This window comes from Homo sapiens, chromosome 14, assembly GCF_000001405.40.
Source record: "Homo sapiens chromosome 14, GRCh38.p14 Primary Assembly".
Taxonomy (NCBI): Eukaryota; Metazoa; Chordata; class Mammalia; order Primates; family Hominidae; genus Homo; species Homo sapiens.
The window spans coordinates 101,734,851-102,585,124 of record NC_000014.9 but is presented as its reverse complement, the minus strand read 5'-3'; the positions used below and the strand labels follow the sequence as shown (position 1 = coordinate 102,585,124).

At 47.4% G+C, this 850,274-nt stretch overlaps 9 protein-coding genes, 8 long non-coding RNA genes, 3 other non-coding genes and 6 pseudogenes across 183 annotated transcripts, besides 107 other annotated features; 13 read left to right on the top strand and 13 right to left on the bottom strand.

Annotated features, from left to right (window-relative positions):
• Positions 390–918: an enhancer, noted in NCBI's record as "H3K27ac-H3K4me1 hESC enhancer chr14:103050544-103051072 (GRCh37/hg19 assembly coordinates)". NCBI's record gives its function as "activates a minimal SCP1, AML or CMV promoter by ChIP-STARR-seq in primed H9 embryonic stem cells {active_cell/tissue: H9 hESC(primed)}" and the evidence as "EXISTENCE:reporter gene assay evidence [ECO:0000049][PMID:30033119]".
• Positions 1,948–2,237, top strand: RN7SL546P (RNA, 7SL, cytoplasmic 546, pseudogene; annotated as a pseudogene).
• Positions 4,193–4,877: an enhancer, noted in NCBI's record as "H3K27ac-H3K4me1 hESC enhancer chr14:103046585-103047269 (GRCh37/hg19 assembly coordinates)". NCBI's record gives its function as "activates a minimal SCP1, AML or CMV promoter by ChIP-STARR-seq in primed H9 embryonic stem cells {active_cell/tissue: H9 hESC(primed)}" and the evidence as "EXISTENCE:reporter gene assay evidence [ECO:0000049][PMID:30033119]".
• Positions 4,878–5,564: an enhancer, noted in NCBI's record as "H3K27ac-H3K4me1 hESC enhancer chr14:103045898-103046584 (GRCh37/hg19 assembly coordinates)". NCBI's record gives its function as "activates a minimal SCP1, AML or CMV promoter by ChIP-STARR-seq in primed H9 embryonic stem cells {active_cell/tissue: H9 hESC(primed)}" and the evidence as "EXISTENCE:reporter gene assay evidence [ECO:0000049][PMID:30033119]".
• Positions 10,299–11,186: an enhancer, noted in NCBI's record as "H3K27ac-H3K4me1 hESC enhancer chr14:103040276-103041163 (GRCh37/hg19 assembly coordinates)". NCBI's record gives its function as "activates a minimal SCP1, AML or CMV promoter by ChIP-STARR-seq in primed H9 embryonic stem cells {active_cell/tissue: H9 hESC(primed)}" and the evidence as "EXISTENCE:reporter gene assay evidence [ECO:0000049][PMID:30033119]".
• Positions 11,187–12,073: an enhancer, noted in NCBI's record as "H3K27ac-H3K4me1 hESC enhancer chr14:103039389-103040275 (GRCh37/hg19 assembly coordinates)". NCBI's record gives its function as "activates a minimal SCP1, AML or CMV promoter by ChIP-STARR-seq in primed H9 embryonic stem cells {active_cell/tissue: H9 hESC(primed)}" and the evidence as "EXISTENCE:reporter gene assay evidence [ECO:0000049][PMID:30033119]".
• Positions 14,570–15,139: an enhancer, noted in NCBI's record as "NANOG-H3K27ac-H3K4me1 hESC enhancer chr14:103036323-103036892 (GRCh37/hg19 assembly coordinates)". NCBI's record gives its function as "activates a minimal SCP1, AML or CMV promoter by ChIP-STARR-seq in naive H9 embryonic stem cells {active_cell/tissue: H9 hESC(naive)}" and the evidence as "EXISTENCE:reporter gene assay evidence [ECO:0000049][PMID:30033119]".
• Positions 24,288–24,557: an enhancer, noted in NCBI's record as "active region_9074". NCBI's record gives its function as "activates an Ori minimal core promoter by ATAC-STARR-seq in GM12878 lymphoblastoid cells {active_cell/tissue: GM12878}" and the evidence as "EXISTENCE:reporter gene assay evidence [ECO:0000049][PMID:35858748]".
• Positions 27,026–27,226: a silencer, noted in NCBI's record as "peak2254 fragment used in MPRA reporter construct". NCBI's record gives its function as "represses an SCP1 promoter by STARR-seq MPRAs in K562 erythroleukemia cells {active_cell/tissue: K562}" and the evidence as "EXISTENCE:reporter gene assay evidence [ECO:0000049][PMID:32103011]".
• Positions 28,279–28,779: an enhancer, noted in NCBI's record as "H3K4me1 hESC enhancer chr14:103022683-103023183 (GRCh37/hg19 assembly coordinates)". NCBI's record gives its function as "activates a minimal SCP1, AML or CMV promoter by ChIP-STARR-seq in naive H9 embryonic stem cells {active_cell/tissue: H9 hESC(naive)}" and the evidence as "EXISTENCE:reporter gene assay evidence [ECO:0000049][PMID:30033119]".
• LINC02323 (long intergenic non-protein coding RNA 2323) lies at positions 29,299–39,871 on the bottom strand. The gene is made up of 3 exons (NR_146561.1): positions 39,549–39,871; positions 34,617–34,779; positions 29,299–30,415 (listed from the first exon to the last, which is right to left on the bottom strand). It is a non-coding gene; the product is annotated as a long intergenic non-protein coding RNA 2323 (long non-coding RNA).
• Positions 29,461–29,880: a silencer, noted in NCBI's record as "silent region_6125". NCBI's record gives its function as "represses an Ori minimal core promoter by ATAC-STARR-seq in GM12878 lymphoblastoid cells {active_cell/tissue: GM12878}" and the evidence as "EXISTENCE:reporter gene assay evidence [ECO:0000049][PMID:35858748]".
• Positions 29,921–29,990: a silencer, noted in NCBI's record as "silent region_6124". NCBI's record gives its function as "represses an Ori minimal core promoter by ATAC-STARR-seq in GM12878 lymphoblastoid cells {active_cell/tissue: GM12878}" and the evidence as "EXISTENCE:reporter gene assay evidence [ECO:0000049][PMID:35858748]".
• Positions 40,125–40,174: a silencer, noted in NCBI's record as "silent region_6123". NCBI's record gives its function as "represses an Ori minimal core promoter by ATAC-STARR-seq in GM12878 lymphoblastoid cells {active_cell/tissue: GM12878}" and the evidence as "EXISTENCE:reporter gene assay evidence [ECO:0000049][PMID:35858748]".
• Positions 40,385–40,444: a silencer, noted in NCBI's record as "silent region_6122". NCBI's record gives its function as "represses an Ori minimal core promoter by ATAC-STARR-seq in GM12878 lymphoblastoid cells {active_cell/tissue: GM12878}" and the evidence as "EXISTENCE:reporter gene assay evidence [ECO:0000049][PMID:35858748]".
• On the bottom strand, positions 45,399–45,481 carry MIR4309 (microRNA 4309). Its single transcript, NR_036192.1, has one exon. It is a non-coding gene; the product is annotated as a microRNA 4309 (primary transcript).
• An 8,352-nt stretch (positions 45,482–53,833) lies between these two features.
• Positions 53,834–67,658, bottom strand: LOC105370680 (uncharacterized). 2 transcript variants are annotated; one of them, XR_944239.2, is made up of 4 exons: positions 67,415–67,658; positions 59,717–59,864; positions 54,097–54,269; positions 53,834–53,987 (listed from the first exon to the last, which is right to left on the bottom strand). It is a non-coding gene; the product is annotated as an uncharacterized LOC105370680 (long non-coding RNA). The 2 variants fall into 2 exon arrangements; XR_944238.3 differs by lacking the exon at positions 67,415–67,658 and having other exon boundaries at positions 59,717–60,305.
• Positions 55,886–56,387: an enhancer, noted in NCBI's record as "H3K27ac hESC enhancer chr14:102995075-102995576 (GRCh37/hg19 assembly coordinates)". NCBI's record gives its function as "activates a minimal SCP1, AML or CMV promoter by ChIP-STARR-seq in naive H9 embryonic stem cells {active_cell/tissue: H9 hESC(naive)}" and the evidence as "EXISTENCE:reporter gene assay evidence [ECO:0000049][PMID:30033119]".
• Positions 60,283–60,582: a silencer, noted in NCBI's record as "silent region_6121". NCBI's record gives its function as "represses an Ori minimal core promoter by ATAC-STARR-seq in GM12878 lymphoblastoid cells {active_cell/tissue: GM12878}" and the evidence as "EXISTENCE:reporter gene assay evidence [ECO:0000049][PMID:35858748]".
• Positions 67,430–67,549: an enhancer, noted in NCBI's record as "active region_9073". NCBI's record gives its function as "activates an Ori minimal core promoter by ATAC-STARR-seq in GM12878 lymphoblastoid cells {active_cell/tissue: GM12878}" and the evidence as "EXISTENCE:reporter gene assay evidence [ECO:0000049][PMID:35858748]".
• Positions 68,040–68,249: a silencer, noted in NCBI's record as "silent region_6120". NCBI's record gives its function as "represses an Ori minimal core promoter by ATAC-STARR-seq in GM12878 lymphoblastoid cells {active_cell/tissue: GM12878}" and the evidence as "EXISTENCE:reporter gene assay evidence [ECO:0000049][PMID:35858748]".
• Positions 68,270–68,319: a silencer, noted in NCBI's record as "silent region_6119". NCBI's record gives its function as "represses an Ori minimal core promoter by ATAC-STARR-seq in GM12878 lymphoblastoid cells {active_cell/tissue: GM12878}" and the evidence as "EXISTENCE:reporter gene assay evidence [ECO:0000049][PMID:35858748]".
• Positions 70,771–75,082, bottom strand: LOC105370679 (uncharacterized). 6 transcript variants are annotated; one of them, XR_007064352.1, is made up of 4 exons: positions 73,574–75,082; positions 72,311–72,747; positions 71,791–71,894; positions 70,771–70,923 (listed from the first exon to the last, which is right to left on the bottom strand). It is a non-coding gene; the product is annotated as an uncharacterized LOC105370679 (long non-coding RNA). The 6 variants fall into 6 exon arrangements; XR_007064354.1 differs by lacking the exon at positions 70,771–70,923 and having other exon boundaries at positions 71,484–71,894; positions 72,311–72,513; positions 72,606–72,747; XR_007064355.1 differs by lacking the exon at positions 70,771–70,923 and having other exon boundaries at positions 71,484–71,894; positions 72,311–72,502; positions 72,606–72,747.
• Positions 73,342–73,985: an enhancer, noted in NCBI's record as "H3K4me1 hESC enhancer chr14:102977477-102978120 (GRCh37/hg19 assembly coordinates)". NCBI's record gives its function as "activates a minimal SCP1, AML or CMV promoter by ChIP-STARR-seq in naive and primed H9 embryonic stem cells {active_cell/tissue: H9 hESC(naive and primed)}" and the evidence as "EXISTENCE:reporter gene assay evidence [ECO:0000049][PMID:30033119]".
• Positions 73,986–74,631: an enhancer, noted in NCBI's record as "H3K27ac-H3K4me1 hESC enhancer chr14:102976831-102977476 (GRCh37/hg19 assembly coordinates)". NCBI's record gives its function as "activates a minimal SCP1, AML or CMV promoter by ChIP-STARR-seq in primed H9 embryonic stem cells {active_cell/tissue: H9 hESC(primed)}" and the evidence as "EXISTENCE:reporter gene assay evidence [ECO:0000049][PMID:30033119]".
• Positions 74,632–75,275: an enhancer, noted in NCBI's record as "H3K27ac-H3K4me1 hESC enhancer chr14:102976187-102976830 (GRCh37/hg19 assembly coordinates)". NCBI's record gives its function as "activates a minimal SCP1, AML or CMV promoter by ChIP-STARR-seq in naive H9 embryonic stem cells {active_cell/tissue: H9 hESC(naive)}" and the evidence as "EXISTENCE:reporter gene assay evidence [ECO:0000049][PMID:30033119]".
• Positions 74,632–75,405: a biological region, named in NCBI's record as "H3K27ac-H3K4me1 hESC enhancer GRCh37_chr14:102976187-102976830".
• Positions 74,756–74,805: a silencer, noted in NCBI's record as "silent region_6118". NCBI's record gives its function as "represses an Ori minimal core promoter by ATAC-STARR-seq in GM12878 lymphoblastoid cells {active_cell/tissue: GM12878}" and the evidence as "EXISTENCE:reporter gene assay evidence [ECO:0000049][PMID:35858748]".
• Positions 74,966–75,405: a silencer, noted in NCBI's record as "silent region_6117". NCBI's record gives its function as "represses an Ori minimal core promoter by ATAC-STARR-seq in GM12878 lymphoblastoid cells {active_cell/tissue: GM12878}" and the evidence as "EXISTENCE:reporter gene assay evidence [ECO:0000049][PMID:35858748]".
• Positions 75,349–83,358, top strand: ANKRD9 (ankyrin repeat domain 9). 3 transcript variants are annotated; one of them, NM_152326.4, is made up of 4 exons: positions 75,349–75,596; positions 76,279–76,484; positions 76,576–76,650; positions 77,183–83,358. In NM_152326.4, the coding sequence occupies exon 4, from the start codon at positions 77,236–77,238 to the stop codon at positions 78,187–78,189; it is 954 nt and encodes a 317-aa protein (NP_689539.1). In that variant the 5' UTR covers positions 75,349–75,596; positions 76,279–76,484; positions 76,576–76,650; positions 77,183–77,235; the 3' UTR covers positions 78,190–83,358. The 3 variants fall into 3 exon arrangements, with proteins under 3 accessions (NP_689539.1, NP_001335580.1, NP_001335581.1); NM_001348651.2 differs by having other exon boundaries at positions 76,273–76,484; NM_001348652.2 differs by lacking the exon at positions 76,279–76,484.
• Positions 76,400–76,561: a silencer, noted in NCBI's record as "fragment chr14:102974901-102975062 (GRCh37/hg19 assembly coordinates)". NCBI's record gives its function as "represses an EF-1alpha promoter that drives an FKBP-Casp9 reporter gene in an ReSE screen in HepG2 liver carcinoma cells {active_cell/tissue: HepG2}" and the evidence as "EXISTENCE:reporter gene assay evidence [ECO:0000049][PMID:32094911]".
• TECPR2 (tectonin beta-propeller repeat containing 2) lies at positions 82,648–222,184 on the bottom strand. Of its 2 annotated transcripts, NM_014844.5 has the most exons (20): positions 222,009–222,184; positions 208,185–208,475; positions 177,659–177,787; positions 176,506–176,637; positions 170,332–170,489; positions 159,834–160,146; positions 156,743–156,875; positions 152,997–153,329; positions 149,914–150,890; positions 146,920–147,103; positions 144,516–144,689; positions 141,298–141,478; positions 139,178–139,319; positions 135,256–135,496; positions 134,476–134,565; positions 132,498–132,731; positions 119,836–119,984; positions 88,005–88,146; positions 87,406–87,555; positions 82,648–87,022 (listed from the first exon to the last, which is right to left on the bottom strand). In NM_014844.5, the coding sequence occupies exons 2-20, from the start codon at positions 208,401–208,403 to the stop codon at positions 86,868–86,870; spliced, it is 4,236 nt and encodes a 1,411-aa protein (NP_055659.2). In that variant the 5' UTR covers positions 208,404–208,475; positions 222,009–222,184; the 3' UTR covers positions 82,648–86,867. The 2 variants fall into 2 exon arrangements, with proteins under 2 accessions (NP_055659.2, NP_001166102.1); NM_001172631.3 differs by lacking the exons at positions 82,648–87,022; positions 87,406–87,555; positions 88,005–88,146 and having other exon boundaries at positions 119,475–119,984.
• On the bottom strand, positions 83,351–83,449 carry RNU6-244P (RNA, U6 small nuclear 244, pseudogene; annotated as a pseudogene).
• Positions 144,790–145,297: an enhancer, noted in NCBI's record as "H3K27ac-H3K4me1 hESC enhancer chr14:102906165-102906672 (GRCh37/hg19 assembly coordinates)". NCBI's record gives its function as "activates a minimal SCP1, AML or CMV promoter by ChIP-STARR-seq in naive H9 embryonic stem cells {active_cell/tissue: H9 hESC(naive)}" and the evidence as "EXISTENCE:reporter gene assay evidence [ECO:0000049][PMID:30033119]".
• Positions 146,967–147,016: a silencer, noted in NCBI's record as "silent region_6116". NCBI's record gives its function as "represses an Ori minimal core promoter by ATAC-STARR-seq in GM12878 lymphoblastoid cells {active_cell/tissue: GM12878}" and the evidence as "EXISTENCE:reporter gene assay evidence [ECO:0000049][PMID:35858748]".
• Positions 173,326–174,315: an enhancer, noted in NCBI's record as "OCT4-NANOG-H3K27ac hESC enhancer chr14:102877147-102878136 (GRCh37/hg19 assembly coordinates)". NCBI's record gives its function as "activates a minimal SCP1, AML or CMV promoter by ChIP-STARR-seq in naive and primed H9 embryonic stem cells {active_cell/tissue: H9 hESC(naive and primed)}" and the evidence as "EXISTENCE:reporter gene assay evidence [ECO:0000049][PMID:30033119]".
• LOC124903389 (uncharacterized) lies at positions 190,313–215,381 on the top strand. Its single transcript, XR_007064350.1, has 3 exons — positions 190,313–190,384; positions 214,640–214,708; positions 215,350–215,381. It is a non-coding gene; the product is annotated as an uncharacterized LOC124903389 (long non-coding RNA).
• Positions 209,627–209,696: an enhancer, noted in NCBI's record as "active region_9072". NCBI's record gives its function as "activates an Ori minimal core promoter by ATAC-STARR-seq in GM12878 lymphoblastoid cells {active_cell/tissue: GM12878}" and the evidence as "EXISTENCE:reporter gene assay evidence [ECO:0000049][PMID:35858748]".
• Positions 209,727–209,786: an enhancer, noted in NCBI's record as "active region_9071". NCBI's record gives its function as "activates an Ori minimal core promoter by ATAC-STARR-seq in GM12878 lymphoblastoid cells {active_cell/tissue: GM12878}" and the evidence as "EXISTENCE:reporter gene assay evidence [ECO:0000049][PMID:35858748]".
• LOC124903440 (uncharacterized) lies at positions 210,806–210,887 on the top strand (annotated as a pseudogene).
• Positions 221,651–221,740: a silencer, noted in NCBI's record as "silent region_6115". NCBI's record gives its function as "represses an Ori minimal core promoter by ATAC-STARR-seq in GM12878 lymphoblastoid cells {active_cell/tissue: GM12878}" and the evidence as "EXISTENCE:reporter gene assay evidence [ECO:0000049][PMID:35858748]".
• Positions 221,781–222,190: a silencer, noted in NCBI's record as "silent region_6114". NCBI's record gives its function as "represses an Ori minimal core promoter by ATAC-STARR-seq in GM12878 lymphoblastoid cells {active_cell/tissue: GM12878}" and the evidence as "EXISTENCE:reporter gene assay evidence [ECO:0000049][PMID:35858748]".
• CINP (cyclin dependent kinase 2 interacting protein) lies at positions 222,235–236,843 on the top strand. 2 transcript variants are annotated; one of them, NM_032630.3, is made up of 5 exons: positions 222,235–222,280; positions 225,538–225,706; positions 229,228–229,357; positions 235,077–235,206; positions 236,366–236,843. In NM_032630.3, the coding sequence occupies exons 1-5, from the start codon at positions 222,274–222,276 to the stop codon at positions 236,566–236,568; spliced, it is 639 nt and encodes a 212-aa protein (NP_116019.1). In that variant the 5' UTR covers positions 222,235–222,273; the 3' UTR covers positions 236,569–236,843. The 2 variants fall into 2 exon arrangements, with proteins under 2 accessions (NP_116019.1, NP_001306975.1); NM_001320046.2 differs by lacking the exon at positions 235,077–235,206.
• Positions 226,223–226,326, top strand: LOC124903427 (small nucleolar RNA U13). The gene has a single exon (XR_007064410.1). It is a non-coding gene; the product is annotated as a small nucleolar RNA U13 (small nucleolar RNA).
• Positions 236,844–242,757: 5,914 nt separating the features above from the next.
• Positions 242,758–267,619, bottom strand: ZNF839 (zinc finger protein 839). 24 transcript variants are annotated; one of them, NR_169567.1, is made up of 10 exons: positions 265,072–265,379; positions 264,655–264,780; positions 262,791–262,892; positions 258,238–259,140; positions 253,279–253,503; positions 250,479–250,571; positions 249,287–249,436; positions 246,172–246,309; positions 245,902–246,031; positions 242,758–243,802 (listed from the first exon to the last, which is right to left on the bottom strand). NR_169567.1 is itself a non-coding variant. In NM_001267828.2 (9 exons), exons 3-9 carry the CDS (start codon positions 259,078–259,080, stop codon positions 242,946–242,948), a joined length of 2,436 nt encoding a protein of 811 aa, NP_001254757.1. In that variant the 5' UTR covers positions 259,081–259,140; positions 265,607–265,785; positions 267,459–267,619; the 3' UTR covers positions 242,758–242,945. The 24 variants fall into 24 exon arrangements, 19 of the variants coding, with proteins under 19 accessions (NP_001254757.1, NP_001372004.1, NP_001371998.1 ...); NR_169568.1 differs by lacking the exon at positions 262,791–262,892 and having other exon boundaries at positions 264,655–264,768; NR_169569.1 differs by lacking the exons at positions 262,791–262,892; positions 264,655–264,780 and adding an exon at positions 248,406–248,490.
• Positions 264,760–264,869: an enhancer, noted in NCBI's record as "active region_9070". NCBI's record gives its function as "activates an Ori minimal core promoter by ATAC-STARR-seq in GM12878 lymphoblastoid cells {active_cell/tissue: GM12878}" and the evidence as "EXISTENCE:reporter gene assay evidence [ECO:0000049][PMID:35858748]".
• Positions 264,970–265,159: a silencer, noted in NCBI's record as "silent region_6113". NCBI's record gives its function as "represses an Ori minimal core promoter by ATAC-STARR-seq in GM12878 lymphoblastoid cells {active_cell/tissue: GM12878}" and the evidence as "EXISTENCE:reporter gene assay evidence [ECO:0000049][PMID:35858748]".
• Positions 265,220–265,319: a silencer, noted in NCBI's record as "silent region_6112". NCBI's record gives its function as "represses an Ori minimal core promoter by ATAC-STARR-seq in GM12878 lymphoblastoid cells {active_cell/tissue: GM12878}" and the evidence as "EXISTENCE:reporter gene assay evidence [ECO:0000049][PMID:35858748]".
• A 340-nt stretch (positions 267,620–267,959) lies between the features above and the next one.
• TRI-AAT5-4 (tRNA-Ile (anticodon AAT) 5-4) lies at positions 267,960–268,033 on the bottom strand. The gene has a single exon. It is a non-coding gene; the product is annotated as a tRNA-Ile (tRNA).
• Positions 268,244–268,343: an enhancer, noted in NCBI's record as "active region_9069". NCBI's record gives its function as "activates an Ori minimal core promoter by ATAC-STARR-seq in GM12878 lymphoblastoid cells {active_cell/tissue: GM12878}" and the evidence as "EXISTENCE:reporter gene assay evidence [ECO:0000049][PMID:35858748]".
• Positions 270,442–270,942: an enhancer, noted in NCBI's record as "H3K4me1 hESC enhancer chr14:102780520-102781020 (GRCh37/hg19 assembly coordinates)". NCBI's record gives its function as "activates a minimal SCP1, AML or CMV promoter by ChIP-STARR-seq in naive H9 embryonic stem cells {active_cell/tissue: H9 hESC(naive)}" and the evidence as "EXISTENCE:reporter gene assay evidence [ECO:0000049][PMID:30033119]".
• Positions 270,469–270,548: an enhancer, noted in NCBI's record as "active region_9068". NCBI's record gives its function as "activates an Ori minimal core promoter by ATAC-STARR-seq in GM12878 lymphoblastoid cells {active_cell/tissue: GM12878}" and the evidence as "EXISTENCE:reporter gene assay evidence [ECO:0000049][PMID:35858748]".
• Positions 279,558–280,080: an enhancer, noted in NCBI's record as "H3K27ac-H3K4me1 hESC enhancer chr14:102771382-102771904 (GRCh37/hg19 assembly coordinates)". NCBI's record gives its function as "activates a minimal SCP1, AML or CMV promoter by ChIP-STARR-seq in naive and primed H9 embryonic stem cells {active_cell/tissue: H9 hESC(naive and primed)}" and the evidence as "EXISTENCE:reporter gene assay evidence [ECO:0000049][PMID:30033119]".
• Positions 279,742–279,791: an enhancer, noted in NCBI's record as "active region_9067". NCBI's record gives its function as "activates an Ori minimal core promoter by ATAC-STARR-seq in GM12878 lymphoblastoid cells {active_cell/tissue: GM12878}" and the evidence as "EXISTENCE:reporter gene assay evidence [ECO:0000049][PMID:35858748]".
• Positions 279,961–370,529, top strand: MOK (MOK protein kinase). 33 transcript variants are annotated; one of them, XR_007064039.1, is made up of 13 exons: positions 279,961–280,163; positions 301,533–301,647; positions 319,213–319,302; positions 321,509–321,579; positions 333,130–333,208; positions 333,321–333,369; positions 334,135–334,313; positions 351,336–351,437; positions 352,417–352,590; positions 353,304–353,418; positions 360,331–360,493; positions 361,168–361,337; positions 362,028–370,529. XR_007064039.1 is itself a non-coding variant. In NM_001353828.2 (13 exons), exons 4-13 carry the CDS (start codon positions 319,283–319,285, stop codon positions 355,834–355,836), a joined length of 1,068 nt encoding a protein of 355 aa, NP_001340757.1. In that variant the 5' UTR covers positions 279,961–280,163; positions 301,533–301,647; positions 308,512–308,546; positions 319,213–319,282; the 3' UTR covers positions 355,837–356,289. The 33 variants fall into 33 exon arrangements, 21 of the variants coding, with proteins under 21 accessions (NP_001340757.1, NP_001317163.1, NP_055041.1 ...); NM_001353828.2 differs by lacking the exons at positions 360,331–360,493; positions 361,168–361,337; positions 362,028–370,529 and adding exons at positions 308,512–308,546; positions 355,468–355,668; positions 355,759–356,289; XR_007064041.1 differs by lacking the exon at positions 353,304–353,418 and having other exon boundaries at positions 334,138–334,313.
• Positions 304,602–305,801: an enhancer, noted in NCBI's record as "MED14-independent group 3 enhancer chr14:102745661-102746860 (GRCh37/hg19 assembly coordinates)". NCBI's record gives its function as "activates an origin of replication core promoter dependent on BRD2, BRD4, P300/CBP and CDK7 cofactors, and independent of MED14, by STARR-seq in HCT116 cells {active_cell/tissue: HCT116}" and the evidence as "EXISTENCE:reporter gene assay evidence [ECO:0000049][PMID:35650434]".
• Positions 353,510–354,010: an enhancer, noted in NCBI's record as "H3K4me1 hESC enhancer chr14:102697452-102697952 (GRCh37/hg19 assembly coordinates)". NCBI's record gives its function as "activates a minimal SCP1, AML or CMV promoter by ChIP-STARR-seq in primed H9 embryonic stem cells {active_cell/tissue: H9 hESC(primed)}" and the evidence as "EXISTENCE:reporter gene assay evidence [ECO:0000049][PMID:30033119]".
• WDR20 (WD repeat domain 20) lies at positions 360,286–445,702 on the bottom strand. Of its 69 annotated transcripts, NM_001353667.2 has the most exons (7): positions 445,138–445,228; positions 391,611–391,662; positions 390,005–390,187; positions 387,278–387,370; positions 375,263–376,522; positions 363,467–363,568; positions 361,452–362,295 (listed from the first exon to the last, which is right to left on the bottom strand). In NM_001353667.2, exons 5-6 carry the CDS (start codon positions 376,433–376,435, stop codon positions 363,485–363,487), a joined length of 1,257 nt encoding a protein of 418 aa, NP_001340596.1. In that variant the 5' UTR covers positions 376,436–376,522; positions 387,278–387,370; positions 390,005–390,187; positions 391,611–391,662; positions 445,138–445,228; the 3' UTR covers positions 361,452–362,295; positions 363,467–363,484. The 69 variants fall into 67 exon arrangements, 66 of the variants coding, with proteins under 66 accessions (XP_011535641.1, NP_001340596.1, XP_011535637.1 ...); XM_011537335.3 differs by lacking the exon at positions 391,611–391,662 and having other exon boundaries at positions 444,917–445,228; XM_011537343.2 differs by lacking the exon at positions 361,452–362,295 and having other exon boundaries at positions 363,485–363,568; positions 444,953–445,228.
• LOC105370677 (uncharacterized) lies at positions 376,519–381,247 on the top strand. Its single transcript, XR_944228.2, has 2 exons — positions 376,519–379,991; positions 380,635–381,247. It is a non-coding gene; the product is annotated as an uncharacterized LOC105370677 (long non-coding RNA).
• Positions 381,913–381,992: a silencer, noted in NCBI's record as "silent region_6111". NCBI's record gives its function as "represses an Ori minimal core promoter by ATAC-STARR-seq in GM12878 lymphoblastoid cells {active_cell/tissue: GM12878}" and the evidence as "EXISTENCE:reporter gene assay evidence [ECO:0000049][PMID:35858748]".
• Positions 399,782–400,281: an enhancer, noted in NCBI's record as "H3K4me1 hESC enhancer chr14:102651181-102651680 (GRCh37/hg19 assembly coordinates)". NCBI's record gives its function as "activates a minimal SCP1, AML or CMV promoter by ChIP-STARR-seq in naive and primed H9 embryonic stem cells {active_cell/tissue: H9 hESC(naive and primed)}" and the evidence as "EXISTENCE:reporter gene assay evidence [ECO:0000049][PMID:30033119]".
• Positions 400,282–400,783: an enhancer, noted in NCBI's record as "H3K4me1 hESC enhancer chr14:102650679-102651180 (GRCh37/hg19 assembly coordinates)". NCBI's record gives its function as "activates a minimal SCP1, AML or CMV promoter by ChIP-STARR-seq in naive H9 embryonic stem cells {active_cell/tissue: H9 hESC(naive)}" and the evidence as "EXISTENCE:reporter gene assay evidence [ECO:0000049][PMID:30033119]".
• Positions 412,312–413,297: an enhancer, noted in NCBI's record as "NANOG-H3K27ac hESC enhancer chr14:102638165-102639150 (GRCh37/hg19 assembly coordinates)". NCBI's record gives its function as "activates a minimal SCP1, AML or CMV promoter by ChIP-STARR-seq in naive H9 embryonic stem cells {active_cell/tissue: H9 hESC(naive)}" and the evidence as "EXISTENCE:reporter gene assay evidence [ECO:0000049][PMID:30033119]".
• Positions 425,778–426,278: an enhancer, noted in NCBI's record as "H3K4me1 hESC enhancer chr14:102625184-102625684 (GRCh37/hg19 assembly coordinates)". NCBI's record gives its function as "activates a minimal SCP1, AML or CMV promoter by ChIP-STARR-seq in primed H9 embryonic stem cells {active_cell/tissue: H9 hESC(primed)}" and the evidence as "EXISTENCE:reporter gene assay evidence [ECO:0000049][PMID:30033119]".
• Positions 427,461–428,377: an enhancer, noted in NCBI's record as "H3K4me1 hESC enhancer chr14:102623085-102624001 (GRCh37/hg19 assembly coordinates)". NCBI's record gives its function as "activates a minimal SCP1, AML or CMV promoter by ChIP-STARR-seq in primed H9 embryonic stem cells {active_cell/tissue: H9 hESC(primed)}" and the evidence as "EXISTENCE:reporter gene assay evidence [ECO:0000049][PMID:30033119]".
• Positions 428,378–429,294: an enhancer, noted in NCBI's record as "H3K4me1 hESC enhancer chr14:102622168-102623084 (GRCh37/hg19 assembly coordinates)". NCBI's record gives its function as "activates a minimal SCP1, AML or CMV promoter by ChIP-STARR-seq in primed H9 embryonic stem cells {active_cell/tissue: H9 hESC(primed)}" and the evidence as "EXISTENCE:reporter gene assay evidence [ECO:0000049][PMID:30033119]".
• Positions 444,973–445,132: an enhancer, noted in NCBI's record as "active region_9066". NCBI's record gives its function as "activates an Ori minimal core promoter by ATAC-STARR-seq in GM12878 lymphoblastoid cells {active_cell/tissue: GM12878}" and the evidence as "EXISTENCE:reporter gene assay evidence [ECO:0000049][PMID:35858748]".
• Positions 445,143–445,192: an enhancer, noted in NCBI's record as "active region_9065". NCBI's record gives its function as "activates an Ori minimal core promoter by ATAC-STARR-seq in GM12878 lymphoblastoid cells {active_cell/tissue: GM12878}" and the evidence as "EXISTENCE:reporter gene assay evidence [ECO:0000049][PMID:35858748]".
• HSP90AA1 (heat shock protein 90 alpha family class A member 1) lies at positions 445,376–504,383 on the top strand. Of its 3 annotated transcripts, none has more exons than XM_011536718.3 (12): positions 445,376–445,875; positions 483,043–483,250; positions 498,747–498,908; positions 499,001–499,367; positions 499,694–499,827; positions 500,127–500,444; positions 500,561–500,726; positions 501,142–501,332; positions 501,432–501,579; positions 501,823–502,091; positions 502,681–503,014; positions 503,304–504,383. In XM_011536718.3, exons 1-12 carry the CDS (start codon positions 445,721–445,723, stop codon positions 503,411–503,413), a joined length of 2,562 nt encoding a protein of 853 aa, XP_011535020.1. In that variant the 5' UTR covers positions 445,376–445,720; the 3' UTR covers positions 503,414–504,383. The 3 variants fall into 3 exon arrangements, with proteins under 3 accessions (XP_011535020.1, NP_001017963.2, NP_005339.3); NM_001017963.3 differs by having other exon boundaries at positions 483,040–483,250; NM_005348.4 differs by lacking the exons at positions 445,376–445,875; positions 483,043–483,250 and adding an exon at positions 498,081–498,139.
• Positions 445,793–445,988: a silencer, noted in NCBI's record as "fragment chr14:102605474-102605669 (GRCh37/hg19 assembly coordinates)". NCBI's record gives its function as "represses an EF-1alpha promoter that drives an FKBP-Casp9 reporter gene in an ReSE screen in HepG2 liver carcinoma cells {active_cell/tissue: HepG2}" and the evidence as "EXISTENCE:reporter gene assay evidence [ECO:0000049][PMID:32094911]".
• Positions 488,342–488,441: a silencer, noted in NCBI's record as "silent region_6110". NCBI's record gives its function as "represses an Ori minimal core promoter by ATAC-STARR-seq in GM12878 lymphoblastoid cells {active_cell/tissue: GM12878}" and the evidence as "EXISTENCE:reporter gene assay evidence [ECO:0000049][PMID:35858748]".
• Positions 497,524–497,573: a silencer, noted in NCBI's record as "silent region_6109". NCBI's record gives its function as "represses an Ori minimal core promoter by ATAC-STARR-seq in GM12878 lymphoblastoid cells {active_cell/tissue: GM12878}" and the evidence as "EXISTENCE:reporter gene assay evidence [ECO:0000049][PMID:35858748]".
• Positions 497,634–498,163: a silencer, noted in NCBI's record as "silent region_6108". NCBI's record gives its function as "represses an Ori minimal core promoter by ATAC-STARR-seq in GM12878 lymphoblastoid cells {active_cell/tissue: GM12878}" and the evidence as "EXISTENCE:reporter gene assay evidence [ECO:0000049][PMID:35858748]".
• Positions 498,204–498,493: a silencer, noted in NCBI's record as "silent region_6107". NCBI's record gives its function as "represses an Ori minimal core promoter by ATAC-STARR-seq in GM12878 lymphoblastoid cells {active_cell/tissue: GM12878}" and the evidence as "EXISTENCE:reporter gene assay evidence [ECO:0000049][PMID:35858748]".
• Positions 500,206–501,405: an enhancer, noted in NCBI's record as "BRD4-independent group 4 enhancer chr14:102550057-102551256 (GRCh37/hg19 assembly coordinates)". NCBI's record gives its function as "activates an origin of replication core promoter dependent on BRD2, P300/CBP, MED14 and CDK7 cofactors, and independent of BRD4, by STARR-seq in HCT116 cells {active_cell/tissue: HCT116}" and the evidence as "EXISTENCE:reporter gene assay evidence [ECO:0000049][PMID:35650434]".
• On the top strand, positions 507,656–507,945 carry RN7SL472P (RNA, 7SL, cytoplasmic 472, pseudogene; annotated as a pseudogene).
• Positions 520,157–521,044: an enhancer, noted in NCBI's record as "H3K4me1 hESC enhancer chr14:102530418-102531305 (GRCh37/hg19 assembly coordinates)". NCBI's record gives its function as "activates a minimal SCP1, AML or CMV promoter by ChIP-STARR-seq in primed H9 embryonic stem cells {active_cell/tissue: H9 hESC(primed)}" and the evidence as "EXISTENCE:reporter gene assay evidence [ECO:0000049][PMID:30033119]".
• Positions 527,380–528,083: an enhancer, noted in NCBI's record as "H3K27ac-H3K4me1 hESC enhancer chr14:102523379-102524082 (GRCh37/hg19 assembly coordinates)". NCBI's record gives its function as "activates a minimal SCP1, AML or CMV promoter by ChIP-STARR-seq in naive and primed H9 embryonic stem cells {active_cell/tissue: H9 hESC(naive and primed)}" and the evidence as "EXISTENCE:reporter gene assay evidence [ECO:0000049][PMID:30033119]".
• Positions 528,084–528,789: an enhancer, noted in NCBI's record as "H3K27ac-H3K4me1 hESC enhancer chr14:102522673-102523378 (GRCh37/hg19 assembly coordinates)". NCBI's record gives its function as "activates a minimal SCP1, AML or CMV promoter by ChIP-STARR-seq in primed H9 embryonic stem cells {active_cell/tissue: H9 hESC(primed)}" and the evidence as "EXISTENCE:reporter gene assay evidence [ECO:0000049][PMID:30033119]".
• DYNC1H1 (dynein cytoplasmic 1 heavy chain 1) lies at positions 528,682–620,552 on the bottom strand. Its single transcript, NM_001376.5, has 78 exons — positions 620,178–620,552; positions 609,326–609,413; positions 605,633–605,806; positions 605,151–605,406; positions 604,575–604,761; positions 601,835–602,106; positions 601,516–601,743; positions 598,362–599,438; positions 597,493–597,672; positions 596,273–596,422; positions 593,452–593,598; positions 590,801–590,941; positions 590,276–590,452; positions 590,029–590,139; positions 589,825–589,944; positions 587,851–588,090; positions 584,981–585,136; positions 584,726–584,839; positions 584,061–584,171; positions 583,771–583,980; positions 583,444–583,590; positions 582,422–582,588; positions 582,160–582,333; positions 580,442–580,607; positions 580,175–580,363; positions 579,889–580,083; positions 578,955–579,237; positions 578,017–578,117; positions 576,788–576,947; positions 575,039–575,282; positions 574,666–574,849; positions 574,173–574,385; positions 573,012–573,250; positions 572,655–572,811; positions 569,793–570,020; positions 569,039–569,269; positions 568,636–568,776; positions 568,126–568,359; positions 567,831–568,037; positions 567,621–567,742; positions 566,509–566,674; positions 565,069–565,232; positions 562,245–562,374; positions 558,418–558,551; positions 557,837–557,951; positions 557,581–557,742; positions 557,292–557,506; positions 556,984–557,188; positions 555,413–555,586; positions 555,187–555,306; positions 554,843–554,963; positions 552,658–552,853; positions 551,943–552,060; positions 551,641–551,856; positions 550,937–551,149; positions 550,673–550,800; positions 548,483–548,636; positions 546,519–546,665; positions 546,277–546,427; positions 545,871–546,124; positions 545,579–545,713; positions 545,393–545,487; positions 544,715–544,889; positions 544,452–544,527; positions 543,391–543,551; positions 543,001–543,112; positions 542,837–542,897; positions 542,618–542,741; positions 542,377–542,490; positions 541,080–541,250; positions 540,634–540,851; positions 540,427–540,530; positions 537,097–537,308; positions 536,456–536,609; positions 535,543–535,685; positions 535,243–535,411; positions 534,927–535,054; positions 528,682–534,690 (listed from the first exon to the last, which is right to left on the bottom strand). The coding sequence occupies exons 1-78, from the start codon at positions 620,431–620,433 to the stop codon at positions 534,562–534,564; spliced, it is 13,941 nt and encodes a 4,646-aa protein (NP_001367.2). The 5' UTR covers positions 620,434–620,552; the 3' UTR covers positions 528,682–534,561.
• Positions 534,199–534,493: a silencer, noted in NCBI's record as "tiled region #9666; K562 Repressive non-DNase unmatched - State 15:Elon". NCBI's record gives its function as "represses a minimal TATA promoter and a strong SV40 promoter by Sharpr-MPRA in K562 cells {active_cell/tissue: K562}" and the evidence as "EXISTENCE:reporter gene assay evidence [ECO:0000049][PMID:27701403]".
• Positions 534,681–535,665: an enhancer, noted in NCBI's record as "H3K4me1 hESC enhancer chr14:102515797-102516781 (GRCh37/hg19 assembly coordinates)". NCBI's record gives its function as "activates a minimal SCP1, AML or CMV promoter by ChIP-STARR-seq in naive H9 embryonic stem cells {active_cell/tissue: H9 hESC(naive)}" and the evidence as "EXISTENCE:reporter gene assay evidence [ECO:0000049][PMID:30033119]".
• Positions 546,088–548,810, top strand: LOC107984661 (uncharacterized). Its single transcript, XR_001750903.2, has 2 exons — positions 546,088–546,169; positions 548,356–548,810. It is a non-coding gene; the product is annotated as an uncharacterized LOC107984661 (long non-coding RNA).
• Positions 556,604–557,803: an enhancer, noted in NCBI's record as "BRD4-independent group 4 enhancer chr14:102493659-102494858 (GRCh37/hg19 assembly coordinates)". NCBI's record gives its function as "activates an origin of replication core promoter dependent on BRD2, P300/CBP, MED14 and CDK7 cofactors, and independent of BRD4, by STARR-seq in HCT116 cells {active_cell/tissue: HCT116}" and the evidence as "EXISTENCE:reporter gene assay evidence [ECO:0000049][PMID:35650434]".
• Positions 576,685–577,232: an enhancer, noted in NCBI's record as "NANOG hESC enhancer chr14:102474230-102474777 (GRCh37/hg19 assembly coordinates)". NCBI's record gives its function as "activates a minimal SCP1, AML or CMV promoter by ChIP-STARR-seq in naive H9 embryonic stem cells {active_cell/tissue: H9 hESC(naive)}" and the evidence as "EXISTENCE:reporter gene assay evidence [ECO:0000049][PMID:30033119]".
• Positions 592,002–592,141: an enhancer, noted in NCBI's record as "active region_9064". NCBI's record gives its function as "activates an Ori minimal core promoter by ATAC-STARR-seq in GM12878 lymphoblastoid cells {active_cell/tissue: GM12878}" and the evidence as "EXISTENCE:reporter gene assay evidence [ECO:0000049][PMID:35858748]".
• Positions 593,510–593,579: an enhancer, noted in NCBI's record as "active region_9063". NCBI's record gives its function as "activates an Ori minimal core promoter by ATAC-STARR-seq in GM12878 lymphoblastoid cells {active_cell/tissue: GM12878}" and the evidence as "EXISTENCE:reporter gene assay evidence [ECO:0000049][PMID:35858748]".
• Positions 604,016–604,065: an enhancer, noted in NCBI's record as "active region_9062". NCBI's record gives its function as "activates an Ori minimal core promoter by ATAC-STARR-seq in GM12878 lymphoblastoid cells {active_cell/tissue: GM12878}" and the evidence as "EXISTENCE:reporter gene assay evidence [ECO:0000049][PMID:35858748]".
• Positions 614,010–614,510: an enhancer, noted in NCBI's record as "H3K4me1 hESC enhancer chr14:102436952-102437452 (GRCh37/hg19 assembly coordinates)". NCBI's record gives its function as "activates a minimal SCP1, AML or CMV promoter by ChIP-STARR-seq in naive H9 embryonic stem cells {active_cell/tissue: H9 hESC(naive)}" and the evidence as "EXISTENCE:reporter gene assay evidence [ECO:0000049][PMID:30033119]".
• Positions 619,595–620,204: an enhancer, noted in NCBI's record as "NANOG-H3K27ac-H3K4me1 hESC enhancer chr14:102431258-102431867 (GRCh37/hg19 assembly coordinates)". NCBI's record gives its function as "activates a minimal SCP1, AML or CMV promoter by ChIP-STARR-seq in naive H9 embryonic stem cells {active_cell/tissue: H9 hESC(naive)}" and the evidence as "EXISTENCE:reporter gene assay evidence [ECO:0000049][PMID:30033119]".
• Positions 619,860–620,069: a silencer, noted in NCBI's record as "silent region_6106". NCBI's record gives its function as "represses an Ori minimal core promoter by ATAC-STARR-seq in GM12878 lymphoblastoid cells {active_cell/tissue: GM12878}" and the evidence as "EXISTENCE:reporter gene assay evidence [ECO:0000049][PMID:35858748]".
• Positions 620,205–620,815: an enhancer, noted in NCBI's record as "NANOG-H3K27ac-H3K4me1 hESC enhancer chr14:102430647-102431257 (GRCh37/hg19 assembly coordinates)". NCBI's record gives its function as "activates a minimal SCP1, AML or CMV promoter by ChIP-STARR-seq in naive H9 embryonic stem cells {active_cell/tissue: H9 hESC(naive)}" and the evidence as "EXISTENCE:reporter gene assay evidence [ECO:0000049][PMID:30033119]".
• Positions 620,560–620,719: a silencer, noted in NCBI's record as "silent region_6105". NCBI's record gives its function as "represses an Ori minimal core promoter by ATAC-STARR-seq in GM12878 lymphoblastoid cells {active_cell/tissue: GM12878}" and the evidence as "EXISTENCE:reporter gene assay evidence [ECO:0000049][PMID:35858748]".
• Positions 620,860–620,999: an enhancer, noted in NCBI's record as "active region_9061". NCBI's record gives its function as "activates an Ori minimal core promoter by ATAC-STARR-seq in GM12878 lymphoblastoid cells {active_cell/tissue: GM12878}" and the evidence as "EXISTENCE:reporter gene assay evidence [ECO:0000049][PMID:35858748]".
• Positions 623,664–623,840: a silencer, noted in NCBI's record as "fragment chr14:102427622-102427798 (GRCh37/hg19 assembly coordinates)". NCBI's record gives its function as "represses an EF-1alpha promoter that drives an FKBP-Casp9 reporter gene in an ReSE screen in HepG2 liver carcinoma cells {active_cell/tissue: HepG2}" and the evidence as "EXISTENCE:reporter gene assay evidence [ECO:0000049][PMID:32094911]".
• Positions 623,682–623,741: an enhancer, noted in NCBI's record as "active region_9060". NCBI's record gives its function as "activates an Ori minimal core promoter by ATAC-STARR-seq in GM12878 lymphoblastoid cells {active_cell/tissue: GM12878}" and the evidence as "EXISTENCE:reporter gene assay evidence [ECO:0000049][PMID:35858748]".
• Positions 636,550–636,739: an enhancer, noted in NCBI's record as "active region_9059". NCBI's record gives its function as "activates an Ori minimal core promoter by ATAC-STARR-seq in GM12878 lymphoblastoid cells {active_cell/tissue: GM12878}" and the evidence as "EXISTENCE:reporter gene assay evidence [ECO:0000049][PMID:35858748]".
• Positions 636,864–637,525: an enhancer, noted in NCBI's record as "H3K27ac-H3K4me1 hESC enhancer chr14:102413937-102414598 (GRCh37/hg19 assembly coordinates)". NCBI's record gives its function as "activates a minimal SCP1, AML or CMV promoter by ChIP-STARR-seq in primed H9 embryonic stem cells {active_cell/tissue: H9 hESC(primed)}" and the evidence as "EXISTENCE:reporter gene assay evidence [ECO:0000049][PMID:30033119]".
• Positions 637,040–637,159: an enhancer, noted in NCBI's record as "active region_9058". NCBI's record gives its function as "activates an Ori minimal core promoter by ATAC-STARR-seq in GM12878 lymphoblastoid cells {active_cell/tissue: GM12878}" and the evidence as "EXISTENCE:reporter gene assay evidence [ECO:0000049][PMID:35858748]".
• Positions 638,848–639,507: an enhancer, noted in NCBI's record as "OCT4-NANOG-H3K4me1 hESC enhancer chr14:102411955-102412614 (GRCh37/hg19 assembly coordinates)". NCBI's record gives its function as "activates a minimal SCP1, AML or CMV promoter by ChIP-STARR-seq in naive H9 embryonic stem cells {active_cell/tissue: H9 hESC(naive)}" and the evidence as "EXISTENCE:reporter gene assay evidence [ECO:0000049][PMID:30033119]".
• Positions 639,508–640,169: an enhancer, noted in NCBI's record as "OCT4-NANOG-H3K4me1 hESC enhancer chr14:102411293-102411954 (GRCh37/hg19 assembly coordinates)". NCBI's record gives its function as "activates a minimal SCP1, AML or CMV promoter by ChIP-STARR-seq in naive and primed H9 embryonic stem cells {active_cell/tissue: H9 hESC(naive and primed)}" and the evidence as "EXISTENCE:reporter gene assay evidence [ECO:0000049][PMID:30033119]".
• Positions 656,035–656,535: an enhancer, noted in NCBI's record as "H3K4me1 hESC enhancer chr14:102394927-102395427 (GRCh37/hg19 assembly coordinates)". NCBI's record gives its function as "activates a minimal SCP1, AML or CMV promoter by ChIP-STARR-seq in naive H9 embryonic stem cells {active_cell/tissue: H9 hESC(naive)}" and the evidence as "EXISTENCE:reporter gene assay evidence [ECO:0000049][PMID:30033119]".
• Positions 656,536–657,036: an enhancer, noted in NCBI's record as "H3K4me1 hESC enhancer chr14:102394426-102394926 (GRCh37/hg19 assembly coordinates)". NCBI's record gives its function as "activates a minimal SCP1, AML or CMV promoter by ChIP-STARR-seq in naive H9 embryonic stem cells {active_cell/tissue: H9 hESC(naive)}" and the evidence as "EXISTENCE:reporter gene assay evidence [ECO:0000049][PMID:30033119]".
• Positions 657,133–824,552, bottom strand: PPP2R5C (protein phosphatase 2 regulatory subunit B'gamma). 29 transcript variants are annotated; one of them, XM_047431536.1, is made up of 17 exons: positions 761,184–761,503; positions 760,956–761,111; positions 755,295–757,651; positions 753,321–753,424; positions 728,240–728,439; positions 702,854–702,964; positions 701,776–701,868; positions 701,563–701,693; positions 694,829–694,888; positions 692,017–692,125; positions 690,565–690,618; positions 683,236–683,406; positions 678,596–678,723; positions 675,435–675,536; positions 672,652–672,724; positions 667,178–667,294; positions 657,133–659,984 (listed from the first exon to the last, which is right to left on the bottom strand). In XM_047431536.1, the coding sequence occupies exons 5-17, from the start codon at positions 728,306–728,308 to the stop codon at positions 659,853–659,855; spliced, it is 1,350 nt and encodes a 449-aa protein (XP_047287492.1). In that variant the 5' UTR covers positions 728,309–728,439; positions 753,321–753,424; positions 755,295–757,651; positions 760,956–761,111; positions 761,184–761,503; the 3' UTR covers positions 657,133–659,852. The 29 variants fall into 29 exon arrangements, with proteins under 29 accessions (XP_047287492.1, XP_005267876.1, XP_005267884.1 ...); XM_005267819.2 differs by lacking the exons at positions 753,321–753,424; positions 755,295–757,651; positions 760,956–761,111; positions 761,184–761,503 and adding exons at positions 798,942–799,107; positions 822,155–822,220; positions 824,399–824,552; XM_005267827.2 differs by lacking the exons at positions 753,321–753,424; positions 755,295–757,651; positions 760,956–761,111; positions 761,184–761,503 and adding exons at positions 798,942–799,107; positions 822,155–822,220; positions 824,506–824,552.
• Positions 667,300–667,955: an enhancer, noted in NCBI's record as "NANOG-H3K4me1 hESC enhancer chr14:102383507-102384162 (GRCh37/hg19 assembly coordinates)". NCBI's record gives its function as "activates a minimal SCP1, AML or CMV promoter by ChIP-STARR-seq in naive H9 embryonic stem cells {active_cell/tissue: H9 hESC(naive)}" and the evidence as "EXISTENCE:reporter gene assay evidence [ECO:0000049][PMID:30033119]".
• Positions 706,267–706,416: an enhancer, noted in NCBI's record as "active region_9057". NCBI's record gives its function as "activates an Ori minimal core promoter by ATAC-STARR-seq in GM12878 lymphoblastoid cells {active_cell/tissue: GM12878}" and the evidence as "EXISTENCE:reporter gene assay evidence [ECO:0000049][PMID:35858748]".
• Positions 708,635–708,704: an enhancer, noted in NCBI's record as "active region_9056". NCBI's record gives its function as "activates an Ori minimal core promoter by ATAC-STARR-seq in GM12878 lymphoblastoid cells {active_cell/tissue: GM12878}" and the evidence as "EXISTENCE:reporter gene assay evidence [ECO:0000049][PMID:35858748]".
• Positions 709,025–709,094: a silencer, noted in NCBI's record as "silent region_6104". NCBI's record gives its function as "represses an Ori minimal core promoter by ATAC-STARR-seq in GM12878 lymphoblastoid cells {active_cell/tissue: GM12878}" and the evidence as "EXISTENCE:reporter gene assay evidence [ECO:0000049][PMID:35858748]".
• Positions 732,966–733,075: an enhancer, noted in NCBI's record as "active region_9055". NCBI's record gives its function as "activates an Ori minimal core promoter by ATAC-STARR-seq in GM12878 lymphoblastoid cells {active_cell/tissue: GM12878}" and the evidence as "EXISTENCE:reporter gene assay evidence [ECO:0000049][PMID:35858748]".
• Positions 740,548–740,647: an enhancer, noted in NCBI's record as "active region_9054". NCBI's record gives its function as "activates an Ori minimal core promoter by ATAC-STARR-seq in GM12878 lymphoblastoid cells {active_cell/tissue: GM12878}" and the evidence as "EXISTENCE:reporter gene assay evidence [ECO:0000049][PMID:35858748]".
• NPM1P20 (nucleophosmin 1 pseudogene 20) lies at positions 740,989–742,352 on the top strand (annotated as a pseudogene).
• Positions 741,288–741,437: an enhancer, noted in NCBI's record as "active region_9053". NCBI's record gives its function as "activates an Ori minimal core promoter by ATAC-STARR-seq in GM12878 lymphoblastoid cells {active_cell/tissue: GM12878}" and the evidence as "EXISTENCE:reporter gene assay evidence [ECO:0000049][PMID:35858748]".
• Positions 745,573–745,772: an enhancer, noted in NCBI's record as "active region_9052". NCBI's record gives its function as "activates an Ori minimal core promoter by ATAC-STARR-seq in GM12878 lymphoblastoid cells {active_cell/tissue: GM12878}" and the evidence as "EXISTENCE:reporter gene assay evidence [ECO:0000049][PMID:35858748]".
• Positions 746,023–746,072: an enhancer, noted in NCBI's record as "active region_9051". NCBI's record gives its function as "activates an Ori minimal core promoter by ATAC-STARR-seq in GM12878 lymphoblastoid cells {active_cell/tissue: GM12878}" and the evidence as "EXISTENCE:reporter gene assay evidence [ECO:0000049][PMID:35858748]".
• Positions 751,910–752,410: an enhancer, noted in NCBI's record as "H3K4me1 hESC enhancer chr14:102299052-102299552 (GRCh37/hg19 assembly coordinates)". NCBI's record gives its function as "activates a minimal SCP1, AML or CMV promoter by ChIP-STARR-seq in naive H9 embryonic stem cells {active_cell/tissue: H9 hESC(naive)}" and the evidence as "EXISTENCE:reporter gene assay evidence [ECO:0000049][PMID:30033119]".
• Positions 759,879–759,928: an enhancer, noted in NCBI's record as "active region_9050". NCBI's record gives its function as "activates an Ori minimal core promoter by ATAC-STARR-seq in GM12878 lymphoblastoid cells {active_cell/tissue: GM12878}" and the evidence as "EXISTENCE:reporter gene assay evidence [ECO:0000049][PMID:35858748]".
• Positions 759,989–760,138: an enhancer, noted in NCBI's record as "active region_9049". NCBI's record gives its function as "activates an Ori minimal core promoter by ATAC-STARR-seq in GM12878 lymphoblastoid cells {active_cell/tissue: GM12878}" and the evidence as "EXISTENCE:reporter gene assay evidence [ECO:0000049][PMID:35858748]".
• Positions 764,342–764,601: an enhancer, noted in NCBI's record as "active region_9048". NCBI's record gives its function as "activates an Ori minimal core promoter by ATAC-STARR-seq in GM12878 lymphoblastoid cells {active_cell/tissue: GM12878}" and the evidence as "EXISTENCE:reporter gene assay evidence [ECO:0000049][PMID:35858748]".
• LOC124903388 (uncharacterized) lies at positions 774,135–790,049 on the top strand. Its single transcript, XR_007064349.1, has 2 exons — positions 774,135–774,908; positions 788,228–790,049. It is a non-coding gene; the product is annotated as an uncharacterized LOC124903388 (long non-coding RNA).
• Positions 774,507–775,089: an enhancer, noted in NCBI's record as "H3K27ac hESC enhancer chr14:102276373-102276955 (GRCh37/hg19 assembly coordinates)". NCBI's record gives its function as "activates a minimal SCP1, AML or CMV promoter by ChIP-STARR-seq in primed H9 embryonic stem cells {active_cell/tissue: H9 hESC(primed)}" and the evidence as "EXISTENCE:reporter gene assay evidence [ECO:0000049][PMID:30033119]".
• Positions 774,836–774,915: an enhancer, noted in NCBI's record as "active region_9047". NCBI's record gives its function as "activates an Ori minimal core promoter by ATAC-STARR-seq in GM12878 lymphoblastoid cells {active_cell/tissue: GM12878}" and the evidence as "EXISTENCE:reporter gene assay evidence [ECO:0000049][PMID:35858748]".
• Positions 776,839–777,133: an enhancer, noted in NCBI's record as "tiled region #9024; K562 Activating DNase unmatched - State 5:Enh". NCBI's record gives its function as "activates a minimal TATA promoter and a strong SV40 promoter by Sharpr-MPRA in K562 cells {active_cell/tissue: K562}" and the evidence as "EXISTENCE:reporter gene assay evidence [ECO:0000049][PMID:27701403]".
• On the bottom strand, positions 781,794–781,898 carry RNU6-790P (RNA, U6 small nuclear 790, pseudogene; annotated as a pseudogene).
• Positions 794,527–794,596: an enhancer, noted in NCBI's record as "active region_9045". NCBI's record gives its function as "activates an Ori minimal core promoter by ATAC-STARR-seq in GM12878 lymphoblastoid cells {active_cell/tissue: GM12878}" and the evidence as "EXISTENCE:reporter gene assay evidence [ECO:0000049][PMID:35858748]".
• Positions 803,220–803,489: a silencer, noted in NCBI's record as "silent region_6103". NCBI's record gives its function as "represses an Ori minimal core promoter by ATAC-STARR-seq in GM12878 lymphoblastoid cells {active_cell/tissue: GM12878}" and the evidence as "EXISTENCE:reporter gene assay evidence [ECO:0000049][PMID:35858748]".
• On the bottom strand, positions 818,076–821,046 carry LOC107984658 (uncharacterized). Its single transcript, XR_001750901.1, has 2 exons — positions 820,839–821,046; positions 818,076–819,971 (listed from the first exon to the last, which is right to left on the bottom strand). It is a non-coding gene; the product is annotated as an uncharacterized LOC107984658 (long non-coding RNA).
• Positions 822,781–822,850: a silencer, noted in NCBI's record as "silent region_6102". NCBI's record gives its function as "represses an Ori minimal core promoter by ATAC-STARR-seq in GM12878 lymphoblastoid cells {active_cell/tissue: GM12878}" and the evidence as "EXISTENCE:reporter gene assay evidence [ECO:0000049][PMID:35858748]".
• Positions 822,901–823,120: a silencer, noted in NCBI's record as "silent region_6101". NCBI's record gives its function as "represses an Ori minimal core promoter by ATAC-STARR-seq in GM12878 lymphoblastoid cells {active_cell/tissue: GM12878}" and the evidence as "EXISTENCE:reporter gene assay evidence [ECO:0000049][PMID:35858748]".
• Positions 823,261–823,500: a silencer, noted in NCBI's record as "silent region_6100". NCBI's record gives its function as "represses an Ori minimal core promoter by ATAC-STARR-seq in GM12878 lymphoblastoid cells {active_cell/tissue: GM12878}" and the evidence as "EXISTENCE:reporter gene assay evidence [ECO:0000049][PMID:35858748]".
• Positions 823,511–823,670: a silencer, noted in NCBI's record as "silent region_6099". NCBI's record gives its function as "represses an Ori minimal core promoter by ATAC-STARR-seq in GM12878 lymphoblastoid cells {active_cell/tissue: GM12878}" and the evidence as "EXISTENCE:reporter gene assay evidence [ECO:0000049][PMID:35858748]".
• Positions 824,131–824,180: a silencer, noted in NCBI's record as "silent region_6098". NCBI's record gives its function as "represses an Ori minimal core promoter by ATAC-STARR-seq in GM12878 lymphoblastoid cells {active_cell/tissue: GM12878}" and the evidence as "EXISTENCE:reporter gene assay evidence [ECO:0000049][PMID:35858748]".
• Positions 824,241–824,390: a silencer, noted in NCBI's record as "silent region_6097". NCBI's record gives its function as "represses an Ori minimal core promoter by ATAC-STARR-seq in GM12878 lymphoblastoid cells {active_cell/tissue: GM12878}" and the evidence as "EXISTENCE:reporter gene assay evidence [ECO:0000049][PMID:35858748]".
• Positions 824,461–824,570: a silencer, noted in NCBI's record as "silent region_6096". NCBI's record gives its function as "represses an Ori minimal core promoter by ATAC-STARR-seq in GM12878 lymphoblastoid cells {active_cell/tissue: GM12878}" and the evidence as "EXISTENCE:reporter gene assay evidence [ECO:0000049][PMID:35858748]".

The following is an 850,274-nucleotide window of genomic DNA, read 5'->3' as shown; positions in this document are numbered from 1 at the left end:
CTCTTGTGTGTCTGGAATCCCGTGCCCAGCACAGAGCCTGCCACGCAGCAAGGGCTGCTTCAGTCACCACTGCTGACTTTGTCTTGGGGTCAGGCTGGGACATTTAAACCAGACCCCAGTAAGAGTGTAGATATATTGGCAGGGATATAGATAATGAGCAGAGCACTGGCTTCCCAGCAGCCTCGCAGCAGACAGATACCGGCTACACCAACATTTAGACCCTCAGAGAAAAGGGTGTTCTTTTCTCTGTCTAGAAACTGCCTTCCAAGAGTGGTTTCCTGGGCTGGGCACAGTGGCTTACACCTGTAATCCTAGCATTTTGGGAGGCCGAGTCGGGCGGATCAGTTGAGGTCAGGAGTTCGGGGTCAGCCTGGCCAACATGGTAAAGCCCCGTCTCTACTAAAAATACAAAAATTAGCCAGGCGTGATGGTGGGCGCCTGTCTTCCCAGCTACTCAGGAGGCTGAGGCAGGAGAATCGCTTGAACCCGAGAGGGGGAGGTTGCAATGAGCCTAGATCGTGCCACTGTACTCCAGCCTGGCGGACAGAGCAAGACTCCATCTCAAAAAAAAAAAAAGAAAGGTTTCCTGGCTGAGGACCTACCCCTTGTCCACAAGAGTGACAACTAGCCCTCCCGTCCCCCAGGATCTTTCAGTAAAAGACAAACCAGGGAACTCTCCCTGGGACAGACAGACAGATACGGATGGCCCTAGTGGGCAGGGGTGGGACGTGGAAAGGCTTGCTGGCATTCAGTCCTGCGGATGGTCAGGCCTGGCCCAGCTAGATGGGCCTCCATTCACCTCTCGTTCACAGATGAGAGACACATGGGGCTTTTCCCCAGGACACTGCAAGTACTGGGCCTGTCAAGAGTGACACGAGGGTGCCCTGGGAGGTGGGATACCTGGGCCGTACTCTTTCCTCTACCAGCTTAGATACCACGACACCCTTCCAACTGCCATCCCCTAATGACATGACAGCCAGAGATCATCTTTGAAACAAGGGCTGGATCACTTCCTTCCTGGCTTACAACCCCCACCACCCCCCACCCCCACCCCCGGTCCCTACGGGGATTTCCTGTGGGCCAAGGATGAAATTCCAAACACTCCACAGCTGGCCCCAGGCACATGAGGCATGGCCCTGCCTCCAGCTCCACTTCGACTCCTGGCCTCATGTCTCCCCTCCCCTTCACACCCTGCACCTGCCTCAGGGCCTTTGCATAAGAGCAACAACTAGCCCTCCCCTCCTCCAGGATCTTTCAGTAAAAGACAAACCGGGGAACCCTCCCTGGAACAGACAGACAGAGAGATGGATGGCCCTAGGAGGCAGGGGTGTGACACGGAGAGGCCTGCTGGCATTCGGCTGTTTCTAGGCCGGGAACACCTTTCCCCCAATCTTCCCAGGCTTCCTCTGCCTTACCCCACCTACATGTCACCTCCTCCAGGAGCCTTCTGACCATCCCATCCATGGGAGGTCCCCACCCCTGCCCACTCCGGGGCTGTGCCTCATTACCAGCCCTGTCTCAGCTGCAGCCCTGGGACTCTTGGTTCTTGTATCTCTCTCCCTCCCCAGACCCCACCCCGCCCAGGACCTCTTGGTGTTGCCGTCCTGCTTGCACTGCTCCAGTGTTCAGCAGTGCCTGGTCTAGAGGAGAATGTGTCTCAGAGTCTCCTCTGCTGCGCACACATCTTGGGGCTCCTGGGAGTGACGCAGGGGATAGCCGAAGACCCTCTTCTCCTCCAGCCATCTCCCTCAATTTCCCCTAGCATCTGCCTTGCTGGCAGCCCCATATCATGTCTCTCCCTGCACTGGCCTAGCACACGGAGGGGAGAAGGGAGTGCCTGCTTCATGGACATGGGTTTCCTGCTGGAACTTCACTGTGGAGATGGTTGTGCAACATCGTGAATGTACTGTATGTCCCTGAATTGTACATTTGAAAATGATTTAAATGGCCAGGCGTGGTGGCTCACACAGCTTTGGGAGGCTGAGGCAAGAGGATCGCTTGAGCCCAGGAGTTCTGGGCTGTAGTGCGCTATGCCGAGAGGGTGTCCGCACTAACTTTGGCATTAATATGGTGACTTCCGAGGAGCAGGGGACCACCATGTTGCTTAAGGAGGGGTGAACCACCACCCCAGGTCGGAAATGGAGCAGGTCAAAACTCCCAGGCTGATCAGTAGCGGAATTGTGCCTGTGAATAGCCACTGCACTCCAGCCTGGGCAATACAGCAAGACCCTGTCTCTCTTTTTTCTTTTCTTTTTTTTTTTTTTTGAGACGGAGTCTCACTGTCACCCAGGCTGGAATGCAGTGGTGCAATCTCGGCTCACTGCAACCTCCGCCCCCTGGGTTCAAGCAATTCTCCTGCCTCAGCCTCCCGAGTAGTTGGGATTACAGGGGTCTGCCACCTCACCCCTAAAATGTATGTAAAAATACAATACTAATTATTGTATTTTTAGTAGAGTTGGGGTTTCACCATCTTGACCAGGCTGGTCTTGAACTCCTGACCTTGTGATCCACCTGCCTCGGCCTCCCAAAGTGCTGGGATTACAGGCGTGAGCCACCGTGCCTGACAACCCTGTCTCTTAAAAAAAAAAAAAAAAAAAAAATTATAGGCCGGGCGCAGTGGCTCAAGCCCGTAATCCCAGCACTTTGGGAGGCCGAGGCGGGCGGATCACCTGAGGTCAGGAGTTCGAGACCAGCCTCAACATGGAGAAACCCTGTCTCTACTAAAAATACAAAATTAGCCGGGCGTGGTGGCGCATGCCTGTAATCCCAGCTACTCAGGAGGCTGAGGCAGGAGAATTGCTAGAACCCGGGAGGCAGAGGTTGCAGTGAGCCGAGATCACGCCATTGCACTCCAGCCTGGGCAACAAGAGTGAAACTCTGTCTCAAAAAAAATAATAAAGTAAAATAAAATAAATTACAGGGATGAGGCAGGGAGGACAAAAAAAAAGAAAAATTTATTATTATTATTATTTTTGTTGTTGTTGTTGAGATGAAGTCTCGCTCTGTCGCCCAGGCTGGAGTGCAGTGGTGCAATCTCGGCTCACTGCAAGTTCTGCCTCCCAGGTTCACGCATTTCTCCTGCCTCAGCCTCCCTAGTAGCTGGGACTACAGGCGCCTGCCACCACACCCGGCTAATCTTGTTTTTTGTATTTTTAGTAGAGACAGGGTTTCACCATGTTAGCCAGGATGGTCTCGATCTCCTGACCCCATGATCCATCCGCCTCAGCCTCCCAAAGTGGTGGGATTACAGGCGTGAGCCACCACACCCGGCCAACAAATTATTTTTTACAATTCCACACCCAATGTCAACTCTGCCTCCAGACACATCTGGAGTCCAGTCCTCTCTCGTTCCCCCACTGTCCCCACCATGGGGCAGGCCTCCTCACATCTCACCTGGCCTCCTTGCTTCTATCTTTGAAGCATGGGGCACAGAAGAATACGGCTAATACAGAAACCATATCACGTCTGGTCCTGCTCTAGACCGTCACCCAGAACAAAAACATAGGCTTGGTCGGGCACAGTGGCTCACTTTGGGAGGCTGAGGCGGGTGGATTGCCTGAGCTCAGGAGTTGAAGACCAGCCTGGGCAACAACGGTAAAACCCCGTCTCTACTAAGATACAAAAAATTAGCCAGGCATGGCAGCATGCACCTGTAATCCCAGCTACTCGGGAGGCAGAGACAGGAGAATCGCTTGATCCTGAAAGGCGGAGGTTGCAGTGAGCCGAGATATTGCGCCACTGAATTCCAGTCCAGGCGACAGAGCAAGACTCCATCTCAAAAAAAAAAAAAACAAAACAACAACACCAAAAAAAAAAACCATAGGTTTGGCTGGGTGTCATGGCTCACACCTGTAAGTCCAGTACTTTGGGAGGCTGAGGCGGACAAATCACTTGAGGCTATGAGTTCAAGACCTGTCTGCACAACATAGGGAGACTCCATTTCTGCAACAACAACAAAAACAAAAATTTTAAATTAAATTTAAAAATTAAGGCCAGGTGCAGCTCACGCCTGTAATCTCAGCACTTTGGGAGGCGGGCAGATCACCTGAGGTCAGGGGCTCAAGACGAGCCTGGCCAACATAGCGCAATCCTGTCTTTACTAAAAATACAAAAAAAATTACCTGTGCAGGTGGCAGGCAGCTTTAATCCCAGCTACTCAGGAGGCTGAGGCAGGAGAATCGCTTGAACCCAGGAGGCGGAGGTTGCAGTGAGCAGAGATGGCGCCATTGCACTCCAGCCTGGGTGCAGAGCATGGTGGCACACACTTGAGCCCAGGAGTTTGAAGTAACAGCGAGCTCTAGCCACTGCACTCCAGCCTGGGAGACAGAGGGAGACCCTGTCAACAACAACAACAACAAAAATAGAAAGAAAAGAAAGGCTTTCCAGCAGTTTACAAGGCCCTCCACAAGCAGCAAGCAGGCCTCCAGTGGCCTTTTGTGACCCAGTCTTGTCATGTTGCCTCCCTGAGTCACCACCTGCTCTAGCCCGCCTGGCCTCCCTGATGCTCCTGGAACAACCCAGTCCTGCCCGAGTGCAGGGCCTTTGTGCCTGCCGCTCCCTGTGCTGGAGGGCTCTTCCCCTGACACCCCTTGGGCTCCCTCCTGCCCCCTTCAAATTCTCACTCGCATGTCACCTTCTCAGCAAGGCCATCCCTGACAGCCCCACCCCTGGGCTCTCCCTTCTATGTGTCACCCCTGGTGTATCTGATTTGATTTCTATGGTATGGCCCCCCTGGGGATGGCAGCCTGTGAGAGCAGAGATTTTTGCCTGTTTTGCTCCCCAGAGCCTACAGCAGTGCGTGGCACATAGCAACTTCATGCCCACCTGAGAAATGAATGAGCCATTTTCCAGGGGAGGACACTGAGGCCCAGGGGGCCAGAGCCCTGTCTCGAAGTCACACAGCTGTGACAGGCAGCGCGCGGGACTCCTCCGGCATCTCTCCCGGCTCCCAGGTCCTTCCAGCTCAAGCTGCTTGTGATTTTGGTTAGTATCCACCCCGTGGAAGACTGAGTGTCCTCACAGCTTTCTCATCTTCTTGCTGAGAAGGCAAATATTCAAAAATACTTTGACAATGACATTCTCCAGTTCCCGAGGCTGTGTGCGATGCCAAAAATGATGTGACTAATTAGCAGACCACGGGGCCCAGCAGCCCAAGAAGGGCGCCAATCCACACATCCTGGCATCTGTGCTCCCGGGGAAGGGGGCCTGGGCCAGGTCAGGTGCTGCCTCTGGCTGCCTGAGAGCCCCTGGACCTCTCAGGGCCTCAGTTTCCTTTTTTTTTTTTTTTTTTTTTGGAGACAAGAGTTTCACTCTTGTTGCCCAGGCTGGAGTGCAATGACGCAATCCCGGCTCACCACAACCTCCGCCTCCCAGGTTCAAGCGATTTTCCTGCCTCAGCCTCTGAGTAGCTGGGATTACAGGCATGCGCCACCATGCCTGGCTGATTTTGTATTTTTAGTAGAGACAGGGTTTCTCCGTGTTGGTTAGGCTGGTCTCAAACTCCCAACCTCAGGTGATCCACCCGCCTCAGCCTCCCAAAGTGCTGGGATTACAGGCACGAGCCACTGCGCCCGGCCTGTTTTTATTTTTTATTTTTATTTTTTATTTTTGGATCAATGTGAAGTCATGTTTCCCCATTTATAAATGAGGGGGCTTTTGGCTCAGATCCAGACCCAAATTTTGTCTGCTGCAGGAAGCTTCAGTGCCCAGTCCCTAGAGGACAATGCGGTAACTCAGGGCAGGGTTTGGTGTTGATGTCATTCTTCCTGACAGTCTGGGAGCTCCCAGACACCTGAGGTTCATCTAGGTTCCTCGAGTCATCTCCAATACCCCCAAGTCTCATTTTGTCCCAGGTGCTGGGGACACAGCAACAGGATTTTATGTCACCACGCTGCATCCCCCTCTCAGCAGGGCCTGGGCTTTCTGCTCTTGGTCACTTCTGAAGGTGCCTAGCACAGGATCAGTGCCCCAAAACGAAATTCCAGTGGTGTCAGCCATTATCCTCCAAGGTCAGCTCTCTGCTGGTCATGGTTCCTTTGGGGCCAGCCTTATTCGACCCTCAGAACAACCTCAGGAGGCATCCAGGGCAGGAGACATTGCTCCCATCTGACAGACGTGGAGACTGAGGTCCCGAGAGAGGAAGTAACTTTTTCATTTTATTTTTTATTTTTATTTTTGAGAAGGGGTCTCATTTTGTCATCCAGGCTGGAGTGCAGTGGCGTGATCATGGCTCCTGGCAACCTCGACCTCCCAGGCTCAAGCAATCCTCCCTCCTCAGCTTCCCGAGTAGCTGAGACTACAGGTGCACATCATCACTCCCAGCTAATTTTTTGATTTTTAGTAAAGATCTTGTCTCACTATGTTACCCAGGATGGTCTCAAACTCTTGGACTCAAGTGATCCTCCCAGCCTTGGCCTCCCAAAATGCTATCACAGGCACGAGCCACCACACCCAGCCAGAAGTGACTTTTGCAACACCCCACGGGAACTAGTGTGTTATATGCTGATGTAACTGAATACCTGATATGGGTAACTTACAAAGAACAGAAATTTATTTCTCACTGCTCTGGAGGCTGAAAGTCCAAAATAGAGGGGCCTGCATCTGGTAAGACTTTGCACTTCATGAAAGGTACAAAGAAGAGAAAAAGAGAGAGAAAGAAGGGGACTGAATGCGCCCTTATATCATGAACCCTCTCCCACAATAAAAAACCCACTCACTCAAAAATGGCATTAAACTATTCCCAAGAGCAATGCCTGTTGATCTGAACGCTTCCCATTAGGCCCCATGTCCTAACACTGCTGCACTGGGGATCAAGTTTCTACACATGTGTTTTGGGGAATGTATTCAAACCCTAGCATTTCATCCCTGGAATTCATGCTCCAAATTCATGTCTTTCTCACATTCAAAATACATTCCATCCCAATAGCCCCAAAGTCATAGCTTGGTCCAGCACCAATTCAAAAGTTGAGACTTCAGAGTCTCACCTAAATCAGAGATGGGTGAGACGCAGGCACCGTTCATCCTGAGGTCAATTCTCTCCAGCCACAAGCATGTGAAATCAAAGAAGTTATCTACTTTCAAAATACAGGCATAGGCTAAACATTCCCATTCCAAAAGGGAGAAACAGGAAAGAAAGAAGAAGTAACTGGTCCTAAGTAAATCCAAAGCCGAGTAGGCAGACAGCATTAAATCTTTTTTTTTTTTTTTTTTTTTTAGGCAGGGTTTCACTCCTGTTGCCTAGGCTAGAGTGCAATGGCATGATCACGGCTCACTGCAGCCTCTGCCTCCCAGGCTCAAGGAATCCTCTCCCACCTCAGCCTCCTCAGTAGTTGGGATTACAGGTGCCTGCCACCATGCCCAGCTAATTTTTTGTATTTTTTTTGTAGAGACTAGCTTTTGCCATGCTGCCCAGGCTGGTCTCAAACTCGTGAGCTCACACCATCGGCCCGCCTCTTCTGCCCAAAGTGTTGGGATTACAGGCATGAGCCACCGGGCCCAGCCTACAGTTCTTGTCTTGGGGACAGCCTCACTGTCCTCCATCTCCACAAGGCACTGCCCTGGTAGGGGTTCTCTGCAGTGGCTCCACCTCAACAAAAAGTCTCTGCCTGGGCCCCCAGGCTGTAGGTAACATCCTTTGAAATCTCGGTGGAGGAGACCATGGCCCCGCAGCTCTTGCAATCTGCACCTGCAGAATTAGCAGCACATGGTTGCCACTAAGGTTTACAGGTTGTACTTTCCAGAGCAGTGAGTCGAGCGGCACCCGGGCCAGCCTGGGAGGCCGAGACAACCAGATCACGAGGTCAAGAGATGGAGACCATCCTGGCTAACATAGTGAAACCCCATCTCTACTAAAAATACAAAAAGTTAGCCAGGCATGGTGGCATGGTCCTATAGTCCCAGCTACTCGGGAGGCTGAGGCAGGAGAATTGCTTGAACCCAAGAGGTGGAGGTTGCAGGGCCCGAGAATATGCCACTGTACTCCAGCCTGGGCGACAGAGTGAGACTCCATCTCAAAAAAAAAACCCGAAAGTGGCGGCTTGGCCACAGCCTTGATTTGCTCTCCTAAACATGCCTTTCATGCTTTATATGGCCAGGCTGCAAATTTTCCAAATCTCCCCATTTGGCTTCCCTGTTCATTATAATTTCATCTTTAAATCATTTTTCAGCTGGGCAGGGTGGCTCACGCCTGTAATCCCAACACTTTGGGAGGCCGATGCAGGTGGATCACCTGAGGTCGGGAGTTCGAGACCAGCCTGACCAACATGGAGAAACACCATCTATACTAAAAATACAAAAAATTAGCCTGACGTGGTGGCACATGCCTGTAATCCCAGCTACTCAGGAGGCTGAGGCAGGAGAATCGCTTGAACCCAAGAGGCAGATGTTGCAGTGTGCCAAGATCATGCCACTGCACTCCAATGTGGGCGACAAGAACAAAACCCTGTCAAAAAAAAAAAAAATCGGGCTGGGCGCAGTGGCTCACGCCTGTAATCCCAGCACTTTGGGAGGCCGAGGCAGGTGGATCACCTGAGGTCGGGAGTTCAAGACCAGCCTGACCAACGTGGAGAAACCCCATCTCTACTAAAAATACAAAATTAGCCGGGCGTGGTGGCACGCGCCTGTAATCCCAGCTACTCGGGAGGCTGAGGCTGGGAATTGCTTGAACCCGGGAGGCAGAGGTTGCCGTGAGCTGAGATCTCGCCATCGCACTCCAGCCTGGGCAACAAAAGCGAAACTCTGTCTCAAAAAAAAAAAAAAAAAAAAATCCTTTCTCTTTTCTCTAATTTTGCTGTCCACAGTTAAAAGAAGCCAAGTGTCTCTTTCAGTGCTTTGCTGCTTAGAGATTTCAGTTCAAGGCTCTTCAATTCTGCCTTCTGGGTGGGCCTGGTGACTCATGCTTATAATCCCAGCACTTTGGGAGGCTTAGGTGGGAGGATTGTTTGAGCCCAGGCGTTTGAGACCAGCCTGGGCAACATAGGGAGAACCCAGTCTCTAAAGCGATACAAAAATTAGCTGGGCATGGTGGTGTGTACCTGTAGTCCCAGCTACTCGGGAGGCTGAGGTGGGAGGATCACCTGAACCAGGGAGGTCAAGAATGCAGTGAGCCATGATCGCACCACTGCACTCCAGCCTGGGCAATGGAGCGAGACCCTATCTCAAAAAAAAAAAAAAAAAGGAAAAATAATTCTGCCTTTCATAAAATCATCAGGCATAGACAAAATATGGCCAAGTTTGTTGCCACTTTATGTAATAACAAGGATGACCCCTCCTCTAATATCTAATACCTTGTTTCTCATTTTCATCTGAGACCTGTCAGAAGACTCCACTGTCCACATTCCCGCCAGCATTCTGGTCATTATCACTTAAGCAATCTCTAAGAAGTTTTCCACTCTCCCTGTAGCTGTTCTCTTCTGAGCCCTCACCAGAATCCTCCGAATGCTCCCTTTATGGCAATGTCGGCGGTTTCTAGCCTGCTCCTCCGAATTCTTCCAGGCTTAACCCATCACCCAGTTCCAAAGCCTTTCCACATATTCAGGTGTTTGTGACAGCAGCAGCCCCAGTTCTCCATACCAATTTTCTGTCTGAGTCAATGGTGTGTTGCTGTAACAGAATACCTGAGATGGGCAATTAATAAAGAACAGAAATAAATTTATTTTATTTAATTTTTTCATTTTTTTCGAGATGGAGTTTCGCTCTTGTTACCCAGGTTGGAGTGCAGTGGCGCGATCTTGGCTCACTGCAACCTCCGCCTCCCGGTTTCAAGCCATTCTCCTGCCTCAGCCTCCAGAGTAACTGGGATTACAGGCACCCGCCACCAGGCCCAGCTAATTTTTTTTCATGAGGGCAGAGCCCTCACGGCCTAACCACCTCTCATCAGGCCCCACGACCCAACACTGTTCCACTGGAAATTCAGTTTCCAACTTGTGCTTTTTTGGGGAAACATTCCAACGATAGCAGGCCTGGGGGATCAGAACTCAGGAGGCCAAAGTCCCCACCCTCCAGAAGCTCATGGTGTGGCTGGGGAAGCAAACACACCTACAGAGCTCCAGAACACAGCACGGGGGCGGGGCGGGGGGCGGCTGACTCTGCAGCGCCAGGAAGTGAGGGAGCCACCAGCGTCAGAAGCTCCAGATTCCTCCCAGATCAAGGGAGGCCCCACTGTTCCCAAGCAAAGCTGGGGACAGAAGAGCTGGAAGGACATTCCAGAAGGGAGAACAGACTGGGAAAAGGCCCCGAGAGTGAAAGAGTGTGATTTGATCCTAGAAAAACATCTGCCATGGCCATGCTTGAGCTCTGTGCGGAGACGTGGTAGATGATGGAACTGGGGAAGGTGACGGGGCTTGAATGCCAGGCAAAGGTGCTGGGACTCTGTCCTCTAGGACAAGGTGAGCAACCCACAGCTTGTGGGTCAAATCTCGCCCACCACTTGTTTCTGTACAGTCCATGAGCTAAGAATGGTTTTTCACATTTATAAATGGTTGGAAAAAAATCAAAAGAAAAATAATATTTTGTGACACAGAAAAATTGTATGAAATTCACATTTTAGTGTCTATAAATAAAACGTTATTGGAACACAGGCACACCCATTCATTTACATATTACATACGGCGGCTCTTGCACTACAACAGCAGAATCGAGTAATTGGTCCATATGGTCTGAAAAACCTAGAATATTTACTTACTGGGCCGTTCCAGAAAGTTTGTCAACCCCTCCTTTAGGAAGTAGCCACCAGCCAAGACAGTGGTTCCCAAATGGGATTCCAGAGAACACATGTCCCATGAGATGCTCTAGGAGAAAAGGGTCCCCCAGGCTGGGCGCGGTGGCTCACGCCGGTAATCCCAGCACTTTGGGAAACCGAGGCAAGCGGATCATGAGGTCAGGCAATGAAGACCATCTGGGCTAACACGGTGAAACCCCATCTCTACTAAAAATACAAAAAATTAGCCGGGCATGGTGGCGCGCGCCTGTAATCCCAGCTACTCAGGAGGCCGAGGCAGGAGAATCGCTTGAACCCAGAAGGCAGAGGTGCAGTGAGCCGAGATCGCGCCACTGCACTCCAGCCTAGGTGACAGAGCGATACTCCATCTCAAAAAAAAAAAGAAAGAAAAAAAAGAGAAGGGTTCCCCAGTCAAGTATGTCGGCGCTACTCCACCTGCCACCTGCCAGGTGGCCCAGGAAATGCAGTGACAAGTCCTGCACAAAAGAACCTTATTTAACTCCCGTGAGTCTTTAGGGGTGGCCACATATATTCAGACCCTCTCCTCCAGGATCACGGGAGAATTTCACACCCCCTTAAAGTTAGGAATTGCTGAATGACTTGCTTTGCGACTAAAATGTGAGTAGAGGTGACCTGTTATCTCTGGCTGAAGGCTTAAATAGTCAGTGGGGAACCTGCCACTTCCTCTTTCTCTTCCCCATGCCATAGAAGAGAAACTTCATCAGCGTGTGTCCCGGAGTGAGGACGTTTGGAGCAGGAGCACTCACTGCCACCTGTGATGGGCATGAAGCTAGCATCCATGACCAGACTTTTGTGCTGTTGCACCATTACAAAATGAGCACAGGAGGGTGGACGGGAGCTCTCTGTACCCTCCACTTAATTTTGCTGTGAACCTAAAACTGCTCTAAAAATAAAGTCAATTGAAAAAAAAAAAAGAGCAGAGGATCCAAATTGACATTCTCCAAAGAAGATATACAAATGGCTAATAAACACATCAAAAGATATTCACCATTATTAGTCATCACAGAAATGCAAATAAAACCACAATGAGATACCACTTCACACCCACTAGGATGGCTATTAGCAAAAAGACAGACGATAAGAAATATTGGGTCAGCCGGGCGCAGTGGCTCATGCCTGTAATCCCAGCACTTTGGGAGTCCGAGGCAGGCGGATCATGAGGTCAGGAGATCGAAACCATCCTGGCTAACACGGTGAAACCCTGTCTCTACTAAAAATACAAAAAAATTAGCCGGACGTGATGGCGGGCGCCTGTAGTCCCAGCTACTGGGGAGGCTGAGGCAGGAGAATGGCGTGAACCCGGGAGGCGGAGCTTGCAGTGAGCCAAGATCGGGCCACTGCACTCCAGCCTGGGCTAACAGAGCGAGACTCCGTCTCATAAATAAATAAATAAATAAATAAATAATAAAACATATGCCCAGCCAGCTGTGGTGGCTGACACCTGTAATCCTAGCACTTTGGGAGGCCAAGATGGGAGGTTATCTTGAGCTCAGGAGTTCAAGACCAGCCTGGGTGACATGGCAAGACCCCCATCTCTACAAAAAACACAAAAATTCCCTGGGCATGGTTGCTGTGCCTGTAGTCCAGCTACTCAGATGGCTGAGGTGGGAGGAATGCTTGAGCCTGGGAGGCAGGGCTGCAGTGAGCTGTGACCGTGTCCCCGCACTACAGCCTGGGTGACAGAGTGAGACTGTGTCTCAAAAAAAAAAAAAAAAAAAAAGTCTGGGCACAGTGGTTCACTCCTCTCCTGTAATCCTAGCACTTTGGGAGGTTGAGGTGAGATCACTTGAGCCCAGGAGTTCCAGACCAGCAGGAGGCTGAGGTGGGAGGATTGTCTGAATCAAGGAAGCTGAGGCTGTAGCTTGCCATGATCACACCACTGCACTCCAGCCTCGGTAACAGTGAGACCTTGTCTCAAAACAAACAGACAAAAACAAACTGGCCAGGCACAGTGGCTCACGCCTGTAATCCCAGCACTTTGGGAGACCGAGGGGTGGATCACAAGGTCAGGAGATCGAGACCATCCTGGCTAACATGGTGAAGCCCCGTCTCTACTAAAAATACAAAAAACAAGGCCGAGCACAGTGGCTCACGCCTGTAATCCCAGCACTTTGGGAGGCTGAGGCGGGCAGATCACGAGGTCAGGAGTTCGAGACCAGCCTGGCCAATGCGGTGAAACCCCGTCTCTACTAAAAAATACAAAAATTATCTGGGCATGGTGGTGGGTGCCTATAATCCCAGCTACTCAGGAGGCTGAGGCAGGAGAATCACTTGAAACCAGAAGGTAGAGGTTGCAGCGAGCTGAGATCACGCCACTGCACTGTAACCTAGGAGCAAAAGCGAAACTCTCTCAAAAAAAAAAATACAAAAAACATTAGCCGGGCATGGTGGCACGCGCCCGCCCAGCTACTCGGGAGGCTGAGGAGGGGGAATCACTTGAACCCGGGAGGTGGAGGTTGCAGTGAGCTGAGATGACGCCACTGTACTCCAGCCTGGGCGGCAGAGTGAGACCCCGTCTCAAAAATAAATAAATAAATAAATAAATAAATAAATAAATAAAACAAGAAAACACATGCCCACAATTCACACAAAAATATATACACAAATGTTCATAGCTGCATTCATAACAGCCAAAAAGTAGAAACAACTTATGATCCATCAGCTGATGAATGATTAAACAAAATGTGGTATATGGATACAATTGGAACACTATTCAGCTATGAAAAGTAATGAAGGGCAATATGGATAAATCTTGAAAACATTATGCTAAAAAATATAATTGCTAAGCTGGCCTCCATTAAAAATAACCCCCGCAAATCAATCAATCAATCAATAAAAACTGCTCTGCAAAAGATAATATCAAGATGGCAGAGAAGGAAACATCAGGAAATGGTCTTCCTGCCTAAACAATTACACTGGCAGAATCTGCCTGATGTGACTATTTTGAAACTCTGGAGTCTACTGAAGGCTTGTAACTTCCAGGGGAAGGCTTGGATGGTAAAGTGCAGTTAATTTTGCTCAATTTCAGCTCTTAGCAGTTTGGCAGCTACCCATTTCCCAGCCCAGCCTGCAAAGCAGGCAGTAGATGCAGGTGGTCCTGGACCGGCTTGCACACAGCTTGCAGGAGCCAGAGTGGGCAAATGCAGCCTGTCCTCCAGATAACAGGCATCTGTGCTGTGATAACTGACTGCTGCCTGTGGGGTTAGGATATATATTTGTGCACAGATCCTGGTTGATAACTCCTAAAGACCTTGTTATAGTCTCTTTTCAAATTTTTTTGAGACAGAGTCTGGCTCTGTCCAACAGGCTGGAGTGCAGTCGCAGAATGGGTCACTGCAATCTCTGCCTCCCAGGCTCAAGCGATTGATCCTCCCACCTCAGCCTCCTGAGTAGCTGAAACTACAGGTACATGCCACCACACCTGGCTACTGTTTGTATTTTTTGTAGCTACAGGGTCTCACTTTATTGCCCAGGCTGGTCTTGAATTCCGGGATTCCGGGATTCAAGTGATCCACCTGACTCGTTGTCTCAAAGCGTTGGGATTACAGGCCGTGAGCTACTGAGACTGGCCTTTTATTTATTTATTTATTTATTTATTTATTTATTTATTTATTTTAAATTTGAGATGAGATCTCCCTATCTTGCCTAGGCTGGTCTCGAACTGCTGGGCTGAGGGATTCTCCCTCAGTGCTAGGGTTACAAGCATGAGACACTGCAAAGTCCAGTCTTTTCATACAACGCTGGGAGTGTTCAGCCTCAAGGACAGACCTCTGACCTTCTCCTTCCCTCCTTTCATCTGCCCCAAGGCAGGACTTTAATCCTCCCCACCTTTCTCATTGTGAGGCTTTGGACCCTCCCCAGAGAGGCCCTATACCCTGGGGGAAGGAATGCTGAACTCTGAAGCTTCCATATGCTAACACTTTGGGAGGCCAGGTGGGGCAGATCACTTGAGGCCAGGAGCCTGGCTAACATACCAAAACCTTGTCTCTACTAAAAATACAAAAATAAGGCGGGGCATGATGGCTCACGCTTGTAATCCCAGCACTTTGGGAGGCCAAGGTGGGCACGTCACGAGGTCAAGAGATCGAAACCATCCTGGCCAAAATGGTGAAACCCCGTCTCTACTAAAAATACAAAAATTAGCTGGGCATGGTGGTGCACACCTGTAGTCCCAGCTACTCGGGAGGCTGAGGCCGGAGAATCTCTTGAACCCAGGAGGTGGAGGTTGCAGTGAGCCGAGATCGCGCCATTGCGCTCCAGCCTGGGTGACAGAGCGAGACTCCGTCTCAAAAAAAAAAAAAAAAATAAGAGGGGCGTGGTGGTGTGCACCTATAATCCCAGCTACTCAGGTGGCTGAGGCAGGAGAATCGCTTGAGCCTGGGAGGCTGAGGTTGCAGTAAGCCGAGATCGGGCCACTGTTATCCACTATGGGTGACAGAGCCAGACCGTGTCTCAAAAACAAACGGCCAGGCGCGGTGGCTCATGCCTGTAATCCCAGCACTTTGGGAGGCAGAGGTGGGCGGATCACCAGGTCAGGAGTTCGAGACCAGCCTGGCCAACATGGTGAAACCCCGTCTCTACTAAAAATACAAAAAAAATTAGCTGGGCATAGTGGTGTGCGCCTATAGTGCCAGCTACTCAGGAGGCTGAGGCAGGAGAATCGCTTGAAACAGGGAGGCAGAGGTTGCAGTGAGCCAAGATCGCACCATTGCACTCCAGCCTGGGCGACAGAGTGAGACTCCGTCTCAAAAAAAAATAAAAATTAAAATTAAAAAAACCCTAAGGACAAGATTCACAGAACTTCAACCCCTGGGGTAGGGCATGGAAGTGCCATACGTGTTCCCTATAGCTGTATTTATAGTTCTATAGCTATAGCTCTCTTTATCTGTATCCTCCTTTGTAATATGTATGAGGCTTGACTCTGAGACCTAACACACTCAACAGTCTTTTTTTTTTTTTTTTGAGACAGAGTCTCACTCTGCTGCCCAGGCTGGAGTCCAATGGCATGGCCCGATCTCGGCTCACTGCAACCTCTGCCTCCTGGGTTCAAGTGATTCTTCTGCCTCAGCCTCCCCAGTAGCTGGGAGTACAGGCACACGCCACCATGCCTGACTAATTTTGTGTTTTTAGTAGAGATGGGGTTTCACCGTGTTGGCCAGGCTGCTCTTGAACTCCTGACCTTAGATAATGATCCGCCTGCCTCGGCCTCCCAAAGTGCTGGGATTACAGGCATGAGCCACCACGCCTGGCCCATTCTTTTATTTTTGAGACAGGGTCTGGCTGTATCGCCCGGGCTGGAGTGTAGTGGCTCGATCTCAGCTCACTGAAGCCTCCACCTCCCAGACTCAAGTGATCCTCCAGCCTCGGCCTCCCGAGTAGCTGGGATTAGAGGAGTGCACCACCACGCCGTGCCAGTTTTTGTATTTTTTGTAGAGACCGTGTTTTTCCAAGTTGCCCAGGCTGTCTCGAACTCCTGAGGTCAAGCAATCCACCAGCCTAGGCTTCCCAAAGTGCTGGAATTACAGGCATGAGCCACTGCGCCTGGCCACACCCAACATTCTATCCAAAGACTGTAACAAGGGCTATGGGAACTAAGAGCCAGGAACCAAGGATGAAACCCAAAATATATATATAACACCACAGATGTCTCCATCTGTATCCATTACAATGAACCAGTAAATGTAAGGAAGTGTGTCTTCGTGTTCTGTGAGCTGCCCCAGTAAATTAACAGAACCCAAAGAGGGGGATGTGGGAACCCCAACTTGAAGCTTGTAGGTCACAAGTTCCAGGGGCCCCAACGTGGGACTGGTGTGTGGGGCTGTGACGGGGGAGGCTTGGGGAGTGCGCCCTCACTCCATGGGATCTGATGCTATCTCCAGTTAGCCTCAGAACTGGACTAGGGGACGCTCAACTGGCTCTTCTGCTTGGTGTATGGGGAAAACTCCACAAATTTGGCCACAGAAGCTTTCTTCTGTGTTGATGATTGTGGTGGTGGTATGAGAGGAGAGGACAAACAGGGTTTGAGAGACTTTCCGGAAACACTGCTTCAGATCCTGGAGGTGCAGAGGAAGAGGCAAGAAGCCACGGAGGTTGTGCTCCTCCCCAACTGGGGTAGGCTCCTCCCCTTCCAACTCAAGCCACCACCAGGTGATTTAAAGGGCCAGTGCCCTGCCCCCACTACTTTTTTTTCCTTTTTGGGAGCCAGACATTAAAGATCAGAACATTCGGCCAGGCACTATGACTCACACCTATAATACCAGCACTTTGGGAGGCCAAGGGAGATGGATCACCTGAGACCAGGAGTTCAACAGCCTCCTGGCTAACATGGTGAAACCCCCGTCTCTACTAAAAATACAAAAATTAGCCAGGAGTGGTGGTAGGCGCCTGTAATCCCAGTTACTAGAGAGGGTGAGGCAGGAGAATTGCTGCAACCTGGGAGGTGGAGGTTGCAGTGAACCGAGATTGCGCCACTGCACTCCAGCCTGGGACACAAAGCGAGACCTTGTCTCCAAAACAACAAAAAAAAAAGATTAGAAACTCAAAAAAAAACTGCACATACAAGGAAAATTAGAAAGTGACTGCGCAGTGCATGGCCAGAGAAAGGCACAGACTCAGAAAAGCTAGAGGGTTCATTAAGATGGTATTTCAGGCTGATCTTTGGCACAGAGACAGCTTACAAAAACAATAAACACAAATGCAAACAAACAAAAACAATAACAAAAAACTCCATGGAGCCCGTCGGGTGGCTCACGCCTGTAATCTCAGCACTGTGGGAGGCTGAGGTGGGCGGATCTGCAGGATCACCTGAGGTCGGGAGTTTGAGACCAGCCTGGCCAACGTGGAGAAACCCCATCTCTACTAAAAATACAAAATTAGCCAGATGTGGTGGCGCATGCCTGTAATCCCAGCTACTTGGGAGGCTGAGGCAGGAGAATGGCTTGAACCCGGGAGGCGGAGGCTGTGGTGAGCTGAGATCATGCCACTGCACTCCAGCCTGGGCAACAAGAGTGAAACTCCATCTCAAAAAAACAAAAAACAAAAAAACAAAAACAAAAACAAAAAACCATGGAGAAAGACAAGAATCGGCCGGGCGAAGTGGCTCATGCCTGTAATCCCAGCACTTTGGGAGGCCGAGGCAGGCAGATCACGAGGTCAGGAGTTCGAGCTACTTGAGAGACTGAGGTGAGATGGTGGCTTGAGCCCAGAAAACAGGGGTTGCAGTGAGCTGAGATTGCGCCACTGCACTCCAGCCTGGGCAATAGAGCCAAACCCACCAAACCCTGTCCCAAAAAAGAAAAAAATAAATAAATTTACAAATTAGCTGTACATGGTGGTACACAGCTGTAATCCCAGCTTCTCAGAAGGCTGAGGTAGGAAAATCACTGGAGTCCAGGAATTTGAGGCAGCAGTGAGCTATGATCACGTCACTGCACCCTAGCCTGGGTGACAGAGGGAACCCTGTCTCATAAGAAAAAAAAAAAACAAACAGGCTGGGCACAGTGGCTCACGCCTGTAATCCCAGCACTTTGGGAGGCCGAGGCAGGCGGATCACGAGGTCAGGAAATTGAGACCATCTTGGCTAACACAGTGAAACCCTGTCTCTATTAAAAATACAAAAAAAAAGAAAATTAGCCTGGCGTGGTGGCAGGCGCCTGTAGTCCCAGCTACTTGGGAGGCTGAGACAGGAGAATGGCATGAACCCTGGAGGTGGAGCTTGCAGTGAGCCGAGATCACCCACTGCACTCCAGCCTGGGCAACAGAGCGAGACTCTGTCTCAAAAAAGAAAAGAAAAAAAACAACAAAAAAAGAAAATTTCGCTAAAAGGATTCGAAGGTAGATTCGAGGAGGCAGAAGAATCAGTGAACTTGAAGAAAGGACAGTGGGGCTGGGCATAGTGGCTCATGCCTGTAATCCCAGAACTTTGGGAGGCCAAGGCGGGTGGATCACTTGAGGCCAGGAATTTGAGACCAGCCTGGTTAACATGGTGAAACCCCGTCTCTATTACAAATATAAAAATTAGCTGGGCGTGGTGATGGGCGCCTATAATCCCAGCTACTCAAGAGGCTGCGGCAGGAGAATCGCTTGAACCTGGGAGGCGGAGTTTGCAGTGAGCTGAGATCTCAACACTGCACTCCAGCCTGGGCAACAGGGTGAGACTCCATCTCAAAAAAAAAATTAGCCAGGCTTGGTGGCACAGGCCCCACCTACTTGAGGGGCCTAGGTGGATGATCATTTGAGCCTGGGAGGTCAAGGCTACAGTGAGCTGTGGTCACACCTCTGCACTCCAGCGTAGGCAACAGAGCGGGAAACTGTATCTCAAAAACAAAACAAAACAAAAAATTTTTAAAAAGTCACAAGAGACATAGGACATTATATAGTAACAAAAGGTTTAACACCGCAAGAAAATATAACAATTCTATACATTTATGGACTGTGATGACTATTTTTAGGTGTCAATTTGACTGGATTAAGGGATTTCTAAATAGCTGATAAAGTATCATTTCTGGGTCTGTCTGTGATAGTATTTCCCCAGAAACTAGAGGAGGTTGGTAGTGAGTCAGTGGACTGAGTGGGGAAGATCTATCTACCTTCGATACAGGGTCGGGAGAGGGCACCATCCAATTGTCTGAAGGCCAGATGGGACCAGAGATGGATGACGGGTGTATTAGTCCATTCTCACTGCTATAAAGAAATACCTGAGACTGGGTAATTTATAAAGGAAAGAAGTGTAATTGATTCACAGTTCCGCCTGGCTGGGAAGCCACAGGAAACTTACAGTCATAGTGGAAGGCAAAGGGGAAGGAAGCTTGGACCTTCTCACATGGCGGCAAGAGAGAGAGGAGTGAGGAGCAAAGGGGGAAGAGCCCCTTGTGAAACCGTCACCTCTCATTAGAACTCACTCACTATCTTTTTTTTTTTTTTTGAGACGGAGGCTTGCTCTTTTGCCCAGGCTGGAGTGAAGTGGTGCAATCTCGGCTCACTGCAACCTCCGCCCTCCCCCGTGTTCAAGCTATTCTCCTGCCTCAGCCTACCAAGTAGCTGGGATTACAGGCACCCACCACCAAGCTTGGCTAACTTTCCTATTTTTAGTAGAGATGGGGTTTTGCCATGTTGGCTAGACTGATCTCAAACTCCTGACCTCAGGAGATCCACCCACCTCGGCCTCCCAAAGTGCTGGGATTACAGGTGTGAGCCACTGTGCCCAATCATCTGGGGCTAGGAGTTTGAGCCCGGCCAACATGGCAAACCCCATCTCTAATAAAAATACAAAAATTAGGCTCACGCCTGTAATCCCAGCCCTTTGGGAGGCCGAGGTGGGCAGATCACGAGGTCAGGAGTTGGAGACGAGCCTGGCCAACATGGTAAAACCCCATCTCTACTAAAAGCACAAAACATTAGCTGGGTGTGGTGGTGGGCACCTGTAATCCCAGCTACTTGGGAGTCTGAGGCAGGAGAATCACTTGAACCCGGGAGGCAGAAGTTGCAGTGAGCTGAGATTGTGCCACTCCACTCCAGCCTGGGCAACAGAGCGAGACTCCATCTCAAAAAAAAAAAAAAAAATTAGCCAGGCATGGTGGCACGCACCTGTGGTCCCAGCTACTTGGGAGGCTGAAGCAGGAGAATTGCTTGAGCCTGGGAGGCAGAAGTTGCAGTGAGCTGAGATCACACCACTGCATTCCAGCCTGGGCGAAAGAGCAAGACTGTTAAAAAAAGGATGGAAGGAAGGAAGGAAGGAAGGAAATCATTATCAGAAGGAAAACTGGAAAACTTACAAAACTCTGGAAATTAAACAACATACATCAAAGAAGAAATAACAAGGGACATTAGAAAATGTTTAGAGACAAATGAAAATAAAAACACACCCAGACATGGTGGCTCATGCCTGTAATCTCAACACTTTGGGAGGCTGAGAGGGGAGGATCACTTGAGGCCAGGAGTTTGAGACTGGCCTGGGCAATGAGGCAAGACCCTATCTCTATAAGAAATAAAGTAAAATAATAAACAACAACATAGGCGGGGTGCGGTGGCTCATGTGTGTAATCCCAGCACTTTGGGAGGCCAAGGCAAGCGGATTACAAGGTCAGGAGATCCAGACCATCCTGGTCAACATGGTGAAACTCTCTCTACTAAAAATACAAAATTAGCTGTGCGTGGTAGCACATGCCTGTAGTCTCAGCTATTTGGGAGGCTGAGAGGAAAATCGCTTGAACCTGGGAGGCAGAGGCTGCAGTGAGCCAAGATGATACCAGTGCACTCCAGCCTGGGTGAGATAAAGTGAGACTCCATCTTGAAAAAAGAAAAAAAGAAAACAAATAACTTGATTGAGAAATGGACCAAAAACCTTAACAGATTTCTCAAGAAAAGATACACAGGTGGGCATACAAGCAAACAAAAAGACGTTCCACATTATATGTCATCAGGGAAATGCAAATTAAAACAACTGTAACACCACACACCTATTAGAGTGGCCAAAATTCAGAACATTGACAACACCAAATGCTGACAAGGAAGTGGAGCAACAGGAACTCTCATTCCCTGCTGGTGGGAATGCAAAATGGTCCAGCCACTCTTGAAGACAGTTTGGCAGTTTCTTACAGAACTAAACATACTCTCACTGGGCACGGTGGCTCACGCCTGTAATCCCAGCACTTTGGGAGGCCAAGGCAGGCAGATCACGAGCTCAGGAGTTTGAGACCAGCCTGACCAACATGGTGAAACCGTGTCTCTACTAAAAATACAAAAATTAGCCAGGTCTAGTGGCCGGCACCTGTAATCCCAGCTACTCATGAGGCTGAGGCAGGAGAATTGCTTGAACCTGGGAGGCGGAGGTTGCAGGGAGCCAAGATCACACCACCGCCCTCCAGCCAGGGTGACAGAGCAAGACTCCGTCTCAAAATAAACAAACAAACAAACAAACAAAAAACTAAACATACTCTTACCATGTAGTCTAGCAACGGTGCTCCTTGGTATTCACCCAAAGGAGTGAAATATTTATGTTCACACAACCAAAGCACGTCTATTCATAACTGCCAAAACCTGGAAGCAACCAAGATGTCCTTTAGTAGTCAAATAGAGAAATAACTCTAGGCCAGGTGCGGTGGCTTATGCCTGTAATCCCAGCACTTTGGGAGGCCGAGGCGGGTGGATCACTTGAGCTCAGGAGTTTGAGACCAGCCTGGCCAACATGGCGAAACCCCATCTCTGCTAAAAATACAAAAATTAGCCAGATGTGGGGGCGCACCCCTGTAGTCCCAGCTACTCAGGAGGCTGAGGCAGGAGGATCGCTTGAACCCAGGAGGCGGAGGTTGCAGTGAGCCATGATTGTGCCACTGCACTCCAGCCTGGGCGACAGAGCGAGACTCCGTCTCAAAAACAAAACAAAACAAAACAAAAACTATTCTGCATAAAACCCTAATGGTGGAGACAAGTCATTATACATTCGCCCGAACGCGTGAAGCATCCGGCAGGAAGAGGGAACCCTCATGGAAACCCTGGACTTCCGGTGATGATGTGGCCCTGTAGGTTCCTCAGTTGTAACAAATGTGCGGCTCCAGCGGGGGATGTTGATTGTGAGGGAGGCTGTGCATGTGTGGGGGCAGAGGTACATGGGAACTCTCTGTACCTTCTGCTTAATTTGGCCGTGAACCTCAGGCAGCTCTGAAAAAAAAAGCTTTCTTTTTTTTTTGAGACGGAGTCTCACTCTGTCCCCAGGCTGGTGCAATCTGGGCTCACTACAAACTCCGCCTCCCGGGTTCACACTATTCTCCCGCCTCAGCCTCCCAAATAGCTGGGACTACAGGCACCCGCCACCACGCCTGGATAATTTTTTGTATTTTGGTAGAGACGGGGTTTCACCATGTTAGCCAGGATGGTCTTGATCTCCTGACCTTGTGATCCACCCGCCTCGGCCTACCAAAGTGCTGGGATTACAGGCGTGAACCACCGCGCCCAGCCAGCTTTCTTTTTCTTTGAGACGGAGTCTCGCTCTGTCTCTAGGCTGGAGTGCAGTGGTGGGCTCTTGGCTCACTGCAACCTCCAACTCCCTGGTTCAAGCAATTCTCCTTCCTCAGCCTCCTGAGTAGCTGGGATTACAGGCATGCACCACCACGCCCGGATAATTTTTGTACTTTTAGTAGAGACGGGGTTTCATCATGTTGGCCAGGATGTTCTGGATCTCCTGACCTCGTGATCGGCCCGCCTCGGCCTCCCAAAGTGCTGGGATTACAGGCACAAACAACTGCACCCAGCCAATAAAAGCTATTTTTAAAAAGTTTTGCTAAGTGAAAGAAGTCAGTCACAAAAGGCGACGTCATATGGTTTCATTTATATGAAATGTCCAGAACACGCAAACCCATAGAGATGGAAAGTGTGTGAGTGGTTGCCAGGGGCTGGGCAGAGCAGGTAAATGGAGAGTGGTTACTAATGGGTACATGGTGTGTTTGGAGGGTGATTAAAATGTTCTTTTTTTTTTTTTTTTTTTTCTGAGACAGAGTCTCACTCTGTCGCCCAGGCTGGAGTGCCGTGGTGCAATCTCGGCTCACTGCAACCTCTGCCTCCTGGGTTCAAGCGATTCTCCTGCCTCAGCCTCCAGAGTAGCTGGGATTACAGGCGCCCTCCACCATGCCCAGCTAATTTTTGTATTTTTAGTAGAGGGGGGTTTCACCATGTTGCCCAGGCTGGTCTCAAACTCCTGACTTCAGGTGATCTGCCCGCCTTGGCCTCCCAAAGTGCTAGGATTACAGGCGTGAGCCACCGCGCCCGGCCTCGAAAATGTTCTAAAATTGATTGTGGTGATGGTTGCACAACTCTGCGAATATACCATCCACCACAGAGAGCTGCACGCTTTAAAATGAATTGTGTGATATGTGAATTAGATCTCAATAAAGCTGTTTTATCTCAAAAAATCTACAGGTTGGCCGGGTGCGGTGGCTCATGCCTGTAATCCCAACACTTTGGGAGGCCGAGGCGGGTGGATCACTTGAGGTCAGGAGTTCGAGACCAGCCTGGCCAATATGATGAAACCCCATCTCTACTAAAAGTACAAAAATTAGCCAGGTTTGGTGGTGCACGCCTGTAATCCCAGCTACTTGGGAGGCTGAGGCAAGAGAATAACTTGAACCTGGGGAGTGGGGGTTGCAGTGAGCTGAGATAGCACCACTGTGCTCCAGCCTTAGCAATTGAGCGATACTCTGCCTCAACAAGAACAAAAAAAAGTCTGTAGGAAATTATAAAAAAAGAGACTGGAGTTGTTTGTTACCACCACATATCCTAGCCCATCCTGCCTCACCTCACTCAGGGAAGAGGAAGAGACTTGCCCAGACCACGTGACTAGTGAGCAGCAAGGCTGGGTGTCCACCCCGGCTGCAGTGCCCCTGTCGTGGAGTGGGGACACTGGCCCTGGTGGGCCTGGGTCTGGGGTGCCTCCTTGGCTGGGGTTCTGGCGTCTGAGTGAGCTCCTGCATGAGCCGCTGGGGCATCTCCTCTACTGCACCTGGCCCCCTGCCTCCCAGAGGGCAGCTGTGGCTTCCTGGAGACATTGCTCAGCAGCTGGTGTGCAGGGCACAGCTGAATCCCCAAATAAAACCGCAGCCACCCCCAATGAGTTCCTAACTCGTCCAAAGACATAGAGCCAGCTTCCCCTTGGGGTCCGGCCTGGGGCAAGGCCCTTCTGGAGGTCATCTCAGCCAATCTCCTAGGTGACTCCAGTCGGAGTACAGGCCTCAGTCAGCCACGCATCCTGTGCCTGCTTGCTGCAGTCCTGGGCTGGGTGCAGTCCTGGGTGCTGGGACCCACAGCGAGGGCTGCAGCTCACACCGGTGTCTCACTCTCCACCAGATGCTCCGGCCCAGCCCCCAAGCTATCTGACTGCACCCAACCTAGCTCCAAAACTTCAGTGAAAGACTGAAGCTTCTTAGTCAGGCATTTAGGGCCTTGCGGGCTGGTTTTCGCCAGCCTCTCCTATCTCTTCTCCCACCACCCATGTGCCTTGGACTCTGGAGAAGGGAGAGTGACCCCAGCCTGTTCCTGGAACAGGCCCTGCCCCATCCCATCCTCTTGTTGGCTCACTGTGTTCCCTCCTCTGGAACACCTTTCCCCCGCATGGCTAGTTTGTCCCAGTCTCCAAATCCCTGAGGCTGGACAATGGGGAGCCAGGGTTGGGGAAGCTGAGAGACCCCTGGCTCTGTCTCCACTGGGGGAGGGTGTGTGGCAGTCGAGGTGGTGACCAAGGTGCAGTGCTAGTCAGAGCGAACCCAGCTGAGCACCAGCCGCGAGCCAGGGGATTGCCAAGGACTTCCCACGGCTGAAGCTATCCACTGCCACGGAGCCGACATCTCGTGGCAAGCAGCTTGCTCAGGGTCACTGAGTGAGAAGGCGGCACGGCAGGGACTGCGACCAGGACCCCAGAGCTGTCCTGTGAATCTTGGTGCCGCTTTCCCTCCAACTGAGGCAGCCACCCTGGCTTCTGCCCCATTACTTACCAGCACAGGGCCTCTGTTTCCCCATGCACAATGGGACTGAAGAACCTAAAGTTTTTTCCTACTTAGACACTCCCAAGTTACATTATCCCACAAATACCCCAGGCCCGCTCACTCGGAGCCAGCCCCAGCCTTCGTGTAGGAATTTATTTTATTTTATTTTTGAGACGGAGTCTCACTCTGTCTCTCAGGCTGAAGTGCAGTGGCTCAATCTTGGCTCACTGCAACCTCCACCTCCCGGGTTCAAGCGATTCTCCTGCCTCAGCCTCCTGAGTAGCTGGATTACAGGCACATGACACCATGCTCAGCTAACTTTTTGTGTTTTTAGTAGAGAGGGGGTTTCACCATGTTGGCCAGGATGGTCTCGATCTCTTGACCTCGTGATCTGCTCGTCTCAGCCTCCCAAAGTGCTGGGATTACAGGCGTGAGCCACTGCGCCTGGCCTCGTGTAGGAATTTAAAGCTGAAGGAGGCGACATGTGAACCTAGAGGTGAAGAACAATTTGCCAGGCATGTGAGGGTGGGAAGGGTGTTCCAAGCACTAGGAACAGGATATGCCTAGGCAGGGGAGAGACCAGTGTCAGCACAGTCCCCAGCCCTCAGGACCCTGCAGTGGGGAGAGACAAGCTCACTCCCTGTCCTCCTGGGCCACTTAAGAAGCAGGCAGGGCTGGGTACGGTGGCTCACGCCTGTAATCCCAGCACTTTGGGAGGCCGAGGCGGGCGGATCACGAGGTCAGGAGATCGAGACTATCCTGGCTAACATGCTGAAACCCCGTCTCTACTAAAAATACAAAAAAAAAAAAACTAGCCCAGCGTGGTGGCGGGCGCCTGTAGTCCCAGCTACTCAGGAGGCTGAGGCAGGAGAATGGCGTGAACCCAGGAGGCGGAGCTTGCAGTGAGCCGAGATCGCGCCACTGCACTCCAGACTGGGTGACAGAGCGAGACTCCATCTCAAAAAAAAAAAAAAAAAAAAAGAAGCAGGCAGTGGGTGGGGAGCCAGGGTGAGGCTGGCAGGGCAGCCTTCCTCATGACCTGCCACTGAGGTCTTGAGCCCCTGTGACCCAGAGAGTTGGGTTAGCCTTGGCCCAGAGGCCCAGAGAGGGCAAGACACCCTGGAGCCACTCAACAGGCAGGGCCCTGAGGGTGCAGGCCCAGCTCACAGCCATCTCTGTCCTCCCGGCCCTGATGGCCTGTTTCCAGAGGCCGCCACAGAACATGCCTGCTGCCTGAGGCTTGGGTATATAAGTGAGGGCCTCCTGGCTGCCTGATATACTCCGCTGTGATCACACAGTGAAGTTCCATAGTCCATTCTCATTCCCTTCATGCCTCGACTGCCAGGAAACTCATAGCTAAGTTTTTGGGGTTTTTTTTTAATACGGGGCCTCACTCTGTCACTCAGGCTGGAGTGCAGTGGTGCAATCACTGCTCACTGCAGCCTCGACCTCGGGCGTAAGCGATCCTTCCACCTCAGGCTCCCTGGTAGGTAGCTGGGACCACAGGCTAATTTGTTTATTTTATTTTATTTTTATTTTTTGTAGACACAGGGTTTCACTCTGTTGCCCAGGCTGGTCTAGAACTCCTGAACTCAAGGGAGCCTTCTGTCTTGGCCTCCCAAAGTGCTGGTATTTCAGGTGTGAGCCACCATGGCTGACCACAGCTATGTCTGATGCCTGATTACTAATCATTAATGTCCTAGAATTGGGTAAATGCCTATCTCCCACTAATCTTGGTTGTTCAAAATTATCTATGTCTATTCTTACAAATTGATTGTTTCTGAATTTCTGTAGACTGCATCTTTCTGGAAGACTGAGAGGTATGAATCACAAATTATACGTAAGGCAAACCCAGCATATTCCTGGGACCTGTGTGAACAAGTCTTGGGCCTGTTTATTATGGCCGGGCAGGAGACCCCGCCACGCCCTTCTGTGCTCCTGCTGTCTAGAGGCTGAGCCCTACAGCCCAGGTCCTGACTGCACTCAATGCAGCCTCCCTTTCAGGTGGGCTCATCTTCCCGCAGCTGCCAAAGGTCAGGGCCCCTTTGCCCAGGCTGTGTCCCTACCTGAATGCCCTTCTACCCCTTCCAGTCTAGCTCGGTCTGGGCTGCAGGCTCGGCTGGAGGGCACTCTAACCACAACCCCCAGGTGACCAGGGTGCTCCCTCCATCCTCGTGTGAATGGGGTGGTCAGGCCATATCGTGGGCATTTCCTGAGCTTCCACAGAAGCAATGCCAAGGTTTGGTCTTCCACCTCAAAGCTGGGCCCCGCACACGTGATGTGAGTCCAGGGGTTCACAGAGAGGCTGGCCCTAGTGAGAGTGGGGCTGGGGGCCCTAGGGCTACCCCTGATGGGGAGGGGAACTCCCATCCCTGGGAGAGGGGCATGAGGATCTCTGAGCATGGAGGACCACACACATCTCTTCATTGTGTGGCCCTCCCTGCCTCCCGGCACCCACATCCATGAGCTGGGTGATCCCTGCGGTTTGTTGATTGGCTGACTGATCCTTGGCAGGGCTGACACCGATGCCCCCCACGGCTGGGCAGGGGATGCTGGGACCAATAGAGGTCCCCATGGTGTCACAGGCAGCTCCTTAGACACTCCAAGCGAGTTCAGGTGCCAAGGTACCAAGGAAAAAGGAGACAGCAGGCCGAGAGACCAGAATCTGGGGGGCCTGAAGGCTACCAGGGAGAGGGGAGGCTTCAGGGCAGGAGGACGCCCACTGTCTGACAGGTTTTATCCACACCATGTCCCAGCTGCAGCGGACAAGGTCCTGTCTCCTGGCAAGAGAAAGCAGGCTCAGAGTGGCAGGCTTTACCTCAGGACACCGCAGGGAGGGCACTACACCTGGGGCCGGTCCTAGCACTCTCAGTGAACCCGTCAAGTCAACCAGTCTGTCCCCTGAGGGGTGGGCTGGACCAGCGGAGCCATCCAGACTCCCCACTCCTCTGCCTTTTTTGTTGTTGTTTTGGAGACAGTCTCGCTCTGTCACCCAGGCTAGAGTGCAATGGCATAATCTTGGCTCATTGCAACCTCCGCCTCCTGGGTTTGAGCAATTCTCCTGCCTCAGCCTCCCGAGTAGCTGGGATTACAGGTGCAAACCACCATGCCTGGCTAATTTTTGCATTTTTAGTAGAGATGGGGTTTTACCATGTTGGCCAGGCTGATCTTGAGCCCCTGACCTCAAGTGATCCACCTGCCTTGGCCTCCCAAAGTGCTGGGATTACAGGTGTGAGCCACCGTGCCCGGCCAAGCAATGTCCCTTCCACCTCACCCCATCCCCACTGGTCAGAACTGCAGGGAAACCCAGTCTCTGGCAGTGTGGTGGTTCTGACCAGTGGAGGTGGGGTGGTGAGGGGCGCCGGGGCCAGCAGCTGTTGAGAAGCCACTGACCCTATGCCTGCGACACGCCTGGTGGGCCCAGTCCTGGGTCCATGGGCTCTGGGGGGCAGAGATCAGGCCCAATCCTCCTTGGGCCCCACTGCACCCTAGAGCAGCTGATGGTGACTGAGACGAGGCCTTGGAGATCCTAGGCTGGGAGGGCCCAGGTTGGACCTGCCAGGTTCGCTGTCCTCAGCCAGGCCAGGTGTAGGGCTAACCACAGCACTGGCGGGATCATGGCCCTGCCCCACTGCCCAGCCCAAGCTGGGAGCAGGCAACCTGGGCCTGGACAGGTGCGGGTCACCCACCCTCACCCTCACCTCAGCCTCAGCCTCCTCCTCCAGATGCCAGATGCTGGAGGCGGAGGCGGCCCCTCACAACTCCTCAGGCCCCTCCGGGACGCTGTGGGTTTTTTTTTTTTTTTCTTTTTTTTGAGACGGAGTCTCCCTCTGTCGCCCAGGCTGGAGTGCAGTGGCACGATCTCGGCTCACTGACCTTAGCCTCCCGGGTCCAAGCAATTCTCCTATCTCAGCCTACCGAGTAGCTGGGATTACAGGCGCCGGCCACCACGTCCAGCTAATTTTTGTATTTTTAGTAGAGACGGGGTTTCACCAAATTGGTAAGGCTGGTCTCGAACTCCTGACCTCAGGTGATCCACCTGCCTCGGCCTCCCAAAGTGCTGGGATTACAGGCGTGAGCCACCGCGCCTTGCCCTGTGGGGTTTTTTATTTTGGCAGAGGGAGGAGATTTAAGGAAAGAACAACCCGGCTATAAGCCCGAGGGGCTGCTGTGACCCCGCCCCCGTTGTCCACATAAGGAAAATGAGGTCCCGGGAGAGCGGACCAGCACCAGGTCTTCCAGAGAAGCTTCCCTGGGGTCTCCGCGCTGGCGGGGTCTCTCCGCCGCCTCCCCCGCCGCCGGGTCTTTGTCTCGCGGTCACTACGGCTGCGCTTCCGCGCTCTCGCGGCCGCCGGCGGGGCTTTTCCCGGGGGAGCGAGGGCCAGGCCCGGCGTGGGTGGGCGCGGAGGCAGGGGCCGCGGCCTGGACGCCAATGTCAGCGCGAGGGTCGCCCCCGGGACCCGTAGGGCGGGACCGGCCTAGGCCTCCCGCAGGCTCTGCCGTCACCTTCAGGTCGGAGCACGGGGTCCCCTCCCGGCAAATGGGCGCGGAGGAAAGCGAAACGGCCTCGGCGCCGTCCTGCTGTTCCCCACGGGGCGGGGGCAGGACCCGGAAGCCTGGCGCCCCCCGCCCCCCGAGTCTGCGGCCCCACCGGCCCCCACCGGCCGATCGTCCTGGGGGGTCCGAGCCTTTCTGCTGCGGCCCCGCCGGGCACGTGGATGCGAGTCCACGCGGTTGGGGAGGTCGCTGGAAACGGGGCGCAGCAGGTGCTGGTTGCCTGGGAGCGACTGTCGGTGTTCTGAACACAACGTGGCGGCCCGGGTTGAGTCGATTCATTCATCTAACGCCCAGGAGCCAGTCCATGGCAAGCCTGGGCTGGCGCTGGCCTGGGCGCGACAAGACCCAAAGCGAGGTGGCCTCGCCCCAGCCAAGTGGCTGCCCCAGTGACTACCCGGTCCCGGATTTAAGCAGAGCTCAGCCGGGATCTGAAGATGTAGGAGGCCACCAGGAAGGGCACTGAGCGCTGAGGGAACGTCCTGGACAAAGGCCCAGAGGTTCGAAGTCTGCGGCCTTTCACCAGCTGAAAGAAAAGCTCATCGCAGGAGTGAGGGGCCAGAAGACAAGTCCCAGAGAGGGAAGGGGCTGGGACCTGTGCGCAAGTACTGCGCTTGGGCTGCGACCTGTGCAATCCCATAGGGTCCTGAGCCTAGAAGAGACCACACTTGGTTTTAATATGCTGCTGTTGCCATCTTGAAATTCTTAATAATTTTTTAACAAGAGTCCCTGTAGTTTCTTTCTCTCTCTTTCCTTCCTTCCTTTCTTCCTTTTTTTTTTTTTTTTTTTTTTTTTGTGAGACAGAGTTTCGCTCTTGTCCCCCAGGCTGGAGTGCAATGGCATGCTATGATCTCGGCTCAACTGCAACCTCCGACTCCTGGGTTCAAGTGATTCTCCTGCCTCAGCCTCCCAAGTAGCTGGGATTACAGGCATGTGCCACCACACCCGACTAAATTTGTATTTTTAGTAGAGACGGGGGTTTCTCCATATTGGTCAGGCTGGTCTCGAACTCCCGACCTCAGGTGATCCACCCATCTTGGCCTCCCAAAGTGCTGGGATTACAGGCATGAGCCACCGTGCCTGGCCCGTAGTTTCATTTTACAGTAGCCTGCCCTATAAGGAGCATGGCAGAGCCAAGGGAGAGTTTGTTATGTTTTTTTTTAAACACTGATAAAAATATACATAGCAAAATTTACCATTATAGTTTTTTTTTTCTTTTTTTTTTTGAGACAGTCTCGCTCTGTCGCCCAGGCTGGAACACAGTGGCATAAACTTGGTTTACTTTGCAACCTCTGCCTCCCAGTTTCAAGCAATTCTCGTGTTTCAGCCTCCCAAGTAGCTGAGATTACAGGCGTGCGCCACCACGCATGGCTAACTTTTGTATTTTTAGTAGAGACAGGGTTTCACCATGTTGGCCAGGCTGATATTGAACTCCTGACCTCAGGTGATCCACCCACCTTGGCCTCCCAAAGTGTTGGGATTACAGACAGGCATGAGCCACCACACCTGGCCAGCATTCCTTTTAAATAATATACCACATTCAATTAAAAAAAAAAATTAGCCAGGTGTGCCCGAGGTGGGAAGATCACTTGAGCCCAAGAGGTTTAGGCTGTAGTTACCTGTGATCTCTCCACTGTACTCCAGCCTGGGCGACAGAGTGGGACCCTGTATCAAAATTAAATAAACAAACAAAGATAACACATTAGTTTATTCCTTTACCAGTTGATGGATAATTGGGTTGTTTCTAGTTTGGGACAATTGTGCATAAAACAGCTGGCATTTAAAAAAATAAGGAAGACAGCCGGGTGTGGTGGCTCATGCCTGTAATCCCAACACTTTGGGAGGCCGAAGCGGGCAGATCACGAGGTCAGGAGTTCGAGACTAGCCTGACCAACATGGTGAAACCCTTTCTCTACTAAAAATAGAAAAACTAGCCGGGCATGGTGCTGTGTGCCTGTAATCCCAGCTACTCAGGAGGCTGAGGCAGGAGAATCGCTTGAACCTGGAAGGCAGAGGTTGCAGTGAGCCAAGATTGCACCACTGCACTCCAGCCTGGGCAATAGGGCAAGACTCCGTCTCAAAACGAAAACAAAAAACATAAGGAAGACTAAACAAGAGCATGGTGTGCTGTAAGGGCAGGCCTGTTCGTGGAGCCTTTGTTTCAGGTGTGTGTGTTTGAGCGTACAGTGCTGGATGAAGCACAGTCTGTCCTGTGGCCACGTGGAGAAGCCCTCTCAAGAGTGCTTGCTCCGGGAGGCCTGCAGGACCCTGTGTCCCTGGTCTGGAACAAGTGGGAGTTCACCTTAGAACTCAGCAAGACTTGCTCTGGGCAAGGCTGGGAGTGGGGAGGTCACTCTGGGCTTGGAGAGAAAACCCCACCTGGCCCCAGACACCTGGAACCCGGTGGCTGGGACAACCAAGTGGTCTCAGAGTGGGTGTCTGTGCTGCCCCTGCTCTCAGGCCTCCACACTCTCAGACCCCACCCTTCCTTTAGGGCCAGGGAAAGCCAGAGTGGGGCCCCAGCCTCTGCTCCAGAGTCCTCAGCTGCCCTCCCCACCCCTGCCATCCATGTCAGAACTTCCTCCCATAGGCCGGGCGCGGTGGCTCATGCCGGTAATCCCAGCACTTTGGGAGGCCGAGGCGGGCGGATCATGAGGTCAGGAGTTCAGCCTGGCTAACACAGTGAAACCTCATCTCTACTAAAAAATACAAAAATTAGCCTGTGTAGTGACACGTACCTGTAGTCCCAGCAACTCGCAACGCTGAGGCGGGAGAATCGCTTGAACCCAGGAGAGGGAGGTTGCAGTGAGCCGAGATTGTGCCACTGCACTCCAGCCTTGGTGACAGTGAGACTTCGTCTCAAAACAAAACAAAACAAAAAACTTCCTCCCCTGCTAAGTCCCAAAAGCCAGGGCTGAGGGAGGCAAGGGGCCTCCAGGAAGGGACCCAGACACCCGCTAGGGCCTCAGACCGGGCACCCACCTTGGTTCTGGAAATACACCAGTGCCAAAATCAGGCTCCCTGGCAGAACAGCAAGTGGGACTTGGTCAGGCTGCTCCAGCCGGAAGAGAGGTGTGGCTTGACTTGGCCCATCTCAGGACTGCAGGGGCCCCTGGGCGTGGGAGGTGGGGAGTGAGTCAGGGTTATTAGACAATATGTCACTCCAAGGTTGGGGCTGCCATGCCCATTGCTGAGTCGAGGAAACTGAGGCTTGGAGGCCAGGTGCCTGGGCCCTGCCACGGGAGGGCCTGGAGTCATGGGGCAGGCAGCTCAGACCAGAATTCTGACCCATACCCTGTCCCACTCAATTCCTGAAGCCTTTCCTTCATAGCCCCTCCCCGGGATCCCAAGATAGGCTCTCTGCCCTGTCCAGCTGTTCCCTGCCTCTTCTCCTAGGAGAGGGGCTTTTGTTATCCCCATTTTTTAGAGGAGGAAACTGAGGCCCAGAGATGTAATGTAAGTTGCCCAAGGCCACCTTAAGGTATACCAAGGGGGTAAGAGGCCATATTACCAGAAAGGGGTCCTCATCCAGACCCCAAGAGAGGGAGGATTCTTGGATCTCACACAAGAAAGAATTCCAGGCGAGTCCATAGAGTAAACTGAAAGCAAGTTGATTAGGAAAAAAGAATTGCTAGTTCACATACAGAGCAGCCCTGAGGGCTGCTGGTTGCCCTTTTTTTTTTTCTTTGAGACAGAGTTTCACTCTTGTTGCCCAGGCTGGAGTGCAATGGCACGGTCTCGGCTCACCACAACCTCCACCTCCTGGGTTCAAGCGATTCTCCTGACTCAGCCTCCCAAGTAGCTGGGATCAAACCCGGCTAATTTTTATATTTTTAGTAGAGACGGGGTTTCACCATGTTGGCCAGGCTGGTCTCTAACTCCTGGCCTCAAGTGATCCACCCACCTCAGCCTCCCAAAATGCTGGGATTATAGGCATGAGCCACCACACCCAAAGGTTATTTCTTGATTATATGCAAAACAAGGGGTGGATTATTCATGCCTCCCCTTTTCAGACCATATAGGGTAACTTCCTAACGTTGCCATGGCATTTGTAAATTGTTATGGTGCTGGTGGGAGTGTAGCAGTGAGGATGACCAGAGGTCACTCTTGTCACCATCTTGGTTTTGGTGGGTGTTGGCCGGCTTGTTTACTCCAAGTTGTTTTATCAGCAAGGTCTTTATGACCTGTATCTTGTGCCGACCTCCTATCTCATCCTGTCTTAGAATGCCTTAACCCTCTGGGAGTGCAGCCCATCTAGGTCTCAGCCTCACTTTACACAGCCCCTATTCAAAATGGAGTTGCTCTGGTTCAAATGCCTCTGACAGCCAGAATCACCTTCCAGCCAGGGACTGTGCTCCAGACAGGGACTCTCAGCCATCTCCCCACCCCCCATCACCAGTGCCCAGGCCCACAGTGGCAGCCCCAGAGATAGCCCTGTGCCCTTGGGGAGTGCCAGCAACCAAGGAACCCCCAGAAGTCCCTTTCTTCTTCTTCTTTTTTTGAGACAGGGTCTCGCTATGTTCCCCAGGCTGGTCTTGAACTCCTAGGCTCAAGTGATTCCCCGCCTCAGCCTTCCAAAGTGCTGGGATTACAGGTGTGGGTCACTGCACCCAGCCCAGAAATCCCTTCCTGACCCAAAGTCACCAGCATTCTTCCTCCTTACTCTCCTTTCCTCACAGCTGTCCACACAGCTGCTGGGGCCTGGGACACCTGGCCTATGACGAGTGTACCTAGATGGACCTGGCATCCCAGGGCAGGTTCGTAGGGCATCCCAGGGCAAAAGAAAGCCTCGTAGGATGTGCTGAGGGGTTCCATCTGTCGCATAATTAATAAAAGCAAAGTTCTGCACCAACCTGAGCACCCATCACGGGGGACCAGGTGCAGGGGGTTCCTGCACAGGGGCCTGGAAAAGGAGGAAGACAGATCTTTCTGGATGTCTTGACATTGAAGGAGCTCCTGGACAGATTGCTGAGTGAGTGAAGCAGGGTGCAGACTTGGGTGCTGCGAGAGATCATTCTGTGGAGGAGAGAGGAAGGCAGGGAGAAAGTGACAGAGATAGGCTGGGGCGCAGTGGCTGATGCCTGTAATACCAGCCCTTTGGGAAGCCAAAGAGGGTGGATTGTCTGAGCTCAAGAGTTTGAAACCAGCCTGGCCAACAGGGCAAAACGCCATCTCTGCTAAGAATACAAAAAGTTAGCCAGGCATGGTGGTGCATGCCTGTGGTCCCAGCTACTTGGGAGGCTGAGGCGGGAGAATCACCTGAGCCTGGGAGGCAGAGGTTGCAGTGAGCTGAGATCACACCACTGCACTCCAATCTGAGTGAACGAGTGAGATCCTGTCTCAAAAAAAAAAAAAAAAAAAGGCCAGGCACGGTGGCTCACACCTGTAATCCCAGCACTCTGGGAGGCTGAGGCGGGTGGATCACCTGAGGTCAGGAGTTTGAGACCAGCCTGGCCAACATGGTGAAACCCCGCTTCTACTAAAAATACAAAAAAAATTAGCTGGGCATGGTGGCAGGCACCTGTAATCCCAGCTACTCAGGAGGCTGAGGCAGGAGAATCACTTGAACCCAGGAGGTGGAGGTTGCAGTGAGCCGAGATCCTGCCACTGCACTCCAGCCTGGGTGACAGAGTGAGACTGTTAAAAAAAATAAATAAAACAAAATAGCCGGGCATGGTGGCGGGCACCTACAGTCCCAGCTACTCGGGAGGTTGAGGCAGAAGAATCGCTTGAACCCGGGAGGTGGAGGTTGCAGTGAGCTGAGATCGTGCCATTGCACTCCAGCCTGGGCGACAGAGTGAGACTCCGTCTGCCAAAAAAAAAAAAAAAAAAAAAAAAGCCAGGTGCTGCAGTGGTGCATGCCTGTAGTTCCAGCTACTTGAGAGACTGAAGTGGGAGGATCATGAGCCCAGGATTTCGTGGCTGCAGTGAGCTATGATCATGCCTGTGAATAGCCATTGTACTCCAGCCTGGGCAACATAGCGAGACCCCCTTTCTAACAACAAAAGAAAACCTGGTCAGAGCCTTCAGAGTCTCCCCAAGAAATGTCTATGGAGATGGGAGACTCCTAGGGTGGGGGAAACCCACTCGGGGCCCGAGGCTCCTTCTCCACCCCAAGGAGGATCCAAGCTCACCCCCACCACTATCCTCTCAAATCCCCCCAGCCCCAGGAACGCCCACCTCCCCCAGGCCCCAGGCAGTTACTATATTCTCCTGGTGCAAGCTCTGGTTACTGTAATTTCTGGTGTATGAGCCCCTGAGGGTTCCCAGGGGATATTGTTCCTCCCCCATCTCTGCCTCTAAATGGGAGCCTGTCCCCCAGGGAACTTCACTGTTCACTCTTCAAGGATGCTTCTCCTCCCCTACCCCTTTCTCTATTAATTACTGTATATTTTTATCCAAGTAATGCAATAAAGTATAGGCACATGATATGCATAGAATTTTAAAAGGCAAATAGACATAGTGAAAAGCAGCAGCCCCTCCCCACCTATCCCACTCTTAATCCTCCCCAGAGACAGCCACATTCAACTTTTTTGGCTTCTTTTTCTGGATTTTATCTCCATGTTTATAAATAACATTCTTGTGCTGTTGTTACTTGATTTAACAACCCAGCCATTATCTACTGGCTTTCCCTTACAGAAGATGAGTTTCACATTTTTTACACTCTTCCGTGCAACACCCCCCTCCCCATACTCTCCCTGTGTCACCTCTCATTATCAATATAGAGCAATTTCGGATCAAATCAATATTCAGTTTCATTATAATGATTATATAAACATTGTTTGCTACTGAGCCAACTAATGCACTGTGGTTAAGTTTCCTTTCTGGTTTAACTTTCAGTTTTTCATGAAGTTAATAATTGCCTTTCTTTTTAGTTGCTTAGTGTAGTTAGGGTCCTTCCAAAATAACTCCCAGGCTGGAGGCAGTGGCTTACGCCTATCATCTTAGCACTTTCGGAGGCTGAGAAGGGTGGATTGCCTGAGCTCAGGAGTTCGAGGTCAGCCTGGGCAACACGGTGAAATCTGTCTCTATTAAAATACAAAAAAAATTTAGCTGGGCGTGGTGGCATGTGCCTGTAGTCTCAGCTATGCGAGAGACTGAGGCAGGAGAATCGCTTGAACCCGGGAGGCAGAGGTTGCAGTGAGCCAAGATCACACCACTGCACTCCAGCCTGGGCGACAGAGCGAGACTCTGTCTCAAAAAAAAAAAAAAAAAAAAAAGTAGCTCCCAAAGATCCCTGCCCTCGGTGTTTGCACCGTTTTGTAGTCCCTCCTGTTGAGTGTGGGAATGACCTGTGACTCGCTGGAACCAACAGGACAAAGGTGATGGAATATATGGGATTACATCACATAAGACTGTTGTGCCTATCTCGCTTGAGTCTCTTCCCCTCTCACTGGCTTAGAAGAAGGAAGCTGCTGCTGGGCATGGTGGCTCACACCTGTAATCCCAGCACTTTGGGAGGCCAAGGTGGGTGGGTCGCCGGAGGTCGGGAGTTCGAGACCAGCCTGACCATCATGGAGAAACCCCGTCTCTACTAAAGATACAAAACTAGCCAGGCATGGTGGCACATGCCTGTAATCCCAGCTACTTGGGAGGCTGAGGCAGGAGAATCACTTGAACCCAGAAGGCAGAGGTTTCGGTGAGCCGAGATCTCTCCACTGCACTCCAGCCTGGGTGACAGAGTGAGACTCTGTCTCAAAAAAAGAAAAAGAAGGAAGCTGCCATGCTGTTACACTGAAAGGCCCCCATGGCAAGGAACTGCCATGTGGAGATAACAGCTTGCCTCTAGGATCTAAGGACAGCCTCTAAATCCAATAGTTGGCAAAAAACAAACAAACAAAACAAAACTGAAGCCCTCAGTCCTACAGCAGCAAATAACTGAACTCCACCAGCAACTTCGGTGGCTCAGAAGCGTATCCTTCCCCAGCCAAATTCAACTGAAATCCCAGTGGGACCCTTGATTGCAGCTTTGTGAGACCCTAAGCAAATGACCAGCTTAATCATGCACAGACTCCTGATGTGGAGAAACTGTAAGATAAATATGTGTTCAGTTATTTATTTTTCTCCTTCCTTCCTCCCTCCCTTCCTTCCTCTTTCTTTCCTTCCTTTTTCCTTCCTTCCTTCCTTCATTCTCTCCCTCCCTCCCTCCGTCCCTCCGTCCCTCCCTTTCTTCCTTCCTTTCTCTCTCTCTCTGTCTCTCTCTTTCTTTCTTTCTCTCTTTTTTTCTTTCCAGTCTTGCTCTCTTGCCCAGGCTGGAGTGCAGTGGTGTGATCTCGGCTCACTGGCACCTCCGCCTCCCAGGCTCAAGCAATCCTCCCACCTCAACCTCCCGAGCCAGCTGGGACTACAGGTGCACACCACCATGCCCGGCTAGTTTTTGTATTTTTTTGTAGAGATTTTTTTTTTCAAGATGGAGTCCTGCTCTGTCGCCCAGGCTGGAGTGCAGTAGTGGAATTTCAGCTCACTGCAAACCTCCGCACCCCAGGTTCCAGCGATTCTCCTGCCTCAGCCTCCCAAGTACCTGGGATTACAGGCGCCCACCACCACACCTGGCTAATTTTTGTATTTTTAATAAAGATGAGGTTTCACCACATTGCCCAGGCTGCTCTTGAACTCCTGGACTCAAGCGATCCACCTGCCTCCGTCTCCCAAAGTGCTGGGATTACAGGCGTGAGCCACCATGCCCTACCCTGGTAATTTCTTTCTTTTTTTTTTTTTTTTTGAGACAGAGTCTCACTCTGTCACCCAGGCTGGAGTGCACGATCTCAGCTCACTGCAACCTCTGCCTCTCAGGTTCAAGCAATTCTGCTGCCTCAGCCTCCCAAGTAGCTGGGACTACAGGCGCCTGCCACCACGCCCGGCTAATTTTTGTGTTTTTAGTAGAGACGGGGTTTCACCATATTGGCCAGGCTGGTCTCAAACTCCTGACCTTGTGATCTGCCTGCCTCGGCCTCCCAAAGTGCTGGGATTTACAGGCATGAGCCACCGTGCCCGGCCAGCGTGAGGTTTAGACTCAGAGTTTAACCAGATTCCCCCACTGTCCGCCGGTGAAGCCTGTCCATAGGACAGGTCCTAGTTTTCATAGGGTCTTCCCTGCCCCGTCGCCTGCCTGCCCCCCACCATCCGCCTCCTCCACCCATACACAGAGGCCCCCGACCGCTTCCTATCTGCACCTTAGCAGCCCCCAGCAGAGAGAGACGCTGGCAGACAGGTCGGGATGCCTTACACTCAGACTCCCATGGAGAGGGTGCTGGGCTCACTGCTGTCCCCTCTCTCGAGACTTCCTCCTCCACTGGCTCATCCCCAGCCTGGGCCACCTCGCCTAGGCAGTCTTCCTTAAGCGGCCCCGGCAGAATTCGGTTCTTCGTCCTGTTCGGCTCATCCCAGCCAAGAATCTTACTGTATTCCACAAACAACTGCAAAGCAGGCCTCACAACCACCTCCCTCCCCCTCCTCACCACCCGCACCAGGGTCGGGAAGCACCGTCTGGGAGTTGCAGGATGAAGCAACGATTCTTTTCTTCCCCGGCTTGCAGAGCCCTGGGAAGGCACAGAGGCCCGAGGGATCTAGTAAAATACGAATGAGCCACTCTGCACCCAGCTGTGGCTCCTCGGGCTGCTGGGCTGAGATCCAGAGGCTGCATGTGGCCCGCAGGCCTCCTTTCTGCTCCCCACCCCCACCCCGCTGTTCTTTCAAGGGAGCCCTGGAATCCTCTCTCAGGGCCAACCGCTGGGGGCACTTTCTTCCCCCAGCCCTGCCCCCTCTCTAGTCCCGTCCAAACTCACCCTGCAGGTCTCCCCGTGTCTCCTACTGGGAATCTCTGGATAGCCCCTTCCCCACAGTTCTGTGACACATGTCACCCTTGGAAATGGCTCAGGTGTGGTTCCTGGCTGTAAACGCGGGGCAGACAGTGGGGCTGTGTCACCCCCGCCAGGCACCAGGCTGTCTCACAGAGCCCTGGAAGAGTCAGGCTCCTGGTCTCCGGTTAAAGCACTGCCCCGACCCTATGTGCCGTCTGTAAAATGCGTCAAGGATTCCCCCTTCCCCACAAGGCCGGGGGCTTGAAGGGGAGACGAGGCCCAGAGGAGGCGGCGGCCCGGCCGTCCGGGTGGGTTGGGGGTGGACAAGTTTGCAAGGCGAGGCCGGGTTTGGAAAGCAATCGGATTACTCCTCCCCATCAGGGCTGGAGACAGGGTTCAGAGTCCCCACTTAATCTCCTGGGGGAGGAGAGGTGCGCACGCGCGGGGTGGGGAACCGTCCGCACGCGACCCCCCCCACCCCCCGCCCGGGGAGCCGGGACGCGGTGGGGAGGGGCGGGGAAGCCACTGAGGCCCGTCCGGGAGCCTTGAAGGGGCGCAGGCGGAACGGAGGCCGTCGGGTTCGGGTTCCCGTCTCGGGGACACCCCGCCCCGGAGGCCTCGGGCCGCGCCTTCCTCCTGAACCTGCGGGGTGTGGGATCCCGGGGAGGAGACGGCGGTGCCGCCTCCGGGTGTTTCTGCGCCTCCCCTAGCTGTGTCCTCGACGACCGCGCCCGCCGGCAGCGGACAAGAACTCGCCGCCACGCCCAGGCCGTCGCCCCATTTCACAGACTGGAAGGCGAGGCGGGGCCTCCCGGGGCCGCGCGCAGGTCCTCCAGCCCCGACCCGGCAGGCGCCCCCCTCCCCGGCCGCGCAGCAGGAGGAGCCCGGGCCTCTCGGATTTCGCCCGCCGCGGCCCCCGGCCCCCGGCCCCTGGCGCAGATGTTCTCCCGCGGGGCGTTCCGGGCAGCGTTTCAGGGGCCCTTAGCTGGTTTTGCGGGGCGGGAATGGGCCGCCCAAGGAGCCGTCACCACCTGGCAAGGCTTAGGGAGCCACTGGCCGGGATGGGGAGCCCCGCGGGCTGGGCGGATGCGGGGAGCCAGGCTCCCCACGGCCGCACCCTCTTCCCTCCTCCCAGTTCCCTGGCAAGGGAGGGGGGAAACTAAGGCTCAAAGAGGTTGGGTCACTTTCTCAGACTCAGCTATCCGGCTTTGAGCAGAGCCCTAAAGGATGGGAAAGATCTGGACGTTTGGAGAAGGGAGAGGGACAGGTTAGGCAGGAGAATGACTCGGACAAAGGCTGGAAATGCGGGTGGAGGCCTGTGGCCAGCTAGGCTGGACTAGGTGGTGGGGACGGCACACCCGCCCCTCTGGGGGGTGGTCAGTGGAGCCTTTGCTGGCATCTGGGGGCTGGGTGGATACATGCAGCTGGGAGGAGCCGGGCAGAGTGGTCCAGTGTTTGCTGGAGAGATTCCGAGGCTGGTCGGGAGGGACAGAGACAGACACTGGGACAGGCAGACAGGCCTTGGCCAGGGCTTGTGGCCCCTGGTGAGTGCTGGACATTGATTCTGGGGAGACACCAAATATCTGCATTTGTTGGGTGGTGGTGGGGGCGGGGGAGGGCGGAGTAGGCAGGATTCTTGTGGCCCTCTGCAAAAATTCCTCATCTGCACTCTCAAAGGTATGAGAGGCCAAATGCCGTGGCTCATGCCTGTAATCCCAGCACTTTGGGAGGCCGATGTGAGAGGACAGGAGTTCAAGACCAACCTGGCCAACATAGCAAGACCCCATCTCTAATACGTGCATATATATATTTAAAAAAATAAAATAAAAAGGTCTGGGAAAGGTTAGGACGTCTGTTGGGCTCCCTGGAGAGGGAGGTGCCCAGCAGTGTGACAGCCTGGCCTAAGGGTCAGGTTGCTTCATGAAGAGTGATGGCTCCCAGGGGCTGAGGGCAGAGGCTAGAGGGCAGGGTGCTGGGCACATAGGCTGGACTAGCTGGGGCAATGGATGGGGGGGCACCGCCCCGGGTGGGGCACCTGGGACACGTGGCCTCAGGGCTGGTGAGCTGGCAGGCCACATCTGGGGCATCAGCCCAGACAGGGTCTGGGGCAGCACTGGCCCAATGAGAGGGTAAAGAATGTGGCCATGCTCCCACCCAGCCACCGGAACGGAAAGCTTGCCCCCTGTGGGCCTTGACCCCACGCTGCCCTGCTCCTGTGCCATCACATGGCCAGGCTGCTCCTGCAGAGGAGTCCACACCACTGCAGCCTCCCTTCCTGGCCTCCCCCACATTCTAGCTGACTCCCTCTTCCCTGGGCCATCTTTAGACACAGAGCCCTTGGTCCCTGACCTTAGCCCTCTTCTGTCTAACCTCCAAACCCTCTCCTGGGGGTGAGCTCCTCTCCCCAACCCTCTGCCCTCCACCCCTGGCTTAGGGCACCCACAGAGCCTCTTCTGATGTCACCTTTTCCTGAACTGATCCAATATCAGCTCCCATGGGGGACATAGTGCCATATCTTGCAGGCTCTGAGGCACAGCCTGCCCAGCCCAGCTTCCTCCTTGGGTACAAACCCATGTAGACTGGAATCCCAGCCAGCTCCAGAGCTCTTATGGGCTGAGGGATTTGAGAACAAGACACTTTTCCTCTCTCTCTCTTTTTTTTATTTTATTTATTTATTTATTTTTGAGATAGAGTCTCGCTCTGTCACCCAGGCTGGAGTGCAGTGGCACGATCTTGGCTCACTGCACCCTCCATCTCTTGGATTCAGGCAGTTTTCTGCCTCTGCCTCCTGAGTAGCTGGGATTATAGGCGCCCGCCACCACGCCCCACTAATTTTTGCATTTTTAGTAGAGACGGGGATTCACCTTGTTGGCCAGGCTAGTCTCGAACTCCGACCTCACGATCCACCCACCTCGGCCTCCCAAAGTGCTGGGATTACAGGCGTGAACCACTGTGCCTGGCCACTTCTCTTCTCTTTATTATTCCGTAAAGTGAGGCTCACATGCCGAGCCCAAGGTGGTAGTGAGGGCTCAACATAAAGTTCTTGGAGCAGTGCCTGGACAGAGTAAGTGTTCGAGTATGACTACGATCCATTCCAAGAGCGGACCCCTTACCAACTTTGTAGGACTCCTCACCGGGCGCTCATCATACTCAGCCTCCAGGAAGGCCCCCAGCAATCCCTGCCTCCTGCTGTCTGTTCCCTTGTGTACTCCCTGAGTGTGGGTAGGACTGGGTGACTTAGGAATAGAATACGACCCACATGGCCCAGCACAGTGGCTCACGCCTGTAATCCCAGAACTTTGGGAGGCTCAGATGGGCAGATCACAAGGTCAGGAGATTGAGACCAGCCTGGCCAACATGGTGAAACCATGTCTCTACTAAAAATACAAAAATCAGCCTGGGCGTGGTGGCAGGCGCCTGGACTCCCAGCTACTCGGGGGGCTGAGGCAGGAGAATCGCTGGGATTATAGGCGTGAGTCACCGCACCTGGCCAAAAAAAGACCAACTTTTGTTTTGGGTAGTGGTGGCCCCCCCTTCTTGCTCTCTTGCCCTGGGGAGAGTCAGCTGTCCCAGGCCGGAGAGGCGAAGGTGGCCAGGAGCTGAAGGCTTCCCCCTGTGGGTGAGCTTGGAAGAAATCCCTCCAAGTCACTGCTGTCCCCTCTGCAGCCTGCTGGAGACCCTGGGCCAGAGCCATGGGCTGGGCCACTTCTGAATTTCTAACCCACCTATGCTGCGAGATGGCGTTTGGTTTTCAGTTGCTAAGCTTTGAGGTAATTGACTATGCAGTAGTAAATAGACACCTAATACCAAAGTTGATTGAAAAAGCCTTTTACAGTAGAAAACAGTCTACTGTAAATGGGAGGCCGAGGTGGGCGGATCACAAGGTCAGGAGTTCGAGACCATCCTGGCTAACACAGTGAAACCCCGTCTCTACTAAAAATAAAAAAATTAGCTGGTCGTGGTGGCAGGTGCCTGGACTCCCAGCTACTCGGGAGGCTGAGGCAGGAGAATCGCTGGAACCCAGGAGGTGGAGGTTGCAGCAACTTGAGATCACGCCACTGCACTCCAGCCTGGGTGACAGTGCTAGACTCCGTCTCAAAACAAAACAAAAAAAAAAAGACCAGCCTGGATAACATGGCGAAACCCCATCTCTACAAAAACTTAAAAAATTAGCCGGGTGTGGTGGTGCACACCTGTAGTAGTCTCAGCTACTTGGGAGGCTGAGGTGGGAGGATCGCTTGAGCTGAGGAGGTCGAGGCTACAGTGAGCTGTGATTGTGCCACTACACTCCAGCCTGGGTGACAGAGCGAGACTGTGGCTCATGCGTATAATCCCAGCACCTTGGGAGGCCGAGGCAGGCAGACCACCTGAGGTCAGGAGTTCAAGACCAGCCTGGCCAACGTGGTGAAACCCCGACGGAGGCTCTGTCCACAGAGCTGTCTGGCAGGTCCTTGCAACTGTACAGCGCAGCCAGCCCAGCCTCCAGGCCTAGTGCCTGGGTTAGTCATGGCCCCTCCATCACAGGCAACGCGTGGCTCTACCGGGAAGGTGCTCAGGTGGAGGAATTTCACACAAGGTGACGGGGGCCAGGGCATGCTTCCGGCAGGAAGTCAGCCCTGGAGATCTCAATACTCACATGTGTGTCTCAGTCACACTGTGTGTTTGTGTGTGCGGAACGTAGAGAGCTGATCACCTCAAGGGACATCCCAGCCCATAGCCCCCCACCGCACACACACCCCCAACGCACACACACAAACATGTTCCCAATGCAAAGCATGCAGTGTTGCCCAATGCGCTCATCCCGGAGGCAGGTGTCCGCTTCGACACCGTGTGGTGACACATGCACGACGGGGGCAGATCCCCAGCACCCGCCTTCTCATTGTGAGCCGCCTTTGTTTTGCATTCAGACACGTGGAGCCCCGGGAACCAAGCTGCAGGGCCAGTGCCTTCCAGCCTTCCAGGCCCGAAGCCTCCAGTCCCTCAGGAGCTCCTCAGGCCTTCAGGAGCCCCGGCAAGCACCCTCCGGCTCCCAAGCCCTTCCGGGCCTGCCAGCGGCCTGCTGTAGAGTGGGGTGGGAAGCCGTTGGGAGGGAGGAGCAGAGGAGTTCTGGTCTCCCCTAGCCGGGCCTCCTGCCGGGACACCTGCCAGCTGCTCCCCACCCCCGGCCTTGGCTCCTGGCCTGGCAGCCCCCGATTCCTCCCCTTCACACACTCAGGACTGCAAAGAAGGCCGGGGGAGGCCCCACTAAAGCACAGCCTCCAAGGTACACCTGGAGACTCGGGGACCTTGGGGGCCCTCAATCCCTCTGGGCCTCAGTTTCCCCCAGAAAGACAGGCCCAGAATCAAGAGGGATCTATGACAATGGGGGTGGGATTAGGCGTGTGTGTGCTTCCTGCGCATCCTGGCAGGCTGTGGGCGTTCTTGGCAGGCATCCACCAGTCCCCAGGCTCTGGAGGAGGAGGCCGGATGGGGGTGGGAGGCTGGGAGCCCCGGGGGAATGAGCTGCACCGCCCACACCGCCATAGGAGCGGCCTCCACACACCCAGCCCAGAGAGGCTGGACCCACAGGGCAGTGGCCTCAGAGGAGATGCTGGGCTCCCTTGCTGGTGTTGGGGAGGGTCGTCTTGGGTGGTCTTCCCCCTACCTTTCGCCCAAAGGTGCTCTGGGACAGACCCCTGACCACCTCCAAAGACTTGGGCCTCAGTCTCCATAGAACGAGGGGTTTCTGGACCACCTGCCAGCTGCCTGGGCAGGGCTGAGCACCAGCACTTTAGGTCCATTGAACTTTGGGGGCTGCCCAGTCCACCCCACTGCTTTCACCTCTGTCCTGGGTTACAAGAGGGGCTTCAAACCGCAGACCCTACAACCCAAGACCTCAAAACCCAGATCCTGGAATCCTAGACTCCAGAACCCCCAGACAGGAACCCGGACCAAGAATGTTCCCCAGAGCTGCTCAGGGGCCACGTAGGGCCTTTCTGTCCTTCTGTGACAAAGACACTTGTCACTCGCGCTCCAGGGATGGGGCATGGAGTGCCTGCCTTCAGAATCTGAAAGGCCTTCTCCAGAAACTCCCGGTCTCCACCCCCGGCCCGCCAAGGGGCGGGTGCATCCCACCTGCTGTGGGCTGAACCTAGTCCTGGTGGCTCTTATCAGTGCCCTGAGAGGTCCCCGGGAGGGAGCCGCATCCCACCAATGGATGAGGACACAGGAGCCCCATGGAGCTCACCCCCAGCCTGGCCTTCCCAGAACAGAAAGATGGCGGCCCCCAGGAGGCCCTCCTGGCCCTGGCCCGGGTCGGCTGAGGGCAGGGCCTGGTGACAGTTTCCGGTGTGTCCTCCGCAACAGCCTTCTCAGGCTCTCACCCTCACCCCACCCCAGAGTCTCTGTACACCCCTGCTTGGACAGCTGGGGGGCACATAGAGCATGACTCCGGCCCACCAGGGCCAGGGTGGGGGCTGCACCCCAAATGCCTTTGGCCTGAGTCCTCTAGCGGTTGGGAGGAGCCACCCTGACAGGGGCATCAGGTGATGTCCTAATTGCATCCAGTTAGGATCCAGTAGGCCTCAGTGGGCCCCAATAGCAGCTGGGGCCAGGCCTGGAGGAGGGGATCTGAGCCCTGGGCCGGCCGGGCAGCTACGCAGGACTCTGCGGGGCCGGGCATGGCCTGGCGTTTCACACGACCCAGTCCCATCCCTGGGCCTCAGTCTTCTGTGTGTGGAACAGGAACACCCCCTTGAGGGCTGTGGTGAGGACCCGATGATACTGGCGAAGTGCCCTGGGCCCAGCTGGCCCTCCTGTCTTGGTCCCGGGGCATGGTGGGAAGGGAGCTGGGGGGCAGAGTGTGGCAGGGTCATCCCCCTCCTGACTTCCTGGCGTGGCATTGAGTTGGGAAAGGTTGCAAAGGGGTGAGCTCTCCTGAACTGGTGGCCCAGGCAGCTGGGGAGGGGCAGCACAGCGCAGAGTGCCCCTGCTGGGTGCTGGGTGGGGCACCAGTGTCCAGAACGCTCAACACAGCCCTCCCCTTGGGGCTGCAAGGCCCCCACCCCATATTAGCCTGGCAGCACTGGGGATGTGGCACCAACACCTTCCAGTGGAAGTGTCTGTGACGGGAGGTGAAGGCTGGGTATTTAAACATCTGGAACCAGCTCTGAAGGCCAGGCCCGCTGTGGGGGGTTTGGGTTCCAGCCAGCCGCGCAGCGTGGGAAGGATCACAGCAGTGTGGGCCAGTGGAGAGCGGTGGCTGGCTCCAAGTACAGATTCTGCCTCAGTTTCTCCATGGGTGTCTTGGGGGCTGGTCTTCCTCAGCCCCAGCTGCCTGCCCTTCTCGCCCCCCCACAGCTCATTTCTGCAGGTGGCCCTCCCTCCAGCCCCGGCTGGGCCCCTTCCCTGTGGCTGAGTTACCCCCGGCCTGCCCCTGCCAGTGGGGCTCCTGCTCCCACGGGGGCATCCTTCACACATTTTTTCCCAAACCGCCCCTCTCCCGCGTCATCACAGCTCCTTGGATTTACATCGGCCAGAGCAGCAGGCCTGGGCCTCCTGTTCACCAGCCATCCCTGTCACTGAAGCTGGTGTGCCCTGGGGCAGGGTCAGGGATGTGGCACAGAAGGCTGCCCGGCAAGTGCCTGAGGAAAGAGGGAAAGTCTGAATGCACAGAAACAAACACATCAACAGATGCTATTCACAGCTCACGAGAATCCCATGATATCCCCATTTACAGAAGTAGTGGGCACAGAGAGGTTAAGCAACTTGCCTGGAGTCACACAGCCTGGAAGTGGCAGAGCTGGGATTTGAAGTCAGATGAGTGACAGCCTTCAGCAGCAGGCCCTTTCCCTGAAAAATGGGACCTCCTGGAGGCTGGATAAGGCCTCAGTGGAGACACTGTGGCCCTCACAGCAAGTCTGACAGACACACAAACAGAGACTTCAGGTCTTGCCCTGGGAGGAGAAGGAGCTGGCCCTGCTTCCTCTCCTGCCTGGGGAAGGATGTGCACACACCAGGAAGCCACCAAGAGGGGCTCAGATCCCAGCAGGTTTGCCCTTGGCCTGGGCCCCAGACCCCCCTGTGGTCCTAGGTCTGAGGACCTGCCTGGGGACAGGGCTGGGCCGCTGGTCCCAGGGCCTTGCAGCCCCAAGGGGAGGGCTGTGTTGGGCATCCTTGAAACTGGTGCCCCACCCAGCACCCTGACGTACTCCCCTGGGGGTCAGCTCTCCACAGCAGCTGAGGTTGGAGGGCTTAGGGGCCCCAGAAGTGCCTTGCCGGTCAGTCACCCTCAGAGCACCAGGGAGGACTCTCCCAGGAGCTTATTAGAAATGGAGGGTCCAGCCGGGCGCAGTGGCTCACACCTGTAATCCCAGCACTTTGGGAGGCCGAGGCGGGAGGATCACGCGATCAGGAAATCAAGAACATCCTGGCTAATACGGTGAAACCCAGTCTCTACTAAAAATACAGAAAATTAGCCAGGTGTGGTGGCAGGCGACTGTAGTCCTAGCTACTCGAGAGGCTGAGGCAGGAGAATGGCATGAACCCGGGAGGCGGAGCTTGCAGTGAGCTGAGATCGCACCACTGCACTCCAGCCTGGGTGACAGAGCGAGACTCCATCTCAAAAAAAAAAAAAAAAAAAAAAAAAAGAAATGGAGGGTCCTGGCCAGGCACCGTGGCTCACGCCTGTAATCCCAGCACTTTGGGAGGCCAAGGCGGGCAGATCACAAGGTCAGGAGTTCGAGACCAGCCTGGGCGACATGGTGAAACCCCTGTCTCTACTAAAAATACAAAAATTAGCCAGGCATGGTGGCGCAGGCCTGTAATCCCAGCTACTCAGGAGGCTGAGGCAGGAGAATCACTTGAACCTGGGAGGCAGAGGTTGCAGTGAGCCGAGATTGCGCCACTGCACTCCAGCCTGGGCAACAGAATCGAAACTCCATCTCAAAAAAAAAAGAAAGAAAGAAACAAGCCCCTGAACTCTGCTCCCTCTCCTGTCTCCAACTCACGAGGAGGAGCAGGCAGGCTCGTGGCTTATCTGCAAGGCTGTTGTAGTCGGGCGGGTCGGGGGACATAGGGTAATCCCTCCAGCGTCCTATCGATGTCCCTGGTCACCCTCCGCAGTGATTGCACGAAGAGCTTTCACTGAGCACTCCAGCTGTCCCGAGAGCTGTCAGGGGATCTCACCTGCTCAGGACTCCTCGTTTTGCAGTGGAGGAAAGTGAGGCACAGAGAAGTTATGTAATTTGTCTAGAAGTATGTAACACAGCTGGCATGCATAGGAGCCGGGATTCGAACCCAAGCCATCAGGCCCAGAACCCCTGCTCTTAACCATGAAAGTTATATGTCTTCTTGTGTAAAACAGCTGGAGCCCCCATCACGCGACAGGGAGAATGGCCATCTTTCTTCCCTGGGTCCTACAGGAAGTCCAGGCACCCCAGGGGCTTCCTCCATTCTGAAGAAAGACTAGGAAAACCTCTGTCCCAGGACACCCTTCTCTGCCGCCCACTGCCCGGCTGCTGGGGCTGCCTCACTGAGGTAGGTGTCAAGGGCACAGGAGGGGAGGGGTGCTCCCAGGGCCTGGCTGCCAGGGAATTTACATGCCCTAGAGTCACAATGCTTCATCTGGCTGGGAGCAGTGGCTCACGCCTGTAATCCCAGCACTTTGGGAGGCCGAGGCAGGTGGATCACGAGGTCAGGAGATCGAGACCATCCTGGCTAACAGGGTGAAACCCCGTCTCTACTAAAAATACAAAAAATTAGCCGGGCGTGATGGTGGGCGCCTGTAGTCCCAGCTACTTGGGAAGCTGAGGCAGGAGAAGGGCATGAACCCGGGAGGCAGAGCTTGCAGTGAACTGAGATCACGCCACTGCACTCCAGCCTGGGCAACAGGGCGAGACTCCATCGCAAAAAAAAAAAAAAAAAAAAAGAAAGAAAGAAAAAAGGAAAAAACAAGGCTTCATCTGCCCTTGCTGAAGTCTCCCCTTCCCCAGCACTCCCTCCACAGGCCTGGATCACAACCACATCCCCCTGCAGTTTCCCCAGTGCCTCTCCCCTCCCTGCCTGCCCCTCAGAGGGGTCAGGGCAGCAAGTAGCCTTGCAGGAAGGAACAGGGTGGCCTGGGGGCTCCTAGAGAGTCTCCCCCGAGCCACAGACTATCCACTCCAGCAAGGCATCCAGGCTCCCGTGTCACCAGAGGACAGATCGTTTTTTGTTTGTTTGTTTGAGACAGAGTCTTGTTCTGTCACCCAGGCTGGAGTGCAGTGGCGCAATCTCAGCTCACCGCAACCTCTGCCTCCTGGGTTCAAATGATTCTCCTGCCTCAGCCTCCCGAGTAGCTGGGATTACAGGCATGCGCCACCACGCCTGGCTAATTTTTGTATTTTTAGTAGACACGGGGGTTTCACCATGTCGCCCAGGCTGGTCTCGAACTCCTGACCTTGTGATCTGCCCGCCTCGGCTTCCCGAAGTGCTGGGATTACAGGCGTGAGACAAAACACCTGCCCCCCCCCTTTTTTTTTTCTCTGAGATACAGTCTCTGTTGCCCAGGATGGAGTGCAGTGGTGCCATCTCGGCTCACTGCAACCTCCACCTCCCGGTTCAAGTGATTCTCCTGCCTCAGCCTCAATAATAGCTGGGATTACAGGCACCTGCCACCATGCCCAGCTAATTTTTGTATTTTTAGTAGATATGGGGTTTCACCATGTTGGGCAGGCTGGTCTCGAACTCCCGACCTCAGGTGGGCCCACCTCAGCCTCACAAAGTGCTGGGATTACAGGCTAAGCCACCGCGTCTGGCCCAGTTTTTTTGTTTGTTTGCTTTTGTTTTTGAGACTGAGTCTCACTCTGTCGCCCAGGCTGGAGCGCAGTGGCGCGATCTTGGCTCACTGCGAGATCTGCCTCCTGGGTTCATGCCATTCTCTTGCCTCAGTCTCCCGAGTAGCTGGGACTACAGGTGTCCGCCACCACATCTGGCGAATTTTTTTTTTGTATTATTAGTAGAGACGGGGTTTCACTGTGTTAGCCAGGATGGTCTCGATCTGCTGACCTTGTGATCTACCCGTCTTGGCCTCCCAAAGTGCTGGGATTACAGGTGTGAGCCACCGCGCCCAGCCTGGCCCGGTTTTTGTAAATAAGTAAATATACATCTTTTTTTTTTTTTTTTTTGAGACAGAGTCTCGCTCTGTCACCCAGGCTGGAGTGCAGTGGCGCGATCTCAGCTCACCACAAGCTCTGCCTCCTGGGTTCACGCTATTCTCCTGCCTCAGCCTCCCGAGTAGCTGGGACTACAGGTGCCCGCCACCACGCCGGGCTGAGTTTTTGTATTTTTAGTAGAGACGGGGTTTCACCGTGTTAGCCAAGGTGGTCTCGATCTCCTGACCTCGTGATCCTCCCGCCGTGGCCTCCCAAAGTGCTGGGATTACAGGCCACCGTGCCCGGCAATTTACATATATTTTTTGCAGAGAGGGAGTATCGCCATGTTGCCCAGGCTGGTCTTGAACTCCTGTGCTGAAGGGATCCTCCCATCTCAGTCTCCCAAAGTGTTGAGTTGTGTGAACCAGAGCAACTCCATCTTGAGCAGGGGCTGAGTAAAATGAAGCTGAGACCTACTGGGCTGCAATCCCAGGAGGTTAAGACATTCTAAGTCACAGGATGAGATAGGAGGTCGGCACAAGATACAGGTCACAAAGACTTTGCTGATGAAACAGGCTGCAGTAAAGAAGCTGGCCAACACCCACCAAAACCAAGATGGCGATTAAGAGTGACCTCAGGGCGTCCTCACTGCTACACTCCCACCAGCACCATGAAAGTTTACAAATGCCATGGCAACGTCAGGAAGTTACCCTATATGGTCTAAAATGGGGAGGCATGAATAATACACCCTCTATTTAGCATGTAATCAAGAAATAACCATAAAAATGGGCAAGCTTGGCCAGGCATGGTGGCTTAGGCCTGTAATCCCAGCACTTTGGGAGGCCAAGGCAGGGAGATCATCTGAGGTCAGGAGTTCTAGACCAGACAGGCCAACATGGGGAAACCCCGTCTCTACTAAAAATACAAAAAGTTAGCCAGGCGTGGTGGCTCATGCCTGTAATCCCAACTGCTCTGGAGGCTGAGGCAGGAGAATCGCTTGAATACAGCAGGCAGAGGTTGCAGGGAGCCAAGATCATGCCACTGCACTCCAGCCTGGGAAACAGAGGGAGACTCCATCTTAGAAACAAACAAACAAAAGGGCAACTAGCTGCCTTCGGACCTGCTCTGCCTTAGCCATTCTTTTTTTTTTTGAGATGGAGTCTTGCTCTGTTGCCCAGTCTGGAGTGCAGTGGCACAGTCTGGGCTCACTGCAACCTCTGTCTCTTGGGTTCAAGAGATTCTCCTGCCTCAGCCTCCCGAGTAGCTGGGATTACAGGTGCCTGCCACCATGCCCGGCTAATTTTTTGTATTTTTAGCAGAGGCATGATTTCTCCATGTTGGCCAGGCTCGTCTTGAACTCCTGACCTTGTGATCTGCCTGCCTCAGCCTCCCAAATTGTTGGGATTATAGGCATGAGCCACCGCGCCCAGCCCAGAACAGGCAACATTTTTTTTTTTTTTTTTTTGAGACGGAGTCTCACTCTGTCGCCAGGGCTGGAGTGCAGTGGCGCGATCTTGGCTCACTGCAACCTCCGCCTCCTGGGTTCAAGCGATTCTCCTGCCTCAGCCTCCCAAGTTGCTGGGATTACATGTGCCTGTCATTATGCCCAGGTAATTTTTTTGTATTTTTAGTAGAGACGGGGTTTCACCGTGTTGGCCAGGCTGCTCTCGAACTCCTGACCTGGAGATTCACTCGCCTCGGCCTCCTAAAGTGCTGGGATTACAGGCGTTAGCCACCGTGCCTGGCCAGGCAACTTTTAAACCCAAGCAGCTTCTGTTCTTGTCTTTGACCACCCTGGGCTCCCTGCGCCAGAGTCTCAAAATGTCAAGGCAGGGAGTGTCCTTGGAGATGATCTTTCTACATCCTCATTTCAAAGACAGGCAGGAGCTCAGAGAGGTGAAGGGATTTGCCCAAGGACACACAGCTTCTCAGTGATTACATCAGCTATTGCTCACGGTCCTCCACTTCCACTCCCCACCTCCACCTCCCACAGAGATCCAAGGGATTAGAAGCTGATATTTTATCAGGGCATTTGCTGCCTGGAATTAAGACATTTCCCAGCCTCCCTTACACATAGGTGTGGCCATGTGACTAATTTTTGGCCTCAATGTAAGGAGTGTGTTTGACTTCATAAAGAGTTCTTAAAGGGAAAGGCACACTCTACTCCCTTCTCACTTCTGGGAATGCAGATAAAATGGCAGGAGTTTCAGCAACCATTTTGAACACGAAGTGATCTCAGAAATGAAAACTATTCATGTGGCCCAGTGCAGTGGCTCATGCCTGTAATCCCAGCACTTTGGGAGGCTGAGGCGGGTGGATCACCTGAGGTCAGGAGTTCAAGACCAGCCTGGCCAACATGGCAAAACCCCGTCTCTACTAAAAATACAAAAATTAGCCAGGCATGGTGGTGGGCGCCTATAATCCCAGCTACTTGGGAGGCTGAGGCAGGAGAAACCTTTGAACCTGGGAGACGGAGGTTGCAGTGAAGCCTCGGCGACAGAGTGAGACTCCGTCTTAAAAAAGAAAACTAGGCCGGGCGCGGTGGCTCACGCCTGTAATCCCAGCACTTTGGGAGGCCGAGGCGGGTGGATCATGAGGTCAGGAGATGGAGACCATCCTGGCTAACATGGTGAAATCCAGTCTCTACTAAAAATACAAAAAAATTAGCCAGGCGTAGTGGCAGGCGCCTGTAGTCCCAGCTACTCGGGAGGCTGAGGCAGGACAATGGCGTGAACCGGGGAGGCGGAGCTTGCAGTGGGCCAACATAGAGCCACTGCCCTCCAGCCTTGGCAACAGAGCGAGACTCTGTCTCAAAAAAAAAAAAGAAATGGAGGGTCCAGGCCGGGCGCGGTGGTTCACACCTGTAATCCCAACACTTTGGGAGGCTGAGGCGGGCGGATCACAAGGTCAGGCGTTCGAGACCAGCCTGGGAAACCGAGGGAGACCTCCATCTCTACAAAAAGCACGAAAATTAGCCGGGCATGGCGGTGTGGGCCTGTAGTCCCAGCTACTTGAGAGGCTGAGGTGGGAGGATCACCTGAGCCCAGGAGAGGCTGCAGTGAGTTGTGATCGTGCCACTGTTAGCGTTGGAGGGTTTCCAGGATCTTGGTGTCTTGAACAAAGAATTGGACAAAACGTATAAACAAATCAAGGAAAGAATGAAGAAACAAAAGCAGAGTTTTATTGAAAACAAAAGTACAGTCGACTGCACAGAGTGGGAGCGGCCGGAGCACGTTGGCTCAAGAGCCCGTCACAGAATTTTCTGGAGTTTAAATACTCTCTAGAGGTTTCCATTGGTTATTTGGTGTGCACCCTATGTAAATGAAGAGGCTTAAAGTGAGTTACTGAAGTGAAGTTACAAAGCTATTTACTGGGTGTACACCCTATGTAAATGAAGAGGATGAAGTTACAAAGTCACTTACTTGGTGAACGCCCTATGCAAATGAAGAGGATATTTCCTGTCGTAGCTGAAATGCCTCCTCTCTCCTCTCCATCTGATTTAGTTCTGGGAAGTCCTCAGGTTCCCTTCCTCTAGGACTTATTCTCCCGTCTCACCACTGCACTCAAGCCTGGGCCCCAGAGCCAGACTCTGTGTCTAAAAAAAAGAAAAAAAGAGGCCAGGCACAGTGGCTCACACCTGTAATCCCAGTACTTTGGGAGGCTGAGGCAGGTGGATCACCTGAGGTCAGGAGTTGGAGACCAGCCTGGCCAACATGGTGAAACCCCGTCTCTACTAAAAGTACAAAAAATCAGCCAGGCGTGGTGGCGTGAGCCTATAGTCCCAGCTACTCTGGAGGCTGAGGCAGGAAAATCACTTGAACCCAGGAGGCGGAGGTTGCAGTGAGCCAAGATTGCGCCATTGCACTCCAGCCTGGGCTACAGGGCAAAACTCCATCTCAAAAAACAACAGCAAACAAAAAGAAAAAAAATAAAACCAGGTACGGCAGAGCCACAGGATGAAAGGAATAAAGGCAGCCCAGGTTCCTGACACTGTGACACTCCTTGCCATATAAGCCCTGGGCCCCTCTAAACAGATTTTGTTTTTGTTTTTGTTTTTGAGACAGCATTTTGCTCTGTTGCCCAGGCTGGAGTGCAGTGGCACAATTCAGCTCACTGCAACCTCCACCTCCCGGGTTCAAGTGATTCTCCTGCCTCAGCCTCCCAAGTAGCTGGGATTACAGGCGCCTGCCACCACGCCCAGCTAATTTTTTTGTATTTTTAGTAGAGACGGGGTTTCACCATGTTGGCCAGGCTGGTCTCGAACTCCTGACCTCAAGCGATTCACTCCCCTTGGCCTCCCAAAGTACTGAGATTACAGGTGTGAGCCACCGCGCCCGGCCGACATCTTCACAATGAGAGAAAAATAAGCTTCCATTGAGTCTGAGCTGTCCTTTTCTGGGGTTTTCTACTGGGTCCGCTTGACTCTGAGTCTAACACTTTTCTTGCTCTTCCAGAGTTTCTTCTCTGAGGAGGTACAGTGAGGAACAGAGAGGTCTTGGTTCAGAGTAGGCCCTGGGGTTTATGATTTGACATTTTATGTAGGGTGCAGGGACCCCAAATGATTTCTATCTTCATTATTCTATTTATTTATTTTTTGGGATCAGTTTCGCTCTGTCACCCAGACTGGAGTGTAGTGGCGCCATCTTGACTCACTGCAATCTCCGCCTCCCGGGTTCAAGCGATTCTCCTGCCTCAGCCTCCTGAGTAGCTGGGACTATAGGGGCGTGCAATCACGCCCGACTAATTTTCGTATTTTTAGTAGAGATGAGGTTTCACCATGTTGGTCAGGCTGGTCTCGAACTCTTGACCTTGTGATCTGCCTGCCTTGGCCTCCCAAGGTGCTGGGATTACAGGTGTGAGCCACAGCGCCCGGCTATTTTTTAATTTTATTTTATTTTTGAGATGGAGTTTCGCTTTTCTTGCCCAGGCTAGAGTGCAGTGGCACGATCTTGGCTCACCACAGCCTCTGCCTCCCAGCTTCAAGTGATTCTCCTGCTTCAGCTTCCTGAGTAGCTGGAATTACAGGCATATGCCACCACGCCTGGCTAATTTTGTATTTTTAGTAGAGACCGGGTTTCTCCATGTTGGTCAGGCTGGTCTCGAACTCCTGACTTCAGGTGATCCGACCACCTAGGCCTCCCAAAGTGCTGGGATTACAGGCATGATCCACTGCACCCAGGCTTTATTTTTAATTTATTATATTTTTTTCAGACAGGGTGTTGCTCCGTTGTCCAGGCTGGAGTGCAGTGGCGTGCTCACAGCTCACTGCAGACTTCACCTACAGAACTCAAATGATCCTCCCACCTCAGCCTCCAGAGTAGCTGGGACTCTGCCATTGCACCTGGCCCAGAAATGATTTTTAGTAGTTAACTCCTTTTTCTTTCTTTTTTTAATTTTTGTTTTTTTGAGACAGTGTCTCACTCTCTCACCCAGGTTGTAGTCCAATGGTGTGATTGCCATTCACTGCAGCCTCAACCTCGTGGGCTCAAGTGATCCTCCCACCTCAGCCTCCCGAGTAGCTGAGACTACAGGTGCACGCCACAACCCCCAGCTAATTTTTTTTTTTTTTTTTTTTTTTTTTTTTTTTTTGTAGAGAAGGTTTCACCATGCTGCCCTGACTGGTCTTGAACTCCTGGGTTCAAGCGATCCTCCTGCCTTGACCTCTCAAAGTGGTAGGATTACAGGCTTGAGCCACTGCGCCCGCCTGCTAAACCCCTTTTCACAGGAAATTTTACTCAGAAGCTCAACAACAACAATAACAAAATCACTTCCTGAACTGAGAATGTCCAGTTGAAGTGAGTGGGGTGGGAGCCCTACCCACGTGGCCTCCCCTCCTAGGTCCCCAGTTCCCTAAGACACTCCCAGTTCCCTAAGCCTCTGGCACAGCTACGTATTTATTTATTTATTTATTATTTATTTATTTATGAGACAGAGTCTCGCTCTGTCTCCCAGACTGGAGTACAGTGGCACGATTTCAGCTCACTGCATCCTCTACCTCCCAGGTTCAAGCGATTCTCCTGCCTGAGCCTCTGAAGCAGCTGGGATTACAGGTGTGCACCACCACGCTCAGCTACTTTTTTGTATTTTTAGTACTTTTTGTATTTAGTATTTTTTTTATTTAGTAATTTAGTATATGTTGTATTTTTAGTGGTTTCACCATGTTGGCCAGGTTGGTCTCAAACTCCTGACCTCAGGTGATCTGCCCACCTCTGCCTCCCAAAGTGCTGGGATTACAGGCGTGAGCCACTGTGCCCGGCCAGGGCTACATTCTCGAAAGCACCTTCCTGCCCCCTGCCTTACCCCAGGATGGCAGGACCCAGTCTCTGGGTGTCAGAGAGAGTGACGGGAAGGCTACAGTGACTCAGCCTGGGAGCCACCAACAGCCATCACCCCTGGGCCTGAGGTCGGGCAGGGCTGCTTGTCACCCTCGGGAGTCTTTGGCTCCGGGGACTCAGGGCATAGCAGCACCTTCCCCAAGCCCTCCCCATCCCACAGGGCAGGCGTGGGAAGCAGCAGGTCCCACCTTTCCCCAGGATACTGCCTGGCAATGCCTGGGTAGCTGGAGTCTGGGTCAAACCCAGGGGAGCAGGAAGGCCCAGAGCCTCAGTCCCACTGCCAGGCCCCTCAGGCTCCTCCTTCATCAACAAAGCAAATGAAGGCAACAAACTCAGAGTGCACCTCTCCACCCTTCCCTCTGCTCCATGAGTGGCCACGCCACGCCCAGCCCTGCCCTGCCCTGCCCTGCCCCATGTCTTCCTCCCCACCGCTCTGTGACTCAGAGTTAAGAGATGAGACACTCTGAAATCACTCTAGGGTGAGGGGCTGGCATTTGTGTTGCCAACCTGATGTTCCCAGGAGGCACCCACAAACTACACCCTTGGTGGCTGAGGGTGCATCCTTCTGTTCAGCGAGTCATCAGGAAGCATGTCACAGTGGAGTGGTGCTTTCTCCATTGGTGGCAGGTGGAACACAAGCTTCTCGAAGTTTTCCACCATTGTTTCCCTAGTTGTGCAGGCCAATTGACCAGGATAATGGAGGCCTGCTGCTATCACAGAAGAACCTTGCTTTATCAAAAATCCACGTGAGGCTGGGTGTGGTGGCTCACGCCTGTAATCCTAGCACTTTGGGAGGCCAAAACAGGGAGATCACTTGAGGTCGGGAGTTCAAGACAAGCCTGGCCAACATGGTGAAACCCCGTCTCTACTAAAAATACAAAATTAGCTGGGTCTGGTGGTGCAGGCCTGTAATCCCAGCTACTTGGGAGGCTGAGGCAGGAGAATCGCTTGAACTCGGGAGGCAGAGGTTGTAGTGAGCTGAGATCACGCCACTGCACTCCAGCCTGAGCAACAAGAGCGAAACTCCGTCTCAAAAAAAAAAAAAAGAAAAAAAAAAGAGCAAAACTCTGTCTCAACAAAACAAAACAAAACAAAAAAACAAAACAAAACAAAAAACCCAAACCAAAAAACTCCATGCGAGTGTTACGCGGTACCCCTGCAACATGGGAATCCTTGTGTGATGCAAAAGTTAGGTTTTATGCATTTGCTCAATTTTGCACCTCCCACTCCAAATGGCCACGGAAGGCTGGTGCGCCGGAAGGTGTTCTGTGTCTGTCCGGTGGCTTCTCCTCAACCTAGCCTGCACTCGCCAGGCTCTCATTCTTGTAGTTCAGAAGCAAAGTTTTAGAGAGAGTATGGATTTTGCCATTGGAATTGCTGGCTTCCGGTTGTGGCTGTGTGACCTTGGGCATGTCACTCGACCTCTCTAAGCCTCCATTTCCTCTCTGCTTTTAGTCCCCACTAAGGCCAACGTGTGTATGGAAGTGGGGGTGGGGCTGGGGGTTGGGATGGCATTTTCTTCCTTGGCAGACAGGGCCCTTGAGAGCCTTAAAGAGGGGCCGGGCGCGTTGGCTCATGCCTGTAATCCCAGCACTTTGGGAAGCCAAGGCGGGCAGATCACCTGAGGTCAGGAGTTCAAGACCAGCCTGACCAACATGGTGAATCCCAGTATCTACCAAAAATACTAAAATTAGCTGGGCATGGTGGTGCATGCCTATAGTCCCAGCTACTCAAGAGGCTGAGGCAGAGGCAGGAGAATCGCTTGAACCCGGGAGGCAGAGGTTGCAGTGAGCTGAGATGGCGCTACTACACTCCAGGCTGGGTGACAGAGTGAGTCATGGTCTCAAAAAAAAAAAAAAAAAGAACCTTAAAGAGGACTGCTATGAGTTCTCCTTGCAGACGAGGAAAGTACCCCAGTTTGACCCCTCAGTCTCCGGCTCTGGCTGGGTAGGGCCATCCTGGCTTGGTACTTTTGCCCTAGCTCAGGCCACGGTGAGCCCCCCGGTGAGCAAATGCTCTTGGTCATGCCATGCAGAGGCTGGGCTGGGCGCTCTGTGGATCCCCACGCAGGATGGGTTCTGGGGTGCACAGAAGAACCTTTTTCAAACATGGTGGTAAAACGCACATCACATAACACTTACCGTTTAAACCATGCTTAAGTGTACAGTTCACGTCTTTGCCATGGTCAGGGGAAAGAAGGAGGAAGGGAGGAATGGAAAGAAAGAAAAGAAAAATAAAGAAAGAGAAAGAAAGGAAGGAAGGAAAGGGAGGGAACAAACGAATGAAAGAGAAAGAAAAAGAAAGAGAAAGAAAGGAAGAAAGAAAGAAAAAGAAAGAAAGGAAGGAAAGAGAAAGAGAAAAAGGAGGGAAAGAGGGAAAGAGAAAAAGAGGAAGGAAGGAAGGAAAAGAAAGAAGGAAGGAAAGAAGAAAGGAGGCAGGGAGGGAGGAAGGAAGGAAGGAAGGAAGGAAGGAAGGAAGGAAGGAAGGAAGGAAGGAAAAAAAAAGCGTACAGTTCAATCTAAGCCGAAACTCCATACCCATTAAACAATACCTCCCCATTCACGGCTCCTCCCAGCCCCTGGCAACCACTATTCTACTTCCTGTCTCTCTGAATTTGACTACTCTGGACACAGAATGTAAGTGGAATCCTACAGTATTTGTCTTTTTGTGACTAGCTTATTGCACTCCGCATAATGTCAGGGTTCACCTTTCATCCATGTTGCAGCATATGCAGAATTTCCTTCTTTCTGCGGTTAAAGAGCTCTCCACTGTCCGTATAGACTGTTTGCTCACCCCTTCACCCGTCCGTGGACCCGTGGGCTGCTCCCACCTTTTGGCTGTTGGGAACGCTGCTACTGTGAAAGTGGGTGTGCAAATGGAAGAACATTATTTTGATGGTGTTGAATTTGGTTTAACCCATATTAGAGCAAACATAAGGAGCACAGCAAACATCACAGATATGAGATGAATGCTTAGGGTGCGGCTGCAGTGACGAAGTGATTTCAGGTCAATCACGAAAGGGTGACAGCGGACAGGATGAGAGTCGCCAGGAGCCAGCGAGAATGACTTCGGTTTGAGAAAGTCTAAGCTGGGTCAAGCCAAGGAGGAGCCCAGGCCACTCGCCCCGCGTCTCCCTCGCCGGGATCCCCTCCTCGGACCTCCCCCTCCTGTCTCCGGGCTAGCCCTTCTGCCTGCGGCTACCACACTCCCCTGGGGCAGCTTTGGCCCCGGGTTCCAGGAAAGCATCTGATTGGCCGTGTTCTCACTAGGCCAGCCCTGATAGATCACTGGCCAGCCTATGGATAGGCTCCCCTCAGTCAGATGCCCATGCCTGGTCCAATCAGCGGTGGGAAGCCGGGAGGGTCGGGGAAGTAGCTGTGGCTGGCGGGGCTCCCAACTCCTGCAGGGACTCCTGGCGGGTCCAAGGTGAAGCCCGGCCAGTCTCAGGCTTCACAGCGCCCCCTGGTGGTCCGGGGCGGAGGCGGGGAGGAGCCCAGGCAGCCGCAGGGCGAGGCTCAGGGCAGGCGTGGAGGCTCAGATCCGTAATCTCAGCACTTTGGAAGCCAAGGGGGGAGGATCGCTTGAGATTGGGAGTTTGAGGCTAGCCTGGGCAACATAGTGAGACCCCCTATCTCTACTAAAAATTAAATTTAAAAAAAGGGGGTCAAGGTCTGAGCATGGCTGACTCCACTCTGGACTCCATACCTGAGGGTAACCAAGGGAAGGGTGTTGGGGAGCGGTCCTGCCTGGGGCTGACCCCCCAGAACCTGCCCAGCTCCCCTTCTATCTGGGGCTGGGGGAGTTGGTTAGTGCGGGGTGGGGTGCGGGGACCCAGAACCCCCCAAAGCTGCTCTTCTCTCCCGGGCAGCCTCTGCCTTCTCCCAGCCCCCCTTTCATCACTCAGGGAGCCCTGAAAGTGAGGACCTCAGGTACTGTGCGTTTCCTAACCTCGCCTCAATCCTGGGTGTCCTGTTTGGACTCTGGGGCCCTCTGCGCGGCTCTCAGCGAATCTCTCAGCACAGGGGTGCATGGGTACCCCGCCCTTTGGTTCCAGGCTCAAGTCAGTGGCACCGTGTCCCCTCCAGGCCAGAGAGAGGGGTCTGCTCCCAGCGGTTCGTGGGCGGCTGGGGCTGGCGCACACCCTCTCTGCCTTTCCCTCCCGAAGCGCCGCCGTGGGCCAGGCCCCACCCGAACGGGGAGCGTCCCTAATTGCCCTGCACTAATTGCAGCTTCACCTGCGCGGCTGGGCTGGCCTCCCCTGAGCCTGGAGCTTGTTATTGGAAATAAGCCGATTTCTCCAGTTTGGGAGAATTCAGACTTGGGGGTTGAACTACTTGTGATTTGGGGCATTTATCATTGAAAATAGGCCTCGTTCCCTCACGGAGAGTTTTCTGTAAACAACTCGGCGCCACACATCCAGGCTCGCGTATCCGGGGCCCTGGGACCACACACAGGCCCCAAGGGTTTGGGGGCTGAAACCGGGAAGGTTCAGGGCTGCCTCCAGCATTGACCGGGTCTCAGCTGAGCCACAGCCCATCTGAAGGCTTAACGCAAGCTCTGGCTCTTTTTTTCTCTTTCTTTCTTCCTTCCTTCCTTCCTTCCTTCCTTCCTTCCTTCCTTCCTCCCTCCCTCCCTCCCGTCTCTTTTTTTCTTTCTCCTTTCCTTCCTTCCTTCCTTCCAGCCACAGCCCATCTGAAGGCTTAGCCCAAGCTCTGGCTCTTTTTTTCTTTCTCCCTCCTTCCTTCCTTCCTGCCACAGCCCATCTGAAGGCTTAGCTCAAGCTCTGGCTCTTTTTTTCTTTCTCTCTTCCTTCCTCCTTCTCCCTTCCCCTCCTCTTTCCTTTCTTTTTGACAGAGTTTCACTCTTTCACCCAGGCTGGAGTGAAGTGGCTCACTGCAACCTCTGCGAACCCTTCCTTCCTTTCTTTTCTTTTCTTTTTCTTTTTTTTTGACAGAGTTTCACTCTTTCACCTATGCTGGAGGGAAGTGGCTCACTGCCTCCTGGGCTCAGGCAATTCTGCCTCAGCCTCTCGAGTAGTTGGGATTACAGGCACCCACCACCACACCCAGCTAATTTTTTGGTACTTTTTAGTAGAGACGGGGTTTCACCATGTTGTCCAGGCTGGTCTCAAACTCCTGACCTCACGTGATCCACCAGCTTCAGCCTCCCAAAGTGCTAGGATTACAGGCGTGAATCACAACGCCTGGCCCTTTTTTTCTGTTTTTGAGATAGAGTCTCCCTCTGTCACCCAGGCTGGAGTGCAGTGGTGTGATCACAGCTCACTGAAGCCTCAAACTCCTGGGCTCAAGCGGTCCTCCCACCTCAGCCTTCCGAGTAGCTGGGACCACAGGCACGTGCCACTATGCCTGGCTAATTTTTAAAATTTTTGTAGAGAAGAGGTTTTGCCATGTTTCTCAGGCTGGCCTGGAACTCTTGGGCTCAAGTGATCCTCCTGTCTTAACCTCCCAAAGTGCTGGGATTCCAGGTGTGAGCCACCCACACCTGGCCTTCTCTAAGAGTTTTATTGATGTAGGCCATGAGTGGTGGCTCACACCTGTAATCCCAGCACTTTGGGAGGCTGAGGCAGGTGGGTCACTTGAGACAAGCCTGGGCAGATGGCGAGAATAATTATTGCTGAATAATTTCCATTGTATGGAAATCCCACACTTTATACATCTATTCACCAGTTAATGGATATGCCTTTCCATTTTGAGGGTATTATGAATAATGCTGCTATGGATGTTGACTAAAGAAATAAAATGCAGCTGGGCATGGTGGCTCACACCTGTAATCCCAGAACGTTGGGAGGCCGAGGTGGGCGAATCACGAGGTCAGGAGTTTGAGTCCAGCCTGGCCAATATGGTGAAACCCCGTCTCCACTTAAAAAAAAAAAAAAGGGCTGGGCGCAGTGGCTCACGCCTGTAATCCCAGCACTTTGGGAGGCCAAGATGGGCAGATCATGAGGTCAGGAGATCAAGACCATCCTGGCTAACACGGTGAAACCCTGTCTCTACTAAAAATACAAAAAATTACCCGGGCATGGTGGTGGACACCTGAGGCTGAGGCAGGAGAATGGCGTGAACCTGGGAGGTGGAGCTTGCAGTGAACCGAGATCACGCCACTGCACTCCAACCTGGGTGACAGAGGGAGACTCCATCTCAAAAAATAAAAACAAAAATAAACAAAAAAGCCAGGCGTGGTGGCGCACACCTGTAGTACCAGCTACTTGGGAGGCTGAGGCAGAAGAATGGCTTGAACCTGGGAGGTGGAGGTTGCGGTGAGCCAAGATCACACCACTGCACTCCAGCCTGGGTGACAGAGCGAGACTCCGTCTCAAAAAAAAAAAAAGAAAAAAAAAAAAAAGGCTGAGTGCAGTGGCTCATGCCTGTAATCCATCCCAGCACTTTGGGAGGCTGAGGCAGGTGGATCACCTGAGGTCAGGGGTTCGAGATCAGCCTGGCCAACATGGTGAAATCCCGTCTTTACTAAAAATAGAAAAATTAGCTGGATGCAGTGGTGAACGCCTGTAATCCCAGCTACTCAGGAGGCTGAGGCTGGAGAATAGCTTAAACCTGGCAGGCAGAGGTTGCAGTGAGCCGAGATCGCACCACTGCACTCCAGACCAGGCAACAGAGTGAGACTCCATCTCAAAAAAAAAAAAAAAAAAAAGAAAGAAAGAAAGAAAGAAAGCTTTTAAAGATATGAGTTTGGGCCGGGCGTGGTGGCTCACGCCTGTAATCCCAGCACTTTGGGAGGCCGAGGCAGGCGGATCACGAAGTCAGGAGATCGAGACCATCCTGGCTAACATGGTGAAACCCCGTCTCTACTAAAAATACAAAAATTAGCCGGGTGTGGTGGCAGGTACCTGTAGTCCCAGCTACTCAGGAGGCTGAGGCAGGAGAATGGCATGAACCCGGGAGGTGGAGATTGCAGTGAGCCAAGATAGCGCCACTGCACTCCAGCCTGGGCAACAGAGCAAGATTCCGTCTCAAAAAAAAAAAAAAAAAAAAGATATGAGTTTGATGGCTGGGCACCTTGGCTCACGCCTGTAATCCCAGCACTTTGGAAGGCCGAGGTGGGCGGATCACCTGAGGTCGGGAGTTCAAGACCAGCCTGACCAACATGGAGAAACCCCATCTCTACTAAAAATACAAAAATCAGCCGGGTGTGGTTTCGCATGCCTGTAATCACAACTACTCAAGAGGCTGAGGCGGGAGAATCGCTTGAACCCAGGAGGCAGAGGTTGTGGTGAGTCGAGATTGTGCCATTGTACTCCAGCCTGGGCAACAAGAGTGAAACTCCGTCTCAAAAAACAAAAAAGAGTGAGTTTGATTCAGAAGCCTCCTGAGGACATTACCCAGAGGCTGATAGCCCAGAACATTTCCTTGGTGAGGTTTTCTTAGATTGCTCCAAAATAGTTTCAGCTCACAGTTATACATGAATTGTGGGAGTTCAATACGTGCAAAATCACATCAGACTTGCTCAGAAGTTACACTGAGGCAGAGTTACATCAAGGTTTGGGTAAGAATACATCTGGTTATAGATCACAGAAGCATCATCACTAACCAGATGTTTTTTTGTTTTTTTTTTTGAGACAGAGTCTCGCTCTGTCGCCCAGGCTGGAGTGCAGTGGCGCGATCTCGGCTCACTGCAAGCTCCGCCTCCCAGGTTCACGCCATTCTCCTGCCTCAGCCTCTCGAGTAGCTGGGACTACAGGCGCCCGCCACCACGCCCGGCTACTTTTTTTGTATTTTTAGTAGAGACGGGGTTTCACCATGTTAGCCAGGATGGTCTGGATCTCCTGGCCTCGTGATCCGCCTGCCTCGGCCTCCCAAAGTGCTGGGATTACAGGCGTGAGCCACCACGCCCGGCCCTAACCAGATGTAATGAGGAGGGAAAGGCAAGGCTAGGGTCATGGATCTTTTAGAGAATGTAGCAACTCAAGCCAGAGGCGTGGGGAGGGGGACTGTGTGCTCTGTCGCGTTTTGTCTTCAAAGCAACTTTCTGGAGAGCTGCAGGTGGTCACAGAGGTAGGGCTTTGTGAAACTGTGCTGCAAACAGAAAGGAGCATGCTTGGCTTCCTAGGTGTGCTACTTTATCTCACAGAACGTTCACATACAGATCTTTGTGTTAGAGATGTTTTCAGGCCAGGCATGGTGGCTCACGCTTGTAATCCCAGCATTTTGGGAGGCTGAGGCGGGAGGATTGCTTGAACCCAGTTCGACTCAGCCTGGGCAACATAGTGAGACCCTGTTTCCACAAAAATAAAAATAAAAAAATCAGCCAGGTGTTGTGTCGCTCCCTGTAGTCCCAGCTACTTGAGAGGCTGAGGTGGAAGGATCACTTGAGCCTGGGAGGTTGAGGCTGCAGTGAGCTGTGATCATGCCACTGCACTCTAGCCTGGGTGACAGAGTGAGATCCTATCTCTAAGAAAATAAAAGAAAAAAAAAGAATATTGTTTTCATTTCTTGGGCAGGTACCTAGGAGTGGAACTGCTGGTTCCTATGATGAGTTTAGGAAATGGCCAAGCTTTTCCAAGTTGTTGCATCATTTTGCATTCCCACTGGGGGATTGTATGAGAGTTCCAGTTGCTCCATGTTCTTGTCAACAGTCGGTATGTTGGGATTTTTTTCTTTTCTTTTTTTTGTGAGACAGGGTCTTGCTCTGTCACCCAGGCTGGAGTGCAGTGGCATGATCACGGCTCACTGCAACCTTGACCTCCCAGGCTCAGGTGATCCATCCACCTCAGCCTTCTGAGTATCTGGGACCACAGGCAGGCACCATCATGCCCGGCTAATTTATTTTATTTTATTTTATTTTTGAGATGGAGTTTCACTCTGTCACTCAGGCTGGAGTGCAATGGCACCATCTCGGCTCACTGCAACCTCTGCCTCCCGGGTTCAAGCAATTCTCCTGCCCCAGCCTCCCGAGTAGCTGGGATTACAGGCACCTGCTATCAAGCCCAGCTAATTTTTTTTTTTTGTATTTTTTGCAGAGATGGGGTTTCACCACGTTGGCCAGGCTGGTCTCAAACTCCTAACCTCAGGCAATCTGCCTGTCTTGGGCTTCCAAGGTGCTGGGATTACAGGCATGAGCCACCGCGCCTGGCCACGCCCGGCTAACTTTTTTATTTTTATTTTTTGTAGAGATGAGGTCTCACTATATTTCCCAGGCTGGTCTCAAACTCCTGAACTCAGGTGATCCGCCTTGAGTTCAGGAGTTTGAGCCTTGAGCGTTTGTATCTTGATTTAGTGGTTGGTGCTCCTCCAACCTCCCCAGGCCCTGAGGATTTGGAGCTTCAGGGAGAAGGAAGAGAGTTCCCAGCCCCTCCTTAGCCAGTCCCATCCTCCTCCAGGAGCCTTCCCTGCTTGTTCTGGCCCTGGAAGGTCTGCTGTCTACGATCTGTCCCCACTGCTTCCCCATCATTGTGCTAAGCTGTGATGCCCATAATAATAAACCAGGCTTCCTGAGATTCATGCCTTTGTGAGTCTCATTCCACGTGAACTCTGGGCTTGTCTTGGAGAATGAGGTATTAGAAAGCATGATGGAAGCAGAGGTTTAATGAGCTCTTGCACACTGGGGCTTGTCCTGCCATGCTGTGAGGAAGACCAAGTTAGCCACGTGGAGAAGCCAAGCAAAGGAGCACCGAAGCAGGGTGGCAGCCCATGCTGGAGGCAGCCGAGCTCCCACTGGCAACCAGCACCAACTGTAGCCATGTGGATGAACCACTTGGACATTTCACTCCAGTTGGGCCTCCAGATCCCTACAGCTGTAGAGTGATCCCAGCGGGCGCCACAGGAAGCAAAAGAGCCATCCAGTCAATCCAGAGAACCGCAAACAATCCTACATCATTGCTGTTTAAAGCCACCCTGGCAGGGTTGTTTGTTGCACAGCAGAAGAGAACTGATACACTGTGGAGATCTCCTTGTCTCTCAGGGGTCACCGGCATAACCTGCAGCTCCTCCACCCTCCACCTTTCCCCTTCCTGTCCATCACTTTTGAAGGGTGGGCAGTTTACCTAATCACTGCCCTCCTGGGGCCAGGAAGCCCCTTCCAGTTCAGCCCTCTGCTCCCTTCACAATGGGCACTGAGGAAAGCATCTCCTGGCAGGGCCTCCGCACCCCTCCAGGCCCTCAGATCCCTGCTGGACATACGGACATAGGGTGGCATAGTGAGGGCTGGCTCCTGGGAATCCTGATGCCGCCACCTGGACAGCACTGGACCCTCAGTGGGCTCTGCTGACAGTGTCCTGGGGGTTCCTGGATGGGGACAGATGACAGGCCGAGGGGGTGGCGCAGCAGGGATAGGAGCTGCAATGGAAGGCTAGGCCGAGTCTCTCCCCACACTGCCCGCACGCTCTCCCCTGCATCCAGCTCCTGAGGCGCTCTGGCCTCAGCATCTGCACCTGTAAAGTGGGCCTGGAGTATGCGGAAGTCCCAGCCAGGCAGACACACAGGAGCCTGGTAGACGTGCGGCTGGGGAAGGCAAGGGAAGTGGCAGTTGGGACGCGCGAGCAGGCCGGGCTGCGTGGACGGCCACCAGGTGGAGGGTACAGGAGCGCTGGGGTCCGCTCTCCTAGGGAGATGGGGCTCGGACCGGGGACCCTGTCACCCGCAGTCCGCGGGCCGCGGGCGGGCAGAAGCAGAGCCTGGGACCTTGAGGGCGTCTCCCGACTGGGCGGGGGTCGGCGCTCGTCCCCGCTGGGAAGGCCGGGAAGCGGAGGCGCGCACAGCCCCCTCCCTGCGCCCAGCGCGGTCCGCGGACTCCGGCTGGGGGAGGGGAACCCGGAAGGGGCCCGCCGGACCACCTGCCTCGCCCGCCCCGCCGGGACCTCCGATCGGCCCAGCCGGGGGCAGGCGCAGTGGCGGCGGCGCGGATGGCGGGACTGTGGCCATTTCACCCGGGGGGAGGTGGAGACCCTGGTGGGCGGGGGGCCCGCCGAGGCCGCGGGGCGAGGGGAGAGCGGAGTGGGCACTCAGCCCGCGAACCCCGCCCCCGGGGCCAGGGCGCTGGGCGTCCCCGCCCCCGCACCCGCAGCCTGGTGCGCCCGGGTCGGGGGTCCCTCGCCCGGCTTCGGCGGAGGCTGCGGGTCGCAGTGACGTCCGCGGCCGCCAGGGGGCGGTGTCGGGCCGCGCTGGGCGCTGGGGTCGGGCTCCGGGCTGCCGCCCGCTTTCCCCTGAGCGGATGGGGATACTGAGGCCCGGACCCAGCCGTCACGGGCCAGGGCCTCGCCTCTCCCCGAGGGCGGTCGGCAGGGTCCGACCAGGGAACACCTCCGCCCCTGCAAACTCTCTCCGACCATGGCGCAGTTCAGCGGCGCTCAGTCCCCAACCCATGTCCCGGCCCCTTCCCCGCCTCGGGCCCGGAAAGTGATCTTGCGGACGCAGGGACCCGGCGGGTCGGGGCATGTGGGTAGAGGGCGCGCCCGCGCACTGGCCGCTGTCACCCTTGGGACTGCCCTGCACTGTGCGACCTGGGCCGGGCCAGGCCCTCCGGTCTCCGTTGCCCCTTCTGACTCACTGCTCTTCAAGCTGCAGCAAAGTCACAGCAGGCTTCGCCATGACCATGTCAGCCATACCCCTTCTGATGGTCACCTAGGTAGTTTCCAGGTTTTCCTTATTAAAGATGCAGCAGTGACTCTATCTCCCTAGTACTTGGTATGCACTTGTATTCTCTTCAAAGCTTTAATAATGAAATAGACATGAAATATAAGGCTGGGCGCGGTGGCTCACGCCTGTAATCCCAGCACTTTGGGAGGCCTAGGCGGGCGGATCACGAGGTCAGGAGATCGAGACCATCCTGGTTAACATGGTGAAACCCCGTCTCTACTAAAAATACAAAAAAAATTAGCCGGGCGTGGTGGCGGGCGCCTGTAGTCCCAGCTACTCGGGAGGCTGAGGCAGGAGAATGGCGTGACCCGGGGAGGCAGAGCTTCCAGCCTGGGCGACTCCGTCTCAAAAAAAAAAAAAGAAAGAAAGAAAATACAAAATTCAGCTAAATTCTTTTTTTTTTTTTTTTTTTTTTTGAGATGGAGTCTCGTTCTGTCACCCAGGCTGGAGTGCAGTGGCGCCATCTCGGCTCACTGCAACCTCTGCCTCCCGGGTGCAGGTGATTCTCCTGCTTCAGCCTCCCGAGTAGCTGGGATTACAGGTGCCCACCACCATGCCTGGCTAATTTTTTTTTGTATTTTTAGTAAAGACGGGGTTTCACCATGTTGGCCAGGCTGGTCTCAAACTCCTGACCTCAGGTGACCTGCCTGTCTCAGCCTACCGAAGTGCTGGGATTCCAGGTGTGAGCCACTGCCCCCGGCTGCTAAATTATTTTATGAAACATTAAATAATTAAGTCAGTTGAGGTGGCTCACACCTGTAATTCCAGCACTTTGGGAGGTTGAGGCAGGAGGATCGCTTAAGCTCAGGAGTTCAAGACCAGCCTGAGCAACATAGCAAGACCTGGTGTCATGTCTACAAAAATAAAAATTAAAAAATTTATTTTTTGTGTGTGGTGGCCATGTGCCTATAGTCCCAGCTACCTGGGAGGCTGAGGTGAGAGGATCACTTGAGCCCAGGAGAGTGAGGCTGCAGTGAGCTATGATTGCACCACTGCACTCCAGCCTGGGCAACAGAGCAAGACCCTGTCTCAAAAAAAAAAAAAAAAAAAAAAGCAAGAGAACAAAATCCACAGCAGTGAGCATTGTATTGTATATGTAACTTAGTACACAGGCAGGTATTCACCTGTGATAAGATGCCTACAGAAGGATCTGCCGGGCCCCCAAGCATGTGAGTTTTCCCTGCTGGTGGGGCAAGTGCCTGAGTCCTAACCCGGCCAGCACGGGCTTTCCCAGTCTACTCAGTTTTCGCCAGGAGCCTGTACACGTGCTGATTCCTGGCAAAGCTGAATGTCTATCTCCACGTGTCTGTTGGCCAGCATGTGGATAACCTATGGTGCCCTCGCCCATCTTCCCCCGGGCCGATCTTCCAGCTATGTTGGGGGCTCCCTGCACACTTGAGACGCCACTCCTTGGCTATACATGCTGGACCCTTCGGCTCCCAGGATGTCCCTTGTCTCCACTGGTTTTGTCCTGTCTTTGGTCTGTACTGGCATCCCAAAGCTGAGCCTTGAGAGACCAGCTGATGGGGCTGCAGACGCGGTGGGGCAGAGCCCAGCCTGCCACCGTAGGAGGGAGTAGTAGTGGCTCCTGGTGCAGGTGCCAGTCTTAAAGGCCAGGTGAGCTTTGGTCTGGTCTGGCCAGGCAGTGGAAGGACAGAACCTGCATGAGGTGGGGCAAGTGTTGGGACACCCCCAGGCTCTCACCCGGTCCTAGCCACTCCGCATGCTGGCCTTGCCAGTCTTGCCACATGAAACACCTTCCCTCTGACACCCAAAATCCACCTGACCCATGTCACAGATAAGTGACTGGTGCTCAGCCCAGTCCCACCACTGGTGGGTGGCTGATTAGGCGGGATCCAGCATGTCTGGTGCCAGCCCCTCCCTGAGGAAGCTGCCTGCCCTCCTGCCTGCACCTGTGGTGCCTTCCTGGCCGCGGCCACCTGTCCCATCCCAGTTGCGCAGATGGCAGGCTCCGCAGGCCTGGCTGGGTGGCAGGGGCTCAGGTCAGAGAGGATCTCAGTGTAGTCAGCAAATGAAGCCCTCTCCTCCAGCCCCCTCCCCACCATCCACCCCTTCCTATTCTCAGCAGATGGCCTTGAAAATAGAAGCCACCAGAGCAGATGTCTCCGAGCACCTTTACCTGTGCCCTCCTCTGTGTCTGTGCCCAACATGCTGCCCCCCCCCAAGAAGAACTGCCCATGTCGCCAGCCCAGGGTACCCCTCACGTGTGGCAGGCCCCACTCCAGCCGGCCTCCTCCAGGTTATCAGCTGGCCTGCATCGTCAGCGTTTTTGCCCATCAGCGCACTGCACACATAATGGACACACAGGACACACAAATGCAGGCTGCAGCATGCTGCCCACGCACACGCATGCACACACAGCGTGCCGCCCATGATGCACAGATGCATGTGTGGGCCTACCCACGTGTCTGAGTGCACATACATGCATGTGCACGTGTGTTATCTCCACCGTTTCATTCTTTAAGCCTGCCCCTTCCTCTCCTGTCCTCACAGCTCTATCCCGCTCCCCGCTTGCTCCTGAACTCTCTCCAAACAGGTTTCTCCCCTAACCCCATGACATTCTGTAAAGGGCACTGTGACCTATGGACCGAGTTTTGCTCTTGTTGCCCGGGCTGGAATGCAATGGCGCGATCTCAGTTTACCGCAACCTCCCGCCTCCTGGGTTCAAGCGATTCTCCTGCCTCAGCCTACCGAGTAGCTGGGATTACAGGCATGCACCACCAGGCCTAATTTTGTGTTTTTAGTAGCGACAGGGTTTCACCATGTTGGTCAGGCTGGTCTTGAACTCCTGACCTCAGGTGATCTGTCCGCCTCGGACTCCCAAAGTTCTGGGATTACAGGTGTGAGCCACCACATCTGAATCTGTCCCAGCCGACCGCTCCCTTATTTTTGGGACACCTTGGCTTCGGGAAGCCCTGTGCCTTCTTGGCCCCAAGACCCTCTCCCACCTCCTTTCCTGGAAGCCCCGGCTGGGGCCTCGGGCCTCTCACCTCCCATCCCTGGTGCCTCACACTCCAAGCGCCCTCTTTATACTCATGACCCCATCTCCAGGGCCATGGACACCTCTTGGCTCTGCCATCTTCCAGGTGCTCAGCTTTCCCCTAATACCCGGGAGGCCTCCTAGATTCTCCTCTTCTGCTCACACCCTCACCTATAGGTCAGGGGCCTGGCAGGAGGCGGCACTTCTCTCCAGGGACCCCTGGTGCCCTCCGCCTGCTCCAGCACAGTTGGCTTCAGTGGCTGCGGCCTCTCCGTCTCCCTGCAGTGCATACTCAACTAGAGTTGTCGAGAAAACCTAAGCCGGCCATACCACCCCTCCGAGGGCCCTTCCCACTCCCCAGCGTCCTCACACACTTTCCGGGGCCTCTGTGCTTGCAGCCCCAGCCTCCCCCTACTGCCTGTGGCTCCCTGCCTGGGCACACACAGACCCCTGCCCTGGTGGGACAAGCCCTCCCAGAGGAAGAGGAGTGTGCCTGGGTCAGGTCCCAGCAGGAGCATGATGGGGTCAAAGGTCAACTCCTATCCCAAGATGGCAAGACCCCCCTCCGCCCTCCACCTGGGGCTTCCTAGGTGTTTGGAAGTCATGCTCTGCCCATTCCCCTGCCCCAGCCACCCTCCCCGCAGCCCATCCTCCCTCCCTGAGGAACCTGCCCCTTCACAGCTGTTCACACGTCCCTGGGCAGCCTCTAGTGCAGCAGCGATGCCATGAAACCACCGTGGAGGGCACCATCAGCCTTGGCACTGCTGCCTTAGGAGGTGCAGCATGTCCACACTCATGCCCACAGGGGACAGCTTTCATCAGAAGACACTGCAGCAGAGATGGCGGCTGCAACCCAAAGCAGGGGGTTCCCCTGGGGCTGGATCTAAAAGTGACCTCAGGAGAAAAAGGCAAGAGGCTGAGGTGAGGCAGTGCTGTGGAGCCCCATGGCAGGGAGTGTTACTATGTCTGCTGCCACTTGCACTTACAGTGGGAAAGACGCACGCGGACTCACACTGAGGCTGGCTGGGGAGGGAGGGGACAGGCACGCAGGGCTTCCGATCTGCCGTGTGTTGCTCCTTCAACTGGGTCCCGGGCTCCCAGGCATCATGATGCTCTTTGTATGTGTGTCTAAAATAATTCACTAGTGAAACCACTTCCCAACCCCTCCACTTGGGCCTCAGGGGAAAATCCAGGATCCTTGCCGGGCATTCCAGGCCCCATGGGACCTGGCCAGTCAGGTGGCCTCTGCAGCCTTTGTGTCACACTCCAGACCTTGGCCCCTGCTTTGCCCTCTGCCAGAAATGCCTCTTTCTGCCCATCTGGACTTTGTGGCTATGTCCATGTCCACAGGAAGCTTCTAGGCAGCAGAGAAACAGGGTCAGACTTGGCTTTTAGAAAAAGGTCTCTGGGGCAGGCAGATCACTTGAGGCCAAGAGTTCGAGACCAGCCTGGCCAACATGGCAAAACCCCGTCTCTACTAAAAATACAAAAACTAGCTGTGAGTGCTGGTGCATGCCTGTAATTGCAGCTACTTGGGAGGCTGCAGCATGACAATTGCTTGAACCTGGGAAGTGGAGGTTGCAGGGAGCTGAGATTGCACCACTGCACTCCAGTCTGGGTGACAGAATGAGACTTTGTCTTGGGAAAAAAAAAAACCCTCTGGGATCCCCAGTGAGGAGGGCAGGTCAGGGCACGGGGGCAGGGAAGACATCAAGGGGTGGAGAGAGACCCGCCCTGAGGCCCAGTGCACAGCCTGGCATCCACTGGTGCCCTTTCACCCTCATTCCACCAGTAGCCATGGAGACGGCTGTATCTCAACTCCAGCCTTCGAAGAGGGCAAGAGAGCAGGGGAGCCTTGAGCCACAGACAGCCCACATGGGCACCATCTCCCCAAGATGTCCCCCAGGGTTTGGGCTCCCAAAGGCCGATTGTTGACTCCAGGACCTTCACTCACTTTGCTCTCCCCACCATCGTACTCAGAGGCATCCAGAACCGGCAGATGGGAGAAGCCCTAGGGAGATAGGCCTAGATACAGGAGGAGACATGTGGAGCTGAGGCAAAGGCGGGTGCGGATGCCAGGCCCAGTGCCCTCTATACCCCTACTCCTGCTGACAACCTGGCTGCTGTAAGCTTGGCAGTTGCCATGGACTCCCTGGGAGAGATGGCGTGGCCTGGAACGTCCCCCGCCCTGAGGTGGGGCAGGGCTGGTGGGGTCTGGTCATCCCCCTGGTGGGTCCATGCATGGCAGCCTGGGCAGGATACATGTGAGTGCCTACCTGGGCTGGGGTGGCCTGACCCTCTCTGGGCCTCACAGCTTTGTCTGCCTCATGGTACTGTCCACCTGGCCTCTCAGGACTGCTCTGTGGCGTGTGTGCTTAAGGGATTGAGCTCGTTGGGCTGGGGACAGAGGCCTGCCTAGGTCTGTTGAGAGGGCCCAGGTAAGACTTCCACCCAGACTGACTGGCTGGGGCACACAGAGAAGCCAGGACAGGGCTGATTGTGTGTGCAGGGGCGTGCCCTCTGGACGAGGCCCCTCCCACCGGGGCGAGGCAGAGGCCTTGCTTGGTTGGAGCGGAGTGGGGGAGTGGGAGGGTCTCCCTGGTGAGATAGTACTGGAAGGGCAGGGACAGCATTCTAGGGAAGGAACCAGAAAGAGCCCCTGCATGGAATGTGGGGATTTCACCATGAGACCCCGGCTGCCTGGCCTCTGAGAACGTGTGTGGGGGGATTCCAGGTGGAAGGTCGTGTCTGGGAGGATGGGTGGGGGGTTGAGCAGTCATTGCCCCTCTCCAGATCTGCGTCCACATCTGTAAAATGGGCCTAGAATTCCCAGCCGCTGGGGGCGAGTGAGGCCATAAATTAGTTGAGATGGACCCAGGCTCCTAAGCCCCCTAGGTCATGACCCCAAACCTTGGAACCCCCGACGGAGACGGTGGGGGTGGCCGAGGCCCAATCGAATCTATCCCGCCCAGATGTGGGAAGAACCGCAGGGCAAACCCCCGGCTTCCCTCCTGGCCGCTCCTCTCTTTGAGGCCACCTCTCTGAGCCCTGATTTGCTGGCGGGTGAACTGGGGATCATCGTGTCCACTGTGGCTGGTGGTCGTGAAACGAAGTGGAAACATGAGTGTTGAGGCCGAGATGGGCGCAGTGCGCGCTCCTAAACAGCTGTCCCCATCCGTCCGCCCCTCCCTCCCTTGCGCGGGTCAGCTGGAGCGGGGGCGCGCCAGGCACGACCCTGGCCGGGCAGAAGGCGGTGGAGCCCTTAGGGGTCGCGGCTCCTACCCCCGGCCCTCCCATGTGCAGATGGGGTAGCAGCCTGGAGGTTTTTCCCAAGGTCACGTAAGGTCAAAGAAAAGGGGAGCTGGACGCGACGAGGAAAGTCACGCACGGCGGAGGGCGGGCCACCTACGCGCGCGCCCGAGTTCGCAGAGCAGCGGCGCCCTCCCGGGCTAGGGCAGCTCGGAGCTCGGAGCCTTTCTTCGCCCGCAGCTCGGGTTCCGGGAGCCCCGCCCCCGCCCATCAACGCCCCGCCCCTTTCGCCACGGCCCCGCCCCTCCTCTCCGTTCTCCCCGCCGGCGCTCCCTCAAGTTTCTCCGAAGTTTTCCGCGGGTCCAGCGGTGCGCCCCGCCCGCCGGCCAGTGACGTAACAATGGTGCAGCGCGGCGGCCAATGGGTGGTGGCGGGGGCCGGCGGCGCGGGCCAATGGCGGCGGCGGACGGTCCCGCTGTCCTGCCTGGCCGGGGCCGCACTGCGCCGCCCGCCGCCCGCCGCCCGCCGCCCGCCGCCGGCGACGGCACCGCCGCCCTGCGATCCGGCCGCGGCGGCTCAGAGCGCGGCTGCGGCGGGCGCGGGCGGCGGTGGCTCCCTCCCGTGCGTCCGTCGTGGGACCTTTGCCCGCTCGCCCGCGGGGGACAGCGCGCGCTCCGGTCCGCGGCAGGGGCGGGGACGCCCGGCCTGTGGCCCCCGCGCCCCCCATGGTGAGTCCCCGTCCCCCGCGCCGCGCCCGCGGCCGCCGCCCCCTCCTCCTCCGGCACACGCGCACGCAGGTGCAGCCCTCGCTGCGCCGGCCACCTGCGCGCGGACGCCCCGCTCGGCCCCGCGACCCTCCGCCGCCCGACGTCTGGCCGTGCAGGCCGGGAGGGGACGGGTAGGAGGTGGCGGGTGGCCCCGGGCGCGGCGCTGCCTTCGATGGCCCAACCCCCTTATTCACGAGCCGCGGCCGTGACTCTGCCCGGTGACGTGGGGAGGCCGAACTTTACGTAACCCGCCCGGCGCCCCACGCGTGCCGGCACAGGGCATATCTGGGGCCCGGAGGCCCAGGCTTGGGGAAGGGGCTCCAGTCACGGTGTTGCCCACGGGCCACAGCCTACCCGCACCGCGCCGCTCTCTTTAACTCAGTTACTGCCAGTGATAGTGACCCAGTCAGTGTGTGTGGACGCGGCCTGCCTTCTGTCCCAGGCCCCTTGTGACCAAGGGCTTACCCTTGAAAGAAGGCAGTAGGGAGGTTGGGACGGAGCCAGAGGTCAGACGCCTAGGCTCAGGTCGGGGCTGGGGACTCAGAGGGCAGGGTCAGGGCCTAAGCTCGATTGCCTGTGGGTTGGGGGTCCCCACCAATTCTGGAATGAGCCCAAACTGAGACGCAGGGGACCTGAGTTCTAGGCCTGGCTCTGCCGTGGCTTGCTGACCTTGGAGAATTGGAGAAGCTTGTGCCCTGCTGGAAAGTGGGATGGCAGTACCCGCTTCATCTAGTAGTCGGGGAGATCAAGAGAGGTATGGGACCTGAAGAGGATGGCAGACTGTGCAGTGCGGTGCACACCGGTCTCCAGGTTGTTTTCACCCTCCTATCTCCTCCCAGGAGCTAACGTGTAAGCAAACATGTTTGGATAGAGGGCTGGTGCCACGCCCCAGGCTCACCCCGCCCGCACAGCCGTCGTCCACCCCTCCCCTTTCTTACAGATAAAGCTGAGGCTCGGCCAGGGACTGTGATATACCCACATCCCCGGAACTAGGTGATCGCGGTGCAGGAACCAGGTAGGTCTGAGTCTGGATCATGCCTCTGAACAGCCCAGGAAGAGGCTCCAGGGGCCTCCAAGTGGTCTGGGGTCGGAGATCAGGGTCAGGGTTGCGCTTGGGCTGGAGAGTGGATTTGCCTCAGCTTGAGATGTGGGCCCAAGCTTTCTCATCCCCTCCCTGGCCTTTTCTTTATTTGGGGTCGTATGAACCTGGCTTAGGTGGGAACAGAAGCTCTTCCAGTGGGTCCCTGGGTTGGAGAGGGGAGGGGAGATTTGAGGGCATGGGCAGCAAGGGCATTTCCAGCAGAGGTGCCAGAGAGCAAGTCAGTTTCAAGGAGGGAGAACAGGTACAGCTAGATCAAGGATGGAGGCGGTGGTTCTGGGCGTCGGAGAGATGGAGCTGTAGGGTGACTGGAAGGGCCTGGCCGAGGCTGGAGGTAGGTACAGGCCTGGTGGGCCAGGACCGGAGGGGCTGTGTGAGGGGCAGAGGGGAGTCCCCGGGCCTCCCCAGTTTCCCCGCGCCTCACCGTGGCCTCTTCCTTTCCCCGCAGGTGTGCCTTCGCGGGATCCATGCCTTGAGGCCCAGGAACGCCCCGCCGCCAGCATGCCGTGGGACGCGCGGCGGCCTGGGGGTGGCGCGGACGGCGGGCCCGAGGCCTCGGGCGCGGCGCGCTCGCGAGCGCAGAAGCAGTGCCGCAAGTCGTCGTTCGCCTTCTACCAGGCGGTGCGCGACCTGCTACCCGTGTGGCTGCTGGAGGATATGCGCGCCAGCGAGGCCTTCCACTGGGACGAGCGCGGGCGCGCCGCCGCCTACTCGCCCTCTGAGGCGCTGCTCTACGCGCTCGTGCACGACCACCAAGCGTACGCGCATTACCTGCTGGCCACGTTCCCGCGGCGCGCGCTCGCACCGCCCAGTGCCGGCTTCCGCTGCTGCGCGGCTCCCGGGCCGCACGTGGCGCTGGCAGTGCGCTACAACCGCGTGGGCATTCTGCGCCGCATCCTGCGCACCTTGCGCGACTTCCCGGCCGAGGAGCGGGCGCGCGTGCTGGACCGGCGTGGCTGCAGCCGCGTGGAGGGCGGTGGCACGTCGCTGCACGTGGCCTGTGAGCTGGCGCGCCCCGAGTGCCTCTTCCTGCTGCTGGGCCACGGCGCCTCGCCCGGTCTGCGGGACGGCGGCGGCCTCACGCCTCTCGAGCTGCTGCTGCGCCAGCTGGGCCGCGACGCCGGGGCCACTCCCTCCGCCGCCGGAGCCCCCGCCTCAGCTCCCGGGGAGCCGCGCCAGCGCCGCCTGCTGCTGCTGGACCTCCTGGCGCTGTACACCCCCGTGGGTGCCGCCGGCTCGGCCCGCCAGGAGCTGCTGGGCGACCGGCCGCGCTGGCAGCGGCTGCTGGGTGAGGACAAGTTCCAGTGGCTGGCGGGCCTGGCGCCGCCCTCGCTCTTCGCGCGCGCCATGCAGGTGCTGGTCACCGCCATCTCTCCAGGCCGCTTCCCCGAGGCCCTGGACGAGCTGCCGCTGCCCCCATTCCTGCAGCCGTTGGACCTCACTGGCAAAGGCTAGGCCCGGAGCACCCTAGGCGCTGGATTTTGGGACAAAACTATTTTTCAGAGCGTTGTACCGGCACTTTATATATATTGATCTCTGTACGGCACAATCTCTGCCTCATCTGTCGCATGCACTGGGGGCTGGGCTTGGATGGTCAGGTGAGTTCCAAGTGGCAGGTTTTCTGGGTGCAGCTGGGCTCGGGCCTTCAGCTCGCTGTCCAGCCCCTGAAGGGAGTGAGGACTAACCTCCCACCTTGATCTAGAGCCTCGGACAGGTGTGCGTCCCAGATGGGTGACAGCTGAGTGCCGCAGGAGCTCGGTAGGTGCAGGGGTGGGGACTGGCATGTCCAAGCAGCAGGACAGCGTATAAAAAGGCCTGGAAGCCAAGAGAACGAGCTCTGCAGCGTAGGGTTCTCACGGGAGGTCCTGTGCGGTCAGCCTTTTGCACCCTGTGGACTCCGGGCCAGGGAGGGCACACAGGGCTGGCAGGCCCGCGGTGGCTGGTGTTGAGGCATGAACAAATTGTACCGGGTATCCCCCACCCCACTCTGACCACCAGTTCCTCCTTGGATATCACTCCCCCTGACAGGCAGCCCACCCAGGCCTGGATTTGTCCCTGTCTCCCCCTTTTGCTTTTCCCCCATGACTAATGGGCACCAGGTCTTGCTGCTCCTGCTTCTCACCTCTGCAGTGGCAGCAGGCCCCTGGCCCCAGGTGCATGCCGGTCAGTGGGGTTGGATGTGCCTTCCTCCAGGCCTGCCCTCTGTCCAAGCCCGGAGTGGGCTTGGTGGGCTCCCTGGTGGCCCCCAGTGGGTGCCAGGTGGTGCCCGGGGTTATTGAGGGGTGGTTGTATCACTGTAGGGACAGGCTTCTTGCCCCAGCCTGGAGAGCTGTTTTCTTCAGGAAGGTTCTGGAGATGGAGACTTGTTTGCGAATTCACCACAACTCCAGGCTGGGAGGCTGGGTCTCCGCTCTCAGAGCCGAGACACCAGGGAGGATAGCCAGGCTGCCCTGCCTGGGAATTCTGCTGGGCCGTCAAATTCAACCCGCACCAACGTGGGCAGGAGGGCCACAGTGTCCTGCCAGGAGCAGAGGGCTGAAGGTCTGCAGGAGGAAGAACCACTATCCTGGTGGGGGGCACCTGCTGCCCACCCTGCCCCCAGCGTGCCTGGGGGGAGCACACCTGGGCATGGAGGAGTCCAGGGTGCTGGGCCACACAAGAGAGGTGGGGGAGAGGCCTGGACAGTAGGAAGATCTTGCCCAGGGTCCTGGATCCGCCACTCTGGGGGTGACCTTGGACAAACCTCTGCCTTGGCCCTCAGTCTCCCCATCAAGGTTTTTCCATTCAGGAGGTTTTGGGCCATCTTCAGCCACCCTACCAGCCCTGAAAAGGATGTGACTCCTGTTTCTGGGAAGTGTGTGGTGTGTTAGGTGGGCCTACAGCCCTGGTTGTGGGGAGGGAAGGATGGAGAGACAGCACAGTGACAGAGCCCAGACTGCAGGCTGGAGTGAGGGTTCCACTTCCCCGCTGCTGTGTGTCCTGGACCAGTGCCTCTGAACCTTGGCACTTGGGGCAGTGGATATTAACATCTTTCCAAGCCCAATTCTTGGGGCATCAGGGCCTCCGGTCCTCTGGGAGGTGGCAGGTCCTCAGATTGGAGATGCCATGGGGGGGGGAGGTGCCTCTCCTTTGGAGGGTATGGAAGTGGAGACAGGAGTGGCCTGGCGCAGCTGCCGTGGTTCTTAGGGGCTGGGCCCGGGGAGCCCATGGGGCTTGTGCCTAGAAAGCCTGGGCTCCTCACTGGGGTCTAGATGTGCAGACTTCATGTCTCCCCAGCTCCAGCTCTGTTCTCTATAGGTCAGCCTCCACAATGCCAGAGGCCCAGGGCTAGCCCCCTCCACGTCCCTCCTAGATCTACAGCTGCCCCTTTGATGACAGCGCCATTGAGTCCCCTGGGCTGGGGGGGTCATGCAGGGGTGAGGCAGCTGCCTGCCGCCGGTACTCATTGCCTGGCCAGGCAGGACACAGGCTGGCGGGCACTGAGAGTGGGCCCCACGAAATCCATTGTCAGGTTACCAGGATGAAGAACCCAGGCTGGTCGTGGAGTGCAGGGCGGGGCCTGCCGGAAGAATTATGGGCACTGCAGCAGGAGGGCAGCCTGGGCCATTAGCTCCTGATGTCATCGATTTGGGTGAGGGGACAGGGAAGTCAGAGGAAGCTGGCCAGTGGCTCTCACGAAGACTTACAGCAGCGGAGTGGTGCCTGATTCCTAGTACAGCTGCTCCCACTGAGTCTCCAGGGATCTGTGGTTCAGGACCCCCTGCAACCCCCTCCCAGACCCCTGTACTGGTGGGAGGAGAGGACCTAGAGGAAAGGTGCTGGGCAGATAAGCAGCCGAGGGAGGCCCTGGGTTTAGCTTATCAGTCTTCTGGGCCCTCCTGCCCCAGGAAGGGCAGCGAGGACCATGGTGTTGCCCCTGTCATCGTTATCGTCCTGGCCATGAGCTTGCAGGACTGGGAGGGCCGGAGTCAGCCAGGCAGACGGCAGCACAGCATTTGCCTGTTGGCAGGTGGCCTTGGTGGCTTCCCAAAGGCAATCGCTCCACGCAGAACAAAACTCACTTTTTTGGGGGGTGAAGCACCTTGGTTCATTTGTTTAGTTCGTTAATTCCAGCAGTCTGTTTCTAAGGGAAACATGGCTGCAGCCGGTCCTGCCCCTCCACCCACCCACCAGGTGCCCAGTGTTCCCAAGGGCCCCGAATCCCAACCTTATTCAGGCGTCAGCATCTCTGCACCCCAAATGCCTGTTAGGGAGGATAGTGAAGGCTGAGCCCTCCTGGGCTCATCAAAAGCCAGCAGTGAGAGAACACCCCCATCTCTCTGAGGTGACCTTGTAGGGCAGTCCGTGCTGTCTGGCTGGCCTGGGTGAGGTGGGCAGGGACCAAGGCCTGGCGCCTGGGCCTCGCTGGCCTTGCTCTGCGTGCTGACTTCATCCTGATAGTACCTTGATTTTCCTACTGTGACTTCCCCTTCTGTCGACTTCCTCACCAACTTTAAAATTCCGTATTGAGAGCAGTTTCCTAAGTTACCTCAAATCCTATTCAGAAGAAGGTTCTTCCTGGAAGTTGGGAGGGCGGAAAACAAGTTTAGTCACAGAAGACTACTCCATGTTTGAGCTTCTGTTTCAAGGGAAGTGAGTAACTGCCGGAGGAGCCCTGCCCCTCTGCAGTGTGTGGTGTTGCCCTGATACTTTTCAGATTGAGGTGTTACTTACATGTAATAAAATGCACAGACTTAAGTGTATACTTTGATGAGTTCTGATGAATGTCTACATGTGTGTAATCACCACTGCAATCAAGATGGAAGGAAAGGCTGGGCGCGGTGGCTCACACCTGTAATCCCAGCACTTTGGGAGGCCAAGGTGGGTGGATCATGAGGTCAGGAGTTCGAGACCAGCCTGACCAACATGATGAAACCCCGTCTCTACTAAAAATAAAAAAATTAGCCAGGCGTGGTGGCAGGCACCTGTACTCCCAGCTACTCAGGAGGCTGAGGCAGGAGAATTGCTTGAACCCAGGAGGCGGAGGTTGCAGTGAGCCAAGATTGCGCCATTGCACTCCAGCCTGGGCGACAGAGCAAGACTCCATCTCAAAAAAAAAAAAAAAAAAGATGGAAAGACAGATTTCTATTGGTGATTCTTAAAAGTAATTTATTTATTTATGTATTTATTTATTTATTTGAGATGTAGTCTTGCTCTGTCATCCAGACTGGAGTGCAATGGTGTGGTCTCAGCTCACTGTAACTTCCGCCTCCTGGGTTCAAGCGATTCTCCTGCCTCAGCCTCTGGAGTAGCTGGGATTACAGGCGCTGGCCACCACGCCCGGCTAATTTTTGTATTTGTAGTAGAGACTGGGTTTCAGCATGTTGGCCAGGCAGGTCTCGAACTCCTGACCTTGTGATCCGCCCGCCTCAGCCTCCCAAAGTGCTGGGGTTACAAGTGTGAGCCACTGCGCCTGGCTCTTAAAAGTAATTTCTTTCTGCTTATAAAATTCATGTTCACTGTAGAACACTGGGGATTGAGTAGAGAGGTCCGGCCACGATGCAGGGAAACACTGTCTCAAGCGCCCCACCGCCCCACATGGTCCCCAGAGACAGGGCCCCTAAGCGCTCACGTACAAGTAAAGGCGCTGACTGAGTGCGTCATCTGCACGCATACAAGCACTGCTAGCATTCTGGCATATGTTTCTTTCAGCTTTTTTCTGTGCAGATATATATTACATTTTTTTCTGTGTATATTTATATATATATGAAACCAGATCAGTTACACAATTTAGTATTTTTTTAACCTTAATGTAGTATAAGCATTTCCCCCATTGTACTTTGTAAATATGATTTTTAAGAAGTCATTGGTGTCTACTTTGTGATATTTGACTCAACCAGCCTTGATAACAAAGAGTAGTTAGAGACAACTGAATTTTTAAAATGTAAATCTGCTTTATTTTTGGAATAAATAATACATTTACATGGCTGGAAATTCAAAGGATACAAAAAGGCATATACTCCAGGCAACCACTATGACCAGCTGCTGATCACAAGTAGAGAACTTGTTTCTTTTCACCCCTCTTGCTCCTCCCCGGAGTTATGAAAAATTTCAAACCTGCCAAAAGTTTGAAGTTTACAACAAATACCCTCCAACGTTTGGGTTGTCTCCCTCCCCCTTCTCTCCCTTTCTCCCTCTGATTTCTTACAGAACCACGCTTTCATGACCATGCCCGGGAACTTCACGCTGGCGCGGTGAGGTCCTGCGCCTCCGCTTCCTGCACACACGTGCTTCTTAATAGCTGCAGGCTATTTCATGAGAGGAATTTGCTCACGTTAACATGGCTGTTCCCAAATGCCAGGCTGTTTTAAGTGTTTCCTAATTATAAACAGGCTGTGCTGTTTCCCTTGACCTAGGACTTGTTCTTGAGGACAGAAGTGGAGGTGGCGAGATGCAAGGCCTACGTACGGACCGGCTTCCCCAGTAGGGCGGCGCCAATGGGGGGCTCCCAAGCTGCTCCCATCTCACCTCTGCTTCCGGGGTGCTGGGGGTTTGGGCCAGTGTTCCTTCTGCTTTTGTGAAGGGCCCTTACACTCGACTCGAAGTGCTCCTCCTATTGGTTTTTAATAAATATATTTATGGAAAGCTTTATGAATTTGCGAGTCATCCTTGTGCAGGGGCCATGCTAATCTCTGTATCGTTGCAATTTTTGTATACATGCTGCTGAAGGGCGCACTCCTCTTATTGTTGTATAGGTTTTTAAGGTAAATATTCAACATCAATTCCCATTTGTTGCAATTATTTCCCTTCTTTGAGGTTTTTAATTTGCAGCATTTTTACATTTATTTCCTTCTATTTATTTATTTTTGAGAAACAAGGTCTTGCTCTGTCGCCGAGGCTGGAGTGCAGTGGTGTGATCATAGTTCATTGCAGCCTCAAACTCCTGGGCTCAAGTAATCCTCCTGCCTTGGCCTCCCAAGTAGCTGGGACTATAACTGCACATCACTGTGCCCAGCAGCATTTCTGTATTTTGGAGAAATCAAATCTATGTACTTATTTTCCTCTGTAGCTTGTCCTATCACTTTTGAGTTTAGAAAGCCTTTGCCATCCAGAAATCAGACAGTTTTCCCACTGGTTTTAGATTCTTTAATCCATTTAATATTATTTTGCCCAGAGAATGAAGCAGTGGCCACATTAGTTGTGACACCCCCCATGCCCCGCCCCCGCCGCTCCTTAAGCGCATCTGAGATGCCCTCTCCATTCTGCTCCCTCCCTGTGGGCCTTGCTAGCCTGTTGCCTGGCCCTCCGAGGGTCTGGGCCATGCCATTCAATAGAGTGGCCCCTGCTGGGGCTCCACCTGTCATCACTTAGCAGTTCTCACCCGTTTCTTCTTCCCAGGAGTGACGGGACAGTGAGGAGGCATCAAACAGCACAGGTCTGCAGTTCTACAGAGCTGGCTTCCAGTCCCAGTGCTGTGTGACCTTGAGCAAGTTACCTAACCTCTCTGAGTCTCAAGGGGCTAATGAGACTTCCCCTTGCAGGGCTCTGGTGAGAAGCACATTGGGCACAGTCATGGGCATTTGTGGGTACTAACATTATTCCTCCCTGCCTGCCCCAACAAAACAATCCCAGTGGGGATTTGAACTGAAATCAAGCTACACCTATAAATTCCTTTGGAAAGAATGAGGTCTTTCCATAATGTGTGTAGTCCTCCATCCAGGAATGTGGAACATATCTTCCTTTATTCAAGTTTCCTTTTATGCCTTCTGGAAAGCTTTGCTGCTCTTCACACGGCCTGAGGTTTCTTGCTGAGGTCATTTCCTGGCACATGGTGTGTCCTGCTGCTGTGCTGGGCGTCATCTTTTGCGTGTGCTGGTTTCCAGCAGCTCTGGTTTGCGATATGGTTTCGTTTGCTGGCTGAAGATACAGAACCAGGGGCTCGAACCCCTCCAACGCCTGCTCACACACAGCTCCATGAGGAGGCAGCCCTGGACCTCACCCCACAGCGTCCTCCTCAGAGGCTACCATGGGGTACAGCCAGCTCTGGAGCGGCCATTCCCCCATAACAGCCACTTGGGCAAACCGGTGTGTATTTCAACACCAGCCAGGCCAGGACAGGTCTGCTGACGCACTCTCCCTGTGGTGGGGCTGGGCTGGCAGGTTCTCCCTTGCACTGCCCTCGTGAGTGTCGGCTGAGGACACTTCTCACAGCTCAGGCACCACACTCGGCCAGGTTTGGAAAAAGTCTAGTTTATTGCACTGACTCAAAGCACAACTAAAAATTAAAACCAGAAAGAAAACTGTACAAAGCACGAAGCTACAACTTTAAAAGCATCACCTAGACGCGGGTTTAATTGCACTACAGTCCCATGGGTGAGGAGAGCTTTGCCATCCGTGAGGCGCCGGGCAAGGCACAACAGACACAGAGAGATGCAGCCCGGCCTGGGGCTGCCTCTGCTGCCACCAACTTTTACAAAAGGTTCTAGAAAAGGGAAGTGTGAAGTCAGATCTGGGATTTCGGCATCTTGACCTCATTTGGACATGGAAAACCTCCACCTATGTGGCTGGCTGGGTCCTGTCAGAGAACATATTTTATCACCCTCCACCTGCGGCCTGGGGGCTCCCTGACACCAAGGACTGGGCCTGGGCCAGGGGCAGGCTAAAAAAAGCAGCCAGCCTGGTGTCCTGTCCTGAAGCTGCCTCCGGGAGGGGGCGGGATGTGTGGCAGGGCGGCCTAGCCCTCACACGCAGATGCCAGTGGGCGGGGTGGGCACTGCCCATTGTCTGAAGGGGCCACAGCAGCCGTCCATAGAGGCACTGGTTTCAACCTGTCAAGTGTCAACCCATACCCCGCAGAAGGCATGGGCTGCCACTCGGAGCCAGCCCGCAGGTCCCGTGACCGCCCTGCCAGTCAAGTCTGTGCGGGGATGCCTGCCCCTCTGAGGCTGCAGGCGAGGACAGTGCAGGCTCAGGACAAACCCGGGAAGGAACAAAGGGCTTCCACTGTTTTCGGAAAACATATCTCTCTTCTAAATTTGTAAGATTTGATTTGAAATGAGGTATTTTATGCAGATTTGTAATACAACAACAAAGGCAATAATTAGTAGACTCGTCCTCTGAGGATGCATCTGGTTTTAGGATGTCCGCCAGCAGCATTAGTTAAACACCATTCCAAAGACATTTCTAAGTGAGCGACCCTTGCTCAGCTCCCCCACGCCCCATGCACCCTCCTGTGCCGTCCCTACCTGGGACACACGTGCACACATCCAGGTTCCATTTGCACCCATCAGGCTTTACTGTTTCAGCTGAAGTGTGCTCTCCAGGAGGCGGGCAGCCTGCGCCGTGTGTGGGCAGTGAGGTGTGGTGTGGTGTGGTGTGGTGAGATGTGGCGAGGTACGGTGCGGTGCGGTGCGGTGCAGTGCGGTGTGGGGTGTGGTGTGTTGTGTGGTGAGGTGTGCTGTGGTGTGGTGAGATGTGGTGAGGTATGGTGCAGTGCGGTGTGGTGTGGTGAGGTGTGCTGTGGTGTGAGGTGAGGTGTGTTGTGTGTTGTGGTGTGCATGTGCGTGGGTTCTCTCCTGGCATGGCCAGCGCTCTCCTCTCAAGCCCGGCCTCAGCTTCCTGGCCAGAGCGTCTGGCATGGAATGTGCTCTGCAGCTTTGTCTCTGGGGGGACACCCCCCTATGATGGGACAAAGCCATCACCGAGCACATCCCGCGCTGCAGAGAGCTGACCTTTGGCTCCATCTGGCCCTGGGGCTACTAATGTGGAAGGAGGCCCTGGGCCAAACCAGCTGCCCGGCTACCCTTGGTTCTGGGAGGCCTCCGGAGACCACTCCCACCAACAAAAGCTGGAGCTATCTGTGGATGAGACCAGGACGGCAGCACGTGGGTAATCGGAGTGCATGCAGCCGGGCAGTCGCCACTGTCCTGAGCTAGGAGGCGCCACTGCTGCAGCAATCACGCCAGCCACGGGTGGAGGCTGTGGGTTCTGGAACGAGACAGAAACCAACATAGATGAAAGTAAGTGTGCGGGTCCAACCTGGCCAGAGGTGTCTGGACAAGTGTTGAGGCAGCGCGTCCACCAGGGAGTCACTCTGAAGCCCCTGTGCCCGCCACAGACGCCGGGCCCCTCCGCGTGACTCGGCCAGGGCTCCTTCAGATGACCTCCCACTCGTCCTCCAGGTCCTCAGGGTGGGGCATGGCGGCCTGGCTGCTCTTCTGGGTGCCGTGCGAGTGGCTGAACGTCTTTGTCAGCCGTTGGAGGAGGTAGCCGGGCGGGCCCACAGCCCACAGCTCATCTGACGCAGTCACTGCAGGGACAAGAGCCAATCACATACTTGTCAATCACACAGCCTGTGGGGTGGGCACAGATGGAGCTGGGAGCTTGGGCGCAGGTCTGGGCTTGCCACATTCTAGGTGGGGGACACTGGACAAGCCACCATCTCCATGTGAACTTCGTACCCTCAGCTGTAAGTGGATGTCAACAGCACCTTGTCCTTGCCCAGGAGACTCTGGCAGAGCCCAGGTGTCCAGCCCCTTCCCTCCCTGGGACACACTCCTGGCTTTGCCCTCAGTTCTTGCTTTGAGAGATTGGAGCCCAGTGGGGTCGGCTTCTTTGAGAGCCCCCCGACATCGTCCACAGGAGCCCTGGGAACCCCAAGGGGCCTTAAGCCCACTGGCCCCGGGCACCTGCCTGTGAAACACGACACGCTGCCGGGAATTTTCTTCCAGTAGTCCCCGGCGGGGTTCTTGTCTGTGACGCCGTACCGCCGGGCGAGGTCTCCGTTTGGACAGCGGGCCCACACGGTCCTGGTGCTCAGCGCCAGCTGGCAGGCCTGCAACCCTGTGGGCAGACAGGGTCCCTCCTGAGCCCCTGCCATGGACGGGATGGGCCGCTGCTTCCCAAGCCGACTCTTGTGACGCTGCACACCTCCACCAGGGTCCCTGCGGGGACGGAGTGCCCATGATGGGCTGGGCTTGGGGCAGGAGCCGAGGGAAAGGACGACCAGTTGGCAGGGCCAGCAAAGCCACCGAAAGCCAGAAGTCAAAGGACAGAAGGGCCTGGGCAGTGTGCAAACTGCCCTCCCACAAAAGCACCAGCAGGACGGCCTGGGTTCCCCTGATAAGGAACATGATGGGAGGCTTGTCCCCTGGCCCAGGAAGCAGCGGCGACAGCACAGCCCCAGCACAAAGGCTGCCTCACAGACAGCGGCCTGGAGGGAGCGCCCAGCAGCCCCCAGTGATGGTAGCCCCGGCTGGCCGGCACCACAGGCCCTGTCTGCAGGCTCCTACCTGGCACATGCTCCCAGGCGGTCCCCACAGGCATCTCCTCGGTGATCCCGGTCCGCACGTGCACGTTCCACCTGCTGTCAAGCACCCACAGCATCTGGTCGTTGGGGCTGGAATGGACGCTGACCAAGCTGACCCCGGCGGGCTGGAAGCGGGAAGGGACTTTCAGGGAAGGCAGGAGTTGGGTGACAAGAGAAAGGACAGGAGACTTCCGGAACTGGGGACATGTTAGTGGCAGCATGCAGCAGCCAGTGTGGGCCCCGCAGGAGGCAGAGAGGCCACGTCCTGCCCCTAGTGCCAGTCTCACGGGGGAGATGGTCACTTGTCTCCAGAATGTCAGGTGGGCCAGACTGAGGGACAGCCCAGCAGATACCAGCATGGACTCCAGCAGGAGGCCAAGAAGGGCAGGGATGGCCCAGGTGAACAGAGAGTGGAGGAATGAGAGGAGAGATGCGGCGGACCTGGCTGTGAAGGACCATGGTGGGCACTGTGAGAAACAAAAACGCCAGCCCAGGAGCCCCTGCCACCTGCCTGTGCTGCCCTCACCATCCTGGCTCAGCTGAGGCCCCTCTCCTCTAGGCACAGCTGTCCTCCCGAATGTGCTGCCGGGCAGGCAACATCTGCGTTGACCAGGCCGCGGCACAAGACTGCCGCCCTGCCCTGGTCCTTGGGCAGCCTCTGTCCATGCTCAGCATCTCCGGTCCTTTGTCTGCTCTTCACAGGACAGGAGGAAGTCCCTCCAGTGTCCTGTTTGCTGTCCACCGGCAACTCCAGTTTGCCCCAGGGCTTCCCACCCCTCAGTTGGACCAGGCCTCCATGCCCGCGAGCACAGCACTGTCTGGAGGATCTGGGCCTCTGGTCACCAGCAGTGCTGGTGGGTGACCCGAGCCCCGAGGGGCTGGCTGTCCCCCACTGCCTGGCACTGCCTGCTTTTCTGGAACCCACAGTCTTCCCTGCTACATCTGTGGTCTTGGGTCCCTGCCCTCCTGGTCGGCCTCCATGGGACCGAGTGGGCCACCCAGTGGAAACTGGCAGATCCCTCGCTGCCGCCACACATCTCCTGCTCCTTGCTTTGTGCTCAGGGCTGCCGTGAATACAATCACACTGGATGCCCTGTGCCACACTCTGGCCGCACAGTGCTCCTGTCATAGTGCCCGTGTCACACACTTGCCGGGGCCAGACACTCTCAGGGCCCTCAGGCAGTGGGACCTCCCTCCACCTGCACCTCCCGGATCGAGGTGCCCTCTCCAGGCTGCCCGCATCCTCACCCGCCGGCTGCTCTGGGCAGGGGCCCCTAACTGTGGGCTGATGAACGCATGTATGAAATGCCTCCCGTGGGCACCAAGTCTCACACCTCAGCCCCAGGGCCAGTCCCAGTGGATCAGGACATGGAGGATGGAGAGACAGAGCAGCAAGGAGGACGGGGCGGTGGCCGCTCTTGTCGGCACATCACCACCAGTCACCACTGCCTGAGCCAGTGTTTGCCTTTGCTGCTGCTAGGTCCTCTAAGGACCAACCGGTCTTCCCAGACATGGCAGGTTTCTTCCCCAGCCGCCCGGCCTCCCCACCCAGCCCTGCTTTGCAGAGTGATCACAGGCCTCTCCCCTCCCTTCCCTGGAGTCCCTGCATCCCCCTGGAATGGGGGCTTAGCCTAGAACAGCGCTTCCCCAAATCTGCGCCTCTGAATCCCAGGTCCATGGAATAGAAATAGGTGTGATGTATAGAAAGGGGGTTCCATAGCCAAACAAGTTAAGCTAAGCTCAGAGGGAAGGTGGTGAATAGAAATCCCAAACACATCCAGACTTGGTCGCAGCTCCGCAGCCAAAACACTGACAGGCACAGGGCCACCCCCTCCCTCCTGCCCCCACCTGATTCTGGCTGTCAGAAAGTTCTCTTTAAAAAAATTTTTTTTAAGACAGGGTCTCGCTGTCACCCAGGCTGGAGTGCCCTGGCGCAATCCCGGCTCACTGCAACCTCCATCTCCCTGGCTCAAGTGATCCTCCCACCTCAGCTTCCCAAGAATCTGGGACTACAGGTGCACACCACCACACCAGGCTAATTTTTGTATTTTGTTGTAGACACTGGGTTTCACCATGTTGCCCAGGCTGGTCTTGAACTCGTGGGTTCAAGTGAGCCATTCCCCTTGGCCTCCCAAAGTGCTGAGATTACAGGCGTGAGCCACCGTGCCTGGCCAAAGTTCTCTCTTGTGTGAGCTCACTCAGGGTGCCGCTGGAGTGACTGCAGGTCTCAGCCTGCCAGTGAGGTGAATGAGCTAGTTTAGTTTTTTTTTTTTTTTTTTGAGACGGAGTTTCGCTCTTGTTACCCAGGCTGGAGTGCAATGGTGTGATCTTGGCTCACCGCAACCTCCGCCTCCCAGGTTCAAGCAATTCTCCTGCCTCAGCCTCCCGAGTAGCTGAGATTACAGGCATGCACCACCATGCCAGGCTAATTTTGTATTTTTAGTAGAGACGGGGTTTCTCCATGTTGAGGCTGCTCTCGAACTCCTGACCTCAGGTGATCCGCCCACCTCGGCCTCCCAAAAGTGCTGGGATTACAGGCGTGAGCCACCGCACCCGTCCGAGCTAGTTTTTTTTTGAGTCTCACTGTGTCTGGAGTGCAGTGGCGTGATCTTGGCTCACTGCAACCTCTGCCTTCCGGTTTCAAGGGATTCTCCTGCCTCAGCCTCCCAAGTAGCTGGGATTATGGGTGCCCACCTCCAAGCCCAGCTAATTTTTGTATTTTTAGTAGAGACGGGGTTTCACCATGTTGGCCAGGCTGATCTAGAACTCCTGACCTCCAGCGATCTGCCTGCCTCGGCTTCCCAAGGTGCTGGGATTACAGGTGTGAGCCACTGCGCCCAGCCACGAGTGAGCTATTTTAAGAGACACAGAGAGAACAGAGTCCTAGAGTCCTAGCGAGGGGCTCCCTTCGCTGCTCCCTCAGCCCTTTGGTCGCTCACTCCACACATTTGCCCAAGTTACAGGCACAGGCTCTGGAAGCCTTCGTGAGTGGGCTGGATGGGGCTCTCAGGTAGCACCAGAGCAGGCAATTGGACGTAAGCACCAGGCTAGGTTCAGATATGGGAGGCACCACCAGGAAATAAAATGAGCAACTGGCAGTGGGTGGTCAGGTGAGGAGGTGGCATTAGGGTTGATGCCCGGAGGACACAGGGCCACTGAGGGGAGAGAGGGAAGGGTTGGATGGCAGATGCCAGAAGGCTGGGCACCACCCTGGACAGCGGTCCCAGCTTAAAGCAGAGCGGCATTGGAAGCCCGAGCCACTTTCCACGCAGAACCTCAGATGCACCGGTGAGATCCAAGGGATCCGAGGGAGCCGCGCCTGTGCTGCAGGGTCACCGCAGCCCCTGCCCCTGTCACAGCAGGGAGGCTGGGGCGGGGCGGCCAGCAGGGCTGTGGGATGCAATCCAGGAGGGCAGGGGTGCCAGGACCGAGTCCCCAGGGACCACCTGGAGCGCACTCAAGGCAAGTCCCCACCGCTAGCTGTGCTGGGATCAGATGTTTGGGATTTCTATTCACCACCTTCCCTCTGAACTTAGCTTAACTTGTTTGGCTATGGAACCCCCTTTCCATACATCACATCCATTTCCATTCCATGGACCTGGGGTTCAGAGGTGCAGATTTGGGGAAGCGCTGTTCTAGGCTAAGCCCCCATTCCAGGGGATGCAGGGGCTCCAGGGAAGGGAGGGGAGAGGCCTGCCAGCTGAGGCCGAGGCTGAGGCCACCAGGCTATGTGGAGGAGAGGCTCCCGCCAGGCTCCCGCCTTCCCCACTCGGAAGGCCGCGTGGAGAAGACAGAAAAGCGGCCCAGGCCTCGCCATTCAGCCCACTGGCCAGGGCCCCGACGTGGTGGAGCAGAGCCAGGACTCCCCCACACACTGCCCGTAGTCCTGGCCCAGAGCTGAGACGCGCTGTGGTTTGAAGCAGCTAGCTTTTGAATAGTAAGTCAAGGACAACGGGAATGATGGAGAGAGGAGGAGATGACTGTGCTTCAGCAGAAGGGCAAGAACAGCAAGGACCAAAGTGGAGTCTCTGAGGGGTCTCCAGATAGAGAAAGATGGGCGCTGGAAGCAGCACGGTGGCAGGCGGAGAAGTGCTCGTGAGCGGGCAGAGGATGGCTACCCCGCATCCCTTTCCTCTTCTCTCCATCACCTCGCAACGTCTCTGGAACATAAAACTTCCCTGTCTCCCTTGGCTCTCTCGCTTCCGGGCTCTGCCTCCTAATGTGAGCCTCCGCCCATTAACAGCCTTTACTAGAAGCCGCTAGAACAGAACATGGTGGGAAGAGCAAGCGGGGCCCAGCCTCACCCTGGCCTTGCCAGTCGTCCCTTCCGGACACACACGCCCCCTCACGCGTTGCTCACCTGGCACGCTGCTGCCCACCCTTCACAACCCCACTCACGCTGCCTGCCAGGCCTCTGGGAAGGGCCCCTGTGCTGCCTGGGAGCTCCCTGCAGGAGGAGGCCACGTCTGCCCAGCTCCAGCCCAGCCCGATGCTGAGGAGGTGCGTGGAGGATGGACCCTGACCACCTGCTTCCCTCAGAAACATTCTGCGTCCCCAGCCCCTCACCCGCTTTTATCCAATAAAAAGAAACTCTATTTTGTATTACTGGAGGAAAATATACATTTGAAAACTACACAAATCCTAAGTGCACAGCATGACAGAGCTTCCCAATTTGAGTGCACCTGTGTGACCAGTGGCTGGCCCAAGAAGGAGAAGGAGAGCCCCGGCCCTGGCTGCTGCCACACTCCTGACACCAGGGCCTGGGCTGTCTGGGTCTGACTTTACACGACGGAAGCTCATGGCATAGTGGCTTCTCTCCGAAAGGAGGACTGGCACTCCCTGGCAGGGCCCTCACTCTAGGTGAGAGGCCAGCCTGCAGACAGCCCAGGAGGGCTTCAGGAAGGGGTAGGGATGGAGGCCAGGTCTCAGAGGGTGGGAGAGCACAGTCTGACGAAAAGCACATGGGGACACCAGTAAATGCTCTTTAAAAGAGGAAGAGCAAGTCATTCTGGACACATCTTTCCAGGTTTATCATCTTGCCTCATGCCTTTACCCAGTATTTCCCAGACTGGGTTCCATGGTACACCATACCACCCCTACCACTGGCAGGGCTCATGTGGCCCAAGGCCTCACACCAGCTGTCTCCTGGACACCTCTAATTGGAGGCATGTGATCATTTGTTCGACAAATGAGCACCCACACATGCTGGGTTTTGGGGAAACCTCAACTGCAAACAAAACACTTGTTTCTGCCCACCCAGAACTGCCATCCTACTGGGGAGGGTGGGGCACAACCCGGACAAACCAATGCCATACTGCGTAACAGAGAGAAGGGCCAGAGGGACACCCTGACTCTGCCTGGAGTGGAGGGGCAGTGATCCTGCCAACACCTAGGGAAGGTACCCAGCAGCCCCAGCAAGTGTAGAACTGAGGGTAGCTCAGGGTTGCAGCAAGGAGGCTGGGAGGCTGCAGCCCAGTGGTGAGGCCAGAGTGGCTGCTAGGGCTGATGGCAGGCTTCAGGCTGAGGGAAGAAGTATGATTTCATTCTGAGTGACGTGGGAAGCTGCCAGAAGGGTGTGAAAAGAGGAAAGGGCTGGGCACGGTGTCTCATACCTGTAATGCCAGCACTTTGGAAGACTAAGGAGGGAGGACTGCTTGAGCCAAGGAGTTTGAGACGAGCCTGGGCAACAGCAAGACCTTGTCTCTACCAAAATTTAAAAAATTATCTGGGCATGGTGGCATGTGCCTATAGTCCCAGCTACTTAGGAATCTCAGGCAGGAGGATAACTTGAGCCCAGGAGTTTGAGGCTGCAGTAAGCCATATTCGTGCCATTGCACTCTAGCTTGGGCAACAGAGCAAGACCCTCTGTAATAATAAACAAAATAAAAGTAAAAAAAGAGGAGAGATGTGGGCTGAGCGCGGTGGCTCACACCTGTAATCCCAGCACTTTGGGAGGCCCAGGCGGGTGGATCATCTGAGGTCAGGAGTTTGAGACCAGCCTGACCAATATGATGAAACCCCATCTCTACTAGAAGTACAAAATTAATCGGGCATGGTGGCATGCGCCTGTAATTCCACCAACTTGGGAGGCTGAGACAGGAGAATCACTTGAACCCGGGAGGCAGAGGTTGCAGAGAGCTGAGATCGTGACATTGCACTCCAGCCTGGGCAATAAGAGTGAGACTCTGTCTCAAAAAAAACCCAAAAAAACAAAAAAAGAGGAGAGATATGAACTAGCACATGTCGTCTGAGGACCCTTCTGGCTGCAGTGAGGACAAGCTGCAGGGAAGGGCAGGTAGAACAAGAACCCCGTTCCGGACGCTGGTGCAATAAGCCAGGGGCTGGTGGTACAGGCAGGCCCTAAGAGGCCGATGGAACAGGTTTGGAGGAGGAGCCCATGGCGCCTGCTGAAGGACTGGCAAAGTGGCCCTGGGGTGTCTGCTCTGCCTGAGTCTGGACCTTTTCAGAGCAGACGCCAGGCCGGGGCGGAGCTCAGCACCCCGGGTGGTCGCGGCAATCATGACCCCGAGCCACAGATGTCGGGTGACTCGGGAAGGCGCCTCTGCTAAAATACACCGAGGTTTCAACAGACAAAAAACCAACGCTTGAAAAGTTGGCAAACTCGGGGGTTGCTTTGCTGACTGCTCTCTAGGTTAGTAACAGAGAGGCCTGGTCCTAGCCCTGCCTGGCAGTCCTGCCTGCTGGGGCTCTGGGCACACCCTGGGTGTCATGACATGATGCCTGTGAGGGGCTTCGAGACCAGCAGGGCTGGGCATCAGTGAGGGATGATTTTCTATTAGGTCAGAAACAATGATAATCACTGGACCTCAAAGCAAATGACTTCATCATCTTCCTCTGGAGCAAACCGATTTCTTACGGTCTGAGAGTGGTGCCAGTGGGAAGCAGCACAGGATCTTGGGAGCAGGGAATTCCACTGTTTGCTCACAGTGACCAAGGAAGGTGCCGCGTGGGGTTAACACACAGACCTGCTGTGCGGCTTTCATCACAGTGACCTGATTCACTGGCGGTCTCAACACACCTTTGCTGTATTTATTTTATAAACTCACTGTATTTTTTTTTTGTAACTGTCACCTGGATTTGCTTGTTTTTGCTTTATTTTTAGTGGAGGCACTGATGTAAGTGCCTCCACTAAAGTTAGTGTAGATTCTTCTCAAGCCTTTCTTTGGAGGCAAAAGAACTCCCGGCTGAGCCTGGCACTGCTGGTTTGTTAGCTGTGCTGAGTGCAAGAGCGGCTAGCTGTCCCCTGGTTTGTACCAGAAGTCTGGGGCTGAATAAACCCTCATTTAAACAGACAAAACCCAGACACACTCAGGGGCTGTCAGAGAGAGCACGTATCACTCAGGGCCACACACTGTAGGATTCCTTTTTTTTTTTTTTTTGACACAGTTTTGCTCTTGTCGCCCGGGCTGGAGTGCAATGGTGTGATGTTGGCTCACTGCAACCTCTGCCTCTCATGTTCAAGTGATTCTCCTGCCTCAGCCTCCCGAGTAGCTGGGACTACAGGGGCCTGCCACCATGCCCAGCTAATTTTTGTATTTTTAGTAGAGACAAGGTTTCACCATCTTGGCCAGGCTGGTCTTGAACTCCTGACCTTGTGATCCACCCACCTTAGCCTCCCAAAGTACTGGGATAGAGACAGGGTTTCACCATTTTGGCCAGGCTGGTTTTGAACTCCTGACCTTGTGACCCACCCACCTCAGCCTCCCAAAGTACTGGGATTACAGGTGTGAGCCACCGCGCCCAGCCAGGATTCCATTTCTATGAAACATCCAGAAGAGGAAAATCCCAGGTAGAAATCAGGTGAGCAGCTGCTACAGGCTGGGAGAGAGGAGGGAGGAGGAATGGGGAGTGGCTTCACATTGCTAGGGGCTTTCTTGAGGGATAAGAATGTTCTGGAACTAGGTTGGGCACAGTGGCTCATGCCTGTAATCCCAGCACTTTGGGAGGCCGAGGTGGGCAGATCACTTGAGGTTAGGAGTTTGAGACCAGCCTGGCCAACATGGTGAAACTCCATCTGTACTAAAAATACAAAATTAGCCAGGCATGGTGGCGCATGCCTGTAGTCCTAGTGTCTCGGGAGGCTGAGGCAGGAGAATCACTTGAACCTGGGGAGGCAGAGGTTGCAGTGAGCCCAGATTGTGCCACTGCATTCCAGCCTGGACAACAAGAGCAAAACTCCATCTCAAAAAAGAAAAAAAAAAGAATGTTCTGGAACTATATAGTGACAATGGTTGCACAACATTGCAAATGTACTGTCACTAACGGTAAATCTCATGTGTATTTTATCACAATTTAGAAAAAAAAAAAAGTAGACAAGCCTTGGTTGTGACAGTGTACTATAGTTTTGCAGTTACCATTGCTGTGAACTGGGTAAAGGGTACTCAGGATTTCTTATAAATACAAGTGCAGTGACCATTATCTCAATAAAAATTTCAATTAGGCCGGGTGCAGTGGCTCATGCCTGTAATCCCAGCACTTCGGGAGGCTGAGGCAGGCGGACCACCTGAGGTCGGGAGTTTGAGACCAGCCTGACCAATATGGAGAGACCTCGTCTCTACTAAAAAAAAAGTACAAAATTAGCCGGACGTGGTGGGGGGCGCCTGTAATCCCACCTACTCAGGAGGCTGAGGCAGAAGAATTGCTTGAACCCAGGAGGCAGAGGTTGCGGTGAGTCAAGATTGCGCCATTGCACTCCAGCCTGGGCAAAAAGAGTGAAACTACGTATCAAAAAAATAAAAAAAAATTCAATTAAAAAAAAAAAAAAGGCCGAGCACAGTGGCTTACACCTATAATCCCAGCTCTATGAGACACTGAGGCAGGAGAATTGCCTGAGCCCAGTAGCTCGAGACCTAATCTCTACTAAAAAAACAAAAAAAAAGTAGTAGGTGATCTAAAATTTTGGCTTATTCATATTAAAAACTTCATAAAAATGCAAAAGAGGCTGGGCGTGGTGGCTCACGCCTGTAATCCCAGCCCTTTGGGAGGCTGAGGCAGGCGTATCACCTGAGGTCCGGAGTTCAAGACAAGCCTGACCAATATGGAGAAACCCCATCTCTACTAAAAAATATACAAAATTAGCCAGGTGTGGTGGCTCATGCCTGTAATCCCAGCTACTCAGGAGGCTGAGGCAGGAGAATCGCTTGAACCCGGGAGGCAGAGGTTGTGGTGAGCCGAGATCGCGCCATTGCACTCCAGCCTCGGCAACAAGAGTGAAACTCCGTATCAAAAAAAAAAAACAAACAGGCCGGGCGTGGTGGCTCACGCCTGTAATCCCAGCAGTTTGGGAGGCCGAGGTGGGCGGATCACGAGGTCAGGAGATTGAGACCATCCTGGCTAACACAGTGAAACCCCGTCTCTACTAAAAATACAAAAAATTAGCCAGGCGTGGTGGCGGGCGCCTGTAGTCCCAGCTACTCGGGAGTCTGAGGCAGGAGAATGGTGTGAACCTGGGAGGCGGAGCTTGCAGTGAGCCCAGATTGCGCCACTGCACTCCAGCTTGGGGGAGAGAGCGAGACTCCATCTCAAAAAAAAAGAAAAGAAAAGAAAAAGAAAACACAAGTGTCTGGGGCTCAGACCACAGTTCTTCAAACTTCTTGTAGCTGAGCTTTTATCATAGCTTTTATCAACACACGTGTGCGCACGCACACACACACTCACACATGTTCCTCAGTCAGAATGTGGTAAACCCAGGCTGAAAAACAAAAACATGCTGAAGATTTCACAGCCAAAGGAAACATGTATCTAGACAGACCATTTTGGCATGGACTTATCAGAACTTGGAAGAAATTCAGCAGGAATGTTTCAGGAATACCAGGGTGGACCGAGGGTTTTTGAAGCGGCAGCACAAATGCCCCAGGAAAGACGCCTCTGGAAATAATCCTAACCCAAACAAACCACGGTTATCCAGGCGGCCATTTGTGCTTTCCACACTGCCTTTTCTTTTCCCTCCAAGTCTCTCTCCCTCCCTGTTTTAACCTTGAATCCCCGTAAAGACTGACACATGCTGAGCTTTACTTTCCCTCAAGGATTCATGGTGCTGCTGTGTGTCTGTCCGTCTATCCGTGCAGCCTCAGGGGGCGCTGAGGCGTGTGGGTTGGTTGGGCCATTTGTCACATGGCCCCGTGGTAGCTGTACTTTCTGACTTCTGTTTGGTCTTTCTAGTTCTTTTTTCCCTGTAGCAGACCCTCTTCCTGCTTCTGGTCTATTCTTCCCAATTTCAGATGGGCTTAAAAACCCGATACCCATGTTAATAGGTCTAGAATTAAATTAAAGGTAAATTCTCAGAGCCAGGGCTGACACACTAGGAGGACCTCCTCTTCGTGGTCTGTGTCCTTAGCTGGAGGAGCCGGGGACCATGATCTCTGAGGCTCCTCGAGACTCTGACCGTGGTACGAGGTGGGTATGGCTGCCCGGGGCCTGCTGTGCTGAGCTCTCTCTCTGTCCTCACTGGCCCGAAGACCAGCAGTTTTCCAGCAGCGCCTGTGGGGCCCTGGCCTTGCAGAGGTGCCTCAGGGCCCCTGTGGAAGGGGCAGTTTCATGGGACCAGTTTTGCTGTTACTTGTTGAACACATCTGGCTTATGTACAAGATTTTATTTAAGGCTGGACAGCTGGGAGTGTTTTTTGTATTTTGTACACACACCTGTAGTCCCAGGTACTCAGGAGGATGAGGTAAGAGGATCACTTGAGCCCAGGAGGTTGAGGTTACAGTGAACTGAGATTGTGTCACTGCACTCCAGCGTGGGTGACGGAACAAGAGCCTAACTCAAAAAAATTTTTTTTTAATTTGAAGAATGGGTCCCACTGCTAAAAAACATTTGGAAACTTCTGGCCCAGCAGAGCAGGGCTCCAGACAGAAACAGGCTCCACTGCTGCTCTCTTCTGGCCTGTCAGAGGCCTCTCCCTCTCCGTGGTGGGTCCTTCTGCACTGACTCCAGTTACTGCTGGGCCTCTACATCTGGTCTGAGGTGTGACCTCAGAATCCAGCAAGAAGCTGCATCTGCTAATTGTAGGGGGTGCGCTAAAGAAAACGCTCAGAAGCAGGTTTCCTGGGTGCCTGTCACATTCTGTCCTTCCTGAGCAGGGGCTGGTGGAGCCAACTGGCCACTCTTCCTGTCTACCCTCCAGACCTTGTCACTGATACCAGCCCAACGACTGCGCCATGGCTAGCACCAGGACTCAAATATTGCTGTGAGACAAGAAGAGCAGAAGCTGGACCCAGTGGCACACACCCTGGTCTCTGATAGCTCATCGCCCTGCTCTGTGGCTGACTCTACAGACAGGCTCGGGGAAGCACCTTCTGGATGAGTGCAGCCCAGAGGGAGAGGTCCCTAAAGATGATCTCTGGGCTCTGCTCCTCTAGGGTCATGGCAAGCATCGCGAGGGGCTCCCCTTCCTGCCGCTCATGGTTTTACTGGGGGCACACGCAGGGCAGGCTGGGACAAGCTTCCCTAGGTCGTTGTTTAAACTACTGGGTCATAAGTTGTTAAAGCACGATGAGGGGACTGCTGCAGGACCCAGGGCACCCCGTTAGAACCCTGTGGTCTACTTCTAGGTATCATGGCCTTCCAGAATGAGAGAAAAGACTTAGAGTTCAATATGGTGAAGAGGGGTAATAGTTCCTAGAAGCAAGTTTTGAAGAAGAGAGCTCAAAAACAATAGATGTTTAAATGGAGGTATAGGAAAAAAAGGCAACATGGAAAAAATTAAAGGAAGTGGCAAAAAACAATTTAGTTTCTCTCAAAGGGAGCTGGTTCCATCCCACACCATTAGACAGCAGTTTGGGGAGGTTTCATACCTTCATTTGCAGGCAGCATAGTTGTGCTGACGGAACAACTTACAGTGTAACAGGCAGCCCCACCAGCACCTAAATACCACTCAAAGATGTTCAGAGGCTTAGAGGAAAATAGTGGCTATACTCTGAAGACTGTGATACCAGAACCGTGGAGGTGAAGGGGATGAGCTGCACCATGGTGCTCAGCGCTGGGTATGTGCAAGAGTCACCTGCAGGGCGCTGAAGAAGCCAGAAGCTTCTGGGCAGTGATGATAATGAGCACACAATTACTCTTTCACTCCCTTCTCAAGCACCACTACCATGAGAGGGAATGGGTTAAACAAAGAAAAACGGGGCGGGCGCAGTGGCTCGCGCCTGTAATCCCAGCACTTTGGGAAGCCGAGGCAGACCGGATCACCTGAGGCCAGGAGTTCGAGACCAGCCTGACTAACATGGCGAAACCCTGTCTCTACCAAAAATACAAAAATTAGCCAGGCATGGTGGCATGCGCCTGTAATCCCAGCTACTCGGGAGGCTGAGGCAGAGAATTGCTTGAACACAGGAGGGGGAGGCTGCAGTGAGCTGAGATCGGGCCACTGCACTCCAGCCTGGGTGACAAAGCAAGACTCCATCTCAAAGAAAAAAGGTTCAAATCTCCTAAGGACAGAGAGAATGAGGGGAGGAAGCAGCCATACAATTCTGGAAGCTGGAAAGTGGGGGATGCATGGCAAGGACTCAGCGGGCCCTGGAAGGCTAAAAGCAACGACTCCCCACCCAGCAGCCCAGCCAGATTGCTGTCAGAGACCCGCGGGGCCCACAGGCTCCATGCATGTGCTCAGGGCTTCCAGTCAGCCTTGCTGGGCCTCACTCTTCCAACCAGGGGACTGCCAACATCTGAAGAAAGCCTCTGCCATGTAAAAGGCGAACTAGACAGAAAACACACAACTTGGGACATACAAAGACCAGGCAGGGAGAAGAAACTTCCAAAACATCCTTAGGGAGATGAGAGAAGACTGACTCTACAGCCATCAAACAACAACAGGAACTTTCAGAAATTAAACATGTGATCATGGAAATAATCTGACAGAGGGTTGGAGAAATAAGGTTGAGAATGTCTTCTAGAAAGCAGGATAAAAGCATAAAAAGACAGAAACAGGAGAGAAAGGAAAAGTGGAGGCCAGCTTAGAAAGTCCACAATACAAAAGGAAGCCTCCAGGCTGGGCACAGTAGCTAATGCCTGTAATCCCAGCACTTTGGGAGGCCAAGGCAGGTGGATCACCTGAGGTCAGGAGTTCGAAACCAGCCTGGCAAACATGGTGAAACCTTGTCTCTACTGAAAATATAAGAATCAGCCAGGCATGGTGGCAGGTGCCTATAATCCCAGCTACGTGGGAGGCTGAGGCAGGAGAATCGCTTGAACCCGGGGGGCAGAGGCTGTAGTGAGCCCAGATTGCGCCACTGCACTCCAGCCTGGGCAACAAGGGCAAAAACACCAACTCAAAAAAAAAAAAAAAAAAAAAGAAAAGGAAAAGGAGGCCTTCAGCCAGAGCAGACAGAAAACAGGAGGGGTGCCAGGTGCAGTTGCTCATGCCTGGAATCCAGCACTTTGGGAGGCCAAGGTGGCAGGATTGCTGGAGCCCAGGAGTTCAAAAGCAGCCTGGGCAATATAGTGAGACTCCATCTCTACAAAAAATAATAAAAAAATTAGCTGAACATGGTGCATATGCCTGTGGTCCCAGCTACTTGGGAGGCTGTGGTGGGAGGATTGCTTGAGCCCAGAAGTTTAAAGCTACAATGAGCTGTGATTGCGCCATTGTGCTCCAGCCTGGGTGACAGAGTGAGAGACCGTCTCAAAAACAAAACAAAACAAAACAAAACCCCACAACAACAAAAAACCCTACAACAACAACAACAACACACAAAAACATAACAACAAAAAAAGGAAAACAAGAGAGGCGGGGCAGAAGAGGACCCCAGCAGAGGACCCAGACACCCACCAGCACATAGGCTGCAACCACCTGGCTGCAAGGATGAACACAGCCCTCACCAAGGCATACCACTATGTATCTGTTCTTATAACACTAGGAACAAAGAGACCTTACAAACTTTCAGAAAGAAAAACAGGTCAAGTATCAAGGATCAGGTGTTAGAACGGCTTCTGGGCCGGGCGAGGTGGCTCACGCCTGTAATTCCAGCACTTTGAGAGGCCGAGACGGGCAGATCATAAGGTCAGGAGATCGAGACCATCCTGGCTAACACGGTGAAACCCCATCTCTACTAAAAATACAAAAAAAAAAAAAATTAGCCAGGCGTGGTAGCGGGCGCCTGTAGTCCCAGCTACTCGGGAGGCTGAGGCAGGAGAATGGCGTGAACCTGGGAGGCAGAGCTTGCAGTGAGCCGAGATCATGCCACTGCACTCCAGCCTGGGCGACAGAGCGAGACTCCGTCTCAAAAAAAAAAAAAAAAAAAAAAAGAAAGGCTTCTGGCTTCTCAGTAGCAATCCTGGAAGCCGAGAGACAATGGAGAAAGACCCTCAAAATCCTAAAGGAAAATGGTTTCCAACCTAGACTGCTATATCCAGCAAGGTCAAGGGTGAACACAGATGAAAGACTTTTCAGACATGCAATACCTCCAAAAAGTCACCAACCATGAACCCTTCCTTGGGAACCGACTGGAAGATAAACTCCACCCAAACAAACACAGACACAGAGAGAGGAAGACCCGGGATCCGGGAGAAAGGGGCTCTAACATGAGGGGAGGTCAAAGGTGACGCTAGGACAACAGCTGGGTCCCGGGTAGAGAGAGGAACGAGGCCAGACTGGAGCTGGCCAAGAGGGTGCAGGAGAGATCTCTGCAGGGGGAAGAAATGGAGAGGACACATTCCTAATGTGTGAGACAACTGGCAGAGAGTTTGGGATTGAATGTGTGGAACTGCACTTAGAAAACTAGATGAGCAGGCTGGGTGTAGTGGCTCATGCCTGTAATCCCAGCACTTTGGGAGGCCAAGGCAGGTGGCTCACCTGAGGTCAGGAGTTTGAGACCAGGCTGGCCAATGTGGTGAAACCCTGTCTCTATTAAAAATACAAAAAATTAGCTGGGTGTGGTGGCACACGCCTGTTAAGCCCAGCTACTCGGGAGGCTGAGGCAGAAGAATCACTTGGACCCAGGAGTTGGAGGTTGCAGTGAGCAGAGATTGATCGCACCATTGCACGCCAGCCTGGGCAACAGAGCAAGGCTCTGTCTCAAAAAAAAAAAGAAAAAAAACTAGATGAGCAAACAAGATGATTATCAAGTCCAGGGAAAACAAAGAGTCACACAGACAAGGAACTGCAGGTGTGATTCATCCCCTGCCTCCGCTGTGAAGAGCTCCTCTGTCCTCACAGCAAGGCCCGTGCCCAGGAAGCACTGCAGCTCTGGCAGGGTGGAAGTAGGAAGGGAGGTGGGTGGCTGGGGGAATGGGGGACGGGGGATGCAAGAGCTCTGCATGCTTCTCTTCCCGCAGAGAGTCAACCAGAAACACCTGAAGTCAGGGGACCAAACACAGCTCCCGAAGCAGCATTCAGAGACAGGCAGCGAAAAGAACTGAAAGGAACTCTCCAGAGAGGGCAAAATTGGCAGGAGAGACATGTTTCTTATAGCACATCTTATAGAACCCACTGACATGTCAACCTACTGATTTTCACATGTGACTCTGTTTTCTTTCTTTTACAGATGGAGGCTCACTCTGTTGCCCAGGCTGGAGTGCGGTGGATGATCCTGGTCTCCAGTGATCCTCCCACCCAGCCTCCTGAGTAGGTGGGACTAGAGGCACATACCACCACACTTGGCATTTCATGTATGACTTTCATGAAAAATAAAAACCAGGCTCGGTGTGGTGGCTCCTATCTGTAATCCCAACACTTTGGGAGGCCAAGACAGGTGGATCACTTGAGGTCAGGAGTTCCAGACCAGCCTGGCCAACACAGTGAAACCCCATCTCTACTAAAAATACAAAAATTAGCTGGGTGTGGCTGGGCACAGTGGCTCACGCATGCAATCCCAGCACTTTGGGAGGCCGAGGCGGGCAGATCACCTGAGATCAGGAGTTTGAGACCAGCCTGGCCAACATGGAGAAACCCCGTCTCTACTAAAAATACAAATACATAGTGGCACTCACCTGTAGCCCCAGCTACTCAAGAGGCTGAGGTGGGAGGACCACTTGAACCCAGGAGGCAGAGGTTGTAGTGAGCTGAGATTGTGCCACTGCACTACGCGCCTGGGTGACAGAGTGAGACCCTGTCTCAAAAAAAAAAAAAAAAAATTAGCCAGGCGTGGTGGCGGGTGCCTGTACTCCCAGCTACTCAGGAGGCTGAGGCAGGAGAATCACTTGAACCCAAGAGGCGGAGGTTGCAGTGAGCCAAGATCACCCCACTGAACTCCAGTGGGCGACAGAGCAAGACTCCATCTCAAAAAAAAAAAAAAAAAAAAAAACCCAAAACCAAAAAACAAAACTGGCCAGGCACAGTGGCACACGCCCGCAATCCCAGCACTTTGGGAGGCTGAGGGGTGGGAGGATCACTTGAGACCAGTAGTTTGACACCAGCCTGGACAACACAGCAAGACCTCATCTCTACAAAATAAAAATTAAAAAATGAGCCAGGTGTGATGGTGCATACCCCTAGCCATTTTGGAGGCTGAGGCAGGAGTATTGTTTGAGCCCAGGGGTTTGTGGTTATAGTGAGCTATGATCGCACCACTGCACTTCAGCTTGAATGACAGACTGAGACTCTGTCTCAAAAATAAAAAATAGGCCGGGCATGGTGGCTCACGCCTGTAATCCCAGCACTTTGGGAGGCCAAGGCAGGCGGATCACAAGGTCAGGAGATCGAGACCATCCTGGCTAACACAGTGAAAACCCATCTCTACTAAAAACACAAAACATTAGCCAGGTGTGGTGGTGGGCGCCTGTAGTCCCAGCTACTCGGGAGGCTGAGGCAGGAGAATGGCGTGAACCCGGGAGGTGGAGCTTGCAGTGAGCCGAGATCATGCCACTGCACTCCAGCCTGGGCGACAGAGCAAGACTCCGTCTCAAATAAATCAATAAAAAAAAAAAAAAAAAAACCAACCAAGATGCCTGGGCCTCACCCCAGACCTGCTGAATTCATATCTCCAGGGAGGGCCGAGGCCTGGACATTTTTAATAAGCTCCTCTGATGGCTCTAATGTGGATATGACCCTTCACTTTACTGATAGGAAAATGAAAGTGAAAGGCGAGTTTAAGCAACATTCCCAAGGTCAATTGAATCTACAGGCAAAAAACAAGTATTAGTTGAAGTTCTTCTGATTGCAAGTAACAGATTCTGCCCGCAATGGGAACAGTCCCTCCTGGCTGGCAGGGCTCCAGGATGCTGCAGTCTCCCTGAGCACTGCGCCCCACTGCTGGAAATGGCCACATGCCATCTGCCCAATGCCTCTCCAAGGCACCTGCGTGCAGGCCAGCTGGGAAGGAAGTCTTGCAGTATCATGCATACAAGCGACGCTGGCTCAGTGAGGTTGGATCAAGGAGACCAAGAGGCACTTGTACAGGCAACTGGTCCAGTCACCAAAAGGAGATTAATGAGATTACAGACCCAGGCTGGGACGCCAGCATGGATTGGCTTCTTCTGCCCCAAAACAATCCATGTCAGAGTCCCCATGTCCACTCCATCCCAATCTCACATCTCACAGATGTGCACCACAAATCCAGCGAATCAGGCCAAAGAATTTCCACAGCTCACTGCAGACCTTCTCCATTTGGGTCCTGTCCGGCCCTGCTCAAGAGCCTCCAACAGCCCCCACTGCCCATGGAATTAGCCACAAACCCTCCAGCCTCAGAGTCAAGATCCTCCAAAGATGACCCAAAGGACATCTCAGATCTTCTCTTTCCCACAACATCCTTTGTGCATCCTTCACTCCCAGAGGTTCACTGCCAGGAGCCTAGAAGCCCACAGAGCTAATGTCTCACAGTCCTCAGGGTGGTCCAGCAGCAGACAGTCCTCCCAAGGCAGCAGGGAGGAGCACTCTTCCCTACTCAGAAACACTAGGCCAAGCCTCTTTACCTGCTGGTCACTGAAAATGCCCATTGAGTCTCAAGTCCAAGTTCAAACACTACCCATCCTCGGAAACCAGGTTTGGGACCCTGGGGATCTGTATTTTTTTCATGATTGCTTCTATAACCTCCTGCCTCGCTCTTCTTTTAGTCATTTAACTTTTGGTCAGTTAACTCCAAAAACAGCTTCAATCATTTCCTTTTTTTTTTCCTTTTTTTTTTTTTTTTTGAGACAGGGCCTTACTCTTTCGCCCAGGCTGGAGTGCAGTGGCATGATCTCAGCCCACTGCAACCTCCGCCTCCTGGGCTCAAGCAATCCTCCCATCTCAGCCTCCCGAGTAGCTGAAATTACAGGCATGTGCCACCATGCCCAGCTAATTTTTTGTATTTTTGGTAGAGATGGGGTTTTACCATGTTTCTCAGGCTGGTCCTGAACTCCTGAGCTCAGGTGATCCACCTGCCTCGGCCTCCCATAGTGCTGGGATTACAGGTGTGAGCCACCATGCTTAGGCAGCTTCACTCATTTCTGTTCCCTCTGCAAACCAAACACAATGTAGGGTACCCTATAATCTTCATTTAAAACTTTTTTTTTTTTTTGAGACAGGGTCTCATTCTGTCACCCAGGCTGGAGCGCACTGACATGATCACAGCTCACTGCAGCCTCAACCTCCCCAGTAGCTGGAACTACAGGCACATGCCACCACACCTGGCTAACTTTTGTATTTTTCATAGAGATGGGATTTCACAATAATACCCAGGCTGGTCTTGAACTCCTGAGCTCAAGCAATCTACCCGCCTCGACCTCCCAAAGTGCTGGGATTATAGGCATGAGCCACCACACCCGGCCCATTTAAATTTTTTTTTTGTACACTTTAATATTTAAAACAACTCTACAGAGGCCAGACATGGTGGCTCACATCTGTAATCCCAGTACTTTGGGAGGCTAAGGTGGGAGGCTTGCTTGAGGCCAGGAGTCCAAGACCAGCCTGGGCAACATAGCAAGACTATGCCTCTACAAATTTTTTTAAAAATTAGCTAGGTGCGGTGGTGCATGCCTGTAGTGTCCTAGCTAGTTGGGAGGCTGAGGTGGGAGGATGGCTTGACCCAGGAGTTTGAGGTTACAGTGAGCCACAATCACTCCACTGCACTCCAGCATGGGCAATGGAGTGAGACTCTGTCTCTAAAAAACAAAAACAGGCCGGGTGCGGTGGCTCACGCCTGTAATCCCAGCACTTTGGGAGGTGGGCAGATCACGAGGCCAGGAGATCTAGACCGTCCTGGCTAACTCTTTTTTTTTTTTTTTTTTTTTTTGAGACGGAGTCTCGCTCTGTCACCCAGGCTGGAGTGCAGTGGTGCGATCTCGGCTCACTGCAAGTTCCGCCTCCTGGGTTCACACCATTCTCCTGCCTCGGCCTCCTGAGTAGCTGGGACTACAGGCGCCCGCCACCACGCCTGGCTAATTTTTTGTATGTCCTGGCTAACGTGGTAAAACCCTGTATCAACATAAAATACAAAAAAAAAAAAAAAATTTGCCGGGCATGGTGGCGGGCGCCTGTAGTCCCAGCTACTTGGGAGGCTGAGGCAGGAGAATGGTATGAACCCAGGAGGCGGAGCTTGCAGTGAGCCGAGATCGCACCACTGTACCCCAGTCTGGGCTACAGAGCAAGATTCTGTCTCAAAAAAAAAAAAAAAAACCAGCTCTACAGGGGTATGCTGACATACAATGAAATGCACACATTTAAAGTACATAATTGGGTAAGCTTTGACATATGCATACACTCTTGAAGCCACTGCCACACCTCCCCTTTGAAATTTCTGCCAGGCCTTGAGTAAGCACTGATCTGTGTTAGCATTTTCTTTCCTTTTTTTTTTTTTTGAGACGGAGTCTCGCTCTGTTGCCCAGGCTGGAGTGCAATGGCGTCATCACGGTTCACCACAACCTCTGCCTCTCAGGTTCAAGCAATTCTCCTGCTTCAGCTTCCCAAGTAGCTGGGATTACAGGTGTGCACCACCACACTCAGCTGACTTTTGTAGTTTTAATAGAGACGGGGTTTCACCACGTTGGCCAGGCTGGTCTTGAACTACTGACCTCAGGTCATCCACCCGCCCTGGCCTCCCAAAGTGCTGGGATTACAGGCATGAGCCACAGCACCTGGCCTGTGTTAGCATTTTCTAGTATTTTATATAAATAAGTTTGTTTTTGAGACAGGGTCATGCTCTATCACCCAGGCTGGAGTGAGGTGGCAGCCATCATGGCTCACTGCAGCCTCTGCCTCCTGGGCTCAAGGGATCCTCCCACCTCAGCTTCTTGAGCAGCTGGGACTACAGGCACCCAGCTAATTTTTGTATTTTTTGTACAGACGGGGTTTTGCCATGTTGCTTAGGCTGGTCTTGAACTCCTGGGCTCAGGCAATCTGCTCGCCTCAGCCTCCCAAAGTGTTGGGATTACAGGCATGAGCCACTGTACCTGGCCAAATTTTATATAAATGAAATGATAACAGTATGTATTCTTTGGCTTCTTGACTCAGCATAATTATTTCATCAAATTTGGACAACTTTCAGTTGTATTTCTTCTTCACATCTTTTTTTCCTGTCACCCTTCTTCCCTCTTAAGACTTGGATTTCATTTACGTGAGGCCACTTGAAGGGGTCTGTGCTCACTGATTCTCTGAACATTTTCCAGCCTGTTTTCCCTCTGGGCTTCAGTGTGGATGGTTTTTCACTGCTGTGTCTTCAAGCTCACTAGTCTTTTCTTCTGCAATTTCTATGCTGCCATTAATCTCATCCAGTGATATTTTTCAGCTCAGACATTGCAATTTTAATCCCTACAAATTTGATTTGAGTTGTTGTTTTTTGTTTTGTTGTTTTTTTTTTTTTTTAGAGGCAGGGTCTTGCCATCTTGCCCAGGCTCATCTTGAACTCCCGAGCTTAAGCAATTCTCCCAGCTCAGCGTCCCAAAGTTCTGGGATTGCAGGCACGAGCCACCACACCCAGCCTGGAGTTTTTTGATATTGTTTTTTTTTTTTTTTTTTTTTTTTTGAGACAGAGTCTCGCTCTGTTGCCCAGGCTGGAGTGCAGTGGTGCAATCTTTGCTCACTGCAACCTCCACCTCCCAGGTTCAAGTGATTCTCCTGCCTCAGCCTCCTGAGTAGCTACGATTACAGGTGTGTGCCACCACGCTTGGCTAATTTTTGTATTTTTAGTAGAGATGAGGTTTTGCCATGTTGGCCAGGCAACTCCTGACCTCAGGTGGTCTGCCCACCTCAGCCTCCCAATGTGCTGGGATTACAGGTGTGAGCCGTTGCATGCCTGGCCTAGCCTGGAGTTTTTCTATCTCTCATTTTCTACTTAACAGGCTGAATCTCTCTACTAGCTTCTTGAACACATAAAGGTGTAACAACTGTTTTAATGTCCTGTCTATGAATTTTACCATCTGTATCATTTCTGGGTCAGCTCCTATTGACGGATTTCTTCCCCTTTCATTGCAGGTCGTATTTTCCTGCTTCTCTGCTTGTTGGGTAAATGTTAATTGGTTGCCCATGTGAATTTTATCTTGCTGATGTTGGATATTTTTGCAATCTGTAAATATTCTTGAGCTTTGTTCTAAGATGCTGGTAAGTTACTCTGAAACAGTTTGATTCTTCGGAGTCTTGCTTTAAGCTCCAGTAGGTAGGACCAGAGCTGCATTTACTGTCAGGCTAATTTTGCTCCATATCTGAGGCAAAACACTCCTGGGCATCTGACCTACTTATGGGTGCATGTGATCTGTCCAGCAGAAGACCCTCTGACTGGTCACAGGGAATTGTGACACAGGCTCCTTCCTCAAACATGGTCTGACCAGGCCACCTGCCTGGCTTCAAACTCTTCAAGAATGATGCCAATGCCTTAGCCCAGCCCTCCCTGCCCCGGCCTGTGCCAGTCTCCCAATACAGCCCCTTTCTGCACCCTGGGCAAGGGTGCCTTCTGCTCAGTGCCTATACTTCATGTCCCCTCTGCTTAGAACACCCTCTGTCCTGCCTGCCTGCTACACTCCTACTTGCCTTTCTTGTACCAGTGCCACCTCTTGTGAGATCCTCTGACCACTCCAAGGCCCTGACAGCACTTCCCTCTCCAGCTGGCTCCATGGCACTCTGCCCACAGCTCTGGAAGCACAGGCGCCAGTGGTTTGCGTGTGTCTCTACGGTAGCCTGTGAGTGTCCCTGGATGGGACTGTTCTTGCCGCTGCTCTGTTGTGGGCCTTGAGGATGAGGGGCTGAGGAGGCCCGGCACAACCACTGACTACCCTGAGACCAGGAACCTTGCTTTTGCCAGGCCTTGCTTTCCTCATCTGCAGAAGGAAGTGGCAAGGTTATGTGTTTTCCAGTCTCCTTCTAGCTCTAAAATCTTTGTGTGGGGCAGGGGGAAGGGGGGACAACCTACTGGGGTTCAGATTTATATGGGCTGGGTAGGTCAGAGACGTGCCTCGGAGAAGAAAGGTTGCTCACTGACCCACAAAAGATGGGTCCCTTGTAAAATATACCTATTTTTCTCCCTGATCATGAAAAAGTTTTCCTACCCATTATGGGAAAACATGGTAAATTTTAATCACTTATAATCCCTGGATCAAAATAGTCTTTTTTTTGAGATGGAGTTTCGCTCTTGTTGTCCAGGCTAGAGTGCAATGGCGCGATCTCGGCTCATCACAACCTCCGCCTCCCGGGTTTAAGCAATTCTCCTGCCTCAGCCTCCTGAGTAGCTGGGATTACAGGCATGCACCACCACACCCAGCTAATTTTGTATTTTTAGTAGAGACGGGGTTTCTCCATATTGGTCAGGCTGGTCTTGAACTCCCGACCTCAGGTGATCTGCCCACATGGGCCTCCCAAAGTGCTGGCATTACAGGCATGAGCCACCGTGCCCGGCCCCATAACAGTCACCTTTGTTGTAGTTTCTTCTAGGTTTTCAGTGAGAAATTATTTTTTATTTTTATTAATTGATTAAGACAGGGTCTTGCTCTGTTGCCCAGTCTGGAGTGCAGTGGTACAAACATGGCTCACTGCAGCCTTGACCTCCTGGGCTCAAGTGATCCTCCCACCTCAGCCTCCTGAGTAGCTGGAGTAGCTGGGACCACAGGTGCACGCCAACACACCTGGCTAATTTAAAAAATTACCTGTAGAGACGGGGTCTCACTACGCTGCCTAGGCTGATTTTGAACTCCTGGGTTCAAGTGATCCTCCCACTTTGGCCTCCCAAAGTGCTGGGATTATAGGCATGAGCCACTGCACCCAGCCTAGTGGGATTTTATAGTTTTGTTTTACAAAACTGGAACCACACCATAGACACCATTTCAGAGTCCACTGTAAGCACAGTAAGAACAGACACCTCTTCTACTCAAGCACATGGGGCACACAGAATGTGAAACTTCACACCAACTATGCTTGCGTTAGAGGTACCTCTAACACAGACAGAAAATTCTCTAACTCAAACAGCAAACTCCAGACTATGAAGATGCTAAACACAACTATAAATATTTTCTCCAAACCCTTGCAAGTGTTAGCAAATCTGAAAACTGAGTCATTTGTTTTGAGTACTTTGTTAAAACTTTACCGCAAAACTACTACAGGAGGGGTATCTTCCCAGAGAAGAGAATAGGACAACAGAACTAAATAGAGAAGCTGATGCTAATTTTAAAAGATTTCTGTGGCTTCACTTCATGTGCCCTTGAGCATCTATCCCCTGCCTCCATTTCCTTTTCCACTGCAAATACATCCTCTACGCAGATGAAGAAGCTCAAGTCGAAGAACAAATAAAACAAAGTGGAAAGATGTAGAACATAATCAAAATACATAAACCCCGCTTGTTCTCCAATCCTCAGATTCAACCAACTCTTCTGACGTTCCAGTCCTCAGAGTGAACCCCCATCTCCCCTCACTCCTGGGCTCATTTGCAGGACCCTCTGCGATTTAAAGATTCGCATGTGTAGGCTTTGTCCTAAAATACGACGTGTGAGGCCACTAAGCCTATGACATGTCGCCACAACCTGGTGCTTGCTGCCATCCTGCAGTTGGTCCTGGCCCAGGCCTTGGACCTCAGAGCCACAGGAGAGGCAGAGGCGGGTGTCACACACCTGGGTCTATGTCCCACCCCTGCCGCCTGCCCGCTATGAGGCCTCAGGCAACTTTCTGAACCTCTGAGCTAGGGTTTTCTCCTCTGTCAAATGGGGAAAGACGCAGTCACTTCCCAGGTTGTTGTGAGGACTGAGGGAAAGATGTGCTTCAGGCATTAGCCTGGCACAAGGCGAGCGCCTGGCAGCAGAGCTTGTCTTCACTTCTGATCTCAGCAAACAATCGTCAGTGCCAGCAGCCCGGGAGAAGCGCCTTCCTCAGCCCAGGGGAGCCTCGGCAGGGGCAGCACCTGGGAGCTGGGGGCCTGGGTCCCTGCCTGGGCTTGGCACACACCAGAGTTGGGATCCTGGGCAAATTGCTCAACTGTTCTGGGTAACAGATTTCCTCGTAAAGTAGGGGGAACTACGGACTTTTCTATTTCCTGGGGCAATAAAAGGGTTAAGGATAAGGCAGTGCTTGGCAAAGTGCAGTAGAAAGGCCTGTGTACATGTGAAGCCTGATTTCTTTCCCACAGAAACCAACTTGAAAAGCATTTTGTATCTACAGAATCCATGGCAAACTGAATGTCTTCCATAGCATGCTAAAAGCTAACTCAATGAGAAAATGTGGCTCTATTCAGCAGAACTACTTGAAATAGTTCATGCTTAACATCCCATTTAGCAATCACTACTTTATTCAGAGCAGAGCTTTGAGGTCCTTTCATGTGAATTTGTTCTATTTTGGCCATTTTCCTGGCAAAGCTGTTGATCACCACAGTCAATAGAGCACTTTAAGCAAAGCTCTCTTCCCCATTTTAGCTTTGCTTCCTAGAGGTTATTCTAGAGTCTACATGGAGACAGGAACAGGAAATTGTGGTTGCACACCGTTCTCCATGTAACCCTTTTGCCAGGTACCTGTGTGGCCCCATGGCTGCAGAGAGGTGCACACAGCAGAGGCAAGGGTGGCTCCAGCCCCACTGAGGACTGAGATCGGCAGCTTCCTGCTTGCCCTACTCTCCAGCATCCTGGCCTCTGGCTTGCTGGGAAAAGGAGGAGGCAAGGCACATGGGCGCTCAACCCACTCAAGGACGTTCTTTCTACAACACATCCTGCAAATCTCGCTCTTGCACTCAGCAGCCTGCCTCTGCACTGGGATCCTACAAACTTTACAGTCCAATGTTACCACAGGTCTTCCACATGTACGTGATAATTGTGACAAATATTCCTTGGAGCTACCAGAGGAATATCACTATCAAGCAAAGCACTGTGCACAAGAATGTGTGGAGGAAGTAACAGAGTGGAAATAGAAGAAATAGAGGATAGAAAAACAACACAGAAAAAGCAAGAAAACCAAAAGGAGGTGTTTTGAAAAGAGCAACAAAATTGACAAACCTTTAGCTAGACTAAGAAAAAATGAGAGAAGATTCAAATTATTATTATTATTATTATTAGCGTTGTGCTCTGTTGCCCAGGCTGGAGTATAGTGGCAATTGGCAATAAAACTGGCAATCATAGCTCACTACAGCCTTGAACTCCTGGGCTCAAGCAATTCTCCTACCTGAGTCTTCTGAGTAGCTGGGACTACAGGTGCACTATCAGGTCCAGGTAATTTTTTTTTTTTTGGTAGAGATGATGTCTTGCTATGTTGCCCAGGCTGGTCTTGAACTCCTAGGCTCAAGTGGTCTTCCTGCCTCAACCTTCCAAAGTGGGATTACAGACATGAGCCACTGTGCCCAGCCAATTCAAATTATAAAATCAGAAAGAGGAGACATTACTACCAATTTCACAGAAATAAAAAGTATTACAGAAGAATACTGTGAACAATTGGATGCCAACAAATTAGATAAAATAGATGAAATGAACAAATTCCTAGAAAGAATAAACTACTTAGATTGACTCAAGAAGAAAGAGAGGCAGGGTGCAGTGGCTCACACCTGTAATCCCAGCACTTTGGGAGGCCGAGGTGGGAAGATCACTTGAGGTCAGGAGTTCGAGACCAGCCTGGCCAACATAGTGAAACCCTATCTCTACTAAAAATATAAAATTAGGCTGGGCACAGTGACTCACGTCTGTAATCCCAGCACTTTGGGAGGCCGAGGCAGGTGGATCATGAGGTCAGGAGATCAAAACCATCCTATTCAACATAGTGAAACCCCATCTCTACTAAAAATACAAAAATTAGCTGGGTGTGGCGGTGCATGCCTGTAATCCCAGCTACTCGTGAGGCTGAGGCAGGAGAACTGCTTGAACCCAGGAGGCGGAGGCTGCAGTGAGCTGAGATCGTGCCACTGCACTCCAGCCTGGGCGACAGAGCGAGACTCCGTCTCAAAAAAAAAAAAAAAACACAAGAAACAAAATTAGCCGGGCATGGTGGTGCACGCCTGTAACCCCAGTTACTTGGGAGGCTGAGGCAGGAGAATTGCTTGAACCTGGGAGGTGGAGGTTTCAGTGAGCTGAGATTGTGCCATTGCCCTCCAGTCTGGGCAACAAGAGCAAAACTCCATCTCAAAAAAAAAAAAAAAAAGAAGAAGAAGAAGAAATAGAAAATTCTGAATAGGCTGGGTGCAGTGGCTCATGCCTGTAATCCTAGCACTTTGGGAGGCTGTGGAGGGTGGATCATTTGAGGTCAGGAGTTCAAGACAAGCCTGGCCAACATGGTGAAACCTCGTCTCTACTAAAAATAGAAAAATTAGCTGCGTGTGGTGGTACATGCCTGTAGTCCCAGCTACTAGGGAGGCCAAGGCAGGAGAATTGCAAGAACCCAGGAGACGGAGGTTGCAGTGGGCCGAGATCGCGCCAACATCCTCTAGCCTGGGTGACAGAGCGAGACTCCATGTCAGAAAAAAAAAAAAAAAATTCTGAATAGACCTATAATGAATAAAGAGATTGAACCAGTAGTCAAAAAAACTTCCCACAAAAAAAGTTCAGGCCTACATGGCTACATGAATTCATGGATGGGATGACGAATTCTAACAAATGGGGTGTAAAAAATAAAACCAATCTTTCAAAAACTCTTCCAAAAAGTAGAAAAGAAGAAAACACTTCCCAGTGCATTCTATGAGGCCAGCAGCATTACCTTGATACCAAATCCAGACAAACACATGGCAAGAAAACCAAAGACCAATATCTCTCATGAATATAGACACAAAAATCCTCAACAAAACTTTAGCAAACCAAATCCAGCAACATATACATACAAAGGATTTCACATCATGACCAACTGGGATTTAACCCAGGAATGAAACTGTGTTTCAACATATAAAACTCCATCAGTATAATATATCATATTAATAAAGGAAAAAAACCAGATGACCATCTCAATAGGCATAGAAAAAGCATTTGACAAAACCCAACACCCTTTCATCATAACAAACACTGAACAAACTAGGAACAGAAAGAACTCCTAGAATTCCTTCTAGGAGTAGAAGGGAAGTTCAACCTAATAAAGGGAGCCTAAGAAAACACAAAGCTCACATCATATTTAATGGTAAAAGACTGAATGCCTTCCCCTTAAGATCAGAAACAAGACTAGGAGGCCCATTCTCGCCACTTCTACTCAACATTTTACTAGAAGTTCCAGCCAGGGCAATCAGGCAAGACAGTAAAATAAAAGACATACAGATAGAAAGGAAGAAGTAAAATTATCTCTATTGGCAGACCATGTCAGAAGCCATGATCTCATCTATAGAAAATGCAAAAGAATCTACAAAAACCTGTTAGACCCAATAAACAAGTTTAGCAAGGTTGCCAGACACAAGATCAATATACAAAAATCTATACTAGCAATGGGCAATCTGAAAATGAAGAAAACAGCTCCATTTACAATAGTATCAAAGGGAATACAGAACTTAGAAATAAACCTAACAAAAGCAGTATAAAACATATACTCTGAAAACTACAAAACATTGGTGAAGGAAAGTAAAGAAGATCTAAATAAATGGGAAGACATCCCATGTTCACAGACTGGAAGATTTTCCAAATTTATCTACTGATTCGACACAATTCCTTTCAAAATTCCAGTTAGTATTTTTTTTTGCAGAAATTGACATACTTATCCCAAAATTCACATGGATGTAGGAGGGGCTCCATGTAGCTGAAAAAATCTTGAAAAAGAAAAAGTTAGAGGATTCATACTTCCTGATTTCAAAATTTACGACAAAGCTAAGTAATCAGGACAGTGTAGTTTAAGGATAGATACACAGATCACTGGGATATAACTAAGAGTCCAGTAGCAAACCTTTATATTTACAATCAATTGATTTTGACAAGGGTGTTGAAATAATTTAATGTGGACAGAATAGTCTTTTCAATAAATGGTGCTGGTACAATTCGATACCCACATGTAAAAGAATGCATTTGGACACCTATCTCATACCATATTCAAAAATCAACTCAAAATGGATGAAGCACTTAATGTAAGAGCTAAAACTACAAAACTGCTAGAAGAAAACATAGAGGTAAATCTTTGTGACCTTGGATTAGGCAACTAAAAGCAGAAGCAAATGAAGAAAAAATTAATAAACTGGACTTCATCAAAATAAAAATATTTGTGCATCAAAGAACATCATAAAAAAGTAAAAGACAATGCACAGAATGGAAGAAAATACTTGTAAATCATGTGTCTGATAAAGGTCTAGTACCCAGAATACATAAAGAACTCATATATAAAACTCAACAGGCTGGGCACGGTGGCTCACACCTGTAATCTCAGCACTTTGGGAGACCCAGGTAGGCGGATCACAAGGTCAGGAGTTCAAGACCAGCCTGGCCAACATGGTGAAACCCCCATCTCTACTAAAAATACAAAAATTAGCCAGGCATGGCGGTGCATGCCTGTAATCCTAGCTACTCAGGAGACTGAGGCAGTAGAATCACTTGAATCCAGGAGGCAGAAGTTGCAGTGAGCTGAGATCATGCCACTGCACTCCAGCCTGGGCGACAGAGCAAGACTCCATCTCAAAACAAACAAACAAACTCAGTAAAAGATAACACAATTTAAAAATGAGCAAAAGATTTGAGGCTGGGCGTGGTGGCACACGCCTGTAATCCAAGCACTTTGGGAGGCCGAGGTGGGCGGATCACCTGAGGCCAGGAGTTTGAGACCAGCCTGGCCAACATGGTGAAACCCTGCCTCTACTAAAAAAATATGGAAAAAAAAAAATAGCCAGGCGTGGAGGCACATGTCTGTAATCCCAGCTACTCAGCAGGCTGAGGCAAGAGAATCGCTTGAACCCAGGAGGCAGAGATTGCAGTGAGCAGAGATTGCGCCACTGCACTCCAGCCTGGGCAACAGAGTGAGACTCCATCATAAAAAAAAAAAAGAAAAAAGGAACACACAGTTCTTGAAAGAAGATACACAAATAACCAATAAACACATGAAAAGAGGGATGTTCAATATCATTAGTTGTTAGGTCAATGCAAATCAAACCCACAATGAGATACCACTTTCCAACTACTATGATGACTAGTATTAAAAAATTAGACATATGAGGCAGTTTCTGAGACCAGAAAAATAAAATAACAACAAAAAATTGGAAAGGCCAGGCGCAGTGGCTCATGCCTGTAATCCCAGCACTTTGGGAGGCCGGGGGAGGGTGGATTACCTGAGGTCAGGAGTTCGAGACCAGCCTGACCAATATGGTGAAACCCCGTCTCTCCTAAAAATACAAAAATCACCTGGGCATGGTGGTGCATGCCTGTAATCTCAGCTACTCAGGAGGCTGAGGCAGGATAATTGCTTGAACCCGGTAGGCGGAGGTTGTAGTGAGCCAAGATGGCGCCATTGCACTCCAGACTAGGCAATAAGAGCGAAACTCTGGCTCAAAAAAAAAAAAAAAAAAAAAATTGGTGAGGATGGGAAAAACTAGAACTCTCATATCTTGCTGGTGGAACACAAATGGTGCAGCCACTGTGAAAAACACTTTGACATCCTTAAAAAGTTCAACACAGAATCGCCACATGACCTGCAATTCCACTTACAGACAGATACCCAATAGAACTGGGAACATACATCCTCCCTAAAGACTTGCACACATATGTTGACAGCAGCATTATTCACAGTAGCCAATAAGCAGAAACAATCCAAATGTCCATCCACTGGTGAAATGATAAACCAATGTGGCCTATCCATACAACAGAGCTGTGATGTAGTCATAAAAAGGAATTAAGAACTGATACACCTACAACGTGGATGAACTCCGAAACATGATACAAAGTGAAAGATGTCAGATAAAAAAGGCCACATATTATATGATCCAATTTATATAAAATGTCCAGAATAGGCAAAGCCATAGAAACAGAAAGCAGATGAGTGGCTGCCATGGGCGGAGGGGCTGGTTCTGTGAGAACAGGAAGTGACTGCTAATGGGTAAGGGTGTTCTCTCTGTTTTGGAGTGATGGGAACCCTCTGGAATTGGATGGTGCTAACTGCTGCTAACTGATGCTAAAGCCACTGAGCTGCACACTGTAGAAGGCTGAAATTTTATGTTATGCGGGTTGTAACTTAAAAGGAAAAATATAAAGTTGTTAGAAGGAAAAAAAGGAACGTATTGACAGTGGTGTGTCAAAGGAGTCCACCTGGGTGCGGGCAACCAGAGAATTTAAGGACAATAATGAAACTAACGACAGGCGGCTTGCTTTTCATAATCACTGTGCCCCAGCAGTGCTAAACATGGCAGTGAGGAAGGCTCCTCTCTGCAGGGTGGACTCTCCCTCTGTGCCACTATGAGTACGTCACCGTGTGCAGAGGGAAAACAGAGCATGTGTTATAATTCATTATGTACAACCTCATGTTTGACAGTGCCGTATCATTCACAAAGTGTTGTCATAGACAATATCATCCCCATCACCCTCTGGAGGAGGAAGACCCACCAAGGAGGACGAGAAGCCTCCCTGTGGCCATGACCGCTAGTGGTGGCCTCCACAGAGCTCTGGAGCCGAATGCTGATTTCAGTAAAGGTTCTCCCACCACCACACTCCCCAGGGCTGGTGGACACCACTGGTGTCCTCATCCCTGAGGCCTCACCATGACCAAAATGTAGACAGTTATGCACAAAGGCATTTACCCTACTCTTTACCTCTTTCCTGACTCCACTGAAGGTTTCTCTGCCCAACAACGAACCATCCCCCCTGCCCCACTGCTGCCTCCACAATTGGCAACTTCACCTGTTTCCCAACAGAGTCACCAAATGGGGGCTGGCAGGAGTCTGGGCAAATAAGTCTCAAAAAACCACAGCCCCCAGTTATAAACTTCAACAGAAATCTATTCAGCACAGGAACCAAGCCTGTGGGATCTTTAAGGGTAACTAGATAGTACATTCAAATCAGACTTCTCCTTGTGAGCTGAGTGCTGGAGGTCAGGAGAACACAGACTCTGTGTTGGGATGCACGGTCAGCTGAAACATGGCAGGAGCTGGCCAGCAGTGGGCTGGACAGGAAACGGAATTTCTTCAACAAACCAGGAGAGGCACTCAGCATTTTCTCCATGACAAGATTCAAAGTAACTTTTACCTTCTTTATACTTCTGGGTACTGATTTATTATCATTATTATTATAAAATAGAGGTTCCAATATATAGGCAGATTTAAAAAATAATATTCACTTAGTAAAAAGTCAAAAACGAAATATTATTATTTTGAAAGAGAAAATATACGTGTTGACTCATAATCTGTAACAGTCTGTTCAGCTCTAAACTTCACAAATCCCGAATTCCAGTTGTGATGTTGATGAACGAGAGTGTGTAGACCCTGGGGGCATGGCTCCCCGCATTTGCTGGGAGGCCTCTAGAGGCTGTGCAGATCCTTTTTCCCAGTACCAGCATCCTCACAGTTTCTGTCTTACTGAAGAGTGAGTTCCACCAGCTAACTTCTGCTTACCTGGACAGGTGGCTCAATCATTATCCAGGCTGGAAGCATGAGACTGGGATTGAGAGGCTGAGTCCCTACACGGAAGTAAACTCCACCCCTGGAATCACAGGCCCAGATGTGCTGATTTCCACATGCCAAGCTTGTCAATTTTACAGCTCCTGTAGATAAAGAAAAGTACACACACTATAATTACTTTTGTACAATGACTATTCTTTCATCTAATCTATGAACTTTGATTTTCTACTTCAAAGAAAGAAATGAGGCTGCATTTGCAATTGAACTTGGACACTAAGTCATCGGATCTGTCCTAGTCCATCCACATCGGCTGTGTGGACTCAGCTGGGCTTGAGAACACCGTAACTCAAGAGAGTAATAATGGCCTCTGGCCACTCTGCCACCTGCCAGGCGCCACACGGCACCCCTTCCAGGCAACAGGCAAAGCAGTCAAGATGCTGTCAGTACAGTGCCCTGAACCACCGAGCCCTGGGATTAGTATCTCAATGTGGGTCCCATCGTCAGCTTCCTCAGACATGTGACTAATGCCAGCAAATTCTAGATTTGGAGAGAGGGAACTCGTATTTACAGATAATCTTGATCTTAATTAGAATTAAACTGACTGGGCACAGTGGCACACACCTGTAATCTTAGCACTTTCAGAGGCCATGGCGGGTGGATCGGTTGAGCCCAGAAGTTCAAGACCAGTTTGGGCAGCATAGTGAGATCCTGTCTCTACAAAATACACAGAAATTAGTTGGGTGTGGTGGCACACACCTGTAGTCCCAGCTACTCGGGAGGCTGAGATCGGTTGGGCCCAGGAAGTCGAGGTTGCAGTGACCTGTGATGGTGCCACTGCACTCCAGCCTGGGCAACAGAGCGAGGCCCCATCTCAAAAAAACAAAAAAAAACAAAACTAAGTCTCCCAAAGAATCTTCATTTTTATTTATTTCTTACTGCTATTGAGACTGATTGCAAGAGGAAAGGAAATGGGAAGAGTTTTTTAAAAATAGAAATTACATTTGATAATAGTCTGGCTAAAAGAACAGCAGTCAACAGTTCCTGAGCAGCTGCTGTGGACAGGCTGTCAGCCAGGTCTTCATATACTCATCTCAAACCCACAACAATGATACACGATTAGTATCATCCCACTTCACCCATGAGACCGTCGGGACTCAGCCAGAAAGAGATCTGCTGAGGGCCACACGGCAGGAGGTGGCCAGGCCAGGAGGCAAAGGAGGATCTAAGGTTTGGACCTGGGTCAGCCTGGGTCCTCTGCATCAGCAACCTCTGACCTCTGAGACTTTACCTACAGCACAATGCACAGATCTTCAGGGCTAAGTTGAATTGTTTGTTTTTGTTTTTTGTTCTGTTTGTTTTTGAGATGGAGTCTTGCTCTGTCATCCAGGCTGGTGTACAGGGGTGCAATCTTGGCTCACTGCAACCTCTGCCTCCTGGGTTCAAGTGATTCTCGTGCCTCAGCCTCCTGAGTAGCTGGGATTACAGGCGCGTGCCACCACGCCCAGCTAATTTTTGTATTTTTAGTAGAGATGGAGTTTAATCATGTCGGCCAGGCTGGTCTCGAACTCCTGACCTCAAGTGATCCACCCACCTCAGCCTCCCGAAGTGCTGGGATTACAGGTGTGAGCCACTACGCCTGTCCCAATTGGTTTTAAACAACTTAGTCACCCCAAAAAGTTCCCTCAACTCCCTTCTGGCCAATGCCCTCTACCCTGAGGTAACTGCTGAACTGACTGCTTTTTTATTTTTTTTGAGACAGAATCTCGTTCTGTTGCCCAGGCTGGAGTGCAGTGGCGTGATCTTGGCTCACTGCAACCTCTGCCTCCTGTTTTTTTGTTTTTTTCTTTTTTTTTTTTTTTTTTTTTTTGAGACGGAGTCTCGCTCTGTCGCCCAGGCTGGAGTGCAGTGGCGGGATCTCGGCTCACTGCAAGCTCCGCCTCCCGGGTTCACGCCATTCTCCTGCCTCAGCCTCCCAAGTAGCTGGGATTACAGGCACCTGCCACCACGTCCAGCTAATTTTTGTATTTTTAGTAGAGACAGGGTTTTGCCATGTTGGCCAAGCTGGTCTTGAACTCCTGACCTCAGGTGATCCGTCTCGGCCTCCCAAAGTGCTGGGATTACAGGTGTGAGCCACTGCGCCCGGCCTGTTTCATTTTTAAAGAAACCGCCAGTTTCCCCAATGGAGATCCTGTGCTCCACACCCACAGCCGTGTCTGCGGGTTCTGGCTGCCCGCACCCCTGAACCTTTTCCACGGCAGCCATTCTAGGAGAGGTGAAGTTGTATCATGTCGTGGCTTTAATTTGTATTTCCTGCTAAGGAATGATGCTGGGAATCTTTTAATATGCTTATGGACATCTGTATATCTTCTTTTGTGAAGTGCCTGTTCAAGTCTTGCTCATTTTAAAATGAACTTTCTCCTGACTGCTGAGTTAGAGGAGTTCTCTGCACATTGTAGGTACTAGTCTTTTGTCAGATACGTGCATTGTAAATCTAGTCTGTGGTTTGCTTTTTCATTTTCTTAATAGTGTTTTTGGATGAGAAGTTTTTAATTTTGATGGGTTATTTTGACTTTCAACCGGGGAATAAAAGGTGTGCAGCTCCATTAGCTGGTGGTGCTGCTGGAGAGGGGCAGGTGGAGGACGCCCCACACTGGGTGCAGAATCGGGAGGTACCACCCTTGCACAGTTGTCACTGGTATCAGATGACAGCCCACGGAGTGTAGCAAAACACAGAGGCATGACTCTGCCATGTGAAAATCTCATGTGTCTTCAGTTATGACATCAACTTAAAGCTATTCATTCACTGCTACACAAAAAATTATCATTATTCCTCTTTGCATTTTCTAAAGATGACAATTTCTCTATTCCAAAAATTAACTGTATTTTCTCCTTCCTTGATCTTGTACAGAATGTTTTACCGGGGAGTTTAAACAGAATTCCCTGGAACTCTAACATTACATATGCAAAGATCTGTACCAGTCAAAATAAAGTACCTTCAACAGTAACTCTAGAAATAGCTGAGAAACAAATGCTAATTAAAAGACAATTTTACATTAGAGTCTTCAACCTGCCTCTAAGAGAAACTACAGGCAGCAGTGATCATGCTAACAGAGTCACATGGTGACAAAAACACACCAGGCCAGCATCTCAGAGTTGGCAGCAACAACACTGCTCACAGAACACGGAGTTCACATTACACAGTGAACAACCTTTCAGAACACATATAAAAGACTACTAGATGATGTACTTCCAGTGCATAAACCAGCTTATTCCGAATTGAAGAGACAGGTGAAAGATGACAAAGTTGAACTGAGGGCTTTCCTGCAGACTTTTACCCCAGAGTGTCACCCAGGCCGCCTGGATGAATGAGGTTTGTGAACCTGTTCCATGGAAGAAGTGGTCAGGATGTGGTGAACGCGGTGGCAGAGACCACAGCCCTCCCCAAGCACTCCATGGCTCCCTCACATTCCCTTAGAGTTAGGCAGGACCCACGACCAGTACTGGCAACAGGCTCTGAGCAGAAGGAACCGAGATGGTGGAGCCGCAGAGCAAAGCAGGCAGGATCAGGAAGCCACCACCTGGAGGACCACTGCCCTAGAAGAGGACAGATGCAGGGCCAGCTTCGTGGAGCGGGGGCCACGGTTCACTGTGTGAAGTCGCTGATATCTGGGGCTTGCTACCGAAGCACAGCCCAGCCTGGCTGATGCAAACACACTGACATTTTCCTGTCTGTCCCTGCTTTGTCCTTATTTTTTTCTCTTGTTTTAAAAAAATGCTTTAATTACTTTATTCGACAAAGCAGACATTTTCCCTTTAGGATTATTTCTTAAACATATCATTTTAAAACAAAAAGTGGCATTTATTTGACATTTTATTTATAAAATACTTTTCTGTATAAATTACTGCGTAACACAATCCTGTTTGTTACCTAACGGCATAAACTGACACTGAATAGTTCTTCATTAAATGCTGTGACCTGATAAATTAAATTACAAATTTCATTAGTTTGCTAAACATTCCAATGCCTGACATAATGCATATTTATGTGTACTGGGAAATGAAATGTTACAAGCATCTTAAATATCTGCTAAGTGATGCAAATTTTCTTCCAAAAACTAGGATTATAATAAATCACTACAAAATTCCATATTCAACTGCTACAACTTGGTTCAGCAGCCAACCATTTAATTTAAGAATTCCTTTAATTTAATCCTATAGCAGTAATTGCTCTGGTAATTTGTATAGGGGTAGAAAGAAGAGGGAAGCTGTATTTAAAAAAAAAAAATTGAGGCTGGGCGCAGTGGCTCACACCTGTAATCCCAGCACTTTGGGAGGCTGAGGCGGGTGGATCACAAGATCAGGAGATCGAGACCATCCTGGCTAACACGGTGAAGCCCCATCTCTACTAAAAATACAAAAAAATTAGCTGGGCATGGCAGTGGGTGCCTGTAGTCCCAGCTACTCAGGAGGCTGAGGCAGGAGGATGGCGTGAAGCTGGGAGGTGGAGCTTGCAGTGAGCGGAGATCGTGCCACTGCACTCCAGCCTGGGCGACAGAGCGAGACTCCGTCTCAAAAAAAAAAAAAAATTAAAGGTAGAAATCATGTTCATTATTTGATACTTCGCTAAAGTCATCCTCATCCTTGAAATTAAAATTTAATTTTTTTTTTTTGAGACAGAGTCTTGCTCTGTCACCCAGGCTGGAGTGTAGTGGCGTGATCTCGGCTCACTACAACCTCTGCCTCCCAGGTTCAAGGGATTCTTGTGCCTCAGGCTCCCAAGTAGCTGGGATTACAGACATGTGCCACCACACCTGGCTAATTTTTGTATTGTTAGTAGAGACGGGGCTTCACCATGTTGGCCAGGCTAGTCTCAAACTCCCGACCTTAGGTGATCTGCCTGCCTTGGCCTCCCAACGTGCTGAGATTACAGGCATGAGCCACTGTACCTGGCCTTGTTTTTTAATTAATTGATTATTATTAGTAGTATTTTTTGAGACAGAGTCTCATTCTGTCGCCCAGGCTGGAGTGCAGTGGCACCATCTTGGCTCAGCAGTGGCATAATCTTGGCTCACTGGAGCCTCTGCCTCTCGGGTTCAAGCGATTCTTGTGCCTCAGCCTCCTGAGTAGCTGAGACTACAGCGCCCACCACCACACCCAGCTAATTTTTGTATTTTAAGTAGAGACAGGGTTTTGCTATGTTGGTCAGGCTGGTCTCAAACTCCTGGCCTTAAGTGATCCTCCTGCCTCAACCTCCCAAAGTGCTAGGATTACAAGCGTGAGCCACCACACCCAGTCTGAAATTAAAATTTCTGCTTGCCTTTTAGAGAAGACTGATGATGGTCCTGACCTAACAATGAGTTAGTGCTGCCCAAGGTCAACACTGTCCCCGAGGGAGCAGAGGTCATGCTGTCCAAGGCTGCTTGCTACTCATACAACCAGGAAGACACTTGTAAAGAAAACACCAGGGCTGAAGGGAGAACACATGTAAATGTATCTCTAACAAGATTTTTTGGTTTGCTTTTTTGAGACGGAGTCTCGCTCTGTTCCCAGGCTGGAGTACAATGGCATGATCTTTGTAACCTCCACCTCCCGGGTTCAAGCGATTCCCTTGCCTCAGCCTCCAGAGTAACTGGGACTACAGGCAAGCCACCATGCCCAGCTAATTTTTGTATTTTTAGTAGAGACGGGGTTTCACCATGTTGGCCAGGATAGTCTTGATCTCGTGATCTACGCACCTTGGCCTCTCAAAGTGCTGGGATTACAGGTGTGAGCCACCATGCCTGGCCGACAAGTTTTTATAACCTAACATCTTCTGCCTCATGCCCTGGGAAGGCTGATGGCAACTTAGAGCAAGAGATGAGAATTTTCCTGGGAGGGTGGGAGTCACATCATCCACCAGGCTACTGTGTGTGATGACATCCTGTACTTGCATGGAAGGCAGTTTTATCTTTGACTACCAGTAACATGGCCAAATATAGGATCAAAACTCACATCCCAGAGTTACTCAGAAATGGAGCTGCAAACAGTACTGACTTTCCCTGACATTTTAAATCCTGCTGGTGCAGCTGCATGCAGTTGTAATCCCCGCACTTTGGGAGGCTGATGTGGGAGCATCACTGGAGCCCAGGAGTTTGAGACCAGCCTAGGCAACATAGTGAGACCCCATCCCAAATTAAAACAAAAATCCTGTTGGGTACGTACTGTCACCAAGCAATTGGTCTCTGCCTGTAAAGTCCCTACACACTCCGTGTGTAAACTTTCAACAAAAATAATGTGAGTCAAACTAAAATTACATATATATATATATATATATATATGTGTGTATTTTTTTTTTTTTTAAGAAACAGGAGCTTGCTCTGTTGCCTAGATTAGGCTCAGCTTCCCAGGCTCAAGCAATCCTCCTGCCTCAGCCTCCCAAGTAGCTAGGACAACAGGTGTGCGCCACCGTGCTTGGCTCTGAAATGACAGGTAGAAGCACAGTGCTATGATGGGGACAGTCAATGAAGAATGTCTGGTGGGGAGGTGCGATCTCAACTGAGTCCTGAAGGAAGAAGAGTTGAAGGAAAGCAGCCCACGGAAGGAATGCTAGGCCCCAGGAAGAGAAGCAAATGGGTGGCATGAACATGCACCACACATTAGGGAAGGGCAGGAGTTCAAGACCAGCCTGGCCAACATGGTGAAACCCCATCTCTACCCAAAATATGAAAGTTAGCCAGGGCCCCAACACAAAGGCCAGGAGTGGCTGGAGTCCCCAACGCACGAGGCCTCGGAACAGCAGGCCGGGTCTGGCTGCGAGACCCTGGGTGCCACACCAAAGACTGGAGCTGTATTCTAGTGGCAGCGTGGAGCCATGTAACGTGGAGGGCAACACCATCTGAGCTGGGTTTGAGGAAGACAGCTCTGGTAGCCGTGGTGGGAGGTGGGCACACCTGGTGCCAGGAGGCAGCTACTGCAGTACAGCAACTTGGTGACGAGGGGGCTCCACCCTGACAGTGGTGGGAGGGAAGCAGAGGTCCAGAAGCAGGGAGATCCTCGGGTAGATGGCCAGGACACTGCTGAGCGACTGGCCAAAAGAGCACTCTGGTCTTTCCAGCAGAATTTACTGGGAGCAGCAGGGCTCAGTGGCTCACACCTATAATCCCAGCACTTTGGGAGGCTGAGGCGGGTGGATCACCTGAGGTCAGGAGTTAGAGACCAGCCTGGCCAACACAGTGAAACACCGTCTCTACTAAACATACAAAAATTAGCTGGGCGGGGTGGCACAGGCCTGTAATCCCAGCTACTTGGGAGACTGAGGCAGGAGAATCGCTTGAACCTAGGAGACGGAGGTTGCAGTGAGTCAAAAATCAGACCATTGCACTCCAGCCTGGGCAACATGGTGAGACACTATCTCAAAAAAAAAAAAAAAAAAAAAGGGAATTTAGTGGGAGCAGAGGAGCGAAGTTAGGAAGAAGAGCACAATTGGGGGAGGCTAAATTTGATATTGAACAACATCCTCAAATGCAGTCACTGTGTTTCCATTCATTGCTGTGTGCACCCCCTACTGTTGACTTTAACAAATATTTTTAGAGATGGGGTCTTGCTATGTTGGCCAGGTTGGTTTTAAATTCCTGGCCTCAAGCAGTCCTCCCAAAGTGCTAGGATTACAGGTGTAAGCCACTGCACCCGGCCCACTGCTGACTTGTAAAAAATAAATGAAGCACCCCAATTAATTCCAGATAAGTAACACAGGCAGCAGCCATGTCAGCTTGATGACTCTCCTTTACAGTCAATAATCCCCATTCAATGCATGCCACCTGATGACAGCCGCCATGCACAGTCATACACGGGCTCCTGGGCAGACAGCACACCTGCATTCAAAATTTTCACTTAAATAAGTAATTATTAAAAGGTCTCTTGGGTCAGGCGCAGTGGCTCACACCTGTAATCCCAGCACTTTGGGAGGCCAAGACGGGTGCATCAGTTGAGGTCAGGAGCTCGAGACCAGCTTGGCCAACATGGTGAAACCCCGTCTCTACTAAAAACACAAACATTAGCCGGGCATGGCTGTGGATGCCTGTCATCCCAGCTACTCGGGAGGCTGAGGCAGGAGAATCACTTGAACCCAGGAGGCGGAGGTCGCAGTCAGCCAAGATTGTGTCACTGCACTCCAGCCTAGGCAACAGAGTAAGACTCTGTCTCAAACAAACAAAAAGAGAAGTCTCTTGACCTACCTGCTTTTCCTGCAGGACACAGACCATACCTGGAGAGAGCCTAATAACTGAACACCTGGTGCCCCTGGCCTGATGCTCACTGCCCCTACCCTGGCATAGTGAAGGCTGGGGAGGTGGCTGTTCTTTCTAGGGGAGAAACTCAGCTTCAGTGAGATTGAGTCTCAACTTAAGAGTGACAGGGAGGCTGGGTGCGGTAGCTCACACCTGTAATCCCAGCACTTTGGGAGGCTGAGGCGAGCAGATCACGAGGTCAGGAGATCAAGACCATCCTGGCTAACACGGTGAAACCCCATCTCTACTAAAAATACAAAAAATTAGCCAGGCGTGGTGTTGGGAGCCTGTAGTCCCAGCTACTCGGGAGGCTGAGGCAGGAGAATGACGTGAACCCAGGAGGCAGAGCTTGCAGGGAGCCGAGATTGCGCCACTGCACTCCAGCCTGGGCAACAGAGCGAGACTCTGTCTCAAAAAAAAAAAAAAAAAGAGCGAGAGGGAAACAGGAACAAGTCCACCCTGAGTCCAAGATGGCCTCGAGCCCTCCAGTGTTCAGCAGATACTCGTTGAGGGGATAGGTGCGTGTGCAGAGGAACAGCCTGGGAGTCCCGGTTGCCTGTTCACCTCCCTTGCCCCAACACAAAGCTGCCAACCCTGGACTTGCTGCATTCTCTCAGGATGTGTAGGAAACAGGAAAGGAGTCTTAATCTGACATTTCAAGATCAACCAGATAACTCAAATAAACAAAATCTAAAGTTCAGGGCAGGATAAGGACTAAGCGAGGTGGTGCTTTAACAAGAGATGCTGGATTTGTCCTCCCTGTGGCACAAACTGGGGCAACACAAGCAAAAGCCCCACCACCAGCAGCTAACAAAGACTAGAGAGCACCCCCAAGCAAGACGTGTCACAGCCTTAGGATGACCACACCGCCCGGAGATGGCCAACATTTAGACGGGATGCCCCGTGCATCCTCCAGGGGGTTGGGCTTGGGGGTTGCTGCTCCCATTAGAAAGGAGAGGAAACCAAGGCCGGGCATGGTGGCTCACACTTGTAATCCCAGCACGTTGGGAGGACAAGGCAGGTGGATCATTTGAGGTCAGGAGTTCAAGACTAGCCTGGCCAACATGATAAAACCCCATCTCTACCCAAAATACAAAAGTTAGCAGGGACTGTACGTGGTGGCTCACGCCTGTAATCCCAGCACTTTGGGAGGCGGAGGCAGGCGGACCACCTGAGGTCAGGAGTTCAGGACCAGACTGGCCAACATGGTGAAACCCTGTCTCTACTAAAAATACAAAAAATTAGCCAGGTGTGGTGGTGGGTGCCTGTAATCTCAGCTACTCGGGAGGTTGAGACAGGGAGAATTGCTTGAACCTGGGAGGCAGAGGCTGCAGTGAGCCGAGATCGTGCCACTGCACTCCAGCCTGGGCGACAGAGCGAAACTCCGTCTCAAAAAACAAAAAAATTAGGTGGGCATGGTGGCACATGTCTGTGGTCCCAGCTACTTGGGAGGCTGAGGTGCGAGGATTGCTTAAGCCTGGGAAGGCAGAGGTTGCAGTGAGCCAAGATCGTGCCACTGCACTCTAGCCTGGATGACAGAGTGAGACCCCACCTGGAAAAAAAAGAAAGGAGAGGAAATTGCGGTTCAAGGTGACAGCAGCTTGCCCAGAGTCCAGAGCCCGCCTGGGGCCCAGCTCTGTCCTGCCTCTGCCATGAGTCCCCACACCTCTGCCTGTGACCTCCTTGCACCCACTGCTGTCTGATTCATTTCGGGGTCAGCCGGATACTGACATTGATTTGCTAATGATTTTGCAGGCGGAACACAGGAGGTCAGTGAAAACCTGCCCATCCACAGCGACCAGGATCCCCAGGCCATCCCTCTGTTCACACACCCAACCCCTCAATGAGTATCTGCTGAACACCAGATGGCCCAAGGCCATCTTGGACTCAGGATGGACTTGTTCCTGTTTCCCTCACACTCTTGAGACTCAATCCCACTCAAGCCAGGTTTCTCCCCGAGAGAAACCTCCCAGTGAAGCCCAAATACACACCTTAGAGACCTGCACCACTTTGGCCAGCTAGCCGGTGCTGGGAGGACTGGATCGAGCCAGGAGGGAGGCATGAGCTGTGCTGGAGGCAGGAGGCCCAGGCAGGGCTGGCTCCAGCAGTGCAGAACCTGGCATGATGCCCATTCACTCTGAATCCCACCACGGTGCAGCAGCCTTCCTGGAGGGGCTGGGAAGGGGACGTGCAAGGGAAGCAGTTCTGCTTCTCACCCAAATGGTGCAGGTGAACACAGCCTCCCACAGTGCTCAAGATTCAGGAGCAGGGAGAATACACACCAAGCCCTGGACTTTTTACCCTCAGAGGGAACTAGCGGCATTTTCCAGTTAGTCTGGGTAGGAGCTGCTGGAGAATGGCTCAGGACCAGTAGGGTCTCTGAACAAATGAAAGGCTTTCCAGGGCAGGCGGCAGGTCAGTCAGCACCAATGTTCAGGCCACTCTCAGCCTCAGCCTTGTCTATCAGTCACTGTCAGTGATGTGGAGAGGCGGGTGTTCTCAAAAAGCTAGATGGTGACTGGTGGGTCCAAAAGGCAGGTGGGGAGGCCCAAAGCATAAAGAACAAAAGTTGCCCTGGACAAACCTTCAGTCCCCAAGCCTTGGAACAGAACTTGCTTCTTCAGCTGAGTTAGTGTTCAGGGGCCTTTTCAGGCAAAAGAATGGGTGATGTCTACTCAGCACCCTGTAGGAGCCCCCGGGGCTGAGCACACCAACCACTGCCAGGCAGCCTAGGACGATGCTTGCTTTACGGAATGGCAAGAGGCTCTCATCAGCTGGTAGCATACAGACTGCAATGCAGCCAGGGGCTTGGGGAGAAGGGGAACAAGCCCTTCTCTTCCTGCTTTCTTTTTTTTTTTTTTCTTTTGAGACAGAGTCTTGCTCTGTCACCCAGGCTGGAGTGCAATGGCATGGATCTCAGCTCACTGCAACCTCTGCCTACCAAGTTCAAGTGATTCTCGTGCCTCAGCCTCCCAACCAAGTAGCTGGGATTACAGGCATGTGCCACCACACCCAGGTAATTTTTGTATTTTTAGTAAAGACGGGGTTTCACCATGTTGGCCAGGTTGGTCTTGAACTCCTGACCTCAGGTGATCCGCCCTCCTTGGCCTCCCAAAGTGCTGGGATTATAGGCATTAGCCACTGTGCCCAGCCCTCTTCTTGCTTTCTTTCTCCCCATCCTTTTTTTTTTTTTTTTTTTGGTGAGTACATGTGATTGAGTTTTCAAACATTAAATGCTTATACAATTCAAGTCTACCACATAACCAAATGCTGGTTCTAAGTTAAAAAAACTGGGAAGCCTTGCAGCCAGGAAGTTCCTAAGTCAGTCCTGCTGCAAGTGCAGGGCTCATCCGGGCCCTGGGGGCCATCTGCACAACTCCACCTTCAGGCAAACCACACCTATGCTGCCTGATCCACCAAGAATCTACTCAGAGAGAAATCTAATGTTGTGGGCTTATGTTATTATTTCTTGGAACATGAATGAATTATTTACAAATAGCAGCACTACATTTCTTTCTTTCTTCTTCTTTTTTTTTTTTTGAAACAGAATCTCGCTCTGTTGCCTGGGCTGGAGTGCAATGGCATGATCTCGGCTCACTGCAACCCCCGCCTCCCGGGTTCAAGCAATTCTCCTGCCTCAGCCTCCTGAGTAGCTGAGACTACAGGCGTGCACTGCCACGCCCACCTAATTTTTTTTTGTATTTTTAGTAGAGACAGGGTGTCACCATGTTGGCCAGGCTGGTCTCGAACTCTTGATCTCAGGTGATCCACCCACCTCAGCCTCCTAAAGTGCTGGGATGACAAGTGTGAGCCACTGCGCCCGGCCTACAAATAGCACTACATTTCTTAGCCTACTCCACGGCTTTTGATAGAAGATTCAGAGAAAAGCAGGAGCTAGTGGATGCAGGTCCTCCTATATCTGGCTGAGCTGAAGGAGAGCTAGCACCTGTGTGCTGAGCCACTCTCCTCCGCCAGGTACTGTCCTGAGGAGATAGACAAACGTGGCACTGATCCTGTCATAGGGAACACCCATCTTTTCAGCTTTTCAGGTCATAAAGCTATGTTCCATATTCAGAAAGACTGACGGGGCAGCTGCATCACCAGTATCCTTCAAGCCGCTCGCAGCGAGTGGCCCCTTGACCTGAGGACGCACACCCTCCTCGGGTTCTGACAGCCCTGCAAACTCTAAGGGGCAGGGGAAGGGACAAAACCCAGAGCCTGTCTAGTCTGAAAGAGTGGCCAACTGAGCTCCTGAAATTCAGCAGCTTATAAACACCCCCTCAGAACTCTCACAGGTTGGACACAGGCCGGGCAGTTTTGTCCGACATCACGTTGTGATGCCGGTTTAGGGCAGTCAGGGCACCGGCAGGTGTACTCACGAGGTGGCCGTACCTAGCTGGGAGAGGTCCAGCCTGGTCCAGTGCATGCCCGTGGGGCAGCTCTTGGAGAGCGTCCTGATGAACACCTGGCCGAGGCTGTCCAGCGCCCACAGCGCATCCTGGCAGGCGGCATAGGCGCGCATCTCGGCTTCGGGAGGCAGCTGCACCGTGGAGGGCCGCGACTGTGCGCTCTGGGCGCTGACGCTGCACAGGTCCTTGCTGCTCTGGCACAGCCACAGGAAGCTTCCTGCAGAAAGGGGTCATGTTTGTCATCGAGGTGTTGTCTGCACCAAGCCGCCTGCCCTAAATGCACAAGGCAGCCTTTGCCTTTCAGCAGACGCTAGCCACCTGGCCACAGATGCCAGCTCACTCACCTGCCCATTCCCACACGGGCAGGAGCGGTGTAGCACTTTAAGGTAGAAGGCAGAGGGAAACACCGTGACTAACAAGAAACACGCCTGAGATGTTGGAAAGAAATGGAAAGAAGGCAAGGCTTAGGAGATTTTATGAAGGCCATAATGTTGGCTTAGTGGCTTTGACCTCCCATTTTTCATGGGCTGAGAAGTTTTTCACTTGAACAAAGGCACCAAAGCATTTTTAATGTAGAAAGTTAATTTTACCAAGAGGAGAAGACTATCAACTCGGTGCCCTGGAGGGAGGGAGGGTTGGCAGTTCCTAGGAAGGATGGCGCCATGGTGCTCTCCCGGACCTTCTGGGGATGGGGCCGGGGGGTGGGGCAGCTGCTGGAGAAGGCTTAGGAAGCTGGAAGTGCTTCTCTTCCCACCCTTGCCTCAAAATCATGTCCTTTCATTCCCTACAGCATTTTAAAAAAGTCCTTTAGGTTTAACAGATTCTGTTTAAAATGCAAATAATCCTTAGGGCAGTTAAAATCTTGGTCACAGTACGTTATATGAAGTATTATCTACAACTTGTGGCCACGTTTTGGAATTCAAACTTTTTCTGGATTTTTGAAAACCTAAGCTAATGGGTATGCCAGAGGTTTACAAAACAACCACGGAGGGGCCAGGCGCTCCCCGGTGAAGTGCGGTAACATCCCTGCAACATGGATGCGGTCACAGCCAACAGATCAACCAAGGCTGGAGGCAGCTATGTGAGATCCGGTCAGGTTTTGCTGCCAAATTAATTTATGCCAGACTCAAGAAATAACATTGTTTTCAGAGATTTCTGGGTTCCAGAACTGTGGTCCGAACAATCTGGTGAGTAAGAAGTTATTGTACTGACCCAGTCACCTGCATCCTAGTGGGACTAATGGTTTGAACTAAGCAAACGATTCCCTCTTCACCACAGATTTCACAGCATCTTTGCATTTCATCCTCAGGCAATCCTGGGAGGAGGTACAGCTACTTCCCAGAGAGGTCGCCTGACTGCCGGGGCTCCCAGCTAAGCGGGTGGGGGAAGTGCCCCTCCCGGCCGCAGATGCCAGCTCCCTCACCCTCTGGTGCCCTGGCTCCCTCACAAACCCTGTACTCCGCAGGGACACTGAGTTCTGCCCAGAATGTGGTTGGCAGGAGCACCCCGCTGCAGGGCAGGTCTGCCTAATGCGGTGCAAATGTCGGACTTAGGTTATCCGGAGGCTGTGAACAAGACGGAAGGAAGTTGCTGGGAGGTGACAGAAGGATTCTCGAGGGGAGATGGGAAGGTGCCCAAAGAAGCTGTGGCCCCTGCCATGTGCCACTGGAAGTCACCAGCTGCCAGCCCCGGTGGCTGCACTGTGTGAGCCCCTCCTTCAGAAGGACACTTTCCCTCATCTTCACCACGCTCGGTCCCTCTCAGAGGCTCTCCTGGTCAGGCCTATCCCGATTCAGGGCCCTCGGCTCAGCTAACAAGGGCTACTGGCCTCTGACACCCTCACGTGGTCAGTCTCCGAGGCATGCCCCATAACCAACAAGGCCACAGTCCGACTGTGGTTTGAACCTTTCCAATGGCCAAGCTGTGCTCTAGATTCTTCAGTGAGGCTAAGACTGACCCACCTTCCTTCGTGGGAGCTGCAGAAGCCAACACAAAGGCCCATTTTGTAGCAGAAGCTGTCCCACGGGGAACCACATGATTCCAGTAGGTGCCTGGAAAGAGTAAATAGGAAGAATGTGTTAAAGAAAGAAAGCATAGACAAAACCACTTCAGATCTTAGTTCTGGACGACAGCTGGCCTTCAAACCCTTTCTCCAGATAATTCTAGAGTGTCCCTAAATAAAGCGACATGAGCAATCACAGCCTAACATTCATCTCCCTCTGAATACTGCCAGGCAGAGCCACACCCAGTCCAGGGTCGTGGAGGCCATGCAGCAGGGAGAGGGCTGGAGAAAAGCAAGGGGTTCACTCACAGAAACAAACCCCAGGATGTGTAGACTGGCATCTACATTCACAGACCTGGCCAGAGCCTTGCATTTCCAACAGTGGCGATCACCTTCCCTCCAGGAAGTGGACCATTCTCTCTCACTAGGTTTGGGTGGATTTTTTCATTTAAAATGTGAAATTGTTAACATAAAAATGACCTCCATTTGCTTTTCTTATGTCATAAAAGGTTTCCAGGGGAAACACTATCCAGACACAGGGATACGAGTTTTAGGAATGACAGATTTTTTAAAAAGGAGAGAAACTGATCACAAAGCATAGAGTGCCTCCACTAGACACTTCATACCACTGGCACTAAATTATCTTTTCAAGTTGAGATCTTAAAGCTTTTCTTTAAATGTTGGCTTTAAAGTGAGGCTGCCTATAAAGCCAGTGTGAAAATTACAGCAATTCACCCACCTATGAGACTTCCCTTAGCGACGTGGAATTCATTCTTGCCCGAGGAGATCCAGACACCGCTGTTATTGACCCCGAGAAGGCTTGGCTGGCACTGAAGCTGCTGGGACCAAAACGCCATGCGCAGCTTATCTGCCACCTTTTCTACGGGGGCTTGGGCTGCTGTGGCCACCGAGTGAGTGGCATGGATTATCGTCTGAAATAAGCTGCACTGGTCAAACACCACATAGTCCGTGATGCTCACCTGGAAGGAGGAGACAAGCAAAAGCCCTGCTGTCAGAGCAGTTACAAGTGTAGACTCTCTGCCTTGAGGGAAGGTTCTAGCTCAGGTCCACACCTCTGCATTTCTAGTAACAAGATGACCATCCAAACACAAATGTGCACGTGTGCGCTTGTGAAAGGACCAAAAAAATGTGGCAGGATGCCATCAAACTGCTAATGCTAACTCCAGCTCCTTCGTAGGGTTGGATTTAAAGGTATGGAAGAATATATTCACATTTTATATACTTTTATACAACATGGATCTGTTACAAGCATGTATTACTTTTGTGATTATCACCCCCTCACACCCCTTCTAAGAAGACTTTCATTCTAATCAGAGTGAGAAAGAATAATTTTGCCATCTTTTCTGAGACAGTCTTGCTCTGGCATCCAGGCTGGAATGCAGTGGCACAATCATACTCAGCCTTGACTTCCAGGATCAAGCAATCCTCCCACCTCAGCCTCCCAAATACAGGCGAATGCTACTACATGTAGCCAATTTTTAAATTTTTTGTAGAGACAGGTCTCCCTGTGTTGCCCAGGGCTGGTCTTGAACTTCTGGGCTCAAGTGATCTCCCTGCCTTGGCCTCCCAAAGTGTTGGGATTACTGGCATGAACCACTATGCCCAGCTTTAATTTTGCTTTTAAATCAGGTATTTCCAATGGACAACAGTATACGGTACTTAGAAACATAATATGCATCTAAAAAGGTATCACAAGTAGAGTGATGAACTTTTTTTTTTTTGAGACATAGTCTTGCCCTGCCACCCAGGCTGGAGTGCAGTGGTGCAATTTTGGCTCACCGCAACCTCTGCCTCCTGGGTTCAAGAGATTCTCGTGCCTCAGCCTCCCGAGTAGCTGGGACTACAGGCGCACGCCACAACAGCCGGCTAATTTTTTATATTTTTAGTAAAGATGGGGTTTCACCATGTTGGCCAGGCTGGTCTTGAACTCCTGACCTCAGGTGATCCGCCCGCCCAGGCCTCCCAAAGTGCTGGGATTACAGGTGTGAGCCACCATGCAAGGCTGTGATGAACTAATTTATGATCTGAATTGGGACTACTAATAATTACTCCAGGGCAAGAGCATCAACTAGGACCATCCTGGGTATCTAGACTCTAACCCTAGCTCAGAAGGGTAGCTTGCTTCTATAACATTCCTGAAAAGCATTCATATACCTCAGACATTTCTCCAACCACCCCTCCCTGCAGGAAGCTCTTCTCTTCTTGGGCAGCTTGATATAAGGCAAATTCTTTATGAGTGAAAATCTGATTCTCCATGATGTTCACTCACATTTCTGCCCTGCTGGGTTTGATTACATAAAACATCACTGGCATAAATGCCCTACTCCTGGTCGGGCACAGTGGCTCACGCCTGTAATCCCAGCACTTTGGGAGGCCAAGGCAGGTGGATTACTTGAGGTCAGGAGTTCCAGACCAGCCTGCCAACATGGTGAAACCCTGTCTCTACAAAAATACATATATGTATATTTTTACATGTATATGTATATATATGGTTACAAGTACACAAAAGGTATTTTAAAATCATTTGCATGACTATCAAATATTACCTAGTATATAAATTAGATACATCTGTATATAATGTACATATTATATAGAATACATATTTTATCAAAGAGTAAACACAACTCATTTTTCTACATTCTCATCTGAAAGACCTCAGAGCAGTCAATGCAAGACAAGCCTTCAACAAAGCAAGTCTGAGGTGACAATAAAACATAAACCAATGGGGCAAGATACTTCAGAAACATCAAATACTGGCCGGGCGCGGTGGTTCACGCCTATAATCCCAGCACTTTGGGAGGCTGAGGCAGGCAGATCACAAGGTCAAGACATTGAGACCAACCTGGCCAACATGGTGAAACCCTGTCTCTACCAAAAATACACAAATTAGCTGGGCCTGGTGGTGCGTGCCTGTAGTCCCAGCTACCCAGGAGGCTGAGGCAGGAGAATCGCTTGAACCCAGGAGGCGGAGGTTGCAGTGAGCCGAGATTGCGCCATTGTACTCCAGACTGGGTGACAGAGCAAGACTCCGTCTCAAAAAAAAGAAACATCAAATATTTCACGACCATCGACTATCAGTGAAATCTTACCTACCACAGTGGGAGACTGTGGGAGCAACACTAACACTAAACTATACCAAAGAAGGGGAAAGTAGACACTCCTTTGAAAATCCATTCTAGGGCCGAGGGTGGTGGTTCACACCTGTAATCCCAGCGCTTTGGGAGGTCAAGGTGGGAGGATTGCTTGAGCCAAGGAGTTCGAGACCAGCCTGGGTAACAGCAAGACCTTGTCTCTACCAAAATAATTAGCCAGGCATGGTGGCATGTGCCTGTGGTCCCAGCTACTTGGGAGGCTGAGGTGGGTCGTGATCCTGCCACCACACTCCAGTGTGGGCAAAAGAGTGAGACTCTGCCCCAGAAAAAAAGAAAAGAAAAAGAAAAGAGAAATTCATTCTAGGCGCTCTTGCTGGGACCAAATCACACACAGTGAGCTTGATTATACCCTCATCCTGTTTCTTATAGTGTTTCCTTTTCTGGAAGCACGTGGGAAAATTCTCCTGTCTTTGCTGAAATACCATCTACTTAGAGGCCTTCTGAATAAGCAGAGACAGCTCAATTTTAATTCTGGGTTGGGCTTTCAAACCTATTATCTGGGCTCTTTTCTCAGCACATTTGTTCATAATTAAACATCATTATTACCTAGGTCTTCAAATGGATGTCACTGGGTTTATTTAGCCTATAATAATAAATATATAAACAATATCAAAATAAATAAATTAAGTGCATTATTTACACAAAGAGTTTGCAAATTATTTCCTATGATGAAAAGTCCTTTATGTTTCTAATGCACTCAAACACAGCAAAGTCTAATCCATCAAATAGAAAAAAGGAATACTATTGGCTGGGAGTGGTGGCTCCACTTGTAATCCCAGCACTTTGGGAGGCGGAGAGGGTGGATTTCTCTCTCTCTCTCTTTTTTATTTTTATTTATTTTGAGACAGGGTCTAGCTCTGTTGCCCAGGTTGGAGTGTGGTGGTGTGATCTTGGCTGAAACCTTTGTCTCCTGGGCTCAAACTATTCTCCCACCTCAGCCTTCCGAGTAGTTGGGACCAACGGCGTGTGCCACCATGTCCAACTAATTTTTGTATTTTTGGTAGAGACAGGGTTTCACCATGTTGCCCAGGCTGGCTTTGAACTCCTGGACTCGAGTGATCTGCCTGCCTTGGCCTCTCAAATTGCTGGGATTACAGGTGTGAGCCACTCTGCCCAGTCTGGGTGGATCTCTTGAGCTCAGGAGTTTGAGACCAGCCTGCACAACATGCCAAAACCCTGTCTCTACAAACAAATACAAAAAACTAGCCAGGCATGGTGGCACACGCCTGTAGTCCCAGCTACCTGGGAGGCTGAGGTGGGAGAATCACCTGAGCCCAGGAAGTCAAGACTGCAGTGAGCCGTGACTGCACCACTGCCCTTCCGCCTGGATGACGGAAGGAGATCTTGTTTCAAAACAAACAAACAAATAATAAAAAAGTGAGTATTTTAAATTTAATCTAGTATCGTTAAGGAAAAGAGAGAAGTAAGAAAAGGGGAAGCAGAAAAGGTCGGGAGACCTCGGCACGTGGCGCAGAGCTGAACACCTACTTGCCACCAATGGTCGTCATCTCCTTGGGGCTTCTTGGAAATAATGCCAGTTCTGAACCACAGGTTCCCATGGATGTCCAGGGCCCAGAGAGTCTGCTGATCCCCGAGCGTTATGCAGACGGGTTCTAAAGCTTGCCTTTCGCTGAAAATAAGGAGGAGAACAGGGGGGTCAGCACCCATAGGCAGAGTGCCCAGTGTGTCTGGACTGCGGACATCCAGGGTCTCCCGGCAGGCGTGGCTGGGAGAAGAGACGTGGCCCTGGAGCGGATCAGCAGGTGCCAGGGAAGGAAGTTTGGGTCTGAGTTAAATTACTGTGCAAGAGATATGGTTCAAGTGGGTGGCAGCTTTTGAAAGACACACTGATGACCCAGAATGGCTGGGAACACTCTTAAGAGAGAAAATAACCTAAGAAAAAAGCGAGTAGGCACAAAAGGAATCCAAGGCCCCTGAGCGCCTCCATCTCTCTACTCCTTCCCCTACCAATCCAAGGCCCCTGAGTGCCTCCATCTCTCTACTCCTTCCCCCGCCAATCCAAGGCCCCTGAGTGCCTCCATCTCTCTACTCCTTCCCCCGCCAATCCAAGGCCCCTGAGCGCCTCCATCTCTCTACTCCCTCCCTCACCAAGGGAATGACTGTAAACTCCCCCGATGTGCCAGGCTATTCTGTGCAGCTGGACCTAGGCAGACACTGCCCTCTTTGCTGGAGACGCCCTCCCCCTCCTTCCATATGGGGAAGTCCTCGTCAGCTTCAAGGCTTAGCTGTTGGTCCACTCTGCATGCTGCCTTCCTGATCTCTGCATGGAGTCCATGGTTCCCTCAGTGCTGCATGCTCCACACTCCTGTTTAGGGCCATCTGTGCTAATGGGTGTCCATCCATGCACGGGGCCCCCATGAGACTTGGAACTGATGAGAGCAGGGCCAGTCTCAGCCCTCTTGGCGCACCCAGCCCCTAGCACCATTCTGGCTTTTTGTTGTTGTTGCTTTTTTTTGTCTGTCTGTTTTTTGAGATGGAGTCTTGCTCTGTCACCCAGGCTGGAGTGCAATGGTGCGATCTCAGCTCTCTGCAACTTCCGCCTCCCAGGTTCAAGTGATTCTCCTGCCTCAGCCTCCTGAGATGCCCGGTTAATTTTTGTATTTTTAATAGAGACGGGATTTCACTATGTTGGTCAGTCTGGTCTCGAACTCTTGACCTCGTGATCCGCCTGCCTTGGCCTTCCAAAGTGTTGGGATTACAGGCGTGAGCCACCACACCTGGACCATTCTGGCTCTTAATAGGTATTCACTGAAAGTTTATTGGCTTGCTAAATTCAAACCAAGAATATCCTAATCTAGTTTTTCAAAGGACTATTAATACTTCCATACTAGTAAAATGATCTGATGGCAATTCTATAACTAACATCTTGAATGGTAAAAAAAAAAATAGCTTAATAAATTACAGTTCAGAGATCGGGCCAGGCATAGTGGCTCATGTCTGTAATCCCAGCACTTTGGGAGGCCAAGGCAGGAGAATTGCTTGAGCCCAAGAGTTCGAGATGAGTCTGGGCAACATGATGAAAACCCAAAACTCATCTCTACAAAAAATACAAAAATTAGCTGGGCATGGTGGCATGCATCTGTAGTCCCAGCTACTCAGGAGGCTGAGGCAGGAGGATCACCTGAGCCCGGAGGTCAAGGCTGCAGTGAGCCGTGATCGTGGCACTGCACCCCAGCCTGGGTGACAGAGTGAGAACCTGTATCAAAAAAAAAAAAAAAAGCTACAGTTCAGAGATCAACTTCGATTAGCATGAAAATAAAGAAAAATATTTGGACCTAAGCCGTCACAGACACTAAACCAGAACTACCTGACGGTGGGCAATTCTGAATAGAGACCGTCATGACAGACTCATGACGCTGTGATGCTCAGGGCTGCGCAGAGGGCGGCAGCATTTTTAAAAAGCGAGCTCTGACTCAACGTCCAGTTTGCCGGTCAGAATTAGGCAGAGATTCAAGCTTAGCCTATAGCCATGGAGGCTGCAGGTGCTGCCTCCCAGGAACGGCCTCATGGTGCCTTGTGGTGTCAAGTGGACAAGAACGAAGGGTAGGACAAGCACGATGTGAAAGGAGTCTCTGGCCCGCCAGTACCTGACAATGTCACACTTCCACTGCTCGCCTTCCGGACAGAAGCTGCTCACGCCCTCCCGGTACAGGAGGGCCCTCTGCTCTGTCAGCGCCCACACCACATTGTTCCGGGCTGTGATCTGGGACAGCGGGTAGGGACAGTCCACCTTTACGGCTCTGGCACAAGGGCGATCCACGCTCAGACCTGCCAGGAAGATGGGAAGAAGCCCCAAAGACACACAGTCAGAACTCCACACCTCATTTTGACTTGGTTATTGGCTTATTTTTCCTTTTTTGGTATTTTGCTATATTCTTTTATGATGAGTGCTTTAAAAAAAAACTTTAATTAATTAATTAATTAAAAATATAGACGGGGCCTTTCTACGTTGCCCAGGCTGATCTCAAACTCCTGGGCTCAAGAGATCCTCCCACCTCAGCCTCCCAAAGTGCTGGGATTACAGGCAGGAGCTGCCCTGTCCGGCCGCTTTTTTGTTGTCAAGTTTAATCAACATAAAGTGGTTAAATTCTGCCTAAATGTAACATCTATCTGAAAACAGTTTTAGACACTCTTTGAAAACTGAACAATTCAGAATTATCTGGTGTCCCAATGTAGCTTAAGAAGTTCTAAGAGAAGAACACAAAAGCCAAGAGCAGGAGAGTGGCCAGATGGAGGCCCAAAGGCTGCAGGGCAGAGCAGCTCTTCCAGGCAGAGGGCTGCAGCGCTGCTGGAGTTGGCAGGGACCTGAGGCCTGCAGTCGTTCCTGCAGAGAGCTCCAGCACGGCGGCTCCTCTCTGCTCTGACTGGGTGCGAGGTTCCACTAATAAAATGAAACCCCGAATTTCCCAGATGAAATCTGAGGTCTGTCAAACTGCAAGGCAGTGGCAGGCCAAAGCTCAGGGTCCCTGGCTCCCTGTCCAGGGCTCTCCCCTTGCCTCCTTGTGTTCTGTCAATAAAGTATGTCTAAATGAGCTCAAAGGCTATTCCCAGGGGAGCAGACAGACCAACTGTCGCCTACAACCCTGTATTCCTTGACCTTAGGCCTGCAATTAGGTCTCAGTACTCAAATATGCTCCGTGACTAATCACAGACGCACCTATAGTATTGCAGTCCTTGGGTGATATTTCCTTCCACTAAACTAGGTGGGAATCACCGGCAGGACTTCTTACACGACACACTCCTGAGCAGTCTCCAGAGGGATTGGACCTAATCCAACAGGTCTGGGTGGGGCCACCTCATGTGAAATCACTGTCCTGGTGATTCCTCTGGCACTACTGGTTTAGAGGTCACTCGCTCCTCACCCCCAGGCCAGAAGCACCTCCTGTCTTCCCCATGACCAAAGCTCAAATGTCCTGGCAGCTTAGATGTGCATGTGCCTTGACAGAGCTACTTTCATTTAAAGAAAGACACAGGAACTAGGCTGGAGAGACCTGGGCCAGCATATGGCCTATGAAGCCAGCATGGCTGTGCACCCAGGCCAGAGGTTCTTACACAGCTAGGAGAGAGCCAGCTGTGCAAGAGCTTCAACCTGAAGACTCATCCCCAGCTGACGACTCACAGCAGTGATTAAAACATGCTCCTGAGGCCGGTGGCTCACGCCTATAATGCCAGCATTTTGGGAGGCTGAGGCGGGCGGATCACAAGGTCAGGAGTTCAAGACCAGACTGGCCAACATAGTGAAACCCTGCCTCTACTAAAAATACAAAAGTGAGCTGGACATGGTGGCATGTGCCTGTAGTCCCAGCTACTCGGGAGGCTGAGGTAGGAGAATCGCTTGAACCCAGGAAGTGGAGGTTGCAGTGAGCCGAGATTGTGCCACTACACTCCAGCCTGGGCAACAGAGCGAGATTCCGTCTCAAAACAACAACAACAACATTCTCCTGGAATCAACAACATTAAACGCCTGGAAGACTGATCTTTACATAAATCCAACGTGGCCTCTGGACAACTGACGATAACTCCTGCCCCACAGTCCTTCCAGATACTGATAAATCACATTGCTGGTGGAAGATCCTTCCCCATTCTGCTGACAGTAAACACTGACTGTCATTACAGCTTATTTTTAATAAGCAAGTCCCACTGTGCCCTTCCATCAGCTAAAAACTTCCCTGAGGGCAGCTTCCTGTGACTTGCTGAACTGCTATTTTTGTTTTGTTTTGTTTTGAGACGGAGTCTCGCCCTGTCACCAGGCTGGAGAGTGCAGTGGCGCGATCTCAGCTCACTGCAAGCTCTGCCTCCCAGGTTCAAGTGATTCTTGTGCCTCAGGCTCCCAAGTAGCTGGGATTACAGGCAAGCGCCACCACGCCCAGCTAATTTTTTGTATTTTTTTTTTTTTTTTTAGTAGAGACAGAGTTTCACCATGTTGGCCAGGTTGGTCTTGAACTCCTGACCTCAGGTGATCTGCTCGTCTAGGCCTCCCAAAGTGTTGGGATTACAGGCATGAGCCACCACACCTGGCCTGAACTGCTATTTAGAGCAAATTATGGCCTGGTGTGGTGGCTCACACCTGTAATCCCAGCACTTTGGGAGGCTGAGGCGGGCAGATCACTTGAGGTCAGAAGTTCAAGACCAGCCTGGCCGACATAGTGAAACTCCATCTCTACTAAAAATACAAAAAAATTGGCTGGGCGTGGTGATGGGCACCTGTAATCCCAGCCTGTGATCAGGAAGCTGAGGCAGGAGGATCACTTGAACCCAGGAGGCAGAGGTTGCAGTGAGTCAAGATGGCACCACTGCATGCCAGCCTGGGCAAGAGAGCGAGACTCCGTCTCAAAATAAAAAAGAGCAAATTATTTCTTTTTTTTTCCTGGCCCACGGGTAAGTAAGTATATAGGAGCCGGGCTTTGATATGGCTGAAAAAAAAAATGCAGCCACTTAAACTTTAGCTTAAAGGGGGAAATGAATTTTATGTCCTTCCTCTGTATTCTTACCTCTTAAGATCTAACATTGTAGGATACGTGATATGCGGTGGTTGGCCATAGGAGAATAAGATTCTGTTTCTGTATCTCACCAAATAATCCTATTCATTTTTGCCCTAAATTTGTCCTGGGTTGAGTTTGTGTCAATGCAGGAAACTGCTAATACATGCCAAATGGCAAATACTCTCTTCCCAGAAGTGTCTTAATTCGAATGGATTTAGCCTCTTAATCATAGCGATTGTGGTAAGCATGTTACTAGCAAAGCAGGGTGCAGCAGAGGCAGTGACGGCAGAGCTGGCAGGCCTCTAAGCGTGGCCCGCGGTTACCTGTCTGCAAGTATAGGTCCCCACTGGTCCTGATGATCCAGGCCGTGTCATCGCTCAGGGCCACAAACACTGCCTGGGGCAGGGCTTCGTACCAGTGCCGCTTCCCCTTGATGGTGACTTTCCCACAAGCAAAAGCCCGGTTAGATTTCTGTTCAATCTTCCAGAGAAGGGCTCCTATGGAAATAAAAATTCTATTCACTGTCCAATAAATACTAGAATATATTTCTATACAAAAGTCTTCATGCTGGGCATTGAGGGGAGAAAGATTTCTAAAACACATCCTGTTCTGTCCCCCCAAGTGGGGAAAGAGGCCACCAGACCCAGGTTTGGGCCCTTGGCCACCACCCAGTGGCTATGCAGCTTCAGGCTCCATGTCACCGCCCGTCTCCAAGCTTCACTTTCCTCCTGGGCCGTGGGGATCATCTCCACCTTACAGGGCTGCTCTAAAGACTGCAGACGGAAGCAGATCAACCACATGGCCACAGAGCTGGGCACATGACAGGCGCTCCTCACACGGGAGGAGAAACACTGATGACATTATTAGGTTTGATAAGTCTCCAAATAAACATCCTAAGCACAACTAGTGCCCTAGGAGAGGCTGAAAAAGTCCTTTAGGGATTCAAAGAGAAGGATCAGTTCTGGATGAGCTGAATGGAAAAGGTGCACAGAAGGAACACACTTGCACTGAGTTGGCCTGTTTTCACTGTGAAGAGGACTTTGATGAAGAGATGGAGGAGGAGAGAGGAAAGGGAAGGCAGGATAGCGCTGCAGCTGGAGGCCTGGAGCAGGCCGACGCAGGCAAGGCAAGGGGCCACCAGTGATCACCGAGTGTCAGCTGGGCTGGACTAGAGGGCCTGTCGAGCATCTCTGCCTGTGGTGCCCCCGGCACAAGGGCTCTGCTGCCCACCAAGGACATGGGACTGGGCCCTGAAGGACGCCTCAACTGAGCAGGTGAATCTCATGGAGATACAGAGTTCCCGCTAGCACAGTGAGGGACCAAGGGGCCTGGGAATACAAGTAACTAATATAGTCAGGAATAGAACCAAAGTTCTAAAAGGCTAAGGAGACAAACCTGAAGGTAAATGATACCAACGAGAAATGAATTAAAACACACAACTGTGTAATGACAGCTTGTGGAGTGGGTTGTTAGCCAGTCTCTAAAGAAAAATATTTTTCAAACAAACAGTGAAAGCAAGCAAGAAAAACAACGCTGAACAAACTAATATTTTAAACAGTGACAGAGACCAGGGAGAATTAAGGGAAATTCATCCCGAAACACAGTGAAGTTACAGAGAACAGACAGGTCCCAAGCCACAGACTCAGCTTCGGCTTCGTCTGACTTCTATTCCAATGTCCTGACAGTAAACCAGGCTGCTTCAAGGCAAAAGTGTCCCCACTGGCGTAGGTGCCGACGTGGCCAACACAACCTTAAGAAAAAACAAGCAAAGCCGGGCGTAGTGGCTCTCACCTGTAATCCCAGCATTTTGGGAGGCTGAGGCGGGCGGATCATGAGGTCAGGAGATCAAGACCATCCTGGCTACCACAGTGAAACCCCGTGTCCACTAAAAAAATACAAAAAAATTAGCTGGGCGTGGTGGCGGGTGCCTGTAGTCCCAGCTACTGGGGAGGCTGAGGCAGGAGAATAGTGCGAACCTGGGAGGTGGAGCTCGCAGTGAGCTGAGATTGTACCACTGCACTCCAGCCTGGGCAACACAGCAAGACTCTGTCTCAAAAAAAAAAAAAAAAGAAAGAAAGAAAGAAAAAGCAAGCAAATGATTCCATGCAGATATGGGAGGTCTTCCAGCTCAGGAGAACATCGTTCAGGAAACACCAGCTCCAGTTCACTAACAATGGCCTAACAGCAGCATGAAAGAATGAATGGACTTTCCTTTTAGAGTCAGGGAGTAGACTGTTCACCCACAGCAGAGAGCTCATTAAAACAGAATTCCTAAAGAGGAAGCCAAATAATTGGAATATATCTAACATATCCATAGGCCCGTCTTCGTTAGTTCGGTTGCTTTAAAGCAACAATGAGAAAGAGAAACACGTATTATTTTTATGAAGAGTTAGTATATTAATATCCCTAAAAAAGTCCCTCAATTTTCAAACTTTTTGTCTAGCTTACAAAAATACGATCAGAGCTTACCATTGCAATTAATAAAGAAAACAAAAACTCAAACTGAACACCCATTTACACTACGAATTGACATCCAATGAAGCAATTCACGTTCTTTGGAGACAACCCCTCAAACGTTCCTGAAGAGGCAAACCTGGTGAACGCACGGCAGCGTGAGCCCAGAGCTGCTGCAGGGGAGCCCTGTACTAAGATGTCTGCACCCCGGGGGCGGGGAGCAGGAGCGGCGAGCGGGAGCAGGGAGCGGGAGCAGGGAGCGGGGAGGCGAACCTGAGGGCGAGACTGCCACCTGCTGGACAGCATCTTCAAACTTCTGCCAGCGCAGCCCGGCGCCCGGCAACGCGCTGCAGAACAGGCCGCCTTTGTAGTCCAGGCACCAGATATACTTCTCGGAGACCACCAAGCTGAGGATGCCATAGCCGGGACCCGAGTAGCCCATCCAGCTTTCTGCAAACTAACAAGGGAAGAGCCAGTGAGTTCTGTGGCAGAGGACACAGCCACATTTGGCTTACTGTTCTCAGTAAGAAAGGTGAGAGGATATCATTAACACGAGACGGTAAAACGGGTCAGCAAGACGCCAAGTCAACCCTTCTCCCAACCCCTGCTATCTGTGGACACCCCTCTACTACAAACCTTCTGAGACGCGTGCTGCTGTCTCCCTACAAAGACTCCCTGGAGTCCCTGGATGACATTTTCTCCTGTTCTAACACCTTTGCAAATGTAACGCTTAGAGCATCACATCACGTTACGAAGGAGCTGCTATTATTCTGCAGGCATACCTCACCTTACACAAAGAGCCAGGTTCTTCAACATTTGGATGCAAGTCAATTTTTTGTAGTCTAATCATTACAGAGGCACTGGATATATGGCACTACCACTGTCTTTCTTTTTTCCACCATATTTTCTTTTTTTTTTCCTTTTTGAGACAGAGACTCGCTCTGTCGCCCAGGCTGGAGTACAGGGGCACAATCTCGGCTCACTGCAACCTCCGCCTCCTGGGTTCAAGCAAGTCGCAATTCTCCTGCCTCAGGCTCCTGAGTACTTGGGATTACAGGCATCTGCCACCACACCCGGCTATTTTTTGTATTTTTAGTAGAGACGGGGTTTCGCCATGTTGGCCAGGCTGGTCTCGAACTCCTGACCTCAGGTGATTCGCCCACCTTGGCCTCCCAAAGTGCTGGGATTACAGGCGTGAGCCACTGTGCCCGACCTTGCTAGAATTCTTTTAAAAATCAAAGCTAAATAAAGTCTTTGTACTTTAATACTTTTCAATAAATGCAAAGAAGATAAATGTATTTGTACAGATACCCACATAGAAGTTAACTACTTCAAAGAAAATGGTGCCCAACTCTTCTCAATCCAGCCCTGCTCACCATGGCAAGTCTTACTTCCACACCGAACCTCCAAATAAAAACACACCATAAAATTTCTTGGCTTCCCAGCTACCTGGAGTGGGATGAGGAAGGGAGGAAGTTAGAGAGTCAGGGGCTCAAAGGGCCAGGATCCCTGTCACCTAAGTGAGGGCTTTCCTAAATTTCTGGCCTAGAATTCCAATACCCCACCCCACCGACAGTCTGCCTGGCTAACGCCCAGACATTAGGGGGCCATGCTGCTTGCGCTTCCTGCAGCCCTGTACTTTGCTCAGTACCCTCACCTGAGTCCCACTCAACTGCGAGGATGTGAACATGTACCTGGCTCCCCCTCAAGACTCTGAGGCTCAGGAAGATGGAATCCACAACTAGCTGCCATCTGCACTGTGGTCCCCAGCATAATCACAGAGGCTGACAGTCAAGGCCACTCAAGAACCACTGGGTTGAAAAGATAAATGCCGGATGACTGAATAAAAGGCCACCCTTGGCCAGGCACAGCAGCTCACACCTGTAATCCCAGCACTTTGGGAAGCCGAGGCAGGCAGATTGCTTGAGCTCAGGAGTTCGAGACCAGCTTGGGCAATATGGCAAAACCCCTTCTCTACAAAAAATACAAAAATTAGCTGGGCATGGTGGCACATGCCTGTAGTCCCAGTGACTCAGGAAGCTGAGGCAGGTGGATCACTTGAGCTTGGGGAGGTCGAGGCAGCAATGAGCCATGATTGCGCCACTGCGCTCCATCCTGGGTGACAGAGTGAGACCCTGTCTCAGAAAAAAAAAAAAAAAAGAAAGAAAGAAGAAAAAAAAGCCAGACTTATGGCGTTTTGTCTCAAAACAAGTAAGCAGCATGTTTCACTTCTGAGGCATGACAGCACAGAGGGTGAGTGAGGGGGTCCTGGGGCCCGCCCTTCATTTGCTATGTGACCTTGTGCAAGCTGTCTAGCTGTTCTGTGCTTCCATTTTCTCCTCTGTAAAATGGGGACAAGAAGAGTGCCTATTTTATAGTTCGTGTTTAGAGAAGTAAAAGAGTTAAACCTCTAAAGTGCTTTGTGGGATACCTGCACATGGTGAGCACTGACAAAGCGTCACACTGCTAGCACTGACAGAAGCCAGCGTAGACTGTGGAAAGCACACGTGGCTGTAAGTGCGCAGCCATAATTCATACCTCACATCGACAGTTAGTAGGAGACAGGGCAAGACACAGTTTTGAAACAAATATATCTAGTAATAATTACTTGCTAAGGGAAGTAGGCACTTTTAAAAAAATCACTTTTAATATAAAATGCTCAAGGACAGTTAAAAGTCATCTCCTAGTTACATGTGCTGGGTGGACCTACAAAGACTGGTTACTCCAAACTGGTTCCTGTACAGCTCGCAGGGGAGCCTTGGAGCCACTGTTCGGAGGTTGAGGAGACAGCAGTTCTGGAAATGGCCTCGTGCTCTTGCAGATGGTTCCTTGGAGGGGTGTGAGGAGAAGGACAGGAGACTCCCTGCCTCCAAACTGCTCAGAGCTTTCTCTACTCCACAGGTGGACAGTCCTCTGCCCACTGGTTTTCTGAGATGGCCCCAGGCCAATTCAGCCCTGCCCTACGATGGCTAACAGTAAGTGCCTACACCAGCCTGCACTTGTGGGGTCAGAGGAAACAGCAAGACGCTACCTTGGTTGGGGAGGCAGGTTACTGAGCAGGGTAGAACAGGTCAGAAGTAGTTCAAGCCATTCATAGTCCCTGTGCTGGAAATCCCCTGAAACCCAGACTTGAAAACAGAGTTGGCCTACGGATTTTGCAGTAGGAATAGAATTTCTTTCCATGAGAAGGAAAATAATCAGTCTTGACAATTATTACCCTTAAGAAAGAAGCCTCAGCTACTTTTCCCACCACCCGAACCCACATACCTGATCTGGCTTGAGCAGCCCGGCGTCCTCTGCACCCAGCCGGCTCAGGTCCTGCTGGGAGCAACTAGGTCCGAGCTCTGTCACACTCGTCTCTGAGGATGAAGAAGGAAGCCCGTGGGCATAGATGTCCTCCTCATCGCTGGACGTCAATGTCTGATCCCGTGGAGGCTGCTCAAGCCAGGGCTTGTGAGTGCTGGCTGCCAAGGCAGAGACCGGAGTCAGCTGTCCTCCCACACTCCCCAAGACACGTTCAGAAATGGGTATTTCTTTCTGACCTGTGTCATCATCAGTGACAGCATGCCAGAGATTTGTGCTGAGGTGGCCAGAGGCCTCCATGCTGGTTAGGATGTCCTGCTCTTGGCTGGGCTCCACGGGGCTGCCTTCATCAGCTCTGGTCCCAGGCAGCCACTGTTCAGCACTTGGGGCCCAGCTGAGGCTGGAAGGCACAGTGAGTGAGTTCAGGAGGGGGACTTCACAAAAAGTGCTTTGGGGGCCAATGGGTTGGATGTCTTCCCCATCATGCGCCCCAGGAGAGCTGTCCTGTTCTTGGAAGGGTAACTGTGTGCTATTTGGTCCATCATCTGCAGGACACGGCTCATCTCCGAGTCCCGTGACATCACTGCCTCCCACATCTTCCCTCGCTCCATTGAGCAGCTCCCGCCCATGTGCATGGTGACAGTGTGGCATTTCAGTTCTAATGTCATCTTCCTCAGCCAGAGAATCAGGCATTGATCCTGACACCTCCAGGACATTAAACGTTTCGGGGTCAGTATTTTCCTGTGGGACACCGTTCACTTCACCATTGAAGCTGCTTTCCTGGTCTGGAGACTCTGCACTTAACTGATCCACGCTACTGCCCAGGACACTTGAGGTCATCGACAGCAAGTCTGTGTTCAAGGACTGGGGACTGTCCCCAGGAAATTCGGAGCAGGGTGTCGATTCCAGGGAGCTGTGACAGGTGCTCCTGCTTCCACCTTCTAATTCAGAATAAGAACATTCAAAATAAGGCACGGTTCTATATGATTAGTAAGAGACTAACTTGCACACATATTTTTGGCTCAAGAAAAAAAATTTTAAATAAAGGATATTTGGTGAATGAAGAATAAACCTCTTAAGTACAAATAATCCCAACAAAGAGATGCTTTCTATGCATGCAAGTACTGAACAAATCCATGGGTTTGAGGGCAGCTAAGAAAAACCAGGGGACAAACTGAGATGTTCACCTGGGTCACAAACCAATTCCTTATAATTATTAAAATGCTTAGAAATCTAATAACATTTCCTTCAGTGTTGCAGTCATCTTAGCTAGAGAGGATTAACAGGAACCAAGGAGTAAAAGGTTTGAAAAATTCAGTGTTACACAGCCATAACAAAGAATGAAATCTGGGCTGTGCACGGTGGTTCACGCTCATAAGCCATCCTAGCACTTTGGGAGGCCGAGGCGGGTGGGCCACCTTAGGTCAGGAGTTCAAGACCAGCCTGTCCAACATGGTAAACCCCTGCCTCTACTAAAAATACAAAAACTTAGCTGGGCGTGGTAGTGGGCACCTGTAATCCCAGCTACTCGGGAGGCTGAGGCAGGAGAATTGCTTGAACTTGGGAGGCGGAAGTTGCAGTGAGCCGAGATCGCACCATTGCACTCTAGCCTGGGTGACAACAGTGAAACTCTGTCTCCAATAAATTAAAAAATAAATAAATAAATAAATAAATAAATAAAAATAAAGAATGAAATCTTGTCCTTTACAGCAACATGGATGGAACCGCTGGCCGTAATCCTAAGCAAATTAATGCAACAGGAACAGAAAACCAACAGCATGTTCTGACTTGTAAGTGGGAGCCAAACACTGAGCACGCATGGACATAAACATGGGAAGGACAGACACTGTGGACCTCCAGAGCGGGAGAGGAGGCGGCATGGGTCAAAAGCCACCTACTGCATACTGTGCTCACTACCTGGGTGCTGTATACCCATGTAACAAACCTGCGCATGGACCCCCTGTATTTAAAATAAAAGTTGAAAAAAAAAAAGAAAAAAATTCAATGTTAAATCCCATATTTGGTAGCATATTCAACACTAAACATAAAATGTCCCAAGTATTTACCAGCATAGATCTTCTGGTTTCCACAACTTTCCACCCAGGCTCACAGAATCTCTGATTTAATCAATGGTATACATGGATAAACCAACACTTTTTTTTTTTTTTTTTTTGAGACGGAGTCTTGCTCTGTTGCGAGGCTGGAGTGCAGTGGCGTGACCTCGGCTCACTGCATCCTCTGCCTCCCAGGTTCAAGTGATTCTCCTGCCTCAGCCTCCCGAGTGACTGAGATTACAGGCACATGCCACCAAGCCCAGCTAATTTATGTGTTTTTAGTAGAGACGGGGTTTCACCATGTTGGCCAGGATGGTCTCAATCTCTTGACCTCGTGATCCGCCTGCCTCGGCCTCCCAAAGTGTTGGGATTACAGGCATGAGCCACTGCGCCCGGCCCCGACATTTTAATTTAAATACTAAAAACTATGCCAGGCGCGGTGGCTCACGCTGTAATCCCAGCACTTTGGGAGGCCGAGGCGGGCAGATCACCTGAGTTTGGGAGTTCAAGACCAGCCTGACCAACATGGAGAAACCCTGTATCTACTAAAAATACAAAATTCGCTGGGCATGCATACTCGGGAGGCTGAGGCAGGAGAATTGCTTGAACTCAGGAGGTGAGGTTGCAGTGAGCCGAGATCGTGCCATTGCACTCCAGCCTGGGCGACGAGCGAAACTCTGTCGCAAAAAATAAATAAATAATATAAATACATAAATAAATATTGAAAAGTACAAAACTGAGACCCTTTAAGCAGGGTGGTGAGTACACACAGGTGTTCTGTCATCATTTAGACCTTACAGTGTGTGTGTGTGTGTGTGTGTGTATTTTCCGTTAATGTGAAGTATTTTGCAGTAAAACTCCTTTGGGGAAGAAATGTATGTGTTCTCTGCTTTTGGATGTATGGAGCATTGCTCACTCAGTGAGCAGCAGCACTCCCAGAGAATCTGGAAAGACTGTAACCCCAGATGGGTGTGTGCCAGCTACAGAGGGTACCTGTCTTCTTCTTCTTCTTCTTCCTTTTCACTTTGATAGGCTTCACGACAAGCTCCTGGTCAAAGTCCTCTGAGCTGATGGCGTTGAATCTCTGTGACAGGGGCTGGCTGCCCTTGCCCAGCTCAGGGGTGGCCTGGAGCCCAGGGGGCAGGAGCCCGGAGCCGCTGTCGGTGGAGTTGAGCGAGCTGCTCCTGCTCCTTGGCTCGCTGGCCACGGAGCTGGCCATGGAAGAGCCTCTGAGCCTCGTCTCAGAAACTGTGGCCCCTGGCAGCTTCTCCGCTTGCTGCACGTGGACACGCTCTGAGCATCCAGACATCTCCAGACCATCTCTCACTAAGAAAGAAGAGTCTGGTTTTACCACTGGTGATCCAAGAGAGAGCTGATGTGCACTTATCCACGTTTGCTAGCCCTAAATACCAGTTGTCACAGAGGCACCAGCCAGCTAAAGAACTGAATGATTCTAAATTCATAGAAACCAGCAAAACTAGGATGGGCACGGTGACTCACGCCTGTAATCCCAGCACTTTGGGAGGCCAAGGCGGGCGGATCACAAGGTCAGGAGATCAAGACCATCCTGGCTAACACAGTGAAACCCCGTCTCTACTAAAAATACAAAAAATTAGCCGGGCATGGTGGCGGGCGCCGGGGGTCCCAGCTACTTGGGAGGCTGAGGCAGGAGAATGGTGTGAACCTGGGAGGCAAAGCTTGCAGTGAGCCGAGATTGCGCCACTGCACTCCAGCCTGGGCAACACAGTGAGACTCCGTCTCAAAAAAAAAAAAAAAAAAAATCCACCAAAACTAAAAGAATCATACAAAAGACTCTAAGAAACAGTTTTTGTTCTTCAAGAAGCTCATATATTAAAATCAGTAAAATAATTTGCCATAGCTTTCTTTTTATATTTATTTATTTATTTATTTTTGAGACGGAGTCTCAAAATTTAGCAGGGTGTGGTGGTGCACGCCCATAGTCCCAGCTACTTGGGAGGCTGAGGTGGGAGAATCATTTGAGCCTGGGAGGTGGAGGTTGCAGTGAGCTGAGATCATGCCACTGCACTCCAGCCTGCACGACAGAGTGAAACCTGTCTCAAAAAAAAAAAAAAAAAAGTAAAAAAATACTAAGAATACAGCATTTCTCGCTTCAATTTACAAATTATTTACAAATGAGAGATGCCTGTGTATAACAAAACAGCTTAGTTATACTTCATACTAAGACTCTGCCTTGAATATACTTTAAGATTACTCAAAGGGCATTTGAAAAATACATGTGTACCTGTAATTAAGTTTCCTGGAAGAGGGAAAGGTAATTTTCCATTAGAACAAACTCAAGACAGAGAAGTCCATTACCACACAGCATCAAGGCCAGTAGACCGCAGAGTGAGAACAGGCATGTGAGTACCTGTCTCCTGTCCCCAAGCCCAAGGGCCAGTGAGCTTCCCACTGCAGTGGACTCATCTTTTCTGCAACACGACACCACAGGGCACAAGGCCAGAGCAGTTCCAGCTACAGTACCCTCAACACAAGACCACAGCCCACTTTGATCCATTCGCCATCCTCTCTTTATCGGGGATCCTCCGTGTGCCAGACACAGGGCTAGCTGCTGGGACATGGCAGTCCATAAGACACAGGAATTCCTGCCCTTGAAGCACCCACATTCTATTGAGGGCATGTGTTAGGGGCAGACTGCAGGCAATGAAGTGTACACTGGAGACTGGAGGGGAGGACTCTGCTGTGAAGCGACTTGCTGAAGATTACATAACTTAATGGCAGATCTTGCCTAGAGCTCCCTGTCCAATAGGCAGCCACCAGCTACTTGTAAGTATTGAAATTCAAATTGATCAAAATTGAACAAAATTTAGGCTGGGCGCGGTGGCTCATGCCTGTAATCCCATCACTTTGGGAGGCTAAGGTGGGAGGACTGCCTGAGCTCAGGAGTTCGAGACCAGCCTGGGTAACATGGTGCATGGTGAAACCCCCTTTCTACTAAAATACAAAATATTAGCCTGGTGTGGTGGTGCACACCTGTAATCCCAGCTATTCGGGAGGCTAAGGCAGGAGAATCGTTTGAACCCAGGAGGTGGAGGTTGCAGTGACCAGAGACTGCACCACTGCACTCTAGCCTGGGATACAGAGCAAGACTCTGTCTCAAAAAATAAAATAAAATAAAATAAAAATTAAACAAAATGTAAAATTCATCTCTCAGCTGCACTTGCTATATTGCAAGTACTCAGCAGCCACACATGGACAGGGACTGCCTACCAGACAGGGCAGATGGGAGCATCTTCATCACTGCAGAAAGCTCTATGGGCAGCAGAGGTCCAGAGCTTAGCCTGGTGGCTCCAAGTCACCACCCTTCCTGAAAGCCATTCTAACCCTTTGATGACACTGTCTGAGGGGCCCCCAGCTCATAAACTCAAGAGTCAGAGCTTATTCACTTCTTATACAAATTATGTTTTGGAATATTCACCCCAATTTGCCCTCTCTGACATCAGAGGTAATGGTAGTGAGGAGGAGGGTGATGGGGTCCACATGGCTGTTGTTGCCACCATGAGGAACAAGTTCCCCGAGGAACCCAAATATATAAAGCATGTGGATGTCCGCAAGAGGACACATATTAGGATTCTTTGCTCATTAAAATTTGGGCTTGTATGAATTACCAAAAAATGTCAAAAGCACAGAGAAAAATAAATCCTACAAGGAAGAACTGAGTTAAGGGTAAACGGTATGTCCCAGATGACAGATTTAAATATTCTAAAACTCTATGCAAATCTATGTCTTTTGGAGCATTAATCCCACATACTGTCTCAGACGGAGAGCAGGGATCAGTAAAGTGGTTTCTGATTTTTCCTTCCTCCTTTCTCAATCTCCCCATCTTCCACAACCATGAAAGCAACTCCACTAAATGTGAGACTATCTGATGTAAGCCTTAAAGTAGGTGACTTTCAAGAAATGTACTGTAAATGCTATTTTAACAATCAGAGGAGCGGCCGGGCACAGTGGCTCACGCCTTTAATCCCAGCACTTTGGGAGGCGGAGGCAGGCGGATCGCCTGAGGTCGGGAGTTTGAGACCTGCCTGACCAACATGGAGAAACCCTGTCTCTACTAAAAATACAAAATTAGCCTGGCATAATGGCGCATGCCTGTAATCCCAGCTACTCAGGAGGCTGAGGCAGGAGAATAGCTTGAACCTGGGAGGCAGAGGTTGCGGTGAGCTGAGATCGCCTCATTGCACTCTAGCCTGGGCAACAAGAGCGAAACTCCATCTCAAAAAAAAAAAAAAAGAATCAGAGGAAACCCTCCAAATCCTCCAAGTTCAAATAAAGTTGCAATAGTTTAGCAAAATAATGGTAAGTTTTTGGTTTTGTTTTTGAGATGAGGTCTCACTCTGTCATCCAGGCTGGAGTGCAGTGGTGCAATCTTAGCTTACAGCAACCTCTGCCTCCCAGGCTCAAGCGATCCTCCCACCTCAGCCTCCCGAGTACTTGAGACCACAGGCGCATGCCACCACGCCTGGCTAGTTTTTTGTATTTTTGGTAGAGACAGGGTTTTACCATGTTGCCCAGGCTGGTCTTAAAGTCCTGAGCTTAAGCGATCCACCCACCTCAGCCTCCCAAAGTGCTGGGATTACAGGCGTGAGCCACCATGCCTGGCCCAATGGTAAGTTTGATCAATTATTAACTGCAATTACAAACAACAGAGTATAGTACTTCCCATCATATACATGGTACATTTTATAATAAATACAAACCTGTTGATGTTAATCCTTCAGGCCTGCTTGAAATTCTTATAATGTTCCTATCTCCTTTCAAGAAAAATATTTCATTTTCTGTGCACGAAACAGACACAATATCACCGGATCCTTCCAAACCAGCAACTGTGGCCTGTCAAAAAAAAAAAAAAAAAAAAAACAAAAAACACAAAACTAAACAACGGTAACAGCTCAAAGCATAAAAATGCATGTGTGAGAGTCCAAATCAGTCAAATGATAACTGCACTTTACTATGGTAACTTTCTGAAAATTCCAATTCAATCCAAAGTTAGGTAACATCTCACAGATTGGTAAGCAGGATCTGAGGGGTCCCCTGGCATGGTGGGGCCTCGGTCATCTCCGACCCACGTACCACCCTGCCCTCGTCCCTGCTGCAGGTGCACCGGCCCTGCCAGCCCAGTCCCAGCCCTGTTCCTCCATGGTGAATGCACGTGCTTCTCTTTCTGCTCAAATTCCTTTCCTATCCATGTTTGCTGGGGAAGTTCCAGTTCTCTCCAGACGCCACCTCTGTGAGAAGCAGCCTCTGACAAGCTTGCCCTCTGCTGCAACACCCAGGGCTCTCAGGGCTTGCAGCACCTCATCCAAACTTCCGCTTGACGCCCCACTCCTGGGCTGAAATAACGTGCAGACACGTCTAGTCCCCCTACTGTGTGCATTCCTGCAGGAGAGGCCAGTGCGCACTGCAACTCATGGGTTTTGAATGAATACATGAAGGGAGGGGAGGTTCCTCCAGCATTATCTGAAAGTGGGTGGCAACAAAACACAGGACATCCTGAGCCCACACTGACTTAAAGCAAGTCCTTGCTTTGCTGTAGACAGTGCAAATAAAGAGACTAGTCTGTTGTAGAAGGAGAGTCTATGTTTTTGGCTAATTTTAAATAACTGATGGACTGCTGCAAACATAACATTTGTTTCCGAAAGCTGCCAGTCATGCTGCCACTGGGTGGTCCAGTCTCTGAGGGTGACTGTGACATCTGTCCCAGACGGTCCCCTGTCTCCATTTCTCTACCTATAAAATGAAGTTAATTATACCTACTGGGTAAAGCATCGGGTAAATGCTCAGATGAAAGAACCAATGCACAGTTACAAAGCATCTTGATGCTACTAATTAATAAGTGCACATAAGTTCAAAAGGTATCCAGGGAAAGAAGTTCTCTGTAACTGAGGAAAGGGTGCAAAAATACCTTTCAGAATATCCCTTATAAAATGAACAAACTCAAGGCACCTTGGTGATTCCCCTAAGTCGATGCTTCTTCCACCCCCACCCCATTTTACAGGAAAACAAACCAGGCTCCGGCCGATAAGAGACTCTTGGTTAAAGGCAGAACCAGGCTAGAAGAGTCGAGTCTAGTTCTGCCCCCCACCCCGGGCCAGTTTTCTTTCTGCCAAACCAGTGTTACCAGGTACGGCTGATAATAATTCATAAAACTTCAATGAGGAGAAGATGAACTTCATGTTCTGCTGACACACACCAAAGAAGAAAACCCTTTCTTTTCTTTTTTTCAAATGAAGTCTTGCTCTGTCACCCAGGCTGGAGTGCAGTGGTGTGATCTTGGCTCATTGCAACCTCCGCCTCCCAGGTTCAAGCAATTCTCCTGCCTCAGCCTCCCGAGTAGCCAGGACTACAGGCGCCCACCACCATGCCTGGCTAATTTTTGTATTTTTAGTAGAGACGGAGTTTCACCATGTTGGCCAGGCTGGCCTTGAACTCCTGACCTCAGGTTATCCACCTACCTCGGCCTTCCAAAGTGCCCAAAGTGCTGGGATTACAGGCGTAAGCCACTGCGCCTGGCTGAAAACTGTTTATTTTCTACAGTGAGGCTCTGCTTATAAAAGAAAGGGGTGCCTGTCAGAGGCCCGCTGAGCTCAGAATGGAAGAACGTGAACAGGACAGGGCCTGGTCTAGAGTCTGGGGGTGAGGAGTCGGGAGGGTAAGGCAGGGAGTTTATTTTAAAAAGAGCAAAAGCTCTGCTCTTAAGACAAGGAGAAACTGAAACTAAACAGCTTTGTTTAAAGTTTCTAAATCTGTCTCTGATGATAATCTGTTATCATCTTGGTTTAAGCAGAAATTATTTCCTACCATGATTTTAATGATGTTGGAAATTTGCCCAAGATATATTGCTAAGTAAAGAAAACTGAAAATAAAAAACAAAAAACAAAAAAAAAACCAAGTGGCGGCCGGGCGCGGCGGTTCACGCCTGTAACCCCAGCACTTTGGGAGGCCGAGGCTGGCGGATCACCTGAGTCAGGAGTTCGAGACCAGCCTGGCCAACATGGTGAAACCCTGTCTCTACTAAAAATACAAAAAAATTAGCCAGGCGTGGTGGTGCGCACCTGTAATCCCAGCTACTTGGGAGGCTGAGGCAGGAGAATCGCTTGAACTCGGGAGGTGGAGGTTGCAGTGAGCCCAGATTGCACCACTGCACACTGCACTCCAGCCTGGGTGACATACTAGGACTCCATCTCAAAAAAAAAAAACAAAAAAAAAAACCAGGCATGGTGGCTCACGCCTGTAATCCCAGCAATTTGGGAGGCCAAGGCGGGCAGATCACGAGGTCAGGAGTTCAAGACCAGCCTGACCAACATTGTGAAACCCTGTCTCTACTAAAAATACAAAAATTAGCCAGGCGTGGTGGCATGCGTCTGTAATCCCAGCTACTCAGGAGGCTGAGGCAGGAGAATCGCTTGAACCTGGGAGGTGGAGGTTGCAGTAAGCCGAGATCATGCCACTGCACTCCAGCCTGGGTGACAGAGCGAGACTCTTTCTCAACAACAACAACAACAACAACAACAACAAAAAGAACAAGTTTAATTTTGTGTTTACATACAAAAAACATACATCATTTCTCGGCAGAAAATTGGACCTAAATGTCAAAACCAAATTTTTTTTTTCAAATCTATAAAAATTACCAAACCTTCATTTGATTTCCTTGACTGGCCCAAAGGAAAAAGTAAAGTGTAAGTCAATACTGCTCCTGGTAGCATTCTGAGGTCCCTGAGTAGAACAGTTTATAGAGATACATTCTCTTGCCTATAGACACAGAAGATATGGTGGCGTCCCTTCACTTACCTGGTTGACTGTGTCTAGGAGATAGATACTATATTCATTCCAACTCAGCACCCAGCCTTCTTGAAAGAAACATGAAACAAGCCCCAGGTGCCTCTCAGGTAAGCTGCAACTTCCACTGTTGGGGGATTCCAGACGCGGGTGCAGTTCAAAAGGCTTGACTCCCCCGGCAAAAGCATCTTTTAAGATAAACGTGGCTTGAACAGTCCCGTGGACATCAGCCTTCCATAGCCGGAGCCCGGGCCGTGACGCATACAAGGTTAGATCACTTTGCTTACAGAGTCCTGGTATAAAACAAGCACCAAATTTCCCAGTACTAAAATTAGAAGAAAGAAAGAAAGAACAAAAAACAGACATGGACTGATTTAAAGTAATGCAGTTGTCAACCCTTAATATTAAGTACAACAAGAATTTTTTGGCTAAGACAATAATTGATTTTTCACCCTTTCTACTGTTTGTTTTTTGTCAAACCACACTGTCATCCCTGTACCAACAGAGGCCCGACCACACCCTCACAGGTGTGTGCCCCATTAGCACACAGGGAACCATTCACTGAGTACTCACACAGCCTGCACTGTGCCTGGCACTTGATCCCACTCTCGTGTCTAATCCTTACAACAACCATGAGTGGCAGATACAGTCACGCATCACATAACATTGTATTCAGGCTGGATGCATCATGCCTGCAATCTCAGCACTTTGGGAGGCCAAGACGGCAGATCATCTGAGGTCAAGAGTTTGAGACTAGCCTGGCCAACATGGTGAAACCATGCCTCTACTAAAAATACAAAAATTAGCCAGGCATGGTGGCGCATGCCTGTAGTCCCAGCTACTCGGGAGGCTGAGGCAGGAGAATCGCTTGAACCTGGGAGGCAGAGTTTGCAGTGAGCTGAGATAGTGCCACTACTGTACTCCAACCTGGGTGACAGAGCAAGACTCTGCTTCAAAAACAACAACAACAAACCATTTTAGTCAATGATGGACCGCAAATACAACAGTGGTCCCATAAGATTATAATACCATATTTTTATGGTACCTTTTCTATGTTTAGACATACAATTACTTACCGTTGTGCTACAGCTGCCTAAAGTATTCAGTACAGTCACATGTGGTGCAAGTCTGTAGCCCAGGAGCAATATGCTGTACCATTTAGCCCAGGTGGAAGTAGGCTGTACCTACCACCTACGCTTGTCAGTACACTCAATGCTGTTCATACAACAAAGATGTCACCTAACAATGCATTTCTCAGAATATATTCCAGTTGTTAGGTGACACATGACTGTATTACAACTCCCGTTTTGGAGGAGAGGAAACTGAGGCAGAAGGTGAAGAATCCAGGTCTGCTCATCCTTTCCCTGCTCTGATTCTGTTGCTTCTGACGTCTGATTGCTGTGCTCAGTCCACATCCTGAATGAATGAGCTTCACAGCAACCCATCTATATTGTTGCCTTTTCAGAATTTCTCTAAACCCATCAGAGGCACCAATGTCCCTTCCTGCCCCCAAGCTTGATATTTTTTCTTTCTGAAATTATGAAATATCTGACACAAACAAAAGAATATGCTATATATAGAGTCACAGGTCACTTAGTGACAGGGATGTTTGAGAAATATGTCATTAGGCGATGTCTTCGTTGTGTGAACATCATAGAGCGTACTTACACAAACCTAGATGGCACAGCCTATGACACACCCACATAGTCTAGCCCAGGGCTGTCCAATCTTTTGGCTTCCCTGGGCCACATTGGAAGAAGAAGAATTGTCTTGGGCCACACATAAAATACACTAACAATAGCTGATGAGCTAAAAATAATAATAATAATAATAATAGTCACAAAAAAAACCTCTTTTTTTTTTTTTGAGACAGAGTTTTGCTCTTGTTGTCCAGGATGCAGTGCAATGGCGCAATCTGGGCTCAATGCAATGGAACCTCTCCCTCTTGGGTTCAAGTGATTCTCCTGCCTCAGCCTCCCATGTAGCTGGGATTATAGGTGTGCACCGCCATGCCCAGCTAACTGTGTATTTTTAGTAGAGATGGGGTTTTACCATGTTGGCCAGGCTGGTCTCGAACTCCTGACCTCAAGTGATCCACCTGCCTTGGCTTCCCAAAGTGCTGGGATTACAGGCATGAGCCACTGCGCCTGGCCAAAAAATCTCATTTTAAGAAAGTTTACAAATTTGTGTTGGGCCGTGGGTTGGACAAGCTTAGTCTAGCCTATTGCCCCTGGACTGCAAACCTGTACTCCATATGACTGTACTTAACACTGTAGGCACCTGTAACATAATGATGACTGTTTGTCTATCTAAAAACAGAACACGTAATGTGTGGCGCTAAGACACCAGCTGATAGGAATTTTTTCAGCTCCATTATAATCTTCTGCGACCACTGTCATACATGCAGTCCGTCAATGACTGAAATGTTGTTATGCAGTGCACCACTGTGTATATGTACATATATCCATGCAGTTATGAAGCCTAGCAAGGAAAGGTACACCTGGGAACCCATCCCCAAACTTAGGAAAGAAATCATCAGTCACCCAACCAATGTTCTCCTGTGCTCCTAACACTTCCTGCCCCCTTGTGCCCCAGATGGAACCACTGGACTGCATTTTGCCTTTATCATTTCCTCACTTTTTTGTTGGTTTAATCACATATCTATGTATCTCTAAAGACAATATAATTTAGTATTGTTTATCTTTCATTTTTATTAAAATGTATGATGCTAATTGTACTCTTTTGCTTTTTCTCACTTAACACTATGTTTCTCAGATTTATCCTTCTTGATAAAAAGAAGCTGTCGCACTAATTCATTTCTACTGCTGAATGGTACAGTACGTCCTACTCAGCGTCCACAGGTTCTTAGAAACTACAACTGTAAGCGAAATGACATAGAGCAGGTCCTCAGATAACACCATCTCCTTCAACAACATTGGTGAGGGAAAAACACTGGTTTTGTTATACGTTGTTTTGCTAATGTCGCAGTTTCCAAGAACCTATCAATGACATTAAACGAGGACTTAATGTATTCCACAATTCATTTATTCATTTTCTTGTTGATGGATATTTCAATTATTATTTTTTAAAGCTATTTTGAGCAATTGTGCTATGAGCATTTCTGTGCATACCCCTTAGCCCACAGGTGTCAGAGTCTGTCACGGACACTCAGGATGCAGTTGGTGGGCTGTGGGGTAATCGCTGGGTTGCTGAGAGCATATTCAAGTTTAGAAGACAACTTCAAGCTTTTTAAACGTGATTATACAATCTACACTCCCACTGGCAATCTGAGTTCTCGTTATTTCTCAGGATGCTAACAGAGTTCACATGTAAGCATTTCAGTTCAGCCCTATGCCTGGCTGATTCCTTCTCCCAAATACTTCTCAGATTGTGAAAAGCAGAAACAGCACTGGTTTTAGAGCTAGCCCTGGGCTCGATGTCCAGCCCTGACACCTAGTGGGTATGTGGTACGTGCAATTATTGAACTTTTCTGGACCCGTTTCCCATTCTGTAAACCAGGCAGAGTAACTCCCATCTCAAAGGCTGAAGTGAGGAATTAATGAGATTACTTACATGCAGCACAAAAGCAATGCTTGTGACACTAAGTCCCCATAAGTGCTCAATTGTCCTGAACGAGGCTACAGGCAGGTCACAGTTGAGAGCTGCCTCCGTGCCACTGCTTCCCCACCAGACCTCGGCCAACTTGTGCTGTGCCTGTTCCCACACTCCCTGCACACAGCAGCACACCCAACCCTAGAGGCCACCCCCAGGGCCCACCCACATAGGCAAACAGATAGTTATTTGCGGGGTTTCTTCGCACACCAGAATCTCACTAGGTCCCTCTGGCACCTCAGTAACTAAATCCCTTTGGATAGGGTCCAAGGAGGATATTATATATCAAATTCAGCTTTGAAACAATGATCGTTAGGACGAACCAAGGGTGTTTTGACATCGTGGATCTTTTATGGACAACTCTATCAACAGCATCGTATCTGATTACTGCCTTTGGTGGGTTTGTTCTGGAGATGTCCTCTAAATAGAGCGAACCAGAGGAATTCCAGCAAGGGAGCCCATAATCTCTTCCTCTGCCTTTCCTGTCAATCAATTTCTCTTGGCGATCCAATTTTTAAATGTTTTCCTTCTATTTGTAGGACCTCTGAAAAATCTCTTGTCATTTCCATTTTGACTGGTTCATCTTATGTAACTAAAGCACTCATGTTAACAAACATTTAGTGATTCCTACATTCTGTAAGACATCGTGTTTGATGCTCTGGGTAAAATAAAAAATAAATAAGATGAGGTCCTCAGCCTGTCTCATAACACTGTGCTGACCTGTGTGAACAATCACATCAGCATCTGGAAGCGCCATCTGAGGCTCAAAGAGCTGCTCAAAGAGCTCAGATCAAGGTGGTGCATCTGAGTGGGCATGAGAAGGCGAGGTCCTGAACACCAGGTGGACTCTTACCCTGGAGGAAGGGAAAGGAGCCCTGCTGAGCAAGGTCCTGGGAGTGGCTGCCTCTAAAACTGCTGAATAGCTGGGCATGGTGGCTCACACCTGTAATCCCAGCACTTTTGGAGGCCAAGGAGGGAGGACTGCTTGAGCCCAGGAGTTTGACAACAGCCTGGGTGACCTAGAGAGACACCATCTCTACAAATTAAAAAATTTAGCCAGGCATGGTGGTGCGTGCCTGTAGTCCTAGTTACTCGGGAGGCTGAGGGAGGAGGATCGCCTGAACCCAGCTGTTCAAGGCTGCAGTGAGCTGTGATCACACCACTGCACCCCAGCCTTGGTGACACAGCAAGACCCTGTCTCTAAAAAATAAAAAGAACGGAAATGTCTGATGAGTGGGTTGGTCAAAGGCAGTGAAGTTGTGAAGAACCAGCTAGAGCCAGGTACAAATTGTCCTAAGCCCCCGACTCAGCCACCATCCACTTGCAGTGCGATTCTGCAGTACTTGCTGGTGCTTTCTGAATTTGACACTGAAGCTCCAACTTTTAAGGTCTAAGTATTGCAGGATTCTAAAATCATAAACAAATTAATATAATTTCTTAATTTCGGTAGAGATGATTTCCAAAAACCTCATTGATTACCTAAAAAAATTTTAATTCCCTTTATAGACCACGTTGATATGTAAGGAGTGTGTTCTGGCTAACAAATTCTAGCTATAAAATGGTGTTTTATGATTTTGTGCATAATGTATGGTGCCACAGAGCTGATACGCTGAAAGCTGACAGCACCCAAAATGGGAGCCTGAAAGTCTAAGCTGAGTGAGAAGAAGGATCCACAGAAGCCCTGCCAGAGATCTCAACAGCTAACACCCACTGGCCATCCAAACAGATGTGCTAGTCGCGGGGTTCCAGAACCGGCTGCTGGCTCTTACCCACATGCGGGCGCCACACCTACAGATTGCTGCGTCTCCTTCTCCTTCCCCAGGGCAAAGTGCTACTGCCAGGGAGGGCTTCCCTGAGTACTAGACTCACAGGGGACACAGTAACAGGTCTGCAGAGGGCTCTGACACATGAAACAATGCAACATAAATACACAGGACAGCAAACCCACGGTTGCAGATGGCTAGGGCCTCTGAGGTTTTCTGGATGTAACACACATCATCCGGTCTGAAGAGGTTCACGGACTCGACGGGAAGAGGACCCCTCGTCTTCTACCTCTGGGCCTCCTGACCTGCCTGCACCTGCCCTGTGCTCAGTGCCCTGCCCTTTCTCTGGAAGAGAGTCTCTGTCCCGGTTTCTGGTCAACCCTACACTGCTGCCCATGAGAGGGCCCAACTGAGGCCACCGCCTGCACTCTGTCCCCACCAGCACTGTGTTCCCTCCACAGGCACCCGCGTCACACACCAATGTGCTGCCACACGGCCCCTCTCCCAAAACTCCCACCAGGCCACATGGTTCCCCCCTGGGCACCACCTATTTGTCTTTCTTTGTTCTCTTCTACAAAAACACTCCTCCTAAAAGCTCTCCATACTCGCCGTCAACTCCTCTTTCAGCCCTTCCAATCCCTTGGCCCTGCTGATGAGGAGGGCTGTGCACAGCCTCCATGCTACAGACTCAGGCCCGTCGAAGCTGCCTCAGCCCCCGGTCTCGCAGCAGCTGCTATGTCCCTCCATATGGCCTCCGACTCCTCTGACCCCCCAACTCCTGTTCTCTCCTGATGCCCTTTCCTCTTCAGAACACAAGCCTGCCCAAATCTCCCTAGGCGAGCTCCTGTCTGCATGCCAGTGGCTGCCAGCGCACAGCTCCCCGAGAGGTACACCCGCCACCCGCCTCCCACGCCAGCTCTCCACTGCAGGGAGAGGACATGGCGGGGCCACAGCAGGCTGTTCCATCTCCTCCTTCTCCCCGTGCCTCCAGGATTCTCTGCGTCAATCCACAGCATGTCCACTCACCCAGCTGCATAGACCACAGACCTAGGAATCATCTCCAACTCATCCCTCTCACACCTCAGAACCAACGTGGCAGCAAATCTGCCAGCTCTGCCTTGGAAGCAGTCCGACCACCAACCCCGCCCCATCCTGTCTTCTCCTACCCGGATCACCCAGAATCCTTGCTGGCCCTGCTGAGCTGCCACACCTGCCCCCTCCAGCATATTCCAAGCAGCAGCCAGAGTGACCTCCCTGGCTTGGCCACAGCCCTCTGTGACTGACCACAGCACTGGACTGAAAGAGCCCCATGGGCAGGGCCCACAAAGCCGACGGGAGGGGGCTCCCCACACCGTGCTCCACACAGCCAGCCTGGCTGCTCAGATCCTCGGTGCGCAGGGCCCTCTGCCTCCAGAGCCTCTCTCTAAGGTCTTCTCGCACTAGTTGCCTCTTTGTTTCAGGAATCAGCCCATGCTACCTCCTCAGAGGAGCCTTCCCTGTCATCCTATTAAAGAGACACCTGTGTCTCCTGCTCCTCCCTCTCTGGCTCTGCACCCTCTGACATGTTTATCTGTTCACTACTCTGCACACAGCTCCCTGAGATTAGAGATCTGTTCTGCCTTGTTCACAGATATCCCCCGATGAGGAGTACTGGAGCAGGGCAGAGGCTTGGCGCAAAGCTCCAGCGCTGAATGAACAGACATTCCCTGCGTGGATTCATCCAATGTCAGGGTGTCAGTGTCACCTGTATCTGGTGACCTCATTTTCCCCTCTGGTCAAGACTTCTTCCCTGGGCTCCAGACCGGTCCACAGAACTCTCTTCTGCGACTCCCACGCAGCCACCTGACAGGCCCGTCAAACCCCTTATGTCCACAGCAGAGGTCCTGATGTCCTGACCTCTGGCCCAGCCTTCCCCAGTCTCCAGTCTCCATCTCAGTCAATGGTTTCCCTGGACTCCCAAGGCAGCCTCCCTGCGGCTCCCCTGCCTCCCTGCGGCTCCCCTGGACTCCTGCAGCAGCCTCCCCGTGGCTCCCCTGGACTCCCGTGCCAGCCTCCCCACGGCTCCCCTGGACTCCCGTGGCAGCCTCCCCACGGCTCCCCTGGACTCCCATGCCAGGCTCCCCTGGACTCCCGTGCCAGCCTCCTCGCAGCTCCCCTGGACTCCCATGGCAGCCTCCCCACGGCTCCCCTGGACTCCCGTGTCAGCCTCCCCACGGCTCCCCTGGACTCCAGCCATAGCCAGTGCCCTAGTCACTTCTGGCTTCTTGAACATCTAAGCTCTTGCCCAATTGAGGTCTTGGCATATGCTGTTCCCTGAGCCTGGAATGCTCTTCCAGCAGCTCTTCCCAGGCTTCAGCTCAAAGATCACTGCCCTTGTAGAGGCCTTTCCTGACCATCCTATCCAAATGCAACTTCCTGCCCCATGCCTAGCACTCCCTAATGCTTCACCTAGCCCGCTCCTTTACAGCACTGACAGCCTCTACTCTCCTCCTGCTGACCGACAGTCTCTCTCATTGTGTTTGAGGGCAGAGGCCTTGTCTCCTTGGATGCCTCCGTACTTGCTGTCACGCCTCCACGTGTACATGCCTAGCTCCGCTCACTAAACAGTTGTGAGGGAAGCACTGCTTCCAGGGATAGACGCACACAATAGTCTACAGCAGAAAGCAAGTCTTTAAGACACAGATGTTAAAAACATTTCCTCTTATTCTGTTAGCCCTCATTTCCCCAAGGCTCAGTAAAATCTCTCTCCTTCTGAGAAGGGGACACATTTATTTGTTTCTGCATCCTAAAACGTTCCTGGGGAGCAGAGCACGCTTTCAATCAATGTTCCCTAAAGACTTGACTGCACAGACGCACTAGGAGAGGTTTACAGAAACTGCCTGGGTCTCCACACAAGAGGTTAAAGGGCCAGGTTTGTTTTTTGTTTTTTTGTTTTCGATTTTTTTGAGATGAAGTCTCGCTCTGTCACCCAGGCTGGAGTGCGGTGGTGCAGTCTCAGCTCACTGCAACCTTTGTCTCCCCGGTTCAAGCGATTCTCCTGCCTCAGCCTCCTGAGTAGCTGGGATTACAGGCGCCTGCTACCCTGCCTGGCAAACTTTTGTGTTTTTAGTAGAGAGGAGGTTTCACCATGTTGGCCAGGCTGTTCTTGAACTCCTGACCTCAAGTGACCCGCCCACCTTGGCCTCCCAAAGTGTTGGGATTACAGGCGTGAGCCACTGTGTCCGGCCAAGGGCCAGGTTTTAAGAGAGATTGTTGGGAATAGGACCCACATGTAAAGTAATTGGTTTTCAATGCCTCTCTTTACACTCTGCCTTCCTTCCAAGACAGTGCAGTAAAACATTGACAGACGAACCAGGATAAAATGCCAGAGGAGTAGGATACTGGCAGAGAGAGCAGCAGAACTAAGATCTGCAGGGCCATAAATTCCACTGAGTTCTCCAGGGACCGAAAGGGAGACTGCAGATATAAAAAGGCCAGATTGTTGATGGGATTAAGAAGGTGTTCAGCAGGCCGCATGTGGTGGCTCACACCTGTAATCCCAGCACTTTGGGAGGCCAAGGCAGGCGGATCACCTGAGGTCGGGAGTTTGAGACCAGCCTGACCAACATGGTGAAACCCTGTCTCTACTAAAAATACAAAATTAGCCGGGTGTGGTGGCACATGCCTGTAATCTCAGCTACTCAGGAGGCTGAGGCAGGAGAATCGCTTGAACCCAGGAGGCAGATGTTGCAGTGAGCCAAGATCGCACCACTGCACTCCAGCCTGGGCAAGAAGAGCAAAACTCTGTCTCAAACAAAAAAGAAAAAGAAAAAGAAAAAAGAAGGTGTTCAGCATCGAAAATAGAAGAAAGGGGAGGTTTGAGAGCGTCTTTTAACAGCCGGAGGGCTGCCATGCAGAAAAGAGAATAAACTTGTGTGTTGCCGCAAAGCCCAGAACACAGAATAACGGGCAGTGACTACGACCACAGGGGCTGGCTCCGCCTCACCCGACTCTCCAGGACGGCCTGTCCCCAACGGCACCACCAGCCGCAGGGCCTCATCAACGCCTGCCAATCTCACCATGTTTCCCAGTCCCTGCTGTCACTCTCCACAGGGCCAGCCTCAAGCCCTCCCCACATGCCGTGACCATCAGCTGCCCTGCCCCTGATTCTATGCAGGCAAACAGTGCCCTTTCCTGGGAGACACAAGACGGGAACTCTTCCAGCTCCCATCGGCCAATCGACAATCCATGACTGTAGACTCATCAACGCATGATCTGTACTAATGCCGCCCTCTGCTTCCCACCCCCACGTTGGCCCCAGTCTACCTCCTCCTTGGCATAGGAGGGGTCAGCTCCACTGCTCTACCTACCCCTCCTCACCCCATCCCCACGCAAACTCGCTGCAGAGTCCTACAAGAGTGCTTTACAGGCTAGGGTGGGATGATGAATTACAGGTTCCCCAGGTGTTCCAGTTGTCTTTTCCCACACGGCTGGTATGGCTGGTGGACTTCTCGATGCCCTTCCTCCACATCACTGGTCAAAGGAGGAATGATCTCTCAACCTGGAACCCATGCCTTCAGGATGTCTTCCCTGACCCTTCACCTGGACAAAAGTGTGTCTAAACTCACACAGCATCCTGTGTATTTTGGTCCACAGCAGCTGACACAGTGGTCAACAAGTGTTCTATCTGTGTTTCCATTTCCACAACGGAGGGCTCAGATCTGCCGTGTTTACCATGTCACTGCTGAGCCTGCCACAGTGCACAGGGGTGCATGGTAAACACGTGCTGAATAACGAGTGAGCCCCACAACCCTGACCCCTCACCAGGGCTGTGTGGAGGAGGTGGCTCCACAAGGAACAGATAGACCAGGCCACCCCTGAGGCTTCTCTGCGCTGACTGTGGCACCCTGAGAGGCAGAGTGGCTGTGTGTGCAGGCTCCTACAGCTCTGCGACAAGAAGAACACACTCTTCTTGTCTGCCTCTGGGAGGAGAAATCCTAAGCAGGCACAGGGCCCCACCAGGAACCCCAGGCTTAGAGGCGCTGTGGGTTTGCAAACAGGAGGTCTCCGGCAAACAGGAGACCTAAGAAACCCTAAAGCACCTTCTACAACAAGGCCCAGCATTTAGGCCAAACTGGCAAACTTGTGAAACTTACCTTTTCCTTGGTTGTGTTCCAATTTGCCTTACAGACTTTTCTTCAGTGTAAAAGAGCAGACTTCTTTGCAGAGTAGAGACCAGCAGCACTTTCTGGCTATAATCCAGCTGCACAATGGAAGATGGCTCCTCCAACACCAGCTGGGAGTTACAGAGCCCCTGGCAGAGAAAGTCTGGTTACACCTCACATCAGCGCCAGGCTAAAGAATGGACCTCCCTTAGGACAAGTCAGTGTCCTTCCCGCTAGCTGTGCTTAGGTCAGCTTGCACCTTACTTAACGCATGCTTTCACTCTCTGCAGATTCACTCTCAACCCACCATAGCGAGATTATTTGACGGATGGGAAAAGAGTCCATACTAACATCTCCCTCATGCTGCATCCAGTTTGACAGGAAACATTTTAAAATCTGCATAATTTTTAAAAACATGTCCTCAGTAGATACATTCTTTACTGTGCACCATAGCAGGCTCAGGGATGATGCAGTAAACATGCAGAGAGTTCAAAGAAGAATCCATAAAGATCTAAACAGAAATCTGTTGCACTGTGTGTATTGCTTATTCTATTATAAAACAATGGAATGGAACATTCTATAAAATTATTGCGACAATAATCAGCTCTGTAAGTTCATATTATAGTCTCCCCTCACAAAGGGTTCAAAGCAGCTTTGAGGACATTATATCCTTGCCAACTGAAAGGGTAATAGAAAACAGAAGGTTAGAAGAAATTAAATGATATTAAATATATAAAATGCTATTAACATAAAATGATACTTTACAAGACCAGCCTGGGCAACATTGTGAGATCATGTCTCTACAAAAAAATTTTTTTTATTAGCCAGGCATGTTGGCACGTGCCTATGGTCCCCGCTACTTGGGAGGCTGAGACAGAAGGATCATTTGAGCCCAGGAGTTCAGGTTACAGTGAGTTGTGATCACACCACTGCACTCTAGCCCAGGTAGCAGAGTGAGACTCTGTCTTTAAAAAAGAAAAAAAAACCATATTTTATATATAAACACAAAATAAAATTCTAGAAGGCATACGACTGCTAACACAAAGCATATTTCATTGTATAAAAAATCTGATTCTGTAAGTTACTTTTACAGAAAAGTGTCATCAGGCCGGGTGCAGTGGCTCACACTTGTAATCCCTATATTTTGGTAGGCCGAGGTGGGTGGATCGTTTGAGGTCAGGAGATCGAGACCAGCCTGGCCAACATGGTGAAACCTCGTCTCTACTAAAAATACAAAATTTAGCTGGGCGAGGTGGCACATGCCTGTAATCCCAGCTACTTGGGAGGCTGCGGCAGGAGAATCACTTGAACCCAGAGGCAAGGGTTGCAGTGAGCCAAGATCGCACCACTGCACTCCAGCCTGGGCAACACAGTGAGACTCTGTCTCAAAAAATATATATATATATACATTATATATATATGAAATATATGTATATTTCATATATATGAAATCCAATATATATATGAAAAGTTTCATCAATTATTTCAGAAATACTGCTGTAACATCACTGACATTTTGTGAGGGAAGTAGGGGGCAGTGATCAGATTTGTTGGTAAAACTTACAGTAAATTTCGTCCCTTTTTGGGTATACAATTCTATGAATTTTGACAAATTTATAGTCATGTAACCAACACCAAAATCAAGATAAAGAAATTTCCATTACATGAAAATGTTGCAAACCTTTTTTTTGAGACAGGTTCTGGCTCTTGGCCTAGGCTGGAGTGTAGTGGTGCAATCTCAGCTCACTGCAATCTCCACCTCCAAGGCTCAACTGATCCTCCAACCTCAGCCTCCAGAGTAGCTGGGATTACAGGTGTGCATCACCATACCTGGCTAATTTTTATGTTTTTTGGTAGAAATGGGGTTTTGCCATGTTGCCCAGACTGGTCTCAAATTCCTGGGCTCAAGTGATCATCCTGCCTTGGCCTCCCAAAGTGCTGGGATTACGGGTGTGAGCCACCACACCTGGCCAGAGGATAGGTACTTTTGTATTCTCCCTTCTGCTGCACACTGAAATACACTCAGTGGTTCTCTCAAGGAAACCACTTGTGCAACTGTTGCAGCTATGAGCTGAGCCAGCTGCTTTTTTCACAAAACACCATTTTTATTTGAAATGCTGTAATTATTCAAATTTGGGTATTTAGCAGACATTTTCTCAAAAAAAAAAAAAAGCCTGTCACTTCAAGGAAAACAAGTAATGGTATTTGTTGCTCTCACACAAAGATTAGCAATCTGAAAACTTGTATCTGTCCCTGTGAACTTGACATGATTCCTTATAGCTAGACTTTCCCGATTACAATGATGTTGATGTTAATGAAGGTATTTTTTTGATATTGTATTAGAAAATTTATCAGCTGGCACGGTGGCTCAAACCTGTAATCCAAGAACTTTGGAAGACTGTGGTGAGCAGATTGCTTGAGCCCAGATGTTCAAGACCAGCCTGTGCAACATGGCGAAGCCCTGTCTCTATAAAAATACAAAAAAATCAGCTGGGCATGGTGGTGTGCACCCATAGTCCCAGCTACTCGGGAGGCCAAGGTGGGGGAATCACCTGAACCTGGGAAGTCAAAGCTGCAGTGAGCCGTGATTGCACCACTGTGCACCAGCCTGGGTGAGAGGAGTAAGACCATGTCTCAAAAAAAAAAAAAAAAAAAAAAAAAGTGTCAACATTTGGAAGATCTGCATCACTCTGTGAATAGTATTTTCTAAGTGACCAATACATAATGTTACAAAATCCAACATGGGTAAAGTAGATTTTAATGTAACAGAGTAGGAAAAATTCATCCATGTGGTTTCAGATTCCACATTTTTACTAACCTTTAAAGAAACTACCATTTGTCATTTGTCACCGTAACCTTTAAAGCAACTACCATTTGCTTTATGAGGTAGTCATATGAGGATATTATTAAAGAATGTCCACAACTATCTGAAAAGGCTATCAAAATACTCCTCCCATTTCCAACTACATGTCTGTGTAAAGCCAGTTTTTCTTTATACACTTCAATCAAAACAATGTATGGCAACAGATTGAATGCAGAATCCAGCCATCTTCTTTTTTTTTTTTTTTTTTTTTTTTTTTTTTTTGAGCAACATGGCTGTTTATTTCACCTGGGTGCAGGCAGGCTGAGTCCGAAAAGAGAGTCAGCAGAGGGAGATAGGGGTGGGGCCGTTTTATAGGATTTGGGAAGGTAATGGAAAATTACAGTCAAAGGGGGTTGTTCTCTGGTGGACAGGGGCAGGGGTCGCAAGGTGCTCAGTGGGGGTGCTTTTTGAGCCAGGATGAGCCAGGAAAAGGACTTTCACAAGGTAATGTCATCACTTAAAGCAAGGACAGGCCATTTACACTTCTTTTGTGGTGGAATGTCATCAGTTAAGGCGGGGCAGGGCATATTCACTTCTTTTGTGATTCTTCAGTTACTTCAGGCCATCTGGGCGTATACGTACGTGGAAGTCACAGGGGATGTGATGGCTTGGCTTGGGCTCAGAGGCCTGACATTCCTGCCTTCTTATATTAATAAGAAAAATAAAACAAAATGGTGTTGAAATGTTGGGGCGGCAAAAATTTTTGGGGGGTGGTATGGAGAGAGAATGGGCGATGTTTCTCAGGGCTGCTTCAAGCAGGATTAGGGGCGGCGTGGGAACATAGAGTGGGAGAGATTAAGCTGAAGGGAGGTCTTGTGGTAAGGGGTGATATCGTGGGGATGTTAGAAGAAACATTTGTCATATAGAATGATTGATGATGGCCTGGATATGGTTTTGGATGAATTGAGAAACTAAATGGAATAACAGAAGGAGAAAAACAGGTATAAAAGGTCTAAGAATTGGGACGACTCAGGATATCTGATTAGAGAGTGCCTAAGGAGATTCAGCACAGTCCTGCCAGCAAAGATTATTTATTTACTTCAAGAGTTAAGAGTGGCAGTTTGGGGATAGCACCAGGAGATATCAGCTGCGATGGCTTGGAAAAACAGTGTAAACCGGCAGTGTAAACCAGAGCAGGGCATGTATGAGTTAGTTGAGAATGGTGAATAGGAATATGACTAGACAGAAGATAGTAGGGATGACAAGTTTTTTTTTTTTGAGGGGGGGCACAGTCTAAGTTGGTCTAGTGTCCGGAATGAGACTGGGGCCTAACAAAAAGGAGTATCCATACAGGAGCTCAAATGGGCTGTACCCTGTAGCATTCCGAGGACAGGCCTGAATTCTGAGAAGGGAAAGTGGTAAAAGTATTGTCCAGTCCTTTTTAAGTTGGTGGCTGAGCTTGGTGAGGTGTGTTTTTATTTTTTTATTTTTTATTTTTTATTTTTTTTTTTAATTTATTTTTTTATTGATAATTCTTGGGTGTTTCTCACAGAGGGGGATTTGGCAGGGTCATGGGACAATAGTGGAGGGAAGGTCAGCAGATAAACAAGTGAACAAAGGTCTCTGGTTTTCCTAGGCAGAGGACCCTGCGGCCTTCCGCAGTGTTTGTGTCCCTGATTACTTGAGATTAGGGAGAATCCAGCCATCTTCTATTAAGCCAGATAATAAAGAAATTTGTAAAAATATAAATCAATGCCACTCACTCTTCTCACCTGTTTTGAAAATAGAGCTATAGAGATATTTTCACAAAATATGTCACTTATGTGCAGATGTTATGGATTTATTATTTCAAAGTAAAATATTTTTAAATTTCAGCCAGGCGCAGTGGCTCACGCCTGTAATCCCAGCACTTTGGGAGGCTGAGGTGGGAGATTTCAATCACAGGGTCAGGAGATTGAAACCATCCTGGCTAAAACGGTGAAACACTATCTCTACAAAAAATACAAAAAAGTAGTCAGACGTGGTGGCAGGTGCCTGTAGTCCCAGCTACTCGGGAGGCTGAGGCATGAGAATCCCTTGAACCCGGGAGGCGGAGGTTGCAGTGAGCCGAGATCGCGCCACTGCACTCCAGCCTGGGCAACAGAGCGAGACTCCATCTCAAAAAAATATGTATATTTTTAAATTTCTCAGTTGTAACTTCTAACATGGTGTACTTGGTAGAGATAACCCATATGAACAAAAATGCTTTGGGGTCCTCTTTCTAAGAGTGTAAAGGGATCCTGTGACTACAAAGCTTGAGAACTACTACTAGAGAATATTTGTACTAGGTCAGTCTTGGATCAGAGGGACTGAAAGTCATGCAGCTAATAATTGCTGAATTCTTGGCTGGGCGTGGTGGCTCACGCCTGTAATCCCAGCACTTTGGAAGGCCGAGGCAGGCAGATCATCTAAGGTCAGGAGTTCAAGACCAGCCTGACCAACATGGTAAAACTCCGTCTCTACAAAAATACAAAAATTAGTCGGGCATGATGGCAGGTCCCTGTAATCCCAGCTACTTGCGAGGCTGAGGTGGCAGAATCGCTTGAACCCGGGATATGGAGGTTGTCACAAGCCGAGATTGGGCCACTGCACTCCAGCCTGGGCGACAAGAGCGAGACTGTCTCAAAAAAAAAAAAAATTGCTGAATTCCTATAGTGCTCTAGGAATGAAGGCTACAAATAAGAAAAAGAAAGGACTGTGCCACCAAGGAGTTCAGTTTGGTTGCAGACACATGACAAAACAAATAAAACCCAGCAGATCATCAAGCCATACGTGCAGTGGAAAAGGCACGGGCGTCGAAGCAGAAGCACAGTTTGAAAGCAAGCTCTGTGAGGTGCAAGCCTGCACCCCTGGACTAGTTCCTGGATCTCTTGGCACTCCAGTTTCTTCATCTTCACCATACTGCCACCTAACCTCCTCTGCCACTTCCTGTCACATGAGGTCATCTCACACAGGCCAGGTGGCTGGCAGAGTCCTCCATCCATTGAAATCACTGACTTGTCCACAGTTAGGATTCAGAAGTGCTTGGCATCACTCCTACTAACCTTTCAAGGAAGTAGGAATGATAATAGCTTCTTTTTCAAGTAAAAGTAATACACAACAGTGGAATGAAAAAAGTGAATGTTCCAGTAGGCCAACTCCTTAGTCATAGAAGTGGAAGCTTATAAAACATAAGTCTATAAAAGTAAATGTTACAAATAACAATTGAGATTATAAAGGGATGATGATCAAGAATACAAGTTGACTAAAAATACAAGTTATAAATATAGTTTTTCCAAATGTAAGAAGGTAAGAGCCAACAGTATTTCTGAAAATAATTTTACCTGGTCTAGATCCAGAGAAGAATAAACAATTTTGCCTTTGTCATCTCCAGAGAACAATTTCATTCCATTGGGGCTCCAAGCCAGAGCTGTAATGCTATTTTTGTGAATACCAGTGACATCAAATCTCCGAAGCTATGAACAAGGGATAAAAATATACACAAGAAAAAAAAAGGATAAATGCTGTGAGCTGGGGCTACATGGAAAAGGTATACAATCACTCCTAGTTAGGGAAGAGCTGGTTTTCCCAATCTCGTTTTCCAAGCAGAACCCTGCACAAAGTTCCATCTGTCTAGTCACCTTCAAAACCCACAGAGAGCATACCTTGAGAATATTAAGCAAAAATGAAATGACCCACATGTACTTTATGCCAAGTGTCCAACCCAGCACAAAAATGTTCTCCAATTATAAACAGCACAGTGTTAAGCTTCTCTGAGCATTTTTTTTTTTTTTGAGACAGAGTCTCGCTCCGTCAGGCTGGAGTGCAGTAGCGTGGTACAATCTCAGCTCACTGTGACCTCTGCCTCCCGGGTTCAAGTGATTCTCCTGCCTCAGCCTCCCGAGTAGCTGGGACTACAGGCACGCACCACCACGCCCAGCTAATTTTTGTATTTTTTTTCTTTTTTTAGATGGAGTCTCCCTCTGTCGCCCAGGCTGGAGTGCAGTGGCGTGATCTCCGCTCACTGCAAGCTCCGTCTTCCGGGTTCACGCCATTCTCCTGCCTCAGCCTCCCTAGTAGCTGGGACTACAGGCACCCGCCACCACACCCGGCTAATTTTTTGTATTTTTTAGTAGAGATGGAGTTTCACTGTGTTAGTCAGGATGGTCTTGATCTCCTGACCTCGTGATCTGCCTGCCTCGGCCTCCCAAAGTGCTGGGATTACAGGCATGAGCCACTGCACCCGGCCAAATTTTGTATTTTTAGTAGAGATGGGGTTTCACCATGTTGGCCAGGATGGTCTTGATCTCTTGACCTCGTGATCAGCCCGCCTTGGCCTTCCAAAGTACTGGGATTACAGGCATGAGCCTGGGCAGAGAAAGTCGTGCCCGGCTTTCTCTGAGCATAAACTTTCTAAGCAGATGAGGATTTCTAATTTTAAAAATCCATGAGGAATGTGCCAAGAAGTTAACACGTGTTAAGATCATGAGTACTCACCTGTTTATTTCTCCCTGGCAATGAAGATACAAGTTGAAAAACTGCAACCCTGCCAGAGGCTGTGCCTGCTGCCACCAGGTCATCAAAGCAGCTCAGCAGCTTCACCACAGTGATAGATTCCGTCTTCCCCTGGGGAAACGTTGAAAACAAATGAATCTGTAACTATGCAGGCTTTGAAAATGTAAAACAAGGAGGACATTACTAAAGGAGTGAAAAACTTCATCAGGCTGCAGTCCATACATATTCTTGATTGAAAAGGTATACAAGTCAGAAATTACATCTGTTGAAAAAACAAAAACAAAAACAGGGCTGGGCGTGGTGGATCACGCCTGTAATCCCAGCACTTTGGGAGGCCAAGGCAAGCAGATCACCTGAGGTCAGGAGTTCGAGACCAGCCTGGCCAACATGGCGAAACCCCGTCTCTACTAAAAACACAAAAATTAGCTGGGCGTGGTGGCAGATGCCTGTAATCCCAGCTATTTGGGAGGCTGAGGCAGGAAGAATCACTTGAACCCAGGAGGCGGAGGTTGCAGTGAGCCGAGATCGTGCCATTGCATCCAGCCTGGGCGACAGAGCAAGACTCTGTCTCAAAAAACAAGAAACAACAACAACAAAAAAACCAAAAAACAAATATACCTAGGTAGGAGGGCAGTGGTGCAATCACAGTTCACTGCAGCCTCAACCTCCCAGGCTCAAGCGATCCTCGCACCTCAGCCTCCCAAGTAGCTGGGACTACAGACGTGTGCCCCACACCCAGGTAATTTTAATTTTTTTTTGTAGAGACAAGGTCTCACTATATTGCCCAGGCTGGTCTCAATCTCCTGGGCACAAGGGATCTTCCTGCCTGGGCCTCTCAAAGTGCTGGGATTACAGATGTGAGCCACTGCACCCTGCCCTCATGCCCCAATTTTAATTTTTTTTTGAGATGGAATCTCACTCTATCACCAGGCTGGAGTGCAGTGGCGCCACCTTGGCTCACTGCAACCTCCACCTCCTGGGTTCAAGCGATTCTCCTGCCTCAGCCTACTGAGTAGCTGGGACCACAGGCGCCCGCCACCACGCCCCGCTTTTTTTGTATTTTTAGTAGAGACGGGGTTTCACCGTGTTAGGCAGGATGGTCTCGATCTCCTGACCTCGTGATCTGCCCGCCTTGGCCTCCCAAAGTGCTGGGATTACAGGTGTGGGCCACCATGCCCAGCCCTCATCCCCCAATTTTTTAATGTTAAAATACACATAACGTAAAATTACCAGTATCCCTTTTTAAAGTATACATTTCAGTGGTATTCAATACATTCATAATGCTCTTCAATCATCACCATTATCCATCTCCACGAATATTTAATCTTGTAAAACTGAAACTCTATTAAACAATAATTCCCCATTCATCCCTCCCCCCAGCCCCTGGCAACTACCATTCTACTTTCCGTCTTTATGATTTTGACTACTCTTTTTTTTTTAATCTCCTCAGATTCCTTTTACCGTGATTTTGAATACTCTAAATACCTCATACAAATGGAACCATACAGTATTTGCCTTTTTTCTGACTGGCTTATCTCCTTAACACAGTATCTTCAAGGTTCATCCGTGTTATAGCACATATCAGAACTCCTTCCTTTTTAAGGCTTACTCATATTCTCTTGTATGTACATACTACATTTTGTTTATCCATTCATCCGTTGATAGACGCACATGGATTGCTTCCCCATTTTAACTACTGTGAATAAGGCTCCTATGAATATGAGTGTACAAACATCTCTTTGAGATACTGCTTTCAATTATCTTGGGTACATACTGTACTCAGGACTGAATTTTGGTATCATATGGTAATTCTATTTTTAATTTTTTTGAGCAACCACCATACTGTTTTCTAGTATTGGCTGCATCATCTCATTCCTGTGAACAATGCACCAGGGTTCCCATTTCTCACATCCTTACCAACCCTTGTTATTTCCTTTTTTTCTTTTTTTTGACAGTAGCCATCCTAATGGGTGTGGGGTATAGTTTTGACATGCATGCCCTAATAATTAGTGATGGTCATTTTTCATATGCTTATTGGTCATTTGTTTACCTTCTCTGGGGAAACATCTATTCAAGTCCTTTGCCCATTTTTGAATTGGGTTTTTTCATTGTTGAGTTTTTTGTCTGTTTGTTTCTTTTTGAGATGGAGCCTCGCTCTGTTGCCCAGGCTGGAGTGCAATGGTGCAACCTTGGCTCACTGCAACCTCCACCTCCCGGGTTCAAGTGATTCTCATGCCTCAGCCTCCAGAGTAGCTGGGACTACAGGCATGCATCACCACACCTGGCTAATTTTTTATATTTTTAGTAGAGACAGAGTTTCCCCATGTTGGCCCCGCTAGTCTCAAACTCCTGGCCTCAAGTGATCCGCCTGCCTGGGCCTCCCAAGTGCTGGGATTACAGGTGTGAGCCACCAGGCCCCGGCCATTTTGAGTTAATTTTTGAATGTAGTATTAGGTAAGGGTCCAACTTCATTCTTTTGCATGTGAATATCCAGTTTCCCCTATACCATTTGTTGAAAAGACTGTCCTTTCCCTGTGGAACAATCTTCACGTCCTTATCAAAAATCACTTGACTGGGCCAGGTACGGTGGCTCACACCTGTAATCCCAGCACTTTGGGAGGCTGATGCAGGCGAATCACTTGAGGTCAAGAGTTCCAGACCAGCCTGGCTAACACGAAATCCTGTCTCTACTAAAAATACACAAATTAGCCAGGTGTGGTGCCACACGCCTGTAGTCCCAGCTACTCGGGAGGCTGAGGCAGGAGCATCATTTGAACCTAGGAGGTGGAGGTTGCAGTGAGCCGAGATCACGCCATTGCACTGCAGCCTGGGCAACAGAGTGACAGTCTGTCTCAAAAAAAAAAAAAAATTTCACTTGACTATATAAGAGGGTTTATTTCTGGGCTATTGATTTCATCGGTCTCTATGTCTATTTTTATGTATCATGCTGTTCTCTTCTTTTTCTTATTTCTTCATACCACAGCCAAGTCCAATACACTGTTTCAATGACTGCATTTTTGCAGTTAAGTTTTAAGTTCAGGAAGTTTGAGATCTCCAGCTTTGTTCTTTTTCAGGTTTGTTGGGGCTTTTCAGGTTCTCCTGAGATCCCATATGAATTTTAGAATAAATTTTTATATTCTAAAACTCCCAAGCCAAAAAATGGCCTTGGGAGTTTGATAGAAATTGTATTGAATTAACTTATAAATTACTTTGGGTGGTATGGACAGCTTAACAATATTAAGTCAGGCTAGTCGGGGTGATTCATGCCTGTAATCCCACAATTTTGGGAGGCCAAGGCAGGAGGATCACTTGAGCCCAGGAGTTCAAGACCAGCCTGAGCAACATAGTGAGACCCCATCTCTACAAAAAATTAAAAAAAAAAAAAAAGCCGGGCATAGTTGTGCATGCCTGTAGTCCTAGCTACTTGGGAGTCTGAGGTGGGAGGATCACTTGAGCCTAGGAGATTGAGGCTGCAGTGAGCTGTGATTGTGCCACTGCACTCCAGCCTAGGTGACAGAGCAAGACCCTGTCTCCAAAAACCAAACACACAATGTTAAGTCTTCCAATTTCTCAACATACAATGTGTTTCTATTTACCTATGTCTTTAATTTCTTTCAGCAATGTTTCATGTTTCATTGTATGAGTCTTTCACCTCCTTATTCTTTTTAATGCCATTTTAAGTGGAATTTTCCTCTTAATTTCTTTTTCATATTATTCATTGTTGGTGTTTAGAAATGCAACTGATTTTTGTGCATTGACTTTGTATGCTGCTACTATGTCAGTTTCATGTATTAGTTCAAACAATTTTTTGTGGAATCTTTAGGGTTTCTACATACAAGATCATGTCATCTGCAAACAGAGATACTTTTACTTCTTCCTTCCCAATTTTGATGCCTCTTAATTTCTTTTTCTTGGCTAATGACTCTGGCTAAAATTTCCAGCACTGTGTTGAACTGAAGTGACAAAAGCAGGCATTTTGCCTTGTTTCTGATCTTAGAGGAAAAGCTTTCCGTTTTTTACCATTAAGTATAATTGTTCACTGTTTTTCATATATGGCTTTTATTATGTTGGGGTAGTTTCTATTCCCAGTTTGTTGAGTGTTTTTACCATAAAAGGGTGTTGAATTTTGTCAAGTGCTTTTTATGGACCAGTGGAGTGACCATGTGATTTTGTCCCTCATTTTGTTAAAACAGCATATTAGGTAACTGACTTTCATATGTTGAACCATCCTTGCATTCCAGAAATATATCCCACTTTGGTCATGGTGTATAATCCTTTTAATATGCTGCTGAATTTACTTGCTAGTATTTTCTTGAAGATTTTTGCATCAATGTTCATGAGGGATACTGATGTGTATTTTTCTTGTGGTTATCTTTTCTAGTTTTGATATCAGCATAATTCTGGCCTCATAGAGTGAATTCAGAAGTATTCCCTCCTCTTCAACTGTTTGGAAAAATTTGAGAAGAAATAGTGTTAGTTCTTCTTTAAATGCTTGGTTAAATTCACTGGTGAAGGCTTCGTGTCTAGGGCTTTTCTTTACAAGGAGATATTTGATTATTGATTCTATCCTCTTACTAATTATAGATCTACTCAGGTATTCTATTTTTTCACGGTTTAGTCTCAGTAGGTTTTGTGTTTCTAGGGGTTTGTCCATTTCATCTAGGTTATCCAATCTGTTGGTATTCAACAGATCACCATCCTGTCATAATCCTTTTTGTTTCTGTTGAATCAATAGTAAGGGTCTACTTTGTTTCTGGTTTTAATCATTTGTGTCTTCTCTCATTTCTTCTTGATCCATCTGGCTAAAGGTTTGTCAATTCTGTTTACCTTTACAAAAATTCAACTTTTGGTTTCACTGATTTTCTCTATTGTTTTCTAGTCTCTATTTCCTTTACCTCTGTTCTAATCTTATTATTTCCTTCCTTCTGCTAGTTTTGAGTTTAGTTTTTCTTCCTTTTCTAGTTCCTTAAATGGTAAAGTTTAGGTTGTTGATTTGAGATTTTTCTTATTTTTTAATGTATATATTTAAAGCTATAAATTTCTCCTTTAGCACTGTTTTCACTGTCCCATAAATTTTGGTATGTGTGTTTTCATTGTCAATCATCTTTAAGTATTTTTAAATTTCTCTTGTAATTTCTTTATTTACCCTTTGGTTGACTAAGAGTATATGGTTAATTGCACAAATTTGTGGATTCTCCAATTTTCCTTCTGTTACTGATTTCTAACTTTATCCTGTTGTGGTTGCAATAAGAACATACTTTGTATATCTTTTAAAATCTATTGACACTAATTTGTGGCTTAACATATAGTCTATCCTGGAAAACATCCCATCTACATTTGAGAAAATGTATGCTATTGTTATTGGGTAGAGTGTTCTATAAATGTCTGTTAAATCTAGTTGGTTTATCATGTAAAGTTTCTTTATTTTTCTATCCATTATTGATAGTGGGATATTAAAGCTTCCAACTTTTATTGTAGAACTGTCTATTTCTTCCTGCAATTCTGTAACTCTTTTTGTCTGATAGTAGAATAGCCACCCCGATCCCTTTTCATTACTATTTGCATGGAATATCTTTTTCTATCCTTTCACCAGCAACATTTGGATTTAAAGTGAGTCTCTCTTTTTTTTTTTTTTTTTTTTTTTGAGACGGAGTCTCGCTCTTTTGCACAGGCTGGAGTACAGTGGTGCGATCTCGGCTCACTGCAAGCTCTGCCTCCCGGGTTCACGCCATTCTCCTGCCTCAGCCTCCTGAGTAGCTGGGACTACAGGCACCCACCACCAAGCATGGCTAATTTTTTTGTATTTTTTAATAGAGACAGGGTTCCACTTTTCAGTAGAGACAGGGTTCCATCATATTAACCAGGATGGTCTCGATCTCCTGACCTTGTCATCTGCTGGCCTCGGCCTCCCAAACTGCTGGGATTACAGGCTTGAGCCACTGCACCTGGCCGTGAGTCTCTTATATATAGCATATAGTAGGATTGTTTTTTGTTTTTTTTTTTTTTTTTGAGATGGAGTTTTGCTCTTGTTGCCCAGGCTGGAGTGCAATGGTGCAATCTCAGCTCACTACAACCTCTGTCACCCAGGTTCAAGCATTTCTCCTGCCTCAGCCTCCTGGGTAGCTGGGATTACAGGCATGCACCACTACACCCAGCTAATGTTTGTATTTTTAGTAGAGTTTGGGTTTCACCATGTTACCCAGGCTGGTCTCGAACTCCTGACCTCAGGTGATCCACCCACCTTGGCCTCCCAAAGTGCTGGGATTACAGGTGTGAGCCACTGCGTCCAGCCCAGATTGGTTTTAAAAACCATTTTGACAATCTTTGTCTTTTGATTGGAGAGTTTAATCCATTTACATTTAAGGTAATTAACCAATAAACAGGGACTTATTTCTATCATTTTGTTCCTTTTTTTTTGCGACGAGTCTCACTCTGTTGCCCAGGCTGGAGTGCAATGGTGTGACCTTGGCTCACTGCAACCTCTGTCTCCTGGGTTCAACCAATTCTCTGCTTCAGCCTCCCGGGTGGCTGGGATTACAGGTCCCCGCCACCATGCCTGGCTAATTTTTCTGTTTTTTTAGTAGAGACGGGGTTACACCATCTTGGCCAGGCTAGTCTTGAACTCCTGACCTCGTGATCCACCCGCCTCGGCCTCCCAAAGTGCTGGGGTTATAGGCGTGAGCCACCGCGCCTGGCTTGTCATTTTGTTTTGTATATGCCTTAAGGTTTTTGTCCCTAGTTTCCTGCATTACTGTCTACTCCTGTGTTTAGTTGATTTTTGGGGGTACATTAAAATATTTAAATTCCTTTCTCATGTCCTTTTGTGTATATTCTACAGTGATTTTCTCTGTCATTACCATGAGGATTACATTTAACATCCTAAAGTTATAACACTAATTTAAATTTCTATCAGCTTAATTTCAGTAACACAGAAAAGCTCCACTCCATTACAGCTGGGTCCTCAACCTTTTTGCTTACTGATATCACAAAATTATACCTTTATAAACTGTGTGCCCCAAACCATAAAGTAAATAATTATTTTAAATGCTTTAGAAATTATTTTACCAAAAAAATTATTTTAAATTATGTAGAAAACAAAATGTGGGCTGGGCACGGTGGCTCACGCCTATAATCCCAGCACTTTGGGAGGCCAAGGCGGGCAGATCAACTGAGGTCGGAGTTTAACACCAGCCCGGCCAACATGGAGAAACCCCGTCTCTACTAAAAATACAAAAATTAGCTGGGTGTGGTGGCACACACCTGTAATCCCAGCTACTTGGGAGGCTGAGGCACAAGAATCACTTGAACCCGGGAGGCAGATGTTGCAGTGAGCCCATATCACACCACTGTACTCCAGCCTGGGTGACAGAGCAAGACACCATCTAAAAAAAAAAAAAAAAGAAAAGAAAAGAAAATGTGGATTCACAAACCAACATTACAATACTACTAGCTTTTAGACTAATTTTAAAAAAGCATTTTAGTCTCTTAAATCATGTAGAACACAAAAATGCAATTATAAACCATTGTTACAGTAATATTAGCTTTTAAAATTGCACATATCCTTCACTTTTGAGATCTTCATTTCTTTTTCTTTTTTTTTTTTCTTCATTTCTTTTTTTGAGACGGAGTCTTGCTCTGTCACCAGGCTGGAGCGCAGTGGCCAGATCTCAGTTCGCTACAACCTCCACCTCCTGGGTTCAAGCGATTCTCCTGCCTCAGCCTCCTTGAGTAGCTGGGGACTACAGGCACAAGCCACCACACTTAGGTAATTCTTGTATTTTTAGTAGAGATGGGGTTTCACCATGTTGGCCAAGATGGTCTCCATCTCTTGACCTCATGATCCACCCACCTCGGCCTCCCAAAGTGATGGGATTACAGGCATGAGCCACCGTGCCCGGCCAAGATCTTCATTTCTTTATATGGCTTTGAGTAACTGTTTAATATCCTTTAATTTCCCTCTGCAGGACTCACTTGAGTATTTCTTGCGGGGCAGGTCTTGTGGCTAATGAACTCCCTCCATTTTTGTTCACCTGGGAATATCTTAATTTCTTTTTCATTTCTGAAGGACAGTTTTGCTGGGTATTAGATGGTTAGTTGACAGGTCTTCTTTCTTTTTAACACTCTGAATATATCAGCCCACTGTATTCTTGCCTCCAAACTTTGTTTTTTTGTTTTGTTTTGTTTTTTGAGACAGATTCTCACTCTGTCATCCAGGCTGGAGTGCAGTGTCCTGATCTCAGCTCACTGCAACCTCTGCCTCCCAGATTCAAGCGATTCTTGTGCCTCAGGCACCCAGATGGCTGGGATTACAGGCACATACGCCACCATCCCTGGCTAATTTTTGTATTTTTAGAGACAGAGTTTCGCCATGTTGGCCAGGCTGGTCTCAAACTCCTGGCCTCAAGAGATCCACCTGCCTCAGCCTCCCAAAGTGCTGGGATTATGGATGTGAGCCACTGCACCTGACCCCTCCAAAGTTTTTGATGAGAAATCTGCTTATAATCTTATTGGGGGTCCCTTGTATATGAGGAGGCATTTCTCTCCTCTCTGAAGTTTGTTTTTTTAGTCAGCTTCCTCAGGTTGAATCCTTTTTTGAGACAGGGTCTCATTCGGTAGGCCAGGCTGGAGTGCAGTGCCTCAATCATAGCTCACTGCAGCCTCGACCTTCCAGGCTCAAGCAATTTTCCCACCTTAGCCTCCCGAGGACCTGAGACTACAGGCAAATGCCACCTCGCCCGGCTAATTTTTTTGATTTTTAGTAGAGATGAGGTCTTACTATATTGCCCAGGCTGAGCTTGAACTCAAGTGATCCTCCTGCCTTGTCCTCCCAAAGTGCTGGGATTACAGGTGTGAGCCACTGAATCCAGCCCAAAGGTTCTTTGGTTTTCGCTTTTGGGAGTTTGATTGTAATGTGTCTTGGTGTGGGTGTCCTTGAGTTCATCTTACTTGGAGGTCGTTTAACTTCCTAGATGTTTATATCCATGTCTCTCGTCAAATCTGGGAAGCTTCCAGATACTATTTCTTCAAATAATCTCTCTCCCCCTTTCATTTCTTTCTATAACTCCCAGAAAACATGTTAGTCTCTTTGATGATGACCCTTAGGCTCTGCTCATGTTTCTTCAAACATTTTTCTGTTTGTCAGACTTGATAATTTTAATATCTTATCTTCAAATTCACTGATTCTTTCATCTGCCTACTCAAATCTGCCTTTGAATCCCTCCAGTGAATTTCTCATTTCAGTTATTGTATTTTTCAGTTCCAGAATTATTTTCAGTTTCTTTTTAGGGTTTCTATCTCTTTATTTATATTTACATTTTATTTGTACACTGTTTTCCTTTTTCTTTTCTTTCTTTTTTCTTTTTTTTTTTTTTTTTTTGAGACAGAATCTGTCTCTGTTGCCCAGGCTGGAGTGCAGTGGCACGATCTTGGCTCAGTGCAACCTCCATCTCCCGGGTACAAGTGATTCTCCTGCCTCAGCCTCCTGAGTAGCTGAGACTACATGCTTGTGCCACCACGCCCAGCTAATTTTTGTCTTATTTACTAGCGATGACCCGGGTTTCAACATGTTGGCCAGGCTGGTCTTGAACTCCTGGACTCAACTGATCTGCCTCTCAAAATGCTGGGATTACAGGCGTAAGCCACCACACCCAGCCTTCATACGCTGTTTTACCTTTTTCCACATCTTATTTATTTATTTATTTAGAGAAGGAGTCTCACTCTGTTACCCAGGCTGGAGTGCAATGGCACAATCTCGGCTCACTGCAACCTCTGCCTCCCAGGTTCAAGCGATTCTCTTGCCTCAGCCTCCCAAGTAGCTGAGATTACCAGTGCACACCACCACACCCAGCTAGTTTTTGTATTTTTAGTAGAGACAGGGTATCCCCATGTTGGCCAGGCTGGTCTCAAACTCCTGACCTCAAGTGATCCACCTGCCTTGGCCTCCCCAAGTGCTGGGTTTACAGGCATGAGCTACCGCCCCCAGCGCCACATCTTCTTTAGTTGTTTGCATATCTTTAAGACAGTTGTTTTAAAATCTTTTTCTAGTAGGTCTACTATGTGGTCTCACAGTTTCAGTTGTTTTTTTTTTCCTTGGAAGAGCATACTTTCCTGTTTCTTTGTGTGCCTCGTGATTTGTTTTGTTGAAAACTGAACATTTGAATCTAATACTGTGGTAATTCAGAAAATCAGATCCTCCCCTTTTCAAGTTTACTGGGTTTTGTTATTCTGTGTGTGGATGTGTGTGTGATTCTTTTTGTTTACTGTAGGCCGTCTGTGCCAAAGATCAGTCTTGGGTATAAACTCAGGGTCTTCTCAGGTCTTTACTGTGCCTATACCTTTTCCTAGGCATGCACAGTCACTTCTTAATTCTCCCCCTTATATGCAGTTGCTTTTCAATGTCATATTCTCTAACATCTGGCTCCCAAATGGGAAAAAATAAAAGTGAAGCAAGGGAGCAGGACCATTAGCTCTTTAAATCCCCTGGAAGTCTTGTTAATTGGAGGGGGAAGAACTTGCAATAATGAGGAGGTGTAACGACAATGGCCACCCATCTCTTTGTCTGCACCTCTACGATCAGAAGCAGCAATCAGCAGTCAGAGCACAGACCCCAAATATTTAGAGGACAAGATGCTTTTTGCCTATTCTGGCTCCCACGCTGTGTGCAAGCTCTAGGAACACCCGCGTAGCCGCCTTCCACAGAACTGGGGTTGGGGAGTGCATAGCTGCTACTGTGCTAAGAGTTGAAACTGACCAAAATTAACCACAGTTTGCCATCCCAGCAAGAATGTGTAAACCTCAGTAGACTTCCGAGTTCCAAAATAGTTAGATCAGACAGATCCTGCCAGTACAATTGATGTCTAGGTGTGGAGACAGATGACTGGTGCTCCCTCTTCCACCATTTTCCCCAAATACTCTCCTTCCTCTCTAGGTTTTTAATCTTTGAAATGAAAACACAAAAAAACAAAAACAAAAAAACCCCACCTCATTTCTAATGACGAAAATGCTGATCAATCAAGTATGAATATGCTGAGCTCTTATTAAAAGATGGGCCGGGTGCAGTGGCTTATGCCTGTAATCCCAGCATTTTGGGAGGCCAAGGTGGGCAGATCACCTGAGGTCAGGAGTTCAAGACCAGCCTGGCCAACACGGCGAAACTCCGTCTCTACTAAAAATACAAAAACTAGCCTGGCGTGGTGGTGTGTGCCTGTAATCCCAGCTGTTCGGGAGGCTGAGGCAGGAGAGCAGCTTGAACCCATGAGGCAGAGGTTGCAATGAGCTGAGATCGCGCCACTGCACTCCAGCCTGGGCAACAGAGCAAGACTCCATCTCAAAAAAAAAAAAAAAAGAGTACTAAAGAACTTCAACAAGAAAGGTATTTCCCCCAACACCTGCTCAAAAACCAAGAATCTGGAGTCACAAGAGCTGCCCCAGATCCAAGTTCTACTTCACCTGATCAACAGGGACAATTCATGAAGTGAACACTTGTTATCCATAATCTACCTGCCCCACAGGTTTTGCTGAGAGGGTTATAAGATGATGCGTCTAAATATGACTTATAAACTAATTCCTACCATGTTTTGGTTTTCAGATCAATAATCCTATTAAAGTTTAATATGTTGGTTTATTTTAGTTTAGTTTAGTTTAGTTTTTTGGAGACAGAGTCTCGCTCTGTCGCCCAGGCCGGAGTGCCACGGTGTGATCTCGGCTCACTGCAACCTCTGCCTCCCGGGTTCAAGCAATTCTCCTGCCTCAGCCTCCTGAGTCGATGGGATTACAGGCAGACGCCACCATGCCCAGCTAATTTTTGTATTTTTAGTAGAGACGGGGTTTCACCATGTTGGTCAGGCTGGTCTCAAACTCCTGACCTTGTGATCCACCTGCCTCAACCTTCCAAAGTGTTGGGATTACAGGCGTGAGCCACCGTGCCCGGCCCAACATGTTGGTTTATTAAAAAGCACATGTATAAGCATTGCTCACAGATGTTCAGGCTTCTGGTCTGAGTGGTCTTTTTTATTTTGAAAGTATTCATTCAGAAAAATTACACAACTGTTTTGACCTTGCTAAGATATATGGCGACATCTTCAGTAAACCATTTTAATCTTCAATAGAGTAATTTATATAGTAATCAACCTGCCAAATATGCAAGAAACAAATATACCTCCTTGCTCTGGGTACCAAGTGAGCTGCTATAACAATACAAAATAAAGTAGGTCACAGTCCCAGCCCTCTTAAAGCTTAGCTGTTGCACATGAAAAGCCGCCTACAGTGAGTTGAGGTGGTAATGAAGGAGCTCACTTTCATCTGGTACTTGAAAGCTTTCAGGGTATTTTCATGGACTATAAATATATCTAGTGTCAGATCGTGATCTAGGTTAAGAGATTTAGATCTTAAGCTACAGCAAGAAAAAGGGGGATCCCTTGAAGATTTCTGATTTTGCCAGTGTATCAGTCAGAGGCATTTCTGACAAACACGATTAGGAGCAGGACAGGACGGCGGAAGGAGGGAGTGGGGCAAGTCAGGAAGCCGCTGGGAGTGTTTCACAATAGCTCAGGCTAAGGTAAGTAAGGGCCCAGTCTAGAAAAGGGGTAAACAGAACAGGCATGAGGGCAGTGAAATCGTGATGAAGACAGACTCCGTCGAGACCTTGTGAGAAGGATGGCAGCAACAAAGAAAACAGGACAGCAGCTTGTCTTTGTTTTCCTGTGCCAGGTAATGTGTTAAGCCCTTTAAATGCATAACTGGATCCTCAAACAGCTTTCTATAAGGGAAGGTGCTGTAGTTAGCCACATTTTACAAATATGGGACTGAGCTCCAGACAGGTTAACTAATTTGTTTTTTGGTTTGTTTTGAGACAGGGTCTCGCTCTGTCACCCAGGCTGAGTGCAGTGGCCCGATCATGGCTCACTGCAGCCTTGACCTCTCAGGCTCAAGTGATCCTCCCACCTCAGCCCCTACAAGTAGCTGGGAATACAAGTGTGTGCCACCACACCCAGCTAATTTTTTATTTTTTGTAGAGACAGGATCTTGCTATGTTGCCTAGGCTGGTCTCAAACTCCTGGACTCCAGTGATCCTGCCTCAGCCTCCCAAAGTGCTGGGATTACAGGTGTGAGCCACCGTGCCTGGTAGTAATTTGTCTAAGGTTACAAAGCTAGTGAAAATCAAGAGTCAGGATTCACACACAAATGTGACACTCTCCAGAGGCCCTGTTCTGCCTCTGTGCTCGATACTTTCTCCGTGAATTAACCCAAAGGACTTGGCGATAGAGGATTTGGTAGGTTTGTGGAAAGGAAGGAGAATGAGGGAAACTTTATGATCTGGAGTTGGGTAACATGAGATGAATGATACCATTAACAGAATTCACTGGCATTGCTTTGAAGGGAAAATGTGATGTAATATGTTTTAAAATGTACAGTCTTGACATGGTGGCAAGAAGTTGAAAACAAAATATTTTCCTTAGAAATTTATCATTATAAAAATGAACTCATCAGGAATTAAAATGATTTACTAGAGATTTTGCCATGTCATAGCACAAGTTCAAAATGGCTGTGAAATTTTTCTGAATGAATGGTTCCAAAATAAAAATGATCATGACCAGGCGCGGTGGCTCATGCCTATAATCCCAGCACTTTGGGAGGCCGAGGCGGGTGGATCATTTGAAGTCAGGAGTTCGATACCAGCCTGGCCCACATGGAGAAACCCCATCTCTACTAAAAGTACAAAAATTAGCCAGGTGGTAGTGGTGCGCACCTGTAATCTCAGCTACTTGGGAGGCTGAGGCAGGAGAATCGCTTGAGCCTGGGAGGCGGAGGTTGCAGTGAGCCAAGATCATGCCACTGCACTCCAGTCTGGGCAACAGAGTGAGACTCCGTCTCAAAAATAAATAAATAAATAAATGATCATGTAGAGGGGGCTGGAAGCCTCAATACTGGTGTGCAGTGCTTGTATGTGTGCTTTGTAATGTATCAGTGTCCTTTGTAATGTAACCAATGAGCTTGAGTTAATGTTATTTAATATGATTATTAATAAATGTCATAGTTATTGATGTAAGAATCAAAACATCCCAGACATCAGATTATTAACACTTAACTACAGTTCATATAGAAATAGAATATGAGGCTTTAATTTTGCACAATACAATAGCCTAGCTATCCCAAAACACCCCTCTCCAAACACCTGGCAATGCTGAGTGCAATATATAACAAAGCCTTTCAAATGCACAGCTGAATTTTCAAGAAAGTATGGAAAATCCACAGGACCCCAAAACCAAGAAGAATGCCCCCAAACTAAAACAGAAGCTAGCCCTGAAGCTACAGGCTACCCTGTAACTATCTGGCACACCTCTGGAGCCTTGGTTTTCAGAGCGGAGTAGATGATGGGGAGCTGGAGCTGATATTCTCTGCCAAGCCAGAATCCCAAGGACCTAACCCTAAGTGAAGGAGTAAGCTAGGGAAAAATTGATTTGCTGGCAAATGGAGCTGGCAAGGAAATCTGTCTTATCTCAAGCATTGATTGGAACGAATAAAAAAGAATCTTTCCGAAGAATGTGTCATCATAAGCCTGCCCCATTCAGCATCAGAGTTTGAATTTATTCTCTTTCCAAGCAAAGCTCTATGCAGACGGTTAATCTGAAGTGCTTCTATGTTGGTAGCACTCCAAGGTGCCTGGCATTGGTAAACATAAACCCCATCTGTGGAGCAGTCCCGATCCAGGTCCCCCAGGGTTCTCATACATTAGGATCAGCCACATTGCTCGTAATTAGAAATTACGATAGGGAAGCAGGCCCATGAATGAGTCAAGTAAAACAAGCCATAACAGCACTGAACAACCCCAAGTATTTCACTTAGATTGAAGAACACAGAACATAAAAGAAAAATGATTAAAATGTTTTAAAAATAAAACAGGAAACTGAAATGTAAGCAAAGAACAACTACTATTGGAAATAGAAATGAAAAAATCCAAGAGAATTTAAAATGTCACTGGGTGGAATGAACAGCAAATTAGTCACAGCTGGAAAAAAAAGTATTGAACTAGATGACAGATCTGAGGAAATTACCTACCATGCAACAAAGAGATGAAAAGATTCAAAACATGAAAGAGAAGTTTAGAGACATAGAAGAGAGAACATAAAGGTCCAAGCTACACATAAGTGGGTTCTCAGCCAGGCGCAGTGGCTCACGCCTGTAATCCCAGCACTTTGGGAGGCTGAGGCAGGTGAATCACCTGAGGTCCAGGAGTTCATGACCAGCCTGGCCAACACAGTGAAACCCCGTCTCTACTAAAAATACAAAAAAAATCAGCTGGGTGTGGTGGCGAGCACCTGTAATCCCTGCTACTTGGGAGGCTGAGGCAGGAGAATCACTTGAATGTGGGAGGCAGAGGTTGCGGTGAGCCAAGATCACACCATTGCACTCCAGCCTGGGCAACAAGAGTGAAACTCTGTCTAAAACAAAACAAAACAAAACAAAAAACAAACAAAAAAAGGGGTTTCAGCAGGAAATGAAAAGAGAGGGTAATGAAAAGTGGTATCTTCAGAGATAAAGGCTAAACGTTTTCCAAAATTCACCAAAGACATATCCTCAGAAGCTCAACTTTTTCATAAGACAAGGGTGCTGCCTTCAGGAGGCCTCACAATTTAGGAAAAGGAGCAAGACTCATCAATAATACAAGAGCAAAGCACTATTGGCACTGACACCCATGTATAGTGGGTAATGGGGAGGATGTGATCAACTCTGCCAGGTGCAGAGAGGGGAGGGCAGGAAAGGTGCTTAGGATGCCAGCTGGTTAAATATGAAGTACCTCATTTTATGGTATCCTCCTTGCCTTCATTTTTAAAATAATGATTATATATCCATGACTATATATAACATGTACAGCTTAAATTAGAGTTACTAAAAAATGAGCACCCATGGAATCCCCATCTAGCTTGGGAAAGGGACCATTAACAGCACCTTTGAAGCTCTTGTGTGCCTCTGCCTGACTACATACCCCACCCCACCAAAACCACTCTCCTAACATTGAGATGAAATATTCTCTTGCTTTGATTCATAGCTTTACCACATGCGTGTATATCTTTAAAAACCATAGTTTTAGGCCTGGCACAGTGGCTCATGCCTGTAATCCCAGCACTTTGGGAGGCCGAGGTGGGCGGATCACTTGAGGTCAGGAGTTCGAGACCAGCCTCGCCAACATGGTGAAACTCCCGTCTCTATTAAAAATACAAAAAATTGGTTGGGCGTGGTGGTGCACACCTGTAATCCCAGCTATTTGGGAGGCTGAGGCAAGAGAATCTCTTGAACCCAGAGGCAAAGGTTGCAGTGAGCTGAGATCATGCCACTGCACTCCAGCCTGGGCAACAGGGTGAGAATCTGTCTCAAAAGACAAAAAACAAATCCATAGTTTTACCTAACATGCAGATTCACAATGGTGAATTAGCTACATGTAGGGTCTGGCCCTCTACCTTCCTGACTCAGATACTCAATCTTTTTAGCGTCCTGCTGTTGATCAGCCCAGGGAGGTTGTCTCATGATCATATAATATACAAGAAATTGAAGTTTAAGCTGGAAAGCCAATTTATTATTTTACATTGAAGTAATGGTCATACAAATCAGATGCTAAGATAGGTACTATATATATATATATATATATTCTTCCCCTGATATACGTGGGCAGCAACTTTTAGTCCAAAAGTTGCTTGGCAAGCATGGTGCAATTTCTGATCAAACCACTGTAAGTGTTAGATCTCAGGAAGGGTCCCACAGCATGAGTCATTTCAGATACAAATATCTGCCCAGAGCCAGCCACACCAGCGGGATCACAGCTCTCAAAAGCTATCTCTCCCACTAAACAGGCAATTTGGCCCAATTTCTGGTTTTCCTAACTAACACAGTGTAGAGTCCACTTTCTTCCTTCTGCCACACACATTCTCTTCTTTTTTTGATCTAGGGACAATTCAGTCTTATTCTAGCCAGGGAGCCATTCTGTCTCTTTAAGATAACTTTGCCCATTTCTGATCTCATCTATTGTGTTTAACTCTCCTTTGCCTTTATTTCCAACTTCCCAGGAGGCATTTATTGCTACCCTCATTGTAGCAACATAACTTCCTCAAACAGAAATCCAGCAATCAAAAAGTTTAAGGAAAAAAAAAAGGCTTTTGATTTGAAAGGTGTCAGGAATGGTTTTCTGGACAAACATCTCACCATTACAATAGCATTCAGCTAACCTTCTTAGCCTCCTTGGCAGGCAGTTTTCCTTTCATACACAAGACAAAACTACATTGGGAAAAAGTGTTCTTTGTGAGCAGGTTCATGGGAACTGAAGTCTGACAAAGCTTTCTTTATGAGCTGCTTTTAGTAGGTCAAAGCTTAACCTTCAGTAGAAACCACTAGCATACCAAAGAATTGATCTGAAATATTTTGAAATATTTAAGACCAAATATGAATTCATTCAATTATTAAGAATGGTTACACTATTTTCCTCCTTTTACTAACAAAGAACATCTGTTTAATGTTTGAATACTAACACAACTTTTTAATGATCTGGAAGTTAAACAAAGATATCTGCTTTTCTGGAATAATTTTCTTAACTCCATAGGACAAAACAAAGTAGGGAATATCCACTGGAGTTGAAGGAAGAAGCCTAAAGCCAGGGACTCTATCATTAGAGAAGATCTAAAGCAGAAACAGACAAGGCAAATTCCCGGTAAAGGAAATAATTACACTGCCAGCAGAATCTCAGCAGTCAAGAGACAGTGGCATTAATACTTTAAAGTGCTCAAAATAACCACCATATGAAGTGAGGTAGGGATCCAGTTTCATTTTTCTTCCCATTCATATCCAGCTGTCCCACATCATTTACTGAAAAAGACTTTGTCGTATCACCTTTGCAATTACTCAAGTATCCATATACATGTTGGTCTTCTGACTTCTCTAATCTGTTCCAGTGATCTATGTATCTTTTCTTGTGCTAATACCACACTCCCTTAATTACTAAAGCTCTATAAGTTTTGTTACCTAATAGCAACTTCTCCCATTTGCTTCCTCTTTTCCACTAGTATGACTATTCCACCCACTACAATTTCATATGCATTTTTAAATCAGCTTATCATTTTTATTTATGTATTTATTAAGACAGAGACTTGCTCTGTCACCCAGGCTGGAGTGTAGTGCCATAATCTCGGCTCACTGCAACCTCTGCCTCCCAGGTTCAAATGATTCTCCTGCCTCAGCCTCCCAAGTAGCTGGGATTACAGGTGTGTGCCACCACACCTGGCTAATTTTTGTATTTTTATTATTTATTTATTTATTTATTTTTATTTTTTTGAGATGGAGTTTCACTCTTGTTGCCCAGGCTGGAGTGCAGTGGCACAATCTCGGCTCACTGCAACCTCCACCTCCCAGGTTCAAGCAATTCTCCTGCCTCAGCCTCCTGAGTAGCTGGGACTACAGGCACGTGCCACCACATCCAGCTAATTTTTTTTTTTTTTTTTTTTGAGACGGAGTCTTGCTCTGTCGCCCAGGCTGGAGTGCAGTGGCGCAATCTCGGCTCACTGCAAGCTCCGCCTCCTGGATTCACGCCATTCTCCTGCCTCAGCCTCCCGAGTAGCTGGGACTACAGGTGCCTGCCATCTCACCCGGCTAATTTTTTATATTTTTAGTAGAGACAGCATTTCACCATGTTAGCCCAATGGCCTCCATCTCCTGATCTCGTGATCCGCCCGCCTCAGCCTCCCAAAGTGCTGGGATTACAGGTGTGAGGCACCGCACCCGGCCTTTTTTTTGTATTTTTAGTAGAGACAGGGTTTCACCATGTTAGCCAGGATGGTCTCGATCTCCTGACCTCGTGATCCTCCTGCCTCGGCCTCCCAAAGTGTTGGGTTAACAGGCGTGAGCCACTGCGCCCAGCCAATTTTTGTATTTTTAGTAGAGATGGGGTTTCACCATACTGGCCAGGCTGGTCTCAAACTCCTGACCTTAAGTGATCCGCCCACCTTGGCCTCCCAAAGTGCTGGGATTACAGGCATGAGCCATCACACCTGGCCAGCTTGTTTTTTTAAATTAACACTAAAAAAAAACCTATTGGAATTCAGTTGAACTCAGGTAAATTTAGGGAGAATGGACATCTAATAAAATGTATTTTTTTTCCCTAAGAGTCACTGTTAAAAACATTTGAAAGCAAATTTTCCAGCAACCAATGAATGGAAGCAATCCATGCTAAGAAGGACACCCGTGAAGCCCTGTATGGTAATGTTATCAACAAACCAGAACACAGACATCACAGGCTCCTCATCACTGGACCTAAAAGTTACTCCCACAGGGAAAGACAATGGAAGGCACTGGGCAAATGCACCTTGGCTGCTATGGTGAGACAAAAACTGTCCTTTCTGCACCTCTTTAAAATATGTCTATAAAGTATAAGCCAATGAAATACTTGTAACATTCTGAAGCATGACTTTTCTCAATGCGAAATATCCAAGACATGTTTCAGGCTCAGTGCCTTTCCCTTCCGTTTTCTTGGAATACAGACATGTCAGTATGGTGTGTTGGTCATGCTCTTTACGTCTTTGTTCAACTGTCACCTTCTCAGTCAGACCTTCCCTGGAATGCTATTTAAAACTGCAACCACCCAGCCAGGTGTGGTGGCTCACGCCTGTAATCCCAGCACTTTGGGAGGCTGAGGCGAGTGGATCACGAGGTCAGGAGATCAAGACCATCCTGGCTAACACAGTGAAACCCTGTCTCTATTAAAAATACAAAAAATTAGCCAGGCGTGGTGGCAGGCACCTGTGGTCCCAGCTACTCGGGAGTCTGAGGCAGGAGAATGATGTGAAACCGGGAGGCAGAGCTTGCAGTGAGCCGAGATGGCGCCGCTGCACTCCAGCCTGGGGGACAGAGCAAGACTCCGTCTCAAAAAAAAAAAAAAAGACAGCTCTGAAGGCAAATCCATGAAATCTCATTGGCTTGTTGAATGCTAAGGAAAAGGGATCATATGTTTAACTTCAAAACAGAACATTAGAAACTCAGGTCAGGTAGTCTTTTTGGTCTATGCTTACACATATCAGACCTATATATTTAACACATTTCTAACATTTTTGTACTTGTTATTAGCTCCTTGCAACATTTTCTCAGTGCTTTTGGCACTAGGTAGGAAGAATCTGTGTTTCCATCTGCCCTCTCCCACTAACTTCTGTAGAAAAAAATGGTTTCCAAAGCACCATTCTTGAAAACACATGCAAGGCTATATTTACCACAGAAAAGGTCTGCTTTCCTCTTTAGGAAACATAACTTCATTTAAAAACATAATCTTTCAATCATGCCATACATGGATTTATTTGAGCATAAACTTTTTTATTTATCTTCCCATAAAATCTTAGATTTTCCCTAAACTAGTTAATGCATCTTTAACTTTCGACTTGGACATTCCAAAGAGACCACGCATCTGTATTCCATATCCTTGAAATCCACAGACTGCACAGAGGGCCTACCTCCTCTCACAAGAAGTAAGCACAATGGTTAGGCAATCAGAGATACGTGCCTTGAAGCAGGAATCTTAGAATTTCTTTATCTATAAAAAGTGGGGATTGTACCAAATGATTCTAAGACCCAGCCAGCTCTCATGATGAAAATGACAACAACAACAACATAAATATTTAATTCATCTCTGGGGTTAAACCACTAATAACTGGCAGCCAAAGCTCAAAACAAATCTTTGTGTTGCTGTGTTTATGCGTGTAATATGTACCAAAAATTTCTAGTAATTCCTCAGTAAAGTTAAAAAAATACGTAATTCCCTTTCACTCTTCCTCCCTCAGCCCATCCCAATCTTAATCCCTACCTAGAGTTAAGTAATCATGTGAAAATTCCTTCAGACCTTTTCCTATGTGTTTACATATAGGTATACAGCTTTGTTTCCAAGCTCTAAATCTTCTACCTCTAAATTCTACATTCTTGCCAAAAAAAAAATTTTCACTTTATTTTATTTTTGAGACAGAGTCTTGCTCTGTCGCCCAGGCTGTAGTGCAGTGGCGCAATCTCTACTCACTGCAACCTCCACCTCCTGGGTTCAAGCAATTCTCCAGCCTCAGTCTCCTGAGTAGCTGGGATTACAGGTGCCCGCCACCACACCCGGGTAATTTTTATATTTTTAGTAGAGATGGGGTTTTGCCATGTTGCTCAGGCTGCTCTCAAACTCCTGAGCTCAAAATGATCTGCCTGCCTCGGCCTACCAAAGTGCTGGGATTATAGGCGTGAGCCACCGTGCCTGGACAAGAAATTTATTTTATACCTCCCTTGTGATTCTCCACAATTATAAGTTTGATATCCTATATATAATGGGCGCTCAAAAAATGCTGTTGATACTCAGGGCTACCAAGTATGGATTTTGGCCCCAGCAAAATACATTTTTTTTCCAAATGTTAATATTTTAGATTTAAAAAGTTTTTGTAGGTACACAGCAGGCATATGCATGTATGGGTGAAATACATTTAAAGGATAACTAGCTAAATTTTTTTTTTTTTTGAGGCAGGGTCTCACTTTGATGCCCAGGTTAGGGTGCAGTGGCTCGATCTCGGCTCACTACGACCTCGACCTCCTGGGCTCAAATGATCCTCCCACCTGAGCCTCCTGAGTAGCTGGGACTACAGGTACACGCCATCACGCCTGAATAATTTTTGTATTCTTTCGTAGAGATGGGGGTCTTGCTGTATTGCCAAGGCTAGTCTCGAACTCCTGAGCTCAAGCTATCTGTCCGCCTCGGCCTCCCAAAGTGCTGGGATTACAGGTGTGTGCCACTATGCCTGGACTAGCTAAAATCTTTACATGGGATTCTCCCAGAGTCCCCTTCTATGGTGCTGGATCCAGTAATTTGTACCAGCTTCCCTCAATCTCTGGTACAGCCTGTGGATGCTGCTCCCTCAAACTCTGGTAGAGCCTGTGGATGCTGTTCCACCAAACTCTGGTAGAGCCTGTGGATGCTGTTCTACCATGTCACAGTCCTTCAAAGCTCACGTGACTTATCATATCTGCTATGGTTTAGATGTGGTTTGTCTTTGCCAAAATTTATGTTGAAGTCTGATCCCCAAAGTGGCAGTGCTGGGAGGTGGGGCCTAGTAGGAGGTGTTTGGGCCATGGGGGTAGATCCCTCATGAATAGATTAATGCCCTCCTCATGGGTGAATGAGTGCTCACTCTCCAAGGACTGGATTAGTTTCCAAGACAGCAGGTTGTTAAAAAGAGTCTGGCTTCCTTGCACGAGGATGGCACACAAATTTGTGAAGCACTCCATACTAAAAGAAAAAGAGCCGGGTGCCGTGGCTCATGCCTGTAATTCCAGCACTTTGGGAGGGTGAGGCATGTGGATCACCTGAGGTCAGGAGTTTGAGACCAGCCTGGCCAACATGGTGAAACCCTGTCTCTACTAAACATACAAAAATTAGCCAGATGTGGTGGCGCACACCTGTAGTCCTGGCCACTCGGAAGGCTGAGGCAGGAGAATTGCTGGAACCTAGGAGGCAGAGGTCGCAGTGAGCCGAGATTGCACCACTGCACTCCAGCCAGGGCAACAAGAGTGAAACTCTGTCTCAAAAAAAAAAAAAAAAAAAAAAAAAAAGGAAAGGAAAAGAAAATGAGTCTGGCATCCTTGGTTCCTGTCTTGCTTCCTCTCTTGCCATGTGACCATGTGAGATATAGATATATATATATACACACACATACATATACATATATATGTGTATATATATATACACACACACACACATATATATATATATATTTTTTTTTGAGGTGGTGTCTTGCTCCATCACCCAGGCTGGAGTGCAGTGGTGCAGTCTTGGCTCACTGCAATCTCCGCCTCCCGGGTTCAAGTGATTCTCCTGCCTTAGCCTCCTGAGTAGCTGGGATTACAGGCATGGGCCACCATGCCTGGCTAATTTTTCTATTTTTAGTAGAGATGGGGTTTCACCATGTTGTCCAGGCTGATCTCAAACTCCTGACCTCGTGATCCGCCTGTCTTGGCCTCCTGAAGTGCTGGGATTACAGGCCTGAGCCACCATGCCCGGCCTACCATGTGATCTCTTGATACACACCTGGTCCCCTTCCAATTCCCACCATGAGTGGAAGCAGCATGAGGTCCCCACCAGATGCAGCTGCCCAATCTTGGACTTTCCAGCTACAGAATTGTGGGCCAAATAAACCTCTTTAAAAAAATTAAAAATAGTAAAAAAATAAAAACAACTTCCGGCCGGATGCAGTGGCTCACACCCGTAATCCCAGCACTTTGGGAGGCCGAGGCAGGTGGATCACCTGGGGTCGGGAGTTCGAGACCAGCCTGGCCAACACGGAGAAACCCTGTCTCTACTAAAAATACAAAATTAGCCAGATGGGGTGGCACATGCCTGTAATCCCAGCTACTCAGGAGATTGAGGCAGAAGAATCGCTTGAATCGGGAGGCAGAGTTTGCAGTGAGCCGAGGTTGCGCCACTGCACTCCAGGCTAGGCAACAAGAGCGAAACTCCATCTCAAAAAAAAAAAAAAAGAACAACTACTAGTCTTAGGTATTCTGTTAAAGGAAAACGAAACAAAGATAATATGATAGAGAACTAATTATTGGTTAAACTGTAAAAATGGCCATCAGATGTAATTTGTAGTTTCATTCTGGGGAGCAATAAACTTCAACTTTAGTATTTGTTTTTTAGTTTGGTGACTGAAAATATTTAAATAGTTATACAGTTTTTCTAAAAGACAATACGGGACCGGGCGCAGTGGCTCATGCTTGTAATCCCAGCACTTTAGGAGGCCGAGGCAAGTGGATCACTTGCGATCAGGAGTTTGAATCCAGCCTGGCCAACATGGTAAAACCCTGTCTCTACTAAAAATACAAAAAGTAGCCAGGCATGGTGGCGGGCACCTGTAATTCCAGCTACTCAGGAGGCTGAAGCAGGAGAATCACTTGAACCCAGGAGGCGGAGATTGCAGTGGGCTGAGATCGCTCCACTGCACTCCAGCCTGGGAGACAGAGTGAGACTCTGCCTCAAAAAAAAAAACAAAAAAAACAAAAAAGACAATACAATGGTGATCAATGAGACACATGTGCTTTATAAAAGAAAACTGGGTTGTAACTGCAACCTGAGTAAGGAGTCCAAATTCCGCTAACGCATATAAACCTTACTGCCAGAGGTTACTTAATAGTGAATTAAAACCCAAGGAGCTAGCAAAACTACTCTGTAGAAGTCAAAACTACTCTGTGTTAGAAGTCAGAATAGTTACCTTGGGGAGGGGTAATGATTAGGAGGTAGCACAAGAGAATCTTCTGGGGTGCTGGAAATGTTCTGTATCTTGAACTGGGTGATTAAACAGGCATACACATATAAATTCATCACATGGTACTATTAAGATTTGCAGGCTGGGCACAGTGGCTCACGCCTGTCATCCCAGCACTTTGGGAGGCCGAGGTGGATGGATCACCTGAAGTCTGGCGTTCGAGACCAGCCTGGCCAACGTGGTGAAACCCCATCTCTACTAAAAATACAAAAAATTAGCTGGGCGTGGTGGCAGGCGCCTGTAATCCCAGCTACTTGGGAGGCTGAGGCAAGAATCACTTGAACCCGGGGGACGGAGGTTGCAGTGAGCCGAGATCGCACCATTGCACTCCAGCCTGGGCAACAAGAGCAAAACTCCGTCTCGAAAAAAAAAAAGATTTGCAAACTTTGTGTAAATTATATTTTAAAGAAAAGTGAAAAAACAAAGTAAAACACAAGGGCCTGGAAAGCTTAGTCTACTCTAAATGTGTTGAGGTATGTTTTCTAACTCAGGACATGGTCTATATTGATGAATGTTCCATGTGCACTTGCAAAGAATGTATATTCAGCTGAGTGTTCTATAAATGTGAATTAGACCAAGTTGGCTGATGGTGTTGTTCAGTTCTTCTACATCCTGTTGGTTTTCTGTCTACTACTTCTATTATTGAGAGAGGAATACTGAAGTCTCCACATGTAATTGCAGATTTGTCCATTTCTGCTTCGTGTATTGTGTGAAGCTATGTTGTTAAGGGACATATACGAATCTGTTATTATGTAATGTCTTTTTTACCCCTGGTTATTTCTTTGCACAGAAGAAAACCTTGATATTAATACAGCCACTCCAACTTTCTTTCTTTTTTTTTTTTGGGACGGAGTTTCACTCTCATTGCCCAGGCTGGAGTGCAATGGCGCGATCTTGGCTCACTGCAACCTCTGCCTCCTGGGTTCAAGCAATTCTCCTGCTTCAGTCTCCTGAGTAGCTGGGATTACAGGAGCCCGCCACCACACCTGGCTCATTTTTTGTATTTTTAGTAGAGACAGGGTTTCACCATGTTAGCCTGGATGGTCTCGATCTCCTGACCTCGTGATCCACCCGCCTCGGCCTCCCAAAGTGCTGGGATTACAGGCGTGAGCCACCGTGCCCGGCCTATACGTAATTTTTCAAAATCTACTTAGAATCAATATTGTACCTCTTCAAGAAGAATGTACAAATGTATAGGATACCTTACTCTCCCTTACTTATGTTGTACTCGTCTTAGATATTACTACATCTACATCTGTTAAAACTTGATCAGTTATAATTTTTGTTTTCAACTGTCAAATATATTTTAAAGAACTCAATAGGGGAAAAATCATCTATTGTATTTATTACCCAGGTATTTACCATTCTTCATTCTTGATGTACAAAGTTCCCTTCTGTCTAAAGAACTTCATTTAGCAATGACTTTAGAGCAGGTCGGTTGGCAACGAACCCTCTTAAGTTTTCCTTCATCTGGTAATACTTTCATTTCACCTTTCTTGATAGGTATTTTCACTGAGTAAAGAATTTCGGGTTGACAATTCTCTCAGAACTTCATTTTATTTTTCAGATGGAGTCTCACTCTGTCGCCTAGGCTGGAGTGCACTGGCACGATCTTAGCTTACTGCAGCCTCTGCCTCCCAGATTCAAGCGATTCTCATGCCTCAGCTTTCTCAGTAGCTGGGATTACAGGCATGAGCCACTATTCCCGGCTAATTTTTGTATTTTTAGTAGAGATGGGGCTCTCGCCATGTTGGCCAGATTGGTCTCGAATTCCCGACCTCAAGTGATCCACCTGCCTCAGCCTCCCAAAGTTCTGGAATTACAGGTGTGAGCCACCATGCCCGGCCTCTCAGCCACTTTAAAAATGTGCTACTATCGGCCAGGCGCAGTGGCTCACAGCTGTAATCCCAGCATTTTGGGAGGCCGAAGCGAGTGGATCACCTGACATCAGGAGTTTGACACCAGCCTGGACAACATGGTGAAACCCCGTCTCTACTAAAAATAGAAAAATTAGCTGAGCTTGGTGGCGTGTGCCTGTAATCCTAGCTACAAGGGAGGCTGAGGCAGGAGAATCGTTTGAACCCAGGAGGTGGAGGTTGCAGTCACTACGCTCCAGCCTGGGCAACAAGAGCGAAACTCTGCCAAAAAAAAAAAAAAACAAGCTTGGTGCAGTGGTTCACGCCTGTAATCCCAGCACTTTGGGAGGCCGAGGCGGGCAGATCACGAGGTCAGGAGATCGAGACCATCCTGGTGAACATGGTGAAACCCCGTCTCTACTAAAAATACAAAAAAATTAGCCGGTGTGGTGGCGGGCACCTGTAGTCCCAGCTACTTGGGAGGCTGAGGCATGAGAATCGCTTGAACCCGGGAGGCGGAGGTTGCAGTGAGCCGAGATCGCGCCACTGCACTCTAGCCTGGGCGACAGAGCGAGACTCCGTCTCAAAACAAAACAAAAACAAAAAACCAAAAAAATGCTACTGTCTTCCAGCTTCCATTGTTTCTGATATGGTTTGGCTGTGTCCTCACCCAAATTTCATCTTGAATTGTAGTTCCCATAATCCCCACATGTCGTAGGAGGGACCAGGTAGAGATAACTGAATCATGGGCATGGTTTCCCCCCTCCTGTTCTTGTGACAGTGAGCCCTGTGAAGAGGTGCCTTCCACCATGACTGTAAGTTTCCTGAGGCCTCCGCAGCCATGCGTAACTGTGAGTCAATAAAACCTCTTTCCTTTATAAATTATACAGGCTTGGGTATTTCTTCATAGCAGCATGAGAACGGGCTAATACAGTTTCTGATGAGAAATCCACAGTCATTTAAATCATTGTTCCTCTACAGGTAATACGTCATTGTTCTCTGGCTATTTTTAAGATTGTGATCTTTAGCAGTGTGACTAGGACGCCTCTGTGCATGGATTTTAAGATGGTGATCTTCAGCAGTGTGACTAGGGTGCCTCTGTGCATGGATTTTAAGACTGTGATCTTCAGCAGTGTGACCAGGACGCCTCTGTGCATGGATTTTAAGATGGTGATCTTCAGCAGTGTGACTAGGGTGCCTCTGTGCATGGATTTTAAGACTGTGATCTTCAGCAGTGTGACTAGGACGCCTCTGTGCACGGATTTTAAGATGGTGATCTTCAGCAGTGTGACTAGGACGCCTCTGTGCATGGATTTTAAGATGGTGATCTTCAGCAGTGTGACTAGGGTGCCTCTGTGCATGGATTTTAAGATGGTGATCTTCAGCAGTGTGACTAGGACGCCTCTGTGCATGGATTTTAAGACTGTGATCTTCAGCAGTGTGACTAGGACGCCTCTGTGCATGGATTTTAAGATGGTGATCTTTAGCAGTGTGACTAGGACGCCTCTGTGCATGGATTTTAAGATGGTGATCTTCAGCAGTGTGACTAAGATGCCTCTGTGCATGGATTTTAAGATGGTGATCTTCAGCAGTGTGACTAAGATGCCTCTGTGCATGGATTTTAAGATGGTGATCTTCAGCAGTGTGACTAGGGTGCCTCTGTGCATGGATTTTAAGACTGTGATCTTCAGCAGTGTGACTAGGGTGCCTCTGTGCATGGATTTTAAGATTGTGATCTTCAGCAGTGTGACCAGGACGCCTCTGTGCATGGATTTTAAGATGGTGATCTTTAGCAGTGTGACCAGGACGCCTCTGTGCATGGATTTTAAGATGGTGATCTTCAGCAGTGTGACTAGGATGCCTCTGTGCATGGATTTTAAGACTGTGATCTTTAGCAGTGTGACTAGGACGCCTCTGTGCATGGATTTTAAGACAGCGATCTTTAGCAGTGTGACTAGGACGCCTCTGTGCATGGATTTTAAGATTGTGATGTTCAGCAGTGTGACTAGGACGCCTCTGTGCATGGATTTTAAGATTGTGATGTTTAGCAGTGTGACTAGGACGCCTCTGTGCACGGATTTTAAGATTGTGATCTTTAGCAGTGTGACTAGGGTGCCTCTGTGCATGGATTTCTTTGATAGATCTTGTTGGGGTTCATCGTTGGATTCACGAGTCTTCCTTATAAAGTGTCTGAAGCATTTGAGAGATTTCAGACTATTAAACTCCTAACTACAGTTTGAAAGATTACGTAATGGTTTTAAATGTTTGGGGAATTTGATCAGTCGAATCCATGAGCTATTACTCAAAGAGAAGAAATAGCAGTAGTTCTAATTTTTATACAAAAAATATTAATACACGGGCAGGTGTGGTGGCTCACGCCTGTAATCACAGTACTTTGGGAGGCTGAGGCAGATGGATCACCTGACGTCAGGAGTTCAAGACCAGCCTGGCCAACATGGTGAAATACCGTCTCTACTAAAAATACAAAAATTAGCTGGGTGTGATAGCGGGTGCCTGTAATCCTAGCTGCTCTGGAGGCTGAGGCAGGAAAATTGCTTGAACCTGGGAGGTGGAGGTTGCAGTGAGCCGAGATCATGTCATTGCACTCCAGCCTGGGCGACAAGAGTGAAACTCCGTCTCAAAAATATATATATATATTAATACAGACCCTAGAGACAGTCTGCCCAAGTTCACATGATGGTGCTGCCATTTACTACCAGCCAACCTCAGGCAAGTCACCTACCCTCTCTTCACCAGCTGTCTCCTTAGTAAATGAGGAAGATCATAATAACATCTGCCTCAGAGAGTTTTTGTGAGGATAAAATGAGTTAATATATGTCTGTCCAAGAAGCATAGTGAGAAGGAAAAAATAATGTTTTAAAAAATTTAAAAAATATATTTTTAAAGAATAATGTCTGACACATAGAAAGGGCTGTATGTGTATGAACCATTTTGATTATTTTAAAATGAGCACAGAGGCTTAAATTAGTTACGTTTTAAATGAAAACTTTAATATATTGAATACTGATTAAAACACAAGTATTTGTAAACATTTCTCTTAGATACAAAAGCTGTATCTTGGTCCATAAAAGCCCCCTAACCACAGACAGAATAGAGTCCCATGTGGTGGAAGCCACAACTCAGTCAACTTTGAGTCTCTCACAAAAGTGACGTACTCAATAAACTACAGATATTGACTAAGTGGGTGAATTACATTACAGTTCACCAATAGTTGGTGCCAGCCACAACACAGTCAAATAACATCTCCACCAATATCTACAATACACAGAAATGCCTGAGTCCACAGCACTGCAGAAACAGATTGGTCAGGATCCCAATGCTATAGAAGAGACCTCAGCTCAGCTAAGAGGTGCATATTCTGGCAATGAGCCAATATTCATATACATCCTTTTTTCATCATAATTTCAAGAGAAGAACTAGAGATTATTCAAAACTTTGAAAAACAGGCATGTGCCTGCTCCTGTAAACACTTAGGAAAAAAATATCTGCTTTCAAAGTGTTGTAGTAAGTTTTAAATACTAAAATGTTCTCTTTTTTTCTTTCTTTCTTTTTTTTAAGATGGAGTCTCACTCTGTCACCCAGGCTGGAGTGCAGTGGTGTGATCTTGGCTCACTGCAACCTCCATCTCCCAGGTTCAAGCAATTCTCCTGTCTCAGCCTCCTGAGTAGCTGGGAGTACAGGTGCATGCCACCACGCCCAGCTAATTTTTGTATTTTTAGTAGAGACAGGGTTTCACCATATTGGTCAAGGCTGGTCTCGAACTCCTGACCTCAGGTGATATTCTCTTTTAAAGTGATGTTAGGCCAGGTGTGGTGGCTCATGCCTGTAATCCGAGTACTTTAGGAGGCCAAGGCAGGAGGACTGCTTGAGCCGAGGAGTTCAAGACCAGCCTGGGCAACATAGTGAAACCATGTCTCTACAGACAAAACAAAACAAAAACTAGCTGGGTGTGGCAGTCATCCCTGTGGTCCTAGCTACTCAGGAAGTTGAAGCAAAAGGATCACTTGACCCCAGGAGTTTGAGGCTACAATGAGCTATGATTGTCCCACTGCACTCTAGGCTGGACAACAGAGCGAGACGCTGTCTCAAATAAATAAATAAAGTGATGTTAGATTTTTGGAGGCAGGAAAAAGTTAAAAACACCAATGTTTTTAGTTATATTCCACTTCAGCTAAAGATGGTTTTAAAGTATTGTTTGGGTGAGGTATTAAGGCCATATTCTGGCAAATCAGAAGTAAATTATCTCATCCTAGAACACAAGCATGTTAAGCGTCAGCTATGGCTCGTGCCCCCTCAGGTGAAAAGCAAAGCAAGGCTCACCTCAAAGTTGTACTTCCTCATCTGGTTGAGGTGCCGGCAGTACAGATAGAGCATGCCGATGCTGCTGCCCACCGCGATGTAGTCCCCGTTGGTGTCGAGGGCCGTGAGATAGACCACGATAGAGCGGAAACCCTTCTGGATCTTTGTCGGAATGGCATTGAGGAGATAGTACAACGGGCAGAACTCTCTGAATGTAACAGGCTCTGATATCGATGCCATGGCCAAGGTTTCCACAGACTATCTTCACGCAGGAAAAGGAATGTTTATTTGTCATCTAGGGAAACCTGGGGGCTACAGAACAAAGCATTACAATCCTTTCAATGCCTAGTCATGGCAAAAAGAAGTATGTTTAATACTGGCAACATGGAACTTTTAGGCAGGTAAACATTATAGCTGGAGCTTAAATAAACAGGGAAAGTAAACACGTGTCACTAAGATCACTTTTGAGCATTTTAACTCAAAATGCACTTCAGTATGTTCTGACCTCTATGATTTATGTTGTAGTGAATGCCATGGAGGAGTGGAAAGAATACAAAAAACAAAACAGTTCTTACTCCCAAGTAGCTTATGATCTAGACAGGGAGGCAGATGAAATAGTGAAAAGACACAAATCCACAAGTAATGAGGTGATAATTTGTGGGTTTTCATGAGGAGAGAGAGATCAGTGGGGATTAGAGTGAGTGTAGACATGGCTTCACTGAACACATCCTGAACTATGAAGCCCACCAGGTTGGACAGGATATGGAAAAGAGAAACAGGAAAGACACTCTATTAGGAGAATAGTGGGCCAATCTCAGATGCAGATATGCTGGCTGTGTTAATGAGATGGTGAAGAACAGGTGCCCTGGCCTGGTTGGATGCCCACAGCCTCCTCAGCGCTCAAGAGTCCAGCCACACAGCACCTTACTCTGTTCCACATGGAGACCCACCCACTTGCACTTTGGCTTCAAAGCTTCCCTTACTAAAGATATGCAACCCTTCCATGCACGCCATCTTTCACAAAGTGCTCACTCACTGATTTAATCCTGACCCTACCTTATAAGGCAGGTAGCATCATCCCTAACTTTTAGAAGGGACTGGGGGCCAGAGGGTCATGAGACTCACTCAAGATCAAACAGCCGAGACTTGACTCTAGGTCTTTTCCCTCCAAGTCCTAGGCTCTTGACAACAGCACAGTCACAGCTCTGACAGGCAGGCTGTAACAGTCCAGGTAGATGCTCTGTACCTGATTACACCTGGAGGGATATTTTAGCTCTACAGGTTCTATGGAGACTTCCAAGCTCCTCTCACAGAAACTTCTTGCATCATGGATTTATGGTCTCTTTGAACTGTAGGTTTTCTATTTCTACATAGTGGACTGACCAACTTCCAGTCCCTCTTCTGATCAAATTAATCCAGCTCGTTCTCACCCCAGGGCCCTTGCATTGGCTGTTCCGTCCACTTGGAATGTTCTTTCTCTACTGAGCTCTTCCTCCTTCTCAATTGTGCCCTCTTTCATGAGGCCGTACTTGATTTCTCCTCCCCCTACTGAGTTCTCTCTCTGTCACCTCTCCCAGTTTTACTTTCTCTACACAGCCCCTTTCTTCTTTTTTTTTGAGACACAGTCTCACTCTGTGACCCAGGCTGGAAAGCAGTAGCAAGATCATGACTCACTGACGCCTCAAACTCCTGGGCTCAAGTGAACCTCCTGCCTCCACCTCCCACGTAGCTGGGACTACAGGAATATGCCACCATGCCTGGCTAATTTTTAAATTATTTTGTAGAGATGAGGTCTCGCTGTGTTGCCCAGGCTGGTCTCAATCATGGCTTACTACAGCCTCAAGCTCCTGGGCTCAAGAGATCCTCCCATCTCAGCCTCCCAAAGTGCTTGGATTACAGGTGTGAGCCACCGTGTCCGGCCTATCCACACATCTCCTTTCTTTTCTCTGACTGGTTATCTGCCTGCCTGCCACTCTGACACACACACTAGTCTGTAAGGCCCATAACAGCAGAGCCCATATCTGCCTCACTCACCCCTCTTCCCCCCGCAGGGAGAAAAGGGCTAGGCACATCAGAGGCATTCAGCAAGTATTTGTTGCATAAATGAATGAATGATGAAACAGAAAATTTGGCCCAGGAACAGTGGCTTATGCCTGTAATCCTAGTGCTTTGGGAGGCCAAGGTGGGAGAACTGCTTGAGACCAGGAGTTCACAACCAGCCTGGGCAACATAGCAAGACTCCCGCCTCAACAAAAAATATTTTTAAAAATTAGTCAGGCATGGTGCTACATGCCTGTAGTCCTAGCTACTCATGAGGCTGAGGTGGGAAGATCACGCTTTTAAAACAAATATTTCATTTTAAAAAATAGAGAGGGTTTCACTATGTTGCCTAGGCTGGTCTCCAACTCCTGGGCTCAAGTGATCCTTCCTCCTCAGCTTCCCCAAGTGCTGGGATTACAGGTATGAGCCACTGCACTCAGCCAGGAAGATCACTTGAGCCTAGGAATTTGAGGCTGCAGTGAGCTATGACTGTGTCACTGCACTCTAGCCCGAGTGACAGAGTGAGACACTGTCTCTTAAATGAATAAATAAATAAAAGGAAAATATGCAAGGAAGGAATGAGTGACAAGAACAGAAGAACAAAGGCTGTGCTTTCTGGGATCATTTCTATAGTTCATTACTAGAGAAGTTTCTCTGAATGTGTAGAGCAAAAGAAAAAATATTAAATATAAAATTCTAAAAAATGGAATGGAAGAGCAGCAAAGTATCATTTTTTCTTCAATATGACCCCAATTCAATGCTGGAATAATAATTCCCTAAATCTGTATAGCATATCCAGTTTTCCAAGCATTTTTAGATTCTATTTCTTTTCTTTTTTTTTTTTTTTTTTGAGACAGAATCTCGCTCTGTCCCCCAAGCTGGAGTGCGGTGGTGCGATCTCGGCTCACTGCAACACTCGCCTCCTGGGTTCTTCTGCCTCAGCCTCCCGAGTAGGTGGGACTACAGGCGTGTGCCACCAAGCCCGGATAATTTTTATATTTTTTAGTAGAGATGGGGGTTTCCCCATATTGGCCAGGCTGGTCTCGAACTCCTGACCTCATGATCTGCCCATCTGAGTCTCCCAAAGTGCTGGGATTACAGGTGTGAGCCATCGCGCCCAGCCTTAGATTCCCATTTCATCTGACAGTCACAATAGCCAATACAGGCAGAACATATCCACGTATGAGAACTTTCTTAAAGGTAAGTAAATAACAATAATAATAATAATTGCATTCCTCTGTGATACTTAAGAACCCAATCCACCCTCTTTTGCAGTAATAATAATGGGAATAGCTAATGTTTTTACAGATGCTCCTCAACTTACAATGGGGTTATGTCCCAATAAAACCGTCATAAGCTGAAAAGATAAGTCACAATACATTTAATACACCTAACCTGCCGAACATCTTAGCTTAGCCTAGCCTAACTTAAATGTGCTTAGAATACTTATGTTAGCCTACAGCTGGGCAAAATCATCTAATCAAAGCCTATTTTATCACAAAGTGTTGCATATCTCATGTAATTTATTTAATACCATATTGAAAGTGAAAAACAGAATGGTTGTATGGTTACTGGAAATACAGTTTCTACTGAATGGTATCGTTTTCGCTCAATCTTAAAGTCAAAAAATAGTAAGTTGAAACTCTGTAAGTTGAAAACCGTCTGTACTTAATACAAACTGTTCTTAGCACACAAACCCATTAAATCCTCACCAAAAAGAAAGAAAAAAAAAACAAACATGAAGTAGGCATCATAGTTACTTCCATTTTTTTTTCCTGCAATCCCCAAACATTAGACATGAATGTTACCTCCACTTCATGGATGCAGAAACTTCTTATTCTTCTTTCCAAGGCACAGAAATAGTAAAAGGCTTTGTTTCCTTAAAGAGTGCATACATACATACTCATACACACATTGATGTGCCATAATTTATTTAACTTTTTAAAAATAAAGGTTTCTTTTTATAACAGTTATAAATGCTCACTATCAAAAAGTTGCTTTTTTTTTTGAGACTTGCTCCGTCGCCCATGCTGGAGTGCAGTGGCATGATCTTGGCTCACTGCAACCTCCGCCTCCTGGGTTCAAGTGATTCTTGTGCCTCAGCCTCCCGAGTAGCTGGGATTACAGGTGCCTGCCACCAGGCCTGGCTAATTTTTGTATTTTTAATAGAGATGGGGTTTCACCATGTTGATCATGCTGGTCTTGAACTCCTGATCTCAGGTGATCCACCCACCTTGGCCTCCCAAAGTGCTAGGATTACAGGCTTGAGCTACCACGCCCAGACTTGCTGGGATTACAGGTATGAACCACCATGCCCGGCCTCAAAAATTTGTTAATATAGAAAAGCACAAAGAAGGCTGGGCGCGGTGTCTCACACCTGTAAACCCCAGCACTTCAGGAGACTGAGTCAGGGCGGATCACCTGAGGTTGGGAGTTCAAAACCAGCCTGACCAACATGGAAAAACCCCATCTCTACTAAAAATACAAAATTACCTGGGCGTGGTGGCGCATGCCTGTAATCCCAGCCACTTGGGAGGCTGAGGCAGGAGAATCGCTTGAACCCAGAAGGCAGAGGTTGTGGTGAGCCAAGATTGTGCCATTGCACTCCAGCCTGGGCAACAAGAGTGAAACTCAATCTCAAAAAAAAAAAAGAAAAGAAAAGTACAAAGGCAGCTGGGTGCAGTAGGTCACACCTGTAATCCTAGCACTTTGGGAGGCCAAGGTGGGTAGATCACTTGAGGCCAGAAATTTGAGACCAGCCTGGGAAACATGGCAAGATCCTGACTCTGCAAAAAATACAAAAATTAGCCAGGTGTGGTGGTACACAGAGAATCGCTTGAGCCCAGGAGATCAAGGCTGCAGTGAGCTGATTATACCACTGTACTCCAGCCTGGGTGACAGAGTGAGACCCTATCTCAAAATAAAAGGACAAAGAAGTAAAGAAAAGTCACAATCTCATCATACTGAGATATGCCATGTACACAGATAGCTACAGATATATGTATATAAACATATATGCACACACACAGACTTTTTCACTTAATAAATCATGAGTATTTTCCATGTCATTAAATATTCCCCTAGAATGTGATTTTTAGTGACTATACAGAAAAACTGCAGAGAACACACTGTATGGATAAACCAAAATTTTCTCAACCAAAAGATTTTAATTTTGCCATCAAAAACAACAGAAATATATCCAAGTATATTCTTGGAGTACACTGCAAGAGGTGGAAATGTTGAATTAAAAAAAAATGTATTGCCAAACTGCCTTGAAGAATGTTCATATCAATTTATGCCTCACACGTTTTTCCAAAGGATATCTAGAGGCCCGTAAGCCATAGCACCCAGATGAGTCAGGACAGCCATGCCTGGGGGCCAGGTGCCCAAGAAGTCCCCAGCGGGCAGAAGAGAATCCATGCTATTTCCCTATCTGGGGGCCTCTGGATGAGCTTAGCACCAGGCTTGTCTGTCCTTCACCCACCATTCAGATAGGAGGAGCAGGTTGAGGCCAACTCCCAGCAAAACTGTCCTCCTGGCAGAAACAGTGTCTAGGACGGGCTGAGGAAAAGGCATAGAGCCGCTGTCTCACTGTCCTGCGCTAGGTTTGGGAAAAACAATGCAGACACAGCAAACATTTCTGCTAAGACTTTCTGCTCCTCCTCCTTACCCAATGTTCACCCAACTCCATGTTCCACCTCACCCAACCCCCAGGTCTCAGACCCACAGCCACAGAACTGACCCTCTTTCCACCGAGGAAGAACTGCACAATGAGTGGCTAATGATACTGAAGTGAAAAAGACCCAAGTTCAAATCCCAATGCTCCTAAAACTACCTGAGGCACCCTGGAATAACTGCTCAACCTCTCTAGATCTCCAATTACCATCTGAAATGGGATTAGTAAAACTTACATCCTAGCTATAAACACAGAGTAAATGAACAATGTCAAAGACACTTACCTATCTTGTATCTTCTACCAGTTGCCTGGGCCATGCTGACCAAGCCAGAAAAGGAGCATCATCCCTGATCCCTCCTCCTCTCCTCTCCATGTCCCCGATTCTCCATTCAGTACATCTCCCACACACCTCAGTGTGTCACCCCTAGCTCGGGCCACCATTACCTCTCACCTGCAGCTCTCTCTGGTGCCCAGCTCATCTGCCCGCCTCTCCCTCCCCGTCATCCACGTGGCAAACAGAGGGATTTTCCTGATGTGCAAAGCTGATGTCATCACTCCCTTGCTTAACACTCTGCAGTGGTCCCCATCTTCCTCCTGCTAAAGCCCAAGTGTTGCTGGCTTACAAGAACCTTGGTGATCTGGCCTCTGCCACCCGAGGATCTCTCACTTGTCCTCCAGCCACACTGAATTGCTTCTAATTACAACAGGCCTGGCCTCTCACGTCCTGGCCTTCACACCTTCTACTCCCTATCTCTGGCAGGCACTTTCGTATCTGCTTTAGCTCATGAGATCTCCTAGCAAGCAAGCGGAAGTACTGAGCTCTTCACCAGTAAGTATTGCCTAATGTTATTTCCTCCTTTAAAAATCTTATTACCGGCCGGGTGTGGTGGTTCACGCGTGTAATCCCAGCACTTTGGGAGCCTGAGGTGGGTGGATCACCTGAGGTCAGGAGTTTGAGACCAGCATGACCAACTTGGTGAAACCTCATCTCTATTAAAACACAAAAATTAGCTGGGCATGGTGGGAGGTGCCCGTAATCTCAGCTACTCAGGAGGCTGAGGCAGGAGAATCGCTTGAACCCAGGAGGCAGAGGTTCCAGTGAACCAAGATTGTGCCATTGCACTCCAGCCTGGGCAACAAGAGCGAAACTCTGTCTCAAAAAAAAAAAAGTTATTCCTCAGCCAGGCACAGTGGCTCACATCTGTAATCCCAGTACTTTGGGAGGTTGAGGTGGGCAGATCACTTGAGCCCAAGGGTTTGTTTGTTTGCTTGTTTGTTTATTTATTTTTTTGAGACAGAGTCTCACTCTGTCGCCCAGGCTGGAGTACAGTGATGCGATCTCGGCTCACTGCAAGCTCCGCCTCCCGGGTTCATGCCATTCTGCCTCAGCCTCCTGAGTAGCTGGGACTACAGGCACCTGCCACCACGCCTGGCTAATTTTTTGTTTTTTTGTTTTTTTGTTTTTTTTAGTAGAGACGGGGTTTCACCGTGTTAGCCAGGATGGTCTCAATCTCCTGATCTTGTGATCCACCCGCCTCGGCCTCCCAAAGTGCTGGGATTACAGGCGTGAGCCACTGCACTTGGCCGAGCCCAGGGGTTTGACATCAGCCTGGGCAACATGACAAAACTCTGTCTCTACAAAAAATACAAAAAAGTAGCCAGGTGTGGTGGTGCGTGCCTGTAGTACCATCTACTCAGGAGGCTGAGGCACAAGAATCAATTGAGCCCGGAGGATCGACTGAACCTGGAGGATCCATTGAGCCCGGGAGTTCGAGGCTGCAGTGAGCCATGATCAAGCCACTGCACTCCAGCCTAGGTGACAGAGCAAGACCCCATCTCAAATCAATCGATCAATAAAACTTTTTTAAAAATAAAAATATTTTTCCTCATAGTAGCTCTGTCAAATGATGACATTTAGCTTTCAAGAATCCATCCGCTTGATTTGATGCTATCCACTGACAGCTCGCAGGCTCTACACAAGAAGGGCTTTGAGACTGCAGTCTAGCTAGAAGGGAGTCAAGAGATTTGCCTCAAAAGTGCATTTGCAGAGCAAGTGCACTATTCTACTCAGATAATATGTTTATTTGTGGTGGCTTAGGAGGTCTTAGTGGGTATTACAAAAGGTCAGAATCCCTGACCATCTCCTTGGCACACTCAGTGATAATCCTACCAAAAGCAACTTCAGAACCCAGGGAGGGAGCGCAGGGCTGCCCTTGCTAGGCTCCAGCAGGTATTAGAAACTGTCACAATTGTCCGGCAGGTAACAGCATAATCACATTTTGAATCAAAAGTGTTGTTCAAGCTGAAATCCTAGTATTCACCCTCAATTCCTCTGTTTCCCTCACCCGTACAACAATCTCTCAACTCAGTCCATCAGCCCTATCTCCAAGCCTCCCTCAAGCCTGGCGCCTCCTCACCAACTCTGTGGCCATGCCACAGTACAAGCTATCATATCCCTCGCCTACACTGCTGCCATGGTCTTCCACACCTGCCCCCAGAAGCCAGGCTCATTCAGCCATCAAAATTAGCTCTTTGACTTCACTGAAATGAAAAACGCTTGTGCTCCAAAGGGCACCATCAAGAAAGTAAAAATACATCTAATCCACACCACCGACAAAAATAAAAAAAAAAAACCCACAAAATGGAAGAAAATATCTCCTGGTTATATATCTGATAAAGAGATTTTACCCAGAATATATAAAGAGCTCTTATAACTCAATAATAAAAAGACAATTTTAAAAGCTGGGTGCAGTGGCACGTGGCTATAGTCTCAGCTACTTGGGAGGCTGGGGTGGGAAGATCGATTGAACCCAGGAATTTGAGACCAGCCTGATCAACACAGCAAGACTTCATCTCAAAACAACAACAAAAGACAATTTTACAATGGGCAAAGTCTAAGAAACATTTCTCCAAAGAAGACACACAAATGCCCAGTAAGGCCAGGCACGGTGGCTCACATCTGTAATCCCAGCACTTTGGGAGGCCAACGCAGGTGGATCACCTGAGGTTGGGAGTTCAAGACCAGCCTGGCCAACATGGTGAAACCCTGTCTCTACCAAAAACACAAAAATTAGGTGGGCATAGTGGCGCACATCTGTAATCCCAGCTACTCAGGAGGCCGAAGGAACAAGAATCACCTGAACCCGAGAGGTGGAGGTTGTAGTGAGCCAAGATCGCACCACTGCACTCCAGCCTGGGCAACAGAGCGAGACTTTATTTCCAAAAAAAAAAAAAAAAAAAAAAAAAAAAAAGGCCAATAAGCACATAAAAAGATGTTCAGCACCATTACTCATCAGGGAAATGCAAATCGAAACCACAAGGAGATACCACTTCATACCCACTAGGGTATGAACAAGTGTTAGCAAGGATGTGGAAAAAACTGTATACATTGCTGGTGAAAAATAAAATGGTGCAGCCACCAGTGGGCAGTTCTTCAAAAGGTTACAGAGTTACCATGTGACCCAGAAGTTCTATTCCTAGGTTTATGCCCAATAGAAATGATAACATATCTACAAAGAATTTGTAGATAAATGTTCATAATATCACCACTCATAATAGCCAAAATGTCAAAACAACCTAACTGTCCATCAACTGATGAATGGACAAACAAAATGTGATCTATCCACACAATGGAAGCCTGTTCAGCAATAAAAAGGAATGAAGTACTGATTCATGCTACAACACGGAGGAATCCTGAGAATATTATGCTAAGTGAAAGCAACCAGGCACAAAACACCATATATTATATGATTCCATGTATACAAAATGTCTAGAATAGGCAAGCTGTAGGCAGAGTAGGTCAGTGGTTGCCCAGGGCTGGGAGAAGAAGGGGTTAGGGTGTATTGCTGAAGGGTACGGAGTTTCCTTTTAGGGTGATGAGAAAGTTCTAAAATTGACGTAGTGACGGTTGCATAGCTGTGAATACAGTAAAAACCATTGAATTGTATATAAATGGGTGAACTGTGTGGCATGTAAATTATATCTCAATAAAGCTGTTACCCCCCAAAAAACAAAGGAAAATATCAGCTCCTTCAAAGAGAAATCAGACCATACTACCCATTCTACTCAAAACTCCTCACTGGTTGCCCAGTGCTCTAAGAATAAAAACCAAATGCCCCGTGTGGTCTAAGCCCTTTGCAGCTCCCCTGTCACCTCTCTACCCGTCTCCACTTGTCCTCCAAGTTCTAGCTCCACTGACCCACTCTGTCCCACTCAGGTGTCATAATTATTTCCTCTATGCAGAATAAATGATCTCACTCCATTTATCTGGCTTCTTCTCAACTGTGGGGTCTCAGCTTAAATATCACCACCACAGAAAGGCCTTCTCTGACCAGATCACTCAAGAGTACCCAACTGTCCCTTCTTTCCTCTATCATATGTGCTTCATAATCCTCATTACAACCTCTAATTGCTTTATTTGCTAAACCATTTAAAAATCATCTCTCCTACAAGAATGTAAGCAACATGAATTCTCTCTTGCTTACCAAGGTAAATCCTAGTATCTAATAATAGCTTTGGCACAGAGTAGATGCTCAGTAAAGATTTGTTAACTTCAGGTCTTACTGCAAAACAATAGTCTCAATCCAATTTTTAAAATTGGGCTGGGCATGATGGCTCACGCCTGTAATCCCAGCACTTTGGGAGGCCGAGGTGGGAGGATTGCTTGAGGCCAGGAGTTCGAGACCAGTCTGGCCAACATGGCGAAACCCATCTCTACTAAAAAATACAAAAATTAGCCAGGTGTGGTGGCGCACACCTGTAATCCCAGCTACTTGGGAGGCTGAGGCAGGAGAATCACTTGAACCTGGGAGGTGGAGGCTGCAGTGAACCAAGATCGTGCCACTGCACTCCAGCCTGGGTGACAGAGTGATATTTCATCTCAAAAATAAATAAATAAATAAAAATATAATGAATAATGCTTCCTTAGTCATGACTATTTCAGTTAAAAAAATACAAAACACCACCCTATGGCATCCTTCAAGTTACGATGCTTCCTTTCCCCACTAGCCCTGTCAATCTCATAACCCTGGAAGGTGGCAGCTAGCCTTCACTGCTGACTACTAACACCCAACTGCCACCCAGATGGATGATTTCTCAAACTGGAGCTAGGACTAATATAGAGTCTAAGTCATCCACTTCGCTGTACAATAACCATGTTATCAGAGTGCTCTGGGTACACTAATGGTTTCAGGATTCTCTCCAAAATCCCTAGGAAGCAACAATTTGTATCCCTATTGTAGAATCTATGTTTGAAATCTGGCTACGACATCTATTAATTATTTGAGTATTAAATTATTAAGGAGGAACGTAATGAGACTGAGGCAGTCATTTATCTTCCAGACAAAATTTTGTCACTTCCTTGCTCCCATCCCCATTGGCTACCCAATGGTCACAAGCTAAAGCCTAACACAAGCATGGAAATTAGACACTATGACAAAACAGTCTATATCTAACTTCATCTCAGGCCACTCTTCCATCCACACACTGTGCACTCCCTACCCTTTAGCAATCACCCCTCTACACGCTTCTTCTCTCAGCCCTGGGCAACCACTGATCTCCTCTCTGTCTACAGTTCGCCTATTCTGGAGATTTCATCAAAATTGAATCATATAATATGTGGTATTTTGTGTCTGGTTGCTTTCACTTAGCCTAATGTTCTCAAGGTTCCTCCATGTTGTAGCACAAATCAGTACTTCGTTCCTTTTTATTGCTGAACAGCCTTCCATTGTGTAGACAGGCCACGTTTTGTTTGTGCATCCATCAGCTTTCCATCACAGTCCCTGCACACACCATAACCTGTATGTCTCTGCAGAACAAAGTCCCTTTCCACTCTTCCCTATTCCCCCACATGTGCCCTGTAAGAACTAGTCCTCCGCCACCAGGAAGCCTTCATAAATTCCCTCAGATACTTGGTTGGTCTTTCTCTGCTTTCACAGAACTCCATGATGGCAGTTATCGCACAGCACCATCATTATCTGTTTTCTCTCCCCTTCAATGGACTCTTTCTCATCTTCACCTATGTTCTTCTAGTCTGTATACTTTGTGGTGCTTTAAAAGACCAATAAAGAGTATGGTACAATCAATGCTCAATACACGTTTGTTGAATGAATCTCTCTCTCAAAGCACTGTGCTAGATTCACCCAAGTATGACAGCCCTAAATATAAAATAGTGGCAAAAAGTCAATAGAACTCTTATGTCCAGGTCCAAAGAATACATTCATTTTAAATTGAACATGCATCTTGAGTAACAGCTCCCTTCTACCTTAGCAATTCGCAAAGCCATCAACTACTCCCTTCTAATTTTACTGATCTCTCTGTGCATTACTGAATCTAGAAATCTCTTCGTGCTTGACACCAAAGCTTTTCATTATAACCCTTTCCTGATCTATTCCTCATCTTCCCAAGTTCAATCAACTGCCTCTGCCTGATGCCTGTTTCCTTCCTTTTCTTCCCACTAAGTTCCAGTAGCCATTTTTTTCAACTCCTACAGCGGCTAATATGAAATGAAATTCTCCCCAAACTTAAGTGTAACTTCTTTAAGAAAAAATTGGAAAAAAAAATCCAGTAGATGCCAGTCTTCTATTGAAAAAGACACGTGGGTATAATATAGCTGATGCCTAACAAAAGCTACTTCCTAGTCACTCCTTCAGAAGAGGGTTATCCTCATTCCATCTTCCCCACCACTGGTTTTCCAAGGCAGTCCTGAAAATTCAATTTGTGTGTCCCCTACACCTGCACTTAGTTCTCCCTTTTAAAGTTCATGGGCCAGACCATGATCTTTCTGAGGCAGTGACCTCAGGAAGGGTCTGTCTGGTTCACCACAGCATCCCTAGAGCCAGCCTGGCACAGTGCTGGCACACGATGGCCAAATAACCACCAATATGGGACGTAAGTCAGGTTAACAACAACAACAACAAAAATAAGGTCAGAGGTTTATCAAGGTACATTATAGCTGGGTGTGAGAAAACACAAAGTCCTGCAGCCTAAAAGACCAGGAATCGCTGGTGATCACAAGGAGCTACAGTGGCTTCATTCCCAGATTCTACCTATGCCTGGGATTTGCGTTTTGAGATTTCCCAGAACTCTGTCTACAAGACCTTGGCTGCAAGGAGGCAGTCCACAAGTGCAACTGGTCACTCCAATAGATGAGAAAAGGATGCACCCAGGCTGGTATCCCACATTCTGCCAACACATGGAACATAAGTCACAGAACAGAATAAAATTCCTGAATCCCAATAAGAGAGGAAGAAAAAAGTGCAGGGAAGAGAAATGGAGGTAGAGAAGGAGAAACTAAAGTCATGAGAAGTCAGAGACATATCAGAAGGGACTAGAGGGCGAGAACGCAGGCTAGCACAGATGACAGCAGGGGCTCCCCTTTACTGAAATGTACAGCGGCAGGCACCGTGCTTAACTTTACATGCACTGACCCATTTAATCCTCTTACCAAGCCAGAGGTAGAAACTATTCTCATCTCCATTCCACTGGTGATGAAACTGGAGCGGAGTGAGGTAGGGCACTTGCCCCAGCACAGAGCTAGGAAGGGGCCGCTGGGACCTGCCCGGCTCTGACTCCAGGACACCCCATCCTTTAACACTTACTACCTATTCTGCCTCCCATGCCTTCAAATAGGATTGGGAAAGGAGTCATTCACTTATCCACTCATCGAACACTGAACACCAACTGGATGAGTGTCAAGGCCTGGGGCCAGGCGCCGGTGGGCGGATGTAAGGGACGCGGGCTGCGAGTGGGGGACAGAACACGACGTCAATCTTAAGGCGAAGGAGCAGAGCCCGCGGCCAGACCGGCAGCCGGGATGCAGGGTGGGGCCGGGGGCCGAGGGCGCGGGACGCGCAGCGGAGGCCTGAGGAGGGGCGGGCGGCCCCTGTTCCCCGCTGCGGACCGCCGGATTCTGCGGGCGGCGAGCCAGGCGCTCCGTGTGTTGTGGCATTTAGTGTCCGCCACTCCGCGCGGGCGAGACCGCGGGCGAGGGAGACGGGGCGGACGGGCATGGAGACCCTGCGGGGCTGAGGCAAGGGAAGAGTGGCCCGGGGGAGGCCGAGGAGGGGCTCGGGGCCAGGCGTCGGGGGCGTCGGGGGCGTCGGGGCCGCTTGCGGCGTCGCCGGACTCACCTCCCGCGGCAGCCCCTCCGGACTCGTCGGCCCCGCCGGGCCGGAGGAGGCGGGATGGACTCCGGGCCGCGGGGGCTGCCGGGAGCCTGTTCCCTGGGCAACGGGGCCGGCACCGGGGCCAGCACCGAAGAGCAGCAGCTGGCTCCGCCGGGGGCTAGAGCGGCAGAGCCACAAGTGGCAGCGGGCGGGGCGGACGTGACGCAAATGCGTTTCCGGTGGGGTGGGCGGGGCTTCGCGTCTCCTTCTACGGATATCTGTGGACCTTATGGAAGGTGCGTGAGATCGGTTCCTTTCCCGGGGTGGGGTGGCTGTGAATGTTACTGCTTAGGCCGCAGGTTGGACCAGAAGCTCAGGAGCTCCCCGGATTACATGAGGTTAAATGGAGGTCCTCTGTCTTACCCCAGCCTAGCCCGCAGGCCCCTCGCAGCCTCTGCGAGCTGCTCGGGAGACAGTTTTGCCGAGCCTCCGTTTTTTCACATGTGCAGTGACAGATGAACGGGACGATATACGCAAATGAGTGTCAGCAGATCCGACATCCAAATTGTAATTATTGTCACTATAAATTAGTACTAACAGAGTTCACTGGGTACCAAGCCTTGCATGCTCATCTCGTCCAGAAACTCCTCTCTGAACTGCCCTCAGTCAGAACATTCTGCTTGTAATGAAAGCTGGCTTTCGCCTAGTGCTCAGTTTGCTGAGTACTGCTCCAAGCACTTTAAGTGGATCATCTCATTTGAACCTCACAGTGGTCCCATGAAGTAATGTCAACCCCATTTTGCAGATGGGGAATCGAGGCTCAGAGGGGATAAGTAACTTAGCCACTGTGCCCTCACCCTACCCTGTCCTGTGACGCTGATGACTGGTCTGTCTTTACCAGCCCTTGAGTTTCTTGAAGTCAGTTATGTTTTTGGTTCCTAAATATGTGCCCCGTATGAGTCAGGCTGACCATGAATCAGATGTGATCCTGCCCTCAGAATCTCCTGTTGGGGGGAAAACCCTTAGACAATTATAGAACAGGTGGTAAGAGCTATTCCTCCATTTACCTCATTTTATGCAAAGCCTCCTATGTGTGGAAGGTTTGAAAGAGAACGAGACATAGTTCCTACCCTAGTCGAATTTCCAGTTTAGCAGGGAATATAGACATTAAACAAGCAAATACACTCCACTGGTGAATATCATGATAGCAGAATTATAGGGTGTACCACATATCTAGTGGTGAGTCGTAACCCAACCTGGGGGATCCAGGAATACTTCTCTGTGGAAATGACTTTCTAAAAACCTAAATCAGATAATTTCACTGCCCTATCCAGAGCTCATTGCTCACTCCCCATTGTATTAGGTTGGTGCAAAAGTAATGGCAATTTTGGCTGTTAAAAGTAATGGCAAAATCTGTTACTTTTGCACCAAGCTAATACTTAGAAGTCCAAACTTCATTTTTTTATTTTGTTTTGTTTTGTTTTGTTTTGTTTTGTTTTTGAGACGGAGTCTCGCTCTGTCACCCAGGCTGGAGTGCAGTGGCGCGATCTGGGCTCACTGCAAGTTCCGCCTCCCGGGTTCACGCCATTCTCCTGCCTCAGCCTCCTGAGTAGCTGGGACTACAGGCGCCCGCCACCACGCCCGGCTGATTTTTTGTATTTTTTTAGTAGAGATGAGGTTTCACTGTGTTAGCCAGGATGGTCTCGATCTCCTGACCTCGTGATCCGCCCGCCTTGGCCTCCTGAAGTGCTGGGATTACAGGCGTGAGCCACTGCCCTCGGTCCAACTTCTTATCTTGGCCTATTAGGTTCTAGTTGTCTGATCACCTACTCACGCACTAGTCCTTTTCTGTCTATTTCATTCCAGCACACTGGTTTTTTTGTTTGCTTGTTTGTTTTGTTTTGTTTTCTGTTTTTTGAACTCACCAACCTCATTATCATAATTAGGGCACATACTACTGACCTACCCTATTTCTGGCTTTTCATCATTCAAATCTCAGCCTAAACGACACCTTCTCAGGGGATCACACTAACACAAGACCCTGTTTTATTTTCCACACACACTTAATCATGATCTGAACTGATCGTGGTCATTTGTTTATTATCTGCCTCCCCTTTGGAAAGTAAGTTCCATGAAAACGGTCCTGGTCCGTCTCATTCAATCACTTCATTCCCCCATGCCTGGCGTATTGTAGGCAGTAAGCAAATATTTGTTGTTTAAGTAAAGAATGAATGATAAATCAAGATGATATTTTAAAGTGAGGATACTAAGTATGAGGCAGGGGAGTGGGGACACACACAGATAGGAAAAATATTCCAGGTCAAAGTCAGAACTTGTACAGAGCCAGCTCTGATGCACAGAGGGCAAGTGGGAAAGGGTAGAAGCTGAAGTGGTGGGCAGAGCTTGGATAGTAGAGGCCCTTGAGCTAACAGGTGAGATACTGGGTTTTTGCCTTGTGCGAGGCCTCACAGCTTCACATATATTATCTAATCTCAGCAATCCTATGAAATAGATACTATTTTTATTCCCATTTTACAGATGAAAATGTTGAGGCTCTGAAAGGTACATTAAGTTGCCCAAGATCTCACAGCTGGCGAGCTGGGGTTCAGACGCAGGCAGTGTGGTCTTCTGACTTGAGGCATCAAACCATCCAGCTGTTGTGTGTCCTGGATTCCTCAAGAGGACTTTATCCTGTGGGCAGTGAGAAGCCTTTGTGGGGTTCAAAGTAGAGAAGGCAAGAGGGCACAGGAGGGTTCGGGGAGAACAAACAACCTGAGTTGGCTCTTGGTGGTCTGGGGGTTGCTTCCTACAGGCAGTGGGATCCGGGTGCATCTTGGAGGATGGGCATCGTGAGCCTGAGGAAGGAAGGAGCTTTCCTGCAGAGAGAACACGTGTAAAGGCCTGCAGGCACCTCAGCTTTTCAAGAGCTGCCAGTAGTTCATTTTCGCTGGATATTGACGGGGGGCCAAGGTGTGGGTTGATGTACGTGATGATGTGGAGGGGTAGCTAGGTCTGGAAGGATTTTGGACTTCCTCCTGATTACCAAGAAGGGCAGTGGCAGCATCGTGATCAACTCTGCATCTCTGTTGTCTCAGTGTCTTGAAATGATTAGCACTCATGGGCCACGCTACTCTGAGCAAATTTAAAGTATCAGAGTGCCTGAGACTAGATAGTGGAAGTACTCGGGAGTCAGGGCTAGATTATCCTGTAGGGAAGGGAACGTGAGCCATTGAAGAGTTTTAGCAGACAGTCACAACTTTACCTTATTTCCAATCTTTGGAAAACAAAGGGCTTAAGGTAAAAACTTTGTGGAGCCATTAAGCTGGAAGAGGATTCAGCTCTATCTGGTGAATTTTAAAATGTTAAAAATATTCTATATTGTCTTCTTCCAGGAACTTTCACATTCATTCAGACTTTGTAGTTTCCACATTTATTTGTCCAGTTGATACAGCATTTCAGATAGTTTTACTGTTGAAAATTATAAGGACATTTGCCCTCCAACTATGATTGTATATTCCATGATAATAATTTTGTTTCTTTTATACCCTATCAGCAAAGACTCTTGGAACTGTAACGCCCAGAAAACCTGTCTTATCTGTCAGTGCAAGAAAAATTAAGGACAATGCGGCTGATTGGCACAATTTAATCCTGAAGTGGGAAACCCTCAATGATGCAGGTTTTACCACTGCAAATAATATTGCCAACTTGAAAATCAGTTTATTGTAAGTACATATTGGTTTTTCATGCTCTAAGTTTTTCACCCTTAATAACTGGGGAAATAATGTGAATAAATTTTAAAATAAAATATTAAGCAAAAAAAGCAAGTGGTAAGATGATACGTGTAAGTATAAATTGTATTGTACATTTTAAATACAAAATTATATTCCATATATATATATATATATATATATATTTAGTTATTTATTTATTTATTTTTTTGGAGATGAAGTCTCACTCTGTTGCCTAGGCTGGAGTGTGATGGCGCGATCTCAGCTCACTGCAACCTCTACCGCCTGGGTTCAAGCAATTCTCCTACCTCAGCCTCCGGAGTAGCTGGGATTACAGGCGCCCGTCACCACACCCAGATAATTTTTGTATTTTTAGTAGAGACGGGCTTTCACCATGTTAGGCTGGTCTCGAACTCCTGACCTTACGTGATCCACCTGCCTCAGCCTCCCAAAGTGCTGTGTGAGCCACCGTGCCTGGCTATTCTGATTTTTAAAACCACAGATTCTTTGATTCTTTTGTAGTTCATAGGCATAATGATTGGGTTTTCATGCTCATGTATGACCTGTGCCTTCCTCAAACTTTGCTATGATGTTGGCACATTACCTAGCTGATATGGAAAAAACTACCATGAATTCTTTTCATCCATTTTTGGATTTTACGTAAACAAAAAACATATGTTATTGTTTCCTTTATATCTCACTTTCTTTTTCTATTTTTTATTTTTTATTTTTGGAGACGAGTCTCACTCTATCCCCCAGGCTGGAGTGCAATGGCGTGATCTTGGCTCACTCTAACTTCTGCCTGTCAGGTTCAAGTGGTTCTCCTGTCTCAGCCTCCTGAGTAGCTAGAATTACAGATACCTGCCACCATGCCCGGCTAATTTTTGTATGTTTAGTAGAGACAGAGTTTCACCATGTTGGCCAGGCTAGTCTCAAACTCCTGACCTCAAGTGATCTGCCCACCTTGGCCTCCCTAAATGCCGGTATTACAGGCATGAGCCACTGCGCCCAGCCATGTCTCACTGTCTTTCAACATGGAAGCCATGCGTGTAATGTAGAGCCACTATTCTGGTTCTGTTCTTTCTCATTGCTGTTTAATAGTGTTTACCCACATTAGACCTCTCACACTGGTTTATCAACTAAGTTATATAATATTCTCAATCTTTTGTTGTCATTTCAACAGTGTGCACAGTGTCTTTCCCAGGAATAGATTCCATCTCAAGAAACCACCTTCTTTGCTCATCCATAAGAAACAATTCCTTATCTGTTCAAGTTTTCTCATGAGATTGCAGCAATTCAGTTCCATCTTCAGACCCCACTTCCAGTTCTGGTTCTCTTGCTTTTTCCACTGGCAGAGTAGATTTAACATCATTCTTAAGGGCCCTAGGAATTTGAGAATGGTAAATGAGCATTGGATTCAACTTAAAGTCACTAACTGCAATATCCCCTAATAAGAGGGTGAGCCTGTCTCTTGAAGCTTTGAAGCCTGTCATTGACTTCTCTGTAGTTGTGAATGTCTTGGATGGCATGTTCTTCTAATAGAAGGCTGTTTCATCTACACTGAAAATCTGTTGTATCATGTAGCCACCTTCATCACTGATCTTAAGTAGATCTTCTGGATAACTTGCTCCAGCTTCTACATTAGCGCTTGCAGCTTCACCTTGCACTTTTATGTTATGGAGATGGCTTTTGTCCTTAAACCTCATGAACCAAATCCTGCTATCTCAAACTTTTCTTCTGTAACTTCCTCATATCTCTCAGCCTTCACAGAATTGAAGAGAGTTAGGGTCCTGCTGTGGATTAGGCTTTGACTTAAGGGAATGCTGTGTCTGGTTTGATCTTCTATCCAGACCACTCAAACTTTCTCCATATCCACACTAAGGCTGTTTCACTCATCATTCACATGTTCACTGGAGTAGCACCTTTAATTTTCTTCAGTAACTTTTCCTTTGCCTTCACAACTTGGCCAACTGTTTGGCACAAGAGGCCTGGTTTTCAGCTTATCTTAGCTTTTTTTTTTTTTTTTTTGTAGAGATGGAGTCTCGCTCTGTCGCTCAGGCTGGAGTGCAATGGTGCAATCTTGGCTCACTGCAACCTCTGCCTCCCGGGTTCAAGCAATTCTCCTGCCTTTGCCTCCCAAGTAGCTGGGACTACAGGTGCACACCGCCACGCCCAGCTAATTTCTTTTGTATTTTAGTAGAGACGGAGTTTCACATGTTGCCCAGGCTGGTCTTGAATTCCTGAGCTCAGGCAATCTGCCCGCCTTGGCCTCCCAAAGTGCTAGGATTACAGGCGTGAGCCACCGCACCTGGCCCCTTATCTGAGCTTTTGACATGCCTTCCTCACTAAGCTTAATCATTTCTAGCTTTTAATTTTTTTGTTTCTTAAATTGGCCAAAGTATAGCTTTTGATTTAAAATGAGAGATATGCAACTCTTCCTTTCACTTGTACACTTAGAGGCCAATGTAGGGCTATTAATTGGGTTGATTTCAGTATCCTCCTATTTCAGGGAACAGGGAGGCCCAAGGAGATGGGGAGAAAGGGGAGCAGCCGGTCAGTGGAGCAGTCAGAACACACAACATCCATTCATTAAGCTTGCCGTTATATATGCACATGGTTCATGGCACCTCAAAACAATTAAACTAGCAATATCAAAGATTACCAATCACAGATCATAGACATAATAATGAAAAAGTTTGAAATATTGTAAGAATTACCAAAATATGATAGAGAGACATGAAGTAAGCACATGCTGTTGGCAAAATGGTGCTGATTGACTTGCTCTACATACAGAGGGTTGCCACAAACCTTCAATTTGTAAAAAATGCATTATCTATGAAACTGAATAAGGTGAAGCACAATAAAATGAGGCGTGCCTATATTCCTGGATTGTGAACTCTTTGAGGAAATGATCCATGTCTTATTCATCTTTGTACATCCAGCACCATGCCCTATGCCAAGGATGCCACACCGCTGAATGGTGTTTTTTTTTTTTTTGAGACAGTCTTGCTCTTTTGTGCAGGCTGAGTGCAGTGGTGCTATAATGGCTCACTGCAGCCTTGACTTCCTGGGCTTAAGTGATCCTCCCACCTGAGCCTCCTAAGTAGCTGGGACCACATACGTGTCCCACCATGCCCAGCTAATTTTTACTTTTAATTTTTGTGGAGATGAGGTCTCACTGTGTTGCCCAGGCTGGACTCAGACTCCTGGACTCAAGCAGTCCTCCCGCGTCCATCCCTCAAAGTGTTGGGATTACAGGCATGAGCCACCAAAACCGGCTGTCACATGGCTGAATTTAACTGACTTATTTTGGTGCAAAATTGAGTGACCAATGGACATATTCATTGCACATATAAATAATAACTGCATTTGTATCATAATGATATGAAAGAACAATGCTTATGCAAAATGTCCCACGTAACTATGTGGATATAGAGGTTTGTAGAATTTATTATAAGGAAATAAGGCAAGCTTAAAGAGTATATTTTGTACACATTATTTTCTATTTTGTTTAGGAATAAAGACAAGATAGAACTAGACAGCAGCAGCCCAGCCTCGAAGGAAAATGAAGAAAAGGTGTGTCTGGAATATAACGAGGAACTGGAGAAGCTGTGTGAGGAACTGCAGGCCACCTTGGATGGGTTGGTAAGACATAAAGACGCAGGCCACTTGTGGTCACTGTCACTGAATCCGATGGACGTATTTGGGGTTTGCTTGACCATTGGCCATCACTTACTCCTTCTCAGTCTCCTCTGATGTTCTCTTCCTCTGCCTGCTGCGTAAACCTTAATGTTCCCCAAGATGCTGTCTTAGACACTCACTCCTCCTGTGCGTCATCCGGGGAAATGTCACCCACTTTCAGGGCTCATCACATAGTAAATTTTTTTTTTTTTTCCATGATATGGAGTCTTGCTTTGTCGCCCAGGCTGGAGTGCAATGGCGTGATCTTGGCTCACCGCAAACTCCGCCTCCTGGGCTCAAGCGATTCTCCTGTCTCAGCCTCCAGAGTAGCTGGGACTACAGGCGTCCGCCACCATGCCTGGCTAATTTTTGCATTTTTAGTTGAGACAGGGTTTCACCATATTGGTCAGGCTGATCTCAAACTCCTGACCTCAGGTGATCCACCTGCTGGCCTCCCAAAGGGCTGGGATTACAGGCATGAGCTACCACGCCCAGCCACAGAGTAAATATTTTAGGCTTCCAGGGCCAGCCAGTCTCTATCTCAGCTACTCATCTCTGCCACATAGGACTAAACAGCCATAGATAATATATGCGTAAATGGATGTGGCTGCATTCCATGAAAACTTTATCTTTGTTTTTTGGATTTTCTTTTTTTTTTTTTTTGAGATGGAGTCTCATTCTGATACCCAGGGTGGAGTACAGTAGCATGATCTTGGCTCACTGCAAACTCCGCCTCCCAGGTACAAGTGATTCTGCTGCCTTAGCCTCCCAGGTAGCTGGGATTACAGGCTCGTGCCACCACATGAGCTAATTTTTGTATTTTTAGTAGAGACAGCATTTCACCATGTTGACCAGGCTGGTCTCGAACTCCTGACCTCAAGTGATCAGCCTGCCTTGGCCTCCCAAACTGCTGGGATTACAGGCGTGAGTCACCGCACCTGGCCTTTTTTGTTTTTGTTTTTGTTTTTTTTGAGACAGGGCCTCACTCTGCCACTGAGGCTGGATGGAGTGCAGTGGCGAGATCTTGGCTCACTGCAACCTCCGCCTCCTGGGTTCAAGCAATTCTTGTGCCTCAACCTTCCACATAGCTGGGATCGCAGGTGTGCGCCACCATGCCCAGCTAATTGTTGTATTTTTAGTAGAGATGGGGTTTCACCATGTTGGCCAGGCTGGTCTCGAAGTCCTGGCCTCAAGTGATCCACCCACCTCAGCCTCCCAAAGTGTTGGGATTACAGGCGTGAGCCACCATGTTCGTCCAGGAAATCTTTATCTTTGGACACCGAAATTAGAATTTTGTATAATTTTTATGAGTCACAATCACTATTGTCCTTTTGGTTATTTTCAACCATTTAAAAATGTAAAAACCATCTTAGCTTATGGGCCATACAGAAATAGGCTATGGGCCAGAATTGACCTGTGTTCCAGGGATAGTTTGCCCATCCCTGATACAGCACGTAAGAGACTAAAGTGTTTGTTTAATGAACTAATAACTAAATTTCAATACCTACCATACTGGCCACCAGATGTGAAGATAACACCACCTTATTTCTTTGCTAGGCACAGGAAATCAGGTTTTACACATATTTGAACTTGGATAACTGAAGCTTACCCATAAACATTTAAGATCTTTATATTTTCACCTTTTTGTTTGTTTGGAGACAAGGTCTCGCTGTGGAATGCAGTAGTATGATCACAGCTCACTGCAGCCTTTACTTCCTGGGCTTAAGTGATCTTCTTGCCTCAGCCTCCCGAGTAGCTGGGACTACAAGCATGAACCATCATGCCCGGCTAATTTTTAAAATTCGTTTGTACAGACGGGGTTCTCATGTTGGCCAGGCTGGTCTCGAACTCCTGACATGAAGTGATCTTCCCACCTTGGCCTCCCAAAGTGCTGGGATCACAGGTGTGAGCCCTGGCGCCCTGCCTTAGCTTTTCCGTCATGTCTTGTTTTGGCTTCAGGATCCTGTATGACATCGAGTCCCCTTGTTTCCTCAGGCTCCTTTTGGCCGTGACAGTTTCTCAGACTTCCCTGTTTTTGATGACTTTGACAATGTTGAGGGATACTGGTCAGGTATTTTGTAGAACATCATGAGATTTATCTGATGTTTTTCTCCTAATTAGACTGAGGTTACGGGTTTTGTTCAGAGGAGGACCACAGAAGTAAAGTGCCATTTCTATCATGTCATATCAAGGGCACGTACTGGATATACTGTCATCAGGACTTTTCTTTGGGTCCCACCTATTGCCCGGGCTGGTCTCAAACTCCTGGGCTCAAGCAGTGCTCCCACCTCAGCCTCCCAAAGTGCTGGGATTCCAGGCGTGAGCCACTGTGCACAGCCAGGACTTTCCACTGCTGAAGTTGACCTTGATCACCTGGCTGGGCAGTGTTTCCAGGTTCCTCTGCTGTGACGTTGCTCTTTCTCCTCCTCCCACGCTGTGCTCTTTGGCAGGAAGTCACTATGCATAGCCCACACCTGGGGGTAGGGACGTATTCACCACCTGCTTGAGGGTGCAGTATCTACATAAATTATTTGGAATTATTCTGCGTGGGAGATTTGTTCCCTCCCTCCCATTTGTTAATTTTTTTTTTTTTTGAGATGGAGTTTCACTCTTGTTGCCCAGGCTGGAGTGCAGTGGGGTGATCTCTGCCCACTGCAACCTCTGCCTCCTGGGTTCAAGTGATTCTCCTGTCTCAGCTTCCCAAGTAGCTGGGATTACAGGTGCCTGCCACCACACCCAGCTAATTGTTGTATTTTTATTTGTTTTTTTTTAATTTTTGTTTTGGCCAGGCGCAGTGGCTCATGCCTGTAATCCCAGCACTCTAGGAGGCCGAGGCAGGTGGATCACCTGAGGTCAAGAGTTTGAGACCAGCATGGCCAACATAGTGAAACCCCATCTCTACTAAAAATACAAAAAATTAGCTGGGGGTGGTGGCAGGTGCCTGCAATCCCAGCTACTTGGGAGGCTGAGGCGGGAGAATCACTTTCGGAGGTTGCAGTTAGCCGAGATCAAGCCACTGCACTCCAGTCTGGGCCACAGAGTGAGACTCCGTGTCAAAAAAAAGAAAAAAAGAAAAAGAAAAGTGGTTTGGGAATAAGTTCTCATTCTATGTTCAAAACCAAAAGTTGATTTTATAGGGTATTATTATTTTTCCTATTTTCCTCTATCCGTTATAGAGAATGGTTTCCAGACCTGGTCTGTGTCTTTCATAACTTTGACCTTCTGGGGGTTTCATGCACCGTTCTTCCTAAGCTGGGCTAACATTTCACTGTGGTCTGTGTTTGCTGTGGGAAGAAGCCACCGATGTTGAAATGTAAGGGCCTGCTGTTTATGCACTGTTCATTCAGGGCTGCACGTGCCTATGTGACTTGAATTCTTTATTGATGGCTGAGCTGCAGGATTGAGCATGACTTCTTGCCTGGGGTCAAGGCTCCAGAATTTTCCTTAGTCTCCTGTTATCAGCTTTTCTTAGAATCAGGTGGCACCAGGGAGCTGCTGCAGGACTCACAGGAAAGAGCAGAGGATTGGGTGTTAAAACTTGGTGTCGGCTGGGCGCGGTGGCTCACGCCTGGAATCCCAACACTTTGGGAGGCTGAGGTGGGCGGATCACAAGGTCAGGAGATCGAGACCATCCTGGCTAACACAGTGAAACCCCAGCTCTGCTAAAAGTACCAAAAAAATTAGCCAGGCACAGTGGCGGGCGCCTGTAGTCCCAGCTACTTGGGAGGCTGAGGCAGGAGAATGGCATGAACCCGGGAGGCGGAGGTTGCAGTGAGCGGAGATCGCGCCACTGCACTCCAGCCTGGGTGACAAAGCGAGACTCTGTCTCAAAAAAAACAAAAACAAAAACAAAAACAAAAAAACTTGGTGTCAGAAGGCATGGTATCGAGTTCTGGCCTCATCCTTCCTCAGCTCAACCTTAAGCAATTTCCCAGCTGTGAAACGGAAATGACAAGTCCTGCCTCTTGGGGTTGGGCCAAATAAAATATCAAACCTTAAAAGATTTGGGAAACTACTTAAGTAAAGTCCTTTAAAAATTAACGTTAGCTGAATTTAGTGCTTGCCACTTCCAATGTAATTGGAGGGTGGTTGGAAGGACCAAGTAAAGGAATTAAGATATTTGACAATTTATATATCTTTTCTTATTTCCCCTTTTTCATATTTATGTATGTAAAGTCAACTATACTTAGGAGTTCAAAATTTGGTCTTTATAGACCTATGCTACTTAAATCTGAAATCCTAGTTACTTCACCCATTAATTTTCTTTATCCAACCCTTATATATCTCCAAGTAGGTGCTTCACAAATACTAACTCACTTAATCCTCTTCACCAAGCTGTGAAAGTAAGCCCGCCATTGCCCCTATTCTGTGCTGCCTGGTGTGTGCAGTGGGGTTGGTTTAGTGTCTCCCACAAGTAGCCATACACATCATGCAGTTACAGGGCTTAGGACAGAGCCTGGTCCACACTGAGGGACCGTCAATGGCAGCTTGCCACGTTTCCTTCCTTTCTGCGTGAAGTGTGTAGGGCTCCCTTTCTGTGTTGCCATTTTATAAACAAGGAAGTCAAGGAGGTTTCCGTAAATAAAGGCAGTTAATAAGAGAGAGTCAGGCCTGGTGCGGTGTCTCATGCCTAGAATCCCAGCACTTTGGGCGGCCGAGGTGGGCGGATCACGAGTTCAGGAGATCAAGACCAGCCTGGCCAACATGGTGAAACCCCGTCTCTACTAAAAATACACAAATTAGCTGGGCGTGGTGGCACATGCCTGCAATCCCAGCTACTTGGGAGGCTGAGGCAGGAGAATCGCTTGAACCAGGGAATCAGAGGTTGTAGTGAACCGAGATCTCGCCACTGCACTCCAGCCTGGCACTGCACTCCAGCTTGGCAACAGAGCAAGACTCCGTCTCAAAAAAAAAAAAAAAAAAGAGAGAGAGAGAGAACATCAGAAACGAGCTCATTTGATAGAGAGACAGAGAGCCTCAGAAACGAGCTCATTTGATAAAAGAGAGAGAGAGAGAGCATCAGAAACGAGCTCATTTGATGCCTTTCTCTCTCACTTCTTAAAAGCAGCAAGAGCCAGCCAGGCGCGGTGGCGCATGCCTGTATAATCCCAGCACTTTGGGAGGCTGAGGCGGGAGGATTGCTGGAGCCCAGGAGTTAGAGACCAGCCTGGGCAACATAACGAGACCCTGTCTCCACAAATTAAAAAAAATTAGCTGGGTGTGGTGGTGCACACCTGTGATCCCAGCTACTTGGGAGGCTGAGGTGCCAGCGGTTGAGGCTGCATAAGGCATGATCATGCCACACAGAATGAGACCCTGTCGCAAAAAAAAAAAGAAAAAAAAAAAAAGGCAGCAAGAGCCTGCCTTGGGATTCCTCCAGGTCTTTGGGTCTAAGACATTAATGCTGTTTGGAAATCCTAGTGAAATGGCACTCGGAAACCTTTCTTGCTCTAGGACTGGAAATCTGGGGTTTATTACCAAAGTCATTCAAATTAATGAAATCATAGCAACTGTCCACCTTCATCTCCCTGGGAATTTGCTGTACGTAGAGTTAACAGTGTTTAGTTATTGGAATTTTTATCATAATAGACTTACACTTCTTAGCTTTGAAATCTTAGAGTTATTAAATCTGAGACTGGAGATTTCAAATAATATTATCATATTCCAAATGGATATCTTTCAGACCAAAATACAGGTGAAAATGGAAAAGCTGTCTTCAACTACCAAGGGAATTTGTGAACTAGAAAACTACCATTATGGGGAGGAGAGTAAACGACCCCCTCTGTTCCACACGTGGCCTACAACCCATTTCTGTAAGTAGTTCCTTCTCAGTTGATTTTCAGGAGGGTAAAGGTTATTAAGGGCATTTAGTATCGTTTACATCTGGTACTTTAAGAAGCTGACAAGGCTTTCAAATTCAATGCAAAAGTATCGGGAGGAAAGGAGACAGAGGCATCTTAAACATTTCTTCTTGGCTTTAATTACCTGGTTATCAGCAGAGTATATGAAACATAGAGACCCGTGAAGCAAGCTGCTGTTATTAGGCCTCTAAAACCAATGGGCAGAGTGAATTCCACCTCCTCTGTGGAAGCAGATATCTCTCATTTTGAGGGGGGGAAAGGAAGAAAGGAGTTTTTTTGGTTTGTTGAGGTTTTTCTTTTGTTTTTTGTTTTAATTAAAAAACAAATTGAGGGTCACTGCAGCCAACCTCATGGAAGATGACTGGGAAAAATGAAACCCATGGCTTCAGTAAACTCTATGAGGCGCTTCTTAAAGGGTTACTTTTAGCTTTTATTAGTTCAAGACAAGGGTAAGCTATTTGATGTTGACCTGAGACTTTTTAAATAAGGCAGGAAAGGGTAAAATCACCTAGTGGAATGTGTTTAGTGAAATATTGTCAGTTTGAGGGGAATCTCCTACTGATAATCACTGTAGGTCACCTAAGAGTCAAGTAGAAAAGGTTATATATACTTTTTTTGAGACAGAGTCTCGCTCTGTCACGCCTGCTGGAGTGTAGTGGTGCAATCTTGGCTCACTACAGCCTCCGCCTCCCAGGCACAAGCGATTCTCGTGCCTCAGCCTCCCAAGTAGCTGAGATTACAGGTGCGTGCCACCACACCTGGCTAGTTTTTGTATTTTTTAGTAGAGACAGGTTTTCGCCACGATGGCTAGGCTGTTCTCAAACTCCTGAACTCAGGTGATCCACCCACTTGGGCCTCCCAAAGTGCTGGGATTACAGGTGTGGGCCACCACGCCCGGCTTGTATACACTTTTTATTTCACTCTGCTGACCATGTTATCAAATTGTACTAATCTGCACCAGCTAGAGTAGTAAACTCCATCGGGCCCTTCTTCCCCTCAGTGCTGTTGCTGATTCTGGTTTTTAATCAAGAGCTGTTAAAATGTAGTTCTTCCCAAGTCGACACTATGTTCTTGAATCACTGCCATTAAGGGAGATTCACGTTTCTTTCAGATGAGGTTTCGCATAAGCTCTTGGAGATGTACAGGAAGGAGCTGCTCCTGAAGCGCACGGTGGCCAAGGAGCTTGCCCACACCGGGGATCCCGACCTCACCCTGAGCTACCTGTCCATGTGGCTGCACCAGCCCTATGTGGAGAGCGACAGCAGGCTGCATCTGGAGAGCATGCTGCTGGAGACAGGCCACCGAGCTCTCTGACGTCCTGAGACGGCTGCGGACACTGGCTCCTTCCACGTCTCACCAGGCAGACAGTCTGCCTAGGACCCAGTGCCGCAGGCCTGGATCAGACCCCAGGATCAGACCTTGGGGTCTTCTGGCCAGAGCTTGTCACCAGCCCCATGGCCTCTCCAGGCGTGCTCATGCCCACAACCCGCGGCCAGCCCCACGTGGTGCTGCTCAGCCTTCTCTGCCCCTCCTGGGAATCTGTCATTCGTGGGTGCTTCAGAGTAAAATCAATGAGTTTCTGAGCAGAATGAGTGAGTGATCTAGTTTCTATAAATTAGGCATGCTTTATACATTATGTTTGTGTAGAAAATCCCTGGTTTAATATTTTTACTTTATGCCTATCTGATTGTTGAAGTTTTTATGAGACTATATTAGTTTTTGGGCCAGGTGCGGTGGCTCATGCCTGTAATCCCAGCACTTTGGGAGGCCGAGGTGGGCGGATCACTTTAGGTTCGGAATTCAAGTCCAGCCTGACCAACATGATGAAACCCTGTCTCTACTAAAAATACAAAAATCAGCTGGCGTGGTGGCGCGTGCCTGCAATCTCAGCTACTTGAGAGGCTGAGGCAGGAGAATGGCTTGAACCGGGAGGCAGAGGCTGCTGTGAGCCATTGCACTCCAGCCTGGGCGACAGAGTGAGACTTCGTCTTAAATAATAAGATCCCATGGAGTTAAAATGAAGTTTGACATCATGAAAATGAAAATAACCTACAAAAAAATTGCCGCTGTTTGCATACTGGGGACATGGCAAGCGATGTAAACTGCCTTCCCTGGCATTCTTCTGACACAAATCCTCGAGTTTCACAATGTTTGCAGCCATTTCCAGAGTTAACATACTAGGTTAGAATGAGGGAAAGGTGACAGTTTTGAAACAGACCGAAGAGACTGGCCAAAAGCTAGGGCATGGGGAGAATGTGAAGGTATGCAAAAGCCTACTTTTTTTTTTTTTTTTAATGGAGTCTCGCTCTGTCACCAGGCTGGTGTGCAGTGGCACGATGTAAGCTCACTGCAACCTCCGCCTCCTGGGTTCAGGCGATTCTCATGCCTCAGCCTCCAGAGTAGTTGGGACTACAGGCACGCGCCGCCACACCCAGCTAATGTTTGTATTTTTAGTAGAGACGGGGTTTCACCACATTGGCCAAGATGGTCTCCATCTCCTGACCTCGTGATCCACCCACCGCGCCCTCCCAAAATGCTAGGATTACAGGCGTGAGCCACCGCGCCGAGCCTGCAAAAGCCTAAACTCTTTTTTGTGGCATTACTTGTTACATGGTTTCTACATCTGCGTTTGCCTTTTTGTAAGTTCTCTGATCCCAAACTGTTTATATTCTGTGGGACTGTGTATAGAGTGATACTTAATAAACAGCAGTTTTAGTTTTTTGGTTTTTATGAGATAGGCTCTTACCATGTGGCCCAAGTAGTGTCAAACTCCTGAGGTCAAGTGATCCTCCCTACTTAGTCTCCTCAGAGACTACAGTCATGCACTGCCCAGCCCAGCAATAATGTTGTTGGTGTTTTTAGATACAGGGTCTTGCTCTGTTGTCCAGGCTAGAATGCAGTGGCATGATTGTAGCTCACTGTAATCTCAACCTCAAACTCCTGTGCTCAGGTGATCCTCCTGCCTCAGCCTCCAGAGTAGCTGGGACTGTAGGTGTGCATAACCACGTCCGGCTAATTTTTTTATTTTTACTTTTTAGAGATGGGGGTCTTACTATGTTGCCCTGGCTTGCCTTGAACTCCTGGCCTCAAGTGATCCTCCTGCCTCGGCTTCCCAAAGTGCTGGGATTATAGGTGCGAGCCACTGCACCTGGCCAAGTATAGTTTTTAATTGTGTCATTTTAGTATTTAACTATAAATACTATTTATCTAAGTTTATTAAGACTATTGTAACTTTATTTATTTTTTGAGACAGAGTCTCGCTCTTGTTGCCCAGGCTGGAGTGCAGTGGTGCAATCTCGGCTCATCACAACCTCCGCCTCCCGGGTTCAAGCGATTCTCCCCGCTCAGCCTCCCAAGTAGCTGGGATTACAGGCACCTGCCACCATGCCTGGCTGATTTTTACAGGCATGCGCCACCACACTCAGCTAATACCGTATTTTCAGTGAGATGGGGTTTCACCATGTTGGTCAGGCTGGTCTTGAACTACTGACCTCAGGTGACCCACCCGCCTTGGCCTCCCCAAGTGCTGGGATTACAGGTGTGAGCCACCGTGCCTGGCCAAAAGCATTTAAAGGCAACATTTCTTAGGATTTCTCTTTCCTCTGCCTTTGCTATATTTATTAAGATCTGACTATCGGCTGGATGCAGTGGCTCATGCCTGTAATCCCAGCACTTTGGGAGGCTGAGGTGGGTGGATCACCTGAGGTCAGGAGTTTGAGACCAGCCTGGCCAACATGGTGAAATCTCATCTCTACTAAAAATACAAAAATTAGGCTGGGCGCACTAGCTCAATGCCTGTAATCCCAGCACTTTGGGAAGCCAAGGTGGGTGGATGACCTGAGGTCAGGAGTTCAAGACCATCCTGGCCAACATGGTGAAACTCCATCTCTACTAAAAATACAAAAATTAGCCGGGCATGGTGCTGCATGCCTGTAATCCTAACTACTCAGGAGCCTGAGGCAGGAGAATCCCTTGAACCCGGAAGGCAGAGGCTGCAGTGAGCCGGGATCGTGCCACTGCACTTCAGCCTGGTGACAGCGAGACTCTACCTCAAAAAATAATAATAATGATAATAATATGACCTGGCTAGGCATGAGTCATTACGGGCTCACACCTGTAATTCCAGCACTTTGGTGGCTGAGGCAAGCAGATTGCTTGAGCCTACCAGGAGGTTGAGACCAGCCTGGGCAACATCTACAAAAAATACAAAAAACTAACCAGGTGTCATGGTGCATGCCTGTGGTCCCAACTACTCAGGAGGCTGAGGTAGGATCACCTGAGCCTGGGACATTGAGGCTGCAGTGAGCCACGACTGCACCACTGCACTGCAGCCTGGGTGACAGAGCAAAGCCCTGTGGAAAAAAAAAAAAAGTGCCTCAGAGGGCATTAAAGATCCACTCTGCCCTGGCTCCTTTCTTTCCTGCTGGTTCAGCTCTCCCCACTCCTGTGACCATTTGGGAGGTGCCAGGGCTGCAGTGCCGTGGGTGCCTGACCAGGGGTACCCAACCAGGGTTGCAGCCACAGGAATCCTCATGGTTTCCAGGGAACACAAGGGAATTTTCTTTCTTTGCCTTTAGTAATAATAACTGAACATGGACCAGGTGCCAGGGATCATGACAAATGCTGAAACCACGTGTCCTCATTGAAGCCCCAGCCAGCCACCCCTGGGAGTCATTTGGGTGTCCTTGTCCCCCGGTCTGTACTCTAATGTCTCTTCACACTTGCTCTTAATCTGAGTATTTGAAATTAAAAGTACTATGTATACAAAACAAAGTTCTTCATGAGAAAAGGAAATTTCCATTTATCATTCTTTCATAAATAAGGTTATGTCTGTCTTTTTTTCTTTCTTTTTCTCTACAGGTGTGCACTACCATGCTGGGCTAATTTTTTTTTTTTAATTTTTAGTAGAGATGGGGTCTCACGGAGTTGTCCAGGCTGGTCTTGAACACCTGGGCTCAAGCGATCCTCCCGCCTCAGCCTCCTAGGTTACGTCTATTAGAAGGGGGTTGTAATGTGGAAGCTGTGCATACATCTGTCTCTATGCTGTATTGGGGAACTCTGCAAAGGCCAAGCTGGAAGAGAGGATAAGGCACAGGGCTCCCAAAGAGTAGGGCCCATGAGTCCCCCTCACTGCCGTCAGTCCTGTGCCTGGCACACAGCAGCACTCGACAGGCACGTGGCCGATTCATGAGGACACTGCTCTCAGAGCCTCCTGTGTCTTCAATTCTGTCTGGTGGAACAAAGGTTTATTTGTTGTAGGTTTTTTTTACATCAGTTACATTGACCATCCATTCATAGTAGCACATACACAGTGGTGAAACTAAGATGTGTTGGGATATTCACTAGTGTCCTATAGATAGAAAATAAATGTATATTTACCAGGGCCTCATCCAGACCATGGTCATACTCGAGTCAGCATGTTGTGTCAGTTACCTGACAGTGGTTATGAATGATCCTCAGGGCTCTTGTCTCCATCTCCAGGATCCCAGGAGGGCACTCATGGTGGTTTATGGGACTCTGGACTCCTGAGAAGCGGCCTTGAGTCTACAGGATACATCTACAGCCTGACCTGACCACCCAACACTCCCAGGCAGCCGCGGCTTGCTCCCCTGCTGGCCATTTCCAGCCTGCTAGAAAACCCACCTTTTTGTTCCTACCGACCGTGGCTTTGAGATCAAGTGAGGGTAGGAAATGCCCCTGGTCACTAAAAGGGCTGTAGGAAAGGCTGGCTCTCTGAGAATACAGCTGCCCTCCAGGGCAGGACCTGGAAGGAGCACAGCGCCAGGGCGACACATGGTCACAAGCCCAGCTCTGTCCCTGAGCAGCGTGCTCTCTGCTTGGGGTCTCTCCTGACCGTCTCTGCAAGGCGTGGGGAGAGACCTGCTGCTCCCTTTGAATGCTTTCTTCCACATGTGGACAAATGGCCCTTCCCTTCCTTCCCCGTAACACAGCCCACGGAAATATTGAAGACATGCCACTAAGTGACTTTCCAAGTGGGACATCAAAGAACTGGGCTTCTACCCTGAGCAGCATCTTGCTGTGGACCTCAAGTAAGTCACCCCATCATTTATGCCTCACCTTCCTCATCTGTAAAATGTGAGGAGAGCCAGGCACCGTGGCGCACGCCTGTAGTCCCAGCTACTCAGGAGGCCGAGGCAGGAGGATCGCTTAAGCCTGGGAGTTAAAGGCTGCAATGAGCTATGATTGCACCACTGCACTCCAGCCTGGGCAACAGAGTGAAAACTCATCTCTAAAAAAAAAAATCAGGCCGGGGCCGGGCACAGTGGCTCACGCCTGTAATCCCAGCACTTTGGGAGGCCGAGGCAGGCAGATCACGAGGTCAAGAGATCGAGACCATCCTGGCCAACATGGTGAAACCTCATCTCTACTAAAAATACAAAAATTAGCCGGGTGTGGTGGCGGACACCTGTAGTCCCAGCTACTCGGCAGGCTGAGGCAGGAGAATCACTTGAACCCAGGAAGCGGAGGGTGCAGTGAGCCGAGATTGCACCATTGCACTTCAGCCTGGCGACAGCAAGACTCCATCTCAAAAAAAAACAATCAGGCCCAGTGCAGTGGCTCACACCTATAATCCCAGCACTTTGGGATGCTGAGGCGCGTAGATCACCTGAGGTCAGGAGTTCAAGATCAGCCTGACCACCATGGAGATACCCCGTCTCTACTAAAAATACAAAATGATCCAGGTGTGATGGCACATGCCTGTAATCCCAGCTACTTGGGAGGCTGAGGCAGGAGAATTGCTTGAACCCTGTGGTGGAGGTTGCGGTGAGCCAAGATCGAGCCATTGCACTCCAGCTTGGGCAACAAGACCAAAACTCCATCTCAAAAAAAAAAAAAAAAATCATTGGCCAGGTGCAGTGGCTCATGCCTGTACTGTAATCCCAGCACTTTGGGAAGCTGAGGTGGGCGGATTGCCTGAGCTCAAGAGTTTGAGACCACCCTGGGCAACATGGTGAAACCCCGTATCTACTAAAATACAAAAAAAAAAAATTAGCTGGGCATGGTGGCATGCTCCTGTAGTCACAGCTACTCAGGAGGCTGAGGCACGAGAATCGCTTGAGCCCAGGCGGCAGAGGTTGCAGTGAGCCAAGATCGCGCCACTGCACTCCAGCTTGGGCTACAGAGTAAGACTTGGTCTCAAAAATAATTAAATTAATTTAATTTAATTTAATTTAAAAAATCATGCAAGTAGAAATGACTTTTTCCCCCTTCTATCAATAAAATGCTGCCCAGAATGACTAGCTTATTTTCTTTTTAATTGAACCCAAAAGAAGCTTCTAGTATGGAGCAAGTCTGGTGGAAAAGCAGCATATCTCCCAGGAGAGAAGGGAAACGGAGCAGGGCCAATCATCAGGTGACAGTGCAGTGCTACTCATCACCATCATGAAAAACTCATGAGCGTCAGACGCGCCACAGGGATTCCTGATCAGGTAATATCTGCTATTATTATGACAAGCTCCATAGAAAAATGTAGACAGCAGGGCAGAAAGACATTATTCTTTATAAATAAAAGGTTCATCTGTGCAATATTCACATTAGAAAAATATACATTGCTTGCCATAGACCTTCTCTGGATAAAATCAGACGAATCTAGGATCTGACTCCACTTCACTGTGAGGGCTCTGGCTCCACGGTGACGACCGACTCCACAGCTTCTAGAGGAACTCCTTCTAGCGGGCCCATCCGCAGGCACGCCCCTCTGCATCAGTCACTGTGACAATGTCCTCCTCCTGAGACACTATTGTACCTGGAGGGGACAAGATAAGCCCATCGGAAGTCTGAATAAAAATCTGCTTCTGTCCCTGAGACAGTAACTCATGGCTCCCATTGGAAATTTCAAAAGCCATGGCTTCGCCGACAGCAACCACGCTCTCCAGTTCTCTCTGGCCAGAGTGCACCTCCATCCCACAGGGGAACCGGTTCAAGTCCCCCGAAAGGCTTCTGAGACACCCTTCAGTCAATAGTGATCCATGTGGGCCAGGCTGAGGCCCTGGCTTGGGCACAGTCCTGTAGGCACAGTCCACTGCCACGCTATCCACAGACAAAATTTTCTCAAGCGGAGGGGCTGCCACCTCTGTAGGCAGGACGCTGGTGGGGCTGGGCTGCTGGTGGTTCAGGTGGAAGTCACAAACCTTGCCGAGGTGTCCTGCCTCTGCATGTCCAGGCCCCCCAGGCGGCAGGGACTCTGCTCCACCACCAGATGACAAAGGGCTGCAGAAACCCGGGCTCCTCAGGCTGTCCCAGGTGTCCTGGTCTGAAGAGTGTTCCAAAGCATTCTCTCCAGGAAACGCTGCCACCTGTGCCTGGGTCAGCCTCCTAGGCTCTCCTGACTGAGCATAAACAGGCAGCCCACTGACATCCCGGGATGAGAGAGCAGCACCTATAGACCCCCTCCTGGCTTCTAAGTTAGCCAGTGCCTGAAGCTGCGGGCCCGCCTGGAACACGCTCCCATTGCCACCAGAAACCGTCGTTGTATGGCTTTCTTCAGAACGGGGAGAGACAGTCACATTTACTGGAGGGGAAAAACCTAAACATTTTGGGAAACAGGTGAACATGGCGTGTACTGTGTCATGGCCCACTCACTGCACTCACCACCCAAAACCAGCTAGGCCAAGTCACCTGCCCTGCAGAAAAGTCAAAGCATCGATGCTCCTTGCTCCTTGGGATTGGTAGCAATTTTAAAAAATACGTCCCTATTCTCTATTCACAAAGACAGATTTTGTATTAAAAATATGCTCTAAGAGCCAATCGACAGTGTGCTTTTTTTTTTTTTTTTTTTTTGAGATGGAGTCTCGCTCTGTCACCCAGGCTGGAGTGCAGTGGCACGATTTCAGCTCACTGCAGCCTCCACCTCCTGGGTTCAAGCAATTCTCCTGCCTTAGCCTCCTGATAGCTGGGATTACAGGCATGCGCCACCATGCCCAGCTAATTTTTGTATTTTTAGTAGAGACAAGGTTTCACCATGTAGGTCAGGCTGGTCTCAAACTCCTCACCTTGTGAGCCACCCGACTCAGCCTCCCAAAGTGCTGGGATTACAGGCATGAGCCACCACACCCAGCAACAGTGATTTTATGCCAATACTGAATGAATGATTGGTGATTCTTCATCAGAGTGAGCTGGAGAATCACCCAAAGAGGCCTTTCCAAATACTCACATCCACACCCTCCCAACAACCCTACCTGCAGACCTGGAATTCCCAGAGGTCCAGGCCCCTGTATTTCACAATAACCTCCCCAGGTGGTTCCAACACATGCCCCAATTAAGAATCACCATCAGGCTGGGCACGGTGGCTGCTCACGCCTGTAATCCTAGCACTATGGGAGGCTGAGGCGGGCAGATCATTTGAGGTCAGGAGTTCAAGACCAGCCTGGCCAACATGGGGAAACCCTATCTCTACTAAAAATACAAAAATTAGCCAGATGTGGTGGTGGGCGCCTGTAATCCCAGCTACTCAGGAGGCTGAGGCAGGAGAATTGCTTGAGCCTGGGAGGCAGAGGTTGCAGTGAGCAGAGATCATGCCATTGCACTCCAGCCTGGGTGACAGAGCAAGACTCCATCTCAAAAAAAAAAAAAAAGGCTGGCGTAGTGGCTCATGCCTGTAATCCCAGCACTTTGGGAGGCCGAGGTGGGCAGATCACCTGCAGTCAGGAGTTTCAGACCAGCCTGACCAAAATGGTAAAACCCCATCTCTACAAAAATACAAAAAAAAATTAGCCGGGCATGATGGCGGGTGCCTGTAATCCCAGCTACTGGGGAGGCTGAGTCAGTAGAATTGCTTGAACCCAGGAGGCAGAGGTTGCAGTGAGCCGAGATTGTGCCACTGCACTCCAGCCTGGGTGACAAAGTGCGACTCCCGTCTCAAAAAAAAAATTTATATATATAATTTTTTAAGTGCCTAGTTGATAGGTTCTGGCTAGAGCCAGAATAAAAGCCAGGACCTGTCTTGTTTTCAAATGTTAAATCTCAGCTGGCATGTACAGCGAAGTCTCATGAAAGCCAAGCCATAGATGGATGTGTCCTGGGACCCGTCTCAGCCTAACCTCTTGGGACCCTCCTGGTATAGCCTGTTTACTACCATTTGGTGGCTCTCCTTTTTTTTTTGAGATGGAGTCTCACTCTGTTACCCAGGCTGGAGTGCAGTGGTGCAATCTCGGCTCACTGCAACCTCCTGCCTCCCAGGTTCAAGCAATTCTCCTGCCTCAGCCTCCGAAGTAGCTGGGATTACAGGCACACGCCACCACACCCAGCTAGTTTTTTTTGTATTTTTAGTAGAGACGGGGTTTTGCCATGTTGGCCAGGCTGGTCTCGAATTCCCGACGTCAGGTGATCCGCCCACCTCGGCCTCCCAAAGTGCTGGGATTATAGGCGTGAGCCACTGCACCTGGCCTGTGGCTCTCCATTTTAACAAGGCACTCTAGAAAACCCTGAAGACCTCAAGACTCGCAGGGAATGAATCTGGAATGACAGAACACTGGGAGGCTGGAATGAAACTTGAGAAACCAGAGGGTCCCCTTAAATCCAGCACAGGTCACCCAACCTGAAAAATGGCAATCCTGGGTACATCTGTGCATGTCAGCAGGGCTGCCAGGCCATGGATACACCCCACAAACAGCATTTTACCCTCACCAGCGGCCAAAGCATGCAAGGGCCTGGGCTTCTCCCGGCCTCTGCTGTTGGCAGCAAGAGATTCAGTGGTATCGTTGGACAGGGCTTCTCTTCTGGGCCTTTTCACTGAGGCCAGTCCCTCCTCCGCAGCCTGTGAAGAGAAGACCCAATCAGCTAGAATAGGAAGGAATAGGCAAACCGCTACCTCCTCTTCCTGGTGTGAACAGAAGAAGCCAAACCACGCTAATTCACCGTGCACAGTCACCTGGCACCCACTTCAGCCATGCCCACCTCACGTTCCCTCTTCTCGCTGCTAGCTCCCTCTAGCTGCTCCCCATCCATGTCTCGGCTGAGGTGCTTGGGTCCAAGGTTGTCTGGGTGTATTTCTTTCTTCCGTAGGAATTCTGTGATTCCTAATGACTCAGCAACCTGAAAAGAAATGGGCCAAGAGAATAAACTTCACCCAAACAGCACACACCCCCAGAAGCACATTCACATGCAAGAATTAAACGACTTCATAGAATTAAATCTACAAAGTTCCTCACCTACTGTGAGATGCCATCTCAACAATGAGAAAGATGAAGATCAATATAATGTTAGATGGACTAGCTGATGATAAAAATGGATTATAAAAACTAGAAGGTTCTATGTGAGCACAATTTAGAGGAGGAGACCAATCTTTTTTTTTTTTTTTTTTTTTTTTTTCTGAGACAGAGTCTGGCTCTGTCGCTCAGGCTGGAGTGCAGTGGCATGATCTTGGCTTACCACAACCTCCGCTTCCCAGATTCAAGTGATTCTCCTGCTTCAGCCTCCTGAGTAGCTGGGATTACAGGCATGCACCACCATGCCTGGCTAATTTTTGTATTTTTAGTAAAGATGGAGTTTCACCATGTTTGCCAGGCTGGTCTTGAACTTCTGGCCTCAAGTGATCCACCCGCCTCAGCCTCCCAAAGTGTTGGGATTACAGGCGTGAGCCACTGTGCTCAGCCCAGAACAGTCTTTACAAAACATTTAAAACACTCTCTTTAATGCTATCACGAGCTTAATAATGTTAGCTGATACCATAGTAACTTTCTTTCCCACTATCCCTCCTTTACTGACTTCTCACTGGTCTCTTGAGAAAAACGATCCTGCCTATCCCACACCCAGATCTCCCTTCCCAGCTGGTAAAAAGGCATGGGCTTGGGGGCCTGAGCTGGATCCCAGCTTCTCTGCCCATGGCCTGGGTGATCTTGGTGAGCCACCATCTCCTGAGTCTCCCTTGTCCATCTCCCTGACTTATCCAGACAAGAGGTTACAGCTACCTGGAAAGGCTTTTGTGAAGATGAGATTTGACTCCATATGCAATGCCTACGTAAACACCAGATGTGAAAGTGCTAAGAGACAGCTGGTATCATTTATACATGGATGTTATAAAGAGAACCCCACAGAGCATGAGATGGGGGTGGGCACGGCAGGAAGGGCGGCAGAACAAGGTTAAAGGAGAAAACGGGCCATGTGGGTTCTGCGCGGACCAACCTGGATGGTGTCCCCTCACAAACGGAGCCACTGTCATGCTCCCAAGAGGCGATGGCACAGTCTGAGCTGCTGAAAAAGCCGGATTCTGTAGGGCAGGCACAGTGTGTGTGTGCCGAGTTCCGCCTCAAAGCAGGATGATACCCACACTTGCTAAACTCAAGAGTTTAAAAAACACACAGGTGACTGCTGTGGAGGGCATCTACATGAGGCTTAGCAAAAACCTTTTACATTTTCATCATATGTAATTTAAGAAAATAAGGCAGGGCATGGTGGCTTATGCCTGTAATCCCAGCACTTCGGAAGGCTGAGGCGGGCGGATCACTTGAGGTCAGGAGTTCAAGACCAGCCTGGCCAATACGGTGAAACCCTGTCTCTACTAAAAATACAAAAATTAGCTGGGCATGGTGGTGCACACCTGTAGTCCCAGCTACTCAGGAGGCTGAGGTGGGAGAATCGCTTGAACCCAGGAGGGGAGGTTGCAGTGAGCCAAGATGGCACCATTGCACTCAAGCCTGGCTGACAGCGAGACTCTGTCTCAAAAAAACAAAAACACCCCAAAAAATCCAATGTAGCTAAAGGCAATTTGATAATAACAATGACACTGAAATGAGAATTGTGTCGGAACCACCACAAACAAAAATGAATGGCCCCTATATAATCCATCCCCAAAAACCCACATAAGGAAGAAAACAGGGCTAGGCATGGTGGTTCATGCCTGTAATCCCAGCACTTTGGGAGGCCTATAAGGGAGGATCAGTTGAGCCCTGGAGTTCAAGACCAGAGTGGACAACACAGCGAGACCCCTTCTCTACGAAAAATTTAAAAATTAGCTGGGCATGGTGACACACGGCGGTAGTCCCAGCTACTCAGGAGGCTTATGTGGGAGGATTGTTTGGGACCAGAAGGTTGAGGCTGCGGTGAGCTGTGATTGTGCCACTGCACTCCAGTCTGGGAGACAGAGGGAAACCCTGTTTCAAAACAAAAAAAAAAAAAGAAGAAAATGATACCTGAGGTTTTAACTCTGATCATCAGTGAGTGGGAAGATTATGGTGTTTTCCATTTTCTTCTAGCTTATCTTCATTTTTGAGTTTTCTGGAAGAGCATTTATTGCTTTAAGAAAAAAAAAACTGGGGACCGGATGTGGTGGCTCACACCTGTAATCCTAGCACTTTGGGAGGCTGAGGCAGGCAGACTGCCTGAGCTCAGGAGTTCGAGACCAGCCTGGGCAACACGGTGAAACCCTGTCTCTACTAAAATACAAAAAATCAGCTGGGCATGGTGGTGTGCGCCTCTAATCCCAGCTACTTGGGAGGCAGAGGCAGGAGAATTGCTTGAACCTGGGAGGCGGCAGTTACAGTGAGCTGAGATCACACCACTGCACTCTAGCCTGGGTGACAGAGCAAGACTCCATCTCCCAAAAAAACAAAAAGAAAAAAAAATTTTCACTTGATGGGAAAAAGCTAAAATGAGGTCGAACAGGAAAATGTCATTACTAAAAACATTCTCCTTCATACATGGAGTTTTTTTTTTTTTTGGTTTTGTTTTGTTTTTTGAGACAGAGTCTCTGTCACCCAGGCTGGAGTGCAATGGTGCAATCTCAGCTTACTGCAACCTCTGCCTCCTAGGTTCAAATGATTCTTGTGCCTCAGCTTCCTGAATAACTGGAATTAGAGGCATGTGCCACCACGCCCAGCTAATTTTTGTATTTTTAGTAGAGACTGAGTTTTGTCATGTTGGCCAGGCTGGTCTCAAACTCCTGACCTCAAGTGATCCACCTGCCTCAGTCTCCCAAAGCACTGGGACTACAAGCATAAGCCACTGCACGTGGCCCTTCTTTCTTCTGGCTAACTCTATGAGCAAAACTCTTTCTGCCATGGGAGATTGTTACCTTATCATTGTTTATTTCCAGGGTCTCCTGGGAACACAGACCAGAACTACTGAGGTAATCTTGGCACATTTTCTTAACCATTTTATGCAACTCTTCAAATTCCTTATATATAGCTGGGAAAAAAGGCTTTGCTAGATGATCTTTTTCAACCTTCGTGAAGATAAAGACCAAAAAAAAAGTTTAAACTCAAGGCACTGATATGGAAAATACAGAAGAAAATCTAAACAAAGTTTCGGTTCCTTAACCCCTCAGCAGCCCTCAGTGGTGTGCGTTTCCTTCAGTCCCCAGTGAGCACCTACTGTGTGCCCCGCATGGTGCAGAGAAGCCAGGATGGGCATGGGAGGAGCAGGCCAAGAAACAAACAAGCCCTGGGTGGGGGCCATGTAGGGCATGGGTGAGCTCCTGGACAGGGTGGGAAGGGAAGGCAGAAAGGCCCTGAGCCCCGGCTGGACTGTCAGCTCCAGAGGGAGTGTGGGGCACAGGCAGCCTGGGCTGCAGCCTCAGAGTGGGCTCAGAAGGAGCAGAGCCGCGGGCAGAAGAGGCCAGCTGGGGCGAGTGGGTTCTAGGAGAGCCCAGGATAGCCATTATTTGTGGCTGCCACTTCCATTCCTCCTGTACCAAGTTAAAAGTCAAGGGAGTAAACGGGCACCTGCCCGAGACACCCAGCTACCCAGGCAGCGGCCCCCACACCAGGCACGGTGTGTGACCAGCAGGCTCACTTCAGCTGTCCTGCAAAAGGAAAACGATTCCAAATGGCCTGGCTCTTTCCAAAACAACTATGAGCTGGGCACGGTAGCTCACACCTATAATCCCATCACTTTGGGAGGCCGAGGCAGGAGGATTACTTGAGGCCAGGAGTTTGAGACCAGCCTGGGCAACAAAGCTAGATCCCATCTCTACAAAAAAAATTTTTTTAAATAAATTAAAAATTAGCCGGGTATGATGGTGCATGCCTGTAGTCCCAGCTACTTGGAAGGCTGAGGTGGAAGGATTGCTAGAGACCAGCAGTTTGAGGCTGCAGTGAGCTACGATGGTGCCACTGCACTCTAGCTGGGCGACAGAGCAAGACCCTGTCTCAAAAATAAAATTAACAACTATGCAGGCTATTGAAAAATAATTAATAAATAATAATATTATTTCTAAATAACTTCTAATCATCCCGCTATCATTTAGAAACACTAAGAGTACTCACCTTCATCAGAAGAAACTCATACACGGTCACAACCTGAGCCAGCTGAGGCAGAGCCAATTCCACCAGATCCTCCCGGTCACACTGCTGGAGGAACTACCAAGGGAAAGCATTTCATGCCTTTGAATGTCCCGTAAGAATTTCCCAATAGCCAACAAGTTGGTGCAATATACAACATAAAAAACAGAAAGTTCTCCAAAAATTTCAGTGACCAAGTAACTCTAAACATTCTGCTTTATTAACTATTTCACCTGTTTGCTCCTTAATGAAGTACTATGATCCATTCTGGGTCCCCCATGACAAGCTCTGGGCACTGTCCTGGGCAAGGCCCTGGAATAAGGACACGGTGATAAGGAGATGTGTGTCCTGCCCTCCAGGACTCACCCAGGCTGCGCCGCATACTCAGGTGAGGGGGTGGCACAGCTGGAGGCGGCGCCTGGAGACGGGCAGGCCAGAAGGGCTGAAAGGCAACCCAGGCCCAGGCTGAGAGGGGCCAAGGTTTGGATTTCCTTCTCCAGGCAGCTGTGGAGGGAGGTTTTAGGAAGGTGCCTTGGGTGGTGGTGCAGAGGATGGGGCAGGGCTGGAAGCCTGGCAGGCAGTCAAGACTACCCCCACAGTACAGTCAGGAAAAGATGAGGACTCAGGTAAGGAGAGGGATGTGGGTGGCAGGGGAGGGAGATGAGGGGAGAGCATAGCCCTCCAGGCTTAGCGACCACAGGACATGGGGAGGAGTGAGTGAAGGAGAAAGTCAAGAATGGCTCTGGGTTCCCAGCTTGAGCCTGGGGTAGGCGAAACGGCCCCTGACAATGCAGGGGTGGACAGAAAGCCAGCTTGTGGGCTCTGCTCAGACATGAAAGGCAGAGGGGTTCACAGGACAGCCAGGTGGAGATGTTTCAATGAAGAGATCTGAGGCACCAGAGAGAGGTCTGAACGGGAAGCGTGGGAGTCTGTAGAGGGAAGAAGGCCTGGGAAACCAGGAGGACGGTGAGATCCCCAGGGAAGCAATAAAGTGAGAGGGAAGCTGAGGAAGTCCTAGAAACAGGAAGTCTTCTGAGGTCCAGGGAGATCACAAGATCAGTGCTTAGAAGGCCAGACGCAGTGGCTCACGCCTGTAATCCCTGCAATTTGGGAGGCCAAGCCAGGAGGATTACTTCAGGGTAGGAGTTCGAGACCAGCTTGGACAACATAATGAGACCCTGTCTCTAAAAAAAATTAAAAATCAGCTGGGTGTGGGGGTGTGCGCCTGTGCTGTGGGTCCAGCTACTCGGGAGGCTGATGCAGGAAGATCAATTGAGCCTGGGAGGTGGAGGCTGCAGTGAGCCATGATTGAGCCACTACGCTCCTGGGTGACAGAATGAGACCCTCTCTCAAAAAAAAAAAAAAAAAAAGATTGGCATTTAGAGAGAGAGCAAGAGATTGAGTAGGAGCTGCAAAGGGCTGGAAGGGCTTCAGAGGAGGGCCACAGATGCTCGCAAAACAAGCAGAAAAGCTACAGAAAAATCTTTTCATTATAAGACAAAAATGTTTAATTAAGACTTTCAAAAATCTTTTGAAAGAAGTGGCCAGCTGACTTTCAACTCCACAGGAAGTGGGAGAAGGTGGGAATATGGGATATTACCTTGCCATGGCCTGACCTAAATTCTGTATGAGCTTAATAACAGCAGACAGGGAAACTCCACAATTTTCTGCTTAACACTTAGGTTCAACTGACAGTTTTTTTTGTTTTTGTTTTTGTTTTTGAGACGAAGTCTCGTTCTTGTCCCCCAGGCTGGAGTGCAATGGCACGATCTTGGCTCACTGCAACCTCCGCCTCCTGGGTTCAAGCGATTCTCCTCCCTCAGTCTCCCAAGTGGCTGGGATTACAGGCGCCTGCCACCATGCCCAGCTAATTTTTGTATTTTTAGTAGAGACAGGGTTTCACTATGTTGGTCAGGCTGGTCTCGAACTCCTGACTTCAGGTGATCCGCCCACCTCGGCCTCCCAAAGTGCTGGGATTACAGGTGTGAGCCACCGTGCCCGGCCTCAACTGACAGTTTTGTCAGATGACTGGTTTGACTGTCCTGTTTCTCCCCTAAGAGCCGAGCCCTGTCTATCTTGTGCACACTGTCCCCTCCATCCCTAGAACAGGGACTGATACTTGATGGACACCCAGTAAATGTATAAATTAATATCCATTTCTGGAGAAATTATCATCTGTAAGTCAAGAATGGTTCTGAAGGCCGGGCATGGTGGCTCATGCCTGTAATCCCAACACTTTGGGAAGCCAAGGCGGGTGGATCACGAGGTCGGGAGTTTGAGACCAGCCTGACCAACAAGGTGAGACCCTATTTCTACTAAAAATACAAAAATTAGCTGGGTGTGGTTGGCAGGCGCTTGTAATCCAAGCTACCCAGGAGGCTAAGGAAGGAGAATCGCTTGAACCTGGGAGGTGGAGAAGCACAGTGAGCCGGGATGGCACCACTGCACTCCAGCCTGGATGACAGTGTGAGACTCCGTCTAAAAAAAAAGAATGGTTTTGAAAACCACTTCCGTTGTTTTCTAAACTGCTTCCATATAAACACAGGTTATAATTATTCCAAAACTTATCAAGTCAAGCAGCTTTTGGAGCTGCACCAAAGGCTGTACAGTCACTTTAAACAGGTAAGAGTACGAATTAGTTCAGATATTACTGTCCTTGGCATCATCACACACTTAATGCAATGACATTTCAGGTGAACTGCTTAGGTGATTCAGAAACTGATAGTGATTGCCACATCCATGCTAAAGACACGGGTTTCAAGCACAGGGTTTAAGAGTGAGGTACCTCCTTGAGCCTGGCTTTGCTTGGCGACGCCCTCTGCTCCCCTGCCGCAGCAGGGCCACCAGGTAGCTGAGCAGCTCTTCTCTGCTGGAGGACAGCTGTGCGGGACTCTGCAAGGGTCTCTGAGCATGCGCGTCTTCTAGGTCCTTGGTATCTCTCTGATCGCAAAAGAGCTCCATTTTCTGGTTCAGATGGCAATGTCTCTTCAACGTCTACAGACTGACCATTCTAGACAGTGTTGCACACCCAAAAGTAAAATAAAACAATCATGCTTTATATACCCCATAAAAACCTTTTAGTGGCCGGGCGCCGTGGCTCACACCTGAAATCCCAGCACTTTGGGAGCCCAAGGCGGGTGGATCATTTGAGGTTAGGAGTTTGAGACCGACCTGGCCAGCATGGTGAAACCCCATCTCTACTAAGAATACAAAAAATTAGCCAGGCGCGGTGGCGCGCGCCTGTAGTCCTGGCTACTCGGGAGGTTGAAGCAGGAGAATCACCTGAACCTGGGAGGCAGAGGTTGCAGTGAGCCAAGATGGTGCCACTGCACTCCAGCCTGGGTGACAAGAGGGAAACTCTGTCTCAAAAAAAAGAAAAAAAAAGATTTCTCTGATGTGACTGTCATTTTAAAACCTGACCTGAATTTTGTTCCTAATTCATTACGTATCCATGACTTTTTAAACTTTTAAATTATTTTACTGGATAGATTTAAAATACCATAAAATTCATCCTTTGAAAGTACATAATTCAGTGGATACAAAATATTCGCGAAATTGTGTAACCATAACCACTATCTAATTCCAACACAGTTTCATCAGCTCAGAAAGAAACTGTACCCATTAGCAGTCACTCCTCCTCCTCCCTCCCGACAGGTCCTGGTAACCACCGGTCTACTTTCTGTCTCCATGCATCTGCATGGCTTTTGAAGAGAACCCTAGATCTGGCCTTGTCCTCATGTCCTGTTTCCTCATTCCCTGACAATTCCCTCCTCTGAAAACAGGAATAATAACGTAGAAAAATAAAATAAAGGCCAGGCGTGCCCGGTGGCTCATGCCTGTAATCCCAGCACTTTGGGAGGCCGAGGCGGGTGGATCACCTGAGGTCAGGAGTTTGAGACCAGCCTAGACAACACGGTGAAACCCTGTCTCTACTAAAATTACAAAAATTGGCCAGGTGTGATGGTGCACACCTGAAGGCTGAGGCAGAAGAATCACTGGAACCCAGGAGGTGGAGGTTGCAGTGAGCTGAAATCGCACCACTGCACTCCAGCCAGGGCAACACAGTGAGACTCTATCGCCAAAAAAAAAAAAAAAAAGAGCGGGGAGCAGTGGCTCATGCCTGTAATGCCAGCACTTTCGGGGACTGAGGCAGGTGGATTGCCTGAGGTCAGGAGTTTGAGACTAGCCTGGCCAACATAGTAAAACCCCGTCTCTACTAAAAATACAAAAAATTAGCTGGGCATAGTGGCAGATGCCTGTAATCTCAGCTACTAGAGAGGCTGAGGCAGGAGAATCCCTTGAACCCAGGAGGCAGAAGTTGCAGTGAGCTGAGATCATGCCATTGCACTCCAGACTGGGCAACAAGAGCAAACCTCCGTCTCAAAAAATAATAATAAAAATTAAAAAAAGAGAGAGAATTATAATAGAATACTAAATACTACAACACTGAACAACATGAATAACCTAAATGAAATGGACAAATTCCTACATACACAAAACCTGCCAAAACTAAATCACAAAGAAGTAGAAAATCTGAGGCCGGGCGCAATGGCTCACGCCTGTAATCCTAGCACTTTGGGAGGCCAAGGCGGGCAGATCACCTGAGGTCAGGAGTTCAAGACCAGCCTGGCCAACATGGTAAAACCCTGTCTCTACTAAAAATACAAAAAATTAGCTGGGCATGATGGTGGGCACCTGTAATCCCACCTACTCGGGAGGCTGAGGCAGGAGAATCGCCTGAACCCAGGAGATGGAGGTTGCAGTGAGCTGATATTACGCCATTACACTCCAGCCTGGGTGACAGAGCAAAACTTCGTCTCAAAAAAAAAAAAAAAAAAAAAAGGTTATCTCTATTTGCAGATATGATCTTATATGTAGAAATGCCTAAAGATTACACACACACATACACACACACACACACACACAAATATTAGAATTAATAAATGAGGCAAGGTGCAGTGGCTCATGCCTATAATCCCAGCATTTTGGGAGGCTGAGGTGGGCAGATCACTTGAGGCCAGAAATTGGACACCAGCCTGGCGAATATGGCGAAACCCCGTCTCTACTAAAAGTACAAAAATTAGCCAGGCATGGTAGCACACGCCTGTAATTCCAGCGACTAAAAAGGCTGAGGCAGGAGAATTGCTTGAAACGAGGGGGCAGAGGTTGCAGTGAGCTGAGATCACACCACTGCACTCCAGCCTGGGCAACAGAGTCAGACTGAAAAAATAAATAAATAAATAAATACACAAAATCAGCTGCATTTCTAAACACTAGCAATGAACAATTTGAAAAGAAAATAAAGAAAATAATTCCACTTAAAATCTAGCAATTCCACTTCTGGATATATACCCAAAGAAATTGGGCCGGGCGTGGTGGCTCACGCCTGTAATCCCAGCACTTTGGGTGGCCAAGGCGGTGGATCACAAGGTCAAGCGATCGAGACCATCTTGGCTAACATGGTGAAACCCCATCTCTACTAAAAATACAAAAACTTAGCTGGGCGTGGTGGCTCGTGCCTGTAGTCCCAGCTACTCGGGAGGCTGAGGCAGGAGAACGACTTGAACCCGGGAGGTAGAGGTTGCAGTGAACTGAGATCGCGCCACTGCACTCCAGCCTGGCGACAGAGCAAGACTCCATCTCAAAAAAAAAAAAAAAGAAGAAAGCAGGGTCTCAAAGATGTAATTGAACATCTGTGTTCATAGCAGCATCGTTCACAATAGCCAGAAGGTGAAAGCAACCCAAGTGTCCACTGACAGATGAACAAGCAACGTGTGATATGTACACACAGTGAGATATTACTCAGTCTTACAGAGGGAGGACATTCTGACACTTACTACAACATAAACCTTGGATATCGTGCAAAGTGAAATAAGCCAGCCACAGAAAGACAAATACCCTGTGACTCCACTTCTATACGGAAATTAGAGTAGTCAAGATCATAGAAGACAGAAAGTCGAAGGTTGGGGGAAAAGGGAATGGAGAGTTGGTGTTTACAGGGACAGAGTTTTAGTTTTTTTGTTTCTTTTTCACTTAGCCCAACGTGAAGCTCGGAGTTTTAGTTTTAGAAGATGAAAAGAGTTCTGGAGATGTGTGGGGGTGATGGCTGCACAACACTGTGAATGTGTTTAATACCCCTGAACCACACACTTAAATATGGTTAAGATGGTACATGTCATGCTATGTGTTTTTTTACTACTATATGTGTGTGTGTGTATACATATATATATATATATATATATATATATATATATATTTTTTTTTTTTTTTTTTTTTTGAGATGGAGTTTCACTCTTGTTGCCCAGGCTGGAGTGCAATGGCATGATCTCGGCTCACTGCAACCTCCACCTCACAAGTTCAAGCAAATCTCCTGCCTCAGCCTCTCAAGTAGTTGGGATTACAGGCATGTGCTACCATACCCAGCTTATTTTGTATTTTTAATAGAGATGGGGTTTCACCATGTTGGCCAGGCTGGTCTCGAACTCGTCACCTGAGGTGATCCGCCCACCTCGGCCTCCCAAAGTGCTGGGATTACAGGTGTGAGCCACTGCACCCGGCTCAATAAAATATTTTAGAAAAAAATTTTTTGATGTGATAATGCAAATTCATAGCGACTCACACCTACTTTATCAGGAGTTGCAGAAGCAGCAGAAGGGGGAGAGGACACGCTAAGCAGCCAGGAGCTGTTGACACTCCAGAAGCACCCCCAGGGACTCCTTTTCTCAACACCCTCTGTAATGGCAACATCAGCCAAGAGCGCACTGCCATTGGTTTTACTGACCAAACCTAGAGCTGACGGATGCATTCCCATGAGATGTGCTCACTAAATCATCCTAGCACACAGAAGACACACATTTCCTGGCCTGTTTGGCAGCAGTGCAGACAACGTGGGGGTCTCAGATCCTCCACTAGAGTGATTCTGGTCCCGCTACAGCCTTCGCCTGAATCCCCATCAGATCAGACACCATAAGGGTCAATGTAAGGATGATGAGCAGGCAGGGGCAGGAACTGGGACTGATTTGGTTTGAATCTGTGTCCCCACCAAATCTCATGTTGAAGTGCAATCTCCAAAGTTAGAGGTGGGACCTGGTGGGAGGTGACTGCTGGATCATGGGGGCAGAACCCTCATGGCTGGTTTAGCATGACAGTGAGTGAGTTCTCATGATATCTGGTTGTTTAAAAGTGTGTGGTGGCCAGGCGTGGTGGCTCACACCTGTACTCTCAGCATTTTGGGAGGCTGAGGCAGGCAGATCACCTGAGGTCAGGAGTTCAAGACCAGCCTGGCCAACATGGTGAAACCCTGTCTCTACCAAAAATACAAAAATTAGCCAGGCGTGGTGGTGGGCGCCTGTAATCCCAGCTACTTGCGAGGCTGAGGCAGGAGAATCACTTGAACTGGGGAGGCGGAGGTTGCAGTGAGCCAAGATCAGGCCACTGTGCTCCAGCCTGGATGACAGAGCGAGGATCCATCTCAAAAAAAATAAATGAGTGTGTGGTACCTCCCCCTGCCCCTTGTTCCTGCTGTGGCCATATGAGGCGCCTGCTCCCACTCTGCCTTCACCGTGACTCTGTTTCCCGAGGCCTCCCCAGAAGCTAAACAGATGCCAGCACCATGCTTCCTGTACAGTCTATGGAACCGTGAGCCAACCCTCTTTTCTTTATAAAATACCTGGTCTCAGGTATTTCTTTATAGCAATCCGAGAACGGCCAAATAAAAAGACACATACCCAGACAGAAACATTACCTGCAGGCCACCGCGTGCTGACTCTGTCACCAAGCAGGAGCGGGCCCCTCCCTCACATGGATCCGCTGGCATGGACAGCCCCAGGGAGGTCAGGCTGAGCGTCCTTTCCTCCGTGCACCCCCGGAGGGTGCTTCCACTGGCTTTCTCAGACAGCACCATCTCGGGGTCCAACTGGCCGTGGCCTGGGTTAAGTTTAAAATGTCGGGCCAGTCCCCCCTTCCCTATATATGACTTTTCACAAGTCTGACACTTAAAGCTTTTGGGCCTCAGGGAGCAGCTCGATAAGTCAAAGAGTGCGTGCCTCTCCCTCTGATCTTCATCTTCTTCCACACAGAGTTCTGAGTAATCATCAGAATCTGACAGATGACCATCCGCCAGATCCTCTGTTTTTATGAACTTATAATCTTTAGCTTTATATTTGGGAGGTCGAGATACCCGTCCAGAACGTGTCTTTACTTTTAACGATTTTTTTAGTTTCTCAGTATGTCTTGTATGCAAGTTGGAAATAAATGGATGTGCTGAACTGGATGAAAGAGATGTTACTGCCAGCGGGTCAGAGGCAGACAAAGGGGTCAACATGGAGCCCTGTTCATCTGGAGCCTTGGGGGCTGGGACTCTCTTTGCAGGGACCACCTGGAGGGCTGGCAGTGGTCTCTGTACAAACCCCTGAGCAGGAGGTTGGCATAAGTCACTTAGGAAGCAGGACTGTGGCTCGGTTCTCACAAGCGGCTGTACCCTGAGCAGCTGAGGGCTGGCGATATGGAGCCCCACCAGGCAGGAATTCCCCCGGGGCAGCTGGCTCTTTCTTGCAGTTTGGGGCTGGATTGTGGTCGGTAGGAGCATTGGCCTTTCCTGACCTTTTGTTTCTCCAGACGTTACCTTGACACAAATGGCTTCTAGTTGCTTACGTACAGAAAGACAAGAAAGAGAAAAGAAGCATTGTGCTTATGAACATGTCTGCAATTTCAGTCTCGTCATAAAACCATTATTGACATTTTTTCTAAATTACATCTTACATATAAAAGTTGATGTAATGTGTTTGTACTAAGGTGGTATTTTCCAGACCTTTCTGACCAGAGACCACAGTGATATAAGCTGGGCTTGGTGGCTCACACTTGTAATCCCAGCACTTTGGGAGGCCAAGGCAGGCCGATTACTTGAGGTCAGGAGTTCGAGACCAACCTGGCCAACATGGTGAAACCCCATCTCTACTAAAAATACAAAAATGAGCTGGGCGTGGTGATGCACTCCTGTAGTCCCAGCTACTCAGGAGGCTGAGGCATGAGAATCGCTTGAACCCGGGAGGAGGTTGCAGTAAGCTGAGATCGCACCACTGCACTCCAGCCTGGGCAACAGAGTGAGACTCCATCTGAAAAAAACAAAAACAAAAACAGAGACCACAATGATACATTTTACATTATGACCTAGTACACGTGTATATAAATATCTGCATACATAAATAAAATAAAGTTGATGGAACTACTTACCATCCCTATATAAATGCCCGCTGATTGTATCTATTCTACATCATTTTTTTTTTTTTTTTCTGAGATTAGGGTCTCACTCTGTCACCCAGGCTAGAGTGCAGTGGTGCGATCTCAGTTCACTGTAACCTCTGCCTCCCAGTTTCAGCGATTCTCTCATCTCAGCCTCCGGAGTAGCTGCCACCACACCCAGCTAATTTTTGTATTTTTTGGTAGAGACGGGTTTCACCATGTTGGCCAGGCTGGTCTCAAATTCCTGACGTCAAGTGATTGATCCACCTGCCTTGGCCTCCCGAAGTGCTGGGATTTCCAGCGTGAGACACCACGCCCAGCCCTATTCTACATCACTTTTTAAAAAATACTAGTCATAATCCACTAAGTTGATTTCATGACCAGTGAAGAGATAAGAGCCTTCCTAACAGTTTTACCCATGTGAGGTTTTTCTTTTTCTTTTGAGACGGACCCTTGCTCTGTCGCCCAGGCTGGAGTGGAGCGACACTATCTTGGCTCACTGCGACCTCCGCCTCCCGAGTTCAAGCAATTTTCCTGCCTCAGTCTCCCAAGTATCTGGGATTACAGGCACGTACCACCACGCCCCGGCTAATTTTTGTATTTTTAGTAGAGACAGGGTTTCACCATTCAGGCTGGTCTCGAAATCCTGACCTCTGGCGATCCACCTGCCTCACCACACCCGGCTGGCTTTTTGTTTGTTTGTTTTTTTGAGATGGAGTCTCGTTCTGTCGCCCAGGCTGGAGTGCCACCACAACCTCCACTTCCCAGGTTCAAATGATTCTCCTGCCTCAGCCTACTGAATAGCTGGGATCACAGGTGTGTGCCACCATGACCAGCTAATTTTTTTTTAAGATGAAGTCTCGCTCTGTGGTCCAGGCTGGAATGCAGTGGCGCTATCTCAGCTCAGTGCAACCTCTGCCTCTCAGGTTCAAGCAATTCTCCTGCCTCAGCCTCCTGAGTAGCCCTGATTACAGGCGCTTGCCACCACACCTGGCTAATTTTTGTATTTTTAGTAGAGACGGGGTTTCACCATGTTGGTCAGGGTGGTCTCAAACTCCTGACCTCATGATCTGTCCGCCTCAGCCTCCCAAAGTGCTGAGATTACAGGCATGAACCACCGTGCCCGGCGTTACCCATGTGTTTTTGCTTGGAGTTTTTAGTACTCTAAAAGCAGACGTAATTCATAATGTGGGCCCATGTTTTTTAAAAAGTTTTTAATGAAATTCTGGAAGCGACAACAAAGCCATAAGGAACAATGTTACCCAGCTTCCTACTGCACAACCTGCATGCCTGTTTCTTCACCCTGTCCTGAATGTGCTGTTTAGCATTCTTATGATTTTAAAAATTTATGTGGCATATGCAGATATTTCTAAAAATATATAGTTCAGTTCTGAAATGTTTTTAAACTTTATATAAATGATATCATCTCCTGCAACTTGAAAGGGCTTTTCTGGGTTTCTTTACTTCATTTTGCTTCGTGAATTTTATCCACATTAACATGGGTAGGTGTCACGGGTTCATTTTCTCTGCAGTATGAGTACACCAGTCTCCTATTGATGGACAGGTGGTTTCCAACCTTCTGTTCCTAAGTTCTGCTCTGAATCTTCACGATGTATGTGTATACATGTGTGACTTTCTCCAGGGGCATGTACCTAGGCGTAGGGCTGAGTATCTTCAATAACTTTTTACAAATATATCTAACAAAATTTCAAATACATGTGCTTTTTGACCCAGTAATTCCATTTCCTGGATTCTATAAAAAAAACACGCAGGTGGCCACAAAGATGTTCTGTTCTACGAAGTTCAGGGCAGCACTGTCTATAATAGCAAAACACCTACCAAAGGGGAGAACTACCTTCAATAACACCCCACAAATATTTATTGAGCACTGACCGCGTGCCAGAAACACTGTTACAGGTGTCAGGGAAACAGCTGTCTTACAGCTTAGGGGAGAAGGACGGGGAAGCAAAAGAAACAAGGCTCCCGCCCTCACAGAGCAGAAATAATGAGCACTTTCCTCCAGGGAGAAAAAGAGGCAAACCTCATCATCCAGAGCACGATTTCCCAACCAACATTTCAGAACATAATCCTTTGACATGGGTGGCTGGAGGATGGCCAGCAGCATCTCTGCCTCTACCCACTAGATGCCAGTAGTGATCCCGAGTCCTGACAATGAAGACATTGCCAAGTGCCCCCTGTGGGGCAAAACTGCCCTCGGTTGAGAATCACTTATTTGGGACGACCAACTGGCCCTCTTTGGACTCAACCTTCTGGTGTGACCCTCAAACAGTGGAGCATCAACAAAAATGTCACACAGGACAGAATAAAGATCCTCACTGAGATCAAGCTGGAGTGTGTCTCTCGTCTGTCTGTTATACTAGTACAAATAGCAGAGGTCAGCCAACACTTTGTATGAAGAATTGTAGAGAGGTGGCACCATAGCCCTGGGAGTCCCCGACTCCTGGGCTACTTGTGAAACAAATGACAACGAGATTGACTGCGCATATCCTTCAAGAACCCCATCTCTTTCATTTTACTGCCAGTCACACCTGTAATCGCAGTGCTTTGGGATGCTGAGGCGGGAGGACTGCTTGAGGCCAGGAGTTCAGGGCCAGCCTGGGTAACATAGCGGGACCCTGTCTCTACAAAACATTTTTAAATTAGCCAGGCATGATGGTGCATACATGTAGCCCCAGCTACTCGGGAGGCTGAGGTGTGAGGATCATTTGAGCCTGGGAGTTCGAGGCTGTAGTGAGCCGAGATCAGTCCAGCCTGGGTGAGAAAGAAAGACCCTGTCTCAACAAAACCCCAAAACAAAAACATAATACATATACATACATACACTAAACCCTACTGTTTGAGGATAACCACAGCGGCAAAGCCAGACTAATAATGTATTTATCCTCTATCCTCACTGGCTTACCCTGTGGGTATTATGCTTGATACTTTGTTTAGTTAATTCAGCTAATGTTAACTCAGTATTTCTGGGTGGAATACATACACAGGAGCCAAGTCCTAACCTCACCCTTGAGATGGGGGCGGTTTCCCCTGCCATACCTCAGTCCCCGCAGACCTGCTGAATCGGATCTCCTGGGGTGAGGCCCCAAGATCTGCCCTTTCAAAAGCTCCACTGATGATTCTGAAGGCAGACAAGCTTCCCTAAGGAATGCAGACAGGTGAGGCAGACAGGAAAAATGTCATCATGGTACAACAGGTGCAATCAAGAGGCAGGAACAGCCCAGAGGTGGTGGGCTGCCCAGAAGCTGTGATCTCTGAGGGGCATTTTGAAGGCTGGGAATTTTTGCCAGGTGAAAAAGGGCACACATCCATGTGTAAATGCACGGATGCATGAAAAGGGGCACAGCATGTTGGATGGAACTGGAAATTTCTGTGGGGTGGGGAAGAGGGAGGATGGGGAGAGACAGGGGCCTCGATCTGACCCAAGTGTGTCCATTGGTCTGTGCTGCTGATCCACACCACCCCCACAGCGAACACTGGGCCTTCTGCTGTGGTTGTTGAAATGCACCCCCAACCGCCCCAGAACCTGCCTCTCCCCTTCTGCATTTTCAACTCAGACGCACCCTTTCAAATCTAGTTCAGATACCACTTCTTCAACAAAGCTGCTTCTGATGTCCTCAGCCAGGAACAATCTCCCTTTCTCTAAATACATTCAGTTCTTTTTCACTATCTTTAGCTTTCTGGCCTTGACTAGAAGTTATCTGGGTCTTGTTTCATCTCCTGTTAGTTCATAAACTACTGAGGGGCAAAGTACGCATCCGGTTTGCCTTTGTGGCCTCCATGACACAGCTGGGGCTGAAAGAGTATTAAAAGAATGTGCTGCAAAGGTATATTATTGCAGGTAGAATTTATATCGTCTCCATTAGATTAGCTACAAAATACAATCCCATCATGCTGCCTAAGCTCGAATAAGTTTGCTTTTGCTTTACGAAAAATATGTCATTTTTGGATTCCAAACCCAAAAAGCTGTGGCCATATTCAGCAGGGTATGGTGAGGAGTACAGGGGCTAGGGAGAGCAGCCACACCTGAGGGACCTTGGGCAAAGCCACGCAACCTCCCTGAGCTTGTTTCCCACCTGCAAAATGCCGGTACAAAAACACTGCTGAAAACTGAGCGGCCCCGCACAGCGCCGGGCGCAGAGCAGAGGCTTTGCAGATAGCTGCCCCCAGATGGCACCTTGCAGCCTTCTGACCCAGACCAAAGTCCAAAAAGGTTGACTTACCCAAGGTCACACCTCTAGATAGTGATAGTGTGGCATCTGGACAGAATCACACTGGTCTTCCTAAACCTTAGCAAGACAACTCTCCAGTCTTGATGATTAACTGGATACAACCCTAAGCAGCTAACATCAGTCAAAAAAACTCAACGAGTGAAGGTTCCTGATTCTATTCCCTAACCCGTTTCTTCTAGTGGAAAAAGCTGTCTTCTTTTGGCAATTTTGGGGTGAGACTAATTTTGTTTACAACCCCAGCGCTGAAATGGGGTGGAATTTTACAGATGCCGTGTAGGCCCTCTGGCTTCAGGCGCTATGCTTCACCCTCCGGAGTTGGGCGACCGTCTTCTAGTTATCACCCCCCTAGCAACCAAAAGGTGTGTGGCCCAGGAAATAAACCCACTGGGAAAGGATGTTTTGTAGTATACAGAGTGCTTTCACATATTCCAAACATTGTGTATCAGGCACTGTGCTGGGTACTGCGGTTACAAATCAGTCACTATCACCCAGGATGTTAAGTCCTGCAGCGAACTAGTGTATTGTGCTTGACTTTGTTCCAAGCCTGGGCCTTGGCACCTTACAACTGAAAAGCTAAGTTGGTTCCTTTTAATTCATTTATGTTTCAGCTCCAGTGTCTGGCCTACGGGACCACCCACTCTAAAGCAGCCCCCGTCAATCCCAGAACCTGCCTTATGTTCGTTCTTCAGCAAGTGTGTTCAAGGCTTCACCTCCTGCACATAGTGGGGAGTGCTGGGAACACGGTCTCTAAGTGCTCCACAAAGGCTGAACCAGCGGTGAAAGGCCTGTAAGAAGAGCTAGGGAGCACGCAAAAGCCCCCAGCAGGGCTGTGAAGGCAGAGAAGGCACGAGGGCGTTCCAGGCACAGGGCCCAGCGTGAGCAACCGCTCCTAGAGTGAGGCTCCTGGGGTGAAAATGCCAGGGTGGTGACAGGTGGGGGCCGAACGCCGTCCCTAAGAAGCTCAGCCTGGGGACGCCCTGAGTCTTAACCCGGGCGGATACTGGCCTCCCCGGACAAGCAGCTACCCCGCCGCGGGGCGTCGGCCCCCTTCGGGCCTCAGTTTCCCCACGTCCCTCCCGACGCCTCACCTGGGGCGGGAGCAGGCGCGGCAGGCGCGGGGGCTCGGTGCCCCGGCCCCGCTGCAGGGCGGCCTGTTGGGCCGCGTCCCGCAGCCGCCGCGCCGCGTCCCGCAGCACGAAGGGGGGCGGCGGCGGCGGCGGCTGCGCCTTCGTCACCTGCTCCAGGACCTGCCGCAGCTGCTCGGGGCCCAGCGGGGCCACACGTGCGACGCTGCCGCTCTGGCCCGGAGGAGCCGGGCCGCCGCCGCCGCCGCCATCCTCGCTGCCGCCCCCAGCCTCCGGCTCCGCATCCGCCATGGCGGCCGAGGCGGGGACTCGAACCCGGGTCGCTGAGCGACGGCGTCTCCAATGTACGTCACCTAGGAGAGGGGCGGGCTACGAGTGCCTCGCAGGCCAAGACACCTAGGAAGGCGACCGTGTCTGGCCGGGAAAGTCGTGGAGTGCCCCGCCCCAGCCGACAACCGCCGCGGCTCTTAGGGCTGATCAGCAGAGCGGACCCCCCTTATTTTCCTTATTGCCTGTCACGGATGTGTTTAAGACTCACCTTCTCTGGGAGCTGTCCCGGATCTCCCAGGGGGAGGTCTTCGGGGTTTCAGAGCCCCTGGCCCAAAAGTTACCACAATATCCAAGTGTTCTGACGTCATCATGCATCCGAATCAGCGGAGGATGCTGTCTGGAGATGCAGAGTACTGTGCCCACCCCTAAACATTTGGATTTATACATCTGGGAGGGGACCACAGTTTGAATTGTTAACGAGAGTGTTTCCCAAATTTTTGCCTTGTCACCGTAGCTTCTCTCTACCCACCCACCCAGATTGGGTGCACCTTGAAGGGAGAGATGATATATTACACAATCGGTGCCCAGCACAGGCCCTGCCCAGAACACAACGCACGCTCAGGGCATGAATGATGGATGGATGAATATGAATAAACGAATGAGTGAACGAATGAATGAACCCACCCTCTCTCTATCCATCCAGCTCCACTGCCCCATCTTCCTCAGCCTGATCGCCTCTCCTTCTTACGGTTGAGGCTCTGTGCGCCCTCCGAATCTTGTAGCTGCAGGTGTGTACACATGTCCCAGCTCCTTTCCCCAGGGAGAGCAGGAGGTCCACTGGTCCACAAACCCTTCTTAAGCACCTGGTGGGTGAACCGCTGTTTCCGCCCTGGGGGGTATACAGTCTAGGTGCCGACCCCCAAGGAGGAAACTTCCCAAGGGGGAAGGAGGAAACTGGCATTTGCAGCACAGTATGATGAGCGCCGAAGCCGGTAAAGTAAGGCTGGCGGCCTGGGTGGCGTCAGAGAAGGTTCTGGAAGATCACCACCATCCTCATCAATACTCACATTGCATTCACGATGATCCCTTCCGTGTTATTTTTTAATGGTGAATTTTATATTATGGGTATCTTACCACAATTTTTTTTTTTTTTTGAGACAAGATCTCACTCTGTCACCCAGGCTGGAGTGCAGTGGCACAATCTCAGCTCACCGCAACCTCCATCGCCTGGGTTCATGCGGTTCTCCTGCCTCAGCCTCTTGAGTAGCTGGGATTACAGGCGTCCGCCACCATGCCTGGCTAATTTTTGTATTTTTAGTAGAGACGGGGTTTCATCATGTTGGTAAGGCTGGTCTTGAAACCCTGACCTTAGGTGATCCGCCCGCCTCGGCCTTCCCAAGTGCTGAGATTACAGGTGTGAGCCACCACACCCGACCAGATTTCAGGAATTCACATGCCTTCTGCTCAAAATAATTTTCATGCCACCGTGGCATATTCTAAACCCCTTCAAGCTCAGGAAACTTGAGGGCAGCAACCTCCACCGATTCCTCCATGCTGTGTCCCTGCATCTAACAACGTGCCTGGCACGACTATTAAAAGATGTGACATCCATCCTGTGTACAGATGTCTATTTTAAGTGTCAGCTGCCCCAGGCTCTCCTAACTTTGCTTATAATAGCAGCAGCGCCATCGGCTGGCATTTATTGAGAACTTTTACTACACCCTGGGCACATACCAAGGTCTGTAGATGTTGAGCTGCTTCTTATTTAGGTCAGAACTAGTAGCTGTTTCCACTGTAGAATTTTCAAAAACAGGTGGAGCCCTTGCCGGATCCTGACATAAAATGGCATCAACCTTATACAACCGGCTTTTGTTCAGCTGAGCACACCTGACCACCCTAGAAACGAACCGAGTGAGAAATTCATCCACTTGCTCTGGCTTCAAAATGTAGAACCAAGAGGAAGAAATGTGAAGCCTAAGATGTCTCCGAAAAGAAAAGAGGGGGGACAAAAAGCAAGAGAAGGTTTCCAGAGGCTTCCACAACCTGAATGCCTCACTAAAAACATGGCAGTCATCTAGTGGCTGGTCACTGTCTCCAGCGGGTTGGGGTTTGTGTCTCACCGTTTTGCTCCCAGCCTAGGAATGGTGCTGGGCATGCAGTAGCTCTCCATATGCATCTGTGGAATGCATTCATTCCAGACCTGGATTTTCACCTCCAAGACTTCCCCGCAAGTGGGCCCAGGGAACACTAGGCGGTGATATCTGCGAGCACCTGTCTTCACTGGGCGGTTCCTCCAGGCCAGACGCAGCCTCAGGAAACGTGGGGGGTGGGGGCGTGGGATGTGCATCGGTTGGATGTCCAGAGTGTCCTTTAAAACGACAAAAGTAAAAGGCCTAACCAATGGCATTCTAAAACAGACCCTTCAGGTGGCGGCGCGGGGACTCGGGGTGAGGAGCCACCGCCCCAGCGCGCTCTGAGTTCCTCCCGCTCTCCCCAGCAGGTAGCCTTGGATAACCTCTGGGCCAGTCCAAAAGATTCCGCAGTTCTCTCCTGCCTGCACGCCGGTTACAGTATCAGAAAGGAACATTGCGGGGACCAAAAAAAAAAAAAAAAAGTTAGCCTGGCCCGTACGGGGATCGAACCCGCGACCTTGGCGTTATTAGCACCACGCTCTAACCAACTGAGCTAACCGGCCGCCTGACGTTGGGCCCCCACGGGAGCGCCTAAGAGGGCTCCAAGCCCGCGCCCGCCCCCTAGCGACTCCCTGCCGGGCCGGCGCCGCTGGCTGCATTCCGCTTCGCCACAGCCGCGACTTCCGACCTCTTCACAGTCATCCCCATTGGCCCGATGCAGAAACTAAGACTTAGGGGACTTCAAGGAGAAGGGAGGCGACTCCCTACAGCGAAGGCGGCTTTTTTTCACAGGAAAAATGCAAATTGCACATGGGAGGCTTAGCTCCGCAGTGAGAAGGTTTTCAAACATGCCAACTCAGTGTTGTTTTTATCTCCGAGAATCCTGCAGCGTGGAAACTTCGTGTAACAGAGGCCTTTAGCATGGTTAAATCAAGCTTGGAAAATACAGAAAACCGGACAAAAGAACCACCGAATTCCCTATCGCCCAATAAACAAGGGCCGCTGGGGTCTTGGCTTCCTTCCTGCTGGTTTTTTTTCCTACAGTACACGTGTATTTATACACACACACACACACACACACACACACGGAATCCAAAGCCTTGTATGAAGCAGTCTTTTTTTTGAGACGGAATCTCCCTCTGTCGCCCAGGCTGGAGTGCAGTGGCGAGATTTCGGCTCAATGAAGCAGTCTATTTTTTATCTTTCTTTTTGCATTTAATATTCTAGAATAAGCATATCCCTAAACAATTGCAAATGTCACTTTAAATGATTTCTCAGTGTTTCATTGAGTGGACAAACCACCATGGCTTTCTCCTTTTTTTTTTTTTTTTTTTTTTAGTGTCTGTAAAAATGTTTTCATTTTGCTCTCTCTCTTGTTAACTGAGCACATAAATAAATCACATGGTACAGGCAGAAGGGTTGAAACAGCCACTGAGTAGGCAACGATGGTACCCACCCCTAAAAGCGTAGGATCTGTATGCAAAAAAAGAGAGAGAGAAAGAAAAGGCTGGGAAGACAAACCACCACCGTGTCCACCACCCAGCCTGCATGTCCCAGAGGCCTACTGTTCTCCTACAGGGCCTGACTATGGTGTGCTGCGTGGCCCTCCCACTCCAGGAGCACCAGCTTTTTTTTTTTTGAGACAGAGTCTCGCTCTGTCACCCAGGCTGGAGTCCAGTGGTGCAATCTCAGCTCACTGCAACCTCTGCTTCCTGGGTTCAAGCGATTCTCCTGCCTCAGCCTCCCAAGTAGCTGGGACTACAGGCACGCGCCTTGTCCGGTTACTTTGTGTGTGTGTGTGTGTGTGTGTGTGTGTGTGTGTGTGTGTGTGTGTATTTTTAGTAGAGATGGGGTTTCACCATGTTGGCCAGGCTGGTCTCGAGCTCCTGACCTCAAGTGATCCGCCTGCCTCGGCCTCCCAGAGTGCTAGGATTACAGGCGTGAGCCACCGCATCGGGCCAGCTTTTTAACATTATACATTCTGCTCTGATTACTCCACTAAACTGCTTGGACTGAGGTATCGTCAGGGTTCTATGTCACAAGCAGCAGAAACCGAGTCTAGCTGATTCGAAAAGATTTTATGTAAAGGATGTTAGGTAGGTCACCCTCCACGAGTAAGGCTAGAGGACCAGGTTTAGAAAAACGGACACTCAGTGAAGACATACTCATTCAGCCCGGCAGTGCCCTGGCCCCCAATCAGCTGTGAGTCAAAGAAACCTAATCCCCATCCTGATGGAGCTCTCCGCATAACAAGGAAGGCGGATATTATAGGGAACGGAGAAGATTAGGTGGTGTGCTGGGAGGCTGGGCAAGCGTCCTGAAGTCTGGAGCACTTTACTGTGTCCAAAGGACAAGGATAGATGAGCAGGCCAAAGGGGTAAAGCCCTCTCACAGAGCACTGGTGGGGGTGCAGGCATCCTGTCCATTTTGCTTACAGCTGAATGAATGCCCAGAACCTAGCACACTCTCTGGCATAGCAATAGGTAAGAGTCACATGGGTTTAAAACAGTCAGATCAAGTCATTTCTCTGCTCACACTCTCTCCTTTTGTTGCAGCCCTAACAGGCCTGCCAAATTTAGCAAATATAGATCAAGATGCCGGGTTAAAATTGAATTGCAAAAGGACAATGAAACTTTTTTTAGTGTAAGTATGTCCCACGCCATATTTGGGACATACTTATACTAAAAGAATACATGTGCTGTATCTGACAACCCTACGCCCAGGGTAACATCCCGTTGAAAGACACCACCGGACCTGCGCCTTTCCCCTCTGCCCTCCTGCACCCCTGCCCGGCTCCCTCCGCGGCAGCCCCTCCGCCTCCTCCCTGGCCCTTGCTCCTGTGCTGGGGCTTTTGCGCTTCTGTTCCTCTTCCTGGACCACTTTTCCTGCAGACAATGTCAAAGCTCCTCCTCCTCGTCGTGGTCGCTGCTTAAATGTCACTTACTCAGCGAGGTTTACCCGATGCCCCCATTTGCAATCGCAACCCGCACCCAGGATCCCTGCGGTTCCCGGCCCGACCCCCCTCCATCGCTTATTCCCGCTGCTAATCGTCGGCCTCCCACCGCTAGAGCGAACTCCAGGAGCAGTGGGCTCTATTTTACCAGCACCTAAACAGTGCTTGGCACACAGCGGGTGGTCAGTCCAGGTCTCCTGAAGGAAGCCGAGTTGATCGACCCTTGTGGGTGCAACCGTGGCATTCCCGGGACTTCAAGCCACGCGTCCCGAGTGGGCAGAGTGGACGGGGCGCGCCGGGGCCGGGGCGCCGTGACTGACGTCAGCCGCTAGAGGGCACCTGGGACCTGCGCCATCAGCTCCGAACCCAGGCTTAGGGCGACCCACGTGCAGCTGCAGGGCGGGCGCGGGCGAGCAGTTTTCTTTCCTCCTCTGGACCTCTTCCTCCACTTCTCACCCCGTCTTAGAGCTCTTAGACAAACAAACGCTAATTTTCATTCTCTGAGTGACGAAAACACGAATCTACATACTTTCAGAATTAAGTGGTAGAGAATACCATTCGGGCTTGTTTTCTTGCTTTTGTTTTTGTTTTTGAGACGGAGTCTCGCTCTTGTCGCCCAGACTGGAGCGCAGTGGCGCGATTTCGGCTCACTGCAACCTCCGCCTTGTATTTGTTTTTTGTTTTTTTAATGTGGGGCGGGGGGCCCATGTGCATTTTAAATAATCCATTTTCTTTAAACTCAACTTACGAAATGTTTCATTCTGTTTATAAGTTGGAACCTTTGGTCTGACAGTAACGACCCGCTGTGTTAGTTTCCCAGGTCGGCCACAGCAGAGTATTATAAGGTAGGTGGCCACACAACAGAATATATGGCCTCACAGTTCTAGTAGGCAGACGTCCAAAGTCAGGGTGTCGGGAAGGTCGCTTCCTTCGGAGGCTCCCACGGAGACCGCCCCAGGCTGTCTCCTGGCTTCTGGTGGATTTCGGGCCAACTTTGGCCTTCCTTCGCTTGTAGAAGCTTCACTCTGATCTCTGCCTGCATCTTCACATACTGTTCTCCCTGTGTGTCCCTATGTCCAAATCGCCCCTTTTGTGTAGACGCCAGTCATAATGGACTAAAGTCACTCTGAAGACCTTTTTTTTTTTTTTTTTTTTTTTTTTTAAGACGGAGTTTCCCTCTTGTTGCCCAGGCTGGAGCGCAATGGCGCGATCTTGGCTCGGCTCACTGCAACCTCCGCCTCCCGGGTTCAAGTGATTCTCCTGCCTCAGCCTCCTGAGTAGCTGGGATTACAGGCATTCACCACCACGCCCGGCTAATTTTGTCTTTTTAGTAGAGATGGGGTTTCACCATGTTGGCCAGCCTGGTCTTGAAGTCGTGACCTCAAGTGATCCACCTGCCTTGGCCTGGAAGCACGTACATTATTGCGAAGTTTTGACAAAGTCTCAAAAGTCTTTTTTATTTTGTTTTTGAGATGGAGTTTCGCTCTTGCCACCCAGGCAGGAGTGCAATGGCGTGATCTTGGCTCACTGCAACCTCTGCCTCCTAGGTTCAAGCAATTCTCCTGCCTCAGCCTCCCAAGTAACTGGGATTACAAGCGCCCACCACCAAGCCCAGCTAATTTTTGTATTTTTAGTAGAGACGGGGTTTCACCACGTTGGCAAGACTGATCTTGAACTCCTGACCTCAGGTGATTTGCTCGCCTCAGCCTCCCAAAGTGCCGGGATTTTGGGCGGAGCCACCGCGCCAGGCCCAAAGTCTTTGTTAGATGTAGGAAAGAGCAGTAGAAGGCCAGGCGCAGTGGCTTACACCTATCATCTCAGCACGTTGAGAGGCCTTGGCGAGCAGATCGCTTTAACCTAGGAGTTTGAGACCAGCCTGGACAACTTGGAGAAACTCCATCTCTCCCAAAAATAAATAAACTAATAATAATAATAATAGGCTGGGCGTGGTGACTCACGCCTGTAATCTCAGCACTTTAGGAGGCAGAGGCGGGCAGATCACCTTTGGTCAGGAGTTCAAGACCAGCCTGGCCAATGTGGTGAAACCCTGTCTCTACAAAAATACAAAAATTAGCTGGGCGTGATGGCGGGTGCCTGTAATCCCAGCTACTTGGGAGGCTGAGGCGGGAGAATCGCTTGAACCCGGGAGGTGGAGGTTGTAGTGAGCCGAGATGGGACCACTACACTCCATCCTGGGCAACAGAGCAAGACTCCATCTCAAAAAAAAAATAGCAATAATAATAATAAGCAGTAGAAGACAGGGAACTGGAAGCCACGAACTAGGATCCAAGCCCAGGGGAGCCACCAGCAAGTGAGGAACCTTGGCAAACAAAGCCCTTTTCCTCTCTGGGTCTCCAAGAACAGGCCACATGGCTTCTATAAACTCAAGTAAGCAAGGATTCTCTCTCACCAGCCCGTTTAATTTTATCAAGAGTTAAAGGTTGTCCTGGATCCTCAATAGTCATTTAAAATTGGGCTTGCCCCTGCCAGAAAGGAATGACAGAGCAGGTGACAAGTGGCAGGTGGCATTGCTTCTTGATTATCCAACAAGTATGTATGTATGTATGTATGTATGTATGTATGTATGTATGTATGTATTGAGACAGAGTTTCCCTCCTGTTGCCCGGGCTGGAGTGCAATGGCACAATCTCAGTTCACTGCAACCTCCACCTCCCGGGTTCAAGAGATTCTCCTGCCTCAGCCTCCCGAATAGCTGGAATTACAGGCATGTGCCACCACGCCCGGCTAATTTTGTATTTTTAGTAGAAATGGGGTTTCTCCGTGTTGGTCAGGCTGGTGTCAAACTCCCGACCTCAGGTGATCCTCCAGCCTTGGCCTCCCAAAGTGCTGGGTTTGCAGGCGTGAGCCCCTGTACCTGGCCCCAACAAGTATTTATTGAGCACCTGCTCTGCCAGGCCCTGTGTTAGACTTTGAGTAAAAATCAATGAGCATTTGTAGAGTATTCATCATGGACACGTGGACATCTCATTTAATCTTCTACTACCTTTTACCTTTTTTTTTTTTTTTAGTGACCAAGTTTCACTCTTGTTGCCCAGGCTCGAATGCCATAGCACGATCTTGGCTCACTGCAATCTCTGCCTCCGGGATTCAAGCGATTCACTTGCCTCAGCCTCTCAAGTAGCTGGGAATACAAATGTGTGCCACCATGCCCAGCTAGTTTTTTTGTGTATTTTTAGTGGAGATGGGGTTTCACCTTGTTGGCCAGGCTGGTCTCGAACTCCTGACCTCAGGTGATCCACCAGCCTCGGTCTCCAAAAGTGCTGGGATTACAGGCTTGAGCCACCATGCCCGGCCTTCTACTACCTTTTGTAGTGGGTATTTTTTTTTTTTTTTTTGAGACAAAGTCTTGCTCTGTTGCCCAGGCTGGAGTGCAGTGGTGTGATCTCGGCTCACTGCAACCTCCGCCTCCTGGGTTTGAATGATTCTCCTGCCTCAGCCTCCCAAGTAGCTAGGATTACAGGCGCCCACCACCATGCATGCCCGGCTGATTTTTATATTTTTAGTAGAGACAGTGTTTCACCATGTTGGCCAGGCTGGTCTTGAACTTCGTCTGAAAAAACTCCGTCTCAAAAAAAAAAAAAAAAAGAAAGAAAAAGGCTCACCGGAACCTCCACCTCCCAGGTTCAAGCCATTCTTGAACCTCAGGCAATCCACCCACCTCAGCCTCCCAGAGTGCTGGGATTACAGACGTGAGCCACTGCACCCAGTCTGCAGTGGATATTTTTATCCCTGCTTTACAAAAACAAGAAAACAGCAGTACTACAACTTGGCAGGAGTTACATAGTATGAGTCTCTCTCCTACCACTTTAAGAGCTGAATTTTAAGGCCAGGTGCTGTGGCTCATGCCTGTAATCCCAGCACTTTGGGAGGCAGAGGCGGGCAGATCACAAGGTCAGGAGTTCAAGACTCCACCTGACCAACACAGTGAAACCCCTGTCTCTACTAAAAATACAAAAATTAGCTGGGTGTGGTGGTGGGCGCCTGTAATCCCAGCTACTCCGGAGGCTGAGGCAAAGAATGGCTTGAACCCGGGAGGTGAACGATCCAGTGAGCCTTTTTCTTTTTCTTCTTTTTTTTTTTTTTGAGACGGAGTGTCGCTTTTGTTGCCTAGGCTGGAGTGCAATGGCGTAATCTCGGCTCACTGCAACTTCCACCTCCTGGGTTCAAGCCATTCTCCTGCCTCAGCCTCCTGAGTAGCTGGGATTACACGCATGTGCCGCCATGCCCGGTTAAGTTTGTATTTTTAGTAGAGACGAGGTTTTTCCATGTTGGTCAGGCTGGTGTTGCATTCCCGACCTCGGGTGATCCGCCCTCCTTGGCCTCCCAAAGTGCTGGGATTACAGGTGTGACCCACCGCGCCCAGCCTTCTTTTGTTTTCTTTCCTTTTTTTTCTTCTTTTCTTTTCTTTTTTTTTTTTAAGGAAGGGTCTGGCTCTGTCGCCCAGGCTGAAGTGCAGTGTCACCATCTCGGTTTCCTGCAGCCTCTGCCTCCCAGGCTTAAATGGTCCTCCCACCTCAGCCTCCTGAGCAGCTGGGACTACAGGCATGCACCACCATGCCCAGTTAAGTTTTGCATTTTTTTTTTTTTTTTTGAGACGGTGTCTCCCTCTGTTGCCCAGGCTGGAGTGCAGTGGTGCCATCTTGGCTCACTGCAACCTCCGCCTCCCGGGTTCAAGCAATTCTCTGCCTCAGAGTAGCCAGGATTACAGGTGCCCACCACCACGCCTGGCTAATTTTTTTATAGTTTTAGTAGAGACAGGGTTTCACCATCTTGGCCAGGCTGGTCTTGAACTCCTGACCTTGTGATCTGCCGGCCTCAGCCTCCCAAAGTGCTGGGATTACAGGCATGAGCCACCGCGCCTGGCCAATTTTTGTATTTTTTGTATTATTATTGTTATTTTTTGAGACAACGGCTCTCTCCTGTTGCCCAGGCTGGAGGTCAGTGGTGCAAACATGGCTTATTGCAGCCTCGATTTCCCAGGCTCAGGTGATTCTCCCACTTTAGGCTTCTGAGTAGCTGGGACTGCAGGCACCTGCCACCAAGCCCAGCTAATTTTTTGTATTTTTAGTAGATAAGGGGTTTCACCATGTTGCCTCGGCTGGTCTCGAACCCCTGAGCTCAAGCCATCCGCTTGCCTCGGCCTCCTAAAGTGCTGGGATTACAGGTGTGAGCCACTATTCCTGGCCAGGAAACCTTTTCTTACACTTAAAAAATTCTAAATGTATTTCTTTGAGTTCCTTTTTCTCAGAAACCTACACAGACTTCTTCGTAGACAGAATTTTACCTATTTTTGCATCCACACTAGACCAGGATCTAATTTCTAGAGTGCTTGGTTAACTACCATCCTTCATGTTAATTTCAGTGGCTAATGTTTTTGCTCCTCCTTATTTAATATCCTTGTTCAAGCTTAGTTTTCCCTGAGATGTGTTTATTATTTTACAAAATCAATCTAATTTCTAATATCTTTAGGTAGATTTGCGTTTTACCCACTTTAACAGTGTTAACACGTTTGAAATGTCTGTCATCCCTAGCTTTTCTGACTTGTTTCCTGGTTTGAACCTTAATTCAGATGCTCAGCAGAAGGAAATAGGTTGTCTGCTAAACATAGCCACATGGCTGAATCCCTTGACATTGGCAAATAGGGAAAAACTAATGCTAGAATATGGGATGAACAGTCTGAGGGAGTTTTAGAACGATTCAAAAAGCTCAAGTGGTTATAATTAGGTAGTGTTCATACAGTTTTAAAAGCGGAGCTCTGGAACTGGGCGCGGTGGCTAACGCCTGTAATCCCAGCACTTTGGGAGGCTGAGGCAGGTGAATCACCTGAGGTCAGGAGTTCGAGACCAGCCTGACCAATATGGTGAAACCCCATCTCTACTAAAAATACAAAAATTAGCCAGGTGTGGTGGCACGTGCCTGTAGTCCCAGCTACTTGGGAGGCTGAGACAGGAGAATTGCTTGAACCTGGGAGGCAGAGGTTGTAGTGAGCCGAGATCAAGCCACAGTACTCCAGCCTGCGTGACAGAGCAAGACTCTGTCTCAAAAAAAAAAATTTAAAAATAATAACTTAATAAAAAAAAAAAGCAGAGCTCTGAGATGCGTGGTGGTTCCATTTCACAAGCGTTTCCTGAGCATGTAATATGTGCTGAGCAGGCTCCTGGCTCTGGGTGAGCTGGGCAGGTGAGAGGCTTGGGGTGAAGACCCTCTCTGGAGGAGTTCACAGCCTGGTACTTCTTACTTATCTGTCCATTCAGGGCTGGAGTGGCCCAGCTAGGCAGGTGCTGAGGCCACCCAGCTGAAGCCTGAACAGGTTGACCCCTCCGCTGATGTTTGAGCGTGTTTACCACAGGAAGAGAAGCTCCTCAGCAATTGTTCCTTCTTTTCAAAGCAGCATTTCCTATTTCATTTAGAATTAAAGAAAGAATAAGGAATTCTCTAGGCCAGTGGTTTTCAAAATATGGCCACTGGTGCAGCATCACCTGGAATTTTGTGAGAGCTGCAAACTATCCCCCACTCCAGACTTACAGATTTAGAAATAATGGGGCGGAAATCCCTGATCGAATGGAACATTCTGGAGTTCGTCCCCTCACCCAACCTTAAGATGAACTTGGAACAAGGGTGCTCAGCCAGAGGGGCAGGTGAGGCCGCAAGTCCAGCTGCCCCTGTTCACCTAGGTAAGCACATAGACTGTGTCTACCCCCTGGGGGCACCTTGCTCTAAATCATCTGCCCAATCAGGACCAACATGGTCTCTACAACGTCACTTCTGAGAACCACTTGTCCACAATGAAGGGAAGAAGAAAATCCATCAGCACCTGGTGAATTGGGAAACAATGGGGCTCTCACTTGCTAAATGCATTCACCTGTTCACTTATTTAATACACTCTGCCCTGCAGGGTAGAGAAAAGACACATGAGGGGCCCAAGGAACTTAGAACCCACCTGGTTAGAAGAAACTAACAAGCAAGAGACAGGGTTAGAAATATAAATGTGACATAAGGGCAAGCCCCCAAATAAGAAAGAACACAAGAAGAGAAGAAGGGATAGATCAAATCCTAGTGGTCTGGAGAGATTAGATGTGGCTTCTCAAAGCCAACAAAGATAGCACCACCAACAATAATACACCAGCAATAATCGCTATTTATTTTTTCAACTTTTTTATTGAGAGAAAATTTACATAAAATTCACCATTGTAACCATTTATTTATTTATTATTTTTTGAGATGGAGTCTTGCTCTGTCGCCCAGACTGGAGTGTAGTGGCAGGATCTCGACTCACTGTAGCCTCCACCTCCTGGGTTCAAGTGATTCTCCCGCCTCAGCCTCCTGAGTAGCTGGGATTACAGGAGCGCATCACCACACCTGGCTAATTTTTGTATTTTTAGTAGTGACAGGGTTTCACCATGTTGGTTGGCCAGCTGGTCTCGAATTCCTGACCTCAGTTGGTCCATCCTCCTCGGCCTCCCAAAGTGCTGGGATTATAGGTGTGAGCCACCACGCCTGGCTTGTTTTGTATTTTATTTATGTATTTGCTTTTTTAGACGGAGTCTCACTCTGTCGCCCAGGCTGGAGTGCAGTGGCGCAATCTCGGCTCACTGCAACCTCCGCCTCCCGGGTTCAAGCAATTCTCTGCCTCAGCCTCCCGAGTAGCTGGGATTACAGGTGCCTGCCACCACACCCGGCTCATTTTTCTATTTTCAGTAGAGATGGGGTTTCACCATCTTGGCCAGGCTAGTCTTGAACTCCTGACCTGGGGATCCACCCGCCTTGGCCTCCCAAAGTGCTGGGATTACAGGCATCAGCCACTGTGCCCAGCCGTTTTGTATTTTTTTAGTAGAGACGGGGTTTCCCCCATGTTGGCCAGGCTGGTCTCGAACTCCTGGACTCAAGTGATCTGCCTGCCTCGGCCGCCCAACGTGCTGGGATTGCAGGTGTGAGCCACCGCGACCGGCCGCTTTCTCTTTCTTTCGAGACAAGGTCTTGCTTTGTCACCCAGGCTAGAGTGCAGTGGTGCTATCATAGCTCACTGAGCCTAGAACTCCTGGTCTCAAGATACCTCCGCCTTATTCTCCTGAATAGCTGGGTTTACAGGCATGTGCCACCGTGCCCGGCTTTTTTTTTTTTTTTTTTTTTTTTTTGAGTCTCTTGCTCTGTCGCCCAGGCTGCAGTGCAGGTGGTGCAATCTCGGCTCACTGCAAGCTCCGCCTCCAGGGTTCACGCCATTCTCCTGCCTCAGCCCCCGGAGTAGCTGGAACTATAGCGCCCGCCACTACGCCCGGCTAATTTTTTTTGTATTTTTAGTAGAGATGGGGTTTCACCGTGTTAGCCAGGATGGTCTCGATTTCCTGACCTCGTGATCTGCCCGCCTTGGCCTCCCAAAGTGCTGGGATTACAGGCGTGAGCCACCACGCCCGGAGTTTTTTTTTTTTTTTTTTTAAGAGGGAAGTGGGGTTTCTCTATGTTGCCCAGGCTGGTCTTGAATTTCTGGCCTCAAGCGATCCTCTTGCCTCGGCCTTCCAAAGTGCTGGGATTACAGGTGTGAGCCACCACACCTGGCCAATTCAGTCTTAAACCAATTTTCTGAGGCTTCGTTTTGGCAAGGCTACTTATCTGTTTTAAAAATAAACGATGTATTTTAGTAAAAGAAAAAAAATGGAGGAAAAAACAGGGTTTTGATCTCATGGAATAATTATGAGGCTAATCTAATGAGCTTCATAAAATACTATACCCATACATAGTATGCTTGTTATTTTATTGTTTTGTCAGGGTCCAGAGAACTAGGCCACTGTGTTGCTTAGGCACCGTGTCTGCACATAGTTCATTCCGGTGTACATTCATTCATCTTTACACTAGAATGTTAGTTTCAAGAACTCAGTCACCTCGTCTACACTGTCCTTTAATCCCCAATACCTGCGACAGTTCCTGGGGCAAAAACAAATGCTTGTTGAATTAAAAAGAAAAACTGGGCCGGGCGTGGTGGCTCACGCCTGTAATCCCAGCACTTCGGGAGGCCGAGGCAGGCGGATCACCTGAGGTCAGGAGTTCGAGACCAGCCTAACATGGTGAAACCCCGTCTCTACTAAAAATACAAAAACATTAGCCGGGTGTAGTGGTGGGTGCCTGTAATCCCAGCTACTTGGGAGGCTGAGGCAGGAGAATCGCTTGAAGCCGGGAGGCGGAGGTTGCAGTGAGCCGAGATCACGCCATTGCACCCCAACCTGGGTAACAGAGCGACACTCTGTCTCAAAAAAAAAAAAAAATTCCTGTAGAAGCTCCCAAGCCCAATTAAAGCTCAAGGCTATCGTCCACGTAGTGGGTTCCAAATCGCTAAGTTCCCAGGCCAGCAGGGAGAGCGAGCCGAGCGAAGGTCGCCTGTGTCAAAGGCGGGGATTTGCACAGTATTTACATGGAAGCGGAGGAAAGGCTGCTTAGCAACCGGGCTGAGGGGACGGGCTGCACTGCGCACGCGTACATGGGCGGGGCATCTTGCGCATGCGCAGGCGACAGCTCATGGCGTTCAGGGCCTGACGGTTGCTAGGGTGACAGGGACACAACATGGCGGCGGGATCTCTAACGCTCTCCTTCGAGGGACCACCACGGAGATCCTAGTGCGGGACCCCGCCTCAGGGAAGTGGAAAGCAGGGGGACAACCTTCCTGCTTCTTTCTTTTCCGTCCAGTGTCGGCAAGGGGTTGTCACCGGCTTCCGCATCCAAGATGAAGAGTGAGTGGGGCCGGGGAAAGGGGCAGGGACTGGAGAGCGAGTGGCGGGGGAGGGAGGGACTGGGGGAGCTTGAGGAGCTTGAGGGGCCTGTGGGGCCGGGCGTCGTCGCCTTCTGCCGTGGCTCGACAGGCCCGGGAGGCTCCGCATGTGGGCCCCGAATCCCCCTCGGCTGTGAGAAGCCGGTGCCCCTGGGGGAAGCTTGAGGGGTTGGGGCTAGGTTGGGAACTTTGGGGTCTCGGAGAGCCGACTCGAGTTCCCGCTCAGGCATATTTTGGTGCAGGTGCGTGGTTCTTACATTGGAGTTTAGGGAGTTGACTGTGATTCATTTTATTTTATTTTAAATGCTGGCTTGAACCTGACACTCTTTTCCTGAACATTCGGCAGAAAACGGGGGAGCGCTTACAGCGTGGCTCCCTGCCTTTTCATGATACTGGTTTAGTGACCAATTGAGAGGAAAGCTGGGCTGTGTGCTTTATTTTATTTTTTGGGTCAAGCAGTAGTGTTTTATAGGAACCACTTTTTAATAGTAGTTTTGAAGCAACCTTTTAGTTAAAAGCTGTTACTTCAAAGTTGGGAAATGAGGTAGTCATTCTAGAAAATGTAACGGGTAAAAAATTTTCTTTAGTGGGATTTGTGGATTATTGACAATCCAAGTGCAACCAGCTAGAATGATGTTTTTAAAATTATTATTACTGTACAGATATAATTGTTTATGGTTGTGAACCAGAGGTGCAGTAAAAATTCAGACCTTTGCTGTGAAAATATTATGTTAGGAGTAGTTATAATGTTAAATTTGCATTGTATCCTAATTGTCAATGGTGTACATTGCATAACATTTAAAATAATTAATCTCATTCACCCTTTACAAGGCATTTTTATTTTTATTTTATTTTGTTGGATATTGTTTAATGTTTACCTTTTTCATTAATGCACTACAAAGCTGTAGTTAGAATCCAAGGTCTACAAAAGACTTTACACTTTTACTTACAGTGCAGACTATGATACTGCACATATTTTGTACTATATTCATTTTTTTCTTCCCATCTGTTTGTTTTGAAAATTTTCAGATGTACAGGAAAGTTGCAAGAGCAGTACATTGAATATTTATAAACCCGTCCTTCACTTAGCTGCACCATTTTGCCTTATTTTTGTGTGCTCGCTTTCGCTCTGGTGTTTTCTCTCTCCCATTTATGTATTTATTTTCACTGGACCTTTCAAGAGTTAGTTGTAGACTACTAATAATTCACCACTTCTTTCAGCAGTTATCTGCCAAGAACAAGGACATTCTCCTACATCATCACAGTACAAATAACACATTTAGAAAATTTAACAATGATACAATACTCTGATACACAGTCCATATTTCAGTTTTTCCATTTATCCCAATAACATGTGTTATAGTTGTTTATATTTTTTCTATCCAATCAAGAATCACCAATTGTATTCTGTTGTCATATCTCTTTGGTCTCTTTTAATATGGTGTCCCTGCCTTTTGTGTCTTTCATGACAATGATATTTTCATTTTTATTTGGCTGTCCTCTGTAGGCCAAATGACATTTTTAAAGAATCCAGCCCAGTGTTTTGCAGAATATCGCTCAATTTGGATTTGTCTGATTTTCGCCTCATGATTAGCTTCAGCTTAAATGTTTTTACCAGGAATATGTGAGAGGCAACGTTGTGTCTCTGTCAGTGTGGCCCTTCCAGAGTGCCTGATGTCAGTTCGTTGCAGTTTTGCTGAAGTTAGATTTGATCATTTGGTTTATTTATCTACCTTCTTTTTCTCTTAGACTCTTTTTTTTTTTGGACAGGGTCTCTCTGTGTCACCCTGGCTGGAGTGCAGTGGTGCAATCTTGGCTCACTGCAACCTCTGCCTCCCGGGTTCAAGTGATTCTCCTACCTCAGCCTCCCAAGTAGCTGAGATTACAGGTGTGCACCACCACGCCCAGCTAACTTGTATTTTTTGGTAGAGACGGGGTTTCAACATGTTGGCCAGGCTGGTCTCAAACTCCTGACGTCAAGCGATCCACCCGCCTCAGCCTCCCAAAGTGTTGGAATTACAGACGCGAGCCACTGTGCCTGGCCTTCCTCTTAGACTCTTCATACCCCACTACCTAGAGGCATCACTTTCAGTAATTTACTCTCTCTATATATATTATATATAAATATATAAATGTGTATTTCTCCCTTTTTAAAAGACTAATGTTAGCACTGCATGTGTATACCTATATAGAAATATGTACATATGCTGCCTGGGCGCAGTGGCTCACACCTGTAATGCCAACACTTTGGGAGGCCGAGGCGGGCAGATCACGAGTTCAGGAGATCAATACCATCCCAGCTAACACGGTGAAACCCCGGCTCTACTAAAAATACAAAAAATTAGCCAGGCGTGGTGGTGGGCACCTGTAGTCCCAGCTACTCGGGAGGCTGAGGCAGGAGAATGGCGTGGACCTGGGAGGCAGAGCTTGCAGTGAGCTGAGATCGGGCCACTGTACTGCAGCCTGGGCAACAAAGCAAGAGACTCCGTCTCAAAAAAAAAGAAAATAAATATGTATATATGCGTATATATATATAAAATTTACATTTGTGGGCCGGGTGCAGTGGCTCACGCCTGTAATCCCAGCACTTTGAGAGGCTGAGGTGGGTGGATCACTTGAGGTCAGGAGTTCGAGACCAGCCTGGTCAACATGGTGAAACCCCGTCTCTACTAAAAATACAAAAATTAGTCAGGCGTGGTGGCAGGTGCCTGTAATCCCAGCTACTTGGGAGGCTGAGGCAGGGGAATCGCTTGAACCTGGGAGGGGGGCGTTGCAGTGAGCTGAGATCGCACTACTGCACTCCAGCCTGGGCAACAGAGCAAAAAAAAAAAAAAAAGTATATGTGTGTATACATATAAAATTTACATTTATGGGGCGGGTGCAGTGGCTCACGCCTGTAATCCCAGCACTTCGGGACGCCGAGGTTGGCTGATCACTTGAGGTCAGGAGTTCGAGACCAGCCTGGCCAATGTGGTGAAACCCCATCTCAACCAAAAAATACAAGAAAAAAAAAATCAAAACAAAACAAAATACACAAAAAATGTACATTTATGATTTACTTCTTGTAAACTTTTGTTTTTAAAGTATATTTAGTATTGTTTGGTATGTTCTTTTAGATGGTCATTTTGGTAGTTTTCGGTTACTTGGTTTAGTGGTGACATCTTTATTCTCCCTTTCTTCCTTCTACCTTAAAATGTACTCTAAGAATTATTGTAACCTTTTATCCCCCTGGTTTACATCCTGATCATTAAATAAATGATTTAAAAATAGTTAACAATGGAGAGAATATTCCAGAACTGGAAATCACAGAGACAGAGTTATAGAAGTAGAATGATCAGGAAAAGTGAGTAATGGTGAAATTGGATCCATAGCTTGGGGTCAGAGTGGGGCTGGGAATGCTAGATTATTACAGGGGTCTGTCAGGATTTTCTAGGTATATTTTTGTACTTGTTTTCTAGGTGATGCCCTGTGTTTAGGGGTGTGTTATTCTGTGGAGTATTCCTGTCCTTCTTTTTATTTGGCATCGTTTGCAACAGTAGAGAGCAAAGAGTGACACAGTGCAGTTGATAAGAGCGTGGGCTTTGGAACCGGGTGGGCATGGCAGCTTCAGGCATGTTACTTTTTCTTATACTGCTTTTCTTCATTGTTCCGGTTATCTATTGCTGCGTAACAGATCACTTCAATTTTGTGGCTTAAAGGAACAACAGTCCTTCTTGTGGTTCTTCAGGTTGCCTGGATTCAACTAGGCAGGTCTTACTGGAAGTCTCTCATGCACTCAGATGGTGGCTGGAGCTGAAGTCATCTTAAAAGTTTGTTTTTTATTTTGAGATGGAGTCTCACTCTGTTGGCCAGGCTGGAATGAGTACAGTGGCACAATCTTGGCTCACTGCAACCTCTGCCTCCTGGGTTCAAGCGATTCTCCTGTCTCAGCCTCCTGAGTAGCTGGGATTTTAGGCGCACCACCACACCTGGCTAATTTTTATATTTTGAGTAGAGACGGGGTTTCACCATGTTGTTCAGGCTGGTCAAGAACTCCTGACCTCAGGTGATCCACCTGCCTTGGCCTTCCAAAATGCTGAGATTACAGGTGTGAGCCAGTGTGCCCAGCCCACATTCATCTTTAAACAGGGATGATAATACCAATCACATAGCATTGTTTCAAAGATTAAGTGAAATCATCTATATAAAGCTCATAGCACAGTGTCTGATACATGATAAATTGTGAATGAATTATTATTTGCTATTTCAGCAGATGGAAGGCAGGGATATAAAAAGGGAAAGAATGAAAACATCAGTCAGATCCTGACTTGGAAAAGTTTCCCCTTATCTAGTCTAGTTAAAGTACCACTCTTTTTTCCTGTCTGAACTTTCTTTTTTGTTTGAGATAGAGTCTGTTGCCCAGGCTGGAGTGCTGTGGTGTAGCCACAGCTCACGACAGCCTCCATCTCCTGGGCTCAGGCAATCCTCCCACCTCAGCCTCCTGAGTAGTTAGGACCACAGGCATGTGCCTCCTCGCCCAGCTAATTTTTTTTTTTTTTTGGTGGAGATGGGGTTTTGCTGTGTTGCCCAGCCCAGGCTTTTTTTTTTTTTTTTTTTTTTTGAGATAGAGTTTTGCCCTGTTGCCTAGGCTGGAGTCCAATGGCGCGATCTCGGCTCACTGCAACCTCCACCTCCCGGGTTCAAGTGATTCTTCTGCCTCAGCTTCCCAAATAGCTGGGATTACAGGTGCCTGCCAACATACCTGGCTAAGTTTTGTATTTTTAGTAGAGATCGGGTTTCACCATGCTGGCCAGGCTGGTCTCGAACTCCTGACCTCAGGCAATCTGCCCGCCTTGGCCTCCCAAAGTGCTGGGATTATATGCATGAGCCACTGTGCCCGGCTCCCCGGCTTAAGTTTTTAATTGTTTACTAGAGATGGGGGTCTCCCTATATTGCCCAGGCCGGTCTTGAACTCCTGGATTATAGGCATGAGCCACTGTGCCTGGTCCTGTCTCAACTTTTTAATGAATTATTCAAAACATACCTATAAAAAGAGAAAAGTGGCCAGGCATGGTGGCTCATGTCTGTAAACCCAGCACTTCGAGAGGCTGAGGCAAGAGATTGCTTAAATCCAGGAGTCTGAGACCAGCCTGGGCAACATGACGAGACTCTGTCTCTACTAAATTTAAAAATTGGCCAAGCATGGCAGTGCATGCCTGTGGTCTCAGGTACTCGGGAGGCTGAGGGAGGAGCATTGCTTGAACCCAGGAGTTTGAGGCTGTAGTGAGCTGGGATCACACCACTGCTCTCCAGCCTGGATGTCAAAGGAAGACCCTGTTTCAAAAAAATAAAACAAAAACCCAGAGAAGTTACACTCTGAAGACGGTAACAGTTTGCTATTGTATCAGAGAGAATTTTTCTTTTTTTTTTTGTAGGTAGTCTCACTCTGTTGCCCAGGCTGGAGTGCAGTGGTATGATCTTGGCTCGCTGCAACCTCTGCCTCCAGGGTTCAAGCAATTCTCATGCATCAGCCTCCCGAGTAGCTGGGATTTATAGGTGCAAACCACCACACCTGGTTAATTTTTGTAGTTTTAGTAAAGATGGGGTTTCACCATGTTGGCCAGGTTGGTCTCGAACTCCTGACCTCAGGTGATCTGCCCGCCTCGGCCTCCCAAAGTGCTGGGATTACAGGCGTGAGCCACTGCGTCCGGCCCAGAGAGAATTTTTAAAAGTATCTGTTGTAATTACAATGAGGTTTAAACTGTCTTTTTTTTTTTCCGCCATGGAAAGAGTCAAGTAATTTGTCTTTCTTAAATGCTGGTGTGTCCGCAGTTGGTGGGTTCTTGGTCTCACTGACTTCAAGAACTAAACCTCAGACCCTCACGGTGAGTGTTACAGTTCTTAAAAGCAGTGTGTCTGGAGTTTGTTCCTTCTGAAGTTCAGATGTGTTGAGAGTTTCTTCCTTCTGGTGGGTTCGTGGTCTCACTGGCTTCAGGAGTGAAGCTGCAGACCTTCGCGGTGAGTGTTATCGCTCTGAAGGCGGCGCATCTGGACTTGTTCATTCCTCCTGGTGGGTTCGTGGTCTTGCTGGCCTCAGGAGAGAAGCTACAGACCTTTGCAGTGAGTGTTGCAGCTCATAAAAGCAGCCTGGACCCAAAGAGTGAGTAGCAGCAAGATTTATTTTAAAGGGTGAAAGAACAAAGCTTCCACATTGTGGAAGGGGACTGGAGCATGTTGCCACTGCTGGCTTGGGCAGCCTGCTTTTATTCTCTTATCTGGCACCACCCACATCCTGCTGATTGGTCCATTTTACAGAGAGCCAATTGGTCTGTTTTACAGAGAGCTGATTGGTCCGTTTTGACAGGGTGCTGATTGGTGCGTTTACAATCCCTGAGCTAGACACAAAAGTTCTCCAAGTCCCCGTGAGATCAGCTAGACACAGAGCACTGATTGGTGCATTTGCAAACCTTGAGCTAGATACAGGGTGCTGATTGGTGTGTTTACAAACTTTGAGCTAGATACAGAGTGCTGATTGGTGTATTTACAAACCGTGAGCTAGATACAGGGTGCTGATTGGTGTGTTTACAAACTTTGAGCTAGACACAGAGTACTGATTGGTGTATTTACAATCCCTTAGCTAGACATAAAGGTTCTGCAAGTCCCCACCAGATTAGCTAGATACAGAGTGCTGATTGGTGCATTTACAAACCTTGAGCTAGACACAGAGTGCTGATTGGTGTATTTACAATCCCTTAGTTAGACATAAAGGTTCTCTAAGTCCCCACTAGACTCAGGAGCCCAGCTGGCTTCACCTAGTGGATCCCACACCAGGGCTGCAGGTGGAGCTGCCCGCCAGTCCCACACCATGTGCCTGCACCCCTCAGCCCTTGGGCAGTTGATGGGACTGGGCACCCTGGAGCAGGGGGCGGTGCTCCTCGGGGAGGCTTGGGCTGCGCAGGAGCCCACAGCGGGGGTTGGGAGGCTCAGGCATGGCGGGATGCAGGTCTGAAGCCCTGCCTCGTGGGTAGCAGCTGAGGCCCAGAAAGAATTTGAGCACAGGCAGGGCCGGTGGGCCGGCACTGCAGGGTATCCGGTGCACCCTCAGCAGCTGCTGGCCCGGGTGCTAAACCCGTCACTGCCCGGGGCCAGCAGCACCAGCTGGCCGCACCTAGTGCGGGGCCCGCTGAGCCCACACCCACCCAGAACTCATGCTGGCCCGCAAGCACCACGTGCAGCCCCGGTTCCCGCCTGCACCTCTCCCTCCACACCTCGCGGTGCCTCTTCCTCCACACCTCCCCGCAAGCTGAGGGAGCCGGCTCTGGCCCCGGCCAGCCCAGGGAGGGGCTCCCACAGTGCAGCGGCGAGCTGAAGGGCTCCTCAAGCGTGGCCAGAGTGGGCACCGAGGCCGAGGAGGTGCCGAGAGCCAGCGAGGGCTTCAAGGGCTGCCAGCACGCTATCACCTCTCACTAGTATTTTCATGGAATCAAAAAAGGTACCTCAAATAATCCTTTTCATCTCCTTCTGTGAGCATCAATTTTTGTTTTTATTTTATTTGTTTATTTATTTGTTATTGTTATTATTATTTTTGAGACGGAGTCTTGCAGTGTGGACCAGGCTGGAGTGCAGTGACGTAATCTTGGCTCACTGTGAGCTCCGCCTCCTGGGTTCATGCCATTCTCCTGCCTCAGCCTCCAGAGTAGCTGGGACTACAGGCGCCCGCCACCACACCCTGCTAATTTTTTTATACTTTTAGTAGAGATGGGGTTTCACCGTGTTAGCCAGGATGGTCTTGATCTCCTGACCTCGTGATCTGCCCACCTTGGCCTCCCAAAGTGCTGGTATTACAGGCGTGAGTCACCGTGCCCAGCCTATTTATTATTATTTTTTGAGACAGAGTCTCGCTGTGTTGCCCAGGCTGGAGTGCAGTGGTGTGATTTCAGCTCACTGCAACCTCTGCCTCCTGGGTTCAAGGTATTCTCCCACCTCAGCCTCCCAAGTAGATGGGACTACAAGTGTCTGCCACCACGCCTGGGTAATTTTTGTATTTTTAGTAGAGACAGGGTTTCACCATATTGGCCAGGCTTGTCTCGATCTCCTGACCTTGTGATCCACCTGCCTCAGCCTCCCAAAGTGCTGGGATTACAGGTGTGAGCCATTTTATTTTACTTATTTATTATTATTATTTTTTTAGAGATGAGGGTCTCACCATGTTGCCTAGACTGGTCTCAAAATCCTGGGATCTGGTGGTCCTCCTGTCTCGGCCTCCCAATATGTTGGAATTACAGCTGTGCCTGGCCACTTTCTGTTTTTATAAGTAGATGCATTATCTAGCAACTGTTTCTCTTGAAATAAAAACAAAATGAGGTAAACTTAATACTGGCTTTGTGATAAATCCAAACCATAGAAGGTTTTGAGTTAGCCTCAGGACCTTCCCCTATTTGCCACAGTAAATCCTGGTTAACATTGTCTTAGATGGACATTCATACATTTTCTATGCATATTTTTGTGTATATACACACAAGTTTTATATATTGGTGTGTGTGTATATACATATAAATATATGGTTGTTCCTTACCCAAAATCAAATGGGATTACATTAAATATGTTGTATTGTAGCTTGTAGGATGATGCATCTATGAAGATGCTTGAACATAGTTTTTTTTTTGTAATAGATCTTGCTATTTTTTTTTTTTTTTTTTGAGACGTACTCTCAGTCTGTTGCCCAGGCTGGAGTGCAGTGGCGTGATTTTGGCTCACTGTACTCTCCACCTTCTGGGTTCAAGCGATTCTCCTGCCTCAGCCTTCCAGGTAGCTGAGATTACAGGCAGGCACCACCACGCCTGGCTAATTTTTGTATTTTTAGTAGAGACTCGGTTTCACCATATTGGCCAGGCTGGTCTTGAACTCCTGACCTCAGGTGATCGACCCGTCTTGGTCTCCCAAAGTGCTGGGATTACAGGCATGAGCCACTATGCCTAGCCAGGTGTTGCTATGTTGACCAGGCTGGTCATGAACTCCTGATCTGAAGTGATCCTCCCATCTTGCACTCCCAAAGTGTTAGGATTACAGATGTGAGCCATCACGCCCAGTCCAGAACATAGATCTTTGAATAATTCTTCAAGTTTATTAACAGTGGACTTACTGGGTTAATAGGTGTAATTTCAATTTTAAAATTTTAAGAATTTTTGAATAGTTTTGTGTTCTTTTCTGTTTTCACAATGTTTAGTAATTCAGGTCATAATTTTCCTCACTATATCAAATAATTAATTGTGTACAGCTCCTCTTCACTGAAGCTTCCTGACCTTGTTTTAGTAATTTGGTTTGAACTGTTTAATCTCTCGAAGAGAATGGAAATTAGTAAGAAGCTGAAATCTTCTTCCTCGCATACTCTAGTTGTAGTCAGCAATTAACCTCCCCCAATTCTTTTCCTCCCTCTACTGGTGAAGCCCCATAGCTCTGATGCCTGTCACCCACCCTGATTAAGAACTTTATAAACAGCACATGAATAAAAATGTTTGGACTTGAACGTGACAAGTTTTGCATTTCACAAAAAGTGAATTTGACCTTCATTTTCACTTGTTAAATAAGGCTTAAATTCCACTTCAACAAACAAGCCTTGGTTTAATAAATGTGCATAGAATCTTAATACAGAGGTATTCATTTATCTCCCTTGTTCTCCCTTTTTCATCCAGCTCTGTTATTTTAACCCCTTTGTCCTTGAGTCTGTTTTTCTTTTTGTTTTGGTGCTTGTTTACTCTATTCCCAATAATGTGGGGCATGACGTTCATTTACAGTATCATAGCTCTGTTCCCTTCAGAGCTTTGTATCATGCTTTGTCTGCATTTCAGTGTTTCTTGTTTAATTTTGAAGGCCTATGAAAATACGCCAGATCTTGTTGGAGAGAACAGGAACTTTTCCCAGGAATTTTTTCATAGAGGTGGTTTCTTTTTTAATCCCTGCCTCTTATCCTTGTTTTATACCCCATACTTTCTGCCTACTAGAAGAGCCATGAGGGAAACAAGTGACCCCTTTATCTACCAACAGACACCTCCAGTGCGGCAAGTTCCATTTATTGCTGGTTGTGATGGTTTCGAGCCAGCCTGGGACATTGGCACACACTGAATTTGTGTGCTGAAACCACTTTACAGTTCACAGTTGACCTATTTTTTTTAAAGCAAGTCTGCTTAATTTATCTGTGATGAAACACAAATTGGAATTGATTGTGTAAATTCCCTCTTCTCTTAAATCTGAATTCCTTAGTCCACAGCTTGACTTTGAGTGATTGACCTCCAATCCCTCCTTTGATTTTCTTTTTTTTTTCTTTTTGAGACAAGGTCTCTCGCTGTCTGTCACTCAGGCTGGAGTACAGTGGCACCATCATGGCTCACTGCAGCCTTGACTTCCCGGGCTCAGAGGATTCTCCTATCTCAGCCTCCCAAGTGGCCGGGGCTACAGGCACGCATCACGATGCCTGGCTAATTTTTTTTTTTTTTTTTTTTGAGACGGAGTCTCGCTCTATCACCCTGGCTGGAGTGCAGTGGCGCTATCTCGGCTCACTGCCAGCTCCGCCTCCCGGGTTCATGCCATTTTCCTGCCTCAGCCTCCCGAGTAGCTGGGACTACACGTGCCCACCACCACGCCTGGCTAATTTTTTGTATTTTTAGTAGAGACGGGGTTTCACCATGTTAGCCAGGATGGTGTTGATCTCCTGACCTCGTGATCCGCCCGCCTTGGCCTCCCAAAGTGCTGGGATTACAGGCATGAGCCACCGCACCCGGCCTCACCTGGCTAATTTTTTTGTATTTTTGGTAGAGACAAGATTTCACCATGTTACCCAGGCTGGTCTCAAACTCCTGGGATCAGGTGATCCGCCTGCCTAAGCCTCCCAGAGTGCTGGGATTACAGGCATGAGCCACCACACCTGGCCCCTTCCCGTGATCTTTATGACTGTCTTCCTTTAAAAGGATATTGTAGTTTTAAGACAGTTCATTTTAAGTTCATGTTTTTCGTGGCACTTAGCCAACACTTTCACTGATTTCTTAAAATTCTTGAAATGTTCACCTTTACACACATTTAAAGTAATGTGTATTCATTGCGAACATTGAGTAATGTAGATAATTATAATGAAGAAAATTTAAATCACCTTCAGTCCCACTCAGATACATTAAAAAAATTACATATTTATATTCAGTCTTTTTCTTTTTTTTCTTTTCTTTTCTTTTTTTTTTTTTTTTTTTTTTTTTGTGATGGAGTTTCGCTCTTGTTGCCCAGGCTGGAGTGCAATGGTGCTATGATCTTGGCTCACCGCAACCTCCGCCTCCTGGGTTCAAGTGATTCTCCTGCCTCAGCCTCCCGAGTAGCTGGGATTACAGGCATGCACCACCACACCTGGCTAATTTTGTATTTTTAGTAGAGACAGGGTTTCTCCATGTTGGTCATGCTGGTCTCGAACTCCTGACCTCAGGTGATCCGCCTGCCTCAGCCTCCCAAAGTGCTGGGATTACAGGCGTGAGCCACCGCACCCAGCTGTATTCAGTCTTTCTCTGTGCATGTGTTGTGTGTATGATCATTATCATCCTTTTTTTCACTTAACATGAAATTATGGCTGAACATTTTCCCATGTCATGAAATATTATTTGAAAGCATCGTTATCAATGGTTACATAATATTTCAGTCTGTGGCTATTTCATAGTTTGTTAGAACATTTCCTTGATACTGGATATTTAAGTTTCTGGCATTCTTACTTTTGTGACACTGTGAATACCATCTTTGTTTATGAAGTTTTTTGTTTGTTCATTTGTTTTTTGTTTTTGAGATGGAATCTAGCTCTGTCACCCAGGCTGGAGTGCAGTGGCACAATCTCCGCTCACTGCAACCTCCGCCTCCCAGGTTCAAGCGATTCTTATGCCTCAGCCTTGCTAGCAGCTGGGATTGCAGGTGTGCGCCACCCTCCTGGCGAATTTTTGTATTTTTAGTAGAGATGGGGTTTCATTATGTTGGCCAGGCTGGTTTGGAACCCTTGACCTCAGGTGATCTGCCCACCTCAGCCTCACAAAGTGCTGGGATTACAGGCATGAGCTACCACACCCAGCCTCAATGTGGCTGTTAATGTACAGATTCACTCATATACAAATTGAATGGTTTTAATACTAAAATAATATTTAATTCCCCAAGCTTTTTTTTTTTCCTGTTGGTTTTTGTTTCTCTAAGTGTAATGGCACAAGAGAGAACAGATTGTGGACTTTCTATTTAAGAGGTTTATGGCTTTATGAGGAGAAGGTGCATAGTGGAGCATGAGCAGTTCTGTAACAGGAGGACAAGGTGCACACAGAAGGAAGAAAGACATCTGCTTGAAAGCTTCCCAGGCCGGTCCTGGAAGATTGGAATCCAGAGCACCATGTATTTGGTATTACACACTATGTACTCCATAATTAGTTGTTTTTTTGTTTTGTTTTGTTTTGTTTTGTTTTTTGAGATGGAGTCTTGCTCTGTTGCCCAGGCTAGAGTGCAGTGGTGCTATCTCGGCTCACTGCAAGCTCCACCTCCTGGGTTCACGCCATTCTCCTGCCTCAGCCTCCTGAGTAGCTGGGACTACAGCTGTCTGCCACCATGCCCGGCTAATTTTTCACATTTTTAGTAGAGATGGGGTTTCACCGTGTTAGCCAGGATGGTCTCGATCTCCTGACCTTGTGATCCACCCGCCTCAGCCTCCCAAAGTGCTAGGATTACAGGCATGAGCCACCGCACCCGGCCTATGTACTCCATAATTTGACCATTGATATTTTCTAAACAAAAATGTTCCATTTCCTCCCTCCCTCTTTTATAAGGAAAGGACCTAAAATTAGGGGTATAGGGACATACTGTAAATTCTCAAGACTAGGGATTACGTCTTAATGATATTTGTGTCTACAGTGCATGGCACAGTGTGTGGTATATAGCTGGTGCTAAGAAGTCTTTATTATTATTATTGTTAGTTTTTTTTTTTTTGAGACAGAGTTTTGCTCTGTTGCCCAGGCTTCAGTACAGTGGCGTGATCTCGGCTCACTGCAACCTCCGCCTCCCAGGTTCAGACAGTTCTTCTGTCTCAGCCTCCCAAGTAGCTGGGATTACAGGCACAGGCCACCATGCCTGGAAAATTTTTTGTATTTTTAGTAGAGATGGGGTTTCACCATGTTGGCCAGGCTGGTCTCAAACTCCCGATCTGAGGTGATCTGCCCACCTTGGCCTCCCAAAGTGCTGGGATTACAGGTGTGAGCCACCGCACTTGGCTGCAAGCAGACCTTTCTAAGGAGAGAAGTCCCAGGCCTGCTGTGTGAGCTCTTCTGCACAATGAAGACACTGATCTTCTTGTAGAGAAATTTCTGGGCTTTCCAGTTTAATTCATTTAAGAGAAGGGGTAAATTTTGGTGGTGTTTTAGCAAGCAACAGCTATCCCTTGACTAGTATGAACAGGGCCTGGTAGGTCAGTATGAGGGTCTGCTTGAGGGCAGAAGATGTTTAGGCTGTTGAATTTTCCCACAAAGTTTCAAGTTTGGAGGCTCCTCAAGAAACTTGTCAAAATTACTTAATGAGGTTTTAAACTGTACAAATTAGTGGTCAGGGCCAGGGCCTGTATTTTGGTCCATTTCTTTTGCAGAAGCTTCTTGGAGATGCACCAAAGAATCTTTATTGCCTGGTTTTAGGATTTAATGGAATTTAATTAGGTTTCCAGTTGTAGAGAGGCTCTGGGACTTAGTTAAGCTATAGTTGTCAAGCAAGTTATGGCTTCCGGTTTTTTGTCAGAAGGGATATGGTACCGTGCTCTGTCCTGAAGCCTCAGCGGGGCTCACTCCTGCCTTACATTAGCCAGTTTCTCCCAGAAGGCAAGTGAGAACAATAAAGCTAGCAGAATAGTTCTGAAACCCTGCCTTGCTGGGAGCTAGATTAGTTCCTCTTTTATTCAGGGAAAACTTGGATAAAAGGGATTCTAATAGCATAGTTTGAAGATCTTCGGTTTGGGGATCTAGAGCGGTGCTGGGGGATGTTAACTGGTGTTCTCTGGTTGTATCTCACACCCCTCTCATATACCCCACCTCCATTTGGAGACTCATCTCATATGCAGGGAAAGGCATTGAGGAATTCTGCAAACACATTTTGCCGTATTTAACTCTGTATTTCCTAAATTTATTTGCTTATGGAACCCTCTTTTGTGGAATACCCATTAGGGTTCAGGGATCCTCGTGTTTTGTAGTACTCAGTTTGGAAAATGCTAGTCTGGAGATTCAGCATCCTCAGGTTGTTTTTCCTGGAAGTGGTAATGGAGAGCAGCCCTTCCTGGTGCAGTAGGCCACCTTTCTTTTGCTCATAACACAGACCAGTTGTGACACTTGGCTCTGTCTCAGGCTGTGACTTTTAATATACCGATTTACTTATACACAAATTGAATGGTTAATGTTCCATTCCCCAAGCCTTTTTTGTTCATTTTTACTATTTTTTTTGTTTGTTTGTTTCTCTCTTTTTTTTTTGAGACTGAGTTTTGCTCTTGTTGCCCAGGCTGGAGTGCAGTGGCGTGATCTCGGCTCACCGCAACCTCCTCCTCTTGGGTTCAAGCGATTCGCCTGCCTCAGCCTTCCTGAGTAGCTGGGATTAGAGGCATGCACCACCACACCCGGCTAATTTTGTATTTTTAGTAGAGATGGGGTTTTTCCATGTTGGTCAGGCTGGTCTTGAACTCCCGACCTCAGATGATCTGCCCACCTCGGCCTTCCAAAGTGCTGGGATTATAGGCGTGAGCCACCATACCTAGTCTTTTTTTTTTTTTTCTCTAAGTGTAATGCATTTTATCTCCTGCTTCTTGTAAGTTTCCAGGACCAAGTAATACTCAAACCCTTCCCAGAGGGTTTTCATTTCGAACAAGGAAGCCACCTGGGAAATAGGGTGGAGACCTGTTTTGAGAAACCAGAAGAGGATGTCTCGTTCTAACCATGGAGAAAAAGAATCTAGTCTCCTTGTTAGGAAGACTGTTGAAGAAGTGTTCTTTATCCTTTAGTTCTTATTAAGAGAATTGTTTTAGTTTCAATTGTAAGGACCAGTAAATCTCCTTACACCTCACAGTATGGAGACATATTATTATAACTGTTGACAAAGAAGGAGCTTGAGGGCTGGGTGCAGTGGCTCACGCCTATAATCCCAGCACTTTGGGAGGGTGAGGCGGGTGGGAAGCTGAGGCGGGTGGATTACCTGAGGTTAGGAGTTCGAGACCAGCCTGGCCAACATGGTGAAACCCCATCTCTACTAAAAATACAAAAATTAGCTTGGTATGGTGGCACACACCTGTAATCCCAGCTACTTGGGAGGCTGAGGCACGAGAATCTCTTGAACTTGGAAGATGGAGGTTGTAGTGAGCCGAGATCACTTGGGCAACACAGTGAGACTCTGTCTCAAAATAAAATAAAATAAAATAAAAATAAAAAACAGGAGCTTAAAAATAGGAAAACCCGAGAGCAGGAGGGAATTGGCCCTCTTAGGAACTAGAATAGTATTGAAAGCAGATTGTTTTGCACCTTAGCAGTAGGGATTTGTAGACGTGCATATTCTGCCATTAATGAGATTTCTCAGTCTGTGTTTCTTTGTGATTTTCCCTGTATATACTTTTACTGTGTATCATTTCTGTTCCTTATACTCTCTGCTTATTCCTAACTCTGTTTTTTTTTTCTGATTTTATTTTGGAGTATAACATAATACAGAAAACTGCACAAATTGGCCAAGCGCAGTGGCTCGTGCCTGTAATCCCAGCACTTTGGGAGGCCAAGACGGGCGGATCACTTGTGCTGAGGAGTTTGAGACCAGCCTGGGCAACATGGTGAAATCCTGTCTCTACAAAAAATACAAAACAATTAGCTGGGCATGGTGGCGGGTGCCTGTAGTCCCAGCTACTCAGAAGGCTGAGGTGGGATGATCGCTTGAGCCTAGGAGGTGGAGGTTGCAGTGAGCCGAGGTTGCACCACTGCTCTCCAGCCTGGGCAACGGAGTGAGACCCTGTCTCAAAACAAAACAAAACAAAACAAAGCTGCACTTACATTTAAGTATACAAGTTGGTGAAGTGAACATGCCAATGAAACCTGCTTCCAGATCAAGAAGCAGAGTGTTACTGGTATCATGGGTGTCCCCTTCAGCCCATTCTGGTCACTTCACCCCACAAGGGTAACCACTTTCTGATTTCCAACACCACAGAGTTGTCTGTTTTAATGGAGTTATTGAAATATACATACTATAACGTTCACTCATTTAAAGTATACTGCTCAGTGATTTTAAGTATATTTTCTGAGTTGTGTAACTATAACTATAATCTAATGTTAAAATATTTTCATCATCCCCAAAAGAAACCTGTACCCCAAAAGAAATAAGGAGTGGTTACTCCTTTATCCCACATTCCACCAGCCCTAGGCAATTACAAATCTATTTCCTGCCTCTATAGATTTGCTTATTCTGGACATTTCATATAAGTGGGATCACATAATATGTGGCATTTTGTGCCTGATTTCTTTCACTTAGCATAATGTCCTCAAGGCTCATCCATGCTGTAGCATGTATCAGTACTTCATTCCTTTTCATGGCTGAGTAATATTCCATTGTATGGATAGACCACATTTTGTTTATCCGTTCATCTCCTGATGGACATTTGGATGCTTTCCACCTTTCAGATATTATGAATAATGCTACTGTGAACATTCACTTACAGGTTTTTGTTTGGACATACGTTTTTGTTTCTCTTAGGCATATATGTAGGAGTGGAATTGCTGGGTCATATGGTAACTCTGTTTAACATCTCAGGCCGGGTGCGGTGGCTCACGCCTGTAATCCCAGCACTTTGGGAGGCCGAGGCGGGTGGATCATGAGGTCAGGAGATCGAGACCATCCTGGCTAACAAGGTGAAACCCCGTCTCTACTAAAAATACAAAAAATTAGCCGGGCGCGGTGGCGGGCGCCTGTAATCCCAGCTACTCGGGAGGCTGAGGCAGGAGAATGGCGTGAACCCGGGAAGCGGAGAGCTTGCAGTGAGCCGAGATTGCGCCACTGCAGTCCGCAGTCCGGCCTGGGCGACAGAGCAAGACTCCGTCTCAAAAAAAAAAAAAAAAAAAAAAATCTCAAAGAACTGGCTAAACTGTTTTTCATAGTGTCTGCACCATTTTCCATTCCTGCCAGCAATGTATGAGGGTCCCAATTTCTCCACATCCTCACCAACACTTGTTATTATCTATGTTTTTGATTCTAGTGAGTGTGAAGTGGTATCTCATCATAGTTTTAACTTGCTTTTCCCTAATGACTGATGATGTTGAGCATCATTTCATAGCTTATTGGTCATTTTTATGTCTTCTTTGGAGAAATATCTGTCAAATCTTTTGATCACCTTTTAGTTGGATTGTCTTTGTATTGAGTTATAAGACTTATTTATATATTCTAGATATAAGTTTCTTATCAGATATATAGCGCTGCCATGCTCAGCTAATTTTTATATTTTTAGTACGATGGGGTTTCATCATCTTGGTCAGGCTGGCCTGGTCTTGAACTCCTGACCTCGTGATCTGCCCGTCTCGGCCTCCCAAAGTGCTGGGATTACAGGCATGTGCCACTGTGCCTGGCCAAGTTTTGTATTTGTAGTAGAGATGGAGTTTCGCCATGTTGGCCAGGCTGGTCTCGAACTCCTGACCTCAGGTAATCTGCCTGCTTCGGCTTCCCAAAGTGCTGGGATGACAGGCGTGAGCCACCACGCCCACTGAACCCTCATAAATCCATCACCGAATTTCAGCAGTGATCAGCATTTTACCATTTTCCCCACCACCATCTTTTCTGGGGGAGGAGTATTTAGTTTTTGTTATTTTGAAATAAAACAGTGAAAATCATGCTCTTATTTCAAAAAACAACATTGTGGAAAATATCTAACTTAGAAAATGAGACACCTGTAACCTCAGACAGAGCCAGTATTAATTCTGTGTGTGTGTATAGTTTTTAAGGACATTATTATTATTATTATTATTATTATTATTATTATTTTTGAGACGGAGTCTCACTTTGTTGCCCAGGCTGGAGTGGAGTGGCGCAATCTCAGCTTACTGCAACCTCCACTTCCCTGGTTGAAGTGATTCTCCTGCGTCAGCCTCTCAAATAGTTGGGACTACAGGCACCTGCCACCCATTATTTTAAATATTTACAGTATATTCCGTTATACAGGTAAACCATATTAATCCAGTTTCCTATGGGGGCCATTTGGGTTATCAGCTTTACTGTATTGATTAATGGTGCAATCATTAATCTTCCTGTCATATGTACTTGAGCAAGTTATTTTTTTTTCTTTTAGACAGGGTCTCCCTCTGTCGCCCAGGCTAGCGTATAGTAGTGCGATCCCTACTCACTGCAGCCTCAAACTCCTGGGCTCAAGTGGTTCTCCCACTTCAGCCTCCTGAGTAGCTGGGATGACAGGCGTGTGCCATTGAGTCTGGCTAATTATTTTTTGTAGAGACGGGGTCTATGTTGCCCAACTTGGCCTTGAACTCCTGGGCTCAAGTGATCCTCACCTTGGCCTCCCAAAGTGCTGGGATTACAGGCGTGAGCCACTGCGCCCGGCCGGAGGATGCACATCTTTTTTTTTTTTTTTTTTTTTTTTTTTGAGACGGAGTCTCGCTCTGTCGCCCAGGCTGGAGTGCAGTGGCGCGATCTCGGCTCACTGCAGGCTCCGCCTCCTGGGTTCACGCCATTCTCCTGCCTCAGCCTCCCGAGTAGCTGGGACTACAGGCACCCGCCACCACGCCCGGCTAATTTTTTGTATTTTTAGTAGAGACGGGGTTTCACCGTGTTAGCCAGGATGGTCTCGATCTTCTGACCTCGTGATCCGCCCGCCTCGGCCTCCCAAAGTGCTGGGATTACAGGCGTGAGCCACCGCGCCCGGCCCGGATGCACATCTTAAAGATTTAATAGCTGCTGCCAAATTGCCCTCCAAAGAGACTATGCCAGTTTATAATTTCAGCAGTAGTGAATGGGAATGTACAGGGGTATTGTATTTTATTTTATTTTTTGAGACAGAGTTTTGCTCTTGTCCCCCAAGCTGGAGTGCAGTGGTGCGATCTTGGCTCACTGCAACCTCTGCCTTCCGGGTTTGAGCAATTCTTCTACCTCAGCCTCCCAAGTAGCTGGGATTACAGGTGCGCACCATCACATCCAGCTAATTTTTGTATTTTTAGTAGAGACGTGGTTTCACCATGTTGTCCAGACTGGTCTCGAACTCCTGGCCTCAAGTGATCCACCGACCTGGGTCTCCCAAAGTGCTGGGATTACAGGTGTGAGCCGGCCAGGGATATTTTAAAGTAAATTCCAATTATTGTATCATTTTCACCTGGAAATACTTCTGTATTTCTTGCTAACAGATAAGGACATTTTTTGTGTTTTGACATAACCGTTATCACTTCTGAAAAATGAGTACCTTTTTACCGATGGTTTGTTCAAATCAGAATTCAGACAAGGCATTTGAAATGTGCATGTGGAAAGGAATACTGAAGAGGATGCCCACCTTCAGCGCTGCAGTTTTGAAAACCTGTGAATTGGGTGCAGTGGCTCATGCTAGCCACTTGGGAGGCTGAGGTAGAAGTTTAGGCTTGAGCCCAGGAGTTTGAGGCCAGCCTGGGCAACATAGCAAGACCCCATCTGCTTTGTGCAGGTGCAGGTTTGGGGCCTGAAGTGAAGGCCTCTTTTACTCTAGGCTTGTTTCTGCCACAATCTAAGTGATGTTTAAAGATTTCTGGTCTGTTTGCTTCTGGTCAGTTCCACACCCAAGGTTCTCTTCTAGATCTAGTTCTCAAGCCTGCATTTTCTTTTTTTTTTTTTTTTTTGAGATGACATCTCACTCTGTAGCCCAGGCTGGAGTGCAGTAGTGTGATCTTGGCTCACTGCAACTTCCACCTCCTGGGTTCGAGGGATTCTCCTGCCCCACCCTCCCAAGTGGCCGGGACTACAGGTGCATGCCACCACGCCTGGCTAATTTTTTGTATTTTTAGTAGAGACAGGGTTTTGGCATGTTGGCCAGGCTGGTCTGGAACTCCTGACCTCAGGTGGGTGATCTGCCTGCCTCGGCCTCCTAAAGTGCAGGGATTACAGGCGTGAGCCACCGCGCCTGGCCCCAAGCCTGCCTTATTTCTTTGTGGCCTCGCTCATATGCCTCTGGGTCTCAATTTGTAGGAGCTTCCTTGAAGCTTTCTGAAACAAATGCCCAGAGATTGTAACAGCCTTCCTGTGATCTCTGCCGCAAAGATGAGCCATTTGTTCAATGGAGAAGGCTCACAGACCGTTCTCTGCCAATGTTGTTGCAGTCTTACTCTCCTATTATTTGGGCTGTAGAAACTTTTACAACTGGTGAGACTTTTGCTCTCTAGATTTTACTTATTCCTTCCATTTCTGCTTGAAAAGTGGTATAGCCATTCTTGCCTGTACTTATCTTTGTCTTGAAATAGCTTGTTAAGGCAGTCAGTAGTAATTAGCGTACTCCATCATTCTGACTCTTCCCACCACTTTCCTTAGGCCAGCAGGCTCAGCGGACACTGGGTCCATGAAAGGCAGCAGTGAGTGCAGGCATTCCTTTAAGTGGGCGATATTTCATCATGATATGCCAGGCTCTCTAGCATTTTGCCACCTGACCAATAAGCCAAACTAACATATTTTAGACTTTTGTTCACAGCAGCACCCCACATCAAGGTGCTCATTTGTTGTCAGTCAGGGTTTGGTCAGGAAAATGGAAACTACCCTAGGTATCAAGCAGGAAGGCATTTAACATAGTGATCTAGAGGCTTCCAAAACCATTATCAGGGCTGGGGTGATGTGGTGGCAGCACACCCAGGGAAAGTTGCTGTTAGCTTTCAGAAAATTAGGAAGTGCAAGAATTGTAGGAAACTGTTGCGGATCAGCTGGGCCCTCTATAGGACCAGGGAAGGTCAATTTCAGGAGGGTCCTTAGAGGCTGCTGCTGCAATATGACATCAGCCCAGAGCCTAAGCTCATGCCCATGCCCACCCCTGCTGGAAGAATCCCACGTCTGCTGCTCCTCTATCTTCTGAATCTTGTAGGGTAGCTGAGCCTCTCCTCACTGGCCAGGATCCAGGTAAGGTGGTTCCTGCTATACAAGGGAGGGCACAGACTGGAAGGAAATGATGCTTTGTTCCAGCTTCCCCTAAAGTTGAGGGGACCACTAAATCTTACAAAGATAGGAGAAACAATTCTCAGTATATTGCTGTTTAAATTATCTTATAGATTAAAAGTTTGCTGTCTGGAAGTGAATACAAGTGTATGCATAAATAACATTTTATTTTTGTAATCATTTTTATTTATAGACTATAAAGCAATTGGCAAAATAGGAGAGGGAACGTTTTCTGAAGTTATGAAGATGCAAAGCCTGAGAGATGGAAACTACTATGCATGTAAACAAATGAAGCAGCGCTTTGAAAGGTAGGCTACAGAGATGCACTTGGGACCAAACACAGATCCAAGTTTCAGTCAATAACGGCAACTTAATATTAGGGGGGAGCTTTATTAATTTAATAATATGTAAGATACAATCAGATTTCTTTGGGCAGTGAGGGTTATATGCTAATGTTATGTTTATCATACTGGAGTTTACTCATATCCAGGCTTACTGTAATATCAGTGATGAATGACCACAAAAAAGTTTAAGTTTCAAAAGTGTGTCTCACCTTAAACAGTCTGTATGTTCCTAAAAGTTATAAATGTGTTGGATTTCTTTTTTTTTTAATTAAAAAAAACAGCAAAAAAATGATATATCAACCAATGGAACAGGATAGAGAGCTCGGAAGTGAACCCTTTATGATCCATTTGATTTTATGATCCATTGATTTTTTTTTTTTTTTTTTTGGAGACAGAGTCTCACTCTGTCTCCCAGGCTGGAGTGCAGTGGCACAATCTTGACTCATTGCAACCTCCGCCACCCCAGTTCAAGCGATTCTCGTGACTTAGCCTCCTAGTAGCTGCAACTGCAGGCATGTGCCACCAAGCCCGGCTAATTATTATTTTTTTTAAGTATAGATCAGGTTTCACCACGTTGGCCAGGCTGGTCTTGAACTCCTTGGCCTCAAGTGATCCGCCCGCCTTGGCCTTCCAAAGTGCTGGGATTACAGGTGTGAGCCACTGTGCCTAGCCCATTGATTTTGTTTGTTTTTGTGTTTTGTTTTGTTTGAGACAGGGTCTCACTCTGTCATCCAGGCTGGAGTGCAATGGCTCGATCTTGGCTCACTGCAGCCTCCACCTCCCAGGCTTAAGTGATCTTCCCACCTCAGTCTCCTGAGTAGCTGGGACCACAGGAGCACACCACACGCCTGGCTAATTTTTGTATTTTTTATAGAGACGGGGCTTCACCACGTTGCCCGTGCTGGTCTTGAACTCCTGACCTCAAGGTATCTGCCTGCCTTAGCCTCACAAAGGGCTGGGATTACAGGCATGAGCCACTGTGCCTGGCTGTGTGTTGGACTTCTATAAATGCAACCTTAGTCTAAATGTATTAGAGGTCCTTGCAATTTAACTAACTGTGAATAAATTAATATATTAATATTATATTAATATAACATAAGTGACAGGCATGAGCCACCATGCCCAACCTGAGCCATCACGCTCAGCCTGAGCCACTACACCCAGCCTTCATTTTTTAATTAATTAGTTAACTTTTAAAATGGAGATGGGATTTCACTGTGTTGCCCAAGCTGACCATGAACTCCCGGGCTCAAGTGATCCTTCTGCCTCAGCCTCCCAAAGTGCTGGAATTATAGGTGTGAGCCACCACACCTGGCCAAGAACAGTAATTTCATCCTCATGACATCTGGATAGGGTAGTTATCCTTGTTTCATATATGAGGATAGGTGCTTAGAGATGTGAGGTAATTTGACATTTTTTCTAGATTACTGGGTGGGCAGAGCCAGATGTGAACCCAGATTCTGCTAAGGCAAATCCTTGTTCTTCACTGCCCAATGCATACGGTAGTTTACCTACCACTAGGAAGACTGAAGCCACCAGGTGTTCTGCTCCTTCTCTTCTAGCACTTCTTCCTCTCTATGCATTCTGCATTCTCTGTGTTTCTTTATCTTTCCCCGACTCCATCTTTACTTGTAAACCACTGATGAGAGAGGATTTGATGCACAGTATACTGATTATCCCGTATCTAAAGAGCAGACAGCTGGGTGCTGTGGCTCACACCTGAAATTCCAGCTACTTGGGAGGCTGAGGCAGGAGGATTGCTAGAGCACAGGAGTTCAAGATCAGCCTGGGCAACATAGCAAGACCCCATCTCTACAAAAATTAAAAAAAAAACACAAAAAAACAGACTTCCTTAAACAGCCACCTTTGACCCAAAGTTGCCAGTACAGGATTTTGAACAGTAGGGTGTGATGCTTTTTTTTTTCTTTTTTTTTTTTTTTTTTGAGTCAGGGTCTCATTCTGTTGCCCAGGCTAGAGTGCAGTGGTGTGATCTCAGCTCACTACAACCTCTGCTTCCAGGGCTCAAGCGATTATCCAGCCTCAGCCTCATGAGTAACAGGGACTACAGGTGCAAGCCACCAAATGCCTAGATAATTTTTGTAATTTTTTTTTTTTTTTGAGACAGAGTCTCGCATTGTCACCTAGGCTGGAGAGCAGTGGCGTGATCTTGGCTCACTGCAACCTCTGCCTCCCAGGTTCAAGCAATTCTCCTGCCTCAGCCTCCCGAGTATCTGGGACTACAGGCGTGCGTCACAGCACTCGGCTAATTTTTGTATTTTTAGTAGAGATGGGGTTTCACCATGTTGGCCAGGCTGGTCTCAGACTCCTGACCTCAAGTGATCTGCCCACCTTGGCCTCCCAAAGTGCAGGGATTACAGGTGTGAGCCACCATGCCCAGCCTAATTTTTGTATTTTTGTAGAGACAGGGTCTCGCCATATTGCGGCTGGTCTCGAACTCCTGAGCTCAAAGCGATCCACTTGCCTTGGCCTCCCAAAGTGCTAGGATTACAGTCCTGGGTCCAGCCTCTATCAGATAAGTTTAGAATGTTCTAAGGAGCAGTTCTCTAGCGGGTGAAGAACGCTCAGTTTATTGAAGTTCTTTCTCATGCCTCCTCAGCCCCTGGGAAGATTGTGTGGTTACGTAACGGACATGGTTTCCCGGTGATGAAGCACATCCTGGGTCTGCCATCTGCCAGATTCCTCACACACCAAAAGTGCCTGGTCCACCAGAATCTTGGCTTCCTTGTCATAGTGCTTGACGACTAAGCAAAGGAATGAACAGAAAGCTAACAAGGTGGGACACATGGCAAATGTGCAGTGGATGCTGGCCTTCCTTACTGTATGCAGAATCATTCGTTGTATTTCAGAAACAATTTATGTTCTTTGCCTTTAACTTCAAAAGCAGTTGATTAGAACACATCCCACAGGTTGGCCCAGCATGGTGGCTCATGCCTTGTAATCCCAGCACGTTGGAAGGCCTAGGTGGGAGAATTGCTTGAGCCCAGGAGTTTGAGACCAGCCCAGGCAACAAAGAGAAACTCTGCCTCCATGAAAAAATTTTAAAAATCAGCCGGGCGCGGTAGTGTGTGCCTGTGGTCCCATCTACTTGGGAGGCTGAAGTGGGAGGATCTCTTGAATCCAGGAAGGTGATGCTGCAATGAGTTGTGCTTGTGCCACTGAACTCCAGCCTGGGTGACAGAGTGAGACCCTGTCTCACTCTGCCTTCTTTGACAAGGAAGCCGAAATTCCGCTGGACCAGGCACTTTTGGTATGCGAGGGATTTGGCAGAAAGCAGATCCAGGATGTACCTCACCACCAGGAAACCATGTCCGTTAGGTAACCGCACACACGCAAAAATCCGTTTCTGCTTGCTTATCATTGTGTAAGTGAATCCCCAGAGTCACCTTGCACAGTTGTGTGGGTGGTGTGAGGAATGTGAAGCATTAGTAGCAGAAAGTCATACTGAGTCACTTGGGCAGCATGAGGTTGGTATTTGGAGCCTCTGACCCCTACCCCCTCCAGTATTACTTCTGCTCCTTTCCTATGCTTTAATTCAAATAGAAACGGATGGCTTTTGCAGTAATCTTAGTTAATATGAAGTTAAAGAAAGGTAAAAAAATACACATAATGGATTAGTACTGTGGCAGGGAGGGCACTTTCACTCCTGAGCATTGTTTGCCTTTTGAGTCACTCAAGGACTTAGTTAGGGATAAGGAAGTTAGTTACTTGCCTGAGGCCTCAACAGAACTGAGTCGTTTTGTATCTTTTCTGGTATATCCTCAGAATTTTCCTCCACCAATACTTGCCAAAAGTACACAATTAAGAATAGGCTCTCTTTGGGCACAGTGGGTCTCACACCTATAATCCCAGCACTTTGGGAGGCCAAGGTGGGCAGATCAGTTGAGCCTGGAAGTTAAAGACCAGCCTGGGCAACATGGCAAAACCCCCGCTCTACCAAAAAAAGAAATAAAAAAGTTAGCTGGGCATAGTGGTGGTGCCTGTAGTCCTAGCTACTCAGGAGGGTGAAGTGGGGGGATTGCTTGAGTCCTGGAGGTTGCGGTTGAGGTTGCAGTGAGCCATGATTGTGCCACTGCACTCCAGCCTGGGTGACAGAGCAAGACCCTGTCTCAAACAACAACAACAACAACAACAACAACGGTTCTCTTGCTATGCTTTTAGTCTATATTTTTCCTATAGAAATAGAAGAAATGGAGTGAGTCTCTTAAAAAAAATCCCTAGTCTTGGTATTTGTAGGATCTCCCTTTGTGCCCCGAGGCAGTGACATTGGCACAAGTCTGCTAAACCCGGGGTTCAGTGTAGGGTTACCAGCTCTGACTCTAAAGGTCGGAACCAGCAGCTCCTCCATTTTAGTTCATGCAATCTTGGACAATTCCCTAATTTCTCCGTGCCTCTGTTTCTTTCTTTATACAATGGGGATAACCACAGTATCTACCCCATAAGATTGTTGTGAGGGTCAAATTAAATAATGCAGATGAAGCACTTAGTGCAGTGCTGGCACACCGTAATAAAGCAACTTGCTATGTAAATCAGTTTTTCCATAACAGATAATACAAGTTAGCAGAGCTTGAAGACTATTTTGGAGATGGACGTGAGATAATAATAGTAAGATTACCGCAGTTGTTCACTACATATCTGGTGTCATGAACAGTACTAGGTGAATTATATGCATGTGTCATTGAATCCTCACTGCGGCCCTGGGAGGAAGATCCATTGTTACATCTTTCAGACTAGGGAATTGAAATTCGGAGAGATCAAGTTCCCCACCTGGCCCGTTGCTACCCAACCTACACGTCGTGGAGCTGACTCTGAGCCCAGGTCTGTATAGGTCCTGAGCTGGTGATCTTCCCACCGTTCTTCCCAGCTGCAGATGCTGATGCCAACGTCAGGTCTACATGTGGTACATGGTTTTTCTCAAGTCACACCTCTAAGCAGTCCTCAAATTACTTTTACAAAAACAAAAAGTCTGCTGTGTAAGGTTATAAATAGAAACAAAGGCAAGGAATTTATTAGTCTCTCTAAAAGCCTTTTTTTTTTTTTTTACTTAAAAGTATAATATGAAAAACCTCAAGCATATACAAAATGAACAGCAGCCCTAGGTATCCAGCAGCCAGAATCAACATCCCTGCTATTTTTATTTAATCTATACCTCCACCCAGTGTCCTTCCTCTACTTGGGCTGCTATAACAAATTATACTGTATTCTGTCTGGCTTAAACAGCAGACATTTATTTCTTACAGTTCTGGAGGGTGATAAGTACAAGATTAAGATGCTGGCAGACAGGTCTGGTATCTGGCGAGGGCTTGCTTTAGGATTTGCAGGTGGCCCTCTTCTTGCTTTGTCCTCAAATGACAGATAGCAGAGAGAGAGAGAGAGGTCGCATGTTCTCTAGAGTCTTTCTGGCATTTCTTCTTAGAGCCACTAATGCCATGTGCTCTAATTACCTCTCAAAAGCCCCACCTCCTCATATCATCCCATTGGGGGTTTAGGGTTTCAACGTATGAATTTTAGAGGACACAAACATGCAATCTATAACGTTATACAGTTTTTTAAAGTCAAAATTTGTATATCTTGAAGTGCACATTGTTTATCTGTACAATTTTGGCAAATGGATATTCTCGTGTAATCAAGATGTAGAACATTACTATAACCCTAGAAAGTTCTTCTTGTTCCTTTTCAGTTTCCCACTGCCATCCCAGGCAATCACTAGTATGTGCTCTTGTGTCCACCTCCTTTAACTCAGCATCATGTCTTTGAGATTCATCATTACTGTTGTTCAGTAGTTTATCTCTTTTTTTTTTTTTTTGAGACGGAGTCTTGCTCTGTTGCCCAGCCTGGAGTGCAGTGGCACAATCTCAGCTCACTGCAACCTCTGCCTCCCAGGTTCAAGCAGTTCTCCTGCCTCAGCCTCCCAAGTAGCTGGGACTACAGGCCTGTGCCACCACACCCAGCTAATTGTTATATTTTTAGTAGTGACGGGGTTTCACTGGACAGGCTCGTCTTGAACTCCTGACCTCAGGTGATCCACCCGCTTCAGCCTCCCAAAGTGCTGGGATTATAGGTGTGAGCAACTGCACCTGGCCAGTTTATGCCTCTTTAATGCTGAGCAACATTCATTACAATCTGTGAGTACAACACAATTTCTTTATCCATTTTCCTGTTAATGGACTTTTTGATAGTTTCCAGTTTTGGGCTACCATGAATAAAGCTGCTTATGAAATTCGACTTCTTAGGCTGGGTGTGGTGGCTTGCTTCTGTAATCCCAGCACTTTGGGAGGCTGAGGCGTGAGGATTGCTTGAGCCCAGGAATTTGAGACCAGGCTGGATGACATATAGCCTGGTCTGTATGTCGTATGAAGAAAGACTTTTAGTATCTTTTTTTTTCCTCTACAAAAAAAAAAAAAAAAAAAGACCAGGGCATAGTGGCTCACTCCTGTAGTCCTAGCTACTTGAGAGGCTGTGATGGGAGCGTTGCTGAGCCTAGGAAGTTGAGGCTGCAATGAGCCATGATCACACCACTGCACTCCAGCCTAGGTGACAGAGCAAGACCCTGTCTCAGAAAAACAACAAAAGAAATACAGAAATTCTACTGGTGCATATTTCATTTTTTCTTTTTCTTTTTTTTTTTTTTTGAGACGGAGTTTCGCTCTTGTTGCCCAGGCTGGAGGGCACTGGCATGATCTCAGCTCACCACAACCTCCGCCTCCTGGGTTCAAGTGATTCTCCTGCCTCAGCCTCCAGAGTAGCTGGGATTACAGGCATGCACCATCACACCCGGCTAATTTTTTGTATGTTTTCATTTTTTCTTAGGCAGTTACCTAGAAACAGAATCACTGGGTCAAAGGGTAGGTATATGTTTAACTTTATAAGAAACTGACAAGCCTTTTCTCAAAGTGATTGTAACTTTTTATTTTTTTATTTAATTTAATTAATTAATTTATTTATTTGAGACAGAGTGTCGCTCTATCACCCAGGCTGGCTATCTCGGCTCAATGCAAGCTCTGACTCCTGGGTTCACGCCATTCTCTTGCCTCAGCCTCTTGAGTAGCTGGGACTACAGGCGCCCGCCACCACGCCCGGCTAATTTTTTTTTTGTATTTTTTAGTAGAGATGGGGTTTCACCATGTTAGCCAGGATGGTCTCCATCTCCTGACCTTGTGATCCGCCCACTTCAGCCTCCCAAAGTGTTGGGATTACAGGCGTGAGCCACCACGCCCGGCCTGTAGCTTTTTATATTACCACCGGCAAAGAATGAAAGTTCCAGTTGCTCCATATTCCCACCGGCATTTGATGTTGTTATTCTTTTAAGTTTAAGCCATTCTGATGATTGTGTGGAATTATCTCATGGTAGTTTTAGTTTCTACTTCCCCGATGACTAATGATAAACACTTGATCATGTACTTATTGGCCATTCATGTATCTTCATTTATGAATTGCCTGTCCAAGTTTTTGTCCCTTTAAAAATTTAGACCTTAAGAAACAAGCCATCCTAAGGGAGAAAAAAAGAAAAAATAATTTTAAAAATTAGGCTGTTTGCCTTTTTATTGAATTTAGGAGTTCTTTATATATTCTGTATAGAAGTCTTTTATTAAATGTGTTTTGCAGGTAGTTTCTCCAAGTCTGTGGTTTGCCTATCCATTTTCTTTATGGCATCTTTCCATGTGCTGAAGTTTTTTAATGTCAGTGAAGTCCAATTTATGGAGTTCTTTTGTGGTTATTGTTTTTTGTTTTCTGTCTTAGAAGAAATTTTTGTCTACTTCTAGGTTGTGAATGTATTCTCCTGTATTTTCTCCTAAAAACCTTATCATTTTAACTTTTTACATTTAGGTCTGTGATCCATCTTTTTTTTTTTTTTTTTTTGAGATGGAGTCTCGCTCTGTCACCCAGGCTGGACTGCAGTGGCGCTATCTCTGCTCACTGCAAGCTCCGCCTCCCAGGTTCACTCCATTCTCCTGCCTCAGCCTCCCGAGTAGCTGGGACCGCAGGCGCCCACCACCACGCCCGGCTAATTTTTTGTATTTTTAATAGAGACGGGGTTTCACCGTGTTAGCCAGGATGGTCTCGATCTCCTGACCTCACAGTCCACCCACCTCGGCCTCCCAAAGTGCTGGGATTACAGGCGTGAGCCGCCGTGCCCGGCCAATCCATCTTAAATTAATTTTTGTGAATGGTGAGCGGTAGGGATCAAGCATCAGTTTTTTCCCCCAAATGAATATCCAGTTGTTCCAGCATCATTTGTTAAAAAAAGACTTTCCTTGCCTTCAGTGGATTATTTTGTCAAAAGCTAATTGACTGTAAAAGTATAGGTCTGTTTTGGACTCTCTATTCTGTTTCATTGCTCTCTTTGACTGTCATTATGCCAATACCATACTGTTTTGATTAATGTAGCTCAACAGTAAGTTTTGAAGTCAGATACTAAAAGTCTTTCTTCTTCTTTTTTTTTTTTTTTGAGACAGAGTCTCTTTCTGTCATGCAGGCTGGAGTGCAGTGGTGTCATCTCGGCTCACTGCAACCTCTGCCTCCTGGTTTCAAGCAATTCTCCTGCCTCAGCCTCCTGAGTAGCTGGGATTACAGGCACCCACCACCATGCCTGGCTAATTTTTGTATCTTTAGTTGAGACAGGGTTTCACCATGTTGGCCAGGCTGGTTTCAAACTCTTGACCTCAGGTGATCCGCCTGCCTCGTCCTCCCAAAGTGCTGGGATTACAGGCGTGAGTTACCGTGCCCGGCCTCTTCATCTTTTTAAAGACAGTTTTGCCTACTGTAGGTCCTCTGTACATCCACATACATTTTAGAATCAGCTCAATTTTTTTTTTCTGTGAGGATTCTAGGAATATAGCTCATCAATTCTATTAAAAAATAAAACCAGCCGGGCACAGTTTCTCACGCCTGTAATCCCAGCACTTTAGGAGGCTGAAAGTGGGCTGATCACTTGAGCCCAGGAGTTCAAGACCAGCCTGAACAACATGGTGAAACCCCATCTCGATTGAAAATAACAAAAATTAGCCAAGTGTAGTGTCACACACCTGTAGTCGCAGCTGCTTGGGAGGCTGAGGTGGGAGGATTGCTTGAGCCTGGGAGGTGGAGGCTTCAGTGAGCCAAGATCATGCAGCTGCACTCCAACCTGGGTGACAGAGTGAGAACCTGTCTCAAAAAAAAAAAAAAAAATGCAGGTACGGTGGCTCACACCTGTAATCCCAGCACTTTGGGAGGCCGAGGCGGGCAGATCATGAGGTCAGGAGGTCAAGACCATCCTGGCTAAAACCGTGAAACCCCATCTCTACTAAAAATACAGAAAATTAGCCGGGTGTGGTGGCAGGCGCCTATAGTCCCAGCTACTCAGGAGGCTGAGGCAGGAGAATGGAGTGAACCCAGGAGGTGGAGCTTGCAGTGAGTGGAGATTGGGCCACTGCACTCCAGCCTGGGCGACAGAGTGAGACTCTGTCTCAAAAAAGAAAAACAAAACAAAAAAAAACTATTGAGATTATGAATAGGATTGTATTGAGTCTATCGTTCAATTTGGGAGAGAATGCATATCTTAGCAATATTGAACTTTGCAATTCATAAACATGGTATAACCGTCTCTCCATTTATTTCAGTTTGCTTTAGTTTCAGCTATGTTTTGTTTTTGTTTTTGAGACGGAGTTTTGCTCTTGTTGCCCAGGCTGGAGTGCAATGGCATGATCTCAGCTCACTGCAACCTCTGCCTTCCGGGTTCACAGGTTCTAGAGATTCTCCTGCCTCAGCCTGCCAAGTAGCTGGGATTACAGGCACGTGTCACCATGCCCAGCTAATTTTTGTATGTTTAGTAGAAGACAGGGTTTTGTCATGTTGGCCAGGCTGGTCTCGAACTCCTGACTTCAGGTGATCCGCCCACCTTGGCCTCGCAAAGTGCTCAGATTACAGGTGTGAGCCACCTTGCCTGGACGGTTTCAGCTGTTTTGTAGTTTCACTGAAAAGGTCTTACGTGTCTTTTGTTAAATTTATATCTAAGTGTTTTATGTTTTATAACATTATTATAAAAGGATATTTTAAACATTTATTTCCCATTGTTAGCCATAAGTATGTAGAAATGCAATTAATTTTTGTTTACTTTGTATTTTGAGAAATTTCTCAGGATTCACTTATTTTTTTTTTTTTTTTGTTCTAGTATGTTTTGGTTGCTTTCTTAGGATTTTTTACTTAAAGAAATATGTCACCTGCAAATAGAGACAGTTTTACTCTTCTTTCCCAATGTTGATGACTTTTTTTTTTGAGACGGAGTTTTGCTCTGTTGCCCATGCTGGAGTGCAGTGGCGCGATCTCAGCTCACTGCAACCTCCACCTCCCGGGTTCAAGTGATTCTCCTGCCTCAGCCTCCCAAGTAGCTGGGACTACAGGCACCCGCCACCACGCCTGGCGAATTTTTGTATTTTAAGTAGAGACAGGGTTTAACCGTATTGGCCAGGCTGGTCTCGAACTCCTGACTTTGTGATCTGCCCACCTTGGCCTCCCAGAGTGCTGGGATTACAGGCGTGAGCCACTGTGCCCGGCCCATGACTTTTTTTCTAGCCTTTCCCATTAGTTCAGATTTCCAGTACAATATTGAATGCAAGTAGCGGGGAAGTGTTCAGCATTTCAACATTAGAAGCATGATGTTTGCTGTATATGTCTTTTATCAAATTGACAGAGTTCCCTTTCATGAATAGCTTGCTGAGAATTTTTGTCCTGAATTGGTATCGAATTCTGTCAAATGACTTTTTGGTATTATTATTTTTTCCTTTTTCTTGTATTGTGGTGGATAACATTCATTCATTTTTGAATAATAACTCAACCTTGCATTCCCAGTATAGCTGGGATTCCCCACTTAGTCATAACATATGATCAGTTTTACATGTTCCTGGATTTGATAGTATTTTGTCAAGTATTTTTGTATTTGTACTCATAAGGGATACTTTTTTTTTTTTCGTGATGGAGTCTTGCTGTGTTGCACAGGCTGGAGTGTGGTGGCGTGATCTCGGCTCACTGCAACCTCCGCCTCAAGCAATTCTGCTTCAGGCTCCCAAGTAGCTGGGATTACAGGCGCGTGCCACCATGCCTGGCTAATTTTTGTATTTTTAGTAGAGATGGGGTTTTGCCATGTTGGCCAGGCTGTCTTGAACTCCTGACCTCAGGCAATTCGCCAGACTTGGCCTCCCAAAGCACTAGGATTACAGGCGTGAGCTACCATGCTTGGCCTATACTTTTCTTATTATATAAAAGTCTTTGTTAGGGAGTTAGGCGTGGCGTCTCATACCTTTAATCCCAGCACATTGGGAGGCTGAGGTGGGAGGATGGCTTAAGCCCAGGAGTTTGAGGCCAGCCTGGACAAGATGAGACCTTGTTTCTACAAATAAAAAACAGCTGGGCATGGTGGCAGGCACCTGTGGTCCCAGCCACTTGGGAGGCTGAGGTAGGAGGATGGCTTAAGATCAGGAGGTCAAGGCTGCAGTAAGCAGTGATTACACTACTGCACTCCAGCCTGGGCCACAGAGTGAGACCCTGTCTCAAAAAAAGAAAAAGAAAAAAGTCTTTATTAGGTTTTGCGGCTGGGTGCAGTGGCTCACACCTGTATTCCCAGCACTTTGAGAGGCTGAGGTGGGTGGATCACTTGAGGCCAGGAGTTTGAGATTAGCCTGGCCAACATGGCAAAACTCTGTTTCTACCAAAACTACAAAAATTAGGTGGGCGTGGTAGTGCATGCCTGTAATCCCAGTTACTCAGGAGGCTGAGGCACAAGTATGGCTTGAACCCTGGAGGCAGAGTTTGCAGTGAGCCGAGGTTGCGCTCGTGCACTCCAGCCTGGGCAACAGAGCGAGAATCTGTCTTAAAAAAAAAAGTTTTTGTTAGGTTTTGGTATAAAGGTTTTCAGGTCTAACAGAACAAGTTGGGAAGTGTTCATTCCTCCATTTTTTGCTGAAAAAGTTTGTGTAAGAGTATTTCTTTTTTAAATGTTTGAAATAATTCACCAGTGAAATTGTCTGGTCTAGGAGTTTTCCTTGTGGGGAAGGTCCCTCCCACAATGATGTTTATTATAACATCATTCGTAGTGATAAAAAGATGGGATCACGACGAAGTGGTGGAACAAGGAATGACCTCAAGGCACATCTGTATCAAGGAATATTAAAGAAAAAAACCAGAACTATGCCAAATAATTTGGAAGGATTTCCATATGATTTTTTAAAAGCTTTATTGAAGGATGATTTCCTTTTGTTTCTTTTGAGATGGAGTCTCGCTCTGTCATCCAGGCTGGAATGCAGTGGTGCAGTCTTGGCTAGCTGCAACCTCTGCCTCCTGAGTTCAAGCAATTCTCCTGCCTCAGCCTCCTGAGTAGTGGGGATTGCAGGCACCTGCCACCATTAATTTTTGTATTTTTAGTAGAGATGGGGTTTCATCATGTTGGCCAGGCTGGTCTCAAACTCCTGACCTCAGGTTATCCACCCGTCTCGGCCTCCCAAAGTGTTGGGATTATAGGCGTGAGCCACTGTGCCCAGCCTGAAGTATAATTTTCCTTTCATAAAATTCAGCTATTGTAAGTGAGTTTCAGGACATTTATACGGCTGTGCAACTGTCACCACAATTCCGTTTTAGAACACTTTCATCATCTGTTGGGAGGTTTTTGATAACAACTAATAAGAATAAAATAGGGCTATTTTATTAAATAGGGCTGTTTCAATTTCCAGTTTTATTTTGTGTCAGATTTGGTAACTGTGTTTTTTGAGGAATTTGTTTACCCTAAATTGTCATATTTATTGGCATACAGTTATTTGTAATACTCTCATTATTATTATTTAATTTTTTTTTTTTGAGATGGAGTCTTGCTCTTGCCCAGGCTGGAGTGCAATGGCACAATCTCGCCTCACTGCAACCTCTGCCTCCCAGGTCCAACTGATTCTCCTGCCTTAGCCTCCTGAGGAGCTGGAATTACAGGCACCCTGCCACCACGCTTGGCTAATTTTTGTATTTTTAGTGGAGACAGAGTTTCACTGTGTTGGCCAGGCTGGTCTCGAACTCCTGACCTCGTGATCCACCCACCTTGGCCTCCCAAAGTGCTGGGATTACAGGCGTGAGCCCCTGTACCCGGCCAAGGGGGACATTTAGATAATTGATTTTAACCCTTTCTTCCTTTAGTATTTACACATAAGTATCTTTCTAAATCCTGTTTTAGCTGCATCTCATAAATTTCTATATGTTGTGCTTTATTTGGTTTGAAATGTTTTCTAATTTCCCTTGTGATTTCTTCTTTACTGTTTAATTTCCAAATATTTGAGACTTTTCTAGATAACTTACTGTACTGATTTCTAATTTAATCCATTGTGGTCTGAGAACATGTTGTGTAAAGTTTTCAGTCTTGAAATGTATTGAGACTTACCTTATGGTCCAGCACATTATCTATATGGATGAATGTTTCATATATACTTGAAAAGAATATTTTATATACAGTTGTTGAATATACTGTTCTGTAAATGTCAATTAGGACAGGTAGTTAATAATGCTGTTAAGATCTTCTGTATCTTTACTGATTTTTTTGAAAGATTGTTCAATCAATTATGGGAGTAAGGTGTTAAAATCTTCATCTCTTTCTTTAGTATTGTCAACTTTTCCTTTATGTATATTAAAATTTTCTCATTTAGGCCAGGCACAGTGGCTCACGCCTGTAATCCCAGTACTTTGGGAGGCTGAGGCAGGTGGATCACTTGAGATCAGGAGTTTGAAACCAGCCTGGCCAACATGGTGAAACCTTGTCTCTACTGAAAATATAAGAATCAGCCAGGCATGGTGGCAGGTGCCTATAATCCCAGCTACTTGGGAGGCTGAGGCAGGAGAATCACTTGAACCCAGGAGATGGAGATTGCAGTGAGCCAAGATCACTCCACTGCACTCTAGCCTGGTCAACAGAGCAAGACTCCGTCTCACAAAAAAAAAAAAAAAAAAAGCTGGTTGTGGTGGCTCATCACTTTGGGAGGCCAAGGCGGGTGGATCACCTCAGGTTGGGGGTCGAGACCAGCCTGGCCACTGTGATGAAACCTCATCTCTACTAAAAATACAAAAATAGCCTGGGATAGTGGTGGGCACCTGTAATCCCAGCTACTCAGGAGGCTGAGGCAGGACAATAGCTTGCACCTGGGAGGTGGAGGTTGCAGTGAGCCTAGATCGTGCCACTGCACTCCAGCCTGAATGACAGAGCAAGATTTTGTCTCAAAAAAAAAAAAAAATTCTCTTATTTGACACATACACATTTACAATTGTCATTGCTTCCTAATGTATTGACTCTTTTTTTATCATCATGAAATCATAAGTAGTAGTAATCCTTATTTTGCAGTCTATTTTGTCTAATATTAATATAACCATTTCTTCCTCCCCTTTACTTTGAGGACTTTCTTCATATAGATTGTATTGGTTAGATAAACTTATTTTCCATAAAATTCATCCAATAAAATGAAATGTTGAAATTTCATAGTTGATCTTTAAATAATTTTTTTTTTTTTTTGAGACGGAGTCTCACACTGTCGCCCAGGCTGGAGTGCAGTGGCGTGATTTCGGCTTACTGCAAGCTCCACCTCCCAGGTTTACGCCATTCTCCTGCCTCAGCCTCCAGAGTAGCTGGGACTACAGGCACCCGCCACCATCCCGGCTAATTTTTTGTATTTTTTAGTAGAGACGGGGTTTCACTGTGTTAGCCAGGATGGTCTCGATCTCCTGACCTCATGATCCACCCGCCTCGGCCTCCCAAAGTGCTGGGATTACAGGCATGAGCCACCGTGCCCAGCCGATCTTTACATTTTTTTTAAAAGTCTGAGTCCTGGTGATCATAATTTGTTCCATTTGTAGATTCCACTTATGGTAAATGTCATCTGGTTCTTTTCGGAGCAAAGGCTGCCTACATTCCTCTTACATTCAGTTCTGTGGTATTTTGTTTCCAACAGAACAATAAACAAAAACAAACTGAATGTCACCTGACAACAAAATTCAACGCAACTCCAAGGCAAAGAAAAGTAGTTTACTTCCAGGTTTTTTTAGATTTTTTTTTTTTCATGATTTTAAAAGAGGGGACAGAGTTGATTTGAATTTTATTAAGCACTGTTATTTGAACAGTTGCTAGATCCTGATATCTAGCAATATCCAGGAAAATGTGCCTTTCTAAATATTTGTCTTAGCTCATTATTTCTCAGTGAATGCCTGTGGAGACATGAAAGAATCCTATCTACAATAAGCAAAATATGTTTTGGGGTGTGATAACTGGTTTTCCTATTACAGAGGAGAAGAATGGATATTTGTGTAAATAGCATAGCTGTTTGGCTGCCCGGTTCTAAAAACTAAGTTTTTCAGATCGGGTGTTCAAAAATTGGAACTACTGCTAGCTTGTTAGCTTCTTGCTCTTTCCACCTGAAGCAGGATTTCTCTATCTCAACACTGTTGGCATTTTGGCCTGGAATTTTTTTTTTTTTTCTGTTCTGTGCATTGTAGAATATTGAATGATTTGTATTCATTGGTAAATAGCTGCTGTCCTGACCCTTCTGAGTCTCGCCTAGCCCCCTTGTTCAGCACTCCCTAGTTCTGGCCACTTTGAGGACCCAGCTCCAGCATGGTGGGCTGTGTCTTTTCTGATTGGTTGTGGACCTGGGGTGCGAGTTGCTAACACTTTCAATACCAACTTGGATGTGAGGGAGGAAATACAGGATACAAATGAAAATGGGGGCTAGAACTTTTAGTCCAAAAATATTCTTAGGCTCTTCAGGCTATTCTGTTTTCAGGCTCTTCTTAAATATCAGGCTTCTATTTGTTGGCTAACATGAGAGTGACTTAAAATATTCAGACATATTTATTTATTTATTTTTTGAGATGGAGTCTCACTCTGTTGCCCAGGCTGGAGTGCAATGGCACAATCTTGGCTTACTGCAGCCTCCACCTCCTGGGTTCAAGCGATTCTCCTGCCTCTGCCTCCCAAGTGGCTGGGATTACAGGCACGTGCCACTGCGCCCGGCTGATTTTTGTATTTTTAGTAGAGACGGGGTTTCACCATGTTGGCCAGGCTGGTCTGGAACTCCTGACCTCAGGTGATCCACCTGCCTTGGCCTCCCAAAGTGCTGGGATTACAGGCATGAGCGACCACGCCTGGCCTCAGCCATATTGATTTTAAACTATACCTATACTACTACTGGGTACTCTTCAAATAACCAAACAAATGTTGAACTTTCCAATATATGTTAAAAGTTTATAGAACAGAATTTGCCAGTTGAAAAAATAGTCCCACAATTAGTTCCTTTTGGAGCCCCTGAGATGAAAATTTCTGGTGAATTGAATTATTCAATTAGGTGTGACCCCATGGGCCTACCGTGGTGAAGTGGCATTCTCAAAAGAGGTCTGTCTAGAGGGCAGTGATAGCTAGCCTCAGGCCTTGGGCCTGATTGCACTGTTTTGGCATGATTTGTATTGGCAGAGCAGTCTTCATAAAGAAGAGCCTGCAATAAGGCACACCTGCCAAGAGAATGCTTGTCACCAAGTGAATGAAATGGAAAAGAGGGCCGGGCGTGGTAGCTCACACCTGTAATGCCCGCACTTTGGGAGGCCAAGGTGGGTGGATCACCTGAGGTCAGGAGTTTGAGACCAGCCTGGCCAACATGGTGAACTCCATCTCTACTAAAAATAAAAAAATTAGCCAGGCATGGTGGCGGGTGCCTATAATCCCACCTACTTGGGAGGCTGAGGCAGGAGAATCGCTTGAACCCGGGAGGCAGAGGTTGCAGTGAGCCAAGATCACACCATTGCACTCCAGCCTGGGCAACAAGAGAGAAACTCCGTTTCAAAAAAACAAAAAATCAAAAAGAGTATAGCATCATTAAAGATAAGAAAGAGGCCGGGCACAGTGGCTCACGCTTGTAATCACAGTACTTTGGGTGGCTGAGGCGGGCCGATCATTTGAGCCTGGGAGTTTGAGAGGGCATAGTGGGATGCACCTGTGGTCCCAGCTACTCAGGAGGCTAAGGTGGGAGGATCACCTGAGCCTGGAAGGTTGAGGCTTCAGTGAGACATGATTGCACCATTGCACTCCAGCCTGGATGACAGTGAGGCTTTGTCTCAAAAACAAAAAAAAAAAGGAGGGGTGGGTCTTTTCTTGGAACTTTGAAATGCTCATTTTCAGATAGTGTATCTATAAACTGAAGACTAAATCTTAATTATTAATCTTATTAATTAATCATAAGTTTTAATGTCTACTTTTATGTTTGTTAATATGTAAAATAAACTACCAAGTATTCTTTCAGGATCTTAGATGGGAAAAATTTTAACGTATGTTCTAGCTATAAGAACCTTGATTTTTTAATGCAGCAATGAGGTATGCTTAACTTCAGTTTCTAATGGGAGAAATAAAACCTGATTAACTTGCTTGAAATATTTGTGAGTTTTAAAATTGTGATCCTGGATAATAAGTAACTCTAATTTTGAAGTTGACCTAAACTGTGAATGAGCTATCCATTTTTACCTACACGATAGTATTGAGCAAGTCAACAACCTACGAGAGATCCAAGCACTGAGGCGCCTGAATCCGCACCCAAACATTCTTATGTTGCATGAAGTGGTTTTGTAAGTATATTTGGAGCTTGAAAAGTTATCTAAATTTGATGAAAATAATCTCTTTTTAAGAAAGAAAACCATGGTAGACATTTTGAATATTTACTTTGTAGCTCAGAGAGTAACCATTTTTACTTCATCTTACATCACATTTTTATTTGGAAAAATGTGCATCTGATTCTTTTTTTTATTATTATTTTTTGAGAAGGAGTCTCTCTCTCTGTCATGCAGGCTGGAGTGCAGCGGCGTGATCTTGGCTCACAACAAACTCCGCCTCCCTGGTTCAAGCCATCTCCTGCCTCAGCCTCCCGAGTAGCTGGGATCACAGGCACCCACAACCACGCCCAGCTAATTTTTGTATTTTTAGTAGAGATGGGGTTTCACCATGTTGGCCAGGTTGGTTTCAAACTCCTGACCTCAGGTTATCCACCCACCTTGGTCTCCCAAAATGCTGGGATTACAGGCATGAGCCACTGTGCCCGGCCAGCATCTGATTCTTAATTAATGTGGAAATGCCTTCATTTAGGTGACTCCACATCATAAAAGCATCCGTCATGCAAACAGTTCATCTCCTGGAGCTCAGTTAGGCTGCTAAGGTCTTGAGTGTGAATTTTGACCTACTGGGAAAGCACTGTTTGTGTTATTTCAGGGATTGTACATTCTCATTCTGTCCCTGCCAGTTGCCATTTCTGAACAGTCTCCTGTAGTCTTTCTTACTGTAATTGATAACATTTCTGGGGATTTTTCATTTCTGTTCTAATTATAGAATAGTTTCCATAAGGCTTATCTATCATTCAAAAAGGCAGAGCACAGCTTGTCCCTCGGTGCCTGCCTGAGCCTGGGAAGCCTTCTTCCTGACAGCTCTGTGCTGTGCTTACAGACCTCACTGAACCAGGGAGTCAGGCTACAGGGTTTTGGGACCTTCTTTGCTGTGGGCTAGAATGGCACTGACACTCTGAGAGGGTGCACCTCAGTGTAGAAGCTTCGCTGTGGCTCCGGAGGGAGCCTGGCCTGTAAGATCGGCCAAGGAACTCCAGTTAAACTTCACTGCCAGTTAAAGTCTGGTAGATTTTAATCAGAGAATGAAACAGTTTTAAACTCAAAATGAAATGTCTTGTTATAACTGTGTGGGTTCCTGTCCTGTAGCGTTCTTAGAAGTCAATTTGGGCCAGGTCCAGAGAGTGCAGTTTGTATGTAATAGTCTCAACACTGCATGCACGTCGTGCACTTCCCACGCACTTTACAAAGTACTCTGTCCAGAATCTCACATGGACCTCGGAACAACCGAGACCTCTTCCAGCCAGATTGGAGGCACCCAGAGTAGGGTCTGGGATGATACAGGCTCTTGCTCAGGACTCTGGGAACCCTTTAAGGGCCTGCTTGAACTCAGAAGTTGGTGGCTCAGCCAGCAGTCTCTGTCCCTATTCTGTGTCAGCGTTGATATCACACACTTGTGATGTGACTCGTTTTTCTCTTTTTCCCCTGACTGGTTTTTGGTTTTTACTCTCCCATTGTGATTTATCCCAATTACATGGAAGGAATTTAGCTAAATTAAAATTAAATTTGCAGTCATGGAGCACGAATTAATTTTCTTTCTTTCTTTCTTTTTTTTTTTTTTTTTTTTGAGACAGGGTCTCACTCTGTTGCCCAGGCTGGAGTACAGTGGTACGATCTCGGCTCACTGCAACCTCCGCCTCCCGGGTTTAAGCTATTCTCCTCCTTCAGCCTCCCGAGCAGCTGGGACTACAGGCACACGCCACCACACCCAGCTTTTGTATTTTTAGTAGAGATGGGGTTTCACCATGTTGGCCAGGCTGGTCTCAAACTCCTAACCTGAAGTGATCGACCACCTCGGGCTCCCAAAGTGTTGGGATTACAGGCGTGAGCCACCACGCCTGGCCTCTTTTATTGTTTTGCTTACCCAACTCCCCAACCTTTTTCTTCTTTCTGCTGATAATTAATTATGTATTTTCAAGACATATCTGTTTTCAACTTCTAGAATTTTGTTCAAAGTTGGGTTTTGCTAGTATTTTTAGTTAATTTTATCTGAAATACTGATTTAAAATCAAAACCTTTACTGTTTCAGCAATTACACTGTAGTATTTGATGTGGGAGTACCTAATGTTTACTAGAAATGTTTACAAATGAATTAAATATTGGATTATATTTTCTGATTAAGGCCAGAAAATTTATTTTAAAAACTTGCTTTCTTCTTCAGTGACAGAAAATCTGGTTCTCTTGCACTAATATGTGAACTTATGGACATGAATATTTATGAGCTAATACGAGGTACGTAGAATAATTTGAAAGCTAACCTAAGATCCTCTTTTAAGGCTTGTAATTCATATATGCTTAGTTATTCTCAACATCATTAGTCACCATAGTGCTGTAGTTATATATAATACACAGTACAGGGTCACTTCATTCACCAGGAGGCATTTTTCTGACTGCTCATCTACTCAGAACATGGCTGCAAACAAGAAAGGAAGCCCCAGGCCCTCTGGGTGCCCATGTGATCTGGGGGAGAGTGGCGGGAGGCAGCAGGGGCAGCTCTGCTGCAGAGCGCCTGCAGCCAGCCCCGCCGTGGGCATGTGTGTGCAGGCCCGCTGGCTCAGGGGCCTCTCTGCTCCCCAGATCTGCTGTTGCTCGACATTCTGTTCCATGCCTCTTAAGGCAGAGCTTTCCCTCCAAAATACTGCCCTGCATGTGAGGGAAGCTCCTACCATTTTCCAGGATGCTCGTTCATTTCCTTTTTTCTGAACAATAAAGCACTGTTTAAGAGAGCATGTTTGCCTGAGGTGACCTCAGTCAGGGCTGGTTTGAGATACTTATAGAGGTTGCCTGAGGGGAACAGGAGAAAAGGAGAGGCTGGCCCACACTGAGCCAATTGTTCCTGGGGGTCTGACTAATGGTTGTGTTAGATGTCAGAACAAATGAACCTTGTATATCTCACTAAGAAAGCAACATAGCAAGTGTTACATTTTACAAATCACATTATACCTAGAGGACAGATAAAAAACAACTGTCCTACTGTCACATGAGTGACTACTTATGACTTGGAAAAGAATTTTAGTGACAGCATCATAGATGATTTAGATGGTGTATTATCTTACAATTTGAGCCAAACTGAAGATGATGTGCTATGGAAAATTTTTAGATTGATAAACTATTTTTGTGATGGAAGAAGACACTGATGTTGAAGATATATATGAAGAGTTCAAATAAAATTGTTTTTATGAAGTTGGATAGTGGAAAAAGCATTATATCAATATTTATTTTATATGTGACTTAAAATATGTGTGTGATAGTAAATTACTAACAAAACAAATAGCATAAGTAGCCAAGTTTTTCTACATCCATAAAAGTTGATGTATATAAAGCTGGGTGCAGTGGCTCATGCCTATAATCCTAGCACTTTAGGAGGGACGCCAGTGCGGGTGGATCAGTTGAGGTCAGGAGTTCAAGACCAGCCTGACTAACAAGGTGAAACCCTGTCTCTACTAAAAAATACACACAAAAAAATTAGCCGGGCATGGTGGTGTATGCCTGTAGTCCCACCTACTCAGGAAGCTGAGGCAGGAAAATCGATTGAACCTAGGAGGCGGGGGTTGCAGTGAGCTGAGATTGTTCCACTGCACTCCAGCCTGGGCGACAGAGCGAGACTCTGTCTCAAAAAATAAAAATAAAGGCCAGGGGCTGGGCGCGGTGGCTCACGCCTGTAATCTCAGCACTTTGGGAGGCTGAGGCAGGCGGATCACGAGGTCAGGAGATTGAGACCATCCTGGCTAACACAGTGAAACCTCGTCTCTATTAAAAATACAAAAAAATTAGCCGGGCGTGGTGGCGGGCGCCTGTAGTCCCAGCTACTCGGGAGGCTGAGGCAGGAGAATGGTGTAACAGGAGGTGGAGCTTGCAGCGAGCCAAGATCATGCCACTGCACTCCAGCCTGGGTGACAGAGCGAGACTCCGTCTCAAAAAAAATAATAAAAAATAAAAAAGGCCGGGCGTGGTGGCTTATGCCTGTAATCCCAGCACTTTGGGAGGCTGAGGCAGGTGGATCACTTGAGGTCAGGAGTTCAAGACCAACCTGGCCAATATGGCAAAACCTTGTCTCTGCTAAAAATACAAAACAAATTAGCCGGGCGTGGTGGCATGTGTCTGTAGTCCAAACTACTTGGGAGGCTGAGGCAGGAGAATCGCTTGAACCTGGGAGGCAGAAGTTGCAGTGAGCTGAGATCGTGCCACTGCACTCCAGCCTGGACATCGCAGTGAGACTCCATCTCAACAGAAAATAAAAAAAAAATAAAAGTCAACAAGAAGGGAGAATTTTTGGCAAGTTGCTGTGTGTTTAGACGCTTGAGAAAGCTTTGTTTAGAATATATATATATATATATATATATATATATATATATATATTTTTTTTTTTTTTTTTTTTTTTTTTTTTTTTTTGAGACGTGGCGCGATCTCAGCTCACTGCAACCTCTGCCTCCCAGGTTCAAGAGATTCTACTGCCTCAGCCTCCCAAGTAGCTGGGACTACAGGCATGTGCTACCACACTTGGCTAATTTTTTTTTTTTTTTGTAGGCAGAGTCTCGCTCTGTTGCCAGGCTGGAGTGCAATGGTGCAATCAGCTCACTGCAACCTCTGCCTCCCAGGTGCAAGCGATTCTCCTGCTTGTGCCTCCTGAGTAGCTGGGACTGCAGGTGCATGCCACCACGCCCAGCTATTTTTTTGTATTTTTAGTACTGACAGGGTTTCACCATGTTGGCCAGGATGGCCTTGATCTCTTGACGTCGTGATCTGCCTGTCTCGGCCTCCCAAAGTGCTAGGATTACAGGCATGAGCCACCGCGCCCAGCCAATTGTTTTGTATTTTTAGTAGAGACGGGGTTTCACCTTGTTAGCCAGGATGGTCTCAATCTCCTTGACCTCGTGATCCGCCTTTCTCGGCCTCCCAAAGTGCTGGGATTATAGGAGTGAGCCACTGCGCCCAGCCTTAGAATATATGTATTTTTAGGATACATTTATATTTATTTTCAGTAGTAGAGGAATTGTATAATTGAAGAAATTGAATCTATTTCTTTCAATATCTGTCTACAGCGATTGTAGAAAACAGACCTCGCAGTAGACCTCCATTCATTATATAAATATTGTCTTCCATAGGCCAGGCAGTGTGTTCAGTGCACCAACTCTGAGATGCTGTGAGCAACATGGAGCATCCTAGGTTCAGAGATGTTAAAATGTAAGGAGAATGGCCAACAGTGCTTGTAGGGTAGTAAATATTGAAATATGCATCCTGATTTTAGAGTTGGTAAAATTTGAAAAAAAAGCCTGTCCTAGAATTGATGAAATATAATGATAATGATAATAGCTAACAGTTCATGAATGGTACCCATATGGCCAGGCACTGTTCTTAATACTTTATAGGAATTAACTCATTTTAACCTTCCAACAACCCTGTCAGGCAGATACGGTTATTTTTTATTTTTTTAAGATGGAGTCTCACTCTGTCGCCAGGCTGGAGTGCAGTGGTGTGATTTCTGCTCACTGCAACTTCCGCCTCCTGGGTTCAAGCAGTTCTCCTGCCTCAGCCTCCCAAGTAGGTGGGACTACAGGAGCACGCCACCATGCCCAGCTAAGTTTTTTTTTTTTTTTTTTTGAGATGGAGTTTTGCTCTTTTTGCCCAGGCTGGAGTGCAATGGCATGATCTCGGCTCACCACAACCTCCGCCTCCCGGGTTCAAGCGATTCTCCTGCCTTAGCCTCCCAAGTAGCTGGGATTACAGGCATGCGCCACCACCCCAGCTAATTTTGTATTTTTAGTAGAGATGGGGTTTTTCCATGTTGGTCAGGCTGGTCTTGAACTCCCGACCTCAGGTGATCCGCCCACCTTGGCCTCCCAAAGTGCTGGGATTACAGGCGTGAGCCACCGCGCCTGGCTAAGTTTTGTATTTTTAGTAGAGACAGGTTTCACCATGTTGGCCAGGATGGTCTCGATCTCTTGACCTCGTGATCTGCCCGCCTTGGCCTCTCAAAGTGCTGGGATTACAAGCGTGAGCCACTGTACCTGGCCCAGATACTGTTATTATCCTCATTTGAAACATGAGGACATTGAGGCATGGGGAGATAAGTTGCTTGTCCAAGGTTATATACCTAGTAAGTGGTAGAACTGGGGCTGAACCTAGATAACCTGATCCTAGAGTGCATGTTCTTAACCACCACCCATACCGCCTCATGACAACCCTGTGTGGTTGGCACTATTTATTATTCCCATTTTACAGATGAGGAAATTGAGTCTTGAAGGATTAAGTAATAATCCAAAATTAAGCTGTTAATAAATGGCAGAACTGGGATTTGAACTCAAGCCTGACTCTGAAATCCTAAGCATTAAGCTCTGTTGCTGCCCTGGGTCTCTATTTCTGGGCCCAGCTCAGTGCCTTAAATGAACAGAGGCACCTAATTATTTACGGTTATTGATGATGATGCTTCTTTAGTGAAAACTGAATCAATCACTAAGGCTTTAGATACCAGAATGGCAATTTTTGTGACTTAAATTGCTGCTCTCAGGTTATTAGAATATTGAGGAGCACTATTAAAGACTAAAGAATAAGATAATAATGAAATAAGGGAACGATCACATAGCCATTATTGAATTGTCTACTTTACAGCAGTGTGCAAGGTCTGGCAAGAACTGGGAAGATAAAGAAGCAGCATGTCAGATGCATGTTTTTTATATTGAAAGAGTATATAGTCTTTTTTTTTTTTTTTCTTGAGATGGAGTCTCACTCTGTTGCCCAGGCTGGAGTGCAATGGCACGATCTCAGCTCACTGCATCCTCCGTCTCCTGGGTTCAAGCGATTCTCCTGCCTTAGCCTCCCGAGTAGCTGGGATTACAGGTGCCCACCACCACGTCCGGCTAATTTTTTGTCCTTTTAGTAGAGACGGGGTTTCACTATGTTGGCCAGGCTGTCTCAAACTCCTGACCTCGTGATCTGCCCGCCTCAGCCTCCCAAAGTGCTGGGATTATAGGCGTGAGCCACCGCGCCCAGCCTGAAAGAGTATATAGTGTAGTGTCCACATAAACTATATGAAAGTGATATCATAAGAGAAAAGGAATTGCTGGGGTAGATTTCTTTTTGTTGAACAGGTGTCAGATGAGGCAGAGATGGTGTGGGCTGGGAAAATAAGGCTTTCCTGGAGGAGTGGTAGAATTGGACAGGTGCGGGAGAGGATGTCCCATTTGCAGTGACATGCCATGGGCTATTCCAGAGGCAGGGACATGGTGGGGAACACAGCAGACACAGTTCCCACCCATGTGGAGCTCACACTTGATGAGGAGAGACAGGAAACAAATGAAATTATCAAGAATATCAGTCAAAATGATCAAGAATTCCAGATAGGGATAAGTGCTGTCAGTGAATAAAACAGGCCAATGTGTTAGAGAGTGATGAGGATAGAGTACTTCAGGCAGAGGGACAGCCAGTGCAAAGGCCCTGAGGCCACCGTGAGGGAAGAGGCCCATGTGGCTGGAGGACATGAAGGAGAGTTGCAGGAAACGGAGTAGGCAGGCATCGATGAGGCTGGTAGGGCGAGGGTAAGAATTTTCGTTACTCTAAGTTCAATGGGAAGCCATTATTGGGCTTTAAAGCAAGGGAGAGGTGGTTTTCAATTGGTGTTTAGACCAGTGTTTCCAAAACGATCACAGAAGACCAGTTGTTTTATTTCTAATATATTGCAGACCAGAATTTTTGTAAAATATAGTAAAAATGAATTACCAGAAAAGTGATCACGTGCTTAGATGTCACAGCATGTCAAATTGCTATAAGTGGTTCTAAACAGGTATTCTTTTTTTTTTTTTTTTGAGACAGAGTCTCACTCTGTTGGCAGGCTGGAGTGCAGTGGCGTGATCTCTGCTCACTGCGACCTCTGCCTCCCGGATTCAAGCAATTCTCCTGCCTCAGGCTCCCAAGTAGCTGGGACTACAGGTGCGTGCCACCACGCCCTGCTAATTTTTGTATTTTTAGTAGAGACGGGGTTTCACCATGTTGGCCAGGATGGTCTCGATCTCTTGACCTCGTGATCCGCCCACCTCAGCCTCCCAAAGTGCTGGGATTACAGGCGTGAGCCACTGCGCCCAGCCCTAAACAGTTATTCTTAATTTATGTCATCTCCTCTTAGACCAGTAACAGTCCCTGAACCATCATCAGCTCATGGACTGTGCTTTGAGTAGCATCTTTTTAGAAGGAATTCTCCAGTTGCTGTTTAAAGAATAAATGTGCTGTAGGTGGATGTGTTGGTTCTCCCTTTTAGTTGCAAATAACAGCCTCCCCTATTCTCTGATTAACTCAAGAGGGGTTACTCTGTGATATGGATAGATTGCCAGAATTGTTGGGAGGACTGAAGAAGCAGACTCTGGGCTTGGCCTATAGGAAGTTGCTTCTCACAACTCTGCTCTCCATGATCAGGCTGCTGGCCCTGCCGCTGACAACGCTCTGCAGAATAAAGCTGCTGCAGCTACCAGGCCTGGAATCATGCCTCTTCTGCCAGGATCAGGAGGCAGCCGTGATCCATGCCGTCAGAATAGATGCCTTCCCTCCTCTCATCTGCCCCCATACCTGGGCCAGAAGCATCTTTCCCAAGTGTTCCCATTTAGGCAGAGCCTAAGTCACATCTGGAACACTCAGCTGCAAGGCAGCATGAAGAATGTCATTTGGACGTTCAGGCCTGGCATGCTAGATGGGGGTTTGGGATAGGACCTGAGCAAGCCAATCTGCGGGTGTGCCATGAAGGCAAGAGTGGTGTGGGAGCCTGGGGAAGGGATGGCGAAGGCCCTTTGCCCGCCACTGTCTCTGGATGAATGTCTCTGAATTCTTTGGCGTGAGTTAGTAATTGGGGTGAATAGAGCATGGCTACCCGCCAGCGATCCTAGTTTGTGTATTTGGGCGCGTGTGCTTATGGCTCTGGGCTCATGCCATCTGCAGTAGGAAAGCCTGTCTTGGAATTTATGAAGGAAAAACCGTAAAGGAGGTTTAGTTTCCCTCATACTCTGACTATAGAGGCAGCTACTCTTTTACAAAATTGTATCTGATTCTGCTCTTTTTTTTTTTTTTTTAACTGTTTCAAGTTAAATTCATAGGGCCAGGTGCAGTGGCTCACGTGTGTAGTCCCAACACTTTGGGAGGCCAAGGCGGGAGGATTATTTGAGCACAGGAGTTTGAGACTAGCCTAAGACTCTGTCTGTACAAAAAAACAATTTTTTTTTTTTGAGACGGAGTCTCGCTCTGTTGCCCAGGCTGGAGTGCAGTGGCGATCTCAGCTCACTGCAAGCTCCGCCTCCCGGGTTCACGCCATTCTCCTGCCTCAGCCTCCCGAGTAGCTGGGACTACAGACACCCGCCACCACTAAATTAGCCTGGCTAATTTTTTTTTGTATTTTTAGTAGAGACGGGGTTTCACCGTGTTAGCCAGGATGGTCTCAATCTCCTGACCTCGTGATCCGCCTGCCTCAGCCTCCCAAAGTGCTGGGATTACAGGTGTAAGCCACCGTGCCCAGCCCAAAAAATTAAAAAAAAAAGCATCCGGGTGTGGTGGCACACGCCTGTAGACCCAACTACTCAGGAGGCTGAGGTGGGAGGATGGCTTGAGCCCAGGAGGTCGAGGCTGCAATGAGCTGATTGTACCACTGCACTCCAGCCTGGGCAACAGAGTGAGACCCTGTCTCAAAAAAAAAAAATAATAATAACTCATTTGCCTTAATGAATGGCTAGTTCGTAGTTCTCTCCACCCTCGCTGGAGGGGCGTGTGCTGGGGATGCCGTCATTCTGCAGGCTACAGTGGCAGCTGTATTCCTTCAGTTAGTGCTGAGTCACAGTGAATGCCTTGGTTTATCACTGTGTTCACTTAAGTTTTTAAAATTATTAGTATCATATATGACATTCCTTCTTAATGAGAATATTTGGTAAAAATTAACTTGTAAAAATTACCTTGGTCAGGATAGCTAGAGCAGATGAGGGAAATGCTTTTGGGGCCTGCTGGAATTCACTAAGGGGCATATAAGAAACTTCTGAGTAACTCGTTAATTGTACTCTATTTTACTTGTTTCAAACTGTTTGAAAACAAGAATCTGATGGGAACCAGATAGTCTTGGGCCCGGAAAGTTTGTTCTGGAGAAGCTTATGGAGAGTGGCTAGGCAGTGCTTTCCTTTGCAAGGGTGTGGTCTCCAGCACTTCAGACTACTGGGCCCACACTGTTGCTCTGATACCTCATGCCAGCAGTAACACCCCCAACTACTGGCCCGGGACCAGGACGGCTCCCTACCCCTAGGGCTGTGAATAGGGAGTTTCCAGGAGGAGACCCAGGGAGGCAAGGAAGGGTGGGCACCTGAAGAGGACTCTTACCTGGGACTGAAGGCATCTGAGAAGCACAGATTCCTGGCCCGCATGCCCGTTTGTGGCTCCATTAGGTCTAGGTTCAGGCCTTGAAATCTGCTTTTTTTTTAAATTTTATTTTATTGTTTTTTGAGACAGAGTCTCACTGTGTCACCCAGGCTGGAGTACAGTGGCACGATCTCAGCTCACTGCAAGCTCCGCCTCCCAGGTTCACACCATTCTCCTGCCTCAGCCTCCCAAGTAGCTGGGATTGAAGGCGCCTGCCGCCACGCCTGGCTAATTTTTTGTATTTTTATAGAGACGGGGCTTCACCGTGTTAGCCAGGATGGTCTCGATCTCCGGACCTCGTGATCCGCCTGCCTCAGCCTCCCAAAGTGCTGGGATTACAGGCTTTTTAATCAGCTTTTTAAAAGACTTCTAGGTGATTATGAAGATTGGATAGATTAGACTTTTCCTAAAAGATTCCACGTTTCCCAAGTTCAAGTTCAGATGACTCTAATGACAATTTTATGATACGAGTAAGATTTAAATGTGTGGACATGGCTGGGAAGGGCGTTCCTGGAATGGAACATCATGAATATAGGTACTAAGCAGGCGAGCTTTGGGAGCAACCAGAGAAGAGTCCATGAGGGAATTCACCTGAGCATTCGATAAACAAGAAGGGGGTGGTGGGGCATGGTTCTCGAAGCGAGGACCCAAGACTAGTAGCTGCACCTGGGGCTCTAGTTAGGCGACTGTGGGGCCCCATTGCAGACCTTCTGAATCAGACATGTGGGTGGAGATGGGGAGGGACAGTATGTGTCTTAGCAACCCACTCGTGGGAGTCTGAGAACCCTTTTGGTGGAGAGGAATTGGTTGAAGGGGGTCTTGAGTGCCGGGGTAAGTCGGGAGCAGTGAGACTGGGTTTGATCACAGGACCCAGGAGCACCTGATGAGATGAAATTCCAGCAGCTTCATTCTGCTGCGTGTGTGAAGGCAAATGGAAAGTTGCTTTCTTTTTATCTGTTATAGATATTAATTTAATAAGATTCCAGAATTATCAGCTTGGGAAAGCTGATAAAGGTCTTACTTTTGATTCTTTTGATTTTAATTCTGGAAAATTGATGATAAATCATGTGAAACAATAAAAAGATGATAGTATGACACAAAAAAGTTAATTGCGGCCAGGCGCAGTGGCTCAAGCCTGTAATCCCAGCACTTCGGGAGGCCGAGGCGGGCGGATCTCGAGGTCAGGAGTTCAAGACCAGCCTGGTCAACATAGTGAAACCCCGTCTCTACTGAAAATACAAAAAAATTATCAGGGTGTAGTGGTGGCGGGTGCCTGTAATTCCAACTACTCGAGAGGCTGAGGCAGGAGAATTGCTTGAACCTGGGAGGTGGAGGTTGCAGTGGGCGGAGATCGTACCAATGCATTCCAGCCTGGGCGACAGTGCTACACTTCGTCCCAAAAAAAAAAAGAAAAAGCTAATTGCACCTAGACATTTTACAATTTAAATTACTTTCTATTATTTATATATTCTTGTTAAGTAGAGAAAAAGAATAATTTTAATTTTTCAAAAGAAATTGTAAACTTAGGACCAAAAGTGTCAAATGGTATATGTGCTCATGGAGGGAGGAAGTGGATTTCCAAACTGTTAGGTGAACATGGTCATTGTGCAGATTTAAAACTTAATAACTTAAAACACACACTTTGAAAATTAAAATCAAGTAAAATTGACATCTTCTGGAACAGGGGTAAACTGTGATGCTGGGCATGTGGTATGACGTCTTCAAGCACGGTAGAAAGCTGCGGGCACCAAGGCACAGCCAGCCCAGGTGCTGAGTACAGGGCAGCTGCAGGGGACTGTGCCAGCCACGCTAAACGGCCTCTCCTGTGAAAGAAGACATGTGGACTGTGACTGAAAGCAGTTGAACTGCTTCTTGAACTGTGATCTGTCCCCCTTTAAAGTGGACATCTCCACATAAACAGGAAAGCCTAGTGGAACACTGGGTTGACGAGTGACTCCTAACATTTTCATAATCAGTGTAGGCTGAAGGACAGCGTCCTGGAAGGCCTCCGAGGCCGGCTGAGGCTGTCAGACCATGCTACTTGTGTGACGATTGCTCAGTGCTGTTCCCACTGAAACCATAGCACATGCGCTCTGAATGTTCACAGAGCTGACGCATGTGCTAATTGCCCCGATTTCATCCTTACACATTGTATGTATGGATCAAAATAACACTCTCTGGGTCCCATTAGTAGGTACAATTACTACATTTCCACTAAAAAGGAAAAAAATTATCAACAATTCTGTCATTCTTCAGTAACGTTTATTGTTTATTAATTTTTTAATTGGCAGTTTCCCAAACCTGCTTCACCTGTTTCAAAACTCAGAAAAACCACGTGTGCTAGAGCAGCAGCAGAGTCACTATGCAGCTGATAGAGCTGACTCGCCCGGGGCTTCCAAAACAGGCCCTTGCGGTGTCTCCACCATGTTTATAGATTTTGTTAAATTTGCAAAAATAAGATATTTCAACCACAAAGTTAAGACTGCCATCTCTTCTATTTTAACCTCTCCTATGTCATATTTCCCCTCTTAGCGTAACCGTGAAATAGCCGTGGACATGTCTGGAATCTTGTTAAGGGTTGGCTGGGATACATTTATATGCTTTGCAGTCTCTTCCATATATTAATAGTTACATTATTGCTGGCCATCTCATTTGGGATGTCTTCTAGGAATACTCTGAATATGGTCAATTCAAAGATTAAAGAGCATTCACTCCATAGAAAACTTGAAATATGAAATCTTATAGCTCAGATATGAAGGAAACTTAGCAGTTTCCCCAGATTTGACAATTCTAAAAATTACATGGTGCTACTAATACATAGTTGAGGATGTAAAAGAAGCCTCTATAAACTGCCAAAAAGAAAAATAAAAAGGGATTTTCCATTAAAAATGTATGTGCTATGTAATTTTAAATGAGATCATGCCATTATATAGATTTTTTTTTTTTGGACGGAGTTTTGCTCCTGTTGCCCAGGCTGGAGTGTAATGGTGCCATCTCGGCTTGCTGCAACCTCCACCTCCTGGGTTCAAGCGATTCTCCAGCCTCAGCCTCCCAAGTAGCTGAGATTACAGGCACCCGCCACCACACCCGGCAAATTTTTGTATTTTTAGTAGATATGGGGTTTCACCATTTTGGCCAGGCTGGTCTCAAACTCCTGATCCACCCACCTCAGCCTCCCAAAGTGCTGGGATTACAGGTGTGAGCCACCGCCCCTGGCCAGTATATGGAATTTTAAATGGTATGTTTTGTAGGCACACTACATATTTCCTAAGACTACTTCAGATTATTTTTTACAGGGGAACTTAGATTTTCACACATTGTTAAATAAAAATAGATTATTTTTATTTCAAAAAAGAGGATATGTACCATCAGTAACCGTATTTGCCTATTTCCTTGATTGTACAGGGAGAAGATACCCATTATCAGAAAAAAAAATTATGCACTATATGTACCAGTTATGTAAGTCCCTGGATCATATTCACAGGTATGCTCTCGGAGATTTGACAGCTCTGAAATTAATAAAATGTGTTAACATTCAGATTCAAGAATTTGAATAAATGAAGTGTAATTCTATTTTTCCTTTATACTGAATGCAGAAATGGAATATTTCACAGAGATGTAAAACCAGAAAATATACTAATAAAGGTAAGAGCTTTTACATGAAAGCTGGGTATCAGAATAAAAGCTGAATAGAAAATCTTTCCCGAAAGGTTTTCTCCTCCTACCAGAGGAACTTTCAGTCCATGCGGCTAGACAGCCTGTTTGTTACAGTAATTTTTTTCCCTCTCAGGTTGTAAAAAATGGTTTATTTAATAAATGCCATCAACATAACTGACTGCACCTGGAAGAAAATAATTGAAAGCACCATTTTCACACCGCAGACAAAAATGAACCCTATTCAGACGGCCGTTCAAACCTTCTAGAGGGAAATGTGGCAGAGGCAGGATTTGAGCTCAGGTCCGTCTCACTCCCAAGCCACTAAACTACCTGTGTTTAAACCGTACAATTTGCTGTTTCCCAGCACCTGTCACTGGCTGTCAGCAGAGTCCTCTGAGGCTGTGTGGCTAAAAGAGCCCTTGCTGGGCAAGCTGGCAGCATGACCGGACAGACGACTAGTGTGTGTTGTTCATTTGTAGAAGCGCCAATGGGTTAACCAGTTTCCAAACCTGTAGGCATTTTGGAAATATATGTGAAACAGCCAGAATATTTGTAAACCTGTTCCACTGAATAGACATCACTTCCTCATCTGCTGGAGGCACTTTGAGGTGCTCAGAAAGCCAGTAATTTGTATTTTACAGACTACTTTAGATGCTAGTAATTTTCCTGCTGGTGCATAAATATTTGGAGTGGTTTGTATTATGATAGCCACATAATGGGATGTTACTTGTCCTTGCTTCTTTCCCCTTCCAGCAGGATGTCCTGAAATTAGGGGACTTTGGCTCCTGCCGGAGTGTCTATTCCAAGCAGCCGTACACGGAATACATCTCCACCCGCTGGTACCGGGCCCCGGAGTGTCTCCTCACTGATGGGTTCTACACGTACAAGATGGACCTGTGGAGCGCCGGCTGTGTGTTCTACGAGATCGCCAGGTAGCACCAGGCCAGGCTCCTGCCTGGTTCCTGCGGCGGAGCGGTGCAGCAGCCAGGCTCGTGCTCCTTCCTTTACAATCCAGATGTCATGGTCATTCTGGTTTTTCTTTCTGTTTTACTGTTTTTAATTTAACAGAAAATTGACTAGGCTTTCATTTTACTTGTTGTACATATTTGGCCTTGCCTGCCCTTCCCAGAGAAGAGCACCAGCCCTCAGTTGTTCTCCCTCCTGCACACCCTGGTGGTGTGGGCAGCTGCCTCCTTGGGGTTGCTGTGAGGTGCTTGATGGGGCTGCTGTGGGGAGGGGTGAGCCAAACCTCCCCTGAGAGGTGCAGTCATATTAGGTAGGGTGCCCTGGCCACAGGTGTGAGGATGAGGCACCTTCTGGCACAGTTGGACTCTAGAAAGCCCCAATCCCACCCCTCCCTGCTCCATCCTCCAAACCCCCCACTCCCCCCCAGCCTTTGGCAAGGAGCAGTGGCCCAGGGACGAGGAGATGGGGGCCGGTCCCACTCCGAGGTGAATGGTGTTGAGTTGAAGACGCGCACAGGGGTGGAGAGCTGCACCTCTTGCTCCCAGTGGGCCTCCAGGCAGGTGGCAGTGAGGTTAAGGTCTGGGGGTGCATCTGAGGGGTCAAAGTCTGGTCCCGCCTGCTCAACAGACTGCTACAGAAATGCACTTCAGGACATACTCTCCTTTGATCCAGATGGTTCATACTGGTAACTTTTCATTTTGGAAAGCTGAATGGCAATTTCACTGCAGCCAGAAGTGTCAACCAAGAGTCCCTTCCCATGAGCCCAGGTCCTGTGAGTTCATCTGGAGGGGGCAGATGTCAGGAGCACAAGGCCACCTGTATCTCACCAGCGCACAAGACGGCCCACGGTGCACCAGCCACCAAACTGGGCTGAGGCACTCATCTCCCCACTTGGAGCTGTTTCCTGCTCACCCGCATTTCCTCCTCTCTCCTTTAGTCACAAGAGCCTGCCATTTTCTGGAATAGAAGCTAGGCCTACTACCAGAGCTGTATTTTTAAATATTATTTGTGGCATGTAATATGAATTGAATTTATTTATACAGGTTTAAAATCTGTATTTATTTTTTTGAGATGGAGTTTTGCTCTTGTTGCCTAGGCTGGAGTGCAATGGTGCGATCTTGGCTCACCGCAGCCTCCGCCTCCCGGGTTCTAGCGATTCTCCTGCCTCAGCCCCCCAAGTAGCTGGGATTACAGGCATGCACCACCACGCCCGGCTAATTTTGTATTTTTAGTAGAGACGGGGTTTCTCCATGTTGGTCAGGCTGGTCTTGAACTCCTGACTTCAGGTAATCCGCCTGCCTCAGCCTCCCAAAGTGCTGGGATTACAGGCATGAGCCACCGCGCCCAGCACAGGTTTAAAATCTTGTTCCCACAATTCCAAAATCTATAAAAGCTCTGGAAACCAAAAGGTTTCTTGGGACTCATTTGTTGACAAAACCTGACCTGTCTCACCCTGAATTTGTCAGCAAAACTCCCCTTGGCCGATGGGAGGCTCACTGTGGGGTTATTTATCACGGTTACTGTGAATTAGTCACATTTCACCACAGACATCATGCTGAACAGATGACGGAATGTGGATCTGTCTTTTGCCTCTTAGAAAACACATGTCGGACCTATTGGTAAAGTGGAAACAAAAGGTCAAGCACAAGGGAGAGTGGAGCCTCCCAGCAGCTAAGGTCGCTGCACACGCCAGGCTGAGTTCCTCGTGTTCCGTGTGGTGAGGGTCGCTGCACACGCCAGGCTGAGTTCCTCGCGTTCCGTGTGAGCGAGTCTGCCTGGTCGAGGGGACTAGGCAGAATGGAGAGACCCATGGCCATGTCCTGACTGTAGGGTCAGCTGAGAGAAAGGAAAAATAGACCCAAAGTCAGGCAAGCAAGTCAGACAGTCAGAGGAAGCAGCCCCAAGCTTATAGAATGAGGGATTTATATTGGGGAGGGGAATTTGAGGGAGTTCTTTGGTATGGCCGCATCCTGGGGTTGGTTTTTTTTTTTTTTTTTTTTGAGACGGAGTCTTGCTCTGTCGCCCAGACTGGAGTGCAGTGGCGCGATCTGGGCTCACTGCAAGCTCCGCCTCCCAGGTTCACACCATTCTCCTGCCTCAGACTCCCGAGTAGCTGGGACTACAGGCACCCGCCAGCACGCCCGGCTAATTTTTTGTATTTTTAGTAGAGACAGGGTTTCATTGTGTTAGCCAGGATGGTCTTGATCTCCTGACCTCGTGATCCGCCCGCCTCAGCCTCCCAAAGTGCTGGGATCACAGGCGTGAGCCACTGCCCCGGCCATCCCAGGGTTGTTTGCTGGTTAATTTTGCCACATATCACCTTGTGATGTTTGTGGTAGCAACTAGATGAAGAGCAGGAACTTACAGAAGGGTGTAGGGAAAGTTTGTTTATGCTTCCCACGACCTCCTGCTGTGAGTTCTGGATGGTTTGTAATTGGGGTTTGCTTATCACAGCAAGGTCTGACAGGTGAAGTCTGCTGGCTTTACCGTGGCGCCTAGATAAAGGCTTAGAAATGTAAAGAGGCTTGAGGGAAGGGTGAACCGCACGGAGAAGGGTTGCAGAGCATTAGGGGGAGGGGTGGGCAGCACCAAGAAGCTTTTTTGGGGCAGTTTGTCTCTAACATTCCAGCCCTTTAATAGGTAATAGAAGAGGGGCGCCGTTGGCGTCTGGCCACTTCTTGCTGGGAAGGGGTGATGGTTATGGGGGAAGGCTGGACAGTAGGGACTGCCGTTCTTGGAGCTGTTGGTATTCTTGGAGCAGCATCATATCTTGTATTGTATTGAAGGCTCCGATACGGTCCTGTAAAAACTGAGTGAGAAGGCGTAGGAGACAAGGGCTGAATGCTAGAAAAAGAAGAATGGTTATGGCTGGGCCTAAGAGGGGCATTAGCCATGGAAACCAGGTACTAAAGGACCAGGAGGGCCACGCTGGCCATCGGGGGACATTTTCTTTAATTTTTTGTGCTCGGTCCTTTAGTGTTTTTACAAAATCTCGTACTAAGCCAGATTGGTTACGATAAAAGCAACACTGTTCATCTAGAAAGAGGCAGAGTCCTCCCTTTTTGGCTGTGAGTCGGTCTACGCCTCTGTGATTTTGAAGAAGCGCTGCTGCTAAAGAATCTATTTGTGATTGGAGAGTTGTGATGGATTTGGCTATCTCTTCCAAGCTATCTGTGAGGTCTTTGGAGAGGGATTGGTAATAGGAAACAGAGGTGGTTAATCCCGCAGTCTCAGTTCCACCTCCTGTAGTTATTCTGGGGACTGCTAATAGAGGTATGAGTTGCATAGCACGGCAGTGTCGGATGCGGGTATTAACTGGGATTGGTAGGGGTTGGTCTCCTGGAGCAACATTGATTTTTGGAGTGAGGAAAACCAGGGTGCAGGTAGGTGCCTGTCCAGTTAGAGGGGAGGCAAATATAAGTTGAGGTACTGCATAGGAAAAGTATGCCTTGGCTTGGTAGACAGAACTGGTTGTGTATGCTAAAAAGATGTACTGTTTTGTTGTCCTCATGCATCCATACTCCTAGGGCCCCAGCTAGAGCTGCTGCTCTGAGTGGTTGTAAAGGGTGTTTGCTTTAGGCTGGGGGCTTTGGGTTCTTTTTTCCCAGCGTAAGAGGAAGCATTTTGTGTCCACTAAGATCCATGTGGGAGTGTTGCTGAATGTTGGGATAAGGACACAGTCGCAGGTGGCGGGTGCAGGGATGGTGCATGGAGAGGGGAGCCAAGGGAAGAGGGATAAATGGGGGTGTCGGCCGTTGCAGTACTCTGAGTTTTTGTTAAGGAGGTGGGAGGTGTCAAGGGCTGGGGGGCTAGATAAACGAAGCCTGTCTTTATTGTTGGTGGCTTTGAGAGTAGTCTGTTCGGTGGAGGGTTTGAGTTGTGCGGTGTAAGTTGCACAGTTTGGAATTTAGGTGGCTGAGGGGAATGCTTGAGGGTGGATGTCGCTGGCGCACAGTGGTGCTGGATAGGATAAGATTGTGTGGGTTGTTACGGTTCCTACTAATAGGCATTCATCACAGCTGTGGTAGGGCCAGGTTGCGTAAGTAGGCATGTAAGGTTGTAACACCTGGACCGAACTCGCTAGCTAACTGGGGGAGATTTTTGTTAATGCCTGTATGTCGAGTTTGAGGGGCAGTTAATGAGGATTTCAGGATGGTAGCTTACTTGGGTGGAAGTCCAGTTATAGGCTGAGCAGGGGTTGCATTGTATGTTGTGGAGAGGAGGGATACGCAGAGCCAGCAGTCTCTTGCCAGAGAGGAATTGGAGTTTTTTAGTAAGGAGTGTGTGAGATTAAGTGTTCTGTATAGGTGTTCAGGGGTTGTAGGTATTGGTTGGACTGAACGAAGGGTTGGGGTATTGATTATGAGAAGGGTTAGAAAGGCAGATAGTGAGCAGAAAAATAAATAGTTCGGTTCCACCCAGAGTAAAGCCACAGAGAGAGCCTTGGAAGAAAAGGTCGATTATCCACTTGAAAAAGGCCTCCAGGGTGTCGTTCCGTGGGTGGAACCAGGAAATATCTTGTGAGAGGGCGTGAAGGAAGAGAGTGAAGCGGCAGGATAGACAAAAGCAGGGCATCTAGGGAGGATGTGGGAATGTTTGATAGTGATTGTGATTCCTGCTGTAAGGGTAACGATTAGGCAGACGGCTAAAGTGAGGGAGACTTTTGGCTGGTATTCCAATTGGAAGGAGTTACACTATATAATCCCACTGCAAACAATAGGGTAAGTATTATAATGCCTGCAGTTAGGGTGTAATAGAGTGTTTCCATTAAAGGAGGCTAGTTGTAATAGTACTTTAAACCTGTTTGAGATGGATGGATTTACTGATGTGAAGTTTCTTCTGGGATGGATGTGAGGCGGAGTCAGGTTGGCCCAAGGAGTGTGCTGGAATACCAGTTAGAAGTTGGTGAGGTGCTGGTTGGAGGATCGGAGGTGGGAGCTCTCTTTAACCTGGAAAGGTGATACTAGGGGGTATGTCCTGAGAGTTTGGCTGCAGTAGGGGTTGTAAGTGTCACACACGTCCATGTGAAAAGACCACCAAACAGGCTTTGTGTGAGCAACAAGGCTATTTATTTCACCTGGGTGCAGGCGGGCTGAGTCCGAAAAGAGAATCATCGAAGGGAGATAGGGGTGGGGCCGTTGTAGAGGATTTGGGTAGGTAGTGGAAAATTACAGTCAAAGGGGGTTGTTCTCCGGTGGGCAGGGGCAGGCGGAGGGGGTCACAAGGTGCTCAGTTGGGGAGCTTCTGAGAAAAGGAATTTCACAAGGAAATATCAGTTAAGGCAGGGACCGGCCATTTTCACTTCTTTTGTGATTCTTCACTTGCTTCAGGCCATCTGGATGTATATGTGCAGGCTTGGGCTTAGAGGCCTGACATTCCTGTCTTCTTATATTAATAAGAAAAATAACATAAAATAGTATTGAAGTGTTGGGGCAGTGAAAATTTTTGGGGGGGTGGTATGAAGAGATAATGGGCGATGTTTCTCAGGGCTGCTTCGAGTGGGATTAGGGGTGGCGTGGGAACCTGGAGTGGGAGAGATTCAGCTGAAGGAAGATTTTGGGGTAATGGGTGGTATTGTGGGGTTCTTAGAAGGAGCATTTGTCATATAGAATGATTGGTGATGGCCTGGATGTGTTTTTTTATGAATTGAGAGCTAAACGGAAGACACAAGGTCCAAATAAGAGAAGGAGAAAAACAGGTATTAAAGGACTAAGAATTGGGAGGACCCAGGACTTCCAATTAGGGAGTGCCCAAGGGGGTTCAGCGTAATTACTTGCTTGGTTGGTGAGTTTTTGGGCTCTATCCTTGACAGAGCCCTCCTTTTTAAGTTGGAGGCTGAGTTTGGTGAGGTGTGTTTTTAAAAGACCATTAGTCTGTTCCATTCTACCTTTCCTGAAGATTGAGGATGGTAAGCGGTATGAAGGTTCCACTGAATACCAAGAGCCTGAGAAACTGCTTGGGTGATTTGACTAATAAAGGCCAGTCCGTTATTGGACCGTATAGAGGTGGGAAGGCCAAACCGAGGAATTATGTCTGACAGAAGGGAAGAAATGACCACGGTGGCCTTTTTTTGACCTTGTGGGAAAGGCCTCTACCCATCCAGTGAAAGTGTCTATCTAGACCGAGACGTATTTTAGTTTCCTGACTCAGGGCATGTGAGTAAAGTCAATTTGCCAGTCCTGGGCAGGGGCAAATCCCCGAGCTTGATGTGTAGGGAAGGGAGGGGGCCTGAACAATCCCTGAGGAGTAGTAGAATAGCAGATGGAACACTGAGAAGTGATTTCCTTGAGGATAGATTTCCATGATGGAAAGGAAATGAGAGGTTCTAAGAGGCAGACTAGCAGCTTGTAATCTACGTGGAAGAGGTTATGAAATGACGACAGAATAGAATGGGCCTGTGAGGCTGGAAGGAGATATGTTCCTTAGTCCAAGAACTATTTGCCTTGTGTGGGAAGAGATTGATAGGTGGAAGTTTCAGTGGTGGAGTAGGTGGGAGTGACCGATGAGAAGGAGAAAAACTGCCATGAGGGATAGAAGTTGGAATGCTAGCTGCTTCTTTAGCTACCTTATCAGCATAAGCGTTGCCCCGAGCAGTGGGGTCTGATGCCTTTTGATGGCCCTTGCAGTGAATGACTCCAGCTTCCTTTGGAAGTAAAGCGACCTTGAGAAGTATTTTTATTAAAGAGGCATTAATGATGGAGGACCCTTGTGTAGTGAGGAAACCTCTTTCAGCCCATATAACAGCATGGTGGGGCAGGATATGGAAGGCATGTTTAGAGTCAGTATAAATATTGATGCGTAGTTCCTTTGCAAGAGTGAGGGCTTGAGTTAAAGCAATGAGTTTGGCTTGCTGAGAGGTAGTGGAGGGGGCAGAGCAGTAGCCTCAATGATAGATGTGGAAGATACTATAGCATAGCCTGCCTTTGCTGGTAAGCGGTGATTAGGCCTGGTGGAACTGCCATGGATAAACCAAGTGTGATCAGGGTGAGGAACAGGAAAGAAGGAAATATGGGGAAATGGAGTGAATGTCAGGTGGATCAGAGAGATACAGTCATGGGGGTCAGGTGTGGTATCTGGAATAATGTGGGAGGCCGGATTGAAGTCTGGGCCAGGAACACTGGTAATTGTGGGAGACTCAACAAAGAGTGAGTACAGCTGAAGGAGCCAGGGAGCAGAAAGTATATGCATCAGGTGTGAGGAAGAAAATAGATTTTGGAAGTTATGAGGGCTGTAGAGAGTGAGTTGAGCATAGTTTGTGATTTTGAGGGCCTCTAAAAGTGTTAGGGTGACGGCAGCTGCCACACAGAGACATGATGGCCAGCCTAAAACAGTAAGATCAAGTTGTTTGGACAAAAAGGATACAGGGCACGGTCCCGGCTCTTGTGTAAGAATTTCAACTGCACAGCCCTGCACTTTGGCTCTGTGTAATGAAAAAGGGTTGGGATGAGTTAGGGAGAGCTAGTGTGGGAGCAGCTTCCAGGGCTGTTTTTAAGGAACGGAAAGAGGAATGGGGAAAGGATTTAGGATCTATGTGGTCAGCTAGGTTTTCTTTTGTGTTTATGTAATGGTTTTGTTAGGATGGCAAAACCAGGTATTTAAAGGTGAAAGTATTTAACCATGCCCAGGAAGGAAAGGAGTTGTTTTGTAGAAGGGGTTGGGGTTTGGGAGATTAGCCAGACATGATTAGCAGGGAGGGCATGTGTGTTTTGATGAAGAATTATGCCAAGATAGGTAACAGATGAGGAAGAAATTTGGGTTTGACTGAAGTAATGGGGGCTGTCCATGAAGCCTTGCAGCAGTACAGCCCAGGTAATTTGCTGAGCCTGATGGGTGTCAGGGTCAGTCCAAGTGAAAGCAAAGAGTGGCTGGGATGAAGCGTGCAAAGGAATAGTAAAGAAAGCATGTTTGAGACCCAGAACAGAATAATGGGTTGTGGAGGGGTTGTGGAGGGAGGTATTGAGGATAGGAGAGTATATGGGTTTAGCACTACAGGGTGGATAGGCAAAACAATTTGGTTGATAAGATGCAGATCCTGAACTAACTTGTAAGACTTGTCCGGTTTTTGGACAGGGAAAATGGGGGAATTGTAAGGAGAGTTTATAGGCTTTAAAAGGCCATGCTGTAACAGGTGAGTGATAACAGGCTTTAATCCTTTTAAAGTGTACTGTGGGATGGGATATTGGCGTTGAGTGGGTTAAGGGTGATTAGGTTTTAATGGGATAGTAAGGGGTGTGTGATCAGTTGCCAGGGGAGAGTAGAGGTGTCCCATACTTGTGGATTAAGGTGGGGAGATACAAGGGGAAGATGTGAAGGAGGCTTTGAACTGAGGAAAAGGGCAGCAATGAGGTGTGGCTATAGTCTAGGAATAGTCAGGGAAGCAGATAATTTAGTTAAAATGTCTCCACCTAATAAGGGAGCTGGGCAGGTGAGGATAACTAAAAAGGAGTGCACAGAAGAATGTTGTCCAAGTTGGCACCAGAGTTGGGGAGTTTTAAAAGGTTTAGAAGCCTGGCCGTCAATACCCACAATTGTGGAGGCAAGGGAAAAGAAGGTAATGTGGAGTGGGTAAGCTCCGTATTGATTAAGAAGGGGATGGACTTACCCTCCACTGTAAGAGTTACCCAAAGCGTCTGTGATGGTCCAGGAGGCTTCCGAGGCAATCAGGTAGCATTAGTCTTCAGCCGCTAAAGCCAAGAAGATCTGGGAAGGAGTCAGTCAGAGAGCCTTGGGCCAGAGTTCCAGGGACTCTGGGAGTGGCTGCTGGGCGAGTTGGACAGTCCGATTTCCAGTGGGGTCCTGCACAGATGGGACATGGCTTAGGAGGAATTCTGGGCTGTGGGCATTTCTTGGCCCAGTGGCCAGATTTCCGGCGCTAGAAGTAAGATCCTTGGGGAGGCAGTTCTGGAGGAACGCCTGGCCACTGCGGTTCAGACGTTTGGAAGTTCTTGTGTCCTGGAGATGTGGCTGGGGTTTGTCTCACAGTGGAGGCAGGAATTGCAATTCAGAAATTCATTGCTACTTGGCTGCCTCTACTCTATTATTGTACACCTTGAAGGTGAGGTTAATTAAGTCCTGTTGTGGGGTTTGAGGGCCGGAATCTAATTTTTGGAGCTTTTTCTAATGTCAGGAGCAGATTGGGTAATAAAATGCCTATTGAGAATAAGATGGCCTTCTGGCCCCTCTGGGTCTAGGGCGGTAAAGCATCTAAGGGTTGTTGCCAAACGGGCCATGAACTGGGTTGAGTTTTTATATTTGATGAAAAAGAGCCTAAACACTGATTTGGGAGAGGTCAGATAAAGAAAAAGGAGCATTAACCTTGGCTAAGCCTTCGGCTCCAGCCACCTCCTTAAGAGGAAATTGTTGAGCAGGTGCGGGAGGGCTAGTCTCCCCACGTGAAACTGTAAGCTGGACCCTGTGTGAGGATGGGAGGTGATTAAAGGATTATAGGGTGGGGGAGTGGAGGCTGAGGAAGAATTGAGACCTGGCTCAGCCTGGCGAGGATTAGCCTGGGGAGGAAGGGAGGGGTCAGATGGGTCTGTAGAAAAGGATTCAAAGGACTCAGAGCTTGGAGTGGAGACTGAAGGAATAGACAGGAGAGAAAGAAGAAAGATTTGGGATGAGTTGCATTGGGAGCAGAGACTAGGGAGGGACCGATGTGTAAAAGAATGCCTGGACGTCAGGCACCTCAGACCATTTGCCCATTTTTCGACAAAAATCATCCAGGTCTTGTAAAATGGAGAAATCAAAAGTGCCATTTTCTGGCTGTTTAGAACCATTATCGAGTTTGTATTGGGGCCAAGTGGTGTTGGCGAAGACACTTAGGTTTTAGGTCAGGCAAGAGTTGAAGAGGTTTTAAGTTTTTGAGAATACAGCCTAAGGAAGAAGAAGGGGGAATGGAGGGTGGAAGGTTGCCCATAGTGAAGCAGGCAAGCCCAGAGAAAAGAGAGGGTAGAGACACAGATAAGGAGGGTGGTGAGCAGCCCTGGGCTGCAATGTGGGTGAGCAGCCAAAGCAGGCATCCCCGCAGTTGACTTGCCACCAAGGGAATGTGGGTGAATGACCAAGGCAGGCATCCTCGCGGTGATCAGACACCAATGGAGTGTGGGTGAATAATCAGGCAGGCATCCCCGCAGTGATTAAACACCAAGAGAAGACTATTCCTGAGTCTGTGACTGGTGCTGGAGTTTTGAGTCCACAGATAAAATGTGTCTCCTTCGTCTCTACTAGAGAGGAAAAAGAACTGGAATTGGAAGAACAGGGAGACTGAAGGGTAGCAAGAGAGGCTGGAGAAGAGAGTGAAAAGACCGCTTACCTGATTTGAAATTGGTGAGATGTTCCTTGGGCTGGTTGGTCTGAGGACCCGAGGTTGTAGGTAGATCTCCTCACGGAGTGAGGGCAAGGACAGGGGACTGGTCTCCCGAAGGAGTCCTCCTGTCCCGGGTTTCGGCACCAAATGTCACGCGCGTCCCTGTGAAGAGACCACCAAACGGGCTTTGTGTGAGCAACAAGGCTGTTTATTTCACCTGGGTGCAGGCGGGCTGAGTCCGAAAACAGAGTCAGCAAAGGGAGATAGGGGTGGGTCGTTTTATAGGATTTGGGTAGGTAGTGGAAAATTACAGTCAAAGGGGGTTGTTCTCTGGCGGGCAGGGGCTAGGGGATCACAAGGTGCTCAGTGTGGAAGCTTCTGAGCCAGGAGAAGGAATTTCACAAGGTAATGTCATCAGTTAAGGCAGGGCTGGCCATTTTCACTTCTTTTGTGATTCTTCACTTGCTTCGGGCCATCTGGATGTATACTGCAGGCTTGGGCTCAGAGGCCTGACAGTAAGGATGACCTGGAAAGGGCCTTCCCATTTTGGTTTAAGGCTGGTTGGGTTAAGGGTTTTTTTTTGTTTGATTTTTGTTTTTTGTTTTGAGACAGAGTCCTGCCCTGTCGCCAGGCTGGAGTGCAGGGCACAATCTCAGCTCACTGCAACCTTTGCCTCCCAGGTTCAAGTGATTCTCCTGCCTCAGCCTCCCGAGTAGCTGGGACTACAGGTGCCTGCCACCATGCCCGGCTAATTTTTGTATTTTTAGTAGAGAAGGGGTTTCACCATGTTGGCCAGGATGGTCTCAATCTCTTGACCTTGTGATTCACCAGGCTTGGCCTCCCACTGTACTGGGATTACAGGCGTGAGCCACTGTGCCCAGCCGGGTTAAGGGTTTTTAGAAAAACATGTTCTCCTGGTAGGAGGGTCTGGTCAGTGAGGCCTTTATGTGGTATTGGGAGGGCCTGGTGTGCCTGTTTGCAGAGGAGATGGCGGATGAGGGAGAGTGCTGGGAGGTACTCTCCTAATTGAGAATCAGAAGGAGGCCTGTTTTGTAAGAGGAAAGGGTCTCAGAAGGAGGCCTGTTTTGTAAGAGGAAAGGGCATCCATACATTAATTCAAATGGGCTGAGGAAGGAGGGTGCCTTTGGGCTGGCTCTGACGCTGGCTAGAGCTATGGGTAGGAGGGAAGTCCAGGGCCTCTGGACTTCTAGAGTGAGTTTGATCAACTGAGTGTTAAGGTTTCCATTTGCCCTTTCGACTTTTCCTGATGATTGGGGTCGATATGGGATATGGAGGTGCCACTGGATGCTGAGGGACTGGGAGAGCTGTTGGGTGATTTGGGAAATGAAGCCAGGGCCATTGTCTGATTGATTGGAGCGAGGGAGACCAAAGCTAGGGATGATTTCTCTTGTGGGGATCTGGGAGACTACTGCAGCTTTTTCTGAAGAGGTAGGAAATGCCTCCACCCACCCAGAGAAGATGTCTATAAGAGTGAGAAGTAGTCTTGTGTTTTTGACGGGAGGCATGTGGGTGAAGTCTATTTGCCAGTCTTCCCCTGGGAGTGTTCCTCTTAGCTGGTGTGTAGGAATAGATGGGGAATGGAGGGCTCCTTGAGAGGAGGTGACAGAGCATATATGACATTTTGAAGTTATACTTTTTAGTGAGGTAAATAGGTGAGGGGAGAAGAAATATGGGCGGAGGAGGAGATATAGGGGACATGCACCAATATGGAAGGATTGGTGGAGAGATGTCAGGATTTTGTCGGTTTGGCCCTGGGGAAGGTCTAGCTTCTGGTCCTTATCTATCCAGTCCCCCTGGAGGAAGGCTCCTTGTTATAGTAATGAGGCTTTTTCAGTGGGGGGTACTGAGGTTGGACTGCAGGGGTAATGAGGAGGAGGGAGGCAGGAGCGGAAGAAAGGGAGGCTTCTTTTGCTGCCCCATTGGTCTTTCTGTTGCCTCTTGAGATTTTATCTGTTCCTGTGTGATGTCCCCAACAGTGTATAACTCCTGCCTCAGTTGGGAGATGTGCGGCTTGAAGGAGTTGGTAAATAAGGGGGTGGTTAGTGATAGGGTCACTTTGGCAGTAAGGAATCTCCTCTCTTGCCAGATGGTGGCGTGGGAATGAAGAATGTGATATACATCTTTGGAGTCTGTGTAAGTGTTGACTCGTTTGCCTTTGGAAAGGGTTAGGGCTCTGGTGAGAGCTATGAATTCTGCTTTTTGAGAGGAGGTTCCTGGAGGTAGGGGCTTAGCTTCAATTACTCGGTCAAGGGAAACAACTGCATACCCAGCAATTTTGGGGGAGCCAGTGGGCCCAGAAGGGGGGCCATCTATAAATAGCTGGTCATCGGGGTTGGTGAGAGGCTCGGAGGAAATGTTAGGAAAGTGTGGCTGCAGGTGATCTAGGACGTCAGTGCAAGAATGAGTAGGAAGGGAAGAAGATACAGGGAGTAAGGATGCTGGGTTGAAGGGAGCACTTTTGGCAAGACCGAATTCAGGATTTTTGATAGAGGGCATGGAGTAATTGAATCCGGAAAGGAGGGAGCCTCATGCTCGGGAGGAGAGGAGATCCTGTAGATTATGAGGACTGTAGGTGGTGGTATTTTGACTCAATGTTAGTTTCCTGCTTACAGCTAAAGTGGCCGCTGCTGCTAGCATTCTAAGACAGGTTGGCCATCCTCTGACTGTGTTGTCTAACTGTTTAGAGAGGTAGGCTACAGGGGCAAAGGAAGGAGGGTCTCCTTTCTGTTGCCCTAAGACACCGAGGGCTATTCCTCATCTTTTGGCAGTATAGAGTGTGAGAGGTTGGGAGATACCAGGTAAGGACAGAGCTGGTGCAGTGACAAGAGCGGTTTGAAGTTTGCAGAAGTTGGGGAGTATGTTACGTGAGGGATTTAGAGGCTCACTGAGAGGGCCTTTGGCTGCTTCATAGAGTGGGTGAGCTAGGAGGGCAAAGTTGGGAATCCATATTCTAAAAAAGCCTGCTAGTTCTAGGAAGGAAAGAACTTCGCTTTTGGAGGAGGGCGAGGGCAGATTATCTATTAGTGCTGCTAGGGCAGGGGTCATAGCCCGGGTCCCAGGGGAAAGTTGAACTCCTAGGTAAGTTACTATGGAGGTGGAAAGTTGAGCTTCGGAGGGGGAGACTCTATACCCTTTGATGGAGAGAAAGTTTTAAGAGAGTAACTGTGTGAGTTTGAGAGTCTTCTAGAGAGGGGCTGCAAAGGAGAAGATTGTCCACGTATTGAAGGAGACGGCTAGGGAAAAGGTTTAAGGAAGTGAGATCTTGAGCTAAAGCTTGTCCAAAGAAGTGAGGGTTATCTCTGAAGCCTTGAGGGAGGACAGTCCAGGTTAGTTGTTGTGACTGGAGGGTGTCAAGGTCGGTCCAGGTGAAAGCAAAGAGGTTTTGGGAATCAGGGTGCAGGGGAATAGTAAAAAAAGTCATCTTTTAGGTCAATAGCAGTGTAGCAGGTGGTGTTGGAGGGAATGAGACAGAGAAGTGTAGAGGGGTTAGGGACTATGGGATGAATAGGAAAGACAGCCTGACTGATGGCTCGGAGGTCTTGCAGGAGTCGGTATGAGCCGTCTGATTTTTTAACCAGGAGGATGGTGGTGTTATATGAAGAACGTGTTGGCCTAAGAAGACGGCGTGAACAGAGCTTGTTTGTGATGGGCTGTAAGCCTTTTTGGTGGGTTAGGGAGATAGGGTTTTTGGGGATGCTGGGAAATTTAGAGAGGTCTTTTAACTGGATTTTGATGGGGTCGTGGTGAGTAGCTAGGGAAGGGGTGGTGGTGTCCCACCCTGTTGGGTTTACAAAAGAGGTGGGAAGTGGGTACTGGGGAGAGGGGTCAGGGGCTGGACTCGCATAGAGGAGTAGGAGGGACTCCGGTTGAGGGAGGGAGAAAAAGGTGATAGAAGCTTTGAATTTGGCCAAAATTTGAATTTGAATTTGGCTTTGAATTTGGCCTAGGATGGGGGTAGGGCAACGAGGCATGATAAGGAAAGAGTGTGGGAAAACAGTATCAAACAGAGAGCAAGTAAGGGGTCTGGTGGCGCGTGGACGCAAGATGAGTCCATCAGCCCCCACAACTGAGACCTGAGAGGGATGAGTGGGTCCTGAAAATTCAGGCAAAGCTGAGTAGGTGGCCCCGCTATCAATTTAAAAAGAGATCGGCTTACCTGCTACTCGCAGAGTTACCCTGGGCTCCAATGCAGTGATGGCAGATGGGGCCGGGGGCCCTGGGCCCGGTCAGTCCTCAGCGGCTAGGCTGAGGAGCTGCGGGAATGCAAGCGGTTCTTCACTTTTTGTCTTGTTAAAGGGGTGGTGGCTCTGAGGAGCAGGCTTGTCTGTCTGTTGAGAGGACAGTCGGACTTCCAGTGGCCTGTCTGCTGGCACACTGGACAAGGACTCTTTGGCACTCAAGGGTTAGGATACACCCATGCCCAGTGGCCTTCTTTGCCACACTTAAAACAAGGCCCGGAGGGTTGCTGCTATCGGGTCTTTTGTGCCCTTGGGTGATACGGCTGGGTTGATGGACAGCCGCTGCTAGAAGCTGGTATTTAGCACGATCTCTTTGGGCTTTATCTAATTTATTTTGCTCATCCCTGTTATTAAAGACTTTGAAAGCCAAGTTAAGGAGGTCTCGTTGTGGGGTCTGAGGGGCATCTTCAGCCTTTTTAAGTTTGCGCCAGATGTCGGGGGCAGATTGGGAAATAAAATGGATGTAAAGAACAATAGTTCCTTCCCGGGAGGCGGGATCGACACGCGTGTATTTTTGGAGAGTCTCTGTAAGGCGAGAAAGGAATTGGGCAGGGTTTTCATTGGCCTTTTGGGAGATTCCTTTGAGTTTTTCGAAATTTACAGCCTTATGGGCAGTTTTGTTAAGGCCTGCAGTGAGGCAAGTAATCATATGATTACAGGAGGTCTGGCAGGGGCCTGTGGGTTGATACGCCCAGGTACGCTCTTCTCAGGGAACTGCAGCGGCCCCTACTGGCCTAGTAGGATCTTGCCGATGGAGGTCATCGGCATGGGCCTGGGCTGCAAGCCACACTCTTTCCTTTTCTTCCGGAAGGAGGGTAGAAGACAAAATAATATAGAGATCATGCCAAGTAAGTTCATAAGACTGGGTGAGATATTTAAATTATTTGATGTAAGTGTCGGGATCGGAGAAGAACCTGGACGTTTCTCAATTTGGGAAACATTAGAGAGGGAAAATGGGACGTGGACACGGACCATCCCTTCGGCCCATGCCACTTCCCGGAGAAGAAGCAAGGGAGCAGGCTGCTGGGCGTGTTGGGCTCGAGAACGAGTAAGGGGTGGAGATGGGGAGGACTCAGAGTCGGAGGTGGGGTGGTTGGAGAGAAGGGGAGAGAGAGGTAGAGCCGGAGCGGAGGCATACGGTGGGGGGTCATGCTGTTCCGGTGGAGGATTAGGATGTTGTCGAGGAGGGGAGAAATCGGTGGGATCAAAGAAGGAGAAGTCGTCCGCTGGGGCTATTGGGATGAGGGGAGCAGGAGGTGAGTCGGGTTTGGAGCAGGCGAGGAGAATTTGAAAAGTACAGCAGGACTGGCAGAGGGAGGGACGACTACAGAGAGTAAAGAAAGCCTGAACATGAGGAATCTCAGACCACTTCCCACTGCGGTGGCAAAAGTTGTCTAAGTCTCTGAGCATGTCGGAATCGAAAGTGCCATTTTCAGGCCATTGGGAGCCATGGTCTGATTTGTATTGAGGCCATGTGGTGTTACAGTAAAAGATAAGCCTTTTAGGGCAGATTTCTGAACGGAGGCCAAGAGTATACAGATTGTGTAGGAGGCACCCAAGGGGGGTAGTTTTAGGAGGAATAGACTGAGAGGCTCCCATAGTGAATGGAAGGGAGGGGGGTAGAGGAAGAAGAGACTGCCGGTGACGTCCCCTTTCCCGCGGAACTTGTCAGGAATAGAGGAGGTAACCACCGTGTCAGGCGTCCCTGAAACGGAGGAACCAGAGGCCTGGAGGCTGGAGGAAGCCCTTGGCCCAGCGCTGGGTCTTTCGGAAATGGGAGATGGACGGTCAAGAGTTCAGGGAATGGCAACAGTCTCTTTTTACTCACCCTGGCGGAGGCTTTGATGGTGGATGAAGTCACCAGCAATGGGAGAGTCTAGGAGATTGTCTGGGTCTTTGGCAGGTTCGGGGAAGGGGAGATTGGCCAGGAGAGGGGTGATAGGGGAGGGAGGGAGAGAGAGAGAAAAAGAGAGAGAGAGAGAGATTGATAGTGAGCGAGTCCTGGCCAGAGTCTATCCCCCTTCCCGGGTTTCGGCACCAGAATGTTAGGTCATCCGAGAGAAAGGAAAAATTGACCTAAAGTCAGGCAAGCAAGTTTTTATTAACCTGCCACCGGCCGCTTAACAGTCAGAGGAAGCAGCCCCAAGCTTACAGATTGAGGGGTTTATATTGGGGAAGGGAGTTTGAGGGAGTTCTTCGGTATGGTCACATCCCGGGGTTGTTTGCTGGTTAATTTTGCCACATATCACCTTGTGATGTTTACGGTAGCAGCTAGATGAACAGCAGGAACTTACAGAAGGGTGTAGGTAAAGTTTGTTTATGCTTCCCACGATCTCCCCTTGTGCGGTCCAGATGGTTTGTAATTGGTGAGGTCTGTTGGCTCTGCCCTAACACTGACCACAGTGCCCCTTCTGCCCTTCCAGTCTGCAGCCCCTCTTTCCTGGAGTAAATGAACTGGACCAAATCTCAAAAATCCACGATGTCATCGGCACACCCGCTCAGAAGATCCTCACCAAGTTCAAACAGTAAGTATTGTGTTCTGAGAGTGGATGTGGACCCACTCCCCTGCTAGGACCTGCAGCAGGGCAAGCCCCTCCCTGTGCCTCCCTCAAACCCCTCTCAGGAGCTCCTTTGGCTGACTACAGGGGTTCAAGTTCACTTGAGGGCCAGTGAGTGGCTGCTCAGACAGAGCCCATCACTTTAAGTGGTCTCAAAGGTGAGCTCTTCCTTGAGCATCACAGAAAGATTTGTCACAGGCTTTCTGAGGGCTGGGGAGTCAGGCTGTGTTCCCTGAGTAATTTAAACAGGACTTAGAAGCCTTTGGGTGGAAACGTTCCCCAAGCACAGAGCATAGGTGGTGAGGGCTTTCTGCAGCCCTCCACAGCCCTGCTGGCGGGACCGACGCCTGGAAGAGGTGTTCCCGGACTCTTAGGGTCATTCTGGTGAAGCTGAGGCTGGGAGTTGGGACTTCCCAGGGAGGGCCTGTGGGCTGAGGGGCAAGTAGCACCCAGCGGCCCCCACATCCCAGGGAGGGAGAAGGTGGCAACCATTTTGGACTCTTCTTTTTTTGTTAAATTTTATTTCATTCTTCTCATGTGGGAAGGTGATATTAATCTTTTATAGGAAAGGTAGTTTTCTTACATTTTTAGCATAACAGATCCCCCCCTTTATAATAGACTATTTTTAAATAGATTTTTTTAAGAGCAGTTTTAGGTTTCCATAGAGCCCTGTCCCCATGTGCACACAGCCTCCCCTGTCGTCAGCACCTGCCTCGAGTGGTGTGTTTATTATGGTCGATGAACCGTGGATATCTCATTACTACACAGAGCCCATCATTTACATCAGGGGTCCCTCTTGGTGGTGCACGTTCTGTGGGCTGGGACAGGTGTAGACTCTGCAGTCATAAACCATTCCCCACCACACAGGGCCCTTAGTTGTGACAGTGGACCACCGGTGCGCTCAGTGACAGCATGACCATTTATTATCATTGGGTTTTTAATACAGGTCGAGAGCTATGAATTTTGATTTTCCTTTTAAAAAGGGATCAGGAATACCTCTACTAACAACCAATTTGTCCCCACAATGCCTCTCCCTCCTGCACGCAATGGTGGCCTATGATCCCGATGAGAGAATCGCCGCCCACCAGGCCCTGCAGCACCCCTACTTCCAAGAACAGAGGTAGGCACTCTCGTGGGTTCGGTGGGGCAGATGCAGGACCTGGCAAATGAGACCCATGGGCACATGGTGGGGCAAGGTACTGCCCCCTGGAGGGTCCCTGGTTCTTGGGAATCGCGCTCTCTATCCTGAAGAGTGGTCAGGGCCTCTTGGGGCCCACACCGTGCTGCCTTCTGGTGTATCCTCCCCAAAATGAGGATGTTAGCAGCTCCACGGCAGGAGAAAGAGGGGCTGGCTGTCCACTTTGCGGTTGATGCCAAGGCTACAGGTAGTAATCCTTCTAGAAGAGCCTGGTGTGCGGCCCTTGTAAATGGTGTGAACAGGATGCATTCTGAGATGGTAGAGCACTGTGGATGTCACCTGGCGCTGGAAGTACCTGCTGAATGTGAATCTAAGACCTGTCTGCCCTGAGGTCACCTAATTCCGGACCTCTGGACACTCCTGTTTGCCTAACTGTGGAGGTGACAGTTTGATCTGAAACTGCGAGTCCCTGGGTAGGCAGCGCTTCTGATTCATGGAGCCAGCTCTGTTCCTGGCCCAGAGACTGTCAGGCTGAGACAGAAAAGAAAAAAAAAGGCTCCTGATTACAGCTCAGGCAGAAAAGAAGAGCTAGTGACAACTCACACAGTAGACAAATTGGAGACAAAGAAGCCAGTAGGCCGTGTGCTCTGCGGGCTCTCAGTGGAGCTGCTCCATTCTCTTCTCCTTCCCCGTAGGAAAACAGAGAAGCGGGCTCTGGGCAGCCACAGAAAAGCTGGCTTTCCGGAGCACCCTGTGGCACCGGAACCACTCAGTAACAGCTGCCAGATTTCCAAGGAGGGCAGAAAGCAGGTACTAAGCGAAATCGGAGCCGGAGACTGCCTAGCTCAGCCGGGACTGGATGCCCTCGGGTGGCCTGTGTCTCTCTCAGGAGGACGCCACCTGTGGAGGCTGTGGCAGACCACATTGTCAGTCGAGGCCTGAACAGCATGCGAGTTGATGGCTCCATGTGTTGGGACATCAGGGACCCCAGTTCTATTTGCTCAAGCCCTTTCTGCCCCAGTAGCTAAGAATTGATGACGAATATCCCATGTGAGCAGGCCCAGAGAGGGGATGTTTGCATGAACTTTTGTGTCTGTCCTGATGACCATATGCAGGTGCCAGGTTCTATGCCAAAGCACCGTGCAGACATCGCCCCTCAGAACGGCCCTGGAGGGAGGCGCCAAGAAGATGCAATGCTGGCCCAAGTCACCCACCCAGCCAGTGACAGGTCTCAAGTCACTGTCTCTGCCTGGCTCCAGATGAGCACTTCGTCCCATCAGCAGAGGTTGTGCACATTTTCGGTTGAGAAATGCCAGCTTTGCCCCTCAGTGCCTTCACCTTCCCACCTACCGTGTGGCATCCTAGCCTGGTGCAGCCCTGTGTCACCTGCTGGCAGGGTCACACCAGTCTCCCAGTTCTGGGCTGGCACCCCAACAGTGTGACAGTGTGCCCTTCCATCATTCGTCTGTTCGGTCGTCCGTACGTCACTCGCTCCTCCCAGCCTTTACCGAGTGCTCCCTGACCGCTTGGGAGCTGGGAACCCAGAGCTGCAGTCAGGCTGCTCTCCAGAAAGCCAGGCTCCTGTGTCCCATTGGTCCCTGATTTGACAGCTCCACTTGAATGTCCGAAAGACAGACTTGCTGAAACCCCTTCTCCTGATCTTTCCCCAAACGTGCTTTTTCCCTGTGGCTTCCCATGGCCTTCCCTCCGAGGGAGGCAACTCCGTCAACTGCCCAGGCCCCCCGTGGACCCTTCCTTCATCCCACAGGGGCTTCGCCTTCTTGCCTCCTACATCCTCCTCACCTTGCCTAAGTCACCACAGATGGCCTCCTCACTACTGTCCCTGCTCTGCCTCCGCTCCCTCCTGGACAGAGGGTCTGCTTCAAACCCTTGATGTCACTCCTGGCCGGCATTCACCCAAGTCCCCACCCTCAGTCACATCCGAGGTCGGCATATTTTTCTCTAAGGGTCTGATAGGAAATATTTTAGGCCCCGTGGCCGTGGGGTGTTCGTTACACTCCCTGCTTTGCTGCAGTGTGAAAGGAGCTGGAGGCAACACATGAACCACATAGGGGCTGCGTTCCAGTAGAACTGGGGACACTAAAATTTGAATTTCACATAATTTTCACATGCCATGAAACATTTTTTTTTCAGTCATTAAAAATAAAAACCAGGTGGGTGCGGTGGCTCACACCTGTAAACCCAGTGCTTAGGGAGGCCAGGGTAGGATCACTTGAGGCCAGGAGTTTGAGACCAGCCTGGGCAACGTAGGCAAGACCACTGCCCCACCACCCCATCTGTTTTAAAAATTAGCTGGGTGTGGTGCGTGCCTTTGGTCCCAGCTACTTGGGAGGCTGAGGCAGGAGGATCGCCTGAGCCTAGGAAGCTGAGGCTACAGTGAGCCAAGATTGCACCACTGCACTCCAGTCTGTGCTACAGAGCAACAAACACCGTGTCTCAAAACAAACAAACAAACAAAAAACCCCAAATGTAAAACCATCCTTAGCTCACAAGCCACCCAAAACCAGGCGACAGGCAGATCAGGGTGTGAGACCTTGGAGCTAGAGCAGGAGGCAGGAGGCGTGGGCACCACAGCCCGCGAGCCCTTTGCCGCCCGCACTGCTCAGCTTGCAGTCGGCATTCTTCAGGTTCCCCCTGAAGGTTTGGCCTCCCCCGTGGGACTCTAGTGGGCAGCCACTCCCTTGGGGTGTCTGGGACCTGGTGGATGTGTCCCAGTCACATCTTATGGTCAAGAAATTGTATTAGGCAAAAGCAGTACAAAAGAGCCTCTTTCGTTTTTCCTAATTTCCATAAAGCAGAAAGCGTTTTATGTCCAACTGGCCTCTGTTCTGTTTCAAGAAACAGTCCCTAAAGCAAGAGGAGGACCGTCCCAAGAGACGAGGACCGGCCTATGTCATGGAACTGCCCAAACTAAAGCTTTCGGGAGTGGTCAGACTGTCGTCTTACTCCAGCCCCACGCTGCAGTCCGTGCTTGGATCTGGAACAAATGGAAGAGTGCCGGTGCTGAGACCCTTGAAGTGCATCCCTGCGAGCAAGAAGGTAGCGCGGAACCAGCTTCTCTGACGGCGCTGCTCTTCGACCCAGCCCAGGCCGCCACTGAATTTTGTGTCTGTAATTTTTCTTTGACAGACAGATCCGCAGAAGGACCTTAAGCCTGCCCCGCAGCAGTGTCGCCTGCCCACCATAGTGCGGAAAGGCGGAAGATAACTGAGCAGCACCGTCGTCTCGACTTCGGAGGCAACACCAAGCCCGACCGGGCCAGGCCTGGGTGATCTGCTGCTGAGACGCCACGGAGGGCTGGGGATGCGCCTGCGTCCGTTTCGCGCTGGCCGGGGCTCTGGGTGCTGCCCTGCGCCCTGCCGCACCCGCGGCCCGCGCAGCTGCCTAGGATGTTCTGGGCTAATATACTTGTAAAACCACCGCATTCTAGGGTTTTCTTTCATTTTCGTTAAGAATTTGGGGCAGGAAATACTTTGTAACTTTGTATATGAATCAAAACAAACGAGCAGGCATTTCTGTGATGTGTTGGGCGTGGTTGGAAGGTGGGTTCTGCGTGTCCCTTCCCAGCGCTGCTGGTCAGTCGTGGAGCGCCATCATGTCTTACCAGTGACGCTGCTGACACCCCTGACTTTTATTAAAGAATAAGCTGTCGTTACAGTATTGCATTTTAATGTTTTCCGAGTCCAACATGTGTCCTTACCAGCCATTCCTTTATTTTAGCTTTTGTGGGCACACGAGGGGAATTGATTTTGTTGGGAAGACTTTGGTGTGGCTTAATTTTTTTTTTTTTTTTTTTTTGAGACGGAGTTTCGTTCATTGCCCAGGTTGGAGTGCAATGGCGCAATCTTGGCTCACTGCAACCTCCACCTCCCGGGTTCAAGGGATTCTCCCGCCTCAGCCTCTAAGTAGCTGGGATTACGTGCATGCACCACCACGCCCGGCTGATTTTTTTGTATTTTTAGTAGAGACGGGGTTTCTCCATGTTGGTCAGGCTGGTCTCAAAACTCCCGACTTCAGGTGATCCTCCCGCCTCGGCCTCCCAAAGTGCTGGGATTACAGGCATGAGCCACCGCGCCTGGCCTGGTGTGGCTTAATTTTCATTTGAAGAACCATTCAGAAAGGAACACACACAGGCGTGTCCTCGGAGCCCTGTGTGCTCCTCAGTGACCAGCCTGGCGAGGTGGTGCGGGGCACAGGGCAGGCCTGAAGGGTCTCTTCTGAGCATAGGCTTCAAGGTGACCACGTTGTCATTTTAGCTCCTGGTGCTCAGCTGTCTCTGGGGAGTATGGAGCCCTGCCCCTGGCCTGTCAGTGGGTGCTTTGAGCTGTTTGCTGAGTGCCAACAATAAGTTGGGCACCTTGTGTCCTAGAAAGAGAAACCTGTTTCCCCATGGGGATGGGAATGGGAACATTGCAAAGAAACCGTGGCACTGGCCGGGCTGCTGGGCACAAGAAAAGTCCTAGTAAGTCCTCTTGTTTATCTGGGAAAGTAACTTAGTAATTGGGTCTTCTTTCTTTTTTGTCATCTTCCCAAACTTAAAGAGATATTTTTGAAAAAGGCTAAATTTCCCAGGCTAGTAGTGTTTAAGCCTCCTTGCTCCCCTGTTGAGACAAATCTGTGACACCCTTCCTTCACGTGCTCTCCAGTGGTCCTGGCCCCAGCCCCAGGCCACCTGACACGACAGCGGGGCCGCAGGAGATGGACCGCGGGCCACGCGGAGGGAGGGCAGGCTGGAGGAGGAGGCAAGGGCGGGGAGCGTGGGGCAGCGAGTCCGTGGGCACAGGTGCCCACTCTGCACCACATGGGGGCAAAGGAACCCAAGAAGAAGGGCAGATTCCAGTCCGGAAGTGAGGCTTGCCGTAATGTTCAGACCGGAAGTGAGGCTTGCCGTAATTTTCAGACCGGAAGGGAGGCTTGCCATAATGTTCCAGAGCAGGGTGCAGTGCAGGCCTTTCCCCGGGCTCCTTTTAAACCCATTTGAGACCCTGGTGCAGCCTTGAGGGCTGCCCTTGCTGTAGGGGAGGTGTCTGAGCAGGGGGGTGGTGCCGTTCTGCCTCTACAGAGGGCCTGGGAGTCCCAGGGGAGTCGGACGTCAAGGCCGTGGGCAGAGCCCAGCAGCAGGGAGGGCTGGGGGACAGAAGGCTGGGGAGATGGCTGTAGGGGGGGCGGCGCGCAGGTCACAAGAGAGGGACCTGTGGGTAGGGGAGTGGTGGCTAGGAGGGCCATGCCCTGTCCCCCGGCCTGGCTTCAGGGTCAGGCATGTTAACGGATTGAGTGTGTACTTGGGAAACGTGTTACTCTCTTTATGTCTATAAAATATGAAGGGAAAGTCTTTACAGTTCTTCTGCAGGCTTTTTTGAGAAAGCAAATGTGGTCTGCAGATGCCGGTGCCCAGGACACCAGCTGCCCTGTCCTGACTGTCACACTCCTCGTGGTGGGGGCAGCGGGGCTGGGGGCCCTCTGGAGGCAAGAAACAGTCCCTAAAGCAAGAGGAGGACCATCCCAAGGTCCACCACTTGAGGCCCTCCTGGTTTAGTTAGACTCGGGCGTAAACGCTCTGAAGCAGTGTCGAGCCCGGCACGCCAGGGCCCAGGGCAGCTGGGCCTCCAGGCTGGAGGTGAGCAGGGGACCAGAGCCCAGCTCCACAGGCCCCCTCCATGGAGGAGCGGCGGGGTTTGTGGCGCACAGCAGGGTTCCCACATCAGCTTCCCAAGTCCAAGGGTGGAGATTCCGAGGGTGATGATTTCCTACAGATTTGGAGAAAAGGGAAATCCTGCCAGCCACCCTTGGACTTCCCGCCCTGCACTTGGCCCTTGCACCTGCCTGCTCTTGGCAGGAGGCGTCAGGGTCCCCAGGCCGCTTCAGCTGCGTGTGGTTCCCTGTGTCCGTCTGGGCCCTGTGATGGGGGCCAGGGCTGAGGGCAGAGGGGCCAGGCTGGCTCAGCCCATAGGAGGCCACCTTGCCCTGCTGCCGGGGCCCCGGCGGGGCCTCTGCCACCCCAAACTGGAAAGCTCGTGAACCCTGGCTGGCCGGATTATTTCCATTCTTCTGTGCAATGCAATTGAAGCGCTTGAATTATCCCCACAGAACCCAGAACGGAAGCGAGGATGAGGCCTCAGCCGTCCTCCTCCCCATTCAAACACGTTCATCCCTCAACCCTCTGCTGAGCACCTGCATGCTGCCCGGCCGCAGTGTCACCCTTCTTGTGTGAGCCTACCCTCATCCACCCACCTCACCCTCCTGACCTTAAAGAAGACACCGGGCAGAAGCACAGGGGAGCCCAGTCACACCCCACACTGGCGGGGGCAGGCCTTGCAGGGAGAAGCAGTAAGCAGCCATCTCCATCAGCCATTTCCATCTGGCACTCAGACGTGCACGTCTTCGTGTGACAGGCGGCAGCAGTGCGACCGTGACCTCCCATCTGCTCTGCTGTCCCCACACCTGCGGTGCAGCCAGCCTGCCACAAGGCAGCTAGAGTCCAGCTAGACCCACCCCTGGCACGGCCGACCTCTTCCTGGCTTCTTCTGGGCCTAATCCCCGTGCATTCTCCAACGCCAGAAGTGTAAGAAAGTGCAAGGCAACAAGTGAGAAGAGCAAACCCAAATCGTACCAGGGAAGCTAGTCTTTCCAGGGCACCTGAGTGAGGGCATGACCAGCCTTGACGCTGCCTCGCTACCATCTGCCCAGGGCCTGCTGAATGCTTGAGTCCATGGTGACAGTGGTGGGAACAGTTACGAGGCAGTTAGATTTTGGAAGTCATGTTGGCCCACTTGGCTACAGAGCAGTCTTAGGAACAGCACCATAAAAATAAAGACTTATTCCTGACACACATGCATCTAGAGTAAACTGGGGCGTATCTGACAGCGTTAGTACAGTGATGGCCAAATGCAAACTGCATTCCAGAACCAGCGAAGGGTGACAGACTGGGCTGAGGCAGAGCTAGGACTAACCATCTCGAGTGATGCCATCTCGGGGCCAACAAAAGTTTTGGACACGGCTGGATCATCTGACCAAACTGCTCAAATCTTTACACAATTATTGTCCTGGTATTAAACTTTCACCTGCCACTTCCAACAAACAGGAGACAGAATAAGGAGATGACCAGGAAGATGGCTGGATTAAGAATTCTAGACTTGGCCGGGTGCGGTGGCTCACACCTGTAATCCTAGCATCTTGGGAGGCTGAGGCAGGAGGATCGCTTGAGCCCAGGAGTTTGAGACCAGCCTAGGCAACATAAGGAGACCCCATCTCTACAAAATATCAAAAAATTACCCAGGTATGGTGGCACACACGTGTGATTCCAGCTACTCGGGAGGCTGAGATGGGAGGATCACTTGAACCCAGGAGGTTGGGGCTACAATGAGCTATGATCGCACCACTTCATTCCAGCCTGGATGACAGGTAAGACTCTGTCTTAAACAGAAAATAATTCTAGATTTATTTTCAAAAGTAGTTCCTTCTGCCTTCCAAATACACCCGCAGTTCACTGTAGCTGTTTTGGGCCCTCCTGGGTTTGGCTTCCTGTATAACTGACAGCACCTAGCAATCAACACTTTAAGATGACAGAAATACCAAAGTACCTAAAACATGCTAATATCTTATTTTAATACAGAGGTCACTCTGCATGTGTCTAATTCATCCATTCTGATTCTTTCATTTAGAACAGCAAGTCTTAGTGTCTTTTATTATTTCTCTTTCTAGAAGACTCACTCCATAGTTCATGGCCCCGTGATCCAGAGTCCCTGCTGGCGCCTTCGAGTGGGGCAGGCTGAGAACTCAAGCTGTAACTAATGTCTCCTCCGAAGAAAACTAAACCGAGGGCTGAGCTGATGTGAAGTTTTCCGTGGCTGCATTCATACAAATGGTGAAAATGTAGCATACCTCCCCTCAAAAGCCTGAAAGTAAAGACATGCCCCCAATTTAATGTGATGAATTAGAGAAATAGGTTTCAGACACTTCATGGTTTAAAGTCTCACAAAATAAAGCTTTCGAAGGATCCAGTTGTATATGATTTTTTAAAAAAATAAATAAACATTCTTCTGCTTGGTAGCTGCACATTCTGTTGGGATTCCAGTAACTCGCTGAGCAGGTGTGGGATGCCCTAAACTCAGATGCTCACGAGCTGGTTTCAACCAAGTAAGAAAAATCTCAGGTAAGGCCGGGCGCAGTGGCTCACGCCTGTAATCCCAGCACTTTGGGAGGCCAAGGCAGGCGGATCACGAGGTCAGGAGATCGAGACCATCCTGGCTAACATGGTGAAACCCCATCTCTACTAAAAATACAAAAATTAGCCGGGCGTGGTGGCGGGCGCCTGTAGTCCCAGCTACTCGGGAGGCTGAGGCGGGAGAATGGCGTGAACCCGGGAGGCGGAGCTTGCAGTGAGCCGAGATTGCGCCACTGCACTCCAGCCTGGACAACAGAGGGAGACTCCATCTCAAAAAAAAAAAAAAAAAAAAAATCTCAGGTAAACAGTGTGATTAGCTAGTTCATGTCCCATGTTCATACTCACTGTAGAAACTGTGTTATGTGTGGTCACAGGCTTTCAATGACGAAAGGAGGACTCGGAGTTGTATGGAAACGTGATCCTGAAGCCCTGTGCAGACGTGCAGCTGCCCACAGTGGCCACAGACAGCTGAGGCTGTGAGGCGACCACAGAGCCCACGCCCTCCTGAGCCATATTCTTGAACAGCCCATCTCAAGTGTGACTGGTGAGGGGGCTTCAAGTAACATGGGGTGAAAAAGACAAAACAATTCCATACCAACCAGTTCAACCCAAATGTACAGGACAAACTAAGCCAATTTAACAGAAGATAAACAAGCGGTATATTCAAGATAGTTTTAATATTAACTTTTGTGAATTAGAAATATCACTCTTAAATGATGAAAATTACTAGTGAAGTAACTATTTTCCCCAATTGCAGAATTACAATATTTATACATATAATACAGAGTTGATTGCATTGGAAACAACAGTTTATTTTACGTAAAATAAACGTCAACGGGTAAAAAGGGCATCTTCACGCCGCACCTCAGAGGGCCATGAGTCCTTACACCCATCTGCAAAGTAACTTTCCACCAGCATTCAACTATTTTTAAGTGCAAACAATTTTTTAAAATCTGTGATTGCAGCGTCTGTCTTCCTGAATTACATTACGTCAGAAAGTAACAGTTTTCTCTATGAGTGCATTCAAGGTTGTCTTCTGACCACCTAAGGTATAGAAAAATCAGTGCAAAAACAGTGAAGCACTATAACAGCTGAATTTCAGGGGATTTCTTGTCCAAGAAACATTTTATTTTACACTATGTATATATGTATATATTATATATATATGAAATTTAATTACATTGAATTTTAGAGTAAAAAGCAAGAAAACTCCATTTCTTATTTTTTACTGCAGCCCCAAAAGACCGGTTTAAAATGGAAACAACTTCTTTGGGTGAGCAGCGGGAGCACGGCGCCGCAGAGTGAGCCGGTCACCGTCCACACGGCTATCGCCGACGTCCACCGCCTGAGGTCCGCCGGCTGGCACGGCTCAGGCGCAGCTCGGAGCTCCTCCTCGTCACTCCCTCGAGTCCAAGTCCCGGGAGACTGTGCGCGCAGCAGTGAGGTCGCTACACTACAGTTCCACCTGGAGAACTGGCCTGGCTTGGGGATGACAATGAGCCCTGCAAACAAAGCAGTCTACATTAATCCAGCAAAACACCGGACGGGCAACAGCCACCATGCGCGCCCTCCGCCAGCAGCTCCACGTGGTCAAAACTGGTGCTGTTGATGTGGAAGCCAGTGTGGGAGCAAACCCTCCACTTCATCTATTTAATTCCTATCCAGATCACTGCGTTCCATTCCTAGAGAATTGGAACCCTGCTGGGTGCAATACTGTGGCCTCAATACCGTCCAAGAGAAGGGCGGGCAGGGCTGGCCTTGCCCTTGGGGGAGACAGTGGTTTCTCAGCACCTGAGAACAGGTTCTTTGGAGCTTTGCTGACCCAAAGGTGCAGGTGCCTCGTGGGAGGTGTTCAGCGCCTTCAGCCAGGGTTGAGCCCAGGGCACCGCAGTTCTGGACCGCACACCCAGTCCCTCGGAGCCAGGGGTTGTCTCCAAGGATAGAGTTCAGTGGCACCTTTGAAAGGGCATTCTCTGCTGGGGGGTTCTTGCTTTGTTGGGTGGTGTGACCGTGGCACCCCCTGGCTGTAGCTGTCCACATGTGTAGGCCCCACAGGTAGAGACAGCAGGGCCCAGGCCGAGGTCGGGGGAGCCCCAGAACAAAGTAGTCTTGCCGTGAGGCTGCAGCTGGGTGTGGAGAAGGGATGTGGGGGCCAACCCACCAGGGCCAGCAGGAAGAATGGTGGGGGGCATCTGGCTCTTTAGGGCGGCTCCTGCTGAGAGGCTCACTGTCGGGGGCGGGGGCGGGGAATCTCACCCAGATTTTACAATACTGGTGTGACCTTGGGTAAACCTAAGAGGGTTTAACCTCCTACACAGCAAAGAGTACTTCCATTTCTTTGCATTTACTATTGAGCAGCAATTACATTACATCAAAGTGTGGCGTTCATTTATGAAGAACATTAAGATGGCGACAGTGCAGCCCCAAAGGTGCACATTTTCAGCTCTGGGAATACAACTTAGCTGTCATGGAAGAAGGCTTCAGCTGATGAGTACTGTTTACAAATGACAAGCCTTTAACTCAAGCTGACATTGCTACCTTCTCACATATTGGACTTGTGTGGACACAAATGAAGGTGACAATCGGAAACTGCCCTTCAGCCTCGCCCACGCCCTGCTGCCGGAAGCCTGGAAGCAAGCTGTCCCGCTCAAGTCATTTCATCCCGTTTCTTACCTTCCACCTGAAATCTGTTCACCTAGACAAGCTCAGGAAGCAAACGGAATGTGGCAGCTGCCCCTGCTCAGAGTCTATAGGAGTGCTTTTCCTCTGGGACCCCTGAAAAGGGACAGAACCCTGTTTGTACTTGTGGAGGACCCCGCAAACGCCCCATACTTCTGGCTCAAACACATCAAGCCTGTGGAGGAAAGCTGGGCAGCAGGTTCCTGACCCCACTTCTGCCGCAGACAGTCTGGAGGAAGGAAGCCTCTCACACAGGACACTCTGCCTTCATCACCACGCGCACCCTAAGAAAGTGCTTTCCACAAGCTATGTGGTGTCCAGGAAGTGACAAATCTCCAGAACCAGGAGGCACCTCCCTTCCCCCCGGCAACAGAAAAGTCATCTACTCCTGGCAGAGGGAGAAAGTGGTGGTGACCCAGCCTGGGGACAGACGGAGAGGGGCCACCCTCATCTGGCAGCCACAGAGTCTCCCTCCCCTTTCACGGAGTGCCAGGTGGAGGTGAGTGCTGCTCCAGGTAGGAGGCAGCCCCACCCACAGGAAGGTGGTGTCTCTACCAGTCCTGTGTTAAGTTTAGCTTCCCGGGAGCACGTTTAACAACTTAAAAACAAGTGACAGCCAGCCCTGTGGGAGGCTGAGGTGGGGAGATTACTTGAGCCCAGGAGTCTGAGACCAGCCTGGCCAACATGGTGAAACTCCATCTCTACTAATACAAAATTAGCCGGGTGTGGTGGCGCACGGCTGTCATCCCAGCTACTCAGGAGGCTGTGTGGCAGGAGGATGGCTTGAGCCCAGGAGATGCAGGGTGCAATGAGCCGCGATCCACTGCACTCCAGCCTGGGGGATAGAGCAAGACCCTGTCTCAAAAAATGAAAAGATAGATAATAAAAACAAGTGACATTAATTTTAATATTTTCTTTTTTTTTTTTTTTTTTGAGACGGAGTCTCACTTTGTTGTCCAGGCTGGAGTGCAGTGGCACGATCTTGGCTCACTGCAAGCTCCACCTCCTGGGTTCAAGTGATTCTCCTGCCTCAGCCTCCCAAGTACCTTGGACTACAGGCGCCTGCCACCACGCCCAGCTAACTTTTTGTAGTTTTAGTAGAGATGGGGTTTCACTGTTAGGATGGTCTTGAAGACCTCCTGACCTCGTGATCCACCTGCCTTGGCCTCCCAAAGTGCTGGGATTACAGGCGTGAGCCACCGCACCTGGCCAATTTTAATATTTTAACTGAAGATGTTTCATATAATATTCAGCAATATAAAAATTACTAATGACTTTTTTGGTAAGAAGCCTTTGAGGTGTGCTGTGTGGTTGACACGTTATGGCACTTTTCAGGTTGGACTGGCCCCAATTTACATACTTAGTGGCTGCAGGTGGCTTCTGACGGCCATGAGGGACAGCACCCTTCCTTAGACTTCCTCTCACTGAGTGTGAGGCCCCAGAGGACTCGGCTGCTTTCCATCACTCCCAGGGGAGGGCGGCTGCTGAGACGCAGAGGTGGCGCAGCCACCAGGCTGCCAGAGCCTGATGTTGAGGGACACGCTGCTTCCGCCAGCTGGTCCCTACAAAGCCGCACCCCTAGAAAGCGACCCAACGCGAGGGCTGCAGGCTTCCTATTCTCCCATTAGCACAAAACAAATGCACACTCATTCTCCAGTTTCTGCTGGCTAACGCCTTGATGCCAATTGTGGTGGCAGCTAGGAGCCAACTAGAACCACCTTCATGCCCTCCACTGTCCCACTCTCCACTGGGCCCAGCTTCCAGAGAGATCTTGAATCAACCGCCCTCAAACCTGTCCTCCTCTCGTCTTCTGTAGTCCATACTGGCATAACGGAACTGGGGGTTCCCGTTAGCAGGCTTCGCCCTTTTGATGGCAGCCCTGGTTAACAGTTCTTTTAGAATGCATCGCCATGCAGAGAATGTGCCCATGATCAAAACTCAGGGTCCCCATGCTGCAGCACTCAGGAAGCACGTTGGCCACCGGTGAAAAACCCAAGAGGACCCCAGGGTGCTTGACCAGGGACTCCCTGGAGCCCGCCCGTCAGAGCAAAGGGGAAAACGGTGGTCTCTAAGAGGAGTTAACCGGAAGGCGAAGCGAAGGCCCAAAGGGCCCGGCCTCCAGTTCTCCAGCAGTGACCCCAGCAAGCCCCAGGAGACAGTCCTGCAGGCACAAGCCCTGGAGTGTGCTGGGCCTGCTGTGGCCCTGCGTTGGCATCAGTGCCAGGCATGCCCAGAAGCAGGGGGTGCGACACAGCACTCCGGGTGGCAGGGAAGGGGCCTCGGCGCCCTGCATGCCGCTGAGGACTTGTGCGAGTCACTGGACCCTTCATCTTGGCACCTGTCACTTGCTGGAGATGGACTCACTTTGCCGTGGTGAACACTGGAGGCAACAGGAGGAAAAAGCGCCATTCAAAAGAGAATCAAATGAAAAAAGTCACCTTGTTTCTATCTGCCTGTGATTCAGTCTAAAGATTATCAGGTGGTAGAAGAGGAAGACGAGAAACAGACACCTAGGCCCCCATGGAAGGATCCCGGCTGCAGCTTCCCTCGAGAGCACAGCGTGGGGGATCCACTGCCCAAATGGTCATCCGTGTCAAACTCCCGGTGACAGGGACCCTGCTGCCCCAATCCGCCTGCTCTTCAGGGAGGGAGTGGGGTTTTACCCTGTCCTTCTGCTTCCTTTTCATGGGAGAAAAGGGGCAAGGCCCGGCCCGGCCGACGGAGGACCTGGCAAGGGGAGCCCGCCCACGCTTCACCTGTGCTCAGCAGCGTGCGGGAGCTGCTGGGCTGTGCACCAGAAGCAGGACAGCTGGCAATTCCAGGCTTTACCAGTTGCCATCAGGCAAAGGAGCTCCCCAGGCAGAATCTGCACGGCGTCCCATCAGCCCCCACACCGTGAGAGGAACGGGGCAAGCCTTGGCTCTAATATTAGTCAGCTGCTTGGCTCCCCGCAGAGTCACTGTTTTATTCCCGCTAGAGACTTCAGTTCAAAATTAAGTGATAAAAAAATACTCCAGCTCTTGGTTTGGGTTTGATTCTAATTTATAATACTAAGTTAAGAGAATTACACCTTGTTGCACCAGAATATATATGAAAAATATTTTGGTTCAAAACAATTTACAATAAAGCAGCAAGGCCATGTTCCTGCCCCTGCAGGTGCTGCTCGGACTGGAGATTCTGACAGCCAGATAGGACTGTGAGGGCCACAGGCCACGTCAGAGAAAGGACATGTCCTGAAGCTCTGTCAGGCCTGGACGGTCTCCTAGCTCTGGGTTCTGGGAGGGCTTCCCCTTCTGACCCCCACGACCCCTGGCCTGTGAGTGTCAGAGAAGACAGAACCTCAAGGAGACAGCTGTGGGATGTGGATGAGAGTGTGGGCTGGGCGCCAGCTCATCCCTCATCCACCTGGGACTGTTCAATACCCTCTCTGGTCATTCAACCCCCAAGGTCACCCTTTCCAACCCAAACAAAAGTAAGACGCACACAGGCCCTGGGACCCGTTTCATGGCAGGCACGCGGGCGGGCAGACTAGCGCTTCTCTCCTGAGATCGTGGACAAAGTACCACAAGACAGAATCTGGTTCTACACAGCCACAACATCCGGGAGCTTGGTGCCAGCTGGCCGGCGTGCTGTGGAGGTCACCTCCACTGGCGTCCCCCAGAGGGAGAAGGCCAGCCTTGGCCCTGCACGTAGCCCCTGAGGCTCCAATGCTGGCCTCTGTGGCAGGTGCTCCTGGCAGAATCTCACCCTGGGGAGAACACGAGTTAAATGTTATTTGCAAAGCGACACCTTTTTAGAGACGGTGCGGAAACGATGAGAACTATGACCAGGCTAGCCTGCTCTCAGAACCAAGACTTCCAGCTCTGAACACACTCCTTAACTGCTCACGTGCAAGACTCCCACCATTCTCACTACACAGACCACAACAGAAAGGAACCAAAGCAAACCTGGAGAAAGCAGCCATGGTTTATTCACGGCACCCGAAGCCAGTCTCTACATCACACAAGCGGCACGTGAGCCACAGAGCCGGGAACCCTGGGCCCAGCCCAGGGACGTCGGGACCCATCTCTGCCCCAGACTTGCCGTGCAGTTTGGCTTGGGACCTCAGTTATAGCTGGGCAGTGGACCACGTACCTCTGCCAGCTTTAACCTGTCCACTGACAGGTGACAGTGAGGGGCCACACTTGCCCAGATGCCACTCAACCTGGCATCTAATGAGAAAAGCCACCCAGAGAAAAGGATTGTACTCTTCAGACTTCCGGGGAAAGACCACGCAGATGAAGGGCACGACCATCTAAGGGCTCCGCTGCGATCTGAAGGTGGAAGAAAAGCATCAGAGAGAACGTGTGCAAGTCAGTGGGCCTTCATCGTGATCCCGTTCACTGATGGAGACCAGCACCGGCCCGGGCTGTCACTGGAGGCCCTCCCGCTCCTGGGACCCACTTGGCCCTGCAATCCTCTCTACTGTGTGGGGCAGGAAGAAGGGACCCCACTTAGTCTCCATAAAGCCTTTCTAGCTTGAGTAACTTCAAAGAGGATTTTGCTTATGCTGCCCCCCACCTAAAAGGGGAGGCTGGTTTTGGAGGCCACTGACCCTGGAAGGGGTGGTAGGGAGCTGAGAGCCTCTAGATGGTCCATTCGTCTCCAGAGACCCCTGGGTTCAGAATCCATTAATTCTGACAGGCAGCCACACATGGAGAAATGGCTATTTTTTTTCTTTAAGACAGAGTCTCGCTCTGTCGCCCAGGCTGGAGTGCAGTGGCGCCATCTCGACTCATTGCAACCTCCACCTCCTGGGTTCAAGTGATTTTCATGGTGCCTCAGCCTTCCGAGTAGCTGGGACTACAGGCGCCCGCCACCACGCCCGGCTAATTTTTGTATTTTTAGTACAGATGGGGGTTTGCCATGATGGCTGGGCTGGTCTCAAACTCCTGGGCTCAGGTGATCCACCCGCCTCGGCCTCCCAAAGTGCTGGGATTACAGGCATGAGCCACCATGCCCAGCTGAGAACTAGCTATTTTTATTTTTTTGAAGGTACAAACTAGCTATTTTTAAAAGACCAAAATGTCATGGTTTTCTTAAAAAAACAAAACTTGCTGTCAACTTAATAGTCTTTAGGGCTTAAAATCTACTCAGTGCTAGCCTGGGCAACATGGCAAGACCCTGTACCTACAGAAATAAAAATACACAAAAATTAGCTGAGTTTGGTGGTGTGTGCCTATGGTCCCAGTTACTCAAGAGGCCTAGATGGGAGGATCACTGAGCCCAGGAGGTCAAGGCTTCAGTGAGCCATGTTCGGGCAACAGAGCGAGACCCTGTCTCAAAAAACACAAACCAAAACGCCCTGTTCAGTGCTAAGAACAGAGCCCTGTGCACTCTTGTGGCAGTCGTAGGCCCCAGGAGGCCGCTTTTGAGAGCTGTAGGTCTGAATGTTCCCTCCGCTTTGACAGCCCAGACTCAAGACAAAAAGTGCAGATAGTTCAGCACTGGAGGCTCTGCTGACCCCGCACTCCAGAGACAGCACCGTGGGAAGCTTCTGGGAGTTCCCCACCCGATGAACGTGCTGGAGGCAGAGCACAGGGCTCAGCCGGCTGCCAACATGCAGAGGCGGCTGAGTGGGACCTGGATGTCTCATGACACAGCAGGGAAGTGACAATTAAATGGGAGCACAAGGGCCTGAGGAAGGGCTGTGTCTGAGGCCAGCTCGCCCTCACTCATCACACCTCAGGCAGGGGGGTAGGCCTGCGGGTGCCAGGGCGCTGCTCAGATCAGCTACGTCGTCTGTCAAGAGTGAGGGATGGTATTTCATAGTAAGACAATGTAAATCATGAGTTCTTCTCATCCCAAATGGAACGTCCCCCACTGCCCTGTGTAGGAAGCGCTCTGCACCGACGACGGGCCTGGTGTCTACAGCAGGACAACCTCACGCCAGCACAAAGCCTTAAGCAAACACTATTCAAGATGAGGAGTAGGCAGACAATGAACTCTAGCCAGGAAAAGAGCTCCTACTGAAAGCAGCCTACCTGGGGGCAAGGGGAGGGAGAGCATAAGGAAAAATACCTAATGCATGCGGGGCTTAAAACATAGATGACGGGTTGATGGGCGCAACAAACCACCGTGGCACATGCATCCCTATGTAACAAACCTGCACGTTCAGCACATATATCCCAGAACTTACAGCAAAATAAAAAAAAGCAAGCAGCCTACCAGCCGCTACCTTCTCCACTCTCCCAGCTGCTGGCTGGGTGGCTGGACAGAATGTCGGATGTCCAGCATCCGGGATAGTGAGTCCATGTAACAAAAGCCAGCTCGTGGCCCAGGACGACTTCAGAATGTCTGCATTCTCATTAAACAGAAGCCTCTACACAGCTCAGCCGAAACGCCAATCAACAGTCCTTCTCCCGGACTGGAGTTGGCACAGAGGAGGACCACATAAAACAGTATCTGAGACGCAGAACATTTCATCGAGTACGCTGCCAACTATGAGAAACAGTCAGCTTTAGTAAGAGGGAGCAATTCCGGTGGCTGGCTGTTCTATAAACATTAACAAGGTCCTTAATTTTACAGCATTTAAAAACTTTTCTGGTTTTGGTTCACTGGGATTTTTAAAGCTTAGATGTGAAAATGACTACTGAAAATTATCTACATTTACAGTTCACTCACACACGTTTATTTAATGTCAGTATACAGAGGACAGCCCCACAGTACTTCAGAATATCAAGTATGTAGTAAGTCTTGTTAGCTGTGACAGTGACAAGGCAACAGCTAAAAAAAAAAACAAAGCAGTGAAACAAACATGATTTCCTTAAAATTATAAAACAATACTGATACTAAAGTTTCATTAATTATTGCAACAGTAAAGAATTTAATTTACCAATATTTCATGTTAGGAAGGCTCTTTATGAAATTTATTCAAGTTGTCAAGAAATTGGATGAAAATATAAAAAAGGAAATACATGTGAATTTTACTTTTGATTTTCACTCAAAATATCCATACAATTTTATACAGTGTCGCCTAACATAACAATCTCTAATAAACTCAAGTATACAGAAATGATAAAAATGCAGGAAATTTTTTACACTTTCAAATGAAAGGATAGCAATTTATGACACGAAGTTCGTGTAACAGATGCGGAAATGAATAAAGAAATCAACATCAGTGAGACAGTCTCCCTCTACTGGAGGGGCACGTTCTTATAGTTCGTAACTAGGATCTGAGTTTCAAAGGTAACAGTTGCATACGAGTGCTTTTACATATAAAGCCACAGACTTCACTTCGGCCAGACTAATGTCTCCTCCCTTTGGGACATCACTTGGGGTCGCTGTGATGTGCACCTTGTTAACTTAAAGCAACACCCGACAGTCCCAATCAGCCCGTGGCGAAGGGTGTGCTCCAGACAAGGGGGGGCCCTGCAGGCTGCTGCCAGGGTGGTAGACTATAAACCTTCACCTTTGTCACCCAGACCAGACCGGAGGAGGCGTCTCCAGGTCACCCGACCCCTACCCACGCATGTGGAGGTTCTCACTGCTAAGGAACGAAACCTCAGCCAAGGGCACACCGACCGCCGCCATGGTGCAACCCCGCAGTCAGAGGCCAGTCCCTCCCCCATCCACCGGCACCGGAGGCAGGGCAGGGCCACCGGATCCCCCGCCATGCCCTCACCCACAAAGCTGGACGCCAGACGCTGTGTTCCATGAATCGTTCCCCAGAAAATCCACTGGTGAACTGCTTCTAGTTCTTCCGTGGGCAGTCAGACACGCATGATGTGGCGCTTGGGTTTCCGTGGATCCCTTCTCCAGCCGCCCCCAACCCCTAGGTTTTCTCCGCCTCACACTTTGAGCTCGCTCAACAAAGAAAGAAAACGTCTCCCTCCCAGGCGAGAGGTGATGAGGACCTTGTATGCAGGCAACTTCAGCACTCATTTCATACTTTACAATTTATTATTTAAAATGAACCCCAGGAAGTGGAGGAACTGGGGAGAAATGGCTGCCTGGCCACGTGCCAGCTGGGCCCTGGGGGTGAAGTCAGCCAGTGGAGAGCCCTGGGCCCCGCCCGGACGGTGTCCTTGCCCCTAAAATCCCATCCTGTCACTGCATTTCTTCCTCAGAATTCCTGAACGCCTTTGAGAAAAGAATGATTGTGATAGCTCCTTTCTGATTTTCCATGCCTCCATTTTTAAGGCATTTACCCTCAGTCCCCAGCTAAGGGTTCACAGGAAAACACTTCCAAACTGCTAGAAGGTTCAATCAGCACAAAAGAGAAATGAGATCCTTTACCATGATTTAAGCAAATTTCGACCCCAAGGCTACTGGTTATTTGTAAAGTGTCTACTCCTGCACATGCATTTGCTTTTAAAAGAAGGCAAGCTTTTCCAAAGGTTCCCTTCTCCAGGCCGCTGGGGGAATTTTTAATTCTCCTTCTGAATAAGAAAAAAGCCTCAGAGAAAGGCTCCAGGGCCACCAGTAGTGTTTAGAAGCCTGCCCCATCGCAGTCACAGCACAAATCTGGCTTCTTGAATTCTGGTGAAAAAGGCCAACCCAAGGAGGGCGAGTTGAAGCTCCCCTGGCCCTGGCCTGGCACCTTCAGAAGGTGTCTGACACCGCCCAGGGACCAGCTCGCCCCCTTGCCGGGTGGGAGCGGGATTCTCCAGCCACGCAGCGTGCACCTGACTTTCGTCTGAGCCTTTCATCTCTGTGGTTTGGTACACGCTGGAACAGTGATGCTGACTGAGTATTTAACAGCCTCTTCTTGCCAAATGCTGTGTTTTATTCCACAGATTAGGTTAGAAAAGATATTCTTGCTCATAATAACGTTTAGGCTGAAAGACTGAAAAATTTCAATGAGGAAGCTCAAAGTTTGGCGAGAAAACTACAAATATTTTCCCCAAATTTCTCCTAGGGTTAGCAGCACGCATTGCACCTTACACACCTGATATCAGGAACCACCGCGGCCACCCCTCCCCAGGCCCTCCCCAGGTCTGCGGGAGCCATTACTCAGAAGCACAGCCGAGGAGAAGGGCGCTTCCCTGCCCCTCTCTCCAGTGCCCTCTTCTCAAGCTGTTGGGCACTTTTAGTTCTGGTCTTGGAGAACACCTTGCATCCTGTCCTCCTGCCTGCAGAAGTGCTCTGCCGGCTGTCAAAGAAAGGGGCAGCAGTCAGAGGGGCAGAGTGGACACAGAGTGGTGTCGCCCTGCAGGGCCTGGGCCAGCCTGGGCTGAGCCAGGGGTCAGGACATGCAGTCAAAGGCAGCCCCTCCCCAGGCTGGCACAGTGCTCTCCACTGGGCCCTGAACCCAGCAAGAGGGGCCTTGGGGAGGGCACGTAGACACAACGAAGGGGCCCCAGACAAGGTACCAGACAGACATTAAGGACAGTACACTCCTTGGCAAAAACTGGAAGAAAAAGATTGTTATCAAGCCTCAAATCCAAAACTGACAATATCATAGTGTTTAAAACTGGAGGTGGGGGGAGAAAGACACACACAGGCCTCCATACTAGACAGCACACTTCGGAGTTGTTTTCAAAGGAAACATAACCTCCTCCTCTTGCCTCTCCCACCCCTGGTTCCTATCAGCAAATGACTCCTAAGTCACCTGTCAGTGTACCCCTGCAATCCCTCTTTCATCCCAGCCACTGCGACTGAGAATTTTAAAGAAGGGGGAGAAATCAGAGAGTCCCCAGTCGGTCACGTTGGTTACTCGGGCACACACCCCCACGGCTTCCCTGTCCAGGGCAACACCTTCAGAACTGCAAGGTCGCCAGAAATGTCACCATAAATGCTACTTACTTGGGATCGGCCACTCTCTATTTAGGCCAAATACTAAGTCCTGAATTTTGAAACTGCATACTCAATGCCTCAGAAGCATTTGAAACTGAACGTTTACAACTATGTAGGTGCAAAAGTTGCACATGGAGCGTTCATCACTAATCTCTCCACATGACCCAATTTGGCCTCCAAAGCGGAAACTGTCCACAAGGATGGCTGTCATGGCTACCTTAGATCAGTTCACCTTTAGGAACAAAGGCCCGTATTCCACAGGTAGAGAGGACACGAATACTCCTAGGAGCAGTGCTCAGGGATGTGAAAGGCACAGCCAGGAGAGATGCACCTGAAGGCTGCTGTGGTTCCCAGGTGGCAGCACGCGGCCATGCCATCACACTCAACAGAAACCACTGCGTTAAGGCCCACGATGGGCACAGGGTGGATGGCGCCACCGTGACATGTTTGCAGATGGGAAGCAGGCCTGGGAACCTGGCCCGGCTTTCCTGGGAGGGCTGCGTTAAGAGCACAGGGAGCTGCTGCTTCAGCTACCAGGGTCTTTACACTGCAGAGAAAGAAAAGCCACCAGGTCTTCACTTTGCTGAATCATATTCACTACGCAAACTGGTCTAAGTGATCGTTGTCTCTATATTTAATTACAAAGGTGTACAACCTAAATGCCCAAAATGAGTTAACAAGTAAGATAACCACCATCTTGACATGGAATACATAGTTCAAGGGGCCATCTCACCCACTGGGAAAACCAGAATTTGAAAAGCAGCTCCTGGTGCAGCAGTAGAGAGTGAGGGTGAAAGACTGCGGTCTCCGGGGGAGCAGCAGAGCCTCCCACTGCCGAGGAAGCCACAGGCCACCAGGTCCTGGGCTGAGGCGCTAGGGTGGGAGCCACTGAGGACGAAGCCTACGCACATGGCCAGCGTCAGCATCCCAAGAGTAATCCCGGAACCACAGCTGCCATCCAAGAACAAGGAGAGGGGAAACCTGCACTTCCGCTTCCTCTGCGGGGGACGAAGCCCAAACGAGGGCCATGTCAGGGAGAAGTCGGAAGACTCGGGGAGTCTCAGGCTTTACGAAACAAAGCGCGGAGGAGTCACGTGCCTTTCTGACCCAATCCCCCTCCCCCACCGCACCTCCCCGCCCCCGGCAAAAAACCAAAAAACTCCTTTTCCCTTGTTGGGAAAACACACAAGCAAAGTGCATCTGAAGAAAAGGTCTTCGCTTATGTGGCAAGAGGCACTTCTGCAATGCTGTTGGCGTCCTCGGCCCGCAGTTCCCACGAACTGTCAGGCTCTGAGTGAGGTACGGGTATCTTAGTACACAGAACCTCAATCAAAGTGCTACAAACTGCTTCTTTGAAAAAAGATGTTTATTAAACAACTTTAATTGTCATAAAATGACTAAAATGGGTTTTAAAAATTAAGGCTCTTCTCTTTCTGTGGATTGCCAGAACAATGTAAAAATAATATCAATCAACCCTGCTAAACGTTTTGTTCCTAAAGTTAAATTTCATAGATTCCTAAACATTTTATGATTAAGATAAAAAATTGGACTATAAATGACAATTCATGGCCATCTGTGCTGAACACACATTGATCAGGTGTACAATATTCTAATTGAGTAGTTAAGCAAAAAATATTCCAGTTAAAGCATAAATTTTAATTTCAGCATTTTAAAGTCATTGTTTCCCCACATGGTCATGATTTTCCTAAAATTGAAATAGTCTAATACAGGAGCGCTAACCTTGGGACTCTATATACTCCCAGGAGGATGACTGACTTGGCTGGCAATTAGTTTGATTATATTTTTTTAAATGCTCTAAGGTAAATTATCAAATGATTCAGAATTACATGGCATGCAGTATCCAAAATTATGGCTCTGATGCATTGAGATTTACATTAAGAATAAGAAGTGTCATTCACATTCATTGTACACCCCACCCCTCCCACGAAAAAGAAAAAAGTCACTACCTATTCAAGTTCTAGATCTGGTGCAGCATTAAGGATTAAAACTTACCACTTTACCAGGCCTTCCCCATGTGCAAATAAATCCCTCCTGACAAGCAGTGACTATACAGTCTTCAAGAAATATTAGTACAGTCAGTCTCTCATGTGCTATCTTTTTACATATCAGCGGCTCTAACAAGGGAACATCTTCCATTCGAGGACACAGGGGCGTTCCCAGAGTTTTAGCAGGGTCCGTTTTGGTTTTGGTAACTAGATTCAGTTTGTCACTGCTCTTGCTAGAAATGTGTCCCATGCTATGATTTCGCTTGTGATCTTTCTCGTGGTGCCTCTCCTTCCGGTCATGTAGTGAAAGTGTTGCAAATTTGCTGACCCCAGAAGCAATGGCCCCGTCCATGACACTGCTTTTGCTGCCAGCATTTGAGACTGCTGAATGTGGAAGGCTGTTGGACCGTGGCAGAGGAGGCGGCACAGAGTTCCCGGGTGTTGTAACACTGTTCCCATTGCTTCCAGCAGGAGGACTCGTGGCATTCATGACATTTGTGTGTGTCCTTGCTCTTGAGAGGGGTTGGTGAGGGAAAAGGATATCTTCTGTAAGGTCCCATAAACAGAGCTGTGTGTCCTGGCCCACGGAACCAAACCGATACGTGACACTTACGGGGCGGCTGTCTGTAGAGTTCCGTTTGGAGAGCCTGGACTGTGTACTATTTGCTCGATCTCTGCCAAAATGAAGAAGGTCTTGGAAGTCCTCATCGCTGCCACTAAACTCCATAGGGTCACCTTCTTCTACACTAGTGGTATAAGGGTCAAACGCTACAACACTGACCCAGGACTTGTGCCCGTGGCCTCTGGCTATTACTCGGCAGTCTACAAAGGACCAGACTGTCACCAAGTCGTCCTCCCCACCTGTCACGATGTACTTGCCATCCGGGCTCCAGCACACACACAGCAAGCCCCCAAAGTAGCTTTTCATCGTACCGTGCAGCTCCACTGAGTCAAAGTTGAACACCCGCAGAAACCCGTCCTGGCTCACGCACGCTAAGAACTTGCCATCTGGGGAGAAAGCAAACTCGTTGAGGGCCCCCTCGCCCACCGTCCACTTAAGGAGAGGGTTCCTCGTGGATTTGCTCTTGCAAGTGTGCACGGCAAAGCTCTCTCCCTGCTTCAGAAGCTGGTAGTGGGGGGCTGTGGTGCCACAAGTGTGCTCCACATTATATAAGTACATGTTCCCACTCGAGTGGGCTACTAGGAAAAGGCTTTCCGAACCGGGAACCCATTTGACACAGGTAACTCGTGACTTGTCTATTAGTCTCTGTGAAGACAAAGGAGAACAAGTTAGCACAACGGAGAAGTCTCAAAGGTCTACTTTTCCAGCAAGAAAACTTGTGTGCTTCTCGATGGGAAGGGGCAAGTCTATCCAGGCCCTCCACATTTTATCCTGCAGTCAGCCAAGCCAGCAAGGAGCGTTTTGGCCCTTTTGGGGTAATTTAGAATTACTTTCTAAAATCGGTGTTAGGCTGCTGGCTTTCACGGAGGGAGTCAGGCAGCCAACAGATATTTGCAGAGGGGCCACTAAGTGCCAGACACGATGCCAGGCACAGGGTTCACTGCGGAGGGAACAGCCCTGCTGGGATCTTTCTTCCTTGACAGTAGGTGCATCTGAATCTGGGGGTCACTGCATCTGCATGTGGTATCCCCTCTACGAGGACCTGCAGGTGAAGCCTGTGAGTCCTCACAGCCAGGAGGGCTCTGCCTCACCCTCACGGGTTCCTCTGCCTTTACTGTCACTGTAGGTAATGGGCTGGTTCCATCTGCCCCTCTGCTCTGGCGGCTCGAAGGTGGGGAGTGAAATCCACAGTCCATGGCTGGCAGCACACACAACTCCAAAACAGAGCCTGGGCCCACTGAGGCCGCCTCACTCCCATGCACCGCCCCACGTGCATCTCCATAAGCATCTCCTCGAAACCCTCTCTGCTGGTGTTGAGAGAGATACACTGACGATTCATTCGGGAGTGTGTGTCTCATTACCATCACTCTGCTCCATATGCTAACTTTGGACCCCTGACCGAGATGTTTCTTTAACAGGCGTATGTCAGTAGTCTTGCCTTTAAAACCCAAATAACGAAGGGCAAAAATACCTGCCCCACCAAAGGCACAAGTCTCTTTCCCTGCTTGCCAATCAATCCTGTGATGGGGATGCCAGCGCAACACCTTCCACAGGGGCGGTCCCTTTCTGGACCGTCTGAGCGCAAAATCGCATCACCAGAACACATCCAGAAGTCCCAAGACTCCCAAGTTCTACCTAGAAGCTCCTACTGCCAAGTGCTCTCCACTGCACCATCGCCCCAGTAACAGTGTCCCTTTAGGAGCCCAGCAGCCCCAGGTAAGTTGAACACCACCGCTTCACCTAACAGGTGGGGAGTCCCTGACTCAAGTCTCAGAGGGGTACTGGGCACACAGGGGCAGAATCTGCCAAGAAACATGCCGACTTCTGCCAGGGTGGCTTTGAGGCCATGTGCCCGCCATGTGTGCTACATCTTTACAGAGAATTACAGAAATAAGACGACTTGATTTTTAAAAGAACGGCTGGGAAAGAAATTAATGAGCCATGCAAGCTCACTGCATGAACATTAGACCCTAGAAAGTAGGCTGCTAACAAAGGACCCCAGGCAGGAAGAACGGAGGCCTGAACGCCACACAGCATGCGGGCCCAGGGCTGGGGACCATGCATTGGGCAGTTACTCAGCAGCAGGTGTCACTGCTTACTGCCGTAAAACGGCATGGCTGGTCCTCTTAAATTAATAGGCACGTGGCAAGCCAGCCTTGGGGACACAGCCAGTATTTTCATCCCCCACCTCCTCTTTATCCTCCTGCCTGGTGACCTACCTATAAACAGCACCTGACCTGCACTAATGCCAACAACCTAAAACCCAGCGCTGCTCTGGCAGGATTTCCATTAGACCTTCGTGCAATTTTCTCAGCAAGGGGTTACAGAGATAATTTACATGGCCAGAGCAGGGCTTTTTTTTGATGGTGGAGGGAGGTGCAAGGATGATGGGATGGTGAACGGTGGATTAAGAGGCCTCCACTCCCCCATCACAGCTCTGCCAGACCTTGCTGTGCCCACTGGGCCCAGACTACCCCAGCACTCTTGATCCCACAAACACAACTGTACCTGATCGCCCAGGGCCTAAGGGTGTCTGCAGCTCGCTCCATCACTGGCCTTGTCAGGCAGGCCTACACCAGCTAACTCAGGCCTGGGAAGCCAGACTGCTGTCCTGATTTTGGTACAGTGGCTCCCAATTCCTGCACCTTACATTTCACCAGAACCAAATCAAATCCCAGTTTTTCTAGGATCACTTCATTGTTACTCTATTTACCATGTGTGGAGAAATTTCAGGACATAAAAACTTCTAGCAGCACGGTTAGGAGTAAATTTTATTTTGGGCCTTAAAAAACACAACAAAAAACTGCATGAGAACTCAAAAACTAGTATGATCAAGTAAAAACAGTATTGCTTTGCAATAGTGAGGTATGAACAGCATTTATAGCACCATTAAAAATAAATGTTACTGCAATGACAAAACACATTAAAAACCTTCACTCCCGTATTAAGAAGCTGCACTGTGGCCAGGCGCGGCGGCTCACGCCTGTAATCCCAGCACTTTGGGAGGCCGAGGAGGGTGGATCACTTTAGGTCAGGAGTTCGAGACCAGCCTGGCCAACATGGTGAAACCCTGTCTCTACTAAAAATACAAAAATTAGCTGGGCATGGTAGTGCGAACCTGTAATCCCAGCTGCTCTGGAGGCTGAGGCAGGAGAATCACTTGAACCCAGGAGGCGGTGGCTGTGTGCAGTGAGCCAAGATCACGTCATTGCATTCCAGCCTGGGCGACAAAGTCAGACTCCATCTCAAAAGAAACAACAACAAAAAAAAACAGTGCACTGAGACGACCCTAAGTAGACACATGGATGTAACTTACAGATAACATCCTGTGCCAATCTACTTCAATCCCCCTGTGGGGGCCTAATTAAATGTTACTGTGACACACTGGCAATGGTGGACTGAGCACACCAGTTTAAGCAACCGCAGACCAAAAAAAAAAAAAACCGACCTTGGATCCACCTGTATTGTGGTAAGGGTTTCTCACTTGCCTTACCCATTGTTTTTCTCTGTCAATCATGTGCTTGACAGCAGGGAAAACACGTGCTTCTCTGGGGGCGCCCTGTGTCTCAGCAATATCAGGGTGAGTGGCAGGCAGGCAGCAGTGTCTGTGGGCAGCAACAGCAGCGTGCTGGCCCTCACTTCCAATCAGAGTGTCTACTGTGGGTGCTGGCCACTGGTAGAGGCTTACACCCATGCTCTCTAAGCCTCAAAATTACCTTTCAAGATACGCTTTTTGTGTGAATGGGTAATACATTATTAATTCACATAAAAGTATACAGTAGAAAGCCTTACATTCTTCTACTCCATTCCGGATCCTCTGTCCTGAGTCACTGTACTAGTTTCTCATTTCTCTCTCCAGAGTGTCTTTGTGCATGTACAAGGCAAATATGAATACGCATTTATCCACTCTTCTTTTTCATACCAAAGGGAGCATACTATGCACTGTCTCACCTCTGCTTTCTCATTCCATATCTTTTTTTTTTTTTTGAGACAGGGTCTCGCTCCATCACTCAGGTTGGAGTGCAGTGGTGCAATCACGGCTCACTGCAGCCTTGACCTCCCAGGCCGAAGCAATCCTCCCACCTCAGCCTCCTGAGTATAGCTGGTGCTTCAGGTGAGTGTCGCCACACCCAGCTGATTAAAAATTTATATTTTTTGTAAATACAGGGTGTCGCTATGTTGTCCAGGCTGGTCTCAAACTCCTGGCTTCAGGAGCAAAGCAATCCTCCTGCCTTGGCCTCTCGAAGTGCTGGGATTAAAGGCGTGAGCCACCATGCCCAGCCTCCAAGTGTATTTGTACATCAGTCTGTATGGGCACAAAGACAGCATCCTCATTCTTTTCTAAAGCTGCAGAGTATTCAACTGTTTGGATAAACTGTGGTTTATTGTGGAAGTGCCCCACTGATGGACATCTATGTAGCAATGAATGCCCTTGCACACACGCACTTTTCACATGTGTGAGTAATGTACCTACAGGATAAACTCCCAGTGGAGTAACTGAGCCAAAAGATATATACATTTATGATTTTTACAGATGTTACCAAATTGCCTCGCATGGAAAATGGAAAATGCAGTCATGCCTGTCTCCCTACAGGAAGGCAGGGATTGTCGCCATATTATCAGTGAGAAAAGAAGCTTAGAGAGGTCAAGAAACTTGCCTGAAGTCCCATCCATCCATCCAGTATTGAGTGCGTACCATATGCCAGGCACTGATACAATATAAATTAAAACAGGCATCTTTCCCTCATGAAATTTAGGTTCAAGTGGGATGAGAAGACAGTGAAATTTATGTGATCTGATGATGATAAGTGCTGTGGAGAAAAATAAACCAGGGAGAGAAGAGAACGTGCTGGGGAGAAGGGGACTCTAGTGATTTCAATGTTGAATAGGATGGCCAAGAAAGGCCTCTTCCTCTGCTGGTGCTGGACAGCTGAGCAAGACAGAAGGACAGAAAGACAGCAAATATCAGGCTAAGAGGATGTTTGGGGAAGTGTACCCCCACAGAGAACAACTTCAAGGACTCCGAGGCGGAGAGACACAGCCGAACCAGTGCCAGGGGAACAGACGGGCCCATCAGACCCCAAAGCGAGCATGCTGTCTCCCGTTCCACAGACACACATCACCTGGCTCCGACGACCAGCCTGCAGGGCCACTCCCAAGCGTTCTAAGGAACAGGGCACCAGCCTGTCTCAGACCCCAGGCCAGTGTGGGAAGCACAGTCATTTAACTTACATGACTCTGGCTTATTTGGATTGGGTTTGACAAAAGAGGAAGAGAACAGAACACATTTTTCTCCTGTCTTTCAAATTAAGAAAGAAATACCTAGAACATTTAATTAAATAAATACAAGAATAAAAATTATGCAGTCCAGTTTCTGCACTATAAGGTATATTTTTGTTTCAGAAAAAGTCTAGTTAAAAAAAAAAATCTTAGTCAGTGCTCAATGATAAGTAATGGAATTCCCTGTTGGGCTTGAATTCTCTCCAATGTCAATGGGGCCTTGATCTGGATGAGGATGTTGAAAAATACCCGGTCCCTCTGAGGGATGGGGTTTCGGGGGTGGGCAGGGAGGCAGGAGTGGCAGAAGCACCAGGGGCCATGCTCCAAGGAAAAGCCCAGCCAACACAGCAGGCCAGGGGGGTGGGGATCCAGGCCATGTGTGGCATCTGTCTTGATCGCAGCACATGAGCTGGGAGGGGAATTTGGTCTGGAGTTGTGAGCTGGGACTCAGGCTGTGGCTGTGAAGTCCCAAGCTAAAGGGCTTCGGCTGGGACCCTGACGCTTGCACTCCCCAGTCCCGCAGCACTGGTCTCAAGTGGAATGTGCTGTCAGTGTAAACACACACAGGGTTCTAAAAATGTGGTATGAAAAAAAATGTCAATGATCTCATTTATAGTTTTTACACTGGTTATATGCTGAAATAATATTTTGGAGATATATATATAAAATACAGTATTTTCTTAAAATTAATTTCACCTGGTTTTTACTATTTTAATGTGGTAATTAGAAAATTTAAACTTGCACACGTGGCTGGCACTGTATTTCTACTGGGGATGCTGCTGCAGACAGTGGAGGCACAGACAGTTTCTAGAAAGGGAAGTGGCAGAATAACATGAAATCCCCCAGCAGTAGGTGCAGAATGCAAGGTGGGGTGGGGGTGATGAGGAACCAGTTAGGAGGCTATGACAACTGTCCATGCCATGGACAAATAGGTCTTAAACTTGACCATGGGCAGCGTGGCAGAATGTGGCTGGGTGGAGGGCAAGATGGAAAGCGGGGGTGTGTAAAGACCCCTGGGTTTTGCCCAGTATGCAGCTAGAAAGGTCTGCAGCTAATAAATATAACCACGAATGTCACAGAAATTGGCTGCGAATAGTAACATCCTAAGATCTCCAAGGAGGATCACTTGAGCCCAGGTCAAGGCTGCAGTGAGTTATGATTACACCACTGTACTCCAGCCTGGGTGACACAGTGAGACCCTGTCTCTGAAATAAATAAATAAATATCTCCAAGGAAGCAGGTGCAGCGGAGGAAGAGTGTGTGAAACTCTGAAAAAAACCTCCGTACAGGCCCGGCGCAGTGGCTCACACCTGTAATCCCAGTACTTTGGGAGGCCAAGGCGGGCGGATCACGAGGTCAGGAGATCGAGACCATCCTGGCCAATATGGTGAAACCCTGTCTCTACTAAAAATACAAAAAAATTAGCTGGGCATGGTGGCGGGTGCCTGTAGTCCCAGCTACTCAGGTGGTGAGGCAGGAGAATGGTGTGAACTCGGGAGGCAGAGGTTTGCAGTGAGCCGAGATCGCACCACTGCACTCCAGCCTGGGCGACAGAGCGAGACTCCGTCTCAAAAAAAAAAAAAAAAAAAAAAAAACCTCCATACAGGGCACAGGACAAAAACAAGGAAAGCAGAAGGAATATCCAAGCAAACAACCCAGAAGTGCCATGAGGAGAGCAGGCAGAAGAGGAAGGAGCTGCCACAGGAGGCCAGAGCCTCAGAGGACAGGCCTCTGAGACTTGAGGAAGCTGAGCCCTAGAGGGATGGAGTGCACAGGGAGGGGGTGGTCCTTAGGAGAGAGCACAGGGAAGCAGGGTGGGGGCAGAGAAGGTGCTGAGAGCAAAGGGACACCGTAGGGGAGGAGGGTGCAGGGCAGGTGCCTGGTGGAGGAAGGTGAGCTCCAGGAGAGAGGGACAGGGAAGAGACCTGCTCCCTGGGCCAGAAGGGAGGTGCTGGGGAACAGAGACAGGCAGAGGCAGGAAGGCTCTGGTGGGAAGCAGTGGAGGAGAGCCCCAGTCCCAGTCGCAGCCCCTCCAGGGCAGGGGTACACTGAGAGATGGGCAGGGCAGGTGCTCAGCGAGGAGGCGGAGGGAAGGCAGGGGAAGTAACAGAGGTGCTGGCAGAGCAGCTGGCCTGGCCACAGGGCTCTCCATCAGTGTCCAACTCCAAAATGCTCCAAGGCCCATTCTTAACAAACACGTTCATAAAAACACAAAAAACCCAAAACGCAAATAAACCTTAAAAGCAAAACGAAATACAGACACATTTCTATGTACGTCAAGACACCTGCTCTGGGCCAGTGCTCTGTGGGGATGCAGGCTCCATGTCTCCACTCAACGCTCAGCGCGGCCCTCCCCATAGTTCCAGCTCTGCAGGCCAAACAGACCGTGCCACTTAAGATATGAATACAAAGAAAAATCCCACGAACAGCGAAAACACTACCATCCCAAATGCCATCAACAGACAAGATTTTCAAAATACACTAGTTAAAATGAAACAAGAATAAAAATAAGTCTATAACCACATCAAAGTGTCATTTTGTGAAAGCAATTCACACTGACGCTTTCTAAGGCACTTCATTTTCTTTTTCTTTTTTTTCATTACTATCAATATGATAAGCAAAAATCAAAAATTAGTTTGGGGGTGAGTGGATCTGCATTTCAAAATGCAGATATTAATTTATAACAAAAATACTGAAACAATTCAAAAACCACAGCAGCTGCTTGAAAAGCCATAATGCAACCACAAGCAAAAATGGCAACTAAAGGCTCTGATGATGTAAAGGCATCTGAAGAGGGCTCAGGAAGTATTAGGAAAGGGTATTTCAAAGCCACATTAAGATGGGATCGGATGTCGTTTTATCTGTGTTCAAGCTTTAAGGAGTAGATCATTACGGGCTCATTTCCTTCCTTCGATTAGAAAATCAACAGAAACAAAACTAACAAAATGTGCAGACCATTCCTTTGTATCAGAATAGACAGAACACTGCTAAGCTTTACCCCATGCCTGGGAGGCACCTGCAGCTGGCAGGATGTGCCACGCAGCCTGGGCTGGCAGCAGTGTCCCTCCATACCCCAGGAGTCAGGGCCATCTCCTCTTCAGCATGCCCTTCAGTAAGACTGGATCTAAATGCCACAAGGAGACGTGGGACCTACCCAGTGTGTCTGCCTCAGCCTCACAGCCTGCGAGAGGAGAAGGGCAACAGCAGAGGGTATCGTGTCAGTAACGAAAGAAGCCAAATGCCAAGTTCTTTAACATTTTATATTTCAGCCAACAATTAACACATACTTGAAAATCCTTCAAAGTTACTATTCTGTGAATATACTCCAAAATCAGGATTTTTACACAGACAACAAGGTTGCATTCATTACCATATAGGAACTGTCCCTTTGTAACTCTTCCTCCCCAAATATATAACCATTAGTTATAAAAAGCAAACTTCAGAACAGGGCAGAGTGAAACACACACACACACACACACACACACACACACACACACACAAAAAAAAAAATTTAAAAAGTAAACTCCTCGCCCCTGTGGGGTGCTTCACCACAGTGAGCTGAATGTGACCGGGTGACTCTCCTCTGTGGGCAGCTCTGATGATGAGGACACGCTCCACGATCTGGGAGCTTGTCAGATGAACCGTGCGCCAAGATACTTTCAATAATGGCCCATTAGACATTTTCAAGGGCATCATATGTACAGAACGCTACAAACAGAAACCCAAAATCTACTCTGGAAGATTGGGGAAAGCAGAGACTCCAGGGAGCTGGGGATGATTTCCTGAGAGGGGCTAGAAAGGACTGGGCATTCGACTTTCTTTGGGTCTTGAACAGATGCACCAGCAAGGACCTCCAGTGTGACTGAGGACAGTCCCAGGGAGCGGGAAGAGGGCAGGGCCTGCCCATGCTCACTGGGCTGACCTGATCAGGGCCAGACTTGGAGATGAAGTTTGGTGAAGTTTGCCTTCACCCCCAATGGAAGGTGTGAGCCCTATGGTGTCCCCTCATTGAAAACAATCACAGACTGTGAAAGTCAACAGTGAGCGTCACGGTTTAGAGGTGATGCTTTCCTACCTTCTTTGTACCTCTCTATTTTCCAATTTTTCTATCAACAAGCATTTTAAATGCACACAATTTTTAATTGACAGGGGGAAAATCATCTTTTAAAATATACTTGTTCCCAGATGGGAATTTTTCATCTATGTTTATCTCAGGTGGATTTCTGAAATTTATAATTCCATTTCACTCATCTTTCCATCCCAACATTTATTACATTTTCATGTACCAGGCACCAGAAAGGAGGCAAAGGCCAGAGTAACTGATGCTGGGGATTCGGTGTGTGAAGGTGTGTGCACGTGTGGTAACAGGTGGGTCTGAGAGGTGTTCTGGTGAGGAACACTGAAAGGCCACATTGCTGTAATTGTGACCAGCGGGCCAACCCTCAGCCTCACACATGTTGACTCTCTGCCTGGGTTGCCATGCTCCTACCTGCTTGTCCTAAAAAATTAATTATTTGTATTTCAAAACGGTTGGTATCTCACCTCCCACGGAACCCTTTCCGTCCAACACCACCCCTCCCAGGAAAGGAAGCCTGAGTTTCTCTCAACCTCCACGTTGCTGAGCATCCACCAAGGCTCGCTCTTCAGGCCCTTCACAAACACCCTGCCTGAACTCACTCATCTGAGCCTCATCACAAACCTCTCAGGTGGGTGCTGTTCCCACCCATTTTCCAACCGAGGAGAGGTAAGACCCACATCATCCTGCAAGCAGAAAGTGGCAGAGCTGGTGTCCGAGCCCTCAGCATTCTGGGCTGTGAAGTTGTAAATGTCGTGGTAATTAACTGTGTGTTAAGTGCCCCTTTGAAAGCAGTAGCTGAGATGGCCAGAATCTTGGAGTATAATCAGGCCTCAGACCCAGGCCTTCTTTGTTCTCACCATCATCTCTCCAAAGAACCTTTCATCTAATCTCAAGGATGTGATTATTATTTCTATGCTGACAACTGCCAAATTGTAACCCCTAGTTTTGTGCTCCAGATCCATACATCCCACTATCTACAGGTCTCTCGAACTTAGCAAGTACAGACCAGAACCTCTGATCTTCCCCTCCATTCCCTGACAACTGCTCCTTTCCCAGTCTCACCCAACACAGCAAGAGACACCCAGAAACCTGATTTATTAATACACCTTTCCAATTCAGTCTCCAAAAAGCAGCCAGGGTACCTTTCAAAAACACCAATCTGCCTGCCTTGTGCACCTGCTCCCTTCTAAGGAATCCCGTACTTCAGGCTAAGAAACAAATCTGGATCAGGCCGTAGGTGATGTGGCCCTCCAATCTCATGCCCTTACTTCATGCCACCTTCCCCAGGTAAACCGTCCTTCTTTCAGTTTCCTTGGGCTCAAGGGCCCTCATGTGCTATTCCTTTTGCAGGAAAGCTCCATCTCCAGTTCCTTACCTGGTTGGCCTTCTTCTCACATGAGGCACAGCTTAAAACATAGCACTTCGTCCGAGAGATGTCCTCTGCCTCCCAGTTTAAAGTAGACCTCTGTGTTGGCCAGGCGTGGTGGCTCACGCCTGTAATTCCAGCACTTTGGGAAGCTGAGGTGGGTGGATCACTTGAAGCCAGGAGTTCCAGACTAGCCTGGCCAACATGGTGAAATCCCGTCTCTACTAAAAATACAAAAATTAGTCAGGTGGCCTATAATCCCAGGTACTTGGGTGGGTGAGGCACAAGAATAGCTTGAACCTGGGAGGTGAAGGTTGCAGTGAGCCAAGATTGCGCCACTGCACTCCAGCCTGGGTGACAGAGTAAGACTCTGTCTCATAAATAAATAAATAAATAAATAAATAAATAAATAAATAAATAAATAAAGTAGACCTCTGTGATTCTCTCCCTTTCTTGGGCCTGCTCTCTTGCCTCTTACATCACAAAGTGTCACCATCTGTGGTCACCAGTGTTTCGGGGGTGGTGCTATTATACCTCTCTTCCCTCCTGAGAGGGGTCACAGGAGGGCAGGTTTTGCCCACTGCTGCAGACCCAGTGCTGGGCATGTGGTAGGTAGTCAAGGTCCTGAATGAATGAAACAATGGCCGCAACTCTAGTTCAAGCCCTCAGCTCTCACCTGGACAGTTACTAGAGCCTCCTCACTGGTCTTGCTACCTTCATTCTGTCTTTCTTCATTCCAATCCACCTTCCACAAGTGCTGACAAGAGTTCTAAAAAAACACATTTGATCCTGTCACTCCCTTCATTAAAAGGCCAAAGGTTCCCCCACATCTTCCAGTGTCAGTTCCAAATTGCTTCACGTGACATGAAAAGGCTTTTATAAGACAAGCTGGTTCCAATTTATCTTTCCAGCTTCGAACTCTGACACTCCAAGTCCCACACTGTGATGTGGCCAAGCTGTTACTGGATGTTCTTTCACATGCCTAGTTGTTCCTCCAGCTTTGAAGGCCTTCCTTACCCTCCTCTAATGACTATGTACCCTTTAAGACCCACATCAAACATCACTTTCTAAAAGCATTTCTTGGAACTCCCCCAGTGAACTTAACATTTTAAAAAACTTTAAAATGCATACTAAAGAATTCCTGCGGCAGCTAGCCCTTGGTATTTTGTTCATATCGCTGTGCTGACACGTGCCCAGTACTCTCTGTCCATTCTTACTAAACTGTGAGCTCCCGGAAGGGCAAGAGCTCATCTGGCAACCATGCATGGTGGGTCCTGTAACCAATGAGTTTCTGGAATTAATTTCTGGTTCCAACTCTATCATCAACTTGCTACCTGATCTGGACAATTCACTTATGTGCTCTTTGACTATTTCCTCATCTGTAAAATGGGAACAACTCCCCACCCTCCCTGTAGAGGCCATAGGTAAAAGTGCCTTGAAACCTGTAAATGTCACACCACAGCAAAGCACGACACGATGACTACTTCACCACCATTCCTGGCACTCTCTAAGGAACAAACCTCCGGTGACCCTTGCTCTTAGACATTCTGACCAAAATCTGATAAAAATGTATCCACATGGCCAGAGGATCTCCTTACTATGAAGGGCAATCGATTTCAGCCTCAAGCTGTAAATGCAAAGCTGGCATTAAACCACACACAGTCTTAGCATTCTAAATAGCAATTTCTCAAATAAAATGTAAAGTGAGTATGAGATAACTCATGCTTAAATCATGAAGAATGAGGAGCTGCCTTCCAGCCTGCAACTCCCAGTCACCAGGGCAGGGATAGTTCTGGCCAATGCAGCCTGAGTGCTCCCAGAGCCCTGAGATTCTGGGGACGTGTGGTCTCCAACTCCCTGCCCTCCCCCTGCCACGACACACAAAACTTTCTTGTTCTCTAAGCGGCATTCTGTACCATCCTCGGCCAGGGCTGCCTCCGGGTCTTGTTTACTAACAGCCCTTACATGGCTCCAATCCCTGCCCCCTCCAATCACACTCTCCCCTACCTAAACAATAAAAACCCACAATGATTCCAAATTCACAATTTCTGCTAACAGTGCAGAGGAGGCCAATTTTGTGCGCTGCTCCCCAAACTCAGCACCAAAAAAATAATCATCCAGCTACTTAGAAATCACTTCTGCAGATGATACTAAAAAAACATCTAGGTAAATAAAATATTTTCTGCTTAACTTTTTTTTAATGGAAAATGGGATTAAATACTTTTCCTCTACAATCTGTCAGTCCAGATGGCAAGTTTTGTTTCCAGTCAACTCAGAGGAAACTAGAAGAGATGGCATGGTTCATAAGATCTTATCAAATCCACTGGCAATGTCAAACAGGAGCACCCTGGGTGGATACTGATTTGCATGAATAGCAAGTACCATAACTGCAAAAGAATCCAAATTTTAACTGCCATTTGTCAATTTGAATTTTCTTCCCCAAACAAAATTATTTCTTAAAAACCATACTCTATAATGTGTTTTTGTTCCAAGTTAATGATGTTAAAACCATGCAACAATGCAAAAGGGAGGGGGTCCCACATAGCCTGACCCTTGCGCCTCAGGGGCAAGGTCCCAAGTAGAGATTGGAACCCAGGGCTTCTAACTCAGCAAGCCTACCTTATCTTTTCCACTTGGTAGAAAAGTCATACTGAAACAGACGAGGAAGAATATTAAATATGAAATAGCAATACTTGAGGCTGAAAGATGCTCCAACAGCTTTAAAAAATATAATCTACTTGGCAATTTCTATATGCCACATTTAACAGTCCTGACATGTTCCTGAACAGACAGCTCAGATATCTCAGGCTCTTTCCAGAATGAAATTGAAGATACTAGAAACCCCAGTACATACTACAACACTGGCAAAAGCTATGTCATGTGACCAAACTTTAAGCGCCAGGATTTCCAACTATGTCAAAGATGAGTTTACAGTAACTATTTTCAAGAGCAAGTGAAGTACTCCTTAGCCAAATGACTGTCAAACATACATACAAAAGCTTTGGCTACAATTTAAGCAGCCTAAGGAAATGTCATCAAGTTCTTTGATCTGCATGAAATGTTCTGGTGATGTGAACCAACTTTGGAATTCCACATTTTCTTACTTAAATTATAAATACCGAGTTACAGTACTGTCCCTATCTCCATTATAGAAGAGTTTTAAAACACCTGTTATAGACACCTGAGCATGCTCCATAAAAATGCACAAAACAGTCACCCCAAGGAAGAACAGGTAAGGTCAACAAATTAATCCACCACATTTAAACTTGGGCATACTAGGTAGGAGGGCTGGGCGAATAAAAAATGGGCTTAGCTTGAAGTGCAAAATAAGGCCGACTACCCTCGGTAAGAATGTATCAACTCTTAAAGGGATTCTTAACAGCTAAGACAGGGTGCTACTTACTTCCTCATTAAAAAGTTTGCTAGTTTCTTTTTTGATTGGGTCTATAAGCTGGACTTGGCCTGCGGAAAAGCCCACTAGGAGAGAGACACTTTCTGCTGTGGCTGTTAGGTGGTTGAAGTCATGACAAGTAGGCTGTGTTCCTTTGTATATCCTTTTATCTATTGGTTTACTCAAGTCAGCAGCCTGGAGGAGAAAGAGAAAAATACATACAGTAAACAGCACATTGAGATGAGAAATCTAAGTTATGCTACTTTATACTCCATTATGATGTTTCATCTTAAAAACAAAGTGATTTAAAATGTTTTTTCAGTTGTGACTTAACATCATCTAACATTTTATAAAAGCACTTTCACATACCTTAGCCAATTAGATATTATTAGACTATCTATAATATGTTTACAACTGTTACTTTCACAACTTATTCTCCTTCAAATATATGTAACAAAGACTCCTGGACTTCAGCAGGAAATATCCTTGAGATATTAAATTCAGTATTTTCAAAATGCATTTCAAGCAGTGTCTAACAGAGTAACCACATAAAAAGCTCGGCTTTCAAATGTATCTACAGCACCTACATGCCCACTGGCCAGTTACCTGCAGCCCAGTGGTTCTCAAAGTGTAATCCCCAAACCAGAAGCAGCAGCAGCAGCATGTGGGAACTTAGAAATGCAAAAATCTCAAACCTCACCCCAGACTAAATGAATCAGAAACTATGGGAGTAGGGCCAGCAAGTCGTAAAGAGGCTTCCAGGTGATTCTGATGCCCGCTCAAGTCTAAGAACCACTGCTGGAGCCCACTCTATACAGGTGGCTCCCTTCCTGGGTCAAAATCCCTCTTCTGGATTAGGTTTCGGGGAACATTACTTATCGAGGCCATAATCAAAGGACTTTACATGCATTGTCCTTAATCCTAACAATAATGCTCCAAAGTGGACAATATTTTACCCATTTTACAGATGAGAAAACAAGTTTAGGGAAGTTAAATAACTTGACCAACGTCACCATACCTACCTAAGTAAGTGGCAGGGCTGGATTTGGAACCCAGGTCTGTTTGACCATTAAGGGGATGGGGAGAGAGAGTCAAAAGCAAATGATTTCTCACTTGGGTGAAAAGTGATTTTTCAATGTGCCCTCCCCACTTTCAAGAAGGATTCTTTTCTTCATGAGAAATGTCCTGTGGCATCCCAATATGCTGGGCTTTTATTGGTGAAATAAGGGAAACCCACCCCCTCCCACTCTTGTCTGAAAATCTCCAGTGGAGACAACTAACCCTGAAGCAGAACTTGTCCCTCAAGACACCCAGTTCACGCTGTGTGGCCCTCTGGGGCTCCCGGCTCTAGTTCTCTACTGACCGCCCCCTCAGGTTCTGAAGATTTCTTTCTTCCAAAGAGGCCTGTGACATCGAACCAAGTATTCTAATGTTGGACTTTCCAATAACAAATATAAGTAATGAGTAGAAAAGAGGACCTCAAAATTACAGGCGTCTTTGAGCAAACTCAAAACCTTGCACATGTAGAAGTCTGGACCTGAGCGGTAACAAGTAGTTCTGGGAGCCCCAGGGCAAAGGAATGAGGGTGCATGCCATGCGGACACTCTCCCAGCCTCACCTCAGTTAAAACGGAGATGAGAATCTCTGTTCTACCAACCTCATGGGATTGTCTGGAGGATGAAATAAGAGAATATATACATGAAAGAGCCTTGAAAAGTGTAATACAAAGCATGATACAAAACAAAAGGGAGTCCTGACTGGAGCGAGGAGAAAAGCGGCCAGTGGAGGGGAGCGGCCGCTGTACAGCAAGGCAGGCTGAAGGCAGCTCAGCCGAGTGCTGCGAGTGAGCAGCGGGGCCTGGGACGATGGCCACGGACAGGCTGTCTGAGGAAGGCAGCTTCTGAGCGGCTCGGATGGCAGGGAAAGAGAATCCTGGCCTGAGAGAACACCACATGCCATTCATCTCAGAACGAGGAAGACAGCCACAAAAAAAAAAACAAAAAAAAAACCTACAAATATAAAATAAGATATAACTGGCAGCTAGAGAACAAAAATCCAATTTGAAATACGAACAATTAAGTTATACATAATTACTGTATCAGCATATTCAACTCTTGAGACTTTTTTTTTTTTTAGTTTGCTTAAGAAAAATAAAAAATCAGCTAGGTGTGGTGGTGCATGCCTGTAGTCCCAGTTATTCAGGAGGCTGAGGTGGGAAGACTGCTTGAGCCCAGGAATTCAAGGTGACAGTTAACTAGGATTGCACCACTGCACTTCAGGCTAGATGACATAGCAAGACAAATGACAGCAACAACCACTTAGGGAACTTTCCCCTGAAAGAATATACCTAAAATTATGCGCTGAAATACACAGATCAATTTAAAGGCTGGCCAGAAATTAACAGAGAAAATAGCCTAATATAAATTAAAAAATACGTAATGTTTCTCAGAAACAACAGAGGAAGTAAAAGCACCTGTTTTTCCAAGTACTGCCACCAGTTTAGAGTTAGACTTAGGGACCCCTCACAACTATAATGGCTTCAGTTATTGGTATATTTTTACATCCCTGCCTCCCAATATGGAACTTTACTGAAAAGATGGAAGCATTTTAAATGAGAAGAGATTATTTTTACTCTTAAATCAGGTAAAATGGGCCAGAAGGCACGGTGGCTCACGCCTGTAATCCCAGCACTTTGGGAGGCTGAGGCGGGTGGATCACCTGAGGTCAGGAGTTTGAGACCAGCCTGACCAATATGATGAAACCCCATCTCTACTAAAACACAAAAATTAGCCGGGCGTGGTGGTGGGCACCTGTAGTCCCAGCTACTCGGGAGGCTGAGACAGGAGAATCGCTTGAACCTGGGAGGCGGAGCTTGCAGTGAGCCGAGATCGTGCCACTGCACTCCAGTATGGGTGACAGAGCGAGACTCTGTCTCAAAAAAAAAAAAAAAATTCAGGTAAATATTCTAAAAATATCCTGTTTATTCTACTAATTTGCTTAACAAACTTTCTTCTTAGGTCACTGCTCTTGAAGTGTACCAGTCCAGGACTAGTTTATTAGTCTGCAGTCAAATGCACTGCCTGTAGTACAGACATTGAGAATAAGAGTTTAGAAACTTTTATGGCAACGGACAAATTTTATATCTGTTGAATGTAATGATAAAAAGTTAGAGTTTATATTCTGTATGTCTTTTTCAGTTTCTTTTCCTATTAATTCTTTTTATTTTACAAAAGTATCAATCCACATAGACTAAAATTTTTTTAAAGTTGATCTGTCAACACTAGTGTGAGTGGCACTGTCTAGAAGACACAAAAGTAGACCTGGCTGACCCCAAGGAACACTTAGAATCTCTCTCACCTAAGGTCACTCCTCCCTCCCCAATCCCTTTCCAGTGGCACTGACCAAACGGGAACAGCAGAAGTCCAGCCAGGCAACATGTCACCTTTACCAAGTAAGAATTACCAAGAAGTCAGAAGTGACTGCTAGGTTATGTGCCCATAAAAAAAATTGTATTTCTGAAAAATCTATGGACTCCACTCTTGGGCCAGAGCTTTTTGGAGCCCCACCCCAGATAGAGAAAGGCCAGGTCACCCAGTGCCTGCCTTCATGTCCAAGCACAACCGTCTCCCACTCGCCTGTCCTCTTTCCATTAATCACTGAGTTCTAACTCAATTTCCACTGATAAGTGACCATCCTATTTCCTCCTCTTCTGGGGGGCGGGGGATGGGGTGTCTGCCAACATGCACTCTGAGCTCACATACCTTTTTAGGAGCAGGAGTAACCACCCAAGCCAGCTATTCCTCTTCCCCATGGGGTCATCAGCCCCTGGCAGATGGCTTCCCAGGCAGGGGCAGTCTGGTAGCGAGAGAAAGAGCCCAGACCAGGCAAGCCTAAGTTCAAATCCTGCCTTCCCTCTTGGTAGCCAAGTGGCCTTGGGCAAAGTGCAAGTTTCCTCTCACTAATAGGAGATCAAAGGCCCACCCCTCCCCTGCAAGGCAATGGTGAAGGCTGCAGATAACAGAAAGCACAGAGCACACAGAAGTATTTGGGTAGCTACCATTATTCATTAATTCCAGCCACATCTTATCTCTAATCAAAATGTCTCCTAATTTTTTTCTTTTTTTTTTTTTTTGAGATAGAGTCTCGCTCTGTTGCCAAGGCTACAGTGCACTGGCATGACTTCAGCTCACTGTAACCTCCACTTTCCAGGTTCAAGCAATTCTTGTGCCTCAGCCTCCTCAGCAGCTGGGATTACAGGCATGCACCAACATGCCCGGCTAATTTTTGTATTTTCAGTAGAGACAGGGTTTTACCATGTTGGCCATGCTGGTCTCGAACTCCTGACCTCAAGTGATCTGCCCGCCTCAGCCTCCCAAAGTGCTGGGATTACAGGCGTGAGCCACCACACCTGGCCTGTGGCCTCCTAATTTCTATCAAGTCAATGTAGGAAAAAGTACCTAGCACCCCTGCCCTCCAGGGTTCAGCCCCATCCTCCCCAACAGCAATATCACCTTCTGTCTAGTCAACACTTTTTTTTTTGAGACAGAATTTCCCTCTTGTTGCCCAGGCTGGAGTGCAATGGTGTGATCTTGGCTCACTGTAACCTCTGCCTCCCGGGTTCAAGTGTTTCTCTTGCCGTGGCCTCCTGAGTAGCTGGGATTAAAGGCGCCTGCCACCACACCTGGCTAATTTTTTGTTTTTTGTTTTTGTTTGTTTGTTTGTTTTTGGTATTTTTAGTAGAGACAGGGTTTCACCATGTTGGCCAGGCTGGTCTCAAACTCCTGACCTCAGGTGATCCACCTGCCTTGGCCTCCCAAAGTGCTGGGATTACAGGCGTGAGCCACTGCGCCTGGCCTAATCAACACTTCCTATGTGCCAGGCCTGCACCAGGAACTTTACAATCATCATCCAATCCAATCCTAGTCACCCCTCAAAGCTGGTACTAATGTATCCACATTACATTGATGAGGGACCTGGAAGGAAGTTCAGGGTCATGAGGCTGTGCTCTTATCAGCTCTACACCATCTTGCCTCTCCACCCTTCACTGGCCCTCCACACAACTCATAAGCAATGGCCAGAGCAGACAGCCCCTCTTTCTTGGCTTACGTCACCCTCTTGGTAGGGACAGTCTCCTTTGCCCACCTCCCCAGGAATCGTGCCCGTCAGTTCACGTCCCACCGCCCACAGCAAGGATTTTCCCAACCATTCTTTGTGCTGCTCCTGTATCTGAATTCTCAAGTACTTAATTCATTCCACAACATTTAATATTTAATCACTTATATGATTTCAGAATTGTTTTATGTCTGTTATAATCAATTAAAATAAAATTATAATAAAAACTCTTTTAAGGAGAACTTTATTAAACAGTTACCACTGTATAGTTCCACAAAATTAGTTTTTTTCAGCTTTCTGATAGATTCTACACACTGAGATTTCAAAAAATGGTTTGCATCCCAATTATTATCAATTACCTAAGTTCTTCACCGTAAGTTTTTTTCCACTCAGATTCTGACAGATAAACATGAATTTATAGAAGAACCAATTTATTAAACATTCTTATCCATTTTAAGAATCGGGTATTTGGTCTTCAGCCCCAGCAGAGGTATCCAGCCTGGCACAGAGGCTAAGTATTTGTAGAATACATTAAACCACAACTGTTTCTTAATTTTTTCTATGGAAAGTTTAAATTTTATCATTATGCTCATGAGTTTGCATAAGGAGTTACTGATTACAAATAATTTGACAGTCTCATCATACTTATTAAGTTCTCAACTTAATAGAAAAATTTTAAGTGATAGTTTTAAAATTCCTACTAAAGAAACAACTAGTTACCAAAGCCTCGATCAGTAAGTAAACATTTTTAAATGTAATACTTCTCTTTTCCTTGGACTTTTTCTTTTTCTTCATTACTATTATTATTATTGAGACAGGGTCTCGCTCTATTACCCAGGCTGGAGTGCAGTGGTGCGATCTGGGCTCACTGCGACCTCTGCCTCCCGGGTTCAAGTGATTCTCCTGCCTCAGCCCCCCGAGTAGCTGGGATTACAGGTACGTGCCACCACGCCCAGCTAATTTTTGTATTTTTTGTAGAGACGGGGTTTCAACCATGTTGACCAGGCTGGTCTCGAACTGACATCAAGTGATCTGCCTGCCTTGGCCTCCCAAAGTGGTGGGATTACAGGCATGAGCCATCATACCTGGCCTTCCTTAGACTTTTCATCCTTAAGATCTCTGGAATTTTTTTTTTTTTTTTTTTTTTTGAAACAGGGTCTCGCTCTGCTGCCCAGACTGGAGTACAGTGATGCAAATACAGCTCACTACAGCCTCAACTTCCTGGGCTCAACTGATTCTCCTGCCTCAGCCTCTCAAGTAGCTGGGACACAGATGCGTGCCACCATGCCCAACTAATTTTTTTTTTTTAATTTTCTGTAGAGACAGTGTCTTGCCATGTTGCCCAGGCTGGTATCAAACTCCTAGGCTCCAAGAACCCTCACATCTCAGCCTCCCAAAGTGCTGGGATTACAGATGTAAGTCACCATGCCTGGCTGGAATTTTTTTCTGGAACAATACTACTGAAATTCAGAGTCAGCTGGGTCAGTTTAGCATGGCACTAATGAGCCTATAGGTCCTTGAGGAATTTCTTTCCAGTACCACAAAGGGTCTGCAAAAGAAGCCCTCCAGTTCCAGTTCATGCCTTCACCATAGCCCTGCCTGCCCACTCTTCCCTCAGGAATGCTGCTGAGTGGACAGAAATGTGGAGGAAGGACTTGAACCCGAGAGGGGCTATTCCACCAAAGGCAAAAAGCTTGCAGCCTGGTTCCCACCAACTTAGTGGGCCTCAGTAGGGGGCTTTGGGAAGCCTGTGGCATCACAGGCAACAGCCATGTCACATCACATAGGCCTGGTAAAGTTTTACTTGATAAAACTCCTCAGTGCCCAGAAGCATCTGATGTGGTATGAAAAATATCTCAGAGCTCTTTTGAAAAATGTGTGTCAAATTATAATCTTAGACATAATTTTAAATGAATCAGGTGGAAATAGTGTAGGTAATAAAGGTAGTTTTATTTTCCCTAAATTTCACATCTTCCCTCCCCATCCCCACCTGAGAATCACCTAAGAGAGAACCGGTCTTGCAGAGTCTTGCCAGAAAAGTAAAAGATCCTTTTACTGGCATAGCTAACAGCTACCAAGTGCCTAATGCAGGCAGACCAGAAACTTACCTGGCCTACACCCAAAGCACTCTCTACCTCCTAAGTCCACTCCTCCCATCCTTAAGCCCCACCCCAACCAGCTTTATACTTGGCGCTCTGTTGGGTCCCCTGCCTGGCACCCCTGCCCAAAGGACAGCTTCAGGGCCCTCATCCAGCCTGGGTTTCCCCAGCTTAGCTCAGCCTCTCTAGCTCTGTGCCAGTCTCCTTCCACCCATTTCCAATCACATGCAATTCGCCCTACACTCTGCCAGACACATCTTCGGGAAGCCTTAGGTCACTCTCCCACTCCACCACTGCCACGGCTCTGCAGGGCCTACAGCTTAGCACTCACAGGCTGCCCAATGTGGCCTTATCACCCCCGCCCCTCCACATACATTACCCCAAAGACCCTTGGCTGCTGCCTGTGCTTCTGACACCTTGCCTTTCCTGCCATTCCTTCTTTCACCCAAAAAAAGTCCCCTATCCTCATATTCACAAAAGCAGAGATGTCATGTCCTCCTGAGCCCCCCCCCAGCCTATGTGTGACATTCTTCCAGACCCCTTCACCGATGCCTATCATTATGTGCCACACTTATTAGCTGCAATATGTTAACTATGTTCCATATATTGTGAAAGTCCAGCTCCTTTTAAAAACAAGAAAGAAGCCAGGAGGCTGCTGAGTCACTGACAGCCTGAATGAATTAATCAAAACTAGCTGGAGCAGTCTGAGTAACATCAAAGGTTGCCATAAGCCATTTTGAAAATCAGAAGAGAACGACTGTAGTGCTATTATCATTCCTCTTGACCACATCTCAGACAACCAAAACAGGGACCAAAAGTGGCCAAGAAATTACTTCCAAGGGCCACAAAGGATCACCTACTAGAAAAGAAGTGGAACGACTAGGGGCCTATCTTAAAACCTGAGATCCAAAATAAACCACACTGCAAAGACTGTTCCGCAGGTTTTCTTGGTGGAACTTTTTTTTTTTTCCTGAGACAGAGTCTCGTTCTGTCCCCCAGGCTGGAGTGCAGTGGCACGATCTCGGCTCACTGCAAGATCCACCTCCTGGGTTCACGCCATTCTCCTGCCTCAGCCTCCCGAGTAGCTGGGACTACAGGCGCCCCCCACCACCCCGGCTAATTTTTTTTATTTTTAATAGAGACGGGATTTCACCATGTTAGCCAGGGTGGTCTCCATCTCCTGACCTCGTGATCCGCCTGCCTCGGCCTCCCAAAGTGCTGGGATTACAGATGTGAGCCACTGCGCCCGGCCCTTGGTGGAACTTTTAACCTAGTCAGGCTTGGGGCTGCTAGTGCCTGTTAGGGATTGATTAGTCCACAGTCCAGGGCCTGGGGCTGGACCACATCTGCTTGTCACCCTGGTGAAACCGGAGGGGGGTGTTGTGGGGGGAGGCACTGAAGATGAAAAGAGACCTTGGCCAATCAGAGCTGATATTCACCTTTTGAACAAAGCTCAACTATGTAACCAAAATTTTCTTCAACATAATGGGAAATAACTGGGTGGGTCTAATGACAAAAATACCACACAGTGATTTTCAAACACCTTCAACTGCCCACACTTCATGTGTAGGCGAACAGTTTAACGCTCAAGTAACAATCAGCTGCACAGCACCACACAGATGCCAATTCCACAGTCCCACCGCTGCCCTTGAAGGGGCCACAAAACCAGGTTTACCTTATGGAAAGACCCACACAATCCATGTTTCTCACAGTATCTTCAATTCAGTAGTTACAGCCAACGTATCTGAACAGTTGGCATTAACAGTATGTAAAGAGCCTAACACTTGTTTAAAATATATGTATGTCAGAAACATAAGAAGTCAGTTAGGCTTGGGTCACTTATGCCCATAGGAAAAACAAACAGTAATCAATTGTACAGTTTCAGTGTTTCATTTCAAAAAGGACAAGAACTTATCTGTGTTATTTACCTCCCTGTCTCCAACATCTAATAGAGGGCCTGGCACACAGAAGGTTATCACTGAATATCTGTCACAGAAAGGAAACAATTCTGAAAATGGAGGAAAAGAACAGTGAAGTGATAGAAACCAAGAGACCTACAGCCAAATGTATATAAAAGCAAATATATAATGCTTTTTTTTTTTTTTTTGAGATGGAGTCTCGCTCTGTCGCCCAGCTGGACTGCAGTGGCGCAATCTCGATAATTCTTTTGCTGACCAAAATGCTAAGAATAAATGCCTTCTTGGGTGTCCATCCATGAAAGCAAACAGTCTCCATCAGTAAATATTAGTACATCACTTTACAGTTTACAAAGCACCTCCATGGATCAGTTTTTTGAAACCTCGCTACAAACCTGCGCAGTAAGTACAACTGCCACTCCCATTTTGTAAACAAGAAAATAGAATCAGCCGCCCAGAGGAACCCAGTGGTAGAGTCTGGCCATCGAAATTCCAGCCCGTGTGCCTTCTGCTGCACCGCCGTCTACTGCTGGGGTGATGCAACAGACATGTGAGGTGGCACCTAGTTCTACGATTCTATCACCATGTAACTCCATGTTCCTAGGCTTCTTGAAGTGGGACTCAAATATTCCAGCCTTTCTCAGTGTGGCCCAGATTCCAGATCTACCTCTTCTTTTCAATCATTTGCCTCACAGAATTATTTTATTAAAATGGAATAATATAAGTCCCAGCAGAATCCCTGGCACTTAAAAGGCACTCGGGAAACATTAGTTTCCTTCTGAATACATAAGGACTTGCTACTTATCATATGGGCTTTGAAAATTCTCATCATTCATTAATACCTTCAAAGAAACAGACATAAGGAAAAACAGAGATGTTTCTTTCTGCCCTAAATTTCCTGCAGAAGGACAGCAGCAGTGGAAGCCCACTTTCAGCAGGTTTTCCTTCCAGTATAATCTTCCAAAACAAAACAGTAGCTTCTCTTTCTTAGTTTCCATTCCTCCTTCATTCTCAAACATACTAGTACAGCCCACACTTGCTTGGCATTCCAAACCCATCCCCTTCACTAAAGACCAACCGTTGGTGCATTGTCTCTAGCGCGCTTCTGATGGGCTCTGACCTGGAATGAGCCCCGGCCAACCACGTTCAAGGGGCTGCGTTTAGCCGCAGCAAGGCTTTGAGAGGCGGCACAGAGAATTAGACAGAGGGGAGGCAGGCAAGACAATAAGTCAAACGTCAGCAAATAGCAAGATGTAAGACGTGTGGAACATCACCTTCATGTCATCCCAAAATGAGAAGAGACACACAGTCACAAAGTGCGTAACATGCGTTAAGTAAAAATTTCACAGTGACAATCTCTGGAATTGCTTGCTGCTCATCAGATGGCTTCTCCCAGGGGCCAGCAAAAGCCCCTCCTTTGGAGCTCTGCATCGGGTGGGGAGAGGGTGGCCACCAGGGGAAAGCAGGAACAAGCAGAGGGCGGACATTCTGTGGCAGCATCTTCCCTGGCCTAGCACCCTCAGTCAAGCATCTGCTGAAATAACAAGCTTCTGTTGTTCTCACATGTCACTTTTTCCTAAGGCAGCCTGTCATTTAGAAACTGCTAGCTATTACAATCTACTTCTCTTCCTTCAGAGTAGCTTCTTAAAGATGAACTTAAAAAACAGCTACACTGCAACATCTTTACCAGCTCTTCATTCTCTGATGCTGTACTCCACGGAAGGTTAGATCTCCTATCGCAAGGCAAGTCACCACAAATGGCTGTTGTGAGGCTTCCTTAGGCTAATGAAATACTGATTTCTTCATTAAAGAAAAGCTATGAATAAACATCAAGATAAATTCAATTTGCACACATACTAACACCAGATCTCATCACATTAAAATGCTGACATATTCAAATGACCTATTTTTATTGAACCCTTCTGTTAAATATGTATAGGAATACGTATTCCCATTCTAAAGGGAATACCAGTATCTCACACTGACGAAAAGGCAAGATGCATTCATTTCTGCAAAAGATGATTTCAAATTCTTAGAAAAAAATGTTTTTTAAAGATAGAATTCTATGCCTTTCTGAAAGTGTTGAGACAACACTGGTAAATTACAGAGCATTGTAGAGCAGAGAGTAATTCCTGTGTGCTGCCTAACTACTACACTGTTGTTGTTCTAACCTTTGGGCCATCCATGGGCTCATTATATTCAGCAGAGCACATAAATGATTTTAAATTTCCAATTCAAGTTGCTGAGTAACATAAGCAACAATCGGTAGAAGAGTTCCCATCCTAAGTGAAAACGGCCCTAAGTCCCCAGTTGTGCAGAGGGCCTACAAACTTCCATTTCCTCATCCTACAGAGAAACTGAGGCCCAGGAAGAGGTGGTGATCTGCCCAAGGTTCATAATGCTTACAACTTCACCTTTAACCATATCTAGCTGTTTCTCCCTTTTCAATCACCCAGCGTCAGCTAGAACAAGCTACTGAATCTGTAATGTCTAAAATTTCAATAAACAACACGTGTAGCAGTAATTGTATATCATATGACAGCATTTTGGACATAGTACACTGCTGTGTTTCAAACAGGAAGCAAAAGAGCTAGAGTGAGAGAACATTAAACATATCTTAAACATTAATGGAGATCAGCTACTAAAACAAGTGGCCAAAATGCTTGACTTGGCTTCTGTAATTCAAATAATCTCTGATCCAACCAGGCGTGAGCTGAAGAATACAGCCTCAAATCAATTTGGGTAACAGAGAGCTGATCTTCCAAATACTAGTGTGAGGAAAAGCTTTGATCTCGCCTTCATCGGAAGTTCAACAGCATTAGTTCATCACTGCAACTACTCACTTGGCACTTGTGCTGTTAGTCATTTGTCATATATGTCGAATATCCTCAAATAACCTAAAAAAAATGTTCATGGCACAACTTTCTTTTTTTTTCTCTCTCTCTGAGACGGAGAGCTCTGTTGCCCAGGCTGGAGTGCAGTAGCGCAATCTCGGCTCCCTGCAACCTCCACCTCCTGGGTTCATGTGATTACCCTGCCTCAGCCTCCCAAGTAGCTGAGATTACAGGTATGTACCACCTGTATATTACAGGTATGCACCACCTGTATATATATGTATTTTATGGAATAAAAAAAGTCTAATTCTGTTTGGGCCATATATTTATTTACATGTACATATTTGCAAAGAAAACAGTTTGAAAAGATATTCACCAAAATATTAAAAGTGTCTACCATTAAAAGAGGGGGTAATATTTAGATAATATTTTTTGCCTTTTTGTCAATAATCATATATTATATATAATTTTTTAATAGAAAAAAATAACCAAAAAAACTACTAAAACTATTTCAAAATTATTCTAGTAGTTTAAAAGCATGTCATTGCTTGGTATTAGGGTCACAGAAAAATCTGTGACTTGATGAACAGTAAAATTCACAATAAAAGGAAGCTTACTGTAACACTGAGCAAATGCATGAATGGGAATGATATATCATCAACAGATGATAATATATTCCAAACAGGCCAAATCATAAAGTTTCACACCAATTAAGACCACAGGAGTCTATTACTCATCTTTCTGTGGCATCAGTGACATCACTCAATGAGAGGAGAGAGGCCAGGAAAATTATTTAAAGAAGCCAACCATTCAGGCAACAGATGAGGAAGCCATGGCTAGTTCTTTTGTTTTACTCTTCAAATGGCATTCAGTGTTAGAACAGTTCACTGTGTGCTCTTAATTTGCTACAGTGGCAAATAAAGATAGCTTTCCCCAGAGTCCTCTTTGGGAAATCCAATCTGTTCCAAGTTTAGCTCCCTATTTTTTCTCTAATATATATTTATAATATGAATCCATATCTTTTTCATAAGAACTGAACTGAGAATTTATCACCAATTTTACAGTCTTCTAAAGATTCTAGGAAAACTGAATCCTACACTACCCTTAATCCAGAAGAAACAGCTAAAAGGGTTACACAGTGAAATTTGTTTTCAAGTATTCAGTAATATTTTTAGCATTTAGAAGTTAAAATCTTGAAACCTGAAATAAAAATATTACACTGAAAGGGAAAGGAGGTGTATTTGTAGTCTCAATAAGGGACAGTGCTGTATTTAAAATGTAGGTTAGCAGGCCAACCCACTTAGAACTGAATAGGAAGCTCCACACTGAAGGCTAAAATCAACCATAATCCAAAACTTAACGCTTGTCAACAATTCCACATATGCTATGGCTATGCTCTATGCTAAGCTTACCACTCATGATCTCGTATAATGCACTGCAGTCTCATATGACGTAATATATAGAATTAAAATTTTGCAACTACTAGCTTAAAAGTTAAATATAAAGCTATTCCCAAAGAAGTAGACTACAGAAGCAACTCATTTCCCAGTGTGAATAATTCTGTAATATATTTATAATATGGAAAAATCTTATGTAATCTAAGTCTTACATCAGGGGATCAGATAATAGATAAAGCTGGAGTGGCACTTTAAAAAGTCACCTCAGGTGAATGGTCATTAAAAAAAAAAAGTCACACTTGTTCTCAAGATGCTGCAACTCAGACCAAAGAAGTTAACTGCCTAAAATCATACAACCAATTAACACAGCAGCTCAACTCGGAGCTCTGATCTCATTCACTGTAAGTACACCATGCCCAGGAAACTAGGAAGAGCACTAAGGTAATCTAACCCAAAGCCCTCATTTCTCAGTCTCCTTCTCCTCTCACCTGTGGTCTTCTTGCTTCTACATCAGACAGTAACTACCAGACAGAACCTGAAATTATTCTATTATTTATAACACAGTGCCATGAACTACAGAAGACTTACCCAAACTCATTAAATTTAGGATAAACCAAATGACACTCATCTGGTTAAAGTTCATAAGTTATGTTCTGAATGCTGCCAGCCTTCTTCAGGAGACAGCAACTGTACTGGAAGACATGAGTTGCTTGCCTCTTGATAATTCAAAGCTTTCAAGCTGAATGTGTCCTGATGAACTAATGACAAAGACCACATCCACAGCTCTTTCCAAAGCTTTTGGCCACCTTCAGGAAAATCATCCCTTTGCCATGCAGCCAAATACTCACCAAAAAAACTCTAGTCAGCAAGGATGTATGCAAAATTCTGTATGCAAATACAAGGATGGCGGAAACAGGCAGCAATTTTAAACTAGGGTACAAAGATATGGAAAGCTAAGAAATGCAGGCCAGCCCCTCACATGGTTACGACAAAGGGTAAAGCTCCAAATAGCAGCAGGTCTCATAGACAGCAGCTGTGACTACAAACCAAAAGAGAATCTCTAAAGTGACACAGCAAGATCTGATCTCTCCTCCGTGTAGAGTACTACAACTAGATTTGTCTTTAAATATGAAGAGACCCAAAATAACACAACGTCCCCACTTTTCTTGTTGCCCACAGCAAGCCTGAGTACTTGCCCTGCTCTCACAAAATTCTTACAGAATTCTTCACCCCAAGCAGTAATCCCAGCTACTCCGGAGGCTAAGTCAGGAGAATCCCTTGAACCCAGGAGTTGCAATAAATAGTATGCTATTTTAAAAGTGTAAAGTGATATGTTATATAGAGAAAGCTCTGGTTGAAAACGTGCAAGACACTCTAAAGAGTGGTTAAGAGCAGAGACTCTGGAGCCAAGATGCCTTCAGGTTCTGTCTTGTGAGCTTGAACAAGCTATTTGCTTTTATATACCACCACTTCCACAAAATGGGAAAATGGGGTTAATACAACAGTGACCCTGCTACAGGCAGCGTTCGAGGATTAAAGGAGTTAAAATATGTAAAGTGATCAGAATCATACCTGGAACAAAGTAAGTGCTATGTAAGTACTGGCTGTTATTATTATTATTGTTTTGTTTTTGAGACAGTCTTGCTATGTCGCCCAGGCTGGAGTGCAGTCTCAGCTGACTGAAACCTCCATCTCCTGGGTTCAAGTGATTCTCCTGCCTCAGCCTCCCAACTAGCTGGGATTACAAGCGCCTGCCACCACGCCTGGTTAATTTTTGTATTTTTAGTAGAGACAGGGTTTCACCATGTTGGTCAGGCTGGTCTTGAACTCCTGACCTCAAGTGATCCGCCTGCCTCGGCCTCATAAAGTGCTGGGATTACAGGCGTGAGCCACCGTCCCGACGTAACTGTTATCATTATTAATAGTATCAATTTACATTTTTTAAATGCACTCAAACCAAGAACTACAGTGAGTTAGCGTGGAAATAAGTATTTGATTCCTTACAAAGCATTTAAAAAATAAAAGTTAATATTTAGCCACCTGTTGGAAAATGTATGTACAAATATGAGGGGAGGGATTTGAAAATGAAGGGGGTGAGGAAGGGCAAAGTTAAACCAGTAAAATTACTCTTTCCAATCAGTTAAGATTTTACTGTACTTGATGTAGCATAATTTTTTTAAGTTATAAATACAGACAGGGTGTGGTGGCTCATGTTTGTAATCTTAGCACTTTGGGAGGCTGAGATGGGAGGACTGCTTGGGGCCAGGAGTTCAAGACCAGCCTGGGCAACATAGTGAGACCCCATTTCTTTTTTCTTTCTTTTTTTTTTTTTTAGAAAAAAAAAAATACTTTAAAAAAAAGTTAGAAGTTCAGAGGTCAGAACTGTGTAGTATACCAATTTACACCTCAATGAAAGTTTAATTTCTGAGACAAAAATAGAGTAGCACATATGATGGCTCTACCTGTGAAAATACAGAGGTTAGAATATGATCTCAAAGGCCGCTTTTATAATACCTCCTAATTCTGACACATTGTAAATAAATGAATATTATTAAATAGAAAATAGTCTTTTTTTAAAAAGCTGAAAGGTTGCTGCTTATTGGGTGGGTTAAGTATATGAGGAGAGAAATCTAGAAATACAGGTATTACAACCATTTATTATAAAACCACATGACAGCCACACAGGCACACGCATTCTCTGGGAGCAAGAGTTTACATGAAAAGCGGGGTGGGGTGCTAGAAAGAACATAGGCTTTGGAGTCTGACAGGCCTTGCTGAAATCTCCGGCTGCCACTTACCAGCTGTGTAGCCTTGGCAAGTTACTACATCCCTCAGAGATTCCCCTCTCTCATCTCTATATAATATAAAGTGGGACGCGCCACTCCCTCTTCTGCAAAGTATCTGTGAGATCATAAGGGACAATGCATGTGACAGCACCTAGTTCAGTGCCTAGCCCAGTGTAGCTATTCAGTAAATGGGAGCTGTGATGAGATAGAAACAAATCAGCAGTGATTAGTATAGTCTACAAATTAAATAGTCAGTGAGCTGAGTTTTCGTTCGCTGTGAGGTAAACCAATACTAGATCCTATAAGGCAGTGGTTCTCAAACTAGCCCATCAGAATTACCTGGCATGCTAGTTACACCACAGATTGCTGAGCCTGCTCTCACAGTTCCTGATGCAGTGTTCAAGTGCAGGGGCCCAGAATCTTCATTGCCACAAGTTCTGAGGGGACGCTGATACTGCTGGGCAGGGACCACGCCTAAGAGAACCACTGGTGTAAGGGAAGAGAGGGAGAAGAGGTGCACAAACATGGTCCATTCCTACAAGGAACTCACTGAGGATCTGGAATACACACACGCCAAACAATTTTTTTTTTTTTTTTGAGACAGAGTCGCACTCTGTAGCCCAGGCTGGAGTGCAATGGCACGATCTTGGCTCACTGCAACCTCTGCCTCTGGGGTTCAAGCAATTCTCCTGCCTCAGCCTCCCAAGTAGCTGGGACTACAGGCTCATGCCACCACACCTGGCTGATTTTTATATTTTTGGTAGAGACGGGGTTTCACCATGTTAGCCAGACTAGTCTCGAACTCCTGACCTCAAGCGATCCACCCACCTCAGCCTCCCAAAGTGCTGGGATTACAGGCATGAGCCACTGCACCTAGCCACATAACAATTCAACCCCATATATACAGATCTCAAACTCCACCACCCTACAAAAGATACAAACTCATGTTATAAAAAATGAGGATGCCAAGGCACAGGGATCCTTCAGGACTGGTGAAACCATGACCCCAAGAGTTAAAGACACCAATGACTAACAGAAATTCTCAAGTTTGCAGGATTGCAGATAAGAAAAGAAACAACTTACTGACATGCCCTCCACTTGTAAGACAGAAAACATAACAGGCTAAAATTGGTTGGAATCAATATAGGTGACTGGAGTTTGTGTAGAACAAGCTTAAATTTCTACCACATGGTTCATACTAACTTCCCCCAAATTTGCACATGGGACCCATGAGGAGGCATGAATAGATAACTGCGGAAGCCTGAAGACTTTCCAGACCACCCCTTTCCTTATATCAATCACCTGCTACTCCCAGAATCCACTCCCTAAAGCTTTTCTAATAAAGTTACTGCCTTAAAGCCAGCACAGAGAGACAGATTTGAGCTGAACTCCTGACTCCTTGTGAGTCGACTTGCAATAAAAAGAAAGCCAATATCACGACACTGGGTTTTTGAGAAAATACTCAAAAACCCAGTGGCTCGATTCTCATCTGGCTATATTTCTCATAGCTAGTAGACTCCCTTCACTGGGTTTTGAGAAAACTTTCTCAAAAACCCAGTGTCACAGTACAGGCTTCTGGCACATTGGACAGCAAGCCCCTTTTGCCTAGTAACACTGGGACAAATACCGATGTTTTTCACAGTTCCTGCAGTCTCACAGCTTCTGTAAACGTAAGAAGTAAAATACTTGGGCAATGGCATTGGCAAGTAGAAATATGTGGGAAGGCACTTGAGAAAAGAGTGAGACAAATAGATAAACAAGTGTGTGAAAACAATGGTCTCAGCTCAGCTAGTTCAATATCTGAATGGGAGAATCTCATCAGGAGAAATGATGATAGAGAGATTTTGAAGAGGCACTGACAGGGTAACTTACTAGGCTTAGCTTGGATTTGATGTCATCAGTAAAGTGAACCATTACAAATCTCGGGCAAGTTAGCCACATGGTAGAAATGGTAACTGCAAGGTGGGGCACGGTGGCTTACGCCTGTAATCCCAGCACTTTGGGAGGCCAAGGCAGGCGGATCACCTGAGGTTGGGAGTGCAGGACCAGCCTGACCCAATCTCTACTAAAAAAAATAATAATAATACAAATAATTAGCCGGGCGTGATGGCAGGCGCCTCTAGTCCCAGCTACTCAGGAGGCTGAGGCAGGAGAATGAACCCGGGAGGCGGAGCTTGCAATAAGCCGAGATGGCGCCACTGCACTCCAGCCTGGGAGACAGAGCAAGACTCCGTTTCAAAAAAAAAAAATTGGCACCAATCCTACTGAAACTATTACAAAAGATAGAGAAAGAGGGAGTCCTCCCTAAATCATTCTATGAAGCCAGTATCACCCTAATACCCAAAACCAGAAAGAATATAACCAAAAAAAAAAAGGGAAAGAAAACTACAGACCAATATCCCTGACGAACGGAGATGTAAAAATCCTCAGCCGGGCACGAATTTTTGCGTTTTTAGTAGAGACGGGGTTTCACCATGTTAGCCAGGATAGTCTCGATTTCTTGACCTCATGATCCGCCCGCCTTGGCCTCCCAAAGTGCTGGGATTACAGGCGTGAGCCACCACGCCCGGCCCCACTTACACTTGATTTTTTTTGAGATGGAGTCTCGCTCTGTCGCCCAGGCTGGAGTACAGTGGCGCGATCTTGGCTCACTGCAACCTCTGCCTCCTGGGTTCAAGCGATTCTCCTGCTTCAGCCTCCCAGGTAGCTGGGACTACAGGTGCATGCCACCACGCCCGGCTAATTTTTTTGTATTTTTAGTAGAGATGGGGCTTCACCATGTCAGCCAGGATGTTCTCGATCTCCTGACCTCGTGATCTGCCCACCTCGGCCTCCCAAAGTGCTGAGATTACAGGCGTGAGCCACCGTTTCCAGCCCTGACTTTCACTTTTATTCAACATAGTTCTGGAAGTCCTAGCTAGAGCAATCAGACAAGAGAAAAGAAATAAAGGGCATCCAAATCAGTAAAGAGGAAGTCAAACTGCTGCTGTTTGCTGATGATATATAATCATATACCTAGAAAACCCTAAAGACTCATCCCAAAAGCTCCTAGATCTGATAAATGAATTCAGTAAAGTTTCTGGATACAAAATCAATGTACACAAGTTAGTGGCTCTGCTATATACCAACAGCGACCAAGCTGAGAATCAAATCAAGAACTTAACCCCTTTTACAATAACTGCAAAAAAATAAAATAAAATACTTAGGAATATATCTAACCATTGACATGAAAGACCTCTACAAGGAAAACTACAAGACACTGCTAAAAGAAATCACAGATGACACAAATGAAAACACATCCCATGCCATGGATGCGTAAAATCAGTATTGTGAAAATGACCTCACTGCCAAAAGCAATCTATAAATTCAATGCAATTCCCATCAAAATACCATCATCATTCTTCACCAAACTAGGAAAAACCATCCTAAAATTCATATGAAAACAAAAAAGAGCCCACATAGCCAAAGCAAGACAAAGCAAAAAAGAAAAAAATCTGGGGGCATCATATTACCTGGCTTCACACTATACTATATGGCTATAGTCACCAAAACAGCATAGTACTGGTATAAAAACAGATACACAGACCAACGGAACATAACAGAGAATCCAGAAATAAACCCAAATACTTACAGCCAACTGATCTTCAACAAAGCAAACAAAAACATAAAGTGGGGAAAAGACACCCTATTCAATGAATGGTGCTGGGATAATTGGTAAGCCACATGTAGAAGAATAAAATTGGATCCTCATCTCTCACCTTATACAAAAATCAACTCAAGATGAATCAAAGACTTAAATCTAACCTGAAACCATAAAAATTCTAGAAGATAATACCGGAAAAATCCTTCTAGGCATTGGCTTAGGCAAAGATTTCATGACCAAGAACCCAAAAGCAAATGCAACAAAAATAAATACATGGGACTTAATTAAATGAAAAAACTTCTGCACAGCAAAAGAAATAATCAGCAGAGTAAACAACCCACAGGGTTGCAGAGAAAATCTTCACAAACTGTGCATCCAGCAAAGGACTAATATCTAGAATCTATAAGAAACTAAAACAAATCAGCAAGAAAATAATTAATAATAATAATCCCATCAAAAAGTGGGCTAAGGACATGAATAGACAATTCTCAAAAGAAGATATACAAATTGACAGTAAACATATGAAAAAATGCTAAACATCACTAATTATCAGGGAAATGAAAATCAAAACCACAATATGATACAACCTTACTCCTGTAGCAATGGCCATAATTAAAAAACAAAAAATGCTGGGCATGGTGGCTCACGCCTGTAGTCCCAGCACTTTGGGAGGCTAAGGTGGGTGGATCATGAGGTCAGGAGATCGAGATCATCCTGGCTAATATGGTGAAACCCCGTCTCTACTAAAAATACAAAAAATTAGCCAGGCATGGTGGCGGGCGCCTGTAGTCCCAGCTACTCGGGAGGCTGAGACAGGAGAATCGCTTGAACCCAGGAGGTGGAGGTTGCAGTGAGCCGAGATTGTGCCATTGCACTCTAGCCTGGGTGACAGAGCAAGACTCTGTCTCAAAAAATAATAATAATAAATAAATAAAAATAACAGATGCTGGTGTGGATGTGGTGAAAAGCGAGCACTTTTACATGGCTGGTGGGAATGTAAACTAGTACAACCGCTATGGAAAACAGCATGGAGATTCCTTAAAGAACTAAAAGTAGATCTTCCATTTGATCCAGCAATCCCACCACAGGGTATCTACCCAGAGGAAAAGAAGTCATTACATGAAAAAGACACTTGCACATGCATATTTATAGCAGCAGAATTCACAATTGCAAAAATATGGAACCACCACAAATGCCCATCAATCAGGTGGATAAAGAAAATGTAACAATAATAATAATAATCATGGCATTCCAAGCAACCTGGATGAAGCTGGAGACCATTATTCTTTTTTTTTTTTTTTTGAGATGGAGTCTCACTCTGTTGCCCAGGCTGGAGTGCAATGGCGCGATCTCAGCTCACTGCAAGCTCCGCCTCCCGGGTTCACACCATTCTCCTGCCTCAGCCTCCCGAGTAGCTGAGACTACAGGCGCCCGCCACCACGCCCAGCTAATTTTTTGAATTTTTAGTAGAGATGGGGTTTCAGCATGTTAGCCAGGATGGTCTCGATCTCCTGACCTCATGATCTGCCCGCCTTGGCCTCCCAAAGTGCTGGGATTACAGGCGTGAATCACCTCGCCCGGCTAGTTATTCTAAGTGAAGTAACTCAGGAATGGAAAACCAAACATCATACGTTCTCACTTGTAAGTGGGAGCTAAGCTATGAGGATGCAAAAGCACAAGAATGATATAATGAACTTTGGGGACGCAGGGGGAAGGGTGGGAGGGGGATGAGGGATAAAAGACTACACATTGGGTACAGTGTACACCGCTCAGGTGATGGCTGCACCAAAATCTAGGAAATCACCACTGAAGAATTTATCCATGTAACCAAATACCTCCTGTTCCCCAAAAACCTATTGATAAAAATAATAATAATAATAATAATAATAATAATAATAATAATAATAATAATTTTAAAAAAAGAAAAAAACAGGCCGGGCGCGGTGGCACACACCTGTAATCCCAGCACTTTGGGAGGCCAAGGTGGGTGGATTGTCTGAGCTCAGGAGTTTGAGACCAGCCTGGGCAACATGGTGAGACCTCATCTCTACTAAAAATACAAAAAACTGGCCAGGCATGGTGGCACAAGCCTGTAGTTCCAACTGCTCGTGAGGCTGAGGCAGAAGAATCACTTGAACCCAGGAGGTGAAGGTTGCAGTGAGCTGAGATGGTACCACTGCACTCCAGCCTGCGCGACAGAATAAGGCTGCCTCCAAAAAAATAAAAATAAAAAATAAAAATAAAAAACAGGCCATCCCATCTAGGAAGTGAGGAGCGCCTCTTCCCGGCTGCCATCCCATCTAGGAAGTGAGGAGCGTCTCTGCCCGGCCGCCCATCGTCTGAGATGTGGGGAGTGCCTTTGCCCCGCCGCCCCGTCTGGGATGTGAGGAGCGCCTCTGCCCAGTCGCGACCCCGTCTGGGAGGTGAGGAGCGTCGCTGCCCAGCCGCCCCATCTGAGAAAGGAGGAGACCCTCCGCCTGGCAACCGCCCCGTCTGAGAAGTGAGGAGACCCTCCGCCCGGCAGCCGCCCCGTCTGAGAAGTGAGGAGCCCCTCCGCCCAGCAGCCACCCCGTCTGGGAAGTGAGGAGCGTCTCCGCCCGGCAGCCGCCCCGTCCGGGAGGGAGGTGGGGGTCAGCCCCCGCCAGGCCAGCCGCCCCGTCCGGGAGGGAGGTGGGGGGGTCAGCCCCCTGCCCGGCCAGCCGCCCCGTCCGGGAGGTGAGGGGCGCCTCTGCCAGGCCGCCCCTACTGGGAAGTGAGGAGCCCCTCTGCCCGGCCAGCCGCCCCGTCCGGGAGGGAGGTGGGGGGTCAGCCCCCCGCCCGGCCAGCCGCCCCGTCCGGGAGGTGAGGGGCGCCTCTGCCCGGCCGCCCCTACTGGGAAGTGAGGAGCCCCTCTGCCCGGCCACCACCCCGTCTGGGAGGTGTGCCCAACAGCTCATTGAGAACGGGCCATGATGACAATGGTGGTTTTGTGGAATAGAAAGCGGGGAAAGGTGGGGAAAAGATTGAGAAATCGGATGGTTGCTGTGTCTGTGTGGAAAGAAGCAGACATGGGAGACTTTTCATTTTGTTCTGTACTAAGAAAAATTCTTCTGCCTTGGGATCCTGTTGATCTGTGACCTTACCCCCCAACCCTGTGCTCTCTGAAACATGTGCTGTGTCCACTCAGGGTTAAATGGATTAAGGGTGGTGCAAGATGTGCTTTGTTAAACAGATGCTTGAAGGCAGCATGCTCGTTAAGAGTCATCACCACTCCCTAATCTCAAGTACCCAGGGACACAAACACTGCGGAAGGCCTCAGGGTCCTCTGCCTAGGAAAACCAGAGACCTTTGTTCACTTGTTTATCTGCTGACCTTCCCTCCACATATGACCCTGCCAAATCCCTCTCTGTGAGAAACACCCAAGAATGATCAATAAAAATAAAAATTAAAAAAAAAAAAGGAAAACAAACAAAAAAACAAAAATAAAAAACAGAAAAATCCCTATTTCGTTAGCATTATATAATGTACTAAACATATTCCTTAAATATAATGCATAATTACCTATTATTACTAATCTTATCAATCTTTACCAACTGAAAATTCTATAAAATTTGTTTTAACACAATACTCCCCAATAGGCTGTATTTCCACCGTTATTTTTAAGTCAACGAAAGATAAGATCTTTGGGAAGATACAGGCAACTATGTCTTAAACTGAAAAGTACACAGGGCATAGCTAACTGGTCTTACACCACTCACAGTTTAGCAGAAAACAGCTGACAAATTACTCTCCAGACAAGACATAAAAGATCAAGAAATCCTAAAATTGTTTTTTAAAACATGGGGTGAAATCTCACCTCACAATTTATACCAGAATAAATCTCAGCAGTATCAAAAAGAAATCATATGTAAGAAATGAAACCTCAGAGGTACAAGAAGAGGCCAACAGTGTGGCTCATGCCTGTAGTCCCAGCTACTCACCAGACTGAGGTGGGAGAATCCCTTGAGCCAAAGAGCTTGAGGTCACAATGAGCTATGATTATACTACTGTACTCCAGCTTGGGTAACAGAGCAAGACCCTGTCTCCTAAAAAAAAAAAAAAAAAAAAAAAAGAGAGAGGCCAGGCGCAGTGGCTTGCACCTGTAATTCCAGCACTTTGGGAGGCCAAGGCAGGCAGATCACAAGGTCAGGAGTTTGAGACCAGCCTGACCAACATGGTGAAACACCGTCACTACTAAAAATACAAAAATTAGCCAGGCATGGTGGCGCATGCCTGTAATCCCAGCTACTCAGGAGCCTGAGACAGAATTGCTGGGAGACAGAGGTTGCAGTGAGCTGAGATCGCGCCACTGCACTCTAGCCTGGGTGACAGAGCTAGACTCCATGTCAAAAAATAATAATAATTATTAAAACAAAAATGAAATTTCCCAAGGAGGAGGAAGAAGAAAAATAAAGGGAAAAAAAGCAAATTTCTATGTAGGAAAAAACTACCATGAGCAAAATCAGAAGACAACTGACAAATGGAACAAAATGTCTGTCCCTCAGATCACAGATTAAGGGCTAATTTATATAAAAAGCTGGGCATGGTGGTGCATGCCTATAGTCTCAGCTGCTCAGAGGCTGAGGTGGAACGATCGCAGACCAGCCTGGGCAACACAGTGAGATCCCATCTCTAAAAAAATTTAAAAATTAAAAATAAATAATCATAAAAGAGATCTCCTACCAACTTAATTTTTTTTTTTTTAAAGACCAGAATCCTAGTAGAAAAGCGGGTTCAGGACATGAACAACTCATAGAAAATACAGATGGCTCTTAAATATACAAAACAATGCTTAATTCATAGCACAAGAAACACCAGAAAACTCTAGTGTTATACCATCTTTCATCTGTCAAATTAGCAAAGATCAAAATAACAATACACTATGCCACAAGTAAAAATTGGTACAATTTTTAGAAGGCGATTTGACTATGTCTCTAAAATTACAAATGCACATATCCTTTTCACCCAGCAATTCCTCACAGGAATTTATTCCTCAGATATACTAGCAACAAGGCAAAATGATGTATGTACAAAGTGATTTATTGCAGTATAGCGTGTAAAGACTAGAAACATCAATGTCCATCAAAAGAAGAATTATGATAAATGTACACAATGGGATATTGTACAGGCATTAAAGATGCTTTTACACAATAATGTCTTTATTGACAAAGAACAATCTCCGAAGTATACAAATCAAAACAAGGTGTAAAACAGTGCAGATGCTAAAGTTTGCATTTTTATAAAGGAGGAAAACTATATCTGTAATTTTGTGTATTAAAACATTGGCTATCTCTGGAAATACATACAAGAACTTAATACTGGTTACTTCAGAGGAGGGGGACAGGGTGGCACTGGAGGGCAAAGTGTGAGAGACTTCATTGCATGCTCTTTGAATTTTGAACCATGTGAACGTATTACCTATTAAAAAATAAAATAGGCCTATGAGACGTCACAATACCTAATTCCCAATGCAGACTTTCTCACTAAGTTACTTGAGAAAGGCCGGGCGCGGTGGCTCACTCCTGTAATCCCAGCACTTTGGGAGGCCGAGTCGGGTGGATCACCTGAGGTCAAGAGTTCGAGACCAGCCTGGCCAACATGGTGAAACCCTGTCTCTACTAAAAATACAAAAATAAGCCGGGTGTAGTGGCAGGCGCCTGTAATCCCAGCTACTCGGGAGGCTGAGGCAGGAGGACCACTTGAACCCGGGAGGCAGAGCTTGCAGTGAGCATTACGCCATTGCACTCCAGCCTGGGAGACAAGAGTGAGACTTCACCTCAAAAAAAAAAGTTACTTGAGAATATCCACTATCCATTCATCCAATATTTATTGAATTCTATATGCTTCAGGCACCATTTTAGATCCTGGTATCTCACCAACAAAGACAGATAAAGCCCTCCTCTTGTAGATTTTAGGTGGGACTAGTCAGTAAGCAGGCAACAAAATGAACATCAGCAAGGAACATGAAGAACAATCAGTCAGGAAAGGGGAGTGGAACGACTGAGGTGGAAAGGTGATGGCAGTGCCTTTCTGGGCAGGGCTAAGAGAAAGCTTCTTTCACAGAACCACATTTGGGCAGAGACCTGAAGAAGTGAGGGAGCCAGCGCCATGGCCACTGGGGAGGGGATTCTAAGCAGAGGGGCTAAGGATTCTAAGCAGAGCGTGTACCATTGGCTCCACGGGTGGGACGGGGAGGGGTGCAGCTGCTCTTCATGGAATGCAATGGATGGAATAAATGAGGAGGAGGTGGCAGCAAATCACACTGGGGAATCGGGGAGGGGAAAAGCACTGTATCAAAAGCAATTCAGATCTTATTCTAAGCGCTATAGAAACACATTAGAAAGTTTTAAGCAGCGAAGAATATGATCTGACCTATACTGTTTAAACGATCACTCTGGCTGACATCAGGAGAACAGACTGTAAGAGGCAAGGATAGAGGTGGGCAGCCAGTTGGAGACCTCTGTAATAATCCAAGTGAGAGACGCTGCTTCCTTAAACTAGGGTGGTAGTGGTAGAAGCAGAAGTGTTCAGATTCTGGATATATTTAGAGGCAGAGTCAACAGGCTCTACTGAAAGGACTGGAAGTAGATCGTGAAAAAAAGAACTCACAGGTGACTCCAAAAATATTTAACCCAAACAACTTTTTACAATGATCTAATGGGCTCATTTTTTAAAAGTCACACCTTCATATAAAGTTCAACTACTCTAAAACAGGTTATGAACACCATCAAAAAAAAGCAATGCTCATCTACATACCAAACTGGGAAGCTGCAGCCATTTTAAAATTGAAAAAACACATACTTGGGTTCATTCTCTAACTACTGAGCACCTACACCGTGCCAGGCATAATACTCGGTACTAGGGACCTAAATTATGCTTAAAATATATAACTGAACACCAAAAAAAAAAGACTGACAGGTAAAAATACCAAATTACTAACAGCTGTGGGATATGGAGTTTTTTTCTTCCTTGAGTTTTCCAATTTTCTACAATAAACTACTCTATTTTTATCTTTGGGGGGAAAAATTTTTCCTTTTTACTGCTGCCAATTAAGAAAAAATTCCCACACAGCAAATTGATTTAGTGATTTGAATGATTAACAGGCTTGCCTTCTAAAAAAGCTCCTAAACTAGGCAGATTTCTCAGGTCTTTCTTTCATGCCTGTACCTGTTTGTTACCAGTGCTATGGTAAGATATGGGAGATGTATGGGAAGTGGGGGGAAGAGAGAAATACAGTAGAGAGAAATGAGGGGTACAAATAACCACCTGCTGTTCTTTAAATATATCATGTCACCAAACACAGATGAGAAAGATCAGGCGAACAACTGTTCATTGAAAATATTTAACCAAATACCTACTGCATACAATATGCTTACCATAGCAGTCTGCCCACTGTCAATAAGTAAATGACAAAGTCCCTTGTATATTTATCCATTCATTCAAATATTTATGAAGTACCTATAATGCATCAAAGGCACTGAGCTAGCATGCAGAATAGACAGGAGTTCAGCAATCAATCAGATAAAATCAGCCCTCAATAGTCTGCAATCTAGTTTGGTGGGTAGGGAGTAAAGAGACATTACATTTCAATTTCTTATTTAATTACTACCGTGGCATGCATTAGAGAGGCGACTTGGTAGACGGTAACAGGGAGACCGGATCTAGTCTGAAGGTCAGGGTAAAACGCTTGGACAAAATTACATATGAGCTAAGATTTCAAGGAGTAGGAGTTAAACAGATGAAGGGGCAGAGAGTGAGGAATAGAAGCACATTCCAGGCAAAGGAAACAGTATATTAAGAAGAATCTAGGCTGGGCACGGTGGCTCACAACTATTATCCCAGTGCTCTGGAGGCCAAGGCAGGAGGACAGCTTGAGGCCAGGAATTAGAGACCAGCCTGGGCAACATGGCGAGAGCTTGTCTCTAAAAAAATAAGAAAGAAAAAAATTAGCCGAGTGTGGCGGCACATGTCCACAGTCCTAGCTACTTGGAAGGCTAAGGCAGGAGGATAGCTTAAGCCCAAGGAGTTTGAGGTTACCGGTGGGCTATGACTGCAGCACTGCACTCCAGCCTGGAAGACAAAGCAAGACCCTGTGTCAAATAAATAAATAAATAAGAAGAAGAATCTATGTCAAAAAAGGTTAAGGTTTGTGAGAGGAATTAAAAGGAAGCCAGCAAGTCAGAAAGATATAATGAAGGGAAGAGTGACTGATAAGGTAGGCAAGGGGTAGTTTCATGCAGGGCTTGTACGCTGTGTTAGGAATTTAGTCTTTCATGCTAAAAGCAACAGGAACCACTGAAAGATTTTCAAGCCTGGGAGTGACAATCCGATTCACATTTTTAAAGATCACTGACTGCTCTCCAGAGAATAGATTAGAGGGAGCAACAGTGGACCAGGAGACCAGTCAGAGGCTGTACAGTGCCCAGGTGAGATGAGTGAGGGCAGTGAAAACAAAAGCAGATGTAGTCAAGATATATACTTCAGAGAGAAAATCAATAGGAATTAGTGATAGAGTGAAAGTAGGTGGAGGGAGTGAGGTAAAGGAAAAGACAGTCTCATGAGTGACAAGACAGTAAGGCATATAAAGACATTCCATGCAAATAGTAACCAAAATAAACTGTCCAATCCTCAAAACAAAATTAGGGCAAAAACAAATAGAGATAATGAAGAGTATAGTATACCAACACAAAGAACAATGCACAGACTAACAATTTTGAATTTAATATAAAGCAAAACTGGCAAAGAGAAACTGTCAAGTCCAGAATCACAATGAGATATTTATAACACATCTATCAGAAACTGATAAATAAGAGGGGCAGTCATAAAAATAGTAATGATATGGACATGTGAACAGTATTACAAACTTCATCAAACATGCATGCACAGATATATGTCACCTTCAGCCTAACAGATAAGGAATATACATCCTTTTAAAAAGATATGGAATGGTTTAACTAGGTTACAAAGAAAGACTCACCAAATCTCAAACAACCAATATCATAAAAACATATTCCATGACCACACAATGCAAATAAATTAATCAGTTAAAAAAAATTAAACAGCATAGAAACTTAAAAATGCTTGCTTAGGGGAGGCTGAGACGGGCAGATCGCTTGAGCTCAGGAGTTCGAGATCAGCTTGGGCAACGGCAAAACCCGGTCTCTGCCAGGCGTGGTGGTACACGCCTATAGTCCAATCTGGGGGTGAGAAGGGGGGTGGGGGATGGGGGAATCACTTGAGCCCAAGAGGCGAAGGTTGCAGTGAGCCGTGATGATGTCACTGTACTCCAGCCTGGGTGACCAAGTGAGACCCTGTCTTTAAAAAAAAGAAAATCACTTGCTTAGAACTCAAAGATTAAGGAGAGAATAAAAATGGAAATAACAAACTAGGCCTGGTCCAGTGGCTCATGCCGGTAATCCCAGCACTTCAGGAGGCCGAGGCAGGCAGACTGCTTGAGCCCAGGAGTTGGAGACCAGCCTGGGCAATATGATGAAACCCTGTCTCTACTAAAAAAAAATAAAAAATTAGCTAGGCATGGTGGCACGTGCCTGTAGTCCCAGCTACTTGGGAGGCTGAGGTGGGAGGATCACCTGAGCCTGGGAGGTCAAGGCTGCAGACAGTTGTGATCGAACCACTGCACTCCAGCCTGAGCAACAGAGTGAGACCCTGTCTCCAAAAAAAAAAAAAAAAAGAAAAGAAAAGAAAAAGAAACAAAAAATTAGGTCTTGACATGCTGAAGACTATTATTTAATACCACAATGATTATACCCACACAGCTAACATACAAGAAGCTCCTCAAACAACACTTAGAGGGAATGTTACAGCCTTGAGCCACCATTAAAAAGCAAGAAAGGATGAACACGTTTTCAATTCAGTAAGCTAGAAAAAGAACAGAGTAAACCTAAAGAAAGGAAATAAAGATGACATTCACAAAACAGAAAGCAGATACTAGCTGACTCTTTGAAAAAAATTTTAATTGACAAACTCTTATAAGTCTGTTCAAGAAAAAAATTAAAATATGAATGAAGGGGTGAAGCTAAAGCTGGTGACTGAACCCAGCAGCCACCCAAGCAGCAGCAGAAAAATGACAGTGCACAGGAGCTCTGGAGCTGAGGAGGGAGAGCCACAGTTCCACCCAAATATCACCACACCCATGACTGGAGCTGAGGAGGGGAGAGCCACAGTTCCACCCAAAAATGACCACACCCACGACTGGAAACAGGTGGTCCAGAAAGCAAAAGGCAACTGAGTGGGAAAAGGAACTGGCAAAAACCACTCTCAAGAAGGCAGATCTTAAGCTGCCAGTGGCAGAGACGGAACTCTGCCGGAGCATATGTCGTAGAAGTTTTAATTGCCCTAACAAACTAACTTGCGCTTTCACAGGAATACCTGCTGTATTAATTTATTGCAATAAATAGTTTTTCCTTTGGTGATGGAGAAAAGGCACAAGAAACAATTTTAGGAACAAAAAGGAAATATGACTTCTGATATAGCAGAAACTTATAATGGAAAAGAAAAGGGAAGAGGACTGAGCAATTAAAGAAATCCGATAGTTAAATTCTAGGTAGAGTAGAAAGAACTAGCAAAGGAGGTGAAGTACTGAGTGGGTCAAAAATGTATAAAAAAAAGTTGAGGTTAAAATGTCAAGACAAAGAATGTTTCAATAAAGAGAAGATGATCAATTGTGTCAAATGCTGCTGAGAGGTCAAGGAAGTTGTGGGCCAAGCGGTGTCCAATGGATCTGGCAACATGAAGTTGAGTCATCAGTATCCTGGAGAAATTAGAGCAGTGAGAAGCAAGGCCATATTGCAGTAGAAGGCTGTTTCTATCTGAATTAGCGATTTTGGAGCTAAACCATTTCAGCTGATGACAAGATCCCGCATGTCACTGTGGGAGAGAGTGCCAGAGGTGGACTAGAGGAGATTAGTAGGGTGGACATGGAAGCCAAGAAAGCTAGCACCAAGGTACTTCCTGGGTCATGTGATGAAGATGAAACCACCCAAGATGATGGCGGGAACTGGAGTGGAAAGGAAGGCTGTGAGTCAGGCACTGGAGTCTTCAATGATTAAAAGTGGCTGGGAAGTCAATATATGGCCATGAGGAAGAGAGAGAAAGGTGTCATGAGTCTAAGGGTAGAGGCTCCAAAGGGATGCCAGGAGTGGCAAATGGACCAAAGCCTGGTCTAATGTGGCACTTCCAGTGTATCAGTCAGGGTTCTGTGAAGCCCTTTCCAGCTCAACTTGTGAGATACTCTCTGAGCTCCCTGGCAAAGTCAGACTGCTGCCACATCAAGGAAAGCCCTGAGCACAACAGCCATCATTTTTAAATTAGCTGAGCTAATAATGCCTTCAGTCTTGCTAACTACGTGTACACCGATTCTATAATTTAAAGGGAGGAAAAAGGCAATGTAAGGAGTAGTGTAATTCTTGCAACTAATGGGAAAGAAGTAGAGACAGCAGCAAAGCCACCTGCTTCTGGAAGGGAGAGTGCAAGCATTTTCTCCAGGACACCAGGATAGGGAAAGCAAAACTTCCAAACAAAGCTAGTTTCAGGCAATGAAGACACTATGTAAAGCTTCCTTCTGGGTTATCCCAAAAGAATTCTAACAACATAAGATTGGAGGTTGTGACTGTCTTACTCCATTTTCTGCTGCTATTAACAGAATACCACAGACTAATTTTTTTTTTTTTTTTTTTTTTTGAGACAGAGTCTTGCTCTGTCACCCAGGCTGGAGTGCAGCGGCGCAATCTTGGCTCACTGTAGCCTCTGCCCACTGGGTTCCAGCAATTCTCCTGCCTCAGCCTCCTGGGTAGCCGGGATTACAGGCACACGCCACCACGCCTGGCTAATTTTTGTATTTTTGGTAGAGACACGGTTTCGCCATGTTGGCCAGGCTGGTCTCCAACTCCTGACCTCAGGTGATCCGCCCGCCTCGGCCTCACAAAGTGCTGGGATTACAGGCGTGAGCCACTGCACCTGGCCAGACTGAGTAATTTATAAACAAGTTTATTTGGCTCACGGTTCTGATGGCTGGGTACTCCAAGAATATGGCGCTGGTATCTGGTGGAAGTCATCCCATGGCAGAAGCAGAAGCAAGTGCCCAACACAGAGACAGGAAATTGGCCAACTTGTTTTTATGTCAAACCCAGTCTCATAATAACTAACCCACTCCCTCAATAATGGCATTAATCCATTCGTAAGGGCAGAGCCTTCATGATCTCATCAGCCCTTAAAGGCCCCATGTCAATTAAATCCTAAAATGAGTTTTGGTGGGAACAGATATTGAAATCATAGCAATGATTAATTTTGAAAAGCCTCTCAATCAATGCAAAAGGGCTAGCAAGCCTCTGTCTGTGAGTTCCAGTCACCAGCAGATAATTTTGGCTTGTGAAAGGGATTTTGAAAGATTATCTAAGGGCCTGGCAAGGTGGCTCACGCCTGTAATCCCAGCACTTTGGGAGGCTGAGGCAGGCAGATACCTTGAGTCCAGTAATTCAAGACCAGCCTGGGCTACACGGCAAAACCCTGTCTCTACAAAAAAACACAAAAATTAGCTGGGCATGGTGATACACACCTGTAGTCACAACTGTTTGGGAGACTGTGGGAGGCTGGCTTGAGCCCAGGAGGCAGAGGTTGCAGTGAGCTGAGATCACACTGCACTCCAGCCTGGGCAACAGAGCGAGAGAGTGTGAGAGGGCGAGAGAGCGTGAGAGAGCAAGAGAAAGAAAGAAAAAGAAAGAAAGAGAGAGAGAGAAAAAGAAAGAAAGATTATCTGATGTATTCAAGTGAGTCCTTGTTGGAGGACTATAATTTCAACAAATTAGTTCCAATTTTGTTCAACTTAAAAATGAACATAATGTGCCTACTACGTACAGGCACTTATTGATATGATCAATAAGATATGGTTTCTTCCCTCAAGATTCACAGTCCAGTAGGGTAAACAGAGATTCAAACAAAAAATTCCAATATTGTGTGAAAAGGTGGCAGCTCAATCATAGTAGTCAAACAGCAAGGGCAAAGGAAAGACAGGTTTAAACCACGAAACAGTACAATGCAGTCAAAGGTGCACTCAATGTGCCAATTCCAGTGTGTTGTATTCCCTGCTGTACCGGTTCTCCTATGAGCTTGTCTCGAGAAAAGAACTATGTCTATTACATCTGGGTCCCAAAACCTAGACCAGTGCAAGACCTCAGTGTAGTTTGCATTTCTTACTCGCTTATCCAATATCTACTTACAGATCATTCTCCTATCTACTATCTCATACCCCAACTCCAAAGTAGTCTCCAGAGCAATCAAGTTGTTGGGTAATCCAATCTCTTTGCTAAAGGTATGGGTTAGTAAAGACTGGGTTAACCAGTGCGTATTTCCTTGGCCGCAGGAATGGGCTGGTTAATCCAATTTGGAACAACAAGTCAAAGAAGGAGGTTTGGTAAAGGCTTCTATAAAATAAGCTTCCTTATTTTTATGACAGCCTGATTAGAAGAGCTGTTCATTCTCATCCTGGATATTAGCTCTCATTTTGGTCTATGTGGTACGGTGATGTGAAGCCTAACATTTCCACCACTGTTTTGCCACCTAAACCGGGCTGAAACACGGTAGAAAGCAGAACCAATGGAATCTCAGCAAAACGGAGCTGGCATCCCAATCAAACCATGCCTGAAGCCCACTGTACCTGTGGAATTTTCAGTGACATACACCAATACACCCCTTTAAAATTTAAACAGTTTGAATGGGTTTCCTGTTACTTGTAAACCACAACATTCCTAAGTATGCTAAATGCTAAAACACACTAGTGAACCCAGCATGGGCAATATGGCGAAACCCTGTCTATACAAAAAACACAAAAATTAAACGAGCACAGTGGCTCGAGCCTGTAGTCCCAGCTACTCAGGAGGCTGAGGTCAAAGAGTTGCTTGAGACCAGGAGGCTGAAGCTACAGTAAGCCATGATCGCACCGCTGCACTCCAGCCTGGGTGACAGAGAGAGATCCTGTCTTAAAAAAAAAAAAAAATAGCTGAGCATGGTGCTAGGCACCTGTAATTCCAGCTACTTGGGAGGCTGAGGCAGGAGGACTGCTTGAACCCGGGAGGCGGAGGTTGCAGTGAGCCAAGATTGTGCCACGGCACTCTAGCCTGGGCGACTGAGTGAGACTCTGCCTCAAAAAAAAAAAAAAAAAAAAAAAAAATATATATATATATATATATATGCAGTTATGCTTTGACCCAGTGTATCCACTGGAAATTTATCATACATGTGAGGTTAAATTTATCATACATGTGGAAATTTATCATACATGTGAGGAAATGATCCTCCTCTGGAAATTTATCATACATGTGAGGTTATTCACTGCAGCATTATTCTTTTTTTTTTTTTTTTTTTTGAGACAGAGTCTTGCCCTGTCACCCAGGCTGGAATGCAGTGGCGCGATCTCGGCTCACTGCAAGCTCCACTCGCTGGGTTCACGCCATTCTCCTGCCTCAGCCTCCCAAGTAGCTGGGAATACAGGTGCCTGCCACTACACCTGGCTAATTTTTTTTTTTTATATATTTAGTAGAGACGGGGTTTCACCGTGTTAGCCAGGATGGTCTTGATCTCCTGACCTTGTGATCCACCTGCCTCAGCCTCCCAAAGTGCTGGGATTATGGGCGTGAGCCACCGCGCCCGGCCATTATTCATATTTTTTAAAGGGATCATCAATCAATCAAGAGTGATGTCGTCAAATAAATTATGGTACATCCACAGCATGGAGTACAAAGCAATGACAAGAAAGAGTGAAGCTCTCTTTTACTAAAATGGAAAGATCTCCAATATAGATCATTAAGCAGAAAAAACAAGATGTAAAATACCATACACAGTATGTTCCCTCAATTCCTTCCCATCTCTGCTCAAATGTTGTCTTATTCGTGTAACAACAAAAGAATAAGTCAAAAACAAATAAAATATTATCTATAGTTAGAGGAAGGGAGCTAGGAGGGGGAAGGAGGACAGGACTAGAAGACAGACCTCTCTGAATATAACCTTGTTCTATATGCTGCAACCATGTAAATGTTCTGCATAACTGAAATATAAAATTAAATTTTAAAACCAATCTCTCCTGTTCTAAAACTAGACTACAGTGATAATTGTACAACTCAATAAATTACTAAAAATCATTCAATTGTACACTTAAAACAGATAGCAAGAAGAAATAATTTGAGCGCATTCAAGTTTTTTGTTTGTTTTTAGAGACAGGGTTTCGCTCTGTTACTCAGGGTGGAGTGCAGTGGTATGATCATAGCTCACTGAAGCGTTGAATTCCTGGGCTTAAGCCATCCTATCGCCTCAGCCTCCCAAGTAGCAGGACTACAGATGTGTACCACCATGCCTGGCTAGTTTTTAAATTTTTTGTAAAGACAGGGTCTCACAATGTTGCCCAGGCTGGTCTCAAATTCCTGGTCTTAAGTGATCCTCCCACCTCAGCCTCCCAAAACTGGATCAAGGTTTTTATTTTTTTGGAGACAGGCTCTTCCTCTGTTGCCTAGGCTGGAGTGCAGTGGCTTGATCTCGGTTCACTACAACCTCTGTCTCCCCAGCTCAAATGATCCTCCCACCTCAGCTTTCCAAGTAGCTGGGACTACAGGCACAGGTCACCACTCCTCGTTGATCTTTTCAAAAAATTTTAATAGAGATGAGGTCTGTTTTGCCCAGGCTGGTCTGGAACTCCTGAGATAAAGCAATCTGCCCACCTCAGCCTCCCAAAGTGTTGGGATTACCGGCGTGCGCCACCGCACCCAGCTGGATTAAGTTTTAAGAGGCGGTGAAACAATCAAAGAAAGCTAGTAAAGACCAGTGCCTCTTCAACTTTAGTGTGTACCTGAAACACTTGAGGATTGTCTTAGAATGCAGATTTAATTCAGTAAATGGGGCCAATATTCTGCACTTCCAACAGGCTCCCAGGTGACCGCTGATGATGCTGATGTAGCTCTGTGGATCACACTTTGAGGGCTGAGACAATTTAAACAACTAGAGGTGCTTTGCTCTAAGAAGTAGCTGAGAAATGGGCCAGCAGCAACTGGAGGCACATGACCCATAGAAAATGAGTGGGTGGGCTGGGTGCGGTGGCTCATGCCTGTCATCCCAGCACTTTGGGAGGATGAAGCAGGACCACTGGAGCCCAGGAGTTCAAGACCAGCCTGGGTAACATAGTGAGACTCCATCTCTACAAAAAATGTAAAAATTAGCCAGGGGTGTGGTGGTGCACCCTTTTAGTCCCAGCTACTTGGGAGTGTGAGGTGGGAGGATCGCTTGAGGCCAGGAGTTAAAGGTTGCGGTGAGCTTTGATCACATTACTACACTACAGTCTGGGTGACTGAGAGAGACCCTGCCTTAAAAAAAAAGAAAGAAAATGAGTGGGTGTCAGAAAGAGTCTCTCCCCCTGACAACTGTTTTAAAATGAGAGAAACAGCGACACGTTTGTAGGAAACAGAGAATACCGATTAGCCAAAATGAGGTGGGATTTAGCGAACGAGTCGGGGAGGTGACTTTAGACAGGGGCAGAGCTCTTCCTTAAAAATAGAAGGGAAGGCATCCGGTACAGACAGAAGCTGAGATGTGAGGGTAGAAATCTGGAGAAATTCTCTTTTGACTGTTTAATTGTTCTAAGTGAAATAAGAAGTACAGTCATCAACTAAGAATAAGGATAGGGAAGTAGGTTATTGAAGATCTGAGGACAAAGTTGTAAAATTGTCATCTAGGCTGGGCACAGTGGCTAATGCCTGTAATCTCAACACTTTGGGAGGCCAAGGTGGGCGGATCATAAGGTCAGGAGTTTGAGACCAGCCTGACCAACATGGTGAAACCCCGTCTCTATTTAAAATACAAAAATTAGCCAGGCGTGGTGGTACATGCCTGTAATCTCAGCTACTCAGGAGGCTGAGGCAGGGGAATCGCTTGAACCCAGGAGGCAGAGGTTGCAGTGAGCCAAGATCACGCCATTGCACTCCAGCCTGGGCAACAAGAGTGAGACTCCATCTTAAAAAAAAAAATTGTCATCTAGAAGGGTGGGGTCAGTGTGGTGCAACTGCTTGTCAGCACCATGCACCCCTCCAAGGTGATGGTTCTGAATCTTAGGGGAGTGTAGGCAGCACAGATGTGCTATCCTTCAACCACATGCAGGGCACACGTGCAGATGTGCAGTAGGCAGAGGATTCACTTTAGCCAAGACTGGGATCGAGTGTGTATACGAGGGGCGTTATAATGATTGCTCACTGCACTGGAACAGGGGTAATGCTTGAGACAGTGGCAGTGAGGCAGGGGCTGAAAACATTGAGAAAGGAAGGGAAGCGATAGCACCCCGAGACAGCACTGATACAATCTGATGACTTCAGCCCTAAAGGAGGACAATACACTAATGTAGTACATTACTTTGGAACTAGCACCAAAAGAAAATACATTTTAAGACACACTTTTTAAATCATACTAAGAATTCTAAAAGAGGCCAACATTTAAATGACCACCACTAAGGAAGATAATCCTACCCTCCCCAAGCCTTGCACAAGCTTCAGCCCTCACACTGCAGCTCACACTCCCAGAAGGAGCCAGCAGCTGCCACATCCTTAGGCCTTGAACTTCTAGTTCTCTTGGTTTAGAATCCCCTCCCCTTTCAGCTGACCCACCATCTGAATTCAAATGACACCTTATTAAATCTTCTCTAAAGTTCCTGCTGCAATTGAGACAAATATTACACTGTCATCACCTACTATCTGAACCAAATGGAACAGAGTCCACCTTGTGGAGTGGTTCTTGTATTCTGCCCTCTAGTTAGGGCAGCAAGAATGATCAGGAAGAAGAAAAATGAAGCAAAAAGCATGGCCAGCTTAGAATTCTAGATGAGCAACTGCTGAGTGAAAGTACCACAAGAGAGCTCTTCATGGAGCTAAAAGTTACACTTCACAGGACATAAGAAACTAGTCACCCTTCTTATATTCAATCACACATGAGATACTAAAGAAGTTAAGGGAAGACTTACCTAAATCAGGGTGCTTAAACTTTCTGTGCCATGGACTCCTTACAACTGTTTTTTGTTGTTTTAGAGACAGGGTTTCTGTTGCCCAGGCTGGAGTGCAGTGGTGTGACCATGACTCACTGCAGCCTCAACCTCCTGGGTTCAAGTGATCCTCCCACCTCAGCCTCTTGTAGCTGGGACAACAGGCACGTGCCACAATGCCCGATAATTTTTAAAAATTTTTTGCAGAGATGGGGGTCTCACAGTGTTGCCCAGGCTGGCCTCAAACTCTTGGCCTCAAACAATCCTCCCACCTCAGCCCCAATAATTTTTATTTTATTTATTTTTTATTTTGAGACGGAGTCTTGCTCTATCACCCAAGATGGAGTGCAACGGCGCGGATCTCCGCTCACTCAACCTCCGCCTCCCAGGTTCAAGCAATTCTCCTGCCTTAGCCTCCCAAGTTTCTGTGATTACAGGTGCCTGTTACCACGCCCAGCTAGTTTTTGTATTTTAAGAAGGGGTTTCACCATGTTGGTCAGGCTGGTCTCGAATTCCTGCCTCAGATAATCCGCCCACCTCAGCCTTCCAAAGTGCTAGGATTACAGGCATGAGCCACCGCACCTGGCCCCAATAGTTTTTAAATGCATAAATCTATAAAAGAAATCTATGGCCAGGCATGGTGGCTCAGACCTATAATCCCAGGACTCTGGGAGGCCAGAGCAGAAGGGTCACTTGAGCCCAGGAAGTCAAGGCTGCAGTGAGACCCGGTTTCCAAAAAAAAAAAATTCTACATTAAAGTACAGTTGTATTATACTAAATAACTATAACTTTTCAAAAATTTCTTAATTACATATTGAATAACAAGATCTAATGGGGCCAGGCGCAGTGGCTCACGCCTGCAATCCCAGCACTTTGGGAGGCCGAGGCGGGCAGATCACGAGGTCAGGAGATCGAGACCATCCTGGCTAACACGGCGAAACCCCATCTCTGCTAAAAACACAAAAAAATGAGCTGGACGTGGGGGTGGGTGCCTGTAGTCCCAGCTACTCGGGAGGCTGAGGCAGGAGAATGGCGTGAACCCGGGAGGTGGAGCTTGCAGTGAGCCGAGATCATGCCACTGCACTCCAGCCTGGGGCACAGACCAAGACTCCGTCTCAAAAAAAAAAAAAAGATCTAATGGTAATTTCAAAGTAGTGATGGATGTAAATGATATTTGACACACATGCAACAACCACAATGTGATATGAAAACATCTGTGGGCAGGGAGTGCTGCCTCTGCCTCATGCCTCTAATCCCAATGCTTTGGGAGGCCGAGGTGGGAGGTTCGCATGAGCCCAGGAATTCAACACCAGCCTAGGCTATAATATAGTGAGACTTTGTCTCCACAAAAAAAAAAAAAAAAAATTAAAAATTAGCCAAGCTTCATGTAGACCCATCTACCTGAGAAAGTCAGGTGGGAAGATCATTTGAGCCCGGGGATGGAGGTTGCAGTGAGCCCACATCACACCACTGCACTCCAGCCTGGGTGACAGGGAGACCCTCTCAAAAAAAAAAAAGGAAAAAATGTCTGTGATTTTCATTGATAATTGCCACAGGTCCCATTATTATTGTGATGTCTATATTCATAACTGAGGAACATGTTAAATGTCAGAAGTTAGTAAAATAAATAAATAAATTTTTTAAAGTGAAATATTTTTCCCATTCAGGCTACCCTCTAAATTCTAGTCAGGCTAAGGAGCCCTAATGAGTCAATGCTGTCTAATAGAGCAGACATAGTCTGCACATCTACAAAGGGATGGAAAATGCTGAGCTCCTATATCTGCTTTCCCTTCTCCCCAGAGTCTCTTCAACCTTTGAAAATTCCCACACTGCTCTCCCAGTAATCTCTCTCTGGTCTCTCTAAGGCTGCTCTCCTTTCCCCATTCTTACCCAGTTCCCCCTTATCCTTGCAGGGCTCCAGATGAAAGAAAACAGCAGTCAATTAGCAAGTCACATGTGAGAGATAGTAGAATGAGTCAGTTGCAGCCCTTTGGTATATCCTTGTATAACTAAAAGAAATATCTTACATTTGACAGTACCTTACCATTTCTGAAAGAGTGTTTATATAATTATCTCACTAATCCTAAAAAAACAGTGAAGTAGGCAGGACAGATATTCTCATCTCTATTTACAAAAAATGAAACCCGAGGCTCTGAGAGGTTAAACAACCTGCTCAAAGTCACACAGATCATCGTACAAAAGGCAAAATATGCACTGTTGGAGCAATCTCAACCTCTAAAAAGGCTCCAAACATGAGTTGGTCTATTTTAAACTCAGAACTGCTGGGATGGCAGCTTCAGGTTAATGCAGGGAGTAAAAGCTGGACAAAGTCACAAGTCTTTGTCCTATCAATTATTAATAATCCTATCAATTATTATCTATGTCCTTGAATCCATTTCTTCTTCCATAAAGTAGGAACAATAACAATAAATGACTGCCTGACCTTACCTCCCATAAAGCTCAACTAAAGTGCTCTATGTAAATGCTTTATAGACTGTGAAGTTATCATTCTCACCAATAATCAAGGATAGCATACAAACAAAAAGGCAACAAAGTATACACTCATTTATTCATTCAATAAATATTTCAGTGCCTGCAACATGCCAAGCACTGTTCTAGGTACCGAACAGGGGATACAATGATGAATAAGACAGAAAGGCTTATTCATGCTCTCAGGAAGCTTATGTTCAATAAGGAAGGTGAAAGAGACAGACAAATGCATACATAAGTAAACATGACAATACCAGTGCTATGGTCTGAATGTTTGTGTCCCCTCAAAATTCATTTGTTGAAACCTCATCAGCAATGTGATAATATCAGGAGGTAGGGGCTTCTGGGTGATTAGATCATGGTGGTGTGGCTCCCATGGATGGGACTGGTGCCCTTATAAAAGAGGTCCCACAGAGCTGCCTTCCCCCTCCACCATGTGAGGACACAGTGAGTAGACACCAACCAGAAAGAGAGCCCTCACCAGATAATGAATCCGCCAACACCTTCATCTTGACTTCCCAGACTCCAGAACTGTGAGAAATACACTTCTGTTCTTTACAGGCTACCTAATCTATGGTATTGTGTTACAGTAGTCTGAGAGACTAAGACAACCAGTAGTAAGTAGTATATGAAAGATTTTTTCTTTTTTTGAGACAGGGTCTTGCTCTGTAACACAGGCTGGAATGCAGTAGCATGAGCACAGCTCACTGCAACCTCAAACTCCTATGCTCAAGAGATCCTCCCATCTCAGTCTCCCCTGGAACTACAGGTGCGTGCTACCACATCTAGCTCATTTAAAAAAATTTTTAACATAGTGAGACAAGGTCTCAAACTCTGGGCCTCAAGCAATCCTCCTGCTTCAGCATCCCAAAGTGCTGGGATTATAGGCATGAGCCACTGTACCCAGACAAAGGGTATTTAAAAGAGTGATATTACTGAAGGTGGCCAATAGCTACCACAAATCGATGGTCAAGAGTAGGTTCTCTGATGGATGGTGACATTTCAGCTGTGATCTAAACAGCAAGAAGGAGCCAGCAATGCATAAAATAAGGGAGGTGAGCATTCCTAGTAGAGGAAGCAGTTAGTATAAAGAGGTTCTAGGGAGGGCACAAGTTGTACTAGCAAATCTCATCTAGCAGTGTATTAGGCTGTTCTTCCATTGCTACAAGGAAATACCTGAGACTGGGTAATTTATAAAGAAAGAGGTGGCCGGGCGCGGTGGCTCACGCCTGTAATCCCAGCACTTTTGGAGGCTGAGGCGGGCAGATCATGAGGTTAGGAAATCGAGACCATCCTGGCTAACATGGTGAAACCCCATCTCTACTAAAAATACAAAAAATTAGCCAGGCGTGGTGGTGGGCGCCTGTAATCCCAGCTACTCCAGAGGCTGAGGCAGGAGAATGGCGTGAACCCAGGAGGCGGAGCTTGCAGTGAGCCGAGATCACACTGCTGCACTCCAGCCTGGGTGACAGAGCAAGACTCCATCTCAAAAAAAAAAAAAAAAAGAAAGAGGTTTCACTGGCTCATGGTTCTGCAACCTCTACAGGAAGCATAGTGCTGCCATCTACTCAGCTTCTAGTGAGGCCTCAAGAAGCTTTCAATCATGGCAGAAGGTGAAGGGGGGGCAGGCACTTCACATGGAGAAAGAAGGTGCAAGAGGGAGACAAGGAAGTGCCACACACACTTTTAAACAGCCAGTTCTGGAGAGAACTCGTACTCACTAGCGTGAGGGCAGCACCAAGTAGATGGTGCTAAACCATTCCTGAGAAATCCACCCCTTGATCTAATCACCTCCCACCAGGCCCCACCTCCAATACTAGGGATTACTAATCAACATGAGATTTGGGCAGGGACCAGAGCTCCCAATGAGACTCCTAGTCCTGTGCTTACTGACAATATAAGTCCCTAGCTTATTGTTAAGCACTCTGGTTCTAGGGTTGAACAGAACTGGATTCAAACCCCAGGACAATGGCTTATTAGTTTTATAACCTATGCAAAGTATCCAGTTGCTACAAATCTCATTTTCTCACCTGTAAAATAAGGATACTAATAGTGTCTACTTTATAAGATTATTTGCAAAGATTTAACGAGATCATGGGGCCAGGTACGGTGGCTCACGCCTATAATCCCAGCACTTTGGAAGGCTGAGGCAGGTGGATCATATGAGGGCAAGAGATCCAGGCCATCCTGACCAACATGGTGAAACCCCGTCTGTAGTAAAAATACGAAAATTGGCCGGGCATGGTGGCACACGCCTATAGTCCCAGCTACTCGGGAGTCTGAGGCAGGAGAGTTGCTTGAACCTGGGAGGCGGAGGCTGCAGTGAGCCGAGATCACCCCACTGTACTCCAGCCTGGTGACAGAGCAAGACTCTGTCTCAAAAAAAAAAAAAGAGAGACCCTGCATAATCTGTTAGCACAATATCCATAATTATCCATAATCCACACTATTATTAACATGATTAATATGTTATTAATAATGTCAGCTATTACTATTATTATGTGATCTCTTAAATCTTGCTGTCTTTCTTATCAATACTTCCAGGGATGTTCAGATCATTTCTTTATATCCGAGAGGAAGAAAAAGAGTACTCATGGGCCAGGGTTCAGTGGCTCACACCTATAATCCTACCACTGTGGGAGGCTGTGATGGGAGGATGATATCAGGTCAGGAGTCCAAGACCAGCCTGGGCAACATGGTGAAACCCTGTCTCTATAAAAAAATACAGAAATTAGCCGGGCATGGTGCCTATAGTCCCAGATACTCAGGAGGCTGAAGTGGGAAGACCCCTTGATCCCAGGAAGCGGAGGTTGCAGTGAGTTGAGATCGTGCCAGTGCACTCCAGCCTGGGCAACAGAGCGAGACCGACCCTGTGTCCAAAAACAAAAAAAGTAAAAATTAGCCAGGTGGGTGTGGGTGGTAGCATGCTCCTATAGACTCAGCTACTTGGAAGGCTGAGGCAGGAGGATTATTTGGGCCCAGAAGGTTGAGGCTGCAGTGAGCCATGATTGTGTCACTGCACTCCAGCCTAGGTGACAAAGTGAAATCTTGTTTCATTAAAAAAAAAAAGAAAAAGGAAAAGAAAAGAGTACCCATGTCATATCTCTTCTATAAAATATTTCCTGGCCCAGCATGGTGGTTCATGCCTATAATCCCAACATTTTGGGAGGCCAAGGAAGGAAGATCGTTTGAACCCAGGCAAGACCAACCCAGACAACACAGCAAGACCTCGTCTCTACCAAAAAAAAAATTAGCCAGGCGTGGTGGTGCACACCTGTAGTCCCAGCTACATGGGAGGCTAAGGTGGGAGGATGGCTTCAGCCCAGGAGTTCAAGGCTGCAGTGAGCTATGATTGAGCCACTGCACTCCAGCCTGGGCTACAAAGTGAGACCCTGTCTCAAAAAAACAAAAACAAAAACAAAAACAAAAAAACACCTCCTAATTACTTTTTAGCCTACTATTTCCCACTCTCAGGAATCACATCAGTATCAGTCATAGTTCGTTTTTTGACAGAAAAGCTCGTGTAAGAGGCCTAGGCACAGGCCTTGGGTTTAACATCAGGCTCTACTGTAGCCCTTCATTATCCGTGGACACACTACAATCTCTCCAATGACAAAAAAAAAAAAAAAAAAAAAAAAATTCCCCAATGGATGGTTTTGAAGAGAAAATAAAAAGGCTATAAACTTTAAAGAGTTATGCATTTATCCTCTCACCAACTGTACACAGCACCTATTAATAGGCAATGTTCAGTTCTGAATGCCTTTTAGCAGCTGCCTTATCATTGCTGGTTTACTTATCTGTCTCACCACTAGACTGTAGGCACTTTGGGCCAGGGACTATGTCTTATTTATCTTTGGATCCACAGGTCCAATAAATGTTAGTTGAATGAATAAGCCCTTGATTATTCCATTGGACTGTGAACTCTTTGACAGCAGAGATTCTTAACAATATAGAGCAGGCACTCAGTAAGTCCTCTTAGAATGAGTGTGTGAATATCATGTCCGTCCTTGGTTAGATGATACTCTTAAGGTCAGGGCCCATACCTCATACTTCTTTGATTTCCCAAAGTCTGGCATACTGCTTTTCACACAAAAACTACTCAAATATTTATTAAATGAAATATTAAGGCAAGACAGAGCTCTAAAGCAGAGATCCAAGTAAGTAAAGAGAATGAGCACCTGTACAAGTTTTACTGTAGCAGAACAAAAAAGGGTAGTAAAAGGGTAAGCTGGCTGTGAGTCAACTAAAGAAAAAAACAGCTTCATGGCAGAGCAATAATCTACAATGCGGTAACTAAGATGTTAAAATATTCCCTCTTACTGAATTATTCTTACTTTTTTTTGAGATGGTCTCATTCTGTCGCTGAGGCTGGAGTGCAGTGGCTCAATCACAGTGCAGCCTCGACCTCCCCACCCTGGGCTCAAGCAATCCTCTTACCTCGGCCCCGAGTAGCTGGGACTACAGGCGCACACCACCACACTCAGCTAATTTTTAATTTTTGTAGAGATGGGGTCTCACTATGTTGTCCAGGCTTGTTTCCAACTCCTAGCCTCAAGAAATCCTCCCACCTCAGCCTCCCAACGTGCTAGGATTACAGGCGTGATGTAATCCTATGCCAGGCCTGATTCTTACTTTGTAAATATAAAATCCTTATAAATTCCTTCCTCATGAATGATTCTTGCTTCTTTCTTATAAAACCTATATATTTAAGCTATTTTCCTATTGATACAAAGCAAGATAAGCTGTAACACAAACTGATTTGGCATGTTTTTAGAATAATATATCTACTTTTTAAAAATCTACTACAAAATAGAATCGACGTCTGGGTGCGGTGGCTCATGCCTGTAATCCCAGCACTTTGGGAGGCCAAGGCGGGTGGATCACGAGGTGAGGAGTTAAGAGACCAGCCTGGCCAATACAGTGAAACCCCATCTCTACTAAAAAATACAAAAATTAGCCGGGCGTGGTGGCATGTGCCTGCAGTCCCAGCCACTCTGGAGTCTGAGGCAGAGAACTGCTTGAACCCAGGAGGCAGAGGTTGCAGTGTGCTGAGATCGAGCCACTGCACTCCAGCCTGGGCGACAGAGTGAGACTCCGTCTCAAATAAATAAATAAATAAAATAGAATTGATGACACAAAATATTTCTCAATTTACAAATTACCAACTGGCAGAGAAGCTGAAAAGTTGAGAAAAATGCTAAAAGAGCAGTGGACATCTTACGCTCAATCAGAAATAAAAATAAAGCATTTCTGAAATTAGAAATACAAGGCAACAAATTTAAAAATTTATAAAAAATATGATCTGCACACAACATTTTAGGGCAAATTATCTATTTGAAACCCAATGCAATATTCTTCTACTAGGCAGAGAAATACTTTTCCACTTCACCTTTACTCCTTAATTCCACTTGATACTTACATTGCTATGCCACATGCAGAGCACATATCCTCTACTTTGTATTATAATGATAAATACAAAATCAGCCGGGAACAATGGCTCACATCTGTAATCCCAGCACTTTGGGAGCACAAGGCAAAAGCATCACTTGAGCCCAGGAGTTCAAGGTCAGACTAGGCAACACAGCAAGACCCAGTCTCTACAAAAGAAAAAAATGTATTTATGTATGTATTTTTTGTTTGTTTGTTTTGTTTTGAGAGAGTCTCACTCTGTCGCCCAGGCTGGAGTGCAGTGGCACGATCTCAGCTCACTGCAAGCGCCACCTCCCGGGTTCAAGTATTCTCCTGCCTCAGCCTTCCGAGTAGCTGCGACTACAGGCACCCGCCACCACACCCAGCTAAATTTTTTTGTATTTTTAGTAGAGAGGGGGTGTCGCTGTGTTAGCCAGGACGGTCTCAAACTCCTGACCTCGTGATCCGCCCGCCTCGGCCTCCCAAAGTGCAGGGATTACAAGCGTGAGCCACCGCGCCTGGCCTACAAAAAATTTTTTAAAAATTATCCAGGCACAGTGGCACATGCCTGTAGTCCCAATTACTCAGGAGGCTGAGGCGGGAGGATCACTTGAGCCCAGGAGGTTGAAGCTGCAGTGAGCTATGATTGTGCCACTGCCCTCCAGCCTAGGTGACACAGTGAGACCCTGTTCCAAACACACACACACACACACACACACACACACACACACACAAAGCCAAACTCTTTAAAGACAGGAGTGTTAAATACACTTCACATCCGCCACAATAGACAGCAGTGCCTTGTATATACCAGTCATCAATAAATGCTTGATGAATGAGGATTATGATTTTTTTTTTTTTTTGAGACAGAGTCTCAGCTCTGTCACCCAGGCTGGAGTCCAGTGGCACAATTTCCGCTCACTGCAGCCTCAACCTCCCAGGCTCCAGCAATTCTCCCACCTAAGCCACCTGAATAGCTGGGGCCACAGGCGTGCACCACCACACCTGGCTAATTTTTTCTTGTAGAGATGAGCTCTCACTATGTTGCCCTGGCTGGTCTCAAACTCCTGGGGCTCAACCAATCCTCCTGCCTCGGTCTCCTAAAATACTGGGATTAAGGGCAAGAGCCAAGGTAACTTGTCACTGATGCTGTCAATTTCAAGTGTCCTGAAAATTAAAACTGAAGTCTACCAATTAGAAATGTCTACCAATTAAGGTTACTTCTATTTTTAAGGTCTTCTCCTGAATAACCAAACAAGATCACATTTCATATTACTGCACAAACTAACCTCACTGAGAAACAAACAGAATTATTCTCTGAGATACTAAATTCCAGACGACAAAAATCTTCCTATTTTTAAAACAAGGTTCTTGGCCAGGCGTAGTAGCCCACGCCTGTAATCCCAGCACTTTGGGAGGCCCAGGCAGGTGGATCACCTGAGGTCAGGAGTTCAAGGCCAGCCTGGCCAACATGGGGAAACCCCGTCTCTACTAAAAAGACAAAAATTAGCTGGGTGTGGTGGCAGGTGCCTGTAATCCCAGTTACTCGGGAGGCTGAGGCCTGCGAATGGCTTGAACCCGGGAGGCAGAGGTTGCAGTGAACCAAGATCATGCCATTGCACTCCAGCCTGGGGAATAGAGTGAGACTCTGTCTCCAAAACTAAAACTAAAACTAAAATAAAATAAAACAAGGTTCTTTAGCCATACAGCCAAACCACTCAGTGACAAAATCCACCATGTTTTGATGCTTGCTCAAGCTCAAGTTTGCCATCAAAGCACTTTACCCTTAAGTCACTATATTAAGTCAATGATAATAAATATCGTATAAGTGACACATTTCTTGAGGGCAGAGACTCTGACTACACCCAGCATCTAAAACAGTACCTCATATCTGGTAGGCATACTCCATGAATATTTGCTGAAAGAATGGCATTCATGACTATCTCACGGACTTCCATGACATATTCCAGGTGCTTCTCACCATTGCTCATATCTACCCATGAAGTCCTCCTTTTTTGGGAAGGTCTCGCTTTGTTGCCCAGGCTGGAGTGCACTGGCACGATCTTGGCTCACTGCAACCTCCACCTCCTGGGTTCAAGTGATTCTCCTGCCTCCTGAGTAGCTGGGATTACAGGCATGCGCCACCATACTTGGCTAATTTTTGTATTTTTAGTAGAGATGTGGTTTCCCCGTGTTGGCCAGGCTGGTCTTGAACTCCTAACCCCAGATGATCCACCCGCCTCAGCCTCCCAAAGTGCTGGGATTACAAGCCACCCATGCAATCTTTCAATATCTCATGACCACCCTCCTCTTCAAAGCCAAGAGAACCCAGGTATAGTATGAAAGTATCTCCTGCTTTAAATGATACATTAAGATGCTTTCCCCTCAGTATGCAAAATTCTAAAGTCAAATAAATCATCAATATTTCAGAAGTCAGCAAATAGCCCTTAATGGAAAAGAAACACAAGTTTCCAGTCATTCAGCAACCCTCTGTGACCTACTAAATTAAGTACAAGATTTCTCAAAGTAAATCTAATACAAAAAGTTACAGACTTCTAAACCTCTTTCTAAATTATAAAAGGGGAGCCAGGGAGGTGTGAAAAATTACAAAAGGGGAGAATGGTGTGAACATGACCCTCTCTGAAGCAGTAAAATATCTAAAACAAGTCTGTGGGGGGGAAATTTTTTTTAAAGGCATCTAGTTCACCCTCCCACACAAAGCAGGAATTCCTCCAATGTCACCAACAGGTGGTCCTGCAGTTTTTGACAAAGAGACAGAACATTTCCCATATGAGCATTCCCATAACAGAACGCTCATTCTCTCTCAAGTCAACCCATTACCTTCTTCTTTAATCAGGATCTAAAAATACTTTAGCTTTTATCAACTGACTCTTCTTCTGGCCCCAACTTCATCTCAGCATCATGAACATAAAGCTCTTCTAGCCGGGCATGGTGATTCACACCTGTAATCCCAGCACTTTGAGAGGCCGAGACGGGTGGATCACAAGGTCAGGAGTTCAAGACCAGCCTGGCCAAGATGCTGAAACCCTGTCTCTACTAAATATACAAAAATTAGCTGGGCATGGTGGCAAGTGCCTGTAATCCCAGCTACTTCGGAGGCTGAGGCAGGAGAATCGCTTAAAACCCGGGTGCCAGAGGTCACAGTGAGCCAAGATCAAGCCACTGCACTCCAGCCTGGGCGACAGAGCAAGACTTCGTCTCAAAAACAAACAAACAAACAAACAAACAAAAAAACTCTTCCAGCATAAATACCTAGAAATCACAATGTTTTCAGCTTGCTTTCCCAAACACCCCACCCCTCTCAATTCCAAATCAAGTAGGCAATGAATCAAAGAGATGAAGATACCTCCCCAATAGAATGATGAATCCATTTCCATTTAAAAAAAAAAAAAACAACTGAGTACAGAATCATATAAGCTTTAGAGATGGAAAAACCTTAGAATCCTCTAAATCTACTTCCTACCTCCTGTAGTTACCACTTCAGTAACTTCTCTGGGCAGTACATTTGTGACCTGGAATCTTAAGATGTGGGAAGGTAGGAAGGTTCTTTGGCTTGAATGTTAAGTAATTCTGAGTATAGTTTTTGTTTATTATTGATTGTTTTGTTTTTTTGAAACAGGCTCTCACTCTCTTGCCCGGGCTGGAGTGCAGTGGCACGATTACAGCTCACTGCAGCCTCAACCTCCCCAGTTCAAGTGACCCTTCTACCTCAGCCTTCCAAGTAGGTGGGACTAGAGGCACATGACACCACGCCCACCCTTGTAGAGACAGGGTTTCACTATGTTGTCCAGGCTGGTCTCGAACCCACACGAGGTTTCACTGTGTTGCCCAGGCTGGACCCCTGCAATCCTCCCGCCTTGGCCTCCCAAAAGTGTTAGGATTATAGGTATGAGCCACCACTCCTGGCCTGAGAACAGTTTTTAAAAGTTGTACATGGATCTTGTAGGTGACATGGTTTGACAGAAGTAGATCAAAAGTAATCTGTGTCATTTGTTTACTATTACTTCATTGTCTCTTACACGATTTCCCTATTTTAAGAAGGTTAAATTTTTTACCTACTAGCAATATTTTTAAATGTCTTTTAAAAGATATGAGCTATTAAAAAATACCCAAGTTACTTTTGGGCCCAAAACTGAATAGGTTTTTCATCTTCTAAAGATCTCTTTCAAGTTTGGTATAGACAGACATGGCTTTACTCAGTCATTCACTCAACAAGTACACAGCAAGGGCCTAACTCTAAACTGGACACTGCACTGTGCATTGAGAAGATGGAGAGCAGGAAAGATAATGTCCCTATTCTAAGGGAGCTTTGTTTTATAGAAGGCACAGTTGGATCATCACACAGAATTACAAATTCAGAAAAGTGCTAGGAAGGCAAAGCACAAGATGCTCTAAGAACATAGAGCCTGTAATCCCAGTGCTTTGGGAGGCTGAGGCAGGTGAATCACTTGAGGCCAGGAGTTCAAGACCAGCCTGGCCAACATGGCAAAACCCCGTCTCTATTAAAATACAAAAATGAGCTGGGCATGGTGGCACATGCCTGTAATCCCAGCTACTCGGGAGTAGCCCAAGAATCACTTGGGCCCGGGCGGCAGAGGTTGCAGTGAGCCAAGATCACATCACTGCACTCCAGCCTGGGCAACAGAGCAAGATTCTGTCTCAAAAACAAAAAAAAAAACAAAACAAAAAAACATGTAATAGGGTAAAACTGATACACCATGGGGATTCAAAGAAAAATTTCCTGAGGAAGTGATGGTTAAGCTGAGATCTGAATGGAGGCCATTCATATTTATGTAAAAACAGATGTCCATAAAATGAGAGGATTGGTCCAATAAGCCCAGCTACCTTACCTTTGGCATCTTTTATCCTACATCCTAAAACAATCTTTTTTTTTTTTTTTTGAGACAGAGTCTAGCTCTGTCGCCCAGGCTGGAGTGCGGTGGTATGATCTTGGCTCACTGCAACCTCCGACTCCAGGGTTCAAGTGATTCTCCTGCCTCGGCCTCCCGAGTAGCTGGGACTATAGGCAAGCACCACCACGCCCAGCTAATTTTGTATTTTTAGTAGAGATGGGGTTTTACCATGTTGGCCAGGCTGGTCTCAAACTCCTGACCTCAGGTCATCTACCTGCCTCGGCCTCCCAAAGCGCTGAGATTACAGGTGTGAGCCATGGCGCATAGCCCCACTCCCCTTTTTTGTTGTTTTAAAGAAAGGGTCTCATTCTGTTGCCCAGGTTGGGGTACAGTGGCACAATCATAGCTCACTGTAACCTTAACTCTTCGGCTCAAGAGCCCTCCTCGCTTCCCAAGTAGCTGTGACTACAGGCACATACCACCATGGCCAGCTAATTTTTTTTTTATTATTTTTTTGTGGACACAGGGTATTGATATATTATCCAGGCTGGTCTCAAACTCCTGGGCTCAAGCGATCCTCCCACCTCAGTCTCCCAAAGTGCTGGGATTACAGGTATGAGCCACTGCACCCGACCACAATCTCTTTTTTTAAAAAAGGAGAACAAAGTATGTAATAAAGATGTTTACGGCCGGGCGCAGTGGCTCACGCCTGTAATCCCAGCACTTTGGAAGGCCGAGGAGGGTGGATCACGAGGTCAGGAGTTCGAGACCAGCCTGGCCAATATGATGAAACCCCATCTCTACCAAAAATACAAAAATTAGCTGGGCGTGGTGGTACGCACCTGTAGTCCCAGCTGCTCGGGAGGCTGAGGGAGGAGAATCGCTTGAACCTAGGAGGCAGAGGTTGCAGTGAGCCGAGATTGTGCCACTGCACTCCACCCTGGGTGACAGAGCTAGACTTTGTCTCAAAAAAAAAAAAAAGATGTTTAAAAGCTAGTAGTTGAAAGTCTTTTGGGGAGAGGGACAGGGTCTTATTTAGCTCTGAATACCTCACATCACCTTGCCTGGTATTATTACTATCACAGTAGTCACTCAAATCTGGTAAAATGATTAGTGTCAGTATTAAATCAATGTTAATACTGTCTTTAAATAAATTTGCAAAACTACATCTCCTCACACAAGAAACCCCACTCTAAACTTCCTCGATTGTGAAAAGATGTTTTAATCTACCTCAAGAATTTAATAAAATAATATATGGCAAAATGCCGGGGTAGATTCTGAAGTGCTCGGAGTATATAATATCCCTGTGATCAAAAAGGTGGATCAGTCTCTTCTAAGCTGGTTTAGACTCAGCTGTGCTTCATTTTCCTTACTATGAGAAAAAATTCTAACAGGTTTGCATCCCCTCTCTGGCCTTGGTTCGCTCTGAGGAGGGTGAAATAACAAACTCTAAAGTTCCTTCTAGCTCCAGACACTGACCTGTAAACCTTTTAAAAGGATCAAGATTGCACTCCTCAGCATGAACGTTAGACTACTTCCTCACCTACTCCATTTCCCCAGGACCCCATGTTTCCTCTCAGGAATGGTAGCACGTAATTAATGAGTTAAGTTCTTTAAAAGACCTATTTTCTACTCATTTTACACACAGACTTAAGTTGAATTTACTCATCTAAATTAGATCTTCTGAATAATCCAAATAATTATTGTAAAATTTTACACGCCTCAAAGGACCAAAAAAAAAAAAAAAAAAAAAAAGTCAAAACAGCCAACTGTGCGCTGGGCATGGTGGGTCACACCTATAATCTCAGCACTTTAGCAGGCTGAGGTGGGAGGATCGCTTGAGGCCAGGAGTTCAAGACCAGCCTGGGCAACACGGCAAGACCTCCATCTCTAAAAAACATTTTTTTTTTTAATTAGCCAGGGTGGTGCACACCTGTAGTTCCAGCCACTAGGAAGGCTGAAGTGGGAAGATCATTTGAGCCCAGGAGTTTGAGGCTGTAGTGAACGATGAGCACGCCACCGCACTCCAGCCTAGGCAACAGGATGAGATCCTGTCTCTAAAAACAAAAACAAAAACATGTTTAATAGCCAACTGTCAAAAATATGTTTGTAACTACTAACTCTAAAAAGTAAATTTTGGTTTTCCAATTAAGGAAAATGTATTTCCTATATTTTAAATCAGAAAATAGTCATAAAAAGTCACTTATACTCAGAAATAACAACAAATAAATGCCAACTCATTCATGGAAAAAAATGTTTAAGTTACAATTAAAAGAGAGTAGAAACATCTGCAACACAATGCAAATGTATCTACAAGATACTACCACATGAAAATGAAATTTTACCCAAAAAGCGTTAAAACACTCAAATTATGCAGGTAAGGGCAATTTACGTATTTCACATTTATCTTGTTTAAAATAATTTTTTGGTGTGGTTTTAAAAACCTTGCCTCCTTTTACCCTTCAGGGAATAGCGTCCCACTAAAAGAGAACACTATTGTAATGATACTTCCAGGCAAGAAACCTGTCTTTATGATGTAAAACAGGGCTACCAGATCCAGATAAGGTCTGCCATTAGGATGCTTCAGAAGTCATAACATTTCAAAGAAAAAAAAATTTTTAAGTAATTCCTACATTAATAATTGCTAGTTAGTGAATTTAGTTTTTAAGCACATCGTATTTTTATATAAATATAAATTTTTATAACTTAAAATTCTAAACTTAATTTCCTGAGACAAAATTGGTCCTTTCACTCTGATTATCAATGTCAAGACAGCAGCTTCTTATTTGACAGTCAGTATTTAACTATATTTTACATCTACTGAGTGTTTCAGGGCCTTAAAGTTCATTATGATTATTATATTATTAATTACAACGTGCACTGTAACATTCCCTTTTTAAAGAGGTGCAAATAGAAGTTAAATAACTTATCCAAGGTCACCCAAACAAGTCAGTGACAAAGTTGGGAGTAGGAGTAAAACTTCAGCCCCTAGACTGAAGACTACTTCGAGCTTTTGCAATTCCAAACGAGGAAAAAAAAAAGGTCAAGCGATTTACCCTTAATAACTTCCAACAGCATACCCTAAATACAGTGGTACACTTATTATCATAAAGACTAAGAAAAAAAGATTCACCCTGAATCAAAGAAACAACTTTGCTACATTTAGATACCACTGTCATTTCCCTAGCTCTTGTAACAAGCGAAAATCCTGTACTGGATCTGGCTATATTAAATCCTGAAGAATGTTCACTCTTCAATATGAACAATTTATTTTCATGCTAACATGCATTTACGACTTAATCTTTTATCACCTTGTCCTATTTGGAGGTGCTGTGGGATGCATTAATTTCCTCACTCTTCCATGACATCAAGTCAAAGACTACAATCTCAAAAATAAGCAATTCTCAGTGAAAACATAGTTACATAGCCAATGAAAGAAAAACTCTAATAAATGGCTGCTTTTAAAGAGATACTTTTAAAGGATGCTTACATGTTTCACAGAATTACCGGTAACTCGCCCGCCAAGAAGGATGGTCCCTTTAAAGCAGCTTTTAAAGCATATCACTCCCTGTTTGGGACACAGTCTGACTTGTTGGACAAGATTAATCTGGGCACTCTCACACAACCCCTCTGAACCAGCTTAGTTCACTGGAAACATCATTTCAACTGTAGTACTCAGCCCTTCGCATACTACAAGGGACAAGATGACTCTCCTTAACAATCTTTCAGAAGGTCCCCACGGCGGAGACAGTGACAGCCGTCCTCCCGCGGATGTTTTTGGAAATAGAAATGTTAACACCAGGAGAGGCTCCTAGGAAGTGTCAGTGCGGCAGCAGGTGGAGTAGCCCTGCGTGCCGAGCAGGTTCTTTCTGACCTAGTCTCAATGCTCCGCTTCCCGGCCCCGGTTCCGCCTTACAGAGATCTTGTTAAGCCGTCTTGCGTCCCTGTTCTCTAACCCAGGGCGAGACTTCCAACCCTCCAGGGAGGCGAGGCAATCGAAGCAGACAAGACGGCCACCTCACCTCTTCCGGGGACTCGCAGGCCCGCTCCCTGGCCATGTCAGAGCCTGATGGACCAGGCTGGAGGGGACGCAGCCGGCTCCCCCGGGAGCCTCCCAGCCAGAACCCCCGCGCCCCACGGTCCCTTTCCACTGCCCCCACCCCTTCGAAACGCCACCGCCACCACCCTCCTTACTCCTGAATCCCCTCTCCTCAGGAGTACCCCAGTGGAGTTACCGGCCCACTCAAAAGTAAGAGCGACGGCCACCCCTCTCGGTCACCCTGGCCCCACTGTCACCGCCCTGCTCCCGGCCTCTGCCTACGCCGCTGGCTGGCTCCGGTGACGCCCGGGTCGGTACCTTGCGGACCCCCTTGTAGATATAGAAGTACAGCTCCCGGCCCACATTGAAGCAGAGGCGGTCGCCGTTGCCAGACTGGTCGTTGAGGTTTACGAAGGAGACGCGGACAGGGTTGGATCCCTGCGAGTTGAAGGGCACCCGGTTGGGCCGGCTGTACTCCGAGTGCGGCAGCAGCTTGTACAGACCTTCCCGGGTGGTGAATTGGGTCTTAATCTCGTTCATCTCCTTCCCTCCTCCCTCCGTCGCCATCTTGGAAAGCAGCGTTCATCCTGCCCTAAGTGCCCGGATCACGCCCACCGCGCAGGCGCTGTTCCTGGTGCTCCCTCTTCCCCCACCCCCTGCCTCTTCCTTCTCGCCCCTCCCACCCGCGGGCCAGCCCTGCGAGGGCGGGCCAAAGGGAAGGGGTGGGCTTGTTTACGGCCCGACTGCGCAGGCGTGCTCACCTGGCGTGCTCCACCCGACTGGGCGTCCGCAGGCTCCTCCCCCGGGTGTGGCCTCCGGGCGGCATGGCTGCTTCCCAGGTGATGCCGGCTTCAGCTAGTGGGGTCTAGTTGACCGTTCCGCAGCCGCCAGGGCCAGCGGAAAGCCGGTCAGGGGGAACCGCGGCGGGGCTGGTGTCATGAGCCTGAGGTGAACTTGAGGGTGCCTCCTCAGCGGTCTCCCGCCCTGCCCTGAGGGGCGCCGGGACCCCAAAGAGCGGAGGAAGAGCGCCACCCCGACGGCCACCGCTTCGGAGCCAGCACGCGGGGTACCCTACGGGGAGCGCGGATGCCCCCGTGTTCGGGCGGGGACGGCTCCACCCCTCCTGGGCCCTCCCTTCGGGACAGGGACTGTCCCGCCCAGAGTGCTGAATACCCGCGCGACCGTCTGGATCCCCGCCCAGGAAGCCCCTCTGAAGCCTCCTCGCCGCCGTTTCTGAGAAGGTACCAAGGGACTCAAGATTTACGCTTCACTATGTTTTATTTCAGGCGGGGTAGGGGGAGAGAAGAATGTGGTACAGCATAGGTGTTCTCAAGCCAGATATCCTAATTCCTGCGTGTGATGAGCACTGGCGGCCTCCGCTTCTTAGCGGAGGTTTGTCCTCTCCAGCTGTTCAGAAACACGGGGCGGGGAAGCGCTTTGGGAACCGGGGACTGAATCTTTTTAGGATTCACTGATCTTGCTCAGTAGGTTACGAAGAGCTCTTAATAAAATTTAAGGTAATTGTTTTTTTTTCCAGAAGCCTCAGGTGGAGTCTGTGAGATTATTTACTAGTAGATCCATAGGGATAGTTGTATGCATGTAATGTACAGGGTCTAGATTTATAAGGACGGGCACACGTGTCAAAGTAAGATTCAACAATCACTATTTTATACCTGGGTTTCTTGGCATGTTACACCAGAATAAGAAAGCTTCTAAAGTGACAGAAACATTCTAATAGAATTCCAGGGAGGGGGGAAGCCAACATTTGTAACACCAAGAATGATCTATTCCTGGAAGTTCAGATTATATCTGGAGGGGCACAAAAGAAGTGAATGGAGAGAATTTCTAAAGTAGGAGGAGTGTAAATCATAAACATCTTCCGTATTAAAAAGCAAGTAGATACCAATAGAAACTGTGCCAATGATGTAGTAATACATTTGATAATAACATCTTTAGCCTTTGTAGTGTTGGAAAAAAAAAAGAAAAAAAAGCACTGAAGTACTTCTTAATTAATAGAGCCTGAAAAATACTTAAAATTTTTTCTTAGAATTGTTTTGATGTTATCCGACTTTCCCTAATCTTAAAACACCAGGGTATGTTCTGTCGTTACCATGGCTATATCCCAAACTCCATAACTGTGTTATTTTACATTGAAAACACGTATTTTACAATAATCAACTTGAAGGATAGTGGCATCTTGAATCATCTAAAAATAATTTATCTGTGTTTCCTAATTATCAAGAGGAAAAAAAGTATAATTTTTGGGGGGGGAAAAAAACCCAGCGAGCAAAAGTTAAAACAAAATTTTGTATTATTCTTCAATTAACCATAACATTGTATTTCCCATAATACCTATATAATTCAAGCATTCTATCAAGATTTTACCCTATATAAATTCAACATTTTATTATAATCACAGTAATAAACTGTTCACTTTGTCTCATGCATAGCCTTTGGTTTAGTTTTGTTTTTTTTTTCTTAGATGGAGTCTCGCTGTCGCCATGCTGGAGTGCAGTGGTGCAATCTTGGCTCACTGCAACCTCTGCCTCCCAGGTTCAAGCGATTCTCCTGCTTCAGCCTCCCGAGTAGCTGGGACTACAGATGTGCACCACCACGCCCAGCTAATTTTTGTATTTTTAGTAGAGATGGGGTTTCACCATGTTGGCCAGGATGGTCTTGATCTCTTGACCTGCTGATCCACCCACCTTGGCCTCCCAAAGTGCTGGTATTACAGGCATGAGCCACAGTGCCCAGTCCCATGCATAGCCTTTGAATAGTCTCTATTTTTATTCTTTTTATCTCATAACTTTTCCTCCATATTCAAAGATTCAATAAGCAACACCCAAATCTAAATAACTAGGCCTGAATGGCTGGGCGTGTTGGCTCACACCTGTAATCCCATCACTTTGGGAGGCCGAGGCGGGCAGATCACGAGGTCAGGAGTTTGAGACCGCCTGGCCAACATGGTGAAATCCCATCTCTACTAAAAGTACAAAAATTAGCCAGGCGTGGTGACACATGCCTGTAATCCCAGCTGCTCGGGAGGCTGAGGCAAGAGAATTGCTTGAACCCGGGAGGTGGAGGTTGCAATGAGCCGAGATGGCACCACTGCACTCCAGCCTGGGCAACAGAGCGAGACTCCATCTCAGGAAATAAATAAATAAATAGATAAATAAATAAATGGGCCTGACCTAATTTTATTTCTGATTTTCAATTTCAAACCGGGAATTTAAAAAAAAATTTTTTTTTTGAGATGGAGTCTCACTCTGTTGCCCAGGCTGGAGTGCAGTGGCACAGTCTCAGCTCTCCGCAGGCTGGAGTGCAGTGGCACAGTCTCAGCTCTCCGCCTCCCAAGTTCAAGCAATTCTCCTGCCCCAGTCTCCCGAATAGCTGGGATTACAGGCGCATGCCACCACACCCAGCTAATTTTTGTATTTTTAGTAGAGACGGGGTTTCACCACGTTGGCCAGGCTGGTCTCGAACTCCTGACCTCAGGTGATCCACCCACCTCAGCTTCCCAGAGTGCTAGGATTACAGGCGTGAGCCACCGCGCCCGGCCTCAAACCAGGTATTTCTTTTTTTTTTGTTTCCTTTTTTTTTTTTAAGAGAAGTCTCGCTCTTGTCCCCCAGGCTTGAGTGCAATGGCTCAATCTCGACTCACTGCAACCTCTGCCTCCCGGATTCAAACGATTCTCCTGCCTCTGCCTCCCAAATAGCTGGGATTAAGGCACCTGCCACCACACCTGGCTAATTTTTGTATTTTTTAGTAGAGACAGATTTTAACCATGTTGGCCAGGCTGGTCTTGAACTCCTGACCTCAGGTGATCCACCAGCCTCGGCCTCCGGAAGTGCTGGGATTATAGGCGTGAGCCACCGCGCCCGGCCCAAACCGGGTATTTCTTTTTTTTTTTTTTTTTTTTTTTGAGACGAGTCTCACTCTGTCGCCCAGGCTGGAGTGCAGTGGCATGATCTCGGCTCACCGTAACCTCTGCCTCCCGGGTTCAAGCGAGTCTTCTGCCTCAGCCTCCCGAGTAGCTGGGACTACAGGCATGTGCCACCAGGCCTGGCCAATTTTTTTGTATTTTTAGCAGAGACGGGGTTTCGCCATGTTGGTCAGGCTGGTCTCGAACTCCTGACCTCGTGATCCGCCCACCTTGCCCTCCCAAAATGCTGGGATTACAAGCGTGAGCCACCGCGCCCGGCCCAAACCGGGTATTTCTAAATAAATTCATCAGTTTCTAAACCTTATGAATTATTTTTTCATTTCAAACTTGAATCATTATGATGGTTTTGTGCATTAATTCCTTCTAAACAACTACCAAAATAATTTTCTAAAAACAGTGCTTTAGACATTACATATTCTTTTGTCCAAAAACTTTCAATTATTTGAAATACCCACACAATTTAAGTCATACTGAGAGGTTACAACGTGCTGGCAGTCCTCAGAGCCCTGGCTTGCTCTCGGCGCCTCCCCTGCCTGGGCTCCCACTTTGGTGGCATTTGAGGAGCCCTTCAGCCCCCCACTGCACTGTGGGAGCCCCTTTCTGGGCTGGCCAAGGCTGGAGCCCACTCCCTCAGCTTGCAGGGAGGTGTGCAGGGAGAGGCGAGAGCGGGAACCGGGGCTGCGTGCGGCTCTTGCGGGCCAGCTGGAGTTCCGGGTGGGCGTGGGCTTGGCGGGCCCCGCACTTGGAGTAGCCAGCCAGCCCTGCTGGCCCCGGGCAATGAGGGACTTAGCACCCGGGCCAGTGGCTGCGGAGGTGTACTGGGTCCCCCAGCAGTGCCGGCCCACCGGCGCTGTGCTCGATTTCTCGCCGGGCCTTAGCTGCCTTCCCGCGGGGCAGGGCTCCGGGACCTGCAGCCCCCATGCCTGAGCCTCCCACCCACTCCATTGGTTCCTGTGCGGCCGGAGCCTCCCCGACGAGCACCACCTCCTGCTCCACGGCGCCCAGTCCCATCGACCACCCAAGGGCTGAGGAATGCGAGCGCACGGCGCAGGACTGGCAGGCAGCTCCACCTGCAGCCCCGGTGCGGGATCCACTAGGTGAAGGCAGCTGGGCTCACACCAATCAGCACCCTGTGTTTAGCTCAAGGTTTGTGAGTGCACCAATCCACACTCTGTATCTAGCTACTCTGGTGGGGCCTTGGAGAACCTTTATGTCTAGCTCAGGGATTGTAAATACACCAGTCGGCACTCTGTATCTAGCTCAAGGTTTGTAAACACACCAATCAGCACCCTGTGTTTAGCTCAAGGTTTGTGAGTGCACCAATCCACACTCTGTATCTAGCTGCTCTGGTGGGGCCTTGGAGAACTTTTATGTCTAGCTCAGGGATTGTAAATACACCAATCGGCACTCTGTATCTAGCTCAAGGTTTGTAAACACACCAATCAGCACCCTGTGTTTAGCTCAAGGTTTGTGAATGCACCAGTCGACACTCTGTATCTAGCTGCTCTGGTGGGGCCTTGGAGAACCTGTGTGGAAACTCTGTATCTAACTAATCTGATGGGGACGTGGAGAACCTTTGTATGTAGCTCAGGGATTGTAAACGCACCAATCAGCGGCCTGACAAAACAGGCCACTCGGCTCTACCAATCAGCAGGATGTGGGTGGGGCCAGATAAGAGAATAAAAGCAGGCTGCCCGAGCTAGCATTGGCAACCCGCTCGGGTTCACTTCCGCACTGTAGAAGCTTTGTTCTTTCTCCCTTTGCAATAAATCTTGCTACTGCTCACTCTTTGGGTCCACACTGCTTTTATGAGCTGTAACACTCACCGCGAAGATTTGCAGCTTCACTCCTGAAGCCAGCAAGACCACGAGCCCACCGGGAGGAACGAACAACTCCAGACGTGCTGCCTTAGGAGCTGTAATACTCACCGTGAAGGTCTGCAGCTTCACTCCTGAGCCAGTGAGACCACGAACCCATCAGAAGGAAGAAACTCTGAACACAACCGAACATCAGAAGGAACAAACTCCAGACGCGCCACCTTAAGAGTTGTAACACTCACTGCGAGGGTCCGCGGCTTCATTCTTGAAGTCAGTGAGACCAAGAACCCACCAATTCCTGACACGATACACCAGCACTTCTCAGCCTGTTTCTTACCTACTGCATAAATTCTCCATTCCAGTCTAACGTTTCTACTGTCATCCTTTTTTTTTTTTTTTTTTTTTTTGAGACAGAGCCTTGCTCTGTCGCCCAGGTTTGAGTAGTGGCTCCATGTCGGCTCTCTGCAACCTCCACCTCCTAGGCCCTGGCAAACCTCCCAAGTAGCTGGGACTGCAGGCATGTGCCACCGTGCCCAGCTAATTTTTGTATTTTTTATAGAGACGGGGTTTTTTTTTTTTTGAGACAGGTCTCACTCTGTTGCCCAGGCTGGAGTGCAGTGGCGTAATCTCGGCTCACTGCAACCTCTGTCTCCCAGGTTGAAGCAATTCTCCTGCCTCAGCGTCCCAAGTAGCTGGGACTACAGGCGCCCGCCACCATGCACGGCTAATTTTTGTATTTTTAGTAGAGATGTGGTTTCACCATGTTGGCCAGGCAGGTCCCAAACTCCTGGGCTCAAGCAATCAACCCACCTCTGCCTCCCAAAATTCAAGGCATGAGGCACCATGCCCAACCTGCTGTCATCCTTAGCTATGTCCCTTGCTAGAGATGACCTTCCCCCAACTGCCCCTCTTTCTCCTTCATAGTGTATTCTTTAAGAACTAGTTTAGGCTGGGCGCCGTGGCTCATGCCTGTAATCCCAGCACTTTGGGAGGCTGAGGCGGGCGGATCATCTGAGGTCAGGAGTTCGAGACCAGCCTGACTGACATGGAGAAACCCCGTCTCTACTGAAAATACAAAATTAGCCAGGCGTGGTGCCATATGCCTGTAATCCCAGCTACTAGGGGGGCTGAGGCAGGAGAATCACTTGAACCTGGGAGGCGGAGGTTGCAGTGAGCCGAGATCACGCCATTGCACTCCAGCCTGGGCAACAAGAGTGAAACTCCATCTCAAAAAAAAAAAAAAAGAACTAGTTTAAATCCCATTCTCACCAAGCCCTGGGTAATAAAACCATATTTGAAACCAAAGATTCTCAACTCAGGACCCATAGTTGGCTTCAGGGAATGTTTGAACTCCCTATAATTGTGTTCAAAATTTTGTGTACATATTCATTATATCATTAGAGTCTTATCAGCATGTGTTAATTATCTTCTATTGTTTTGTTTTGTTTTGTGATGGAGTTTTGCTCTTGTTGCCCAGGCTGGAGTGCAATGGCATGATCTCAGCTCACTGCAACCTCCACCTCCTGGGTTCAAGCGATTCTCCTGCCTCAGCCTCCTGGGTAGCTGGGACTACAGGCGCCTACTACCATGCTTGGCTAATTTTTGTGTTTTTAGTAGAGATGGGGTTTCACCATGTTGGCCAGGCTGGTCTTGAACTCCTGACCTCAGGTGATCTACCTGCCTTGGCCTCCCAAAGTGCTGGGATTACAGGCGTGAGCCACTGCGCCCAGCCCGCCCCCACCGCCGGCTCCCTTTTTTATTTTTTTTTTTGAGACAGAGTCTGGCCCTGTGGCCCAGGCTGGAGTGCAGTGGCACAATCTCAGCTCACTGCAACCTCCACCTCCCGGGTTCAACCAATTCTCCTGCCTCAGCCTCCTGAGTAGCTGGGATTACAGGTGCGCACCACCACGCCAGCTAAATTCTTTTGTATTTTTAGTAGAGACAGGGCTTTGCCATTTGGCCAGGTTGGTCTCGAACTCCTGACCTCAAGTGATCTGCCCACCTCGGCCTCCCAGAGTGCTGAGATTACAGGCATGAGCCACCACGCCCAGCCCCTTGTATTGATATTTATGTTTTTTACATATATGCTACCTTTTAGCCAGATTGTATGCACACTTAAGCGTAGGAATAACCTTGTTAAAATTCTCTGTTGTCTCAATTTTTTTTCTTTTTCCTTTTTTTAGAGACAGGGTCTCACTATGTTGCCTGGTCTGGAAGTACAGTGGTACAGGCCCGGCTCATTGCAGCCTCAACCTTCCAGGCTCAAGCCATCCTCCTGTCCCAGCCTCCTGAGTAGCTGGGACTACAGGAACGTACCACCATGCCCAGCTAAGTTTTATTTTTATTTACTTATTTATTTTTTTTGAGACTGAGTCTTGCTCTTTTGCCAGGCTGGAATGCAGTGGTACGGTCTCCACTCACTGCAACCTCCACCACCCGGGTTCAAGCTGTTCTCCTACCTCAGCCTCCTGAGTAGCTGGGACTACAGGCATGTGCCACCACGCCCAGCTAATTTTTGTATTTTTAGTAGAGATGGGGTTTCACCATGTTGGCCAGGATGGTCTCAATCTCTTGACCTCGTGATCTGCCCGTCTCGGCCTCCCAAAGTGCTGAGATTACAGGCGTGAGCCGCCATACCCGGCCATTTTTAAATTTTTTATGAAGACAGCCTCACTATGTTGCCCAGGCTGGTCTTGAACTCCTAGGCTCAAGTGATCCTCCTGCCTTAGCCTCACGAAGTGTTGTGATTACAGGTATGAGCCACCACAGCCAGCCTGTATTCTCACATTTTTGAGTGACTACATATGCTACATTGTTGTAACTTTTGGGATGCATCAGTAAACAGGAATTCCTCACTCATGGATTCCATATTCTTACAGGGAGAAAACAAAGGATAAGCAATAACAGAAAGGCAATGAGCACAACTAAGTACATCATGTAGTGATCAGCACTAGGAAGAAGAAGTAGGTCAGGGTAAGAGAGATTGAGAATATGTCAGGTAATTTGCAGTTTCAAATATGTTGGTCAAAATAAGGCTCTTTGAGACAGTGACATTTCTGTAAAGACTTGAAAGAAGTAAGGAGGTGGGCCATGGGAAGAACTGGGAAAAGAGTGGACCAAGCACAGGAAAAAACTAGAGCAGAGACCCCGAGGCGGAAGTGTGCCTAGTGTGTTCAGGGAACAGTAAGAAGCCATTATGGCTGGAGCAGAGTGAGCAGGGAAACCATTGCAGGGTTTAAGAATTTATTTGTTTGCTGGTTTGAGAATAGATTTAAGGAAGCAAGAGTAGAACAGGAAGGTCACTAAGGAAGCTAACTGTAGTAATCCAGGCCACAGGTGCCAGAGGTAGGTAGCAACTGAGATGAAAAGAGGCTACAGAATCCTACATATACTCTGAAGGTAAAGCCGATAGGATTTCCCAGCAGATGGGATGTGGCTTGTGGGAGAAATGAAGGAGTCAGGAATGACTCCAACGTAGGCATAAGCAACTGGACGATGGAAATGCCATTAACAGAGATGAGGAAGGCTGAGGAAGAGCATGTTTTGAAAGGAAGATCAGGAATTCCGTTTTTCACATGTTGGGTATGAGATATCAGGCATTCACAGGGAATGTCCAGAAGGCAGTTGAATAATCAAGTCTGGAAAGAGGTCTGAGCTGCCCATCTGTATTCTGCAGTTATCAGCAGATAGGTAGTATTTAAAGCCTGGATAGGCTGGGCATGGTGGCTTATGCCTGTAATCCCAATACCTTGGGAGGCTGAGGCAGGAGGATCACTTGAACCCAGAAGTTCAAGACCAGCCTGGGCAATATGGTGAGACCTTGTCTCTACAAAAAAAATTTAAAAATTAGCGTGGTGGTGTATTCTAGCAATCCTAGGAGGCTCAGGCAGGAGGATCACTTGAGCCCAGGAGGTTGAGGCTACAGTGAGCTGTGATTGCACCACTACACTCCAGCCTGGGCAACAGAGGGAGACCCTGTCTCAAAAAAACAAAAATTAACTCAGAATGAATTAAAGACCTAAATGTAAGAATTAAAACTATAAAACTGGAGCTATGATCACACCACTGCACACCAGCCTGAGCAACAGAGCAAGACCCTGTCAAAAAAAGAGAATGGACAAAGGATCTGAATAGACATTTCTGCAAAGTTACACAAATGGCCAGGGAGCACGTGAAAAGATTCACAACATTATTAGCCATCAGGGAAATGCAAATTAAAACCACAAGGAGATGTCACTTCATATACACTAGGATGGCTATAATCAAAAAGATAAACAATAACAAGTGTTGGTGAGAATGTGGAGAAATTTAAACCCCCATGTACTGCAGATAGGAAGGAAAAGTAATATAGCCAATATGGAAAATAGTCTGGCAGTTCCGTAAAAGTTTCAACAGTTACCATAGGACCCAGCAATTCCAATCGTATGTATATACCCAAGAGAAATCAAAACATATTCACACGGCCGGGCGCAGTGGCTCATGTCTGTAATCCCAGCGTTTTGGGAGGCCGAGGCAGGTGGATCATGAGGTCAGGAGTTCGAGACCAGCCTCACCAACGTGGTGAAATTGCGTCTGTACTAAAAATACAAAAATTAGCCAGGTGTGGTGGTGCGGGCCTGTAATCCCAGCTACTCAGGAGGCTGAGGCAGGAGAATCGCTTGAACCCAGGAGGCGGAGGTTGCAGTGAGCCGAGATCACACCATTGCACTTCAGCCTGGGCGACAGAGCGAGACTCCATCTCAAAACAAAACAAAACAAAAAAAAAATTTCACACAAAAACTTATACGTGAATGTTCACAGCGGCATTATTCAAAATAGCCAAAAAGTGGAAACAAACCAAATGCCCATCAACTAATGAATGGATAAACAAAATGTGGTATATCCATACAATGGAATATTAATCAGCTATGATAGAAAGGAATGTAGTTGTCGGGCGTGGTGGCTCACGCCTGTAATCCCAGCACTTTGGGAGGCCAAGGCAGGCAGATCACATGGTCAGGGGTTCGAGACCAGCCTAGCCAACACGGTGAAACCTCGTCTCTACTAAAAAAATACAAAAATTAGCTGGGAATGGTGGCGTGCACCTGTAATTCTAGCTACTCGAGAGGCTGAGGCAGGAGAATTGCTTGAACCCGGGAGGCGGAGGCTGCAGTGAGCTGAGATCAAGCCACTGCACTTTAGGCTGGGCGACACAGCAAGACTCCAACTCAAAAAAAAAAAAAAAAGGAATGTAGTATAGAGACAGAAAGTAGATTTGTGGTAGCCTAGGGATGGGGAAATGACAGGGAAGGAGTCGTGACTGCTAATGAGCCCAGGGTTTCTTTTAGAGGTGATAATTGCACAGTTCTGAATATACCAGAAACCACTGAATAATAGTCGTTGGGTGAATTATATGTGCAGTTAAAAAAAATCAAACCTAGCCAGGTGGGCGTGGTGGCACATGCCTGTAGTAATCCCCTGTAGTAATCTCGGGAGGCTGACAGGAGAATTGCTTGAACCCTGGAGGCAGAGGTTGCAGTGAGCTGAGATTGCCCCACTGCATTCCAGCCTGGGCGACAGAGTGAGACTCCGTCTCAAAAAAAAAAAAAAAAAAAAATCAAAACTAGAGCCACTCTATCTATAGTGCTCAATTTATTTTTCAAACAGCTGCTAAATTATCCAGGCATAACTACTTATTAGGTTGTTTGAACTGTACCTGGTAAATGGAACTGTTAGATTTTTCTATTGGTCCAGGGAGCGCCATAAAGAAATTCTGAAACACTAAGGGCTCTGAGAACCAAGAAAACTTGGGAATCACCGTAAGGCATAAACCTTTCTCATTTCTTACCTTCCAACTTATACCTCCCTTCTTATCTCTATCTGAACCCATTCTTATTCTTCTAGGTTAAAAGAAGAAGTACCTCTTCTCTTCTTTTCTTTCTTTTTTCTTAAGATGGAGTGTCGCTATATGGCTCACGCTGGAATGCAGTGGCATGATCTCAGCTCCCTGTAACCTCCGCCTCCTGGGTTCAAGCAATTCACTGTCTCAGCTTCCTGAGTAGCTGGTACTACAGGCATGCACCATCACACCCGGCTAATTTTTTTTTTTTTTTTTTTTTTCCGAGACGGAGTTTTGCTCTTACTGCCCAGGCTAGAGTGCAATGGTGCGATCTTGGCTTACTGCAACCTCTGCCTCCTGGGTTCAAGCAATCTCCTGCCTCAGCCTCCCGAGTAGCTGGGATTACAGGCGCCCGCCACCATGCCCAGCTAATTTTTTGTGTTTTCAGTAGAGATGGGGTTTCATCATGTTGGCCAGGCTGGTCTCGAACCCCTGACCTCAGGTGATCCACCCACCTCGGCCTCCCAAAGTTCTGGGATTACAGGCGTGAGCCACTGCGCCCATCCTAATTTTTGTATTTTGGGTAGAGACGGGGTTTCACCATGTTGGTCAGGCTGGTCTTGAATTGCTGACCTCAAGTGATCCACCCACCTCGGCCTCCCAAAGTGCTGGCATTACAAGTGTGAGCCACCGTGCCCAGCCACCTCTTCTTTTCAAGATCAATTTCTCCACCATGTTCTTGTAACAAATTCCTGGTCTCCTCTAGGACACCCTGCTCCAGCAGCAAGTTACTGTTTCTCCTGGGCAGACTCCCACACTGCACTGCCTCCTCCCATGTAGTATGAGCCTGCTGAGCAAAGAAGAGAGCAGCACAGAAGAACCAATGTTCATTTCTGCTTGAGAGTTTGGCAGTGTGTTGGTAATTGTTAATAGAATTGCTTCTTTCTCCAATTAAAAACAAAACATGGCTGGTGTGGTGGCTCACACCTATAATCCCAGCACTTTGGGAGGCCGAGGCAAGAGGATAGCTAGAGCCCAAGAGGTCACAACCAACCTGGCAACATAGCAAGGCCCTGTCTCTATAAAAATAAGGTTAGCCAGGCGTGGCAACACACACTTGTAGTCCCAGCTACTCGGGAGGCTGAGTTGGGAGGATCGCTTGAGCCCAGAAAGTTGAGGCTGCAGTGAGCTGTGTTCATAACACTGCATTCCAGCCTGGGCCACAGAACAAGACCTTGACTCAAAAAATGTATGTGTATATATATAATAAAACAAAACACCTCTGCCTATTGCTTACTGTCTCCAGTCCCAGCCTTGAAAGAGTCACAGCTGTCTCCTACCCCCTCAAATAAATATAACTCCATGTGTGCTATTTTAATTATCTTAGACTCTAGGGATAAGACTGAAATGTGGGTTCCAAACCATAGTAATAAAGGGAAAATACAGGAAGAAAATAAGAGAACTGTCATAAGGCTGGGACATTCTGCCTCAGTCACAGAACTAATTGAATTATTACAGTATGTTAGAACTGAATTCAAATTAGGACATCACTTTTTGTAGATAGAACTCATGCTAGCTTTGTTTTTCATTGTTAAGCTCCTCCAGTAAGAAGTAAAACAACAGCTTATCCAAGCAGCTTAATGAGCATTGTGGGTTTTATCTTTGCAAAGATTAGAGCAAGGACGTTCAAGCTTAATAGCCTCAATAACAGTTCCTAACTTTTTTCTATCTGAGATCCTGAAACAGGAAAGATGAGATTTTTTAAAGAGCTAGTATGCTATATGTAAAGAAAAAATTAACTTGTTACTTATATATAATTATAAGTACTTATTGGGAGGAGGCTATGAAGAGGTGATTTAAAAAAAAAAAAAAAGTACTTCTCACTCTCTGAAGAGCCTCATCAGCATTATTGGCCTTTTGAGAAGCAGCCAGTAAAACAGTGATTTTTAGCCATAGATTGCTGTAAAGTAGTAGCTGGGGCCTGTGGCAGGAAGTAAGATTCATTTGTTAATTTAAAAATTCATTTTAGGAGTTACTGATTGGGAAAACAAAAACACAGTTTATGATATTAAAAGAATCTAGTCGGCCGGGCGCAGTGGCTCACGCCTGTAGTCCCAGGACTTTGGGAGGCCTAGGCGGGCAGATCACGAGGTCAGGAGATCGAGACCATTCTGGCTAACACCGTGAAACCCCATCTCTACTAAAAGTACAAAAACAAAGTTAGCCGGGCGTGGTGGCGGGCGCCTGTAGTCTCAGCTACTCTTGAGGCTGAGGCAAGAGAATGGCGTGAACCCGGGAGGCGGAGCTTGCAGTGAGTCGTGGTTGCGCCACTGCACTCCAGCCTGGGAACAGAGCGAGACTCCGTCTCAAAAAAGAAAAAAAAAAAGAATCTAGTCGAGGATGCAGTCAGTATCTACCCATTTAGACTCCGAGTTTCTTGAGAGGAGGAGCCATTCTTTTTCCGCTTTAAGAATCCCCTAAGATATTGCTAAGCACATAGTAAATAATCAACACATACTGAATTGGATTTCTAGTTTGTTCCTCTTCCATCTTCTTCATATTTTTGCGTTTTGTTTTTCTCTTTTCCTGGTGTTTCCATGTCCACGTGTCCCCTTACTGAGCTATGGTAACTTGTAGTTCCTCATACCTGTCACACCTGTGCTTTCATGCTTTTGCATAAGTGAGATTCCCTTTCCTCTCTGTTCATCAGAGGGAATAGAAGGCCGCTCATCCCAGAAGACTTCACTCCAAAAATCACTCCTGCCTGGTATGCTCTCTGCTTATTCATCCCTCACTTTTCAACTTAAAGGCTGCCTTCTCAGAGAGGCTTTCCCTGAGGCCCCAAATGTAAGTTATGTCACCTTATTTTCTCATGGAATTATTTCCCGTATAGCACTTAGCACAATTTCTAATAATATATACATCATACACACACATATTTATATGTTTTCTTAAATAAAAGCCACCTCCCTCAGTAGACCGTAAGCTTATAATAGGGATCCTGCCTATTTTTGTTTGGCATGTCGTGTGTAGATTGGGGCCTGACATTCAATAGGTACTCAATACACACTTGCCAAATGAGTGACTCACCTTTGAGAAAGATTCTCTTTTAGCACCTTATGTTAATACTTAACTTTATTATGACATTTATTACATTGCTGTCTCATCTCACTAGGTTGTTCGCTACACACGATTGCAGTTCACAGACTTAAAAATATGCTCATGCATGCTTTCTTTTCTTATACCTTCCCCCTGAGGTTAAACTCTGCCTTAGGTCACATTACTCATGCTTTCAGAAAGCTCTGCTTCTAGCTTTCTGAGCGGGGGAGATTCAGCCCCTTGTTTATTTTATGTATTTGGCTTTCAGGTAAATATCTACTTAGCATGCCCATTGTTCACTCACTTCCTTAGTCCCAGCTCATTCTGCTTCCCTCTTCCTAAAAAATAACAAAAACGAAACACTCCTGTCCTTGGAGAATAATTTTTGCATATGGTCACATTTCAGTTTAGTAGGATAGAATATTGAATTTGCTGGATAGGTTTTAACATTGCAAGAATTATCAACTGGGTTTTTATTGTGGCTCTAGATCTGTTTGTTGGGATAAGAAAAGATTATGAGGTTGGGCACAGTGGCTCATGCCTGTAATCCCAGCACTTTGGGAGGCTGAGGCAGTCGGATCACTTCAGCCCAGGAGTTGGAGACCAGCCTAGGCAACACAAGGAGCCCCCATCTCTACAAAAAATAAATAAAAATTAACTAGATATGGTGATACATGGCTATAGTCCCAGCTACTTGGGAGGCTGAGATGGGAGGATCGCTTGAACCCAGGAGTTTGAGGCTTCAGTGAGCTGTGATCACACCACTGAACTCCAGCCTAGGCAACAGAGTGAGACTTCATCTCAAAAAAATAAATAAAGATTATGAATGTGGGCACTGAATGATTTTTCTTTTTACCATGTCTTTCTCATCTATAGCAATGCTTTATAGATTGTTGGTGCTCAATAACTATTTAGTGGATTGAATATATACTCAAAAAAGAGCACTGGACTTAAGGTCAAAAGACATAACATAAATTCTATTCATGATCACATTATTTAATATTGTGACAGTATAGTACATAAAAGTTTTAAATGAAATTATTATTTATATATGATTAGATGTTGGAAATCTAAGAGGATCAACTGAAGAACTGTAAGAAACAATAAGAAGCCAAGCATGGTGGTATACACCTGTAATTCCAGCTAATCAGGAGGCTGAGGCAGGAGGATTGCTTGAGGCCAGGAGTTCAAGTTTACATTGTGAATCATGATAGTGCCACTGCACTCCAGCCTGGGGGATATAGCTAGACTCCCATCTCTAAAAAAGAAAAAAAGAAACAATAGACAATGTAATATAGCAGATTTAAAAAGTAGCATTCAGGCCAGGCACAGTGGCTCACACCTATAATCCCAGCACTTTGGGAAGCCAGGGTGGGCAGATCACCTGAGGTTAGGAGTTCAAGACCAACCTGGCCAACATGGTGAAACCCCCACCTCTACTAAAAACACAAAAATTAGCTGGGCATGGTGGCGAGCACCTGTAATCCCAGCTATGTGGGAGGCTGAGGCAGGAGAATCACTTGAACCCAGGAGGCAGAGGTTGCAGTGAGCCCAGATCGTGCCATTGTGCTCCAGCCTGGGAGACAAAGTGGAACTCCATCTCAAAAAAAAAAAAAAAAAAATTAGCATTCAAACATCAATAACTGTCTCTACTTTCTCTGTCAAATAGTAACTAATTTAAGTATAATGGAAGAAAATGTCACATTCACAATAACAAAATAAGATAAATAGGCTGGACGTGGTAGTTTCCGCCTGTAATCCCAGCATTTTGGGAGGCAGAGGCCAGGAGTTCATGAGGAGCCTGGGCAACAGAGGGAGGCGCCATCTCTTCAGAAAATTTAAAGATTAACCAGGTGTGGTGGCACACACCTGTAGTCCCAGCTGCTGGGGAGGCTGAGGTGGGATCATTGCCTGAGCCCAGGAGGTTGAGGCTGTAGTAAGCCATGTTTACACCCCTGCACTCCAGCCTAGGTTGGCAGAATGAGACCCTGTCTCAATTAAAAAAAACACGGTTGCTAGTATACATCTCACAGGGAAGTGGGGGGTGCCTTTAATTTCATTGACTGCAGTGTGAATGGTGCCCCCTGAGATGAACCACACAGTTTCTCTGAATATATTTAGAACATGTTCATAAACTATCTGGACATAGTGGCTTATGCCTGTAATCCTAGTACTGTAGGAGACCAAGGCGGGAGGATCCCTTGAGGCTAGGAGTTTGAGACCAGCCTGGACAACATAGTGAGATGCAATCTCTTAAAAAAAAAAGAAAAAAAAAACCACAAGGTTTTAGAAACTACTTGAAGAGCACTCTTAAATTCTGAAGAAACAAAATAATTAAAACACCTCATTCTTAGGTAACAAGACTCAACATTGTAGAAATGACAGGGTTTTTTGTTTTTGTTTTTGTTTTTTGTCTTTCTTTTTTTAGACCGAGTCTCGCTCTGTTGCCCAGACTGGAGTGCAGTGGTTGTGATCTTGGCTCACTACTGCCTCCCAGGTTAAAGCAATTCTGCCTAACCCTCTCAAGTAGCTGGGATTACAGGGGCCTACCACCACGCTCGGCTAATTTTTTGTATTTTTAGTAGAAATGGGGTTTCACCATCTTGGTCAAGCTGGTCTCGAACTCCTGACCTCAGGTGATCCACCCACCTTGGCCTCCCAAAATACTGGGATTACAGGCATGAGCCACTGTGCCTGGCCAAAATGACAGTTCTGTCTGGATCAGTGTGTAAGTTGAATTCAGGCCAAATCAAAATCAACAGAATTTTATTTACAGTTTGTCAGAATTATTCTAAGTTTCATTTGGAATAAGCATTTAAGAATCACTATGAAAAAGAAGAGTATTGGCTGGGCGCAGTGGCTCATGCCTATAATCCCAGCACTTAGGGAGGCTGAGGCGGGTGGATCACCTGAGGTCAGGAGTTCGAGACCAGCCTGGCCAACGTGGTGAAACCCCGTCTCTACTAAAAATACAAAAATCAGCTGGGCATGGTGGCAGGCACCTGTAATCCCAGCTACTCGGGAGGCTGAAACAGGAGAATCGCTCGAACCCAGGAGGCAGAGGTTGCAGTGAGCTGAGATCGAACCCTTGCGCTCCAGCCTGGGCAACAGAGTGAGACTCTGTCTCAAAAAATATATATAAAAAATAAAAAAAAGAAAAAGAAGAGTAATGGCAGGAGTGGAGTGGGGGGACTTGCCTCCCAAATATTAATATGTATTATAAAACCTCTTAAGCTGGGCACAGTGGCTCACGCCTATAATCCCAACACTTTGGGAGGCCGAGGCAGGTGGATCACAAGATCAGGAGATCAAGACCATCCTGGCTAACACAGTGAAACCCCGTCTCTACTAAAAACACAACAAAATTAGCCGGGTGTGGTTGTGGGCACCTGTAGTCCCAGCTACTCGGGAGGCTGAGGTAGGAGAATGTTGTGAACCTGGGAGGTGGAGCTTGCACTGAGCCAAGATCACACCACTGCACTCCAGCCTGGGCGACAGAGCGAGACTCCGTCAAAAAAAAAAAAAAAAAAAGTCTTTAAACAGATCCTTTTCCTAAAATGGAATAAGTACAGAATTAGACCCCAATAAAAATGGACATATGATAGAGATGGCAGGATTAATTTAAGAAGAGGTATTGGAACAACCAACTAACCATTTATAATTTTAAAATTGGATTCCTACTTCCCTCCTCACTCCAAAATAAACTCCAGATAGAGCAAAGATTTTAATATAAAAAATAACCATAAGAGAAAGAAATGACTTGAATAAATATATTTATAATCTTGAAGTGAGGAAAGCTTTTCTAAACATAGCCCAAAATTCAGAAGCCATAGGATATTTTTATTTTATGTCTTGCATGGCACAAGACACCATATGAAAAGACAACAACCTTGGAAAAAATATTCACAACACATATGGCAAGGGATTAACATCCTTAATAATAAAAACTTATTTCGAGCAATTAGAAAGAAAACCCAGTAGAAAAAAATAGGCAAAGGACATAAGCAAGCAATTCACAAAAGTTGCATTCATTAGGATTTTTGTTGATGACTTCTGAGTTTCCTGTCATGCCTAGAAAGAATTTCCCCACTCCAGGGTGCTCATTGTTTTCTAATAACTAAAGAAATGCAAATTGAAACTATTTTTTACTATCACATTGGAAAATATCAATTATCAATATAAAATTGATAATAGTGTTAGCACAGATGTTAATGTTGGCACAAGTATTAAGAAACAGGATGGGTTCACATACTTGGTGAGAAAAAAAACAGGCATTTTGATTTTCCATTAGTGAGAATGCAAGTTGCTGTTATTTATTTGGAGGGCAATTTGATCATTTCTGTCAAAATACTTATTGTAGTTATGTGATTTGACTCAACTCAAGTTCTAGGAATTTACCCGCATAAATGTACAAAGATTATGTGTATAAGGATTTTCACCAAAGCATTGTTCTTAATAGTGAAAAATTGGCAATAATCTAAGTACCCATCAATAGAGAATTCAATAAATAAATTATGGAAATGACATACTTTACAGCTGTTAAACAATGAATTCATAAACTTACATATACTGACATGAAAACATATCCAAAATATATTAAATGAAAAATACAGGCCTGGTGTGGTGGCTCACACCTGTATCCTAGCACTTTGGAAGGCTGAGGCAGGAGCATCAATCATTTAAGCCCAGGGGGTTGAAGCTGCAGTGAGTCATGATCACACCATTGCACTCCAGCCTGGGCCACAGAGCAAGACCCTGTCTCAACTTTACGTGTGTGTGTGTGTGTGTGTATGTGTGTGTGTGTGTGTGTGTGTATGTTGCAGATTAGTATGTATAATATTTCATTTTCTGAAAAGCAGAAATTTTTTTTTTTTGAGACTGAGTCTAGCTCTTGTTGCCCAGGCTGGAGTGCAGTGGTGCAATCTCAGCTCACTGCAACTTCCACCTCCTGAGTTCAAGCGATCCTCCTGCCTCTGCCTCCTGAGTAGCTGGGATTATAGGCGCCCACCGCCACGCTAATTTTTGTATTTTTAGTAGAGATAGGGTTTCACCATGTTGGCCAGGCTGGTCTTGAACTCCTGACCTGAGGTAATCGGCCCGCCTCAGCCTCCCAAAGTGCTGGGATTACAGGTGTGAGCCATCGCACCCGGCCTAAAAAGGTAAAATTTGTATATACCTATAACAAAATAGGTTTTATTAAACTCTGAGTTTGAGAACTGACTTCATTACTTACTAACACTTTCACTTTTTAGAGAGTAACCTCTCTAAATCTATTTTCTTGTGTTAAAGTTAGAGTAATACGTATTTCTTATGTGTGTCAAAAGTTCAAAAGACAAAATATATAAAATCTCTTTGTAAATGGTAATGTACTATATAAATATATGGTAATCAAACAAAAGTCTTTAAATGTAAATGACTCCCATAATCATCTGTATTCTTTTCGTGGGGGAGGGTGGGACAGGGTCTCGCTTCATCACCCAGGATAGAGTGCAGTGGCATGATCACAGCTCACTGTACCCTCATCCTCCCAAGCTCAAGTGATCCTCCCACCTCAGCCTCCTGAGTAGGTGGAATTACAGGCACATGCCACCATGCCTAGCGAATTATCTTTTGCAGAGATGGGGTCCCACTGTGTTTCCCAGGCTGGTCTCGAACTCCTGGGTTCAAGCAACCCTCCTGCTTCAGCCTCCCAAAGTGCTAGGATTACAGGCATGAGCCACCACACCCAGTCTGTATTCTAATAAAACTAAGTAGCCCTATAATTATTACTTTTTAACTTGATTTAATAACATAAAGCTTAATATCTTTTTGGTGTGATAAGTGATTCTTAAGTTTTTATAGCATAACATACCCCTTAGGAAACTTCAGGAAAGCTTTTAATTTCATTCTCCAACCCAAATGTATATGCATACCAAATTTTGCATACAACTTTATGGATCATATAGACACTCCCTCAAAACAAAATATCATTCCACGGATTACTGCTATGAATTCTAGTCTTCAAAATGCATAAAGAAGAGGAAAACGGCCGGGTGTGGTGGCTCACACCTGTAATCCCAGCACTTTAGGAGGCTGAGGCGGGCGGAGCACAAGGTCAGGAGATCGAGACCACCCTGGCCAACATGGTGAAACCCTGTCTCTACTGAAAATACAAAAATTAGCCAGGCATGGTGGCACGTGCTTGTAATCCCAGCTACTCCGGAGGGTGAGGCAGGAGAATTGCTTGAACCTGGGAGGCGGAAGTTGCAGTGAACTGAGATCGCACCACTGTTCTCCAGCCTGGGTGATGAGTGAGACTCCGTCTCAAAAAAACAAACAAACAACAAACCACAACTAGTTGGTAGATATGATAGAAGTTTCCATATGCAATAATTATGAATAAGATAAAACCCCTAAGAATATACTTAATAAGAACTGTGCTAGATCTTTATGATGAAAATTTTAAAATGCTATTGAAGGACTCAGAAGAACAATTAAATACATGGAAAGGCACACCATGTTCTTGAGTAGAAAAACTCAACATCATAAAGGTGTTCTTCCTAAGTTAGTCTATAAATTTTATGTGATTTCATTAAATTACAAACTAAGTTTGGATAGTTTGGATACTAGGCAATATTACTTCAAAGTTCAAGTGGAAAAAGTAAAAAAGCAAGAACAGAGGCTGGGCGCAGTGGCTCACACCTGTAATCCCAGCTCTTTGGGAGGCGAGGAGGGTGGATCGCTTGAGCTCAGGAGTTTGAAACCAGCATGGGCAACATAGTGAAACCTCATCTCTACTAAAAATACAAAAATTAGATGGGTGTGGTGTCAGGTGCCTGTAGTCCCAGCTACTTGGGGGGCTGAGGTGGGAGAATCACTTGAGCCTGGGAGGTGGAGGTTGCAGTGAGCCGAGATTGCACCACTACACTCCAGCCGGAATGATAGAAATGAGACTTTGTCTCAAAAAAAAAAAAAAAAAGGAAGGAAAAGCAAGAAGAGTCAGAGGAATTCTAAAAAGAATGTATGGGGAGGGGTAGGCAGGGGAATCAGCTCTGTCAAATATTAAAATATATAACAAAACATGTAGTTGTTGCACAGGCATGTATAGAACAGAATGAGAAATCCAGAAACAAACTCAAATACACCTAAGAATTTTGTATGTGATTTTTAAAATGTTATTAATATTATTTAAAATCTGTAGGTAAAAGATGAATGTTCAATAAATAGGATTAGGATTGCTGGGTAATCATCTAGGAAAGTGGATGAAAGATTAAAATATAAAAAACAAAAAGTGACCGGGCATGGTGGCTCACACCTATAATCCCTGCACTTTGGGAGGCTGAGGTGGGCAGATCGCTTGAATCCAGGAGTCCAAGACCAGACTGGGCAACATAGACCCCATCTCAATTAAAAAAAAAAATAAGTAATAGAAGTAATGAAGGGGAGACATTTTTAATCTCAGAGTATGGACATTCTTTCTAATATGACACAAAATTTGAAAGCCATAAAATAAATCGTGATCACATTAAAAAGTGGTTTTTTATCTGATAAACCACTATAAGTGTTGCAGGACCTTAGGGGTTATCATTTTTCTGGCTAGAAACCTCTGTGGCTGGTGGCACCCTTGTCTGAATTTTGCTTGGGCTCACTGGGCTCATTCTGCCCATTCAGCCTGGCAGGCTGTGCTTGGCTCATGCTACCAGCCTGGATCCTATGCCTCCAGGGGAGTCTGTAAGTCAGGCATGGAGCAGTGAGGGGTGTATGAACGAGCGTGGAGTCCAGCCACTGTGCAGTCAGACATGCCAGCTGCTGCCATGGAGCAGGCAGCTCCAGGTGCCAGCACAGGCAATGGCTCTCTACAAGGCTGCAGCTGGACCAGGGACATCGCAAGCAGCTTCCCCAGCTGGCACTGGGGAATGCAGTGGTGCCTAGAAGCTTGGAGACACCAGGAACTGCAGGGCCCCAAAGAGAGACTCAAAACCCTGGCTCAGGGAGCTCCCAGGTCTCCCAGGTCTGGGCTTCCCAAAGGGCCACAGCTCTTCTCTCCTTCTCTTCGCCCGCAACGTGGTGAGCAGTGGGCATGTTTTAACCCTGTTTGTGTTACAGTTCTTTTAGTTTCGCCATTCGGTGGGTCCTGAGTTTTTGTCCTGTGAACAAGAAGAATGAGGTATGCAGACAAGTGAAGGGTGAGCAAGATGAAGAGGAGCTTTATTGAGTGGTAGAACCGCCCCGAGGAGACCTGGAGGAGGTAGCTCCTTTCTGCAGCTGGGGGGTGTTCAGCTCCTAGCAAAGAGGGTAGCTCCTCTCTGCTAAGCAGGTCATCCCGAGGAGTGTTTAGCTCCTAGCGTGGAGGGTAGCTCATCTCTGCAGCTGGTCATCCTGTCTTCAGCTCTGCTCTGGCTGAGTCCTGGGCTTTTATGGGCCTCAGAGGGGAGGAAGTGCACACTGATTGGTCCATGGGTGGCCATAAGTGGGCCTGGAAAAGGCACCACAAATTCCCACTCCAGTCCATGGGACTGGCAACCTGGCCCCCAGCCTTCAGGCCCTCCCTGGCCTGAAGGTGGTGCTTCACTGGGGACCCACCCCTTTCCACCCTGGAGCCGGTCTACTTCCTACAACTTTTCACGGCACCCAGGCTGTTCCTGCTGAGGGGTGCCTGCAGGCCAGTGCCGAGCTGCCCTTAGCACCCCCCTTGGCGTCTCTCCCATGCTCCTCATTACCAAAAGTCCAAAGAGGGAGGTTGACATGTTAGTGCTGCACTGAGCGGGTGCACACCCAGCCAGGCTGGGACAGCGCCCAGGCTCAACCCCCATGCCACTCTGAGATCGGAGTGGGTGCCAGGAGTGGGGAGAGGCCAGGCAGCAGAAGCAGACACCCCCAAGCCTGTGCCCTGAGGGCACAGAGTGCAGAGATGCCCAGATCCTACACCTGGGAGGGTGGGGCTCCCACCACTGCATGGAGCTTGCAGGCAGCCTGGGGCAGGGGCTCCAGGTCCTCAATGGGCCCCTTTCTGCCTGCCCACCCCATGCCCAACTGCTTCTCTGTGCCCAGCCCCATTGTGGCAGCGCCCAGGGTGGTGGGTTCTGTGGAGGGCAGGGAGTGTTGGGGAGGGTCCAGCTTGTCCCTGGCTCCTGCTGGCTCTGTGGTTCATGGAACTGCCCCAGGCACAGCTCTACCTCCTCCCCATGCCCTCTCCGCAGTGGCAGTAGGCTAGAGTGGTGACACGGGGCCAGGGTCCAGAGCAGCAGAGGCTCCAGGCCTGGGAACAGGTCTCACCTGACCATGCAAGGGTGGGGGCAGCACAGTCACCTGCCTCGGGAACGTGGAGCACAGGGGACCCACTGCCACCATTCCTGCTCCCGCAGCTGCCCCTGCCGCCACTGCTTGCACCTCCCCGCTGTGGCTGGTGCAGTGGCCACTGCCATGATAAGCAAGATCAACAAACAACAAACTGGAAAAAGAATAAAGGACTCCTAGAAATCAATAAAAGAAAGGCTAAAAATCTAATGGACAAAGGATCTGAGCAAACAGGAACAAAACAGAAACACAACTCTCTCCACCATTAAAAGATGCTCGGTCTTGGCCGGGCACAGTGGCTCATGCCTCTAATCCCAGCACTTTGGGAGGCCAAGGTTGGTGGATCACGAGGTCAGGAGATCGAGACCATCCTGGCTAACACGTTGAAACCCTGTCTCTACTAAAAATACAAAAAAAATTAGTTGGGCGTGGTGGCGGGCACCTGTAGTCTCAACTACTTAGGAGGCTGAGGCAGGAGAATGGTGTGAACCCGGGAGGCAGAGCTTGCAGTGAGACGAGATGGCACCACTGCACTCTAGCCTGGGCGACAGAGCAAGACTCCATCTCAAAAAAAAAAAAAAGATGCTCGGTCTTAAACTTAAGAAAAATACAAATTAAAATAACAGTTAAGCTGGGCTCAGTGGCAGGTGCCTATATCCCACCCACTCAGGAGGCTGAGGCAGGAGCTTCAGTTGAGCCCAGAAGTTCTAGGCTAGCCTAGACAACATAGGGAGACCCCATCTCTAAAAAATTTTTTTTAGAATCAGATAAATTTTTCTTTTTTTTCTTTTTAAGACAGGGTCTTGCTCTGTCACCCAGGCTGGAGTGGAGGGTCACAATCATGGCTCACTGCAGCCTTGACCTCCTGGGCTCAACTGATCCCACCTCAGCCTGCCACAGTACTGGGATTACAGGCGTGAACCACTGTACCTGGCTAAATATTTTCACAGTCAAAAAGTTTGATAACTGTTTACAAGGTATTAGGAAACAAATATGCATATTATTGCTGTTGGTGTAAAACTGTTACAAGCGCAACAGAGAACAATTTGGCAATAACTAATCAAAATCTAAAATGTACGTACTCTTCAATCCAGCAATCTCACTTCTTGGAGTTTATCTTACATAAATCCTTGCAAATCTAGATTCCTAGATTCCTTCTCCCATCCTAGCAGAAGTCTAAGGTTTATTTTTTGTAAAAGTAAAACACAGAGTTGTTTTGTTTGTTTGTTTGTTTGTTTGTTTTATGAGATGGAATCTTGCTCTGTCACCCAGACTGGAATACAGTGGTATGATTTTGGCTCACTCTACCTCCCGGGTTCAAGGGATCCTCTTGTCTCAGCCTCCCTAGTAGCTGGGGCTACAGGCATGCACCACCACACCCAGCTAATTTTTTTTTTTTTCTTGCTCTGTGGCCCAGGCTGGAGTGCAGTGGCGCCATCTCGGCTCACTGCAAGCTCTGCCCTCTGGGTTCACGCCATTCTCCTGCCTCAGCTTCCCGAGTAGCAGGTGGGACTACAGGCGCCCGCCACTACACCCAGCTAATTTTGTTGTTGTTGTTGTATTTTTAGTAGAGACGGGGTTTCACCGTGTTAGCCAGGATGGTCTAAATCCCCTGACCTCATGATCCACCCACTTCAGCCTCCCAAAGTGCTGGGATTACAGGCGTGAGCCACCATGCCTGGCCAATTTTTTTAGTTCTAGTAGAGATGAGGTTCCAACATGTTGGCCAGGCTGGTCCCAAACTCCTGACCTCAGGCGATCTGCCCGCCTCAGCCTCCCAAAGTGCCGGGATTACAGTCAGCAACCGGGTCCGGCCTAAAACAAAGAATTTCTATACAGGGAATACTAGGCCAAATTAAGGCAAGAGTAGTCTCTTGAAAATGGGGATTACGTGAGTGTGTGATTACTGAATGCTGGAATAATCCCCTGCCTTTTCTCTCCACTGGGCTTTCAAAACACTGGCACCCAAATCTTTACTCTCCATGCAGAAATTTTAGAAGACTCTTTTCTGGAGAATCTGACAATCCCCAGGATATAGGTTTAAGAGGTTTCCCAACAAATTGCCCATGTAGAATACCCTGCAGTGAATCTCAAAGTCTAAAAATCCTGTAAACCATGTGCTCAGATCTTCCAAATGGCTTTTTAGTCCTCTACTCTTAGTCATAAGCAGACATCCAAGGATTATCATACATCTGAGAAAAGCCTCTAAACGTGACTTAGAGATCAAAATAAATGACATGGCCAGGTGCAGTGGCTCACACCTGTAATCCCAGCAATCTCAGCACTTTGGGAGGCCGAGGTGGGCGGATCACTTGAGGTCAGGAGTTCAAGACCAGCCTATGCAACATGGTGAACCCCATCTCTACTAAAAATATAAAAATTAGCCCAGTGTGCTAGCGCACGCCTGTAGTCCCAGCTACTCGGATGACTGAGGCATGAGACTCTTGAGCCTGGGAGACATGAGATCATGACTCTGCATGACAGAGTGAGACTCTGTAACAAAAAATAAATAAATAAAATAAATGGGGGCGGGGTGCAGTGGCTCACGCCTGTAATCCCTGCACTTTGGGAGGCCAAGGTGGGCAGATCACGAGGTCAGGAGATCGAGACCATCCTGGCTAACATGGTGAAACCTCGTCTCAACTAAAAATAGAAAAAATTAGCGGGGCATGGTGGCAGGCGCTTGTAGTCCCAGCTATTCCAGAGGCTGAGGCAGGAGAATGGCGTGAACCTGGGAGCCAGAGCTTGCAGTGAGTCAAGATCATGCCACTGTACTCCAGCCTGGGCGACAGAGCGAGACTCCGTCTCAAAATAAACAAATAAATAAATAAAAATAAAAAAATAAAATAAATGAGTATGCCTGGTGCGGTGGCTCACGCTTGTATCCCAGCACTCTGGGAGGCCAAAGCAGGCAGATCACTTGAGGTCAGGAGTTCCAGCCTAGCCAACATGGTGAAATCCCGTCTCCACTAAAAATACAAAAATTAGCCAGGCATGGTGGGGCATACCACACCTGTAATCCCAGCTACTCGGGAGGCTGAGGCAGGAGAATTGCTTGAACCTGGGAGGCGGAGGTTACAGCAAGCCAAGATCACAACATTGCACTCTATACTTCACTCCAGCCTGGGTGACGTAGTGAGACTCTGTCTCAAAAATAAATAAATTAATTAAAGAAAGAAAGAGAGAGAGAGAGAGAAAGCAAGCAAGCAAGCAAGCCGGGCGCGGTGGCTCACACCTGTAATCCCAGTACTTTGGGAGGCCAAGGCGGGCAGATTGCCTGAGGTCAGGAGTTCGAGACCAGCCTGGCCAACATGGTGAAACCGTGTCTCTACTAAAAATACAAGAATTAGCCAGGTGTGGTGGCAGGCACCTGTAGTCCCAGCTACTTGGGAGATTGAGGCAGGAGAATCGCTTGAACCCGGGAGGCAGAGGTCGCAGTGAACCAAGATCGCACTACTGCACTCCAGCCTGGGCAACAGAGTGAGACTCCATCTCAAAAAAATAAATAAATAAATACAAACAAAACAAATGACACAAATGAACAGAAAAAATAATATTGAAGAAAACAGGCTGTACAGGGAGATGCGAATTTACAACAAGTGCTAATATTAGTAGTTTAAATAGATATTGCATCTATGAAATAAGAACGGTCTGCATTCTTGTAAAAAACTTAGGAAAATAAAAAACCTCTTGAATATTAAAAACTTAACAGCAGAAATTAAAATGCTAGAAGGGTTGGAAGAGAAAGTTGAAATCAACTGGGCACAGTGGCTCACGCCTGTAATCCCAGCACTTTGAGAGGTAAAGCCAGGAGGATGCCTTGAGGCCAAGAGCTCAAGACCAGCTTGGGCAACATAGTGAGACCTCCATCTCTACAAAAAAATTTAAAACTTAGCTGCACATGGTGGTGTGTGCCTCCAGTCCCAGCTACTCAGGAAGCTGAGGTGGGAGGATCTCTTGAGCCCAGGAGTTCAAGATTACAGTGAACTATGATCACACCACTGCACTCCAGGCTAGGCAACAGAGCAAGACCCTGTCTCTTTTAAAACAAAAAAAAAGGGAGAGCCAGGCACGGTGGCTCACGCCCGTAACCCCAGCACTTTGGGAGGCTGAGACAGGCAGATCATAAGGTCAAGAGATCAAGACCATCCTGGTCAACATGGTGAAACCCCATCTCTACTAAAAATACAACAAAAATTAGCTGGGTGTGGTGGCGGGCACCTGTAATCCCAGCTGCTCAGGAGGCTGAGGCAGGAGAATTGCTTGAACCCAGGAGGCACAGGCTGCAGTGAGCCAAGATCGTGCCAGTGCACCCCAGTCTGGGAACAGAGTGAGACTCCGTCTCAAAAAGAGAGAGAGAGCATATAATAGAAGACCACCTAGAGAATCTAAGAGGTCCAAACTCCAAACACTGTAGGAGGAAATTATCCACAAAATCTTCAAGTAAAATTTCCAGAACTGAAGAACATGAGTTTACAGAGGGGATGAGCCCACCAAGTGTCCAGCAGAATGGATAAAAATAGATCTATACCAAGGTACATCACTTTGAAATTTTAGAACACTTGGAATAGAAAAGATCCTACAAGCTTCCAGAGAGAAGAAATGTCATATAAAAGGGATCAGTAATCAGAATAGCTTGACTTGTAAACACCACCACTGAAAACCATAACACAAGTAGGAAAAAAAGCTCTTTTATGCTATCTTGATGTATCTTTGCCTCTGTTGTTCATTGATGGATCCCAAGTGCCTAGAGGCAGTGCCAGGCATGTACTAGAGTCTCAGTAAAAATTTATTGAATGTAAGAGAACAATTGAGAAATGGCTTCAAAATTCTGAGGAAGTATTTATTCCAGCTTATAACTAAACCAATATATCACTCAAGTATGAGTTTAGAATAAAGATATTGTGGGACATGCAGGGTTTCAATTTACCCTCTTTGTGCCCCTTCTCAAGAAGCTGTGAAAGGATATGCTTTGTTTTGGGCCAGTTTCTCCCATTTGGAAGGGGTGTATTTACCCAATGCCTGTACCCCCATTGTATCTAGGGAACATGAAAAGGGAAATCTAGGCAGAGGTTCCCAAACCTCAATTCTTGACTTCCATGCACCTGCAGGCTCAGTACCATGTGGAAACTGCCAAGGCTTGGGGCTTGCACCCTGTGAAGCAATGAGCTGTTCCTTGGCCCCTTTTAGCCATGGCTGGAGTGGCTGGGACTCAGGGCACCAAGTCTCTAGGCTGCACAGAGCAAGGGGGCCCTGGGCCCGGCCCATAAAACCATTTTTTCCTTCTAGGCCTCCAAGCCTGTGATGGGAGGGGCTGCCGTGAAGACTTCTGATATGCCCAGGAGACATTTTTCCCATTGTCTTGGGAAATTAACATTCAGCTCCTCGTTACTTAAGCAAATTTCTGCAGCCAGCTTGAATTTCTCCTCAGAAAATGGGATTTTCTTTTCTAGTGCATTTCCAGGCTGCAAATTTTCCAAACTTTTATGCTCTGCTTCCCTTATAAAACAGAATACTTTGGCTGGGTGCAGTGGCTCATGCCTGTAATCCCAGCACTTTGGGAGGCAGAGGCAGGTGGATCACCTGAGGTAAGGAGTTTGAGACCAGCCTGGCCAACGTGGCAAAACCCCATTTCTACTGAAAATACAAAAAATTGGGCTGGGCGCAGTGGCTCACGCCTGTAATCCTAGCACTTTGGGAGGCAGAAGCGGGTGAATCACGAGGTCAGGAGATCGAGACCATCCTGGCTAACACGGTGAAACCCCATCTCTACTAAAAAATAGAAAAAAATTAGCCGGGCGTGGTGGGGGGCACCTGTAGTCCGAGCTGCTCGGGAGGCTGAGGCAGGAGAATGGCGTGAACCCGGGAGGCGGAGCTTGCAGTGAGCCAAGATCGTGCCACTGCACCCCAGCCTGGGCCACAGAGCAAGACTGTCTCAAAAAAAAAAAAATTATCCGGGCATGGTGGTGGGCGCCTGTAATCCCAGCTGCTTGGGAGGCTGAGGCAGGAGAATTGCTTGAACCCGGGAGGCAGAGGTTGCAGTGAGTCGAGATTACACCATTGCACTCCAGCCTGGGCAACAGAGTGAAACTCTCTCAAAAACAAACAAACAAACAAACAAACAAACAAACAAAACTGAATGCCTTTAACAGCACCCAAGCCACCTCTTGAATGCTTTGTGGCTTAGAAATTTCTTCCACCAGGTACCCTAAATCATCTCTCTCAAGTTCAAATTTCCACAAATCTTTAGGGCAGGGCAGGAGCAGAATGCCACCAGTCTCTTTGCTAAAACGTAACATGAGTCAGCCGGGTGCGGTGGCTCACACCTGTAATCCCAGCACTTTGGGAGGCCAAGGCAGGTGGATCACAAGGTCAGGAGTTCGAGACCAGCCTGGCCAATATGGTGAAACCCTGTCTCTACTAAAAATACAAAAAATTAGCCAGGCGTGGTGGCAGGCACCTGTAGTCCCAGCTACTCAGGAGGCTGAGGCAGAAGAATCGCTTGAACCCAGGAGGCGGAATTTGCAATGAACTGATATTGCACCACTGCACTCCAGCCTGAATGATAGAGCAGGACTCCATCTCAAAAAAAAATAAAATAACGAGTCACCTTTGCTCCAGTTCCCAACAAGTTCCTCATCTCCATCTGAGACCATTTCGGCCTGGATTTCATTGTCCATATCATCATCGGCATTTTGGTCAAAGCCATCCAACAAGTCTCTAGGAAGTTCCAAACTTTCCTACATTTTCCTGTCTTCTTCTGAGCCCTCCAAACTGTTCTAACCTTTCATCATTACCCAGTTCCAAAGTTGCTTCCAGAGTTTTGGGTTATCTTTTCAGCAGTGCCCCACTCTGCTGGTAACAATTTACTGTATTAGTCCATTTTCATGCTGCTGGTAAGGACATACCCAAGACTGGGAAGAAAAATAGGTTTAATGGTCTTACAGTTCCACATGGCTGGGGAAGCCTCACAATCATGGCAGAAGGCAAGGAGTAGCAAGTCATGTCTTACATGTATGGCAGCAGGCAAAGAGAGAGCTTGTGCAGGGAAACTCCCATTTTTAAAACCATCAGATCTTGTGAGCCTTATTCACTATCATGAGAATAGCACAGGAAAGACCCACCTCCATGATTCGGTTACCTCCCACCAGCTCCCTCCCACAACATGTAGGAATTGTGGGAGTTACAATTCAAGATGAGATTTGGGTGAGGACACAGCCAAACCGTATCAGGGATATTCAACTTGGAACTACTGTTACATACAACATGGATGAATCCCACAGACCTAATGCTGAGTGGACATAGCCAGACATGAGAGTACGTATTGTGTAATTCCATCTGTATGAAGTTCAGAAATGGACAAAACTAATCAATGGTGTCAGAATGTTGGTTATCTTTGAGGGAGATATTGATAGGGAAGAAACATAGGGAGCCTCTGGGGTGCTGGAAAGTCTGCATCTTGAGCTGGGTGTTGGCTGTAAAAGTGTATCAAGTATTACACTTAGGATTTAGCACTTTATGTAAATTATACCTTAATTTAAAAAGTTAAAAAATTCAGCTGTCCAATAAAAATTAAAATAAATGAAATGCAATCCACATAGCCCTGCTAAAGTCAGGAAGAGAATGACCACTATCTCCACTACTGTTCAACAGTGTATTGAAAGTATTAGCCAAAGCAATCAGATAAGAGTTACAAATGAGGGGCTGGGCTCAGTGGCTCACACCTGTAATCCCAGCACTTTGGGAGGCCGAGGTGGGTGGATCATGAGGTCAGGAGTTCAAGACCAACCTGGCCAACATGGTGAAACTCCGTCTCTACTAAAAATACAAAAAATTAGCTGGGTGTGGTGGCAGGCACCTGTAATCCCAGCAACTCCAGAGGCTGAGGCAGGAGAATCGCTCAAACCCAGGAGGTTGAGGCTGCAGTAAGCCAAGATCACGCCATTGCACTCCAGCATGGGCAACAAGGGCAAGACTCCATCTCAAAAAAAAAAAAAAAAAAAAAGTTATAAGTTAGATGTGTAAAAATTAGAAAAGAGAAGTTAAAAGTTTTACTATTTGTTAATGATAGGATCAATATTTACAAGGCCCAAGAAAATCAACTAAAAAACTGCTATTAATAAAACAATTTTTAAAAAAAGAATTCAAAGCTAGGCACCATGGCACAAGGCTGTAGTCCTAGCTTGAGGTATGAGGATTGCTTGAGTCCAGGAGTCCAAGTCCAGCCTGGGCAACAGAACGAGGCCCAATTTTTTTTTTTTTTTTTTTTTTTTGGAGACAAGGTCTCGCTCTGTTGCTTACGCTGTAGTGCAATGTCATGATTATGGCTCACTGCAGCCTCAACCTCCCAGTTTCAAGCAGTCCTCCCACCTCAGCCTCCCAAGTAGCTGGGTCCACAGGTACATGCCACCACACTTAGCTAATTTTCTAAAATTTTTGTAGAGACATGGCCTCGCCATGTTGCCCAGGTTGGTCTCAAAATGGTCTCAAGCAATGCTCGTGTTTTGGCGTCCCAAAGTGCTGGTATTACAGGTGTGAGCCATTGCACCTGGGCTTCAAGGCCCCAATTCTAAAAAAAAAAAAATTTAAGAGAGAATTCAGTGAAATGATAGGGTATACAATTACAGAAACCAGAAGCCTTTATACACACAAAGACACAAACAGTATTACAGTGAGCATCTTCATACGTGCCCTCCTATGGATCCTTGTCAGAACTTCCCTTGGGTCTGTGCTCAGGAACAGGATTGGTGGGACAGAGCGTTCACACATTCTTCATTTGACTGAAACTGCTAGGTGGCTCTCCAGAACAGCCACACCAGCTGTCACACCCACCAGCATCCTTGCTAGTACTTGCCATATCCCCTACATATCCTCTGTGCTTGTGGAAAATGTGCTTCTGCAAAACCAGGGGCTAGGCTAGGAGTGGTGGCTCATGCCTATAATCCCAGCACTTTGGGAGGCCAAGGCAGGTGGATCATGAGGTCAAGAGATCGAGACCATCCTGGCCAACGTGGTGAAACCCCATTGCTATTAAAAATTCAAAAATTAGCTAGGCATGGTGGCGTGCACCTGTAGTCCCAGCTACTTGGGAGGCTGAGGCAGGATAATTGCTTGAACCCGGGAGGCAGAGGTTGCAGTGAGCCGAGATCATGCCACTGCACTCCAGCCTGGCAATAGAGCAACACTACGTCTCAAAAAAACAAACAAACCAAAAAAAACGGGCTAAACCAAGAAAGAAGCAAGCATGAGATGTAGGAAACAGGGATTCTAACAGGGAAGTGGTGAGAGGAATCTCTAGGATGTGCGGCAGGCCAGGGTTGGGGCACTACTGCTTCCAGACTCCCCACCCTCGCCTCCTTAAAGGGCTCAGGATATGAGGAGGAACTGGCCATAGGCTTAGTTGAAATTATTGTCATTGACAACAGTTCTTCTGTCTATAAAGTTTGAGTATTTGTGCCTTCTCTCAGTATCACTGTATATCATCCCCTAAGCAGTAGATCTATGCTTTCTTAGTTCTTCTTGCCCTAAGAATAACTTTAAAGACCTTTTTTATTTTCCTTAGAATTTCTGGCAAATTACAGCACAGTCCTCCTGACAGTATTTTTCAGGATTGTGTCATTCTTCAGGATCCATCTCTGATTATACTTCCCTTCATCTATATTTTGCCCATCCTCTCAAAACATTAGCTCAACAGGGTGGGCGCAGCGGCTCACACTTGTAATCCTTGCACTTTGGGAGGCCGAGGTGGGTAGATCACCTGAGGTCAGGAGTTCAAGACCAGCCTTGCCAACATGGGGAAACCCCATCTTTACTAAAAATACAAAACTCAGCTGGGCGTAGTGGCAGGCGCCTGTAATCTCAGCTACTCGGGAGGCTGAGGGAGGAGAATCGCTTGAACCTGGGAGGCGGAGGTTGCAGTGAGCTGAGTTGTGCCACTGCACTCCAGCCCGGGCGACAGAGAGAGACTCTGTCTCAAAAAAAAAAAAAAAAAAAAAAAAATTAGCTCAACAGGGAGCTCAGGCGGGCACACTGGTTTCCATTACTACTTCCCTCTTTTCATCTTCATCATGATTATTCATGATTGCATAATCAGGATTTCTTTTTAAAGAAGCTCCCTACTTGATATTAGCTGACAGAACAAAAGGTTCTTGATTAAATGATGGCTCTTCCCTGCTCACTGAAAGTCAAAAGCTAACAAAATACTTTGATCAAAAAATGGATTTTGATATCCATTGTTATGAAAATAGTGAAAAACTTCCAGGAGTAAATGAATAGTTTTGTGGACAGATGCTTTTAGTGGTCAAGAACCATTGATTGAGAAAGCTGTTTCTGAACAAAGAACTGGAAAAGCCAGGCTCTACCAATACACAATGTAAACGTAAATGAACCACACTGCAGGCACCTACTTTCACGGAACTCTCTCCTCCTTTGCCTGAACCGTTTCAACAGCTTTTTTTTTTTGAGATGGAGTCTCACTCTGTCGCCCAGGCTAGAGTGCAGTGGCACCATCTTGGCTCACTGCAACCTCAGCCTCATGGGTTCAAGCAATTCTCCTGCCTCAGCCTCCCGAGCAGCTGGGATTACAGGCGCATGTGCATACCACCACACCCGGCTGATTTTTGTATTTTTAGTAGAGACAGGGTTTCACCATGTTGGCCAGGCTGGTCTGGAACTCCTGACCTCAGGTGATCTACCTATCTCACCCTCCCAAAGTGCTGGGATTACAGGCATTAGCCACCATGCCCAGTCTCAAAAGCTTTCTAATTGTCTCCATGTGTCCAGACTTGTGACCCTCAAATCCAAACACAGCCATGAAGATCTACCTAAAACACAAATCTCAGAATGAATGACCTTCCCTGTGGACAGAGAACACACTCCCCACTGGCAGGCAAGCCCACACCTTGCAGATGCAGGCCCTGTCTCCCTTGCAAGCCCTCTTCCTGCATAGCTCCATGCCTACCAGCTGTGCTCTAGCCACCGCTAGCACCTACCATGCTGATTCTCACCTTTGTGCCTTTGCACACACGGTCCCCTCCATCTGGCATGCCTTCTTCCACTCTGACCCAGGTTGTTCCTTACTACTCAGTTCAGGCGCCATTTGCCTTTGGGAAGCCTTTTCTCGTCCTCACTGTGCCCCCATAACTCCCTGAGGCTATTTTACATCAGGGTATACAAGTACATGTTCTTGCATCTGTCTTTCCAACAGTGAGCTCCCAGGACGAGGAACTGGGTGTTCTTTGAATCCCCAGCCCTAGCAAAGCGCCTGGACATTGTAAACTAGATCAGTGTTTGTTGAATGAAGTTTGGTTTTTTTTTTGTTTTTTTTTTTTGAGACAGACTCTCACTCTGTCGCCCAGGCTGGAGTGCAGTGGCACGTTCTCACTCACTGCAATCTCCACCTCCCGGGTTCAAGCGATTCTCCTGCCTCAGCCTCCTGAGTAGCTGGGACTACAGGGGCGTGCCATCACACACGGCTGAATTTTTTTTTTTTTTTTTTTTTTTAGTAGAGATGAGGTTTCACCATGTTAGGCAGTATGGTCTCGATTTCCTGACCTCGTGATCTGCCCACCTTGGCCTCCCAAAGTGCTGGGATTACAGGTGTGAGCCACTGCGCCAAGCCAAGAATGAAATCTTGTCATTTGCGGCAACATGGATAGATGGGAGGTCATTATGTTAAGTGAAATAAGCCAGGTACAGGAAGACAAATACAACATGTTCTCACTCATATGTGAGAGCTAAAAAAGAGGTAGAGAGTAGAATGATGGTTATCAGAGGCTGGAAAGGGAAAGGAGAGGGAAAGATGAGTCGAAGTTGGTTAATGGGTATAAAAATACAGTTAGAAGGAATAAGTTCTGGTATTCAAGAGTACAGTAGAGAAATCAGTTAATAATTTATATGTCTCAAAATAGTTACAAGACAGGAACTGTAGTGTTCTCAGCACAAAGAAAAATAAGGAGATGGATATCCCAATTACCCTGATTTGGTCATTGCACATTACATACATGCATCAAAATATCACGTGTAGGCCGGGCGCAGTGGCTCACACCTGTAGTCCCAGCACTTTGGGAGGCTAAGGTAGGCGGATCACTTGAGGTCAGGAGTTTGAGACCAGCCTGGCCAACATGGTGAAACCCTGTCTCTACTAAAAATACAAAAAAAATTAGCCGGGCGTGGTGGCGCATGACTGTAATCCCAGCTACTCGGGAGGCTGAGGCAGGAGAATCGCTTGCATCCAGGAGGCAGAGGTTGCAGTGAGCCAAGATCTTGCCGTTGCACTCCAGCCTGGGCAACAGACTGAATGAGACTCCATCTCAAAAAAAATATATCACATGTACCCCAAAAATATGTGAACTGTTATACATCTATAATTTTTTTAAAAACCAACTCCATTCATGATCAGTATCATTGGCTCCTAAGAGGTTGTTTGGAACAAGGCTGCTGATGAGATTCATCCAAGTATCAAACCCACATTAACAATTTCTTTTTTTTTTTTTTTGAGACAGAATTTCAATCTGTCACCCAGGACAGGGTGCAGTGGTGCAGTCTCAACTCACTGCAACCTCCGCCTCCTGTAATCCGAACTCAGCTCACTGCAACCTCCACCTCCCATGTTCAAGTAATTCTCCTCCCTCAGCCTCCCAACTAGCTGAGACCACAGGTGCACACCGCCACACCTGGCTAATTTTTATATTTTTTTGTAGAGATGGGTTTTTGTTTTTTTTTTTTTGTTTTGAGACGGAGTTTTGCTTTTGTTGCCCAGGCTAGAGTGCAATGGTGCGATCTTGGCTCACTGCAACCTTTGCCTCCTAGGTTCAAGCAATTCTTCTGCCTCTGCCTCCCAAGTATCTGGGATTACAGGCATCTACTGCCATACCCGGCTAATTTTTTGTATTTTAGTAGAGACAGGGTTTCACCATGTTGGCCAGACTGGTCTCGAACTCCTGACCTCAGGTGATCCACCCCCCTCGGCCTCCCAACGTACTGGGATTACAGGCATGAGCCACCACACCCAGCCGAGATAGGGTTTTACCATGTTGCCCAGGCTCATCTCAAACTCCTGGACTCAAGCAGTCCATCTGCTTCAGCCTTCCAAAATGCTGGGATTATGGCATGAACCAATGCACCTGACCTCTACAAAACATTTTTCTTAAAATTAGCCAGACATGGTAGTGTGCGGCTGTAGTCCCAGCTACTCGAGAAGCAGAGGTAGGAGGTAGGAGACTCGCTTAAGCCCAGCAGGTTGAGGCTGCAGTGAATCATGATCATGCCACTGCACTAGAACCGAGACCCTATCTGAAAAAAAAAAAAAAAAAAATCAACTCCCACTTCTGCTTTTTTTTTTTTTTTTTTTTTTTTGAGACTGAGTCTCGCTCTGCTGCCCAGGCTGGAGTATATTGGCACCATCTTGGCCCACTGCAACCTCTGTCTCCTGGGTTCAAGTGATCCTTGTGCCTCAGCCTCCTGAGTAGGTGGGATTACAGGCATGTGCCACCATGCCTGGCTAATTTTTTTGTATTTTCAGTAGAGATGGAGTTTTACCATGTTGGCCAGGCTAGTCTCAAACTCCTGACCTCAGGTCATCTGCCCACCTCGGCCTCCCAAAGTGCTGGGATTACATGTGTGAGTCACTGCACCTGGCCCCCCACTTCTTTTTATTTTGTTTCTTTTTTGGGGGGTCTTACTATGTTGCCCAGGCTAGGCTCAAACTCCTAGGCTTAAGCAATGCACTCCCCTTGGCCTCCAAAGTGTTGGGATTACAGGCGTGAGCCACCACTCCCGGCCTTGAGTGCTTATTATGTACTATATTTCCCCATATTTTATCTAAAGTTAGTCTCTAGAATAATCATAGGAAGTAGACATTACTATTCCCATTTGATGAGAAACTCTCACAAGTCGTATGCGTGGCAGAGCCTCTTCTTCATACAGAGTGTGGAACAGGGAACTCGTGTCATTGATGCATTTAGCTTACTTTCCTAAGGGGCTTTCAAGGGGGACACTTCCCCTGGATTCAATTTTCCCCTTAGCCACTAACTTTGAAACCCAACCAGAATTCCAGACCCTTCAGTGCAGCTCTCCTGCAGTTGGTTGAGTCATTAGGATAAGTCTGAATGGAGCCTGGAATAATAACAACTAAGTTCTAGTTTTTGCTGCAGGCCCTCTAGCCCAGTCCAAGAGCACCTGGCCACCCAGAGAAGCACTGCTGGAGTGGGGGATCAGGCCATACAGCATCCACAGAGAAGCCCAGCTCCTTACTGGGACCCTGGTCCATTTCCCAAGTTGAACTTCCTGCAGGAAGAGAACATATCACATATTTTAATCCATTTGACAGTCACAGAGGAAGTCTAAGGAAGCCAGGGCATGCCTGCTTGGGGCTGTCCAAGTTCATCCTCTGCCGCCCTATCTCTGTTATGTTTGGTTTGGAAGTCCAGAAGATTGTGTTTATGTTCCCAGCAGGGCACCTGTTAACTGGTACCAAGAAAAGGCCCAAGTGTTTCTCTGGCATCTGATGGTGTCTGGATCCACCACTCTACTCTGTCTCTGGAAACAGCCCTTCCACGTCTCTGCATTCCCTGTCACCGCGTCACTGGCCTTCAGACAGAGCCAAGGTGCAGGGCAACACCTCTACAAGGATCTGCAGCCATTTATATTGCTTAGGCTACTGGTAAGTGGACTAAGGTTTAAAATTACTATCCTAAACATTTCTAGCTAATGTTAACCATCCATCCAACCAACCGGTGGTTGGAGTCACAGAAAGCTAAAACAATGTCACTCTCTTTATTGTTTATTCCCTGCCTACCCATCCACTGCATTGACATCTACTGAGGGTCCACTACAGGCCCAGGCAATGTCCAAGAGAGTCCCAGGTCCCTGCCTGGAGTGCATGTGACAATCATCATAATACAGGGCTATAGCGCATATATGACAAAGTGCTGTGGGAGAAAAGAGAAAGACAATCCAATCCCTTGGGCTCCCAGAAGAGGTGGCTTGTGAGCTGCGCCTTGAGCACCCACTCACGGAGGACAGCATAAGCAAAAGTGGGGAGGAATGTGGGCAGGAGGGGCGTGAAGAAGCGGGCAGTGGGGTTTGGAGTGACTGAACCCTAGGAGGGTGGTGGTGGCAAGAGATGATGGGGGAGTGTTGGAGGGGCCTGGGCAGGCTATGCTGAGGAGTTTGGGCTTGACCCAAAAGTCACAGTGAACCACGGAAGGGGCTGAGCATTGGAGGAACAGTCACACTCAGTGCCTTAGAACGTCACTCTGGCCTCTGGTTAGACACAGTGGGTGGAACATTTGCATTCATCTGTGTTCCTTCTGGAGCCCTGCTAATATGGCAGTGAACATTATATATGTGTGTATCTCATGCAGCCACAGGACAAAAGAATGAGAGAGGAGAAAGCAGCAGGGGAGAGAAGTGAACCAAATTTTGAATGCTGGGAGGAGATGGACAGTTGGTGACTGACCTTCCCTCAAGCATCTCTGGAGCCACAGCCCCCAGCCGGCTGTGTCCAGCACGTGGTAATTTATTGAACAAGAATGGGAGGTACTAAAATACTGACTAGAAGCTTTGTGATTTGTGGGTAAGGATACAGGAATTTCATTAGAGCCCGTCCCGCCATGTCAGAGTTTATACGTCTTTGAAGCTGGTCAGTTTCTTTAGAGAGGAACTTCACAGATGAGGAAATTGAAGTACATGGAAGTCAAGTAGTCTCTCCAAAGTCACATAGAGTGATAGCAGAGCAGGGATTTAAACTCATGGCCAGTAAATAATGAAAATATAGGATTACTAATCAAAGAAATGCAAATTAAAATCAGAGCTGGGCATGGTGGCTCACGCCTGTAATCCCAGCAGTTTGGGAGGCCCAGGCGGGCAGATCACCTGAGGTTGGGAGTTTGAGACCAGCCTGACCAACATGGAGAAACCCTGTCTCTACTAAAAATACAAAATTAGGCGGGCATGATGGTGCATGCCTGTAATCCCAACTACTCGGGATGCTGAGGCAGGAGAACCGCTTGAACCCGGGAGGCGGAGGTTGTGGGGAGCTGAGATCGTGCCATTGCACTCCAGCCTGGGCAACAGGAGTGAAACTCCATCTCAAAAAAAAAAAAAAAAAAACCAGACTGGAAATTTTGTTTTTTTGAGACAGGGTCTCACTCTGTCGCCCAGGCTGCATTGCAGTGGCCCAATAATAGCTGACAGAACCAAGCCCTGAGAGAATTCACTGTGAGCCTGACGCTCCTAACACTGCTATCCTTCCTCAAAAACCACTGGGAGATTTACCAGCTGTTCGGTTTTAAAGAGAAAATTTTTACATAATAATTGTTTTGAATATTTATAGTTCTTTTTTTTTCGAGACAGAGTTTTGCTCTGCTACCCAGGCTGGAGTGCCGTGGCACAATCTCAGCTTACTGCAGCCTCTGCCTCCCTGGGTCAAGCTATCCTCCCTGCTCAGCCTCCCAGTTAGCTGAGACCACAGGCGCATGCCACCACTGCCTGGCTAATTTTTGTATTTTTTGTAAAGATGAGAGTTCCCTATATCACCCAGGCTGGTCTTGAACTCCCGGACTCAAGCTCTCCACCCAACTTGGCCTCCCAAAGTGCTGGAATTACAGACGTGAATCACCATGCCCAGCCTACATTATAATTTTATTTTTGGAATTTTAAAACAGAATTTAGAAGAGATACCACTAATGACAGGAAACCCAGGGTCCCTGTGAGAACGGAGGGACATCAGGAAACCCGCCGCTGGGCAGTAGCACTAACGGGCTGACACTTGGGAAACAGAAGCAAGCATGAAGCGTCCACCTTCTCACTTAGTAAGAACATCAGCCACTGGCCTTCGTAAAGCAGAGTGTTCTTCACCAGCCCTAAACACACGTGTCACATTTAATTAGCTAGCTGTTTTAATGTGGGGAACAAGATTGAATGTTGACTGAAATGCAATGTTAGGGAGTTCTCTCTCCTGCATTTTTTTTCTTTTTGAGACGGAGTTCCGCTCTTGTTGCCCAGGCTGGAGTGAATGGTGCGCTCTCGGCTCACCACAACCTCTGCCTCCCAGATCCAAGTGATTCTCCTGCCTCAGCCTCCCAAGTAGCTGGGATTACAGGCATGCGCCACCGCACCTGGCTAATTTTGTGTTTTTAGTAGAGATGGGGTTTCTCCATGTTGGTCAGGCTGCTCTCGAACTCTTGACCTCAGGTGATCTGCATGCCTCGGCCTCCCAAAGTGCTGGGATTACAGGCTTGAGCCACCGTGCCCAGCCTCTCCTGCATTTTTAAGTGAAATACAAAATTGTTGAAAAGGTTTTCAATTTATAAGCAGCATGCTGTATGCTTTGGAGTGCTGCTTGGAATAATACATTATGAAGTAGCTTAGAAATTTTTTTAGTTGGCTATTATATATCCCTTAGCCACTCGAAGTATGAACTTAGCATTATGATTTGCCACAACTTATTAATTGGGACTGGGACACATCAGTTTATAAAACATTTGCATAATGCTTGCTTGCTCTAACTTTGGAGAAGGTACAGGGTGTTTGCAATGTGTGGAGGTTTCAGCTCATTCTTGCTCAGCTCTACTTAATAATCCACTTCTACCCTAGCTTTTCTGTCCTCTAGTGAAAGAGTTTAGAACTACATTAAGATAGAAATGGCACCTGGTCCAACTGTCCCATCCCTACTCCTCATTTTACAGACAACAAAACTGAAGCTTGGCCAGGTGCAGCGGCTCAAGGACTGTATCACTTGAACCCCGGAGGCGGAGGTTACAGTGAGCCAAGATCGTGCCATTGCACTCCAGCCTGGGCGACAGAGCACTTTGGGGGACCAAGGCAGGCAGATCATGAAGTCAGGAGATCGAGACCATCCTGGCTAACATGGTGAAACCCTGTCTCTACTAAAAATATAAAAATTAGCGGGGTGTGGTGGCACATGACTGTAATCCCAGCTACTCAGGAGGCGGAGGCAGGAGAATCACTTGAACCAGGGAGTCGGAGGTTGTGGTGAGCTGAGATCACACCACTGCACTCCAGCCTGGCAACAGAGATAGACTTTGTCACAAAAAAAAAAAAAAAAAAAAAAAGGCCAGGTGCAGTGGCTTAAGCCTGTAATCCCAGCACTTTGAGAGGCTGAGGCGGGCAGATCACAAGGTCAGGAGTTGGAGACCAACCTGGCCAATATGGTGAAACCCCATTTCTACTAAAAATACAAAAATTAGCCGGGCGTGGTGGCAGACGCCTATAGTCCCAGCTACTCGGGAGGCTGAGGCAGGAGAATCGCTTGAACCCGGGAGGCGGAGGTTGTAGTGAGCCGAGATCAGGCCACTGCACTCCAGCTTGGGAGACAGAGCGAGACTCTGTCTCAAAAAAACAAAAAAAAAGAAAAAGAAAAACAAACCCGAGGCTTAAAGAGAAGAGACTTGCCCCCAGGTCAGTCAAGGAGGAATAAAGAAGCCAACACTCCCTCTCCCTGGAGGTGGCAGGGAGGGAAGGCATCCGGAAGGGATAATGTTGACCTGTCTCCTAAAGGAGTGGCCATTTTCCAGGGAAGAGGAACAGCATGAGAGCAGAGGTGTGAACTAGCCGGGTGCTGGGGTGGGAGGGCCTTTTATTGCAGGGTTTGGAGATGAGGGCAGAAGCTGACAGGACCAGGTTATAGAGGACCGGTAGGCCCAGCCCAAGAGTCTATAAGGAAGTCTGCACTGAAACTCACAACCCATTCGTGACAAGGTGGCCTGATCAGGGTACCCACTACCTGGTCAATTGGCCACATAGGCAATTCCTGACAGCCAGGTGATCCCTGGCTAGTGTAGACAAAGGAACTATCAGCTCCCCTACCAGGCAGGAACATCACATCTGCTCATTCCTCCTCTAGTTTCAGTTTTAACCCACCCCACCTCGAGGGGTATCTGAGGATAAACAAGCCCTCTGGGCACTGGACGGACCAGCTAGGCCTGTTCTTCCACTGGCTGAACCAGAGGTTGCCCTTGGGGGGACTCAAAGGCCTCTGCTCTTGCATTGGCCAAGACCAGAACAGGAGCAGCAGTGGAGGGGAGAGCCAGCCTGCACCCACCCCCACTTTGTACCCACCACCCTATAGTCGTAAGGGAGATCCTGGGAGGTTTTGGGGAGGAGCAGGGAGGGCTGTCCACAATCCACAATCCCTGGCTCTCTCTACCTTAAGACTCAGCTTGCTTCAAATTTTCCTTTTTTTTTTTTTTAACCCTCCATTCTTTCTTCTTTAAAAAAAATTGCTTTTGCTGGGCGCGGTGGCTCATACCTGTAATCCCAGCACTTTGGGAGGCCAAGGGGGGCGGTTTATCTGAGGTCAGGAGTTTGAGACCAGCCTGGCCAACATGGAGAAACCCCGTCTCTACTAAAAATACAAAATTAGCAAGGTGTGGTAGTGGGCGCCTATAATCCCAGCTATTCGGGAGGCTGAGGCAGAGAATCACTTGAACCCAGGAGGTGGAGGTTGCAGTGAGCTGAGATCACTCCACTGCACTCCAGCCTGGGCGACAGAGCGAGACTGTGTCTCAAGAAAAAAAAAAATTGCTTTCTTCTCTTACACAGTTTCATTCCCACTCCATGAAAGGCTAGAAGCTTTGCCATGAACTTTTCAGGGTGAAACATTAATGATGGTGATCTATACTGGAGGTCACATAATTCTCACTTTCCTGATTCTCCCATACACAGGGAATAACGAAAAAATGAAATTCCTAAACTTCAAAGACATTTCCAACTGGAGGCCCCATATACAACCAATTAGCTGGCCAGTGGGTGGCGCCAAAGGTTTATCACGGCCTTTGGGCGAAGGGTTCCCATTTGGTCCCGCTGGAAAGCAATTCAGTTATCCATTCAGCACACATAGATGGCTGTGTGCCATGTGCTGCGTCTTGAGACGAGAAAGACAGAGTCTAATTTCAATTCACACCAGGGACTAAGAGCTGTGGAGGAGGCATCCAGAGTGAATTTGGCCAGAGCAGGTGATTTCCAAGCCAAGCTTGGCAGACACGTATTTGCCTGGAGAAGGGCATCGCAAGAGGTTCCAGGTGCATTTGGAGAACAACCCAGCATGAAGAGATGATCGGGGGCAGACCGTAGACCCTTGGGCTGCTGCAGTAATCAGAGTGAATGAAAAGGAATGCTGTAATGTTGAATCTGAGGGGCCCTGAGTGCACTTAGCAGGATCTGCTGCCCCTGGAGGCTGGAGGGAGGGGCGAGAGAATGGAGCTGCTGTGAGCTCGGAGGAGGTGAGGCTGGAACAAAACCAGAAAACAATGCAGCCACATATTCTTGGTGCACACCCCACCCCTACCTCCCTTTTCTCCGTATCTATTTCTCTGCCATGTTCTTAAATTACCAGGTCCCCTGGTCAGGTCTGACCATGGTGCCCCATTAGGCTGCCTTGGGGAACTCAGGTGGGTTGTGGGCAGGGCTGGAGGTGCCTTGGTGACATGTGGGTGCCCAGCATTCCAGGTCTGAGAGCACCAAGATCAGGCATGGAGATGGGCACAGGAGGGGGCCTCCCAAGGAAGGTGTGTGTTGCAGGCAGAGGTGGGGTCAGCCAGGCCCTGGGATTTGAATACCAAGAGAGGGACTACAGGCTCAGTGTCCTGGGAGCCCAGGGGTTTTCTGCACTGGGAAGTGGGCAGATGAAAACGGGAATGTAGAATAGATAAACCCAGCAAGACCCAGCTGGAAGTGGAAATGGTGTGGGGCCCTGAGGGCCTGGATCAGGGCAGGACCCTAAGCACAGAGAGAAAGAACGTTTTAAAGGAAAAATCCACCAGACTTGTCAGCTGTCAGAATGTGGGGGCTGAAGGCAAGAGATGAGTCAAAGATGACTCAGAAGATTTGAAGGTGAGTTCAAGGGAAAATGGCAGTACTTTGGGGAAGGAGTTCAAATTCGTGTCCAGGACCCCTGGTTCTGCTAGGAGACAGGAGCATGCCCAAAGGCATCCCACTTGTTTGTATGTTTCTGGCCTGTCCCTCCCCGACTAGAACAGAAGTTCCTGAGGGAGCTGCCTCTGCTCTGTCAGTTCTTTGTGCTTTACTCAGAGGGGCTCACGCACATCTGTCCCCTGCCTGACTCAGAGCAGATGCCAGGGGATGCAGACTGAGGCTTCCGCAGGAGGGAGGCTAGGGAGGCCTGCAGGTGAGGGGTGATAGGGAAGAAAGAGTCCCGCCACCCCTCTCCCACAGGTGCTCCCACACCCAAGCACCCCCAGGACTGGACCCTCTCACAGGCACAGCCTCCTGTCCCCCAGGCCTCTCTTCCTCTGAGATCCCAGGCTTTCTGGCCCTACTGAGACTGCCATCCTGGGAACCGTCTTTGTGCCCATCCATGCCTGTCCCATTGCCTTCCTTCTCAATACATCCCTTCTACCACATTCCTGCTCATGTTCCCAGCATCCTGTTCATTGGAGGCCCATCCACGTGGATGCGCAGCAGACACTGTGGTCCAACAAAGGTGACACTGAACCATTGGCAAGGGTCACCTGCCATCATCTGCCTGAGCCCTATGTTCCCCTGGTGAACACAGCCTCACCCACCCGGGAGCCTCTGGGGCTCCTGTGCTTCACCCTGTTAACTCGCTCCCCTGACCTCTCCCAAGTTTGCCCCTGCTACACCCACCAACTCTTCAGGGACAGGCTCTCCTCAGGTCTCATTGGAAGCGTGCTTCCTACACACCACGGTCAGAGTGGATGCGGGTCAGACTGCAGCTCCTGGGAAGATGCCACAATGCCTCCTATGATCTCCAGGCCACGTTTCCAGTCCCTTGGCCCCTGCCTACCTCTGACTTCAGCTCCAGTGGCCAACCCCTGCCCCAAGAGGGGCTCCGTGTCCCCCTACCCACTGCACTGAAGGAATTTTCCAGCCTCCATTTTCTTTTTAATTCTTGCCTTCTCACTGTTCCCTGGCTAACTCCTAGTATTCCTTCTATATTTCACCGCAGACCCTCAGGGCTCTTGCAAACTCTGTTCCCTCCCTCTCCTGCATGCCCTTCCCCACACTCCCTCCCCACAGCCAGCACCTGCCCTCCTCAGTGCATGGGGTGCCCCTCACCATCCTAGCACTCTTCAAGAGTTTCTAAGTCCACATATTTAGGTGGTGGGGGCTTTATGCCTGCCTCGACCACAATGGTCAGGACCCAATTTTGCTCCCACTTTGACCCAGGGCCTGGACATGGGCTTTTGGTAAACAGATATGAACAGAATGGTGAACAGACAAATAATGAACAGTAAGGCTCCATTTCTGGCTTATCAATGTGGCCAGACATTTTTTTTCAGCCGCACTCAGTGCTGCCAACAGTGGGAGGGGAGGGGAACGAGTTTGCCGGCTTCCCGGCGGCAGCATGTGGTGAATTCAAGAAGTGACCAACCCCAAGCCGGCCTTTGAAGGATGGGTTGAAACTTGCTTGGTGAAGTTTTGGTACTGAAGCATCCCGATTTTATAGTTACTCAATGGAAAAACTGGGTTGCTCCGTGGAAATCCACTTTAGGGTCGACTCTGAAACATCAATGGCCAGCACCCGCTCCCGGGTCCTCCCACCTTCCTTCTTTTTTCTTTTTTGAAAAAAGAAAAAAGACTCAGGCTGGAGTGCCGTGGCACAATCTTGGCTCACTGCAACCTCCTCCCCTCAGGTTCAAGTGATTCTCCTGCCTCAGCCTCCTGAGTAGCTGGGATTACAGGTGCATGCCACCATGCCTGGCTAATTCTTTGTATTTTTAGTAGAGCTGGGGTTTCACCACGTTGGCCAGGCTGGTCTCTAACTCCTGACCTCAGGTGATCCACTCGCCTCGGCCTCCCAAAATGCTGGGAGTAAAGGCATCAGCTACCTCGCCTGGCCCTTTCACATCCCTTCTATGGTCACACCTATTGTAGAGAGATTTAGACCAAAGCACAGAGAGGCTGAGAAGCTTGCTCACAGTCACACAGCCAGCGAGTGGCAGGACCAGAATTCACAATCTGGCTCCAGACCCGTGCTTTAACTGATGCCATCTTTCTCGGAAACTGTGTCTCCAAGAAATGACAGAATTTTTTTTTTTTTTTTTTTGAGACGGAGTCTTGCTCTGTCACCAGGCTGGAGTGCAGTGGTGTGCTCTCGGGTTTAAGCGGTTCTCTTGCCTCAGCCTCCCGAGTAGCTGGGATTACAGGCATATGCCACCACGCCCAGCTAATTTTTGTATTTTTAGTAGAGACAGCGTTTCACCATGTTGGCCAGGATGGTCTCAATCTCTTGACCTTGTGATCCGCCCGCCTTGGCCTCCGAAAGTGCTGGGATTACAGGCGTGAGCCACTGCACCCGGCCTTTTTTTTTTTAAATATATATATATATATTTTTTAATTTACTTTTCCCACACTACACTGATTTACAATTTTTCTTTCCTAAGTATGAACCACTTAATTTTCCTATATAACTATAGGTTGATCCTGAACATTTCTTCAACTTTCTACAAGGTTTGCTAAACATTGATTATTTAAAAACAGCTGTTGGCTGGGCGCGGTGGTTCACGCCCGTAACCCCAGCATTTTGGGAGGCCGAGGCAGGCGGATCACGTGAGGCCAGGAGTTCAAGACCAGCTTGGGCAACTTGGTGAAACCATGTCTCTATTAAAAAGCAAAAATTAGCTGGGCATGGTGGCGCACGTGTCCCAGCTACTTAGGTGGCTGAAGCATGAGAGTTACTTGAACTGAGGAGGCAGAGGCTGCAGTGAGCCGAGATTTTGCCACTGCACTCCAGCCTGAGTGACAGACCCTGTCTCAAAAAAATAAAAACAACAATAAACTGCACATGTTTAAAGTACAATTTGATGTATTTCAACATATGTATATACCTAGGAAACCATCACTACAATCAAAATAATGAAGATTCATCATCCAAAAGTTTCCTCAGGTCCCTGTGATCCTTCCCTCCTGCCCCTGTCTGCCCCACCTCCTACAGGCAACCAGTGATCTGCTTTTTGTCACTATAGATTAGTTTGCATTTTCTAAAATTTTATATAAATGACTGACTGGCATCTTTCTCAGCATAATTATTTTTCAAAAAGAACATTTAAACAAAATAGACCATATTCTGGGCCATTAAACAAGGCCCAATAAATTTAAAAGGATTTAAATCATGCAAAGTATGTTCTCTGACCACAATGGAATTAAATATTAGAAATCAATAATAGCATGGTGGCTCACTCCTGTAATCCCAGGATTTTGCGACACCGAGGCAGGCACATCACTTGAGGCCAGGAGTTTGAGACCAGCCTGGTGAACATGGTGAAAGCCCATCTCTACTAAAAATACAAAAAAGTCAGCCAGGTGTGGTGACGCATGCATGTAATCCCAGCTACTTGGGAGACAGAGGCATGAGAATTGCTTGAACCCAGGAGGCGGAGGTTGCAGTGAGCCAAGAGCACGCGACACTGCACTCCAGCCTGGGCGACAGAGCGGGACTGTCTCAAAAAAAAAAAAATCAGTAACAAAAAAAATCTGAAAAACCTCCAACTATTTGAAAAGTAAAACATGTAAAAATAACCCATGAGTCAAGAAATAAAAGGAAATTTTAAAAATATTTTGAGCTGAATGAAAATGAGAAAATGTATCAAAATGAATGAGCCAAGGGCAGTTGTGGTGGCTCACACCTGTAATCCCAGCACTTTGGGAGGCCACAGTGGGAGGACTCCTTAAGTCCAGGAGTTCAAGACCAGCCTGGGTAATATGGCAAGACCTCATCTCTACAAAAAAAATAAAATTTAGCTGGGTGTGGTGGCACATGCCTGTGGTCCCAGCTCCTCAGGAGGCTGAGGCAGAAGGATCACTTGCGCCCAGGAGGCTGATGGTGTAGTGAACCATGTTTGTGCCACTGTGCTCCAGCCTGGGCAAGAGAGTGAGACTGTCTCTTTTTTTGTTTGTTTGTTTTTTTGAGACAGTCTCACTCTGTTGCCCAGGTTGGAGTGCAGTGGTGCAATCTCGGCTCACTGCAGCCTCTGCCTCCTGAGTTCAAGCAATTGTCCTGCCTCAGCCTCCCGAGTAGCTGGGACTACAGGTGTGTGCTGCCACACCCAGCTAAATTTTTTTGTATTTTTTGTAGAGATGGGGTTTCACCATGTTGTCCAGGCTGGTCACAAACTTCTGACCTCAATTGATTGGTCTGCCTCAGCCTCCCAAAGTGCTGGGATTACAGGTGTGAGCCATTGCACCCAGCTGAGACTGTTTATCAGGATAAAACAAAAATCATGAGCCAGACCTGGGTGTAACTGCCCTGGAGGCCCTTGCTCTGGGTGACCCTGAGTAAAGGACTTACCTCTCCTAAGCCTCAGTGTTCTCAACTGTACAGTGGGACCAAAGACACCTACTTCAGAGTCGAGAGGACTAAGAAACTGCATGCAAAGTAGCTAGCCTGCTGCCTGGCAAGCAAGTGAGGGGGCATAAATTGCTATGGGGTAGGCTATCACCTGAGCCATCTCCAAAACCAGAAGTGGCTCATTTAAGCTTCATAACCACTCTATGAAGAAGACATGTTCATGTCTATGCTACAGATACTGAACTGGATGCATAGAAAGGGTAAGTGACTTGCCCTGGGTCACACAGGCAGTGGCTGAGCTAAGATCTGAATCCAGGCCACCTGGATCCAGAATCCATGCTCCAGCTTTACTGAGGGACACTGAAAGCTTTCAAATAGAGGAGGAAAATGGTCAGATTGCCCTAACAGCAACATCACTGTGGGACGAGGTCAACAAATATTTAGGATGCTAAATCTGCAAGGCTTGGTGATCTATTAGAAATACGTTGTTGAGGCCAGGCACTGTGGCTCACGCCTCTAATCCCAGCACTTTGGGAGGCCAAGGCGGGCGGATCACAAGGTCAAGAGATCAAGACCATCCTGGCTAACACGGTGAAACCCCCTCTCTACTTAAAGAATACAAAAAATTAGCCAGGTGTGGTGGCGGGCGCCTGTAGTCCCAGCTACTAGGGAGGCTGAAGTAGGAGAATGGCGTGAACCCGGGAGGCGGAGCTTGTAACAAGCCAAGATCGCACCACTGCACTCCAGCCTGGGCGACAGAGCAAGACTCCGTCTCAAAAAAAAAAAAAGAAATATGTTGTTGAGGAAGGAAGAGGAGGAGGCTGGACAGAAAAGGCGGTGAAGCAGGAGTGGAAGAACTTGGGGTTGGAGGGCTAGAGGAAGCAGAGGAGCACATGTGGTCTGTACTCTGAAGGAGAGGGCACCACATTCTGAGAACCTCTCCATGACAGGACACCTGGCCTGGTGGGAGGCAGGTGGGGTTCCTAAGAAAATGTGTGAGCAGAAGATCCATTAAAAATTAATTAGAGAAGAACAGAGGGAATGGTGTTCCAGGCAGAGGGAACAGCATTTGCACAGCCTCGTGGGGGCGAGTCATGGGGAGTGCGCCAGACACAGAAATAGGAGCACAGTGGGAACTGGCGCTGTATGGGGAGGCAGCAGCGACCTGCAGGGCCTCACAGGCCTAAAGAGCTCTGTCTTCCTCCTAGAAGGATGGGAAGTCAGCTAGAATTTGCAGAGGGTGGGGAGGAGGGAATAGATAGGGCCAGGTCTGTGTTCTCAAAGCTCACCCTGGCTACAGTTTGGAGACAGACCAGACCATATGCAGGGAGCAGTTAGGTGGTTATGGAGGCCTTCCAGGTGAGCTGACGGTTGTGTGGAAGCGGGGGATGAAGGTGGAGGGAAGTGGCTGGGTTCAAGAGGTACTTAGGAGGCAGAAGTGGCAGGACTCAGTGCCAGATCCGTTGTGGGGATGCTTGGGGTTCTTTAAGGTGGGATAGTCAGTGACCTGGCTAACGAGCCCTCAAAGAGGGCTGGAGACAGGGGGGAAGCTCATGAGGCTCAGCATCCAGGTCTGGAGCTGAGTCCTGGCCGGGCTCTTCCGTGAGTCATCTGCACACAAGTTCTATTAGTGAGAGTGCTGGACAAGATTTCCTGGGGGCAAAGACCCACCTCCAAGAGCTCCGTGATGTGCCAGGGAGAGGGGCATGAGTCTGAGAAGAGAGAAGGAACAGCCAGGGGCTGGCGTGTTGATGGTAGAAACCATTACAGAGTTCGCACCTGGTGGGTAACTGTGGAATGTCACCTGGAGACAGGACAAAAATGTCCTGTTTATTAACCGAGGGGGGAGAGCTGGAAAGACAAGAAGTTGTGGAAGGAAGAAGGGACATTAAAGATGGGGCCTGACGGGAAACAGTGGTTCCCAGTGATGCCCAGACCCAGGGAGGGGCTTTGGAGCAGGTTCACTGGAGAAATGGGGGTAAATGAAGGTCCCCAAAACAAAGGACAAAGAATGTCAGAGCTGGCCGGGCGCCGTGGCTCACGCCTGTAATCCCAGCACTTTGGGAGGCCGAGGCGGGCGGATCACCTGAGGTCACGGGTTCGAGACCAGCCTGGCCAACATGGTGAAACCCCGTCTCTACTAAAAATACAAAAATTAGCCGGGCGTAGTGGTGGGTGCCTGTAATCCCAGCTACTCGGGAGGCTAAGGCAGGAGAATCGCTTGAACCCAGGAGGTAGAGGTTGCAGTGAGCAGGTTGCAGTGAGCAGAGATTGTGCCATTGCCCTCGAGCCTGGGGGACCAAGAGTGAGACTTTGTCTAAAAAAAAAAAAAAAAGAAAAGAAAAAAAAGAACGTCAGAGTTAGGGCCCTGGATGGCTCCTCTATATCTCAAACCCCCTGGGCAATGGCAGAAACTGCGGTAGGAAAAGTTCCTACAAGTGAGGAGAGCGGGGACAGTGGCTGGTGGTGACAGGAAGGAAACAGGCAAAGGCGGCAGTCGCCAGGGAAGACCTTGCGCCCCTTCAGCGACCCGCTCACCGCTCTTCCTGCTTCCGGATTCCTCCCCGCCAGTCCAGGCTGCAGCTGTAGGAAAGCCTGGGCCGGGGGCGCGCCCCCAGGCTGCGCAACAGCTACCACAGGACCAGGCACACACCCGGTCACCACCGCTGGGGCCCGCGCCACGTGGCTGCTAGTTTCCTTCCACTTCCCCCGCTTTGTAATGCCAGGCAAGACGCTTTATGTTGATTTCACACGCTCTTAAGGGGGTCCCAGGCCGCAGTCTGAAAACCCCTGCTCCTGAGCAAGTTGCGTTTCCCTAAAGACCAGGAAGCGGAGGTAGTTCCATCGTTTCTTTACACGGCAAGGAGCTTTCAGATTATTCCGAGGGCCTGGCTATGAGTCTAGGCAGGAGGCGGCCCAATCATGGGAGGCGCCAGAGACAAAGAGGAAGAGGACATGGACTAGGCAGGGAAGCCAGGTCGAAGGAACCCCAATGCCTCCAAGGTTCCCACAGCTGGCCTTGGCCAAAATATCCGAAAATTCCCATGTAGAAACTGGCTTTTCCAGCCTGGGCAACATGGTGAAACCCCGACTCTACAAATAAATACAAAAACTAGACAGGTGTGGTGTCCGCGCCTGTGGTCCTCTGCCCACGCTCGTCCCAGCTACTGGGAAAGCTGAGGCGGGAGGATCACCTGAGCCCGGGAGGGTCGAGGCTGCAGTGAGCCGAGATTCCGCCGCGGCACCCCAGCCTGGGCGACAAAGCGAGAGCCTGTCCAAAAAAAAAAAAAAGAAAAAAAAAAAAAAAAAAACCTTTTAGGGCAAGTTAATCACCAAAGTGTTAGATACTTAATTTGGAGACCGCAAATCGGTCGGCAAAACGATGGGCTTTTCAAAATCATGCCGGGTGTAGCTGGGTAAGCATGAATTTGTTCACCAAGTCCCCGATTCCCAAGCTAAGGGACCCTTAAGTATGAAGCACATGGCTTTCGGGGAACCCAAAAGTAGGGAGCGCTCCCGAGCCAGCGGTGGGTCTGGAGAATCCCCGAGCGCGCAGGCCGCGGGACAGCCTCCCCAGTGCGCAGCAGCCTGAGGCTAACAGCCCCCAGAGGGCAGAGCCCCGCGATCCCGGCGCCGCTTGCGGCTGGATTCTTTGGCAGCGGGCGCGGCGCCAGTCAGGACGACGGCTCCGGAAGTCTCCCGGGCGCGTGAGACCCGGGCCGCTCTCCGTCCACGCACGACCCTCCCTCCAGGCGCGCCTCCCACCCCGGCCCCGCGTTCCGCTCAGCCCGGGTGACCAACTACACCTCACTTCAAAGGCCCCCACGCCCGGGCGTGCCCTCCGCCCGCCCGCGGCAGGTGGGGGTGCAGGGCGGAGGGCGCGGGCGGCCCCAGAAGGCGCCCGGACCTTCCCGAGAATTCCGGGCCGCGCAGGCGCATTGAGGCCGGCGCGGGGGCGTGCGAGAGGCGCGCGGCGGCGATTGAGGGAAGGTTGCCCGGGCCGGGCCACGAGCAGGGCCTGCGCGCGCCCGCAGGAAGGCGCGGGGGCGGGGTGCCGCGGCAACGGCGCATGCGTAGGCGCGCGGCCGCGGCGGCGGCTGGGGAGGGTTCTTCCGGAAGGTTCGGGAGGCTTCTGGAAAAAGCGCCGCGCGCTGGGCGGGCCCGTCGCTATATAAGGCAGGCGCGGGGGTGGCGCGTCAGTTGCTTCAGCGTCCCGGTGTGGCTGTGCCGTTGGTCCTGTGCGGTCACTTAGCCAAGGTGACGGGTGGTTGTGGGGGCCTGTGGAGGTGGACTGGGGACCGGGACTGGGGGCGGCTGGCGCGGGGCGGAGGCTGTGGGGGCCGGACCAGATCCCTGAAGCAGCCAGGGCCGCGCTCCCGGGCGGCCGCGCTTTCTATTCCGGAGGCCTCGGGACCGCTGCGGTTTCCGCACCCCGCTTCAGGAATGGGCCGGGCGGCCGCGGGCTCCCCGAGGCTCTGCAGCAGCGCCAGAGCTGGCGCCGCACGCGAACAGAGCGGCCCCGCCGCGGGGGTCCCCCGCCCGGCCCCGCTGGGGGCGCAGGCGGAGGAGGCCGCCGTGGCGGAGCCGCAGCCCGCGCGGGAGGGCACCCGGGGTGTTCGTTGGGGACCGCGGCGGGGGACTGGGCCCGGGCCTGCGGCGGCCTCCCGGAAGCGCGCACACGCTCGTGGTAGTTGCCGCGCTCCGAAATGAGGTCATCCTTTGTCAGCCGCCCTTCTATTTTCGGTTTACTTAAACTTCGCAAATCTCCAATTCGGCTTTAAAAATATTTGGAGAACGCGATGGAATTTCGTGTTGCCTCTGTAGACGTCCTGCAAGGTTTTAAACCGGCGCGGTGTCGTTCCAGATGCCTGAGGAAACCCAGACCCAAGACCAACCGATGGAGGAGGAGGAGGTTGAGACGTTCGCCTTTCAGGCAGAAATTGCCCAGTTGATGTCATTGATCATCAATACTTTCTACTCGAACAAAGAGATCTTTCTGAGAGAGCTCATTTCAAATTCATCAGATGTAAGTCACTTATTAACCCAGAATCGGATTTTGGTTTCAGTGTGAACTTCTTGGGGGTGCTGTATGCTTAAATTAATATTTTTTGTTAACAGGCATTGGACAAAATCCGGTATGAAAGCTTGACAGATCCCAGTAAATTAGACTCTGGGAAAGAGCTGCATATTAACCTTATACCGAACAAACAAGATCGAACTCTCACTATTGTGGATACTGGAATTGGAATGACCAAGGCTGACTTGATCAATAACCTTGGTACTATCGCCAAGTCTGGGACCAAAGCGTTCATGGAAGCTTTGCAGGCTGGTGCAGATATCTCTATGATTGGCCAGTTCGGTGTTGGTTTTTATTCTGCTTATTTGGTTGCTGAGAAAGTAACTGTGATCACCAAACATAACGATGATGAGCAGTACGCTTGGGAGTCCTCAGCAGGGGGATCATTCACAGTGAGGACAGACACAGGTAGGCACCTGAACATTCACTGGTTAAGTGAGCGGTGGAAGGGTGGGGTGCTGCAACCCTTGGACCCCTGGGGATGCGGTGAAGCTTACAGAATTTGTGTTTGCCCAACGATCAGGAACAAGCTAGAGCACTTAATTAGTGTAATGGCATGACTTGGTGGGCGGTTCTTTTGGGCGAGGCACCTTGCCCAAAAGGTTCTGCTGTGGTGGCCTTTGCATCTGTAGTAACGGCAAACCTTGCTTTATAGACACGTTATAAGGGTGTTAGGCATGGCGTTGAGCACTAAATTGAATGTATTAAGTCAATTTTTCTTTCTTCTCTTGCAGGTGAACCTATGGGTCGTGGAACAAAAGTTATCCTACACCTGAAAGAAGACCAAACTGAGTACTTGGAGGAACGAAGAATAAAGGAGATTGTGAAGAAACATTCTCAGTTTATTGGATATCCCATTACTCTTTTTGTAAGTTTTTATGTAATTGCAGAGTGAATTTCTGTCTGTAGGTGATTGGGGTGACTGTACTACATCCTTAGTCCCTAGATCTGTTCAACTAGTCTGAAGCCTGGGGAACCTAAGCTCTACTACCTAACTCTGTAAAAGTTCCTCGGGCTATTAAGTGGATGTATCAAATATTGATGAAAAGCTGGGTGCTTCTCAAGTTGGCTAATTTAGACTTGGGCCTTAGGTTGAAAATAGTGGTGCAGCGCTGTCGCTTAGTTCTGGAGTGCAGCAGTGATGTGATTTCGTGTTTTCTTTTGAAGGTGGAGAAGGAACGTGATAAAGAAGTAAGCGATGATGAGGCTGAAGAAAAGGAAGACAAAGAAGAAGAAAAAGAAAAAGAAGAGAAAGAGTCGGAAGACAAACCTGAAATTGAAGATGTTGGTTCTGATGAGGAAGAAGAAAAGAAGGATGGTGACAAGAAGAAGAAGAAGAAGATTAAGGAAAAGTACATCGATCAAGAAGAGCTCAACAAAACAAAGCCCATCTGGACCAGAAATCCCGACGATATTACTAATGAGGAGTACGGAGAATTCTATAAGAGCTTGACCAATGACTGGGAAGATCACTTGGCAGTGAAGGTGAGTGACTGATGGGTGCTTCAAGCTTGTCCTTAGATTATCATCTTTCTCCACCACCCCAAATATCTTCTATAATGCATTGTTCATTGGTACTTAGTGTATCTGTTTTATTACAGCATTTTTCAGTTGAAGGACAGTTGGAATTCAGAGCCCTTCTATTTGTCCCACGACGTGCTCCTTTTGATCTGTTTGAAAACAGAAAGAAAAAGAACAACATCAAATTGTATGTACGCAGAGTTTTCATCATGGATAACTGTGAGGAGCTAATCCCTGAATATCTGAGTAAGTATAGATAGGAAAAATAATCACTGTCACTGATTAAAGAAGTACTTTCTGGGTGGGCATGGTGGCTCACACCTATAATCCTAGCACTTTGGGAGGCCGGGGTGGGCAGATCACTTGAGGTCAGGAGTTCAAGACCAGCCTGGGCAACATGGTGAAACCCCATCTCTACTAAATTACAAAAATTAGCCCCATGTAGTGGCAGGCTGAGGCATGAAAACAGCTTGAACCCCCCCGGGAGGCAGAGGTTGCAGTGAGTGGAGATTGCGCCACTGCCCTCCAGCCTGGGCAACAGAGTGAGACTGTCTCAAAAATACGTCCCATCATCTTCAGGTTATCTTTGATTTTGGGAGTTTACATAGTACCAGTTTTGTCCTTGGAATGACTCAGTGCATTTGGTTTATATTTTTTTCAGACTTCATTAGAGGGGTGGTAGACTCGGAGGATCTCCCTCTAAACATATCCCGTGAGATGTTGCAACAAAGCAAAATTTTGAAAGTTATCAGGAAGAATTTGGTCAAAAAATGCTTAGAACTCTTTACTGAACTGGCGGAAGATAAAGAGAACTACAAGAAATTCTATGAGCAGTTCTCTAAAAACATAAAGGTTGGTGTAAATAACCATTAGTTTTCCAATTGGCCTCTTTAGTTTTTTTTTTTTTTTTTTAATTCAGAAAGTCTTTGTAAAGAACATACTTTGTTTCAGCTTGGAATACACGAAGACTCTCAAAATCGGAAGAAGCTTTCAGAGCTGTTAAGGTACTACACATCTGCCTCTGGTGATGAGATGGTTTCTCTCAAGGACTACTGCACCAGAATGAAGGAGAACCAGAAACATATCTATTATATCACAGGTAAGAGAACACTATGTTACAGTCATACACGTCGTTCTTACAATCTTGTAGGCTCTGTGGGTGTGTTTTCTACTCAGGTAGCACTGTTACAACTGGTATTGATCTAGGCAAGATAATTAACATGAACTAGGTCATTTTCTGTCTTAGGTTCTGCCTAGGTATCTGGCTAGCAAGAAAAGTCAGAGCTAGATGAAACCATTCTTAACTGTTAAAAGGTCTAAAAGTAACTTTGTAATACCTCAGGTGAGACCAAGGACCAGGTAGCTAACTCAGCCTTTGTGGAACGTCTTCGGAAACATGGCTTAGAAGTGATCTATATGATTGAGCCCATTGATGAGTACTGTGTCCAACAGCTGAAGGAATTTGAGGGGAAGACTTTAGTGTCAGTCACCAAAGAAGGCCTGGAACTTCCAGAGGATGAAGAAGAGAAAAAGAAGCAGGAAGAGAAAAAAACAAAGTTTGAGAACCTCTGCAAAATCATGAAAGACATATTGGAGAAAAAAGTTGAAAAGGTATGTGAATACAGCATTTCCTGATCATTGATACTTCTAAGGTGCTTTCAAGCTTAGTCATACATAGCCCATTTTCGCATGTTTTCAACTTAAAACAGAAAACTATGTTGTGTGTGGCTGGGCGCGGTGGCTCACGCCTGCAATCCCAGCACTTTGGGAGGCTGAGGCAGCGGATCACAAGGTCAGGAGATCGAGACCATCCTGGCTAACACGGTGAAACTCAGTCTCTACTAAAAATAGAAAAAAATAAACCAGGCGTGGTGGCACGGCCTGTAATCCTAGCCACTTGGGAGGCTGAGGCAGGAGAATCGCCTGAACCCAGGAGGCGGAGGTTGCAGTGAGCCAAGATCGCACCACTGCACTCCAGCCTGGGTGATGGAGCGAGACTCTATCTCAAAAAAAAAATTGTGCATGTAAAACATGAAATTATAACCTGTGCTCTTTGGATACCTAATGCGACATTTAAGTTGTATTTGACAGTAGATAGTATTTTGGATCTATTGAAATTTGGGTTCTACAGATTTCATTTCACAATGAAAGTTTAGGAATTAATCTTTCTAGGTTCCTAGTCATCACTTTTTGATTACAGGTGGTTGTGTCAAACCGATTGGTGACATCTCCATGCTGTATTGTCACAAGCACATATGGCTGGACAGCAAACATGGAGAGAATCATGAAAGCTCAAGCCCTAAGAGACAACTCAACAATGGGTTACATGGCAGCAAAGAAACACCTGGAGATAAACCCTGACCATTCCATTATTGAGACCTTAAGGCAAAAGGCAGAGGCTGATAAGAACGACAAGTCTGTGAAGGATCTGGTCATCTTGCTTTATGAAACTGCGCTCCTGTCTTCTGGCTTCAGTCTGGAAGATCCCCAGACACATGCTAACAGGATCTACAGGATGATCAAACTTGGTCTGGGTAAGCCTTATACTATGTAATGTTAAAAAGAAAATAAACACACGTGACATTGAAGAAAATGGTGAACTTTCAGTTATCCAAACTTGGAGCACCTTGTCCTGCTTGCTGCTTGGAGGTATTAAAGTATGTTTTTTTTAGGGATAAGTAAGGTCTTACAAGAGCAAAGAAATGAAATTGAGACTCATATGTCCTGTAATACTGTCTTGAAAGCAGATAGAAACCAAGAGTATTACCCTAATAGCTGGCTTTAAGAAATCTTTGTAATATGAGGATTTTATTTTGGAAACAGGTATTGATGAAGATGACCCTACTGCTGATGATACCAGTGCTGCTGTAACTGAAGAAATGCCACCCCTTGAAGGAGATGACGACACATCACGCATGGAAGAAGTAGACTAATCTCTGGCTGAGGGATGACTTACCTGTTCAGTACTCTACAATTCCTCTGATAATATATTTTCAAGGATGTTTTTCTTTATTTTTGTTAATATTAAAAAGTCTGTATGGCATGACAACTACTTTAAGGGGAAGATAAGATTTCTGTCTACTAAGTGATGCTGTGATACCTTAGGCACTAAAGCAGAGCTAGTAATGCTTTTTGAGTTTCATGTTGGTTTATTTTCACAGATTGGGGTAACGTGCACTGTAAGACGTATGTAACATGATGTTAACTTTGTGGTCTAAAGTGTTTAGCTGTCAAGCCGGATGCCTAAGTAGACCAAATCTTGTTATTGAAGTGTTCTGAGCTGTATCTTGATGTTTAGAAAAGTATTCGTTACATCTTGTAGGATCTACTTTTTGAACTTTTCATTCCCTGTAGTTGACAATTCTGCATGTACTAGTCCTCTAGAAATAGGTTAAACTGAAGCAACTTGATGGAAGGATCTCTCCACAGGGCTTGTTTTCCAAAGAAAAGTATTGTTTGGAGGAGCAAAGTTAAAAGCCTACCTAAGCATATCGTAAAGCTGTTCAAAAATAACTCAGACCCAGTCTTGTGGATGGAAATGTAGTGCTCGAGTCACATTCTGCTTAAAGTTGTAACAAATACAGATGAGTTAAAAGATATTGTGTGACAGTGTCTTATTTAGGGGGAAAGGGGAGTATCTGGATGACAGTTAGTGCCAAAATGTAAAACATGAGGCGCTAGCAGGAGATGGTTAAACACTAGCTGCTCCAAGGGTTGACATGGTCTTCCCAGCATGTACTCAGCAGGTGTGGGGTGGAGCACACGTAGGCACAGAAAACAGGAATGCAGACAACATGCATCCCCTGCGTCCATGAGTTACATGTGTTCTCTTAGTGTCCACGTTGTTTTGATGTTATTCATGGAATACCTTCTGTGTTAAATACAGTCACTTAATTCCTTGGCCTTACAGTGTCTCAAAGTTCTTTACAAATCTACTTAAAGCCATCCTGGCTGAGGCAGGAGAATCGCTTGAACCTGGGAGGCGGAGGTTGCGGTGGGCTGGGATTGCACCATTGCGCTGCAGCCTGAGCAGCAAGAGCGAAACTCCATCTCAAAAAAAAGATGAAAAAATCAGCCCAATAGGTAAGAGTCCCTCTGGGGACTGGGGGTGGTAATGGCTAAATAAAAGTCTTCACTTCTGAAATTTGGTGGTTCTAGAGACAAAACTTGGTTAGATAGCATATAGGATTTGCATTCTGAGCCTAACGCCATATATAAAAATGATAGGAAATGCCTGGGACTTGGATATGTGACAGTGTCTAAGGGGGCAGTGCACAGGCAGGGAGAGACCTTGTCTCAGTCTCGTGCTAAGCAGGTATTGAATGCTTGGTAAATGGCAATCACGTTTAGTCCTTTAAATTCTCTGAAAAGTTCTTAATCCCCTTCGATAATATACAGGAGGAATTACGTAAATTGAGGTCTTAGTAGTGGCTGAATTTAAATTTAACTCCAAAGCCCCATTTTATTCTGCTAAGTTTTGTTGCGTACTGAAAGGTGTTAGAAGAAAGGTTTACGGTGTTAAACTAGGAAGTGAATGGCAAAAAGGGTAAAAAGTCAATTTTGTTTTTTCCCAGGTCTAGCAAGAGAATATTAAATCTTAAGATTTCTTTCAATTAAAAACATAAGGCACTTGAGGGAATCAAGTCAATATAGAACCTCTATAAATGATCTCCCAAATGAACTCATCCTCCTGGAGTTACTGGGAAAGCATTTATGGCAAATAGGTCCAGATGCACAGGTAAGTACCCATCTCCCAGCAACCCCCATGCTGGAGACTGTACCACCAAGAAGATGGATCCCCAGCCCAGTGAGTGAGAAGATGAGCTAGATGACACATGAATGTCATGCTGAAAATGCCCTTGCACTGCTCCAGGACCACAATTCTTACCCTATTGCTTCAAAATTCACTGTTGTTTCAAACCTTCCATAATCAAGTTCCATCCTGCCAGGGAGGGTGGTGAGTGCTGAAAAGACATGCAAACTGGACAAGAGAATTATAGATGACATGGTCGTCTAGGTAGGAAACTCATAAGGAATCTACCAAAATTATGCTAGAAATGATTTTAGCATAGGATAGTTGAGCCAGGCATGGTGAGTCACGCCTGTAATCCCAACACTTTGGGAGGCAAAGGTAGAATTGCTTGAGCCCAGGAGTTCAAGACTGTCTAGGCAACAAAGTGAGACCCTGTCCCTCTGAAAAAATTAAGGCCAGGTGTGGCTCATGCTTGTAATCCCGGCACTTTGGGAGGCCAAGGTGGGTGGATCACCTGAGGGTCAGGAGTTCCAGACCAGCCTGGCCAACATAGCAAAACCCCATCTCAACTAAAAATACAAAAATTAGCTGGGCGTGGCGGCAGGGACCTGTAATCTCTGCTATTCGGAAGGTTGAGGCAGGAGAATCACTTGAACCCGGGAGGCGTAGGTTGCAGTGAGCTGATTGCGCCACTGCACTTCAGACTGGGCAACAGAAGGATACACCGTCCCAAAAAAAAATTTAAAATAGCTGATCATGGTGGCACATGCCTGTAGTCCAGCTACTTGGGAGGCTGAGGTGGGAGGATTGCATGAGCTCAGGTGTTTAAGGCTGCAGTGAGCCATGATCATTCCACTGCACCCCAACCTGGGACACAGAGCAAGACCCTGTCTCTATAAAGATAAAAAAATGAAAGAAAAGCAGTAGTTGCCTGGGGCCAGGAGTCAGAGCAGGGAGTGACTGCAGAGAGGCAAGAAGGAACTTTTGAGGGCAATGGAAGTGCTGGAAAATGATCAGGTGGTGCCAGCTGTGTGTGTGTATATATATATGTTTTTTCTTTTTTTTTTTTGAGACGAAGTCTCACTTTATTGCCCAGGCTGGAGTGCAATGGCGTGATCTAGGCTCACTGCAAACTCCACCTCCCGGGTTCAAGCGATTCTCCTGCTTCAGCCTCCCGAGTAGCTGAGATTACAGGCACCCGCCACCATGCCCGGCCAATTTTGTATTTTTAGTAGACAGGGTTTCACCATGTTGGCCAGCCTGGTCTCGAACTCCTGACCTCAGGTGATCTGCCCGCCTTGGCCAGCTTTAAGTGCTGGAATTACAGGCATGAGCCACGCACCTGGCCAGGACTCTTTCATCTGCTTAGGGCTAACCCTCTCCTCCTGTCCTGAGAGCTCACTTTACCCAGGCCACTTCCACCACATGCATGGCTCTTCTGGAGCAGAATCCCTGCCTGCCTCGTCGCCTCAGGAAGTGGCCTACACCACCCCTGTCCTCACCATCTCTCAGTCCTCTCAACTTTTAGTGATTCCTACCAGGCATAGATTCATCAAGATCAATATTTGCTTTTTTTTTTTTCCTTTCTTTTGAGACAGAGTCTTGCTCTGTCGCCAGGCTGGAGTGCAGTGGCGCGATCTTGGCTCACTGCAACCTCCACCTCCTGGGTTCAAGCAATTCTCCTGCCTCAGCCTCCCCAGTAGCTGGGATTACAGGCACACGCCACCACGCCCGGCTAATTTTGTATTTTTAGTAGAAACAGAGTTTCACCATGTTGGCCAGGATGGTCTAGATCTCTTGACTTCATGATATGCCTGCCTCGGCCTCCCAAAGCACTGGGATTACAGGTGTGAGCCACTGCGTCCTGCTGATTCAAGTTTTTATTGAATACCTACTAAAGGCCGGTGGCTCATGCCTGTAATCTCAGCACTTTGGGAGGCCGAGGGGGGTGGGGTGGGGCGGATCACAAGGTCAGGAGATCGAGACCATCCTGGCTAACACTGAAACCCCATCTCTACTAAAAAAAAATACACAAAAAATTAGCCAGGCGTGGTGGTGGGCGCCTGTAGTCCCAGCTACTTGGGAGGCTGAAGCAGGAGAATGGCGCGAACCCAGGAGGCAGAGCTTGCAGTGTGCTGAGATAGCACCACTGCACTCCAGCCTGAGCGACAGAACGAGACTCCAACTCAAAAAAAAAAAAAAAGAATACCTACTAAAAGCCAGCCCAATACAGTGCAGTGGGCCACACGAGTGATGATGGCACCACTTGGGGAGGCCAGCAGGGCAGAACTAAGCTACAGCAGCTACCAGGAATACCCCAACCAAGGGCTAGGCACGGAGCAGGGTGGGGTTTGCTCTGCTGGTGGGGCAGAGTTCGGAGAAGCTCTGGGAAGGAGATATCCAGACTGATAGAAAGGGGACTGCAGTGGAGCACGCCTGTAGTTCCAGCCACTTGGGAGGCTGAGTAGGAGGATCTCTTGAGCCCCGGAGTTCTGGGCTGTAGTGTTGTACTGCAGTCGAGAGTCCATGTTAAGTTCAGCATCAATATAGTGACCTACTGGGAGTGGGGGACCACCAGGTTGCCTAAGAGGGGTGAACAGACCCAGGTCAGAAATGGAACAGCTCAAAACTCCAAGGTTGATCAGAAGTGGGATCATGCCTGTGACTAGCCACTGCACTCCAGCCTGGGCAACATAGTGAGACCCTGTTTCTATTTTTTATTAAATAAAATAATAATATTAAATAAATACGCCTGCTCAGATGGTCTAAAGAAAGAAATATATAAATAAATAAAGCTGACCTCATTCAAAAAGAGGGAAGTGGAGGTGGATTTCCTGGCTGAAGGAAGGGCACACTCCCAGGCTTGAGAAGTGGGCATGCTTGCTCTTGGGAAGGGACATGTGAGCCGTCTGAGGGGGGATACAAATTATTGTGTGTTCCTGGAACATTAGCCATGGGCCTGGTAGCCTGTGGTTTGCCATGAGAAGCCTCTTCAAAACGGTGGGGCCTGTACCCACCCCTTGAAAAATGTCCTTAATACCGGTAATACTGAGGCAGCTGGCTAAGTCCGCTTTTCCTTCTCCTTTCACGAAATTGTCTCATCTTTTTTTTTTTTTTTTTTTTTTTTTTGAGACGGAGTCTCGCTCTGTCGCCCAGGCTGGAGTGCAGTGGCGCAATCTCAGCTCACTGCAAGCTCCACCTCCTGGGTTCACACCATTCTCCTGCCTCAGCCTCCTGAGTAGCTGGGACTACGGGTTCCCGCCACCACACCCGGCTAATTTTTTGTATTTTTAGTAGAGACAGGGTTTCACCGTGTTAGCCAGGATGGTCTTGATCTCCTGACCTCATGATCTGCCTGCCTCGGCCTCCCAAAGTGCTGGGATTACAGGTGTAAGCCATCATGCCTGGCCGAAATTGTCTCATCTTCATACCAGGTGGGCCCATATTCCAGCTTTCATTTTATTTATTATATTTTATTTATTTATTTATTTATTTATTTATTTATTTATTTATTTATTTATTTGAGACAGAGTCTCACTCTGTCGCCCAGGCTGGAGTGCAGTGGTGCGATCTCGGCTCACTGCAAGTTCCGTCTCCTGGGTTCATGCCATTCTCCTGCCTCAACCTCCTGAGTAGCTGGGACTACAAGCGCCCACCACCACACCCGGCTAATTTTTTGTATTTTTAGTAGAGACGGGGTTTCACCGTGTTAGCCAGGATGGTCTCGATCTCCTGACCTTGTGATCCACCCGCCTTGGCCTCCCAAAGTGCTGGGATTACAGGCATGAGCCACCGCGCCCGGCTTTGTTTTGTTTTTGAGACAGAGTCTCGTTCTGTTGCCTAGGCTGGAGTGCAGTGGCACAATCTTGGCTCACTGCAACCTCTGACTCTCAGATGCAAGCAGTCGTCGCGCCTCAGCCTCCCAAGAAGCTGGGATTACAAGCATGTGCCACCACACCCAGCTAATTTTTGTATTTTTAGTAGAGACAGGGTTTCACCATATTGGCCAGGCTGGTCTTGAACTCTTGACTTCAAGGGATCTGCCTACCTCCACCTCCCAAAGTGCTGGGATTACAGGTGTGAGCCACCATACCTGCCTTATTTTATTTTATATTTTATTATTTGAGACAGGGTCTGGCTCTGTTGCCTGGGCTGGAGTGCAGTGGTACAAGCTCAGCTCACCGCAGCCTTGACCTTCCAGGCTCAAGCGATCCTCCCAAATCAGCCTCCCAAGCAGCTGAGACTACAGGCACGTGCCACCATGCCCGGCTAATTACTAATTTTTGTATTTTTTGTAGAGATGGGGTGGGGGGTGGGGGTGGGGTCTCATCGTATTACCCAGGCTGGTCTTGAACACCTGGACTCAAGCAATCCTCCTGCCTCAGCCTCCCAAAGTTCTGGGATTACAGGTATGAGGCATTGCACCCGGCCCCACTTTATTTTATAGATAAGAAAAACAAGCTCTGGAAGTGGAGAACACGCAGGGCTCTCTGGGCTAAGGGAGGCCAGGGCTGCGGTGCAGGCATCAGACTTCTACTCCTGCACCCCGACACCTCCCAAATGCCCAAGAGCTGGGCAGGGCCTGGGGAGTGGGATGGATGTCCTAGGCTCAGCTCTGCTTCCAGGGAAGGGGTTCTGGAGGAGCAGATAGGCCCAGTCTTGAGTTTAAGACTACAGATGTGTGTGTGTTTTGCTTATGTTTGTATCCCAAATACTCATAACAGTGTCTGGCACATGACAGGCACACAAATCTATGCTAACAAATAACAAATTAACCTAAGCACTTCATAGTTTACACTTTCACTTACAGTTTCTAATTTTTTTTTTTTTTTTTTTTTTTTTTTTTTTTTGAGACTGAGTCTCGTTCTGTCACCCAGGCTGGAGTGCAGTGGCACCATCTTGGCTCACCACAACCTCCACCTTCCAGGTTCAAGCAACTCTTGTGCCTCAGCCTCCTGAGTAGCTAGGACCACAGGCGTACTTCACCACGCCTGGCTAATTTTCTCTTTTTTATAAACTATTTATTTGGGAGATTTCCAAAACATACAAAATAGAAGCAGATAGATAATAACAAATGTTGGCAAGGATGTGGAAAATTGGAACCCTCATAGGTACACTGCTGGTAGGAATGTAAAATGATACTGTTTTGGAAAACAGTCTGGCTGTTCCTCAAAATGTTAAACATAGCATTGCCACATGATCCAGGGATTCCACTCCTTGGGATTTACTCAAGATGAACGGATAAACAAAATGTGGTCTATGCATACAATGGAATATTATTCAGGCTTAAAAAGGAAGAAAATTCTGACACATGCTACGACATGGATGAACCTTAAAGACATTGTACTAAGTGAAATAAGCCAGTCACAGAAGGACACACACTGTATGATTCCACTTACCTCAGGTACCTAGAGTAGGCAAATTCAGAGAGACAGGAAGTAGAATGCTGGTTGCCCAAGCTTGGGGAGGAGGGAAGGGAGAGTTAGCATTTAATGGGAACAGTTTTCATTTGGGAAGATGAAAAAGTTCTGAAGATGGATGGTGATGATGTTTGTACAATAATGTGGATATCTCCACCACTGAACTGCAGACTTAAAAATGGTTAAAATGGGCAGGGTGCGGTGGCTCACACCTGTAATCCCAGCACTTTGGGAGGCCGAGGCGGGCGGATCACGAGGTCAGGAGATCGAGACCATCCTGGCTAACAAGGTGAAACCCCGTCTCTACTAAAAGTACAAAAAAATTAGCTGAGTGTGGTGGCAGGCGCCTGTAGTCCCAGCTACGCAGGAGGCTGAGGCAGGAGAGTGGTGTGAACCTGGGAGGCGGAGCTTGCAATGAGCTGAGATCACGCCACTGCACTCCAGCCTGGGCAACAGAGCCAGACACTGTCTCAAAAAAAAAAAAAGGTTAAAATGGTAAACTTCATGTTATGTATATTTTGTTTTGTTTATTTATTTATTTATTTATTTTTGGAGACAGAGTCTCACTCTGTCGCCCTGGCTAGAGTGCAGTGGCGTGACCTTGGCTCACTACAACCTCTGCCTCTGGGATTCAAGTTATTCTCCTGCCTCAAACTCCCAAGTAGCTGGGATTACAAGCACTGCCACCACACCTGGCTAATTTTTTGTGTTTTTAGTAGAGATGGGGTTTTTCCATGTTGCCCAGGCTGGTCTTGAACTCCTGACCAGCATGGCAGGTGATCCACCCACCTCGGCCTCCCAAAGTGCTGGGATTACAGGCATGAGCCACTGCACCTGGTCAGGAATTGTTTTATGAACCGACAGGTGCCCACCAGTCAGCTGCAACAATTACATTAATGAGGTCTCATTTGAGTCTAGAATCTTACGAAGAAGGTATCGTTTATCAATTCCTTTTGATAGATGAGGAAACTGAAGATCAGAGTGGTCACACAGCAAGTAAGAGGTAGACAGACTATATCTTCCCCTACCCGCTTCCAAAATAGATTGTCCCTGGACCCTGGCTTTTCCCCACACCAGCTGCCCCATTTAAACACCCCATTCAAAATGTGATTGGCTGAGCCTAGCCTGTGTCCTAGCTGCAAGAGAGGCTGGGAAAACCGGTGTCTGGTCTTTTCATGGCCTTTTCCTCCCATCTGGCCTCGTGAGGTTGGGGAGTCCCCAGAATGTAGGAGGGGGATTCAGCGCTGGGCAACTCAAAACTGACAGACCGCTGCAGTGGCTCATGCCTGTAATCCCAGCACTTTGGGAGGCCGAGGTGGGTGGATCACCTGAGGTCAGGAGTTCAAGACCAGCCTGACCAACATGGTGAAACCCCATCTCTACTAAAATACAAAAGTTAGCTGGGCATGGTGGCAGGTGCCTGTAATCCCAGCTACTCAGGAGGCTGAGGCAGGAGCATCACTTGAACCTGGGAGGTGGAGGTTGCAGTGAGCCGAGATCACACCACTGCACTCCAGCCTGGGCATAGAGCAAGACTCTGTCTCAAAAAAAAGAAAAAAGAAAAAGAAAAAAAAAACTGACGTCTCTTTCTAAGACCTCACACACCAGACAACAGAGCTCCTCTGCCTGGAATGATTTCTCTTTCTCTTTTTTTTTTTTTTTTTTTTTTTTTGAGACAGAGTTTTGCTCTTGTTGCGTAGGCTGGAGTGCAATGGCGTGATCTCAGCTCACTGCAACCTCTGCCTCCCAGGTTCAAGTGATTCTCCTGGCTCAGCCTCCCAAGTAGCTGGGATTACAGGCGCCAGCCACCCTGCTCGGCTAATTTTTGTATTTTTAGTAGACAGGGTTTCACCATGTTGGCCAGGGTGGTCTCAAACTCCTGACCTCGTGATCCACCCACTTCAGCCTCCTAAAGTGCTGGGATTACAGGTGTGAGCCACCGCGCCCAGCTTTTTTGTATTTTTTTTATTGTGGTAAAATATATGTAACTTTTTTTTTTTTTGATACAGAGTCTTGCTTTGTCGCCCAGGCTGGAGTGCAGTGGTGCGATCCTCGGCTCACTGTAACCTCCGCCTCCCAGGTTCAAGTGATTCTCCTTCTTCAGCCTCCCAAGTAGCTGGGATTATGGGCACCTGCCACCACGCCCGGCTAATTTTTGTACTTTTAGTGGAGACAGGGTTTTGCTATATTGGCCAGGCTGGTCTCGAACTTCTGACCTCGTGTCCTGCCCACCTTGGCCTCCCAAAGTGCTGGGGTTATGGGCGTGAGCCACCACACCCGGCCTGTAACATAAAACTGACCATTGTAAACCATTTTTAAGTGTACAGTCCAGTGCATTAACTACCTTCACAACATTATGCAACTATCATTACTATTTCCAAAACTTTTTCATTCCCCCAACAACAACTCTGTACCCGGTAAGCCACCAATTGCCTGAGATGGTCTCCATGTCCCCCCACACCAGGCTAAATCCTTCCACTCTTCCACTATCTGGCCCCAGATAATCCTTCCATTATCTGGTCTCAGAAAATATTTTCCTGACATAACATAAGCCCCGCATACACTCTCCTTGCGTCTTCTACCTTTCTTTGTAGCATTATGCAACTATAAGGAAATGACCATTCGTTTCAGGTCAGTCTTCCTGTCTCTCTGCTGCCTGTCAGCCCAGGAGGGAAGGCGTGAGTGTTCACTGCTAAATTGGTGCATGTGGCAAACACCTGATACGTATTTGTGGCCTGAGTGAAGAAGTGGTATGTACAAATGATGTTTTCCCCCTTCCTGTGGGGATGACAATTTGTTTAAATAATTCTGTATAATTTAGGAAGCTTTTGTTCCCTTTGCTAAGCCTTCAAGATCTGCTCAAGACTTTGAAAGTGTGATTATAGATTCTTCCTCCATAGGAGGGAATGTCACATCACCTCCCTGAGAAGAACATTCCAGGAAGTGGGGCTTTTAATGAGTCACGGTGTATTAATAGCACCACCAAAATCTGAACAAAGATGCCATTATGTTAGTGCAGAGCAAGTGAGCTGAACACGCTATCTGCCAAGTGTACGTTTTTGCTTGGAACATCAATCATCTTCTTATGAAAGCGTTTTAGGCCTCAACACTTGATCAATGAAAGTTCCAGAACTCGAAATGCAGTCCAAAAAGAAGCACTCTTGTTTTTTTAATGCCAGGTTAAAATTCAAAAAACAGGCTGGGCGCGGTGGCTCACGCCTGTAATCCCAGCACTCTGGGAGACCAAGGCGGGTGGATCACAAGGTCAGGAGATCGAGACCATCCTGGCTAACACGGTGAAACCCCATCTCTACTAAAAATACAAAAAATTGGCCAGGCATGGTGGTGGGCGCCTGTAGTTCCAGCTACTTGGGAGGCTGAGGCAGGAGAATGGTGTGAACCCGGGAGGTGGAGGTTGCAGTGATCCAAGATCGCACCACTGCACTCCAGCCTGGGTGACAGAGTGAGACTCTATCTCAAAAAAAAAAAAAATTCAAAAAACAAGAAACAGGCCGCGCGCAGTGGTTCACACCTGTAATCTCAGCATTTTGGGAGGCTGAGGTGGGTGGATCATTTGAGGTTAGGAGTTTAAGACCAGCCCCGAGCAATGTGGTAAAACCCCATCTCTACTAAAAAATAAAAATAACAGAAAACACATTAGAATGAAAATCAATAAAACATTTAACATCTGAATGCATTTGTGGTGGATATAGAAAAGTATGCTATTTTGCCCTCCACCCCCTGCTTATTTTGTGCGGTTTTTTTTGAGACAGGGCCTCATTATGTTGCCCAGGCTGGACTCAAACTCTGGGGCTCAAGCAGTCCTCCTGCCTCAGTCTCCTGAGTAGCTGGCATTCCAGGTGCGCACCACCACGGCTGGCAACAATTTCCCTTTTTTTTTTTTTTTTTTTAAGGTGGAGTCTCTCTGTCACTAGGCTGGAGTGCAGTGGTGTGATCTCACCTTACTACAATCTTCGCCTCCCAAGTTCAAGAGATTCTCCTGCCTCAGCCTCCCAAGTAGCTGGGACTACAGGTGTGCGCCACCACGCCCAGCTAGTTTTTGTATTTTTAGTAGAAGTTTTAGAGGTTTCACCATGTTGGCCAGGATGGTCTCCGTCTCTTGACCTCATGATCCGCCTGCCTTGGCCTCCCAAAGTGCTGGGATTACAGGCGTGAGCTACCGCTCCTGGCCAAACACTTTCCCTTTTAATAAAACCAGTTGGTACCATTTCTAAGCAGTTCCTGAATCCTGTGGTTTCTGCTGTCTCAGTCTCCTTCCTTAGCCTGGAAGGGCAACACACGTAAGAGAAGATGCCCAACCGCACTGCAAGTCATGAAAGGGAAAGTGAGTGTAAGAAGATGCATTTTACACCCATCAGGAATGGCAGAAATTAAAGGAGGACAGTACCAAATGTTGGCTATGGTCTGAAAATGGGGTCTCTCATGTGACCTGATGGGGGTACAGATCAATACAGTTAATCTGGAGGGCAATTTGGCACATCTGATGGAGTGGGAGAACTCACCCTGAGTACTTCCTGGTACGTGCTAGAGAAAGTCTTTCCACTTGCACCGGGAGAAAGGTACAAGAATGTTCTCCACAACCCTGTAGCAGGGGAATTTGAAAATATCTACATGTCTCAAAACAGGAGACTATCTTGGTAATTTGAGTTAATAGGAAATAAGGGGATAAAGGGACGTGCTAAATGACACTCTGAGGAAGCAGGCGGACAAATCCAGATGTGTGGGATATTTGGCTTGGTGTCTTCCACAAATAAGTGCCATTTAAACAACTCTTGTTGCCGGGCATGGTGGCTCATGCCTGTAATCCTAGCATTTTGGGAGGCCAAGGCAGGCGAATCACTTGAGGTTGGGAGTCGAGACCAACCTGGCCGACCTGGTGAAACCCTGTCTCTACTAAAAATACAAAATTAGCTGGGTGTGGTGGCGGGTGCCTGTAATCCCAGCTACTTGGGAGGCTGAGGCAGGAAAATCGCTTGAACCTGGGAGATGGAGGTTGCAGTGAGCAGAGATCGTGCCACTGCACTCCAGCCTGGGCAGCAGAGCAACACTCTGTCTCAAAAAAAAAAAGTACACAAAAGCAGACAGAATAGTATGAAACCTTAGTGACCATCACCATCCCCAACAACCAGCCAACTGGCCATGGCCATTCCCACCCATCCACACTCAATGCACCCTTCTTTCTTTCTCCAAGTCATTCTGAGGCAATTCTGAGATTTCATTGTACCATTTCACCCATAAGTATTTTCCCTACTACATCTCTGCACTCAGACATATTCAAGGCACTTGGTACTATAATTAAATGTACGATTAAGTGAGTGAACAAGGACAAGTCAAGATGTTCATTTTTGTCATTTCTAGTTAACACTGTACTGGAGGTTCTAACCAGGGGCAATTAGTCATGAAAAAGAAAAGACATCCTGATATCCTGATTGGACAGGAAAATGTAAAAAGTATCTGCATTTGTAAATGACATGATCTTGTATATAAAAACTCCTAAGGATTACAAACACACAAATCTATAGAACTAATGAGTTCAGCAAGATTTTAGGATACAAGATTGGCCGAGCATGATGGCTCATACCTGTAATCCCAGCACTTTGGGAGGCCAAGGTGGGAGGATCACTTGAGCCTAGGAGTTCAAGAGCAACCTGGGTAACATAGTGAGACCCCTGTCTCTACTAAAAAAAAAAAAAAATACAAGATTAATATATAAATATCAATTGTATTTTTATACATTAACAATGAGTGATCTGAAAATAAAGAAACATTTTTATTTGCAATAGCACCAAAAAGAATAAAAGATTTAAAAATAAAATTAGGTCAGGCTTGGTTGCTCATGCCTGTAATTCCAGCACTTTGGGAGGCCAAGGTGGGAGGATTGCTTGAACTTAGGAGGTCAAGGCTGCAGTGAGCTAGGATTACTCACTGTCCAGCCTGGGTGACACAGTGGGTCTCAAAGAAAAAGTAATAATAATAATAATAAATAAATAAAATTAACAAAAGGAATGCAAGACTTTTTATACTGTGTATTGAAAACTACAAAACATTGTTGAAATTAAAGACAAACTAAAATGGAAAGACATACCATGTTCATGGATCGGAAGGCTTAATGTTGTGGAGATAAGCAATACCACCCAAACTGATCCACAGATGCAACCCAATCCCTATTAACAATTTCCCAGCACTTTGGGAGGCCAAGGTGGGCGGATCACGAGGTCAGGAGATTGAGACCATCCTGGCTAACACACTGAAACCCCGTCTCTACTAAAAATACAAAAAATTAGCCGGGTGTGGTGGCGGGCGCCTGTAGTCCCAGCTACTCGGGAGGCTGAGGCAGGAGAATGGCGTGAACCCGGGAGGCAGAGCTTGCAGTGAGCCGAGATCACGCCACTGCACTCCAGCCTGGGTGACAGAGCAAGACTCCATCTCAAAAAAAAAAAAAAAAAAAAAAAAAAAAAAAGCTGGCATTTTTGTGCAGAAACTGACAAGCTGGTTATAAAGTTTATATGAAAATGAAGCAGGCATGGTGGCTCACGCCTGTAATCACAGCACTTTGGGAGGTCAAGGCAGGTGGATCATGAGGTCAGGAGTTTGAGACCAGCCTGGCCAAGATGGTGAAACCCTGTCTCTACTAAAAAATACGAAAATTAGATGGGTGCAGTGGCGGGCACCTGTAATCCCAGCTACTCAGGAGGCTGAGGCAGGGGAATTGCTTAAACCTGGGAGGTGCAGGTTGCAGTGAGCCGAGATCGCACCACTGCACTCTAGCCTGGGTGACAGAGTAAAACTCTGTCTCAAAAAAAAAAAAAAAAAAGGAAAAGAAAATGTTAAGGAACCCAGAAAAGCCAATCTTGAAAAAGGACAAAGTAGTAAGACTCACACTTCCTGACTTCAAACATTACTAAGAAAAAAAAAGTGAGGCCAGGCCTGGTGGCTCACACCTGTAATCCTAGCACTTTGAGAGGCTGAGGCAGGCAGATCCCGAGGTCAGGAGTTCGAGACCAGCCTGGCCAACATAGTGAAACCTTGTCTCTACTAAAAATAAAAAAAAATAGCTGGGGGTGGTGGCGGGCTCCTGTAATCCCAGCTACTCAGGGGGCTGAGGCAGGAGAATCACTTGAACCTGGGAGGCGGAGCTTGCAGTGAGCCAAGATTGCACCACTGCACTCCAGCCCGGGCGACAGTGCAAGACTCTGTCTCAAAAAACAACAACAACAAAAAAAAAATATAAGAAAAAAGAAAAAAAACTGAGCAGCTAACATGACTTGTGGCAGATTCAGTTCACTGATTCCTTTTATTATTCGTTCAAAAATTTTTTTGAAGGTTACTGTGCCAGACACTGCACTAGGTGCTTAAGGAGCTGAGGGTTCAGAATTTCTAGGCTCAGAGGGTGACAGTATAGTAACATCATAGAATTCAACCGACACAGCAGAGCACAGTAGCTCATGCCTGTAATCCTAGCACTTTGGGAGGCCAAGGCAGGTGGCTCATTTGAGCTCAGGAGTTTGAGACCACCCTGGGCAAATGGTGAAACCCCGTCTCTACTAAAATACAGAAAATTAGCCAGGTGTGGTGGCGCACGCATGTAGTAGTCTCAGCTACTTGGGAGGCTGAGGGAGGAGAGAATTGCTTGAACCTGGGAGGTGGAGGTTGCAGTGAGCCGAGATAGCGCCATTGCACTCCAGCCTGGGCGACAGAGTGAGACTCTGTCTCAAAAAAAAAAAAAGAAAGAAAGAAAGAAATCAACAGATACTTTCTACACAGGCTGGTCTGGCCTACTGTGGTAGTGCAGAGGGGTTGGCTGGATCCTAACAAAGACTTGAGAGGTCAAGGAACGCTCCCTGGAGGAGGTGTCAAACCCAAAGGTTAAGTCAGGGCCAGGGATGAGGGTGAAGGGAGCATTTTTGGCAAAAGAAAGAGCTGTGGGTGGCTGGAAGGAAAGGTGGCTTGGTGCCTCCCAGGAATGAGAGGAGGTGGGAGTCGCTGCAGCCTTGGGGTGAAAGGTTCTCAGATAGGGACTGAAAAGGGGGTTGCTGGGTGGCCGGGGCAGCGTGGGCCCTTGTGGCCATGTTAAAGGATTTGGATGTCATCCTAGGGCATAGGGGAATTCCCCAAAGTTTTGTGGCATAATCACGACCTCACAGAGGCCTCTCTGGCAGTGAGTGGAGCCCAGAGTGGGCCCAGGGCGGACAGGAGGAATCTGAGGAGCCTTACTGGGGCCTGGGCTATGGGCAGGGCTGGCAGGGAACAGGCAGGGGGATGGAGGAGCAGCGGGGCCTGCGGGGGAGGTCCTGGGCGGGCTGGCGGGGCCCTTCCGTGCTGGGTTGCCGTGGAGACAGCAACATCATACAGGCTGGACCGCAGGACCCCCGCCACCCTTAACTCCTGGGTGATCACTCTGGGAACAAAATGGACATCCCATCCAAGAGGTAAGTGCAGAGTGGCAGCCCTGTGCCCTCTGATGGCCCTGGAGGCTCAGCCTCAAAGACTTTATATAAATGTCACCCCCAGGGCCAAATTGATCTTGAGCCCAGATTCACAATGGCCCCAGCTTGAGTAACAACACGCTCTGCTCATAGTCGGAGATCATGGACCAATTATTTGCTACACCGGGCTGAATTTGGGGCTGCTTTTCTGGGAACAGAGGAAGCTCTGGCCTAGCCCGGGTCTCGGTGCAGATGGTGCAGACGTGCTAGGTGCGAGTGTGCCCAGGTGCCCCCAGCCAGGTGTGCGGGCCGCTGGAGGGGCTGTCACCATCAAGAAGAGGCCCCCAGTGCCAAGAGAGGCCCGAAGCAGTCTGGCCCACCCGGGGAAGTGAGGACTCCTCCTCACACATAGAGGATGGGGGTGTCCCCCCTCCATGGGAGCGAGGATATGACTCCTTCAAGAGTGTGGCAGGTGCCAGTGGCTCACCCTGTAATCCCAGCACTTTGGGAGGCTGAGGCTGGAGGATTGGTTGAGCCCAGGAGTTCAAGACCAGCCTGGGCAACATAGCAAGACCCTGTTTCTACAAAAAATAAAACATTAGGCTGGGCATGGTGGCTCATGCCTGTAATCCCAGCACTTTGGGAGGCCAAAGCGGGCAGATCACCTGAGGTCAGGGGTTTGAGACCAGTCTGCAACATGGTGAAACCCCATCTCTACTAAAAATACAAAAATTAGCTGTGCGTGTGTTGTACCTGAGTGAGTTAGAGAAAACGACACACTTTGAGACGAATTAAGAGTCCGATTATTTAGCCGGCAGCCAAGAGACAGCTAATGCTCAAAGTTCTCTCGGCCCCAAAGAAGGGGCTAGATTTTCTTTTATACTTTGGTTTAGAAAGGGGAGGGGGGGTCTAGTTAAAACAATTTTACAGAAGTAAAGTAGACAAAAAAGTTAAAAGGATAAATGGTTACAGGAAAGTAAACAGTTCCAGGTGCAGGGGCTTTAAGACTATTACAAGGTGATAGACGCGGGGCTTTGGGCGTTATCAATTGGATGAATTCCTGGGAACTGTGGATATTGATCACCACACTATCTTATCAGTTAGTTGCATCCTTGGATGTGCTGGGAGTCAGCTTGCACAAGTTAAGTCCTTGAGGAAGGGGCTGCCAGTGAAAGAGCCAAGATGGAGTCTGTCTGGCTCTCTTAGCTGAGAGTCAATTCAGGTGGAAACAAGGCTAGGTGATTAAAGGAAAGGGAGAGTCTAAGAACAGGGTTAGTAAAAACAGGGTTGGGCATTACACGTGGTGGCAGGTGCCTGTAATCCCAGCTACTCGGGAGGCTGAGGTGAGATAATCACTTGAACCCAGGAGGGGGAGGTTGCGGTGAGTCGAGATCGCGCCACTACACGCCATGCCTGGGCAACAAGAGCAAAACTCCATCTCAAAAAAAAAAAAATTAGCCGGGCGAGGTGGCATGCACCCGTAATCCCAGCTACTTGGGAGGCTGAGGCAGGAGAATCGTTTGAATCTGGGAGGCAGAGGTTGCAGTGAGCCGAGATAATACCACTGCACTTTAGCCTGGGCAATGGAGTGAGACTGTCTCAAAAAAGAAAAAAAAAAAAGAAAGAAAAAGAAAGAAGTGTGTGTTCATCCTGGGAAAACGGGCCTCTACGGCCCTCTAGGGCTTCCTGCTTTCCCTGGTGCCTGATCCAGAGAAGGTGCTCAGATACTGAACGCCTAAACCAGATCACCGTTGCAGGTGGGTGGAGGAGTAAAGATGCAGCGCCCTGGAAACCGAGAGCATTTCAGTATTGCCCGGGAATGAAGGGGTCTGAGTCTCAGCTCACGCTAAGGCTCTTAGGAACCACGCTGGGGAGAAGGAGCTTGAGAAATCTTTCACAACACATTTCAAGGAAAGGATATCTGGTTTTGAACTAAAACTATTGGTGAATTGTTAAATATTGTTAAGTGGGAACTTCTGAACCACGTTTTTCCTTTGAGGCAGAAATGCGGCATTGAGTTAAGCCCTGGTCTGAACCTGAGGGCAGCCTGGAGGTCAAGGCAGAGGTCATCTGTTCTGAATCCTGACGCACCCACCATGCCTGGAGTGGGGGCCTGGAAGATTTTCTCTTTGCTCTTTGACGGTGTGGAGGGTGGGGACAGGTCTGGAGAGTACATTTGCTAACCCCTCTTTGTGGAGAGACCATTCTGCGTCTGCTGGGACCCCAGTCTCCCCCGCTCGTCTCTCCGGAGCTTGCTCCCCAGACTACCTTCTGGACCCCAGGTAGGAGCTCTTGGAGGCGTTTCTGGCCTCGCAGCCGCCCGGCCCTACCGGCCGCCGCTCCCCCAGGCGTGGCTGCAGGGGCGGGGTGACAGGGCTGGTGGCTCCAGGAATCCGGTCAGTCCATTCTTGGGGAGGGAGGCCACCAGCGTGCCTGAGGCTTTGGGCTGTCTGGGGAAAGCCCTGGCCTGTCATCTTTGTCCTCTTACTGCCTGGTTGACAAGCATTTAATTATTATTATTATTATTAATGTTTTGCTATTATCCAGCATTTTACTAATGCATCAGACAATTGCATTTACAAACTAAAATGTTAAAGGCGTTCATGAGGAAACCTGTACTGATCCTTTGCCATCTGGCAGTGGTATGTGCAATTAGCAAAAGACTCCAGAAGATGTCTGGTGACAAATGCACCCTCTGGTGTTCCATTTGTGTTTTGCTGTTGGGTTTTTCATACTACTTAATCGTCACAGCTTATGAAGTTGGGAGCCGGCGGCGTGGACGCGGGGGCGGGGCCAAAACGGCCAGGGGTGGGGCCCACACTAACAAGGGGCGGAACCGAGGGCTGGTCAGAGTTGCTTTGCTACTCCCTAACGTTTCCATTCTATTTTCTTTTCTTTCTTTCTTTATTTATTTTTATTTTTATTTTATTTTTTTGAGAAGGAGTTTAGCTCTGTCGCCCAGGCTGGAGTGCAGTGGCGCGATATCAGCTCACCGCAACCTCCGCCTCCCAGGTTCCAGCGATTCTCCTGCCTCAGCCTCCCGAGTAGCTGGAATCACAGGCATGCGCCACCACGACCGGCTAATTTGTTTTTTTTTTTTTTTTATTTTTAGTGGAGACGAGGTTTCACCATGTTGGCTAGGCTGGTCTCAAACTCCTGACCTCAGATGATCTGCCCGCCTCAGCCTCCCAAAGTGCTGGAATTATAGGTGTGAGCCACCAACTCAGCTTAATGTTTCCATTTTAAAATGTCAGTTTTGCCGGGGCGGTGGTGCCTACCTGTAGTCCCAGCTACTTAGGAGGCTGAGGTGAGCAGATCCCTTGAGCCCAGGGTTTCAAGGCCAACCTGGGCAATATAGTGAGATGCCTCCATCTCTTTTAAATAAAAAAAAAAAAGGCCAGCACAATGGCTTACGCCTGTAATCGCAGCACTTTGGGAGGCTGAGGTGGGCGGATCATCTGAGGTCAGGAGTTCGAGACCAGCCTGGCCCACATGGTGAAACCCCATCTCTACTAAAAATACAAAAATTAGCTGGCATGGTGGCGGACACCTGTAATCTCAGCTACTTGGGAGGCTGAGGCAGAAGACTTGCTGGAACCCAGGTGGCAGAGGTTGCAGTGAGCTGAGATTGGGCCACTGCACTCCAGCCTGGGCTACACAGCGTGACTCCAGCCTGGGCTACAGAGCGTGACTCCATCTCAAAAACAAACAAAAAAACAAACTGCATTCTAAAACTAAGCTATGAAGTTGAAGGATGATACCTTTGGAAAAATGAGACCATAGTTGCATTCAAACTACCCCCCACCTCTTTTATCTGTTTTCCCTACAAGTTGGAGTATTTCTACGTTTTGGAAATGTCACTCTGAAATGACTGAAGTTGTGGCAACCCAAATTGAATACTAGATGATTTTTTGTCTAGCCTGGTCTTTTGCCTATCGTGGGTCCTTAAATGTTTGACTAAAGATGCCTCTAGTCCGGACTGATGCCTCTCCCCTTCTTCACTGAGTACTGGCATCGTGAGTGGCACTTGCTCTTCCTAACTTCAAGTGGAAGGAACAACATGTCTCTTAGATAATGTCTTTTTTTTTCTTTATTCGCTGTTGTCGTCCAGACTGGTGTGCAATGGCATGATCTCGGCTCACCGCAACCTCCACCTCCTGGGTTCAAGTGATTTTCCTGCCTCAGCCTCCTGAGTAGCTGGGATTACAGGCGCATGCCACCACGCCCGGCTAATTTTGTATTTTTAGTAAAGATGGGGTTTTACCATGTTGGTCAGGCTGGTCTTTTTTTTTTTTTTCCTGAGACGTAGTCTCGCTGTCTCCCAGGCTGGAGTGCAGTGTCGCGATCTCGGCTCACTGCAAGCTCCGCCTCTCGGGTTCACGCCATTCTCCTGCCTCAGCCTCCTGAGCAGCTGGGACTACAGGCACCTACCACCACGCCCGGCTAATTTTTTGTATTTTTAGTAGAGATGGGGTTTCACCGTGTTAGCCAGGATGGTCTCGATCTCCTGACCTCGTGATCCACCTGCCTCGGCCCCCCAAAGTGCTGGAATGGTCAGGCTGGTCTTGAACCCCCGACCTCAGGTGACCCACCCGCCTCGGCCTCCCAAAGTGCTGGGATTACAGGTGTGAGCCACCGCACCCAGTCTAAATAACGCCATTTTTCTCACAGCACCCACTTCGTTCTTTTTTTTTTTTTCCGAGAGAAGTCTCGCTCATGTCCCCCAGGCTTGAGTGTAATGGCTTGACCTTGGCTCCCTGCAACCTCCGCCTCCCGAGTTCAAACGATTCTCCTGCCTCCAAGGAGCTGGGATTAAGGCGCCTGACACCACGCCCGGCTGATTTTTGTATTTTTAGTAGAGACAGGGTTTCATGATGTTGGCCAGGCTGGTTTCGAACTCCTGACGTCACATGATCCACCCACCTCGGCCTCCCAAAGTGCTGGGATTACAGGCATGAGCCACCGCGCCCGGCCCCCAGTTTGTTCTTAGACCTCACAGACTGTAGGGGTTTCCTATAGCTGCCAACAAATTACCACAAACTGGTGGCTTCAAACAACAGAAAATGACTTTTTTTTTTTTTTTTTGAGGTGGGGGGTCTCACTATATTGCCCAGGTTGGTCTCAAACTCTGGGTTTAAGGGATTCTTCTGCCTCAGCCTGCCGAGTAGCTGGGATTACAGGTACACACCACTGCACCCAGAAATCTATTCTTTTTTTTTTTGAGACAAAGTTTTTGCTCTTGTTGCCCAGGCTGGAGCACAATGGCGCCATCTTGGCTCACTGCAACCTCTGCCTCCCGGGTTCAAGCAGGTCTCCTGCCTCAGCCTCCCGAGTAGCTGGGACCACAGGCGACTGCCACCACATCCGGCTAATTTTTGTATATTTAGTAGAGATGGGGTTTCACCATGTGGACCAGGCTGGTCTTGAACTTCTGACCTCAGGTGATCCACCTGCCTCCACCTCCCAAAGTGCTGGGATTACAGGCGTGAGCCACCGCGCCCCGCCAGAAATCTATTCTTTCACAGTCCTGGAAACGGCCCTCTAGGGCTTCCTGCTTTCCCTGGTGGTCTTGGAGGTCAGAATTCTGACAGGGCGCATCAGCAAGGCCGGTTTCCTCTGCAGGCTCGGAAGGAGGGTCCGCTGCAGGCCCCGCTTCCGGCTTCCGGTGGCTCCTGGCAGCCCGGAGCACTCCTCGGCTGGGGGACGACTCCCCCGGTCTCTGCTTCCGCGTGTGTGTGTGTGTGTGAGTGTTTGAAATCTCCTTCTGCCTTTCTCTTATAAGGACACCTGTCATTGGATTTAGGGTCTGTCCTAAATCCAGGATGATCTCATCTTAAGATCCTTAATAATTTCTGCAAAGATTCCATTTCCAGATAAGGTCACATTCACAGGTCCCAGGAGATTCGATGCGGATATGTATTTTGTGGGGGTCACCATTCAACCCACTCCACAGGGCCTCCTGAAAGCATTTTAAACAAGACCCTCCCTTCAAAGAGGAAGACACTGGGCTGGGCACGGTGGCTCAGGCCCTTTAGCCCCAGCACATTGGGAGCGATGTGGGAGGAGTTTGAGACCAGCCTGGGCAACACAGCAAGACCCTGTCTCAAAAAAAAAATATATACATTCGCTTTAAAAAAAAAAAAAATGGCCGGGCGCCGTGGCTCACACCTGTAATTGCAGCACTTTGGGAGGCCGAGGTGGGCAGATCACCTGTGGTCAGGAGTTCGAGACCAGCCTGACCATGCCTGTAATCCCAGCTACTCGGGAGGCTGAGGCAGGAGAATTGCTTGAACCTGGGAGGTGAAGGTCGCAGTGAGCTGAGATCATGCCATTGCACTCCAGCCTGGGCAACAAGAGTGAAACTCCGTCTCAAAAAAAAAAAAAGAAAAAAAGAAATTCTCTTAAAAAAAAAAAAATGGCCAGGGGCCATGGGTCATGCCTGTAATTGCAGCACTTTGGGAGGCCGAGGTGGGCGGATCACCTGAGGTCAGCGGTTCGAGACCAGCCTGATCAACATGGAAAAACCCCATCTACACTAAGAATACAAAATTAGCCGGGCGTGGTGGCCCATGCCTATAATCCCAGCTACTCGGGAGGCTGAGGCAGGAGAATCGCTTGAACCCTGGAGGTGAAGGTTGCAGTGAGCTTATATCGCACCACTGCACTCCAGTATGGGCAACAAGAGAGAAACTCCGCCTCAAAAAAAAAAAAAAAAAAAGACACTGCATGTGGCATGCAGACTTCCACTGTCCTGGGTGACAGGTGATGCTCTTATTTAAAAAATGCACTTTTCCAGTGGCTGGGTGTCCTTTGAGCCTTGTGATTCTCATGGGCAGTGATTTGTGTGGGAGTGGGAAGTTGGATGTTGAAGTGAAATGTTTACCTTGAGGTAGCCAATGAAATGAAATGCCTCTTCACCTGTCACAGTGGGGACTCCTTACCGTTTTGTCCAGATTTACTGATGGGAAAACAGGCTAGGAGAAGCCACTTTAGACGTCTGAAGTCACACAGCTGGGTTCGTGGCAGATCCGTTTTTTGGAGTCATGTCACTGCCCAGTGGGTTCTTCCTGCCGGCTGCACAGACAAAATCAATCCACTTTAGTGCATGGCATTGAACTAAAGAAAGAGTTTAGGAGGCCGAGCGTTGTGGCTTGCGCCTGTAATCCCAGCACTTTGGGAGCTGAGGCGGGCGGATCACCTGAGGTCAGGAGTTCGAGACCAGCATGGCCAACGTGGTGAAATCCCTTCTCTACTAAAAATACAAAAATTAGCTGGGCGTGGTGGCTCACATCTGTAATCCCAGCTACTTGGGAGGTTGAGGCAGGAGAATCGCTTGAACCCTGGAGATGGAGATTGCAGTGAGCCGAGATCACACCACTGCACTCCAGCCTGGGCAACAAGAGCAAGACTCTGTCTCAAAAAAAAAAAAAAAAAAAAGTTAAATTGACATGAGGCTGGCCACGCCACAAAGGAGACGGAGTTATTACTCAAATCAATCTCACCAAAGGCTCGGAGGTTACACGTTTTTCAAAGAAAGTATGGTGGGCGGGGGGCTAGGGTATGGGTGCTGCTGCTTGCTTGGGGATGGAATTGTAGGGGTGTGGAAAGTGGTCCTCATGCACTGAGTCCGCTCCTGGGCAGGGACCACAGGACTGGTTGAGTCATGATCTGGCTGGGGCCATCCTGTTATCAGAAATGCAAAATCCTAAAGACATTTTAAAAGGACAATCTTAGCTTCATTGCAAGAGTGATTGTGAAAGTTGCAATTCTCGTGACCTCTAGAACAATGGCTGGTAATGTTTTAACTAAGCTGACCGTTAGCAGAATTCAGGGCCCTCTTGTCCTCCTAACGTGGTGGTCTTTCATTAGTTTTACAAGTGCAGTTTAGTTTGGGGAAGGGCTATTATCATTCAAACTCCAAACTAAATTTCTCCCAAAGTTAGTTTGAACGACTCCCAGGAATGAGTGAAGAGGCCAGGCTGTGAGGCTAGAAGCAAGATGGGGTCGGCCACATCAGATTTCCCTCGCTGCCATCATTTTGCAAAGGCGGTTTCACCCAGGGAGTCTGGTTCTAGACCCATCAGCTATTCAGCCTCCAGTGGAAGCTTTGTGGCTTCCGGCTCAGGAGTCTTCGTGGATGGTGGGAGGCAGGTTTGCCCTAAGCAGTTCTCAGCTTGACTTTTCCCTTTAGCTTAGTGATTTTGGGGCACTCAAGGAACACTGCAGACAGAGGGGCACGTTTTGTGGGAAAGGCATTTGGTTTGGGTGTTAGGTGTTAGGTGTTAGGTGTTAGGTGTTAGGTGTTAGGTGTTGGGTGTTAGGTGTTAGGTGTTAGGTGTTGGATCTCATCCAGCAAATGCCTACTGAGCACCACTGCCTGCTCAGAGCCAGGGGTTTGGCTTCCGGGACACAGCCGTAGACAAAGCAGCCGAGCCCCAGGTCCTGGAGCACAGGTCATTTTGGGAGGGAGTGACTCTGATCCTAACAGTGATAGAGGAGGAAAATGTGAGCATGTTAGAGTGTAAGGACCAAAGAGAAAAATGCAGCGTGTGTGTACATCTGTGCAGCGTGTGTGCATCTGTGGTGTGTGTGCACGTGTGTGCAACTGCAGCGTGTGTGTGCATGTGTGTGCACGTGTGTGCATCTGCGCAGCGTGTGTGTGCAACTGTGCAGCGTGTGGGTGTGCATGTGTGCACGTGTGTGCATCTGTGCAGCGTGTGTGCATCTGTGTAGTGTGCACGTGTGTGCAACTGTGCAGCATGTGTGCACGTGTGTGCATCTGCGCAGCGTGTGCACGTGTGCAACTATGCAGCTTGTGGCTGTGCATGTGTGTGCACGTGTGTGCATCTGCAGTGTGTGCACGTTTGCAACTGTGCATGTGGGTGTGCGTGTGCACGTGTGTGCAACTGCAGCGTGTGGGTGTGCATGTGTGTGCACGTGTGCATCTGCGCAGCGTGTCTGCACGTGTGTGCAACTGTGCAGCATGTGTGTGCGCGTGTGCACCTGTGCGTGTGTGAGGTGTGTTGAAATACGAGAAGGGGACTCCAGGAAGGCCTCAGGGAAGGGTGACCCTAGAGTAAAGACTGGATGGAAGGACGGGATGGCCAGGTGGAGGGGCGAGAGGGCTGAGCTGCAGCGGGAGTTGGGGGTGCGGTGAGGGCTCAGTCTCTGGTGTGCTACGTGGTGGGGTTTAGCAACATGTGAAAAAAATCTTGGGGTCCCCAAATCACTAAGCTGAAGGGAAAAGTCAAACTGGGAACTGCTTAGGGCAAACCTGCCTCCCATTCTATTCAAAGTCATCCCTCTGCTCACTGAGATAAATGCATATCTGATCGCCTCTTTGGAAAGGCTCATCAGAAACTCAAAAGAATGCAACCATTTGTCTCTTACCTACCTGTGACCTGGAAGCCCCCTCCCCACTCTGAGGCTTTTCCAGACGGAACCAATGTCCATCTTACGTATGTCGACGGATGTCTCATGTCTCCCTAAAATGTATAAAACCAAACTGGGCTCTGAGCACCTTGGGTACGTGTGGTCAGTGTAGCAGGACGAGCCGCAGACAAAACCCCTCAGACACCGAGTTGTAGAAGGAAGGGCTTTATTCAGCTGGGAGCATCGGCAAGTTACCATCTTAAAATCCCAGCTCCCCAAGTGCACAATTTCTGTCCCTTTTAAGGGCTCACAACACTAAAGATTTTACGTGAAAGGGTCGTGATTGATTGAGCAGTCTGGGGGATACGTGACAGGGGTTTCATGCACTGGTAGTCAGAGTGAAACAGAACAGAGCAGGGAGTCTCACGATGTTCTTCCATACAATGCCTGAAATCTATGGGTAACATCGGGTTCTAAGTCATGAGCTGATTTTTAACGACTAGGTTTAGGCCAGGCAGGCCCAGGCCTGGTTTTGGGCCTGGCGCCGGGCTGCCTGTCTTTGATTTCACTTCGTTTTTTTCTTAAAACAGGTACTGAGTATAAAACAATATGAGAGGGTCTCTCTCCCCCCAGTCAGGACCTCCTGAGGCTGTGTCATGGGTGCGCGTCCTCAACCTTGACAAATATCTTTTCTAAATTAACTGAGACCTGTCTCAGATTTTCGGAGTTCACAAGCATTGCTCTGGTCTGAGAGTGGATGCTGGGCTGGGGGCCAGGGCAGAGATTGAGATGGAATAGCGGGGCCCAGGGCCAGGCGGGGAAGTGGGGAGATGTGGCTGAATTCTGGACATGTTTTGAGGTTAGAGTCAGAGTTTGCTAATCAGCTGCCTGCGGGGTTTGGAAGGAGGAGGAGCCAGGGCCTTGGGAAACATTTCAGCCTGAGCAACCAGATACCTGGAGGTGCCGCGGAGGAGGGACAACCTCAGGGTTTTACCTTGGACAGGTGGAATCGGAAGAACCCATTAGAGACTTCAGCGGGGGGCTGGGCAGAGCGGGAAACCAGGGCGGTGCGTGGAGCCTTGGCCAGGTCGAGGGGGGTGCTGAACAGATGTCCGGAGGGCAGTGGGGACATGGGGGTGGAGCTTAATTGGAGGTGGAGGTTTGGTGGCTGTTGGCAAAGAGGTGGTGACTCCAACAGGAGAGCATGGGGTCATGTTCTCCCAGCTTCAGAGACTGTCAAGGACCGGCCGATCCTGTCTCATCGCCCCACCCGTGCCTCGCGTGTCTCCCTCAAAGAGGAGGCCTTTGTAGACACAGCCACGCGCTCTCGGTCTCGGTGTTCCCAGCCTGGTCGGCTCTGTTGGGTGGGGCGCTGATGCAGGAGGAGCAGAGTGATGGTCATAAAGTGCATGCTGGATCTGTCACTTAGGTGACTTGTCACCTGAGTCCAGAAGATAGCTGGGATTCTGAGGTCAGAAAGCTGACTTCCAGGGGTGGAAGAGAGAGGGTGGAAGTGAAGAGGAGGGGGCTTCTCCTCCAGGGTCCTCCCGAAGGCCCACTTTGACCTGGGCTAGGAAAGAAAAGTCCAGAAGGAGTGGCCAGGAGGCACTGTAGATGTTTGTGTGTAACAAGGCGACTTCAGTAATAATAAGGTTGGGCCGGGTGGGGTGGCTCAGGCCCATAATCCTAGCACTTTGGGAGACCAAGGTGGGTGGATCACTTGAGCCCAGGAGACCAGCCTGGGCAACATGGCAAAACCCTGTCTCTACAAAAAAATACAAGAGGGCCAGGAGTGGTGGCTCATGCCTGTAATCCCAGCACTTTGGGAGGCCAAGGTGGGCAGATCACCTGAGGTCAGGAGTTCGAGACCAGCCTGGGCAACATGGCAAAACCCTGTCTCTACTAAAAATAGAAAAATTAGCCGGGCATGGTGGTGGGTGCCTGTAGTCCCAGCTGCTTGGGAGGCTGAGGTAGGAGAATCATTTGAACTTGGGAGGCGGAGGTTGCAGTCAGCCAAGATCACACCATTGCACTCCAGCCTGGGCGACAGAGCAAGACTCCGTCTCAAAAAAAAAAAAAAAAAAAAAAGTTCTGCAAAGGCTCTGTTGGTGATGGTGTTGTAACTGGTGTTTGGGTGGCCCTGGCGGTTGGGGGTGGGCTGTGCCACCTGCCACTGCTTCTCAGGTGCATTGCTTTGAGAACAGGCAATGGGCACCTTTGAAAACAAGGTTCGGACTTAAACGCCCATTTCAGCTTCTTGCCAACCACCTTGGCGGCCTTCGGTGTGAAGGTGGAGGCTCCCCAGAACGCCCTTCAGGCCCTGGATGTGGCAGAGGGAAGACTCGGGGGTGGGTCTGGCCTCAGCTTCGCTTGCCCCTCACCAGGAAAATGCTGCCTTGCCCTTTGGAAGAGCTGTTGAGAGGAAAAGACGGAGCTCTGCCCTGCCAACGGAGGGCAGGGCGGTTTGAGCCAAGCCTCCCAGGTCTGTGCCCAGCACTGCGTTGAGGGCTTTCTGGGAACAAGGCTCAGGCTGAGTCCCCAGTGGTGGCGGGCTCTCAGGCTGTTTTTGGGTGATATGAATATTGATCTAACACATTTTTAAAAATTCATTTGCAGCTGGGCACAATGGCTCATGCCTGTAATCCCAGCACTTTGGGAGGTTGAGGTGGGTGGATTGCTTGAGCCCTGGAGTTCAAGGCCATCCTGGGCAACATGGCGAAACTCCATCTCTACAAAAAATACAAAAATTAGCCGGGCGTGGTGGTGTGCACCTGTAGTCTGGGGAGGCTGAGGTGGGAGGATCACTTAAGCCCAGGAGGTCTAGGCTGCAGTGAGATGAGGTTGCATCACTGCACTCCAGCCTCAGTGACAGAGCCAGACTGTCTCAAAAAAAAAAAAAAACAAACAAAGAGGCCGAGTGTGGTGGCTCACGCCTGTAATCTCAGCACTTTGGGAGGCGGGTGGATCACGAGGTCAGGAGAGCGAGACCATCCTGGCTAACACAGTGAAACCCTGTCTCTACTAAAAATCCAAAAAATTAGCCGGGCTTGGTGGTGGGCGCCTGTAGTCCCAGCTACTTGGGAGGCTGAGGCAGGAGAATGGCGTGAACCTGGGAGGCGGAGCTTGCAGTGAGCCGAGATCGCGCCACTGCACTCCAGCCTGGACAACAGTGCGAGACTCAGTTTTTTAAAAAAAACAAAAACAAACAAAAAACAAATAAAAATTCGGCCAGGCGTGGTGGCTCACACCTGTAATCCCAGCACCTTGGGAGGCTGAGGCGGGTGGATCACCTGAGTCAGGAGTTCAAGACCAGCCTGACCAATATGGTGAAACCCCGTCTCTACTAAAAATACAAAAATTAGCGGGCGCCTGTAGTCCCAGCTACTCAGGAGGCTGAGGCAGGAGAATCGCTTGAATCCGGGAGGTGGAGGTTGCAGTGAGCCCAGATTGCGCCACTGCACTCCAGCTTGGGCGACAGAGCAAGATTCCGTCTCAAAAAAAAAAAAAAAAAGAAAGAAAAATTCATTTGCAAGGCAGAGCCTGCAAAAACCAGCATCAGTGACGGGAGGAAGAGTCAGCGCATGCGAGCATGTTAGACTTGATTCCGCCTCGCAGAACTGCTCTTGGACTGAGAAACACTTTTGTCCTCAGCTTTTAGATCTTTATGATGGCGATTCGGAAGACACCCCCAGTCATTCCAACTGGAGCTGCAACGACTGTTCTCTGGGTGACATGAGCTGTAAGGTGGCTTCCTACACACTGAAGTCAGAGTCCAGAGGAAGTTCATATAGTAGACGCCCTGTCACAAAAAACCCACATTCTTGTCATAGAAGTGGCCAGCTGGGCCCGTGTCCCTGGAAGCCAAAGATGAGGGCACGTAGCCCGAGGACTCGAGGATGGCGGAGGAGGACCAGACCCCCAGGGCCGCCGAGCCCTTCCTCACTCCCATGGAGCCCCCTGAGACTGGCAGACACGTGCCAAGCAGAGCTCGAGGGGCATGGCCACCACCTAGGTTTGGGAGAGAGAAAAGGGGCCCAGAATCTCCTTCTCCAAGAGGAAGCTGGAGCTCTTCCTTGCAGAGCCTGAGAAAAGGAAGAGGAAGAAGCAGTAGGTGGCCTAATCCAAGGTGAGCAGACTCAGTCCAGGAAGGGGTCCCAGCCCAAGAGGAGCAGGGGCTCTTCTGATCAAAGCTGATGTCGATGCACATAAATGTTTTTAGGGGCTGGGTGTGGTGGCTCACACTTGTAATCCCAGCATTTTGGGAGGCCAAGGTGGGAGGACCACTTGAGCTCAGGAGTTCGAGACCAGCCCGAGCAACATGGTGAAACCTTGTCTCTACAAAAGATACAAAAATTAGCCGACATGGTGGTGTGTGTCTGTGGTCCCAGCTGCTCAGAAGGCTGAGGTGGGAGGATCACTTGAGCCCGGGAGGTTGAGGCTGCAGTGAGCCATGGTCACGCCACTGCACTCCAGCCTGGGCAACCGAGTGAGACCCTGTCTCTAAAAAGAAAAACATGTGTTTAGGGGCTCAACTCGGTGACTCACACCTAGAACCCCGGCACTTTGAGAGGCTGAGATAGGAGGAGCCCTTAATGCCAGGAGTTTGAGACCAGCCCAGGGAAAATAGCGAGATTCCATCTCTACAAAAAATACAAAAATTTGGCCAGGTGCAGTGGCTCATGCCTGTCATCTCAGCACTTTGGGAGGCTGAGGCAGGAGGATCACTGGCTGAGGCCAGGAGTTTGAGACCAGCCTGGCCAACACGGTGAAGCCCTGTCTCTACTAAAAATATAGTAATTAGCTGGGCATGGTGGTGCATGCCTGTAATCCCAGCTATTCAGGAGGCCGAGGCAGGAGGATCACTTGAACCCGGTAGGTGGAGGTTGCAGTGAGCTGAGATCACGCCACTGCACTCCAGCCTGGGCAACAAGAGCGAAACTCCATCTCAAAAATAAAATAAAGACACTGAGATGCCAGAAGCCTGTTTCCACGGGTGTAGCACACCCATCACCTCTAGCAATGTGAACGTGAGATGCAAACAGTCAGCTGTATGGGCCACTGTCATCATCACCACTGGAAAGGTCGTGTGGGAATGGACTTGCTAGGGCGGCGATGGGCAACTCCCTCATCTACAGCACAAAACTCCCTTGTCTGGAGGAGCCAAGTCCTGGGGCCCTGGTCAAGAACACAAGCGGCTGGGGGCTGCCTTTTTTTTTTTCAGCTCACTGCAACCTCCGCCTCCCAGGTTCAAGCAATTCTCCTGCCTCAGCCTCCCGAGTAGCTGGGATTACAGGCATGTGCCACCATGCCCGGCTAATTTGGTGATCCGCCCGCCTCGGCCTCCCAAAGTGCTGGGATTACAGGCATGAGCCACCACGCCCAGCTTTTTTTTTTTTTGAGACAGGGTCTTGCTCTGTCACCCAGGCTGGAGTGCAGTGGTGAGATCACAGCTCACTGCAGCCTCGACCTCTTGGGCTTGGGTGATCCTCCCACCTCAGCCCTCAAGTAGCTGGGACTACAGGCATGCACCACCACACCTGATTTAATTTCCTGTAGAGACGGGGTCTCACTATGTTGCCGAGGCTGGTCTTTAACTCCCAGACTCCCAAAGTGCTGCGATTAAAGGTGTGAACCATGGTGCCCGGGCCCCAGGGCCTTCAGAGCCACAGCTGGCTGCATCTGTGTCTGTGAAGGGCCCCAAGGTCTTCATTCATGAGTGCTGTGGCCGCTCGGGAGCGAGCTCATGATGAAAGCGAGGTGGGGAGGGGCATGGCTGCCGTGGGCTGCCCTCCCTGGGCAGCATGGAAGGCAAGGCTCTGTGCCCTGGGATGAAAGCGGAGACAGAAGAGGCGGAGCCGGCTCATGCTTAGTGTTTTATTTCCTCAAAGGAGCCACGCCATTGGCCTTCCCAAATACCTCCTGGTATCCTTCCAATTTCCACCACTCCCAACCGTCAGATTCCATTCAGCTTCCTCCAACCTCAGACCAACCACTTTCTTTTCACAAGCTCAGACCTTCCAAATATTTTAAAAATGAATAAATGTTAAATACCAACTTTCACTATTACAGAAAGGGGCAGCTAGAAAAGTTTACTCTGTGCACAAGACTGCGACACCCCGCTCGTAGAAGCTGCGAGGATCCTCCTTTGTAGCAATTTCGAAGTCCACGGTGAAGATGAGGTCTGCACGGGTGAAGTTCAGGTAGACAGGTAAGGTTACCTGCAGAAGCAGAGGGGTTTACTGGTGGCTTAAGGGAAAAGTAAGAAAACTGGAAGACTGCCCGGGACAGCTGATGGGGCCCGGCAAGGAGAGGTTTGGACAGGTGCGAAATGGATTTCCTCTGTGAACCTCATTTCCCGTTCCAAGTGGAACCCAGGCATAGAAGAGGAGCCGCCTCTGCCCTTGTTACCGCAGGGGTCCCTGCAGAATGCCTGGGAAAGGCAGTGCCTCCTTACCACACTGGCCTTCTTCTCGGTGTTTGTCTGCTTGACCCAGCGCAGCTGCGTCAGGGGAAGGGCGGTTGAGATGGCATTGGACAGTGACAGCTTGTTGTTGTTGCACGTGGCCCCTTGAAGTTTCAAACCTGTGAGGCGGAAGCCAAAACCCAGGCTGAGGTGAACACAACAGCTACACAAACCCCAGTCACAGGGCGCCCAGAGGCTCCACCCAACTGCCAGCCGGTCACCCTAAGTGCATGTATCTGGGAACAATGGTCTCAGGCCACCGAGGTCACCTGCAAAGAGCCAGTATTTTCTGTGAGACTCCACTCACCCGTGACTCCGAAGCTGCAAGCGTCAAGGGTGGCGCCCTGTGAGGTGGTGACGTTGACTTCCAGGCAGAGCTCCTCCAGGGACCAGCTGTTGGCCTGGGCCACATACTGCCTGGTGGCAGTGATGTACGCCTCAGGCACGAACAGGCCACCCAGGCACACGTGGATGTTCTGTGGAAAGCAGCAGCCCCCAGGGGAAGGAGCTCAGGTCAGACCTGGGCCCTGTGTTTTTCCCCAGAGCCACTCCCACCCCAGCCCAGGACAGCTGCTGACCACCCGAGACTCGTCAGGAGCGCCTTCACCTTTAGCTCCTTGGCGCCACCAGATGCAGCTGCCAGTGAGATGTTCTGCAGCTGTTTGATCCTCTCGCTGAAGTCGGACACCCACTGGATGACGGTCATGCCGGCAGGCACCGTGTAGTGGGACCAGCTCCGAGGCAAGATCCCTGCAGCCAAGGCACACAGAGCCCAGGGTGTCAGCTCTCACAACTCCCCCAGCACAGATGGAACAAATGTGCAAGTGCTAGGCATCCTGGCTGCCCACACAGGCGGCTGGCGGCTCCACCTACTGCCTTTCCCAGGCTGCACTTTATGCCCCTGGCGCCGCCCTCACCACATCTGCTCTAGCTCAGGCTGGTCCAGAGCATGTCTCAGAACCGTGCAGTTTCTAGGGTCAAATTAGTCCAGGTGTGTCTTTCTGGAGGACCATAATCACATCCAAGCAAAACCGCGGCTAAAACCTCATGTCACACAAGTGGCTCAGTGTTCCTGGCAATTAGGGCTTTTGGGGCAAACAGGAGGATGCTGGGGGCTCCCCACAACTTTGGATGAGCCCCCCATGCCCGCCTGCCCCTGCTTTTCCACTGTCCTGGGGGACACCCATTCTTCACAGGCCGTAACCTACTACCGTCTGTCACCATCCTGGACCACCACATTCCCCATTCACTGTCGTCTTGGAAGACCCCTAAAAAACTAGAAGTTGTGTAAAGATTTTGGTCAACATTCAGTGAACCAGCACAGAAGAAAAACAAATTCTTCAGCATTTCTAAGCTCCTCCCCTCCCCCCGCCCACCTTGAGGGTAAGAGCACAGAGCTGCTCTCGGAAGCTCCTGCAGGCCTGGCTGTCTGCACGTGGTGCTGTGTGGCTGGGCTGGGTTGTGGCCCCTGGCCAAGGTGCCCGCCGGAAGCCACACCACGAGTTCGGCCTCTCACGCACCTTTCACTAGCTCGTTGATCAGCGTGCGCAAGTAGTTGGTCTGCTTCTTCTTTCCTTCGCACACCTGGACGACATCTGCAAGGTCCTGGCGAACGTCCTGAAGCAGCTTTGCGCCCATCTTCACTTCTCTCTCAAAGAACCTGAACAAAGGATCCTAAAATCGTTCAAAAGGGTGAAGAGAAGTTAGGAAGAGGTCCTTTCTCCAGTGTAAAGGTCAAACAGAAGTAACTCGGCCTCCGGGGAGAGCCCCAGAGCTTCCGAACTGTCCAGGGTCACGGACAGCTTTGGCAGAGCGTGACTTGGAACCGAGCTTGTGTGAAGCTGAGGCTGCTCAGAAACCCGCTGAGGCCCCTGCCCGAGTCGCAGCTCTCGGGGCTCTCTAGGGAGGAAGGGCTGCGGCTGCTCGCTGTGGCGCTGTCTGCCTATCTCACAATCTTCTAGGGTGTTTTCAGTCCATTTCAAAAGGGCCAACTCATCTTGCCCAATGCCTGGGCTCAGCTGGACACCTGCTCTGAGGTGACACCGGTGTGAGTACGTTCCGTCCGGCACAGTGGAACCAATGGTCCATGGAACAATGGTCCATGACCATACCCAGCACCTGGGACCTTGAGACCTGGCCGGCCCGCCACCCTCCCAGCTACCTTGATATTCTCCACGGTGCGCTTGAGGTGGCTCAGCGTCTGGGGGATGAGGTGCAGCCAGTTGGACGCGGTGGTGTGCAGTGTCCGCATCCAGGCAGGGCGCCCGTCGGACGTGGAGTCTGTCCTCGTCTTCTTCTCAGTCTCTGCGTAGGCCAGGTCGTCCTCATCCTCCAACATCTGCATCTTCAGCATTTTACTGATCATGTCCACACCTGGGCCACAGTCCCACAGTCGCAGCAGGAAGGAGGGAGGGGACGGGCAAGAAATCACAGAGGGAAAAGGGACTTGAACGTAAAGGCCACATGGTGAGTGAGTCCACACTGGGAACTGCAGCAAAATCTGGAAGGTGCTCAGCCGTGTGTACATATATATATATATATATATATACACACACACACACACACACACGTGTATATATACATATATGTGTATATATATATACGTATGTGTATGTATATATATATGTGTGTGTGTGTGTATATATATATTTTTGAGATGGAGTCTCGCTCTGTCACCCAGACTGGAGTGCAGTGGCGTGACCTTGGCTCACTGCAACCTCTGCCTCCTGGGTTCAAGTGATTCTCCTGACTCAGGCTCCCAAGTAGCTGGGATTACAGGCATGTGGCACCGCGCCTGGCTAATTTTTTCTTGTATTTTTAGTAGAGACAGGGTTTCACCATGCTGGCCAGGCTGGTCTTGAACTCCTGACCTCAGGTGATCTGCTCGCCTTGGCCTCCCAAAGTGCTGGGATTACAGGCATGAGCCACCATGCCTGGCCAGTCATGTATGTTTTTAAAGCACAGACAATGGCCTGACCAGAAAGCTAAGGAGACAGATACAGAATAAGAATTGTTACCAGGTCGAGAACATGACTGTTAAAACTGACCCAGCAAGACAGCCACAGTGGCTCACGCCCACAGTCCCAGCACCAGCAAGACAGCCACAGTGGCTCACGCCCACAGTCCCAGCACTGTGGGAGGCGGAAGCGGGAGCATCTCTAGAGCTCAGGGGTTCAAGACTAGCCTGGGCAACATAGTGAGACCCTCATCTCTACAAAAAATTAGAAAGGCAGGTGTGGTGGTGGCACCTGTGGTCCCAGCTACTTGGAAGGCTGAGGTGGGGGGATCGCTTGAGCCCAGAAAGCTGAGGCTGCAGTGAGCTCTGATTGCACCACTGCACTCCAGTCTGAGTGACAGAGCAAGACTCAGTCTCAAAGCAAAAAAAAAAAAACGGAACCAGCAGCCCGAGTCCAAAGACTCAAGGAAGGCTCTTCAGGACCCTGGGTTTGGGTTCACTGTGAGACCTGGGCCAAGCCCCGGCCGGCTTTCAGCCCGACCATGAATGAGTGCGTGCTCGAGAGGCGCTCCAGGAGGGGGTGCCACCTGCCCTCTTAACTCAGAAAACTGGTCACCACAGTGTCCCTTGGCCTGTGACTGCCACCATGTGGCTGGGATTACCCCGAGCCTTGTGGTGCCTGCAGTGTGCTCCAGACCCGCCCAGCTCGCCTGGCTCTCCCTCCAGACCCGCCCAGCTCGCCTGGCTTTCCCTCCAGACCCGCCCAGCTCGCCTGGCTTTGGCTTTCCCTCCAGACCCGCCCAGCTCGCCTGGCTTATCCCTCCTGATTCTGTCCTGTTAACCAGCTGTGAGTTTCAGCAATGCCCTTGTCTTCTTAGCTTTTCTTGTCTTCTTAGCTTTTCGTGACTTTTTCCCATAAGAAAAAGTTGAGATTTGATCAGCTGCTGTCAACCCCACGTGTAGTGCTTGGAGGCTTTGTGAAGGCCAGTTGCTGGGCCCATCCCCTGTCCTGATAGAGTGCGCCTGGGCAGGGCCTGGGAACCCGCATTTCTTTTTTTTTTTTTTTGAGACAAAGTCTTGCTCTGTCGCCCAGGCTGGAGTGCAGTGGTGCCATCTCGGCTCACTGCAAGCTCCCCCTCCCGGGTTCACGCCATTCTCCTGCCTCAGCCTCTTGAGTAGCTGGGACTACAGGTGCCCGCCACCACACCCGGCTAATTTTTTTTGTATTTTTAGTAGAGACGGGGTTTCACCGTGTTAGCCAGGATGGTCTCCATCTCCTGACCTTGTGATCCGCCCACCTCGGCCTCCCAAAGTGCTGGGATTACAGGCTTGAGCCACCGTGCCCGGCTGGGAACCTGCATTTCTAAGAAGTTCTGGGGAGGCTGCTGCTGCTGCTGGTTTGGGAGCCACACTATGAGAGCCACTGGCTTAGAGAATTTCTTAGCTCCCTTCTGGCTCACAGCACTTGAAGTCTTAAAAAACATCTTGTAAGTAAGTGAAAAGGAAACAAAGACTGCTAAAAAATTCTAGGGAAGATGAATGGTTTTAAAAAATCACTTAATATCAGGTACTTTTCAACTCTTGAAGAAAAAAAAAAGAAACTGATTTTCTTTTTTCTTTTTTGAGACAGAATCTTGTTCTGTTGCCCAAGCTGGAGTGCAATGGCGCGTTCTCAGCTCACTGAAACCTCTGCCTCCCGGGTTCAAGAGATTCTCCTGCCTCAGCCTCCAGAGTAGCTGGGATTACAGGCACCCACCACCACACCTGGCTAGTTTTTGTATTTTTTGTAGAGATGGGATTTCACCATGTTGGCCAGGCTGGTCTCGAACTCCTGACCTCAGGTGATCCATCCACCTCAGCCTCCCAAAGTGCTGGGATTATAGTGGGATTATAGGCGTGAGCCACTGCGCCCGGCTTTTTTTTTTTTTTTTGAGACAGAGTCTCACTCTGTTGCCCAGGCTAGAGTAGAGTGATGTGATCTCGGCTCACTGCAACCTCCATCTCCCGGGTTCAAATAATTCTCCTGCCTCAGCCTCCTGAGTAGCTGGGATTACAGGTGCCTGCCACCATGCTCACCTAATTTTTGTATTTTTAGTAGAGACGAGGTTTTGCCATGTTGACCAGGCTGGTCTGGAAATCCTAACCTCGAGTGATCTGCCCGCCTTGGCCTCCCAAAGTGCTGGGATTATAGGTGTGAGCCAGTGTGCCCAGCCAGTAACTGCTTTTCAATATGAGATGAACATCTAAATGTTATTTCTAGGCTCATTTACATAAATATCAAGCCTTTTCTCTAGAACTGAGTTGATGCTGCAGAGAAGAGCCAGTTCTTTCCTCTGCCTCCCCTCGGAGTGGAGCTAGGAGCAGCTGGAGACTGGCAGGAAGGCCGAGGCTGACAGAGCCACACCCAGCATAACCAGGGAGGGCCCTGGGACAGCAGTGCACACTCACCCTGCGTGTGGGGACCCTCGCCACCCACCCCGCGTGAGGGGACCCTCGCCACCCACCCTGCGTGTGGGGAGGATCCTTGTTGCCTACCCTGTGTGGTAAGGAGGACTCTCTCGGCGTTGTTGGGCAGGCCCAGCCAGGAGGGCGTCTGGGTGTCGGGGAGCAACTCCACCCACTGCACAAACTCCTCTCGCCTAGAAAACCAGTGCATTTGGAAATGATGTCAGGGGTCACCTCTGAGTGACACCAGACGCCCTGACATCACAACTGTCTCCATTCCAGCAGGCAGCAGCATACCTGATGCCATCTGGCATTTGAATGTCTTTATGTCCGTCGACCTTGCATGCCAGCTTAAACTCACTGTCGAAACTCCTGGTTGTGAACAGGCGCTCCAGGAAGGTGTTGAGCAGACGCTGGTCAAACTCGTTGTCCACGCGCCCGCCATAAATGGACTGGGCCATTAAGGTCTTTAGTGCAGACCACGGGATCTTATCCGGTGAGATGTTCTGCCTGCCCTGGGGGAGGAAAAGCAGGGTTCGTGTGTGTGGTCAGAGGCGGGCAGGCCCGGGGCTTCCTTTCGAGGGGCACAGCTTTCCTCCTCACTCCCCATGGCCAGCTAGGCTTTGGCGGTCACGAGGGGTCAGCTCGCTCTTCCACGCAGAGTCTGGCCTCTCAGCACCACGCCCTGCAGCATCCTTCCCAGATACACGTCCACTGTCTGTCCTGGCATGGCCCACACTTGCCTTGGCCGTGTCATCCAGCCACGTGTCCACCGTATCGCAAGCTGACCGCAGGTCAGACTCTCCAAATTCATACTTCTTTGACCACCCCAGTGGTGCGTATCGTAAGCGTTCTTGGATGATCGCATGAAACCAGGCCAGCAGGAAGTACAAGCGGGCACGCTCGTTGGGAGACTGGTGAGGAAAGTGACCAAGCACAGAGTCATTAGAAAACAGCACTTCGCCAAGAACAGTGCAGATGCCAGGTCAGTCAAAGCTTTACAAAGAGCTCTCCACATCCTGACGATGGCAGCAGATTCACATGAGTACTGCTGCTAGGAGAAAAGTATGCCAACTTTTCTATTAATAGACGTGTCATCCAATGAGACCATCAGAATTTATTCAGCCAGTAAGAAATCTAGAGAAGACAGAGTTTCTAAGAATGTCAGAAAACGTGAATGTGGCACAAAATAGAACAGAATTGACAGAACGAAACCCCTGCCACAATCCCCCTCCTCTCGCCCAAGAGTTTCGGTCTTCACTTGGCGCCTGGGAGGGCTCTGTTTGGTCTTGGGGGCCTGTGCTGGGGGAGAGGAGATTGCCTGCCACCTGGGGACACAACTCTGAGTCCCAGCTTCTCCGTGGGCATCTCTGCTCCTCTGGGACCTCATCACACCCCATAATCAAACATGGCTTTTACTTTTCAACCTGCTCAAAGGAAGGAAATTTTATATAGAGACAGGATCTCACTATGTTGTCCAGACAGGTCTTTTTTTTTTTTTTTTTGAGACGGGGTCTTGCTCTTTCGCCCAGGCTGGAGTGCAGTGATGTGATCTCAGCTCACTGCCAACCTCTGCCTCCTGGGTTCAAGCGATTCTCCTGCCTCAGCCTCCCCAGTAGCTGGGATTATAGGCGCACGCCACCACGCCTGGCTAATTTTTTATATTTTTAGTAGAGACGGAGTTTCACCATGTTGGCCATGCTGGTCTTGAACTCCTGACCTCAAGTGATCTGCCCACCTCAGCCTCCCAAAGTGCAGGGATTACAGGCGTGAGCCACCACTCCTGGCCTGCCCAGACAGTCTTGAACTCCTGGGCTCAAGTGATCCTCCCACCTCGACCTTCCAAAGTGCTAGGATTACCAGTGTGAGCCACGGTGCCCGGCCATGGAAGGAAATTTTACCTACAGCTGAAAAGCAAAAGCAGCTGTGCAGTTCACCACACGGCACTTCCGGGGGCCCAGGGACCCACTTCTGCATTTGGTGATGGGACTGGGCTTTAGCTTCTATGGGGAAAGCATACCAGGAGGACAAGGTACTTACCTTGCATATCCGTGAGACGGGAATGCTGCTGAACGTCCTCAGCATGTTGGCCTTCACCCCTGGCGGTGGCTCGAACACAAAGATGCGGCCCGCACGGAGCAGATTCACAGGCACCTAAGGGAGAGCGCCGTTCCAGTTATGCTCGGGTGTGGATGAGGGCGCCTGTTCAATTCCACCACACACGTGCCGACAGCACAGTGCCAGGCCAGCCTGCAACGTCTCCACTCCTTCAACCACCCACCTTGGGGTTGATCTCCATGGTGAGGAAGAGTCGGAAGCAGGCATGCGGCTGCAGGGAATGCAACTTCTTCTCCAGCTGCATCAGCCACCCTGGGGCCAGATGCACATTCTTCAGCATCACCCACCTGCACACACAAAGTGAGAGTCACACAGCATGCCAGGCTGCCTGCCTGAATGCCTGGGGACTAAGGCTTTCTTCAGCCAAAGAGAACAGGCCTACCTGCCCGACTTTACAGCGGTGTTTATTGCCTTATCTGCTTGGTTAAAGCCTTCTGCAGAGCCTGGTGCAGGGAAACTTAGTGTTAGCAGCGGCAGCCTCGGACATCAATGCCCACCACAAATCCTGCAGGGCTCCAGCCCATGAAGCCCCTCAAGCATCCTTACCGATTGCAATTGAAGTGATCTGCGTGTTCTGCTCGGCTGCAAGGTCCTCGACATGTCCACTGGCATCATAACCAGGCACAGAGCACATTAAGACAGGAGTGTTGGGCTTCACCTGCAAACAAAGAAGGCAGAAGTTATTACAGTGCCAGCAAATAGTGTGTACCTGTCAAGGGAAAGGAGAGCCCCGAGTGAGGGGCCTGAGAAGATGTTCTTTCTGGGCCCAGAGGTGTGGGCACCATGCAGCCAGGAGTTGAGAATCTGCAGCGAGTTCCTGGTCTTAGGAGGAGACTGTAGCCCGGAGTGAGAGCAGATGCCAGGGCTGCTGCCACCTGTGGCTGGGGAGGTGGGCATGGAGTCTCGTGGGAAGCCCGGGCTGTACCAGGACATTACCTCTGTGCCCACAATGTGGGTCAGGTCGAGCGGCTGCTCCATGATGGACATGAAAGACTCCCCAAGGTTTGTTGAAACAAACATGTGGGCCATGGCCAACAGGCGATCGGGCCGGAAAGCCTGGATCAGGAGCAGGCGGTGGATGGCCTGGCCAATGGGTGCTGAAACAGGTACAGAGGGGTGGGTGCTGGGTGGAAGCATGGACTCAGAGACGCCCTCCCCTGCCTGGACTGTTCTTCCCAAAGTACCCACTCAGCAAATGCTCAGCATTTCAGGATCAGCTCAAATCAGGAAATTCAGCCACATCTGCTGTGCCTTCCGTGAGCCCTCTGGACACGCCTGTGAGAACACCTTACTACCTGGATGTATCCATAGGACAAAGGTGCCATTTGCTGATTTTTAGATTACTAAACTAATACCTGCTCACTTCCTGAGAACACCTGAAGGTACTCAGGAAGGGGGCTCCACGCTCTGCCCTCCACAGTCTGACACTTCCTCTCAGCCTGGCTAGCCCAGGGTCTGGCCTAACACACTCAAAAACGGCTGATGGCATTCCATTCCTGTCTGCAGCATGAATACAGCCAGTTAACTCCTTAGCATTAGGCAGGAGTTCCCCATCTAGTTCTCTTGTGGTCTTTAAGCATGAGATGAATAGGAATTGGAAATTTCTGATTTACTTCTAAGCCAACACCTACCTAGAAGCGATCTCCCTAAGTGGTTTCCTTAAAAAGTTTTAACATTGAAATACTTATCTTGGGAATCAGTGACCATTCATTCACAGACAGGCCTCTGTCTGCTGCCCAGGCTGGAGTGCAGTGGTGCAATCACAGCTCACACAACCTCGACCTCCCAGGCTCAAGTGACCTTCCTGCTTTAGCCTCCCGAGTAGATGGGACTACAGGTGTGCACCGCCACGCCTGGCTAAGGTTTTATTTTTTGTAGAGATGGGGCCTTACTATGTTGCCCAGGCTAGTAACTTTGTGTTTTTTGAAAGCATCCCTTTAAGCAGCAAAACCCAACTTTACATTCAGGTCCAGAAAGAAAACCACAGTGGGGCTTACTTGCAGGTGTTTCTTCACTCCAGAGGTAGGGCACAGTCTGCTCCGGGGAGCTGCTGTCCAGCCAGATGCCAAATTGCTGTGGAGACAATAGTGGAAGCACCCATGGAGCAGGGCTGGCCTCTGGGGCAGAACCCACGACTGAGCGAGAGTCTGACGCGAGAGCGCAGACACAACATTCTGGGTTTTATACCACATGCAATTCCTTACATTTCCTGGGAAAAGGCCAACATTTACCTACTGGGAACATTCAAGAGAACAATCACCTCGTCTGCCTGAACCTTTGCAATCAAGTCCTTAAACGCGGGAAGGCAGCTCAGCCTCACCACCGCCTCCGCCTGCTCCACAGTCAGGCCCTGGATCCTGGGGGTGGAGCCAGCACTCAGGACAATCTCATTTCCTCTCAAGAAGTGCTGGAATTCTGCATCGTAGGTGGGCTCCCTGCGAAGGGTGCAACAGGTTAGCTAGGGTCTCTCACGTTCACTCCCACTGTCACTAAGATAACAGCTGTGATTTAAGAAAAGAGAAAACAGGCCGGGCACAGTGGCTCAGGCCTATAATCTCAGCACTCTGGGAGGCCGAGGTGGGCGGATCACTTGAGGTCAGGAGTTTGAGACCAGGCTGGGCTGCCAACATGAAGAAAACCCGTCTCTACTAAAAATACAAAAAAAATTAGCCAGATGTGGTGGCCTGCGCCTATAGTCCTAGCTACTTCGGAGACTGAAGCAGGAGAATTGCTTGAACCTGGGAGGTGGAGGTTGCAGTGAGGTGAGATTACACCACGGCACTCCAGCCTAGGCAACAAAGGGAGACTCCGTCTCAAAAAATAAAATAAAGAAAATAAAAGAGAAAATAAAAGAAATAATAAAAGCATGTATCTGATCATGAAACCCTTGGGGGCCACCAGCAATATGGCATCCTCCTGTGGGCGTGAGTGCTCTTACCCCACGGTGCCCTTCAGTTTGATTCTTGCCAGCAGCATGGCAAAGGTAATGTGGTCCTGATGCAGCATGCCTCGAGCCACTCGGTTAAACGCCACCTGGGACAAGAGCAGGAGACGATGTTGTTCCATAAGAGAAGCAGCACCCTGCTTCCCCCCCGCCAGGGAGCGGCTGAGGACCTCACTCTACCTGGAAGAGGTCCTTTGTTATAATGGACAGGCGCTGTGTGTGGTCGGTGACACCCTTCAGGTTCGGGTTCTCGTATAGGACGTTGTGATAAATGTCCAGGAAAAACTGGAGGGAGTACTGGTACAAGAAGTGTATCTGAAAGGAAGCAGTGGGCAGCGGTGAGGCAGCTCCCTCGGCACCCCGCTGAACTTCTGCGTGGCCAAGGAGCTACTGTGCAGGGCCCGCCAGCCTCTGTGCGGCCAAGGAGCTACTGTGCGGGGCCCGCCAGTCTCTGCATGGCCAAGGCACCCACCTGCTTGAGGGACTCCATGGTGAAGTAGATGCTGCTGCAGGCGGTGGAGAGCGGGAGGTACTGCTGGGACACGGTCTCCACCTCCTGCATGACAATGTCCGTCTCCTCAACTTTCCTGGTGACCTCTGCAGCCTCTCTCTTCAGGTTCTCCAGAGTGGTTATGATCGTGTCGTCATCCAAAATGCGCCCTTTCACCTCGTTCAGAGCTTGTAGTAGAGATTTTTCCAGCTGACGCAAACGGAGCTGAAATTCCCCTTAAATGAATAAAACATCCAGAGTTTGCAATAATCCTTCAAAAGGTATGCTCTCAGAAGTGTTTGCCACAAACGTGGAACATCCTAGTCACTTAAAAGTTCAGCCCCTTCCCCTGCACCAACCATCTAAAAGCCACAGGTCCAGATCCTACCTTGAAGTTTAAGAAGATCAGATCGTTTCTCGTCCACATCAGGTCTTTCTGCTTTAAGTACTTCATTTAGACACTGGCTTTGTAAACTGCTACGGGTAACTGTGAAGTTTACAAAAGTAACCCGGGAACAGAGATCTGGTGGGAACTCGACCTGCCAAAATAGGTAACAGAACAGTCTGTCTTAATCCAGTTTCAAAACCACATCCTGCCAGATTTCCCTGGGGAAGGGTCCCATTCCTTACAGTTGGATCCCGGGTGGACAGGAAGATGACAAACGATGGCGACAGGTCTATGTCCTGGTCCCCGAGAGTGATCAGCACTCTCCCCCCTGTTCGCCGCACTTCACGGTTCAGCACCGGGTTCAAAACTGGATCGTAGCTTTCCACATCCTGCATTCCACACGGGTGGAACTTGATGGTCAGGGCTTTGTAACTTTATCTTCACCCAAATGCTATGTTGCTGTCCTACTCTGGATAAGCATACCTTCCCAAAAGCCACCCGCCACTTGCGTGTGGTGGCCACTAGCTATGTGTGGCTACTTACATTTAAATGAACTAAAATTAAAAACTCAGCCAGATGCGGTGGCTCACGCCTGTAATTCCAGCACTTTGGGAGGCTGAGGCAGGCAGATCACTTGAGGTCAGGAGTTCGAGACCAGACTGGCCAACATGGTGAAACTCCATCTCTACTAAAAATACGAAAGTTAGCTGGGGGTGTATGGCACATGCCTGTAGTCCCAGCTACCTGGGAGGCTGAGACAGAATTGCTTGAACCTGGGAGGTTCAGACTGGGGGACAGAGCAACACTCTGTCTCAAAAAAACATAAAATAAAAAATTAAAACTCAGTTCCTAGTCACACTAGCCATGGGAAGTGCTCAGTAGCCCCCAAGGCTAGTGGCTACCACACTGGACAGTGTGGACCATAAGGCATTCCTGCCCCTGCAGAAAGTTCTGGGGACAGTGCTGACACAGACCCTTGGAATGGCATTTTATTTCATTTCTTAAAAATTTTTTTCCATTTGCATAATGAATTCATCTCGTTGCAAATCTGATGCTTCCTAGTGACCTTACATGCTTTATTTAAAAACACATTTTTAACTTTTAAGTTCAGAAATACAAGTGCAGGTTTGTTACATAGGTAAACTTGTCATGGGGTTTACTGTACAAATTATTTCATCACCCTGGTTATAAGCCTAAACCTCCATGCTCTGAAAGGTCCCAGTGTGTGTTGTTCCTCTGTGTGTCCATGTGTTCTCATCATTTAGCTCCCACTTCTAAGTGAGAACATCTGGTACTTGGTTTTCTGCTCCTGCATGAGTTTGCTGAGGATAATGGCCTCCAGCTCCATCCATGTTCCTGCAAAGGAACATGTTCCTTGTTCTTGTTTCTTGAACATTTTTCTTGTTCTTTTTTTTTTTTTTTTTTGAGATGGAGTCTCGCTCTGTCACCCAGGCTGGAGTGCAGTGGCACAAACTCGGTTCACTACAGCCTCCGCCTCCCAGGTTCAAGCAATTTTCCTGCCTCAGCCTCCCGAGTAGCTGGGACTACAGGTGTGCATCGCCACACCCGGCTAATTTTTGTATTTTAAATAGAGACGGGCTTTCACCATGTTGGCCAGGGTGGTCTTGATCTCCTGACCTTGTGATCTGCCTGCCTTGGCCTCCCAAAGTGCTGGGATTACAGGCATAAGCCACCACGCCTGGCTGTTTCTTGCTTTTTATGGCTGTACTGAATATAATTTTTTTTTTTTTTAAGATACAGTCTCTTTCTGTCTCCCAGGCTGGAGTGCAGTGGCATGATCTCGGCTCACTGCAACCTCCGCCTCCCGGGTTCAAGTGATTCTCCTGCCTCAGCCTCCCGAGTAGCTGGGACTACAGGTGCCAGCCACCTCAACCAGCTAATTTTTGTATTTTTTGTAGAGATGGGGTTTAGCCAGGCTTTTCTTGAATTCCTGACCTTAGATGATCCACCCGCCTCGGCCTCCCAAAGTGCTGAGATTACAGGTGTGAGCCACCTCGCCCGACCACTGAATAGAATTTTAAATGCAAATAATGATTCTGTTGAATTTATCTATTACAGAACCACCGCAAAGCTTTATCCTTCTGATACAAAATGAAGTCTTACAAAGTTGAAAACTAAAGGCAGCCCCCAAAAAGGAATTCACTCTTGAATGCAGTGTTTCAAGAATTCAAAGGCCAACACCAACCTGGACCAGAAGGGGGTTACCGAATCTCAGTGCACTCTCTAAGTTCTTTCTGAAGGCGTCATCCAGGAAGCTGGTCCGTGTGATCTTACGATCCTTATATTCATTCATAATGAATTCTGTGGCCTGTCCAGAGGGGTCAATGATCAGCGGATACCTGAGGATGAGGCCACAGAAGAGAAGGTTGAAACACCGAATGGGGAAAGCACAGGATCACGGTTAGCCGAGTCCCTGATGAGAGACCCTGATTGATAGGCTGTTACCACCACCCGAGAGTGGTTTCCGGAGACGTTTTCAGGTTTACCAATAAAGCTTACATGCTTAATGCTAACATCACCTCATCCTTTTGAACAACTATTGGCATGAGGAGGTAGCTTGAGTCATACACCAAGAGGGCCATAGTTAAAAATCTTTTTCCTTCTGGGACAATCATCCTCTCAGCATCCTGCACTGTTAGAATAGCTTTTTCATGTTTACGATCCTTCTAGACAGCACGTATCAACATCAATGATGTCGCAGCAGCAAGGGATTAACATTATACAGAATTTTAATTGCCAAGGACCGTGTCAAATTACAGACACTACGTCACGTAATCCTCATAACAGCCCTATGAGGCTGACACTGTTATCGAACCATTCTACAAATGAGGAAAGGACACAAATAAGCTAATGTGATCTACCTACGGTCTAGCCAGTTAAAACGTTAAAAAAAAACCCAACTGGTAATATACACACAAGCTTTTACAAAACTCAACTATAAAAGGGCATATGGTGAGAAGAACCATGCTGCCCTGCCTTTCTGACCCTATTCTTTGGTCACCAAAGTCCCTTGCCCAGGTGATGGCTTTTACCAGTTTTTCGCCTGTCTTTACAGAGAAGGTCTAAGCATTTACAGACACATGTGTCAGTGTGGGAGTTGTGGCCTCGTGGGAGGCCTCTACTGTCCGCTCTGCACCTGTCCAGCCTGTATTCGAATGTCCTGTGTTGGCAAAGACTACCCAGCACCACGGCGTGGTGGGCCCTCAGGAGGGCCATCTGAGTTATCTCCAGTCTTCAGCTGGTACACACTTGGTACCTACACACATTCTGTACCTAGGCCAGGCTACTGTTGAATGAACACCTAGAAGTGGAACTCCTAGGTCAAAGGGTCATTTAGGCAAATCCAGCCCTGCGCACAGGCTGTACTGATTGATTCATACTCTTGCTGGCACCACCCGGTGAGACGTGGAACCCTCTCGGCACCTAGCCCATCTTCACTGCAGTTACATCCCATTTCTTATTCTGTCTTTCCTAAGCAGAAAAACAGGTAGTACTTCCCCTTTAACTAGCTATTTTCAGTTCTTGTAACAGAGGACTGTTTGTTTGAATGTCCACCCCCAAACACAACCCTGCCAATCCACTTTATTTTTATTTTTTTGAGACGGAGTCTTGTGCTGTCGCCCGGGCTGGAGTGCAGTGGCACCATCTTGGCTTGCTGCAACCTCTGCCTCCCGGGTTCAAGCGATTCTCCTGCCTCAGCCTCCTGAGTAGCTGGGATTACAGGCGCCTGCCACCACGCCCAGCTAATTTTCTGTGTTTTTAATAGATATAGGGTTTCACTATGTTGGCTAGGCTGGTCTCAAACTCCTGACTTCGTGATCTGCCCACCTCGGCCTCCCAAAGTGCTGGGATTACAGGTGTGAGCCACTGTGCCCGGCCTATTTTTATGTTTTTTTTTTTTTGAGATGGATTCTCACTCTGTTGCCCAGGCTGGGGTGCAGTGGCGTGATCTCGGCTCACCGCAACCTCTGCCTCCTGGGTTCAAGAGATTTTCCTGTCTCAGCCTCCTGAGTAACTGGGATTACAGGCGCATGCCACCACGCCTGGCTAATTTTTTTGTATTTTTAGTAGAGACAGGATTTCACCATGTTGGCCAGGCTGGTCTCAAACTCCTGACCTCACGTGATCCACTGTGCCTGGCCCCTGCCAATCGATTTTAGAAGGTTACAAGAAGCATTCACTGCAGAATAACTCAGACACTTGACAATAACGAGAACAGCACACGCCCCACCATCAGAGGAGCACCAAGCTGCCAGCACTGTATGCCCACGCCCCATTTTCTATTCCTCTCTTCAAACAAGGGTGTATTTTGAAAAAAATTCAAGATCACCACCCACATTCCTCCCATGCCTCTCCTTGGCACCCGAGCTCATACCTATTGAATCGTTTCAGCATGATGGCATTTTCTGTGCAAAGGTCATCAGCAGGCAAGGAGCTGGCCTGCCAGCGAAGACGCTCATCAGCATTGGAAAGGTATTCCGTCCTGGCAATATCTGTACGGAACTGAAAGGCAAGGCCGTTACCTTTCCTCCTCTTCACAGCCACAGATGGGACTGTTCTCAAGACTCTAACTGTGCACTAAACACCAGCTTGCCTCACACTGCTCGCACATCCTTTTTGAACTCCCCGTGATTCTCACCTGGATGTTGGCTTGCTGTAGGTGATGGGACCAGGTAGTGAACAAGTTCTGACGCATCTGCTGGTCAAAGTAACCCGCGTAGGCAATGAACGCAGCTGACAAGAGACAGTCCCCAGCAATGGTGGACATCTGGTTTTTGAAAGTTTCACTTGTTTTTTCCCATCGTTCACGTTCAGCAGACAAGCTCTTCAGAAGAGCAGTGCTCCGGTTTACCTAAAAGGAAAACCGAACAAGATGCTCAGGGATGAGGCCTTTCAGGATTTATACCGAATCCTGCAAATCGGTTCATCCACATTATGTGCAGGGTTTTGGGTGGGTTAGAAACGTGCCCAAGTTGTTCACAGTCCCAGAGGAGATGAGACCCAGATCATATATAACTAATGACCACACACGACTCAGAATCTCAGCGGGGCAGAAGCTGGGTACGGAGCGAGGCCCTCAGGCAGCAGAGCAAACAGGTCTGGAGCTGCTGGTGGGGGATTCAACGGCTGAAAAGTGTCCAGTTTGTATCAATCTATCCTAATTAACAACACTTAGTGACTACTCAGTGTGTATTATTTTCCAGGAAAAAAGTCCTCCGGGGCCTTACAGATGTTAAAGAGCGAATTCACCGAGGCCAGCATGGTGCATGCAGCGCATGTTGAAGTGTGTTAATCTCTGCTTCCACAGCAGGAAAGGCTGAGGATCAATGATGATAATCTTACTTTTGCCTCGACAGCTGCCAGGTCTGCCTTGATGGCCTGGGCCTCTGAGATCAGGACGGCGTATTCCTCCTTGTAGCGGGCGATGCTGGCTTCCAGGTCTCGGATCATCTGCTCCACCTCGTTGGCCTTCTGCTGGTTGTCCTTGGCGTCATCTTCCAGCTTCTGCAGCTCATTGCGTAGGGGCTCCACTCTCTTTAACATGTCTGCATAGTTAAGCTGGGAAGAACCAATTGATAACTGTTATTTAAGTGACAGGAAAAGAGGTCACCTTTCACACGGGAGCTCCTGGCTGTGTTAATCACCTGTGCAATTGCCCATTTCACCATAGGGCCGCAAGCCAGGGAAGCCCGATTCACAATTTCATAATTGTAACTTGGATTGGACATGTAATTTTTCTTCATCTTCTCCCTTATGGCGTCACTGTAAAAGACGAATGATATTTCTAAACACATGCAGGACAAAAGCAAGGAAGAGTTTTCATAAAATTAAAATGGAAGAGACCAGAGCCAGCTCCCATCTCATTGCCCCAGTGACTGACCACTGGGGATGAGCTAGACTGACCCTTGGTTCTCAGGTGAAAGCTGAAAATGTGCTCAACACTTGAACAATTTTTTTCTTTCTTCTTTTTTAATGAGACAGGGTTTTTCTCTGTCACCCAGGCTGGAGTGCGGTGGTGTGATCTCGGTTCACTGAAGCCTTGATCCCCTGGGTTCAGGCAATCCTCCCACCTCAGCCTCCCAAGTAGCTAGGACTACAGGCGCATGCCACCCCGCCCAGCTCATTTTTGTATTTTTTTGTAGAGACAGGGTGTCGCCATGTAGCCCAGGTTGGTCTCTAACTCCTAGGCTCAAGCACTTCACCTGCCTCAGCCTCCCAAAGTTCTGGGATTGGAGCCGTGAGCCACTGTGCCTGGCCTGAACAGCCGAAAGTTCTGGGATTGGAGGCGTGAGCCACCGTGCCTGGCCTGAACAACTGATTTCAATTTCTGGCAATACCTTGGCACTTCCACTTTCTCACCTGATCTCCTCTGCAGAGAAGTTGACGATGGTGGGGATGAAGTTCTCCCGCATGATGATGGAGCGGATCTGCTTCCAGTCTGTGGTGCTTTCCCCCAGCAGCAGGCAGATGGACTCCAGCGCCAGCTTCACAGCAGCAGGAGGGTTGGCCATGGACCTCACCTCCACCAGGTGCTGCTTCTTGATCGACTTCACAGCTGAGTGGCAGCAGGAGTGGATGAGGGTCGATGGGTGGGAGAAGATAGAGCAAAGCATGGTGAGAATGAACCAAAACAGCCAGGAGCTCCAACTCCAATGAGAGAAAGGACAGCTAGCTGCTTAGAAGAGCTAAGAAATGAGAGACTTTTCTGTATTAAACCCTCTGGAATAGGGTAAGTAGCTGATCTCTTAAATGATTATGAAGATCTTACAAAATGCTAGCATTCCTTAAAAAGCAGGATATTACCTTTAAAATGTCTCACAAGTCCTAATTTCTTTATCCCCATAAAGATTAAGAATATATTTACTATTTATTTGAGACTGAGTCTAGCTCTGTCGCCTAGGCTGGAGTGCAGTGGTGCGATCTCAGCTCACTGCAACCTCTGCCTCCCAGGTTCTAGTGATTCTCCTGCCTCAGCCTCCTGAGCAGCTGGGATTACAGGTATGCACCACCACGCCCAGCTAATTTCCTATTTTTAGTAGAGACGGGGTTTCTCCATGTTGGTCAGGCTGGTCTTGAACTCCCGACCTCAGGTGATCCACCCGCCCCTGCCTCCCAAAGTGCTGGGATTACAGGCGTGAGCCACTGCGCCTGGCCAAAAATATTTTAAAAAAATATTTTACAAAATATTTTAAGTGCAATTGTGCATTTATTTTATATAATTTCAACAGACATTTTAAATTTGCTACAATTTAGAGGGATGCGTAAAGACGTGGAGTTAACAGTTCTAAAACAATGGCTGCCAGGCACAGTGGCTCACACATCTTAGTACTTCTGGAGGCTGAGGCAGGTGGATCGCTTGAGCCCAGCAGTTTGAAACCAGCCTGGGCAATATGGCAAAACCCTGACTCCACAAAAAATACAAAAATTAGCTGGGTGTGGCGGCGCGCACCTATAGTTCCAGCTACTCAGGAGGCTCAGGTGGGAGGATCATCTGAAACAGGGAAGGCTGAGGCTACAGTGAGCCATGGTTGCACCACTACACTCCAGCCTGGGGGACAGAGTGAGACCCTGTCTCAAACAAAGCAAAACAAAAACAATGGCCAATGACTTCTATACACTAAAATAGTTTTCTAGGCTGAAATTTTTGTAAAACAATTTTAAGTAATATTTAGAAGGTGAGAACTACATTAAATTATCATCCAAATCCAACTCTGAATGAAAATATATAGGTTGAGTGGTGCATTTGAATTCATCTTGTTGTATAAGGTAAAAACTACAGATAATTGGGTTATTTGAAACAGGTTAAATACAGTGGGCAAGAAGAAAGCACTCTTTTTTTTCTTTTGTTTTCATTTATTCATTTATTTTAAAATAGAGATGGGGGTCTAGCTATGTTGCCCAGGCTGGTCACAAACTCCTAAGTTCAAATGGTCCTCCTGCCTCAAATGATCCTCCTGCCTCGGCCTCCCAAAGTGCTGGGATTAGTGCGAGCCACCTCGCCTGGCTGAGAGCAGTCTTACTCACTGTGTAAATTGCAAACTAAAACAGGATGGCAGGTTGTTGCCCTATTTCTATAGCATCTTATAGGCATGTAAGGAATGGAAAAAGAGAAGTGACTGCTATCAATACTTAAATTAGCAATTGGGTCATAGCTAGAACACTCAGAAACAATTACAAGACAGTTACACTGAATATTTTATATTTCTGGGTGAAATTCAAGTCAGGGATTGATAAATAGCATACTTACGTAATTATCAACAGATCTCTAAAAACGTATATTGACACAAAGCTTATATTGTGAAGTTTCTTTTATGAGAGGGGTTTCACTATGGTAAATACAATCTAGCTTTGTAGGAACTTTGCTTTGAGAGATGAAGACAATCTCAAGCATTCAGAAAAAGCTTCAGATGGTTACTAATGATATTTTTGGAAACCAGAACCTTTGAGGGAAGCATATGTGCAATGTTCAGTGACCTGAACTCCACAGTAATGTTGACGGAGACCACCCTTCCTAGACATCAAAGCTCTGACAGTCTTTACATACCATTCTGGGCCTCAATGACGGCAGGTTCCACCTTATCAAGATCTTCTTTGACACTCATCTGTTTGTCTGCAATTACCTCCTGCTGCTTATGCAGCTGTTCCTGGATTTCTTGGCTCATAACCTAGAAAGGAGGGATGGCTTAGGTATGGGTTAAGCATTGGTTAATTTGCTGACTAAATTCTAAACAACATTCTTCACTCTGCCAACACACACACACACACACACTCTCTCTCCCTCCCTCCCTCTCTCTAACCCTAAGACCCATTTGGAACTACATTTCCTACTCTCTCATTGGAGACTGAAAATGCTCAGTCCTTACAGGCCAGAATTCCCTGACACCATACCTTCTTCTTTTCAGCCTCCTGCTGGTCTTTCACCATCTTTTTCAGCTTGTCATTGGCTGCTGCATTCTTCACCTCCAGCTCTTGGCTCTTTATCCTCAAGTCACGACGCAGTTCTTCTACCTAAAGAGCAAAGCCCACACTCAGAGACGAGAAACATGCAGAAATTATATGGAAAGGGGTCCTCACTGCAGCTCACTCCCGTGAGGAATTTGTGCCTGTGACGCACCTGGTCGACTGTCTCTTTGATCTTCCTGAGCCCCACGTTCAAGTGCATCTGCTGCTCCTCCAGCTCGCTCCGCTTCTCGTGGAACAGGTTGGCATAGTGATTGATGAAGTCCAGGTAGTGGCGAGGGGTGATGGCCATCGTTCTGCCGCCTCGCTTTGCTAGCCGAGCATTCGCCTTTCAGAAAATAGTTACATCTTCTCACTCTTCAGGAAACTCTGTGACTTAACCTCAGAAAACAATTTTGGCCTTGGCAGATGGGTGTGACATGATAGAAGGAGCCTGGCCCTCGGGGCCAGAACACTCGAGTCGGGCCTCAGCTTAGCCACTTAGAGCTTTCGAGATACCCCTTACACTTCCAAACCTCTCTAAGCCCTTTAACTTCTCTAAACTGAGGATGGTGATTACACCAACTTTAGAGGTGTACTTATGTGAAAAGGCATCACAAATGTCAGTTACTATAGAAAGGTTAGCTAGCCTGCTTCCACCTTTTATTAGTAAGAAATGACAAGAAAGGGGCAAGGCAGGCCTGATGTGAGAAACTGCTCTGGTCCCTTGATTTCTGAAGCACAGCAAGATGATCAGACTACCAGGGGAAGCCAGGGCTGGACGACATTCCAAGGGCAATGGAGATGGCCTGCAGGGGCTGGGCAGCAGGACACCTACAAGCTCAGAGTGGATTTCACAAAGCTCTTCTGGGAGGGAGGAGTAGACTGAATTCTTCTATCACACAGAATCTACAGCAAGGATTAGCAAAACATGGTTAGCAGGCCAAGCCTTGCATTTTTCAGTAATGAGGTTTTACTGGCCACAGCCACACCCATTCATTTATATATGGTCTCTGGAGGCTTTTGCCCTACAATGGCAGCACTGAGTAGCTGTGCCCGAGACTACTCCACCTGTAAAGGTTAAAACATTTATGATCTGGCTCTTTAAAGAGAAAGCGTGCTGATTCCTGATCTAGAGGAAAGAGTAAGGGCCTGAACATACAGCAGCAGTGGGAGACAAAGGCAAAGGAGATCATTTTATCAGAGGCAGAGTCAGTGGGGGCACTAAAGTGTTAGACGGCTCCAGAATTTACAGCCCAGTGACAAGAATGAGATGTTACTAAAGAGGTAAGAGGTAAGAAACAAGTATTTCCTTTACAAATAACAGTACAATGTCAAACATGAAGTGCCCTAAGGTCTATTTATGTTGTTTTGAGTCTGGGTCTTGCTCTGTTGCCCAGGCTGGATTGCAGTGCCGTGATCTCAGCTCAATATAACCTCTGCCTCCTGGGCTTAAGTGATCCTCCCACCTCAGCTTCCTGAGTAGCTGGGACTATAGGTGCCCACCACCATGCCCGGCTAATTTTCTTTGTATTTTTTGTAGAGATGGGGTCTCGCCATGTTGCCCAGGCTGGTCTTGAACTCCTGGGTTCAAGTGATCCTCCCGCCTTGGCCTCCCAAAGTGCTGGGATTACAGGCATGAGTCACTGCACCTGGCCTTAAGGTCTATTTTTATAGCAATTTAGTTTTATATTAGCATGATGGTTAGTTTTGTGGTTTATCTGTTGATCTCAAAACTGAACCCACCTGGTGAAGAGTCTGATGAACAAACACACAGCTGTTCACAATGGCTTCCCGATGGGATGGTGGCTGCGGCAGCTTATCATACACAACTGGCATGTAATCAGGCACGATGTAATTTGGCTTCTCCAGATCCATCTTACTTGTGAATTCTTTGCCAACCTGATACAGTGCTTCGGTGGACCAGTCTCCAAACCAATTCAACACACACCTGAGAAAGAGGCCCATGTTTCAGGACAGCTATGAGGGGCAGGCTTTGTCCCTTGGAAGGACACCGACTTTCCTGACCCAGAGCCAAGTAAAGGCCCACGTACCTGTTGAAAAGTGCTGGTGATGTAGCTGCCCGGTCCTTGAGTCCCTCCGAGGACGGGTTCATGGTGAACACGACGTGGAGGTTGCGGATAACCTGGCTAGTGAACCACTTGTAGAGCTCCTCGTGCGAGTCCAGCATCAGGCCTTCCTTCTGTGCCCCCTCTTTGCACTGCGTCATCAAGGTGGCATACTCGTCTCCTTCAAAGAGACCAGGCACCTGGGAAACAGCACAGTGCTGACTTACTGGTCCCCCGGTAACACGTAATGCAACGCAACACGTCACCTAATTACCTCTCCATTGGCCAGAAGGGTATTCATTCGCTCCAGGAATCCAGAATCTAACACATTAGATTCATCCATTATAAATGCTATCTTTTCATTTTTACAGCCAGAACGTCTCAACACTGTCCGTAGATCTTCATCAAAGTCTTCCCCTGTGTACTTCCTATGGACCTACAGAAGCAGAGGCAAGTTAGGTCCATTCCTACTCACTGAGCTCTGCACACACATCTGTTGCTGGGATTAAGAGGCCACCGACCAGACGCACCTTAATCTGGTACACACTCAAACCGTTCATCCAGGCGACGAAACGAGACAGGGTAGTTTTTCCTGCTCCACTAACACCAATCAGAAGCAAGTGGCCTTGAGGTTGACGGAATATTCTGAAACATTACGAGAACTGATCAATGTTAAGGCTTATAATGCCTCATTCCCCTTTTGACTCATATCTAGTGTCTACAGTATTTTGGACATGTTTTAACTTGAACTTGTATATTAAACATTTGCTGAGCAACTGTTATTTGTGAAGTCCAGGAGGAATGCAAAGACCAGTAAGACACGGTCCTGTCCTCTAGACTGACATGAGAGACTAATGCAATTCCAGCAGAAGGTCAAAGGGCCATAATTATGGCAGGTATGCAGTGCTGGGGGAGGAAGAATGAAGTTCTGCTTAGGATAAACTGAGGATGGTTAAGCTGGACTTAGAAAGAAGAGAAGGGGGAAGCTGCTTGGTGGAGAAGGCTGAGGTGGAGGTGGTAGGACAGCATGAGGCCTGGTGTGACCCGGCACACACACTTACTCAAGAGCAGCTTAGGCGAGAGGTGGGGCTGTAACAACAAAAAAGCCCACCTGTCAATCCTCAGCACGTGGTCTAGGACTTCATTAAACAGCACCAGCGGAACATCAAGTTCTTCTTCATAAAAGACCTTCAGCCTAGCTTTGACATAATCTCTTAACTCTTCTTGGTCTACTGGGATGTAATCCTATAGAAAAAAAGGTAATACCCAAATTACTTAGAAAAAAATGTTAGTTATTAGACCAAAGTCAACTGTATGTCCACATACCATGAAGAAACTGTTAAAAATGCAACAAAAAAGGTATCATTTATAACATAGCAAAAAAATATAAATTCACTAGGAATGGATCTAAAAACATGAAAAACTTTTATAGAGAAAACTGAACTTCACCAAAAGGCAATGAAGAGGACCTCAATACATGAAGAGACATACCATGATCATGGAGGAAAAAAACACTCTACTATAAAAATGCCAGTTCCATCAAACTCATCCATAAGTTCAATGTAATCCCAGTCAAAATCTCAGTGGTGGGAGGTGCTTATTGTCCTGGTGCAACCTGACAAGCCATTTCTGTATTTCATTTGGAACAGGAAAGATCCCTCCAGAAAAGAACCAGGTGTGAGGGCCTGCCCTATTTTTTTTTTTTTTTTTGTAGCCTCGCTCTGTCACCAGGCTGGAGTGCTGTGGCACGATCTCAGCTCACTGCAACCTCCGCCTCCTGGGTTCAAGCAATTCTCCTGCCTCAGCCTCCCAAGTAGCTGGGACTACAGGCACGTACCACCATGCCCAGGTAATTTTTGTATTTTTAGTACAGACGGGTTTCACCACGTTGGCCAGGATGGTCTTGATCTCTTGACCTTGTGATCTGCCGGTCTCGGCCTCCCAAAGTGCTGGGATTACAGGCGTGAGCCACCGCACCTGGCCTGGGCCTGCCCTATTAAACAGACTTATTACCATAATCAGGACCATGTGGTTTTAGCACAGAGAACAACTAACGGATACCTATGCACACAGGGAAACTATGATGACAGACAGATACTGCAGAGTAAATTATTATTTAATAAACTTTGCTGGGATAATGGGTGTCCATAAGGAAAGAACTGAAAACGGACCCACTGCTCACTCAATACACAAACTCAATTAGAAATGTGATTAAGAGTTTCAAAGATACATCTTTTTTTTTTTTTTTTTTTTCCTTGAGACAGGGTCTCACTCTGTCACCCAGGCTAGAGTGCAGTGGCCTGATCTCAGCTCACTGCAACCTCTGCCTCCTGGGTTCAAGTGATTCTCCTGCCTCTCAAGTAGCTGGGACTATAGGCACACGCCACCATACCTGGCAATTTTTTTTTTTTTTTGAGACAGAGTCTCCCTCTGTCGCCCAGGCTAGAGTGCAATGGCGCGATCTCGGCTCACTGCAACCTCTGCCTCCCAGGTTTAAGTGATTCTCCTGCCTCAGCCTCCTGAGTAGCTGAGATTACAGGCATGCAGTACCGCACCCGGCTAATTTTTGTATTTTTAGTAGAGATGGGTTTTCACCATGTTGGTAAGGCTGGTCTTGAACTCCTGACCTCGTGATCCACCTGCCTCGGCGAGACGGGGTTTCACCACGTTGGGCAGGCTGGTCTCGAACTCCTGACCTCAGGTGATCCGCCCACCTTGGCCTCCCAAAGTGTTGGGATTACAGGCGTGAGCCACTGTGCCCAGCCTGAAAGATACATCTTTAAGAACGTTTGTTCTTCAAAAGACCTTATAAAGAGTAAAAAAATGGCTGGGTGCAGTGGTTCATGCCTGTAATCCCAGCACTTTGGGAGGCCGAGATGGGCTGATCACGAGGTCAGGAGATCGAGACCATCCTGGCTAACACGGTGAAACCCCATCTCTACTAAAAATACAAAAAATTAGCTGGGCGTGGTGGCGGGCACCTGTAGTCCCAGCTACTTGGGAGGCTGAGGCAGGAGACTGGGGTGAACCCAGGAGGCGGAGCTTGCAGTGAGCCGAGAAAGCACCACTGCACTCTAGCCTGGGCGACAGAGCGAGACTCCATCTCCAAAAAAAAAAAAAAAAAAAGAGTTAAAAAAAAAAGATAAGCCACAGGGAGAAGTTTCCTGTAAATGAAAAAGAATGGGTACCTAGAGTCTTAAAATATATAGAAAATTCTACCAATATTGAACACACCCACCTTACTACTCCCAGCTCCTATCAGGCGCTCTGCCTTGTATGCCCTCCCTGACGTGGTGAACCTTTCTGGAGAAAGCTGAACTTCACTGAAAGCCATTCAGAAGACCTAAACACACGAAGACCAGTGCAAGGGTCATTCTCCCAGAAATCTCTTCCCAGCCTGAGTTATCTCCCTCTGTCCTGCTCTTTCCTCCACTGGAGTGGGAGCTGCCTAAAGGAAGCTCTTACTCACGTCTATCACCTGGGGCTCCTCAATGAAATGCATGTCAAGACTGTAACTCGGTAAACGTCCTCATCCTTTGCAGAGAAAAAGGACAACTCACAGCTATTCTGGAGAGGTGAACTCCATCTAGCATTTTAGCATATGAAACATTTTCACACAAGTTATTCACAATTGTCCTATTTTCAGTGTGAGGAATGTGAAAACAAATTTGTGAAGCAAAGATTTCTTTCACTGCAAACCCGCTGAAGCAACACCTTCCACCGGCTGGAAATCCAATGGCTCGACCCTCACACAGAAGTCAGAACCCCAACAGCAGCCAGCCAGCCATACTCCTGGGAATTCCTGCCCTAAAGTATCAGTGACTGCAAACCCGTAGCACATCACTGCTGTAACCGCAGCCTATTTTATAGTGCATTTTAGGACAAAGAGATTTTTCTTGTTTTTTAAGTGTTTTTTTGAGGTAAGGTCTCACTTTGTTACCCAAGCTGGACTCTTTTTAAGTTTTTATTCTTTTTTTGAGACGGAATCTCACTCTGTTGCCCAGGCTGGAGTGCAGTGGCGTGACCTTGGCTCACTGCAACCTCTGTCTCCCGGGTTCAAGCGATTCTCAGACTCCTGAGTAGCTGGGATTACAGGCACATGCCACCATGCCTGGCTAATTTTTGTCTTTTTAGTAGAGATGGAGTTTCAGCATGTTGTCCAGGCTGGTCTCGAACCCCTGACCTCAAGTGATCTGCCTGCCTTGGCCTCCCAAAGTGCTGGGATTACAGGCGTGTGCCATTGCACCTCGCTGTATTTTTTTTTTCTTTGAGACAGAGTTTCGCTCTTGTTGCTGAGGCTGCAGTGCAATGGCGCGATCTCAGCTCACCGCAACTTCTGCCTCCCGGGTTCCAAAGATTCTCCTGCCTCAGCCTCCTAAATAGCTGGGATTACAGACATGCGTCACCACGCCCAGCTAATTTTGTATTTTTAGTAGAGATGGGGTTTCTCCATGTAGGTCAGGCTGGTCTCGAACTCCCGACCTCAGGTGATCCACCGCCTCAGCCTCCCAAAGTGCTGGGATTACAGGCATGAGCCACCGCGCCCGGCTGATATTTTGTTTTCTGAAGTATTTTTTGAAACAGGGTTTTGCTCTTTTACCCAGGCTGCAGTATGGTGGTGTGACCACAGCTCACTGTGACTTCCTGGGCTCAAGCCTCCCAAGTTGCTGGGACCATAGGCGTGAGTTACCTTGCCTGGCTAAATTTTCAAATTTTTTTGTAGAGGTGGAGTCTTACTATGTTGCCCAGGCTGGTCTCAAACTCCTGGGATCAAGTGATCCTCCTGCCTCAGCCTCCCAAAGTGCTGGGATTACAGGTGTGAGACACCATACCCAGCCTAAAGATATTTTTGAGTAGAAGATAATTCGTTAGAATTCGTTAGTGTTAGAAAGGGATGGCAGAAAAAGAAGTATGTCTGAAATGATGCGAGTTTGCTACCTTTGACAGCCAGTTGCTGTACAAGATGGGTCGGCTCATTGCCTTCTCTCTGTCGATGTTAGGGAAGTGCTTCAGAGCAACCGTGTCGATGTTCTCATCAGTCCAACGCCTCTCCTCATCCTCTACGAGTCTGTGGGGAGAGCAGCATGTGCATTTAGGTAACTAGAGGGCACGGTGAAGAAGCACCATGTTCACCATGTTTGTGGGTGCTGTGGGCTCTTCCAAAGGATGCAGTCAGTCTTTATCACACATCTTCCTTTACTATGCATGGATGAACCTAAAAGCTGAACTCATGACAGCTTAGGCAACCTGAAATTTTATTTATTTATTTATTTACTTACTTACTTACAGAGTCTCACTTTTTTTTTTTTTTTTGAGACGGAGTCTCTCTCTGTCGCCAAGGCTGGAGTGCACTGGCACTATCTTGGCTCACTGCAAGCTCCGCCTCCCGGGTTCATACCATTCTCCTGCCTCAGCCTCCTGAGTAGCTGGGACTACAGGCGCCCGCCACCAAGGCTGGCTAATTTTTTTTTTTTAATTGTATTTTTAGTAGAGATGGGGTTTCATCGTGTTAGCCAGGATGGTCTCGATCTCCTGACCTCGTGATCCGCCCGCCTCGGCCTCCCAAAGTGCTGGGATTACAGGCGTGAGCCACCTCGCCCAGCCCAGAGTCTCACTCTTACTTACTTACTTACAGCCTGGCAACAGGCTGAAGTGCAGTGGCGCGATCTTACTTACTTACTTACTTACAGAGTCTCACTCTGTTGCCCAGGCTGAAGTGCAGTGGCGCGATCTTGGCTCACTGCAACCTCTGCTTCCCAGGTTCAAGCGATTCTCCTGCCTCAGCCTCCTCAGTAGCTGGGATTACAGGCATATGCTACCATGCCCAGCTAATTTTTGTATTTTTAGTAGAGATGGGGTTTCGCTATGCTGGTCTCAAGCTGTAATCCCAGCACTCTGGGAGGGCAGAGGCAGGCGGATCACTTTAAGTCAGGAGTTCAAGACTAGCCTGGCCAATGTGGTGAAACCCTGTCTCTACTAAAAATATAAAAATCAGCCAGGCGTGGTGGCACATGTCTGTAATCCCAGCTACTCTGGGGGCTGGGGCACAAGAATTGCTTTGAACCCAGGAGACGGAGATTGCAGTGAGCTGAGATCATGCCATTGCACTCTAGCCTGGGTGACAAAGCGAGACTCTTGTCTCAAAAAAAAAAAAAAAAAAAAGAAAAAGAAAAAAGAAATGGGAACTGTGATGTGTGTAGTTTTAGAGGTGTAAGACTTACTACAAGGCAAGCAGGCGAGACTGTGACTGCGCTGCTGTGTGAGGACCTTTTGAGAAGCTGACTGTAAGATCTCCTATGCAGGCTACCAGGTGAGGGTCTAGTGAAGGCAGGTATATACTTACTGAAGCCAATCTGAATTTGTAAGCACAACTGCTGTTGCGACATTTGAATTTAAACAAAATTCTCTGTGGTACTAGAAATCTGTGAAAACTATATTGTGGGAGACAGGGTCTTGCTCTGTCACTCAGGCTGGAATGCAGTGGCACGATCATGGCTCACTGTAGCTGCAGCCTCCCAGGCTCAATCGATCTTCCTGTCTCAGCCTCCCAAGTAGCTGGGACTACAGGTACACGTCACCACACCTGGCTAATTTTTTATTTTTTGTAGAGATGGGGGTCTCACTATGTTGGTCAGGCTGGCCTTGAACTCCTGGGCTCAATGATCCTCCTGCCTCGACCTTCCAAAGTGCTGGGATTATAGATGTGAACCACTATGCCCAGCCAATTTTTTTTTAATTGAAAAGGGGAGAGTGAAGGTAGCTGACATAGCAACAATAACAAAAGACTGTTTAAAAAGCAGCAGAACTCCAATAAGAAATAAAAACAGGGCTGCCACAGCCAACATACTCTGCACTCTGCCTTGCCTGCTCATCTCTTACAGTGGCTGTCAGTAATGTACCCGGTGTTGCCCAAGAATGCCAAGGACTCGGGTTGGAAACCCAGTGATTACAACTAGGCAGTATTCTGAGACTCCTTGTACAGTAATGACAGGAAAAACTGCAGGATGACACCTGGTCCAGAGGCACAGCTGCCAAACACTTAAGCATTTCTTAGTCTGGAGGGAACCATCTGCCAAGTCATCTTACTGCAATTCAAACCACAAAACCTTCCACAGTTGATGCCGATCAGTCATCCGTTAGCAATTTTTTCCCTTAAGTATTGGTCACTTAACTAGAAAAACTCAAAACTTACAAGACAAGAATTGATCCAAGTGGGCAACAGGTAAAAGAGAAAACCAGTGCCCCAGAGCTGCAGCTGCAAAGCCTTTGATGAGAACACAGACTGAGAAACAGGAAGAGGGGTGGTGGTTACGGAACACGCACACTGGGCAGTTGTTGGGAGACCTTTTAACTCAGCAGTGAACCCGTGCTCTGGTAAGGTTATCACAGGCAGCTGCTACCTTTTGTGGTCCCACCTGACAGTTTAAAAGGTTTATTAAAGTGCCCCGTTTTTTGACTTCTATGATGTATCTTTAAAAAAAAAAGTACCCTGTTCACAGCCACAAGGTTTATGAAAGTGCCTTGTGTAAGCAGACAGTGGTGGGCCAGCCGGTGCATTCAGCGCACTGTGACTTTGTTACCCTGGGGCAACTGTGACCAGTGTCCAGACGGGAGGCTGCCCTGGCTGACTCTGCTCCTTCCACCACTGGCACCACCTGGCTCTAACTTAGGCAGACCACCCCTGCAAAGACCCCAGCTTCGACAGCTGTAAGAACTCAGAGCAGGGGAGAATGGGACCAACTGGATCCTCGGCTTCCCTTACCTATCTTGGAAGAGACGCAGAGCTTCATGTGCCCAAATCCGAATGAGGCCTTCAACAGGCAGGGTCTCCAGAGGTCTCAGCGCTTCAAAGATGCCTCTCACCCACCTAGTCATTTCACGGGGTGAATAGATATAGTGAGGTTGTGTATCCTGGGTGAATCTCTCCTATGGCAATGAGAAAAATGGAAGGTACACGTAAATATCTTAAGACACAGAGAAGTGGTCAAAAGGTAAAATGTGGCAAAACATGTTTACATTAAAGAACCTAGACCCTGAAATATTTAAGAAGATAGCTGGACATGGTGGTGGGTGCCTGTAGTCCCAGCTACTAGGGAGGCTGAGGCAGAAGAATCGCTTGAACCCAGGAGGCGGAGGTTGCAGTGAGCCGAGACTGCGCCACTGCATTCCAGCCTTGGCGACAGAGTGAGACTCCGTCTCCAAATGAGTAAACAATGTTGGAACAATTGGATAAATAACTGTCCAGAACAAAGTTAGATTCAAGCTGCTCACTTTATGCTGAAATACATTATATTTAACGATTTAAATATTTAAACAATGAAACTACAAAAAATCCTTCTGAAAATACTTAAAAGCAAATTAAATACTGGGAAAAAGCATCTGCCACCTATGACAAGAAAGCTGTCCCAAAGCATGAAGAGCGAGGGAGACACAGCAGGGCAGTTGGCGGCTCCCACTCATCCCCCGCAGCCAGCGGCTCCATGGGAGGCTCAACAGAGAAATGCAAATAGCAACGAGAGTCATTTCTCACCAAATGGGCAAAGACATTTTTGTTAATGACTATTTTTTAAATGTTGCAGAATACAGGGAAGCGGGTGCTGCTGGTGGAGGCGTAGCTGGTCCAACCATCTTGAGAGCAATCTGGCAGATATGCAGCCTTTATATACATTTAGAAACTGTATGGCTCTATTTTCATCATATACACATACATACACATGCATAGGATAATGATTAAGCATGGAAATGTCAGCAGTCTTAGCACCTGCATAGAAAAGTGACTTTGATGACAGACCTTGGAGAAAGTCTCTCGGCTCAATAACATCTCTGAATAAAGTCCAATCTTTATTTCAATAAACTTCTCATTTTATTTTGAGGTAGAGTCTCACTCTGTCACCCAGGCTGGTGCAGTGGCACAATCATGGCTCATCGTAAGCTCTGCCTCCAGGTTCAAGCAACTCTCCCACCTCAGCCTCCTGGGAAGCTGACATTACAAGCATGCACCACCACGCCCACCTATTTTTTGTAGAGACAGGGTTTTGCCATGTTGTCCAGACTGGTCTCAAACTCCTGGGCTCAAAGGATCCACCCACCTTGGCCTCCCAAAATGCTGGGATTACAGGTGTGAACCACCACACCTGACCAATCGAGTGCCTTAATTATGAGAGGAAAACAATTTCTGGAAGAGCAAAGAAACTCTGCGTACCTGAGACATGGTGTAGAACTCCACCATGGCAGCAGTGAGCGGCTCTGCATACGTCCGCAGGGATGGAATGAGCCTCAGCATGGCGCGGTTGAAGGTGCCGTAGATCTGTGTGAGGGAGGCGGGGCCCGGGTAATCCACATACACGACAGGCACGTGGCGCAGGAACCTGTGCACAGATAGCCCCGCTCAGCGCCCCTCCCTGACAGCGCCTCCCAGGAAGGGGCAGTGTGCCAGTGGAGTCGCCCTGTCCAGGGCCCTGTCTGGAGGTCGCTTCCTAACCCAGCTATGCAGACTTGACATCAGTGTTAGCTGAGATCACACACACGCTGCTCAGGCTTGGGGTCTGACACACAACAGTCGATGGAAAACACTTGAAAAACCAGCAAAGATGAAAAAATAACCAAGGCTTATTTCAGGCTCATCTTGGCTCTACAGATGAGTCTGGAGCAGTTCATCACTACCAAGAGATCAATGCTTTTATTTCATTTTATTTTATTTATTTATTTATTTTGAGATGGAGTCTTGCTCTGTTGCCCAGGCTGGAGTGCAGTGGTGCGATCTCAGCTCACTGCAAGCTCCACCTCCCAGGTTCACACCATTCTGCTGCCTCAGCCTCCCAAGTAGCTGGGACTACAGGCACCTGCCACCATGCCTGGCTAATTTTTTGTATTTTTAGTAGAGATGGGGTTTCACCGTGTTAGCCAGGATGGCCTCAACCTCCTGACCTCGTGATCTGCCCGCTTCGGCCTCCCAAAGTGCTGGGATTACAGGCGTAAGCCACCACGCCCGGCCTTAATTTTGTTTTTGTATTTTCAGTAGAGACGAGGTTTCACTGTGTTGGCCAGGATGGTCTCAATCTCCTGACCTCGTGATCCGCCCGCCTCGGCCTCCCAAAGTGCTGGGATTATAGGCGTAAGCCACTGCGCCCGGCCAATGCTTTTATTTTTAACATGTTTTCCTGGCATTACAGCACAGAGAAGTAACCCAAGAGGAATCCACAATAAGCAGTATTGTTGTCTTTATTATCAAAACCAGGTTTTTGTGGCGCTGTGTTTACAGCAATCCTGGAGCTGTGCGTGTGTGAAGCAGAGCAGTCTACCGAGCTGTTTTACCTGTGTGAGAGGGGCTTTCTTCCAGGGTCTGTGGGGGGATTACAAGCCCCAACAAACTGGATTCTCTCCAGCTTCACCCATGTTTGATCTGAGGTACGGTAAAAGCCTCCGTGCTCCACCATCTGAAGGAAGGGACAGGTACCACATTAAGAGCAAAACTTGAACAAGAAACATTGTGGGGCAGGAAGGGCCTTGTGGATAGAAACAAACCTGTCTGATGAAGGATATGACCCTCTGGGTCCCATATTTATCCATATCTGGCAAGTTGATTTCATCACAGAACAACACCAGCCACTTTCCAAGTTGAACAGGAGCCAAAACCACCCCATTAGGTGTGCGCCTGTACTCGCAGTAGTGATCAAAAGTCTTCAGAAGCAGCTCTGGAGTAGTAGCACTGGAGAAGTTGAGACCCACCACCTTTGGAGGGAAGACACAAAACCACACTGTAAGACCAACCCCATGCTCAGCACCAAAAGGTCTGCTGCCCACCTCCTGGCCTCTTTACCTCCATGTCAGGCAAGGCCCGGAGGGCGCTGAAGAGTGTCATGGTCTTGCCAGACCCAGGAGGGCCACACAAGACCAGGGGCTTGTGTTCGGCCAGCCAAGTGTACAAGAGGGCTTCGTGGCGGACTGTGTCCAGCGTTGGCACGACGACATCAGGGGCTGCCACCTTGTGCGTCTCCACTTCAATCTGAGGCACCTTGGCCTGCCACGGAGACCATTCTCCGCTGATGGACACCTACACACGGAGATGGAAGTGTGAGTCCGGCTGCAACCAAGGTGCCTCCTCACGAGGTTTGTTTACCTGAACACAAACTTGAACTTTCAGAACAAGGAAGTAATTGGTCAGGTTAATCTGCACTCTTTGCTAACACATGGAACTAAAAGGATAAAGTCCTTCTATGAAATGGAATAAAATGAAAAGACGAAGCCAAGGTCCATGGTCAGCTTGTTCCAGGATGAGTTAAATCAACAAGGCGAGAATCAGAAACACGGGTGGTAGCTGCATGCTCACCTCATAATCGATAATGGGTATGTTGGGCGCAGTGGGCAGAGGCACGGTCGTGATTCTTCTGATGTATTCACCCAGCTCTGCTCTCATTTTTAGCCGGCTGTCTCCAGACAGGGACCAGAGTATGGCATAAACCAGATATCGCTATTAAAAAGGGAATTAAACTTTGATTTTTATAAAATTTCAACAACAAAAGAAAGACACTTACAGCAAAGTTAACCTAAAGACAGTGGTTCCCAGTCTTCTTGCATCACAGACACCCACTGCACCTTTCCTAGCCCCTCAACGAAGGCTCTGCCTCGCCTAGGAGAGAGCGCACATCCCCACAGGTGCAGCATTTCAGAGGTCCTCAGACCTGTGGTCTGGCGCAGTGGTGAGCTCTGTGAAGCCCCTGATGCCCCCTGACCTGAATGTAGCGCTCCAGCTGCTCGATCTGCATGGGGAAGTCGGGATGGTTGGCGTTATACTGCGCCACGTTGCGGCAGGCCTGGTGCAGCATGGAGAAGAGCGAGCCCAGGCAGCGCAGGCGTGTTAGGTCCATGATGTGCTCCAGCTGGAAGGCGTGCTCTAGCGCCTTGGTGACCAGGCCGTTGGACGTGAAGTACGGTTGCATGATCGTAGCTGCATCTCTTTGGATCTAGAAAGTGGAAGGAGTGATACTTAACTATCTTTCAAAAGGCAGGCGAGTTTCATCGATTCTAACCTGGTCCCAGGAGAAGGTCATACGACCTTGGAAAACTCATTTTGGATGAAGCTTCAATGACCAGTCCTCATTCCTTCACCCTGGTGGTTCTCAAAAACCCTGCTTCCCAGGAACTTTGGTTTTCCCACTGAACATGGAAAAGGGCAGTCTTTCATCAATTTGTAGAGAAAAGTAAGATAATGAAAAGAATTCTTTAAATTTTCCCATACGTGACTTTTAACATTTGTAGCTGCTACAGCTGGGCTTCCTTGTTTAAGCTGGCAGAAGACAACATTGATTACACAAAAGTTGGCTGGGTACAGTGACTCATGCCTGTAATCCCAGCACTTTGAGAGGCCAAGGCAGGTGGATTGCTTGGGCCCAGGAGTTCAAGACCAGCGTGGGCAACACAGCGAGACCACATCTGAATATCCTAGCACCCTCAGGTCATGATATGTGGGGTCCCACCTGGGCGTACCTGCAGCATGGGGGAAGCGGCCTCCTCCCCCTCATCCTCTTTGCCCTTACGCCGCCGCTGTGCCTCATCCTCCCCTTCATCCAGCGGGATGCTGCGCAGCCTGGCCAGGAAGTTGTTGAAGATCATGTCGGTGCTCAGCACATCCTCACTGAACCAGACCATGCCGCAGCGCGACACTGTGGCCAAGGTCGCGTATTTCAAGTCCTGTACCTCAAACATTATTCTCACCTTGAAAGAAAACATTAAGCAGATTTAATGACATAGGTTTGGAAGAAACCTGGACATTAAGATTCTTTTACCTATATATACACTGAAAGGGTGACTTTAAACTTAATTTTCCTATACAGAAAGTAGCCAGGCATGGTGGCGTGTGCCTGTAATTGCAGCTACTTGGGAGGCTGAGGGAGAAGAATCACTTGAGCCTGGGAGGTGGAGGCTGCAGTGAGCTGAGATCATGCCACTGCACTCTAGCCTGGGTTACAGTGAAAACCTGTCTCAAAAAAATTTTTTCTGCACTTATGTAAAAAAAACAAAAAACACCTACAGCTCACATCACTACAGTATTCACCATTCTCTCTACAGGAATCTGGGCAGGACAAGTGTGTGTGGCAGGGAGAAGAATAGGGCAAACCACCTTGTTTAAGGTTTCCCACTGTTCTTGAGGGCACAGAAGCAACAGCCCCTCCAAGTGTGATGTCAGCAGTGACTGTGTCCTGGGTGCGCACCGGGCGTGGATCCCTCCAGTCTCACATAACCTGACCAGGCAGGCACGCTGTCGTCTCTGGTGTTTTTTTTTTTTTTTGAGATGGAGTTTTGCTCCTGTTGCCCAGGCTCGAATGCAATGGCGTGATCTCAGCTCACTGCAATGCCTCCCGGGTTCAAGCAATTCTCCTGTCTCAGCCTCCTGAGTAGCTGGGATTACAGGTATGCGCCACCACGCCAGCTAATTTTTTGTCATTTTAGTAGAGACGGGGTTTCATCATGTTGGTCAGGTTGGTCTCAAACTCCTAACCACAGATGATCCACCTGCCTTGGCCTCCCAAAGTACTGGGATGACAGGCACGAACCACCATGCCCAGCCTCACCTCCAGTTTAAAGATGGCGCAGGTGACTTGCTGGGGTCCCACTGCTAGTAAGTGGTTGAGATTCAAAGCAGGTGGTCGGACTCCAGAGCCTTAACCTCGGAGCTGTAATTGCCTCACAAGGAGATTAATCTCCTCTGACAAGTTAGACTCTACTGGATCAGCTGTCAGAGAGGAACTTGAGTTGTTGGAGTAAGTGCACACTTTCAGACAGTACTAAGAATCCATGGCTGGCTCCTGAAGCTGAGATAAATACCAATCCTAAGCCTTGTTGTTAAAGGCTCATAAGCTGATCAGGCCAGAAACCTCGCATCATCCTTGATTCCTTTCCCTCACACCCACATCTAGTCCATCAGCAAATCCCACGCATGCTTTAAACTCCAGCCATAGTCAGTCACCTCTCAGCACCTTCGCTGCTGCCAGCTCGCCCCGTCCCTGGTGCCTGGAGGTCTGAGGCAGTCTCCAACTGGCCTCCTGGCTTTCACCCTGCCCTCTTCATTCTCCAAACGGCAGCCAGACGGATCTTCATGGACATACATCAGGCAACATCGCTCCTGTCCAGGCTGCTCCATGGATCCCAGCTTGCCCAGTGTACAAACTCACACCCCCGACAATGACCTCCTAGGCCCCTGACCTGGCTCGTTTCCTCTCTAGTCTCAGCCCTGACTTGTCCTCCCCAGTCCTCTCCGCTTCAGCCGACTGCCCCTTGCTGTCCTCAAGTACACCGGCCCCCTGTCCCAGACCTGCTACTCCTGCTGTGTGTTCCTTTGCCCAGAATACTTGGGAGACTTGGGACCTACTCCCTCACTCCCCTAAGTGTCTGCTCAAACTACGTTCTCAGGGAAGGCTTCACATTTTAACCTCCAACCCCCACCAACACCTGACAGCTCGCTTTCCATTTTTTTCTTTGCACCAATCACTATTCATTTTGTTTGTCCAATTGCATCACACGTGAGCAAGGGCTTTTGTCTTCCTGCCTTTTTTTTTTTTTTTTTTTTTTTTGAGACGGAGTCTCTCTCTGTCGCCCAGGCTGCAGTGCAGTGGCGCGATCTCGGCTCACTGCAACATCCGCCTCCCAGGTTCATGCCATTCTCCTGCCTCAGCCTCTTGAGTAGCTGGGACTACAGGCACCCACCACCATGCCCCGCTAATTTTTTGTATTTTTAGTAGAGATGGGGTTTCATCATGTTAGCCAGAATGGTCTCAATCTCCTGACTTTGTGATCCGCCTGCCTCGGCCTCCCAAAGTGCTGGGATTACAGGCGTGAGCCACCGCGCCCGGCCTGTCTTCTTGCTTTCTTACTGCTGTATTTTCAGCATCTAGAACAGGGTCTGACTCAGTGCAAATCCATACCGGGCCTGACTGTGTTTACTGATCAGTAGGTGTTGTCAGGCACCTGCATCATGCACTCATTTTCCAAGGGACAGCCTAGAAAGCCCCATTCCAAATTTCTCATTTTCCCAGCTCTCTAGATGTATAACAGCTTAAGAAACCTTAACGACAACCCCACCATACAGGGTTAACTGATAATCATAGAGTGTGCTTATTACTCAATAAATGATAGAAAGCCATCAATAAAACCTATTAAAATGTTTCTCACTAGCCATGGAAATGGAAAAAAAATCTAGCAGTTGAGATGCTATCTTTGAAAATTACTTACACAATGATCACTACTCCATGGAATCTGGGTCCATGACTCCAGAGCTGCACTTAGCTAGCACACGAAGTTTAGTTGGCCAAAAGGAATTATTCAGTTGACGACATACAAAAGGCTACTTACATTGGGTGGAAGACTGAGGCGCTCTCCATTGGGCAAAGTTAGGAGCTTATTGTCATCCAGCACTGAGTTCAAGTTCTCAACCCACTCTGGATCCACATCGCCATCGAAGACGATCCACTGGCGCTTCTGCAGCTCGCCTCTCACGCTGTCGATGATCCTGGTTGGGAAGGATTTTAAAATAGCTGCTGATTAAATCAAGATTTTAACATTAGGCATGTTTACCGATGATGGTTTCTGAAATGACCTTTAATTTGCTCAGACTTTGGTTGAAAAATAACGTATACTCTGCTCTTGTGAGAGCAAAGTACTTAGCGCCCATATCCAGGAGAACACAAACACAGATCAAAGAAGACGTACTTTCTCAGCACGTGTGTGAAGAGCCCATCTGTCCATTCCCTGGTGTTGGGGTCCAGGGTTCCGTAGAGGTGGTCTTTGCTGATGGCCTTGGGGTCGATGATATGGGCCACACCTTCCACACCCTCGAGTCTCTCCAATGCCTTCAGCAGGACACGCCAGGCCATGCTCTTCCCACTTCCCGAGGGCCCCACCATCATCAGGCCATGATTGATCTGGGTGATCTGATAGAGCTGGAGAACCTGCAGGGCCCAACAGACCAGCACAGTGACCATCCCAGAGGAGGAATGGGGACAGCTCCTCGCCCAGCCACCTCTTGTGAAAGTGAGCAAGAAACATTATGTGTGGATTTTTTTTTTTTTCCTGAAACGGAGTCTCTCTCTGTCACCCAGACTGGAATGCAGTGGCACGATCTCAGCTCACCGCAAGCTCCACCTCCCAGGTTCAAGTGATTCTCCTTCCTCACTCTCCCAAGTAGCTGGCTTTACAAGCGCCTATCTATGGATTATTAAAGGCAAGTACTGAAACTCCCCAGCTGGAGAGATGTTACACAGGTCACATGTAAAACAAACATTTCCAAACTGTGGCGAGTTCTTTAGTAAGTCAGGAAGGCTGGAGCCAGTGGGACAGGAGACACCAATGAGCAGCCTCAACAAGGACACATCAGATCCCGCCGAGGACAACAAGAGACCCAATGGATGAGCTATGTGTTCAATCCCGTACAGCATCTCTCAGGCCAAACACACACAGCTTGTGTAAACAATAAACTTTTTCTTAAATGAATCACATAGAGGAAGGAAAGAAGCCAATACAGAATGTAAACTACGTATTGATCAGCGATTCAGGTTGTTCATCTCTGGCACTGGAAAGTCTGGTAAGCAGAATTTTTATCAGTATAAACAACTTTCCAATATAGTCATGCACTTAGCATTTTCAGAAATTGAACTGTATCATGTAAAATTTTCAGGTTAAGTATTGTTTCCTCTTCATTTAAACAACAACAACAAAAATTCAAATAGGCCTTGGGCAAATCTTCATAAAGCATATTATGCACCTCCACAGCCTTTGTGGACAGTTTCATCGAAGGGCCCACGGTTGTCATTACCAGACACTAAAGCCAGCAGGGTCTGTGAGGGCAGTGGCCAGTGAAACAATCCAAGTTACCTTTTCAACCCACATTCCACCAACTTCTTCTCCATCTCCATATGTCAAATACATCTCCTGACACACTTTCTTCAGCTCCTCTCGAAGGGCAGTCATCTCACCCCTGTGATACTGGACTCCAGGGAACACGTCCGACAGGAGGCTGAAGAGCAGCGGGATGTCCTCTGCCACCAGCTTTGGCACCATCGTCTCACAGACGCTCTGTATCAGAATCTACGGGGAGAGGGCTGGGCTGTGAGCAGCGCAGCATGGCTCAAGTACTGCCCGCTGCATCCCCAGGAGGTGCGTGATCAGTAACTGTTGGTGAACAAAGGGTGCGAGCACCACTCGCCCACATTCGTGCACTCGACTCACTGGGTCAACATTACAGTCTATTTCAGCCATCCCAAGACATGTGAACTGCAAGAAGAACTCACAAGTCATGGCTTAAATGTTAAAAAGGTAAATTTAAATAACGTATAAGGTTTGAGTGATCAAAACGTTTGTAACGAACCTCTTGTTCAGGGAGATTTTCAGCAATTTCTCCTTCATCAACTGCTTCCCCTCGTTCCTCTTTCTCCCTCTTTATCTTCTGGATTCTCTCTCTCTTCACATTGCCTGCACTCACCAGCACACTCTTCAAAGCCCGAAGACCGAAGTCATAATGGCTTTGGGAAGAGAGCTGCTCATCGCATAGTCTAGAAAAGAAGAAAAAAAGGCTATCTTTAATAACAGTATACTTTAAGCAATAATAGGGTCAAGTGTCAAGAAACCAGAGATGGATATTTTGAAAGACGTACCATCATTACATATAAAAATTTTAAGGTTAAATGGACACATTTAACATATGCAAGAAACATGATTATGAAGAATTCTAGGCTACTTACTTAAAAAACGGGACGATTTTGTTGGCAAGCACTTCAGCAGTGCGGAAACCCTGTGAGTACAGCATGACCTGGGCGATTAACTGCCGGTCGGGCTTGGTCATGGCCAAGCTCCGGAACAGCTTCTTCAAGTTGTCAGGAAGGTTAGACCGGCCCGCGTAGCCAGGGTTCATGGTGATGAAGATGGCCATGTCCGGGCTCACCTTGACTTGTTTGTTCAGCAGCTCACAAGTAATGGGGGCAGAGGCTGAGAATGAGATGATAGCGTTAAGACTAGAAATGTTAAAAAAAAAAAACAAAATGCATTCTAAAATGTCTCTAAAACAACAGACAAAGCTCTCGTTCTCCCAGGGAGCTGAAGTAGACGCTTCCTCGGGGGCTGCTCTTTGGCCTTTCTTCGGGGACCACCAGCCACATTCTCCCAGCCCAGGTGGACCCATTCCCATGTACCTCATGTGCACGTGTCCCAGGTCAAGCCACCAGAGGCAGAGACCACTATTTTATTTGGGCAACACCACACCTGAGTGTCATGGAGAACTCGAGATAGAGATGCAGTCCAACAAATTGTGCAAAAAAAAAAAAAAGGAATAAATGCCGCGACACTGACTGGCTTACATCATGGGAATTACCTGCTCCTAGCATCATCAAAATAAAAAAAACCCAAACCTCCAAGCACCTCTGAGCCACTTTGGAACAAAGTGTATTCTCGCCTTAAGAGAATACTGATCACAAAGGCAAGTATTGCTTTCCTCCACACTCCTTTTGTTTTATTTAGGAGGTCTGGGGAATTCTCCATAAGGCAAGTTGTTATTATGCAATAAAAGGAAACATTAAAAGCTACGCTGTGCACATAAGACAGAATTTCACACTTACCCAATACCCAAATGTTTGCCTCCTTCAGCATCCCACCCTCCCTGACCCCACATGCTGGGACTTTGTGTTGAACTGGGAAGGGAAGTGGTCCCTGGGGCCTCTCCGACAGCTGCTCCTATCGTGATAAAGGGCTTGTTTCCAAAGACAGATGGCAGAACACTGGCCAGACAGGTGGCTGGGGAGGCTGGCTCTCTGACGATGTGAGAATGAAGAGGGGGCACCAAGGGCCCGCACCAGAGGACACGCTCATCCCGTGGCAAAGACCATGGAGGGAACACACAAGCTCTAAGGGAGCACGGGGGCATCTGGCTGGCTGAGGAAGGACTGCTCAGGTTTTTGGTTGTCCTAGGACATAGAAACCTCTATGCTGCTGCCCTAGAATGAGGACTAAAAGCTGTGATGCAATACAGTCCTGGGTTTCTTTTTTTGGGGGAACAGTTTTGCTCTGTTGCCTAGGCTGGAGTGCAGTGGCATGATCTCAGTTCACTACAACCTCTGCCTCCTGGGTTCAAGGGACTCTCCCTGCCTCAGCCTTCCGAATAGCTGGGATTATAGGCGTGCACCACCATGTCAGGCTAATTTTTATATTTTCAGTAGAGATGGGTTTCACCACGTTGGCCAGACTGGTCTTGAACTCCTGACCTCAAGTGATCTGTCCGCCTCAGCCTCCCAAAGTGCTGGGATTACACACGTGAGCCACTACGCCTGGCCTGGGTTTCTTACCTTCCGTCTTTAACCACAGCTCACTACACTGCCTGTAACAGTGAGCTCCTGTGAGCTAAATTCTTGCTTATTTCTAATCCAAGAGGTAGAAAATTAGTTCACTAGGGAATTTCCCTCTACATTCTCTAAGTAATTTTTGAAGAAGAGGTGTCTTACTCTTGTCGTAGTTGGGGTTGGAATGTTCACGCAGTGCTTCCTGTATGCACTGCACCTGCTGGGACACAGCCGAGAGCATCCGCTCCTCCAGGCGGTTGAACTCGTCAAAGCAGCCCCAGGCACCCACCTGGCAAAGGCCCACAAAGATCCGGCCCATTGCCTGGAAAGGAGAGGAAGAAAGGCGCTAAAACCACCTGCTGTGCCCTCAATTGTCTCCCCTCTCCCTTGCCACAAATCAGTATGTTGATGCCCTAACCCTAGTGGGTTTGTCTTTAGCGAAAGAGCGTGTAAGGACATAACTAAGGTTAAATGAGGCCATAAGGGTTGGGGCCGCTGATCCACAGGACTGGTGCCCTTCTAAGAAGAGGAGGAGGAACCAGAGCGCTCTCCCTGCATGTATCCCGAGGAAAGGCCTTGTGGCGACAAAATAGCCACGTGCAAGCCAGGAAGAGGGCCCTCACTGGGAACTGAACCCCGCTGGCACCTTGATCTTGGACTCCCCAGCCTCCAGAACTGTGAGGAAATACATTTCTATTGTTAAGCCACACAGCCTGTGCTGCTTGGATATGGTGGCCTGAGCAGACTACCATACCACCTGCCTCAGTGCTGGCTTCACGGGGCTCAAACCCTGACTCTGACAATCTGCTTGGCCTTGGGCAAGTCACATCTTTTTGAAATGCACATCTCCTCATCTGTGAAATGGGAATACTACTACCTACTCCCACGGTGGCTGTGAAGGATAAATTAGAGTCACGCCTCAGGTGAGGGGCTCAGTGCCTACACACAGCAGTTACTTCATGAACAACAGCCGTTATCATGACAGATGTAAAGTATAACACCTTCTTTCCTTCTGTGCCAAAAAAATCTCAATGACAAAGCTACTGTTTTTATTCTATCACTTTTTGTTGATTAAAGATAAACCTCTTCCATAATGTGCTTATTCCAAGACACAGGCACTAAAAATGTCGTCAAAAAACTGACATTTTAGAAAAATATTACACTAAAGATCTAACTTTGAAAACATGAAACTGAAGTCAACTTCAATGCATGTATGCTGGACACCTCAAACACTTCAAAATAACACCTATCCCTACTACAGGACTCAGGAGGCCATATAAACCACGCTGAGCTGTAAGACCAATGGCTTTGAGAGAGGTACGGAGCTTGATATTCCCCAAATGATCCCTGCAGGGCATTACATTTTAGGTGGATCCCATAAAGTGTCTCACCTGGAAATCAAAGGTTTCATCACAGTTGAAAACTAAAACAAACCGTCCAAGCTGATGGCCAAGAGCTTTGACAGACTCTGTTTTCCCAGTTCCAGCAGGTCCTGTTTAAAGAAAAGCAACAGAGTGCTTGAGTCCATTACCTAACTGAAAACATATCTTTAGCTTTAAAAGAACTACAAAAAGCAACTCATTTAAAAAATCCAAGTAGTGGCCAGGTAGGGTGGCTCATGCCTGTAATCCCAGCACTTCGGGAGGCCGAGGCAGGCAGATCACCTGAGGTCAGGAGTTCGAGACCAGCCTGGCTAACATGGTGAAACTCCATCTCTACTAAAAATACAAAAATTAGCCGGGCATGTTGGTGGGCGCCTGTAGTCCCAGCTACTTGGGAGACTGAGGCAGGAGATCGCTTGAACCCGGGAGGCAGAGGTTGCAATGAGCCAAGGTTGCACCACTGAACTCCAGCCTGGGAGACAGAGCAAGACTCCATCTCAAAAAAAAAAAAATCAAAGTAGTAATAAATGCAAACAAATTTAAGATTTTAGAATGTACACACCACATAATTAAGAAGTACATTCAGGCCGGGCGTGGTGACTCATGCCTGTAATCCCAGCACTTTGGGAGGCCAAGGTGAGGGGGTCACCAGGTCAGGAGTTCGAGACCAGCCTGGCCAACATGGTGAAACCCTGTCTCTATGAAAAATACAAAAATTAGCCTGGTGTGATGGCGTGTGCCTGTAATCCCAGCTACTCAGGAGGCTGAGGCAGGAGAATGGCTTGAACCCGGGAGGTGGAGCTTGCAGTGAGCCAAGATCGCACCACTGTGCTCCAGCCTGGGCGACAGACACTCCATCTCAAAAAGAAGTACATTCAAATCATTAGCTTTATCTTTAAACATTTTAATATATGATTCCATCTGTCCAGATCTGTGGAAGAACTTACCAAATGGGGAACCCCCCAGCCTGGCCTCCAAGGCTTGTGTCATTGTCAAATAGCAGCGGTCAGTGAGGGGGGTCTGGACCAGTTTGTCCTGAACACCCAGGTACTCAAAGCCATAGTTAAATTTGGCATTTGCCATTTGAATTGACAACTGCTGTAACACATCAGTTTGCTTAGGGTCAAAGTAAAATCGCATCTGGCTGAGCCATTCAAAAGATTTGGCGTTGTCAATCTTGCTTTTGATCAAGGACCTTGTAACATCTCTCTGGTGAACCAACTCTGTAATCTGAAGAAAGAGAGTCACTTTAAAAGTTCATCTACACTAAAGCAATACAGTGCATTCTCCGGGTTTGTGGACTGTTAAACTGAAATTGAGGTTCTAGGTCCAGTTACAATGGCTTTCAGTAAATGTTCCAAAAGGCAAATTCACTTTCAGAGATGAGAGAAATGTTACTCATGAGATGGTATTACACAGAACCCAGAGCTGCAGCAAAAACAAAGAAACAGAAACACCTGGCTTTAAATATTTTAAAATTCTGCAACCATTCTAAAACATCATGGAAGACTAGCTTTCTGACGTCTATCCTAGGAGTCTGCCACGTGCCGCCATGGGGCTCGCAGCAAGCACTGCCCGTGCCGTGCAGCTTAGCACTGCTGTGGCCACCTCTCTGGGGAGATGACAGGAAAGAGCAAGAGATCCTGACCAAGGTTGATCCCTTCCTCTCTACCGTGATGTCGCGTAACCCCTGCATGCCCCTGAGATTACCTTTCAACAGGGACAGGGAGCCAAATGCCCACCCTCAGAGGATATCCATACACCATCCACTGTTCTCCTTGATACTACCTGAAACCTTTTTCAAGCATGATTTCCATTTAACTGTGTGGTTGAGGGTGTAAGAGTCTAACTGGTAAGGAAGGAGTCAGGTGTGAGACTAACCAAGTGTTCTAGCTTCCGCCTTCGGAGTGGGGGCTGCTCCATGAGGACAGAGTCTGCTAACACATTGAGGGTGACCTCCACATTGCTCAGCACAGAGTGCAAGGGCGCGGCATCTCCACCTCCGCCCATGCTGCTCAGTGCGGTCTCCACGTTCTCAGACCAGGCTATCTGGGCTGACAAAACCACAAGCTGGGCCTGAAAGACACAGAAACAAGATCCCAAAGGATCATTTTAAAGATTGGTCTGCGTTTTCACCACGAGCCCACTCACTTCTACTATAGATTACCTGGTATTTATCAATCCAAGTGATGTAGGTATTTGGGTCAATTGAAGTTGCTTTACCAAAAATCTCAACTTCCGTAACAGACTCAGCAAGCAGTTTGGCCAGGGTGACTCTCATCTCCTTTTCTACCAATGTGAGCCACTCATTGATTTTGGGATGTTCAGTAATTGACACAGGAGTTTTAAACATAACCTGAAATAAATACAATTTTAAGAAATGAGGTATGCAAAAATGTGAGAGAAGTTTTAAAAGTTACGAACATAAATTTACCTCCTCTCCTTCCCGAGATGAAATACCCAAAACAACAGAGTTATCCTCGTTCAGGATGATGCTCGAAACTCCAGCAAACATCTTCTTGAAGTGTTTCTGTAATTTAGCGACATTCTTGCTGTTTCCAATGATTTCAAGCAAATCTTCATCACCCACAAAATAGAACCTAAAATTAAAATAACACTCAAGTTGCAAAAATATTATATACACATATAAGGTGAATCAAGGTAAGATTTCAAACTGCAGGAAGGGAAAGAACATGTGTCTGGTGGTGGCAATCTCCAGCCCAAATTCAGATCACATCAGAATTTCTTCTAGCCCTTGGCAAAAGATACACACTTACCTAACAAGATCTTGAAGAGGAATTCAATGAATGCAAAGAATTTCATGTCATTTGCCTTAGTAAGTTACTTTATTTATTTATTTATTTATTTATTTTTGAGACGGAGTCTTGCTCTGTCGCCCAGGCTGGAGTGCAGTGGCACGATCTCGGCTCACTGCAAGCTCCGCCTCCCGGGTTCACGCCATTCTCCTGCCTGAGCCTCCTAAGTAGCTGGGACTACAGGCGCCCACCACCACGCCCGGCTAATTTTTTTTTGTATTTTTAGTAGAGACGGGGTTTCACCATGTTAGCCAGGATGGTCTCGATCTCCTGACCTCGTGATCCGCCCGCCTCGGCCACCCAAAGTGCTGGGATTACAGGCGTGAGCCACCGCGCCGGGCCAGTAAGTTACTTTATTAACTCTTTTTTATTTTTTGAGATGGAGTCTTGCTCTGTCACCCCAGCTGGAGTGCAGCGGCGCAATCGTGGCTCACTGCAACCTCCGCCTCCCGGATTCAAGAGATTCTCTAGCCACAGCCTCCTGAGTACCTGGGATTATAGGCAGCTGCCATCATGCCTGGCTAATTTTTGTATTTTTGTAGAGACAGGGTTTCACCATGTTGTCCAGGCTGGTCCTAAACTGACCTCAGGTGATCTGCCCACCTTGGCCTCCCAAAGTGCTGGGATTACAGGCGTGAGCCACCACGCCCGGCCTATTAACTCATTTTTAAAAGAATCTGTCCAATTCAGCCTAAGCAAACTATTCAGAAAGGAAAAGATGCCACTTAGAAAACTGTCAGAGGCTGGGTGCAGTGGCTCATGCCTGTAATCCTAGCACTTAGGTGACTTAGGTGAGCGGCTCACCTAAGGTCAGAAGTTCTAGACAAGTCTGACCAACATGGCGAAAACCCATCTCTACTAAAAATATAAAAATTAGCCGGGTGTGGTGGTGGGCACCTGTAATCCCAGTTACTCAGGAGGCTGAGGAAAGAGAATCACTTGAACCTGGGAGGAGGAGGTTGCAGTGAGCCGAGATGGCACCACGTGCTCCAGCCTGGGCGACAGAGCAAGACTCCATCTCAAAAAAAAAAAAAAGAAAACTGCCAGAGATAAACACTGAAGAGATGTAATGCAAGCTGCCTTGGAGGGTAGATGATAGTTAAATTAAGGATTTAAGAAATCCAAGGTAGGACAATTTAAAAAATCCAAGGTAGGTACAATCAGTAATCACTGCATGACAGGGAAGGGAATGGTAATCATTATATGTATTATTGGCTAACAAAATCCTTGATGTCAAAACTAACAAACACAGGCCCAGAAGGGAAAGAAGATCACTGGAAAAATGCACAACTGAAATTCAACTTGACTCCAGGCCAAGTCAAAGCAAGGATCTTACCTGGGGAAAGATGACCGCTCTCTTTCCAGATATTCTCCCAATGCTTTCTGGATCTTTCCTAGCAGGTCTGCCAATCTTTCCAGAGACCTCTGTACTCCCTGGATGTTCAGAACATCCATAACAAGGGGAGACTTGGACACTTTTTTCATTAGAGCCAAAAACTCAGTGCTGATGCTACAAATGAAATTAAAACATGCGTCAGCCTTTGTGTAGAGTAGTCACTAGCCGCTGGCAAATTTGGCTCTCTGGCTGGAGGCCATACCTCTGAAACCGCTGGGTTTCCACTGGCAGCAGGTGCTTGATATCTGCACTGCCTGTGAAGATACCTTCCAGGTAGACCCACCGCCTCTGCACATCAATCCACACATCAAAGAGAGCCATGATCCTGTTCAGCTTATCTTCCCAGCTGAGAGCATCCTCTTCAAAAACCTGGTGGGCAGACAGGAGGGAGAGGTAAACTGCTGACCCTTCTACTCACAGATATGCCAAAACTCACTGAAAAAGCGCAGATCAGGATCTCATGAAGTAATCTGATTCACATTTTAAACAACAAGTAGACGGGTGTGGTGGCTCACGCCTGTAATCCCAGCATTTTGGGAGGCCGAGGCGGGTGGATCACTTGAAGTCAGAAGTTTGAGACCAGCCTGGCAAACATGGTGAAACCCTGTCTCAACCAAAAATACAAAAATTAGCCAGGCATGGTGGCAGGTAGCTGTAATCCCAGCTACTTGGGAGGCTGAGGCGGGAGAATCACTTCAACCCGGGAGGCAGAGGTTGCAGTGAGCCGAGATCGTGCCATTGCACTCCAGCCTGGGTGACAGAGCGAGACTCCATCTCAAAAAAAGAAAAAAAAAAAACAAAAAAGCAAGCAAACAAACAAAAAAACAAGTATTGACTGGCTGTGGTGACTCACGCCTGTAATCCCGGCACTTTAGGAGGCCAGTGCAGAAGGACTGCTTAAGCCCAGGAGTTCGAGACCAGCCTGGGCAATATAGTGAGATGCTGTCTCTACAAAAAATAAAAAGCTAGCCCAGCATGGTGGCATGTGCCTGTGGTCCCAGCTACCTGGAGGCTGAGGTGGGAAGATCACTTGAGCCCAGGAAGTCAAGGCTGCAGCAGTGAGCTGTGATGGTGCCACTGCACTCCAGCGTGGGAGACAGAGTGAGACCCTGTCTCAAAAAATACAATAAAAAACAGGTACCTAGTAACTGTCAGTGAAAAGGCATTACAGTGAAAGCGTGGGAGACCACTGGTGGGGAGGGAAAGCTTCCCCAGCAACAGCACCTTGTAATACGGAGAGAGCTTCATGGCCGAGACGCTGTTGATGTGTTCTTTGACCTTGTTGAAGAGGTCATCCCAGCCACGGATCAAGCGGCACTTGTTCTGATAATTAACCAAGTCTAGTTCATAAGTATTCCACACTTCTCTTATCTGAATTCAAACCAGAAAGATGCATGTTATCAATATGTGGGCATTCACTACCTGCACAAGGGACCCAGCATTATAAGAACCAAAAGGACCACAGATGACAAGGCTCCATTTTTACATAGCTCAGATCTATGTAACAGCCCGAAACACAACGTAAAGCAGCCGTTCAGTCCTATTACTCGCCTGCTTCAAAAATTCTTCCAAAGCCATCTCCCCTTGTGCCACAAGCAGTACATCCTTGACAATCGCTTCATTTTTCTGCAAGTCAACATCCCAGATTTGGCCAAGGGTTAGCTCAGAAACAACCCAATTAACGTGAAGCCTTTTCATGAGCTGTTTCCAATGGCGGTCTTTAAGTGCTTCGGATTTCAGTTCAATCACCAGCATATTTATCTGTGGAGAAAGTAAACAAAGTGATCTGTGCAGGTGCGTTTCTAATGGACACTCATCACCGTGCGATACTGGCCACCTACCTTCATGTAACCTTTCAGAAGCCTCTGAACAAACTCATAGGACGCATACTGTCGCAACCGGGCAGGGAAGCTTTTCAGCTGGTTCAGGAGGGCATCCAAATTTTGTCGAAGCTGTCGAGAGAAACATAAGATGCTATTTAGCTTGCCAACATTTCTTTAAATGGTGAAATATTTCTTTAAAAAATGGTTTCAGGCCAGGCGCGGTGGCTCATGCCTGTAATCCCAGCACTTTGGGAGGCCGGGCGAGCAGATCACTTGAGGTCGGGAGTTCGAGACCAGCCTGACCAATATGGAGAAACCCTGTCTCTACTAAAAATACAAAATTAGCCGGGCGTGGTGGCACATGCCTGTAATCCCAGCTACTAGGGAGGCTGAGGCAGGAGAATCGCTTGAACCCGGGAGGCGGAGGTTGCAGTGAGCCGAGATCATGCCATTGCACTCCAGCCTGGGCAACAAGAGCGAAACTCCGTCTCAAAAAAAAAAAAAAAAAAGGTTTCAAAATAAGTTTTACAGTATTTTGGACGAATAATGTAAATGACATGCAGGACATTAAATGACATCTTATGAACTCACAATACAAATACACAAACTTGGCTTGTCACGTTCCTAAATAAAGTCTGTAACTGTTAAAATAGACGTACACAAACACCGATTTCATGATATACCTTTCGAGGCTGTACTGAAACCCAGGGTTGCTCCTTCATCTGATCGATTTGCTCCCAAACCTTAGAAAGTTCTGACCAAACGCCTTTGAGGTCCTGTAATTCTTCTAAGGCCACCTGCGATTGAGAATAGTAAAGCAGTTGACTTTGGAAATAGAAATCACCCCAGAATCTGGCAGGGCCCTGAGGATGAACAAAGTCAATGGCAGAGTCCGGGTGGGGAGCGGGATTCTCCACCCACTCCCCAGTGGTTCATACCTGCACGCGCTCTTCACTGCCACTGAGAAGCCCAGTATCTGTCAATTCCAGCGCCTCCTTGGCCTTTGCACACTTCTCTCTGTCGTCCTTCAGCCTACCAAACTTCCCCTCATATATGGTGAGAGCCTGAAGTGCCTCTTCTGGGCGAAGGTTGCCCTGAAAGCAGTCAGAGCACAGAGAATTGGAGCACAATGTCTCAGGAGAGATGAGCATTTAGGCTTTAAAATGGTGCACAGAGCCTGCAGGGCTTCTGGACGTTTCGGATTCTTTGCACACATCTTCATAAGGAAACATTCAACAAGATGTCCACTTTGGATGTGTGTACAGTAGCGAATTTAATTTTTACATGAACATTTTACATAAATAAAATAGAATGGTGGAGCATCTCTTGATTTAGCCATTGTCTTATTCAGTACCCTGGAAGGCGGGAGAAGAGGCAGCACAGACTCGGCCTCAAGTGCACATCCCCAGTGATAGAAGAGGACAAACCTCCGGGGCCTGCCAGCCACAACTTCCCCAGAGAACACAGTTGTTACATCAGTTACCCAGCCAAGAGAGGAATGAGAAATCACCAGAAACAGACTCTACTTCAGCATTAACACTACCATTTGCATACTTCCTTTTCATTTTAATAACTGTTGAGAGGTGTACAAAATATTACTGTTTTCCACTAAGGCAAGATATCAAAAAACATTTTACTTAGGCTGGACGTGGTGGCTAACGCCTGTAATCCTAGCACTTTGGGAGGTGAAGGCGGGGAGACTGCTTGAGTTCAGGAGTTTGCGACCAGCCTGGGACTTCATCTCTACTAAAAATAAACAGTAAGCTAGGTATGGTGGGGCACGCCTGTAGTCCCAGCTACAACGCTTGATCCCAGGAAACGGAGGCTTCAGTGAGCTATGACCATGTCACTGCACTCCAGCCTGGGCGACACAGTGAGACTCTGCCTCAAAAAAAATTTTTGGCCAGGTGCGGTGGCTCACGCCTATAATCCCAGCACTTTGGGAGGCCAAGGTGGGCAGATCATGAGGTCAGGAGATTGAGACCATCCTGGCTAACACATTGAAACCCCGTCTCTACTAAAAAATACAAACAATTAGCCAGGCGTGGTGGCGGGAGCCTGTAGTCCCAGCTACTCGGGAGGCTGAGGCAGGAGAATGGCATGAAGCCAGGAGGCAGAGCTTGCAGTGAGCGGAGATTGCGCCACTGCACTCCAGCCTGGGAGACAGAGCAAGACTCCGTCTCAAAAAAAAAAAAAAAAAAAAGAAAAAGTTTTAACTCTAACACATTACTGGCACCAAGGTAAAGTGATGAGAAATATTCAAATTTTGATGACCAGAATCTTGCTATTGATTAATATTCAACTCCTCCACTGGAGCAAGCACTCATAACCTAGCAGTAACAGCAGCACTGGCAAAAGCAGAGACCATCAAATCAAAATTAAGCACACAGTAGAACCTGCAGGGGCCCAGCAGCACGGAAACGGTTACAGGCAGGATGGGACAATTAACCAGCAGATCTTTGTGGAAGGCTAAATCTGTCATTGTCATTAGGCCTACTGTGGGAAACTTACATCCCCAAATGAGAAAAACAGATTAATATTCAAAATATGTTCACATCTTTTCCATTTGTCTTTTCTATGCTTATATTCCCTAAATAAATAAAAATTTGAAAATTAAAAAGAAAACAAACCAATCGCCTGGGACCCACCATAACCCAATTGGATCAGCATTTATAAAGGGGAGAGGGGTCCAGGCGTTTGTATTATCAGATCAGCGTTTATAGAGGGGAGAGGGGTCCAGGCGTTTGTATTATCGGATCAGCTCTTATAGAGGGGAGAGGGGTCCAGGCGTTTGTGTTATCGGATCAGCGTTTATAGAGGGGAGAGGGGTCCAGGCGTTTGTATTATCGGATCAGCGCCTATAGAGGGGAGAGGGGTCCAGGCGTTTGTGTTATCGGATCAGCGTTTATAGAGGGGAGAGGGGTCCAGGCATTTGTATTTATATGCTCTCCAGATAATTTCATGCACTCTTAGAAAATAACAAATAAAAATAACAAAGGGAGCAAAAAATAAAATAAATAAAATTTTGAATTCCACTTCCAGTAACCACACACACTGTTATCTACATCACCTCTGCTATCAGCATGAGTTGCCAGCCCCCTTCCACACCACCCTCCCAGGCACAGCAGTAGCCACTGAGCCAGCGCCCTCTCATCTGCTTCTGTCGCAGCAGCACCACCACCTGCCTTTCCTGTCTCTTCTTGCTCATTTTTTTTCTCTCTCCCACGGAGCGTGATTCCATGAAGGTAGGAGGCTCTTGTCCTTTTCACTCACTGCTATATCTCAATGACCTAGAACAAGGCCTGGAACACAGTCGGTGCTCAATAAATACTTCAATGCATGAAGAAAAGTGGATGTGGCAGTTTCTGGGTGGTGGAAGGTTTAAATGGCTACAATGACGAAGACAACAGAACCTGCCTCCCCACAATCCACTGGCAGCACTGGCAAAAACAGAGACCATCCAACCAAAATTAAATTAACTAGCAGCAGCAGTGGAAAGCTTGGCCTTTGTCTACAGGAAATTAAACTCTAATTTCTGCGCATATCTACGTAAGAGAATGATCTAAGAACAGAAAAACTTTAATCCTTAAAACCAGCTACTGAATGCCATTCTGAGTAAAAAGAGGTCTAAGCTGGGCTTCATATTTTCACATTTGCTATCTCCATCTGCTTTTTTAACTACAAAAAGGAAAAGAGTCTTCAATACTAGAAAGCTCAGTCACAGCAAGGCCTTTTAGGCTTGAAAGAAAGTCACCAAATCACACTGCTGGGTGAGGAGTCTCCTGCGTCCCCACCTGGCGGGACTCACCGTGACAGGCTTGGTCTTCTCCCAGTCAGTCAGCAGGTCGGTGGTGCGGCTTTCCACGGCCCGATCCTCCTGGACAATCTTCATTTGCAGGTTTGCCACCTGCTGCTGAATGGCAGAGTCCTTTCGCCGCATGATGTCATTGAAGGCTCCCCACTCTCCCTCGATGTTGTCAATATAAAGCCAGGAAGGTGGGAACTGGAACCTTTGCTTTTCCAGTAAGCGCTGGCCATTGCGGTAGAGCTTTGAGAGTTAAAAAATAAATCAAGTTTTTTCTTCTATAACAATGATAGAAATTATTAATTAGAGCCCCATGAAAGAGAAGGCACTTTATAGTTATAAAACACGTAAGACTGGCCAGACACAGTGGTTCTTGCCTGTAATCCCAGCACTTTGGGAGGCTGAGGCAGGTGGATTACTTGAGTCCAGGAGTTTAAGACCAGCCTGGGCAACATGGCAGGACTTCATCTCTACTTAAAAAGAAAAAAATTAGCCAGGCATGGTGGCATGTATCTGTAGTCCCAGCTACTCAAGAGACTGAGGTGGGAGGATTGTTTGAGCCCGGGAGATTGAGGCTGCAGTGAGCTAGGATCCTGCCACTGCACTCCAGCCTGGGTGACAGGTGAGATGCTGCCTCAAACAAAACAAAACACAGAAGATCAACACATGTGCTCTTCTCCTAAAACCATCCATCCTAAGACATCGTGGCCAGAGGGCAACATCCTCTGAGAGCCCACCGCAGCTGGTCTGGGTGTTGCACTGCACTGCATCCGGATGGCCCCGGACAGGATACAAAGCAAGGTGGAGCTGGGCTTCACCCTTTATTCCAAGTTATTAAAAGGATACTTGGCCGGGCATGGTGGCTCATGCCTGTAATCCCAGCACTTTGGGAGGTCAAGGCGGGCAGATCACTTGAGGCCAGGAGTTCGAGACCACCCTGGCCAACAAGGAGAAACCCCGTCTCTGCTAAAAATACAAAAATTAGCCGGGCATGGTGGTGGGCGCCTGTAATTCCAGCTACTCGGGAGGCTGAGGCAGGAGAATCGCTTGAACCTAGGAGGCAGAGGCTGCAGTGAGCCGAGATCACACCACTGTACCCCAACCTGGGTGACAGAGCGAGACTCCATCTCAAAAAAAAAAAAGAAAAGAAAAGAAAAGAAAAACCTAGATGCCCAGTATCTGCACTGAGTTTTTCATTATTTATTTAGTTTTTTGAGATAGAGTCTTGCTCTGTCACCCAGGCTGGAGTGCAGTGGCACAATCTCAGCTCACTGCAACCTCCGCCTCCCAGCTTCAAGCGATTCTCCTGCCTCAGCCTCCCGAGTAGCTGGGACTACAGGCACATGCCACCACACTCAGGTAATTTTTTGTATATTTTTTGTAGAGATGGGGTTTCACTATGTTGGCCAGGCTGGTCTCAAACTCCTGACTTCAGGTGATCTGCCCACCTTGGCCTCCCAAAGTTCTGGGATTACAGGCATGAGCCACCGTGCCTGGCCTACACTAAGTTTTAACAAGCACATCAGGCTGTTGTAACAGAGATGATCTGTGGGCCATACTAAGAAAAGAGTGCCTTAAGGGTTGAGTCAGGTCATTCTCTTAGAATGCAAAATACTATAGAAGCCAAATTAAACTAGAGATCTAGTGTAATTTTTTTTTTTTTTTTTGAGACGGAGTCTCACTCTGTTGCCCAGGCTGGAATGCAGTGGCACAATTTCGGCTCACTGCAAGCTCTGCCTCCCGGGTTCATGCCATTCTCCTGCCTCAGCCTCCTGAGTAGCTGGGACCACAGGTACCCGCCACCACACCCGGCTAATTTTTTGTATTTTTAGTAGAGACAGCATTTCACCGTGTTAGCCAGGATGGTCTCGATCTCCTGACCTCGTGATCCGCCCGCCTCGGCCTCCCAAAGTGCTGGGATTACAGGCGTGAGCCACCACGCCCAGCCAAAAATTTTTAAATATGCACAGAGCTCACCTCAACTTGCTTCTCAAACTGCTTGATCTTCCGTTTCAAAGACTGCACATAGGTGATGAAGGTCACTGCATCGGAGGTGCTGGCCGTGTCTACTGAGTGCTGCTCCAACTCTTGGCGGGACTGTTCAGAGAGAGGGGAGTATTTCATCACAGAGCTGGGGTTCACCAGTAGACCGGTTACAGAGGCAGAATCCTATGTCCTCACCTTTGAGATCTGGGAATGGAATTCCGTCATGTTTGATCCTAGCATCTGCCCAAATTTGCTAAGAACCTCCTTATGCCAAGAGTCATATTTCAAGTTCACCTTAGATTGTACCTGAGGGTGAAATAGCACACAACACATCATCAGCTCTTTCCTGCTGGCGTGTTTATCCTTCAAATGAATATCAGTCTAACAGAAATGTTGCTTTTACACTACCCGTGACACCTTTCAACCAGACAGCAGGGCTCACCTTGCCATAATCTATAACTACTGGTCCAAACTCTTTCTTGGTTTCTGCATTGTCAAAGGTTCCTCTGGCCTTCCTTATTTGGACCAGGAGAGCCTGCCATTTGTTGAGATCTTCTCCAAGTCTGTTATAGATGTTTTCAGCTTGCATATCCCATAAACACTGATACTGAAGCCAAACCTGCAAATGAAGAACACAGTTAAATAATAGTTTGAGTTTTCATTTTGTAGAATACTGGCACCTCTTATGTTCACATTCCATTAAGAAGGTTCATGTCTTTCACCACTATTAGAGAAATTCTCACTTCAGACTCTCAGAATTTTCATATCAAAAAAGATTCTTGAACGTCATGGTTAAAACTCAAAAAGATGTATCCTATCATTTACTCTCTGCTTTGAAACAGCAAATAGTATCTAGTGAACCATACATACAGTCAAGACCTTTTAGCTCCATGTTCTTTATATCTTGTACTCTTAAGTGTCTAGAATAGACCATATGCACATTTGAATGAAATTAGGAGTTTCTTACCTTGACATACTGTTCAACTTCAGATACAATGCCCATGACAGCAGAATACGACTCTTCCAGGGCAACAGGGCCATCAGGCATCCGTGTTAAAGCATTCCGATAGAATTTCTCTTCCTCAGTCAATTCGTAATGTACACCCACCTAGCCAACCAAAGCCGAAATGAATGCAAGCAGTGTATATGAAAATGGTAATCTAAGTGTCACCTTTTACTTAATTAAAATGAACTGAAAGAAAAGCTCATGACCAAAATGGCATTTAAGGGATAACATCCACTTACCCTGGCCACAAGTAACCAGAAAGCCTACTTATATTTAACTCATCAAACCAATACAAGAACATTAATGACAACAGAGAAATTTGGCAATGCAAAAACAGCTGAAAAGTGCACGAAGCCATTTGCTCATTTTAACTATCTGAGTGCCTGTTATGTGCCAGGCACTGTTCTAGGTACAACAAGCAGATAAAAATCCCTGCTCACAGGGACTTACACTCTATGGGAGGAGAGACGCGATTAGGGAATAAGCAAAACACACAGAATGTCAGGTGGTGAGAGAGAACTACGGAGCAAGAGTGAGAAGGAGAGGGAGTGTGGGCACAGCATGGGGAAGGCTGCATTTTCAGTAATGACGTCAGGAAAGGCCTTGCTGAGAAGGGGAGAATTGCGAGAAACCAGGAGGAGAGGGGTAAGTTGTGATTATTTGCCATCAAGGATTCTGAGTTGAGATCAACAAATGTGAAGGCGCAGGGGCAAGAGTCTACCGGCATGTTTGAGGACCAGCAAGACTCCAGTGTGATGGGGCAGAGCCAGTGAAGGGAGAAGCAGCAGGAGCTGAAGTCAGAGAAATAATAAGCAACACATTACACGGGCCCAGCAAGCCACTGGGGCTTTGACTTTCATGATGAGTGAGATAGGAAGTCATTCAAGGGCTCCGAAAAGAGTGTCAGGATTGACTTAGAATCTAAAACTTGCTTTGGCTGCTGTGTTGAAAACAGATTTTAGGGAGGCAAAGGCAGAGAGAACAGATAGGAGGGAATATTAATAATCCAAGTGAGAGGTGATGGTACCTTGTACGGAGTGGTGCCAGTGAAACAGCTCAGCATTCATTTTCAAGAGACACACAATGGGAATCAAGGACAATACCATGATTTTTGGCCTGAATGAGCTGAAGGATGAGAAGTGAAAGACTGAGGGAAGATCAAACTTGGGGAGGCAGGGCTCAAGAGGTGCTCAGTGTGACGCGACTCCGAGATAGCCAAGTGGAGATGCCATGCTAGTAGCTGCCCAGACAAGCCTGGAGTAGGGAGAAAGGTCAGCTGGAGATACGAACACAGAGCTGTCAGCCTGCAGGTGGCATTTAAAGTCAACAAGACTAGATGAGACCACAATGAGAGTGCACAGGAGTGGAGAGGGAACAGAACATTTAGAGGGAGTTTAAGGGGAAGGCAAAAGAGGAACCGAGAAAGGAGACCAGCCACTGAGGTGGGAGGAGAACCAGGAGGCACGGTGTTCTGAAGAGTCCAGAGCATCACGCAGGAGGGAGCCTCCATCAAGTCTTGCAGTTAAGAGGTGAGACAAGGACAGAGAAGCCCCCTAGTCAGCAGGGTGGGGCTATGGGCGATCACACAGAGCAGTGCTGGAGGAGGCTGGATGAGTGCCTGAGAAGGGAGCTTCCTTATGAAGATTGCAGGGGACATGGGGTCCCGTTTAGGTGCTGAAAGAAGACCCAGAAGAGAGGGCAGAACAGCTAAACGAGAGTGAGGGGATGGGCTCTAGGGAAAAAGGAGACTGCTGGCTTTAGTTTGTTAAATTTGGAGATAAGCAAGAGAACAATGCAAATAGAAACACGGCTGGTTAAAAACAGGAGTAACATGATGAGAATGATGCTAAGGATTGTACGTAGACTCCTTGAAGGGCAGAAGCCAATATCCATAGCTTGGTTCTGATTAGCTGGACAGTGCCCAGCATTAGGTGAAACATCACCACGATTTTAGCCATAGGCAATTAACTACCTCAAAAAAAATCCTTAAAGATCTGAGTTTATATTCAAAGTTAAGAAAACGGTTAATGTCTTATCACTAAATTCTGGAAGAGTCTGCAATAGCAGAAGTTGTGCCATCTTTTTTTATGAAGCCACTGGTTCTGTTCAGAAGTGACACTGGGGACTAAATGGTCTTTTGAGATTTCCTTTTGTTCTAAAAATATACTAAGAGTATATTATATCTGAGATTTGCTTCAAGATAATCTGGTGGGGGTGGAGAGGTAGGAAAGAAAATATAAATAACATTGTCCACATATTGATAAAGCTGTGTGGTGGGGGGCTCTTGATTCCCTCAACTTTTGTGTATGTTTTAAAATTCCCCTAATAAAAAGTGGGGGGTGGGGAGGAGAGGGAGAAGCAGGAATTGAGATTCCCAAAGATGCTCATGGACAGGAGTTCGAAGAAACTACTGAGACCAAGCTACAAATGCCAAGTAACTAGTTGGAAAAAAAGGTCAGGGCACAAAAAGCCTCCCTAACTTTCCCCTGGGATGTCTGGAGTTTGTAAACAACATCAAGAGCTTATCTAAAGAAGCACCATGAAGAAGTGGTATCACAGAGCCCATGAGAGTCCTGGTCAGAGGCGTGTGCCTCGAGTCACCAAAGGCTTACCTGGTACCTCTGACTCTGGATCCTGGGGAGAGACAGTACAACCATCTTCCAGGCAAACATTTCCTGATACAGCTTGTATCTGCACTCTTCAATTGGTGGATTCAAGTAGATTACCTGATTGGTTATTCTTAGCTCATGAACGACATTCTGTGAAAGAAAGGTTTCATTTCTACTCAGCAATCTATTTTTCAATAAAAAAAATTTTTTTAAGACAGAGTTTCACTCTTACTGCCCAGGCTGCAGTGTAATGGCACAACCTTGGCTCACTGTAACCTCCGCCTCCCGGGTTCAAGCAATTCTAAGCCTCCCAAGTAGCTGGGATTACGGGCATGCGCCAGCAAGCCCAGCTAATTATATATTTTTAGTAGAGACGGGTTTCAGCATGTTGGTCAGGTTGGTCTCAAACTCCTGACCTCAGGTGATCCACCCGCTTCAGCCTCCCAAAGTGCTGGGATTACAGGTGTGAGCCACCATGCCAAGTCCTTTGCTTTTTGTTTTTTTGAGATAGGGTCTCACTCTGTCACCCAGGCTGGAGTGCGATGGCGACATGGCTCACTTGACATTCTGGGCTCAGGCAATCCTCCCGCCTCAGCCCCTCAAGTAGCCGGGACCACAGGCGTGCACCATCATGCCCAGTTAATTTTTGTATTTTTTTTTTTTTTTTTTGAGACGGAGTCTCACTCTGTCGCCAGGCTGGAGTGCAGTGATGCCATCTCCGCTCACTGCAATCTCCACCTCCCGAGTTCAAGCGATTCTCCTGTCTCAGCCTCCCGAGTAGCTGGGACTACAGGCATGTATCACCACGCCCAGCTAATTTTTGTATTTTTAGTAGAGATGGGGTTTCACCATGTTGGACAGGATGGTCTCTATCTCTTGACCTCGTGATCTGCCTGCCTCGGCCTCTCAAAGTGCTGGGATTACAGGCATGAGCCACCGCGCCCGGCCTAATTTTTGTACTTTTTATAGAGATGGGGTTTCGTCATGTTGCCCAGGCTGGTCTCAAACTTCAGAGCTCAAGCGATCTGCCCACCTTGGCCTCCCAAAGTGCTGGGATTACAGGGGTAAGCCACTGCGTCTGGCCTCAATAAAATAGTTTTGATACTCAACACTTTCTCTCTCTAAATTACTAAACTACTTCAGTCTGAACTACAATGTCTGTCACTTGATTATCAGACATGGTCTTGTATAATGTCATGTTTGTCATTTGTGCCTTCCCCAAAAGAACATAAGTCAGACAGCAGGTGCTGCTTCACCTTCTCCTGGGTCCCTGGTGCCCAGGGATTGAACACACAACAGGTACTCAATGAACTTTCATCTGGTTTGGCCTAAGTATATGACGATGTCTCAATATAACGACCTTGAGACCCGAGAAACTAGCACCACTGAAGCAGTGATACCACTCAGGTTATCAGTTGTCAGGCAATGATTTAGGTTGACCAAGGTCAGGTAAGTCTGTGCCACCTGCCAGTGCTTTACACTCAACAAGAATTCCAACTTCGTCTCCACTAGATAGTCATGTGTTGCTTAACAACAGGGATACGTTCTGAGAATCACGGTGAGGCGATTCTATCACTGTGCAAACTCCACAGCATGTACCTACACAAGTCTAGATGACAGCCCGCTGCCCACCTAGGCTATGTGGCATGGCCGATTGCTCCCAGGCTACAAATCTGTACAGCATGTTACTGTACTGAATACTGTAGGCAACTGGAACACAATGGTAAGTATTTGTGTATTTAAACATATGTCGGCATAGAAAAGGTACAGTAAAAATATGGTATTGTAATCGTCGGGACCACAATTGTATATGTGGTCTTGTCGTTGACTGAAATGTCATTTTGCAGTGCATGACTGTAATTGTATCAATTTAGAAACACTCATTTGCTTCTCTGGGACTTGGTATTTTAAAAAGTATGCTCTGGGGATGAATATCCAATAATAGTAATATTCAAAGGTGGAAACAGAAATATTCAACAGTGAAAACATTTTTCAAGTGTAAGGGAAAAAAATAAAAAGGTAAAGTGTAGGTAGGGGAAAAAAGCCAACTGTTTCTCCCAGATCAAGGTTTTTACTGTTTTGTGAGTCCTTTTTATTGGTAAATATAACACAAATACTATAAACACTTACTGTAAGGTGGATTCCTTTGTAACCACCACCAATAGCAGCAGATAGGGCCTACTTACACAGTGCTAGTTGACAGAATTATTCAGTTGTTTAGAAAGCTTGCTAAGCTCCACACAAATGCGAAAGAGATGGCTCGGGAGGCACAGACTACTACTCCGTGTGGTGGCCACTGTGTTGCCACCTTCTTCCCGGGGATGTGAACTGAGACCTTTGTTAAAACAGTGGAGTACGTTTCAATGTCATGGTCTGAACACTGACTTCTGGTGGATTACATGCAGTTCTTGAAATAATTTATTGCATGAATGGTAAGAAGTTTTTTTCCAGTGTAGTTTTTTTCCTAAAATTTAATTTTTCATTTTTTAGGACTTAAAATAATTATTTTAGATTTACAGGAGAGTTTCAAAGGAAGTACAAGGAGTTTCCACATATCCTCCACCAGCTTTCTCCAATGTTAACATCTCACATGAGAGTGAGGGATTTTGGAGAAAGAGCGCAGAGGTGACCTGCCCTTCCCATCGCATCACATCAGAGGGCACATGACACCTGCACATCGCCACTGGTGAGGCTGACCTTCATCACCTGGTTAAGGTGGCATCTGCCAGGTGTCCACACTAAGTGACCTTTCCATAGGTGTTTTTTAACGAGAGAGTTTTGTTATTTCACTTATTAGTAAATAGAATGCCACAGAAGCACTCACTTTGATCTTTGGCTCTCCACCAGGCTTGTGACTAACTTGTGGAGCATCTGTGTCCATGTCAACTTCTGCTTTATCTTCAGCTTGTCCAAGAAGAACCTGCGTCCAAGCTCTCAGGCCAGCTTGCAGACGGACGCCCAATATTCTTTCAATCTACAGACAACGTTATATCAGAGAACAGTGTTTCTTCTAAAAGTTAGCTCACAAAGCAAGTCAATCAGAAAGTGGTAGGTGTTTCAGATAAAAGATACACAGTTCCGGACTAGAAGCCTTCATATCTCTCTTCTCAGAATCTCACTTTCTCACTTTCTCCCAGCCACAGATCACTTGTTAGGCTGTCTTCTCCATCTTTGGATACTGAATCACCAATCCTTCACAACCTGTAACCTCTGCTATAAAATATCCTCCTCCCCAACACTCTCCACTGGTGTGCTCTCTGAAGTCCACCAGTGGGAAAAGGCGTGGATTGGTAAGTGTGCTTTATGCACACATACCACACCTTCTACCCATCCCCACTTGTCTACGGGGATACGGGTGGGGGCAGAATGTGGCTGTTTCTAAATTGGGTGTTGGGGAGTGGCAGGGTCATCAGAGGAGGACACCTGGAGGGCTAGAAAAGGTAACACGAATCATAAGGAAAGCAAGGAAGGACAAATAGGAAGTTATCAAATATCCAGCAAATAAAGGCAACACTTTCTCCTCCCTCTTATCTCCCTGCTTCCAACTTAAACTTGATGTGAGTACTGACATGTAGTATCATAATTTGGTTCTTTTTGTGTGTGTGTGTGTGACAGGGTCTCACTCTGCTAGAGTGCAGTGGTGCGATGTTGGCTCATTGCAACCTCCGCCTCCTGGGCTCAAGTGATCCTCCCGCCTCAGTTTCCTGAGTAGCTGGGACTACAGGTGCTCATCAGCACACCTGGCTAGTTTTTGTATTTATAGTAGAGACAGGGTCTTGCCATGTTGCCCAGGCTGGTCTCAAACTTCTGGGCTCAAGCGATCTGCCTGCCTCGGCCTCTCAAAATGCTGGGATTACAGGCATGATGAGCCACTGTGCCTGGCCACAATTCAGTTCTATCACTAGTTAAATGAGATTTTGGAGGGGAATTGAACTATCACAGATAATTTCCAAGGAAAAATGCTTTTTAGTGACAAACTAATAAGCTTACTGGAGGGTCAGCAGAAGAAAAAGGAGGAAAATGCTAGCAAATTCTATCCCTTACCTCCATGTCAAGCTTGTTGACCCAGATGGGCAAATTGGAATAGGAGTGCAGATTTAAGTCATCCACTGCTTTCTGGACTCTGTTCAAGATTTCCGAGAATGTCTTATGGTCATACATACAAGTTTCCAAGGAACGGACTTCTAGGTCTATTTTTTCTTCAATGATCAGCAGATCATCCACCTGAAGGAAGAAATATTTAATATTTAAAACACCCACTCACACTCTGTTCCTTTATTCTCACATAACATTCTTCTCAAATATTATACATTGACAAATGCTCCAGGCACAGTTCTTCCATAAGTAGCTAATCCTAGCTGCTGGGGTGAGAACACTAATCCCCACTCGCATGTCCTTGCAGAGGAAAGGAAAATGCATGGAGCCTCCCCAGCTTCTCTTCCCTTACTCCCACTCAATGGGAGAGGTGGCCTCTGATGGGTAAATCTGGGAGAAGGAAGTAAACGTGCTCTGTTAAGCTCCTCCTGTGCCTGGGGAGCCAGCCTCGCTGTCGTATGCATCTGGTCCGCTGGCAGCCGCAGGCTCTGGGTAAGGCCTTCGTGGCTGAGACCTAGAGCCTGCTCTGCTTTCAGCTGTAGCAGCAATAAAACTGCATTCTGCTCTCTGTTGGACTCCTGTGTCCTTTAGCTCTCCACCTGTTTCTAAACTCAGGTTGTTACTTAATGGCCTCCCTAAAACCCAGCACCATTAAATAGCCCGGTGAGTACAAAGGGTCCTCCTCCCTTGCAGCTCACATGGCCGTATGCTGCATCAACCATGCATGCCTTCTTCGGGAGAACTAGTGTTTTAACTGAGCTCGCTATTACTGTGCTTCATTCGTTACCAGGACACCTGAGGATTACATGAGAGCATACCTTTTCTTGGAAGTTGAAGACAGTCTCTGCTAAGCGCTGTACATATGGGTCAAGTTTGTAGGACTCCCACACCAACGCAATGCCTTCTGCGATCAGGGCCTGCACTTCCTTTTTCAAGCCAGCCACCAAAAGGGAAATGGTGTTCCGCTCCTCCACCTTCTCGCAGGTCCGTTCATAGGTACGAACGCTCTCGATCAGTGAGATGGCAAACGGGTAAAGCTGGTTTGCTTGATGGGCTTTGTTCACAATCGCCAGTGGGACGCGGAAACCAAGCCATTTGAGGTTCCGGACTTCTTTGGATAGTGTGATAATCTCAGGAAGAAAGTTAACTTTCAGCTTAAGCACATTTCCAGTTCGGCCCCGAACCCGAGTACTTTCGATGGTGAAAATGCGCCCCGAGACACCGAGGTTGCGCTGCTGCACCTTCCTTGCCCAGTCATCAAAGATCTCCTGCGTGTTGAGCTTCATGCGGAAGCTGTCTCCATCCTGCTTCAGCTTCTGCCCCTCCACGTGATTCTCCCAGCCCTTGCCAAGGACATCTTCCACCCGCTTCATGTAGGCCGTCAGCTGCCTGTCGATCTGTTTAGCCCAGATGATAGACCCTGACACAGGGGGCAAGTCACGAACGTGACTCATCTTACAAGCCTGACTCTGTGGGTACTGGACCTTGAACTTGTCGTGAAGAGACTCAATGTCATCTTTCACGCGCTGGATCAGCTGGGTCTGGTATTCGCGAATGGCCCCACGGATGTGAGGCCTGACAAACAGTGCATTAAACCTGGAGAAAATCCTAAACATCTCGTTGGCATTCTTGGCTGTGCCAAGCTGATCCCGAAGGCGAGCGGTGATCCGGGTCTCCACTCTGTCGATCCTCTCATCGTACCTCTTCATAGCAGCCTCCCAGGCTTCCGTGCCCTCTTTGGAAACATCCAGTCCATCCACTTCCTTGACGTTCTCATAAGCAAGGTTTACTTCCTCAATGGCATTTGCATCTGCAGCATCAAAGAGAACCTCAGCCACTTTCATATCTTGGGGTTCAGGGACCTCTCCTTGATTCTGTTGTGCAACTGCCGTGACCTAAAGGAGAAAGATATGTAATCAAGAAATGCTGACCAAACGAAGGCTTTAAAATTTATTTTAAGCCGGGTGCAGTGGCTCACACCTGTAATCCCAGCACTTTGGGAGGCCAAGGCAGGCGGATCATGAGGTCAGGAGTTCGAGACCAGCCTGGCCAACATGGTGAAACCCAGTCTCTACTAAAAATACAAACAATTTGCCAGGCATGGTGGTGCATGCCTGTATTCCCAGCTACTTGGGAAGTTGAGACAGGAGAATCGCTTGAACCCGGGAGGCAGAGGTTGCAGTGAGCCAAGATCACGCCACTGCACTCCAGCCTGGGCGACACAGCAAGACTCCATCTCAAAAAACAAAAAAGAAGAATGAAAGATAAATTCAGAAGAGAAAAAAATATATATAAAGAAATTAGTCATTTAATTGTTTTATAAATCTCAGGCATATGTAATTACTATCCATGTTTTACAGAGAAGGACTCTCTGAAAAAGAGACTAAATAAAGCATTCCAGTCACAGAGCTAGTAAACGATGGAATTAGGATTTAAAACCCAGGAAGTCTGGCTCTAGGGTCCTTCCAAGATGGAGGAAGGGATAAATGGATGGAAAACACTAAAGATTTGGATGGGCTGGGCATGGTAATCCCAGCACTTCGGGAGGCCGGGGCGGGTGGATCACTTGCGGTCAGGAGCTCGAGACCAGCCTGGCCAACATGGTGAAACCCTATTTCTTTTCCTTTTTTTTTTTTTTTTTTTTTTTTTGAGACGGAGCCTCCCTCTGTTGCCCAGGCTGGAATGCAGTGGCGCGATCTCGGCTCACTGCAAGCTCCGTCTCCTGGGTTCACGCCATTCTCCTGCCTCAGCCTCCCGAGTAGCTGGGACTACAGGCACCTGCCACCACGCCCAGCTAATTTTTTTGTATTTTCAGTAGAGATGGGGTTTCACCGTGTTAGCCAGGATAGTCTCAATCTTCTGACCTCGTGATCCGCCTGCCTCGGCATCCCAAAGTGCTGGGATTACAGGCGTGAGCCACCGCGCCCGGCCGGTGAATCCCTATTTCTACTAAAAATACAAAAATTAGCTGGGTGTGGTGGCTGGCGCCTGTAATTCCGGCTACTCGGAGGCTGAGGCAGAATTGCTTGAACCCCAGAGGCAGAGGTTGCAGTGACCTGAGATCATGCCACTGCACTCCAGCCTGGGTGACAGACTGAGACTCAGTCTCAAAAAAAAAAAAAAAAAAAAAATATAATATATATATATATACACACACACACACACACACACACACACACATATATACGCATATATATATACACACACACACACAATACAGAATCACTAGATCTTAAAGACAACAGAAAGAAGTAGTTAAGTTTTCAAAAAACACATTAAAACAATGCATACGGGCAGGGCGCGGTGGCTCATGCCTATAATCCCAGCACTTTGGGAGGCTGAGGTGGGCGGATCATTTGAGCTCAGGAGTTCGAGAATAGCCTGGGCAACATGGTGAGACCCCTCCTCTACAGCCCCCTCCCGCCAACACACACACACACAAATAAATTAGCTGGGCATGGTGGGGTGCGCCTATAGTCCCAGCTACTCAGGAAGCTGAGGTAGGAGGACTGCTTGAGCCCGGGAGGCGAAGGCTGCAGTGAGCCAAGATCACTTCACTGTACTCCAGCCTAGGTAACAGAATGAGACTGTCTCAAACAAAAACAGGCTGGGCATGCTGTCTCACGTCTATAATCCCGGCACTTTGGGAGGCCGAGGCAGGTGGAACACTTGAAGGCCAGTTCAAAACCAGCCTGGCCAACATGGTAAAAGCCTGTCTCTACTCAAAATATAAACAATTAGCCGGGCGTGGTGGCAGGCACCTGTAATCCCAGCTACTCGAGAGGCTGAGGCAGGAGAATCGCTTGAACCCAGAAGGCGGAGGTTGCAGTGAGCCAAGATCATGCCATTGCACTCCAGCCTGGGCAACAAGAGTGAAACTTCATCTCAACAACAACAACAAAAAAAAAACACCAAACAAAAAACAAAACAAAAACAAAAACAAAACACAAACTTTTAGAATGCAAATCTTACCTGTGGCCTCAGGACCCTGACGATAACAGCTCTTAGCTGTTCATGCTGGCGTCTAAATTTTCTCATCTGGTCAAGGCGGGCCTGCAGCTTCCTGTGGGCAGGGTTGATACGCCACACCATCTTCAGATTTTCTTCCCTTTTTCTTTTGACGATGTCTCTCAACAATACCTGAAGTTTCTCATACTCATCATCCCAAGTCTGAAAAACTTCAAAGCATGCTACCATAACCTAGGATATAATTTCAAAAGTGAGGCTTATTATTAAGACATATTTTCATCTCAATGTCTTGAGGTTGGTTGTCTTATATATTCAAACTTACTTTTTCAAATTCTTCATAAGCAACATGCATCAATTTCCTAGTGCCCAATACTTTGAGTAATTGAGAACTCAAGTCTCTTGAAATTGCCTCCACCAAACGCAGTGCCCTCTGAATAGGATATTTTGTGTTTCGGATCTTTCTCAAATGTGTGAAAATGGCAACAAGCGCCTGTCTTATTTTGTCCAGCTCCGTGGCAGACAGCAAATCATTCAGAGGGAAATCTTTCATCAGAGGATTGTAGTCATTCACAGTTTCCAAAGCCTGTTTTAGACCTATATTAACAGAGAAAGAGTTAATGGTTTTCACATAAAGTAACAAAACTAAGTAAACTAAAATATGCCATTACAATGGAACATTTTGATGTTGCAAAATATCTAGCGAGACAAAAACTATTCATATTTGAAAAAACAACACGTTATTAACAGGATAACCCTAGTGGCGCTCCATTTTTGCTTATTTAAGAGTATGAGTCAATTCCTACATACTCTAAAGGCTGAAGGTGGCAGCCTCAGAGAATTTACCATGCTTTGCTTTGCTTTCTATATCAGTGGCCCTCAACATTTTTGGCAACAGGGACCAGTTTCGTGGAAGACGATTTTTCCACAGATGGTTGGGGGGTGGTGGGGGGGTGGGTAGTTTCTAGGTGATTCGAGCACATTACATTTATTGTGCACTTTATTTCTATTATTTTATTTTTTTGAGACGGAGTTTTGCTCTGTCGCCCAAGCTGGAGTGCAGTGGGGTGATCTCGGCTCACTGCAACCTCCACCTCCCAGGTTCAAGCGATTCTCCTGCCTCAGCCTCCCAAGCAGCTGGGACTACAGGCGCCTGCCACCACGCCCGGCTAATTTTTTGTATTTTTACAAACACGGGGTTTCACCATGTTAGCCAGGATGGTCTCCATCTCCTGACCTCGTGATCTGCCCGCCTAGGCCTCCCAAAGTGCTAGGATTACAGGTGTGAGCCACCGCACCCAGCCTATTTCTATTATTATTATTACATACTCACCATAATGTAGAATCTGTGGGAGCCCTGAGCTTGTTTTCCTGCAACTAGGAGGTCCCATCTGAGGGTGATGTAATGGGAGATGGTGGACAGATCATCAGGCATTAGATTCTCATAAGGAGTGCACAATCTACATCCCTCGCGTGCGCAGTTCACAACAGGGTTTGCGCCCCTATGAGAATCTAATGCCGCCACTCATGTGACGGGGGCAGAGCTCAGGCAGTAATGCTCACTCGCCGCTGCTGGCCTCCTTCTGCACAGCCTGGTTCCCAACAGGCCGCGGACCAGTACCAGTCTGGGGGTTGGGGACCCCTGTTCTATATTATTTTAACGTTTATTAGTAACAATTAAGTTTAGAAGAACTAAAATTTTATCCTTGAAAACATTAAAATTTAAGTTTTACATTCATGGCTTAATTTAGGTGAACATATTACTAACTAAGGACATGGAATCACGAAAGTGCTTGGATCCTAATCTATTTATTGACTTTCTTTGGCATAAGATCAAAAAAAGTATTAGGAAAAAAACAAAAGTTTCAGAGGTGTTAAAAAAATCAAAGTATACATTTCAGCATAGTGAATGCGCATGTAATGTGTGCAATGTGATCTAAGTAACCGGAAGGTTTCTACTTACAATTTTCTCTAACATTTAAGATGTGGGTACCATACGTTTTTTGGGGGAAGTGAGAACATGACAACTGCTATTGTCTTAATTACTTGTTCTAACATGTCTTTTGTGAGCACAGAGTTGAACAGAAATGCCTAATAATGCCTCGTGTTCAAACATTGTAGACCTAGTACGTGCTAATGCAGCTCAGTCAAGTTACAAAGTTTTTAAAAGAATTTAAAAATAATTGTAATAATGACTGTGAGTGGTAGCTCACACCTGTAATCCTAGCACTTTGGGAGGCCAAGGCAGGAGGATTGCTTGAGACTAGGAGTTTGATACCAGCATGGGCAACGTGGCAAGTCCCCATTTCTACAAAAATTCAAAAATTAGTTGGACATGGTGGTACATCCCTGTAGTCCCAGCTACTTGGGTGGCTGAGGTGAGAGGATGGCTTGAGCCTGGGAACTCCAGGCAGCAGTGAGCTATGATTATGCCACCACATTCCAGCCTGGGAAACAAAGTGAGATCCCATCTCTTAAAAAAAATAAATTTTAAAAATTTTAAAAAGAAAAAAACAAAACAAAACAAAACAAAAAACAACATCACTGGCACTGTTCTCCACTCAGAAAACTAAATTCATTTTGGCCACTTGTCAGAATAGGGAGGAAGACAAAGAAGAGAAAGGGGCAAGTAAAAAGAGGAAGAGAAAGTGGTACTGACCAGTTCTTTTTCCACAACCCTCTGGGCAAATAGAACTGCTTCACTTAAACCACCTTCTTGCCTGGCCTGTCAAAAGCATACCTGACTTTGTGCCAATTGTACAGCCGACTCGTGGAGATGACTCATGGAGCCCAGCAGTGGGGAAACAAGAAGGAATCTGTGCTCATACCTAGAGACTGTTTCATGTTCTTAAATCCCCTGAAGGGAAAGGGGAAAGCTAAGTGTGTAGGAGAATAATTTTCATTACTTGGAACTGAGGGAAAGATAAGATGTGATGTAAGAAAGGAAATGGTTAAAAACGACAGTACATCTGTGAAAACTATAGTTTTCATTTAAATTATCAAGTAAGATCTCGTAAAAGCCAGATCAATAACTTACTGATCAGATTATTAGTTCTAGTTGTTACCTGTGTCAGTGTCAAAACTGACGGTGGCATGGAAGCGCTTGCCATGTTTCAAGATATCCAGAGTCAGGAGAACTTCCGGGCTCTCCCGTTTCTCCTGGATGCGGTATAACGCACGTTCCAAGTTTAGCCAAAAACTAATTTCCTGTAAGGCAGTTCCTGATGCAGGATCTCGATCCAGTTTGGTCACCTTTGAAAATAAAATAACACCCAAGGGTATTCACTATTTAAACAAGGTAGAATAGATATCGTTAACAAAACACATGCATTACAACTCAATTTTTATATTTCAAGTAGATTTCCTTCCCTGTAAATCAAAAGTGGCTTGATTTGAAATCAAAGGTATACGACTGCTGAGATTAATGCTCTATCAGGGTGACTACTCAAGCAATCTCACACTGTCCCCTGACCATTCCACCCAGACCAAGGCTAGTCCTGCACTGGACAGTCCCAGGACCAAGAGGCGGCACCACTAACAAGTTATCACATAATTTACCTCACTTACAAAATCCAGATCAGTTTTCCCAAAGATATTAAAGAGTAACATATTTTACATAACTTTCAATCCTGTGCTCTTACTTTTTGAATTTCTCGGATCCAGCGGTTAACTCCAGATTGTAACTGATTAAGAAATGTTGGGTCTTCAACCTTATCACCAAAGTCTGTAACTTTTGGCTTTTCTCCACGCTCATAACACTGTTTTGCAACATTTGTGATCATTGGATGAATCGGCAGGCTGATCTCCGGAATTTCAATATTTTGCTGCAAGTGAAGGAGTCCCATTTCGAGTTCTGCAATCTTCTTTTCAACTGAAGGAGCCATTTTATCACCATCCCTAAAAACAGATTTCATACCTCAACATTTAGTGTGCTATTGGTCTCCAAAGAGATCCCATCATTTCAGGTCTGTCAAATAGTAATGACACACATATTTATTAATACACAGGGTTTATATCCCCTCGGCTCACTAGCGTTACCCTCCCAATTCCCAAGTTTTACACCGAGTTCTATACTATCTTGTGAACATTAAGTGAAATATAACATTCAAACCACAGTTTTTACCTGTCTGCCTTGCCAGACTCTCTAATGTAGGACTTAAAAAAAGGAGCCACTGCATTGCTAATGAAAGAATGCAAAGTTTCGTAGGGCGAGTCTTCACTGAGTGTAAGGACCCGGAGCTGAGAAGACACGGGTTTATCTGCATCAATCACGGGAGTACGTTTAATGAATGCCAAGCTAAAAAGAAAAATAAAACAAGAAATTAGAAAAGTTACACTCCTAATTAGGCTTATTAATTTAAAAATCATACAAGAATATACTGAAGTGTTGCTTTTCTAATAGTGAAATGCACTGCTTGTCTTTCTTTAGTACATGAGAGCTACTGAATCAAGGTTATGGTTACAGAATGTGAACAAACATGAAACCAGGCAAAGTTAACTTGTCTCATACATGGGTTGAATTCGTAATATTGGCCTAAAACTAACCTGCCCTAGAAATATAAGTAGTACTTAAATCTGATCTTACACTAATGTGTAACATTTATTTACTGTACTAAGTAAACAAAAGTTGCTCACTGGTTAAGGTGATAAGAGGCCATTCCAGGCTCCCCTTAGTCTGGTCCTACTCAGCTTTTCCTGTTTCACCTCCTGCTATGTATCCTCTTTCCCACCCTGAGACACCACTTAGACCAGATGTCCCATTCCCTAAACACATCACGTGCTTTGTGCCTTTGCTTAAGAAATCTATATTGATCTGCTGAAATTCTAACCCTCATAACTCAATTCCAGTGTGACCTCTTCTGTGGGCTTCCCCTAATCAGAAGCAATCTCTCCAGTCTTCATGTTTCCATTGTATTTTGACAAGTATTACAATTAGTTATGTATCTGCCAATCTTTCTCCCAAAGACAAGCTTCTTGGGAACAGGAAGCAGGTTTTATTTCTTTGTGTACTACTCTATATACCTACTGCCACACCTTGCACACAACAGGCACTCAAAGTTGGTTAAATTAATGCCTTCAAGGTAATTAATAAAATTTGAATTTTCTAATTCCCTTGCCAGTACTTTATACACAATACTTCATACGCCAGGCATGGTGGTTCACGCCTGTAATCCCAGTACTTTGGGAGGCTAAGGTGAGTAGATCCCTTGAGGTCAGGAGTTCGAGACCAGCCTGGCCAACATGGCGAAACCACATCTCTACTAAAGATACAAAAATTAGGCCGGGCACAGTAGCTCACACCTGCAATCCCAGCACTTTGGGAGGCCGAGGCAGGCGGATAACTTCAAAAAGTTATTCAAAAACTTCAAAACCCCATCTCTACTAAAAATACAAGAATTAGCTGGGCATGGTGGCACATGCCTGTAATCACAGCTACTCGGGAGGTTGATGGAGAATCACTTGAGTCCAGGAGGCAGAGGTTGCAGTGAGCCGAGATCGCACCACTGCACTCCAGACTGGGCGACAGAGCGAGACTTCGTCTCAAGAAGAAAGAAAAAAAAATTAGCCAGGTGTGGTGGCAGGTGCCTGTAATCCCAACTATTCAGGAGGCTGAGGCAGGAGGATCGCTTGAGCCTGGGAGGCAGAGGCTGCAGTGAGCTAAGATTGCCCCACTGCACTCCAGCTTGGACGGCAGAGTGAGACTCCATCTCAAAATAAACAAACAACCCAAAAAACTTCATATAACTGTAAAGTCAATGAAACTTTCTGATGTAACACATTGAGAAAGAATGAAGTCACAATAGTATTTCTGCCAAAATCGTATAACCTGAATCTAAACATCAGGCAAACCCAACAGTTCCATGAAGCTATTGGTGTGCAAATGTCAAACAAGTCAGTGTCACAAAAGGTACACAAAGGCTGAAGTACTACTCCAGATTAAAGGAATTTAGAGTGACAAGAAACCAAAGTGTGATTCTGGACTGGACTCTGAATTAGGGGAAAATTAGTATAAGGGACATCATTGAGACAATTTCAACATGTACTATAATTAGAGAACAATACTGCAGCAATCTTACACTTCTTGAATTTGATCATTGTACTGAGGCTACGAATGAGAATGTCCTTGTTCTTAGGAAATACACACAAGTATTTAGGGATAAAGGAGCATATTGTCTATAACTAACTGTCAAATGATTCAGGGGAAAAATGATAATGCAAAAGTGGCAAACATTAACAACTGATATCTGGGAGTTCTATATACTATTCACGCAACTCTTCCGTAACCTGAGATTACTCAAAATAAGCTTAAAAAAATGCGGAATCCATTATGACATTTACATATTTAAATTTGGATATGTCTACTAGGATAAATTAGCACAATCTTTCTGAAAAGTGGAAAATCTGGTAACATGCATTAAAAATTTTAATGATGTTTTGCATGTGAACTAGTAATGCTATCTTTAGAATTTATCCTAAAAAGAATCAAACCTGCATATAGAATGTTTACTAGTTATCTGTAATAATGAAAAATCAGATATCCAGTTGTCCCTTGGTATCTGTGGGAAATTGATTCCAGGACTCCCCTGGAACACCAAAATCCGCAAACGTTAACTTGCTTATATAAAATGGCACAGTATTTGCATATAACCTATGCACATCCTCCAGCATACTTTAAATAATCTCCAGATTACTTATAATCCCTAACACAACATAAACAATACATAAATAGTTGTTATACTGGCTGTTTTTTACTTGCTTTCTTTGTTATTTTTGTATTGTATGTATTGCTTTTTTCCCGCAAATATTTTCTATCTGTGGTTGGTTGAATCTGCAGATGTGGAACCACAGATATCGAGGGCTGACTGTAACCTGAGAGTAGCATCAGACATGTTACATATATTACAGCTCAAACAGAAGATAGATGCCATGATATGGCAACTAAAAGGACAGTATTTTAGAATTTATATTGAATTGGAAAACTTCCTAATTTGAAGACATGAAATCAAAGACACTGAATTTAAAGACCAGAAATCTTTTGAGCGTTTTCTTTTCCTTTTTTTTTTTTCTTTTTTGAGACAGAGTTTCGCTCTTGTTGCCAAGGCTGGAGTGCAATGGCACAATCTCGGCTCACTGCAACCTCTGCCTCCCGGGTTCAAGCTATTCAACTGCCTCAGCCTCCCAAGTAGCTGGGATTACAGGCATGCACCACCACGCCTGGCTAATTTTGTATTTTTAGTAGAGACAGGGTTTCTCCATGTTGGTCAGGGTGGTCTCAAACTCCCAACTTCACGTGATCTGCCCACCTCAGCCTCCCAAAGTGCTGGGATTACAGGCGTGAGCCACCGTGCCGGGCTTGAGTGTTTTCTTAATGTGTTTGTCTGAGTCAATTAAGATTGATATTAATTTTAGGCTGGGCACGGTGGCTCACGTCTGTAATCCTAGCACTTTGGGAGGCTGAGGCGGGTGGATCTCCTGAGGTCAGGAGTTCGAGACCAGCCTGACCAACACGGAGAAACCCTGTCTCTACTAAAAATACAGAATTAGCCAGGCGTGGCGGTGCATGTCTGCAATCCCAGCTACCTGGAAGGCTGAGGCAGGAGAATTGCTTGAACCCGGGAGGCAGAGGGTGCAGTGAGCCGAGATCGCGCCATTGTACTCCAGCCTGGGCAACAAGAGCGAAACTCCGTCTCAAAAAAAAAAAAAAGATTTATATTAATTCTCTTAGTAAGAATTTCTGAGTTTGAAAAGAAAAAAGATTCATATTAATTCTCACAAATTTATAACCTGAGATAATGGTAATATTTGTACTACTCACCTATTGGATTTAACCCCATAATGAATGTCTATGTTGATGTTATAGGAAATGAATTCTTTTTCTTCTTCTCCTTCATCACCGACGTCCTCTACAAATCATAATAAATATATCAAATTAATATCAACATTTCCAATTTCTTATTTATCAACTGCTTAGACAATGACTATTTTCTCCCTACTCCCAGCCTGACATATCGACACCTACATGACTTGGCACTATTTTTCCCTTCCTATCCGTTTTTTTCCTCACTCCTGACTTTGCTGTGTGACTTTGGGCAAGGCGGTTGTCTGTGAAGTGGGGTAGCGTGAGCATGCCAGGGCTTCTGCAAGGATAACTGAGTTGGTGCATGAAAGCACTGGAACAGGGCCTGGCGGTGGGCAGTGCTAGCCGCTGCTGGCTATGGCCAAGTTCTCAGCATCCCATCCCAGGAAGCTCATTCATTGTGCTTCAAACACAGAAGTCACTTTCCACCCCTGCTCTCAAGAATATTCTGCTCAGCCGTTCACTCAGCAACACCTGTGTGATAGGCATTTTACTAAGCACTTTACAGCTATCATACATTTAACCCTATGGGGTTGGTGTGACTATTATTATCCTTGTTTTCTCCATAAAGAATATCAGTAACTTGCCCACAGATACTTGGGTGGGAAGCAACAATGTGAGAATTCAGAAGTTTGTGATTCCGAAGTCCAGGCTCCTCACCACAATGTAGCATGGCCAGTTTTCATCAAGGCCAGGCCCAAGACAAACCCCAATCAAGAAAAGTATCAAGAAACATCCCAAGGGTCACTGAGAAGCATTCGTCTAGCCTTGCCCTCTGCTGCGCCACACCACTTATCTGAGTCTGTTCTGGGTTTGACTTATGAATGTATCTTCCTCCCCGGCTGTGAGCTCTTGGAAGGCAGAGACCACGCTAGATTCCACGCAATACAACATGCACACAGTAGTCACTTTCAAAAGCTTACGGAGGCCGGGCTGGTGGCTTACGTCAGTAATCCCAGCACTTTGGGAGGCTGAGGTGTGGACCACTTCAGCTCAGGAGTATGAGACTAGTCTGGGCAACATGGTGAAACCATGTCTCAATTTTTTAATAATAAAATTTAAGTTTAAAAAAGCTTACTGGAAATTAATAGTAAGGTAGCCTCAAGAAGCATGTGAACCAAATTTCTAAATTAAAAATCAAGATTGAAGAACTAAAAAAAGTATAAGAATAGAAAATAATCTAAACCTCTACATCTAGTACTAATCCATGCAATGCCTAAACATTCTAGTCAAATTATCTTTGCAATAACGTACTGTATGAAATATATGTTGGCAAAAATTACAATCTATGGATTAATTTAACATGATTATTTTATACATAGTTCACCTTTTAAAAGTCATGATGTAATAGAAAGGGAAGGCTGGGCGTGATGGCGCATGCCTGCAATCCCAGCACTTTGGGAGGCCAAGGCAGGTGGATCACCTGAGGTAGAGAGTTCGAGACCAGCCTGACAAACAAGGAGAAACCCCGTCTCTGCTAAAAATACAAAATTAGCCAGGCATGGTGGCGCATGCCTGTAATTCCAGCTACTCGGGAAGCTGAGGCAGGCGAATCGCTTGAACCCAGGAGGCGGAGGTTGTGGTGAGTTGAGATCACGCCATTGCACTCCAGCCTGGGCAACAAGAGTGAAACTCCATCTCAAAAAAAATAAATAAATAAATAAAGGAAAGGGCAGTAGTTTCAACAGTTCAAGTTCTATTGCTTAGAAGATATGTGACCTTGAGAAAGTCATTTTTCTTTCTCTGGGCTTCAAATTTGTAAGGTGTAAAATGGGTGGTGGAGCAGGCAGTAGAATATTGAGTTAGGTGGTTATAAGGTTTCATTAAGCACTAAAAACTATGAAACCTGGATACACAGGGTCTGAGCAAAAGCTATTTGCTTCCTTAGCTATTGTTTTAAAAATCTTGCTCCTTCTGTAAGCATTTTATTTTAATTAATTAATTTATTTATTTAGAGACAATGTCTTGCTCTGCCGCCCAGGCTGGAACGCAGTGGCTTCATCACACCTCACTGTAGTCTTGATCTTCTGGGTTCAAGAGATCCTCCTGCCTCAGCCTCCCAAAGAGCTGGGACCCCACGCTCATGCCACCACCTTCAGTGGATTTTTAAAACATTTTTTAGAGATGGGGTCTCTCTATGTTGCTCAGGCTGGTGTCAAACTCCTGGGGCTCAAGAGATCCTCATGCCTCGGCCTGGCACTACAGGCATGAGTCATTGCGCCCAACCCCTGCTTCCTTAGTTTTAAGATGAGACAAATACAAAATTCACACTAAAGAGTATAAAATATTAGTCTATCTGGCCAGGCGCGGTGGCTCATGCCTGTAATCTCAGCACTTTGGGAGGCCGAGGCGGGCAGATCACTTCAAGTCAGGAGTTCAATACCAGCCTGGCCAACATGGTGAAACCCTATACCTACTAAAAATTAAAAAAATTAGCTGGGTGTGGTGGTTGGCACCTGTAATTTCAGTTATTTGGGAGGTTGGGGTAAGAGAATTGCTTCAACCTGGGAGGTGGAGGTTGCAGTGAGCTGAGATTGATCTCAAAAAAAAAAAAAAAATTAGTGTATCTATCGAGAGACAATAATTCTTCCAAATTATTGTTTTGGGTATATTTGGATATAATTTTAGGAAGAGGAAGGAGTAGGCGGCAGAACATTCTAGTATGCCAGATACTTGCTATTTTTTAAAACGACTATTAAAAAAACTAAAGAAAGCAACCAATTTTTCTAACCACTCAAATGTAGCTAGACCACAAGAGAAATCACACTGCCTGAAAGCAGCCACACACGATTACAACCTGTAAAATGTAAGCATAGAGAATAAAGAACTATCTCCAAACTGAAACAGCTGTCAAAGTACTGCGATGATTTTCTCCCTCAATTTTCTGAATTTTCCATATTGTTCTACCATTTATATAAAATATGCCATCAAAATAACACCGAAACAATATACAGAAAATAAAATTAACATTCTATAATGATCAAAGGAAATCACTGACGCAACTAAAAATATGGCTTGTTAACTCTGAATCATTTCTACCCCCCATAAAGAGTCATCATTGATACAAATAAAATCACACAGAAATTGCGCAGTCCGGACACAGCATATGAGCATGTGGCCTACACTTCCTAATGCAAACCGGGTTAGGGGAACTAGGTGCCATTCCAAGAGATGAGTCACCGCTGTGTGGTGAGCGCTCCAGCTCTGCCCTGGGAATACTGCAATGCAGTAGAATGCTGCTTCAGCTCAGGAAGGCACACCCAATGACATAATCCTCAAACAACGATAATGCAAATAGATATTCCCTGCTGCTTTGCTAAATTCTAACTTCTCTTGATAATAACTTATGGAAGTCACTACGAACCAGTCACAGAAAACATCTTGGACTAGTCTTTCTGTGCATATTCCCTATAAAGACACGGATCAAACACAGTTGAGTATGTCTGACTCCCATTTACAGTCACACAATTTAGGACACTGTTTCAAAAACTGCCATCAAATAATAATCTGACATTCTACTTTTCTTTCTTTTTTTTTTTTTTAAATAGTTGTCCAGAGGAGGAAGGACACTTGATTATTAATTCTTAATAACAAAGAGGCTATTAGCCCTGTTATATTTATAAGCTTACTACAAACACAATCTGCACGTTTGATTAAGTAATACCACTTTCAGTAAAATTTGAATCCATTTCCTTATGCTTGGCAAAGTTACTAGTTAATACAAAGTTACTGTTAAAATGTAACAGACCAATACTGTACTATATGTCCATGCATTCAAAGAATCAAAGTACTGGGCCTGCTTCATGAGTTCCTTCCCTGCAAGCTATACTGACACACATTACAACAACTTGTGAACACTTCCTTGGTTAACTTTTGAGAGTTTATTGAATTTCTAGAGATGTTCAAAATGGCATTTAGCACTAACGTGTGTATACTTTTATTCAAAGACTAGTTTAATGTATTTCAAACTACTAGTAATTTGTATCATTAAACTATGAATTAGGTAAGCATTACATCTGTTTTATTTTTTTTGAGACAGGATCTCACTCTGTCACCCAGGCTGGAGTGCAGTGGTGCAATCACAGCTCATTGCAGCCTTGACCTCTCTGGGCTCAAGTGATTCTCCTACCTCAGCCTCCTGAGTAGCTGGGATACAGTTGTGCATCACCATGCCTGGCTAACTTTTGTATTTTTGTAGAGACAAGGTTTCTCCATGTTGCCCAGGCTGGTCTTGAACTCCTGAGCTCAAGTGATCTGCCTGCCTCAGCCTCCCAAAGTGTTGGGATTACAGGCGTGAGCCACTGCACCCAGCCAGCATTATGGCTTGTTTAATGGAATACAAAAACTATGCAATTTCAATTACCTTAAAAACTATACCACCCTCGACTGGGCCCAGTGGCTCATGCCTGTAATCCCAGTACTTTGAGGGGCCAAGGTGGGTGGATCACTCGAGCTCAGGAGTTTGAGACCAGTCTGGGCAAGATGGTGAAACCCAATCTCTACAAAAAATACAAAAATTAGCAGAGCGTGGTGGTGCATGTCTGTGGCGGGAGGATCTCTTGAGCCCAGGAGACCGAGGCTGCAGTGAGCTGAGACTGCAGCGCTGCACTCCAGCCTGGGCGACAGAGCAAGACCCTGCCTCAAAAAAAAAAAAAAAAAAAAAAAAAAAAAAGAATGATACGGCCCTCTCCTGAGTAGACAGGGCATGCCCTCTCAAAGTCTGGTGAACGGGCAGTTGGAAAAGGGACAAAGCACACTGGTAAAGTGCCAGGTGAGGCTGCCCAACTCCTGCACCCTTGCTCATTCCCTCATGTACTCTTCCTTCCAAACTTTCTCCCAGCCATACAGCAAGTCTCTTCCTGGTCTCAAAGCCATTCATCTCCTTTGGCCCGCATACACTACCAAATTACGTGTTAAATGTTCCTGGGGTTCTCTTTATCTTTTGTCTTCTTTCCCTTTTAAAATCCCAAACATGGGCTGGGCACAGTGGCTCACGCCTGCAGTCCCAGCACTTTGGGAGGCTGAGGCGGGCGGATCACCTGAGGTCAGGAGTTTGAGACCAGCCTGGCCAACATGGTGAAACCCCATCTCTACTAAAAATACAAAAATTAGCTAGACGTGGTGGCACATGCCTGTAATCCCAGCTACTTAGGAGGCTGAGACAGGAGAATCACTTGAACCCAGGAGGCGGGGGTTGCAGTGAGCGGAGATCGTGCCACTGCACTCCAGCCTGGGTGACAGAGCAAGACGCCATCTCAAAAAAAAAAAAAAAAAAAAAAAAAAACAACAACAAACCAAACATACTAATACCACATTATTATTATTCTGGTGGTCAATCACTATTATACACGGCCTCCCTTTTTTTCCCGCTTTAGTTTTCCCCTTTCTTGTCTCTGGCGCTTTCTCTTGTCACCTGCATGTCCACCCTTTCATCCTCCTGAGGGGCCATGACTTCTTTCCCACAACCACTCCCTGCTCTGGTACAAGGCTCAGAACACGGTGAGAAAGTCGGAGTATTCTCCTCCACCTGAAGATTTCCATTGTAACATCATTAGGAATATGAAGAGAGCATGAAACCCCATATAATACTTATATTTAACGTAAACTGGAGCTCATTTTGGTATTTCCCGAAAAGAAAAGAGAAAGAATTTTTAAAAATCTACTAAGTTATTAACACTAAAGGAACTTAAGACTTGGTACTTTTCAAGTTACTACTAACTCAAAATAAATAACAGATACCAAGGCACTGCAGAGATGAGTTTTTAGGTTTCAGAACCCTCCTTAGAACATCCTTTTCCCAACTGGGTCTTAAAATCCTAGGGTTTTGGTTTCCTCATTCATGAAAGATGAGGGCTGGGCTAAATCTCTCTTGCTGCTCCCAATCTGACATGCTCCGATGCTGACACGCAATTTTCATCCATGTTTAGTTTTTAAAAAGAAGTGATAACTGTTTTCCCTTTGCTGTACATAAATTTCGTTTACTATGCTACACTGCACATTCAAATTTATCTTGCTGCAGATGGTGTGTCCCACAGTGTGACAGCATGGGGCAGTTAACAGCCTCGCTGAAGTGCGGATACCACTGAGTGCAGAGCCTGGTAGCTAGGTTTGTTTTCTCCTTTTGAACTGGAGGCCCCTGGTACAAACACGCGCTGCCAGATCTTCCGTCAGGCCAAGAAGCATCTGAGTCTGATCTCCCTCTTTGTGTCTGCTGGAGCTGGAGGTACTGGAGCAACACTGTACGGCCTGCATCTGGCACAGTTCAATCCAGATTTTACTAGGGACAGAAAGAATAACTGGGTGCCCTAGAAGAAACTAGGTCACAGGGATCAATACAAATTCTACTCAGTGAATGTGGATTACAGTAAACTGAAGAAAGAAGGTCCAGATTTCTAAATAAAATGTTTCACTATAAAGCTGCTTTAGAAAGAAGGTCTTGGCCAGGCACGGTGGCTCACGCCTGTAATCGCAGCACTTTGGGAGGCCAAGGCGGGTGGATCACGAGGTCAGGAGATCGAGATCATCCTGGCTAACACGGTGAAACCCCGTCTCTACTAAAAAAAAAAAAAAAAATTAACCAGGTGTGGTGGCAGGCGCCTGTAGTCCCAGCTACTTGGGAGGCTCAGGCAGGAGAATGGCGTGAACCCGGGAGGCGGAGCTTTCAGTGAGCTGAGATCGTGCCACTGCACTCCAGCCTGGGAGACAGGGCGAGACTCTGTCTCAAAAAAAAAGAAAAAAAGAAAGAAAGAAGGTCTTGCAGAAGCCAATAGTACAATTTTCCACTTAACCAGAAAACATTTCTCCTCTAAATGCACGAAATCATGGTGATATGTTGTGTTGGAGATTAATTACATTGATTAAACTACATTTCTTCATCCTTTAGAATTAAATCCTCAGGCTGGATGTCATGGCGCACGCCTGTAATCCTGGCACTTTGGGAGGCTGAGGTAGCAGGATCACTTGTGTCCAAGAGTTCAAGACCAGCCTGGGCAACATGGGGAGACCCTGCCTCTACAAAAAATACAACAATGAGCCAGGCGTGGTGGTGTGTGCCTGTAATCCCAGCTACTCAGGAGGCTGAGATGGGTGGATCGCTTGAGACCGGAGGTTGAGGATGCGGTGAGCAGAGATTGTGCCACTGCACTCCAACCTGGACAACAGTGAGACCCTGTCTCAAAAAAAAAATTCCAAGTCTCAAACACTGGAGTGTTAAACAAACAAACACGTGGGGTGTGGTAGCTCACACCTGTAATCCCAGCACTTTGGCAGGCGGAGGTGGAAGTATTGCTTGAGCCCTGAAGTCCCAGACCAGCCTGGGCAACATGGTGAGACCTCCTCTCTATTAAAAAAATGAGAAAATGAACTGGGAGCCCAGGAGGCCGAGGTGGCAATGAGCCATGACTGGGCCACTGCACTCCTGCCTGGGTGACACAGTTGAGACCCTGTCTCAAACAAAACAAAACAAAACAAAACCCTTTCCCCACCAAAAACAAACAAAAAACCCAAACTACACGCTCTCATCCAGACCAACCAACCTAGCAGCCAATCCCAGGCAGGTCATGAACAAGCTGCAGAGCAGACAAGTCATGGAAATGTCAGTTCCATCAGCTGCAAACTGAAGCATACCCCACCGAACGGAGATACACAACCAAAAAATGGTCCTTGAAGTAAAAAATGCTACAAAAACGTCATTAACATAAAATGGCTAGTTAAGTAATGAGCACCTATTTTGTCACCATGCTGTAAGCATACTATGAGGAAGACAATTTCCTACAGGCCAGGAACTATACAAAGGTTTCTCTTTTTAAAATGAGGAGCTATAACTTAATCCCTTTTTCCCACAAACTCTCCAATTCCTCAGTATCAAGATGAGTTGTTAAATTCACAACATTTATTCTATACTTTGAGTAATGCTGTACTTGATTTATTTTAGAGATAGGGTCTCACTCTGTACCCAGGCTGGAGCAAAGTGGTGTGATCCTAGTTCACCACAGCGTCAAACTCCTGGGCTCAAGCAATTTTCTCAAGTAGCTGGAACTACTGGCATACACCACCATGCCTGGCTTATTTTTTAATTTTCTGTAGAGATAGGGTCTTGCTATGTTGCCCAGGCTGGTCTTGAACTCCTGGCCTCAAGTGATCCTCCTGCCTTGGTCTCCCAAAGTGCTGGGATTACAGGTGTGAGCCACCGCACCCAGCTCAATGCTGCACTTTAACAACAAAAGTTTATGGCTAGCTGGGGTAGCTAAAACAAACAAACAAATAAAAAATATATATAGTTTCACATAAAAATGTTTCTATATTCAATTACAAGTGTTTGGATACTTCCACAAAAAAAGTGGAAGGAATAAAATAAATAAAAGTAATTTCTACTGTTCATTAAATTACATGACTTCATTGTTGGTGATCTTTATTCAGTTTAAATAATTCAGCTCTGTTGTCTACATTAATGCATGCCTATCTTTTCACTGTAATTAACTACTGGATGCACATATTTGATTAAATGTACAAATGCCAAAGCTAACTCATAAAAGCCACCAAGAAGAAAGCCCTCCTACCAAAAGTCCTGGGTCTCTACTTATATCTAAGGTGTCCTAGTGTAGCCAGGCTGCTAATAAGACAAACAGACCATCTATCATAAAACTGGATTAATTTAAAAATCTTTCCTTAGGTTTTTGTAAGTGAAAAATAAATTATAGACAGGTTGAATTGGTAGAAATACTTCAAGGATTGTTATAAATACAGAAATGAGGTAGGATTTCAATTTTAGATAGTCTCATTCCTTAGTCAACTTTCAAAAGTGCAAGTCATTATGGAGCCAAGATTTGGATACCTGCATATTTGTTTTGCTGAAAGAAAAAAAGGTACTCATAAGACAACAGAGAGAATTTGTAGTAGATATTGTACTACATAAACATAGTCCCCCCACCCCAATAATTTTAGCAACGTCCAATTTTAAGATGCCTGGAAAAAGCGAATTACTGGTGATCACTCTAGAAGCAAAGTATAAAACTTAAATTTTTTTTCATAAAAAGAGTGACACAAGGTAAAAAAAATAAAATCACTGATTCTAATACATAAACTATGCAATAAAAATATCAAGGATTAGCAATGGTCAAGCTACTCAAAATACAATTAACTTTAAAAATGCAGATTAAAATGTATTTTAATAAAATGACGAATATGCATTGAAAAATGACCACAAAGACATAAACCAAAAATGCTGACAGTGATTATATCTGGGTCAAACAATTCCCAGTGATTTTTACTTTAGCTGTATAGTACATTTTCTACAATGACTATATGTTTTTTGGAAAAAAAAAAGAGTAGATAAATTTTTTTTTTTTAACTTTTGTGGCTTCCACTTAGGAATACATAATCCCAAACATCACAGTAAACAACCCTCAAAAACATTAATACTCTAAATATGCTCAAATGGTTTATTTGCCTTGAACATTCCACGTGGATATAAGAAAAAAATATTCTTTTACACCCTGCTAATCTCTGGCAGGAAACCAAGGCTACAGGGAAGCATCTTCTGAGTAAGAATAGCCTTTGAAAGAAACAAACCATCAGAAACACAGTGTGTGTTAAGGATGGGGCAGACAGTACAGGGTCTCTCACTGAGAGAACCATACAGTTTTTTGAAATTTTAAGAAGCTTGTTGGCAAATATTTTTAGACAATCTCCAATCCCTAGAGGCTAACCTTGGACATCATCCTTAGGTTCTTAGATGGACACGCCACACCCAAAGTGGTTGTAATGGGCTACAAAGTGGTTGTAATGAATCCATGAGAAAGCCTGCCTGCAGGCAAGCCCCAGACTTAGATGAATGTAACCTTGCTGGTGGGCGATCATTATTTGAGGAGACAGCTGGAACACGCTAACTCTAGCCTCTTCCCCCTACTAGGTGCCTAACCTGAATCTTTTTTTTTTTTTTTAATCTGTAAAATTAGACTCAAATATTACAGGGTTATCATTAACATCATCGAAGCATTAAACAAATATGAGGTATGATCAGTGAAAACAAGCAGTGGATGGGGAGCTGAGACACTGAGTCTAGTCTCAGGACTAAGATTAGCTGGTGACCTTGGGTGAAATCACTTAACCTGAGCCTCAGTTTCCTCAGGTGTAAAATCAGGATACACCCGTTCAGCAAGGATGCTGTGAGAGCATCCACCTACAACAGTGATGCTCGCAGGCCCGGGGCTGGCACCGTCGCTCTGTGGGCCTCGGCCTCTGGGTCCCCACAAGGCAGGGCTGGGACACCCGCCCGACCTCCTCCCGAACCAGAACCCCGGCTGCCCCCAGCTCCGCGGGTCTGCCCCCGACACATCCCTCCCGAAGGCCACTTGGCTTGGACACAAATCGAAACCGAAAAGCTCATGTGACACTGGAGGCAGGGATGCGGCCTCGCCCGCTCTCAGCCCAGGGAGACGCTGTCTCCACCCAACTCGGCCATCTTGAGAGGCCCGAGCAGACAAAGCGACCCCATTGTTTTGGGTGACGGCAGACGGGGACCCCTTTCCCCTCCCCGCGACCAGGAGCGGGGCGCCCTGGGGGCTCCGGGCCGGGCAGTGGGTGTGGCGAGGGCGAGCCCCGGGCGCCGCGCCGGCCTCTGCGGGGCGTCTGCGGCCCTGGGGACCCGGCCGGCGGGACGTCTGCGGCCGCCGGGCTCTGCCCATCCAGGGGTCATCTGCAGCTGCCGGGCTCCTCCCATCCCGGGGACATCTGCGACCCCGGAGGACCTGGCAGGCCCTGCATTCCGCGAGGCCTGGCTCTGGCGACCCTGCCCTCCGCGGCCCCGCACCTTTGAGCGTGGAGCGCTCCACCAGCACCGTGTGGACCTGCGGGTCCGAAAGGAACTTGCGCATCTGCTCCAGGGCGCTCTTCTCCTCCAGCGCCGCCTCCAGCGCGGCCGGCGCCTCGCCGCCGTCCTCCAGCAGCAGCGGCACCAGCTTGCGCAGGTGCTTCTGCAGCACCGACACGTCCGCCACATTCTGCACGGCCGACACTTCCAATCCGGCCGAGCCGTCCTCGCCGCCGCCGCCCCCGGGCTCCGACATGGTGTCGCGCTCGGGACCTTCCAGGAGCGATGAGAAGGCGGCCGCGACTCAGCGAGACAGCCAGCAAGAGACAGAAACGGCCGCCGGAAGCCGGACCGTCCGCTAGCCCACCGCAGACTGAGGAGAGCGGGAGCCGGCTCCGCCCTAAAGGCAGCCACTGCCAGGTGGCCCCGCCCCGCCCCGCCGGCCGCAGCCGCCGCAGCCACCCGCGCTCGCTCGCGGCCTTAGCGTCACGGCGCCGCGCGTGCGCGGGGGGCGGGCCCGGCGATGTCGCCGCGCGCCCTTCTGGGACTTGTAGTCTCGGCGCTGGTCGGGGCCCGCAGCCTCCGCACTGCGAGTCCTAGGAGATGGGGACTTGGCTCAACGTCCTGGCTCGGCGCCCGGGCTTGGCGAGGTTGGTCAGGGGCTGCGTCTGTCTTCTTCACTGCTGTGGACGCAGCGAATAGCACACAGCCAGAGAAACTTTATAGTGAATCAGTGATGTTATTGGCGAGAGCTAACGTTTAGTGAGCGCTTAGCCTGTGCCCGGCGTTGTTCTAAGCCCCTTAACCTCTCATTAAATGTTCTCTCATTGAATGAATGAATGACTACGTATCAGGTACCAAAATATAGGCACGACAGATGTGTTATTAGATATAGACCGGGAGATTGAGGATACTTTTCAGAGGGGGAGGAGATGAGGGGCGTGCTCAGAGAGTCCCATTGCCAGGCTGGAAACGGACAGCTGGGGAGGGGGCCTTCGGGGCAGTGTAAGGTTAAGCCAGGAATGACACCTTCACTGTACGTAAAGCCAAGCTGTGATGGGATCTGGTTCCTAATGACAAAAATCATTGTCCCCGAGGACGCTGTGAGGACCAAGAGGGAGACCTACTGAGAACAGCTACCTCCAGCAATGGCTCTCCTCCAGCCCCCTAGAGCTGGCACTGTCATTCTGTGGGCCTCAGTATCTGGGTCCGTACAAGGCAGGGGCTGGGTTGCCTGCCCACCAAGTTTCCCCCTAGTTCGGACCCACCACGACCTCCTCCCCTACACCATGACTACATAAGAGCCAGAATCCAGGCTGCCCAGCTGGGTGCGGTGGCTCACACCTGTAATCCTAGCATTTTGAGAGGCTGAGATGGGAGGATTGCTTGAGGCCAGAAGTTCCAAGACCAGCCTGGTCAACCTAGCGAGACCCTATATCTATGTGTATTTAAAAATTAAGAATTTTGTAAAATAATAAAAATAATAGAATCCAGGCTGCCCATCTTTGTAGTTTAGAGATGGTAGGTTCTTCTAAGGGGTAGTAATTGGCCTTTGAAAGTTCACATTCATAACTTCTTTCTTAAGTTGGGTGGAGAGAGGGAAGCCAATGGCGTTTTTTTTTTTTTTGGTTTTTTTGTTTTTTTTAAACATCAAAGTGCACTGTCAGAGTGCCGAGTCCTGATTGGTGGAATGATGATGGTATGATTTGATTCTCCCAAATCATCTTTGAAAAACTGTGAAACATACAATAAGCTTATTCCTTGCCTAATTACCGGTTGCTGGGTCCCAGGGGGTTGCTGGAACACGGAGACTAATCAGATGATTCTTGTCTTTAAGGAGCATGTGGAAGAGGGGACAGATGAATACCCCATCTTCCTGCTCTCCATCAGTCCGCCCTGGTGTGATGTGCCTAAGCAGTTCCGAGTAATCTTCCTGGAAAAAATAAATAGGCAACTGCGATGAGTTTGTGCAAGGATCCTAATGGTAATGAATAATAATAACACACCACTGACAGCGAACGCTGAGTGTTCACTGCGTGCTAGGCACCATGCAGAGGGTTTCCCCTCACATGTACTTTAGGGGTAGAAAGAGGGACAAAGAGGAAAGTCTATTAGGTGCAGATCTGTGAACTCTGAATAGGCCATCCACCATCTGAGACTCAGAAACCTGCAGGGACCTGGCCGATGGGCAGGCTGCATGCTGGCTGCACCATGAGTCAGCACCAGACTGGGAGACGCAGCCACTCAGGGATCCAAGGGACTCAAACATCTGCAACCTGGCCCCAGGCCAAGAGAACAAACTGCAGGCTCCGGATTTGCGGCCCTGTAGGATAGGCTCAAAATGAAACATGTTTGTTATTTCTAAGTGGATGGGAACTGAAAGAACCCGAACAATCAGTGTACAAGGATTCATGAATGGACCAAACATGCTTGCTTTTTGTTCTTGAAAGATGTTTGTTGTATTTAATATATAACGAGAAGAGTGGTCAACGCTGACTGGGTGCTGAGCACTTTAAGTGCATTACCTGGGTGGCTGGCTGGGCTGTGCCAGGGTTGAAGGGTGTGGGGAGCTTCTTTCAAGGTGCCCCTTCTGCCTCCTGGCACAGGACTCTGGCTCCAGCACACCCCAAGCTGACCCTGGTGGGGGTAGGGCCCCTCACCCAAACCTGGCCTCTCCCGTCTCTTGTTCTGCTGCCTCAGCTTTCTCCTGTCTGTGGTAGAGTCTGCTTGGACAGACTCTGGGCAGGGCAGGGGGCAGGGCAAGCTGGAGAGAGAATTCGTTCTAGGTTGATGTGGGATGATAGTGGCTGGTAGGGCGCTTGTATCCTATTGGAAATCCATGATGAGATCCCATTCATTCCCACCCTTCTCTTAACAATGTCTCCTTAAGTCCAAGTCTCAAGTCGGGTGCCCAGTTTCATACCATCCTTCCTCTCCCTCTCACAACCTTCGGGCAGGACCAACCCCCTCAGAGGAACCCCTGCTGCCCCAGCCCTTTCAGGCTCTGTGCCCAGGATCTCCCCTCCACTCCCTGGAAATTCCACATTTGGCCAGGTGTGGTGGTGCACACCCTTGTTCCCAGCTACTCAAAAGGTTGAGGTGGAGGTCGAGGCTGCAGTGAGCTGTGATCTCACTACTGCACTCCAGCCTGTGCAAGAGAGTGAGACCCCGTCTCTAAATAATAATAATAATAATAATAATAATAATAATAATAAATTTAAAGAAAAAGAATTTCCATCTTGGGCTCATTCGTTCATTCATTCATCCCCACTTGTGAGAGCAGGGAGGTCTAAGCTTCTCGGGATTCTCAGCACCAGCGGGGCCTGGACCAAAGCGTGCACTTGGTTGGTGGGTGTGAAACTAATGCCTTACCCCGAGGAAGGGGCGCTGGCGGTGGCCGTGGGGACACGGGGTGCACTGTGGATCAAGACCTTCCTGGCCACATCTCTGGGGCTGTCAGGGTGCTGCTGGAGGGCAAGGCTGGGACTTCACAGGTTCGCAGGGCTGCAGGACGCTTTCTGAGGAAGCTCATTCCAGGATCCACCCCCTTTCTGTCTTGATTCCTTGTCAAATGAGCCTCAGGGTGAGGCTTGAACCAGATCTGGTTCCTGGAGGCTTCGACCCCAGCAGGTTGGAGTTTGAAGCGCGTGGTGAGAACGGAACGGTCTCTTGGCGCCGTCTAGTGGCAGCAAAGGATGTGTCGCATGGAATTTTCTTCTGCTTGTAGGGGACCCACCTCCCCAGCCTGCTGCCCATCCATCCTGGTGACAGCAGGCTCACCTGCCCAAGGTCACCTGGCTTGCTTGTCCAGGGTCACAGAACAAGTAATGACAATGAAAATGCCAGCATGCACCCCACTGCCCATGGGGAAGATGTTAGTGAATCTTGTCTCTACCTGGGCAGACAATTCCCACCTGGCTCTCCTGACCCCTGGATTAACCCAGGCTGCCTGCAGACCCTCAAAACCTCTGACACCGCCCTGGCCCTTCCCTCTGGTAGTGTGTGGCCCCTTCTCTTACCAAAGGCTGTCGGTGTCCCCAGCCAGGACCACTACTCCCTGGGTGTGCTGCCTCCATCTCCTCTCAGGGTTATCACCTCTGAAATTCTCCCCTCGCTCCCAGATGTTCTCTCTCTCTCCTAGATTTTTTCCACCGATGTCTGAGCTATTCTATCCCTTCTTTAAAGGAAAAGAAGGAAGCCCTACCGTAGCCCACTGCCAGCACCTCTCCACTGCTTTGCTGCCCTTTCCAGCAAAACTCCTTGAGAATAAGCATATGTGGGCACTGCCTTTCCCACCCCATCCCCACATTCATGGGCAGGCACTCTTGGCAAGGTCACCAGTGACTTCCGCGTGGCCAAATCCAGTGACTAGTTCTCAGTCCTCATCTTGCTTGACCCGTGGACACACTGATGCAGCCGGCACTCCCTCCTTCTCTGAACACCACCTTCACCTGGCTTTTGGTGGCCGCACTCTCCAGATCCTCCTCGTCACCAAGGTTCCTTCTCAGTCTCCTCTGCTGGATCCTGCTCTTCGCGACCTCTGAAGGTTGGAGGGGCCCAAGGCTTGGCCCTCAGGCTGGTTTGTGTTCTATCAGCACGCCCTCTCCAGCGCCCTCTAGCCTTGGATTTTCTTTTTTCTTTCTTTCTTTTCTTTCTTTTTTTTTTTTTTGAGATGGAGTTTCGCTCTTGTTGCCCAGGCTGGAGTGCAATGGCTCGATCTCCGCTCATCGCAACCTCTGCCTCCCGAGTTCAAGCGATTCTCCTGCCTCAGCCTCCCAAGTAGCTGGAATTATAGGCATGTGCCACCACACGTGGCTAATTTTGTATTTTTAGTAGAAACGGGGTTTCTCCATGTTGGTCAGGCTGGTCTCGAGCTCCCGACCTCAGGTGATCCGCCCGCCTCAGTCTCCCAAAGTGCTGGGATAACAGGTGTGAGCCACCGCACCCGGCCCTTTTCTTTTTTTTTTTTTGAGACAGGATCTCACTCTGTCAACCTAGCTGGAGTGCAGTGGCACAATCGTGGCTCACTGCAGCCTCGACCTCCCTCCCAGCCTCAAATAATCCTCCCACCTCAGCCTCCTGAGTAGCTGGGACTACAGGCACATGCCACCACACCTAGGTAATTTTTGTTTGCTTGTTATTTTTTGTAGAGATGAGGTTTTGCCAAGTTTCTCAGTCTGGTCTCAAATTCCTGGGCTCAAGGAGCCTCCTGCCTCAGCCTCCCAGAGTTCTGGGATTACAGGCATGAGCCACTATCCCCACCCAAGCCTTCCTTGGATTTTCAATACAGCCATGCCTTGAATCCCAACCTTAGAAGGCGGTGTTCTGCTGTTGTTGGGTGGAATGTTCTAAGAAATGTCAATTAGGCCATGTTGGTTGACAGTGTTCAAGTGTTCTTATCTTTATTGGCTGAGCATGGTGGCTCATGCCAGTAGCCCCAGCACTTTGGGAGGCTGAGGCAGGAGGATTGCTTCAGACTAGGAGTTTGAGGTTGCAGTGAGTTATGATTGCACCACTGCACTCCAGTCTGGGTGACAGAGACCCTGTCTCTATTTTTTAAAAAAATACTAAAATAAATATTCATTTAGTACATTCTAACTTAAAACATTAGAAACGCTGAGAATTTTTTTTTTTTTTTTTTTGAGACAGGGCCTCACTCTGTCACCCAGGCTGGAGTGCAGTGGCACAATCTCGGCTCACTGCAACCTCCGCCTCCCAGGTTCAAGCGATTCTCCTGCCTCAGCCCCCTGAGTAGCTGGGATTACAGATGCATGCCACCATGCCTGGCTAATTTTTTTTTTTTTTTGTATTTTTAGTAGAGACGGGGTTTTGCCGTGTTGGCCAAGCTGGTCTCGAACTCCTGACCTCAAGTGATCTGCCTGCCTTGGCCTCCTAAAGTGCTGGGATTACAGGCAAGAGCCACCACGCCCGGCCTGGGCTGAGCATCTTCTTCCAGGCCCTGGTGAGTTGCCACGCTGCTTTCTAGTTGGAGTAGCTTCCAACATTTTATCCTTTGCACTTCCAGAGTTTCAAAATATCTCCCAGAGTTCCTTTCATGTGAGATTTTTTTGCTGGTATCACACCCCCTAGGATATCATCATCCTTCTCATCTCAACTGTTTCCTTATTTCTGTGGACAGGCTGCCCTCACTCAACCCCTCTAGCTGCACTGCTGGAGCCCCTCGTTGGTGGCAGCATCCATGTTCTCTCCTGCAACTGTTTCCTCTATGACCTCACTTATATTTGATTGGAATGTCCTCTCCAGGGCTATCACATTTTATTTCTTTATCACACATTCACCTCTGTGGGCCAGTGATGTAATTGACCATGGATCATGACGTGCTTCTGTCATTTATGATGCAGTGATTTGTGGACTGAAGAGCTGGCAGCAAAGCTTGTACTTTATTCAATTACTCACAGGTAATTTACGATGGTAACTGGTACTTGAACCGTGTGGCTGGGAAACTGGTGTTATTGAACTAAACCGTGGTAAGGAAATCTTGTCCATATAGATTGGACCCATGCAAAGCTGGAACTGCCTATATTGACTGATTTTCTCCCTCCATTTCACATTCTGCCTCCCCATTCGTGCAGGAGCCTAGCTTGGTCTGTGGTTCTAGGACTGAAAGCAGAAGGTGCCTATTGGTCTTTCAGGCTTTTTTTTTTTTTTTTTTTTTTTTTTTTCCCAAAAGTCCTAGCCCTTGAGAGTAAAAGGGCATATGGGGGAGAAAGGGGAAAGTTAGAATCTCCCATGTAGGCAAAGCATGCTGGGGAAGCAGGAGGTGACAGAGCCACAAGAAGACTCTCCAGGCTGGGGTGAGGAGAGGCAGGTGAGGGGGTCCTGCTGCCCACCGGCCCCTAGAGAGCAATGCTGGGGAAGTGGGAGCTGGCACCCAGGTGACAAGACCCCAGGCAGGCTGGCCAAAGAGGCCCTCCTACCCATTGAGGCCAGGAGAAGTGTGGGACCAGAGGGCCAGGGTAACCGGTGTGAGGCAAAGTAGCAAGCGTAAGAAGCCATGTGTGCTCAGTTCTGCTTGTCAATGTAATTTCACAAAGCCCTGCCTCTGTGACCACGTGTAGCTCTCTGGAAAGATGCTCTGAAGACAAAACAGGACAGAGCACACAGCCCACGTGTCTTGCTGGAGTCAATATGTTCCTTAAAAGATAAATGGCCGTAGCCTTGCCTTTTCCTGTACATAAGATAACATATGACGGGGTTAGTGCTGATTATAACCTGATGTGGTTATAAATCTACAATCTATAACCAGATGTACTCTCTCTCTTTTTTTTTTTTTTTTGAGATGGAGTCTCACTCTGTCACTCAGGCTGGAGTGCAGTGGCACAATCTCAGCTCACTGCAACTTTCACCTCCGGGTTCAAGCGATCCTCCTGCCTCAGCCTCCCGAGTAGCTAGGACTATAGGCATGAGCCACCACACCCAGCTAATTTTTGTATTTTTTTTTTAGACGGAGTTTCGCTCTTTTGCCCAGGCTAGAGTGCAGTGGTGCGATCTCAGCTCACTGCTGCCTCCACCTTCTGGGTTTCAAGTGATTCTCCTGCCTCAGCCTCCCAAGTAGCTGGGATTACAGGCACCCGCCACCACTCCCGGCTAACTTTTATATTTTTAGTGGAGACGGGGTTTTACCATGTTGGCCAGGCTGGTCTCAAACTCCTGACCTTATGATCTGCCTACCTCGGCCTCCCAAAGTGCTGGGATTACAGGCGTGAGCCACAGCGCCCAGCCTACTTTTTGTATGTTTAGTAGAGACAGGGTTTCACCATGTTGGCCAGGCTGGTCTCAAACTCCTGACCTTGTGATCTGCCCACCTCAACCTCTCAAAGTGCTGGGATTACAGGCATGAGCCACCATGCCTGGCCTACAACCAGATGTACTCTTGTACCCAGACTTTGATGTGATTTTGCATGCACTAAACCTCCACTACCTGGATATAAGCGATCTGAAATGCTGTTCTGGAGCACTCTGACAGTACCTCTCTCAAAGACTTCTGGCCTGTATTCTTCAGCCTCCAGGCTTCAGTAAGGCTTCTGAATAAAATTAAATTTGCTTAAATGCTTGGGCAGGGACCAGGCACGGTGGCTCATGCCTGTAATCCTAGCACTTAGGGAGGCTGAGGAGGGAAGGTCCCTTGAGACCAGGAGCTGGAGACCAGCCGGAGCAACAAAGTGAAACCCCATCTCTACGAAAAATAAGCTGGGCATGGTGGTATGGGCCTGTGGTCCCAGCCACTTGGGAGGCTGAGCTGGGAGGATCGCTTGGGCACCGGGAGGTCGAGGCTGCAGTGAACCCTGATCACACCACACCAGCCCAGGCGACAGAGTGAGACGCTGTCTCAAAAAAAGAAAGACAAAAAAAAGTCTTGATGCTTTTCTTGCGTCGATACTGGTGTGACAGATGACAGATGACCTGGGCCAGCACGTTCTCCCCGGACAGAGCATGTCCCTGCTGCGCTTTAGCTGACTCAGGAAGGGGTAGAACCCTGAAACTGAATCCTGGGATGTGCTGGCCGTGGAATTGCGGAGTCGTGGAATGGGAGCCTGGTCAGACACTAGGCTGTTGCATACACTGGAGAGGGGGGACTTGTGGGCACGCCCCACTGCTGGAGGGAGAGGCCTGCGTCTCCGGCTGCGTCCTCACCACGCGCCGGGGGCTTCTAACGGCTTCCTCCAGCATCCCCAGATCCACCAGATGGATTAACTCTGCAATGCGAAGGTCAGGAACAGGTTTGGAAAGGGCAGTAGCTTGCTGAAGTCTCAGAGATAACAGGAGGCGGAGGAGGGGTTCAAACCCGGAGGCCGACCGTGTCTAGAGCCTTTGAGCCACCAAGGGGCATGGGCCGGGTCCTCTCCTTCCATTTTCCCCGTGCCGAAGGGCTGGGAATCCTAAAACATTCCCTCCCTCTCTCCCAAACGTCGATGAGCAGCTCTCTGGGCGGCAGCGTCCAGTGCAGAAAGCCGGTTGCCAAGGGCCCGCCCGGGACGCCCGCGCAGCAGCAGCGGGGCCAGCGCATCCGGACGCTTTCAGGTCCCCACCAGCGCACAGCGCCCGCAGCTGCCCGCTGTCCTGGCACGTGGGGCTGGGCCCGGCTCCGAGCGGGCGCTGGCAGATATTAACGTAGCTGTTTCCTTTAATTCCATGAGACCTTTCCTCCCAGGACTGCTGGAGAGGCAGCAGCAGAATCTCCTCCATCCGCCTCGCCAGCTGGGCACGCAGGAAGGCCTGGAACCACCTAGAGCAAGCTTGTCTAACTCGCGGCTCGCATGCGGCCCAACACAAATTGTAAACTTTCTTAAAGCTTTTATTTAATTTTATTTTTTGTGATTTTGTGTTTCCCCGCTCATTAGCTGTCTTTAGTGTATTTTATGTGCCCCAAGACGATTCTTATTCTTCCCACGTGGCCCAGGGAGGCCAAAAGACTGGACACCCTAGAATGACCTAGGTCACTCGCCTAGAACAACCTAGAACAACCGTCAGGTCCGGCCAAGTCTTGGTCTTGTTGCTTAGACTGGAGTGCAGTGGCGCAATCTTGGCTCACTACAACCCCCTCGGCTTCAAGCAATTCTCCTGCCTCAGCCTCCTGAGTAGCTGGAATTACAGGCACCTGCCACCACGCCCAGCTAATTTTTGTATTTTTAGTAGAGACGGGGTTTCACTGTGTTGCCCAAGCTGGTCTCGAACTCCTGACCTCAGGTAATCTGCCCACTTTGGCCTCCCAAAGTGCTGGGATTACAGGCGTGAGCCACCACACCCAGCCTCACTTTGAAGAAAGAACTCCCCACTTTACTCCAAAGGACATGCACATTTCACAGGCAACCCAAAGTTCCCAGAGGCTTGCCCATGTCTGCAAGACTGGGACTTTGCTGGGCCTCAGGACGTGGTCCCTTCTCACCGTGGCAGTGGGGGGACATGTCGACATTTTTATTGACAAAACAAAACCCTATTTCACCCTTAAAGGTGATGGAACATAAAAGGATTTATCAGAAAATAGTGTTACTCTTTCCCTTATCACTGCAGAATCCACTAGTGCTGCCAGACAGCCTTATTGTAACTGTTATTTCTCTCTCTCTCTCTCTCTCTCGTATTTGAGACAAGGTCTCTTTCTGTCATCCAGGCTGGAGTGCAGTGGCATTATCATAGCTCACTGCAGCCTTGATCTCCTACCTCAGTCCCCCATCACCACCCAGTAGCTGGGACCACAGGTATGTGCCACCACGGCCAGCTAATTTTTACGTATTTTTTGTAGAGACAGGATTTTGCCAAGTTGCCCCCGCTGGTCTTGAACTCCTGGACTCAAGCGATCCTCCTGCCTCAGCCTCCCCAAATGCTAGGATTACACACGTGAGCCACTGTGCCCAGCCTGTAACTACTTTTTGTGTATATTAAAACTCTTTAGCATTTATTTTCTAAGTAGAGTGAGTAGGGGGCTGTGGATCAGCCACTGACCTCTCTACACTTGACTTCCATTCCTCGAGCATGAGGGGAAGACATGGCGAGACCATGTTTAGAAGCACTGCTCAGGCTGGGTGCGGTGGCTCACGCCTGTAATCCCAGCACTTTGGGAGGCCGAGGCCGGTAGATGGCTTGAGTCCAGGAGTTCAAGACCAGCCTGGACAACTTGGCAAAATCCTGTCTCTACAAAAAGTACGTAAAAATTCGCTGGCCGTGGTAGCACATACCTGTGGTCCCAACTACTGGGTGGTGATGGGGGACTGAGGTGGGAGGATTGCTTGAGCCTGGGAGGTGGGGGTTGCAGTGAGCTGAGATTGTGCCACTGCACTGCAGCTTGGGTGACAGAGTGAGACCCTATCTCAAAAAGAAATTAAAAAAAAAAAAAGGAGCACTGCTCAGACAGCCTGTGAATACCAACTTGGAGACCTGAGGCCTGTTGATGGATCTTGCAATGAAAATGGGCTGCTGGGGCCAAAGAGATTTGGGAATCACTGAGTTAGACAAAGCTGAAGGGGTGTCATCACTGCAGCTCCTTTCAAATCCTCTAGGAGGCCCTTCCCAAACTTACTTGGCTGTGAGACTATTTTTCTTATTTATTTATTTATTTATTTATTTATTTACGAGGCAGGGTCTCACTCTTGCCACCCAGGCTGGAGTGCAGTGGTGTGATCACAGCTCACTGCAGCCTTGACTTCTCAGGCTCAGGTGATCCTCCCACCTCAGCCTCCCAAGTAACTGGGACTGCAGGTGCACACAACTGTGCCCAGCTATGAAACTATTTTTCAGTGGAGCATCTGTGGGGCTAGAGATCTATAGGTGACGTCAGCCTGGAGAACGCTATTGTAGAACATAGTATGTGTTTAATAAACACCGGTCATTATTGTAATCTTTTTAAAGAAGGCAAACAGCCCTTCCTCTTGCTAGTCCTCATCTGGACCAGAGGGCTTATTCCACAGGCACCTGGCAGTCTCCCTCTCGGGCTTGGTGAAGGACACCTCTCTCCTGTTATCGAGGTGGCTTTGGAGGAGTTTGGGAGGCTTTGCTGGCACTGACGTGGGTGGTGAGAAAGAGCTCTGGTTCTGGAGGGATCCTGGTGCTGCCACTCCCAGCTGCATGACCTTGGATGAGTCCGTTAACTACCCTGTGCTATGTTCCCATGAGCGTACCTGCCCCTGGGGCTGTGTGAAGAACAGATGGGACCATGTGGTACAGCTGCTAGCACAGTGAGCAGTCAATCACGGCTGTTGTTGCTATCACCATTGTCATTAGCAGTAGCAATGATGGTGGTGCTCTAGCCCCATCGGCACCGATCCCTGACCCCCATTCTGGGGGTAAGCCTTACTTGAGGAATGTAAAAGGCTTAAAAGGGACAGACTTAAAAAAAAAAATAGTTTCCTTTACTGAAAAGCAAAAAGCAGAAGCCTTAAGTTGCATTTTATTTACTGAGGTTTTAAAAAAAATTGTGGCAAAAGATAAATAAAATTTACCATTTTAATCATTTGAAGTGTATAATTCAGTGGCATTAAGTAAATCTGTAAAGCTCTACGACCATCACCACCATCCATTTCCAGACATTTTTGTCATCCCAAAGAGAAATTCTGTACACATTAAACAGTAACTCCCCACCACTCCCAACCTGAGGAGCAGTGTGGGACAGGACACCATGCAAGGTGAAGACCCTCCCCAGCATCCTGCGTTTTGCAAGGACCTAGTGCCTGCTCAGCTGTCACCCGTCAGGCAGAACACCGAAACTCAGCCACAAGCTGCTGCTGCCATCCCCAGCATATAACGAAGGAAAAATTAAGCAAGTGTGTGCTTCTTTAGCCTCCTCTCTTAATACTGCATCTTCAGAATTAAAACTGTGGTGGGCCAGGCGCGGTGGCTCATGCCCGTAATCCCAGCACTTTGGGAGGCCGAGGCGGGTGGATCACAATGTCAGGAGATCGGGACCATCCTGGCTAACGCGGTGAAACCCCGTCTCTACTAAAAATACAAAAAATTAGCCGGGCGTGGGGGCAGGCGCCTGTAGTCCCAGCTACTCGGGAGGCTGAGGCAGGAGAATGGCGTGAACCCGGTAGGCGGAGGCTGCAGTGAGCTGAGATCACACCACTGCACTCCAGCCTGGGTGACAGAGCGAGACTCCGTCTCGGAAAAAAACAAACAAACAAAAAAACCGTGGTGGACAACTAAATGCGACGTGGTGTCCTGCATGGGATCCCGGAAGAGAAAAGAAACACGAAGAAAATCTGAATACACTGGGCGTGGTGGCTCATGCGAGCAACTCCTGGGCCAAGGCAGGAGGATCGCTTGAGCCCAGGAGGTCAAGGATGCAGTGAGCCATATTCATGCCACTGTACTCAAGCCTGGGTGAGAGAACAGGACCCCATCACTTAAAAAAAATTATAGGCAGGCGGATCACTTGATGACAGGAGTTCAAGACCAGTCTAGCCAACATAGCGAAACCCCATCTCTACTAAAAACACAAAAATTAGCTGAGTGTGGTGGTGCATGCCTGTAATCCCAGCTACTTGGGAGGCTGAGGCACAAGAATCGCTTGAACCCAGGGGGCACTGCGATGAGCTGAGGTCACACCACTGCACTCCAGCCTGGGCAACAGAGGGAGACTGTGTCTCAAAATAAATAAATAAATAAAATCATGACTATAGGCCGGGCGTGGTGGCTCACGCCTGTAATCCCAGCACTTTGGAAGGCCGAGGCGGGTGGATCACCTGAGGTCAGGAGTTCGAGACCAGCCTGGCCAACACGGCAAAACCCCGTCTCTAATAAAAATACAAAAATTAGCCAGGTGTGGTGGCACGCACCTGTAATCTCAGCTACTCGGGAGGCTGAGGCAGGAGAATGGCGTGAACCCGGGAGGCGGAGCTTGCAGTGAGCCGAGATCGCACCACTGCACTCCAGCCTGGGTGACAGAGCGAGACTCCGTCTCAAAAAAAAAAAAAAAAAAAAAAAAAAAAAAATTATGTAGTAATGTCTATTTAACAAAGAAAGTCAAAATTGTCACTGGTGAGCTTCTTGGGGCCCAGGTCATGGGTGCTGGGGTAAGGTCCATCATTCCTTCCCTTTCAGAGGGACTTCCCAGCAAAGCAAGGGGTTACTATTTTCTTTATGAACCAGTGTAATTTCCCCTCTAAACCTCCCCTCATTCAGGCAGCTAGGCCGGAGCTTGCCATTGCTCTTAGTGGGGACTATTACAACAGGACACAGAAGAGCAAGAGCCAACTCCTTGCTTTTGACCTTCCAGAGGCTTGTGAGCACACAAGGCCCATGGTGGCTCAGAGATGCCTTTGTGGAAATGAGGAAAAGGCGCCTCTCCACCTCTTTGTATGCAGGCCCAAGCCTGGACAAGCAATGTGCCAATTTCACCCCCACTGGCTCACTAAACACCTGCATAACCTTGTGGGGCAGCCTCGGAGCTGAGAGCTGAGCCGGGGATGGTGTGGAGGGAAGTGCACACATCAGAGCCAGAGTTTCTCTGGGAATATTCCACAGACCAGGGTGGGGTCAGGGATGGGAGAAATCAGAGGACAGGCAGGAAGGTGAGGTGCTTGAACAGGGACTGCTGCCCTGGACTGGACAAAGATGATAGAGACACTGAGGGTGGTTTGGGGTTCTGGGAGCAAAGGGCATAGCTCCTTCTTGCTCCTGAGAGGTGTCCAGCTCAGTGAGAACAGCAAGAAAGCTGCTGGGGGCTGCTTGGGAAGGAGGCCTGAGACCACCTGGCAGTTACAAGGCAGCAGGGTGTGGAGGCAGCTGAAGGGAAGCTAGATGTGGAGTGGGACACGCTGTGCCCCATGTGGACCATCCTGGAGTGAGATGGCCTCTGCAGATGCCAGTGGAGATGGACAAGGTGACAGGGGACCAGATTCCCCACCCACACCACCCATGACTTGGCTGCCACAACCCCCAGAACTGAAGGATGGGATCCTGGATGGACTGAGATTGAGTTTCTGTCCCTCTGTGGAATGGAAACTTGAAGCAAAAGTGAAGGGAAGGTGCCTTCATGAAGAGGAAGAAAGGTTTCCAGGACAGCGAGCCTACGGATGGTGATCTGGAACTGGCACCCATCCAATTCTACCTTTGGAATACCTTCAAAACCCAAACTCCTTTTCCCTCTCTGCACTGCTGCCACTGTGGTCCAAGCCACCCTCATCTCTGGGTTATCTCTGTAGCCCTCCACCCTCCAAGGGCTCTCTGACCCTACTCTGGTCTCAAAGAGTTAATTCTCAACAGACCAGCAGAGTGCACCCGCTACAATGCAGAGACCATGTCAGTCCTTAGAATCCTGCCATGGCTTTATGCCACTGAGTCCTTTTTTTTTTTTTTTTTTGAGACGAAGTCTTGCTCTTGTCCCCCAGTCTGGAGTGCAATGGCACGATCTCGGCTCACTGTAACCTCCGCCTCCTGGGTTCAAATGATTCTCCTGCCTCAGCCTCCTGAGTAGCTGGGATTACAGGTGCGTACCACCATGCGCTGATAATTTTTTTTTTTTTTTGAGATGGAGTCTATGTCGCCCAGGCTGGAGTGCAGTGGCACGACGTCGGTTCACTGCAAGCTCCGCCTCCCGGGTTCACGCCATTCTCCTGCCTCAGCCTCCAGAGTAGCTGGGATCACAGGCGCCCGCCATGCCCGGCTAATTTTTTGTGTTTTTAGTAGAGGCGGGGTTTCACCATGTTAGCCAGGATGGTCTCGATCTCCTGACCTCGTGATCCGCCCGCCTCGGCCTCCCAAAGTGCTGGGATTACAGGCGTGAGCCACTGCGCCCGGCCGCCAGAGTCCTTTTGGTGGCCACGTATTACCTCTGACCATCACCTGCTGCTCAAACCCACACTCACGCCACTGCATGATCCCTTCCACCCCAGGGCCCTTGCACACGATGAGCCCCTGGCCTGCAATGCCCTTCCTTCACTTCCTTCATCGTCACCTTCTCAGTAAAGCCCTCCCTGCCTCTTTTGTAAATTTCTTCCCATCCTCTATACCCTTCCCACCTCTCTCCCCATCTTTAGCTTTTCCCTGTATCACTTATTCAACACAGCATAGATTTTGTTGAAGGCAGGGGTTTCTGCCTTCTGTTTAATGCTAGCTGCCCAGTGCCTAGAAAAGTGCCTGGCATCCAGTAGGTGTTCAATAGATATTTATAGAGTTAAATGCACTAAACTTAGGAGGCGGAAGTTGTTTTTTTTGGAGGCCTTTGCCCATTTCACTCCCTCCTTCCCGTTCCACCTTCTAGGTTTCTCATTCCCTCTGCTTCTTCTCTTTTGCTGGCTCTGGCCTGCAGCCCTCTTGCCCCTGGTGTAAAGGGCTCAAAACGCCAGACAGCTCTGCCGCCATGGGGAGGAGACCCTGACTGAGAAGCCAGGGCCCCGGCCTCCAGGGTCACCAGTACCTTGGGCAGGCCGGGGTGTCGCTGGGGCTTGGGTGACTCCACCAGGCATGGAGGGGGTGGGTACTCCCAGCTGGCTCGCCAACCTTCGCTTCTTGCCTCGCAAAGGCAACCTGGCGGAGGGTCTGTGGGTCAAGCAGAGTCCAGCTCTAGTTTCTCCCCTTCCAGGCTGTGCGCCCTCAGCCAGGCCTCTCCTCGCCTACAGGGCTCGCGGACACTTCTGACCCTCACTGAGGTCGTAAAGATTACAAGTCAGTGGTCCACAACGACTGGCGTCGGGCCCGCCGCATACCCACTATGTACGACTGGCCGCTAAGTCAGCCGAGGCCCTGGGGCTCCGCTCCACAACCCAGCCCACGGTCAGCTTTCCTGGGCTGCTCCGTCCCGCGAGGCCATCGCCCCATTCATATTCGGCAGGGCATTTCCACGCGTCCCGTCTCAGGCAAGCCCCAGAGCACCCTTTTTCGGGCAACACTGTGCCCACTTCACTGGAGAGGGAACTGAGGTCCACGTCATTGGGAGAGGAACACGTGACATATTGAGCTCTTTCCTCAGCAAGTGACCTAACCCGCCTTGCCCTCGGCCGTGAGCAGAGGGCCAGACCGGAAGTCCGCTAGCTCTGCTGTTCCGAGGCCCGCCAGTCTCCAAACCCCGGTCTTAGATCGAGGTCTCTGGCCGTTTCCCTCCGCAGCAAAACCCTTGTTCCAGGACTACACCAGACGGGTCACACGACCTAGATCGGCACGGTCACATGTCCCGCAGTCCGGTCATGTGCACCCTCGGACCAATCCCAGCGGCCAGGAAGGAGAGGCATTGTGATTGGCCCATGCCCTTCAGGGGGCGGGACTCCTGCTGAGGAGGGCCTTCCCCGTTCTCACCTCTGCGTTCCGCGTGAATCTCGCTCACTCGCGAGATTGGGCGTCTGACAGGTGCCCTTAGGTCCCACAATGCACAGGCCGGAGGCGGGGCGGTCCTGCATTGACGCAACCTCGCGCGCCGCTTGCGTCACCTCTCGGTGCCGCCCTTGAGATTGGGGCATTTCTCGCTGAGATCCTGCACTCGGCTCCAGGTATCCTGGAGGAAAGAACGAACTTCTCCTGGGCCCAGAAGTTTAGGTCCGCTGTCGTCCCCCGCCTGCCTCTAAGGCCCTCTCCTCGCGACAGCCTCTGAAACCATCGGCTCCTTCCTCATTTCTGTCACGGCCTGGCTTGCATTCCAAGCCAGGCACTCATTTCATGTTTATTGTTCCAGCTGGACTAGGGGTACTTAAACCGTGGTCCATGGCTGGGCTTCCGGGGCCGTGACCCCCTTAAATTATATGCAGTATGTAGCTTGTTGTGGGTGGCTTCTGTCACACTTAAATGCTGGGTGCCATCACAGGACTGGCAGGGCCCTACTGTGGTCGTCAGTGCGCTCTTTGTCAGCACAGAGCCTGACGCAAATGTCCAAAGGTGCTAATTAGACAGAGGCAAATATCCCAACTGTTGCCCTCTGCACACACCTCGGTCTACTCTTTTAAGACTACTTGCTGTTACCTGCACACACCTTTATTTATTTATTTATTTATTTATTTAATTTTTGAGACAGGGTCTCGCTCTGTCGCCCAGGCTGGAGTGCAGTGGCGCGATCTCGGCTCACGGGCTCAAGCGACCCTCCTGCCTCAGCCTCCCGAACAGCTGGGACTACAGGCCTGCGTCACCACGCCCGGCTAGTGGTTTTTTTCTTTTTTTTTTTTTCTTGAGACGGAGTCTTGCTCTGTCGCCCAGGCTGGAGTGCAGTGGCGCCATCTCGGCTTACTGCAACCTCCGCCTCCCAGGTTCAAGCGATTTTCCTGCCTCAGCCTCCCGAGTAGCTGGGATTATAGGCGCTCGCCACCACACCCGGCTAATTTTTGTATTTTTAGTAGAAACGGGGTTTCACCATGTTGGCCAGGCTGGTCTCGAACTCCTGACTGCCTCGGCCTCCTAAAAGTGCTGGGATTACAGGCGCGAGCCACTGCGCCCGGCCTAGTTTTTGTATTTTTTGTAGAGACGGGGTTTCGCCATGTTGCCCAGGGTGGTCTTGAATTCCTGAGCTCAAGTGATCCTCCCGCCTAGGCCTTCCAAAGTGCTGGGAGTACGTGAGCCACCGCTCCTGGCCCTGCACACAGCTTTTGATTGTACGCCTTCCTTCTGTCATCATGCTGTTCTCTCTGACCGAACAAATCTCTCTTCATCTTTCTATCAAACATCGATTGAGTTTGAGCGAGGGCGTGGAGGGGTTGAGCACAGTGCCAGGCACTGGAAGCACGTTGGTGAACAAGACAAGCCTGGGCAATGTTCCCACAGAGCTCACGATCTAGCGGGGGAGACAGGTTGGAGATAGGGGAGAGGCTGCGGGCGTCTCAGATCTGGCACCAGAGAGATCCTAGACTCCAGGATAAGCAGTCAATAGCTAGGTCAGGGCTGGGCGCGGTGGCTCACGCCTGTAATCCCAGCACTTTGGGCGGCCGAGGCAGGTGGGTCACGAGGTCTGGAGTTCAAAACCAGCCTGGCCAACATGGTGAAACCCCATTTCTACTAAAAACACAAAAATTAGTCGGGCGTGGTGTCGGGTGCCTGTAATCCCAGCTACTTGGGAGGCTGAGGGAGAAGAATCGCTTGAACCCGAGAGGCGGAGGTTGCAGTGAACCGAGATGGAGCCACTGTACTCCAGCGTGGGCGACAGAGCAAGACGCAACTCTGTCTCGGGGGAAAAAAAAAAAAAAAAAAAAAAGCCAAGTCAGGGCAAGATGTGAAATAGCACGTTGGAAGGCTCCTGGGTAAGATTTGACCTGTCACAAGAGGAGAGAAGGTAGCCGGGGCAGCGATTTGATTTCCGGAATGGTGGTTGCTAGGCAGTGTTCGGAATGGATCAGATGGGTGTTTTTGTAAGATCCCTCTGGCTGTTAATGTTAGGGGTGCAAGGGCAGGAGGGAGTTGGGCAGCCAGAGGCGGAAAGAGAACAGCCAGAACAGAGGCTGGATGTAGAATTCTGAACATGTGTGGGAACCTTTCTGGGCCTCAATTTGTCCATCTGTAAATTGGGAGGTAGACTCAATCTTTACGGTCCTCCCACCTCTGATTAAAATTTAGCAACAGTCAGCCGGGCGCGGTGGCTCACTCCTGTAATCCCAGCACTTTGGGAGGCCGAGGTGGGCGGATTGCCTGAGCTCAGGTGTTGGAGACCAGCCTGGGCAACACGGTGAAACCCCGTCTCTACTAAAATACAAAAAAATTAGCCGGGCGTGGTGGCGGGCACCTGTAGTCCCAGCTACTCGGGAGGCTGAGGCAGGAGAATGGCTTGAACCCAGGAGGTGGAGGCTGCAGTGAGCCGAGATCGCGCCACTGCACTCCAGCCTAAGCGACAGAGCAAGACTCCGTCTCAAAAAAAAAAAAAAAAGAAAACTTAGCAACACTTCAGGTAGGTGAGAATTTACAAGTGGTTAAAACAGGGGAGAAAGATAATGGGAAAGAAAGAAGGCAGGAGGGATGGAGGAAACAAAGGGGATACCTGCGAAAGAAGGGACTCCAGTGAAAAATCACAAAGGCTTGGTCAATGTCATGTGATTAGCCCAGCTGTCAATTATAGAAGTTAGGATTCTGTCTTCCCACAGAGACTGGAGGAGTCTAACCTTCCTCATGATTACATTTCAAAAGGACGGCTTTCAGGTCCTAAAGAAAGACACTCCTGAGCTGAAGGAGATAGATATACATCTCAAAGGGATAGAGGCGGGATTCGTATTTGCAAGCCATTTTTAGTAAATGCTCAAAGGGAGGGCCCAGGAGTCTTTCATTAGGTGTTGGCTAAAACAAATAGTAAATTCTTCTGGCATCATTGAGCTTCTCTGGCAGGCATTGTAACGGGGGTGCTGGGATCATCCTAGGAACTTGTGCTTCTAGAAGCATGCTACTCTTTGGTCATCTCTTAGTGCAGAGGTTAGAATGGAGTTGTCATGTGCTGAGAGGTCTGCAGTTCTCAGGGTGCACTTTTTTTTTTTTTCCTTTTTTGAGATGGAGTCTCCCTCTGTTGCCTAGGCTGGAGTGCCATGGCACAGTCTTGGCTCACTGCACCCTCCACCTCCCAGGTTCAGGGAGTTCTCCTGCCTCAGCCTCCCGAGTAGCTGGGACTACAGGTTCATGACACCACACCCGGCTAATTTTTGTATTTTTTTTTTTTTTTGGTAGAGATGGGGTTTCACCATGTTGGCCAAGCTGATCTTGAACTCCTGACCTCAAGTGATCCGCCTGCCTCGGCCTCCCAAAGTGCCGTGATTACAGGTGTGAGCCACCATGCCTGGCCAGGATGCACTTTTATTCATTTAGTAATTTCTTCACGGCTTCTATGTCTTTTTCATTATGGAGAATGATGCTGTCATGAGCATTCTTGGGCTTGTAGCTGTCATTCTTTTGTGCAAGTGCTGGTGGCTAAATTCCTAGAAGCAGAATTGCAGAGTCAAAAGGTATGACATTTTAGACATTTTAAATGTTTAGCATTTTAAACATTTTAAACATTACCTAATTACCCTTCCAAAGAGTTGTACAAATCTGCGTAGCCATCAACAATAAACTAAAATGCTCTTTCCTCCCATCTTCCCCACTACCATTGGAATCTCTTGTCCCACCAGGGCTGCTAATTTCTTTTTTTATTTTGTCTTTTTTTTTTCCTTTTTGTGGAGAACGGGGTCTTGCTATATTGCCCAGGCAGGTCTCGAACTCCTAGGCTCAAGCTATTCTCCCGCCTCTGCCTCCCTAAGAGCTGGGGTTATAGGTGTGAGCCACCGCGCTCAGCCTCTTTTTTTTTTTGGCTCTGGTTGCCCAGGCTGGAGTGCAATGGCGTGATCTCGGCTCACTGCAACCTCCGCTTCCCAGGTTCAAGTGATTCTCCTGCCTCAGCCTCCCAAGTAGCTGGGATTACAGGCATGTGCCACCATGCCTGGCTAATTTTTTGTATTTTTAGTAGAGACAGGGTTTCTCCATGTTGGTCAGGGTGGTCTCGAACTCCTGACCTCCGGTGATCTGCCCTCCTCGGCCTCCCAAAGTGCTGGGATTACAGGCATGAACCACGGTGCCCAGCCAGGGCTGCTAATTTCAGTGGACCCCTTTCCCTCTCAGAGCCTTTTTCTCAGTGTGAAATGGGGATAGGACAATGATATTAATGACAGCAGGTGTCATCTGCTGAGCTTCCTCTGCCTGCTTTACATGATCCTCCTGAAGACATACTTTTTTTGGTTGGTAGGCTATTAATTATTGCCTCAAGTTCAGAGCCTGTTATTGGTCTATTCAGGGATTCAACTTCTTCCTGGTTTAGTCTTGGGAATTATTATCTCCTTTCCACGGATGAGACCACTGAGAGGCAAATGGAGCTGAAATTGCAACTCCACTCTGACATCAAGAAACTCTTCTTGGCTGGGTGCAGTGGCTCACACCTGTAATCCCAGCACTTTGGGAGGCCAAAGAGGGCGGATCGATTGAGCTGAGGAGTTTGAGACCAGCCTGGGCAACATGGCAAAGACCATGTCTTTACAACAAATATAAAAATTAGCTGTGCCTGGTGGTGTGTGCCTGTAGTCCCTCCACACAAGAGGCTGAGGTGGGAGGATCGCTTGGACCAGGGAGGCGGAGGTTGCATGGAGCCAGGATCGTGCCACTGCACTCCAGCCTGGGTGACAGAGTGAGACCCGTCTCATAAAAAGAAAAGAAACTTGGCTGGGCGCGTTGGCTCACGCCTGTAATCCCAGCACTTTGGAAGGCCAAGGCAGGCAAATCATGAGGTCAGGAGATTGAGACCATCCTGGCTGACACTGTGAAACCCCGTCTCTACTAAAAACACAAAAAATTAGCCGGGCGTGGTGGTGGGCACCTGTAGTCCCAGCTACTCGGGAGGCTGAGGCAGAAGAATGCAGTGAGCAGAGATCACGCCACTGCACTCCAGCCTGGGTGACAGAGTGAGACTCCATCTCAAAAAAAAAAAAAAAAATTAAAAAGAAAGAAAAGAAACTCCTCCCTAGAGCCCGCCTGAGCTAGAAAGTTGTACAGATGTGGGTCCCCCCAGAGTTTGGGACTTTTCGTTGTCACAGCTCTGTTGAATATTATGGTAATTACCTGTTTCATGCCTCGTCACAGTTTAGAGGGATGCTTTCCCGGGGAGGTGCTGTAGGAGGAAACAAAGTTCCCCCAGCATCCCTTTAGAAGGAGAAATGCCAGTTACCTCTTGTCAATTCTGGGTCATCACCCATAGTCTCCCTTGAAAGGACATGTACAGGGCAAATGGTGCCAGTCACTGAGGAAAACCTCAGTCCTGGGGAAGGGGGCACACACAGGTGGGCAGCAGTTCTGGGTCTTCCATTCCCCCAGCCTCCCTACCCCAGTGTGGCCACAGAGAAGCATGCCACTGGTTTCACTTTAAATTCTTGATCAAATCTTCACTTGAACATTCATACTTTGCGGAGAAACTCGAGGGTATCAGAGGGCAACTCCTTAATCCAACCCACCCCAAATCTATATATTTACCTGCATTTGCTCCTTAAATCTTTTTTTTTTTTTTTTTGCCTTCTGTTAAAATGGATTCTCTGCTCCTGTTTAAGACCAACCCTCCCTTGAGCTCTGGCTTCGAGTTGCCCGTCCCCTTCATAAACACTGCATGGGCTTGTCCCCATCACACACAGATATGTTCCAGTGTTTGCTTTCTTTTAAGATATCCTCTTCTAAAATTCTCTTTTTTGTTGTGTCTCTGCCAGGCTTTGGTATCAGGATGATGCTGGCCTCATAAAATGAGTTAGGGAGGATTCCCTCTTTTTCTATTGATTGGAATAGTTTCTGAAGGAATGGTACCAGCTCGTCTTTGTACCTCTGGTAGAATTTGGCTGTGAATCCGTCTGGTCCTGGACTTTTTTTGATTGGTAGGCTATTAATTATTGCCTCAATTTCAGAGCCTGTTATTGGTCTATTCAGGGATTCAACTTCTTCCTGGTTTAGTCTTGGGAGGGTGTATGTGTCCAGGAATTTATCCATTTCTTCTAGATTTTCTAGTTTATTTGCGTAGAGGTGTTTATAGTATTCTCTGATGGTAGTTTGTATTTCTGTGGGATCGGTGGTGATATCCCCTTTATCATTTTTTATTGCATCTATTTGATTCTTCTCTCTTTTCTTCTTTATTAGTCTTGCACACATATGTTTATTGCGGCACTATTCACAATAGCAAAGACTGGGAACCAACCCAAATATCCATCAATGATAGACTGGATTAAGAAAATGTGGCACATATACACCATGGAATACTATGCAGCCATAACAAAGGATGAGTTCATGTCCTTTGTGGGGACATGGATGAAGCTGGAAACCATCATTCTGAGCAAACTGTCACAAGGACAGAAAACCAAACACCACATATTCTCACTTATAGGTGGGAATTGGACAATGAGAACAACTGGACACAGGGTGGGGAACATCACACACCGGGGCCTGTCGTGGGATGGGGGGAGGGGAGAGGGATAGCATTAGGAGATATACCTAATGTAAATGACGAGTTAATGGGTGCAGCACACCAACATGGCACATGTATACACGTGTAACAAACCTGCATGTTGTGCACATGTACCCTAGAACTTAAAGTATAATAAATAAAAATAAATAAAAATAAAAATAAAATCTCCTCTTCTGACCAGTCCTCTACAGCAGGGCTCTGTTTCTGTTCCCTAATCACCAAAATGTCTCTTATGTGATTATCCTTTTTTTTTGAGACAGGGTCTTGCTCTGTCACCCAGGCTGGAGTGCAGTGGCACCTCCCAGGTTCAAGTGATCCTTCTGCCTCAGCCTCCGGAGTAGCTGGGGCTACAGGCGTGCACCACCACGCCCAGCAAATTTTTTTTTTTTTTTGTATTTTTAGTAGAGACGGGGTTTCACCATGTTGGCCAGGATGGTCTCGATCTCTTGACCTCGTGATCCGCCTGCCTTGACCTCCCAAAGTGTTGGGATTACAGGGGTGAGCCACCTCGCCAGGCCCACCTTCTCTCTTATAGACATATGCATATATTGTCTTTATCTGGTCTGATGCCCCAGCAGCCCTGATTCCCCGAGTATACCTCCACAAACAGGAACCCTCTCCTACTTGACCTTCTTATGGACCTTGTGTCAGGAAATCAACACTGTTAAAAACAATGTGAATCTGGCTGGGCGCGGTGGCTCACGCCTGTAATCCCAGCACTTTGGGAGGCCGAGGTGGACAGGTTGCCTGAGGCCAGGAGTTTGAGACCAGCCTGGCCAACATGGTGAAACCCTGTCTCTACTAAAAATACAAAAATTAGCCAGGCATGGTGGCATGCACCTGTAATCCCAGCTACTCAGGAGGCTGAGGTGGGAGGATCACTTGAACCCAGGAGGCGGAGGTTACAGTGAGCCGAGATTGTGCCACTGCACTCCAGCTTGGTGACAGAGCGAGACTCTGCCTTAAGACAAAACAAAACAAAAGTGAATCAACATCAGACTCCATTCCATTTCACCAGATACCCGCAAAGTCTTCTTTCCCTTCTGTCCTATTCTCTATCCAGAATGTGCATGGCACTTCCTTGCCATGACTCGTCAGCCTCCTGTCAGGAACAGCCCCTCAGCCTCACATTGTCTCTAGTGTCCTTGACAGTCTGTCTTAGTCCATTTGTGCTGCTATAACAAAATACCACAGATAGGGTCATTTATAAAGAAGAGAACTTTGGCCAGGTGTGGTGGCTCACGCCTGTAATCCCAGCACTTTGGGAGGCTGAGATGGGCAGATCACGAGGTCAAGAGATCGAGACCATCCTGGCCAACCTGGTGAAACTTCGTCTCTACTAAAAATACAAAAATTGGCCGGGCATGGTGGCGCATGCCTGTAATCCCAGCTACTTGGGAGGCTGAGGCAGGAGAATCACTTGAACCTGGGAGGCGGAGGTTGTGGTGAGCAGAGAGATGCGCCACTGCACTCCAGCCTGGGCGACAGAGTGGGACTCTGTCTCCAGAAAAAAAAAAAAAAAAAAGAACAGACCTTTATTGCTCCCAGTTCTGGAGGCTGGAAGTGCAAGATCAGGGCACCAGCAGATTTGTTGTCTGGTGAGGGCCTGGCCCCACCTTCCAAGATGGTGTCTTGACTGCTGTGCACTCCTGAAGGGATGAACTCTGTGTGCTCACGTGGCAAAGGGGTGAAAAGAGTCAGACTGTCTCCATCAAGCCCTTTTATAAGGTCATCAAATCCCACTCATGAGAGCAGAGCCCTTATGACTCAGTCACCTCCCAAAGGCTACACTTCCCAGCACTGTTGCACTGGGGATTACGTTTCTTTTTTTATTTTACTTTTGTAAAAAAATATTTTTTCTATCTGCCTGCTGAGGCAGGCAGATCACCTGAGGTCAGGATTTCAAGATCAGCCTGGCCAACATGGTGAAACCCTGTCTCTACTAAAAATACAAAAAATTGGCCGGGCGCGGTGGCTCACACCTGTAATCCCAGCACTTTGGGAGGCTGAGGCGGGCAGATCACGAGGTCAGGAGATCGAGACCATCCTGGCTAACACAGTGAAACCCCATCTCTACTAAAAATACAAAAAAAATTAGCCGGGCGTGGTGGCAGGTGCCTGCAGCCCCAGCTACTCGGGAGGCTGAGGCAAGAGAATGGTGTGAACCCGGGAGGCGGAGGTTGCAGTGAGCCCAGATTGCGCCACTGCACTCCAGCCTGGGCGACAGGGCGAGACTCCATCTTAAAAAAAAAAAAAAAGGTTGGATGGATAGATTTGATTTACCTGTGAAGCCTTCTGTATGTATATAATTGTCATAAGTAGTTTTTCCTTGTTTTTCTTTGCTACTCTGTGAGCCAAACCCTGGCAAATCTTCCAGCCCCCCTCATCTTCGGGTCTTTGCACGGGTCCTCTTGCTTGGGACATTCTCCACTTTCATTGGGGGAAGCCCAGTGGGAAGCCTCCCTGCAGTGCCCTAACCTCTCCCCACTGCGGTGCTGGCTTCCTGCCATGGAACCTGACTTGCTGGACTGTCTCAGGACATGGAAGCAGGGGCATCTGCATTGGGTTCACCGCCGTTATTGGCACGGTCCACAGACATTGGGATGAGCGAGTGTTCTCCCACGGCTCTGCCCTCTTCAGGCACAGTCACTGCGTATGTGCATCCTGCTCTTCACACCTCATTCACTTCACAAGCTGAGCAAGCTGTCCCGTCTGCACTGGGGATGGAGCTGGGCACTGGAGACACCTCCAAGAAAAAGCAGATGAGCTCCTTGCCTTGTAGTGGAGGCACTTTACTAAGAAATAAATGAAATGACAAATTGTACCAGGGCTCTGATGAAAATGGGGTGCCCTGACAGAGAGTAAGGGGATGGGGGGTTCCCAATTTCAGGACAGTGGTCAGAGAAGGCCCCTTTCGAGAGAAACCATTGCATTTTAGACCTGCAGGTTGAAAACAGTCAGCCCCGCCACTTCGGGGGCTAGAAGTAGGAAGTGACAGTGACAGCGTGTGCAAAGGCACTGGGGCGGGAAGGAGGTTGGTGGGTGAGAAGCAGAAACCAGTGATGGACCAGTGGGAGCACAGCTGGCCATGGCTGCAGAGGTCAGCATGGGGAGGGCTCAGGCTTTATTTAAGTGCCATGTGAAGCCACTCGAGGGTTTTAAGCAAGAGGGCGACGTGATCTCTATTTTAACACGTTCTGGAGAGAAAGCTGTCACTGCAGACTAGGGAAGGGGCAGGGCTGGGGTGGGAGAGCAAGGCTGGGCTAAGGTGCAATCTCTAGGATCTAAGAATCCTAGGAAGGGAGGAATCATGGCCAACCTCCGGGTTTCTGGCTTGATGAGTCTGCTGGGTGGTGGTGTCAGTTCCTGGGTGAAGAAGATCTCAGGGACTGGGCTGGGAGGGGGTGGGCAAGTGTGGCCCATGCTGCCAGCACTGACCCCTCTATGCTGTGGGCGTCCACTCTGTCTACCCAGAGGGTGATGCTGTCCAGGGCATACTGAGGCCCCAGTGCCCGCATGTGCCACCCCACAGATACCTGTTGATCGAAATTCTTTTCACTGTCTTCATTTGGGTCAAATCCTCACCCAAGGGGGTTGGATTTTATTTTTTATTTTTTTGAGACAAGTTCTCACTCTGTTGCCTAGGCTGGAGTGCAGTGGCGCAATCTTGGCTCACTGCAGCCTTGAATTCCCAGGCTCAGGTGATCCTCCCACCTCAGCCTCCTGAGTAGCTGGGACTACAGGTGTGTGCCACCATATTTGGCTAATTTTTATTTTTTTTGTAGATACAGGGTTTCACCATGTTGCCCAGGCTGGTCTTGAATTCCTGGGCTCAAGGGGATCTGCCCATCTTGGCCTCCCAAAGTGCTGGGATTACAGGCATGGGCCACCGTGTCCAGCCAGATTTGACTTTTTACACCCTAGTTTTTCAAGGTCAACTTGTGGAAAACATGGGTACTTCTTTTTTAAAAAAAAATATATATATATATATTTTTTTATTTAAAGAGACAGGGCCTTGCCATGTTGGCCAGGTTGGTCTTGAACTCCTGGCCTCAAGCAATCGACCCACCTCGGCCTCCTAAAGTGTTAGGATTACAAGCGTGAGCCACCAAGCTTGGCCACTTCTTATTTATTTATTCTAGGGCACTTTGTGAAAAATAGAAAACGTGTGGCTATAAATGACTGAGCATTTCTGGTACATCGTGTATGGCAGACTGAAGATGATTCCAAAGATCTTTTCTCAAGTATCTTGAGAAATTTAGCTTTTTTTTTTTTTTTTTTTTTTTTTTTTTTCTTGAGACAGAGTCTTGCTCTGTTGCCCATGCTGGAGTGCAGTGGCACGATCTTGGCTTACTGCAACCTCCGCCTCCCGGGTTCAAGTGATTCTCCTGCCTCAGCCTCCCAAGTAGCTGGGATTACAGGTGCACACCACCATGTCTGGTTAATTTTTGTTTGTTTGTTTGTTTTTTGAGATGGAGTCTTGCCCTGTTGCCCAGGCTGGAGTGCAGTGGCACAATCTCAGCTCACTGAAACCCCCGCCTCCCGGGTTCAAGTGATTCTCCCACCTCAGCCTCCCGAGTAGCTGGGACTACAGGTGCCCGCCACCACGCCCGTCTAATTTTTGTATTTTTAGTAGAGATGGGGTTTCACCATGTTGGCCAGGATGGTCTCGATCTCTTGACTTTGTGATCCGCCCGCCTTAACCTCCCAGAGTGCTGGGATTACAGGTGTGAGCCACAGCGCCCGACCTAATTTTTGTATTTTTTTTAGTAGAGACAGGGTTTCACCATATTGGCCAGGCTGGTCTCAAACTCCTGAACTTGTGATCCTCCTGCCTCGGCCTCCCAAAATGCTGGGATTAGAGGCATGAGGCACTGCACCTGACCAAAATTTAGCTTTTTAATATGGGAAATGTTTTCTATGTAAGAAATATCTGAATTTTTACTTGGTAAAGTAAAGCATTTCTACAGGAGGTCCATTGCCTGTCTCAAATAAATCTTTCAATTGTGCATTTTCCTAGAGACTTTTTTTTTTTTTTTGAGACAGAATCTCGTTCTGTCGCCCAGGCTGGAGTGCAGTGGCATGATCTCGGCTCACTGCAACCTCTGCCTCCCGGATTCAAGCGATTCTTCTGCCTCAGCCTCCCAAGTAGCTGGGATTACAGGCACGTGCCACCATGCCCGCCTAATTTTTTTGTACTTTTAGTAGAGACGAGGGTTCACCATATTGGCCAGGCTGGTCTCGAACTCCTGACCTTGTGATCCACCCACCTCGACCTCCCAAAGTGCTGGGATTACAGGCGTGAGCCACCGCGCCCGGCCTCATTTTCCTAGAGACTTTAAAGAAATTCACAATCTAGAAAGAAACCAAATGGTAGTCAAGATACAGTACTACCCACGAATGCACAACTTTGTGAATTTTTTTTTTTTTTTTTTTTGAGACGCAGTCTTACTCTGTCACCTAGGCTGGAGTGCAGTGGCGCAATCTCAGCTCACTGCAACCTCTGTCTCCAGCGATTGTCCTGCCTCAGCCTCCCGAGTAGCTGGGACTACTGGGGTGCACCACCATGCCCAGCTTATTTTTTGTATTGTTTTTTAGTAGAGATGGGGTTTCACCATGTTGGCCAAGGTGGTCTCGAACTCCTTATCTCAAGTGATCCACCTGCCTTGGCCTCCCAAAGTGCTGGGATAACAGGCATGAGCCACTGCGCCCGGCTAACTCTGTGAGATCTTATTAGATACACAACAGGGGCTGGCTCGCCAGTTATGGGGCTTTCCTATTTCTCTATTTCATTTTCTGTAAAACCAGGGTTTGAACTAGACCAGGGGTTCCTAGAATTTGAGATTTCATTGGTCTGGAGGCCGATCAGCATTATCATACTGTTCAAATTTTAAAACGGTATTGCCGACTTTTTTCAAGCGGAGAATTATAAAAGAAACTCGTATTTACACTTGCCATTTCCAAAGGTATATTTCAATGCTAAAAGCAGAGGAAGAGCATGTCAGAAAAAGGGTCCTTCTTCAAATTGAGTTTCCAGAGGAACCCATTCCATTGCTCTTCTCTCTTGTTTTTGAGTCAGGGTCTTGCTGTGTCATCCAGGCTGAAGTGCACGGCTCACTGAAGCCTCAATTTCCTGGGCTCAATTGATCCTCCCACCTCAAGCCTCTCATGTAGCTGGGACTGTGGGAACGCGCCACCACACCCAGCTAATTTATTTTTTTGGTAGTGACAGGGTCAGTGTCACTGTGTTGCCCAGGCTGGTCTTGAACCCCTAGGCTCCAGCTGTCTTCCCACCTAAGCCTCCCAGAATGCTGGGATTACAGGTATGAGCCACCTCACCCAGCCGTCTTTTCTCTCGTTTTGATGAGGACATGGAAACACTGTCATGCCTGGGCAGGTCTGCAGACTGGCTGTGGGACCCTGGTAACCACCGGGTCCTCCTAGTCATCAGAGATCCAGCACTGGTTCCAGGGTCAGCCTCGGTGGAGCAGATGTAGGGTCTCACTGCGGTACCATATTGACGCAAGTGCGGGGCCAGGAATTGAGAGATTGGGGTCTGCCTGGCACTGTTGCTGTGCTAGTGTTCCGGGTATTGGGGTTCGGTGCTCCTGGCTGTCCTCACTCATAAAGCCACGGGCTGCCCACCATGGCCATGAGGTCTTCTCCCACCCTGGGCACCTCACGGCGAGATGGAGTCACGCCAGTCTCTAGGCTGGAGAAAGAAGCTAGTGAGAGCGGCAGCTGTGGTTGCTTTCCTCATCCTCAGCTGGGGCAGTGGGGCCGTGGGTGTTCTCTTATGAATAAGTGAATGCAGTCACAGAAGTTTCTTCTGCCTGAGATTTTTGCCCACCGGAGACTCTGCTGGGCTTTCACCTTGCTGGAGAGCTCATTCAGGAAGACTCAGGCTCTTGGGTTCCCTGAAAACTTTCCACTCCCCTACATTTTTTTTTTTTTTTGAGATGAAGTCTCACTCTATCACCCAGGCTGGAGTGAAGTGGCGCGATCTTGGCTCACTACAACCTCCACCTCCCGAGTTCAAGTGATTCTCCTGCCTCAGCCTCCCGAGTAGCTGGTATTACAGGCGTGCACCACCACACCTATTTTTTTTTTTTTTTTTTTGAGACGGACTCTTGCTCTGTTGCCAGGCTGGAGTGCAATGGTGCAATCTCACCTCACCGCAACCTCTGAACCTCTGCCTCCCGGGTTCAAGCGATTCTCCTGCCTCAGCCTCCCGAGTAGCTGGGATTACAGGCTCCTGCCACCACACCTGGCTAATTTTTTTGTATTTTTAGTAGAGACCGGGTTTCACCACCGTGTTGGCCAGGATGGTCTCAAACTCTTAACCTGAAGTGATCCGCCCACCTCGGCTTCCTGAAGTGCTGGGATTACAGGTGTGAGCCATGGCGCCCGGCCCCCACTCCCCTACTTATTGCCGATTAGACCATACCAGATGCTTATCCAGCGATGAACATGCTTACCACACATTCAGACTCTAAGTTGAGGGGGGAAATAAAGCTAGGTATACCCATATGTATTAATGTTGATATAAAATAAAGCTCATCTCCAAGCTACTTCAAGGTATGGGATTGTTTTGTCTCTGAGTTACGGGGAGTGGTCCACATTCTGAAGGCAAGTTCTGTTCCTTCTCCTCTGCAAATTATTTAGTCTCATTCTGGAAGCTTCTCCTTTCTCAGATTCAGTGGAAAGCAGATGTCACCATTTAGCTGGGAAGTCCCTTCTTCTTGCTGTGTAGCGGGAAGAGCTTTGAGTTAGGGAAGAGCTTTGAGTTAGGGAGGTCCTGGGTTGACTGTGAGACCCTCACATTGCCCTTAGCTACCTTGGCCCAGCAGATGAGCCCCTCTGTGCTCTAGTTCCTCTTGTGGGGAGGACAGCTGTTCAGTAAAGGTTCAACCTTGTCCAAAGAGAAGTCTGGCCTTTTCTCCAGCTTTGCAGTAGCCGAGAGGCCCTTGGCATGCTGTGCCTGGTGAGAGTGGCTTTGTTTAGCTGGGGGCCTTGGGCCCTGCTGGACAGTCTAGGCAAACGTGATTTATGCTGGGGGTCTTGGGCCACACAGGATGGCCCCACCTCTGGAGGGGCTGGACACTGAGGCCACCATGTACACATGATTAACCAGTAAAACCGTGGACGCCAAGGCTCGGGCGAGCTTCCCTGGTTGGCGATACTCCATGCGAGCTGGTGCACACCGTCACCAGGAGAAGCCAGCGCGCCGCAGGGCTCCACGGGGAGAGGACGGCTGGCAGCTCTGAGCAGAGCCCGCTATCTCCTGGATGGCCCTGCCTTGTGCATCTTGTCCTGTTGCTGATTTTCATCAGTGTCCGTTCACTCTCATAATTGTAGCCGTGTGTCCGACAGCTTTACTCACTTCCGTGAGTCCTTAGAGGGAACTCTTGAGCCTGGGGGTGGTCGGAGACTCCGGGTGGGCCCCATGTCCTTCCTCTGCCCCTCATGCCAGTCTCACGCCGACCTCTGGGCCTTTAATTATGATGTCAATTTTCTGTGGCAGACTTTTTATTTTACTCTGTTTGAAACTCACAAAGAAGCAATCCCGAAAGAAGAAACCTCCAGGTTTCCCGGCAAAGCATTTGCTAGAGAATCACCTGGGCTCTGATAGCACTGGAAACAAGGCAGCTTCTCACAAGTCATCTGATAGCAACACGTGATATACGTGACTGTTTGCTTTAGCTCAAGCCTTGGGGTCAGCCTTGGTTCTGTGGGCTGTGGGGCCACGTGGGTCTAAAGAGGCTCCAGCCTCAGCATGGATTCCTGTTTGAAAGGAGGAGGTGACCCTGCTCTAAGCCTCAGGCATGGCGCTCACTCTGGGGGTCACTCTTTGATTGAGGACCCATTTTCTTTTTTCTTTTTTTTTTTTTTGAGACGGAGTCTCACTCTGTCGCCCAGGCTGGAGTGTAGTGGTGCCATCTCGGCTCACTGCAAGCTCCGCCTCCCGGGTTCACGCCGTTCTCCTGCCTCAGCCTCCAGAGTAGCTGGGACTACAGGCGCCCGCCACCACGCCCGGCTAATTTTTTGTATTTTTAGTAGAGACGGGGTTTCACCGTGTTAGCCAGGATGGTCTCGATCTCCTGACCTCGTGATCTGCCCGCCTTGGCCTCCCAAAGTGCTGGGATTACAGGCGTGAGCCACCGCGCCCGGCCAATTGAGGACCCATTTTCAACAGGCACCTAAACACCCAAGAAGTACCTGGCGGACGGGCTCACCTGCGTTGCATTAGACATGGAAGCTCCGGCTCAGGGCAGCGCACAGAGGGGAACCCAAGGGAGAGTCAGCAGGGGGCTCGCCAGCAGGAAGGGAGCCTTGTTTTGGAGGCAGAAATGAAGATGGATGAGGCCACCACACCTGAGAAAGGGAGGGAGAGAGGAGCAGGGGAGAATGGCAGCCTTTGGCTTCTCAATGTTATGCTTCAGCGCCAGGATCCAGCCTAATCCTCCCCTTGCTTGGCACCCCCTCTGATCCATATTCTGATTTGGGGGTGGCCAGGTGTGTGTGTGTGTGTGTGAGAGAGACACTTCTGGGAGGCAGAAGCACCTGAGCAGCGCTGTTGGCTGTAAAGTGCCCATTTAGCATCTCTGGGGCTCCTGAGCACTGGTTCTCCTCATTCCCCCTCCACTATTCTTTTTCCATCACAGCTGTGCTGCGTATTCGTTCACCAACAGTATCTGTTACTGATTGCTTTTACAGAAATTAAGAAGATAGGTCAAAAAACTCTTGGATTGCCAGGTGTGGTGGCACAGGCCTGTGGTCCCAGCTACTTGGGAGGAGGATCGCTTGAGTCCAGGAGTCTGAGGCTAGCCTGGGCAACAAGAAGCCATCTCTAAAAACAAAGGCCCCAAAACATAAACAAAAACCCCTCTTGGATTGGCCAGTAATCAATTTGTTATATATTATCCTATAAAAGTACACAAATCAGTACACCTGGGCCAGCCCCAGCTTGTTTATTTACCTGTGTATTTTTTTTTAAATACAATTCTGGATTTGTTAAAAATCAGGGCTCCCCTGCTGTGCCCTTAGCTGTGTATTTCTAAAAGCCCCTCAAGAGCAACCACCCTACACCAGACATGACCAGTAAGACCTGTAAGTAGGAAAATAGGAATTCTAGAGATTATGGAGTTTTTATGTGGCCCCTGCCCCCACCCCCACCCCCAAGTTCTGTGGAATTTACATCATGCTTTTCATACGAAGCAGAAAGTCTTATGAGAGTAGGGGGCACTTGGCTTCCAGTCAGTTTGGGCCCATCTCTGCACCTCTAGGTCTATTCCTGTCTCTAAAAAAGGAACTGAATTAAGCTTAGTACATTTCAAACTTTTTGACAGTAGAATCCATTTTTTTTCCTCCAAATGAAATCTTATATAAAACTACATGTTAAATAAGAGCTGAATTTTTGATAATTTTATAGGTTCACATTAGTAATATAATGAGAACAGAGGCTAATGTGTTGGTGGTCTCCAAATATGCTGAAATTTAGCACGTTTGTTTAAAAAAATGCTGACGTTTTATAAAATCTAAACTTACCTAAAAACAAAAGCCTCAGGCTGGACGTGGTGGCTCACACCTGTAATCCCAGCACTTTGGGAGGCTGAGGCACGAGGATCACGGGGTCATAAGTTGGAGACCAGCCTGGCCAACATGGCGAAACCCCACCTCTACTAAATGTACAAAAATCAGCTGGGTGTGGTGGCACAGGCCTGTAATCTCAGCTCCCTGGTACGCTGAGACAGGAGAATCACTTGAACCTGGGAGGCGGAGGTTGTGAGGAGTCAAGATCGCGCCACTGCACTCCAGCCTGGGAAACCGAGTGAGACTCCGTTTCAAAAAAAAAAAAAAAGTTTTATAAAATCTAAACTTACATAAAAACAAAAGCCTCAGGCTGGGCGTGGTGGCTCACGCCTGTAATCCCAGCACTTTGGGAGGCCAAGGCGGGCAGATCACCTGAGGTCAGGAGTTTGAGACCAGCCTGGCCAACATGGTGAAACCCCGTCTCTACTAAAAATATAAAATTAGCTGAGTGTGGTGGTGGGCGCCCGTAATCCCAGCTAGTCCGGAGGCCGAGGCAGGAGAACTGCTTAAACCCAGGAGGCAGAGGTTGCAATGAGCTGAGGTCGCGCCATTGCACTCCAGCCTGGGCGACACAGTGAGACTCTGTCTCAAAAACAAAACAAGACGAAACAAAACAAAAAAACAATAGCCTCCGAGGAACGGGAGCCACTGGACTGGAATCAAGCTCTTCTGGTTCTGGGGTCAAGTGCACCATCAGAGCCCACAGCTGTCACAGCTATCCCTTGACACTGTCTCTATAGGGGCTGCTTCCCCAATGCAACATCGGGGCTGAGCATGGGCTCCGGGCGGCCCTGGGTGTCTCCATGGGGCAATGGTCATGAAGGACAGACCCTGGGGCCCATGACCGTGGTCACCCCTCGACCTTGCAGGGCCCGGGGTTCTCCTGTGTCAAGTGGTGGTGAATGCAGATGCAAGGGTTTCACCTGGAGTTCAGGATAAGAAGGAAACACTTTTTACCTGAGGAAGGTGAGCCCCCTTTCAGCGATCAGGCCCAGAGGCACTGGAATGAGACAGCAGCCACGCCCCACTCCCCCTCCTGCCTTGGGAGATCGTCTCCTGAAACCTGCTGTGTGGGTTCCAGACTGGTACCAATAGCTACGCCATGTAGCTAAAAATGCCACGTTGGACACGGTAACTCGTGGCCTGTAGTTCAACAATGTATAGCCAATCATTCACCAAGTGTTTCTGTCAACCTATGAGAACTAACCAAGTGTTTCTGTCAACCAATGAGAACTCCTGAAAAACAACTTGAGTAATTGCCCCTTTCCTGATCCGTCCTTTTTCCTTTAAATGCAGAAGCCTCTCTTTTTCTCCCCCAGAGCATTTCTCAAGGCAACTTGGAAGTGTTTCCTAGGCCGCAGCTCTCAACCTTGGCCCAAATAAGCTCTCTCCCTGTATTTTCTTTTTGAGACAAGGTGTTGCTCTGTCGCCCAGGCTGGCATGCAGTAGTGAGATGACGGCTCACTGCAGTCTCAACCTGTTGGGCTCAAGTGATCCTCCCACCTCAGCCTCCTGAGTAGCTGGGATTGCCGACATGAGCCGTGGGGCCTGGCCTCTCCCTATATTAATTTGTCTCAGTTTCTTCCTTTAGGTTGACAATACCGTAACTTCACACTGTCCACCTGGGTGTGTTCCTTATGGCCTGGCGTGGTGCTGCGGGCATGTCCCCAGGCCCTCACCTGTGTTCACCGTCACCCATGATGCTGCCCATCTAGAAGGCATTTCCACCATGTAACATGACGGTCGGGGCTTGGACCCCAGGCCACACTGCTTGGGTCGAAACCTGGCTCCACTCAATATTTGTGTGACCTCGGTCAAGTGACTTCACCTTTGTGTGCCTCAGTTTCCTCATTTGTGAATGAGGATAATAGTAGTAAATTATTTGGTGGGTTGTGAGAACTAAGTAAATTAACCCAGGGAAATGAGGCACCCACCACAGCTCCTGGCATAAAGGCAGTGCTAAGAAATATGAGTTCTCCTTGTCATTACTGCTGATGGGTGCTGCCAACCCTCACGGAAGGAGACACGAAGCCAGTACAGTTTTGCCTTTATGCTTCTTGCTACCCCAAAATAGCAGCAGCATGCAGCTGGGCTGAAATCGCAGCATGCCTCTGTGAGTGAGTCCTCTCGAACTCTCGTGCTGTAGGAAGTTACTAAACACCAGGTTTCCTCCAATTTTAAGATGAGGGATAAGGACCGCAGCGGGCGAGCATCTAGTCTGCGGAAACATCGACGTGAGTAGCGGTGCAGGATGTGAAGTCTTCTGGCTGGCGAGTCCACTTTTAGGTGGAAGTGGGGCATGTGCGGTTCTTCGAAACAGCCAGCAAAGTTACCGGACCCTTGGGCGAAGGCCACACTCTGCCTGGGTCTCAGCCTCGTCCACGTGCCCCCAGCTGCAGAGTGACGGCGTCTGCACCTCTGTCAGTGCGAAGGGAGCACAGACGCCACTGGGTAGAGAAGGAAGCTAAGCACAGAGCTTGCCCTCCCACGCCAGCCGGCGTGCTGACCACACGCAGCTATGGAGAGGTGAGGTTATAACCACGACACGAGCAGATAACACTTTAGTCCTGTTTCCATGGGCTTCTCGCAAGAGCATCAGCGAGGATAATGATCTCTCCACTGAGGAGGAGGTGGGCGAACTAGGATCCTAAATTCATACTTTCAGCAATTCCCTATTTTCAAGACTTTCATTTCTATAAATTGTATTGATTCACCTTTTCTTACTCAAAAAAAGCCCCAAAACCCAAACCAAACCAAGAGGCGGTCTATAAAAAGTCACACTGCCTTTTCCACTAAGTAAGTAAAAAAATCAGTGGATAGACTTAGCTTTGAACAGCTGTGGCTAGCATCTGGCGCAGCCAGCGCTCCAGGCGGGCTGGATGGAGATGGCCAGCCCCTCTGCAGTCAGCGTCCCTGTGTGTGGGCGGCCCTGACCTAACGGGAACCCGATAACGTCAGAGCCAGCTTGCTCAACACCATGGCTAAATTTAGTTTCATGATGAGCAATAAAATTCACATGTTCTTTATTTAGTCCATATGATACACCGTTTTTTAGAGTTTTTGAAAATTAGATAAAAGAGCATATTAAATGGCAAGTGTATGAAGTTTCTCTTCATAAACAATGTCAAAACAAAAAGTTTTGAATTACAAAATGTTAAAAAATATGTCGGTACTTAACATTTCACTAATGCATAAAGTTACAGATATTTTCTAAAGAAAAATAATTGTGCCACTTACCTATATTTGCTGTTTCTATGAACTTTTTTATTCTGTACATAGGACATTTTGTACAAAATATGAAGTCTACATTTTTATTACTTATTACCATAAAACAAAGATACAATGTATGTACAATATTAAAAGGAAGCCATACTAAAGCCACACTAAAAAGACACTTGGAATAGTGACATTTCTGATGTACAGATACATTTTGGAAAGAGTGAAGATGCCAAACGCAGAACTTTATGAAGAAAAACAGTCACCGGTTTATTTTCAATGTAGTACTTTTGAAATCAGTTTGGTACAGAATAAACAGTCTCTATACAATGATATGTAAGCTGACAATTAGCACAGGAGTCCGAGTACTAACTAGGGAAACTTTAGGAGGCCAAAATATTAAGTAATACTCTTGCCAAAGAAAATTAGTTTCTCTGAAAACTTTTATTTTTCTTTTTGGTGAGTGTTTGTCTTCAATAAAGAGCAGAAAGAAAACCTAGACAAAAAGATGTTCTTACACACTGAGCTTTACACAGTCACCCAAACATTGATATTTTGCTTTTTCCCGAGGGCAAAAAGAGAGTCTTCCCAGAAACCTCTCTCACAAACATACTGAACATCCAAAATCAAGGATATTTGAGAATCTATCAGCTAAAGACGGAAGTTCAAACAATGGTATATCAAAATACATAAGACGCTGCTTTATACAATAAAAAGCACCCTTTTTCCCTCAAAAGGAGAAGGCATCTAAACTGTTTTTTTTAATGATAGTTTTCATAATGGTAAAATGGAGAGATACTTGTCAAGTTTCTCAGGAAGTATTCATCTCACAAAGCGGACTTGTCCACTTTTAGCTGGGGCAATCTTCGCATTTCATACCTGCACTTGCTCTTACCACAAGAAGTCCCCTCCCCCCAGGTGATTTTCCTCCAAGACACGAGGACAGAAGCATTGCCAGTGGCTTGAAGTGACAGCAGTGGGCAGGAGGTACCAGAGCTGCACAAGGAGCAGTGTCTGCTTCTCACTATCTTTGAAAGGATACCCGAGACCTCGATGAAAAAACAGATCCTAAAATAAGCCACATTTTGTCTTTTATGCCTCAAGACACTTAACATTAAGTTATATAATCTTATGCCAGAGATGAAAGAAACTAGATCACGTGTTTAGAATAGCAGTACACATCTCAAGTAGCTTTCAAGCAGGATAAATAAGTCAAAATACTGGCCACCCTGAGAGAAATAAAGAATAGACAAAGCACTAAGTTTAAAGATTTTTCTCCTTGTGCTATTCCATCTAAAACAAAAGCTCAGTACATGCAAGGAACTCTGTGGAATATATAGCAGCATGTGAAGACCGATGAAAACTCAGACACTGTATTTTCCTTACAAGGTGTTGATAACGTGAGCTCTTTTCAACAGAAAGAGCTCCACTAAACGTCATCCTCGCTGGTGCCTCCTCCAAGCTCTCAGAACAGCACTGCAGCCTTCAGTGAAGGCAGCGGCAGTGCCGGCCCCGTGCAATGCTGTTGTGTTACTTTATGCTTAAAGGCGCTGCAGTTTGCATTAGGCTAAGAACTGGCTTAACTCAAAATGATTTTGCTCTAACTTTCCATAAAATGTGGAATTCTTAGAGACTATAATTTTATTAATTCAAGAGCCTTGTTGAAGGGCAACAATGTTTAAGTTGACGGAAACGAAATCTGCAAATAAAAATATTAACACATAATTTTAAAACTCCAATTTCTGTCAAGGTAGACAGAGCAAGCTCTTTTAAGATAAATTTCAGAGCAATCTCTTTTAAAATAAATCTCTTCTACAGGCTTACTCCTGGAATCCTGGAGTACCACAGACTTGGAAATATGGCTTTAGGTACACACAAGAGAAGGAGACACGGTGTTCATGTCACTCATCAAAGTGAAGAGACCCCTTAGAAAATACCAGCGGCTGAGGATTGTCATTTGCCCAGTACGTTGCGTGAGAACTCGAAAGCAAAGAGCCATTTCACTGAGATTGAAAAACAAACAAAACGAGAACTGCTGGCGTAACAATCACGTGGAAACCATTTCAAAGGCTGTAAAGTCTTAAAAAATAGGTCCTATTTTTTAAAGCGTTCCTTTGATTTGGAAAACACTGATGTTATCACAGAACCACCTATGTTAAAAGATCCTAAGTTCCATTTGGGAGAACATGAAGATGAAGGGCAGGGTGCTTTCCTATCGCTCTGACTTTGTGAAATAGTCTGACTTGGACTACGCTGGGGTGGCGGCGACACTGCGAGGACACCGTCGTCAACCCGCGGCTCTGCCAGCGGGCTCTGGGAAGTCACCATTGTTTGAACTCCTAATCTCGCGCTGAGGCGGACGCACGTTATTGCCTACGGAACGGGGTCCAAGAAAGCTTTGAGTGTAACTGATTGGTATGGCACAGGAAGTATGTATTTTCTACAGAATCCGGAAAAGAACTGGCGGGCCCGGCCCCGACGCGGCGCCCCGGAGGCTAGCGGCCGTCCTGGGAGGCCAGCTCATCGGCCCTGCAGTGAGCTTCCAAGGCTTTCTTGGTGTGGGGGTCCTGAGGCAGCTCGGACTTGCGGCGTGCAAGAGGACGGTCCTTCTTCGGATCTTTCTGTGCCTGGAATTAGAAATGCAATGGCGTTGGCTACAAACTAAGCTATCTGAAAAGCAAGCTTACTTCTGAGGTGGAAGTCAAAGGATAACCGCGAGGCACGTGTGCCTCACCCACTCGCTGGCGGCACCCTGGCCACAGGGAAACGGCGTAGGTCTTATCATGGAAATTTGCCAAAAATGTCTTGCTACTAAAAATCGTGACTCGTTTGAGGACCTGTGTGTTCAATACTGGCATTCTGGTCTTCTGAAATGTGCAGTGCTTGTACAAAGGACTCAGTACCTCTAATTTGCAGAATTCATGCATTTTAGTAAATTTCCTAAGTAACCTCCTATTTCATAAATGTCATTAAAGCCATTTCATGGGCATGTCCCCTACAGAAGCATTTCAAGAAGCAGAAATTTCTGGCTGGGTGCGGTGGCTCATGCCTGTAATCCCAGCACTTTGGGAGGCCGAGGCGGACGGATCACGAGGTCAAGAGGTCAAGATCAGCCTGACCAACATAGTGAAACCCCGTCTCTACTAAAAATACAAAAATCAGATGGGTGTAGTGGCGCGCGCCTGTAATCCCAGCTACTTGAAAGGCTGGGGCAGGAGAATCGCTTGAACCCGTGAGGTGGAGGTTGCAGTGAGCCGAGATTGCACCACTGCAGTCCAGCCTGGGTGACAGGGCCTCCAGACTCCATCTCAAAAAAAAAAAAGATGTAGAAATTTCCTTGGAGGTAAAGAAAAAGAATGAATAAAAAACATATTTAAATTGGATTTCAAACTTCTATCAAATTGAAAAAAATATATACTCTCTTCTCCAATCCATTGTCTTTCTAAAGTCTAGGAAATTTTGGTTTCACTTAAAAAAAAATTAAGTGAATCCCATTTTTGCATGAGGATTTGGATAACTGTATCTGCAATAAAAGGGAAACTTAATTTGGAGAGTTTACATATCAAAAGCATCCATTTCCATGAATAAACACATAATTCAGTTTAAAAGTAGAGACACTGTGTTAATACCAATATTCTGAAACAAAACAATAAACCATCTAAATCACCCAAACATGATGTATATGCCAGAAGACTGACTGCCAATTAGTTAGAAACTTTTCTGGATAAAGTTTCTTCACCAAAATTAAGTCTTCCTTTTTGTTCAGTGTATTGAAAAAGACTAAGTTACTTTTGTGGTATGTCTAGCAGACAAAATTTAAGTCAGTCTTTTGACAACAAAAAGAACGTAAGCGTAAAAACGCCTTACAAATTCCAGATGTCTGATTTTGACATGGATGTAAAATACATTTTCCTTCGCTTTAATGAAAAATTCAAGGACCTGCAGAAGTCCTGAATGTAAAGTTCAAATTTTTGCTAAGTGTTTCTCAGCAGGGTTCTTTGCAAATTTACCGATGAAAACAGCAATAATGTCAAGGTTTAAAAAGAATTTTGTCACATCACTTTAGGATTATTTCTAGAAATGTTATTTGAATATTAACATTCACTCATGGTAGGGGCAGGACTTTTGGTTTCTTGTTTCCCTGGAAACCAGCGTGAGGGTTTTAGGAGAATCATCCATCTCTGGAGATGGTGAAGGTCACGGTCCCCTCACCCATCACGGTACTTGTAAGAGCGTGTTAACGTGTGAGGATGTAAAGCATGTCTACCTTCAACCCAGAGGTGAAATTCTACCCTGAATTTTATGCCCATTCTATGTTGATCTGTAAAACAAAGTGAAGCAAAACAAAACCAAGATTTTTATATACTTGAAATATGTAATTACAGCTGAAATAGGCACTCCAAAGAGAAGAAACATATTCATAGAAAAAGGCAACAGTAAAAAGCTTGGAGCTGGAACCAGTGAATGCAAACTGAGAACACAAACATGACCCCAGAGCTTCTGAAAGGACAGAAAACCGGTGGATATATCTGGGCCTTTCTGCTTAGACATTTTAAATTGATGTGTAAAGCAGAGAATAATTTTACCATCCACAAGGCAAAAAAATGAGAGCAGCAGCAGGCAGGGAGAATAAGACAGCATGCAGATGGCAGGCTGATGAACGGCCTGGCAGAGGGGATGTGCAGGTGAACATGCTGGCAGGGGCGGAGCGGACCACAGGAGACACAAGTCAGAGAGAGGTGGCCTCTCTTCTGCAGCCCACGGGCAGACCCGGAAGGCTCAATGTAAACCGTAAATGCTGAAAGCACACCAGGCATTGGGCATACATGGCTATGCAAGTTTCCTTCCTCTTATAAAGGTGTAACTTCAAACTTTACTACTTAATTTCAGATAGAAATAATCAACATTTCTTAAGGGACCAAATTTCTTTAAAATTTTTTTTTTATTTTTATTAGAGACAGGGTCTCTGTCACCCAGGCTGGAATGCAGTGGCATGATTACAGCTCACTGCAGACTCCAACTCCTGGGCTTCAGGGATCCTCCTGCCTCAGTCTCCTGAGTAGCTAGGACTACAGGCACGCACCACATGCCTGGCTATTTTTTTTTTTTTTCTTTTTCTAGAGATGAGGTCTTGCTGTGTTGCCCAGGCTGGTCTCAAACTCCTGGCTTCGAGCAATTCTCCTGCCTCAGCCTCCCAAAGTGTTGGGATTACAGGTGTGAGCCATGGTGCCCAGCCACCAAATTTCTTTCTTTTTAAAAATTATTTTATATTTATTTTTGACACAGAGTCTCGCTCTGTCACCCAGGCTGGAGTGCAATGGTGCAACCTCGGCTCACTGCAACCTCCACCTCCTGGGTTCAAGCGATTCTCCTGCCTCAGCCTCCCAAGTAGCTGGGATTACAGGTGCCTGCCACCACGTCCGGCTAATTTTTTGTTATTTAGTAGAGATGGGGTTTCACCATGTTGGTCAGGCTGGTCTCGAACTCCTGACCTCAGGTGATCTGCCCGCCTCGGCCTCCCAAAGTGCTGGGATTACAGGCATCTGCCATTGTGCCCGGCCTCCCAGCTGCCAAATTTCTTTCTTTGTTTTGACCATCACAATCTGGAATGACATGGACAAAAGGGAAAATACTTCATGTCCACGTTAACTCGTCAATTCTTCTCCTGGAGAACAGGCCTTCAATGTGCTCTACACGTTGAGTAATGAGAGCCTGCACTGCCCACCTTCCGTCTCTCTACACCTTCCTTACTTGCGTGGTTGACACTGCTTTTCTCCCGACCAACTGTTAAAAATGAGAATTGCAAACATTTAAAATGTCTATAATATAAATGTTATTCACATGATATTTGCTAGTTTTCTTTGAATGTTCTGTATAGGGTTATACTAGTTTCTTGAAGGAAATGTAAATAAAGGATAGGTAGATACATGGTTGAATTTCTCCACAAAAATCCAGCCTACTCCATCCATCAGCATCAGAGCCTGCTTCCCACTCTCCAGCTATTCCTTCAACTACCTCTCACACCTCTCCCTACCCAACACTCACATCATCTCAAAGAAATGTGAAATTATTTTGGAAAAATAAAGTTAGCTGAAAATAAAATTAAAAGGGCACTGAATATAATCAAATGACTATATATAAAAACCAAAAAAGCTTAATTTTCAGCTATCATTTCTTACGTCAATTTGGTCACCAAATTGTGCACGTTTTTCCTGCATCCCGGTACCTTTTTTTTTTTAATTTTCAGAGTCCGAGTCTGGCTCTGTCACCCAGGCTGGAGGGCAGTGGTGCGATCATAGCTCACTGCAGACTTGAATTGGTACCTTCTTTTTGCTTTAACCATAGTGCTTTCAGAATTTCCAGAAAACGACTCCAAACATTTTTCAACTTAAGAAAAGTTTATTGGCTGGGCGCGGTGGCTCATGCCCATAATCCCAGCACTTTGGGAGGCCAAGGCAGGCAGATCACTTGAGACCAGGAGTTTGAGACCAGCCTAGCCAACATGTTAAAACTCCATCTCTGCTAAAAATACAAAAATCAGCTGAGTGTGGTGGTGCCGGTAGTCACTGCTGCTTGGGAGGCTGAAGTGGGCGGATTGCTTGAGTCCAGGAGGCCGAGGCTGCAGTGAGCCAAGATTGTGCCACTGCATTCCAGCCTGGGTATCAGAGCAAGACCCTGTCTCAAAAAAAAAAAAAAAAAAAAAAAAAAAAAAAGCAGAATTTATCATTTCAAATATTACACCTAGAGACTGCACTTCATAAATACCTTCATCTGGATAGGTTGAATTCAACTGAATTCAATTGATTCAACTGATCCACAGAAATCTACAAGGAGTCAGGCCAGGCACAGGTCCTCACACCTGTAATCTCAGCACTGCAGGAGGCTGAGGTAGAAGGATCGCCTGAGCCCAGGAGGTTGAGGCTGCAGTGTGCTGTGATCACACCACTGCACTCCAGCCTGGGTGACACAGTGAGACCCTGTCTCCAAACACAAACAAAAACTATAAGAAGTCTTGGAATTGCATAGTATTATTAGTCTTCCAACTTTGTTCTTTTTCACAGTTGTTTTGGCTACTCTAGATCCTTTGCATTTCCATGTGAATTTTAGAATTAGCTTTCTCAACTTCTTGAGGATAAAAAGCCTGCTGAGATTCTAATGGAGAGCACGTTAATCTGGGGAAAACAGACATCCCAATGACTCTTCTGAGTCTTCTGACTCAGGAACATAATTCATAGAGATCTAAGGATGAGGTGAGGGAATCACTGTTGTAAGAATATCAGTCACACAGGAAACCCGGTGACAGAATACAATTTCAAGAGTTGTGAAAACAAGGAAGCAGACATGCTACAGGAGTTCTCCAAGAACTGTCCTGCCTGTGTGTGTATTTACAAGTAGACACGTGGATGGCCATAGGACTGGTTCCTTCCTGTCACTGTATAAGGTAACCCTCCCAGGAGGGGACGTGCCCCTTTCTAAGGGCAGTGGACAGACCAAGCAGTTGGACGTTCTGGGGCCCCGAATATCACACAGATACTAGGCCTGACTTTCAAAGGCAGCTTTACTCAGGAGAGAATGCTATTTTGGTTTGCATTCTTGATCAAGTTCTTGATCTACTACAGAGCAGGACCTAAATTGCAAATATGCACACACCTTTCAGGTACATCACATTTTGGACCTAGTTTATTCTTTGTCTAGCTTTAATTCTGACCTAAGTCAAAGGCTATACCAAAAATAAAAATTCCCCAACCCTAAGCTATTTAATGTGTAAGAATTGGTTTTTTTTTTTTTTTTTTTTTTTGAGACGGAGTTTTGCTTTTCTTGCCCAGGCTGGAGTGCAGTGGCACCATCTTGGCTCACTGCAACCTCCACCTCCCAGGTTCAAGCGATTCTCCTGCCTCAGCCTCCCAAGTAGTTGGGATTACAGGAACCTGCCACCAAGCCTGGCTAATTTTTGTATTTTTTAGTAGAGATGGGGTTTCCCCATGTTGGCCAGGCTTGTTTCAAACTCCTGAGCACAGGTGATCTGCCTGCCTCGGCCTCCCAAAGTGCTGGGATTACAGGCGTGAGCCACCACACCCGGCCAAGAATTGGCTTTTTAACTGTGTATAGCCTCGTGTCTTAAAAATGAACACGTGGCCACAAACTCCCAGGCAGGTTCCCTCACAGAAGAGACACCGACTGTGATTTCCTTCTGTGTGCAGTAACAAGGTCAACTTAACAAGTCTTGAGCAAATTTGAAGCCACAAAATCAAAATGGTATAAAAAGGCAACCTTAAATTCCTGAGTTAAAAAAAAATATCAAGAAGAACATTAACACTCCCACAAAGAGAGAAATATATACAGATTTTCATATTTTTGATGACATCTATTCATTGCTAAGAACATTCATGGTGAGGAGAATATGGAACCAACTGGATTAGATAGAAAATTAGTTACTGATATTCCAAGTCTTCAGTGAGCTTTTCCACTGTATTTCTAGTATTTTCAGGCTTTGATGAGCTAAGAAAAGCATTCAGTCATCTATTTTGCTCTTAACCTGAGTTGAGGAATTAGAGGGGCAGAAGAGGCCGATGACCGTGGCTGCCGTGGGGACTTGGTGCCGTGAGCCCTTTCCTGTGCAACTCCGGAAAGGAGCCGGGGATATGGCGTCAGCCATGTGCTAATTCCGAATCTTCTAGCAGTCACATTCAAGAAGTAAAAAAGAAATGGGGGGCATTCATTCAAACAACATATTTTATTTAATGCAGTAAAGGAGTAAAACAATGGCTACTCCACAGGCGGGGCGCCTACTTTCACTTCTTACCTCAGAATTTTAGAAGGGGATGTCTTTTGGAATTCTTTCGCTGGTCAAAAAGAGGTTAAAGTTTCTCAGTGAGAAAGGCCAATGTCCCCAGGCCATTTGGGACTACTGTTTTAGTTTACAGGCATTTGAAACAGGGAGGGACGCTCAGGGAAACACGGCAGCTGAAACGCTCCTTGAACCCAGGCAGGAACTGAGTCAGTTGTCCTAAGTGTCTACAGGCCCAGCTGAGGAGTAACAGTGGTCGGAGGCTCTCTTTGGAGGTGGCCTGTGACCAAAGCACTGAAAGACAGTGCCCGGGAGGGGGCGAGGGGGGCGAGGGGGGTCAGGGGGGAGAGGGGGAGGGGTGGGGGGGCGAGAGGAGTGAGGGGGATGAGGGGGGCAAGGGGAGAAGGCTGAGGGGTGGGGGGAGGGGTGGGGGGGCGAGAGGAGCGAGGGGGATGAGGGGGGCGAGGGGAGAAGGCTGAGGGGTGGGGGGAGGGGTGGGGGGCCAGAGGAGCGAGGGGGATGAAGGGGGTGAGGGGGGAAGGGGACGGGGCGAGGGGGGTGAGGGGGCAAGGGGGGAGGGGCAAGGGGGTGAGGGGACAGGGGGAGGGGCAAGGAGGGTGAGGTGTCCTAGGGAGAGGGGTTGTTAGCACCCGCTGTGAAGAGCTAAGGGAGCCTCTCTGGGTCGAAGCAGAAGCCAGAGGGCTGTGAAGAAAACAGCGAGGGGTGGATATGGCTGTGAAGCTTTCGATTTTGCTGGAGTGAACATTTAAAGAACAGTTAAGAGTTGGGATTACTACTGCTGTTAGTAAATGGAGATACACATCTCAGGCACATACTTAATCCTTAAAAACTGTTTCTAGTAATTTGATCACTAAGATCTATCGATACAATGTTTCCTATAAGACTAGCAAAATTTAAGTTTTAATTTCAGCTTAAACAGAAGGCACTGATGCAAATCACATCGCCTACAAAAATGTGCATTTCTTAAGCAAATCAGTCATGGGTGCCCAGCTGAGCTCGGTGCACTTTTACCTGATGAGCCTCGTCCTTCACTGTCTTTCTCAGCATCTGCACATCTTCAAATAAAGGCCCATCTGTCTCCATTGCAACCGGAATGCTCATGGTGCTGGCTTGACTATACACTGTGTACTGCAATGCAAAGCGTGGAGTCGCTCTGTTAGGTGCCCAGGCTCTGAACTCCAAGCTTCTCATCCTGGCTAGGGACTCATCTCCCCTGCCGCCCCCCAGGGCCCTCTCCCGCAGGAAGCCCACTCAGTGGGAGACTCGCCTACACCTGCAACATGATGCGGCTGCTGACTTCTGAAACCAGAAAGCACTCAGTGGAGACAGTAAAGCAGCTGGTCCCCTCCTGACCCCTCTGCATCTGATGGACAGTGGCCCGCCCATACCCTGGCCCACACCCCATGGCCTCTGCAGTTCTGACTCCACGTGAGCAGCCAAGTGCGAGGTCGCACCCTGGGCTCGGTGGTGGGAGCTGTCTCACCACTGGAACCCTCACCTCTGGCCGCCCATTCTTTGCCAGCGACCTCCAACCTCATGATTCTTTTCCCTTTCCTCTCACGATCATGTCCTCTCATCGAGACAGCTGGCACGGTTCTCTCTCCCCTTTATCCCATTTTCCCGGCTTGCTTATGAAACCCTCTCATCACATCCCGGGTGACTTGCTCTCCACCAAAACAAACGCAGCCTGGGTGAGCCTGACGCTCCCTCTCCATTCCCTACGGGCGGCCCTGGGACTTCTCCACTCTCCCTGTGCTCTGGATTGAAACACAGATGGCTCAGCCCTCAGTCACTGGGCCTGGTTGACTCCATTTCCATGAGTGTAGTGCGGGGGTAAGGTCACCCCGGAGGGTGGCTGTGAGGGTTCCATGAGACAGGGTGCACAGGACAGTATGACTGTGACGAGCGTCTGCTGGCTCTGAGGGCACAGGCGAAGGAAGTGGCATCTGTGTCTGCTGTGAGCTGGGAACTGTGTGGGGCGCCTGTTTGTCCTGCGTGGTCGTGTGTGTGTACTGCCACCCTCACCTGGCTGATGGGGGAACTGGGACATGGAGGGGCTGGGGAACTTGCTCAGGGCCTCTGAGTTCAGGAGAGGGGAGCGGGGGTTCCTGCCCAGGCTGCTCTCATCCACACCCCTCCATTCTCTGCCCAGTGAGTCCCACAGCTTCGGCCTCTTTCAGGCTGAGCTCCTGTCACAGCAGCGCCCTCCTGCTGACCTGCTTCACCCCTGCCTCTCACCCCCTGCCCCCTCACCCCTGCCCCTCACACCCTGCCAGCCCAGAGCAGCTCCGTTCTCAGCCACCGTCTGGTGTTGGCCCTCATCCTCTGACGGAGCCACCTCTGGCATGAGGCCTATGGGTGCCCTCTGGCTGCTAAGCCCTTCCCGGCCTTGCCTCACTGGGCCTCTCTGAGGAATGATGACCATGGACGCCATCATTCAGCCCTGAACCTGCACCCTCCCTCGGTCTCTGTGACCCCAGCCTCTCCTCCAGGTGCCTTGGGCTCCTTCCTCTGTGGGCTGTCTTCGGCCTTTTCCCACACCCTCTGTCCCTCCTTATTCACCCTGGCTTCCATGCCTCCAGGCCCAGGCCCTGCTGCTCAACTCAGCCCACCTGGCTTCCACGTCCCCCAAAAACAGACGGGGCACACACCCTCAGCTGGGTTCCTTCCTTGAAGGCCAGTCAGACCAGGTCCTCAGCGCCCTGTGCCTTCACTCCCACAGCTCCGCCCAGCACCACGATCTCCACACATCTCCACACCCTACCCCGACAGCCCCAGCACTCCATCCATGCTGCGCCAAAGAGCTTGCAAAAATGCAAGTCGGGCTGGGCCATTTTGCCCTTTATGGCTCTTTAATATCTGCTGACATTTTGGGGGAATTCTGCTCCCTCTCCACCCTCACCTCTCAGCAGATCGCACCGGCCCACCCCATAACTGACACCCCACCAGGACCGACACCTGTCACCCACTGTGTCCCTGCTTTTCTCTACCTCTGCCGCGGGCACCTTCCCTCAAGTCTGACTGGGTGAGGCCCCTTCAGTCAAACCAAGAGGCCAGGCCCCCGTACTGTGTGTGTCTTTCTTTAGAGATGGGAACGAATAAGCTGGTCCTGCCATCTCCAGCACACTCCCCCAGGTATGTTATTAATACAATCTGATCATCTGAGCTGAATTCATCTGCCTCTCCTAATGGACTGTAAGCTCCCTGAGGCTGGGGGCTATGTCTTGTTCTCATCTTTGTATCCCTAGAAATTTCCACAATTCAGGACACAGCACCTTTCCTCGAGGGGGCTCACAGTCAGGTGGGAGATACAGAAACCTAAGTGGCTGCAAGACTCCTGAGACTTGCGGGGACTGTTTCACACCAACGCTTCTTCTGCTTTTGACTACTCCAGGCAACAAGCAGTGCTCTTCATGGGACCCACCAACAGCCTCCGCTTGGAGCACGGCTCTCTGGCCCTCGGGGCAAAGGAGAGTGTCCCTACACAAGAATGCTACCAGATGTTCACAGCAAAATAAACCTCACACAGCGGGCACTGGCAGGAGAGGGTTCTGACTAGGAATAAAAACCTTCACTGAAGGCCAGGTGCGGTGGCTCACACCTGTAATCCCAGCACTCTGGGAGGCCGAGGCAGGTAGATCACAAGGTCAGGAGTTCGAGACCAGCCTGGCCAACATAGTGAAACCCCGTCTCTACTAAAAATACAAAAATTAGCCAGGCATGGTGGCGTGCACCTGTAGTCCCAGCATACTTGGGAGGCTGAGGCACTCCGGAGGACTGCTTGAACCTGGGAGGCGGAGGTTGTGGTGAGCCGAGATCACGCCACTGCACTCCAGCCTGGGTAACAGAGCAAGACTCCATCTCAAACAAACCAAACCAAATCAAACCAAACCAAACCAAACCAAAACAAAAACCTTCACTGAGGTGCATTCCGCACATGAGCTCCTCTCTCGAAGGAAAGGCAGGCATCCGTCCCAGACCCTGCCCTGGGTTGCTCATGGCAGTTTTGGTCGTTGCAAACACTGAGCCACAGCTACTCTGAGTCTCACAGAAGTGCCTGTCTTCATTTCATATGATTCCCACAAAAGCTGGGGGAAGTGAGTAGTAAAATATTATATGGCCCCTTTTGATGGATTAGGAGAAACACATTTATGTTAGAAACTGCCAATGTTTCATGATTTTAGAAAATTAAATCATCTGTGACATTAAAAACCCCAATAAAGTTGCCATAACTGCTCAAATAAGACACACTCCTGAGGGCACCGCAGCCTTCCCGGGTCCCCAACGCCTGCTGGGTACGTGCTGTCACACGTTTGAGTGGACGAAGGCTCGGTCTGCAAGGACGGGGGGCATCAGGGAACACACAGCGAGTCCCTGGGAACCCACCTTAAAAACAAAGCCCGCAAACCAATTCTCCACAGGCAGATCTGAGATGGAAAACCAAACTTTGAAAACCCAACTATTTTCACTACAGAAATAACCAGACTGTATTATCCACAAAATTATTGACTTTTTGTTGCTGTTGTAATGGGAAGCAGTGATCAGAATTTAGATATTTTCTCCTGAGAATGAGAAGCAAGTACGAGGCCAGAGTTTCCAGCTCTGAGGTATTGACCCATGAAGTATTTTCTGTTTAGGAGACCATGTGCCATGCGACTAGAGCATGTGGACGAGACTCATGGGGACTGCGTCACAGATGGCGTCAACACAGACATGAGGACAAGGCAGGGCTAAGCTCCCAGCATCACAGTTCGTCAAAGCTCCTATGCAGAACCACGGCATGCCTGCCACCACCACAGACGTTTGCAAAGAGAGCAACCAAAAAGAATACAGAAAGTTACTTGAGAACATTCAGGAAAAGTTGAGAAAAAGAAAAAAGAGAACAATACGTATTTCAGAAGAAACATTGGTTACGTACAGTATGTGCAGTAGTGAAACTGGGCCATGTTTGTCAACACAAACAACCAGCTCTTGATTTGTAATGTAACAATTTTATGCAATTTTTCAATAAGTTATCTCTATATTCTAGGTACATAAAATCAGACCTTCTGATTCGTGTGTGTGTGTTTGTGTGTGTGTGTGTATTCATTTCTCACATGTTTTCGAGGCTACTGATTTCAACTGCATGTGTACTGGGGTCCTTGACAATCCTGAGGGCTATCAGCACCCACTTTGCCTGAGGCTCTTCAGAACAAAGCAAGACACGCAGGGCAGCGTCAGGCAGGGCTGGGCCTTATAAACTTGCCCAGGTTTATAGTGTTACCATGTTTTAAAACAAATATCAGTATTTTAACCACACTTTCAACATAAATTCAATTCGTTAAAAGGAGACGCCTATAGCTACCTACCTCAATTAAGGATTATACAGTTTTAGACAGTAATCTTAAAACAGCATTTCTGTCAGCATGAGTAAATAACTGCTAGAAAAATGCTGGCTACCTGTTTTAGGTGGACTCAAGGGCTCACAATTAGAAATGTCATTCCGTTTTCCTGATTTGAGTTTCCTGATTGCAGTTTTATCAGAGTATACAAACCAGTATGTTGTTATATAGGTAAAGATATACTTTTAACTTTATATTCATGTATAACTTTTTATTAAGTGTCAGAGAAATCTAAAAACCAACTTAGGTAACTATGCATATCTCTCACTAAAAGAAATACATTGTTCGGTAAAATCTTTTCTGGAGAGTTGAAGGAAAGCTTGAGAATTCTTAAGAGTGGCAAAGATTCAGACAAAAGATTTTCTGAAAAAGATTTTCTTTTTAAGAGGCACTGTTATAATCAGGCACACAGAACGTGAAGAAACTGTCATAACGCTCTAGTCATTTACAGCAGCGTACATCAAACCCAAAGACCATGACACCAGGAAACCCTCCCGGACCCTGGCAGCCCCGGCAGCTGGAACTGCCGGCAGCTCCGGGACGTCCGGCCATCGGCGCAGACTCACCAGAGCACACTGGCACCCGCTGCTGGGGTGGGAAGGAGGGTTGGCTGCTAATGTGGCAGAATTCAGCTGATTTTTAATGATAAAAGGCTGGGCTTACAGAAACCTCATACAAAGAAAGAGGACATCAAAACGTCATACTTAATCTATTTCCAATCTAATTTCCTTTCTTTTAGAACTAATTTCATATGAAAAAGAAAGGGAAATGCTGTTTGAGTGACAGCATCTATGATATCTGAGAGAGGAGGCACAGTCTCAGGCTGTATTCAAGTTTTCTTTTTACCACAGTATATGCATAAGATTCAGATCTTATTTAAAAAGCAGAGGAAAAAAGTCAATTCTGTGGTAAAACGATATGGGGCAAAATAAGTACTTGTACAAAAGGAGGGTTACAAAGTTTAAAAGTACTTTTTATTGCAGACATTTTCATATACAACGTTAGTGAAATCGAGACCCCCCCCATGGTGAAGACATATATTCCTATCTTATAAAAACATTCAAGTAACCCTGGGCGTTTTCATGTTATTCTCTTTTTTAGTACCTGGGGATTGGCTTTGGCTAGATTTTCTATTTTAACCCATGCTTCTTCCCGTTCTTTCATTTTTAGCTTCTCTCTGAAAAACAGTAAAATGTCATCTGTGTTAGAGATGCATCAGACACAAGAACACACTGAAGGGGAAAAGGCACAGGCATGTTGAGCCCAGCCAGCGGCTCCTCCCGCAGCCCCCCTGCTCCATTTCCCCACACTTACGTGCTGAGCACAGCATGAAAAACGAACTGAGATTTAAACATGAGAAAATATAAAAAAATTTAACATGTCCAAGATTGGAATTCTTAAAAGAAATCTTATATAAGTACGTCTTATGTCTCAATCCTTCCCCCTTCCCCTGGTTAGATGTTTCTTCATGGGACCCACATAATTTTGACAAGAAGCTCATATATCCACTGAAAAAACGAGTATGCAGTACAGTGTAAAGGGACCAGTACTGTAAAAGGAGCCAGCATTCCCATTCCTATAATATTAAAAAGGAAACGTCTTAAGAGCCAGGAGACCTGGGTTGTTGACTGACTCCACTGCGAGTCACATGACTTTCAATCGCTTAACTCAGATCCAAGTTTTTTTTTTTTTTTGAGACAGGGCCTCACTCTGTCGCCCAGACTGGAGTGCAGTAGCAGGATCTTGGCTCACTGCAACCTCCACCTCCCGAGCTCAAGCAATTCTCCTGCCTCAACCTCCCGAGTAGCTGGGATTACAGGTGCGTGCTACTACCGCCCGGCTAATTTTCGTACTTTTAGTAGAGATGGGGTTTCACAATATTGGCCAGGCTGGTCTCGAACTCCTGACCTCAAATGATCCACCAGCCATAACCTCCCAAAGTGCTGGGATTACAGGTGTGAGCCACTGCGCCCGGCCAGGATCCAAGTTTTTCAACCCAGAAAATGTACTACACAACCTTTAAGGTCCTGTTGGGAAAGCTGTGGGATTCCACGAGAGGAGGATCTGCCATCAGAAGGCCCTGCTGCTTGCATGCTTCCTACCTGCGAACTGCACTGAGAGCTGAGATGAGAACAGACCATGCAGCTGGCAGCTCTAGAGGAATGGCTGGTCTGTCTCCCCGGCCCTTTCCTGACTGACTTGTCATCTCTCATGCTCTATAGTTCACTTAGGTGTATTTTGTGTTCTTTTATTTCCCCACACTACCCAGAATATAAACCCCAAAAGGGCAAGGATTTTTTTTTTGAGACGGAGTCTCGCTCTGTCGCCCAGGCTGGAGTGCAGTGGCGTGATCTTGGCTCACTGCAAGCTCCGCCTCCAGGTTCACGCCATCCTCCTGCCTCAGCCCGAGTAGCTGGGACTACAGGCACCCGCCACCACACCCGGCTGATTTTTTTTTGTATTTTTTTTTTTTTTGAGACGGAGTCTCTCTCTGTCTCCCAGGCTGGAGTGCAGTGGTGTGAGCTCAGCTCACTGCAAGCTCCGCCTCCCAGGTTCACACCATTCTCCTGCCTCAGACTCTGAGTAGCTGGGACCACAGGCGCCTGCCACCACGCCCGGCTAATTTTTTGTATTTTCAGTAGAGACGGGGTTTCACTGTGTTCGCCAGGCTTGTCTCGAACTCCTGACCTCAGGTGATCTGCCTGCTTTGGCCTCCCAAAGTGCTGGGATTACAGGCATGAGCCACCATGCCCGGCCTTTTTTTTTGTATTTTTAGTAGAGACGGGGTTTCATTGTGTTAGCCAGGATGGTCTCGATCTCCTGACCTCGTGATCTGCCTGCATCGGCCTCCCAAAGCGCTGGGATTACAGGCATGAGCCACCACGCCTGGCCCTTTTTTGGTATTTTTTAGTAGAGATGGGGTTTCACCGTGTTAGCCAGCATGGTCTCAATCTCCTGACCTTGTGATCCACCCGCCTTGGCCTCCCAAAGTGCTGGGATTACAGGCGTGAGCCACCGCACCCGGCCCAGGGGCAAGGATTTTTGTGGGTTTTATTCATTGCTATATTGCCAGAATCTAAAACAGGGCCTGGTGTATAAGGTAAATATTCACATATTTGTCTAAGGAATGACTAAATGGCAGTTGTTTCATATATATACACACACACACACACACATAGATACACACATATGTATACAGTGTATTTTGAATTACATTCGTGCAAAGCTTATCTACCTTAGCCAGTTTTAAGTGACAAGCAAAAAATAAAATCTGCCAATAGTCCATACTCAACTTGGAAGAAGTGACCTCCAACAACTATTTAATCACATTATTACTTGCACAGCCTAGGGACGAAGTACTTTGTCACTTAGATCATCCCTGGACACATGTGGGCTCAAAGGCACGAGGGCAGGACCCTGATTTTGCAAAGGACAGACTAGATTCCAGAGAACACCCACATCGCTGAGTTCATTAAATCAGAATAAAGCTACATTGAAATGAAGATTCTTGCTCTCTGGGATAAACCTTATAGGATATAATTCAAATCCCTGCCTTATAAACATGAAAATGGACTACACATTATAGCCTTTAAGCCCATTATAGCCCAAGAAAAGAAAAAATTCTGAATGTTAAATTCTTGCTTACATAAGCACTTTTTGCAAAGATGATTAATCTGGCAATACAAGGGGGGAGAATAGCTACCTTTAAACACCTGTTCTTTCAAAATACGTTATTATAACACAGTTTTAATTTGCTTTCCAAGTATGAAAGGCTTGGTTTTGCTTTCGAGTGAAGAATACCGTTTTAGGACAAAACAGTGGAAGAGGTTTACTTAGGATTAAGAAAAAAATCCTGGAAACAGTAACTTGTGAAAGGAACAACTCACTTTAGTTTCTCTGCTTTGAACTGTTGTGTACAGTCATCAAATAGCTTTTGGTTCATCTCCATGAAGAGCTTCAGGGCGTTGTATATCAAGCCATGTATTGTCCTATAAAGAAAACCGCACGGTGAGCCTGGGAGCACGCATTCCTGCTGAGCCCTCGCCTCTCCACTCTCAGGCTGCTCCATATTCCAACAGTCCCACATCGCACAGGATCCCTAAGGTCTAAAATGCAAGGCCTGCTCATTCCGCGTTACTTGTTTTCTGACAGCCACACATCCCGAGACTTTCTTCACAGTGGCTCTCACATAGCCACAGAGGCCACTCCACTCACTGTCTCCAGCTGACAGTAGCCAAAAACGACCTTGCTCAGAAACTGAATTAAAAACATTGAAACTTGAACAAATATAGTTAAGACAAAATTATAAAGAGGACAATAATGGCAATACTTGATTTCCTATAAATGTCAGTTTCTTTTCATCTTATTCCCTGAGGACAGAAAAATTAATTTTAATAATGGCAACACAGAGCTTTGAAAGAGAAAATAAAATGAGCATAAAACAGCTTAATCAATGCTTAGCTCTCAGGCTCTGACACGCATGGAGAGGGAAAGAGGCCAAATTGTTCCAGCTGAGCCTCTGGGTGACTCTAGTCCCAGCTGCCATGGGACTGCAGCCCTGTAAGAGCCCCGATCCCCCAGCAGACACCAGCGAAAGCCTGCGCAGCAGGACCTGCTCGACCCGCAGGACTGTGAGCAACAGGTGCCAGTAGCTAAAAACAAATAAATCCCAAAAAACGTAACCCTCAAATCATAATTCCTTCTTAATCCACTTTGTAATAAAACCCAAGTTGTACTTAGAAAACACTTAAAAGAACATTTTTTTCTTTGCAATGGGCGGGGATTGGAAGTCAGTTATGAATTGTGCTGACTTACATACTAAACTAAATTACACACAAGAAACATGGCGACACTCCAGGGGCTTTGTTGTCATTGTTGCGATTAAAAAAAAAAAAATCAATGCAAGCCAGGCGCGGTGGCTCACACCTGTAGTCCCGGCACCGTGGGAGGCTGAGGCGGGTGGGTCACTTCAGGTCAGGAGTTCAAGACCAGCCTGGCCAACATGGTGAAACCCCATCTCTACTACAAATGCAAAAATTAGCCAGGAGTGGTGGCTCATGTCTGTAGTCCCAGCTACTTGGGAGGCTGAGGTGGGAGAATCACTTGAACCTGGGAGGTGGAGGCTGCAGTGAGCCAGGATGGTGCCACTGCACTCCAGTCTGGGTGACAGAGCAAGACTCCATCTCAAAAATAAATAAATAAATAAAATAAATCAATGCTACAAAGAACAGGTTGTTGAGGGTGGATGTGCTGTATTAACAACTACAACCACCACGCTATTGCCATGAGGGTCTTGGCTGCTGCCTCCACTGCTATCAGCATGGCTGCTGGCCCTACAACCACTAAGTGACAGCAAATGCTTACTTGGTGCCTATCATAAGCCAGGTACTTTACGCATATTAACTTTATCTTAATCCTCACAACCAAGTGAAGATTGTTGCAAGGCAAAGCACTTTACTTTCTCAGTTTTTCCAAAGAGAAACTGTGGCTAAGAAAGACCTGGTGAGAGCTAACTTCCCCGGGTTCAGACAGCTGCTCAGGAGGAAGGCAGGAATGTGAACCAAAGTCATCCTCACTCTGATCTGCCTGCCCTTCTCTGTTGAATTTCTGGGCGGCAACCCTCAGAAGACTTGACGCGAGTGGACTGGCTGGACGCTCGCTCGGGGGTCTGGCTCAGAGCTCCAGGGCTAACACCTGTCTGGCTGCTGCCCTGCAGAATTCTGGGAAGGAGGCAGTGCCACCTGCAGCCTCGAGCGGACAAGGAGAGAGGGTGCATGGGAGAGGGCTGGTCCGCCGGCAGCAGGGTGACTGTGCAGCACAGCCAGAGGGGTGCCCAATAGACACTGCGAGTTAGGAGACCGCACCGGGCCAGAGTGCCGCTCACCAGCTTTGGGACCGCAGACTGGGCTGCGAATGCCCTCCAAGTCTCACCTTCCTCACCCATAAACTAAGGGAGGAGGGCTGGATAGCATAACCTGCTCTTCTTTAAGTTCTGAGTTATAATTACAATATACAATGGAAAGAGATGAAAGAAGGTGGGGAAAGAAAAACTCAGTCGTATTTCTTTAAATAGCAGGAATATTAGATGATACCATATTAATAAATAATATGGCCTGGGCGCAGTGGCTCACGTCGTCCCAGCACTTTGGGAGGCTGAGGCAGGTGGAATACTTGAGTCCAGGAGTTCGAGACCAGCCTGGGCAACATGGCAAAACCCCATCTCTACAAAAAATACAAAAATTAGCCAGGCGTAGCGGTGGGTGCCTGTAGTCCCAGCTACTCAGGACCCTGAGGCAGGAGGTTTGCTTGAGCCCAGGAGGTCGAGGCTGAAGTGAGCCATGATCGTGACACTACACTCCAGCCGGGGGGACATAGCAAGACCCTGTCTAAAAATAAACAAATAAAATACAAATTTTAAAAAAGAAAAATAAATAAATAATGTGGCACCCATATCAACAGTTTCCTTTTAAAGTCTCAGAAGACTATTGCTCAGTAAACGGATTTATTCATCCTCTTTAAGTCAAAAGATGAAGGAGCGGAGTAGGAGGAAATGTTTTTGGCTGCTGGGACTATGGGGCTGTGTTCAGATCACCTGGCTTCCCTCTTCTTCTCCAGGTAGTGACCACTGTGGGGTGGTTCTTGGGTCTCACACAGGGGCTCATCCAGGGTGCATGTCAGCAGAGCTCAATAGACACCCCGAGAATGCAGTGGCCACTGTGCCCCCGCCGGGGCTGAGCCCCACTGGGCTCTGCAGAGACCTTCAGCTTCTCTGCAGGACGCTCAGGAAGAGGCCTAGAAACTGCTGCTACTGGGAGGTGGCTGCAAACCAATGTGCCTCTATACTGGCAGGAATGAAGGTATAAGGTGGTAAATTCAACGGCCACAGAAACAACCCACGCTGCTACTTAATTTATGAGTCCACAAAGCAACTGACCTTCTTGTTTTTTAATTGATATTTAAAATTCTGATATTTATTCTTACTGAAGTAGCAGTAAAACGTGCCATATTTTAAAATGACTGAAAAAGATGGCAGCCAGTTCTTTCTTACTTGTTCCAATGGGTCTTTGAGTTGCGGTACAAGGAAGGAAACATGATGGGCAGAATCTTCGCTGCGTTGTCACTGATTAAACTCATGATGTATTCATTATTCCAGTAATAGAGAGCTCGCTCTGCCACCTGAAAGACACAAGTGGATGGCTTGCTGGAGGTTGTGCCTGAGACATCAGGTGGCTGTCCTTGCTGTTAAACCTGTGAGTCGGGTAATGAACTACCTTGGACCAGAAAATTATGATTATTTCTACAAATTCAAAATATTCTAGACTGTAACCTGTAACCCTGAAGAGCCTTCAACAAAGAGGCAGACAACTTCTTGTACATCAACTCATCAAGAACATTGTCACCTATTTCTCTACTTATTCCGTAAACATTTATGCTAGATGCTGGCTAGATGCTGAGGAGACAACTCAAAGGAGGCCATTCCACCTATCCACCCGCCTCCCCCATCTGTCAGGTCAAGAGGGCGTGCTGTGTTCTGCTGAGCATTCAGCACTGAACAAAGCAAGGCAGAAATCCTTGACTCCACGGAGCTTACATTCTAGTGGGGAGGAGACAGGTGATGGATGATTATTAATTTACTAGAAACGATAAGTCACATACAAAGGGCAGCAGGGCAGGAGAACAGGCAGCGGCGGTGCGTGTGCGGTGGGGTGGCTTCAATGGGGAGGAGGTGACATCTGAGCAAGGACCAGAGGGAGGAGAGGTCCTGAGTTGTCAGCACGGGGCTGGCTGAGGACCACTGCAGAGGGCAGTGGGGGCATGAACAGTAGGAGGGCAGGGGAACAGGGCCTGAGTGCACTGGCGCTTACTCACGGGAAGCCACTAGAGGGTGGTTCCCCCATTTTTCTTTTCTTTTTTTTTTTTGAGATGGATTTTTGCTCTTGTTGCCCAGGCTGGAGTGCAATGGCGTGATCTTGGCTGACTGCAACCTCTGCCTCCCGGGTTCAAGCGATTCTCCTGCCTCAGCCTCCTGAGGGGCTGGGATTACAGGCGCACGCCACCACACCCGGCTTTTTTGTATTTTTAGTGGAGACAGGGTTTTGCCATGTTGGTCAGGTTGGTCTCGAACTCCTGAGATCAGGTGATCCACCTGCCTTGGTCTTCCAAAGTGCTGGGATTACAGGCGTGAGCTACCACGCCTAGCCCATCCATTTTTGTTTTTTAAAAAGAGATGGAGTTTCACTCTGTTGCCCAGGCTGGAGTGCAGTGGTGCTATCTCGACTCACTACAACCTCTGCCTCCTGGGTTCAAGCGATTCTCCTACCTGAGCCTCCTGAGTGGCTGGGACTATAGGCATGCGCCATCGCACCTGGCTAATTTTTGTATTTTTAGTAGAGACGGGGTTTCACCATGTTGGCCAGGCTGCTCTCGAGCTTCTGACCTCAGGTGATCCACCCGCCTTGGCCTCCCAAAGTGCTGGGACTACAGGCGTGAGCCACTGCACTCAGCCCCCCATTTTTATTACTAAAACTTTCAAAAACAGACAAAGCTGCAAGACTAACATAATGAGTGCCCACCTCCCTCCACCCAGATTCAACACTGTTCATACCCTACCCTATTTGCTTTTTCTCTCCGTAGTAAACCAGCACACAAGTGCACGTTCCACAGAACTATCTGGGAGTTCGAGGCAGTCACCAGGACACTTGGCCTGTCCCCATCACAGCATGTATGCCTCTGGGAAGAGGAGCTTCACCTGTATAACTACTGTCAACACCCTTCATCTGCACACAACTCACAGCAGCACTTGGAGGCTCTGAGCAGCATGGGGCTGACGCTTCTCCTGCCAGAAGCCTACAGCTTAGAGATCCTGAGGTTGTGGTGCGGTGTGTATGGGTGGGATGCTGAGAGAATGGCAGGTGAGCCTGTGCCAGGCTCAGGAATCAGGGCTGATTCCTCAGAGGCAGTGAGCTGGGATGAACTTTGCAGAAAAGGAGTGAGTTAGGTAATGGGGGAGGGGAGGGCATGCATGAGAGTGCGGCGTGGATTCAAAACAAGGCACAATCGCATCACAGCTCCTAGGCTAGTTCTTACTTAAGAGTTCAATACCTTGTACTTTAAAAAGCAACCATCTAGGCCGGGCATGGTGGCTCACGCCTGTAATCCCAGCACTTTGGGAGGCCGAGGCAGGTGGATCACTTGAGGTCAGGAGTTCAAGGCCAGCCTGGCCAACATGGTGAAATCCCGTCTCTACTAAAAATACAAAAATCAGCCAGGTGTGGTGGCAGGCGCCTGTAGTCCCAGCTACTTGGGAGGCTGAGACAGGAGAATCACTTCAACCTGGGAGGCAGAGGTTGCAGTGAGCTGAGATTGCACTCTAGCTTGGGCAACAAGCACAAAACTTTGTCTAAAAAGAAAACAAACCAAAAACAAAACCATCCATCCATCCATCCACCCACCCACCACCCACCAATATATTTGGGGGTAATATTTTAAGCCTGATTTAGAAAACAGAAGCTTAAGATGCTTGATGGTTTAAACTTTAAATTTTTCCAGTTTTTAAAACCAGTACTTTTTTTGGGTGTGAAAAAAACATCTAAAAGTTAAGAATGAGCTGGCGCGGTGGCTTATGCCTGTAATCTCAGCACTTTGGGAGGCCGAGGTGGGCGGATCATGAGGCTGGGAGTTGAAGATCGGCCTGGCCAATATGGTGAAACCCCGTCTCTACTAAAAATACAAAAATTAGCTGGGTGTGGTGGCACGCACCTGTAATCCCATCTACTCGGGAGGCCGAGGCAGGAGAATCACTTGAACCTGGAAGGCAGAGGTTGCAATGAGCCGAGATCGCACCACTGCACTCCAGCCTCAGGGACAGAGTGAGACTCCATCTCAAAGGAAAAAAAAAAAAAATTAAGAATGAGTTGGCCTTATGCATATGTGTCTGGAAAAGATTCTGGAATGTACTCTGTGCTGATCAGGTCCTCTAAGAAGCAGAAGCCAAGATGGGCGCAAGCGTGCGTGGGGGACACAGACGAGGGCGAGTTGGGGGGCTGGGCCTGCAGCTGAAGGCCTGAGTGGGTCCTGGCACTGAACTCCCTCATCAGAGGCATGGCAGGCCGCCCTGGCAGCCTTCATGCTCTGTTCCTGGCAGGGACGTGAAGGCTTCTGTGACATGTGGAGTGGCACCCAAGCCACTGGCAGCTGCGCGGCCACCTTGGCTCTGCTTTCCCCACCTGGACTTCCCTTCCTCCTTGCCCTGTCACATGCTTTTATGCAAAACAGCACATTGTGAGTCCACTTGTCCCTGTCTTCTCTTGAAGGTCTAACGTTACCCATAGCGATAGCTAATTTTGCATCTGGGGAAGGGGCTCAAGTTTTTGGGACACTTCCCACGACTGCCAGTCTCTCCTTGGCATACGAACGCCCTGTACTTCAGCCAGGGCTCCGTGGCGCTGGTCTCTACAGTTTCTAGGAAACCATGCTCCTTTGTGCAAAGTGCTCACACTGAAAGCCTTGAGAAACATTATTTTCTCTGTAGGCCAGGATTGATGAAAAAAAAAAAAAAAAAACCCAAAACATAATTTTCCTTTCTTAGTTCCTAATGTGAAAACTCATTGGAATTTATAAAATGAAAATAACCTGAATATTTGTATGGAAGAGACTACACCACAGCAGTTCCTTCCTTTAACCCGACTCAGCCTGGCCTCACTTTACTATGGCTGCCCGTGCTCCAGAGCTTCTTACTCTTCTATCACTTGCCTTCTTGTCTTAGTTTTGTTGGTTTCAATGATCTCTTTCCAAAACCATCTTGAAAGGCTCAGTTTGGAGGACCCCTCATTCTTGTGGACTTTTTCTAACCACTTAGACTTGTGCTAAGGTAACTGCCCATGTGTTTCTGAGAGCCTGCTGCACACGCCACCTGGCCCTTCACGTTTGGCTGTAAGGTGGTGGTGTGACATGGTCACTCTCTTCCACTGTGTGGCCTGCTCCCTGGGCACCGGGAGGTCTTGCTTATTTTGTGCCTATTTTCACCTTGTTCATGATGAGTGCACAATAAAATCCGCTCAATGATGCAAAAGGACAGGTGGCTAGCACGTCCAACAGAGGCAGGCAGGCTGGGAAGGTGTGTGGGGGTGGCCTTCAAAAGAGGTGATGAGCCGAGGCTGGCTTGAAGGGTTAAGGAAATTGGGAAAAGAAAGTAGAAAGTAGCTCTGACCAAGGTCGTCCTCTCGCACAGGAATTTGGCAGTGACAAAAGTCAGAGCTCTCAGCCTTTTTGAAAGGGTAAAGGGAGACAGATTTACACAGTGTCAGGAACGAAGGGCCTCGGCAGCAAGAGCATCTCAGAGCCGAGGCTTTGGCCACCCGTTGTCTATCAATATTGATGCTCAGGTGTGGAAAGGAGGGTGTTTATGAACTTGGAAGCACACTGAACATGAAGATAAAGACAGCTTTACAGAGAAGCCAGATGACTGCTCTTAGTGAGAAAAAGTATCGCGGCAGAAGGGACAAGATGCTCAAGGGTATTCTATAGAATTCAAGTTACAGCATCGTATTTGAAGTATAATTCAAGTAAAAACTTGGATTTTACCTTTAAATTGCATGAGAGGCAAAGCATGGCCAGCTACGCATGGAACTTTTCCTTTCCCAAATGAACACTGGAAGAATTTAATCAGGTCCCCCAAGCCCCACATACCTGGAAGTGTGGGCTGGAGACACATTTGGCCAACTGCCGGAAGAGGGGTTCCATGATCTTCACAAATTCTGATGGTTCAATGACATCTAAAATCTCTTCTAATTCGTTTAAGAACATTACTTCTTTTGGACTGTGAGTCTTTGGCCAGTATTTGAGAAGTGCCATCACCACCTACAAAAGAAATGACACGTGGAGTGACTGATGCCCACGAGGCCCCAACACCTGCATGGTAAGAAGTCTGTGTTTTCACTGCGGTGGCCCCACTGCAAGGCAACACACGGAGATGGTGCCATCTTCCTTACAGAGGGAACAGTGACTCAGTCATCATATGTGATTTTCTGTATTTGAGAAGTAGGTCTGTCTGTCTGGTTATCTATCTGATCAATCAATTTATTTAGAGATGGGTCACATTATGTTGTCCAGGCTGGACTTGAACTCCTTGGCTCAAGTGATCCTCCTCTTTCAGCCTCTGAGTAGCTGGGACCACAGGCACGTACCACCTGCCTGGCTTAATTTTATACACTTCAGAAATTACACAATTTTAGTTTATATAACCCACTTTCTCTGATCAAACACCATTTCAGTAAGAGTCCATTCCTTTTTTTAAAAAAAGAAAAAAAAATAAGAAGTTAGGACAATAATTTAGAAAGAATAAGATCAACGGAGAAAACACAGAGCATTATCAATTCATGTGTACATTTTAGTTGTGGAAGCAGCCAGTACTGAAACTGTGGGCCACGTGTACACAACCCATTTCTTTCTCAAATTTATCAACCATCCATATGTGTTTATACACAAACACACATACTTCTGTATGCATAGACAGTGTTTTCAACTGTGTTAAAATATATCAAAAGGAGTGATGTGAATTAAGCTGACCTTATTAACTCACATCCACAGGTACTGCGATGGGACCTCCCGGGCAGGGCGTACTGTGCTCTCTGTGCGCACACCTGTGGGCGTCAGATACAACAGCCTGAGCAGTGCTGGGCCTGCGGTGAGCAGGCTGCAGTGGCAGCTGTAGCCAGGATTGTCACCACCCAGAGGGTCTGTGCCACCAGCTCTCTGCCAGGCACAGCCCGTCGGACTGCAGTGGTTTCCCAGTTTGTGGATAGTGGATGTTTTATGTTCCTTGGCCAAGTCAGACAGCTAGAAAGAATTTCCACTGGGCAACCTTTCTTTATATGTTCCTGTAGTTTCCAAATGTCTTACCACAATCATACCAGTACAAAATACTGAATGTGAATCCATGCAGATTTCATAATATTTTTAGAGTTTAGCCATCTTAGTTCTAAAAGAGTACAACAATCCAAAACAGGCATTTGCATATGAAGTGCATATATGTGCTTACACACTGAATTGTACAAGTGCAATCCGGTGCGTTAGAGCAGCTCTTTGGCCTCGTCACAGCAACACCGCGGGGCTTCTACCCGACTCTTGTGCTGTGCAATTGCCACAAGTGCTGGCCCCCGGGACCGCCTGGTCGTTTTCACTCACTAGTCATTTCCAGCTCAGTAGATCGCACCAACTCATGGCTTAGCAGGCCAGCCTTTTAGTCATTACAGTGATTTTTTAAAAAGGTGGACATTTAACATCCATTTAGAAAAATTTTGTTTTGATGCTTTGGCATTTGGGCTCCCAGGTAATCTTTTATGATATTACACTTTATAAAACTCCAAAATTCATGAAACAAAGGAAAGTAAGGCTGGGCGTGGTGGCTCACGCATGTAATCTCAGGACTTTGGGAGGTCGAGGTGGGAGGAATGCTTGAGCCCAGGAGTTCGAGACCGACCTGGGCACCGTGGTGAGGTCCTGTCTCTACACAAAATTTAAAAATTAGCCTGGTGTGGTGATGGGCACCTGTGGTCCTAGCTACTCGAGAGGCTAAGGTGGGAGGATTGCTTGAGCCCAGGAGGTTGAGGCTGCAGTGAGCCATGACTGCGCCACTGTACTCCAAGAATCTAACAAACAAACAAAAACCCCAAAAGAGCCAAATAAAAATAAAAAAGGAAGTGCTGCTAGTTTTCAAGTCTGACATAAAAATCTACCATACAAGTGTCTTTAAAAGGAATTATTTCTAAAAATGCATCATTTAATGGTTCTCCTAGCTCAAAACTATTGAATAAGTATTTATTGTGTTCCTACCACACTTTGCGTGTATTGGAATCACTATTAAGGACACAGCAGATGGAAATCACTTCCTACATCTATTTCTCTTCATTTGTCAAATGGAATTTTATTAGGAGAAATATGTTAATTTGTGAACTATACAACACAACCGATTTAGCTATTCCATTTCTCTGGAAAAGGTATCATTTCTGGGATCGGATTCACACACGGGCCTTCCTGTTCACATTGTTTGGAATGAGCTGTGATCGGTATCAGCTATTTTGCTGCGTCAGTGTGGCGTGCTCTGTGGAGGAGGGTGTCTACTCAGGGAATGTGAATCCGAGGCAACAATGGCTGTGTGCTGCTGGGTGCAGCACAAGGCCCCGAGTTTTCCTTTGGAAGCCCAAGGACTGCCCGCTCCCTGCAGAGGGCAGGCGAGCCAGTGGCCCCAGCCTTGAGTCTTGGGGAGCCCCCTTCCTGTCCTGGTAGACCAAGGAGAAAGGAGAGCCGCTACTATGCCATGTAGTAAAATGTGATGAGACTGAAGAGGCAGGTGGGTGAAAACGGAACACAGTTTTACTTCTGTAAAATCTCTGATGAGCTTTTGTTATTCTTCCAACAGAGAAAGTGTTTCATGTGCCCAGAAAGCTTTTGAGCACTGTACACAATTAGCAAATGAAAAATACTAATTACAGGCTACAAATGGGGCAACACATGTCCTTCATATCTCAGTCTTCTAAGTGGATCTTACTTTAAACATTCCTGAGCCTGGACATTTGATGGCTTCAGGAGTCCCTTTGGTGCAGGCCTGGGAGATGGACGTGGACACCAGGTGTCCTTAGTGCTACCAAGAGATGTACACCTGCACCAAAGCCTATACTTTGATCATCTCATTAACAAGCTTTCAATGCTGAAATAAGACAAAATGGCCTTTGTGTTTTCATAAATAGGCATTTCAAAAGAGGGAATTTACTGACATGAGGGTCTGAATGTTCTTAACATGTAGGAAATTGAATCTGCTTTCTAAAGCCAGGACGGTACTATTACATTATCTGTGCAGCAGGAAACTAAGCAATGAAGTGTCCCCGGGTGGGAACATCGGGGCCTAGGTTGGTGGGGTTTGCACCTCCTTTGTGCTGGTGCCAAGTCAGAGTCCTGCATGTAACATTTACGCCGGAAGGACCCAACTGAAGCCGGCACGGGGTCTCTTGCCCTCTTTTAGACAGGACTGCAATTAACAGCTCTCACTCTTGCAAAGTGATATTCACTTTATTTACTATATTAGTGGGAATTAAAAACTTTTACAAACATTCTCTGCTTTTGTGTTACTTTTCGGTGGAAGAGAGAATAGGGTGAGGCTCATTCACCGAGCCCTCGGTGGAGAAGGTTAGGGTCAGGCTGACAGACAGTGGATGGCGGGATAGAGATGCTGGGACAGTGGCTTAGGTGGGAGCAGCCTCTGTCTGTGGTAAACGCAATGTGGCATTTGGTGAATTGTTCAGCCACTACAGGATATGAGAAATACGCACAAAGAAAATTCATGAAAGAAAAATACATACTTTCAAAAATCTCTCCTTCCATAGCTTTTTTTCCCTTCCATTTGTATTTACTTATTTATTTGAGACAGGGTCTTACTCTGTCACTCAGGATGGAGTGAAGTTGGTGCGTTCATAGCTCACTGCAGCCTTGACCCCCTGGGCTCAAACAACTCTTCCACCTCGGCCTCTCGAGTAGCTGGGACCACAGGTACATGTCACCATGCCCAGCTAATTAAATTTTTTTTTTTTTGGTAGAGAGGAGGTCTCACTATGTTTCCCAGGCTGGTCTCAAACTCCTGGCTTCAAGGGCTCCTCCTGCCTTGGCCTCCCAAAGTGCTGGGATTAGGGGCATGAGCCACTGTGCCCAGTTGTCTTTTATTTTTGAATAGGAAAAGGTGGGAGAGGAGGGGAGAGATAAATTTTTTTTTTTTTTTTACATATTACTTTCTCCAGTAAAACCTCTGTGATAGTTAATACTCAGTGTCAACTTGTTTGGATTGAAGGATGCACTGGGTGTGCCTGTGAGGGTGTTGCAAAAGGAGATTAACATGTGAGTCAGTGGGCTAGGAAAGGCAGACCCACCCTTAATGGGGGTGGGCACCACCTAAGCTGCCAGAGAGGCCAGAATATAAAGCAGGCAGAAGAACGTGAAAAGACTAGACTGGCCTAGCCTCCCAGCCTGCATCTTTCTCCCGTGCCGGACGCTTCCTGCCCTCGAACATCGGAATCCAAGTTCCTCAGCTTTGGAACGGGCCTGGCTTCCCTGCTCCTCAGCTTGCAGACGGGCTATTGTGGGACCTGGGTGACAGAGCGAGATCCTGTCTCAAAAAAAAAAAAAAATACAACCTCTCACCCTTCAGTTTGGAGAATACCTCAGATATAGGCAGAAGAGTTAGGGCATGTAACCACTGGAGAAAATACAGTTTAAAAAAAAAATCCCCAATGAGTTTTATTAACACTGTTCATTTTTCTTTTTCCTACCTAAACATGTCTTCAGTCGTTAAGAAGGATAAAAATAACACCTCCTCACCCTAAGCCTTGACTATGCTTGATGCTGAAGTGTGATGAGATTTGGTACATTTCCTTGGGAGGTCCCCAAAATCTCAGGCGGAGGTATCTAGGGGCTGGAGGGAGAGTGTGCAGGGATGCGTCCTTCCACGAGGGCCCGGCAGGACAGGGCGGGCCCAGCTCGTGGCTCTGTAGCACCTGCTACCTCTGCAGTCATAGGACAAGAGCTCTTCTTGAATTTTGTGGGTGAAATGGAGGGAATCTACACATAGAATTTAAAAACTTACAAGAAAGCAGAGCCCAAAAGCCAGTTTAACTCAGAAATTCAATGTTAAGAATTTCTCATGCAATTTCACTATAAAAATTACAACTTCACAAAAGAACTGTGAAAGAGAGAAAGGGCCCAGGAGTGACAAGATCTACTTTTTCTAGTCTAACAGTGACTTTTAAAAGAGCATTCAAACATTTGAATTGGTTCCTAACATTCCTTACTTTGATACTCAAATAATTAAAAAAAAACTCCAATGTAAAAAATGGGCAATGGATTTAAATGGACATTTCTGCAAAGAAGATATACACTTTTTTTTTTTTTTTTTTTGGAGACAGGGTTTCACTGTGTTGCCCAGGCACACGCCATCATGCCTGGCTAATTTTTGTATTTTTTGTAGAGATGGGATTTTGCCATATTGCCCAGGCTGGTCTCCAACTCTTGGGCTCAAGTGATTCACCCGCCTCAGCCTCCCAAAGTGTTGGGACTACAGGCGTGAGCCACCGCGCCCGGCCAAGAAGATATACAGATTTTGGTCAACAAGCGCTGAAAAGATGCTCAACATCATCAGTCATTAGGGAACTGCAAATCAAAACCACAACAAGATACTCTTTCACACCACTAGGATGGCTATAATTAAAACAACAGGTCGGGTGTGGTGGCTTACGCCTGTTATCCTAGCACTTTGGGAGGCTGAGGCGGGTGGATCACTTGAGGTCAGGAGTTTGAGACCAGCCTGGCCAACATGGTGAAACTCTGTCTCTAATAAAAATGCAAAAATTAGCCGGGCATGGTGGCAGGCACCTGTAATCCCAGCTACTTGGGAGGCTGAGATAGGAGAATCGCTTGAACCCAGGAGGCAGAGGTTGTGGTGAGCCAAGATTGCACCATTGCACTCCAGCCTGGGTGACAGAGTGAGACTTTCTCTCAAAAAAATAAGATAAAATAAAATAAATAAAAAGAAAGCAACAGCAGCAGCAGCAGCATCAGCACTGGTGAGAATGTGGGGAGATGGGAGCCTTTGTGCATTGCTGCAGGGAATGTAAAACGGGACAGTCACTGTGGAAAACAGTATGGGGGTCTGTCCCGCAGCTAAACATACAATTACCATATGATTCAGCAATTCCACTCCTGGATATATATCCAAAGGAACTGAAAATGGGGATTATAGCAAATATTTGTACACCAGTATCCAAATAGCAGCATTATTCACAATAGCTAAAAGGTGGGAACAACCCAGGTGTACACTGAAAAAACAATGAATAAACCCAATGTGTTCTATCCATATGATAGAACAGCATTCAACCATGATGAGGAATGAAGTTCTGATACGCAACCCAAGAATGAGCCCTGGAAGACATTACGCTGAGTGAAATAAGCCAGGTGTGAAAGGACAAGCGTTTTATGATTCTCCTTATATAAGGTACCTAGAATAGTCAAATTCAGAGATAAAGTAGATTACAGGTCAGCAGGGGCCAGAGGGAGGGAGAACGGAGAGTTATTGTTTAATGGGTAGAATTTCTGTTTGGGATGATGACAAAGCTTTGGAAATAGTGGTGATGGTTGCGCAACACTATGAATGTCATTAACGCTGGTGAACTGTACATTTAACGCGGTTAAAATGACAAATTTTATGTTATATGTATTTTACCACAATTTAAAAAAATTCAAAATGTAACGTATCAAAAATTTTTGAATTGTACTCTTTAAATGGGTGAATTGTGTGGTATGTGAATTATATCTCAATAAAGTTGTTTCAAAAAATGTATTTAAATGCTTAAACTGGCACCTGACATGTCTGGCTTTGTTAACCCTGGCTATGATAGCCTATTTTAATAAACATAAAATGTTAAGAAAATTATAAATCCTCTGACATAATTATGGAGGCTGAAAAAAAATTACAGATCCACGCACAGAACAGCAGTAATCTAACGTTCACTTGTGATTCAATGATCATAAAATAGTTACAGTGTAACTTGGGAAGTATTTTCAAGGCGGTAAAGCCTCTTTAGTACAACAATAATTTCAAACCCTAACTATAATTCCTCTGATCATAATCAGTTCAATATGTTGTCAAACCAAGCAGATGTGAAACTACTGAATTGCACACTAAAATTTAGTGGCTACAATAACCGCTCAAGTGCTTTACGTTCAAACAGTAAAGTGCAACGAGGGACAAGGTGGCAATCTCATTACATAAAATAATCACTATAATAAAGGAATCTGCAATTAAAATGACTATACTTTGAAAACCTATAACCCATGAATGAAATGAGCCTGTTTATTAGTATTGCAATTTAAGATGAAAAAGTCTGAATGAATGGCAATTTGGTGAAGCAGATGTTGTAATATTTACATTTAGTGAAATGCACACATCTTACAAGACGCGCTAGCATCAGTACTTACTGGTTCCGTGAGGGTGCTGTCCTTTTCTAAAAACTGCACTACACAGTATGCCAGCTAAAAAGTAAAAGGAGAAAGAGCATTAACATTTCAACATAAAAATGCTGCTGTGCTTCTTCTAGAATCATCGTTAAACACCTTCCCACAGCAAGACAAGGACCCACGGTACAGACAAAGCCCTTGTGTGATTAACGGGCATTAACATTTATGCCCATTAATTGGTGATAGATCAGAAAGCTGAAAAATAAAAATAAGAAAAATAAATCAGGAAACAGTCTTTTTAGTCTAACCACCGCTAAGTCAATCCAGTATGATGGGATTTTCTTGGGGTCCTTGTGCAGACTACAATCAACGAGTCATCTAACAGTGGGGAACAACAAATTAAAATCTGGTTCCATCTTAAATCTCTGAACTATTAATTTCTTTTGTACAACAATATGATAATCTGGCTGGATGCAAAGATATTACCAGTTAAGAGCAGTCAGAGAAAATAAATATGTTCTAGGAAGAATCAATTAAAGAATATACTTTTTGTCATTTAGCCCCTACCATAAGCTCTGAAAGTGGGGCCTGGCAGAGAGGAGCCTTGTGCACCCCTGTGCCTGTGCTGGGGCGTGACTGCTCAGTGCCTGGCCCTGTGACAGCCGGAAGTGAACAAAGACGCCCACTGCAGCCAAAGAGTGAGAGAAAACCAAATCCAGGTAAATGCAGTCCATTAACCACTTATTGACCAATTTTTCAGTACAGCTGTACTTAGATTACTACAGTTTAAAAAATTCACAGCTTTATTCATTCATTTATTTATTTATTTTTGAGATGGAGTTTCACTCTTGTTGCCCAGGCTGGAGTGCAATGGCGCGATCTCGGCTCACTGCAACCTCCGCCTCCCGGGTTCAAGCGATTCTCCTGCCTCAGCCTCCTGAGGAGCTGGGATTACAGGCATGTGCCACCATGCCCGGCTAGTTTTGTATTTTAAGTAGAGACGGTTTTCTCCATGTTGGTCAGGCTGGTCTTGAACTCCCAACCTCAGGTGATCTGTCCGCCTCAGCCTCCCAAAGTGCTGGGATTATAGGCAGCTTTATTTTTTTAAAAAACGTTTTCATAGGCCATTCATTGGCCATGGACCTATATAGGCTTTTCTCTTTAAGGTACTGAATTTTAGATTACACTACAGAAAACTCCTCTCAGAAGTCTTCCTAGACTCCTTTCAGAGAGTTACTCCTTTCTCAATGCTTAAAACTGAAAAATTCTGTATTACAGAGATTTTTCTGAATTTCTTAAAAGGAATCTCTCTTTACCCCCTTATTCTTTCGATTATCACCAGAAGTTTGTTACCAAAGTTAGTACAGGCCTATAAAGAAGAAAGCACTCTCAGTCAAGGCCGGATTCACTATCTCGTGTTCAATCCTGATCAAATGCCAACAGCTGTGTTCCTAGAGTCCTGCTGCCCCTTACCTGGGGATGGTAGACACTCAGAGATTTCACTTTGTGCAAAGGTAGTAACACCTTCAATAAGAAAATCTTGTGCTCTTCTTTTAGTGGTAAGGCAAATCCATTAATTATACTGTAAAAAGAACATTTATTAGGTTTGAACATTTACGAATTCCAGGTTTTAAACAAATATCTTGCCGTCTTTCAATTTTTGTTTTCACCATCAAAACCCAGCAGGCAAAATATACGTAGCCAAGCATGTTGCCATGCACCTGTGCCCCAGCTAACTTGGGAGGCTGAGGCGGCAGGATCATCTGAACCCGGAGTTCGAGGCTGTAGTGCGCTATAATCACACCTGTGAAGAGCCACTGTTCTCTAGCCTGGGTAGTATAGCGAGATCCTATATAGGGGTCTGTGGAACACTTCATATAGTGCTCCGGTCCCTGCAACAGCCTAAGAGGGAAATCCGAGGATTCTTCCTATATATATACATATGTGTGTGTGTATGTGTGTGTGTATCAGAAAAAAGAGGATACCAGCAAAAAGTTTAAAAATGCTAAATGCCTACCAGGAAGTATAGTTATTTTTATCTTTGTAACTACATAATTTAAAAATTCTGGGTTTACAGGTGTTACCCAGAACAGCAGGGAGCTGGCTCAACAGCAGGAGCTCCTGGTGGCAAAATCTTCCTCCCTAAACAGGCCAGGAAGACGGGACAGTTCACGTGGGACCCCCCCCACCCCCCACCCAACACCTTCCCTCAGCCTTATCCATCTGGTAGGCATTCTTGCTGCCTGGAGTAATTCAGGTATGTTATTCTAATGTTGGTAACAGAGACCCAGTGGATGCTGGATGAGAGCTGGTTAAAAATCAGTTAGGGCCAGGCGGTGGCTCATACCTGTAATCCCAGCATTCTGGGAGGCTGAGGTGGGTGGATCACCTGAGGTCAGGAATTCAAGACCAGCCTGGCCAAGATGGTGAAAGCCCATCTCTGCTAAAAATACAAAAAAATAGCCAGGCGCGGTGGCGGGCTCCTATAATCCCAGCTATTCAGGAGGCTGAGGCAGAGAATTGCTTGAACCTGGGAGGCAGAGTTTGCAGTGAGCTGAGATCGGGCCACTGCACTCCAGCCTCGGTGACAGAGCGAGACTCTATCTCAAAAACAAAAACAAAAAACAAACAAAAAAACAGAAAGCTGTTCCCTTGTGCAAGAAAAGAGGTCCTACCTAGAGCCTCCAAAGCAAAGTTTTTGTCTCAAACAACTAGTTTATTGTCTTGGTTTTGTAATTAGGCAAACGGGAGTGACTGCCACTGAGCTGCAGAAGTAGACAGAGCTGTCTCTAACTTGGTCTTCCATTACTGACTCTGCGCGGCACAGCGGACAATGCGGGAAGGGCGAGCCTGGAGCGGCCCATCAAGGAGGGTGTGCTCACTCACAGGGTCACCCGAAGGCTCAGCCTCATCTGGAAGAAGGATAAAACTAATCAGCCTCTCGGCGGGAGCTGCCCGGCGGCCCTATGCACACGGGGGCCCTACGCACACGGCATGGCGGGCTGTGGAACACATGTCATACAGCGCTCCGGTCCCTGCAACAACCTAGGAGGGAAATGCGAGGATGCGCCTATCTTACAGAAGTACCTGCCCATGGTCACACATCTAGTAAGAGAGGCATCCTCTTCACCACTCACTGCACTGCACTGAGGGAGAAACCCCGCCCAAGTTTGTCTAAACTAAAAGAATTGTCAGCGAGGACATTTTTTCAAATTACATCTAAAGTGGCAAGAATAGCTTTTCTCAGAACTACTGGGCAGGACCTGATCCACCCTGAGAAGAGAGTCTTGTGCTCAGGAGCTGCAGAGCGTCACTAGATCCATCCAGAGTGCCAGACTTCTCCACCACAGGCTCCTGAGAACCCGGAACTGCCCATCTACACTACATCCCTAAAAAGGTGCAGGAAAAAGCACTTCCACACTTACTAACCATGGGACCCTGAGGAACTCTGGGAAACAGTGGGTTAGAAGGTCTAATATAAAATCTACGGGTTATCAATTAAATAAAAGTGGCCGGGCGTGGTGGCTCATGCCTGTAATCTCAGCACTTTGGGAGGTGAGGCGGGCAGATCACCTGAGGCCAGCAGTTCGAGACCAGCCTGGGCAACATGGTGAAACCCCATCTCCACTAAAAATACAAAAATTAGCCAGGCATGGTGGCGGGCACCTGTAGTCCCAGCTACTCGGGAGGCTGAGGCAGCAGAATCGTTTGAACCAGGGAAGCAGAGATTGCAGTGAGCCGAGATCGTGCCACTGTACTTGAGCCTGGGTGCCAGAGCAAGAGTCTCAAAAAGAAAAAAAAAAAAAAAAAAAAAAAAGGGCAACTAAAAACTTTACTTGGATAAAGATGATGAAAGTTTTGAAATGTTAATTATTTTATAAATATACATATAAAAAACTGAAGTAATTAAAAATATTAGCATTTACATGATACCCCAAATGTACAATCTATTCTTCTTTCAAGCTTCTAATATAAACCTTCTTAGGTTAACTATTTTTAACATTGCTCTTGAGGAAATAACTGGAATTGTGTTTCCATAGTAATGATACTGAGGTATACGAAGTAGAATCTACGTACAGAACCATAAAAATGGGAGAGATTTGTCATTTGGCGTGCTCTAATCTAAGAGCTCACCAACTCCTGCTTTCAGTGAAATTGTATTTGAATTCTTTTAGAGAATGGTTTAAACTGCCTTGCTTTAAAGCGGGCAGCTGGACTCAATGAAATGGATCACTCTGGTATAAATTCCATCTACAGCCGTTTGCTACCCATAACAGAGGCTTACCTTCCCAATATTTCCAGTAACTCTGCTATGCCATTATGATGCTCTGTTTCATAAATAAACCTAGAAAAAACAATTTTCCCATTAGAATTAGACACTGAACTAACCTGAATAAGAAAACAATGCTCTAGGAGGAGCCATGGAGCCAGGCAACAAGAAGCGCATCTATTTGTGCAAACACTGCTCGTGGTGAGCAAGCAGCCCTTCAGGAACCAAAGAAACTCCTCAAGGCCTGCAGCTGTAAATGCCTCGAGGGCAGAGAACTTGGTCTTGCACGAATTTTTTTCTCAATATTTTATTTTGGAAAATTTCAAGCATCTAGGAAAACGGAAAGAATTCTACAGTGAACACCCATTTCAACCACCAGATTCGACCACGAGCAATGTGCTCCATCTGCTTGATCACACGCACATCTGTTCATCCATCTTTTACTCGTTCATTAATCCATCTTACGTTTTTGCTGTATTTCAACATAGGCCAATGTCTTACTTAATTTTAAAGCCCGCAATATTTAGCACAGTTCCTGCAAAGGGTAGAAGTGATTCCTGAACTCCTCTTATTCTACCTGCCCAGTTCCCCACTGACACCCACACGCATCCTCCGTGCTGTCTCAGGTGCGATCTTTCTGAAGCACCCATCTGCGACAGACCCAGCTCCCTTCCTCTGAGACATCTCTGTCCACTGCGCCTGCTTCTAGGGGAGCCCCAGGACACGCACCCTACCCTCTGTGCCAGCCTGTCTCCCTCCAGATGGGGCCACTGCAAAGACAGGGCCAAGGACTTCTCGTGACTATGTTCCCAGGGCTAGGAGCAAGCCTGGCATCTGTTTGATGCTGAAAACACGTCTGCTGAATAAACCGGGCACAAAGAGAGGGAACAGGGACATGTTAGGAAACAGGAAAATGTCCTCCCCGCAAAGGGCTCCTACAGAAACAAAGAAGCCTCTCCTGCCCCAAGCCTCGTGCACCTGGGATTGGTCTAGAGCAGTCCACGAGGGGTATCCTGCATGCAGTGAGAGGGTCTGAAAGATCCCTGCCCATCAGATGAAAACCATTTGATTAGAGACCGCTCTAAGCCAAAAATAAGTTTGAGAAGATTAAAAAATTCAACTCTGAAATTTCGTTCACTTTGTTTGAAACAAATGAAATAGTGTGACCTTAACATCCACAGATGTGAAATATTTTTCAAGAATGGGTCTTAACATTTCTATGTTCCCAAACATCAGAATGCACTGAGAGGTGGTGCTTGAATTGGGTACTGAAGGAGGATTTTCACAGATTTTTTTTTTTTATATGGCAGTGTGGAGAGGGAGAAGAACTCGTTTGGCTGGAACAAAGGTCTGTGCCGTGGAGTGGGGTGGGCAAGATGCATGGAGAGGCTGGAAGGCCAGCTTAGAAAAGCCGAAATCTGGCCGGGCACAGTGGCTCATGCCTGTAATCCCAGCACTTTGGGAGGCTGAAGCAGGTGGATCACCTGAGGTCAGGAGTTCAAGACGGGCCTGGCCAACATGGCAAAACTCCACCTCTACTAAATATATAAAAATTAGCCGGGCATGGTGGCACATGCCTGTAATCCCACATATGTGGGAGGCTGAGGTGGGAGGATCACTTGAACCTGGAAGATGGAGGTTGCAGTGAGCTGAGATGGCGCCACTGCATTCCAGCCTGGGCAACAGAGACCCTGTTTCAAAACAAAAAACAAAACAAAACAAAACAAAACAACACAACAGAAAAACTGAGATCTGCTCTTGCAGGAACCAGGAAGCAGAACCTTTAGCAGGGAGACCCAGTAGCACAACAATGCAGGTGGCCAAAGCCTAAGAGGGAGGGAGGGACGTTACCAGGGCAGAGCTCAGTGCCGTGGGTGACAGGAACGACACTGGTGCCATGACAAGAAACAGAAAATGCTCGCACCTGGTGTCCCTCAGCCTGCACCTACCCTGAGGCTTGGAAGCTGTGACCAAGCAGAAGTCAGTCTGTGTGTGTCTACACCGAGAGGTGCTTTAATTTACGAAACTCACCCTGCAGGCTCCCTTTGCATACACGGCAGCCGTGTGGCTTCAGTTTACTATTCCTCTCGCATGGACCTTGGAGAGCTGTGATCTGGGCCTCTCCGAGACAAAGACCCCTGGACCCCTTCTGGTCTAGATCCATCAGCTTTAACATTTACATAAGGATGGCTTGCAGTTATAAGCCATTTTGTTTTCCTAAATCAACATTACTACATTCTTACTGATAAATTCTTAATTTCTAATTTTTTAAACCTGCTTTGATGTAGGCAGAAGAAAGAAGAAATAAGGACAGTTCTTTTCCTTCTTCCTTTTCCAGCGGGAGACAAACAGGGACACCCTGGGAGGGAAACAGAGATCCCTGGGAGCCGGAGAGAGTGTTTCTCACTCTTTCAGCAGAAAGGGAATCAGACCCCCCAGACACTAAGCTGGGAACCTGCTGGCTATAGAAGTCTCCAGAAAGGATTCTAAATGCCTTTCCTGCCTGTATGATGTATTCTGGCCTCATGGGAAGAGGTGGACTCTATTTCTCCTTCCTCTGAAGCTGGGCTGTCCTTGTGCCCTGCTCTGACCAACACAAAGGGCAGAAGTCACTCTGCACCAGTTCCAAGCCAAACTCTTAGGAGGACTGGGGGTCCTGCCTCTCCCCTCTTGGACGTGGCCGTGGCTGTAGAAACTCAGACAACCTGGAGGAGCTCAAGGCATCACAGAGGCAGCGTGGGGACCTGCTCAGCAGCCCCTGTGAACACTCCAGCCCCAGCACACGCCACGGAGCAGAACCGTCTGGATGAGCCTAGCGCAGACGACAGCATCGTGAGGAGTGATGGACCATGCTGACAGAAGCCACTGAGCTGGCGGTGGCTCCTGGCTCCAGGATGGTGTGAGGTAGTGACACATCCTGGTGATGATGGGGACAGTTTGATGGCATCTCTCTGTGAGATAAGAGCATGAGCAGGTGCTGCACAGCCTTGCTGCAGGGCCAGGGTGAGGATAGAGCATGACCCATGGCTGGTTATGCAGCAAGAGAAGGAACGGCACACTGCCCTGCCCGCCCAGCCTCCAGGTCCCGCTGTGTGCCAGAGCAGGCACCATGGGTTATGGACAGCACTGTTTAACTCACACTTAAGCTGACGGTAATGATAAACCATAGAAATAAACAGCAACCTTATATTTACATTTTCAGTTAAGTTGAGCCAAATATGTTCAAAATGTTTTTTCTTACAAGACACAGCTGTTCTATATTGAACTTAGATGAGCTGGCTGGGTGTGGTGGCTCACGCCTGTAATCCCAGTGCTTTGGGAGGCTGAGGCAGGAGGATCACTTGAGGCCAGGAGTTTGAGACCAGCCTGGGCAACACAGTGAGACAGATCTCCATCTCTACAAAAATTTTAAAAGTTAGCCGCATGTGGTGGCACACATCTGTAGACCCAGCTACTTGGGAAGCTGAGGTAGAAGGATCCCTTAAGCCCAGGGGTTTGAGGCTGCAGTGAGCTATGGAGTACAGCATCACTGTACTCCAGCCTGGGTGACAGAGTGAGACCCTGCCTTAAAAAAGGAGAAAAGAAAAGAAAAGAAAAGAAAAAAACCTAGATGAGCTGAATGCAACTCTCAAGATCTTTCTTCTTTTTTTTTCCTCACATGAAATGAGGAGGTAGTGGTATTGACAATGAGGACCCAAACCAATCACGGAATCTAGATAGCATGCTTGCTTTTGACTGCGCGTATCAGGACAATTACAGAAAAGACTATCAAAAGCATGCACACAATTACAGAAAAGACTATCAAAAGCATGCACACAATTACAGAAAAGACTATCAAAAGCATGCACACAATTACAGAAAAGACTATCAAAAGCATGCACACAGACACAAATGCCATATTCTAGCACCAAGCCTTTAGTGAGAACTCAAGTAAATTATGCGTAATAACTTTGGAATACTAATCTATTTAAGTATTTCCTAAGGTTCTTTAAGGTACAAAACACTTTCTACTACTTTTTTTTTTTTTTTTTGAGACGGAGTCTTGCTCTGTCGCCCAGGCTGGAGTGCAGTGGCACGATCTCGGCTCACTGTAAGCTCCGCCTCCCGGGTTCACGCCATTCTCCCGCCTCAGCCTCCCGAGTAGCTGGGACTACAGGTGCCCGCCACCACGCCCGGCTAATTTTTTGTATTTTTAGTAGAGATGGGGTTTCACCGTGTTAGCCAGTATGGTCTCGATCTCCTGACCTTGTGATCTGCCCGCCTCGGCCTCCCAAAGTGCTGGGATTACAGGCGTGAGCCACCACGCCCGGCCCATTTTCTACTTCTTAAATGCAGATGTTCAATAGATTTGTGATTCTGCTATCTGAACAAAACCTACTAGAATTAAGAAAACAGAAATATGTTAGGTAGAGCTTTAATTTTAGGTCAAGAAGACTGGAAATTTAAATTGTACCTGTTGTATGTTAAATAATGTATATTATGTTTTCATAGATAAGTATACCAGGCAAGTAATGATCTTGTTAAAAAGGAATCATGATACCAAGAAACATAAAATAGAAACATAACATTTAGGAAAGTGACATCATTCTCTGTTATAGTTAATGTGTCAGGTCTGGGCTATGTCCAGCACCGGGCTCCATTTTACAAACGAGATGTGGGGTACTTGGAAGGAGTTCAAAGGAAAGCCACACGCAAAATCAAAGGCTCTCACGCCGAAATGCCCTATCAGGTGTGCAGGTCAGGAGGGAATGCAACCCTTATGACTGCAGAGGGGAAAGGCAGGGTGCTCCTGACGCAGGCTGTGCAAGCCGGCACGGGATGGGAGAGGCCGGGGCTGTGGGCCCTAATGACTGCAGAGGGAAAGGCAGGGTGCTCCCGACGCAGGCTGTGCAAGCCGGCACGGGATGGGAGAGGCCGGGGCTGCGGGCCCTAATGACTGCAGACGGAAAGGCAGGGTGCTCCCGACGCAGGCTGTGCAAGCCGGCACGGGATGGGAGGGGCCAGGGCTGTGGGTTTTGGCAGGGGGGGTCTCATCTGCCATCTGTCTGTCTCAGATGCCCCTTTTCTTTTCCCGTGGTCACTGTGACTAAGAAAGGACCCCGAGGCCCGTGTTGGGCGTGGCTGACACCTGGCCCCTTCTCCAGGCCATGGCCCGTGCTCTGTCCACACCCTGGCCCTGCAGCGAGGCTGTGTGGGACCTGCTCATGCTCTTATCTCACAGAGACACGCCATCATACCGTCCCCACCATCACCAGGATGTGTCACTACCTCGCAACATCCTGGAGTCAGATGCCTTAGAGGCAAGCTGACCAGAGAAGCTGTAACTTGTAGAAGAAACTGCTCATTTAGTGAACTTTCCAGGAACAAAAAGAAACAACAGGAACTGTTTCCTCTATTGACATTCACTTGGTGCCACCGCAGTGGGGAGCACGAAACTGGCAGTGGGGTGGGGCGTGCGACAAATCAACTGACATGGTGGCTGCCCTTGCGGGAGACCAGACCCACCGCCAAGTCAGGCAGAGCCTCCCAGTGAAGGGATGTTTCAGGAAGCCTGGGAGGCTGAGGGAAGGGCTGGTGTAAAAAAGACATTCCAGGAGGCTCCAACACTGGCTACAGAGCCCTGGCGTGGAAGGAGCCTGGAGCTGAGCAGAGGCTGGCTGGGGAGGGGCGGGCCTGGAGGTGGGCCTGCCACTGGACTCTGTCCTCCTCCACCGGCTGCTCCAGCGGGGCTTTCCCTCCCCTGGTGCACAGTGGGAGTCTCCAAACCTTTAACCGAGGTGCACAGATCTCAGGCTTTCTACAGATGAATGACATCACTTCTTGCCCCGCCTCCTCTCACTGAGACTCCACGGGAAGAATGAGGTGATGCACAGGTAGAAGGAAAAAGCTGGTGTGAAGGTTAATACTGAGTGTCAACTTGACTAGATTGAAGGATGCAAAGTATTGTGCCTGGGTATGTCTGTGAGGGTGTTGCCAAAGGAGATTAACATTTGAGTCAGTGGACTGGGAGACGCAGACCCATCCTTAACCTGGGTGGGCACCATCTAATCAGCTGCCGGTGCGGCCAGAATTAAGCAGGCAGAGGAACGTGGAAGGGCTAGACTGGCTGAGTCTTCTGGCCTCCATCTTTCTCCTGTGCTGGATGCTTCCTGCCCTTGAACATTGGACTCTAAATTCTTCAGCTTCTGGACTCTTGGACCTACACCAGTGGTTTGCCAGGGGCTCCTGGGCTTTCCGCCACAGACTGAAGGCTGCACTGTCCGTCTCCCTACTTTTGAGGTTTTGGGACTCGGCCTGCAGACAGCCTATTGTGGGTCTTCACCTTGTGATCGTGTGAGTCAACTCTCCTAATAAACTCCCCTTCATATATTCATCTATCCTATGCGTCCTGTCCTTCTAGAGAACCTTCACTAATACAGTTGGTCTGGATGGAACCAATTCATCCACATTTCCAGGAAACTTGACCTTTCAGTAGAAACAGGAACAATGGAGGGACCCAGGATGAGGCGCTGGGGAGCTTGGTGGCTCAGGAGGGAGCTGTGGGGAGAGGGGAGGAAGGCAGGGAGGATGAGCCCAGCAGCCCCCTGCACACAGTGCACAAGGGGGTCCACCTGCACATGACAAATAGGCTTTGAGAAACCCCCTCCACATGCTGAGTCCTGTCAGAGGAGACGATGGGGTAGGGGAGCATCGAGGGGGGAAATGAGCATCACCACACACAAGGACAACGCCATCCACACGTGACTTACCTATAAAATATATTATTTATCTGTTTTCTGATGTAAGCTCTCAAGCCTAGGAATTTCCCATAGATTCTGTGAAGGGTGGTTTTAAGAAAATCTCTCTCCCGAGGATCTTCACTGTCAAAGAGCTCTAAAAGCTTTGAGAAGAAAAAGACACTTAGTGGCTGGGTGTCATCATTCCATCAGGGCTTTCAGAGTGTCAGCTAATTTGTACCTTACCTGCAATACAAACTTCTGATCAATATATTTCTTCGCTATATTAGGTTGGAAATCTGGAGACTCTAAAAATCTTAAGAAAAATTCATAAACAAGCTAGGAGGAAAAAAAACAATGAGTCAAATAACATGAGATTTTATTGAATGGCGGTTAAAATATACCAGAAATTGAATCTTTATTGGTATGCAAATATTAGCCTCTCAAAGCCACATATCTACAGAATTAATGCTAAATTACATGGCTTAATTCAATGATAAATGGTGATGGTAATTATTTTATTTGGTGAAACCCACAGACTACACCCTTAAACGGCATTTAAACAAAATGATCTCCATGGCTGATGTCATCAGTTATAGTACACTGTTCAGGGACTACAGGGCACAGATGCCACAAACCAAGCCATGACCCAACTCTGCAGGGGGGATTTGCAGCCTGTCGCCTAGGAGTGTCCCACAATGCCAAGGCGCAGAGCCAACCAAATACACAGGAACTCTGGGGCTGCCAGGTAAGAGGGCCCTAAGATGTGGACCCAGAATCATGACCTCCTGGAGCTGGGACAATTCTTTCCCTGTGCAGACATGCTGGGTGGGACAGCGTGGGCCGCCTGTCACGGATGGATGGCCCTCCCACCCGCACACCTGGCCCCCGCTCTGCTCATGCCGACCCTGGCGCCTCCTTGCCAACCAACCTTCTGCCTTACAAATGCCCTGGGGAAAGGCAGTGGCCAGCGCAGGACCTGGGGGCCCAGCAGGCACCTATTAAATATGAGGAGCAAAAACTGGGAGATTGTTGGCTTAGGACCTCTGGGCCTGAATTCAATTCAACGGCCATCAACACAGCGGCCATCTTCACTGAGAACATACTCACAATTACACATCTTCACTGGCTGTTGTAAAGTGGTCAAACACACACATTAACTTTATTCTGCTGAAATATTTTTCTTGTACATATGGGTTTACGAGGCCCATGCTACTGAGGAGGAGAGGTCCATCTGGCCAGACCAGTGCGCCCGCTCTGTGGATCCCAGGCCATTCCCATGTGTCACCAGTGCCCTCCGAGTCTATCACCCAGAGCCCGATACCTGTAGATGAGGCCAGGCTGCTTCTAACGTTGGTTCATCTTCCTCCGGGTCAAATTCCGCTCCCGTAGGATTGGAGGAAGGTGGTAATGTTCGAAACATGTTAACTGCAAACTAAAATCCACATATTCTATAATTACAATCAGGGCATTTAAAATATTTACAGACAACATTTTATAAAGTCTTAGGTAATTCTAACAGTAGCCGCTTCCCATGGTAACTTAGCTCCTCCGTATCCTCAAAACGCAGAAGCTGTGTGGGTCCTCAGAGAGAGCCTGGATCAAAACTGCAGCAGGAAACATCACTTTGGACAGGTGCGCACGCAAGTTGACCACCAAAGTTACTTGGACTCTTGACTGTCAAACTTTGAATGACAACCAACACCAACAAAGGCTGATGGCACAGTGATGACTTCTGAGGTCTTATACTATCCAGTGGGTGCAAGACCAAGGAGAATGCTCAAAATGAGAGTAAGAAAGGGATGAGATGACGAAAGACGCAGCAGAGATTCACAGCTGAAAATGCTGGAAATGGCAAGGGCTGCGTCACGCAGGGAGGACCCGTGTGACAATGGCACCAACATCCTCTGCAATCCGCAACGATGAGGAAAGCAACAGTCAGAGTGGGACGACCTTTGAGTCGGCAGCTAAGATCATTTCCAGAGAAAGGACTGCTCAGGGGCACAGAGGATCGGTAGGGGCAGCATGGCTGTGCGCCCAGGCATGGGCTGTTAGATTTCTCTCAGTCTGTTTGGACTTGTATAACACATACTGACAGATCAGTGACATAAACAGAAAAGATTACTGTTTCCATGTCATACATTTATAACCTATTTTTATTTTGTACTAAATCTATGTATTTATTTATTTATTTTTGAGGTGACGTCTCCCTCTGCGGCCCAGGTTGGAGTGTAGTGGTGCGAACTCGACTCATCACAACCTCTGCCTCCCGGGTTCAAGTGATTCTTGTGCCTCAGCCTCCCGAGTAGCTAGAATTACAGGCGTGCACCACCATGCCTGGCTAATTTTTGTATTTTTAGTAGAGATGGGATTTCACCACGGTTTCACCATGTTGGCCAGGCCAGTCTCAAACTCCTGACCTCAAGTGATCCGCTCCCCTCAGCCTCCCAAAGTGCTGGGATTACAGGCGTGAGTCACCATGCCCAACCCTCTTTTATACTAAGTCTAAATATGATTGGTTACCTTATTGAATCTCTGAACGGATCGTATGCCAGTTATATAACTGGGTTCTGGTGAATGGCTCTTATAGGTGATCACAACCCCAGTCCCACCACTCTCAGAAGCACAAAATCAAAACCTTTGACATAAAAGATTAAAATCTGACTCTACGATAACAACGAGAAGATGTTTCTAGAGAGTCCAGGGCAAACTTGGCTGGCTTTAGATACCCAGTCTTGTAAAGACCAAGCTAATACTCAATGTCACCACTGCTGTTTCTTCCCTTTTCTTTTTTCCTCTTAAAGACAGGGCATCTCTCTGCTGCCCAGGCTGGAGTACAGTGGCCATCATCGCTCACTGCAGCCTCCAACTCCTGGGTTCACACGATCCTCCTGCCCCAGCCTCCCAAGTAGCTGGGACTACCAGCACGCACCACCATGCTCTGCTAATTTTATTTATTTTTTGCAGAGACAAGAACTCGCTACGTTGCCCATGCTGGTCTCAAACTCCTGGGCTTAAGCAATCCTCCTGCCTCGGCCTCCCAAAGTACTGGAATTAGAGGCGTGAGCCACCGCACCTGCCTGTTTCTTCCCTTCTTTACTGGTATTGATACTGAACTCCAAACCTTAATATCATTTTTCAGAAAGTCATCAGCTATAAAAGCTCTGAGCATCAAGCATCTGAGTATCAAGCATCTGAGCTTGTTCTCTGTGTCATCTGAGAGGGGAGCTGACGTAAAGACCAACTGTAATGGCCTTCACGGATACTGTAGAAACGCAGGGATGAAAAAAGGGGCTGAAAAGCCAGGAACAACTAATTAAAAAACACTTCTAGTAAAAGTATGAGTAATGTTCCTAAGACATAGGTACAAAGACAAAAGTTTGCAATCTAAAACCGAGAGTTAACCTGACTCTCACTGGTGTTATAATTTCTGGCAATGTCTACTCTCCAGGGACTGTCCCCTCCTCTGTGAAGCTAGTGTGTGTATAGGGCACTGCAAGGAGCCTCCCAAAGAACGGTGATTGACAGGTGGACGGCCCTGCCTCAGTTGCTGGCCCACAGGCACTCGGCGCAGACAGGGGTCTAGTCTGCCCCTCCTGGCACCCTGACCCCAAAGCCCACAGACGTGAACAAGCAGATGCTAAAAGCTCAACTATTAAGGAAAGGCCACACACACACACACTTTGGGCAGGCCGCCATGTCCTCCCAGGGTCCTGTCATTAGCAGCCACTGCTGAAGCTCTCCATAACTTCCAGGGCCATGAAGGGCAGAGAAAGGAAAGTCTGAATTGAGTCTTTAGCTCCTACGGGGAGTGTGGCATTCGTGAACTGGGGTTTCTACCCTCTCTCTCAAAGCCAAGAGACTGGGGTGAGGGTCCAGTCACCCACAGGACAGGGTCACCTTCAGGAAAGGGAGATGGCACTTTGTTCTTCGGTGGGTTAGAGCTGTGGGCCCGGCCTGGTGCCGACAGGGGCAGAGCACAGTGTGGGGAGGGCAGAGCCTGGGCACGAACTCTGGGTGGCAGAGGAATCTGTGAACAGGACTATGCCTGGCAGGAGACTCTGGGAACAGCCTGTGACATCAGGGCCTGAGGAACCATGGCGCCTGGAAGGAAAGCACGGTCACTGCTTCCGAGGTTTCTGGGGCTGCCCATCAGGGATACAGAGGCCAGAGCAGGAGCCGTAGGGCCACGCCGCCCAGGAAGCTGCCAAGGGAGAGAGGGGTCAGCTCACCCAGAGACGAGGCTGTAGGTCTTGGGGGAGAGGAAACAGCCGTCCCTCTGGAAGAGGCCTGCTGCCCAAGAGTCACAGACATGCCACAGAGGAAGAGACCACCATTCTGGCCGAGGCCACAGGGAGCAACTGAGCAGAACAGGCAGCTGCCCTTCCCCTCTGCTCTGGGTTCTGCTCAAAGCCCCGGGGGAGGGCGGGCAAGAGGGGCTCGGAGCCACCCTTGCTTCCCCTCCTCTCCCACAGCATGTCCCTCCCTGGCCAGGCTGCCTGGGGTGCGGCTTAGATGCCATTTGCAGAGGGTCTGAGATGAAAGCTTTAACCTAGATTGGATTTCTGTGACCAGGGATGACTAAGAAGTTAACCAACTTGCCTAAGATGTTATTTAGGCACAGGAAAGTGTGATTTCACCCATCGTGGTTAAAGGCGATAACTGAAAAAAAGTAAAATGTCCCCGACTGTGCCAGCTGGCCGTATGTGTCAACCCGGCTAGGCCACAGTGCCCAGCTGTCCAAACACTGCTGTGGGTGTTCCTGTGAAGGCATTTTATAGATGTGGTTAACACCTATAATCAATGGACTTCAAGTAGCGATCACTCTTGAGAATGTGGGGGCTTCAACCAGTCAGCTGAGAGGCCTGTGAGACCCAAACTGCAGCTTCTCTGAGGAGAGTCCACCTGCGGCCTGCAGTGTCCACCACGGCCAAGTCTCGTGCCCGCTGCCTGTCCACGGAGTCCAGACCTGCCCGCTGGACTCACCCACTGCAGAAGGCAAGTCCTTGAGATCTCAATCTCTGTCTCTCCTGCTGTTTCTCTGCACAGCCCTGACTGAGGCACCCAGTCAGCTGAGATTCCTAAGTAAACTGGTGGTTTCTACTAGCAGGAAAGCTAGTGATTAGGGTTTCCAGTTGAAGCTCTCCCGCACAGTGACAGTCAGCCCAGCAGCTAGGCCCCGTCTCAAACACCTGCACACTCACTGAATCCTTGATGCTGAGCTGAGGGCCTGCAAGGTGACTCAGATGGCTTGCTCTGAACACAATGTCCTCTTTTCAGTGTCTGTCATGGACTCAATGCTTGTGGCCTCCCTTCCTCACATTCATGTTAAAGACCTAAACCCTGGTGTGGCTGGATTTGGAGATGGGTCCTCAGAGAAAATAATGAAGGGTGAATGAAGTCATAAGTGGGGCCTTGGCCCTCCAGGATTAGTGTCTTTGTAAGGAGGGATGGTAGAAGGCTCACACTCGCCTTCTCTGCACTTGCTCGGAGCAAAGGCCATGGGAGGGCACAGTGGCCGTCTGCAAGCCAGAAAAGGCCCTCAGCAGGGAACAAACCCTGCTACACCCTTGAGTTTAGACTTTCCAGCCTCTAGAATGGAGAGAAGACACATTTCTGTGGTTTAAGCCACCAGCCTGTGGTATTTTCTTACGGCAGCCTGAGCAGACTGATACAGCGTCCTTGACTGATGACCGACCTAGGTCCGGGAAGGTTCATTCCAGGCCAATTCTGATTGATTGAAAGTCATTTCTCATGTGTAAGGAAAAAAACTTGCACTCCTAACTTCTACACACCTTTCTTACCACATTACATTGCATTAATTTAGTGCATATCTCTAGAAAAGGTTAAGTAAAAAGTAATACTGGGGCGGGGGGAAGGAACAGAGGGCCAACGGTCTATCACCTCAAATTCTTCTTGGGTTTCTGACCTAGCAACATTTCTTAACACAAAAGCTGCAGGGGCGAATCAGGGGCAGGAGCCCCAGGTACAGAAACCTGGGGTGCTGATGTCTGTGTGCAAATGTCACTGCCATGCTACCTGGATGCATGGATCCGGTCTGAGGAAACAGAGAAGACATCAACGTTATGCAGTGAACACCAAAGAAGCTCTGAGGTCTAAGGAGTCCCGGGTCTTCTGGGCAGCACACAGGGTCACTGTGATCTCTCAAATGAGACCTACGGATCCAGCGCACACCCAGAGGCACAGACGCAGAATCACGCTGCCCAACAAAGGCAGCACAGCCTCATGGAAACAGTCTCTCTACACCCTCTTCCCACCTAGAAGAAGGACCTCAGACCAAACAGCCTGCCTGAGCCTCAATTTTCTCCTCCATTGGAAAGGGTAAAGGCCAGGCGCGGTGACTCATGCCTGTAATCCCAGCACTTTGGGAGGCCGAGGCGGGTGGATCACTTGAGGTCAAGAGTTCAAGAGCAGCCTAGCCAACATGGTGAAACCCCATCTCCACTAAAAATACAAAACTTAGCTGGGTGTGGTGGTGGGTGCCTGTAATCCCAGCTACTCGGGAGGCTGAGGCAGGAGAATCACTTGAATCTGGGAGGTGGAAGTTGCAGTGAACCGAGATTGCACCACTGCACTCCAGCCTGGGCAATAGAGTGAGACTCCATCTCAAAAAAAAAAAAAAAAAAAAAAAAAAGCGTAAATCCTTTTTTTATTTTTTGCATTGGGCTGTGGTGAGAATCACAGAAAACACATGCAACAGCACTTACTAAATGGGAAAACATTATGCACGAACAGTTAGCATTACACAGCACTTCCCAAACGTTTCTGACTGTTTGACCTCCACATGAAAATAATGGCACGCACGTGAGTGCATACGTATGTCTGCATGTGATTCACACGGCCCCATCTGTGCCAGGACCGTCTCTGGTTAATATCAGGAAGCACCTGCTTCTGCTGCCTCCCTGACACTTCCACTTTCAGTACTTACATCAGTCCTGCAGATGTTCTCCAAATTGCTAAATTTATTAAATTAGATGTAAACTAGAATGGCCCAAGAAGCAACTTTACGGAAAATTCTTACAATTCAGCAATATCATGCAGCCTTTCTGTATGTGTTATCATTCATTACCAATGAGTGAATATTTATGCCGTAACATAACTGCAGCAGTGTAACATATAAAAATTTTAAGACATGAAGGGATACATTAAAAAAAAAAACCGCTGACAGTCTAACTTTAGAGGCAACAGGAAAGAAAGGTTTGATTATTTACAGTTCTCTGTTCAAAACCACAAGGGTTATTCTGTTATTTATTCTCTGTTTTATTCATGTCAACAGGATTTATAACAGATGAATCCATCAAAGGCCAAATTACAGTTACTGCAGAACACTTCCTCCTGTGATGGAACTGTTAGGTTCTACGAGTCATATTGCTAAGAGATACATTTCTGGGAAGGGCAGAAAGTGTTAAGCCCCTTCGCAATATATATATATTTAAGTACAAAATTGTCATTTGTTTGCAAATGATATAGCTGGAAAACAGAAGCAACAGACAGACCATCACAACTAGACTACCACATGCAAATATCAAAAATATGAAACCAACAGCAACCACCTTTCCACTAACAATTAAGCAAATACAAAAAAGAAACAGAGACGAAGACTCCAGCTACCCAGACACAAAAACTACAAAGTGCCTGGGAATTACTGACCTAGTTACAAGGCCTTGATGGAGAAAGCAGAAAACTCTAATAAAAGGCACTGAAGAATGCCCGAAAAAACGGAGGAACCTTTGATGTGGAATGAGATCATATTACAAAGATGGAACTTCGCAGAGCAATGTATAAAGCAGACACAATCTTAAACTGAATTTTTGATGAACTCAATGAACTTAACCTAAAATTTAGGTAGAATAGTAAAAATCGTAGTAGCAGTCTTAAAGGGAGATACTACCCCTTTCCCCATTTGTAAAGTGAGTTTGAATCTGCTTTCATGGCACCAGAACTCAGCTATCATCTAGAGAACATAAATGCACAGCAATCCCAGCACCTACCACTGTGCCTGGCACCTAGGAGGTCCTCAAACACTTGCTGAGAGTAAATGGATCCTGGGAAAAGCACGCATCAGTCACCTTATTAACTGCAACACCAATTAATTACCTGGAAACTGTGAAAAATGTCTCATTAAACCTTTACGTCTCAGCTGCAAAATAATTACAGTCCTAATTGGGCCCCTAATTTTAAGCTCTTCTATGATGCTGTACATTTTCTTTGGAATATTTATCTCAAGTATGACTGGGTGGCCGGGAAGTCCTTGGTTTAATATCTTCCTGCTGGCCCTGGCACACAATGAGTGCTCGGCAGTGAAGAGAGGTAAGGGAGAGCAGAGCCTTCTTCCCACAAATCTACCTCGCGCTTCCTCCACAGCAAGAGCTGCTTTCAAAGAATCGATTTCACCTCCAAATAGATGCCATGATGTGACAGTCAAGAAAAGAACCACAACATTGAAAATTCTTACTTTGAATAACTTGCTATTTTTACAATCTATTCAAATATGTTCCTAAATAGCAGTTAAAGATATGGAAATAAAAACTTACGGGCTAGGCGCGGTGGCTCACCCCTGTAATCCCAGCACTTTGGGAGGCTGAGGCGGGCAGGTCACCTGAGGTTAGGAGCTCAAGACCAGCCTGGCCAACATGGCAAAACCCTGTCTCTACTAAAAATACAAAAATTAGCCAAGTATGGTGGCACAGGCCTGTAATCCCAGCTACTCTGGAGGCTGGGGCAGGAGAATCGCTTGAACTTGGGAGGTGGAGGTTGCAGTGAGCTGAGATCGTGCCACTGCACTCCAGCCTGGGCGACAGAGCAAGACTCTGTCTCAAATTAAAAAAAAAACAAACAACTTACAAACCTTTGTAGAATACTTAATAAAGGAAATTTAGTCTAAACTTTTCAAACAATGAATATTTTAATTTTCTACAGTTTCATAACAAGATCATCTTCAGATAAGCATGAAAATAAATCATTTACAGTTATGTGCATGAGTTTATATTTTTTGAGTTTAGAATATTTATACATAAGAAATAATTCATAATACTTATAATTCAATTCAACTAGTGTCATTTAAAGATAACACTGGATTTGGAAGTGCTCTTAAGTTATTTACTCTGGGCCAAAGATTAGTTTCGTATAGATTCTGAATGATGTATTCCCAATGTTTTTATTACGAAAAATTTCAATGCAATAAAGTTGAAAGAATTTTATAGCGAACAGCTATCATCTAGATTTTACCATTAGCATTCTAATATATTTGCTTTATCATGTATTCTGATTTCTTTTTGCAGTAAGGTATGAGAAAGTTTAGTAATGCTTTAGCATAGCAGAACAACATACTCTCTATCCAACGTGATATAAATCAACTGAGAAGGGAAGTTTCAGAGCTAAACTCCTTATCACTTCCCAGTCATGTATGCACAGCCATTTCCCCTAACCCCAAATGACGTATGAAATTATGGCATTATAAATTATGCAAACAGTCTTTCATTTTTATAATAATTGCTAGATCCCCTGGGTGGACGGAGTTAAGTGTTTATTGAGTATCTATTATAAATGAAGCAGACTTATGCTTCCAGATGAGATGGAGTAACAAGGATGAGGTTTATGCTACTGCCTGAAACAACCAAATATTTGGGCAAAAATATATAAAATTACGGTTTTCAAGACACTGGATTTCAGACAACGAAGGATAAGGACAGTGATCCCTGAGATGGGAACAAGTGAGGCACGTCCCACACCGCCCCAGGCTCCTGCCTTGATAGATTTTTAGGTTGTAGTATAGGCAGAAAGAACCCAGGTGGGACCCAGGATTCAAACTGGATTAGAATTTGCAAGGCAGAGTTCCACAGGGGAGACAGCTGCACACAGAGAAGAACTACAGTGATTTATTTGTAGAGGTCACTCAACTATTCAGCAGAGTACAGATCAGCATATTTGTGTGAGAAAACTACCAGAGGTTGGGAAAAGAACCACCTGAAAGGATTAGTGAGAACCCAGTACTTGTTCGGGGCTGGGAACAGTGTCTGTTCCCACCAACCAGATGGGAAAAATTCATAATCCATAGGGCACTGGCTTCCTAATCAGAAAGGTCTCAGTGGTGGAGAATAATTAGCTCTGGTTTTAATATAACTGTTCCTGCCTAAAACATCTGAAAAAGCAAGAACTGAAAGGATCAAACTATTTCCAAGTAACTTAATTGCATCCCCAAACAAATCTCAAGAACATGAATAGAGATATAGCACTCAACAAAGCAAAATTCACAATGTCAGACATCCAATTAAAAATTACCAGACACGCAAAGAAGCAGGAGAAGGATTTATAATGAGAAGAAAAACCAGTCAACTGAACTAAACTGAAATGACACAAATGTTAGAATTGGCAGACAAGGACATGAATACAGTATTGTGTCCAAAAAGTTAGGTGGACGTGAAAGATATTTTAAAAAGACACAAATCAAACCACTAGAGATGACAACAACAATATGTACCCACAGATCTCTAATTGCTTAAGTAAATTTGCTCACTTAATTAAAAAAAATGTGTGAAATGAAAAATTTACTGTAATAAAAATTAACAGAATAGACATGGCAGAAAAGATTAAAGAAGTTGAAGAAAGCAAAGGAAACTATCCAAATGTTACACAGAAAAAAAAAAAAGAATTAAGAGAAATAGAGCATCAGCATCAACTCTAAGAAGCCTAATACACGTTATTGGGATCCCTAAAGGAGAGAAAGGGTCATGGGACAGAAAAAAATATTTGAAGAGACAATTTCTCAAACTGATGAAAATTATAAACAAACTCTAAACACAGGCAAAATGAAGGAAACCATGCCAAGGCCCATCATAATCAAATGACTTAAAAAGAGACAACTGTGAAAGCTCCCAGAGGGGGAAAGGGTACATTATGTCCAAAGGAACAAAGAAAAGAATGGCAGGAGACATCTCATCAGAAATAATGCAAGCAAGACAACAGGCGAGCAAAAGTTTTTCAAGGATAAAACGGTCGACACGGAATTCTATACCAGCAAGCAGATCTTTCAAAACTGAAGGCAAGACCAGGCTCACCCCTGTACTCTCAGTACTTTGGGAGGCCAAGATGAAAGGACTGCTTGAGCCCAGGAGTTTGAGACCAGCTTAGGCAACCTAGTGAGACCCTGTCTCCACAAAAAGTAAAAAAATTAGCTGGACATGGTGGCATGTGCCTGTCATCCCAGCTACTGGGGCAGAGTTGGGGTTGGGGTGTGAGGTGGGAGGACTGATTGAGCCTGGAAGTCAAAGCTGCAGTGAGCCGTGATTGCACCACTATACACTGGCCTGGGTAACAGAGCAAGACCCTGTCTCAAAAAAAAAAAAAAAAAAAAAAGGCAAAAGAAAAGAAAGGCTTTTGCAGATACACGAAAGCTAAAAGAATTCATCATCAGTAGACCTGTGCTATAAGAAATATTAAGACAGTCCTTCAAGCAGAAGGTAATTGATATCAGATGGGTATCTGAATCTACACAAAGGAATGATGAACACTGAAAATTGTAACTATCTGGGTAAATATAAAAGATTTTTAATACCCGAAAACTTAAAGTATAATAAAAAAAGATTTTTAAAAATCACTTAAATTTCTTTAAAACAAAAATAATAAGATATTGAGGGGTTTATGTATGATAATAGCGGAAAGGCTGGGAGAGGAGAAATAGAAGTATACTGTTGTAAATGTCTTATATTCTATATGAAATAGTATGTTATCGCTTGAAGGTAGATTGTGATAAGTTAAAGGTGTGTTCTAGAAAAGACTAACAATTAAAATCAAACAATATGGAGTTATCATAAAGAAGCCAACAAATGAGATAGAAGGGAATCATAAAAAGTACTCAATTGATCCAAAAGAATGCAGACAAAGAAGAGAAACGATAAACAGGTGGGACAAATAGAAAAAAAATAGGAAGGTGGTACATTTAAACCCAAGTACATTCATAATCACATGAAAAATAAATGGTTTCAACACCCTGAAAGACAGGGATTGTCTGACTGAATAAAAAAGCAAGACTCAGCCGGGCACAGTGGTTCACGCCTGTAATCCCAGCACTTTGGGAGGCCGAGGAGGGCAGATCACGAGATCAGGAGATCGAGACCATCCTGGCTAACATGGTGAGAAACCCCGTCTCTGCTAAAAATACAAAATTAGCCGGGTGTGGTGGTGGGCGCCTGTAGTCCCAGCTACTTGGGGGAGGCTGAGGCAGGAGAATGGCATGAACCCGGGAGGCGGAGCTTGCAGTGAGCAGAGATTGTGCCACTGCACTCCAGCCTGGGTGACAGAGCGAGACTCTGTCTCAAAACAACAACAACAACAACAACAACAACAAAAACCAAAACAAAAAAAAACCAAGACTCAACAATACGCTATCTACCATACACCCACTTTACGTATAAAGATACGAACTGATCAAAAGTAAAAGGGAAGAAAAAGACATACCATGCCAACACTAGTCAGAAGAGCGCTGGAATGGCTATATTAAGGTGAGACGGAGTGGATTTCAGAGCAAATAATATTACCAGCAATACAGTCATATCTATCATGGTAAAAGAGTTAATTCACCAAGAGGGGATATACACTGAATATTTATATGAATATATATAACATGAAGCAAAACCTGATATAATTACAACAAGACAATAAACAATTACAAATGGGAAATAAACAGATCTATTTACAATGACAACCAAAAACCAAAATACTAATTTACGAGTCTAAGAAGATATTTATAGCATCTGTTTGCTGACAACTACAAAACAAGAAGACCAAAATGGGGAGACATGCTGTGTACATAGGCTGCAAAGCTCACACTGTTAAGAGGTCAATGGTCTCCAAGTCTACATGTTCACTGCATGCAGTAAACCCCTGGAGAATATTTTGTAGATAACAAGCTGATTTTAAAATTTATATGGAAAGGTAAAATAACTAGAATAGTCAAAACAATTTTCAAAAAGAAGAAAGAGGTTATAGCAGTCACACAACCTGATCTCAAAATTTACTATCAAGTACTGTACTGAAGACAGTGTGAGACTGGCAAACAGAGATACACAAACACGCGACAGGACAGAGTCCAGAAGAAGACTCACAACATGCTCAACTGATTTTTGACAAAGGAACAAAAGCAGTTCAATGGATATTCATCAGTCTTTTCAACAAACAGAACAATTGGAAATCCATACGCCAAAGAACGAACTGCAGACAAAATGGATCACAGACCTACATGTAAAATGTGAAACGATGAAGAAAATATAGGAGAAAAATCTTTGTGAGCTTAGGTTTGGCAGACTTCTTAGATATGCTACCAAAAGCACTACTGATAAAGGACAAATCCTAAGTTGGACTTTATCTCAATTAAACATTTTTGCTCTGTACAAGACACTTAAGAACAAAAAAAAAGACAAGCTACAGACTGAGAGAAAATATTTGCAAATCATGTATCTCGCAAAAAATCTGTACCCAGATATGTAAAGAAGTCTCAAAACTCAAAACTCAAAAAAAAAAAAAAAAAAAAAAAAAAGCCCAATTGAAAAACAGGCAAACAATTGGAACAGACAATTCACCAATGAAGATATACAAACGACAAAAAGCGCAGGGAAAAAATGCTTGGGCCAGGTGTGGTGGCTCACGCCTGGAATCCCAGCACCTTCATAGGCTGAGGCAGGGGGATCACTTGAGCTCAGGAGTTCGAGACCAGCTTGGGCAACACAGTGAGACCTTGTCTCTACTAAAAATACAAAAATGAGGTGGGTGTGATGGGCGCTTGCAGTCCCAGCTACTCAGGAGGCTGAGGTGAGAGGATCACCTGAGCCTGGGAGGTGGAGGCTGCAGTGAGCCATGATTGAGCCACTGCACTCCAGCCTGGCTGGCAGAGCGAGACCCTGTCTCCAAAAAACAAACAAACAAGCCTGGCATAATTAGTCATTAAGGAAATGCAAATTAAAATCAAAATGAGATAAAAGGACTGATGACACCAAATATTGACAAAGATACGGGAGGCATGAGAACTCACGCACTGTTGGGGGAATCACACGGGGCAGCCACTTTGGAAAACGGTTTGGCAGTTCCTTAGAAAGCTCAACACACACTTACCATTCACCTAGCGATTGCATCCCTATGTGTTTACCCAAGTTAAATAAAAGCTTATGTCTAAAATCGGTATGTAAGTATTTATAAAAGTTTTATTGCTCCAAATAAAACTGGAAACACCTCAAATATCCCTCCATAGGAAATGGATAAGCAAATGGTGTTACTTTTATATAATGAGACAACACTGAGAAGGAAAAGGAACAAACTGTGTGACAACATGGACGAATGTCCAATGCATCAAGCTAAGCGAAAGAAGCTAGACCCAAAGGCTATACACTGAATCCATTTCTATGGAGTTTCCATTCTGGAAAAGACAAAATGATGTGATAGAGAACAGACTAGTGAGGGGCAGAGAGAAAGGAAGGGGAAGGCTCTGACTACAAAGTGAGCATAAAGCCATGTTTCTGGAGGCTGAAGAAACTGTTCTTCTACTCGGGAGGCTGAGGCAGAAGAATCACTTGAACACAGGAGGCGGAGGTTGCAGTGAGCTGATATGGTGCCACTGCACTCCAGCCAGGCAACAGAGACTCCGTCTCAAAAACAAACAAACAAACAAACAAACAAAACCAAAAGAAACTGTTCTATATCCTGACTGTGGTGCGGAAGACGTGACTATACACATTTATCAAAGTTCCGAGAACTGGCCACAAGAAAGAGTGAATTTCACTATATGTAAATAAAAAATTAATTTAAAAAAAGTTATGGAAAGATATTCACTAGGTCATAAGTTCCCAAAACTTCTTGGTTCACAATGCCCTTGGTGTCTTAGTAATTTCTTCACTGCACCCCTAGACCAAAAGAAATACCTAACAAGTTTGGACATCTGAAAACACCCAGCTTTACTGAGATATAATTTATATACAATTAAATGTACATATTTAAAGTGTAAAATTTGATATTTAACATATGCATATATCTGTGAAACAATCATATAATCAGATAATGAACATACTCATCATCCCAAAAGTTTCTCAGCAGCCTTCTGAAAATACAATAAACATGAATTGGCTGATTGGAGGTAGAGATGGGTAGAACTGGGGAGGGGTGAAGTAGGAAAAAGATTAACTTTTTAAAATGCTTTCGTATTTGTTTCATTTGTTATCACATAAGCATGTATTTCTTTTATAATTTAAAAACATCAAAGGAAAATCTCAAAATCGTAAGAACAAACAAACCTCTAAAAAACAGCTTACTGATATTTAAAGTAGAAAAATCATTCTCTGGATTTCAAAAAGTACTTGGGAATGCATGATTTAAATCCTCACTTGAAATAAATTTGACTGCAACTCCATTGGTCAATGTACTATCCCTCTTAATTCAACACATTCTTTCCTCTCCCAAACTATCATCACCCTTATAGCAAGTAAAACTTTCCAGAACACACTGTAAATATCAGCTATAAAAATAGAAGAAGGAACGTGCCCCACATCAGTCCCTAAGTGAAGCACAGGACACCCATCTGGGGGTGCAGGGTGTGAGACCTCCCCCAGGACCCGGCCAACAGATCCTAAGAACACTCTCATGCCCATAAAACGTGTAAGTCAACATCAAATCACTTACAGACAGTGCGGATTAAAATAATGTGATCAACTAGTTTTCCCTGGAAACCAACAAGAGTCCTGATAAAAACAGTACTATATTACATACGGATAGCTTGTTTTTATTTTATCTTTTTAATTAATTAATTAATTTTTTTGATGGAATCTTGCTCTGTCGCTCAGGCTGGAGTGCAGTGGTGCAATCTTGGCTCACTGCAACCTCCACCTCCAGGGTTCCAGCAATCCTTCTGCCTCAGCCTCCCGAGTAGCTGGGACTACAGGTGCCCGCCACCATGCCTGGCTAATTTTCATATTTTTAGTAGAGATGAGGTTACACCATACTGGTCAGGCTGGTCTCGAGCTCCTGACCTCAGGTGATCCACCTGCCTCGGCTTCCCAAAGTGCTGGGATTACAGGCATGAGCTACCGCGCCTGGCCGCTTGTTTTTATTTTTAAGAAAGAAAAATATCTTTACTGGTTTTTGATGATGACAAATGTGGTACATAATTATTAATTTTTTTTTTTGAGGCAGAGTCTTGCTCTGTTGCCCAGGTAGGAGTGCAGTGGCACAATCATACCTCATTGCAGCCTTAAGCTCCTGAGCTCAAACAAGCCTCCCACCTCAGCCCCGACCGAGTAGCTAGGCATATAGGTGCAGGCGTGCGCCACCACACCCAGCTATTAAAAAACTTTCTCTTTCTTCTTGCTTTTTTTTTTTTGACAGAGTCTCGCTCTGTCGCCCAGGCTGGAGTACAGTTGCATGATCTCAGCTTACTGCAACCTCTGCCTCCTGGGTTCAAGCAATTCTCTTGCCTCAGCCTCCCGAGTAGCTGAGATTACAGGCATGCGCCACCACGCCTGGCTAATTTTTGTAATTTTAGTAGAGACAGGGTTCCACCACGTTGGCCAGGCTGCTCTTGAACTCCTAACTTCAGGTGATCTGTCCGCTTCAGCCTCCCAAAGTGCTGGGATTACAGGTGTGAGCCACCGTGCCCGGCCTAAAAAAATTTTTTTTGTAGACACAAGGTCTTGCTACGTTGCCCAGGCTGGTCTCCAACTCCTGATCTCAAGTGATCCTCCTGCCCTGGCCTCCCAAAGTTGGATTATAGGCATGAGCCACTGTGCCTGGCCCATTCTGAATTTTTTTAAAAATTACAAAAGTGTATAGTAAAAGGGAAAAATTAATGATACCACCCAAAGACACCTACTATTAACAGTTTGTACTATATTCCTTCAGCTTTTTTATTTATTTATTTATTTTTTTGAGACGGAGTCTTGCTCTGTCCGTCAGGTTGGAGCACAGTAGCGTGATCTTGGCTCACTGCAACCTCCGCCTCCAGGGTTTAAGCGATTCTCCTGCCTCAGCCTCCCAAGTAGCTGGGATTACAGGTGTGCAACACCATGCCCAGCTAATTTTTGTATTTTTAGTAGAGATGGGGTTTCACCATGTTGGCGAGGCCTTCAGCTTTATTTTAAAAATCTATCGATAAAATGGAACCAAATCAATCTGTGGTGTGGATGGTGCCACAGGGCTGGGTCACCGTACTCTGTAGAGTATTTCACAAGTTACTTTCTCTCCCTAAGTTTGATTTTATTTTCATGAATTTATTTATATGTTACAAACATGAAATCATACTTCAGACCATGTATTTTTAATCTTCCAATCACCATTTAAACTAATCTAACTAACTCTCTATGAAGTAGTTCCACAGCATGATAACTTTCTAAATAAGAAAATAGAGGCTGGGCGCTGGCTCACGCCAGTTATCCCAGTACTCTGGGAGGCTGAGGTGGGCAGATCACCTGAGATCAGGAGTTTGAGATCATCCTGGCCAACATGGTGAAACCCTGTCTCTATTAAAAATACAAAAATTAGCTGGGTGTGGTGGCGCATGCCTGTAATCCCAGCTACTTGGGAGGCTGAGGCAGGAGAATTACTTGAACCTGGGAGGTTGCAGTGAGCCGAGATTACGCCACTGCACTCCAGCCTGGCGACAGAGAAAGACTCTGTCTCAAAAAAAAGTTAAGTAACCTCAAGATATCAGAGTCTGGAGCGAGAATTAGAAATAAGTCCCGTACGAATATGAAGAAAGAAGGCTGCATTGAGGCGTCCCCCTGGTAAGCATTCTGAGAAATCTTGGAGGCTTGTCTCTTTCTGGCCACTTCCGAGGACACTGACAACTTTGTCACGGGGGCTGCCCAAGCTTTCCATGTGTTCCCCTTTCATCCTAGCTGCTCTGTGAGGCAGAAGCATTACAGCTATTTGTCTGCAGCAGACAGAACCAAGCTTGCAGAACCAAGCCGTTCACCCAAAGTAGCACAGTTAGCAGATTAAAGTTGGGTACAGATCCGACCGTTTCATCTGCCCAGAGAAGCACACGACTCCCTCCCTTCTGGGGAATTCTTGCTCCTTGACTCTATCGCATGGTTTGGTGGGCACATGACCCAGTCTGAGTCACAACCACAGTACCCCATCTCCCTAGTTACGGCAACGGGATCAAGGGCAGGTAGGAGACAGGAGACATCAGGCCTCTTCTGGCAAGCCAGCAAGGGCCATGCTTTCCTCTGTCATCATAGAGGGATGCCCCAAAGAAGGAAGGCTGCATACAGAGAGCGGGGACATGGGACACGGAAGGAAAAGCTGTCCCTGTGACTCTGTGGACTAAGTGTGAGAGACCCAGTGTCTGCCTGGTAAACTCCCTTGTGAGTGTAAACAACAGTGAATTGGGTGCCTGCCCCCGTTAACCCAAAGAGCTCTAAATAATGTTAGCAGATGAGACCCACCTCAGGCCTTTCCTACACCAGGGCCCATGCTCTTTCCCCTGAACCAGCATTCCACTTGCTCAAGTCAGAAACCTGCGCGTTGGTTCCTCTCCCCAGGAATCTCAAACAAATCCACCCCGAATCGTGTTTCTACCTTCTTAACATCTCTGCATTTGCCCATTTCTCTCTGCCATCAAAGCCGCTTGGCTCATTCCACCACTTCTCTCCTGAAATGCCGCAGCAGATGTTGAGCTGGTCCCTTCATGCGTCATTCTGACACCCATTCCCACCTATTCTTCACACTGCAGCCGGAGCAAACGGGGTGGTCCCAGCTCTCCCACCCAACCTCAGGTCCTCGGGTTCCATCAAGCTCCCCAGGATCCAGACTCTAGCCCACCCAATCGGGAGCTCCAGGCTTGGCTCAAACCCAAACACGTCTTACTTTCTCTAGTCTTTGGGCTTTAGAGGAGCTGTTCCTTCTGCTGGGAACACTCCCCTCCCCTTCCCTCCTCTATATTGCTTTCACTGAGCCAGCTAGTCCTGAAGCACTGGCCGCTGGTGTAGAGAGGCCACTTCTCTGGGGCGCCCAGGCAAGGGGTTAGGCCTCCTATGCCTGTGCTCTTACCAGACCTTACACTGACCGCCACCGCAGTCCTTGGCCCTCGTATCATTACGTCTGCTGCCTCTTCTTGTCTCCCAGACCAGTAAGGGTGGATGCCATATAGGTAGAGACTATATTATTTTAGTTCTTGGGGTAGCCCCAAGAGGTAGCATGGTGTCTGCAATACACATTTCTTGCATGATTGAGTACACCAGGTTGCGTTCTCAGTGGTCCAGCACAATAGATTTGGATATTTCTGGAGAGGTCCACTCTAATGCGAAGTACTTCTGAGTCATCCGACTCATTCAATCACCAATCCAAGCAATTCCTTTTCTGATCTTCAGGTTATTTTCATCTGTGACTGTTAAGACGAGTCTTAATGCCCAAGTCTATGCAGAAAACCTCATATTGAATGAATATTTATTGAGTCTATAAAAGGCAGTGTGCTGAATTCAGTGGAAGAAATGCAAGAGTATAACAAGTTGTTCTCTGGGGGAACTGACGATCCAAAGATGGGACAATGCAGGACGATTATTCAAAACAGTTATTGAAGTTTTGGCTTGCCTGAGGATGACCTGGAGAGCACTGAAAACACACAGCACTGCAACACACCCCCAGAGAGTCCACAGGTCTAGGGTGGGACCCAAAGAATCTGCATTTCTTTTTTTTTGAGACAGAGTCTTATTCTGTGGTGCGCAGGCTGGAGTGCAGTGGTGCGATCTTGGCTCACTGCAACCTCCCACTCCCGGGTTCAAGTGATTCTTCTGCCTCAGTCTTCCAAGTAGCTGGGATTACAGGCGCCTGCCACCACGCCCAGCTAATTTTTTGTATTTTTAGTAGAGGTGGGGTTTCACCATGTTGGCCAGGCTGGTTTAGAACTCCCAACCTCACATGATCCGCCAGCCTTGGCCTCCCAAAGTGCTGGGATTACAGGTGTGAGCCACCGTACCTGGCCAAGAATCTGCATTTCTAACAAGCCTAAAGGCTGTTGAAGCTGCAGCCTTTGAGTGGCACTGTTTTAGAAAAGTAGCTCTGAAACTTTTTGGTCTTAGGCCCCTACTAAACTCCTCAAAACGGTTGCAAATCCTAAAGAACTTTTGTTTATAAGAACTATATCTATTGATATTGGCCATATTATAAATTAAACCACAGAAATTAAAAAAAAAATCCCAACTTGGGAGGCTGGGGCAGGATTATTACTAGAGGCCAGGAGTTCAAGACCAACTCAGGAAACATAGCCAGACTCCATGTCTTTTTTTTTTGAGAAGCAGTCTCACTCTGTTGCCCAGGATGGAGTGCAGTGGCTCAATCTCGGCTCGCTACAACCTCTGCCTTCCAAGTTCAAGCGATTCTCCTGCCTCAGACCCCCAAGTAGCTGGGATTACAAGAGTGTGCCACCAAACCCAGCTAATTTTTGTATTTTTAGTAGAGACAGGGTTTCACCATGTTGGCCAGGCTGGTCTTGAACTCCTGACCTCAGGTGATCCGCCCGCCTTGGCCTCCCAAAGTGTTGGGATTACAGGCATGAGCCACTGCACCTGGCCCAGACTCCATCTCTTTAAAAAAAAATTAGCCAGTTGTGGTGGCGCACACTTGCAGTGTAGACTCAGCTACTTGTGAGGCTGAGGCAGGGGGAGGGGGAGGATTGCTTGAGCCCAGGAGTTTGAGTCTGCAGTGAGTAATGACCATGCCACCGCACTCTAGTCTGGGCAACAGAGCAAGACCTCATCTAAAAAAAAAAAAAAAAAAAAAATCCATCATGTCTTAGTGTAAATGACATGTATTTATGAATAACTATATTTTCCAGAACAAATTAAGTGAGCAAAGTGGCACTGTTTTACATTTCTGTAAATTTCTTTAATGTCTGTTTTAATAGAAAAATGCTAGATTATCATATCTGCTTCTGTGTTCAGAATGTTTAGGTTGAAATATAGGATGAAAGTCTGGTCTCACACAGACAATGTAGTTGACAAGGGAGGAGTATCTATCTAATAGTGTTTTTAGGTCATTGTCTACATCAAAACTCAACCAGTAGTAGTTTATTAGGGGTGAGCTCCTGCATGGGTGCTGAAACCTTATCAGTGAGGGGTCTATACTCTCACATTCAAATCCAGTGCTGGATCGCGCACTCTGAATGGCTCTCTTGCCACAAATGACTCTGTAACCTTTACCGGTCATTTGGAAAATACTTGTTCATTGAGTTAGGTGGCTCTTCCAAGTGGTGACTCACTTCATCATATCTATTAAAAATCCCACTCATTCCCATCACCACTGAGCTCAGCAGGAGTGTCTGCAGCATTGGGAGGCTGAAGCTCACCCTGGTGCATACAAATTTTCCAAAACTGAAAATTTCTGGCTGGGTGCGATAGTTCATGCCTATAATCCCAGCACTTTGGGAGGCTGAGGCGTGTGGATTGCTTGAGCACAGGAGTTCGAGACCAGCCTGGCCAATAGAGTGGAGACCCCGTGTCTACAAAAAAATTTAAAAAATCAGCTGGGTATGGTGGTGCAAGCCTGTGGTCCCAGCTACTCAGGAGGCTGAGGTGGGAGGATCACTCAAGCCCAGAAGTTCGAGGCTGCAGTGGGCTATGACTGTGCCACTGCACTCCGCCTGGGCAACAGAGCAAGACGGCATCTCTAAAAACAAAATGAAACAAAACTTCCCTAGAAAGCTCACATTTTATCACTGACAACAAACTCTGTCAGTTATTTTCCTTAAAGTGACTTTCTCATTTTGCTTATTTTTTCAGAAGATGCCTGCCAAATATTCAAAGTCCGAATAACTGGTTTGTCTGTCAGTTTTCAGGTAAAAATGGTGTTCCATGAAAACAGCGGCATGTTTGGCTGGCAGCTCCATCCCACAAGCGCTCTCCCTCCTGACTGGCGCCGGCAGCAGAAGAGCTTTATGAAACCTTCACATTTCATCATAGAGTCCTAAGACCATGTGTGCACAAGGGTCATGAAATAATACAATTAATCTATTCTATTGCTTCATTTAGACCACTAAGTGAAACTGGCTGTTTCTATTTCTACTGGGGTGTGTGGTTGTCAGCTTGGTGCCATCACTGTGCTTCTTGCTAAGGTGCGCAATGTTGTACCCACTACTGCTTCTGCACCATCGGTACAAATTTCAATACAGTGAAAAAGTCAATTAAAGTCTTAGCAGTATGATGGAAATAGTTCTAACATCACAGGCCCTCCGAAAGGCTCTCAAGGAGACCAGGTATCTGTGATCCCCTGATTTGGATGAGAATCCCGATTTAGAAGAGACTCTACGTTTCCTAATTTGGGGTCTACTGTAGGCTCTAAGAGGCTTGAACCCTCTGAAACCATGTAAAAACTGCTAGATATGTCAAAGTTTCAGATTTTGAAAGGGTGCAACCCCTAACCTTAACTCTTTAGTTACTGTTAACAAAGCAGCTTTACTTTTACTACATTGAGTTTTTTAAAAGCTACAATTAGTTTTGCTACTGGTATTGTGACTATCAGAAGAAGGTCTGTGCCCGAGAAACAGATTAACTAGATAATTTAATTGAAAAAACAGGAGGCTGATTATATTTAAATACGGCTGAAATTAATGATGGAGCTGGTATAACTTAGGCCTGGGAAACTGCACGCCAAGAACTGGCTCCCCTGGGAATTGCTCCTCACCACCCGCATCTCTCTGAACCCAATAAGCCTTTTTATCTGGAAAAGAAAAGGGTCAAGCTAGATGATCAGGACGTTTCCATTAATTTCTAGGTCTGAAGTCTATGATGTATAAAAATACACAACACACAAGGAGATGCTCAACACAACTGGTTGTCGAGAAATGCACATCAAAACCACAATGAGGTACACTTCACACCCACTAGGACGGCTGTAATAAAACAGATCATAACAAGTGTTGAGGATATGGAGAAACTGGAACTCCCGTACACTGCTGATACAAACGTAAAATGGTGCAGCCACTGTGAAAACGGTCTGGTAGTTCTTCAAAATGTTAAAGTTACCATATGACCCAGCGACTCTACTCCTAGGTATATGCCCAAGAGATACGAAAACACACGTTCATACAAAAGCTTGCGTATCAATGTTCACAACAGTCATTCATAACAGCCCCCAAATGGACATAATATAGTGTCCATCAACAGATACGTGGATAAATAAAACGTAGTATATCTGTATGATGGAATATTATGGGGCAATAAAAAGGCATGAGGTACTGGCACGTGGATGAACCTTGAGAACATTATGCTAAGTGAAGGAAGGCGGACACCAAAGGGTACATATTCTGTAATTCCACTTACATGAAATGTCCACAACAGGCAAATCCATAGAGATGAACAGTCAATCAGTGGTTGCTCAGGGCTGGGGGTGGGTGAGGGAGGAGGGAACAATGGCAGTGACTATTAATGAGTACAGGATTTCTTTTTGAGGGGATGAAACTGTTCTAAAACCAGATGTGATACTGGCTGTACAATTCTATATTCATATTAAAAATCACTGACTCATACACTTTAAATGGGTGAATTCTAGGCTATGTGAATAATACCTCAGTAGATCTGTTTAAAAAAAACCATCTAGCAGTCCAGTCTAATAAGCAGGATACTTAAAAGTAGCAGCATCAGGAGTACAACAACTATAAAGCTTTGGATTCTTCAAAAAAAAAAAAAGTGGAAATTAATGTCTCTAAAACTGTTATGACCAAAATATACACACCCCCATCCCCAATAAGAAACAAAGAGAAAAACAGGCATGGCTAAAGGCTGCTTAAGTGTTGGGCACACAGGGGCTCTAAGCTGCAGAGCTTCTCATCAGACGTGAACCACAAAGAGGCCCAGGCTTTTGCTGCCTGCCACACCAGGCCCAGGCACTGCTTGGGACAGAGGCCTTGTACTGGTTGCTTAAATTCTTGACAAGAGGGTCACAAACCAAGGCCAGGCACCACCCCACCGCCTGTGTTCTTCCTTCTTTCACTATACTTCTCATCAATGCCCTCTAGCTACAGAACAAAACAACAAAACCAAAAATCCAATCTGTCCCCATCCCCTATTCTACCTCCAGATCCAGACAAACAAGGGGTAGGGAAAGGCTATGTTGCCTTCTGAACTTAGAGCAGAAAGGAAAGAAAATGTCCCCTGCTCTCACAGTGACCACAGACAGCATCTCATGTGTGCCCATCTTCACAGGACAGTCTAATTCATCACCCAGTTTCCACTCTGCGCCTTCTTCCCGCCCACGTGGGCATAAGGCAGAAATCACATTCCCAGTCTTGCAACCCTATCTATTTCATCTGGATTACTTTTATTCACGGCATCACCGTAATCTAAAATGAAAATTATTGGTTGGCTTATTTTATGGTTGTCTCCCACGTGAAAATGAAAGCTTTAGGTGAAAATGAAAGCTTTAGGAGGGCAGAAGTCTTGTTCGCCATTCTATTTCCTCACCCCAAAACGTGCCTGGCCCATGATGGATGCTCAGTGTCTGCTTACTGCTTAGGGAGCCCAGGGGCTGGCAACGCTCTGGAGCCCAGCGCGAGGTTTGGGTGGGAAACAAGTTAATACAGCAGGAGGAGAATCAAGTTAGGAAACAATTATGACAGGGAGAGGAGAGGCAATGATGACTTAATCTATAAAAACAGCCTCAAGGGCTTTTAAGTATCCTAAGTGGTGCCAGTAACCCACACTGCTACTGTGAAATACAAACGAGAGGCGGTTTCAAGCAGTCGGGAGCACACTCGGTTCAAGGGCGGGCATTTGACCTGAACCAGGCCAGCGGGAGTCTTGTCATTCTTTGTAGATTCTTCCCTCTTAGGTTAAAGAGTGGGAATCAGAGACTTTCTTAAACATAGGAAAATCTTCCACACGTGTAAACTTAATATAGAATTTATATACTTATAAATCTAACATACAGTAAAATAAAATGAACACATAATAAGGAAGCATTAAGCAATAGGGGGAAATGAAATAGTCAATACATGATGTAGGGAGAAATAATTTTTCAATAATTTTAGAAGAAAATAAATTTAAAAGAAAATGAAGTTCTATCCCTAACCCACATCATAAAAAAAAACAAAAAACAAAAAACAAACAAACAAAAAAACTGGAATGCTCCTAACACAAAGAAATGATAAACGCTTGAGGTGATGGAAACCCCAATTACCCTGATTTGATCATTACGGATTCTATGCTTCTACCTAAATATCACATATACTCCATAAATATGTACAACTATTACATATCCATACCTAAAAGAAAAAAGATTATAAAATGTGATGCGCAAAACAAAATTATGAAAGTAATAGGAGAAAATATTAGAGATTTTTATGATTCTGGGGCTAGAGTGGGCCTCCAAAGTAATTGAGAGTTAAAATTAATGAAAGAAAAAAGCTATTCCCCAAGTGTCATTAGTCTGAACAGGTAAGGTTTTAGGGTATATATTCTCTGCTCAGTTTATGCCTATTACTCTTCTTCAGGCACAAGTCTGGGACAGGAACCCGCATGGCCTTTGTAGTCCTTAGGCCGACTACATGGTAGCCATGCCAGTGAATTCTGAACTTTAAGAGTTAAAAACAACAAGTTAAAACAATCAAGTTGATCTCAACCTCTGACACAGTAGACTGAACTACAACGAAGAACATTACTTTCATCTTTTTCCAAAGCAAACATACTAAAGAAGGAAATAAAAGTATTTTAGGTCAAGAAGTCCAGTCAATTCTGAAATATATAGCTTTGGAAAAAAAAATCAGTAACTTAACAAAGAGTTCAATGAAAATTGGACTTAACATTTTACACTAAGCCACACTGACTCCCCAGTAAGTGTGTGTGTGGGGGGTACTAGTTTCAAAGGCAGATAAAATATCAACAATTCAAGAAAAATCAACAGAAAACTGGATTTCAGCGTCAAACAATGAATTTTGGTAATGGCACTGAATGAAGTGTTTCCAGGTGGTACTGACTGAGGAATGGGCTGTAAAGTTTGACACTTCAGAGGACTGAGATCTGGGGGCTGAATAAAACCAACAGTGAACTAACTGCAGGATGATAAGACTATTTCAGCCAGTCAGGACATACTGTCATTGATAGAGGAATGACAGAGGAAGCACTGACAGAGGAAGGCCTTCTCAGCCAATCAGCATGGGCTGTCCTGATCCTAGCACTGACAGGTGGCGGCCTTCTCAGCCAATCAGCATGGGCTGTCCTGATCCCAGCACTGACAGGTGGAGGCCTTCTCAGCCAATCAGCATGAACTATTCTGACACCAGCTTGGTTCTGTCAATATTTCAACTCCATCCCATCATTAGAATTTTCCTGCACATGGATGGACAAAATGTTTACTTCTGAACTATAAAAAGGCACTAGTATATTAATGTTAAATATGTTTTAAAAAAATTTAAAGAAGATAAAATAATAAATAGAAATACAAATTCTAACACTTCTACTCCATAGGGTAGTTGTGAGGATTAAATGAGTTAATAAATGCAAAGCACTTAGACTGGTCCCTAGAAGACAACTGACTTCCCTTCCTATTATTATCATTACAATCCAGGATACAAAGAAAATTTTCATTCTTCAAGCACAACTACAAATTCTGGAACAGGAGGATTCTTCTCCTGGGTAGCACTGTGTTAGGCTCAGAGATCTTGGCCTGTCCTGTTTATAAATCAGAACTGGGACACACTGGTTAAACTGTAATCACTTACCATATGGACTACTTCTGGGTAAATAGGCTCTGTGATCACATTCCGATTATGGGTGATATATTCTACCATTTCACTTAAAGCAGCTCGTTTTACTTCCTTCCACTTTAGGTCACTTAGTGGATCAGAAACAAAGTCAAAGAGGACGCAACACTGACGTAACTTCTGGATAAAAAGCTTCTCTTGATCAGCAGGAGGAACATCTGAAAAGCAGAAAGCAAAGTATATTGATCACAAAAGTGCTTAACCCAAAGTTATTGTGAAACACATTTAAGCTTTCTTCTATTTTTATTTTGAATAGAGATTCAAGAAAAAAGGAGATGGGTGGGGTAAACAAAGGCTATTCCTTAAAGAAAATAAAACGAAAAAACCCAGCTAGTCGCTGGTCATATTATATGTTTGGTATGAGGAAGTTTTTATGCTTTTTAACTCTTTCAAACCATGTTGAGAGCACTGTTAGAAATAAACTCCATCTACATGTGTTCATTCAACAAATACTCTCTGAGCAGCAATGATCACAGGCACCGTGTCGGGCAGTGGAATGAGAGGCAACCAGTAAGGTCCATGTCTGGGGAAAGGGCGTGGACACATTGACACCAGGTGATATCTGCAGAATTTAGGTTCAGGCAGGGTAAAAAAGACCAGAGGGGGAAGGATGCCTCCTTATGTCTGCCTATAGGCCCTCAGCTTACAACATGGGAAGGGCAGGTGGTTGTCCACGCTTGCTAGATGACAGAGCAACTGGCATCAGTCCAAAGATGTAACAGTCCAAACTGACTGTTAACTTCCAAACATTCAAAGAGTTAGCACCTTAGAGCCCCACCAAGCACACTGCATTTCCCTCATCCTGGTCTACAGTCAAGGCTTATCACACATGACGACTGACGTTAATGATGATGGCAATTTAGAAACAGCAATAACGGTAACTATTACTTAGTGAGTGCTTACCTGGGCCAGACATCATCCTAAAAACTTTACACATATTGACACTTTCTTGCCATTTAATCTTTATAACAGCACAACAGACATAAAGAAAGAGGTTTAGAAAATCACTCAGTGCTGGCAAGTGGATGAAGCTAAATTCAAACCAAGCTCTGAATGACGGTCCAGTATTCTGGGAAGTCTGGAAAACTTCTGTCTGCCACTGTGAGCGTGACATCTTCCCTGGGCTGAAGAGGAGATCAGTGGTGACACGAATAAACGGGACTGACTGACATACATACTGAAATGTGTCAAAGATTTGCAAAATGTTTTAGGAGATTTGCATAACTCCGTGAACAAGTATTTTCCAAATGATGAATAAATAGTGTTAACACCATTCAAGGGCAAAAGAGCCATTCAAAGTACAAAGTAGACCACTTGATTTAATGGAATAAAATTTACAGACGGCTTTTACTGATATAGTTTCAGATTCCACCTTACAGATTCCTTTAAGAAACGACCCATACTAACTTTTGGTGTAATATCAAAGCAAATGTCCACGACTATCTGAAAAGGCTACTAAAATACTCCTCCCTTCCCAACCACGTTTTCCCAAACTTCCACCAAAGCAACATATGGCAACAGACTGAATGCAGAAGCGGACAGGGGAATCCTTGTCTTAATGTCTCCTAGTAAGCCAGACATTGCAGAGATTTGCAAAAATATACAACTATGCCACTCTTACCACTAAATTAGTTTTTGTTTTAGAAAACATGGGTATTTTCTTTCTTTCTTTTAGAGACAGAGTCTCACTCTGTTGCCCAGGCTGGAATGCACTGGTGTGATCTTGGCTCACTGCAACCTCTGCCTCCTGGGTTCAAATGATTCTTGTGCCTCAGCCTCCCCAGTAATTGGGACTACAGATGTGCGCCACCACACCCAGCTAATTTTCGTATTTTTAGTAGAGACGGGGTTTCACCACGTTGGCCAGGCTGGTCTCGAGCTCCTGGCCTCAAGTGATCCACTTGCCTTGGCCTCCCAAAGTGCTGGGATTACAGGTGTGAGCCAATGCGCCTGGCCAACGTGGCTAGATCATTTAAAAATGTGTTATTTCTGTTAAAATGTAATATGTTTATTATATTTTAGTAAATTAATAAATACATGTTTAAAAATTTCTCCAGTTTAATTTCAAATAGGTCAGTAGCAATAGCTAAATTCACATAAAGAGTGCTCTTTCACGTCCTGCAGAGTTTTTTAGGAGCACTGGGGCCCTGAGACCCACTGCCCCATGCCAGCCTCGCTCCAGGGAGTGTCCTGGGGGCGGCGGGGTGTTGCTGCTTTCCTGCAGCTCCTCTGCTTCCTCTGGTGCCGAGCATTTCCACACTCCTCTTGCCCTTCCCTGCCCCTACTGTCAACTTCCTGTTGAGGTTTCTTCTACAAGGCCTTTCCTTACTGCCTAGGTAAGATGTATGACTCTGAGCAAGTCATCTGGCACTTGTTAGTGCTTTAAACAGTTAGCTATCTGCTTAGTACCTCTTACTCCCAACTAGATGCTTTTTGAGGGTAGGTGCCATGTGACTATGTCTTCTAGTTCTCTATATGCCCAAAGGCCCAACATTGAGCCTTGCAAATAACAAGCACACAGACTCTGCTGTCTGAGCAGACCCATTCTGTAGGAAGCTACGGTTTCCCTGTTTCCTACGCTGCATTCAGAGATCAGAAGCACACACGCAAGGCCATGGGAGTGGGGTGTACTGCCTGTAGGATCCTAAAACACCATGAGAACAAAAATTTTATTCCTAAATACTCTGAGAACTCAGTGGCTGTGCAACTATTTGAAACGAGTAACTGTCATTACAGCGTTCAGGACTCTTCACATTCAGATATCCAGTCTTTTTCAATGAAAAACGTTCATTTTTGGAATTACCTCTTTGCTTGCCTTCAATTCTCATCAATTCTACACCTTTGTTTGTACCCTAATTTGCCAGGATTACCTTAAATGAGCTCGTGTGTGTTGTCGCAGCCTGTGTATTTGGAGCTGTTTGGCATTCTCACATTCTTGGCACTACAGAGAACTGAGAGTCCACCGTTCTCCCTAAGAGCCACGCTATGCACAGCTTGGCTCCTAAGGAGTAGCCAGTTAAGTCCTTTAAGAACATGTCCTCGCCAAATCCTCCTAACAGCAGTTCAAGCCAGTGCCGTTACCCCGATCTAGAGGCGAGGACACAGGTACGAGAGCCAACACAGCTTGCCTAAGGCCACGGTGCTATGAAGTGGCAGATACGGACACGAGGGCCAAATGTACCCTTTTCAGGGAACTGAAACTCAAAAGGATGTTGGGATCATTCAGAGTGGAGTTAAATCACTCTTACATGCCTCAAAATGCCCTAAAAGCATCATTCGCGTTATAAACACTGCACAGTAACTGATACTCAGAATAAAAGACTAAGTTGTCATTCAAACACAAAAGCAAATTTATTACAATTAAGAAGGAAGAGCAGAGTAACACGGTTTTTAATAAAATTTCTATCCAAACTGTTCTAAAAGGCAAGTGAATTTCAATTCTTCTAGGCTTCCAGACAGGGTGTTTCTGTAGAATTTTTGCTTATAGACCATAAGCAGATATGCCTGTGATTATAATCTCATGAGCTCTTTTTTTCATTTCTTTTCTTCATTTAAAAAATCTCATTTGACTATTTTTTTTTTAAAAGAATTTTACTGTTTTAAAAAAAACCTGTAACAATGAATTGGGTAAAAAAGTAAAAAACTGCATCCTTGGGCCCTATCAAATATTTCCATTTTTTTTTGAATACAAGTTAATTTAACAACTTCTTCATCAACATATTTTAAAAATCTTATTTTCTGCTGCGTTGACAGGACTGTACCACGGGGAAACAAAAATGGGTGGAGGTGGTGGAAGAATATGCTTCATACCTTTACGTATTCTGATTTGTAACAGTAAAGTGTTATTACAAATGCCTCATACTTGTATAGATCATTTTAGCTTTTCCCATTATTTAATTAATATGTTATTGTGAATTTGAGACAATTTCCAAATATTTCAAGATAAATCCTCAATCATACCCCGGAGCAATATACATGGACATACTCATGCAAAACCCGTAGGAGAAGAGGAGAAAAGACCCAGGGCATCCAAAATGACAGAAAGAAGGTGGAGATAAGAATGTGCTATTCTGGCCAGGCGCGGTGGCTCACGTCTGTAATCCCAGCGCTTTGGGAGGCCGAGATGGGTGGATCATCTGAGGTCAGGAGTTCGAGACTAGCCTAGCCAACATGGTGAAACCCCATCTCTACTAAAAAATACAAAATAATTAGCTGGGTGTGGTGGCAGGTGCCTGTAATCCCAGCTACTTGGGAGGCTGAGGCAAGAGAATCGCTTGAACCCGGGAGGCTGAGGTTGCAGTGAACTGAGATCACACCACTGTATTCCCACCTGGGTGACAGAGCAAGACTCTGTCTCAAAAAAAAAAAAAAAAAGAAAAAGAAAATGAAAAAAAAGAAAAAAAAAGAATGTGCTATTCTTTAAAAAACGTATTTACTAAAGGGAAGCCTGTTATTAATCAGTGATAAATAGAGATGTTTAACAAAGATCTCCTTTAAAGTAGGCTGGGAGCATTCCTGTCTAGCTTTATACATGCTCCTGGTCCCAACAGTCAGGGAGGTACAGAAATTGAATGCGTTTCACTGGTCAGTGATATCTAGAGTGCAGGGTGAGCCTGGGGGTTACTCAAGATTGGAACGTAGGAAGAAAACAGCAGGGTGTCTATTTATACTTTCTTCTACAAAGAACAAGAAATTACAACATACTAATATTCAACAGACAAATTTACACGCAGTGGAGGTGTGTGCTGGAGGTTGTTTTTGCTGCCAGGCAAGCGTGGACAGAAGAGTTTGGAGACCACTACTGGGCAGTGAAGGCTTTTGTAAATGAGTCCTAAACGGCGAATACCACAGCCAACTTCACCGATGTTGCTAGCAACATGTACCTCAATTACAGAAGGGAGTGAGAGCTGTGACATACATGCTTAGCCACCAAATCATAGAATATGAGGAAGTAAGGCTGAATTACTAAATTGTCACTATGCACCAAGAGGCATCATGTAAACTGTGGATAGGAAACTGATTGAAAAAAAGAAGCCAAGCCCACATTTACATGAAAAGTCTTGGTGGTCAAAAGAAATGCTCCAAGACACCATAAAGGACCAACTTTCAGCATGGCAGCTGCAGAAAGACAGCAGAACCAGGACTTTCTGCTGCACAGATGTTGGGGCCTTCCAAATAAGCATTACCCCGATGGAGCAAGGAGACACAGCTGCAAAAACTACCAGCCTAGACAGTGACAACTCAAAAGATACCCCAGAATGTGCAGGCTCACAAGGGTGGGAAGTACTCCCTGGTCACTCACGTAATATTCACTAAGCAGCTGAAGCAGCCAAGTTTCAAACACAGAGACCACAGCGTCATCAGGTCAAGCAGCACCCTCAGCTTCCATGCACGTTTTTATTTTTTTTAACTAGAGACAGGGTCTCACTATGTTGCCCAGGCTGGAGTACAGTGGTATAATCCTGGCTCACTGCAACCTTGACCTTCCAGGCTCAAGCCATCCTCCTGCCCCAGCCCTCTGAGTAGCTGGGACTACAGGCATGCACCCACACCCAGCTAGTTTTTAAATTGTTTATAGAGACACAATCTCACTATGTTGGCCAAGGCTGGTCCTGAACTCCTGGGCTCAAGTGATCCTCCTGCCTCAGCCTCCCAAAAATGTTGGGATGACGGGTGTGAGCCACCATGCCAGCCCCAAGTGTATTCTTCCATGCAAGGTGCTCCCAGGGTCCTGGGGAGGTCTATGCAAGTCGCGAGCCCACAGACAAGAGATCTCACGCAAAACAGAAAGAAGCGCTCAAGCTCTCGGAAAGGCAGGAGCCAACATTTAGCGACGGTGCCATCTTGTCTTTCAAATGTATTTATTCTTAGTACAAAACGAGTAGGAACAAAGTTGAACTAACAACTTGGGGCAAATTTGGGATTCATCATTAATATGTACTAAATTCCACTCCCCTCTATGTCCCAGATGAGGAAACTTAGCAGAGGATGAGTTTCCCCCACCAAGTAAACAAAAGCTCAGCAGTTCTATTTTGTTTTTAAAGATAATATTCACATGCCACTTTTTGAAATGACCATTTCTCCATGACTTCTAGTGTCTCCTGTGTCCTAGAGCAGTGTCTGTGCAGGCAGGGCTCTCTCTCTTCTTGGCCACTGCCTCATCCTGCACCACCTGGAGTCTGAGTTTCTAGAGCCCTAGAAGACTTAATGTCTGGTTGATTCCTGCACCTGGTCCCTCCTCACGTTTTCACTGCTCATGGCCCTTTATATTTCCCATACAGATCTGGGGAGAACTTAAGAATTTGGCAGGATTGAGTCTTCCAATTCATGAACATGGACTGTTTCGCCAATTACTCAAGTTCTCTTTAAATGTCTCCCAATAAAGTCTTCTAATTTTCTTCTCAAAATGTGCAAAACATTAATTTTCAGATTTTATTCTTAGGTATTTGCTATGTTTTGATGTGATCGTCAATGGTATCTTTAAAAACACTTAATTTTCTAACTGCTGTTGCAATACAGAAAAAATGGTTTTTGAGTATCACTTTTACATGTAGCTATCTTGCTAAATCCCTCTGGTTTTCCTTTCATCTGCAAGTCCCCACATTGTTCTTCTCTTTCTTATCTACTGCGCTGACCAGGACCTCTGGGCAACGCTGAGAGGAGCAGTGAGAACGGCCCCTTGCACCCATCCCCGACTCAGAGGGGAGCTTTTACTAGCTAACCATTGATTTGATGCTTGCTCTAGCAGCCTGTGGATAACAGTTACCCGAGTAAGAAACTGACCTACGGATTCAATGCTATCCCAATCCATATTCCAACACACACTTCTGTGGAACTGAATACATGGATTCTAAAATGTATGTGGAAATGCAAGGGGTTAAGACTAACCAAGACACCCCTGAGAAGAACCAAGCTGGAGGACTTGCTGTTCCAGAAATCAAGACTTCCTGTAAAGCTTCATGAATGAAAACAGCCAGGCTCTGTGCTGTCACACAGGCTCATGCATAAATCGACACCTGACTTGTGACAGCAGAGGGTTGCAGAGGAGTGAGGAAAAGTCGGCCTTTCAACACGTTGTGTTGGGACAACTAGGTACACAGGGACAAAAAAGAAAGAAAAGAAAAGAAGAAAGAAAGAAAGGAAGCAACTGGATCAAATTATATACATATATCTACACTGAAATTAAACATTTTCCTTCATCAAGACATCCACAAGGATGAAAAGGCAAGGCACAGGATAGAACTATTTGAATACATATAACCAATAGACTCATATCCAGAATATATAAACATGTCCAATAACTCAGTAAGAAAACTTCAGAGTACAAATAGAAGAATAGGAAAAAGTCTTAATCAGGTTCTTCACAAAATAGATCCAAATGGCTAACCACGTATGAAGGGCTCGTCACTCTCATTAATAACCACCAGAGAAATGCAAATTAAAACCACTACGGACAACACCAAATAGTGCCTCAAGGAGCTGCTTTGTGGCTGGAGCCCGAACACCACCCATGGGCGGGGCAGTGCATTATCAGTGGTGTTGAGGATACACGAGGTTGACAGCCAGGACAGCACTCCTGGCATACCACCTCACGACACTCACATACACGTCCATCACAACCGAGGTAAAGGAATGTCCACAGCACAACGTCCTAACAGCTCAGACTAGAAACAACCAAATGCCCATCAGTGGTGGATTAGGTAAATGCAAATGCAGTCTATGTAACATTCCAAAGCGATAGAGATGAATGAAATACAGCTATACACAATATGGATATGCCTTACAAAATACTGTTGCATCAAAGGGGCAGATAAGGAGGATTTATTCAGTATAATTTCATTTATAGGAAGAAACAGGAATCCCTAAAACTATAAAAGACTTACAGGGGGCTTTTAGGGTGCCCAGCCTGAATGGTGGTTATGTGGGTATTTGCTTTATAATTATTCACTACACATTTGTTTCATATGCTTCTGTATGTGAGTTATATTTCAAATAACAAAGGCTAAAGATACATGCATATGGCTAAAAAATGAAAATGGAAAGAACCTAGTGAGACGTGAGTCTCCTTCCACACACCCACCCTCTGGCCTCCCTCTCTTCTCCCAACTCCCGCTGTTGCCAATCGGGGTGTCCCTGGGCTGCTCCAGGGGTACATTCGGCTGCACGATTGTCAGCCGTTTCCTGCGTGGTTTTAGATGCGTCAACACCGACGACCTCTAAACTCACCTGGATCTACCTGAGACCAGAAGACATACTCGCACTCACGAAATCCCAACAGTTTCTTTCTTTCTTTCTTTTTTTTTTTTGAGACAGAGTCTCGCTCTGTTGCCCAGGCTGGAGTGCAGTGGCGTGATCTTGGCTCTCGGCTTACTGCAACCTCCGCCTCCTGGGTTCAAGCGATTCTCCTGCCTCAGCCTCCTGAGTAGCTGGGACTATAGGTGCTCGCCACCACGCCTGGCTAATTTTTGTATTTTTAGTAGAGATGGGGTTTCACCACATTGGCCAGGCTGGTCTCGAACCCCTGACCTTGTGATCCGCCTGCCTTGGCCTCCCAAAGTGCTGGGATTACAGGTATAAGCCACCACGCCCGGCCCCCCAACACACTTTCTAACGTTCCTCTACATAGTGTGTCATGCTGAAGAATTTAAGCTTCTAATTTTTTGATTGAAAAACTTTCCCAATTAAGATAAGGATCTAGGTGATCTCTAATTTTTTTCTATTTATATAAAGATTCTCTCTTAAAAGAAAGATCAGTAATTATGCTTGCAAATGGATAAAATAAAAACTGTGGTATGACATGCTTATCAGATCTAAAGCATGGGTGGGGAGCAATTGGGATATAAGAACTAAAGTCTCAAGGCCGGGCGCAGTGGCTCATGCCTGGCTCATGCCGGGCACAGTGGCGCAGTAATCCCAGCACTTTGGAAGGCCGAGGAGGGCAGATCATGAAGTCAAGAGATTGAGACCATCCTGGCCAACATGGTGAAACCCCGTCTCTACTAAAAATACAAAAATTAGCTGGGTGTGGTGGCATGTGCCTGTAGTCCCAGTTACTCGGGAGGCTGAGGCAGGAGAATCGCTTGAACCCAGGAGGCGGAGGTTGCAGTGAGCTGAGATCACGCCACCACACTCCAGCCTCGCGATAGAGACTCCGTCTCAGGAAAAAAAAAAAAAAAAAAAGAGCAGCCCCAACCATGAGGACACAGCCTGCATCACTAGGAAGTATTTCGCAAACGCATCCCATACATACACGCCAGGCACTGTGCTAGGCACTGATGATAGATACATTAAAAGACAGTATCTGATCTAAAAGAAAACTACCAGAATATGGGAGGTGATGAATTCTGCTGGGAGACATGCGGATGAAGGCTCAGGGAGAACAGGAACCACAGCTGAGGAGAGGCTGCAGTTGCTGGGAAGGCACTGAAGGCTGCACTAAATGGGGAGACTGTCTAGAGGCACTCACTTGTCAATCACAGGGGCCTGAAGTTACAGGAGATATTAATCAGGCTGCATTCTCCTGGAAAATCAATTTTCCTCAAAAGACAGTATCTTCAAAACGAGAACAATTGATAATAATTTATATACCCTACATTAATCATACTGGATGCTTAATTATAAATTTTCTCAGAGGAGAACTTTGTCTTTTTACCATTTTTATCCTCAGCATCTAAAACTGGCCAGCACATAGTGGGACCACAGATGTCTGCTGAATGAACAGATCCATCTGAGGAAAACAAACTCAGGTAATTTAACTGAGAGGTACCGTTTGAAATATATTTATATCAAAATAACGCCACCTGTATCAGAGTAGAATGCAACATCTACATAAACTTTTAAGATAAAACTCAGGTCTTCAAAGAAACTGCTCTTAGTAGGCATTTCTCTTCTGTGGAATCTCTGCAGTCAGAGGTGCTTTGATAGAAAAATCTAAAAAGTTCTGTGGGAAGAGAGATTTGAATCAGAGGATTTTTAAGCAGATGAGCGATCCAACTTGATCTCTGTTCAGGAGAGACATGGGTGAACTGAAACCAAGAAGCCAGAGGTAGGCAGTTCTCCTTCAGAAGAGAAGGCCCTTAGCTACAGCCCATGAACCCAGCCCTCAGCCCTCTTCCAGGCAAACCCGACACACAAGCTCTGCCTTCCCCGGTACAGGCCTGCCAGCCCTCATTTTTGGTAACAAGGATCTCTTACTCTATAAATCCAAGCTTCTACAACTTGAAAGCTCAATAAACATAACAATGAAATACTTCTATATATCTACAAAATGTCAAGACTAACTTCTACCCTGACCCTTAGCACCTACATAACTTCAAAATTGGGTTAATCTTCTCGTACTGTTTGTAACTCGGTAGATGACTTCTGAAATTTACAATAAATCCTTCTTAATTTCAAAGTGCAAGTGTCTTATTTTATCCATTCTAATACATACATTTTTCATATTAATGTCTCTAAAATCAAGTTACATCTTTCACTTTCCTTTTTCTTTTTTTGGTAATTCTTTAAAAATGGTTTGGACTACAATGAACAGTGCCTTAGGTGTGATGAGATATGGTATCTTAGCTTCCCTGCACACATGTGCCTCTGCTCAGGTTTCTAAATGGATGTTATTTCATTCAAATGTAGCCAATGTCCCCGCCTCCCTCCGGGTCTGTCTGTACCACCCAATGTGAAGGAGTTGAAGCAAGCTGGCTTCAATGTGCCCACTCTAAGTGTTCCCGGTTCCAGCATGTGGCTGCCTGTAGCTAGGTCTGTTTGGCGGGGCTCCATGAGAAACCCGGAGAGGTGGTGCACAGCCCTTCCTGTCACCAGGGATGCTGAAACCATCTTTCCACTCCGTGTGGGTGGATTTCGGGCAAAATGAACAGTACCGCCAGGTACACTTCATTTGGGTATAAATTTGGTAACGTGGGGCTGGTCTGCAGTTTCTACACTGACACTCGTTTACATGTTTGGATAGAGACAACCCATGGCTCACAGTCCACCATAACGTTCCAATGCTGTGGTTTATCCAGCTTTGTTGTACACATGTACCAAGGTTACATTATCTTTCCTGGAGAGGAAGATCTGCTAACCCCAGGACCAAGCTGGGGTTCCCTCACAAACCTGAGCTGCTCCTACCTTAAACCCTTTGGGTTTTTCTGATTTGTTAGCCTGGTTTTATTTGCATATGAAGAAAGGGGTAGTATTCACTTCCCCCACAACTTTCTACCACCAACCCCATCATCCCTTTCTCATGAAATTAACAGTATAATTTAATAAGGCAGATATTTTTCATTTCAAAAGGCAGTGGTTGAAGCTAAATTCTAGTTCATTCATGCTTTCCGCCCATGAAGACTGGCAGCTTCTACCAGGGAATGGGTGGGGAAGGGTGGGGTGGAGTGGAGTGGAGAGGCGCCCCGGATGGAGAGAAGTCAGGCTGAAATAGGCAAAGGCCAGGAGAGGCTGCTTTCCTCGGAAAAGCTCTTCAGTGAATTTTTCAGTAAAGGGAGTCATATGGAAGAACAAACTGACTCCCGGTTCAGACTCTGCCAAATCAGAACATGGTAAAGTCATGAAATTATTCTCAGCCTCAGGTTCCTCAGCTGTAAAATCTCCTGTGGACACACATGCACATTCAGAATGAACCTTCACTCCGGCTGCAGGCAACAAGAGGAATTCAACGGTGTTAGCTGAATTGGAAGATTCAATTTTTTTTTTTTTTTAAACAGGGAAAGGTTGAGACAGGTCAAACAAACTCCTAGGGATAAAGATATAAATCCAGCACAGCATTATTTCCAGATACAGGCCATATTTCCCACATAGGACTCTAGTTCTAGAAAGCCTTGGGGAGAACAGGCACCCAGGGCACTGATTACTAAATGCTCAACACCCTTCGTGCAGCCCGTTATCGCTTCATCTTCCACTTTCACTAGCATGACTGGTGAAATACTGAATGTTAACAATATTACTGCACCTGGTGACAAGAAGCTCCAACAATGCAGTAGCTCATTTATCCAAAGAACAAAGGCAGGTACTGTCTCAGGAAAAGTAACAGCTCTTAACATTTGACAAGAAGATGTAATAAGTTCTTTTCAATTCCATCTTGAAATTGATTCCAGAACCTTCAATATGTTTACCAGCAGACAAAGCAGTGTAGAGGTGTGAAAAAGATACACTGAAAATACACACACTTTTCCAGGCCCTTTTTATGTTCTCTACTTCCTTTCTCCATGTCTCAGACAGAGGAGGTTCAAGTGCTTCCTTCTAGACACGAACTCTTGCTGAAACTTGGCTCTTCCTTCAAATGACGTCCAGCCCGGGGATGACAGCAGGGAGGGTCGGTGACAGACACAACCCAATGAGCATGCGGCCTGTGTGCCAGGACCTACCGGGCCCTGCGGTGCTGCCGGAGCTCCAGCCTTGCAGGGGCAGCCGGGGGATCAGGGCCACAGAGCAACACGGGTACCATGTCACGTGCCAGAAACCACGATATCAGAACTGTGTGCACGTGTGTGTCCAATCTCTGGGGAGGTGAGACAGAGAGAAACCAGTGCCAGACCGCTCCGGCCCCTCCCGCAAGCTGCCAGCCTCCTCGAACTTGTCAAATACCCACCGTTCCACTCTCTAAGATTCGAATTAGTTACCTGGTATTGGTATTAACCTACTTTGCGTTCTGGCCTCCACCTCACCTGGCCATCAACTCAAAAAAAAAAAAAAAACAAAAAAAACACCAAAAACAGATAATCACTTTAAGATGGATGATGATGAAAATGAGCACTAGCTATCTTTAAGAATGATCGTAGGGGCAAAGGATGAATTGTGCATTGTTGAAGCAGAGGCAATGAATGATGAAGGTAGTCCGATTACGGTAACACTGATGGCTTTGAAAACATCTGTACAGCCAAGGGCTTCCCTTGGGCTATGAAATACCACCACCTGTGGCGTTGTGGGTGAAGTGTGGTTCAGGGCCCGTGTGTATCAATGGATGGCACTTAGTAGCTGGGGAGGAAGATGCAGAGTCAGAGACAGGAGGATGTGAAACTCTTCAGAATATCTGGAAAGCGATCTCCCCCTGGAGGTGGCAGCAAGGTTCCACAGAAAAAAGTAAAATTTGCTGTTGCTGAAGATGATGATGATGATGATAAGGAAACTGAAGACAAATCTCCAGTGAAGAAATCTATACGAGATACTCTACCCAATCATGCACAACAATCAAACCAGAATGGAAAAGACTCCAAGTCACCAATGTCAAGAAAAGGTCAGGAATCCTTCAAAAAATAGGAAAATACTCCTAAAACACCAGAAGAACCTAGTTCTGCAGAAGACATTAAAGCAAACATGCAGCCAAGTATAGCAAAAGGTGGTTCTCTTTTCAGAGTGGAAGCCAAGAAAATCAATTATGTGAATGGCTTCTGGATGACTGACTAGGGGGCTATTCAAGATCTCTGGCAGGGCAGGAAGTCTCTTTAAGAAAATAAACAGTTAAAAATGTTCCATCTTATTTCGTATCTCTAACAGTTGATATCTGGCAGTCCTTTTTATAATGCAGAATGAGAACTTTCCCTACCATGTTTGATCAATGCTGTCCAGGTTCCATTGCCAAGAATATGTTGTTCCCAAATGCCAGTTTGTTTTAGATAGGGTCTTGCTCTGTCACCCAGGCGGGAGTGCAGTGGTGTGATCACAGCTCACTGTAGCCTCAACTTCCTGGGCTCAAGCGATCCTCCCACCCCAGCCTCCCAAGCAGTTAGAACCACAGGCACATGCCACCACTCCTGGCTAATCTTTTTATTTTTTTGTAGAAGACAGAGTCTTGCTGTGTTGCCCAGGTTGGTCTTGAACTCCTGGGCTCAATCAATCTTTCCCCTCTGGCCTACCAAAGTGCTGGGATTACAGGTGTGAGCCACTGTGCCCAGCCCAAAATGCCTGTTTAGTTATTAAAGATGGAACTCCACTCTCTGCTTGGTTTTAAGTATGTATGGTTTTAAGTAAGTATGATAGGACATAGTAGTAGCGGTGATCAGACACGGAAATGGTGGGGAGATAAAAAAAATACATGCGAAATAAAACTCAGTATTTTAATAAAGTAAAAAAAAAAAAAAAAGAAAAAAGACACATCACTCCCATCCATGCCCTCCCGAGCTAAGGCTGGTCTACCCATGCCAGGTGTGAGCAGGCACCACGGCCACGCTGCTCTCAGGGGACTGACCACACCTGGGAAGGGCTGGACATAGATGCATGACCTGGAGGATGATTCTGGGATAGAAGCAGGCGCCCCTCAGGTGGTGACTCACAGCTCCCCAGTACAGTACCCTCATGCCTGTCACCAGCACACCTGGGTGGGGACCCTGATGAGTGCACGCAGAGCACCCCGGTTGGGGCCGAACCCCAGCTTGCTCCTCACTCCCCTTTCCTCAGGATGCTCCAGTGGCCGCTCACCAGGCAGGAAAGCAAACCAACAAGCAACGTAGCCACTGAGAGCCCACGGGCGCTCCTGCCCTCTCCTCCTGTTTCAGTGGGGACTTGAGGGGGCAGGCTGCACCCGGAAACCTTGGCTTTCGATCGCTTTCTCAAAGGGCCCATCATATCACACTCCCTAAGTAACACGACTGTAATATGGCTGGCCGGTTATTCAAGAGGTTTACCAGCTAAAAGGTTCATTTTTCCACTGGAGAAGATACGTCACCTAAAGATTTGATATTTTTATTATTCATGGAAATGAGTAACATTCTAGTGTTTGGGTAAGTGTTGAAAGACAGGGGACCCTTCTCTACCCATAAGTCTGCGCTGCCACTGAACTTCTGTTTTCCTGACACAGCAGGGTTTGGTGGGGGGAACCTGCAGGTATAACGAGGGCTCTGGGGGGCCTCCGTGAGCTGGACTCTCCACAGGAGCCGCAAAAGGTGGCACTAGAAATCAGGTGCCAAGAAGCTCCATGGGGAGCTGAGAGCTCAGTGGTCTCTGAAGGAGGAGGCGCTCCCCACCTTCCAGACTAAGCCTAGGGCAGCCTGTGAGGGACTGCACGACTCCAGCCTCCTGGCTGTCCACCTGGCCCTGGAGCCCTGCTCCCTGACCTGGCCCCACTGCCCCAGTTGGCCTCAAAGGGTCCCCTTTGACAGGTGCTCCCCTCCCCTGCCTCCCAGAAGCATGGCCGATCCTCTGCCTTACTCTCTACGGCTTTTGTGTCTGCGACTGGAAGGTTTCGTTTCAAAAAGAACACCAACACCACAGTGACCGTGGGCAACCCCCTTTCCTCGCCCCACCTCCTCAGGTGAGGACTGACCGCTCAGCAGGGAGCCTCATCTCCGGAGGCACAGAGTGAAAGTGTCTGTCTGGACACGGAACGAGCCGGCCCCGTGTCTTTCAATGTGGAAGCTCAGTTGGGTGATCTGAGAGGTGGTGGCATTTGGGGAAACCTCCACAGGCTGTCCTCTAGAGTCTACTTTTCTGTACACAGTACTTCCTAGGACTTGCTCCCTATGGTCCAAGTTTTATAGCTAAACTAAAAACACTCAAGGCACAGCACTCTGAGGCCATTACTAGGCACAGTCGCCCCCTTCATTTCTAACTCTGAATCCTTCATTTAGCAAATATCTGTAAAGCCTCGAAGACAGGAAGCAGCAGTAAAACAAAGGTGTTAAGAACTCAGGCAGAAAGCCCAGCTGGAGTCCCAACTCCACCTCTGACTACCTTAGTGACCCTGGGCAGAAAACGATCTCTTTGGGCCTCAGTTTTCTCAACTGGAAAATGGGAATATTGTCTTTACTGGGGTTGATGTGAATTAAGAGATGTACAGTGCTTAGAAAAATCCCTGAAATATAGCATGTCCTCAATAAATGTTGTTTTTGTTTTTTGTTAATGATGTATCAAGTGACTTACCAGCATCTATAACTCAATCTTGTTACTCTCCTGATGGTAACAGAAGCAACTAATGGAAGCAACCAACGGAAGCAACATTTTCATCCTCTCCAGGCATGTCCAAGCAGGCCTCTAATGCACTGCACTCAGCAACTAAATTTGTACCAAATGAAAGGCGGAATCTCAATTTGACAATGTCTGGTTCTGCATAACACAATTATGCATATGCCCTGATAAACAGCACAGCAATAGTGCTTTGCTGTTCTTGATCTTGTAACAGGGCAGTGCAATAGGAACTACTTAAATGTTGGTTGAAAGAGGCTGAATGAACCCCAAATCCAATTACTACAGATGTACCCACTAGGTCATGGGGGGGCCAATCTGTTTGGTGAGTTCACAAACATCTTAGTATTATCAATCTGTGGCATAACTAGATTTGAATGGAAAAATATCCTTAAAGTTTGATAGGTTATAAAAGACCGGTGGAGTGGAGCTTTTTTTTTTTTTTTTTTTTTTTTTTTGGTGGTGGGGGGAGCAGGTGGTGCTGGAAGCTCACATGGGTAAGAAGATAAAAACCAGAAAGCAGCAAGCGGACGAAAAAGGCAAGAGACGCTGGCTGCTATTAACTAGCCGTGACCAGCTGCTTGACCTTTTTGGGCCTCAGTTTCTACACCTGAAAAATGAGGTTCTTTCTGACTCTTTTGAGACTATGAGAGAATGCTTCTTTCAGGAACTTGAGTGCCAGCAGCAAATCCCAGAGAGGGGGAAAAAATGAAAATACAACAGGGTCTCTAAACAGGAACAGAGAAAAGAATAATGTGATATGTATGTTTTTTAATCCAGGAAAATAAGGTACAAGGTGGGCACTACAAGAAGGACCATATAAAAACCTATAAATGAAATCTTTCGCTCTGTGTATAGTGACCACTGGTCTTTACATGAAACAACTTAGTATTCAATGGCTAATGTGATATGTAAACATGTATAACTTATTTTTGAAGAATTTTCTTTTCAGAAAAATAATACATGCTCACTGTAAAATAGAAAAAAAAAAATCCAAACAACACAGGAAAGGCCAACCCAGAGAGAACACTGCTGGCATCTCCGAGTGTGTGCGGACGAGCGCACCACTGAGAGCCAGGCTTCATGGGCTCCTCTGTTCTCTACCCACACCCCCGTGTCCAGCATGTCTCACATGCCAACAAATAGGTAATGCCATTGTCAACTGTTTGAAATTTCACTGGACATGTGTGCTACGATTCAATAAATCAAGTCAGGGTTCTCATGGTGTTCTTTAAAAGCATTACATCACAAATAATGTTTTACTTTATGATTACAGATGGAGGATGGAATACATTTATCTGAGTCTACTCTCTTCTGAAACCTCACTAAAACGACAGGGAATTTTGTAAAGAGTTTACACTTTCCAGGACATGGGATCACAGGGCCGGAGGGCAGGCAGGGAAGCAGCCAGGCGTGCACTGGTGAAGCCTCACCAGCTCAGGTCAGGGTGTCCACAGGTGCCTGTGGAGTAGGGGCACAGATGGGGAAGAAGAGGACTGGCAGGAAGTCGTCGCAGGCTGTTCTCACAGGCCCTGTGCCACCTGTGGTCACGTAACTTGACTCTGGAAATGAGTGTTCTTTTTTTTTTTTGGAGACAGAGTCTTGCTCCGTTGCCTAGGTTGGAGTGCAGTGGTGCGATCTTGGCTTACTGCAACGTCCGCCTCCCGGGTTCAAGTGATTCTCCTGCCTCAGCCTCCTGAGCAGCTGGGATTACAGGCATGTGCCACCACTCCCGGCTAATTTTGTATTTTTAGCAGAAATGGGATTTCACCATGTTGGCTAGGCTGGTCTCGAACTTCTGACCTCAGATGATCCACCTGCCTCAGCCTCCCAAGTGCTGGGATTACAGGCATGAGCCACCGCACCCGGCTTTTTTTTTTTTTTTCTTTTCTAATTTGAGACAGAGTCTTGCTCTGTCGCCCAGGCTGGAGTTCAGTGGTGCAATCTCGGCTCACTGCAACCTCTGCCTCCCAGGTTCAAGTGATTCTCCTGCCTCAGCCTCCTGAGTAGCTGGGATAACAGGCGCCCACCACCACACCCAGCTAATTTTTGTATTTTTAGTAGAGACGGGGTTTCACCATGTTGGCCAGGCTGGTCTCAAACTCCTGACATCAAGCAATCCGCCTGCCTTGGCCTCCCAGAGTGCTGGGATTACAGGCATGAGCCACCATGCCCAGCCAAAATAGTGAAGATTTATACAACCAAGAAGAAAGGACAACACAACCCTCAAAGGATAGGCTGTGTGCCAGGGGCTGCCTCCTCCTTCCCTGGGGCTCCTCCTTTCTGAGAAGATCATGTGCCTGGGAGGCACAGTGCTTTGCTTTTCACAGCCTCCTGGGGCGAGGGGGACAAGAAGTGAGGCCAGGGCCCTGAAGGTAAAGGAGGGGCTGGGAAGACCGCCTGCTCGTTACAACATATAGAGCATATGAGAGAAATGTGCAGCAAATGTGGCAAAATATTGACAAATGGGTGAAATTTTGATTAAATTCTTTATATCATTCTTGCAACTTTTCCATGCTTTTGAAATTATTTAAGAAAGTTAACAAATAAGCAAACAAACTACAAATCAGGAATGGAAAGTGAATTTTACAAAATGCCATTTTCAGATTCACAAGACGCTTGCATTCACCTTCCTTCGACGATTACTACTTCTTACACGCTATGATTTCTCTCCTTTTTCCACCACACCGGCTCCAGGTCTACTTGTCTTTACTCTCCCCGCTTCATCGCTGTCTGCCCCCTTCCAAAACCTGTTCTTTGGTTTCATTCTCTCTTTTTCTTAGTTGATTCATTTCTGCTTTTGTCTTTAAAGAACACAGTAATTCTTCAACTTACTTTGGTTCTTTGCTACCTCTTTAGTGTTTAAATCACTTCTTTTGATTCTTATTTAATAACAATCTTTACACATTAACTCTAAGCCATTACCTTATCTCATTTTTTCATTAATTTGGAGGCAATGGTGGTTCTGCACATGAGAACACGGCCAAGTCCGACAGCCCAGCCTGAATCTCAGTCTCCCACTTGCCAGCTGTCAATTCTGGGGCAAGTGACTGAGCCTACCCTTCCCATTCCCCCATCTGTGAAATGCGGATGAGGACAGCACCTCCTTCGAACAGGGACTGTGAGGAGTGAGTGACATAATAAATGTACATGCTTAGAATAGTGCTTTCAACATATTTATTAGGATTATTAGCTCTTATTCATTTAATAAGATTTGTTCAGAATCTACTTAGTGCTCGTGTTCTAGAGGTTGGAGATAAAGCTTCCAACAAAGCCCACAGTCCTCGCCTCCATGGAAGTTTTGCTTGAGCGACGAAGCTCTTCTCTGCCCCAAGGGACTCCCAGGGATGCCTGGTTTCCGCCTGTGTGTTTATTTCTATTTTTATTGCATTATAATGTGAGAATAAGGTTTCTAATTATTTCAAATTTTTGGAAATCACATCGGTTTCCTCTGTAAGCTAGTATATATTAAGTTTAAAAACTTATACCATGAGGGTCGGGCACGGTGGCTCACGCCTGTAATCCCAGCACTTTGGGAGGCTGAGGTGGGCGGATCACCTGAGATCGGGAGTTGAGGACTAGCCTGACTGACATGGAGAAACCCCATCTCTACTAAAAAAAAATACAAAATGAGCTGGGCGTGGTGGTGCATGACTGTAATCCCAGCTACTTGGGAGGCTGAGGCAGGAGAATCGCTTGAACCCAAGGGGCGGAGGTTGCGGTGAGCCGAGATCGCACCACTGCACTCCAGCCTGGGCAACAAGAGTGAAACTCCGTCTCAAAAACAAAACAAAACAAAACACAAAACAAAAAAAAACTTATAAAATGAGCATTTGTTTTCCAGCCATCAAACCTGAAAGTCTCTACTGGCTCACAGTAATAACAACTTATGTCTACCACATGACCTGTGAGGGGCCAAGAAGTCCAGGCGCCTCTCCCACCAGCACTGCACTCACTGATTTTGTCTTTAATCCCCTACAGTTCTCGCTTTATGTGTTTCAATGTTCAATCATTTAGGCCAAATTCATGGTAGTTATATCATCCTATGGACTGTACGCTTTAGCGTGATGAATAACCCTGTTTCATTATTGTTTTGTCTTCACAATTTAGCTTTGCCCAGCATTGACGTCATGACCCTTGCTTTTCTACTGCATCTGCCCGACATATACCTTTACTCTCCATTTCTTTTTAATACTCTTTTATATATTACCTATCTCTTCTTAGGATTTAAAGCCAAAGTTAGAAGATCCATGTGTGTTTAATTTGTTACTTAGAGTAACCCATCTATAAAGGTAAATGTAACTGAAATTATAGAAATAATCTTTAAGCTTTGCTAGCCTAGAAAAATGCATGCAACACCCCAGGCATTTAAAGTAGAGATATTATATTTAAAGAAATTTATTTTGTCTAAACAATATTTTGAAAAAGAACTATCTGCAGATCCTGGCATGAGACATAAGTTTCCAAAATAACAGAATGACTCATTTACAATACAAAACCAGCTACGACAGTGTGTGTGATTCTAGCAGCTCTGATTTTAGGCTAAGGTTGGCAGGTCGGGAGTAGAGGCAGAAGGGCAGGGGAGAAGGCTGGCAGGTCGGGAGTAGAGGAAGAAGGGCAGGGGAGAAGGCTGGCAGCTCCGTCCATGCTTTGGGGGCCGCGGGGTTCTCCATGGGTTTGCTCTCCCTGCTGCTCCGTAGGCGGCCACAGCTGAAGGTCAGGGACTTCCAACCTCAGCTCAGCTGAAACCCTGCCCAGCTTCACAGCCTCAACTGCAAAAAAAAAAACCTTTCAGCTGCTAGGAAATCTCAGTTTCTTATTTATTGTTGCTTGTGGATTGAGGAATTTCCTTAAGTAATTAAAAAAATTTAATTTCCCATTGTATTTTATCTTACTAGTGTTTCCTACTATTTTCACTTTTAATTCTTTTAAGGAATACTAATAGTTCATCATTATTGGGTATTTTCTACATGCTGGTAATATATTACTGTAACTTTTCCCAGCCCACTAATCCTAGTAAGAACACACAGAGGGGCTACCATCATCCCCATTAGATAGACAAGGACAGAGGTCTACAGAGAGGTTAAGGCGACGCTCAGATGGGACCGTGCTGATGCCTGAGCCCAGGCAGGGCAGCTCGGAGCACCTGGTGATCTGCAAGGGCAAGAGGCACCCCGTGAGGGGACGGCTGTGCAGGCGGCGTGGTCCCACACATGCTACTGGTCCCTTACAGGGAGAAGAGTGGTCTCACCGTTCCTGCTCAAGATGAAGACTGTGTCTGTCCCCCGGGAGACCTCAGATGCCTTAACAAGAATATTACTTCTAAGACCTTTAAATTCCTCAATGGAAAAAGCCCGTGAATTGAAATCAATGGTTCCTAATACAAATTTGACATGGGCCAGGTTTCCCATTAGCCAGTATTACAGATGACAAGTGGGAAGGAGCCCTCTGAACAAACGTCTGGGACACTACCTTAACTGCAAGTCTGACTTGATAACATGATCACCAACCAAATACCTGAATCATCAACATTCCCCTCTACTGAGTTCTCTTGAGCACTCAGCTGACTGTAAACTGTGATCCCAGGTGGAAGTCACTGTGGAGTTTAGGCCACGTCAGTTCCTCGGTGTAATGCACCTCCCAGCTCTGTGCCAACACCCTGCCCTGGGCTTCCCTTATCCCAATTCATCCTGCTCCCCCAGCCACAGGACAGCACCACATCTTTGCTTCCTTGGATGGCCCCAGCTGAGCAGCCCATGCTCCCACCGCCATGAGGAGCAGCCCAGTGTCCAGCCTACCAATTCTGGGGTTGCTGGACAGTCGGCTGTGCTGGAATCAGAGACTCCCAGTCCCTGAAGACACAGGCTGCATTTTTTTTTTCCTTACTGTGAATGTGCTTTGAATACACTCCTAAAAAGTAAACAAAACAAAACAAAACACTTCTCCAAGCCACTGGCAAGTAGGCTTGACCCTGCCAAGTAGGTGGAGCAAAGCTAAAGTCTGGCCAGACCTTCTAACCTTCTTCTGAGGCTCTGTGGCCACAGGCCCACCAGCGAGCTGGATATAATCAAGTACCAAGTCAATCTCTGAGATTTGAGGACTTTTTCTCACAGCTTTTTGGCAAAGTCATCTTGGGAGAGGAAAGAGTAGAGGTAGTCAATTAGAGTTGATTTCTGATTTTCCCAGCATGTAATAAAGATCCCCTCCTCTCATCCCCATCCAGACTCCTGATAACCAAATTAATATCTTAATAAATCCTCAGTATGAATGTCCCCAAGCGACTTGACAGGCCTGGGGCTTTAAGCATGCATTCTATGACCTCATAATTTAAAGAGATTTGGAGGCCAGGGCTGGCAACGCACCAGTGAAGTTTCACCCACCAGACACTGAATCTGGGAGGAGAATTTCTCCTTGAGCCATTTCTGCTGGAACAGCTGCCTGATCACAAGAGGAAAATGCCTCCTTAGATTAACTTGCTGGTGGCCTTGTGAGATACCTCAGCAGCCGTACTGAGACGCCACATCAAGGGACCATCTTTAGTTCCATTTTTTGAGAAGACTTTTTGTTTGGCTTGAAGAGGGTCCCCCTGAAGCTGACCCTCAGTGCTGCCGTCACTGCTGCAACCTCAGCACCTCCATGGCCTGCATGTGCAGACAGGAGAACCGGACCCAGTCAAGGTCCCACCAGTTCTGCAGACAAGGGTCTGGAGTCCAAGTAACCACACAGCACACCCTGCTCAAATTCTCAGGGTGACTCTTCACATGGGATATAATCTGTCTTGAATGGATCACATTTGCCACCCAGAGGAAGAGACAATGTCAAAACTGATTCAGGCCGGGTGTGGTGGCTGACGCTTGTAATCCCAGCACTTTGGGAGGCTGAGGCAGGTGGATCACTTGAGGTCAGGAGTTTTGAGACCAGCCTGGCCAACACGGTGAAACCCCATCTCTACAAAAATACAAAAATTAGCCGAGCGTGGTGGCAGGTGGCGGGTGCCTGTAATCCCAGCTACATGGGAGGCTGTGGCAGGAGAATCACTTGAACCCTGGAGGCAGAGGTTGCAGTGAGCTGAGATCGCGCCACTGCACTCCAGCCTGGGTGACAGAGCGAGACTCCGTCTTAAAAACAAAAAATGCCAAAAAAACCCTTGGATTGAATAAAGCTGGGAAGTGAAAACCCCTAGTCATGTTAGGGAATTTCACATGGCCTGTTACCATAATGCCTTGAGAAAACAGTTTTGGAACAGTGAACTGACTCAGCAATTCATCTGGCTGGGGGTGGTGGAAGTCAAGTTTAGGTCCATGTGCTGCTCCCTCATACTGTGTCCTCTCAATGAAATGCATCCTTTACAAAATCGCAAGGGGGTGTGTCTTTGGGGCCAGACAATGAGAGCAAAAAATGAAGGGAAAATTAAGAACAATGGTTTACCCAAGGTGGTGGTTTCTGAAGAATGATCAAACCATATAATTAAACCAATCATTTTAGGTAACTGTGTGATCCTCTAACAACTTCTGCCAAACTTGGAGAGTCTAGGAATCTTTGGTAACCCTATCTTCTTCAAACATTTGACCAATCAGAGCTGGCCAAGACATATCAGGCAAGACTCCTCATTACCAGAACGGCTGGGAAGCTCCACCTCGAATTAAAACCCTGACACCGGCCATGTGAACAGCAGCACCAGTGACCTCTGGCCACGGCTGGCCGAGGGGCGGACCTAGGCGCCCATGTTTTTCCTGGACCACACTCCAGGGCGGCTTGGCGTGAGAGTAAACAACTTGATCAAGGACAAAGTTTTGACCAAGTCAAAGTTTTCCTCCTGAAAACTGAAGCTACTGACGACTTCTCACTAGACGGAACATGGGAAGAATCAGGCAGATCTAATCACTGCCAGTGTGGACATGACTGATTCCAGCACGTTTCAGATGCTGTGCCTAGTGTTCACACTGCAACCTCCCTGACTATCCACAACTGTCCTGTGAGAGAGAAACTGTTATCACTCCCATTTTCCAAATGAAGAACAGCCACTCAACAGTTCAATACTTGCTGGAGGTCCCACAACTGCTAACTGTATTATGTTACTGAGTAAATGCAGAAGAGCATGCAGAGAAATTACACGGTAAAGCGCGGGGAAGAAGGGGCATGACACGCAAAGACTGGGAGTGGCGGGGTGGATGAGGACACAGAGGGGTCACTCACGCTGCTGGAGTCTGGACCCTTCTGCCTCCACAGTCCCGCTCCACCCTGCTCCTCTGTGTGGAGTCCCTCTGTGACTGTGCCTTAAAAACACTTGTCTTCATCTATGCAAGCCCAAGTGTGTCTCCACTGCTTGTAACCCAAGAAAGAGATGGGAAGGTGTCTTCGGAACAGATTCCCCAGGTGGAACCCAGAGTCGCCCACCCTGGGGTTTCCCGTACTTCAGTCCTGCATGAACACCTTCAAGATCGTCACAAATCTGTGTACAGTCAGGCTCTTATTTACTTGGTATTTTGCTTTAAATGGATACACTTTTTACTAAGCCCTGTCCTAAGCAATAATAACCCAAGAAACCATGGATTTGATGTGCTAATTATATATTTTCACATTCATCAATATATAATTATTAAAGTAAAATAATACTCAACTCTGAATCACTTAAAATAACTGCCGTTAGCAGTGGTGTGCACTTGCCACACTTGGAGGAATCCTGGGCTATCTATCCCACAGTACGAAGAAAGAAGATAACAAGAAATCCTCTATTTGGCCTACACTGTAGATTTCTATGTTGACTATTATTGCTGAACAAATCTCCAATGATTACCTGAATGAGGAGCAAGAAAATCACTTTACCTCTGTTGTTCTGTTCTGCTCCTTTTCATTATGAGGACATACAGACCACTTGCTCTCAGCCTTTGCTGATCCCCTGCTAGTCTTTGGTTCTACAAATGCAATACTATTTAGAAGCTCAGGGTTAGAATCTTTCCATGGTTCCAAGGCTATCCATGGGTTCTTTTTTAAGTTTTGCCTTCAAAGCTGTATCATAATATTGCTGCTTAAATAACAATGTCTTTGGACAAGTTAAACTCAACTTTAAAGCCAATGTAAGTAACAGACTACAGTGGTCCATGTTGGGGATTGCTTCTAGGACCACCACGCTTACCCAAATCCACGCATATTCAAGTCCCACAGTCGGCCCGCAGAACCCGTGCGTATGAAAAGTTGGCCCTCTGTATACATAGGTCTCGAATCTTGTGCATTTGCAATCTGCATTTGGTTGAAAAAAATCCACATATAAGTGGACCTGTGCAGTTCAAACTTGTGACGTTCAAGGGTCAACTGTAATTCTTGTACTTATTTAAGGAATGTACTATGATAAGGAGTTGTGTCCCATCTTACAACTCAGACAGGATGATAAGCATCTTCCTTTATGCATCTGCAATGGTTTTAGTACCACAAACTGGAAGGAAGCTTAAAAAGATGCTATGCCCACTGGCCCATTAGTAGCGTAAAAAAAATTTCTGAAACTGTTGAATAGCTCCATTCAAAAGCTGAACTAGTCCTCCTAACTGGCTTCTAGTTATTTTGTTTCCTTTAATAGCCTGTTGCACATGTTTTAATAGTTTAAGCCTTATCAAATTCTTTTCTGGATGTAGCCAAAAATAAACATAATGTCATATATAAATATAAGCATGTTTTATACATTAAGATATCCATGCCAACATATCACAGATAACATATTAAGAAGGGTCATATTTCATTTATGGTAAAACAAGTGCAAATAAAAAAATAAACAAAACTCAGCACACCTCTTTTCTCCCCAGGTGTGGAGTGAGGTGCCCTTCTGCTGGGCTCTGTTAATGTCCCCATGTAGCTGCCAGCCCTGCACATGCCACACGATGTTGTCATTTGCACATGGGTTGTTAGTCTATAATTTTCCACCAGCTATAACAGGATCAGACACAAAAGTGCTCGGAAGTATTTGCTGAATGAAGAAACTTACAATAAAGCTCCAATACCTGCAAATGCTGCCGTGACGGTAACTTACTTATCACTCTAACTGAAGGCAATCTTTGCATCCTCTCACCCGCTTAGTGACACTTCCATTTTACTTTAAATTATACATATTTGTGTTCTCTTAGACTGCAAGCTCCCCGAGGGCTGGCAGGCTCTATTGCTGCTTCTCTGTATTCCTTGCTGGATGAAACTGAATTTTCTATTTACATCTTTAAACCCCAGTATCTTATATTTGACCCAACTTAACAGAAGCTGCAGGTTTCTTTTAATGGAATGACATGTTTATATTAATTGTAACTAAGTACCACTGCTAGAGTGGTACTTAAAATGATCCAGATACACTTCAGGATGAGTGTTTAGAGCAGAGTCAGAAGCCCGCCTCAGGATTCATTCAGGTGCAGGCTGTGGACCTGCTGTCCAAAGCACGTCCAATCCAGGGCCCCACCTCGGGTGGATTTTCTGTTGCTCTGATTTATGCTGATTTGGGCCAACACTTGGCTGTCCTCAGCCTCAAAGCAGGACTGAATCGGGTCACAACCACCAAGGGCACAATGTAGCATTTGTTTACAGTTCTGAATGGATCATCCTTTGTTAATGTAAGTGAAACTCTGTGTCTTGTCTGGAGACAGCAGTGTAGAGTTCCCAAGTTCTACTTGTGATAATCAAAGGTTTCAGTGAAACAAAACTTCATATGGGCTGTAAAACATGAGTTGGTAACAGGAACCCGAATTAATGAACTTGGAAATTCTCACTCTCCTATGGATTAGAACATATTTGTCTTGAAAAATGAATGGGAGAACAATTTGGCATTTCTAGGAATTATTTAGATCTACCTTGAATATAGATGCTTTTCTTTACAAAATGGTATTGTACACACTCTGAGGGTTCAGAAAATACCATTCACGTCCTAATCTCGTTTCTGGCTCTTACTAGGCAGGAAAGCTAAGCAACAACTTGGGTCACAGAGGACCAAATAGAAACAAGTTTTGAAAAAAAATTTTTTTTTTTGCCACTATGGACACTAAAACCAGTGTTCGGTCCCTAGGAGTGAACATTTCAATACTGCGAAAAAAGAAAAATACGACAGCGACACAACAACCAAAGTGAGACTAAGCAGCACCTTTGAAGACACTCAATTTGAAGGCACTGCGTAAGGATGAGCTGGGGGCAGGGAGGCCACCATGTGGAGCTGGATGTCTGATTGCGGGCACCTCACGTTGCCTGCTCCCGCTGTAATCAGGGTCCATGCATGGAAAACTGTCTAAACACCGACCAAACACACACACAAACACAGAGGCAAGGTTAAGAGGAAAAATCGTCTTCCTCAAAACAATATCCAGCCTTATGGAATATTATAAGAGGTCTCAATGCTCAGTTAAAAGTAAAGCACGATCAGTGTTTTAACTGAAGTTAAGGCAACAAGCTCAATTACTTCAGGAAACTAAGAAACCTGTGTTCAGGCTGCCCAGAACCCCAAGTCCAGGTGGGGCCCGTAGCCCAGCACTTCCCTGATGTAGGTTCCTTCTGCTTGGCCTTCTTGCCTGGTAAGACCTATAAATGAAATCAGGAAATGAATGGTAGCTGGAGATTGAAGAAGGAAGCAGGAGAGGGAGAGAAAAGAGTTAAAAAGATGTTGTACTCAGAACTCATAGTAAGGATTCTTACAAACTTACACATAATACAGGATGCTTTTTCTTTTCTCTTCCTTTCCTTTCTCTTTCTTGGAGGAATGGAGAAGGGGAAGGCAAGCCCCATGCTCCTATTTCAAGGTTAGAACCCCACAGAGAGAACCCCACTAACTTCAGCCTGTGTTGACCAGAGTTCCACTAAATACCAGGAACACGCCAACCAGACTCAGCAATAAAAGAAACACGATTCAGATTTATCCTGAGGATATTTTCACGACTTCAACTTTCCACTGTGAAAAGTTGGAAAACATAGTTTTTGAGGTAAGAAAAAGAATATCTTTTGAGGCTGGGCACGGTGGCTTGCGCCTGTACTCTCAGCACTTTGAGAAGCCGAGGCGGGTGGATCACTTGAGGCCAGGAATTTGAGAACAGCCTGGCCAGCATAATGAAACCCCGTCTCTATTAAAAATACAAAAAATTAACCAGGCATGGTAGCACACGCCTGTAGTCTCAGTTGCTCGGGAGGCTGAGGTAAGAGAATTGCTTGAACCCAGGAGGCGGAGGTTGCAGTGAGCCGAGATCGTGTCACTGTACTCCAGCCTGGGAGGCAGAGTGAGACACTGTCTAAAAAAAAAAAAAAAAAAAAGAGTATCTGTGAATTTCAGTTAAGTGTTAATTAAATCTTTCTGCTTGTCCCAAAGCAGAAAGTTTATTTACCTAATCAGCTTCTAATGATCATACTTAGAAACAGAAATTAATAATAGGTATGTTCTTTGTGTATATGTATTTGTGTGTGTGTACAAGCATACAGAGTATCCTTGCCTTGATGTATATCCTCTGAATACGACACTCCCCCTACACCTTCAGGTCTTCTTATATATCATTATATCACTGAATAAAATGGGCTTTTCAAAAAAATGGAAAATTCATATAACATACAATGAACCACTTCAAGTACACTTCAGGGGCATTTAGTGCATTTACAATGTTGTGCAATCAGCCCTCTGTCGAGTTTCAAACCTTTTTCATGATCCTAGAAGAACTCCCCATCCCTGTAAGTAACTACTCCCCCTTCCTCCCTCCCCGCAGCCCCTGGCAACCTCTAATCTGCTTTCTGTCTCTATGGATTTGCCTATTCTGGACATTTTACATGAAAAGAATAAAAAAATGGGCTTTGAGGTTACATAAATCATTTGCAATATTATGTGGTAACTACAAATGTAAACAAGGTAAAAATCTGGGATTTGTGGTCTAAACTGAAATTGTAGAGTTAGAATTTCACAGACTAGGAACATTTCATAAAGAATCCTGAGGACTGACACTGGGCTATCATCCTAACATACAAATAAGATCAGTAAAAAAAAGATCCTACAAAAAAGACATTTTAATACCCAAAAAGACAGTATCTCACTTCCAATATGAGGTTATAGGGAACAAGAAGACAATTTCAGAATAAAAGATAGTCCTGTACATGGAATAAATTTAGCTTAATGGAAAACTCACATGACATCACCCTTATTTTCGCCTTTGACAGGTAAGTCCTGTCAAAGAGCAGCACAGGTGTCTGGGGTGCCCTCCTTAGCACACCTGAGCCTGCACTTATGGCCGAGAACTGATTTCCCAAAACGAGATAATTTAGGAAAATAATGGATTTCATCCTGTAAAAGTTCAATCTTTTTGACGACCAAAATTGACAAGATCCAAATCTATTTTAAGAATCAGCAGAAAATGGTAGAAGCTTCGCGAGAGAAAGCAACAGCTGTGAGTCAGGTGAGGCCATCTTGCCCAGTGCAGATGGCAGCAGATCAGTGTTGTCTCTGCCCATTAGTTCTCCTCTGCTGGCTGTGGTCTGGAGAGGTCAGAGGGCAGACAGTTAAGGAAACAAGATTTATAAATCTAAGAACTCCAGCAGGCAGGTTTCTCCCTAACTTGGCCTTTTATGCTGGGGTATGCATTCTGGAGGGTGCATAAAGCCACAGGATAAATGATAAATGCAATATACATCCTAGAATATCAGTTTTCCATGCAGCTGAAAAATGTTAAACAAGGCTGGGTGTAGTGGCTCAAGCCTGTAATCCCAGCACTTTGGGAGGTCAAGGCGGGCAGATCACTTCAGGTCAGGAGTTTGAGACCAGCCTGGCCAAGATGGCGGAACTCTGTGTCTACTAAAAATACAAAAATTAGCAGGGTGTGGTGGCACACACCTGTAATCCTAGATACTCGGGAGGCTGAGACACAAGAATCGCTTGAACCTGGGAGGCAGAGGCTGCAGTGAGCCGAGATCACCCCACTGCACTCCAGCCTGGGCGACAGAGCAAGACTCCGTCTCAAAAAAAAAAAAAAAAAAAAAAAAGTTAAACATTTTTACACTTAAGTATAATAATCATGAAACAGAATACTAAATTCAAATAGCTTTTTACAATACAACCAGGGATTTCAGAAACTTAAACATTTTAGGGGTTCCTTATGGACCATTTCAGACTAAGTGCCCAGATGCCCACAGGTTCTCTGCTCACAGTCAGAGCAGCTACTGGGCAGATTCCAGGGAGCACTGTCCTAGTCCTAGTCTAACTGATTCTAACCCAGGAAAGGCTACAGAATTAGAAGAAAGAGACAAGGAACATTGCTAAGCTGATCCTAAAATTCATATGGAAACACACATATCATTACATCATTGAATAAAATGGACCCAATATACCAAAAGGGACCCAAAATACCAAAACAATTTTGAAAAAAAGAACAAAGTAGGAGAGTTCACACTTCCTGATTTTAAAGCTTACAACAGAGCTACAGTAATCAAGACAGTGTGGTACAGACATAAGGACAGACATACAGACCAATGGAATAGAGAATCCAGAAATAAACCCTTTTATGGTCCATTGACTTTCAACAAGTGTGCCAAATCCATTCAATGAGGGAAATAATTGTTTTTTCAACAAATGGTTCTGGGAAAACTGGATATTCACATGCAAATAAAGGAAGTTGGACCCTTACCTCACACCCTATATAAAAACTAACATGAAATGGAACAAAGACCAAATGTAAGAGAATTCATATTAAAAAACTCTTAGAAGAATGTGTAAGAGTAAGTCTGGATTCAACAATGGTTTCATAGCTATGACACCATAAGCATAGGAGACAGAAAACAAATCAAGATAAACTGGTCTTCCTCTAAATTAAAAACGTGTGCTGCAAATGATACCATCAAGACAGTGAAAAAGACAACCCACAGTATGAGAAAAATATCTGCAAAACATATATATGATAAAGGCTTGGTTCTCGGAGTACATAAAGACTTTGCTGTGACAGCTGTGATAGCCACATCTGACCATGCCCTCTGGGCCACCTCCTATTCTCACCGATCCTTGGTCAGTTCCCTCTTCATTCTTCATGCTTGTCACTTATTGTTCCCCCTCAATTCTCTAGAGGCCTCCTCTCTTGGACCACCAGAAAAACCAAAGCCATGAGGTCCTACCTTCCCCAACTTCCTTCTTAAATTTCCCTTACTGCCCCAGAAGTTTCTGATAATCCCCTCTGCTGAAGATGACACTGAACATTTTGGTTTTCAGCAGATCTGGTTTTGACAGCTTTACCATTCACCTACAAAAACTGAACAGGCTAACTACACAGTGAGAATATCTGAAATACAACAAAACTGGTTCATTCAACTAAATGAAATGCCAACATGAAAGTTCAGTGAAACCTGAATGATGGAATTGGAGTGACACCCTGGCTAGGAGGTGGAGTGGTGACTGACCTGCACAGTTCCGCCTGCATGCTGTGTTCTGTTGCCCTCATCGATGAGCGTGTGCACCCCAAATAGGCTGGGCAAAAGCTGGGAGCGTGCACTCTACGATAAGGACTAGGAAAGCTACCTTTTGGCCAAGTCTCAAATCTTAAACCCATGATCTTGGCCTTTCAAAACTGTTCTAGCCAGTTAAGTGGCTAAAATCATAGCAGTAACTTCTAAGACACAGAAAGATAGCAATGCCCGGATTCCATTATCAGTATATGTCTCCCACTTTTAATGCTATGCCTTCTTTACATTTTTTTAATAAGTAATAAATTCATCAACACACACACACACACACACACACACACACACACACACGCTGAAAACCCTCTTATCCTATCCCTCTGCCAAAAGTATCACTTTCAGTTTCTTCTGTATCTCTTGAGTTTCATCCTGGAACCAAAACAAATTTATTCTTAGCCCAACTTCCCCTTGTGTAGTGACGAAGATGGCGTGAGAAGCCACTGCTGCGTCTTGCCTTCCACTTAACTGCTCTCGGCTGCTCTCCTTTCATCAGTCATAAAGGGATGCTACTTACACCCTTTTGACATACACCCTTTTCCAGGAATTTTCTCACCACAGTGCAACAACCACCCCCAACACATACCCCAACAGGCTGAATCATCCCATCTTCCCAACTGCATCCCAGGACCACCAATTAGTTCATTAAACTTCAGCTAACACACTGCTTCTCCTGGGAGGCCTTGCTGGGCCCCACAGGGCCTGCTCCCTCCTCCTGAAGCCAGCGCAGACACGCACCCACAGCACCTATAACACGACCAGTTCTTAGCACTAAGCACAGAGCCAACCACCAAGTGGGTGATTTCTAAATATTAGTGAGTGAGTGAAATACAGCTTTAGGTGGACATAGGGCAGAAAGTCAAAACTAAATTTGTTCTCTTCTGTGTTAGGTATCATGTTGTCCTTCCATTTGAAATGAACTCAGAAATTTTTTTCGTCTTAATTTTAACCTTGTTTGGCCCAACAAAGGACACAGGGTTACCAACACTTAACTTAGCAACAGCACATATGCTGAATCAAAAGCAAAGAATGAGGAAGGAAATCTTTGCAGAGCTTTATTAAAATCAGGAACATGCGTGCATAGGTTTTTTTTTCACTACATTGTAAACATCACTTCAATTGTACACATCAAGAAATATTTCTTGATGCTTTCCTACTGTTTCCCCGTAGACAAATGTCTACACTAAAACAGAGCCAGTTTTCAGATGAATACCTCTCTCTCCTACCCCGCAAGAACTTCATGCTATATCATTACGAATAAAAAGAATATATCTAATTTTGTACTAAATCCTAAGAATTACTCATTAAGAATCTTTACCAATAGTAAGTTTACGTTTACCACGAAAATACTCTTGCCAGCTATGTCTAAAATGCAGCTTGAACATGAATCTCTCGGGATGTGCGAGCTCCGAAAATCAAGTGGAAAGTCAGTCCTGGAGTCTGTTCCTTCAACAGGAGCTCTGGGGCTGTGCCACGGAACAAGTGGGCACTGTGCCTAGTGAGACAATGTAAGGCTCAGATAAGTTAATTTCATCCATAACCACAAACCCTAAAAGTACAACCTTACCTTCGTGACCCAGAATCTGCATCTCTTGTTTTTCTAGATGACACCATAAGATCAACTAACCTGGTTTCAGCTGCACTGCACTCTACACCACTGTAAAAAGCTGAGAGCAGAAAGTACCGTGTAGATAGATCCCTGTGATAAAGAAACCTGCAAGAGCAGGCTCAGTGCATGCTCAGAGAGGGGTGAGCCCAGAACCGTGAGTCAGAAAACCCAAGTGCTGGTCCGGTATCTGGTCTCTGTCACCAGCTCCTTCTTGGACCTCAGACAAGTTGGAGAACCTCTCTGCTTCAGTTTCCACCGCTGTCAAAGTAGGACTAATCATACTTGTTTACTCTCTCACAGGAAAGAGGGCGACGGTTAATGAACCCTTTTGCGAGGAGCTTTGAAGATGAAAAAGGTTCCAGGGTGCTAATGACAAACAATAACAGCCTCTCTATTCTCATTTGGGTATCTATCATGCTGTGGGGGAGAGGGTACCGAATTACTCCGAGTAAACTGGTCTTCTAGGATTCTTGTTCTTAGGGCTAAACTATTTTGAAAAACCCTAGAAGAGATGAATGATGGTAATGCTTGGAATACCGGATAATACAAAATAAATCAAACATTGGCGGCTGATGCTTTAATTTCACTGCTCTGAACTGCTCGGCCCGGGTTCTGCAGCACTGCTTGCTGGCATAAATATTTACATCGGCAGCGTGTCTTAGTTACTATGGATGCCATAGCTAAGGCTATTAGCTTGGCTGATAGGTCCCCATTTCCTGCCAAAGAACTCTTTACCAAACATGCTTCTTAAACTTTGCTTTATTTTTAATAAACATTTAAATGTCAAGTAGTGTTCAAAATCGTTTTAGGGGTTCCAAGTTTAGTTTACATTTCACTTAAAGGCTCTCCTCCTTTTTACAAATAAAGGGTGAAAAGGCTCAAATAAGCAAATGTCTCAGCCCGTATGTTACACTATACAAGGCTATAAGACTGAACTGGTTTTTGTAAGTTGATGTTTGGTTTTACATAAACACATGGGTGCATATACACACACGGCCCACCAAAAGATATTTTTCCAATCTATGTAGGCAGTATAATTTATGTTCATTTAATTGGATAATAATTCCAACTCACACAAAAATGTGAAAATTCAAGATTAATATTTTGAAAGTTAACATTTAAATGACGCATAAGATTTAGAAGTAAAAAAATGCAGAATTCATATCCACTGATATTAGACTATTTGAATGAGAAAAGTCAGTCCCCAGAAGTTTATATGTCTTCAAAAGGCCAGTTTCAATACCTGATAGCCTCAGCCAGGATATAAATGAGAAAATAAGAATGGGGTTCTTAAGGGAAGGAAGTCGGGAAGAGAGGAAGGATAAGTAAAAAAATTTCCCAAAATCACAACTTTAACTTTGGCTTAAATTTAAATGTTGTTTAAGAGTAAGTCATAAAAACACATCAACATAACATCATTTGTGACTGTGTAAAAAGAAAAAGTATCTGAATTGGTTAGATTCTTTTAAAAAACCCTACCCATTGGATAGTCATTTAAGTTTTCTCCTGGCAGAGCATTTCTCTTAACTAAGAATAATATAAAAGGAGAAATGTGTTCATTCTCGTTCGTGTTTTTCTCTTTGGGGGATTAGATCGGAACGCCAATCACAGAATTCTTCCAATTCCCTCTAAAATAAGTAATTTAATCAGATGCATTTTTAATGTAACTTATTTGGAGATTCAGGAAAGTAAGGTGACTTAATCAAGAAGCTCAGTAACTAGTGACACTATTAGGCCTTAACCCTGGCTCTGATAGCGCCAGATTCCTGTATGATTTGATGTAATAATTTAGCAAGGGATGTGTGTGTGTGGGGGGGGGGCAGGGGGTGGTGGTGGTGGGGTCACTACATTAATAAGACCTCAACGTTTTCAACATCTAGTAAAATACTCTTAAAAGCGTCAATGATGTTCTCTAAAGGGAAACATCTCCTCAGGACCAGGTCCAATAATTGAGAAACAAAATTCCACATTTCCAGCAGCTTGGTGAAGCATAAGTGACCTCTGTTCTAAAATCAGACAACATGGTTTCACTCTGGCCCGGTCATCACACCTGTAAAATTAGCCTAGAGCACCTATGCACAGGCTGCGGGGGCCGAGTGTCTGTGACAGCTCCACCTTCCACTTGCCGCCACCTCCTAGATGCCTAGTCTGAAAGTTTAAGCCAAATTCACAGAAAAACATGCGAGACCACATTAAGCATTTACGTAACGTATGTATACACAGTACAATACAGGATAATATGACGTAACACCAACTCAGAGCATTATGAACCGAGAGCGCCACCAAGATCCTAAAAACGTATAAAAGGTTTTTGTTACTAAAACTGCTCTCATGTCAATTTTTTAAAGAAATGAAACAAAAAATGCTATATACTCTGTGAATAAATACATATTTATATTATTTATGTGGATAAATACACACACACACACACACACACACACACACACCCACCCACCCACCCCCCACAGGGAGAAAATGGTCTGGAATGACACACAGCAAACTCCAGGCAGCAGTCACTTTGAGATGTGGGGATGGTAGACCAATCTCAGGGGATAAGGTTAGGGAAAATTTCAGTTTTATTTGCAATGAAGAAAAAATGTAAATGGGGCCGTATTCACATATTAATTGATTACTTGAAAATGGCTTTTAAAAAAAGATTTGAAAAACAAAGAAGGAAACTGACCAAGGCAAGAGGAAGGCTCAGGGTTAGGTGGGCTCCGGATGCTCTCAGCTCTCATGGTCCCAGAGACCAGTTTAGATGATTCCACTGACTACTTAATTTTTTTTTATTTTTATTTTTATTTTATTTTTTTTTTTAGAGAAAAGAGGGAAAAAACCAAGGAGGCTTGGTAAAAACAGGGTCAGGGTCACATCCAGCCCATTCGAGAAAAACTTCCAAGTCCACGTGTTTTCCATTTTTTTGGTGTCAAGACCTATTTACATTCTTAGAAAGTATGGAGAACCCTAAAGAGCTTTGATTATGGGGGTTATATCCATTGATACTGACCATACTTGAAAATTTTAAAAATATTTACTTATTCATTAAATTAGCAATAGGTTCACTTCATGTTAAGTAATATTTTATGAAAATAACCTTATTTTCAAAAAGAAACCAGCGAGAAAATGGCCATGTTGTACATTTTTGCATGTATCTTCAATACTCAACAGAAGACAGGCGGATCTGCCGACATGCTTCTGTGTTCAACTTGCTGTGATATGCTATTCTGGTTCAAGTATATGTAAAGAAACACCCCAGGCTCAGACAGACACGTCTGGTGGGAAAAGGGAGGTTTCAATGCTTCTCAAAAAATTGCCGATGTTCTTCTTTGCCTATGCTAAAATTCAACAAGTGATAGTTCCTTAAAGATTAGTTGCAATGAGGAATCTGAAACCATGTTGATGAACCTGTCAGTTACATGAACACCCGGCAGTGTGTCTTACACTTTGGTGGCTCTTCACCCACGCTTGTTTGTAGCATCGTTCGTTGGTCACTGAGAACACACTGCTGCATGTGGTGTGTGACCTTCCACCGTATACATCAAGAAACCCCACTTGCTAATGTCACCACCCCTCTCAGCAGAAGAGTCTGTGGCACTGGGAGCTGCCACATTTACACTGGCAGATAAAAGTTCTCCAAAGTTCAAATTTTTCTTGAAAGCTCAAATTTTACCATGGGCCAAAAACAGTGTCGCAGTTGTTTTCCCCTCAATTGATAAGCTCACTTCATAGATTTTCTAGAAAATATCAGCCAAATATTTAAGTCTTAATATCCACAGTTTGTCTGCTTTTTGTTCTGTCAAGTAAAAATGATTTTACATTACTATTCTCATAATTTAAAGTTCCTGGAAAAAGTGGCTATTTTGGCTCATAACTCACACATCACATGGGCGCTTTTCTTCGAGACGGCCATCACACTCCAGCATGCTAGAACGGCTTCATGTGAACTCTGCATTTCGTCACGCAAAATTAAAAAGGAGGCTGGGTGCGGTGGCTCACGCCTCTAATCCCAGCACTCTGGGAGGCCAAAGCAGGAGGATCATTTGAGCCCAGGGGTTTGAGACCAGCCTGAGCAACCCAGTGAGACCCCAGCTCTACCAAAACAACAACAACAAAAAACCACGCTGGGTGTGGTGGTGCTTGCCTGTAGTCCCAGCTACACAGGATGCTGCGGTGGGCGGAATGCTCGAGCTGGGGAGGTTGAGGCTGCAGTGAGCTGTGATTGCGCCATTGCACTCCAGCCTGAGCAACCAAAAAACCAAACAAAAACAAACCCAAACAAAAACAAAACTAAAAACAAACCCAAACAAAAACAAAACTAAAAACAAACCCAAACAAAAACAAAATTAAAAAGGTATACAAAAGAGTTGAGACTTAAAAAACCAGTAACTTCATGCTTTATCGAGGACATTCTTGGGTCAGACTGGTGTGTTGCTAGCTGAACACCGCTGTCCTGCTCGATGAAAGAAAGGCGCCATATTCCTCACCATTGCCTTTGCACCACCAGGGCAAACGTCCACACAGTGAGAGGTAAATTAGATCTTGGTAATCTTATGAGGCAGTGACGGCCTTGCAAACCCCCTGGAAAGCAGCTCTGTGACCCCAGGGGCCACAGGCTGCCCAGGGTGAACACTGCTCCATGCAAAGGCTTCAGAGTTCCAAGAGAGCGATTATCAAGTGCTACCCCCCTTTGAGAAGTCTGACCAATTACATAAAGCTGGGAAAAAAACCAAAACCGACAACCCATTCCTAATTATACATGTACAGAAACTGTCTACAAATGTAAACACACATATACAGACACCCTCACCACCCACCTCTTCCTTGAAGCCCACCAAAAATAAGAACCAGCAACTCAGGAAGAAGTGGAGGTGGTACTTTAGGGCTTGAGGGTTCTTCAGGACTTGTTCCCTAGAGTGAAACATAACTTTTTCATAAGTTATAAGTTAAAATACCATAATTAGAACACATTGCTCATGAGTAACACAACCAGCAGACAAAAATCCATGTGTATTATAACGAGGTCACATACATCGATGACAAACTGAAAAAACCTAATCACTGTTAACAGCTCAAATTCTACTGAAAACACCAAAATATCAACATTTAAAAACAATAAGATATAAGGTTATAGTTGGGACCCCACTTATTTCAAATATTATTTAATTAAAGCAACATCTGCATTTAAAAACAACTAAAGGGAAATGACACGGAAAGCCACCCTATTTGAGATTAACCACAGATATTGCTCACTTTTTTTTTTTTTTTTGAGACAGAGTCTCACTCTGCTGCCCAGGCTGGTGTGCAGTGGCGTGATCTCGGCTCACTGCAACCTCCGTCTCCAGGTTTAAGTGATTCTCCTGCCTCAACCTCCCTAGTAGCTGGGATTACAGGCACCCGCCACCACGCTGGCTAATTTTTGTATTTTTAGTAGAGATGGGGTTTCACCATGTTGGCCAGGCTGGTCTTGAACTCCTGACCTCAGGTGATCTGCCCACCTTGGCCTCCCAAAGTGCTGGTATTACAGGTGTGAGGCACTGCGCCTGTAATACCAACTTTTAAAGATGAAATTTCTTATGAATGTGATACTAAAACTCTCTTCTTCAAAAGAGTTAAAGATGAGGAGGGGAGATGTATATAAATGCCAATTTCTTATTTTACTCTAGACTTCACGGACTGGAGCACGGGAACAGAAAGACTGAATAGGGAGCATTAAGTATACTCTGAACTGAGGCCGTGGACATGTGCTTAGGACCATCTTAGCAGGTAACTATACACAATCTATAAGCAGAGCATAGTGCAAACTCCAGAGGTACTGATGATACTAATTTCTTCCAAATGGTGAAATGCCAAGCAAACTGCAAGAGATGAAAAGGCTGGGTAAAAGAGAGAGAGAGAGACAGATGAGCTTTGAGATGAACAAATACAGATAATACAGCTGGAGAAAAAGAAAACAGATTATGGCTAAGTGGCGGGGCCCTAGAGTACCATACGTGACCTACGAAAGAGACAACCACAGACACCATGAGCACTGAGTCTCACGACACTCCAGGCGCCATTTTAAGTTCTTTATGTGCATTCACTTAACTTTCAAAAAACCCCAAAGAGGTAGGTTGTATTATTATTCCCATTTCACGTTCCATTTCTAGAAACAGAGAGTGAGTCACATGCCCTAGACAGTTCAGCTTGCCTGGGGTGGGCGGGGTGGGGGATGGGGGGTGATCTGACCCTGGCGTGTGGCTCCAGGTCCTACCCTCAGCCACCAAACACCCTGCCTCTTAAAGTGCGGAGGAAACTTTGGTTTTATCTTATCTTCTAGTGTGGCTCAAAGGCAGTTACACTCCAAAAGACCAATAAAAATGCCAATAAACATCAAAAACGGTTATGCACCCCAAAAACGCTGTTTTGTCAGATGGTGTGGCCGTCTGTGCAGCTACTGTGAGTTACAACCAGAGGACCAACACTGGCTGGCAAAGACTCAAATATGAAAGGCCACTGCTCATGGCTTAGGAAACAGTAGCTAAGTTATTACATTTTCTTTGTACATTTTTTCCAAAGCAGACCCTTTTTAAAGATATTTCCTTCACCAGAGAATATTGAAATGATAAGAGAGCGAAACAGCCTTATTTTTTAAAAATATATTTCTCATCCTGGGGCAGTGGCTCACGCCTGTAATCCCAGCACTTTGGGAGGCCGAGGCGGGTGGAACACGAGGTCAGGAGATCGAGACAATCCTGGTCAACATGGTGAAACCCTATCTCTATTAAAATACAAAATATTAGCTGGTTGTGGCGGTGGGTGCCTGTAGTCCCAGCTACTTGAGAGGCTGAGGCAGTGGAATTGCTTGAACCCAGGAGGCGGAGGCTGCAGTGAGCTGAGATTGCTCCACTGCACTCCAGCCTGGCAACAGAGCAAGACTCCATCTCAAAAAAAAAAAATATATATACATATATAATATTTTTATATTATATATATTATATAAATATATATATTATATATATATTTATATAATATATATATAATATATATATAAATAAATATATATATTTATTTCTCTCAAACATTATGAAAAAGTTAAAATCTCCATAGAATTTCAATGAATAATTGTATATTGTATATCCCCTCAGCTAGATTCAACAACTGTTCATGCTTTGACATATTTGCTTTTTACCCACTTTTCTCTTTACCATTTAAAGTTGCAGAGATCACGATCCTTCACTTATTAATACTTCATTCTGCATTCCCTAAGAATAAGAAAAGTCCCTTACAAAAGTTGGACACCTTTTTACACCTAGAAAGTTCGCAGTAATTCCACACATCCAACATCATTCTGCACTCCACTTTCTCCAGCTGCCTTCAAAATGTCTCTAATAGGTTTGATTTCACACTTTTTAGAACAAGGATCTGATCTAGATTCACTCACGGTACCTGTTATATCTCTTTAGTCTTTTTTCTTTTTTAAACTAGAAGAGTTTTTGATTTATGTGTAATTCAAGGGCCTCAAATAAAGCCAGACTTCTACCTGCTGTGGGAGTACTGGTTTCCCCCATGCATTTTAGCCAGCGTCTTTCCAAGATGTGAGTGAGAGAAATGATTTATCCCACGTTTAGACCACTTGGCGGTCCTATTTCCAGTGTGACAGGGAGCGGAAACAGCGCCTGAGCAAGGCCTAGAGTGGAGTGGGCACCTGTGTCGCTCTTTCAACCAGCCGCCTTGTGTAAAGTCTGTCACCTTTTTGGTAGTCTTACTCTTGCACTTGGGTATAACGTCTGCTCAGCAGGTTTTTGCCTTGCAGCAAAAGCCATCTCCTATATGTTTTTCATTGAAATACGTTAACTACAGCGTATAGAGGATTGAAAGAAAAATAAAGTACAGCTTCTCATGAGCTTCTCATTCCACTGATGAGGTATTTAGCTAAGAAATACATCAGATAGGCCGGGTGTGGTGGCTCATGCCTACAATCCCAGTACTTTGGGAGGCCAAGGCGGGCGGATCACTTGAGGTCAGGAGTTCGAGAGCAGCCTGGCCATCACGGTGAAACCCTGTCTATACTAAAAATACAAAAAATAGCCGGGCGTGGTGGCATGCACCTGTAATCCCAGCTACTCGGGAGGCTGACGCAGGAGAATCGCTTGAACCTGGGAGGCAGAGGTTGCAGTGAGCCGAGATCACGCCACTGCACCCCAGCCTGGGTGACAAAGCGAGACTCCAACTCAAAAAAGAAATATAGTAGATAGCTATTTCCTGAGTGATCACTCAGAGATAACTTTTAATTTTTAATCCACTGACACTAACTGATGCCTCTACTCTAGGAATAATGCTCAGTGTCACCAGAGAACAAGTTCAACAGGACTGTCCTCGGGATACTCCTGATTTTGTGGAGGAGGTAAGTCAACAGTTACTAGCTGGCAGATTTGGTAAGTGAACTGGGACAGCAGGTAAGATTATCAACTTTCTCCCTGCACACCAAGAACATACGCATGTAAACCTTTAACAAACTCCTATTCAACCCTGAAATGAGTTTTGAACTCCAGACACTCAAATCCATTACCACTGTACAGAAAACAGTAAAAATCAAAAAGTACCTATGAGGTGGGAGCTTTCACCAGCATCTCTCAACACTCTGATGTCTGCAGAGCAAAGAACATGAGCTTTGCTATCAGACTGACTGAGGCTCAAATCTTGTTTCACTACATTCTCTGTGGCCCTGGGCAAGAGGCTCCCTTTTTTCTCCCGGGGGGACAAAAAAGGCAGGGGCGGTAGTGAGTGGGGGAGGGTTATAATGCCTCACAGTGTTGGGCAGATTCAGAGAGAGAACAGAGGTACAGGGTTTCAGCTGTGACCTAGCACACTGAAGGCACTCAACGTATGCTGCTTCTCCTCTGGGACAGCCACCAGCAGCAGCTTCGGGACCTCGTACTTGGTGCTGCCAACAGCCCTGGACTGGACCCTCTAGGCTGGGTGACCTTGGGGAGGAGAAATACTAGGATTGTCCTGCTCACCTGCCAGGCAGGAGTGCTGTGAGGAAGAAGTACATGAGTGTTCACAACAGCTTGTCACAATTGGCAAAGTGCTGTAGGATCCAAAAAGAACCACCTCGCAATTTTATTTGACATATGGAACCAAAAGTTAGGATGTATCCCAAACCACTTTGTCTTTGTGTTTCTGTCTATTCTTTTCCTGGGTTTAAAAACACACACCCTATTCTTGACTAATAACCTTACCTCTATTTTTCTTTCATTCCTCTACACAACATACTTTAATGAGAAAATTTTAGAAGATAGCTTTTGCTGCAAGGCAAAACCTCCTGAGCAGACATTAGACCCAAGCTGGATGGTAAGCTTTTGTTTTTGCCTCTGAGATTGAGAGCGTATGGATGAGGGAGGTGGATGAGAGTGTGTTTATGAGCATAAATGTGTGTGTGTTTAAGGAACAAAAAGGTGTACAGACTTTACACAAACATACCCACCCCTGTTTCCTCAGAGAGTTATCTGTTACTTTGGTTACCTTCCACACCACCAGGAATACGAAAGAAACAACTTCACACCTAGGATACAGGATTGGATACAGGATAGGATATGGGTAAGGTTAAGGCTGTAGTTCTATAAAGTCACTTTGCAGAGAGCTGCAGTTACATAGTAAAGAGATGTTTGTGAAGTAAAAATCTTGAGCTGAGGCACTGTTCAGAGGATCACTGGTTTAATTATTTGAAGAACTGTTTAGTCATCATTCAAACATTTTTCCTTCCTAATTTTAGGGAATAAAGATAACAGGGGGCACCCATTCTCACTAGTACTTACTGACTTCACACCATGCAGGTGTGTTACTAATTTAGCAACCCATGTGCATTATGTATAGCTATTGTTATTATTAATATAGGTTAAGTCACCAGATTTAGCGCAGCAGGAAATGAAAGCCATGGGTTTGAGTTCTGTGCTTGCTTCTTGCATGTTTTTTAATGAGTTTTTATTGGAAAGGTGAAGACCTTCAACAAATTGGTGACTCAGGAAGTACTTGTGAGAAAATAAACTTTTCCATTAGACTTCCACTTCCCAAGAAAAAATGGGTTTACATCAAAAGAATGGTTTGTTCTCCAACATCCCACCAGGCTGGAGCTACTCCTGAGTCTTTCAAGGACAGACTCATCCACTGGATAAGTTTGCTAATGACTAGAACAAGATGAGAGCAGTTAATAACATTCTTGAAGCCCAGAATAAGGGCCAGCTGGAAAAGGCTCAAACTGTGTGCTTCCTCTCTGGCCATTACCATCTTTCCGGCTTGGCTGTCACTGCCTTAAACCTGGCTCCTGAAGTGAGCATGCGCTGCAGGGTGGGAAGTGGGCCCACCCACCACGCCTCACAGCATCACGGCTGGCCCAGCTTCCCAGCACAGGGAGGAGGCACTAGACTGAAGGCCTGCAGGAAACATGCTTTCCTATCCTTAACAGGCAATTCCGAAAGTCAAAGAACAGTCTAGAACAGAGTTGGTGAACTATGGTCCATGGGCCAAATCCAGCCTGTCACCTGTTTGTCAATAAAGCTTTATTGGACCACAGTTATGCCTATTCATTTACTGTCTATGGCTGCTTTCACCCACAAAGCCAAAGCTACTTACAATCTGGTCCTTTTCCAAAAAAGTCGAACAATTCCAGTCTACGACTGTGCTGTCCAATATCCTAGCCACAAGACAGGTGTGTCCACTTAAATTTACAATAACTACAGTTAAAAATTCACTTTCTCAGCTGTATATGTTAAGTGCTCAGCAGTCGCAGGTGACCAGGGGCTGCTGCAGAGGACAGCACAGAACATTTCCACCACAGCAGACAGTTCTCCTGGACACAGCTGAGAGTGAGGATTTATGTCACCAAGCTACATTCACAGCCATCAAGTTCCAGGTGACTCTCCTTCTACAGACAGAAGGGCTTACACTAACTCTCAAAAATATGTCCCTTTCACACTCAAACTTATTAGGATGTGCAAATTCACCATTTTAATCGCAAAGTCCAGACTACTTGGTAGACAATAATGGTCAAAGCGATCGTGACAACAAATCAGGTGATCATTTTCCTTACTTACTTACTTGGTCCCCACCCTGATGGATGGTAAACTGGGAAAGCTGGGCCATAGCCCCTGCTCATATCCACATTAGAACCCTGCCTGGCATGTGGTATGGATCAATAAATATTTGTAAAATGATTAATAAATGAGCCCAAGGTACAAAACTGTTATACAAAAAGAGGCTACCGAGCCAAATAAATGGTAAGGCATTGGGGAAAATACCACTACTGTAATCCTGTAGCAAAATGTTCTTCAAGCAGCCAACATTCCTATTTTAAAATGATTTTTTTAAAAAGATCCAAAACAAAACAACACAACAGTCTGGGTTTGGATTCTGGCTCCACCACTTCCAGGCTGTGTGACCTTGGGTAAGTTATTTCTCCTTCAGTGGGAAAGACCCCTCCTTCCTAAATAAACGGGAAGGACAGCGCATGCCCACCCCATCCGAGTGAGCAGGGTAGCCCAGGGTGCAGCCCTCCTTGGTTCCTTCTGCTCCTGACACCAGCCCCTGCTCTCCCGGGCACCCTGCCGGTGTGTTCTTGCTTTAGCCCTCTCGTGGCAGAGCTCCTATGCTGGGTCTCTCCATTCGCTCCTTTGGGACAGGGGCTGCAACTTAATCACTGTAATGACGCTCAGCACTTGGCACACCGGAGCTGCTCAATGGATGTTAAGCTAAGACTCTAAGGCCCAATAAATAAATCAAATTTTGCTAAATCTCACATTAACATGCTCGCTCCAGAAAAGTCTTTATGAGTAAATCAAGCGTTCTTCAAATTTTGAAGTTAGAAATTACCCCCACTGTTTGAGTCAGAAGTTAGTCTTAGGTCTCCAAAGTTATCCCTTCTTAAAAACTCAAGTCTCTTTCAGGCTAATACACTTCACTGCTTTTTCCCTCCACAATTATACAGCAAGCAACCAACCACCCAACCAACAGCAACAAATACAAACTGGCCATAATAAGGTCTTGGAATTTTAAAAAAAAAATCAATGTGGTTCAAGACACAACGTGAAATGATTCTATTTCAGAATAAGTTCATAATTCAAAAACTGAGTAGTATATTAGGCATCTAATAAAAACCAGAAAACACAAACCAAAAAGATTTATGTTATTTATAAGTGGATACCTTAAAAGTATAAAAATTTACATTTTATATGCAGTTAATTTATCTTACTGCTAACTAGTTCGTTTTTAAGAACTAACTTGGCCAGGTACAGTGGCTCTTACCTGTAATCTTAGCACTTTGGGAGGCGGAGGTGGGAGGATCGCTTGAGCCCAGGAGTTCAAGACCAACCAGGGCAACATGGCAAAACCCCATCTCTACAAAAAATATTAAAAAATTAGCTGGGCATGGTGGTGCGTGCCTGAAGTCTCAGCTACTCAAGAAACTGAGGTGGGAGAATCACCTGAGCTCGGGAGGTGGAGGCTGCAGTGAGCTGTGATCATACCACTGTACTCCAGCCTGGGTGACAAGAGTGAGACCCTGTCTCCCAAAAAACAAACAAAAGCTATCTAACTTAAATCCAAACAATTACATTTTGTTCTTGCCCATTTGGTTCTTGCAGCTAAAATACCTGAATGTTACCTGTAGGCAACCTTTGCTTTTTACTGGGTGCACTACAAAAACAATAAATTCACAGCCTGTCCTACAATTTGGTCATTGAATGCTGATTTCCACCTTCATGAAAGATAGTTTGGAGAGAAAAGCACCACCCATTTTATTCCAGTAGATTGAGTCTGCATGTGCCTGGGTACACCCTAGGATCTGAAAAGTCTGGCCTGGCGTTTTAGTCATAGAGATTATTAGTCACCTAGAAATCTTGCTCCCACCCTTCCTTAAAAGAGATTCTGAGAAACAGTTTTGTTGGGGCACAGCTCTGATACTATAAATTCTAAAGTGATCTGATGAAGCTTAAAATCATTTTTCTATTTCACCCAATTATGACCAAAAAAAAATTCATATATCTTAAAATACCAAGAATAAGTAGGCTACTACCCTGATGCCTGTAGTTCAATATAACCGCTATTAATTACTAGAGTAGTTGTGCTTTTAGGCTAAGTTTTGAAACCAAAATATGCATAAAAAGAAGCAAACTAATTATTAAAACAGTGATCTCTATATACCTTGAAAACTTGTTGCCATTTAAAATTTTAAAAGCCAACTGGCAACACAGAGCCTATTTAAATGCAAAATATTTCCTAATATTCCACGAAAACGCTAACATTTCAAAAATGATGACCCACGATAGATTTCAATATTTCAAAGTGGAGCATATTTCTCTCTCAGGCTCCACGGCAAGAATGAAAACAATCCTTTTAAAGGAAGTTCTTTTCCAATCAATTGTGCATATTTTCTGACTGCAATTCATCTTTAATTCTGAGATGTGTCCTCGACAAAACCTTTGCAGCATTAAGCCACACATATGTAACAGAAACTCTGCGTACGAACAACTTGGCCAGGCGCGACAGGCCCGCCTCTCCTTCCTACCCCCACCCAATACCTTCCCTGGGCAGTGACTTCACATCCTTTGACATCAGCACAGCTTTGAAAGGGGGATGGGAGAGCGAGCAGAAAGCAGAAAAACCAGCTTTGAACTATGCATGCAAGGCCTCTTTCAAGCCTCAAATTCTGTAAGTAGTTCGTAAAATGCCAAACTGCAGTGACACACCCAACCTCCTCTGGTTAAGTCTGCAGCGAAATGGGGTGAATTCTGCTAGAAAGGACTTCCTGCTTTTCTTATCTGAAGCACAATAGCCATTTATTAACTACCCACGGAAGGTTCCGATTCAGTGAAACACACAATAACTTACCTCGAATATGGAGAAGGACCACGGGCTGGAAAGGCCCATTGGAGTTGGCCGCATCCACCACCATCCTGCTGCCCGCTTTATTACATGTCAACATCTAGACTTCAGCGGGAAAGGCAATGGGCTCCTTAAGGCAAGAAACCAGCCTCCATTTTAGTTTAAAAAAAAAAAGACAAACTGAAGCTCTCTGCAGCTGGAGGGAACTGGCTGGTTCGTGATGTCAGCAGGCATGAAGCTCGCTGATTGGCCGGAAGCTGCAACTTAAAATGACACTAAAAAAACTGCAAACGGAAAGAGCGTTCTGTTTGGCTGTCAGTGTGCCTTAAAAGCTGGGATATTTTCCGGCTTTTTGCAGCCTTCGTTTCTCAGTAACTTTTAGGCAAAGATCCCATCTCTTAGGGGGAATACTGGAGGCCACAACCTTGGCCAGACTGTAAACAAATGATTTCGAGGGAGCCACCAAAAAAAAAAAAAAAAAAAAAAAAAAGTGTGTGTATATGTCTGTGTGAACTTTAGCATTTCCCAGTGAGGGATCCCAAATTCATTTTATACCCACCTGTGCAACTTCGACTTGCTAGTTCTAATTAATATCTGCATCTTAGGTAGGATTCTGGCAACCCAGTGTTTTTTTTTTGTTTTTTTTTTTTAACAAATGGTTAAGCAAATATTACACAATTCTAATCCATTAGTTTGGACTCTTATTCAACTTCCCTTACCAATAGGATGAGTTATTAACTTATGATCCCAAACACTTTTTTTCTTGAGATCTATTTTTTCCCTGAAAAAATTAAGCTTAAAAACTTACGTAGAAAATGAAAGCCGCTTTATAAATTCGATAGCTAGAAAGTGACACAAATTGAAATATTTATATCACCTGGCCGTGGGAGTAAGAAAGCAAAAAAATGAAATGGAGCATGTTTATTTTTGTATTGCAAATATGCTGACATATTAAATACCTTTTAAGTTTTAGATATTTTGTTTAAATTTAAAATTAAAGATATTTTCACTTATTTTTATGGGGCTATTAAAAGCTGCTATTCAGATCTAAATTTTCTATCTTCAAATACAGTTAATGTAAAAAGCTATTCCAAGGAGAAAAACATTATTTCTGAATTGGATGGAGTATTGCAGGATCCCATGAGGGGGTGCGGTGAGATGATTCCCTACAAAAATGAGTGTTATTAGTAGTTCCAAATGAAAACGAACTATAAGAAAAGCCTCTTCGGCAGGTGGAACTGAAAAAAATTCCTCCTTTCTTCACACCAACAAGGAAGTTTGTCCAAACCATGGCTCCTCATTTTTAATAGTTTCTCACACAATTCCCCTGCTCTCTTCCCCCCACTTGTGAAGGATACAAAAGCCCTTTAGTTCCTAAACATAATTCACAGTAGAGTAAGAAACACCTGAAATACAGCTAGGGCTCGCAGTTCCAGCTGAGGGTTTAGCGCCAGATACATTCAATGAGTAAGGGAACTGCTACCGCCCTTCAGGGCTGCTAATCAAGTCCTCCCTCACAAGAATGTAGCTTTTATTGTGTGTATCAATAGCAACTAAAATAAATAGATAAAAGCAAACCAAATCCCACCCTTCCCCCTCTTTCCCCAGAGCTGACAGACAGTGCTGGATTCCATGGCCGGCCAGGAGATGATGTGATTTCTAACACAAGTGGGCAGTGGGCACGCACCACCTGAGCAGGCTGCCGGCCTCACACCTGCTCTGACTTTGCTGCTATCTGAACAGCAGAATTAATTTTTTTTTTAAAGAGCACGTGCTTTCAGTTGGGTAAGAGGAATTTAGATCTTAGCTGCCCTCCTGCCTCTAAGCCTTCACTGCTGACCTGTGGGTTGTCTGTCTGGAGGGGATGGCCACCGATCACCAACGACCACTAGGAAGCAGTGTTGATGACTCTCACTGCCCCACACCCCAGCCTCCTCCTCCTCCTCCTCCTCTGAGTGATGCCAGATGAACTCAGACACAATTAGGAACGAGGCGTTCAGGGGCTCAGGAAGGAGCCCAGGAGCAGATGCTTATTGAAGATCTGGGCTTTAAGGAGACAGAGACCTGCCCTCCAATGATTTAATATTTCATACGAGATAAGATGAAAAAATGTGCCTATCCTACAACTGTGCTGATGAGTGGGAATACAGAAATAAGGGGGAAAGGCTCCTAAGAGCTTTATATATAATATACGGAATAGGAGTCAAAGAAACAGTGAAGACACTTTTTGATGTATTTTTCCTAATGATCTCAGATCAAAGGATCTTGCCTTTATTAGTGATTTACCCCACACTCTTTTGAAACCCTATGCATGTAAGTAGTTCTTTAAAGAACCCAAGGCTGATCTGGCCATCATTGATAAAACAGACTCTAAGATAGAAATAAATAAACAAATAATATGAGGGAAGAAAAGAAGACTTGAATAAAGGTAAGGTGTACTTCTGAATTGGAAATATAAAAATATAAATACTGCAGCTATGCTGATAATTTCCCCCCAAACTGATCTACAGGTTTAAAGTATTTCCAATTAAAATTCAGGTGGGCCTCTATTTTTCCAGGTACTTAGCAAAAGTATTCTAAAGTTCACCTGCAAAAAATAAAAGAACAAGAAGAATGAGAACACTACTAATGAGAAAGGCAAGTCCTACCAACTATAAAGCTGTATGAATTAATGACAGTGTGATGGGGCAAAAAAGGCAGATTAATGGAACAGAAGCCACAGCCCCAAACTGAGAAATATGTTGACATAAATGTAATATAATAAAGAGTATATCTCAAATCAGTGGAAGGGGAAGAATTAGATAATTGCTTGGCAATCTTGGGGCAGACAACTGATTAACTATATGCAGAAAAAAGTCAATTTAAGTCTTAACATCATACCAGAATAAAATTTGACGTGGCTTAAACAGTTAAATAAAAATCAATCAAAACCACCCCCCCAAATCCCTATAACTTTTAGAAGAAAGGGAAAGTGAATAATCAATTCTCAAGCAAAAAAATAACATGTAAATACCTCTGAACAAACCCCTCAGGAATAGCGCTCATATTAAAAATGACAAATTTCTGTGGTTTGTTTTTTTGGAGGCAGGGTCCTGCTCTGTCACCCAGGCTGGAGGGAAGTGGTATGATCTCTGCTCACTGCAGCCTCGGCCTCCTGGGCCCAAGTGATCCTCCTGCCTCAGCCTCCTGCAGAGCTGGGACCGCAGGCTTGAATCACCACAACTGCTCATTTTTTTCATTTTCAGTAGAGATGAGGTCTCTACTATGTTGCCCAGAATAGTCTTTTAACTCCTGGGCTCAAGTGATCCTCCAGCCTCAGCCTCCCAAAGTGCTGAGATTGCAGGCATGAGCCACCATGCCCGATCTTAAAATCACAAATTTCTGTATGTTCTCTCCAAAAGCAAGCAAAAGGAAATATAAATGCTATAAATACAAGGAGTTAATAATATTATAATTGATTAAAAAACAATTGTCTAAAAATTGTGCCACTATTTACAATAGCAAAGACTTGGAACCAACCCAAATGCCCATCAATGACAGAATGGATAAAGAAAATGTGGCACATATGTACCATGGAATACTATGCAGCCATAAAAAAGAATGAGTTCATGTCTTTTGTAGGGACATGGATGAAACTGGAAGCCATCATTCTCAGCAAAGTAACACAGGAACAGAAAACCAAACACTAAATGATTTCACTGAGAAGTGGGAGGTGAATAATGAGAACACATGGACACAGGGAGGGGAACATCACACACCAGGACCTGTCGGGGGGTGGGGGACAGGGGGTGGGAGAGCATTTGGACAAATATCTAATGCATGCAGGGCTTAAAACCTAGATGACGGGTTGATAGGTGCAGCAAACCACCATGACACATGTATACCTATGCAACAAACCTGCACGTTCTACACATGTATCCCAGAACTTAAGGTAAAATAAAAACAAAAAAATAAAAATAAAAATTGTGCTAAAATATACATCAACACAAAATGTACCATCTTAACTGTTTTCAGCATACAGTTCTGTGGCATTAAGCACATTCACAGTGTCTTGCAACCCTCACCACCATCCATCCACCGAACTCTTCACCTTGCAAAACTGACACTCTGTCCCCATTAAACAGTAACTTTCCATTCTCCCTCCTTCCAGTGCTGGCAACCATCACTCTACTTTCAGTCTCTATGAACTTGTCTACTCTGGGTACTTCACATAAGGAGATCTTACAGCGTTTGTCCTTTTGGGACTGGCTTATTTCACTCAGCATAATGTCCGCAAGATTCATCCATGTTGTAGCAAGTGCCAAAATTTCCTACCTTCAAAGGGCTGAATGATATTCCATTGGCATACACTGAAGTTGTTTATTCACTCTTCCCTGTTTACGGACATTTGGGTTGCTTCCACCTTTTGTCACTTGTGAATAATGTTGCCATGAACATGGGGCTACAAGTATCTGCTCATGCCTCTGTTTTCAATTCTTTTGGGTGTATATCCAACAAGTGAAATTGCTGGATCATATGGCAGTTCTATTTTTATTTTTTTCCCATTCTATTATTTTTAATTGATGCATAATAGCGATACACAGTTTCAAGGTATATGTGTAATATTTGGAAGAACTGCCATACTGTTTTCCACAGTGGCTGCACCATTTCACATTCCCACTGACAGTGCACAGGGCCGGGTGTGGTGGCTCACACCTGTAATCCCAGCGCTTTCTTTGGGAGGCTGAGGCAGGCAGATCACTTGAGGTCAAGAGTTTGAGACCAGCCTGGCCAACATGGCGAAACCCCATCTTTACTGAAAATACAAAAATTAGCTGGGCCTGGTGGTGCGTGCCTGTAGGCCCAGCTACTCAGGAGGCCGAGGCAGGCTGCAGTGAGCCAAGATCACATCACTGCACTCCAGCCTGGGTGACAGGGCGAGACTCCATCTCAAACAAACAGACCCTAAAAAACAAAAAACAGTGCACAACAATAGTTCCAATTTCTCCACGAGGACATTAACACTTATTTTTTAAAACTTATTTTTAATTTTTATGGGTACATAGTAGGTATATATATTTAAGAGACACAAGAGATGTCTTGATACAGGCATCCAATGTGAAATAAGCTCATCATGGAGAATGGGAATGGGGTATTCATCCCCTCAAGCGTTTATCCTTTGAGTTACAAACAATCCAATTACATTCTTAGTGTTATTTTAAAATGTACAATTAAGTTATTGTTGACTATAGTCACCCTGTTGTGCTATCAAGTGGGTCTTATTTATTCTAACTTTTTTTGTACCCATTGACCATCCCCCCCGCCAACCCCCACTACTACCCTTCCCAGTCTCTGGTAACCATTCTTCTACTCTCTATGTCCATGAGTTCAATTGTTTTGATTTTTAGATCCCATGAATATGTGAGAACATGTGATGTTTGTCTTTCTGTGCTTGGCTTATTTCACTTAACATAAAGATCTCCAGTTCCATCCATGTTGCTGCAGATGACTGGATCTTTCTTTTTCATGGCTGAATAGTACTCTATTGTGTATATATATATATTTTTTATTCATTCATCTGTTGATGGACACTTAGGTTGCTTCCAAACCTTAGCTATTGTCAACAATGCTGCAACAAACATAGGAGTGCAGATATCTCTTTGATATACTCATTTTCTTTCTTTGTGGTATGTACCCAGCAGTGGGACTGCTGAATATATGGTAGCTCAATTTTTAGTTTTTTAAGCAACATCCAAACTGTTCTTTATAGTGGTTGTACTAATTTACATTCCTAACAACAGTGTACGAGGGTTCCCTTTTCCCCACATCCTCTCCAGCATTAGTTATTGCTTGTCTTTTGGATAAGCCATTTTAACTGGTATGAGATGGTATCTCATTGTAGTTTTGATTTGCATTTCTCTAATGATCAATGATGTTGAGCACCTTTTCATAGGCCTGTTTGCCATTTGTCTGTCTTCTGAGAAATGTCTACTCAAATCTTTTGCCCATCTTGTGATCGGATTATTAGTTTTTTTTCCTATAGAGTTGTTTGAGCTCCTTATATATTCTGGTTATTAATCCCTTGTCAGATGAGTAGTTTGCAAGTATTTTCTCCCATTCTGTGGGTCGTCTCTTCACTTTATTGATTGTATCCTTTGCTGTGCAGAAGCTTTTTAGCCTGATGTGATCCCATTTGTCCCTGTTTGCTTTAGTTGCCTGTGCTTGTGGGGTATTGCTCAAGGAATTTTTGCCAAGACCAATGTCCTGCAGATTTTCCCCATTGTTTTCTTGTAGTAGTGTCACAGTCTGAGGTCTTAGATTTTTTTTTTTTTTTGAGATGGAGTCTTGCTCTGCTGTCCAGGCTGGAGTGCAAGTGCAGTGGTGCGATGTCTGCTCGCTGCAACCTCCACCTCCCGGGTTCAAGTGATTCTGCTGCCTCAGCCTCCCAAGTTGCTGGGACTACAGGTGCCCGCCACCACGCCCGGCTGATTTTTTGTATTTTTAGTAGGGACAGGGTTTCACCGTGTTAGCCAGGATGGTCTCAATCGCCTGACCTCGTGATCCACCTGCCTTGGCCTCCCAAAGTGCTGGGATTACAGATGTGAGCCACTGCGCCCGGCCAAGGTCTTAGATTTCTTTAATCCACTTTGATTTGATTTTTGTATATAGTGAGAAAGAGAGGTCTAGTTCCATTCTGCATATGAATATCCAGTTTTCCCAACGCCATTTATTAAAAATATGCAACTGCTTCACGAATTTGCATGTCATCCTTGCGCAGGGGCTGTGCTAATCTCTGTATCATTCCAATTTTAGTTTATGTGCTGCTGAAGCGAGCACTATTTTTATTGTTAGAGACAGGGAGGGTCTTGCTCTGTCACCCAGGCTGGAGTGTAGTGGCATGATCTTGGCTCACTGCAGCCTTGACCCTCTGGGCTCAAGCAATCCTCTCACCTCAGCCTCCCGAGTAGCTGGGACCACAGGCACATGCAACCAGCTAGTTTTTGTATTTTTAGTAGAGATGGAGTTTCACCACGTTGTCCGGGCTGGTCTCAAACTCTTGAGCTCAAGTGATCTGCCTGCCTTTGCTCCTTTTTTTTTTTTTTTTTTTTTTTAAATAGTAGCCATCCTAGTGGGTGTGAAGTATCTCACTGTAATTTTGATTTTCATTTTCCTAATGACAGAGATGTTGAGGATCTTTTCATGCATTTATTGGTCATTTGCAGATATTATATTCTTTGGAGAAACGTCTATTTAAGTATTTCACACATTTAAAAAATCAAGCTGTTTTGCTCAGTTGTAGGAGTTCTTTAGATATTCTGGATATTAACTCCTTATCAGTTATATGATTTTTCAAATATCTCCTCCCATTCTGTGGCCTGCCTTTTCTTGTTGACTGGGCCCTTTAATGCAGAGATGTTTTAAATTTTTATGTAGTCCAATCTATCTATTTTTATTTTTGTCGCCTGAGCTTTTGGTATCATAGCCAAGAAATCACTGTCAAATCCAATGTCATGAAATCTTTCTCCTATGTTTTCTCCTCAAACATTATAGTTTTACTCTTAGGTTTAGGTGTTTGATCCATTTTGAGCTAATCTTTGTATGTGTTATGAAGGTAAGGGTCCCACTTCATTCTTTATTTTTATTTTTATTTTTGAGACAGAGTCTCGCTCTGTCACAAGGCTGGTGTGCAGTGGCGCGATCTTGGCTCACTGCAATCTCCGCCTCCTGGGTTCAAGCGATTCTCCTGCCTCAGCCTCCCGAGTGGCTGGTACTACAGGTGTGTGCCAACACACCCAGCTAATTTTGTATTTTTAATACAGACGGGGTTTCACCATGTTGGTCAGGATGGTCTCGATCTCCTGACCTTGTGATCCGCCCGTCTCAGCCTCCCAAAGTGCTGGGATTCCAGGCGTGAGCCACCGCGCCCGGCCAGGTCCCGCTTCATTCTTTTGCATGTGAGTACCCAGTTTTCCCAACACCATTTGTTGAAAAGACTGTGTTTTCCCCATTGAATGGTCTAGGAAACCTTGTCAAAACTCGTTTGACCACCTATGTGAGGGTTTGTTTCTGGGCTCATCTTTATGCCAGTACTACACAGTCTTGATTACTGTAGCTTTGCTGTAAGTTTTAAAGTCAGGATGTGTGAGTCCTCCAACTTTGGTGTTCTTTTTCAAGATTGTTTTGGCTATGCTTATCTCTTTGATATTCCCTATGAATCTTAGGATGAAACTTTTCTATTTCTGGAAAAGAATGCTGTAAAAGTTTTAATAGGGATTGCACTGAATTTGTAGATTGCTTTGGGCAGTACTGACATCTTAACAACATTAAGTCTTCCAAACCATAAACGAGAGATGTTTTTCCATTGATTGGTGTATTCTTCCATTTCTTTCAGCAACATTTCATAGTTTGCAGTGTGCAAGTCTTTTCTCTCCTTGATAACTTCATTTCTAACTATCTTACTCTTTTTGAGGGCATCATGTTTTATTTATGGTTCTAAAATACTGGAAACTACTTTAATGCCAAAGGGATTATCCCACATACCTAGTGAAATATTACATATCCATCAGAAATACTTATAAATGTATAAAATGAAAATATAAGTGAAAGAGGCAGTGTGTAATCAGAAATAAAATGATCATAGGAAGAATCACTCCCCAAATATCCACAGTGTCATCATTGGGTGGTATGGGTATGAGTTTTTCTTTTTTAAAATTGATATATAATAGTTGTGCATATTTGGAGGGGACATGTGATATTTTGATGCCTGTTAACAATGTGTAATGACCAGGTCAGAGTAACTGGGATACCTATCACCTCCAGCATGTATCTTTTCTTTGTGTTGGAAACATTACAATTCTTCTCTTCCAGCTACTTTGAAATATATAATAAATTATTGTTAACTACAATTCCCCTACTGTACTCTTGAATTCTAGAACTTATTCCTTCTGACTGTATTTTTGCAGCCCTTAACCACCCTCTCTCCCTATCTTCCCTTCCCAGCCTCTGGTAACCACCATTCTCCTCTCTACCTCCATGAGATCCATTATTTTTTTACCTCCCACATGAGTAAGATCACATGGTATTTGTCTCTCTGTGCCTGGCTTATTTCACGTAACACAATCACCTCTGGTTCCATCCATGTTGCTGCAAATGACAGGTTTCTATTCTTTCTTATGGCTGAATAATATTCCATTGTCTATATGTCCTACATTTTGTTTAGTCATTCATCCACTGATTGACACTTAGGTTGATTTCATTTCTTGGCTATTGTGAGCGATGCTGCAACAAACATGGCAGTGCAGGTGCCCCTGTGATATACTGATTTTCTTTCTTTTGGATATATACCCAGCAGTAAGGCTGTAGGATCATATGGATGTTTTTTATTTCTAAAATTTCCCTTTTTTTTTTTTTTGGTATTGCTAAAACAAGCATACATTACTTTCAGAGTAATTAAAAGTGACAATTTTATTTTATATATATTTTTAATTTTTATTTTATTTTGAGTTAGAGTCTTGCTCTGTTGCCCAGGCTGGAGTGCAATGGCACCATCTTGGCTCACTGCAACCTCTGCCTCCTGGGTTCAAGCAATTCTTGTGCTTCAGCCTCCTGAGTAGCTGAGATTACAGGCATGCACCATCACGCCTGGCTAATTTTTTGAACTTTTAGTAGACACGGGGTTTCGCCTTGTTGCCCAGGCTGGTCTCAAACTCCTGAGCTCAGGTGATCCGCCTGCCTCGGCCTCCCGAAGTTCTAGGATTACAGGCATGACCCACCGTGCCTGGCCTAAAGTAACGATTTAAAAAAATACGTACATTTTTTGAGACAGGGTCTCACTCTACCACCCTGGAACCTAGTGGCACGATCACAGCTCACTGAAACCTCAGCATCCTGAGCTCAAGTGATCCCCCCACCTCAGCCTCCCAAGTATCTGGGACTACAGGTGTGCACCAGCATGCCTGGCTAATTTTTAAATTTTTTGTAGGGACAAGGTTGTCCAGGCTGGTCTCAAACTCCTAGGCTCAAGGGATCCACCCGTCTTGGTCTCCCAAATTACTGGGATTATAGGCGTGAGCCACTGCACCTGGCATAAAAATAATTTTTAAAAAGAGATATAGATTAAGTCACTGCAGGGAGAATCCCTTAATGAATACTGTCTCTTAGGCACAGGCTAGGAACAAAGAAAGGGCTGTGATGAGAACCAAGAAAGTCTGAACCAAGGAAATCTGGATAAATGAGATCAGGTACATAAAAAACACAAACAAAAATTAGCTGAAATGAGGCATGGAAAATGGAACCAACACAGATTAGAGGAGGTTGACTCCCTGTCTCAAATCAATTTTGAACCGCCTGGACCTTCTCCTGTAAGCCTGTCACCTTTGCATTGAGTCTGTAGGCTCACTGAAGCTATCAGAGTTCAACTGGGTCTCCAGAGTACTTTCCTCACTGATGAAACAAACTCTAAGTAAATGCAACCCAGAAGAGGCTCATAATGCAACCATGTCACTCGCACTGGGCCAGGTTTTCATCACCTGCTCAGGGAGGGGCTAGACAGAGCTGTCGCTCAGCATGGGGAGCGAGGCTGCCTTCAATAAATCCCCGCTGGTCCTTTCCTCACCCGTAAAAGGGCATATATGTCATCTCCCTATCCCCTCACGTTTAGAGAAGCCAGCGTCAGATATGGAGTGCGCTCCCCATGCTGAGTTGAGGTGGACAGCTTGGGAGGGACTGAGGCAGGACACAACTAAATACAGCTCCGGCCATCAGAGCAAAATGCAGGAAGCAGTGGGCATTGTCCCACTGGAAAAACATGGGCCATCTGCCAACAGAAAGATCCCTTCAGCTGCGGCGTGGGGATGCAGCAGAGCCACCTGAGGAATCTCGGCTTAGACCACCCTCATCCAGGCAGGCTTCCTCTTCCCTCCCGGTCTGTGGCTTGGACCACAAGCTCTTCCTTGGTCCAGCTCCTACAGAATGGCTGGCATGCAGGTGTTCCATCAAATGTACTGAATGAATGAATCAAGCAGTTGCACCCAATTCTGATCTTACAAAACCACCTTGCTACCCTTTACACCTCTTCCAGGTAGCACATAATTAAGAGGGATATGCTGTCAAATCATCTCAAGAACAGCATTTCCCTCTCCCCTGAACACAGACCCCATTCCAGGTCCCCCATGATGCACTTGCTAAGGAGTGGATGCCTTCCACTCACCTCCTGTGACATGCCTACCTGCCTTCTACGCTGGCCTCGCAGTGACATTCTGAACCTTTCCTGAGACTGCAGCTGCCTGTGAAGGGCTTGAGCAAGGACCAAGGAAGGGCGCTTTGCTGGGCCCAGCCCACCTAGCATACCTTCCACAGCCCAATGGGCCAAAAAGGCCACAGTGCTCAATATGGTCTCCCATCAAATGCTATAACTACAATAATCTATGTACTAGACAATAATGAAGAAACAATTATTTCATATTTTTTTGGAGACAAGGTCTCCCTATTTTGCCCAGGCTGGGCTTGAACTCATGATTCTCCCCGTCCTCAGCCTAGTGGGTAGCTGAGAAGTCAGGTGCACACCACTGTGCCTGGCTTGAAAAGGAATTATTCTTTATTCTTTGATCCCTCTGTCACTGTTTTATTCTTTACTTAAAAACAAACTACCTGTAAATACATCCTACTGATTTTATTTCTAGGTAGTATTTCTGATTAAAACTTTCAAATTTTCATTTCTACATCATTCAGCTGAAGGTTTTATTTTTTAAGGCTCTCCAAGCAATTTTGTAGGCAAATTAAATATGCTTCTATTTTAGTGAAGACATTTTATTGTAATTAACAGAAGGCTGGTGTTCTGAACCTAGAGAACAGTGGCATCATGTGCACAGTGCACTCACACTGCGCTGGCCAGCACTTTTTTTTTTTTTTAAACTGGAAACTATATGAGCACGGATGATGTATGCTTTGTTGGGTAAGAATCTGACCTAAAAAAATTGGCTTCACTTCACAGTTTAAAATAGACTTTTTCCTTAGACAGATCAAAGATACCTAACATTCAGCTATGTTCAAAGGCTGCCAGGGAACTTCTGCTTGCCAACAGCAAGGACACAGGGACAGGCACTTGTTGCTGTGTGAGCGAGGCCTGGGAGTGATTAAAGAGGATGGACGAGCTTGTCCACAGGGAAGCTCAGCGTAGGTGAGTGGAGTAGATGAAGTGAAATCCACCCAGAGTGCTGGGGCTGTGTGTGAGACCTTGGTTACTTTCATACTTCCTACAGCTAGTCTGGAAAACCTTTCAATCCAAAGCAAGTACTCACACTCCTTCCTTGTTCTAAGAACGTAGGGAACCAACGCGAAGTAAAAGTATGCATACATCGGAGTGCTTTCATGCTGATTGTTTTTTTTTTTAACTTGCCAACTTGCCGACACCCTTTTAGGAGCCTACGCAGTAGGTCAAGTGAGTCAGGAGCCTCATTTTCCAAGAGGAAATCCGAGGTGGAGGGAGGTGAAGGGATAGGTGGCCCTGGCTGGGGTTTTGGCCACCCCACGAGAGGTGACACCACAACCATCTCGGTGAAAATGGAGAGGGTGGAGAAAGAGGGCAGAGGGGCCAGGAGGGCTTTTCATTCCTTCAGGAGACACACTGTGTGTTTCCTGGGTCCTTGGCAGATGCTCGAATGGATGACACAGGCAGACAAGCACGCAACTGTTAACTCGTGTACTGACTGAATGTGTGTGGCGTGCTCTGCAACCCACGCGTCCATCCACTGATTGGGGGATACGCGGAATGTGTCCGTCCACACATCACTGAAGGATGGCATCAGCCTTCGACGGGAGCGAGGGTCTGGCACGTGCTACAATGTGGGGGGACCTGGAAGATATTATGTTTAGGGAAATAAGCCAGGCACAGAAAGACAGATACTGTACGATTCCGCTTCTAAGAGGCTCCTACTGTGGGCAAAATCATAGAGACAGAAAGCAGAATGGGGAGACAGCCACTTACTGTTTAATGGAGTTTTTGTTGGGGATGATGAAAAGTTTTGGGTAGAGATAGTAGTGATGGGTGTACAGCATTTTGAATGTATCTAATACCACCGAGTTGTACACTTATGAATGGTTAAAATAATAAATATTATGTTTTAACATGTGTATTTCACCTCAGTTTTTAAATTTTTTTTTTTTAGATAAGGACGGCTTGAGCCAGGGCAGTTCAGGAAACACTTGAGGAGCAGAGGCAGCAGGGCGCTGGACCAGACAGAGGACGGGAATGTCCAAGAAGTGGTCTCTGTGTGCGGTAATGAGCCGAGATTACAGCTGGCAGCTGGAAACTAAACCCCATGGGTGCCACCCAGAGAGAGCTGAGACTGACCATGGAGTAACGGCCAAGGTCATGTGTGTAGCCCCGGGCCATGGAGAGGGGGTACCCTGGAGGGGCTGGGCTGGCTGGCTGGGCTCAGGCTGTCTGACAGGCAACGGGCTCCCCAGTGTTCTGAAGAGGGAGTGGCCCTGGTGGTAACTCTCTGTGGCTTAGAGGGGCTGAAGCTAGAACACCGCTGTGACTCCGGGCCCGCTGGTTCCCTGAGGGCAAGGGCCACCTTGGGTCATCGCTCTGAACACCTTCCCCTTGCTCTGAGAAGCACAGATGGCCAGTGTGAACTGCCTCAGCAATCCAGGGACTGTGTCCTCTCATTAAGATATCATGGCAAATCACGAGAAGACACAAAAATCAAAACATGCAAGAGAAGAAAAGACTAATGAAAGCAGAGATTCCCTGCGCGGCTCTTTCTAAGCTGACTAGAAGAGCAGCAGGCACTCCGATAACTTCCGCACAGTCCATTTTTATTATTCTTCAACTAACAGGCAAGAAGCCAAAGTTCCTGTAAATATATGCATAATTCATTTGTAGGCAGTTAAACCTCTACTTTTATGGTAAAGCTTTCAATTGTATCAGAAAATAGGCAGGGCGCAGTGGCTCTCATGGCTGTAATCCTAGCACTTTGGGAGGCGGAGGTGGGTGGATCACTTGAGCCCAGGAGTTCGAGACCAGCCTGGGCAACATGGTGGAACCCCGTCTCTACTAAAAATACAAAAATTAGCTGTGCGTGGTGGTGCGCACCTGTGGTCCCAGCTACTTGGAAGGCTGAGCTGGGAGGACTGCTTGAGCCTGGGAGGTCCAGGCTGCAGTGAGCTGACATTGTGCCACTGCACTCCAGCCTGGGTGACAGAGCGAAACCGTGTCTCAAAAAAGAAAATAAACTGCTTTGAATGAGGGTGAAGTATTGTATTTGCATGAGAGGAGAGCAAGAGATATAAAATATTTAACTGGTATTCAAAAGCCAATTTTAAACAATTCAAGTAAATTCTAACAATAATGTAATGACTTCTTTCACAAAAGACCAAATACTCGGCAACTCTTTTGCCCCAGGGTCTCTAGTTAGTTAGCCGATAATAAGTCCTACATTATTCTGCTATAACTTTGACTTCTCCTAGTCTTTTCTTTTCTAAAAATGGCCTCAAAAAACAAGTCCATGATTAATTTACTCTTCCTATAAGTATCTTAAAAAAAAAAGGTCTCTTTATTTAACACTTCCACCTTCCAGTCCAAAAATGTTAAATGAAGGCATTAATTCAGAATAATCTTACAATGAACAGGTCTGAGGGCTATATTCAACCTCACTGGTTAAAAAAAAATAAAAATATGAAATACCTTTTTCTACTTATCAAATAACTACAACTTTTACATGATCTCAGCATTGGAGAGGTATGATGGACAGGCATCTCACATACTCTGTATGTGGTGCTACTCTCTGGAAAGTGTGTAGACAATATCTATTAAGGGTTTTTGAAAATGCCTGCTCTTTGATCCAGTACCTCCTTCATCAAGCTTAAGGAAAGGTTCAAAGATGTGAACAACAACGATAACAAAAGATTAACAGAACAGTATCATTTATAATAGCTGAAAAACTGGGGTATCCACAGAATGAAATAATAAACGGTTGCTAAAAATCATGCCTCTCGTTCCCACTAATGTCAGAAACAAGACAAGTATGCCCACTCTCACCACCACTATGTAACATTTTACTGAAATTGTTTTACTGAATTTATTAGTCAACTGGAGAGAAAGACATGTGAGTTTACAATTATAAACAGAGGTGAAATTATGTGCAGATGCTCTAATTAATACCTGAATATTCAAAAGAATCAACTGAAAAACTGATGCAAACAATCAGGTAATTCAGTAAGGAAGCAGGTTATGAAAGCAAGGCCCCCAAATTCAATAGCCTTCATATAAACAACTAATAACTAGAAGACACAATGGAAGAAAAGACTCTATTTACAAGAGCGATGATAATGATTATCTAGGCATTAGCTTAGTAAGAGACATGCAAAACCTACAAGGGAAACTTAAAAACAGCCTTAAAGGACATGAAAGTGGCCTTGGAAAATAGTCATAGCATACTCTTAGAGGAGGCACACATCACAAGATGCCAGCCCTCCCTCAGATATTTGCAAAATGTAACAGGATCCCAATAAAAATGCCAACAGTAGCCAGGCATGGTGGTGCGTGCCTGTAATCCCAGCTACTTGGGAGGCTGAGGCAGGAGAATCATTTAAGCCCAGGAGTTCAAGACCAGCTTGGGCAACATCGCATGGAACTGTCTCTAAAATAAATAAATAAATAAAGTCAACAGCTGTTTCTTTCTGCAATGACTATGGGTCAATTCAAAGTTCCAACTGTTTGCAGTAATATCAATATTGTTTTTGGGAACTGTTTAAGAGAATATACCCATAATTACATTAGTGATGCTAGAAATCAACATTTTCAGTGTAAGACAGAGATAAAACTATGAAAGCCAAGAAATAAGTGAAAGTGATAGGAACAGGAAGCAGGGAAGTTCTGGGCAGAAGAGGGCACGTCCCTTGTGAGGGCCCTAGCCTCAAGCCGAAAAGCCTGGAACCTTGGTCCAAAGTGAGAACATGCATTCCTGTTTCCCCACTCGAATGTTGCCTTTTCCAAAACCACCCATGGCTTGCCCCGTGCCTCCATCCTGTGCCCATAAAAACCCCAGGCTCAGCTGGTAGAGAGAAGAGAAGCAACTGGACATAGGAGACTAGAGTTGGATGTTGGAAAGAAGTGGCTTGACTTCAGAGGGACAACTTGATGGCGTAACTTCAGAGAAGAATCTGGCTGGAGACAGCCAGACTTCAGGGGAAGATTACCTTCCCACTCTGTCTCCTTTTTAGCTTCCCTTCCCACTGAGAGCCACTTTCATTGGCAATAAAATCCCCTGCATTTACCATCTTCAATTCCTTCATGCAACCTCATTCCTCCTGGATGCTGGACAACAACTTGGGTGCCATGAGTATGGGTGTAAAAGGTTGTCCCACTGACCCTCCACTGAGCTGTTAACACTTAAGTCATCCATGGATGGCAGAGCTAAAAGAGTACTGCAACACTTTCTCTGGGGCTTCAGGGATCACAGGGACCCCTGAAGACGCTGCCATGGGGCTGGTATGGGGTTTGCTCCTGCTGGTGCCCAAAAGTGCTCCTGCACCAGCTCACCTGCACTTCCCCTCCCACGAGGGGTGGAGCAGCGAGTAAGTGGAGATCGCCCTTGCTGGCGCTGAAGGGGCCAGCTAGTTCCCACACCCACGCAGTCCAGTTCCTGCCCGTGAAGTGGTCAGGGAAATATCCTGCTTCAAAAACACTATAATGTTAAAATTAAATTTAAAATATCAATATGAATGTACGATTCAGAAAATTTATATCCTCGCTCCCTCCATTGAAAGCATTTAAAAGTAATGTCAGACCAGTAGCAATAAACATCCCTCTGACCCAGATTTTGGTTGCTAATATATTTACTACTGAAAGGAACCAGGGCTCTTTGAAAAATAGCTGATTTGGCCAGGTGTGGTGGCTCATGCCTGTAATCTCAGCACTTTGGGAGGCCGAGGTGGGTGGATCACTTGAGGTCAGGAGTTTGAGACCAGCCTGGCCAACATAGTGAAACCCCATATTTACAAAAAATATAAAAATTAGCTGGGCATGGTGGCACACGCCTGTAATCCTAGCTACTTGGGAGGCTGAGGCAGGAGAATCATTTGAATGTGGGAGGCGGAGGCTGCAGGGAGCCAAGATTGCACCACTGCACTCCAGCATGGATGAGACCATGAGACTGTCTCAAAAAAAAAAAAAAGAAAAGAAAAATGGCTGATTTGAAGTCTGGGGAAGAGAAGGTATTAAATGAGCCCAAGGGATGTCTCACTGTGTCAGAAATCAAGGAATCAAAAATAAATGAGGCTATGTAAAAAAACAAAAACAAACAAAAAAACACACGAGCTACCCTAAAGGGCACTTAATGATTGCAATTATGCCATCTGAACACCAGAAAGACTAATGCTTTTGGTACATGAAAACACACTGAAATCAACAATATATTAGTCCACAATGATATTAAAACAAAGAGAAAGCTAGAAAAAAGCTTCAGCTGTCACCATTAGAGGGAACTGGTAATAAAAGACAAAGAATTAAGCTTATCCTTCTTTTTCAGTAGGAGCTCCATTTCAAGATAACCAAGTATCTCTGGTTGGTAAGAAAAATCACTGCTTTCAGAAGAACGTTAGAGTAAATGTTGAATTCGCTAGTGAAACTGAAACTACTGACTCAGGCAAGGATTATCAACTGTTGTTCAAGACATTAGCACATGGTTGACAGGGAATACACATTGGTAGGATGCCAAAATATACACTGCAGACTATTACTAGTACTTTTTGAATTGTAAAGGGAAATATGTAATTGTTCAATAGAGATATCAATCTGTCATCAACTGAATTCACTAGTAAAACTGAAAATTTAGCATCACTTCTGATGATAGGCAACCAGAGGCTATGCATCTCTCACAATAATGTCACTATCTCCTAAGTTATAAAGCGTTGCCTCTGATGTATTTCAGCCAAAAAAGGTTTCCATTTACAGGAACCGCAGTGGGGTAAGTGGGATATATTGCAGAACAACTGGGTCGGTTGATTTAACAAACCAGTGTTGTGGTTTAAGGCACTCCCAGATTGGCAGTGCCTCCAGGTGTCTGGCAGAGCAAAAACAAATCCCTATTGAAGAAGACACTTTGATTCTAGGTTTCAATTTATTTCACATATCTGAATACAATGACCAATATACAATAAAAAAAATCAGGTACACAAGGAAATAAGACATCATGAACAAAATGTGTCAAACACCTCAGATACTAGTGTGACCTGACGCAGGCTATAAAACAGCTGCGTTTACTATACTTATTTAGTATACTATACTAAACTTGTATACCATACAAGTTTTGATGGTATGTTCAAGAGAATAGGAAAATATTTTAAAATGGCACTGCAGACTGAAAAAAGAACCAAACAGAACTTTCATAAATGAAAAAAAAAACCCTGAAATTAAAAGCTCAAAAGAAGGGTTTGACACATATAGACAAATCTGAAGATTTACAACGAATAACAAAAATTGAGAATAAGCGTTTCAAAACTTTCGTATCAACTTAACAGGGTAATCTTATGTCTACTGACTATAATAATAAAAACACTATTTTATACACAGTGTATTTTGTACTTCACTTCTGTAATAATTTATTTTTACTGTATTTTATTTTCTGTTAAAATAAAGGACTCATATCTGGGAAAACATACTGTTACAATTCAACAAGAAGAAGACAACCAACTTAAAAAAAGACATCTCATCAAAGAAGAGAGACAAATGGCTAACAGGCATATGAAAAGATGCTTAAAATTTCCAGTCATTGGGGAAAGGCCAATGGAAACCACAGTGAGACACCATTACACACCCACAAGAATTAAGCTATAATCGAAAAGACAATAATAGATATTGGCAAGAATGTGGCCACATCAGAGCCCTCATACATTGTTGGTGGAAATGTAAAACAGTACAACCACTTTGGAAAACAGTTTGGCAGTTTCTTTTTCTTTTCTTTTCTTTTTTCTTTTTTTGAGACGGAGTCTTGCTCTGTTGCCCAGGCTGGAGTGCAGTGGTGTGATCTCGGCTCACTGCAACCTCCACTTCCCAGGTTCAAGCAATTCTCCTGCCTCAGCCTCCCGAGTAGCTGGGGCTACAAGCGAGTGCCACCATGCTCAGCTGATTTTTTGTATTTTTAGTAAAGATGGAGTTTCACCGTGTTAGCCAGGATGGCCTTGATCTCCTGACCTCATGATCCGCCCGCCTCGGCCTCCCGAAGTGCTGGGATTACAGGCGTGAGCCACGGTGCCCAGCCAACAGTTTCTTAACAAGCTAAACATAAATTTACCACACAAGCCAGGAATTCCACTCCTAGGTATCTACTCAAGAGAAATGAAATATCTGCTCGCACAGACTTCTATGCAAATGTTCACAGCAGCACTGTTACTCATACCAGCTAAGAAACAGCCCAAATGTCCATTAACTGGTGAACGGATAAACAAAATGTGGTGTATCCATCTGACTGAATATGATGCGGCATTAAAAAGAAACAACACAGATGAACCTCAAAAACCTTACAGCAGGTGTAAAAGACTACCTATGGTATGACTTCGCTTATATGAAGTGTCCGGAAGAAAGTAAGTCTAGAGACAGAAAGCAGATCAGTGGGTGCCTGCAGCTGGGGCCCGGAGGGGAACTTAATGGTGAATGGCACGAGGTAACTTTTGGAGGCAGATGGAAACATTCTAAAACAGAATTGTGGTGACGGTTGCACAACTCTATGTATTTGCTAAAATAACTAAATTTTCCAGTTACAATGGGTGAGTTTTAGGATATGTAAATTATGCCTCAACTCTAAAAAAGAAAAACCTATGACTTGAAAAGTTAGGAAAAAATAAAATCTAGGGATAGGGCTGAAGGTTACACTCAGAATGAATACGTGGCTTTAAATTCTTTTATTATTAAAAAGCAAACTAAAAATAAGTCAACTCTCTATTCAACTTAATAAATGAAGAAAAGGTTAAAATAAAAGACATAGGATAATTAAAGATAAAAGTACAGATGAATAATACTGAACACAAACAGAACAGTCAAAAGAATAAATGAACTTATAAGGAGACATAACCGCCACTGATAAGGAAGAGATTAAAAGGTGCATTAAACAATGACCATGTACTAGTTAACAGACCCCCCTTTCTAAATGGACGCACTGTGCTAAGAAGCTACAGACGTTTCATAGAGAAAAGCAACAGGCCCACTGAGTTCCAAGTCAAACTTTCAACCCTATTTCATGGACACATTCCACATTTTATTGTTTCTGAAATCCGGGTCCATCTCATTATCCCTGTCATAAGGTGGCAGTGTGAGGGAGCTGCGGGAAAAGCTGCTCCAGGCCACCCCAGGAACCTTCACAAAGTGCTGGTGACAACAAATCTTAGACAGGACAAAATACAGGTTTATGAAAAAGAACAAAACTACAGACCAGCTCCATGTAGTAAATACGGAAGCAAATATTCTAAAGAAAATTAGTTCCAAACACTATGAAAATACACTGTGACAAAACTGACAAAATGCAAAGATATTTCAAAACCAGAAAAATCTGTCAACACAGCAATTATAATAGTAACATCTTAAAGAGGAAAATCATATGGCATTTGACCAAATTCAGCAGCAGTACCCACCCAGCATGCACTGGCATGGCGCCAACCAGCCTGCATGGGTCCGGGAAGAGTCCTGTGAGCTTGGACTCCGGAGCACCAGCGGCCTTGCAAAGGCTGCTTACCAGAAACCAAGAGCCACTTTCCCATCAACTTAGGAAACGCTGAAGCCATTTACTGAAATGGGAGAAAACAGGAATGCCTGCTATCACCTCTGTTCCAGGTTTTATTGGTCCTTCTTAGTGGCAGAATAAAATTAAAATAACTAGTCTATGTTGGCATAAATAGTGGAAGAGAGATAAAAGAATCTATTGCAAACAACAGGACTATATATGCAGACTGTAGTGGAAAAATTAATTAAGACTAATACGAAAATGTGGTAAGGTGACGGCAAAAGAAAATATTTAAAAACCAATAGCTCTGCATGAGATTAACAAAAACCAATTAGAAGTGGAAATGGGAAAAAATATAACCCAGTCACAAGTGTGACAAAAGCTATAGAGTATTTAGAAATAAATTTACTGGAAAGTTAGAGATTTACAAGAAAACCATAAAATTTTATAAGTCAGAAAACAAGACCCAGAAAAATGGGGGATATATACCATCTTCCTAGATGGAAAAAAGGTATCAATTTTCACCAAATTAATATATAACTTTAATTCCAATCAATTATTATTTTTCTGAACTAGGTGAAATTATTTTAGTATATATACAGAGGCATTAATGTTTTAGAACAGCCAAGAGAGAATTATCAAACAAGACCAGTGAGGGGAACTGGCTTGATACATGTGAAATTCTCCTGGATATGTGGATTTACTATGGAGAATTTACCATTTTGGGGAAAAGTGAAAATGTAAGCGTCAGTGGAAGTATATTGCATGCCATTCTTACTAGGTATAATGAAAAACGAAGGAAACGGAGGTTGAGAATAGAAAACAGATGTAGAACAGATGTAGAAAGAGGCTTGTGCAGCGACTCCTCAGAAGAGGTAAAGGAAGTATGCTAGAGGCCGGCACACACCGGTACTTGCATGGGCTCTGCCCCGCGCATGGAATAATATACGGCGACAAAACTGACAAATGCAAAGATGGTTCAAAACCAGAAAAATCTATCAACACAGCAATTATAATCTTAACATCTTAAGGAGAAAAATCATATGGCATTTGACCAAATTCAGCAGCAGTACACACCCAGCATGCACTGGCTGAGGCGGGGCATGCATGGAAAAATGGGGCACACGGCCAACCTTCTGTACCATGGCAGATCCAAGCCCCAGCTGTGATGGGCATTAGGGGCAGGGCTTGGGACATGAAGGCCCAACAGTGGTTATACAAAGCCTTTTCCCTCCCTCTGACTCTGGGCCTCCGGAGGGTACTGGAAGGAGGAGTTGATACCTATCCCTTTCCTTGCTGTCTCACCAATGGGTTGCTCACTCCAGGAGAATAGGGGCTTGGTTTTGTGTAATTCTGTACCCCTAGTACCTAGAATAGCTTTCACAGGCGCTCAACACATATTTGCTGAATGAATGAATAGCATGAGAAAGGTATATCCTATTTGGGAAGAGGAAGACTAATAATAAAAAATGACTTAGCATGCATATTATCTACCACAAAGGTAAACCAAATATAAGCCAAATACAAGCTCTAGAAAATGCAAGCGAGAACCTGGATTTTTTTTTTTTTTTTTTTTTGAGATGGAGTCTCGCTCTGTCGCCCAGGCTGGAGTGCAGTGGCACGATCTCAGCTCACTGCAAGCTCTGCCTCCCGGGTTCACGCCATTCTCCCGCCTCAGCCTCCCAAGTAGCTGGGACTACAGGCGCCCGCCACCACGCCTGGCTAATTTTGTTTTTGTATTTTTAGTAGAGACGGGGTTTCACCATGTTAGCCAGGATGGTCTTGATCTCCTGACCTCGTGATCCGCCCGCCTTGGCCTCCCAAAGTGCTGGGATTACAGGCATGAGCCACTGCGCCCGGCCGAGAACCTGGATTTCTAGCAAGTAGGGGGCAAGAAAATTCATCCACCCGTAAATCCACCCACCCATCCACCCACCCATAAATCCACCATCCACCCAGCCTCCCTTCCTCCCTTCCTCCTTCCACCTGGCAAATCTGCTATCTGCTTTACAGTGTGGAAAGCCTGGGAATACAGCTATAAACATGACAGACTGCCTGCTCTCACTGAGTTCATATTTACTTTTCTTTTTCCTGAGAACAAGATCTCAGTCTGTCATCCACGCTGAAGTGCAGTGGCACGATCATGGTTCACTGTAGCCTTGGCCTCCCAGGCTCAAGCAATCCTCCCACTTCAGCCTCCTGAGTAGCCGGGACCACAGGTGTGTGCCACCATGCCCAGCAAATTTTATTTTTTTGTAGAGACGGAGTCTCCCTATGTTGCCTAGGCTGGTCTCGAACTCCTGGGCTCAAGTGATCCTTCTGCCTCAGCCTCCTAAAGTGATGAGATTATAAGCGCGAGCCACTGGACTGGTTGCTGAATTAATATTCAGTGGAAATTAATTGTAAAAGATCCATTATTATAAATTTAAGGTATGAAAAATGTTATTTTATTTAGTATATCTGTCTTATATTTTAGTAATTATAAAGGTTTTAAGAGGTTCACATTTGACTTTACGGTCCTTACTCTGTTTTCCTTGATAAGGTTTTAAGCACCTCAATCTCAAAATCTAAAGGAAGACTTTTAGGGATTAAACAACCTGAGATGGAAAGAGATGGCTGTGTCATTTGGGGGGAAATTCAAAGTAAAGAGCACTTTTTCCTAATTTCATATAAGAAATGCTTGAGTAGAGGTAATCCTCAAATGACTCATAACAAAGCAAGTCCATAATGTACTATAGCTACAGTCCTTACTTTAGAAACATAGGGAACTTCTACTATAATTTTTACAATTACTGTACTTGGAGTAATTCCTTTCGGAATTGCTACAGTTCTAAGACAAACAAATGAAAATTAATTTAAAAGAAAAACTGGCTAGCTTAATACCATAAATAAAAAGATGTTCAGCTTTTCCTGTTTCCTTAGTGTATTATGCCTATACTGTGTTGTTAAACTTTTATCTTGAATAGCTCTGGAATTTAAAATGTTAATTGAGTAAGTAAGTTAATGACATTCAACCTAAAAAAAAAAAAACCCCTCAATACAGAAAAGATGACCCCACAAAATACAAACACAGCAAAGGAATAAATTAGCACACTATCAAAACATTGCTCCTTCACTCCAACAGCCACAATTTAACTTTTAAAAGACAAATAAAAATTACCTTTTAAGGATGGTAGTTTTTGAAGTTCTCTATTATTGCTTGCGCTAAACCTTGAAGAATTTTGCCGTTTGTCTTTCTTCACTATGGGCTGAGAGACTGGTACTTTTATTTTAGCAGATACTGTAGACGGGACAGCAACAAGGCTGTTTTTCCTGACGGAAATTTGCTTCCAAAACAAAAACAAAAACAAATGAATATGTACAATGGTTGTATTTTGTAGCACTATTAAAATATAGAAAAACATATACATGAGTCTTACTCTGGGGCATTCCCCTTCACTCCATGGAAGACATCATTCCTTAGAGTGGCTGGAGTATGGGGCTTATGTCCCACCTTCAGCAATATTAGACTGAAAGATTCAAAGATGCCTAATTTCTCGTATCTTCCTTCAAACTTTTGATTGCTAAATATTTACCACATAGGTTGATGTGGTAGACTAAATAATGACGCCTAAAGATGTCCACATCCTAATTCCTGGAACTGGTGAATATGGGACCTTGCTTGGCGACAGGGACTCTGCAGATGGGATTCAGTTAAGAATCTTGAGATGGGACGATGATTCTGGATCATCCAGGTGGGTCCAAGGGAATCACACAGGTCATTACAAGAGGGAGGCAGGAGGGAGACAAGAGAAGGCAATGGGACAATGAAAGCAGGGGTCAGAGAGAGATGTGAAGATGCTACATGGCTGGGTTGGAAGATGCAGGGAAGTGGCCATGAACCAAGGCAGGCAGGTGGCCTCTAGAAGGTGGGAAAGGCTGGAAATAGATTCTCCTCTAGAACCTCCAGAGCCATCACGACCCTGCTGACACCTTCATTTTGGCCTCATTTCAGACCTACATGCCAGAACGGTAACATAGTAAGTTTATGCTCTTTGGAGCCACTGCATGTGTAACTTGTACAGTGGTGCAAGGAGATGAATACGGCTGAGTATCTCACAAAATGCTAGGTGTTCCCTGCTGGCTCACCACTCAGTCTTGAACACCCAAAGCAGGCCATCTGAGTGCCTCCCCTTGAGCCCCAGGAAACGCTCCGCTGGAGCTGTTCTGCTGCCATTGTCCTAGGCTCCTGGTGTGCGTGCTCATTCCCAGGCTGCACCATAGCTCCAGGGCTGGTCAACACCCCTGCAGCCAACCTGCAACGCTGCCAACTGAACTACTCAGCAGAGGTGGAGAAGAGTCTGAAGATGCACGAAGCAGAGGAACCAGGGGTCCCCTGTCATCCACAGAGGCCAAAGGAGCTCACCAAGGGGGCCCGTGGAGTTCAGCTGTGCTCTGGGCCCCCCAGCTGAAGGGCTCTCTAGGTAGCAAGCAGTGACCTGGCCCACAGCTGTTTGCTGCGACCACTATCCAGCAGTGACAGCCAACAGCTGCTGTGTCCACCGTCAAGATGATTTACATAATGTGCTCGTTGCCCACCCTTCTTTCTGCCCAAAGAAAGGGAGTCTGTGTCTGCATATGTGCTCTTTAAAAAGGCTGTCACTCTCTGAGACAGTTTGCTTCTGTGTCCCCACCCAAATCTCATCTCAAATTGTAATCCCCACGAGTCAAGGGAGGGACCTGGTGGGAGGTGACTGGATTGTGGGGGCAGTTTCCCCCCTGCTGTTCTTGTGATAGTGAGTGAGTTCTCAGGAGATCTGATGACTTACAAGTGTTTGGCAGTTCCCCCCCCCCACTTTCTCTCTCTCTCCTGCTGCCGTGTAAGAAGTGCCTTGCTTCCCCTTCACCTTCTGCCATGATGGTAAGTTTCCTGAGGCCTCCCCAGCTAGGTGAAACTGTGAGTCAATTACACATCTTTTGTTTATAAATTACCCAATCTCAGGTAGTTTTTTATAGCTGTGTGAAAATGAACTAATATAGACTCCATCCTGGAGACACAAACCTACCTAGTTTAGGGCCAAGGAGAGCAGACACACCAACTCCAGCCCCAGACATTAATTTGTTCTCATCCTTGAATGAAATTTTCATAAGCAATAAGAGCTGCTTTACTTTCTACTAAGGTGCTTAGGAATGCCTGGAAAGAGCTGTCTCATGTGACAGACTGCCCGGAACAGCAGGCAGCCTCTGACCTGGGAGGCAGGGGTCTCGGTTCCCTTCTCTCCCTCAGTCTGTGGCTTTTTCCTCAAAAGGTACTTTCTTGGGCTCTGAGCTTGACATCTGTCAATCTTTTGCCATGAAAGCCTGGGTCTTTCTTCCCTAAAAGCCCCTCCATAACCAGCTCCTCCACAGAATCCCCCAGTTAGACAGGTTTCTGCTCCGCCTTCTCTGGGTGCCCCTGGCATTGATTCCACAGTCTGGAGGAGCTGCTCCTAGGAGCTGTCCTGGCTTTAGATGTTCAGTCACATACGTGCGTGTTCCAGTAGATAATGTTCTCCATCTCCTTTTTATTTCACTATAGTGCCAGCCCAGCACTCACAGCGAGGACCTTGGGTAGAGGCCAATGACAGGGCTCCCCCGTGGCTTCTGACCCCCGCTGGAAGGTCGGCTGCATGGAAGGTGGCCCAGCCTAGGGGGCTGGGAAGCAAGTCCATGGGTCTTGACTGCCATGGGGACACACTGAGGATAGGCTTCTGCCCCTGAGAAAATAAGTCAGCCCTCGGGCACAGTTCCAAAGGGGCCCTTGGCCTTTTGGCCACCATGCCCCACTCCATTCTCTCGTCAGGGCCAAGACCAGAGAGAGGAGCCAGTCTGCCTGCTCTGCCCAGCCCAGCCACCAGCTGCCTGCCCCACAACACCGTGACCTGGTGCTCCCACCAACTCTGAGGGGGCATCTTCCTCCCCGATGGGACATCAGCTCAGGAGGGCAGGGCCTCTCCGCATGAGACATTGTCTGTCCCTGGGAAGGTGAGGTGATCTCCCTGAGGAAGGAGCTGCAGAGCTGCCCAAAGCAGATGCCACCAAGAACCTGGGCTCAGAGAGGGGGAGAAGGAGAGAGAGTGGGAGAGAGGGAGGGGGAAAGAGAGGGGGAGAAAGGGGGGGGAGAGAGAGAGGGGGAGGGGAGAAAGAGAAATGGGGAGAGAGGGAGGGGGAGGGGGAGAGGGGGAGAAGGGGGGAGAAAGAGAGAGGAGGAGAGAGAGAGGGGGAGGGGGAAAAAGAGGGGGTAGAGAGAAAAGAGGGGGAGAAAGAGAGAGGGGGAGAGGGACAAAGAGAGGAGGAGAGAGGGAGGAAGAGAAAGAGAGAGGGGAGGGGGAGGGGGAGGGGGAAGGGAGGGGGGAGAGGGAGAGAGGGGGGCAGAGAGGGAGGGGGAGAAAGAGAGAGGGAGAGGGAGGGGAGGGGGAAGGGGGAGAGGGCAGAGGGGGAGAAAGAGGGAGGGGAAGGGGGGAGGAGGAAAAGAGAGGGAGGAGAGAGGGAGGGGAAGGGGGAGAACAAGAGAGAAAGGGGAAAGAGAGGCAGGGGGAAGGGGAGAAAGAGAGAGGGGAGAGAGAGGGAGGGGAAGGGGGGAGAAAGAGAGAAAGTGGAAAGGGGGGGAGAAAGAGACAGAGGGGAGAGAGAGGGAAGGGGAGAAAGAGAGAGAGAAGGGGAGAGAGGGAGGGGAAGGGGGAGAGGGAGGGGAAGGGGGAGAGAGGGAGGGGAAGGGGGAGAGAGGGAGGGGAATGGGGAGAAAGGGGGGGAGAGAGAGGGAAGGGGAGAAAGAGAGAGGGAGGAGAGAGGGAGGGGGAGGGGGAGAGAGAAAGAGGAAAGAGAGGGAGGGGAAGGGGGAGAGGGAGCGGAAGGGGGAGAGAGGGAGGGGAAGGGGGAGAGAGGGAGGGGAATGGGGAGAAAGGGGGGGAGAGAGAGGGAAGGGGAGAAAGAGCCAGAGGGGAGAGAGAGGGAAGGGGAGAAAGAGAGAGAGAAGGGGAGAGAGGGAGGGGAAGGGGGAGAGGGAGGGGAAGGGGGAGAGAGGGAGGGGAAGGGGGAGAGAGGGAGGGGAATGGGGAGAAAGGGGGGGAGAGAGGGGGAAGGGGGAGAAAGAGAGAGGGAGGAGAGAGGGAGGGGGAGGGGGAGAGAGAAAGAGGAAAGAGAGGGAGGGGGAGGGGGAAAAAGAGAGAGGGGAGAGAGAGGGATGGGGAGGGGGAGGGGAAGAAGGGGGAGGGGGAGGGGGGAGGGGAAGAAAGGGTGGGGAGAGAGGGAGTGGGAGAGGGAGAAAGAGAGAAGGGGGAGAGAGGGAGGGAGGGAAGGAGGCACACAGGGAGAGAAGGATGAAGGGAATGAGGGAAGGAGAGAGAGAGGGCGAGGGGCTCCCTTGGGAGCAGCTGCCCAGAGCGGGTGGGCGCAGACGAGGTGGGAGCGGGAGCGGGTGCTAGGGCGGGCTCCTGGGTGCCGCTCCGGTACACCTGGCCACGGCCACGGCCACGGCTGGAGGATGAAGCCCCCGAGACGGGACGGAAAGGAAACGGGAGAGCGCGGTTCGCGGGCGGCCAAGCAGAGGGTTGGAGCGCGCAACGCAGGAGGCCAGATCGGCGTCCTCCGCTTCTTCCCCGGGTGGCCGGCTCCCCTCCTCCGGGCTCCGGGGCGAGGCAGCGGAGGCCGGGGCAAAGGCGGGACCCCGGCCTGGGGCCCATGCCGGAGGCTCCGGAGGCGGCCGGCGGGAGCTAAGGGTCTCCTTGGAAGGCCGGGACAGACAACACTCTTGAGAAAACGTGGTTGGGGCAGAGGGGTGCGTCAGGCGCCCAGGAAGGCGCAGGCTGGCAAGGGCAGGGGCGGGGAGGCTGGGGGGCGGCAGGAGGGCCCGGCGGGAGCCCACGCGGGTCTGCAGCGACAACAGGAGTGAGGTCGAGCCTGGCCCCACGCGCACAGCGCGCCTTGGCAGCCTAGCGGCTCAGGGGCCAAAGCCGCCAAGGTCGCTGTGCCACCGGGAGGCGCAGGGCGGGTTGAGGCTTCGGAGGGTGGGGAAGGTCTGAAGGGGTCCCTGAGGACAGAAGCCAGGGTCCCGGGAAATACGGCAGCTGTAAACAAGCCCTCCTCCTGGGCACCAGACACCACCAACACCGCTGGTTCGCTGGTTCGTGGACAGCCCGGTGGGGACCCTGCCGCAGCCCCGACACCCGGCTCCCTCCCTGCTCTGATGTCCCATAAACCTGCAAAGACTCCTCCAGTGGCGGCACCGCAAGGCACCTGTAGCTGGAGGGAGACGGCTAGGGAGGAAGGCTGGGGAGCGGCTGCCCCACGCTGCATTCCATGGTTCAGGCCGAGCTGGCGCATCCTTAGCTTACAGAGAGGAAAGCAAGGCTCAGGCTGTGGGGTGAGCGCCTGAAATCACCCAGTCAGTGCTGCAGCCAAGCCCCAGCCTCAGTCCCTGGACTCTGGGTCTGGGGTTGAGCCAAATGCTGGACCCCAACTTCCCCCTTACACCTCACACCGGAGCAATTCCATGCTCCAGTGCCTCTCAAAATCCTCCCTTTCTGCAATTTTATCGTAAACGGAACAAACTGCCACCACTTATGTGCCAAGGACTAAGTGATATGCCACTTAAGAAGTATTTTTAATGCCGGAAAGTCCAGCCTGAACCTGATCAAGCCCTGAGGTCTAACCACCAGTTCTTAGGAAAATACAAGAGAGAGAGGAGTGTGTTAACCAAAAGCAAAGCGATCTGGACGCAGGGAACCAGGGAACGTGGGGGAATGGCAGGAGGTGTCCTCCCGCAGCACCGGGCAGTCGAGCCACCACACTTCAGCCCAGGTGAGCCTCTGCTGTGGGCCCTGTTACATGCAAGCAGCCCCTCCCCCCAAGCGGCGACAACTAAGAGCGTCTCCAAACATTGCCAAATGTCCCTTGGGGGGCAAAATCACCCTTGGTTGACTATCATATCTCTCAAACGTATGGGAACAACCTGATTTAACAATTAAATTGCAAGGAGAAAAAGGAGAGGAGGAACCAGCACATATCACAACCTAGTGTAATGTGTGTACCTGATTTGGATCTCAGGACTCAATTCAATTCAGGACCCAAACCAACCAAATGAAAAAGGGAGGAGGGGAGGGGAGATTTAATGCTTACTCCTGAGAGTAAGGAATTGCAGTTAATATTTTTAGGTGAGGCAATCACGTTCTGGTTCTTGGAGTCCTTGTTGGAGGATACCACAGGTGGGACTTACAAATAAAATACGATGACTGAGATTTGCTTCAAAATAATGTAGTGTGAAGAGAGGGCCATGCATATGGAGGAGGAGGCCTGGATAAGACAAGATGGGTTGCAGTGGATGATGGCCAAGGCTGGGCAATGGGGACCTGGGGCTTCCCTATATGATTCCCTCGACTACTATGTATGTGAAAATAGTCCAAATGAACACGTTATTCCTCCCTGCATTAACCCCAGCCTCTATAGACCAGACAATCAGAACACCTTCCCTCATCTTTCTCCCAATCGTATTTTCAGTGTTGGTGGTACAGTGGTGAGCACAGCTGCCTCCAATCATATTTTCATACTGTTATTGGACTGACCTTTCTAAAGGTCCATCAGACCATTCCCCTGCTCACAAGATGCCAGTGGCTCCCCACTGCCTGCGGGAGAAAGTTCAAACTCCGTAGCATGGGGTTTGAGCTCAGCCGCTGTCTCCCCCACACTTATTTTTCCAGGACTCATCTCTCAATGTATGGGAGAGATGAGTCTCTCCTTTATTTCAGGAATGCTGGGCCACTCTCAGATTCTCAAATGTTCTCTGACCCTGCCCTGTTTCAATGCCTGTTTCTTCAGCATGAAATGCCCTCTTCCCGTTCCCAAACTCTCACCCCCACACAAAGCTTTTGATCTACTCAGCCTTCAGTTCTAGCTCAAATGCCATTCTCTTTAATGTTTTCCCCACTCATACACGCAGCCAGGCCCCACCATCTCCTCAGTGTTCTTAAGGGGGTTCCCTTACACTTCCATCAGGCTTGGAATCCCATGTCTGCTTCTACAAAGAGATTCTGAGCTTGTTGAGAGCATGGACACATCTCATGTCCCCGTTATCTGCCAACACTCAGGCAGGCTCCGGAGCTTGCTGCGTCTCCTTCACACAGTCACTGTCTCTCACGTCCTTAATTCCAGCCTTCACACAACCACTTCCATGCACACTTGATGTTCCAGCAATACCAAACTACTTGTCCTCCCAGACAAAACCTAGTTTTGTATGTCTTTTCAGATACTTTATTTTTATTTTTAATTTTTTTGAGACAGGGTCTGTCTGTCACTCAGGCTGGAGTGCAATTGCACAACCACAGCTCACTGCAACCTCAACCTGCTGGGCTCAAATGATTCTCCTCCCTCAGCCTCCTGAGTAGCTTAGTCTACAGGCACTCACCACCACATCTGGCTAATTTTTGTATTTTTTGTAGAGACAAGGTCTCACTATGTTGTCCAGGCAGGTCTTGAACTCCTAAGCTCAAGCAATCCAATCTGCTGTGGCCTCCCAAAAGTGCTAGGATTACAGGTGTGGTGAGCCACCGCACCCAGCCTTGGATCTTTTAAAAGTGCATCTGGCTCAAGGTAGTATGATACTGGCATAAGGACAGACATACAGATTGATGGAATAAAATTGAGAGCCAAGCCCATTCACCAGGGAAAGAACAGCGTCTTTAACAAATGATGCTGGGACAACTGGAGAGCCATATGGACAAGAATAAAGGTGGATCCCCCCTCACACCACAGGAAAAAAACGATTTCAACATGAATCACAAACCTAAACAGAAGAGCTGAAACCACACAACTCTTAGAAGAATACAAAGGTAAAGCTTCATGACCCTGGATTTGATAATGGTTTCTTAGCTATGACACCAAGGGTGCAAGCAACTAAAAAGAAAACAGATAAACCAGACTTCATAAAAATTAAACATTTTTGTGCAAAGGATACTATCAAGAAAGTGAAAAAACCCACAGAATGGGAGAACATATTTGCAAATTATATAAGGGTCTAGTATCCAGAATATGAAAAGAACTCTAACAACTCAATAACAAAAAGAAAACCCGATTAAAAAATGGGCAAAGGACTTGAACAGGCATTTCACCAAAAAAGATATACAAATGGCCAAACAAGCACATGAAAAGATGCTCACCACCTTTAGATGTTAGGTAAATGTAAATGAAAATTACAATGACATACTACTTCACACCTGCTGGGATACCTATTCTTTTTCAAACTGAAAAATAACTTGTTAGCATGGCCAGGCACCATGGCTCATGCCTCTAACCCCAGCACTTTGGGAGGCTGAGGCAGGAGGATTGCTTAAGCCCGTAAGTTCAAGACCAGTCTGGGCAATATAGTGAGACCCCTTTTCTACATTAAAAAAAAATAGCCAGGTATGGTGGCATGCACCTGTAGTCCCAGCTACTCAGGAAGCTGAGGCGAGAGGACAGCTTGAGCCCAGGAGTTCAAGGCTGCAGTGAGCCATCATTGTACCATCGCATTCCAGTCTAGGTGACAGAATGAGACCCTGTCTCAACAAAAAACAAGGGTCATAAAGGACGTGGAACTACAATTGGAACCCTTGTATATTGCTGGTGAGAATGTAAAATGGGGCAGCTGATATGGAAAACAGTTTGGTGGTTCTTCGGCAAGTTAAACATAAAATTACCATCCAAAGCCAGGTATGGTGGCTCAAGCTTGTAATCCCAGCACCTTGGGAGGCCGAGATGGGTGGATCACCTGAGGTCAGAAGTTTGAGACCAGCCTGGCCAACATGGTGAAACCCCATCCCTACTAAGAATACAAAAATTAGCCGGGCATGGTGGTGCTTGCCTGTAATCCCAGCTACTTGGGAGGCTGAGGCAGGAGAATCGCTTGAACCCAGGAGTTAGAGGTTGCAGTGAGCTGAGATGGCGCCACTATACTCCAGCCTGGGCAACAGAGCGAGACTCTGTCTTAAACACACAAACAAAAATGACCATCCATATGACCCAGCAATCTCACTCCTAGGCATATACCCAAAAGAACTGAAAACAAGTGTTCAAACAAAAATCGGTACACAATGTTCACAGCGCATTATTCACAATAGCCAAAAGGTAGAAACAACTCAAATATCCATCAACTGATGAAATGAAATGTGCTATATCCAAACAATAGAATATTAGCTATAAAAAGGAACGAGCGTTTGGGAGGCCGAGGCGGGCGGATCACGAGGTCAGGAGCTCGAGACCATCCTGGCCAACATGGTGAAACCCTGTCTCTACTAAAAATACAAAAATTAGCTGGGCATGGTGGTGTGCACCTGTAGTCCCAGCTACTCGGGAGGCTGAGGCAGGAGAATTGCTTGAACCCGGGAGGTGGAGGTTGCAGTGAGCCGAGATCACGCCATTGCACTCCAGCCTGGGCGACAGAGCAAGACTCCATCTCAAAAAAAAAAAAAAAAAGGGAATGAGGTATGACGCACGCTACAACATGGATGGACCTTGAAAGCATTCTGCGAAGTAAAGGAAGCCAGACACAGAAGGACAAATATTGCATGATTCCATTTCTATGAACTATTCAGAATCGGCACATCTACAGAGAGCAGACTGGTAGCTGCTAGAGGCTGGGGGAAGGGGAGTGAGGAGTGACTGCTGGTGGGAATGGGGCTTCCTTTTAGGGTGAGGAGGACTTTCTGGAATAGGTGGTGGAGAGGGCTGCACGACCCGCTGAGCATCCTTGAGTCTTCTGGGCTTATGGTGAGAACAGCAAGGGCCCCACGAAGACAGGGAGACACACACGCTTTGGGAGGATCAGCTGTTCTCAGTACAGAGAAGGCATTAGTGTTGGCTGAATAGGAAGTGAGAAACAACAGGTGTGCTTCCTCAGTTTAAGTGTTTACTCCTAAAATAAAAACTGGGTATCTATCTTAAAATGATAAGAAATCGCAGTAAAAAGGTATGATACTGTTTAGCGATCTGGTTTGGGCAACATCTAAAAAAAAAGGACTTGATTCTTCCCCTTTCGCCCTCTTCTGGAATGCTGGTTACAGGGAACTCACTCAGTGAGGGGAGAGATGACCTAGAATTTACTTTGGCCTCTTGATGTCTGGCTTAATGATGGGAAATTATTTTTCAAACTCAGTATTATCTGTCAAACCCAAATCAAAATAGTCGGCCCTTCCCTTCAGTAGAAGCCACTGAAAGTCGGTGGTCCCAGAGGGTTCCAAGCGAGCACTGTGGCCTCCACGTGTCTGAACAGTGGCTGCACACGAGCACCAGCTGCATTTTCTAGGAGGAAGGCGGGGGTGGAGTGGGGGGGGGGCACAATCTGAAATGCTATTTGAGACACTTGTCGGCCACTCAAATGGAAGCTACGGGAATAAAGAGGAAGTCGTTCCCTCCCCTTCCCAGAGCCTCTCCACTGAACAGACACGGGGTCCCTGGGGGAGGATGTGTCTTGCTGTGAGGATCTGGGATTCTGGAGTCTCTGGCTGGGGGAAGGAGGTGGTGGGGGTGTCTGGAGACAAGGAAAGATGAGGTGGCCAGTCCACATGGCAAGGCAAGGTGTTGCCCAGAAGGGCCTTGAAATTATGCAGGAGTTCAGGTTCCTAGCCAGGGTAGGTGGACTGCTGGCCCTGGGCCCAGCCCCACTGCCAGGCCCACAGGGAGGTACAGAGGCAAAGGGTGTTACCTGCCTCAGTGGTACATGGTCCTCTCCCAAGTCTTCCCAACAAGCATGGCTGCACTTCCTCAGGTAGAGGAAACAAGATGCCAGAGGTGTCCCTCACGCTCAGGGACAACGCCCCATTAGTTTCTAACAGAGACACAGCAAGCCCGAATGTCCAAGTGCCCTCACACCCCACAACCTTCCGTGCAGCCAGGCAACAGCACCCCAGTATATTGGGAGTAAAAGGCAATCTGTGCAGCAGATACATGGAAGTCTATTAGTTTCTCTACTTTGAAATATTTCATGGAAACAGCAAAATGGGCAACTGGATTTGTGACAAAGCCTCTCTCCTAGATGTTTTATCATATAAGGGATTTACCAAATGAAACAAGCAGCTCTTTCCCTTCATTTAAACACTGCAATTCTCAAAATTCACAACTAGATATAAGATATTTATTGTTCAGTTGGGCAGGGCCGAATCACTGATCTCTCAGTATCTCTTAGATGGTGAATAGAGTCAAACAAAAAAGATACCTCTTCCACAGACCATGGCTAGTACTGGTTTCAGATACAGGCCCAGGGACCAATACTAGCAGCTTCTCCAAGTGCTGAACCCGATTTGGATTCCAGTAGGCCGCGGCTGGGAAGCCACAGCCCATGAACCACATCTGGCCTCCTGGTTATTTTTGTAAATCAAGTTTTACTGGCATACACTCACGTCTGTTTATCCACCTGTTGTCTGTGGCTTCTCTCTTGCTGCAACAGCAGAGTTAAGTAGTTGCAGTAGAGACCACGCGCCCCCTGAAGCCTTGAATATTTACTATCTGGCCCTTTACAGAAAAAGGTTTACTGATTCTCGTGCCAGGACAACAATTTCTGGATGAGAGGAAGAAATAAAGGAAAACAGGACAGATTTCCCTGATCAAGGTCGATGATGCACTCACAATCAGCAAACCTCCTGAGCCTGCCTTACAAGTGAGAGTGAAGGAAGAGGCAAGTTACGACCTCCAGTAATAAAAAGATTTGCGGAGGCAGTCACTGGTGCATCTCAGCATAGCAATATTCAACAGATGCAACTTCCATCTGGCAACCACAAAGCAGCGTGGGGCTGGAGGGAGAAAGCAGGTGCTCTGTCCCTACAGAATCCCCCCGAGGCCACGCACTCAGAGACTGGGTATAGCAGAGAATAGGAGTGAGATATGCAGCTGAAAAGGAGATTGATGTTAGGTCTGAATACTGATCTCTCCATAGCCACCTTATCCCCACACACCTTCTCTGCAGAACATTGGTAAACTGAGTGGTTATGACAAGAAAAAGGGATTCTCCAAAGAAACCAGTCTGTCTAGGAAAAACTAAGGCTGCTAATGTAGGAGCTGGCACCTCAAAGCAAATTCTCTGCAGTTTAGTCTCTAGGGGCCAAAAGTCACAAGAGCCAGCTCCCAGCCAAGGCCTCTAAAGCAAGTGGTCAGATGACAAGCCCACCCACAGCCAGCTGTGCCAGTGCCTCATCTTTGCCTGTGTGAACAAAGAAACCCTTCATCTGAGAAGCAAAGTCTTCCAGTTGGTCTCCTTGTTCAGCTCTTGCCCCTCGTTCCCACATAGCAGCTAGGAAGATCCTCTTACTTCCCTACTCAAAACACCCCAGTGGCTTCCCATGACCCTCAGAATAAAAACTCAAAGCCCAACCAGACTCAGTGGTTCATGTCTGTAATCCCAGCACTTCGGAAGGCCGAGGTAGGAGGATCGCTTGAGGCCAGGAGTTTCAGACTAGCCTGGCTGACACAGTGAGACCCCTTCTCTACAAAAAAATCCAAATATCAGCTGAGCATGGTGGTGTGCACCTGTATCTCAGCCACTTGGGAGGCTGAGGAGGGAGGATTGCTTGAGCCCAGTAGTTCAAGGCTGCAGTGAGCTAGGACTGCACCACTGCACTCCAGCCTGGGCAACAGAGTGAGACCCTGTCTCTAAAAACAAAACCCCAAAACAACTCCCCCTCCCTGCCAAAATCCCAAAACCCTGTCTAGGCAGGCTGTTTATAAGATCTTACCCTACCTTGTCTGTGCTCGGCTCCCTACCTCCATCCCTCCTGCTCTGCCTACCCTCACTTTTCCTTAGTCAACTGAACACCTGGCAGTGGACACGGCAAACTCACTTCCTCCATGGGGCCTTTGCACTAGCTGCTGCCTCTGGCTGAATGAATATCTTGCCCTAGATCTTTGCACTGTGGCCTCCTTCTTGACATTCACATTTCACTTTTCATGTCATCTGCTTGGTGAGACCATCCTTGACCACCTGAAGCAGCCTCCCAATCTCCAGCAGAGGGGCTGCCAGAGGGTCCTGTCCACCAGTGGTGTGTGGAGCTATGTGAGTGGTTTTGGTTGTCATCATGGTATTGAGATCCCCAGGGCCATTGCTCTGCAAAGGTGAGACGCTCTCACGCCCAATGTCACTAGTGCCCCGCAGAAAACACCTGCAGCTCCACACTCCACTTCTGTGCCCTCACTGGAGGCAAACTCCACGAGTGCAGGAACTCTGCACCCGCAATGGTGCTCAGCACATGCCAGGTCTCAGAATGAACCTGCTGGATGACTGAGAATGAAGGAATCCCCTGGAGGGAAGCCGCAATGTCAGAGAAATCGGCCAAGATAAACAGGAACATGATACCGAGAGAGGGTATGATCCCTCCAGGGGACAGAAGGGGGACCTGACTCCAGAGCCCAGCCTCTGCCACATTGCACAGCTTCCGTGTTCTGGACAGTGGCCCCATTCATAATCAGCAGGACAAAGTGGCTGTGCTCTGTGAAGCAGGTCTGAGAATGGGAGGAAGGTGAAGGGAGAACCTTGATTTCCGTATTACTTTATTTTTTACTTATTTATTTTTTGAGGCGGAGTTGCATTCTGTCACCCAGGCTGGAGTGCAGTGGCGCAATCTTGGCTCACTGCAACCTCTGCCTCCTGGGTTTCAGGGATTCTCCTGCCTCAGCCTCCTGAATAGCTGGGACTGCAGGTGCATGCCACCACACTCGGCTTTTAAAAAAAATTTTTAATAGAGATGCGGTTTCACCATTTTGGCCAGGCTGGTCTCGAACTCCTGATCTTAGGTGATCCACCCGACTCGGCCTCCCAAAGTGCCAGGATTACAGGCGTGAGCCACTGCACCCAGCCGCATTACTTTATTTTTTAACCCAAAATAAATTTTGTGTTTTGAACCCAAAATAAATAAATAAATAAGAGAAAATGTCTATAAAGAAAGACTAGGAGGACAAAAGGTCGTGACTGCTCTTGGGTCTGTCCAAGTCCCGCTCCTATGGGCAATGGAGTCTTTCTCGTGTGGGTATCAGGTGTAGGCCAACCACAGACCAAGCAGTAGACAGGGCCTCCCTCTCGTCTCACCATGCATTCCCTCTTCTTCTTGCCCTCCTCTTTCCTTAATTTTATCTACTTCCTTCTCTTTTGCCAATATAAGTCTTCTCTTCCTTTAAATTTAACCTTAAATTTGATATTTCATATTAAGAAGATTGATAGGTAACAAAATAAGTTCAATTAAATTAAATACACTCCCATAAGAATTATTTTGGAAAATACTGGTAGGGTCTGAAGTAGCTCTGTCCAGCAGAACTTTCTGTGAAGCTGCAAATGTTCCACATCTGCTGGTCAACAGAGTAGCTGCTGGCCACATGTGGCTACTGAGCACTTGAAATGTGGCCCGTGCAACTGAGGGACTGAATTATTTACATAATTTTAATTTTCATTAATTTAAATTTAAATTTAAAATAGCCATATGCAGCAAACAACAAACATCTTGGCCAGGGCAGGTCTAACCCCTTCAGAGCCCCTTAGTAATTTGATATTACCACCGGGCCATGCCAGCCCTTGGTCAGAGCTAACACCTGCAGGCTGCAGGGTATCTGAAATTAATCTCTTGGGGGCCATTTTTGTGTTGTTGTTGAGATGGAGTCTCACTCTGTCACCCAGGCTGGAGTGCAGTGGTGTGATCTCAGCTCACTGCAACCTCTGCCGCCCAGGTTTTCAAGCAATTCTTATGCCTCAGCCTCCCGAGTAGCTGGGATTACAGATGCCTGCCACCAAGCCCAGCTAATTTTTGTAGTTTTAGTAGAGATAGGGTTTCACCATCTTGGCCAGGCTGGTCTTGACTCCTGACCTCATGATCCACCCGCCTGGGCCTCCCAAAGTGCTGGGATTACAGGCATGAGCCACCGTGCCCAGCTGCTCAATCTTATATTAAGGAAATATATACAAGATAGTGTGGTGGCACACACCTGTAATCCCAGCTACTTGGGAGGCTGAGGCAGGAGAATAGCTTGAACCCAGGAGGCGGAGGTTGTGGTGAGCCAAGATCGCACCACTGCACTCCAGCCTGGGCGACAGGGTGAGACTCTGTCTCAAAAAAATACACACACACACACACACACACACACACACACACACACACACGAGATGAAGAAAAAGCCAAATGCCCTTAATAAAGCATTTTTTTCCCCTTCTGGAGAGCTTAATTTCTAGGCTTGTTCTCTCACTCCCCCAGGTGGAGAACATGAAGATGACAACGCTGTTTGGATTTGGGAAGCAGCACTTCCTTCACTGCAGGAGCACTGGAGAGTCTCTGCTTAAAACAACATACTGATAGGAACGTGTGAGGTGATTAGAGAGGACACTGTGCTAAACCAGACACCGCTGTGCCCTGCCCTTTGGCAGGTACCCAGTGTTTAAGGAAACACTGGAGACCCATCTTCGAATTGAAATATTCCAGATGAATCTTCCCTGTGATTTAGGAAAACATCACCGCATTTCATGTTGGTGGCAGACTGACTCACTCAGCTCCGCTAAGGATGCAGGTGGAAACCTTTCCACCATCACATGGCAGGGCTATAAGTTGCCATTCACCCTGCTGTTGCTTTAATGTAGGAACTTTGAGCTTCTTTCTTGAACTGGAAAATTTTAGATTTCATATCATTTGCTTGATGAGCTCTTTCTAGAATTGCATATACCGTAGCGAAGCTTTTACTGAAGAGGGAGAGGAATGCTGATCTTATCTATTGGCTTTAACCATGATACACACCCTAGGGTCCAATGTGCTTTCTGGAACTCCATAATTTTATGGTAAGCCCGTGTCTCCCTAGACGCTTTAAAGCATCTGATTTTCTCACCCAAAGCTCCAGGTGGCTCTTTACATGAAATGGGTTCCATCTTGTCCCATCCACTCAAGGACAATAAGATCTAACTGAGTGGGGGCCAAGTTACTCCCAAGTACACTGGATGTCCAGAAGCAACAGGTGCTACACTTCAAAAATGATGGAAACAGCCACTACTTCAGTTCCTAACAGGTCTTTATCTCCTCAATCCTCAACACAGTGCTCGCACAGAACAAGACATGCTCAAAACAAACCCTATCTTATAAAACATATTAAATATATATGTAGCTATGCTCTACTGAGAAACATTCCCAAAATAAATTAAGAAACACAAAGCATAAAAGATCACAGAGAAACCTTTACAGTCACTGCCACATAATGACATTTCAGATAACAACAGACTGCACAAATGATGGTGGTGCCTTAGATTGTAACACCATATTTTTATGGTATCTTTTCTATGTTTAGATATACAAATTCTTGCCATTGTGTTACAGGTGCCTACAGGGTTCAGTTAAATGACATGCTGTACAGGTGTGTAGCCTGGAGTGACAGGCTATTCCATATGCCCTAGGTGTGTAGCAGACTACCACCTAGGTTTGTGTTAAGCACATGCCATCATGTTTACAAAACAACAACATTGCCTAACAACACAGCTCTCAGAACGTACCCCCTCATTAAGTGATGCATAACTGTATTTAAATGGAAATCTTATTTTGAAGTGCTTTAATTAAAATAAGATCTTATGAGGCTATACTTTTTACCACTGACCTTTTAACCAAGATCTTATGAGACTACACTTTTTTCCACTGAATATGTAAAAGAAAACTAAGAAAAAAACCAAAATACTCTACTTTTTAAAATTTTCCCAAGACATTAGAAAAAAACCTAAGTACCATAATCTTCTGCTTTAGTATACTGTTATTTATTTAAAATGAATTACACTGAATAAAAATTCTACATTAGAGTTCCCTTATTGGATCAAAAAAGTGATAAATAAGCCTCTTAATAAACAAGTTTTTTATTGTTGTTGCTAATTTACAGTATCAGAAAAATCAGCAACCTAACTGACTTCAAGGTCTCCTTTTCAGTACTTTTAAAACCCACCAACTCAATACTTCTTGACTCTAGGCCCTAATATATATGGCAAGATCAAAGAAGACTCGAGCTCAACTGATGCCTTCAAGGACTGCATCTAGCTAGGAAGGCAAGTCACAGGGGAACGAAGGTCATCTAACACAGTGTACATGACACAGAACTGCATACAGCCAGCCGCTGGTCTAGTAAGTAATTGCTATAAGCATTTAAAATATGGAAGACACACAGTCCAAGATGGTGAGAAACAGCTTCGCTGAAGTTTCTGGATAGATGAGCTTGAGTTGGAGCTAAAAAGATGAAAGGGGCTGGGCACAGTGGCTCACGCCTGTAATCCCAGCACTTTGGGAGGCCGAGGCAGGTGGATCATGAGGTCAGGAGACCGAGACCATCCTGGCTAACACAGTGAAACCCTGTCTCTACTAAAAATACAAAAAATGAGCCGGGCGTGGTGGCGGGCGCCTGTAGTCCCAGCTACTCGGGAGGCTGAGGCAGGAGAATGGTGTGAATCCGGGAGGCGGAGCTGGCAGTGAGCGGAGATTGCGCCACTGCACTCCAGCCTGGGTGACAGAGCAAGACTCCGTCTCAAAAAAAAAAAAAAAAAGATGAAAGGATTCAGATGGCCAGCAGAGAATGGGGGTAGAGCATTCTAAAAGAGGGGTTCTCAAAGTGTGGTCTGGGGTGTGTCCCTTGACCCTTTCAGGGGTCCACAAGGTCAAAACGGTTTTTATGATAACATGAAGATGTGATTTGCCCTTTAAAGCGTCATTATGGGGAGTTTTTCACAGGCTACACATACGAAATCAGAACAGCTTGCGTGCAGGGGCAGACAGCTACCTTCGATGGAGCCGGACGTTAAACAGATTAGCAAAAACAGAGCCATGCCACTTTTCTCAGCAAATTAAAAAAAAAAATTCTTTCCACATAAATGTTTTTTATGTCAACATGTAATGGGTGTTACTGTTATTATTAGATGAACTATTTAAAAACGTTCAGCTTTAATTTCTAAGGAAAAATATCGGTAGATAGATATAACTCACTAAATAAAAGCTCTTTGGGGTGCTTGATAATTGTGAAGAGTATAAAGGAGTGATCTCCCTTCTGTGTGAGCACTCACTGCTGTTCTAAAGGAAATATAATGCTCAGATGAATATGTGCCAGGCATGGTTTGTAAGCAAATGTACATATTTTGGAAAGGTGTCTTTATAGTGCAGTGGCTCAACAGGGGGCGATTTGATCCTCCAGGAGACATTAGACAATGTCCAGACAATGTCTGGATGCATTTTGGTTGTCACAGTTGGTGGGGGCAGTGGGCCACTGGCATCCAGGGGTAAGGCCAGGGATGCTGGTGAATGTCCTACAAAGTAGAGGACCACTGGGCAGCCCCACAACAAAATATCTTGCCCCACAGTCAAGTGTTCAGATGGGAACCCTTGGTCTAGAGCAGTGGAGGTCACAAAGGAGGTACCTGGGGTCTACCGACCTTGCAGCTTGTGATGTAGGACAGGAATGGGGGCTAGAGAAGGGAGCTGCCTAAGGAAGAACCCACCACTCCCTCAAGCCTCAAGGGCAGCAAGCTCAGGACATCTGCCTCCTAACAACCCCAAAGCTCGGGAGCTGAGGCTGCGGCTGCCAGGGATGGATCCTCCCCGCAGAACCTCTTTCTGATGCCCCTGGGCTCTAAGGAAAGACCATGGGGAGGCGCTGGGAAGAGGGAGCCAAGACGTGGCAATTAAAAGCAAATGATTCCATTTACTCCATAATCATTACATATGAATTTCAAAAAGATTTTTAAAGTATTACTTCTCTTGGTCTTCTCTTTCACTCAAGTTCAGCTTAGGGTTGTATGGAAAAAAAGGTGGGAAGAGACTGATGGAAGCTAAGGCATAGGGAGGTTCTAGCGAAAGCCCCAAGCTCAGAAGTGAGCCTACAGGGGTGTCAGGGGCTCTCCTTGGAGGAGTTGTGCCGAACAAAATGACTGTCCTTGTCCTCCTCCTTACTCAGGTAAAAACTCTTGCTACAGAGACTGTGAAAAGGAGTATTTCTTGCAAAGATATTTTTCATAACAATGTTGTTAACATTTAATGGGTGTATTATTAAATATTTTTAAAATTTCAATTTTAATTTCTAAAAAAATTACCCTTCCGCCTAGCACCTATGCGACCTGAGGCGACTGTCAGTCTCCCTAGGTCTAGACCATCAGGGAGTGGTGGCACTGGAATGTAAAGGGACAGATTATAACAGGAAAAAATTTACTAAAGGTAGAAGGTGGCAAAGCTAGCTAACGAGTTGGAGAGAGGATTGTTCTTTCTCTTCAGCAACAGATATTATGTAAGAGTTGCTGTAGAGACTTTCAAACAAAACTAAGCTGAAGCAGGTGTAAAATACATGACAATACTCAAACGACCTTTAATGTGCTTAAAACGAATCACTTTACAAAAAGCATGAACACTTCTAAAAATGTAACATTGGACACAGTACACACACTTAAAAGAAACAACACCCACCTATGGTCTGATCTTACAAAATGGACTTGAGGAAACTCAGAGCAATTTATTAACATTCTAAATAATCATAAAATGTGCCTAGTTATGTTTCCACAGATTTGAAGGTTACACTGAGAACAGATGCTCAAAAGTGAGTCTCCTTTGTCAATCTCCACAGAATTTTCCAACTTCAAGTGACCCATGAGCCCGTTTTTTGCCTCTTTCCTTAAGACTTCCTATGAAATAAATCAGCAATAAGTAGTGGGAAGAAACTTTTATTTCCAGGACACGTGTGCAGAAGCAACAAGTCAAAATTAACCATTCTATCTGAAAGAGAAGAAACATGTACCAACACATGTCATTCAAGGAGTAGAAGTTTCTAGAATAAGGCAAAAGTTACAGGGCAGCAGTTATGACCTTTAATAGAACTTTGTTACACTGAAAGATACAGCCTGCCATACTTGCAGGGAAAATGTCTTTCAAGAAGGGTAACACCCAATTTCTTCCATACATTTAAAAATAGCCTAATCTTAAACTTATCAAATCATTTTAGGGATGAGAAAACAGGGTCACACAAGTTAGGTGACATCATTTATGGCAAAGCAAGAATCGGCATGTTTATTTTCTAACCCCCAAGCTGAAATATTTTCCACTGTACCACTCTACCCTATACTCCAGGACTTCATCTTTCTTACTGAAAAACCCAAACCATCAAATGTCCCCTTGTTCTACCCAAGAATTGTTCTGCAACATACGCCACCTGCTTTCTTGCTTTCTATGAGGCTGAAGACTAGACAGGCAGGAGTTTATTATACAGACCTGCCATATACTTGAAGTAGTGTGTTAAGTCAACCAGAGGCCAAGTTCTTGAATGCTTTCTCTGTTTGGATTATTTCCACGCTGTCTGGCTGCTCTGCCCTGGACAGGTCCCTGCTCTGCACATCTCTCAAGGCTGAGAAGCCCCAACTAGGGTAACTGTCCCATCAGAAGGTGAGTTCACTGGGTAATGGGAGCAACTGCTCATTGTGAAGGTGACATGATGTTAAAAGGCTTGAAAGGGGCTGCATGGTGGCTAACGCCTGTAATCCCAGCACTTTGGGATGCTGAGGCAGACGGATCACCTGAGGTCACGAGTTCGAGACTAGCCTGGCCAACAAGGTAAAACTCCGTCTCTACTAAAAATACAAAAAAAAAAAAAAAAAAAAAAAATTAGCTGGGCATGGTGGCAGGAGCCTGTAATCCCAGCTACTTGGGAGGCTGAGGCAAGAGGATCACTTGAACCCGGGAGGTGGAGGTTGCAGTGAGCCGAGACTGTGCCATTGCACTCCAGCCAGGGAACAAGAGTGAAACTCTGTCTCAAAAAAAAAAAAAAAAAGGCTTGAAAGCAGCATGGGAATGTCAAGCCTATTTAAATTGTTCAGGTTAAAATATTCAAGTTAAGAGTAATACTGAGAGAGAGGAGAGGGAAAAAGTGTGCAATAATGGTTTAATTCACCTGCATGAGTCAATCATATTTGGTAAGTGGGTGGAACTAGAAGTGAAGCAGTGAGCTGAAGACTGAGGGGAAAAAAAACAATAATAAAATTTAAGGGTCAACTCAAAGGTCAAATGAACAGAAGTGTCCCAACTTGTATTCCTGAAAAACAATTTACACAGTGATCTGCCAAGTGTCAAGCTTAATATGCCAGGTTGCCTCTGGTATCCTTATGAGGAAGCAGTGAAGGGCCCAACATTTCAGTGTTTTCAGTGGTAATTTCAAGCTCTGTAGCTCCAGCTCTTAGACAGTAGCACTAGAAAAAATACAAAAAGACAAGTGGGGCATCATACTCAGGCACTGCAGGCCACACCGCAGGTCTCACACGGCTGGCAAACTGCTTTCAAAACACACATTTCACATAGTAGTGATTTTGGTATCTTTGAACTACTGAGATTTTTCAGGTTTAAACTTAACATTATTCATCCTTACAGCCAGGATCTTCCCACTAAAAATAGAAATAAATGATATATACACACTGATGCTCCTTTGTATAAGGAATATAGCTAAAGTAAGAGGATATAGGCACATTAGCAAGAAAGCTCTGGGGAGAAGAAATCTTAGCAGTTTTAATGAAAGATCAAAAGACCAAAAAAAAAAAAAAAAAAGGCATATAGCATATACCTTCATAAAGCACCTACATTTCATCTTCATCGAAATGAATTTAGTCAAAAGGGTGACAGGGAAGAAAGAAACAAGTCAAATCCCAGCATGGCACAGTAAACCTCAGTTGTCTGCTATAAAGACAGGGAGGGACAGACTGGCACAAATGATCCTAACTATTGACATTTAAGGAATCTTTTGGATTTCTGCTTTTTGCTTTGGGGAGGGCAACAGATTTGCTGGAATAAACCACCTGCTGAAGAGGAGGGAGGTTCAGAATACACCAAATGATAGAAAAGAGAGAATGCAGGGCTAAAAAAAAGTCCACTGCAGATCATCGCCAGTTAACTGTGTTTCCCAGACAGAACTGAACTCATTCTAATTTGGCTTACAGGAAGAAGTCTGACACTGGCAAATAAACGTCATTTGTGATAAGACTGGGGCTTCAATGATCCAGTTCTGGATAACTGACACTCTATTAACCCAATTATGTGCTACCCATGGATTCAAAAGGACCTACTGGCTCTGCCTGGGTCCACGCAGCTCCTGGACCCTTGGCCCTAGGTGCTCTAGTTCAACAATTAGTCACAAGGAAGAAAAGGCAAAGGAAAGTGGTGACTCTGCAAATCCTCTGAAGGCACTTCACGGTGTGAAGGAACAGCATCAACCTTGGTCAAGTAGATGCAATGCTCACTTGGCATTCCAGCTGTTCCTCAATGAGGCCAAAGCCAAGAAGCAAAGAAATTTACAAGTGGCCGACGCGCAAGTGCGCGCGCCCACACACACACACACACACACACACAATGTGAACAATAATAAAATACCAAAACTAGGTAAATTTTTTCAAATACCAACATTATTGGAGAAAGAGGCCAAGGGACCGTCAACAGAAATAGGGAGCTAGCCCAGGACGTCAGTAGCAGAGGTGGTTTGAAGGAAAACAAGGTGATGGAAGAAAAAGAACTAACCACTGAGTTGCCTGGCAGCTTGCAATGGAAGTGGCGGTGGGGAGATGACCCTAAAGCTAAAAGCAACATAGCAACACCATAGACTGCATAAGACCAATCTATACAGGAGGGTTGCTGGGTTTGAGGTGTGGGAAATGAACTTAAAAATACCAGATCCAGGATGGGCACGGTGGCTCAGGCCTGTAATCCCAGCACCTTAGGAGGCCAAGGTGGGCGGGTCACGAGGACAGGAGTTCAAGACCGGCCTGACCAACCTGGTGAAACCCCGTCTCTAATAAAAATACAAAAATTAGCCGGGCGTGGTAGCGGGTGCCTGTAATCCCAGCTACTCAGGAGGCTGAGGCAGGAGAATTGCTTGAACTCGGGAGGCAGAGGTTGCAGTGAGCCAAGATCGCGCCACTGCACTCCAGCCTGGGTGACAGAGTGAGACTCTATTAAAAAAAAAAAAAAATTTGTTGGGTGTGGTGGCATGTTCCTGTGGTCCCAGCTACTTGGGAGGCTGAGGTAAGAGGATCACTTGAGCCTGGGCGGCAAGGGGTAGCAGTGAGCAGAGATTGCGCCACTGCACTCCAGCCTGCGTGACAAAGTGAGACCCCGTCTCAAAAAAATAAAAAACAAAAAAAACCCCAAAAGACCCACAAACAAACCCCATAGGCAAGCACAATTTTCATAAAATCATTAATAGTTTTCCAAAGCAAAACAGTAAATACCTAAACAACTAAAATTGAGGGTTATAAAAGACACCACAAAAAAAAAACCTCACATAGGGAAACATTTTAGAAGATTCTAGGCTTTATCACTCTCGGTTTTTCTACCTGAAGTTAAAAGCTGTGTATAAAATACAAAGTCAATATTTGATGACAGTTACCTCTGATTCTACTGTGTCTTGTCCTTCTTTTGAACTTTTTCCACTCTTCCCTGCTTTTGGTGATTCCTGGTAAACATCAAGCAAAGTCAATTAGTCTTCTCACTTTTTAGACAGGTAAACATCAGATAAGCCAAATGCAGTTTTAAAAGTGATTTATACAACTACAGCTTCTGATATTTTTAATTCATACCATTAGGAAATTCTATATCATACCGTTTAGGATTCCAACAGTGCAATGCCCCCCAACCCCCATTCAGATTCTTTTCGTTTTATCTGCATTTGAGGTTGAAAACTTCAAGCAGAAAACAGATAAATCCAATTTTATACAGTGCTTCTGGCATTTTGAGATCCACATCACATCCCTTTCTACCCTCCCACCCTAAACCCTATGAGTGAGGATTTCTGGGGTGATAATGAAACGCTACAGAGCTCCACCTGAAGCAGAAACATACCCGCCCCCCCGAATGCAAACGCAGCACCCTTGCTCGCAGCCCTCACCGCCGCCGCCACCCAGGATAATAATAGTGTTCGAGAGCCCCAGAGCGTCCCTCCGGGGCGGCAGAGAATTCCTTACCAGCTCTCAGCGGGGTCCCTTCTCGCTCCCTTTCCCCCGTACAGGGGTCCCTCCCCAGGCGTCTACAGCCCCCATCCCTGAAGCTCCTTTCCGGGAGCCTGCGAGGCTGCGAACCCCCTCGGCGGCCGCACCTGCCCGCCCAAGCCCACGGCGCGCTGTCGGAAACGGGCGCCCCTCCGACCCCCTCCCCGGGCCGCGCCCTCCCTCCACGCCCAGCCCCGGCCCATCACGAAGGTCCCAGCGGCCCGGGCCTGCGCCCCGCGGCTCCGGCGCGATCCCCGGGCTCCCCGCCCCCACCGGGCATGAGGCCGAGAGAAGCCCGGGGATGCCTGGCTCGGCCGCCCTCGGGGACGCGAAGCCCGCGGCGTCAGGCGGGGAACTGAGCCGGGGCCCGGGCGCAGGACCCCGGTGCCGTCGCGCCCTCCCCCGGCAGTCCCTCCCTGCTCCCTCCGTCCCGCGGCCGGGCCCGGACTCACTTTCTCCTTCTTGTTTTTATTCGGCATGGCTGGAGCGGGCCGCCGCCGCCGCCGCCGCCCCTGCCGCCGCCTGCCCCCGCAGCAGCAGCGCCCCCGCCCCGGCCGTCGCGCCCCCGCGGCCGCCGCCGCCGCCGCCGCCCGGGGACTGAGTCTTTCGCTTGCTCTCGCTTCCCCTTTTCCAGACTCCCAGAGGCTGCGGCAGCCACGGCGGCGGCGGCGGCGGCGGCGGCGGCAGCGGCGGCGTCTCTCCGCCCCTCCCCCGGCCGGCCCGCCCCGCCCCTCTCCTCCCACCCCCCGGCCGGCCGCCCCGCCCCGCCCGCCGCTCGCCCCACCCCCGCGCCCGGCCCCGCCCCGCTGCACTCAACAGCGCCCTGCCATTGGTCGACGCGCCCCCACGTACCCTAACGCTCCCCGCTCCCCCCACCCTCTCCGCGCGACCCGTTCACGCCCCCGCCCTCCGTCCCGAGTCGCTGCGAGCCGGCCTCAGGCAGGCCGCGGCCTCCTGGCGCGGGGCTGACCGCTGAGCAGAGCTGAGCCGACTCAGGGGAGGGAGCATGTGGCTGCGACTGCGGTGACAGGGCCGTGGCCCGCTGTGGAGGCGCAAGACAGAGCGTGAGACGTAGGAAATGCACATTTGAAATGTATGGCAACAACTTCTGCAGCCGGCGAAACGCGAACCGTGGCCTCTTGGCCTTGCCCCCTCACCGCCGCGGCTCTCGTTGCAGTCAAGAGTGCCTGGCACGCTTTGCACTGAGGCGCACGGGGAGGCCCGGGAACCGAGCGAGCGGCAGTTTCGCGGGACACCGCTGGGCCCCGCCTCCCCTCCCTTCCCTCCCCTCCCCTTCCCTCCTCTCCCTCCACTCCCCTCCCCTCCGTCCCCTCCCCTCGACCACCCCGTCCCCTGCCCTCCCCTTCTCTCGACCAGCCCGTCCCCTGCCCTCCCCTCCCCTCCCCTCGACCAGCCCGTCCCCTCCCCTCCTCTTCCCTCGGCCAGCCCCTCCCCTCGGCCAGCCCTTCCCCTCGACCAACCCCTCTCCTCGACCGGCCCCTCCCCTCGACCGGCCCCTCCCCTTGGCCGGGCCCTCCCCTTGACCGGCCCCTCCCCTCGACCGGCCCCTCCCCTCGGCCGGCCCCTTCCCTCGGCCAGCCCCTCCCCTCGACCAGCCCCTCCCCTCGACCAGCCCCTCCCCTCACCAGCTCAGCTTTCCGCAGCTCCTCCCGCGAGGTCCCGCCCATCCGACAGCCCGCCCCTCCCTGGTTGGTCCCGCCCTCCGCAGTTTCTCCCGCAAGGTCCCGCCTACCCGACAGTCCCGTCCTTTCCTGGTTGGTCCCGCCCTCCGCAGCTTTTGCCGCGAGGTCCCACCCACCCGACAGCCCCGCCCCTCTCCAGTCGGCCCCGCCCTCCGCAGCTCCTTCCGCGAGGTCACGCCCACATGCGCAGCCCCTCTCCTCCGGCGTCGGCCCCGCCCACCGAGGCGAGGCCTCAAAGACTTGGTGGCCGCTGCGCCAATAGGATTTTATTTTTATTCTTTAATTTGGCTTGATCATAAATGGTGAGGAAACCTCTGCATGACTGGGAGTCACCTGATTTCTCTCAGCTTGTTAATAGCTGTGAGGAGAGGGTGTCCAAGGGAAAAACGTTAACTTTTCAATACAATACTTCCGCGGTCCACCTCGTGCCCAAAACTATTGAAGACGCTAAGGACAGGCGTCCCAGATTGCAGAAATGCATTAGGTAGTAAGACTCTAGGAGCGTACGGATTTCACGTGCGAGAGGCATTGGTGCTTCACCTGTGATGATGAAGGAGCTGCATCTTAACTGGCAGCTTAAAAATCATCGCGTTCTCTTAGCCCCCGGAGTTTTGTTCTTGGAAGTTTCCAGGCAAAGCATTTTCCATTATTCTCAGCAGTTCTGCAATGAGAAAGCTGAAAGACGGGGTAAGAAAAAAAAGATCTAAAGGGAGGAATGTTGTGGGAGGTCCAGAAAGTAAGTTCTGTCTGCGGGTATCTGAATGTCTGCCGGCTCTTAGACGAATATCTGTAGGTAAGCAGGACAGTCTCAACTATTTGTGCGGAATAAGTGGCTTTTTTATTAATAATTTAAGTGGGTTAATGGTGTCTCCAAAACAATTTTGAGGATAGAGCGATGCCCCTAGTTAACTTAATAACATTTTAAAAATAAAATATGTGCTGTCAATTTAATAAGTCCAGGATATATCCATATCAAAAAGGAGTAGCTCTGAAACTATTGGTTTATGGCCATGAACTCTTAGGGAGGCTTAGAGGCATCTCTGAGACAATCCTTTGCCACCCAAATCCTTGTATCATATCTCCTGATCCGGTGTTGCATACAATTCATTCATTCGACCCACATTTGTTGGATAACTACTATGTGCAAAGCATGATGCCAGAAATTTCATGGTGAACAAGGCACTACCCTTGTCCTCAAGCAGTTCACATGCTTGCATGGAAATAGAAAAAACCAGCAATCAGAAGGACATGACATGTGACAAGTCTACAGGACTGGGGTGAGGGGGGTCAGGCTTGGAAGCATGACAGAGCACTGCACAGGACGTTTTGTTATGGCCGGAGATGAGACTGAAGGAACAGCGACGCTGAATTAAGACTGGTAGACCTTGCCAAGATATTGTACTTCTTTTTGAATGCATTTCAGGGTCACTGACAGATACTGAAGTGGGGAGTGATGTACTCACATTTGCATTTTAGAAGACATCGGTGGCAGGAGTGTGGAGGAGGTGAGGGTGGAAGTAAAAGCAGGAGGCAGAAAGAGCAATCAGCATCCAGCTATGGTTCAGGTGCGTGCCAGGGAGGCATCTCCACAGCAACGGGGGGAAGGATCGCCGACGCGACAGAGAGCCAGAATCGAGGATAAAAAGCGAATGCTCATGCTTGTAGTTTGGGCAACACAGTGAATGATGAGGAAGGGATGCAAGTGGAGGGCAGGTTTGCAAGGGAACAAGATTCCAGTTTGGGACACGTTGCTGTGTCCGCAAAATGTAGGTAGAGGTGTCCAAGATGGCAACTGGAAATATAGCATAGAGGACTAGTTGCATGTCAGGTTAGAGGTTTCTCAGGTCAGTTTAGAGTTTTAGGGAAAGCATAGGGACAGGGTACAAGCAAAGCTGCCTGATTAACATCCAGTGACCTTGAAACCATAGCAACCAGAGAAATCTGACTCAACACCATTACCTGTACAACTGCATGTGTACGTCACTGGCCATTGGACTGGCTTCATTTGCCCACATTAGGGAGGACCATCTTTAAGGACAGTTAGTTACCGACTACCCGTAGAACACACTGGGTTTCATGCAGTGTCTTAGGTGCTGTGGTATTTACAGGAACGCTAAAGATAGATATAGCTCCTGCTCCCAAAAGAAGGGATTCAGGACAAGCTATTGAGATAGGATATAAAGCCATTATGTGGGTGTGTGTGTGTGTGTGTGGCTGAGGGTTACCTCTTCCAGGATGGCCCCACATTCCATGTTCATGAAGGCACTGCTCGCATCACACAAAACTCCTTTTCTTCCAACCCCTGCTCCTCTGGGACACTTTTTTGAGATGGTCCCTGATATAGTTAGGATATTTATCCCCACCCAAATCCATGTTGAAATGTAATCACCGATGGGAGGTGGGCCTGCTGGGAAGTGTTTGAATCACGGAGGAAGATGCCTCATGAATGGCTTGGGCCATCCCCTTGGTGATAAGTGAGCTCTCGCTTGGAGTTCACATGAAATTTAGTTATTTAAAAGTATGTGGCACCTCCCCCCACCTTGAGCCTGCTTTCACCATGTGAAGTGCCTGCTCCCCCTTCGCCTTCCACCATGAACGAAAACTCCCTGAGGCTTCACCAGAAGCTGAGCAGATGCTAACACCAGGCTTCCTGTACAGCCTGCAGAACCATGAGCCAATTAAACCTCTTTTCTTTATAAATTACCCAATCTCAGGTATTTGTATATAGTGATGCAAGAATGGACTAATACAGTCTCTAAAAACCCAAACATACTTTTTCCATGTCTGTCTTCTCTGTATGTTGGATTGCTTTATTTGTGCCCCTGAGGTCTCTGGAGGATCAGAGAGGTTCCCAGAGGACTGAGGTCTTTGACCTCACTGCAGCCACCAGCCGCAGCCCTACACTGTTCACTGCTTCACTCTGGATACCATCAGTGGCACATATGAGCAGGGCAGAGAGAAGATGGCCCTTGACTGAGAATCAGCCCCGCACCCTTCCCTGCGTCTGCCCTCAGAAGCCCTTCCTGCGTCTTCTCTGTGAAGATGCCTGCAGCACAGTAGGCCCTGCCTGCTCCTCTGAGGCTGGTGTAGAGCTGCCCTGCCTGCCAGGCTGCAGCTTTGGTCACCCTGCCCAGAAAGCCTTCTCTCTTGGCTCTCACAGACCCCGGCTTGTGGGCTTAGGTTTCTTCATGTCATTCCTAGGCCTTCTGGGCATCCAGGCAGTCTTGCATACTTGGATATTCAGCTGAGCTTCCTAGGGGCAGTGATCATGTCTTAGGCATTCTGTGTTACTCAGTGCCTAGCATTTGAAGAAACTAATTCTAGCTGGGTGTGGTGGCTCACGCCTATAATCCCAGCACTTTGGGAGGCCAAGGCGGGAGGATTGCTTGAGCCCAGAAGTTCAAGAGCAGCCTGGGCGTGGTGGCACGCGTCTGTGGTCCCAGCCACTCAGGAAGCTGAGGCAGGAGGATTGCTTGAGCCATCACTGCAGATGGAGGCTGCAGTGAGCCGTGATCATGCCGCTGAACTCCAGCCTGGGTAACAGAGCGAGACACTGTTGCATCTCAGACTTGTTTCTGACTTTATGCCGCCTTTCTTTAACTGCTGTCTTTCTCCAGCTTTGTGGTGTGCTTATGGGCCCTCCTCTGTCTGTGTCACTAGCTCCCCCAGGTGCTCAGCCCCTCCTCCTCACCTCTCCTGGCCCAGGGCTACCTGGATTGGGTAGTGACTTCCTTTCAGGCATCCCTGAGGCCTCCCCGAAAACTAGATGTTCATCACATCTACTCCTCCCAACTTTCCTCACTTCCTTTCCATGAAAATGTCATGAAACACGCATTTTGTACTGAATTTGTATCTATTTATTCATGCACCAGACTCCTTCCACTACAAATTTGCCTGCAGAGTTGGAGTAGAGAGTATGTTAAGTCAGATTACATTTGAATTAATTATCCATATATTAAGAGTGCGGATCACACTCTAGGCACGTATCAAGCACTCAGTAAGTTTAACAAGTGGACCATGATTTGAAGTGAGGTGCCATTCGGTTCTGAGGAGTCCAAGAAAATACCCAAAAGTTAGTATTTTCAGGCCCAAGGGCACCCAGAGAGCTTATTAGACTAAGCCGGGCATCTTGTTTGGCCCCTGTAGAGCTCTGAAAAATGCCGTGAGCCAGTTAGTCCCCAACAGCTGAGAGTAATGCCACGAGTGCCTGGAGTACTTTCCCAATGAGATCCAAAAGGTAGAAAGAAATCTGTGAAAGTTTCCAAAACTGAAAATTTCATAGATTATTCTAAAAACTGTGAAAGTTCAAAATAATTCTAAAAATATCTTAATAAAATTTTGTATCCAAGTATTGAAGAAAAATGGAAAACAACACAAAATAATTCATTTTCATATAAATGGAGTGAAATACAATCCCTTTCTTTTTTCCTCCCAAATCCCTAAGTCCAGTGGAGGAGATAAGATGGGACAGAAATAACTTAACCCAAGGTGGTGGGAGAAGCACACCGTAAGAGCATTAGCGAGCAGGATTAGGGGCTTTCAGAGAGGGGAGACGTATTCAATAGAGCAGCAGAGAGCTTGCTGGAAGGGAGGGTGTGGATAATCAGCTGCAGCGTGTTCAAGTGCTGACTTTTAGTTCTTGTCCTAAGTTTGGGGTGATTGGTTTTAACAGGCTGGAACAGATGAGCCAGTCAGAAGTGTTTAATTGGAAATAAATGAATGAAAGGTCCATGCACAGAGGCATGCAAGGGTCACACCAGGGACGAGGCAGTGGGAAGCAGGCAGGGGCTGTGGCTGTGGGAGCTGTCCTTGTTCCCAGGCCTCACTGGGCAGGGGGAGGCAGAGGTCATGCCAGAGCCTGGTGTAGCCAACTCATTGTCATAGTCCCCATCGGTGTGCAGGGAGGGGGGCCAGGACAGGTGAAGACACACCCCACCCTCTTGCTTCTCCCCTCCTCTCTCTCACCAGTGGCTCCCATTTTGCTGACCCACTTGAGCCAGAGGGCCAGGAAGCCCAGCGAGCCCAGCGAGGCATCCCTTGATGTCCTGCTCTAGGGAGGAGAAGGGTGAGGAGTGGCTGTCAAGGGGGCCTTAGGTGGAGAATAACTTGGTGTCATGGTGGAATGGGAGATCTGGAATTAGAAGACTTGGGTTTGTGCAGACTCTGTGTGAGTCTCAAAACTTTTAACCTAATGGTTCTGAAACGGGTGATTCTGCCCCCCAGGGGTCATTGGTGATGTCTGGAGACATTTTTGGTTGTCACAACTGGGTGGGTAGGGAGGGCTACTGGCATCTAGTGGGTAGAAGCCAGGGATGCCACTATACATCCAACAATGCACAGGACAGCCACACACAACAGAATCCTCTGGCCCAAAAGATAATAGTGCTGAGGTGGAGAACCCCTGTCTAAACTCACGAAAAGCAGATATGACACAACCTGCCCTGCCCTCTCTGCTGGTTACCAAGAGCATCACAGAAGACAGTGGGCATGAAAGCCAGAACTGTACCACAGACTTCATGTAAGGAGAATTTCTTGATCTGGATGGAACTCCACAGTTTGCTGAATGCACTTCACTGCCTCTCCCCCCACACCCTGCCATTGTCGTCTTTCCTGCCCTTTGTGTGGAGAAAGAGACAACCTCCACTGCATCTTCAAAAGAGAGCAGCGCCCTGCTCCAGTGAGCAGGATTCTCTTCCAGGTCACTACTCCATCCTGCGAGACCTGAAGAGATTGCCTTTCTGCATGAACTGGCATCCAAGTTATAACAGAGAACTAATGAGACTGCCTTTAATTTTGTAAAATTATGACAAAATACATACAGCATAAAATTTACTATCTTAACCTTTTTAAGTGTACAGTTCTAAGATGTTAAATACATTCACATTGTTGTGCAAACATCATCACCATCCACCTACAGAACTTTCATCTTCCCAAACTCATATCTGTTCCAACCGAACCGCTCCTCATTGCCCCTCTCCAGCCCCTGGCAACCACCATTCTACTTTCTGTCTCAATGACTGACTACTCCAGGTGCCTCAAATGTGGAATTATGCAGTATTTGTCCTTTTGCGATTGGCTTATTTCACTTAGCATAATATCCTCAAGGTTCATCCATGTTGTAGCATGTGTCAGAATTTCCTTCCTTTTTAAGGCTGATATTCCATTGTATGAATATTCATGTATTGTATTGTTTATTCATTCATCTGTAGGTGGACACTTTGGATGCTTCCACCTCTTGGCTATTGTGAACAATGCTGCTATTGTAGCAGGGCAAGCCACAGGCAAAACTCCTCAGACACCAGATTAAAGAAGGAAGAGGTTTATTTGGCTGGGAGCATTGGCAGACTTACATCTTAAGAGCCGAGCTCCTGGAAAAAGAAATTCCTGGCCTTTTTAAGGGCTTACAACTCTAAGGGGTACATGTGAAAGGGTCGTGATAGGTCAAGCAAGCGTGGGCAATGTGACTGGGGGCTACATGCATCAGCTAACAGAACCAAAAGTTTTACAGTACTTTCTCATACAATGTCTGGAATTTACAGCTAACACAAGTAGTTTTGGTCAGGGGTTAATATTATTATTATTATTTTAACCACCAGGGCCAGGTGGTAGCGCCAAGGTCATCTAGCTATTTATCTTACTTCTGTTTCTTTCCAACTTTTTGCTTTCTCCTTTTTCTCCTGTCTTATAAACTAGGGAAACGGGGATGGGGGGTGTGGAAAAGATGAGAAGGTCAGCAGGAGAAGTAGTGGTCTAATTCCATACTATTAACATGGGTGTGCAAATATGTCTTTGAGACCCTGCTTTCAATTCTTTTGGGTATATAACCCTGGATTAGTTTATTCTCACACTACTATAAAGAACTGCCTGAGACTGGGTAATTTATAAAGAAAATAGATTTAATTGACTCACAGTTCTGCAGGCTGTACAGAAGGCATGGCTATGGGGGGTGGGGGCACCTCACAAAACTTACAATCATGGCAGAAGGGTGAAGGGGAAGCAAGCACGTCTTCACATGGTGGCAGGAGAGAGAGAGAGAAGGGGGAGGTGCTACACACTTTTAAACAACCAGATCTCGTGAGAACTCACTATCACAAGAACAACAAGGGGGAAATACAACCCCATGAGTCAATCACCTCCCACCAGGTCCCTCCTCCAACATGTGGGGATTACAGTTTTACATGAGATTTGGGTAGAGACACAGAGCCAAACCGTATCATACCCAGAAGTGGAATTCTTCAATCATATGGTAATTCTATTTTTAATTTTTTGAGGAGCCTCCATATTATTTTCTATAGAGCCTGCACCATTTTATATTGCTACCAACCATATACAAGGTTCCCCTTTCTCCACATCCTCACCAACACTTGTTATGTTTTGTTTTTTCAGTAGTAGCCATCCTAATAGGTGTGAGATGATATCTCATTATGGTTTTGATTTGTATTTCCATAATGATTAGTGATGTTGAGCATCTTTTCATATGCTTTTTGGCCACTTGTATATCCTCTTTGGAGGAATGTCTATTCAAGTCCTTTGCCTATTTTTAAATTGGGTTATTTGTTTTTTCTTCCTGCTGTTGTTGTTGTATTGTAGTAATTCTTTATATATTCTGGATATTAATTCCTTATCAGATATATGATCTACAAATATTTTCTCTCCTATTCTGTAGGTTGCCTTTCAGTCTGTTAATTATATCCTTTGATTTACAGGAATTTTAAATTTTGATGTAGTCCAATTTATCTATTTTTACTTTTGTTACCTGTGCTTTTGGTGTCAAATCCAAGAAATCATTGCCAAATCCAATGTCATGAGGCTTTTCCCCTATGTTTTCTTCTAAGAGTTTTACAGTTTTAGCTCCCATATTTAGGTCTTTGGTTCATTTTGAGTTGATTTTTGTGTATGGTATAGGGTAAGGGTCCAACTTCATTCTTTTGCATTGCATATCCAATTTTCACAGCACCATTTGTTGAAGAGACTGTCCTTTCCCCATTGATTGGTCTTGGCACCTTTTTCAAAAATCATTTGACATTTTGTTTCTGTGCTCTCTATTCTATTACATTGGTCTATATATCTGTCTTTATCCCAGTACCACACTGTTTTGATGTCTGTAGTATGTTTTGAAATCAGGAAGTGTGAGTCCTCCAACTTTGGTCTTCTTTTCCAAGACTGTTGTGGCTATTCAGCATCCCTTTAGATTCCATATGAATTTTAAGGTGGAGTTTTCCTCTGCAAAAACTGCCATTAGAATTTTGGTATGAATTGCATTAAATATATAGGTCACATTGGGTAGCATGAACACCTTAACTATTAAGCCTTCCAAACTCATGAACACAGGATGTATTTCCATTTAGTTGTCTTTAATTTTTTTCAGCAACATTTTGTAGTTTCCAGTGTACAAGTCTTTTGCCTCCTTGGTTAAGTTTATTCCTGATAATTTTATTCTTTTTATGCTGTTGTAAATGGAATTGTTTTCTTAATTTCCCTTTTGGATTCTTCATTTTTAGTGTAAGAAACACAACTGATTTTGTGGGTTGATTTGGTATCCTGCAACTTTGCTGAACTCATTGATTAGTTCTAACAGGATTTGTTTTATGTGTTTGTGTGTGTGTCTGTGTGTGTGTGTGTGTGTGTGTGTGTGTGTGTAATCTTATCATCTGCAAGTGGAAACAATTTTACTTCTTCCTTTCCAATTTGGATGCCTTGATTTCTTTTTCTTGTTTAATTGTTCTGTGTAGGACTTCCAGTGCTATGTTGAATAACAGTGGCAAAATAAGCATCTTTACCTCATTTCTAATCCTAGAGGAAAAACTTTCAGTCTTTCACCATTAAGTATGATGTTAGTTGTTGGCTGTTTATGTACAACCCTCATTATATTGGGGTGGTTTTCTTCTAATCCTAGTTTATTGGGTGTTTTTTTTTATAATGAAAATATGTTGAATTTTAGCAAATGCCTTTTATGCACCAATTGAGATAATCATGGGGTTGTTTTCCTTCATTCTGTTAATGTAGTGTGTTACAGTGATTGATTTTTGTATGTTGAACCATTCTTGCATTCCAAGAATAAATCCCATTTGGTCATGGGGTATAATCCTTTTAATGTGCCGTTGAATTCTGTTTGCTAGTATTTTATTGAGGCTTGTTGCACTGATATTCATCAGAGATATTGGTCTGTAGTTTTCTTTCTTTATAATGTCTTTGTCTGAATTTAGTATCATGCTAGCTTCATAGAATGAGCTACGAAGTGTTCCCTCCTCTTCAATTTTGTGGAAGAGTTTGAGGAGGGTTTGTGTAAATTCCTTAAATGTTTGGTAGAATTCACCAATGATGCCATCTAAGCCTGAGTTTTTCATTGTTGTGAGGCTTTTGATTACTGATTCAATGAGGCTGCCTTCTTAGAATGAATGTTATAAATTTTATGGCCAAACAAATTTCCTTTTTGAGGAATAGTTCTTTACTTTGGAAGGTGATGTACCTTTTATAACTATGTGCTTTTCTCAGATTTTTAGAGTATCTTTTTGGAATAATAAGTTTTGATGACTTTATTGCCCTAGTTTGTTGCTATTACTTCACTTCATTGCCAGTTTGCTTTCTTTTTCTAGACAGAGTCTCGCTCTGTCGCCCAGGCTGGATTGCAGTGGCATGATCTGAGCTCACTATAGCCTCTGCCTCCCGGGTTCAAGTGATTCTCTTGCCTCAGCCTCCTGAGTAGCTGGAATTACAGCTGGAATTACAGGCGTGCACCATTACGCCTGGCTAATTTTTGTATTTTTAGTAGAGATGGGGTTCTGCCATGTTGGCCAGGCTGGTCTCGAACTCCTGGGCTCAAGCAATCCACCTGCCTCAGCCTCCCAAAGTGCTAGGATTACAGGCATGAGCCCTGTGTTCGGTGCTGCTGTCTTAAACAGAAGTAAACCCAGACATTAGTCTCTACCTTATGCAACTTGACACACATTACTCTTGGCTCTTGTAGATATCAAATCCAGACTTGAAGATGAAAATTTCCTACAATTTCAGGTATGTAACAGCATGTGCTACAGGCTTGTAAATGAGTTCTAACTCACAGTAAATTAGCTTATGACTAACAACAGATGGGTCCAGTCCCAAAACCTACATTCTAATGGGGGAAGACAAACTGTAAATTTGTAAACAGTTGAGAAAGATCATTTCAGACAGTGATATGCTATGAAAACAGAAACAAGTGGGTAATGGTTTGGCCTATGCTGTCTATTATGCTAGCCACTTGCCACATAGACATTTACTTTTCAATTAGTGAAAATGAGAGATTCTGTTCCAAGATGGCTGAATAGGGACAGCTCTGGTCTGCAGCTCCTAGTGTGATCAATGCAGAAGATGGTGATTTCTGCATTTCCAACTGAGGTACCTGGTTCATCTCATTGGGACTGGTTGGACAGTGGGTGCAGCCCATGGAGGGCGAGCTGAAGCAGGGTGGGGCATCACCTCACTGGGGAAACACAAGGGGTCAGGGGATTTCCCTTTCCTAGCCAAGGGAAGCCATGACAGACTGTACCTGGAAAATCGGGACACTCCCACCCAAATACTGCACTTTTCCAATGTTCTTAGCAAACGGCACACCAGGAGGTTATATCCCATGCCTGGCTTGGCGGGTCCCAAGCCCAAGGAGCCTTGCTCACTGCTAGCACAGCAGTCTGACATTGACCTGCGAGGCAGCAGCCTGGTAGTGGGAGGGGTGTCTGCCATTGCTGAGGCTTGAGTAGGTAAACAAAGTAGGTAAACAAAGCTTCCCTTGAGTAGTGAAGCTCAAACTGGGAGGAGCCCACCACAGCTCTGCAAGGCCTGCTGCCTCTGTAGACCCCACCTCTGGGGGGGGGCAGGGCATAGCTGAACAAAAGGCAGCAGAAACTTCTGCAGACTTAAACGTCCCTGTCTGACAGCTCTCAAGAGAGCAGTGGTTCTCCCAGCACGGTGTTTGAGCTCTGAGAACAGACAGACTGCCTCCTCAAGTGGGTCCCTGACACCCATGTAGCCTAACTGGGAGACACCTCCCAGTAGGGGCCGACTGACACCTCATACAGGAGGTTGCCCCTCTGGGATGAAGCTTCCAGAGGAAGGATCAGGCAGCAATATTTGCTGTTCTGCAATATTTGCTGTTCTGCAGCCTATGCTGGTGAAACCCAGGCAAACAGAGTCTGGAGTGGACCTCCAGCAAACTCCAACAGACCTGCACCTGAGGGACCTGACTCTTAGAAGGAAAACTAACAAACAGAAAGGCATAGCATCAACATCAACAAAAAGGACATCCACACCAAAACCCCATCTGTAGGTCACCAGCATCAAAGACCAAAGGTAGATAAAACCACAAAGATGGGGAGAAACCAGAGCAGAAAAGCTAAAAATTCTGAAACCAGAGCACCTCTTCTCCTTCAAAGGATCACAGCTCCTCACCAGCAATGGAACAAAGCTGGACAGAGAATGACTTTGACGAGCCGACAGAAGTAGGCTTCAGAAAGTCTGTAATAACAAACTTCTCCGAGCTAAAACAGGATGTTTGAACCCATTGCAAGGAAGCTAAAAACCTTGGAAAAATATTAGATGAATGGCTAACTAGAATAAGCAGTGTAGAGAAGACCTTAAATAACCTGATGGAGCTGAAAACCATGGCATGAGAACTACGTGACACATACCTAAGCTTCAATAGCCGATTAGATCAAGTGGAAGAAAGGGTATCACTGATTGAAGATCAAATTAATGAAATAAAGCGAGAGGAGAAGTTTAGAGAAAAAGAGTAAAAAGAAATGAACAGAGCCTCCAAGAAATTTGGGACTATGTGAAAAGACCAAATCTACATTTGATTGGTGTACCTGAAAGTGACAGGGAGAATGGAACCAAGTTGGAAAACACTCTTCAGGATATTATCCAGGAGAACTTCCCCAACCTAGCAAGGCAGGCCAACATTCAAATTCAGGAAATACAGAGAACACCACAAAGATACTCCTCGAGAAGAGCAACCCCAAGACATATAATTGTCAGATTCATCAAGGTTGAAATGAAGGAAAAAATGTTAAGGGCAGCCAGAGAGAAAGATTGGGTTACCCATAAAGGGAAGCACATCAGACTAACAGCGGATCTCTCAGCAGAAACCCTACAAGCCAGAAGACAGTGGGGGCCAATATTCAACATTCTTAAAGGAAAGAATTTTCAACCCAGAATTTCATATCCAGCCAAACTAAGCTTCATAAGTGAAGAAGAAATACAATCCTTTACAGACAAGCAAATGCTGAGAGATTTTGTCACCACCAGGCCTGCCTTACAAGAGCTCCTGAAGGAAGCACTAAACGTGGAAAGGAACAACTGGTACCAGCCACTGCAAAAACATGCCAAATTGTAAAGACCATCGATGCTAGCAAGAAACTGCATCAACTAACGGGCAAAATAACCAGCTAACATCATAATGACAGGATCAAATTCACACATAACAATATTAACCTTAAATGTAAATGGGCTAAATGCCCCAATTAAAATACACAGACTGGCAAATTGGATAAAGAGTCAAGACCCATCAGTGTGCTGTATTCAGGAGAGCCATCTCACGTGCAGAGACACACATAGGCTTAAAATAAAGGGAAGGAGGAAGATCTACCAAGCAAACGGAAAGCAAAAAAAAAAGCAGAGGTTGCAATCCTCGTCTCTGATAAAACAGATTTGAAACCAACAAAGATCAAAAGAGACAAAGAAGGCCATTACATAATAGTAAAGGGATCAATTCAATTCAACAAGAAGAGCTATCCTAAATATATATATGCACCCAATACAGTAGCACTCAGATTCATAAAGCAAGTCCTTAGAGACCTACAAAGAGACTTAGACTCCCACACAATAATAATGGGAGACTTTAACACCCCACTGTCAATATTAGACAGATCAATGAGACAGAAGGTTAACAGCGATATCCAGGACTTGAACTCAGCTCTGCACCAAGCAGACCTAATAGACATCTACAGAACTCTCCCCTCAAATCAACAGAATATACATTTTTCTCAGCACCACATCACAGTTATTCCAAAACTGACCACATAGTTGGAAGTAAAGCACTCCTCAGCAAATGTAAAAGAATAGAAATCACAACAAACTGTTTCTTAGACTACAGTGCAATCAAATTAGAACTCAGGATTAAGAAATTCACTCAAAACCACACAACTACATGGAAACTGAACAACCTGCTCCTGAATGACTACTGGGTAAATAATGAAATGAAGGCAGAAATAAAGATGTTCTTTGAAACCAATGAGAACAAAGACACAATGTACCAGAATCTCTGGGACACATTTAAAGCAGTGTGTAGAGGGAAATTTTTAACACTAAATTCCCACAAGAGAAAGAGGAAAGATCTAAAATCAACACCCTAACATCTCAATTAAAAGAACTAGAGAAGCAAGAGCAAACTTCAAAAGCTAGCAGAAGGCAAGAAATAACTAAGATCAGAGCAGAACTGAAGTAGATAGAGACACAAAAAAACCTTCAAAAAATCAATGAATCCAGGAGCTGGTTTTTTGAAAAGATCAACAAAATTGATAGACCACTAGCAAGACTAATAAAGAAGAAAAGAGAGAAGAATCAAATAGATGCAATACAAAATGATAAAGGGGATATCACCACAGATCCCACAGAAATACAAACTACCATCAGAGAATAAACTAGAAAATCTAGAAGAAATGGATAAATTCCTGGACACATACACCCTCCCAAGACCAAACCAGGAAGAAGTTGAATCTCTGAATAGACCAATAACAGGCTCTGAAATTGAGGCAATAATTAATAGCCTACCAACCAAAAAAAGTCCAGGACCAGATAGATTCACAGCTGAATTCTACCAGAGGTACAAAGAGGAGCTGGTACCATTCCTTCTGAAACGATTCCAATCAATAGAAAAAGAGGGAATCCTCCCTAAATCATTTTATGAGGCCAACATCATCCTGATACCAAAGCCTGGCAGAGACACAACAAAAAAGGCAATTTTAGACCAATATCCCTGATGAACATCGATGTGAAAATTCTCAATAAAATACTGGCAAACTGAATCCAGCAGCACATCAAGAAGCTTATCTACCACGATCAAGTCAGCTTCATCCCTGGGATGCAAGGCTGGTTCAACATATGCAAATCAATATATGCAATCCATCACATAAACAGAACCAATGACAAAAACCACATGATTATCTCAATAGATGCAGAAAAGGCCTTTGACAAAATCCAACAACCATTCATCCTAAAAACTCTCAATAAATTAGGTATTGATGGAATGTATCTCAAAATAATAAGAGCTATTTATGACAAACCCACGGCCAATATCATACTGAACGGGCAAAAACTGGAAGCATTCCCTTTGAAAAGTGGCACAAGACAGGGATGCCCTCTCTCACCACTCCTATTCAACACAGTGTTGGAAGTTCTGGCCAGGACAGTCAGGCAAGAGAAAGAAATAAAGGGTATTCAATTAGGAAAAGAGGAAGTCAAATTGTCCCTGTTTGCAGATGACATGATTGTATATTTAGAAAACCCCACTGTTCTCAGCCCAAAATCTCCTTAAGCTGATAAGCAACTTCAGCAAAGTCTCAGGATACAAAATCAGTGTGCAAAAATCACAAGCATTCCTATACACCATTAACACACAAACAGAGAGCCAAATCATGAGTGAACTCCCATTCACAACTGCTACAAAGAGAATAAAATACCTAGGAATCCAACTTACAAAGGATGTGAAGGACCTCTTCAAGGAGAACTACAAACCACTGCTCAAGGAAATAAAGAGAATACAAACAAATGGAACAACATTCCATGCTCATGGGTTGGAAGAATCAATATCGTGAAAATGGCCATACTGCCCAAAGTAATTTATAGATTCAATGCCATCCCCATCAAGCTACCAATGACTTTCTTCACAGAATTGGAAAAAACTACTTTAAAGTTCATATGGAACCAAAAAAGAGCCTGCATTGCCAAGACAATCCTAAGCCAAAAGAACAAATCTGGAGGCATCACGCTACCTGACTTCAAGCTATACTACAAGGCTACAGTAACCAAAACAGCATGGTACTGGTACTAAAACAGAGAGATAGACCAATGGAACAGAACAGAGGCCTCAGAAATAACACCACACATCTACAACCATCTGATCTTTGACAAACCAACAAAAACAAGAAATGGGGAAAGGATTCCCTATTTAATAAATGGTGCTGGGAAAACTAGCTAGCCATATGTAAAAAGCTGAAACTGGATCCCTTCCTTACACATTATACAAAAATTAATTCAAGATGGATTAAAGACTTAAATGTTATACCTAAAACCATAAAAACCCTAGAAGCAAACCTAGGCAATACCATTCAGGACATAGGCATGTGCAATTTCATGACTAAAACACCAAAAGCAATGGCAACAAAACCAAAATAGACAAATGGGATCTAATTAAACTAAACAGCTTCTGCACAGCAAAAGAAACTACCATCAGAGTGAACAGGCCACCTACAGAATGGGAGAAAATTTTTGCAATCTACCCATTTGACAAAGGGCTCATATCCAGAATCTACAAAGAACTTAAACAAATTTACAAGAAAAAAAACAACCCCATCAAAAAGTGGGCAAAGGATATGAACAGACACTTCTCAAAAGAAGACATTTATGCAGCCAACAGACACATGAAAAAATGTTCATCGTCACTGGTCATCAGACAAATGCAATCAAAACCACAGTGAGACAGCATCTCACACCAGTTAGAATGGCAGTCATTAAAAAGTCAGGAAACAACAGATGCTGGAAAGGATGTGGAGAAATAGGAACGCTTTTACACTGTTGGTGGAGTGTAAACTAGTTCAACCATTGTGGAAGACAGTGTGGCAATTCCTCAAGGAGCTAGAACTAGAAATACCATTTGGCCCAGAGATACTATTACTGGGTATATACCCAAAGGATTATAAATCATGCTACTGTAAAGACACATGCACACGTATGTTTATTGCGGCACTATTCACAATAACGAAAACTTGGAACAACCCAAATGTCCATCAGTGATAGACTGGATTAAGAAAATGGCGCATATACACCATGGAATACTATGCAGCCATAAAAAAGGATGAGTTCGTGTCCTTTGCAGGGACATGGATAAAGCTGGAAACCATCATTCTGAGCAAACTATCACAAGGGCAGAAAACCAAACACTGCATGTTCTCACTCATAGGTGGGAATTGAACAATGAGAACACTTGGACACAGGGTGGGGAACATCACAAACCAGGGCCTGTCGTGGGGTGGAGGGCAGGGGGAGGGATAGCATTAGGAGAAATACCTAATGTAAATGACGAGTTAATGGGTGCGGCAAACCCACATGGCACATGTATACCTATGTAACAAACCTGTACATTGTGCACATATACCCTAGAACTTATGTATAATAAAAAATGAAATAAAATGTAAAATTCCATGTTTAATTAACACTAGCCGTATTTTGAGTGCTTATAGCCACATGTGGCGAGTTGACAGCATAGACACAGAAGAGTCTTATTGTCACAGAAAATTCTATGGACAAAGCTGGATTAGACTCTATGGGGTGCCTGCTAGAGGGTGTTGGCTATATTAGCTACGATGGTCAGGGAAGGTTGCTCTGAGAAGGTAAATTTGAACTGGGACCTGACAAAGGAGTCAGCCACGTGAGACACTGGGAGAGAGCACTGGCACCTGAGGACCAGCTGGTGCAAAGGCCCTGGGGCATAGACGACATCTAACTTAGGCCATCAAAGGAATGCTCTGGCTAATGGGTGTGGGCGGATGTATGTGAAGGTGGGATGGGATGGGGTGGGCAGAGGAAGCAAGGATGCTAGTTTTCAGCTTTCATTAGTGGTCTTGGCTGGACATAAATTTGACTTGGGCTATTTTCTCTGCTACACATTGCTGCTCCTATTGCCCTAGATGATTTTGTGTTCTCATTCTGCTACCGAGACGATACCAACCAGCGTGATACTACTGTGTTCAAAGACTGCTGTTTGAATCAGCTTTGCTACGGAGAGGACGAACCTGTTACAGTTGTGGGCTTTTTCTGCCTTTTTCAAAACTTAACTGACTCCAAAAGTAAAATATTTACTGCACAAACCTTAGCAAGTGCAGGTAAACAAGAGAAAGGAAAGTTAAAAAAATTTATAATCCCATCTCCTAAAGGCAATTATTGTTCTCATTTTGTGTATATGTTTCCACTTTTTCGTATGCATTTTTAAATTTGTTTTTTGTTTTGTTTTTGAGACAGTCTTGCTCTGTTGCCCAGGCTGGAGTGGAGTGGCATGATCTTGGCTCATTGCAAAGGCTCCTGGGTTCAAGCAATTCTAGTGTCTCAGCCTCCTGAGTAGCTGGAATTACAGGCGTGCACCACCACGCCTGGCTAATTTTTTGTGTTTTTAGTACAGATGGGGTTTCACCATGTTGGCCATGCTCACAGGCTGGTCTTGAACTGCTGACCTCAAGTGATCCACCCACCTCAGCCTCCCAAAGTTCTGGGATTACAAGTGTGAGCCACTGTGCCCAGCCTGTATGCATTTTTTTCATTGACACATATGTAATTATACTAAACCTAGTTTTGCATCTGAGTTTCACTCAACGTACTGTGAGCAAGTGGTGGCACCCTTAACTCACTGCCCTGGACCTTATGGATGCTTCTACCTGGGAAACTGCTTTTTTGTTTCATCTTCCTCCCTCATAGCATCATCCTAGTTACCCTTTTGGTGTACCCAGTTGGAGGATCAATAGTTGTTTTAAATGATCCCATATCTCTGATGATTTCTTACCTGATTCCCTTCTGTAATGAATTCTGCCTGTGGTTACCAGTTACTGTCCTCTACATGGGCTGGATCATGCCACATCCCTCCTCAGGCACCTTCAATAGCACTGATATGGTTTGGTTCTGTGTCCACACCCAAATCTCATCTTGAGTTGTAATCCCCACATGTTGAGGGAGGGACCTGGTGGGAGGTGATTGGATTGTGGGGGCAGCTTCCCCCATGCTGTTCTCGTGATACTGAGGGAGTTCTCATGAGATCTGATGGTTTTAAAAGTGGCAGTTTTGTGGCAGTTTTTCCTGTGCTCTTTCTTCTGCTTTGCTGTGGCAAGACATGCTTTGCTTCCCTTTTGCCTTCTGTCGCGATTGTAAGTTTCCTGAGGCCTTCCCAGCTATGTGGAACTGTGAGTCAATTAAACCTCTTTTGTTTATAAATTACCCACTCTCAGGTAGTGTCTTTATAGCAGTGTGAAAATGGACTAATACACAGAATTGGTACTGGAAGTGGGGCACTGCTATAAACATAATCTGAGGCTGGCTGCGGTGGCTCACGCCTGTAATCCTAGCACTTTGGGAGGGCAAGGTGGATGGATTCCCTGAGCTCAGGAGTTTGAGACCAGCCTGGGCAACATGGTGAGACCCCGTCTCTACTAAAAATACAAAAAAAAAAAATTAGCTGGGGGTGGTGGCCCATGCCTGTAACCCCAGCTACTTGGGAGGCTGAGGCATGAGAATCGCTTGAACCTGGGAGGTGTAGGTTACAGTGTGCCAAGATTGCACCACTGCACTCCAGCCTGGGTGACAGAGTGAGACTCTGTCTCAAAAAAAAAAAAAGAAAAAAGAATAGCTTGAAAATGTGTAAGTGACTTTGGAACTGAGTAATGGGCAGAGGTTAGAACAATTTGGAGGGCTCAGAAGAAGACAGGAAGATGTGGGAAAGTTTGGAACTTCCTAGAGACTTGTTGAATGGTTTTGACCAAAATATTGATAGTGATATGGACAGTGAAGTCCAGGCTGAGGTGGTCTCAGATGAAGAACAGGAACCTGTTGGGAACTGGAGTAAAGGTCACTCAGGCTATGCTTTAGCGAAGAGACTGGTGGCATTTTGCCCCTGCTTTAAAGATCTGTGGAACTTTGAACTTTGAGAGAGATGATTTAGGATATCTGGTGGAAGAAATTTCTAAGCAGCAAAGTATTCAAGATGTGACCTGGCTCATTCTGAAAGTGTTCAGTTATATGCATTCAGAAATAGATGGTTTGAAATGGGAACTTATGTTTAAAAGGGAAGCAGAGCATAAAGGTTTGGAAAATTTGCAGCCTGACCATGTAGAAAAGAAAAACCCATTTTCTGGGGAGGAATTCAAGCCAGCTGCAGAAATTTGCATAAGCAATGAGGAGCTGAAAGTTAGTAGCCAATACAATGGAGAAGATGTCTCCAGGGCTTGTCAGAGACCTTCATGGCAGCCCCTCCCATCAAAGCCTGGAGACCTAGGATGGAAAAATGGTTTCCTGGGCTGGGCATAGGGCTCTGCTGCTCTGTGCAGCCTCAGGAGTTGGTGTCCTGTGTCCCAACAACCACTGCATCTCCGGCCATGGCTAGAAGGGACCAAGGTGCAGCTCGGGCCATGGCCTCAGAAGTTGCAAGCCCAAGCCTTGGCAGCTTCCACATGGTGTTAGGCCTTTGGGTGTGCAGAAGACAAGAGTTGAGCTTTGGGAGCCTCCGCCTAAATTTCAGAGGATTTGAAATGTCTGGATGTCCAGGCAGAAGTCTGCAGAGGGCTGGAGCCCTCATGGAGAACCTCTATTAGGGCAATGCAGAGGGGAAATGTGGGGTTGGAGCCCCTGCACAGAGTCCCCACTGGGGCACTGCCTCATGGAGCTATGAGAAGACAGCCACTGTCCTTCAGGCTCCAGAATGGTAGATTCACTGATGGCTTGCACTATGCACCTGGAAAAGCTGCAGGCACTCAATGCCAGCCTGTGAAAGCAGCCATGGGGGCTGTACCCTGTAAAGCCACAGGAGTGGAGCTGCCCAAGGCCTTGGGAGCCCACTCCTTGCATGAGCATGCTCTGGATGTGAGACATGGAGTCAAAGAAGGTCATTCTGGAGCTTTAAGATTTAATAAGTGCTCTGCCTGGTTTTGGACTTGCAAGGGGCCTGTGGCCCCTTTGTTTTGGTGAATTTCTCCTATTTGGAATGGGAACATTTACCCAATGCCTTTACCCCCATTGTATCTTGGAAGCAGCTAAATTGTGTTTGATCTTACAGGCTCATGAAGGCAAGGCAGAAGGGACTTGCCTTATTTCAGATGAGACTTTGGACTTGGACTTTTGAGTTAATGCTGGAATGAGTTAATACTTTCGGGGAACTGTTGGGAAGACATGATTGGTTTTGAAATGTGAAGAGGACACGAGATTTGGGAGGGGCCGGGGTGGAATGACATGGTTTGGCTCTGTGTCCCCACCCAAATCTCATCTCAAATTGTAATCTCCATGTGTTGAGGGAGGGACCTGGTGGGAGGTCGTTGGATCATGGGGACAGTTTCCCCCATGCTGTTCTCATGATAGTGAGGGAGCTCTCATGAGATCTGATGGTTTAAAACTGGTAGTTTTTCCTGCATGCTCTCTCTCTCCTGCTTCACATGGTAAGAAATGCCTTGCTTCCCCTCCACCTTCTGCCATGATTGTAAGTTTCCTGAGGCCTCCCCAGCCATGCTGAACTGTGAGTTAATTAAACCTCTTTTGTTTATACGTTACCCAGTCTCAGGTAGTGTCTTTATAGCAGTGTGAAACTGACTAAGACAGCACAAATAAGATGCATCCAGCTCTTCAGCAGGCCAGCAGGACCCTCTGAGCTCCAACTTTGCTTCCACTCCCTCTGCATCCCGCAAGGCCCCTCATCCTCCCTGGCATCCCCAGCCCCCATGGGCCTGCCTCTGCTCTTGCCTGCCTCTGCACTGGCCTTTCCCAACTTCCTCACCTACTGAAGTTCCACCCCATTCCAAATGCCTCTGTCAGTCTTCCTGTTGGAATCACTCCCTCCTCTGGATTCCAAGGACAGCATCTCTGCACTTCTGGGAAGTGTTTTCTCTGTCCTCTCCTGAATCCTTGCAGGCTGCTTGCCTGTGTACAACCCTCACCTCCTGCTCCATTGTGCTGAGACGACCACGTCAGCCCAGTGTGCACAGCCAGGCTATGTTCACACCCACCTCCTCCACTTCCTAGTCCCCTTTGCAAGGAAGTGACTGAAACTGCATGCCACAGTTGCTGCATCTGCAAGGTGGGCGAATGATTGTGCCGCCTTTGTAGACTGCTATGAGAATGAAAGGAAAAGACGTGATTCGTTATGAATCTCCCTTTTCATGAATCTATAATCCCTTTGGGGGCAGGAATGATGGAATATTCATCTTGGTGCCTCCATCTGCACCCCCAACCTAGCACAGCACCTGGTGTACAGTAGTCACTCAATAAACGATTGTGGTGCTGGGCTGTCAGTTAAGGTTGTGCACTCCTTGTGTGACGAGCCCTTCCTGTATTTCCACAGGACCTGGGATATTTTAGGTACTCAGTAAATATGTTTTGAATCAAACATGGATGTATACTTCCCTGGAAATTGAAAACATGCCCTCATTTTTTTCTCACAGGTCAGGATACTGTGGCCAGGTGCTAATTCATGCTGGCTTCTTTGCCCTGAAGGAGCAAAGAAAAGTGGCATGAAGACAAAAAGGGGCCATATGCCCAGCAGATTTCACTGAGACACTTGGCATCTATAATTATTCACTGTTTGCAGGGAAAAGACGGCATTATAATTTATGCGCTTGGCATTCTCATTCTTGTCGTGCTGAAAACCTTCTGCCCAGCAGCACACAATGTCCACATGCTGTAGGGACTGATTTCTTTCTCCCTCTCTTCCTTCCTTCCTTTTCTCCCTCTCCCCTCTCTGTGTTCTCCTTTCCCCACTTCCCCTCCCCCTTTCCACTTCCCCCCTCTCCTCTCCCTTTCTTTCTAATAATGCAGAACTCTCAAAAGGCCAGTTTAAAATGACTTTCAAATGAGCTCCTAGAATTATTAAGATCCTGCATGATGCATTACAGAAAATATCTTTTATCTGCAGTTGGCTACACCCAGAAAATGTAACCTCACCTCAAAAATTGTCTAAAGCCATGATCTGTATCCATGCAAGAGGGGAGGAGGTCATGAAAGCAAACGAGATGCCATCCCTTCGGGCTCAATATTCTACACCCTACAGAACAGGCCAAGCCTGTCGTGGCGCTAAATAAATGAGGTTATTTTGGACCCAAACTATGATTAGTTCTTCTGGATGTTGCTGAAGACTGTAAAATATTCAGCACACCCACGTTCAGACTTGTACACTGAATAATTTGTAGCCATTACGAATCTGTATTAAGTCAATTATTTAGGCATTTATTAAGCACCTACAATGTGCTTAATGATTAGCTAGGAGCTGTGAGGACTGTAGCAGTCTTAGATGATTCCGTTTACATGGTGGCTGGGAGAATAACTTATGTAAAGGAAGCAAGTAAAGGACTTTATATAAGTTGGTGGTGCAGACCCCTAGTGCTCAGGCATGGTCCCTGGTACACTGTTGGTGCTCAATGATTGCTCATGGCATGAATGAATCCGTGGCACTTGCCCTTTACACAGCACCACCGTGTGGCTGTCTCGTTTCAGGAAGTCAACAAGGCAGGTGGGTTTGTTGCTAGGGCTGCCTTAAGAAAGTCCCACAGATGGGGGCTGAAACAGCAGATGTTTATTGTCTGACAGCTCTGGAGGCTGGAAGTCCAAGATCGAGGCATTGGCAGGGCTGGCTCCTTCTGAAGGCAGTGACAGGGTCTGCTCTGGGCCTCTGTCTGTGGCTTGTAGATGACATCTTCTCCCTGTGTTTCTTCACATCATCTTCCCTCAATGCCTGTCTGTTTCCGTGTCCAAATTTCCCCTTTTTGTAGGGACACCAATCGTATCACACTAGGGCCCATCCTAATGACCTCACTTTACCTTGATGACCTCTGTAAAGACCCTATGCCCAAATATGGTCACATTTTCAGGTTCTGGGGGTTAGGACTGCAACAGATCTTTTTTGGGGGAACACAACTCAACCCATAACAGCAGGGGCGGTTACTTGTGCTGTGGGGTCCAGGAAAGTGAAAAGCTTGTCTAGGGTCACATGACTAGGCTGAGCTCACATTGGAGTCTTTTGGGGGGAGCCTGTGCTTTCCCCACTGTCTCCTGGGGCCCCTCCACAAGGACTAGCCAAAGGGACCACAAGAGCAGAGTGGAGGTGCAGAGCAAAGGCCAGCCGTGCCAGGAGGGAGCAGGAGCCACTGGGAGGAGACCCCCAGTGGGACCCCAGTGGGACCCACGTGGCACTCAAGATCCTTTCCAGACTCATGTCGAAATCGAGATTGCTGGACCAGTTTCTTCCAAGGATGAAATCCTTTGTGATCAGGTTCTAAAATTAGGGTTAGCATTTGTGGGTGAGGAATTCCAGGATCCCAGATACCCGGTGTGGGCTCCAGGTGGGCTTGTGCCCTTGGCCTTCCCAGCTAAGTGGCTCTGCTGGAGGTGGTGGACCATAGTGGAGCTCTCAAAGGGGCTGATGTGATCTGGGGGTTGAGGGAGAAGAACTGAGCAGTTTAGGTTTTTTACAGGGGGAAAAAGCGGGAGGGAGATTGACTGGGAGTCCAAAGGTGGAGTTGGGGGAGTAGTATATTGAGAAAATCAGTCAGTCCTGAGTCTTTGGTGCTGGAAGTCTTGGAAAAGTTCGAAGTCATGAATTCGGGCTGCGGAGAGAGGTTTCCTGGAGCAGAGAAAATAGAAGGCAGAAGGGACTTCTCATGCACGACGAAAGCCCTGGGCAGAAATGAATCCTGAGCTGTCTTTCTAGGAAGGTGGGTCAGGCTAAGGGAGAGCTCGGTGTGTCCCCAGCGTCCAGGTTGGCATATGGACCTCTTGGGAGAGGTCCCACCCAGCGGGCCAGGAGCACCTCCTGCCCATCAAAGTGTGGGTGCCCCAGGTGGGAGCCTCAGAGTTCCTGCTTCCCCCTGCTCTGTCCTCTCTCCCACCCGCAGATGTGAGGGGGGATGCAAGCAGAAGGGGATGACGGATTGCAGCTTCTTGCAAAGTGTTTGTGACCTGTTAGGAAAGCAGCAGTTTGGAGGCAGGCAGTGTTCCGAGCAGCCTTTGGTAAAGCGCTCACCTGGAGAACAGCATCAGCTTCCCAGCTGGGTCCCAGCCAGGCCCCTGCATCCGTTAGGCTCAGGACCAAGCATCTCATGGGTCTCCACAAAAGTCAGGGGCCAAAAAAAACAAAAACAAAAACAAAAAAAAAAAACCACATATGGGGTTAGTTGATTTTATGTCGATTTCTTTAATTGGTTAAATTGAGTATTAACATAAAGCTATCTTGAAAACAATCACTGGGTTCAATTTTCCTACTTTGCAAGGATTCCTGAGGATAGTATCACCCTTAAAGTTGAGCATTTGGGGGTCTCGGCCCAGGGCTCTGTGACTTTGAGGGTCCCACTCTGGTCTGCCTCCTCCAGCAGAACCACTTAGCTGGGAAGGCCAAGGGCACGAGCCCACCTGAAGCCCACACCAGGTGTCTGGGATCCTGGGATTCCTCACCCTCAAACCCTAAGCCTTTTTCTAAGGACTGTGCAGGCCTCTTCCCTGGGTCTCCCCTGTGGGCAGACCACACTGCTGGAATGTTCATCCTGGACCTGAGGTGGGGTGGGGTTGGGAGAGTTGATTAAGGGGCAGGGTGGATGGAGCTCGGACATGAGGGCCGAGATGCCCGTAGCCATGCATGTGAGGCCTTTACAGATGTGGGACCAGCCTCCGTGTGTACCTTTATCCCAGCCTCACGAAGATGAGGAGTGAGTCTGTAGGTGTGCACAGTCATTGTCCACAGATCACAGCCGAGAGTCAATGAAATGTATTACAGCCAAGGAACTTCAGAAAAAAATTAAAAAATTTTTTTTCCGAATACATATTCTAGCATGGAAGAATGACATTTCAAATGTAGATTGTGGTGTTGACCAATAGAAAGAGATGGAAGCGAAATTAACACAGGTAGAGAGTTTATTTGGGCCACAGTTGAGGACTGTAGTCCAGGAAGCACTCCCAAGTTACCTTGGAAAGTGCTCCAGAGAAGAGAGGCTCGAGCTTTTAAATACAAGAGGACAAATCAGGAAAGGGGCGATTGCGAAATTGTTTTTCAGGAATTCTCATCGGTTTACAGAAATAACATTGATGAGTGATTATCTATATGTTGTTGAACTACAGGGCACGGGTTATGGTGTCCAGTGTGTGGCATTGTTAGGTTCATCCATAGCTACTGGTACCAGTCAGCCTAGAGCCCACACAGCAAGCGGCCTCAGGAGATTTCTTTTCTCAGGTGGGGCAGTGAGATGTGACAGCTGTCTCATTCCAGTGCCTCTCTAGGCCTGATCATTTAAAGGGGGCTCGCCTTCCTCAGATAAAAAGTTTCTTTTCTTTGTAGTGGGTACATTTCAACGTGCTGGGTCTGATGCACACTGGGGCTTCTCAAACTCTGAATCCTGCAGCTTCTGAAGTGGCCACCATGCCCTCCCCAGAATCCACTTCTCTTTCCTTCAATTCCACTGTGCCCAGCAGCCAGCACCACCCCTTGAAAACCCAAATCTTAGCTGAGCCTGGTGGCTTACGCCTGTAATCGCAGCACTTTGAGACGCCAAGGCAGGCAGATCGCCTGAGGTCAGGAGTTCAAGACCAGCCTGGCTGACATAGCAAAATCCTGTCTCTACTTAAAAATACAAAAATACAAAAATTGGCATGGTGGTGGGCGCCTGTAGTCCCAGCTACACAAGAGGCTGAGGCAGGAGGCTTGCTTGAACCTGGGAGGTAAAGGTTGCAGTGAGCCGAGATTGCGCCACTGCACTCCAGCCTGGGTGACAGAGCAAGACTCCATGTCAGAAAAAAAAACCCGAAACCAAAAAAAAACAAAAAATGAAAACTCCAAAATCTTATG

What these genes read in the sequence shown, in the direction of transcription:
- DYNC1H1 (NM_001376.5), bottom strand. Translation starts at nt 620,433, where the DNA reads ATGTCGGAGCCCGGGGGCGGCGGCGGCGAGGACGGCTCGGCCGGATTG. An exon ending in GAGTCTGGCAAGGCAGACAG is followed by an intron (nt 605,407 to 605,632) that starts GTAAAAACTGTG and finishes ATCTGTTTTTAG; the next exon opens with GGATGGTGATAAAATGGCTC. An exon ending in AAACTGAAGGGCACCGTGGG is followed by an intron (nt 544,890 to 545,392) that starts GTAAGAGCACTC and finishes CACCCTTCGCAG; the next exon opens with GGAGCCCACCTACGATGCAG.
- PPP2R5C (XM_005267819.2), bottom strand. Translation starts at nt 824,440, where the DNA reads ATGGGCGGGACCTCGCGGGAGGAGCTGCGGAAAGCTGAGCTG. An exon ending in TTACTGGAAATATTGGGAAG is followed by an intron (nt 692,126 to 694,828) that starts GTAAGCCTCTGT and finishes TTCTTTTTACAG; the next exon opens with TATAATTAATGGATTTGCCT. An exon ending in TCAAAGACCCATTGGAACAA is followed by an intron (nt 675,537 to 678,595) that starts GTAAGAAAGAAC and finishes TTTTCTTTATAG; the next exon opens with GACAATACATGGCTTGATAT.
- MOK (NM_014226.3), top strand. An exon ending in GTGTTCTACGAGATCGCCAG is followed by an intron (nt 334,314 to 351,335) that starts GTAGCACCAGGC and finishes CTGCCCTTCCAG; the next exon opens with TCTGCAGCCCCTCTTTCCTG. An exon ending in CCCTACTTCCAAGAACAGAG is followed by an intron (nt 352,591 to 353,303) that starts GTAGGCACTCTC and finishes CCTTCCCCGTAG; the next exon opens with GAAAACAGAGAAGCGGGCTC.
- CINP (NM_032630.3), top strand. An exon ending in AGGCCACCTTGGATGGGTTG is followed by an intron (nt 229,358 to 235,076) that starts GTAAGACATAAA and finishes GATATCTTTCAG; the next exon opens with ACCAAAATACAGGTGAAAAT. An exon ending in GTGGCCTACAACCCATTTCT is followed by an intron (nt 235,207 to 236,365) that starts GTAAGTAGTTCC and finishes CGTTTCTTTCAG; the next exon opens with ATGAGGTTTCGCATAAGCTC.
- TECPR2 (NM_014844.5), bottom strand. Translation starts at nt 208,403, where the DNA reads ATGGCATCGATATCAGAGCCTGTTACATTCAGAGAGTTCTGCCCGTTG. An exon ending in TCCTAGACACAGTCAACCAG is followed by an intron (nt 156,876 to 159,833) that starts GTAAGTGAAGGG and finishes TTTTTTTGACAG; the next exon opens with GCCACAGTTGCTGGTTTGGA. An exon ending in GGACCTATACTTGCAGACAG is followed by an intron (nt 141,479 to 144,515) that starts GTAACCGCGGGC and finishes TCTTCCTGGCAG; the next exon opens with GTCTGAGCGTGGATCGCCCT.
- HSP90AA1 (NM_001017963.3), top strand. Translation starts at nt 445,721, where the DNA reads ATGCCCCCGTGTTCGGGCGGGGACGGCTCCACCCCTCCTGGGCCCTCC. An exon ending in CACAGTGAGGACAGACACAG is followed by an intron (nt 499,368 to 499,693) that starts GTAGGCACCTGA and finishes CTTCTCTTGCAG; the next exon opens with GTGAACCTATGGGTCGTGGA. An exon ending in AAGATCACTTGGCAGTGAAG is followed by an intron (nt 500,445 to 500,560) that starts GTGAGTGACTGA and finishes GTTTTATTACAG; the next exon opens with CATTTTTCAGTTGAAGGACA.
- ANKRD9 (NM_001348652.2), top strand. Translation starts at nt 77,236, where the DNA reads ATGCCGTGGGACGCGCGGCGGCCTGGGGGTGGCGCGGACGGCGGGCCC.
- WDR20 (XM_011537335.3), bottom strand. Translation starts at nt 445,201, where the DNA reads ATGGCGACGGAGGGAGGAGGGAAGGAGATGAACGAGATTAAGACCCAA. An exon ending in AGGCTCTAGTAACTGTCCAG is followed by an intron (nt 376,523 to 387,277) that starts GTGAGAGCTGAG and finishes TTGTCTTCACAG; the next exon opens with AGACTAATAGACAAGTCACG. An exon ending in GGGGAAGGCCTGGTAAAGTG is followed by an intron (nt 363,569 to 375,262) that starts GTAAGTTTTAAT and finishes GTCCCTTTTCAG; the next exon opens with GGGTCCCAGAGGAAAAGCAC.
- ZNF839 (XM_011536945.2), bottom strand. Translation starts at nt 265,359, where the DNA reads ATGGCGGATGCGGAGCCGGAGGCTGGGGGCGGCAGCGAGGATGGCGGC. An exon ending in ATGAGTTTCTTCTGATGAAG is followed by an intron (nt 249,437 to 250,478) that starts GTGAGTACTCTT and finishes ATCTTCACGAAG; the next exon opens with GTTGAAAAAGATCATCTAGC. An exon ending in CTTGCATGCTTTGGCCGCTG is followed by an intron (nt 243,803 to 245,901) that starts GTGAGGGTAAAA and finishes CAAAATGTTTAG; the next exon opens with GTTTTTCCCCTCCAGTAAAT.